Source organism: Spermophilus citellus (assembly GCF_964194105.1).
Source record: "Spermophilus citellus genome assembly, chromosome: X".
NCBI lineage: Eukaryota > Metazoa > Chordata > Mammalia > Rodentia > Sciuridae > Spermophilus > Spermophilus citellus.
Window position 1 is genome coordinate 6,082,885 of NC_138190.1, and position 1,035,606 is coordinate 7,118,490.

The following is a 1,035,606-nucleotide window of genomic DNA, read 5'->3' on the forward strand; positions in this document are numbered from 1 at the left end:
GATTTGTGAATTTGCATAATTACATATACACATTTTAAAACAACTTCTTGAATTTAAGAAGATAAGAAAGTACATCCTTAAATGAACTCTATAGATGAAAGGTATAACTATAGGTTAGAAATACAATTTTAAATGTAAATAGGTAACCTACATAGGTTATCTAATAATTTGTTCTTTTCATCCACATATATCTACCACCAAGTAAAGTTTTAATTCTTTTAAATTCTAATACATTCTACTGAAGATTTCATATGAAATAGAGATGTGAGACTTTCCCTTGTATTGCACATGGAGATCGCCTGTTAAATAAGACCTGTCTTTAAAAAATCATTTGTTCTTATTTTGTCCATCTGCTGACTGCTCCTTGAGAAGTGACAACATTATTAAAAATAGCTCAGTGCTGTTTTAGGTCTCTGCCCAGGAAAGGGGATAGAGTGAATGTTTACACACCACCTAAGCCAGCACCAACACAAACCAATCTTAAAGAGTTTCTGCCAAGAATAGTAAAGCACAAAAATCACACTTTCAGGAAGGGCAACTAATCTTCGAACAGCATTAAACATTAAGCAAAGACTTTTGCATACAGTTTATCTTCTTATCTCTGTAGGAATGCTGTGAGGTGTGTATTACTTCCTTTTCACAGTAATAAAATTGGCTCACAAAGATAAAGCGATTGGTCCAATGACTTGTGATCAGTTTGTGGCCCATCAAAAATCCCATGATCTTCCAGAATTTAATTCCAATAGTATTTCTGAAGATGGAATCAATTTTAAGAGACAGAACATTACAATGGCAGTTTTCCATGTTCAAATATAATTTTTTAAAATTTAATTTAATTTTTTTATTGGTTGTTCACAACATTACAAAGCTCTTGACATATCATATTTCATACATTAGACTGAAGTGGGTTATGAACCCCCAATTTTACCCCAAATGCAGATTGCAGAATCATGTCGGTTACACATCCACAATTTTACATATTGACATATTAGTAACTGTTGTATTCTGCTACCTTTCCTATCCCCTCAAATATAATTTTTAATAATCATGTGTCCAGAGAGTTTAAATGCAATATACAAACTGATTAAAATGCTGTTTATAAAGTCATAACTTACTGCTAAAATGGCTTCCTTTAAATGCCTCCAGAAATACCTTAAAATGAGATAGGAAGTGTATTTTTATTGAATTTGAATTTGGGTTATAAAATATTATGAAAATATAACTTTGCAAATATTGCACACATTTTTTTTTCTGTTCACAGCATACACATCTCTATTGTATCAAGTTAAGACTCATCCTGATTTCCCTACTGAAAGAAATATTAGGATTTTCTATTTACTGGGTCTTCACTAATCTTAAGTAAAACTGTGCCTTGCTAGGTAAATGATGTTCACTAATATAGTTCATTTATGATCCTGCACCTTTATGTCTTCATATTTCCCGCTGAAGCAAGTTCTGTTTATGCAGGAACTTTAGACTTTATTAACATGTTATTGCAAGACAAAGAATGCATCTTTTTCCGGGGCAGGTTAAACCTTTAAATGCCTTAAGCTGGCCTCCAAATATGTTCTTACAGTTCTAAGCAAACAATCATGTAGGTTTTACACACAAAATATCGTAGGCTATAATTATTGAATTGGAAGGTCAAAATGAAATTTGGGTCTCAAAGTAGCTTATTTTAAAGAGGAAATATAACCCTCTGCTAAATCCATTTTGGGTATCTCACAAAATGGTTTGGGGAAGGCTGGGTCACTAAAGCAGCATGAATTCCATCTAACCATAGAGGACCCCAATGAGAGAGTACTTACAGCTGAGTAATTACACTGTGCTAAAAAATTGCACTTATGGGAAACTAAATAAAATACAGGACCTACTTGAAGGGGAGAAAATATCATTGTGGTTTAAAGAAAATGTCAGGGGATAGATTTTAGAAATTCCCAATGATATATAACTAATGAGTAGTTGAGATATAATTCAAACCTCAGTCCATAAGACTCTAGAACACTCTCTTGTACTGCATCCTGAGTGTGCCGTGCTATCCAAGAAAGTACAAATATCTCAGAGGTAGGAGATGATTCAAATCTGCTTGATCTCTTGGATGTAGGACCTTGGGTAAATTACTTAATATTTCTGAGCCTCATTTCCAAAGTGGAAATAAAAATGGATGCACATCGCATATTTTCATCCATAATGAAAGTTCAATCAATCCACATACATTATCAATGCTTCTTATGGTCCAAGCATTCTTCTATGTCCTGGGAAGATAGCCATAAACAAGCTAGGCATGTCCCCTACTTCATGGAATTTACAATCTTTTAGGAAAGATTATATCTTTATTATTAGATGTGAAACTGTATCATTTCTCTAAATCTCCCACAATACAAGAATGTTTAATTGAAGTTCCACACCAATATAGTAATATTAATAGACAAATAATGTCCAAGGTATAGTTTTCACTATAGTTAGTGCAAGCCACTTTTCTTAACCAAAGGTTAATCTTATCATGGTTAGTCCTGGTAGGCGTAGGATGAATCAGGTAAAGTCAATAAAATGGGAAGGTAAAACTTGATGAATCAGTCATATGACGTCAATGTCCTTTTATCTAAGGTTGAGGAGGATCAGTTAATTCAATCAAAAAAGCATCTTAAAAATGCTCAGAACACTGCATAGTCACTGGAGCTATTTTTATCATTAATTCTATACATAAAGAAGTGATAGGGACTGGGGTATAGCTCAGTGGCAGAGCAGTTGTCTAGCATGTTCAAGGTACTGGGTTCCATCTCTAGCACCAAAAAGGAAAGAAAGAAAGAAAGAAAGAAAGAAAGAAAGAAAGAAAGAAAGAAAGAAAGAAAGAAAGATAGATAGATTAAGTGATGAAAATGCATAAGAAAGATATCTTAAATATTGTAGCTAGTTTTCAGATGACCAGTCTTTATTTAATTCACTTTTGTGCAAGAAACATTCAATTGGTATGTACTGTGGGTAATGATCTGTGCAAGATATATGTAGAAAAAGATACACCGAATATAAGAATGGTAGAATGGTCTCTAGATTTAATAAAACCTTTTTTTTTTTTACATTGAGCCACATCCCTAGCCCTATTTTATTTAGAGACAGGTATCACTGAGTTATTTAGTGCCTCACTTTTGCTGAGGATGGCTTTGAACTCCCAACCCTCCTGCTTTAGCCTCCCAAGCTCCTGTGATTACAGGTATGTGCCACCACGCCCAGCTTAATAAAACTTTTTAGAAAAATTTATAATTGCTGTATCAGGCAGGATAGGTGAGGTTATGCTCTGGTAACAAGCAACCCCAAATCTTAGTGGCTTGGAAAAATAAAGGTGTGTTTTTGGCTCAGACTACATGTCTACACAGGTCAATAGGGAAGGGTCACCTATTCACAGACACTCAGGAGGTATGTAGAAGTATGTGTCACTGTTTTCGACACATACTTCCATGGTTGCTGAGACAGGAAACAGGGACTTGGTGAATCATGCACTGGCTTTCAAAACTTCACCCTGTAAGTAACACTTAAATTCCTATTCATCTCTTCTTGACCAAAGGAAGTTGTCTGACCTTGCTTAAGTTCAAAGAAAGAGAGGAGAACCAGAATAGATGACGAACCCAGATGTGACAGACAGAGCAGATCATCTGGCTGGAGGAGAATGGTATTTTGGTTTATTTTATTTTATTTATTTCACCAATTTATTCACTAACACCTATGTGTATAGAATAAATAAAATCACTTGTGATCAGTTTAAGTATCTTACCATTCTGGGACATTTATAATGTGGAAAGGGACCTGGGTCCTACAAAGTCTAGCCTAAAATTGGCTGTCCAGAACATCCTTTCTAAATGTCACTGTTTCCCTCAAGGTTCACCCAGAGCCACTGATACTCTTTGCATTCACCATGAAGCCCCTGTTCTTAGGGAAACAGGATCTAGTCCGTCATTTCTGAACTTGAAATGCCAATCATTATGCCATAAGTGGCATTGAAGATGCCTACTTAATTGACCTTTTCTTTCAGTGGCTTGGTGACAAAATAAAAGACGAATTGATATAATTTCAGATGGTGCCAAATTGGATAGCTAGTCTCTCTGAGGATTGAATTATAATTCAAAATGAACTTGAAGATTAGGAAGAAAGTGATGTTATGAAGAGACCTTATGTTCACTAGTTATAGAGGGTATGATTAAAGGTTTAGAAAACACATGGTTGGGAAAACAACTATATTGAGCTAACACTAGCCTATACATTGAATATATACTGACAGCTTAGCGATTTTATTTGTAAATGCTTTTGGAATATGTTAAAAAATGTGGTATTAACCATGTAAGTACTGGAAGATAGGCTGTTCTGAGAATGCTGCTTCGTTGAGGATCCACATTTTAAGAAATAAGAAACCAGAGCACATTCAGAAGCAAAAGCAAAAATTTTCAAAAGACTATGTGCCCTATATCTGAGGTCAGCAAAATTTTTCTAGAAAAGGCCAGATAGTAAATACTTTCAAATTTGCCAGACAAAAGGCCTCTCTGTTGCAACTCCTCAACTCTGATACTGTGATCTAAAGCAACCATAGACAACACATAAATGAACAGGTACAGCTGTATTTCAATAAAACTTTACAAAACTGGACAGTTGACCTTGGCTCTACCTTGCAGATTCCTGCTCTCTACATTTTAAAATATCTCCCAGAATGGTAAGGAACTCAGATTGACTGCAAGTACCCAGAAGACAGGAAGGGACCCACTTTTGGTCATTCCTCCATTGTTCACATTCCTTTAATTGTGTTTTCCACTCCGGTGCTAGTGAATAAATTGGTGAAATAAATTAAATTAATCCAAACTGGTACTTCACCAGCCTCCTTATGAACAAATCATAAGAATTGGAATGTACAATTCTTGAAAATGTCATAGAAATAAAAGCTAAATTATAACTTACCTTCTCCATTTGTCAAATATTCATTAATTATATTGTCTTTCAGGGACAAGAATATTAGTGATGATTTAGATTTCAATCACTTAATAGACTTGCTATCTTAATACATATTATTGAGGATCTGCTTATTTATAAATTACCTTTTGTTCATTTGGAAAAAGAAACCAGTAGGCAATATTTTTCTATTGTACATTTCAGAATACTTTTGTCTCATTATTCCTGTTTTAGCTGAAGAATTTAAACACACACACAAAGAATATTAATGATGAAAAATATGATAAAACCTTGAAGAGAAGGATTGTGATGATGAAATTCAAGAGAAGAAAAATTTGAGAAGCAGAATAAATGCATGCAGCCTTTTAAAGTTTTTTTCCCCCCCAAGGTCTTTATAACTAGCTAAAGTTGAAGTAATTTTTTTCTTCCTTAGATGGCAGTGAAAACAGAGACAAGGAATAGTTAAATTGATTATCCAATGTCACCAGGTTCCCTGTATTTTCAGTCCTACAGCACAATGAAGGCCAATTGTATAAGGGCTGGGACACAAAAGTGCAGGTAAGGAACACATTTGTTGAAAATATTTGTTACAAAAGTGAGGGTTAGCCAGGTGTGGTGGAATATACCTGTAATCCCAGTGACTCAGGAGTCTGAGGCAGGAAGATGGTTACCTGGAGGCCAGCCTTGGCATCTTAGCAAGACCCTGTCTCAAAATAAAACTATAAAAAGGCTGGAGATGTAGCTCAGTGGTAGAGCATCCCTGGGTTCAATCCTCAGGTATCACACAAACACACACCAAAAAAGAAGAAGGAGGAGGAGGAGGAGAAGGAGGAGGGGGAGGGGGAGGGGGAGTGGGAGGGGGAGGAGAGCAAAAGGAAAGAAAATACCATAGTCCTTTTAGAAATAAAGCACTGAAAGCTGAAGCCTAGTCATGGATTAGTGTCCATATTTTCCTGAATCTTGATTCTGGTCATTTCTTCTCAACACCTTCATTCTAGTCTGAGGCAGCAGCATATCCTGCCCAGTTTCTCAACCTCAGCATTATTGGACTGGATCATTTTTGTTGTGGGGCCATCCTGTGCATTGTAAGACATGTAGCAACATCTTTGGTATCCACCCACTAGTTACCAATAGCACCCTCACCCAAAATCATGACAAATAAAAATGTCTTCAGACATTCCCAGGTGTTTCTGTGGAAGTAGGATCACTCCTGGTTGGAAACCCCTGAGCTAGATTTTGAGAAGCTACAGTAATGGTCTAATTTTACCTTTGCCTCTCTGTAGCTGTTCTTCATAGAGCTATCAAGGTCATCTTGCAAACATATATATCAGATCATGCCACTGCCTTGTCTAAAACCTCTACTGGTATCTTCCCACAATTAAGACATAATCTAATTTTCTTACCATGGATCAGTATAGATTCCAAAAAGTCTCTATAATCTGAGCTCTGCCATTCCCGCCAAACTAATGTCAGCACTGTGTCTGGTCTCACTGGCCTTCCTTCTCTTTCTCCAACATACTCATCTTGTTTAGAAATTGAGACCTTTGCAAGTTACCTTCCCACTGCCTGAAATGTGCTCCTTGGTGTATGGTAGGCAGAAGAATGACCTCCCAAAGGCGTCTACCTCCTAATCACTGGACTCTGTTGAGTAGATTATATTATGTGGTAATCGGTATTAAGATTGCCTGTGGAATTAAGGTTGCTAATCAGATGACCTTAAGATAAAAAGAATATTCTGGATTATCTGGGCAGTACCAAAGTAATCACAAGTTCATTATAATGTGGAAAAGAGAGGTGAAAGAATCTGTGTCAGAGTGATGTGACATGAGAAAAACTCCAGCAATCATTGCCAGTTTGAAGATAGAGGAAGAAACCATGAGCCAGGAAATGCAATTTCTCGAAGTTGGGAAAGACAAGCAATCAGATTCTCTCCTAGAAGAAGGAACACAGCTCAGCTGATACCTTGATTTTTTGTCCTGTGAGACTTTTGTGGGATTTGGAACTTTGAGAATGGCAAGATGATAAATTTGGATTGTTTTAAACCACTAAGTTTGTCATAATTTGTTACAACAGCCATAGAAAACTCTGCTATGTTTACTGCTAATGCCTCAACTCTCAGAGTCAGCACAAACATCTTTTCCAGCAGGAGGCCCTGACCATGACAACCATGACTGATGTCACTACCCTTTCTACCTCCAGCAGTTCCTCATCACCTTGCCCATTTCACTTCCTTCTAAGCTCTGATTTCTATCTGACATTAATATATTTCATTCATCGATATGCCTGTGTCTCTGTAGTATGCTGTTTTTAAGTCCTTTGGGTATAAGCCAAGGAGTGGGATAGCTGGGTCAAATGGTGGTTCCATTCCCATCTTTCCAAGGAATCTCCATACTGCTTTCCAGATTGGCTGCACCATTTTTCAATCCCATCAGCAATGTATGAGTGTGCCTTTTTCCCCACATCAATAGATGAATGGACAGGGAAACTTTGGTATTTATACACAATGGAACATTACTCAGCATTAAAAGAGAATAAAATCAAGGCATTTGCAGGTAAATGAATGAACTTGGAGAATATAATGCTAAGTGAAGCAAGCCAATCCCCCAAAATCAAAGGTTGAATGTTTTCTTTGATATGAGGATACAGACACATAATGGTGATTGGTGGAGGGGGAGCATGGGAGGAACAGAGGAATTTTAGATAGGGCAAAGGGGAGAGAAGGGAAAGAAAGGGGCAAGGGCGTAGGAATGAAGGTGGAATGAGTTAGACGTCATTACCCTAAGTGCATGTATAAGACACGAATGGTGTGAAAATACTTTGTGTACAACCAGTCTCTTGAAAAATTGTGCTCTATATTGTAATATGAAATGAATTTCATTCTGCCATCATGTATAACAAATCAGAATAAATAAAATAAAATAAAAAAATATATTTCATTCATTGGAAAGCAAAACTAAAAGGAAAAAATCCAAAAGCCACCTGAAAAAAGTACAAAATAATGGATCCAAGATGGCAGTCCAGAGGGAGGCAGCACTCTGTGTCGCTCTGTGACCTGGGACTCAAGTAGTGAGAATACTGCTCCTCTGGAAGCAATATTCCTACTCCCACACAGGAATCACAGCCACAATGCCCATCCAGGGCTCCAGGACTCAGTGTTAGAGTAGGTCTCCCAACTACTTGGCCATGCAGGACTACCAGGTACCCAAGCAGGACCATAGACAATATTACCCACACAGAACTTTTGGCTATCCAACCAAGCAGAAATCATAGATGCCACTTCCATGCAGATCACCCGGCAGCTTCCCACACACAGGAACTCTGGTCACCACTCCCATGTGGACCCCCATCTACCAACGTGGGGCTCCCCGGGTCACTGCCATCTTGGGACTCTGCAGCAACGCAGATAGTCCCCTACATGCAGTAGCCTACCTTCACCCAGGAACTTCACACAGGTTCTGAAGTCAGCTGACAGTCACATGATGCATGCCACAGAGCTTGAGCTGACAAATAAAGACCACCTCTCTATAGGAGAGAGGCACCCCCTGAGATGTTTGGGTGTTCAGCTTTTATACGGTAGGGGTTTGGAGTTGTAGTTGTGGTATAGGCTCAGGGGTGCTTGCATCAGAGCAAGACGGGTGGGGAATAGCATGGATTGGCTTAGGTTGATGGTGCCCTGGGACATTCTAGAGCAAAGAAAGGGGTCATGTCCTTCTGGGATTGGCTTAGGGTTATGGTGACATGTGATAGGTCACTAATGAGGGTGGGGGGAGTTTGGATAAGAGGAAGTACAGGAAAGCGAAACTTATCTTTTAAGATGGCAGTTAAGCCAAACAACAATAAGTGTTGGTGAAGATGTGGGGGAAAAGGTACACTTATACACTGCTGGTGGGACTGCAAACTGGTGCAGCCAATATGGAAAGCAGTTTGGAGATTTCTTGGAAAATTGGGAATGGAACCACCATTTTGCTCAGCTATCCCTCTTCTCAGTCTATACCTAAAGAACTTAAAAACAGCATACCACAGGGACACAGCCACATTAATGTTAATATTACACAATTCACAATAACTAAATGGTGGAACCAACCTAAATGCCCGTCAACAGATGAATAGATAAAACAAATGTGACATATATACACAATGGAATATTACTCAGTAATAAAAGAGAATAACATCATGGCATTTGCAGGTACATGGATGGAGTTAGAGAATATAATTCTAAGTGAAGTTAGCCAATCCCAAATAACCAAATGCTGAATGTTTTCTTTGATATAAGGAGGCTGATTCATAATGGGATAGGGACAGGGAGCATGGGAGGAATAAATGAACTCTAGATGAGGCAGAGGAGTTGGAGGGGAAGGGAGGGGGCATAGGGTTAGAAATGATGGTGGATCATGATGATCATTATTATCCAAAGTACAGGTATGAAGACATGAATTAGTGTGAACATACTTTGTATACAACCAGAGATATGAAAAATTGTGCTCTATATGTGTAATAAGAATTGAAATGCATTCCACTGTCATATAAACCATGGCAATTATTTAAAATGTTTGCTCAAATGTTAAATCAATACCATATAATATCCCCAACATATGTGAAATCAAGTACTTTGTTGAGGACTGGGATGTCTGAATAGTATATTAAAGTTGTGTTGTATATTCTTTTTCACATAAATTTTTTACTATTTTAACATTTTAAAATTTTTCTTAATATATATATATATATATATATATGTGTGTGTGTGTGTGTGTGTGTGTGTGTGTGTGTGTGTGTTTGTTTTATGTACTTTGCTGTCTTCCCACTTACATGTCTACCCAAAATTACTTCCCCTTTTTCTCCTGCTACTAATCTTCCTCTTTAGATTTCTTTCACACTTTCTAAGATATATAAACTCTATATCTTCACCTTCTACCTCCTCAGAATATCATCTTACTTCTTACCCCTAGTTCTTTGTCCACCATCAGAAACTATAAACCCTTTTACAAACCTACTGAGTATATTGTAGATAATATTTGAATTCAACATTTCTGTATATTGTGACCCAACTGTAAATGTCTTAAATAGCAAACATTTTGTTTTTAGGGTGTATATTGTTTATATTGGGATCTGTTAACATTGTCCTTCAGCTCAAAGGAGAGGTATTGGAACCCTACAGGGGCACTATAAGCCTATAGGGTAAAAACAGTAACACCTTGGATCCACTAGTGCTAGAAGGGAAGACACATAAGCAATTTGAAAAGACAAGGGAAGAAAGTTCTCCAAACAAATCAAGATACCACATTATTAGAATCCATAGCCAGCACACCAGAAGGAATTTCAGAGAAGGAGTTCAGGATATACATAATTAAAATGTTCAGTGAATTAAAGGAAGCTATAAGAGAGCAAATACAGGCAGCAAAAGATCATTTTGACAAGAAGCTACATAAACAAATACAGGAAGCAAAACATTACTTCAATAGGGAGATAGAGGTTCTAAAACAAACAAACAAACAAACAAACAAACAGAAATCCTTGAAATGAAAGAAACACTAAACCAAATTAAAAGTCCAATTGAAAGCATTACCGACATATTAGACTGCTTGGAAGATAGGACCTCAGACAATGAAGACAAAATATATAATCTTGAAAACAATGTAGACCACACAGTGAAAATGGTAAGAAACCATAAGCAAAACCATCAAGAAATATGGGATAGCAGAAAAAGACCATATTTAAGAGTTATTGGGATAGAGGAAGGCATAGAGTTCCAAACCAAAGGAATGAGCAATCTATTCAATGAAATAATATCAGAAAATTTCCAAACATAAAGAATGAATTGGAAAATCAAATTCAAGAGGCTTACAGGACGCCAAATGTACAAATCACCACAGATCCACACCAAGACACATTATAATGAAAATGCCTAATATACAGAATAAGGAGAGAATATTAAAAGCCACAAGAGAAAGGAATCAAACAACATATAAGAGGAAACCAATTAGATTATGTGCAGATTTTTCAACCCAGACACTGAAAACTAGAAGATACTGGAATAACGTATACCAACCAAGAATCTTATATCCAGCAAAATTAAGCTTTACATTTGGTGATGAAATAAAAACCTTCCATGATAAACGAAAAAGTTAAAAGAATTTACAACTTGAAAAATCTTGAACTACAGAACATCCTCAGCAAAATATTCCATGAAAAGGAACTGAAAAACAATAATGAAAATCAGCAAAGAGAGTTATTACACTAAAGGAAAAACTAATCAAAGGAGAAATCAAGTCAAGTTAAATAAGAAAAATGGCTGAGAATACAAATCATGTCTCAATAATAACCCTGAATGTTAATGGTCTAAATTCACCAATCAAAAAACACAGACTGGCAGATTGGATTTAAAAAAAAGACCCAACAATATGCTGTTTCCAAGAGACTCAGCTCATAGGAAAAGACATCCATGGACTGAAAGTGAAAGGTTGGGAAAAATAATACCATTCACATGGACTTTGGAGAGGGGTTTCCATCCTCATACCAAATAAAATAGACTTCAAGCCAAAGTTAATCAAAGGGATAAAGAAGGATATTTCATACTGCTTAAGGGAACCATACATCAAGAAGACATAACAATCATAAATATATATGCCCTGAACAATGGAGCAGCTATGCTCATCAAACAAATTCTTCTCAAGTTCAAAAGACAAATAGACCACAACATAATAATTCTGGGTGACTTTAACACACCTCTTTCACCACTGGATATATCATCCAAACAAAAGCTGAACAAAGAAACTATAGAAATCAATAATACAATCAATAACTTAGACTTAACTGACATATATCAAATACTTCATCCTTCAGTGAATGAATACACTTTCTTCTCAGCAGCACATGGATCCTTCTCTAAAATAGAGCATATACATTATGCCACAAAGCAACTATTAGCAAATAGAAAAAAGTATAGATACTACCCTGAATTCTATTAGATCATAATGGAATGAAATTAGGAATCAATGATAAAATAAAAAATAAAGCTACTCCAACATCTGGAGACTGAATAATATACTACTGAATGAACAATGGGTTGCAAAAGACATCAAGGAAGAGATTTAAAAATTCTTAGAGGTGAATTAGAACATAGATACAACATATCAAAATCTCTAGGACACCATGAAGGCAGTTCTAATGAACTAAGAGGAAAATTCATTGCATGGAGTTCATTCCTCAAAAGAAGAAAAAGTCAACAAATAAATGACCTATCATTACATCTCAAAAGCCTAGAAAAAGTAGAAAAATCAACACCAAGAGCAGTAGAAGACAGGAAATAATTAAAATCTGAGCTGAAATCAATGAAACTGAAACAAAAGAAACAATTTTAAAAATTGACAAAACAAAAAGTTGGTTCTTTGAAAAAATAAATAAAATTGACAAACCCTTGGCCATGCTAATGAAGAGGAGAGAGAAAACTCAAATTACTAAATATGTGATGAAAAGGTAAATATCACAACATACACTACAGAAATACAGAATATAATTAGAAATTATTTTGAAAACTTGCACTCCAATAAAATGGAAAATATAAAGACATTGACAAATTTCTAGAGTCATATGATTTGTCCAAATTGAATCAGGATGATATACACAATTAAAATAGATCATTTTCAAGTGATGAAATAGAAGATGCCATCAGAAGCCCACCAACCAAGAAAAGCCCAGGACTGGATGGATACACAACCAAGTTCCACAAGACCTTTAAAGAAGAACTAATACCAATACTCTTCAATTTATTTCAGGAAATAGAAAAAGAGGGAGCACTTCCAAACTCATTCTATGAGGCCAATATCACCCTGATTGCAAAACCAGGCAACGACAAATCAAAGAAAGAAAAGTTCAGACCAATATCTCTAATAAACATAGATGCAAATTTCTCAATAAAATTCTAGCAAATTGAATACAAAAACATATCAAAAAGATAGTATGCCATGATCAAGTTGGGTTCATCCCAGGGATGCAAGTTTGATTCAACATACAGAAACCAATAAATGTAATTCATCATATCAAGACTTTAAGAATCATATGATCATCTCAATAGATGCAGAAAAGGCATTAGAAAAAATACAGCACTCCTTCATGTTCAAACACTAGAAAAACTAGGGATAACAGGAACATATATCAGCATTGTAAAAGCTATGTATGCTAAGCCCCAGGCCAACATCATTCTAAATTGAAGGCATTCCCTCTAAGAAAAATTGAAGGCATTCCCTCTAAGAAAAATTGAAGGCATTCCCTTTAAGAACTGGAACAAGACAGGGATGTCTTCTTTCACCAATTCCACTTAACATAGTTCTTGAAACACTGGCCAGAGCAATTAGACAGAGGAAAGAAATTAAAGGGATACAGATAGGAAAAGAAGAACTCAAATTAGCACTATTTGATAATGACATGATTCTATACCTAGAAGACCCCAAAAATTCCACCATAAGACTTCTAGAAAATAGTAAATGAATTCAGAAAAGTTCAAAATCAACACCCATAAATCAAAGGCATTTCTGTATATCAGTGACAAATCCTCTGAAAGGGAAAAGAGGAAAAATACTCCATTTACAATAGCCTCAAAAAAATACTTGGGAATCAATCCCAAAAGAAGTAAAAGAACTCTACAATGAAATTTACAGAATGCTAAAGAAATAAATTAAAGAAGACCTTATAAGATGGAAAGATCTACCTTGTTCTTGGATAGGCAGAATTAATATTGTCAAAATGATCCTACTACCAGAAGCACTATACAGATTTAATGCAATTCCAATCAAAATCCCAATGACATCCCTCATAGAAATAGAAAAAACAGTCATGTAAATCATCTGGAAAAATAAGAGACCCAGAATAGCTAAAGCAATCCTTAGCAAGAAGAGTGAAGCAGGTGGTATCACTATACCAGACCTTAAACTATACTACAGAGCAATAGTAACAAAAACAGCATGGTATTGGCACCAAACTAGACTGGTATACCAATGGTAAAGAATAGAGGACACAGAGATTAACCCACATAATTACAGTTATCTTATATTAGACAAAGGCGCCCAAAACACACATTGGAGAACAGATAGCCTCTTCAACAAATGGTGCTGAGAAAACTGGAAATCCATATGCCACAAAATGAAATTAAAGCCCTATCTCTCACCATGCATCAAACTCAAGTCAAAGTGGATCAAGGATCTAGGAATTAAATCAGAGACCCTGCATCTAATAGAAGAAAAAGTATGCCAAAAGTTTCATCATAGAGAATTAGGCCCATACTTCCTTAATAAGACTTCTATAGCACAAGAATTAAAATCAAGAACTAATAAATGGGGTGAATTCAAACTAAAAGGCTTCTTCTCAGCAAAACAAACAATGAGTAAGGTGAATAGAGAGCCTAAGCTTGGGAGCAAATTTTTACCACTTGCACATCAGATAGAGCACTCATCTCTAGGGTATATAAAGAATTGAAAAGCTAAACATCAATAAAACAAATAACCCAATCAATAAATGGGCCAAGGAACTTAAAAGACACTTCTCAGAAGGTGATATACAATCAATCAACAAATATATGAAATAATGTTCAATAGCTGTAGCAATTAGAGAGATGCAAATCAAAAGTAGTGTAAGATTACATCTCACTCCAGTCAGAATGGCAACAATAAGTGTTGACGAGGATGTGGAGGAAAAGGCACACTCATACATTGCTGATGGGATTGAAAAATGGTGCAGCCAATATGGAAAAAAAGTATGGAGATTCTTTGGAAAACTGGGAATGGAACCACCTTTTGACCCAGCTATCCCACTCCTCAGTCTATACCCAAAGGACTTAAAAACAGCATACTACAGGGACACAGGCACATCAATGTTTATTGCAGCACAATTCACAATAGCTAAACTGTAGAATCAACCTAGATGCCCTTCAGAAGATGAATGGATAAAGAGAATGTTGTATATATTCACAATGAAATATTACTCAGTAATAAAAGAGAATAAAATCATGGCGTTTACAGGTAAATGGATGGAGTTGGAGAATATAATGCTAAGTTAGCCAATCCCAAAAAACCAAATGCTGAATGTTTTCTCTGATATAAGGAGGCTAATTCATAGTGGGGGTAGGGAGGGGGAGCATGGGAAGATTAGATGAACTCTAGATAGGGCAAGGGGATGGAAGGGGAAGGGACAGGGCATGGGGGTAGAAAAGAGGGTAGAATGAGAAGGACATCACTATCCTAAGTACATGTATGAAGACATAAATTGTGTGAATATACTTTGTACACAACCAGAGATATGAAAAATTGTGCTGTATATGTGTAATATGAACTATAATGCATCCTGCTGTCATATATAACAAATAGAATAAAAAATTAAAACACACACACACAAAGTGCAAAATAATGACAAACTTGAAAGAATAAAATAAGTGTGGTGTCATTTTATATGCCTCAGATCAGGAATGTTGGATAAAGAACCAGGTTTGGATTAAGTAAGGAACGTTTATGTTGGATGAAAAGAAATTTTTGATGGTAGTTGGAGAAATTGCATAATGAAACATGCTGCCAAGGAAGGGCCACAGAGGCCTAGATTGTGGCAACACTCACAGAAGAGATTAGATAAGGCAAGTCAGGAGAAGAAGTGGAGCTCAGGCTACAGCATTTACTTGATGACCTGCTTGTTCTCCCTCCAGCTTGAAAATGTATATAGCACAAAGCAATGAATCACAGGACAACATCTGCATGTAATTGCATTTCTGTTCCAATAATAAATGTTTCAACTGCTATGCTATTTACGAAAGCTGTTATCATAAAGAGCCAAGTGGGGGAAATTTGAAACACAAATGCTTATCTTAAGAAACCTTTCCTTTGCAATTCCATGTCCAAGTACCCAAACACCAATTTTGCTATAGGATTCAAGTTGTCCTGAGGAGTTTATTTAAAAATTCTATTTAAACTGATTTTTAGGTATTTGCTTCCCTGAAAAAGTTCTTCCTGTTGCCCATGGTTTTCATAATATTTTTTTGAACCCAAACAGAACCAAAGTAAAGAAACTTTTCATATTTACCTTATGGACCTATTATCTGAATTTTGGACTCATCATTAGTCTTGAAGAGAGCTAGTTTGCACCTTCTTTTCAGTGAAGACTGTTTGCTTTCCAAACAAAAGACTAGAATTACAGACCTCCTCCCCATCCCAAAAGGCAAATTCCCTAAAAAGGGATTTTTGGCCTTTAATTGCTTGTTAAATGCCAGCACAGTTTAAAATAATTAACAACCAATGTAGAAAAGAATAGGAAATAAGAGACACTCTTACTCCCTCAGGTCAGCCTTGTTCTCTTCACCTCCCCACAGTGGCAGATAAGCTTTCGGTATGTGTTGGCACAAAAGAAGCAGACTTCCTCACGTGACATTACCCAAGTCACCAGTGCCACCAGAAAAGGCCAGCAATTATTTTGGCCTTTTAGACTCAGCTTTGAGGGAATGCATGTTTCACAAAATAAAACTAGTTTGGATTCTTGAACCATTCACTTTACTTTGCTTCTTTCAATTGCCTCTGTAGCAGTGTAAAATTCACTGTTTTGGGTAAGGTGAAAAACTCATCAAGCTATGGATAAAATAAAACCATATCTCCTAAATGGCTGCCTCTTTCCATTTGGCTAGGAAGGTATTTCAAAGTGTTGTTGTTGAGAATTTTTTTTTAATATTTATTTTTTAGTTGTAGTTGGATACAATACCTTTATTTTATTTATTTATTTTATGTGGTGCTGAGGATCGAACCCAGGGCCTCACACATGCTAGGTGCTCTACTGCTGAGCCACAACCCCAGCCTGAGAGTTTCTTTTTATGAGATGGAACATGATCATGTGGGATGAAACATCCTCAAAGAGTTAAAAAAAGGACCAATTTACCAAAAATGATCCTAAAACACCTCATTTCCCAAGTTTTTAAAAACTTCGGGATGCTTAGTTATTTGTTTGCACTGTTTAAAACACCAAAGTTGTATATTAAAAGCCAAATGAAAACTTAGAATGGTCATTTAGGGAGATGAACATATATCAGAGTTTTTCAAACTTATCATTATTATTTTTTTGTGGCACCGGGAATTGAAACCAAGGGTACTCTACCACTGAGTTACATCCCCAGTCCTTTTTAATTTTTATTTTTAGATAGGGTTTTGCTAAGAGACTGAGGCAAAACTGGAATTTGCAATTCTCCTTCTTTGGCTTCCCAAGTCTGTGGGACTATAGGCATGGCCACCATGCCTCTCTCCAAAGTGTTTTTTGTTTGTTTGTTTGTTTTCTTTTTTGTTTCAGAAAGTCCAGCGGATCCCAAATAGTTTGAACAACATTATGCATACATGATTCAAAAGCCTTCTGCTTTAGTAATTCATAATTCATTCTGTATGCTTCCAGCAATGTGCTGGGGATAAAAACCCATTTATGTTTCATTTTGTTACATAAACTATAATTAAGGCCAATGTGCAAGCTAAGAAAAATAGATGACAGATCTGTATTTATACTTACTTTTTTATCAGAAAATTATAATTATATATAGTATTTGGGTTCATTTTGACAAATTATACATACAAGGAATTTGATTTCAATCCCCATTCCCCCCCCCACACACACATTTTTCTCTTCCTCTTTTCTCCCTCCTCTACTGATCTTCTTTTCACTCCATTAATCTATTTTTTTTATTTATTTTTGATACCAGGGATTGAACCCAGGGGCACTTAACCATTGAGCCACATCCCCTGCCCTATGTATTTTGAGACAGGGTCTTGCTAAGTTGCTGAGGCTGGTTTTGAACTTTATTTTTTATTTTTTATTGGTGCTTTCTATGTATACATGAAGGTGAAATTCCTTTTGGTACATTCATATGAATTCAACATGATTTTCTTAACTTCATCCCATATTTCTTCCCTTTTCCTTCTTCCCTCATTTTCCTTCTATTCTACTGATCTTCTCTATATCTTTATTATGATATGTGATCCCCTCCCTGATTGCTTTCTTTCCCTTATTTTGTTCTAGTTTCCACATCTGAGAGAAAAAATTCAACCCTTGATTTTCTGAGCCTGGCTTATTTCAGTTAGCATGATGTTCTCCATTTCCATCCAGTTACTGGCAAATGCCATTATTTTGCTCTTCTTTATGACTGAGTAAAACTCCATTGTGAATGGGATGACCCATTCATCCACTGATGGGCATCTGGATTGATTCCATAATTTGGCTATCGTGAATTGTGCTACTATAAATATTGAAATGTCTGTATTACTATAGTATACTGATTTTAGTTATTTTGAATAAATATCAAGGAGTGGAATAGCTAGGTTATATGGTGATTCCATTCCTAGTTGTTGGCCATTTTGCTTCATTTTTTTCCCATTTATTGATTGAGTTATTTGTTTCTTGGCATTGAGGTGTTTTTTTTTTGTTTTTTTAGTTCTTTATATATTTTGGACATTAATCTGCTGTTCGAGGAATAGCTGGCAAAGATCTTTTTCCCATTCCATAGACTTTCTCTTCACTCTTTTTTTCCTTTGCTGTGCAGAAGTGTGTTTTTTTTTTTTAACTTGATGACATCCCACTTATTGATTCTTGGTTTTACTTCTTGAACTTTAGGGGCCTTGTTGTGGAAGCTGATGCCAGCATCTATATGATGCAGTGTTGACCCTATGATTTCTTCTAGCAGTTGCAAGGTTTCTCATCAAATTCCCAAGTCTTTGATCCATTTTGATTTGACTGTTGTGCTAGGTGGAACCTAAGGTTCTAATTTCATTCTTCTACATAAGTGTATCCAGTTTGCCCCGCACCATTTGTTAAAAAGGTTATCTTTTTTTCCAACATATATTTTTGGCACTTTTGTCAAGTATCAGATGGCTCTAAGTATGAGTCTATCTCTGTGTCTCCTACTCTATTGCATTGGTCTTCATGTCTATTTTGATACCAATGTCATGCTGTTTTGCTACAACATCTTTGTAGTATAATTTGAGATTGGATATTGTGATGCCCTTTGCATCACTTCTCTTATTCATAATTGTTTGGGCTTGTATGGGTCTCCTATTCTTCCAAATTAATCTAAGGACTGCCTTTTCTAGTTCTGTGAGGAATATTATTGGTATTTTTATGGGGGTTGCATTGAGTGTGGATACTGTGTTTGGTAGTGTGGCCATTTTGACTATATTAATTCTGTCTATCCAAGAACATGGGAGGTCTTTCAATTTTCTCAAATTTCTCTCTTCAGTATTCTACGGTTTTCACTGTAGAGCTCTTTAATCTCCATAGTTAGATTAATTCCCAGGTATTTTATTTCTTAAGGATATTGTAAAATGGATGGTTTCCTGATTTCTTTCTCAGCTTAATTGCTGTTGGAATATAGAAAAGATATTGACTTACAAGTATTGATCTTATATCCTGCTACTTTTCTAAATTCATTTGTCAGTTCTAGAAGTCTTCTGGTGGAATTTTTGGGGGTCTTCTAGATATAGGATCATGTAATCAGCAGTGATAGTTGAACTTTTTCTTTGTCTGTTTGTATCCTTTCATTTTCTTCTCCTGCCTGATTGCTCTGGCTAGAGTCTTGAGAATTACATTGAACAGAAGTGATGAGAGTGTACATCCTTGTCTTATTCCTGATTTTAGAGGAAACACTTTCAGTTTTTCTTTATTCAGTATGATGTTGGCTTTGGAGTTGTAATATATAGCCTTTATAATGTTGAGGAAAGTTAATTCTATCCCTAGTTTATCCAGCATTTTTGACATGAATGGTTGCTGTATATTTATCAAAGGCTTTTTTTCTGCATCTACTGAGATGATGATACGGTTCTTGTTTTTCATTTTATTTAAGTGGTGAATTACATTTATTAATTTGTGTATACTGAACCAACTTGTATCTCTGGGATAAAGACCACTTGGTTATGATGTATTGTATGTTTTTTAATGTGGGTTGCTAATGTTTTATTAAGGATTTTTTGCATCTATGTTTATCATGAAGAATGGTTTGTAGTTTTCTTTCGTATATGTGTATTTGTCTGGTTTTGGTATCAGGATTATACTGGCTTCATAGAATATATTTGGAAGTGTTAACTCCCTTTCTATTTAATGGAATAATTTGAGAAAGACCAGTGTTAGTTCTTCTTTTCAGGCCTGGTAGAACTCAGCTCCATCTGATCCTGAGCTTTTCTTTGTTGGTAGGCTTTTAATTGCTGTTTAAAATTTCATTACTTTATATTGGTCTATTTAGGTTTTCTGTATCTTCCTGGTTCAATTTATGCATGTTACATGTGCTAGAAATTTGTCAGTGTCTTCTAGATTTTGCAATTTGTTAGAGTATAAATTTTCAAAATAGTTTCTAATTATCCTCAGGATTTCAGAAGTGTCTGTGGTGATATCTCCTTTTTATCTCTAATTTTGTTGATCTAGACTTCTCTTTCTTTCTTTTTATTAGTTTGACTAGGAATTTTTCAATCTTATTAACTTTGTGAGGAACCAACTCTTTGTTGTATTGATCCTGTGTATTGTTTTTCTTCTTCTCAATTTCATTAATTTTTTTTAAAGAGAGAGTGAGAGAGGAGAGAGAGAGAGAGAGAGAGAGAGAGAGAGAGAGAGAGAGAGAGAGAGAGAATTTTTAATATTTATTTTTTAGTTCTCGGTGGACACAACATCTTTGTTGGTATGTGGTGCTGGGGATCGAACCCGGGCCGCACGTATGCCAGGCGAGCGCGCTACCGCTTGAGCCACATCCCCAGCCCTCAATTTCATTAATTTTGACTCATATCTTTATTACTTCCTGTCTTCTATTGATTTTGGAGTTAGTTTCTTATTTTTTATTGCCTTGAGATAGAGTATAAGCTTATTTATTTGGGAATATCTCAATTTTTTAATGTAAGCATTCAATGCAGTAAATTTTCCTATTAGTGCTGCTTTCATACCATCCCAGAGATTTTGATATATTGTATCTTTTGTTTTCATTTGTTTCTAAGAATTTTCCAAATTCACTTTTAATGAACTCTTTATAACCCAAATTTATAATAGTGTTTGTATCATGAAATAGCATCTAGGCAGTTTATTACTTCTTTTTTCCCTCCTAGGTACCCTGATCCATGGTATAGGTGAAGATGGAGACAAATAGAGATATTATTAAAAAAATAATGTTGGGTAGTTTCTATGTGTCAGACATATGTTCATATTTTAGGACAGATAAAGCAACCTAAGTAAAGGTCGAAAGAGTTTAAAAATTTAAGCTTTAGTGAAACATAAGGCATTCCATTTCTCAGTTTTAAATGAAGAGCAATGTACATGTAGTGGTATTAAAATGCATGAATGTTTTTAGTGACTTTCATAGCATATATACCATTATGATGTGATGAGAATGATCATTATCTTTCACAGTAGTTTTCTTCAAACCTACAACCTCATCCAATCATGTGAAAACAATAGGTAAACCTAAATAGAAGAACATCAATGAAAAACCTGACCAATGCTCAAAACTGTTAAATTCTTAAAAAGGAAGGACAAGAGAAAAGAACCGTCCCAGCTCCAGGGAGCCCAAGGAGATGCAATGACTAAATGCAATGTGGTATCTTGGATGAGATCCTAGAACAGGCTAAGGACATTTTGAGAAAACTGGAGAAATCCAAATAAAGTCCAGAGTTTAGTTTATAGTAATGAGCTGACATTGGTTTCTTCATTTTAACAAATACTGCATATGTAAGATGTTGACACCAGCGTTTCTGTGTACTGTATTTGTTACTTTTTCATTAATCTAAAACTATTCAAAAATTAAAAGGTTATTGTAAAAAAATGCAACAACCAAACAATATGAAGATGATAACTGGTACAATGGTTCAATTTATAATTTTTTAAATTCATGATGGAGTGAAAGCAGTTTGCATTCAGTAGAAATTATACTTCAAATTTTGAATTTGGGTCTTTATCCAAACACATAGTATGCAATAGGATCCTCTCTTTCTTAATGCTAAGCAATGCACATAGTTGCAGCTCTCAGACATCCACATGATCATGAGGTAGTGTGGGGAGTGTGAAAAATTGATACTAGACTGTGTTGCTAACTTATCATGTTTGGCAGGGTAGGTGTGTTAAATGATATTTTTGACTTACAATGGGTTTATTAGGACATAATCCAACTGTAAGTGAAGATCTATACCACATTAGTTTAACATTGTGTCCAGAAAAACAAAATGGAGAAAGAATCCACTGAAAACAAGGATAGAGACAAACAAGGCAAGGATAGAAAAATAGAAACAGACATATTCAGAAGTAGACTGATGGCTCCAGGCAGGTGTTTGAGCTCAATGGCCTTGTTATGGGACTCCCTGCTACTCTCTTGGGCTATCAGAATCAGAAACAAATGATTCAAGAACTGAGAGACTTGACATAGGCTTGAAACATCTATTTGAGTGCAGAAAGTTTCCTACTTTTGTTTATTTTTAAATGTTAGGTATGATTTCTATGAATTCTGAAGGTTTTGCACATGAATGAATGGATAGCTTTGGTTTAGCAACTTTTTCAGGAGCCTTAGAGAGACTTATTGCCAATCTTTTGACAATGAAAGTTGTCATGTGCCATAATTTTTTTTGAGAAACCCACACTTTACAGTTTTCCAATGCCAGCAGGATACATTTAGAATTGGCCTTGATTTTATCCTAATGGGAAGATCTATTTAGAAATATATCTAGGGGCTGGGGATGTGGCTCAAGTGGTGGCGCGCTCGCCTGGCATGCGTGCGGCCCGGGTTCGATCCCCAGCACCACATACCAACAAAGATGTTGTGTCCGCCGAGAACTAAAAAATAAATATTAAAAAAAGAAATATATCTAGGTTTCCATCTACCTGAGAATAGATATAATAGGAAGCAAAAAAAAGTACTTTAAAATTCTGTGAGGTTAATATTTAAGTTTCCACAGTTGAACATATGAAATCTTTAGGGGGTCTCTTCTTAACAGAAAAGTCCCAGTATTTCACAGATGATTCCCTGATCATTTAACTCCGCAATTAATCTGTAACTCACACATTTTAATCATTTCAGTAGACCAGCATGGACTCACACTGTCTGTGATGTTTTTTAGAAAAGGGTCTTGAATCATTACTAACCATAAATCAGGGTACACTTGACAGGTTAAGTGTGAGATATTAACAACCAATCAAAGGTATTTGATTACTGGGTGTCCTAAATCAGTCCAAACATGTACTTCATGGATGCACTCAGGTCTCCAAATCTCTCTCTCTCTCTCTCTCTCTCTCTCTCTCTCTCTCTCTCTCTCTCTCCATGAGACTTGAACTCAGGGCCTTGAACAAATAAGACAAGCACTCTACCACAGAGCTATACCCCCAGTCCTCTCCAAATCTTTTATTGAAATTGCAAATGCCAAATGTCTTCTTTGATATAAGGAGAGTAACTAAGAACAGAGTAGGGACAAAGAACATGAGAAGAAGATTAACATTAAACAGGGATGAGAGGTGGGAGGGAAAGGGAGAGAGAAGGGAAATTGCATGGAAATGGAAGGAGACCCTCAGGGTTATACAAAATTACATACAAGAGGAAGTGAGGGGAAAGGGAAAAATAATACAAGGGGGAGAAATGAATTACAGTAGAGGGGGTAGAGAGAGAAGAGGGGAGGGGAGGGGAGGGGAGGGGGGATAGTAGATGATAGGAAAGGCAGCAGAATACAACAGACACGAGTATGGCAATATGTAAATCAATGGAAGTATAACTGATGTGATTCTGCAATCTGTATACGGGGTAAAAATGGGAGTTCATAACCCACTTGAATCAAAGTGTGAAATATGTAGAACTATGTAATGTTTTGAACAACCAACAATAAAAAAAAAAGAAATCGATCAGAGAACTCACATACCATATTACACAAAAGAGATCTCTATCTGGAAACTGAGGTTTTAGTAATGACTGGTGTGCTGTAATTGGGAGAGTAGGGAGATAGATTTGTGAAGACATCTCAGGGAGATGCATATTTCCTCTTGAATTAGTTTTATATAATAAATGTGAAGTTCTTGTAAGCTTGGATTTAAACTTTAATGTGGCAAATTACATAAACTCTTTAGTAAGAGCCAAAGTTCTAAAGTGCCCTCTTATATTTGTTTTCTTTTTCCACTGAAACAGCACACCAAATCTGAATCTGATTAAGCCTGCTGAATTTGTTATCAGCGTTAGGAACTATGTATTCTGTCCAAAAAATTAACTTCACTTCGAAATGCATGTTTTGATGGTTTTATTCCTAAAAAATGATGGTTAGAAGGGCAATGGATTCTGAAAAATCAGGCTTCATTTTTTCCCAATAAAGAATTGGACTTTCACATAGGCTGAAAACAGGGCTGGGATTCTGAAATGTAAAGACACAAAATACGTTTTGCATTAAGTTAAGCTGTCAGTGAAAGATGCCCTGTTTTTTCTCTGCCTAGCACCATATCTGTCACTTAGAAATATATCCAGCTTTATTTCTATGTATCTGTCATCTATCTCAAAGCTTCTCAACCTCAGCACTATTGCCATGTTAGATTAGATAATTTTTTGTTGTGCATGTGTGTTGGGGGGGATTGTCATGTGTATTATAGGACATTGAACAGTACCCCTAGATTCTACCCACTGGAGGCCGGTAGCATTCCCACACATAGTTGTGACATACAAATATGACTCTGAACACTGCCAAATGTTCCATGAAGGGCAGGATTGCCTCCAGTTAAGAATCAGGGATATCTATATATCTGTATCTATGCCAATAATTATATATTTATTCATAAAAGAAAGAAATGAATGGATTTGATGGTAAAACACCCCGGCTTCAACTTGATATGATCAACTGGGAAGGTAAGAAAGCTCATTGGGATTATATAGTAACATATTATATTATATTATATTATAGTAATAAACTAAAATAATATGTAATAAATTCAAGATAATATTTTGGAATCTCCATGTTTCTTTCTCAATGTCTTCTACTAATTACCCTTCTCCATGTACCAAGTGACAATAAACTTTTCCCAAGATACTTTTTAGAATATGAAAATCAATTGTCTTAATGAATCAAGTTAGTAGATCCAGAGTATATCATGACAATCTGAAAATCAAAGCTTGTTTGGTATATAAGGACTAGGATTTTTTGAGAGGGAATTAGGATTTTTTTAATTAAAAAAACACTTTTCTTTAAATATCAAGAGCTAGAGCTTCAGTTTTCTCAAAGCAAAGAGTTGTGTTCTATTTCCCATCTGGAAGAGAAGAGGTAGCTTTGTGGAGGTGCCTAGCCCCATTAGATGGTAGCCAGAGTGAAACAGAAATAAAGGAAAGGTCTTAGCTGGCTGGCCTCAAGTTTTTCTTGGCTACTCCTTGATGAGGAGGAAATAGGAGATGTTCCCGTGTCACCATGAGTGGAATGGATGGAGTAGCTAGAATTTGAGAGCTGGGAACCTGCTAAAATGTGTGTATGCTGTAATTCTAGACAAGAAGTCCCATACCATAGGCTAAGATGAGGGGGATTTTTTAGGCTGTGAGCCATGAAAGGATGAGGCTGAATTGCAGAGCCCATATAGAGAACAAAATAGCAGGGACAAAAGTCAAGGGCATGGCTTACCTCACCTCTATCCATATTACATCAATAAATTAACCTTCCTGCCCAACATTCCCATTGTCAGATCACCCTTCCTAGAATACTGCAGTAGTTAGTAGAAGAGAAATTCTCAGGTTAGCTGGGGTTAATCTCTAAATGGACCACGTTTTGAACAAGTGGCCTTTCTCATTGAATTAACAAAGATTCTTATGCTAAGTGGAAACAGGGGATTCAACTGAATTTAGTTTTAATGAAATATAGAAATATATTAATACACCTTAATGATGTGACTATAAAGTTTTAAACTCCCTATAAGTATAGAATTTATTAAAATAGCTAAATCCCAAAATGATGAAGAATAACATATGCAAAAGATGATTCACACTTATAGTTAGATCCTCAGCACCAGAAAAAGTACCTGGCACCAGGCAAGAATTCAACATTTTGTTGAATGAAGGCACACATTCTCAGGAGAAGGTTATTGAGTAGAATAGTAAAACTATAGGTTCTGGAGTTATTCAACCTGTGATTAAATTCTCTCTTTACCACTCATTTATGATTTTGAGTAAGACACTCAATGACCCTGAATCTTAGTTTCTTTATTTATAAAAACAGCAGACTCATGCCTACCTCTAGGATTATTTGGGGATGAAATAAAAAAAAACCTGTCTGGAAAATGTTTCCCCTAGTCTTACACACAGCAGGTATCCAAACATTATTATTTAAGATAAATCATAATCCAGGTGCAGTAGTGCATGCCTGTTATCCCAGTTACTTGGAAGCCTGAGGCAGGAGTATTGTGAGTTCAAGGCCAGCCTGGGCACCATAGTAAAATTCTATCTCAAAAAGTTATCATAGTACATTTAAAAAATATTTTTTAGATGTTGATAGACCTTTATTTTATTTATTTATATGCAGTGCTGAGAATTGAATCCAGTGCCTCACACATGCCAAGTCAGTGTGCTACCACTGAGCCACAGCAAATACATAACTTATGTTATTGTTTAGATATGAGGTGTTCCCCAAAAGCTCATGTGTGAGACAAAGCAAGAAGTTATAAAGGAGAAATGATTGGATCATGAAAGCCTTAACCCAATCAATACATTAATCCCCCCCCCCCAATGGGATTAGTGTGTCAATGAGGGCATACCTTTGGGTATATATATTTTGTCAGTGATGAGGAGAATCAATCTCTCTCTCTCTCTCTCTCCTCTCTCCCTCCCTCCCTCCCTCCCTCCCTCCCCCCTCCTTCTTGGTGCCATGTTCCCAGCTGCTTTCCTCCACCAAACCCTTCTGCCATGATGTTCTACTTCACCTTAAGCCCCAAGGAATGGAGCCAGCAATCTATGGGCTGAAACCTCTGAAACTGTGAGTGCCAAATAAACTTTTCATCTTCTAAAATTGTTCTTGTCAGGTCTTTTGGTCACAGTGATGAAAAAACTGACTAAAACAACTGGTATCATTTTATTCTAAACTTTGTCTTAAACAAGACCATAATTAGAAAAACTTGGGTTACTTTCTTTGAATCAAAATTCCTGGTTCTGTATTTTCATTATACATTAGACCCTTTGGTACCATAACTACTGCATAATGAGTAGAATATAGACATTAGACTCAGAAGTAGATAAATGACCTTGGGTTAGGCCATTAAAAGTTGTTGAGGCTCTATGATTCTATCATCTATAACAAGGAAATGATGTTAATTTTTACTTCTTATGTTTTCTTTGAAGATGAAATTTGTTCAACAAGAACAAATGCCTTATAGTAAACATTTATTAGGTTTTTGATTAATTCCCCTGGAGTCTGACTGGCTTCCATGGCCAACTGCTTTGAATGCAGTAGCAAAATGTACTTCTCTCTGTGCTTGAATCATGAACATATACATAAAAGCCTGATGACAAGAGTAAAACATGATACAAATGTAGGCAGCAGTGTGTGCTGTATCTAACCTTTGACATAATTCTTCAGCCCTCTCTTTATTATTATTATTATTATTTAGTATTTATTCTTGAAAATACTTCATATTTAATTTGCTTATTCTCCACACCTATTTTCTTATTGGTTCTTTTTAATTATACTTAACATCAGGATTTATTTTCACATACTTATAAAGGCATAGAATATAATTTGCTTTAATTTAGCCCCCAGCATTTTCCCTTTCCCTTCCTTCTTCCTACTCCCTTTTTCCTTCTCTCTTCTCTACTGATCTTTTGGCTACTTACTTTTAGTTTTTTAAAAATGTTAAGTGTCTTATGGGATATAGATAATGGTGAGATTCACTGTGGTATATTCATATATGTACATAGGAAAGTTAGGTCAGATTCATTCTGCTGTTCTTCCCTTATCCTGTCCCTTCCCCCTCCCCTTCAGTCACTTTCATCTAGTCCACTGATCTTTCTTCTATTTTGATGGAATCCCCCCTTTTTCTTTCTCTTTTTCCTTCTTCACCCTTATTTTGGACTAGCTTCTGCAAATCAGAGAAAACATTCCACCTTTGGCTTTCTGAGTCTGGCTTATTTCACTTAGCATGATAGTCTCCAGTTCCCTCCATTTACCAGCAAAGCATAATTTCATAAATTGTTGGTGGGACTGCAAATTAGTGCAACCACTCTGGAAAGCAGCATGAAGATTTCTCAAAAAACTAGGAATGGAACTACCATATGATCTAGCTATCCCACTCCTCGGTATATATCCAAAAGATCTAATGTCAGCATACTATAGGGATATAGCCGCAACGATGTTTATAGCAGCATAATTCATCATAGCCAAGCTATAGAACCAATCAATGTGTCCTTCCACAGATGAATCTATAAAGAAAATGTGGAATATATACACAATGGAGTATTACTTAGTCTATCTCCCTTTAAATAGGAGCAAGGTGCACTTGAAAATATTGCATTTCTTTTTAACCCTGACCATTCTTTAAGAACCTTAGGCCACCTAATCTTGGGAGTCAAACATGGTAAAGACCAGTATCAGCCTAAAGTCATAATAGAACTATTTGTTCAGAGCTGCCCTGACTGACCCTACCATACTGACCCTTGTCTAATTCCATAAGTATGGCACACTTACCTGTTCCATTGATCCCTGGTTTAAATAACCTCCATGGTTTTGTTTGCTCACTTCCTCATTCATTCACTCATTTCTTCACTGATGAACTACATTCAAATTATAGTTGAGCACTGATACTGAGTCTTCTGGAAGATAAGAGGATGTGCCCTTACACATCTTGGAGCCTGAAGGGATAAGAAGACACACAGATGCATTGGTACATTTACCTGCTCATACTACTTGAATATATATGCTATATAAGTGTATGCATATATATATGCATGCTATATAAGTGTATGCATATATATATATATACACACTTATATGCATATATACACATACAAGCACACACAGATGTTACATGAGATAAGAATATAGCTAAGGTGCTGTTAGAATTAGATTTAAAAAAAGATTACAAATAAGGGGATCATGTCACAAGGACATTTGAACTGATTTTTGAGGCATGGACAGAGTTTGGGCATAAGGAGAGAGTAGTTATACAGGTATTCATTTTATAAAAACTTGCTAAGCTGCACATATATGTTTAACTTCAAAACATTTTGTCAGACACTTTAATCGTCATGTTCTTAAGTTTGCATTACATTCTCTGCTCCTCTGATGATTCCAAAATGTGGTATCTGAAATATATATTTTAATTAGGCTAACAAAATTATTTTGTCAAAGCACCTCTAACAATAATTGGGGTTTACTGATGAAATGGAAACCCAGGATTGGGATTCATCCATCTAAGTCATCTAAAACCCTGAAACCATGATAATTTTCTCAAAGAAACAGAATGTATAGCTCTGTGTTCTTTGACTCAATATTTCCTCTTGTAACATATGGATAATATTATTCATCTCCCTGAGGTGTGTGGCTATTATGAGAGTTTCTAAGGCAATTTGTTCGAGTACTGTAATGAGCCCAGTATATGTGAAATCAGTTCAGAGGATCTTTCTTCCATGAGCAGCCTGAACAAGGGTTCAAAAACTAGTTCATCCATCACAGCATAAAGGGTCTTAGCAGAATCTATTCAATGGGTGAAGGGTGAACTTCTCTCCTGTAGTCCCTTGAGGGAAATTGACAAGTAGATTGGTGAATGTCTTAGAGGCCAGATATGGGTGTGGGGAGGACAGAGGTAAAGGTAGAGTGAGATATAAGAGAGAAAATCCAGGAAGCAAATAAGAAAATATTTCATTTGAAGGTGCCTTAATAGAGGCTAGGAATTGGGAGACTTAAGGGTTAAGTCTCAATGTGGGGATTTATATATTCCAGTCTGTTTCAAAAATCAATTTATAAGTAACATAAACAAAACAACATGGACAACATGGGAACAACATAATGAAACTGGACAAATTCTGCTTCTCCTCTTCTATCTTCTCCTCTTCCTCTTCCTCTTTCCCTTCCCCTTTTCCTTCCTCATTTTTGTGGTCCTGGGGATAGAATCCAGGATCTTGAACAAGCTAGGCAAGCATTATACCCCAGCCTTAATTAAGGATCTTTAAATGGAAAGATTGGCTTAAATTATCATGGTGGGCCCAATGAAATCACAAGAGTCTTTAAAAGGGAATAAAAGAGGCAGGAGGATCAGAGTCAGATAAGTGGAAGTATTGAGGTCAGGGTAAGACCATGGTTTGAAAAGTGACTATGAGCCAAAGAATGTAGTAGCTTCTAGAAGCTAGGAGTGGTAAGAAAACAGATTAACTTAGAGTCTCCTGAAAAAACCAGCACAGCTATAACCTTTATTTTAGCCTAGTGACACCCATTTTCAGACCTTGTGATTACCAGAATTATAAAATAAATCCATGTGTTTTAATCCACTAAATTTGTGCTTGTTATAGCAGCAATAGAAAACAAATAAAAATTTATTTTTATAATTGACTATGATAAAAATAATTAAATATTACTGTCAAGTTACTTCTCTTTGGTGTGAAAATAATATGGATGAGTTATGTAACTTCCAGAAAGGCTGTTTGGATATAAGAAGCCAGATTTATCAGAATCATCTGAGATGATAGTGAACAACTCAAATTCTCAAGTCCTTCTCCAGTTCTGCCAAACAGATTCTATGACTAGGACCCAGGAATCTGTATTAGCATTGGGAACAGTTATAATTGTTGCATACAAGTTATCACAAAATTAGCAGCTCAACATACACATACTTATTATTTCAGTCTCTGTAGGTCAGAAAGCTGATTTCTCTGCTTCAAGGTTTCATAATATGGCAGCCAGGTAACCTACTGGGGTTAAAATCTCATCAATGGTTTGACATGGGAAGAATTTGATTTTAAGTTCATGGTTCTTGGTAGAATTCAGTTATTTAAGAGACATTTGACTGAGGGTCTAGATTCCTTGTTGGCATTTGGTTGGAGGCTGCTCTTAGTTCTTTAACAGGTGAGCTTCTCCAATATGATAGCCAGTAAGAGAGAGTCTGCTAGCAAGATAGTGACTAGAATCTTAGTAATGTGATCATGGAAGTGATATCCTTTCACCTTTGCAATATTCTATTGGTTAGAAGCAAGTCACAGGTCCCTCCCACATTGAAGGTGGGGATTATGTAATGGTGAGAACACCAAAGAGGAGGTGATTAATAGGGGCATCCTAAAGCCTGTCTACCTATCTGGCATCCAAGATGATTCTTAGATCTAACAAGTTGGGAGACACTAACCTAGGAGAACAATAATTAGAAGGAATTAACTATTAAGTTGGGTTTTTGACAAGAAGTATGTGTGAAACAATTCAAAACTGGCTCTAGTGATGTCTCAGCCACATCCTTTCTGTAACAGCTGCTGTGGGTTAGCTCAAATACTGTGTCTGGAAGCTGATATGGCTATTATCATTACTCCTAGGACCCTTTCTGCTGCCACACCAGTTGCTCACTGTCCCCAAGCTGACCTTAGCATCTCAGAGAAGCAACCAAGGCAAAGAGGAATGAAGGAAAGAGGGAGGAAAAACTGACATGGGAAGAGTGGGTCTCCATAGAATTCATAAGTTTTGATTATTTTTAGTTTCTTGTCAAAAAGTGTAAATTTTGCCCTGTCAAAATATAAAGAGAATCCATTTCCTAATTTACACAGCTGATTTTAAATACTATCCTATTTCAAGCTTCATCACATTTTCCTCAGATATTAAAATGTTATTCTGGCAGAAATATTGGCATGTGTTTGCCAAGCCCTCCTGGGCACAAAACTAAACATTTACAAGCTCCTTACAGTTAAGTGAGGCCAGGGAGTAGAATGGGCCTGTGGAAAGTGGCCTGGCTCCCGAGGCCTCCTGCATGGCCCTTGAAATTCTCTCTTCATTCGTCTCCTGGCCTGAAGTTGAGAACACATCAAAGGCCTCTGAGGCCTTAGTTATAGCACCACCACTAGATTGAAGGAGCCTGGCGTTTCACATGTCTTCATGGACTCCTCTTCTACTCTCACTGTCCAATTCCACTGGAGTCAAATGTAAGCAAGAAATGAGTAATTGCTGTGTGTATTCACTGTTGACTTATGTTAGCTGGTATTACCTACTCTGAATGAAATATTTGTGTTGTTTTCTTCTATGTTCACACATGCTGGGTGTGGAGGGACATAGAATAAGTCATGGGGGTGATGTTTGGGGTATATTCTCTTTCTTTTCTTCCCTTCCAAACAATACATTAACACAGATTGTTCTACACATCAATTCTTTATCTATGGAACTTAAGGTCTTTTTTTCAGTGTGTCTGTAGGATAACATAGGTTCTCCTATTATGACTCATACATTGATTCTAAGGGGTCTCTTTACCTGGAATAGCTAAATTGTCACCAATGTGATTTGAAATAATGGCACTGCTACCATCTCCTCTGCAACCTGACAAGACCAGAGAGCTTTTGCACTGATTCCTATCTGGTCCAAGTATATGTTGGCTATACTCTTCCACTTAAGGAGTCAGGGAGTCCTTCCACTTAAGGGCCCAGTTTTGATTTTTTACATCAAAACACTAGTCTGGGCAATTAAAGTACTGAGCCTGTCTTATGTTAAAAGCCAAAACTTATAAAACAATCAGGAAATTCATATGGAATAATAAAAGACCCAGAATAGCAAAAACAATGCTAAGCAGGAAGTGTGAATCAGGCGGTATAGCGATACCAGACTTCAAACTATACTACAGAGCAATAGTAACAAAAACAGCATGGTACTGGTACCAAAACAGGCGAGTGGACCAATGGTACAGAATAGAAGACACAGTAACCAATCCGCAAAACTACAACTATCTTATATTTGATAAAGGGGCTAAAAGCATGCAATGGAGGAAGGATAGCATCTTCAACAAATGGTGCTGGGAAAACTGGAAATCCATTTGCATCAAAATGAAACTGAATCCCTTTCTCTCGCCATGCACAAAAGTTAACTCAAAATGGATCAAGGAGCTCGATATTAAATCAGAGACACGGCGTCTGATAGAAGAAAAAGTCGGCTATGATCTACATACTGTGGGGTCAGGCCCCAGATTCCTCAATAGGACACCCATAGCGCAAGAGTTAACAACCAGAATCAACAAATGGGACTTACTCAAACTAAAAAGTTTTCTCTCAACAAAAGAAACAATAAGAGAGATAAACAGGGAGCCTACATCCTGGGAACAAATCTTTACCCCACATACTTCAGATAGAGCCCTAATATCCAGAGTATACAAAGAACTCAAAAAATTAGATAATAAGATAACAAATAACCCAATCAACAAATGGGCCAAGGACCTGAACAGACACTTCTCAGAGGAGGACATACAATCAATCAACAAGTACATGAAAAAATGCTCAACATCGCTAGCAGTCAGAGAAATGCAAATCAAAACCACCCTAAGATACCATCTCACTCCAGTAAGATTGGCAGCCATTAAGAAGTCCAACAACAACAAGTGCTGGCGAGGATGCGGGGAAATGGGTACACTTGTTCATTGTTGGTGGGACTGCAAAATGGTGCAGCCAATTTGGAAAGCAGTATGGAGATTTCTTGGAAAGCTCGGAATGGAACCACCATTTGACCCAGCTATTCCCCTTCTCGGTCTATTCCCTAAAGACCCAAAAATAGCATGCTACAGGGACACTGCTATATCGATGTTCATAGCAGCACAATTCACGATAGCAAGATTGTGGAACCAACCTAGAAGCCCTTCAATAGATGAATGGATTAAAAAAATGTGGCATTTATACACAATGGAGTATTACTCTGCAATAAGAAATGACAAAATCATAGAATTTGGAGGGAAATGAATGGCATTAGAGCAGATTATGCTAAGTGAAGCTAGCCAATCCTTAAAAAACAAATGTCAAATGTCTTCTTTGATATAAGGGGAGTAACCAAGGACAGGGTAGAGACGAAGAGCTGGAGAAGAAGAATAACATTAAACAGGGATGATAGGCGGGAGGGAAAGTGAGAGTTAAGGGAAATTGCATGGAATTGGAAGGTGAGCCTCAGGGTTATACACAATTACATATAAGAGGAAAGGAGGAGTAGGAGAAAAATTATATAAGTGGAAGAAACGATTTATAGTAGAGGGGATGGAGAGAGAGAAGGGGAGGGGAGGGGAGGGGAGGGGTGAGGGGACAGTGGAGAATGGGATAGACAGCAGAATACATCAGTCACTAGAAAGGCAATTTGTAAATCAATGGAAATGTAACTGATGTGACACAGCAATCTGTATACGGGGTAAAAATGGGAGTTCACAACCCACTTGAATCAATCTGTGAAATATGGTATATTAAGAACTATGTAATGTTTTGAACAACCAACAATAAAATAAAAAAAAAAGAATAAAAAAACACTTTGATGTCATCAAACAGTAAAGTTCTCAATTTGCAATAATACAGTTCTTGTAGGAAGCAACTATTGGAAAATGCACTGCTTCCTACTGTCTTTTAGAGTAGTGGTGATGATAATAAACTCTGTGACAAAAATATCATTTAATGTGTGTCAGTACCTGTGATCCGTATACATCATGTTTTATTTTAAATGTCTACGTAACCTATTATTATTATATTACCACATGCTGATAAGAAAAGTGAATTTCACAGATGTTGCCATACTGCTAATAAGAAGGGGGATCTGGGATTAGGAGGCAAATCGAATTCCAAAGGCAAAACTATTAATTGAGTGTGTATAAGGAATAGATTGTAAAACATATATACATGTGTGTGTTTTAAAACATATACGTATGTATTGATAGTATCTAAACCATGTATACAGCTGCATGTGTATGTGTGTATAAAATAGACTTTAAGCCATACACATTGAAAAGTATTTAAACCATCTCTCTCTCTCTCTCTATATATATATATATATACACACATATATACACATATATATGTATGTGTATGTGTGTATACATACACATACATATATATGTGTGTATATATATATAAAATGGACTTTAAACAATATATATAAATGTGTATAGGTGTACATATATTTAATAGAATTTAAATCACATATATATGTATGTGTGTATAACTGAATATAACTTATTTTATTTTTTTATTGTTGGTTGTTCAAAACATTACATAGTTCTTGATATATCATATTACACACTTTGATTCAAGTGGGTTATGAACTCCCATTTTTACCCCGTATACAGATTGCAGAATCACATCGGTTACACATCCATTGATTTACATATTGCCATACTAGTGTCTGTTGTATTCTGCTGCCTTTCCTATCCTCTACTATCCCCCCTCCCCTCATCTCCCCTCCCCTCTTCTCTCTCTACCCCCTCCACTGTAATTCATTTCTCCCCCTTGTATTATTTTTCCCTTTCCCCTCACTTCCTCTTGTATGTAATTTTGTATAACCCTGAGGGTCTCCTTCCATTTCCATGCAATTTCCCTTCTCTCTCCCTTTCCCTCCCACCTCTCATCCCTGTTTAATGTTAATCTTCTTCTCATGTTCTTTGTCCCTACTCTGTTCTTAGTTACTCTCCTTATATCAAAGAAGACATTTGACATTTGTTTTTTAAGGATTGGCTGGCTTCACTTAGCATAATCTGCTCTAATGCCATCCATTTCCCTGCAAATTCTATGATTTTGTCATTTTTTAATGCAGAGTAATACTCCATTGTGTATAAATGCCACATTTTTTAAATCCATTCGTCTATTGAAGGGCATCTAGGTTGGTTCCACAGTCTTGCTATTGTGAATTGTGCTGATATGAACATTGATGTAGCAGTGTCCCTGTAGCATGCTATTTTTAGGTCTTTAGGGAATAGACTGAGAAGGGGAATAGCTGGGTCAAATGGTGGTTCCATTCCGAGCTTTCCAAGAAATCTCCATACTGCTTTCCAAATTGGCTGCACCAATTTGCAGTCCCACCAGCAATGTACAAGTGTACCCTTTCCCCCACATCCTCGCCAGCACTTGTTGTTGTTGGACTTCTTAATGGCTGCCAATCTTACTGGAGTGAGATGGTATCTTAGGGTGGTTTTGATTTGCATTTCTCTGACTGCTAGCGATGTTGAGCATTTTTTCATGTACTTGTTGATTGATTGTATGTCCTCCTCTGAGAAGTGTCTGTTCAGGTCCTTGGCCCATTTGTTGATTGGGTTATTTGTTGTCTTATTGTTTAATTTTTTAAGTTCTTTGTATACTCTGGATATTAGGGCTCTATCTGAAGTGTGAGGAGTAAAGATTTGTTCCCAGGATGTAGGCTCCCTATTTACCTCTCTTATTGTTTCTTTTGCTGAGAAAAAACTTTTTAGTTTGAGTAAGTCCCATTTGTTGATTCTTGTTATTAACTCTTGTGCTATGGGTGTCCTATTGAGGAATTTGGAGCCCGACCGCACAGTATGTAGATCGTAGCCAACTTTTTCTTCTATCAGACGCCGTGTCTCTGATCTGATATCAAGCTCCTTGATCCATTTTGAGTTAACTTTTGTGCATGGCGAGAGAAAGGGATTCAGTTTCATTTTGATGCATATGGATTTCCAGTTTTCCCAGCACCATTTGTTGAAGATGCTATCCTTCCTCCATTGCATGCTTTTAGTCACTTTATCAAATATAAGATAGTTGTAGTTCTGTGGATTGGTTTCTGTGTCCTCTATTCTGTACCATTGGTCCACCCACCTGTTTTGGTACCAGTACCATGCTGTTTTTGTTACTATTGCTCTGTAGTATAGTTTGAAGTCTGGTATCGCTATACCGCCTGATTCACACTTCCTGCTTAGCACTGTTTTTGCTATTCTGGGTCTTTTATTTTTCCATATGAATTTCATGATTGCTTTCTCTATTTCTACAAGAAATGCCATTGGGATTTTGATTGGCATTGCAGTAAACCTATAGAGAACTTTTGGTAATATCGCCATTTTGATGATATTAGTTCTGCCTAAACATGAACAGGGTATATTTTTCCATCTTCTAAGATCTTCTATTTCTCTCTTTAGGGTTCTGTAGTTTTCATTGTATAAGTCTTTCACCTCTTTTGTTAGGTTGATTCCCAAGAATTTTATTTTTTTTTGAGAATATTGTGAATGGAGTGGTTGTCCTCATTTCCATTTCAGAGGATCTGTCGCTGATATACAGGAATGGCTTTGATTTATGCATGTTGATTTTATATCCTGCCACTTTGCTGAATTCATTTATTAGCTCTAATAGTTTCTTTGTAGACCCTTTTGGGTCTGCTAGGTATAGAATCATGTCATCTGCAAATAGTGATAATTTAAGTTCTTCTTTTCCTATTTTTATGCCTTTAATATCTTTCGTCTGTCTAATTGCCAGTGTTTCGAGAACTATGTTGAACAGAAGTGGTGAGAGAGGGCATCCCTGTCTTGTTCCAGATCTTAGAGGGAATGCCTTCAATTTTTCTCCATTCAGAATGGTGCTAGCATGAGGCTTAGCATAGATTGCTTTTACAATGTTGAGGTATGTTCCTGTTATCCCTAGTTTTTCTAGAGTTTTGGACATAAAGGGATGCTGTACTTTGTTGAATGCTTTTTCTGCATCTATCGAGATGATCATATGGTTCTTATTTTTAAGTCTATTGATGTGGTGAATAACATTTATTGATTTCCGTATATTGAACCAGCCTTGCATCCCAGGGATGAATCCTACTTGATCATGGTGCACAATTTTTTTGATATGTCTTTTAATCCGATTCGCCAGAATTTTATTGAGGATTTTTGCATCTATGTTCATTAGAGATATTGGTCTGTAGTTTTCTTTCTTTGAAGTGTCTTTGTCTGGTTTAGGAATCAGGGTGATGTTGGCCTCGTAGAATGAATTTGGAAGTTCTCCCTCTTTTTCTATTTCCTGAAATAGCTTGAAAAGTATTGGCATTAGTTCCTCTTTAAAGGTTTTGTAAAACTCTGCTGTATACCCATCCGGTCCTGGGCTTTTCTTAGTTGGTAGTCTTTTGATGGTTTCTTCTATTTCCTCAATTGATATTGGTCTATTTAGGTTGTCTATATCCTCCTGACTCAATCTGGGCAGATCATATGACTTAAGAAATTTATCGATGCCTTCACTATCTTCTATTTAATTGGAGTATAAGAATTCAAAATAATTTCTGATTATCTTCTGTATTTCTGAAGTGTCTGTTGTGATGTTGCCTTTTTCATCCCGTATGCTAGTAATTTGAGTTCTCTCTCTTCTTCTCTTCGTTAGCATGGCTAAGGGTCTGTCGATTTTATTTATTTTTTCAAAGAACCAACTTTTGGTTTTGTCAATTTTTTCAATTGTTTCTTTTGTTTCGATTTCATTAATTTCAGCTCTGATTTTAATTATTTCTTGCCTTCTACTTCTTTTGCTGTTGTTTTGCTCTTCTTTTTCTAGGATTTTGAGATGAAGTATGAGATCATTTATTTGTTGGTTTTTTCTTTTTTTAAGGAATGAGCTCCAAGCAATGAATTTTCCTCTTAGAACTGCTTTCAATGTGTCCCATAGATTCCGATATGTTGTGTCTGTGTTTTCATTTATCTCTAAGAATTTTTTAATTTCCTCCTTGATGTCTTCTATAACCCATTGATCATTCAGTAACCTATTGTTCATTCTCCAAGTGATGCATGATTTTTCCTTCCTTCTTTTATCGTTGATTTTCAGTTTCATTCCATTATGATCAGATAAGATGCATGGTATTATCTGTACTCCTTTATATTGTCTAAGAGTTGCCCTGTGACATAATATATGATCTATTTTTGAGAAGGATCCATGTGCTGCTGAGAAAAAAGTGTAACTGCTTGATGTTGGGTGGTATATTCTATATATGTCAATTAAGTCTAGGTTGTTAATTGTGTTATTGAGTTCTATAGTTTCCTTATTCAACTTTTGTTTGGAAGATCTGTCCAGTGGTGAGAGAGGTGTGTTGAAGTCTCCCATGATTATTGTATGGTGGTCTATTAGACTCTTGAGAAGAGTTTGTTTGATGAACATAGCTGCACCATTGTTTGGGGCATATATATTTATGATTGTTATGTCTTGTTGGTGTATGGTTCCCTTGAGCAGTATGTAGTGTCCCTCTTTATCCCTTTTGATTAACTTTGGCTTGAAATCTATTTTATTTGATATGAGTATAGACACTCCTGCTTGTTTCCGAAGTCCATATGAGTGATATGATTTTTCCCAACCTTTCACCTTCAGTCTATGTATGTCTTTTCCTATCAAATGCATCTCCTGTAGGCAGCATATTGTTGGGTCTTGTTTTGTGATCCATTCTACTAGCCTGTGTCTCTTAATTGGTGAGTTTAAGCCATTAACATTTAGCGTTATTATTCAGATATGGTTTGTTCTTCCAGCCATATTTGTTTATTTATGTTACTAAACATGGTTTGTTTTCCTCTTTGATTATTTTCCCCCCTTTACTGTTCTACCTCCCACTGTTGGTTTTCATTGTTATTTTCCATTTCCTCTTCCTGTAATGTTTTGCCAAGGATGCTTTGAAGAGATGGTTTTCTAGCTGCAAATTCTTTTAACTTTTGTTTATCGTGGAAGGTTTTAATTTCATCTTCCATCCTGAAGCTTAATTTCGCTGGATACACGATTCTTGGTTGGAACCCATTTTCTTTCAGTGTTTGAAATATGTTATTCCAGGATCTTCTAGCTTTCAGAGTCTGTGTTGAAAGATCAGCTGTTATCCTGATTGGTTTACCCCTAAATGTAATCTGCTTCCTTTCTCTTGTAGCTTTTAAAATTCTCTCCTTATTCTGTATGTTGGGCATCTTCATTATAATGTGTCTAGGTGTGGATCTCTTATGATTTTCCACATTCGGCGTCCTGTAGGCTTCTAGGATTTGGAATTCTGTCTCATTCTTCAAGTCTGGGAAGTTTTTTCGTATTATTTCATTGAGTAGATTGCTCATTCCTTTGGTTTGGACCTCTATACCTTCCTGTATCCCAATGACTCTTAAGTTTGGTCTCTTTATGTTATCCCATATTTCTTGGATGTTCTGCTCATGGTTTCTTAACTGTCTTGCTGAGCTGTCTATGTTCTTTTCAAGTTGAAATACTTTGTCTTCATTGTCTGATGTTCTATCTTCTAAGTGATCTACTCTGCTGGTAGTATTCTCAATTGAGTTTTTAAGTTGGTTTATTGCTTCCTGCATTTCTAGGATTTCTGTTCGTTTGTTTTTATTACCTCTATCTCCCTGTATAGTTGATCTTTTGCTTCTTGGATTTGTTTATGTAATTCATTGTCGAAGTGATCTTTCATTGTCTGATTTTGCTGTCTCATGTCTTCCTTGAGACTCCAGATCATCTGAAGCATGTATATCCTGAACTCTTTATCTGACATTCCATCTGCTGCAGCTATTACCTCTTCTAAAGTTGAGTTGACCTGCATTGCTTGTGGTCCTTTCTTTCCTTGTCTTTTCATATTGCTTGTGTTTCTTTCTGCTTGGTGAACCTGATGTGTTTTTGAAAGTTTCCCCCTATATATTTATATTGCTCTTGTATAGTTGACAAGTCTCCCTTGCAGGGCGGGCAGGGGCTGTGCTCCTCCTCCAATTGGGGTGTTCTGTCTACCACGCTGGCGGGCCGCTGGGTCTGTTCTGCTGGTCAGTCGCAGGTCTGCCTACCTTGCAGGCGCGGGCGGCGGCTCTGCTCTGCCCCTCTGGCCTCCACAGTATTCAGCAGGACCCAGACTGAGAAGCAGTTTCCACGGGTTCTTTAGCCCTCAGCCAGAGCAGTTCCAGGAGCCAGAATTCGGCCGCTCCAGGCTCGGTGTATGTTCTGATAGGAGCAGGCTCCAAGAAGCAGTTTCCGCAGGTTCTTTAGCCCTGGGCCAGAGCAGTTCCGGGAGCCAGAGTTCGGCCGCTCCGGGCTCAGTGCATGTTCTGATAGGAGCAGGCTCTAAGAAGCAGTTTCCGCGGGTTCTTTAGCACTGAGCCTGAGTAATTTGTCTGCGAGACGCAGGCGAATGGCAGCCTGAAATTACCTGTTCTATAGCTGAATGAGCTGCGATCAGTCGAAAACAGGGATGGTGACGTGACGTCAGCTCTCTAAGATGGTGGCCGCTGGCTTCCTCTGTGGTCTGACCCGTGTGGAGAACCGAATTGGACTGCTTCCTTCCCCCGTCTCAAACCCAGAATTCAGCACTGAGTACAGTGATTGCACAGCTGGCAGGAGCCCACAGAATCTGCAGCGCTGTATCTTTGCGTTGCTATCTCGTCATTTCCCAGCGTACGCCACAGATTCTAGCCGCAGGGCGGTTTGCTGAATAAGCAGTGTGACCCTCCGTGCTGACAAATCGCTTGCGTTTGAGCCCCCGTAGCTGATCCTCGTGCGATGAAAATCCTTCCACTAGGTTTTGGAGCACCCCAATTTTGCTGGAAATTCCTAACAAGATAGCTTTTAGCTGTTCTAACTCGTCATTCTCCCGCACAGTGACGCAGTACATGGGGGTGATGCACTCCCTTCGCCGCCATCTTCCCCAAGCCACTGAATATAATTTAAACAATGTATTTATGTGCATGTGTTTGTGTGCATATGTTCATAAGGAAATGGAGTCTCTGAAGAGGGGATACTGACTTGGTAAAGGTCACAATTAGTGACATTGGTGAAAAGCCATTTGGCTGGCTTAAAATCTGACTAGCTTAAAATCTTAGATATTAACATTTTTCAGAGTAGTTTCTAAAAATTGTAGCACATGTTTGTAATGCTTTGCAAAGGGTCAGAAAAATATACTTTTTGCATAATTCAAATAGAAAAAGCCATGAGACTATAAAACTGGAGTGTGCTGTGGATTAAAAAACAACATTAAAGGTTATTTCTATAATTTATTTGAAGTTTCTGTTTAAAAAACAAACACATAATATCTCACACAATGAATCCAGAGCCTGTGGAATCCATGTATTAACATGTACAATAATTTTATAAAGTACAATTCTTAAGTTTTTTGATATAGAGGTTTTAAAAATATATATCATCTTTGACTGAAGACCTCCCCCCAACTCACCCTCCCGTCAGGCCCTGAAGCAGCCTATGCAGGCAGGCACTGAAGTGCTCAGTACAGCTCTATCAAAAATTATCCAGGTGCTGGAGTTGTGGCTCAATGGTAGAGCACTCACCTAACATGTGTGAGGCACTGGGTTCGATTCTCAGCACCACATAATTATAAATAAATAAAATAGGTCCATTTGCAACTTAAAATAAATAAATAAAAAATTATTCAAAACTTGGAAATAAGGCAAAAGGGTGTGTGGCACATCCTTTCAGTGTCACAGAAAGGTGAAGGGCACTCAAGGGATATCTAAGGAATTGTGTTTAGTTCAGCTCACAGTTTACTATTGATTCAAAGTCCCAATGTTAGTAAAATAACAAATAACTTGCTGATTTTATCCACCAGAAGTACAAATAATTTCTATCCAATAAACCCCAAAGTTTATATTTATGGGCTTATTGAACATTAACTCATTTTGGATCTAACCCAGAAATCTCTTACCATTCCTTTTTTTTTTGTTTCTCTAATTAGTTATACATGACAGTAGAATGCATATCAACACATCATATATATAAATGGAGTATAACTTCTCATTCTTTTGGTGTCATTACAAGGTGGGAATCTCCTCCCATCCCCATGGGGAGCTAAAGGGAGGGAGTCTAAGTCTGGGCCAGTGGGTTCCATGTGTGGTGTGTAGCAGGTAGGCTGGGTTGGAGAACTTTGCTGGTCAGAGACCAACCTCACAGCCCCATCAACTTAAAAAAAATATTTGAACTATCCAAACATATAACAAAATAGAATTTGATCTTATCCTCTTCCAATCTTTTTTGCTAGAATATATTAAAGATTCTACACACACACACACACACACACACACACACACACACACTCTTTACCTTAGTCTTCACACAGAGAGAGCTTTGGAATGTCATTGGCTATAACATAATTGGCAAAAATACTTAGAGCTCAGGCAGAAAATTCACTTAGTTGGCATTCAATTAATGTTTACTTTTTTGACTGAATAAATCAATGACCAAATGAATGAATTAATGATATGAGAATGCACACTATTAAATGTGGAGTACAATTAAACCTATGAAATATATACCAGAGATTTTCCTGAGTAAAACAAGATAAATCAAACAATACTATGTGCCACATATCGTGTAACTAAAAATGTCTCCCTGCATTTGCCATTTGCTCCTGGTAGACTTGGTTGCCTTGCTGGAGAACCACAAATGTAGAAGAATGCAGGAGAATGTTCCAAGAGCCCAGAGCCTGATCAACAGGGAGCTCTAATCTCTTGAGTTGGACTCAGTTGCTGCTATCAGCTTTTATTTGACAGAAACTCAGAATGTTCATATTCCTTTAGATTCTTAGTGGGTTCCAGGCCTCTTCTTCACAGGGTATCCTAAGATTAACCAATGACCTCTTACAATTTCTCTATCAGTTTAAATTCTGACCATGTGGTTAAGACTTTTTCCCCCATCAGAATAGCTAAGGTTTAAAGTTGAATCCTCATCAAACTCTTTTGTAATCTCACAGAATTACTTGAAAAGGAATGTGCTACTTGAAAAATTACTTAGATGGGAAGAGATATTAAACTTGAGGCTTTTTACTTTGTTGACATCTGACAGCTATTTTTAAAAATAACCTGATGAGCATTCATGTTTAAATGTAATTTCTTTCTAAACAGAATTTTCCAAGTTAAAATTCTCTTTTGCCTACACTTAGAGGAGGTTTTAATGTGTGATTAATATTGCTATAAGATGTTTAGCAACATTTATGTTTTATTTTCAGTGACATAGGAATCTATAATTTTTACTCAGGGAAAATAAAGCCTCCAAAACCACCTTACTACATTATAGCAATGGTTAATTAAATATGCTAGAGGTTAATATTTTATTCCAGGGATAAATTGAAGAATATTTCTTATTCTCAAGAACAAATGGAGCTAAATCCTTAAATTATTAAGAAAAAATTATTTTCTCTAATATTCTCTGAGTTAAATCACATCTGAAATTCCATAATACAAAGGCATTATGTATTAAATGGGTATGCATAGTTTAAATAAAGAAATGCCTATAGTTAATTATGTCTCTACACAAAAAGTTCTCCCTTCTTCAAGTTTCTGTGTCCATATTTCCAAATGCTATTGTCAACAAAATCCTCTCAACATTTTAGGCTTATCTTCTCTTGGTAAATCCCTAATAAATTTATTTGGAACCAAGATGTTATTTCAAGCTCCAAGATCTTCACACTCAGCATGAGAAATCTGGGTTGGCTTCTATCTGCCTCTTAACTCTTCTCTCTTATTAACAAGCCAGTAATCCAATTTTATCTTGCATTTTACTCAGTACTCTATCAGGCAGTACAGAATTCAGTTTGTTCATTTGCTTCCCAAGTGCTCAAGCTCAAAAATGTCTTATTATTGTCAAAGCAAACAATTATTTTGAAGACTTATAAGGAATTAAAAGGAAAAAAAGAAAGAAAATGAGGCCCTAATAAGTTCAACATGTAATCTCTTGTTTTTTCTTAAAGGATAACAGAATGTGATTTTATTTTCGGTACAAGGTAGAACTGTAAAAAAAATCTTCTTTGAGTAAGGAAATTTCTTAGGTGCTCCAAGGATGACTCTCAAGGGCCCAGGAATGTCCTATGATAATACTGAGAAGATATATTGATCAACAATTAATATCAAAATCTCCTTGCCACCTCAACTTGCCTGCATTATTAAGCCTCACAGCTAAAACTAGAGTGCCAGCATATATTTGTCCCTCTCTGCACAAAACTCTTAGCTTATATTGCTGTTTCAGATAATCTCCCTCAAGATACTTTATGCAGAACAAATATCTTTCTTTAAATCAAATGTTCCAGGTCTCAGCTTGAAATCGGTGATGTGCTGAGAGCATTTATGTGGGGCAAAACTCCACTATATCTGCCTACCAGCTGTCAGAAACGTAAATGCACAGTATGAATTTTATATCAGAAAGGCAGGTAATTCTGATCTCTTAGAAAATGTAATACAGAGAAAATCTGTTATAGAGCAGGAAAAAAACAGTACATTAAGAGTGTTCCTCTTTTTACCCTGCCCTAGTTGTCTCTCACTCCATCCCAAATTCCTAAAAGTCATCTTATAATTCAGAACTCCAGGACTCAGACTTCTCATGTTCTTGTTGTGGCTTCTGACCTTCCAGCTGACCTACTGATAACCCAGCAGAAGATAGATTAACTAACCATATGCTGAAAGGTTCAACCATCCCATAGGGGGTATCAAACTACTTGGAGAACTCTATGTCCTGGCAGGGGAAACACAGTCTAACCCAATTTTCTTACCACTACATGCATTTCACGGGTCTGGGAAAAATGGATCTTCTTACTTGTTTTACCAAACTCCATCAAAACGAGACTAGGTGTCGCCCAAACAACCAATCAGAGCCTGGATTTTATTGCAGCTCCAGGGGAAAGCAGAAAGATCATTGACATTTTCTTGGCTCTCGAGCTACCTCTGGGGGAACCTCACAACCCAAACATTCCTCAAGGGATACCAAATGTCACTATACTTGATGTGGAAGGGAATATTAGCTCAAGAACCCAGATATCCTTATTCTTGTTTTGGAAAATTGATTGACAAATATGAAGACAGTCATATTTGACAGAAATTACACTGCACTTGCTGTTAGTGCCTTCTTAGATTTTAATCCAAAGTATCAAGCTAATTCTCAAAGACTCTCTTCTGATCCCAGAAAATGTGTATGCAAGAATTTTCTGCATTACAATCAACAGAAAGCTACTGCTACATCTAAAGTCAGTGCCTGCTGGGGTAACTTCTCTTCCAGATCTGGAGATCTCTGCCTTCCAGCAAAGTAAGCATCCTATGCCAGACTGGCAAAGAACCATGGACTTTCTCTTCATGCCTTTTGGTCAAGGTGCAAAATTTCCCAGTCATTACAGTCAATCACAGTGGAATTACCAGTTTCAACCAGTTCTTGCAGCATCCCTGACACCCCTTCATGGTTGAAGACATCATCCTATCTTCCTTTCAGTACCACAATAGCTTTTTGTTTTGGTAAGAGTTGTTTAGGTGTGATTTACGTATCACAAAATTTCACCTGTGTATGTGTATGTATTAAGGATTTATAATAAGTTCACCAAGTTGTACAAACATCACCTTAACCCAGTTTTTGATCATTTCCATTACACTAGAATGACCTCTCATGTTTATTATACTTAATTTACATTTCCATCCCCAGCTCCAGAAAACCACAAATCTACTTTCTGTCTCTAGAGTTTTGCTTTTTTTGGAAATTTCATATAAAAAGAATCATATTATATGTGGCCTTTTGTGACTGACACCTTTAATTTAGCATAATGTTATTAAGGTTAATCTATATTGTACCATGAATTAGTACTTCATCTATTTATGGCTGAGTAACATTCCATCATATGGATAGACCACATTTTATTTATCAAGATACCCACTGATGGACATTGGGGTTGTTCTCACTTTTGGGCTATTATTAATAATATTGCTACAAACATTCAGATGTAAGTCTTTAAGTGGGCATACATTTCATTTCTAACATTAGAATTGCTGTATCCTATGGAAAATTTATGTCCCACAGTCTCTTATCCCTTCTTTTCTCACATCTCTACCCACCTACAGACCTTCTCTCTACTATGTTTAGAATAATTTGTTGAAACTCAAAATTCAGACCTTGTTTTGCCTAGTTAAAATGTTCTAGAAGCTTTCTATCATTCTTGAGTTAAAACCAAAAATTTGGAGACTTGAATGATATGTTTTCACTTCTGCAACCTCTAATCTCACTTCTCCTCACTCTACCAGGATCCTTCCCCTTCTCTATATTAACCTGACTAAATTTTAGTTTTCTGAAGACTGCTGTCTTAAGGCCTTAGCCTTAGAATGTTCCCTCTACTTTGAAATCTCCTTACTTTAGGGTAGTAGTTAAGAGGACAGCTCTGGATTTGGATGCTTGAATTCACCAATTAAATATGTGTGACTTTAGGCAAGTTATACCTCTGTATACTAAATAGCCCATCTCTAAGGGAAAATAAGGGTTCTTGCAAAGATTCAATGCATTGCAATATGGAGGCTCTTAAATAGTCCTCAATACCAGTTAGCCATAGTCAATGACTTCATGTTTTGGCTTAGATTTAACCCTTCTAGAAGCCTTCTCTGATTCATCTATGGGATTGCTCCTACAAGTGTTTCCATAATACTCTATTCTTGCTGTATCATAATGTCATTGCCAGATTACTTGTTTATCTTCCTTTGACATCTCTGTGTTTTGTGAGGTAAACTACAGCACTTTCATCCTTAGTATCTAACATAGAGCATGCTCATTAAAATGTTTGCTGAATTGGAAAGACATGCTAGATAGCATTTATGTACCATCCATTCCCACCCTTCTTTGTTCAGTTGTCTCTCCAATGAGACCTCCATAGAACTTGTCATCCAGACTATTTACCAGCTGTGGTAAGGTAGTTTTGCTGGGTTTCCTAAAAAGGAGGGCCTGTCAAGAATAGATGGGTAGGTGGAGAAAAGACTAGATGAATGGCTTTTCCCAGTCCTCCCTGCCATAGTTCTGCCAGTGGCTGCGTTCTGTTATAGATACAGCTCTTGTCAGGATATTCCATCCCCACAGCATTAGCTTTCTGATGTCAGTGAGAATATTCCCTTATCTTACTCCTTTAGTCGTAGGAGTGATATAAGCAGTTTCCCATTTTTACTAATTCCTTGGTACTTTCCTATCCCTCAACCTTGCCCAACCATCCATAAAATGTTCAATAATCTCTTCCCAAGAAAAGCAATTTGAATGTGCCATCTTCTTCCAGTTGTGACCCTGAAGGGTACAATGATTGAACATAGTTATTATTGCACAATTCAGATTTCTTCTAGGGGTCTCAGGTGGCAGAGGGGGACTCTGGTGTATTTCATCAGAGAGGCAGTGGTGAGGAAGAATACAGCTTCACTATTAAAACAGCTTGCAATGTTTACAGTTCTTATTTTTATACATATACATGTCAGTTGCTATGTGCCAGGATGTGTTATTATCAATGGTTTCCATATGAACTGCTCTTAAAGCATTTTGCTGTTGGACCATTATTTATAGTATACTTTGTAGTTAAAATTGGGTAGCAGTACTTGACTTGATTAATAGAAAATCATAGTCCATCTAGAGTGCTAAGATTCTTCAAGTATCACAATTCTTTCCAGTTTCAGCTGATGGTACTTTCCCCAAGCTATTATTGCTAGTTCTATTTGAGAAACAATACGGGATATGTGAACCCATAAGTTTCAGAAATGGGTTTCAGATAGCCAATCATAAGACTCTGAAACCAGAAAGATCTGTAAGTCCAAAGACCACCTCCTGGACATCTAGAGCTTTGTGTTCATATGTAAACATGTATTCAGCATATACTCTTTTCAGAGAGCATAGTGCTATTTGCTCTTTTCCCCAAAATTAGGAAACTTGGGCTGAACCCTCAGATACTTTATAATGTAATTATTGCTCCATGGTAAATAGCTATCTTTTTGCAAATGAACTTCAATTTATAAAGAGTCAACCACAAGGACTTGGTGTTATTATCCAATTTTCATGATTTAAAATGATTCTGTAATCATCAAAGCTCATATTTCAGTAACTCTTAACTAAACCACTTTGGTAAAGTCATTAAAATATGCCATGAGATTAATGTTAAAAGTTATATAGAAGAACTGATTAAAAAAACACATTCTAAAATGACAGCTATATTTGTTTCCTACAGCTGCTGTAACAATTTATCACTAATTTATTGACTTAAAATGAAGCATATTTATTATTTTATATATCTGAAAGAACAAAATCTGGAAGGGTCTCACTGGGCTAAAATCAAGATGTTGGTAGTGCTGTGTTCTTTCTGGAAACTCTAGGAGATAAACAGTTTCCTTGCCTCTTCCAGCTTCTAGAGGTTGCCTACATTCCTTATCTCATAGCCCCTTCCTCCATCTTCAAAGCCTGCAATGCTGATTGAGTCTTCCTCCCACTACATCACTTTGATACCATTTCCATAATTATATCTCCTTCTCTGACTCTCTTGTCTATTGACACTTATAATAACTCTTTTGATTACATTGGGCCCACTTGGAAAATCCAGGATAATCTCATCTCAAGATCCCTACTAAATCACATATGCAAGCTCCCTCCTGTCATGTAAAGTAATATACTCATGGGTTCCTGGGATTAAGATGTAGACGATTTTGGAGTCACTATTCTGCCCACCATTGCACTTACTAAATAGCTATTTTTTTCCATTGGTCTTTGCTATTATAAATAATTTTTTAAAATGATGGAAATAAAAACTAAAAATATTTGATGGGTGTTTTACATTTTTTCCTGGGGCCATAGAAAAAAGCAACCATAAACATACTCAGTTGCCTTGAAGACACATTGTGTTGTCTTGAAATTGAAACATACACAACCGCTTGCAAGGATTTAACTTTTAAAAATTAAATGATAAGTAAAATTACTGAAGCAGAGAAAGTGGTCAAAAAATAGTCCTCTATTCACACATATAATTTTTATATTTCCTGATTTAGAAAAAATAAAAATTTCAGTAGCGGTAATTATAACTGGGTTTTAGATATTATTTTGGGATTTGGAAAGCTCCAAGAAATAATTCCATAGCTTATATCCCCTCATCTTCAAAATTCATAGAGAAGAGGTACATTTTTTGATCCTATATTTTTTACTTAAGTAGCTTTGGGTTTGGCTCTCTACAAGATAGGAACTAGAAATTTTTTTTTGGTTTTTGTGGTAGAAGCTAAAATTTCTTCAACTTCACAAGCCAACTCTCTTATGTGATTATTCATTTAGGCAACTGAAAAGATAATTGAAAAGCTTGAAGACTAGAATGTATCTCTTAGCACCAAAAAGTATAATAGCCATGACTCTGTATAGATTACAGTGAAGTAAATGGCTAGCTAAGCAAACTTACATTAATCAACAAGAAAATTGATAGCTCGGGATGTGGCTCATTGGTAGAGGGCCTGGGTTCAATTCCAAGAACTGAAAAAATGGATAACTGTTCACCAAATCAGGGAACAGGAGAAACATGGAGAGATAAAGCACTTGATTTTGTGGTGCCTACATTCTAATGAGGGATGAGAGGGAAATAATACACAAATAGAAATGTGAGCCAATATACAAACAAAATACATCACGAGAATGGTAAAGGTTAATTTGCCACTGATATGCCAGACTGTGTCTATGACAGAAGGAAGGCTACTCTAAGGGAAGATGTCTCTGGGAAGGGAACTCAAGCTGTCACTTGATTATAAGTGGTTCATCCTGAAGGTCTTTTAGAGACCAAATTCCTGATCTCCAGAGTTGGGTATGTAGACCAATGAGGGCAAGCAAGAGAATCTATTGGAGCATGAGGAAGAAAGATCAGAACTTCTATCCATATTTATTTTTTATTTAGGAAATAAAGAAAGTAAACTTTGCTAATGTAGTGGAGAAAATTATTTCTTTTTCTTTCCCATTGCTAGGCTTGTGGCAGAAGCCTCTGTGACAGAACACAGATTATTAACAAGAGAAAAGCATAGAAATTTGCTTAATATAAGTTTTACATGATATAAGATCCTCTAGAAATGAAAGTTGAAGAAAAAGGTAAATTTATGTATTCATCTTTTTTAGTTGTAGATGGACATAATACCTTTATTTTATTTATGAATATTTTTATGTGGTACTGAGGATTGAACCCAGTGCCTCAAATGTGCTAGGCAAGTGTTCTACCACTGAGCAACAACCCCACCCCTAAACTTATGTATTTTTAAGCTTAGTCTTGATCAAGAATGGACAATCATAAATAAATATGTTTGGAGGACAAAAGGATATGATCTAGTGGAAATAATCTGGGGGAAACTTATCAAGACCTGTGTGTTAAGATTTTTCTCTGTGACTTTGTGTTTTCAGAAATAAGAATATTGTTTTCCTCCTGGTGCAATGAGGGCATTTCTCAAATAAGTCTTATGACCTACTTCAGGAGAAACTGGTTGGGGAAAAAGGTCAGAGAGTGACTGTTTTAGTCAGTGTTGTATCACTGTGACCAGAAGACATGATAAGAAGAATTTAGAGGGGGAAAAGTTTATTTTGGCTCATGGTTTCAGAGGTTCAGTCTATGGTTGGCCAACTCCATAGCTCTAGGCCTGAGTGATGCAGAACATCATGGTGGAGGGTTGTGGCAAAGGAAAGCTGCTCAGGCATGAGAAAAAATTCTGCTCACCAGGGACGAAATACAAACTCCAAAGGCATGCTCCCAGTGACCTATCTCCTGCAGCCACTCCTACATACCTATAGTTATTGTCTAGTTAAACTTTATCAGTGGATTAAGCCACTGATTAGGTTACAGGCTCATAACTGAATGATTTCATTGCTGAACATTTTTGCATTGCTTCACACAGGAGCTCTTAAGGAACAACTCATATCAAAGCTATAACATTCACCACCATCACTACCACCACCACCACCAACAGCAAAAAACATTTTCAAAGGCTAGAAAATGTGATATAAACCTTAACAGTGACCTTCCTAGGTTTCCCTGCTTCAGGGGAGAATGGTAAGGGGAAGGTGAGGATGACCTTCCTGGTTCCTTCTAGTTCTTCAACTTCGAAGGCCAACTTTTGTTTTCAGAATAATTAACATGGTCAGACGCATACAATCTGGAAGAATCTAGAGGGAGTGCTCATCCCTTAATGCTTTGGAAGGAACATTCTGATCCCACCTAGAAGCTGCTGGGAAACGGTGCCCATACTTGAAGCAGTGCTATAATTCTTGTGGTTCTTATACCATGATGGTCATGTGTTGAGGGCCACAGCTGAGTCAGGATGACGCATGGCATTTTTGCCAGAAGTAGTGGTTGAGAGGTGATGCCAGCGAGCCATTAAGATGATGACTTTTGAGTTCTCGCTGAGTTCCCGTTGAGTTCCGGTTGAGCTCTCGCGGGGATTCCTGAAGAATTCACATTGGTTGGTGAAGTTCTGGTGGTGGGAGTTCCGGTTGATGTGTGGTGTGTTCCTGGAGGAGCCGCGTGGGTGGTGTTCGGGAGAGTTCCCGGGGAGCGTGTGTGGAGTGTGCTGGTGGAGTTCAGAAATAAAGTTTGTTTCTGCTTGAGTGCCTCGTGATTTGTGCCCAGCCAGACTGCGGCAGTCATGGATCTTCTGCAAATGTATCTTTCAAAAATACAGAAAATAGAATTCCCTGAGTTTATATGGGTTCCAGTTACTGACAAATTTTATGTGAGTCAGTGTGTGTATATGTGCCTATATTCATGAACACATATGAACCAAAGTGAAACCAACCAAATTTCCTTGGGATGCTTGCATGCTGGCCTTAATTTAACAATAGTTAAAGCATTTCATAAAAGAGGTTATTACTTTCTTTAACCAATAGCCAATAAAATCCAGAATGTAACTAAGCATATTTAGAATTATAAGAATTAAATGTGTTTTGAAGTGTGCATTTTACTCTAAGTGGCATTGTTGAAATAAATTGCAATTTTGTTTGCCCTTAATTATAGACACTAAAGGCAGCAAGTTCTCAGATGCTCGAGCACTATAGGTGGCTTGTGGTAAATAGAAACCAGTAATCTTTAGAGATTTCTGGGTGATTAGGTTGGGAATACTTCGACATGTACAACAGAATGCATTCACAGGAGATAGGGGACAGTGAAGGTTCGAAGTTGCCTCTGGGCTTCCATGTCACAAATCCCTCATTTATCAAAGTAGTAACTGTACTATCAAAGGATTTTTCTCTATTTCTTTTTTCCTGCTCCCCTTGTGCCCTTATTAGTTAGGCATGTGTACCCAGTTCTTGGAAGGTAGACTAACCCATTTTAGAAATATGACCAGTATAGAGTTACCAAAGACTCAACCAGTTGTCAGCTTTTTCTGAGATCTGGTGCATTTTATGCCCTTTTTCATTGATTTCTCTATACCTTCCCATGCTTTTAAGACCAGTGCCACATAAAGGACATTAATAAAAGCACATTGTATAGATAAATACATATGTGCATGTTCAGATTATGGTGTCCAATCTTCTTGGAGTGATAGTTAACTTCATGGGAGTGTTCTTAGGAAGTCACTGCTCTGTGCATTAGCCGTGGTAGAGTATGTGTGTGTGCAGAGTGAAGGAATAGGCTTTCATAGAAAAACATGTTTCCAATGCTGTGAGAAAGAAAGAAGATAGGTTCAAAGTCTCTTGAATACTACTTGAAAGTCCACACTAGGCACACAAAACTATAAAAGTGGCTTGAATAATCCACGAAAACTGTACATTTGGACCTGATTATTTGTTCTTTGGAAAATCTCTTCTACTCCTTTCTTATTTTAAATAAACCTGAAGATAGATTTTGGATTGAAGGTTTGGGGAATCTCTGAGTTCTAAATCTATTTTAACAAAAATATCTTCAATTCTAAGCAATTCAGGGTCAATGAAAAGCTAGCCCCTATCTGGGTGAGACAGTTGGTTCAGAGGGGCTGGTTTGATCAGTGGCAGGAAGGGAAAGGATGGAAATGAAGCCTCAATGACACTTTGGCCTCTTCTTTCTTCTCCATAGAGACCCTCTTAATCACTTCAGTATTTCTATATTGAAGTCCTAATGGACTTAGCCTGGAAAGGACAACTTCCCAGGGGGTTTGCAAAGCCTAAGTTCTAAGCCAAAAATACAGAATCCTAAATGCCCTGACCCCATCTTGTCATCACAATAAACATGTACCACCATAGGATGATTTAATTTATTTTTCATGTGTAAGATTTTATTACATTTAAAGTAGACTGGGTACACAGTTCTTTCATGCAGCTGCAGTTTGTAATGAGGGTAACCCAAAACACATGACCACATGATAAAATAATGTAATGGAGTGGACAGAAGGTTGGAAAGCAATCCTTTGTGTAAATAAGAGCTGGCCTCACATAATGGTAGATACTTGTGGGTTTAACATCCAAGGAAACATGCACTTTTCCCAGGATGTCATTATCTGCATAACAAACATGATTCCAAATGCCCTTACACAAATACTGTCATATGAAAAGCCTGGATATCTACCTTGCTCCAGCATCATCTGTTCACAGAAAATTTAAACCTGAAAATGACTGGAGGGGTGTTTTATTCTTATGAAGGAATTTTAGTCAGCATTTGCACTGCTGTGACTATAAGACCCAACAAGAGCCAGGTGTGGTGGTGCATACCTGTAATCCCAGTGGCTTGGGAAGCTGAGGCAGGAGGATCGGGATTTCAAAGCCAGCTTCAGCAACAGTAAAGCACTAAGCAACTCAGTAAGACTCTGACTCAGTGGTTGAATGCTCCTGAGTTCAATCCCTGGTGCCCCCCACAACCTGAAAAAAGATCCAACAAGAACAATTTTAGGGGAGGAAAAGTTTATTTGAGACAGACTCCATTCCTTGTGGCTCAAGGTAAGGCTGAATATCATGGCAGAAGAATGTGGCAGAGGAAAGCAGCTCATATGGTGATCAGAAAACAGAGAGAGAGAGAGAGAGAGAGAGAGAGAGAGAGAGAGAGAGAGAGAGAGAGAGAGAGAGAGACTCCACTCACCAGATATAAAATATATACCCCATAGCTCTGCCCCCAATGAAATATTTCCTCCAGCCTCATCCTACCTGCCTTCTGTTACCAGTTAATCCTATCAGGGATTATTTCATTGATTAGGTTAAGGCTATAACCCAATCATTTTTCCTCTGAATCTTCTTGCACTGTCTTATATGTGAACTTTTTGGATCACCTCACATCCAAACCATAACAGAAGGTAAATTCAAAAAAGATTCTAGCATCTTTTCTTCCTGCCATCTTTATTAGAGCATTATAATTAATTATACATAGTATTTGGGTTCATTTTGATCAAATAACGCATGCAAGGAATTTGATTTCAACCCCTTTCCCCCTCTTTTTCTCCCTTCCTCCCTCCCCCTAGTCTCCCTCCTTTCTAAACTTCCTTTTTTCTACATAAAGATGAAATTCCTTTTGGAATCTTTATATATGACTATAAAGTGATTTTTCTGTCATTCCCTTACAAATAGTTCTTTCCCTGGATAATGCATTTCTTTCTTGTAGTTTGACAGTATGAGAAAAGGCTCTATGTCAAACTGTGGATATAGCATGAATGTTCTAAATAATTCAAAGTTCATTAGTAAGGATTATTCTCTGAGCTAAAATCTTAGCCCAAGGCACAAATTTTTAGGAGGTCCTAGAGGATGACTTCAAGGTAGAAAGATCTCATGGGCTGTTATTCCATGGGATCCCAGCTCTCTTATTATTTCTGTCTGCCTTTGCTTTTGTTTCTGGTGGTTGAGACTTCTATTCACCCATATATGGACATCTTCCTCTCTGGAACTATGGGAAGGTATACACCTAATCAGCCCCTTGCTGTTGGTTAGAGACATGTGACTAATAATGGCCAACAGACTTTGGGCAGAAGTAACTAGTGTCATCTTGGAAACTTTATTGCCATAGCGAGACCCTGAAGCACTCTTCCCACTGATGTCAAGATTGGTGGTGTTCTTCGATTAGTCTTGAGTCCAAAAGGCAGGAAGATATAGAGTACCATCTTTCTTGGATGTTTGTTATTTATGTAACATGATAACAAATAAACTTTATTTTTTATATAACTCAGATTTTTGGGTTGATTGTTAATGTAGCATAACCTGCACTATCTTTAGTATCTTATGTTTTCTCATGATTTTATCCTTCACACAAAAGGACCACACCATTGTGACAACATGTGTCACATTCATCAGCATCCTCATGCTTACTTGAGATTCAGTGAAGGGAGGTAAGTGAATCATACTTTTAATTTCTTTTTCTCTGAACCTCTCACTAACATATGAAGCTATGGAAAATCATATGTAACTATCATCCCTCTCTTTCTCTCTTTCCCCCTCACACACACTTGACAGAACATTAACTGGTGAGAATACACATAATCAGGGTTCTATTACCTTTTTATAACATGAGGAATATACCATCATTTTGGGCTACATTTTGCTAATCTATAAAGTACGAATAAGAGTGATATTTCCAAAGTTGGTTATGAGAGTGCATGTGTGTGGGTGTTAGGGGAAATGTTAGGGGAAATGTGCTATATTTTGCATAAATTGAGCTGTAATTAAAAAGGCTCTCCATTCTAAACATGCAATTGGAAGAACCAAAGACATCCAGAGAAAACTGGATTCTCTTTCCTATATTCCCACATTTGTTACATGCTAAAGTTGTTTGGTGTCCATTCCACAGTGACATAGTTGGCCCCAGTGGTAGGTACTGAAACACAAACTTGCTACAATTAATAACTAATTTAAGAATGGCAGCTAATCCAATGAGAAAGAAGATAATAGTTATATCAGTTTGAGGAAGTAATAAAAATGTGTTACTTTAAATTCTAAATACTTTATTTTTTCTTATTTTATTTATAAAATAACTAACTCATATATATATATATATATATATATATATATATATTGATGGACTTTTATTTATTTATCTATTTAATCTATTTATTTATTTATATGTGGTGCTGAGACTCAAACCCAGTGCCTCACACATGCCAGGCAAGTGCTTTACCACTGAGCCACAACCCCAGCCCCAACTGACCACTTCTGAATAAAACATTAATATATTCATGCTATGCTAAAAATAATAATTCAGCTTATAAAAATATATGCAGAGGCAAGCACTCTGCCACTGAGCTACAGTCCCAGCCCTGACATCATGACATGTATGAAGACATGAATTGGTGTCAACATACTTTATATACAACCAGATATATGAAAAATTGTGCTGTATATGTGTAATAAGAATTGTAATGCATTTTGCTATAATTTATTTTTTTAAATCAATAAAAAAAATAAGATATGCAGAGAAAACTACATTTCATTTCCACTCCAGTCATCCAAGTTGCAGGCCTCCCTAGAAGCAATCCTCATTACTATAATAAATATATGTGTGTATGTATATATTTATACACACATATTTTCTGTATAATATTTAAAGCCTACCCCTCCTCAAATTTACTAACATAAATAGGAGGAAAACATGCACATTCTTCATGATCTTGCTGTATTTTTAACTTAATAATGTTATGTTGTTCATTGTTCTTTAGTCTAAAAAGATTGCCCCTTTTTTTCTAGTGGATCAATCATATTTCACTATACTTTTAGGACCTAATTAACGGTACAGGTGGCCAAGCTGGAGTGCTATATGTAGGCTTAACTCAAAATCACGAGATTTGATCAAAACTACATCAAGATCTCATCTCACTCCAGTCAGAATGGTGATTAACAAGAATACAAGCAAGCAACAATAAATGTTGGCGAGGATGCGGGGGAAAAAGGTTCATTTATACGTTGCTAGTAAGACTGCAAACTGGTGCAACCCTTATGGAAAGCAGTATGGAGATTCCTGAGAAAATTTGAAATGGAACCAACATTTGACCCAGCTACCCCACTCCTCGGTTTATACACAGAGAATTTAGAATCAGCATACTACAGTGATGCAGCCACATCAATGTTTTTAGCAGTTCAACCCACAATAGCTAAACTATGGAGCCAAACTAGGTGCCCTTCAAGAGATGAATGGATAAAGAAAATGTGGTATATATACACAATGGAATATTACTTAGCCTTAAAGAAGAATGAAATTATGGCATTTGCAGGTAAATGAATGGAGCTGGAGAATATCATGCCAACTGAAATAGGCCAATCCTAAAGAATCAAAGGCCAAATGTTTTCTCTGATATGTGGATGCTAATTCACAATAAGGGAGGGCTAGGGAAGATTAGACAGAGGGGAGAGGGTATGGGAAACAAAGGATAGTAGAATGAATCGGACATTATTACCCTATGTGCATATATGATTACATTACCAGTGTAATTCTACATCATATACAACTAGAAGAATGAGAAGTTATACTCCATTTATGTATTATGTGTCAAAATGCATTCCACAGCTATGTATACTAATTTGATCAAATAAAAAAATCACGAGATTTGATTCTTGTAGCACTGTTATGCTACATTAACAAGCAATGATGGATATTTGTGTTTCTATTTTTGTCTGAGGCTATAGTAGATGTATCATGAAAATCTTGCTTTACATTTGCATATATGTGCAAGTTCATCTAAAGAATACTCTTAACAATATAGAGTTACTGACATAAAGGTTTCTTATTTTAAACAATGCTTATCGGCAATGAAATATACCTTCTTTTTTAACGTTTTTTTAAGAGAGAGAGAGAAAGAGTGAGAGAGAGAATTTTTAAATATTTATTATTTTTTTTAGTTTTTGGTGGACACAACATCTTCATTTTATTTTTATGTGGTGCTGAGGATCGAACCCAGTGCCCTGTGCATGCCAGGTGAGCACGTTACCGCTTGAGCCACATCCCCAGCCCCGAAATGTACCTTCTTTTACTGTGCAGTTTGTGTATACCCATGTTACCATTAAAGCAATTAAGACAGAATATTTTTATTTCACTAGGTTTTATTATTATTTAGATATGGTAATGTCAACCGGTCAGAAGATGACTGCCAGTGAAAAGATAGTTTATTGTACTCATAGTCCCAAGAGAGGGAGTGCACATCATACCACAGGGAAGCCTTGAGGGTAAAGTAGTTGATCCACAAGATCCTCTCCTTTGCAACTTCCTGGTTTCATTTAAGTATTGTGTATTATTATTATTATTATTATTATTATTATTATTATTCTAGATATTGACAAGAGTGCCCCCATTTTTATTTTGACACCTTTGGCACAGATGTCTCAAGAACACAATCAGGTTGTCTACAACAAGGTATGCCAGGCACATGCATGCAGGGTAGATGTTAAAGCGCCAAGTTTACAGAAGCCAGAATACAACTTCCATTGCTGCATAAGTTCCCTCACCACCTGTTTCAGAAAATCTTTCCCCAACTTCTGGTTCCAGGCAACCACTTAATTGCTGTCTATCATTATAGCTTTGCCTATTTTATAATTTCATATAAATGGGATTATACAGTATGTATTATATCTGGCTTCTGGTTCTCAGTATGCTTTTAAAATTTATTCATGTTGTTTTGTTATTTAATTGATGGATATACCACAGTATTTTTTATCCATTCATCTTTGATGAACATTTGAATTGTGTCTGGTATGGGGCTATATATGAATATTGCTGTTATGAATATTCTTGAAAATACCTTTCATAGACACAATGTACATTTCTCTTGGGAAAATACCCAGAAATGTTTGGGTATATTTTTAACTTTGTAAGAAACTGCCAAGTGATTTTTTCAATGTGGTTGTGCCATTTTATATTCACAGCTGTGTCTGAGAATTGCAGTTGTTCCAAATCTTTCTCAATACTTGATATAGTCAGTTGGCGTTTGTGTGTGTTGCTGGGGATTGAACCCAGGGCCTTGTGCATGCAAGGCAAGCACTCTACCAACTGAGCTATATCCCTAGCCCAATATAGTCAGTTGGGATGTGCATTTTCATAAATATATTTCTCTCCAAATGTGTATCAAACAGTGCTGGTTGTCTAAAAAAATGGCTGTTTTGACCCCCTTTCTCTCTCATCACCACTATTAAGCTAACATATTTCTAGTCTCCCTTGCATCTATGACATTTAAACTCCAGTAGTATTTAACTTAAAGTCTGCCAGGACCTATCTAGATAAATTTTTACTTAACCTAATAAAGGGATAGGTGTGCTATCACTGCTTCTTCCCTCTCCTTGCTCAGTACTGATAAAAGACCAAGAGAACCACAGCAGATAATGACAACACTAAGACACCAAACATGAAGCCACCTATCTCTAAAGCTTCTAATTATGTAAGAAAAGTAAACAGGGACTTATTTAAACCATTGTGTCCGAAGTATTGTCTTATTTGTAGGCTATTAAACCAAAAGTCCTCAATTTTTATTCATTTAAGCAATAGGAAAAGGATTCAATAGCTGATTGCCTAGTGAAAGAGAATGCCTATTTCTTTAAGGGTGCTATGTGATTTTAATTTTTAGTATTTTGTAATTTTAATATACATTTCTTCTTTTAAAATTTATGTTTTCATTAGTGCATTACAGTTTTTCACAATTGTGGGTTTCATTTTGACATATTTATAAATACATATAACATAACTTCATTTCAATCCCAAGTATTTCCTCTTTCCCTTCCCTCCTCACTACCCCCGTCCCCTTCCTATCCTCTATTGGTCTTCCTTCTACTAATTTATTTTTTTAATTGGTGAATTGATCGTCATGATTATTGTTATTTAAATGGGTTCATTTTAATATATTCATATATTTACATAGCACAATTGGTCAATTATATTCCTTAGTTCCTCCCCTTTTTCATCCCTCCTTCCCTCTCAACCCCTTTCCTCTATTATACTGTTTTCCCTTATGTTATCATGAGATCCTCTCTTAAAAAATTCCTTATTTCTTTCTAACTTCTGCATATGAGAGAAAACCTTTGACCCTTGACTGTCTGAGTCTGTAGTATTTCATTTAGCACGATGTTCTCCAGTTCCTAATTATGACTCACGATGGAATTTCATTTGCTTAAAAACTACGCATTGTCTTTTCTATTATATGCCTGTACACATTTTTTGGGTATCGATTTGTATAAATTCTTTTTATCTTAATAAATTAGTACTTCATTTGAATTTTTCTTTCAAGGTTTGTTTATGACAGAGTTTTTATTGGCTGATTAGACTTTTTGTAGTCTTAATATAATGTGCTTTCAAATGAGACATCCTATATTCAAATATTGTTTTTGGTCATTACTAGAGCTATGATTTAGAGGCTATTAACCTTGTTGCCTACACTTAGTATAGGGGGAATATTCTTCCTAGGGCTCCTTTGAGGATAAAATTAACCATACATACATGACATTACATTATTGTCTGCAAATAATGAGCATGCAAAGTTAGCTGCCACTGTTATAATTTATGATGATGCTATTTGTGTTATTATTGGGGTATAAATTGCTTCCCTTTATGTCCTTTTTAGACTCTGTGTCTTAGAAATCTGTTTCAACTATCAAATTATGTTTTAAAAAATTCTCCCATCTGTTGAAAAATTTTTTTGTTTTCTAAAAGCTGCTAAAAATTATTATGGGAACATTTTTTTTTTTGCAGTGAAAGAACACAGTCATAAATGGCAAAGAGCAAAAGAATAAAGGTTTCTCTTGGGATGGTAGACTATGGCTAGATATTGCAAATGGTTTAAGCTGATGTTTTTGTAGATAAGTGGAATAGCATGAAAAACATGAGACTAGTGGCTTTCCTGTGAACAGGGAACTTGCTTAGGTAGCAGATGTAAATGCAAAATATCTTGGGAAGTATTTTATGTTTGATTTGTAGGTTCTTATAAAATGAAATGAGAGGGCTGAGGCTGTGGCTCAGCAATAGAGTGCTCACCTAGAATGTGCGAGGCACTGGGTTTGATCCTCAGCACCACATATAAGTAAATAAAATAAAGTTATAAAAAATCACATTAATCTTTAAAAAAATAAATAAAATGAAATGAGGCATAAATTGTACTGAGTGAAACACAGGAAGGGATAAATTCTTGATAACCTCCCAAGTAGCATCAGCCTCTGGGGAACATACAGTTGAAAGATCTAAGCCAGGTGATAGAGTGTTTAGAACTATCTGAAAAATGTCATCCTGTCTACGGCCATACCACCCTGAACGCGCCCGATCTCGTCTGAAAAATGTCATCCTGATTACTTTAAATGTATATTAAGAAGACAGTCCATGCAACCAGATTGTTCTGGATTCAAGTCTCAGCTTCTTTTCCATACTATGTTAGAGGACCTTAGGGAATTGCTTGTCCTCGGTAAGGATTTCATCCTCTGTAAAAATAGAATAAATATGAGTCCCTATTTCATCAGATGATTGCGATGACGGAACAAGATCATGCAGTACACTTAGCCCAATGCCTCTTCTGGTACACACCACGCACCCAAGAAGTGTTACCTATAATTATTAGCCATACAACACCACCAGGTGGATATTATCACCCTCATTTTGTAAGTAGTTGAGTACAGTCCAGAGATTTAAATTTGTTTTCCCAGATTTACGAAGCTAGTAAGTTGTGCTGGGATTTGAAACTAGGTCTGCCTGTCTCCAGAACCCATGATCTTGCAACTATGTACAAAAGTATGTCAAATCTGCATATTATAACCTTCACAGTCCATTGGCATGCATAGTGTTAAGGTCATTTTTCTAAGGGAAACCATACCTGAAGTTGTAGATAAGACTGGCCTTTTCAGAACTCATACTTTTGATCTTTGCACAAATGTGGCTCCCCTATGGTTTCATCTATAGGTTATGAAGAAATATGTAAGTCATCTTTCTAAGAGAAATTATACCTACATGCTGAAAAATAATGGCTTTGGGGCTTGGAATGTAGCTCAGTGGTAGAGCACTTGCCTAGTATCTTCAAGGCCCTGGGTTCAATCCCCAGTACAGTTAAAAAAACTAGTTTATGGAAAGATTGTACTCAGATTTCCAATCCTTTCTAGTAATGTGGCTCCTCTATTAATTTATCTGTAGGACACATACAGGTATGTGTTAGATTCAGGTTGTTCTCCCAAGATTGAATTGTGTCTCTCTTTTGATGGTGTCTTCTAAAAAAATTGTTTTAGTTTATCAAATCTTTCTGTTAAAAAAGTCCAAAAATGTTATCAACAGTATAAATTATTATTAACACAAAGATTTAAGAACCATAAATAATCTGCTTAGTGTGTGCTTTTCTTTACACTCTATGACAATCTATGGGTGACAGTTTCATTATTTTAACCTACATAAAATTAGAATTTTATATTACTTTCCAAATAAAATCAGCCTTTTCCTCAGTCCCATCCATTTTAGATTGTGATTTTGCTTTGGCTTACATTTGAATAAAGTTGGCTTTCTTACTTCTTCTGCATCTGGAAATTCCCCATTGGCTTTGTCATGTTGTGAACCAAAATAGTAATTCAGTTGTACCGAATTTGCTTAAAGGAATAAACCACCACTTTTGCATTTTCCTTCCTTGTAATTTACTGATTTTTCAAGATGTGCCACAATATAGATATATATTTATTTATATATGTGTGTGTGTGTATGTGTGTGTGTGTGTGGATGTGGGTGTACACAACTGAAATTAAAGCAAGAGTTGAGTTCATAGTTGAGCTTACCATTTATTTCATTTTTCATATAGTAGGTCCATGGAATGAGAAGCTGAATAAAACCAACTTAAAGAGAGAACAAATAGTAAATGTACATGGGAAGTGTTGACAACACAATTGTTTTTATCTTTTCATTGTTTCTAGAAGATAAGCAACATTTTATTATGTGTTCAGTATTTAATTTTAAAGAATATATGCTATAGAATCAATAACTCCGGGTAAATCCACCAGATAACTCATATCATATGATTCTTAAATATTTGAAATAACATGACAAAAATCCAAACTATCTAAAGGGGTTATGTGCTTTTCCTACCTTTGAAAGTAAATTGGAATGTAATTTTCCAGTCAAGAATGGTCACTCAGCCATTTTGTTTGAGGATAAGGGCAGAGTAGGGTGACCAACCATCTCATTTGCTTAGGATTGGGGATATTCCCAAGATGTGGGACTTTCAGTGCCCGGGAAAGTTCTGGGCAAACCACAATGAGTTGGTTAGCCTACATCAGGAAAACTTGTCATGAGTGTTACAAATTGCCCTCATCTGGGTTTGATTTTGGAACACATGACTGTCCTTCAAGTGCCCAGAACTGAGATCATCTCTGGAAATGTTCTTAGTGTTTAAATGGAGGAAAAAGTTCTGAAATTACAGTAAAACCTAAGGTTTTAAAAGATTGAAATTAGCCTTTTTTATAGTTCAATTTTTTTAGAGTATTCATGATATTGATATAAACACAAGATATTATAAATTAAATTCAATCAGAGAAAACCAACCCTCCATAAGTGTCAAGTCTAAAGTGCACATTAATTTAGTGTTTTGCTATGAGGGGAAAAGGGACATTTATGGTATGAGTGAAACTGAAATATAATGTTTAGAAAGCAATTCAGAAAGTAGCTTCTATCATTATGAGCATTCCATTCTCTAAGACAATGACAATATCATCAGTGGTTAATATTCTGGCAGCAACTTTCAAAAAAGCTATACATGAATATGCTATTGTTGCCTACATCCAGCTATGCCCAGAATTGGGAACCATATCTACATGCATCTGGTGTGAAGCAAAGACCTCTGGAAAGAAGACATTTAAGCTCAGAGATAAAATCTTAAGTACTCTTAAAACAACTAGACAGCATTCTTATCTCTTGTTCACAATTAGTCATTTTGTAGAAAGTATTTTACTTGAGATCTTTAAAATCTAGTTTTGGTTTGATGGTACTGTTAGACAACATGCACAGTTGAGAGAGAACTTTCTCCTTTTTATTCTATAAGAAGTATCAGGGGATTACCCAGATGTCAGCCAAGGCAGGTTTACCATTTAGGTTCTCATTAAATTGGTTTGTATCTCCATTCCAGTCACAGTAGAGATAATCTAGGGATTAATGGTGTGGGGTGTGCTTGGGCCTTGGATTTCTCTTAGTTGTTTCAGAAATCAGTTCTTGCTTCTGATGAATTAGTTCAGTGTTTGGATCAGTCTCCCCTACTGGGCCTATCATCTTTGGTGGGCATGGAGTTTTGCCACTTCATCTCCCTTTAAGAGAACCTGCTACCAGCTGGGTGCATTGGGGCACATGTGTAATCTTAGTGACTGGGAGGCTGAGACAGAATTGAATATTCAGCCAAGCCTTGGAAACTTAGTGAGACCCTGACTCAAAAGAAAAAATACAAAGGGCTAGAGTCTAGTACAGTGTTAGCATGCTCTTGGATTCAATCCCCAGTATACTGCAAAAATCAAGAGGTAGGGAGAGGGAAAGAGAAATTGCTGCCAGGAACAGGAGTGTAGTTCACAGAAAGCCACATGCTCTTGTACCTAAAAAGCCTCCATGGCATTTATGCTAAGGCTTGATTGACTTGGGGCCATTCCCAGTCAATGAATGAATATGGCAGGGGACTGGAGGCAGACTCTTGTGTGATGTGGACTCCTCTAATGGGACAAATTTGTTCAAGAGGAGCCTTTAATTCTTGATGCAGTTCTGACACCTGTGAGAGCAAAGAAAGAAGGAAGGGATATTGGGGCAGAAGAGGCCTATCCTGTAGTATAGCTCCAAGAACATCCTGACCTGGCCTTTGAGTATCCCCTATGCAACGAGCCATTGTTCCATTGCTATATTTATCTACATTAATATCAATTTAATACTATAATGATTATACTAGCTTTATAATAAATATTGACGTTTGGTAATGTTATTCCACGTTTTTTTTTTTGTTCTACTTTTTGTAAGTTCTTTTGGTTATACCAGGTTCTTTGCACTTTCATATGAATTTTAGAATTAACTCATCAATTCCTAATAAGCAATTCTGCTGGGATTTTTATTAGGATTGCATTGAATGTATAGGTAACAAATTTTAGGGAAACTGACATCTTAAAAGCATTGAGTCTTCTGACCCTTGAAAAAAGATGTATCTAGCTATATTTCTTAGTGAAGTTTTAATTTTAGCTTTACATGTCTTTTAAGTATTTTGTTCAGTTTATCCCTAAGCATCTCATACTTTTATGCTATTGTGAATGATTTGTGTTCGAACTTCTATTGTCAGTATAAAGTACAATTATTTTTTTCCTCAAGGACAATTATTTTTTGTATATTCTTCTTGTACCCTGCAATTCTGCTCAACTTATTATCAGGAGCTTTTTAATAGATTCCATCAGATTATTTACATAGACTATCATGTCATCTGTGAATATGGACATTTTTTCTTTTTAATTGGGATGCCTCTAATTCTTCTCCTTAACACATTCCTCTGGCTAGAATCTCCAGTACAATGTTAAACAGAGGTGGTGAAAATGAACATTCTGAAATTGTTTCTGATTTTAGAAAGTTTTCAGTCTTTCACCATTAAGTATGGTGTTAGTTGTGGGTTTTGCAGAGATGTTCTTTATCAGGTTGAGCAATTCCCCTTCTTCTATTAGCTCAGAGGTTTTTGTCAGGAATGGATGGTGGATTCTGACAAATGCTTTTTCTGTGCATGTTAAGATAATCATATGGATTTTTCTTTTTTAGTTTGTTAATATAGTGAATTACATTGATTTATTTTCATATTTCATGCTAACCTACATTCCTTGGATTAACCTTGCATGGTCATGATGTATATTATCCTTTTTTTATATTGTTAGATTCGACTTGTTGACATTTTGTTTAGAATGTTTTAAAGAAACTCTAATCTAGCACATATTAAATATTCATGAAATATTAGTGACCTCCTTCCTCAAATGCACATCTCTCTTTCATAGTTGCTGTTTTTGTGGAGTGTGAAAAACAGAGTTATAAAAAGAGTGAGAAATGTATTCTGGTGAAGTAGTTATAAGTCTTCCTGAAAATAAAAATATAAATAATGAGGTAAATGTCCAGTACTGTATTTAAGTACCTGGGCAAATTCAATTAGCTTGTTAGGAGTTGTCATAGGGTTTTTAGATTCAATTACATTTAAACTTAAATTGAACTTCTATTTCTGAGCTACAAGAAAATAATGAGCACATGTCCCTTCCTGTCTATAACAAAGGGGTTTTGGAGCTAAACCTTTCCCTGCAAACCCCAGTTTCTTTCTTTCTTTCTTTCTTTTTCTTTTTTTGCTTCTATTGTCAGTTTCAGACTTATACAAATAGCAGATAATCCCCACCTTTCAAAACCATAGCTAAGAGATTCTTCACATTCATGTGGGACAGAGGGGTCAGGCTTCCAGTAGAGAAAACTGGGAAAATTCATCCAAATGTATTATGGCCTGTTAAAACTCACATGTGAGATCCATTCACTATTGAGCACACAATATATCCAATTCATATCCTAGGTAAACAGGCTGTTCTGCAAATTGACAATCTACAGAAATTCTAGCACCTGTGACCGTCTAACCCTTTCTTACACATAAAGCAAAACCAGGGACAACTCGATGCAAGAGCAGAATTTGTCTTCAGATTTAGTCCTTTGTGTTATTACCTTGCAACATTTCCTGGATTAGTGTCCTGAGCTGAGTAGCATAGCCAAACTGCCCTAACAGAAGGGAAAGTAGTCCCTCTGTTAACAACCACAGACTGCTGGCATGACAGCTATGCAGACCCCTGAACAGCAGCTGAGTAACAGGAAGTCTGGGGAGAAGGGAGACAGCAAAAACGTCAACAAATCTTAGTGGGTATTAGGAGAGACATCAGTTGCACCATAAGATATAATACAATTTAATCTAAAAAAAGTCTCCAGTTAGAAAACATTTATGCTTAGCATATTTGTGTTCAAGAACCTTACAGTTACATTGAATATTAATTAGGCTGAAGCATTCAGGGCGTGATAGCAATTTAATACTGATGGTCTCAAGTACCTGTAAAGCAGGCTTGTTTGGTCTTTCAATTTGTCTTCTGAATATCTTTTGAGTAATCCCATTTGGTGTTTTAGAGAGACTAGATTTTAAAATTTTGTAAAATGAATCATAGCCCTATGGTTAGCCTCATTCTTTTTTTCCTTTCTGTGCTATTTACTATAATTATATTCTGGGAAAAGATAGAATGGTAAATTAGTAGAGGTTTTACTGACTGGGACATAGTGCTAAGAAATCTCTGAGCTATTTCTCATGAATAAATATTTTATAATTTATATTGGTGCTGGCATTACATAAAAAGGAAGCATATATTTTCTAAATGTTATATGCATACCATAAAATTATATGTGTGTGTGTGTGTGTGTATACGTACACATACACATACATATATACTAGTTGTGGATGGACACAATACCTTTATTATTTTTTATTATTTTTATGTAGTGCTGAGGATCAAACCCAGTGCCTCACACATGCCAGGTGAGTGTGCTATTACTAATCCACAGCCCTAGCACTCCCAATATAAATTTAAACATAGTTTTATGCCATCTTTCATTCGACTTAAAAAAAAAGCCTACCTGGTGCACAATGCAAAGTTTCTGTTTTTAAAATAATAAGCAATTTACAAAGATAATATATTTATTTTTAAGACACCAGTATATCTAAGACAATGCAAGGACTCTTACAAAATTTCCAGAAATACTTGTAAAGAATTTGGAAAACTGTTAGTGCAACAGTTTTTGTTCATTGGACATTTGGTCCAATGGTTTCCTTAACTCTTATTTTCCATGATTTTTATCATAGACATATCCTTCTTCCACTCAAGCAGGAAGGTGGTTCTCTTTTAAATAAATACATGAACACATAAATTTATAGCAGAAACATTTTATAAGCTTATATATTTATTTGTATATATCCACATTTATTTATTGATTTATTTATTTCCTTCTGAAAATACACTTGGCTACAATCATGAAAAAAGGAGATTGCCAGAGACCACACTCTGTATTTTGAATAACACTTTGGCAGTATATTATGAGCTATGATTCTCCTGTAGGAAGGAAGCACAGAGTGTCAGAAATGCTGCATGGATATATCTAATAATACTCTTTTTTTCTCGCATTCATGAGGCAGTTTCCATTGTGACCGAAAATATCTTCAACCCAAACAGGTTGGGCCATAAAAGGCAGAAGTGGATCGTCTGAAATTTATTTTCAGTAAATGAAGTTTGGAGGGAGCATTTCAAGAGAAATAATCTGGACAACCTGCCTGGTGCCTCAGTGTAACATTTAAACAGCTATGATATTTAAAAATGTGACTGTTTTGCAGATAAGCTCACATAGCAAAAGGAAGATTCGGACATCACATGTACACACCATGCTTATATATCTGGATTATCTTTCCTCTGCATCCCTCTACATTCCATAGTTAATAAAGAGCCAACAGAAGTAATATGTCTGTTCCTTATCCCCATCTCACTGCATTATTTATTAGCATAGGAAGAATCATGATGCTACTAATCTTATGGTTCTGTACAGCCTGGCCTGTCTCTTGGGAAATACTCCCAGGGTTAGAGTCTACCAATACTAGCTTTGTCTTAATAATCTACAATTGGCCAGTCATTCACTGTAGATATCAAACAAGAGAGAGATTCCCAATCAACTAAATCAGAAAGAAAGATAATAGAAAGCTTAAAGACAGCCCCAAAGGGAAAAATGGCCCAATAAATAGCTTTAGACCCAATTCTCATCACCTCTCCATGTCTCAGTATCCTTCCTTAAATAATAATTGGAAAATTCCAGTGTCCTTCTAGTCATACAAGTGTACAAACTAAGTTTATGAATACAAATTTTGAATGACACCAGTGCCTATTCAGACTCCCAATTTGATATTACATCTTTTAAAATTGTATCCCTTGTCTTTTACTTCACTAGTCTATTTGGGTAAAGAAAAATTCAATTCAGAAACCAATTAGTAAACATAAAATAAAATGACACCGTGAATGTTGTGTCAATGGGTGGGGAAAGGGATTGTCCAATTTGTTAACACCTCATTTTATGGATTAGCCCCTTTATAAGCACCCTTCTCAATCCTCAGAAAGAACAAGAACACAATCTATTTTAATAGGGCTTATTGGATAAGTCCAAATCCTTCTCAGAAGATTTGGTGCCTTGAAGTCTAGATTTTCAGTGCACATATGAAGTGACACTTAAATGTGTTCCAATTCTAAAGTCTGCCATTTAAAGGAACCATGTTCTTATCCTGTTTTTGTTTTGTTTTATTTCAGTTTACTGAGGTTTCTTCACATCTGGCAAATGTCTGTATGGTAGGGGAGAAAGGCAAGGAGATGAAATGGGAAGAAATAACTTGGGATAGGAGGGGGAGAGTTTCTAAAATATTTTCCATGCAAGTTTCTATAGTAAGGCAATGGTCATCAGGACTTGCTACATACTAGGCACTGGGTGAGGCATACAAGGCACCATGCTAACTCGACATCAAAAAGAGACCAATGAAACACAACAGCTTGGCAGATGCTTCTGACTTAAAAAAAAAACACACACACACACATTTGCACAGGCTTGAGAGAGCCTGTTGTCCCGTGGGGAAGCTTTGGCATAGCCAGAAGCAAACATCAAAGACACTACAGACTTCAAATCTCCTCCAAGGGTGCAATCAGCAGGACAGGAAATGGGAAAGTCACCCTAAAAGGGATTTGGAAGGGAAGGAGTTTATCCAAGGATGCTCCCAGACTGACATATGAGCTTTTGCCATGTGGACATTTAACAGAGGTGATATGGTGGACAGCTTGGCACCCAGTCAGTAGCAAGTCTTGCCCTAGGCTCCCACTGAGAAACTGCGGGACTAAAGCGACACAAAAAAGGTAATTCAAGAAGGATGTTTTGTCATCTTCATGGTTGACTTAATATTTTGAAAGGATACCATGGAGGAGGGAAGCCTGCATTCTAAAACAACAGAAGCAGAAATAAATATCCAAAGATAGAATCCCAAAGGGATAGGAGAAAACCAAAGCCAACCAAGAGAATCTGAACAAGTAGGGTTTGCTTGAAATAATATCTGGCATGCTAGACTGGAACTCCTGGTCACTCAGCAGGGTCGCTTCATGCTTATAGTACCTCAGTATGACTAAGGAACCAAGAGTTGCCAATAAACACAAGGAAAGGCCTTTAATTCCATGTCACTGGGAAATAATGACAGACTATGATATCTGTATATATGTAGAGCCCAAACAAGATTGAAATTTCACATGTAGCCTGCCATTGAATTTGGATCATAAAAATGAATGCAGATAAGCCTTTTTTTTAAGAAACAAAGAGTTCTTACAAAAGCAAGAAATTAAGAGCTTCCTTGAAGAGATAGGAATGTAAAAACAAATATATGAGATGATACATATATAGATATGTATTGGTTGTGCATGTGTTGTTTATGTTGATTAAATAAAATAATATACCACATGTATTTTAAGCTGAGCAAAGCTGATATTTTATAGTAAAAGTCACAGCAAATGGGGACTTGTGTGTTTTTTGTACTTTCTTGTTTATTACAATAATATTCAAAATAAACAAGATAAACAACCTAAGAAAATGTAATTTTTATATGTGTGTGTGTATATGTGTGTATGCAAGTGTGTGTGTGTATGTATACATATATACTTACACATATTGTATATATAAACATATATATATATATATATATTTTTTCACATACTGGGATATTATTCAATGAAAAGAAATCTTGCTATATATGACATTATGGATAAACTTGGAAGGCACTATTGTGCTTAATAAAACAACCCACACCAGACCAAAAAAGACAAAATACAGTGTGGCATCACTTACATGTGGAATCTAGAAAAAATACCAAATTCATAGAGAACAAAATCATGATTTTCTGGGTGCTGGGTGTTGGGTCAAATGGGGAAGTTTGGATAAAGGGTCAACATTTTCAGTGATAAGATGAATAAATACCAAAAATCTCATGTACAGCATTGTGATTATAGTTGATAATATTCTATTGTGTACTTGAGATTTGCTAAGAGTAGATCTCAGGCATTCTCACAAAAAATAAAAAAATTATATGAGGTAATGAAATGTATTAATTAATTTGATTGTGATAATCATTTCACAATGTATATAATTTTTTTTTACATTTTAAACATATGTAGTTTTGTCAATTATCACTCAATGATGGTAGGTTAAAAAACAATGTTATTGGATTTCATCTTAATTTTTGATTTTTTTCATTGCTAGTATATAATAAGTTTTGCATATTGATTTTATATCCAACAATCTTGCTAAACTCATTATTTATAATACTTTGTTTTAAATCATATAATCTTAGCAGCATAAAAAATCATTATGACATTATTGCTACATGAAATATTTATTTATTCACTATTCTTCTCCTTTGAGGGATATCTCTCTCTCTCTCTCTCTCTCTCTCTCTATCTATCTATCTATCTATATCTGTTTGAAGTTATTCCTCATCTAATTGGGCTACTTTTTGTGTTTTGGGTTACTTTTTCACTGTGTTTTATTGTGGATTTTTTTATTGCTATGTCTTCAAGTATACTAATCTATACTTCTTTTTATGTAAATTTTTTATTTACATATAACAGCAGAATGCATTACAATTCTTATTACATATATAGAACATAATCTTTAATATCTCTGGTTGTATACATAGTATATTCACACCAATTCATGTCTTCATACATGTATTTTGGATAGTAATGATCATCACATTCCACCATCATTAATTACCCCATGCCCCCTCCCTTCCCTTCCAACCCCTCTGCCCTATCTAGAGTTCGTCTATTCCTCCCATGCTCCCTCTCCCTATCCCTCTATGAATCAGCCTCCTTATATCAAAGAAAACATTAGGCATTTGGTTTTTTGGGATTGGCTAACTTCACTCAGCATTATCTTCTCTAACTCCATCAATTTACTTGCAAATGCCATGATTTTATTCTCTTTTATTGCTGAGTAATATTCCATTGTGTATATATGCCACATTTTTTTTATCCATTCATCTATTGAAGGGCATTTAGGTTGGTTCCACAGTTTAGCTATTGTGAATTGTGATGCTATAAACATTGATGTGGCTGTGTCCCTGTAGTATGCTGTTTTTAAGTCCTTTGGGTATAGAGCAAGGAGAGGGATAGCTGGGTCAAATGATGGTTCCATTCCCAATTTTTCAATAAATCTCCATGCTGCTTTCCATATTGGCCACACCAATTTGCAGTCCCACTAGCAGTTTATGAGTGTACCTTTCCCCCCACATCCTCATCAACACTTATTATTGTTTGTCTTCATAATAGCTGCCATTCTGACTGGAGTGAGATGAAATTTTAGAGCGGTTTTAATTTGCATTTCTCTAATTGCTAAGATGAATAGTTTTTCTTGTATTTGTTGATTGATTGTACATCATCTTCTGAGAAGTGTCTCTTCAGGTCATTGGCCCATTTATTGATTTAGTTATTTGTTTTTTTGGTTTTAGCTTTTTGAGTTCTTTATATACCCTAGTTATTAGTGCTCTATCTAATGTGTGAGGGGTAGAGATTGGCTCCCAAGATGTAGGCTCTTTATTCACCTCACAGATTGTTTATTTTGCTGAGAAGAAGCTTCTTAATTTGAGTCCATCCCATGGGAAATTGTTATATGAGCTCCCAAACCTGATATTTTTTTCTCATGCATTCCTCGTGCAATAACTCATGCACAAAATTTGGTGGCTATGTACTATCATGGCCATGGCCAGGCTTGGAATTTCTGGAGTAGAAGCTGGCCTTAGATGCTAGCTTCACTACTATCAGTGTCACTTGGAAAAGTTCCTAAAACAGACTTTAGAAAACATTACTATAATATCAGCACTTAGCTTGTATAACTACTGGAGGGAATAAATGAAAGAATATATGTAAAGCACTAGATTTGACCCTAAAACACATTACAAACTCAACAAATATTCACTAGTAACATCACAAGTCTGTGATAAGCTCTGTGTCCTATATGTCTTTGTAGTATTAACAGCAGCTAACAACTAAAGAGTAGAAGCAGTATTTAATAAATGTCTTTGCTTAATTTAGAAATTAGAGCCCCATAACTTGATTTCCTAAATTCTATAATGTAAGTGGTGACAAATAAAAGTATAAATTTTATTTTCTTTTTTCTATGTGGTTATTTCCATTGGTTATTGAACAATGGCATCTTTCAGTGAATCTAATTTTTAAATTTAATTGCATCTTCTTAGAACAGAGTTAATTCTTGGTCTTTGTCATCATTATTAAATCCCATCACTTACTCTCCTGGAAGCCATTACAAAATCAGTACCTTAGCATAACATTCTTCAAGATTTCTCCAAGGAGCAGATTCTCCAGATATAAAGAGATATTCCTATTCTATAATATTTTGAGAAATGTTAAATGAAACAATGTAGACATACAGGACTTATCAGAGCCTCAAATATGTTGGGTCCTGTGGATCTCCAAGGGATACATTTAAAATGCCATGTGCTCCCCAATTCATATGTCCACACAACTCCTTTTTCATGGAATTACCCCTCTCACAGAATTAATGGCCCCAGACAGAATCAATGCTCTATGGTAGCTACATCTTTTATTTGGGGAATTAGCAAAAAACAGTACAGGGAAGTAAAAAATAATTAAAAAGACATTTCTGGAGCTAATTTTGTTAACATGATTCCTACTACAGGAAACCTCTCAGGAATCAAGATGCAATTTCTTTTTAATAAATAACCTGTTCTTGGAGATAATTTTAGACTTATAGAAAAGTTTCAAACACAGTACAGAGAGTTCCCTTTATAACCTTCAGCTAGTTTCTCCTATCCTTAACATCTTATGTAACCATGTTTTTTTTCAATCAAAACTAAGAAATTCACTTTAACATAATACTATTAACCAAAGTACAGAACTTATTGAGATTTCTAATTTTATCATCAATATCTTTTGTTTGTTCTATTCAAGATTCTACATTGCATTAACTTGTCATGTTTCCTTAGTCTCTTCTGATCTGAGTTCCTCTGTCTTTCCTTGTTTTTCAGCACTGGCACTTTGGAAGTATACCAGTTTTTTCTGGTGTAGAATGTGCCTTAGATTGTTTTTTTTTTTGTATGTTCTCTAAATTGGGGGGCAGGATATGCATTAGGAGCAAGATTACTACACAAGTGATACATCCTTCTCAGTGCATCATATCTGGGGTACATGGTGTTCATAGCCATTATGGGTGATATTAACTTTGATTTCTTGGCTAAGCTGGTGTCTAAAAAGTTTTAGACTATCAACTTACCATTTTTACCTTAGTAATTACCAAATATGTTGGAAGAAATACTACTTAAGTCAATATACTGTTTCTCCTTGTAGTGTTTCCCAAACATTTTAACACTGGTGAATTTTTCCTGTTAAAATTATCATTGTAGTTTTTGAATTATATTTTTGAACTATTCAGTTGAAAAATTCTTTCTATTTCCATTATCATTATTTCTGTTTACTTTCATTAGTATTTTTCTGGAAGGAAGAAATGATGCTTCTTTCCCATTAAGGGCAGAAACAGGCTACATAATTTGAGGTAGACCAGTAAGACAGCATGTGTAGTTGCTTGGGTCTTCAGAATACAATGTTATATTGCTGTGCCCTGATGGTATTCTATTCTAAGATAAGCAAAAACATGCCCAGGACATTCAAGTCTTAGAGTTTAAACTCCTGGTGGTGTTGATCTGAAGAATATAGACCTTTTAACAAGGGAAAAAAGAATTTCTGAGTCTCAGAGAGATAGAAAAGGCTAAGGTAGATGGCCATTGGATGCTTCATCAAAAAGAAGTCACTTCCAAAAGAGTACAAACAAAAGTTGACAGGGCCAGTGCAGAAATTCTAGAAGAAACATAGACCAAGCTCTCACAGGATTAAGATTACCTACAGAGAAGTCTGGTTGACAACAAGGAAGCCAGGCAAATGTGATAGATCCAGAAATTTAAAAGATTAGCTGGCATCATCAGAATCGTTCTCTGTGCTAGAGAATAAATAGTTTGGGCTCTGTTCACAAATTCAGTTCTGCACCTGTAACATGAATGTGGCCATAGACAATACATAAGGGAATAAGTATGGTAAGACTTGACTTGCAGTATTCAAATTTGGGCTGTGGACCATATACTGCAAAACCGGAAACAAAGTCAATAGCGTGCTCAGGGCCAGATCACTATTTAGGCACTATACAGCTTACCTCTTGATAAGTCCTGTCTTGATTTAAATACATCCCAAGGGGCAGAAAACTAAAAATGACTATAGTTACTTAAAACAAAGCACAGTGATTTTAGAAATTTTGGCTAATGAGGGACCTTTGATTTACTTTAACTATTGCTTTTTATCTGGATAGAGGGGTAAGTTTCACTTTGGAATTTAATCAAATTATGTTTATAATATACTTACCCAATTAGATAATTATACATTCATTTGGAAGATAGATTTTAGAAGTATTTTATGTTAGGGATTCTTGAGATGTTTTGACACAAATTGAATGTAAACCACTGTTATTATTAAATATCCTCTTAACTTGGAATTTTATGAGTAATTTGCATCAAATCCTTATTCTAAATTATTTCAGTAAGTTGAAGAAAAGGAAAGATTAACATTTTCTCCATCCTTTGAGTCATCTCTGGTCTGGTGTTTTGTTTAATGTTATCCTTAAACATTATACCTTTGAAATATAAGCTTTTAGATGGTGGCTAAACAGAGAAGGATGAATCAGGGAAGAATTTAAAATAATTTCACTGTAGGAGAGTTAATATATATTAAAAATTGTAATATATAGATTAAAAAACTGTGTGTGTGTTAAGAAAAGAAAAAAAAATATATGTATATATGTATATAAACTTTAAACAAACTCTTTTGGAAGTGAGGTATCAATTCTATTTCCCTTGTAACCTCTGGGCTTTTCTTGAATCTTTGAATTCCTTTTATTATAACCAAAATTCTTATGAAGATATTTCTGTATATTTATTCTCAAGTAGCATAAAATACTTTAGAGCTCTTTTATAACTTAATTTTATGATAATTTGCAATTTTAATAGCCTTGAAAGTTATATAGATGCAAACAAAATGCAAGATAAGCAAAATGCATGACCATTTACTAGTGGATAAATAAAAGGAGAAAAATAACTTTCAATATTTTCAGTTTTCATAATGTCCTATTAGTTGTCTGGAAACTTAATTTCAACCCACGCCATACTTTACAGATTTGGTTTTATGTAAAAGAATCAATTTCAGTAAAATGTCAAAAATGTTTTAACATTTTAAAATTAATTAGACTGAGTATTAGAATAGGACATACAGGATTCATGTGTCACTCTGATATTTTGTATCATTGGAGTTGAAATATCAAGAAAGTTCCTTTTCATTTAAGAATTTTGTTAATAATTTTTTATATTAACATTTTTTATTTTTTCTAATTGGTTATACATAACAGCAGAATGCATTTGTTTATACCTTGTTAAAAAAAAAAAAGGTTGTGGGCTGTGGATGTGGCTCAAGCGGTAATGCGCTTGCCTGGCATGCGCGGGGCACTGGGTTCCATCCTCAGCACCACATAAAAATAAAATAAAGATGTTGTGTCCACCAAAAACTGAAAAATAAATATTAAAAAATTCTCTCTCTCTTCTCTTCTCTCTCTCTCAAAAAAAAATATCAGTTTCACCAAAACACAGTAAACAAAGTAGAATCATTCTGATTTTTATATTCATGAATTTCTTTGGACATGAATTAAGTAGAACACACGCCAGATTTGGAGAGTGACCACAGCTCAATAAACCTATGGTTCAGCAGATGTGGTTGTAAGATATGGCTTCACTGAAAATATTTACCACTAAGCAATTTGAGGACTCCACTCTGACGTTTTGATTTAAAAACTTGAAATTTTCGATAGAAAAGAAGTGGGTTTACCATCAGTTTGGTCTTGGGGTACAGAAACTTTCAGTTATCTCAAATAAGCCATAATGTGAATCAAAAAATATTTTCCTTGCAGTATTTTTATAAATCTGTAAGGTATGAGCTGGGAAAGGCTGTCAGTACATGCAATGGCCATATTTCAGTTTCTTTTTGCTTACTTCAAGATACCCAGGGACTTTTCTCATTACATATGTTAAAAAGCCTTCATGAAGAACATTTATTTTGAAATATCAGCTTAATATCTGAGTAAATTATTTGAATAGTGTATTCTCTGATTAGTAAGATAATAGGGGTATTCTTAATTAAATGTAAGATTATTGAAATGTTCCAAGATTTTAAAGGGAATTTCATAACCACAACAATTTCCTGGGTTATAAATTTGAATACAGTCATTCATAATATACATTGAAAAAATTCCCATAAAATCATGAAATACATGGGAACTAAATACCTACACATGCATGAGAATAGGGACAAAGGAATTTGAGAAACACAGTCAGCTTTATGCTTCAAAGGTTTGGGTTAATAAAAACGGAGTCAGACCAGCAATACTACTTTGATCTAGATCAAAACTTCCCACTGTAATTTCTTGGCTGTGAGAGGAAGTGAATTTCCAGATTTCTTTTTATAAAAGAAAAACAAACAAACAAAAAAGAAGCAGCCTGAAAAATGCTGACATACTTTCTCAATGGATTCAGAACATTTGTTTAAATTTATGAAACTTGTTGAGTTACAATCTAATATTTCCATAAGAGAGGCAGGACTGATGAAACAAAGATGACCAAAAGTTGCAAAGGAAATGTCTAAGACAAAGTGGATTGTAGTATCACAACTTCAGTGGGTGCTGGTTCCCAGCATAGGGGAGAATTCCTACCTGGTGAAACATTTGGTTCATGGAAACTCTTTGAGTTGTTCTAATTTCCCTCTAACTTTCTCATAGAATATTCAGAGAATATTCTGAATAAGAATACTGGTTTTATTAGTCAGAATTCTTTGTTTGTTCAATCATGTCAATATTCATTTATTTATTTTTATTAATTTATTTATTCTAATTAGGTATATATGACAGCAAAATGAATTTTGATTCATTGAACACACTTGCAGCACAACTTTTCATTTCTCTGGTTGTACATGATGTAGCATCACATCATATGTGCAGTCATATATGTACCTAGGGTAATGATGTCCATCTCATTCCACCATCTTTTCTGTCCCCATGTCCCCTCCCATCCCTCCCGCCCCTTTGCCCAAAGTTCTTCCATTTGTCTCATGCTCCCCCCACCCATTATGGATCAGCATTCACTTATCAGAGAAAACATTTGGCCTTTGGTTTTTTGGGATTGGCTTACTTCTCTTAGCATATTTTCCAGCTCCATCCATTTACCTGCAAATGCCATTATTTTATTCTCTTTTAATGCTGAGTAATATTCCATTGTGTATATATAACACAGTTTCTTTATCCATTCATATACAGAAGGGCATCTAGGTTGGTTCCATAGTTTACTATTGTGAATTGAGCTGCTATAAACATTGATGTGGCTGAGTTACTATAGTGTGTCATTTTAAGTCCTTTGGGTATAGACCAAGGAGTAGGATAGCTGGGTCAAATGATGATTCTATTCCAAGTTTTCTGAGGAATCTCCATACTGCTTTTCAGATTGGTTGAACCAATTTGCAGGCTCAACAGCAATGTATGAGTGTGCCTTTCCCCCCACATCTTTGTCAATACTTAATGTTGTTTGTAACTGCCATTCTGAGTGGCATGAGATGAAATCTTAGAGTAGTTTTGATTTGAATTTCTGTGATTACTAGAGATGTTGAACATTTTTTCATATATTTATTGATTTAATGTATATCTTCTTCTGAGAAGTGTCTGTTCAGCTCCTTTGCCCATTTATTGATTGGGCTGTTTGTTTTTTGGTATTAAGTTTTTTGAGTTCTTTATATATCCCGGAGATCAGTACTCTATCTGACATGCATGTGGCAAAAATTTGTTCCCAAAATGCAGGCTCTCTCTTGACTTCATTGATTGTTTCTTTTGCTGAGAAGAAGCTTTTTAGTTTGAATCCATCCCATTTATTAACTCTGACAAAACAAAAAGCTGGTTCTTTGAAAAAAATAAATAAAATTGACCAACCCTTAGCCATTCTAATGAAAAGAAGGAAAGAAAAAAACCCAAATTACTAAAATTCTTGATGAAAAAGGAAATATTATTTCAAACACTATTAAAATACAGAAGACAATTAGAAACTATTTTGAAAATTTATATTCCAGTAAAATAGAAAACTTCAATGACAGTATTTATTTTTAAGTGTTCCTGTTGACTAGATGTGTCCTTAAAAATGACCAGGTAAAACCCCACAGCAATCACTCATGTAGATAAATGAAGACCCAGAAGAACAAAACTCTTATTTCCATTACCTCAGAAACAGTAAGAGAGGTAAATAGGGAGCCTACATCCTGGGAACAAATTTTTACTCCTCACACTTCAGATAGAGCCCTAATATCCAGAGTATACAAAGAACTCAAAAAATTAAACAATAAGGGGCTGGGGATGTGGCTCAAGCGGTGGCGCGCTCGTCTGGCATGCGTGCGGCCCGGGTTCGATCCTCAGCACCACATACGAGCAAAGATGTTGTGTCCGCCAAATACTAAAAAATAAATATTAAAAATTCTCTCTCTCACTTTCTCTCTTTCTCTCTCTCTGTCTCTCACTCTCTCTTTAAAAAAAAAAATTAAACAATAAGAAAACAAATAACCCAATCAATAAATGGGCCAAGGACCTGAACAGACACTTCTCAGAGGAGGACATACAAACAATCAACAAGTACATGAAAAAATTCTCACCATCTCTAGCAGTCAGAGAAATGCAAATCAAAACCACCCTAAGATACCATCTCACTCCAGTAAGATTGGAAGCCATTAGGAAGTCAAACAACAACAAGTGCTGGTGAGGATGTGGGGAAAAGGGTACACTTGTACATTGCTGGTGGGACTGCAAATTGGTGCGGCCAATTTGGAAAGCAGTATGGAGATTCCTTGGAAAGCTGGGAATGGAACCACCATTTGACCCAACTATTCCCCTTCTCAGACTATTCCCTAAAGACCTTAAAAGAGCGTACTACAGGGACACTGCTACATTGATGTTCATAGCAGCACAATTCACAATAGCTAGACTGTGGAACCAACCTAGATGCCCTTCAATAGATGAATGGATAAAAAAAATGAGGCATTTATACACAATGGAGTATTACTCAGCACTAAAAAATGACAAAATCATGGCATTTGCAGGGAAATGGATAGCACTAGAGCAGATTATGCTTAGTGAAGCTAGCCAATCCCTAAAAAACAAATGCCAAATGTCTTCTTTGATATAAGGAGAACAACTAAGAACAGAGCAGGGAGGAAAAGCATGAGAAGAAGATTACCATTAAACAGGGACGAGAGGTGGGAGGGGAAAAGGAGAGAGAAGGGAAATTGCATGGAAATGGAAGGAGACCCTCATCGTTATACAAAATTACATATAAGAGGAAGTGAGGGTAAAGGGGAAAAAACAAGGGAGAGAAATGAATTACAGTAGATGGGGTAGAGAGAGAAGATGGGAGGGGAGGGGGGAGGGGAAGGGGGATAGTAGAGGATAGGAAAGGCAGCAGAATACAACAGACACTAGTATGGCAGTATGTAAAAATGTGGATGTGTAACCGATATGATTCTGCAATCTGTATACAGGGAAAAAATGGGAGTTCATAACCCACTTGAATCAAATGTATGAAACATGATATGTCAAGAGCTATGTAATATTTTGACCAACTAATAATAAAAAAAGAAGTTATCTGTGCCCCCTCGCTAGACTCTAAGTTCTGTAAGCATCGGGACATTAAGTATGCATCCTTCAAGGTTTCATCAACACAAGTATGGTTGTTTACACGTAATGTAGAAACTCAATAAATATTTCAGCTTGATTGATTTCATCTATCAGCTCTAATGCAATGTGTTGCCTCTACTTATTATCAATTAAAATTCACTATGACTTAGGCAATATTATCATCATTTTACAAAGCCCCAAGTTCATCAAGTGGGAGAACACAAGAAATGGGATTAGAACCTTGAAAAATTATTCAGTCGACACTACTAGGTTCAAAATCTTTCCTTAACCCAGGAAATAAAGGAGAATATTAGTTTTTCTTATTTTTGCCTAAATACGTAACATAGGAATCCTTCCTTGGCCACAGAAAAAGAGGTGTTTTGAAATTTTTTGTTCTTTTTAATTTTGTAGGAAAAGAAAGTCTTCAGTTAATTATTTAGAGAAAAGACTTCCCAAACCCCTTTCCAATATTTTCCTAATCATGTTCCTTGTTGGGGCATAGGCACTGAATTTGGAACTTGAAGCCCATTTCCTGTCTAAAATGGTTTTCATTCATTGACTGTGAACACTTGTTTTTTATTGCAAAGTTGTTTACAAAGCTGAGCTGCTGGAATACATTTCTTTTTAATGAACAAAAGAGCGATGGAATATTTAGCTGGAAGGAATTCACAGAGAGTCGCATGCAACTAGCAAATAGTTCTAAAATTAAAAGTTTTAGTTCTAATGTAGGCTTCTTGGTTCAAACTGGAGCAATATGCAGGTAAAATTTTGTTAATGGAAGAATTGAGTAGTGGAGGAAAGAAAGGTTGATAATCTCTTTAAACTGAACAGAGCTTGCTCTTATCTCGAAGAATAATTTATTCAGTAAACATTAATGCATACAAAATCCTTGCTACATGGTAGGCATCAAGATACAAAGTTCACTGAATGAAACCTACACATGAGAGATAATCAATAATTTATATTTTCATAAAAGTGACATGACTGCTATTCTTAAAGGTAATTCATACAAGTGAGAGCAAATTATACTGAGAGTCCCAAAGTTTAGAATGATAAAAGCAACACATAATGTTAAGATCAACTGTATATACAAGGCACTTTGAAGGCAAGAACCTGACTGGTACTAAATCTATAGAAATATGTATCCAATGAAAGTGTTTCTTTTTTTTTAATTGGGGAAGCTTCCATCTTTTTATTTGAGATAAAATTCACAAACCATAAAATTCATCTATTAAATTGAACAACTCAATGGTTTTTAGTATACTAATAGAGTTGTGCAAACATCACCACCATCTAATTTCAGAACACTGGAATTACTCCAGTAAGAAACTCTGGACCCTGTAAGCAGTTAGACACCAACCCCTTCTTTCCTCAGGCCCTGGCAATCACTATTCTATTTTCTATTGTGTAGATTTTCCTATTTAGGACATTTCATATAAATGGAATCATACAATATATGGTCTTTTGTGATAGACTCCTTTACTCAGCTTAATGCTTTGAGATTCATCCACCATGTAGCATGAATCATTAGTTCATTTCTCTTTTAGCTGAATAATATTCCATGATGGACCCACATTTTGTTCATCCATTCATGTGTGTGTGTGTGTGTGTGTGTATTTCAGTTGTAGATGGACACAATACCTTTATTTCATTATTTATGTGGTGCTGAGGATTTAACCCAGGGCCTTGAACATGCTAGGTGAGTGCTCTACTGCTGAGCCACAACCCCAGCCCTTGTCCATTCATCTTCAGTTGATGTTCATTTGGATTGTTTGCACCCTCTGACTATTATGAATAATGGTGCTATAAACATTTTTGTTCAAGTTTTTTTTTGTGTGTGTGAACATATTCCGTTGATAAAGTTGACTTAGAAAAAAATAAAAGCAAGAGTCAGACAGTTATCAATGGGCTAGAGAGCAAATGGCCTATTGGAAATTCATAAACGAGCATTCTAATATCCCCTACTTATTCTAAAGATCAGTCATTATGTCCCTTGCTAAAAAAAAATGTTCATGGTGTGAGCTGATCAACTGATTTCAATAACTATCAATATTTGTTCACTTGTTTTATCAATTACTATGACCATTTTTGTTTGCTGCTGGAGGTCTTCAAAGGAAATCTTGCTCTGAGTTGTAGCTCAGTGGTAGAGTACTTGTTTTGTATGTAAAAGGCCCTGGGTTCAATCCCCAGCAAAAAAAGAAAAAAAAAAAGAAAGAAAGAAAATAGAAACAAATCTCATTTCATTTCACTAGTAAGTATTTCAATATGGATCCCTTGAAAGACGTTAAAAATTAAAAAAAATAATAATATGTAACAAAATTAATAATAATATTTATGTTCAAATATCTCTAATTGCCTTAGGGACTTGTGCATGCAAAGCAAGCATTCTACCAACTAAGCTATATCCCCAGCCCTCCAACTGCCTTAAAAGTGTCTTTTAAAAAATTGCTTTAAGTTTAATTTACTCAAACATGAAGTGGAAGCTAAAACATCCAAGGTTCTTACTTCCTTCAAATATTGTGATTCCACTCAATTTTCAGAAATAGTTTGAATTTAGTTCAGCTTTTACTAAAGCTATGATTTATCCATTTCAAATTATATTTTTATTACACAATAGCAATTGGGGATTATAAGGCTGATGTTAAGAGTATTGAGTTGGCATATCATTTAACCTACAGATCAAAATACTTACAACATGTCTGCTACTATTAGTGAAGCCAGTTGATTCTGTTAGCAGTGAATACACAGTTTGACACTATTGCCTAGGGTAGCAGGAGAGGACAAATGCAGTGGTGGGTGTATAGGAAGGGATTCTTTTTTGGCTATGGGACAGATAGACCGGCTTTTTCACCTCACTTTATTCTCAGCAAGGATTATTTATAGTAGGCCTTCAATGCAACTGTAGAATTGATAAAACACTGTGAAGAGGTTTGTATGTGTGTGCATGCATGCAGGGAAAACTAAATGAAAATTTGGTTTTATTTTGACTAAAAGAATTTTGCCATGCCAGTTTTCTCTTTCAGTTTACTCAGTAAATAGACGTGACTCAATTATGAATTGTTTGAATTGTTTTGTTCATCTTTTAAAAAGTTGGTTTAATTCATAGTCAGGTCATCCAAAAATAAAAAAAATAATAATAATTTTTAGATTAGAAGATCAGAAACTTGATGTTTTATGTTCTATTTTTTTTAAATAATGGTTGAGTTTAAATTTCTGGTTGGAACAAGACTTTTCTTCAATTCAAACCTTAGTCCCATATTACATGGATCTTTCCAGCTCCTGAGCAATTTTTTAACATTGGCACAAATGTATTTGCTTGCTCTATTACCACTGAGTACAGATAACAAAGCTCAAGCAAATGTAGCCTGCACAACAAGAATATAATCTCTGTTTAAAATCAAACTTCAGAGCAGGTCAACATGGCATAATCTCCTGTCCAAATGATCTGTAATTTGCCTCTACAGATAGTCATCTTGGCCCTAAAGTAGTTTAAAAAGTAGTGGCTGCCAAAATGTTAACCATTAAACAAAGGATTGCTTTTCTTTTATGTGGTAGAAACAAAGGTGCACTTCTAAATCTGTGTCTAAAAAATATATTGGTTTTGAATCCAATCTACTTTATATAACCTTTGTTTTTGGTTTTCTAGGGCGAGCCTGCTAAGAGTTCTAAGAGTTCTGTTTGGTTTTATTCCTGGAGGCAAAGTTGACATAAGAAAACTTGGAAAACCCAAGGGAGTCCTGAAAGGAGATTACATTATATTGAAATGTATTCCATCAACTGCCAAAATATTTATGAACACTGAGTCATTATGGAGGATGTCCCCTTTCTAAGGGCATTGATGGGGTTTTAATTATAGAGAAGATTCATCTCTCTTATTGAACTGTGGTGCTATTTAGCAGTCCCCATATTTGCCTTTCATGGTAGCTAAAAGAAAACACTAATATATTTTGCTCATTTTTCAATTTTACAAAATCAGCCCACTTCATTTCTTCCAGCTTCACACAATTCTCTAGTTTTACTTTCCAGGTAACTCTAGAAGACACAGCATTTTAAGCACCAGGGGATTCCAGACACTTACACACCCAGCATCTCATGGATTCAATTAGGCACCATTAGAACCTGAAAGTCCAAGTTTCTACTTAGATATCTATGTTCAAGGAAGGTTTCTCCCAGGGCATTGTGTCTTTTCATAATTACATTTGTTTTTGCCAAGTTCTCCTTTTGAGATTTAGAATGTCATTTTAACCCTTCACAAGTAAAAGGACAGTGCCAGGTTTTTCATTAGTGTAATGGATCCATGTGCCAAAGTCAGGGAGATATAATGTTACTTTTCAAATTCCTTGGAGTAAACATGTTGGCAAAGTCATAGCTTTTTTCCTACCTAATAAATTTGTGTTTTTTACTACCAGGTAAGAGAGAAAAAGAGAGTGAAATAATCTTTTATGACCAGGGTTTTTCAACTATGCTGGCTTTATGAGCATTTGGGGCTGGAAAATTATTTTTTGTAGTGAGCTGTCCTATGCTTTGTAGAGCGTTTAGCAGCATCCTGGCCTCTCACACCTACATGCCAGTACCCAAACCACCCAACAAGTCCTGTCAGCAACAAATGTTTTCAAATATTGCCAAGTGTCTCCTACAGGTCAAAGTTGCCCACTGACAAGAACCAGTTTTATAAATAGCAGAAAAGTTATTCATTTTATTATAAAAATTGTTTATTCCTTAAATAACTCCACAGTCAAGTACTGCGTAAAGGATGGTGCCAGATATGAGGCAGCATTAGGTATGATCCTGAGGCTGGGGGTGTAGCTCAGAGATAGAGCATGTATTTGGCATGGAAGAGGTGAGGCCCTGGATTCCATCATAAGCAATACACACACACACATACATACACACACACACACATATACAGAGGCTCTATAGCACAATGGATAGCACATTTGACTTCTAGGTATGATCCTTGCACAATGATTGTCCTTGCAGAGTTTATGGATTAGCCTAGGGAACTCATAGTCTAGCTTCATCCCCTTAGCAAGAGTCCTAAACTATGTCAGTATAAGCTAGGGTTTATTCTGTGAACTCATACCTTGATATGCCTCATGACCTTCTCATTTGCCCCCAAGTCTCTACACCAGAACACCTGTGTGGCCTTAATGGGTGCTCCTAGAAGGTGATCCCATTCTTTTCAGCTTTTTCAGGATATTGGGTTTATACCTTTGGTTATCTATGGCCCATAGAAATATTTCATATTTCTCCTAGGAAATCAATAAAATACAGTAGCTGATAGTGTCAACATGAATGAAAAACAAAGGAACAAATGGGAGAGCCATTTCAAATAAATAAAAAAATAAGTTTTGGGAAGAAAAAAAATCATCATAGAGGAATTAAAATCAAGGACTCTAACGTTTGAAATATAGGGATCTGGAAATGTGATTTTTCCATTAGACACAAGGAAATCTGGAGATGAGTCAGTGATGTGGTAGTATACTGAATATATGGAGGTCAGCATTTCTTATGTAACTTTCTTTGCTTGAAAGTACTATCCCTTTTTAAAAACCTTTCTTCTATTTCATGTAATTTTTTATTAGTTTATTTTAGTTACAGATAACATTAGGGTTAATTTTGACATAATTATATAAGCATGGAATATAATTTGCTCCAATTCAGTTCCCAGTACTTCCTTTCTCTCTCACCTCTTCTCTCCCATTTCCCCATCCTCTACTGATTATATATATATTATACATATCTATATCCTCTCTATCCCCCATAATCCCCTTCCTCTATTCAACTGATCTCTTTTCTATTTTCATGGGATTCACCCCTCCACTGGTCTTTTCATTTATTATGGTCTAGTTTCCACAGAGTAGTTAAAACATTTGACAATTGGCTATTGACTTTATGGGTCTGGCTTATTTCACTTAGCATGATGTTCTCAAGTTCCATCCATTTAACAGAAAGTGTCATAATCTCATTCCTTATGGCTGAGTAAAACTCCATTGTGTATATATGCCACATTTCCTTTATACATTCATCTGTTGATGGATATCTGGGCTGGTTCTATAGATTGGCTATTGTGAATTGTGCTGCTATAAACTTTGATTTGGCTGTATGCATATAGTAAGTTGATTTTAGCTCTTTTGGATATATACCAAGGAGTGGGATAGCTGGATCATATAATAGTTCCATTTCATTTTTTAAAAAGGAATCTCCATACTGCTTTTCAGAGTAGTTGTACAATTTTCAGTTCCACCAACAATGTATGAGTGTAACTTTTCCATCAACAACATTTATTATTATTTGTATTCTTGATAATTGCCATTATGACTGGTATAAAATGAAATCTCAATGTACTTTTGATTTTCATTTCTCTGATTACTAGAGACGTTGAACATTTTTCACATATTTGCCATTTATATTTCTTCTTTTGAGAAGTGTCTCTTTAGTTCTTTTGCCCATTTATTGAATTTTTTGGTGTTAACTTTTTTGAGTTCTTTATATATTCTGGATGTTAATGCCCTATATGAGAAGCAGGTGGTAAAGATCTTCTTCCATTCTGTGGGCTCTCTCTTATCTTAATTTTTTCCTTTGTTGTGCAGAAGCTTTTTAGAAGAAGCCATCCCACTTATTGACTTGGCTTTGTTTCTTGCATTTTAGGAGTCTTGTTAAGGAAGTAAGAAATGGGTGAAAAAATGATAAAAAGTATGTATATGTATGCACATACATATATATGTGTGTGTATATACATATAGTATACACATACACATACATATATGTATGTAATGTGTATGTATGTGTTTTTAGGCTATTGTGAACAGAATAGTTTTCATTGTTTTTCTCAGAAAATATATGTAATTCAATAATTCATTACATAATCAAATCAAGGACAAAAATCACATGATCATCTCAATAGATGCAGAAAAAGCCTTTAACAAAATTGAGCACCTATTCATGTTAAAAAACACTAAAGAAACTAGATAAAGAAGGAATATAACTAAATATCATAAAGGTTATATATGACAATTCCATAGTCAACATCATACTCAATGGAAAAATACTGAAAGTATTTCCTCAAAAGTGAGGAACAAGACAAGAATGTCTACTCCCAACCCTCCTATTCAATATAGTTCTTGAAACTTTAGCTAGAGCAATAAGGAGAAGGCAATAAAAGAGGGAAGTAGGAAAAGAAAAAGCCAACTATGATTGTTTTTTAATGACATGGTCCTATACTAGAAGACCCAAAAAACTCTTCCAGAAGACTTCTAGAATTGATAAGAAATTCAGTGAAGTTCCAGAATACAAGATTAACACATGGAAATTAATAGCTCTCTTATACTCCAACAATGAGTTTTCTGAGAAAAACAATGAAAACTATTCTGTTCACAATAGCCTAAAAACAGTGGAAATAAAATGAAGGAAGTGAAAGACTGCTACAGTGAAAATTATAAAGCACTGACAAAAGAAATTGAATAAGACCTTACAAGATGAAAAAACCTACCATTGTTCATTGATTAATATTGTCAAAATGGTCACAATCTACAGAGTCAATGCAATCCCCATCAAAATACATGACATTCTTCACAGAACTAGAAAAAATAGTCCTAAAATTTCATGGATCAAGAAAAGACCCAGAAAAGGTAAAGAAATCCTGAGCAATATGAGTGAGGCTGGAGGCATTATGATACTTGATCTCAAATTATCTACAGAGTTATAGTCACAGAAGAGTATGATATTGACATAAAACAGGTATAAAGACCAATGGAATAGACTAGAAGACATGGAGACAAAAACCACCTAAAATAGTCAACTAATCCTTGAAAATCCTGCCAAAAGCATAAGTTGGAGAAAAGATAGTCTGTTTAACAAATGGTACTGGGAAAACTGAATAGCTACCTATAAAATAAAGAATGAAACAAAATATCTTTCATCTTAAAAAAATCAACTCAGAGTGAACCAAAGACATAGGAATTAGAACAGAAACAGTGAAACTGCCAGGAAGAATCATAGGGAAACACTCCAACACAGTGGCATAGGCACTGACTTCCTTGCAACCACTCTGGAAAGTAGTATGAAAATTCCTCAAAAAACTAGGAATGGGCTAGGTGCAGTGGTGCCCACCTGTAATCCCAGTGGCTTAGGAGGCTGAGGCAGGAGGATTGTGAGTTCAAAGCCAGCCTCAGCAATTTAGCAAGGGTCTAAACAACTCAGTGAGATCCTATCTCTAAATTAAATATACAAAAAGGGCCAGGTATATGGCTCAGTGGTTAAGTGTCCTTGTGTTCAAGCCCTGGTACCAAAAAACAAACAGACAAACAAACAACAACAACAAAAAAAAACTAGGAATGGAACAATCACCATTTGATCCAGTTATCCCACTTCTCAGTATGTGTCAACAGGAGTTAAAATCAGCATACTATAGTGACACAGCCACATCAATGTTTATAGCAGCACAATTCAATATAGCAAAGCTATGGAACCAACCTAGATGCCCATCAACAGATAAATGGACATAGAAATAGTGTGTATGTGTGTATATATACACACACAAACACACAATGGAATATTATTCAGCCATAAAGAAGTATGCCTTTATGATATTCATTGATAAACGTATGAATCTGGAGACTATCATGGTAAGTGAAATAATCCAATCCCAAAAAACAAAGGTCAAGTGTTTTCTCTGATATGCAGGGGAGGTAAAGAATAGAAGTTCAGTGGATTAGACAAAGGGGAGTGAAGGGAAGGGAGTGGGGATAGAAATCGGAAAGACAGTGGAATGAATCTGACATAATTTTCCTATATCCATATATGTATACACCTCAGTGAAATTCACCATCATGTACATTCACAAGACTGGGATCCTAATTAGAATAATATATATTTTATGTTTGTATATCAAAATAGACTCTACTGTCATGTATAACTAAAAAAAAACTAATAAAAAAGACACCTAAAGCTCAAAAATTAAAGCAAGAATCTATAAGTAGAATAGCATTAAATTAAAAAAAAAAGCTTCTGTAAAGCAAAGGAAAAAATTCCCAGTTTCACCCCAGTCAGAATGATAATAACCAATAAATCAAAGAACAAAATTGCTGGCACTGATGTGGGGGGAAAAAGTACACTTACATATTATTGGTGGTACTTAACATTAATACAACAACTTTGGAAAGCAGTATGGAAATTCCTAAAAAGAATTAGGAATGGAACCTCCATATTACCTAATTACCTCTCTTCCTGGTATTTATCTGAAAGATCTAACATCAACATACTATAATAATACAGGCATATCGAAATTTATATCAGCAGAATCGAATAGTCAAGATTTGGAACCAATCTAGGTGCCCATCAATAGACAAATGGATTAAAAAATGTGTTATATATACCCAATAGAGTTGTACTCAGAACAAAATTATGGCATTTGCTGGTAAATGGATAGACCTGGAGAGCATAGAAAGCCAAGGGTTGAATTTTTTTTCTCATACACGGAAGCTAGAGAGAAAAGGGAATAAAATGAATATCTCATGAATAAAGGAGGGAGAACAGTAGTGTTAGAAGCAGGGAACCAAAATTAAGGGAGAAGGGGAGGCAAAGGGGAAGAACTGGGGTATAAAGTTGAATAAATTATGCTAAAAGAAAATAAAACACATCTAGGGAAAATGTCTAACTACATTCTAGGAAAGTTCTAGTGAAAAATAGAACTGTTGTTACTATCCATTCTAACATTATGACTGGGACTTGAAGATGTGTTAGGCTTGTCTCAGATAAAGCAAGTGTCTCAGCCATCATAGTAGATGACCCTTTCTTTCCTGAGTCATGACTGTGCCTAAATCTTTTCGTTTGTTTGTTTGTTTGTTTGTTTGGGACTCTTAACAGCTGAGAAAAATCCCCAGCACTTTAAAATATTTTATTTAAAGACAAGTGTAGGAGAGATTGAGAAAGGGTAAAGTGGATATAGTGAGTATAAAGAGAGATGTGGTATGTCAAGTTGTGGGGGAACAAACAGGACTAAAGAAAAGTCTTTTTTAATGGGAAGGATTTAAAAATGAAGATGAAGAGGAGAGCATAAAATAGCCATATTTTGAAATAACCCAATCAAATTGTACATTTTAAATTTTGTCTCTTTCAGAGAAGTTGATTTGTTTCCTGATTTTTTAAAATATTGTGGTTTTGAACATTGTTCCTAATTACTTGGAATGCCCCCATGGGGAGTGCCAAGGGATTTCTGTTTAACAGCCGGCTGACCTCTGAACCTTGGTACAGTCAAAGACAATTGTCCTTTCACAATTGATGTCTCTGATCTTATTCAAGCTTCTCCTGAGGCGCTCTTCATTTCAGGGTTCTCCACCTTTCATAAACAAGCCTTATCGGAAAGTACTACTCTTTGTAATCCATAGGAATTCACTTTAGAAAGTGATAGAATATGAATATTGTGCTTTAAAAATATGTATCTCTTCGTCTGCTGAAACAAAACTACTATGAAACAGAATGAGTAAGTACTTTCATTCAACATTCCCTGTTCTCCCTTAAGGAACATGTTTGAAGGGTTAAGTGATTTGGTCACCTTTAATACATTTTCATTTTCACATTATACTCTTGACAATTCAAATGCCACAAATTCTTCAATTTATTTCTAGCACTTCTTATTTATTTATTTAGTGGTACTTGGGATTGAACCCAGGGCCTCACACATGTTAGGCAAGTGTTCCACCACTGAGCTACAACCCTGGCCCAAATTCCTCCATTAAACTTTTCCCCTGGTTATCTCTATCTTTTCACAAACTATTTTTAGTTGTTAACATTATCTTGCCTATGGAGATTAAATTTATTGCTAGGACACATCAGAGAATATTTTAAAAGATGATATTAATTTAACTATTGTAGGAGTGTTCATTCATATCTCCAAATATCAAAAGGATCAGAAGTCATTTGGGTTTTTTCCTCATATATTTTGGATAATAACTCTTTATCAAAAACACAGTTTGAAATATTTTTCCCATTCTATTTTGTTGACTGTCTTCTCCACTGTGAAAAAGGTTTCTAGTTTGAAGTAGTACCACTTGCTTTTGTTTTTGGTGTTACCAGAAAATCATTACCAAGATAAATGTTGATTAGCTTTTCTCCTACATTTTTCTAGGAGTTTTACAATTCCAGGTCTGGCATTTAAATTAATTATATTTTATTAAGAAAAGGATCCAATTTCATTCTTTGCCCATGGATATTCAGTTTTCTCTCCACTATTAATTAATTAATTAATTTTGGTACCAGAGAATGAACCCAGGTGTGCTTAACCACCAAGCCACATCCCCAGCCACCTTTTATAATTTATCTAGAGATAAGGTGTCATTAAATTGCTTAGGTCCTCGATTACTTGCTGAGGCTGGCTTTGAACTCACAATCCTCCTGCCTCAGCCTCCTGAGCTGCTGGGATTACAGGCATGCACCACAGCACCCATCTCTATATACCATTTATTGAAAAGATTATCCTTTCATCATTGTGTACTCTTGGCACCTTCGTCAAATATCAGTTGACCATAGTTGACTATAGGTGCACAGGTTTATTTTTGGGCTCTTGTCTTTGTTTCAGTGGTCTATGTGAAGGTTTTTATGCCAGTACCATGTTATTTTGATTGCTAGAGTTTTATAATATTTAATATCTACAGCTTTGCTCAACATTGCTTTGGATATTCTGCAACTTTGTGGTTCCCTAGGAATCTTAGGATTTTTTTCCACATTTTTTGTGAAAAATGTCACTGAAATTTTGACAGGAATTTCATTGAATCTATAGGTCACTTTGGGCAGTATAGGCATTTTTACAATATTAAGTCTTCTGATTCATGAACAGACAATACCATTTCCTTTTTGTTTTCAATTTCTTTCATCAATGTTTTATAGTTTTCATTGTACATATCTTTCATCACTTTGGGTCAGTTTATTTCTGATTATATTATTATATTTGATGGTCTTATGAATGGGATTATTTTATTTCTTTTTTTAAAATTTGTGTGCTGGGGATTGAATCCAGGACCTTGCACATTTTAAGCATGCACTCTACCACTGAGCCACAACCCTAGCCACATTTTATTTGTTTTTAAGATAGTTTGTTGTTAGTTGTGGATAGACACAATACCTTTATTTTATTTATTTTTATGTGATGCTGAGGATTAAACCCAGTGCCTCACATATGCTAGGCAAGTGCTCTACCACTGACCCACAACTCCAGCCCCAGTATATGATCTTTTTAATGTGCTGCTCCACTTCTTTACTACAGAAATATTTATATCATACATTTCATGGGCCTCCCCAGCCTCCACTGTGGGTTTTATATGATATGCACTGTACATACAATATTCTCCTAATCTGGAAAAATGTGTGTATAAAATATGTGGTTCCAGGGATATTGAAGAGAAAATTTCTGGTTATATTATCATCCTTGTGCTCCAGAATATGTTTAGATTGTTTTTAGATTATCATTGACATAAAAACACATATATTAAAAAATTTCATGGAAAAACTTGCTGACTCTGATGAATATTTCCATTGATCACAGGGTCTATGGTTCCCAGCTTAAAAATTTAGCAATGGCAAATTTATGAGAGTAGTGTTGAAGGTTTTTGTTTGTTTTAGCTGCTTTTCTCTGTAAGGACCTCCTTTGAAATGCTAAATAATCTGATAGGCAGGTTTGGTTGGCACTTTTGCTTCAAATTCTGTTGGATATGATGAGAATCGACAGAAATATTTTTTTATAGCTAAAAATAATAGTTGGGTTCATTTGGCAAAATCATAAATGCATGGAATTTAATTTGCTCCATTTCAATCCCTGGTCCCCCACTTTTCCTCCCCTACTTCCTCCTTCTATTCTTTCTCTACTGGTCTTTATTCACTTATTTTTTAAAAATATTTTTTAGTTGTCAATATACCTTTACTTTATTTATATGTGGTACTGAGAATTGAACCCAGTGCCTTACACAAGCTAGGAAAGCACTCCATCACTGAGCCATAGCCCCAGTCCCTCACTTATTTATTTATTTTTGATTGGTGTTTTCTACATATACATAAAGGTGAAATTCACTGTAATGTAATTATCTAAGGTAATTATGCTGCTCTTCTTGATGATTACCAAGTTTCCAAGGGAACCCCTAAAGAGAGAGGGAAGTTGAACAGTTCATGGCAAATATCAATCTCATTCTAGATTGGAGTCATCTTGATCATTGAAATTCTATGTCACTGAGTTCATCATCACTAGCAATTAGAGAAATGCAAATCAAAACTGCTCTAAGATATCATCTCATTCCAGTCAGAATGGCAACTATTATGAAGACAAACAATAATAAGTATTGGTGAGGATGTGGGGGAAAGGGCACACTCATACATTGCTGTCGGGACTACAAATTGGTGCAGCCAATATGGAAAGAAGTATGGAGAGTTCTTGGAAAATTGAGAATGGAACCACCTTTTGACCCAGCTATCCCTCCCCTGGGTCTATACCCAAAGGACTTAGAAACAGCATACTACAGGGACACAGCCACATCAATGTTTATAGCAGCACATAGTTCCACAATGGCTAAACTGTGGAACCAACCTAGCTGCCCTTCAATAGATGGATGGATAAAAAAACTGTAGCTTATAAAAAAAATGGAATATTACTCAGAAATAAAAGAGAATAAAATCATGGCATTTGCAATTAAATGGATGGAGTTAGAGAAGATAATGCTAAGTGAAGTTAGCCAATCCCCCCTCCCCCGCAAAAAAACCAAAACAAATGCTGGATGTTTTCTTTGATATAAGGAAGCAGATTCATAGTGGGATAGGGAGAGGGAGCATGGGAGGAATAGACAAACTCTGGATAGGGCAGAGAGGTGGGAGGGGAAGGGAGGGGGCATGGGGTTATTAATGATAGTGAAATGTGGTGATTATTATTATCCAAAGTACAGGTATGAAGACAGGAATTGGTGTGAATATACTGTGTATACAACCAGAGATATGAAAAATTGTACTCTATATGTATAATAAGAATTGTAATACATTCTGCTGTCATATATAAATAAAAAATAAATTAAAAAAATAAAAAAAGAAATTCCATGTCACTGAAACTAAAAAAAATATTGAAACCAAGAAAATTGGTAGTTTTAGAAGAAATTCACACTAACATTATACCCAAATCTCTGGTAATTAACCAGAGGCAACACACACACACACACACACACACACACACACACACACATCCTTAAATTGTAATTCTTAGCCCAAACTTAATAATACCAATATTTATAAAAATTATTGTAGAATGGAAATGATCAATCAAGAGGTCTGTATTGATTAGAATAAAGGGAGAAAGCCTCAAGACCAGCTAGTGGCAGTTAAATAAATAAATTTCACAGACACTGTGGAAGTCAGCCAAACCTTTGGGCAGGAGAATGACAATGCAGGTAGAGAAAACAGGTAAAGCTGTGATGATTTCTGTTCTTTTAACCACAAGAATTTGGGAAACCAAGAGACCCCCCTCAGAAATTGACTAGGTATCATTGATGTTGAAGGAACAAACTACTTTATACCATTTCTACTTCTGTTTTCCCAGAAACTAAAACTCTTACCTTATACCTTATTTCCACAACATTATAGAAAAACTAGTATGTTAAAAAGGGGGACAATGATTGGGGGTGGAGCAGTAGATCATCTGATTGGCTCCATCTTGACAAAATTTTAAGCAAGAGGTTGTATTTGATATCATCAAGAGGAAGAATATTAAAAGTTACTTTTAACTGAGTGCTGCTGATGTGTTGCTTCCCTCTGGGATCTAGGTGGACTCCATGTTAAATAATAAAAGTGATATGGTTATGCATTGAAGTTGAGTGGCATGATCTGCTTTGGATTTCTGTTTATGAGGAAAAGTTCAGAAAGCAACCCAGAACTGGAAACAGACGGATGACAAACTTCCTAGAGCACCTTCCCAGATGGTCTTTGTCACTGCCTCTAGTATTGTAATGCCCATCTCCACCATTGTGCTGCAGAGAGGGCCTGGTGCAAAGAAAATCAACAGACCCTGCACAGCATTCTTGACCGGGTATTCATTTTTTTTTTTAACCTATATTTTATCTAGACTTTTTAAAACAACAACAAAAACAAGGGAATCAGAGCTTTCTAAAAACAAGTTACTAAATCCTATGCTTAGTCATGGATGTGACTTAGAAATCTTGTTCTGGAGGATTCCAACATGGCGGCGGGCGTGGATAGATCAAGTCTCTGACCTCTTCAGCTGTGTGGGCATAGGGAGTCGTAAACAATCTAAATTCGGTTTGCTCAGGATCACTAGGCAATGCTGAGCTGACGTGGATCTGGGGTGAACAGTGTGGGCTTCTTAGAACACACACTGAGCCCGGATCGACTGAATTCAAGCTCCCGTTCACCTGCTTCCCGCAGACAAACAGCTGTGACTCAGCACTAATCCATCCGGCTGAAACAACTGGTCAGCCCTTCTGATCCTACGGAGGTAAATGCCTACCGAGCCTTCATAGGTAGTGGCCACAGGTTTGAAACGGGGCTTGGGAGAGACAGTAAGGACCCACCCGTTGCATTGGTCGCCCGGCAAAGGGAAACAAACTGTCGCCATTTGCAAGAGATACCACCATGGCAGAGAACTGACGTCACCAGACTGCTGCGGAGGAGATAACTTCATTGAAACCTGCGGCTACAGGTGTGTAATTCCCTAGCCTTCCCTCTCCACACATCGGGGAAACCTTAAGGGCCCCTCCCAGCTCTCCCGTGTGCGCGATAGCCAGACCGAGGGAATCAGACGTGGCGCGGGACCCGCGGCGCGGAACTCCCGGCTACCGTTCCCACCAGTGATGACAACTGAGGTCTCTTGCACCAGCTACCAGGGGCGTGGCTACCGGAGGGCAAGTAAAATTCGCTGAGGATTCTCAGCCCCAAGCTCTACAAACTTAGGGTCTGAGGGAATGGCAAACAGGGAGAGTGTGCCCAATCGTTCATGAAAATAGGGCTCCCAGGAGCACCAGACCTGGCGTGTAGCCAGTATTGTGGTGAGCGTCACCGGTGAGAGGGGCCTGGCTAGAGGAAAAGTGGGGAAGTGACTAGACACAAGAGGAGGCACTAGGCACTCAGGATTGGAGACTCGCCCAGTCTGGGAGGAGGAACTGCTGCACAGTGATTGGTTCCTGCATACTGACAGGAGAAACTTGGCCTGGTGGGCACAGCGCCACCTACTGGAAGAGAAGTTAATCAAACTCTAAGACTGCATTTATTAGGTTTTTTTTTCTATTTTTTTTATTTGGGTTTTTTTTCTTTCATTTTCATTTTTCTTTCTTGTTGTTTTTTAATTTTTTTTAATTTTTAAAAAAAATTTTTCTTTTAATTTTAATTTTTATTTTATTATTATTATTTTTTTAAATTTTTTTTTCTTTTTTTATTTCCTATTTTTTTCTTCTTTTGTCTTTTCATTTCTTTTCAATTTTCTTATTTACCCTTCCTTGAATTTTACCTGCTTACTCTCATTCTCTTTAGTGACTTCTTCCCTTCCCTTCTAATACCTTTCCTCCCAAGCATCAAATAAATTTATAGGAGTAAACAGTAACTCAGCAGTCAAACAGAACAAGAAGTAACATGAGCAGCTTGAAAAATCAAGGAAGAAAAGGAGTACAAGCAATGCAGGGCAGCCTAAATATTCAGGAGGACCTAGAGTCATCAGAAAAATGGTCATATAAAGAACTCAAAGAACACCTTAGACGGATGGAATGGAACCTTAAAGAGGATACGAGACAGCAAATTCAAGCAGCGAAAGAACACATTGAGAATGAATTACATAAACAGATAAAAGAAGAAGTTAAGCATCTTTATCAGGAGATAGAGATTATAAAAAATAATCAAACAATAATTCTAGAAATGAAGGAAACGATAAACCAAATTAAAAACTCAATTGAGAGTATCACTAACAGAGTGGAGCAAGTAGAAGCCAGAACGTCAGATAATGAAGACAAAATATATCATCTTGAAAAGAGTCTAGCCAACTCAGAAAGGCTGGTAAAAAATCACGAGAAAAACATCCAAGAGTTATGGGATAACATAAAAAAACCAAACTTACGAGTCATCGGGATAGAAGAAGGTACAGAGATTCAAACCAAGGGAAAGAGTAACCTGCTGAATGAAATAATTACAGAAAACTTTCCAGAAATAAAAAAGGAAACGGATATACAAATTGACGATGCATACAGGACACCGAGCACACAAAATCACAGTAGACCAACGCCAAGACACATTGTTATGAAGATATCCAATATACAGAACAAAGAGAAAATATTAAAAGCTACAAGAGAAAGGAGGCAGATTACATTCAGGGGTAAACCAATAAGGTTAACAACGGATTTTTCATCACAGACGCTGAAAGCAAGAAGGTCATGGAACAATGTATTTCAAATACTGAAAGACAATGGATGCCAACCAAGAATTCTGTATCCAGCAAAATTAAGCTTCAGGTATGACAACGAAATAAAAATCTTTCATGATAAACAAAAGTTAAAAGAATTTGCAGCCAGAAAACCAGCATTGCAAAGGATTTTGAGCAAAACACTACACAAGGAAGAAATGAAAAACAATAACCAAAACCATCAGTGGGAAGTGCCTCAGGAAAGACAGAGGGCGAGGGGAAAGATAATCATGGAGAAACAAACTAAATTTTTTAAAAAAAGGATAAATAATCAAACATGGCTGGAAGTACAAACCATATATCAATAGTAACTCTAAATGTTAATGGCTTAAACTCTCCAATAAAGTGACATAGGCTGGTATCATGAATTAAAAAAACAAATCCAACAATATGCTGCCTCCAGGAGACACATCTGATTGGAAAAGACATACACAGGCTGAAGGTGAAAGGATGGGAAAAAATATACCATGCACACGGTCCTCGTAAGCAAGCAGGGGTGGCCATCCTCATATCAAATAAAATCGACTTCAAGACTAAGTTAATCAAAAGGGATAAGGAAGGACATTATATACTATTAAAAGGAACCATTCACCAACAAGACATAACAATTATCAATATTTATGCACCAAATAATGGTGCTGCGACATTCATAAAAAAATTCTCCTCAAGTTCAAGAATCAAATAGACCACAACACAATAATTATGGGTGACTTCAACACACCTCTCTCACCATTGGACAGATCCTCCAAACAAAAGTTGAATAAAGAAACTATAGAACTCAATACCACAATCAATAACCTAGACTTAACTGACGTATATAGAATATATCAACCATCATCAAATGGATATACTTTTTTCTCAGCAGCACATGGATCCTTCTCAAAAATAGACCATATATTATGCCATAGGGCAACCCTCAGTAAATATAAAGGGGTGGAGATAATACCATGCATTTTATCTGATCATAATGGAATGAAACTGGAAATCAATGATAAAAGAAGGAAGGAAAAATCCTACATCACATGGAAAATGAACAATATGTTACTGAATGATCAATGGGTTACAGAAGACATAAAGGAGGAAATCAAAACATTCTTAGAGATAAATGAAAATACAGACACAACATATCGGAATCTATGGGACACAATGAAAGCAGTTTTAAGAGGAAAATTCATCGCCTGGTGGTCATTCCTCAAAAAAAGAAAAAAACCAACAAATAAATGAGCTCACACTTCATCTCAAAGCCCTAGAAAAGGAAGAGCAAAACAACAGCAAATGTAGCAGAAGGCTAGAAATAATTAAAATCAGAGCGGAAATCAATGAAATTGAAACAAAAGAAACTATTGAAAAAATTAACAAAACTAAAAGTTGGTTCTTTGAAAAAATAAATAAGATCGACAGACCTTTAGCCATGCTAAAGAAAAGAAGAGAGAGAACTCAAATTACTAACATACGGGATGAAAAAGGCAATATCACAACAGATGCTACAGAAATACAGAAGACAATTAGAAATTATTTTGAAAACCTATATTCCAATAAAATAGAAGATAGTGAAGACATCGATAAATTTCTTAAGTCATATGATTTGCCCAGACTGAGTCAGGAGGATACACAGAATTTGAACAGACCAATATCAATAGATGAAATAGAAGAAGCAATCAAAAGACTTCCAACCAAGAAAAGCCCAGGACCGGATGGGTATACAGCGGGGTTTTACAAAACCTTTAAAGAAGAATTAATACCAATACTTTTCAAGTTCTTTCAGGAAATAGAAAAAGGGAGCTCTTCCAAATTGATTCTATGAGGCCAACATCACCCTGATTCCGCAACCAGACAAAGATACCTCAAAGAAAGAAAACTACAGACCAATATCTCTAATGAACATAGATGCAAAAATCCTCAATAAAATTCTGGCGAATCGAATACAAAAACACATCAAAAAAATTGTGCACCATGATCAAGTAGGATTCATCCCTGGGATGCAAGGTTGGTTCAATATACGGAAATCAATAAATGTTATTCACCACATCAATAGACTTAAAGATAAGAACCATATGATCATCTCGATAGATGCAGAGAAAGCATTCGACAAAGTACAGCATCCCTTTATGTTCAAAACACTAGAAAAACTAGGGATAACAGGAACTTACCTCAACATTGTAAAAGCTATCTATGCTAAGCCTCAGGCTAGCATCATTCTGAATGGAGAAAAATTGAAGGCATTCCCTCTAAAATCTGGAACAAGACAGGGATGCCCTCTACCACCACTTCTATTCAATATAGTTCTCGAAACACTGGCCAGAGCAATTAGACGAAAGAAATTAAAGGCATAAAAATAGGAAAAGAAGAACTTAAATTATCATTATTTGCAGACGACATGATTCTATACCTAGAAGACCCAAAAGGGTCTACAAAGAAACTACTAGAACTAATAAATGAATTCAGCAAAGTGGCAGGATATAAAATCAACACGCATAAATCAAAGGCATTTCTGTATATCAGCGACAAAACTTCTGAAACGGAAATGAGGAAAAACACTCCATTCACAATATCCTCCAAAAAAATAAAATACTTGGGAATCAACCTAACAAAAGAGGTGAAAGACTTATACAATGAAAACTACAGAACCCTAAAGAGAGAAATAGAAGAAGATCTTAGAAGATGGAAAAATATACCCTGTTCATGTTTTGAATATTACGCAACACTAAAAAATGACAAAATCATGGCATTTGCAGGGAAATGGATGGCACTAGAGCAGATTATGCTTAGTGAAGCTAGCCAATCCCTAAAAAACAAATACCAAATGTCTTCTTTGATATAATGAGAGCAACTATGTACAGAGCAGGGAGGAAGAGCAGGAAGAAAATATTAACATTAAACAGAGACATGAGATGGGAGGGAAAGGAGAGAAAAGGGAAATTGCATGGAAATGAAGGGAGACCCTCATTGCTATACAAAATTATATATAAGAGGTTGTGAGGGGAATGGGAAAATAAACAAGGAGAGAAATGAATTACAGTAGATGGGGTAGAGAGAGAAGATGTGAGGGAAGGGGAGGGGGGATAGTATGGGATAGGAAAGGTAGCAGAATACAACAATTACTAATAGGGCATTATGCAAATTGTGGATGTGTAACCAACGTGATTCTGTAATCTGCATTTGGGGTAAAATTGGGAGTTCATAACCCACTTCAATCTAATGTATGAAATATGATATGTCAAGAGCTTTGTAATGTTGTGAACAACCAATAAAAAAAAAGAGGAAAAAAAACCAAATTGCTAAAGTAATAAATGCTCATTGTACCAAGGCAAAAAATTCAGAGGTACATAAAGTTCCATTTCTTCTCCCTTCTCACTCTAATCTATGTCCTTGAGATAACTCTTCTGAAACACCTGATTGTGCATCATCCCATGTTTTATTGTGTTTAGATAGTTTTATACAAACATGTACACAATGTATCCCAGTTTTATAATACAGTCTATTACAAATCTTGAATAATCTCACATCGTTCTATAATTTGCTTTTCAACTTGACCTTATCGTAATGGACAACTTTCTAAGCCAGTGTGTACATTTTTATCGTTTTGTTCTGAAGGGCTACGCATTATTCATGATGTGAAAGTAAAATAATTTATATAACCATTCTTTTAGTGAATAATTAGTATTCTATAATTGTTGTTATTACAATGCTACAATTAAAATATTTCTGAACATTTTATTTTTATAAGATTGATGCCTACATGTGGGAGTGCTATATCAAACAGTGTACACATTCCTAACTTTTAAGACACATCCAATTATTCTCTAAGACAATGCCAACAGTGTCAATATACATCCTTTGCTCAATGGCTTCAGCCATCCTGGATGGTATCAATCTTTCCAATGTTGTCAAGCTAGTGGGTAAAAAGACAATCACATTTTGTTGTTTTAATTTGCGTTTCTGTGGGACCAATATAAATATCCAATTGTTATTTTGTTACAATTCTTATTAAAAGTTACATTTGACATTGAAAAAAAAAAGAAATCTTGTTCTGATTCCCCTTTCATTTAAAATTTAAGAAACATGCTTGCTGTTCTGCCTTAGTCTCCTCCATATATGGAATAAATGTTTGAGGCAGAATGGAGGTTTTGTTAAGTAAAGGGTAGGTATGCATAGCATGCTTTGAAGAGGGAAAAATGCAGAGCCAGTGCTGTGGACAGTCATGAGTCGAATTCTTAAGCTCCATGGGAATTAATCTGTGCATGATTCTGTTCTACAGTGACTACTCTTGGTTGCATGAAGTGATCACTTCCAGCAAAAGCCAAGTTCAGCTACCCAAACTGCACCTGACTGTTCTGGAAAGTGGTCTTTATTTTCTTTCCCTTCAAAAACCTACAGCCTGTTGGCCAGGTAAAATAATAGAACATATGGTCTTTATTTCGTTTTTTTTTGTGTGCTCACCGCCAAGACTAAGAGGAGGGTGAAGAGTGAAGATCTCTCGGCTGTCTCCAATGCTTTCCTTTAATCTTACTTTATTTGCTAAGAGCTAATAAAAAAAAATCTGAAGTGCTTAGCTCTCAAGTGTTGCTTTTCTTTTGGGCATTAGTATTTGATTTGTTTCTTGGCTTAAACCCCCTTACCCTTTTTACCTTCAAATGTGCCATTGTGAACAAACATACCTTTCAGTGTTGTGTGCATTCTCCTTTCTCAAGTCTATTTTTCAGCTTCTGAACATGGATGTCTTTTCCCACTCTTATTTAGATCACTGTTATTTTAAACTATAATTGTACTGTGTGTATAAAAGTAAAATAATTTAATTATAAAAGTATAATTCATGAACAATTTTGAAAAACTGGAGAAAACATTTTATAAAATTACTGCCCGATTTCAATAGCTCTTGATTTATTCTGTTTGAATGTGTGTTGCATTTTGCATACCACTGGTGAGAATGTGTTTAGAATTCTGCTCCAAATATCTTTCACCCATTATCCTATCAATATGATTCCATGTTTGCCAACTCTTCTTTGTAATTATCAGGTTGGATAGTCCACTGTGTGACATTGCCTCAATTTACTTAACCATCCTGCTATCTGTGGGGCATTAAGATGGATAATATTTGCTTTTAAGGCTATGTTAACACCAATAAGAGTCATTTACTTGTTTGTTTGTTACCAGAGATGGAACCTGGGGGTGCCTAACCACTGATCACATCCCCAGCTTTTTTGTATGTGTGTATGTGTGTGTGTGTGTGTGTGTGTGTGTGTGGTGCTGGGGAATGAACCCAGAGCCTTGTGTATGTGAAGCAAGTACTCTAACAACTGAGCTATGTCCCCAGCCCTCCCAGCCATTTTTAAATATTTTATTTAGAGACAGGGTCTTGCTGAGTTGCTTAGGGCCTTGCTAAATTTCTGGGGTTGGCTTTGAACTCACAAACTTCCTGCCCTAGCCTCCCGAGCCACTGAGATTATAGGCGTGTGCCACTGTGCCTGGCTTTCCAACAGGAGCTTTGTAAATCATCAAACCTGTGCAAAATTAATATGTAAGGGCTAATAAGAGACATATCTGGATATGAAAATGACAAATTATACCAGGCACAGTGGTGCACACCTGTAATCCCAGTGGCTTGGGAGGCTGAGACAGGAGGATCACGAGTTCAAAGCCAGCCTCAGCAAAAGTGAGGACTAGGCAACTCAGTGATACCCTGTCTCTAAATAAAATACAAAATAGGGCTGAGTATGTGGCTCAGTGGTCTATTGCCCCTGATTTCAATCTCTGGTACAAAAAAAGACAAGTTATAAAAACTTTATGGCTAATAACCCAACAAAAAGACAACTCTCCTTAATGATTTTCAAGCACAGAGTTGTAAAGTAGGGAATTAAGTATAGATATGACTAAAGTATTGGCATTCTTTAAAAAAAAGTATTACCAATAAAATAATCCATAATCATGGATGCCACATCTTTGTTGCCAAATATTTTCTGTAATTTATCCTTGTGTGACTCTTGATATACCAAACTCCTGAGTCAAACTAATTATCTTTATAACAAAACCTTTAATATTTGTATAATTTACCTTATATTCCTATCAATTTCAGAATTGATAAATTAAATATTTGTCTCCTTATCAATTATATAATGAATAGCCTTTTAAGCACAGTCCCTCATTCTAACATTTACACATTCTAATATTTTATTTGTAGCGAATTAAAGTTTAAATTTAGAATGTGAATATTAGAATGAGGGACTGTGCTTTAAAACAGCATACTACAGTGACACAGTCACATCCATGTTTAAAGCAACTTAACTCCCAAAAGCCAAGCTATGGAAACAACCTAGGTGTCCTTCAATGGATGAATGAATAAAGAAAATGTGATATATATACATATGCAATGGAATATTACTCAGCCATAAAGAAGAATGAAATTATGGCATTTGCTGGAAAATATCATGGTAAGTGAAATAAGCCAATTCCAAAAAACCAAAGGCTGAATGTTCTCTCTGATTTGTGAATGTTAACCCGAAACAAGAGAGGTTGGGGAGAGGAATAATAGAAATCCATTGGACTAGACAAAGGGAAATGAGGAGAAGGGAGGGAATGGGAATAGAAAAGACAGTAAAATTAATTGGACATAACTTTCCTAGCCTTGCATTCATATGTACGACCAGGTAACTCCACATCATGTATGACCACAAGAGTGGGAACCTAAATAGAAATGTTATACTTTATGTATGGATATCCTGCCAAAATATATTCTACTGTCATGTATAACTAAATTTTTTTAAAAAAAAATGTGAAAAAGTTTGAACTTCTCTTCTAAAAGATTTGTGTTTTACTGTAGGCACTAAAAATTGAGAATAAAAGCTTAATAAATCTGACTACCTCATTATTTTCAAGCTTAATCACCTTGTTTTCCTTTGACAATTACTGAAGTACCTCTTTTTAAATTTTATGCTTCTTAGTCTGGATATCAATAAACATATTTTACTAATACCCCCACAATGGTTGTAATTTTATGAGGTGTTCTGATTTTGTATAACTGAAAATGACCTGACTTTGCGTTTCTTTAGAATGATAGTTAACCACATTTAAAATCCTGTGTTAGCATTTACCCTCAACTGTTTGAGGTCATTAATGTGTTGTTATCTTCTGGCATCTATTTCCAATTATGAAGAAATGTGCTTAGAGTCTAATCAACAAAATTAGACTCTCTTTCTTGTCTCTGGAAACTTTTCAGATCCTTTGAATGTTACATTTCATACTCTTTTAGTTTCGCTACCAGGTGTCTAGGTGTGGATTTATTTCCATTTATCATACTAGGTAATTGGGTTACTCTTTTACATTGAGGACTTACGTCTCCTTTCAACTTAGATATTTTTCAGCAATTAGAACATTATTTCTTTCATTATCAGCTCTCCACTTCTCTGACACCACTTCAGCTGAGTCAGTGGCTCAGTCCCCCCAAGTGGGATTGGGGAACTTGGGACACCTCCTTACACCCTGGCTCGGAGGAAGTCCAGGCTCTGTACTCTACCTTTGCTGACATGGTGGGAGGTGCAGCTGCAGGGGTGTATGTGTGTGGTGTTTGCCTTGAGTGGAGCAATTAGTGTCTATAAGTTCTTTATATTATCAGTCTATCTCTTTCCTAGTCCTTTGCTGAGAGAGAACCCACTTTTCTCAGGAACTTTTGTCCATGCCTACTGGCATTTTCAGGTATCTAGTCTGAAATACATGATGCTAAAAGAAAACCTTTGGTCCTGAAAACTATAGCTGATCTACCTTCTTTTCCCCACTGTTCATAGGCTTGTGATGTTTGTTTTTTGTGTAATGTTCAGTGGTTTTAAGGGTACTTAGCTTTAGAAATAGAGAAAACTATGTGTATTCTAACTTTCTGGAAGCACAGCCTATGAGTTTTTTTTAAAGCATTCTTTTTTTTTAACCTTTCTTTATTTATTTTTATGTGGTGCTGAGGATCGAACCCAGTGCCTCACATGTGCTAGGCAAGTGCTCTACCACGGAGCCACAACCCCATCCCTAAGCCTATGTATTTTTAAAGTGCTTATCAGGTTTCTCTATAAATTAATTTTAAGTTGTAATAACTTTAATGATATATTTGTCCATATTTTGGCTATGTTCCTAGAATTAGATTTCTTCACTTGTTTTATCACATTTTTGTTGGTGCATTTTAGTTATGCATAACCATGGGATTTGTTGTTATATATTCTTCTTTACACAATATAACAACAGAATTTGACCAATAACACTCCCCAGCACTTCCCTTTCTTTCCCTCTTCACTTTGAATTTTGGTTTGCAAGCTCATTTTGAGAGGAGACTGTGTACACTCTCCCGCTCATACCTCCACACCATCCCCTTACCCCATCTCTCAAAAGAATACCTGTCTCCTTTCTAATCATTTTGTTTCCTTTTCTGAACACTAGAATTCAACTTTGTAACCAGGTTTAAAATGTTTTTCATGTTGCTTTCCTTTAAAGCGAGCTAGAATTATCACAGACCTGGGTCTCAAGCCATTTGGTGATTTGACTAATCTTTTAGTGAATCAAACATCTCTGAGTCTAGGCAATAAGTGGCAGTTGGTTTTTCAGCCTGTTTTCATTAGTAGGGAAAGAGGAGACTCCACCTCAGCCGTAGCTTTAAACAGTCAGCTTTTCCCAAGACATAGAGAATCAGAGGGTACCTTAGACTTTCTTTAATTGCAGAAGCCCAATTCTCTGCTATCAGATCCACATTTCAAGAGATCACTGTCTTCACCTCTGCCTAATGTTTTTGCCATTTTATGATATTTTTGGATCACAGATATATTTATTCTCATCATGAGTTCTTTTTTTTAAAAAAAAAATCTTTTTTGGTCTCTCATTGCTGTGTTGGTAGTAGAAACTATAGACCAAAGCATGAACTTCCTAGGTCATCTTGATGGAAAATCTCAACTTTTCTTGATCATCTTTTGGGAAAAATATAGGGAAATAGCTTACACAAGATAACAAGCTACAAAACCTGAAATTAGCTCAGATTAAGTTAATTTCAGAACCAATTTTTAGGTGACATCATCTATTTAGTAGTCATTTTGGTATATAATTATGTAGTTCTCTTATATCCCCCTTTGCTTCAACTCATCATCCATATATGTAGGTCATAACTTTGTGTTAAATTGTTTTTTCTGTATTATTGGGTAAATATGAGACAAATGTGTATTATAATTAACTTTCTTGTATACCTCTCAAATCCACTTTAAGATGTTACAAGTGCCTCTGCCCCCCAGTTTCAAGCTTCTGTAAGTTCAATATATGCATGGAACATGAGCTCTTGACTGTGGAGAAATAATTACCAGATTAAAAAAAAAAAACTATGGCAGGGTTATGGAAGCTGAGCAGTTTTAGCTGATTGGAATGGTCGACATTTCCATGGTTTTGCAGATCAAGTGATGTATTAGTTCCTTTGGCCAAACATGATCAACAAGGGAGAGATAGTAAGTGGGATGTAGTTTTGGATCCTATCTACTTGGCCTTCCTATAAAATAGGAAGATTCCAGTAACAAGGAGTGAAAGACAACAGATTGAGTGGGCATCTCACTTTGGGGTTTTCTGAGAACAGAGTCTGAGAAATGAATGGAGTTGTTTTGTGAGGTGATACTTAAAAGTAGAAAGAGAAAATGAGGACATTGAGATAAGGAAGAGAGGAAAGAAAACAGGAAATGGTAAATTATTCAGTTGCTAAATAGTGTGAAAAAGCCACAAAAGAATGAATCATTCCTAGAGCCTTGGGAGGGTAAGACAGGAGGATTATGAGTATAAAGACAGCCTCAGCAACTTAGTGAGGCCATAAACAACTTAGGGAGACCCTGTCTATAAATGAAAAAATTAAAAAGTGCTAGAGATGTGGCTCAGTGGTTAAGCACCTCTGTGTTCAACCTCTGGGGGGAGGGGAGAGAGAGAGAGGGAGGGAGCGGGGAGGGAGAGGGAGAGGGAGAGGGAAAGAAAAGAATTATTCAATTGATAAATAGTATGGACAACTGGGACTCAAGTTCAATGAGGACCATTCAGGGAACTAGTAGAAGAGATCTCAGAATTGTCATATTAAGCTGGGCACAGTGGTGCATACCTGTAATCCCAGGAGCTCAGGAGGTTAAGGCAAGAGGATCACAAGTTCAAAGCCAGCCTCAGCAATTTAGAAAGGCCTTAAGAAACTCAGAGAGATCCTGTCTCTGAATAAAATATAAGAAAGGGCTGGGAAATGTGACTCAGTTGTTAAGCACCCCTGGGTCAAATTCCCAGAAAAACAACAACAAAAAATCTTGTCACATAAAAATTAAATGGGAGTTTATCTATTTACTCTCATTGGCTGTGTGTGTGTGTGTGTGTGTGTGTGTGTGTGTGTGTGTGTGTTACTCCTGGGTCATTAACATTCCCTCATGCTTCAGGGCAATGTCTGTTCAAGGCCTATAATGTCTTCTGTTTGGGGGAAAGTCCTGAACATGTAAGCAAGGAGATGGAGGTATGGCAGGTTGTCAGGAAGCATCAACTATCCATCTCAGCTGCATGGAGACCAGATAGGCTATGGACACACAGTGAAAGACAACAAGAGTATCTGCTACCTGGGGGTGGTGGAATGTGCTTATACAAGTGACCAAACAGAAGGGAAAAGTATTTGCCTAGCTCAAGGGGATCAGAGTCAGGTGGTTCAAGTAGAGATCCTCCAAAAAACCCCAAAAAAGGCTCACATGATAAAAGACACACTTTAAATATCGTCTAGGCTTGGAGAAAGTGAAACCAGCTCAGAAGGGACCAAGTCCATTCCTCTCCTTTCCCTTTCCCACTCCCTCTCATGCTCAGACCATTGAATGATCAGGACCACATGCTGGAGGATTGGGGAAGAAGAGAAATTCAAGTTCATGCCTTCTTTTTTCATTGGAGGCTTCAAAGTTGGGAGAGAGATTAAGTATTGCCTTTAAATTGGGTTCACATTTTTTATTTAGATATTGGATCAGACACTGATATATGAACTGAGACTTTGGAACTGTCTGTAATCACAAGAACTATATATTACCTAAGAAGAAATAGAAAAACTTCACATCAGAGTAGGGACACTGAATTTTTCCAAATAAAGTTCTATCAGAAATGTAAATAGTAAAATAAAGTTGCATTGTTATTGTAGCATTAGTTGTCCTTATCTGACCTATATGTATTTTCTCTTCCTCCTTGGAGGCATTTTCCAAAAAAAAAAAAAAAAAGCAATAAAGGATATGGCAAACCAAAAATTTAGCTTGAGGTTATAAGAATGAATCCAAACTTTTAACCAGTGTTCGTAAGTCTAGGTTTGGTCCTAAGTTCTCCTAGCCCTCTTAGTCATATGACCTTTCTTCCTTAAATTCTTGACTCCAACCCAGGGAGATTCCTTCCTTTCCTGCAGACCACTAGGATGTAGTTCCAACCCCAGACCTCCCCCACTTCTCCCACTTCTCTTTTAAATTTTGTGCTGGGGATTGAACCCTGGGATACTTTACCACAGAGCTATATCCACAACCTCCTTGTTTTTACTTTTGCTTTTGAAACAGGACTGCTAAGTTGCTAAGGCTGGCCTTGAACTTGAGATGCTCCTGCCTTAGCCTCCCAAGTTGCTGAGATCACAGGTGTGTGCAACCACACCTGGCTTTCTCACCTCTTCTTCTGGTCACCTGAGTACTTACAATTCACTAGTTGGCCACAAGCACCCAAATTTATGTTACATCTCTTTTAGGTACTGGCATAACTCCCTGTGTTTCTTCCATTGTATCTCTTTTTACTATTATCTTTACTTGTTCATTTTGTTAGTGTACTATCTGCCAACACCCATTACCACAACTCTGTAAGAAATAGTTTGTCTGGTTCACTCATATATCCCCCAAATATAGGATAGTGCCTGGCATACTATGGAAACTTACTGTCAAAAGAATTGATTTGTTGTGTATTTACATAAAATATCTGAGAAATGTACACATATTAAGCTATAGATTTTAAACATGAACTTTATAAAAAGGAACAAAACTATAAGATTGAAATTCTCCTGGAAAATTTAGGATTTATGCTGCTATATAGCATGTATCCCTTAACCAGCAGCATCACCTTGGATCTTGTTAGAAATGCAACTTAGTGGCATGGCACCCCACCCTACTCTACTTCCCAAATCAGAAACTTTGGTGGAAGAGCCTAGCATCTGTGTTTCACAAGCCCTTCAGGGCATGATCAAGTTTGAGAAGCATTGTTCTAATGTTTGAAATGTCCCTCCCTGAAAAGTGCTTAAGTCATATTTGGGAGGAGATGGTGTATCTATTAAACATCCCTGAAAATTGAGAACCATATGATCTCCTTCTTGATGTCATTCAAGTTAACCATCCAAACTAAAGACTGTCCAACACAGTCCATTACAAGAGGACTCAGCTGGAAAGGATTACAACTGCATACTACTGTCAACATCTACAAACGGTCTCCAGGTGTGTGCATCTGGCATGCCTGGCTAGGAAATCACAGGATTACTTGCTTCATTTAGTTCTGCATTTTAACAGTCTGGCATTTTACATTACATGGCTGGATTTTTAATCAGATGGGTTGGTCTTTACCTATCTTGGCATGACAATTTACTTTGTGGGAGAGTTGAATTAGCAAAGGTGTTAAGCCCCAGGTTTGGCCAAGGGGAGAGGAAGTGACACTTGAAATGTATGGTTTATTCATATGGGACTTGAGATCAAAGCCTTTGGTTGGACAAAGACAGTGAAGAGTCATATAGAAATCCTCCAAAACCTTCAGTGAGTATTTGCTGATACTTTCACCCAAGGAAGTTGCATATTCTTGAGTCCTATCAAGTTCAGGTAGAAGAGAAATCTTGTATCTTGAGTCAGACTCTGTTTTGTCCATGAGGGTCACCAAAAAGACCCAAGACAGAAGGAAAATAAGTCTTTCAATGCATTCAAAACAAACAAACAAACAACCCCCCCCCATACACACAAAAAAAACAAGAGACAAGGACTGGGGTTGTAGCTCAATGTAGCACTGGGTTCGATCCTCAGCATCACATAAATAAATAAATAAACAAACAAATAAATAAATAAAGATATTGTGTCCATCTACAACTAAAAAAACGTGTTTTTTTTTTTAAAAGAAACAAGAAGAGCCAAATAAAGGGAGGAAAAAAGTGAAAAATTTTCAGTTTAGGTTAACAAAATAAATAATAAATAACAGACCAAAAAAAATCACAGACACTATATAGGGGAGAATGAAAGAGAGAAGAGTAATGATAACCACTGTCTTAGTTGCCAAATGCTATCTCTAATTATTCTCTATAATAACCTTGTCCAATAAGGAAACTACTAGCCACATAAAGGCTATTAAAATTAAAATCAATTCAAATTACATAAAATTAAAAATTTACTGCATATATTACATAAGCCAAATTTCAATTGCTCAATAACCACATGTGGCTACCATATTGAATGGTGGAGATCTGAACAGTCTCAATATTATAGAAAGTTCTGTTGGACAATACTGCTTTAGAACTTTAACATCAAACTTGTTCATTTCTCTATCCTTCCAGGGAAACTTAAATTCATAAAATATGGAAAAACAAAAGGTTAATGGCCAGGGATATAATTTTGCCTTGTTGATATATTTGAATCCCTCCTGAAATTCAGTGCAAATATGGCCTGGTTTGTTTATCTACATATCTGTCAAGAACACATTCAATACAATTTGACCTGACAAATGTTAACATGGATCGCTGCTCAGGGAACACTGCCCTAGGAACCACCTGAAGAGTGAAAATTCACAAAACATAGTCCCCATTCTCTACAGTATCTTGACAGAGCCTATAAGACCAGGACACAACTATAATGTGAAATTAAAAAAAAAGGTGCATTGGGAAAGGTATAAATTAAGGCATGCATCTCCAGTATTGTTGTATACATAATTGCCTTGTTAAAATACGATGTCCATCCCCATCCCCAACAGGCATATTTGTTAGTTCTGGAAGAAGCTTTTAGCATCAGGCATGTACCTCCTTCATGGAGGCATATGCCTGCAAGTTGGCTGTGGAACCCGAAGAGAGAAGTATTGGTGAATGAATATTGGTATGGAGGTCAAGATAGGGAGATTTATAAATTAGCTCTGACAAACATTTCTATTTCTCTCTCTCTCCATCCCTCCCTCCCTGCCTCCCTGCCTCCCCTCAACCCCCGTGTGTGTGTGTGTGTGTGTGTGTGTGTGTGTGTGTGTGTGTGTGTTTGAATTGGTCCTGGGTATTATACCCAGGGACACTTTACCACAGAACTACATGCCCAGTCCTTTTTTATATGTTTTATTTTGAGGCAGGGTCTGCTAAGTTTCTTAGGGTCTTGCTCAATTGCTGAGACTGGCCTTGAATTTGTGATCCTCCTGCCTCAGCCTCCTGAGTTGCTGGGATTACAGGCATGTGCCACCATACTTGGCCCATTAATGTGTTGTTAATCAAACCACTTTGGAAACTTGGCTAGTAACTGTTGTCAAAATGGCTGATTATGATTTATTTTTTTCAATCTTCACATGACAAAAGAACAATTTAAAATCCTTGAGTAGGAAAATAAACTCAGTTGATGAGATCTAAATGGAATTACCAGGAAAACCAAGTCATAACGTGATCTGAAGTGGGCCTCAAGCCATATTACAAGACAATATACAATTTTGGGGGACAGAGGAGATATATATTATACTTTTCAAGCTTTTATTGAATATAGATAGATTAGCAATCAGTAAAGGAAGATCACATTTTTATACATAGAATAACTATGAAATTCAGAAAAACATTCCCACAGATGCAATTTATAAAGCTGACAATAGGTGGAAAAATTATGTCCCAAGATGATGCACTTATCAGATGCCAAAACACCAAGAGTGGGAACCAGTGAGTAACTTTCTGAGCATACAGGCAATAGATATCTCCAATTTCACCCCTTGGCAAGTAGCTATTTGACTTGGACCAGTGTGATAGACACCACTCCTGTGGTTGGGCAAAATCAGAGAAATCAACATTGTTTGTAGTTGATTTTGATAACATCATTGTGTAGAAATCACTTAAATATTAAAATTTTAACTTATCCATCCTCATCCTGGATTTCTCTTTTATCCACCTATTCTAAGATATTGTAAACCTTACTTCTTTCCTTCTCTATACTCCCCTTTCTTTCGTTCCTCCTTTCTTCCGTCTTTGCTTCTTTCCTTCCTTCTCTATTTTCAGATTGGCAATAAAGGAGCTTGCTATTTCTTAATTGGGTAAAGTAGGTAAAGAATAAGAATGTCAGCTCACTTAAGGTTGTCCTAATTTCCTTTATTTGAACATATCCCTTCACCACCAACAGAATGCCTTCTCTAATGACAAACAATTTCCTGCTGTACCAGATTCCAAGACTTTAATCCTTGTGAAGGGCCATGCAAATGTTCAATTTGTAAGTTTTCTAAGGAATTTTTATTGAGTTTCATTGGATGTGCAGTCTAAAATGCAATTTCTGGCTTTTATTACACACTAAAAGTCTGTGTTTCAACTAACTCAGCAAAGAAAAATTTGGGTGCAATACATAGCAGATGGGAGGCAAGACCATTATATAAGATCATTTTCTTTGTACCAAGTTGGTGACATTGTTCCTAAACTTATGATTTGTTCCAAAGAAATTGGAGTGCTTCACTCCCCATTCAACTGAGGGAGCCCACTGAAAAGAAAGCATGTGTTAATTTCTGATGCCCTGTTATGCTCTTGGTATGTGGTGGTTGTCCAATAAATATAGATAGAAAATAATCCAACCATATCATAGGGTATATCAATATGAGATAAGGACTTGGGATTTCCCCCCTTTTGCCAACCTTTCAATTAAGTCAAATCAACATAGACATCTCAGCCAGGCAGACTGTGAGCCTGGGTTTTCTGATTTCAATTGTGTTGTTAGTGAACACATAAAGAGCAGTTTCCTGATATTGTAATATGACAGAAAAGGACATTTAAACAAATAATGATATTTGCAGCAAAAGACCCATGATCTCATGTTTTGAGTCCAATCTTATAAACACTTGAAAGTAGCTTTATAGGTGTCTTGGGCTAATTCTGAGAGAGCATATAGTTTTTGTGCAGTCATTGGAAAGAAAACACAGTATCCTGTTCCAATAAAAGTTTCAGACACGGCAGTAAATCAGGCTCGCCTTTCAGAACGCAACATTAGGCCATGAGTTTGGGCATAACATTTGGTAATATCATTGAGATATGGTAGGCAGTTGCCATAACCCACATGTATCCACAGTTCCAAGGGCAGCTTTATGTGAAATCCAGAACATGACAATAGCATTCAGCTTCTTACCTGGTATATAGGAAACCATAGAGATAGCCTACCAGTAATCCATTCATAAAATTAACATTTGCCTTGATTTGGGGGGACTAGCTTTATGAAAGTTCAAAAAATATCTTCATATCTCCACTGAAAAGTTTGCAATGATGGGGGAAATTCTTACTTTATTTTACTCAGTCTAACTTCAATAAGTGAGATTGTAAAAATGTTCATTGACCTGAATTTAATTGCACCATACCTTTCTCTTATTAATGACAATGTGATCAGCAATAGTGAGGATAGTTGACCTCCAAAAGTGACCTTTCATAATCTGGCTTACATTTTCAGCTTGTATTTAAATGAGAAAATCTTACTTCCAATATTATTTTGGCTTTGGGGCTATTTTAATGTTTCACAAATTCTGATTCCAGAATAGCTACACAAAATTTGGTCATTCGTGACAGCAGGGGTATAAGTTAGAGAAATATTAGCCTCCAAATTTCTTTGGAGAACAAATTCAGATTTAATGCCAGCAATACCCTATATTTCTTGGGAGAAATATGCTCTAGTGATCACATTCACCTATAGAGATATTCAAGAAAATAAATGTACCCATTTATGAGTCTCTCATTTATTCCATAGTCTCATTACTTTAGATTCTGATGATCTTGGATTATACTGGGCTATTTCAATGCTTAATTTTTCATGATTTCTTGAGACTTTCAACAAAACAAATATGCTCTACAGATGCAAATAACTGAATCTTACAACATAAGTATAAATATCTTTACAATTGAACATATTTCTCTATTTGCTTTACACACAGTTGTCCAGTGAATATTTTCTGAAAAGAATGAGTAGTTCTATAAATATTTCCCCATATCAGTCAGCCAAAATATGTTAAGGCCAGACTGTGACTTGGATCATTTTCAAACATACTTCCAATTGTAAAATGCAATTTAACCCACTCAGCATTTTTAGTCCTCTGGAGTCTCTCTGGTCCCCAGGTCTAAGTTCTCTCACAGGCCAGTCCAGCTCCCAGGAATAGTCAGTAAAGAGATTGTATCAGGCTCTCTTCACTTAGTGACCCCATTCTCCAAACCAAGTGAATATTTACTCTTCTCTGTCCTTCACCACCACCCCAAGTAGCTATCTCTCTCCTCTCCCATGGAGATGACTTCATGCCCCCTATAAAGATCCTTCTCCAGAACAAAAGATTTAAGTCTGTACTAGTTTTTAGAGTCGACCTTTATCTTCATTGGGAGGATTTTAGGAATTCTGGTTCAATATTTGGAACATCGTTTCATACCTTCCTAACTGCTATTTTGGCTCTAATTTTGTTCCTGGTTATTATAACTGGATTTCTTTGTTCCCAGGATGATCACTTTACCTTGTAGCCTCCTAGCTTTTCTCCTGAGCTCAACCTGTATCTTGGTAATAAGAATCAGCTCAGCATTATTAGGATTATATTATCTTCATCCCTCCTAGGTTCTCTTTAGCAATGAAGGAGGATTCCCTTATACCCCATCATCTTGGGGAAGGACCTTCCAGAAATATCCTGCTTGCCTTCTGCTGAGATTGCTAAGGTCCCCACTGACTTCTGCATTTTTTGCTGTCATGCTCTTCCCATTTGTCATACGTTCCACTGGATCTCCTAACCTCTGTTTTCTGTAGTCACAATGGTTAGTTCTCTCTGTGTTAGTTCACATCCTTTAAGCAGATGCCAAGACAGAAAGAAGTGTGTAAGGATTTCATTAGGGGACATGCTTGTATAAAAAGAACTAGGATGGAAAATGGAGAAGGCTGGAAGAGCATTCAATTGTAATACATATTGTGTTCCAGTGAAGGAGATAAAAAATGGTAGAGCTCTAGATATCATTCAGTCTTAGGAATGTATAAGAAAGCCATCAGGACAACTCAGCCAGAGTCACCCACCAAAGGGGTACCATGTGTTTCAGGGACAAGTCAGTCTTAGAATTCTTCCATCACACTTAGCCATTGTTAGGGAGCATACATTGGTGGTGTGTGCATGGTGTATAAACCCAGTAATGGATTCTAGAGTAGATGAGGTTTTCAGTCAGTTACTAGTCATGCTCCCTGTAGTAGTAGGACCAACAGGTGCAGGCACATGGCTTTTACAACTTGCCAAGCTGAACTTTCTTCCAGCATGCAAAGTTGGATCTGTACCACCAAAAGCTAGCCTTAGCCTTCAAACATGCTATTTTACCTCCATAGTATAGTTTCTCACAGCCTGCCCTATCCAACTGAAGTCAATAGACTGCCAGGTCAGGTCTTATCATGAATAGTGTTTTCCTGTGTGAATTTCCTCCTGACATTTCTCGGGAAATTTCTATGTATTTCTAAAACCCAAATTCTAGGAAAAATTAGTTGAGACATCCAGGAAATGAGAAAAGCTATTATGATTGTCCTCTAAAAATTAAGACTGGAAATCAACATAGAGACATAAGTGATTTGATAGAAGCCATTGACACAAAGTCAAAAATAAGAGCAGGAAACTTAGATCACAGAATCAAAGATCAAGGTTGGCATTTCTGGAACTAAGACAAGAGTACAAAAAAGTGGTGGCAAGCTAACCAGTCTGCTTGCTTGCAGCTGTTTCTACGTTACATATGTGTTCATTGCAAATAAGATGAGTCTTAATAAGTTTATATACCTAGTATATGTTATACAGATCATATGCCTGATATATGATTTGAATATGATTTGTTCCCACCAAAACTCATGTTGAGGCTTGGTCCCCAGTGTAAGTGTTGGGAAGAACTGGGACGTTTAACAGATTAATACTTTTCTTGAAGGAGTGACTTCTTATTCTCTGGTATTACCTTGGTTAACATGAATGTTTATTATTTAAAAGCAAGCCTAGCATTTTTCCTTGGTCTCTCTTGCACATGTGATCTATTCCCTTCTACTTTTTCACCATGAGTTGATGCAACATGAGGTTCTTACCAGAGGTCAACCAGATGCCAGTGCCATGTTCTTGAATTTCTAGAACTGTGAACTAAATAGACCTCTATTATTTATAAATAACTTCCAACCTCAGGCATTTTGTTATAGCAATACAATATTGACAGATTATTGGCATTTTCCATATGTATCTGTAAGTAGCTATGTTAATCTTATTAGGAGATCTGAATATGACATTATTCAGACAATACCCAATAACATCCACCAGTATTTCCCAGGGTTTAAATGTTTGTTATAGGCCACAATTCCTGTGACATAATACTAAACTGAAAATTCCTTATTTGTTAAGTAATTTTAACATCATAGTAATTGATAAAGAACAGAAGAATGGTGAAAGTGTTTTGAGAATAACCTAGGAAATTTCTAAGAATTTTAATTATTATTCTGAGCCCTGAAGATTGGAAATAATTTGAGATCAAGCTTGACAATTCTCCAGGATTGAGAAATGACCATAACTAAAATGATCATGGTATCTTCTCCTTTATCCAATCAGAGTTCAAACCCTTTAGCTAATCACAAGTTTGATCTCAATGATCTCTGAACCTAATGTAACTTTTCCCTCATAATAAGGAAAATAGTGTAGGCTTCAATTGTTAATCTTCCATACTTAAAAAAAAGATACCATAGTTTTAAAGTATTTGTCCTTTACAGGGCTTGGCAAAAACATGACTAAAAAGGAAAGAGATACTACAATAAAAAGAAAAAGAAAAAACGCATCACTTTAGCCATGATATTTCTGTGGAATTCTTAGAATACTTGACCTTTGATGAATATATTATCTCTCAAAATATCTATTCCTAATTCTACACTAGAGTTTTTGTCTACTCAGGCTGCCATAACAAAATAGCATAGACCAGATGGTTTAAAAATGGACACATTTCCTCACAGTTCTGGAGGATGGGAAGTCAGTTGGGTTCTAGTCAGGTCTCTCTTCCTATCTTGCTGATGGCCACCCTCAGACTGTGTCTTTACATAGGAGAGAGAGAGAGAGAGAGAGAGAGAGAGAGAGAGAGAGAGAGAGAGAGAGCGCGCACGCGCAAGAGTGCACAAACTTTTTTGTGCCTCCTCTTTTACGGCATTAGTCACATCATGAGGGCCCAAACCTCATGACTTCATCTAACCCTAATTATCTCCCAAGGGCCCCCACTCAATACCATAATGTTGGAGGTTAAGGATTCAACATGTAAATTTGGGGGAGGCACAAATATTCACTCCATAACATCCAGCATAACACTCCTGAGACCAGAGCAAGCTCATGGATAAAGAGCCCAGTTAGGGAAGGGTAACTGGACAGTTTCTACCTCTTCTCCATGGTGCCCCTTATTCCTTTGCAAGTAACAAACCCTTAGTGCCCTCATGGGGTCTCAATATGGGATTTGAGGAGCAAGAGAAGAGGGGAGGCACACTCTCATGTACTGAGAGCAGACTGCATGCAAGAAATTCCCAAACGGCATCAACTTTTACCCTTCCAACTTCCCTGCTGGGAACTTCTTCATTTCACAAAAGAGGGACAATTGGAATTCAACCAGTTTCAATAAATCACTTACCATGTTTCATATAAAGTAAAGACTAGGCCTAGTTTTAAAAATATATAATTTATATACCATAAAATCCACCCTTTTTTTTTAACAGTTCAGTGGTTTTTAGCATATTCTCAAGATTGTGCAACCATACCTACTGTCTAATTACAGATCATATAAATCATCTCAAAAAGAAACCTCATACCCATTAGCAGTTACTCCACTTCTGCCTCTTCCCTCAGCCACTGTCAACCACTAATCTACTTTATATCTCTATGGAATTGCGTATTTTGAACATTTCATGTAAATAGAGTCATGCAATATGTAGTCTTTGAGTCTGGATTATTCACTTGGTATAATATTTTCAAAGCTCATCCATGTGTACATGCATCACTACTTTATTACTAATTTTAGTTGAATAATATTCCATTATGTAAGTATACCACATCTAATTTATATATTCACCAATAGATGGATATTTGGGTTGTTTCTACCAGTTTGACTCTTATGAATAGTACTACTATGAACATTTATGTATAAATTTTTGTATCAACATCTATTCCATTTTTCTTGCATATATACCTAGGAATGGAATTACTGGGTCATATGTATAACTCTTTGAGGAACTCTATGTCTTTGAGGAGCTCGCTGTCTAACTCTCTAAGGAACTGACAATAGACCTAGTTTTGTACCAATGCTTCCTTCTCAGCCCATCAGTTATCAAAACTCCTCTTCATACTTTGTTGAACATTCTAAACATCTGGGGAACTTAAAAATATTCCAAAGCTCAGGTGTGTCTCTTCAAGGTATTCTAACATAATTGGTGTAAAGTAGGGCTCGAACACAGATTTTTATTCAAATTTATAATATTTATAATATAATATTTATATTATGAATTAATTGCATAGGGAGCCAAGGTTTAGAACCATCTCATTCTGTATATGTGTATTCTATGTCTATGGACCTTTCAGGTGAATTCCATCTCTCTACTGTAGATAAAAAGAAATAACCAGCTAAACCAGTCTCTGCATGCATTTTCCATGTCTTGGTCACATTCTATTTTAAGAGTAAAGATGAATAAATCCCTGACAGGGAATTAAATTTGCCTTTGAAGCATGGTAAGGCCAGCCTCTTGGTGCCTTGTGTACTTCCATGGAAGTAAGTCTCTTCCTCTTCCCTTTCTTTTTCTCTTCTCTTTTCTCCTCCTCCTCCTCCTTCTCCTCCTTCTGGTACTGGGTGTTGAATCTAGGGGAATTTTACCACTGAGCTACTTTCACAGTCCTTTTATTAATTTATTTTTTGAGACAGTATCTTGCTAAGGTGCTGAGGCTGACATCAAAACTGTGATCCTCCTGTCTCAGCCTCCCTAGTAGCTGGGATTATAGGTAGGCACAACCATGATTCTCATCCCCCTTTTTGACTTATCACCATGTCATTATCCTTTCAACAACCCTCTAAAGTAGTGATAGTCATGATCATAATTTTATTGATAAAACCATCATTAAAGTCAGAGAGCTTGAGCATCATGCCTAAGGTGCTCAAAAGATGAGGCTGGGATCCAAATAGAGCATCTAACTCTAGAGTCCTCAGTCTGAATCAATCTGTAATATTAACTGTATTCTAATAAACAGCTTTCTATGGTTTGGATATGATTTAGGTGAGGTTCCTATGTTACAAGCTTGGTCTTCATTGTGGGGCTATTGGAGCTGATAGAACCTTTAAGAGATAGGTCGTAATGACAGGTCTATAGGCCCTTGAGAGTGCTTCTTTAGAAGGGAATACTGGTCTCCTGGTGTTAGTTTTCACAAGAGCAAGTTGGTGTCAAAGTCTGAACTTGATCCCTGATCTTTCTCTGTTTTTTTTTCTTTTGGTGATGTGATTTGTTCCATCCACCATGAGGTCCTCACCAGAGTCAACCTGATTTTAGTGCTATGCCCTTGAACGTCCAGGTCTATGAGCAAAATAAACAACCTTTCCTTTTATAAAATTAGCCTGATTCAGGAATTTTTTTGCTATAGTAATACAAAATTAAGTAATATACAACTTCAACAATAATGGAAAATATTTCTTCATCTGAATTATTACAAAAATTTCCCCAAGCACAATACACTATATGGCCAAAACCAAGGCAAAACATTATGGCAAAAAAATGAAAAAGAAACTTGAGATTTGGCCAGAGGCACCAAGAAAATAAGTATATTTCAGATGCACTGAGTTTCAAACTTATATTTGGAACCTGACTCTGGAACACAAGATATATTTTCTCTGTGCCCATTAAAGACATACTTCATGTTTCTTTTCTGCTCTGAGAATAGGAATTCTAATAATGTATCATACATGATAATATCACCTGCCCGAGGAGTCTAGAAGGAGTTTTGAAGGTTGAAAATCTTGCTAAAAGTTTACCAGCACAGTGTAGCCTGGACTGCTATCTCCTCCTACCAACCAAACAGTATCAGTTTCAAGACCGTCTCTCAGTAGCCTCTGGTTTTATTTAATTTGCTGCACTTGGAATTTGATAAGTTTCTGGCTAGCTTTCACATTCTTTTGCATCTTTGTAATTCGCATATTATCTTTCAGCTTTCAGTTCTTCAAATCTTCTTGTTACTCCTGAAGAAAAGCTGCTTTAGTGTTTTATCAATTTAACGCCTCGAAAACAGAGTCAAACACAGGGATGCACCCTTACTCAGAAAAGCCATCATGGTTCAGAAACTCTTCAATGTCTGACATTTTGTGAGGTCCAGTTTTGTCCATGGGATCAGTAGGGTCATACAGATGACAGAGAGTGTTCCTGCTCTACAGGAGCTCACATTTTTGTGGGAAAGACAGACAACTGGCAATCAGAAAATAATGTAAGCATCCCAACAGAGGTACACTATATAGTTCTAAGCCCATGACTGAGACAATTTACACCTGTAGCACAGGCCAAGGGAGACTTTTTACTGGAGGCTAGGGATATGATAAGTAAAGAAGAGGGACAGCAACATTCCAGGCAGCAAGAGAGCATCCCTAAACCATCAGTTGTAAGAGTGAATGAGATTTGAGCATTGTGGGATATGGAGTGAAGATACACAAAAGTGGCTGACCCTTATATAGTCTTACTATGAGCCATTCGGAGTTCTTTCTGCTTAATAACACCCATTAATCTATTTACTCATTTTAGAAGTGAGGGAACTAAGGCAGAGTTCCCATAAAGGATTGCTGAGGGCCATTGCCAAGTAGGAATGACGCATCGATATTTCCTTGCCAGCATACCCCATGTTAAATGGACTTGCCTTGGAAATTTGCTGTGACCTTGCATGTGTGTTTGAGAAAGGTGACCCTGCTCAATGACCAGGGTGGATCCAGGTTTTAGGAAGTATCCGGGTTTAAGATAATTTGGTTTTAAGGCGTTCCCGGTTTAAGACAATAGGGGTTTTAGGGAAGCTGGAGGTTGAAGATTATTGCTGCTGGGATTAGGGTGTTCTTGCTGTTTGTTCCCCTTGAGTTCTCGTGAGATTCAAAGGGGATATTGGAAAAAAAGCCTCCTGGAGTAGGTGAATTGGGCGGCAGCAGAACTGGGATTTCCCGAGAACGTGTGTGGAGGCCGGTGTGAGTTCAAGAATAAAGAATTGCTGTTTGAATCTACAAGGTGTGTGGTGGCTCGTGATCTTGTGCCCAGCCAAGACATTGGCAAAGGATGAAGCTAGGGATCCAAATTCAGGTAGCTAAATTCCAGAGTTTAATTCTACCAAGGTGAGGTGAAAAGCACACATCAGATCATGAAGTACTGGCAGTTCATTCCATTCATTCATTCATTTGTTCATTAATTTATTCAACACATATTCATTAAATGCTGCTATATGCCAGGCCTGATGATAGGCTTGAGGACAAAAGGGACAAAGCCCTTGAATTCTACCCTCAATGTAATGGTGTGGACAGGGAAATAGGCAGTCTACCATTTGGTTAATATGTAAATAGAATAATAAAACATGGGTTCTGCCTTTTGGTTGCTCCAGAGTCTGACAGGAGGGAATGTTTTAAGAGCAAGAAATATTCCAGCAAATAAATTCACTCAAAATCATGGAAAGAAAACTTAGGCTCAGCCTTGAACCTAACAAATGTAAATCTCATAATGCATAATTAGGTAAAGATTGGTAAGGAATAGGGTGTTGCAAAAAGAAGACAAAGGAATGCAGTTCAAAAATAGGTGATGCCAATGTAAAAGGAATGTAAATTTATATAAAGAGTTAAACAGAGCTGGAGGGCAAGGCAAGTATGCTGGCAATATAATGGCATCTGAGGCACTGTGAATCTCACTTGGGTCTCTATCCAAACCTATCATGGATTCACTTGGGATATTTGAGGATGTTGTCAATGCATACTACCAGCTGGAGGCCAGACTTAATGAGCTCTCTGGCTGACCAAGAGACACACCGACCTAAAGAAATATAATTATGAATTGTTCTGTGAATGGACCCAATTCATATATTCTGGCTTCAAATGATAACAACTTCAGCAGACTGGGCACAAAACACATGATCTCATTAGCTCCCAACAGACTGACTTGCCCCAAAATGAACCCCCTTCACCTCCCCTGCTTCCTCCAAAACTTGACAGTGATAGGAGAGAGGAAACTACAAGTCTTAGAAAGCTTTCCTCTTAAAAAATAATGAACTTTTCAAGACTCCTTCTTGAACTTAAGCTGGGACAACACTTTGGGAAACTCTTTCCAAAGCAGATTTTTCTGCTTGACCAAAGGTATAATTTTTCCTCCAGGAAGTTAAGGCACCTCATGCTGGTGTAATCGAGTTTCCCTGGGAAGAAGCTGCTGCCCCCTGGGTGGCCACTGCTGCTGAGAAATTAAACACAGATGTTTGGCGGGTCGCCCCCCCCCCCATGCATCCACTCTTTGTGTTTTTCCTCTTAGAGAGATGGGAACGGATTTAAGATGTCCTTAATGCTGAGCCTACAGACTTATCCATAACATGTCCATGCACTCTGTTATACAAATCCTGGAAACTAACTGGTTATCCAGAGAATCCTTCAGTCACCATCATCTTGTTTATCCCTTCTCCCAGCTATTGTCCCAGGCAATGGACATAAGAGTCTTACTAGAAGAATTGTCACAGAAAAACTCACAAATGTGTCAAATGTAGATTTTTAAGGCAGCATTCTTATTATTTTGGAAAACAAATATTAAGTTTTTAGCTTTTCATATGAAGGGGAAAAGAAAGGAAGGAGTTTGCTTCCCCAATATGATGCTATTAGGCCAAGATGATGGATATTGATTTCTAGTATATTCTCCCATTATTAATAATTCTTAAGAAATTATAAGAGGGAAAAAGAGTAGTCTAAAATTTTAAAAATTCCCCTTTACAAATATCCTTCTATCTTAAGAATATTTATTCCAGTCCCCTTCCAACTACTACATTCTTGATTTTTGCTCATTTATAACAAATATTTTTAAAAACAATTATCTGTATTCCTTGAGGCCAGTTTCTCTTTCCCCATGCATTTTTGGTGACTTTAATTTCTTTATCTTATGAAAAACTCCATTTACATGAAAACCTCCCCAACACAAAAATATTAGTTCTTTTTCTAGGCTAAATCTCATTTTATTGCCAGTCTTCCACTCTAACTTTAGAACCCTGTTCTAGTAAGCTTGTGCATAAATTCAAGCTGGCTTCCTTTACTAGCTCATCACTATATTTGTCTTTAAATAGGCCAATAAAATCATAGCAAAACACTGTCTACAACTTCATTCCACAGCACAAATATTAACCTATTGTCTGCTTTTATTTGCAGGCAGCAGTATTTCCTAATATCAACAAGCCTGTCTGAATCTGGTACTATGCCAAAAAAAAAAAAAAAAATCACAACGCACAATTAAAATACTGTGTTTCCACACATTTTACTCAGGGCTGATAAATAAAGTGTGTGTGCACGTGTGCTATGTACCCTGTAAGTACACAGACGTCACTCATTCTTCTTACACTTGTATAATTGTGTTCATTTAATGTGTTGCTTCCCTATATGATAATTGTAGGCTAGAGTTGTAGATTGATTTGCAAGTGTATTCACTCTCCAATGGTAAACCCTGCCAACAACTTTTGAATAATTATGGAGTAGGGAGAAGAATAAGTCAAAGCTTTAAAACCACCTTCCAAACATACAACTATTTCTCCCATCACCCTGTCCTTCTCCAGATATTGCCACATTTCTCTACTTCCTTTGACAACAGGAGTCCTTGCAAAGTGACATCATTACTCCCTGTTTCCAGCTTCCCACCTCCCAATCTCTGGAACCTCCCCTTTTCAAGTTGTTCCAGCCACTATTCACCCACACTGTTGTAATGAAGGTTCACTATCACACCCATGTTACTAAATCCAATGTCAATTCCCAGCCCTCATCACATGTGGCTCACTAGCAACATTTTACAAAGCTCATTTCTGTTCACTGAGAAATGCTTTCTAAACTTGGCTGCCAGTATACCATAGCATTCTCTTTTCCTTCTGTCCTTCTGGCTGCTGATTCTCAGGCTCCTCTCCCTAAATGCCTTTCTTTTTTATTAGTTTAAAAAAACTATAAATAAATAGAAGGAAGGCCATAGAGTAGAGGGAATGAAATAGGGGGAGAAAGAAGGGAAGGGTAAGAAGTAGTACTGTGGACTGTATAACTATAATGTAAAACTATAATACTCTAGTCGATCATAAAAAATAATTTTTTGTTCAATGTTTAATTGTAATAATGGTATTGGGGTCTATTTTTTAAAGTCTTCACCTGAAAAATATTCACACCTAAGCATTTATAGGTAAGATAATATTATTAATAAGATTGGATGTTTTTTGAGGGGTTGCTTTTAATTGAAAAATATTGTGTGTATTATACACAATATGATGTTTTGAAATAATGTATACATTGTGGAATGGTTAAATTGAGCAAATAAATATATGTATTACTAGAAAGTTGAGATGAAATTCATACAACATAAAATGAACCATTTTAAAGTGAAGAATTAGATAGTATTTAATAAATTCACAATAATGCATAGTCACCAATTAGGTGTAGTTCCAAAACATTTTCCTCACTCTGAAAGGAAACCCCATACCTAAAGAGAAGTCACCATTCTCTATTCTCTCCACCTAGCCCTGGTTACCACTAATCTGCTTTCTGTTTCTATGGATTTAACTATTCTGGACATTTCATATAAACAGAATCATACAGTATGTGAGTTCTTGTGCTCAACTTCTTTCACTTAGTATGATTTTGAGGTCTACCCTCATTGTAGCATCTGTCATTACTTCATTCTTTTATGGCTGGATAATTATCTATTGGACAGATAGACTACAATTTCTTTCATCTATTGTTGAACATTTGGGTCATTTACATCTTTTGGCCATTTATTGTGTCTCTGACCTTTTAATATCAGCAGCCTAGGGCTCAGTCCTCCCACCTTTTCTTTCTTATTTCCTTTCCACATCATTCTAGTAGATATGTTCCAGTCACATAATATTATGTAAGATCTGTATGCTATTTATCTCTAGCTCAGACCTCTTCTCCAAGCTCTATATTCATTTATAACTGCATAAGCATGTCAAATGCAACATGTCCAAAACAGTGCCTTTTTTTTTTCTGAAACAGTGTCTTGCTGTGTTGTCAAGGCTGGTCTTGAACTCCAGCTCAAGTGATCCTCCCATCTCAGACTCCCACATACCTAAGCTCCACATGCATGCTGCCAGGTCCAGTTTCAAAGTGATATTTTTTTATATTCTCCCGTCTGCTATTTGCTGCCAGTCTTGCTCCTCCCTGTCTTCCACATTTCAGTTAACGACAACTCCATCCATCTGTATGCTTTAGCCAAAGAACTTGGAGACACTCTTGACTTGTCCCATATTCACATTTGATCCTTCAGCAAATCCTATCATCTGTTCTCATCACCTCTGTTCTAACCCTCCCGTTCAAAACAACTGTGGCTCTCTTCTGATTTATCATAATGGTCCCTGACTGGTTTCTTTGCTTCTGCCAAGATCAGGTTATAAAACACAAAAAGAAAACATAACACACACACACACCCCCAAATCAATTCTCTGGGACTCATTTTTTGGGGGGATTTTTATTTGTTTGTTTGTTTTACAAATTGTTAACCTGCATCTGATTATATAAGGCTTCTTAGACAAAAGCACTGTGCCCTTCCAGGCTAACTTTAAGTCTATCCATTATCAGTTGGTAAGAGCATTCTCAACTGAATGGAAATATGAAAGAAATGACCTTGATTTATACATTTTCAAATGTGATTGTTTTCTGAATTTATTTTCCTTGCTTCCAACTCATATGGGAAAAAAATCAACAAAAATAAATTCTTTAGGTCCACTCTAAGGGAAAGAAACAAGTTCTTCTTTGTGAAGTTTTGATATTAGTCAACATTTATCTTTTCTAATATATTAACTAGCTATTGTCTCCCATTTCCCTGTTCAGCTTCTTCTATTCCATGTATATGAAACAGTTTCAAGCTACCTAAGTATTTTAAAAGGCAGCAAATAACTCTATTCAACCTCACTCACAAATAGAGGTAGACATAGCACCACTGGAAACTTAAAATTGGGGTTCAATTAGCATCAAGCTATTTTTTCTTGTCAAGTGTATAATTTTATACCATTATTATTTTCAAGAAAGCAAAATTTATGATGTAATATCATTGCCAACTTATTTCACCATAAAGCAGTGATTTTTCAACTGGAGGCATTTTTGTCTTCTGGGAGATATTTAGCAATATCTGTACACATTTTTTTTTGATTGTCAAATATAGTTGAGGAACTATTGGCATCTACTGAGTAGAGGCCAGGGATGATGCTAACCATTCTACAGAGCACAAGACAGACTCATAACAAAGAATTACCTGGTCCCAAATGTCAAGGGTGTCATGTTTGAGAAATTGCAATAATGTTCAAACATTTATCATTCTGTGGGACCATGGGGCGTAAGTCCAATTTAAAACGATTTAAATTTTATAAATCAAACTTTTCGTTTTTAGACTTTGGGTGCCTTTTATTGAAGACACAGCTTTTACATTCTCATTTCTGTAAATATTATATAAATTAACATATGTCACCTTTAATGTTACCTACTTAGAACTAAACTGATTTCTGGAACTACTCTGAGAAAGACTCACTAACAACTAATTTTCTCAAACATTGATCTGGCATCAAACAGAGGCCCTGGAGTTGAATAGAAAAGCATGAAGCAGCTGAGTGTGGTGATACATGATTGTAATCCCAGGACTTGGGAGACTGAGGCAGGAGGATCATAAATTTGAGGCCAGCCCCAGCAATTTAGTAGGACCCTGTCTCAATAAATAAATTAATTTAATTTAAAAAATGAAAAGAGCCAAGTGCATTGCATTTAGTAGGTATGGACTATATCTGGTGATTTATGGACTCCAATTCAAAATGTGCTTATAATTAAAGTTTCTGGATAGTTTAATGTCTATATTTATCAGCCTGATATAGTATTAAAATCCGTTTTTTGTATTCATTAAGGTCCTAAAATTTTGGTAAGTAAATCTGATGTGAGATGACTTAGAATGCTTTTATTCCAAAATACTTGAATCAGTCTTTCTCTCATCTCCTATTACATGTATAGGTATAATTATAGGGCATTGAAAATTGAAATACAAAATTGGAAATCCAATTTTAGCTGTATGAAAATTGTAAATCATATATATATATATATATAGTGTTCTCTTCCTTAAGAGGTTAACTAATATGTACCATTGGTCCACCTGCCTGTTTTGGTACCAGTACCATACTGTTTTTGTTACTATTGCTCTGTAGTACAGTTTGAAATCTGGTATCGCTATACCTCCAGATTCACACTTCCTGCTTAGAATTGCTTTTGCTATTCTGGGTCTTTTGTTTTTCCATATGAATTTCATGATAGCTTTATCTATTTCTACAAGAAATGCCGTTGGGATTTTGATTGGCATTGTGTTGAACCTGTAGAGAACTTTGGGTAATATCGCTATTTTGATGATGTTGGTTCTGCCTATCCATGAACAGGGTACATTTTTCCATCTTCTAAGATCTTCTATTTCTCTCTTTAGGGTTCTGTAGTTTTCATTGTATAAATCTTTCACCTCTTTTGTTAGGTTGATTCCCAAGTATTTTTTTTTTTTTGAGGATATTGCGAATGGGGTGGTTTTCCTCATTTCCATTTCAGAAGTTTTGTTGCTGATATACAGGAATGCCTTTGATTTATGCATGTTGATTTTATATCCTGCCACTTTGCTGAATTCATTTATTTGTTCTAGTAGTTTCTCTGTAGACCCTTTTGGGTCTTCTAGGTATAGGATCATGTCGTCTGCAAATAGTGATAATTTAAGTTCTTCTTTTCCTATTTTTATGCCTTTAATTTCTTTTGTCTGTCTAATTGCTCTGGCTAGTATTTCAAGGACTAAATTAAATAGAAGTGGTGATAGAGGGCATCCCTGTCTTGTTCCAGATTTTAGCGGGAATGCCTTCAGTTTTTCTCCATTTAGAATGATGCTAGCCTGAGGCTTAGCATAGATAGCTTTTACAATGTTGAGATAACTTCCTGTTATCCCTAGTTTTTCTAGTGTTTTGAACATAAAGGGATGCTGTACTTTGTTGAATGCTTTTTCTGCATCTATCGAGATGATCATATGGTTCTTATCTTTAAGTCTATTGACGTGGTGAATAACATTTATTGATTTCCATATATTGAAACAACCTTGCATCCCAGGGATGAATCCTACTTGATCATGGTGCACAATATTTTTGATATGCTTTTGTATTTGATTCGCCAGGATTTTATTGAGAATTTTTGCATCTAGGTTCATCAGAGATATTGGTCTGTAGTTTTCTTTCTTTGAAGTGTCTTTGTCTGGTTTCGGGATCAGGGTGATGTTGGCCTCATAGAAAAAGAAGGAGCTCTTCCAAATTCATTCTATTTCTTGAAATAGCTTGAAAAGTATTGGTATTAATTCTTCTTTGAAGGTTTTGTAAAACTCCACTGTATACCCATCTGGTCCAGGGCTTTTCTTGGTTGGCAGCACAATTCACAATAGCTAGACTCTGGAATCAACCTAGATGCCCTTCAATAGATGAATGGATAAAAAAAAATGTGGCATTTATACACAATGGAGTATTACGCAGCACTAAAAAATGACAAAATCATGGAATTTGCAGGGAAATGGATGGCATTAGAGCAGATTATGCTAAGTGAAGCTAGCCAATCCTTAAAAAACAAATGCCAAATGTCTTCTTTGATATAAAGAGAGCAACTAAGAACAGAACAGGGAGGAAGAGCATGAGGAAAAGATTAACATTAAACAGAGATGAGTGGGGGGAGAGAAAGGGAGAGAGAAGGGAAACTATATGGAAATGGAAGGAGACCCTCATTGTTACACAAAATCACATATAAGAGTTTGTGAGGGGAAAGGGGGGAAAAACAAAGGAGATAACTGAATAACAGCAGATGGGGTAGAGAGGGAAGATGAGAGGGAAGGGGAGGGGGGATAGTAGGGGATAGGAAAGGTAGCAGAATACAACAATTACTAATAGGGCATTATGTAAAAATGTGGATGTGTAACCGATGTGATTCTGCAACTTGTATTTGGGGTAAAAATGGGAGTTCATAACCCACTTGAATCAAATGTATGAAAGATGATATGTCAAGAGCTTTGTAATGTTTTGAACAACCAATAAAAAAAAGAAAAGAAAAGAGGTTAACTAAAGCATTAGCTTCCCAGAACGTGAATATTTGAAGGACTCTAAAGAATATCCAGTGCAACCACTCCCTTTTTATTACAAATGAGGAAAGAGGGCCTCCCAGAGGACATGAGACTTTTCCAAGGCCGTAGGACTGGTTAGTGGCCAATCCTGGACAAAAGCTCTGCTCTTCTGTTGGAATATTCTGGGATTTTTCCAACTGACTAATCTTTCTTTGCTCGACTTGTTTGGAATCAAACTTTCCAAGACTGCTGTGTAAAGTGTTAGCTAATTTATTGTGAGTCTATAAACTTGGTATAAGTCCCTAAGCAAGTTATTTATTTCCTTCCTTTTGTCTGAAATGCAAATCCTTCCAATAAGCAAACAGCCTAGTACTCTCTAAATTGAAAAGAATTATATTGTAGACTTAATAAATATAATAGGCAATGCATAATACTTAATATACAATATTGTGCAGGTAATGATTTTAGCTACAATGCGTTTTTGAAGAGTTTTATTGCTTTTGGTACAATTCTCTTTTCTTCCCAGAGTATCAACATTTTTGTCCCCAAAACAGTAAATAAACTATAAGAAGTGATTTGTCAACATTATTAATCTAGGCAGACATACTCACCAAGCTACTTAACACAAATTGTATTTGTATTATTGCATTATGAAACAAGTTTCATGTATACCATATTTTTTTGAGCCTTAAGAATTTTGCTTTGTTCTTACATCAAGCATGAGAGATGAACAGGTTAATGGCTGTTAGCCACATGTGCCATTTCCACATTTTGAAACATGATCACATTTAACCTTAATGTTGCACCAAAAGAATATTTCCTTGTTATAATCTTATTTGCAAGTATATTTTGAATATAATGCAACCATGATCCCTAAGAGGATTAAAAGTTGGTAAGGAAAATGGATCAGCAACAAAAAAAAGATAAAACAAACTTTTATAACATTATATTTTAGGTATAAAATCTATTTATGCATGAATCTATTTAGTATCCGTTTAATCTAATTAGTGGAATATTTTATCATTACCTGACTTTGGGGAGTGAATTGAAGTTGTTAAGCAAAAAATGAAGTTGAAAGCAATGGGAACTTATGCTTAAAATCAAGTAGGTAAACAGCCTCTCTACACTTATAATTCTATGAGTTACCTCTCCCTGTTCCCTAGTAGAATTAATTATTAGAACATTTAATTCCAGATCTTCATTTTTCCTTTGCCTATCTTCTTGCTATATCTTTTCCTGTAAGCTAGATACTAAAGTATTGTTATAGACACTTCAAAAATGCCTGGAGTCAGGCATGTGACTTTATTAGGAGACTCTGGCTAGAGCTTTTTGCAATGAAAACCAAATAATTCTGTATTCAAATGGAAATGGAAATATTTCATCTTGAATTATCTTTACAAGATGATTCCAGCTTTTACATATGAAAATAGCAGTTGAGATTTTTATCTGTGAATTTCTCAGAAGCTCCATTTTCAGACTATGTGGTCTATTTTAAACACACCATACGGATTATGTACTCTAAGAACTACTCTCAACTTAAAAAAAAAAAAAAAAACCTGTGCAAACACAAACCACCCAGCTCTAAAGTCCCAGCTGGCACTTCTGTTACCCATAAGTGCTCTTTTCTGTTTATGTTTCTTACACCCACGTGTATATATGTTTGCAGTTGGAATCCTTCACCCTTGTCTCTTAAAAATTCCTTGAGCGACAAGGCAGCTGAAAATGTGACTTTGCTCCATACCTTGCAGAATTGAAAAGGCCAACACGGCAGGAGAAGGCTGATGGGAGAATATGAGACCCCAAATCTTCCTTCCCCCTTTTTCCATCCGAATTCGCTTCTCTTATGTTTCATTTCCTTGAGGCCCAACTTTCTACTTTTGCTGATGCCACACAGTTTAGTGAACCACATTACCCAAAGGTGTTTGCTTTGCTGGCTGTTAATAAAGAGTCCCATGCAAAGAAGTCTTCCATAGCTAAAATGAGAAGTCAAAAGTTCTTAAAATATTTTATGCCCGGTGCTTTCCATGTTAATGTTCATTGTGAATATATTAGTCGGGACAGTAGAGTACAGTTCTTTTTTAATGTTATGGAACTCTTATTTTCCTCCTGAGTTTCTTACAGGATGAGTATGCCACAGAACTCATTTGGAGAAATAATAACGTTGGCAGCTAAAAGATCTAATTCTATATCCCAGTGCATGAGTCTATCAAGATCTAATTCTATATCCCAGTGCATGAGTCTCAAATAGGACATTCAGACTTCCCAAATGACTGCCAGGGAAGCTATTTTTAAATAAGTGGAGCCATTAGCACGTGTCAGGGCCCACCACACAAGTGGTTGCCAATTTCAGCTCTGATAATGGGCTCCCCTGTGACATAGTCACATTGTCACACATCTTGGAATGACAGCAATGATTTCAGGGATGATGGACTACATGACAGGCAATGCAGAAAGTAGATGGGACTTTTACCTGTGTTGTTAGGTTTTATAAATCACAAATAATAATTCTTTTGTCCTTTTTTCTTCCACTATATGATGACTACCCTGAGAGTGGGGACCAGGGTGTTCTCAGTTGTTGCTCTGAGCTTTAATACAGGGTCTGGCACATTTGTGTGCTCAATGTTTACAGTGAATCAATGAATTGGTGATCATCAGATCTGGAAAGGCAGCTAAATTCTCATATTTCTGCCTTCCTTTCTGCAATTCCAATTATCATTTTCACAAATGATCATGGGAATCTATAGGTATGGGAACCGGAGAGAACATCTGCTCTGTTGCTTTCCCCAGTCTGAAAGCTGCCTAGATTAGGTGAATGATAGACTCTCTTACCTTTATAAACTACAGTAAAAATGGCTTCAAGGCATCCTTACTACCCTGTTCCAGAGCTGAAGGACAGTCATTGCTAAGAAAATCAACTTCAATCACAGCTTCCACCTAGTATAACCATCCAAAAGTCATTTGAAGGATAATGGCCATATACCTAGATGTCAAGTCTAACCATACTTTGTACTAAATATTTTGGCAAAAACACCAAACAAAAAGATTTTTCTTGATGTGTGACCAGAGGAAGGGCATTCTCTGGAATCTAGTTTCCATTACCACTTTAAGAAAATGCATACAAATTCATACATGCACACATCTGTGTATGTACTTATATGTATGTACATGTGCTATCATTTGTCTAATATAGGTTTAATGCTAAAGCTGTTCTCATGTCCTCCATCTCCTATAAACTTTTGTGCATTCGATTAGCCATTGAATTATATTCATACAGTTCTTGATATGGCATTCATACCCACTGGGTCAGCTCCAAGTTACTACCATTAGTTTGGGCTTTCTTTTTCTTTCACTTAGACTATGCAGTAGGCTCCAAACTGATAGGGATATTTCCAAATACCCCATTCATTATGGCATTTGTGTGGTACTTTATGACTACTAAGATGTCTTCTAAAATATTATTTAATTCTTGAAACAATTCTATTACATCTGGGTGCATAAATGAGTCCACGGTGAATAGTGAACAATTACCTCAGAGTCCCACACTTAGTAATTTATCAACAAATTACGTTTCTCTCCATCTCTTCCCCACCCACCCCAATGGACCTTAGATATCTTTTAAAGTAAATTTTAAATTACTACTAAAAGGGAATTTATTAAGCAAGAAAAGATAGTTTGTCTTTATCATTAATAAATTTATAAATTTCCATTAGTAAAGTTATTGACTATTAAAATAGTAACCTAAGTATCTACTGATTAAAATTAAATACATCCTACTTAAAACTAGTTAATTGTGAAAAGAAAATTTCTTGAAGGGCATGTGAGAAGCAATATTTTACCTTGAAAAGATTCTGATATTTCCTAATTATTGGGATTTATTTGTAGGTCTTGCCATGTAGACTATATGCTGGGTATATACAATGTTTTTATCTATGTTTTTCTCACTGCTTAGGATGACTTTTCCCAGGGCTCCAACTTGCCAAACCCTGCCCAATCTCTAAGTCTCAGCTCATATGCCTTTTCCCTCCCCTACATCCTACCCTGGAGGTTGTTGTTTATAACTCCCTTAGAAGATTAATCAAATTCTAGCACAAATCATGGTTATCTAGGTACATATATTCCACCCTCAGAGAATCATTCATTCATTTACTGATTCAACAAATAAACTATCAGCATTGCTACCGTGCCAAGTACTCTTCTAGGCTCTGAAAAAAGAGGGAGGAATAAGAAATAAATTCTGTGTCCAGAGTGCAATCTTGTGCAAGCAGTTGCTATCTTTGTTATGTCATATATATCAACAAATAGTGCTGCTGTGTTTGGTCCAGCAAACCTAACAGCAGACTCTAGTTTACAGAGTGCTGTCTATTCTGCTGCCTTTCTAGGGTAGCCCAAGACTGTAAATCCATCAGGAAGAAACCCTGCATTTAAGCCTTGCATTTAGCATCTGATAGCTGACTGCACTTCAAATAGAATGGTCCTTCTATTGAGAAAGAGGTATCCCTTACATGAGCCCAGCATTCCATGAACCAGTGAAAGAAAGCGATGTTTAAACATGCCACTTCCCACTGGATTCCTCTCTTAATTAATTATGTAGCGCAGAGTAGTAACATTACTGGAGAAATTTGTCACAGAGTTCTTTTCCACTAATGAACTAATTAGAACTTCTTTTTCATATTTTAATTTATATATGAGAGTGAGTTAATTTTACAAAGTGTACTGATTCATTGGGGATGAGAAGTGTCCATGGCATCCTTGAACAGTTCAAAATGATTGTTTGAGTGCTTGATGCTAACTCTAATTATCAGTTCATCATTTAAATAACCAACCCTTATGAGGCCCTCTTTCCACAGCCAGTGAAAACCTGTGCAAATAAATTAATATTGGAACAAAGAAGAAAACAACTTTCAGTAGACTCTGGAAATAACAAACTCCATCATTACTTTATGATGGAGTTCTTTCAAATAAGGATTTGAAACATCTTACAAATGAGTACATCATAAATTCCAAATAAAAACAGGAAGTTGAGGGCTGGGGTTGTGGCTCAGCAATAGAGCTCTCACCTCACATATGTGAGGCCCTAGGTTCTATCCTCAGCACCACATAAACATAAATAAATAAAAGATATTGTGTTCAATTACAACTAAAAAGTAAATATTAAAAAAAAAAACAAAAATGGGAAATTGAGGATTTGGAATAAAGTATATAGCAAATGTACACTGATACATTAAATGGAACTAAACAATGTTTAACCCCAAGCTTCCTCTTGGCCAAAGCAAAAGGACCACTGCCTTCTAACTGAGATCTTGTTAACAGAATGGATCACTTACATGTGTCTTCTCCTTGGCTAACCTCCTCAATTGAAGATTGTATGGTAGTTTCATTCATTTGTTAAACTAGATTCCCCTTTCCAATTGGAGGTCCAGGCTACTATATTAAATGTTACCAAATTTCCACTGTACTTGAAGACGATATTGTGTTCATAGCCAATAACTGCAACATCTGCCTTACCTCTTGATTCCCTATAATCCATTCATCTGACAAGAGTAAGAGTGATGTCTTGCAGACACAAACCAGAGCAGTTCTCTCACTCACCCTCCTCCTGAGACTTTCCAACACGTTTAACATCAAGTCTAGACTCCTGTACCCTGACCCACATGTCCCTACAAGCTCTGGCCACTGCTTCAGTTCCCACCTACCTTCTCCTTTTTCCATTCTGCTTTGAACACTGTGGTCACTTCTCCATTTCTGGAACACATCAAACTCATTTCCTCCTCTAGGTATTAGCTCTCGCTTTTTCCTCTGCCGGGAAAGCGCTTCTCCTGATTTTCACATGTCATACTGTCTCATTTATTCAGATCCAATGCAAATATTCAACTTTCAAAAAGGGCTACCTTGATGACAGCAGAACCAGTCTTCACATCACTTTTTAATCACATTACTGGTCTTTCCTCACCTCCCTTACCATGAGATTATGCTGGAGCCTATCTTTGTTTGCTTTTTTTCTGTGTCATCACACTAATACATAATAAACCCACAGTAAAGAGATACATAGTTTGTTGCCCTTTCCCTTCCCCCAGATTTGTATGACCCATAGTGGCAATGAGCAAATCAATAAAGAAAATATATATTATAAATTGATTCTATTATAAAATGAATAAAAGAAAAAATGTAAACAGAAACAGCTAATTCCCTTACTGAATTATTTGGTTAATATCCATATAGTTTGAATCAGCATATTCATTTAATGCAGGAGCTAATGAACTTTTGATAAAGGTTAAAGAGTAAATATTTTAGGCTCTGTGGGCCATGTGGTCTCTGTCTCAACTACTTAACTCTGTCATAGCACAAAGGTAGCAACACACAATATGTTGTAAACAAATAGATGTGTCTGTGCTTCAATAAAGCCTTATCTTTTAAAAAAGTCACTGTCAGACTTGGCCCTTAGGCCATACCTTAACAACTGCATAAATTACAGGATGTATCAGGAAATGACAGTTGCTGTTAAAAGCAAAAACAAACAGAAATTTTTGAGGTTGAAAATTTCCAGAACACCAGAGTACAGATTTATGTGTAAAAAATGAAACCATTATGAAAAATAACAAAAGAAAACTAAATAGCATCAATGTCAATGACCATATCATAGTTTAGTTCATGCTCAACAGGTTTCACAACATGACTGTGAAAAGATGACCCTCTCTAGAAGATATTGATGAGATCACATTTGGAAAAATGTAGGCAGATCCAGCCACTTAATTAAGGAGAAAATGATGAAACAGCTCCCATCCCTTACAACCGGAAAGCACTCATAGTCACTGGCCTGCATTCGAAGGCACACAGCCAGAAAGGCGGCCTAGGAAGCCAACATTTGAAGAATGGTTGAAAAGGCCACAAGATACATAACAGGGTGTGATAAGACAGAGAACACATAAAGGTGTTGATGGAAGAACACTGCACATATAATAGATGAAGAGGTATATACTCTTTATTCCATGCAAAGATTTGAAGATATAAGTAAAATGAAATTCAGAAAATATATATATTTACTCCAAATTTTCCTACCTATATCTAGAATAAAACTAGTAATACCTATTCTTTTACCTTTATTGATTTTTTAAAAAAAATAAATGACAGCAGAATGCATTACAATTCTTATTACATGTATAAGGATGGTGGAATATGATAGACATCATCATCCAAAGTACAAGTATGAAGACACGAATTGGTTTCAATAACTAGTCTTTTAAAGTCTTTTCCACTGATTCCAGAAATGTTCCCCAAAATATAAGTATTTACATTTATTTAACATTTTATAGTTTCTAAGATACATTTGGACACTCCATACCAATTTGATCATTGAGACAGAGAAGAAAAATTTTATTATATAATTTTGTAGACAAAGAGAAGTTCCAAAATTGGCTATTAAGTGGTGGAAAAAGAGCTCAAGGGAGAAAAGCAGACATGAGATCAAATCTGATTTGGTTACTTACTAGCTAAAGAAAAAACTTTCTCTGAACATCTACATCTTCACAGACTCAAAGAATGTTATACTTGGAGAATATCTGGCTGTACATGAGATTTACCTGAAGTACTTTTTAGAAAATATAGCTATGGTTGGGCTCCACCATAGATAAATTAAATAAAGATTTCTGGGAGTGTAACTCAGATATCAACATTTAAAAATTGTTCTGAAGTACCAACAAATTTGATAATCACTGATCTAGTACAGGGGTTGCAAACATTTCTTGCAAATATTTTAGACTTTGCTGGCCATATGGTGTCTGTCAAACCATTCAACTGTGCTGTTGCTTGGCAAAGCTATCTTAGACAATATGTAAGCAAGTAGGCATGGCTATGTTCCAATAAAAAGTTGTTTACAAATGCAGGCAACCTACCATATTTGGCCCAAGGGTCATGATTTGCCAGCTTCTGATCAAGTAAAACCTTTTTGCTGAAAGAGAGACCTAGAGATGCTAAATATTTTGCCAAGTCTTCATTGTTCATCAATCACAAGGTCAAGGGTCCTCTGCCTTTTAGTCTGCAATGGTCCCTCCCTGCTCCAAATTAAATTAAAATTTTTAAATTATTATTTTTATTTATATATGACAAAGATACACATTTTACCATAACTTATAAAATCAGAAAGAGGAGTAGGGACATATTGAAAAAGGGATGGTAAGAAGGGTAAAGACAATATGTGAAGAAGGTCTCACAAGAGATACAGATGACCACACTTCTGTCCAACTTCACTACGAATTAAGTATCAATAGCTTTGATTTTGAATCATCTATCAGTATCCCACAAGTTGAGATGAGATGAAGGGAGTGTGAAGATTAGATTTTTTTCTGTCAGAGATAGAAAAAATGGGGTATAGCTCTGTTCATTACATCCTCCTAAACCCGGTTGCTTGAATAAGAATTTAAATCTCATAATTCAATAGTTTTCACTGAATAATAGAAATGGTATTAGTCAAAGCATGAATTAAAGATTTAATTAATAGGATGCAATTGCTTTATACTGATATTAGTGAATTTACTGACTTTTCTAATTATTCCAAGTGGACTAACAATCTACTTATATTTCTACTCTCTTAGTCCTTTCACCTCTAACTGAACCTCATAATCTTGTATGTAATCTTATTCTGGCCAATGAGAGATGAGAGGAAGTCAGGTAAGGGGTGTTGGTAAAGTTCCTACTTCTTCTAAGTGGACAATAGAGTGACCATCTCTCTCCTCTTTGTTTGGAAAGCACTTTGTCTATAGGCAATGCCTAGAATAATCACTTTGCCTGACCAATAGCAAAGATGACTCTAGGCAAGTGGTATTGAAAAGCTGGATCCTTGTTGATTATACTATGCCAAAGAATCAACCATCCTGAGCATGCTCCAACCTATAGATGTTTCTTTATGTGACCTAATACCTCCCTTCTTACTTAAGTCCCTTTGATTGAGAATGTCTTGATTACAAAAGCTGGCTACTGAAGCCTTTTATCTGATGTCACCTCCTGGATGTACTTCTCTCCCATCTGTTTTTTTTTTTTTAAAGAGAGAGAGAGGAGGGAGGGAGGGAGGGAGGGAGGGAGAGAGAGAGAGAGAGAGAGAGAGAGAGAGAGAGAGAGAGAGAATTTTTAATATTTATTTTTTAGTTTTCGGCGGACACAACATCTTTGTTGGTATGTGGTGCTGAGGATCGAACCCGGGCCGCACGCATGCCAGGCGAGCACGCTACCGCTTGAGCCACATTCCCAGCCCTCTCCCATCTGTTTTAAAGTTTGTTTTCAAATTATTATATCAAAATACAAAAGCACGTAGAGTAGCTGCACTGCTACATTTGGTAACCTGATGCTTCACAAGAAATGCAAATAGTTCAACATTTCAAGGATTTTAGAAAAGAAATGTCCTTTATTAACAAATTTCCACAGGCAACTCTCACAGCTGGATAGCAGAATACTGAAAGATAATATCCATTAATCTTGTGGGAAAGCAATGTCCTTGGAGTTCAGACCACTTAAATGCATACATTTTAGCCAATCTTATACACAACTTAGATAATTTTGGCCTTAATCTCTCATTTCTAACTACAATCAAATATTCACCAGAGCAACCAAATAAATGAGAGAAACTTAAAGTTATGGCTTCAAAATAATATAGGTTATAAATTATATCTTTCCACTTAGCATTTGAACTCCCTGTACTCATTCATCCTATAAATGTTTATTGAGTTCATACTATGTGTTATATATAGGGAATATAGATATAAAAAGGGCAAAATCAATCTCTTATGGGGGATCATGTTTAGCAGCCCTCTTGTAGAACTTTTTGCAGTGATGAAAATATTCTATATTTGTACCATAGAATAAAGTACCCACTAGCCACCTGTGTCCAAAGTGCACATAAGATGTGGCTGTTGGCTTGTATAATTTTATCAAAATCAATTCTACTGGTATGTATAACTAAGAAAAAACAATTCAAAATAGAAAAAAGATGTGGCTGTTGAAATTTAGAGATCAAATTTTTAACTGATCTTTATTTCAATGAAATTATATTCATTTTTACTATTATTTGAATTGTATCAATTTATGGGTATAAGCATGATAATTTGATAATATGAACAATGTATAATGATCAAATCAGAATAGTTAACATTTCCATCTCCTTAATTATTTAAAAACATTTTTGGTTACCATGTTATAATTGTACATATTTGTGAAGTATAATGCAATATTTCAATACATATATACATGTACTGATTAAGTCAAGGTAATTGACATTTCCCTATCCCTATAATTACTTTATGTTTTGAGTCTTCTAACTCCTCTCTTCTAGTTATTTATATGATATATAATAGTTTATCATAAACTATAGTCACTCACTATGCTATAGAACACTTGAACTTTGAATTTAAATGTAAATAGCCACATGTACATACTGGCTACCATATTCAATAGTATAAGTCTAGATGATAAAGCAGATAAGAAAATCAATGGTGATGACATACTGTTATCCCTTGTCACAGAAAGAAATTCATGTAGTTCTACAAAGCCAGACTCCGAGGGGAATAACACTTGTGTAATTCAGCCTGGGATTAGTGAGCAAGATAAGAATTATATTAAGGAGAGTAACTCTTGAACAGAGTCCTAAAGACAGGGAGAAGTTAATCACTGAATCTACATTCTGTCTCTTTTATGTTAAAAATACTGTATTTGAGTAGTCTACTTTGTCATGAAGTTAGCATAGTCCATTTTCTTAACCTCACCATTTCCCATTCACTAGTTCACTTCACACATTTACTTCCTTGCATCAAGCCTATTTGTTGTATAGATATATCCAAATTCTCCTGAGTCATTCGCTCCACATTTAATCCATAAAGATTTATATCTAACATTTTTAGTTAAATATGCAATGCAAAAATACATGCAACTTTGAATTAGATATCTTCTTACTTGTTGTCAAGTGCATAGTATAAACTAAAATAATTTTGAGCCCACTCTACATATATTTCTCATCTATTCTAAATAGTAGTTTTCAAATTATTATTCAAAGTACATATTGAAAAATTATATTTTCAGTTATATAAGCCATAAGTGTATAGAAAATTGTTTTTTTCTTTCTGTCCCTTATAGTTCACTGAAAGTCATTTCTGACCCTGGTGCTCTTTCTGAAATCATGAGGCCTGTGGATCAGCACAGAGCATAGACCTCTGTGAACTGATTCTTGGTCTCATCATGCCTTCCATGGCCCCTAAGCACAACATTCTGCCTCTCCCCAAGGAGAGGAGAATAGCTGTGAATAGCTATTTCTGAGTACAGTGAGTTTTAGCAGACTAATACGTGAGAAGTGGGCAAGACAGATGGAAATGGCATGCTGCTGACAATAGATTCACTAGGTGCAAGCTTGGAAAGGTCAAGAGCAAGGATGAGGACAAAATTAGAGATAGCACTATTAATTTGGAAACACGTGAAATGCAGAAAGACAGAGACAAGGTTTTAAAGTAGATGAATGGACAAATAGTGTAGTCATTGGTGTAAAAATTGTGGAGAATGAGCTTACTTCTTTTAAAGGTAGAATGGGGTTCTGTTCAATTTGAAAAGCTGTGGACTGTGAGAATCTGGAGGTCAGTGACACACATTTCAAAGTCCTCACTGGCAGGAGCAAGACAGATAGGAAGGAGAGAAAAACCAGATGTAAAACCAACATAGGATGCAATCACACAGGTGAACTGATGCTCTTGGAAGTCTTGGAAGCAATTGTGAGGCCTGGATGAAGATACTCAATGAGACAATTGGGGTGGGGGGGGTGGAACTGGACTTGGGGTGGATGGGAAACTACAGGCCTGTGATTCTCACTGAACAATAGAAAATATGCTCCCAGAGTACCTTACTTCAGGGGAGGAAATATGATGCAGTGGCTAAGATGGCAACTTATACTACCATTTAACCCATTTAGGAATTTTATCTTCACTACTTCCTGACTGTATAATCTTAAGACAAATTACATCACCTTTCTACACCTCAGTTTCCTTCTCCCTAAAATAGAAATAAAAACAATTCCTTGTGCATCATTGTGAGAATGAACAGAGTTGATATGTGTAATACATGGGAGATGTAGAAGAGGGGAAATGATCATTCAGAGGTGGATATTTTAAAGAATGCACATCTTTGAGTGATAACAATGGTAATGATAAGCATCAGAGGGGAGGTAAAGATGGGGACTGTAATGATTTGGATGTGAGGTGTTCCCTAAATGCTCCTATTGGTGCAGGAATGTCCAGAAGGGACATTCATGCAGAAGAGATGAGTATATGAATAAGGGATTGGATTGTGAAAACTATAACCTAATCTGTCCATCTTACTTTGAATGGACTGACTTGGGTGGTGACTGTTGGCAAGTGGGGTGTATTCTGGAGGAAGTAGGTCACTGAGGCATGTCCTGGAAGGGTTATTTTTTCCGTAGCCTATTTCCTTCCTCCTCTTTCTACTTCCTACCCCTACCGGTTTCTTCCACTGGGACCTTTCCCCATGTTAAAATTCCTCACCTTGGACCCAGAACAATGGAGTTGGCCATCTATGGTCTGAGACCTCTGAAACTGTGAGCCCCAAGTAACTTTTCCTCTTCTAAAATAGTTCTTGTCTGATCTTTTGGTCACAGTGATGCAAAATCCAACTAAAATAGAGACTCATGAAGTGCTGGAAATAGAGGACAGATATGTGTGTTAGGGATGTTCTCAATATGAATGTTGAAGCAAAGGAGAGTGAAGATAAGAAAGAGTGGGAGGAAATTATGCGTCTTGTGGTATTTGAAATGTTATCAACATCAGCAGATATTATTGATCTAATAAGCTAACTTCTTTTGACAATGATTTATGTATCTTTACCTTATTTTCTGTTCTCAACAACCCTGCCAAGTTATAATTTTCCTCTTCTCACAAAAGAGAAATCGAGATCCAAGTGATTTGAATACAATGTCACACGTACACGTACATGTACACGTACAGCATGATAAAGGGGCCTTTAAGTCCTGGGCTTGTCTAACTATAGTTATATCAGTGAAGAAAAGGGCAAAGCAGACAATAGCTTGAAACTCCACAGTGAAGCAACTGTTGAGCTAAGATGGCAACAGCTAAGTAGCAAAGAATGCAGAAGAGATGAGTAAGCTAGGCTGAAGGATATTCAGTGTTGCTTTCTGTGTTCACAAACCTAAGGGAGAATCAAGTAGTTTGCATCCCTCCTTTCTGTTATTGCACTTAACCACTGAACTGGGAAAGCCTTTTGCTTTTGGGGGAGAACAGCATTATCATGCAGATTGGCTTAAGTGTCTGACAATGTTTTATGTAGTTTTCTTATTTCTTAGCCTAAAAAGTTATTCCCTATATAATAGTTCCATATTCCTTTTGGAATGTGTAGCATGATACCCCTCCCTCCCTCCTAGCAACCTGTCTTCCATGATATATGCCATTTCATCCCTTTAGCAATCAGAAAATGAATTTCTGGAAGCCAGTCTCTTGGCAATTGATGCATTATTTTTTTTCCATTAAAGAGAGTATCCATGCATTCAGTAAGAATTGTAGCTTTAAAGTGTTTAGTAATGATCTCTGGTTGCTTGTCAAGCAGCATTTCTGTCTGAACATGAAACTATAACATTAATATGATTTGCAACCCTTCCACTGGGTTCCTAATTTCCTCCAGCAACACAGAGTGATTTTTCTTCATGCCTAAAATCCATTACAGGTGCTTACTGCATTTGGTCTCCTTTGGAGGTACATCTTCTAAGTCTGACACAGGAAAAAGTTAAAAACGTTCTTACCAAGTAATCCTTCCAACCCCACCATCTTTTAACTCTGATTTATTCCAAAGCTGAAAGTATTCATCACTAGTTGAGCTAAAATAAATGAACTCTTATGACATATAATTAAATTACTGGCAGAAATAAAATCTAAGATTCCTGCAGAGCATTTTATATAAACATCAGAATAATAATTAAGTTGAGGTAAAATATTTTGTTGAAAGACCAAAAAAAGTCACCTGAAAAAGTTTGTTTCCCTAATCTCTGACATTGTTTAATTTTCTTCATAATAATTATGGAAAGTCATTTACTTTCATGTAAAATCCTGTCTTCTTTTAGCTCTTGTTTGTCTCCCTTTCTTTCTTCTATTATCACCAGAAACTGAGAATAAAAACATTATTAAACATTTAGATTTTTAGCTAATTGATAGCCTTTCAAGGTCAGGCTAAAAGAAATTATGCATATATTCAGTTTTCACCTCTAAGTTAAAACTCTCAGAAGGGATGTTTATTTACCTTTTGTTCATCTGAATTTCTATTTAATTGGCCCAAGAACAGACTCAATTAGGCCAAAGACTTCCTAACCAGGGCACATTAACTTTGGAGAATAGTGATCTCTGGGCCCATAGGATCAATCTCCCTCTCCCTCTCCCTCTCCTCAATCACTCTGTACATTTGCCCATTCAGGAATTTTTAAGGATGACTTCAGCTCTGTTTACCTTAGGAATTTGTCCTGTCACTTGAAATTCCAAAATGATACAGTCATTTTAAGAGCCAGCATTGCAGTATCCATACTCTATGGAAAATTCCTAAGCCAGCTTTTGAAGGGTTTACCACAATATGAACAACAGGTCAACACAATGGTAATTCACAAGAGAATAAATCTTTCCTTTAAGGTTTTGTGGTATTGTATTCATATTTACTTCTAAGTTTGAGAAATGCTCTTAACCACCCCTTCTCCTTTTCTTTTGGTCACCACTTTTTGAGTTATCTGGTAGTTTTAATAAACTCTCCTTATTATTCTCACATTCCCATCAGTTGCACCAGTATTTGTAAGGGCTCTCTTCTCTTCAGGTGCAGGGGGAAAGAAAAAAATAGATTAAGAAAATTTGGGATCAGCCCCAATTCTGCCACTTACTGGCCATGTGACCTGGAATCCCTCTCAGCCCAGTGGGCTTATCTGTAAAACAGTAGTATAAAATGCCTACTGCACTAGTAGAGGATTCAAAGATGTTATAGTTTGTAAAGAAGCTTTGTACGTGCCAAGAGGCTATGCATACATAGTTTTTACTCAGTCACATCTTTGTGAATGGAACATTTGGCAAAAGAATGTATTGGTCTTCTTCTCCCTCTGGGAAGGAAGGGAACTGTCTCAAGTGAAACTGTTTCATGACAGAAGTACAAAAGTCTTCACTTCTGGTATCCAGAACTATTTTCTTCTCACAGTTCAGAACTAGCCAAGGCCTGGTACCCAGAAGGTAACTCCACTCCTAACATTTTGGAGCCCACAGTCTATTGGTTACGTCTCCCTACAACTTCATATTCTCTAAAGCCCCTGTTCCTAACCTTGCCCTCATCTGCTGCTTATCCTCCAGGGCCCACTTCCCTTTCCAAAGAAAGGTAGATTTCTTCTTGTGATCTCCATGATTTTCAGTCAGGGTTGGAAATGACTAAAAGAGATGGAATATTTTCTCCTCTCCTCTTCAGTTTCTAGGTTCCTGTCCCACCATTGACATGCAATAATGTTTCTAGTTTTTAAGTATTTTGCCATCTGGTCATATATTTCTCTTTTGCTATTCATTGAGAACTCAAACTGTGAAAGCCCTTTAATAGGCCATGACCTACTGACCTTTCAAATCCTGAGTCATGCTACATCTCCTTCCTCATCATGACATCTACTTCCTAGGTCATTTCCTGCTTTTTCAGTGGATCACCCACTGTGGTCAGATGAACAATAACCCCTAATGCTGTCTACTTCCGAATCCCTGGAACCTGTGATGATGCTATCCTCTATCACAAAAAGGACTTGCAAATGTGATTAAGCTAAGGATTTTGAGATGGAGAGAAAATCCTGGATTATCCAAGTGGACCCAATGTGATCATAAGGGTCCCTATAAAAGGAAGGCAGGAGGGTGAAATTCAGACCAGGTGATACGAAGATGGAAGCAAAAACTGAAGTATGCAGCTGCAAACCAATGAATGTCAGCCACTTTTAGAAGCTGAGAAAGGCAACCAAAACTCTTCCCTGGAACTTCCAAAGAAACAAGCCCTCCTGATATCTTGATTTTGGCCCAATGATACTCATTTGGGCATCTGATCTCCAGAACTGTAAGATAATAAATTAGTGCTACTTTAGGCCACCAAGTATATGGTAATATATTAAGCAACCATAGGAGGCCAATACAATGTAGTTGTGGTTAAGTGGTCTCTTGATCTAGTTCTGAAAGTGTCAATGGTCAATAATTTCCATTCTTCCCTTATCTCCACCCTAGAATTCCTCTCATTTGGGACCTTCCTGGATTCCTGCCTTGAGAATCCCCAACTGACTTTGACTGACTTCTATCTCAATTATGGATTTTTTCACTGCTGCTCATAAGGTCTTAAATGATGTTACTAAGTAGGCAGACTCAAAATTAATTAGGGTCTTTTATGAATCACTGAATTTTAGAATTTTCCTTTTGCCTAAAATTTCTCACTGGTATCTTACTAGCAGTTCCTACAAATATTTCTACCCTGCTTGGGATCCCAATTCACCTGGGCCCACTTCACTCTTGGATGAATCCACTTTTTGTGAGAAGATTGAGATTAACTATTGCCTTTCAAATTTTCTATTACTTTAGCTGCCTCTCTTTCTCCTTGCCTCTATCAAAATCAGTGTTCTTTCTCTTTCTCAGACCTATGTATGTCCTCTCCATATATCCTGGCTCCCATGTTGTTCTGTGTCTTCCTGGCCCTTATTCCATCTATTAGCTTTTCTCATTGGGGCACATAGGAGGGATTGTTAACTTCACACCTAGGTGTAGGAAAGTACAATCTAAGACATTCAGGATGAAGAGAAAGAGGCATAAAAGAGAAAAGTGATTTTAATATATACATATATTTCACATTTTTTAACATTTATTGAGTGTCTACTATGTGCCAGGCAACTACATGTACATTATTCCTAATCCTTACAACCTGGGTGAGTCAATAATACCTAATATTTCTTCATCCTTTATGTTCACCTCATCTAGATATGGTAAACACAAATATAGAAGCTATAATAACTGTTGGTACACAGTAACATTCAGTTGATATTAACTGTTATCATACTTCTGTAAGAATTTAAAGGTCTTCGGCTCAATTACAGTGTTCTTCATTTAGTCTTTTTTGCTTTTTATTTTTTCTCCTTATGTTTTTTGAGGAAAAATATTGGTTATTTTAAAATGGCTAACATTATTATAGGCAAATAAGCAAAAAATCAAGTTATTGCAGAAATATATAATCCTTATGGAAAAGCTATTTTTATACAACTTTTTTTGCTTAAATTCATTGCATATGTATGTAAAGTACACAGATCAATATTTAGTCATATTAAATAAATTAATCTCAAAATTTATATTTTCAACCTGTGAATTTATATAAATGTGAAATCTATGAGCCATTTCAATATTAGTACCAGAATACATTTAAGATCCCAGTTTGTGAAAATATCTTAAAGAAATTATAAAGACTTTTACATAAGAGAAGCAATATGGAGTAGTTAAAGGAAAGTACATGTGTGATCCAAGCCAATATGGATTTAAATTTGTCACTCATTATGTAATTTTTAACAAGCTCAATCCCATTAATACTAAAACTTGTATATAAAATATGGCAATTCTCATCTTCTTGAGATATTGCAGGAGGTTAAATGAGTCATGGGCTCTCCAAAAATATGTTTACCTATCTTTATATTCAAGGACAGTGTCTAATGCTCCCCCCAAGATTGTCTAAAAGAATAGTTTGTTCAAAGTAGATGTTCAATAAATGTTTCTAAGTTAATCAATGTCTTGAAAATCATTTGGCAATGCACATTATCCACTTTCCTCCACACTGAGAAAGAATCCCTGAAAATCAGTTAAGAACTAAGAACTGAACCTAAGTTTCTTTCAAAGTAATTTACATTTTGGATCTCTAAGAGTTTCTTTAAAATTGTTTCTCTTCTATGGGGCTTAGCAATCATGTGGCTAAAGAAAACTTAAGAAAAAGAAAAACACATCATTTTGGTCACATGAATATTGCAGAATGTTTAATACTCTTGACCTTTTATGAACATGTTGTATTGATTCTATTCTAGCATGGTTTTCCTGAGAACAGAATCGTGTCATGAGAAAAGAGCCCATTGGGGAAGGGTGACTAGGAAGTTCCTACCACTTTTCCTGGGTGCTCCTTATTCCCCCTTTAAGTGCTTGAATTTAGTGTCCTTATGGGGCTTCCAGCTGGGATTTGGGGAGCAAGCTAGCATAACCCATCTATTTAAGACAGAGCACATACAGGGGATTCCCAAGCAGCATCAACTCTCATCCTTTCAACATTCCTGCTGGAAATGTCTCCTTCGTTTCACAGAAGAGAGACATCTTGAGTTTAACCAGTTTCAATAATTTGTATGTTCATGTCACCCAAACACCAAGCATTATACATAGTGTTTTATAACGATATAAAGTTTAAACCATAAAATTCACTCTTTCAAAGTATTATCCAATGGTTTTCATAGACTCACAATATTGTGCAACTACCACTACTATCTAATTTAAGAACATTTTCATCCCTCTGAGAATAAACTCCATCTTCTTTAGCGGTCACTCCTCGCTCACTTTGACCCAGCCTTAAGCAACCACTAGTCCACTTTCTACCAGTATGCATTTACCTCTTCAGTACCTCTCATATCAATGTTTTCATAGAATGCATGTTCCTTTGGGCCTGGCTTCTTCCACTTAGCATAACATTTTCAAGGTTTATACACACTGTAACATGTATCAGTACTTTGTTCCTTTTTATGGCTGAATAATATTCTAAGAAAAATATTTTAAAGCACTATATGGGCAAAGAATGTTTATGATCACAAATTTCAAATATCATATTTGTACAGAATACAAAAAGGAAAATACCAGTTTTTGATTATTTAATTGTAAAAAATCTATAAATCTTAAAAGTGGTCTTTGCTGTTGAGGCTATGGAAAACCAGCATTCGTGTACTCTTAGAGCAGCATTGATAAATTTGTTCAGTCTTTTATTTTAAAAAGCTATTACATATTTAAGGCATACAATATAATGTTTTGATATACATACACATTATGAAATGATTATTACAGTCAAGTAAATTAACATATTCATGATGTCACATAGTGTGTGTGTATGTGTGTGTGTGTGTGTGTGTGTGCGCGCGCGTGCGCATGCATGTGTGGTAAAAATACCTACAATATACTCTTCTAGCAAATTTCTTGTATACAATACAATAAAAGGAAATTTGGTAATATCTATTTAAAATACAAATTCTACTCCTGGAAATTCATTTTGTATATACCTCTGAGTATAAGTGAAATAATACATTTTTTTCAACATCATTTGTTGTAGCAAAAGAGAGGAAACCATGTTACAGTCCACCAGTAGTGGTAAATCCATATAATGTGGAGTGTAATTCTCCAAAGCTGTAGAAAAAAAAAGAATGAGGAAGTTCTACACTATGCAAGTTTAATGTCTTAGTCCTTTTGGGCTTCTGTAACAAAACAACTCAGGCAGGATATAAATAATAACAGTACTGAAGGCTGTGAAATCCAAGATCAAGGTGTTGGTAGATTTAGTGTCTGATTAGGACCTGCTTGCTGATTCATAAATGGTACCTTCTCACTGTGTACTAATATGGGAGAAGGGGTAAGAGGCTCTGGCCTCTTTTATAATGGTGTTGATACTATTCATGAGGGCTTTACTCTCATGACCTAATCACTTCTCAGATACCCCACCTCCAAATACCATCATATCAGGAATGTGGGTTCAACATGTTGAAAGCATACATTCAGTCCATAGAAATGAGGTAGGGGAAGTTGAAGAGAATCCAATGGTAAGAGGGACTCAACTCACCTTTGAGGGAGAGAAAGCAAGAGAAAAATTCAGACATCTGCTGGGAACAAAGCAGATGTCTGAATGTCTGACTGACATTCTGCAAGGAAACAGGAAACGCAGGCCTGTAGCTACAAGGAACTGAATTGGCCAATGACCTGAATAAGCTTGGAAGTGGATTTTTCCCAGAACCTCCCAAGGAGAGCCCAGCTGGCCAGCACCTTGATTTCAGCCTTGTGAGCTCATGAGCAGAGAAACCAGCCAAGCCATCTCAGACTTCTTTTCTACAGAACTGTGAAATTTTGTGTTGTTTTGTTCTATGCTTATGGTCATATATTGCAGTAGCAATAGTAAACTAATACATTTATGACTGTATTATTTTTATTTTTTAAATTATAGATAAATATTTAAAACTAGTGGAAATCTAAATAGACTATATACTAAGGAAGTTGAAAGTAAGGTTAATGTTTCATTGGCATGACTAATCAAAAGTTCATGGTAGTTTTCTTTGTTTTGTACACCTACATTTAAATAATTTTAGGGCAAAAATTGTATTTTTTGACAAAAATCCCCTGGGTAGCAAAACTGTCTGCTAAAACCTGGATGACTAACTTGTTTTCCCAATGCTTACTGTCTTCTAAATCTAGTACCTTCTTTACATATTAAAATCCTGGAATGTACACATGGATTCTTTAATGCTTATAAAGTTAGTTAAAAACTGATAAAAATTAAATCAATAGACTCTAAAAATCAGACACTTGGCTTAAAGGAGTATGTTTGCCTTGTCTAATTGAAATGTCTAAAGGTTAACCCTGCACTTTGTCTAACCTTTCACCACACAATTCTTCCCTTTGCTATTGGGCACGTTCCAGAGCTTTGCTAATGGAGTTTATTGTTCTTACATGGAAAAAAAAATAGTTAAATAAATGATGTTTTAATAAAGATTTAAGATGAAGGCTCTAAGGGCATAATTTCTTTTTATTATCATCTGTCTCTTAATAAATACTTTGTATTAAAACAAAATATTTTAATAGTTAACTATTTTTTATGAAAATAAAAACCTTCTAAAATTGACTACTTGCTATAAAAAAGGCAAAGATATATTTCTTCCCTAATTTGTTGTAAAAGTTCAATTAATTGATGTTAATTAATGTTGAGAAAAATTTAACCAATTAATATCATTGTTGGGTAAAATTTACTTGTTTCCACGTCATTACTCTCTAGCTGGACATGGTGGCATATGCCTGTAGTCCCAGCAGCTGGGGAAGCTGAGGCAGGAGGATCACAAGTTCAAAACCAGCCTCAGCAAGTTATTGAGGCCCTAAGCACTTAGCAAGACACTGTCTCAAAACATAAAAAGTGCAGGGAATGTGGTTCAGTGGTTAAGCGCCCTGGGTTCAATCCCTGGTACCAAAATGAAACAAACAAAAAAAAATCCTTTTTCTCCTCTTCTAAGACCTGTATCTATCTCTTGCTATTCACTACTGGTCAATATCTATTTAAGTCATTCTTAACTGAGGGAGACATTTCTTTTCCTAAGGCACATTTGCTAATGTGTAGAGATATTTGGGGCTGCCACAACTGGGGTGTGTTATTGGCATCTACTAAATATCATACAATGCACAGGATAGCCCTCACAACAGAGAACTGTCCAGTTGCTGTATACCAATAATACTAATGTTGAGAAACTCTGGTATAGGTGAATCTAGAAAGATGGGTCAGTAATGAATAAAAATGTTGGGTTCTCCATTTAGGAGAAGTAGTGAAAACTATGTTAGTACACTATTGGTGGGGGTTCAGGAAGAGAGAAATGGGACCAAAAGAAAAAGCAAAACCAAATGATCAGAAAAATAGTAAGACAAAGATAATGGAGTATCAGAAAATAAGGAAGAAGACATTTCTAAAGAAGACATGATGAGCAAGGTGGACTGCTGAGGGGCAGGGACATTGAGTGAGCAGTAAGGAAAGGCCATTCTTTTATGCTACCATATCATGAGTGATCTATGACATATAAATTTTAGGTAGACAGATGAACTTTAGGGAAGACTTTGGGGCTTGAAGGAGTAGGAACAGACATTAGTTTTTATTTTGCTTATTTTCTTGTCTTTTTGTTTAAGACAGGAAAAATGGGGAATATGATTATGCTAGTAAAATGATTAGCAAAGAAGTTTAAATCTTTGTATTAAAATTCTCTGAATAATTAGAATTTCATTAATAATTTAAATTTCTTTAAAATTTTAAGCAAAAAAAATGTTTAAATTGGCCTTTATCATGTACAATATTTAAAGGGAGGTATGACCTGTCTTGTGAAAAAAAGGGTAATAGTAAGAAGATACCTTTTCCCTCTTTATACCCACTTGTAAAGTCCAGTTCATGCAATATCCAAAAACCAAAGCCAGTTAAATCTCAATAGTTAGTTAATCAGGGTGAATGGAATGCAGAAAGAGGGCCAGAGTATTTGTTGCATTGGTGTCTAGCCTGCAAAACAACAGTTGGTAAATTGCTTTTTTGTACTTTTCAGCTGCTTTTTCTGAATGGGATAGACAGGTTAAGTCTGATTTTCCCATTTAAAACCAAAATGGATTTGACATCACAATTATTTCTTTGAGTAAACCATAAGAAAATTATTTGACTTCTTGCTTCCTCTCTGGTAGACTGGGAACTGTCATGCTGAGCCTGAAAAGCCATTCCTTCACACAGGACCCAGGCCCTTTCCCTTGGCCCCACACAGCCCTTGAAGGCCATACTCTGCAGCTCTTTGGAATGGATCTGAGAACTGGAAAGTCACTATGATCAGCAGTTACGAATCATCTGAACAAGAGCTTCTCCCTTTGGGGAAGCATGGCTACAGGAAACAAGAATTGATTTCAACTGGTTGGTTGGGAGTCTCTTTATCTAGTCTCTAAACAGGGAAAGGTTTTGCCCCAAACCTTGAGAAAATTTCATTTTATTATTGTCTTAGCTTAGAGTTGGAAACTCCAGCTGAGTAATATCTAGCAAATAGCATAATCCATTCGCTTTCCTTAAAGCCTCTAACATGCCAGCATGGGATTAAAATTGAAGCCCAAGTCAAGGTGCATTTCAGCCCCTGTAGATTGATTAATTTTGCCCTGTGTTAGAGTTGCATTCCCAAAGACAACCTGAAGGGGTGTGGAGAGAATGGTATATTATTTTTAACTACTGGAAAATAAAGAAAGATACCATTCTTCTGATGTGAGGTCTACAGCATCTTCCATGTGAAGATTCTTGGTGATAAAAGTAGATATAAAATAGGAGATATTCAGATAAACAATTCTACTTCCAGTTCATTAACATTTGAACTAGTTGCTTGCAACTTGCCATGCTCCCCCATTGGTTACACAAGTTCATAGCCCTGAGTCTGTTCATCTCCCCATGTACCTCTTTCATGACTTTGACTTGACACACATTTTTGTCTCTCCAAGCCCTCCCCATCTACCACCTTGTCCAACACTTCAGAAGGACACTGCAGGATCTTGGCATTTAACCTGTGAAAAGTCGCTAGGCTCAACTGTATCAATGCTCCTACTGAATGCACATACAAAGAAATGATAGTTTAATGTGAAATACCCCGTTGCCTTCATGAATGCTGCAATAACACTCATTACATCAGTATAGAGCAAGAGAAAGGGGTTTAGACTTAATCCGTTTTAATGTCAGTTATTTCCTAATATAAAAGACTGTGGGCCTTTTCACATTCTTTGGAAGGATTAGTGAAGGCCAACACGAATAACAAATTGACATTTCTGAAGTTGTGGAAGAGCCAAAAGCAATACAAAAGGAAGGAAGACAGATCGAATTTCTGAACAGAATTATTTTTCTAAGTGGAGTTTAAAAGTTAACATTAAGAACAAATGTTAAACAGCTCTATATGGTTATTTTTCTTTACCTGGAGCACATTTTGCCAAACAGTTAAACTGACAATTTAGAAAGCCACATCTTGATGTTACAGACACAAAGGAACTTCATCTATGTGACAGGCACAATAAGAGATTAAAGCAGTTACTTGAATAACAATTTTTACATTCTTCTAGTCATTTTATTGTCTGAAAATTTCCAAAACTAATGGCATACATTCTTTTTAGTGAAGAATACGTTGGTTTTCATCCAATCATTGAATACTGGTACTACAATGGATTTTGAAATAGACAACTTTGGCTTTCCATTTCATTAATGAAGAACATTAGACCGATAAAGATTCCCAAGTCATCCAATATCACAAAACTAGAGATCCATGGCAATTCAAGACTGGAGGCAGCCCTGGTTTTCTGATGACTCATCCAATAATATTTTCATGTATCATTGTCCCTCTCCTTGATTGCTTTGTATTTTACTGTTGTATAATATTCACTTGCTCTATAGCCCCATTCCAATTGGCTTTGATATATCTTGAATCAAAATTCTAAGAACAGGTTCTACTTGTCTTAAAACTCTACACAGTCACTGCAAAATGCTGTGAGTTTTGGGTTCACCCAAGTCCTTTATAGCAATTCATATCTAATGGGGTTGTAAAATGAGAAGACCCTCTAATAGACTAGTTCCATGATGGGATTCTAGATCCTAACCCATTCCAGCATCACTCTTAGTTCTAAACATGGCGATGAGTCTAAACCTAGATTTTTCAACCTTGACATTATTGACTTTTAGGGGAAGATGATTCTTTGATGTTGAGTGTCAACTTGTGCTTTACAGGGTATTTAGCAGCATCCCTGGCTTCTTCCCACTAGATTTCAGTAGCACCCCACCCCTGAGTCACAACAATCAAAAATATCCCACACTCTGCCAGATGTCTCTTGGGGGGGCAAAAATCACCCCAGATTGAGAACTATTGATCTAAATTCCTCAGCACCTACATAAACCATGACACAAAATAGGGGCAAAAGTGGAGATCAAAAGGTAGATAAAAAGGAACTCACTGGCACCTTCGACTATGAAAGTTCCTTTGCTCAAAAACCATTTAAATGTTTTGGTTTAAAAAAAAGGTAAGTCATTTTAATGAACCATATGCCTTTCCTCACTTCTACCACACTTTTGCCTTAAAGTATGTTTTTATTGCCAAAAAAGGAGAGCCTCCCTGTTTGTAATTATAATATTATCCTGTGGCAAATTTCAGAAAGAACTAATTGGGGCACTTCCAAGCTCGAATTTTCTCCCTTTATCTCTCTCACTTTGGATAGGAGGGAGGAATAAGTAAAGAATATCCCAGTTCTCTCTTACTCTGATGCTCACAGGACAAACCTCAGGTCCCCAGGATCTGCAAACCAAACCTTCAGGCATCACCATGTCTCTGCCTTGTCTTATTTGCTCAGCATTTTCATGCAAGAACACCAAACTTTGGTGAGAGATAGTCAGGACTCAATAATGTTGATAGTGATGAAGGGAAGGAAGGAGGAAGTAATAAGTCATTCTTATTCAAAAAGATTTGTAAGCTTATTCTATCCATAGCTTGTGTTACTGCTCTGAATATGTCAGTTATAGCCATGCTGTAGAAATTTAATGTTTAAGAGATATGATTCTTATATAATTTTCTCTCTGGCACTGTACAGATTGAGATATATAGTTTTTTTTTAAAGAGAGAGAGAGAGAGAGAGAGAGAGAGAGAGAGAGAGAGAGAGAGAGAATTTTATTTATTATTTTTTAGTTTTCGGCAGACACAACAGCTTTGTTTGTATGTGGTTCTGAGGATCCAACCTGGGCCACACGCATGCCAGGCAAGCACGCTACCACTTGAGCCACATCCCCAGCCCTGAGATATATCTTATATAGAATAAAATAGAACAACTGAAGTATAAAGTTGTATGAATTTGTACATGCATATACATTATGGAACTCCCATCCAGATCAAAATATAAGCCATTCTTATTACTTTACAGGCTTCCTTTGCCCCAACCTACTTAATAATACCTTCACTCCCAGAGTAAACAATGTCATGATTTCTAACAAAGAATATGAGTTTTATCTCTTTTTAGCCTATAAATTAAATTGCAGAAGATATACTTTGGAGGCCTCTTTTTTACTCAATGTTTCCAAACTTTGTGCATATAGTTTTGTGTGTTATGTGGTATTTCTTCATCTAAATAAACCACAGACTCCTGCTGATGGATATGTGTGTATATATATGGACTGTTATGAATAAAACTACAAAGAAAATGGTATTAAAATCATAATATAAATATATGTAGTCATTTTCCTTGGCTATATAACAAAGAGTGAGCTGGGCACAGTGGTGCACACCTATAATCCCAGTGATTCAAGAGACTGAGGAAGGAGGACTGCACGTTCAAGGTCAGTCTCAGCTACTTAGTGAGACTCTGGCTCAAAATAAAAAATAAAAGAGCTGGAGATGTAGCTAAGTGGTAAAGTACCCCTGAGTTCAATCCTCAATACCAAAAACAAAACAAAATAAAAAGCAAAGCAAAACTGAGAGTGAAATTCTAATTTTTTAAAAAAAGAAATATGGCTCAGTGGTGGAACACTTGTCTAGCATGTGTGAGACCCTGGGTTCAATTCTCAGCACTGCATATAAATGCATAAAATAAATGTCCATTGGCAACTAATTTTTTTTTTAAAAAGAAAATATCAATTATCAAACTGAATTTTTTAAAGTTAAAGAACAATTGAGAAGCAGTTTTTTCAGATGCTATAGTAGACAACAGGAATTCTTTTCCTTTCTTATTTTGTCAGGGGTACCAGGGATTGAACTCAGGGTACTCAACCACTGAGCCACTTCCCCAGCCATATTTTTCATTTTATTTAAAGACAGGGTCTTACTGAGTTGCTTAGTGCCTCGCTTTTTGCTGAGGTTGCTTTCCATCCTCCTGCCTCAGCCTCCTGAATTGCTGGGATTACAGGTGTGCACCACTGTGTCCCACTAACAACAGGAATTATTTTAAAGCACATTTTAGACCAGTAAAGAACTAAAGTTCAAAGGGGAATTCAAATTGAAAACCAGAACAATTGCTACAAATGTTAATAATAAGAAAGGTAATAATGAAAGTTTCAAGTACCAAGTAACTTATTTTTAAACACAGCTATTATTTCTAGGAACATGACAAATACTTGAAGGGCCAGAAATTGCAGGTACTGCTCTATCTTCTGAGAGATGAGCTTGGATATCCTTTATAGTAGCCCAAACATATTCTTTATATTGATATAAAGACTTTAAGAACACAATGATCTTTTTTTCCTTTGGTGTATCTCTATGCATAAACAAAATTTTTATTGATTTTTTAAAAATAAATGACAGAATGCATGATAATTCTTATTACACATATATAGCACAATTTTTATATCTCTGGTTATATATAAAGTATATTGACACCAATTCATGTTTTCATACATGTACTTTGGATAATGATGTCCATCACATTCCACCATCCTTGCTAATCCCCTGTCCCCTCCCTTTCCTTCCCACCCCTCTGCCCTATCTAGAATTCATTTATTCCTCCCATGTTCCCCCTCCCTACCCCACTATGAGTCAGCCTTCTTATATCAGAGAAAACATTCGGCATTTGTTTTGGGGGGATTGGCTAACTTCACTTAGCATTATCTTTTCCAACGCTATCCATTTACCTGCAAACGCCATGATTTTATTCCCTTTTATTGCTGAGTAAAATTCCATTGTGTATAAATGCCATATTTTTTTATCCATTCATCCACTGAAGGGCATCTAGGTTGGCTCCACAGTTTAGCTATTGTGAATTGTGCTGCTATAAACATTGATGTGGCTGTGTCCCTAAAGTATGCTGTTTTTAAGTCTTTTGGGCACAATGATCTTATCCCATTTATTTCACACAGAATAAAAATAGATGATCCTTTTATCAATGCATCAGGAAAATATATTAACACAGTCTAACAGTAAGTTGAATACAGAATTTCTCCTGAAATTAGGAGACTTTCAGAATGAAAGGGACACTATTAATGTTTATATTGGGACCATTTAACCTGCACATTGCCAAGAAAACTGGATCTTATGGTCACTCAAGCTCATTATGAACAAGAATGTGGAATTTAGGGCCAGATGCTTCATGCCAAATTCAAAATTAGTTTCCTTTTTGACCTTGGCCAACTTGTTTAAATCCTTGTCCTTTAATCATGATATTGGTCAGAATCTTCTCCACTGAAATTTTATAAAGGCTCCATAAATGGCAAGTCATAAATCATAAACCTCAAAGCCAATAAAGCTGTCCAGGAAGGATTTGAGAGCTGGAATGCAGACTTCCAGGGCTGAGATGTATGCTTTCAAGAGCCTGGCCATACCTGCATCTAAAGTGCCACTCAATTAATTTATGAGGTTCTCTCTCCCCTTTCATTTTCTCTTCCAGTTCTGAATATATTCAGACCTAAAATAAGTTTCAGGTAGCCACATATGTTCTATGTTATTTCACTGAAAAGGAGTGAACTGAAAATTACATCAGTGGTTGCGACACATTTGGCAATATTTTTCTTCTTCATGCTTCAGTCACTGGACTTGCAGTGTGATGAGAATCCCAAAAGCCTAGTGTGACAAACAGTTCCTGAAATTTTCATTAAATCTAATACCATGATATTGTTTCACATTGCTGACTCTTGACATTTGGTGAACCTCATCAAAGCTGATGTTCTTAGGTTTGTATGGGAAAACAACAATGTTTTATTTCTATTAAGTTTCAAAGTTTGAAAATAACACAATAATTATGAAGTAGCAATGACTCTTGAATAAGAGGGACTGACAGTTTTTATAGGGATTTAAAACCAAATTTGTCAAAACACTAAGATAGAAGTGAAAAACTAGAGTCCCTTGAAAGGGAAAAAATGTATACTGGCTACCTTTAGAGTGTCCCCAGAACCATTGTGTTGAAATAATTAGTTGCACAGGAAGGGCTGATTTAAGTGAAATAATGATGATAAGCTAATAAGTACATTGAGTTTCCTACTGCAGAAAGGTAGTCATTCCAAATTAATTAACTGGGAGTCGTAGTCCATTATAAAATTACAGATTAGGACAAGTAATTAGACATATAGTATAAAGTCAGAAAACAAATGCTTATTTTATGAAACCATTCTTATTTTAATGCTAAGTTCATCTTTTCAAGCAAAGTGTAAATGATTTTTGGATAGATATTTAACTCATGTGGTCACATTTTTGTATTAAAAACATACATCTACACTAACATATGAGTCAATAATCACACTCCTGGGTATCTATTCCAAGGAAATAAAAAATTATGTCCATATGGAAAATTCTACACTAATGTTTATGTTATCTTTTTTGTAATAGTCAAAAAAGTGGAAATAATCTTACCATCCATCTGATGAACACATAGACAAAATGTGTTAAACCATGCCACAAAATATTTCTCAACAATAAAAAGGAATATACTTTTGATGCATACAATGATTCAGATGGATCTCTGGAGAATTAATCTGAGTGAAAAAAGCTTATCTTGTCCTATATGATTCTACTTATATAAAATCTTTTAGTCCATTTGGCTGCTAGAACCAAACACCTGAAACTAGATAATTCATAAAGACCAGAAATCCATTTTCTCATAGCTCTGGATGCATAGAAGACCAAAATCAAGTCATTGGCAGTTCTGGTGTCTGGTAAGGTCTTTGTTTCCAAATGGTTCCTTGAACACTATGTCCTCACCCGCAGGAAGTAATGGAAGGGCAAAGGGGATGAATACAGGGTTCTCATATGTTGGAAGAGTAGAAGAGCATAAAACCATCCATTGAAACCCTGTTTAAGGACCCTAATCCCATTCATGAAAGCTCTCCTCTATGGCTTAATCACCTCCTACAGGCTCCACCTCTTAATATTATCACATTAGCAATGAAATTCCAACATATATATTTTGGGGGGACACATTCAGACCATGGCATAAAATGACCAAAATAGAAAAAATATAGAGGGAGAATAGGTTAGTGATTGTCAAGGGTTATAGACAATGGAGGAATAAGTGTGGCTCTAAGGGGGTAACATGAAGGAGCCTGTGGTGATGGAAGAGTTCTGTGTCTTGATTGTGGTGGTGGTTATATAAATTTGCATATGTAATAAAATGGAATAAAGTTAGACATACACATTGTACCAATGTCAATGTCCTGACTTTCATATCATACTATAGTCACATCTTATGTAAACTGGAAAATACCAGGAAACTGGGCATATCACACTACATGGGATCCTTCTGTAATATTTTTGCAACTGTCTGCAAACCTATAATTATTTCAAAATAAAAAGGTAAAAAAAAATCACATCCACATTTACATCTGAATGCACACATACAAAATGCTCCCCCTACCTTTTGAGTGTCATTACCTCCTGAAAAATCCTTCATCAGGTATACTTCCATAAATAAATCAAATGTATCTATGCTAAAGCAACACCAAATCATATTAAAATGAACCCAATTACATCAACATTTATCACAATTTATTATAATACAACCTAACAAGGAAATGACACTTTAATTCATCAGTAGTGTGGTTATATATCTGCACATAGTCCATTCCTCCCTACCAGTTATGAATCATGCATACAATGAGTCTGTGACCATAATACATGCTTTGACCCTGAATATTTAAGTAACTGCACATTTAGTTTAAAAATAAAATGGAAAAAGAATGACAACAACAAAACTATTAGTGATATCTATGCAAATAATGTCTGAGATCATCATTATTCCAAACTACTAAAAGGAATTCTCTTGGAAAGAGCGAGAGGCACCAGCGCTATGTGCCTGATCCTTGACACATTGTCCACCTCTCTAGAAACATTGGTCACCCATATTCTTTGGGCCAACCAATGAGCACTCAAATGTCCTTCCATCTGTCCCCCAACAAGTTCACTCATCAAGACTATATCTTTCTTCATTAATGTTCTTTACGGACAGCCAAGCAGACACTGGGATATTATCTTCAGAGCTTGGTGATCAAAAAGAAAGTCAGTTTTGAAACTGTCCCACATTAACAGGTGTCTAGATAAGGTAATAGATTAGAAGAGCACAGATTTTCTGTTCCAGTGGGAGCACAAGTACCATTATCTGGGCTTATGTTAAACACATATGTGTCCATGTGTGCTGTGATGTATCTTATCACAGTTAGAAAGTGCTGCCATGGCATTTGCTGATCTAAGAGAGTTGGTGTCATCTCGGAGGAGTAACACCAATGTAAAGGATGTAATGCTTCCTTTAATACAAAGAATTTTCAACTCATCTGGATGAGTCTTTCATTTTGCCTTTGGGTGACCCAACTCCCCCAAAAGGGGTAGATAGCAGTCAAGAGGCAAGGGAGACAGGAAAACTCAGAACTAAGGAGGCACAGTAACTTTATACAAAAAGTTAAAATCCAGTGATCATTGAAATAAAAATATGAACAGGGCCTCAGATGCTCCTCCCTCCATCTTTCCCATTACAGAAGGAAGAAGCAAGAAGGACAGTACTGGGGTACCAACTGTTCAAGTCCAGAAGTTCCCCTACTTCATACCAACTATGATCATCTCTCATGGCTCTCATTTTCACTCTGGCTCTATCTGGAGCCCAAGTTGCCTACTAAGACTAGCATACTCTGTACAGAGATTTCTGTATCCTTATTTGAGACAAACTAGCTATTACTTTGGCAAATGTGGCTATAATGAGTAATAAGGAAGCAATGATTGAGTTAAGTGAGAAGTGGAATCATCTAAGGTGAGATGCATTAAGAGTGGAACCCTTCAAACAGTGGTTTATAGCCAGGGCAATATCTGATAAAATAGGGCTTGTCTGGAGGTATCTTTGGTTTTGGGTTGTCTGAACTCAGTAGGGATTGGGGGAGATGTTACTAGCTTCTAATGAATAGAGGCCAGGGATACTACTAAATATTGTACAGTGCACCAAACAGCTACCACACCAAGGAATTACGCAGTCCCATTGTCAGTAGCACTATGATTGGGAAACTCTAGTCTAAAATATGCAATCATTAAAGGTCAGCTTGATGACACAGAAGTAGCCAGATTATATGTCCAAGAAGGACAGACCAGGACAGAGTTAGGCATGGAACATCTCTGGACTTTAGAAAGTCTTCAAATGCAAGGTGATAAATGAATGAGATGTCAGTAATTTGTAGTTGAAACACCAAGGGCTTTAGAGTCAGAATGCAGAGAACACCTTTGATTAGCTGCATGAGATTGGGAAATTACTTGAGCCTTCCTTGATTTAATTCCTACATCTACAAGACCAGGACCCTAACATTGGCTCCACAGTAATTTGCAAGGCAAAAGAAGATACTGAATATGAAATAATTCTCACTAATGATTAGTCGATAGCAATATTCCACTAAAATCACTTAATTCCCTTCCCTTTTCTTTGTCTGGGCAACCTCCAGAATGAACATCACAGAAGAAGAGTAAGGAAATGGATAGTCTTTGTCTTCTTCCAATAGCCTGAAATTTTCAAAGATCCTTGATCCTCCTTCCTGCCTTTTCTTTTTCTGTTTCACCTCCTTCTGAGAATTGACATTTCCCATTCATCAGTGATCACATACTAAGGCAGGGGCTTAAGGTGCAACTCTTAACCTGATGATTCCAATATATAAAGTACAGTGAGCTCCCCTAAAATCTAAGCACATAAGAGGTCAAGGAGACTTGGGGGAAATTACTCATCCCGAAAGAACAAAGAGTTAACAGGAAAAGCATGTCTTTGAAAGATAGGGGTCATTCTAAGCACATCAGAAGTCCCATCATTAGAATTGTCCCTTTACGGAATCACTACTGATTCATCCTAAATCTCTGGGCAAGGAAACACTTATCAATATCTACTGAAGCCCAAAATTATTCCTGCAAATTTTCCATAGGCTACTGAAAACACAAATATCCACAGAGTTTTGATTGTGGAGGAGGAACTTGCATTATCAGAGGCATTGCTGACAGGGGTGTCAGCTTCATTCTTGTAATCAAGTTTGTGGTATGGTGGCCTCTATCCACACACTTAAAAGAGAGCATTGGCTGAACTGCAGTGACAACACCCTGAAGTAACATCAGCCATGGAAGTAGTTCCTTTGAGGCCACTGGAAGTAATCGAGTTCCTTCCCACAGAGACCCAGAGAAGGGAAAGAGAAAGGTGGCATGTACTCCCACAGTAGTGGGAAGAAACATCATGAGAATATAGGAGATGCATCTCCTATGGATATGAGCAAATTGAACAGTGGAGATAGACAGCCAGAGAAAAACTTTTGGAGGTTGCCATCTGATATCTTTTCAAACAGGCATGGCCCAGGTTACATTATAAAGAGTAAGTAAGTATTCTCTCAGATGCCTAATAGATCTGCTTCTATGTCACAAAAAAATCCTGACATTGTGTTTCAGCAGTAACTTCAGGACATTTATGTAATCTCTGAAGCCATCCAAATACTGCATAGCTTCAAACTGAGCTCATGAACCTTTGATAGGTCAGGTCTTCCATACCCCATGATGGCACTGAACGCTGGGGGTGAGGAATTACTATTCTTTTTTGATCCCAATTTGATACTTATATTACTATTTCCTGACTTCCCTACTTCGTTAAGAAAACATATCAAATCCAAATCTTTCTGCTTTGGGTGAGAGAAAATAAATCTGAGGCCCCTCAATGGCCTTGCAGTATACTATGCAACAAACAAGGGCCCAAGATCCCTTGCTCATGTGACCCTGTCTCTCCATCATAGTTTAGAGGAATGCAAAATATTAGACCTAGGGCATTTGCTTCGAAACTCTTATGTTTCATGATTACTACCTGAAGCTCCTTATCTTATTCTTTATATCTTTGTTGATAGAATGTTCATCTTAAATCAAGATTTTAAAACCAACTGATTTAAAACATATGAGTGCTTAGCAAACAGATTTTAGAGTTTAAGAATCATTTTTAAAATTAGATTTTTAACTTGATTCAATAAACATGTATTGAAAATTAGCACTCAGATCCTCAACTCTATTTTTTTGTAGTATTTTTTGGCTCCAAGAGGCAAGCTCACTCTAACTCAAGCTACTCTGTTTGTAGTATTTTGTTATGACAATTCCAGCAAACGATTACACTTCCATTTTTAAAAATTCACATTTTAACAACACTGTGTGTTCAAACAAAATTGACTAGACTAAATGACATGCTCTCATATATTATTGGAGTGTGTGCATAAATCGGTTCAAATTTCATGGAGAGCGATTTGGAAATATCACAATTAAAATGTACATTCTTTTCAGATTTGATATTCTACTCCTATTTATCCTACAGAAATATTATCATGTTTGTGAAATAATGTCTGTTTAGTTCTCATTTCCACATAACACGACTGCAAATAACATACATACCCACCAAGACTAATAAAGTATATCCATACAATACTCTGTAGTTATTGTTTAAATGAATAACTCTATATAGAGTGATTTCACAAATATAGTGACACATTTTAAAAAACAAGGTGCAGTATGATGTATAATTATGCTACCATGTCTGAAGAAGAAAAAAGGATATGTACATGCATTTCAAAATGGCCCCTCAGACTTGGATGCGAAATAGAAAAAAAAAATCTGACTCTGGAATCAAGATTTTCAACCAGGGTCTCTGGGCAGCTATTAGAGACATTATGCCTATCCTCCCCACCCCCCATGATCTTCCAGTTGCTGTTTCCAGATGGACATTCCAATTTTTCAGTGAAGTGGGAGCTCTGCCCTAAACAGCCAAGAGAAGCTGTAATCATCAGAGGTCATCTCTTTCCATGGATGGGCTTTTGCTTTTGGCCTTCCCTGGCCTCTCCCTCCTCTTGCCACTAAATACTGCCTAGGAGAGAGATGACAGCCCACTCACAAGGAGCCTTGCATTTGCCATGCCTCCTTGGGTATCAAGGAATGTTCTACTACTAGCATTCTATTCTGAGATAGAGACTTCTATGGCCTGATTATAGCACCTAGTCCAAAGGCAAGAGTATTTCAGGGAGCACAAGAACTTCATTAATTATTTGGTCAACCAAATCTTACAAATGCTTCATGTAGTTGCATACTAACATAATGAAGACTCTGCATTATAGATAAAATGGCTCTGCATTACAGATAAAATGGTTGCACTTTTATTTCCAGAGTTGCTCAATATTATTTGAGTAATGAATCTTCCCTCTTTTTGATGAATGCCTGTGAGTATCCTGAAAACTAGTGCTTCCTATTTTGTAACCCACTTGGAAAAAAAACCTATTCTAACCCATACTCAGCCTCTATTCTTTTCTCCAGCTTGCTCTTCATAGAAGAGAGTCCAGCAAACTTCCCAAATAAGGCTTCAAGGGTTATGAACAACCACAAACAAACACAAAGCAAAATAAGACTAAGTAGGAGAGGGAGACAAACCCAGTAAGGAGGCAAAATTAAAAATTAAATTTCTAATTCTATGATTTGAAAATTGTAATTATTTTGGATGAAGAAGATAATAAATCAGAAACCAGTAGGCAAGAAGGGTGGGTGAATACACAGGAATGTCGAAGGTCAAAGCAGCCAATGGATCATAAATAAGGAGCTGGAATACAAACATCTGAGAGAAGTTCAAGGTCAATGGTTCTACTCTGGGTAACTCATTAGAAACCATTAAAAAGCCACTGGAGTCAGATGGTTATAGATTCTTCCCCAACAGATGCTAAAAAGATCACAAATTCATATTTTTCTGAATACTCAGTAGCCAATGTGATTACAGATGTTGTACATCTAATAGAGCACCATTAAGATGACAGATACCAGAGATCTGTGTATTTATTGACATAATTTTCTGGCAGACTTTTTAAAACAAAATGTTTACAACAACCAAAAAATAGATTATATTTCTGATTCATTCAAAAGTGCCACTGAGCTAGCAGCAGTCCTACCTCAAGGTCTACTCAGCCATGTGGGCAATGGCAGGAGGCCAGTTCTTGAAATCAGATGACCTGCGTTCTACACCCAGCATTACTGAATAGTTTTCTTCACCTTTCTGGGTCTGAATGTCCTCATTCAGCAAAATGAAATTTGGTTCTAGATGACTTTTCAGGTATTGAATATATTACACACTTTCTCACCTCTGATTTTTCACACATGCTATTGCTTCCACTTACACTGTGTGTCCTTCACTCAACACTAGGCTGATCTCCACATCCTTTAGGTCTTGACATAAATGTCAAATCTTCCAGAAGGCTTTCATTTCTAACTTGGCTAGATCCTCTACTAAAGATTTCCATGGACAGTGCTCCACCTACCATCATAATTCACAAGATATTATACCATAATGATTTGTTTCAGTGTTTGTTTTTCCCATTAGACTTTAAACACGAGTAGGACGGGACATCTTTCTCACTTGTTCAGGGTTCTGTCTTCACTGCAAAGCACATAGAAGGAACTCAAGATTTTTTGGATAAAGACATAAGTGATCTCAAAATTTATATGGAAACCAGTAATTCTCATTAATAAATAATTTTTCTTTTTTTTTAAAGAAAGAGGAGAGGGAGAGAGAATGTTTTTTAATATTTATTTTCAGTTCTCGGCAGACACAACATCTTTGTTGGTATGTGGTGCTGAGGATCGAACCCGGGCCGCACGCATGCCAGGCGAGCGTACTACCACTTGAGCCACATCCCCAGCCCTAATTTTTCTTGATCTAGTAGACCTCTTCACTTAGTTTGTCAAAGTTAGCCAAATTCACTTCCTTCTGCTTCAGAAAGTCGATTCTTGAACCTTGATTTCTTATCTCTACATATTTTTCTAAAATTATAGTGTTATACAGATGTAGATCGATTCCTGTAAACATGTATATGTTTTGAATTTGTGAAAATTAATTTTACTTGCACTCAGCAAATCAAGTGGAATGGAGTTATTTTACAAATAAGCCCCCTTCCAGTTTACCTGCTTAGTAAATTCTGATTGATTATACCTATTCTACTTTAAAGGTGTGAGATCTTGATATTAAGAGTGCAGGTGAGGTGAGGAAAGCTGTCTGATTAGTGAAATGTCTTAATCATTCTTTTAATGAAAAAAAAATCAAGATAAAGTGTTATGTTATTCTCATGAATGTAAATAAGACCAGAGGATTTCTTAAGCCCTGTTCCTCTACTCCTGACTTTGTGTTTGGCAATCATGTCTCCAGAGGCCAGAATGATCCTGAGATATTAGAAGGTAGTAGAAAGATAAGACCACCTGGATCTTATTGGGAATAGGACAGTATTTAAGGGAGGCAGCATATTTTCCTGCAGGAGGAACAATTCACTCCCTGGGAAGCAAGAACCTCAGCATGTGCAATGTTTAAGAGCATAGACTATAAATCTAGATTGTCTGGTTTCAAATCCTAGCTCTCCTTTTCCTACCAGGGAAATTTGTAGAAGTTAACTTCATGGTGTCTACTTCCCTCATCTGTAAAATGGGTATAGTTAGGGTAACTACATGATAAGGTTGTCACACAGGTAAAATGAATTGAGGCATTCAAGCTGGTGTTCAATATGTGTTAAATGGATCTTTATTATCATTGGCAGGGACAGGGAGGGAGTTGTTTTTGTAAAGTACAGAGTACACTAAGTTTCTCCAGTCTAGCCTGAGGCAATTGGCAAAAACAGAAATGGTGAAATTCCTTTGGGTGGGGTAGCTCAAAAGAGATGAGGTCACTTAGAGGCCAGACTGTAATCACTTGGGATTCTCCAAATTCTCTGATTTTGGTGCAGGTGGTGGCAGCAGGGAAGAAGAGAAGTCAGGATGATGGCACCAGCAGCCAAGCAGCAGACATGGGAAATGCCAAGAAGATAATTAGATTCCCTGTCAAATGTTTGCCAGACTTTCCTTTTTAGCTGCCTCCTAGAGAACAGAATAAGAAAGTGCCTCACTGTAGGAGGTATCCAGAGTCCAAAACCTGTATAATTGTCCTTTAGTTCTTTAACTCAACATGGAAAATACCTTTAGATAATTCCAAGGTACTCCAAGCCCCCATTTTACTCAACAAAGCCCCCTAGAATTGTGCAATGCAGAGGCACTGAGCTGGGAGACCATAAATTACACTTCTGCATCAATAAGTAATTTTAAACTTATTGTTCTCAACTTATAATTCTGTGCCACTTTCTGTCACAAAATAACAGAAAATTTCACCTGAAAAATTTTACATTTTTGTATTCGGAGGCTACTGGTTTATCACTAAGTTCTCAGTCGTGTGTATAGTGTGTATGTACTATATATATATATATATATATATATATATATATATATATATATATATATATACACATACACATACATATAGATAGCTCAAGAGATCATTTAGAAGAGATACACATGATCATTAACCTCATGTATAACAGTTGGTCTGTTATAATCTGGTTGTTTCTTTCACAAAGCACCTGTACCCATGGCATTGTTGGAACTTTTCATTAAAGTCCCTCTGGAGGGTCTATCTCTAATCTTTACCCAGCACTGGCTTCTTACTGCCCTGTTTTCTCACCCATCTCCACATGCTCTAACTGAAAATTGTGACTGGGCTTGATATGTAATTAGTGTTGTGCCTCTCTGCCAGGTGATTTCTCCCTCCTGTACTAATTAGTCCAGTTTTCCCTTTAAGGCAAGTGGGAACTATCAGTTAAGTCAAAAGAAAACAATAGGCCTGGTGATGTCAGTTTTTGAAACTGTTGATTGTTTTCCATATTATATCATATGGCCATGAGGATTACTTTGCACTTATGGATAAACTATTCAGCTACTCATTAGCTCAGTTCAGACACATCGAGGCTTGTCCTGGTTTAACTAACCTTTTAGGCCATGTGACATGGAAAAAACACATTCTTCTGCAAAGGTGCAAAACTCAATATCAAACTGAGACTTTTGTTTCCAGATGGTTTTGTAGTCATTTTCTCAAGCACAACAGCAAGGATTTGGAATAAAAAGTAACAAAAATAATGGCACTTGAGTATCTCTTAAGAAGCTAGACATATTTTACAAATATGATATTGTTCCATATTTAAAGCATCCTAATAGGTCAATATTGAGAGTCTCAGAAAATTCCTTGTAGTAGCACAGGCTCGACCAACACTTTCAACTTACCAAGTCCATAGATGAGTGGTTAACTTAGCACAAGGAATACCAGCTTCAGATGCTTGGATATGGGACATTTGCACTTCCTTTGGTTCCCTGCTCTGTGAGTTCTCAAAAAACTGTGGTCCACTAGCAGCATCAGTATCAGTATCATAGATAGGCAAATTTTTGTGGCTCACCCCTGAAATACTAAATCAGAAAATCTGGGGGTAAGAATCAGAAATCTGCATCTTAATGAACTCTCTAGGTGATTCTGGTGCAACTCCTTCAGATGGAGCCCCACTGCTAACCATATGGCCAAATATGGGCAAAGATGTTTCATTTAAGTGTTGAAATCCTTAAAGCTGATCTTCTTATCAGGAGTCTTAGATCACAGAAAACTGTGTTAGGATTATTGTTACTTCTATGAAAAAAAGGAAGAGGGAAAAAATGCGCCGATTTCCTGGTAAATTTCCCCAATGATTTTAACAATCTTTACCATATGCAAAGTATAATGTTTTCAAAGATTAAATACCACTCTTGGGACTTAAAGAAAAGAGGAATTGAAGACTATACTTGAGAAAAGAAATGTCTCTCTTCTCTGCTATGGAAGGAAATATAACACTTATTATTGGGTCATTCCAAAATCTAGGTTTCTAAAACAAAGAAAACCTTTTTAGACAGGGTGGTCAAGATGAATGAGACCCCCTTTCTGCAGTAGCTTTTCCAGTGTTGACACATACCCCTAACAAGAAATTTTCCTAAAAAGATTAACCTAATTACTAAAGTTCTCTTGACTGCAGTCACAAAAGAAGGCAAGGGAGTTCAGGTAAAATTGCCTTGAAATCAGAGTCCCAGACTCTTGCACATTCCTCACATTCACCGCATTCTTGAGACCATCAGGAGACCACCCGGAAAGACAGAGAAAAGAAGATTGACTGGAGGCAGCACAAACAGCAATTATCAATGCCATTTCCAAGAGGATATCCCATGAAAACACATTTCTTTATAGTCACTAAGTGGCAGTAAGGATAAGGATAAGTGAGGGTGGGTCAGCCAATAGGAAATCAGGAACAGAACAAGAGCCTTCCTGCACTTATAATCAGCAGAAGGCTTTGTGAGGGGATGGAGATGCCTGGGCACTGAGGTAATCAGTACTCAGGAGGCTGCCCCCCATGGCCTGCTCCTGTGTAAGCCCAGTTGTTTATTTGGATTAGCTCTGCCACTTTATGATAGATTCTTTGAGGAAATCAAAATAATTTAGTGTGCTAAGTGAAATTATATGACCAGGACTAGCTGGGTAATTTAATGTGGAGGCACAGCCGCTTTGTTCATTAGCATTGACCTTGGTCAAATTATTAAATCTCATATTGCTCCAGTGACTTCATGAGTCCAATGGGAACATAATCACCAATTTATCACTGGAAGACTCTTGAGAGGAGTGGGTGAAGATTTGGGTTCTGCTGTATTTTAATTCTATAACTTTGTGTGTGCTTTTATTTTTATTTTGAAGAACAAATTAGAAATTGTTCACATTGCAAATCCATCTCATTGAAATCATATGAGGAAATCACTGAGCCAATAGGCAAGTATTAAATTTTGCTTAACAATGAACATTAAAAAGAGAGCAATGAAATATTTTTACTAACAACTGAGGTGGTTTTTTGTTCCTGTTGTTCTGTGTGTGAGTGTGTGCATGTGAGTGTGAGTATAGGAAAGAGTACTTTAAGCCCAATAAGAAGCTGGATTGTCAAAAGTGACAGGGAGTCTGAGAAGTTTGAGATAAGTGAGACTGACATAAACACTATTAGTATTGAGTCTTTTAGAATAAATATTCTATAGTTATTTAGCTAACCAAGTTTTCAAACAGGAAGCAGTTGATCCAGTAGGGTAGATGCTATGTTTTTGGTCATCAAGGTAGCCTTACATTCACCTTCTGCCTACTAATGGCATATTTGGGGGCTAGTTCTGAATCAATCTCTCCCTAAGTAACACCAGTCCTTCAAGCTTAGCTAGCTGGGGCTGCTGTGCCATGGCCCAAGGGCAGGCCAATTAAAATTCATTATGTCACATCAAGGGAAGAATTCCAAACTCTGCACCCTCCACCAAGAATGCAGCATCCTTACCCTCCCACTTCAAGCCCTGGGATGTTTTCAGTAAAAATAACCTTAGCTAATCATAACTGCTGGGGAGGATAGAGATAATCTCAGTGAGGTCACAAAGAGCTAAAAAAAAGTCATAGAGATCAAAGAGTTTTATAACAAAGGTGTCAGAAAATTCAGGATATAATAACTCATCTTTTATCCTTCTGCTCTCTCTGAGCCTTAGATGGGTCTGGGATGCTGAGATGTTGAAATGATGGGGTGGGGGTGTCTGTCTCACAGGGCAAGCTGTATGCCAACTCAATTCCTAGCTCCACACTGAATTGAAACCTCATTTTAAGGTCTCAGATAAATTAGTAGTATGCAGCTAAATAACTAAAAACAGAGAAATTCATCATAGTGACAGACTTGTAAAAGGCAGTTGCAGGAAATTGCACAAAATAAGCAGAATAAATATTACTAGAGTGAATTGGATATTTTATGCAACAACCACCTGACAATCCAACAATCCAACTTTCTTTCAAATTTCACTTTTCCTTCTCTCTTTTTTTTTTTTTTTTTTTTGCGCCAGATGAATGTACTTCCAGCTGGACTTAGGAGAAGCAACGGTGTCAAACAACGACTTGCTAAGAAATACACACCTGTCATAAATGCAAGAGTCTCTCAGGGGATATATTGAATTGCGTTCCCTGCTTCCTATGAAAAGGTGCAATGAAAAAAAGAATTAACTATCAACTACCAGATGTTTCTAGCATCTCTATTAGTTTGGGAAAGATGAAACAATTGCTACATTATACAGATGTGTAACTCACATAAACATAAGTATTTAGGATGTGGGAGTAAGGCTCAACTAAATGTGTCTTGAGAATAATTGATCTTTTCTTTTTGGCAATGCTTTATAATAACAGGAAGAAATCTCTTCTTGTACTGACACTTTTTTTTTGGCAACACCAAGAATAAATGGACATATATCTAAGGGCACAAAACATATGGATATGCATTTTTTACTTTGACTTTGCTTATTGCATCAACTATAATTATCTTGAACTTCCTGATAATGTTCATAAATGCATATTTTGTGATTTGAACTTTCTGGTTATAGAAAGTTTTAATTACTGTAAATTTTATACTCCAGATAATAATGGAGTCCAGTGAGGAGAGGTAGCATAATAAATGATGTGGGGAAGGACAGATATGCCAGAACTCTGAAAATCTTAAGGGAGTCAGTCTATCTACAAAATACTTGGATCACTCTTGGCCTTACAACCAAATACACAATGCTTAGCTATATAGAGTAATCATCAATATGTGCTATTAAGAAAAGGGAATAAGAACATACAGTAGCAGAGCCTCAAACACTGCCTCGGGTTCCACATCATTGCCTCTCTCCAGTGAATGGATTTTGGACTCAGGTTCCTATCATCTTTATACCAGAAGAGAACCATGGAATAGGAAGAGAAGGAGTGACATCATTTTATGTAGTATAGTGCTCACAACCAGACTTTGGGTCAAAGGTCAAACTTGATGGACTCTCCCCCAAATATGATGGATTTAAATCAGGAGCTATTATACTAGAGAGGGAGAGAGAGTCCAGAATTGGACATACAGACTTAGAAGTTGTCTAGGAACATGCAGTAATTGAATCATATACTTGATGATATAGTTTGATCTAGCAGAGGGAAGAGATGCATTTAAGCTTCCAAGCAAAGCATGTAGAGTGTGACACAACCATAATGGAATGGCCAAAGTGACACCACCCAAACCCCACTGGCTGCCAAGGTCTTTTCTGGAGAAGGATTCTGAGAGATGGTTCTGGACTTAGGCAGAAAGAGGGTTGAAGTTTTTTAGCAACATTTGCTAGTACTTTGGAAGGAAAGGGCATCAGTATGTGCAAGAATTTTCTGACTTGAGACCCTATTAAGAGAGTGGGCTCTGACATCAACTAGATCAAGGTTAAAAAAAAAATAGTTCTACTTCATACAATCTTGTCACACTGAGAAATTTACTCAACCTCCCAAAGATTGTTTCCTTCTCTTTAACCAGAACAGGGATATCTAATATTACTCAAGAGAGCCATTGTAAACATTCAACTAAATAATGTACCATAGAGTAAGAGTTACAAGAATTGTATCTGTGAGCATCACAGTAACAGTAGTCCTAAGTAGTTATAGCAGCAGAAGTAGCTGTAGAACAGTCACAGTGGCAGCAGTAACCATCTAGTAATAATGGTAACAGCAGTAATACTAATAGTAGTTAAAGGACACAGACCTAAAACTTTCCCAGTTTGAATATAGATGGAAATTAATCCTAGGAAGAGAAAAAGACATGGAGAACAAGAGAGAGGTATTAAGATTAACCAAGTAAACTGGAATCAGAAACTATCACTGGAGTTCATGGCCCAAAGGTAATCATTCTTCAGCTGAGTTGACTTCCTCAGCCCCAGAGAGACTTGCTATTCTCTCTTAATGTGGTAACGTGCCATAACTATTGATGTGATACTCCTGAGGTGAAGTACGTGTTTTGATCTCTTCATATAAAATGAATATCAACCAAGAAAGAGACAAAGCAGTGACAGGTGATCAGGTACTACTGAAAATCTTTTTTCTTTTTTTGGTAGCAAAAACTGATATGGAGGGATAGACACCAAAATTTAAGCCAATCCCTTATTCCACTGATTCTGGTACTTATCATTTCACTTTCTGAGAGGTACCTGAAGGTGAGGCTTCTGTGACTTGGAGAACTGTGTGCATACATGGATAAATAATAAAGAAGGGAGTTGGTGAGCAGTCAGACGCTGAGGACATGGATGGTGATTATGTTTCCTATGAATATTGGAGAGGCCAATTGTAGAACCACTGGGTTGAGAGGATCAGAGATGAAGGGTGTGTTAGAAAAGTTTGGTGTTCTGGTTAAAGAGTAGTTCAATCTGTTAAAGAAATAATGGACAGCCTCCAGACCAACAGTAAAAAAAAGAATAAATTCAGAGGGAAGATTTGAAAAGAATTTTAAGGAATCCTGCTGATGGAATAATAAAGGAATAGCAGCTATAGATCATAGATTTTTATTCTTAGAATGTTTGAGATCATTTAATCCAATCTCATTTTTATAGATGAAGGAATGTACATCTTATGAATAATAGAACTGTGGAAATAACCTATTTAAATCAGGAGTTATTGTACTAGAAAGGGGGAGAGAGTCCAGAATTGGACATGCAGACTTAGAAGTTGTCTAGGTATGTGCAGTAATTGAAATCATATATGATGATATAGTTTGATCTAGCAGAGGGAAGAGATGCATTTAAGCTTCCAAGCAAAGCATGTAGAGCATGACACACCCATAATGGAATGGCCAAACTGACACCACCCAAACATAGAAAACTATATGGTTCAAACACTGTGAATAAATAGAAGAAATTGGACATCTACATTTCACATTTTTGGCATATCAACTGAACTTTAAAAACTCTTTGCTCTTGGGATGAATTTTTCTGCCTCTCAAACATTGTTAAGGAAATAAATGCAGGCTCAAAATTTACACAGTGTGATACTATTTGCCTAAAAATGTAAGTATATAAAGAAAAAAGGAATTTAAGAAAGGCTTCAAAGATCTGGAGGTGAACATTTAAAATGCTTAGATCCAAGGTGAGTCAAATACTTATGATTATATTTCAGAATGCAAAAATAATCACATTTGATAGCAAAGTTATATAAGTTTAAATATTTTTATTAAGTGATATGGCTTTTCAGTCTCAGATAATTCCAATAAAAATCATGAAATGCATATATGGGGGGATGAAAAGCAAGTTATTAACTTCATCTTAAATGAAATTTGTGTAATTGACAATTATATGTTTGTGTATGTGTTTATCATGTGTTATATAATTTAAGAGTAACTAATAAAAATACATCCAGTGTTTCTAGAGGCAAAATAGCAAAAGAAATAACTAATAATATTTATGAGAACCTACTATGTACAAAGCACATTCAAAGCATTTATTCATATAGTTCTCTCAATAATCCTGTGTAATAGTTACTATTTTAATCCCAATTTTTCAAGTTTTTATAAATGAGGACCCTTAGGCACAAAGAATTTAAGAGCTGCTGATTCTTAAAATGTTGAAATGGGATCCATGCCCAGGTAGGCATATGCCTAACCTTAAGGTCTTACCCAGTACTCTATGCATGCATCAAGAGATAGAAACCAATAAGAATAATAGGAAAATTGTTTCTAAAAACATAAATTAGAGGTCAATGATCAAGCATATTAGGACAAAAATAAATTTATATTTGTTAAACTCCTTTCAAATGTATTTAAGGAATAGATTCATATATTATTATCAGGAGACAACAGGTAGAATAAAATTATGAAATAGTATTAAAAATAAAAGCATGGACAAATTGCATCAGGCAATTAAAATAAAACAGAAAGCATGTAATGCAGATTATAATAAATATAGTAACATTACATTAATCAAAGATATGAGCCATAATAAAATAATTGTCTAGATTAGGGACATCCAGTAGAACTTTCTATGACAATGGACAGTTCCTTTGTCTATGGTAGCTACTAGACATGTGGGACTATTGAGTATATGAAATACAACTAGAGTAACAGATGAACTGAATTTTTCATGATATTTAACTATAATTAATTTAAATTTAAAAAGTCACATGTGATGAATGCCTATCATATTGTACAGCACATGCCTAGGTCTTAGTATAAATATGCATGAAATAAATGTTGCTATAATTAAAAGAAGAGTTTAAAAGAAGCATATTTTATAACATAGAAATATTAAGTAGATTCAAAACATGAATACAGATAACTTGAATAATTTAATTGGTGAAATTGCTCAATAGTTACATACAGAAATTTGCCCTCTACAACAAAAGTGTACTTACATTCAGGGATGTTTACAACTGGTCACTCCCAAAATCTTATTCTTGTATTACCCCAAAGTAAAAATCTTACTGGCTACAATACTGCAAACTAGAATCTCATAGCAAAATTTTGGTCAAATATATGCCAAAATCAAGTTAGAAATTTTAAAGCATTAATATAAATTCACATTAATTTATAATGGAAGTAAACTATCATGAAGGATAATTACATGTATGAAGATGTGAATTTGGGGTCAACATACCTTATATATAATCAGAGATATGATAAATTATGATATAATGGTGTATTAAGAATTGTAATGCAAAATAAATTTTAAAAAAATAAAATGAAATAAAAAGAGTTATTACAGCATATCAAAATATACAGGCTGGGGAAAATTATACTCAAAGGTAACTTTATAGCATTAAAGATCTGATATTAATGAAAGAAGACAATGGAAATAAATGAGCTAACTCAGTTGAGAACAGAACAACACAATAAGTCAAGAAATGAAATAAAAATAAAAAGCAAAATCAATGATTTAGAAAATAAAAGAAAGTGGTAATCATAACACCAAATACCTAAAAAATGGAATAATGAAGAAAATAATGCAGGGAAAATCCTTGTCAATTTTTAGGGAAAAAAGGATAAAAATCACAAATATGTAGAAATGAAAGGTAATATAAAAACAGTCATGGGATAATTTTTAAAATATTATTATAATTATATGCTGAGCACAGTTTGAAATCATAAATATATGTACTTCCAGCAAAGTGTAAATTATCACATTGATCTAAGAAGAAACAAAAAGACTTCAGGTTATAATCATAATTTTAAAACTTCAATGGTAATCAAAATTTATCTCCATAAATGTTCACCATGTCCGTAGAATTATACAGATGAATTCTATCAAGTTTTCAAGAGACAGGAATACTGATATTTAGAAACGTTTAAGAACATAAAAAGTGTAGAAAGTTAAAGCTAATTAAAATCTGAAAGATTAAGGCCTAACACAATTCTTAAATTTATAGGCAAAAATCAAAACTTAATAAAAGCAAGTTAAAACAATGGTTGCATATTAAAAGAATGACACACTTTGAAAACATAGCAGTTACCTAATACTTCTTATCAAGAATTTTATTTTGATTTAACATTTGAATATGCCAAAGGAAAATAATATTCATATTTCAAACAGATGAGGAGCATTTTGTTAAATCCAGTGCTCATTCCTAATTTTTAAAAATCTTAGAATCCAGAAATATGTGACTACTTCCTTAACATAAAAAATGTCTTGTTAAAGAAACAGTATGTGAGCACAAATGCACTCTAATATAAATCAAGAGCAATTCAGGGAGACCAATATCACCACATTTTCATAAGTTTTCCTAAAAGTTATAGCCAATGTATAAAGACATGAAAAAAGAATAGCTATAACTATTATCCTACAGAGACAAAATACTTTGTGATCTATTTTATTTAGAAACTGTAAAAGGTACAGCTGATGTAGGTACAAATAACAGAAAATGATAAAGTACCTTGATGAAAAACATAGCAATATGAAATATTTTTTTAATATGGCTCTACTGATAATGTTACAAATATTATAGTTATCATATGTGAAAATTTTTAGGTTTAATCTTAATAGGAAATGTAGAAAAATTATTAAAATATATTGTGAGACAAAATATAATATTTGAATATATAAAAAGGCATTCCATTTTCCTAAATGGAAAAACTGATTAATTAGTAAGATATCAATTCTTCCCAAATGATAAGATTAATGTAATTCCAATTAAAACCCTACCAGAACATTTTAGGAGTTTTTAGAAAGTGATTCTAAATTATATTAGGAAGATTAAATAGGTGTCATCTAAAAATAAAATTTTGAAAGAGGCCAAGATTTAAGAATAAGAAGTGTGAGAGGGCTGCAGTTGTGGCTCAGCGGTAGAACACTCACCTAACATGTGCGAGGCACTGGGTTCAATGCTCAGCACCACATAAAAATAAATAATATAATAAAGGTACTGTGTCCAACTACAACTAAAAAATAAATATTCAAAAAATTATTTAAAAAGAAGTGTGAGAAAGTCTGGTGTATAAAGTATTAAATTAATATATATTCAAATTTATAAGGTATACATGAGAATTTATTATAGTTTCAAATTAAATTGATTATATATTCTATCATGTTAATAACAAAAGGAAGACAAATTCATTAAATAGTACTATGACAACTAAAACACAAATTATATTTTCATGATTATATGTTTTCCAAGGTAATACATGAGTTCAATACTGAAGATTTAAGTGTAAAAATTGCCAGCTACATTAGTGCTGAGGCAGTGTGATTTAAATTCACATAAATTCTGGGCACAGTAAAAATTTTAAGTACATAGCAGACCTTGAAAAAAGGGAAAAGGAAGGGAGGAAGGAAGGAAAGAAGAGGACTTCTCAGGTACCAGGGTAAAAAGACACACAAACCAGAATAAACTGGCAAAGAAAGTCCCAAGAGATCATGGATTCTCTCATGTATCAGAGTGGGGTCTGTTCAATCTTGCCTAATCCTGTCAAACACCCTCTTCCTCCAAACCTTATATAAGATTCTAGCGCTACCAGTTCCTTATATGCTGGAAATGAAGGATCCCCAGATCTTCAAGAAAGCCTCTAACGTGAAATACAGACTGATACCAAAGAGGAATCCAAGTAAATAGAAATAAATCAGTGAGAAGAATACTTCAAATAACTATAAAATCCAAGAGATTTTTTAAAAAGACATTTTGGAAAATACAGACCATTATGTTTTAATGGAAAAAAAGGAAAAAAAGGAAGGCAGGCAGGTAGAAACTAAAATCATTACAATAGAAGTAAGGAAGTAGAAGGATTAGAAATTGAAGTTGACAATATTGCCAAGAAGTAAAACAAAAAATTAGGAAAACTGGAGACAAAGATAAAAACATTAACAGATAAGTGAGTTAATCAACATTTTGTCACTGTGAAAAATAAAATCAGCTTAGAGAGGGAAGATTTATTTTGGCTCATGGTTGCAGGGGTTCACTGGCTTCATTGCTTTCAGGTCTGTAGTGAGACAGAAACTCACGGCGGAATGATATGGTGGAAGAAAGCTGCTGATCTCATGGCAGATGAAAGAGAAAGAGGGGGGACTAGGGACAAGATATGCTTCCCAAGGGCTAACTCCCTTCAACTAGATCCTACGACTTGCAGTTTCCACCACCTTCCAATAGTCTATTGAGCTATGAATTGTTCAGTGGAGTAATCCATTGATGAGGTCAGAGCCCACATGATAAAATCACTTCCCAAAGCCTATCTCTGAATATGCTACATTGGGAACAAAGCCTCCAAAGTATGAGCCTTTGGGGGATATTCAAAATCCAAACTATAATAATAAAATAGGGAGGCCTAAAGTCTAAAATATTAGATTTCAGAAAGAGAACAGAGAATACTGTAGGGAGAAAAATATGCAAGAAAAAAATACAAAAATAAATTTCTTAGAACTTAAGAAGTTTCCATATTAAAAATTTCCTGTCAAGTGTCTAATACAGTGGAGTCCTTCAATCAGGGTGGAGACTGCTCTATCTTGTAATGTCACTGTATCATGCCATCAATTAATTAATTATATTCTCATGAAATATACTGATGTGGATACTGCTGATAAGGAATTACTAAGAGTCTTCTAAGGGGTTTGGATAAGTTTCCTCCAGAGGCCTATGTGGTAAAGGTTTGGCAACCAGCCTGTGATGCTATTGAGAAGTGGTAGAACCTGTAGGAGGTGGGGACCTAATGGAAAGAAGTTAGATCATTGGGCACATGCCTGTGAAGGAGACTCTGGCCCTTCCTTTTCCTCTCCGTTTTCTTCCTGACTGCCATGAGATGAGCAGCTTCTTCTACCCTATGCTCCTGCCATGATGTTCTGCCTCACCACAAGCCCAAAAGCAAAAAGGTAACTGACCATGGACTGAAACCTCTGAAACTGAGACAAAACAAACTTCTCTTATTTATAAGTTGATTATCTAGGGTATTTTGTCATAGTAACAGAAAGCTGGCTAACACAGTTTAGTATGAAGATACATGGGAAAAACAGCCCAGGGCATCTTTATGTAGATATAGGATCAATTTCACTATATTGCCAAGGGGAACACTTTTAAAAATGTTCTCTTATTTAAAAAGATATTCACAATCATCAAAAGATGAAAGCAACCCAAGTGTCTATGGATGGATGAGTGGATAAACTGTGGCATATGCATACAATACAATATAATTCAGTATTTAAAAGGAAGGACCATCCCAACACATGCTATAATACTGATGAATTTTTAAAATTTTACTCTAAGCAAAATAAACCAGTCACAAATGGTCAAATACTGTGTAATTTCACTCACATAACATATTACATAGTAGTCAAAATAATAGAAAAAAATAGGATGATGGTTGCCAGTATCTTTGGGGGAGGGAAATTAGGGAGTTATGTTTAATAAGCACAGAGCTTCAGTTTTGCAAGATAAAAATTTCTGGAAATGTATGAGGATGTTGGTTGCACAATAATGTGACTGTTCTTTTTTTAATTAATTTATTTTTTTAGAGTGGAAAGTTGAAGCTTTATTAAAGGACAGTAGAAATGACTTCTCCCCAGAGGAAGAAGTGGACCCAAGAGGTGGAATCCCAATGTGACTGTTCTTAAAGCTACTAAACTATATACTTAAAATGGTGAATTTTGTTAAATATATCTTACACAATTAAAATTTTAAAAATAAGATGTCAGGGAGAGCTTGGGAAATCAAACTTTTTAATTTTCACTTTTCTACAAAACAAGAATGAAAGAAAAACTTCCATTTAACATTTGCAACTGCATATATCTTGATGTATACATATATAAAACATACATGTGGGTTTAGTATTTTTTTCATTCAGTATTGAATTTGAGGTCTATACTTTATAGTGATCTAAAGTGCATAGGTCTCCATGCAGATAATCACATGACTACATATAGTAACTCAGGCTATAATTTTACTAAAAATGGCTTTAAGTTCATGGTGGTCAAAATTATACTTAACCTAGCATCATTTTCTTATGGCCTAACATAAATGATTAATGTGCAGAAATTAAAAATGAAAAAGAGAAACAAAGCTGGGTAGTCATAGGAGCTTTTTATTCTTTAAACAGAATGTTCCAGAACATTAAATTTATAATAGCATACACTTGAAATACAAAGAAAGGAAAAAGTATGTCTTCTTTAGCTTTCTCTAACAAATTACTTTTCTTATCTTTCTTCTCTCCTCCCATTATCCTCTTATCAGGTTGGAAACAAACTTTAAAAAGTTATCTTCTGTTCCATCTCAACCTTGAAAGAGAGTTAGCATTACACCAATACTTGGTGTATATGCATCTATTTATGGCCTCTAAGTAGGGAGATTTTATGAGCTTCCTGATAACTCAGGTCTACTTTAACAATCTCTCTTAAGTAATCAAAATTCTTTGCTTCTTTTCTGTTTGGCTGCTAATGGAAAAAGAAACAGTTGAAATCTATGTTTTAGGTTCAAACCATTGTTTAATGTGCTCATTTAAGAAACATTTTAAACCTGATTAAAGCTTAAAAATATAGTTTTGTATACTAAATGATTCTACTTATATAAAATTCTATAAAAGGCATAACTTTAAGTACAGAAAGAAGAACAGCAGTTGTTTGAATCTGGGGAATAGAAGAAGGGATTCACGTGGAAAAGCCATATGTGACTTCTTGATAGATAGTGGTAGTCACTGATTGTACAAAATACTACAGTTTATCATATTGTATGCTGAAAATGGGTGACTACTGTTGTGTGTAAATAATAACTTGATTTTTCAAAAGTGTTTTTATTGAAAACACTTTTGTATTCTCAGTGCTCAGTCACTTTCATTTTAATGTTGTTTCTCAATGCTGTCTATAATAGATATTTTCATTTGTAAAATTACATAACTTATAAGCTATCATAGCTTATTTTTATAATTTAAGATAAGCACATTATATATTAAATAATCTTTAAAATCACAATTTTTAAAGTTTACCTAGTAGTCAATCAAATGACAGGATTTAATGTTTAAAATTATTTAATAGCTTGTCTATTGTTAGTTACATTGTTTATCAGCAATTGTTTAGTTATATAATCATTACTGACAGGCAATTTCTGTATATAAAGGTTTCCTTCTTCAAACTTCAGGATATATTTCCAGAAGTATAATATTAAGCCAAAGAGTATAAACATTTTTAAGGCTCTTGCCAAACTAGATTCTTGCCTAAAGAGCCATACTAATTTACACTGTCTTTGACATTGCTCAATGTTCTTTTCACCTTTCCAGAATTGGATATTACCACCTTTTAATCTTAAAGACTTTCTAAACTCTCCTTATGGCCTTTCAGCCATAATTACCTCTTCCAATATTTGTTGTGTTAAGCTTTTTTTAAGTTTCCTTTTTTCTTTTTGTCCCTGTATTCATTCCTATTTTACCATCCTTGTTTCCCTCCTTCATCACCCTATTCTTCCCTGACTACCCACTACCACACACACATAGCATTGGTTCCTATTACAATTAGTGTTTTTATTATTTATCAAGTAGAGCATCTACTATAACATAAATTTGGAAAGGAAAGCTTCTCTTTGACCAAAACAGAACTTAAGACACAGGAACAACAATAGCTTTTCCCTGGAACATAGTGAGGACAAGGGCCAGAGAAACCAAGTGCATTTTGGAGACAGGAGTGTCAGGGACCAGAGACTACAGACTATCTTAGGGACAGGGAGCCTGAGAAGGTAGATAATTCAAGGAGTGGGGCATGAAGACTGTCAAACTCTCCAACTTCATCCCTATATTGGGTCTGACTGAATCCTCCATTTACTAGTTCTTTCACACATTACACATGTTAGCTTCCCTAGAACTCTGTTTTCTCATCTATGAGATATCTTGTCACTTCCTTTCTTAATTCTTGCTTTGAGAAAGGCAAAAACCTAAGGACAGAAGAGTAATGTGGTCTGGTGAAAAACAGGCACATTATAAACAAACAAACAAACAAATAAATAAATAACTTCCCTTCCCAATTTGGATTCTGGCATCTTTCATTTCATTGGCTCTCCTAGAAACCTTTAATTTGTTCATTATACACTTTCCTGTCAACTGCCAAGCTATAATAGTGCTTTACTTTCCTCACCATATAATGTAAAATAGGAAACTTGAGTTATCTCTACTTTCCTTCTTCAACACCATCACTTTCAATGCCATAAAATCCTACTGATTCTCCCCATTAAAGGACTCATAAATCCATCCCCCCAAACCCTTTCTTCACTTTGATTATCTCATTAGGGCCTATTATCTCTCAAGAGAACTATGGTGCCAATTTCCAAATTCATCTTCCCATGATGAGCAACTCTTCACTCATGCCTCTTCCACTCCCACCAAGCTTCTCATTTGAAACTGCAGACATCAAATTACCTGTCAATTTTCCAAATTAAAACCTTGCAAAGGTTACTCTTGCCCATGGAGTAAAGTCTAGATTATTTAGAACTGAATGCTATTTATCCCTAAACCCAAGATTAACTTCTCTTAGACTTAAAAAAAATATTATTTGTTCTTTTTAGTTATACATGACAGTTGAGTATATTTTTTCATATTTTATACAAACATGAACTATATTATTATTATTACTATTATACAAGCATGAAGTAAATCCTCTTCTAATTAGGACCCCAGTCTTGTGGTTGTACATGATGTAGAGATTCATTGTGGTATATTCATATATGTACATAGGAAAGTTATGTCAGATTAATTCCACTGGCTTTTCTATTCCTATCCCCCCTCACTTCCTTTCATTTCCCTTTGTCTCATTCTCGTCTACATATATTGCTCTCTGCTCAGTGATCATTTCAAAATATCCATGTTATGTAGCAAACACGATCTACTTCTTCAGCTTCTTTTCTTTTTATATTCTCTTCTCTCTGCCTTGTCCAGGTCATAAATACCTACATATTTCTAGCAGACATGCTCTGGTCTCAACTATGTTTGTTCTGGCAAAAAGAACATTGTAGAACATTAGTAGCTCGTGCAGTGTATTGAGTGCTATGAGAAAATTTACAAAATCTGCACAAGAGCTAGGAACTAGTTTGTCCGGGAGCAATACCCCAATATTCTATCTTCTTCTATATGACTCCAACATCACAGCTTTTAACACTCTTAAGCTCATATCAAAGCTCGTCTTCTGTTACCAGAAGACAAAACCCACATACCTATTACCTCCATTGCTCACTTCTGTATTAATGTCTCTAATGGGCACATCTTAACTGATGGATTCTAGGTCATGGGCAAGCATACAGTCCCAAGTGAGGCCAACAAGAAGGTTTTTGCCATCAATGGTGGGGAGGTAAGAAGTTTCCCAATTATTACAGGAGTGTTTGTTTAAAGAGGTTAGGCTATTGGAGAATCTTTTGGCCATACACTACATCCTTATTCTTTGATAACCAAATTCATGTTCTCCTTCCAAGACTTGTTCTCTGTTATTAGGCTCCCAATTATGGAGCATACTCCTACTGTGGCCCTTAGTATACTGTATTGGATTTATGCAGTTGCATTTCTCTCACTCAAAAACTTCATGATATTCTTGAGTGTGCCTGATCTTTCTTTGTCTTATTATCTCCTCTCTATTTGACATGTAGCTGATGTCTGGAATATGGCAAGGACTTAATAAAATGTCTTTTCTAGAAGCACAAGTAAAAATTAAAGAAGTTCTAATTCAAATGTTCTTTATTTGCAAATATTTTAGTAAGATAGCTTTAGCTGAATTTTCTTTTCATCCATATCCCCAATTCAAGGAAAGATTTTACGCTGGTCCAATAATAAAGCACTAAAATGCACAAAATGTTTAACCAATACTAAAAACCTTTTAAAATAATATGTGGTTTTCTAATATGCACAAGGGAAGTTGGAACTCAAGTATGAGTCTTCCCAAGACTTAGCAAAACCCAAGCAATTTGAATTCAGGATTCCATGATGGCATTAACAAAGATGTGACTTTGAAATGGAAACAGAGTAGTGGGGAAGAGTTCAGTGTAGGGACTTCAACTATAAAAGCCATTTTAAATGAGTTCTGTTTGTTTTGTTAATAACTGTGGGATTTGCCTTGATGTTACTGTGTCTTTGCTTTGCCATCATAAAGTGGTCTCCAAGGACCTGCTGACAGCTTCATGAGCTGATTGTGACAACAGCCTATGTCCAATGAAAAGGAATAGGCAAGTAGGGAGTACATATTTTTATAGTGAACATAAAAAGTACAGTGAATAAATAAGTCCCCTATCAAACTTTGAAATATATATGCTTAACTTTTAGAAAGAAAATATGGTCATCCAGAGCCAATTCAAGGTACTTAACATCCATAGTTGAAGTCACTTAGAAGAAATTAGATGTCATGAATCCATTAGTGCTGGGAGGGGGATAATTCACATGAAGACTGAATAGTGGCTCCTGTCTACCCTGGTCTCCTAAGTTGTATAATTCAATGGCTCTGAAACCTTATAGACAGTGTATATAGAGGATGAGGTTGAGGCAGCAGAGGCTCTACACAGTATATCCCAAATTTATTAGAAAACACTTGTTTGAGAAAGATATATTTCTGGTCCACCCTGACACCCAAAAATAAAGGTGAAAAACAAAAAAAAATCCATATTCAAATTTACTCTTCTCTCCACATTTTTTTAAAAAGATAAAAAAAATTAAAAAATGAAAACATGGACACTGAGCCTAGAACATCCATTCCTTCTTAAGTAATGAACCTTCTTTACTTTGAAAAAAAAATTATGACCTTCTGCAAGCTAAAGGCATTTACCATATTTATGAGTTTTTCATTAAAGGGTAAAAAAGAATACAGTTTAAATTCCTAATATAGTATGTTTATTGTTGCAGGTAGTATGCAGTGCTATTTTAAACATACTGAGAGCATTTCAGTATCATATAGATAATTCACTTTCCAATTACGATAGCCCAGGTTTAATTTCATGGTAGACTTGGTCAGCAAGGAAGGATGGAACTGCATTCATCTGTGGTCTCGGTACAATTCTTGGCTTAATCTCACCAATGTACAAGGCAAGTTATGAGAGACCATTAATTAAAGTCTAAAGATCATGTGGAATGTAGATGTTTATTCAATGAAACTACTTTTTTTTCCTGAGCCTATTGTCAAAGTGTGTGAATAAGGATTTTCTACATCAAATGTAGAAAAGTGAACATTTCAGAAATATTTGTTCTTCCAAATATTAGGCTGAAATTCAAATGTATCTCCTAATAAATTTTGACAGTGCTTATATATGCATTTACTTTAATCATTTACATATTCTTTTTTTCTCCTAAAATGATCAACCTGTTAATATTTGTGGCTTTTATAGATAGCAAAATTGTGTTTTAACAGCTATGGTTGTCCCAGCTGATACATAGCTGTGACTTCTGTTTTCATGCAGTACTTCAGTACTATATTTCTCTTTATTACCCTTTAATCAGCATCTTTCTTTGCTCTATTTATCTTCCTTTTACTCTTTCCCTCCCCTACCCTCATCTGATTTTCTTCATTGTTAATTTGAATAATATAGAATTGAGATATATTTTATTTATGAAACATATTGTGCCTTAAATAATTGGAAATGATAATACTGCTAACTTCATTGGGTTTCTGTGAGGATACAATAAGTTAAGGCAATCCTCCATATATTGGGGCTCTGCATGTGCATATTCAATCAACCTTAGCTGGAAGTTTTTTTTTTTTTTTTAATTGTATTTACAATAGTGCACATGCCTATAATCCCAGCAGTTTAGGAGGCTGAGGCAGGAGAATCATAAGTTTGAGGCCAGCCTTAGCAACTTAGTGAGGCCCTAAGCCACTTAGCAAGACCCTGTCTCAAAATAAAAACTAAAAAATGACTGGGGATGTAGATCAGTCTTTGAACCCTCTGAGTTCAATCCCTGGCACCAAAAAAACAAATGTCTGTAATGAACATGTACAGACTGTTTCACTATTCCCTAAATAATACATAATTCAATGTAAATGCTATGTAAATAGTTGTTAAGTATTATAAGGCATATAGATATGATTTAAAATATACAGGAGAGTGTATATAGGATATATGCAAATACCACATTATTTCATATGAAGGTATTAAGCATCCTTGGATTTTGGTATTGGCAAGGGCTCCTAAGTCCAATCACCTGTGGAAACCCAGGGATGACCATTTATGTAAACATGCTTAGAATGGTGATAGGTACAAAAGAAAAGTTATGGAAGTATAAGATAGTAAAAATTATCTTAATTTTTGACAGTTATTAAACATAATTTTATGATCCTTGCTCTTAACTTGGAAGCAAATGAGTAAAATTCTAGCATTTCTTTTAGAAAAAAAAAAATTTGAAAAAAACACCATCCTCTTTATTTGTTCTTCAGTTTGATTTTAGGAATCTTCAGTATCACCAATTGTTTGCAGCATTGTTCCTTCATCTATTGGAGATAACAAAACCTCTAGCCTTCATCCCAGGAAATTGCCTACATATACAAATAATATATACATATTATTTCAGAGCTCTTGTAGATATCTAGAAGCCCATATATTGACCCCTTAGTTGTCCATAAAACCTATTTAAGAAACTCTGTTCTGCAGAGAAGAAATTTTCCTATCCTGATTAGTACCAGATTATACGAATGTAAAACAAGGTATGTGCTTATGAAGATACCAAACAAGAAGGAGGGAGGGAGTGGGGGTGAAGAATGGAAGAAGAGGTCTCTTTGGAGAATTTTGATTATTGATAATTACATAAACAAAGCAGCTACCATAGGAAAATTGTAAATATAGTGGGATGTTTTTGCACATACTTGAGGTTTCAGCATTATTTTATTTTACATTACATTGGAGAGGTTCATCTTTTCAGGGGTCAGAACCACAATTTATCTAAGCCCTGCTTGGAAACTAAAAACTGTGGTCAAGGGAGAAGGGCAGAGAATCTGGGAACAGAAGAACTGGAGAATGTATTGTGGTTCTCTCCCTTCACTTCTTTGCTTTGGACAAGATGTTGCATTTCTCATGGCCCTTGCTTCCTTGACTCTCATAAGGTAATATCACCTCTAGATTTATTGGAGGAGAATCTGAAATAGTCATATTGAGGTGCCTAATCCTTATAAGTTGCCTTCTCTTTGCTTTTTAACAGTAAAATTTTGCTTAGTGAACAGATGATAGTGAAGTCTGTTCCCCAAATTATTTTAAGAGCAATTTCATGTATTGTCACACCACAAGTTCCATGTGTGATCAATCCTATCTGAGTGACAGGTTTTAGTTTAGATTTGTTTTTTAATTGCAAAATTTGATTTTAGAAACATTATTTTGACATACTGTTACTGGCCTGAGAATAATACATAGCTAAACAACAAAGGAAAACTGTTCATGTGTCTATTTTATTTTATTAGGGAGGTTACAAAAAAGAAATATAGGAAGAGACAAAAATAAAAAGGTAAAAATGGGAGTGATATACCTGCATTCATTTATGTTTTTTGTAACAAATTAAGTTGAAAATGATTTAAAATTTTTACATTAAGATAAGTCCTCATTATTTTATCCTTATTTATGGGTTTCTACTTACTTCATAGTCGAATTGGAACAAGAATAACATCACATCTGGCCTGGTTTACATTTTGTTTGTGGTAAAAACTTCATACTATTTGATTACTCAAGAATTCCACAAAAATTCCTTCTATTTGTGGTATTTCCAGGAATTAATTTGTTATAAATAAGGGAATTTTTCTTATCTTATAAATGAATTTCCATTGGGAAGAACTGCTATTTGTTTAATTCTGTCCCATTCCCATCTTGTGCCAAAAGCATATTATTTTGATGTAATCAAATATTTCCACAAGATTCATTGATCAAATATCCACTTAGAAAACCTAAATATTGAGATGGATACCTCTGAAAACTATTGTCCAGATTTTTTTTTTGAACTCCTATTTGACCACACATTGGACAGATATGTTGTTCAAAGGCAGATATCTGGGTATCAAGTGATTCACCTTTGAGGATAGAAACACATGCAGAAATGGGATAATGTAAATATGCTAGCATCTTAGAAATCCATTCCCAAAATGTGTGTATTAGTACTTCTTTTCTTCCTTTCTTCCTTGTTACATTTCTCTTTTCCTATTTTTCCCATCTGTCCTTTGACAAAATAAAAAAAAGACACTTGATATTTATTATTTATTTATTTATTTTTGCTAAACAGGTGTGTTTATTAAGACTTATAAGATTTGTATTCTCCTAGGGGACAGCTTTGTCTCTGATGCATCCTAAAAGACACACATTAGGTTTTAACTTTTTCCCATTTTTTCATTTTTCTTATTGTCATGGGGGGGAATTGTTAAATTATTTTCATTTGAAGCACTGAATTTTAATTGAAAAATGAAATTTATATAAAAACTAACTATATCCACCAAATATTCATTGAATATCTACTACATGCATCAACATTAGGTGCTAGATACAACACGAGAGTTAGGTATAATTGGTGTTGTTCACACCTCAACTGTTTAAAAGGAGACTTAGGGTCTGAAATAAGTTGTTTCAAAATGGATACTCTCTCTAATATAGGCATGTACCCAGGAGTTTGCTGGTATAGAGTATGGCATGATGAATTCTGAGACTAACATCACAAAAGAGGATGTGGAAATGAATTATAAAAAAAGGTGAGAGCAGACTTAATCCTTGGAATCTCCCCTCCCTTGAGAAAAGTTAGACAAGTTGTTTAAAACAGCTGCTTTAAGGCATTGAACTGCTAAGAAGGAAGTACAAGAAGTAGGCAATTTTAAGTTCAAAGAACGGAGAACAGACAGAATCACAGTGAGATAACCTGTTATTTGGGTGCTCTTTCTCTCTTACAGACATCTGTCAAGTCCAAAAGGGTCCAGGAAGCTGAGAAGTTGAGCACAAAATCTGACAGTTTCCTTAATCTAGAGAAACAAAATTGGAACCCAGGATCACTAAAGCGAATGGAAATCTGCTAGCTCTGCCAGGCTGTGGAAGGGACCCTGAGTCCCACAAGGGAAAGGGTCAGTATGAATTGGAAAAAATGCCATCATTCACAGGGACTGTAACACATACCAGGCTTATGTGATATGCAATAAATAATTGTTGAACAACTGATTAAATGATCATATCTGTGGGGGCTGGGGCTGTAGCTTGGTGGTGGTATAGCACTTGCCTCACAAGTGTGAGGCTCTGGGTTCAATCTTCAGCACCACATAAAAATAAATAATAAAGATATTGTGTCCATCTATAACTAAAAAAATATTTTTTGAAAATTATTGTATCTGTGAATCAAGGGGTGATAGCCTCTTTTTGTTAGATGCCCCATTAAGGTGCACACAGTGGCTGGATGGCCATGTAACAGAAACAAGTGGGAGCCAAGACCAAAATGATGTGATTTTATAGAATTAGGGTTCCAAGGTAGAGGAATTGGCACAAAAAGGAAAAGAGTGATAAGTTAATGTAGTTGAACCCATCAACTCCAGCCAACTTTGTCCCATTGGCAAATCTGAAAGATAAAATGAGAGAGAGAGGAAGAAGAGGGAAAAGGAGGGAAAAGGAGGAAGGGTTGGAGAACTCAAAAACTAGGAGGAAGCTCATTCCATCAGAAATCTATCATAGATTCCTACACTTGTACAGTAATATATGTTCTTAAATCTATTATGATATTAACTAATTACATTAATATCAGTTTTACTTTTACCATGTTGGACCTGATTATATTTTAATGTGGATTGTGGAAATCCCTGATCTCTCAATTCCAAATCCCCTTCTGGATCCCCATTATTTAAGGACTTGGACCGCCAAACTAAATTATTTCCTTACCCTGTTGAAATTGTTTTCCATGTTCTAAAACCTTAAAGTTTTATGTTGACCACTCGGGGAAAGGGGAGTTACACAAATCTGTGCATATTTTCTTTAAAAATTAGAATTGTAAGTGAACAAAGGCCAAGTTTTCATCTTCTAGCTGGATGATAAATGAGGGGAGGCCAACACAGATTTTACACAAAATACAAAATAAATGTTTGTCTTTCTCTTCTTCTTGTCATGCTTAGAAGAATAAGCCAACTGCCCCCAAAAGTGTATTTACTCAAACTGCAAACCTGGTCTTATTGAACTGTTTTCTGCAGATGCCATGTGTTTACAAATATCTTCATCCTTGCTTTCTTCTTCCTCTCTCAAGCATATGTTCTGTTTGGTGCACATTAATGCAAAATTGTTTCAGTGGTGAGAAATTCAAAGTCAGGAAATGCCTAGTTAAAGATCTTAGGAGCACTGAAAACTTGGCCTCATTACATACCCTGGGCAAATTATGAGACAATTTTATCACATGAGCAGAACTGCATTGAAGGTATAAATTTAACAAGGGAAAGAGGAATAGAAAAATTATATTCAAGCCACACCACCCACGTAATTGTGCTGTAGAACATTTGGAATTTCCTGAAAATTGTTCAGAAGTTTGGGCTTTGCACATAGATATTGTAGTAACATAGTGTTGCTTTTAATTTCCATGAGCATACAAGGGAAGAAAGCATCCTAGGGAATTCTTCAATTCAGCAGTCCATATCCCCAAGTTCTTCATTCATGTGTCTTTATGGGATTGCAATGGATCAAAACAAGATGGACATGTCTTCACAGGATTTTATTCTCTACAGTTTTTAGAGACTTTTTCCTGAGCAATGATGAACATACTGTTAAAGGGAAATATTAATACTGTATCCTTCAGAAATGTAGAAGTACAGGCATTTGTGCATTAAAAAGATGTTTTTGAGCAAGAAATAAATGGTAAATATGATTGAGAGTATGAACTGTGGAACTGTTATTATCCCTCATTTTTCCTGACCAAAGTCTTAAAGATTGAAGAATTAAGTTTGCACAAAAATGAATTTTAATATGCTTTCTCCCTCCATATATGTAAGTAATAACCATGTGTGTTTATGTAGTTTTCTATATAAGGTCATATGATTTTTTTTAAATCTGCTGAGAGTTAGAAATCAGTGGCTATTTAAACGTAATTTATTTATCCTCTGTTCCAAAGAGCTTGGGAATTTTAAACATAATTTTTTGTGAAATTCTAAGCCTGAAAAATCATATTTTTCATGAAGGTGCTTACTACTAGCATCAAAATTTCTTCAGACTTGCACAGATTCAAGTGTATGATAAAGAGTGTTACTTGCTTTGTAAATTTAATTTGGTTCCAGGAAGAGGGTGGGAATGGATCAGTTATCCATTTATCTCTTGGACTGGGTAAGAAAATTCCATGCGGAATTGAAAAACACCTGTTGGATTAAAGTTCATATTTTTTTCCTTAAATTTATTGAACATGGATGCAAATGCTTACTATTAATGACAATTCTGTTTTCCTGAATAACATTGATAATAGCATCTAGTGTTTGTTGATTCCTCACTTTGTCCCAGTCATTGTACTTTGTCCATTGCCTATTAACTCATGTAAGCCACTCAAAAATCCCATATTAGCTGGGCTCGGTGGTGCACAATTGCAATACCAGTAACTTGGGAGGCTGAGACAGAAGAATTGCAAGTTTGAGGCCATCCTCAGAAACTTAGTAAGGCCCTAAGCAATTTAGTGAGATCCTGTCTCAATTTTTTAAATTTTAAGAACAGCTGGGGATGTAGCTCAGTGGGAAAGCACCCCTGGTTTAATCCCTGGTACAAAAACAAAAACCAAAAAACTTATGTCAGAGATGTTATTATTATCCTGTTATTGAAATGGAAGTAGCTGCTTAACAAGGTTTAGGAACTTGCACAATAAGTGTATATAATGGTAAAAGGCACACACTGATGGTATACACTGTATCTGGCAGATTGCTGGTGAATAACATTCAATACAAAATATGGAAACAACCATAACACATAATTCTAGCTGAATTACAGCATCTAGAAAATGGAAAGTGTGAGGGATAAAATGAGTCTAGATTCCAGCTATTGCACACGAGAAGTTAATAAATGAAGAAAAGGAACACTGTAGTGTTCAATCTTTCACTGGTGGTGTTAATATACCACAAATATTTTAATTACTCTCAGGAACAAGAGGGTAAACAAATAATCCCCTCATTCTATAATATACTAAAAATTGAGAAATGACATCTCTTGATTATTTGGTAAGGTTACTTCCCAAAGGTCATTTTTAAATTTTTTTTGGTTCTTTTAAGTCATACATGACAGTAGGATCCATTTTTCCATAATTATACAAGCATGTTCTAATTCAGCCCCCATTACCTCTCCTTCCCCCTCCTTCCCCTCACCCTTGGTTCCCTTCCTTTATTATTCTTTCTGCCATTTACCCATATTTTTTAAATTAATTTCTTGTGCACGTACACGATGATGAGATTTACTGTGCCATTTTTTAAAGAGAAATGTTTGTGATAGTGAAAAGGAATTTTTTCCTTTAATTCTGCGGCATTTGTTTACACATGGAATAAGCTAATTGAATTTTACACTTCATAATCTTGTTGATTTATAAACTGCCAATAATAAGGAGGTATTTGAAAATGTGATTAAATAAAAATGTCATCTCTCAAGAACTAATCTTAGGTATCTTTAATTTAATCTATTGCACTTTCTTTTTTTTTTTTTTAAAGAGAGAGTGAGAGAGGAGAGAGAGAGAGAGAGAGAGAGAGAGAGAGAGAGAGAGAGAGAGAGAGAGAATTTTTCTTAATATTTATTTTTTAGTTCTCGGCGGACACAACATCTTTGTTGGTATGTGGTGCTGAGGATCGAACCCGGGCCGCAGGCATGCCAGGCGAGCGCGCTACCGCTGAGCCACATTCCCAGCCCAAATCTATTGCACTTTCAATATTTTACATTAAATTCGTTTTCATTTTTCTCCAAGTTGCACGTTCACATATTTGAAAGTCAAGTGCTTTGACAAGGTTTTTTTTTTTTTTTTTTTTTTTTTTTTTTTTAAAGAGAGAGTGAGAGAGGAGAGAGAGAGAGAGAATTTTTTAAATATTTATTTATTTTTTTTTTAGTTCTCGGCGGACACAACATCTTTGTTGGTATGTGGTGCTGAGGATCGAACCCGGGCCGCACGCATGCCAGGCGAGCGCGCTACCACTTGAGCCACATCCCCAGCCCATGACAAGGTTTTAACAAGAAATAAAAGCTACCTGCCACCCATCCCTATGTTTCCCTTTCCAGAGGCACCTTGATAGACAAATATTGTTGCTTCTGATTTTTTTTTTCCATTTGTCCATTGTCTATCCCTCTGAGCATGGAAGATGAAGGTTTATCCCTTTCTCCATCTGCCCCCATATACACTTTTATCTTCTTCCTCCCACTATATTCATCATGTAATTTTGCTTAGACTGTCAGTTGATTTTACATGATAATGACACTGTAAATCTTATTTGTAACTGTCGCATTACACACCATGACTATTATCCCATGAAACATATTGTTTTCTTAAAGTTAACAATGGTCTTGTCCTTAATTGCTTAGCTTTGTGTGTATGTAATGCTAATATATTCATCAGTTGTCCTTAAATTCTCTCTCTCAAAATATTAGGACAATTTTATATCTCTGGATAAATCCCTTTAACATCTTCTGAGCTGCTTTAATCTGAATTGTTACATCTAAATCTGCATTAGTTATCTTCCACAAACTTAGTTGCTTAAAACAGCATTTATTACCTCAGTTTCCATGAGTCTGATTAACAGGAAAAACATAGCTGAATTCTCTTTCCAGTATCTTATTGGGTTGAAATCAAAGTGCCAGTCAGAGCTGAGTTCTTATCTGAGACTCAGGTTCCTCCTCCAAGCTCATGAGGCTCTTGGTACAAAGATTCAACCCCTTGTGATTATGGAACTCAGGTTCTCAGCTTCTATAGACTACTCACCATTCCTTGCCATGTAGTCTTCACCACATAAATGGGTGTCTGAATTGTTAAGGTGAACAGGACAGAATCTGTGATGCTCCATATCTCTCAGACTTCTTCCCTTATAATCCTGTAGGCCCTTTTTTAAAAAAAAAATTGTAGAAGGACACAATATCTTTATTTTATTTATTTATTTTTTATGTAGTGCTGAGGATCAAGTCCAACGCCTCATGTCTGCTAAGCAAGCACACTGCCACTGAGCTACACAATCCCAGCCCCTCTGTAGGACCTTATTTTTAGGGCTCACTTGATAAGGTCAGACCCTAACCAAGATAATCTCCCTTTTGATTAACTTAAAGTCAACTTATTGGGGACTTAAATAACATCTGCAGAATCTCCTCACCATCTCGTAATATAACATAATCACAGGAGTGATATCTCATCATATTCACAGGTCCTGCCCAAACCTGGGGAGGTGATTACACAGGCATATATGTCAGAGGGCAGAAATATTGGAGGCCACTTTAGGATTGTGCCTATCACTATACTTAATAAGTAGAAACCACTGAAGAATATCCCCATAATGGGGATTCTCTTAGCCTTTCTCTCAAGTAGGATTCCATGTTTCCTAGACTCCACGTTTTTTTTTTTTTTCCTTTCTTGGTTCACTCCAGGATGTTGTAGATGCACATCCTCAAACAACTTCCTGAAAAGGGCTATATGAGAAGTAATTTTTGGTTTTTTAGACATTGAATATAGAATTTGTTCAAGTTTTTTCCCCAGAATTTTGAGTGTTATTTTTCCATTGCCTTATAGCTTCAACTACTGCTATTGATAAATCTGATGTCATCTAATACTTGATACTTTGCATAAAACCTGTTTTCCCCCCAAGAGTCTATAGAATGCATTGTCTCCAGTTTTCTGAATTTTTTTGATAATATGCCTTGGAATCAGTCTATTTCATCTATTGTTCTGAGCACTAAGTAATTCCTTTTAATCAGGTTATTCCTATTATTTGTGAATTCTGCAAAAAAATTTAAATTATTTTATCAATGATTTTCTTCCCTCTCTTTTCTCTATTCTCTATCCATAGAAATTCAATTATTTTGGAACATTCTAGATGGGTCTCTCATTTTTAAAAAAGCTTATCTTTCTCTTTTCTGTCTTCCATTCTTTTGGGGATATTCTCTTAATTTCTATATTCCAACAATTTGTGCTATCATCTTTTTAATTTCTAAGATTTTTGTGTCTTCTGAATGTTTGTTTTATAGTATCCACTCTGGCCTCACAGATTTATTTCTTCTCTGATGATATTAGTAGTTATTATGAAGATTTTCTTCTCAGTTATATTGACATTTCAAATTATTTTCTTTTTCTGCCAAAGACTGGCAGTCTTTTGACATCTTGTATAGAACATATATCTGTGGCAGCCAACATTCTTTAGCAATGTGAAGGAAGATGACTAGAGAGCTCAAGTACTATATATATAGTTCATCTTAGTTCCCATGTCTTCTGTTTGTTATCTCTGTTTAAGCTAAGCTTGATATTCCCTAATTAAAAATCATCTTCTTATCTTCTTTAGAGAATAAACCTTAAGTCTCCTGCCCAAATGAGGGATGGATGTTTGTTCAGATACCTAAATTTGGAATTGGGATATGAGGGACTAAATTCTTAAACAGACTTTCAACTAATTTTTCCACCTGCAAATTCCTATTCCTTTGGAGGATTCTGCAGTGCACATTAGGTTATTTTTCCCCTTTTCCAAATTCCCACTTAGGATTCAGCTTTCTCATGTATGCTAAGTCATTCAACTCCCATCCATCTTTTCACCAAAGTCCAAAATTTTATCACTGTTGTCTCCTATCTCATATTTTGTCCTTATATATTAACATATTTAAATGTTCCTTTTTACTCATTTATTGGAATTCTTGGAAGGAGAGGAGCCAAGTATTTGTGTACTCAAGCTGCCATTCTTAATGATTTATATGCAAGACAATGCCAAGCATAGACCAAATGAAAAATTTTTGGAAACTCCACCAAATGATTTGAAAGCCTGCTTGTGAAAAAGCCAAGAAACTTCTGGAAAATATTTGTGAAAAAGCCAAAAAACTTCTGGAAAAAAATAATAATGGAACTTTTTCCCTACAAGATACTAAAGTGTATTTTAAATATATAATCACTAAAATGAAATCATTTTGGTGATTACAGAGACATTAATGAAACAGAAAATAAAAGTATTTGATATAAGAAGATACATAAAAGTATTTGATATAAGAAGATAATTGAAACTATTTTAAAAATTTATACTCAAATAAAATAGAAAATCTCAAGATATCAACAAATTTCTAGAGACATATGATCTACCCAAACTGAATCAGGAGGATATATACAATTTAAGCACACCAATTTCAAGCAATGAAATAGAAGATGTCATCAAAAGCCTACCAACTAAGAAAAGCCCAGGTCCAGATGGATTTTCAGCTGAGTTCTACCAGACCTTCAGAGAAGAATTAACACTAATACTCCTCAAATTATTTCATGAAATAGAAAAGGAGGGAACTCTTCCAAACTCACTCTATGAGGCTAGTATCACCTTGATACCAAAAATGAAGACTCATCAAGGAAAGAAAATTTCAGACTAATATCCCTGATGAACATAGACACAAAGATTCTCAATAAAATTCTTGCAAGTCACTTACAAAAACATATTAAACAGATAGTGCACCACAATCGAGTAGGGTTCATCCTAGGGATGCAAGGTTGTTTCAACATACAGAAATCAATAAATGTAATACATCACATCAATAGACTTAAATATAAGAATCATATGATCATCTCAATAGATGCAGGGAAATCATTTGACAAAATACAGCATCTTTCATGTTCAAAACAATAGAAAAACTAGGGATAATAGGAACATACCTCAAAATTGTAAAAGCTATCTATGCTAAGCCCAAGGCCAACACCATTCTAAATGGAGAAAAATTGAAAGCATTCCCTCCAAAACTTGAACAAGACAGGGATTCCCTCTTTTATCACTTCTGTTCAACATAGTCCTTGAAACTCTAGCTAAAGCAAGCAGACAAATGAAAGAAATTGTAGGGAAATGAATAGGAAAAGAAGAACTCAAATTATAAGTATTTGCAGATGAAATGATTCTGTATTTAGAAGATCAAAAAAATTTACCAAAAAACTTCTAGAACAAATACATGAATTCAGCAAAGTAGTAGGATATAAAATAAATACCCATGAATCAAATGCATTTCTATACAAAAGCAATGAATCTACTGCAAGAGAAATTAGAAAAACCACTCCATTCACAATAGCCTCAAAAAGAAAATATTTGGGAATCAACAAAAGAGGTGAAAGACCTCTACAACGAAAACTAAAGATCACTAAAGAAAGAAATTGAAGAAGACCTTAGAGGAAAGACCTCCCATGCTCTTGGATAAGCAGAATTAATATGGTCAAAATAGCCATACTACCAAAAGTATTATACAGATTTAATTAAATTCCTATTAAAATCCCAATGACATTCTTCATAGAAACAGAAAAGGCTATCATGAAATTCATTTGGAAAAATAAAAGACCCAGAATAGCAAAACAATCCTTAGCAAGAAAAGTGAAGCAGGAAGCATCACAATACCAGACCTTAAACTATACTACAGAGCAACAGTAACAAAAATGGCACAGTGTTGGTATCAAAATAGACATGTAGACCAATAGTACAAAACAGAAGACACAGAATCAAACCCACATAAATATGGTTATCTCATACTTGACAAAGGCACCAAAAACACACATTAGAGTAAAGATTGCCTATTCAACAAATGGTGCTGGGAAAACTGGAAATCCATTTGTAGCAAAATGAAATTAAACTTCTATCTCCCACCCTGCATAAAAATCAACTCAAAGTGGATCAAAGATTTAGACACTAGAACAGAGGCCCTGCACCTTGTAGAAGAAAAAGTAGGCCAAAATCTTTATCATTTCGGCTTAGGATCTGACTTCTTAACAAGACTCCTAAAGCACAAAAAGTAAAATCAAGAATCAATAAGTGGGATGGATTTAAACTAAAAAGCTTCTTCTCAGTTAAGGAATCAATCAATAATGTGATGAGAGAGCCTACAGAATGGGAAAAAAATCTTTACCCACACTCACCTCAGAGCACTAATCTCCAGGTTATATAAAGAACTCAAGGGCTGCAGTTGTGGCTCAGTGGTAGAACACTTGCCTAGCATAGGCGAGGCCCTGGGTTCGATCCTCAGCACTACATAAAAATAAATAAATAATTTAAAGACATTGCGTCCAAGTACAACTAGAAAATAAATATTAAAAATTTTTTAAAAAAGAACTCAAAAAACTTATCATCAAAAACCCAAATAACTCAATCAGTAAATGGGCTAGGGAACTGAACAGACACAGAAGAAGAAATACAATCAACAAACATGAAAAAATGTTCACCATCTCCAGCAAACCAAAAGTACTCTTAAGATTTCATCTCACTCCAGTCAGAATGGCAATTATCAAGAATACAAGCAATAATAAGTATTGTCAAGGATGTAGGGAAAAGGGTACACTCACACATTGTTGGTCGGATGCAAATTGGTGAAACCACTATGGGAAGCAGTATGGAAATTTCTCAATAAACTTAGAGTGGAACCACCATTTGACCCAGTTATTCTGGTCCTCAGTTTATACCTAAAAGACTTAAAATCAGCATACTACAGTGATGCAGTCATATTAATGTTTATAGCAGCTCAATTCACAAAACTATACTATGGAACCAACCTAGGTGCCCTTCAAGAGAGGAATGAATAAGGAAAATGTGGTACATATATACAATGGAATATTACTCAGCCTTAAAGGAGAATGAAATTATGGCATTTTCAGGTAAATGGATGGAACTAGAGAATATCATGTCAAGGGAAATAAGCCAATCCAAAAAAACCAAAGGCCAAATGTTTTCTCTGATGAGTAGATGCTGATCCATAGTGGGGTGGGTGGTAGGGAAGAATGAAGGAACTTTGTATTGTGCAGAGGGGAGTGAGGGGAGAGGTGGGGCTGTGGGGATGGGAAGGATCGGAAGGATGGTAGAATGAGATACATATTATTACCCTATATACATGTATGATTATACTACTGGTGTGACACACCACCATGTACAGGCAGAGGAATGAGAAGTTATGTTCTATTTGTGTACAGTGTGTCAAAATGCATTCTACTCTCATGTACAACTAATTAGAACAAATAAAAAAGTCAATCTTAAATAAATAAAACCATTAAAAAGTATTCCACATATAATAACATATCAAATTAGTAAGAAAAGAACTAATCAGCTAATTAAGCAGTTGATATATAATATTAAAACAAATGGCTAACAATTCTCCAGTATGTGCATATTAGCTTATCAGAATAAAGTCAAAGTCTCATTTCTACTCTCTAGGGTAAGACAAGAGTTCCAAGAGGTGAAGAGGATTCCAAGGGTGATACCAACATTGATCTGGCTCTTGTGATCCTTCTAAAGGGATCTGGCTTTTCAATGCCATTCTTCTACTACACACAGGCATACACACACACGCGTGCGCGCACACACACACACATACACACACACGTACACACACTTCACAGGAGCTCATGATAGCTTTTACACAGAGCTCAGGTCACTGAGCTTAGTATCAGGCCCAGAGGGCCAACACTGTCAACCCTGTCAGAGGTGCTCTCCCTTTCTCAAGGCCCAATTGGGAGTGGGGTACCATTACTATTGCTCTCAAAAAACTTCCAGCCCTTATCCATTCAGTTTAGAAATCCTACTCCCAGGGGCTGAACTGTTCCCTCATTGCTTTGAATGTTCTCATCCCTGTTCTTGTTCTCCCTGGCTTTTGAAAGGGCCTTTTTTTTTTTTTTTTTTTTTGTACGTGTGTGTGTGTGTGTGTTTCTGGGTACTATTTTACTTTTTTTTACACAATACATTTTATTTATTTTTATGTGGTACTCAGGATCAAACCCAACAGCATCTTGCACGTGCTAGGCGAGTGCTCTACCATTAGCTACAACCCCAGTCCCGACAAGGGCCTTTTATCTGTCCTTGAAGTTAAAAATTATATACACTTCCAGAACAAGAGGCCCTGGAGTTGCCGTTATTTCACCCTTATTAACAAATCACACCAAAATTTTACACGTTAAGGGATGTAATTTGGAACTGCTTCAAAGCTAAGGAATGAATACAGAATCATCTGTAGGTTACCTAACTAACATTGCTGGTGGCCGACGCTAGCTGACAAAGCACACTTGGTTTCTTTACGTGACTGAGGCTTCCTGATAGCATGGCTCCTGGATCTCAAAAGAGTGTTCCAAAGAGAATTATCTAGGTAGAGCCATATTGCCTTAGAGGATCTGTCTTTGACAGTCATGTGTTGTTATTTCTGCCACATTCTATTTTTTGAGCCAGTCCCAAAGTTCTACTCAGGCTCAAAGAAGGAAAAGAAAGATTTCACCTCTTGATGGGAGCATGGTGTGGTTCTGGAGGAACCTGTGGGACTGGATATAGTGGTGTGGCTACTTTTAGAAAATAAAATCTACCACACTGGTTTCCTACATTGAAAAGAAAAAGAAGGGAAAAAAGTATTTCCTTTTCTGTGTGTATGAAAAACCCACAGGGAAAAAAAAAAGATATAGCTAATTTCCCAGTTAGGCTATCCTGCCATCTGGTTTCATGGATGAGAAAGGAGTGCTAATGAATCCATTGCTACATTAATTAACTCAGATTTGCTTCAAGGTCATAGATTTGGTCCCTAACTCTAGCCAGTCACCTTGAAAACAAATACTACCAACAAGGACAACCAGAAAAAAAAAAAAACCCTCTGCCACCAAAATAAGAAAAACGGCTTGATATAAATTCATTTTCACTAGCACATTATCTACTTAAATATATGCAAGTAACATCTCCTGTGGCCAAAAAAGGACAGCCCATAGACAACTATAGAGACAGGAGTAGGAAATTATTTTGTTTTCTTTTCAAATAAATAATCTTTAACTTTTCCCCACATTTTTACTGGTGCATTATTGTTGTACATACTGATGGAATTTGTTGTTACCCATTCCTACATGCACACAATACACAATGTAACAATATAATTTGGCTAATAGCAAATAATTTTTACATTACTCCTGAATTGAATTCATTTGTAGAAGACCAGATCATGTTTTTGTTTTTACTAAATACAAATCATGTTATTGTTAAAATGTGTTGATATTTGTTTTGGAAGCTACATTAGGCTAAATCTTTGTGTAAGTGCTATTGCTTCATTTTGTGTCACTATTATTTAGTTCTTTAAATCATGCTTATCAACAGTTGGTAATTGCCCACCACAATTTTTACCTTTAGGAATTGGGAAATCTTTGTATCAATTTTTGACATGTAGAGCAATTACATTTCCTTTTTATTATATTTCAAACACTTGATAATCCAAGTCAAATTCCATGTTAGTCTTAGTAAAATGACATGCCAAAAAGTGGCTTGAGAGAAGTTTCTAAAATTCATAAGTGATGCATTTGCCTCTGGAGTTGGAAGATGGAGAAATAGAAACAAATCTTGCCTAAAAGATGGTTTACAGAATATTTCATTTATTTATGTCCTTTCTTGTTCCAAAGATTTTAACTAAGTAAGCAAGCTTTGTTCAATGTATTGAGGGATTTTTCTTAATATGTAAATCATAAAATAATTTTTAATGACCTCAAATATATTGAGAAACACAAAAATAGACAAATTGGACTCTGATCAATGGAATTTCCTAGGAGGCTTTTAGAAATATAGATTCCTAGGGCTACTCTTAAGTATTTGAAAAAGTCTGGGGTGATAATCTAGAATCTACATTTTTCACAATACCCTTATATGAGCCTGATACAAAAGGACCCAATAACTTAGATGAACTTTTATTTTTAGTTTTAGTAATTTAATGCTCAGAGAATTCTATGTAAACTCTTACTCTAGGTAAACTCTTACTGATTTAGTCTTCACAACAAATAATGGTGTCTTTATATCAAACTATAAAAGAGGAAGTTGAACTACAGAGAAGCCAAGTAATTTGACCAAGGGCCCAAAGCTGAACCCAGAAAGTCTGACTCAAGATTCTATGCTCTGCCGACTTTGAAGAAACTTAATTACACACATAAAAATAAGTACTTAGGATCATGGAACTGTAGGATCAAAAAGGAATCACCTAGAAGATTTTAGCCATTTATTTAGAACTTAGCCATTTATAGTTGAGTTATCATTGTAGGCTCAATGCTACCAAGGTTCTCAGGCAGAGTGACCACAGATTACAAAGTGCTACAACCTGGAGAAGACAGTGCAACCCAATTGTGGGATGTCATAAATTCCTATAAATCCCTCTGTGGCAATTGTCCTTATGCTCCAAGTTCTCCACTGGAACTGCCTGGAGCTTTCCTGTGATTCACACTTGGCTAGTACTACCCTATACATTGGCAGCTCCAGACAACTTTGTCCCTGAGTAATGGGTGTTGTTTCCCATAGACTCACAACTACTGCTTGACGCCCTTTTCTGAAGGACTCACCATCTACCACCACAAAAACTGTTATTTCAGTGTCTGTAACTGACTCAGTAGCCAGATCTCATTTCTTTAGATACAACCACTGTCCTGAACCAAATCCACATCTTTCCTATACTTGATGTCCTCAACTTCATGCTACCCCATGCCTCAGAGCACTCAGATCAAGAAATAAGATATATTGCTCCACAGGCATGATTTATGGGGATTTTCAACACCTCAGTAACTGGAAAAATAGTTGAGATAGATAAATAGGTATGAAACTATACTTACAACTTATCTGATCTAAAATGACCTTTTCTTTCTCTGAAAATGAGAGCAAGCCAAAAATGAAGTTTTAAAAATTTTAACTTACATATAAATAAATAATTTATGATGCTTGAATTAGACATTTTCAACTTTTGCCTTAAATAGATAGGATCTGTCAGGTTCCACAATCTGGCTTTACAAGTTTAACTCCATGAGTTGACTTTACATAAAATATTTATAAACATTAGGGATGTGTTACAGAAGACAAGTTCATGATGGTCCTTTTCAGCTCATCAAGAGGTGCATTAGGAAATTGGAACTCATTCTTAGCTGTTCATGCAGTGTGAATGGATATAAGGCTAAGTTTTTCATTCCTAGACATTTGGGTCATACATAATCAATTTTATAGTATGTTTTCCTTGCTGAATTGTATTTATATACCATAGAAGGCAGCAGAAAAGATGCCAACTATTCAATCTTTTCTTATTTTTGTTGGGGGTGGTGGTGGCAGGGATTGAACTCAGGGCCAATCAGCCACTGGGCCACATCCGCAGCCCTATTTTGTCTTTTATTTGGATACAGGGTCTCACTGAATTACTTAGCACCTCACTTTTGCTGAGGCTGGCTTTGAACTCATGATCCTCTTGTCTTAGCTTCCCAAGCCTCTGGGATTACAGGCATGTGCCACTACACCCAGCAACTATTCGTTCTTACAAAGCAAAATTTGAAGAGAAAGATGATTTGTCAAAGTTCCATGATATTGTGGAAAATATTGTACATGGAATCAGAGAAATCAGGGCACAAATTCAACTCGGCAACTTCTAAGATATTCAGCTTTCAGAGATAAACATAGCCTTATTACCATGCTGGAAATAAGTCCCAATAGAAAAGCTGACAAATAAATAAGAGTTACTGAAGAAAATAAACTCTTTTTTTTCAATTTTTAAATTGTATTTGTTTGTTGTTTGTTTATTGGTATTTGTTTTTTGGTTTTTTATTTGTTTTAATTAGTTACACATGACAGTACAATGATCTTAACATATTGTTTATTGGTATTTGTTTATTTGTTTATTGGTTGAGAACCCAGAGGTGCTCAACCACTGAGCTTCATTCCCGGCCCTTTTAATATTTTGAGACATGGTCTTGCTAAGTGGCTTAGGGTCTTGCTAAGTGGCTTAGGGCCTTGCTAAGTTAATGAGGCTGACTTTGAACTTTTGATCCTCCTTCCTCAGCCTCCCAAACTTTGAGGATTACTGGCATGCACCACCACACCCAGCTAAACTGTTTTTATTTATTTTTTAATGTTCTCTGAACCTTTTAGAGAAGAATGAAACAGGTACACGCCGACCCTACCATGTACCTTTTCTGAATGTCTAAATTTTGTATTATATTGCTTTATTATGGTATTTGAGGCATCTGATAAGCTGAATTGGATGGTTTTGATATTTGAGATAGAGTTACATAAGCATAGGGAGAGTGGTTGTTCTGTGGATATTGAATAAAAGAGTTATAAAAGTCAATTCAACTCACCTCTCCTTCCCTGACGTACCCCATAAAGAGTTCAGTAAGAGAAGATTTGGTGTCATGAGTGCAAACTGCCAGTTGAACCAATTAAGTTCACTGAAGAAGTCAACCTTAATTCAGAGTTTCTAATGGGGGTCATGGAGGTGCACCAGGAATATTGAAGTACTTATATTGAAGGGGTCACAGAAGGAAGGCCTCAGAACTCTTATTCTGCAGACAGAAATACAGAGTGACAAAAAAAAAAAAGCAACCTAGTGAGAAGTTGACTTGGAAGAATCAACTTCTCTCTGTGACTTTTGAGTTTTAGATTCTCTCTTAAGCTCATAGTTTTTCACTTCATTTATGTCTATTCAAGCAATTGATTTTTGTCAACAGTTACCAGTGAAATCCTGGCCACCAAACTCAACAGCTTTTTTTCTGTCCTTCCTTTTCTCAGTTTAGCCAGGTTTTCTTCTGATGGACATGTCTTCCTTCCAGGAGTATTCAAAAACAGGGTTGTTTTTTTTTTTTTGTTTTGTTTTGTTTTTCACTTTATAAAACAGTTTAATAGTATGTATAGTTTTATTCATGGTCTTCTAGTAATTGGGCACTTGGTAGTTTGGATCAGCCTTCCCACTGAGAACCACTAGGAAAGCTAAAACCACTAAAATTCTGTCTGTAGGCTTTGGAGAGTCTGCCAGGGCAGAGCAGAATCACCAAATTCTGAGAGAAGCCAGAGCCCAGAGAGAAGATGAAGCATGTAAGGCCTCATTTCTCCCTGCAAATCTGCTGAGTCTGAAGAAGTGCCTTGGAGACCAAGGAACTGAGGTGAGCATTTGAAAGGCTTTCGAGACTAAAGGGGGAAACCTTGGGGTTCAGGTCCTAAAAAACAACAGGTAGAGACCCTACAGGAGAAACTGTACTTAAGAACAGATTGGAAGATAGGCTCACAAGGGATGAAGCCCAGCTTCAAATGTTCCCAACCCTTGAATTTTTTCTTTTTATTTTTTTAGTGCTAGGGATTGAACTCAGGGCCTCACACATGCTAGGCAAGCTCTGTACCACTAAGTTGCACCCCATCTCTTGAAATTGTTTTAAAGGTGATTAAGACTTTGTTTCTACCCACCTATCAAAAACAGGTTTTTACTAGTGCTCTTTATTCCTCTTGGTCCATTTCTTATGGTTTATTCTTTTGTTTCCCTCCTTAGGCTTCTAAATGCAGACACACATCACTGCTTGGCTTGGGGTCTCCTTTTCTTAATATTTACTAATTTTAGCTGGTTCTTTTACTCCTTTGGCTCCTACTTTTATACTGCAAAGCTTGATCAACTAATTAAGCAGGGTTAAGATTTCTAAATTCCTTATATCCATCAAATACATGACCCACTGGCCCTCAAAACTTTGCATCATGATGTCCTTCTTATATTACCTAATCTAGCTCCTCAAATTCATCCAATATGGCTCTTCTCACATATGCTTCTAGGTTCCCAACTTGGGGTTACCTGGAACATTTCTTTCTTATTCACCTTCACATTTTAACACATGCTGATTGCTACAGATTCTATCAGATCATCCAGATCTGTGCCACTCATCTGATACTTCCATACTGACGCTGTATTTCACATTAGCACTACCTCATGCCTGAAGCAAATATGTCTCCAGAGAAACACAAACCAAGTGTACTGGGAGATCAGGAGACACTATTATTTCTCTACTTATATTGAAGGGGATTTTTTGTGTATATGTTCCAGATAACACATGGCAAAAAAATACCACTGCATGATTACCAATCCATGGAAAATCACCTAAAAAGCCACTGAAGATTAAAATGGATGTGGTGCCTTAAATAGAAATTAATTAATGTGGAAAAATATTTATAAAGGGCAAGATCCTTTTAAAAAATAGACAAACCATAAGGAAAAATCCAATTTTTTCCTTCCCATAACCACAATGCCTAGTAATGATGTGTTGTCAACACAAGCAGGCACATAAGTTTTCAGATATTTTTGTTTTGTTATGTTTTGTTTTTGTGATACTGGAGATGAATCCCAGGGCCTCACATATACTAGGCAAGTGCTTTACCACTGAGCTACATCCCCAACCCCCAGGTGCTTTTTATAAATCATCCAAATCAGAATCATCCAAAGAATCTGCTAAAATATTGTTTCTTGTACTTTTCTTTTGTAGTGCCCTGGAACATGTTTTTTTAAACAATTTCTTCCTATGATTTTTATGCACAGCAAAGTTTGAGAACCACTAAAATACAAGCAAAAAAAGTCCAGAAAATTATATTAAAATAATTGCAATTTAAAATATTTAATTTTTGGTGCTAGTCTATATTTTTCAAATTTTATTGTTATATAAGAAAACTAATGCATGATTCTAAATTGAAGTTTGTAGTCTTTCTGAATTTTGCCTACATATATCAGGAAATATCTTGCAGATAAATTCTTTCAAATAATTAAGAAGATTCTGTAAAACAGAAGAAATTTGAGGCAGAACATTTCCATATATTTTCAAAACTACTATTGAACTCATGGGTGACCTAAATAATCTAATGGCTTTTTTTTATTCAAGAAGTTTTCAAAATTCCAGATGTGTAGAGGAAAGATAATAAAGTTATAATACCATTGTTCTTTTGTAAAAACTCAAGTTCTCTTGCTAATAGTTAAGGATACTGATTTATTTAAAACATAACATGTTTCTGCTTCATAACAACATCTGTATTATTTTACATTTTTATTGGCAACTTTCACTGTACCCTGGTGATTTCTAGAAATCCTTGTACTTCCCTGCTGGTCAAAGTTTCCAAAAAATAATAAACAAATGATTATTAACTATGATCTTTTTATTCTACAACCATGTACTCTATAAGCAGCACTTGAAAAAGCTGAGCTATTAACTTTGGGGGAAAATAAAGTCTATACCAGATCTCAACTGCAGAGACATTTTGTGAGGTAGACAGACCATCAAGAATAGATAGTAAAACACCCACCACAAGTGTATTATACCCAAGAGAGAATGTCGGCATCTGGACTTCTACTAGCATTATATACACTCCTAAAGGAATGTTCATTGTTCACAGAGAAGCTGCTGCCATGTCCAGTGTTGCTTATTGCTAAAGCATGTAGCCCAGTTGTTCTCAGCAAGGGTGGGGGGGTGATTTGGACCACCAGGGAACATTTCATATTATCTAGATATATTTTTGGTTGTCACATCTTGGAGACCATAGAGTAGACAGAGCCCAAGGAAGCTGATAAGCATGGTACAATCCCCTACAACAAGGAATTTTTAACTCCAAAATGTGCTCAATAGTGCCCAAATTGAGAGGCCTGGCTTAGTCCCATAGTTCTGTAAGTTAGTTCTTACTTCCAGAAAGTCCTAGTTTCTATTTGTCTGTCCCTACCTCACAACTGTCTACCCTAATGAGAAACTTCAAAATTCTTTTGCCACCTATATTAATGATGATGAATCTTTTGGACACTTTCTTTGATCCATGTCTTCATGCTGGGCTCCTGACCCAATCCTGGACACCAGATAGCTTAGTTCCTTCCATATTACCTTAAACATCTGTTAGGACCATTCCCATTGAATTTCAATGTCTTTCCAACTCTTTTACAAGGATAATGTTCTCACATTTGACAATTCTTAATTAAGTCTCCCTGGCATCCAATATTGTTCACTGAACAAAATAGATGCTTGATAAATATGTGTCAAACTAATGAAATAACTAGGTTAGCATTATCCACTGATGATTATTCACAGAATATAAAACATAAATTTTGCCCTCAAGAACTTACATTTGGGGTTAAGATACATGTAGGAAAAGATAACTAGTGATGTAAAGCTATACTTAGCAGTAGATGTATAACTGATACAATAATTACTATACAGGATTTCTGGTAGATGCAAATTCCCTTAGAATATAGGTAAAACAGAGAGAGTTTCACAAAAGTGAAAACTGAAATACACCTTAAAAGATGGGGGTGTTTTGCATAATATGGGAAAAGGAAGAAGCCCATTCCAGGCTGGCAGAAAGGGGTATGAAAGTGATAGGTCACAGTAATAGCACCCTCAGGAGGCATTAAAACCTGTCTCTTGGAAGTGGGTTAGGTCTCAAAGGACTGAATTCATTGTTACAACAGTAGTTCATTATAAAGCAAGGTATTTTTGCATGTACCCACTTCTCCTTTTGCTTCTCTGCCATGTTGTGATGCAGCATGAGATCCTCACCAGAAGCCATGAAGATGCTGGTACCATGCTCTTTTGCATTCCCCCTCTAGAACTATAATCCAAAATAAGCTTCTCCCATTTATAAATAATCCAGTCTCAGGTATTCTATTACAACAACTCAAAATGGACAAGGCAGAGAGCTTATACAAAAGCAATGATGGAAGCCTAAAAGTCATAATTACCCTAAATCAATCCTCTTCCCTGAATGCAGTTCACACCCAATGACTGTCCAATGGAAGGAAACTAGAGGCCTAACTACCTTGCCTCAGAGCAGAATAACTTTGAAGAAATACCCCAGTACTAAGGCTTCCTGACCCCTGATTGTTTTAATTCCTTACTTTGTTTAATTCTACTTCTTTCACTCCCCCCAAAATTATTCACATACAAATCTCCACATCAGAGTTTGTTTCATGTAGAACCCAATCTAACATTCTAGGAAGGAAAAGAAAAACAACCCATTCTGGTGGTGAAAAGAAAGGATATGGTTAAGCAGATTTTAAAACTATCCCTTCTGGGTAGTCAGCTATTTATACCATTGGTAAGGAGCAAATGGTCAACCTTTTGTGTGTGCTTGGAGGTGTCTCACTTTAGCACTCCATATTGGCAACCCATATACTTAGGATTTTTTCCCCACTCACCTCTAACATGACCTGTATCCACAAAGCCTTCATCCACATTGGAGATTAAATGACCAATAATTTTGTAAAGTCTCACCATTCAATGGTGATTCAAGCTAGATTAAAAACTGGTTGCCACCGAAGAATATTTGAGGAGCATTGTGCCATAGCATAGCAGAGACAATGCTATGAACTCACAAAATGCAGAATTGTAACATGAATGGAATCTGGGTCCCTGAAAGGCTGAATGCAGTTGAGCCATCCTCCACATCTTGTTAACCATGTGTGGGTTATGCCACAGAGATTTTTTAGGTCTCTTGTCAATTCCAGACAATAACGTTTACCTCAATACATTGACTCCAGCTACATTTGAATGCAGCCATAAGAACTAGATTTGTCAGATATTTCCTGAATGCTATATGAACCCCAACTCAATGAAGCCCTACACATACAGTATTCTAGAGAATCCAGGCAACTAAAAGACTTCTATGCTATTATAGGCATAGCAAGTGGAGATAATTTAATCAAAAGCATAACTACTTACAAACCAACAAACAACTGGCATCCTATTTAGCTATGGAAGATATAAATGGATCATGTAATTGTATTCACCCATACATATTATACACACCATTGCTTGTGTGTTAATGTGTTTAAATTTTGTTTCAAAAACAAAATATCCTGCCAATGTGTTCTGGGTAAACAGTCTCTTAGCAAAAATGATGAATAATGTCTGGGAAGAGAGAAAGAAAACTTGAGGAAAGTAGAATAAGATTTTCACTAAAAAGTGAAAAATAAGGCTGGTTAGATAAATATAGAAATTATACAACTGGAAATTTAAGAATTGTGTATTTTAAATGCCAAGACAAACAAAACATGCTGCATGTTAACTCACTGTTACCCTGTTTTTAGATGCTTATTTTCCATATTTGGAAGAGAAAACAACCAAGTGAAATAGGATGACTTGCTTTTCTCTGTTAAGTGATTATTTTTTTTTCCTATGTTGAAGGATTTGGCTATGCTTCAGTTCTCTGGAGAAATTATTTTTTTAAAAAAGCTTAGATTTTTATCTTTGAAACCATCTTCACAAAGAGCTCAAATTTGAAGTAGTAAGAAACTTTGGTTTCAAACCTAGAAACGCATCTGATTTTATTTTATTTTAAACTTTACCCTCAAGGAGCACATTATATATTTTAAGTTGATCTGGAAGGGGGCATCCAAAAATCTTTCAGTTCATAAGACTATTTTCAAGACTGCAACATTTTCAACCACTTATTAATGTCTGAACACTGCCAATACTCAGGGCTGGTTCAATCCACTGTGTGTATGTGTGTGTGTATGCTCACACATGCTTCAGGTCATTTTGCTGCATGAGGGGTAACTTTATGTGTCTTTTTATTAGAAATTCCAAACTGCATCAGGGCCAAAATGCATTAGATAGGCTAAGATGCAATGAATTGATATTCAAACAGCTATGCATATGTCATTCTCAACTTATATTTCTGTGGTAGATGCTTGTGCCCTATAAACACAACATTTTGATAAATTCTGCTTCTCTTGATTTCTACTAAAATGAAAAAGAATGACATTTATGATTGTATTTTCTTCATTATAGAGTGTATTTCTGATTAAAGGGGTTTTTCAGTTTAAATAGGTATCAAAAAAATACAATGCATACCATTTTACATTTCAGATGATTGGAAAAATTGTCTGTAGGTGAGCTTCTGGCTCCATACATTTAAAATCCTGTTTTTCCTCCACTAGTCACATACTTGGGTGACAAATGCCATTAGGACATGCTGATATCCAATGAAATCTCTGGTCCTATGCCTTGGATCACAATACAAGGTGGCTCAGCAGTGGCCATATTGGTGGAAACCATTCATTATTCATACACTAGAATAACTAGTGATAACATACTCAGAAGGATCTAAAATAAATAAATATATGCTACCAACGAATTTGCTAAAAAGTACATGTCCCTGATTGGAACTTTAAATCTGTAGATTTGAAAACTGAAAGTTAGTGGTTATATCCAGAACTCAGCTTTCTCTTTACTAGATTCCCCCAAAGCCCATGGTGTCTCATACATCTCCTGCCATGAAGGGAAGTGTGATAGAGGGGATTTTGAATTGGAAGAGAAAGCAGTCATAGCTTAATTTTGGTTAAGTTATCTCATTTTTGCCATTTTAACAAAAACAAACATTTGAAAACATCCCAGAGGCTCTCCCAGCATTCTGGAAGAAACCCACCCAGTGGTCGGTACTCAGATTTATACTTCATCAGCTTTAGTTCCTACTTTTAAATATGAGTTTTTTTGTTTGTTTCTTGGTTAAAAAATGTATTATGGCAAATTCCAAATGTATTCAGAAGTCAGGAGAACACATAAAACTCAACATGTACTCATCACTCAGTCTCAGCATCTATTAACTCAGGGCCCATATTACTTCCCTCATATCTCTGCCACTCTTTCCTCCCATCCCTGCTATAGAATTATTCTGAAGCAAGTTCTAAACTTACCATTTCACTTATATTCTTTTAACATACAAAATGCTTAAGTTTATATTTCTTATGTGAAGTTTGCTGCCAAATTTATCAGTGGCCCTAATAAAAATGAATGTTTTGACTTCTACAAGGAAAATTACATTTATTTCTACTATTTTGATAACAAAGACCAAGACTATTCAAAACTACTCATTTTTAACATTTACAATAGAGACAGGGTTTCAAATGAACTGACAATGACCCTTTCCTTTGTAATAGATCTGTGAATAAAATTCTGCTCCATGAATTCCCATATGTTTCATTTTTCTCATTGCTAATAATAGCCATTAATCAATCATCATACATACATACTTACAAATACACAGAGAAAGACACAAGTGATTTTTCATTATATATCACATTCTTCTATCCTAAACCAAACTAGAGTTTTCAATCACGAGGAAAAGTCTGTAAATAAGGTGTTAAGGAAAGAACCAAGAAAAATACATGCAAAGTTATCTAACATGTTAACCATCAAGGGGACCCAAGCTAAACCCCATTCCACATATGTGAAAATAGTCACATCATATTTTATACCATCATTATATGTCATATCATATTAATATATCATAAATCATGCCTAAAATTAAAAAGACTTTAAAATCCCATTACTAATATTTTAGTCAAATTTGAGAGAATTAAAATTGGTGCCTTTGGTTCAAGAAGAAATTTATAAGATTTTCCTAAATCTTACTAGTAAAATAAAGCCTGTTGAGACACACCTCCTTGGGGAGTTTTCCTTTAAAGCCATAAAGGCTCAAGCACAAGAAACATAGTATATTGGTGCATTAGAGGGTGTTGGTACATGCCTTAACTCAAGAATTGCTCTAATATTAAGAGTATGAGAAATTCCTTTATAATTGGAGAATCTACTCTAGTCAGATTCCAAGGGTTCTGGGATAAAACTAGCTTCACAGAACTCATGATCTACTGAAACTGATGAATATCTGTGGAGACATAATACAATGCTGGACTTATTACAACTGAGGAGTTATAGGGAATTTTATAGTTGCAGAGTAAAGAAGACAAAATGAGGAATGACCTGGGACATGATGTTTAAGCTGTGACTCAGTATTCTTGGTAAGATTGCATTACATTAAAAGAAAGGCTTGGTGCAGTGGAGGAGATTGGGAGGAGATAATACTGGGCCAGGAGAAATAACGTATTGAAGTTTGGCAATATTAAGAGAAGGTTGCACACTGAACCATGGCAATTGCATGGAAAAGTGGGACAGATTTCAGAGCTATTTCAGAATTAGTATTCATGGGTTTTGGTGATTAATTGATATAAGTGGGAAGAAACATGAAGAATGGGACCTGTATCTCAGAATGGAAAGTTGTAATGGTTCTGTGAAGTTGGATGAGGAGTTGAGCTATTTGGTTTCTAGATTTCTATTTAAGTTCATTCTCCAGAGAAAGATGAGAATCTCAAACTAGAGCTTGGACTTACAATTCATAAATTTTTAAGAATGTGTGCAAGTGGTGTAATTGCTGCTATAATTTAATGGGGTTGCTTTCTGTTTTAAAGTTGTGAAGCAAGCATACCTCTTCATGTTCAAAATGTTAATTCAATTACCTCTGACTTTAGTTTATGTTCCTTAAGTACAAACTCTCAAGTCAGGCAAAAAGGATCACAGTTATGTTGCACCATACTTAACCACCATTTTTATAAGCAAGGATTTTTATACCAAAAATAAACAGAAGCATACAGACCTAAACCCATAAATTATGTGGACTAGTACTTTAAAGAGCTATGTATTTGCACAAGGACCAGGAGAGCTTTCCTAAAAGGGACCAGGTCCTGGGAATGCTCCTAAAAGTGATTTATTTCTGTCAACATTCCTTTTCAGTTTAAACATACATATGCATTCACATATATTTAAATTCCTCCAGACATTTGACTTTAAAGTTTTACTTCTGATGTACTGAGTAAATACCTTCAGCAAAGAGGCAATAAAATATGTTAAGGCAGCTTTTCTCTTTGAATCTACCTGTCGTCTACAAATCTGCCCCCAAACACCTCAGATTATTTGATAACATTTCTTTTGAGATATTTCCTATAAAGTATTTATATGTATTTATATATATATAATATATATATTATATATATATATTAACTATTGGCACATCTGATTCACTTTGAACTTTTTCTTTCAGAAGAGCTCTTCTCAGCTTTCTGACAATGTGGACTTTTTATGAATGTATTTATACAATCGCTTATGACAAATATTTATTAAATACCTACTCTATATAGGTGGATATGACAGTGAATGCCAATGTATATTATTATCATGATAAGTCAATTGTCAAAAAAATCAGATATTTTAAATAATAAGTGATAGTATTAGACAACCTCAGGGCCAAAAATAGAAACAGATTTACATGACCATTTTATACCTCTCTAGTTTATTAAGGAGAGAGCTAAGAACAAAAACAGCCTTTTTACAAAGCCTAGTCCCTGATGAATCATAGTATGAATTGTCCATTTCTCAGCCCTGATAATCCATTCTCCATAGAACCCTAACTATCCATTCTCAACAAAAAGATATTGTCTCTGGCCAATGGTTCAAGTCAAATTATTTCACATCTTAAGTTATTACTGGGTGCCCAGAAAGTCTTTACATTATTTATATTTTCTGTAAAACAATCTTTAGTTCCCAGTAGGAAGGAACTTAGCATTAAATGATGTAACTGCACTTTGGGATATATATCCAATTAGTGTGTATCATATTAGTATATTATCCCTAATACAAAAAATCTCATCTGTTAGTTTAATACAAAACTTTACTTTCTCCTCACTTATAACTTACAGAAAGACATGTTGAACAAGTTAGTTATGTCAATACATGTCTGTTAAGCCCACAAGCTGAATTCCAAAAGGACTGGAAGAATTTTTTTTGAGTGCTCTGCTTACACTACTGCTGCATTAACATCACTGACCCAATTAAAAACATACATGGATAGTGCTGTATTTGTAACATTCTGTATGATTTAAATGACAAGTACCATAAAAGGGAGCCAAAATCTGTATTTTGATGTTTCAGAAGTAATACTCTATGGCAGAGTGAGTGTGATTCTCCAGCTAATCAGAGCGTAATCTCCCTATAAGCCTGGTAGGGAGCTCCTCAGCATAAGAAAGAGAATGAGCACCCACATTGCCAGAACAGAGTGAATTTCTATGTAGTTGTTCCTTAAAGCTCATGGTATTAAGGAATCTTGCTGGTGTAAAGACTGGTTCATAGTAGGACAAACTGCCTCAAGTTGGTATCCACTTGACTTGTGACTATCAGCAGGCAGCCCACCACACATCAACAACTATTCTCAAGATGACAGTGAAACAATGTATGACTCTCTTATTTGTTTCTAGGCTTTGTTTTCCAGTTCCCGTTCCATCTCTGTCTTTGATTACCTCTAAATCTTTCATCTTCACTTTCTTTCTCCTGTTTCTAGTCTCACACTTGCATTTTGAAGAAATTTAGATGATTGGTTATCTGGAACCCTGTCTTAAATATGGGTTGAACTCACTCTCAGGTGCGTATGCCTAGGGCTACCCCTCCATCATCTAAACTCTGGTCTCCAAGACTTTTCTGCTTTGCCAGTGTGTCCACCATGCTCAACCCTGCTCAATTAGAGCACAGCAACAGTCAGACCTTTATGTCTGGGATGCTTCAATCACCCAAGTTGATTGAAGACTCTAAGTTGTCTTCTTCTCCAAGTTGTCCAGACTCTAAAGCAAAGGTTTTACCTTGGCTTATTCTTCATGCCCACCATAGGCCAAGTAGACTGTTCTAAATCACCCTTACCCAGAGGCTTCTCCTCTGAGAACATTGCTGGTCACCAAATCAGCTCTGAAAGCCTTGCCCAAAAGCGATTGTCACATTTCTTTGGCCAATGTAAGTCATTCAGCCAGGATTCCTGTCAAGGGGGAATAAAGGTACAATCCCACCCAAAGGACACGAGAACCAAAGGCATTTCTGAGGGGTATTAATGACTATCACTTGTACCAGTACCTAAGTCATAATTTTCTAATCTTTTAGTTCTCCAACTGAAAAAATGACTACACTATTGACTGGCTATATCTGTTAAATACCAATACCTGGACAAAGATTTAACTTATGATAAGATCTAAAAGGGACTAGCTGAGAAGTAAACCTTTGACAGAGAAAGTTTTTTTCTGGTAGAAATACTGTCAATAGCAGTAATATATTATTATTAATAACAGTTAACCTTTCAATTATCATGACCTTGTTACACATCAGCTATAGCTATGAATGCCATATATATCAACTAATTTAACCATCCAGAAGTCCCATGATATAAAAACACATTTTATTCTCATATTTTAGACAAAAAAATGAGTCACAATGATATTTAGTAATATGCTAGTGTAAATAGCTACTGAAGTTTACTAGTTGCTCTTTTAATCTTTAAATCATTACAAAATGCAATACAGTTTGGTTCCTCTGGTAACTGTTTCTACAATGCATTATTGTGGACTTCTCAGCCTGTTAATATTTAAAGCAATGTCTCTCTAAGTTTAAGTAGAGAGCACTCTGGCACATTTCAGGAAAGAATAGGCTAGACTTTCACTTCTGGCTAGAGTATAGAAAGTGATGAGAGCATCATTCTCATTCTAACCACCAAAAAAGTGTGAAAAGCTACAAAAACCAAAGTTTTATAAAAACTGTCTGAGAGTGGTGGAGGCAAAGAAACTGAAACAAAGTTCCAGAAAGCCATGAGCACACATAAGTGAGAAGAGAGACTTACCTGTTTTAATTCTGAGCAGAATGATGGGTAGAGAAGAAATATACCATGAAAGAGAATAAGGGAACATTTCTTTTTTATTGATTTTTAAGAGATGATAGCTTAATGTATTATAATTCTTATTATACATATATACCACAATTTTTCATATCTCTATTTGTATATAAAGTATCTTGACACCCAATTTGTGTCTTCATACATGTACTTTGGATAATGTTGTCTATCACATTCTACCATCCTTGCTAATACCCTGCCCCTTTCCTTTCCCTCCCACCCCTCTTCCCTATCTAGAATTCATCTATTCCTGCCATGCTCCCCCTCAGAAATATGGAAAATTTCTAATGAAAGTTTAATGGCACATGTGGTCTGGCACAACAGATGAGATTGCTAAAGACTCAGTCTGCAGTGGCCCATCAAGTCATTCCCATGGATTGTTACCAACTGCATGGTGCATTGTACCAAAGGCTGTGATGGGCAGAAAAGTATTTCCCTTGAGGTGATTAGGGCCTTTCCCAAATACAAGGCAGTCATCCCCCAAAGTAGAACTAAGGCATTTTGGCTTATGAGGTACTGAAGGCCTGGAGCTGGTTAGGTAAGTTGAGAAAAATCAACCTGTGACACTCCCACAAGTCAACAATACAAGAAAAAGTGATACAAGAAAATGGACACAAGAATTGCTTAAAGAGACCCTTCACAAAAATGATCAAATGAAAGGCAAATAAGTAATTACATCAAATAATGCCCTATCTCATTAGTTAACAAGGAAATGCAAATTAAACCAAAATTAAAAAGGTTGACAACATCAAATGTTGATGGGCATCAAGAGCAACTAGAACTCTCATATATTTACAGTCAATGTGAAATAGCACAACTCCCTTTAAGAACTGCTGGGTAGTTTCTCATAGTTAAACATATACTTTTCCTATGAACCAGAAATTTCACTCCTAGGTAATTATCCAAGATGAATGGCAATGCATTGTTCACAAAAAGACTTGGTCACAAATAACCAAAACAGGCTTATTTCATAACAGTAAAATGCTGAAGACTACCTACATACTCAGCACCATGTGAGTGGATAAAACTTTGTATGTTTGTATAATCAAATACTAGACAGCAATTTAAAATATATGAATCACTGAAACACAACAGAACATGGACAATTCTCAAAAGCATTATATTGAGTGAAAGAAGCTAAACATAAGATCACATATGTATAAATCAATTTACACGAATTTTTAAAATAGGCAAAATAATGTGTGATGTAAATAAAAACAGTGGTTGTATTGGCCAGAGAGAGGCACAAAGCAGCTTTCTAGGATGATAGAACTTATCTTTTTGTTTTGGATGGTTAACACATGCAATGATCAAAAATTAATTAAAACAAATATTTGTGCAATTTATTGAAGCTGAATTGTATCTAAATTTTAATATCATTAATTCAGAATATTTAGCATGAGTCAATTCCAAATTCAGTCCATGATACAAGATTTAAAAGCCAAGTTCTACAGGCCACCCAAGGCTAATATAAAAAAAAAATCATGGCATTTTTTTCTTATTCATAGCATTTATTTGTTGGGTGAAGACATGACAGGGCTTGCTATAAAAATACTTAATCCCACACAGATCAATCTTCTTTCATTTGTCTCTAGCCAATGTTATCTTGTAATGATTCATCTAAACCTGCTGATGTGTCACTGCCATAATGACAGTGTCAGCCATAATTGTTTAGGGTCAGCCTTAAAGCACAAGGGATTCTCATTGTAATCACATGAAGCTGATCAACTGTATTGCTTACTTGGACTCTACCATTAACTTCTTGATGGTTTCACTATTCCAATTCAGATCCTAAGTTCAAGTCTGTGTAAATTATTTTCCTGTAAGAACCTTTGAAAATGCTCTAAACCAACTACTGGTGAGTTAGTGAGAAAAGTACATCTTCTATTCTTAAAACTGCCTAAAATAACACTTCTCACACTTTAATGTTCATACAAATTACCAAAGAATCTTACTAAAATAAAGATCCTGAGTCAGTAGGTCTGTAATGGAGCCCATGTTTCTGTTTCCAACAACATTGCTGGTCCATGAACCACATGAGTTGTAAGGATTGAGTATTTTTTCTCTGTTTTCTGTTGATAGAAATTGTTTCTCTCCATGTGTGAATTTATGATCCAGGCTTTGACTTTTGACTGTTTCAGTTTCAAAACATTGCATGCTGGGGTCTCAGCGGTGGACAGAGGATAGATTTTAAAATTCAAAGTTAGTATTCTGGAAAGGATTCTCATTTTCATATATTTAATAAAAATCCATACATATCCACTGATGTATTCCCACCATATAATGCATAGGATTACCATTAACCAGCAGTTCCTCTAAGATATGTAGCTGACCTTCCAGAATCATCTGGGAGTAGAACAGTGAACCTTCTGTTCATAGAGGTTAGCAGGAGCTACCAGGGCGACAGGATGCATGCAGATCAGGAAGTCTTTCATAGGAATGGGTCAGAATTGGCTTCCATAATCCAGTAGGGAAAAGACCATCCTTCCCAATGGTTCTAATGGGTGCAATGCTACTCTTCAGGCAGACACCAAGGAGAACAAATTTTGCCCCAAAGTGACCTTTGTGTAATAATGGCATTATGAAAAATAGTAAGATTGTAATGACCATATAATACTTGACATCCCATAGAGACATATTTTGAAAGTCTTAATTAAATAAATATTCAGGATAATAAAATATTACCTCAATGCAAAATATCTAGATCTTTTTTTTTAAATGCACTTGAATCATTGAATCTAAGTAATTCAGAATATTCATAAACTCCCCAATCATTTTACCTAAGGATTTAATATATAATTTGGAATAAAATTTTTTATGTAAAGAAATAAATGCAATGCTTTTTGTTATGATATACAAGAGCTATTGCAATTGATCAGGTTTACTGTTAATACTTATGCTTCTAGACAAGTTCAGACATATATACATTACACACACACACACACACACACACACACACACACCAACAAAAGAAGAACCCTTAAAATTGCCCATAATTTAACTAGTTTCACAAGACGGACCAGTCATGGTATGATGAATACTAGCACTACAGATTTTTGCATAGCTTTCTGAAAATGTAGAAATAAATTGTAAATTGAGGGAGTCTGTTAAGTGCTCCCACCAAAGTTCAGGAATTCACCCATACATAGCAATTTATTAGGCAACAGGAACATCAAGAAGCTCAGCTGAGACACTTTGTACTCAGGAAGACAGCTACATAAAATAAATAGTTGAATGTTTATGCTTATCTTCACTGCTTTCTTTCCATCTTAGAAAACTCCCTTTTCTTTTTTTTAAATTTTTTGATATTTTTAGTTATACTTGTCAGTAGAGTGTATTTTGACATATACATACATGGAGTATAACTTCCCATTCTTCTGGTTATACATGATGTGAAGTTATACTGGTCATGTATTCATATATGAACATAGCATAGTCTCCCTTTTCCATCCCAGAACATTTTATGACAGTGGTTCAAGGCACTACTAGATGTTGCAATACAAACATTGAGTAGAGACTACCTGTATTAGTCAGCTTTCATCACTGCAACAAAATACTTGAGACAATCATAGGGAGGCAGAGCATCATGGCAGGATCATGAAGTGATGTAAAATGGTTCATTTCATGTAGCCTGAAAGAAGAGAGAGAAGAAGAGGGAGAAGGAGAGGGAGAAGGAAAGGGAGGGAGGGAGGGAGGAGGGAGAAGGAAAAGGAGGGAGGGAGGGAGAGAGGGAGGGAGGAGGGAGGGAGAGAGAGGGGGGTGAGGGATGGGGAGGGGGAAAAAGGGTAGGGGAGTCCCCATATTCCCTTCAAAGGTACTCCTCTAGTGACCTACTTCCTCCAATAACTAGGCCCAACTACCTAGTTTCCACCACCTTGAAGTAATGCCACCAGCTAGGACCAAGTCTTCACCACATGAGCCTTTGGGAGATATTACAGATACAAACTATAACACTACCCCAAAATGTTGTTAGCAAATCATTAAATATATATTTTCAGACAACCCAAATTTTCCTAAAATGGTTCACCTGAAGAATCAGAATTTCTCACCACACTCAAAATGAGAAGGGAAAAAACATGAAGGTGATAAGACATTAAGGATAATTATAGACAAATTATTACAGAAAAGTCCTAAGTTATTTTCCAACATAATATCATCACCATCACCTTCCTTATTACCATCATCACTATCAACACCATTAATAGTACTCCAATCATTACCACTCCCATCAACTATTGCCACCATCATATGCTATTGATAGTATATTTGTTGAAAGATTATTGAAAATATTTTCAGAAGTAACTATTAAATATTTAAAATTTATATATCTCATTTGAGTCAAAAATTTATCTCCAAAATATCTGACCTATAGAAATGCACATGCAAAATTTAAAAAAAACATGGAAAAGGTTCATATTATAAAAATGCTTCCTCATCAATAAAATTCCAAGGTCATAATAGAATTTATTTTGGATATATTGACAAAGCAACTCTAAAATTTACATAGGAATATTGTTTGAAACAAGAAAAATTGCAAATATCCTAAGTAACTCCAAAGACAAATTTATTTAATAGGCGTTTATCAAGTGCCTATTATATGCCACATAGTGCTTTAGCCAAAGAGATGACTACATAAAATTTTCCTACAATAGAACATTGGTCTACATATGAGTAAAGTATACTTAACGAAAATATTTGAAAAAAATCAAGATATATTATGAAGTTTTAAAATACTGTAGTATAATATATAAAACTATTTTCTCTAAAAGTCATTTTATCTAAGCATATAAATGGATAAATACATAGAAAATAATATAGGAAGATGTTACTAAAAGAGAATGAGTGACTACTTCTGGAGAGGAAAGTAGAATGGAGTGGGTCATGGAAAATTTTGGCTTTGTGTAATATTTGGATTTTTATAGGAATCTAACTTGAAAAGCACTCTTGAAGCATTTCTTGTCACAATCTTATCTAGAATATCCTAGAGTTAAAAGATTTTTTTCAAAAACCTTTACATTGTCACTTTGGTCACATTCCTAGGACTTCAAATTCTATAAGCTCAGGGTAAGAAAAAATGTATCTATTTTTTGCTCAATAGAAGTAACTATAATATTTAAATACTATTTTTATAGCAATCTTAAGTTCACAGAAAAATTTAAAAGATGGTACAAAGATTTTCTACATACCACTATGAAATCACTCTTGTTAGAGGTGAAGGCAGGAAGAAAAATAGGTAGGTGAGAGAGAGCACCAACCAGATTGATGTTAGTTAGACTTGCATTCTAATCCCTTTTCTGGTGCCTGTAAACTTTTTGTGTCCTTGGAGTGAAGACTTTCACTCGCAGTTAACAAGATGATTAACAAAAGTGGCGTAAACAAAAAAGGTGTATTAATTAACACAACTAGATAATCAGAAGAAAGGTACCAGGCAGGGCAGCCCCAACAGTTCTCCCATAGCTTTTTTCTCATGGTTGCAGGGTGGCTGCTACAATTCCAACCAAGCACCAAATCCTCACAAGACAGCAGTCCAAAGTAAGAAGTAATGAGGATTTTTTTCTTATTTATGTCTCTATTTTATCAGGAAGGATAAGTTTTCCCAAAAGCCTCCACAAATATCCCCTTACAATGAATTGACCAGAACAAGGACATGTGGCCATTGTCAAATCGATCACTGGAAAAGAAGAATAATCATATTTCAATTAAACCCAATTATATTTCATATCTAGGAGCTGGGTTCTCCTTCCCTGAAAACAAAACTATCTGATACTTGAAGTAAATTCAAGTTCCTCTGTTAACAATAGTAAAAAAAAATGTTTTAAGGAAATCATCATTGAATAGCCAAACAATTAAATGTGCTATAAGTAATTAAAGATTCAGTTTGTGGGGTTAGAGATATAGATCAGTAGTTGTGCGCTTGCGTAGGATGCACAAGGCCCTGGGTTCTCTCCAACAATGAAAAAAAAAATTGATTCAGTTTCTCAATTGGGTCAAATGACTTATTCTCATAATTACTTGGAATAAAAAATAAGATCACAAATATTAAGCACTTGGCTTATAGTAGCTATTCAATGAATGACAGTTTTCTTCCTCAACCTCCCTCATCAATAACTATATAATTATTGCACTGAGGAGTGGTTATTACAACAGGAAGAGGAAGGGCGAATAGGCTCAAATTTAGGTTTCCCTGTGTTCATGTAGACAGATTAACCTGGGGTAGTGGTTCTCAAAACTTGAATGTGGAGGGCTTGGTAAATCACAGATCCTGATCCCATGCTTAGCAGGTTTTGAGTGGACTTGCCGAATCTGTATTGTTAACATGTTCCCAGATGTTGAAGTTCAGGATCCCTCTTTCAGAACCACTGGCCAGAGTAATGCATAAGCCATGAGCTTCAGTGATGGCATCAGTGACTTCAGGCTCAGCCAGAGCCAAATAACGCTGGAGAGCAGAGCTGTGAAACATATAAAATTTCTAAATAGTTTTGGATTATTTCCAGGTTTCAGAACTTCAGACTGGAAGACTTAATATAGGGTCAGACCTTTCAGGTAAGCCTGAATGGAGACTAGGAAGCCAGCTACGAAAACAAGCCAGCTACCCAATGTCTCACATGCCAACTTCCCAATAAAGGAAAAATAAAATAACACTCAATTTCTAAATGTTTTTGAAGGTTTACAAGTATTTCAAGTAAATCATTCTTCCTTTCTCTTATGCCTGATAAAACCATTTACACAGAGACCCTGAGAATTTAGGACTCTTTTGCTTCTTTGCCAAAGGACAATTCTCCTTGATTGGGCTCTATCACAAAATATAAGAGCTTGGTCCAGACAAACTGGCTAGACAAGCCTGCTGTCAACTGCTTTGCCAACAATGGACCAAAGAACAGGATTAGAAAAAACATCTGTAATTTGATGCAACAGATTTTTAAAAACAATATTTTAATTTGCATACCAAGCCAAATTCTCTCTCAGAGGAGGGATAGAATGCATTCCATTGTGTAAGACAATACTCATTCATTCCCACACAGTGATGTCAGTGCTCAGCAAACATAGCTCTTTGAGATTCTTTTTCTTGCCTTTAAAGTTCCTATTATAATTTTTTTTAATTTTATTTTTTTTATTGGTTGTTCACAACATTACAAAGCTCTTGACATATCATATTTCATACATTAGATTGAAGTGGGTTATGAACTCCCAATTTTACCCCAAATGCAGATTGCAGAATCACGTCGGTTACACCTCCACAATTTTACATAATGCCCTATTAGTAATTGTTGTATTCTGCTACCTTTCCTATCCCCTACTATCCCCCCTCCCTATTATAAAATTTTAACCGCTTCAGAATCAAGCAAGATGTTGCAAGTATTTCTGATATTTTTTTTTTTGCAAAACCAAAAGAGACAGGGCTGTCACCAGCTGCCTCATGCACAATTATTTAATGACTTTTCCCTTTTGGTATGAATAGGATTTCTGAAATGTATCTTCGCCTCCCAGGACTTTCTCCTCATAGGAATACTGATTTAGATAGTTTATTTTTGCCAGCTTTTAACCTTCAGAGAGCAGTCTCATTGTTTGCTAAAATGATAGAAGGCATTTAAGGATTGCAAGAGTGAACCCTGGTAGGAATTTTGAGGTTAATGGGAAACACACTGGGCATTTTGTTAGTTAGGGGAATACTCTGGCATGGGGAAGATTAAAGACAAAATATGTTCCAACACATAAATGATAAAAGTAGTATCACACAGCAGGGAGATTTTGGCAAAAGATTGTTCTTATGATTTCTTGAAAAAAATCAAGTTATAATAAAACACAATATGTTATCTATCTATCCATCCATTCATCTCTCTACCTACTTGTCCACATACACACTCCAAAATTTTAAGAAAAAAAAATTGAATTTCCATTTGAACTTTAACCTTGTGCTATTTTTTACTGTAAAAAGCTTGAAAATATAGAACAGTGAAGAAAATATATCCCCAGTCTAAATTAACAACTGTTTACAGTCAATTAAGCTTAGCTAATCTTAAAATAAAAAGAGCAACATAGCAAAATCAAAATCCCTTTGATTCTCCCCTGTCTTATTTGTCTTTTTTTACTATTTAGTTTTTTAGTACCATTCTAGTATCTTCATTTATACTCTTATTCATATGCATATATCCCAAAATAACACAGAATTCAGTGTTCTATTTTCTTTTATTCATTCTTTTTAGATATACATGACAGCAGAGTGTATTTTGACATATTACACATACATGGAGTGTAACTTATTCTAATTAGGATCCCATTCTTGTGGTTGAACATGATGTGGAGTTTCACGGGTGGTATATTCATATGTGAACATACAAAAGTTATATCCAATTCATTCTACAGTCTTTCCCAGTGTTGTATATTTTCTAATAACTCCATAAATGCTATTGAAAAAACTTATAATACTGCAACTTGAATTTTTCATTTATTGTTATACTCTTGAGTATATCTATTTGATACATATAGGTCTAGACCATTTTTAATGGTGTCATAACATTCCATTCTATGAATACACTACAATTTATCTTTCAGTTAATGGATGAAACAGGTATTTTCCATTTTTCAGAATTATAAACAGTATTGCAATGAATAGTCTTGTCCATGCTTCCTGAGACACTAGTGGAAGAGGTTTTCCTGGGCCTGCATCAAGGATGGAATGGCTGGGTCATAACATCTGCACATTTTCAGCTGTGCTAGATATTATCAAAATGCTCTCCTGAGAGGTAATAGCAATTGATATTCCAATTGGCAGCATTGACAGCTTGTTTTCCCTCATTCTTGTCAAAATTCCAACTATGTCATTTTTTAAAAGTTATTCCTCTCATCCAAAGATCCCTGATAAACAACCATGATGAGTTTTCTGTGTACATATGGAGTGATACTGCAGTGGATGTCTCAACTTTGCCCAAAAGCAGTCCATTTCTGGAAACATTGTATCTTTCTCCTATAGAAAACAGTCCTTCCACATTGTGGAGTTATTAATTACAACACCATGGAGGAACATCTCCCTAGGTACAACAATTGATTCAGAGTCTGAGATCAGAACATGGCCAGTCAGAATTTCTTTTCAGGGGTCAATATAGGCAATAGGAAAGAATCCTGTTCTTTAAAGAACTTTGAGGGGTGAGGACCAAGTTATCTTTGTCTGCTGATGCTGAGAATGAAGTCAGGGAAAGGAAAGAGGAATCAAGATTATAGAAATCCTGCTCCTAGGTTTATACTCCCAAAGAAATGAAAGCAGAGACTTCTACAGATATTTGTACTTTGACATCCATTTCAGTATTAGTCTCAACAGTCAAAAGGTGGAAATAAACCAGATGTCTACTAATAGGTAAATGAATAAACACGATGCCATACATAAAGTACTGGTACTCCATGTATGTATGTATATGTCTGTGTGTGTGTGTGCACGCGCGTGTGTGTATGAAATCAAAATACAGTCTACTGTCACATATAACTAAAAAGAACAAATAGAAAAACATGCTATGACATGGATGAACCTTAAAAACAGAATGCTAAGTGAAATGTCAGACTAAAAATGACAAATATAATATGGTTTCATTTGGATAAAATATCTAGAATAGGGAAACTCATAAAGATACAAAGTAGATCCAAAGTTACCAGAAATTGGTAGAAGGGGGAAATTGGAAATTATTGCTTAAGGGATACAGAATTTCTCCTTGGGATTATTAAAATATTTGGAAATGGTGGTGTGGTTCCACAATGTTTTCAATGAAATTAATGACACTGATTATACATTAAATGGTTAAAATGGCATTTTATGTTACACATATAAATATTATAGCACAATAAAAATTAAGATGAAAAGATCATTGAGAATTAAAAAGAAAAGATTTAGTAGGAAAATTATATATATACACACACACGCTGAAATTATCCAATATTCTAAGGCAAACAGGTCTCACATTTTAAGCATTTATATTGACCTGGAATGAGGATGCTCCTTTCTGAGAGTCACTATACCTTTCTGGAAGAGCCAGAAATTCCTCCATTTTTTAAATAAATGCAGCTAATAATTCTTATATTTATTTTATCTACACTTGAGGAAAGAAATTGACCAGGATCCAATGGTGAAAAAGAAAGGACAGGAGAAGGAAGGAAAAGAGGAAAAGAACTCTTTCTTGAGTTTCCTCTGTTTCTTTCACACAAATGTAGCAACAGACACCATAAATATTGAAAGATTAAAATAATTGAGGAATTGCAACCTAGATATATATTTTATTCTTTAATAAATTAATGAGAATAATCATACTTTGAATCCAATAGTTTCTCTTTTATCAAAAATTAACATATGGTAAACCCATCTAATTCAACTGTAATCTCTCTATAATATGCTTTAGAATGAAGCAAAAACAAAAATCTTAATTTTTTTTTGTACCAAGGATTGAACTCAGGGGCACTCTATCACTAGACATATCCGCAGCCCTAGTTTTTATTTTATTTAGAGACAGGGTCTCACTAAGTTGCTTAGCACCTCACTTTTCCTGAGGCTGGCTTTGAACTTGCAATCCTCCTGCCTAGGACTCCTGCCTAGGCTGAGTCACTGAGATTACAGGTGTTCACCACCATACCTAGTCCTTAATCCATTTTCGAAGAAACATGCTGTAGGCTTAAAACGTATTATTTATTGTAGAATTTCCTGAAAGACTTAAATATATGTGGTAGACAACAAAATTGCAAAAAGAAAATCCTAAGGTTACTAAATAGGGTTATTAAAGGTTATTAAAGTCATAGAAATGCAACAGTGTTCAGACACGCAAGAAAGGGAGAATAGATTTGTGTACAGGGGTAGTGGGAAGAAACCTAATTGGCAGACAATAGTGACTGCAATAGGCAAAATCTGCTTATCATATTAGATTGCTTTTATCAATGTTTCATAATGGTCAAATTCAAAAGGAAAATAGGTTAAATGCAATAAAATGGATTATTTATTTGACATGAAAAAGAATCCTGCAAAGAGAAGGTAGGAAAGGAATATTTCAACCTTAAAAACGTTGAAATATCATTTTCCCCCATGTTTTATTTTTTTGGCTCTAAAATGACCCCATGAGAATTGAAAAGAGGGGAGAAAAAAAGAAAGCAGGGGATCTTCCTGAAAAATAGGGTTTCCAAAATTCACTTATGTTGCTCTTCATCATCCAGTTTTGTCCTTTCCCCCTCTAACTGCTTACCTGGATGCTTTTTCTTCCTTGTATTCATAAGCAAGACATTAGGAAATATGCAGTTTCATACCAATAGTAGGGTAGGACGCCACGGGGAGGAGTTTGCATTTCAAATATTAACCCAAGGAACTATTTCTTGAAGTATGCAATATTTCCATCTTTGGGAAGACACCAATGACACATGGAGCCAGCTGTATCTAAGACTTTCCATAAGAAAGCAACATGAATCTAATACAATGTATATAGTCCATATCTCATTATAACACAATAAAAAACTGAGCTGGTGTTTCCATGTCAGAGACCATGTGGATTTTCAGTATGTTTCACATTTGTGGTGGTTAAATTGAATGAATAATTCTATAGTTAGGGGGAAAATCTATTTGGCAGAAAGGAGGAATAAGGAGAGGAGAGAAGGAATAATTGACATGGAAAGTCATTTGATATTACTAGTTAAGCTCCAGAATTGGGGTTTTGAGGAAAATTCCAAACAAAATCCCAGACATTGGTTTGGAAAGTGTTTCTCTAATCTGTGTTCTACTTTTGTGGTGTTCCAATGAATGACATCCCAAAATTATAAATGCTTTCTTCAAACAGAATTTCCTGTGAATTGGCAACAATTGTAGTTTAATTGGATTGAAGAAAATATGACTAATATTGAGAAGTATATATTTGCTCTGAAACTTTTGGAGGAAAATCTATTCTGTTTTAGTTAATAAAAAAGAACCACAGTTATAAATAATTCATCATATAAAGCTGTTCTGTGATACATTTGAGGTCTCATTTAAATACTGACATTTCCCTTGTAATATTAGAATATAATAATTAAAAGTGTTACAGGGAGGGAGATTCTCTATCCAACATACATTTTAATTCAAGGTAAAGGTCTTAATTTCCTTTGTACAGCTTCTGAACTTAATTTCCTCCTCACTTCTGCAGATTTTTTATTGCATTTGTTCAATGGCTCACTATTTTGAAGCAGAGATCTATAAAATTATTACATGCACATATCAATAACCATCATTTAGTAAACACTCTAGCTACTTTATAGGTTAGCTAATTTAATCCTCAAGACAATGTTTTCATCTCCACTTCAGAAATAAGAAAACAAGCCTCTGAGATGTGGAATAACTGGGCCCCAGCTGGATTCAGAGTCAGAAGTAACACCATAGTAGTCCTAACTGCATGCAGTTTTCCCTATGCTATGCTATCTCTAAGTGAAAGAAGGTGACAGTACAATTCAAAGGGGGACTGTGTTAAACTACCAACTAAATGTCCACTGAGAATTAATAGATCAAATCATAGCAGAGAAAAGACTTCCTCTTTTAGCTAAAAGACTTTTAAAAATATATTAGAAATTCAAAATCATTAACATTAGTCAATTATCTACATTTAAATTATTGTGCACTTCTCTTTTAGATCTTAATTAAGTGCTTATTAGTTTTCTCATGAATATAGCGTCCATTAATGAATAAATTTTTTAAAATTCAAGGTGTAGGCAAATTTTAATTTCTTAATAAAATACTTATATTGATCTTAGAGGAATATATAAGAAGAAACTGAACACACTGTCCTCATCATCCTTATTCCTACTTTCCTCTTTATTGCTGACAAGACTTGGTAGTTTATCACAGGACAAAACTGAGAAAGCAAGAAAGAAAAGGAGTCAAGTTCAACCCGAGAATAATAATCTCCCTCTAGCCACCACTGTCCAGAAATCCCACTGAAGTCTGGCAGAGGGGGGCGGAGTGGCAAATATACTTTAACTCTGCTACTTAATGTGATTACACTGCACTGCCAACACATAAATACTGAATTATCCACCTCACTCCTATTCCTGGCGATTCATAGGAGTGAAAAGTGAAGATATACTTAGACCAGACCTAGGAGAAAAGGACTTGTATGCCAACTTAAGAATCTGAAAAGGGCAGAGTTATTTGAATTGACCAGGAAAATATGAAAAAAAAATCATAAAAATAGACATTTCCTTATGTGCCTGAAACATTTACTATTACAGAATTAAAGGTGGTATCTTTTTTTATCAGACACTGACACATATTTGAAACAAGGTTCTCAAATGCTATTGGGACTATACAATTCTAAGAAGGAAATTTTGTTGTGGTTCCATTATAGATGCCCCCCCCAACTGCCCAAAAGATAATTTTAACAATGTATAGAACTTACAGTAGACAAAATAAAATGAAATAATATTCAAACACTTTTTCTATATAGGTCCAAATCTATCCCCCCATATTTTTGCATGCATGATTGAGAATATCTTAATAGATCTTAAGAATATAAAATAAGGTGATGCATATCATTGTATGAAATATAATATTAAAGTTATTAAGGTACATAACTTTTAAAATACTTGAAATCCTCCAAAATCCTACAAGTTTGTTAATGATTTGGTATACATTTTTCTACGTCTTTCTTTGATTCATTACAGCATGCACCTATATTTTAAAAACACCTTTTAAAAATAAGTCACAATTTGCTTCTACCATTTCCTGATAAATCATTAGTATTCTGATTAGTACATGATAGCACTATTTTACTTTAGTCATTACATAATGCTTCATAGTATAAAGATACAGTAATTTATTCAAAAATTTCCCATTTTATAGGCATCTTGGCTATTTCTATTTTTAATATTTATTTTTTAGTTTTCGGCGGACACAGCATCTTTGTTTGTATGTGGTGCTGAGGATCAACCCCGGGCCGCACGCATGCCAGGCGAGCGCGCTACCGCTTGAGCCACATCCCCAGCCCCATCTTGGCTATTTCTAATAATTCACTTAAACATACAATGCTGTAAACTGCATCACTATATGTTTTGTCTATTGGCATCTTTATTGCTGTAGAATCAAATCTCTAAATTACAAGTACTAAGTAAAAATATATGTTCATTTCTAAATTGAATAGATACTGCAAAAATTAATACCCTCTATATAAACACTTCTAAATGTGAATATTTATATTTAGCTTATGTAGATATAAATATTCACATTTAGAAGTATTTATAGATATGTACATATGCATGGCTTAATTTACAAACATATTTCCTTGCTTTATCAACTGAGAAGGTCTAGTAGTTTCAGGCCAAATTTTAGTTTCTAATATCATTCTCCAACAAGTGGATACAGAGTGCTTTGGACAAATGGCTGAGTCTAGGCCTGAGGCAGAAAGTATACAGAATGAGCCTGGAACATCTTGTAGTACTACAAGTAAAGAAGTGCTTTTAAAAATCCCAGTCATGGGACTATGTCAAAAGGACACAGAAACCAACTCAAAGAGTTCCACATGGCCTAAGCTAAAACAATTTGATCAACAAAAAAGCAGTTTTAGTTTATAACCCAAAGTATAAAATAAATATATCCATGAGCTCATGCTGATATGAATAAATAATTAGAAGAGTAGCAAATCTTCCATGCAGAAGAGTTTCAAATAATTCCTAGAGATCTTCTATTCTTTTGGAGATGGAGAATAATTCTTACTTCTTTAGTGGAATCTGTGCATAGCAATTTCCTTCCAAAGAATATTGCATGGAAAGGAGCAAGAAAGAGTAACTTTACAATGGAGAACTTTGACAAAAAAAAAAAAAAAACAACATACAGTCAGGTGATCAAGTTCAACATCAGAGGTGAAAAGTCATATTGGTAGTATCACTGAGTACTACTGTGTTGGATGTTATTCCAGGAAATTGACATAGAAGGTCATCTAATCTTCATCAAAACTCTATGAGTTTGATATTTTCCAATTAGTGTTCTGTTGTTCTTGCTAGAATTTATACCATTGCTTAATCTTTGTAATAATCTATGCCTTGTTATTTCGAAATATTTTTAATATAAAATCAAGAATTATAATAATAATGTTATAAAAAGATTTTCCATCTAAGAGATCAAAATTACAATTATTAAATGAAAGCAAAAAACAAATGTTGTTCATTTGAGTAGGGAATGTTAATGCAACTGCATCAGCTTTTAAAAAAACACTTGCTGGCTCTATTAACTAAAATTGCCTAGGAGTAATGAAATTTCAGTACAAATAAATGCCAATTCCCTAGATTTTGGACTCTAGTTCTATTCTCCCACTGCAAGGTTTCAGGTTTCTCTAAAGGGATGGTCAATTCAAGATCTAGTGAAGTGACAGGGAAGATACAATATGAACCTGTGACACCATATAGGGTCACACATTAAGGAAGATTTCAAAGATAAATAGGGTCATTTCAAAAGGACACTTGAATCTGTTTTAAAAGGCTAATATTAGGTGAATCCATGGGTATCAAAAAGAATAACTACAGTTGAATATTCCTGTTTTATAAATAATAATTGTAGAAAGGAAGAAAGATCAACAATTTGTCCAACATTACATAGCAAGTAAGAAGCAGAGTCAACATTAACACAAGTTTTCATGATTTAAATCAATGCTTTTACCACTCACCATGCTTTTGAAAATTTTTAGTATATTGTGGTTGTGCATAATAGTGGGTTCATTCTGACATATTCATAAATACATATAACATAATTTTTCCATTTCAATCCCTGGTATTATCCCTGGGTCCCCTTCCACTACTCTATTGGTCTTCTATTTATTTATTTATCTACTTATTTTTAATTGATACATTGTTATGTGTAAAATCAGAATTCTTTGTGATATATTTATACATGAACATTACATAATTTGGTCAACTTTATTCCCAGTTCTTCCCCTTCAACTCCCCTCCTCCCTCACCAGTGGTCCCCTACTTCCACTCTAATGTTCTCTTTTCTGTTTTGATAAGATCCCCCGTTTTTTATTCCTTTTTTTCTCTGTAACTTCTGCATAGTACTTTTTGAGTCTGGCTTATTTCACTCAGCTTGATGTTCTCCAGTTCCATTTATTTACCAGCAAATGAAATAGTTTAATTCTTTGTGGCTGAGTGGAATTCCTTGTGTATATATACCACATTTTCTTTATCCATTTGTCTATTGACAGGTACCTGGGATGATTCCTTAACTTGGCTATTTGAATCATGCTGCTATAAACATTGGTGTGCATGTATCATTATAGTATGTTGATTTAAGATCATTTGGATAAACACCAAGGAATGGGATAGCTTGGTCATATGGTGGTTCCATTCCTAATCTTTTGAGGAATCTCCATACTGCTTTCCAAAGTGGTTGTATTAATTTTCAGTCCCACCAACAATTTATAAGTGTACCTTTATCCCCACATCCTCACCAGCAATTACTGTTATTTGTATTCTTGATGATTCCTATTCTGACTGGAGTGAAATGAAATCTCAGTGTAGTTCTGATTTGTATCTCTTGATTGCTAAGGATGTTGAACATTTTTAATGTTTGTTGGACATTTATTTCTTCTTTTGAGAAGTGTTCATTTAGTTTTTTTTGCCCATTTATTGAGTGGGTTATTAGTTTTTCTAGTATTATGTTTTTGGGTTCTTTATATATCCTGGTTATAAATTCCCTGTCATAAGAGCAGCTGACAAAGATTTTCCCCCTTCTGCAGGCTCTTTCTTCATGCTCTGAAATGTTTCCTTTGCTGTGCAGAAACATTTTAATTTAATGTTATTCCATTTATTGATTCTTGGTTTTAATTCTTGAGCTTTAGGGGTCTTATTAAGGAAATCAGTGTACACATTCATGTGTTGGAGTGTTGTCCCTACAGTTATTTTTCTAGAAGCTTCACTGTTTCTAGTCTAATTCTTGGGACATGGATTCACTTTGATTTTTGTGAAAATAAACAGTGTGAAAGGTAGGAGTCTAGTTTAATTCTTCTACATATGGCTATCCATTTTTCCCAGCATCATTTGTTAAGGGGGCTGTCTTTTCTCCAAATTATTCTTTTGGCACCTTTGTCAAGGATACAATGACTATATTTATGTTGACTTGTCTCCATGTCTTCTACTCTATTCCATTGATCTTCATATCTGTTTTTTTGTTCACTCTACGCTGTTTTATGACTATCGCTCTGTAGTCTAAATAACATGGATTTTTTAATCCTGTTAAATTTAATTCAGTTAAACAATCCAAAGCATTGTTTAAAGAGATACATGCAGACAGGAGGAAAATAGAAAGAGGTAGCAGGGAAGAGGCAATATGGAAACCCAAATTTGGCTTTCATTGAAAATAAATTTCTAGTAAGTAGCCCTGTCCAACAGTACAAAATTATTACTACAGCAGCATCTGGGTAAGATGATCCATTAGAGAAACCACTAAAGTCCCTCCTTACAACTAATATTGAATGTCACAAATGTTTTGTCTTTGTGGTGGCACTTACCTTTAGTATCACAGAAGTGGTCAATTATAGAGATTCCTAAAGAATCTTGTTGAGTTTTCCTTCAGTTCACCTTGGTACTCTTGTGGCTACTTTTAGCCCTGGAATTCAGTGCCTTCCTGCCTCATAACCTAGCCAGCAGGCTGCAATAACTCTTCTTACAGCTTTGCCCCCTACAGAGCCAAGGGCCCCCTTCTCAGTTCCACAAAGCCCAGCAAAGACCAAGACACTAGAGTTTAATAAGACTTTACAGGCCATGTGAGGCTAAAATAAGAGAGTTCTAATGGAGGGGGAAATTTTAAATCTGGATAGGAAATAGTGTAGTTCCCATTGCTAACCATGTTAGAGATTGAACTCACGCCCTCCATCCTACTCTTCCTGGGAGGGCTTTCACCATTGCCTCCACCATACACAAACTTTCCTAGGACCTAGAAAAAGGAAAGAAAAGTTCAGAATTGATTACTAGCCTCAGGTTCCCCTCCTGGGAGGGTACATCTCTGGCCTATAAGGATTAAGTATTATGCAGAAGGCTTATAGCTATGAGTTCCCTCTGGCATAACCAAATGGGTTACTGTGGTCACTCCTTTCCTCCCAGAACTAAAGTGCAATCATCCTCAAAGGAGAGTCAAGCATCCATCTCTAGCAACAAAATAAACCACAGAAACTTCAACAGTAGGGTGTCTTTTTCTTGCAAGGCTCAAATATCCTAGGACTAATTTCTGCAATTAAGGCCCAGGGTTAAAATTCCAGAGATTCCTTTCAACCAGATTCAGAAGGCTCAGTGAAAGGAAAGCTGTCCCAAGCATGTGATCCAGGATGAAAAGATCAGCCTTGATATGGGAAGAGGGTGAAGTAAGGGGAGGCACCTAAACGTGATACCCTTTGCCTCTCCAGAGCAAATACCACCAGACAGGTTACACCCCACCTCCCCCTACCCATTCTGTGATTCAATTAGACCCAAGAGTTTCACTTTATCCTGTGTCTCATCTTGAAAGCTAAGAAGTTTTAATGATGTACTGTGACCTCAGGGAGGTATAGAGTATAGACAGACAAAGTAGCCTCAGCTCTCATCTGAAAATATTCTCTGAACTTTTCCCAGATGACACAGGCTACTGTCCAGTTGCTTTTTGCTTGAGAAGAAGAGTCAGTGGCACTCTCCTTCTTTCATCTATTCTGTCTACTGGTAGCTGCAGCCTTGGACCCCATCTAGGATCCAGTAGAGGAAGAAAGGCGTTATACTCTTGCTACTAGGACACCTTATGGACTGCATGAACCAGCCCTCCAATGCAAAGTTTCCAGATAACATCAGAGGAAGTAAGGAGAGCGAGTTTGAAGTAGGAAGTGCTCTGGCTCCCTAGCTTCATGTACCTTCTCTGGGCTCCATTTTGCCTGATGGTCCCAGCCTGGTCAGGTGGCTCTTCTGACTCAGCTTTCCTTATCCTGTATTCTCGAGGCTGACCACTCCCCTCCACCCTTCTGGTTGGGGATGTTAATGGTATTCATTCTTCCTAGCCTGAGGTACTCTACCCTCCCTCAAGGTTTCCCCATGCCTTTGTAACTACATCCTTTATCAAAGTCTCTCCAAATTATTCAGCAAGAATGTACCATCAACTTCCTCCTGATACCTTGACTCATATAAGTGGTTAGAAAAGTTTTAATTTAACTCACACAGTTGTCAGATGGATTTATAATCTTTGGGATAGCTGCCTTCTTGAAGCAGGAGTCCTTGTGCTTGGGAGAGGCTTCTGGGTTTCTTAGACAGCCGTTTCTCTGACATCACATGGCCTTTCATCTGACATCACTGTTTCCAGGCCCCTCTTAGCATCTGTGCCCAGCTATGCACACAAGTGCCTAATGTTTAGGTTCCTTGCCTAGTGTGATGGACACTGAAACATATTACCTGAACCCCTCTTCAAGGAAGCATGTTTTGCCTCAGTGAAGCATTATGATGGGTCATTTTGTACCAGAGGTCATCATGGGCATGCCCAAGGTTGATTCTGACCTTCATTGAAGCTCAACTTCTCCCATTGCCAATATGTTTTCTTTCTCTTCCTCTCCGAGGTATTGACTCCAAGGGCATCCCTATTAGATATGTGGAGAGGAAACTCCTTCTCATGGAGAAACCAGTTTGTGACACTGTTATAAGAACCCTGTTAAAACAACCCTGAGGGCTGGTGTTGTAGCTAAATGTTAGAGCACTTGCCTAACTTGTGTGAGGCCCTGGGTTCAATTCTCAGCACTGCACATAAATAAATAAAATATAGGTTCATCGACAACTAAACAAAATATTTTTTAAAAAAGCAACCCTAAGCAGATATTCCCATTACAAGCTCCACATCTAGCCCCGAGAAGCCATGTAACTTTAGAGGGAGGGTGGTTTCTTTTTAGGGAAGTCTCTTCCCTTCTTCAATAGGCCACCTGGGTTTCCTTAGATGATTCAGATGCCAGTCCTCAGGGATCCCCAGCTGCAAGAGACAGACCTTACATGTCTCAGTGTAGGTTTCGTAGATAGCTTCTTCACTGGGAATGAGGTTAGAGGTAGGAGTCCCCTTGACATCACTCCTGGGAGTAAGAAATGGAGAGACTCTCAGGGATATTCCTGAAAGGCAACCCCCCTCATAAACCTCTCTTTCCCTTGTCCACTTGACCCTTTTATCATCCAGATGAATAAGTTGTTGATTCAGGTTTTCTATGGTCTACTTAGAATCATTGTCCATTTGGTCTCTTGGAATATGGTGACCATTATCTTCATTCCTCAACTAAAACTCACCCTGGGAGGGCCCCATTTTAACATTTTACATTACAGAAATGCTTAAGCATGATAAGAATATGTCTCAGAACAATTTCAGAAGTCTCCTCTGAGGAGGGAAATGGACGGCTCATGGAAAGGAATGGGATGGAGACACCTTACAGTCCCATTTGTCTTTTGAAGCTTTATTCCATGTACATGTATATTATACCTACCTTATTGAATGTTACGGAATTATACTTTTTGACCAGTTTTGATATACAGTTTTCTTATTATTTTGTCTATCCTCAGCATAGTCAATTATAGGAAGCCAAAAGTGAACTCTTTAGTGTTCCTCCCACCACTAGATTATAATAATTTCAAGTGGCCTAAGTTGTTACCTTTTCCTCTGAAGTAATTTTCCTACTTATATACTTTATAGCAGAACAGAAACAGGATGGAATCTAAGGGAGAGAGTAACCTTCCCATTATCTTCCCACCCTACATTCAAATATTTTCCCCAAGACCTCAGTAAATAGCCCTCTTTCAAACCTCTACTAAAGTGCCCCTGTCTCCCTGAAGTTTTTTCTGGATTTCTTCTTGATACTTCTTACCCACTGAAGAGAGATTGACCATTTCATGTGTGGACATGTGTAGATAAATCTCTTTCTTTCATTAAATACTCAGTTTTTTGGAAAATGTCCATACCTTCTTATCCCAAATAAAAACAGTGCCAGTATCAGAACAGAGGTACTTAATAGATGACTAGCAAATGAACAAATGACTTAATTGTGAAAATGGGCATTATTTCACAGAATAAATGAACTTAGCCTATACTTTATGTTGGGAACTCCTTATTCTGGTTCAGTACAATATCCTGTCTACATGTACAATGGGTTACAACTGTAAATCATTAGTTTATGCAGCCTCAATTACTCAACAGTCTGTATATGATAGATATCTTGGATACACAGTTCTAGCACACAGCAACAAGTTATTTCTGAAAACATACTTCAACAAGGAAGGGTAGTCAGTAAAACCCTGGTGGCTACAGACGATAATTCTGTTATGCTTCACAGCCTCCAAATTTCAAGTCTCCAAGGAGAGCAAATAACACGAAAAAACTTTGTCAGGAAACTACAGGCCCCCAGGGCCAAAGTTCAGAAAACACTTATGCATGTGAGGCTGTTTTCAAGAAGTTTCAACTATAAAAATTCTTCTTAGTCAGAGTTACCATGTATTAGTCCAAGACAGTTATTATATTTTCTTATTATAAGCATGCACTGTGTTCTGCATCTGGTGCATTTGCCAAATTGTAGATTTATTCCTATTTCTATACATCTGTTAAAAGAATGTGTGTTCCAGCTCATCAGGGAGTTACTTGAAGTCACAGGTTGCTAATTCCAAATGAATAGAAACAGTGATTAATCTGAGAGATATGGGCTCACTGCTATTTGTGTAACAGATGTCCATTATGATGAGTTACACATTTGTTCCATGTTTACACTAGAATACAAAAAAAGAGGATTCAACTATTTTGTAGAAGAAAAAGAAAAGAAAGGGGGTGTGAGAAGTTAGGGAATTACAAAATATTTGAAAATGTTTATTCAGGTGCCAGGTTAGATGCGACAGAGATGTGTGGTATGTCTGGAGGGTGGCAGGTAAAGAGTTGAGGGGAAGTTGAGAGCTAGGGGAAAGAGGGAGAAGTGGGACCAAAGTTTCTGGCTCCATTTCAGGGTGTGGATATTAACTCAGTCCATCTCACTTGGCTGACAGAAGCACTAATGCCAAAACCGGCAATTTCATCAGCATCAGTTACACAGAAGATGGGATTTCAGAGGAAAGCACAAGAAAAGGGAGAATGATGTATGTGATTTTATTCAAATAATTAAAAACAAAGTTGGCAGTCTATCTTTCTGTCAAGAAGAATAAATATCAGATTGTGGAGTTGGAAGGAGAAGTGCAAGTGGCTTCCTAGTGCTCCATATTAGTTTTGGTCCAATACAAACTTTAGAGTCGACTCTTCACAAAAATATCCATTTCAAATGATCCTCCTATGTGTTTTTGCAGTTACTCTGTGAGCAGAGCAATACAGCAAGAGGACACCAGTCTAAGGTAAGTGTGGAGAAGGGCACCTGGCTGAGTCACACGAAAGCTGTTCATTTGAGAGACACAAAAACAGAGTTTGTATAACTGAGCTGCTTCTTCATAGCTCTTGAAAAGAAGGGTTTCTAGAACATTCCTTTCTCTCATTATTTGCTTCCTATCCTCACAAGCCCAGGAATGTGCAGGGCCTGGCACATAGCAAAAGATAGACAGATAGATAGATAGAAAGAATATAAATACACACAAAAATTGGAAAATGAATTAAATGTATATGAGCTGCAGTTAATGAATGACATGTGCATAGGAATGAACTACATTAATCAATAGATTCTTTCTTATGTATGTGCCAGCTTTCTGGATTATAGCAGAAGCAGCTTCATAACTAAAAGTTCAAAAATCCCCTCTGAATGTCAAAATGTGGCTGTTATGTGTTCTAAATTACTTTTACAGAGTTTTCTTTTAGAGGAGAGGGGAAGAGAAAATATTTGCATGGGTAATTGATAAAAAAATAATAATTAAACTAAATCTACTAATTGAATTTGCTTCCAAAGTACTTTAATCACCACTCCTCTGTATTCTAGTAACTACTTAATTTCCCTTCAATTACTTCTAAAACATTACATTTAAGATGCAAAATACTCCACTTTTACATCCAAACCTTTGTTTTATAATTTAAATGATACAACAGAAATGAGCAATCCTCTTTGCAATTATGGCATGCACAAGTTCAGTTAGGGAGCAAAATTATTCTTCAAAAAAGTTCTCAAGTTGATTGGACCTCTGAGAACCATGCAAGATGACAACAATGTATCCTACCTTAAACAATGCACTGAGGAAAACACTGAAAAGTGAGCCAAATGATTAAGGAGGAATCCAGCTAACTAAAAATGATATCTGCTGTGCCAAGTTGGGAGTGTTGGTAGGTGGACGCTTTGAGCCAGCTAAAAAGTTCTTTTAAGCATTCTAAATCTATTTGCCAAGAAATAATACTTTTATTTAATCTAATCCCAGCAAGAGACCCAAGTTTGATGATGTCAGAGAAAACTTCAATTTTGGGGGATTATGATATAGGGGTTAGCAAATATTTTCTATAAAGATCCAGATAGCAAATATATTAGACTTTTCATGCCACATGGGTTCTGTCATGACCACTCAACTCTGCCATTGTAGTGAAAGCAGTCATAGACGATATGTAAACAAATGGGTATAGCTTATTATAATAAAAATGTATTTATAAAAGAAGGTAGCAACTGAATTTGTCTTATAAGTCATAATTTGCTGACTCTTGGAATAATATATAGATGGCTTTCCATAAGAGACTAAAGTCTAAGAAAAGATGCAGGTCTCAAAATCAAATAGAAAATTACAGTGTTTTTAAATACCCTGTATTTTAAAATGTATTTAGCAATACCTCCACTTCATCTATGAATCTTATAGTATTAGTCTTCCAATAGAATTTTCCTTAAATAAGTTGGACATGGTAGTGCATGCCTGTAATTCCTATAGCTTGGGAGGCTGAGGTAGGAGATTGCAAGTTTGAGGCCAGCATCAGCAAATTTGGGAAGCCCTAAGCATCTTAGTGAGATCCTGTCTCCAAATAAAAAATAAAAACAGGCTGAGGTTGTGGCTCAGTGATTAAGTGTTCCTGGGTTCAATCCCTAGTATGAAATTTTTTTCCTTAAATGCATATTTTTGTGCACTTCTTTTCTTTAAAATATCTGTATAAGTTTCAACATAGTAAAAAGGGCATTCTAAGTATTCCAGGGATTAAAATTTTAATATAACAATTAGGGCTTGCATCATGTTGGAATATCAGATGACATAGGGCCAAGAAAATCATTAACAATGATCAGGGAAACAGTGAATATCTCAGCCTGGCATACCAGTCTGAGTGGTTATCAAAAAGAGCACTATAAAAAACTGCTCTAATCTTCAAGCATCTCTGAAAACTTGTCACCAACTCTTTCAATCTGTACTGGAAGAAGAGCCTGTTCTCAAGCCCTTCCAGAAAATCCATCATAAGTCTCCAGCCCAACATCTAGCTGTAGCCACACTTGAGCAAAAGATCTTCTATTCATTTTTCACTTGAAAAAAAATAGTCTGCTATTTTTTACACTTTCTTACAGCTATTTTTAAATAGAAATATTAAAAATTTATTGAGTTATCCTCCCCCCCAAAAAAATAGTCTGCATTACTCAGGATCATACAGAAAAAGGAATTATAGATACGTAGGTCCTACCTCTCTTCTTCAATATACATCTTAGAAGGGGATGAGAGTAAAGCCTACTTGACTACAGATAACTTACCACACTTCACTCCTTTGTCAACACAACATCTATACATACTCCTTTACTTCTTTTTAACTTCCAAATAAAAAATATAATACTGTTTTTCACGTATCCAAAACTCAGTTGTGTTTTTTTCCCCAAAGTGGAGCCACAAAATTGTTTTGTTACCCATACTGGTTGATGTTTATTTGCCCCTAGTTCAGTCCCAATAGTTCTTTACTATACTACAAATTAAATATTAAAATGTAGTTTTTATTTACCTTTTGTATTATATAACAGGCAAAGGGAAGGGAAAATATTAATATGAGCAGATATATCCATATGCAAACAGAGAATAAAATATGCCTATTACAATCCACATTTCTACATTAGATGACATGGCCACTGTTAGTATTTACTACTTTCTTCTTCTACTGTTCCTGAAGATCACAGACACCCAGAGCACTCAGGTGGAGTAATCATCCATCCTGAATACTATGCTGTGATTTGCTACCTTCTGGTCATCATCAAGTGACCTCTTCTGTGCTATAAACCAAGCGAGGTCTTTCCAACTGAAAGGCCCCCAGAAGAGCCCAAGGACTCACTTGCTCGAATTATCCACTTTTGGGCATCTTTCGGGTTTAAGAGAGATAAACAGCTTAGATTTTGTAATGACAAAGAGAGTCCACCCATACTGTTCTCTTATCTATGTATTTCTCGACTTGGCCCCCACACTTTTTTTTGAGAGAGAGAGAGAGAGAATTTTTAATATTTATTTTTTAGTTTTCAGCGGACACAACATCTTTATTTGTATGTAGTGCTGAGGATCGAACCCAGGACGCACACATGTCAGGCGAGCGTGCTACCGCTTGAGCCACATCCCCAGCCCTTGGCCCCCCCACAGTTTAACCTTTAAATCTGGTTCCTGGTTCCTGGCTCCCTTAACAGAAATAAAATCTAACTTGCTTTCAACTATCAACTAATCATTATCATATCCTCCCTCCCTCCCCCTCCCTCAAATCTGATAGATTTTACATTTAAATTACACTCAAAAGGCAGGCATTAACTTTCTTTGATCTAAGCTGGGAAACAGAGTTGATTACAGACTAGGGTTCATGGATTTAGATTCTGCATGAACACATTTTTCTTTGCATGGAGGAAAAGTCTCTTTCAGGATTTCAAAGTCTAAACCCCTCCTAGTTAGCCAGTTCTATGTGTGCTTGTTGTCAACAGAAAGGATGATATGTGTGATGGTTCAGTGCAATCCTTCCCCCATTCCTCAGAAGCTAATAGAGAAAAACTCCTCCCTTAATGATAGACTTTTAATGAGCAAGGGATAATGACATTTTCTTTATTTAAGGAAAGGAAAATATAGCCAAAATGTTAATATCATTTGGATAATCTTAGTCAATAAAAGCCTCCCAACACAACTAGTGAAATATCAGTTTAGAATACCAGTTTCTAAATCCTCCTCTTGCCCTACATAAAGATATGTGAACACACACACACACACACACACACACACACACACACACACACACCTTTTCTTAACCTCAATGTCTGGGGACACCTGGCAACAAGATCTTTGTAAAGGCAGAGTAAAGCACCATCATTTTTGTTTTCATAAAGACTTTCTAGAGGTCAATTTCCTAAACTCTATTAATGATAAGAAGCATCAATGACACCTATTAAAAATACAGTGCCTTAAGAGTTTCCTGGGGAAATTACAACTCAGTAGAAAGGAGGGAGTTATGATCTTTCCTGAGGAAACTTTGGAAAGAATACAGATTTCTAGGTCCTTACCTCAGATCCACTGAATCTGAATCTCTAGGCATGGGCTCAGGAAACTGATTAGTAAACGTTTTTTTTTAGAATATTGTAAAAAAAAATTAAAAATCAGTCAGCTTGAAAGTCTGCACCCAGAGAAACAGCCAAGATTTCAAAACTGATTGCCAGATTTTAAGACTAAGATCCATAAGCAAGGATTCTCAGAGCTAGAGTCAAACTCAAGGGGAGGTTATTGATCTGCATTTCTGTGTAGGCACAGAACCACCATAAAATGAAGATGGAGGAAATACATTTAAAAACAAATGGTTACCTTCCTTTTTTTAAAAAAAAAAAAGTCTTCTCTACCCTTCTCCAAGCTGGCTGTCATCCTATTTGAATATTTGAGCAGTTAACTAGGGCTTTAAATACTTCCCTTCAATTGATTAGCAAATTATTTCCTTCCCCTCAAGACATCACTTTCAATTATTTTTTAAAAAGGATATATGCCATTTTTCTCTTGACATTTTATTTTGAGATTTCAAATTTCAGAAAAATTTACAAGAATAGCAAAACAAATCCCCATATGCCTAAACCCACCATATTCTAATATTTTGTCTCATTTGCTTTGCAGGCTCTCTCTCTGTCCCCCTCTGTCTGTCCTACTTGAGAGAAAGCTGAGGCTGACCTCACAGCCCTCTTTCCCAAAAAACTTTGGCATGCATCTCTTATAAATAGGAAATTATCCTATTACCCTACTTAACCACAACATCACTATCACACAAAGAAATTTAATATTGATAAAATAACATTAAGTAATGTTATTTTAAATATTTAATGTTATTTAAATGTTAAATGTTTAAATGTTACTTAAGATAACATTATTTAATACACAGTTCATATTCATTGTCCATACTCACCCAAATCATGTCCTCTATAGCTGCTTTTTTAAATCTCTGAGGATCCAATAGTTACCTATCACATTTAGGCACCAAGGCAAGCAATCTTGGAGGCCATTTTACTAGTCTGCCTGTCACAAATGAGCTCATTTCTACCTGGTAATATTCTTTGCTATGAAATCTACTTTGTCTGATATTAATACAATCACTCTAGCTTTACGTTGATTAGTGTTTTTGTTTTCATCCATTTACTTTTAACCTATTCCATCTTTATAGCTAACGTTAATTAATCATAGACAGATGTAGTTGAACCTTACATTTATATCCAATCTGACAATCTGCTGCTTTTTCAGACTGTTCTTCGTTGTCTGATATCAGTGTCTTGAAAAACACTGCTTTATATATTTTATGCATTTTTGGTCATTTCTGGTAAGAACATAAATTCGATCCATGTTACTGCACATTAGTCTGAAGTGCAAGTCCCCATTTTTGTTCTAGTTTGTTTCAAATAATAAATAAATGAAATCTCTGGCTGTAGACTCTTCACTCTGCAACATTTTTTTAATCTACTTTGTTATCCCCTGTTATTTTAAAAGAAGCTAACAAACACATTTTAGAATATCCATCTGTTAGAATTTTTGTTAGGTGGTTCTTTCCTTAATTAGTCAGAATAGTGAGGTTTTCCTGTAATACTTTATGCAAAAATCAATGCTGATTATGAACAATACCATATAAATAGAAGGTCAACTATAAATAAATCATAGATTAGTTTCAAGGACCAAAACACTTCAGACAATTATCAAAGAATCAAGTTACTATGAAAGCTCAATATTCAGAATCCCCGAATTGACATCCTAGCTCCCACAAGATTTTTGGTGCCTATTTTGAACACAGACTGAATTCAGTATAAACAGCTTCAAACTGAAGAGGTGGGAAGTAAGGAAACGCCAATATTTGTGGTTCTTTGCTTCTCAGCTTTCTTCCCTCAAGCCTCCTTGGGTCACTGATGCCAAAGTCAATCTCCTTCCTTCATTTTTTTAGCCCAAGATCATATCCTGCTTTGAGTCTATCTTTGGCATGACTTCCCACATGCTGAGTCTCTTATCCACCACTCATTGTGGGCTGGTTTCCTTGCAAAGAATCCATCATTCCTCTAGTATAAGCATGCTTGTTAATGTAAATAAAACAAAACGAAATCCTTGACAGGACAAAATAATTGTAACTGATGCTATCATGTGACAATATTCACTTAATGAAGTTAAAAAAAAAAAACCTTAGGGGCTGGGGCTGTAGCTCAGTGGTAGAACATTTGCCTTGCATGTGTGAGATACTCGGTTTGATCCTCAGCACCATATATAAATAAATGAATAAAAAAATTTGTCATGACAAAGATAATGATTAAAAAATGACAAATACTGATCTTACTTATTGTAAGCAAGTTTGAGTACACCCACACATATGCATAAAAAATTTATGGGACATATCTGGATGGGTTTCAACTGGTATAAGCTAAGTATCTGAAGGACCTGGATTCTAATTTTGCTCTGCCCCTTCCTGTTATTTCCATGCAACGTTATTTAACATTTCTAAATTCAGTTTTCTCATTGGTAAAAGGTAGATAAGCTAGGCACAGTGGTGCACACCTGTAATCCCCAGCAGAGGCTGAGGCAAGAGGCAAGTCAACCTCTTAAAGTCAGCCTCAGTGGCTTACTGAGGCCCTAAGCAACTCAGTGAGGCCCTGTCTCTATGTAAAATATAAAAAAGGCTGGGGATATGAATTAGTGGTTAAGCACCCCTGGGTCAATCCCCAGTACCAAGAAAAGGTAGATAAATGTAATTTTGTTAACAAAATTATACCAACTTGGGAAAAAGGTGAAATGAGTATGACATGATCTTTCAAAGTCTGAACAGGATGCCAGTTGGTTTATCTAGTTATTTAAATATCTACAGAATGTACCTGTGTTTGACCTTCTATGATATGTCTGATTAGAATTCACATACTTTGGAGCAAATCTAATTCATAGATTTCTATCAAATAGAAGAGAGAATCCCACATTCTGGAATTTTATTGCTCTGAACGATATTAACCAGTTTTAACTGTGTCCTCAAAATCTTATCCCAAAATATATTTTTCTTAACAGGCCACGCCTGTAATTCCAGTGGCTTGGGAAGCTGAAACAGGAGTATCATGAGTTCAAAGCTAGCCTCAGCATCTCGAGACATTAAGCAACTCAGTGAGACCCTGTCTCTAAATAAAATACAAAATAGGGCTGGGGATGTGGCTCAGTGGCCGAGCGACCCTGGGTTCAACCCTTGGTACGCCCCCCCCCCCCAAATTTTCTTTTCTCAAAATGCTTCTGGAATTAGTTTAACCTCTAATGTTTCCCATCATTAATGAGTTGAATAAATGTTTGACATGAGTTTATTCTGATTTTGTATGATATTTGTGTTTTTAACTGTTTAAAATTATACTTCAATAGTATTTATTCCAGGGGGTATTTATGAAAATTAAATAAAATAATTAAAATAATGTAATTAATAAGACCCTGGAATGTATTAAACAGTAAATGTTCACTATTGTTATTACCTGTTATTAAATGCAGCTTGATCCACAAGAAGTAAAAAAATATAATATACTCCAAACTTTGATTATAAATATCCATGAAGTTAAGACAAAAGAAAAGATAAAGGAAATACGCATTTAATACCAAGCTCCAGCTTAATTTCCTTAAGACTTTTAACTTCTTTAGTGTCTAGCCTAAAGCATCAGCCATTGAATTGGTAGCCATCTTCGTGGATGATGCTAGGTATTCTAATTATTGGTATCTGTAATCATATCGCAAAATAAGTATTATTATTTCCCCACATTACAATAATAAATAATATAATTCTAAAAATAAGATTAAAGTGAAAATTAATATTTTCCTCTTAATCCTATTTGATATACCTATCTGCTATCTTTCATTTTCTTTTCTTGAATTTTGATAGATTTTCTATTTTTTCCAAAAAAAATGTAATAGCCATGTCTTTCATATCTTCCATGGTATGATTTCAATAACAACTGAAAGCAGTAGTGGTTTCTCTCTAAAAACTTGCCCCCTAAAAAGATACTAAACAGTAATAAAAGGAGAAGCATGACCAATTTCTCCAATTTCATTATGATTCTAGATGCTGCTTATGCTCAAATAACTTTGTCAGTTTATAAATCCTCAAAAAGAACTCAGTCAATCTTAGGTTTTTTGGGTTTGTTTGTTTTATGGAAACTGGCATAGAAGTTAAATCAACTTGGGCTCAGAGGAACCAATTGAATTGAATCAATTGAATAACTGAATAAATGTTGAACCAGCACTTCAGAAGCAATTCCTTTTCATACTGATTTCTGAAGAAGAATGAAAAAACATGTACAGAAAGAAACACAAGTACTGGAACTCAAAATTTCCACATACATGAGAACTAAATGGAACTGGGATTTATTCTGTTCTGTACACAAAACCACAGAGAGGCTGGGCCATCAAATGCTTTTTAAATACCTTCAAGCATTGAAACACAATGCAGGAACCTACTGCACTCATTTTAAAAAGCAAACAAATGAATATGGGAACTTACATCAAGATTAAACATTCAGCTGTTGTTTGGTCCCAGTGAGCTGAAGGAGAGTGAGTTTAATTTAAAATAAAGTGAAGACATAATACATGTGGCACTGAAGTGTTCTTTGTATTTGCAAGGCTTACTTATGCTTCTAGACAAGTTCAGACATATATACATTACACACACATACACACACACACACACACACACACACTTACAAAGTGGTTCGTCGGTATCCGTGGAGAGATTGGTTCCAGAACCCCATGGATGTCAAAATCTGCAGATGCTCAAATCCATTATATAAAGTGATGTCATATTTGCATATAACCTATGCATATCTTCCCATATATTTTAAATCATCTTTACATTACTTATAATACCTAATGCAATGTAAATGCTATATAAATATTGCACTGCATTGTTTAGGGAATAATGACAAAAAAAGTCTGTACATGTTTAGTACAGATGCTATATTTTTTCAACATTTTTTTTATCCACAATTGGTCAAATTTACAGATTCAGAACCCACAGAAATGAAAGACAGACTATACAAGTACATTATCTACATATGTGTGTATATATACACATACATATTTTCTAACTGAAAAAGATTATTGTTTTCATGTTGAGCCTTTGAACTAAGAGAACAGCACTGAGCAAGTAGAGAAATCAGAGTGTAGGTGGTCCTTATTACTCTTGATTCTTGACACTCGAAGTGTGGTGCCTGAATCAGAAGCATCACCTGAGAGCTTCTTAGAAATGCACAGTCCCAAGCTCCACCCTACACTTCTTGAACCAGATTTTAGATTTTAGCCAGATTTCCCTGTGATTTGTATGCCCAAATTAAGGTTTGAGAAATGCTGCCCTAGATCTGTGCTGTTCATCACCAAGGCTACCAGCTGTATGTGTCTGTTCAGTCATTTGAAAGAAGGTTACTAGCTGGGTGTAGTGGTGTCTACCTGTAATCTCAGTGACTCAGGAGGCTGAGGCAAGAGGATCACAAGTCCAAAGTCAGCATCAGTAACTTAGCAAGGTCCTAAGCAATTTAGTGAGAACCTTTTTCAAAATTTAAAAAATAAAAAAAAAAAATGAAAAGGGCTGGGAATGTGGCTCACTGGTTAAGCACCCCTGGGTTCAATCCGAAGGAAGGAAGGAAGGAAGGAAGGAAGGAAGGAAGGAAGGAAGGAAGGAAGGAAGGAAGGAAGGAAGGAAGGAAGGGAGGGAGGGAGGGAGGGGAGGAGAAGGGAGGAGAAGGGAGGAGAAGGGAGGAGAAGGGAGGAGAAGGGAGGAGAAGGGAGGAGAAGGGAGGAGAAGGGAGGAGAAGGGAGGAGAAAGGAAAGAAAAGAAAGACTGAGAGGCTTTATTTTAAAATCTTAAATTTAAGAACTAATAACTCAGTTACTAAAATGTTTTTAAGTGTGTTTGGAACTACTTAGGTACATGAATGTAAACACAAATCAAGTATTTCTGGTGAAAACAGCATTTAAATTGAGATGTTGTTGTACATATTCAACAATGTACATGTTCAGTACAGATGCAATTCTTTTCAAAACTTTTGTCTTGTAAGGGTAAAGTATACACCAGATTTCAAAGACTTGGCATAAAAAATATTTACATAAAATGTCACTAATAATGTATGATGATTATAGGTTAAATGATAAAATGTCATGCATGTTGGGTTAAATTTGAAAATTCATGAGCTTCTCTTTTTACTTTTTCAAATGACTATTAGAAAATTATAATTCATACTCCATTTAAATAGATGGGACAGTGTTGCTTTTCATCCATGGTTCTCAAAGTACAAAGTTACTGCTGCTTGGGTCCCTTCCCAGAGATTCTGAAGAAGTTGATTGAAAGAGAACTTGAGCATTAGGACTTTAAAATCTCCCTGGTGAGCTGCCAAGTTGATAATGCTATCTTAGGTTAGTGTAGATTTATTAATTCCAACTGATAATTAACAGCCTCATGAGGACTTTAGATCCTTTGGGGGCTCCCATCATTACGTAACTAAAATGTGGAATTGAAGTAGTAGCTTTCTTAATTAAACAATGTAAAAGCATCATCCCCTCTGCTGTTATCTGGGCTGGAATTTGGTTGATACTATTTTCCCTCAACTTCAGGCACAAATACATCCATCCACTTGAATATCAACATCCACAACTAAACAATATTTTCAGCAATTCATTTCCATATCTGATCTAATGGACCTCAAACTTCTGTGTTCTACAATAAACTCCTTGATAGTTTATTTAAAAGCAGATTACTGGACCCTAGCAAGTGACAGTAGCTCTATGATAGGGTGATCAACCATCCTGGTTTGCTCTGGATTGTCTCAGTGTCAGTTTTAAAAAGCACAGAAAGTCTGGCAAATTGGGACAGATGGTCACCCTATTCCAGGGAAGTGTCCTTCTAAGAAGCAGTCCAAGTGACACTTGAAGCACAGTTTGAGAACCACACCCTGAAACACAGGCCTTCAAATACTTTTTGTGATGTTCTTCCTGGATTAACCAACTTCCCTCCCCACCCCAGGCCCCAGCAAAAGAAAAAAAAAAAAAAAAAGACAACCACTGAAATTAAAGAAAATAATCTGATAAGCAAATAGCTGATTAGGGACATTGTTCTGATCTAGTTTAATATGTCGGATAGTTTTTTAATATAGTTTTAAAAACAAAGAGTTTTCCCTGGTAGCCATGATAGAAACCAATTCATTGTCATAAATTTAGCGGATCCAGAGGCCAAGGAGGAAAAGTAAATGTGTGGTATGAAATCATGCCAACCTTGAGCTTGAATCATGGTTTAAATTGGCTATTTGCTAGCTGTGTGACCTTGGTGGAAATCTGTGACCTCTCTGTGCCTCAGTATTTTCATTTGTAAAAGATGAATAATTTATGGTTAAACTGAAGATTAGCCATGAGAATGAAAAATAATGCATTGCACCAAATAAATTCCAGCTGAGGGAAATTCTACAACATACTGGACCAGTATTATTCAAAACTGCTAAGGTCATACACAACAAAGAAAGGCTTAGAAAACTGTCACAGCCAAGGAGAGCCTAAAGAGACATAATGATCAAATGTAATGTGGCCTACCAGATAGTTTTTTATCTTTTTCTGTTCCAAGATCCTAAGACCATCCAAAACAACATAGCTGGTAGTTAATATTAATATAGCACAAATGGTTATTTTAAAAAATATTTTAGCTGTAGATGAACACAATACCTTTATTTTATTATTTTTTTTATTTTTATGTGGTGCCAAGGATTGAACCTAGTGCCTCACACCTGTTAGACAAGCACTCTACCACTGAGCCACAACCCCAGCCCCCAAAATGGTTATTCCTTGTGACAAATGTAGTATACTAAATATAAATTGCTAATAATAGGGCAAAATAGGTTTGGGGTATATGAGAACTCTGTATTTGCAACTGTTCTGTAAGTCTAAAACTATTCTGAAATTAAAAGTTGAGGTTTTTTTTCCCCCACCACTGAGGATTGAACCCAAGGCCTCTTTATGTTAAGCAAATGCTCTATCACTGAACCACATCCCCATCCACAAACGATTTTTACAAAAATCAAATGCCTTGCAGAGTTGTGCCAAGCTAAAAATACATAGTTTATGGTAGTCGTTCCTACCATTGCGAGCTCTACATTAGAGATAACATGAATAAGAACATCATTTTGATTCAACATTTGCAGCAGCAACTGGGAGCTCAGAAGCCTTGGAGATTAGAGTTGAGAGGAGAGGATGAAAGGGAAGAGAGGAAGGCATGAAGACTGCCCACACCTGTTACTTGTCTCACATGACTGCTGGTTTCCTTCCTGGCATTATTCAGATTCTGTAATTAATTTTTCATTCAGTGTTTCTATTCTAAGCCTAACCTTCCCACCTCTTGCCCTAGAGTACAAGTTCTTTGGAGGTGAGGCCTTGTCTGTCCTTGACATTTCAGTGTTTACCATACTGGGCACAGCACCAGATATCACACAGAAACTTTCTTAATTTATTGGCTGAACAAGTGATACTACTGACTTTCAAAGATGGAGGGAAAATGCTCTGCTGGAAGTAGAGCTAGAATCTTTTTTTATTCATGTTTTCTCATCCTAGCAACTCTGCAGTTCCCCTCCCTCTCAAGAAATAACAGCAAACAAGCAAATAAACATTAACACCACCCCATGACCAAGTCACATCCCCAAGGGGGGAAAAAGACCTCAACATCTGCCTCCAGATTTATTGTGCCATGTGGTAGTTTGTATTTGAAAATACAGGACACAGCTTCAGTCTAACATTCTCCCAACTGAGCTATTTCAGCCAGTAGGACATAACTTAAGTAGAAATACCTTAGTAATTATTTGCATCATATCACAGCTCATGTATCCTATTTAAGTCTCACCAAAAAAACAGAAGAAAGAAAAGGAAATTAAGTAGCAACAGTATTTACACAGGTAGTTACTGGAAAACTGTATTAGTCTGCTGAGGCTACTATAACAAAAGACTGGGTGGTTTTAAAAAACAGAAATCATTTTCTCACAGTTCTGAAGGCTGGGAAGTCCAAGATCAAGGTGTAGGCAGGGTTGATTCCTGGTAAGCCTCTCTCCTCAGTTCACTGTGTTCTTCCATGACCATGACTTTTTCTTTGTGCATGCAGAGAGAGAGTGTGCGCCATGAGCTCTGATGTTCTTCCTCTTGTAAGGACACCAGCTCTATCTGATTAGGGCCTCACACTTAATGACCTCATTTAACCTTAATTACCTACTTACAGGCCCTATCTCAAAATTACAGTCACATTAAGGGTAAAGCCTTCAACATATGAATTGGGGGAGGGATGTAATTCAGCTCTTTTTAGGAAGGTGCTCTGTCAAGGGGCTGGATGAACAGAGAGGAACTAACCATTAAATCAGGGACCAGCAAACTCTGATCTTTGGGCCAAATTTGAGCATTTCTCTCATTTTGTAAATAAACTTTGATTGGAGCACAGTCACATCCACTTATTTGCATATTGTCTGTGGCTGCTTTCCTGCTACCATGGCAGAATTGAGTAACTTCCACAGACCATGGCCCACAAAGCCCAGAAGATTTACACTCTGGCCCTTCATAGAAAAAATGTGCCACTTCCTGGTTAGACCAATGTATGACTATTTTATTCACAAGATCAAACCATAAAGTCAGTATTCTTGTCACTTCAATGATGAAGCAGTAGAATCTCTGTGAGGCAAAGTGACATCCTTATTCACACAGCTGGCAGCAAAGAGGTCAGAGCAGCAGCTTGATGACTCAAAAGGATTCCCTTCTTGAGCCCCCTCATGGCAAAGCTGAGGGCTTTTCTCCTAGGCCTTAGATCCATGTGTGTAGATATGGCTGCCAGGAGGTAGGCCCTCTGGTCTGTACAATGGCTTTCCACAATTCTCTCACTCTAGAGGGTCAAGGACTATTGTCACTCAGGCCAGAATGTGCCACTGTTCCCATTCATACTTTATCATCAGTGACTGTAGCTACTTTAGGCCTTCAATTTCTTGAAATTTTGTTTTGTTTCAGTTTGTATTTTATGTCAACGCATGTGTTTTATATGACTAGGATTTACATAGAAAGTAGATTGCTCACATTAAGGGAGCCTTGCAAATAATTAGGTAGACCTTAAGGGTTTTCCAGTGATAATTTTGAGACTTTTAGTCCCAAATGTGTTTGTTGATCCTTTGCATTATTAGAAAGTATGTTCCCTTTTCTTTTCAGCATTTAATATTAAACTCATGCTGCTTTCCCCGTTGTAGAAATAAAAGTGGCATGTGATTATAACTTAGCTTCCTGTTTATAGGCATTGGTCAGTAGAAAAGAGTTCTAAGATGCTCTTTGAATTAGTAGGGGCATTATTCAAATTATTTACACAAGAATCCAGAACCTTTTCATTATGCCTATGGTAGAATCTAAGGAAGCAAAATTGCAATTAGGATTGATCTTACTATTGGCTAATGGGTCACTTAAATGATTACTTCACTTGTTGAGTTTCCTATCTATACAAATTATGTGCCTCTAGATACACACTGCTTAATCTGTCCAGCATCAGTTCCTCTGAGGAACAGCTTCTCTCCCATTTCATGTGGTCCTGTGGGCTGTCAATCACAACACTGGTCACTAATATTGGCCCATTGTTTTTTTAGTCAGCTATTTTACTGCTGTGACTAAAAGATCTGACCAGAACAATTGTAGAGGAGGAAAAGTTTATTTGAGGGCTCACAGTTTCAGAGGTCTTAGTCCACAGATGGCCAGTTCCATTCCTTGAGGCTTGAGGTGAGGATGAACATTATGACAAGAAGGTGGTGGAAGGAAGCAGCTCACATCATGGTGATCAGGAAGCAGAGAGAGAGAGACTTCACTCACCAGATATGAATATATACCCCATAGCCACGCCCACAATGAAGCACTTCCTTCAGCCAAACCCCACCTGCCTCCAGTTACCACTCAGTTAATCCCAGAAAGGATTAATTCACTGATTAGGTTAAGGCTATAACTAGTCATTTCTTCTCCAAACCTTGCATTGTCTCACACATGACCTTTTAGGAGGATACCACATCTAAACCATAATACCCAATTCCCTTGAGACATAGCAATTGATCCAGGGGAAAAAATGTGACTCAGTCAGAAAAACATTCCCCAGAATGCTAAAGAAGTTAGGAGAGAGGGCTGGGGATGTGGCTCAAGCGGCAGTGCGCTTGCCTGGCATGCGTGCGGCCCGGGTTCGATCCTCAGCACCACATACCAAAAAAAGATGTTGTGTCCGCCAAGAACTAAAAAATAAATATTAAAAATTCTCTCTCTCTCTCTCTCCTCTCTCACTCTCTCAAAAAAAAATTAAAAAAAAAAAAGTTAGGAGAGAGACCTTCACACAGTGTAGCACTGGGCTGAAAGATGGAGGCAGATTACCTGGATCCAGCCCTTCCTGAGATTTTATCTATTTCTGGATTTCCCAGATATGTGAACCAAATTTTTTTCTATTTAAACTTACTCATCTGGACTTCTCACCCATAATATCTTAGGATATCACACTTCTAGGTTATGTGAGTGTCCCTCAGAAACATGTGTCAGCAACTTCTAGAGGGCACAGAATACCAAGCATTCCATCCATGCTGCAATCTAGAATCCCCAATTTATACCTATGCCAGATGGGAGAGCTTTAGAAATGGAAATCCTCTGAGGAATGGGATGCAACATGAGTTCTTGGATATATGTGTGCCCTCTCTTAGGTCCAAAAGTAAATTCTGGACTGCCTTCGTAAACTCCACATCTCCCTGTCCTTTGGCCCTCCTTGGAGGGGCAGCAGGACAAATCCTTTCACTGATGGAACTTTATTCATGAAAATCTTGGGAGAGAAAAGAAAACCAAGTAAGATTAGTGACTGCACCACAACACTGATAATTCTTAATAGAGTGTGCTGACCCAAGTCTGGTACCAGGGCTGGACTCCAGTCCTAACATCAGTTCCAAGTACCTCCAAGGAAATCACAAAGGAAAAATGAAGTCCATAGAATGTCATCAAGTGGTTGCAAAATTACTCGTGCAGTAAAGATATATTTTTCTTCTTTATTTCCCATAGGATACCTTTCTAAACCTGTCTAATCTCCCTCTCACTTGATTATTTAGCTGTCTCTTGAAGTATTAACTATCACTCCAAATTTCCTAAGAAAAACTCTATACCCTCCCTCCTCTCCCCATATTAACTGAGGTCCACCCACCAGCCAAAACTCTGATCCAAGTGGCTGTGAGATGCCTTAATGCCATTTAAACTGTATGCTTGCATGTGTTTGCAGGTAATGATAAACAAATACCCTTCTTTGTTGTCTCATTTCTTTGCAGTTTAACTTGGCCTCCCTCTGTTGCAGACTAAAGGGAATTGAAGTAAATTCTTAAACTGCACAAGGAAGGAAAGCTCTTTGTGTTAAAGGCGGCCTGCCAAGGTGCTAATTCCATCTCTGGTAGGCTTTTCCCAGGACTGTGCTCCTCATCCAGGAATTTCCGTGAGCTTGGTGGTTCACACGTCCAAATTCCAGCTTTGGATAAATAAACCAGCTAAAGTGCTCAGTGGCCTCAGGGATTAGCAGAGCAGTTTCTGAACTTCTATCGCCCCCCAGTGGCGATTTCTTAGAGTTTCTTTTTGTTTTTAAGAGATCTATCTTACTCCCAAAACTTAGTTTATGATTCTTTTTCCCTCCAAAGTTGTTACTTTTTTAAAAAAAATTCTCACATTGAAGATTCTGAAGTCTTTGTGGAGAGGTATGTTGGTAATGTGGAGTTAAAAGCTGCTGGATAAGCTGTTGTATCTGCTTTCATGGTTCTCAAAGTAAAAGAAACTTTTCAGATTTTTCCATCTGGTCTCCATTCCAAGATTCCGTCCTCAGAAAAGGTGAAAATAACCAGTGCTAAATCACTAAATCCAGAAAACTCTCACTAGTGGCACCAAGATGACCTAGAGATCCAGGTTGCATAGATTAGAGATGAGAATTCAGCCTGTCCCACTTTTCTGAGAATCAAAATGTGCACTATGTGCGATTCCAAAAATGCAAAGCACAAACTACGTTGTGGGAGAGAACATGTATACAAATGAAATAACTAGAGTGTGCCTTTATAACACAATTAGGTCAAAGATTCATGTTAAATACAGTTATTTATTTATTTATTTATTTATTTATTTATTTAGATACCTGGAATAAAGAACTTTGCTTTGTTTTCCAGAAAAGGAAGAGGTAGAATTTAGGAACGCATGTCCAGAATAAAGAGGCTTATCTTCAACTGAAAACTGGAATGTCCCTGCCTCCTTGCCGACAATGGAGTTAGTGCTTAAGCTTATTTCTTGGCTACAGTAAATTCCTTTGGCTCATCACCTGCCATGCTCCACCCCAACATCCCTTTTAAATTAAAGGCCAGTGTTGTAGTCCTTTCAATAATACCAACCAGTTCTAAACTCCTACACACCAAGCATTGTTGCCAAAGCTTAATCTTGATTGGAAGTATGTATCCTTCAGTTTCATTTACTCATCAGATCTTGTCTCATTTCCAGCCAGAACACTCCTCTTCTATGGCTACCTAAATCCAGAAAACTCTCACTAGTGGCATCAAGATGACCTAGAGATCATTTGGAAAGCAAATTTGTTGTTGTTGTTGTTGTTATGAGGTTTCTGTGTTGCCCAGATTGGTCTCAAACTCCTTGACTCAAGTGATCCTCCTGCTTCAGCCTCTTGATTACCTGGGACTACAGGCTATACCACCATGCCCAGCTTTGGAAAGCAATCTTGAGATAATCTCTGTGTTCAAGAATTCTAGCCGGGTGTGGTGGCGCATGCCTGTAATGCCAGAGGCTCCAGAGACAGACACTGGAGGACTGTGAGTTCAAAGCCAGCCTCAGCAATGGTGAAGTGCTAGGCAACTCAGTGAGACCCTGTATCTAAATAAAAATACAAAATAGGGTTGGGGATGTGTCTCAGTGGTCGAGTTCAATCCCTGGTACCAAAAATAAACAAATAAAATTTAAAAATTAAAAAAAAGAAGTCTAAATCCCTGTTGCCTGGAGCTGAGGTAGATCTTTTCTTTTTCTTATCTAACATAATAGTTTTCACATAGTACATACTCAATAATTTGTTGACAAAAAAAGAAAAAGAGGGAAAGGTACAGAAAGAAGGATGGAAAAAAAGAGGGATAACAGAAAAAGAAAAGTGAGGATGAGAAATAAAGGAAAGCAAAAAAATGATAAAGAAGTAAAGGAGAGGTAGGAAGAATGATTTTTTTTTAAAACCAGGACCAAATATTTTCTAATAAACACCACCAATTAAATGCTCACTTTTCCTCTTTAACAAACATCCTAGGTATACTTCCAGAATTTTATTTTGTGAGTAACTTAAATAAACAAATGTAATCTATTAAAGGTAATGGCTTAAAGTGATGGGTCTCCCAGCATTTTGTGGAACTGGGGGGATGCAGACAGAGTGATTCCTCCTCTTAAAATCTAAGTTCCCCCATCTTAACAGTACCAATGATCAGGGAGATGCAAAATAAAAACCACAATGAGATATCTCCTCACACCTGTTAGAATAGGTATCATCAAAACATTGAAAGAATACAAATGTTGGTGAAAATATGGAGAAAATAAAGCCCTTGTGAATTGGTACAAACATTATGAAAAATCATATGGCAGTTTCTCAAAAAATTGAAAAATATAACTACCACTTATAAGCCCCCAATTTCGTTACTAGGTGAAATTTAATCTCCCAAAGAGATTAAATCATCATCTCAAAGATAATCTGCATTCTTATGTTCATTGCAGCATTATTTACAATAACCAAGGTATGGAGATGACCCAAGTGTTTGCTCACAGATGAGTGGATAAGGGAAATGTGGTATATGTAGCAACAGAATACCATTAAGTCTTTTGAAAAAGGAAGTCCTGCTGTTTGTGACAGCATGGATGAAAGAGGAGGACATTATGCTAAGTGAAATAAACCACACATGAAAAGACAAATGCAACATGATCTCATTTATATAAGAAATATGAGGAGGAGGTTTTCCTTTAAGTAATAGTAGAAAAATTATTACCTTGAATCAAGGAATGAGTGAAATAAAGAGATGTTGGTCAAAGAGCTCAATCTTCTAGCTATAAGATGAATAATCTTTGGAGTTCTAATGTACAGCATGGGGACTATAATAATGTATTATATACTGGAAGCTTGTTAAGAGAGTAGATCTCAAGTGCTCTTAAACCTCAGCACCACTCACAAAGGTAACAATATAAGGTGATGGGTATTAATTAATGATGTTGATAATCATTTCAGAGTGTATGTATATATCAAAACTTCATTATATACATCTTAAATACATTCACCTTTTGTTTGTCAATCATACATTAATAAATTTGGGAAAAATAATAAAATGTCATAAAATCGAGATGCATAAAATTTTGCAAAGTAAATTAGCCCAAATCAAAAACATAATAAATACATGTACCTAGGGGTAATGATGTCCATCTCATTCCACCATCTTTCCTACCCCCATACCCCCTCCCTTCCCCTCCTTCCCCTTTTCCCTATCCAAAGTTCCTCCATTCCTCCCATGCTACCCCCTACCCCCATTATGGATTAGCATCCACTTATAAGAGAAAACATTTGATCTTTGGTTTTGGGGGATTGGCTTACTTCACTTAACATGATATTCTCCAACTCCATCCAAGTACCTTCAAATGCCATAATTTTATTTTCTTTTAATACTAAGTAATATTCCATTGTGTATATATAACAAAGTTTCTTTACCAATCATCTATTGTGCGTGTACGAAGACACAAATGGTGTGACTACTTTGCGTACAACCAGAGAAATGGAAAAATGTGCTCCATTTGTGTTCTATGAACAGAAATGAACTCTGCTTCATGTATAACAAATTAGAAAAAATAATTAATTTTAAAACAAACAAAAACATAATAAAAATAAGAAATTCAGAAAATATTTCTCATACTTTAGTGAAAAAATTATTATGTAAATGGTACCTACAAATCAATAATAAAAAAGATAAATACTCTTGTGTTGATGAAAGTATAAGGAAATAGGTACTCTCATACATTCTTGAGGGAAGTGTTAATTTGTACAACCACCTGTGAAGGATCATTTGGAAGTATATGTCAAAGTTACAAACATAGTCTCCTTGACCCAGACATTTCAATTCTAGATACTATACAGATATGTTTACACAATGTAAATTATGCAAATCCAATGTTAGTTATTGAAGTATTTTTTATAATAGAAAAGTATTGGAAACAATTTAAATTCAATTCACCAGTGAGGGGACACAAAAATTATCTTAATCTCTTAAAATGGAATTACATCCATCCATTAAATAAAAACACACAGGAACACTGTATGCACTAATATGGAGAACCCACAAGATATGTTAGGTGAAGAAAAGCAAAGATTAAAACTCTATATAGGGGCTGGGGTTGTGGCTCAGCAGTAGAGCACTTGCCTTGCATGCGCGAGACCCTAGGTTTGAGCCTCAGCACCACATAAAAATAAATAAGTTAAATAAAGGTATTGTGTCCAACTACAACTAAAATAAAATAAAATAAAATTTAAAAATCTATATAAGGATGGGGTTGTGGCTCAGTGGCAGAGTACTTGCCTACCATGTATGAGACACTGGTTTCATTCCCCAGCACCACATTAGGAAAAAAAAACTAAATAAAAACTCTATATAAAGTATGCTACCATTTGAGTTTTTTAAATAAATAAGTCAGGGAGAGAATGGCTGTTCTATACTATCTAGCAGTATTCACTACACAGGAATAACCCTACTTAGTCTTCAAAAGTCAACTCATGGTGATGGCTGCATAATATTGTAACTATATTTAATACTCCCAAATTGTAGTCCACTTATAATGGTTAAAATTATACATAAAAATCCTCAATTCAGAGTCATCTCCTTCAGACTAAAAACAATCACTAAGTACATTTTCTTCATATTCCAAAGTGACTTTGTAAGCTAACCACAATAAATGAAATTATTTGAATGTATATAAGTCTTGCTAACTAGAGCATTAGTGAGGCAGCAGGAAACATACCCCATGCAACCCTTGGCCTCAGAGCCTGGCACCATATTCAGCACATGATCGGAATTCAGGAAATGTTTGCCTGCCAACTCGCCCTACAGATTTCAGACTTGTCAGTTCCTATAATTACGTGAGCCAATTCTTTATGATTCCTTTTACATGCATGTTGTGCACATGTGTGCACCCACATACACCCTAACGTTTCTGTTTCTTTAAAGAACCCTGACTGGCACCATTGGTAAGACAGAGATCCAGGGACAACAGATCCTCCCCAGATAATCCCATGAACCATGTTTCCTAATAACATGGCTGCCTGTGCTTTTGAAGTAAAATGAGGGGAGATGTAACTAGACTGGAACTGTAGGCAAACTGACATAGATCCTCCAGAGCAGAAGGGCAACTAAGATATCTTAGCATTGTGTTAACTATTTCACATTTTATAATTTGAAATGTATTACTTTGAATGTAAAGCCTCATATTGCCATTGCTGCTGTGTCAGGGAGGGGAGAGGGAAGTACAGAAACCTCCGTTGCATGTTTTAAATATTCCTACCAATAACTGTGCACTTAAAGCCTGTATATCTTTGGGTTTTATTGCATATGGAAACCACACAATGGAATAATATCACAAACATCTGTACCTACTAGGATTCAAAAATTAAAATATGAATTTCAATATCCCCCAAAGCACATTTCTTGGAAAACCGCATTTCATGTGGTGGTGGTAAAAAATGGTTTGTAGGGCTGGGGATGTGGCTCAAGCGGTAGCGCGCTCACCTGGCATGCGTGCGGCCCGGGTTCGATCCTCAGCACCACATACAAACAAAGATGTTGTGTCCACTGAGAACTAAAAAATAAAAAAAGAGACTGGTTTGTCAACTTGTCTTTTGTGGCTTTAATTCTTCAATCCCACTTTAGAGTGACTCCAAACCATGCAAGACAGACCTCCTTATTTTCTTCTATAGCCACTGAGACCTCCTCGCCTTTTTGATTTTCCTTCCATTTTTACTTCTCTTCTTTCCAATTTATTAATCTACAATGCTTACAGTAAGAAATAAAACTTCCAAGGAGAAATGAATATATTTATGTTGGCTAGTCATTTTCTTCCTAGTAGGGGAACCAAACTAGAGTCAGTGGTTCTTTGGTAAATATGCAACGAAAGCAATGAAAACCCCAAAACTTTGAAGGATAACACCATCCATTCTTGTAGTTTTTAACATCCAATCATATCTGATGACTTACACTTCCTTATCTTCAACCAGCTCTTCCCTGAGTTCCAGTTCTGTGTTCCCAACTGCTCTTTGGTTTTCCCTGCCTAAGTAACCATTGTTATCTTAACTTCAATGTATCCAATCCAGAACCCATCTTGTCCCATGCTTCTTGAAAGCAGCAGGCCTTTCTTTTACTCCATTCTTCTTAGTTCATCTTTCCTCTTTAGGCAGTAATGCCGCAGTCTGGCTGGGCACAATTCAGGAGCCACTTGTCAAAAGAAACGAACTTTATTTTTAGAATCACAGAGGCCAAACAAAACAGCTCCTCAGGAAAAACCCTCAGAGCCCAACTGCCACCACTGGCTTCCCACAAGCCTCTCACACAAACACAAGCCTCACCACCTCCCACAATCCTCCTGCTCTTGAGGCCAATTGGCTGGGTCGTGTGGGCGGAGCCAAAGAAGTCCCCCAATGAGCATCACCGCAGAGAGGAGCCAATCAACTAGATGTTGCTGGGGCCGCTCTGAGCCAATCATCAGCTGGCAGTCTGAAAGTTTGCTGGCAGCTGGAAGTTTGCTGGGGCCCCTTCGGCTGTGGCTCTCAACACAGTAAGGTGATAGTTTCAGACAACTATAGTCTACCATGTTTCTCCTCTTCAAAAGAATAACACGTTGAAAGGTCCTCACTTGCAGTTTATGCTTTTACGAATGAAAAGCAAATCCAATAGCCACTGGAAATTTCACTAACATAACCCTATGATTACCCTGTTCTCTTTAACACCAGAAAACATTAGAAAAACAGATCCATTAATTATTTCCAAAGGGAAGGAAAGATCAAATCCCCACTCCTCTAGGCAAGACTCTATTGCTGTTTCCCACCTGGGTGATTGGGGAATCCCATGGTTCTATAAGGAATCTTCTGTAGAGCAGTGCTCACTCATTATTACCAGTGAGCAACCCCAGTCACTTTTTGACCACCATGTTAAATCCAGTCACTCATAAAGGCCCACCTAAAGCAACAAATGGATCACCAACCTAATTATAATAATCCTAATAATAGTAACAACAACAACAACAACATTTGATATTGTGCAACAGTGGTCTCCCCCTCCACCTTAGTTTCACAATTACTGTCTTTAATTGGGGCAGAAAGAAGGAATAATAAATTATCCCCAAAGTAATTACTTAGTTTATACACAATGTATACACCGCTAAGCTGAGGAGTAGGAGTCCATGCTCCAGCTGTTAGGTATTAAGGGAAAGAAGTCTGTGGCCTTCGGTTTTCCAAGAATAGTGTTTCTCCACTTTGGCACTATTGACATCTAGAGCCAGATAATTCTTTTTTATTCTTTTAGAATTTTTAATTCATTCCTTTTGACATAATTATAAAAGCATGAAATATAATTTGCTCTAAATTAGTCCCCAGAACTTCCCTTTCCCTCCCTTTCTCTCTCCCCTGTTCCCTTCCCTTTGCTCTACTGATCTTTCGGCTATTTTTTTTTTTTTTTTTACATAATGTCTTGTGGACATATATAATGGTGAGAGTCACTGTGGTATATTCATATATTACAAGAGCTTTCTTATGTGTTGTAGGATGTTTAATAGCATCTTTGACCTCATCTCATTTGATGCCAGTAGCAACCCATCACAAGCATAACCACCAAAAATAGCTGGAGATATTGCTATATACATCCTGGATGGGGCAGCAAAATTGACTCCAGTTGAGAAGTACTGCCATGAAAGTAAACTCAGCCCTGACTCCTATCACACCTCATACCTAGTAGATTCCCAGAGGAAAAGGTTGGTCAGCTTTCAGTTGGCATTTATCAGACAATATTCTTCATTGTATGGAATTGGTCCCATTATTGGCCCATCAGTTTCCACTCAGAACCCTTGAGAGATATCAAGGAGAGTCCAGACTTTAAGTGGAGCTATAATTTAGAGATTTTTTTAAAAAGAGTGATGCCCTGTGTAAGCCTGAAGATATGGAACTAGGGTTCAGATCAGAAGTTGAGAGTGACCTATAATAAAAGAAGCACAGATACTATTATTCAGTTTAATATTCTTACAACCACTGTAATAACTTGAGAGTGTACATATTAGTAATAATCAGTGAGTCCTGAAGTTCTGAGCTTTTTGTGAGAGTTTGTGACTTCTTAACATAAACCTCTAAAATAAATTAATTCACTGATTGAGGATATCTTTTATTGTAACAACTACTTCAACTTTCTGAATTGGACCCATTGTAGGCCCAATAGTTCCCAAGCAAACTCCTTAATATATATCAAAGAGTATCCAGTCACAAATAAGGGAGAATTTGACTCAGTGATTCTGGGGTGGGGCTTGACGTTTTGCATGTCTAACAAGCTCCCAAAAGATACAAATCTACTCTTCAGAGACCAAGCTTTGAGCAGCAGAACCTCCCCTCAATCTCTGTCAAATTACTTAATTTTTTTTCTTGATGTTTCTCATGATTTGAAATTATTCATCTGTTGTTTTTTAAAATATTTTTAATTTTTTTGTAGTTGTTAATGGACATCATGCCTTTATTTATTTTATGTGGTGCTGAGGATTCAACCCAGTGCATCACACATGATAGGCAAGTGCTCTGCCACTGAGCTACAACCCCAGCCCTCATCTGTTTTTGTGTTGGACTGTTTGTTGGTTGAGCTATTCATTTACAATAATGCAAATCCTATAACGGCAAGGACTTTGTCCACCATTTCTGTATTCACAGCAATTAACTACAATACCTGGCACATTCTAGATGCTCTGTAAATACTCTTGAATGAGTGATATTATTCAAGATTCATATTTTTATCTTTTCTTTCACTGAGTGCTTCATTGAGTGGTATTTTTTGCAAAATGATATAGACTATAAAAATATTACCTGCACAGCCTCCCTGTTTAGGCTTGATCTTGGAAAACTGGAGATTCAGGACCAGGAAAAATGAAAGTGTTCTAAGAAATTGTGATTGAAAACTGAGAGTTGTGAGAGAGAATAGAAAATGGTTAGAGAGATTGAGGAATTTGGGGAGAGATTAATTGTAGGCAAAACAGAGAATCATTGAAAGCAAATTAAGAATTATGAGAAACATGTGGAACTGTAAGAAGGACAGAGAATTCTGGGAGAAACAGGAATTGTGGGGGAAATCTGGAAAACATGGGGGAAGAGAGATTATTATGGGAGAATTTTGAGGAATATAGGAAATTATGAAAAAGTAAGTAATTTTCAGAGAACACAATTATGAAAGAAAATTGGAAGGAAAGAGACTGGGGAATTGGGAAAGAGAATGAGCTATTGTAATAGAGAATTATGAATGAGAGAGTATAGAACTATGGGACAGAACAAAGGATTTTGAGAGAAATGAGAATTATGGGAAATGGAATTATAAGAAGGGAAAATGTTGGTGTGACAGGGAAATATGAAAAAAAAGAGAGAATTGTGGGAAAGAACACAGAATTATGGGAGAGAAAAAGAACTGCCAGAGAGGCAAATCACTGTGGGAAAACCAGGGGATTGTGGGAGACAAAGCATTTAGGGACAGAGAGAAACTATGCTAAAAACAGGAGAATGATAGGATAAAACAGAGAATTGTGGAAGAGAGAAGACATTGTGAGACAAAAAAAATTGTGAAAAAGAACAGAATTGTTAGAGAGGGACACTGTGCTAAAAACAGGAGAATCATGGGAAAGTACAGAGTATTGTGTGTGAGAGAGGGGGATTGTGGGAGACATAGAAAATTGTGGGGCACTTATGAGAAAGACCAGACTACTGAAGGAGGTGCAGAGAAATCCTGGGAAAGAGCAGAGAATTATGGGAAAACAAAGCATTATGAAAGACACAGGATTCATGAAAAAACAGAATTGTAGGAAAGACAAGGAAAGGTGTGAGAGACAGGGATTGCATGAGGCATAGAGCATTGTAGGAGAGAAAAATAGCAGCAGGAACAAGGAATTATTGGAGAACCATGAGATTGTGAGGAAATACATCATTGGGGGGGGGCTTTGTGAGAAAGAACAGAATTATGAGACAAAAAGGAGAATGATGGGAAAGACCAGAGAATTGTGGGAGAGAGCAAACCATAGGAGAGAATAAAGAATTATAGGAAAGGTTGGAGCATTGTGAAAGACAAGAATTATTGGAAAGAGCAATGTTGTGGGAAAAAGAATTACAGGAGAGACAGGCTTGTAGAAGAGCCATACTGTGGGAAAGAACAGAAAATTGTGAGAAATAGGGAAATTGTACATAAGACTCATGGTGTAAAGAACACTGTGGGGCAAACAGAGCATTGTGGGACAGAGAAGAATTATGGGAAAAGCAGAACCCTGCGGTAGACATAGAGTATTTTGGGGAAAACAGCATTGTGGGAGAGACAGGAGAATTGTGGAAAGGAACAGAATTGTGGGAAAAAACAGAGGATTGTGGGAGATACAGGAGAATCATTGGAAAGAGCAGTGCATTGTTGGAAATAGATAATTACAGGAAAAGGAGGGGAATTATGGGAGAGAGAAAATTATGGGAGAGAGTGGAGTTATGGGAGAGAGAGGGATTGTGAGAAAGAACAGGAAATTTTGAGAGAATTTTGGAAAAGAAGGAAATTGTGGTACAAAGGAGAAACATGAAAAATAATAGAGGATTGTGGGGAAAGCAGAGCATTGTGGGAGATACAGAGAATTGTGGGAAATAACAGAGCACTGCGGCGAAAGAGGGTATTGTGAGAAAGATAAGGAATCATGTTAGAGATTGGGGATTGTGGGAGATATACAGCATTGTGGGACAAAAAGGAGGATTGTGGGCAGAACAGAATTATGGGAGAGTCAAAGATTTATGGGAGAAACAGGAATTGTGGGAAAGGAAGATACTTGTGGCAAAAACCAAAGTACTATGGGAGAAATAGATTTGTGATAGAGACAGAGAATTATGGGAAAAACAAGAAATTCTGGGAGGGCCAGAATTGTGGGAAATAACAGAGAATTGTGGGAGAGAAAAAAATTCTGGGAGAGAGCAGGGATTGTGGAAAAGAATATAGCATTGTGGAAGAGATAGGAATCATGGGGACAACAGAGAATTGTGAGAGATCAAAGGAACTGTGGGAGAGAGGGAATTGTGGAAGAGAGTATTGTTGGACAAACATGGGAAAGAATTGAAATTTATATGAAAGACAAGGAAATTGCAGGGAGAATAGGTGAATCACAGAAATGAACAGAGAATTGTTCAGATAGGAGAAATGAGAGACAGAATCCTTGGAAAGAATAGAGAATTGAGAGAGAACTTGGGGATTGTGAGGGACATACATCATTGTAGAAAAGAACTGAAAATTATGCAATAGAGAAGGTACTGTGGGACAACTGGAAGATTGTTGGGGACACAGAGAATTCTGAGAAATGCATAGGATTGTTGGAAAAATAACTGTGTGAAAGAAATAACTGTGGGAGAGACACAATAACTGTGGGGGAAAAGGGAATGGTGTAGAGACAGAATTATGGGAGAGACAGGAATTTTGAGAAAAACAGGAGCATTGGGGGCAAAAAGAGAGAGCTGTGGGAGAGACAAAAAGTTGCAGGAGATTAAGAGACTTGCATAAAAGAAGAGAGAATCTAAAGAAAGAAAGAGAATTGTGTGAAATCAAGGAATTCTTAGATAATGGTGAAATCTAACAAAAAAATCAACAATTGTGAAGAAAATTGAAGAATTGTGAAAGAAAATTCTGAGACAGGAGAAATGTGGGAAAGAAAGGGTAATTGAGCAAGAGAAAGGGAATTGTGTAAACATCATAAAATACAAAAAAAACTTTTATAAAGATGAGGAACTGGAAGTTTGAGAAATTGACTTATTTTACTACAGCGACACATCAATTTAGTGTGTGACTACAAAGGAGTCATGACTTTTCTCATTTCTAATATGGTATGACAGCAGTAGTTTACATTACATTTCCAAGGACTGGCAAACTTACATGCTTGTATCTGTGTGTACATACACATGCAAACACAGTCACATAAATATATACTCGCATATATACATGTACTTAAGCACTCGTGCAGATATGTACACGCATGTGTGTTTGTTTGGACAGGAGAGAAACAGGCAGAACTATGACATGATTTGCATTCTTTTAACCACAAGAATTTGTTGTGGTACCAAGAGTATCATGGAAAACTGATTAGATATGATACATGTTAATGCCACAACTATCCTACACATTTCTCATGCCTCATTGACTAAGAACTAAGACCTCCACTTTATTCCAATATTATAAAGAAATTCACATGCAATGAGGAGAACAATATGATAATTTCCCTTTATCTTCCATTTCAGTTACTCTCAGTCAACCATGGCCCAAAAATATTAAATGGAAATTTCCAGAAATAAACAATTCATAAGTTTTAAATTGCCTGTCATTCTGAGTAGCATAATGAATCTCATGTCATCTTGCTCCTTTCAGCCCAGGATGCAAATCATCTCTTTGACCAGTGTATCAGTGCTATATACATTACCAGTCCATTAGCCAGTTTGTTATCAGATGGACTACTGTGCTATCACAGTGCTTGTTCTTAAGTAACCATTACATAAATGCCTAACATATTACATTACAATGTCTGCATCATTCACCTTACTTCATCTCATTAGGTAGGCATTGTGTCATTGCACATCATTACAAGAAGAATTACTGTATACAAGGGGATGGGTACAGTACAACAAGATATTTTGTTTGAGAGGGGGTGAGGGAGAAAGAACATTTATATAGGTTGTGTTACACACTATATTGCTATAATTTTTCTATTTTATTATTAGTTATTATCATTAATCCTTTGCTGTGCCTAATTTCCAAATTAAACTTTATCATAAATATGTATACATAGTGAAAAACATTGTTTATATAAGATTTGGTACTATTGATAATTTCAGGCACCCAATGGGTCTTCAAACATATGCCTGATAGATAAGGGAGGACTACTGTACATACAATATATATGCACACACCTTGGAAATTTAAAATGTGATAGCATAATTTAAAAAAAAACTAATACAATGGTTGGGTTTTTTTAATTTCCTAAAAATAAAACAAAATTTGAAACATAGAAAATGCAAGAAGATTGTCAGTCTAGGGGATCCACCATAATGAGTACCAGGAATTTCTTAAAGAAAGAACCAATAAAAAGGGACTAAGTTATAGAAAAGAGAGGAGGAGCAAGAGGAGAAGGAAAAGAAAGGGAAGAGAAAATATCCCCAATGTGAAGTCTATAATTTTCTGGATTGCAGGTTCTCATCTAGTACCAAACCAATAGAAACAAAGAGGCCTGTATCAACACACATCTTTTCAGAAGATGATTAATATATTGAGTGTGACCTCCCAACAGCTAAATAAAAACTAGAAGGCAAGGAGACAGGTGCTTTATAATTCTGAAGGAAATAGTTTCCAGGCTTAGAATTACATATTCAAATTACCAAGCAAATGTGGGGGTAAAATACAAACAATCTTAGATTTTCAAGATCATAAAAACTAATGTGCTCCCAAAACAATGCAAAGAAGAACACATGGTATCCAGAAACCAGAGATCCAACACAGGAAAGGAAAATGTCCAAAGGGAATCTCAGGATGATGACTAGTAGAAGTCCTATGCAAACAATCTAGAAGTGGAAAGAGTCAGGGTTTATCAAGGACAGAAGTCTCAAGGGAAAAATGAAACCTATAGTGTGGTTGGTATGTTTGAGTGCATTGAGAGGAGATTTATAATGCCAAAAGGAATTTTAGTGGTAGCCATTAAAAACTAGACAAAGGAAAAAAAAAAACAAGGCAAGTACTAAATTATAGCAAACAATTTTACAAGAAAAATAATCCTTTATTAGTCACTATATGGATCAGCCAGGAATAACATTTTCATGGTTATCATAATGTAAACACCAAGTCGCTAATTATCCACAATTGGATATGACTATTGATATGGGAGAGAGGAAGAAAATGTGCCTGTTTCTGTGTGTACCCATTTCGGGAGGAACAAGGGATGAGATTAAAAGTGTTACAATCCCATTGTCAACCATCTTCAATGAAGGATGTTGTAACCGATCATTTTAAACTGGTGTGTGTGTGTGTGTGTGTGTGTGTGTGTGTGTGTGTGTATTGTGTTATATAGCAATATTAGCATGTTGTCTGAAATATAGTTGGACAAAGGAGAATAAAGAGCAGTAAGTCTTTGCCTTCAGAATTGTGGATTAAGGATTTGCCACCACTGTCTTCTTGCCCCCATGCCACTCCTCATTCAACACCCTGCTTAGTAACTCCTCTGCAAAGCATGGCTGGCACTTAATTTTCCCTTTTATACCTACTTCCTGTCCATGACTTCACAGTAGTCACTTCTTCCTTTTGCCCCAGAAGAGTCCCAACATACACATATCAAGAATGTAAATACGGTTATTCCTTTGCATACCTGTCTCTCCCATTAGCAGGGGTTATTGCCTTCTTTTGTGCCATAGAGCATTTTGAAGTCTGATGAATTTTATGAGTGTCTCCTAATAATAGTATTTTTAAATGCATAAAACAAAATGCAAGGAATTAGCATGAATCCACTTTTATTGAAATATAGCTGTGAACTTATTAAAAATAAAACAGATTAATGATTGCTATATGCCAGGTTCCTCAGGAAATACAATATATACTGATGTGATAGTTGTGAAAAAAAAATGGTGTCTTAAAGCTAGGTGTGGTGGTGCACTCCTGTAATCCCAGTGACTAGGGAGGCTGAGACAGGAAAGTTTGAGGCCAGCCTTGACAATTTAGTGAGAACCTGTCTCAAATTTTCTTTAAAAAAAGGGCTGGGGGTGTAGCTTAGTGATAAAGACCCTGGGTGGTTTAATATCTCTCTCTCTCTCTCTCTCTCTCTCTCTCTCTCTCTCTCTCACACACACACACACACACACACACAATCTCACAAATTTTAAATGCTGTCTTGATCCAAGTTCAAGGCATTCTGAGCATCCAAGTTCTGAGCATTCTATTAAGTCTGAGCATCCAAGTTCTGAGCATTCTATTAAGTCTACACATAGAACCAACTCTCTTATTGGGCTTTCCTACCCTGGGCCACTATACAACTATCCTAATCACTCCATGGCCAGGTAACAGACTACTGGAGACAGCCCTGCCCCAGGGGCAACTGAAATTATTCAAATTAGACAATCCTAAACTTGTTGCACTGTCTCCCCCATTCCTTTCTCCTGAGAAGGCTCTTGCCCACAGATTCCCCCTCTCCCTGGTCTTGTGATAAATTCTGGTGCTTCCACATACCCCCAACCCCTGGTGACACGGCATGTACTCCCTGTCTTTGGATTTGGGAGTATAATAAACTATCTTTTCAAAGGCAATCATCTACTGTTGATCCTACCATATCAAAATAATAAAATTCATTAAACAATATCAGATTTCAAGATTTGCATGGAGTGGTCTCATGAAGAGCTGCTAGAGAGTGATGGAAGAGGGGATAGGCACAGGGAGAAGATTAATGCTCATGGAGTTGCAATAGAATCCTCAGCTGATCCTCTAAATAGCTCTGAAACGGGTATGGCCCTTCTGTGTTGCCCCACTTGAAGCTAAGTTCTCTTAGAGAGTCTACTAATAGGATGCAGCCTATCTTCAAGGAGGGAATGTAATTTTGCTGTGAGGCAGTTTTCTTCCGGTAGAGGGCAATTCCTGAAGAAAAATTCAGCTGAGAGTTGTCAGCCACCATCACTCCTAGCACCCAAGGGGATGAGCAGCCTGGGCCCTGTGGGGAGATTTGGACATACTTCACAGAACCACTGCTGGTGATATAGGAAGACATATGCTTCTTAATTAACACTTTAATAAGATCAAATCACTTTAATTTTAAAGTAATGAATGGTATTTTCAGACAGAACAATCACATATGACATAATTTACCTGTGACTTCTATTAAATCCACATATAGCTACCACTACAGGAATTTGTTGCCTATATTTCTGATGGAAGAACATGCTAAATTTCGGTTGGAGTAAAATTAAAATAGAGTTGTTCAAATCCACATACTCCATTACGAAGACTTTGGAGGCTGTTGCGAGGGGGCAAAATTGTAACGTATGCAGTCGAGGGGAGAAATAAAGAATGTCCACGCGCTTCTGCCCCTTTCAATGCTTTATGCACTCAAATTACTCAATACAGTTTCACTTATAGGTTCTTAATCAAGAAAATGACAATCCTTAATGCTAGGCACTGCAATAAACATAATCAATTCATAGCAAACAATTCTAGATTAATTAATTCACAGCAAACAATTCTAGATTCATTCTAAGCACTGCAAAACACACTTAATCATGACAGGCTAATGACAGACTTTCCCTCTGCATGCTAAGTTCAAAAGTCTTAAGCCTTAGGTTTTATGTCCAGCAGATGCAGATGCATACTCACTCAGACCTCAGTGACCAGGTCAGGAACCAAAGCAGGGATGACTGGTTGAGAAGAGGGTCATAGGGAGAAGTTGCAGCTCTCACCAAGGTCCACATGAGGCAGTAGAGTTTGAGAGCGGTGAGAATCACACAGAGGATCAGGAACAACGACAAGTGATGGGATGTTAGTCCAGATCCTCATCAGGCTCTCCAGCGTTCTTGTTTTGGCCGCTGAATCCCTGTTCATTAGCTCTATTATTTATACTAAATTTTGGGGCTTTTGACCCCCCTTTCAATCCTTATCAGCTACCACTGGGTTTCTCAGAGACATCATTTACCCTGGGGTCAGAAACATCTGGTCTGGTGGTCTGCACCTTGATCTTCTTGTCTTTCCCTCTTATTAGGTGAGGACAGCCTGCCAGGGGCTTCACTGTTTATCAGGGTGAGGGGAAGTAACTCTCCATACTGGAGAGCTCTGTGGGTGTGCCTGGTGAGACTGCAGGTTTCAAACTGGAGTTTTTAAAATGGAGTTGCTTAGGCTCAGGCCTAAGGCATCCTCACAGAGGCCGAACCCTGTCTTGTTCACTTGTCCTCTCCAGAATTATCCACAGTTCTGGATACCAAATGATAGTATTTTTTTCCCAGTACTGGGGATTGAACCAAGGTGAGCCCTGCCACTGAGCCACACCCCCAGACCTGTTTTGTTTTTTATTTTCAGACAGCATCTGGCCAAATTGCCCAGGCTGGCCTTGAACTTGTGATCTTCATGCCTCAGCTTCTGGACTCACGGGGATTACAGGCATATGTCCTTGTGACCGGCCCTACTGATGCTTCTTGAAACATTACTATGATTTGATTTGACCACTCTAAATTGTCTACATGTATAGAACTATAGTACTGTACCCCATAAACAAGTACAAACATATGTCAATTAAGATTTTTAAATTTTAAAACTTGACAGGATTAAAGAAAACGGATAAAATTTAAAACTCCTCCCAAACACTCCCTCAGCCGCTCAAATTACGTGTAGCCGAATTCTCTCTACGGGAACCTCTAGACGATAAAAGCCTCTGCCACCTCGGTGAAGTTGAAAAAGGCACCCAGCAGGGACGGCCTCGCGATTATAGGTCAAAGCTCCGAGAAGGCGGGACCCTCTCTGTGATTGACAGAAGCCCTTTCTTAGCCGGCAGTTTACGCCCGCGCACCCGGAAGTCCCGCCTTCAGAAAAGGAAGGAGCGGAGCCTGAGAGCGCCGGCCGTGACCGCGGCGACAGCGGTGACCCAGTGAGAAAAAGGCGGGGACGGTAGCAGGTCGTGGTCCTCTGGGTTTGGGTTGGAGGTTAGAGGCAGGGGCAGCAGCTGGGGGAGAAATCAGGTGCGGAAGGTCGTGCTGGCCACGGCCGGTGGGGTCTGGGGACCATGCCCTGGAGCAGGTGGGACTGTGGGGATGGTACGGGAAGAGTGGCAGCACCCTGACTCCTCTGTCCCTTTTTCCCTTTCTTCCATCCTTCCTTCCTCGAATTTCCTTATCTGTGCTCTTCGCTAAGGCCTGGGGGACTGGGGATCAATTCTGATTTCAATGTGTCTACCCTCCCCCAGGAAGACCCCCGGGCTGCACACCACCTCTGTGAGGTGGTTTGGCCTGCCCACCACGTGTATGATGTGGTTTCTCAGAGACCACTTCACCTCAATCGCTTAATCCCCACTTAGAAACGTGCCCCCGGAGGGCAGGTTTCATACTGTTTCCCAAAGGCGGCAATATATTAAAGCCTAGTATGTTCCCATGATGGGACAAAAAGCATTGACTAGATTAAGAGGAACAAGGGAATAGCTGCATTCTAGGCATCAGCATTGATATATCTCTTTGCTTTGACAGCTGGAAATTTAAAATTGTTTGGAGTCAACACTGATTCCAACCATGGGTTTGTCAGCCTCTACCCCTGCTGTTCCAGTTCAGACCTCAAATGCTTCAGATCATCAGACAGCATCACCGCCTTCAGGATGCCCAATGCATGAAGGGAAAATGAAAGGTAATTGACCCTTTGTGTAGAAAAGTAAAACAAGATATTTCTGAAAACGTTCTAAAGGAAGAGGTGATGTAGTTTGCTAGGGAGGCTTGTAGGCCTGGGAGTGAGGCACCCTGGAGCTGCTTACAAATTTTGTGATTATAGATAGGTTACTTCTCTAAGTCTATCATCTGTAACATGAGACTATAATATTATCTCAGGGTTATCATGATGATTAATTAATAGGAGAGCATAGTGATTGCTCCATAAATCATTCCCTGACTCCCCAAAGTTTTCCTGTGCTTCCATCAGTGCTTCTCAGGAGACATTTGCCCATGCTGGGAGACATTTTTATCACAACTGAGAGTACAGAGTACTCCTGGCATTGAGTGGGTGGAGATCAGGAACACTGTTAAACATCCTGTAATGCACAGGATGCCCCCCACAACAAACAATCATCCAGCCCAGATATCAAGAATACAAAGGTTGCATGGAAAACCTTGGTCCACATCTATCTGTCTTTTTTTTGTTGTTGTTTAAGTTGTTGATAAACCTTTATTTTATTTATTTATTTATATGTGGTGCTGAGAATCCAACCCAGTGCCTTACACATGCCAGGCAAGTGTGCTACCGCTGAGCCCCAGCCCCAGCCCATCTCTGTCTTAATAAATAAACTTTACTCCCATATATGCTACAGTATCCTATAAAATAAGCCATCTCCAAATGGACTTGTGGTCTATTCTTTCAGGGCAAAGTTGAAAATAAAAAGATTTCTTTGACTTTTAGTCAGTGTATGTTGGCTTTTAATTTTTCATATTAAAGTTTGGTTTGAATCAGTAAGTCATGATGAGAGAGGCAATGTGGCATGTTTACTGAATGCTAATTCTTGCAGAGGTCGTCGTTTATTTTCTGGGTGAGCCAGCCCACTTTTACAGGTCACTGCCCATTCTGTGCCAAGCACTTTTTTTTTTATTTCTTCCTGCACTGAGAGTAGTAGTGAATAAGAGGTGAAGATCCTGTATCTCATATTCATAATCCTGTGTGATGGGTTTTCTGTTTTATAGCCAAGGAGACTAAGGCTCAGAATAAATAACCAATGCACTCCAAGTCACACAGGGTATAAGTGGCAAAGCTGTTGAAAACTCTGTGACCTTGGACAAGGACAGATCCAGGGCTCTTGTAGTATTGCTTCTTCCACGAATTGAGACAGATCAGATGAAGCAGCTGTGCTTCTGCTCTGAGTGTCCATCCCCAGGGAGATCAAAGTCTTCTTTCTGGTTTCATTTCATTTGTTATTTATCCTAGAGCCAGTCTGATTTATAGTAAAGAATGTATTTGTAGATCAAAAGGGCTTCTAATTATATAATGTAAATTAACATGAGTGGGAATCAGTGCCCTGGAAAGGATTGATGCTTTGAATGGTAGAGAGGGAAGATATAACAAGTTTGCTTTCACCTCTAAATTAGGCAACTGATGGGTATTAGGAAATGAGGGCCTGGGAGGAGAGGCCCAAGGAAGGAAGTGAAAGGAAACTCATCTTTTCTCTGTGTGTCACCAGCATTTAGTGTATTCCATTCTTCCTGCTGCTGCCTGAGTCAAGGATTCTATTACATAACAGCTGTTGTCCCAGGCTGCAGTTCTCCAGGAGCCTGCCTGCTGTGAACTCTTAGACCAACTTCTCAGTCCCCACACCTGACTGAATCAGGATCCAGATACAGTCTGCCCTTCCTAGTGCTTAGTCATTAGGCTCACACCTTCCCCTTAAGAAGCACCTGGGTCCTAGATGGGTTGTGGGTTGTTTTCTTTAATGTCTCCCTTTTCTTGCTGTCTGCTGACAAGGAACAGCACCTTGGCTACCTAGTAGTTATCTGTGCCTTGTTTTAGTCTTGAAATAAAATACAATCAGAGTGGCATGGAGATTTTTCTTCAGCAGCCTTTGTGAAATCTCTGCTCATTTTCTTCTGCTCCAGTACTTGCGAGAGTACATCAGTAACAGATGATTGGACTGCAGTGGCATCCTGGCTGGGGCTGGGCTTGTCTGGAACTAATGGCTGGAAGTTAAGGAGACTCAGTGAAATGTGGCCCAGCCCCTACTTAGATTCCTTTTACAGCTCCCAGGTGCTGTTCCAAGCAGGAACTTTCTAACCTATTGCAAACACTATGGCATGAGCAATACGTACTATTATATCTGCTGAGATATTTTCATTTATTTTTTATAGGAGCATAATTTAATCATAGAATGGGGATATTTTTCAGAAGTACAGTAAATTTATAGAACCTTCTCCTCATCTACAGATTTTAGAACATTAGATAGCTTAGTTGTGGCAGCTTTAAACAAAAGAAACACTTTTTCCTATGGTTGTCAGAACTTCAGCTTCTTAAGGCCCCACTTGAGAGACCCAGATGTTATGCTTTTCTTTTGCTGTGTTGACAGTTTTTATACTTGATTATTTCAGGCTGTCCAATGAATGCAGAACCCTCCGGTCCAACCTGTGAGAGCAAAGCATACTCTGTGCCTGCCCACCAAGATCGTGCATATGAGTATGTGGAGTGTCCTGTTACAGGCGCTGCTGCTAAGAATAAGGAGAACCTGGATCCTTCAAATCTGGTAATATATACTGTTTCCTTCTTCCTGGAATATTTTATGCAGAAATGCTTTTACAGACTCCTAAGACAATCTGTAGACTGCTAGGATAGATTCTTCTGACATTTGAAAACTAAAGTTTGGTTTGCATCTACAGTGAAAAGTCTAGAATGGGATACTAAATATAGTTTCAGAGAGCCAGTGATTACAAAGACCCAGGGTAGCTTTACTAGGAATAAGCCATACCAAAAGAGTATTTTCTCATGTGAAAGAGTTATTAGATGGTAGCAAGAACTTCCTTAAAGAACATAGCTGGAGGTAGTAAGGTGTTTAGGTTGACCAGAACCTTGTAGGCATCTTACAAGATTGGGGTGCTTCTTCAGGCACTATTAGGAGCCAGCCACATGTTAATTGCTAGGATAGTACAGTGTCATCTGACTGCTAGCAAATTTAATGCCATCAAGAAATGAGGCTGAGGATATTCATAATTTCCATAAAGCTCTATTATCTGTTTTGTTCTAAGCCCTGGGAGTGAGCAGTGTGCACAAGATAGGCTATGTTGTTGCCCTTGTGGACTTTATTTTCTGTTATTATTATGTAACCTACATTATTATTATAGTCTGCTATTATATAATTGTAACAGGGGTTCACTTGATGCTTTGACTATTTCCCTTGTGACTCTGAAACTTACATGTTTTCTTTCTTTTACCAACCTTCTCCCTGATCTTCTTTTCCCTAACCTTCTCCTCCCTGATCTTCTCCTTATACATCTCTCCTCCCTAATCTCATTTGCTCTAAATTACCTTTTTAAAAAACCCCTGTTACCCATGATGGGCAGAATGACAGCCTTTGGAACAGGAGTCCCCTGTGTTTCTCCTTTGCTAGAAAAGCAATAAACCTTCTTTTTCCTTTTTCTCAAAAAGGGATGAGGTACCTGTGGCTTCTTTATGTTTTATGATAGCCATACAACATAAGGAATTGTAGTCTCATTTGGAATCACATTTTAGTGGAGAGACAGACAAACTTGGGCTTATACTTTAGAGAGCCACAGGATGGCTGTCTAAATTAAAAATGTTTAGAAATTTTAGTGAACCAGGAACATTTGAAGGAACTAGAAATAGTCCTCAAAAAGAGAGATACAATAGCAGTGTCCACATCAGGAACTGAGAAACTGTGGTCCATGAGCTGTATCTGGCCCTCCACCTGCTTTTGAAAATAAAGGTTTGTTGGCATACAGCCATACTCATTCATTTATGTATTGTCTGTCACTGCTTTTACACAGAAGAGAAAGCAGCTGAGGACTCTCCTAGGTTAGTTACAAAGATGCATAGGACACAGCTTGTGCTCTCAACTTATTCACATTATAGTAAATTCCAGATGAGAAAAAGAGGCAATTACAGCTCAGTATACTCATTTGGAGAAAAGCCCAGGGTTACTTGGGAGGGATTAGTATCCTAGACTTCAGGTTCAAGAACAGGGAAGGGGTTGTGGTCAAACCTCAGTAAGGACCCTGCCAAACTATAAGGAAATGGCTGTGTTGAAGAAGTTGGATGAGATAAGGGTTTCTTACCCTTGGTACTGTTGACACTTGGGACTTAGTGATTCCTTCCTGTGGGAGTTACCCTGTGCACTGTAGGATGTGTAGCATTATTCCTGGCTTCTACCCACTAGATGCCAGGAGAACTCTCTCCACTTAGTTGTGACTATCAAAAATATCTCTAGACATTGCAAAGAGTACCCCAGTAGACCACTGGTCCAGATCATCTCTAATAGCTTAGTGGTTCAGAACATGAGCCTTTTAGAATCTTAGATATCTATACTCTTGTCCCAAGGGATCATTATATGTATCGAGAATACTAATAACAGCTAGATTTTCTTGTGGTCATTTTTGAGGCATTCAAGCAAAGTACCATACACTTTTTCTTTTATCCTCATAATAGCCTCATGTGGTCAGTGTTTCTTGTCCTTGTTTTAGAACTGAAGATACTGGGAGTGAGAGTGAGCTGCTTGCCCCATGCCATTCAGCTAAGAAGTGGCAAAGCCAAACTGAAGCCCATCTGCCTCAGACTTATGTCCTTAAAAATGCTAGTGGTGACAGTACAGGCAATCATTGCAGAGCTTACCATACAAAGCTCTCCTTCTATTGTAATTCAAAGTAGGGACCATGTTATGGCTGAGAGTTTTATTTTTTTCCATATTTTTTTAACTGGTGCACTACTAATTACACATAATGGCAGGATTCATTGTTACATATTTATAGATGCACATAATATAATCATATACTTTGGCCAATATCATTCAATTATTCATGTGTATCTGTTAGAGAAAATCCTTCACACTTCTAATACAAAAAGAAGTTCTAACCAGTTTTCAACTTGGGGTGCTTGCCAGGGGACAGTTGACTTATGTCTGGAGACAGTTTTCATCATCACAACTGGGCAGGAGTGTTACAACTGGGTAGAAGCTGAGGATAATGCTAAATAACCTACAGTACTCAGTGTAACAGAACCCCTTAACCAAAAATCAGCCCCTAAAGTCAACAGTGCTGAAGGTGCAAGACCCTGACCTAAGTTAGCTGTTAATTAACATAATAGTACTGACTGCTGACCCCTGAATGGGAGAAGGGATTGTGCCACACCTTCGGTCTGGCATTATTGCAATGCAAATATTCATTTATATTGTGTTCAGCCCAAAGTCTGAAAGTATAAGCAGAATTGTGCATGTATGAATGTTTAAAAAGAAAGTTGCATTATATATATAGTCTGTGAGATTTTCTTCAAAAGTTCAAAAGAGTTGATAGTCATTTTTGAATAACCTATCAAAAAAGTTTTTTGTTTTTTTTAACTAGGGGCTGAAACTATGGGCACTTAAACACGGAGCCACATTCCTAGCCCCTTTCTTTTTTTAATTTTTGAGACAAGGCTTCTCTAAGTTGCTGATGCTGACTTTGAACTTGTGTTCCTCCTGGCTCAGCCTCTTGAGCTGCTGAGATTATAATAAGAATTTTAGAAATGCTTGCAGTTTATATTAGTTTTTACTTCTGTGTCCTTGGTGACATCGCTTCTAAATTTGTTCAAAAGAGAAAAAGAGCAAAATTTAACCACAGTATCTATTTACCATTTATGAGAATTTAATCATGGAGGAAATAAGCTTCAGTATTCTGAAGTTTCAGAACAATCCAAATGTCTAAAAGGCTTGAAGTTTTGATGTCAGTGGGTTAGTGGGGAATCTGTACTTTGTGTGTGATCCATTGCTTTCCAGTAGGTACTTAATTATATTCATATATTCTACTTTATGTCATATTTCTAGCATTTATTAAGCAAATCTACTTACTTTATTTAGATGCCACCACCTAATCAAACACCAGCTCCAGATCAGCCCTTTGCATTGTCTACCGTCAGAGAGGAGTCATCCATTCCACGAGCAGATTCAGAGAAAAAGTGGGTTTATCCTTCCGAACAGATGTTCTGGAATGCAATGTTAAGGAAAGGGTAAGTGAATGAGCATATTGTTTAAAATATAAATTTGGTTGTAAAATTCATCTAAGAATTGAATGTTAGTTTTTTTACCTCAAAAAATACAGCAAGTTTTTAATGAGTTAATTAGCTTATAATCAACAGAATTTTTAGACTTGTCAGAATATAAGTTCAAGGTCAATTTTGAGGTCAGGTTCTCCAGAGAAACAGAATCAACAGGATTGGGAGAGCAGGGCAAGATTTATTTTCAGGAATTGCCTAACATGATTATGGAAGCTGACAGATCCCAAGATCTACAGCTGACAAACTAGCTACCGAATAGAGCCAATGGTATAGTGCTAGTCCGAGTCTGAAGGCTTGAAACCCAGGAAGAGCTGACATTTTAGTGTGAGTCTGAAAAACAGGAAAAGACTATGTTTCAGTTCAAGCTTCTGCCTATGGGAAGATCAGCCCTTTTCTTACATTTAGGCCTGAAACTGATTGGATATGGCCCACCCATGTGGAGCACGATAGTCTCCTTTACTCATTCTGCTGATTGAAATGTTGATCTCATTCAGATATCCCGTACTGACATGCTCAGAATAATGTTTGGCCACACGGCTCCATGACCCCATCAAATCGCACATAAAATTGACCATCATAGCCAGTAATATCTTTTTTCTTTTAAAGGAAAGAAATGCTAATGTAGAGAATACTTTTAAAAAGTTGGAGCTTCATTAATCAATGTTACTAACTGAAGAAACCATCTTTAAAAGAACCATCTTTAAAAATAGATGTTTCCATAAGTCTGGCTTTTGAAACTCAGTGAAATGAGAGTAACTTCATTATTAATCTTCAATTTTAATGTTTGTGTGGTAGCTTTTGATTTATGGCATTATTCCATGATCATAAGTAAATCTTTAAAATGAGTCTTAGATTTCATTGAATTCATAGAAAATGAGCATTCTTAGTTTTTTTGTAATTTTGTAAATCACTTTATGAATATTTGGATTAACTTTTTGTCATTATCAGTAAAGTTTGTCACATTTTACCAAATGTGCTTTCATAGGTGGAAGTGGAAGGATGAGGATATTAGTCAGAAAGATATGTATAATATCATTAAAATTCACAATCAGAACAATGAACAGGCCTGGAAGGAGATTTTGAAGTGGGAAGCTCTTCATGCTGCGTAAGTATAATTGAGATCTTAAAAAGTATTTCCAGTGTCGTTTATATTTTGTATCAACTTCTACAGTTTTAGCATTAAAATAATTTGATACTTAAATAAAATACTTATAAAACCGTCCTGTGACATTTTGTGGGACAGATTACCCCTCCATATTCATGTGAAAAACAGCAACCATTTTATTAGGCTTTTGGACTTGGTGGGTCCAGAATGCAGAAAAGACAAAGATAGCTCCTCTCTACTCCCTGATGTCTGGGGCATCAACTCCCAAGTCAGGGATGGTTGCGTATCCATGGACTGGAGACCTCTGAAGGTGTCACCATTTACTTGTCCAGCAGGTGGTGCTGGCCATCTTTCAGACCAACCTGCTTATGGCTTCTAAATGTGACTGTTTTGGCTTCCTCACATCATGGTTGCCAGGATCCAGGAGCTAGGGTTCCAAAAAGCACCAAGCAAAGCTGTGTCTTCTTTTCTGACCGAGCCTCAGAAGTCCCATAGTGATACAAGCCTGCCCAAGTTCAAGGGGAGGGAACAGAGACCCCCACCTCTCAGTGAGAGGAGTTCCACAGTCCATTGAAAGCAGAACACATAAGAAGAGAGGTACTAAAATGCTCTGTGTCCTAAGCCAGATGGGAAGATGCTTTTGTTCCCTCAGCACCATCTATTGAATCCCCATTAGGAATAACTCTAAGAGATGTCTTATTATGGGGCCCCTTTTCTCAGGGAGATTTGGTAAATGTATATGCTTTGGTGATAGGACCTGTGTCTGTAGAGACCAGCGGTTCTCAACACCTTCTGGAAAGTTTGTTACAACGCTGCATGCTAGGCCCCACCTCAGCCCAAGAAACAGATCATTTCATAATCTGTGGTTTGCATTTCAGATTCCTCACAAAATGTCATTAATTTGTTTCTTAGCTAAAATTTACTTATTGATTTATTTTATGGGTTTTTTAATTCAGTTTGGTTTTTTTAATCCAGAGAAAATATATTTTTTAATTAATTTATTTATTTGTTCCAATTTGTTATACATGACAGAAGAATGCATTTCAGTTAATAGTACACAAATGGAACAGAATTTTTCATTTTTCTGGTTGTACACAAAGTAGAGTCACACCATTCATGTCTTCATACATGTACCTAGAGTAATGGTGTCCATCTCATTCTACTGTCTTTCCTACCTTCATGCCCCCTCCCCTCCACCCTATCCAAAGTTTGTTTTTAATATTTTCCCTCTGCATTTCATTAGTAACACTTCCTGGGTGTCACTGGCCAAGCGCAAGGCCTGTGATGAGTGCATGTGAGGGGGAAACAGTGCAGCAACCACATTGCCTGTCAGTAATCCATAGCCTGAAGGAGTCACACTCCCAGCTTGCTAACGAGGGAAGCCACAAGTGTCTGCAGTGACCTTGGTTGAAAGTGTGCTATAATTAAAACTGCCTGCTCTTTACTTATAGTGTGATTACATGGGGCAGAGGCAAGAGAACAGAGGGAATTTTAGTTCATCAGCTTCAGCTCCCTCTCCAGTTATTTTAGAGAGTTTTGGCAAAATTAGGTAAGCCTTTAAAAACCCATGTCAAGGTCTCCAGGAGAGTTTTCCTGGATCAAGTTTGTGACCCTCTTAGGCACAGAAACTAAGGAGTAGGTCCTGAAAGGAAAACTCAGTAACTTATGGTCCTCAAATAAGGCTTCTTATGCTTTGAATGCTTTTTTCCTTTGCACTTAGAGAGACACATCAAGATGGAAGCCTGTCTCGTCAGGGAAAGCAGCTAACAAGTTAGGGGGCCTCATGTCTTGACTGCCTTCCCCGATTCACTGGTGAAGCAGCTCTATCTATTGTACAGGTGGACCATGCCCTCCATGAGGGCAGGTCTGTGAGTACTGCTGCACCCCAGTGCCAGCAGAAGGCTGAATCCTCAACCAGGGTTTGTGGGCAGAGTAAGCGGATTCTATAGCTAGAACCTTGTCACCCCTCAGTTTACGTGTAGTTATTTATTTAAGGAGTGGTTCCAACACCGATTACTACTATTTCCTAGGGATTTATTCATCATTTTCTTTCTCCATAATGGCTGTTATCCCACAGTGTCCACAGAGGATTGGTTTCAGCACTCCCCAGTGATACCTAAACCATTGGATGCTCCAATCTCATATAAAATGGTGTAGTTTTTGCATATAACCTATGTACACTCACATGGATTCTTTAAATCATCTCTAGATGACTTACAATAGCTAATGCAGTGTGAATGATATGTAAATAGTTGTTATACTGTATCTCTGAGGGAATCATCATAAGAACAATGTCTACACATTCAATACAGATGCAGTTATTTTTTCAAATATTTTTAATCTGTTCTTGGTTGAATCTGCAGGTGTGGAGCCCATGGATACAGAGAGCCAACTATATATAGAATTTTCTTATGTTTGTCTGAAACAAGCCCAGCTACCCTATGCAAAAGAGAAGCAAGATACACAATACTTAATACTTTTTTTTTCTGAGGATATGCCTAACTCCCTGCCCCAAATGGAAGGGCCCTGGCAATGCCCTTTCCATCTGTTTCTTAGCTAAAATTCACTTATTGATTTATTTTATGGGTTTCTTATTCAATTTTTTTTGTATTCAGGGAAAATATATATTTTTAATTAATTAATTTATTTTTTCCAATTTGTTATACATGACAGCAGAATGCATTCAATTAATAGTACACAAATGGAACAGAATTTTTCATTTCTCTGGTTGTATACAAAGTAGAGTCACACCATTCACATCTTCATACATGTACCTAGGGTAATGATGTCCATCTCATTCCATTGTCTTTCCTATCCCCATTCCCCCTCAGTACAAACAAATGCCCCAGTCCGGAGAGAGGAGGGGAAAGTAAAAGGAACCTAATCCAGAAGGAAAGAGAAATATTTTCAATAAATAGGGACATTTTATTTGAATTGCTTTAGATGCTGCTATATCAATGCAATATTATGTGAAATGCATACAGGAATATGTATATTATTGAAAAACTGGAACATATCCTAAAGGAAAGAAAGTATTTTAATTGGTTTTTCTCTTTTGGCATTTTCCAGGGAGTGCCCTTGTGGTCCATCTTTGATCCGATTTGGAGGGAAAGCAAAACAATATTCACCAAGAGCAAGAATTCGTTCCTGGATGGGGTGAGTGTCAGTGCCAAAATGTTATTTTGTATACCTCAGATCAGGGTCAACTTTTTCTTGGCACCAAAGAATCTAAGAACTGTAGTGCCATCTTCTAAAACTCATTCAGTATTCAGCTATAGATTTCCTTCTCTCCTTGAGGTTTGCTCTTTGATGGGCAGATGTGTTAAGGTGTAGTGGCTAGCTTACTATTTAATTATCTGAGGATCCAATTGATTTATCTTCTGTATTCTTGGATCCATCTTTTACTCCTCCTATAATCTTTGGGTACATCTGCTTAGTGTTCCTAACTTCTCTCCTAATAAATAGTTAAATGGCCCAGGTTTCTTTCCTGTGGATCTTTTTCCTTTGTAAGAGAATGAGCAGTCATGTGACCTGGACTCATCAGTCATTCAGTGCCATGTTCCCTTAGTCTCTGAGCCTCACCCTCCCATTCAGGTGTTTGCTTTTGAGAGCAGACAAGTGCTGCTTCTCAGCCACTCTCACCGCTAAACCAGCACCAAATGCCCAGCCAGTGATTTATACCCACTATCATGCTTTCATTCCAGGTATGAGCTGCCTTTTGACAGGCACGATTGGATCATCAACCGCTGTGGCACAGAAGTTAGATATGTGATAGATTATTATGATGGTGGTGAAGTCAACAAGGACTACCAGTTCACCATCTTGGATGTCCGCCCTGCCTTGGATTCACTTTCAGCAGTATGGGACAGAATGAAAGTTGCTTGGTGGCGCTGGACATCATAACCACTGTTTTGTTTGTGATGCAAAGTATAAACTATTTTTTTTTCTGAGAGATACATTAAACTATTTTCCCCAAACTGAACTGCACTCATGATGTAATGGGAACTTCAAGTGGGTCATACACTTCATCCTCCACTTAGCAAAGGGCCCCTGCTCCATTCAGTTTTGAGCTGCATTTTGCCTTGTGGTTTATAGCAAATAGTTCTAAGTTTTCTTCCCGTTTGGTTTAAGTGGGAAGCAGTACCTCAGTTTGTCCGTTAGCTGCAATATTGCCTATGTATTTCATCTAGAAAAGTCTGAAAAACCTCTGAAAAAGTTTTTTAGAAAGTGAGGAAAGCTGCTTTTTTCTTACCATTTTCTCAGGAATATTTGAGAGGTAAAACCTGAAAGCCAGTGTACTGCTCATGAGCTTTTACCTGGTCAAATCTTTTAACTAAAATCATTTATTATAAATAAGCAATATCTTTTTAAAAAGAGACTATTATTTCTGAAGTCCCTACAATTTAGTAGAGACCCTGAACAAAATGCAAAGCCATACCCTTGCACTCCAGCAAGACTAAGGCAAGGCGTGTCTTGGCTCTCAATTCTTATTTATATGCATTTTTCAGACTGGGCCTTGTTAAAGAAGTTTCAACTCACCATGAGGTGCTGATGCATATGCTTTGCAACATATATTTCAATTTTTAAAATATTTTCCTGTTGTTCTGATATGTAACTCTGCTTCCCCAAACAGGTCTCTTCATTGTCCCTGGAATTTAAAGTTATCCCAACTTTGAGAGTCCCATTCCTTCCTCCATTGGAAGCCTTCCTTCTGGTTGGCTTAATCCGAATTTAAATGTCTGGCTCAAGTCACAGTGCCAGTGATTATATTTAGCTGAGTATTAACATTCACAAGAAGAGTATTTTTCTCAGATGTAGTTATGTTTTCATTAATTCACTGTTTCAATTTTTATGTTTTAAAGAAGCTTTAAGCTTGGTGTTGAAATTCCTTGTATCAGTAACCCCAAAACTGATTGTTCTAATTATAACAGCATGTTACAAATGACTGTTTTTTAAAGTGTTGATAATATTAAATCCTTTAATTTATCCTGAATACTGTAGTGTTAAATTAGTGGATGAAATTGGCAGTCTGTGATTTATTAATTTGGTATGGATTTCTTGGGTGTGTCAGTTTTGTGTGGAGTTTCAAAAATCCAAAAAGCTTAAGTTCTACATGTCAAGAGTATTTTGTACATTTTTAAATAAAGCTGATAGTTAACAGGTTTTGAAAATCTTTCAGAGTAACCTTATAGTTAATTTTTCTTCAGACATGCAGTCTCTACAAAAGTAATGCCATAGTCTCCCTACTTGGGTCAGATATTTTCTCATCTGTTAATCACATATTTTTTAAACTATAGAGGGAAATATTGTTGGCCTTTTTCCTGGTCCTGAGTGCTCTTGATTGAGTATAGGATTAGGCATTACATGAAACAAATCATTGTAACTAGAAACTGAAAATTAAGCCATATGCAAAAGGTTTCAGCCCTGTTACTGGGCTTTAGTCTTTTTTGAAACAGACAATCTTGAAAGTAAACTGTCAAGCAAATTTGATGGCAATGTCAACAGTTTTTTTTAATATTTATTTTTTAGTTGTAGTTGGACACAATACCTTTATTTTAATGTGGTGCTGAGGATCAAACCCGGGGTCTCACATGTGCTAGGCGAGTGCTCTACTGCTGAGCCACAACTCCGACCCAAGATCAACAGTTTAATATACCCTTTTACCACTTCAAGAAAAGACTGTATAGCCTACTGGGTACTCAGAGCTGCTGTGTGTCTAGATTATACTTGATTGTGTCTGGGAACAGGACTTATCTGCTCTGAAAGGAGTTTTCACATATAACTTGAAATTGATTTTGGATCATCTCTGGGGTTTTAAACTAAGTCTCATGAAAAAATACTATTTAGAATTAGAATATGTTACTATACATCAGGGAAAGTATTAGTAGATGGGAGTTCAAACCGGGATTGCATTTTAACATCCAATCCTATGAATTCAGTCGTTAACATTCATGAATGTGTATGTCCACACTTTGCATCTTATTGAGAGTACAATATTACAGAAGGTACATCCCCTACCTTCAGGAAATCAGTCTTTTGGAGGGCAGTCTGTAAATGAAATGATGGAATTAGTAGAATTCCAGTTGAAAGAACACATTGTAATAATGAGAGGGGGGCAAATTCACATAAGAATTTTTGAGTATATAGCTATTAATATTCCTTACTGAGTCACCAATATGGTTATTGCTCCCTAGTGAAAGCAACACAATCTATTTCCTGTTTCACCTTTGCAATGACTATGGGAATTGTTCATAGGCTTGAGGCTGCTTGCGTGGTGATTAAGAATGTGTGTCTTGGCTGGGCACGGTGGCACATACCTCCCAGTAGCTTGGGAGGCTGAGGCAGGAGGATGGAGAGTTCAAAGCCAACCTCAGCAATGGCGAGGTGCTAAGCAACTCAGAAAAAACCCTGTCTCTACATAAAATACAAAATAGGGCTGGGGATGTGGCTTAGTGGTTGAGTGCCTGAGTTCAATCTCCAGTCCCCCCCCCCCAACCCTCAATGTGGGTGTGGAAAACAGTTTGGAGGGGGCTGAGGATGTGGCTCAAGTGGTAGTGCGCTCGCCTGGCATGCGTGCGGCCCAGGTTCGATCCTCAGCACCACATACAAACAAAGATGTTGTGTCTGCTGATAACTGAAAAATAAATATTAAAAAATTCTCTCTCTCTCTCTCTCTAAAAAAAAAAGAGTTTGGAGTCTTTGCTCTGCCCTTTACTTGCTGTATGATCTTAATGTCTCTGGGCCTCAGCTTTTGCTGCTGTCAAGTGAGAATAATCAAACAGCTCTACTAGAGTTGTCTTGCATGTTGTGAGATGAGGCCATCACCATGTGACCAACAAAAAGTAAAGTGAGATTGTGCATCAGGGATAGAAAACAGTGCTGACACATACTCCACAGTCTAGCATCCTCTATTCCTCTGAGAAGATTCTATTTAGGAGGCTAAAAACAGGCTCTATTCCTAATTTTTGTCAGTTTTAAGTATTAGCAGGTATATGAATGCTTGCTGTAAGCAAGCTCATGTTATTAAAAACCACCAAAAGGGATCTTTAAAAATAAACAAGACAGTGACATTTGGTTTACTTACTATGACAATTCCACTTGACAAAAATAAAGGGTATATTTAAGCTCTTGTGTTTCCTTATCTAAAATGTAGCACTGTGAATGTAGAAACCAAGTCTATAAATAGTAAGGGAATGGTTAGAAAGTGTTTAAAGGAGAATTACTAAAAATATTGCCATGAAGCTGGAAAGGGCGGGGAAAATACTGTACAAATCCAGAATAATAATTCTCTTCTCTCCTTTGCAGTGGTTTCTTAAATTTCCTTTAAGAAAATGGAACTGGAATTATAGATAATGCATAATGGATAAGATTCATGTAAGAATAAAGTGGCACTACTGACCCACAGCACCCCAAAAGTAAATGGATCAGTGTTGAAAGATTAGTGAATAATGTGCTGTGTTTATGTGCTTTCAGCTAAAATCTAATGTAGAGTCATTTTGATTCAGCTGGATTTTTTAAAAATACAGTTTGACATTGTTCAGACAAAGATTGCATTAGAGCATTATTTGGGATCTTGCTGTCTCTCTCCCTTTTCTGGTTTATCCAGCAAGCTGCTTCTCAAACTTCTATGTAGATCAGAATGCCCTGGAAGGCTTATTAAAACACAGATGGCTAGGCCCCAGCCCAGAGTTCCTGATCCAATAGGCCCAGGGTGGCAGGGAATTTGCCTTCCTAATGAGCTCCCAAGAGATGCTGCTGCTACTGGTCCAGGGACCACAATTTGAACCTCTCTTTCCTCTGCTGAGTCCTTTCAGCTTTTACCCCACCCCCACCATCTTTCCAGTTACCACATATTCACATAGCCTTGGGTCAAAGTTCCAAGCAGGAGATGTGAATGCAAATATTCAATAGAAATACCATTTTTCTAATTTTGCTTATTCCCCATTTCTTCCCTAGAGTCTTCCTTCTCCCCTCATTTCTGAAGGCTTCATATATTTTACTATGTTTTGTTTTAATAACAACTTTTCTTTGGAAAGTTTATTGTCTCCCATGACTCTTGTGAGTGATAACAGTGGGGCAGAATGACAAAGGGGTGACAATGATGGCTCCCCCAGAGTGGCTCATAGGAAACCCCTATTGTACTATGTGCTGCTTCTATGTGAATTGTGGTCTTGAGAGAAAAAAAGAAAACTTTGTTGGTGGCTGCTCCCTGATCAGCCCAGGTGTTCTGGGTTTTCCCGAGACTTGACCTTTGCTCACCATATTAGTTTGCCAGGGCAGCTGTAGCCAAGTGCTACAGATGTAGCTTAAGCAACAGAAATTTTTCTCTCACAGTTCTAGAGGCCAAAAGTACAAGATTAAGGTGTTATCAGGGCTGTGATTTCTTTGAAGTCTCTTGGGGAGGATCTGTTCCAAGTCTCTCTCCCAGTTTCTAATAAGTTCTTTGGCTCTTGGCAACATAATACCAGTATTCATATGGTATTCACCTGTGAGCATGTCTGTCTCTGGCACCCCAATTTTCCCTTTTATTAGGACACCAGTTATGTTAGATTAGGGTCCCCCTTCAATGCCCTCATCTTAACCCCTATTTCCAAATAAGGTCACATTCACAGGTATTGGGGGTTAGAACTTCAACAGTTTTTTAGTCAGAGAGTGTTGAGGGGGGGGAAATGAACACAATTCATACTCACGTTAGCAGAATGGCTTTGAAAAAATTCATCCAGGTCCAGCTCATCCTCTGGCGTCTGAGCCCCATCACTGCTGAATTGGTCATCTCCTTTGAGTAGATCAAGGAACAGTTTTGCCCCCACCCCTAGAGGACATTTGTTTCACTCATTAACCCAAAATTGATCCTGAGTGAGGGCTTGCAGCCTGATGCACATAGAGGCCAATAATTGTTGTACCAGATATTGCAAAAAGAAAAGTTTTTGTTGAAGACCAACTGACAAGGAGGCCAGAGGCACCCTCAAATCTGTCTCCTCGATCAGTTCTTAGCAAGGGAATGAAAGCACTCTGTAAAAGGAAAAGAGATTGATTGGCTGGAACTGGGTCCTGACAGAATAGTCTACACCTGCTTTACCAGCTTGTGGATCATCCTGCCACTTTTGACAGCACCCCTTGCTTTCTAATATAGGTCAGCATCCCCCTACCATTTTCTTGTGCCTCCAGTTCTGCTCAGGAGAAACATGTGTTCCTCAAAACTCTCAAGGTCATTTTAGGTCAGGTCCTAGAGTTTGCACCTAACTTTGGTCCTGGAAACCAGCTTGCACAGTTTTAGAAGCAGGGAAGTTGTTGTTTTATGGCTCAGTTTAAACATTACATTTGGTCTTGGAACTAGGCAAGTATCTGTTCAGGCTGATATAACAAAACACCATAAACTGGGGACCTTAAACAGACAATTATTTCCCATAGTTCTGGAGGCTGGAAGTATAAGATCAAGGTGTGGCAGACTTTGTGACAAGGACCCTCTGCCTCAGATGGCACTTCTCCCCATGTCCTCACATGGTAGAAGGAGCCAACGAGCTTTCTGGGGTCTCTGACACTAACCCTACTCCTCTATCCTAATCTAATGACCTCCCCAAAGTCCCCACCTCCAAATACCATCACCTTGAGGTTATAAATTCTGAGGGGACACAAACTTTCAGACCATCAGAGCAGGGAGCCATACATTTAAATTTAACACTGGAGAAATTGTAACAAGAAATGTGAATAAAAATTGGATGGCAGAGATAGAAACACAGAAGAGGAGTATGGGAGGAGAAGAATGGAGTGGGTTTTGCTTATCAGAAACATTGTCCACCCTTTGTCCTCCATTGGGATGGAGCAAGGTGTTTTTTACTTTATTTTGGAATTATATTCAGATGGGAAGGAGCTCTGTGGAGGGGTCAGGCATCTGGTCTCCCACTCTCACCTGGCCACTGGCTTGTGAAACCACCTCAGGGCATGACTCTTTCACCTCCTTGCCCCCTGGGTTGCTGGCCTAGACTACAAAGGAATTCCTGTTCTGAAATTGCTTACTTCTTATCCAGCAAGGAATGTGACCAGGGCTGGCTGCATTGTTTGCAGGGTCCAGTCAAAAAGGCCATGGGGAAGAGGGGGTTGGGCTTGTTGAAAAACTTAAATTTTCAACAAGGCATTACCAGAACATTCAAATAAGCAACTGCAAAGGTCACTTGCCAGAAAGCCAGCCCTAACGTGTTTTCTTCACTTCCCAAAGCTCTTTCTCCTGTAGATCTCTTGCAGAATGCAGGAAGCATTTGGTGCTGTCATGGGTATTTCTCTGACTTTTTACTTTAGGACAGATGGATGGATGGGTGATTGGTCTCAACTATTAATTCATTTGTTCAACAATATATGGATTCCTATCAGGTAATGGTTGCTGGGACACTTGCTGGATTCATGGGACTTGGAAGCATCTGCTGCCATTCTCACAGTAGGATTCCAAGAGTGACAGTTTTTTCTTAGCTGAGACATAGTTAAAGGCAGATCTAGAGGGTCGTATCTGTTTTTCTAGCCTTGGGCTCCAGCACTGGGCATAGTGGGTAGTAGGCCCCTGGTAAATATTGATTGACTATTAGATCAACCAATCAGTTAATCAAATGAAGTCATTACATGGCTGTTATAGCTGTTGGAAGCAAAAGAAAATCTGAAGGCAATGCTAGATTGTAATTTATGCAAGACAATAATAAATATGTAAATGGAATATAATTTTTAATCATAATTCAACCCATTCTCCCCCATGGAACAAAATCTTTATAAATCAAACCCTCTTTGGACCTTTATTTATTTTAGCTTCCATTGTTCTTGCTTCAGTGGGAAATACTCAGGGCTCCTGAAGATCATCCCAGAGGCAGGAGCCCTCTCCTGGGGACCATCCAGCTGAGCTCAATTCTTTAAGAGAGAAGCCAGGCCAAGGGCTTCCATAAATAACCACAGAGCTTTGTTCCCTGACTTCTAATCCAAACAGCAGGGGGCACAGTCAAATGGCTTGTGCTCAAATCCTAGCTCTGCTTCTTTCCAGCTATGTGGCCCTGGGCAACTCCTTTGATGTCTCTGGAATAAGCTGTGCCCTCTGGAAAATGAGGGGTTAAATGGGTTAATGTGCAAAAACTAGGCTAGAGCGGAAGTCGTTCCTAATGTTAGTTAGTAGTGTCTGCATTTCATGGCAGAGGTTTTCAATTTCTGTTTCTTAAATGATCTCATGTGGGATACTGATTATCCTGCCGGTTGTTGAATATTGGTTATGTGGCTGGCTCTGCTGTAGGTATTTTCTCATGTAATCCTCAGAACAATCCTGGGAGTTTGGTATTAAAATATCCTGGCTATGGTGAGAAAATGGAGCTAAAGTAACTAGCAGCAGAGCGGGAATCAAGTCCTGTTCTGACACTGAAGCCCATGTCTTGAAACTTCATTTTTTTACATCACTAAGTATTTGTCAAGCACTATCCAGGGAGCACAGAATCATACGTTTGTTGCCATTTTTACTGTTAAAGTTTTGGCCTTGAGAATGAAATGATAACAGATCATAAGCCACCTACCTTCTCCATTCCATGCAGCATGGAGCTGGGGTGATGTGTTTTTGTAAGGAAGTACTTACTGTTTGATAGTTATCTCTGTTCTCCTCTTCAGACTACCTCCTTTACTCAAAACTCTTTTATTTAGAAAATATGTGGCTACTTCTGCATTTGCTGGGAGGTGGATGGTCTTGTACTTTTTCTCCACTGTATGGTAAGTTGTTTGATCATATTTATAAGCCTATATTCTGCAAACATTTATTAAATGCCAAGTAGGTATCAGATCTCTGCCCAGCCCAAAGGGTACTAATTAAATAATGGACACAGTCCCCAGTTTCAGGAACAGAGAAAAACTTCCAGAAAAAACATAAGGTGGCAATGATAATGCACAGCAATCCTTGTTAACATGGCCACATCATGTCCAAAAGATCAGAATATGCTGTAATGCATTGTGTTTGTGGAAAGGGAAGAATCAAGCTAGTTCTACAAGAAATATAGCGTTGAATAAGAAAAACAGGAAGAACATTTGAGGCCCTTGGAATGGAAATACAAAACTGTTTCTTGTACAAGGAAATGGGGAGTTTCTGTCCATGGCCAGAGTATAGGGGTGCCATATTAGGGAGAGATGAGAGGCGAAGGTGGATAAGACCAGTGTGTGGAGTGTTTTCATCACAGCATGTGGACGTTGTCCTGTAGACCAGAGGAGGAGGAGCGCCTCCACTGATTTTTAACCAACAAATACCTCTGACAAGATATGCATTTCAGAACTATAAATGATAGTTTAGAGGAGTGTGGGAAGGGTAGAAATGCCAGGCTGCTAGAATAACCCAAGAGGGAGGGGATAATGGGGATGGAAAAAGAGGAGACATGTGTCAGAGGGACAAGACGACTAGGATCCCAGGTGAGGCTTGGATGAGAAAAAGGAAGAAGCACCCTAGGCAAAGAGAGGAATGGTGGCTGGTGAGAACATGGCTCAATGTCTTAGTGGAGGCACACATTTGGTCTATTATAAGACTATTGAGGTATCATGGGATAGTCAGTGAAAATGCCAAGCAGGTCATTGGGGACCAGGTGAGATATCAATGCTAGAGATTAGGGTTGCCAGATTTAGCAAATCAATACTCAGTTCAACTTGAATGTTAGGTAAATAAAGAATCTCTTTTTAATATAAACATATCCCATGGAATATTTCAGATAATGAGTAATTTTTAAATATAAATATGTCCCATATTTTGCATGGGAACTGTTGTTTATCTGGCATTCAAATTTAACTGGGTGCCCTGTATCTTATATTTGGTGACCCCACTTGAGAGGTACCAAGTTCAAGTGCCCTGTACCCACAGCCACAAGTCCCTACCCTGCCAATTAATAACAGAACCCGTTATTAATGGGGATATGGGGCTTTTAAGACTAAACCTGGGATGTTCTCAGAGGAATTGGGATGAGTTGGACTCCCTGGGCTGAAAAGATGTTGTCTGAATGGAATTTAGAGACTCTTAGACCTTCTGTACCTTGGTGGATTGAGGGCCACACTGGGTCAGAGGTCTGTACCCTAGAGACCACTGTAATTCAATATCTCTAGGCTACCACTGTCACCTTGACTGTGCCCAAGAATTCCAACCTTTATTGGAACTGTCCTCTGGTTTGTATTTTTTCCTCTTGAAGAACATTTGCTGCTGATTTAGTCTTGTTTAAAATTCCATTCAGTTAAGATGTTCTGTTTTAATCTCTGTGTGACTCTTCTTCAGTCATTTCCTTTCTCCTCAGTTCAGTAGAATCTACCTCCTGGAGTTTGCTTATCAGCCCAATGTACACCACAGGCCTGGACTTTGTTCTGACATCTCTTTATATTTAATCCCAATGCTGTTTCTCTGCCAAGCAGATGTGTATTAAAATGTGCATAAGAAAAGAAGCAAGCTGGGCTTAGTTAGAAATTTCCTCAATTTGCATGCACTCCATTGGTATAAGAGCATTTTTTTTCTAGAAAACCCCACAACAAACATATGTTAATAGGTACTTAGAAGGATCAAGACAAATGTGTATTTAGCTGTTTCTGCCATCACCATTGTGGCCTCTTTGTCAGAGACACAGAAACAATGATTGAGTATTCATAGACATGGAACATACTGCAACTTTTTTCTTGCTTGTAGGATACCTTTTCTCACAAGGAAGGAGTGACTTGAACAGCCAACTTTGTCCAACTAGTTTTTTTTTTTTCATATGGTATTATTAGGAATAACCTGGGTTTCCTACTTAGGTCATTAGGTCTCATATATGTATTTAAAAACAGCTTATTTTTGATGTGATAAAGGCTTCTAAGAGCCAAGTTTTCACTTACTAAGCTAAAGAAAGATACACTCACAGGGCTGAAATGCACAGAGAAAGGGAAAGTGAATATTGAGATACCTATAAAAGATTTTCTGAGTTCTATTTTCTGGACTGCCTATTTTAGATAAGATTATTAACAGATGTACCTTTCACTACCTTTTCCCCCTACAGGCATTAACCTCAGGGCCATTTGACGAGAAAGTTTTTTTTAAAAATGGGACTAAAACAGCAACCGTGTGATGGGAAGGGGGCGGGGTTTCCCATATATCAGGCAGTCCTGTCCAGGAATGAGGGAACGAATTGGTCAGAACATGGTCAAGTTCGAAGCAAGAAAACATAGGAGTAGGATGCAAGTAGGTGGCACTGAAAAGCCATCTGAGATCCACATTCAACTAGCATTTGCTCTGGGTCTTGTTTACGTTTGGCTGAGTATGGGCAGCTGGGAAGAGTCAAGATGCATAGGCAAATTCTTGCAGAGTCTGAGCCAGTGGCAAAAGTACTATCCCAATGGCATAACCTGAAGATAACTCAACCAGTCCCCAAATGTGAAACATGACATGCCATTTCTAGAATTTATTACTTCAGCTCTGAAGCAAATTAGGCATCTAAAGCTTAAAGAGAAGATGCAAATTACAAGTTTTGTGTTGGATGACATCTGCCCAGAAGGTGGGAAACCTGAGTTTTAGTCATGTAGAAAACCACTTTCTTGCTGATAATTAAGGTAACCAGTCTTTACTTTCCACAGCTAATTACATATATCTAAATGCTTTGGTGTCACCCAGTTGATGTCCCCAAGCCATCTGATATTTTTAAACTATCTTTTTATCTATCTTTGGATATGTATAGAATTGGTATTCTTTATTACACTTGAACCTGTGGATCATGAAGCCTACTTATGTAATGGGTGTGAGTTGATTAATTAGGTTAAAGGCAGGGAACAAAGCTTTTGCTTAACTTTTATTCATCATGGCACAAGATAGAACTTTAAGAAACACCACTGAAAATTTTATCACCAACATGAAAATTAAGAGTAGCACGTTTTATATAAAAAAAAATTCTATAATACACTTTCCCTTCTGAAGTGAAAAAAAAAAATTCTGAAAATACTGAAGCAAATTGCCACCTGCTGGTCAAAAGTGGTTTTGCAGTTGAAAAATCGAACAACTGTAGTACTGCAGAACATTTTACATTACACACACAATTATAGAAGAAAACGTTTCCTCAGCCTTTGGCACAATTAAGTACAAAGCTGTAGTTTTGTTCCTCCCCAAATATGATTAACTTTACAAGGAATTGCATGTAATTTGGTTAATGCTGATTATGGGGCAAAGGGAAAAACCACATTCTGTAATTTGAATGTTCTATTTTGATTCTTAAACACTTAATAGTTGGATTCCAGTTTGTCGTTTTGAAACATACATAAAATTATACATTATAAATATATATTATATATGGTCTATATAAAATTGAATTTGACCTAAAATGGGACGGACAACTTCTTAATCACTCCTTGTTAGGCATGGCCTTTCTCTCATTTGATTAACTGAATCCTTTCTGGACAGGTTCTAAAAATATATTTCATAATGTATCAAATTTAACACTTTCCTTAAAACTTATTCAATATGAAAAAGCATTCAGTGACTATAATTTTTGTACCTCACCACTTTATAAAAATATGGCTTCTCATATTCTGTTTTGTTTTGTTAGTGTTTTCTTAGGCTTTGAAAGAAGGGCTGTCCTCAGTTAAAAGGTATGGCAAAAGCACAGAAACCCGCTTGTGCATGTTCTAGAACACTCTATAGAATCTCAACGCTTAATATATCTCATGGTGTAATATAAGTGAAGTGACTTAAAATTGTTCCTTCTGTTTTCTCTCTGTGAATATATCATATTGATTATCATACATAGATTCGTTACAGAATATACAATGGTCAAAACTGAAGACACATAAATACAATTATTAAGCAATACCGAAGCAAGAGTTTGATCGTATACAGAGCCAACGTGGGCAGTTTGTCGATTGGATATTGGCAACTGTTTTGGTTTTTCCTAAGGCTGGCTATGCAATAGAATCGTTAAGATCAGTGGCGAGGGTCTGAGTGCTCTGCATCTGTCAGTGGACTGAGTTTCTCTTGTGTTGCTTTTTAAAGTGTGAAAGAAGGAAAGGAAGTGTGTGTCAATTGTCCAGCACGACTTTCCTGGTGCGGGCTGGAGAGGGCATTCGGGCGGGCGGGCGGCTCGGCGGTCTGGGCTCATACCAGCGTTTCCGGGAGGGCGTCGGGGTTGTCGGCGGACAGGAGCTCCCAGATCTGCCACCGCTCTCGCTGCCAGTCGAGCCAGCTGGCTTCCCCCAAGTTTTGAGCGTCCTGCTGGCCGGCGCTAGCCTGGAGGGAGTAGGCGCTGCTGCGCTTGCTGTGCGCGGCGCGGGACTGGGGCTGAGCGGCCGGGCCTCCCTCGGGCGAGGCGGTTCCGGAGCCCGCCTCGGGCCTCTGGCGCCTCCACAAGGGCGGCTCCGCGGGCAGCGGGGCGGGTGCGGCGGGCTGGCCTGGCCCGGGGTACGGAGGCGGGGGCCTCCGGTCTTCCCTGCCGCTCTCCCGCGGTCTCTGCGGCCAGGCCCCGTCCGGCTCAGCAGCTTCGGTCGCTTCGGCCGCGTTGCTCAGGCTCAAGTAGGGCTCGGACCTGGCCGCCGGCCGCCTGGCCGCCCCGCCGCCGCCCTGGATGTGCGGAGTGCTGCAGACGCGCGGCACCGCAGCGGGCGCGGGCTGAGTCCTCCGCGGGACCTGAGGGCCTCCGTCCAGCTCCGAGGGGCTCCCCTGCCACCGAGGCCAGTTCGCCGACAGGTTCCCTTGGGACAGGGAACAGGGCCCCGGTCGGAGGGAGCTGCTTTCAAAAATGTCACCATAGGAACCTGGGAGCAGAGAGAAAGGCCAGAACTGGAATTAGCTTGTAGCATTCCTCTGGGGATTAGAGTCCTCGCACTGGCTTCCCCGTGCCAACTTGTACCACCAAAAAACAACAACAACAACAACAACAACAACAACAACAACAAAAAAAACCAAAAACAAACAACAACAACAACAAAAAGCAGCACTGCTCTCAGCTGCCGCCACCTCAAAACACCTGCTAGCAAAAGAAATGCCAAATGCTTTCTGATCATCAGCACAATTCATGTGGCCGCTCAAAACTTATGCCTAGACTCTTGACAGGTTAGCTGAGCTGCAAAACCAGATTAAACAGCCTTGTCACCAATTTATGTCTCTGAAAAGGAAATGAAATGGCATATTTGGGTGGAAAACCTATAGGTAATGTTATCCTTTCCCCCTCTCTTCAGTATTTTCCCAGTAATATTTAACAACCATGTAAGACGATAACAAGGCAAAAATGAAACAAAATTAATTTTAAAAGTAATTGCAATGAAGTTTAAGAATAACACTCCACCTGTCATTCCTGGGTCTTTGGATCCACTTTTTAATGTTGAATGCCAAGTTCCCCAGATATTGAAAGGCTCCTCTGACATATCTAAGACAAAAAGCACAAAAAGGTGTGTGACACAAAACGAAATTTTAAAGACAAAAGTTAATACATATTTTATAACATCTTTTCTGTGCAAAGTAAAGTATTCAAGATTGTGCCAGATGCAAAACAGGATACAATTCATGTCTGCTTTTCAGGAGCTTACAAAGACTTCTTATATCTTGGTTGTAGTAGACAGAATACCCCCTGCCCCGAAAAGTCTCTGCATCATAATCCTCAGAACCTCTAAAGACATTATCTTATATTCAAAAAGGACTTTGCAAATGCAATCAAATTATATGATTCTTGTGATGAGGTGATATGCCTGTATGACCCAGGAGGGCCCCATAAGACAGAAGCTGCTCTCTTGCTGGTTTTAAAGATGGAGAAAGAAGCCATGAGACAAGGGATACAGAAGCTTCTTGAAACTGAAAAATGCAAGGAAACAGACTATTCCCCAGAGCCTCCAATAAGGAAGGCAGCCCTGTGGACTCATTTTAGACTTCTGACCTCCCAAACCATAAGATAGCAAATTTGTGTACTGCTTTAATCCACTGAAATTGTGATAGTTTGTGACAACAGCAGTAGGAAAAGCTCATACAAGGGGGTGATGGCAAGATGCTTATGGGCTCTAACCATATTAATCAGAGATTGAGGACCAGCAGTAACTGTTTCTGGACTACCCTCTGGAATACTCAGCTATTGGCACCCATAGACTCATTCCTGCACCTATTCCTTCAGGAAACCCCCTGAGTCTGTGCATAAATAGCTTTGGAGTTAAGTGCTACATTAGAATTTTCTAGCCATCTCATTTCCTCCATTCTACAATCCCGTAATGGGATCATAATTATGATTTATAGAAGCAAATGTCTAGTGCCTCCAGGTGTTCAGCAGTTCACATACATTATCTCATTTCATCCCTAGGAGATAAACGGGAGATCATTTGACAGAAGAGACACCCAGTGTGAGGAGAGGTGAGAAATGCACACAAATTACATAGCATGCATTATCCAGTGATTATTATACACTAAGAGCTGCATTCAGAACTTGCCATGAATTAGCTAATAAACCCAAGAAATCTGACACCATTATCATTCTGAATTTTCATAGCAGGTAGACATGGGTCTCAGCAAAGCTCAATCACTTGTTTGGTATCTTGCAAATTGAAAGTGGCAGAGCAGAGTCTTACTTCAAATATAGTGCTCTTGTCATTGGACTCTGACACTGTTTGGTTCCAGCATGCTGCCTAGTTATGTAGTAGGTTCAATTGTTATCTTTATGAAACCAATAGTAGTAAGTGGGTGACATCTTAGGCTATCAAATATGCAACCAAAACCTACTCACCAGGATAAATAAAGTTTCCTGGATGTTGGGGGTAGGGGGGTCAACTGGAAATATAAGTGGCTCTTCCTGGCATGTGCTCACTTCCTACATATTTGAAAATCAGAGTGTGGGCTGCAAGGACCCTCCAAGACAACGCCTGCACTCACCACCCTTTCTTCCTGAGTAGGTGTTCAACAGGTACTCAGTAAATGCTCCCTAAATTACAGAAACAGTAAACAAAGGACAGTGGAAGAGGAGGTTCGAAGTGTCTTATATCATGCCATATGCACAAATAGAGTCACTTGATTTGGCCTGTATCATTTAGACTCCCCTTACCTTTTCCAAGCCTTGGTCCAGGAGAACTTTCTCTTGACTTTGACTTTGACGCTGGCAAGTGGCCCACCAACATATATTGTTCTGGCACTTTGTAAAGCTTCTCCGAGCCGCCCGGGCCCCTGTCCTCTTGCATAGCCAGCAGGGAGCGCTCGGACAGCACTGGGGAGTTGTTGTCATAAGGGGAGATGTCTCCACTGGAGGCCTTGTTGGAGTCTGTAGATGAATGCCTCCCTCCCATAGAAAAGGAAACTTCCGACTGCAGAATGTCAGGGCTTCTGGTACAATGAGACAGTTATAGGTACATGAGTGTGTTAATAATTTGTCACCACATTTAAACAATACAACCGTTACACAAATGACAGGAGGAGAACGCATGGACACAGGGGCCTTTTGAGCAATGTTCCAACATGTCTGCATTAATAAAATGAAAGCGTTTCCACATAATGGCCGGAAGATGGCAGCAAAACACAACAAATGTAACAAGAAACCGCAGCCCCCGAGAAGGAGGGGGGAGGATGAAACAGACACGGATGCCTGCACGGTGTTCGCCAATGTACGGCCAGCAGAGGGCAGTAAAACCTAACAAATGTAACAAAACTTCAGCCGAGCAGAGGAAAGAGATGAAAAGATGGATCCCTGTAATCGCCAATGTGTGGCCCACAGAGGGCAGAAAAATCCAAGTTGTAACGGGAAATGCCAGCTGCCAGGGGAAGGATGGAAAATAAACAGAAGCACATCTCTGTATTCGCCAACAAATATGCTTGAGGTGCCTCATGGATTAAATCCTGGTTTCATTTAAAAATTAAACTCTGATGATCACTTTCTATTAAGTAAGGAAAAACTGGCAGCTGCCACTTTTACCTTCTTCAATATCCTGTATTAAAAATCATTTGAATAAAACTGTAGGCAACTTTTCTTCTCAAAATACTTGAATTCATCTTTCCTGTGATGAAGATGATGATGCTACTGGTGGGAATAAGTATTTCATATAAAAAGAGTTGGCCAGAAAGATAAATATATGACCACCATTAAGAATCCACTGTATTTTAACACATATTTAAAATGATTCTGCAAAGGACTAGTGATTTTATACATTGATCTGACACACTAGTTACCAAACCATATATACAAGTATGAATGTGTTCTCACAGCAACGGAAGTGGTGAATATGTAAGTGGAACAGGAAAATGAGAACTTCAGGAACATGGAAAGACTGGTGAAGTCTTACCTGGAACATCTTTACTTTCTACCTTCCTCAAAACAGTGGCCCTGACAAAATCTTAAAGGGAAATGATCACAGGTTGATTAAAGTTCCAGAATCTGCTTCTGCACCCCCACCCTCACTTTGCTTCCCTTTTCTAGTCTTTGCTTTCCTTTAGTTGAAATTTTCAAAACAAATCTTTGTGGTTTTAAAGAAGGTAAACATACGCCTGAGCAATCCCTTCCTAACCAAATGGTTTTGTGCATGCAAAATGGAAGCGGTGCCCTCATGGGGACCAAGAAGCTAGCTTCATTTCAGGTTTCCACCAAGGGTTAGTACCCAGGGAGAAACCATCCCAGCATTCCTGATGTGCCATGCCAGCTGCCTGTCACTGAGGTGGTTAGGGTCTGAGCAGTTTTGCTAAGGACATTTTCTACCCACATGGAATAAATAAGTCCTTTCCTTGCTTCTTCTTTGAACTGATATCAGACAATCTTATGGGCAGGAGCCAGAGGACAGCCATGAGGATGATTTTCCAGACCTTCAGGCCTCCAATGAATTTGAAGAAAAAAAAAATCAAAGGAACTTAACTATTTCTGCTGGAAAGTGGGGGGAACACTTTTTAACCACCATAGCTAATTAAAGGGAAAAATCTCTTTAATTCTAGCCAAAGGAACACAAAATAAAACTAATTGGACACTTGTCTGATGTCATGGGGTATGGCTCTGAGGAAAGGTTATTATGAAAATTAGAAAAATCTAATAAGTTGAACTAACACAGAACCCAGTTCAAAATCAGAGTTCAATGTTCTGAATAGGGCTATAAATCATATTATTTGGCTACTTCCATTGACATATTCCCAGTCATTAATGGAAATGTCTTTTGTCTACTTAGTAAGAATAAGTCATGATTTTATATCAATAATAGTAGCTACATAAAGCCTTATTTTATGAGATGACTTAAAGAGAGTTAAGTCGATTCATGAGCCCAAACCAAAATAACTATCAGGGCTATAGATGTTTTGTTTTATTTTTGCCTCCTCATATTGGGAGAAAAGTTTTTAAAAGATTGTATTTTAGCTCACAGAGACCACAATAATTCTGTCTCATGTCTTTCTCATCTGTCTTACTCAATATATAGAAGATAATATGTTCCACAAAATGTTATAAATTGCAGATGGAACTAGGGGTTATGTATATAAAGAAAGATGCCTAATGAAACAAATTTCTCTTAAGTCTTGGTACTAGGGACATTTGGGTTTCTACTGAGTGAGTAGGTTATTTTTATATCATGGAAGCATGAGTCATATAATAAGTAATGTATTTCTGTTTGAAATGAATGCTAAAAGCTCAGAGGAAATGGAGCTCCATTTGAGTTGATGTATCAAAGCTTGGGGAGTGCCTTTTTGTCTCTTGCATTGCAGCTTCATTTTATCACTTTTTCTATTGTTTTCCTTCCCCCATTCTCTCAAGTTACCTACTATGACCTTGCTGAACTTTATATGCTTTTTCAAGCTGTCTCTGAAAATTGTTTTTTGGACTAATGTACACACAGGGAAATCATACCTACATTAGTTGTTGGGGGTGGGGAACAGAAAAAGCAGTATGCCTCATAAGAGCATTTAGTTTGGTGAAAGTAAAACAACAATGACAATAGCAAAAATAAAATTAACCAAAATTCCTATACCAATTTTCCTCCATTTTCATAACTCTTATTGGATCTAATTAAGTAGAGAGGAAAAGGCAGGAGGAAGAGGGCCACTGTCTGTTTCCTCTTTTCTTTGGGTTGGCTTTGCAAAATCTCATTTACCGTTTGTGAAATAAGAAAGTGTGCTCCCTATAGCAGTAGCATCTGCATCACTTGGGCACTTGTTGGAAATATAAATTTTCATGCTCTATTCTGGACAGAAGCAGCTACATCATTTGTGGAGGCCAGTACAAAATGAGCATGTGGGGTACCATGCTAAAAATTTTTTTTTAAAAAAACAAGGAATTTCAAGATGGTAATAACAGATCATGTGAGTTTCTTCTGAGTGTAGGGAAGCCAGCTCTGCCTATTAAAAGGGGATTTCTGGGGTGGGGCCAGCAGAAGCCCAAAAGATGATTCTGATGCATGAAGATGTTTGGGAACCTCTAATAATCAAACCTTTTCCCCCTCTCTCAATCTATAAGTGTGACAGTGGGCCAAGGGTCTGTTGAGAGCTGAAGCAGGAGGAAAACCACAAATGGTGGCCCAAACTATAGCACTTGTTAGACTGGGAGTGAATATGATGGTCCTCATCTTGGGGTGACTGGTACTCCAGAAGGGGGAAAGAGAGCAGGTGTGCCTATCCCAGCTGAACTCTTGGACTTCCTCTATCCTGCCATAAGCAGGATTCAGACAACAAAATGTAGTCTGGTTGCAGATCAGAACATGTTGAGGTGAGGGAAGCAGGAGAGGCCCACCTGACATAAGTCTCATCAGTCAAGCCACTAAAGTGAGAACAGGTGGGGCTCCAATTAGGGGAGAAATTGAGGGAGTTGCCTGGGGCTGATTCCTAGAGATAGAGGTGGATGAGTTGTTCAATAGTAGACATGGGCCTTGAACCTCCTCAGAATGACTTGGGTCACAGTCAGGGACAGACAGAGAGGGCCATCCTGTGAGCAATGATGCCTTCTTTTGCAGCCAGGCCCTCCCAATTTATCTCAGCCATGGAAGGGAATACAGTATGAGTGCCTGACAATCAGAATTAGAAATATACTCATGTGAAATAACCTGTTGGTCTATGGTACAAGTTTGTACCGAGTCCATCATGTTTCAGGTATTGGACTGAACTACTATTAATAGCTGTCTTTGTTCATTATCTCAGTCTGTATATTACTAAAAGAATAAGGAAGTTGACAAAAACATTTCTTTCTAGCAACAGAGGCATTAGGGATTGGGACTCTTCTAATGTTTATTTGCTAAATAGCATTCAACAATATTGCAAATCAGTAAGATGCTCTATTTTATGCTTAGAGTTAATGGCCTTTTAAAATATTTTCCTATAATTTTATTTTCTCAGCATAGGTCAGAAATTGGCAGCAAAATTGCCTAGGAACCCTGTCAAAGAATTGTCAAATAAAACAAGCAAAACAAAACAAAAACGATCCCTTTGGTTATCTCTGAAAGAATGAGACAAGAAGCAACAGTGATCCTCTCTTGCATTTACCTCTGGAAAAAATCCAGCTCTAAGAAGACAGTTTTGAATTCAGGATCCTAAGTGAAGGCATTAAAATATTCATTTACTTATTTACAGAAAATATTTACCCAGATCAGTGATTCACTAGATGAAGAGTTATCTAAAGCATGTAGTAGCCTCTCTTTCTATGTCTTGGAATTTACTAGAATGCTGGGCAGAAGAGTTGCCAGTTGACATGAGTTTTGGCTTATAAGTACCTAGTGACTTATCTTTCCAGTCTCAGGGCACAATGGATTGTGGTAGAGACTGTTGGATGGATGGGTTTCTAGTCAACCTGGGTTTTCTTCCATGCATGGAGGGTTTTCCCATTAGATCCCCAAACCCCAGGACCATCCATAGCATGCATGGCCAATCTCAGCTAACCAAACAAGCATGGGATGGGCATGGAGAGCGAATCATGTTCTCACCCTCAGCTGGTCCCTCCAGGTCAAGGGGTAAGCACGCTGGCAGGGTACTGTGAGCAGGCCTGCACTGTAGCCGGAAGCACAGAACTTGTTCTGTGGATAAATGGAAAACTCCGGTTCAATTACCGGATGTGGCCAGCCCAGACCCTTGCTGAGCTGTCTCAGTGAGAAACACTCCTGAAGATTTCAAATATGTGTTGTCTTCATCCTTGGCTCAGTTAATCAACTGATAAACTTAAGTCTGTTGGAACTCAAAGCTCGTAATCATCATAGACACTATTAATTATATTAGGAAAGGAATCCACTGACATAGCAACTCTGGAATTATGGGCATTATGGAGGATTTTCATATTAATCATGCTCAGGTCTACAGAGCCTGCCTTATGGAGAATCCTAGGGAAAAAAAATACCCTACTCCAAAGATGAGCTGATATGGCTCTAACCTTCCCACTGCGTGATGAAGCAAGCAGCCTGGACATTTGATGACATTTCTCTCCTCATTTTTAGTTCTAATAAATTCCCTCCTAATAGCATGTATGGAGCATTTTTAACAGATGAAGATAAAACTATCCTGTATCTATTCATTTTATTTACAATGTGGCCCATAAAACATCTCCAAAGTAATATTTTATACATTTAAAAAAGAACTGTGAATCACCAGTAAAGATGTTAGAAAGAAGGGAGGATGTGATCAATTCTTCTCCACACTGGATTGTCTTTCCATAGAAGGCACACTTATGCCTTTTGAAATTTTAAATTATGGAATCCCATAATACATGTGATCTTTTCCTAAAACTGGCTGAAAAGGCTTTCATAAATGAAGTATGTATGTGTTGGAGGAGGCATAATACTTCATAATTTCCAGGGAACTAGAATGAAATGACAATTGAAGCCACCAGATACTATCAGTCAATAGTATTTTTTTTTCTGTTATGCCATAGATAAAGTCAGACTTCTCTGGAAATCTGACAAATCATAGTAAAGGAACAGAGGAATACTCCATGGATTTATGGATGAAGACATGTTTAAAGACAATCCAAAATATTAAAATGAATTGTCAACATGATATTTATCTGATAAGCTAAATGTGATATCTTTAAATTATAAGAAAGTTCAACATTTCTGCAGAATGAAGAAGGAAGGCTTATCATTCAATTTTTCAGTCCTACAATATTATCTTTTAAGACAAGTATATCCATGGTTCTGATTCACAGGATACCAGTTTTACTATTTTTTTCAATTTCAATTAAACATCATGAAGGCAATTAACAGGATTAGACATAATGAAATTTAAAAATATATACCTATAGGTTTGGTTCAATTCGTATCTACCTTCTCTTCAAATGTAGTTAAATTTGTTTTCTTTGTTCTTATTCTCGGGGAAGATGTTCTACTTAGTTTTACTGAATGAATATTATATTTCTGAGGCATCTATGCAGTTTGATGGAATAAGAGCAAGTTTTCCTTACACATTTTTCTCAAGCCTGCATTTAAAAATTATGAGAAGTGTTATTGGAAATGGTTACGACGTCACAGATTATCTGAGCTCTGCTGAGCTCTCCTGAGCTCTGAATTATGTAGACTTTTCACATTAACTATGCTTAGTTCTGTGAAATATCCCTTATACAGAATTTCAAGGGTCTGCAGTGCTTCAGGCAACAAGAGAACTGTGCATTCTATCTACAAAAGTCTATGTCGGGTTAATTTTTCTCCCTAGATCATTAAAGAAGTCAAAAATACTGAAAAATTAAAATTAAGTATATTTGAACTTACAACATATGGTCAGCTTAAGTGCTTTATTTAAGCCAAAACAGAATTTCATTATGATTTTCTTTCAATTTAACATAATTAAACCTTTTTTTAAGATCATCACTTGGTCAGGAGAAACTGTCAAACACATTAATGCTCTTGGCTAAAAAAGTGAGATAGGTGAAGGCTATCATGTGATTGATGAGTTCCTTCCACTTAAGTCAAGGGACTTGTTTTACCTTCAGGCTCTAGTATGGCCAAGCAGTGCACTGGTCTTTTTAAAAAAAATGTTGATATTTTATTCATTATTGATTTGGGGGATCCCTTTGATTTGGTAAATATTGCATTACAATATAGTTAGTGTTTATGACTGTTTGGAGGTACATTCTTAAATTTGTGCCTAGGCACATGCCTCTTTTGCCCCTGCCCAGTCTCAGCCCTGCTATAATACCTTTGTTCTGTAGCAAATATCCCTATGCACACTACCTTGTACTCTTTGATTAACTTTCTATCCCCCCTCCCTTTTTAATTACATTCATAAATCAAAGGGGAGGAATTATTTTAAGTACCTTTGAAGAAAAGAGCATATAATTCTAATAAATATGCCAGACAAGCAATTAAAAAAACTGTAAGTCTTGAATCTTTAGTAATAAAACTCTCCTCTAATCTCCTTTTGACATCCCATTTTGAATGAAGCCAAAAATTTAAGTATACAAACATAAGAAAAAATGATGAATTCTCCTTTCACTCCCAATTCTGATGTTGCATAAAAAAGGGAAAAACCAAAATCAAAACAAAAACATTAAGTTCCCAAATATCACTAAATGTTTGCTCTTTCAAAACAAAAATAATAATAAATATTTTCTCGTTCTTGCTTTTACACTCTTTTGAAAATGTGTTTTTCCCCCTCCAAATTAAATTTTGTACAGTTTCCACTTGGCCTCACAGGAATCTAAAGCTTTATTAAGTATGTGAATGGAAAGGGGGCAAAGTACAGAAACTTCAGGGGAAAAAATCAAAGGGTCTGAAGTGAATGAGGGATTTTCTTTTAGACACAATGCCACAGCTTAAAGTGGATGAGTTCTCCCTTGGGCCATATTACCTGGTAGGTTGTTATGTAATGCACACCAAGGTAGAATCTAGTGATGCCCATCCCTGCTAAGTACTTGTAAATGAACCAAAGGTTGAAGCTCAAAGCAACGTGAGCATATTGTTAATATTTATTTAGCATTTATTATAAACCAGATACTATTTTAAGGGCATTAGAGATAATATTTTGGTGCTACTTTTTAATCTACAGTTTACAGATGAGAAAACTGAGACGGACATCAATTAATTTACTCAAGATCATACAGCTAATAGAAGTGGAGCTGGAATTTGAACTTGGGCAATCTGGCTCTAAACCTGGAGCTTTGTAACCAGTGTGTTAAACTACACAAACAAACATGTGTTATTGATGGATAAATGACATGCCAATGGAGCCAGCACCATCTGTCAGTTTGGGTACTGTAATTAACTATCACTGTAATCAATGATTATGGTAGTCTATTGTCACTGTAACTCTTCTTCACCATTATCTCCTAACTTAAGTGCCACCCACCAGCCTACTATTTAAAAGCTTCTGCCTAGGTTCTCTATCAGGTCTCCAGACAATCAAATGGTTCACTGTTCTGGGCAGGCCCTGGGTTTAGCTCCCCAAACATCTAAGTCTGATTATATCCTCCTTCATCTTCCAACTCAACTTCAAATCCTTCCTCTTTTCAGAAGCTATCCATGAAATCTTCAAGTCACACCTCTTTCTCTTCTCCAAACTTCAAGTTGATTTATGATATAGAACATCATTTCCCTTTTTGACTTTTTGAAGGTCAAAAATCACCCACCTCAAAATCCTCTTGTGATTGTAAATGCATAGTATCCAACTTGGTGGATCTGAGCCTGATGTTCTAAGCCTTTGCTACTCAATTAGATCCATGTGAGAAGCTTTAAGAAATCCCCATTTCAGATTGTAACCCAGAAAAAATGAATCAGCATCTCTGGGGACAGGGTTGTCACAGACATTTTTTAAGCTTCCCAGGTGATTCAAAAGGGCAGGTAAACCTGAGCCACTAATGTAACACCTATTACCTTTCACTCTGTGACATACTGCATAACATGCTTCCTATTATTTTTGTACTTGTAGGCCCTCCTCAACAAATGTCAAAGGTCTTAAAGGCAAGAAAATGCCTTGGTATTTTAAGCTTTCCCTATTCACAATGTGGATCATGGACCAGCAACATCAGTATCACTTGGGAGCTTGTTAGAAATATAGATTCAGGGGCTGAGGCTGTGGCTCAGTGGCAGAACACTTGCCTAGCATGTGTAAGGCACTGGGTTCAATCCTTAGCACCACATACAAAAATAAATAAAGGCATGCTGCCCATCTACAACTACAAAAAATTAAAAAAAGAAATATAGATTCAAAGACCTCTTCCCCAGTTTACTGATTCAGAAAGAACATGTTACCAAGATCTGCTGCTGCTCCATATGCAAAGTTTGGGAAGCATGGGTCTAAGGTACTAGGAGATCACTTATAGTTTGATGGGTAGGACTTTCAGGCTTCAAAAGGCAATAACAATAAATGCTCTTTCATTAAGCTATGCATTTTTACTTCATGACATCACAGTTGGCCATCTGGGCCATTCTTTGGCCTGTTCCTAGAGGAAAACAAACAAACAAAGAAAACCCAATCTCTTCTCTCTCCTGCTAAATAAGTCTTGCCAACTGTTTTCTGTTCTCTGATAACACTTGTCCTTGACATCCACAGAGCTCCCAGGGGCTCATCTCTATATTCCTGAAGCCATGACACTCACCTGAGATCATGGTCTGTGGTCAGTTCACGCAGATCTTTTGATTCTATTTCTTACTCTTAAGAGGGATAGGGAACAAAAGAGACTGGAGAATTACAAAGCTTGGCATGCATGTGTATATGTGTGCTTCTTCCTTTTCCTAAGAGTACACAAAGACAGTTTCACTTTTTACCTTGGCATTTGTGTGCAAAAAGTGTATTTGAAAAGCACAGAAAAATGATTCCCATCAGTGGCTCTTGAAAGTAAAAACTGTATCTAATAATGCCACACAAAAGCAGAAAATCAGTCAGTCAAAACTCTGTGGTTTCTCAGGCGTATACTTTCTAGCTTTTCCACAGGATACCAACAAAATTTCAAATAAATGTAGCTTAATGAGGGATTCACAAAAGAAATACTGCCATGTCTGTTTTCTTGCACAGGGAAGAAAAGTAAGTGAATTCACTAAAATTTTGGTGGTACGTGTGTTGTTGGGAAGAAAAGTCATTTGTTACTTTAGATCAGAGTTTAACATTTTGATGATAGTTAGAAATCTAGGAAAAATATAAGTGTGACCTCAATTCTCTAAAATGAAAAGCAAGACCATAAAATGCTAGCCCATTTAGCCTATTTATAGTTTGAATATATTTTTATTTGTTCATGGCTCTTGAGGATTGAATCTATATAGAATGTCTTAATGGAACAGAATTTGGCCTGATAATGACTGGAACAGACGTGGATTTTTTAAAAGAGCATTTGAAAGTGTGATCCAATTATAAGACCTTCCTAGCTCTGCTGAAAATGGAATGAAGCTGAATTCAGCAGGACTATTCATGTAATGATCTGGGAAAGAAGAGGATTGAAAAATGCAGATTTCTTTTTCACTAAATGTATTTAAAAATAATATAATTTTATTAATATCTGAAATCATCCAAAAAGAAAACTAATCAAATTCAATATCACTATACAGTGTAATTTAGCCTGTGTCATTGTTTCTAAGACTCAACCAAATAAGATATAGCATTGTTTTATATATCATTAAGAAAGAAAAAAATGCATATGATTAAAAAAGAAAAAATGCTATAAATTAAGATATTCCATTGATAATAAGATTGATCTCATCTTTGAAGATGATAAACCATGCATAAAATGTGTCTTAGAATTATTAAAACTGAGCAGATAAAAAGCATAAAATAAATGATACTTTCATAAGAGAACAGTAACAACTTTTCATGTCATAAATTTAAAGTTGGGTGTCATGGTGATAATATTGCTCCTGCTTAGTGATGCCATATTAACCCTTTAACTGGTTTTCCAACTGCTCAGCACCTCCACACACTGTGCCTCTGTAGACATCATTGGAATTAGCCATAAAATCTTACTAATGCAAAAATCCAGTGTTCCTTTAGGGAAGAATAGTAGCAAACCATATCCTACAGCATAGTTTCATATTCCTCACTGCAAACTTAGGTGAATGTGAAGACCAGGGTACATTTGCATCAAAAGTATACAAGCTAGGTGCTGGAGATGTAGCTCAGTGGTATAGCACTTGGTTAGCATGCATGAGGTTCTGCGTTCAATCCCCAGTACTACATAAAAAAAGAAAAAATATTTAAGAAGAATACAAGTTATAAAGGATAGGAAAACCAAGAAAGAGCACACCTCTAATTTCAAATGAATTGCTTTCACGGATAAAACTGTTCAAGACATCTCTAGGCATGGCCTTTTGGGCTCCTGAGCACAGTTATCAAGATTCTAAAAGAAGAATCACTGATGTGCATCATAGTCCTCTGAGTCTTTGCCAGTGATTTAGTGTTCTTTTTTCCCAGTAAACACAGTCGAAAGGATCTCAAGGGGCTACAGAAAGCTGAAAATGAAATAGAAAAGTCTTGTAAAGTGGTTTCTAATTCAATAAGTGGATTGGTAAGACTGAAGCATTTTCTGGTTAGGTGGAGTGATCAGAGTTGCCAGAAAGCTGCCAAAATTCCACTTTGGTCACCCTGCATGGAGTTATGTAAATGTTTCTAATTCTTTAGAAATGGAAATAGAAATCCCCAACGTGGCTTTAGAAAATGGAAAACTGGCATACTCACGATGATTGGGAAGCCTTCCTTCTGAGTAAATAGTCCACGACATCAGGATCCGTCTCTAACAGGCTGATCAGTACTTCATTCTGGAGATCTGGGGGAACCTGAAGAAGCCAAGTGTTGAGGCATAAATAAAATCATTCCAGAATGGGGCAAAACATAGTCATTGGCAACTTTATGATATCATAAAACAGTGCCTTAAAAGTCTAAGAAAGCAAAGTGATTTACTAGTTAAAATTAAAGTCACACCAACCCATACAGCAAGTTTAATTCTAAGAACCAACGAAATGGTATTCAAATAATCATATTTGATAAAAAATGTCACACTCATATACCTGGAGATACAACCTAGTCATTTGGTCACCTCTGTTGCTCAGATTAGATTTTCTTGGCTTTGAGTAAGCAAAACATCATGGTTAAGAAGAATGGTGTTCATAATTTATTGTGTAAATGGGGACACTCTAGAGTTCATATTTTAAATGATGCCAAAGCTACAGGCATAAATTTAGACTGTCTTGGGCAATTCTGGAACATATGATTCTTTTATTAAGAGGGCAGGCCCTTGAGCCAGATTGCTTGAATTCTAGCTTTATCACTTATTAGCTGAGGGACCTTCCGTAACGTACATTAATAAGGATTTTTCTGACTCTTGGTTTTCTCATCTATAAAATGGAAATAACAATAGTACTCACCACAAACTGGAGCTGTAGTGATTAAATTACTAATTTTGTATCAATAATTTAGAACAGTGTCTGGTCAATGATAATCACCCAAAAAAAGGAAAAAAAATACTAGCACTATGACTGCACTGTCACTTAGTGCCTGCCTTCTCTCCTTTCTTGCACCCTGTTTCCTCAAGATTTAGCCATTTCTAGCTTCATAATTTCATAGAAATCCACTAGAATTTTATGGATTGGCATCACTTGTTTCTCTAAGTCTAATCCACAGTGCAACCAAAGATGGCCTTAAGGCACCCATGTGGAAATGTTCTATAAGAGAAGACTAAATCCAGTTCTGACCAATGGTCTTCTACTCTATATATGCTGTTAGCCCAACCAGAGAAAGTGTAAGTTATTGAAAAAAAAAAACAATTTTTAAGTCTGATTCTCTCACATGCAGGCTCAGAGAGAAGAATTTTTAAAACCACAGGGACAAGTCTTCTGAGAATAAGTGGTTGGTAAAAGAATTTTCCTTCTGCCTCTTGCAGAACTCAATTGTTCTTGAGCTCTAAGAAGCTGGAAACAATTTTATTAATAAAAACAGGGATGAGAAAGCAAGAACATGCTTTCCTTTTCTCATAAATCTGTCCCTCCTACTTCATCCCAAATCTTCATTAATGGCACTGCCAAACCCTAGTCACATAAGCTCAAACTTTCAGAGTTGTATTCCATCTGCTATGACCCAAGTTCAAGTCTTCATTACCCCTTTGTAGTGGTCATATGTTGGCCATTACAAGTCTCCATTTCCCTCTTATTATAACAGTTATACCCTAAGTTCACTCAGGAAAACCAACCACTTCCTACCCCACCCCTTCCTCAAGAGTGAAGTATGTACTGTAATCAAAGTTGACCAATAATTTCATTCCCAGACCACCATGGTTGGTGAGAAATGGCCACGTGATTCCATTAGAGGCAATGTAAAGCTATGAGAATTTCCCTGAGGGTTGTAGGAGACAGGAATTGTAGACATACAGAACCTTAGGATTATGTTGACAATTGAGCAAATAATAAGAAGTGGAGGGGGGTGGAAATAAGGAAAAGGAAGAGAAGGAGGGGAGGAAGAAGAAGAAGAGGAGAAGGAGGAGGACAGAAAAGAGGATTTCTTGATGGCATTTGAGTCTTGTGTCAAGCTATGCCTAAAAACACATCTGCTTTTAATTACAGCTACATGAGCCCTGAAGTTCTTTAAGCTATTGTGTTTATAGAGTAAAATAAATGTACATATTTGATGGGACCTTTAATATAACAGCTTGCTAAATTTTGCACTATTTCCTTGAAATGTGCATCAATGCTCCTCTCCACACAGTTGTTAGAATGGTCTGATCAAGATATTCACTTGCTCAAAATGCTTTTCAACACCACAGTTAAAGTCCTCCATATGTTTGCTATCCTTAATATGTGTGTTCCATCTTCTGTCCTAGCAATCATCCCCATATATTCTCTTCTTCAGCACCGCTGCATTTCTCACTCCAGCCCCCTTGTTCCACCTCTGCTCCTTTCAATCAGTGCAAAGATATTTGGTGAATACTTATTGAGTGCCAGGTACTGGATGCTGGGATATAAACCAAACAGAGAAGAATCCTGGTCCTCATGAAGCTGGAGATTAAACACTGAAAGATGGGAATTAAGCAAATACACAAGGAAAGCATAGCCTGGATCGTGTGCAGAAAAACAAAACAAATAAGTGTGATAGAAAATTCTGGGTGAGGTGCAATGTTAAATAGGATGGTTAGTTTGCAGAGAAGCTGACATGTTAGCAGAGAACTAAAGTTGATTAAGGACTTTGAGATAATCATTCCAGGCAGAAGGAGGAATGGAATCACCATATGACCCAGCTATACCACTTCTTGGTATACATCCAAGAGGAGTAAAATAAGTGTATCATAATGATTAATGCACACCAATGTTTACAGCAGCATAATTCACAACAGCCAAGTTATATAACTAGCCTAAGTGCCTGTGAACAGATGAGTGGATGAAGAAAATGTGGTACATATACACAAAGGAGTTTTACTCAACCCTAAAGAAGAATGAAATTAATGCATTATGGACGGTATTAGACAATGTCATGTTAATTGAAATATGCCAGACTGAGAACATCAAGAGTTGAACATTTTGTCTGATATGAGAGAGAGAGAGAGAGAGAGAGAGAGAGAGAGAGAGAGAGAGAATAGAATCTCACAAAAATAGAAGGGGGACCAAGTGAGTAGAGGAAGAAGAGAGAAGGAAGGAGATGAGGAAGTAGTGGTGAGTAAAATCTACCAAATTATGCTAGGTTCATGTATGAATAAATACAATGAACCATGCTTATATATATAATTATTATACAATAATTAAAATATTAATAGTAATCAAAAGGAGATAAGTAGAGTAGAGACAGAGGATTGGGGTGAGGGAGAAAGGCAGTTACTGGAAAATGAGATTGATCAAATTATATAATATGCATGTGTGAATATGGCATAATGAATCCCATATTAGGATTAGTTACAATGCAACAATAAAAATAATTAAAAATGAACATCAAGGCAAAAAATATTGTAAGCCAAAATGTATATCCTGAATTCTTTGTTAAAAGAAATGTGTATGAGCTAATTAGGGAAAGTGCTTACATTTCCATCCAATTAGTTTAACTTAAAATTTTCCCTGCTTAGATGTATAATAAATAAATTTTGCTCCAAGCACAATTCCATTCTCACTGAAAAATAAACAAGAGTGCATGCCCTTTGGAGTATTGCAGGAATTACAATATTAATTAATTGAGAATAGAATGTGCATCTAAATTATCAACTTGCATTATTAGAATATATTACAGAAAGTGTTATTATTTTAAAAATAACTTTCCATATTTTTTGTTAGACTATTCTGCATTTCAGAGCTTACTCATTCAACTAGGCTTGACCCGGTTTATTTTACGTAGGACATGTGACTCTTACTTGATACAAATGCACATAAAAAAATTCATTATACTATCTTGGCTTGGAGAAACTATTGACAAATAAGTAAAGAGATACAGCTTAAAATGTGGATGCATGATTATAGCATTGATAATATTTTCCTATATATTATGCAAAACTTACTACAGTGCATATAATTCATTAATTTACTTTTATCCCATTTTGTTACAGAATGATTCAAGGAATCTTAAATAATTCATATGATAAAATAACATTTTTTCACATTTTTTTTAAAGAGAGAGGTAGAGAGAGAGAGAGAGAGAGAGAGAATTTTAATATTTATTTATTTTTAGTTATCGGCGGGCACAACATCTTTGTTTGTATGTGGTGCTGAGGATCGAACCCGGGCCGCACGCATGCCAGGCGAGCGCGCTACCGCTTGAGCCACATCCCCAGCCCACACATTTTTAAAATAAAGGAATGATTCAGAAAACTGTAGCCAGTAGAAAAATTAGATAGGGAATTTGAAATGATGCTTGGAACTGATTTTTTAATGTTCATATAACAGCATTTAGTTCTGTTTTCCCATGACTCTTCTAGTCTTTCTCTACAATTACAAATTTAATTTTAGATCACTTAATAAAAATTGAAAACCACAGGTTCAGTTCACTTGGATAAGCATTCACTTCTATTAATTTAAGTAATTCATAGAGAAACAAAAGTCATAAATTAACTGATAAGTAACAGCAGCTTAAATAAGTAAGAAAGAAATAACCAAGCAGACCATTCACTTCTTCATACCATTTTAGGAGTTAGGATGTTGTCAAAAAATATATGATTGAGTTTATAGCCCTTTAAGTCCAGTTTTGGCTGATTAAAATTAATTTCAATGTGGACACAGCAATTACCCTCTTCACAATTCTGTTCCTGCGTCTGAAAATCTTCTGACCCATTTTCCTTAATGAAAGTGTTATGAAAATCAAAAAGTCTAATCAATTTGAAAATACCTTATTGATTATAAATGGACTAATAAAACGTTTTATTAGAAATAGAAATAAGTTCAACATTGAAAAGAAAAAAATAGAAACAATTAATATGGAGTTGGACAATATTGGTTCTGTGATTTCTTTTTCTCAGATAATAGTGGTCCATTTCTGTCTCTGTCTCCACTGGCCACAGAGAAGAACCATTCTCTTCTCTTTTGCTTAACAGTTCTGTTGGGTAACAAATTATGTGATTTTTCTCTTGATATTTGTCTGCTCCTAACCTCCTTCTAAATTTCTAGAATTACAGCCTATGACTGCTCAGTCCCTTAACTTTAATGGTTTTGAGAAATACTGTCAGTCCCCCCTCTTCCAGTTCCTTCTCTTCTGCCAGACCTTGAGTCTTCCTGCTGGTCCACATCATCAAAAGGTTAAGTTTCCTGAAGACAAGGATATTCTGATTTGTCGACCTGGAATTGATACAAGCTCCTAATGTAGTTCTTTTTTAGCTAACCTTCCTTGCAGCTAGAGCAAGATCATGTGTGCCAATCCTGGCCAATCCCAAGAGGGGCCTTGTAGGAGCATCCAGAAACGTCTCTTTTCTCTGTATATTGAAAAGAGATGTTTGAAATAAAATATCATTCTTCATCACTTGATTCAATGATGGTTGTGAGAAAAGCTGGTAACTGCAGCCACTTTACAGCTAAAGATGGTGGAACAGAGGGAGGGAAGTGCCATTGAACTGCTAAAGCTGTGTCCTCCTGGGCTACTTGCTATGCAAGATGATAAATCCTCATGTCTGGAGACACCTGCAATTGATTATTCTCCTCCTTGCCAGTCAAATGCTTTCTCAATAATGCCTCTTTTTCCTTCTCCAACTTTGCCTTCCTAGCCTTCTTTCCAGAAGCTCATACTGGCACATCCATTACCCTCATGCACTTGCTCATTTATTCACTTGACTTTGTGCTTTTCTGGAACCCAAGTTAGGATGATGTATTCTACCAAAGGGATACCGAGGGAATAATGTTGGAATGGCAAAAAATAATACTAATAAATCACCCACGATTATAGTCTGCATAGTGTACCCTATTTATGTTACCCTTGTCTAGCTGCTTCTCTGTCCTTATGAATAGTAATAATGTCATGTTGTAGCACATTCTCTTTTCTATTCACTTCTAGAGTGGGAAAGTGAATTTCCTTTTCTGGCTGGGGATCATCAGAATTTTTCTAAGTTCTTAGTCTACTGTTCCCATCAACAGAAAAACTTCCAAAATGAAAAGTTTAGCTCAATAACCAAACAAAAATGTTCTCTTATTTTTCTAGGCATCTTGTATATAGCAAAATGGGAACTTAGGAGTAAAGAAGTGAAAAACATGTTTTAACTCAAGCAATTCTGCATGCTAAAATGAAGGGGAAAAAAAACAGCCCAAAGTAATTCTTCACTTACAATTCATTGTTTCACATAAAAATCTCTATTGGGTTTTAGTCAACTATTTAGTAATTTTAGATATTTCCTAAGTGTACCATTTATGGTTGTGTTTATCTGGACACTCAACTCCTTAGATTTTAATACGTTCCTTCAAAGCATAGTGCTATTCCAAAAATCAAAAGAACTTTGTACTCTCCTGCTTCAGAGAAAAAAATGTAAACACTGCACATATGAAGGAATAAAACTGCCACAATTAAAATCTACCCCATCAAATTAAAAATGAAACCTTGAATGATTGCCTAGGGTATAACTGAGGTAGTTTATTCCATAAACCACTGAGAGGGGAAAGTGGTATGAGTTTTCTCCATATACCATCACCATAACAAACCATTAAGTGCTTCTCAAAGAGCAGTTCCCAGGACTCAGCCCTACTGTACTTGCCACTGGGTGTTCCACACCAATCCACCACTTTGCACTTGACCAAGAAGGATGCTTTGGCATTTAAAACTCTAACACTCCCCGGCAAAAGTAAATATCACTGGAGATCACGATGACATTTTTTAAGTTAACAAACACACTAAAAGAAATCACTTTGGCTGTTTATGGAGCAAAAGCTCAAACAAGGGCAGGCTCTACCTTGAACCTTTTGTGTGGCTCTGTTGTGACAGTTGATTTAATAATTTAAAAGGATCTGGGTGAATTTAGAGGGTCAAGATGCATTAAATTCAACAAATATTTCTCTAGTGCTGATATATGCCAAGCAAAGCTTTTTGGCAACTGGGGCACCTTAGTGAGAAAATACAGAAGATGAGTCCAGGGCTCGTGGAAGATGACTTAAGAAAGGAAGATGAAGAAAAAATCATCAGTCTTTGCTCTATGGCAACAGGGTAAAAGAAATAGAAAAGGCTCAGGGGCAATGTTTTTGTTCCCTCCCACTTGTGTGGGATGCCCACAGTATAGGTATTCTGTCTTTGCAGACAAGGACACAGTGAGCAGGCTCCAGCAGGATCATAGACTAGCTGTTAAAACCATAAGCTGGCCTGAACATCAAATTAGATGGGTGCTGTTAAAGGTCCCCTTTACTTCCCATTTTCAGATTGACTTAAAATACATTTTCTCTTTTTTTCTACAAATGGACTCTACATCTGAGATGCCACATGAAATGCCTCTTCTTGTTGTAGGGAGGCATCATGATGCAGAAATAATTCACTTAGTTGCTGCATCACTTGGGCAAGAGAAACTTGGCTTTCTCTTCATGAAATGATGGTCAAATTTAGATAAGGCAATGATGCACATAACGATTGGGCCAACCTCTGGCACACAAACAGGAATTGTTTTTCCTATATGAAAAAGGAAATGAAAATCATATATAATTATTTGAATATATTGTTAGGGGTAGTTTCTTGTTTGATGAACTGGCTGACTGCTTGACTCCTTTTGACTTGGCGTGCAAAAGAAGTTGTAAGAAAATGCACTTTGCATGTGAGAATGAAGAGAACACAAAGCAAAGCTTGGCTTCTGAGCTTGGAATCCTCATCATAGCTTCTGACCCTTGCTCCCAGTAGTGCTCATATGAAATTTCCCACATGCCCTGAGCTGGTCCTCATCTCGGGCTGACAACTAGTGGGGTGGGAATGCAGTAGTTTTCCCACGTCTCCACTGCACTCCGGACTTTTCATCAGCTTACAAGGCAAGTGCCTTCTCTTCCTTGCCCCGCTCCAAAAAAGCCCTAGTAGGAATCCTGTCATATCAAGCCTGAGAATGTGCTGACAGTTTTCTCCACTCTACTCTGAAGTTCTTATTAATTCCAAGAGCATAATTCATTGAGATTCCCCAAATCAGTACTGAAGCAACAATTTTCAGAACAATTAGTGTGTCAATGATTTATTCAGTGAATGCTTTCTATTTAGGATAGTACCAATGACCATTTCTAGAAATAAATAATTCTTATTTTTTTATATTTAGTGTTTCCAGTAAGTATCATTTTATGTTTCTAAATAGTTGTTGACAGCAGAAATGGAGGGTCATGATTTAAGGAGACAGGAATCTTAGGAGTATTGGCACGGAACCAAAACCAAATAAGAACAATAACAAAAATACGTTATTTTCTAGCAACAGAAAGTTACAATATTTATTTAAGAAACAATTACTGAGCACCATCTTCTGTCAAGTAGTTTCTAGGTGCTGTGGATGTCAGTGAACAACACACTCACAAAAAACAATTTCTGCCTTCATAAGATTTGCATTCTATTAGGTATTAATAAGTATAATAAATAAGTAAAATGTGAGGTTAAATGTGGAAAAAAGAAAAAGAAGAGCAGGGTAAGGGACTAGGAGCAGATCACAGTATCACACATAGTGGTCAGGATGGGCTTTGTTTCCAAGGTGACACCTGATCCTGCTTGCACAGAGCAGGCTCCTTATCACTTTAGGGCAATAATAGCAGAAATCCTTTTATTTTTTGAGTGCCTAGTATATGTTAATCCTATCCTAGGTGCCTTTCAGTATCATTTCTAATTTTCAAAACTATCCTATAAAGTAGGGTACTTCATCTCATTTTTTTACAACAGGAAAATGAAGGCTTAGGGAAGTTAATTATGGGGCCCAAGATCACACAGCAAATAAATGTCCGAGCAGCGATCTTTATTTTGGTAACTCATTCAAAAGCTCATGGTTTTTCTACCCTACCAGTGTTGCTCAAGATGTGGTTTCTCAAGGTATAGGGTAGGAAGCTACTAGAACTCTCTGGAGGTGTACATTAACAAGTGCAGATTCGAGGTCCCTATGCAGGTGCTACTCAATTCCATTTTCTGTAGAATGACCCAGGAACATGAATATTTAACAAGTTTCCATGAAAACTCTGCCACATGCTCAAGTTTGAGAACCACTATTAAAACGTGCTGCCTTTGCCTTTCGATAGAGTGATCATGATGTTTGTATCATGACCTATTTCTAGCTGTAAGATTTCCAAACCAGGGTTGAAAAGCAAATTATCATGTGCAAAAGACTGTCCGAGACTGAAGTATGTGTTAGCCTCTGGATCTAAGTGCTTATTCTGTACTGTGGGTCAAAGCCAGGTTTGTTTCTGCTTTTGCCCATTAACCCAGATCCTAGCCACATGAGAGAGGCAGTCCCAGCACTAAGAAATTAAGGACACACAATATTCTTGGGGGTCCCTGCTAGGTCTCTGGGGGATTCTATATCCCTTCCATCAATTCTGAGGAATCACTGTCTTCAGGACACATTCTGCCTTAAAGAACAACCTCAGAGCCACTTCTCCTAACAAGTCTTCCCTTTCTAGTATTAATGGAAGTGACACCTTCCTTTCCCAGCTCATAAAATAAACCCTTTCAAGAAGTGAAGCTTCACAATTGCTATCTACCTTTACCTTTCAGGCCCCACCCACCAGCTTCATCCTTCCTTGTTTGAAAATTTAACAATTCTAAAAGCTTCTTTAAAAAGAAAACCAAAACAAAATGAAATAGCTATATATATGGCTGCATTTTTGTCCACCCACACAGACCAGCTCTGTGAACCAACTGCTAGCCTTGGTAATAACCAACTAAATTCTGAAATGCCAAATATGCCAAGAAAATCCAAAATGTGATGCAATTTTCTTTAAGAAAGACGGGAAGTTGGTGCTGGGATATTCAATCATGAAAATTTTAGAAGGAGAAGGGATCTTGGATATCACTCATTCAACATAGTCCTTTGATAACCAAAGAAATCAAAGAAAATGAAATCATGCTTGGCACAGTGGTGCATGCATATAGCTTGTAATCCCAGCAGCTCAGGAGACTTAATCAGGGGTATCACAAGGTCAAAGTCAGCCTCAGCAACCTAGTGAGGCTTTCAACAACTTGGTAAGATCCTGTCTCAAATAAAAAAATAAAAAGGGCTGGGGATGTATCTGAGTGGTTAAATGCCTCTGGGTTCAATACCAATTCCTGGCACTTAAAAAAAAATCATGTAGCTAATGAGGAGCAGGGACGTGACTATAGTAAAGTTTTCTGGCAACAGTTTATTCTTATAGATCCAACTTGGAATCTTTGCTCCCTATTTCCTCTCACTCTGCTGTTCTTTTTCTCAATACACAATTCCTATAATCAAGAATGATTATATTGTCGATTAACTCACTCTAAGAAAGGTATCCTTAATTTCTCCATGCTCAAAGATTCTCACATGTATAAAGAACAAGGATTGGTAACAGGGAAATTAATTCAACCAATATTTATTTTTTTTTCTACCATGTCCTGGGCACAGGCATGATGTAAAAAAGAAAGTAGATGGAAATGAACAAAAATTTACATTTTAGTGAGGAAACACATTAAAAAAAAGAAATCTGTAAAACTCTCCATTGGTATTGGTGAGTGCTAAGGAGAAAAAGCAGAGAATAGGAACAGGAGGTGAGGACGTTTGTGGGGGGATGGTGTCAGGGGTGGAAGAGTTGCACTTTTTTTGTGGTGCTGGGGATAGAACCCAGGACCTTATGCTTGTGAGGCAAGCATTCTACCAACTGAGTTATATCCCCAGCACAAGGAGTTATATTTTTGACCAAGTGGTCAAGAAAGTCCTCTTTAAGAAATAAAGATCATATCTTGCGAACACACATGAGTACTACCTAAGAGAATCTCAACACCTATCCCTGCATAGAATGATAAACAAAGATCAGATTTGGGGGGCTGAGGCTGTAGCTCAGTGGCAGAGCACTTGCTAGCATGTTTGAGGCACTGGGTTAAATCCTTAGCACCACATAAAATGAAACAAATAAAATACAGTCATGCTGTCCATCTACAACTATAAAAAAATTTTTAAAAAGATTAGATTTGGGAAGGTTGAAAAAAGTGGAATACTGATTTTTTTCCCCCTGCTGCTGTTAGTATTACAAGTGGCCGGAAATGGGGAGAAATAGGATGGCACAATTAAGAGGCAGCAGCTACACTTTCAAGGATGCCAGGAAGAGTTTTGTTAGTATCTGAGGTGAAAAGAAATGTGTGATGGTTTATAGTTTAATATAAAGGAAAACTATGCTTAGACAGAATTTAGAGAATAGAATTAAGATTGATGAGAGGTATTATTTTGCTAAAAATAATTCAGAGAACATGAAGTAATGCCAAGACTACTTGGCAAGATGATATGTGACTTAAAACTTGACAAAAATGTTGAAAAGTTCAGACATTTGATTCATCCAAATATGTAATTAATTATGAGGATTGGGGCTGAAGTGTGAAATTTATATAGAGTTGATGACTAATTCAACAGTTTTGAGATCTTACCATGTGCTACACAGGGACAATATTTGAGAGATGCTGAGGAATGGGACACCATTCTACATCAGGGAACTTTTTTCACTGTGGGTAAGTCCGTTTGCTCTTCCTCCTGGGCATCTAGCCTGAATACATTTCCAAGTCTTTCTTCTAGTTAGGAGTGGCTTGTGAATAAGTTCTGGCCAATGCGATCTTAGTGCATATTTGTTGGATGCTTCTTCTAAATTTGCCCATAAACCTTAAAGGATTGCAGTGTCTCAAAATGCAAAGTGATGTGGTTCCTCAGTCATCACCTGCAAGGCTATCTGCCAAATATCTGATTCAACAACAAGATATCATGTCAACAAGATATTTACATCTGTGGTATTAGAGTACTGAGATTTGAGGCAGCTTGTGTTGCCCAAGTAATAAAATTATTAATAAACACTCACATAGTCATTTACAGTTTTAATAATGCTTTCATATATTAAATGATTCTGACATCTACTCTGGGAACTAGATCAGATTTTCATTTTTCCCATTCTATAGGAGCTGAATTTGATACCTACTGAGCATTGAATTACTTGGTCATAATCATATAGGTAAGACACAGAGGGCAAGTATTCTAAACCACTAGCTCTCAAATTTATTTAAAAAATTAACATAAGACAAGCATGGAGATCGATCTATGTAAGACATTTGATAGCATAGACAAACTTAAGAATATTTAAATGAGCCAATTATTATTCTTGATTGAAAGAGTCACAGAAGACTCTACTGGAATAGCTAGGCTTTATGGTGTTCGCAAATTGACAAGAGAAATGAGAGAAGAAACATGGAGACAGTTCCTGTAAATTTTGACATATAATATGAGTGGAGAACAGAAATAGAAGAGAATTGGCATTTGTTCTAATGTTTCAAGGGAAGCTGGAGCAAGCAATGCAGTTTTATGAAGGAAAACAGGAACTGGTAATTCAATACAAATCAAAAAAATATTTATTGAGTGCTTGCCAGATGGAGGGCCTTCCAAAACTGTACAGAGGATACAGAGAGGAGATAACAAGGGCACAGCCCTTGTTTTAAATGCATTTATAATCTACTAGGGGAAATGGTCACAAATGACCGTAACACAATGTTGAATAAGATAAACATCAATAAGAACAGCAATGGGGTTCAAGAGACAGAAAAAAGGCATGGGAAGGACACAGGAAGGAAAGGTGAAGCTTCATACAGGACACAAAATGTCAAAACTGACCCTGGAGAAGGTACTGTCACTGAGGATGACACACATTCATGAACACAGGAACTCACAAGGACCACAGACAGAATTCCAAAGAGAAGGGTTTTATCAATATTTTGAACAAGGATCACTGCTTTATGAATAATTAAATGACTCCAAAATATGATTCTTGTTTACGGGACAACAAAATGAAATTTATAATTAGGGTATGTTTGTTTAAACATGGAATCAAAAACTTACAGTAATATCATGTTATAAAAATTTCTATTCCTACCAAAACTGTCTAACTTCCAATGAATTCACTCAACAATCAGCATTATAAACCACAAGGTAGTGAATTTGTGTTTCATTATGTCACCAGAGGCAATCAAAAGGCAGTTCACTAAGATGTTCTGCCAAATAAGGGCCGCCTACCATGAACAAGGCTTCATAATTTTCAATCATCTTCTGCACCACAGCAATGATGGCCGTGCTCTCTTCAGCTCTGGCTGAGCTCTGGACTGAGAATTCCTTGTCCGATGACTTCTGTTTGTGCAACAGGTTGGGCCCGAATATGGTGGCCAAGTTTAGAGATGTCATTTTGTTCCCAGTGACCTATTGGAGAAGGGAATACAAGAACTGTAGTTTTGTTTGCTTTTCAAAATACTGGATGATTCAATCAAAGAAAGTTCTTTCCTTTTCCATTTTTTTCCCTGCAAGAACAATATCATCTGTCAGAATCCATGAAAGGGACTATCATTTTCCTTTTGTCTCATATATTGGATTGAAGCTCAGAGTTCAGTTGTCATCTCAAAAACATATTGAATAAAAATTTTCAATTTCAAGGTGTTTATTATGAAACTGGTACTATATAAAATTTCTATCCTGTCTATACTTTAAAAATATTGATATTCACCCATCCATCTCTTCATCCATCCCTTTTCCCATCAGTCCATAATGTTTTTATTGATCCATCCAAATCAGCACCTATCACAGGCTAGGAATTTTTCATGGATACTATTTAAATTTTTTTCCAACAACAATCATAGCACAGCCCTAATTTTAAAAGGCTCACATTCTAGGAAGGAAATAAGCCTATCGTTTTCAGGTAGTGAACATGAAGTATAAAGCTGTCAACTCCAGAATCCATGGGAACACTACCATAGAGGTAGCAGTATTTGGACAACATCTAGATGGAAGAATGGAGTTTGCTGGGCTGAAAAGCAGAGAATCTGGGGCAGGGGGCAATTTCACAATAAACACCATATGTAATGACAAAAGCATGGAAAATACATTAAGGAGTGTCAGGAAGCTCAGTGCAGCAGGGGGTGTTGCAGGAAAGGCTGCATCTTTCAACTAACAATCTATGGCCCAGGGAATGGCACATACAATGGAATGAGAATACCTGAGACACACCACCACAATCTAGGTTACAGTGGTTAGCTTTTCAACTAAGGTGGAAGAAGTAGGGGTGAAGAGAGGCATCCAAAATTATTGAGGTAGAGAAAATGAGAGGGATAATGCTGAGGGTGATGATTCCATGTTTGAAGAAACAAACCAAAAAATGGAAATAGAGTAGTCAAGGAACATGGAGGTCTGAGGTTGATTTTGTTAGACTCCAACAACCTTAAGGAGCACCTGATGAAGCAGGCCAAGACTGGGTCAGAATAAGAGAAACCTGTGCCTGAAAAGAAATCCTAGGGGAATTTCAAGTGTGTGCTCCCCTGTGGTAGATGTTCACCAAGGTATTATGCTCCCCTCTAGATTGAACTCTGCTGGTTCTGATGGCCTAGTTCAGAGCCATTTGGATGGTGTGGCAAGAAGTAGAAACAGTGAATGGAGACACTTTCTTCAAAAGGTCTCATGGAGAAGGAGGGGGAAAGATGGGAGGAGCTAAAGGGGAATAAATGGTAAAGGAAAGGAACTACTCTTTAGCTGGAAGTATAAAAATGACTCATGTTTGATACATCAAGAAATAGAAAGCAAAATAAGCATATAGAAATTACATGCCCATAATATTTCATCACTTCCAAGAACCAACTGTTCAGTTGCTTTTCTCTGTGCAATTATATATATATATATATAAAAAAACTGGGGTCACACTCAATGTATTATTTTGTGCCTTGCTTATTTTCTCTTAAAAATAAATTTCATTGATCTGTCAATTTCCAAAAAGTCCTCTTTTAGTCCTTTATTGGTTCCTAGTATCCTATTACATGAATAGATCCTGATTTGTTTTAACCACAGCCAACTAATGGATATTTATGCTGTTTTCAATGTTCTGTTATTATTAAAAATGGTACAAAAACAGTGTACTCACAAAGATGCTTTGTGAGATTGGCTGAGTATTGTCTTAGGAGTAATTCCTATAAGTTGAATTATAATAAGAGATAAGAGAAATTTTAAAGGCTTGGAATTTCCTTTTTAAAATTTTTAGTTGTAGATGGACACAATACCTTAGTTTATTTATATTTTTATGTGATGCTGGGGATCGAACCCAGTGCCTCACACATGCTAGGCAATTGCTCTACCACTGAGCTACAACGCCATCCGTAGAACTTCTTTTTACTCATTTGGTTCTTTTTTTTTCACACAGGAGAGAGAATCTGGGTAAGTTTCTCTAGGCTGTGATTTCTCCACCTCAGCATTAGTGACATTTGGGGTCAGAAATCTTTGCTGCAGGGGCTGCGCTGTATGGCAGAATGTTGACTGGCCTTAGTCAACTAAATGCTAGTAGTATCCCTCCACATCCAGTTGTTTCCTAACATGGCCATATGTCCTCTGAGGGACAAAATTTCCCTAGTTGAGAACTACTGGTCAGTGTGAATTTTTATTTCTCTTGTCAATTCTAGCTGAAAATCTAGGACTATTGAGGGTAAGGATGTTTTCTCTGGGAAGATATACACAGCCTTTGAGATGTACATGGGTGTCAGCATAGAATTCAGGAGTCTTAACGAACAGCTGAGATGAAGGTCCCTGAGTTTTGCCCTCTTCCTGTCGAGCACAGAGCTGCTGGCCACCTGTCCTGCAACTCTAGTGTGGCACACGGCTTGCTTTATTTTTAGAAGGTGAGGCCATTTTCAGGTAAATGATTTGGTGCCAAGGGAAATTATTCTGTGCAATAAACACTAGGAATTTAAAAGAAAGCATCCTTTCTGCAGAACCTTCCATTTCTCTCTCTCTCTCTCTCTCTCTCTCTCTCTCTCTCTCTCTCTCTCTCGTCTTCTCTCTCTCGGAAGGAAAACAAATCATTCATTTATTAATTTTTTTTCTTTTATCTTGTTGATGTAAAGTTTGACAAGTTTTCATTTCTCTTCCTGGAAATTCATGGTTAAGGATAAAATCAAATCCGTGTCATTTTCAAATTCTTCCATTTAGAACTCAGAGGCAAATTTAGTGCTTCCCCTCCCCACTTTAAAGTAATATTAGGGTTTTCTCCATTTTCAACATTAACAAATGGAAGATTTTGTTTTCTTTTAAAAGAATGTTTAGTACAAGGACAATCCAGAGTTCTGTTTCCGCTCTATCCTTCTCTGGTTGCTATTCTGGGAATGCAATACAATCCGTCTGTAAAATTGCACATAGATTCCAGCTGCGGACCAGGCTGCTGTGGTTTGTTACCACTTTTTGGTTTTGCTTTGTTTTTCCGTTTTATTGTTATTTAAACTGGAAAGGGGATTTGCTCCCAGACATCTTCCACCCTTGCTCCCCATGTTTCAGCATATATTTTAATGTACATATATGCTGTGTCTAGGTAGTACATGCACTGGAGGCCAGGACATTATTGCATTATTTAATCAGCCAGCCAATACAAGGAAAACTTTTATCTTCACTAAATAAGCAACCTGGATCATTTTCTAAGCCTCATATAAATAGCTCACATTTATCAAAAGTTTAGTGTGTACAGACTCTGGGATAGGGGCTTTGCTCAGACTATTTCAACTCTTTCTTAGTATAAGCTCCCAAAGCAGCTGCTGTTGTCTTTATTTTATAGATGGGGTGGCCCCAGAGCTAGAGCTAGGAGTCAGTGCAGTAAGAAGGGATGCTATTGGCCACACTCCAGGTGGCCTCATACTCTGTCACATGAGTGCACCTCCTCAAGTTGGCTGTAGGCTTGGCAGACCCTGCTGTGGCATGGGGAGATGGGAAAAATGAGCTTTAAAGCTGGGCTGGAGGAGGCAGAGGCAAGGCAGGCACTGATCCTGCCAAAGTTCCAAAGCCAATTTACCACTTCCTAGAGGCATTTACCTCCTAAAAGATCAGTCATTTCAGCTCTACATTGGTTCTTTTTTGCCTTGTATATAAACCCTTTGAGAACTCTATGCCAACTATGGACTCTCTCACCACACGAGCCCATATTCACACCACATTTTCCATGCAATGCCAGGGGGTTCTTGGATTCTCTGAAAAACCAATGCTCTGGAGGTTTCAATTTTGTTTCTATTCTATTGTTTCTAGAAGAAATGAAATATTTCTTAGATTTGGGAATTTCTCTTTTTCCTAAGTGGCAAAGCAAATAGCAAACTAAACAAAATGGAATAGAACAAGAGAGCAAAACACCACAATTCAATAAAATATCACTATTTTTGCTTCAAGAAAAGCACTGATTGATTAGTAAACAATTTTCCTCATGCCTTTCTTTTAGATATCTTTCAAGTCCCACCAACTAATGGTGTATTGGATTTCAAGCACCTACTAGAAAGGAAATGTTATGTTCACTTTATAGATGAGGAAGCTCAGACCTTCCCCAGCTCCTTCCTCTTCCTCTGTTTCATCATAACAAGGTCATGCAGCAAGGTGTTGACAGAGCACGTGTGAGCTTTAGGGCTACTTGACAATCTGGTTTAGTTCTCTTCCTTTTTGTAATCCATAAAACAGTGACAACAACAACTGGATAATATAAAGTAACAAATAGGTAAGAGAAGTTGGAAATGCTTTGTTTCTTGGCCTTATTTAATAATTAGATTTGCAGCCTTTCTCTAGTCTGTCCATTCTGTGTTCTCTTCCTGCTCATGCCAAATCAACTAAAATCTTTTAAACATAAAAAACTTTTTCTTTTTTCTCTATCCCCACCCTTAACTTGCACTCAAGCTAACTCCTAACCCTATGCCATGATTATGTGGTCCATCTACTCAATCCCTTTCCACCCTTTGATATGTTGCTTACATTCTGTCTCCTACATGGAGCCATTCCTAACTCTTCTGGTCCATGTTCATTCCTTCTCTGAATTTTGACAGTGACTTTGCATTGCATTCCCTAACTCTACCTTGTGTCCTCACCTCTCCTGCACCTCCTAGATGCCACAGCATATCAGAACAGTCATTGGAAAAATTCCTAAATGGCAATAACTGGTTTAGAGGAACTCAGGGAAAGTACTCAGGACACACAAGACTCAAATACCAAGATCACCCTTAAATGGAAACATTTTTAAAGGAATTGCTGTTTTCTGTATTGCTATTGATAAAAAGCTTCCTAACTCATCCTCTTCCTGTCTCAAATAAATCTACAGCATGAATTATATCACCTGTTACCAAAGCCTTCCAAATATTCAGGTCTTAGTAGAAAGAATCACCTAACCCAACAGAGGAATGAAATACTCTATGAACATGGCCCAATTTCCTCTTGTTTTCTCAGTACTGACTCTTCTCTGTAGTGTTTACTTGGCTGAACTGGCTGTTTGCTTTTATGTGACTTCAAACCTCTTCAGGGAAGCAATAATGTTCTTATGTTTCAATAATGTTCTTATTTTAATCATTGGCCATTAGTCCTTCATTTTGATGCAAGGTTAATCCAAGAGTGTCTGGAAACCTTCATGATCCCTTGCTTCTTTGTACAAATTTATTGTTACCAGGATATTTTTATATTACTTAAAGCAAATTAGGCCTAATACACTGTTTAGTGCCTTCAAAGAATTTATTTTTTGGAGATAGAATCTTGCTACGTCTTGTACTTCTGGGTTCAAGCAATTTTCCTGCCTCATCCTCCCAAGTAGTTGGGACTATAGGTGTGCACACTGTGTCTGGCTCCTAGTTGGAATTTACATTCCCTGAGTTTAGATGATAAGATCCAGGTATAGGAAGGCAAATAGATTTGTCTAAGTACACATAATCAGTGGATTATAGAACCACCAGAGCTTTACAATCAGGGGTAATTCTGACTCCTCTCAACCCAAGTAGAGACTTGGCATGTTTTGACATATTTTTGGCTGTTACAGCTTGTGTTTGGGGCATATTACTACTGCTATCTAGTATGTAGAGGTCGGGATGCTGCTAAACAAACTACAGCATACAGGGCAGCATCCACAAGAAAAAAATACTTGGTGCCAAATTTCAATCATGCAGAAGCTACAAAAACCTGAGATGTACCCTCAGTAGAATTTCAGTTTATTTCTTCTAAATCCTAGTTTACATTTCTTTTATCAGTAAGTTAGAATGGCTTGGGTTTGAAGCACAGCTGGACATTTACTAGTCATAAAATCAATCTGACCACTAGCCATTATGACAACATTGTGTGAATTAGAAAAAAGGAGGGCCTTCCTCATGATATTTTACTATCATCTGCTAGGATATTGTCCTAATAACTCTTCAAGTCTACAGTGGCCATTAGGTACATGACACCTCCTCAGAGTGATGAAATGTATAAATGTGCCACTTGCATGACCCTTAGTGAAGGTTCCCTGTGGGGTGCTGGGTAACTTACCTAACCCTTTTGGCCCTAAGTTTCCACCCTGAAACATGTAGACAATGATATCTCTTTTGCCTGTTAGAATTTCTTTGTGTGTTTGTGTATGTGTGTACACATAAATATTTTATATAAATATATTTACTAAGCCAGCACATGGGAGGAGAGACATAAATTGTAGCTGGTATTACAACATGGTAAGTTTCTTATACCTATCAAAGAATGTTTTATTTGATCATAGGCAATGGAGTCTTGTTCAGCTTTGGAATGGAAAAATATCTGAAAATAATTCTAAAAAGGCAATATTGTATAAAGTTTGACTGGACTTTTCACTTTCCTCAATGCATTATTAATCACCTGAGACCCAACCTTCTTCTTCTCACATAGCACATAGGGAATGTCACAGAGGCAACGGGTGTACCTTCTGACATGAGGCTCTGTCTTTACCTAGTTATCAGGCAGATGACTCTACATTTTCTGTTAAATCTTCAGTCGATAAAGGCTGACACCCAGACAGGTAATATAACTATGTAACAATTATGAGAATTATAGTACTTCCATTAAAGAGCTGTGTATGCTGAAATGAGGTGTCAGGGTCATATTATGAAACCTGAAGCTAGCAGGGGTTTCACTAATTATAACTCCCATAGAGATAAATGGCTAACTCAGGAAAGTTCCATTCTCACACTCACATGGAGGAGGGGGAGGAGAAATGCAGAATTGCTTTTCTAGATTAGAGTGAAAAAAATGCACATGACCATCTACATTGGGAACTAAATTTGACAAGACCAGAACTGAATCCACGATATAGCTGAGCTCTGTTTAACAGTTATTTAAATAAAAGTTCCTATGGTTAAGTAAATTTGGGGTGGCTGTAGCTTCTTCTTGTTGATTAACAGTGCATGTTAGTTAGTATATTTAAGGGTTTGAGCCCTCCTGGGAAATCGGATGGCAAGGAGATGTTTGACTGCATGGGATCAGAGGAGAAAGGGCTTTTTTTGTGAAAGTGAAGATTAAACAGAGTAACTGCTAGTAGGCCATTTAAAATAGAAGCCAACACTTCCTTTGTCCAAGGACGAAACCAAAAAAAAGATCTTGAAAAACATTTTGAAGCATGAGAGTGACCAAACAAAAAATAAAGCCCCAAACCTCAGATCAGGTAATCACTGTGGCCTGAGTCATATCTAGGTTCAACCAGAACATGCCTAAATGGTCTGTGGGATTATGCTTAACCTTCCTTTATCAGTTGACACTATGTGACATTGAGATGCAACAGCAAAGATTAGACCTTCCACTGCCCTCTACATCTGGTTTGGAAGAAGACTGACTCTCTATTGCATTCAGCAAATCCCTATTAACGGGAGGAGTTTTAAGGAGAAAAAAGACTCCTCTCAGTGAAGTTCTGGACTTCTTGCTCCTAGTACAGATGAGACCCCCAGAGACAAACTAACAAAGTAAGAATGGGATGTCTTATTTGGGCTCTAAGTTAAAGAATCAGATCAAACCAGTTACAAGGTTGGTAGCCTCCTCTCACCCCCACTACTCTACTTTCACATGATTGCAATCACCTCTATAGCACGTTGTTTGTCTTCTCTTCACAAACAAAAATTCAGGGTCTTGAGTAAAGCATCATCATGGAAAATGACAGTATCATTTGGAAGCATCCTTGAAGCATACAAGGAGGCTAATGTGTGTTTAGGGACTGCCCTCCAAAGAAGATTTTGTATTGATTTCTTTCTTTATAGACAGGTCAGAGATGGAAGGTGTAATTTTCTTCAACTGATGGCCATATTAATGGATTGCCCTTTTAAAAATCAGGAGAAAGGAAGAGTCACATCATCCATGGAGGTGAAGGGGTCCATACCTCTTGCCCATCTTTGCTGACATTGTCATCAGCATGCCTGGCCACGATGGAAAGGAACTGTAGGAGGCGATGGAGGGTGTCGCAGTTGCAGGGAGGTAGAAGGTAGATGAGGAGCTGTAAGGTGCCCAGCTGTTCCTCTGGCTCCAACACTATGAAAGGCAGAGAGAATTGCTCTAAGTGAGAACGAGGGGAGCTCACATGGTTCAGACACAGAGAAGGAAGGGAGGAGGAATGACCTCTTTTCAACTGACTTTACCAAAAATGTTACCAAGGAAAGCCAGTTTATGCCTTCACCTTTCTCCCATTACTTTAGCAATTTAGTCATAAGGTTCTATGACAGAACAATTAGACCTGGGGAAATAGAACATCTAGAGACTTCATGAGAAAGACGGTTCTATTCCCCTTACTTTCATCTCCTTCCTTTCTCTGGCATTACTCATCCTGATTTAATGGATTTCAGTCTATTGTTGGTAAATATTTACTAACAATGGCCTTGAATTGATAGATGTTCTGAAATTTGAACTTATAATGGATTTGAGGTCGTTTCCTGTTGACAAATACACAAGGGACAGATTTTTTTTTTTTTGGTAATACCTGAGACATGTAACAAAGACATGGTTTTGTTGTTCTCTTGTGATCCCTTTTGAATCAAAGCACTGGAGGAAGACATGCATGCAGGATGATACAGCTCTGCCCTATCTCTCCTCTCCCTAGATCTCCATGGAGTCTTTATCTGCAGCCCCAGAAGCAGGTACATTAAAAGTCCTGAAATTGAGCTATGCCATCTTACTTCTCCTGAAATGTTTTATGCTCACTTTCCTCCTTCTACTTTCTTTGACTCCTTCTTCCTTGTACTAGAATTATCAGCTCATTTTTTAGGCACAGACTCACTGTGATCTTTCACTGGTACTCCAAGCATCAATTTATAGCACTTTTTCCTGTCCCGGGGGTCATTTGAAAGCATACCCAATTCTTCTTGACTATTTCCATTTGTTTTATTGCAAATTATTCTTAATAATTCTACCTAGAGTAAACCTCAGAAAATTCCCCAAATACCACATTCATTAGAGACTGATGAATAAGGACAAAAACAGTTGTTGGCAAACACATTTCATGAGTGAGCTGGACATCCCAGTATTCCAGGGATACTTTCCCACAAATATGGCTGTACTACGTACAGAGAGTGTTGATGAAAGCTGTGTACAGCTCTCTAGTAAGAAGGGGATCTGGCATGTCCCTCAGGAACTCCTTCAACAAGGCTGCCACATCATGAACACTGTGCTCTTCTTCCAGAGAGACGTCAATCCCACGGTCAAATTCCTCACGTAACTGGAAAAACAATGGTTCAAGTGGCAGTCACATAACATACCTCAATGTTCAGAGTCCACCAAAAGAAATGTTTTGATGTGTACCATCTGGTACTAAGTCTGCACAGACCCCAAGAAGTAAAAGTAAACAACATAATGCTTTGATCCTCAGAGTCTATACAACCTGGCTATGAATATATATGTATTTATATCCATGACTACATGTAAATATACATACACATACACACATACACATTCCTATGACTAAGTATACATATACAAGTTTAAATGTCTTCTTAAATAAAACTATCTGTGCATTTCCTGTTAATGATGGAAGCAAGGGGTTCAAAAATCACAACCAGAGTATTGGGAGGAAGGGCTAAGGGACAGAAGAGAACTTGGGTTAATTGTAATTATGGGAGGGAGAAATCAACCTATTGCACACTAGTTATGCATGTTACTAATTCTGATATGTTGGAATTTTTATATTTTATTAAGATACTCAACAAAAAAACTAGAAGACTATTCTGCAAATAATGAAACTAAAAACCCTGATAAGATATTTGTAACTAAGGCTTAAAAGATGACAAAATTTAAACAAAGGCTATCTTAGATTTGTCAATTACCAGAAGGATTCCCTGCCTTAATTTTTATACTAGGTCTATTAATACTTACAACAGCAGGAAAACACAACAGTAAGAAGAGCATAACAACTTCACATCATACTTTCATCTTTGACCAGCTCAATTTCTTTTATGCATTATTCTTCATTGTAGAAATAATTATGCAAGTCTATGAATTTACCCTATGCAATTAAGTATGCATATGAGAGCTCATTTGTTCAATCATTCATTCATACATTCATTCAACAAACATTTACTGCATTTTTCCTGTGTGCTAGACTCTATTACAGGCCTTCCAAGTACACTGGTAAATAGAGACATATTCCTACCCTTCTCCATCTCTCAGACTAGTTGAGACAAAGTGATAAAGAGATAAACTCACAAATGATTAGCTATTCTTGTGTGTGTGTGTGTGTATGTGTGTGTGTGTGTATGTGTATGTGTGTGTTTTGCTGGGGATTGAACTCAAGGCCTTATGCATGTGAGGTAGGCACTCTACCAACAGACCTATATCCCCAGTCCTAGCTATTCTTTTAAAAAATAGTGTTCTGAGAAAAAAATGTCCAGAGTGCTAAGGAGTGGTATAATAAAGTAGAATGGTGAGTGAGTTAGAACATATTGCATACTTGGAATCTAGTTCTAAGGAACCACCAATTCGATTTTATTGAGTAATCCTTAAATAAACCTCCATGCAAAGATTCTCCTTTAACTGGATCAAGATATGACTGATGAAAAATTTCTGGCACTCTCTATTTGTCTACCTGATGTGACTACCCACCACTATCCTGAATTGGTCAGTGATTCCAGGCAACTCACTATCAGTGAGTGTCAGGAAGGTAGAATGGAGAGGGCTTCCATCAGCACTACTCCAACAGTGCTCATGGAGACACGTGTTTCTTTTCTGAGCACACACATGCAGAAAGAATGGACTGTTCAAAGAGCTTGGCCAATAAAGTAAGAGTGACTAATTAAATTGTGTGATTTTTGAATTGACATTCTAAATTTCTCTAAGCCTCAAAAGAAGAGAGTGAGGGGGGTGACTTTCACAGCTGGTGGGTGGATTTATTGAGATGATATTTGTGAAAATATTCTGCAGTTCTGCACAGGTGAGAGGTCTAGAAAATGTTGCAATGCTATCTTCTTTCTTGCAAGTCCAGAGAGAAATGAATTACAGTAGATGGGGTAGAGAGAGAAGATGGGAGGGGAGAGGAGGGGGGATAGTAGGGGATAGGAAAGGTAGCAGAATACAACAGTTACTAATAGGGCATTATGTAAAAATGTGGATGTGTAACCGACGTGATTCTGCAATCTGCATTTGGGGTAAAATTGGGGGTTCATAACCCACTTCAATCTAATGTATGAAATATGATATGTCAAGAGCTTTGTAATGTTGTGAACAACCAATAAAAAAAGAAATATAAATGTTGCTTAACAATCTTTTGTGTGATCATTAAGAATAAAAACCCACAAACCAATCAAAGAGTTTCTACTTCTGAAAGTGCTTTTTATCTTGATAAAAAGTGAGGGGCATTTATTTCAATTACTTTTGATAATATAAACAAATATCATTTCATCAGTTCCATCCAACTGAAATTTGTTTATATTTGGCCTTTTTTGAGTTGGTGTGTTCCTTATTTCCTTCTGTTGGAACCAACAGAAGGGAAAATACCATTTAAATTTTGTTTCACTAACAAATGAACTATTTTTTCAAAGGATTCAAAGGATGGTTTGCCTTTTATGAAGCCATCATTAACACAGAGACCTGTCTGATCATAGGAACCTATTCTTGACAGTCGAATATCAAACTTCTGTTGCAAGAATGTTGTATAGTACTGAGGGAAACCAAGGACTATGGTTTCATGATAAAAGAATTGGAAATCAATTGTTCTGTGGAAGCTTAAGAATTATTTTGGGGGCTGCGGTTGTGGCTTGGTGGTAGAGCACTTGCCTAGCATGTGTGAAGAACTGGGTTCAATTCTCAGCACCAGAGAAGATAAATAAATAAATAAAGGAAAAATCAAAAGAAAAAACAAAAACAAAAGAAAAAAAGAATTTTGAAAGAATAAATGCATAAACATAGTATCTTATATGATGAGAATGTTAATGACATTTTTATGTCACATTTTAGTAAAAACAGGCACAATCATTTTTTACTTAGTATCACTTACTGATTAGGTACTCTCTGAATATCCTGCTTTTACACTTTCAGTAAGATGTTTATCAAATGGTTTTCTTTGACTGAACATGGCAAGGACATTTCTACACATTTTCTTTCAATTGCTTGATCCTGACTCTATAACAACTTTTCTGAGCTTCTGAGTTGTTGCATTTTATCTCCTAGAACTAAATTATACTATAATCAATTAGAGGGTACATAAAATATGTTCAGAAGGTAATTTGCATAAACTTGAACTAGCACATGGTAATTCAATTAAAAGTCAAATGAAATGGACAATACACTCTTGACCTTTCACTTACTTGTCTCACTCTCTTTTTTGAGCTTCCTACTCGGAATATCCCCACTGTCTGGAGACCTGTAAATAAGCAAACACAATCAATAATCTTTGTTTTATGTCTGGAGATTCTGGAGGAAATCAAAATAGAAAAATAACAGAATGCCATTACAGTACCATGCCATGCAGAGCAACAGTGGCTTTACAGTGTATACTAACACTTCCTTATCCCGTACTACTTATATTCTCTGGATGCCAAAGGGTTAGCACTTTCACCATCAGATTCATTCTGTATAAAGGTTTCTGATGAAAAATTTCCATATGATATTATATATTTCTGCAACTTCTCCATATGAGAGAAAAATTGTAACATTTTTCCATTATTCAGAAAATTACCTAAATGTGAATTTTATATGGATTTTAGTTTTTATCATCAACTTTAACATAGATGTCTCTTATTTGTCTGATCACTAAAATGTATCTCTTAAGGAAAATCTACAAAATGCAGAAAAATGTAAATAGTACTTTAAAGATACCTAATACAGAAATAATTACTTAAAATTTTGGTTTATTTTTATCTAGTCTTTTATATCTATATCTATATAAACATAAATTTATATCTATGTATATATAATCATATCTGTATATAAATATGTAAATACATAAAACATATATTTACATATATATACACACACAGACACACACAGATATATATAGAGAGAGAATGCCACCACCTTCCCTCAATATTATGCCACAAATCTTCATGTCATTAAACACTCCTCCTTTGTAAATGTCATGTGAAATGGATGCAAACTACTTTGTTGTATGAATGGATCATGATTTGCTCCAAATTTCCCCCAAATGGTGTATAAGTCTCCCCAAAATACCCAGACTTGCTTTGTTATGATAAATGGCCCTACTCAGAACAAATCTGTTCGCATGTCTTTGATCACATTTCTGATTGTCTTAGGATCATGTCCTAGATGTGGAATTATAAGGTCAATGCATTAAAAAAAATTACCCTACCTACAACATAAGTAGTATTCTAAAAATTAGCTCTAAAAAATCTCTATTTTTTTTAAAAAAAATGTAATATCATTACCACATAGTAGAAATTTCAACAATAGTTCTTTAATAGTATTAAATTTCCAGTTAACATCCATATAAGGTTCACAAAGCATGACATGGTCAATGTGTCTTTAGTCTCTTAATTCACATGTTCCCCCCTCCTTCTGGCTCCCCCTGCTACATAATAAGGGGTTTGACAAACAGCATTGATTTCCCACTTTATATCTTCCAATCATCTGTATTTGGACACTATGTGGTTTCTCTATCCCCTTTAACTCCTATAAAGAGATAGTTAAGGTGTAATTTTGGGGTAAGAATACTTTACAAGAGGCATTGTGTTCTTCCTTCAGGGGGCATAGAATGTCCAAAAGGCTCTCCATGTTCCTTTGTGAGTCATTAATCATTGTCACTGATAGGCATCATCTATACTTATTGTTTCATTGGTAGCACATTCTCTCTTCATTTGGGGATAATCAGTTATGAGAATGATGTCAGACTGAAACTGCTAATGGCCATTCGAAGCCATGTGAAGACAGATGATCTGAGAGTAAAGCCATAAAACAGACCACTCATGGCATTATTCAAATCCTGGATTCAGCTGAACCTAGATCTGACTCCCAAGTTATTAATAGGGACTGTTAGTTTTTTTAGGAGGAGAGCATTTTGTTTAATATAGTTTTACTGGGCTTCCTTTCTCCTGCCAATAAAATAAATTAACTTGGAAAGAATTAAAATCATCATAATATTATTTCTTTTCACACAGAAACAAAATGTACCTCAATCTGTAAGTCATGTTTTATATATCTTGGTAGAGTTTTGCAGTTTTCTTCATGGAAGTTTTTTTTACATATCATTACAGAAATTCTGAGTATATGTTTTTATATTAATATGAATAATTTTATTATTGTAGAACATAATTGATTATTGCTTTTAAATTGAAATAAATATTTTATATATTAATTTTATGAACTTGCCATATTAAGTGTTAACAGTTTTTTAGTTGGCTTTCCAGATGTTTTTAAAATTAGAAAAGATAATATCCATAAATATCCCATTTATCAGTTTTGTATCTTAGGGTATTATCCTAGATTTCCATAATAATTTAAGAGAACTGCACTGAAAAGCTGGTTATTGCTGATTTGCAAAAGTACAATTTGATGCTTTGCTTGAGGATGAGATGTTGCTTTGCATCTATTTATCAAAGGACTTCCATCTCCTTGTCACTGCCATCAATTATTACACCTGATAACATTTTATTTTTTTTTTTTTTGGTACTGGGGATTGAACTCAGGGACATTCAACCACTGAGCCAAATCCCCAGCACTATCCTATTTTGTGTTTTATTTTGAGACAGTTGCTTAGCACCTCGCCATTGCTGAGGCTGACTTTGAACTTGAGATCCTCCTGTCTCAGCCTACTGAGCTGCTGGGATTACAGGCATGTGCCATCACACCCGGCTGTGCACCTGATAATTGAAGCCAACTCCCAATGTAATTTATTGCTTCTTTGTCTCTGGGAGTTTGAGAACAGAATAATTAAGGTATTTAGAATAAAATAAAGAATTACATTTTTCATGTCAAAATGAGCATACCAAGTATCCCCTTCAAAATTCATGCAATGATTTAATTAAATAATACATGTAGAATACTTAATACTCATTTACTTCATTCAGGGTCTATTTCTCCATATATAATAGTATGCAGAAATACACCCTGAATGAAGTAAATGAGTTGTCATATGTGCAAACTAAAAAAAGTTAATGTAATAGGAAGTTTTAGTAATTTTAATTTCGGCTACACTTAATTTCTTATTCTCAGATGATTTCTGAATAGTTGAAATTTCTACAGACGTCAGATATCACATAGAAATTTTCTATAGAGGTAGGACTATTCATTTTTTTTAAAGAGAGAGAGAGAGAGAGAGAGAGAGAGAGAGAGAGAGAGAGAGAGAGAGAGGTTTTTAATATTTATTTTTTTCGTTTCCGGTGGACACAACATCTTTGTTTGTATGTAGTGCTGAGAATCAAACCCGGGCCTCACGCATGCAAGGTGAGCGCGCTACCGCCTGAGCCACATCCCCAGCCCGACTATTCATTTTTCTGAATTTCTCCCATCTGTTTTGAAACATTCATTTAAATTACATTATCTCTGCAATTACTGTACTATTTCACATTTTAAAACTGGTTTAAAAAATAATTCATTAGCCAGGCATGGTGGCACATTTCTGTAATCCCAGTGCCTCAGGAAGCTGAAGTAGGAGGATCTCAAGTTCAAGGCCAGCCTCAGCAATTTAGCGAGACCCTGTCTCAAAATAAAACAGGCTGAGATGTGGCTCAGTGATTAACTGCCCCTGAGTTCAATCCCTGGTACTAAAATAAATTAATAATAATAATAATTTAGCAATTAGAGATTGACTGCCATAATTCCTATGTACCTCAATGAAGTATAATCTGAGGTTTTTTTAATTTAACTTTTTGAGGTAGAACTAAGATAATCTTTAGACAGTCAATGCCTTTTTCTGACATAGCCTTACAGTGATTTTCCTCAAAGAGAAGATACAGTCTAGGCATTCAGTAACTATGACTTAAGATAGTCACTGATTAAAAACAGGGAGACAATGAAAAGGAATAGATCTGATAAAGAAATGTTACTGTCCCAGAAATTGATGTGATCATCTTTCTCCCCTTTTCATTAGAAACTAAAATGGAAACTAGACCCAAAAGCACCTGAATCTCAAGCTTAGGGGTGTCAAGAAACCAGGGAAGGCACAATAAGTACTAGGTCCCATCTGAAAATCAGCCTAAATCCCAGAAATATAATTTGACTCTGCTATATTTTTGTCTTTTTTATGGAAATGTGTACTTCTGGGAAATTGAGGATGTATAAGGAATTTTGACCTAAGTATAGAAAGCATTCAAATGAAATATAAGTGAGGAAGTGTTGGGTACATGAATATAGATGGGGCCAATATAATGGTCAAAGACCAATTTTGGAGAGGGTGAAAAATCCTCAACAAATGTTTATAGGACTAATATGATTCATGTCCTCTGCTACCCAGTTCAAAAACAGGCAAATAAAATATTATGTAAGAAAGTATTCTGAAGTTTGCTTTCTTCCCCCATTGGTTTAAAATGACCAGTGTTAATCTATTTGAATTTGAATGTGTCTCTTAATTTTCTAGAGCAATTTGGTTGAAATATCATAGAAACTGGAATATAATCAGAGCCTTGGAAGGCCAAAAGATTCTTGCCTTTAGGCAGTAAGCTATATGTTAACTCTTCTAACTATTCCTTGTTAACTATTCCATTTTTATTACCAACAAATAGATGAGAATGTCAACAGTAACCATGTCTGCATGATAGCCTTAGAATTTTTTTTTAGTTTTCATTTTATATTGTAATAAGCATATTATTTTTAGAGTAAAGAAATAATGAAGAAACTTTTTCCATGTTCATAAATACATGTTCACACTATAGCAAACAAATTTACATTATGAAAATGGCAGTTTGATGAGCCAAAAATCCAGATTGCAGCAAAAATTTTAAAGAACTCACCATCATTTCAATGCCAACATATTAACTGTAATTTAGTTGCAAAGGATTACTGTGGAGAAATTTTAAGTGGACATTATCTATAAAATGGCAAACAGCCATATGTAAACCCATAGTCAAAATAGTATATTTTCTAGTAACCTAAGCAATGATTTTTAAAATATGTTTTAAAAAATAAGCTGAACTAGTATTTTTAGAGGAAACTTTATGAGTAGCTTCAATATATATATAAAAAAACTGACTCTGCTCTGTTTGAAGGTGGGCTTGCAGACAGAAGGTGGGCCCAGCCCAATAGAAGTGGCCCTTTCCTAAATTTCTTGCCCAGAGTCACTTCTGAGAGCTCTTGAGGGCTGAGCTATCCAAATACCATCAAATTACCCCCAACAAAGCTTGCTGAGTCCACAATCCCTTAAACAAACATTCACATCTGTTCACTTTCTTCACAAAAGTAAGTCTGGTGAAGAGCCCAGTCAAGGAAACTCCCAATCAAGGGAACACAGAGTCAAAATTAGATGCTTAAAGGAATGGTGCTGACAGACAAGTCTACTTACCATGTTTTTCCAGATGCTGACAACAGCTGTCCACCAGCCTTGGAACCTGTCTGTAAATAGGATTCAGACTGAGTTTCTTATCTCTGGCTTTCTCTTTTTTATTTTGAGCCTCAGCAGGCAAGGAGAGTTGTAATGCTTCTAGTAGTCGAGATTGGTTGTCATCCAGATCGGTGATAGAGTCCACTGACATGGCACCCTATAGATAACATACAGACTTGAACAAGAGGACAGAGAAGAAAAATAGCTGCCTCCAGATTCTATGCAATCAATATTTTTGCCCATTATTATTTATTACTCCTAAATTAATACCACTTGATTTAATCAATTTTGCTATATGTATCTCAAAAGGAAAACAGTATTTTTTGAATAAGTTAGAAAATCTCCACAACATAGGGTAAGATATTGACAGTTAAAGTTTCAACAATAGACAAAATTTTCCAAATGGAAGACAAGAGATGGGAAACATATAATTAAAATATTTTTACCCAACCATTTCATTTTCTGAAACAAGAAAAAAAATCACATACTCAATGAATGAGGTAAAGTCAAAGAAGTCTTGTGAATAAAAATTCCCTTAAATGTGGCCCTGGGAAGCAGGTTTTTTAAAATAGGAAGATTCTATAAAATAGTCTTATTTTAGTTTCCTCCAGAAGCACATAATGTACTTTATTAGGAGGTTTCCCAGGAAAGACCTACAGAGGGAATGAGAAAGGGAAGGGAAGGCAGCCCAGCAAGGGAGAATCATCAAGCCTGTTAACATTATGGGCAACTGTAGGTCCATCTCCCTGGAGAACCCCAGGAGATTGTGTAGATAGTGCCCTAAGGAATGAAGGAATCAGTATGTTTATACACTAAGTCTCAGGAATCATTAAGGACAGCCTCTTGTTGGGGCAGAGAAGAGAACTTATCTCCTTAGTACTTAAAACTTGATATCTGCTTGTTTTGGGAGCCCCTGGTCATCAGAGCAAACCCTCGGCAAAGAGTTGAGGTGCTGGCAGATGGAAAGTGGGTTGGCATGCTTGGAATGATAACCATGTGTACTGCAGCCACCCATCTGTGATGAAGCATACAGGAAGAAGTTGGCTTCTGGTGTCCTAGTAGAGGCTGGACAAAGGAGAGGGCATTCGGAAAGCCCACTGTCTAGGCTCTAGATTTTCAGAAAGCTAAAATTTACAGTTTTACTATTAACTGTCATTTGAGTTTATACCCAGTGACAGGCTTAGATGAACAAATTCATTGTGTAAATTCAACTATTCCATAATTTTGTCATTTCTTCATTTTTAAACATAGTTGGTACTACAGTCAACACAGGGCACAGGTCTTGCTTTATCTTGGAGAAATCCTCCATGTTGGTAGCTGATTGATAATTATGGATTTTAAGTTTAGGTCATGTCTGCAATTTTTATTAGGGCAGTCTTCAATGGATGAAGGTCACAAAGATTTAGGGCCTCCAGGCAGAGGAAATGGAGAGATCTCTCAGTGACCAAGGAAGTCTTAGAGATGCTTGTCTGACTCAGCCAATTGTCAGATAAGTATCTGCCTGCTTGAACAACTCAGCTTTTCAGGTTTGAAATTTAAAATGCCAAAATAGCACAGTGTCTAGAACATAGTACTCATTTGATGACTGGTACCATATTATTATAGTATTGATTTGAAAGAGGCCACATGTAGGATCCTATGGTTCTATTTAAGGGAAAAATCCTCGATTGAAAGAAAAAACTATCTTTGTTTATGAAGACCCATAATCAACTCTTTTGGTCAGGCACATTCTCAGATAGGTAGTGAAGAAATTAACAAAAACACTGGGTCCTGTCCTCAAGCTTCACATATAGTGCAAGACAACAGACTATAAAGACAGACCAGGATCAGTGGCAATAGTGTAGAATATTTAGGTTGTCATGGAGTACAGTGGTAACAAAGGGGTGACACCCAACAGCTTTGAGAGGAGTTGGAGAGAGATTTAAGGATGTGCCAGCTGCTCTATGTGCAGTACAAATGCTCTCTGAAGGAATAGACCCAAGCTACATATTCAGTCTTCATGTGAAGAAAGACTCGGAGAATAATCTTATACATCTTCCGTGTTCCTAACATTAGTGTTGCAAAAAATTCTGGCCAACTCACCCTCCTCCTGGCCCGAGGAGCTGGTTCTGGAGTGTTTGGGGATGTTGACTCATTTGGTGTTTCTGAGGTTGAGCTGAGAGATGAGTTACTGCTTGAGAGTTCTTTGTTTTGTCTTTTATTTCCAAATGGGAGGAGGGAAGCCACAAAATCAGATGCATCCTTCTGCTCATCCCTCTGAGAATCCTGCTTGAGTTTGTAGGCCCGGTCATTGGCAATGACTTGGGATAAGGGCATTCCAAAAGCTTGTGGGATGAATTCTGGAACCAAAACCCGGACATTCACATTCAGAGACTTCATAGACCAGTGAAGACACTCATTTACATGTCAGACCAAAGGGCAAACATGTTCAAATGATAGTTTTCTGAAGAACCAATTAATCAATCAATAGACAGAGATGACTTTGTGTTTATCAGAATGGCCAAAGTTATAATTTCAATCAAGAAAACTAATTGGTATAAATATGCATTTTGGAAATCAAGTTATCCAGTTTTTTTTCCTGTGTGCCTTGAGTCTGTTTTAAAGGAAATAACTTTAAAGAGAAGTGTGACATTTTTAATAGAGATCAATAGTACTTTATGCTCATGAATACACAGTTTCCAAACTCAGTCTTTGATTTGTATGTTTCAGAAGTCTCCGAAGGCTAGAAGACATGTGGTGACTGCTCTTATCCATTCATTAAGAAGTATTTATTGAATACCTATTATGTGCCATGTTAAGCCACACATTGGGGATGGGAATAAAGCTTATAAAACACCCCGTCCTTGCTGGTTTAGGGGTTCAGAGTTTAGAGTGGGGTTGGGGAGTGCAGAGTCAGATATTTGAATAATTATAATAAAGTGACTATCATGTGTTATAATATATACATGGAGCAAAGTCTGAAATTCAGTTAAGTAGGTACACTTTTAGGTTCCCAAAATAAAAAGCAGCATGCTAAATGAAAACCTGAGAGGCAGAGGAGGAACTTAGGAACAAATTTGCTCATTTTACATTGTGTTCCTCGTTCCTGTATCCCACCTCCAGCCAGCTGGGTTGTGCCTGTCACCCTCATGATCTTTACTCAAGCCATTCTGCTGGCCATATGTAGAGATGGACTCCACCACAATGTATCTGATGGGGAGGCCCAGGATATAATTTTTTAAATCCTCTAATAAGGAAGGGGCACAATGCAGAAATGTATGATACTATTTGGAGATGTACATATAGTTATTTGCATTCTGCATCTATGTAGTAAATCCATTTGTATACATATATATATTGGATATATATTTTTTAAAAATGCATTAATAATTCAATCAAGGGCATTATTCCTGTTAGGCTCAAAATTAGTCTCCTAGCAGCAGCAACTTGGAGTCTAGTTTCTCCCTTGTTTTTATAAGCCCTATGAATGAAACCAGAATGATCAAGGGAAAATAATTCTAAGGTTCTTTGTTCAAGGGAAAATAATTCCAAGGTAGTTCACTAACATTAAATCAGGTGGAAATAGGCTTTAAAAGGCTTTACTCTTTGATTCATGGCAAAATTTTAAACTAGGCTAATGGCCAAGTAGGCATTAAAACAAGAAATGATACTTTAAAGGCTTGTATCTCTGGTTCTATCAAAACATGTAGTTTGTTTTGAAGTAAAAACTCTAACTTCATTTGGGGATTTTTAGAGGTGCTTGTCATTTAGTATCAACATACTAGGTGACATGAGATAATAAAAAAGTTAGGCATCTGTCCACTGAGTGATCAATTTGGACAGTGTAGCAAGATCTAATATTCTCTACTGACAAAAGGTCAGTTCTACTACTAGCAAAATTAGAAAGCAAAAGGGACAATATCAGACACCAGCTGCATACCCTGAGGATTTATTATACAAATTAGTGCTATCTTGTCTGTGGAAATAAGCAAATATTCTTACTTCAAAAAGAACATTGAAATGTATGAGGTGCCACATGTCTGCTCATGTTAGGCAGACACATAGTAGGGAAAGGGACTACTGAATCTTCTGCTAGCCATTTTTTCCATATAAGGAAACCTAACTAGACTCATTTAAATATTTTTAATATCTATGGAAGAAGGAAAAACTGTAGTTTCCTTTGGAATCTGTCATTTTTTAGTATCTGAAAGTCTGTCATTCTACTAATTGGAATAATTTAATACCAATTAAACAGATTAAATACATGAAGTAATTCTCCCTCACTTATTCTTCCTCTTTTATTCAAGAGATGTAACCACCCACAACAGATTTTTATTTCTCTCTTGAAGGCTTTATTTTCTGGTTGAGTTTATTTCTTCAGTGGTAGAGTGTGGATGTTGTCTCCTTAGTTTCTTATTGCTTTCCCTGAGGACTCTCACAAGCTTCACAAAGGAGAACTCTCTCTGCTCTAATATGTAGTGCAGTGTCTATGCAGTCTCTCTAAAATTTTAGGAAGGATTCCTGAATATTATTTATTCTTAAAAATATGACTATTGCCAAAGAGAGGACTCATTACCAGTCTACTGAGCAAAAGCCTTGTTTATATGTAAATAAAGCATTGGGTACACATGCCTATGTATGGTTTCAAAGCTCTTCTGTTGGATGGGGAGGAACTTTGGGACTCTTCATGTTGACAAAAGCTAAAAAATTGATAATTGGATTTTAAGACTACAAGGAAATTACCCAAGATTATCTGTTCTGGGTCAAGGCAATGGATATCATGTTCTAGTCCATGGCAAGTGTTCAATGAGGAGGCTGTTCCCCGGCTGTTTTCATCAAGTAATAGCACTCCATAATGACATTCAACATATTTTCTTTGAGAATTTCTACATGGTGATAACTGATACTTGATTTTTATATTGCTATTTAATATGAAGCAAAAATAAGGATTGTATCAACTATTCTTTATATAGTGTTACTTCACAGCTCATATATAATGACATACTTGGACAGTGAGTAACACTAAAACAGCATTATAGGATTTCAGAATAATAGGATTTCAGCATAAAGAAAGGTGCCAGAACTGGAGTACTGTCAGATTTTTTGTTGATTAATAATACATGGCATAATGTGTCAATGTCCTGAGGGGAGGGGATGTATCCCCACAGTAAAACCTAATCCTATGTGCTCTGATTAAGAGGCACAGTAACTGGAACAAAGTAGCTATTTTTAAACTATCCCCCCAGACTGATTTCTTTTTTGACATAAGAAAGAAATTTTCTTAAGTTCTGAAAGTTTTATAAATGCTTTCAGTTGCCAAGTAATTAAACTAAGAGAAATTAAGTGTGTGGGACTAATCTATATGAAATGTTTTCTGAATCAGTGTTAATCTTGAATTAATTTCCATCACAGAGATCAGAAGGTAAATACGAGCATTGCTTGAGTGGCAGGAGGGACATGGGAGTGTCACATGATCTGCTATGTATTTTATCAAGGCAATTAAATAACATGCAGAACGTGATTTGTTCTGATAGAATCAATTAATGTAGTAGCATATTAAACACTTGTGAATCACTCTTTATTGGGACAGCAATTTGACTCTGAAAAGCTGCTCCTCTTTATTTTTAGATGGCCTAACCCAAGAGGTCATTTAGATTTTCCTGTTTTCCTTCTTTTACTCTTGGACCCAAATGATCATTTTTCACATTCACAGCTGTTATGAACCCAAATGCTAATATTCAGTGGGAAGGAAATAAAGTGTACTGATCACCACAGTGCCAGACTAGCACATTGGTGCCCTCACACTCTGGTTCCCAGGCTATCCTCATAATGGCTTCCAATGTTGACATGAACAGATCTTTATGTATAGGAAATGCTATTTAATTACTCTTCACTTAAGTCTAAGATACATTGGGTTTAAACATCAAAACTACTTTATGCACCAATAAAAATGTGAATGAATGAAAAAAATACTTTATAAAAAATCAACACTTTGGTCATGGAGCCTGATACCTTCCCTTTAGTTGGATGAGTGATATGTCTTTGAAACCATCAGGAGCTGCCATTTTTTTCCCTCAGTGAACTCTGCAAGGCAGTATAGAACATGGCTAAGCTTTCACTGAGCCTACATAAATATGATTTGGTCTGGAAAATGTATAATAGACCAGTGTGTATCGGTCAATTACTTCCTTGGCCTTTCCTTCCTGGATCTTCATGTTTTTACTTCCTGCTATTTTGTATATAGTAATAAGGCAGCACATGTACACACACACACACACACACACACACACACACAATGCAAACATCTATCTTCTCCTGCTAAAATGTTCATTATGCTTAGACTAGCCTGAATATGTACTTTCAAAGAATCACCTAAAATCTATGTTGTATTTAAGTCCCAGTATGTATATCTCTATCCTAGATCAAATGAACATTAAGAGTTAATACATTACTAATCCAGAAGTAATCCCTTATCCACAGTCTCACTTTCCATGGTTTTGGTTACCTGTAGTTAACTGTGGTCAAAAAATACTAAATGGAAAATTCCAGAAATAAGCAATTTATAAGTTTGAAATAGCTTTTAATAGTACATTGTAATAATCAATCTATATATTATTAGGTATTGTTGTTAATTTCTTACTGTGCCTAATTTCTAAATTAAACTTTATTGTACATATGTATGCATGGGAGAAAACATACTATATGTAGGGTTTGGTCTTAAAACCTGGCAGGAGAATAAGCCTAAGTACAGCTCTACATGGTCATCTAAAAGGAAAAATGATGTGTGTGTGTGTGTGTGTGTGTGTGTGTGTGTGTGTTTAGTGTTACTTAAGATGTACACTTTTGTCAGTTCTATCAAAAGTAAGTAAAGCTGGAGCCTATAAAGGAGGGTTCTTGTGTAGGAGTGCTTAATAATAATGATCACAAAGGACTCTGGAGTCACAAGTTTGTCCTGAATTAATTTGAGCCTGATCTCATAGACCTACAAGTCTTCCTGATCTCCTACACTGATAAACTTGATCTGTTTTTCATTGATATGATTATGAATTACTGTCTTCACAGTTTTCAGAGACTGGCTGAAATACTAATTGCTTTGGTGTAATTGTTTACAAAAAAAGTAATGCTTTGCTGTCTTGTTTATTGTTGTCTTAGGATGATACCTGCCCTATGTATGCCATGTCCAGTCACCTGCCATCTGCCACTGTGGATCTCTGGACTGCTCTGATTCTAAATGCCTTTAACTGTTCATGCCTCACCTGATAGAGAAAATGACTTTGGTTTACTTCCTCTAACTTTACCTTCTTTCAGCAGGAAGCAGCTTGGAGATGTTGTCGCCTATTTTCCCATATAAATGGAACGTAGGAATTGGCAGTGGGAAAATGTTAACAGTGGTCTACTTTATGCTTTGAATATAACTCTTGCTGCTCTGCCACAGCAGCTTATTTTTAAAATGGATGTGTTTCTTTCTCTTCCTCTCTTACTGCTCCTCCCTAAACTCTCCCCGCCCTCCAATCTCAGGGGAAACAGGATTACCTTTCTTCCCAATTTTAGGCAGATTTATCTGTCCATGAGTACACACCCACCATAGGAATGAAGTAATCCAGACTTTAGGGATGGTGCCAGATCTCAGAAATATCTATCTTCCAAATTAACAAGCGAATTACAACCCCAACAGAGAACACATGGAATGTAGCCTTTGAATCACCTCTTTAAAAAGAGCTCCATTCCTGCTGATGGGGAGAATCACAGCCTCTGGGACAGCAGTTCCCTGTGTTTCTCGTTTGCTAGCAAAGCAATAAAACTTCTTTTCCTTTTTACACCAAAAAACCACCCATGCTCTAGGTACCCTTGCAGACTGAGGGACTCAGACTCCCTGCATGGGGATCTGGGCATTAGTTTTTTGCTATTTTTTCTTTGCTTGTTTGCAATACTGGAGATTGAACCCTGGCCTTCATGCATTCTAGGCCAAATGCTATCTTCTAAGCTAGACCTTGATCATTAGGATTTTTAAAAGTTCCACCTTTATGTATGTCTATAAAGCACTAATTTAAAAAAACTATAAATAAATAGAAGGAAGACCAGTGAGTAGAGAAAAGGGAACAAGGAGAGGGAAGAGGGAAGGGAAAGGGGAAGTACTGGGGACTAAATTGGAGCAAATAATATTCCACATTTGCATGATTATGCCAAAATAAACACCACTATTCTGTATAACTACAATGCACTATTATGAAAGACTTTTTAAACATTCCACGAATCATCATACTGTGTAGTCAGGGGTAAGGAAGGATTGCTGAAACTTTCACATTTTTTTCTCCCATCTGAGATAAACACTTGAAATCTCTGAAGATATTTTAGTTGGGGGCAATGCTACTGGTATCTAGATAGTAGAGACCAAGGATACTACTAAATATCCTATGGTGCACAGGACAACCCCTGCCACACAGGTTTTTCCCATCTAAAGCATCAAATCCTACCAAGGGTGAAAAACCCTGCTCTAAGGGAAGCAAAACAATGATTTTTCCATTCTTTACAATTATTTATCTCTAAACATGATGAACCAAATGTTATGATCCTTAAGGCACAGTTCAAGGTAGATTCTGGTATCTATAGTGTGGAATAGGTCTTGTCCAATATTGATCATAAATGCATTTTTAAAATATCTGTTATTTAGTTGTTGATGGACCTATATTTTATTCATTTATTTATATGCGGTACTGAGAATTGAACCCAGTGCCTCACACATGGGAGGCAAGTGCTCTACCACCAAGCCACAACCCCAGCCCATGCATTTATTTTTAAAGCCCTTGGATTCATTGCTTTCCATGCAGAAATCCAAATACTATATAAAAGAATTCCAAGGTAAGAATTGTGTCTGTTCTCATTCATCATGCAATTACTGATTCCCATGAAATGACCATACATTAATAGGACCACAACATTCAGAAATCATCTAATATAAGACTCTAAGAGAGAGCCACAAAAAATTGACTATGTTAATGAGGCCCAGGTTTCCATTAGGCAGGCTCAAAGAATATTAATTAAAAATGACCATAAAAACCCTGAAAGAGGGACTCAAGTGTCAGTTCCCTAAATAGACATAGAAGGGACACAAAACAGTATGATGAGAGTCAACAATTCCCAAAACATAGGGGACAAGAAATGATCATGCTATGATCTAACATAAAAATGCTGCGAATGGCACATCTTCAGTAACCCAGGAGGCTGAAACTGTTTCTCTCCAGTAGTCGTGGTAGGATAATCCAAACTCTTTCTCATTCAGCTAGCCCTGCCTAACTGTCTGGATTCGCCAGACAGCTGGTTAGTGTTAGTGATGCTGTCCATAGCTACTTGATCCAGGTCCTCTTATGCATAGCTGATTGGCCAGAATAATTGGAACCACAAACTTGGCAGAAGTCACACTCTGCTCAAATGAGCTGAATTCATCAATTCAGTACAGGGAAATTCAAACAGAGAAGAGTAGACCAAATGTCCCTTAATGATATTCCATCATAGAAATCCAGTTTACATAATAAAATTAAACCACATACATCTATGCAATTCAAATCCCCACCAAATTCAACCATTATGCTCAATGGAAGATACATTTGTTTTATTTATTTCATCTTTTACCTCTGTCTTTGTTTTTCTCCTTTCCTAGTGAATCCAGTTTCTTTCTCAAAGATTTCTTTCGTTTTTGGCCATCTGTAAATATTAAAAGAACAGGAAGTTATGAAATGAAGTATACAAGTGATTTTATATTATCAATAATTACATTTGAGCAAAAGTATGACCTCTTTCTTACTTCACTCATAATTTGACATTTAGGAACATCTCTAAGAATGCATGAATATCCCTGATTTGGATACTACGTATAACCATAGTCTTGATGTACACTCTTAAAATTTCTTTCAGTCATGGAAAGTATAGAAAACTTCCCTCCTTCCAATGTAATTTAGCTTTGACATGTAGATATGTTTGCTTTTATTATTACATAAGTCTCTTCAATTCTCCAGGGTTATACAAATCAATGTCCATCATGAAGCAAACATCCTTTTTTTTTTTTTAAAGAGAGAGAGAGAGAGAGAGAGAGAGAGAGAATTTTTTTAATATTTATTTTTTAGTTTTCGGCAGACACAACATCTTTGTTTGTATGTGGTGCTGAGGATCGAACCTGGACCGCACGCATGCCAGGCTAGCGCGCTACCGCCTGAGCCACATCCCCAGCCCCAAGCAAACATCCTTAAGAGAATTAATAATACGTACAGCTTTGACATCTGTGATCTAGTACAGTATCACTGGATAAGGAAATGGATTTGCGGATCCACAAAAACATAGGTTTAACTATCACTATGCCGTTTACTATGGGTGTGACTTTGGAAAAGTCTCACCATTCTTATCTATAAGATGAGAATGTCATGGGGTTATTGTGAGAATTACATGAAACAATGCACATGTAGTGCTTAATGTGGAGCCTGATACAGCTTCACAAATTCATATCTCCTTCCTTTGTGGGGGTTGAACAGTAGCCCATGACATGGTTGCATCATAATTTAATTAATAATTTCCCCATTGATGGATGTTGGGGTTTCTATTTTTTCACTATAATAAGTAAGGAATATGTCATTTTATTATCTGGTACTTAAATGTACTTAATATGTGGGACTGGGGATATAGCTCAGTTGGTAGAGTGCTTGCCTCACATGCACAAGGCTCTGGGTTCAATCCCCAGCACCACAAAAAAAAGTTCTTAATTTGTTTGTTTAAATTGCTAACTAATAAATATAGCCCTCGCATCAGTGGGCAGCTGCAGTCGAATTCCTGGGGTGTCATCATAAAATATTGGCTCCGATCATTGCCAGAATGTGTTTTGGAATCATGCAGCTGTCAGTTTAACTTGTGGGAGGTGTGAATTGGGAGTCTACATTGTGATTGCATGACAGTCATGAAGCTGATGCCACCCGGAAATTCATGTTTAAAAGAGGGATTAAGAATTGATTTACAGGGCACACTAAAAATGTAATAAGGAAAGATGGTCAGCCCAATAAAATTTAAAAACAATACTCTGGTATCAAGGAAAGACAGAGTAAGCATTCTGAAACAGTAATGAGCATTCTTGGGATCCTCATAGGGTTGCAGATGTTCCTGACTCCTCTGAATTTTTGGAGGCAAAAGAACATCACAATATAGTCAACAGGCACATTCAATTATGCCTCCCTTTCAATATTTCAAAAATGATTCTCCTTCCACAAAATGAAAATAGTTCATAAGTGTTCTTAACCTTTTCAATTATGAAATTTGCATAGGGGAAAATTATGTAAATCAGTTGTAATGTGGCAAAGAGTCATCAATCTCTTTCATCATTTATGCTTTCCTATCCTCAACATCTAAAAGTTGATCTAATTACTAAGGCCTATTGTGACTTCTTATATAGAGACAATAAAACATAAAAACTGCACAAGATTTTAACCTGTTCTCCAAATAGGATTGATAGTTCTCTTATTTTGTAATGTTTTCTTCATTGCTAATTCATATCAGCAAATGTACTTGACATTAAAAAATTTAGTTTTTAAATCCTCTAGTTCCTTCATTGAAAGAGTCTTTGAGACAGACTAATTAAGTCATACATTAAAGACTAAGAAATTTAGGGTTGGGGTTGTGGCTCAGTGGTAGAGTGCTTGCCTAGCATGCCCTGGGTTTGATCCTCAGCACCACATAAAGATAAATAAATAAAGATATTGTATTCATCTAAACTAAAACATATTTTTTAAAAAAAAAGACTAAGAAATTTATTTTTATAGCTAGTGGACGGATCCTAACTTTCAAACAAAATGTCAAATAGTCAGAATACATTTAGGATGGGGGTATTTTCATTTAAGATAGAATGGCTTTAAAAATTTTTAAAAATTATGGAATGGATCATAAATAGATGTACCTAAATACCAATGTACAGTTTAAGTTTAAATAATATTTATAAGTTCAACTTTGGCATATTCAGCATATAAGTAGAGATCTAGACTGTTGCTTATACTCAAAGAACCACATTTTGCATCCCTCCTCCTCACCCCATGTGATTATTGGTCTGATTTTTGAAATAATCAATTGATTTTTTTTAGTCTTACTATCTAGGCATGCATAGGTACAGAATACAGTTTTGTTTTTTTTCCTTTGGGGATAATGTGGATGGAATCACACTGTGGTTATTCTTTCTTATTTTATTTATTTCACTCACCACTTTGGGAGATTCATACTATAACTCCCTCAGGCAACTAAAAGTCATTCATTATGATTGTTACATAGCATTTTCTTATATGAATTTACAGTTAAATTCTTCCATTAGGGCTGGGGATGTGGCTCAAGCGGTAGCGCGCTCGCCTGGCATGCGTGCGGCCCGGGTTCGATCCTCAGCACCACATACCAACAAAGATATTGTGTCCACCGAGAACTAAAAAATAAATATTAAAAATTCTCTCTCTCTCCTCTCTCACTCTCTCTTTAAAAAAAAAAATTCTTCCATTAAACCACTGATGGAAATTTGTGTTATTTCTAGCTTCGGGGTATTAGGAGCAGTGATTTTAAAAATTCTATTCATGTCTTCTGTGCACATACTGATCTTTCTGAGAGGGTGTAGTTCAGAACCTGAAGCATCAGTATCACTTGGGAACTTTTTAGGGATGCAAATTCTCTATGGTTTCATCCAGACTCAGTGAATCTGGAGTAGCCTCCAGCAATGTGTGTTTGAACATACTCTCCAGGGGATTCTGGTACACACTAAAGTCTGAGAGTCATTGCTCTAGGGTATATACATAGAAGCTATATTGCTAGGTCAGTGTGTATGCAGTATTAGGCTTTATTAGGTAGTATCAAACTTTTCAAGGTTGTTTGGTTCCTTTCTATTCCCACCAGAATTAGAATATAGTTACAAAAGAATAATATATACTTAAACTCCAAACTCCAAACAGTATCTTGAAACCTCCTTATAGCCAAAGTGTGATTTTTGTGAATAACTACCTACAATAAAAAGTGGACCTGTTTATTATCTTTTTTACTTAATTTGACATGAATATTTTTAATGGGCAATTATATGAAATAATACATGATGTACAATATTGTGAAGTGATACAATGTTTTAGTATGTCATTTTCTCTTTTCAAATCTTCAAGAAAGTGACCAGAGCTGCACAATGAAACCACGTGTTCCTCTTCTCCTTGGTGTTCAATCATTACTTTGCTTGGAGTCTTCAGTGTTTGAAGAATTTCTCATCTTTGCTTTCAGAGAGAACAAAAAATCGGATCAAAAGGTTTCCAGATTACATGCTTGTACCATACAGAACAGTTTATGTTCAATCAGTTCCTTGGATGGCAATAAGTGTGATAAATGACATTCTGTATTTGTCTTAGTTTTCTTTCTGCTGTTATAACAGAATACCATAGACTGGATAATTTATAAACAATGTAAGCCTATTTGGCTCATTGTTCTGGAGACTGGGAAGTTCAAGACTGAGAGGCCACATCTTGTGAGTGCCTCCTTGTTGTGTCATAATATGGTGGAAGGCATAATACAGGCATGTAAGAGAAAAATAAAGAGATGGAACTTGTAGGCTCAAGCCATTGTTATTAATCCATTCATGATGGCAGAGTTCTCATGACATAAGTGCCTCCCAGTAAGCCCTACCTTCCACTGAGGATTGTTTCTAACACCCGCTTTTTGAGGGACACATTCAAATCACAGGGTTTTTTAAAAGAAATTCAACCTTCCAAACATCAATGCCATAAAAATATTTTAAAAATAGCTTTATTTAATTTATTTATTATTATGTGGTGCTGAGTATTGAACCCAGTGCCTCACACAAGCAAGACAAGCGCTCTATCACTGAGTCCCAGCCCCAGCCCCCATAGGAATATTTTTAATGATGCAAATAGTAATTATCACATGCTTGCTTACTGCTTACAGTGGACACATTATCTTAGAGACAACAGTGATCTGGAGGACTGTGTCCTGACCAGAAACCATTTTGGAACAAGCACTTAGGGATTGGCTCCCATGTTCTCTCCTTTAACCAGGCATCATAGAAGTCTGTATTAATAAACCCAGAGGAGACCACGACCTACATGGGAGACCACACAAACAAATGACTCAAGAGCAGATGGTAAAGTAGCAAGTCTTTTATATCCTAGTGATCCCAAAGCAAAGGACCCATTTTGTTGGAGGTAGTTAATATGGGCATCATATTGGTGGAGACCAACATTAAGCAGGGTCTTTAAAGAGCTGAGAATAAGAAAACATGAAATTGCTCCTGTAAGACACACTATTCATGGACTCATTTGCAGATGGGTAGTGCTCCATTTTAAGGCCTGTTTTTCTAGCAAGACTAGAGGCTCTCTGAGGAGAGAACCATGCTTCTTCCAAGGGGATAGCACAGGATGATGCATGCCCTGAGAACTTGTTGACATAGTGTAAAGTCAGAAAATCAGAGATTTGTGGTTGGGTCTGAGGAAATTCAGAAGCAATGAAGTATATACTCAATAATGTTAAGGTGATCAGATTTGGAAAATGAAGGATATAAAACAGTATTTTCCATATTGAATTAATGCTAGAGATAAAATAAGAAAGGCAAAAGTACTGACAGCACTGGGTCCCACATTCCTCTATCCCTATAGGCCAGCATAGGCACCTGACCTTGAATCACCACACCCATTTAAATTATCTGGAAGGCCTTGACATATGCAACCCAGTTAAGCCTAAACAAAAGTTTCCCACTCTTTCAAATCTTATAAAAAAATCCTGCTGAAAAAAGTTTGAAAGAATGTTTTTTGGCACCACCTCCCCTGTTTCCCAGCCACAGCTGCCTCTCTATTTACTTGGACCAGAAAAATAGACTCTCAGAGAAAGCAAACCAAAGGAATTCATAGGCAAAATGAGTGGAGCACACTTAAAAAAGTGAGGAAAAATTATATGCACAGGGACAATTGAGTGGCAGAATGGGAAGTAGCTCTTTAGAAACTGAATATAATATATGCCAAATTTTCTTAGCCTGGGTTTGATGATACTTGAATCCAGATATGTCTTTATTATGGGGAATTGTACCATACATCATAGATATTTTGCAGTATCTATGGCATCTATCTACTAGAATCCATAGCACCTACTCACTCCCTATTGCAACAAGAAATAACATATCTGGGCATTACAAAATGTCCCCGGGTACCAAAACCACTGAGTATCAGAATCACTGGTCTATGCGTATAGCTCTATCTAGAGAGCAGCTATGAACCATGTGAATGTGAATAAAGCATTCATATTTTCCTCCTTGTTATCAAGTTCAATCAATACCAAATGTTTTTGTTTTAAACAGAACTATATCAAAATGCTTACAAGTTATTGAGATTTTAGATATCAGGATGAATTTTGAGCACAGAAGCAATTTCCTTCAATTTATGAAAAACAGAAGGCTACCTATAGTTATCTTTCTACTAATTCCTAAGACTATAGGTAGGGAAAGAAGGCGAGTTTCTTTATAAAAAGAGCCTTTTCTTTCTTTCAATAAAGTACTATGTCTTCTTTTGGGTGAAAAGATTTGGTGGAAAAGCATTTGTGGTGAATGGTGGTATGAATGGATACTATTAAACATTTGAGGAAGGCTCTAGAGGACTAAAATTGTGCATGAAAAGACTTACTAGCCCAAACATCCATAGGTCAGAACAAGGATTCATCAGAATATTTTAGGGAGACCATTTTGCCATCAAATGGAACTGTTCAGCAATGGAATGAGCTACATCCATAAAAGCACCATTTGCTATGGCTTCCATCTTGGTTGTACTCTGCCTTATATCCTTCACTCTGAGAGAAGTCAGGTCACTGTCAATCCTATGCAAAGGACTAAGCAGTAAGGAACTGAAGCCTCCAGCCAACAGCCATATGAGTAAGCCTGGACACAGATTCTCCAGAGCCAGACAGACTACCTTTCAGGTAACTGAAGCACCAACTAAGCTGGTGAACCAGAACAGCCACTCAGCTAAGCTATTTGCAGAAGCTATGTGAGATGAGAAATATTCATCATTTGAAAGAAAAAAAAAGAAAGGAAATGATGCTAATCTAAGTGTAATGTAGTATCCTAGATGAGATCTTGGAACAAAAAAAGACATTAATGGGGAAACTGGCAAGGTATGAATAACTCTATTGTTTTATTGATGGTTATACATCAAAGTTGGTTTCTTTGCTATGATAGTAGTCCGAGGCTATATAAGTGTTAACACTGGGAAAAGTGGGTGAAGTACAAAAGTAAGCTTTGGACTATTTTTGTGACTTTTTTGTAAGTTTAAAATTATTCCAAAATATGGGCTGGGGATGTGGCTCAAGCGGTAGTGTGTTCACCTGGCATGGGTAGGGCACTGGGTTCGATCCTCAGCACCACATAAAAATAAAATAAAGATATTGTGTCCACCAAAAACTAAAAAATAAATATTAAAAAATTCTCTCTCTCTCTCAAAATTATTCCAAAATAGAAAAAAGGGAAAATGTAGTCTTGAAATGCATATTAAAGAAAAAAAGTGCTAAAGTTGTCAAAGAATCCTGAGCAATAAGAGCCAATGCAGGAGGCACCACAATACCCAATTTCAAATTATACTACAGAACTATAGTAACAAAACAGCAATGGTACTGGCATAAAACAGATGTGTAGACCAATGGAATAGAGTAGAAGACAGAGACAAATCCACAAGCATAGTCTTCTGATCCTTGAAAAAGGCATGAAATATTTTATTGGGCAAAAGATAGCCTTTTAAACAAACGGTGCTGGGAAAACTGGATATCCATATGTAGAAGAATGAAAATAGAACCCTATTCCACACCCTGCACAAAAATCAACTCAAAATGGATCAAAGTCCTAGAAATAAGACCAGAAGGTCTACAACTGCTAGAAAAGACAGCACATAGGCACAGGCAATAACTTCCTCAACAAGACGCTTATAGAACTCAGGAAAAAATAACAAGAATCAATAAATGGGACGAAATCAAACTAAAAATCTTCACTACAGCAAAATTAATAATTAATAGCATGATGAAAGGACCTACAGAATGGAAGAAAATCTTTGCCAGCTGCTTGTACAACAGAGGATTAATATCCAGAATATACAAAGAACTCAAAAACACACAAAAAAATCAGTAAATGGGCAAAGAACTAAACAGACAGTTCTCAAAAAAAGTACAGATAGGCATCAAATGTGTGAAGTTATGTTCAACAACTTTTAGCCATAAGGGAAATGCAAATCAAAACTACTCTGAGGGGCTGAGTAGAGGTGAGTGCTGTGGTACAGCACTCACCAAGCATGTATGAGGCACTGGATTCAATCCTCAGCACCACATAAATAATGATAATAAAGGTATTGTGTCCATCTACAACTAAAAATATTCTTTAAAAAACTACACTGAGATTTCATCTTATTCTAGTTAGAATGGTAATCATCAAGAATACAAATAATAATAAATGCTAGAGAGAACATAGGAAAAAAGGAACACTCTTACAACTGTTGGTGGAATGTAAATTAGTGCAACCACTATGGAAATTAGTATGAAGTTCCTCAAAAGACTAGAAATGGAACTACCCTATTATCCAGTCATACCACTTCTTGATATTTTTTAGAAAGAATTTAAGGCAGCATAGTATAGAGAAAGATGCTTATTGGAGCACAATTCACAATTGCCAAGCTAAGGAATAAGCCTACATGGTCAACAGAAAAATGGATTAAAAATTTTTGTGTATATATATATATATATATATATATATATATATATATATATAGAGAGAGAGAGAGAGAGAGAGAGAGAGAGAGAGACACAAAGGAGCTTCACTCAGCCATAAAGAAGTATGAAATTTTATTTCCTGTAAATGGGTGGAATTAGAGAACATCATGCTAAGTGAAATAGCCAGACTCAAAAACTCAAAGGTCAAATTGTCTATCTCAAATATGGAAGCTAGAAAGAGAAAAAAAAAGAAATAAAAATGAATCTTATGATAGTAGAAGGTTCACCAATAGAGTAGAGGAAGGAGATTGAGAGGGAGGGAGGAGAGAGAGCATGGGGAAGTTCTGGGGAATGAAATACACCAAATTATATTATGTCTGTGTATGAATCATATATATTATATATATATATGTGTGTGTGTGTATTTTAAATAATAATGATAATGATGACAGAGGGGAGATTGATAGGGTAAAGCAAGTGGATTTGGGGAGGGAGCAGGGGAAGGGAAGGGAAGGTACTGGGGAATGAGATTGATCAAATTATGTACATGTACAAGTATGGTATAACAAATCCCACTATTACATACAACTATAATGCACCAATAAAATAAGGACTAAAAAAGAAAATGTGGTATATATACAGAATGGGGTTTATTCTGTTTAAAGAATAACTATGTCATTTGCAGGAAAACAAATAGAAGTGGAGAGCATCATGGTAGGCAAAATAAGCCAGACTCAGAAAGTCAAAGGTCATGTTTTCTGTCATGTGTAGAAGCTAAAGAGAGAGAAAAAGATAGGTTTCATGAAAATAGAAGGAAGACCTCTAGGCAGAAAGGGGGCCGGGGGAGGGAAAAGAGGAGGACAAGGGGAAGTACTGGGAAATTAAATTGTTCAAATAATGTTATGTGCATGTACAAATATGCCACAATGAAATCCACTATTCTGTATAATTATTATGTACCAATTAAAAAAAACCTTAAAAACAACCTCTTTCTCTCAAGCACCAGATGTATTCAAGCATAGTTTGGAAACTCATTAGCTAAGCATGCAGGAAAATGGAGGCCTGCAGTTTTCTTTTTTTCTTTTTTTTTTTTTTTTAAGAGAGAGTGAGAGAGGAGAGAGAGAGAGAGAGAGAGAGAGAGAGAGAGAGAGAATTTTTAATATTTATTTTTTAGTTCTCGGCGGACACAACATCTTTGTTGGTATGTGGTGCTGAGGATCGAACCCGGGCCGCACGCATGCCAGGCGAGCGCGCTACCACTTGAGCCACATCCCCAGCCCCAAGCCTGCAGTTTTCACTGAAGTGTTTTACAGAATTGTGAGCTCAACTTTATGGCAAGAAGAGTTGTGACTCATAAGCCAGTTTCTGACCTGGCTGATAGTGAAATAATCTATTCACAACTCCCTGACCTAAAGGGAAACACATGTCTATGCTGACATAAAACATTTATTATGGTTTCCACTTTGGTGGAACATGTTTCCTGGAAAGGGAGTGAAAAGTTAAAGGCCTCAACCAGATTTGTCTTTATGGTCCTGGTGATGGTTTCTAGGTGGCTGATTAGATTGTCTTAAGATTCCTCCTGAATCCTAGGTTCACTAAATTCCTTTTCTGCTTAAGTTGTTTGGATGGAGTATTTTTCATTTATATTCAAGAACACTAATTATTTAAAAATTATGTTTATTTAAATTCCCATACCCAATCCTGATAAACAAAATATGGTTATTAAAATAAAATGTAACATAGTTTACATATATATGTGTATATGCATGAGAAGTAGGTGAATATGTCTATACGGATATGAATTAGATAAACTATACAATCTGTGGACATCCTGTAAAAATGTTTATTAATGCGACATTTAACCTTGACTAAAACTAAAATTCATTATTTCTTCTCATTTACCCCCTCTTTTGAGGGCTTTGAAGCTGCAGATCTCTCAAAACTGAAGCAAGATAAAGACTAAACGAGATATTTTATTTCTAGTTTGGAAAGGAGGCTTGGTAAAGAAGTGGTAATATTATTAATGGCCCATGGCACTAGAGAGCAATTAATTGTGACTGCACTGCACATCTGGTGCTTTCCAGGGATTATTCTTATCCATGTATGTTAAACTAGTCTGTAAGTCCACACTGAAAAACAGATAGTGACTGAAAGGAGCAGGAGAGCCAATATCCCAATCAAAATCATGTCCCAGAAAAATATGGGCTGGACATAGGAATCATTAATCATTAATGCAATCACTACCCCTAGTACCTCTATTTTGAGTTGCTTGGTCCATATTCAAAGTCCATCCCAAAAAGTAGAAGAGAGAGTAGCTTTGACAGAAAGGGGCAGGTAGCCATCCTGGAAACAGAAAGCCATGTGACCACTACACTAAGAATTGACCTGGGATGAACACCAGAGATTTGGGAGGAGAGCCAAAGCAGGGATCTCTTCTCCATTGTAAAACAAGAATTCTTTAGGAATGTTGTATTATAGTACCTTAGCTTGGAAATATTATTAACATTGTAACCATTATCTGTGTAAATGTCATCTTCGTTCTAGAAAGTGGGCTCATCATGCATACCTGCATCCATCCATCCATCCATCCACCCAACGCTGCTTAAGGACACACTTTAGGTGAGACTAAGCTATATGCTATGAACCCAGATGAATGCACACTACCTCCGCATTTGAGAAACTCAAGAGTTCACTGTTAGAGATAGATATGTAGAAATTTAACTTAAAAAAAATTAAATGCTTCAGTGAAGATATTTACTAGGTGCAAAGACAAATAAGAAAAGGCTACCCTCAACTAAGCTTACAAAGGCTAATGTTTAGATCAGTTTTAAAGGATGAAAATACCCTTCCCAGGGACCTTTGATTTTTTTTTAATTGGATGATGAACCCCGGGCACTTAACCACTGAGCCACATTCCTACCCGATTTTTGTATTTTATTTAGAGCCAGGGTTTCAATGAGTTGCTTAGGGCCTTGATAATTTGCTGAGGCTGATTTTGAACTCGAGATCCTCCTGCCTCAGCCTCCCAAACCACAGGGGTTACAGGCATGTGCCATTGTGCCCAACAGGACCTTTGAATTTTGGTGGTGGTTTCCTCCAAAACTCACATGGCGACTACTTAGTTTAGGAAATTTTTTCTTCCTGATAATTCTAACCCTCAACATTTTATTCCTAGTAATTCAACCCTTTATCAACTATGCATTCCATTGGTGAAAACAAATAAGAAAATTGCAAATTCTGGACTGAATTGATAGTTCCTTAAGTGAGAACCAGGATTCAAGAGAGTGGCAAATAATAATTCTGGAAGAAATACTAAAATATGAAAAAAGTGGAAAATAATCAATGTATTCAAGCTTTAATTGGCCCCACCATTTAGTTAACTTTGGATTTCAATGTTTGTGTGTGTGTGTGCACACACACACACATATGGATGTCATCTTCAAGAAATCTTTCTAACTATAGATTGTTAGTTATTTAAACAAATCCATAAGCCATCAAAGTTTCTATATCTACTTTATCCTTAGCATCATAACTGACATGGAGTAAAGCAAGTAGGAACAAGGCGACTGGATCATTTGTCTTAGTATAAATCCTACTGAATTAAACATTCTTTCTTTATCCTGCTAGCACCTTGAGGGCTCAAATTTCCAAAAATCTGTTTCTAAAGTGTCTAAAATTCCCCAGGGAAGGAAATGTTTTATGGTATTTTTAAGCAACAGAGATGCCTCTCTTAGAGCTAAGGCTCCCCAAAGTACTTGTAAAATGTACTAATCCTCACAGTTTACATGTTGAAGTGGTGGTGAAATTAACAAAGCTGTGGTTAGAAAATGAGAACATTCTGTGTGTCTCTTACTGCTGTAATGAGAGTCAACTCTTCGAGGTCACCATGCTTCCAGCTCAATTAAACATTAAAATACTTTTTCTGTCTTCTTTAAACAATTTTGGCAGGGTGATGAGTTCTAACATTTTTCTATATCATATTCAGGAGAGAAAGGGAACCCTTTTGGACTCATGAATCTCAAAGCAAGGGTTCCTATTACAGAAAATCATTAAGGTATTTGATTTGTTGAGTGTGTCTCCTCATTATGTCAAAACGTGAGAAGCTGATCTCACGGTTTGGATGCCATGGGTTTAAAAGCTCAACCATGGTTTTTCCTTAACTAGGCATTCTTTGTAATCACTGCTTACTGCAACAACTGGTCATGATCAAATTATGCCCTAGAAGGATCTTTTTACTTGTTGTCATTTTTTCCACATTTAAGTTCTATGAGTTAAAAAAGGAGATAGCCTATCCTTTCAGACTCCTGAATTTGCATCTCTCATCACACAGTCCTTAAATGGAAAAGAAAACTTTTTAACTTAGTCTAGGTAGGCACTGTGTTTTCAGAGATAGAAGTTTCCAAATATCAGAACAGGAAAAAATGGCTTTCGGCAAGTCATTTCTTTAGGCTAAATTTCTTCCCTAGAGTATAAAGGAAAGAAAGTAGGTAAGAGAACAAAAAGATAAAAATCACTTATCTCAAAAAATGCTTGGGGGGCTGGGGATGTGGCTCAGCGGTAGAGTGCTCATCTAGCACATTCGAGGCCCTCGGTTTGATCCTCAGCACCACATAAGAATAAATAAAATAATATAATATAAAATAAATAAAATAAAGGCACTATGTTCAACTACAACTAAAAAATACATATTTAAAAAATACTTGGATTTTTAACTCAAGAAAATTAAGCCCTGAATTATGGAGTTCCATCATTACTTGTTTTAAATCTGAAGATCATAGTCCAAGTTAAAAAGGTAGTTACAGTTTGTGCACACAAAAACTGAGATAAACACTAATATTTGAGCCACAGGGTTAGAAGTTCATGCATAAATTGTTTTATAACAAAATATGATTAATAGCCAAGAACTAAATGAATGTTAGTTATTGTTAGTTTTAACAATGAAAATTTGTGAGGTAGTGCTACTCATTGATATTGGGGGAGTTCAATTTGTGGGACTTAAGTTGAAGGAGTACTTTTACTTTTTATTTCATACTGTTTGGATTGGTTTCAGTGAGCACAATTCTTTTATTTATAATAATGAATTAAAATAATTATTCAAAAGTGAAAAAAGGTAGAGTCAGACAATGGCATCTACTTTGGGAATGTGGGCGGATTTTTTATTTATATTTTTGTGGTGGTACTAGGGATTGAACCTAGGGGTGTTTAACCACTGAGCCACATTCCCAGCCCTTTGTATTTTGAGACAGGATTTTTTTTTTTACATTTTTTAGGGCCTCTCCAAGTAACTGAGGCTGGCTTTGAACTCATGATCCTCCTGCCTCAACCTCCCAAGTCACTGGGATTATAGGTGTACCCCACCACATCCTAACCTACTTTGTTTTGATGGTTATTGTTTTATTATGAACAAGTAAGAGGGTAATAAAATAACCTTGAACCAGAGACTTTAAAACTTGGTGACTCCTAGAAATTTCTGCCATTTGCTCCCATGAAAATAGTTCCCTCAGATTCAATAACCGGGAGATGATGCAATTGGATGAAAATGTTAGGCTCCTCATTCTTGACATATACATTCCTTGTTTTTTATTAAACTGAGCCATTTGAAATACTTCTAAATGATGTGAATACAATATATAAATGAATATGTGACATTTAAAATTTAACATATCTCATTTAGTTTCTAAAATATTTATTGAGCAGCAGGTATATGCAAGGCCCTCTGATGCCCACTGAAGCAGATAAAATAAGAATGGTTCTCCATCATTTCTTGCATACAATGGCAGAAGTTGACATTATGTATACCCACTGTTTCTAATGCAAATCCATCTCTATCTATACCCTGTTCTTCCTTGCTCTATCCTGTTAGGTGCTCACCTTCCATGCAGTCATGTATCCTAGGAGGAGTCCTCATCCTACCCTTGGGAAAGGACTCTTAGTTCAAGCCAATTCTGGTGATTTATCTTCCATTGTCACTGTTAATTTGAGCATTGCCAGGCATTACAATTTTGGGGAATAAAAAGGGAGGGAAGTCTACTGGGAGACAGTAGTACAAATGCTTTTCTATTCTTTTTTTTTCTTTTTTTGCTTTTCTATTCTTAAAAGATACTTTCTACAGAGTCAAGGTTCTTCTCTGCCTCTTGATGCTGCTGTAGGAACAATGATACCAGGGTTCACTGTAGTCATTCTGTACCAATAAGTGAAGTCAGCTAAAGAACAAGGTGACCCACTAAAAATAGCAGAAAGAAAATATGGAAAGCCACTGGATTAATGAGTCCTATAACTAGCCACTTTTAGTCCAGTTTCCATAATTTGCAGTAAAGACATTTTAAATAGCAGATGATCCAAAACTCTGCTGTGGGGTGTGTTCTTCTGCTTTTAGGTCCACCCCAGACACATCAGGTATCCAAAGGAAAGGCATCCATAGAAAATTTGAATTTGTGTGTGTTGGGTGGGATATAAGACAGGGAGTGCTATGGTTTAGATATGAGGTATCTCCTAAAAGTTTTTGTGTTAATGCAGGAATAATCAGAGGTGAACTTATTCAATTGTGAGAGCTGTAAACTAATCAGTACATCCTGGTTTGAATGGACTGACTTGATGGTAACTATATGCAGGTAATGTGTGGCTGGAGGAGGTGGGTCACTGGGGGCATGCCCTAGGAGGGTTATTCTTCCCTGTGGCCCCTTCCCCTCTTTCTCCCTCTCTTTGCCCCTTGGCACAGCCATGAGTTGAGCAGTGTTCGTCCACTGGGCTGTTCAGTACTAACGTGCTGCCTCATGTCAGGCCCAGAGAAACTAGAGTCAGTTATCTGTGCACTGAGATCTCTGAAATCATGAGCCTCAAATAAACTTTTCTTCCTCTAATTTGTTCTCAGTAGGTATACTGTTCACAGGGATGCAAAACTGACTGAGACAGGGAAGGGAAGAGAAGAGAGATCAAACTGGAAACAATTGCAAATCTGCAGAGTAAAGTCTTTTCAAATAAATATTGCTAACTTCTCAGTCATCAAACAAGATAGTAATAGTGGCTAATAATCAACACATAATGGAGGTTGGTTTATCATTAAAATAACTCACTGCACACCTGTATAACTATAGAGTTCATGATGGCATCAGTTGTTTAAACAACTCATAAAAACATAACTTTTCTTTCTTGATCAGCCACCAAAAGAACTTACTATTCTACTTTGAAAAATATTTGATTACATATAACTTAAGCACTGAAACATCTGAGAGCCATGGAGTTCTGATCATTAAAAAAGCACCCAATTATTACAAAATAAAGATAATGAAAAAAGTGAAACTGCATGGATAATAGCTATGAATCACTGTGTCAAATTAATAACACTTTCTTAAATCAGGGATTGGCAAGCCTATTCCACTAAGGTCCAGACAGTGAATATTTTCAGCTTTGTGAACCATATAATCTCTGCTGAAACTACTGAATTCTATAACTGTAGCACTAAACAAGTCACAGGCATTACAGAAACAAATAGACATGACTGGATGTTAATAAAACTTTGTAAAAACAAACAGTGGGCTGGGCTGCATTGTAGCTCAGTGGTAAAGTGCTTGCTTGACATATGTGAGACACTGGGTTCAATTGTCAGCACCACATATAAATAAATAAAAATAAAGTTCCACTGACAACTAAAAGAAGTATATTAAAAAGAAAAAAAAAAAAAACAATGGGCTGGATTTGGCCCATGAGCTATAGTTTGCCCACTTCTCTATCTTTAGTGAAGACTCCTTAAACTATTTTCTTAAACTGTTCTTCCAGAGCTTTCCATTTGTAAACAGTTTGTGAATTTCCACTAATCAAAATTTTAATTAATCTTGAGGATTTGATTTTACTTTTTATTTATTTATCTTTTATTTGTTCTTTTTAGATACGCATGACAGTAGAGTGTATTTTGACATATTGCACATACATGGAGTATAACTTATTCCAATCCTAATTGGAATCCCATTTGAGGGGTTGATTTTACATGATCTAGAAAACCTGCCCACTCAGGATTTAATTTCAATTAATCGTATTTGCTTTCATTTTACCCCAGGTCAGGGAAGCAAAAATGGAAGGTCTTGCTTAAATTTCAAGGATGGAGTATTTCTTGTAATTATCAAGTTTGCTTTGTCATGATCCCAACAGAGAACAGTGCAGTCTTGAAATCTTTGAAAGGTGCCAAAATATTTCAGAGACTGCAGTAATAGAAGTTTTGGTCAAGATACCAAGGTCTTGTGCAATATTGTTTGCTGCTCCATCAAAGATATATGAATAAGTATAAATGTAACCAGTATAGGGACAAGACTGCAGGTAGAAAACTATATCTGAGAACATAAAGGAGTCCATTAGTGAATACCAAGGCATAAAACACATGGCTTATAGAATCATGCACCTGCTTGGCATCAGCACTGAATCACACAGCATCACACATTTGATAACTGTATATAGGAATTATCCTGACCTGTTAAGGAGAGAATCCAGGAAGAAAACTACAAAGGCACCTTCAGAAAAATCTCCATGATTATTGACTTTTATTGTCATGATTTGATGAGGCAGCTTCTATCTACAAGGGTTGCCAGAGGTAACTGGAACACATCATATCAACTGCTCTTTTCATATAATTGATGTATTTGTATTTTATTCATCAACTGACTTGGAATTCCTTGAAGATATGGGCTACTTTGACATGGTGATGTATCCTCCATTGCACGTATAACTGAAAACTCCACATACCTATCTCCTCTGGGCTGTATATCTAGCTTGGTATTTCTAAAGAGAGCAGTGGAGCAATGTAGGAAGTTCTCTGTGGGTCACTCTTATGGTTTTATTTTTCATAATAAAATTTCTAATTTTAGTCACAGAATAAGGAAATATGAATTTCACAATGATGAAAGTACAGATTAGAAACATAAAAAGTGAGGTGCAGTTTATGAAGCTAATGACATAACCCATTAATAAGGAAAATTTGTCCACTATATTTTCCTATTTGATAAAGGTGAATTTTTATGTAAATTTTTAATTTATATATGACAGCAAAATGCATTAAAATTCTTATTACATACGTAGAGCATAATTTTTCATATCTCTAGTTGTATACATTGTATATTCACACCAATTTGTGTTATCATCATATTCTACCATCCTTAATATCGTTTGGCTTTTGATAGAGTGGCATTAGATGCTTGGGGTATGTTCTAGCCTTATATTCATTTCCATGGTCCTACAGAACCAGAACATCCGATCTATCTTACCAAGGCCCTGAGATCCATAACAAAGAAGAACTAAAAGTTTTCCATACTGACATTTCTGTAGTTTTCTTCTTAATTGTCTTTTCCCCATTCCATTTGCCTTCTAAAACTGGGTTATCAAACTAAGGGTCAGGTCATAACCTATTAATTAACCAAGAAAATTTAGTGGGTCATAACTAGTGCATTTTAGAAAATGAAATAGAATGGAGCAAAAGAGGATAGGACAGAATATTGTAGAGAATATCAACATGAATCTCTGATAAAGATCAGCATGGTTTGGTTCATATTTTTCTGTCCCAAGACATAAAATATATTTCTCACTGTAGATTATGTACAAAAAGCTTTAAACCTGCTGTTCTAAGATACATAAACTTGAGTCTGTACTGCTTCCTCAGAACAGGCTGCCAGAAAATGATTTCTTCTTTTATATAAAATAGTATTACAAATAGTTTTGATAGTGAGATCAGTATACAAAAAGAACTTTGGGAGGCTTTAAAAAATTCCAGCAATGGAATAGGCTTCTGTGGTTGAAGATGACTCTGGTGGCTTAGGATGTGATGAATAGAATGAAAAGATACTCTGAACTAAGGAAAGCAAGTAGGAGTTTATGGTTATAATTAAGATGAGATATAATGGAGTGACAGAGAGTTGAGGGCAGATATATGACAATGTGATATGGTGATAATGATGATGAATATGATAAAGAAGAACTTCTGTGATTAGTGTATGACAGTAGATGTTTTAAGCTCATTTGGTTATTATTTCATTTAAGTTTCATATTTACCTATGCTATTATCAATCAAAGTTGGAAACAGCATGGGATGCAGCAGGAGGAAAGTGTTAAGGCTGTTTTAAAATAATTACTAGAGGCACTAGGAGAAATGAGAGAAAGATGATCGATGCTTCTCAGAGAGACAGAAAAGAGAAAAAAGGCTCATAACCTAATAAGCATATGGATGCATTCATTGACTTCTCAAAGATTTGCTGAGGACCAGTGGTCTATTGAGCAATATGCCAGACAATTCAAGTGCAAAAACAAATACTGGCCCTACAGTCCTCTTTGGGAGAATCAAGAAAAGGTGATTGGGAATACAAAGAAAGTACAAGTAGCTCCCATAGCAGAGACCTTTGTTGAAGGACTCTAAGCCTAGTGCTTTAATTAATCCTTTACCATCCTGTTTGGTGGTATTTGCTTCTTTTGGGCACACCTTTGTGGATTCTAGCCCAGGTTTTAACTTCTGTACACAAAATCTTCAATGAATAGATCTAATACATGGCCTTTTCAACTGGACATCATTAGCAAGAGTATCACAGCAATAGGGCAGTTATAGTTTCTATCTAGTGCTAGCTCAATTCCATTTCCTACCAGGTCATTCTTATTTTCTAAATCAACATTTAAATCACAAACTAAAGACAACTGCAGTGTTGGTCTACCAAGAATATAATATTTTTATTTCATTGAGTTGTTTACTTGGCTTTTACATTGCCTAAGGAATAATGGTGAGGGGACACTTTATAAGGAAGTCATATAATTGAGCAATTTTGAGGTATCAGGGTACTCTTATGAGACTATTATCCACAATTTCTGAATCCATTAGCTATTCCTCATTCCATTATATTTTTTTTTCAAAATACATAAACAAAATTTTCTCAATTGTGATATAAAAAATTAACTGAAGCCAGAGATGAAAAAATATTACTAAATAAAATGAATACGCCTGATCTCTTTGGAACCATTCTGTTTTAAACACTTGTTTATGACATAGGCCATAATCAGTTACTTCCTTTCATTTTACCTAAGACTAGACATCAGCATTTTTTTTCCTATACAGGGCCAAAAAGCAAACTTTTTTTTTTATATGTTCTGTTAGTTATACAGGACAGTAGAATCCATTTTGACATAATTATAAGATCATGGACTATATCTTGTTTTAATTCAGTCCCCAGTACCTCTCTTTCTCCTTCCCTCCTCCACTCTCTGTTCCCTTCCTCTATTAACCTTTCTGCCATTTACTTAAAATTATGTTTAAAATTAATTTCTTGTGGATACACATGATGGTGAGATTCACTGTAGTATATTCATATATATATATACATAGGAAAAATTATGTCAGATTCAAACCTTTGAAACACTGTCACAACTTACTCTACTGTGATATGTGTGAAAGTAGGCATAGATGATATATAAATGAATGAGCATGACTGTGTTCCAGTAATACTTTATTTATAAAACATGGGTAAGCTGGGCTTGTTCACTAACCCCTGCTTTGAGCCATTTGTGTTAAAATGTTATCAAAGTAATATTCATTGAGCCCAACATATAACCTAATATATAAAATGATTCCTATATTTGTTTCCTGCTTCTATTACTAAGGATTGTACTGTTACAGATTAGACGCTCTGATCCAAGAACCTCTGCCATGAGCATGTATTTGAACAATCAGAAAGAGTCCCTGGTTGCCTCCATGGGGCAATTTCAGGCTCAAAAGGGGTACCAAATTAAACTTATCAGTCATCTTATTGGGTTTATATAAGTCTTATTAGTTATCGAGTCTCTGCATGATCTTTCTGAGTGAATTTAGAGGAGGGAAGAGTCAAAAGAGGCAAGAAGTCTGGGTCCCAAGCAAGTTTAAGAAGCCGTCCATTCTCACCCACACCCATGGCCAACCTGTACTGGATGGTGCTTGAATAAAAAAGATACTTTTATAGTGTTAATACATTGAGTGGTTAGTCTACCCCAATCAATACAAGTGTATATCTGTGAGACATGCTCTGAGAAGTGGAATTGTTGGGCCATTGAAAACTTAGACAACATTGTCAAATTGCCTTGTAAGTTGTTTCAACAATTTATTTTTATTTATACATATTTTTTGGTACCAGGGATTGAACTCAGGAGTACTTAATCACTGAGCCACATCCCTATCCCTTTTAATATATGTTTTATTTTGAGAGTGGGTATTGCTAAGTTAATTAGGGCTTCACCAAATTGCTGAGTCTGGCTTTGAACTTGTGGTCCTCCTTCCTCAGCCTCCTGAGCTGCTGGGATTACAGGCATGCACCACCATCCCGGCTGTTTCAACAATTTATACTTCTACTGATAGTATATGAGAATGTCTATTTTCCATTAAAATATATTATCCAATTTTTGTAAGTATCTGTCTTTTTATTTGGTAGTATTGGGGATTGAACCCAGGACCTCATATGCCAGGTAAGCACTCTACCACTGAACTACACTCCCATCTCATATTATCCAATTTTTGGATCCATTATAATCTAAAGAAAAAAAAAACTCCTTGGTGTTCAGCTTGTATTTATTTTCCCTCCCTCCCTCCCTTTCTTTCTTTTTTCTTTCTGCAGAGGGGGAGGTCTGGGTATTGAACCCAGGGCCTCACAAAGACTAGGCAAGCACTGGGCCACTGAGCTACATTCCCAGCCATAGGTTTTATTTCTTCAATGTATGTGAGAGTGAGCAACTTTCCAAATATCTGTACACTATTTGCATTTTACTTTCTGTGAGCTGCTTATAATTTGTCCACATTTTGGTTAGATTTTTTTCCTTTTAATTTTAAATTGTATTAGAGCCCATATAGTAAAGAAGTCAGCATTTAGTCTGACAAATGTGCTATAAAACTTTATTTACATATTTGTTATGGAGATGATTGTATTTTTCTTTTATGTAGAGAAATTCATATTTCTATGTTTTCTGGGTACTACCTTCCTAATACACACACACATACACACACACACACACGTGTGTGTATGTGTGTGTATGTGTATGTGTGTGTATGTATATCCAGTTATATTTTCCTTTTCAATTTTTAATCTTCAAATATTTCCTTAACATGAATTTATTCTAATGTGAGGAGTAAGGTCACAATCCACCTTTCCCTCCTCAATAGTTATCTCTTTATCTCAAATATAATAATCTACATTTTTCTCCTGATAAGAAATACCATGTTTATTTATCATGTAATAAATTCTAATGTTCATTTGGTTCATTTTGGAACTTTATTGAATCCCATTGATTTACCTATCTATTGTGAAGCAGTATAATACTCTTAATTTCTTTAGTTTTATGACATATTTTAGTAAATTGACAGGAATAATGTCTCTTGTTCTTTTTTAAAATCAGATTTCCCTTGATTTGACTACCTCCATATAATTATTCACTACGATGATGTTCAAATAAATTAGTGAAATTCTAAAAAAAATTCTGTTGGAGCAATTTTTGGAATCACATTCAGTTTATAGATAATTGATGACATAACTTTATCTTTATATCAATATTTATATATTGATTCTTATTTAAGAGAAATACATCTTTTATATTTATTTCTAACTGCCCTAAAACACCATATAATCCAATTTAGACCATTTGGTCTGGGATTATAATCATTCCCTTGGATATCATAATAGTTTCCTATCAGTGCTATAACAAATGACCACAGACTTAGTGACAAATTAAGTATCTTACAGTTCTGGAAGTAGAAGTCTAAAGTGAGTTTTAATGGGCTAAAACTAAGGTGTCAGCAGGACTCTTTTCCTTTGTGGAGGCTCTAGATCTTCCTACATTTAGAAGCTACCCTCATTCCTTAGCTTTTGGCCCCTTCCTTTATCTTCAAAGCCAACATATTGCATCTCTCTGGCCATAATCATAATACATAATCACATCATTGTCTGAACACAGTTAGTATAGTCTCTCCATTTTAACTACCCACATGACTATTTTGGGTCTTCTCAGAAAATCCAGGATATTTTCCTACATCAAGGGCCTTAATTTATCACATTTGCAAAGTTTCTTTTGGCATGTGAGGTAACTTCACAGGTTCCAGGAATTACAATGTCAATATCTTTGAGGGGTCATTATTTTGCCAATCACAGATACTCTCTCAATTATCTGGCCCTCTTTACCTTTGTTAAATTCAATTAGAAAATCCTAACCAGAGGAGATTTGGATTAACTAAGACTAAGGAATTTAAAGTACAGGATGGCATGTTTTCTTTTAATTGTGCTTAGCTGCCAGGGTATTTATTTTGCATTTTAGATGTCCAGCTATAAGACAGATGGACCTTTTGTCTGCCCCACAATTCTGCAACATTGCTGTTCAATAGACCCTATCTCTTCCACTCCTCTTCTCTTTTCTCAAACCTCCAGGACATCTTCCCCATTCTCAACCCTAATGCATGAAGCTATTTCCTATTTGGCTGGCAGTGGAGAAACAATATGGAATTGAATTCTACATACTCTCCTACCATCTTTTTATTTCTGTTATAATATTTATTTATTTAGATTCTCGGGATTTAACCCAGGGATGCTTTACCACTGGGCTCCTTCCATAGTCCTTTTTTTTAAAAAAAATATTGGTTATTTTTAGTTATATATAACAGTAGAATCCATTTTGATATAATGATAAAAGCATGGAATATAATCTGTTCCAATTCAGTCCCCAGTACCTCTCCTTCCCCTCTGCTCCCCCACCCCCATTCCTTTCCTTCTACTCTACTGATTTACCATTTACCATAGTTTTTTAAAAAATAATTTCTTGTACATGTACATTATAGTGAGATTTCTGTGTACATATATGAATATACCACAGTGAATCTCATTATCTTTTTATTCACCTCCATCTGTGCCCATCTAACCAATGTCTACCTATTGTAGCACCACACAATGTCAAACTCTCCACTTGTGCTCTGGATGCCCCCCCCCCCCCCCGCAGTCCAATTTAGTAAATCACCAGGTGATTTACTTCCCAACCCCCTCCTAATCTTCAATTCTCCCCTCTCTCAGCCAAATACTGAGAGTTGATGGCTATGTTATTATATCATTCATCTGAGCCCTGGAAGCACAACATCTCACAAAAGAAGAGGGTTCTCCAAGTAGCTAGCCATATCTAAGTCTGTACCATTATCCTAAAGTGACAGTGAATAGAAATGTGAGCTTCAGTACGTTTCTATTTTCATTATATCCACTATCTTACCACGTGTGGTGTCATTTCTTTAGGTTCTAGGGGCTGGCTGCTGTGTTTATTTTTTTGGGAAAATTATTCACATAGTGATTGAAACTATTTATAACTTCCATTTGGGGGTTTGCCTGGGGGTCAAAAGTGGCCACACTCAAGCCCATAGTTGATGTCATCATAGCACTTGGCTATGGCCACATATTCAGAAGATCTTAGTAAATATTTCATGTCTAAAAACATCTGCCCCAAACAATAGCTTCAAAAACCCTTGGGTGGTGTCTAGGTTTTTCTACCAATCACACAATCCCTTCTTTCCTTCACAACTGAGAAAATGTATTTGTAAATCATTAAATCTTACTTTGATAGAAAATGTCAAAATATCCTTCCCAAGGCCTGGAATATCTTTGAGCATCTCAATAGTGTAAATCTTTCCCTGGAGGTGTCGGGAATCACATAGTCTCAGAAATAAGCAATGGAGACACAGCCTCCAGCAGAGAAGTTTTTATAAAATTATCTGTTTAGTAAAGTTTATTTATTTAGTGGATTCTTTTAAAAGCAATGAAAAAGAGAAACATAAAATTAACTGGATTTAAAAGCATAGCTACAAAAATATCTATTTCCTGATAGCTTATCTGATTTGCATTCAATACAGGTTTCAAAAACATTTCAAAGTCAACATTTCTATTTATTTATTTATTTTCATACTGGGGATTGAACCCAGGGGCACTTTACCACTAAGCTGCATCCCTAGTCTTAATTTTTTATTTTGAGATAGGATTTCACTAAGTTGCTTAGAGCTTTGCTAAATTGCTGAGGCTGGTCTCAAATTTTCAGTCCTCTTGCTGCAGCCTCCTGAGACTCTGGGATTATAGGCATGTGCCATCATACTTGACACATTTCTATTTTTTTAAGGAATGAAAAGAATGTCTGTATCAGGTGATACATGCCTTTAGTCCTAGCAACGTGGGAGGCTGAGGCAGGAGGATAACAAGTTTCAAGCCAGCCTCAGCAACTTAGCAAGAGCTTGTCTCAAACTAAACAATAAAAGGGCTGGGGATGTAGCTCAATGGTAAACTGCCCCTGGGTTCAGTCCTCAGCATATAAAAAAATAAAAACAAAAACAAAAGTCTATATTTATGGACAGGACTGTAGGGGAGAGGGTTTATAGCACCTTGTGAACTAAGTGGGAGTGGAGGGCAGATCTCACCTCTATCCTACAAGCAAATCAAGTCAAGGTAAGGCAGGAGGGTCTATCCTTGAGAAAAGAAGAGACATGGGTTGGCTGTCTCTAGTACATGGTTTTCACAACTGCACAAGTGATTTTCTTCTTATCTCTACTGAGGGCCTTTATGTAAGATTAGTGTGGAAAGATATAAAAGGGTAGGAATTTCCTTTCTGGAGGATCTGGCTGTGGTTGTGGGAGCAACAGAATGTGATAAAAGCAGCAAAGCACCTCGCAGTAACATGTGCATCTTGCCAGCCCCCCTAGGCTTCCTCCACTTGTCTTTTCTCCTCTAATTTGTTGTTAGATATTTTGGCCAGAGAAACAAAAATCTGACTAACATACTTATCAAGCTTGTGTGTGTGTGTGTGTGTGTGTGTGTGTGTGTGTGTGTGTGTGTATGAGAGAGAGAGAGAGAGAGAGAGAGAGAGAGAGAGAGAGAGAGAAAACAAGTTCCCAAAACCTGATCCTTAGACTCCTAAGCCAGCACTCTTTTCTTTAGGCACAACAGCCAAGAACACAGCACTGATAGCACTGTGGGTGATGGAATATGAGCATATGTGCATATGAAACATAGAGTTGCTCAACCTTGGTGCTTGGGTACTTGGGATCTGATAATTCTTAATGAGAGAGCCTGTCCTGTGTATTGTAGGGAATTTAGTAGCACCCCTGGACTCTACCCACTAGATGCCAGCAGTGCCTTTCCCCCAAGCTGTGACAACCAAATGTGTAGGCAGACATTAGCAGATGTTCTCTGAGGATGGGGGAAAAATCTTTCCTGGTTGTCAATCACATATCTATGAATGTCTGTATGTATACACATATATACACATAGACACATATATGTATGTGTCTATGTGTGTGGAATATATATATATATTCCACACACATACATACACACATATACATATATATATATATATATATATATATATGCATTTAATATAGATTATTTGATGAATAAATATCCATGTAGTTTCTAGCTTTTAGAAGCGTGTTATCCCCTTTCTGCTGTCATGTATCATGCACATTAGTCAATATAAGTTTTTATAGGCAGATTTACACTATTGGTATAAAATAAATGTTGTTCCTTCTGCCTCAAATCAGTTTTCTGCTCCATATTCATACCAATTATAAAGTGCTTTTATAGTAGATAGTAAACATTCAGAGACAGACTTTTTTGGCTTAAAAGAATTCAAGTGCCTGTTCCTCATCTTTATGGGAATTAGGACCAATGTCAAAACAACAGTCAAACAGGTGTACCAGGCTTTAATGTCATCATAGTACAGCCCAACCTAGGCATACCAGGTGCTAGGCTGGCTATACAGGAGTGCATTTCCATGAAATCTCTGATTCTGAGTTTGTGTAAGATCAAACAATAAGTTTAACCAAGTGTCAAGGCATTCTTTTCATCTATTTATTTTGAAATCAAGTTGAGGCAGGCACCACTTTTCTTCCAACCCTTTAAGCTGAGCTTCCTGGAAGTGCTTTCTCACTGGTTGTTGTGAAACTATGTAGATGGGTGAGATATACATGGCTTTGCTTTGTAATGCCCAAAGTTGACCTTCCCTTTCAACTATGTGTTAGCTGACATGCAAATTGTCCTACTTGGACATGTCTTTCAAAATGGACATGAATGCTAGCCAGTGATCAAGAAGCTGCAATTTCCTTCCTGTGTTAGTGTGAGGTGTGAGAAGAGTTTGCAGCTTGTAGCTTTGGCAGAGCAGATGTTTGACTCGTAGCATTCCCCAGCAAAAAGGCAGACAGGGCCTTACCTTTGGGAATGGTGATCTGACAGCTCAGGTCACAGTCCTGCTGCAACTGATAAAAAGCCACTTCCTGCAGTCGAGCCCGTTCCAGCTCCGAAAGACTCTGGATGGGGACTGACCTCAGCCGAACGCTGCGGCCTGACATGCTGTTCCAGGTGAAATCACCCTGCAGGCCAAGGGAAAAACATCAAGAGTCACACCATTCACCTACTTCTCCCAAATCTCATCCTCTCTCCTTGTCAGTAATCAAAACAAGAAAACTCCACCTTTGTGTTCCACAATTGGTTCTCCATTTCCCAAACAGATCCTCTGTGAGTTTATCATGGCTTTTCTCAGTGAGTTGCAAAAATCAAAATCTAAATTAGCTGCTGGGTCACATGATCTCATCTGATGACACAGACATATGCCAAAGAAACTATGTGGAAAGATGGTGAGAGGGTCTTACTTCCTCTCTTTTAGAGGAATAAATAGGCACTTTTTAGTTTTCACATTTCAGTAACAGGAAAAACTATGCTGCTAACTGCTGTCATGCACACTAGGAAGAGGGAGGTCAATGTATTTTGAGATTCTATCATGTGCAAACAATTGTATAGGAGCTTTTTAGTTAATACATCCAATGAGATGATGAGGTGGTCGACATTTTTTACCCTATCTTATATAATATTCAATAATATTATATTATATACTAATATAATATAGTATATGATAATTCAGTTTTGTCTTGGTATCTATGCTGGATTGGTTTCAGTATCCCATGGGGATACCAAGGTATGAGGATTCTTAAGTCCTTTATTTAAAATGAGAGTATTTGCATATAACCTAACCTACCTACTTTATCCTATACACCATCTTTTGATTAATTTTAATGTCTAATACAATATAAACACTACAAATAGTTGTTATCCTATATAACATAGAGAATAATGACAAGGAAAAAAGTCTATATATGTTCAGATCACTTTTTTTGTTTTAGAAAAATTTTGATCCATAGTTGGTTGAATTTGAGGATGTGGGACCCAAGGATACGGAGGGCTGACTGTTCTTTTAGCATATAATACATCATATACTTATGTTTCTATACTATATATTAACAATATATTTTATTATTATAATTATATATGCTATATATTATTACAAAATTAATATAGATGATGAAACTGCGTCTGGAGCAATTAAATAATTTTCACCAAATTATGAGGACTCAAGGTTAAGAATATATGGCATTAAACTCTATAGAAAATTTGTAACCACTGAGTTTCTAGTTACAGCACTTTCATGAGCTATTTCAATCACAAGAAGTACAGAGATATAACAAATAACTATGCATGTTCAAAAAACATTTGATATTGAAATATTTCATCAAAGAGTCACAGTAAATATTCCCACAGTTACAAGAGTGCATTTGTATGCATGCATCCTTGCCTCTGTTGTCCACTGAGAGTTTTGGGCTTCATCTCAGTGACAACAGTGAGAAATTGATGGCCAATGAAAGAATAGTTCACAATCTTCTGAAACTTGTGTGCCTTACTGAAGAGGACTTCCTGAAAATCACAGATGCCAGCCAGTGCAACAGATTTGGAAAGATAGCTATTTCTCAACAATCAAGAAAATTTCTAGGGAGACACGGAGTTGCTGGCTCATAAAGCCACTGTCAAGGACCCATTGCAATGAGCAGAGCACTGACATAATACTCTAAGACTTAACCATCTTGAAGAAGTCACTCATCTAAAAGAAGGGAGACTGAAAGACTGACCTAGCAACCCTTAAGATACTTTTGTTCCATACTGGTGGCAACTTTCTCCCTCAAATGTTCATTCCAAAGAGTGAATGCCACTATGCTAATTCTTCATTATTTTTCCTCTTTAGCTTGGATTTCATTCTTCATTTAATAAATGGAGACATTATAATTTAATGGAGGCAGAAAATGAACAAAGTAAGTAAAAGTTGTAGTGCATTAAATACGCTAGGAATTGCTAGGGAGGAAAAAATCAAATCAAGGAAAAGGAAGTAGCGGAAAAGGATTTATGGTTTTAGATAGAAAGACTGGACAATATTTGAACATGGGATAAAGAAGTGAGGGCTCTTGGTTTGTTAGTCTTGATAGGATGAATATTAAGAGGTGCCTAGGAGGAGCTCAGGGAAGATGCTTTGTGAAAGGGTGCAGGGAGATGAGTGAATAAGTAAATCTAGGTAAAGTGGGTAGGCTGTGGTCGCACTTAGTGAACTGAAGGGGAGTGTTCTATGGCCAGTGTGTTTTGGATTTTTTCTTTTTTTGGTATAACTAGACTAAGTACAAGCTTAAACAGTCAGGAGTTGGGGCCTGGGATCTTTGGTATGACTCTCAGTTCTACCCTCTAAGCTTAGTATACCACAAGGCACATTATCAGAGAACTGCTTTTTTTTACCCAAAAAAATATGAAGTTCCAGATGCATTTGTGACTTTTACAAATGAAGTTTAAGTACCTAGAGGAGCTGATTTATATTTGAAATGTCAAAATACAATTACATACCTGTTCTTTAAAAACATTTAAACATGTGACCTACAATGGGCTTAATCATTTATAGCAGATATTGGCATTCTTTTTCTGTCAAGGGCCAGATAGTAAACATTTCACACTTTGTGGGGCATGGGTCTCTGTTAACACTATTTAATGTTGCCTTTAAGGCACAAAAACAGCCATAGATAATTTATAAATGAATTTGTGTGGCATAGTTCAATAAAACTTTATTCATAAAAACAGAAGTTAGGCTGGATTTGGCTGGTGAGCTGTATTTTTCCAATTTCTGAAATATAACTTATGACTGAAATAAATCAATTCCTAGAAGAAACATTTTGTTCTTATTTACTATCCCCTCTTGTTGAATTAATTCAATCAATATTTAATGAACATCTATTACATTCTAAGCACTATAGTAGGCTTGGAATTATTAAAATGACAACATAGTCCTTGTCTTGAACCTTAAGGTAGGAAGAATACAAGCAGTCTATAAAAATACACAAATGGTAATATTAGAATTAAGTACCAAATGCAATGGGTGCCTAAGAGACAAGACTTTTCCATATGTCTGGCAGTCAAGAAAAGCTTTGTAGAGAATTTAGTATTTCATGGAGACTTGAAAGTCAAGTAAGGGGAATAAATATTTGTCCAGTAGAAATTGTACATTGGTGAAAACCATGAGTGCAAAAGCAAACAAGTTTGAGGGAACAGACTTATTCAAGAATCACAAGCCTGGAAGAATGAATAGAGCAAGGGGTGAAACCAAGCAGAAGTCAGGGCCAGATGCTGTAGAACCTTCTCGTAAGCAACACAAATCAGATTTTGTTCTCCTTCATAGGTGCTTTCTAGTCACCTAGCAACACTGAGAGTGACATGGTCATATTTGAAAATGAGAAAAGATGACTGGAAACAAAATTCTTCAGGTATTGAAGGGGAGAACAAATTTAAGGTGCATTGATAAGAAAAGACATTGGGTTACGTATGATGATTATTCAAATATGAACTGATATTTTGGTGAGTCCTAAATTGCCAGTTTACAAAGGTAGAAAATAAATGCTATAAGATGATCTGGGGAAGAGCTAAGCCATGACACCCAGGTCCACCCATCAGACCTCATAAGAGACATGAACACAAAGGTCAATGTTGCCACAAAGTGACAAACACTCAGGAAGAGTACCAAAGCCCACCAGCAAAGCCTAGAATGTTTCTGGCTCTTTCTCAGTTCTCAAATGTGCAGTCTAGACCAGCGTTTTCCTTTGATGACTGTTTATCTCATAAATGGTTGACTCATTAAGGCTTTCTGCATCCAGTCTTCTGAGTGCTCATCATAGGACATTATATTAAGAATGGGATCCTAATTAAAATAAGTCATACTCCATGTATGTATAATATGTCAAAATATACTCTACTGTCATGCATACCTAAAAAAGAACAAATAAAAAATGCAAAAAAAGAATTAAAAATGGATAATTTCAAATTTGGTTCAATTTTTTAAAAAATGTAGATGAAATTGACATTGGTCCAATACTTCTGAACAGACTAAGGACTCTGAAAGTTACAAAAAAAAAATCCTTTTGGGGCTGGGGTTGTGGCTCAGTGGTAGAGCACTTGCCTCGCATGTATGAGGCACTGGATTTGATCCTCAGCACCACATAAAAATAAATAAACAAAATAAAGGTATCATGTCAAACTATAACTAAAAAATATTTTAAAAATCTTTTTATTCTGGGCTATTACATAACAGCATTAATAAAGGTTAGAATGTTTGATAAAAATGATATAGCACAATGGTTCTTTGGATGGTAACATTGTCCCCAAGGAGCCATTTGTCAATGTCTGGAGATATTTTTTTTTAATCACAACTGGAAGGGAAGGTGTGTTCATGCTACTGGCACCTAGAGCATAGAAACCAGGGATTCTGAAAATCATCCTACAATGCACAGGATAAACCCCACAATAAAGAATCATTTGGCCCAAAATATCAATAATTGAAACATTGATTTAGAATAAATTGGTCTGCTGTTAGGCTCAAATTACAGATAATCACCTTAAAATGATGGAGTCATAAAATATTAACAATCATTAATACAGTTTGTTCATGCTCAAAAGCATAAACTATATATTCATATTCATTATTCTGTATACTATATACATAAAAAGCATCACACAACTTATTTTTAACTAACTTTAAGAAGCACAAACTCCACAAACCAATTTACAAGAAGCAAACAAAAAGTCACAATACAATAGAATCTTGTTTAGCTGGAGAACAACTCACTCACAGTATTAAATGAGGAGATTTCCTTCCCACCAGAAGTCTAGGTCTCCACCTTTAGACAAAAGAAGCAAACTAGAAACCTAAATTACAACAACCTAATATCTATATTTTATTCAGAAAGGTCATTCTTTTGAACTAATCTGCATCTTCACAAATAGACTTGACTTTCTCATGAAATAAAATTGATTGAAATAATTTTGGTTTTGGTCTACACCACATTGTTTTCATATGTCCTTGAAGCTAGTCTCTAGTTGCAGCATCTCTTTATTCTCATCCAATTATCAACATGGACCAAGGGAGCCAGCAAGGGGTGATGCTGCTCAAAATGCAGTCTGCAGACCAGCCATGCCAGAATCACCTTGGACAGATGATGGTTGTTAAACATATTGGTTCTTGGGCTCTAAGGCAAATTTATGGAATTAGAGTCACAAGGAATTGGGACTTAGCACCTCCAACATGAACCAGATCCCCAGATGATTATTAATTTTTGCACATTGATTGAGCCCTGCTACTCTGGTGGTGAAGAAAATGTGGGTTCAATTAGACATGAGCTCTTTGGCAAGATTCAGAATATCTGAATGTCAATAGATGAGCAAAGAGCAAGACTCAATTTTCAGGATTAAATTCTCAGGTGTGTAGGAATTATACAAGAAATGCAAATGAATTTATTGTAAAGGGCTTATTAGCTGGTGACAAGCTGTGAATAAGTGATAATTTATGTTATAAGTTAATATTAATCATTGTCACTTTAAATTTGCATCTCCATTTTAAACCTGGCAGTTTTCGTGACACCAAAAATTCTTGAAAATGTGTGCTGAAGTCGTTGAGTAAATGGTTTCACTATGTGTAAGACAGTTTTTTTAGATACCAGCTGGACTTTGGTTCCATAAGTGTGAGAAGCTGAAGAAAAGACAGGAGGATAGGTTAGGCTTGGAAAATGACATGCCATTTAGATCAACCATGCCAGGTACTAAATTCCTTTCAATTGTTTCCTATGTGGCCAACTGTCATTATTAATAATTAGCAATGCGGAGGCTTGCAGATAATTACAAATTTAAATACCAAGCCTACAACCAACATTTCTGCAAAGCGCTGCCTCATTCTTTTTTTTTTTGAGAGAGAATTTTTTTAATATTTATTTATTTTTTTAAGTTTTCGGCAGACACAACATCTTTGTTTGTATGTGGTGCTGAGGATTGAACCCCGGCCACACGCATGCCAAGCGAGCGCACTACCACTTGAGCCGCATCCCCAGCCCTGCCTCATTCTTTATAACTCCAAAATAAACCCTTATCAATGACATGGGACTCCCTTCTTCAAGAACTTCCAGGGAAAGCTGAGGGTATTTGTGTGGCTGTCATACCTCTGATTGGACTCATAAAAGATACTATGAACTCAACAAATAACATCTGCTAATTCTTCTTTTGATTTTTTGGCCACTCCTTGAAAAGAGTCTCATTTTTAGGGAGACTTAGCACTTCTAATACATTGTACACAGTTTTAATGTTTTATTCATCAATATTGATTTGTTTTTCTATAAGTAAGAATTTTAAGCATGAATTTTAGAAAATTCTGGACAGCTGGTAGTGGTAGCAGCCCATGTTTACCTTTGGCCTTGGCATATTAGGTATTTATTACTAAATGAATGTCCAAATATGTCAGAGTAGCATGATGAAAACCTCCATCTCTCTCATTCAGGTACTTTTCTAGGTCCTCAAGATTCATTAGTGAAAAATAAAAAACAAATAGCCTCTCCTTCATGGAGCTTCCAGGATAGTGGAGGAAAATCACACAGGAAGTCACAAGGCAAATACAAGATAGAGAAGAAGGTACTGTAGGGGAGTAGAGAGAGGGTGCTGGGAGGGCTGCCAGGGAAACCTTACTGAGAACACAATATTTGAGCTAATGCTTAAGGAGGTAAGGGAATGAGCCAGGGAGATTTCAGCAGCCATGCCTCACAGACAGAGACTGGTTAGCATAGGGTACCATGGAGTAGTGAGTAAAAGCAAGGGCTGCTTGGGTTTGGATCTCAGTTCTGCCACTTTCTAGCCATGTGACTTTCTAGCAAGCTACTTACAGTCTTCATGCCTCACTTTTTCTCATATATGAAATGGAAATGATAAGGATTTTGCAGAAACAAGCAGACTGGCCAGGAATCAGCAAAACATTGCCTATGGGCCAAATCTTGCCCACTGATTGCTTTTATAAATCAAGTTTTATTGCAGCACAGCCATACCATTCATTCAAGTATTGTCTATTTCAGTTTTCATAATACAGTGGCAGAGTAGAGTAGCTGCAATAGATATTGCCTGGTTCCTATGGCTAAAAATATCAGAACAAAAGTCCAATTTCATTTCTGTGTCTCTGCAGTTGAATTGTGGACTTTTCAATCATGGGTTTAATTTTTAGTTTTAATCTTTACTCAAATCTTGGATGGAAGAAGGTAAAAGAGCCTGTGTATATCCAAGGTTTGTGGAAAATGGAAATACTTTTCTGAATTAGAAACATGTCAATGACACTTGACAGTTTTGCTTGTCTTTCTATAATTAAATTTAGTTTGCTGAAATTAGAACAGCAGACCTCCAGAGATGGATTAGAAATTGACGTTATTCTGCTTACATTTATAGATGGCCCACTTTCTGCTAGTTACCTTTCTAAGCTATTGTCCCATTTAATCCTTACAATAATTCTAAGGATTGTGTCACCATCATCATCCCCAAATTTCAAATAAAGAAACTGAGTCACAGAGCCAAGATCACACATTGGCAGAACTGAGATCTGAAGCCAGGCTTCAGGCTCTAGAACTTAGACTCACAACCACTACAATATATGTATTTTATCACTTCTCATGATAAAACAATCCAAATCCCTAACTTTATAAGTGAGCAAAGCAACTGCTTTAAATGAAGCAACTCCTATAGTAGCAGGGTAGGAGCTGAACACAAGGGTCAAGTTCCACCTCTTTTCACCACCAAGACTTTCCATTAAAAGACTCTTTAGGCTAAGTTAAGCCAGACGATGTTTAAAACTCCAGAAGCTTAAGGTTTTCCCCTTTGCAAAAGAAAGCATATTAGATTTATTATTAGCCTTATCTAATATTGGAGTTGTTCTCCAAAGCCTATATCTATCACAGCCACAGCAACTAAAATGTTGCACCAAGGTCAAGATGTTGAAAGAGGAAGATAAGCCACTTTACCCTGTCAGAACGAAAACAGTCTGTGCCTGAATCTTTCACAGAAATCAGCCCAATTATGCTGCTCTGTTTAATCACCATGCACTCCTTCCTGCTCTAGTCTGCTCATTTCAAGCTGCTTCAGCATCATCAATCAATCTGAACACAAGATGCTCATAAATCTCTATTGGCACAGATAGTTTTTAGCTGTCATGCATCTCAGACGCTGATCGATCCAGTTTTCCTTCAAAATCATTAGATGTGACAGAATCACAAAATTTTATTACAATCATCTTCAGAAAAGAAAGAATAAGTATATTTATATTGCTTACCCATGGATTATATTTGCTGGATCTTTGCGGTCCTCTATAATCTAACTGAACTAAGCCTGGAGTAGGAACTTGAGTCTATTTAAAAAAAATTCTGTTTGGTGAAAAATGCATCCCGAAATGGAAGATTGCATTGAGTGTCAGAGAAATGGCCCAGCTGGCACAGCTGTGACTCCCACGATACCTTTTGTAGCCAGAGACATCCGTTACCATGAATCTTGGGACCAAAATCATGCAATCTTCATCAGACCATTGAGAAATTCCTGTCCCTTCATAATGGAGGCAGGCTGTGTCACTGAGTGTGTACTGGAGAGAGAGAGGGGGTGGGGGAGGGAGGGGGGAGAGGGGAGAGGGGAGAGTATGTGTATGTTGGGGAGGAAGAGGGAGAGTAGGAACAAAAAGAATGAAGAGAAATTGAAACTGGATTTCCTGCTTCTTATTTTAATAAGGGTATTTTGAAGAAATATACTGGAGTTACGAAAGGATTTCTCAAAAAAAAAATCTCCTTTTCCTCAGGGATCTACAAACAGTAATTGGATCATAACTGTGCAAACTGTCCTTATTAGGAGTCAACCAAAGAATGTTGGAAGCCTCTGGTAAAAGCCCAAGAGCATGATAAAGCACATAGGATATTTTCTTCATTTAGGAAAAATTCTCAAATCTTAAATTATATTTTCAAACTGTTTCTTCCACAAACACTAAAAAAAAGTTGTGTGCTCTTTTACACAGAAGCATAACATATGCTCTGCATTTTATGCTTTTTGTGGAACAATAGTCCTTGAGAAGTTGTTCATTTCCTGAACAGAGGGTGTGGAGGTCAGAGTGAATGTACCCATGTGACCATGCTTAAGAGAGTGCAGGTGGGATTGGAGGTTCAGGGGTGGGATCCATAAAGAACAGAAGGAAAAGGGAAGATTAGAAACATATCCTGATCACTCTAAGTACCTTGATCTTTGTGTACTCCATATGGCACCAAACCAAATATAATTCCAAAACACATCTTTGTTTCCCAGTTGATATGAAGTTAGAGTTCTCATGGGTCTCAAGTGAATTCCAAGAAAAGAATCACTAAGATTATAATTGACAAACTGAAAAATGATTTCATGGAAGATATTCCTGATTAAAATTAAGGGACTCAGTATGGTTTTACTAGGAGTCTGTGAGGTTAATCATGTAAGCTACATAGAGATAGCCTCTGTTGCTGCTGATATTTATTTGGAAAACAATAAAAGGTGTCAGATGGTTTTCTTTATTCACTATAATGATTACACTTAAAGAGAAATCTAGAGTAAAAGCTATCTGTCCGTTACTGCATATACCTCCACCTCTATCACCCTCAAACTCAGATGTTGGAATATTCATAAGTCTAGCAGATAGTTAATATGGCTTATGTAAAGCAGGATACTCATCAACTGAAGTTAGACCCTCATTTAAAGTTATTTAATATACTAATTCACATGAAACTGATAAATATGGAATTGATTTTTTGTTAGGCAAATGATCTTTTAGTTTATGAAGAGAATACATGTAATTATGATACATTACTGTTAAGCATTGCTCTAAGCATTTTATGGGTACCAACTCATTTGACTATCAAAAAACTGTGACAAAAGAAGTAAGTTGTATTATTATCCCCAGAGTATATATGAAAAAACATAAGCTCAGAGAAGTTAGGTAACTTGTCCAAAGATTTATAGCTCTTAAGTAAAGCCGATGTGAACTCAACCAGTACTGAGCTTGCAAATGAACTGGAAGACAAAGTCATATTCCACAGGTAGTAGGGGTATTTTGAAGAAATATACTGGAGTTATATGTTATATGTTATATGTGCTCAATGAGGAAGAGACAACAATTAAATAAGAAAATTGCTTAAGTCTTCAGTGGTCTATTAATTATTGGATAGAGACATACCTTGTCAGATCAATGAATGTTTCTGAAGAAGGCAACTATTTCTTTAAGTGAACAATCTTAATCTCAAGAGACAATGTCTTATGAAATTCCTAGTCTGTTTTAAAAGTGGAACCTAGTCAGATTTTGAGAGGAAATGTGGAAATATTGAAGAAGTTGTATATTCAGAATTCCTTTGAAAAGTGCATTTAAGCCAGAAAAACAAAGGGTGAAGATAAGGAGTCCTCTTTAAAATTTAAAGGTCAATACTCTAAGTAGAACCAATAAGAGAACAAAGAATTATCCAAAAAGCCTCAGAAATAACTATCAGGAAGCAATTACAAGTTTCAATCTGTGGAAGAGTTTTCTAACCAGAAAAAGTTCTGAGTACACAACTGTCATTTTTTTTATATTTATTTTTTAGGTTTAAGTGGACACAATATCTTCACCTTACATTTATGTGGTGCTGAGGATCGAACCCAGTGCCTCATGCATGCTAGGCAAGTGCTCTACCACTGAGCCACAACCCCAGCCCCCACACTGTCATTTTTTTCAACCATTTAACTCTTCATGGTCAAGTATATCAAGGAACAATTTCTATACCACTAAACAGTCACTCTACCTTATTCTAGGTTCTTATTCTGCATTATTTCTGTTTATGCTATTGGTGATATTTTACACATTCCAGGAAAAAATATTTTAGAACCACTCTGTTGAACATCTTGAGTAAATACATTTCTGATTATAGCACTCTTTGACTTAAGACCCTTTGATGCCTCCCCTCCTTAGCTTCAAAACAAATTCCAAATTCCTTAGCATGGAATCCACTGCCATGTGTGTTGACTTAAAAAAGAATACATAGCCACTACATAATAGTGAATAGTAATAATAATAATCATAGTGGAAGTTTTCTGAGCATTAATTAGGTGCTAAGCAATGTGTCTGTCATTCATTCACTCCCTTCACCCATTCCATGTTATGGAGGAAGTGATGGAAGCCCAGAAACAGAAAGCATACAGAGGAAAAGATGGAGTGAGCACTGTTAAGGCCAGCCTAACTACCTAGCTAAACTCAGACCAGATTGCAGAACTGATGGTGTTTGTTTTAAGCCACTAAGGCTTGGAGTGCTTTTTGCATAACCCTAGGTAACCAAATCAAACCTTCTTGTATTGAAGACAGTAGAGCTACAGGAAGAAGCAGCCTGGGTCCTTGGATCTTTACTTCGAGCATAGCTGTCCCACCAATTGTGAATACTCTGACAATATTAATGAAAAATAAACTTGTTCTGTGAGATTTGGAGATGTATCTAATAAAGTTGCTAACCTTGCCTTCCTTCCTATGTATGCACACATAACAAATATAAACAGACTGAATTTGGAGCTCAAATTCTGGTCCCTTGAACTTCTCCCCATAGAACTACAGGTGGCTCATACCTTCTCATTCCACATTTTCACATGCAAAGAGAGGAGCTGATCAAATGAAGGTAAAATAAGAATTATTATTTATATATCACTTTACAAGGCATGTAGAAAGTCATTAATGTAAAAGGAGACAAATATTTTTATTTTGTTGACATCCTTCAAGTTTTAAAATGTATATAGTTAATGTTTAGAAATAGGTAATGCTTTTATCTTTCAGAACTAGGACTGAATCTCATAAAATGGTACAGTGAAATTTCATTTAGGTCAAGTCATTACTGATAAACCTTCCTTTAGTCTGATTAACCTCTTTTAATAGGTAGCATAGAGTTGCTACTTAAGGTCTTAATCATTTCAAGACTGCATAAAAAGTACAAATTGTGAAGAAAAATTGAGTTCATTTGCTACTTTAAAGAGCTCAGAGAAAATATGGTGCCTTTTAGTTTAATTATCAGACTCTGCCTTTTGATTTTTCAGAACTTTCAGAGGTTAACTGAGAAGCCCAATAATAAGAGGATCTGCCTTCTCTCATTTTTGCCATTTGCTTCCTTATCCTTAGCTATCTGAGCTCTCCCCATTTGAAGCACTCTGATATTGGCATAATTTCTAGCATCCTCTTGCCATTCTTGTAACTTATGTGCAGGGATAGTAACTTTCAGGTTCTTCAGAAAAAAAAAAACTAACATTAAAGCAAAGTGTTAGGTAACTGGAAAGCTGTTTAAGTACACAAAAGTGGACTGTCAGTCATAATAAAGACCAATAACATTTAGTGTCTCCATGAACACTTGCTACACTCTAGGAGGAATGTACTGGGGCAAGAAAACTGAGACAAATGGGGTTTAAATAAAATCTGAAATTCAAACTCAGAAGTCTGTTCCCAAATGCAATGAGTTTAACCCCTGAACTACAACAGAGCATGCCAGTGACCTTTTCTTCATTCAGCCCCTTGGAAGATACATGAGCAAAGGAAGTATGACATAGAGTATCCAAAAGAAATCAAAAGGCCTCTCTGTGACTGGGAGATATCTGGTAAATCTATGGAGGGCAGCTCAGTGCTTAAAGTTCTTATGGAATCAAGACACAGAAGTACACACAAAAGAAACATGAAGCAGGAGGAAACAGAGAATGGAAAACCAGCTTATGGGGCAATGGTTTCCCAAGAGTAAGGTTGAAGGGCTAATGTTTTAAGGAGAAAGGGGTGGGCATTTCACAAAATCTCTTGAATATCAGATCCTTTACAAGTAAGTTTTTGAACAGGGTGCAATGCCACAAAAACAGTGTTTTAGGAAAGATGAATGAGGAAGAGTGGTGTAGAACAGATATATATGGAATAATGGGAGGACACAAACATGTAGGTCTACATCATGAGTGGTAAAGGAAAGAAGCTCCAGGAGAGGCATCAACTGACCACAGGTAACTCTAGGAAATAATCAAATAAGCAGATCTAGGGATGCTTTCTTTAGGAGAGCCCCCTAATTTTTCCAACAAATCTATATCCCCAGAAAATTAGGCCCAATATTATACTTGGAAAAATACCCTTAGATGTAGAGAGAGAGAACTTCACATTTCATTTTATGTTTTTAGGAGGGTAGAACTAGAAAATGTTATTTCCTCTTGGCTTTCATAGAGGAACCTGGATATGACATCACTAGTCTAATAAGCTGCAGAGAATAGCATTTCTTTTGCAGATGCTTTTCCGACCCCCATGGTGAGGAATGTCATTATTAGGTTGGATGCTGCAGGTTTCTCCTAACAAGCATGCTTAATGAGAGGGCACTCCTTATGGGTAAGATGTCATGTGAACTTTCCCCAAGTCAGGTCATTTATTTTGATATGGGTAGATTCATTACTCACTAAATAAGGAATGGATTTCAGAACAAGATTATCTAAAAGATACAGAGTGGCCAAAGTAATGTTACTCTAAATTAGAGAACCCAATCCTAAATCAGATACTTATAAATCAGCAGGAAATAAAACAAGTCTTAAGGATAGATGAATATCATATTTAGGAGGTAGAAAACTCTATATTGAAAACTATTGGGCTGGGGATGTGGCTCAAGCGGTAGCGCGCTCGCCTGGCATGCGTGCAGCCCGGGTTCGATCCTCAGCACCACATACCAACAAAGATCTTGTGTTCGCCGAGAACTAAATAATAAATATTAAAAATTCTCTCTCTCTCTCCTCTCTCACTCTCTCTTTAAAAAAAATTCTCTCTCTCTCTCTCTCTCTCTCTCTCTCTCTCTCTCTCTCTCTCTCCTCTCTCACTCTCTCTTTAAAAAAAAAAAAAAGAAAACTATTAGGCAAAACAAAATAGGCAAAACTAAAAATTCCAAAGTGAATTCTTTTCCACTTTTTCAATGATACATTTGAAGACCCTTTGTTTCATCGATTGCACTTAACACTTGGCAAAAAGTCTCTCAATGAATTTCTTTTCTAAAAGAAAGAAAACAAGTCCCTAAAAATTACATGACACCTAATAAACTTATTATATTAATAAATTAATTTTGACTGTCACTAAATATATGGACTTCAATAACCTGTAATCTCTGCTTAAAATTTGAGCTATGCACAATGAGCCTCTTAGTTTCAGTTTAAGATAATTTATCTCATTAAACTCTTTTAGTAAGCAATTCAAAATTAGTATGAATTGTTATAACACTTCACTGGAAGTAGGGAAAGGCAATTTATGCATTTTCATTCAAAAGACTGGTAGTTAACTTATCTAAACCTTTACTTGTAAAGCAAATGAGCAAGCAAGCTGCTTTAAATGAAGATGTATGCAGCTATATCTCTAGACTGCAGAAAAAGACTAGTTTAATAATATTCTTGGAAGAACTTTCAAAAGCAAAATTAGCTCAGCTACAAATGGCTACATTTTAGAACCAAGTGTATAAGAATCAATGGTTCCCTAACCTCATTGTACCTTAGAATTACTTGGTGTGGTTATCACAAATATTTATGCCTATGTCCCCTCGCCCCATCCTCTAGAACAGTGAGATACAGTAGACCTTTCTATATTTAATGGAAATTTTTATTACCTGCTACTGCCCTATATGGTGGTTAATGAGATTTGGGATGTGGCTATTTAGCCACGGGTAATTTGTGGCTACCATATTAGACAGATTGAGATCAAATCACGTAATTCCTGGGGTAGGAATTCAGGTGTTAATAGGTATACAAAGCTCTCCAGGGGATTCTAGTGGGCACTACAGGTTGAGAACCATTGTAATGGCCTGGGATTAATGACACTATCAGGGATGGCCAATTTCTTGAACTTTATCCAATACACATAATGTTTTTTTCCAGATTTCACTAAGCAATTGCTCTGCACCTTGGCTTCTCTTCCCTCATGCCTCCACTCCTTGCTTCTTGCACACCTCCACACTCTCATATGATAGATGAGTCATGAATCTCTTCATTGACTGATCCTTACAGGTTTCTCCCACACCAAGAGCCCTCATCTGAAGCTCAGATTCTCCTTCCTCTCCTTTCTATTCCATAGACAACAGAAATAAAACCCAATAATGCTACCGATTCAGAAATTAAGTCAAGCTCATACGCCCATAATTTAAAATTGTTTTTCACTTGTACAAGCTTGATCTACATGCCAATTTTCACGAGTTCTGCTGTATATAGGATGGGGAATATTTCTAATGATAAGACAGTTAAGCAGGTGCCATCTCCTTTGCTCTTTTAGTGGCTGTTTCATGCAAATGAGATGCATGGTGGTTGCAAGGAGGGCTTTGTGGTTCAGTTGCCTGGCTTCCAATTACAAGTCAGTCTTTAACTAGCCATGTAAATGTATAACCATTCTAAGCCCTTGGTTACCTGCTCTGTAAAGTGGAGGTTTCTCCTCACATTATGTCCAATGAGAGGGCACTCGTTATGGGTGAGCTGTCATGTGAACTCTCTGCAGGCAGGCCATTTATGGTGTTGTGGGGAGCACAGAGCACTTCATGAACATACATGATAAATGAAATGTGTCACATAATCTCCTAGACCCAGACTTGATTACCCCACAACACATACACACTCCATTTTTTAATCAGAAAGGCAAATAGTGTAAATTTTTTTGGGGGAAATCAAAGAATCTATAAATGCATGTTACAAACATACAATTAATTAATATGAAAACCACTGAAAATGGTTATAAGGAAAAAACATAGGCTAATCTGATTTGTAAAACATATTGAGCTTGTATACTTTAATGAACCCTCATTTTATTGGCTTCCACACCACCAGTTAATATTACTAAGATAAGGAAGTACGTGCTATAAATATAGCTAATTTTAATTTTATTTATAAAATAGTATGAATCAAGATGAACACAAAGAGCATAATGTGAATATTCAGGTACATAATCACTTTGTTGAGCTTTTGGTAATTCCAACTATTGTCAATTAACATGTTCCCCTGTTGTTTTCACTCATGGATATGTTGATTTGTGCATGTTCATATTTTCTACACTAAGCTTTGCTGCCCTTTTCCTTGTTAAATATTCATCTTCATGTAGAATTGTTTTTAATGTAAGAAACTATAAAACTGCAACCCATTAGCACTATGAGAACTTGAAGTCAACACAACTATTAATGGTGGATGGTAAGGATTGCTCATCAGTGACTCACAGCAAGGATAAAATAAGCTGAGATCCATGCCCACTCTCAGGGGATTGAGATATGTGGGGGATAACTAACATCTCATGTATATATGCACTCACTATTATTCTAAGCCCTTACTGTGTACTCTCTGATTTAATCATTAAAACAATCTTATAAGGTGAGGTCTATTAATATTCTCATTTTATAGGTGGAAAACTCAAGGCACAGGGAGGTCAAGTAACTTGTCCCAGCACACTTATTTCAAGAGGCTTGGCCAGGATTCACATGCAAGGATATTTTTTTAATATTTATTTTTTAGTTTTAGGTGGACACAATATCTTTATTTTACATTTATGTGGTGCTGAGGATCAAGCCCAGTGCCCCATGCATGCTAGGCGAGCACTCTACCACTGAGCCACAACACCAGCCCAAATGCAAGATCTTACCCACTATGTGCTATCTTTCTAATTTTTTCTTCCCTACTCAAGAAATTTCTTCAGAATGACTGTGAGTATGAGATAGCTCTAGACTCACTTCAAAGCCCCTCTAATTTCATTATCCTACAAAATAAAATTCTAAAGTTTGTGTAATTTATCCATTATCAGTAATTAATTGCTTCTAACACATGGTTTGAGGCATGCTTTGAACTTGAGGTGGCAAATGTTACCTAGAGCCAGGGTTGGCAAGCTACAACCTTGGTAATATCCAGCCAAATGCCTATTTTTATGTCAAGTTTTACTGGAACCTAATCAGATCCACTTATTTTTGTATTGTCTGTGGCTGATTCTCCCATATAAAAACAGAGTTGAATATGTAACAGAAGCTGTATGAATTGCAAAGCCTAAAATATTTCCTCTATGACCCTTTGCAGAAAAAGTTTGCCAGTCCCAGATCTGGTCCCCTGAAAAAAAGCCCTCACCAGACACGTGATCACACAGATGATAGTGTTCATGGTCCATAGAGTATTTCACTATTTCAAATAGCAAATGATTCATGTCTTTTTTTGAACATTATTTATTTTTTTCTGTGGTGCTGAGGATTGAAACTAGCACCTCACACATATTAGGCAAGCCTTTAACACTGAGCCAAAACCCCGGCCCCAGGAATCATGTCTTTTAAAACTATCCTTACTACATCTATGTACATATGAGCAGAGGCATACACAGAGATTGAGCAAAGGTTTATTTTCTTCTTATTACATACTGAGATAAAGCTTAGAAAAAAGTGAGATTGATAGCATGGATTTCAGTATCGGATATGAGCTATTTATTGGGAATTAGCATTCCAATTAGTCTTGAAAAAAGAATATTCATACTAGCATGGCACCTGTCAAATTCACAATGGTCCACCTGAAAAACATCTAATTAAGAACTATAGATTTATGTCGATATTAAATTGATCTAATTATCTCTATTATCTATTGTACCAGATGTATTATAAGATATAAATTTGCATTTCTTAACTATTATATATGTATTATATGATACAATACATGTAACATATTTATATCTTACATAAGCAAAGTTTATAATAGGTGTCTGATAACACCCAGTAGGTATTTAAAGGGCTACATATGCAGGTGTATCTTGCTCTAAATAAACCAATTATATGAAAATACATCCTGAATAAAGTTAGGGGCAATGATTTTGCAGTTTAAATATATCAATATGGCTTTCTTACAATGATCCAGGAAAATTTGAAGTCATATTACTGCTTTTCCTCATGCCTGGGAAGTCATCAGTTTCTATGGATTCCACCTCCTTAAAAACTATCCCTTCCTTCATCATGCATTCTCTGAGGCAACATCCACCAGCACCTTGGCTCTTCTGTAGGTTCTTTCTTCCTATAAAACAAGACTTGTCTTGTCCCTCCCCTTCACCAAACCATCAATGATTCTCCTAGAATTTCAGATGAAATGCTCAACACTGAGATGAGGACATAAGGCCACACAAGGTCTAGTCACTGGTTAGCTTTTGGGACTCACCAAGACTTACTTACCTTGCACTGTTTAATTCCAGACATATGAAAGAGCCCTAAGGACTGTCCTCTAGGGGGTTCTGTCAGCTCAAACATTTTCCCCATATCTTGGATCACCCAACTGCTATTCACCTTGCAATGCTTGTCAAGCATCAATGCCTCTAAGAAATCCACTTGTACCCAATACAGGAACATTACAAATGATCCAATGCATAAAACATGAAATTAACAAAAAAGTATACCATTTGTAACATAATCAAGTTTCCTATTAGCTCTAAGGAATGCATTAAAACATGAACAAAGGAATTACTTTATGCTTTTTACAGAAGTCAAACCTGCTTTTAAGGACTCAAATGATTAGACATCTAAGAGGTGTAGACAATCACTTGTGATGCCTCATTGAGGGAGAAAAGAGGAGCTTGGGGAATGTTTAAATGTCAGTTATTTTTCTGGAAAACTCTAACATCACAGATACTTCCCTCCTATGTAACTAAGATACCCATTCCCCATCTCTCATATTTCAGCTCTTTTCCTGATTCATTTTTTAATTTTCCTGATTCTTATTTCACACTGGAAAGTTATTTGATTCTCCCAATTGTTGCCTTGTCTCCTTAGTTAGAATGTATATTCCCAAAGGACAGAAAGAGAATTTAGAAGAGAATGGCACTTGCATTTTATGTTTTTGCATATTTATTGGCTGAAAGACAGTTTGGAGGAGAGTAGTACTTCTGTGTCTACACAGAAAACTATTTGTCCCTATTACGTGGAAAGAAGACCAATGAGGAATATTTATATTGAGGATATTTGTTTTAAAGTAGCTAAAATTACTTCCCATAAAAATGAAAAAAAAACCCCTCACTTTTCAGCTTTTACTATTAAGTGTCAAACACGTAAAAGGGGAAATTGAAAAGAGAAAAACCAATTTGCAGAATGACACCAAATGCCAGGTATGACATAAAAACAAATCATCTGCACTTACTGGCACAGATCTGATATTTTAGTTGCTGTTTTTTTTCCAGGTATGTTTTCTTCTCAATATACTGCTTTTATTTATTTTTTTGCAATACTACTTTTAAAAAGATAAATTCAAAAGTGTTTCACATACCTGGCTAGATATGTTTGCTTTGTTATAAGGAAAATAATGCTTCCTCTGAGCAATGAAATACATTGAAACTTAAATTTCTAAAAACAATTATAGTAACATAATAAAGGAGCACAGAGAGCTATAATTAATGGATGCAATTTTGACATAAAGTTTACCATTTCAAAGTGTACAATTCAGCATTTTGTTAAGTATATTCATAGATGTGTGCAATCATCAGCATTAATTCTAGAACATTTTCATCACCCTAAAATAAGAAAGTTCATATCCATTTCCCCATTCCCCTCTCACCCCAGGCCCCAACAAACATTAACTTACTTTCGATCTCTGTATATTTACCTAATATTGGCTTTTAATATAAGTGGAATCATACAACATATGGCCTTTTTATGTTTGGTTTTCTTTTAGCATATTTTGGGGGTTCACTCATGTTAGAGCATTTATCAGTATTTCATTCCATTTTAATGGTGGAAAAAACATTCACTGTGTGGATAGATCACATTTTGTTTGTCCATTAATCAGTTGATGAACATTGTTTTTTTCCCCACTTTTTCGCCCATATAAATAAAACTGATGTAGATAATCATGCACAGGTCTTTGTGTGAATATATGTTTTCAATTCTCTTGGGTATGTATACCTAGGAGTAAAATTGCTGGATCATATGGTAATTCTGTATATAGCCAAAATACAAAATAAAATATGACTCAAAACACTAAAATTTGAAAATATATTTTAGAGCAAAACTGGTTTTCTACCTCATTTTTTGAGATGCAGGCTTCATGAACAACCATGAGCAAACCCCATACAGTGTTTGCACTTCATATATATCAGCCATTAGTGCTTATGCCAAGACGTGAAGAGGAACATAATCCTGTAGTTTCTTTTGACAAGCTAATAATCACAAGTGGCTTAAAATTTTTGTTTCTAGTGTTCTTTTTTTTTTTGGGGGGGATACTGGGGATTGAACTCAGGGGCACTTAACAACTGAGTCACATCCCCAACCCTTTTTCTATTTTATTAGAGACAGGGTCTCACTGAGTTGCTTAATGCCTCTCTTTTGCGGAGGCTGGCTTTGAACTCATAATCCTCCTGCCTCAGCCTCCCAAGCTATTGGGATTACAGGCATGTGCCACCACACCCAGCTCTAGAGTCCTCTGAACTTAACATTTGATATTGACCTCTCAGCTAGACTATAAGCTCAATCATATGGCAGACACCATCTTACACTTACTCCATCTCCTCAGTGCTAAAAGAGGATTTAACTTATAGTAGGTACTTGGCAAACATTCTTTGAGTGACACACTGTGTTCAAATGTATAGGCACTATATCAACACATAGGCTGTGGAAGCTTGACTACTTTTCATGAAACCAAGGGATTGCTGCTATAGCTTTCCAAGTCTTATTTGCCTCACCTTAAAAATGGGTATAGTAATATCCCATTTATATACTTGTTGCAAAGATCAAATGAAATAATGTAAATAAGGTACATGGATATACATAAATATGAATATAGATATTGTTCCCAACTTAGAATGTTTCAACTTAATTTTTTTCAAATTTGTGATGGTGTGAAAGTGAACCTATGCAACCAATCTTTTTTTTTTCACTTTCACTATAGTATTCAATAAATTACATGAGATGTTCAACACTTTTTTATGAAATAGATTTTGTGTTAGATGATTTAAAGGTTACATATGTTTTCTGAGCATATTTAAAGTAGGGTAAGCTAAGATATGATGTTGGATATGTTAGGTGTATTAAATGTTTTGATTTATGGTACTTTCAACTTATGGTAGGTTTATCAGGAAGTAGCCCCATGGAGGAATAGCCATACATATGAAATCATAACATGGTAGAAGTTTACCTTGTGACCTTTTTCTAGCAAAATTGCACAAGAGAGAGGACAGGTATGTAGTACTGAAACTTTTTACAAAATACTTCATTAAGATCTATTATTAACTTCTTTACTAACATAAATTTCAGAGCAGTGGTTCTCAATGTAGAATACATTTTTTAAGTACTTGTGAAACTTTTAAAAAATATTTATGTCTGGATCTCATTCTACCTAGTTTCTGAATTAATTGTTCTGAGCAATTCTTACTGTTTTTTTAAAAAATAACATGGGATCTTTAAAAAATATTAATGATCAATTTATGTTCACATTTTAATGCTAAAGACTAATTCTTTATATCCAGCATGGCAATTTTACATGTTAAAATAAAGCACAGTTCAGAGTCTAGCTAGCTACTTTCAGGGAGATATTTTTGCCTATATCAGGACAGAAGCTAAAAATAAAATTCTGCACAGAATGGTCCAAAAGTCTTGATTTAATTACTCTGTTCTTGATTTTTATTGCTCTTTGGGTGAGGAAAAATAGAACTTAATACCACTTGCAAGACTATCATTCCATACAGAGAGAGTTGATAGGGTGAGAAGCAAATAAACAAGAAAAATAATCACCTGAGCTTATTTCTGACTCTGTGGAACACTTGCCCATACCTTCCAATGTTGAGAAATGGAGGAAGCCTCTGAGACAGATAATGTAGAATAATGACCCTCTAAAGATATCCACATTCTAATTCCTGGAACCTGGGAATATGTTGCCTTATAGGATAAAAAGGACTTTGCTGATGACATGAAATTCAAAACCTTGAGATGGGGAAAGTGTAATAGATTTCCCAATGGGTTCAATGTAACCACATGGGCCCTTAAAATAGAACAACCTTTACTAGCAGAATTCAGAGGGAGATGTGACTACAGAGGAATGGTCAAAGAGATACAACATCACTGTCCTTGAAGATGAAGAAGCCAAGGAATATGGGTGACTGCTTGCACTTCCAGAATTCTCTACTGTAGTTCCCAGAACAGTCTTAACATATGATTTTAGCCAAGATCTGTGTCAGATTTCTAACCTATATAACTGTAGGATAATGAATGTATACTGTTTTAAGGCAAGAAAGTTGTAATCTGTCATGATAGTGATAAAAATCTAATATGGAAATCAGGAAATTTATATGCCTGTGAGAAACTCATAAATTATTTATGAGTTGGTTTCCCACAATCTTCCATAATCAAATACATTAGAGAAAGTTGTGCATGCTAGCTCCTTCTTAAATAAACAATAACTAAGGCATAACAGAGAAATCCTGCAGAGGGAAAAATTATAACTTAGAGTATCTCCTAAGTAAATTTGTTAGAATCTCATCTCTTTTGCATTTTTATTTTCCAAATGTCTTTCACATTTCTCAAAGCATAGTTGGAAAATGATGGATGAATTCCACCTGCTCAGTTGAGAATCTCAAGGCCTAAAGAGAAGTGAATTGCCAAGATGGCACCTCAATAGCACAACTTTGGCCTCATGTCCCATTTGGAACCCATTCCAGGATGCCACTCTGTTCCATTATGAAGAGTAATGCTTGGTTTCCTATTGCCTGTGTTTATGAAAGTTAGGAGAAGAGGCTATCAGGCAAGAATCAATCCAACAAAGCTTCTAACAGATTACACTGTCTACTCAATTATATCTAAAACAATATAGTTGCCTTAGTACTTAATACATTTTATTATTTAAAATAAATATGTTCAATCAACTATTGAAAGTTTACTAATCTCATATTAATGAGAGTAATGCAATAAAATATTGCTTAATGCTGTTGATGAAATTCATTTTCCACAAATTCTTGTTTGCATAAATGCTCACCTGAGAAGGAACAGGAAGATATAACCAAATGCTGTTGTCTGACTTTATAGTACTTAAATAATGCTTTTCCCATATTTCCCACTGCCTATTCCAAGAGCTGTAAGACCATTGTCCTTTAATGATTTTCAACACACCGTTTCCCACATTGTTTTCCTGAATACAAAAGTGAACACTTTCTTCTGCTCCCTCAGTCTTATAATAATAACAATCATAATAAAGATAATGAACAATAAAGGTAATGCCTTTGAATACTGATTTTGGGACAAATACCATGCTACATGCTTCACATTAAGCATATTACTTAATCTATACAACTGGTTGAGCTAAATATTACTATTAACATCTGGATTTTACAGATGAATTAATGGAGGCACTGAGAATTTAGGTACTTTGCCTAGATCACATAAGTTGTGGAACAGAAACCTAAACACTGATTTAGATCCAGAGTCCTCTGTAAGCATTACCCTAGTTATCCTCAACTAGGGAGGAATCTGTCTTCCAGGGGATATTTGGCAATACCTGGGGACATTTTTGGTTGTCACAACTAAGAGAAGTGCTACTGGCATCAAGCTGGTAGAGGCTAGGGATGCAATACACATGACATCCCCACCACAAAGAATGACAGAATCCTAAACGTCAATAGTTCCAAGATCAGGACACATTATCATAGCTAAATGCCTCTAAATGATAGGGAGTTGTGAATGTGACATTTTTTTGATAAGACATGGTTTTATTTTCTAGGTCAGAAATTGCAAGTACAACCTGGAAAAAAATTATCTCAACCTGGAATCAAGGGTACTTAAAGCCATAGGGTCAAGTTGGTGTATATTCTTATAGCATCAGTTTATTCAAAAGTTTAAGATGACAGTTTGTTTCCATGTTCTAACATCTTGAGGCATTAGGTCATTTGTTTTTTTGTCTTTCAGTAGACAAATGAGAGAGGCACTAGCTCACTAGACCATGTCTGAAAAGGGCCAGAAAGAAGATATTGGTTTTCTTTAGCTTTGCCTTGTATTCTAGAAGACACACAGCAGTGTCTGTGTGTCACAGATAATGGAAATAGCAACGAGATGCAGCCAGAATAGTTTGTGTGGGGTGCAGACCTAGCTTAAAAGTCAAGATTTTAGCTTCAGGGAGCAGTTCTGCTATGCCTATTCAAAATGTAATTAATCATACTATTTGACCTACTGATTTTATTTCTAAGAATCTATTTTATAGGGATGTTTATGAAATGTGCAAGATACATTCAAAGATATTTACTTTAACACCATCTCTGATAGCAAAAAAGTCAACTGTAAAAACAACAGAAATGTAAGCACATATTCACCAAAAGATGTGTGACAAAATGTTCATAGCAGCATTATTCACAACAGCCGCAAACTATAAACTAACCAAATGTCCATCAAAGTAGAAAGGATAAATTGTGGTTTATCCACATAATGAAAAATTTCAGGCAATGAGAATGAAAAAACAAACTCCAACCCCCTATAACAATACAAATGAATCCCACAGATATCACATTGAGCAAAATAAGTCTGATACTAAAAGGAACATACTGTATAATACCACTAATGCAAAGTACAAAAATAGGCAAAACCAACACATGGAATAAAAAGAAAGAATAAGGGTTATCTTTTGAGAGGAGTGACTAGTAGAGCCCTTCAGAGTGTTGGCCAGTTGGTCTTCACCTGGCAGGTATGCTCACTTAATGATTGCAGAAATCATTAAGTTGTATTCTTATGAAATGTGTACTTTTCTACATGCATATTATACTTTACCTATATGTATGATACATAATATTAATGTATAACATGTAAATAATTATATTTTATTATATATTTAAAGAAACATCAACTACCTAAGTGTCCATCAATGGACAAAAGCCTAAATAAATTATGAGATATCTATTCAATGGAATTATGTACAGCCACAAAGAAAAATGAAGTAGAACTATTTGTATAAACTTGGAAAGATGTATACTATGTATAAACAATGAAGTTACAAAACAGGGTAAATAATATGTCTATTGCAATTTCCCAGAAAGTCCTGGGATTACATTCTCAAATGGTTAATAGTGGCTGTCACTTGAGGATGAGATTCTTAGGGACTTTGACACTCTAATGCATTTCTATGTTGTTAGGACTTATTTACAAACACATATTATGTTTTTACTGCAAAAAAGGACACAGAGAACATTAAGATGAACAAAAAGTGCCTTAAATTTGAGATGGCTATATTATTTTCTTATTTGTGAAGATTTGAGTTTTTGATGGAAAAAAGAAATGATAATGGAATAAACACAGCGCCTTCCCTTCAGGGTTGCTAACTGAACCCAGTGATAGAGGTCAGGATGGTTTGTTGCTGGCAATCTTAACAATTGATTTAAATTAGCACTTGTTTGCAGGCTGCTCCACATTTAAATCTACTTGTGGTGTTGCCACCGCAAATGGGATTCTTGGCCACACAAAGAATGTATCTACAAAATGGCAAAACAACTGGATTTGTTTGATTAAATGAACAAAACCATATACTCAGAGGAAGGAAAAAATCAAAACAGCTACACCCAAAGTAACCCACTGAGATGGGTGGTTCACAAAATACACCAATTTATTGGATCAACATGTTAGCAGCCTCATGTGGACTCTGTGAGAAATCCAGTTTGAAATGAAATACTTACGAAAAAATCAAGAGGCCATAAAAAACACATCTTTGGGGCTGGGGATGTGGCTCAAGTGGTAGCGCGCTCGCCTGGCATGCGTGCGGCCCGGGTTCGATCCTCAGCACCACATACCAACAAAAGATGTTGTGTTCGCCGAGAACTAAAAAATAAATATTAAAAAGAATTCTCTCTCTCTCTCTCTCTCTCTCTCTCTCTCTCTCTCTCTCTCTCTCTCTCTCCTCTCTCACTCTCTCTTTAAAAAAAAAAAAACAAAAAACAAAAAACACATCTTTGTCCATCATTAGCAAAGATTTTCTGTGTATTCATTGTGGATCTGCCATTATGCTAAAACTATGAGTAATAATACTTTTATAATTATAAATGAATTGTGTTGAGCATTCTTAATTCTACCCAAGGCACTGAAAAAAAATCACCTAGAAAAAAACCCAAACATTGATTTGAGAAAAATTGATAAATCTACAACTTTTCATATAAAGGTCTAATTAATAGGCCAAAGTAATAATTAATTCGTAATGTGGAATAAGCCGTGTCCCAACACTGGGTGTACATTATATTGAACTGAAACAGAATTTCTGGAGACAGCACTTGATCATTAATATTTTTAAAGATCCCATGTTATTTTTAAAAAACAGTAAGAATTGCTCAGAACAATTAATTCAGAAACTAGGTAGAATGAGATCCAGACATAAATATTTTTTAAAAGTTTCACAAGTACTTAAAAAATGTATTCTACATTGAGAACCACTGCTCTGAAATTTATGTTAGTAAAGAAGTTAATAATAGACCTTAATGAAGCATTTTGTAAAAAGTTTCAGTACTACATACCTGTCCTTTCTCTTGTGAGGTTTTGCTAGAAAAAGATCACAAGGTAAACTTCTACCATGTTATGATTTCATATGTATGGCTATTCCTCCATGGGGCTACTTCCTGATAAACCTACCATAAGTTGAAAGTACCATAAATCAAAACATTTAATACACCTCACATATCCAACATCATATCTTAGCTTACCCTACTTTAAATATGCTCAGAAAACATATGTAACCTTTAAATCATCTAACACAAAATCTATTTCATAAAATAGTGTTGAACATCTCATGTAATTTATTGAATACTATAGTGAAAGTGAAAAAAAAGATTGGTTGCATAGGTTCACTTTCACACCATCACAAAGTTGAAAAAAATTAAGTTGAAACATTCTAAGTTGGGAACAATATCTATATTCATATTTATGTATATTCACGTGCCTTATTTACATTATTTCATTTTATCCTTGCAACAAGTATATAAATGGGATATTACTATATCCATTTTTAAGGTGAGGCAAATAAGACTTGGAAAGCTATAGCAGCAATCCCTTGGTTTCATGAAAAGTAGTCAAGCTTCCACAGCCTATGTGTTGATATAGTGCCTATACATTTGAACGCAGTGTGTCACTCAAAGAGTGTTTGCCAAGTACCTACTATAAGTTAAATCCTTTTTTAGCACTGAGGAGATGGAGTAAGTGTAAGATGGTGTCTGCCATATGATTGAGCTTATAGTCTAGCTGAGAGGTCAATATCAAATGTTAAGTTCAGAGGACTCTACAGGAAAATTTCTGAATTGGTAGGAGATTTTTCCTGACTGGATTCCCTTCAAGATTTTTCTCTATATACAAAGTTTTGATGGGAAAAGTGAGAAAAATATACCGCACAGGAGGCAGAATAATGTCCCCCACAAATATGTCCACATCCTAATCCCCAGAACATGTGAATGTGTTATGCTACATGACAACGGTTAAATTTGTAGATGGAATTAAAGTTACTGATCAGATGTCTTTAAAAAGTAAAGAGGCTGTCCTGAATTATGTATATGGGCCTAATATATTCACCTTAAAAGATGAACAAGGAGAAAGAAGAGTCACTGTCAGAGTGATATGATATGAGACTCAATTGGCCATTGCTGGCCTTGAAGAAGGAAGAAGGGGACTATGAACCCAGGAATATGAATAGACTCTAGAAATGGGAAAAGGCAAGAAAGTGGGTTCTCCTAGAGCCTCTAGATATCACAGTTAAATTTAGCCATGAGACCCACTTCAGACTTATTACTTCCAAAATTATAAGATAATAAATGTGTGGTAAATGAAAAGTTGTGCTCCATTTGTGTACAATGAATCAAAATGCATTCTGCTGTCATGTATAACTAATTAGAATAAAAAACATAAAAATAAAATAAAAAATAAAAGCAGTAAAAGATATTTACATCTATGATTCTGAAACTGTAATTTATCTTCATTAGAGGGGGGTGTTAAAGTACACTAAATTTATTTTAGTACTTCAGTACACTCATAGTGAAAGGTTTGTACTTATTACTAAAAATGTGAAAAGTACATAAAAAATAAATGTGTGGTATTTTAAGCCACTAAATTTGAGTTAATTTGTTATAGCTGCTGCATGAACCCAATACACTTTGTCCTCTCAATTTTTCCTTTGAGATGTAATCTCTCTATGTTGCTCAGGCTGGCCTTAACCTCTTGGGCTCAAGTCACCCTCATGTCTCAATCTACTGAGTAGCTGGGATGACAGATGTGTGCCATCATGACTGGTTGTCTTCCCTACTTTGGAAGACAGAAAAAGAAGGTGAAAAAAAGAGGAATTTTGTCCTAGTAGTTTTTACCCAAACTATTACATCTCTAGTACAAAATCCTGGACTCTTCCTCAGATCTACTGAATAAGAATCTGCCTTTTATCAAGCTACCCAGGACAGTCACATGCTTTCTAACAAGTTCCCAAGTATGTTGGTCCTAGTGGTTTTCAGACTTAAACATTTATGAGGATCATAGGGCAGCTTGTTAAATCACAGATTGCTGGGTCCCTCCACTGGAGCTTTGGAGTCAGTAGGTGCCAACCAGGACTAATAATATATGATTCTAACAGGTTCCCAGGTAATGCTGATGCTGCTGGCCCAGGTACCACATTTTAAGAACCATTGATTTAGACATCACTAATGAACATGTTAAGAGGAAAAGAAGTGATATATATCATAAAACAAAAATCCATGACTGTACCATTTTCATAACTGATATTTAAAAGGTGGGTGATCTATTTATAATCTGTAATTCATATACTTGCTGTGTGAAAAGAGCACCACAGAGTCCCAAGGTTTTGGGTAACACCTAATGGAAAAAACTACCACACCTACGGAACACCACATAATCAAATGCATAGATGTATCACCCTAAAACCTTAAAGGACTTTTTCATGTGTATTCTTTTCTCCACACAATCTTCAATATGGCACAAAAGGCATCTATGGGTATTGACATTGCCTGCATCTTGGTAGAGAAATTGAGGCACTTGGAATTTAGTTGAGTAAGATTTCTGAATTTCAGTACTACTGACATTGAGTTTGAGTCATTATTTTGGGGCCTGTCCTGTGCATTATTGTATGTCTAATGAAATCTCTGACCTCTACTCACTAGATGCTAATAGCACTCCCACTCCCTCAACTGTGACAATTAAAAATTCCTCCAAAGATTATAAAATGTCCTCTGAAGGGAACAACCATCCCCAGTTGAGGCCTATTGACTCACTGGGTCATCTGGTTCTCATGCATAGTTTTAAGGAGTGCAGCTCAGTGGTAGAGTATTTGCCTAGCAGGCACAAGGTACGGGTTCCATTCCCGGCACAACAAAAAGTAAAAAGGGAGGAGGGTTGGGGAGAAAGAAAGAAAGAAAAGACAACCATTACTTTGTAATATAGCAATTTGGAATGAAGTTATTCATTTCCACAGTACACCTTAAACCAGAATGGAAAATTGACCACATGATAACTTAGGCTGATCTCTATGGAGCTGGGACTCCTGGAAGGTGCTAAGTAAGGAATAGTTCTTTCCATATAGACCACCACACATGGTTTTTCTTTTTTTATAAAGTTTTGCTCTTACCCAATTTTTACAGATGATTTGTGAGACTCAACCTCCTTCATATGCTCTTTGACATTCTAAATGGCAGGGTGAGAAAATAGGCAAAAGGGTAAATCTCAACAATATGCACATTTAAAATCTTGAAAGCTTCATTGGAACATGTCTTTTTAAAAAAATTTTATACTTGTAGATGGACAGCATATTTTTATTTTATTTGTTTATTTTTAGGTGGTGATGAGGATTGAACCCAGTGTCTCACAGATGCTAGGCAAGCATTCTACCACTGAGCTACAGCCCCATTCCCAGAACATGCCTTTTTAAATAAATTTAAGTCAGCCCAAGTTTAAGGAACTCAGTAATATCATTGATGTAAGTAAGAGCTAAAAAGCAACATTCAGGAATTGCTATTGTCCATGAGAAATGAGAAGAAAATTTACATTTGTATTTACAGAAAAGCCACTGTGTAGCAACTTACTTATAAACACAATCCAGGTTTCAGTCAAGATCTCAGTCTGATAGCACTGCTATTCACAGGATATGGAGTCCTAGAGGTCAACATCACACAGACTAAGGCAGTTTGAAAAAACATTTGCTTATAATCAAGGGTAAAAAACATGTCAATTATTACCTCAATAATTTTATGATTCCCACTCTGAGTAGGACAGATTCTAAGAACTGGAAAGGGTCATAGACGTGTTTTTCTTCAACTCGTTTGTTTATAAATGGAGTTTCCAGGGAGAATGAGAAGTTCCTTCACTCACACTTTTCTGAACAGAAAAGAGGTCATGCTTATGCATTGATTTCCTGAAATTTCCATGTTTCTAAGGTCCACGTGCTTCTTCTCTTTCCTCCATTCCTGAAACTAAGTTAGATTGGCAGGATATGATCAAATGTGATTGCCCACTTTGTTTTCATTAGCCATGGTATAAATCAAATCTCATGCTTCCTTTTGCTTCTCCAGGAGTGTTTATAGACTGCAGAATAATTTTAAAACTGATTTAAATAAAACTTTTTGAGAACCAGAACAGCCAAAATTCAAATGCAGGCACTTTTTGATTTATTGACACCATAGTTCTAGTCCTTTATAATGAATCAAAGACTATTGGCATATGCCACATAACTTTATTTTTTTTTAGTAAGCTGAAAAGTAGGTGCTGTTCCCCACCAGATATTTTTGAGCAATGACTTCATAACTTTCTTAGTTCATATATGAATATACCTCAGTGAATCTTCACATCAGGTACAACCACAAGAATGTGATCTTAATTAGAATTAGATGTATTCCACATATGTATGATAAGTCCAAATACACTCTACTGTCATGTATATCTTAAAAGAAGAAATAAAATTTAAAAAACCCCAGAGCCTAAAAAATCACTATTGTACTTCTTTCCCTATTCACCTTTTTACTATTTTCTAAAAGGAATGACAAAATTTGGGGACTCAGAGTCCAAAGTTTGGAGCTTCAGGGACCTAAAACAGTGGCCTCTCTGCAACAGCACACTAGATCTAGGCACCATATCATACATCCCTATGCACAGCTAAGTTTTCAAGTAACTATAGATATGTGCTTCTTAACTGGGATGATTTTTACCCCCACTTTCCCCCAGAAGATATGTGCCATGTCTGGAGACCCTTTTGGTTTGCCACAATTTGGAGGCTGGCTGTTGCTACTGGCATCTAGAGGGTAGAAGCCAGGGATGTTGCTCAGCATCCCACAACAAGGAATTATCTAGCTCAAAATGCCAAGAGTGCTAGAGGTTCTCAGAGATTCATTTTCTAAACACTCATATGACTATTTATATGAAATATTCAGAACAAGAAAATCCATAGAGACAGAAAATATTGATACTTGTCTAGGGTTAGGAAGTGGTGAAATGGGTAGTGACTGTGAATGGGTATGAGATTCAGGTGATGGAAACTGTCTGGAATTAGTTTATGCTGATGGATGCAAACTTTGTAAAGATGCTAAAATTATACCAAAAACACTCAGTTGCACATTCTAAATAGGGAAACTTTATGGCATGCAAATTATACATCAATAAAACTATTAAATTTTTTTCATAGATTTTTCATTAGTTTTTATATTTTACTAAACAAGAACTTATATTATGGAACATTTTTGGTATTGCTAGGTTTGCCAAGAGAATAATCTCTAGCAACACTTTTTAATTGCAACACTATATTTAATAGGAGAGACATTAAAATCATGCTGTTTCCTTTTTAAATACATCAATGTTCAGTTGTTCCCATAATGTTATCATTTGCTCCTGATTGCTGAGGTATGCTTCACTCAACTGTGAACAAGTAGGACAAAAGTGCCCAGGTTAGAGCAGAGCTGGAGCCCAGAGTTCTTGCCTTCACTCTAGCCCTTGATGTCATGTGAAGATGGCCAAATCATCTGACAACTTTGTTTCACCTTCCCCATTCTTAAGACAAGTCTCAGATTCCTGACAAACTCTCCTGTAAAAACCCAAGAAAATAAACATGGTGACAGTAAATGCTCAGTGCCTCACCACTACTGATGGGACACAACTCAAGCCCCACCTCCCAACATTTAGGGACTCTCTCTATCCCCCTTAGCCATCTGCACCACCATTTTTCTATGTAAAGTCCCCAATACTGCTCAGCTTCTATCCCTTTTGCCATTGTTATTTCTTATGACAGCCTTATGATGGAACAGACTATATATATCCAAATCTTTCACACTCTCAAAGCCCAAACATTACTCTACTTTTACCCAAAGCCTCTGGTTCATGATGAATGATGACAATTTTTAGGCAAGAAATTCTACATTCAATTGCTAAGAGCACAGAAGAAACACAAAATATTACCCCTTTGATTTCATCTTCTCCCTAGTAGCACTGGATTCCAGTCAATTCACCACACACCAAATCACCTCCAGATGGGTGCCTTTGTGATAGCCCTAGCAAACTCCTGTCTTCTTTCAAAGGTTTGTTTAAAAATGACCTCCCCATTGTAACATGAAGCTCATCACTTCTAATCCCCCTTAGCTGCCTCTATTTTTTTACATTTCCATAGTCCCTTTTACCTTCTGATATATTCATTTGTCATATCTATTTATTGTTCACAGTTTCTTTCTGTGAGATTGTGAGAGGGATTTTTGTATGTTTTAGTCACTGATGTAGTCAAAGAACCTAGCATATGTCTGGCATGTGGAAGGTGATTAGTAAATATTTAAGCATGTAAAATGCTTAGTGTCTAGCACTTAATTAAAGTTAACTTCATAATTGTCATAGTTGTCATCATCATGAAATTTATCATAGTGAGGGAACTCTCATACTATTATTCTGCACCACCGTTCTGTGTATCTATGTTTTACATAATTGTATAAAGACTATAAGCTTCTTGGGGGCTGAGAACATGCCATATATGCATTTTGGTATGTGTCTTTTTAAAAATTGAGATAAAATTTACATATCAAATTCACCATTTTTACAGTGTATGATTGAGTGGCTTTTAGTATATTTACAATGTTGTGCAACCATCACTTTTTTCTAATTCCAGAATATTTCATCACCCCAAATAGAAATCCTATGCTCATTAGCAGCCATTCCTTATTTCCCCCTTCTCCAATCCCTGGGAACAAAGAATGTACTTTCTGTCTCCATATATTTGTTACTACAGGCATCTCCTACAAGTAGAATGCCTGTAATGCCTGTAAAATATATATATATATATATATATATATATATATATATATATATATACACACACACACACACACACACACACACACACACACACACACATAAGACATAAATGACTCTACATATATTTCTTAACTTAGAGCAATATTTTCAAGGTTTTCCCACACATCAATAATCCATTCCTTTTTATGGCTGAGTAATATCCATATAAATATTGTGGTATCTATGTGTGTCCTAGACTTGGATATTATAAATACTCACTAGACTAGAACTAAGTTATCTTCTCGTCTTATGCCTGGTTTATTTCATTTCTCAGTGTATTAGTTTAAGATTTAGACAATACATTTATCATGATGTGATTTTTTTAAAATAGAAGTTTGGAAATATTCTTAACTTCTATCACTGAATTTTATATAGTTCAAGGAAGTGTTGAAGAAGCTACCAGCTGGAAATCTATTTGGTGCTCTGTCCATGATAGAGAGGCCATTAGCAGAAATAATAGCCAGAATGGGCAGCAGGAATGACAACACAGAAAGAACTGTTGACATTGCTGGCACTGAGGTCCTACTATGGATTTCTTTTTCCCTGTAGTATTGAAGATCATAGGAAAATAGTATTCTGACATTTTACATTTGTGTAGGCAGCTCCATGAAAGATAAATGTATGTTACTAAAGCAGATAATAAGATTTTTCTGTCCAAGAACAAAAGAAGAAAAGAAAACCTTATATATCAAATCATGATTGTAATAATTTCCAACCTTTTGACTGATGAGTTATTTCCTTTTATTTCTTAAATTTTCTTATTCTTCTCCTCCAGAAATTAATAAATCATCACTTTTAATATTGGATCATATTTAAGAATCAAAATTCATACTGAATAACGTCAGTAGCAGTCTACTATTGATACTTTCCCAGTTTTCAGGCATTATGGTAACTATATAAAGGAGTCAAGTAGCTAAGTCATCATGGGTCAATGTCCCAACCACACTTCTGCCCCAGGCTGTCCTCTGCCAAAGACCAAGTTCTTTCCACCATATCATGTTGTTTTTATTTAGAAAGTACTGATCTGTTTATGTGTCTGTTGAACCCCAGTAGGAAAGTGCAATTTACTCTGGTTTATTTTGTTAAATAAACAGGAAAAATGCTTGTTTTTACATTACTGTGCTGCCTCTATTAACATGGATGTAACATTTTCACTCCCGACAGTTGCCAGTTAATTATAACTCAAACAACACACTATCCATGTGCATATAATTTCCCTTATTGAAAGTTGCTACACCAGATAGTTAGCAAATGCCTACAGACCTTTCAAATTACAAGCTGTATGAATTCTTCCTGTGAATGTTTATATTATTAAGATATTACCTACTTGCAATCCAAAAGAGCTTTCTTACTTTAAAAAAAAATATTGTGCTTTTTGTCTTGGATTTTATATTTGACTTTCATTTTCCCTAAAATTTAGACATGTATTGTCTAAATCCTAAGAAAGTATATTAAGTAAACCCGAGGTCTATGGAATATCTAGCATTACCCCTCCTCACTCTTGCTGAACATTAATGAGAGAATATTATAACCCAAATTTCTTGCACTTTCCCTGAATTTATTGTATTCAAAGATTGTTTAAAAAATAAAATAAAATCTGAGTTACCCAGAGACTTTCAGGAATGAGTGTCTTAGATAACTATGGTTAATATTTTGGTGAATATCTGCTAAAATTGAAAGAAGAGGGAGGGTGGGAGAAAGGATTTTATAGAAGGGAGACCATTCTTTTTCATCTCAGCTATTCAATGACCCATATATATCACTACATGATTTCTTTGTCTATGAAGACTTCACATCAACTAAGAACATTTTCTATATGTCATGGATAACTTTTGTGCATTTTAACCAATTAATTGTCCAGAGATTACTTTGTATGAGAGATTTTTTCCAGGTACAAAAGAGCTCCCAAGGAGGTATAAGACACAATTCATAACTTCCAAGGGTTGCAATATGGCCAAAGTCTGAAATTTTATCAGAATCAATTAGTGGCAAAGTACCTAAGTTCTGAAGATGGCACAATTCCCACACCATCTCAATTAAAAAAGAATCCAAGAGAATAACATTTTTTAAATATCTGCAGAAACATTTAAAAGCCAATTTTGACTCCAGTTACATAAGAATACCTATTCTTGAAATTATTCCAGAATATTGGTCAATATTGGACAATCCTGGGCCTGCCCTAATAGAAGACTCAAGAGGTGAGTTTCTACAGATGACAAGAAAGACTTGTAGATCTCATAATAGTGGACTTCTCCAAAGATATACTTCAAATGCTGGTAAGATCCAAGAAGTAAAATTCAATGCCATTAAAGTGAAATTCTTGCACTTTTCTCACAGGTGAGCCACGTGAGCAGGCCCTGCTCACCTACAACATTCCTTTATTTGTACTGAACACATGCTTCTAACAAGCTTGGGCATGTAGTTTTTCAGCACACTGTAAATTAGAAATGGTAAATTAGAAGGGGAGAAGTTGCAAGCATAAGCATCCTGGGTATAGCAAAATGTGATGTGCTGCATCCAAGAAAAAGAATAACAATTACAAAAAAAAATGGCAAAAGAACTCAATTATAATTCACAAGGGTGTTTATACACTTATCATTTTGGAGAAGAGCTTTTAGGAACAGTAAGAAATTCACATATCATTTGTTCTCTATTGTAATACCAACAGTCTGAGATTCATAGGTGTTCAACACACACACACACACACACACACACACACACACACACACACCCCAAAAGAATGCACAAGTAAATAAAGACACATTCTGGGACCATTTGATTGTATTTGCCTCAGAGACATTTCCATAGAAGAAAATATTTTATGCTTAAGTTTCATTTTTAACAAAGAAAAGAAATATTTAGCTTCAAAAAGCAAGAGAAATAAAAACACAAGTCCTCTGAAAATGTTATAGCCTTCATGTAACAAAATAAGTAGTTGATCTAGTGAATCTGTTGTCTTTTATAAAGTCAGCTTATACGTAAATGGAATACTTGCTTACAGAAAAATATCAATTAAAACTTTGTATTTTCTTCAAAACTTCAGTAATTTTTATATTTTATTATTTTCTTTTCTCTATATTTTTATTGGCATATTATAATTATACATAATGGGTGGGATTAATTATATTTTATTATCATGTATGAATTGTATATATTTGGGATAAAGTGTAATGTTTTAACACATGAATACAACATACACTAATCAAGTCCAGGTAATTAGCATTTCCATCTCCTTATCACTTCTTCATGCTTGGAGGCTTTGTGCTCCTCTCATCCAGATTTTCATAAAATAGATTTATGTTAACTACAGCCATCCCCCTGTTCTGTGAAACATAAGAACTTAATTTTCTATTTAATTGTGCTTTGGTATTTGGTATCCCATCTTCCCTTATTCCTCCTCTCCCTACCTTTCCTAGATTCTAATCACTATATTACATTCAGACCAACTGTTTCAGTTTCCACATTGGAGAGAGAACAGGCAGCATTTTCTGTGTTTGTCTGGCTTATTTACCTTAATATCATATCCTCTATTTCCATACATTTTGCTGCAAATGACAGGAGTTTATTCTTTGTGACTGAATAATATTCCATTGTGTACAAGTACCACATTTTCTTTATCTACTCACCCATCAATGGGTACCAAGTCTGATTTTATAAAGCTCTTATAAATAGTGCCTCAGTAAATATTGTCATGGGTAGGTATCTCTTTGGTATGCTGATTTCATTTCTTTTGGAAATATACCCAGACATAGGATTTCTGGGTCATATTGTAGATTTCTTTTTAGTTTTTCAGCTGAACATTGGGAAGTTACATTCTCATTTCCTCCAACAATGGGACATCCTATCCAGCCTTTGTTATTGTCGTTTGCCAACATGAGAAAGTGGAACTGGGAGACCCTCATTGTTATACAAAATTACATATAAGAGGAAGTGAGGGGAAAGGGAAAAAAACAAGAGAAAGAAATGAATTACAGTAGATGGGGTAGAGAGAGAAGAGGGGAGGGGAGGGGAGGGGAGGGGGGATAGTAGAGGATAGGAAAGGCAGCAGAATACAACAGGCACTAGTATGGCAATATGTAAAACAGTGGATGTGTAACCGATGTGATTCTGCAATCTGTATACGGGGTAAAAATGGGAGTTCATAACCCACTTGAATCAAATGTGTGAAATATGATATGTCAAGAACTATGTAATGTTTTGAACAACCAACAATAAAAATTAAAAAAAAGAAAGTGGAACTGGTGTGGGCAAAGGTAGGATGCCATACAGAGAGAGATCAAGTTTCTTTTTGGAGTAGGGGAGAAAGGAAAATATTCCCTGTGATATATTTTTGTAAGCATTGAAATACATTTTAAGTGTGCTGTCTGGCATATACTATGTCTCTTTCTTTGTACTTTCTGTTAGTATAAGTTTTGCTACAGTAAGAACCTTGAGGTCATGATTGCTTGGATAGCAAATAGGTTTCATGATGGGCCCAGAAGAAGGGACTTTGTTCCCTGTTTTGGTACACTTTAGAGTGGTGATAAAGGAGTAGCCACAGGGAACAATGAAAATATCTTAAAGGACAGCAGTAGAGCACTGATGATCATGAAATTATGATCCCTCAGAGACATACAGGGGAGAGTTTTGGGTTTTTACCAGAATGGGGGTTTGAATCAATGTATCCTGATCTGAAAAGGCTGGACAACCCTTGTGGCCATTGTGATTACACTAGGGAAACTCAAGCATCGACCTTTTTTTTTTTTTTAAAGAATAATGTTGTTTGCTAGAATGGCAAAATAGACAATGGTATAATACTTCTTAAAACTAAATTTGAATATATCAGCATGTGCTGTCAACTAATTTGCTGACTTCAAAACAACCTGATGAAACTTTTCCCCTCCTAAACCTATTATTGCCTGTAATGAAAGACTCTACATGCACTAATCACAACATACAGCCTTAATGTTGATCACAGCTTCTAAAAATTCATGATATGGAGATTTTTAGTTATACTCAACACTTTTTTCATTCAGAAGCCTGATTGGTTGTTCTAGATGCCATGAATGATATATATTGGACTTGTAGTTGGAAGAAATCTAAAGGATCAAGCATCCCTGAGTTTCAGACAGAAACTTACCAGAATACATTCAAAGGTATGTGGATTTTATTCATAATTTGATATATTTTATTGTGCCTTTTTCTGAATTTTATGTTTCAATGCAAATATATTCTACATTTCTAATACTTTATGCCATCAATAGTTACTTCTTCAGTTGGACCATAATTAAATTAGGCCCTGATTTATTTAGATGAATCATTTTGCTTTATAATGCAGTAAAGTGTTTGTATGTATTTATTAAATTTTAAATTCCAGAATCCCAAAGTTCTTTTTGAGTACATATTTTTCAACAAAATGTTTATTTTAATTGCTTATCAATTAAAATAAAAATAATGTTCTCTCAGGCTGTGATCCACTTCTTCAAAAACCATTTTATTTAATTTTTATAAAGTGGAATCATCAACAGAATGTTTTTTTCATATTAACTCAAATATTAAAAACAGATTTAGGAGGTAGAAAACTTCAGCATACTTTTCATAGTCAGCATTATTACATGTGATATTCTTTCCACATAAACATCAAGATTTTTCTTCTGACAATTTTCCAAGCCTGTCAATAATTTGTGTGACAAAACAATGTGAATATTTGAGGATAGCCTGACAGTGCAGTGTCACACAAAAAGATGTTATTGACTGAAGATGGAATCTTTTAGGCAAAAATCATTCAAAATTCAGTAAAGAATCTCAGAATAATAGTGCTGTCTTCTCTTTTTTGTTCAATCACATCTTTAACTCCATCTCTGAAATTCAAAGGTGTTGAACTTCACTGAAGTTGAACTTGCCTGAAGTTCTATATATGGGAACATTTGGAACATCTCACTCCCTTCTTAATCTATTTTGGAAAATTACTTAATAGCTTCTCAAGTAATTAGTCTTTGTTTTTAACAGTAGCAATGCCCAGGTAAACTGTACAAAAATATTTCTGTGGCTTCTTGTTCTAAAAGTATAAAACATTGTGCACTTTGACAACTGACCAATCTTTTAGAATATTTATAACATATAACTTGTTAAGCTCTCAGCCTCATTTTAAAGTATATTTTTATAACTATTGTGACTGCAGAAAATAATATGGACTGATAACTTGAAATTGCATATGAATGAAGTCACCTCACAAAAATTGCCCCATCCTTCTTATTGTCAACATATTAATGTAGATTATGTATGTTTTATGGAACATTAATTATGTTCACATTTGAGAAGAGTTAAGAAAAGATGTTGTTAACATTTCAGAACCATCAAGAAATGGGGACTTGGATTTTGTTTGCCTGCCTCCTGGGAGCAGCCTTCGCTATGCCTGTGAGTAAAATACCCCTTGAATAAGCTTAGAAATAAAAATTTTTCCCATAGTTGGTAAATTTCAGGGTTTAAAACAGTATAAGAACATACATACTTAAATGTCTCTGTGTTGAATAAAACCTTAAGGAGTTGTTTTCTTTTTAAGTATATTACCAAACACCTCCACCAAAGGTTCTGATTCAGTACAGCTGGGGTGGGGCCCAGGATGCTGCATTTTAAGAATTACTCCCAAGAGGTTCTGTTGAAACAACTTGTAAATATCACTGTCCATCTCTATGTGGAGAAATCTTGTGAAGGGACCCTTGAAAGGTTTCCAGAGAAAATATTTCATCATCCTTAGGAAAATAATACAAAACTCTCTAAAACCAATTTCTCACAAGTTTTCCAATCTCTTCTTGCCCTCCAAATACCACTGCTGTTACCCCGGAATGGGTAAAATTTCTGTGTTAGGAATTCCTGTCTTTGAACCATTTCCCTGTTCTCAGAAGCCTCACCCTTTTGGGCACATCTGCTAAGTAGGTGGTTTGGCTTTGTTGTCCTACCTATGCCCAAAACATATTGGTATGTTTTACATTCTAATGAACCAAAGACTAGGAAATCTGATCCACTCTGTAGACACAGGTACTTAAGGGCAGAGAGCTTAGGTCACATAAAGGCAATGCCTTTTGGTGGCATAAAGAGCAGTTGATACAACCAGAAGCCAGTAAGCTTGCATACCTGCCTCCTCTCTTCCTTTCTTACCCATTAGACCAAGATTCTGTGCTCTGCCTTCCTGAAATCCTGCATTGTGGCAATTCCTAGCCCCTTGAGGGACCCCTGCCTTACAAATTCAGCCCCCTTTCCACTCCATGATTCAACACCTGCATTCCTAGAGGGCTTATATCAAGACAGTATAGGAAATGCAGTTACCTGACTAAATTAACTATACTCACAATGAGAGTGAATAACTCCTCTTATAAAATACAAGCATTTAAAAAATAGAATAGTCAACTCTTAATTAGCCCCATGTCTGAGAGAGTTTCTTCATCATGCTCTCTCCTCTCTTCTGTACACCAGGGCCATCCACAATGCCATGAGGCAGGCATAAGTGACTTGACTCCCACTTCAGAAAGAACAGACAGTCCTGGTTTAGATAATTATTCAGGTTGCTCATTAATTTGCACATTCAAATTTCTGCCATAAATCCATTGATAGAATAATAAAAAGGATTGGCCTAAACATCATAAATCAAGGCTTTCATTATCCAGGGGAGGGATTCAGGATATTTCTATTTTATTGCAGCTATCTTGTTCTCACATTCATTAAAAATTCCCACTTAGTTGTTCCTTTTGTTAGGGTGTATGTGTTATTTATTTATTTTGCCTGCTGAGTATGAGGAATCCTTCTGATACTTAAGCACTTAATAACCTGATATATAAGCAACCTTTTGTGAGACCATTCTTTTCACCTTGGTATTTTTAAATTGTGTTACAAAACATACCTCTCCCCAACAAGGAGTGTTTCCTCAAAAAGTAAATTGGTGGGTGGGATAGGATAGGATTCCTTGACAACATGGGGTGGTGGATGGGCTTGTCTGATCACTGGAGAATAAATGTATGCTGGCTTCTATTTCCAGGTCTCCCACTATAAGACTATAGCCCTGGAGAAAGTCATTTAGTTGTTTTGGACCTCTTTAAAACAAGAAGACTCCTCCTACACAGTATACATGTTTGAAGTAAAAGTAGATCTCAAATATATTCTGCACTATATAGATTTTTTTAAAAGTATCTTCAGTCTCCCTTAATGTGAACAATATTGACTTAATCTGTTCCTTTCTCCTCTTTTCCTCTCTCTCTCCCTCTCTCCTCCCCCCTCTCTCTTTTCTCTCTCTCTCTCTCTTTCTCTCTTCCTCTCTTTCTCTCTTTCTATTCTCCTTTCCCCTTCCTATAAAAGCTACCACCTCATCCTGGGCACCCTGGTTATATCAACTTCAGCTATGAGGTAATTTTTCTATTTACTAATTTTGACCACTGTTTGAGTTACAAATGTGCTGAGCTCAATAAAGACTAGTGTGTTGATTCTTCAAAATGTTTCTCAAATGGTCCCACTTTTTCAGTTCCCTCTACTAGCTTCCCAGTTTAAGCCCTGGAAGATGGCCTTAAGCCTGCATTGTCTCAGCACCCTCCCATTTGGCCACTCAGACTCAGTATCTCCTCTTAAATATGGCAATAATTTTATCCACCATGAACTACCACTTAGGGAGGCTCCATAATAGGAAAGAAAGTGAACTCTGCTTAAACATCCTTGTTTTATCCCATCTCATAAAATGTGGGGATTGGGTAAGATGTTATTTAAGATCCCTTCTAGCTCAAAAAATTCATGATTCTAAGAGGTTCACACACCATGTGTGTGTCTCGTAGGCTTTACTGAAAGATAAGTGACTTAGTGATATCTACATGAGAGATTCTGCAGAGTAATGGAAGCATAAGAGTTCTAGAAATTGGGTTAGGTTTATTCCCAAGCCCATACTAGGTCCATAATCTTTGGTAAATCATTTTCTCTCTGAAAATGTTTTACTCATCTGCAGATTAGAAATAATGATAACCACACTTCAAAATACTGTTTGGAGGAGAGATTAGTTAGTGGATATGAAAAGCGCTATATCACATGTAACTTGACAAAGATTAATAACTAATTAGAACAAAATAAAAATAGTAATTTTAAATTTTACCAATTAAATTCCATATTATTAAATGAAGGAGCCCTAAATCTGAGTTTAGCCAAGTATATACTTTACAGAAAGGGATGAAACTCTTACTTGTCTCATAGGTTGAGGTTACAATCTATGAGTCTGTTTACACATACAAGCTGAAGAAAAATGTTAATAAGAATTTGAGGCAAGGTTTTCTGATAAACCTTAAGTGATTGACATATTTGACCAGTAAACATGTGTCTCAAGAATTACAGTGTTTCCACCTCCTTTAATTCCACTGTGTCATCAAATAAAAATAATTAAATTAATGCTATATCACATTATGATGTCATAATTTTTTTGCTTGTTATTCTCTTGCTGTAGAATTAAACACAATTACTACTTTTGCAAATGCAGTCAAGCTAATGAACATCTTTAAGGATTCATGATCTTGTCCACAAAAATGAGTGTGATGATACTTGCCTCAAAACATGTGAGAAAACATGAAAAATGTGTGAGATGCATGTAACACAGTGCCTGACACATAGAAAGCACCAGACAAATGTTTACCTTCTTCTTTCTTTTGTAGAAATCACATTCTAAGGCTATCAATACTGACAGGACTGCATTAGTGAGTCTATATTTCATACTGCATTAGTGAGTTTACATGTTGGATGAAGCTAAATTAAATCAAATGTATTCTAATATCTCTTTCTTTTAAGGTGATTACCCCTTTCAAGTGGTACCAGAACATGATAAGGCAGCCGGTATGTAGATATTTTGTTCTTTATTCCCTTAAAATATTTAGGTATGCATTTAAATTCCATTATTAAGCAAAATATCATGTCTACTCCACATACAGACACTAATGAGAATTTTAGTTTGTAAAAGGTCATATCTGTGTACATAGTTGAAAATTCTTGCAAAGGAAAAATGACTAAAATATTCATATGGTCATAATGACAAAAAAAATCATTGCTACTTCTCCAGTTGGAAGTCAACTGAGCCAATGGTAAACCTGACTCTCTGTTTCTCACCAGTATCCTTCCTATGGTTACGAACCCATGGGTGGATGGCTGCACCACCAAATCATCCCTGTGCTGTCTCAACAGCATACCCCGAGTCACACCCTTCAGCCTCATCACCACATCCCAGTGGTGCCAGCTCAACAGCCCGTGGCCCCCCAGCAGCCAATGATGCCAGTTCCTGGCCACCACTCCATGACTCCAAACCAACACCACCAGCCAAACCTCCCTCCACCTGCCCAGCAGCCCTTCCAGCAGCCCTTCCAGCCCCAGTCCATTCAGCCACAGTCTCACCAGCCCATGCAGCCCATGCAGCCCATGCAGCCCATGCAGCCCATGCAGCCCGTCCAGCCCCAACCACCTCTGCACTCCCTGCATCCCCTGCCACCACAGCCACATCTGCCTCCGATGTTCCCCATGCAGCTGCCCCCCCTTCTTCCTGATTTGCCTCTGGAAGCTTGGCCAGCAACAGACAAGACCAAGCGGGAAGAAGTGGTGAGTATACACTGAAGCCGCTAAGAGACAAATCCTGGGGAAAAATGGCACAACAGAATTGTGCAGTTTTAAATTCTCAAACAACTCTGGATGTAAAGCTGTAGTAATAAGCATGTTTTGTAACTTTATATTATAAATCAGTTTATATATATGACTAGGTAACTAAGATCATATCTTTTATGGTGGGTTTAAATTCTGAAATTATTTAATTCTTACCAGAATATATAGTACTGAAACCCTTTACTTTTGAGAGTAACAATAAAAAATATCAGTTTTTATATTTCAAAGGTTTGACTACCTAGAATAGGCTAAATTATAAAAAAAAGGAATAATTTTGGGGAGTCAGAAGGTACCAATATTTGAACAAGGTACAAAAGGTCAATAGGAGCTCTCTTTAAAGACCTAAAGGAAGGTTACCTGTCTAAAGTAGACATCTAACGTGAGTGAGGCTAAAATACACAATTATATTCTTTTATTAGAGCTGAAACTCTACAGATTAAGCTTTTAGAAAGAAGTTGTCACAGTTTAGCACTAAATGTTCTTCCATTGAAGCTCTTTCAAACAAATGGGGATAGTCATTATAACAATCCTTATCATATCTATAAACCCTATGAGATTATGTGATTCTGTCATGTATATGTATCCAAATATGACTCTAATTTATAAATGCAATTGATGGTTTGCTACTGAGAAGCAAAAGGAGTGAGGTGGAAATGACCTGGATGGGGAGCCAGGGCACCTGGGCTCCATTTCTGGTTTTGCCCTCAAAGAGGAGGTGGTATTGTACAAATTATTTCAAGTTTATGGGTGTTTTCCCTTCTTTAAAATGGGAGGAAGAAATGAAAGCAGATAATTTAAAAATATCTTTTCAAATATAAATGCCATAGTTTCCTAATAAACAATTATAATATGTCATACATGGCTTCACAGGTGTGAGCATATTTATGGAGAAGAATAGGAAAATTTTTTGAAAATTAACCAGGATTGAATAATCTGGTGCCTACCATTAATTAAAATATATTCTTGGTTTGCATAGAAAATACATTTATCAGGGCTGAGGTTGTGGCTCAGTGGTAGAACGCTTGTCTAGCACATGTGTGGGGTGCTGGGTTTGATCCCTAGAACCACATAAAAATAAAATAAAGGTATTGTGTCCAACTACAACTAAAACAAAATATTTTAAAAATAAGAAATACATTTATCTCTTTATTAATAATTAACATCATTGACTTTATTATGAGCTCATGCCTTGCTAAAGCTATTTACAGAAAGGTGATTTTGGCAGGGAGTTCAAAATCTTTAAAACTCAGTTTCTTCCTGTTTAGAATTAGTATAAATATGATAGATTTTTAGAGTTATTTTATGGAAATGAACTAAAGTGATGTGCTCAAAGCCTGGCAGGCAGGAAGTACTTGATGAATTGTAGCAATTGTTATTTATAGGCTTTAAGTGTTGTGAAGTTAGGGACCTAATATCTAATGACAATTAGATAAGAAAGAAACTTAGGAAATTATAGTTAACTCAATGGTTGTACATTTTTGGAACAAAACTTAAAACATTCATGCTATTGCAAATAATACTCACTAGAAATGTTAGTAAATTATTTAATTATTCCTTTTGGTATTTTTTCCCAGGATTAAAAAGATCAGAAAATCACAGAACTGAATTAGATTCTTCAGTTGCTTTTAGAAATGACACAAGAACTCAATGATTTGTGCCTACAATCACTTAGCAAATTCTGTAACTAAAAATAAGTATCATTAGTGGACAATAAAATGTTTTAAAAATCATTCATGTTTTTGTGTTGAATTGAATTTTCATGTCACCTGAGAGAAAATTCTATAAATAAATATTCTTGAACAAGGTAGGAACTGTTCGCTTATCCCAATGAATTGACCATTTGGCAGGCAAATAAAGACTACCTCTTTTTAGCAAAACTCTACTATCTCAATTTTTTTTTAAAACATGGAAGTTTATATGTCAGCAATAAGAGCTGATCAAGTGAAAAAATTATGAACACATACAGTAACTGAACCTGATCCAATGAGGGGAAGTTTAGAAAAAAAAATATTTAATTAGAAAAGATAAACTAAAAAAAAGGGTCTATATTATAAAACAAATTGAGACTTGGAACACTGGCTTCATACTTCACACCACATTAGCATAATCAAAATCTGGTCTTTTGATCTTATTTTATAGGAACATATTTTTAATGAAACTAGTGGCATGTACAATAGTACAATAAATTTAAAATTATTAAAGTAATTAGTCTGCATAAGAAAAATTTAATAATGGAGCTTTAAGAATCTCAGTGACTTTATATACAGATCATTTCTTTCACTTCATAATCTTTAAGATGATAGATTCTACTGCAGATTCTTCAAAACATTAACAGATGTATAAAATGGACTCAAAACAAGTTTTCTTTCCCACTCTTATTTATATTTGACTCTTTTTTCCTCCTACACCCACACAAAATTGTAAACAGTATTCACAGGGTTTATATTACACAGCACCCGCAGCAACTTTATTCCAGTACCTTTATGATTAAGGCTCATTAATCATTTTCTGGAATGAATAAATATAACTTTACTGGGAGGGTGTTGATATTAAAAGGAAAAAGTTGATATTAAATAAATTAGATTCAGTGAAAATGTAAGAAAAATTTTAATTAATTGTCATGGGCCAACTTTAATCAATTGAGTAAATATTAATCAAGTATGCTCTAGGACAAGAGACTCTACCTTGTACTGGTGAAAACAGGAAGTCCCCGTGATTACAGAATTGAGAATCTACCAAAGAGAGAGCTCACCAACAATGAGAAGAGAAGGCCAAATGGTATTAATTCTATAACAAATGTACATTTAAAATTTTCAAGCAAATATGACAGCCATCACTAGCTAGGTGTCTATCAGTGTTCCTCACCACTTCTTCCTTGTTGGATGAGCTGAAATGAATCCCACCATTTGACCTTCCTCCACCTCTGGAATGATGACCCAATCTATTGTTCCAGGGATCAAATGTCCATTCCTCCATACCAACTATGGCATCAATTATCATACATAGTTGTATTCCCCTTGCCAGTGAATGGTTTAGGGATGGGTTATGGTATGCCCTGACCACTAAATGAGGAAAAAAAGCAAATTTCCTGAGAGACGAGAAACTTCTGAGGAAAACATTTCCCTCTGGTTAAAAAAAAACAAACATATAGATATGTGCTAGAAGAAAGTGTTGTACCATCTTTGGATCTATTTGCTTAAGGATGTGATGTCCAGAGTTGTGTCTGCCATCTTGAGACTAGGAGGGGATAGTGGAAAGATGAAATGTCCCTGTGTTTTTAATGATATCATTGTGTTCTTGAATTAACCAACCTGGGGATCATCTACAGTTATATGTCTTGCTTTTCCAGTGAAGAGCAAGAACTTTGGAATTAAACAGAATTTCTACTTTTGGAAACTTGGTCAAATTAATTAACTGTGTAACTCTTCATGACCTCATCCATAAAAGCAAGGGTGATGTTACTTGCTTCAGAACATGTAAGAAAACAAGAAAAATGGGTGTAATAGATGGATCACAGTGCCTGACACACAGGAACACCAAACAAATACTTACCTTCTTTCTTTTGTAGAACTCAGGCTATCAATATAACAGGACTACATTAGTAGGTCTATATTTCATACAGCATTAGTGAGTTTACATGTTAGATGAAACTAAATTAAGTCAAATGCATTCTAATGACTTTTTCACTTAAGGTTCTTACCAATTTTGAAGTGGTACCAGAGTATAATAAGGCAGCTGGTGGGTAGACATTCTGTTCTTTATCCCTTAAAACATTAGGCATGCATTTAAATTCCATTAATAAATGAAATATCATTTCTACTCCACATGCACAAGGTTAATGCCATACTACTGAAATTCTGTTGGAGGTTGGATTCAAAGAGCAGGGAAGTCACAGGCAAAATACAATGTCTATGTGGTAAACCTTTAAAAGTTGAGGATCTGCAGTAACTTTTCATATGAAATGGGTTCTCTTTTGACTTCCATAAATGCCTGAACTTTTGCTGACCTAAAACTCATGAATTCTACTTTTGGGCTTTCCACTGGATATAATGTATATTTTCTTCCTGTGCTTAATGATATTGGGTCTCAATAATACTGAGGAGCTCAACTTCAATAAATAATAAATCTAATTAACCAAAAATTCTCACAGATCACTTATTAGAAAAGGCAAAGGAATAAGCTAATAAGCTAATTTCTGGGCTGTAGTTCCATAAACACCTATCTTGAAAACATGCAATGAAGATTGGAGATTCAAACAAATTATCTGGAAGTAATTTACAATTATCAAACACCATAATAGTTGCCACATTTTCCAAATCAGAATTTAGATATGTAGGATGAAAATGCAATGGAATATTTCAAACCAGAGATGAATATTAACTGGTAGATACACTCTATACTTGAACTGCCCAATGTGGATATTTCAATTTAAGTTATTTATATTTAATTTTAAAATTAATTTTTCAGTTGACACATTTTAATTGCTAAACAGCCACATCAGGTTGGTGGTTACCATTTTGGACAGCACAGATACAGATCATTTTCATCGCCACCAAGAGTTTTAATAGACACTATTGCTATATACACTACTTTATTAGGTGGAAGAAAATTTTCTATTAATTCGGAGATTTTAAACAAAAGATGAATAAAAACAGATTCACTGGTTAAAAGTGAAAGTCTTAACTATCCTCAACAAGTTACTTCCTAAGCAAGTCAATAATCATAATCTTGCACAGGAATTTCCTAAGAATGAGGAGTGTTATTCTCTTCCTCAGGTCAAACCACATACACTAAAATGGTTTCTCTTCCAGTTCTCTTTTAGAATAGACACATCAAGAATTCAAATAAATTAACCTTTCTCAATGTATAAGAATGCTTTTAGCATCAATGTAATGGTGTTTTATTTTCTAACCTCTACCAGCCATATCCACATTGGAGGTAGAAGGCTAGGTCTGCCCTTGACCTAGGGTTTCACTGGGAAGAGGTCAAAGTTTAAGTTGATTAAAAGATAAAAATAAGGAAAATAACCTGCCCATCCATGAGAGTGATTCACTGACTGTATATATATATGAAAGTTATAAAGTTATAAGTTAATAATTGCTACAAAGGCACATTATACTTCCTCCAATAAAAATTATATCAAGAAAAAAGGGTAAAGTTTCTCATTTCATTTGTAACCACTGTCAAGTTTATGTTTTAATTTCTCAACTCTCTACAAAGTGAAAATAAAGACTTTCTCCCAAATCTGAAATTTTCCCCTTGGTAGTAGACAATAGCAAAAAATGTCAAGATGGAATAGAATTCCAAGACTTAAAAATATGAAATAGTAGACAACTGTATTAAAAAACAATCTAAGAGATTCTACTAAGTATAGCTTAATATAGAAATCACAAGGGGGAGGGGAAAAAAAAAGGGAGAGAATTGAACAACAGCAGGGGAGGTAGAGAGGGAAGATGGGAGGGGAGGGGAGGGGAGGGGGGATAGTAAGGGATAGGAAAGGTAGCAGAATACAACAGTCACTAATATGGCATTATGTAAAAATGCGAATATGTAACAGATGTTATTCTACAATCTGTATTTGGGGTGAAAATGGGAGTTCAAAGCACAATTTGAGTCTAATGTATGAAAGATGATATATCATGAACTATGTAATGCGATAAATAATCAATAAAAAAAATTAAAAAAAAACTATTTCAAATAATTTCCTACATTTCTAGAACAGAGTGGCATCTAGTAGTGTTCCATATTGCCTTAAGAAAATATTCATCAGTCTATGGTTGTTGTGTTAGTTGAAGTTTTTACTTTTTATTGATTGTGTGTGTGTGTGTGTGTGTGTGTGTGTGTGTGTGTGTGTGTGAGAGAGAGAGACTTGGCTTCTAATTCCTTTTGACCCCATTTGATCTGGAGCCTTATCAGTGGGGGTACTTGACTGACATTTAGTTATTCAAAAATACTTGCAATACTTTGAAATGACAATGATAACTTTATGTGAAACACCTGACTCTTCTAGAAGATTAAATAAAAATGAAGAATGAGGTTGGGCTGGGAGTGGTGAGGGGTGACAAAGTTGAGGAGAGAAGAGTAGTCATTTGGGTCCCAAAATATTTTCTGAAATAAATCACACCTGATTCTTTTATTAAAAAATTTAAATAATAAATCCTCCTTTCAAATATCATTGTCCTTATAACCAATAAAAATGCTCCAGGACCCAGGATTTATTTTCTTCATATTAATGAAAGCTTTTACTAACCATATTAAATTACCCCAATTCTTTTTTTTATTGGTTGTTCAAAACATTACAAAGCTCATGATATATCATCTTTCATACATTTGACTCAAGTGGGTTATGAACTCCCATTTTTACCCCAAATACAAATTGCAGAATCACATCGGTTACACACTCACATTTTTACATAATGGCATATTAGTGACTTTTGTATTCTGCTACCTTTCCTATCCCCTACTATCCCCCTCCCCTCCCCTCCCATCTTCCCTCTCTACCTCATCTGCTGTTGGGGGGGGAGGGGAACAAGGGAGAGAATTGAACAATACCCCAATTCTTCAAACCATCCAAATTTTGTTTTCTTCTCCCAAACATTTTCCATACTTTATATTTGGTCATGAAATGCGGGGGCTCTGGCATCAGTTAAGAATCCATACAATTGCAAATATGGTTTCCAGTATCATAGGTGAGGTCAAGGGATGTACAGGATATACAATCATGCAGTATAGTTCACAATTATAATCAAAGCCTAAATCCTATAGAAACTTGGGAAATTTTCTTAGCCTTTCTATACCTTTGTTTCCTCATCTATAAAATGTACTTCTATTCCTTATTGAGTCTTTTTATGTTAATAATTCTCAAACTCGATATTGTTGGCTACAGTTCTCTTATTCATAAAGCATGCCTTCTTCTGATTGTGGAGATCCCCAAAGGGAACACTACATAGTTGGAAGCAGAGGCAATAGAGAATTTTGGATGTAACATTAAAGTTTTATGTCAAAGGATCTGAAGTTGCACATATCTGACATTTGCCAAGGTCTCATTTCTGACATATAATCACCTGGACACCTTACTTACTGCTTGTGATGGTACATAATCCCCACTTTCTCCTATCTGACATCCCCAAATGCTGTTCTTCACCACCCTTAAGACAAGCCTTCACCCTTGATTCCCCCCCTTGGAGAGTAACAGAGGAGTAAATCTACAAGATATGTGTGTCTTGGGTTGTACAAGGCTTAGTGGAGTCCAGACCATGAGAAAACCTCTCTGAATCTCTTTCTCTCACCTTTGTTCTAGACGTGTAGACTCCCCCTTCCCCATACAGTTACTCCCACACACAACCTTAACTCTGGTATTGGTCATAGTTCAGCTAATTCTTCTGTAAAGATTTCTTTACTATACTGTTTTCCTCTAAAGGAGTGGTCTTCAATCAAGGACAGTTGAACCTCCTGGAGGGGGACATTTAGTAATGTCTGGAATAAGAATGTGAGAGAGGGTAGAGAATGCCCTTAGTATCTCCTAGGTGGAAGCCAGGCATGCTGCTAATCATCCTACAATTCACAGAACAGATTCACAAGAAATGAGCTGGGCTTCAATGTCAACATTGCTGAGGTTGAGAAACCCTACCCTGGAAAACCATGCCAACTTTGAGTCATGCCATGTGTCCAGAATTTAATGCACAGAAGAATGAGATTCTGAACAAATCTAGAAGTCTGGTGCATTTTTCTACACCACTCAGGAAAAAAAAAATCTAAGAGCTTCAAACTTAAAATCGGTACACCTCAGATAAGATCACATAAAGCAGGCTTTCACTTTATGCAAACTCAGCATCCAAAATACACTTTGGGGAGTTGCCAGGATGTTAAAGAGAATTTGTAAGATCAAGAGAAGGCCATCCTAGTATTAATCCAAGTATTTCTAAGTAAAAAGAAACACCCAACCTTCAAAAAGTAGAATAGTTCGTTCTTTCTTCAGAAGTTACTTAAAAATGAATGTGCTTTTTGTGTGTGGTGTGTGGTGGTGCTGGGGACTGAACTGAGGGGTGCTTTATCATTGAGCTGCATCCTGAGCCCTTTTTATTATATTTTGAGATAGGACCTTGCTAAAAGGCATCAAGCTTGTGATCCTCCTGCCTTATCTTCACATGTTGCTGGGATTATAGTTATTTGCCACCATCCATGGCTGAATGTTATTTGTTTCTTATATAAAAGTGATCATATCAGAGTAATAAAGAAGAAATAAATAACCAGACTAGTAGCTATTAGCATATGCATTGAATTAAAAATCATTTGGTTTTTCTGCAAAGTTCTCTATTCTGATATTTGCTTGAATTTGACAGAATAATGAGAGATGAGTAGTTTCAACCACAGAGGGTGTAGGAATTTAAGATGAATAATTTCTCACAATTTTCAAAACCATCACTCTCCAAAAGTACTATTTTATGAATAAAGCGTTTTTAAAACCAAACTATTACAAAAAACACCTATAGTCATGGGAAATATAAAGCAGTGTGTTTTAATTGAGGAGACACTTTTGGGCATGGACCTTGGGAAACATGGACCTGGAATATAAGATCCCATGGAACCTAGGACACTGAATATCCCATTTGTCCAAACACTGCACCAGGCTCAAGACACTCCTAAAAATGAACTTAACCTTTATCCTGCTTGCATCAATGTACCCACACATCAGAATAGCATCAGTGAGCATCCTCTTCTGGGAACTTTCTCACTAGTCCTTGTGGTCTGTAGTGCTTGAGTTGAACAGTTTCCCAGGATATGTTGGGCATACATCTATTCCATGCAGTTGTTTCTGTTATGATCTTCAAGCTGGCTAACAAGCAACTTGAGGCAGATTTTTAAAAAATGTCTAAATATTTGTTGGTGTTCTTCATATCTATTCAATGAACCAACATGTAGCTTAAAAATCCAAGATAGTATAATAATAAAAAGTAGTAATAACAACACTGAACATTTACTGGGCCCTTATATTCCAGGCACTCACTATTCTAAGTACATGATGTATATCAGCTCATTTACTTCTCACAACATTACAGAAGAAGCATTGTCTCTATATTTAGCTTACATATATAGAATTGTCTAAACTGTAAATTTTAATAAGAAATGAAGTATTTTTTAACACACACATACACACACTCTGTCCTGTTTTCAGTGAGTACTATTTGAAAAGTAAACTAATTTGTCATCTGCTTCTAGGATTTTAATTAACACAACCTATATCTATTTTTAACAGAAAATGTGAATTTTCAAAATCAAAATCATGAAGCCAGTCTCCTGTTATTTCATCTTTTTCCTGCCCGTTTGACCTCCTAAGGATACATCAAGGAATTAATTATAAATCAAACTCAAGAAAAACACCTAGTCCAATAACTGCTGTGTAGTTACATGTGGAAAGTTGCCTCTTGTGTAAATTTTGGCAAACATCACCACACTAGGGCAGTGTTGTCATGGCAACCAGGGAAGAACCATCTATCCCAGCTGTGGGGGTGTGATTGAGCATGAATGGTCTGCACATCACTGGCTCCAAAAATGAACAGAGAACAAATTCTGGTGCTCATAGGAACTGTAAGTTACTGTTTTTATCTGATTGATTAGTTCAGAGAAAGCTACAGTATGAAATGACAACACCTTAATTGAAAACTATGGTCCTGCCTGTCCCCAATCTTTTAATCCTGATAGCCTTTAGAAGATACACTCAAAATACATAAAAAGGTCTTTCAAGTGATATTCTGAAATTCACTAAAATGACCAGAACACAAAGGCTGCTAATCTATTCCTAGCCTGACATCGAATCAGGACTACTTGGTTTGCATACTCTTTCTACCTGGCATTTAATGGCCAGATTAAAATATGTAAAAAAGGCCCAAATATCTCAATAGCTTCCTGCATTGCAGCCTCCATGAATGTTAGCTATCAAGGCATAGTCCAAACTGGCTCCTTCCACGCAGTCCTGACTACAAAAGGAAATGTTTGCAAATTTGCACAGCTGCATATAATAATAAATTCAGGATCTGCAGGTTTACAAAATCCCATTTTCTACCTGTGATGAAGAACTTGGCCTTAACCTGGTTTCCACAAATGATTTTTCTTAATCCTAAAATAGGTACAATGGAGCAATTTTAAAGTCTATTTCATTTTACAGACAGCTGTCAATTTTAAAGTACTTATTAAATATTGCTAAAGTGCACAGTTCCCAACAGCAGGATTTATAGAGACTATTGGAAAACAAAGAGATTTACTGTCTTTTTTTTTTTTTTGCCCCCATCCAGGTAGGAAGAAAATGTCCCCAACAAAAAGCAATAGGTACTGATTTATTTAATGGTTGTTAATATTGTGAGTAATCAGAATCACAATATAAAGACTTTCCTTATAAAATTGAATCACTCAACAAATCGCAAATTATCATAATCTAAGAACAGGAAATTTTATTCAAGAACAACTTGCCATATAACACACCAAATAGTTTGCATTTATTTAAATTATACATGTGCTGGCATGTGCACAGGATAGAAAGGGGAATAGATAAACAAGTGAATTAAAGTGGAATGGTCACATAGTTTGGGATAATAGATATCCAACCTGCATAAAACCTGTTGGTGTCAAAAAAAAAATTCATCAAATAAACTAATGTTTGTTAAATTTGGAAGGATTTTAAGTTTCTTTAAATCTTATAGTGAGATGACACCAGCAAGTATCTGAGCTTTGTGAATGTTCTGGTAATATTCTACACTAATCATAAGAAAAGTGAAATTTGAAAATTTTTCTATAAAATCATAAAAAAACTACAATTATAAAAAAGAAGAAAGTTTTAAGTTTACACTAAAGGCTGCCTTTATCAGATGCAAGCAGCAAAACTAGTTTTCTAAATCAAACCACCTGTCTTTGCTGCATGGATTAACCACAAGAAAAGAGATAGACTGTATTTTGTGGTTCCATATCAGTATATGCTGAAAGATCAAGCTCTCACAAAATCAATAGCACCTATGGAAATGCATTCTCTTGTCACCAGTTGTCAGTAATTATATAGTTTTCAATGATTGGAACCCAATAAAAGACTTGGTAGCAATGTAGTTTACTCTCACTTCTGTCAGGACTAGTCAGGTGATCCTGCCAAAGTCTGATCCAATCTGATGTTTGGTTTCCTTACCTGTAGCACAAAATTGCTGGACTGGAAGTTCACTAAAGGGTATGCAACAGTGACATTACAAGCCAGTATGCATTTTAAAATCAAATTTCATCAAGTTCTTAATTCTGATAAAATAGCCAAAATGAAAGGTGCAAAAGAACGGGTGGGTCCTTACTAAGATTTGCTTTAAGAGCTCAATAAAAATATGAGTGTCTTGGCAATGATGCACTGCATTCCAGCCAGCTTGGCTCAAAGGCTCCAAACCTTCTCCTTAAGCAATAGGGAGAGATATCTTAACTGTTATCTGAACCCTGTGAACTTTGAAGTTGAAAGAGACTCAAGTGCTGTAGCTTACTGAGTGGAAAACATTCTTCCAATGCTATTGCATGTCTCCATCTTTGCTGCTATGTCCCCTTCCCCTGATGCTGTCCTGGGATCATTACCTTATGCAGTCTTTCACATCTCTCTGCCCTGGTTCTGTCTAGCTTCTAGCAAGAGGAAAACTACAGAGACAGAAATATATACACCATATCTTCTTACCTCTCCAGGGTCCTTACATCTTAGCAGCAGCAGCAGCTCCAGGCAGAACTGACCCCCCATTCTCTCCACACAGGGTCCCTATCCCGTGTGCAAACAGGGGAATCAAAAGGCAGGGACACTGTTCAGAGCTGGAAGGCAGCTGGGCAGGCTCCCCGGCTGGAATGCACAGCAAAAGGCCCTGGGAGGGAGAAGGCCTTGGGTCACTGTGATCCTCTGAGTCAGACACCCTGGGGAGCTCTCAGCTCTGAAAGTCCTTCCTGGGCACACAAGACCTAGAACACTCACTAGGGGGAATATCTGAAGGTTAAAAAGTTGAAGTAAATGGTTACATAGACATATGCCAGTTTACAGTAATAGTAGAAATGAGATATGAATGATGGAGGAAAAACTCATTTAAATGAAAATATAACTTACATATCTGATAAGGGAATTATATACAGTATATATAAAATCTCTTACAATTTAATAATAATAAGACAACTCAGTGAGAAACTGGACAAGGTATCTGAATAGCTATTTCTCTGAAGAAGATATCCAAGTGGCTAATAAGCACATAAAAAGATGTTTGACATTATTAGCCACCAGGGAAATGCAAATCAAAATCACAGTGAGATACACATCACACACAGAGAGATGGCTTTTAAAAAGTGCTGGTGAGGATGTGTAACCATCATACATTGCTGGTGAGATGCTTTGGAAAATGGTTTGGCAGTTTCTTAAAATGTTAAGCAGAGAGTTACTGTACAACTCAGTAATTCAACTCTTAGGTGTACCCAAGAGAATGCAAAGCAAATGTCTGAACAAAAGTTTGCACGTGAACTTTCATAGCAGCATTATTTATAATATCTCCCAAATGGAAACAACCCCAGTGTTCACCTATTAATTAAGAGTCATCAAAGGTGGAGTATCCATACAATGGAATATTATTTAGTCATAAGAAGGAAAAAACTCTGATAATGCTACAATATGGATAAACCTTGAAAATATGATGCTAGGTGAAAGAAGTCAGACACAAAAGATTATATATTGTGTGATTCCATTTATAGGAAATGTCTACAAATTTAGACAAATCTAGAGAGACAGATTACTGGTTTCTAGGAATCTAAGGGGGAATGGAGAATACTGATGACGAAGGGGTGCAGCTTTCTTTTAGAAGTGATAAACTTGTTCTACAATTGACTGTGGTAATGCTCTATAACTGTGAATATATCATTAAATTGTACACTTCATATAGTTGAACTGTATGGTATGTGAATTTTATCTTGATAAAACTGCTAGTTTTAAAAAGGAAATGCTGTTTTTGTGGTCTTGAAATGACACTTTCCCAAAGATGCTGGGATTTTCCGAGATTACCATTACTATTATAAATTCACCTATGTGGTATGTCAGGGTTATGGTAAGAGCCAGCTTTCAAGGATGGAGCTAAACCATTGGTCCCTGGTATCTTTTTTTTTTTTTTTTTTGTAGCAATGGATTGAACTCAGGGGCACTCAACCACTGAGCGCACATCCCTAGCCCCCTTTTTGTATTTTATTTAGAGACAGGGTCTCATTGAATTGAGTAGCAGTTCACTTTTTGTTGAGGCTGGATTTGAACTCACGATCCTCCTGTCTCAGCCTCCCAAGTGGCTTTGATTACAGGCATGCACCACTGCACAGACTTCCTGGTATCTTCCCACCTCCCCACTGTGGCTTCTCAGCCATTGATGACAAGGAATCTGCTCCAGGTGTATGATGCAGTCCTGCTCTTCCTCCTTGACCCCTCCATCCCCCAGTGCTGGCTTCCTTCTCATCATGTCAAGGCTTCATTCATGAGAATCCTTTCAAACTTAACAATTGCTCTTGTATATCTCATGGAGTCATTATCTTCAATGCCGCTTACCATGCTTGCAGTGGGCCCTCATAGATCACTGACTTTTTCTTAGCTGAAATTCAGTTGTTGTCCTCTGCTTTGGGTGGGGGGAATGGATCTACTTTTTAAAAGCACATTTTTAAAAAATTAAGGTACTGCTTATAGGGACATTATGTATTTTTATTATTATAAACAAAAATGAAATTAGCAGAAGATGAAAATGAAGGATGCAGTCCAATGAAGAGAATACTACAGTGATCATCGGATTAAAGGAAAACATGATATTCTTACATAGGTTTATCATTCACTAAGAGACCGACACATTTTAATTATTAATTTTCATTATTATTATTGCTTGTTTATCTCCATGTCCTTCATCTCTCCAAATGACTCTTGGAGAGGTATAAAAAAGGTATAAATGTCCAAGATCATTATTTTCTTAACAATAACCAGTCCATCCTGCCTTATGCTTCAGGTCTTGTTTAATCAGTACATTCTGCTAATAGGACTAAAGTCTCAAAAGAAAGATTAGCTAAGTGACCTCAATTAGTTACAATGCATAGCTTCTGGAATTTATCATATTATGGACCAACATGTAACTTTTACCTATTCTGGATTTAACATTTTCCAAATTATAAAGCCCTTGATTAAAAGTTGATGTCACTGCCATCTGAAAGATGTCAATGGAAGTGAAGGAGTAGGCTTCCCGTGGAAGACTAAGCTGAAAACCAATGTCCCTGACAGAGCTGCCTGTAACTCATTCTGTACTGAAATGTCCACACAAACTTCTCAAACATGCTTGAGTGTTGTGGGTTATAGATGTCGAATAATAAAACTCTGAGGCACATGCTATGTTACTTTTTAAGGGAAAAAAGTGGGGGGTAAATCAAAGGGATTAACAATTTTATTCACTGGCTTACATTCAGTGACTCAAAATTTGGCCACCACTCAGGTTTGCAAATTTCTATGGAAAGTGAACTGTGTTTGGCAAGCTCTATGAAATATGAGGCTGATAGAAAAAAAAAATTTCATGCTTTCTCAAGACCTTATGCCACTAACTGTGTGGGACTGGAAAAACTGTTTAAATGTCAATTTAAACATGGTAAATAAATACTTTGCTATACCCATATGAATTAATATAATTATGTTGATTTCAAAGCATAACTTGAACAAAAGTTTCCTTGAGTTTTGATTAGGAGATGTTTCACAGACAACAAAAACCTCAGATTAAGAAAGTTAAGTATGAACCTCATTAAACAAGTTGAGTTCAGTAGGGTACTGTTTCAAAGTCAGAAATATTAATGGAATACTTTATTTTACACTATGGAGAATTGACTAGAAATTTAATTGACACTAAGATTCTCGGGAAGCAGATCTTAAACTCAAAAAAGGATTAGACCAAAAGAGATAAAAATATTATTGTAACAGCCCAAGTCGTTATATAAAAGAACACAGTGGTGAATTCCATTGCAAAGTTCATGACTCTCAAATATTATCTCCAAACCAGTCATCTCTGAGTTTTATGGAGTCAGCTAGCCAACTGCCTTATTGACCCTTCCACCTGGTATCTCAAGGTCATATCAAACTTCATTTATCCATTACTGAACTCTTCACTGTCTCTTCTGGCAAATGTCTTTGCACTCCAGCCTCCCACATCTTACAAAGTATTTATAAAGCATTTATCACAGTGCCTGGCATGCAGCACCCACTCTGTAAATGTTGTTGTTGTTGATGTGACAAGGATTAACATGACTGATGGTGAAAATGATGCTGATTTTTTATCCACACAGTTGCTTGAGTCAAGAACCATAGTATTTCCTTATTCTTTTCTTGACCTCATGTCCCACATTTCATCTATTGCCAAGTTCTGTCAACTCTACCTCCAAAACAAATCAGGAATCTGACCCCCTCCTCACCATCTCCACTTTCATCACCCTACTTCTAGCCTTCATCATATTTGTCCTGAACAAATTTAGTAGCCCTCTATATGACCTAACCATCCACTCTTGCCCTTGTCCAATTTATTTCTTCATGGGGGGAATGAGAATAATGTTCTTAAAGATAAATCTTTATTTTAAGACATATACAGTGTGTATCATGTATTTATTAAGTCTGCAAGAACACCTTATGTATTATTACTTCCATTTTACAGATGATGAAGTGAGCAAAGAGAGGTTGGAGCAAACCCAAGATTACTCTGTGTCTAAGACACAAAGCCAGAACTCACATTTGAGCAGTCTGACTCCAGAGCCATATGGTCAACTGCTACACAAAGGATAATGCCATATTCAGGCTTTGAAAACTAACAACAACAACAAAAAAAAACAAGTAAGGGAAGACCATCAATAGGCTTCCATTGCACTTAGAATAAAATTCATCCATGTAGGACTTCCCTAGGCTAAAGAGTCTAATCAATTTCCTCAGTCTCTCCCTCCCCCAAGCTCTTCTTTCCTCCTGTTCTCCAAATACCTAACGACAAGGCATGCTAGGTCTTGTTTTGGGGTTTCTGTCTACTGTTTCCTGTGCCTGAGCTGCTCTCCCCAGATATTTTCTCAGGGCTAGCTCCTCCATCTTTGGGTCTGTGTTTACATCTCATTGGCTCAGAAAGGGGTTCCTGACCTCCTCAATATGGACTTAATGTTCTATGGCTTCTTTTTAAAATACTTTTTTTTAGTTATAGATGAACACAATACCTTTATTTAGTTTTATGTGGTGCTGAGGATCAAACCCAGTGCCTCCCATGTGCTAGGCAAGTGCCCTACTATTTAGCTACAACCCCAGCCCCTCTCTGGCTTCTAGATCTCCACACCCTGTTAGTTTTCTTCCTAGCACTTATCTCAACTTGTAATTGGTTTTATATGTTTGTACATTTGTCTATTGATTGTCTTTTCCACTGGGCCACAGACTTCACAATGATAAAGACTGTTTATCACTGTAATGTTTTTTTAGAATCTAGCATTGAGCTTTGCATGTAGTAGGTACTGACAAATTTGAGAAATAATTGAAGACAAGAATGCTTTGGTGATAAAAAAAAAATATCCACTTAGAACTTAGGTCCTCCAAAGGTGGGTGCACGATCAAATATAGAGTCAGCCAGGGGTGCTTTTTGTCAAAATTGGAGCCCTGGAACTCTTAGATCTTTTAATCAGTTACTTCTGAGATCCGTCACCTTGTCTTCTCAGGAATTTTTACAATTTTGATTTTTAACATGTTTGGCTGTGAATCATTGTGCATGTTCAGGAATATTTGTTAAGAGAACAAAACGTGCATTAGAAATTGATTTCACATGTAATGATATTGACAATGAAATTGGCACAAAATGTGCTTTTAGATACATAGGTAAGCATTTATATAATTACCTGGGGATTCAATAATTTCCTTTTCAGTTTACAGACATTTGTATGGATCCTGGGCCCTGTACTCAAATGATAACATGCAGGGAATGAAATGGATGAAGTTAGGTCCATTCCCAAATTGACCAAATAGGACTTTAGGAGCCCAGGAACCAGCATTTCAAGAAGCTTTCTAGGAAACTCTTATGCAAAATAAAACTTTAAAACCATTTTTTTCTTTATCTAGATTTATGTTATATATATATATATATATATATATATATATATATATATATATATATATGTGTGTGTGTGTGTGTATGTGTATATACATATATATTATATATACTTTTATATAATATATATATATATATATATTACAATGGATAGCTAGTATCTACTCTTTATATTTGTAGCTGAATTCTGAGAAATCCAAGATAATGTTATGTTTCACATACAAGGAAAACATAATATTAATTTATGTTAAGGTCACTATTTGTTCATAAATGCAGATATTTTGTAAAAGAAATTCTCCTTGATAAATATCTTTTGTTGATCTGCATGCAAACATGGGGAGAAATGGATAGGAATTTCTCACCTTAGAGGGGCAGGATGAGCCATTTGGCCAGAAGGAAAGAAAATCCAAGTCATTGTCTTAGCCTATAACTTGGCCATCCCTTAGGCTATAAGTAGATCATATTAAGAAAATTAAAACTGAAGCTAGGAGAAGGCTTCCCAGCCTTTCAAGAGACAAAGTTTGCTGTTTTTTCTCTTTTGGGGGAAAGTTACCCAAGTTCCAGACTATGAAAGAAGAATTAAGTTAAAAACAAAACAAGGAAACAACCATGTTTCTGATGTCAAGTAAATAAATGTGTTATTAAGACATGCCCTGTGCAAGTACCAAAGGGAATCTTAAATAAGAATCTCACCAGGAATCACTTTGTCCCATCTTACCCATGTGTTTCCCTTTTACTCCTTGATACCTTTGGGGACTTTCACTCTGAGCCAGAGCCACTAAAACCTGTTTGTGATGTTTATCTCCCTTGCCTGTTGTGATGTTTCTCTTCTCACTTCCCTTTCTATGCTCAGAAGCTTTCCATAGCTCTACAGTACTTTGCAAGTCAATTGTGACTTTTATGCAGAAGACTGCAGGCTTTCCATGACCTGACATCTACTCACCCTTCTCTTACTTTTTCTCCCAGTAAACTCTGCTTTCAAGTCAAACAGAATTGCTCACTCCCATATTTTGTGGAACCACTGTCTAGGCTTTCTTAGTTTTCCAACTGTGGAGTTCCCTTTAACCACTTATTTCATGTAGAAGAACTTCCTATTATTAGTGCTTGCTTGTACTCACTATGCATTAGACTCCATTCCCTTTTGCACCCTTAAGAACATCACTCCGGCTATTCTCTTATGTCTCATCCATTTTCTCATTTCTCCTGGGCAGTCTCATCAGCATTAAAACATACTGTGATATCTCTCAACATAAAAAAGTAAAGCTCTTCATCATACTTCTTATTCATAGCCACCACCTTATTCCTCTCCTTTTCATGCAAAAATCCTTTAAAGGAGTGTATATATTCCACTTTCAGTCTTTCTTTCATTAACCTTCCTCTCATTAAGGTTACTCATTATAACCACTGCATTGCTCACTAATCTGACTGATTCTTAGTCTTCACCTACTTGATCCACCAGCAGGGGAAGTACATAATATCTATAAATCAGAACTCTTTGAAGATTGGAGCAGGGGGTGGCAGGAGGGAGGGAGAAGGAGAAGTACTGGGGACTGAATTAGAACAAAATATACCATGCTTTATAATTAGGTCAAAATGGATTCTACTGTCACGTATCAATAACCAATAAGAAAGAAAATGGGTGCTATTGATAGTTATGCATTATTTACAATCTTACCTGGCAAACTGCAATTTACTTACTGCACCCCTCCCCATCAGAATCATCATATCTATTATCACAACCAATTGCTTTCTCCCCTGTAAAACACTGTCTTGATTTGGCTTTGTGAACACCACAGTTTCTACTCCACTGGCCACTAATTCTCAGTATAGACTGTTCCTTTCTAGTCTCCGAATGTAATATAGTGTTGATATTCCTCATGGCTCTGTCCTTGGATTTCCTTTATATTTCATCCTTAATCATTGTTTGACCTCATTCCTTTAAATGACATCCATACATTGATAGCCCCCTAATCTATAGCTCCAACCAGTACATTTTTTTTTTCCTGAATCCTCTGGGTTCTTTAACTTCCTCCCAACCCTCTCCTCTCTAGTGTTCCTTATTTATATCAAAATCAAGTCAAACCTAGTGGCTCAAAACCTTGGCTCCATATCACCAATGCCTCCATATCATACCATAACCAATCTGACAATAATTTCCATTGGCTCGAAGACATACCCAGATCTGACCTTTTCTCACTATTTCCACTGGTACTATCCTGGCCCAAGGGAATATCATATCTCATTCTTAATTAGTAATAAAATTGCTGAATGACTCAGTGTAGAGAAAGCTTCTGTAAATCTCTCCTCTAAAAGTCATCATTTCTCCTGGTTGAAGATGATTTTCTATGAGAACAATAATCTGTCAATGAGCTACTTCCAGCCATATTCTTTCCTAGAAAGGTAGTAATGCTATATATATATATATATATATATATATATATATATACACACACACACACACACACACACACACACACACAAACACGCATGCATGCACACAGAAGAACTCTTCCAAGTCCTACAGTAAGGAATTAAATTGCTAAGTATGCATTTGTTCTTTTGCAGTTCACAGCATTCTTAATGATGCCTGAATGCTTCTCTTTTACTCATAACTAAGTAGTACTATTACATTATTACATCACAGGCACTTATTGTTCTTGTTGACAATGTATAGAATGGCCATTCCTCATACATTTTTGGACTGAGTAAGCTGATCTTGGTAATAGTACCTTCTCTGCCAACAACTGATTCCAAAACCTAGGACTAATGCCATCAGATCTCCGTTGACTCATTTGTGGTTAATAGCACATGAGGAAGTGGCGATTGGGAGTTTCTGGAAAATGTTTCCTTGAACATAAACAAGAGACATGGAAAGGGACTCTATTCTTCCTCTATGGCAGTGTTTCTGAATTCCAGTACTATGGACTTTTTGGGTTTGATTGTTCTCTGTTATAGGGAGCTGTCCAGTGCATTGTAGGATGTTTTGCAGTATCCCTGGCCTCTACCTTGTAGATGCCAATTGTGACACCCAAAAATGTCTCTAGACATTTGCCAGATATTCCTTGGTAGTAGTGAGGAGAATCACCCTCAGTTAAGAAGAATTCTTGGTACAGATATTTACATATTTATTACCAAACTGCCACAGGTTTCCTTGCTGCCAAACAAGAAAGAATACTGAGAAAAACATAATGTGAAAAGAACTGCAGGGGAAAAATTCCAAAGTCACTGGTACATAATCTAGCATACCTGTGGATTTTCAGTGATATGAGTCTCTAAAATCTCTATTCCAGATGATTTAAGTAGGTTTACTATTATTAACAGCCAAGAACATCAAAATGATCTGGGGTATACCCTCACAGCTCAGAGCACACTGCTTTATTCCAGGGTTTCCTACAGCCTAGAGAAATGACCCATGCCCCACCTTAGGGCAAGATTCCAAGGGGTACAGTTTTATATGAAGGATGGCAAACAAAATGGCTTGTTTTCTCATTTGATAATTATTGCTCAAACACACTTCGGGAATTCTACAATTCCATTGTAGAATTTTAGAGCAGGAAGGAATTTTAGGGAAGGAGAACTAAGCTAAAACCAATGTTTATGTTTATTTTCAAAAAAAGCCTTCAAAAGAGGATCAAGGCTTATGCCTCCAAATATTAGGGAAAGTGCTATTATTCACTACAAAACACTTTCTGAGCATGACAAGTCACTATAATCTTGTGTGAAAAGCAAAGGGAAACATTTTATTATAGCTACATACTCTTAAATATTCCCTTCTCTGTAAATGGAAATTCTATGTGGGTTTAATGTCTAAATTAATTACCTGTTTATAGAAGACTTTCTCATTTCCAAGGGCAGAGTTGTCATTGAATTTTGTCATCCAACAATGTTGTTTTTATTTATTAATTTTTTTGGTGTGGTACTGGGGATTGAACTCAAGGGGCACTACGCCACTGAGCCACATCCCAGCCCTATCTTTTAAATATTTTTAAATTTAGAGACAGCATTTCACTGAGTTGTTAGTGCCTCACTTTTGCTGAGACTGGCTTTGAACTCACGAGCCTCTTGCCTCAGCCTCCTGAGCCCCTGGGATTACAGGCATGTGCTAATGTGCCTGGCCACAATATACCTTTTTTTTTTTTACTTGTTGACAGACATTTATTTTATTCATTTATTTATATGTGGTGTTGAGAATTGAACCCAGAGCCTCACACATGCTAGGCAAGCACTCTACCACTGAGCCATAACCCCAGCCCTACAATATAGTTTTTAATATTGAAAACTGATGAAAAAATAGAGCTGGAATCATATATATCACAGTATAGTGAGGAGGGGAAGATATAAACTAATTTACTTTATTGTCAAAAATATACATTATTTTGTGTTATCTTTGATTATTATAAGAGCAATGCAGGGTTAGAGCTAAAACATCCAGAAATACAGAATAAGTAAAATTATTAACATTAAAATCACCCACAGTTCCATAATCAATTATTGTATCTTAGTGAATATTCTCATAAATATTTTCTTGCACATTGACATTTTCTTCCAGAATAATATTATATTGTTTTGCAATATAACATAATATACCATATTTAAAACATCACTTTTATTAGATATTTAGTAGTTTATAATTCATCCCCATTGTAAAAAGTGCTGAATTTGAATCATTGGCTGAATAGGAATTAAACATGCCTAGATACAAAAATTTAAGGGGAAAATACAAACATAAAGAAATTCCCCAAAAAAAAGTGGATCAAAGAGTAGGATATTATTGACTTCAGAATCTTCTTTGCATTCAACTATAGATCCAATCACCAAAGTAACAAGACCAACCAATGGATAGAACCAGGACAGAGAGCAGTCCTGATCAGGGCAAAGGGGGAGGGTGGCACAGTCAACTCTTATAGCGAAGGAAATTATCCATTTGGCAGACTTGATAGGGAAACGCTTCAGATGAACCTCATGGAGAAAAGTTCAACAAATGTACCCAAATAGATTTTCTGTTTATAAGTCATAGAGACATTACCTAGAGAAAAAAACAGGCCTTACCCAATATTACAGTGAGTAAAAAGAAATAATCTGCTCCTCTACAAAAATCCTATGTGTAGCATTTTCAAATATCCATATTTCTTTCTATATATCTATTTGTATTCATGTCTGTATTTATATTTCTACTCATACCCATAACCGTACTTCCATATCCATTCATCTACAAATGGTTCTCAAAGATGAGTGTGCATCAGAATTACTTGAAGGTTTTGTTAAAACATAAATTACTGGGTCCCATTCCCTGAATTCTGATTCAGTCAGTCTCCAAAAGAACCTGAGTGTTTACATTTTGAATAAATCCAACACGATGAAGATATTGCTAGTTCAGGAATTACACTTTGACAACTGTTGCTTACACGTATACCTGTATATTTCTCTTGTCATCTCTAATTATCAATCTCTGTTTTAATGAACATATAGTTATCCACACAGATTTTAATTTTTATTCATTTTCATCAACTGCTAACACCATATACTATTGTGTCAAATACTACACAAAACAGATATTATAATGCCTTCAAAATTTTCTCCTTTAAATTCAATAATAAAAATGACAAGATACAAAACTCTTGCCATGCATATTTTTCCTCCAAGAGAATAGCTAAATTATGATACATCTTTTGCTTTTACTTGGTTTTCACCTCCATTTGCTTTTAAGTTGATGTATTTACATCTGAATGGTTCAGATTTATTTTCCAAACAGTGAGATGAAACAGGGACAACTCAAAGGCAGCTTCATTTTGAAATTGGCCAGGCTTTTGTAAACAAGCTCTTGACACAGCAATTTATAATTCTCTAAACAGCTGGGGGAAAAATATCACACAGAAAAGCAGATGTTATTCTCTCTTCTTTTTGGGGGGTTTGCAATCATTGTCTACAGCATTGCATCCACCACATCATGTCAAGTAAATATTGACTTCACTGGATTTCAACCGTGTCACCCACATTGGAGATGAGGGTCAGAGAACAAAGCTTCTCAGAGACAGCTCAGTGGCCTGCCTCCTCATGTTAGTTTGTCAGTGCTTGATTTAAGGCTTTTGTTAGTTCATATTTGCAGTGTGCAATAGGAACACAGTTCCACAGATGCCATTCTTAACTTAAATAAATCCTAGGCCTGTATCTCCTCAGGGTAAAGTTAAAGAATATGGGCTATGCTGTCTCAGACCTCAATGGGTACCAATTAGTGGGAGACAAGATATGTGCACAAGGAGATATAATTTGTAATTTTAATGGATAAACAGCTGCAAAAAAGGGGTCACTTTGGGCTGGTTTAGTTAGGAAAACTTCATATTCCATTTATTCAAATTTTGAGGAACAAAGGCTATTTCTCCAGAAAGCAAAATGTAGACATTGAAAAAGGAGGTAAATTTTAACACATGAGGTCAAAGCAAAGACTGTCTAGAGTTAGGAGTTGTGTGACAAGAAAGGGAATAATACACATGTATGATGAATTTCACTATTGAAATGATTACAAATTATATCCACCTGCAACCAATCATGAATGGCTTTTAAAGTATCAGAACAGAAGACAGGGAAATAGGGAAAACATTGTACGCTAATGGAGAAAAAGAAAATATATGTTTTGGCAAATTCAAACAAAACATCATTCCATTTTTACTACACATACAAATACACACAGAGACTTTATGGAATAATTCCAAATTATATTCATATGTCCCCTTGTTCCCATCAAACATTCAAATACCCCTAAGTACAAACATTTTAGCAAGTAGTTCCTGAATGGATGATACAGTCAGCAAAAATTGAAATAAAGCTATCACTTAAAAAAGTCATAAAAGAGAGAACTCATAAGCTGCTGTAATGAAGAACTGCATTTTAACATCCATGGTCAGACATGCATATAAGTGGTATTAGATGCACACAATATTTATTATTTTTCACAAATTGTGTCATAGAGGAATTTGGTAGAAGCAATGCAATAGGAGAAATGGTGACTGTTTCTGTTTTTAGATCCAACAATGTGGCCTTTAGTTCCAAGCTGTTTAAAAATTTTTTCAGTTGGGAACAAATTTAATTGCAAAAGGAATTTTGATGCAAACAGTCTAAAATACAGGAAAAGTGAACATTTTTCAAAATTAGTATATTTCCTAAAATATAGAATATTTTAGATACAAAGAATAGTGTGATTAATCATAGTCATAAGTAATATCTAAATAAAATGAATGATTGAATAAAAGGATATATCTAAATCTGTTGGTCCTTAGTTCCTAGAATTTCAACAGATAACACCCCCCTACACACACATGCATGCATGCTCACATGTATGTGCATGAACACACACTCGTACATGCACACATTTTCAAATTAAATGCAATCCTATTAAAAACAAGCTTGTGAGGCTGGGGCTGTAGCTCAGTTGGTAGAGTGCTCGCCTAGCATGCACAAGGCCCTGGGTTCAATCCCAGCACCACCAAAAAATAAAACAAACAAAAACGAGAGTGTGCTCAAATAAGTTGTAATGGCCCATCACATTAAAAAACGTACAGTTCATCTACAGCCATTATAGCAGTTGATACATTGTTCATAAAGAAAAGGTTATAAAAGCATGAATAAAGTACAAAGCAATTATGCCAAACAAGTTTGTATCAAAAATGCAAACATTTGCCACAGGAATGGAGTACAACTTTTTACTCTCAACATTAATAAAAACTGACCATAAATATCCAAGTCACTGGTATCCTAGTGAGAAATCTTTGTGAAGGAACTGTAGTTAAAGTGATAGCTCTGGAAAATAAGATAAGGGGCCAATTAAGAAATTAGATTTTCTTTTGGCTGTGATGAGACATACATGAGTAGGACCATTGACACACCACTGAAACATCAATGCCAACTTGACAGTTGTGAAAAGTCCCAGGTCTGAGGAACGTCTGAAGAAAATTGCTAGAGTATAAGGAAAATTTTTTTCAGTGAATCATTTCTGTAGCACAGGATTTGGAGTGACTTCATAATTTCCCCATGTACATATATAAAAAACAGCACAGTGAATCTTACCATAAGAATGGGATTCTAACTAGAATAAGATATATTTCCATGCTTTTAAAATTATTTCAAAATGGATTCTGCGGTCATGTATAACTAACAAGAATCAACAAAAATCATAGTGAAAATACTACTAAAATGCTTCTCATGATCTTATGAAAATTTCCAAGGATTCTTCATGTAGTATTTGTGACTTAGAGTTTAAAACAACATGCTATCACTGATTTACATTATTTTGCTTATATTTTGGATGAAGGAAAACAATTTACTTCTACTTTTTAAATATAATCTTCAAATACTTTTGCTGAACATAGTATATCATGAGATTCTGAAGAGTTTGGTATCAGTTTTCAGAAATACCTTATATAGCCAAACACGGTGGCACACGTGTGTAATCCCAGCAACTCAGGAGGCAGAGGCAGGAAAATTGTGGACTCAAAGCCAGCCTGAGCAACTTACTAGGCCCTAAGCAACTCAGTGAGACTCTGTCTCTAAATAAAATATTAAAAAGGGCATAGGATGTGGCTCAGTGGTCAAGCACCCCTGGATTTAATTCCAGGAAGGAAGGAAGGAAGGGAGGGAGGGAGGGAGGGAGGAAGGGGGAGAGAGAGAGAGAGAGAGAGAGAGAGAGAGAGAGAGAGAGAGAGAGAGAGAGAGAAAGAGAAAGAGAGAAAGGAAGGAAGGAAAGAAGAAAGGTCTTAGATAAATATTCATAGCTTGTATAAATTATTGAGGAAACAGCTGGGAAAATTTCCTCTTGGGAAGAACTAGCAATAACATTGAGTATTACAGAAATACTAAACAAAAATAACTATTTAAAGTGACATTTTGGCCCTTAATGTTTATTGTAGTAGAACTTTCTAGTAAAATGAGCAAAGAGAAAGTATAAGCAACACAAAGGTGACTGACTGCACTTCCAGTTTTTAAATCTGTGATGTTACTGTTCCACATAAGGAAAATAAGCAAATTTTCTCTGCTGTCTATTTAAAAATGTGACTACATTGTTTAATGATAATAAGGCTGGAGATCAAAATGATTATGAATAACTATTAAAATTATAATGAATTCACTGACAATACAGAAGAATTTATTCAAATTTAGCATGAAATGTTGGAAAAATTTAAAAATGATTATTGAGTATGTCAAGTGGGAGCAACATGCCTACTTCAATAATGAAGAACAAAATATGAAAGCTATTATTATTTTTCATTACTTTAAAATTTTTTAAATGAAGATGATTCATTATCACTAAATGTAATCATATTATCATATCACCGAAAGACATTTCATATAATTAAATGTGCAAATCAGAAATAAAGCATTTTGTTTGTCTGTAGATATAAATTATTGGTTAAGAAAATATTGTTACTGCTATTCACATTCCTATACAGACAAAATCTGAAACCTAAGTTTTGGCTTTTAGAATTATTTGACATTTTTTATTCAAATTATAATGATCTGAAATATACCTCATTTGAAAGAGAAAAACATACTAGACCAAAGTTCTTTTTTTCTTTAGTAGTTATGCTTTTCTTGCTAGATTAGTGGTTCTCAACTGGGGGTAATTTTATTCCCCATGGGACATTTATGGATACCTAGAGACATTTTTGGTTGCCAGAGCTTGGTGTCTAGGGTACTATTGGCATCTAGTGCATGAAGGCCAAGGGACACTGCTAAAATTCCTTCAATGCAGAGGACCAAAAAGAATAATGTGACCCAAATGTCAGCAGGGCTGAGGTTGAGCAATCCTCCTTAGATAAAGGGTGTTTCCCAGGTTAACTTGTACAACAAGGCAACAAGCACCCAATTCAAAGTGGTGCAATGACAATCCTTATTTGGAACACGTGTAATATTTTACCAAAAGGATTTTTCTTCTTCCATGACACGAAAAATGTAAAGTTTTCCTTCTTGTTATTGTTGGCATCTCATGGAGTAGCAAACACATGGAAGGCTGAAGGGGAGTTGTGCTTTGATATTGAGTGAAACTAATGTCTTCACTGTAAAGCAGGAATCATTTGACATAATAAGAAAACCCATCAAAAAAATCAAACAGCTAAAGCTTGAGCAGTGAGTTTGAATAACTCTCTTTCCCCCCACCCCAGTCCCCAGTTCTCAAATACATGATATTCTCTATAGCTTAGGAGTCACTATTAAACTAAAAATTTTAACAACCTTAAGTAAACACCTTCATTTTCCATAAAATTAAGCAATGGCACAGTAATATAATTGCTTACAGCTGCCAATGCCTCATCGTGAACTAGAGACTTGTTAAACTTTGACTGAAATTTCTCTTCAATGACTTATAGTGTCATTTCTAAATAAAAATTTTAAACTATTTCATTAAATATGGCCATGGTAGTCCACTTAAATAATCTGATATACTTGATACAAATAATCTACTGATTAAATGAAGAGTAAATATTAGGTAAAATAAAAAATCCTGCATTCCTAAATAGAAATTACTTTGCAATTTAACATTAGGTACTTCACAGTATAAGTTACTCATGTTTTACCTCACCCCAAAGAAAGAAAAATAGAAAACTTCATTCTAAGAAGTACAAAACTGTTTCCTGTGTATTTAATATCCCTGAGTATCTATGATATTGTTTACATTACAGGTTATCAACATTTCAGGAGAGGATGTCAAGCTTCTGAATGGGGTACTAGAGAGAAACTGAGGTATGAAAAGTACATCCGATGTTCATTCCTGCTAAGAAATAAAATATAGCTCATATGCTCCATTGCAAAAACTTGAAAGAAAAAAAAATAAACTCCTCAAATAGTCCAGGACAAAACATATCAATCATTCACCTTTAGTATGAATCACTTTCATCAGATTCTTAGGTCCCAAGACCAAACTGCATTCAGTCCTTTAATGACTGGAAGAAATTTGATGTTGCTGGGTGTTTTCCAAACTACCAAATAATTTTGGAATACTGAATACCTCTGGGAAGGGCACACCAAGTGAATATTGTCACCCAAAGGGGTGCTGTTAATGGTATTGTGTAAAGGCATTTGGATCCCAAAACATATGCATGAAATACCACTTAACTTAAACATAGATACTGTGGGTTCATTTGGTAGTTATTTACCTGGCTGTCTACTAAGTATCACGAATGGAGGTGCTGGGGTAAAAAGGTCTGAGTCTGATTTCACAATGGTTTCTAGGAATTTTGTGTTGAATACAACCTGCTTATAGACTTTGCCCCAAATCTTTGATTAATTTATTCCATTAAAAGGAACTTTACAGGGTTTGACAGGTTAAAGGCATCAACAAAACCCTTGCTAATTTAGTGAGTACTTGGCTTGCTTCTCTTTACATACATTAATGTGGCACCCTTTCAAACAACATTCAATGATAGTTTATACTGAATCCCTTACATTACAAGAAAATTACTTTCACTTTGTAAATGCTGTTATTTTGGTTTAGCTTAATGTTCATTGTTCTCATTTTTTAAAAATTTATACCCAAAAGGATTTTCTTTATTAATTTTATCTAATAAATATTATTTAATAAATGATACAATAAAATTTATTAACTAATAAAATCAATAAAATTTTAATTAATTAATTTTATTGATTTTATTTGTTTATTTATTTTTAATTTTTTTTCTTAGAAAAGGAAAATTTTTTTATTTTTTATTTTTTTATTTTTTTTTATTGTTGGTTGTTCAAAACATTACATAGTTCTTGATATATCATATTTCACACTTTGATTCAAGTGGGTTATGAACTCCCATTTTTACCCCGTATACAGATTGCAGAATCACATCAGTTACGCTTCCATTGATTTACATATTGACATACTCATGTCTGTTGTATTCTGCTGCCTTTCCTATCCTCTACTATCCCCCCTCCCCTCCCCTCCCCTCCCCTCTTCTCTCTCTACCCCCTCTACTGTAATTCATTCCTCCCCCTTGTATTATTTTTCCCTTTCCCCTCACTTCCTCTTGTATGTAATTTTGTATAACCCTGAGGGTCTCCTTCCATTTCCATGCAATTTCCCTTCTGTCTCCCTTTCCCTCCCACCTCTCATCCTTGTTTAATGTTGGTCTTCTTCTCGTGCTCTTCTTCCCTAGGCTGTTATTAGTTACTCTCCTTATATCAAAGAAGACATTTGGCATTTGTTTTTTAGGGCTTGGCTAGCTTCACTTAGCATAATCTGCTCTAATGCCATCCATCTCCCTCCAAATTCTATGATTTTGTCATTTTTTAGTGCAGAGTAATACTCCATTGTGTATAAATGCCACATTTTTTTTATCCATTCGTCTTTGAAGGGCATCTAGGTTGGTTCCACAGTCTTGCTATTGTGAATTGTGCTGCTATGAACATCGATGTAGCAGTGTCCCTGTAGCATGCTCTTTTTAGGTCTTTAGGGAATAAACCGAGAAGGGGAATAGCTGGGTCAAATGGTGGTTCCATTCCCAGCTTTCCAAGAAATCTCCATACTGCTTTCCAAATTGGCTGCACCCATTTGCAGTCCCACCAACAATGTACAAGTGTACCCTTTTCCCCACATCCTCACCAGCACTTGTTGTTGTTGGACTTCATAATGGCTGCCAATCTTACTGGAGTGAGATGGTATCTTAGGGTGGTTTTAATTTGCATTTCTCTGACTGCTAGAGATGGTGAACATTTTTCCATGTACTTGTTGATTGATTGTATGTCCTCCTCTGAGAAGTGTCTGTTCAGGTCCTTGGCCCATTTGTTGATTGGGTTATTTGTTATCTTATTGTCTAATTTTTTGAGTTCTTTATATACTCTGGATATTAGGGCTCTATCTGAAGTGTGAGGAGTAAAGATTTGTTCCCATGATGTAGGCTCCCTATTTATCTCTCTTATTGTTTCTTTTGCTGAGAAAAAAAACTTTTTAGTTTGAGTAAGTCCCATTTGTTGATTCTAGATGTTAACTCTTGTGCTATGGGTGTCCTGCGACCCACCAGCAGGTCAGGCCCAGCAACCTGCGGAGTGACAGAGCTGACCCACGCGCCTGCAGGGTAGGCGGACCTGCAACCCATTGTTCTCATTTTATTGAAGGAAAATAAAAAGGTGTCTAAGTCATTTCAGAACTTTGTATATTCATCCCCAAACACTTCAGCATCATTATCCTTTGGGGTAGATATATCTACAATACAGGAGCATGTCCTAGTGACTTAGTGGATCAGAATAGGGCTGGATATGGTAGAGAGCACTTGCAGAATTATGCAGAAGTTGTGATGCGAAAGCCAGCCTCAGATTCTAATCCAAATGCAATACTATCTAATAAATTGGGAGCAATATTTGTACTTGGCTCACTTGTAAAGTGGGAATAAATTCCTCTATCTAGAAGGGTTTTAAGAGGCTTGATTAAGATTCAATGTGAATGTATAACAAGTTCTTAGAAACCAAAACCTATTAATTAAATGAATATAATGCATGTCCACCACCAGTATTTTCTGCCAAGTCTCAGGGTGCTGTGTCATATTAATCAAAATCCAAAGGATACTCACCAACTCTGCCAAGGGTTAATGACATGCAAGTCACTATCTTTGTAGCACTTCTAGACTCTCTTCAGAGTTGTTGAGTATTTCTGGGGTAATATTTATTTCTATAGCTTGGTTTATGATTTCCTTAGATATTTTTTTAGTTGTAGATGGACATTATACCTTTATTTTATTTGTTTATTTTTATGTGGTGCTGGGGAAAGAACCCAGTGCCTCGTGCATGCTAGGCAAGTGTTCTACCACTGAGCCACAACCCCAGCCTGGTTTATGATATTTTATTCCTTCACCACTAAAAACTTTGCATAAAACTTCTTAAGTCTATAATTATTTTAGTGTTCCAAAGTTGCTAAAAGGCACCTGAGACCTTGGTGTACAAAAATTCTAATTTCAATTTATTTTTCAACACATCCAATCTGAAGAATATTAACTCACCTAGCTAGATTGTTCTCCAGACCAAATAACTGAATGTTACAATTAAAATTTCCTAGGATTATGAAACAGAAAATTCTGTGAAAGACAATCAATTTGCTAATCACAGAAGTATTCTGGCGACTCATTATAAGAGGAAAGTGTTAGAAACAAACTTTTCCTCTAAATGGCAGCTTTGTCATCTTGGAAATTCTAGTAATCCCATTATACCTACACAAGAAAAGATCCTAAACTTTAATATGTGACGAACTTCAGGGAGGCTAAGAAGCCTGGGAAATGTTGACACCAGGGTTATGAGATCATTACAGGAAATTCCTGGAGCTGGTGATAGAAGAATGATTCATTGGTTCTCTGTAAAATGGTAAAGATTTTATGGATTGACAGTGAAATAGTCATTTTTTCCATATTTTCACGTCTTGTTGGTGTATTCCATAATTTAACATTCTTAGAAACAGCAGTTTGTTTATCCCAGAACAACACATAAGGGACAAATTAGAAAATTTTCAGCCAATTCCCTCTCACTTACCTAAAATTAAGAAATAAATGACAGTTGTTTTAATGAATGCATTAATTTAGTAATTAAATAATCCACCTGCTAACCCTTATCTCTGTTAACTCACCTCCTTCTAACAAGTTGTTAAAGAATTGTATCTTCCCAAGCATGCCTGTAATCTCAGAGACTTGGAAGGCTGAGGCAAGAGGATCACAAGTTCGAAGCCAGCCTTAGCAATTTAGAGAGACCTTGAGCAACTGAGTGAGACCCTGTCTGTAAACAAAATACAAAACTAGGGCTGGGGATGTGGTTCAATAGTTGAGTGCCCCTGAGTTCAATCCCAGGTACTGAAAAATAATTTTTAAAAATGCATCTTTGTCAGATTCATTTCATTGTTTGTTGAAGTATTCACAAGCAGATTCTGGTCATCACTTCATAATAACAACAACCTCAACTACAACCACCACCAAAAAAGCTAACAATTACTAGGCACTTATTAAGAAACAGCTATTGTTATAAGCACACACAAGGGTGTTTCACCATGCTGGTTAAACTTGGGGTGGAGGGGAGAAATAGCAGTCCAATAGTATAAAGCTTGAGTTAGAAAGGAGTATTTGAGTTTTTTGTACAGTGTGGTAAATAAAGCTAATAATCAAGTACTATACATTTCTAATTCATTAAGAGAGCAAATTTCAAATGTTCTCATCAAAACAAGTTTAAACATTTGGTTTGATGTTAATTAGCTTGATTTTATCATTCCATGTTGTATTCAAAATCCTAACATAATTTTGTACACTGTAAGTATATACACTATAATTTTTCAATATATAATAAAAATTCCTATAGGATCCCTATATTTCTCAAGGGTTAGTGAGATGCATGTGGGTCTTAGAAATCTTTCCATCTTGGCATCTCTGAAGAGGATGGTCTCACATTAAAAACCAGATAAGACACATCCACATAGGATTTTTAAAGTTTTTTATGAATTAAATTTATATAATATAAAACCAGCCATTTAAAGTGTAAAATTCAGTGGCAATTAGTTCATTCACAATATTATGCAACTACCACTTTTATCTAGTTCCAAAAAAAATTTATCACCTCAAAAAGGAACCTAGTTCCCATTAAATGGTGTTTCCCCAGTGTCTCTATATCCAATTCCTGGCAGCCACTAACCCACTCCTTCTCTATAAAGTTGCCTAATCTGTCTCTAATAAGTGGAAATACATGTGACTTCCATGTGTGGCTTCTTTCACTTGTCATTATGTCTTCAGGGACCATCCATGTTGTATCATGTAACAGTACTTAATTCCTTTTTTAATGGCCACATCATCATACATTGTACAGATATACCACATTTTGTTTAATCATTCTTCTGCAGATGGACATTTGAGATGATTTCCCTTCCTGACTTGTGATTAGACCTGCTATGATTATTCACATAGAAGTTTTTTTTTGAATACCTATTTCAGGGTTGTTTTTTTTTAAACCACATAACTAGGAGGAGAATCAGTTTCATTGAATGAATATATATAGTGGAGTGGGGTTGCTGGGTAATATGGCATTTTGTGCTTCACTTGTGTGTGTGTGTGTTGCTGGGGATGGGATCAAGGGCCTCACACACGCTAGGCAAGTGCTCTACCACTAAGCTACATCCCAGGCCTACTTTTTGAGGAAGCCCTCATAGGCTATTTTACATGGACTCATATGATAGACTGGTTTCCCTACCTGAAGCCTCTGCTTCTCTAATCCCTGCTGTTTATACTGCTGAGAGGGTGATCTTTCTCAAACAGAAGTCTCTTGATAATAGTGTTCAGCTTTAAAACCTGCAATATGTAGAGGACCACTGGCAACTCCTTGGAGCTCTATACAGTTCTCATGGGCTAGGCCCAACCTCCCTCTCAGAATATGTCCCATTTCCCTTAGACTTTTCCTTCCTCTCCTCTTTTCCTCCCCTCTGCTCCACTGCCCTAGTCTCCAATCTTAGAACATAAACTGTCTTTCAGGAATGTGACCTGAATAAATAGACCAGTTACCTGCAATTTCCTCCCGTGTCTTGACATTCTGCCTCTCCTGGAGATCCACTCAAAAGCCATCTCTTCGAGACCAGCTTTCCTGAAACCTGTTCTTTCCCTAGCTGAAGACATACACTCCTCTGCCTGCTCTGCCCTAGACATTTTATGTGGACCTTTGTCAAGATATCTGCCCTCCAAAGGCCTCATTATGTCTTCAGGGACCTAATTACTTGTGTATAAGTCTCACCTGCCTCACCCATTAACTTCCTTGATGGCCAAAGTTACGTTGTGTTTGTATCACCTGTCAGATGCTTTGAACACAGTCACAATTCAAAGAACATTTTCTGAAAGTACTGAATTAAAGTGTGAACCCATCAATAGTGTCAGCATATTGGCCAGAAGCACTCCCTTTGCCTTCTGGTTATCTTCATCAATCAGGTATGCTTTTGGGGTTTGGCTGATTAAATATTAATTGCTTCATCAGAAAGACTAGTGTCTGGAAGTGAATTCTGAAAGGACTTTGTATAAGTAGTTTAGCTTTTCTGTGTCTCAGTTTCCTCATCTGCAAACTACAAAGTAGGTAGGTTTGCTTTGATGATAAAAAAATGTATAGCCAGTGTAGTGGCACATGCCTATAATCCCAGTGGCTTGAGAGGCTAAGGTAGGAGAATTGCAAGTTCATAGCCAGCCTCAGCAACTCAGTGTAACCCTAAGCAACTTAGCTAGATCGTTTATCTAAATAAAAAATACAAAAAGGTTGGGGATGTAGCTCCATGGTTAAACACCCCTACGTTCCATTCCTGATATAGCCCATGAGGACTGTATAGAGCCCCAGGAGTTGCCAGTGTTCCTCTACATATTGAAGGTTTTAAATCAGGACACTACTATCAAGAGACTTCTGTTTTACATGGGATCAAGGGCCTCACACATGTCATTTTATATGAATGTATATATGAATAGTGCCTGTCACATGTTCAAATTTTAGAGGAATTTGTTAAATAATAAAAGAAATGAGCCAAATGCTCATGAGTAAATCTGTATCAAGATAGGCAGAAGAAACACATGGCTCTATGAGCTACAAAGTCAACACATTTAATCAGACTCACTAAAGGCTCCATGTGAATTCAAATGCTATATGTCTGTTATCAGTTTACTATGTGTTGTTATTCTGCTGTATTAGCTTTGGCAATCTGAGGCCAGGCTAAAGGGGCTCTTTCGGTCTAATCCTGGCATCTCACTTCACCCTATTGCCATGAATAAATAACTGATAACTATTTGTTGATTGGACTTCCTTGGGCCACTGGAACTGATTACAGAAAAATCATACCCATAACTGTTTATGCTTATTTTCAAATCAACTGTGAAGCTATGTGTAAACAACTAACAAAATTGAGCATATTGCTCAATCAATGAGAACAAAGTACCTAAGTACAAGAATATTTTCATATGATATGTTTAGCTTCCTCCCTTGAATATACTCATTTTGGCTCTTTTATTGGATTTTAAAGGTTTAGAGTGTTGTTCAAGAACAAGACCCCTTGCTCACATTCACAGATCCTTTTTATGTTGTTCTTATTTTCATAAACAAGGCCCTCTTAGATCTATCTCCTAGAATATGCCTTCTCTGAATAAACTCAAAATGTCCAATTCCTTTTTGTAACTTCCACTCAGAGCCTCCCCACAACATTTAGTTTGCTCCTTCTATTTAGTGCTGATGTGTTGTTCACCTTCATTTGGAACTTTTTTTTATCTGATGCAAACACAAGGTAAGAACAGGAAATGCTCTAAAGGGTATATGCATTCCCTCATTCACAGTGCAGGGGCACTGGGTTTGTGGTTAGGAGATGCACTGATAGCAGAAAGCCTACCCACTCATATTGTATGTAGCTGGGCTTCCTGGTGATACTAGAGGCCTCCTTCATCCCTATGTCTGGTAGGGTGAATATATCAAAGCACCTCTCTTCCAACATTAATTATTATGGCTTGACTCAAGTACATTGGTATTGATAAAGTGCATTTTTAAAACTAACCTTTTATTTTGAAATAATTATAGATTCATATTTAGCTGAAAAAATAATATAGAGACATCTTCTGTATGCTTCACCAGGCCTCCCCTAATAGAGCATCTCAAATAACTGTAATGTAAAGTCACAACCAGGAAAATGACATTGATAAAATCCAATTATCTTACTCATAATTCACCAGTTACATGTACTCATGTGTGTTTGAATGTGTGCACTGATGCATAGTTCTATGCAATTTTATCACATGTGTAGATTTGTGTGACTATCATAATAGTCAAGACACAGAACACTTCCACTGCCACAAGGATCTCCCATGCAACTGCTTTATTGCTACTGTCATATACCTCTCAACTCCCTGTGTTATTTGCTTTGGCAATCATGAATCTGTTTTCCACTTTTGTAACTGTTTTCATTTGAAGAATGATATATAAATGGAATCATTAAGTACATGGCCTTTAAAAAAATTTTGTAGTTGTATATGGACAGAATGCATTTATTTATTTTTTTATGTGGTGCTAAGGATTGAACCCAGTGCCCCACACATGCTAGGCAAGTGCTCTGCCACTGAGCTACAGCCTCAACCCACACATGGCCTTTTTTAATAGACTTAATTCAGTCAACATAATGCCCTTGGGAGCCAGCCAATTTCTCAAGCATATCAATAGTTCATTTCTTTTTATTGCTCAATAGTATTCTATGGTATAGTTATACCATAGCTTATTTAACCAAAAATACAATCTTGACTCGATGCAAATTATTAACTGCATGGGTGCAATAGTAAATAATATGACTTGACAAGGAATTACACAAATAACTATGTTTTTATTACAAGACATCCATTAGATGAAAAATGAAATCAATTTTCTGTATATGTTAGATTAATTTGCATGGGTGTTTCAGCCAGCTAAATATTTCAACCTGGACTATGTTAGCCCTGAATTATCGAAATAATTGTGTAAAATTTTTAAATTTAATTTAGCACACAGAGACTTCCTGTGTGTGAACAAAATGCTGGTGATTATAATTATTAGAACTCAGTCTTCTGGCCCTTTTCTCCTTTGGAATTTACAGGGAGCTGATCAGAGTTTAAACACACTGTATTTTTGGCAAAGGACCCTCATGCTTTGTCTGCATTTTACAGCTTCCTTTGCACCTGGGAGCAGCTATTTTAGGACTGTCTAGACAATCACCCCAGCTTTAAAGGTCTTTTCCTTTCTACTCACATAGTCATTGAGCATGGAAGGTAATGAATAGATGATGCTGGCATACTCTCATCCAAGATACTATTCTAATAAAAACAGGAACAAGAATGATTTTGTTCTGGCACACAAAATTGGTTTACTATGAAGCCCTAGACTTCTACCAACTGGTCAAGCTTCAAAGCAAGAGGAAGCTCTTCTACTATCCACGCCTCTGTAAATGTACTAGCAGAATCATACTTCTTGTTTGAACTGAATGCAATGATTACTAGTTGACCATTTCAGACACAAAAAATGACAATGCCAAATGATTCAACCCAAGAGATTTGCCAAGCTATGGTGGGTGGTCTGGTTCCACTTTCCTGCTCCAGTTTCCAAGCAACATTCATCTGGGCTCTAGTGATAACCCAGAATGCAGAGTTTCTATAGGCCACTCTTGCCACTACAGGGAACTAGTGCGATCAAGCATGATCCTGGGGTGTTTCTTATATACTTGCCCTAGGTAATTCCTGTGAGTCAGGAAGATCCTAAGGAGACATGCACAGAGGAATTCTACTTTGCCCCTCACACTTTCTTTCAAGAAGTGAGAAACATTTTGAATGAGAACAAAGTACCTAAGTATAAGATATTTTCATATGATATGTTTAGCTTCCTCCCTTGAATCTACTCATTTTGGGCTCTTTTATTGGATTTTAATGGTTTAGTGAGAGTGTTGTTCAAGAACTAGACCCTGGTCCTGAAGGTGCTTTCGGAATGCTCCTAGGAATCTTCCTGGTACCCTTTGATGGTCAAAGGAAAATAAATGCACCAGGATGAATATACATATTGTGTATATATGTGTTTGTACACACACACACACACACACATATATATATATAATGCATAGTATAGTATATAATTACATTAAACATACATTATATGTACATTTTACATTTTATGTTGTTATATAGTATAGTTTATAATTTATTTTACCTATGGATTAGTATTTTGTATTTATTTTTCAGTAAAATAAGATATGTCTACTTACTAGTTTTCTGCTAACATACTATTTCTACCATCACATTCGAGAACTTTTGCTACCCCTCTGTTTATCACATTTCTTCCACTGCTGATATATGTACATGAATTAGCTTGAGATCTAATATCCAAAGCATTTCTCCTAAATATCAACTGCAGCTTCAGAAACAAGAGCAGCCCAAGAAGGTTGAAGGAGATTCATACTAATGCCACTCACAATGGAGAACTTTGCCTGCACTAGGCACTGGCCTAAATGCTGTGGTAGCAGTAGGGCTACACAGTCACTGAATACTCAGCATCTAAGCAGATTACAATTCTGTCAAGGAATAAAACTACAAAATCAAGTGGAGAGGGGCTGGAGTTGTAGCTCAGTGGTAGAGCGCTTGCCTAGATGCATGAAGCTCTGGGTGCAATCCTCAACACCACATAAAAATAAATAAGTAAATAAAATGAAGGTGTTGTGTCCATCCACATATAAAAATGATTAAAAAATCAAATGAGAAACAAATAAAATGTGAATTCAAGTTCTAGGAGACTGGCTTAGGAGTAGTACAATTGGAATAAATTGCTTTGACCTTTCCTATTTCTTCCCCTTGAAAACCAGGTAATAGTAGTTCTGATCTTACTTTTGCTTGCACTTAGCATTTAATAAGATAATTACTGAGAATTTTATATCAGGTCGAGTGTGATTGGTAAACTTAAAACACTATACATGCAGGCCATTGCATTTAGTGTGTATGCATATACTACCCCATTTCATGAGCAATCTTAATCTTTTAATGTTTATTACTTTCCTACTTTTTGATGGGCAAATTAGGCAAAAAGAGGCTAATCTCATCACTACCATGGACTCCTTGAAAACAAGTGGAGAACAAGAATTAAGTCCCAAACTGAAGGCAAATTTCTCCAGAGTCATCAACAATTCCTCACTTCCCAATTTCTTACTTTCTGATTTTTCACTTCCAGTCACTCTTTAAGACAACCCAATCTGTTTTCTGCTTCCACTATTCAGATAAGACTGGTTTGGTGGGCTGGGGTTGTGGCTCAGTGGCAGAGCACTTGCCTACCATGTGTGAGGCGCTGGGTTCAATTCTTTAGCACTGCATATAAATAAATGAATAAAATAAAGGTTCATCAACATCTAAAAAAATTTTTTAAATGCCTGGTTTGGTTAAAATCACCAATGACACCATGTTGTAAAGTTTAAGAAAAACTGTTTTGTTTTCATTCTACCTGACTTCTCAGTAGCACTAAACCCAACTGACTGTTCACCTTGCCATATTGACTCAGTTCCATTTCTCCACCTTGCCCTATGTTCCACTTCACTCTTTTGCTGGTGTCCCCCCTCCTTTGGAGTTCTAAATGAAGGTGCTCCTCACAGTCCCATTCTGGACCAATATCTCTTAGTCATTCCTTCTCAAGATATGCCTGGTTGGGGTTTGTGAACCTTCTGAATAACACAAGACGGAAACAAAGCTTGGCAAGGGAAGGAACCATTGTGTATTAATTGCTAAATTCCTAGTACCCAGAAGAGTCTTAGGCACACTCTGTGTATTCAAGAAATATTCATTGAAATGAATAAATTTTCTGACACAACTGTGAAAATGCATGCTCCTGAGATGCACTCCTAGACTTTTAAATGGGAATCACAGCTCATCTGAGAACCCTGGCCTTCTGCCACAAAGCCTTTCATCCATGTTCTTTCCCAACCTAATAACCTCTCCCCTTTCCTCAGTTTTTGGTGTTCAAGGAAGCCTACCCAGACTAAGTCCAATCCCCCTATTGAGCCTTCTCATAGAACCCACTCCTTTGTGCACCTTATGCCATTCTAATGTTACACATACCTGACTGTTTAATGAATTCCTGTCTCTTCTGTCAGCCTGCAACTGGTCAGTAGGCATGTACTCACCATCTCTATCATGGACTCAAGAGTGGACCCTCAATAAATATCAGTGAATAAATTGTTAATATTAATTACCTAGGTTAATATTAGTGTTAACATATAAACATATTAATAACAAACATATTTACATTTTGTAAATGTTATAGTAAATAATTAAAAGTCAAAGCTGTCTAAAAATGCATATATAGCGTATACATGTGTATAGACTGTGTGTGTGTGTGTGTGTGTGTGTGTGTGTGTATCTTCCCATCTAGGAGCTTCATATCTCCACGTGAATGTCTATTGAGTTTTTCTATTTCAATCTTTCCCAAAACCCTCTTCTTAATGCCTCCCCATCCAATATTGTTCCTTTCTTGACATTTTATTCACATCACTAAATATTATTATCCACCCAGTTGGCAGACAAAATCCTTGGAGCCACATTTGATTCCTCGTTTTCCTTCACTAGTTCTCTGTTCTATATCAGATCAAATACTTAGTCTTGTTGCTTCTAGTTCTAAAATCAATTTCAAATCCATCTCTTCATCTCCACAGCTGCTGCCTGCATCTAATCCTCTGTAAATAGCTGAATGATTACCAAGGCCAAACAATTCCCCTTGATCCATTCTTGCTTTCTTGCAATTGATTTTTCCACATTGCCATGCATTGGAAATGTATAGTGCCACCAAAGGTTCATGTGCAAAAATACTTGGTTTCTAGAATTGCAGTATTGGGAGGTGATATAGACCTTTGAGATGTGGGACCTAGGAGGTACTTAAGACATTGGAGACATGCCCTCAAAGGGGATTTTAAGATCCCAAACTCTCTCCCTGCTCATTTCCAGATGTAAGCAGTTTGCTCTGCCACACACTCCCACCATGCAAATGGAGCCACCCAATATTGGGCTCAAACCCCCAGAAATATGAGCCAAATTAAGTATCTCTCAACTTTATAAGTAGTCTATGTCAGTATTTCAGTATAGTGATGCAAAGCTTACTAACATACACAAAACTAAAACATCAATCAATTCATCCAAATTAAAGATCTATCCCACTTCAATGGCTTCCTGCTGCAACTAATGAAGTAATCTACCTTAGCTATGCTCTGCCTATCTGTCTCCACACCTTAGGCCATTGTTCCCCTCCCAGTAGACTTCTTTTTACCTTTATTTTATTTGTTTTTATCTTTTTTTTATGTGGTGGCGGGAATTGAACTCAGTGCCTCACACATGCTAGGCAAGTGCTCTACCACTGAACCACAACCCCGGCCCCAACTTAGTAGACTTCTATATCCACTTTGCATATGCTGTTCCTGCTGCCAGGAATGACTATCCCATGTGCCCCCACCACTGTGTTCACTTTATGTATCTAGATCTTTATCACCTTTCAGTCCTCAGATTGATTAACACCTCAGAGCAGCCATCTCTAACATCATATAAATTGAGTTCTCCTTCTGATATTGGTTATCACAGGAATAATCAAGCATCATTTACTCTGATGAGAAATTCCTGATTTACAATTGTTTATTATCTTGTTTCTAGATGAAAAGTCCCATGTCACTCTTGTTCATCATTTCATCCTCAGCACCTAAACAGAGCCCAGCACATAGTAGATTCTCAATAAATGGCTCTTCATGAATGAGTAGAATGGGGAAAAACAAGTTAGTATACTTCCAGCAGGTTGATGGTTGCCAGAAACCTAAGGACAAAGGAAGGAATTGACTATTAAGGGTAAGCCTAAGGAATTGGGGAATTTTGATCGTACTCTTCTGTATGCTGATTGCAGTGGTGGTGATTACGTGCATTTATGCATGTGTCAAAAGTCATAGCAATGTACCCCCTTCAAAAGCTGAATTTTATTCATCTAAATTTAAAAAATCAATAAAATTATTCTGATCCTGAGCCCATGTTAATCCAAAACAAATCTATGAATCTAAGGTTCAGAGGTTTGGAGTACTTGCTTTTTTGTGGGGGGTCAGTTAACTTCCTGTGTTCATGGTCAGCTACTGACTCAAATCATACTTCCCCATTTCTCATTTATCAGTTTAAAGAAAGGAAACAGGAAACAAAATAAAGATGTGAAAGATAAACAATATAAGAAAAGACACAGTGGTAAAGCAATATTTAAAATCATCATGTGATAAAATGTCAGCATTTCTTTGTGACATTTGGCTTTGTTTATATTGGATCACCCAGTGCTGCAGTGGCTGTGGGTTGATTTCATAATGGTGCCTCCCACATAGACACCCACAGCTGACCTCTGCTTTATGCAGTTGATAATGACTAAACTTCACATATTATGCTGGCAAAACCTCCCTCTTCCCTGGAGGGCTGTTACACACAGGGAATTATAGTTTCACAGTTGAACAGTGTTTCTCAGAGTGTATCTTGATCAACTTGCATTAGAACAAAGTTATATGAGCTGATAAATTGCTATATTTTGCCAAAGTATTATTCATCATTGTATATTTGCTCAATATATGCCACTGAGAAACCCCATCCTATCAGGGGAAAAGAAGGTTGTAGAGATATTAATAGATTCTTTAGATACAAGTTGTATTCTCTAAAGTAAGCACATGACATACAAATTTCATCTTATGACCTTTCCCCCACCCACCCCCACTATAGACTTTCATCCATTAGAACATGTTGATGGATATACAATTTCAAAATGAAATATTTGGATATCTGACTCTGGTTTAGGGAAAGGGAAATGGTGAGCTAATTTCCTCTTTTATCAAGCTGAATCACTGAGTTCACTCTGTTGCCATGCATGCATAAGCAATGCCATAGCAACCTCCTGGGTTTGCTCTTAAACACACAACAGCAGAATGATGCTATTAGGTACATTTTTATCCTTAGATTTTTATTTGTTCTCTTAGCAGTTAAAATTTTATATCATATTTTACTGTAGAGGACTCTTTTTGTTCTCTTTTGGGAGTCTTGTTGCTGACTACTATATATGTCAATATCAGCACAATAGAAAATCTTGGAAAGTTCTTAGAAAACTGCCTAATAGTCTTCCTTTTACTTCACAATCTCTAGCTCACAACTGAAATTATGCACAACTGTACAGCATAGTGTGGATTCTCTTTGCAAGGATCATAACTTTAAATGGGACTGAAGTATCTGATTTTAATTCATGAAATATAAACATATATGGGCTTCTCATTTATCTATTCTCTTAGTCCCTTCTCTGATGCTATAACAAAATACCTGAGACAGGGTGATTCATGAAAAATAGAAGTTTATTTGTCTAATGATTCTTGAGACTGGGAAGTTCAAGAGCATGACATTGGCATCTGCTTAGCGTTGGGTGAGGGCTTTCTTTCAGCAATAGAATATGGTAGAGGGCATCACATGCTGAAATATATAAAGTTTGTTAGTTTAGATTTATCTTTCTGTTTTTACAAACTCACTAATGCCATCATGGGAGTTTAATCTCCAAATACCCTTAATACATGAATATGGGGATTCATGTGGGGAGCATAAGAATGTGGCCAGCATATCATTGTTTCTACAAGTTCTTGTTGTAGATCATAATGGGCAGATACTCTTGAATTATGCTACTTTGGGGATTATCAAGTTTTTCACTTATAAAATATCTTTAATTTAGGAAAAGTCCATCTAAACTAATTCTTAACATCTTTTTTTATCTTTGTGATTTTCCCCATCAATGTGGAGTACTGTTTTTCCTGTTGGATGGCCAAAAATGAAGGAAGTTACTATATAGAAGTGGCTTTGACAAAATGCCACCTCACTCACTGCTGTCTAATATCTTTGGTGAACAGACTACACAAATAACTGTCTTGTTTGTTAAATGCCTGAAATGCATTTCAGATTCAATATTTAACTCTTATTCAGCTACCTCTGCCAATAATTCACTTAGTTAAGGAATTAATATTTGTTATTTTAAAGAGAGGCAAAACATTTCACTGAAGTTTTAGATATTCCATCCATCCTTCCACAATCATATGTTAATGTATTCAAAGCTAAGGGAGATTTGATCAATTGGTTTTTTACTTAAGTATTTATAATTTGAAGGCTATATATCAGGGACCTTAGAAAATATCAACTTTCCTATTGAATTGAAAATGTGTTGGTGAATTGGCATGCTTTCATTTCTGATCATACAGGGAATTGCAAATTCTTAATACTGGAATTGTTCTTTTTAAGTTTTTTATTCGCTCTTTTAGTTATACATGACAGTAGAATGTATTTTGACATATTCTAAATACATAGAGTATAACTTCCCATTCTTGTGGTACATGATGTGGAGTTACACTGGTAGTGTATTCATATATGAATATAAGAAAGTTATGTTCAATTCATTCTACTGTCTTGCCTATTCCCATCCCCACTCCCAAGTTTACTATAGCTAGCTTTTGTTGTTCTTCGAAGTGGGAGCAAAAGATTCAATTCCATAGGACTGTCCTGATTTTAAATATACAACTAGGAAACCATTTGTACTTCTTGATGAATCATATTTTAAGTTATTTGTGTACTATGAAGAAATGATTTTTGCATTTTTATGAATAATTTATAATTTTCATGCATGGTCCCTGGGGTCAATATTCATTGGAAAAGCTAATATAGAAACATGATTAACATTAGTGCTTCTCATCCCAAGCTGACTGGTGGAACATTCAGGATGGGGCCAGGAGTCAAGTGTTTTTAATAGTCTCTCTAAGGGCTTCTGACGCAGCTGAAGTTTGAGAACCACTACTTCATGGAGTACAGTTTTTATTTGGAATTATGCATATATTTAAGTTGAAAAAGAGCTTTTCTTCCTCTTGATGCTGTGTTTTTGTTGATGAAGCTATTTGTTTGTTTGTTTTATGTTACTTTTGGTATTCTGACAAAAGTAATAGAAAACATTTTATATAAGGAAGTCTGCCTATCATGATTACTAAATCACACAATATTTATGAAACAAGATTACATGGTTCCTTTTAAATCAAAAAAATTGTTGGAATATTTTAATTTTGAAGAAAAACCTACATCAAATTTGTTTCAATACCAGCCATAATAAAAGATGAGTAATTTGAATTGAGAGTCACAGGAACTGTAGTCCAACGTTTACAGATCCAATTCGGGGTTCTCAACATCATCATTATTGATCTTTGGGACCAGATAATTCTATGTTGATAAAGGTGCTACAGGATGTTTAGCAGCGTCCCTGAATTCCACCAATTATATACCAGTTGCTCCCCTACTCCAGTTGTACAATCAAAATGTCCCATTGTTAAATGTCTTCTGGGGGACAAATATCCCCAAGTTGAGAAACACATGGTTAAATGATTTGGACCAGAACCCTTAGGGGTACTCAACCTTAATAGCACAATATAATTAATTAAAAATACTGATGCCCATGGTTGCATCCTAGACTCATATAAAATTTCTGTGGGTGGGTCGATATTGGACTTTTTCAAAGCTCACTATGTAATGGTAAAGTGCAGCAAAGATCACAAAAATTGTATTGACATTGTACTACCTTAATTTTCTTACCTGGAGAGGGATATAACCACCTGTTCTAATCACCACAGAGAATCAGATGAGAGAACATTTGTGAAAGCAGTTTCATAGAAAAGTAATAAATATGTTGAAGGCAACAGAGAAAAATAATGCATTTTAAAAGTTGCCATGAAAATGAAAAGTTGTATTCAGCTTTTTATTGTGAATTAGTATAATTTATATTCACTACACTAAGATACATACCCCATTACCAATAGGGAGGAAATATGGGGCATTTTCAAAGTCTCTCTTGGGTATAAACTCATAGTACTATTTAGCCCTTGATGGACAGAGAACATACAAATCGAATCAGTCATATTATGTACCAAAGATATTCTAAATATATAAAGTAACAACAATTTCTATTTTTTGGCTCTCAACAACTCATTTCAATAAGTGGGAAAGAATTAGGACTTCTTTGAATTCTTTCTGGTAGTAATAAATTACCAGAAGAGGGGAAGTCATGTATCAAAGTCTGATGAAGGCTACAATGATGTCTGTAATGTACTATTTCTTTTTAAAAATATAAAAATATCTGAAGTAAACAATAGCATATTTTAACATATATTAAATCTGGGTGACAAATATATATTTTTGTAATTTTTAAATATTATTCCTTGTTTGAAATATTGATTTGAAACTAAGAGAGAATGTTAAAATCAGCTTAAACAAAGCACAAGAGAATACTCCAAAGGAAAGAAGAAAGCATGACCAGGTCGGTGAGAGGTGAATATGGAGATCCCATCAAAATGAAGAGACTAGCTGGGTGCAATGGAGTTTTATCTCATAGTGGCTTTTTCAGTTTACATTGTGGGTTTATGCAGGGAGGGGACATTAGGTCTTTGACATTCAAGAGCAGTTCAAACTTACCCCCCATTAAAGGAAATTTTTATAGTTTAATTTTTAAGGTTATATTAGCTTTAAAATGAAGCAACTTGTCATAAAATATTTGCTTCTACCCTTTTTAATTATTACTACAAAAGTGGTAATTCTTTCATTCCTCTCTAACAGAAACTAATACAGTGGACTGAAACTGACCAAACTATTCTATTTACATATATGAATACACTGCCATGAATTTCACCTTTATATATATATAATTTTAAAAATATATAATATAAATATATAATATATTTACATATAATTTCATATATATAAGTACACACATATAGCACTAATATTAAAAAAGCTAAAAATAAATGGAATATCACTAGAGTATATTTAGGGGAACAAGAAGAGGGAGGAGGTGAAGTACTGGGGACTGTATTGGAGCAAATTATATTCTATACTTGTATAATTATGTCAAAATGAACCCCAATATTATATACAATTATAATGAACTAATAAAAATTATCTGGGAACTTTGAAAAATAAGAAGCCAATATGGTGGCAAATGAGACATTTGATACAAAAAGTGACGTGAGAGGACAGCCTTTCAGGTACATCTTTTAAAAGAACCAATTTGCCTGAAGCACTATCCTTGCATGGGGACAGCGTACAGATAAGTAAGCTAAACAATTATTTTCCAAGAGTAGGAGTTGGCAAAATACTGGGTATGGGCCAATTCTAGATCACTGACTGTTTCTGTAAAAACAGTAATAGTTTAACACAGCTCAGTTCATTCGTTCACTTACTATCTATAGCTGCTCTCGGCTATAGCATCAGAGTTGAGCCGTTGTGACAAAACCTGAATAACTTCTAAAGCCTAAAATATTTACCATTTGACCCATTACAAAAATCTTCCCTAAATCCTGTACTTGTATATTAACATATGAAAGTTTCCAAGAGAAAACTAACAATAATGACTTTTTGCACTCTGGACACATTTATACTATATTTTTATTTAAATACAAAATTACAAAGATCCAATATTAATTATCACCTTTTATCTTTATAAAAACTGATGTGACCTACAAAGGAAACCTAATAGGGGATGCATTAATGATTAATAATTCAGTATATTAATTAAAAATCACTGTTTCAGAGTTTCTTAACTTGACCTTGTTCCTAGAATAAAATCATTTTATTTTTATGACTATTTGCACTTGAATAACTATCATATAGGTAAAAATGATCATGGAAATTTATTTATCAAGAATTTCTCCCTTTTAAAGTAAAAATAGAAGTTGTAGTTGTATGTATGAGAGAAATATAAAAGTAATAATTTCTAACAGTCCTTTCAAAATAAGTAACTTCATACAGAGTAAAGATGATATTTCTGTTTTGAAATTAATATTTGCCTATTTTTAGTTTATTTCATATGCCTATATTTTCCAATATTTTGCAAATTAAAATAAAGGAGATACAGCTACACAAAATTTTATTGTTCCCAGAAGCTTCATAAACTGAAAATGAGACCTTACTGATATCCTTTACTTTGTTTCTCCTCAAAATTACTCTAAAATAGGGAAACAGTAAGAAATAAAATAGAGAGTGCAGAGCTATGGTTGCCAAGACAACCATAATCATATTTCCTTTGAACTATAGTGGAGTAGCCATCACAGTTCAATTCAAGTTCACATTTCCTCAGGAAGTTTATATATGTTCAAAGTTCTTACTATACATAGCAGCATCATTTCAATCAAGCAGGTGATGTTAGGGATATAGAACAGGAATTGAAATGACCATGGCAATTACATTATAGTAGTGAGATGAGAACAACACTTGCTCACATGTCGAATGGTGAAGATGACATTTCCTTCCACTCTATTCTGTTCAACAAGCATTTGTGGTACTATGCTGGCTATTACCATTAATGGGAACATGAACCCCACCCATAGAAAGGTAACAAACACATAGTAAGTTAACTGCAATCCCTTGGTAGACCCTGTGAGTTTAGAAAACTATATAACAAACTCTACAGAATACCTGGTATGCACACTCTACAAATTACCATTTTGTGGGTAAAATGGCAAACATTTATGAACATTAGTTAGTTTTCATTAGTGAAGAGAAGAACACTTTTCCTATGCAATTTTGAAGAAACTATTATTCATTTATATCTCATTTTATACTGTCTTTAGGCCAGAAGGAATTTTTATTTTCTCCAGGAGATGGTCAAGATCTTGGAGGCTGGGCAGGAGAGGTTGCCTCACTGGACTCTAAATGATCTTTGTTCATACTTTTCAACTCAGCCACTCCTGAATTCTGAAAGTCCACAAAGATGGTTGAAATGTTTGAAAGTTCACATGTATTTTCCCATAGAAACAATGACACATAGTGGTTTTGTTTCCCAGGCCAGCTCATGTGGCCTCATTTAACCCCTAACACACTTGAAGCACAGAGCAGGAAACATAAATATAAATGGAAGCCCTATTCTAATCCTTCTGAGACCCTAAAAAAGAGAGGAAACTCCCCATCGTATGACAGGGGAAGATAGGGGAACAAGCATTGGGCTGGAATCAGAGGTCTCTTGTCTCTGTATTTGTTCCTTCTCTATGCCTTCAAGCCAGGGACCATGTCCTGGGAGGTCGCTGCTGAGGCACCTGGATCCAGCTCAGTAGCCTGGTCCACTGCAGGAACTCAAGACATCATTTACCAAATCAACAAATAATCAGCATACAATTCTGGGGTTGTCCTTTCAACATTTTTGAGACTTAGTCTCTTCCTCTGTGAATTAGATATTTGAGCAAAAAGAATAGAAAAAGTTCTTTGCTTGTTTTGTTCTCTAATCATATTGCCCTGAGATCTGTGGATAACTCCTGTTATTACTTTCTTTGTTTAATTTTGCTTTGTGTAATAGGGATAACAATAGGTTCCAAAGGACTGGATGGGAAGGTATCACAAAAATAGAGACCGAGTTAGGATAAATTTTCTACCTCTGATGGGGGACTGGAAAAGCAGATTTTTGGAAAGGAATTTACTAAAAATATAGACACCAGCATTTTTCACCGAGATGGCGATGTGATAAGAAGCACTCCCAAATTTAACCCTTACAATGTTGTCCTTTTCGAGTAACCCTCACACTGTCTTCCTGGTGTTTCATTTTCCTGGCAACTTTTAAAATCCTTTTTTTTTTTTTCATCTCTAGTACATTTATCACCATCTCACTTGCTTTATTTTTTACGTCTACATTTTGGCCATCTCCTAACTGTCTAGAAAGTACCACCAGGGCAAGGATTTGTGTCTGCTTTGTTCATAGCTATATCTCTAAAACCTGGAACAGAATCTATACGTGGTAGGCCATCAATGTACATTTATAAAATAAATAAATTAATGAGTAATTGAGATAAAAAGGACTACTCTTCTTCAGATCCAAATAAAACTGTTAGACATTTCAAAGGATGAAATGATTTTCCAAAGAAGAAAAGGAAGTATTAACTAAAGACAAATTTTGGAGAGTTATTAAACCCAATAGGAAGAGGATGATCATTTTTGTCAGAAACACTAAGGGAAGGAGACTCAATAACCTTGATGACTACCTATCAAATTCAGTAACCTGAGTAGTTGCTTCAATGGAAATGCTCTTGACATATTAGAAATCAACAAACATAAAGAAGGAATGCTGTATGCATCTTAGGCTCTACTCAAGCCTCAAGATGCCTGGTACAATGGGAAACATCTGAGCCAGGTGCCTCCTGGCCTTCAGAATTAGTTTTTATGCATTCACATTCTTGCACTACCCCATAATGCCTACTGATTTTGAGCTGTTAAGAAAGCATTCCAATGTTCAGTTTTTTCTTTCATTTATAAAACTGGAATTTAGTTTCCTGCTTTGCAAGATGACACAGGTGAAATAAAATGATGTAAAGAAACTGAGGAAATGGAAGACCTTCAATAACTGATGGTCAGTCTTACTATTGACCTTCAAGCTCTTTCCTCACCAGCAGTAGCCTTGTCATATTAACTTAAACCCTCTGGCTCTAACTATCCTTCCTTCAAAATGAACAAATTGTATGGGAAGGATCCCAAATGGACCACTGAAATTCCTGTACACTCAGTTTTATTCACTATATTATGTCATTATGAAGGTGGGTAAAATAATGAGATCTTTTAACAAGAACCCAGAATTAGCTATACATGCTTGTTAAGTATAGTGAATTGTCTGTGTTACACTGTGTTATAGTTCTACTGTTGATACTGAACTATAATTTTTCCTTAAAAACTATTCTAGGAGAAGAGTAAATTTTCCATGTCTTTGCAATTCAAATCCAAGAGAGTTTTTCAGTGTTTCAGGGGATGGTTGTACTGAAGAGGTCCAATATTTTAAAGACGAATGTATTTGAGTGCCAAAATATTCCTTTTGTGTATATAACTATGTCCCAAAATAGAATCTTAGAAAAGAGAAGTGTGGTTTAGAAATATCAAGATACCTACAAATCCAGCAGGGTTTCATATGTATTTCAGTTGATTTACACTTTAAATTTGTTATTCATTTATAAATTTCCACATTTCTACTGACCAAAACAGGATGAATTTAACAACTTGTAAATTATGAAAAAGGAGGAAACTTAAGTTATTAAACAAATTATTTTCCCTTTGTATCATATGCAACCCATAAGATATTTAATGCACTATTTGCCTTACGGAGAAATTTACTTGAGCTTAGTAGAAAATAATTTACTGGCTGCCAACTAACATAATCTACAAATCATTTTCAAAAATTATCATTCAAAGAACTCCCAGAGGAGAAAAATCTCTTAATTTTAATACTTTCTACAAAAAAATGGTCTAAAATATTTCCAAATAATTAGCAAAAAAATCTTCACAGATGCATTTTTATGTTCTAAAAGCATATCTTGGTGTGAACAACACACCTGTCCTTTGGCTCATATTCATAGCATGTGGACACACACATTCACACACACAGTGCACCACCTACTTCTCTCATTTCCTCCTCCTTTAACCAGATAATGGAACATTTTACCACGACCATTCATACCCTTTTTATCTGCATAAAAATAATGACTTTAAACATTAAAGAAGCATAAGAGTATAATCAGACAGAGATTAAAATGAGTAAATTTGTAAAGTAAAAGTAAACCTTAAATTCTAATGCATTTTTGCCAGATAAACTATAGTTAAATAAACATTCATATCAAATAATTAAACACAGGTGACCTAGAAACACCCAACTTACAAATATCCTGTACATGGGAAGAGCTGACCCAAGTCAACCAGATAGGGAACAGGGCAGGATCTCCCCAGAGTTGAAGGCAAGAAAGATTCCCCTAGGATTCATCTAGGTCTCTTCCTACTGGATACTGGTGTTGGTCGTGACTATAGTGGAACGGGGAAATGGGAAGTCATGGTCCTCATGCCACTGCAACACTCTCTGCCCATTTCTCACCAAGGAATCCATTTCCCATAAAGGTTGTAAAGAGTGCCCTGGTTCCCAGGCAAGCCCATCAGAAGTCCACTGGGCCCACAGTGCAGCTTGAACTGTGCTATTAATACTAGACTGACTTCCCAGTTGGAAGCCAACTCTAGTTCTGACAGTTCTCGTCAGCTCTGTTATGGTTAAATGGATTTGTGGGCGGTCCTGGGAGCCTGCCAGTTAGAACATCCTTTCTGTGGGAAAATTCCTACTGAGGCCCAAACAACTCACTGTCAAACATGTTGTAGGTCACAAGTTGGAGAGAGCCTCACGCATTGACAAATCAATCCTTGCCTTTTCCTCTGGAAATGTTTGGGTGATCATTACAGTAAATTCTACCTTCTCCCTGGCAAATAATTGGTACATTTTCCTGACATAATTGATACATAAGCTGATTGGACCTTCCCTAACACATGTGCATGCATGCACACACACACACACACACACACACACACACTACCATATGATGCTCCATGCAAATATGTATTCATCTATATAAAAATGTCTGTCTTTTCTTGGTAAAGATTGATCATGGCCTAGGCTTCACCTATGTGCTTTAACTGTAGTACATTCTACTCATTCATGCACATCCATGACTGGCCCTCAACCTTAAAAGACAACTATAGGACAACCAGCTAAAGCATGGAGATGCTCAGTCGTGGGACAGTAAGTGAAAGAACTGTAAGCAAGATTAACCTGACATTGCAGTAACATAATGTTCAAATCAAGAGACTTATTATATAATAGTACTCTTGAATACATGGAACTTATGTGTACAAAGGATATTGTTCTCACCAGTAGCAAAAAGGTACTTTGGTACAAGTTGCTTAACTACACATTCAAATAGTTTACACAAACACACAGACACACAGACACACACACACAGAGACACACACAGAGAGAGAGAGAGAGAGAGAGAGAGAGAGAACAATGAAGCATAGGAGATACTGAGAGATTACATTAGCAGATTGTAATCTGTTAGGAGACGAAGTATATTTCTTGTCTAGGAGCCTTAAAAATACCACTGCTAACCAGTCCAAATAAAGCAATGGCTATGCTGAAGCAGGTACATCTAGTATGACTTCAATTTGTTTGGTAAAAAGAGGTAAAGAACTTCCATATTTACTTAAAAAATAGCTCAAGAAGCACTGGATATCAGAGTACAGAATGAATGATTCTTCAGCTTTGATGTTATGTCTTTTTTACTTAATCATCCCCAAGGATAAAATATTCCAACACCCATGGGGAATGTGAAATGAAGTAAGAGCATATTTAGATTGATTTCTTAAAATAAGTACCTGAGAACAAGCTTTCAATTAGGCATATTATATATATATACATATATATGCATACACACACATTCATCATAAACTCTGGTCATATCAACCCCATCTTAATTAAAACAAAGGGACCAACTGAATTAATGATGTCAGAAAAAATAACTTCTAGGCAAATATTTTTTTCCATTCAGGAATACATAATTACTCAGATTAAAAGTCAGAAGAAACTTCATTAGATAAGAAGAGAAAATTATTTATAATTAACAAATTAATCTAGAAAATGGCACTTAAATTAAGATTAAAGGTAAAAGTAGGTCCAAATCTCCATCATGTCAGATTAGGCCCCAACTTCCTTAATAAAACTCCTATAGTGCAAGAATTAAAATCAAGAATCAATAAATGGGATGGTTTCAAACTCAAAAGCTTCTTCTCAGCAAAATAAACAATCAGTGAAGTAAACAGAGAGTCTACAGAATGGGAACAAATTTTTCCCAGCTGCACATCAGATAGAGCACCAATCTCTAGGATATAAAAGAAATCAAAAATCTTAACACCAAAAAAAGCAAATAACCCAATCAATAAATGGGCCAAGAAACTGAACAGACACTTCTCAGAAGGTGATATACAATCAATCAACAAATATATTAAAAAATGTTCAACATCTCTAGCAATTATAAAAATGCAAGTCTTAATCTCACTCAAATTAGAATGGCAGCTATTAAGAATACAAACAATAAGTGTTGTCAAGGATGTGGGGAAAAGGGCACACTCTTACATTACTGGTGGGACTGCAAAGTGGTGCAACCAATCTGGAAAGCAGTATGGAGAGTCCTTGGAAAACTGGGAATGGAACCAACATTTGACCCAGCTATCCCACTCCTTGTTTTATACCCAAAGGACTTAAAAACAGCATACTACAGGGATACAGCCACATCCATGTTTATAGCAGCATAATTCACAATACCTAAATTGTGGATACAATCTAGGTACCCTTCAGTAGATAAATGGATAAAGAAAAGGTGATACATATACATAATGGAATATTACTCAGCATTAAAAGAGAATAAAATCATGGCATTTGCAGGTAAATGGATGGAGTTGGAGAATATAATGCGAAGTAAAGTAAGCCAGTCCCCAAAAAACAAATGCTGAATGTCTTCTCTGATATAAGGATGCTGATTCATAATGGGGATGGGCGGGCAACATGGGAGGAACAGATGAACTTTAGATAGGGCAAATGGGGAAGAATGGAAAGGGAGGGGGGATGAGGTAGGAAAGATGGTGGAAGGAGATGGACATCATTACCTGAAGTACATGTATGAAAACATGAATGGTGTTGACTCTACTTTGTGTTCAACCAGAGACATGAAAAATTGTGCCTTACATGTATAAAATGAATTGAATTGCATTCTGCTGTCATATATAACTAATTATAATAAATAAAATAAAATAATTAAAAAGATTACAGGTAACCAGTCTTGCTCATAAGTTTTGTCAATATAACCTTTAAAATGTTATTTAAACTGTAATGCAAGTTTTGTTGAAATGTTGTCAATACCAAACTTTCTATCAAAATTTTAATGCATTCAAAATTCCTAATCAACATGCTTATTATTAAAAACTACAATTCTATTTTGTTTTTGCTTCATACTTAAAAATATATTCCCTCCATTGTCTTCTAAGATGTTCTTTCAGAGATCTTATAGACTTCAGATTTGTTTCCTTTCTCTGGCTTCTTTCAGGATTAATAAAATTGTTTTGTCCAATCCACCACCCACAAACATTTTATCATTCAATCACATGGATAAAAATTGCCTTTATAAATTTTTACATGAAAATATGTTTAAATTATAACAAAGGTACTGTTTCTTTCCATACCTCACTTTGAATATTTTTAAGAAGAAAAATAAAAGCATATAAATAAAATAGAAGTAGAGAATTTTCCAGCAAGTTCATTTCTCTACTGGTTTGCTTTTTAGAGATGACTACTGAGTTCTACAAATAGCTAATGAGTACAACCCTATCTTCAAATGGAGCCACAATACGTTAAGGGAAGTAAAACTTGCAGGGTCAGCATCAGGATGGTGTTGACAAGAAAACCTATATGCCTGTTGCCTTGTGGGTTGTTTTTCAGATTGACACATGCTGGGCAAATACATGCCATTTCAACAGTTAGCTCAGACAAATATTAGCAAGGCATTTTTTTTTTCTCACGTTACTTCTCATAGTCAAATTATAACTTCGAGTATTCTGCTATGCTCATTTTTGCCCATATAAATATACATTTAGCTTTGAACAGAAGATTCCCACTAATGCAGAAATAACTGCAGGACATTTGTATCTTTTAATTATTTTATGGTGCATTATAATTATACATAATAGTGGGATTCATTAAGCCATATTTGTACATGGACAAAACATAATTTGATCAAAATCTCATTACATAGGACCCACATTTTCCCTCCCCTCCTGATCATTTGTATCTTAGAGGGAATTAGTGAAGCAATAATTGTGTACAGTTGGGGTATCATCTCACAGATATGTGTAAATTTCCTTAATAATATCAATAATAATAATAATATTAATAATTTCCTTAATAATATGACTAAGCTTAGCTTATAAAGATATATCCACTGAAATTCTTTTTAGACACTGACTTGGAATTTCTTTTCCACTCACAATTAGCCATGTGATCCTGGAAAAGTTAATATCATTAGCAGTCTCAGTCAGTTTCCTACCCAACAGTTATTTCCCCTTCTATTTTCCTTCCAGAGTTCTAATGTTTGGTTATTCAGTCTTAGGGTAGATGACCTATTCTGGCTCCAAAGATAGATCTTCAGTGTTTTGGGTCAGTTATAGTTATACCATTCCCTTTGTCAGAGATGTTTTACTAATGGGAATGCATATCAGATGAGGTTGGTTGCAGAACATTTAGAAAAATACAGAAATAAGAGTAAAGTGGTTTTAAATGAGATGCAAGTGAAATCCCCTGTTGGGGAGAAGGAGGCTTCTATGAGCTTACTTTCCCACCATTTTGCTGTTTTAATTCCAACACTGCCACTCAAGCTCCAGACACTATTATCTATCTTCAGTCAACAGGAAGCCCTAATTTGTGAGGTTTTAGTCATGTAGCCACAAGTAGCTGTAAGGGAGTCAGAAAAAAGGTAGACAAGGAGAGTAATGGAATAAGGGGAAGCCACCAGCAGTCACTGCCACAGCCTGTGACACAATTACAGCCAATGAAATATGAAGAAGCTTCTGGAATTCTTTTGCTAAAAAGGAGAAACAGGAAGGGATAGTGTGTACTTCTTCCTCTTGTCACTGTCACACCTTAATTTGGTGTCTGCAAGTGATTAAACACTCTTACTACCAGCTTAAGAGTGAAGCCAACAACACACATAGCAGGACAGAGCCTACAGCAAAAACAACCTGCCACCCCAACATTCTGTATGTGGATATTCTGCCACTGAACTTCATGCTGTATTTGATAGCAATTTCATTGCTGTTTAATTCCTTTGGGAGGGGAGTATTTTGTAATGTTTTCTAGTTCAGATGACCTGCCCAATAGGTTTTCCAAATTAAAAAAAAAAGTTATTTATCCCTCTTGGTCTTTGTTTTCACAAGCTAAAAATTCTACAGGCTTGAAGGAGCAAACAATTATTGCTTTAATCACTATTATAAAAATATATCTTGATTACTACCATAGGAATATTAAGTAATGTATATGACTAGAGTGATGTGTTAATGTCATCCAGCCCAAAATAGGAAAATACAATGAATTAAAAATCATTTACATATCATGTTTACATCATTAAAAGATAATTATTCATTTGCCTTTTGTCCTTTCACTATAAAATAATTACAGAAAATCATTTGCATTTATTCATTAAAGGTATTCAAACATTTTTTTACAAAAAAAAAAAAAAAAACAACAACAACATAATGGCTTTCAACTGCTGACCATACTACTTACTGGCACTGTGATCCAGGCAAACAATTTAGTTTGGGATAATCACATTTTTTATACATTAAAAAGGAGGCAGGAATACCTGCTGGTTTGGTACAGTTCAAGAGGCTGCCATAACAAAATAGCATAGACTTGGGTACCTAAACAGACATTTATTTCTCATAGTCCTGGAGGACAGAAGTCTGGAATAAGGGAGCCAGCATAGTTTGGTTCTGGTGAGGGCTCTTCTCAGGCTTTGCAGATGGCTGCCTTTTCTCGGTATCCTTACATGGCAGAGAAAGAGTAAATTCTGACTGCTTCTTTTAACAATATTAATCCCATAATAGCCCCACCACTAGGACTTCATCTAAACTGTCTCCCAAAGGCCATATCTCCAAATAACCATCACAACTGGGGTAGAACTTTGACATGAAAAATTTTATGGGGAACACAAATATTCAATCCTTAATACCATTTTTAGGAGTATGTGAAGGTCAAAAATATGTAAATGAAATAATGGCAGATACATAATAGGTACTCAATAACTGGAATTTATTACATTGTGAGTAGCTACTGAGGTTACAAAAATAAAGTGAGTAGATCTGGTTTAAATTTCCCTTCTTCCATTCATTCAGACATATAAATATATTCTTCCTAGTTACAGAAGGAACTGAAGTCAGCTAGTAGGCTAATATAAAGATTAAATCAATGTTTTAAGTTATAAAATAAAAGGTCTATGGGTAGTCAAAGAGAAAGCAGAAATAAAGAGACAGCAAATAACACAAATGAGCAGAAACCACGAGAGACAGGAAAGGAAATAAAAGGTATTTGAGAATAGACTAGAGAGAAGTGGGCAAACTAGTGGGGATTGATTTAGTAAGTTAGAGAAGTAGAGTCTACAGTCTGGTAAATGTCTAGCATTGCCAAAGAGTTATATTTTGCAAGTGACAAGTTCTTTTTGAGTCTTTCAGTCAGTGGCATTCCAGTTTTTGCAAGGGATAAGATGTTTTTCTCCTCTTACATTCTTTCACTTGTAACTTTACAATGAATCTCTCTGCTTGAAATAACTAAGTTATGTCTCTTTTGTTTGCCACAGGAGAGAACCTAAAACAAAGTGGAGGTGAAACCACAGAATTGATGACAGGGAGAAAGGAATGTATCTACATTGAGTAGAGAGGACACGTAAGATGGAAATATGTTTAAGGAACAGATGAGGAATAAGGCGCCTGCAAAGGAGATCAACACATATTACTCAGAAATGTAAAAGAAGAAATAAAAAGAGAGGAGTTATAGGAAAAGGAAGAAAAGAGATCGTCAGAAAGAAATAGAGTTGCATTCAAAGGCTGCAGAGGTTAAATACCATAAGGACTCATCCTTCTGAATTTGGCAATGGGGGGGGGGTCTCCTGTAATCTTGGAAAAGGGAGACTCAGTAGAGTAATAGGGTAGAAGCCAGTCAGTACAATGTTGAGGAGAGGATAGAGATGAGCATGTGAACTATTATTAAGAGAAATTTAGCTGTAAAAAAATATTTGGCTTTCAGGAGAATTTTGCCCAAGGAAGGGTTTTAACATGAGGATATAACTGAGTGTGTAAGAATACAGTTGAAGCTAGGAGAGAGTGAGGTGAAACTATTTGTAGTGACCCTAAAGAAGCAGGATTGCATGCTATTTTGACAGAAAAAGACAATTTTGCATCCCAGATGGGAGAAAATGTGTTATGTATTGCTCATTTTTTATTCATTTCTGATAAATGTTTCATCACAGGGACAAATTTACCCAGTACTTTCATATGGAGCAAGCAATCACAAAGGAATATTTAAAGTTTTAACCTCACAAATATGCATCAACAATGTGGTCATCTATAACTTGCCAAATGTTGTTATTTGCTCATATCACTAGAGCACTAATGGGGCAGAGCTTCTGGAAGTGACAGATCTGTACTTGTAGCTGGTTAATGAATCACCCAGGAAGATTGAAAGACCAGGATGTTACCTCCAGACCATGGAGCTTCCAGGCATCTGCCCTATCAGGCGGGCACATCTGCTTCTCTAGGTGAAGGAAACAAAGCCAGAATAGAAGGGTTGGTTGGCAAAGCCACAAGGTCGAACCTTGCCCTCTCCTTCCTGGTTTCCTGCACTGACCTGGAACTATCTATGTGAACTGCCTTGGAGCAATTCTGCACTCTGCAAAAAGAACCAAAACAGGAACTACTACAATACATTCCTCTTTCAGAAACCCTGAAATGCCATCTGATTCATTGACTCATCCCACAGATTTTTAACATATCTCCTACTAAGCATTAAAACCTGATTGGGGCATTGGAGAAAGTGCAGTGGTCATTAAAGAATTCCCTATATAGTATAGATTGCCATAGGTCTTGCATGAGGACTAATTATTAATAAGGATTCTTATTGTTTATCTAAACGGATACATCTGTAAATCTTGCTAAGCATATTGCATTACTGTTTACAAAGGGTGAGGTTGCTGTTTATTTTTCAGCATGGAAGATGCACACGTTGTACTTTTCATTTATGAGGTACAGCTCATGGTCTACAAAGCCCTAGGATAAATACTTCATTCTAAAAACCACAACGGATGATGAACTCCAAAGCTTACACATGTTCTAATTTTCATCATGCTCATTTGGCCTAGGGTTCCACATCTGTTGGAAGATCCAAGTGCCATATTAGGAGGGGCAAATTTATTTTGTTATCATCTAAAATAGCATCTTATTCACCCTCAATACTAACTTCCCAACTTGCCTTAGTCACTATATTTGAATTCATCTTCTTTGGATTTTTGAAAATTTGTTTTAAAATTTGCAAATTTAAAAATATTAGATTATATCACTTCTGAATATACAAGATACAAATAGAAATGAGATGTTTACAATTTATGACTTCCATGTTGTAACTTTTACTCTATCATAACTGTTTCTTAACACAGGTTGAACATTCCTAATTGGAAAATAAAAAATCCGAAATGCTTTAAAATTTGAAACTTTTTGACTGTGACATATTTAGTGCCTTTTGGATTTCATATTCGCTGAATAGGGATGCTCACTTGGTAATTTGTTTGCAAATATTCCAAGATCAGAAACACACTGAAAGTTGATGCACTTTTTGTCAAGGTATGATATACTTAACCTGTATTGTTATTGTAAAGTTTAAAAGGTATCATCTAGTCCCATTAAGATCTATTGCATCTTGTCTACCTCAATATTCTTGTAGCTTATAAAATACCAGACAAAAGGGAAAGGACTGACTAAATATTTGTGCAATAAAATAACTTAATAGAGAAGTAATTGTAACCTTTTATGTTCTTCATTTTCAATTTCCCATCTCTCTGTTTTCAGTTTTTACAGACTGAAGCAATCTGATATTTTGGTAGATTCACACCCCCCCCCAAAAAAAAAGATTTAGGCACTATAATGGAGATTACCATGTCATAGATTGATTAATGCCATTCTAGTTTATGACTGATGTCCCAGAGTAATTATTACTGGTGACTACTTCCCTTTCAAAAGTGTCTCTATTTGAATGCCTCTGTAACCACTATTCACTCAGGCTACTCTAAGCGCCTCTATAATGTTCTATATGTGGATTTCAGGAGCAGAGGAAAACTTTCTTGCTAGAGGAAGTTTCAGTTTGTTTTGTTTCCTAGTGCCCTTCTGGATGAAAAAGTGTTTTCATGGGCCTTTAGACTTCTGGGTTGGGGATGTCTAAAAAAAGTGTGGGACTGTGCTTTTTCAAATTTTAATGTGCTTATGCATCACCTGGACTTGTTGTGAAAAACCCATTTTCTATTCAGTGGGTCTGGAATGAGGATACTGATTCTACAGGTCTGAGGATGAAACATTCAGTAGAAAGAGTCAACAAGAGCATACATACTCTTTGGAAGTCACTGCATTGAGGTCAAATCTTGCTTTCATCACACACTGTTTGTGTTACATTTAACAAGGTATTGGTCTCTCTAATGCTCAGTTTTCTTACATACGAGATAGAAAGAATGAAATCTATCTCAGATAAACAGTGCAAGGAATAAATGAGATAATAAATATAAAATAGTACTATTCTCACCCACTGAAAATGTTCAACAATGATGGTAGTTGAAATTGTCATCATCACAGTCATCAAAGTGCACTTTGAATTCTTCCCGGGTCCACCCTACTCAGTACTTCCCTGCTATTGCCCCCATTTCCTTCAAAGCTTAACATCAAAGGGTACTTATTTAGATAACATCAGAGAATAATGAGTAGAGCCATATTTTTAGGAGTACCTTAAAATGGCATTTAAGTATGTGAAATCATCAAGTTTTTGGTACATGTAGAAATTTTGGAGAGATCCACAAGAAAGGCAAGAACAAGCCTTTTGGTTAAAAGTTGCTGATGAACATTAGCTCATAAATGTTTAATTATAATTTAATTAACCTCTAGGGCAAGGCTATCTCTCTTAACTTTGCATGTGTCAGAAGTGGCAATTAGAAGCAACTCAACTGTATATATTATTCTAAAACCCAGCATTACCAGCAGAAGAAACAGGATGAAAATTTTAAAAATAGGGAGAACAAACTCTTCAAACTATTTTTTTTTGTAAATTTTCTGTCCTGTTATTCCTAACTGAGTATCAGGTAGCATAATTCCAAATGTTTCAGTTTCACTTTCTTTCTGTTAGCATTTAGAAGTCACATTACCTACACCTTTGTATTGACTTATAAAAAGTAACAGGATTGAGATAGAATTTTGTAAACAATTACTGCCTAGTTAAATCTCTGGGGTCAAAATCATTGTTGTAATTTTTAAAACTGTTATCCTCTTCCTCATCTTTAAGGTCCTTTCCACGTATAAACGTATCTCTTTCCTCTGATGTCAGTCCTAATGTAGAACTTGTGTTCTCTCTCTGGGTACAGTCAACAATATTAAGGGAATAGTGAGACCAGAAACTTGCATAATTTTCTTACTAGAAAATTAATCACTATTTTGTAATTATAAAATTGTATATTGGGTTTGAAGTGACAATATGCTATATGTTTATCTCATAATTTAAAGCTCACTGGAGAATATAATTTTCCATTTACAGATTCTTTGACTAATATATTAAACATCGGCTTGGACCATAGCACCTGTGATATGAAAAATATAAAAAAATGACTATCCCAAATGATAGTTCACATAACTACCAGGACATGTTTCTTAAGGTCCATCACAATCTACAGACTAATAATGATTCCACCCTGAATTAACTGTACTTAGCATCTAGATGGCAGGTCATTTGTAAAGTATGTCTATACTAGAACATTTGTTTGAAACAAACATCAGCTCAACTGTCACAATGACTGAGAGAGAGGGACTGTCTATTGAGAAAACAGGTGGGATTATTTTTATTTTTTCTACCAGGTTTGAACTTGACACTGACAGACCTCATTTAGTGGATAAATTTCAAAAATTTTTAGAAGATCTCCAGTAAGACAGGGAAAGAAATTTCAAGCCCATTTCCATTATATGATGGGAGTACTGTCTGCTTTATAGAGATTAGGCAGGCAGGACATGGACAGTATTAAAATTAACTTTCAAGTGTTTTTCTCACCAAATTAATTCTAAAAGCACAAGACTATTTATCCTCTAAGCCAGGGGTCAAGCAACTACAACCCAGACCAAAATCCAGACCAAATCCAGCTCACCTCCCTTTACTGTGAATAAAATTGCACTGGAACCAGTCACTCACATTCATTTATGTATTATAAATGTCTGTTTTTATGCTCAAATGACAGAGTTTTGACAGAGACCATATGGTCAATAAAGCCTAAAATATTTACTATCTGGTCCCAAGTAACTAAAATATTATTATTTTACCAAAAATTCCCACTAAAACAAAACAACCTCTCTAATTAAGCTTGTCTTGATACTTGACTTATTTTGAATTCATAGATATCTTTAACAATTTAAAATTGTAATCTATAATAAGAGCAAGAAATAGCTAGCATGAAAAGGCTTTTATTAAAATTTTCTATACATATATTGCTTTGGTATATGGTTAGTCATTAACAAATTAATGAAACAGTATTTTAAGAAAGATGCCTAGTTTTCTATATTGGAATTTAAGTGGGAAAAGATAGATAATAAGAAAATATAGATATTCAATACATCTAATTTCTACAAGCATATCACAAAATAGTAGTACTTGAGCTTAAGTTCATATCCTAAGTTTATGAACATGTGACAAAATAATTAGGAATAGATTAGTTGCCAAAAGATTTCACTCTACCATTGGGAATGACTGTGTAAAAGTATGTCATCATCTTAATTTAGATTTCATGTACCTCATTAAATTTAAACAGTGCAGATGTATAGTTATTTGAGGACCTGAAACAAATAAGGGAAAATTATATTTAAATTGAGAAGAGGGTTATCCTTTTGTCCTGCTTTAGTTTATTTTAAGATGTAATTATTTACATGTAATAAAACAAAAGTGGAAACAAAACCATCTGTTATGAATAGTTCTGTAATTTACATCCAAGCAACTTTCCAATATAGAACCTCCTCTTTTCAAAGGCCTTCAAATATCTGCTATAGTTTATTATTTAATTATCTACACATGTCATTATAATCAGATAGAAAATCCAACAAAATTATATTTTCTTTATAAGTGAAGTACATACTGAATATTTATGTGCATCAGTTGTTCCCACATACCAATACATAAATTAGACATTATTTCCCACTATAAATACTTTTTGATTAATGAGTCAGTGACTAACTGCTTACCAAGTGAATACTGATAAAGAATTACTGTATTTTCTAAATATCTTCACTTTAGAATATTGATCTCAGATGCCTCACTCTATGTACATCTTAAGTAATAGTTAAGAAACTATTAATAACTTATTGAGACAATGGTTTACATTTCTAATGATGCTGAAGATTAAGAAAAGCCTTTGGAATTTCAAATGCCATGACAATTATTATTACTTTATTCCTTCCTTCTTTATTGTGCACAAAAAATTACTCAAGGAATGTTAAACATATGTAATCTTCAAAGAAATGTTATTCATAAAAATTCCTAAACATGAAACAAAATGTTCTAATAATTCTGAATTTTTAGTATGAACATTTTCTAATGTTTTTCAGTTCTCTTTATATATATTTAAATTGGATGCTAAATTTCTGCCCTTCGATATTAAGCTTTAAATGAGTTGTGATTGCCAATCCTCAAATCCAGGATACATAGATATCAGTAGGTAAGATAACAGCACACTGAATTACTGCTTGGGAAGTAAAATGTAAAATAGGAGCTCTTGTTTTCTCTACTCAGGAAAAACAAAACAAAACAGAATCATCACCAAACCACTCAAGTTCATAATAAAGTTAAAGAGAGATGAAGAAAGAAAAGAAAATTATAGCAATATATATCCAGATGTTTTAAGCACATGGGCTAAAATTGACCTACAACCCTCCTAACATTTGAAAGGAAAATAATTGACTCTGTGGACTTGGAAAAGAGAAGTCCTTCATTTCAAGCATATAAATAACATAAAAGAATTATGTCTTTACTTCTTTTTCAATTTTTTTTGGGGGGGTTTGTTTTGTTTGTTTGTTTTTGGTACCAGGATTGAGCTCAGGGGCATATAACCACTGAGCCATATCCCCAGCCCTTTTTTATGTTTTTATTTTGAGACAGGGTCTCACTGAGTTGCTTAGTGCCTCACTAAGTTGCTGAGGCTGGCTTTGAATTTGTGTCTCTTGCCTCAGCTTCCTGAGCCACTGGGATTACAGTCATGAGCCAGTGCACCCAGCCTGTGTTTTCACTTTGAAAGAGTATTAAAATATGAAACAATGTGACATTCTGAAGGGCACACTTTTTTTTTCATTCTAAATTCTTTTTTTTATTTTTTTATTTTTTTTATTGATTGTTCAAAACATTACAGAGCTCATGATATATCATCTTTCATACATTTGACTCAATTGGGTTTTGAACTCCCATTTTTACCCCAAATACAGATTGCAGAATCACATCTGTTACACACTCACATTTTTACATAATGGCATATTAGTGACTGTTGTATTCTGCTACCATTCCTATCCCCTACTATCCCCCCTCCCCTCCCCTCCCCTCCCATCTTCCCTCTCTAACTCCTCTGCTGTTGTTCAATTCTCTCCCCCCCTTTTTTCCCTCCCCCTTGCCCCTCACAACCTCTTATAATTTTGTGTATCATTGAAGGTCTCCTACCGTTTCCATATGCTTTCCCTTCTCTCTCCCTTTCTCTCTCCCCATTCGTCTTTGTTTACTGTTAGTCTTTTCCTCATGCTCTTCCTTCCTGTTCTGTTCTTAGTTGCTCTCTTTATATCAAAGAAGACATTTGGCATTTGTTTTTTAGGGCTTGGCTAGCTTCACTTAGCATAATCTGCTCTAATGCCATCCATTTCCCTGCAAATTCTATGATTTTGTCATTTCTTAGTGCTGCATAATACTCCATTATGTATAGATGCCACATTTTTTTTTATCCATTCATCTATTGAAGGGCATCTAGGTTGGTTCCACAGTCTAGCTATTGTGAATTGTGCCGCTATAATCATTGATGTGGCCGTATCCCTACAGTGCACTCTTTTAAGGTCCTCAGGGAATAGTCCGAGAAGGGCGATAGCTGGGTCAAATGGTAGATCCATTCCCAGCTTTCCCAGGAATCTCCATACTGCTTTCCAAATTGGCCTCACCATTTTGCAGCCCCACCAGCAGTGTACAAGTGTACCCTTTTCCCCACATCCTCACCAACTTTTGAGATGAATGTTAACTAAAACACAGATGAAGCTTAACCAGTGTTTCTCACTTGGGCTTCACTGAACTATACAAGGATTCAACAAGTGAGCTGAATGTGAATTGTGATTTGTTTCCTTTGAAGTAGGATTCTGAGTGCTGAAAATTAAAATATGGCATTTAAAACAAAATTTCTCTTTCCTCTATTTTCAAAATTTAGCCAAATAGGATTAATTTAATTGGTGTTCTACATGTTTCTTGTTATTGAGGCCAATAACAATTATATACCTTTGTGGTATATAACATAAAATAAGAGAATCAAGACCATTATCCCATGGAAATTATCTAAAGATAAACACAAGCCTGAAGAGACATTTCTATAGTTACATTAGCTGAAGCAAAGGACTGGGGTTTCAAGATGGGCCCTTCCTCCTTGACAGAAGCACTGCCATCTACAGACTCTCTCCATGGTAGTTAGGTATGGAGTGGCCCCAAGACAGAGGGGATTCACAATTCAAAATAATATCCAAAAGGGCTCCAGATTAGTTGACCAGGTATAAGGGAGCCACAGTTTGGACTTATTTATTTATTTTTAGTAGCACAATGGATGGAACTCAGTGTTTTTCACACAACAGCACATGCTAGGAAAATGCTTTACCATTGAGTCCCAGCCCCCACTCTAACCCTATAATTTGGATATTAAGGAGGCCTTAAATAGCCAATCCTTCACAAGTAGGCTTTAGACTGGCTGTTCAATCTTTGTGGCTCTCAAATAACAGGGGAGGATGGCTACAAAGGAAAACCTTTAGGGAAGATTAATGAGGGCAAGAATAGATGTTAAATATTTCCAGCATCAAAAACATTTCTGTTGGATAATGCTATATAGCTACATGGTATAAAAATTTAAGTGATAACTTTTTATAATATCCTTTTCAAAATTAATCTGCAACCATTTCATCTCTTAATTCTCCAGAAGTGGGCAATCCAATATCCCTTTTGCAGCTACTATTTCAATGGATAGTCCAACACTTGCATACTCAAATTGGAAAACCAAATAAATCTGAAAAAACATGTCTTCCTTGGAATGTGCTAATTTCTAGTTACTCATGGCTATGTATAAGAACTCAAACTAAAACCTGTTCTTCACATTAACAGACAAAAAGTGCTTTGTCTGATTATCTAAAATTGACTTCCCACACAGGAACTTAAGTGATAGCAAGCTGTTAACAATGGGTGACTCATCCTTTAAATATCAGCTGCCCCCTTAAGTCCCAGCTTTGATTAAATGTCACTTTCTGAAAAGACTTTCCCAACCATCATTCTATCCCCTTATTTATTATCCTCTGACATATTACATATTTATTGGTTTGCCTAACTCTGCTATTTTTAAGTGTACTCTCTTTAAAGAAAGTATTTAACTCTTTTATTCACTGAAGTATCAATAATGCCTAAAACAGTATCTCTGTTTTGTTGATTTTATATATTCTCAGTAGAAACTTGTAGAATGAATTTATGAATAGGGAAATTCAAAAAATACATGCAAAAATCCTGCACATGCTATATTTCTTTGGAGATAAGGAAAGACAGTAGAATGAACTGGACATAATTTTCCTATGTTCATATATGAATTCACCACCAGTGAAACTTCACTTCATATGCAATTGCAAGAATGGGATCCTAATTAGAATAAGTTATACTCCGTGTATGCATAATATGCCAAAATACACTCTAGTGTCATGAATATCTAAAAAGAATTTAAAAAAATTAAAATACATAATTTAGATCTTATTCTGTAGCCTAGAAATACAAGAACCTGATTTATATACAGGTAATGCCATCTCACTAACAATAAACTTATTCTTTGCAATATCCATACATGAAAATTTAGCAACAATGTCCATAAATGAAAATTGTGACAAAACACTTACTTTATCAGAACCAAAAAATAAACATAAACTGAAGCAGCAATGATATGGAAGGTTTATATTTTAAAGGCTTGTTTGTTGTTATCATTGTTGTGTCAGGGAATTTGTAACAAAAATAATTTCATTAGATAATTTAGATTACTGAAAATTTTTTCTTACCCTTGAAATTAGATATACCTATGTATTTATACTGCATGATCAATGACCTTGTACCTTTTGTCTTTTAAGGCTTCTCTAAGAGTTTTAGCAGGAGCTCCAACAAGCTCAACCTTGGCTATAGAACACAGGGCATTTTCAGGCAGACCCATATAAGGGGGTCTGTTATTCTCAGCACCAATGGCTGTTCTTTGCTATGTCTGCTTCCCCAAATCCCCTGTTTGCCAAAATGTTAACTGTACTGTCAGGGCTGAAGGAGCCACAAAAGTTAAACAATGTGTGTGCAAGAAGATAAGAATTCTGGATGAGAGCAAGGGTTAGAAGAGGAAGCTGAAGAAGAACAGAAAAAGAGATTGGGTCAATGCTGGTTAAAAATAGAGCTCAAGTGGGCTCAAAAGAAAGTGATAAGCAAATTAAATTAGAGAGAAAAGAGCAGGAAGATAAAAGAAGTTCAAAAAAGCCCTAAATTGCCAGAGGACTAAGACATACAAAGAAAAGGCTAAGGAGGAAAAATTGTAATAATGACAAAAAAGAGAAATGTTTAGCAAAGGAAAAAAAAAGAAGGTAAAAAAAGACAATAAACAGTGAGCATAGCATGAAAAGAGAAAATCAACACAGGACATAAATAACACAAGAGAGAAAATAAAGGCATGGTCATGCACATACACTGACAAACACAGTGAAGTGCCATGGTTGCTGATGTAACTAAATGTAAGGACATTGAGGAGAAAGTAGCCTGGATTATCCAGGTGAGACCAATCTAATCACTTGAGGTTTTAAAAGTGAGAACCTTTGCCAGTGGGCGTCTGTCAAAGAAAGAAGAAAGGCAGAAAGGCTCAGAGAGATGAAGCCCAATTCTGAGAATACAAAAAGCCTCTTATTGGTAAATATGCTTTTGCTCAGAGAATTATCTCTATTAATTGATAGAACTCAGCCTCCTTGGGATTTCTTCAGTTTTTGTCACTGGATAAGAATTCACCTCAACTCCACATAAATCCCTTGGAAAACAACCTCTTATTGTGTTTTCAAGATTGGTTCTATATTAAAGAGACTCTTTTCCTAAGAAAAAGCCACTCTTAACCTTACCTCTATCTTTGTACCATTTGTATCTTTTCCCTCTCTTCCAGACATACTCACAAAATGAACAAAACATTGTTTTCTAGAGTTATATTTGCATGCAAACTGTTTTATTCTCTAATGATCAATCATGTTCTCATGTCAATAAAATGTTTAAAAATAATTTAGTATATGCAATTTTATCACTCAACTAGCTTAATAGAAATGGAATTTATAGTCAAAGCAGTCTGCTTTGTGATAAAGTGTCATTTTTTTCCACTGATTCACATTTAGAAAAATATGGCCAAAATGTTAATTTCTTTTTGTTAAAACCAGAAATTCTATTATGACATTGAGGCACATTAAATCTTCAATAAAATAAAAAGACAGTGCCTCCCCTTTTATAGGTTAAATTTATGACATGGAAAAAAAATAAATTAAGACTATAGATGATAAAAATATTTTAAAGAATGAAATAATTAGGGCTGGGGCTGAAACTCAGTGACAGATTGCTTGCCTAGCATGTGTGAGGCACTGGGTTCAATCCTTAGCACCACATAAAAATGAAACCAATAAAGTAAAGGCATGCTGTAAACTTACAACTACAAAAATAATTTAAAAAATATCTTTAAAAAGAATGATATAGTGGTAGTGAAAGTCTAATATTGTTGCTAAAGTTTATTAACATTATTATTACCAAACTGAATAGAATGAATCAGGATTGAAAACAGGAGTTTCCAAATCAAGATGGCACACTGGACCCAGGCATCTGCCTTCCTTCTTTCATAAGAACAACTTCAATGACAGAAATACATTTCAAAAAGAGTACTACCAGAGGACTGGGAATTCCAAGATAAAATATGGAATATGTTTGAAAATGAAACCACAGTACAGAAGCCCATGACCTAAACCATGAGAGATGCACAGTTTTTTTCACAAAGGAGACTTGGAGAAGGTTTCAATGATGCAGCCAACCAATACCAAGAACAGAAATTGACCATGAGGAAAGATTTGCATTCAGAAAAGCAGGGCCAGTTGGATCATCTCCCTCTCCTTTGTATACAAAGTATTTGGCAGTAGCAGCTTTGCTCCTGAGATAAAGCCCCTTATCTGTTAGAGTGAGCTGTGTAGTCTTAAATTGAAAGATATAGGAATGTAATAACTATGAACCAAAAGGTGAAGAAAGCAGAAAAGAAACAGAGAAAACACAGCAGACATTGGGCTAGCTCTTTTAAAGGATATACTGTTTAGGGACTCAGACTTGTCCCACGTGGAAGATGAGGGCATCAGGATATTTACACACAATTCTACATAGTTCTTGGTTTAGGGTTGCTCCTGCAGGGTTCAGGAGGCAAAGTAGGCTCTAGCAATAAAAGAAAGCCATCAGGCAAAGGAATACAGTTGCTGGGGCTGTTGTTCAGGTGGGCACTGAAGTTAAGGTGGAAGGAATACTGGTGGGGCCCCAACAGAACCTGACACAAGCTTCAGCAAAAGGCTTGTGAGGTCAATTCAGCAGAGACTCTTGGCACAGTTGGATTTGTACTTCAAAAATCATTATTTTTTTAATCACTAATGAGCTACTGACTTGGCAAATCACCTAACTCTTATCTGCAGTTTCCTCATCTAGAAAATAAAGCTAAGTAAATTCAACTCCAAGTCCTATAGGAATAGTAAATTACATGATGCATTTGAGGATTGCAACCTAGTGACTGGCACTTAATTAAAATCACTTATGTCACAGCTCTTATTGTCATCGCATTCCCCTTTCTGCCTCCATGTTTCCATCTTCACATGTTACACTCATTCACCCTCCTTTTAATTAAACTCACCTGGAAACCCCAAATCCATGTTATCTCCCATTCCTTGTCTTGCTTAAGCTTTAACCCCATTGCTAAGATCATGTTGAGGAAAAATATTACAAATACCAGAAATCCTTAAGAGAATTCAAAGTATGTTGAAGCATGTCTTTTGTTTTGAAGGTTCCAGAAAGTGAGGATGAAAAATGAATCAAAAGCTTCTTTTTTTTCACTTTCTAGATGGTGTGATTTCTGTAAATACTTAAATCCCCCTTCTATAAATTGGTGCTAAAATGCCTGCCTTCCCCATCTATCAAAATAGGAATAGTTACTGTGAATGTTATATAAGCAGAGACTAAAAACTCTATAGTCCTGGTCCAAGGACTGGACCAAATCTTGCTATTAATCACTGGATCTATATTATTCATTGGCCTATAAGTTTTCTAACTTATACTTTTGATCAGTTAACAGAATAAAATATTTACAGTCAATATTCTGCCACTGAAATAATGAAACCATAACTCAGATGCATTCATTTGATTTCTTCACATTAAGAAATTATTGATGTTGATTCTTAAAGTTAGCTATCTTAAGTTATAATATTCAGAAACACTATAGCTTTACCATAGATCAGTAATTATTGCTAAGGAATTAGCATTACTTTTTCCTGCCTTTAAAATTACACAAATGCAAAAAAAAAAAAATTACACAAATGCATGGCTGAATTACTTGAGGATTCTAGTAATTCTAGTGATTTACTTGAGGATTGAAGGGAAACCATGCCCTTTAAAAAAAGTCACTGATTCTTTTTAGGAAAACAAAAAAAAAAGTCTTTTTATCTTTTGAATAAATTCATGTTTATGGATTATCTTTCTTAGAATATGTCCCATGTGAATACAAATGACCTGAAAACCACGGTCCTTATCACAGTGCTCATGATAAATTTCCTTGTATGTGGTATGCAGCCTTTGAACATATGAGAAGCTAAAAAACTCAGAGTTCTATTTCATTGCCATGATACCCCCACCAATCCTATTCAAAGTGTTGTTTTCACACTGGAACGATGACCTCAGACAGACAAGAGCTCTTAAAAATATTCCTCATTTGTCTTTATTCTGTCACTTGGGTTCCTTAGCATTGTCTCTTGGGTGCTGTCACACTTTGCTTAGGAAAAGATAAAGTATTCCAGAAACTGGAGTCAACTGGAACCCTTCAAAGATGACAAGGAAGAATATGCAAACAAATTAGGTTTTGAGAGCACATGAACTCAAATCAGAAATAAAAATATGTGTCCTCAAATTTAATAAAATCCTTTAACAATAAATGGCAATATTTATATTTTCAAACCCTTAAAATTATGACAGAAATGCCTCCCTTTATTAATTTGTCTGTTGTTTAGTGGTTTGAACTATCTGCAACGTAATCTTCAATCCGGAAATAACCCTAAAGCTTTCTCATGAACTTTCTTCTCAAGATAGGGAAGTTCTGAGACCCCCTCTGGCCACTGTTGATGGGCTTCATATTGTGTTTATAACTAAGGTTGCTTAATGAGCTTGGTTATCTGGTTTCCTGTGGCAGCCATAAATTCTGTCTTCAGTTAGAGACAAGCAGTAGAAATTTGTGAGATGGACTATGATGAATGAGGGAGTAAAAGAAAGTAAGTCTGGGACTAGGCAACTGTTTCTACATACCTCTGGGCTTTCTCTCCAGACCTCCCTATCACAACACAGTTTGCACAGTGGAGACTCAGATGGATTGAGAAAAGAAACCAACTTCTCTGAGACTTCTGAGTTTTGAAGCTAGGGAAGCACATCCTGGCTCCTGCATCCTTGCACTCACCCAGAGCAAATTCTACCCCATAATCTGTAGGGCTCAGAGACCAGGCTCATCCCCAGGAGGTATTCCTGCCAAAGGCCAAAAAAATGTAGTTTAGTCTTGGCTGTACCCAGTCCTGGAGTGAATATGCAAGTCATATCTCCTAAATTAGTAATTTTAGATTTTATGCTAATAATTTGCAGGAAGATGAAAGTCAGGCTTAACGGATAGAACTTCAATTGTCAAAACAACATGTGCATTCATTTCCTGGGTTTCTATAGAACTGACTAATCATTGGATGGTGATTCTATATTAAATTCACCAATGATGCTCCTAGCTCCAATTTTTCAACCTACAACATAGGTAAGCCTTTTACTTTTTTCTACCTACCAGAGGCATAGCACCATGCCAAGAGATGATAGGAGTGAGCTGGTGAATGAATTGCTTAAACTCTTATTGAATTTCTACATATATGTTAGTTTATGGACTCACTGACCTATATATTTCTGCTAACTTAACAGAATAAAATACATAAGAGTAAATATTCTTCCATCAAAATTATGAAACCATAACTAAGATGCATGAGTTTAATTTCCTCATACTAAGAAACTATTGATACTGTTCCTAAACTTAATTTTGTTTTTTTAAAATGTGGTTTCTGAGTATCCTAATGAATCTAGGTCCCAGTAGAAGTAGCTCAGGCAATTTGTCTACCACCCTGGATAGTTTTAATGCAGCCAACTTTATGTGGAATAATCTAGAAGAATACTTTTTTTCCCTAACAATAATATAGATGGTGAAGGAAATCAGGTAAATTGTAAAATCTCTTTCTGTTTTACAAAAAATTTAGCCTTCTAAAGTCAAAGGAATCCATCAATACATAATGACTCTAAGGGGATTTTTTTCCCAAAGTATGTGTGTGTGTGTGTGTGTGTGTGTGTGTGTGTGTGTGTGTGTGTATATATATATATATATATATATATATATATATATATATTTTCAAGCAGTGTTTTTTAAGACATTTGTTGGGGAATGGTGTGGCATTACCTTACAAACTACCTGAACTCAGACATTCTGTCTGGCATTTTTATCTTTACAATACATTCTTGCCTGTAATGTGTGCCCCATAAATCTCACATAAAATACCAAGTGACAAGCAGTTTCTGAAGAAAGACTCAGATAAAAATAATTACTCCATGGGCTCCTCAGAATACATTTTTAATCAGAAAACTTCAAAATTACAATAACCTATTTGGGATCTGCCAATAAAGCAGAAACTCAATGCAATTTGCAATTTAACTTTCTGTGACTCTATCCTTTCCAAAAGGGGTTTTATATTAAATTCAAACATTCAACTTTAAGTCTAATTTTGGACAATTAAACTGCAAACCAAACCTGTAAAACATAGTCACATTTTTTGAGCCTGGACTAAATCTCTAAGACTTCCCTACTTAGGTAGCAAAAACAAGAGAAAAAGAGCCTTCCTTGATTTTCAGCTGGGCGTGGTTCCTGGATTTGTAATTGCACTGATTTCCCCATGAGTCACACTTGTTCCTAGTATACGCCAGACTTTCCCCTTTTGGATGCCCAAAGAGAAACTTGTATTCGACAAGGGAACACTGGAAAGTGATGAGGAAACCATATGATAGTGTCCAGCTCAATCAAACACAGAACTGCCTGGTGGTTTAGAGCAGAGATTCTCCCACTTGTGTATGCAAGAAGAAGGACCTAGGGGGCTTTGAAGTCAATATCCTCCAGACTCTTTTTACCATAGAAGGGTAAGTTTCTGTCTGCTAAGTTAGAGAAAGTAGAATATATGTGTTACATTTAGAATTCTAGTCTATACTCAGTTTAAAGGTAACAACAATAAAATAAACCTAACATTTATTTCTATGGTCATAAGACTTAAAAACTAGTTCCATGACTAATATGCTGAAGATATTGTTATGACCCTCAAATAATCTTGATTTAAAACATAGATGTTTCAGGTTGTCTCTAAAGCAATATATTATGCCATTTTCTCAAATATCTTCCATCCCAACGACCATAGAAGATAAGAATCAGTTGTTTTCCAGAGGACAAAAGCATCCAAAGAGGTTGAGAAATTTCACAAGAAACTGGCTAAAAGGTTAAGGCAGCGTTTATCCCATATCTTTTATCAATACCCTCCCATAAGAAGCATCATTGTTAGTTTTTCATGTTGCCACCAGGGGGAGTACAGAACTTTCTCACACAGTCCCTAGCATTTGTCAGATGTGAGATCCAGTGCCTGGATGACCACAGTTGAACAAACCTTTTAGTTACTTCCTAACAGGATAAAAATATCAGCTGGCGTGCACTCAGGAGCAAAGGCTGTATGAGCCACTCTGTATACAAAGTTCTTTTTAGCTTTTCTATTTCAAACACTGCAGTAACAACTATTTTTGATCCTGGAAGACAAGAGATGACAAAGTTAACTGTGTCCTTTGTGTTCTTTCTTTCTTTACATTTAAGGTGAAACATTAGGAATAAGACAAGTAAAAACTAACATTATATAAGATGAAAGTCTGAAATTTAGACACAAGAAAAGTACAGGGACCAATAGATTTATTATGAGGAGTAGGATAGGAAAAGGTGATTTGACAGTATAGAGAGAAATTCCCATTTGGCTCCCTTTAGCTTCCTTAAATCAACTATTAAACAATAACAATGATAATGAAATTGGTGGTGGAGATAGTGGCAGTGATGATAATTTGTAGTTGGTCTGGAAAGTGATAGTGGTAATAATGATGAAATTTTAGCTTAATCAAAACCTACTACCATACGAAGATCCTGGACTAAGCAATTTATATTAATAGCTAATTAAAAAATTACTTTAACTCCAGGAGGAAAATTTGAAGTCTTTTTTTGTCTACGTATTGAAATTTTAAAGTTAGAGGAAACTTAGGCATCCTGATCATTCTCAACAATATTTTTCAAAGCCTCCAAAGAGGCTTTGAAGGAGGATAGCTGTAAAGGAGGATATTGTTAATGAAATATTAAATGAATGATTGTTATATAGAAAATGCTTTTGTGTTCAGATAAAATTTCATAGAGCTGGCTGAAGATGTAGTTCAGTGGGAGCATATTCCCAACATGTTTGAGGGCCTGGGTTCAATCGTGAGTATTGAAAAAATATTCATAGTTGTATTTGTGAAAACTGGCTCTTCATCTGATGATCTATTGGCCCATTTCTCTTAATGCCCAGATAAAATAAGGCAAGACTGCATATACTATATGAATTATGTCATATACTCAGAAATAGTTCTTATTACAATTTCACTCTTTATATAATTTTTTATATAGCCACAAATTATTTACAGTGAGCACATATCTGGTTTTAGGTAAAGCCCCAAATAATACATATTTGTCATAACAGAACAAAAGATGTAGCCTTCCAGGGTATACCCAGAATAAATATCACCTGCATTTATGAGTCTGAAACATAATATGTGTGTTTACTTAATTGTTTTTTAAATCACTAAACAGTCATTGAGATGTCACTCAAACAAGTCAAAGTATAAATGAGACCACCAACAACAAAATGAAAATGTTCCTATAATGAAAGTCAAAACAAATGAGACCAAATCAGCTTATATTGACACCAAGTTTCACTTGGATTTATCTGTTAGATGTGAACTTAAATACAGAGGCGGGTGTGCCATCTCTAGTCACATTATTAAAAACAATATTTTTTTTTTTGGTATCTGGATAAATAAACTACACATTTTTATTAGATATCCCATTTCCTTTTAGCTAAAGCCACTCTGAGACCTGAGCCAAAGCCTCTTCTATGTAAATGACATCAATCAGATTGGCATTTGCCAGAACATTCCAAAATCAAAAAGGCATACATTTTTAAGAGCCTAAGTTGGCTATCTTTAAGTCAGCAAATAAAGCAGTCCTGAAGAACCAGCACTGGGTGTTCCACAAAGAAATATTATGCTTCATGGTTCCTTGTAGAGAATAATCTAGAAACTTTCAAAAGGATTTTATTTTTTATTTAAATTGACTTGATGAAACTCAGGATCCCAAATGAAGGGAATTCTTTGGATAATAAGGGTTTGTCTAATGACTTCTAAAAGTGAATTCCATAATTAAGATTTATATCTAAAATCAAATCTAAAAGATTGCAAAAAAGTTCTGCCTGCTTAGATATGTCATTTTCTCTCCTCCATCACCTTCCCTACAAAAAACCCCAGGATGAGTATAAAACTACCTAAAAATAACATTTACAAGGGTTTTATTTTTGATTCTTGGTTGTGGTCCTTGCCATTAGTGGCTATGCTGTTTGGATCCCCATTTCTGATGCATACTCAGAATCTTAGGTGCAAATTATCAGTCAATGTGATGAATAAGAGGGTGGTTCTGATCATGTATCCCTATCTTTCTAAAAATTGCAACAAAACAGCTACTTTCTCTCATTTCAAAGAAAAATCATTCCATTTTTTGAAGAAAATACAGTTGGCTATGTATTATGAAGAAATAGGCTAAGGAGTGATGATACTTCAGAAAATATGAAGACTGGAGAATGAAGAATTTCAAACTATAAAAGGAAATATAGTTTTGGGCCTGGAAAAGAAAATATGGCATTTCTTCTTGCATCTAAGCATAAATTAGAAGATAAATAAAGTTTAATCATACAGTTTTCCTGATTCATATTGAAATTTGCAGAGTAAATAATTGAAAGAGTGATTGAATTGTAATGCTTAAAAAAGTGCAAAGAACATTTTAATACCCATTTGTAGGGAAAAAAGGTAAATAAAAAATATCGATGGAATGGACAATAAAAAGATAAAAACATAAGAGAATTAGGATTTCAATTTCCAACAAAATTATGGGTCCAAGATCTACCCACTTTTAGTACTCATGTAAAATAATCTTACCACAGCCAAGATTTTAGTCTCTAAATAAAAATTTCCCCACTAAAAGAACCCAGAATCCTTAAAGAGTAGTGGGTTCCATGTCTTGTTGCAGAAAATATCAGGTGTGAAACACTTTGTTGTCTCCAAGAAGCCCAAGTGCTTTCAAGTATGGTGCTAACTGGACAATTGGGCCAGCTTAAAGAAATGCTCACTGATGGAGTTATAATTTAAGTATCAAAAAGAAAACAATAGGGCTGAGGCTGTAACTCAGTGGTAGAGTTCTTGCCTGGCATGTATGAGGCCCTGGGTTTGATCCCTAGCACCACATTAAAAATAAATTAAAAGTTGTTTAAATGTGTTAAAAAAAGAAAACAAATAATTCTGTGAAGAGCCTTGAGAACACAATGATATTCAAAACCCACATAAGACATGATAGTCTCAAGAAAGCTATGCAAATTATCTCAAAATATTACATACTGACAAACCCAAGAACATGCTTTTCAAATTCAATTTCTGCTGAAATTGATCAAGGTGGACAGTATAACGTTGCACAAAGTGTTTCGAACTGGGTAGCAGTTGCGTAACAATGGTTCTCAACCCTGGATGCACATTAAAATCTCTTGGGAAGATTCTATAAATACTAATGCCTGGGACATATCCCTAAACCAGTAAAATCAGAATATATATTGGAATATTATTCAGTCACAAAAATAATGAAATTCTTTCATTTGAGGCAACATGAAGGGAACTAGAGATCTTTTATGTTTAGTGAAATAAACCAGCAACAGAAAACAAGTACTGCATAATCTCACTCAAATGTTGAATCTAAAAAATGTCAATCTCATAGATGTTGAGAGTATAATAATGGTAAACCAGAGGCTGAGGAGAGCAGGGAGGAAGGAAGGATGGGGACATATTGATCAATGGGCACTAAGTTACAATTAGATAGCATTAGAAGTTCTGGTGTGTAGTTGCACAGTAGAGTGACTATACATAACAATAATGTACTTTACATTTCAAAAAGCTAGAAGAAAGGATTTTGAAAGTTTTTACCATGAAGATATGATAAATGTTTGAGGAGATATATATGCTTAACTTGATTTAAATATTAAGCAACATATATATTTATCAAATCATTATGCTGTACTTCACTAATATGCACAATTTTATGTTTTTATATATTGGTTAAAAGTAATTTTTTAAAATAAAAATAAAATAAAATCAGAATTTCTGGAGATGGAATTTGGGCCCTAACATATTTGAGTTTCCCAGACCATTCTAGTGAGGGTTGAGAACCACTGGTCTAGAATATAGGGTGACCAGCCATCCTAGGGACTTTCCTGGTTTTAGCACTGAAAGTCCCTTGTCCCAGCAAATCCTTCAGTCCTGGACAAACTGGTAACTCTCTCTGATCAGGTGACAAAAAGTTGTCACAGAAATGTTGAGTGAAAATTACACAAGAAAATGCTATTCAAGGATTGGCTTTAAGTGACTATAATTCTCCAAACTGTAAGAAAAGGTCAAGAATTAGATAGGTCAAGGCTTAGAAAGGTCAAGGACTACTATAGAAATGACTATATCCCAATAGAGGCCCAATAAAGTTGAAGAAGTAGGTTGGAAAAACCTAGTTCATGGTACCTTGGTCCAAAATATCTTACTAGAAACCCCAAATTTATAACTTCAAAGACACATTCTTAACCAATAACTCTGTACTCACAGCTTCTATTTTCTTTACGTGAGTCAGTAACTTTGCAATTCTGAGAAGTATATTGATACTAATTCTAACACTACAGCTAATGCTAATTCGGGTACTGGCAGTAATGATAATGGTAGCTCTAATATATCCAGTGTTAAGAATACTCATGCTGCTACTAATACCAACACTAATACAGATGCCAGTACTAATACTAATAAAATAAATGGAGCTAATGGAAAAATTAATCAAATTTGGTACTAACACTATTGAGCTGGGTATAATAACTTCTGGAGTCAACCTATTAGAATATTCAAGTTTTGTTTTTTTCCTTAAGGATTTTGAGTTGTTTGGGAGAATCTGACATATTAAACTTATGATTTTAATTAAAAGACTTGAGAGTGGCTGGAGTTGTAGCTCAGAGGGAAAGCGCTTGTGTAGCATGTGTGAGACAGTAGGTTCGATTCTCAACACCACATACAAATAAATAAAATAAAGGTCCATCAACAACTAAAAAATATTTTAAAAAGACTTGAGATTTCATGATTTAAGTTTGTAATACTGATTAAATATTTGAGAAGATCTTATGCATTAAATCTGGAAGTTCAGATTTTATAAGGAACATTTAGACACTCAAGTGTTAAATTTGAAAGTCTGGCTGATATTTAAAGGCTCAAGAGAAGGGTGGTGGTTTCATTTGTTTTTCTAAGTTAATGCAAAATTGACAAGATTTAAAAGCAAATGAGATGTGTGAACTGAGGTGTTAGGCTTAAGAACAGGTGTTTTTAAAAATATATGTTGAAATACTGAACAATCCACAAAATAAGAATCAATGTTAATATTATTATACAAGTGAACAGAAGAAAGTTCAGGCTTTTAAAAATGCAGGTGGTGGGTTATTTCTAGAAATGGTGTGGATTTGTGATCTCAGATGGCACAGACAAGAAGAAATAAAAGAGGATTTCTGGAAAATCAGAATATGGAAAAGAACAGAGCAGATACAGTGATCCTTATGTCTGAATGAATAGGCCAAAAGGGGCCCATGCATGCATTGTGCTATGGGAAGCTCCACTCCTAAATCTCTGGGATGAATCCAAGAGGTATTTTTGCAATGATTCAGATCTCAACCAGAGTTGAGAGAATCTGACACAGTTTTAGCAATGAGGCAGTTTATGATTTATTTTGGAAGAACTACCTGAAGAAACAAGATGAAAGTTGCTGGTGATATTTAACATAAATACTCTCAAGGAAGCCAAGGATAAAGCTATGGAGATTTTATTTGGAGGTACAAAGAATGTAAGAGCACTGAGCTTAGGGAGAGGCAGGCTAGGCAGTTAGAGGGCAGGAGAGCCTATCTTGTGGCAAGGGGAGAGGTGAATCCAGACATGACGAGATGCCTGACGCCTGGGATGGTTTGCCTCGCCCAGGGCCACTGGCCATAATAGGAACCTGAGAGCCCTACAGACATGAGTTGTCATATTTAAATACTCAGGTGGGGCAAACAGGGCCCAAAGACTATACATTTATAATAACACACAAACTAAATTTACTGGTCAGAAGTTAAAAATAACAATGGGTGGGGATCAACAAAGCAAACAAATCAGAGTCAAGTAAGTAAAACATACTCTCCCAGCATCTTGAAATACACTTAAGAATTCACAAAATGTGAGCATGTCATGTAAGGATGGAAAAACGAATAAGTGGGAGCACAAATAAGAGAAAGAAAATTAATCTACAAATAGCAGTAAGGAAAAAAATTGAGGCATGTGGTGATGGGAATTGAGGATCGTGATCTCCTGGCAGAAGAAATAAAGTCAGCATTCTATAGAGATATATGCATACCGATGTTCATAGCAGCAAAATTCACAATAGCCAAATATGACAATCCTCTATGTTTTATCTGATATGTGGAAGCTAGAGAGAAAAGAAGGATCTCATGCAAATAGAAGGGAAACCAGTAGACTAAAGGAAGGGGACCATGGGGAGGGAGGAGGGCAGGTACAACGGAATTAAATTGACCAAATTATGTTACATGCATGTACAAATAAGCCACAATGAAACCCACTATTCTGCATAATTATTATGCATCAATAAAAGGGATACCCATTTAAAAACAAAGTTTTTTTTTTTTTCCCTCTAGGTGGAATGAGGTTAGCAGTTAAAACTGAGGCAGCAGTCAAAAGAAGGTCATGGATTAAGTGAACTAGATTCAGGCAGCATTTTCTTTTCGAGTACAGGTTTGAACAAAGGAAAAACTTGGAAAAGTTATTTGGTAAAAAATAATGATAATAATAAGAAAGGTTAGGCAAAATTGAGCAGTGTGTTGCAGACAGGAAGAAAGCAGGCCACTGGTAAACTTGGAGAGGTGATCAGTAAAGGATAAAGGCAGCAAAGCCACATAAATCTCCATAAGCAGGTGTCCTGGTTGAACTCTGGAATCCCCTGGGGAGATCTACAAATAGCTACGTCCCACCCTGGGTAACTGAACTGGGTCCTCTGGGGCTTGGTGCTTGAGCATGAGGTTACCCACACTCCCAGATGACTCCGATATGCTGCCAGGGTTGTGACCCACTGATTTGAAGATCCAGAATGAAAAAATGAAGTCCCATGCCACCAAATTATCAGACCAAACAGCCATTTGCACCTAAGCACTCCAATAATTGCAGCCAACGTCATTTCCAAATTTGAACTCAGCAGATAAATGGCACGATTTTTCACTCAATTTAAGAAGCTTTAGAGAAGAAAGTTTTAACTAAACTCAGAGAAGGAAATGAGAAAAGATGTTTAGGTGGCTAGTAAAACAATTATTTTTAAATATTCAGAGCCATATTTAAATAGAAATCTAATGCACCAATGATCTCTATACTGATAACACCCATAAAATAAAAACGAGTAACAATGAGAACTAATAGTGTCTTATTTAGAACATAAAATATCCACAGATTCTTTTTCATTTCCATCTCTGCTCTATATCAGTGGTTCCAACTGGGGGCAATTCTGTACCCTCAGGGGACATTTGGAAATGTCTCAGACATTTTTTCATAGTCACAACTGGGGACTTGTTACTGGCGCCTAGTGGATAGAGTCTGGGGACAGTGCTAAAATATCTTACAACACACAGGACATCCCTCAAAACAAAGAATTATCCAGCTTGAAATGTCAATGGTGCCAAGGCTGAGAAATCCTGCTCTAGACAATATGGTTAATGTTTTTGCAAATAATAACTAAATACTCCATGCCTTTCAACTGAAACACAAATAAAATAAGTTTCAACATGTAGAATTTATATGCCAAATTAAAGAAAAATGAAAAAGCCTCTCACAGAAAATAAAACCACTAATAAAATTATGTTGTGGCTTTACCACAATGACAAATCAAGGTCTAGAGAATTAGAACCTTGGCCTACCATTATGTTTAAGGGAAAACTACTGCATTTCAAATGTAATTCAATTATGGGAATTGAACTTACACTCAGACAAATTGAGAATCTTGTTTAAATGAAGACTTCTAAAGAGCATGCTTTATCATCCATATTTAATAAATGATGCTTAAAGTCAAATATTTAAATTGAATATTACAAACTCCCCAAATCACATATTTGTAGAAAAAAGTAAATCCCTTATAACTATACAAGTATATTCATTTTTCCAAGCTCCTTAACTTAACTCATTTTTGGAAATAGATACAGAGGTGGGATATCAATATTTTTCAGAATTTCAATGCAAATCAACAGTGAGAAATAATATAAGCCCCAAACATGAGAAAGTAGGTGTGGCTAGAATAGAGGAAGAGTTTTATGTGGCTTAGAAAAACAACAAAAACTAATCTTTTGTCTCCTGTCCTTGGTCTGTGACAGATGTTAAATGTTAAGTAGAAGACTATTTTAGAGAAATATTGAAAATTTATTATTATTTGTTTTAATCCAGAAAGCATGGAAATATGACTGGGAGCTATGAAACAGACAATTTAAGCAACTGATGAAGACTATTTCCACGTGCTTAATACTTACAAAGGATTGAGGGTCTGTGATGAGGAACAACCAAGCCAATTATCAAGAAACTTGGCTGAACATTCTGATCAATTGGGGACTGGGGGCACTTTAAAAATTAATACCCAGGCTTCTTCCCAGACCAAATAAATCAGAATTTCTAGGAGTGGGCCTGACATTTGGAGCATGCCTCAAAATTGAATATGCATGTGATTTGTTATGGGACCATTCTAAAATATAGATTCTGATTTGAGTAGGTTTGAAATCTGCCTGAAATTCTGCCTTTTTTATATCGATAGTGCTTGTCTAACGGTAACACTTGGAATAATGAGGTATCAAAAAACCTCCTGGATGATTGTAATGTGCAGTCATCATTGAAAATATCAATGACTGAGCACTTAGGTTTGGGTTAGAAGCTATGTGGGCATAGAAATGAAATAAATTTAAGGAAGCATTACTCAAATAAGAAATGACTCCATCCTAAATCAGTCATGCAGTCCACATATCTTTGGCTTAACTTTCACAAGAAAAAGAAAAGGTCAGATTTTTCTGAAGATAAGGAGTTCAATGTGGAACAATATGACATAGTTACTCCTCTGGAAGGGTAGCCCATTTGTTGCTGACATATTACTGCAGGCAACATTCCTCTTCTGGAAGACTTCTGTCAGCTGAGTTCTACATGGCTCGCTCCTTTTGGTCATTTAGGCCTCCTTCCAAGTTAACACTCCCTACATCACCCTAGCACTCTCATTTTTTTAATCCTGAGTTTTTCATTAGGTATTTCCACTAGTTAACTAACTAATAACAGTGATTAGTGAGCTTGAAGAAACCAACAACTTCAAGCCATAACATTCAATTATGGGTCTGCATAGGGTCATTGGAGGAAGAGAAATAGGAAGAGAGTGAATAATAACAAATGGGGGAGTAATTGCATTTATTGATTAATCTTATATTAATCATCTCATTTGCTACCTAGAAAAACCTTGGGAAGTACAGTGGAGATTATCCCCATTCTCAAGACCAGAAAACTGAGTTTTTTGAAATGCCACAAAGGATATAAGTAATAGAAGTGTGAATGGAAGGCAGACCTCTGGATTCAAAGTCTATAGTCTCTCAACTTATCCTAGTTGCTTTCTTTATTTTTTCAACATATACTTAAAAAACAAGGATCAAATCTTAAGAATAGGCATTCAATTGAACTTGTTAGTCAAAGATTTAAAAAGCATGTGCATTAATAAATGAAACTAAAAGTACTTACTTGTAAGTGAAGGACTGAAATCAATCTTACACATTCAAAATTAAAAGAGAAGAGAAACATTATAGTGTATCTTTTTCTTTCTTAGGCTGCCCCTTAGAAAAAATCAAAATATGATAAATGAGAAGAAACATTTTAAAAACTACTTATTCAGGATTCACAGTAATCTGAGCAAGCATCCATCTGTGGTTAATATGGAAACAACCTACTGATCTAGATGCCAGACTTCTAAAAAAAATCTCAATTTTCTAAAATTAGCAAAAAAGATATCTGAACAGCAATCAGGATTAGTGACATAATTTGGAGGGCCCTAAGCAAAATGAACATATGCAAGACCTCTGGCTCAAAAAGGATTAAGGATTTCAAGAAGGTGATGGCAGAGTGTTAGCCATGCTGTCCTCCTGAGCATGGGGTTTGGTATAACTGCACAGGTCAAGTGCCAATAAAGTTGACCATGGCAACCAAACTGATTGCCACAAAAGGTCTGGAACAAGGAAATGTGATTTTATTCAAGAATTTTATTCTCCAAAATCTCCTCTCTCCTTTGATTTTCTTAGTGAATTTGTCTCTGGACAATCAGAATTAACAAAAGAGAAATGAGTGAAGACTTTCAGAAGTAAGATGCTTCCTTTGGAAGGGAAAACTGAAGAAAGGAATACTAAAAAACAGACTCAGGTCTATGAATCATTATAACAAGGCCAGCAATGGATAACATTTTCCAGTGCACCCACTGATTGCAAAGAGAGCAGCCTATAATATATTTTGGAAAATATTTATCAAAAATGTATGGACTCAATGAGGTGGTAGCATACTGATACAATGTTTTAACAACTGATTTTCTGAGGGAAAGCACTGATTCCGGGGATTTGTCAATTTCTGTGGTGTAAATACTCCTGTTGTGGCCTATTTTGAAGTGTCAAGAGAAGAAATGGACCTCAGAGTTGGGAAGAGATTTACATAATTGGTTCTCCAGCCAGTGCAAGCCAGCTCCAGCATGCTGCTGAAGTGGGGAAAACATTAGATGCTGCAGGCAGTGAAAATACAAGGCAGGCCTGAGGCCCAGGAGGAGAAATAAAATTCAGTTCCATTCCCTTATAAAACATTTTGTTCCAAGGGTTCAGAAATAGAGAAGGTAACTGTTGCTATGTGCTAAAATAGGGAATTAATTCCAGTGGCAAAATCATCTTGGATAATCACAAATTGACTATATAACTTTTTACCTTATCATTTGCCTTCCAAAAATAATTATCTCTGAATGATTTCACACTTAAAGACTGTATGTTTAAAGATCAACAAATCATAAAAACAACTGAAAACTATGCCAGTGATATCGGTTTTTTTAAAAGGTAATATTTGTTTTTAAAAAGGAGGGCATGGCCAAGTAAAAATATTTCCTCTTTTCTGTTCTAATAGTTTAACCTATGAATCACCCTGCAGGAGTACTATTATACCAGACATATGGAGTTCTTACTCTTTATAGCAAAATCATAAGATTTCATTATTGATTTATATTGTTTCCAATAGAAAGAAGGGCAAATAGTATCTTCAAATATAAACATTGCAAATTCTAGAAAGACTAACCCAAATGACAGCTCCCATTTCAGGAAAATTTTAAAACTCTCAAAAAATCAGTAGTCAATCAAACTCTAGCTATGCACATGATGCCATACAATATACTTCCTGGATGCTCTCTAAGATGGCAGCCATCTTGCTAAACCAGTATGCCCAAATTTTCAAAACTCTTCTACAATTATTCTTCTCTTAACTAGAGGCAAGAAAAAGAAATCCAGAATGATTTCCTCCTCTTACTGTAGCAACTCCCTCCTCTAAAATGGGCAGAGGTTAAAGTTACTTTTTTCTACTACCTGAAAACTATACTCAATCCTCTTTTGTTTTCTTCAAAATTATTTACTGAATGCTTATACATCCTGGACTATTATGAGACTCATAGTTTTGTTATTCTTGTCAGGTACCAGTTAAAATTCTGACATAGTGCTTGGAAGACAAGGCAATATACTGAGCACATAGTAGCCTGCTTAAAAATAAATTCTGGAATGATTGCCAAGATGGGAGACATTCACATATATAATCAGAGCCCTATACAATTGTGATTATGTTCATTACATCTGTTTAATGTAAATTCAGTCTTAAAAAAATATATATCAGCTAGGTGTAGTGGTGCATGCCTGTCACCCCAGCAACTTGGAGGCTGGACAGAGGACTGCAGGTTTGAGGTCATCCTCAACAACTTAATGAAAATCTATGCAACTTATTGAGACCCTGTATCAAAACAAAATAAATAAATACAACAAAAATGGCTGACGATGTAGCTAAGTGGTAAAATCCCCCTGGGTTCAATCCCCAATACCAAAATAAATAAGTATCTCAGTGCCTATTAGAAGATTATTAGTTGTTTTAAAAAAATTTTGTTCTTGGTTGTAGTTGGACACAATACCTTTATTTTATGTATTCATTTTTATGTGATGCTGAGGATCAAACCCAGAGCCTCTAATGTGCTAGGCAAGTGCTCTAACACTGAGCCATAACCCCAGCCCCAGAAGATTATTAGTTTTAAACTTTATAGTTTACTGATATGAGAATATGAGATGTCCTGTTTAATCTGAAATCCTCTTGATAACACTCATTATTTTGGCCTATTAATACACACACACACACACACACACACACACATACACACACACACACATACACACACACACACACACACACACACACACATACGCATGCACACACTCCCTAAATGGGGCTTCATCTTTAGGAATCCAAGTAGATAAGAATAGGCTTATCATACTTGGAGGTAGAAGATATCATTACAAGCCATTGCCATGAGATTTCCCTGCCTATAAAAACTATAACAGGAAACCCTATTTATTGAAAGTTGTCCCTTGAGTAGAAAAGCCTGTGCCAGGCTCCAAAGCTGTGGATATGTCAGAGGTCTTTGGATTTCTGTTCCATGAGCCATCCTTGGTGTCTGGAGACAGATGGACATTGTTTATTTTGCTACATCCTCCTCACCAAGAAGAAAGAATTGGGAGTTCCAAGAACACTAGTACTATTGAAGTTCTGGAAAATCTGAGCAGGTAGTAGTAGAAAAGGTATTCCTGTGTTATTGTCCAAGCTATGGAAATATATGGAAAAGGTAGCAATGATTAAGCATTTTTATGTGTATATAATATAGGCATATAAACACATACATGTATAACACACAGCACTAATATATAGAATATGAAAATGTAACATAAATAAATAATGTACAATGTATAATATATGTTACAAATAATCCATTATATAGGCCATAGAACACATAGGTTACAAGGTATACTAATATTTTGTCAACCCCACTTAATTTTATCACTCTCCTAGGCTATATAAAAAATCCTGCAGCCAAGCTTCCTGTGAAACCTGAAATAATGTCAGGCCTACAGAACCCCCACACTGGTCTCAACAGTCATGACTTTCTTTGAGAGAGACTAGAGCAGTCCCTCTGGTGCCAAATGGTATGAGCTTACACTAACAATTTGGTTGACCTGCAGCAAGATACTGAAATATGCAGGTTCCTAATCTGTAAAATGGATTTAATAATTGTACACGTCCCCTAGGATTATGAAGAATATTAAGTCAGTATTTTTAAAAATCCTAAACCCAGTGAGTGTCTAGTAAATAGTAAGTTCTGTGTGTTTGTTAGAAAATCAAATCTGTATGAGTGTCTTATTGTTCACAGAGTTGTTAAGAATTTCACTCATCTATATCTAATATGAATACACAACTCATTCTCAGTTTCTTCATTTTTCTTTAACATAAACAAATCTCTTTTCAGAATTCAAGCAAATCACAGAAGAATTTTCAAGTCAATTGTTAAAACTGACATGATTTACAAACTGGAATAAAAGTGCCATTCTCTTCCTTTGAATGTATCAGCTGATTAATGATTTTTTTTCCTTACCACAAGAAATTCCTATATGTACCTGCTTTGGAATAGATATAATTGTTATTTTTATATCAGGTAACTAAGAACTCAGATTAAAACAATTCGAAACTATTGTTAAATTACTTAAAAAGGCTATTTAAGTATTTTAACAAAAATATGCTTTCATATGGTATAATAAGGTCTTTATTTCTATAGTTTATATTTTGTTTCCTTTTATACTTGACATTGTTTGGATATTCTAGATGTCTTAATTTCTCAGTAACACTGAGAGTTGCATAAAGACAAACATAAATGTAGAATAACTGCAAGGGAAAGTAACATATGCATAATTTACTTTTGAGTCCAGTGAAATTAAAATTTTAGAAGAATTTCTCTCCTTAGTCTAGAATCTCCAGCAGCTTTTATACTTACAAGTGAACAGATTAGCATTCTTGATGATTCACTGTTTCAAAATAACTCGCATTGTACATCCAAAGTTACTGCTCAAAATATTGCTGGCATTTATTTCCTTAAGTATATTTGCTAAGTGGTACTGAAACACAAAAGCCCAAGAGAAAAATCAGAGCTTCTACTTTTGGACTAAAAAGAGGACACACACAGAGATCTGTTCTTTCTCTAAAATAGAATTTATTAAATAGTAGGCTTTAGTGGTGTTTGTGAGTATGACATTGTATGTGGGGGGAGAGGCAATCAATATGAATTCTGGGAAGCCAAGGCTGTACCTTGAAAAAGCCATCATTACTGCGACTGCCAGTCTGAAATGGGCTGAGGTGATTATACATAAGAAGCTTTTGTGTATTTTTAGCCTTAAAACTTAGTAGTTCCTGCCACAGTGTAGGCAATTAAGAAACACCAGATAAAACAAAGTCTGAACCATTGTCCTAAGTAATTTAGAAATTAATATTAGAGGTGTGATTAATATATGTCACATAATTAATCCTAAAGACAATAGTGACATCAATAGACTTGCAAAGAACCAAATGTTAAAGAGGATATGAAAAAAAAATGTAACCCTTAAATGCCACTTATGGGAAGGTAAAATGGTGTGGCCACTTCAAGGAAAAGTTTGGCAGATCCTTAAATGGTTCATAGTTACTCTATAATCCAGCAATTCTACTTCTTTATATATGTTATGGTTTAGATGTGAGGTGTCCCCCAAAAGCTCATGTGCAAGACAATGCAAGAAGGTTCAGAGGTCAAATGATTAGATTAGGAGAGCTTTAACCTAATCAGTGGACTAATTCACTGATGGATTAACTGGGTGATAACTGTAGGCAGGTAGGGTGTGGCTGGGAGAAGTAGGTCATAGGGGACATACTTTTGAGGTATATATTTTGTCCCTGGTAAGCAGAGCTCTCTCTTTGCTTCCTGTTGGTTATGTCCTGAACTGCTTTACTTTGCCATGCCCTTCCACCAAGATATTCAGCCTCAATTTGGACACAGATCTCTGGAGTCTGCTGTCCATGGACTGAACCTCTAAACTTTTCCTCCTCTACATTCTTGTCAGGTCTTTTGGTCACAGTGACAAAAAAATTAATTAAAATAGGATATTTCATTTCAAGAGAAATGCAAGCATATGTCCAAACAAAAACTTGCACATGGATGTTACTAGCAGCGTTATTCACAATAGCCCCAAGGTGGGAACAAGCCAAATGTCTATCAACTAATGAGTGGTTAAACAAAATGTGCCATATCCAAACACTAGAAATTTATTTGATCATAAAAATGGATGAAGCCTTGATACAGGCTACAACATGGATGAACCTTGAAATAATTTTGCTATGTAAATGAAGCTAGACATAAAAAGTCACATATTGCATAATTCTATTTATGTAAATTATCTAGAAAAGGCAAATATATGGAGACAGAAAATAATTAGTGGTTGCCAGGAGTGGTAAAGGGAAATGTGGGGTGGGGTGGCTGTTAATGAACACAACATTTCTTTCTGGGATAATGAAAATGTTCAAGAACATGAAGTGATGGTTGTAACAACTCTGTAAATACAATAAAACCCACTGGACTGTACACTTTAAAATTATAAATTTAGTGTTTGTGAATTTTATCTCAAATGCACATGTACACACACAAACACACACACACACACACACACACACACACACACACATTCCAAAGAGGCATCACTTCAAGAGTTCAGTGGAAAGATAAGCATTAATAACATTTAAAAGACATTTAGGGACTTCCAGAAGAAAGAATTCCAGAGAATTGAGCTAGTCTTTAAGAATCTTCAGATTTAGATGAGAGGAGGGAAGGTATTTCAGATGAGAGAAAGAAGATGACAACGTGAGGCAGGTCATTGTTCCAATCTTGAAAAAGTATTGCCAATGAACTTGTGCCCTCCTCTGCTCAAAAAGAATGGCTGTCTGCCTCTGTATTAGGTGGAATTCACAGCTAAATAATAGGCAGTCAAAATGCAAGCCATTTCAGCCTTCACTTTCACCACTATGGCTTATCATTTTCTCTTTAAAACACTAACTTTAAGATTTGCGCCCTACCAGGTTACAACGAAAGAAATCTCAGATATCCTGTCATTTTTTTTTCCTGAAATACTTCAATATGTTAGACTCTTGTTTAACATCAACCCAATTTGACCTTTAGCTGTATAATGATGCTCATCCTATGTCTGTGCAGTACTATACTCAGGGGTCTGAATTTCAAGAAGGGGGCTGTCCATGCACCTGGGGGAACAGCTGTGGCAGTTTCTAATCATGTGAATTGAGCTGGAAATCCTTAACACTGTTTGCCTTGATAGGGTTTCAATAGTTTACTATCAGACATTATATGTCATGTATCCTCTTGGAACCAGCTCCATTCAGGTGACTGTTTCAGGGTGTTGCCCAGTAGAATGCTATTTTTAAAAAAATAACATTCTCAGCACATTCATCAACATTTCAAAAATACCCTGCTTGGCTCTGATGGTGGGATCTGAGAACAAGATAGTCAGGATGGGCACAAAGTTTGGGAGGGACACTTGCTGAAATGTGGCTCTGTGGAGCAAAAAAAAAAAAGGGAAGACATAGGATTTATGGGGCTTGGAAGACATTCAAAAGGACCAATCCAGATTCCCACCTAATAAGCAAATCTCCTCTGACAACGCTCAAAGTAAATATCACCTGGATTTAACACCCCCAGCTTTATGTCCAGCCAATTTATGACTGAGCAATTTTTATCTTCATAGTCCTCAAAACAGCCTGGCCAAAACCACAAATGAAGGAAGATATCATAAACCCTAGAAAAACACATAATGTTAAGAGCATGTTTATCAACCTCAACACTATAAATAGTTGTGGCTGGATAGTTCTCTGTTTTAGGGGCTGTCCTATCTATACACTGTAGGATGTGGACCAACATCCCTGGCCTCCACCCACTAGATGCCAGTAGCACCCTCTCCCAGGTGTGACAAAAATGTTTCCAGACATTGTCCAATGTCCCTGGTGGGTAGAGATGGGGAGGGTAAAAATGCCTCCAGTTGAGGACCACAGGGATAGAAGCATGATATCTTAGGAGCTACAAAAATAAAGCTATTACTTAATGGCATTCATATATATAGAATGTTAGGACAGTCATAATTTGACAATAATATGCTCTTCATTACCTAACAGTAAGTTCTTTGGCATTATCTAAACTATAAAAACATATGATTGTATATATTTTGTATTTTAAAATAATGACACTTAGTTCAAAAGACTAGTACATCATATACAAATTTTCAATATACATATACTGAAATGTTTATAATATATGCACACATATAATGAAATGACATGTGATAACAAGTTAAAATTTAAAACTGAGTATTAGTACTTAGTCAGGCTTTACTTTGTTCCAAGCAATATCCAAGCACCTTACATATACTGTCATATTTAAATCTGACTCCAGCCCTGTGAGAGAGGTTTGCTGACTCAATTATAAGATGATAATACTAAAGCTCACAAAGAACTTGCCTGAAGTTGTACAGTTAGTAAGTAAGTACTGGAGTCAGGATTTGAAACCATGCCCAATTCCAAATATAAACCCTTAGTATAATATTACCTTGAAATTTAGGATCTGATTGCCACGCTCTTGGTCACAAAAATATGCTGTGCAGAAATGAACTTAAGTTTATCTCATTTTAAATAATTATGAATATGATCAAATGGAATAGTTCAAATATGCATAGAGTTTTTCCATTCATTTTGGTTCTATCTTCTTTGAACATTCTCAAAACACAAAAGACTGTCAGTGAGTCACACTTTGAGCCCATACCTAATTTAAGCAAAACTTTATATAGCAGATTAATTTACAACATGCAAGATTGCTCTCTGTTTCACATGTGGGAATGAACTGTTACAACGTGGGCTTTATCATACAGGAGTCACCTCTCTTCTAGGATGGCTTTGCCCATACTGTGCTTATATAGAGAGGTCTACAAATTACTGATTCTTGCTGTGCATATCAGCTCCAAAATGCTGCCCTGGCAACACCAAGCCATGCTTGCAGTGCAACAAACTCCACAAGTAGAAGCAAAAACAGCCTTCCACCTAAATGCACAAGAGTAACGTTTGAAATATCTATTCAACTTTTGCCTACCACTTTCCTTTCTTCCCAGAGCCCTGTTACATAAAGGTTTAGGTGTTCTGGGGAATAATTGGGCGTCAATTGTGGCAGAGTGTGGGAGGATGCCTAGGTTACCTCCATTATTACAGACTATTTAGGAGGTGGGCAATTCCTATTTATATCACCCCAGATGAAGATACACCCCAGCAATTTGGGAGGGGAGATCACCAAAACAAGTGGATAATTTCACTTGAACACCTTGTACAAAGTACAAATCTGATTACTGTCTTCATCTTCTTAGAAAGGGGCAGGTATCATCGCAAACAATAGTTTGCGTTGGCTGCTCAGTATGGGAAAGCCAAGGGGTTGAAATTTAAAGTCGAGTAGAATACCAGCAGATAATAGCAGCTGAATTGTACCTTGCAATGTGAAAATAGGGTTGCATACTTGCCTACCAATGGAGATGTGACATTCCATTTGTGGGAGGCAAGGAAACAGGTCCTAGGTGCCCAGGGTTGGGGTGTAGCTATGGGGGAGAGTTAGAGAATCTCACTAATTGATATGAAAACCTCCCCAGTAAAGGCCTGAATCCAATATGACAAAATTTGGCTCTTAATTCACTTCTCTAAAGCCATGGGGTCAAATCAGATAGCAACTAGACCCATGTGGCTACTGAGTACTGGAAGTCTGAACAGTTAAAATTGAGATGTATTGGAAGTACAAAGCATACATTATATTTCAAAGACCTGATATGAAAAAAGGTACATAATCTATACTTCATTAGTAACTTTTCTACTCTTTGCAAACCAAATAATATGTCGGATACATTAGGTAAAATAAAATATATTTCTATTTCTTTCACACTCTTTTAAACATGACTATTCAAAAATTTAAAATCACATATGTGGTTTGGATTACATTTTCATTGGACAACACTATTCTGAAGGCTCAAAGCTACTTCAAGGCATGATTTATGTTGAGCTCTAAGGCACTTCCATATGAAAGTGTTGCTTGACTGATCTTGGCTCCCTAACTCAAAATGGTAACTTCAAACATACTTGAAAACTGAAATTTCATTCACTGCTTTTTTGGCAAAATCTGTTAGATAAACAAATCTTCTACTCTGTTGAAACATAAAAAAGAATGGTTGACAATGTAACTAAATTTTCTTCCTTTGAAGACATACTTAAACCATGTTAAAGCAGAGATGAGACAGCTTCTAACATTGGAACCTGCTCATAATTAGGTGCTAATATTGCATATTCTGTAATGTTCCAAGAAGACACATGGATGGAGAAAGGCCAGGACTATAAAAGGCAAGAGAGGAAAATGTTGCCTATAAGGATGCAAATATGTTACAGATACCCAAGTTCTACCATTCTATGCTTTCTTAGTACCATTTGCTTTTTGATATCCCCTCTCAGTTTTCACCACTGCCACATGACTGATTCACACTTGGGTCAGAGGCAAAAGTTATATTTCTTATCACTTTTCTGAGCCTCTACACTCTGCATCTCCAACTTCTAATCTTTTACCCCACCACTGCAAAGCATCCCAACCTTTGGCTCAAGTCATCCTCTAGGAGTAGACAGCTTTCAGGTTAGAATCAAGGTCAAATTTGCATCAAAAATCTAAAAATTTAACTCCATATAAGCCAATCAAGCAACAGATTTGAAAAATGAGTGTTTAAGAATTGTTAATAATCAAGTTTTCCAATCTCTTCAAGTCAGTCCTCAGACTTCTTAATGCAACATCTAAATTAAAACATAAAAAATAAGCCCTTTGCTTTTCATTTATTTCATTCATCCAAAAACTACTCCATGTACTCAGAACTCAAAAAAGTAACAATGTCTGCCGACAGGAACCAATTTTTCTTTTCAGTTCATAAGCTTTGTGCCCTCCAAAGCCTCATCTTAAGAAGTTTTGTGTTTGTGGGTGGTTACAGATTTTTTTTTCTAATCTAGAGCTCAAAGAAAATGTGGTGAAAGGATACTGCTGTGGGTAACCTCAGGAAGGAAAAATGTCTCCAAAAATATTCAAAAGAAAAGAGCTGGTCATAGCTCTTAAGGCACAGAACAGTAAATCCTCAGGGACCCTGGATGATCTGGGAATGAGTCATTCTAGATAAGCACACATCCTGGATAGCCCAGGGTTAGCACTGTAACTATCTGATTGCAAGATATTTCATTTCTCTAATGGAGCCACATACTTGGCTTTTTAAATTGTTGAACAAGTTTGTCTTTCAGGCATAATTGTAGGTGAAAATACAGATCAAATAAAGAACTGAATGGGTTTGTCACAGTATCACCACATGAAATGAATATATCTCCAGCCAACTACACTGAATATCTATTATTTCAATATGGCACCCAATCTCCTGGTGGGCCAAGTATGAGGGACTGCTGGCTACTTCTCCACCAAGGCTTAGAGCAGTTCCTGACTTTACCTCTTTATTGCTTTCTCTCTTTTCCACTATCAATAGGGTAAGCAAATTGCTATCCCTCTGTTGAGTCTCACCTCTACCACCAAGTGACAATGGGGGTTCATGTCACAGTCACAGCCACCCAAATGCTGCTCCACTGCAATCTCTACCACTCTTCTCTTCTTTGCTTTCTGCACTTTCCAGTTCTGAAAATAAACTTCTCATGTAACTATCACCAAAGGGTAAGAATATCTCTTTCCTTTATAGGACAAATCCATGAAAGACGATACCACTGGATAAAAGCATATCTTGACCACAACTCTACTTATAAGGAATTTTTTTTTCTTTTTTTAAAATCGCTAGTCATTCCTGCATGTTGCTATTCTAAAACCTAAGGGCTAAATGTATGATTATTATATCATCAGAGGAAAAAGCAATTTAAAATTCAAATACCAAAGCCCTGACACAGAAATTAGAAATTGTTGGTCCCTCATCTAAACACTGAATTGTTGTATCATTAAGTTCTAGCTAATTGATTTCTGTTTCATTTTGATCAGTGATTATATTGAAGTCATAGTAAAAGAGTAAAGGGGATCATTTTCCTTGGGAATATAAAAAATGGCTTAACATGAGAGAGACTGAATATGTTTTTTGGAATCAGCTGACATGCATTTGAAACTCAACTCTAAAACTTAATATCTGTGTGCCCTTTGGAAAGTTATTTAGCCTTTGCAAACCTCAGTTTTCTCATCTATAAAATCGAATAGATAAATCCCACTAGAGAGTTGTTATAAGGATTGAAAGCTTGCATGTAAGGCAACAAGTAAAATGTTTGTCATAGTGACTGTGGGCAGCAGTTGTGAGGAGTTCTTTTACCTACTCCTGATCCTCTAGCAAAAGAAGATGAAAGTGGGCCTCGTCTGGGAAAAGCAATCTTCAAATAATTGACAACATGCAAGAATAGATTTTCAAAAATACCAACCTTTTTTTTTTTCCTTTTTAGAAGTTCATAGTACTATTTGGTCTGCAGCATTCTGACTGAGCTTACTGTAAACAAATGCATACACACACCACAACCACCAGCACCAAAACACCACCACAACCACCAAGACTACTATCCAGTTAAAGAGATTGTGGCACATTTGCCTACAAGTGTCCATATAAAATGCATCCTGGTTTCCTGTGGTCAGCAGTCATGGTTGCTCCCAGCATGCTGGCCCTGATTAATGTGTGGGGTATGTGGGTTTGGGGCATTAAAATATATCCCAGTCTCCAGCAAAAGGCCAGACTATACTCACCTAAACAGTAATTGTTCATTCTGTTTTGGTTTCCCATGGCATAAAATAAACTGGCTGTCACATATACATTGTAAATAAACTGAGAAGTTTCTTAAGTACATATATAGCAAACCAACTATAAATAGATAACTGGGGAGCTTTTATTTCATGAGCAAATGTGCCTAGAAAGACTATTACCTTACAGTGTGAACAGACCCTTCAAGTTTGGCATTGGATGACTTTGTTTCTTTTTAAAAACCACTTTATTGAGATATATTTCACATACTATACAATGCATGCATTTAAGATCTCCAATTTAATGGCTGTGAGTATAGTCACCAAATTGTGCAACCGTCATCACAACCAATTTTAGAATGTCGTTATCACCTCAAAAGGAAACCCTATACTTATTAATAGTTACTTCTTATTTTTCTTCACACCACTCCCAGCCCCAGATCTGGCAAACCACCAATCTACTTTCTGTCTCAATGGATTTGCCTCTTCTAAACATTCCATATAAATGGAATCACACAATATCTGACCTTTTGCATTGGGCTCCTTTCACTTAGAATAATATTTTCAAGGCTTATTCATGTTGTAACATATGTCAGTACCTCATTCTTTCTATTGATGAATAATATTCCCTTATAGGTGTATGCCTAATTTTCTTTATCCCCTCATTAGATGATGGACACTTAGGTTGTTTCCACTTTTTCACTTTTGTGAATAATGCATACATATTCATGCACACATTTCTTTTCTCTTGGGTATACATATAGGAGTATAACTGCAGGGTCATATGGTAACTCTTTTTAAACTTTTTGAGGAACTGACAAACTGTTTTCCAAGCTAGCTATACCATTTTACATTTCCACCAGCAATGTATGAGGGTTCTAATTTCTCCACACCCTTGCCAATATTTATTATTATTTTTTATTATTGCCATGCTAGTGGATCAAAACTGATATTTTCTCATGGTTTTTATTTACTTTTCCCAGTGGATAATAATTTTGGATATGTTTTTATGTCCTCATCAGCCAATTGTACATAAGTTTTATGAGCTCATTGGCCATTTGGAGGTCAATGGGGAGGAAGTATGTGATAAAATTCAACAGATTAATGAAGGAATCAGATACAGGAATGATATCCTATAGATTAATATTTCATTCTTTCTGCTAGCACGTTGAATGTCCTAAGGAATTTTTGAGTAGCTTTAATCTTGAGACTGGAATTTGTGAGCTAACTATAAATCACTTAACCAAAACATGATGAAATGCTATTCAACAAAACACTGAAGGAAGAAGTAAGATTAATAACTAAAGAAAACAAATTACTTCAACACTATAACTTAAACTACAAAAATAGAACTATATCTGTCCATTGGTCAAAGGTGTTATCACTGGCTCCTGGGTCAAAGATTAAGACTTTAGCCTGATAGTCTATCAACACAGTATGATGTGTTTATGTGGTAGGGAAATGGGGCAGGGGGATGTGAAATTGAAGGGTCATAACAAAAATGGCAACCAGGATCTCAATGTATACTGTGTAACAAACACTGTAATGAATGGTATGATAAATATTTTATAAATCTCAGTTACAATATCTGTTAGCCTGGCCACAATTCTAAAAGGCTTTTTAAAATTATTGTTCCTCCTGGCAGTGGTTTGCTTGTTTGTAACAGAGAAGGGCAACAGAGTCTTTGCCATGCCCATAGTCTCTTCTTACTATGGTTAGCAGCAGTTGTGGACTCCTTAAGCATAAAATTCTATCCAGTTACAACAGAATCACTCTTAGTCATAGCTGATAAGCCCAAGAGTGCTTGGTGAGTGATTCAACAGTCACCTAAACAATATGAACCTGTGAGAGGAAGCATGATGAGAGTTTTGCCAGCAGGGGTGCTGCTACCCAAATTGAAACAATAGGATCCTTTCTGTTGCTAGTTAGCTGAGATATATAGAAAATGCTATACAATTGGTGCTGGAGCAGAAGGAGACTGGAACAAAAAGGAGCAGATTTAAAGGTAGTGTGATTCCACAGTAGCCATCCATGAGTTCTTTACACCATAGTTGACAAGGTATTTAATACTGGAGACACAATGTGTACCTTAGCAATAAGGGACCTCCTATCCTTAGTGTCTACAATGTCATGTCTTTTTAACATAAGAAATTGATTGTCATGAACACACATATTGTCTAACCTTCACATCACCTAAATATTTTAGTAGCTTTCCCTTGCTCCTAGATTACTTTCCAATCTGCTTACTCTATGGATTAGAAGATCCTTTCAGCCTTCTTACCCAGTACATGCCCCCATCTCTCTAAAGTACTCTTAGGCCATCCTTTCCTTCCCTCACTCTGCTACTTTTGTCATTCAGTTGCTTCAACCTGATATGCTCTTGGTTGCTCAGGATCTTTGCACAAACTATCTCTTCTTTCTAGAGTGCATTTATGTTTTCTTCACCTACCCAATGCCCCTTCAGCCTGCAGGTCTGGGCCATGACATTACTTCTCCAAATTTAACAGATATAACAAAGGCCACAGCAAGATCAATCTGGTTCTGTGGCCTGCAGGGAAGAGAGTAGGGTGTGTCAGAAGTACACCCCATGATTCAGTGACTATCTATGTCAAGTGTTCACTCAAGAACACAAGCAGGGGCTTGAGGCCACATACCCTCTGACCTCTCAGAATGTTGTTGCCAAGTTCCAGAGGAGAACTATTGAGCTGGAGGCCCTTGTCACTTTTCCCCAGGGGACAGTGAAGGTAGGGCATCCACACTCAAGGGACATGTGTTCCAAGGCACAGAGAGGAGCAACAAGAAGGAGAGCATGTAGTTGGAATATGTACAGATTGCAGTGACCTATTTTTAAAGGATCCTGTTTTAAATACATGGGTGGTTTTACAAATTTAAAAAGAGCACTGCAAAGAATAATATTGTAAAGGAAATGATCTCCTTTTAATGTGTCTTTTGTTAACAACTAAAAACTACAAGCAAAATGAGATAACACTTCATACCAACTAGGATGGCTATGATCAAAATGACAAATAATAAACAAGTGTTGCTGGGGATGTAGAGAAACTGGAACTTTCATACACTGTTGTGGAAATGTAAAATATATCACTTTGGAAAACAATCTGGCACCTCATCAAATGGGTAAATATAGAGTTACAATAATGACCCACTCCTAGGAATATATCATGAAAACAAAAACATACATCTTAAAAAATGTATATGAACAACTATAGTAACATTATTTGTGGTAGAATAAATGGAAGTAATCTAAATGTCTATCACCTAATGAGTGCATAAATGAAATGTGGCATATTCTAAAATGGAAGAATATTTGGCCATATAAAGGAATGAAACCCTGATTATAACATAGATGAAACTTGAAAACATGCTAAGGAATGTTTTCAAGTTTAATAAAAGAGATATTAGCAAAGGAACACATATTGTACAAGTCAATTTATATGAAATTTCCAGATTAGGCAAATTTAGAGATAAAGAATATATTAGTGGTTTTCAGTGGCTACGAGTGGTGGTAGTGAAGGACATGAATGAAAAGTGAATGCTAATGGCACAGGAATTCTATTAGGGAGGATAAAAATGTTCTAAAATTAGCTGATAGAAATGGTGTTACTTTACTGTAACATTCAACATTAAACCTCTTTTAATTGTATACTTTAAATGAGTGAATTGTGTCACTTGTGAATTATATCTCAATGGAGTTATCAAACAAATGATGGGATACCTTAGGTTGACATAGGGCAGTATCCCTACATAACCTTGTGTGTCCATGGTAGACCACTGAGCACACATGTGCCTCAAGTTAATGAACATATTTCCAATTGTCACAATACAATCTTACTAATTGCTATGAAACTAAAAACCCACATGAATGAAACCACAGACCTAAATCACCTTGACCATGGCCAATGGAATGATAAATGAAAGTTAAAAAATAAAAATGAAGATTCAAAAAAAGTCAAAGTTGGAATAAGGTGTTAGCACCATGCTAGAAAATAGGTTATCTTTAAATGAAAGGAATGACTTCAACAGCCCCAAGCAAACATCAACATCATGCAGTCAAGGCCAAAATGTTCCACATGAAAAGAGGAAGATAAGGTCACAACCCTGTTGCTGTGACTCCATTGCTTCATTGTGTGGAATGTAGTTATTGGCCTGTGTCACCAGCAGGCATTATACACACACACACACACACACACACACACACACACATATATATATTTTTTTTTTTCACATATATACTATCACATAAATATATAAATACACATACTTATAAAAAGTTAACTTTAGTATAAGTTATACATCATAAAATTTACCCATTTTGTAAGTATACAATTCTACATCTTTTAGTGAATTAACCAAATTGTGCAATCATGACTATAATTTAGTTTCACAACATTCTCATTGAATTATGAAGACAATCCTGATGATTGCTTAGATGTCTTTTTTTCTTTTAGCATTGGTTTTAGGTGGTCAAACTTTTTAGAACTCTGGTGTCTAGTTCACTGTGATGTTTCTGTGTTAACCAGAAGTGGATGATTGGTCAAACCATTGTGAATCCCAAATAATTGGTAAAAAAATTGCATTTTCCCTTATTTATTACATTTATAATTTTCTAAGAGGATAGACTTATAAAGGAAAAGGATTTACTGCTACTTAATCTTTGTTTCATTGTATAAAATTGATTTTAATCCTTCATTTGCAAATAAGTACTGAGATTCTCATATTAATGCATACTCTAAAAGAACTTTATTGACATATAATTTTAATATCATAAACTGTACCTGTAAATTGACTTGAGTTGTGCAACCATCAACATAATCTGCTTTTAGAACATTTCCATTACCACAGTAACATCCCTGATACCCATTAATAGTCACTGCTCTTTCCCAGCCCCAGCCCCAGGCAACCACTAATCTACTTTTGTTTTTATGAGTTTGTCGAAGGCATTATCTTTTCTCACAGATACAAAATATTATATATATATATATATTTCAGCAAACTCCCAATTCTACACTAGGATGTTAGCTTCTGTGATATTTGACATCTTAAGTAACAAATAAAAGGTTTCAAAGAAGCCTCTGAGAAACAGTTTCACAGATATGTTCACTGTAGTGTATGACTTCAAAACTTTTGATAACCAAACAATAGACAGCATTTTACCATCACACAATATTTTTCTCATAAATCAAAAATGTCAATTCTACCCCCATTATCCCCCCTCCCAAATAATTCCAAACACCTAATAGCACAAATTTCTCATTTTATTTGCCGACAAAACTCCTAGATAGACTTAGTCTCCCTCAAATTTGGACCACAGAGTCAATCAAGCAAAGGAAACTTCTCAAAATGACATCCTGTTTGCAACTTTTTAAGGGTTATAGAAAATGTTTTAGATATTAAACTATCTTTAAGGTTAATCTGAAGTTAATGTCAGACTAGTTAAAAAGCCACCAGTTTTCCTAGAAACCTGATAATATTGTGGGTATTTCCAAGATAACAATAGAGTTATGATTTTAAGAAAAAAATATTAATTGAGAAGTTTTAATTGATGTTGGGATATTATGTAGCTCTTACAAAATAACCATTTGTCCCTTAGCAACAGATGGAGAAAATTCTTGTCATAGTAAATCAGAAGTTGCCTCTACCAATTTTAAAGATATATATATATATATATATATATATATATATATATATATATATATATATATACACACACACATACATACATACATACACACACACACATACATACATACCATAGTTCTCAAGAGAGTATCATTCCACATTGCCTTTCTCTACTAAATAATCAACCATTGGTCAGCATGATGAATACATGAATTGAGTCATTTCCACATTGGTCTCCAGCACAGCACAACTTTTGAATTAGATATATGATGTTTTAGTTTTGGTTTATACCACCCAGTTACTGTCATAAAACACAGGCTATCCCATGGACTTCTGAAAGCAGCCTTCATGAGCCATGGTTACTGGCTGCCAAGGCTAGCATGTTGTGGTGCTCACAAGGGTACTGACCTGGTTTCTATTTTCAACTGGAATTTCCTCCTCTGGGGTCATTTGATCCCCACCCGCAGGGGCATTTTCCTGGTTCCCTGTTCCATGCCCCACCTAGCCCCTTGCTTGGAAATCAAAGAAAATTACAAGCTCATCCTCCAGCACATTTCAATGAGAAGATTCGAGATCATTATACTTTAAATTTGGTGGGAGCCAAGACTGTGAGCCTCTGTGAGACCCTTATGGAAGATACCAAGGTGATATTTACTCAGGAAGCTACTGAGATCTAAGACAGACCTGCAGGAAACGATAGCAGGAGGCCATGTTGTAGAGTTAAAGCTGTTAAGACATCTCCATGCAAAGGGTCACAAGAATGTGGAAGAGTCAGCCAAAAGAAATATCAAAAAATGTATGACCAGGTCACATCCCTTGGCAAAACATGGGCTGCATTGGAATGGCCAGGAGCTCTCTTACCCCCACCCCAGCTTTTGTGGCAAAGCTCTAAGAAAAAGCTATACAAAGTTGAAAAAACAGAGCAGTTGTATTTTTAGGGTGAGTCCCTGGAGGCTCTTTACATTTTTTCTTCTGAGGGAGCACTGGATGCAGTAACCTAAAAACCTCAAATATATATACAATAAGAACTAGAATTTTAAACCAATGAATAAATGGCACTTTTCAGAGTTTGATTCTCTTCTTTGAATTGGTAAAAATAGCAATGCTCAAAAATTATTCTGCCTAGAAAATTAACTAAATAAGCTAGGAAACAAATTACTATCTTAAAACTTAAATCCAAAGAGTTTTCTGGCTACTTAGAGAATGGACAAGGTAGATTGGTTTAGGAAACTATAACCTATATAGGAGTGCATCTTACTGTTTATTTAAAAGGAGTTCTTATTTTGCCCTTGTACTTATTTAATAATAAATATATCTATAGGGTTTATGGAAATTTGAGGCATAGCTTTAGACTGTAAATAGGAAAACTTTTTTAGTAAAGGGTCAGATAGTAAATATCTTGGGCTTTGCTGGTTATATAGTCAGTTGCAACTGCTTAACTCTGCTGTTGTAATAGGAAAGCAGCCATGAACAATACACGAAGGAACTGGTATGGCTGTATTCCAATAAAACTTTATTTATGGACACACAAAAAATTGTATTTCATATCATTTTTCACATGGCATGAAATATCCTTTTGATTTCTTTACAGCCATCTAAAAATATAAAATTTATTCTTAGCTCATGGGGTACACTTAAAGCAGGCAGGGAACTTGATTTGGCCCTTAGGCCACAGTTTACTACCCCTGATTTCACAAATAAGCTACTGCAATGTTACAGATATTCTACTAGGTATGATCACATACAAAGTAAACTGTATATGGTGGGGATGAGGGGGACATGATTTGGTGTTTGTCCAATTAAGTTGACACAATGGAGGAAAACAAGGCAAAGTCTTTCAAACCTCAAAGGGAGGCAATTTTGTGTGTATGTAATTTTTAATTTAGATTATCCATTTACATGTCAAAATTGATAAAGTTAGTCATCTAAGTTGGGTCTAAAGAGTTAGTATATTTTTCTTCTAATTGCAAATCACTCCATCAGTAATATCTTTTAGATTTTAAAGCAGGAGCTCAATTTACAAATTTTTAAGGGACACTATAAATGGAAGCAAATAAAAGAAAATGTCTAGGAGATGTTGGCCAAAGGATACAGAATTTAAGTTAGACAGCAGAATAAGCTTAAGAATTCTATTGGACAACATGGGGAGTATTGCCAATAACAATGTGTTATATATTTGAAAACTCCAAAGAGAGTAGGCTTTTGGTATTCTTTTTTTTTAAGAAAGAGTGAGAGAGGAGAGAGAGAGAGAGAGAGAGAGAGAGAGAGAGAGAGAGAGAGAGAGAGAGAGAGAGAGAATTTTTTAATATTTATTTATTTAGTTCTCGGCAGACACAACATCTTTGTTGGTATGTGGTGCTGAGGATCGAACCCGGGCAGCACGCATCCCAGGCAAGCGCGCTACTGCTTGAGCCACATCCCCAGCCCAAGCTTTTGGTATTCTTAACATAAAAAAGGTAAGAGGTGATGGACACATTAATTAGTTTGGATTTTGCCATTTCACAATGCATACATATTTCAAAACATCATGTTGCATACAATAAATATACATAATATGTCAATTAAAAATAAATTTTAAAAAGTTTCTAGGGATGTGATTCTGAATGTTTTCCTTTTGATAGTTTTAGGCACCAGAACTGCTAAACACAAGACAATAGGAAAGACTAGCAATTCTGCTCAAGCAGTAATACCATTCAGTCTCTTTCTACAATATTCCCTAGTGTCTATTCATATGTAATTACTATCAATTTATGGGAAGTGATATCAGTGGGAGGACCCCCCCCAAATCTTACTTTTTTTGCTCAGTGAGGTCATGATGAAATATATATTGGTATCCATTACAAAAACAACTTACTCACCAAATTGGAAAAGCAATGGGGTTAGATAGATTGGCACCTTGTTAAAAAAAAATCAGTGTTCTCAAGATAATTAAATTAAATGCTGTAAAAAAGTGAGTGAATTCCCTTGTGTGCCAGATTCCTGCCTATGTTTAAGGAGTCCTTGGTTGATTCCACTTGCCATCTTGTACCTTGGTTATCACTGCACTTCCGCAGGTAGATGCTGTCCTAATAGCCTGGGCTTCAGAATAAATATACATGGAGCAGAGCTGACAGAAGAGCTACACCCTCTGAGGCTGACTGCTGGACATAAGGTCAAACTGCTGAGCTCTGATTCAATAAGCCAACCAACTTGACCCACAAATCCATGAGGATATGCGATGGTTCTTTTAAGCCACTGAATGTTAGTTTGTTATACAGCTTTAGTGTGGTAATACTTAACAGGCACAAACACAATTCTACATTTTAGAAAACACAGCTAAAAAGCACCCATTTGTGTACCTATATGCACAGGGCAGAGATCTTATGGAAATCTCCAGGGTTCTCCTAATCCAGGTTCTTCTTAAGTTCCTTACAAGAGTTTATGGTCCCTACATGGTGGTATTATCCACCTACCTAGTTGAAAGCAATAGGTTCTAAAATATATTCTCTCTTTCTAATAAAATTGAAGGCCCAATCATATAGTGAAACCATGTAATAACTGAACTATCCAGTAAGAGGATGCCTATGTTTGCAGAATCAGAGAGCATCAGCACTTTTGACACCTTTATTTAAATGGTGGGAACCAAATATATGCAGGAAGTCTTTATAACTGTGTCCCAATGATAAGGTTTCACTCTGCAGCCATCCTGAATAAAAACAACTATTAAGGTTTTTTTGAACCAGTTCATCTTGATAAGGGTCAAAGTTTTCCCCAAGAGAGGTCTATGAACTGCCACTCCCTTTTAAATGAATGAATAAGACCATGAATATAACCATGAATATCAGGGTTTGCATAACTGTTGTGCTGCCCAGAACTGCAAATCCATGTGGGACCTGTGTTTATCCTTGTTCATACATACTTTTGGAAAACCATGATGAGGGCAGAGTGCCAACTCTCATGTACCTTTTCCAGGCTGCTGCAAGTTCAACCATGAAGTGTCATTACTGAAATGGATGTTCCATTAGAACAATCATGCAAAGAGGGAACGTGGAGCATTCAGGCAGGGCTAAACATTGACACATTTCAATCAAAAGCGCTTTACTTGTGAAAACACAGTAGTCAGAGTCATAAAATCATCAAAATGCTCAGCTGAAAATAACAAAAAAGAGTGTTCTTTATTTGTGGTTGCATATATATTGCTGACAATAAGAAAATTGAAAGCTTCTCTTATCTCGTTCTCAATTCACTTTACTTTCTCCTGTTGTTTCTGGACATTTTTGGCATAAATGATCAATGGAGACAGGAGTGTTTCCACTGTGTGGGAAGGACAGTGAGAGTAATTTAAAAGATGTTATCTTAAGGGGAATAGGCCAGAGATCACCCAGATCAGGGATAGGGGGAGGAGGTAGGGTGGGTATGACTATTATTATTATTAAAAAGTGAAAAGGTTTTAAAAACAAGACCTCAAAGTTATCATCTCAAGCCAATGACATTGAATAGTCAGCTGTTGCACAGTGGTTCAAGCATTCAGTCTCAGTAGTGAAATGAACATAGAAGGATTTGAGTCTTAGTCTCCCTATTTACTAGCTGTGTGGCCTTGAGACAGATAAAGTTGGTGTCTCAATCTCCTCATATTCAAACAGGGATGATTGGAGAACCTCCCTCAGAAGATTAAGTGAGATATATAGAATGTGCAGGACTTATGGAAACTATTAAATAGATATTGGATGTTGTTGTTGTTGTTAGTATTATTACTGTAAGTTAAACTAGGTATTTCTAAGAACTCTAAATCACTGACTAAATTCACTAACATTCAAGCACAATCTAAGCATCAGACACATGCTACAAATGGCCAAGGAAACAGAGTCAAGATATGCCTCATGGTTCTGACCTCTTCCCCCTTGGATTTTACAGTTTTGTTATAAATATGCCTTCTAAAAAGCAATTGTTAGCAAGATAGATATTATGAAAATGGCAGCACAGGGAATTAACAAGAAGGAGAAGTGCTTTCTGCAGTTAAGATTAAAATGCGAGTTTTATCTTTGCCAAATTAACTAGGTTACAGGATGATTCAGCTGCAATTGTTTCTTAAGCAGCAGTGATAAACAGCAATCACTTTTCAGTCAAGCATAAATTACTTTGTTTGTGTTGATGTGTAACTTTAAGGGTTAAAATCTTCTACCCATCAACCAGAAGAAGCTCAACTGATCCCTCCATTTTTATTGTTTGGAAAACAAATGACATTAGACTATTATTATGGACTTAGAGGGGGAAATTATCTATTGCAATTCCCACTTACATTAATAAATTTAGACCAGAGCACTTCTGAATTAAGTATGGAGTTTACGTTAGTAAGATATATGTAAAATATATCACTATCTATGAAGTGAAGATTGAGTTCTTTAATAGGCTTTTAATATCGATATCCTTAAAGGCTTGTACATGACATAGGTGGAGTTGGCATAATGCATGACTCATTTAAACATGGTAATTAAAATAATCCATGGGAGAGATAAGACATCTTAAGAAATTTCTGTAATACTTTCAGAATTTAGGAATTTTAATCACATAACAAACCCCAAACAAGACTACACATGCTCAGGATGATATTTTCTGTTTGCCAACACCCTCCTTCAGCCCACAATAAAAAAGAAATGAAGCATCCTGCCTTCCTTGCACTGGTCCCTGCTTTTCCATGCCACACTGGTCTTACTTGATTGGCTGGGTTTGGTGCCAGAAGGAGACAGGTGAATAGGAGGCCAAAAGGTCACGGTATGGATTATGCACTCCATCCCTGCTTCTCTAGACTCCCCTGCTGCAGTCCTCTGTGGAGACATTGCTGGCATCCTTTCCAGCTAATTCTGGAAATTGCTGGGCTCTGGTACCACTGCTCCCTCCCTGGTAACAGCATCCTCAAATTGCTAATCATTGGGTACCTCACACTCCTTGCTGATTCCTTAAATCTGTCAATATATCACTAATAGTTCACTCCAAGTTAAGACTTCTTGAGTATTTTGTTTGTTTCCTGTTAGGATCTTGATTGATCGACACTAAGCCCTTCTCTGTGAATTAATAGCTAAGATAGGAAGATGCCTTATATTTAGAGATAAAAGCAAAGACTAGTTTACATTTTGTTCAGACCATCAAAATTACATCATAACACTAATAGTCCTGTTGAAAGACATGTGTGTACTCACTAAAATACTACTACATGTTACCATTTTCAAATTCTTCTAGGAAACTCAACATTCCTTTGATGATTATGATTACTCTGTGGATCTAATTAAAGTGACACCATCACACTCAGGACCTAAGGCAATATACATGGCTTTGTGTCTGTGTGGAGCAGCACCTACCTGGCACAGGGTCACTCAGGAAATACAGAGCCAAGGTATTCCCCAAGATGGCAAGATGATCTTGGCTTCTTCATTGTAATGGGAGATTTAGACAAGTTTTTAGCAGATATTTCAATCAGCAGCAGAAAGGGGTCATTCAAAAATATTTTTAAAGTTTATTCATCTAAAATTCTATTGCTGTTCTCATAACAACTTCCTCCCAAAGCATAACTCCAAATTCTTCTGGAAACTTCACTGTAGAAATCTAATTCAGCTGACACTCTAAATACCCAAATATTACTACATTTTTAAAATATAAAAGTTCTAAGAAGATGTCAGTCAAGAAAGTGAAGAAAATCCTGATGAATTTTCATTTCAAAGGGTCATGGAATCTTTCAAGGAAACTAAAATTCCAAGAGTCCTTGGTAACAATAACCATATTTGAATGAATGAAGTAGCTTTATACTTATGGCTAACTTTTGGGTACTGGGACACATCCCATATAAACATTCAGGTAGTTACCACAAAGAGAAAGGAACACCAACCACTGACTGGTGACAGTAATTTTTCATTTGATTTATCTTTACATTTTTTTTTTTTTTTTTAGTATTTAGAACGTACTAAGAAAAAAACTCAGGAAAATTATCTTTGACAATATGGTTATAATCAGAAAATCTGAGAAGGTATTCAATTAGAAGATATTAAATATATTGTATCTGTGGGAAACATTTGTAATTGCAGTCCAAAATTTGGCAAATACCCAAGATTTTAAAATTTATTTACCCCCCCCACCCATCATTTTGGAGCTTTCAATCTAAAGCAGGCTGTGTCTATTCAACAATGTGACCAGAAGTTCAAAAGGGCCCCTACAACCCTCAATGACAGAACATCAACCAATCACCTGCTGCTCTAGGTTCTTAGGAGATATTTAACCTTGATAGGTTTGAGAGAAAAGAATTGGAAGCCACTGTTTCCCTATTTCTCCCTTTTGTATTTCTTTCAGCACTTCTTGCATTGTTCCCAGAGCAAACCTATTCATATCATGTCCTCCACCAGCGGGACAAAAATCAGGCACCTTGCTCCTCACTTTGGGGCAGTTGCAGATTCAATATTCACCCATGAAAGCTTTCTGAGATTTCCTCAAGTACTCATTTGAAGATTATAACTTCTAATTGTAGCCCCAGGCCTAAGAGATTTGATAAACTAAATTAGAATACAACTTAGCTAAAGTATGACAAGAGAGAAAGAAGACAGGAAACATTAAAAAAAAAAAAACGGGGTATTGAACCTGAGTGTACTTTACTACTAAACTACATTTCCAGTCATTTTAATTTATTAATTTATGGTGTTTTTTTTGAGACAAGATATCACAAGTAGCTGAGGATCTTAATAAGTTGTTAAGGCTGGCCTCAAGCTTGTGATCTTCCTTCCTTAGTATCCTATGATGCTAGGATTGCAGGCATGTGTCACTATGCCTGGCAGAAACTTTTTTTAACCCAACATTAGGAAAACCATTAGCATCAAGGGGTGAAGGAAAAAGGGCTCAAGGTGCCAAGGCATCTAGAAGGACCAAAATGCCCTTCCCAGAGTAATCCCCCAACAGTGGAAAACATGCTGTTTATAATTGTGACTCACATCTAGCAAATCTAACTCACATTTTGTCAATTCCATCTCTTAGAAAGCAAGGAAACATAATGTGCCATGCAAAATGATTTTCAAAAACATTAAATTTTTTGATGTCTATGGAAGTACAATTAAGTCAGAGTTTCTTGATTTTGGGACTATTGACACTTCCAGGGCTGAACAGTTCCTTGCTGTACTGTGTGGTGCATTATGTGAAGTTTGGCAGAACCTCATATCTCTACCCACTAGATGCCAGCAGCACCCCCACAAGTCTTGACTATCAAAAATGTCTTAAGACATTGCCCTAAGTCCCCTGTTTGAGAACCACTGGCTTAGGTTACCTTGAAAGGGAAAATTAAGGAACATATTGGCAGACCACTCAATGGAGATGAAGCATTCCTGTACTTCCTATATCCTTAAGGGTTCAACTGAAATAACCACTAGGGTAGAAAACAAAGAAAATCTGTACTAGATTATCCAATTCACCTGGGGTAAAGTACTATCTTACAGTCTCTGGACCTGTACTACTAACAAATCAACTTTTGTAGGATATGAATTTGCACTTGCTTGAAGAGTAAGTGGTTCACCATGAAAATCAATCAGTGGTTTCTAAATATAGCTGATATAATAATCACTTTCAAAGCTTTTTCAAATTATTGATTCAATGTCTGGTCCTTGGAGATTCATATTTAGTGGCAATTGGGTGAAAACCAGAAGCCAAAATTTAGCATCTCTTCTCTCCCTGTATCCCCAGTCATCAAATGATGAAGAGTTAAATTTGGAAACTCCTGGTGTAACCTGTGTTAAAAATGTTTAGACAGCCAGATTCATCTACTCATACATACTTATTGGGAGCTACCTTCTGTGGGAGTCTGCTCCAGACAGTGGGGATACAATGGGGAAAGGCAGATGTCTCTGCCCTGAATAAACTTCACATCAGTTAAGAGATGGATGTATAACAATGGATGTACAACATGAAACCAAGTAGTGATGCAAACAATGAAGGCAGTGGCTCACATAATATGATCAATGGCAACTGAGTGGGCTTGGAAGCACTTCAGAAATAGAAGTCAGGAGAGGTGACAGTTTTCTACAATTTGAAAGATGCAAAAAGGCATGCCACACAAAGAACCTTCTGGGCAGAAGGGACAGCAAGTACAAAGGTTTTGGACAGGAATGAAATGGTGAATTTTGTGAAACAGAAAGGACACTGATGTGGCCAGGTAACAGCAAGGTGGAGGAGGGTGGTAGGAGGCAGAGGATCATGTAGGAGGAGGTGGAAGGCCAGGGTCATGGATGAAAATATTCTAAGTGTAATGGAAATAAACCAGAGAGTTTTAAGCACTGCATTTCACTATTTCTTTTTGGTTTTAAAAGATTACACTGGTCACAGGGGTAGCCAACCATTTACTGAGATGAGAGAATCTGGGAATTAGACAGGAGAGGGGGGGAGTGAGAAATGAAGAACTCAGTGAAGACTTCATTTGACTGCACAATCACATCACAACCAAGTTGAGAGTCAAATGTATTCAATCCAGGGTTATCACAATGTAGGGAAGAGGAAAAGTAAATAATAGAAGTTCATGTATTTCTTTTCAGATGATTGGCAGGTATCTCTACTATGCAGCATCCAACAGAAATGTGATTATTTTTCAAATAATAGTATATAATGAGTAGCTTAAAGGATGGGAGATGTGATTCTCTAAGATGATGGGGCTTCCAGACCAATGAGGAGTTGTCTGAGAAAGGCTCTGACTGTAGCGGGAAAATAGTGATGCTGGGAGGAGAGGAGGTTAGAAAAAGCATCCACAATTAGTAAAGATATTAGTTGAAGGGATTCAGTAATCTCCCATTTATTTGTACATTGCAAGATTTTTGCTTTTATGGGAACCCAAATGATAAACAAACAGAGTGATATAAAAACACTTTATAAAGGTGAATTCCAGGCCATGCCATAGGTCAGTACAAGTTCTGCAGAATTTCTAGATGTTTCCACTGGCATCAGTGATGGATAATAACTGATTCATATCAGAACAGCCCTACAGCAGTGCCCAGTTCTTGACATATTCAGAACTGCCCAACATTACTGAACAATTAAGTGAAACCAATGACTTCAAACTCTTTGAAAATTGAATGTTCATTAGGAGCTACCGTGGAAACTTCTGTACTGTGACCATAGTCATTCTAGGTGAAAAGAGGCTTTCTATCAAGGTAAGTGGCTAACACTTCTGGTGGGCTCCTTAAGGAAGGGTTAAGTGGAGCAGGGTATAGTCAGCATCTGATTACAAGGTTGTGGTCACAAGCACAGATGGTGGGGTGACCACACTAAACAGGAAGTGAGATCAGCAACAAAGAAGCACAGAAGTCGGCCAGTACAAGGGAAGAGAATGAGCAGCTTGGGGTGTCCAAAACTAGGCCTCACCTACTGGATTTATGCATTCAACACATATTCATCAAGCACCTACTCAGTTCCCAGCACCTTACTAGGTGGCAGAGTGACAGCAAGGACAAGAACCATCAATAAATAATATCTCCACTGAGTCTTCTACCTGTCTGTGAGACAGAAGTCAATGACTTTCTTTTTCTTTTTCTTTTACTTTTCTTTTCTTTCTTTCTTTCTTTTTTTTTTTTTTTTTGAGAAACAGGAAAAAAGTTTATTGCTTTGCTAGCAAAGGAGAAACACAGGTAACTCCTGTCCCAAAGGCTGTGATCTCAGAAGTCGATGATTTTAAACCCTTAGATAGTAACTGTACAGGGCATGTGATCTCCCTTTCCCCACCCAAGCTGAGGGTAAACACAGGTTGAGACCCTAGGAGAGAAAAGACATCAGGAAGTCACTGGACCAAACTTTTTATCCAGGGCTCAGTGGCCCATGCCTGTAATTCCAGTGACTTGGGAGGCTGAAGCAGGAGGATCACAAGTTCAAGGTCAGACTCAGCAATTCAGGGAGGACTTAAGCAACTTGGTAAAACCCTATCTCAAAAACAAACAAACAAACAAACAAATAAATAAATAAAAGAGCTGGGGATATAGCTCAGGGGGCAAAGTGCCCTGAGGTAGCACAAAAGTAAGTTACATTGAACTTAACGGATATTTAAATTTTGTATTTTTTTAAAATCTGTACAATCATATTAAATACCCATTTGATTATGTGATTTGACAATATTGATGGACACATTAACTCTCTGAAGGCCCCATATCTGGTTGTTACTTTGTTACTGTGACAGAGGGGATGGGGAGAGAAATAATTAGGTTTAACTGTCTCAATCATCTCAATGACTCTGAAGAGCACTGTAGGATCAGAGTGCCTGGACAAAGCTCTCAGGTCTGTTAACAACTATACCTGTGCTACCATGAACACTACTGCTCTGATACTAGATTGATAATAGAAAGTCTGCCTAACCCACCAGTTCGATTTGAGGCTGAAATGGTCTCAGACTGTCTTTAAATACTGTGTAATTTGTATAAGACCATAACTGTAAGAACAATATAATGCCCTGCAGCTTCACTACAAGCACTGCCAGAGCATCATTGGTTTATTCAGGTCATCCTCAACTTTCATACTCTATCCCTTCTAAACCCCATCCACACTAAGTCTGGCTAGTTTTCTGTCCTAAGCATTTCTGGAATATGCCAACTGCTTTCAACCTCCTGCTCTGCCACCGTCTAGTATTGGTCATCATCTCGTACCTCTCTTGGGTCCAAAGACCAGAATTCATTCTGGCTCCTCCTCATCCAGACTTCAATGTTGGGACCAGAGCAAGCTTTCCAAAATACAAATCTGATCAAGTCACCAAGAGGCGTCAAGACAACACCCAGCTGGAAGGCTGGAGTAACCATAAAGAGAACATGGGAAAACCGTGGGAGGAAAGGTTTGGAGAAGATCATTAGCTGCTAACACACATTTTTGTTGTGATGATAAAACAAGATGACAGTTGTACTATACTTTGAAAAAGTGGGACAATTGAGACTGATTATATAAATTTAAAATGCTCTTATCTACTCCAGTGTGTGAATTTCACTCTCTGTACTGCTGAACGTTCATTTTAAAAGATGAGTGAGGTGTTTTTAGCAACTCTTAACATTTCCACTATGTAACTGTCTCTTTGGAAAATTGGTCAAAATCCTGACACAAAATAGATACTCAGCATAAGTTTGTTGAATGAATAAAATGTGAGCCATGGATTTCTCATATGCAGTCTCACTTTGGATGCAAGAAATGCACTGAAGGAAGAACATTAAATACTTGCCCCTGTGTTAAAATTCAAAAGAGACAAGAAGTACTGGAGATGCAGGAAGGGTAATTAGTAATTTTTGAGGGTAATTATTTTGCAGGAGAACAGACCAAGAAAATCCCAAGACCACAGAACAATATACAGCGGGGCAAAACCATGTTGAGCAAAGTAAGTGGAATATTTGTGCTGAAAGACAAACTAAGCTCTGGAATTATCAAAATCCAAATGAGGGAAGTAGAAAAGAGTACAGCATTCAAACAGATTTAAAGATCTTAAAGTTTATGCCAATATAAAAAGCAACAGTTCATACTTATAATAAACATTCTTTCCACCTGTACCTGATTCAGGGTTGCTGAATGTGGCTGCTTTATCATTCTAAAGACTGGGGTCCTAATTAGAATAAATATAGTTCATGCTTGTATAAATATATCAAAATAGATTCTACTGTCATATGTAATTAAAAAGAACAAATAATTTTTAAAAAGAAAAATACATAAGAAATTTTGGAGAGCCTGGATGACTTCTTCCACCTGAAGTCCCAATAAATTCCCTCTCACAGCTTCCTTTCTACAGTCTTAAATCAAAACACATGTACTAGATGATGTGCATTAAAACAAAGGGCTATTTAACAGCAAATCTTCAGAGCTTAAAAGGGGATATTAGCATCAACTTGATTTGAGGTTTCTGGCTTGAAGAGAATGAGGCAGCTGAATTTAAAAAATTAAAATTTTGGTGATATGTTGGGTGAATTTGCAAAATTCAGGCAACTTCATAACATGAATAAACACATGGACTTTTTAAATTAAAGAACCAGTTCTCACCTTTCCTCTTCTACCTACACTCTCATGAATAGAATAAAAAGACCTCAGATCACAAATTAAAGGGCACCAGTACACAGATTAATATCTGGAAACACAGTGGGATGCAGATGTCAAACCCACAGAAGGAGCACAGACTCTAGCTCTTTCAGTGCAAAGCAACCTTTGCTAAAAACTGATTACCCTTGAGACCACTTTAAAGGGTAAATCTCTGAGTCGCCAGTGTCTCTAAAGAAAAGAATAAGCATCAGTAACTCACAAGTGTCTCATTTGGCATTTCAAAGCAAGAAACTATGGCCAAACAGGGGAAAGAGCTGTCACAGGTTCCTGGAACGTTAGCTTACGGAGGGCTTTTAACAATTTTCTAATTCAGGCCCTGATTTTTCCAGAGAAGGAAAGTGATGTGGAAGAGATGCAAAATTTGTCCCATAGTTGATTCAGGACCAGCAGGCAGCACCTGGAACAAGCTGGGGAAGCTCAGATATCTCTGAGCCTACCATTCCTGTCCATGTCAACTACTTTCTTGGGAAAAAAAAAAAATATGTGGGGAGTGGATTTTGAAGGATGCAAATTCCAGACAGATAACTGTCTTCTTTGCCTTATTATAAATATTGATGATTCTTGTCAACTTTCTGTCTTGTCTGTTTCTCTCCAGTTTTTAAAGTTGGCAGTCAGAATGTGAATCTCAGCAGTGAAAATCTTGTCAAGGAAAACTCAGAAAATTAGCAGATGGCAGAACAACTGCAATGTTTCATCTCAGCATGACACTTTTTTTTTAACAAATAGAAAGTAAATGTCCAAAGACTGGAGTAAGCTAAACCTGCTATCTGTCTCCTTCCTTTTGGGGGCATTTAGAATCCTCAGAAGTAGTACTCATTCCTTAAACCTCTTTCTTTTCTTCCTTCTTGCCACCCCACCCCCCAACTTCTCTAAAAAATAAACTCAACCTAGAATCTGGATTTGGTTAATCATTAACTCTAAAATTTTGACTCCTTCTTCAAAGAAGGCAAACCCCACGAGCTTTTTGTCTGTTACTCTGCCATACCAGAAGCGCTTGGCACATAGTAGGTCCCCAATAAATATTCGTGGAATGTTTAAATCAACAACCAGAAGACAAGTCACCATGAGGTAAAAAGGAGGATCCCACAGAATGCCCCCTGGCATCTTCTTGTATTAAGGCCACGTTCTGTTCCTCCACAACTCAGAAGGAAATGTGTACCCTCCTTCCAAACAGCAAACTGGGTTTACCCAAAGGCACCCCACAGTATTTCTACGGGACTCCACTAGCCGCACACTCAGACCTTTAGGTATCCTTCTCTCCTGTCTATCTCTATTCCTGTCCCTTCAATGTATCTGATTGGAAGGATGGCCCAACCCCAGAAGCCCCATTTCTTAGCCCTAGACAGCAAGGCAGCGACAAGGTCCAGATCTCCTGTTCCTGACACAAAGACCACGGCACAGTGAAAAGAACGCTGATTCTGGGGTACCCTACTAAGATATTTCAAGGAGCTCAGCTGAGTTTCCGAGCAGGTGGCACTCCAGGGTGAGCCCCCTGGTACACCCGCTCCCCAACCCAGGACCTCCGGAGAGCCACTATCACTTCATCTCTGCGCTGTCCCTTCCTAGGTCGGCCAAGTGGCGCCCCCTGTCGCCTCTGTGTGCGCCGGGACACTCACCGCGTAGTGCAGCTGCGGCTTCTCGCGGTACGCTGGGTCCCCCATGTCCCCACCGAGAGGAACGGCGAGCCCTCCGGAGCAACCTGGGGTTGTGGTGTCTCTCCGAAGTCCTCTTACTTCACTGTCATCTCGGGGCAGCCCCTGGGCGCCAGCCCTGCTCTGTGCGCTACGAGCGCGGTTCAAAGCGCCCCTGGCACTGCGTCCCGCAGAGGAGCTGGTGGGGACCGGAGGAGGCGGTGGTGAAAGGGGAGGGGGAGGAGGAGGAGGGAGCGGCCGAGCCTGATGAGATGGGCGGGCGTTTAATTCCTTCCGCTCCTGGCGGGTCGCTGCTGCTGTGGCCGCCGCCAGCTGTTCGGGGCTGCAGCGAGCTCGCCCACGACAGGTGTCAGACCGGCCAACGCTCCCGCCTCCTGCCACCCCGCTCCTCCCCGGATCCCACGACCTGGAGCTGCTGGGGTTGGAGCTTCAACACCAGCGAGGGGGCGAACTTGGGTTTCCAATAGACTTTCGCTAACTTTCAGTGAGGTGTGGGCCTGACACTGGAAGGCGATTCGGAACCTTCTATCAGGGAGAGATGAGTTTTGTTTTTTGGAAAGCCCTTTTCTGCAAGAGCCTCAGATGTGAGGACCTTTGGAGAGGGTAGTATTGAGGAGGACTAAGTAATACTTAGTTGGAGGCCTGGTTGGATACTAGCCCCAGCAAAGCCATTTAGGGATAACCGAGTTTGCAGAACCCAGGCAGTCTGGGGAACCCCGCCGGAGGGGGAAGTCCTGGAGAATTTACTGGAACGTGAGGAATGGCTTTGCAGCCAGGCTGGATCTGGGTATTTACTGCGGGGGGTGGGGGTGAGGATGGGGGGGTAGTGCTCCAGGCGCTGCTTTTGTGTCTTAGTTCCTTGGTGCACGTCGGAAAACGGCATTGTAAGGGTTTGGGAACAGAAGAAATGTACAGTCGCATTGCAAATGCTGCCAAATAAACCAAATCATTTTAAGTACACACTGAAGGTTCACAATAACACTAAAATCTGGCCTCTGCTCTGAAATCCCATCATGGAAACAAGTCTTTTAAAACACCTTGCAAAGAAATGGCCAAGTTTTCCCTGAGTCCTGGCACTCTGGAATTTATATACAGCCTCTCAGAAGCCGAATCCAGACAAAGGCAGGGTCTGGGGCTAGAGTGGACACTCCAGACCCATGAAATCAATCAATCCAAGCCTAGGAGGGGTGGTTAATGAAATGGATGATGGGTTTGAGTGTGGCTTGTGCCAATTCTTCAGGTGTCTGCTGTACTGGACTCTGAGAGTGAATTTCCAACTGCTGTGCATAAGGAGGGGTAAATAAGATGTGTCTAGTACCATTCAGTTGAACCCTTACAATTTAGTTGAACTAGACCATCCCCCAGCTGTAGTTATTTTAGAACAATTGGCAGAATAATTATAATTAACAATGTAAACTTAAAGACAGGGGTGCAGACATCCTGAGAAATCTATCACTAGATAAGCGTATGACAATTAATCTACCTGGAAAACTGTATGGTTATACCTACTAATGATTATACCCAGAATGTTCATAAAGTCTTTAGATATAACTGTTTATGATGGAAACAATGTAAATGTGAATCAACTGGTGCATATAAACCAACTTAGTCTTTGCACACAATAGAATACTACTCAGCAATAAAAAAATGTCACCAATGCATACATAGCATGAATTAATCTAACAAACATGTTGAGAGAAATAAATCACAGGAGTATATACTGGAACATCACACTTATTTATTCTGCAACTAAAATAAAATGCTGAACAGAAATAGGCAAATGTGATTCATAGTAGAAATCAGAACAGTGGTTACCAAGGTGGAATAGCCTGGGAAGGGGGTGCAGGGGAACACTCTGGGGGTGCTGAAAATGGTTTATGTCTTGATCATTAAGACCGGAGCACACTCACGCACACATTCATTGAGCAGTACACTCCAGATTGGTGCAATTTACACCCTTCACTATGTGTACTTTACACTGCAGTAAAAATAAAATTTAAAATCAATCCCCTGCTCAAAATAAAACCTTCCAGCCAGAGAGAAAGTCAATTGAACTATTTACCCAAGTTTCTCCTTCCTACTGTCAGCTCTGCCCAATGTCTCCTTTCCCTCTGCTATGGATTAGAACAGAGTAAGCCCATTCTCTTTGGAAGCCTTACCTGCTCAGCAACATATCCAGGCAGAGATGGCAATATGATACACTGAAGAGTTCTCTTTCACTCTCTCCTGAACACAACCTTTAGAGCAAAGCCATCAAAGACCCTTAGAAGATGGCAGAGAACCAGTGTGAGCTTGGCCATCTGGCACCTTTCATAGATTTGTACCTGGGGATCCTAAGGAAGGTATGTGCATGCAAATGAGATTCAATGACCTTGACATGCCCAATTTAGGGATTTTTGTTTCACCATGGTATATTTGGAAAGACTCCAGCTTTAGGAGTCTTCCTTTTGTCATAACATCATGAAGCTTTTTAACCTCCCAAAGCAAACTTCCTACACAGACTGTTTATAAACATGAAGTGAGTTCCTGGGTTTCTAAAAACTTTATTGGATTTTTAAAATCATTACTCCTGAGTAAGTCACCTCTTAAAACTGGGTCATCTTAGATTTTGCTTATATTCTGCCTTTGAAAAAAATGTATTGTCACTGAATGACATTGTTTAAAGCAAAAAAAAAAAATCTGCATATTTACGTTTTAGGAATGACTTCTGCCTTCTAGCACATTTCTTGCAAAAAATGTCATCATTAAATTGGCTTAAAATTTTCAAGTACAATAAGATTGTGTGTTGTTGTTGGTTTTTTTTCCCTGTGTTTGAAGATTTTTGTGGGATAGTAAATAAATTATTTAAGCATTTAAGAAAATAAATTATCAGCTGGGTATGGTGGTCCATGCCTATAATCCCAGCAACTCAAGGCTCAGGTGGGAGGATCACAAGTTCAAGGCCAACCTCAGCACCTTAGCCAGGCCCTAAGCAATTTAATGTGACCCTGTCTCAAAAATAAAAATAAAAAGGGCTAGGGATGTGGCTCAGTGGTAAAGTGCCCCTGGGATAAATCCCTTGTACAAAAAAGAAAGAAAGAAAGAAAGAAAGAAAGAAAGAAAGAAAGAAAGAAAGAAAGAAAGAGGCAGGGAGGGAGGGAGGGAGGGAGGGAGGGAGGGAAAAAGAAAATAAAGAAAGAAAGAGAAGAAGAAAGAAAATAAATTATCAGTCCATGGAATAAGGAAGGCTCTTAAGTCTCTTAAATTCACCTCCTAGTGAATCTTTCAGCCCTTTATTCCTTAGTCCATTTGTCCAAGGCTCACAGCTACAGAAGGGACATAAAAGATTGTACAGAACTCTTGGAGGTCTTTTCAATCTTAAATAATTAAAATTCTGTACATTAGTTCTATTTCAATATATTTCAAGGTATATTTTAAACCCCACTGTAATTAAAAATTTTTATTTGCGTATCTCTACTTCCAAGTATCCTTCCCATGTTATTTACTATTTAAATTGGTCACTTATTCAATAAATATTTTAAGTGTAATAAACATTTTAATATTGAACTATAAAGTAACATGGCATCAGGTTTCAAAATTCTAGATTGATCATTTATGGTGCTAGGGTTAGATAAAAGGGAATAGGAAGCACTTAAAACCTTCAGAGGGGATGAAAATTCATTCAATTCATTGCCTAAGTGGCTTAATATTCTCTTTTGGGTTAGATTTTTTTGAAAAAAAATTTCTTTGATGTTTATAATTTTGCCCAGAGTACACTAAGATAATCTCTATGAGTTACTCTAGCAGCATCACCTGTAAAAGAAAGGAGTCACACTAACAGTGGAATTTCTGCATCTTCATGGCTCCAAATGTTATAGGATTTTCAGTACTGGATGTTGCCCTTTCCCCCATAGCATTTAAATTAAAACCTTTGTATGCATTTAGTCCATCCAACTATAGGTTGAGGTCAAATTTCCACATTTGGTGCAAACTGAAGGGAGATTACTTCTCTCAGGAGAATTTTAATTAAATTTGTGAATGCAAACTCAACCTCAGAGTCTAGGAGGAGCTGAGCATGCAGACACACATATGCACACAAAAACACTTAAGATGAGAGGGCAAGGCCCTTCTTGGAGGATCATCCTAATCACTGTTAATAGAGTGCTATGAGGCCCTTTTGGTAGGGAACCCTGCACCAAACTTTAGTGTCTATATTCTTCCATCCTACTAGCTTGATAGTCCAGCTCTCAAAATTTTTAAGGAAAAAAATGATAATACATATTGTGCTGCTTAATGAATTCTTACAAAATATTTACTCATCTAACCTTTACCCAGGTAAATATATAGACTACCCCAGCATCCCAGACTCCTGTGTACCTCCATTGCATTATAATAACTTCCTCCCTCCCTTCCAGTAGCAGACACTGTCCTATCATTGATAGACTTAACTTCTTTGCTTCCTCTTTACGGCAGGATTTTCCAACCTTCGCACTGGTAAGATTTGGGGACTGATAATTCTTTGTTTTGGAGGCCATACTGCACATATCACATGTTTAGCAGCATCCTTGGTCCATACCAACTAACTTCCAATATTATTCCCTTTCCCCCAATTATGACAATCAAAACTGTCCCCAGACATTGTCAGATTTCTCCTGGCACAGGGGTTGCAAAATCACCCCTTGTCAAGAACCACTGCTTTTAAAGAAATTATGCATCCATAAATATTAGAGCTTTTTATAAATATATATAAATAGATCCACAAGTATGTTTTTATTATATCTAGCTACTTTTGCTCAATACTATTTTTTAAAGTTCATCCATGTTGCTCTATGCACTGTTGTTTGTTCATTCCCATTGCTGTCTGGTATTCTGTTATATGTGGTTAACACTATTTATCTTTTTACTGCTGATGGACATTTATGTTCTTTCCAATTTTGGACTAGTGAAAACCACACTACTTGAACATCATTATATGTATTTCCTTATGCACATGCACATGCCTTTTTATAGGGTACAAATCTGAAATATAAATAGAGTTGATGGGTAATAGGCGTGCATATCTTCAACATTGCTGGGTAATGCCCAACAGTTTTCCAAATGGATTGTATTAATTAAAATCTTTATTTACACTACCATATAAATAGACCAAACATAGTTTATATAAAGGCTGAACACAGTTTAGAGTTGACTCTTTTAGGTTTCTTCATGGGACTATAAAGATGAAATTTAAGAAACCAAACTCCAGGATCAGGAAGGAGAGCTGGGAAGTAGCTCAAGGCCCTTCTTGTCCAAAATCACATCTTCTGTAAGGGAAGAAGGACATGCCAGCCCTGCTGGAGCCCTGGCATCAGCAATGCCATTGCCAATTTCAACCACCCACATGGGCAAGAAGAAAGAACATAATGGTTATGTTTTGGAGGGAGGACATTTTATTAGGCAGAAGGTCAACATACTAGGGGACAACCTCACTATACAAACTGTAAACATATGTACCACATCAGAAGTTACCATTCTGCTCTATGGCCATGATTTCTTCCCTTACTTTTAACCCACTAAGAGAAATCTGAGGAAGGACAAAGGGCCCCATTCCTTTCTCCAAGTAAGTTAAAGAGAAAGATGAAATTATAAAGATGAAATTTAAGAAACAGAGAACAGACAGCCAGAGAACAGACCTGGGACCAATATTAGTGAATGAAGAATTCCCTGGTGATACCAAGAACACTGGACTGCCTGGATTCATAGTCACATAGAACAGAGAGAGAAAAAGGAGAAGAATATGCTCTGGCATAGCTTTGTGCTACTGCCTAAAGCTTTAATCCCTAGCACAAAGAATATCACAGAGTTCTGCATACAGTAGGACTGAGAATAGGGGATGTGAAGATTCAAGAGTGCAGGGGAAGAAGGCAGTGGGGGTGGGTGGGTGTGAGGGTAAACAGACAATTACAATAGGTTCCATTTGGTTTCATTGGTTTGTCCTGTTATTGCCATTTTGATACTCACCAAATAATTGCTACTTGGTGCCAGGAGGCCAGGAAGATTGCCCTTAAAAAGTACCCATGGAGAGATGTTTCTAAAATAAATGTTCTATTCAAGGTCATTGGGAAAAAAGGAGAGGCCACAATCCCTCCAGCTATGATTTTCCACAAATAACAACTTGAAAATCAAGGAATAACTTTTCATTTATATCCATAATTTATCATTAATCTATTCCTTTCACCACTTTTGATCCCAACTTCCTTTCCTCTGCAATGTTTCAAGTGTATAAAGACTGTGGAATATCCACGACATCAGCAATGCTCTAGGTGCTAGAATAATTCTTTGAAATGATAAGGCTTCTATTATTTATTGAACACTTATGTCAAGGGTCCTGTGCAAACAGCAACTCTACATACTCAGAAAAATAGTGCAAAGAAAGCATGATTATCTTCATTTTATTCAAGAGGGCAATTAACTTGCTTTGCACAGCTAGTAAATGGTAGAGTTGAGAAGTAAATGGAAGTTGGGCCCACATCTCTTTGCAAATTAGTTGAGCATGTTTCAAAATAGAAGCTCGGACCCAATAAGTCGGACCCATACATTAAATTGGCAGCTCCCCTCCCCATATCTCCTAAGCCAGTGGGTCTCCACTCAGGATGATTTTTACTCCAAGGGGACCCTCTGGCAATATCTGGAACTCCTTTGGGGAAGTGCCATTTACATCTACTGGAAAGAGACAAAGAATGCTGCTTAATATCCTACAATGAACAAGACAATCCCCACAACAATGATCTGGCTCAAATTCTAGGAGTGGTAAGGGTGAGAAACCTTTCATAGACATAAGAAATTCATCCTTTCCCATAATTCAGGAGACTTAGGCAGGGAGATTAAAAGTTCAAAGTCAACCTCAGCAATTTAGCCAGACCCTCAGGAACTTAGCAAGACCTTGTTCCAAAATTAATAATAATAATAATAATAATAATAATAATAATAATAATAATTATTATTATTATTATTAAAAGGACTGGGGATGTAACTTAGTACCTCTGACTCCTATTCTCAGTATTAAAAAAGAAAAAAAAAACATCATTTTTTTCATAATTTCTACTTAGCAGTAGTACATCTTATACCAACAATACAGTTTCTTTCAGTAACGTGTGTCTTTAATCACCCTCCAAAAGACAAGGAAAAGATGAGTAGAGCTGAGCCTGGGACTTCTATTCACTTGATATGGCATGTTGTGGGAACACTAAAGGACTGGTTGACCATTTGTGGAGTCACAACTGACAGCTATGGAGTCCTCTGGAGAACTTGACTATTTGCCCAAAGAAACGACTATTAAAATCTCATCCCTCCCACCAACTTTAGAGGCCCAACAGTAGTACAAAAGGTGACACCTGACATTAGTCTGGTGACGAAAGGTTTCAAAGCAATTTTACATGCAGTGGTGCCCCCACACAATCTATTTTGTGATTATGATAAAAGGCAGAACATATAAGGCAAATGTTAAGTATTTATTTTCAAGAGTGTAATAAAGCAAAGAGAATAAAACAGAATGTCCTCCTCCTGCCAAGACACTAAACCTATCTGTATCCCATTAATCCAACAAATAGAGAGAAATGAGCCAGGGAGTTTCAGATCCCAAAGGAATGCTTAATACAGAAAGGCTGAGCACCAACAGTTTAGCAAAAATGTTATTACCTTGCTGTTCAATGAGAATCAACTACAGGGAAATGTTCCAAGACTGATTTCTTGATTCTTTGTCTTTGGGACCATGAATTATGAAGGTGTTTCTAAATTAGGGGCAAATTTGCTCACAGAGTACATTTGTTAATATTTGGAGGCATTTTGGGTTGTTGTAACTTGAAGGCAAGGAGAACTGGTACTGGTATCCAGTGGATAAAGGCCAGGGATACTGCTTGTCATCCAACAATGCACAGCACAACCCAGAGCAGATGATGATCTAGCCCCAAATGTCAAGAGTGCCAGGGTTGAGAAACTGTATGGATAAAATTGTTCTGGTGAAAATAAATCTAATAAATCAGAATCTAACATCAGAATAGGTATTTTTCATTATTTCAACTTTGTTTGCCATCTTTCTTCACATTAACACACAGCACAAATGGAAAGATACTACCTACAAAGATCGTAAGATTTTTCCTCCCTTTCATTAGAAGATAGGACAAAAGGAAAAGGGCCCAGAAATAAATGGCTAATCAGTATATGTAAAAGTATGCTCTTCAGGACCATGAGAATAAGTATCGCTTGGTGGTAAGATTTTAAAAATTGATTGTGAGGACCTTCCCAAAATACACTGAATCAGAATCCCTTGGAATACTACCTCAGGACTGATATATTAAGCAAGGTCCCTTGATGGTTATTATGTATGACACAGTTTGAGAACCATAGATGTGGTGTTAGTAAGATGCAGAAACAAATGCTTAGAAAGGCTGGTTTTTAGTCAAGTGACTTGTCCAGTGTCGTGCTGCTAACGTGAGATAATACCAGGAGCCATCCTAAACTCTAGATTTCATATTAAAATAAGGTTGAAAATATTTCTAAGTGTATGACTAACAACCAAGAATCAGATCCACCCGCAGCTATTGAAGAAATGAAAATAACATTTGGCCCAGTTAAGCACAACCCAGAGCCTGCTAAGTAACTCGCTACATTTTCCAGTGGTTTTGTCAAGTTTTATCCCTATCATCTTTGTGATTAAAGGTAAAAAGAATGTTACACATGACTTCTTTCAAAGCTCTTAGGATTACTGATTTCCATTTAATTTTATCTTTCAAAACCATAGTATTCTTTTTTGTCACATTAACATGTCAAAAATAACAAATATACAAATAAATTACACAAATTATTAGTCCTTTTGGTTTCCCAAAGGCAAAACCCCTTCAAAGTCTATTGAAAGGGCTTCTTGCCCAGAAAATAATTTGTTTTCTTCCAGCTTGGCCAAATAAAGTTATCAGTTGTTGATGGGAAAGTCTGAGATTTAGAACAAAAGAAAGTTGTATATCAAAACAGATAATGTGACAATTTCAAAGTTCTCAGTTTGCATTTCTGTAAGTCCAAATTTTTGTAGTGGAATGATTGAAAGAGCAGAAGATATTCCATCTGTAAAAATTTAAGGAGGAGATGAAGACAGTGATGAATGATTTGAAGGGATGTCATGTGTAAGAAAGGAAAGTCTTTGTCCATTTTTCTCCAGAACACTGGACAAAAACCAAGGGGAAAAATTATTAAGATTCAGATTTTGGCTGAACTTGAGAAAGAAAGTTCTATATCTGACCTAACAATTCTACTCCTAAGTATATAGATAAATGAAAACATGTACCCACAAAACTTGTACATGAATGAATGCTCACAGTAAAATTATTCATAATTGCCAAAGGTGGAAACAACTCAACAATAAAACTTCCATCAAATGATGAATGGATAAACAAAATATGTTCAAAATATGTTCTATCAACACAATGCATAGTTACTTGGCCATAAAAAGCTTTGAAGTACTGTAATGTGATACAACATGAATGAGCTTTGAGAAATTGATATTACTTGACAGAAAGCAGGCAGTAAAATCCACATACTATATGGTTCCATTTATATAAAATGTCCAGAATAAGTAAATCCACAGAGACCAAGAGTGGATTTGTGGTTCACTGGGGGCTGGAGGGTTCAGCAGATAGCTGAAGGGTATAGTGTTTCTTTATGAACTAATAAAAATGTTCTAAAATTGATTGTGGTGATGGGTGTGCAATGTTGAATATGCCAAAAATTAATAAATTTTTCACTTTAAATGAGTGAATTGTGTGGCATGTGAATTCTGTCAAAGGAAGAAAGGGGGAGGGGAGAAAGGGAATGGAAGGAAGGAAGGACTGTAAAATAATTTGAGGTGGTGCGAAAGAAGAAAGAAGGAAGGCTACTTTTTCAGGGGTAGCAATAACTTTTTCCCTGGCAATATGGGCAATATGTAAACTGAGCCTGGATGACCTTGAGCTGGAGAGGACACACTATGTGGGCAGTTTTTCTAGGACCTCCAACTCTTTGATGAAATAGTTAGTATTTCAATGTTTTATCTCTTTCCTGTTTTCCCTAACTACAACATGAGTGGCATAAGATTAAAGACTGGTTTCAATTAATTCACTTAATCTGTTCTTTCATTCAACTTTTTGATGCTTCCTGAAAGCCAACTCATGTTCATGTTCGCTTGTTTCCTCCCCCCCCCCTCTCTCTCTCTCTCTCTCTCTCTCTCTCAATAATATAGTTGATTATTGCCTTTGGTATAGTTCCCAGAAATAGATACTAAGATAAGGATTGATGTGCAAATGGTTTACTAAGAATGAGTTCCCAAGAGAAATTGGTATGAGGTGAGCATAACAGGATTGGGAGGGGAGGAAGCTAAATGAGGACAGTATTTCTTGCATAGTCATACAGTCTGAGTCAGATCCCAAGGGGAGATCTCTGGAATATAAATTACACCCCGCAGTTTGTCCCACCTTAAGCAAAGGAGCTCTCAGCTTTACTGTTTTCACTCCTAGCAGTCATGGGCCATGGGATGCCCCAGCGTCGATGTATTTTTAAAGGGAAACTTCTTCAGAAGCCTGCAGGAAATCCTCTATATATAAGTTCAAAGATGTTGGTCATTAGAAGCAAACCATACAAAAGCTGGAGAGTAAAGCAGGAATGCAGAACTGGTAAGAGATCTGAGATATTCTGGGAAGAACACCAACAGTAGCCTGGGCACTTTGGATTGGAAACTTGTTAATACTATAGACTATTTATGATTCTGTTCCTACACCCAGAGGGCCTGAATGGGGTAGCAGCTTGCAGCCCCCTGATGTATTTCTATCAGGGTAAGCATGGATCAATATTCCCAACTTTAACAATTTGCCCTATTGCCCTCTTTGCTGATAAATGCTTTATCTGCTATCTTTGCTTACATTAATCTTGTTTCATTTCACAAACTTGAAATCTTCTGATGTGGATGATCTGCCCACTAGCACTAGAGGATTTTTCATCAGCTTCTGCAAACTCACTTGCCGTTTCAATGCTTAATTTAAGGCTGAGCAGATTTCAAAGCTGCAAACCCATCACAGAGTCTAGGCCTGGGTTCTCTTAATTGCTAGATTTATTTCCTTCTCCTGAATTAACACAAATAGGCCTAAGATATCAATTCCCAGCCACACACTTAAAGTTTCTCTGCTTCATCAATCATTTCATGATTTTATTTGTTAACTCATTATTTTAGTGGAAGCGAAATCTGTGTGTGTGTGCGTGTGCAAATGTGCACATGTATGTATAGACATATATGTATAAATATAAAGATGCAGAAGTCTCTAATGTATGGTAGTTTGGCTTATTTTCTGACTTCATGATGGTGGAAATGTGATACACATTCAGTAGACTCTGTTCTTTAATCTTCAAATTTGGATCTTCTCCCAAGCTAGTAATATGTGGTATAATAATACTCTTGATGCTGGGTACTGGCAGTGAGGCACAGCTCCTGGTCAGCTCATAAGGGAAAACAAATGATATAGTACTATGTCATGTGCTAATAAGCAAGGATGCTCTTCAGGTATATTGGTTATGTGTTGGATACATGATATTTTCAAGTTAGGACTTTTGTTTTTGTTTTTGGTAAAAGGGACTGAACCCAAGGACACTGAGTTGCATCCCTAGCCCTTTTTATGTTTTGAGATAGGGTCACACTCAGTTGCTTAGGGGATGGCTAAATTGCTGAGGCTGACCTCAAACTTGGGATCCTCCTGTTTCAGCCTCCCAAGATGCTGGGATTACAAGCATGCACCACCGTGCCTGGCTATGATGGATTTATAGGGAATTAACCCCATCATAAGTCAAAGAGGATCTGTGAATTTGTATATATGATTATATAATCAAACAATTGCTTAAAACAGTGCCAAGTACTTATAAGTTCTTTATCACTGTTTGCTATTACCACATAGCTGTGGGACTTGTCTTAGGTTGCACGATGGCATCTTTGTCCTCTAAACGGTTCTTCTTGTCAAAGCATTTGCAACAAGTTTTTTACCTATTGCTATTCTAAAAAAGTTGTTTTTATCTTGCCTACTCTTCTGCTACTCCTTACCAACACCTTTTTTTCCTCATGTTCCATAGGATTATAGCATAAAATGAGGTTATTGGCAAAACTCCTCAATACATAGCAGAAATATAGCAAATATTTAATATATTGAAAAAATGAGGACTTAAAAAATTAAAGGGGATAGAAAAAAAAGAGCTCCCAGAACTTCTTGATGAATATTTTGGCAGCAAAGAGAAAGCCAGAGGGCTTTGCTCCAGAGTCTGGTTTTATTTGTATCTATGAAAGTGCACGAGTTGAAATTCCATAAATACAGGAACTTCTGTACCATGTTCTATTGCTAATATTTTCTTTTCCTCTGACGTCTGTCCTCAGCTTTTTAGTTCATGGTGAGCACTTAGTAAATGCATGACGATTGATGTTAGAAAGTGTTACAGGAGCATAGAGCATTCTAGAAAAACCTAGGAAATTTCCAAGGGGTGGGGGAATCATCATTTAATTTACAGAAACTTAAAAGAGAATGCATGTTGTTTTTCCACCAGGAGTCTTCAAATAAACAAACGTGTAGAGAGATGTCCATCTCAGGTATAGCACAGGGGGTGGGTAAAATTGGTCTCTACATTTTTAAATGCTTGGAAAAAATCAAAAGTATTTTGTGACATGTGAAAATTATATGAAATTCAAATTTTAGCCTCCATAAATAAGGTCTGCTTGGAACACAGTCACACCCATTTGTTCAAGTATTTGTCTATGGCTGCTTTCTTGCTACACCAGCAGTGGTGAGTGGCTGTCACAAAGATTGAATGGCCCACAGTACCTAAAATATCTGACCTTTTACAGAAAATGTTCACTGGCCCTCAAATTAGAGAACTGAAATCATACTTTGTTTTATTTTTAAATTTTCTTCTGCTTTTGGCTTTCATCTTTTTCCCTTCTGGAGTTTTACAAGTCCAAAGAAGTATAATTTATCTTCCATATATTCCTTTCTATTAACTTCTCAATTATTTTGTTTCATTTATAGCCTTGAAGCAGACAGATGCCTTGCCAAAAGAAACCAGCTTGTTATTTCTAGAAGATTCAGGTAAGTATAATCAGGATTTATTTTTGTCTATAGAAGATACCTGAAGCCCCATTTCTTTCAGAACAATATAAAACTTAACAAAAACAAATGTTCCCTTGTTGCATTTATATTTACTATTATCAAACCACAGGACAGAGTGTCTCCCTCTCATGGATATTTTTAAGTGTCACTAAAGTAAAGCTTTCCTCATGCCCTCCCTCACCTTGCAAGTTTTATCCTCTTTTGAACACACACTTGTCACTTGGTATTCCTCACTGCAATGTTGAACTGGGCTTGCACCCATCTGCACTGGATTCAGTTACACAACACACCATGTGCTCTGAGACCAGAAAAGCAGAAGATTCCAAAACATCCATGTCTATATTTGGCCCTTGGAGTCCTAAGATTCTGTCTTGTCTTTAAAACCCTAGGCCACTCAGAGGAAGTGAAATGGGATTGTTATTTATTTTATGGCATAAATTTTAATAGTCTATAACTTCTAAGTCAGGTCATACTGTATAGATAAATATGTGTGCATATTAAAATTTGAGACTAGCTGGGTGCAGTGACACATGCTTGTAATCTCAGTGGCTCATGAGGCTGAGGCAGGAGGATTGTGAATTCAAAACCAGCCTCAGCAACTCAGTGAGATCCTAAGCAACTCAGCGAGACCCTGTCTCTAAATAAAATATAAAAAGGTCTGAGGATGTGACTCAGTGATTAAGTGCCCCTGGGTTCAATCCCTAGTACCAAAACAATATTTTATTTAAAAAAATTCAGACTAGTCAAGATTCTGGGAGGTAGTCAGTAATACAACACATTCTCTTCAAGTAGGTCAGTGTACATGGCATCCTCTCCATGCTCTGAACATTCTAAAATGCAGCCATCCACCTTTTGGGCTTCTTGCTCTGGGAGATGCTCTTCTCAATTCACACACTGAACATGATTCCTTTGCTTTCAAGGGCAAATCGCCCTCTGTTTATCATATCTTCTTACTGCATCACATTGATCACCTTTCTCTCCCCTCTTCCATTTCTGTTTGGCTGGCAAATCTCTCACTACAATTTTGGGATTTCCTGGAGAGACATTTCCTGACCCAGCTCACTGCCCTCCAATAGGAGACTCTGCTAGCTTGCTGTTCTTACCTCTGTCAGGATGCTTGTCTTGCCTGCTTTTCCCCAAACATGGTTTTCCTCAAGAACAGGGCTGTCATATTCATCTTTTTTGCCCAGGAGCATGGTCCTGTGTCTACTATACAGCAGCCACTTGATGAACATTTGTTTAATGCTGCTATTAAAATATGATCTTGGGCGATGAGAAAAAAATAGTATAAGTGATTATAGCACCAGCAAGTCTAAAAAGAATCAGGACAGAAATCAACTGTGATGGCAATGACTGTTCCTTGGAATAACCTAGTGATAGTTCCAACAGACTTGTTCCTTGGGCCAAGACTTGACTACCAGGCACAGGTGTTAAATGTTGTAGGTAGGACACTGCAAAGTAGTATTTTGGAAGCTATACCTGTTCTAATCAAAAATTTAGCCCTTATGAAAGAATAAATCACTTATACAGAGAAAGACAGTCCACAGGAAATCAGAGAGATGCTGTTCAATCTCAGAGCCATGATTTTCAGTTACAGAGTAAATATATTACAGGGTTTTCTACAAAGGAATTCAGTATGACCAAGAGGTAGATGTGGCTCACAGAGAAGGATGATTCTCAACTGTACATTAGTCTACAAAGAATTTGTGAGGCAGGGCTCCCAAATTTGGTTTCTCACTATAACAAGTATAATCCATGTAAACCCTATTCAAAAGGCTTTTCATAACTGTGAGTTTGATGCTTTGAAAACTGTGAGCCTACCTTTGGGTAATCACCCCTATTCAACTTTGTCATCAAACATTGAGACCTAACTCCTTGGGTTTCCACACTGTGAGGCCATCAAGGGGCAGGATAATTCACCTCTCCTAAGACAAGTCTCTCCGTCCGAATGCTTTGCCCAACAAAGAAAGAAACCCACTTAGCTTTCTACTACATTCAATTTGTCAACAAGACTCTCATTCCAAAAGCCCAGAACCCCAACCACACTCTCTTTTGGGGACTTCTAGGAGGGAAAGAGAAGGAATGGAGAAGTTATTTTCCTAACAAGGAACACCGTTTGAGGCAGCAGTAACTCAAGCGCTGTCACCCAAGCAGCTGGGTGGTGTCACTTCATCTTTCACTTAATTTCCACAAAAATGCAATTCATGCAGGTTTTTTTTTTGTTTGTGTGTATGTGTGTTTTCTCCTAAACTGATATTTTTATTTCTTAAAAATATGGTCCTTTGAGGTGCTATACCAGACTTGAGAGGCTGCAACAAGCTCATCTAAATTTTCTGAGCATCTTATAAACAGCCCAGTTCCTTCTCATCACTTGCCAATTGGTTTTGTGTTTTTTTTTTTATTTTAGAGAATGGTAATTTTAGAAATTTTATGAATGTTAACCCATATATATTAAATATATATATATATGTACACACACACATACACACATATACACATATAAGTTTGTAATTAGGTATGTATACACTTATATAGTGTCAGTAAGATACATAAAATCATGTTATATTTTTAAATTAAAAATGTTTGTGTGATTATCAGATGTAAACCATAGTATATGTTATGTATGTCTATACCAAACTTTTTTATTGAATATTTAGATTTGTTTATAGTTATTTAAATTTGGGTTAAAGCAGTGCTTTCTTAAAGAAGGACAATAAATCACTCTAATGCTTGGATAATTCCATCCCTCTTGTTCATTTTTAGCATTTAATATTTTTCTTTCTTTTATAACTCCTCACTTGCATCCATGGGAGGAGACAAATTTAACTCAATGTTTTAGCCAAAAAATTGAGTGACTCTTTAATAGACCTAGCTATTTCTTCTGACCTTCTCTTTAAATAACGGTCTCAATTCTTCCCTTGGGAGGAATAACACTTGAATCCTTTTGTAAAATCTAAAATTGATTTTTTCAAGGAGCACACACATCCTATCTAGCCTCCTACATAAGACTGGGCAGTCAGCCAAAATTCAAGAGCACAATTGAGGCAGACAACACTTTGCATACAAACAGCTCCCTCAGTCTCCAGCACCTCTTTTCAACTTCACTAAGTTAAGACTAAACAGAAGTGGAAAGAGCAAACCTTTCCAAATTTCCTTCTTAGGGTCCACGAATTCCACATTCAGCTATCCTTGAAGTCTGTGCTTTCTCCTTTAGCAGGTCAGTTCAGTGGGTTAATCCACAGCGGTGGAGATAAAAACTTTTGCTTGCCATGGGCTACTTGGAGCTGAGACCACCTAGTCAGCCACATTATTGGGCTGGCTATAGTCTAATGCAAAAGCTGGAAACTGAAAATTTATTCCATTTGTGACTCAAACTAGAATCCAAACATAGTTTCAAACAAAGGGGCCAGGGCTGTTGTGTAGCCTAGTGTGGTTATTTTATGAGGTACATGTCACAGGCAACATTTTTAGTAGAAAACCAGCTGATGCAATGCAGCTAGATTTCAATAATTAAAAAGATGTACAATTTTTTCCTTTTCTTTTTCCTTTGTTTCTTTTTCCATATTTTCCAGTGCATTATAGTTATACATAATGGTGGTTTTTGGTGTTACATATGCATATATTCATACAATATAACAATATAATTTAGCCAATATCATTCCCTAGTATTTAATCTCTGTAGTGAAATGTGATACAGAAGCAGGAACGTATTGGACTCCTCAGTGCACACCTCCATGCATTTTGCCAACTTGCTCACTCCTACATAATGAACATCTAGATCATGAAAAGTCCTTTCCCAATTTCACCCCACTCCCCTAAAAGTAACTGCAGTCCTGACTTCAAGGTAGTGGTATAATATTGTATTTGAATTAATATTTTCATGGTCATTAATGAGTCAAAGCACCTGTTCGTATACTTGTCTCTGAATATCTCTTTTGTAAACTATCTGTTTAAGTTTTTGCTCATTTTCCCACTGAGTTATCTATTTAGAATAGGAGTTGACAATATTTTTATGTAAAGGGCCAGACCAACTGTATTTTAGCCTTTGCAAAATATAGACCATATAGGCTCTGTTACAACTACCCTACTCTACATGATAGCACAAAAGCAACCATGGACTATAAGTGAATGAATGGGTGTAGGTGTGCCCCAGTTAAACTTGATTTACCAAAATAGTCTATGCATTGAATATGGTCTACAGTCCATGATCTTTACATCATTGGTTTAGAAGATCTATATGGTTGTGACTTTTAGACATTAGCAGCAGTTGAGCCATATACCAGAGCTTGCTGTCTACCCTAAATCCATTTTCCTGTTATTTACTGTAAGATAATATTGGAACAGGTAACCATAATACCTGGTTAAAACATTACAGATGTTGAAGACCTAATGTTGAGTGCAAGGGAAGTTGTCTCAGCAAGGATGCCCTTTGGAGTTCCCTTTCTCCTTAGTTTTTTTTTTTTTTTCTGAGATGTCAGCATAATGGCATAGATATAGCAATCATGTTGTAAGCATGAGACAACTAAGATTGTGAAAGTTATCACTAAGAATGGCAGAATAGAGAAAAACAGATGCACTTATGGCATTGTGGGAATGCTACAACCAGTCCAATCTTTTCACTTTTTGTATGTGCAAAAAAATGAGTTTCAATATGTTTTAGGACATTCCTATTTCAGTTCTGTATCTAGTAGCCAAGTGCAATACATAATAGATAAAAAGAAAATCCCCATCACATTTCATTATATATTTACCTCTTAACATCACAACAAAATTTTAGTTTTTACCTTTATTGTCTAACTATATCATTTGTCATGATTGGGTACTTAGCACATACTCATTTATCTTTTTGTATTCTCTCTCTTTGTATTTCTGTCCTGTTTCCTCTTCTTGATCTTATGCTTTTTGATGGAGAAGAACCCCATGTGATATATTTTTGTCTTTGTGTTCAGAGTACCTAAAAGTACGTAAATTATGTATAGTTGGTGCACCTCATAATAGATCTTTGTGATGCTAATGTTGATGTTAAAGGTGGTCAAGAACATTGTTCTTTCCACAAAAGCACAGTATATTTTTGGCCAGAAAGACAGTTAAAGAATGGCAATGCTGGGGTCCATTGTCCAAGGACCAGATTGCATAGACTTGTAGTTCTATGACAATAATACACTACGTTTTGGCAACTGAGAAAATTACACTAATGCTCTTGAGCATATCCAGCATCAATTTATTCCTCCACCATACTAATTTGAGGTTGATTTCTTTGAGTAGGTTTAAGCTGGAGGCTCAAGTGATCATAGAATGCTCTCTTACAAGGCAGAGTAGAGGGGCTCATGATTGCTGTCCTTTGTAGTTGTACAGAACTGAGCTCATATCCTCCTAAAACACTGCTTCTTGAGACAGTGTTCTACATAATTTGAAAGTATGAAATATACTTTTCAAAGCATAATCCAATTCAACAATTTTAAAACAACTACTCCTTTCATATTCCCCATGGTCTGCCTGCCTTAGTTTACCAAGTGCTATTATTTTTAGCTAATGACAATTTTTGGAATCAACTGTTTCATTGGAAGGCAACTGGACAGAAAACCACAGGAAGATACAGTACATTTGCCAACTCTTATTTCACAGCCAAGATGGAAGAGTAACATGAAGCCAGGAAATACCTGAAAAAACTTCTGAAATTAAATTAAAGATAAAGGCACAAACTTTACTCAAGTTTTAGAGACAATATCCATCACAACTTTTATACCACAGGAACCCAGGGAGAAAACATCCACAATGTGAAGGGAAAGAGATTGGGGCCAGGAGTCATTAGGGATGCAGTCTCCTGGTCTCACATTTTTTTCTGTCAGGTGACTTCAATTCTGACCTTTCAGGGCTTTGTCTAAGTTAAAGAACAGGGAAGGACTCTAGGATGCTGACAAAAGAAGAAAAGAGAAGGGAAGACATCTCAAATAGAGTCCGGAACTTTGTATCAACTTAAAAATCAAATCTGGGCTTGTTTCTACCTTATAGATAGCCAAATGTTTCGACTAGGTTGGTCCCACACGATTATCTTACCTTCAGTTCAGGCTGAACATCTTGTATTTACATTTCCAGGTGGGAGGCTGATTTCTGATTATAGGTTCACGTGCACATTTCTACCTGGAGATGTTTTGAATGCATATTTTAGCAGAGGTGCACACCGGAGAAATAATACAATGTAAATGTCCACTCCAGGCTTTAATGAGCAGTCTTTTCAGCATTTGACAAGATTTAATGAGAGGGAAGAAATAAACTTTTCCTAATCTTATGATCAAAAGAATGATCATTTTTTAAAAACACCCTGGTCTCTCCAACTCTTGTCTTGCAGTCTAGTCTATTCTAAAATTTCTCTTCTGTCTGAAGCACTGCACAGCACTTTTCCAAGCAGCATGCCTGAGCCCAATAATACTGTGATTGTAAAAGCAAATACATAAGCCATTACAAAATCAGCAGTAACTCCTTCTTACTTAGAACTTTAGAATCATTTTTTTATTGGGATAAGAACGTTCTTTTCAAAGCACTGTTCTTTTCTTCATTGTCTGAGCTCACTTTGCCTACTTGGGACAAAAACTAAAGCTGTTAGGATTGGATACTTAGTACTTGAGTACCAAATGTAGTCCATATAGGCAGGGGATGGTTAAGTTTCCAGACAAGAAGGCATCAAAACCCTCTGCAAAGTAAAAGAGTTTTAGAGATTGTAGGAGCCCTTAAAATTCTCCCCCATCCTCCAAAACCAGAAAGGGGCTAGATAAATTTTATCCTTACAGAGATGTTCTTCAGGGTGGTACTACTTAATAATTACATCTGGATGACAGATCAAAACCAGACTATCCTAGGCAAACCTAACAGTGTGAATACCCTGCACATATGGCTGCTTCCCTCCAGGACCTGATACAAATCTGAGATTAAATGTGCAGAAAGAAACCCAGAGTGGAGGTGTGTGGATACAGCCAATGATTTTCAGAACACCAGTTAAATGATATCACACATGGGGCTGTGCACTCTCTAATTAGAGTGGTGGTTTCAACCAGGGCAATTCTGACTCCCAGGGGATCCTGAGCAATGTCTGAAGACATTTTGGTTGTCAGGACCCAGAGTGGGGGGAAGGGAAACTATTGATATCTAGTGGGTAGAGCCTAGGGATTTTATTAAACATACTATACTGCACTGGGCAGCCCTCAGTGAATTTTAAAAGAAAATTTACTAGCAGTGCTACTCACTACCTATTTTCCTATATGGACCAACATGGATATAAGAAACTTTACATTTTTTTTGTTGTTGTTCTTAACAAAAACTCATCCAGCCCCAAATATCAACAATTCTCAGTTTGAGAAACCCTGAATTAGAGCCAGCAGAAGCTAGAGCAAAAGCTAGGCTGCATCATGGCCATTCCAAAACACACATGCATGGGATTTATGACCTGTGAGTGTGCAGAAGGACAATCTAATTCCAAGTTGAGCATAGTTAACTTCCCACCACATCACAATCAGGGCTCCCCAGTTTCCACATGCACAGGGTAGAGAAGTTAGTGTTGCAATCTAAGTACTTTATATGTCCAAGTCACATTTCTAGATAAACTGTAAATCTCAATTGATTCTGTTCTGAGGTTCATCATCTTTAATGATTTATTTTGGCTACTGCTCTATAATATGGAATAGAAGGAGCCCTTCAGGTATTATTCCCCAAGGTCACCCCAACAGAACACTCTGGTGAAAATTTTTCCACTTCCACAGTTAGAGAAGCAGATATGACTTCTTGTGTCTTTTATAATGGGACCTGAATAAGGCCCATCCCTTCTGGCATGTTCAAGAATTGTGCTTTAGAATTAAAAAAAAAAAATAAAATTTACTAGCAATGCTACTCAGTACCTATTTTCCTATATGGACCAACATGGACATAAGAAACTTACTTTTTTTGCTCTTAAATTGCTTTTCACTTCTTCTTTTGATGCCTTTCTCAGATAAATTCTCTATGTGACTCACATTGAAAAGAAATGAGAAATTTTCTTGCAGCCAGAGTTGTTGGCAGAAAGCTGACATTCCGTTCCATTCCTGTCCTACCAACGTACACACATTTAACTCCAAAGAATGACTGATGGAAAAAAAACCCTCTGGGCCCTGATTGAAACATCAAACTACCTAACGGAGTGGCAGCCTTAATAGTAAATATTTAATAGGCCTTAGTCATAAATATATAAATACTTTATAGTGACATTGAAATCACATAACTCTGATTGACATTTTAAGGAATATCTATTTTATTTGTAGATAAATACCCTCCCACTTTTGTCTTTCTTCTAAGTCATAAAACAATATTGAGTCCTGACATCTTGTTTAGAGCATTTTTTGGTCAGGCCATATTTTATCATAAAAAAGATGCTCATTAATGAGAAGTCTCTAAAACCTGGGACCATATTTTAAATCCAATGCTAGTTTTCCTAGAATACATGGAATTTCCATAAAGAAACCATTTAGAATACAGTCATCAGTCCAATCAACACTGAATTACACTGTTTCAGTTGTGCCTATAGATTATGTGGGTAGAAGAAATGACACTGAATACCAGACAGAAGGTACTTAAGTCTTTGGTGGAGTAAGTTGACAAACCTTATGTCTGTCTACATCACTATCATGACCTCATAGTTTACATAAATCCATCTGTAATTAGAACCTTCCATATGTCATCATCATTTACAAGTTACTTCATTTCTATAGAGCTATAAAAAACTATGACAGAAATCTTTTTTAAGCCCAAACTGAAAAGTCAAATCAATTAAAATATGGACTTGGTGATTTTCCCACAAAATTACACAACCTACTACAGTTTTTTATTATCTTTGATTAGGGGTCAAGAAACTAGAGCCACTTGGATCAAATCCAGCCCATTGCCTATTTTTGTAAATAAAGTTTTATTGGAACAAAGCCACAATTTACTTGTGTAGTATCTGTCTTCTTTCAACATACAGAAGTAGAGCTGAGTAGCTGTGACAACCTGTCTGGTCTGCAAAGCTGAAAATATTTACTCTCTGGCTTTTTACAGGAAAAGGTTACTGACCCTTGCCTTAGATCCCGGGGCTGCTTCCAAGTGGACAATTTTACACAGGGATATTTGTATATATAATTAATAATCTTAAAGAAAGAATGTTTCTGCAGACTTAGCAACAAAATATGCAAACAATCAAAAAGCAAGAACACATGGTGCTAGCAAGAAAGGTGTTTCTAAAGGACACTTACTCTGAAAAGCATTAGCTTAAAGCAATGGAATTTGCATAAATAATTTTCAATTGATATAGTATTTCTTGGTATGTATATTTCTTGATGCAAGGGTAAGGGCTTTTAAAATTTGTTCTGTAAATGTTTTTAAGTAATATATATATATATATATATATATATATATATATATATATATATATATATATAAAATTCTATAAAATATAGCTGTATTTAAACACTTGCAATCACCATAAGATAGCCCTTATGTTAAGGAAATAAATAATAACTAAGATAGACTTCCAGAAGAGAGTAAAAAACCAAACATGAGTTTCTCTGTACTTGGGCCTTCCATCTCAGAATAGCTCTCATTTCCAAGCCAATCTCACCAATTTCTCTTAATGCATCTATCCTTATTGCAGCATTTTTGAATCTTAAATTCAAATGCTGTCATTTTTGAGACAGCCTCCAATCCTTCCTCCTTCCTTGATTTTTTCCCCCAATAATCTGGTTCCTCTTATCTTCTAGGCCTTCCTATCTAGCCTGGATTCCAAGGCCAGCTGCAGAAACCCTTCTTGCCCTTCCCTTGTCTCCAGGCTGCGAATTAGCAAAGTCCATTCCCAATCAACATCACACTACACCCTTCCCTCAAGTGGGAAAGGAAGTATGCTGGGAAAAAAATGCACAAATGTCCAGACTCGACAAAAATCCATGGTTATTATCTTAGACGGACCCATTGCTCCATTGTGTTCTTCCCTCCTCCAGTATCTTCATCTCTTCCTGCATCATAACAGTTTCAGTCCATGCTGCCAGATCTTGTCACCTTGGGTCTGTGGCAGGATAGTATATCATGGCCAGAGCACATACAGAGGAGGCCGGTTTGCTTTATGGTCACTGGGACGTAAAGATAGAAAGAGGAAGGGCAGGGTCTTCCTAAATCCACTCCCAAACTTGCACCACTTGAAGTTACATCTTATCCCAGAAAAAAAAAAAAACAGCATAATTTCTGGGATGTTTTTCTCATGTTCATGCCTGTCTAATGTGATTGGCCTGGGGACCAGCCTCTGCATCAGAAATCTTAAAAAGCTGATATACTCAGGGATGGGAACCACTGACCTACATCTTAATTCCTCCCAAATAAAAATCCTCATCCGAAGACTTTTTCCTGAGTTTCTATCAAAAAGCTCCCTTGACATCCCTGCATGGGTATTCCATGTGAAATGCCAAGCATTATCTATACCCATTTCTCGTTACAAAGTGCCTATTTTACTGTAGTGCTTCAACTTTATCCAGTGTTCTGAGCCAGGGATCAATTATTTCTCCACAGTTTTATACACAGCCCTTTAGTTTGGGGCAGGAGCCTAGGAGAAAGTTATTTTGACTTAATTTTCTATGCTTATCTGGGGTGGTTGGGAACTAGATGTTTGTGAATGGTATGAGAAGCCAGATCCTCCGCCAGTCTTCCTTTGTCATTGTCAGCCAAGATGTGAACAATGCCACCCAACTCAATAAGGCACCATGTCAGAAGTATCTCTCAAATCCATCACTTCCTTTTTTCTTTCGTCACCAATTAATCTCTTTATTGGCCTCTCTGGCTCTCTATTCCACCTTCCAAAGCCCCAATTCACTTATCCTCCTTGCAATTGACAGAACTGTTTCCCTAAAAGTAGCCACATTCCATCAGCAACAATATACTGACACCCCAGCAACCACTGGACATTGTTTGTGAGTCCCTGGGAGACCCCATGCTGGTCAAGGTTTCCACGCCTATATCCCTGCTCTTCCCCCACCCCCACCCCCCCCCGCTCTGGGACACATTTACACTAGTTTTTATGGGTGAGCTCTGAAGTCACACCTCTGTTGGCTAAGCTTCCCCAGACACCTAGAGGCCAATGTACCCCTCCCTTCTTGGGCTATCCAGCCCCTGGATGTGACTTATCTTGGATGAGTATTCTTCATTTATTTTCCACATGTGCCTTCCTCCTGTGACTGATGCTTCTGAAGTCAGGGCCCAGATTTTTTGGTTTTCTGATTTATGATTTTCAGATCTTCAGCCTTTAGCACAGGGTAGGCACACTGCAGAAAATGTTGTAAGGCAGGCTCAGTGAATGGACATATGACTGTCCAAGGAGTCAGGAGTCCAGGATTTTTTGGATCTGACTGTTGTGGTGCCTGAGGCAGATCTGTGAGCAAACACATGGAGACCAACTTGTCAAAAAAGAATGGGCTTGGAAAAAAATGATGGTCTGTCAAGTTCCATGGTACCACTGGGAATACTCACAGACACATAGGTATGTTATCATTTCCTTGTGACAAGTAAGGTATTCACTCTGACAGCAATGACTGATGAGTGAGCACATCCCAGAACTATGTATGCTCTCAGTTGTCATCAGAATGACACCTCAGGTAACAACACCAGGACATTTGTTCTTTTTCCTTCCTTTATGGAGGAACTTTCTAGAATGACATGTAGTCATTCTAGAAAAGAAATAGACTGGTATGTAGTTGATATTTTCATGGAACTTGAAAAATTATTTATGCTTGAAGTCCTCTTTCTAGAACAAAGAACAAGCTTGTGGGGATGTTTAGTCATCTTCTGTGTTTGATCCCAGGTTAATAAGAAGGGTGATAAGTAAAGTTCTATTAAAAAAAAAGGTTTGCTGTTCTTGCAGTCCTATCAACATATGGTATTCAAACTAAGTACAACAAGCATGTCATTTCATTATGCTCTGATACCTATAAGAAATTTTAAACAAGTACTATAAAGTGAGGCAAAGGGAATTTTTTTCTGAAATTGAGTACCTGAGCCTGTCAGACTTCTGAGTCATGCTGTCTTCAGAATGAGCCTTTAACTGGAAGGATCTCAGGAACCATTTGTAACACATATTGTTCCAATTTGGAGCATCTCTGACATCCCCTGAGAAGTCACAGAAAACTTTCCCTGAAGAAATACATTGTATAGCATCAGTTTCATATGCTGACCCTAATGTTACTTCCTGATTACTAGCATTTCAGATGAGAACCAGCACATTCAGGGTGATATGGCCATAGACATCATCAGTCATTTCAAATCATGAAAGTCATGGTCCAAACAGGGTTTCTCAGACTCTCACTATGGACATTTGGGGTTGTATAACTCTATGTTGTGGGGCACATTATGTTTATTGTAGGATGTTTAGTGGTATCCCAGGCTTCTACCCACTAAAATGTCTTTAACACTCTACCACAGTTGTGACAACCCAAAATATCTCCAGGCATTACCAAATGTCCCATTGGGGGACAAAATCCTCCCTACCCCTTCACCCACCATTGAGAAATACTAGTCCAAAGAATGGCATCTTGATTGATGTACAATTCTCAAGACAGCTGTTAATATGAACACCAGGTGAGAGACTCAAACATTCCCATTGATACATCTGGCTGTGTACCAGAACTCACCCTGAGAAGATCAGCACCTCCCCCAAACCTATATTCCACACAAATCAAAACTGGTCCTAAAGCCAATGTCAAATGGAGCCTTAAGGAAGAGTTAATTCAATGCCAGACCCTTCTGAGAGGCTGTCAAATGCAGGGGCAAAATTTAGGATAATTGCCTTGTTGCTTTCTTTCTCTCTCCCCCCTCCTTTGTCATAATTGCCCAAAGAGAAAATGTTATCACTATGGCCTCTCCTGGAACCACAAAGCAGAACCACTTGTTGCCATAGCAACAGAGCCAGAGTTCATTTCTCACACCCCTGTGAGTTCACAGTGCAGGCACCTGGTGCCACCTGACTTGATTTTATAATTGCTTGAACAAAGGAATTAGTGCACTCAGGCATTGCAGTTCAAAAAAGAAAACTTCAATCACAAGTGATTCAAATATATGGTCCCTCAAGCTAAAAGGGGACTTTATATTTGAAGAACATTGCAGGGAATATAATCAATCTTGGGGTTTCTTTGTAGATTGCTTAGTTCACTTTGGAATAAGGCAGAATCTAGCAATGCACATGAAAGCTATGAAGAGGAAAAATTCAGTAGACTGACAACCTCCTTGAAATGGCTTCTCTGTTTCTTTTTATCCTCATATCTTCAGTATCTCCAGCATCCTGCATCAGTGTTACCTTCCTCATCCCTCTTCTAAGACAATGTCCCTTCTCCATAACCCCCTGGCACATTGTTGAAAATCTGTCCCACTGTAGTGACTTTCCTTTTCATGTCTAAATTTGCTGCCATACTGGAGAATGTGGTCTATTGTTGTGTTGAGAGAGGACCAGTTCCAGTTGAACTGAGAAGACTTTATTATGTATGAAACTTAGGGAAAGATGAAAATTCAAGAATATCAGAAACCCATACACTAATTTAGAAAAACATACTTATGAATCAACTCTTGAACTCAGACTTTCTGGCAGGAGATTTAGGATTAGTATGGACACAACCTCAAATCCTAAATAGTCCATTGATAAATCAGAGTGCCTATGCCATTCATTCAGTCATTCATTCTAGAAATATCTACTGTCTGCTATGTGATAGGCACAGAGCAAGTGAGAGTAATGTCATGTATATTATGTATGTTTTGCAGTCTATGTAACAGATTCATCCATATAACCTAATCAGAGGAGTATCCCAAAATGCACTGAGTGGGTTGCATGTCCCTAAATCATACAAAAGTAAGAGATCCACCTCTTTCTGACTGATATAATGATTGTTCTTTTATAACTACTTTCATTCAGAATGACTTCTGTGAAGAACCAACTATATGCTTCTTCATAGCCAAGATATTAAAATTTCCAACTTCTAAAATTTCAGTATTGTGCTCACACAAAAAACATGGTTATCAGAATTTGATTCTAGAGAGACTTTTATCATAGAAGTAGGAGTTTCCACACAAGAATTTCCTCCTGTGACTGGTTCCCTCAGCTTTGTCCAAGGGGACAAAACTCATTTAGTTATTATGACAAATACCAAGGGAAAGCCAAACAAAGCTAAATGAATTTAAGAATTCTTCTTAGGCCTACAAAGTTGTCAAAGCAAAGATTTCCAAAGTTTTCCTTACCAGTATTCTCTTGAAGGTTACTTTTGAGGCAGTTTTACATGCATTTACAAAAGTCTGCATTTAAAACAAAGTAATGCTGCTGTAGGTTTTGAAAACAGAAATAGTCAGTTACATTTGGGTCACTCAGAAGCATACACACACACACACACACACTTTTTTTTTTTACATGGACACTCCACTTTCCAAAAGGCTAAGGATCTTCTGGTTTATCCACCTTCAGTATATACGTGCCCTGGCCTTTAAGAGGGACTTAGTCTTGTAAAACTGGTTCTTGAGGTTTTTGAGCATTTGAAATAGGCTTAGATCTGGTTACAGAGATTGAGGTCGGTGGATTGAACAACAACAACAACAACAAAAAAAAAAAAAGACGACATGGTAAGCAGTATTTCAGGGTACTGAATATTTGGTTCTCACCAAGAAGCTCATGCAAAAGACTTGAGTTATTTCAAAATGATTTCAGGTTGTATGAACAGTATTTTTTTACTCTTCCAAAACTAAGCCACTCATGAACTACATGATATGTTGCTAGCCCTTTGAAATTATACTATTGCTCAATGATCCACTTATTTTGTATTTCCAAAAAAAGAGCAAGAAAATTATTGTGTAGAACATACAGGTCAACTCTTATTTCTGGTAATGGTTACATTTTTAAAGATACATTAAATATGTCTCCTTTGGTTTTGCACTTCAGGTGTTATTACACCTTCTTTGTTTGTCTCATGCTGTCCCAGAAACCAAAAAGAACTATTTCTTGAAGGTTCATTTTGGAAATTACTGGGCTCACATGGAACCTTCCATAATGAAGCTCCTTTTTGATAAAACCAGACTTGTGATATATAAGTTCTAAAATATTTTCCTTGATGCATTCAGAGTGGAGAAAAAAAAGAAAGGATGCCTAATTTTCAATCCCTGAAATAAAACATGGCATCTTTTTAAAAAAGAAAATACCTAAATAAAATGGATTTATTTTTTTTCTTAAGGAGACTTTCCAACAATCCGACATTTGAATTCTTTGGAGTATCTCCTATAGTAAGTTTCCATATGGGATTGCACTGGCAAGAATTGAGGAGTGTGGTTTTCAAGTCTCAGAGTTGATTAGACTTATATTGTTTCATTTACTGATCCAACAGCCAGTTCAGCCTAACAGTCAATCCAGCCCTGCCTCATGTGACTCACAGCTGGAAATCCTACTTGCAAATCCTCAATTTCCACTTCCATATGAAACAGATGGTTCAACAGAGGAATCCGCATTGGGCACTTCAGATGCATTTGGCATCAGAGAGTCCCCATTACACAGGCAACATGCTATATAAAATATTTATTATTTAGTACACACACACACAACCCAATTTGACCTTTTGATTAGAATCACTGCAGACTATGGACCAATATTGCCCTACCTTGGAATAAGAACAAAACACATTTTTATGCACTACTTGGGGAGATGCCAGATCTTTATTATAAACATGGTAACCAACTCTTAGTCTCTCATGAGATTTCCTGGACTCTATTTCCTTTTAATCCAATGGGCAGATTCCAATATATCTACTGGACATTGGAGAGGAAACATATTCTCCAAGGTGGTGGAAGAAATTCCTATATTTACCGAATGGAAATTCCTCCATTTGCTTTCCAGGCCTCTTGAAAATAACCACAGGAAGAAATGGGATACAGTTTTACTGAATCCAAATTCTAAAGTACTTTAGCAGATTCTGCAGAATGAAGACAGAAGAAATTGTGACATTCCATTTGAAATAATTGTTAGGATTATGTAAACATGGCTACATTCTTTGGTGGCATCTTTGTCATTCTACAAAGCATTTGAGAGGCAGAAAAATTATTGATACTAGTTCCTACCACTTAAGAGGTGATCATCAGCAACTGTAGTAGCCAGCTCTTTGTTATATAAATTCAGATCATGGTTGTATAAATTCAGCCAAGGACTTCATTACCTCAGAACACTGGGACAAAGCTAAAATGTTAAGGTTTATAAACATAGCAATGATATTGAACCTTGAAGACTGGAAAAAAATGAAAAGGAGTTTGTATGTCCCTATGGTAGATAAATCAAGACTTGGCCAATTCATGATATTTTGATGTTCACATGGCAACTGAAATTATTTTCTTCTTTTCCATCTATTCCCATGCCTTGGCTTCTCTCTGTATTTTTCATCTCCTTTTCAAGGTGAGTGATTTTAGGAGGCACAGTGTTGTGTTAAAATAAGAAGACAGAAGATTATATTCTTCAACTTCAATCACTTGGTATCTATGGCAGGTTACGTAAGACTTTGGATTTATTTTCTCACCTCTAAAATGGGGATAATAATATTTGCTATGTGAGAATCAGATGGAATAATATATGTAGGACTGTTTGAGACTGCTAACCTGTAGTTATAGTCTCTATACAACACCAATACCTACAGAGGTAACTCAAGAGAATCCACAGATAAATTATTAGAATTAACAAAGAGAGTTAAGCAACGTGACTAGAATAATTTCAATAAACAAAAAACCCTGAATTTCTTCAAATTTTCAGCCAGGAATTGTCAACTGTAACATTACAAACTGTGCCACTTATAATTATAAAACAATACATAATGTACTCAAGAAAAAGTTATCATATGGTGGAATGTGATGTACATCATTATCCAAAGTACATGTATGAAGACATGAATTGGTGTGGAACATACTTTATATACAAACAGAGATATGAAAAATTATGCTCTATATGGATAATAAGAATTGCAATGCATTCTGCTGTCATGTATTTAAAAAATAAAATCAATTAAAAAAGAAAAAAAGAAAAAGCTATCAAAATATGCAAGACTGTTAAGTAGGAGAGTCACAACATTCTTAATTATTGAAAGTCATGAAAGAAGTATGAAGTAAATGGGGAGAAATACCATGCTTATGCATATGAAAACATTATATCATTAAAATTATCAATTTTTCTTATTTTTTTATAGATTTGATCCAATTCAAATTCCTAACTGATCCCTTTTAATGGAAGTTGACAAGAAAGATTTAAGTAAGGCCAAGATTTTCAACAAATATATGAAGAAATATTCAATATCCCTAGCAATCAGGGAAATGAAAATCAAAACTAAGTTGAGATTTCATCTCACATCAGTTAGAATGGCAATTATCAAGAATACAGCCAGGTGTAGTGGTACATGCCTATAATCAGTGACTTGGGAGGCTGAGGCAGGAAGATCCTGAGTTCAAAGCCAGCATCAGCAAAATGAGGCACAAAGCAACTCAGTGAGACCCTGTCTCAAAATTAAAATTTTTCAAAGGGGGCTAGTTGTGTGGCTCAGTGGCTAAGTGTCTCTGGGTTCAACCATGGGGGGAGGGGGGAGAGAGAGAGAGAGAGAGAGAGAGAGAGAGAGAGAGAGAGAGAGAGAGAGACAGAGAGAGAATATGAATGAGAGAGAGAATGAATATAAACAATTCTAGCAAGGATATGGGGGAAAAGGTACATTTATACATTGTTGGTGGGATTATAAATTAATATAACCATTTTGGAAAGCAGTATGGAAATTCCTCAGAAAACGTAGGAATAGAACCACCATATGACCCAGTGGAAACTCCTTGATTTTTATCCAAAAGAGCTAAAAGCAGCATTCCATAGTAATAGGCAGGTTGATGTTTATAGCAGCACAATTCACAATAGCCAAATTATACACCCAGCCCAGGTATCCTTCAACAGATGAATGGATAAAGAATATATGCTGTATATATACAATGGAGTTTTACTTTAACTAAAATGAAAAATAAAATTGTGGCATTTCTGGTGAATGAATGATACTGGAGGACATCATGCTAAGTGAAATAAGCCAGACTCAGAAACTCAATGGTCAAAAGTTTTCTCTCATATATGGAAGCTAGAGCAAAATAAGGTGAAAAAAGGCAGGATCCCATGAAAAAATAGAGAACAGTGGAATAGAGGAAGGGAACAGAGTGGGAGGAAGGAAGGATGGGAAAAGGGAAGAACTGAGAAATGAAAGTGACCAAGTTATAGTCGTACATAAATGAATACACCACAGTGAATTCTACATTTGTGTATATCTATAAAGCACCAATTAAAAAACAACAAATAAACAGGTGGAAGATAGTAAAATAGAGGAAAGAGAATGGGGGAGGGGAGGGGAAGGAAAGAGAAAGTGCTTGGGACTAAAATGGGACCAAATTAAATTCCATGCATGTGTGATTATGTCAAAATGAATCCCAGTATTATATATAACTATAATCCACTAATAAAAACACTTTTAAAGGAATAAGGGAATAAAATAGACAAATAAAAAAGATGAAATTAATTTAAAACATTCTAAGTAAAAAAGTGGCACATTACCAGAAAAAGAATGACCAAGATTTTCTGTAAGAGAAAAAGAAAAATAGAACCGCCCCACCCAATGTGGTAAGCGTGACAGAATAGACAAAGAAAACTTTGAAAGATAACAGAATTTATCTACTGGATTTGGAGAATTTTAATATATGATAGGCCTGGTACTTTGGAATAAAGATTTCAATTACCCAATTGGTTTGATCAGTGTGGTAGTTGGGCAAGCTCACTGATACCTCATAAAATCTAGCAGAAGAGGACTCCTTTTGCATATCACAGAACAAGTGAGCACTTCTCAGATATCAAACATCAAACCTCCATTACAAAGACAATTGTGACAACTTTGTAATATGTTCAACATCATTAATTCAGAAAAAGAATGTTCACTAATTCATAAATGTATTGTATCTAAAAATAGAAGAGGTATTTTGCCTTGAAAAATGAAATATATGATAAATATTCAATAATTTTTTACATATTCATAGGATCCCCCAATATTTTTTCTGGCAGTTATCCTTAAAGCAGTGCCAGTGATAATTAGAGGAATACAGTTGTTTGCTCTGAGACATAATCAAACGTGTGGGATGAAATAGAGATTTTATACTACCAAGTTAATATAATTGTTAATAGACTAACACAATATGTGGTAGTCACAGTTAGAACCCTTTCCATAGGTGCTGATTAACCTTGGAGGTTCTTCTAAACTGTGAAAGATTAGAGATCTTACCCTACTTGCAAGCTAACAGGCCTTTCTACCACCGTTTCATTGATGCTGGCAAAAGACAGGAGATACCTGAATCAAACAAAGGACAGTGTATTACTCAAAGCATTTGTAGTAGCCAAAGTATCGTCATTTGCTCTAGTTCCTCAAAGATCCAGTTTCCACAGGGTGACCTAAAGATCAGGCACCCGGCTCACATAATGAATTGCATTATAGTAGAATAATACTGAGGTTAGGGAGCCTAAATCTTTTATAACAGATGGCAACCCTATCTAACCTTCCTCCCCAAGGGAGACAAAGGTTATACTTTTTATTATTATACTGGAAAGCAAACATACCTGCCTTTACTCTTTCTCAAGGCAGTATCTGGCCATGGGAACATTCTGGATCACAGGGTAGGTTAGAAATGTAGGGAAGGCGAGGACCCAGATGAGCATGTACATAACACCTGCCTCATCATTCTTCCTGGCATATTTCTGATTTAAGTTGTACAGAGTTTCAGCAGAATGGAATCTGGTTTCCCACAACAGCAACTAACTAACACCTTTACTGGTTTTCCTCCTTCTCCCATCTTACCTCCTTATTCCCTCATTCTGATCCTGGGATCAACCCTCAAATAAAATGCCTATTCCCAGTTTCTGGTCCCAGTGTTTAGGTTTTGGGAAATCCATACCAAGATACACAGCCCAAAGAAATAAACTCATGACAAATTTTCATGACAAACATCTTTACTTTGTGATGTGTAGACTTGGCCTCAAAAATGGAAAGAAGCCATACTTGGTAGTAAACATCTTGGTAGAAAAAAATAATCTTTCCCCTAATAGGATGGCTCCTGATTCAGAGTTACCATGATTCAAATCTTCATTCAGGTCGGCTTCTAGTTGGATTAAAGTGAGATGATCCTAATTTTGATGGAGTTCAACCTCCTTCAATAGATTTGATAGGTCTACCAAGGACTAGCAAGGTGGCAGGCCAGGGAATGAGGTAATCCTTTAGAAATATGCCTCAGCCTCTTGCCACTCCAATACTTTGAAATGCAGCAGGGAAAGAACAAGAAATTCTTTTGGCATAAGCCAGTGAATCTAAGACCCACTGTGTGTAAACATACAAATTGCTTGTGGGTTACTAGAGCTGGCAACAATGCCTGACTCAGGATATCTGCCCTAGGGCTCCTCTTTATGGTATTCTTCAGCCAAAGGAGTACATTTTGGAGTAGTACCAACTAAACTGTATATCTTTCAAAAAATCGACTACATCTTTCTAAGATTTGCTTTTTCCATTTACTAAATAGTGGTGATAATATCTACATCTCATGGTTTTGCATGGATTATATATGATAATGTATGTCAAATTAATACCACAGGTGTCTATTTCTTTCATTTTGCAAGCATTTATTGAGTGTTGTGCATGTGCTTGGCAGTATTCTCAGAGCCTAGGACACAACAGTAAACAAATCAGACAAATATTCCTGTCCTCATGGAGCTTAGATTCAAACAAGAAGAACTATAAAATAAAAAGTAAGTCTAATACACAAATTTATACTGTTTGGGACATTAGATGGTGATAAATACTAGGGAAAATAAGAAGTAGAGCAGACTAGGGAAGTATTAAGAAGGAGTGGCATGGGGTGGGACAGGATAGCATATATTACCCACTAAGGTGACCAGAGTAGGCCTTAATAAGGCTGAGATTAGAGAAAGTACAGACTTACCTGGGAGATACTGCATTTTCAGTTCCCAACCATTGCAATAAAGTGAGTCACATGACTTTTTTATTTTTGGTTTCCCAATATATATGAAAGTTATGTTGACACTATACTGCAGTCTATTCAGTGTTAATAACATTAGGTCTAAAATCTATGTGCCTCTCTAATTAAAAATATTTTATTGATAAACCATGCTAATGACCATTTGAGTGTTCTGAAAAAAATGAAATCTATAGACTTGTTTAACGCTGCCACAAATCTTTAATCTGTCAAAAACAAAATATTTGTGAAGCACAACAAAATGAGGTATGCCTGCACTTGAAGAAGAGGCGAGTTGGAGCATTCACATTTGGAGAAAGAATGTTCTAGGAAGATGCATTAATATACATTAAATGTCATCCATTAGCCACCTTCATAGTGGTCTTTCAATTGGATTGAACAATATTAACAATAAGAAAAAGCATGGTAAACATTTATATAGTGACCATTGTATGCCAAGTACTACTTAGTTTTCTCACATATTCACTAAATTCATTCTCATAGGAACTCTTTGACATATGCACTATACTCTTTTGGGGACGACAAAAATGAAGCAGAAAGAAATTAGTAAATTTGTTGAATTTCACACTGTAAGTGAGTGGGGGAGGGAGGATTTAAACAAAACATTCTGACTCAAGTATTGAGTGTCCAACTAGTATCCATAATGCTTTTCTTTAATCAAAGGAGAGTTGAAGGGGCACAGAAAAGGTTTCCTGGGGTAAGGGAAGAATGTAGAGAGATGTCTGGACCACAAAAGAGCCATAGGGATTTGTGGAGGGATCTTGCTATTGTTTTGTGGTGATTATTTCAAAACAATCATAACAAATTATCTACTTGCACACTTAAAATAGATGCAATCTATTATACATAAATCATTCCTCAATAAAGTGGATTTTTAAAAGGGGTTCTGCAGCCGGGCATGGTGGTGCACACACCTGTAATCCCAATGGCTTGGGAGGCTGAGGCAAGAGGATTGTAAGTTCAAAGTCAGCCTCAGCAAAAAGCGAGGCACTAAGCAATTCAGTGAGACACTGTCTCTAAATAAAATACAAAAAGGGCTGGGGATGTGACTCAGTGGTTAAGTTCCCCTGGGTTCAATCCCCAGTACCAAAAAAAGGGGGGTTCTGAAAAAATTAGTTTTGCATATTTTGAAATCACCAATTCTATTCATCCTAGTCACCCTACAGAATATCTGCTTTATTTAGCCATGTTCCTAACTCATGGGCTAAGTGTGATTTATGTCTTTTGTCCTAACTCTGTTATTTCTCCTTGAAGTATAACTTATGTAGACTATTTATCTATCCACAAAATTCAGGCTGGGTACTGCATTTAACGAGTTAGTAGCCAATAAATTTGACAAAAAAGTGTGTAACAGTTTCTCTTTGTTCACTGCTTGTAGTAGGCAGAAGTCTAAGATGCCCTACAAGATCCCTACTTACCATAGTGTAAACACCCAGTATAACTCTTTTCCATGAATGTAGGCAGGATTTTGGATAAGATGGGACAGTCTCTCCCTTGACAACCTTATATTATATGGCCAAGGTGATGGGGTATTTTCTCCCATGAAGACACTGCATTATATAAGACTCCATAGTAGCCAACTGGAAAGAGATTCTCCATATTGTGAGAGCACCTGTGGAATGATCACATGGCAAATGAACTCTGATTTTCTCTAGGAGGAATAGAGTAAAGCCCCTGGCTAACAGCCAGCAGTTCTACAATGGCATAACATTGGATTCTGCCAATAGTATAAACCTGCAAGGAGATCCTGAGCTCATGCCCTGGCTGATACTTTATTTGCTGCCTTGTATGACCCTGAGTAGAGGATCCAGTTTGGTGTGCCTGAACTCCTGACCCACAGAACCTGTGAGATAATCTATGCACACTATTTTTTAAATGTTTATTTTTAGTTGTAGTTAGACACAATACCTTTATTTTACTTATTTATTTTTATGTGGTGCTGAGCATCGAACCCAGGGTCCCGCACATGTGAGGCGAGCACTCCACCACTGAGCTACAACCCCAGCCCAATGCACACTATTTTAAACAACTACTTATGGTATTTTCTTATGCATCCATAGAAATTGAACACATTGCTTCTTAAAAACATTTACTCACTCATTTGATGTTTATTGAGATCCTGCTGTGTATACTACTCAAGGGAGCTTCCTTGGATGGAAAGTTCCACCACATTTGCCTTGGTTTGACCTAATTATTTTTAAGTGCTCCCCTCTTTGTTCCTTGTACAATGTACTATGGGGGCTAGAACACAGTTCTAGAGGCTAGACTGTCTGTGTTCAAATCCCAGTTCTATAGCTTACTAGCTGTGTGACTGCAGGTAACTTATTATTTCTATGTGCCTCTATTTCCTCATTTACAAAATGAAGATAAGAGTATATTCTACTCCATTTAACTGAGTATGTTAGGACAAGTTAAGTTACACTACTGTAAGAATTTAGCCATGTAATCTCTGTGGCTTAATGTATCAAAAACATTTTTTTTTTCAGTGATGCTAGAAGTTCATGTAGATTTTGGAGGAATCTGCTTCTCAGTTACTCACAGACTCCAACTGATGAAGGGTCCTCAAGCTGAGATGCCACCAATTTAACATATGGCTTAGACAGAGCTGGGGGTTCATTTACTACATCAGCCAGGAAGGAATACATGCTACTTCCATTCACACACCATGCTGAAATCCAGTCACATAATCCAAACTAAGAAGTTTTTCACTTGAATACCCAAATGCTAGCACATTTGCCGGGCACACTGTACAAGCTCAAAGATGCTTTGCTTACTGAATAACTATGAATTAGGTGGTGGACTGAACAAATTTACCTTGCTGAATTTTCTTCCCCAGACCTCTCCAAAGTACAGATTTTTTCATAACCATCACAACCAGGCTTTGGAAACACATTTCAAGGATGATGAAACAAACACATTACCTTGTGTACAGGACAGCTCAGCAGAACATTATCAAAAAAACCACATTCCTATCTCCTAGACAAAGAATGAAGCTGAAAGATGTGACTGGAGTTTAGATTTCTGCAGGCAGCACGGCTTCCCTGCTGCAGGCTCTCTTGGCCAAGAACCAGGGGCCCCTGTCAAGGAGAAACAGATCAGGTCTGACCAGAACTGGCCAGAAAGGACACCCTGCAGATAGCCTGCAATCCAGGGCTAGGAGGGAGGCTGAAGGTGGGACAATAGCATCTCTGGAAGCCAAAATATTTTCTTTTCCCCCATTGCCAACTTGCAGGGAAGGAAATTAAAGCGAACCTGCTTTCTTAATTTAGGGTGAGGATATTTTCCATATTTTCATAGAGATCTTTTATTTATGAGACACAGAAGGAACCAGGGGCATACAGAAAGAAACAGTGTCTACTGGCCTTTAACACACGGTAGGCTACAAATTTCCTTCTTCTGCTTAGAAAGGGGTTTAAAAAAAGAAAGACCAACTTGTAAAATCACACACATCTAATTCTCTCTGGTGTGTGAGGTTAAGAGATGTGACCTGAGCTGAGTCACATCTGGGCAAAAGGGAACTGCCCCATCTCTACTCCACCCACAGCAATGCCCTCTCCTTAAAAAAATCCAACTATGTTTGTTCCAGATTAACATCAAGCCTCAGGATGATGTGGGAAAATGACCTTTGCTTTATTTGTATGGTGTAGTAATGGCGTCCTTGTGATTTTCCTTCCTAACCATCCCAAATTTATTTCAGCTGTGGTGAAGGATCAACACAACAGGAACATAGCAGTGCTTTTGTAGTTTAATAACTCCATCAAGAAAGAAAATATCACAATCTATCACAATCATGCTGTGTTTGAGGATCCATCCTAAATTGATTAATTGGAATGTTATACTGAGATTTAGGATGTCATTCTGAGATCCAAAATCTCAGAAAACAGCCATTTTTCCCTTAAAACAACTACAAAGCCTATAGTGTGAAAGGTATTCAAATTTACAGTGTTTCGTGACAAGCATTCTAGGATATATTTACTTCTAACTTTTTAACCAAAATACCTATGATGAGACAACACAGTACCAGAAAATGTTGGATCTCTGCTGATGCTTTGCTTGACCCTCCCAGGCATTTCCACTAACTGCATGGCCAATTGAAATGGCTTTTAAAGTATAGTGGTAGAGCCCAGGACAGTATGTGAGAATAAATTTGTCTATCTTTTCTCTCCAATCTGTCCCATGGTTAAGAAATGGATAGTCTCTCCTAAAGGGGAAAGAGGAGGGATTGGATAAGGGAAGGACAGTGGAATCAATCTGACCTAACTTTCCTATTTACCCATGTGAATATATTATAGTAAGTCTCACCTTTAAGTATATTCATAATGCATTAACTAAAAAACTATAATAAGGGTTGGGGTTGTGGCTCAGTAGTAGAGCACTTGCCTAGCACATGCTAGGCCCCGGATTCAATCCTCAGCACCACATAAAAATAAATAAAATAAAGGTACTGTGTCCAACTACAACTAAAATAAATAAATAAATATATTTTTAAAAAACTATAAGAGCAGAAAGATCAAAACAGTAGAGGGAAGGCAACGGGGGAGGAAAGGAAGCACTGGTGACTGAATTAGCATGAAAATCCATGCTTTTATAATTTTATCAAAATGAATCCTAATGTTATGTAAAATCAGGACAGCCCTCTTTTTACTGTATGATGGTAATCTTTAGCTATCTCCAATCTGTAGCATTAGTCGATTTCTATCTTGCTGCATCAAGTTCAGGACTGCAGCATCTGCAGGACACCTGAGCAAAGTGGAAGTTGGTGTTAGGGAAGTGGGAGGCCTTTCTGTCACAGATGTTACAAAACATGCAAATGTAGCTGCCCTGAATTTCATTACAGGTGCCAGGGAAAAGAAGGGGGTGGGTGTGTGCAGAGGGAAGAATAGAAAAATGGAGAGATTCCATAAGAAAGTATAATCATAATTTAAATATTGATTCCATACTACATTTCACTCAATGAGTGTGTTTCTCCAGGAGTATTCATGGGAGTATTCCCATTCCTCCCAAGTTAGCACAAGTATATTCAGTTGGTATCTTATCTCTGTTTCTCACAGAGAGAACATCTTGCCAAGCTGAACTGGATTTACTATTAAAAGTCATGCACTTTTTAAAGATAACATGGCCAACTACTCTGTACACATCCAAAGATCCTGATCAGCTCCATAGCTAGAAAACACTAGCAGTGTTGAGAAGGAGAGGTGGAAAATTCCATTTTGGTTGGGCAGAACAGTATGTTGTCAGTAGATTTGACATCTGACTTTGAGTTGGGACCCAAATGGATGAAAGTGATAACCAAAAGTTGCTCAGAGAAAGGATATGACCAGCATCCATGTGAGCAGAGTGCTCATTCGGAGTGCTTAGACATAAGATGATATTATTAATTTATGTAGATGGACTGTTGTTTGTTCGCTCTCCCCTTATTCCTTGGTTAGAGAATCTCACCATCATTTGGAAACAGCAATGTATCCAGACAAAATATTTTAATTTTCTAACCTCTCTTTTCCCTGGGAATTGCAAAGTCACCATATTCTGGCCAATGAAACATAGACAGCACTGTGGGTGAATTTCTGAGAAGGTTCCTAGCCTGACCCTTTAAAGAACTTTCTCAGATATCTACTAATACTGCCACTTCCTCCTATATCTGTAATGTGGTCATGATTAATGCCACAATAGCAGCCATATAAGACCAGGAAGTACCCTTTATGAGAAAGACATGTGCTAGGAAGAAGGAAGAAGGAGACTAAGGAATCTGAGTCCTAACTAAATATGGAGGTACCATTCCAACTCCTTTAAGCAAGAAAACAACCTGCAATCTTTTAAACTTATGATTATTTTGTATTTTGGGACATATACAGATAAGCCTTATTCTCATTTACATACTGTTTAAATGTAAATTTAATTCCACCTTAAGATATAAGATGTATTCCCTCTTTATTGCTCTCAATAGATCACAGTAGAACTTCCTCCCAAAGAGGAACACTTACCAATCTATTGTTTCACCCCCAGATAAGCAGGGATTGCTTAATTCTCTGTATTTTTCATAATGCATCCAATACAGATGTATACTGCTAAGCTTTTCCTGTTCAGCATTTTAAGCTCATGTGATTAATTTCAGCTGTAGTCTGAAGCATAAGGACATGAAAACTGAAACTAAATCACAGATAAATGTGAAGTGCACATAACAATATATCAAAAGGCAAAAAATAAAAATAAAAAAATAAAAACCAGGTGCCCTAAAGCTCACACAAATATTCATGAACTATAATTAGAGAAGGAAAGGCACAGGATGTTCCTACCTATTTATAAAATTAACAAACCTTGAGCAAATCCTTTTTCTTTCTCTTATCTCCAGTAATTGCCCAATAAATTCAACCGCAAAGCCAAAGAATTTGCCAATCTCTCTTTTCACAACTTTATTCCTCATTGTGTTCACTGCTCATTTTCTTTAACATTTCATCAGACATTCCTTAGACCTCCCTTTAGATTGACTCTTTTTTTAACTATAGCAAGCCTCATATTCAGAGAAACACCAACATTTATGAGCAATTTGACTTCTACTTTTTCCCATCAATTGGCTTAAATGGAACACTGATAGTCATCTCATTCAGATATGTGAGTTGGCAAATGCTTTACAAAGTAGCGTAGCAAATGATCTGGCTTCCCATCAATACCCAATCTATTTATAGCAGTTAGAATTGGCTTTCAATTCCAGAACAATCCTCCAACTGCACCACTTTTCTGTCATGTTCTTTTCGGTTTCTCAATCCTGTTTGCCAGTTCACTATACATACTCTGCATTATTCACTTTTCACCAGGTTTCTAACCTCATAACTATCAATGCCATTGCAAAGTCAGACTTATTGGTCCCACTCCTTTCCTACAGAACTTCATTCTCTTTTTCATCTGTTTAAATATAAGTATGATAATATCCAATTATTGAGCTAGTTGTTACTGTGTGAATGTGGGCTTTGCATGCAACTCTAATTTTGACCTGTCAATACTTGGATGAAGTAAGAACCATAGGAAATAAGGAAACTGACTCAGAAAAGTTATATGACTTGCTAAAGTTCCCAAGACACTTCCAGTTTTTGCTCCAACCTTCTATCTCAAGTTGTGCTCTCCAACAGAACCATGATATAAGCCACATATGTAATTTAAAATGATTTAGTAGTCAGATTAAAAATGTAAAAATTAGTTGAAATTTATTTTAACTATATATTTTATCTAACCCAAATATTCCAAGTGATCTCATTTCAACATGTAGTCAATATTTAAAAAATATTATTAATAAGATATTTCACATTGTTATAGCTCATCTCAAATTTGGACAATACACTTTCACTAAAAATACTTAATCTGGATTTATATTCCATAAAATGTATGGTTGAAACAGTACATTCACATAGCCAAATTGTTCCCAATATACTTAAACATTTTCTAAAAATTGAACATAGCACCAGTTCTTGTAAGTTTAAATTGCACTTCATTACAATTACATAAAATTAAAATCAGTTTATCTGTTCCACTAGCCACATGTAAAGAACTCGGAAGCCACATGGAGTCAATGGTTGACATGTTGAACAGCATACATCTAGATCTAGGAATATGCCCTTCCAGACAAACTCAACTACATTTTCCTACTTGTACCTATGCAATGAGTAAGTCTCTTCCTTTCCCCTCATGATAACTGATCACTTCCTATCTTCTGAGGCCCAGCTGAAATGCCTCTTTTCACACTGAGACTTTCTTGATCCACTCAAAAGGAAGGAAGCTGTTCCTCTGAATTACAGACCATTTTCTCTGGGCCTCTTGAATGGCAATGATCACATTTCTCTTTGTATAATAGACATTCTGTATTACCATCTTTGAAAACCCATAAAAGGGCTAACTCAAAATTGTGAAAGAAATAAATATGTTTGTATGAACTATCCCAAATTATTGGTGACAGAAATATTAAAATGAGACAAATCTAAACCATTGAAATGAACTACTTACTCTCCACAACCAAAACCAGAAGAATAAAATAATTTTAGTAAAAAATAATTAAAACTACAATCTCTTTTATATCCCTATATAAATTGAGAAAGAATATAGAGGAAAGAAATTTTAATGTACCTAATTTTTGTAAGTTTTATAAAAGACATATTTGTCTCACAAAACAAAGGGCATATTTTAGTGTAAGTAGCTATAAATGCTTCCTGCAGTAAGGTATAATAAATACCCAGACAAACCTTCCATGGAAAACAACTAGAAATGTTGGATAACATATCTTAAAACTATTAAAGATATGCATGAGTGGGCAAGAAAGTAAGAAACACTTAGGTCTGAAAATAATCAGAAAGGACATTTTAGCCCTATAGCCACTTTAAAGTCACTTGTTGAACCTTGTAAACCTAAATGCTAGTTTTCCTGTCTTAACAGCACTAAGAGGACAAAATGCAAATTCCAAATTTGTCCATGGTGGAAAATTGAATGGGATATTCCTTTCATAATACTGAGACTTCAAAAAGTATATGCTTTTGGTGAGGGTGAACACCCCTCCCTTCAACCAAAGGCAGAAAAATTTGCTACCTCAAACCTTGCCAGTGGAAACAACTTAACATTCATCCACAGAAGAATGTGTATATTGTGAGATATACAGTGAAAAAAAATGCCTCAGATCAAAAAGAAGCCGTAGATTGCATATAAATTCAACATTGTGGTTTAAATTCATAACCCACTTGAATCTAATGTATGAAATATGATATGTCAAGAGCTTTGTAATGTTGTGAACAACCAATAAAAAAAATACAACTTTCTTAAAAAAAATAAATAAATTCACAATATAATGATAAAAAATAATTAAATACAAAAACACACTGTAGGTTTCATTTATGTAACATACAAAAATAATAATACATGGTGATGGAGGTGAGAATATAAGAGTTGGGAGGGGGTTAGAAAATATGACTATACACAAGAGAGGCTACAGTGTTACAGGGATCTATTTCTTGATGAGAATGGTAGTCACTTGACTATTGTTACTTGGTGAAAATTCATTAAGCTGTAAACTTAGAATATTTATACTTTTTGTATATATATTTCATTATCATGAATCAGTCATGTGAAGGATACTTTTGAAGAAACTGTGCTGAATGCTGCTCATCCTCAGCTCCTGCATTTCACAGTAATCTTTCCTAAATTCTTCTGTCTTCACTCTTTCATTTGCTTCTCTTCTACCTGTTCCTTCAAATTTGGCACATTCACTTGTTCTGGCTTTGATCTTATTCCTTTGTAAATAATAAATTTTATTTGATCCCTTCTCAAGTATTTCATAAAAGCAATATTTTTAAAAGAACATTTATATGAGATGGACAAGGATGGTAAAAACATTAATCAAGTGGTATACGTTTAGTAGCTGAAATACCTAAAATATCTGAAATGACTTTTAGAAAACCTCTTCTAGTACAGTTTGACCTCTGGTATCGCTATACCTCCAGATTCACACTTCCTGCTTAGAATTGCTTTTGCTATTCTGGGTCTTTTGTTTTTCCATATGAATTTCATGATTGCTTTGTCTATTTCTACAAGAAATGCCGTTGGGATTTTGATTGGCATCGCATTAAACCTGTAGAGAACTTTGGGTAATATCGCCATTTTGATGATGTTAGTTCTGCCTATCCATGAACAGGGTACATTTTTCCATCTTCTGAGATCTTCTTCTATCTCTCTCTTTAGGGTTCTGTAGTTTTCATTGTATAAATCTTTCACCTCTTTTGTTAGGTTGATTCCCAAGTATCTTCTTTTCTTTGAGGATATTGTGAATGGAGTGGTTTTCCTTATTTCCATTTCAGAGGTTTTGTTGCTGATATACAGGAATGCCTTCGATTTATGCGTGTTGATTTTATAACCTGCCACTTTGCTGAATTCATTTATTAACTCTAGCAGCTTCTTTGTAGACTCTTTTGGGTCTGTTAAGTATATTATCATGTCATCCGCAAATAGCGATAGTTTAATTTCTTCTTTTTCCTATTTTTATGCCTTTAATTTCTTTTGTCTGTCTAATTGCTCTGGCTAGTACTTCGAGAACTAAATTGAATAGAAGTGGTGATAGAGGGCATCCCTGTCTTGTTCCAGATTTTAGAGGAAATGCCTTCAGCAATAGTAACAAAAACAGCATGGTACTGGTACCAAAACAGGCAGGTGGACCAATGGTACAGAATAGAAGACACAGAGACTAATCCACAAAGTTACAACTATCTTATATTTGATAAAGGGGCTAAAAGCATGCAATGGAGGAAGGATAGCATCTTCAACAAATGGTGCTGGGAAAATTGGAAATCCATATGCAACAAAATGAAATTGAATCCCTTTCTCTCGCCATCCACAAAAATTAACTCAAAATGGATCAGGGAGCTAGATATCAAATCAGAGACGCTGCGTCTGATAGAGGAAAAAGTTGGCTACGATCTACATATTGTGGGGTCGGGCTCCAAATTCCTTAATAGGACACCCATAGTTCAAGAGTTAATAACAAGAATAAACAAATGGGACTTACTTAAACTGAAAAGTTTTTTCTCAGCAAGAGAAACAATAAAAGAGGTAAATAGAGAGCCTACATCCTGAGAACAAATTTTTACCCCCCACACCTCAGATAGAGCCCTAATATCCAGAATGTACAAAGAACTTAAAAAATTAAACAATAAGATAACAAATAACCCAATCAACAAATGGGCCAAGGACCTGAACAGACACTTCTCAGAGGAGGACATACAATCAATCAACAAGTACATGAAAAAATGCTCACCATCTCTAGCAATCAGAGAAATGCAAATCAAAACCACCCTAAGATACCATCTCACTCCAGTAAGATTGGCAGCCATTATGAAATCAAACAACAATAAGTGCTGGTGAGGATGTGGGGAAAAGGGTACACTTGTACACTGCTGGTGGGGCTGCAAAATGGTGAGGCCAATTTGGAAAGCAGTATGGAGATTCCTGGGAAAGCTGGGAATGGATCCACCATTTGACCCAGCTATCACACTTCTTGGACTATTCCCTGAGGACCTTAAAAAAGCGCTCTATAGGGATACGGCTGCATCAATGATTATAGCGGCACAATTCACAATAGCTAGACTGTGGAACCAATCTAGATGCCCCTCAATAGATGAATGGATAAAAAAATGTGGCATCTATACACAATGGAGTATTATGCAGCACTAAGAAATGACAAAATCATAGAATTTGCAGGGAAATGGATGGCATTAGAGCAGATTATGCTAAGCGAAGCTAGCCAAGCCCTAAAAAACAAATGCCAAATGTCTGCTTTGATATAAAGAGAACAACTAAGAACAGAACAGGAAGGAAGAGCATGAGGAAAAGACTACAGTAAACAAAGACGAATGGGGGGAGAGAAACGGAGAGAGAAGGGGAAGCACATGGAAATAGTAGGAGACCTTCAATGATACATAAAATTATAAGAGGTCATGAGGGGCAAGGGGGAGGGAAAAAAAGGGAGAGAATTGAACAACAGCAGGGGAGGTAGAGAGGGAAGATGGGAGGGGAGGGGAGGGGAGGGGGGATAGTAGGGGATAGGAAAGGTAGCAGAATACAACAGTCACTAATATGGTATTATGTAAAAATGTGAATATGTAACAGATGTGATTCTGCAATCTGTATTTGGGGTGAAAATGGGAGTTCAAAACACAATTTTAGTCAAATGTATGAAAGATGATATATCATGGGCTATGTAATGCTTTAAATAATCAATAAAAAAAGAAAAAAAAAGAAAAAAAGAAAACCTCTTCTAATAATTTATTTTCTTTTTAGTTTAAGACAATTTCCTCCCAACAAAATCCCAAACATAGAATTAATGCAGATGTAATATCTAATGAAAAAAGAGGAAGTAATAAAAATTTAGTTATATCATGATGCTATGGAATAAATGTTTGTGTTTCTTTAAAATTCTTATATTGAAGGCCTAATACTCAAAATAATGGTATTTGGAGGTATGGCCTTTGAAGAGGGGATTAAGTCATGAGGGCTCCAGAATCATGAATGGGATTAGTGTCTTCAAGAGAACATACATGACAGAGATGGGAATGATCCACCACAAGAGTAAAGGCAGCCATCTGAAAGTTAGTACACATCAAACCTGCTGACATCTTGATCTTGGGTTTCCCACCCTCCAGAACCAGAAATAAATATTTATTGTTTAAGTAACCCAAGCTATGGTATTTGTTACAAAAGACTGAAATGGCTAAGACTCGAGGATATTTACATCTTATGGAATGTAATGTCTTTGAAGAGACTATATCCAGCATTGTATGAAGATAATTTGTCCACAAATTAGACCTTTTTTATTGGACAAAAGATAAAAAATATGTTATAAAGAATAAATTACTCAATGTAGTTTTTAATACAATTCTATTTTTATTCTAAGAAATTACTAATTACTAATCCTTTTTTTGGTACTGAAAATTAAACTCAGAGGCACTGAACCACTGAGCCACATCCTCAGCCCTTTTTTGCATCTTATTTATTTATTTGGCTATTTATTTACTTATTTTTTGGTACCATGGACTGAACTCAAGGGCAGCTTATTTTGTATTTTATTTAGAGACAGGGTCTCACTGAGTTTCTTAGTGCCTCACTGTTGCTAAAGCTGCTTTGAACTTGAGATCCTCCTGACTCAGTCTCCTGAGCAGCTGGGATTACAGGTGTGTGCCACTGCACCTGGCACTACATTCTTTTAAAATTCTACTGTTATAACTGACTTATTCTGTACAAGTCTAAACCAATTTGATGAAAAAAAAAAACCCAAGTACCATAACACATTCAAATGAGTGTGCACATTCATAGAATGCTGAGTCTCTGTGTTAGTTAGATTTTCCTCACTGTGACCAAAATACAAGAACAACTTAGAGGATGAAAAAGTTTATTTTGAGCTCAGAGTTTCAGAAGTCTCAATCCATGTTCAGCTGGCTCCCTTGCTCTGAGCCCAAAGTGAGGCAGAACATCATGGCATAAGAGCATGGTAGAGGAAAGCTGCTCACCTCATCTTGGCTAGGAAGAAGAGAGAGAGAGGAGGAGCTAGGGGATATGATATAATCCACAAGGGCATGTCCCCAGTCACCTAACTTCCTCCCATCACAGCCCCATCTGCCAACAGTTATCACCCAATTACTCCATTCAAATTATTTATCTATCAAGCAGATTATTTCATTGATTAGGTTATAATTTTCATAACCCAATTATTTCACCTCATTTCTGCATTGACACAGAAACATTTGGAGCACCTCCTATCCAAACCATCACAGTCTCCTAAGGAGTCTCTAACCTCAAATATCTTGTGGATTTGTAGCAACTCTAATCTACTAAGAAATAGGCTGCAACTCTAAGTGAAAATTACCTCTTCATACCCTAGGAATTAAGGTCCAAGCATGGGAGGATGTAAAGTATTGGGTCTCCACAGAAGTTGAACACATGCCTATATAGAGGGAAAGGAATGAGGGTAAAAGAGCAAGTCATCCCAGTGTTTCTCTCATTGGTAAAATTCCCATTTGCTCTCGGTAAGAGTCAGTTCCCATAAGCCAGTAGTGCTCTACCTGTGAGGCAGGAGAGATAAGTGGGTACATCTCTTCTATTTTATGGGATTATTTTCCATAGTAGAATAAGTGTCTGTGTTATACAAACAGAATGAAGCAACTCCAGATGCAGGATAACTTCTTTTACCATGATAAATACGATGTGAATGAAGTAGGGAAGTGGGCATAACTGCAGTTGTATAGCATGTTATGTACACATTATAGATTGTATATGTGTAGCTATCTGGCTAACATAGTCAAGCAAACACTACAAGTAAACATCATGCTCTGAAATTTCAAAATGCAATGCTGTTTAAAGTTGAAAAATAAATGATGAAGTTAACAATTCCCAAGTGTCTTTTCCCCAGATACTTCCACAATTCTAGTTTATCAAGAGTTTTCATAGCTCATTTCCTCACAGGTCCTTTCATGATTTTATCAGAAATGACTGTTGATGGATTCCCTTGTGAAAGTGCTCCATTTGGACAAGTTAAATGAGTAAACCTGGTTAAAAAATATATTCACCAAGAGCCTCTGGGCCTAAGGTACAATTTCCAAGAGCCCAAACATTCTTGGCTACTTGTAAGTATTATTGGAAGGCAGTCAAAACAAACACTCTGTTTGCCTGATCTTCAGCAAAGAAAATATCAGCCTGTGTGAGCTAATGTGGATGTTAATTTAGAATTAGCTTTGCTGCCATTTCAGGGTAGCTAATACCATTGTCCTCAATTCAAAGCCATTTGAACTGAGATTTAGAAGGCAAACTACAAAACTTGTGACTTGGAGTATTCAAGAAAAAAATCATATATGAGCAAATTTGGCCCAGTCATGCAGTAGACTTTCTCTTAACTTACTGAGGTATTTGGATTGTGGAAGAAATTGAAAGATTGGTAGAAACAGCAAGGGCTGGCTTTACTGGGCAGCAACTGGGAAATTGCATAAGACTTTCCATTCAACAGGACCCATGATGAGTACAATTCTCTGCTGCTGCCATCTTGAAATTCTCAACAATCTTGAGCAATGGGTACTACATTTTCATTTTTTCCCTGGGCCTCACGTATTGTAGCAATCCTGGAAACAGCAATACAGATTTACTTCTTTCTTCTTAGATATATTTCCATCTTGTTATTTACATATACAGAGTACTTTATTCATATTAAATAAAAAATTTGAACTTTAGAAGCTGTATCTTGGAAAGGTGTGGTCTACTAGAAGCATAACAAATAGGAAGAAGAAATGGAATACAAACAAAATAGAAACCAAGTATAGAGTATATGCAGGAATGTTCTGTATAACCTTTGAAACATTTATATAAATCTAAAATTATTCAAATATAAAAGACCAGCTCATCATCAATTTAAAAAATAAAATAGGCATTTTAAAAAGACAATGGTAAAATAACTAAAAACAAACCATGCACACATAAAATTAAAGATAAAAAAGAAATAGGGAAAACAGTAGAATGGATTAAACAAAACTTTCCTATGTTCATATATGAATACACAATCAGTGTAACTCCATATCCTGTACAATCACAAGAATGGGATCCTAATTAGAATAAGTTATACTCCATGTATGTATATATATCAATAGTAACACTACTGTCATGTATAATTAAAAAGAACCAATAAAAAAGATAAAAAATAAATTATAATATTATAAAAAGAACTAAATTAAACAAAAATTAAAAATATAAATTGGTCTGAGGATGCAGCTCAGTGGTAGAGTGCATGCCTAATAGGCACAAGACCCTGGAATCAATTTTCAGTACCACACACACACACACACACACACACACACACACACTAAAATAGGAATTGCAAACTTCAAATCATAATGTTATTATTTTTAACTACTAAAAAACTTAATCAAAATATTTTGATAAGGCAAAAACATGCTTAAAAATCAATAGTTTACTTTCAGATAAATTTATTAAGAAATGTGCCTTAACTCTGTGTGTCTGCATGCATGTGTGCATGAATAAATTATGACATTTTGCTAAAAAATACCACAGAAACCCTGAATACATGATAAACCATATTCTATTTTTGCACAGAAAGATTTAATTTCCTAAAGATATCAGTCTTTCCCAAATCAATATGTCTTTTACATTCTTTTTATAATCTGAGAAAAAATTAATGTAAAGAAAAGGTCTTTGTCATTCTCAAGGGGGTGGTGCAGGAAAACATCCTAGGGGAAAGGCAAGGTCACAGTCTGCCCCTGAGAACCAGGGACACAGGGCCCGTTTTAGACTGAGGCTGAACCAGGTCAACAGTGTCTTAATAAACTTAAAAACATGTTTAGTGAGTGCCTCTTATGTGAGCACACTCAAAAGGTGTTATGGTTTACAGCAGGGAGAATGTTCCCTGTCCTAATCCCTGAGAAGTGTTCATGTGGGCAGGAGAGAGAATTTAGCTATGGCTGTAGCGTGAGGCAAAGTAGGTGAACAAAGCTGAGGTGGCAATCTCAAGCCATGGTGGCTGAGGAAAGAACTTTTTACTTTCTAAACAGAAAAGGAAACAAGACATGGAGTTAAAAATCGGAGGTAAGGAATCTGAGGTAGTAATAACAAGAGATAGTAACATAAAAAGGGCTTGCTATTTATCAAGTGTTCAATGTCTTAAATCTACTTTTCTCATTCAGTCAACATAAAACTCTAATAAGTTAGGTACTTTTATGATCTTTATTTCACAGATGAAGTAACTGTAACTTGGAACAGGTAAGTCACAATTCCAGACTTAAAAATAAAAAACAAAAACTAGTAATGTAATAATGGGTAGATCCAGGGCTTGAAGCCATTAATTAATTCATTCATCCATCAGTTAATTTTGGTCTAGGCATTATTCTTATGGCCATAAATAGAGTAGTGAACAAGATATAAGTCATATCTCTTTCACTGCTTTCTTGGGAGATATAGTCAAGAGAAGTTTAAGTTTAGATATAGAGAATTTTAAAAGCAACAAATAAATAAAAATCCTTAACTTTTGCACTATTGACATTTGGGGAAGGGCAATTCATTATCATGGTGACTATTGTGAGTAGTGTCAGATGTTTAGCAGCATTTCTGACCTCTACCTACCACCTTGATGCCAGTAGCATTCCTTACCCAAGTTGTAAAAACAAGAATATTCCCAGGAATGTCCAAATATGTTAGGGGAAGCAAAAATCACTACATGTTAAGAACACTTGAAACAAGTGAAAATAATTTGCAGGTAGCGATGAGTAATACGAAGAAAATAATATTGGTTGACGGATAAGGACAGATGGAAAGGCACCACTTTAGACTGCAGGGTCACTCAAGATTATACCAAGGAGTACACATTGATAAGTGGGTGCAGAGTTCCAGGCAGTAGAAACAACAAGTGAAAAGGTCCTGAGGTACAAAGAAGTTTTGTGTGTTAAAGGAATATAGAGAAAGCAGAGTGATTGAGGTTTGATGGAATAGGAAGCCATATTGTAGAGTTCATATCATAACAATTTGTGTTTTATGACTTAAAAGATAATTTGGTTGCTCTCTGGAGAATGATTGGGGATAACAGGAGTAAAAGGAGAGATATGATGGGAGCTGGAATAGGTATTTAGTGGAGTAATTGGAGAGATGTTGGACAGATATGTCATGTGGTGACATAGAGCTGAGAGGCCTTACTGATAAAACTGGGTGTGGACAAGTTCCCCTTTCCCATTTTGATGTCTACCAAGTTGGGTCTCACTTTCCATATTCTGCTGGAAGATCATCCCTGCCTCCAAGTGGTCCAGACTTGTCACATTTCTGTTTGAACTCAATCTCTAATTCTTGGTCCCCCTCTGTACCTTCATTTCTTGTAAGTCATCCCAACCTCTACCCTAGTCAGCTCCATGGCCAGCATCCTCATCTGTTAGTGTCCCCACCATTCCCTCACATCTGCTTTCCCTCCAAACACTGCCAGCATTCTAACTCTCTTGGGAAATAAAGCTGAACATTCTGTTTCTATGAATATAGAAATCCACTATCTCCATTGTGAATTCCAGAGAAAAGCCTAAGGGGGTTCTCAGAGTCATTTTATGAACAAAAGATATGGTACATGTAGAGGTCAGAAATGCAAGAAAGAGGACTGACTTTCAGTCTAACGGTTCTATGTAGTAGCCCAAGGATGGACATTTAAACAGTGATTTTCCCAGCACAAATTCTTATAGGGAGTTGAATTTTCTGCCATAAAACAAGAAATGTTCAAGTTCTAACTCCTAGTATCTGTGACCTTATTTGTAAATAAGTATTTGCAGATACAATTCAATAAATTAAGATAGACACATTGTATTAGGGTGGATCTTAAATCCAATAACTTGTATCCTTGCCAAAAAAAAAAAATGGTGAGGACACTTACAGGCACAAGATCACACAGGAAAGTAGCCCTTGTGACAATGAAGGTAGAGGTTGAAGGAACATAGTTGCAAGCCAAGGAATATGAAGGACAGTAAGGAGCCACTGGAAGCTAGGAAGAGGCAAGAACAATCCTCCACTAGAGCCCTCAGAGGGAACACAACAACCCTGCCCATACCTTAAGTTTAGACTTCTGGCCTTTGAACTTAAGGGCAAAGTTTTCTGTTGATTTATATCACCCACTTTGTAGTCATTTGTTTTTGTAGCCCTAGGAAATAAATACAATGCTCATTTGGACAGTTTGGAGTAACATAACATCGTATCTACATGTGGATTTTTTGCTGAAAAGCTATTGGCAAAGAGTCCTTGAACAATCAGGGTCAATATGATGAAGAGCACCAGCAGCTCAGCCTTTGGGGTTGCAGTTGTACCATACATGTGTCCTGATGAAACTATCTTCTCAACATTACCTATACCTGAACACTAGACCTAGGTTGCTGGTGCCCAGAATCATGGAGATCAATATGCATGCCCTGGGCCCTGAAACCCAAGGTCTATCACTGAGGAGGCCTCAGTAAAGGCTGACAGAGCTTCACATGTTCTGATGATCCTTCTACAAGCTGTAAGCTCAACACGCATGCACCACTCCAAAAATACTTGGCATGGTCTTCTACCCTCACACCACGCCAGACTCAGTCTTGCCTACTGTCATTTCTTCGGGTCCCACACCTCATTATCTACAGGTGAGAACTATTTGCTATTTACATCTATCTCCCTCTCCGCCCAATGGAAATTTAAATGGGTACATAAATACCCTCAAATCATAAAGGGCCTAAGGCATCATAGCTCCAATGATGGAATGCTAGGCATGAACAGAAATGTTCTGGATGGTGGCACATTTCTGTCATTCTTTCAACTCATAAGCAAGAAACTACATGCCCTTTTTCTTAGTCATACAAGGGAATGAAGATGTGCAATCAAATAGACAAATTTAGAGTATAAAGCAACAAATACATGGAAATTAAAAAGTTACAGCATGCTTCAATTTTTATTTCAATCATTTTCAAAGGTATAAAAGTTCACATTATAACATTCACATCCAGTTATCATTTAGTTCATGGCTTTAGTTCCCACATACTGTACTTTTCTAAATTCAAAAGTTTATATTGTTCATTTACTGGAATGCATGTTCATTGTAAGAAACTTAGGGGGAACAAAGGTAAGATACAGATCTAGGGATAAGAGTGTGGTATATATACATAATAGAGTGTTATTCAGCCATAAAGAAGAATGACTTTATGACATTTACCCATAAAAGAATGGATCTGGGAACTATCATGCTAAGTGAAATAAGTCAATCGTCCAAAACCAAAGGACAAATGTTTTCTGTGATATGTAGAAGCTAACCCACAATAATGGAGGAGGATACAATTTCAGTGGAGTAGATAAAGGGGGATGAAGGGAAGGGAAATGGGATGGGAAAAGGAAAGACAGTGGAATGAATCTGACACAACTTTCGTATGTAAATATATGAATACACCACAGTGAATCTCACCACCGTTTACTTCCTAAATTAGGATCCTAATTAGAATAAGATACATTCATGCTTATATAATTTCATTAAAATGGACTCTACTGTCATGTAACTAAAAATAACCAATAAAAAGAAACAAAATAGACTGTAGACATTTTTGTTCATGCACAGAGATAAAAAGGCAATCAACACAAAAGTTCAGTTCTGTAATTTCCTTTCATTTAAGAATATATATGTATACTATTTATTCTAGTGAATATTCCATAGTATTACATTCAATGGTTAAATAGTATCCCGTAGTAGTTCTGTATGGCAATTTAACCAATCTACTGTCATAGATGGTTTCCATTCTTCCTTTATCTTTATTATAAAAAGCTGTAGTAGAATCCTTGAAGCTAAATTTGGCACTGACCCAGGATAATTTCCACTGGATAATTTTCTTATTTTCTGTGAGGGTCTAAGGAATTAATGTTGTTAAGGCTTTTAATTACTACTACTTTTGACTCCTACTGGTGAATTTCCTTCTACCCATGTCAAAAGACTACCTCCACCAGCATATCTGTTTCTTTTCCAACCCAAACGTCAGGATTGTAAATCGTATGTTTTTAATCTTTGCTAAATTTACTCATAAAGTAACAACCAGCATTTGAATGTAATGTTAATGAAAGAAACTAATATATATATAATTGTAAATGTTAAAACTTAAAACTTCTAGAAGAAAGCAGAGGAGAATATGATTTTGGAGTAAACAAACAAGCACAACTCAAAAATAAGATAACAAATTCATTGTTTTAATTGGCTAAAGATTTAAAAACTTTATAAAAGAAGATATATAAATGGGTAATAAGCACATGATAAAATATTTATCAGCACTACTCATCAGGGAAATGCAAATTAAAACACAATGAGATACTATAAACCTACTAGAATTAAAAACATACTTAATATTGTATAATTAACCAATAATGACAAGAATGTGGAACAAGTAGAATGCTCACAACCTGCAGATGGGAGCATGCAATATGATAACCCTTTAGAGAACTATTTGACATTTGACATTTTATTATAAAGTTAAATATATACCTATTTTATGACTTGGCCATTTTGCCTGTAAGTATTTACCCAAGAGAAAGAAATCATAAATCCCCTAAGTAGTTGTACACACAAATGTTTACAGCAACTATATTCATAATAACTACTGTTGTTGAAATAACTTTTCATCAACAGAACACTAGGTAAACATATTGTGATATATCTACACAATGGAATATGACTCCACAATAAAAAACTACTGATATACACAAGAAAATGCACAAATCTCAAATAAATGAGCAAAATAAAACCTCGACAAAATATTTCATGTGTGATATTATTCCAACTATAAGAAATTCTAGAAAGATTCTAGAACAAGCAACACTAATCTGTAGAATCAGAAAGCAGATCAATCATTGCCTAGTACCAGGCATTGACTGGAAGGACCTTGAAGAAACTCTTCATGCTGAAGGAAATATTTGATATCTTGATCATTGTGGTTTTACATAGGTATATATATCTATCAAACTTCATCAACCTACAAAGTTTTAAAAATGGAAGGTTTCATTGTATGATAATCATACTTTAATAAAGTTGATTTTTTAAAAAAACAACAATATGAAATACAATTTTATACTCAGCAGTATGACTAAAATTACAGTGGCTGGAAAGACTAAGGGTTGGCAAGGATATGAACAACTGGAGCTCTTGAGCATTAATAGAAAACTCTTTTGGCAGTTGAAATTAAACAAAAAGCTTCTCTATGACCCTGCAATTTCACTCCTAGCTTTATACCCAAGAGAAATGAATACATGTGCTCACAAAAAGACTTGCACAAGAATTTTCATAGAAACTTTATTCACAACATTCAAAGACTGGAAATTACCCAAATGTCCATCAACTGGAGAATAAACTATAGTATGTTCATATAATAGAAAACTACTGGCAATAAAGCAACAAACTAATGATGCCCACAACAACACAGACAAGTATAAGAAGCATTGGTTTAGATGAAAGACACATAAGAATACATACAGTATGATTCCATTTGTCTGGATTTCAAAAATAGATATCAGTAATCTATATGGATAGAAATCAGAATGGTGGTTGCCTTTGGGCTGGAGAACTAACTGGAAGAGAGAAGGAGAGAACTTTCTGACGAGATGTAAATATTTGACATCTTCATCTGGGCAATGGAAGTGTGGATTTCTCTGAACTCATTAGGCCATATGCTTTAACATGGGTGTATTTTATTGTATATAAATTACCTCTTGCAAAATGTGAAATAACATAAAAATAAGATTTGAAGCAGAAAGACTTGGGGTGGAGAGTTCTTCAGATATTATGTTCATTTGCACTTATTTTCTCCTAATTATCAGGAACATTCTTCACCACCAACAAAATTCCTTTGAGAGCGAAGTGACACAGAGCTCCAGTCCTCTTGGGGCACAAAGGAACAAAAACAGGAGCCTGTTGAGATGTGGAAGCTCTTTGAACTCACAAAACATGAGATTCTAAATTGAGAACCCAAATATTTTCTGTTGGCTAGCAGAAATGCTCATGCATTCAACAGCTTCAGGCAGGCATGGGTTATTGAAATGGCAATCTGGCCATCACAGTTGTTTTAAATGTATTTGAATCTACTCAGTCCTCACTTTAAACAAATGTGGCTTTCTCAGAGTTACTCATAACAACTCAAGTAACTCTGCTGTCACAGTTAATCTGACTTGCAGGGTACTAAGCTTGAAGCATGTGTGTGTCAGAAAGTTTCTCATAGACCTTTGGACAAACAGTACTTGCCACACAAGAAGCAATGCATCACCCATGGTGTTTTATTGTTGCAGTCATAAAATGTGGAGTGGTGCGACTGCACAGTCAGTGAGAGACCTCCCAAACAAGGACAACACCCCAGTCTAGCTTCTTAAAACACAACTTCGAAACATTTAATATTGGAGACACAGAGTGGCATACTCATTTCTGGAAGGAAGCATTCCTCTGATCAATAGGTCATGGTCTAAATTCAGTTGCATCTGAAAAAGTGAAAATCTGAGTAAAGGCTAGTACAATATGGCAGATGTAGTTAAGAAATTCTCAAATTTAGGAAAATTCTTTTCAGGGCAGGCACCATGTGCATATGACCTGTGCAGAGGGCTCCTGCTCAGATCTGCATTTGGTCTAATGCTCAGCTCTCACAATCTTGAAATTCTAATGATTCTTTTCAAAAGGAGGTTCATGTTCTTATTTTGCACTAGCTCCTGCCAATTATGAAGTAAATTTTGACTATGCTGTAAAAGTTTTTCTGACCCATACCTTGAGACTATATATTGGTCCTATTGCTTTTAATAAAGGGCTATGATCTGTATACCTTATTTGGATCTTAAATTCACTGGATAGTGCTAAGGTGGGAAAATCCATGTACCAGACTCCATTTGTGTTGCCAAATACAGCCAGGCATGGACCATCCAATTTGATTCTACACAAAGTCTTACCTTGAAATGACACAGGCCCAAGTGAGAATAGAATAATGCAAAGATGAAAGGAAAGCTGCAGAAAGACTGAGTCATAATAATGAATGAAGGGGAAGAGAACATACATATGCAAAATTTGAGCCCTTGTGCCTGCTTGGATTTCTGCAGCATATCCCTAACTGGTTTCCCTGTCCTTTCATATCTCTTTACCAATCCATCCCCCACTTTTGCTGCCACACTAGGATTCCTAAAATGCAGATGTGAGCATGTCACCCTCCTAAATTGAAACCCTTGCTAAATCCCTCATCAGCTCCTTATATGCCAATAGCCATGCAGGTAAACTCCTGCACACACTCTTTTGAGCTTCTCATCTGTATCACTTCAGTTATACCAAACACCTGGCAATTGCAAGAACCTGCCGTCCATGTTCCTAAGGTTCCTTTTGCCCTTACCAAAGTGAAACAGACTTTCCCTCCAACAGTCTCATGGGGCCCTTTCAATTATTCTTCAGGAAGAATTTGGTCATCCCTTCTCTGAAGAGCCCCTCCTGAATCTCAGAACTGACATCTTTGATATAAGATCTCTCTACCCGAATGATAGCAATTTATCAGTCCTACTTATATATCAGTGCTATTTATATTGAAATATTTTAATAGATAGTATTTCTATAGATCTGTAGTATATGTCTAGTGCTTCCTCCATATCTAAACATCCAGGCTAGCTGTAGAATTTATCCATAGGAATCTCAGAGGTAGTAATATAGTTAGAAATGGGGCCCAAGAGACATAGCCAAAATCAACATTGACAAGTTAACATTTATTGAATAATTGTCATGTTTCAGGCAATGAACTAAATGTTCCACATGTATTAACTTACTACTTATTTGATGTTCATAAGAATCCTGTAAGGAAAGTACTACTAAGGCCCTGTTTGATAGAGGAAAACACCGAGGTCCAGAGAGTTAAAGCAACAAGCTAGGAAATTAGAGTGCCAGGTTTGGAGAGCCCTATGCATAATCATTTAACAGTACAGCCCCTTGAGAAGCAGAGAAAGCCTACTTACTTTTTATTTGAAGGACTATTTGAGGTTGTTTGGGGAGAGATATGGTATATTCCACCACCCTTGCTACCCCTGAAACCATCACTGTATTTGTATTTTTCTATCCTTAACATTTCAGCACAGTACCTAGTACAAGGTAAGAGTGCAATACATGAGTGTGGGATTAACCAATAAACTTTTGGAATTGGAAGAATATTTTTCATGTTGTCCATTAGGACCATAGGCAGGCATTACTTTAATGGGGTACTGAATAGGGAATGGGAGCAGAATAAAGTAAAGGCAGATAGAATACACAATGCCAATAAAAGGAAACATAAAGATTTCTACAATTTTCGATTGTGCCCAAACTCAAGTTGGCTCTAAATAGGGGTTAAAAGCCATAAGTGTAGTAAGAGTTTGTGAAAACAAATAAATTTCAATGAGTACAAAAGATCCTGGTTTCCTTTACAATAATAGCCCTACTGGTTTCCCAGACTGCTAATGTCTTCTGCTGTACTATTCTGTACAATATACAGATTATACAAGAAAGTAAAAAATAATTCAATGAAAAACATTCAGATAGACTACCTTTGCAGGACCACTTTCAATGAAGTGACAGGACATGGATAATCCAACACCCTGCCCAACTTAAGAATACCCATCTTCATTTTCACTCCCAGTTTCCCAAATAGGTCCTGGAGCTACCTGGAAGTCCATGAGGTCTGAACCAACAACCCCCCAATAAAGCTAGAATACCTATCTCTGGGTTGAAAAAGAAAAATTAATGATCTTATTCAGATACTTTTATTTGAAAAGACATAGCCAAGACCATACAAAAGGCAGTTTGAAAAAAAATTGCATGCCACTATGTGTTCTTAAACTCCAAATATTATTCTTTATAGACCTAAGGAAGAACACTATCAGAAAAGTGAGAAAGATCCTTCAAAGAGCTTCTCCTTTCTGAAGTCTGTTCTGCCCCTCTATCTGAGGCAGAAGTGAAACCCTCCCCCGAATAGCATGCACATCAAAGCATTGTATTATTACTTGCCTCCTTGTCATCACACCATTGGACAGGATTTCACAGAAGGAGCAGGATAGGATTTGAATGAACTAGAAGAATGCTTTATCAATAACATCATCTTCATCTTGACCCAAAGTAATCTTTATATTGGCATAAGGATATACATATGTATTAATGGAATAGAATTGAAAGTTCAGAAATAAGTTCTCACATTTATGGTCAATTGATTTTCTATGAGGTGGCCAATACAATTCAGTGGAGAAATAATACTCTTATCATCCAATGATGGTGAGACAAGTGAATATTCACACACAAAAGACTAAAGTTGTATCCTTTCCTACCCCCACAGAAAATTTAAATCCAAATGGATCATAGACTAAATGTAAAAGCTAAAACTATAAATATATTAGAAGAAAATACATAATCATAATCTTATATTAAGAAAAGCCTTCTAGATATGACACCAAAAGCACAAGTGAAGGGCTGGGGTTGTGGCTCAGTGGTAAGAGTACATGTCTTACACATGTGACACACTGGGTTTGATCCGTGGCACCACACAAAAATAAATAAAATAAAAGTATTGTGTCTATTACAACTAGAAAAAAAATTTAAAGCACAAGTGACAAAAGAAAAATAGATATTGATGGTGCATACATGTATCAAAACATCACAGGATATCTCATTGAGATGTAAAATTTAAAAAAAATGTAAAGGTTTGTGTTATTAGTGCATTTTAAAATAATTTAATTTTAAAATAAAAAGGAAAGTAGATGAATTGGACTTGAACAAAATTGAAACTTTTTCAAAAGACACCATCATGAAAGTGGAAAGATGAGTAAAATATTGGGGTAAAAATATTTGTAAGTTATTTATCTGTTAAAGAAATTGTATCCAAAGAGATCCCATAAGCACAGGCAACAAAAAGCAAAACTAGACAAAAAGGATTATATCAAACTAAGAAGCTTCTGCAAAACAAAGGAAATAATCAACAAAATGAAGAGATAACCTGCAAAATAGGAGAAAATATTTGCAAAGTATTCATCCAACAAAGAAACAATATACAGAATATACAAGAAAGTAAAAAATAATTCAACAGCAGAAAAACTGAATAATACAATTGAGAAATGGGCAAATGATCCAAATACACATTTCTCAAAAGAAGATATACAAATGGCCAATAGTTATATGAAAAATGTTCAATAACACTAATTATTGAGGAAATGCAAATCAAAGCCACAATGAGATATTTTCTCATACCAGTTAGAATGACTATAATAAAAAAGATAAAAATAACAAATGCTAACAAGGATGTGAAGAAAAGGAAACTCTTATACTCTCTTGGTAGGAATGTAAATTAGCAACCCCACTATGGAAAACAGTGTAGTGAATCCTCAAGAAAACTAAAAATAATCTACCATATGATCCAGGCTATTCAACTATTGTGTATATACACAAAGAAAATTAAATTAGTATATCAATAAAATACCAATACTCCCATATTTATTGCAGCACTATTGACAATAGCCAAGATATAGAATTAACCAATGTGTCCACTTGATAGGTGAATAGATGAAGACATTATGGTATGTGTGTGTGTGTGTGTGTGTGTGTGTACACAATGGAATATTATTCCAGCATAACGAGATTAAAATCCTGCCATTTGTGGCAAAATGGATGGAATTTGGGAATGTTGAATTAAGTGAAATAAGCCAGGCACAAGGATACAAATATCATATGTTCTTGCTCATTTATGAAAGCTAAAATATTGATTTCATAGAAGTAGAGGGTAGAATAGTGATCATTGCTGGTCAGTAAAGGTAGGATGGAGGAGAATAGAGAGAGGTTGGAGAATGGGCACCAAAATACAGATGTGCAGGAGGAATATGTTCTAGTGTTCTACAGTAGAGTGGGTATATGTCACAACAATTTATTATGTATTTTATAAAGAACTGGGAGAAAGGAGTTCAGAGTTTCTGAACTCAAAGAAATGATAAATCTTTAAAGAGACGAAAATGATAATTACTCTAATTTTTATCATTATACTTTGTTGACATGTACAAAAATTATCATACTGAACCCCAAAATATGTACAATTATTATATGCTAACGAAATTTTTTCTTGACAGAAAGAACCTGTATCCAGAAAACAACTATAATTTTTGTAATGCTTTAATGAAAAGACAACTGAATTTATAAATGTGAAAAGAATCTAATAGACATTTTTCCAGAGAAGATATACAAATGGTATATTGTATAAATATACAAATGTATATTTATGTGTTTATTGTATATACAAAAGATATACAATAAGGATCACAAAATGATTCTTAATATAATTAGCCATCAAGAAAATTAAAATCAATACCAAAATGAGGTATCACACCACTTCCAATACAAGAGCATAATAAAAAGTCAGATAATATTAAGTGTCGGCAGGAAGGTGGGAAAATTGGAGCCCTCATACACTATAGTGGGAATAAAAAAACTGGTACAGTCAGTATGAAAAACAGTTTGGTAGTACCTCAAAATGTTGAATATAGCTATCATATGACTCAGCAACCTAAGAGAAATAAAAACATCCACACAAAAATTTGTACATGAATGTTCATAGAAACATTATTCATAATAGTACAAAAATTAACACAACAAAAATGACCAACAACTGATCAATGGGTAAGTAAAATGAAATGTACACAATGGAAAGCTATTTGGCAACAGAAAGAATAAAGTACTGATATATGGTACAACATGGATGAAACTTAAAAAAATATTATGCTAAATGAAAAAAAAAAAATATATATATATATATATATATATATATATATATATATATATATATATATATATTATTCTATTTGTATGATTTATCCAGAATAGGCAAGTCTGTAGAGCTAACAAGTAGGTTTGTTGGTTGCCTGGGACTGGAGGTGGGAGGGGGGACATGGACAGTGATGGAAAATGGTTGCAGAGTTTCGATGTGATAATAATGTTCTAATTGATTATAGTGATAGTTGTACAACTCTATACTAAAAAACATTTAACTGTATAATTTAGATGAGTGAATTTTATGGTAGGTTAATTTTATCTCAATAAAGTTGATTAATATAAGCATAAAGCTTAAGTAATCATTAAAGTTTAAGCATATTTGCTACATTCCCTTCACACCCCATGAATCTTTTTTCAGTTGAATGAATCAAAATACCCAGAAAGAACTAAGCAATATACACATTATGACCCAAGCCAAATTTCCCCTGGGCCACTAAACAAATAGACATGTGAGTTATCTGAATCTCTTGGAAAGATTTGAGTTCCCATGATGCTGCTTCCTGTATCTTTTCTGTAGTTTTCTCAGCCAACAGAAAAATCACACTGTCCTTTTAACACAGGGTTAGCAAATCCAAGGAAGATATTAGGCAATTTTTTCTTTTTTTTTTTTTTTTTTTTTTTTGGAGTTTCCTTCATTGAAACAACTCAAAAGTTAGCTGCTCTTTTAGGCCTTGAAAAAATTAACAATCAAAATCTTTTAGAAAAATCAGCCTAAAGAAGTTATAAAATATTAAAGGTTAACTGTATCTTGTCTTTAAAAATACAACTACTAGGACTCCCCTGGAGTGTTATTATTTACAGAAAAATTTTCCCCTGCCTCTAATATTTTCATGGTTGTGCTGATTGTAGGCTCTCAGAACAGAAGCTACTGTGGAATGCTGTAGAATTCCTTCCCCAAGATCCTCTGCAGCTGTATTACTCAATTATTCCATTCCCATGAGTTTTTCTTTAGGGACAGTAATAATTTTTTCTCACACACACATGCATGCTCCCACACGAATTGCTTCAGGCCTTAATCCAAGATCATATGATGAGTTTGGGGAAGGAAGTACACAAAGTTGAAGAAAGGAAAGGACAGGGAACTATGGGGAGTAGGAGCAATGTTTACAGTGCTGTCATGGAAACAGACCAAGTTGTGAGGCTGTGGTTAGTGGAGTAGAAGTTAATCAGGCAGTAGATCAGGTATTTCGTGGTTGAAGGATAAACTGAGCACACCAGAGCACACCAGAGTTTAGTAATGGTGGACATTTCCATAATGAAGTCCCTAGAGGAAGAATGCATTCCAAGTACTATTGCCAAATAAACCACATGACACCCTGTTAAATTTGAATTTCAGATAAAGCATTTTTTTTTTGTAGTATACCTCCCAAGTATTGCTCAAAATAAACTAAAAAAAACTCATTGTTTTCTTGGGTTCAAATTTAACTGGACATCCTACATTTTTATTTGCTAAATCTAGCAAGCCTAATTACAAGGGAAGAAAGCCTCAACTGGGTGATGTCATGTAAATGTGAAAAGAAAGAAGAAATTCTGAATGTAGTCAAGGTACTCTTCTCTCCCCTAGCACAGAGGAGACAAGGAACAAATACCAAACTAACACATTAAAGAATAAAGAATAGGGCTGGGGATGTGGCTCAAGCGGTAGCGCGCTCACCTGGCATGCGTGCTGCCCGGGTTCGATCCTCAGCACCACATACCAACAAAGATGTTGTGTCCGCCGAGAACTAAAAAATAAATATTAAAAATTCTCTCTCTCTCTCTCTCTCTCTCTCTCTCTCTCTCTCTCTCTCTCTCTCCTTTCTCACTCTCTCTTTAAAAAAAAAGAATAAAGAATAAAAGGGTTGCTGCACTAAATCTGACAAACTTCCATGAAGTTCCTAGAGGTCCAATGGGTGAAGGACATTCCCTATACTTCAGCAGGTGAAAACCTGGAATCCAGAGTTTTAGGAGGCCAGGTTGTAAGCCAGTGGTTCTCAATCAAGGGTGATTTTGAAAAGGTCTGTGGGACATCTGTCACAACTTTGAGGGATGGTTATTGGCATCAAGTGAGTAGAGATCAGAGATGCTATAAACATTCTACACTATACAGGACAACTATCCACAATAATGCAGTCCTAAATGTCACTAGTGCCTTGAGTGGAGAAAGTCCACACTCAGCTAGAGTCACAGAAGTCTAAATGGGTTAGAGGAGTGGCACTAGAAGTTGCTTACAGCTGGGGAACTCCAGCAGCAGCTATATTGGAAGATGAGAATCCAACAGATATCAAATAGCACCTGTACAGCCTATATTCCTGTTTATGTAAAAGACCACTTCGGGAAGCACCCTAATGAGTTGGGGAAATATGAAAATGATCAATTTGTTGTCCCAAAATATGAACCTCTTAGTATTTATCTTTCCGCTGGAGCTACCCCCTTCATGCCCATATTATCCTGGTTCACTTGATGACCACCAAGCAATGCCCACCTCCACCCTGACTCTGGGATGCAGACTTGACTTCAATATGTACCCTCATGAGCTCTGTGGTAGATTCCCTTTGGGCTCTGCTCACATCTTCTTCAGTCTCTTCCTCAGTGTTATGCTTGCTGGTTCTGGAGGGCTTTTACTCCAAATGACCAGTCTTGGGTCTCCTGATTGAAGCCTCACACTCAGGCTTCCAAAACCATTTTGCCTGCACACATGGTAAGTCAGAAGTTCCTGAAAATTTACATTCCCTCTCCAGAGGAATGAAGGGACAAATCTGATGAGGACATCAGTGCTGAGAATAGAATTACTACATTGTCCCCATTGCTCCTCTCTGGGTTGAGCTTAAGTTACTCTCTGGGGGTGGAGGGGACTTTAAGACCCTGAGCCCTTGTAGATTTTCCCTCCCTTCTTCATCCCACTTCCCCTGCCATTGCTTCCTGTGAGAGTATTCCCTGACCAATCAATCCCCTTCATATTAATTCTAGGGTCAGAGACTGCAATGGGGTAGGGGAGGGGAGCACAACTGAAGGCAGAACTCATTCCACTGTACTCAGTAGGCCTTAGGAATTGACATGTAACCTAAATGGGCTGTGGCAGCCATTGACCATTACCTTACCAACAACCATTTGCACATATGCCCTTCTATGCCCTGTCTGCAGAACCTGAAATATGTCCAAGTGGCAGGCAGAAAACCTTTTATCTCAGGAAAAATATCCTTTCCCTTGGTCTCATAGGCTGAGTGATGATGGCTCCAAGCTACTCATAGTAACCCCACTGTTCCTTGCTAGTAATTGGACTTGGAGTATACATGTGACCCTCTTCTGGCCAATGGAGTATAAAGAGATACCCACTGAGGTTTTATGCAGTATAGGTCTTATACTTATAAAATTATGAGTGCTATGGAAAGAAGGATGCCTTTTTATTCTTCCTCTTTTTGACACTGAGGTAAAGGGATGCTTGGAAAATCAAGTTACATCTGCAACCATGAACATAAACTCAAGAGGCTCACAATGCACTGTCCAGATCCTATCACTGAGTTTCACCAAATCAGCCCAAGATCACCCTACCTCTGAACTTCTAGCTCTGTGAGATAATGCATTTTTTTTTTACTTATGCCATTGCTAATTATGGATCTCTTTTGCTTACTGATAAAAATATCCTGAGAAGACAACCAATCATAACCTCTTAGGAAATTGGTTAAAGTGATTGGATGCTGTAATAGGAAGGGTTCCACTTCTTTGGGGATCATGAGTTGTAAGAATGGATGGTTAGTGATTAACCTCCATAACTCTTTGGTGGGAGGCAAATAAACATACCAGAAAAAGAAACTGATCTGAGAGACTGTTCCTATTATAACACTAATTCTTTTTTTTAAGTAGAGAGAGAGAGAGAATATTTCTTTCAATATTTATTTTTTAGTTTTCGGTGGACACAACATCTTTGTTTGTATGTGGTGCTGAGAATCGAACCCGGGCCGCACGCATGCCAGGCGAGCACGCTACCGCTTGAGCCACATCCCCAGCCCCCAATACAACACTAATTCTTGCAGTGATACTAGCATTAACGTTCTTATCTGTAAAGTAGGAATAATCATTCTTACCATGCAGGACTCCTATGAGAATATGATTTGAAATAACATTTTTAAAGTGCCTGGTTCCACTTCCCTTGAATTAAAAATCTTGGAGAATGCGATATTATAGTATTATCTGTAAATAAACTTAATGCCTTAATATTTTATAATGTTTGAGTTGCATCCTAGAAGGCAGTGTGCCTGAGCTTAAAAACAGCATCCATTAAAAGACTTTGGCATCAGATCTAACTTTGCACTTCTATGAACGGTGGCTATGCTCATTGATGACAAAATGGAGAGGTAAAGTGAGGAAAGGGGCAGGAAAGGAAAGGGAGAGAGAGAAGAATGGTAGAGAAGAATGGAGGAGGAGAATAAAAGAAACAGGAAGACAGGTAGAAGGAAGCAAAGGGGAAAAAGCAATAAAACAGTTGTATACTTGATTGGAATTCCAAAAAGCTCCATGGGTCTTTCGTTTATCAAGTACCTGTTGAACCTCCCTTTATTTAAAAAAAGTAGTTAAAATTTACTACTTCCTGTCATAGAAGTCTGTTTAGAATTTAATTTGTGATATTACATTTAATACTCAAATATAAAAAAGAAAATTAATAAATAAGGGCTAGTATTTCTATTTTACAGAATAGGCAAAACGGAAGCCCAGAAAATTTAGGTAAATTGCACAAAGTCACACAACTAAGTGGGCAAATGGATTTAGTCCATGTATGCCTAAATTCATAGCCCTGCTCTTAATCATTATTTTGCTAAGTTCCACTAAAGGTGAGTTAATCAGAATAAAATGATACATAACAAAACATCACCCAGTGTGTCACAAGCTAACCTGTGTAATCACCCAATTCGGTACATTTGAGATTCTTAACATAAGTAAAAGAAAACAAAATGTAACACCTCATTCTCCTGTCTGGAAGTTCACCGCCTGTGGTGGAGACAGAATATAAACATATAACTCTAATGCATTATCCCTGTTCTAATAAACTCACTGGAGAACCACTGCAAGTTTCACAGGGAAAATATTCTTTATGCCTGGTCCTCCAGGATGCGTGAGGATTTATCAGAGAAAGAGTCTTAAAGAGAAAAGGAAGGGAAGAAATTAATTCCAAAGGTACCCAAAGCACAAGGTGTTTTGAGAGAGGTGAGCAGATGAATGCCTTAAAAGTAAAATTGTAGGAAATGCCATTTAACTTCAAAAAATACTTTAATCTTACATGTTAGTCTCCTTTCTCAGCCCCCAAGGCAGTTCTTAGTCATGGAATAAACATTTTTTTTAAGTTCCCATCCACTTTTGTCTCTCTTCCACACACATAAGATAAACTTTGAAGCTTTGTGGTATTTGGTAGCAATTTCATGTGATTTGGGGGAACCAGCTCTAATAAGTGCTAAATGAAAATATAATTTTATATACATCGAGGTATATTCACACACATATTGCTCATTTTTCTTGTGTTGATGGGGAGCGGGAGGGTCAGTAAGCACAGCTGCTACATCTCTCCAATTTGCAGGTTCAAGATGAAAGGATTTTCCCATAAGAATTTAGCTATCTGGTGAAAGGATGAGAACACTGATCCACTGCCTCGTAGGGCCCAACAGGTACAGGATCAAGAAGGGAAAAAAGACAACGAAAAATATAAATAAAATTTCATGTGGAGATAACCACATGAACCCCTTCCTTGCTTTCCTGAGCAATTCAATCTGAGGGCTGTGAAATGAATGAATCCCTATTGAAAGAGACTAAAGAGACATGGCAACTAAATGCAACTGGGTGTCTAATTGCCTCTTTTCTCTAACTTATTCATACCAATTACACAACTGGTCCCCAATTCTTCATTTTATAAGTAAGGAAGGAACTTTATTGAACAGATATCTTATTTGATAACATAAGCAGCAGCTGCTGATTTTAATCTCAGTATATAGAAATCACTGTTAGGCACATGGTTAAGTCTGCACAGGGGTTGGAAGCAGAAGAAAGCTGGGAGGCATGAAATGGAGCCCAATACAAACTCACGAGCCACCTCCTAATAAGGAAAAAATAATGTTTTGGCCATCCTCTTGCAAAGAAAAAAAAAGTCTGGGTTATAGTGACCTGAAAATAAACTTGCCCAGATGTCATGCTAGGTCAGGTAGAAAACCCAAAACAGCCATTAGGTTACCATGGGTGAATTCTACATCTGAAGTCAAATAAGTTCAAGAATCAAGAGAAATAAATTTTAAGGGGTTAAGATTTATTTTTGGAAGTGTAGACTCTTTATGTTTCTAAGTGTTCACTCATTAACTCACTTATTCATTCACTGGATGATCTTTAAATGCCATATTACAACGCAGGCACTGTTTTGGTAAAATTCCAGTGAGTGAGCCAGATCAAGAGGGGAAAAAAGAAAACGAAAAATATAAATAAAATTTCATGTGGAGATAACCACATGAACACCTTCCTTGCTTTCCTGAGCAATTCAATCTGAGGGCTGTGAAATGAATGAATCCCTATTGAAAGAGACTAAAGAAACATGACAGCTAAATGCAACTCAAAGTCCTTAACTGCATCTTTCTGCTATAAAGGAGATTAATGAGGCAGCTGGTAAATCTTGCTGGGACAGAGCAACTAAATGGTAGTCAGTACTAGTGTTAGTTTCCTGATTTTGAAGGTTATATTGTAGTCATTGTAGGAAGTGTTAGGAGTGATGTGGCTTTGATGTTGGCAACATACTCACAAATGGTTTAGAGAAAAAGTTCTTTGTATCACTGCAAGCTTTTTGCAAGTTTAAATATAGTTAAAGTAATTTTTTAAAATCACCATTAAAATGGCATCAAATGAGGCAAAACATTACATTTAGGTTTTTATTAGTGCTATATAGTTATACATAATATTGGGGTTCATTTTGATCATACATGCATGGAATATAATTTGCTCCCCTTCAGTCCCTTTCCCTCCTTTCCTCCCTTCGACCTCTCCTCTCCCTCTACTTGTCTCCCTTCTATGGAAAACATTATTCTTGAATAGTAATACAGTTTTTCACACATATTTATCAATGTCTATACTTTATATACTTCTTTTTTCCAGTTAAATTCAATGCTAAGTATTTTGCCACATACAAAGCATATGGTACAGTTCCTGTGTGCAATGAATGATCTTATAGTCTATGGAGGGTGTAGGGCTTATGTAGGTTAAAAGATAACTACTTAATCCAGTCAATTTATGAGGAGTGCTAAATGGGTCATACACACAACACATGAAAAACTGGGTAGAGTCTTTGACTTCGTGTTTTCTATAAGCCTGCCCAGGAAAGATACTCAGTAGAAAAAAATTAAAGTATTAAGAACCAGACAGGGAAGATTCACAAGTGCTTAAACAACAGCTACACACCAGGGCTTCAAAGGATAGAAGCTTTAAATAACTGTGAGGGATCAATTCAATTGTAAGATAGCAAGATAGTTAACAAGATAATCAATGGCAGAAGGAAAGGACGGTAAAGAACAGAGCCTGTCTCAATTTTAAATGAAAAGGAAACAAGCTTGGTTTTCTTTAGAGCACAAATCAGCAAATGTAAAAAGCCAGATGATAAGTGTTTTTAGCTTTATTGGTCAGATAATCTCTGTAGCAACTTTTCAGCTCTGCTGTTTTAGTGCAAGGGCAGCCACCGACCATATATAAACAGATAGATATGCCTGTTCTCCAATGAAGCTTTATTAACATGAATCAAATTTGGCCCATGGGTTATAGTTTGTTATCTCTGGTTTAGAGAAGCCCAAGATAATTCTATGATTTTGACCTCAGATAATTTTTTTAAAGAAATGATCGCACTGGGGTAGAAAAGCCAGAAGGAGAAGATGTGTAACATACCAGCACACATTTCATCTTATCTGTGCTATATTTGAACACTGTCAGAAGGGGGCCTACATACAATGGATCAGTGATTTGACCCTAGAAAAATGGATACAAGCGAGAGGGATGAATTTTGCAGAGGTTTTTTTTTTCTTTTTTCTTTATTAATTTGTTCTTTATAGATATATGTGACAGTACAGTGTATTTTGACATGCATGCATGGAGTATAAATTCTTATTCTTGTGGTTGTACATGATGTAGAGTTACACTGGTTGTGTGTTCATATGTGAACATTGGAAAGTTATGTCCAATTCATTCCACTTTCTTTCTTATTCCCATCTCACTTCCCTTCCATCCATTCATTTTGTCTAATTCAATGAACTCGATGCAGGGTAAAATACTCATGAAGTGTGTGAAATCTTAGAGAATGGGTAGACCAGACAGGTGAGGTAATTTGAAAATGGTTGCCAGACAGGCATCAGAGGGGCACCATATGGGAGGAATAGAAAGAAGGCAGTGAGTTAAACCACGAAAGCAGTGGCAGAACCTGTGTGAACAGAACTTGTGATATGCTTTGAACCATTTGAGCATAGCAAATTTGATGAGATAGTCACATAATTCTATTCCATTATGTAAGACTCCATCTTAGTAGACTGGAGCAAGAGCTCCCCCCTTGCTGTCTTTGGAGGAGTAAGCTGCCATGCTGAGAGGCCTTGGAAAAGATCATAAACAAGAAAGGTGGTGGACTCTAAAAGCTGAAAGCAACTCTCAGTCAACTACCAGCAAGAAAATGGGGACCTCAGGACTACAGCCATAGGAAACAATTCTTCCAACAGCCACATGAATTGGAACCAACTCCAGCTCCCAGAATGAAAGGCAGCCACCAAGGTGTCAGCCTAGGAAGACCTTAACAGAGGAGTCAGTGATGCAATGCCTAGACTCCTGACTCTTGAGCATTGCAGTATAATAAATGTGTGTTGTTTTCAGCCTCTAAGTCCAGGAAAATTTGTTATACAGCAACATAAAACTAACAGAGATAATTAGGAAAAAGGTGTCCCGGACGGTGTTGGCATTTCAGCTGCAGTTGGTTTCCAGGTCTACCTCTCTGAGCCAGTTTATGGCTATTTACAGTCATTGGAAAGGCAGAGCCAAGAAATGGCTCAGTCACAACCAGAATTTCTAATTCTTTTGTCGCTTTTCACACAGTGGGAATGAAGTTGAAGGAAACCATACAGACTTATACTACTTAAACATGAATTTAATTTTACTGTGGACAATAAGATCCACTCATAGTATGCCAGCATCAAAACATCAAATAAAAATGCTATTTTTAAAATACATTTTATCTTGAAATTATAATGCCAAAGATGAACCGTGAAGGACAGGAATGAAGTAGTCGAGAGGTTAGAAATGAAAGGGGCATCACATTATTCTTTACTCGTCCTTGCAGCTTCTGAGGAATGTCAACAGTGTAAAAGCAAGCGAGTAACAGACTGCAGAGGAATTTAGACTTGTCTCCAGTTCTTGGAAAATAGAATACAATTTGCAGTGTATCATTTTAACTATGCTAGTTACTTAACAGTACAATAATAAACAGAACAAATCAACAATTTCTTAATAGACAGTTTTGGAGAGTTGCAAACCAAACATTCTATATCTGAATGCAAATTTCTATACTAGAAAAGAATTGCCCAAACAAGGAAAACTAGCCTGTTGACAATTCAAAAGCACTAATATATACTAATATATAGTCTATTATGTGCTGTACATTTAGTCAGCACCTAAAAGGACTTAAGGGCTTAAAATGCAACTTGATGGGAAAAACCATACACTTGCCTAATCAAGAACACATAATCCATGCATTCAAATTAATATGTCTGGTTTTGAAAAGACATTTTTATATCTAATATTATGGATGCTGATCACAGTTTTTGTATAATGTGGGTTTATTTGTGTTAAGTGAGAAAGACAGTGACCATTAGACAATTAGATAGCAAACCACCAAAATTTGTTGCTACACTTCAATTTCCAGATCTCTTTACAGACATGTGTGTGTAAATATATTTAACAAACTGTTCTGAGTGGTTATTTCTGGGAATTCAACATGTAATGAAGGGTAGAAATTTTTGAGTGCATTCAGGGAGTAATGGACATGAATCTCCTAGACCAGAGACAATCCCAGTCATGGGAACTAGGGTTTGTCAACTGGTTGTTCCTGACTTGAACTGTAAGTGTATTAAGAGTGACATGGGATAATGAGAGATTAATCCATGGTGGTGACAGTGTCACTGAGAGTCCAGTAGGAGTGCATCCATAGGTGCAGCTTCCTTACCTGATCATACCTTGGACAAATTGTCATGGGGTTGGTTGATCTGTATAATCCATATGTAATAGCAAAAAGAATTGCACAATGGAGAAATGATATAAAGATGTATACAAATCTGACAAGATCTGGGCTTTACATTCAAAAAGAAAAATATGTCACAGAAAGTCAAACTGACCAAAAAGGATTAGGGGAGGCAATGCAGAATGAATTCTTTCAAAAATCATATTAGATGCATATATAAATATACCACAGGGAATGTCACCTTTATGTATAAGTAAAAGGAACCAATCAAATATAAATAAATAGATGAACAAAAGGAAGTCTACTAGAGTAGACAAAGGATAACAGGGGAGGGGAGGAAGGACAGGAGGGGAAAAGTGGGGGCGGGAATCATGCACTGAAATCAAATTCTATGCATATATGAGTTTGGTGGGATGAACCCAACTACTATGCATAACTAAAAAGCTCCAATTTTAAAAAAGATAAAAAATATTTCCTATACAAGATGGATGTCATTTATTAAATCTGGGCTTCTCAACCTTAGTGTATACATGTTTGGAATTGGATCATTTCTGTTGCAGAACAGTTAGCATCTGCACATTACAGAATATTTATCACTATACTTGTGATCCAGCAACTAGAAACCAGTGACATAATCCTCCCTCACCTCCTCCATTGTGACAACTAAAATATTTCCAGACATTGCCAGATGTCATCTGGGGGACAACCCCTCCCTCTCACCCAGGTTGAGGATCACTGCATTAAATAACTAATAAAAAATTGTGCCTCCCTCTAATGTGTTTTCTTTTAAATCCACAAAATTAGTCAGACTGCTTGAGATGTAACAGAGCTTTGTCTCAGTTGGTTAATATGCCTGGACAGGTTTTCCAAACGTGGAGATAATAGAAGCAGGATTCAAAAGACTGTGGCAAATGGGCCTAATAAATAAGATTCTATTTAAAAAGGATAAATATTGGAATGATCCAATATTTATGACAGGCCAGAGGGAGGCAGCATACTGTATCAGTCAGTGACCTGAGAATACTGCTTCTGTTCCAGCGATCTTCCTGCTCCCACACAGGAATCACAGCCACCATACCCATCTAAGGCTCCAGGCCTCAGCATCAGAGTGGGTCTCCCAACTACTCACCCATGCAGGACTACCTGGTACCCAATGGGAACCATCAACACCCGCACAGAACTTTTGGCAACCCACCTGAATAAAATCACCAACACTGCTCCCACACAGGACACCCACAATCAGGAACTCTGCATGTAGGAAGAGGCAGCTTCCCACTTGCAGGAACTCTGACCACCACTCCTGTGTGGACACCCATCTACCAACGTGGGACTAACCTGGTCGCTGCCACCTTGGGACTCTGCAGCAGCAGAGATAGTCCCCTATGCACTGAGAACTTCACAGGCTCTGAAGTCAGTGATAGCCACACATTGCACATCACAGAGCTCCTCTCTGAAGTCATCAGCCAATGCTATCACCCGGCTCCCCCCACCATACCTGAGACCCCACCACTGAAAGCAGGTGCCTCCCTCTTGGGCCACCTTCATCACCATCTTCAGTGGGGGGAAACCCCCAGTTTGGAACTCCAGATGGCCAGGCGCCCAGTTTCTTACTCCCCTCTCCCCCCAGCAGCTGCTACCCCAGCACAGTGACACACTGGTTACCTTAACCATCCTGAGGGTGGAGATAACAGCTAATAACAGATGACCCCACCTATTGAATGAGAAGGGAAGCTGGAAAGATACTGATCTCAAACCAAAACAATCATTGTGTCTTCCTTCAAGATTTGTTTTTTCTTCTCCTTCTCCATTCTCCCACCCTCACATCTGCAACATATGTAAAACCAAGTACTTTGCGTGAATTGGGATTTTGAGGACTGGGATGTCTGAATAGTATATTACAGTTGTGTTGTATATTCTTCTTATTTTTTATTTTATTTTTTCTTTTTTCCCATGAATTTCTACCATTTTAACATTTTTTATTTTTCTTAATATATATGTGTGTTTATTTTATGTACTCTACTCTCTTCCCACTTACTTGCCTACCCAAAATTACTTTCTCTCCCATCTCCTGCTACTAATATTCCTCTTTAGATTTCTCTTTCACACTTCCTATCATATAACAACTCTATATCCTCACCTCCTACCTCGTCAGCATAGCATCCTACTCCTCACCCCTGGTTCTTTGTCCACCATCAGAAAATATAAACCCTACTGAGTATATTGTAGATAATAATTGAATTTACCATTTCTGTACATTGTGACCAAAATGTAAAGGTCTTATTAGCAAACATTTGCTTTTAGGGTGTATATTGTTTATATTGGGATCTGATAACATTGTCCTTCACCACAAAGGAAAGGTATTGGATACCTAAGGGGCTCTATAAGCCTAAAGGGTAAAAATAGTAAGGCCTAGGATCCACCATACTAGAAGGGAAGACACACAAGCAACATGAAAAGACAATGAAAGAAAGTAACCCAAACAAATCAAAATACCACATTATTAGAATCCATGGCCAGCACACCAGAATAAATTACAGAGAAGGAGTTCAGGGTGTACATAATTAAAATGTTCTGCAAATTAAAGGATGATATAAGAGAGCAAATACAGGCAGAAAAAATCATTTTGACAAAGAGCTACATAAACAAATACAGGAAGCAAAAGATTACTTCAATAGTGAGATAGAGGTTCTAAAAAAAAACAAACAGAAATCCTTGAAATGAAAGAAACAATAAGCCAAATTAAAAGTTCAATTGAAAGTATCACTTACAGGTTAGACCACTTGGAAGATAGGGCCTCAGACAATGAAGACAAAATATATAATCTTGAAAACAATGTAGACCACACAGTGAAAATGGTAAGAAACCATGATCAGAACATTCAAGAAATGTGGGATAGCATAAAAAGACCAAATTTTAGAGTTATTGTGATAGTGGAGGGAATAGAGTTCCAAACCAAAGGAATGAGCAATCTGTTCAATGAAATAACATCAGAAAAATTTCCAAACATGAAGAATGAATTGGAAAACCAAATTCAAGAGGCTTACAGGACACCAAATGTACAAAATCCCAATAGATACACACCAAGGCACAATAATGCCTAACATACAGATTAAGGAGAGAATATTAAAATCCAAGAGAGAAAGGAATCAGATTACATATAGGGGGAAATGAATTAGATCAAAAGCCGGTTTTTCAACCCAGACCCTAAAAGCTAGAAGATCCTGGAACAACATATATCAAGCTCAAAAGAAAATGGATGCCAACCAAGAATCTTATACCCAGCAAAATTGAGCTTTATATTTGATGTTGAAATAAAAACCTTCCATGATAAACAAAAGTTAAAAGAATTTAAAACTTGAAAGTCTGCACTACAGAACATCCTCGGCAAAATATTCCATGAAGAGGAATTGAAAAACAACAATGAAAATCAGCAAAGGGAAGTTTTATACTAAAGGAAACACTAATCAAAGAAAAAAACCAAGTCAGGTTAAATACCAAAAATAAACAAAAATGACTGGGAATACAAATCATGTCTCCCTAATAACCCTGAATGTTAATGGCCTAAACTCACCAATCAAAAGATATAGACTGGCAGATTGGATTTTAGAAAAAGACCCAATAATATGCTCCCTACAAGAGGCTCATCTCATGGGAAAAGACATCCACAGACTGATGATGAAAGGTTGGAAAAAATCATACCACTCACATGGACAAGCAGGGGTTTCCATCCTCATATCAAATAAAGTAGACTTAAAGCCAAAGTTAATAAAAAGGGATAAAGAAGGTTATTTCCTACTGCTTAGGGAACCATTCATCAACAAGACATAACAATATAAATTTATATGCCCCAAACAATGGAGCATCTGCATTCATCAAACAAACTCTTCTCAGGTTCAAGAGTCAAATAGACCACAACACAATATTTCTGGGTGACTTTAACACACCTCTTTCATCACTGGATAGATCATCCAAGCAAAAGCTAAAGAAAGAAACTATAGAATTCAATAATAAAATCAATAACTTAGACTTAACTGACATATATAATATTATTCATCCTTCAATGAATGAATACACTTTTTTTCTTAGCACATGGATCCTTCTCTAAAATAGACCATATATTATGCCACAAAGCAATGCTTAGCTAATATAAAATAGTAGAGATACTACCCTGCATTCTATCAGATCATAGTGGAATGAAATTAGAAATCAATGATAAAATAAAGAATAAATGATACTCCAACACCTGGAGACTAAATAATATGCTATTGAATGAACAATGGGCTGCAAAAGTCTTCAAGGAGGAGATTAGAAAACTCTTAGAGGTAAATGAGAACACGAAAAGAACATATTGAAATCTCTGGGATACAATGAAGGCAGTACTAAAAGGAAAGTTCATTGCATGGAGTTCATTCCTTAAGAGAAAAAAACAGTCAACAAATAAATGACTTAACAAACATCTCAAAGCCCTAGAAAAAAGAAGAACAAATCAACATCAAAAGCAGCAGAAGACAGGAAATAATTAAAATCGGAGCTGAAATCAATGAAATTGAAACAAAAGAAACAATTGAAAAAATGGACAAAACAAAAGTTGGTTCTTTGAAAAAATAAATAAAATTTTCAAACACTTAGCCATGCTAACAAAGAGGAGAGAGAAATCTCAAATTACTAACATACGTGATGAAAAATGAAACATCACAAGAGACACTACAGAAATACAGAAGATAGTTAGAAGTTATTTTGAAAACTTGCACTCCAATAAAATAGAAAATATCAAAGGCATTGACAAATTTATAGAGTCATATGATTTGCCCAAATTGACCAATATCTTTAATGAAATAGATACAAAAATTCTCAATAAAATTCTGGGAAATTGAATACAAAAACATGTCAAAAAGATAGTGCACCACGATCAGGTAGGGTTCATCCCAGGGATGAAAGGTTGGGTCAACATACAGAAATCAATAAATGTAATTCATCACATCAATAGACTTAAAGATAAGAATCATATGATCATTTCAATAGATGCAGAAAAAGCATTCAACAAAATACAGCATCCCTTCATGTTCAAAACACCAGAAAAACTAGGAATAACAGGAACATATCTCAACATTGTAAAAGATATCTATGCTAAGCCCCAGACAAACATCATTCCAAGTGGAGAAAAGTTGAAAGCATTCCTTCTAAAAACTGGAACAAGACAGGAATCTCCTCTTTGACCACTTCTATTTAACATAGTTCTTCAAACACTGGCCAGAGCAATTATACAGACAAAAGAAATTAAAGGGATATGGATAGGAAAAAAAGAACTCAATTAGCACTATTTGATGATGATATGATTCTATACCTAGAAGACCCAAGACATTCCATCAGAAAACTTCTAGAACAAGTAAATGAATCCAGCAAAGTAGCAGAATATAAAATCAACACCCATAAATCAAAGGCATTTCTGTATATCAGTGATAAATCCTCTGAAAGGGAAATGACGAAAACTACCCCATTTACAATAGCCTTAAAAATAAAATAAAATACTTGGGAATCAACCTAACAAAAGAGGTGAAAGACCTCTACAACGAAAACTATAGAATTATAAAGAAAGAAATTAAAGAAGACCTTAGAAGATGAAAAGATCTACTTTGCTCTTGGATAGGCAGAATTAATATTGTAAAAATAACTATACTACCAAAAGCATTATACAGATTTAATGCAAATCCAATCAAAATCCCAATTACATTCCTTATAGAAATAAAAAAAAGCAATCATGAAATTCATCTGGAAAAATAAGAGACCCAAAATAGCTAAAGCAATCCTTAGCAAGAAGAATGAAGCAGGTGGCATCACTATACCAGACCTCAAACTCTACTACAGAGCAATAGTAACAAAAATATCATGGTATAGGCACCAAAATAGACTAGTAGACCAATGGTACAGAATAGAGGACACAGAGACTAAACCACATAATTCAGTTACCTTATATTAGACAAAGGCACCAAAAACATACATTGGAGAAAAGATAGCCTCTTCAACAAATGGTGCTGGGAAAACTGGAAATCCATATGCAACAAAATGAAATTAAATCCCTATCTCTCACCATGCACAAAACTCAACTCAAAGTGGATCAAGGACCTAGGAATTAAACCAGAGACCCTGCATCTAATAGAAGAAAAAATATGCCCAAATCTTCATCATATTGGATTAGGCCCCTACTTCCTTAATAAGACTTCTATAGTGCAAGAATTAAAATCAAGAATTAATAAATGGGGTGGATTTAAACTAAAAAGTTTCTTCTCAGCAAAAGAAACAAACAGTGAAGTGAATAGACAGCCTATAGCTTGGGAGAAAATTTTTACCACTTACATATCAGATAGAGCACTAATCTCTAGGGTGTATAAAGAACTCAAAAACCTAAACACCAAAAAATCCAACCAATAAATGGGCCAAGGAACTAAACAGACAAAAAAATAACCCAATCAATAAATGGGACAAGGAACTGAACAGACACTTCTCAGAAGGTGATATACAACCAATCAACAAATATATGAAAAAAATGTCCAACATATCTAGCAATTAGAGAAATGCAAATCAAAACTAGTGTAATATTTCATCTCACTCGAGTCAGAATGGAAGCTATTATGAAGACAAAGAACAATAAGTGCTGGCGAGGATGTGGGGGAAAAGGTACACTCATACATTGCTGTGGGAATGCAAAATGGTGCAGCCAATATGGAAAGCAGTATGGAAATTCCTTGGAAAACTGGGAATGGAACCACCTTTTGACCAAGCTATCCCACTCCTAGGTCTATACCCAAAGGACTTAAAAACAGCATACTAGGGCTGGGGTTGTGGCTCAGTTGTAGAGTGCTCGCCTAGTATACATGAGGCACTGGGTTTGATCCTCAGCACCACATAAAAATAAAAATTAAAGATATTTTATCAACCTAAAACTAACTAAATAACTAAATTTAAAAAACCCAGCAGACTACAGGGACACAGCCACATCAACGTTTATTGCAGCACAATTCACAATAGCTAAACTGTGGAACCAACCTAAATGCCCTTCAATAGATGAATGGATAAAGAAACAGTGGTATATACACAAAATGGAATGTTACTCAGCAATAAAAGAGAATAAAATGATGGTATTTGCAGACAAATGGATGAGATTGGAGAATATAATGCTAAATGAATTTATCTAATCCCCCCCAAAAAATCAAATGTTTTTTCTGATATAAGGAGGCTGATTCATAGTGGGGTTGGGAAGGGGAGCATGGGAAGATTAGACAAACTCTAGATAGGGCAGAGGGGATGGAGGGAAAAGGAGGGGGCATGAGGGTAGGAAAGACAGTGGAATGAGATGGACATCATTACCCTAAGTACATGTATGAAGACACAAATGGTGTGAATATACTTTGTATACAACCAGAGATATAAAAATTGTGCTCTATATGTGTAATATGAATTGTAATGCATTCTGCTGTCGTATATAACAAATTAGAATTAAAAAAATTTTAAAAAGATAATTATGCATTTATTCACTTGATCCCAAATCACCAATAGCAAATTATAAGATGACAGAGTAGTAATTTTACTCCTATAATTATGGAAAGAAGTTCTGTAAGAGCAAACTACAAAGTAACTGCCAAAAGGAGCAGGTCCTTTTGGGTCATTTCATACAGACTCCTGGAAGTCAGATAAATTTGCTGGTAAATGGTTCACCTGTGGAGATGGTCACCAGGCTTCCAAGGACTCAGATGTCTGAAAGTCTCATAGCCCAATATGCTAAAGGACACAGGTTCCTGCTCTGATTACAGAGGGATTTTGTGAAATCAACCCACCACTCTTCTTGTATGTTCTCACCTGGGACTGCTGCTGAAAAGGTAGGAGGTGAGGATCAAAGGCTCATACTACAGCCCATTTTTATTTTCATGATCATCTTTGCATTTCTAAAGAAATGACTTAGATGATTGAAAGTTAATGATCCATTAAAAAGCCAGTCATTCTTGTTTGATGAAGTGAAAACAAAATAGACAAAAGTTTACAGATAAGATTTCTGAGAAAGGATTTTATAACCAGTCCAATAATTTTAAATCATTTAGACAATAATGGAATATAAATAACCATAACAATAACGAAGAACCTCAGACAGCTTCAGGGCCTACGTTTGCATTTTGTTTGTACAATAATATTTGAGTCACATAAAGACTCTGACATCATAGCACACTATATGAATTAACATCTGAAGCAAGCAGAATAGAAATGAAAGGTAGTAGAGTCAGCCATCATTGGACACAGGGTAGTATAAATAGGTGCCACTGAAAAAGCCTCTCCTTTAGTAATTGATACTAATGGTAGATGCTTTGAGCCACCTCAACATTGAGTTCCTGACCTTTGCTTCCCCCTTTCCTTGCTGGCAGGGACTCACCTTCCACTGAAGGTAAAAATGCCAGATACTCACCCTTACTTTTCTAGAGTTGGAATACTATTTATATTGTCACATGACCCAATTCTGAAAAATGAGATCCAAGGGGAAATCATCAAGAAGATTTTTAGGAAAGATTTTCTTTCAAAATAGTCAGCTTTTCATCACTATGACAAAACTCCCAGGAAAAATTTACCTAAAGGGTGAAAAGTTAATTTGGCTCATTGTTTCAGGAGTTTCAGCCCATGGTCACTTTGATCTGTTGCTTTGGCCGGAAATGAAGCCAAATATCATAGTGAGGAGCAAAGACGTTCACATCATAGTGGACAAGAAGGAGCAGGGGAAGAAAGAGGTGGGGCCTGGGGACAAAAATATATCCTTCAATGGCGAACCACCAGGGCCTAGTTTCTCCAACTCGATATCACCTCGTGAAGCTTCTACCACATCCTAATAGTTTATCAACTATAAATCTATTAATGGATTTACCCATTAATGAGTTTGGAGCCCTCATGATCCAACCATCTCACAAAGGTCCAACTTCTGAACACTGCTGTATTGGGGACAAAACCTTCAATTCATGAGCCTGTAGAGGACAATCCAAATACAAACCATAAATTGAAAATGCCCTGTTTTCTTTCCGTAAGCATGTCCAGTCTGTACACAGCATCTGATAGGACCATAGGCATCTATGAATACAAAGGCAGACATCCCTCATCCAGGGTAGAGATGAACTACATCTAGATACTTGGTATGGTTGTGCCCCTGAACTAACTCTGGAATCATGCTCTGGATTTGTACCTGTTCTGTGCTGACTCAAAGCTAGCCCCAAGGATCCCCACTTCCTGGTATTTATGACCTTGACTAATCCTCTCCCTTTAAGTGTGAGATGGTCTACTTCATATGTTTCTAACAAACAGAATATGGCTAGGGTGATGGCATGTCACTTCAGGATTATGGTTTCATCTTGCTAGCTGATTTTGCTATTACCCTGTCAGCTTGCATGCCTTGATAAAGCTGCCATGTTAGAGAGGCCCATGTGGCAAGGAACTCAGCATGGCCTATGGCCAACTGCTCATGAGAAACTGATGACCTCTATCAATCATCTTTTGAATATCCTAATTCTACCAATAACCAAAGTGAGGTCACGAGCAGATCCTTTCTTCTCTGGCTGAGCCTTCAGATAAGGCCCTCACTCAGGTTGCTACCTTGATTACAGATTCATGTAGATCCTAAAGTAAAGGAATCAACTGGGTTTGAATTCCTGAGTCAAAGAAACTGTAAGATAACAAATATATATTTTTGAATTTTTTCTTTTTAGTTGTATATGGACACAGTCCTTTTATTTTATTTGTCCTTATTTTTTTTAATGTGGTGCTGGGGAATCAAACCCCATGCTTCACGCATGCCAGGCAAGGGCTCTGAGCCATAACCCCAGCCCACAAATATGTATTTTTTTTTAAAACCAAAATCTTAGTGATGATTTGTTACAAATTAATAGATAACATTGTGCATAATAACACAATGCCCACATAAGATAGAAAATGAACTTTCAGTTTAAGCAACTTTCAGTCATGTATTTTGTTACATGTAGCCTAAAGCAGTCTGACTGATATATAGGAGTATTTCTTATGTAGATAATATATTTTGTGCTTGTAATATTTCACAAGCATAACCATGAGCTACTGCATATTGCAATATTTATTGTCTTATTTATCTGCTATTATAGGATTCCAAAAAGGCTCTACTGTGCTAACTTCATATTCAAATGATCAAGAAAGATCCACACAATTATCATGTGCTCCTCATTAGCATTGACATTTGAGGGTGATTCATTTTGATTAAATGCATTCTAATTATCTTGAACTAGCAAAAAAGAATTATTGTGCTTATTAGTAACATTTTTATAGCATTCTTACACAAACAGACATTTTTCTACATTTGATTTCTTATTAAAATTAGAGCACGGAGTTGGACCCAAGTCATAATGTTTCTATCATAAATCAATCATTGTACTTTAATAAAGGCCAATCAGCTGTCAAATTAATATTGCTCATATGAAGTATTGAATATTATATGAAAAGGTGTTGTTTGTTTTGATTAATGTATTTAGTAGCAGGTGGCTCCAGCACAGAAGAATGTAACAGAAAATAATTATCTATCTAATAATTTCTTCTAACCTTTACTTGGGAGCATTACAGGGCTGCTTAGTGGGCAGAAGTTTTTCACACTTCAGCCCTAAAATTTATGAGTACTCTCGCGACTTTCTTTTGGGAATATTGGAAGACTTGCTTGTTTTCTCTGCCATGGGTTCAAAGATCTCCAGAACTTCTTTATTCCTTTGTCTTCAGCTGTTCTAGAGGAGGACTTAACTTTCTGAGGTTCTCCATGGACCACCAACGTGAATTTAAAATATACCAAGGAGCCTATACTTCAATTCAGATCATCATAAATATAACACTAATCTAGCCAATCCAACCACGTTTAATATGTGTATGTATATATATTTAGTTGTAGGTGGACACAAAACCCTCATTTTATTTTTATGTGGTACTGAGGATTGAATCCCACGCCTCACACATGCTAGGCAAGCGCTCTACCGCTGAGCTACAACCCCAGCCCCCAACCATGTTTTTATGATATTGATAGGAATTTAGCTGGATTACATGTAGATAAGAATTTTGACATAAGTTTATTCTTAGTTTAATATTTAACCGGATTTCAGTAAGCTAAATCAACATTTGGAGTCTGTTTTAGATTCAGTGTTCTTGCCCCCTCCCCACCAAATTCATATGTTAAACCTCAACTCTCAATGTGATGGTATTTGGAGGCAAGGACTTTGGAAGGTAATGAGATAAGAAGAGAAAAAGAGAGCAGAGTACAGTCTCCTTACCCCCACTTCTAAATGAGAACATAGCAAGAAGATGGTCATCACTAAGCCAGAGAGGCCTCACCAGGAACCTAATATGTCAGCATCTTGATATTGGACTTCCTAGCCTTCACAAAGTTGAGAAATAAATTTCTATTATTTAAGATACCCAGGCAATAGTATTTTGTTACAGTTGCCTAAGCTGATTAAATATTTTTTTCCCTCTTAATTGGTCACAGTTTAAATAACAAATCTCTAGCATAATGGTTCTCCACATTCTGGATCTCTTCACATTCACACATTAAACAATGATACTCACATGGATGACATTCTTCCAGGAGGGTATAATCCCCAATGTCATGATATTGTATTTTTAAATAACTTACACATATCCTCTCATGTAATTTAAGTATCTTTAGATTATTTATAATATCTAAACTTTGTAAATAGTTGTTATATTCTATTGTTCAGGAATGACAAGGAAAAGCCTATACATATTCACTCTAGATGCAATGGTTTTTCAAATATTTTTGATCCATTATTGGTTGAATCTGCAGATGTGTAACCAGCAGATATAGAGGGCTGACTGTATATGTATATGTGGTGCTGATGATTCAAGAACCTGGCATAACTTTAAATTTATCATACACCACTATATTTTTCAACATAGAGGTAGTAGCAGTTTACATGCTTACATGAAATAGATGAGAAATTCTTTTATATGTAAAATATTATTATTATATTGTTTGCATACTTTTGTTTACTTCAAAAAGTTACCTTACATTTTATTGTATAATTAAAGATTAAGTAGTATCTTATAATTATTCATGAACTCACTTCTACCTCATTCCCCTCTCAACATCTATTTGTTCAATCCATCACTCCTTAGGGCCCACTGTGTGTTTAGTCCAACAGGGGTTTCAGATTAGAAAATTCTTAAGACCTAATTCAGATTCTGCCTATAACCTTCCTGCTACAAATAGAGCACTAATTTCACCACTTTGAACTTACATTTCAACATAATCAAAGTGGGGTAGTACTCACCTCCCTAAGTAAACAGTAAAATGTAAACCAAAGTTTGATTATATTGAAGCATTTGTAGGGGAGGAATTCTTAAAAGGACAAAACAGTTTCACTGTACTCTGTTGTTGAAATAAAGCACTTATACACTCAAAGGAGGTGATCCTAATTAACCCTGTCCATATTTTGGAACCATTTGGTAAAAGAGCAATCTTTGAAAAAACAAACTAAACTACATTTGGTCAGGGTCTCTGGCAACTTTCCATAAAGATTTTAAGAAGCAGGGCACCCATCAATTATATGTAGCAAAGCACTTAATTTGCCTGCCCCAGTCACTAAAATAACAACACTAAGTGAGATGTTTCTGTTGTTGAAATATTTTTTGGCTATGTCTACAGAATGCCAAAACAAGTGAAAAATAAAAGATTCAGGCAAACCAGGTAGTTGGCACTTTGAGAATTGGTTGTTTTATTGACTTAATCTTTTCTTCCCCCAATGCATTTTCTGTGTAGACATAACCTTAGTGTTTATAGTTAAACTTCAGGTCATTCATCTCTACTTAGTCATGCATTTGATCTGAAGACATTTGCGAAGTTTATATTTATGAAAATGTTTTCTCAACTTCAGCAAGCAGGGTCTTGTTTCCTTATAAATACATCACAGGGCTTTTATTCTATTAATTCTTTTATCTTCAAAATAGTAGTCCTGTGCCTGACCGCTCTTTTATGCTTATAAACAAAATGGTGTTTCCTCATTCTCCTTTTCTATGTCCCTCCAGGGGCCTCCAAGAGTCCCAAATTCTCTGAATTTTTTCCCAGTAATTTGTCTCCAGTGAGCAAAGTTTCCTCCAACTTTTAGGTGTTTATAAAATGGCATTTTCTTATATCTCCTTGCTTCCCTGGGCTCCAGGTTTCCTAACCTCTAGTTCTGTTAATGTTAATTAACATTAGTTAATTAACAGTCAGTGTTAATGTTCTGATTGTTCATCCATCTTGTTCTTGATGCCTAAAGGGATTCTGATCCCAGCCTCTCCAGGCACTGTTGGATGAAAACAGGAAAAGGTAGGAAGAGCAATATGGTGCTGCCCCTGGACAAGGGCCACCTTTACCTTCTGAGGTATCCAGATTTGCCAACTGTGACTTCAGGTTGAAACTATCTTAAGGTACAAAGACTTACAGAAATATATTAATGTGGTTTTATGAGTGTGCACACCACCTTTCTTCTCATAGACAGATTGAGAAATCTAGGTTGTTGTGGGTTCTTTTGTATATTGGATTAATTTTCTTACTGGAAGACTATCACTATTTTCCTCTGTTAGCATTGTATAATATATCAAGAATGAAAATTACCTAATCAGAGGTTAAAATATCTCTGATTTTACAAAATGAAAGGACAATAAGAGTCAGCTAACCCATCTTTTCTTCTTTGCATTCAGTTAATAAATATTTATGAATCCTTACCTTTGGAAGGCACTTTCCTAAACACTCCATCATCTGCTGGCCTCCTCTGTGGAGGATCTCTTTCCTTAATAATGTACTAACTATACTATACTCCATTGAGAATAAAATACTCCTTTCCCAAGTACATTTTGAAAACATTTCATTAAGTCCTACAACTTAAGATTCACAAGTATAGTGAGGCACTTTTTCCAATGTGTAGTTACCAGTATGAATGGTACCAAACATACAATAGTTTGCCTTAACATTTTTTTTTTTGCTTTACTGTCATCCAAAAGTTCTATGGCATTCAGTAGAAATAATATTTCAAATTTACATCAATGTTTATAGCAGCACAATTTACAAAACTCAAGCTATGGAACCAGCCTAAGTGTCTGTCAAAAGGTGAATGGATAAAGAAAATGTGGTATATATACACAATGGAATTTTATTAAACCATAAAGAGGAAAAAAACAATGGAATTTTCTGGTAAATGAATGAAACTGTAGAACATCATGAGAAGCAAAATAAGCCAGACTAAAAAAGTCAATGGTTGAATGTTTTCTCTAATATGTAGAAGCTAGAGCAAACTAAGGGGAAAGTGTATAGTGGGGAGGGAGGTATTTCATGAAAATAGAAAAGAGATCAGTAGAGTAGAAGAAGGTGATTGGGGGGGGGGGTAGGGAGTAGAAATGTGAAAAGAGAAGAATGGTGGAATAAAACTTACAAAACTATCCTCTGTGTGTGTATGTGTGTATGAACATTACCAGTGAATTTCACCTGTATGTATATCTATAATGCATTAATTAAAAATACTATAAAGAAATAAAAGAAAGACCAGCAGAACATAAGAAAGGGAACAGGGGACAGGAGGAGGGGAGGAAAAGTAGAAGTATTGGGGACTAAATTGGAGCAAATTATATTCTGTGTTTATATGATTATGTCTAAATGAACCCCAATATTATGTATAGCTATAATGAACTAGTAAAACTTAATTTAAAATTTTGATCATTTCCCAGGACAATGTTAGATAGTCAGATCCTCTCTCAAGATGCTGGACAGCAACAGTGAGCCATAGCTCCCAGTCATCCCTGTGATCATGAGTGGAATGACTGACACTTTCCAGTGTGTTGTGTTGCTAAGCCAAGTTTATTTAATGCAGGTTTTATTTAAGATATATCTCTAGCTTGGGCTATAGCTCAGTGGCAGAGCATTTGCCTAGCATGTAGGAAGCCTTGGGTTCAGTCCCTAGTACAGAAAAAAATAAGTTCAATTTTTGGTAGGTTTATCATGGCATGAACACATTATAAATTGAGTAGCAACCATTTAGAAAAATTATATAATTGATCGATTTGTGTGGGGAGCTTTACTGAGCCTCAAGTTGGGCTTGACCTGTAACCCATATGTCAACTATTTTCTGTAAGCCTAAATTCTAATGTATATGAGACTTCAATAAGAATATATATAAATAACATAACATAATACATGAAATGTTTGCCAGAACACCCACCAAAATAGCTGACATGAAACAGCAGCCTCAGTCTCCTGGCTTAGGAAGCCACTATGTGTTTATATATATATTTCCTCATTTGGCTAAAGACCTACTTATTCTCACTTAATGTGGGTGCAGTCTTAGTCAATATTTTCAATATTTTGCATTGAATCTTCTTTAATAGGTACTTGATGAGCAAGTTTATACATACAAATTTGAAATTGCCATATGACCCAGTTATCACACTATTTGATATTTATCCAAAAAAGCTAAAATCAGCATACTATAGTGATACAGGTACCTCAATGTTCATAGAAGCATGATTTGCAATAGCCAAGTTATAGAATCAGCCTGGGTACCCATCAACAGATGAGTGGATAAAAAAAATGTAGTATATATACACAATGGAGTTTTATTCCGCCATAAAGAAAAATAAAATTATGATGTGTTGTACTAAATGAATGGGACTGAAAAGCATTGTGCTGAGTAAAATAAGCCAGACTAAGAAAGTTAAAAGCCAAAGTTCTAATATTTTCTCTAGAAGCTAGAGCAAAATAAAGAAAAAAAAGAGTCAGGAGATCCTATAAAAATGGAAGGAAGGTCAGTGGAGTAGAAGAAGGGGATTGAGAGGGAGAAGGGATGGAAAAAAGGAAGAACTGAGGAATGAAATTGATTAAAATATGGTATGCATATATTTAAATACACCACAGTGAACTTCAGCATTATGTATATCTATAAAGCACCAATTTTAAAAATAACAACAAATACATAGAAGGAAGACCAGTAGAATAGAGGAAGAGGAACAAGGGGAGGTAAGAGGGAAAAGAAAGTGGACATACAAGGGATTGAAATGAGCAAATTATATTCCATGCATGTATGATTACGTCAAAATGAACCCCACTATTATGTATAACAATAATGCACTAATAAAACATTTTAAAAATAAAAAAGAGTTAACATATATGGGAAGGAGTAACAGAGCCCAAATCAGGCAAGTGACAAGCTATTAAATAAGATGACTTTCCACAAATGTAGTGTATTATACTTTCACCTAGGAGTTCCTGTTGATTCTCAGAGACAACCCAGACATGCTGCATGACTTTATTTTATAACAGGTAAGTCAAATGTGCAAATGGAACAGTCATGAGGTATTATACTACTAGTGAGTGTTAGAACACAGAAAGTAGGAGTTACAGTAATTCTAGGAAACCCAAATCCAATGCCTGTCCTCTCTGAAGTAACCCCCTAGTTCTCAGTCAGAAGTGTCTGCTCCCTTTCTAATTCTTCTCTATCACTCTTATTTTAGTATTGCCTTTGTGTGAGTTTTTTCTCCCTATTCTAGAACTTGATGTCTAAATCATCTTTGTTTTCTCCCCTGTTTTTAACCAAGCACAGAGCCTCACTGGACTAAAAAATGTTTGTTTAATTGAGCCTGATCTACTAATGTACTTCTGAATCTTCCCTTCTTATTCAACAGAGAAAGTTGTGCAGTAAAAGTCTCATCCCAAAGGGGAGAAGACTTCCTGAGAACTATTTGGAAGTATGTGACTCGGTGCCCTTCTAAAAAAGAACACAAGTGTTTATGTTCAGGCAAAAGGAGTTGACAAGCGCTCTTGGCAAGGTAAAGCATTTGCCTACACTTTCCACAATGTGACTTTAAGTGGCAATGTGGCATGAATATAGCAGCGCCACTTTGAAAGAAACTAGAAAGCATGTTTGAGTAAGAAGGTTTATATATCTCACTGTTTCGGTCTTTAAAACAGGGGGTATCTATTCTGGTAATAGGGACATTTAACTCTTGGGCCCCTGCTCTTCTCATAGTTTGGATATACGCATTTGTGTCTTTTCCAAAAATGAAATTATTTTCAGTCAACATTTCACCTAGATGAATTCTCAATACTTAGGTTACCCCATGACAAGGACTTATCTGGCTCTCAGTGGCAGCAATGTTGAGGTTGAGCAATCCTGATCTAGGTCTCTCATACACGCACATTCACACGGACCCATAATCAGAATGTAGGATGGATATCTGCATCATCTAAGCCACCTGGGGCATAATGGCTTATACCCCTAAGGCTGCAGCCAGCAAAGTCACCTAGAAGGACCACAAATTGGCAGTATCCCCTGAGGTTATGTGGCCCCTTAGCCAACACTGGCCACTATTTCAGACAGGAAATTTGGGATGACAAGTCTTAACTAATAATTCCCTAAAAGGACCTTAGGTCAAATTCTTTTACTCTATGGGAACAGAGTTTCCTAATATTCAGAGCTTTGATTATACAGAGTCATGAAGGTATCATTAGATAAATATCAAATATTTAAAAATTATTCCCTCTGTTGTTCAATGCTCATGACTGAAACCACCTTGGGAGAATACTTCAAGCTTCTGGATATCAAGACCTCTTAACATTTTCTTTCATCTTTCACATTCCTTCTTTCTTGAAATATTTGGGATAATATTATCTTTGCCTCTGATTTAAAGAAATACTTTTTATTTTAATCCATAGCCAATAAGATCCAACAGCATTGTCCAATATGTTCTTAGGACTACAAATAATCTTTCTTTTCTAGTCCTGGAACAAATTATGGCAGAGATCTAGATCCAACTGTCTATAGCCAAATGCAGAAGCAGGACCCTAGGAGGAGAGGTGACTTTCTGGCTCAAGGACATGCAGTGGCAAAGCCAAAGCCGAGTGTATTGTCTCCTCCTCATCTATTCTCCTCTCTGCCCTGACCACTGATGCTCCCACAGTTCCAATCTTCATGGGAGTAATAACCAGGTTTTCATGAAATCCCTCTGGTCCTGTATACAATCACTACCTAAACTCTAACAGTATCCCCCTACTTTTTTGCTAATTTTGTTTAAATGGATGAGAACATTTGATACCTCTTCATGATTACTTTTATCCTATTTATCAAACATTGAATTCATGCACAATGTGCATCAGACACAGTTTTGGATATTTTAAAAGTATTAATTAATTTAGTCTGATTAGCAACCTTATAGCCAGATGTAATTATTTCCCCCTTTTTACATACTAGTCACAGAGAGATCAGGCACCTGGCCAAATTTGCACAGTGAGGGGGATGGAAGGCAAGGATCTAATGGGCCTTGGGCCATCGGGTTCTAAGGTCTTCCCTTTCAACTTCCATTGAGTGTTTTGCTACTAAACATCTCACAAAGAGTCTTGCATAGTTATGGCAATAAACATTATCTAGATCAAAAAGGAAAGTACACTTTATTCTAGGATTATTCTGAGGATAATATACTCAACATTATGTTCTTGGGGGTATTTGTTAGTAAATACTTTCTTGTATTTAATTATAAGAATAATGATAAAGTTAGGGAATGCCATCTCTGTCTGGGTCCATTTGCCCCCAAGCTCCTTGGAGCTGCTTTTACAGATGAATTTGTCAGGCCCTTTTTGCAGAGTAGAACTTTAGTCAGAAGCCTCAGAGAGACCATCTACTGGAGACTGTACAGCAGTTCTATTGTTAATGAAGCAGTACTCACTCATTCAACACATAGTTTTTGGACCCCACCTATGTTTTTTACATAGAATATATCAAAACTCAAGACTCTTGTGTATCTTGGTTTCTTAAGGCAGGGAGAGTGTTGTCAAATGAAGAAATCATTCAAATAAATAGCAAAGCACAGGAGATAAAACTAGAGTGTTTGGCATTACAGGTATAGGTAGATAGGGTTGCCAGATTTAGTAATAAAATATAAGGACAGAATGCTAAATTTGAATTTTATATAAAATAAATTTGACATAAGTATGTTCTTTGCAATCTTTGGGATATATTATGCTTACACTGGCAGAATTATCTGAAACTCAAATTTAATTTGGCATCCTGAACTTCTCCTGGTGATCCTGAGGAGGAGGGCAATGGCTATGGTCTCAGACATAGGCTTCTCTAATCCTTGATCCCAAAATCAACTCTCTGCTCTGTGCCACTAGAAATTTAGGATCACCACCCTGATTCTGTTTCTTGGTTTCCTTCTGATCCACATGCCAGACAGCCTGACTAGGGTCCTCCTACCCCACCATTCTCACTTCTCCTAAAGGTTAGTTTCATGTGCTCTTGGGCTACCCAGGGACTAGAGTCCTGCAATGTGTTCACTTCTCATACAGATGAAATTCCAATATGTGCCACATGCCTAAGACAACTTATAATACACACACACACACACACACACACACACACACACAGTAGGCTTGTACTCTATGGTAAATTTGTCACAATTTGGCATTTTATCTTTCAGATATCTTTATTTACCATTCTTCCATGGATTACCAGTACAGTGATAACCTTGACATTGGAGTCATTGAGGGAATCTTCAAGTATACATATTTGAGGGTTATTGGTTAAATTATGGTAGTGATTCTACTTATGGTGTTGATCATAACTCCATGAGAAGATTTTCTGATCAAAACACCTCATCCCTACAATGCCAGTTAACACAGTTCATTATACTCCGAAAATTCCTCCAAATTCTTCTTTCACCACTCATCAGCTATTAAAGAGCATCTCAAAGACTCATCATCTTAACCAGTTAAAGAAAATAGAATTTGAAATTTTGGGAACTAGGAACAGGAAAGGGTGAGAATTCAAATGTAATATCATTAGTGCAATATATAGCTTACAACGAGATGATAGGGAAAAAACTTTGAATTACTTCTCAAATTCTATATAGAAATCTGGTTTTATGTGTTTTTTTTTGTGTGTGTGGAACCTCAGAACCACATCACTTCCAAGTGGCTTGTGTTTTTTTTTTTTTTGATAAACACTAAAGCCCTGCAAGGATAAGTGACTCTTCTAACCGAACAGGTAGACCATGTACATTCTCTCTTTCTGATGTTTTCCTTCAGAAAGATGACTGTTCATTGACTTATTACTTTTAAAATTCTGGATGTATGCTAAAAATGCCATTGTTCTAAGAAATGTTCTATTCAGTAATTTGAAGCCATAAGTCTAAAATTCAGAAAGTTATCAGAAAAAAATCTAGAAAGCAAGAAAGCTTAGGAAAACAATAGACACTCTGTCCTGTATTAAAAGTTGCATCAACAAATAGTAGTGGAAGGAATGTGGTTAAAAGCAAGAAAAGCTATGGTAAACAGTCTTCACTCAGTGACATGGGTATAGCCATTGTCAGGAAAATGTTCAGTGGTTTGTTAGATCTCACTTCCAGGAATGAGTCCTCTCATATCCCATGTTCAGAACAAGAGGGCCTCTTGGGTAACAAGGAACATTCAGATACCAAACAACGAATATTCACAGATAGAAGTTAAAAATTCTCTCAATGAAAATACTCAGTTGACCTTTAGTGTATCAGATTAAGCCCTGGAATGTCTAGTCTATGACATGTAATGTGTACTTTCCTGTACAAGAGATATCAAATGAGAACAAAATTATAAATAACATTTTCCTGAAATGACTAATAGTAATAATCATGGGAATCTCTTCCCTTCAGCAAGAATCTAAGATGGATTATTTATTCCCTCTGTTCTGTCTTGAAGAAAGTTAGAGGAAAATAAGACAGAGATTATTACATATTTCAATAAAGAAAAGGGAAGGTGAGTGTGGCAGACGACCTTAATGGCCCAAATTCTTGCCAGTTCCCTGAAATAACACCCTATATAGTTTCTCTCACTAAAGAGGATATTGCTCTGCCTATTGATTGGATTTAGCCCTGTGACTTTCTCTGGCCAGTGCAATGGTAGCCAACATGATGTAACTAATATACTTGGGTGGCTAGGTTTGCTCCCTTTTCCTTGTACCATCACTGTGAAGAGTCTCCCCTAGAAAGTTGCTACCATTCATCCTCAGTCCCAGAATAAACACAGCAGAACACCTGTCTTCCACCTGGATCCAGCCCCTGTACCAAAGTCATACATCCGAAATTTACATCACGTACTCCCAACTAATCTGAAGACAATAGTGATTGTGATGATCATTTTAAACGGGAAAGCTAAAATTATGATCTGTAGGTCAAATTCAACTTCCATGAGCAAGCTATTTATAAATTATATATTTTTAAAGAGTATAAAATTCATTAGAATGACATTTTTATGATACATAAGAGGTATACAAAATTCAAATCACACAATTCGTAAGTAAAGTTTTATTAGAATACAACAACTCTGAATTGTTTAAGTATTGCCTATTGTTGTTTTAGCCTTACAACTGCAGGACTGAGTAGTTAAGACAGAGACTTCATGGCCCACAAGGCAGAAAATATTTACTATCTGACTTTTTCCACTGAATTTTTAAGTAGCTCACTGTGCAGTAACATGAAAGTGATTTTACTCCTACAATAAATAAGTAGTAAAAATCAGTAATGTATTACAGAAAATGAGCATATTTAAAATAATACAAAACTAGGAAAATCAGAGGATCTGCTGGTTTCTTAATGGATTATATAAACCTTCTATTGTATTATATGCTAGGGATTCTTGAGTAAATTGATTGTATTCCCTGTGCTTCAATGGATGGCTTTGCATCCAAAATCTAAGTATCAGAACAGAGGAAGAAAACATGTATACAATGTTTGCAACTCCAGAAGAAATTGAAACTTGTCTCCTTGCCTCATTTTAGATTCATATTGGGTGATAGTGCATTCAGAGAAGAAATCAAAATGGTTGGATATGAGTTCCTTTCCTAACCCCTGGGAGGACAGGAACCATGTTTTATATATCCTCTACATTCCCCTCAAGTATCTTGTACAATTCCAGGAAAACAGAAGGTATTCATTAAACAGTGCTGTTTGGAAATATACCTGTGAAGGCAACATACTTTTATGCAAAGCATGTGGGATTAAGAATCTAAAGGTCTATATTTTATGCCTGACCCTCTAACAAAGTCATGGGATCCACTGGACAATTGATATTTTGGTCCATTTCAGAATACTCTACCTGGCTCACACCACTTGTAGGTAACAAGTTTTTGGAGAGATGGTAATCCATTCATAACTCTGGCAGCCAGGTGGGCCCTGGGGAAGCCAGAGCTCCCAAGGCTAGTCCCCTTAAGCACAAGCAGCCTCATCTTTTTACCCTACTGTGCTACAAAATTGCAATTATGTTCTCTATGTGCCATTACATGAAAATTGTTAGGATACACTTGGAGAAAGTTAAGCCAGGATTTAACCTAAAAGGAAGTTAGTTTAGCCTGATAGTTATTTTTTTTAAGTGCAGGGAATACAGTAGACTTTCAAAATTAATTCTTCAGTGATCAAGTAAAATAAAGATGGCCTAGAAATTATTCTAGGAATATCATTAATTACGAATGCCCAGAAGTGTGCAAATCAAGCTTAATGTTCTCTCTTTTCCATGTTATATAGTGACCTCTTTCCAGACTTGGTAGATTGATTTTATTTATGGTACCAATTAACAGTTTCTGTGTACCCACACTCTTTGAAATATAACTTTACAATTAGTTTTATCAAGAGTTGGGTCTATTTTCCCCCTCCCCTTGAATATGAGCTGGCCCTTTGCATTGTTTTAGCTAATGATGGCAAAAGTGATGGTATTTCAATTTTGTGCCTAGATCTGAAGAGGTCATGAGTGATTCCATTCTCTCTCATGGATCCTTGCCTGCAGCATGAGAAAAGCCTATGGAGGTCTAATTGAGCCATTACTATCCTAGACTGGCCATCTTCCAAACATGAAAGGAATCCAAGATCAGCAGTCAACTTCAGCACTCACAGCTGAGAGTATAGACATAAGAGAGACTAGCAGAGACAACAGTACCCATTCTGGTGTCCTATAACCAATAATAAATGTTTAATATTGGCAGCCACTGAGATTTTGGTTGGTTTAATATGCATCAATGGCTAACCAACACAGATAATATAAGCATCAAATTTCTTCATACTCTAATGAACAGGAGAATTATAATTTTAATCATTTATAATATTCAAATATTGAATGATCCATATATTTAGCAAAATATTATTAATCACCCATTCTGAGTCAGGCTCTAAAATAGGCTCCTAGGATACATCAGTGAAATTCACTCAACCGATGATTGCGTACCAACTACATATGCAATCCTGCATTTTTATCTAATGGTTTAGATTCCAGATCTATTAGAATAATTTATCATTATAAAATTCATCATGTTCTATACATTAACTCATCATTTTCCCACTCCAGAAACCACCAGCCCAAAACAAACCAACCACCACCACCATTACCAAAAATAAAAAATACAACAAAATCCATGAAATTTTATTCTTACCAATTTTATTCCTACATATACATATGTTCTCATATGGATTAGGGACCATGAATCATGCTCAAGTGAGTTGAGACTTCAAAGAAGAATGAGACTGAAGATCACCTTCAAGGACATTATAGTTTAGTAGGACAGCACAGCCTACCAGATTTGCCATTGATGACTTACTTTGGACTCTCACTGTCTGACCATCTAAACCCCTGTCACTAAGCCTTTTGTCTTTATGCCATAACTTCCTCAGGTGCTAACAACTTTCCACAGGATCTTTGTAATAGTTCCTAGCTGAGCTCTTAATCTAGTTTCTCCTCCTTTGGTGGAGACTTGATAAGTGTATCAGATCCAGCTTGCCCTTTTGCAGGCACTTAAATAAACCACAATACCCTGCTACATCTGGATGGAACTATGTGACCAAGCCTTTTGAAAGGAATATGAATGAAAAGGATGGGTCACTCCCAATCCAAGATAGGCGAGAGCAAGTGCACCTTTCTACAAATACACTCTCGTTTCCTTCCATGTCTACTTTAGTGTTGACATATTAAAGATATTGGCTTTATATGATGAAAAGTACATGAATTCCTGAGTGACTATTTAAAGAACTTTCAGGTTTTCTACCTGACCTAAAATACCTGCTTTGGTCTGTTTGTAAAGAAGATAGATTTTGGTTAAGTCACTGAGATTTGGTGTTGTTTACTACAATGATTAGCCAAAACCAAAATTTTTTAAGCTTAGCACTTCTTGTCTTTGACTAAGGAAGTCATTATTGTGGAGGGACTATCCTGTGCACCATAGAATAATTGACAGCATTGCGGGCCTCTATTACTTGAAACTCACCCCCAGTTGTGAAAACCAACAGTATCTTCAGATATTGTCAAATGTCCACCAGAAATTTAAATTGCCTCCATTTGAGACCCTCTAGCCTATGATGCCTAATGTGACTACTCCATTTCTGATGTATGTGGTATGCAAAGACTTATTTCATCTAGTATATGGAATAAATTTCCATTCTTTATCACTGGAGATCTAAAGTCCTATATGTAATTTTCCATATCTTCTTAATATGACCCACTCTTATTTTACAAAGTTCTTGACAATAACTCTCCAACTTATCCCTACAGTCTCCTTAATATTTCCTTCTTTGTTAATGTATTACACACACACACACACACACACACACACACACACACACACATTCTAACCGTACTCATTTCCACCTCTGCATTCTTGCTCCTCAGCTATCCACCTCCATTAAGTTTTCAATTCCATTCTGACTGGATTCTCCTTTTTGTAAATTCCCATAGCCACATAGATATCTAACATGGAGTGAACAAAGGGTTTCATTTCAAATAAAAACTGTAAATAACAGACAGTGAGACAGTGGCTGCTTGGAGCACAACATTGAAAAAGCAAGACTGAATACAGGCTCAGAAGCAACATGTTGTCATCAATTAGTAATTTTGGCTATGGACCTCAAACAGAACAGTAGCATTCATGCCATCCTGGATAGAATCTCTCACTTTGCTCTCTGTTGACTTCTCCCAGGCATATAAAAACTTCATTGAAAGCAGGGCCCACCATTCTCTCAGAAAACAAAATATTAGGTTATAGATTACTGAAGGTAGAGAGAACTTTTTGAATTCAGCCCTAAACCTTTTCCTAGTGCACTAGTCAAGGAAAAAAAGTTTTCTCCTACTTCAGTCATTCCTTAGGCTCTGTGTCAATCACATATTTATGTTATAGAGCATTACTCTGGTTTCTTCAATTACAAGACTGAGTAGCAGTTAAACATTTTATATTATTGGGGCATAAAAATATATCTTCCCAGTTTTTAATGGACAAACTTCTCAATAATCTTGGCCAAATTTCTGAACTTAGTTAAAGGCTATAGGCCATGAAAATTTATACCTTTAAAAATAATTTTTGAACATATGCCTCTGAAATATTTCTCTTTTAAAACATATTTTGTATTAAAAGAACCAAATGTGTCATTGTTGTGGGCACAAAATCATCTTGTTTGTTAGAAAGTGATTCATACAATTAGTAATGGAAGAAATCTGTCCTCTTCAGGAGCAGTAAACAATTTGCACAAAACATTTTCTAAAATTTAGTTGAGCTTTATCCAAAAGCCTTATGTGATTTGCAAATTTTATTTTTATTTCTATAAACAAGAAATTAACACTAAATTGAACTGGAGTTAAAAGACCCCATTAGCCTCTGCATTGTTAGACCATTCCCAAACATGAAATACTAATTGGAAAACAATTTTCCTGTTATAGTTGATTGTCAATGAGCAAATCTAGACCATCAGAGTTCCTGTGGATTTCATGTGGCTATTTTTAACCTTGTTTCTGGGGAAATCTGAACTCTCTGGTCACTCACATTTTCACTTGCAAGAACAGCTACTGAGCACTCTTAGATCTGATACTCACTGGTTGAGAAGCTAGCCTAGTACGTATTTTGTTCTTCCAGTAAGTTATATTTTACACGTTTCCTCTAATTCAAATGTATTCTTCATCTTATTTCTTTATTTTATTATGGTCATATATATGTAATATAAAATTTACCATTTTACCATTCTAAGTGTACAATTCAGTGGCATTAAGTACATTCACATTATTGTGCAAGCATCACCACCATCCATCTCCAGAATGTTTTCATCTTCCCCAAATGAAACTATTCCCTTTAAACAACTTCCCATTCCACCCTTCCTCCAGAGACGGGATTCATTTTTAATTTTATTTTAGATTCATCCTTTTTTTTACTTAAAAAGACTTTTCAAGTGTCTGACCCAGAGGATGCATGCAATATTTTAGCTATCATACTCATTTTAGCATTCATACGTTTCTTAGAGAATAGTATTCTATTATGTTAGATTTAATACATATTGTGATAAGTTTACTTATTCCACATAATAATACTTAACATAGGTCTCCTTTCCTCCTTTTTTTTTCAAATGAGTAAACTGAGATACTGAGAGCTTACATATCTTGTTTAAGGTCACATTGCTAGAAAAAGATACAGATGTGACTTAAACAGGTTTTCTGACTCCAAAGCCCACATTACCCTTGACTTTCCCCTCTACACTACAGCCTCTCTCTTTGTCATCTTCTTCATTCTTCCTCAGAACTGCAAACATACACATTCCCCTGCTGTTTTCTCTACCAGGGGCCCTATCAGTTTTCACAGCTTTGGCTGTCTATCCTTAAGAGATAATCTTCAATGCCTATCTGCAGACCTCTCTCCAAAACTCCAAATGCATGCTTCATAACAATAAAACAATAAAATCATGAAGTTTCTGAGTCCTATAACAAAAGGATTATAGGCTTCAATTTAACCATGAATCTCCAGGTAGGCTGGGGCTAGTTGCTCTGGGTTGGGCTCTGTTCCACATGTCATTTACTCTCTACCCAAGACAAGCTCACGTGTGTCCTCAGTAGAGGCTGAAGAAACCAGGAAGATACATGCAAGACCTCTTAGTGCTTGGGCTTGGACCTGGCACTCTGTCACTTTTGCCTTATCTACTAACCAAATTATACCAAAGAACTCAAAGTCAAGGAGAAAGGGATCATATACTCTGCCCTTTTAGTGTATTGAACTTCAGAGTTTCTAAAAGTATGGGTGGGAAATTATTAGGATCAATAACACAATTGAACTCACTAGGTTCTACTTTTAGTCTTCTCCTCATATGCTTTTATGTCATAAATTATCAGGAATCCTATCCACTTCTATAGGTTCTACTGGCATGTCTATAAAGATAATGTCCAAATACATATCTTTAGCCCTCTTCTCTCTCCCAGAGTCCCAAACCATGAGTTTGGCTTGACACCATTATGATATTCCTCTCCAAAATACCCTGACCTAACATTTTTAAATGAAACTGTCATGATCTCACTGACTTGCCCAAAATCCAAACCAATTTTTCCTACTGTCTTTTCCATTTTCATTAATGGTGAGATAATCTTACCAGTTAACTCCACACATACTATGTCTCTTATATCTTCCTGTTTTTCCCCACCCCTACTATTATCACTTTGACCTCTCTCCAAGTCTCTACGTCCTTATGGTAAAAAGTTTAAGTAAAATTTGCCTGTTTCTCCACCATGGCAAAAGTAGAACCATCAAGTGCAGGGGGAGGACATGAAAAGTCACATTTGAGTTCAATAGAAGGAGTAACAATTCAAGGAGAATGGCAATGAGGGTATAATGGGGAAGATTCAGGTTTTTAGCATTAGATAGCCTGGGTACATAATGGGCTGGGACTCTTATTAGTTGTATACTTTCTAGAAATTATTTAACCTCTTTGCGCTTACTTCCCTTATATATAAAGTAAAGATAATAGGATTACCTCATTAGGCTAGCAGAATTTAATGAGTTAACACTTGCAAAACACAAATTCAGAAACATACAAGGATTTAACAACTGGGGTATTATTTTAATAAAAGAAGTGATGCCATTATTCATTAGGCAAAGATTAGTAAAAAATATTCTTTCTTCCTCTGAGTAATGGATTAGTCCACATTTCCCAGCCTGCCTTCCAGTTAGGTATATTCATTGACTAATTTGTAGCCAACAAAATATGAGGACAAGGTATGTGTTATTGCCAGATTTGGTTCATATAAACCTCCCATACATGCTCCTCCATACCTTTCCCCTAATGCAGCTGGCTGGAATGGAGGGACTCTGGTGTGGCCTTGGAGACAGTATGTTAAAATAGAGAAAAACACTATCAGCTGATATTCTTTCATGCAGCAGAGCTGTGTTTATCCTCCCATACACATCCCCACACCTATAATCCTACCCTAGTCTAGCTTGAATTTTCCCTAGTCTAGCTGCCACTTTTGGATTATTGCACTATCCTACTATGGGCAAGACACAAAGATAAGGCATGGGTGGCAGAGAAAGTCTTTGAGTCAAGATTGTCATCTAGACAATTATGAAGACAAAAAAAAACTGTATATGAATTTGAGTCATTAGATGCTTTGGTCTATTTGTTTCCTTATTCTAACCTCAGCACTAATGACATTTGAAACTGGATAATTATCAATTTTGGGGGAGGTGCTTCATGTACTGAAGGATGTTTGGGAATATCCATACCTACTAGATATCATTAGTACATGCCCCACCTCCAGCTGTGTTAATCAAAAATATATCCAGACATTGTTAAGTTCTCCAGGAAACAATATCATCCTGGTTGAGAACAACCACTGGTCTATCCCATCCTAACCACATACCCACCTTCACAAGAGGTATTTACAATGCTGCATACATAACCTCTTTCTATTTCCAGGGGTGACTGAACAGAAACTCTTGAGATATTGAAGTTTGTCCATGATCTCAGATCCCTTTCAACTCCATAGTTGACCCTGGGACTTTTATTGTTGGAAGGGATCATAGATACTTATTGGTAGATGTGTTATGTTAGATCATTTGGCCCATAAAAAACCTGGGACCAAGAGATATTATAGGTCATGCAGAAATCAGGGTTCCCAACTCTCAGTTTAATTCTGCTCTTAATTCTGCCTGGCAAGAGAATGAATGGATACATTATTCTGCTTAATTATTGCATAACTTCTCCCCAAATAAAATCATCCTACTTATCTTTCATAGTTTAGTTCAAGGAAAATGCCACAAAAAGATGCTAGGATGGAAGTTCTGAATGACACCACTTATTCACTATGTACTGTATACAAAAATTCTGTCAATTCTTTATTACAATGATGAAGATTTACAGAGGAAAAAAATGCTCAAGAATAATTAATTGGCATCAGGCTCTATTTACCCATGTTGTTGGTAACTACCTGGGCACCTCTGTCGAGATTGATATTACCCAGGCTTCCAAACCCATGGGCTCTCCAAAAGCTGAGCTAATTCTCAAGGCAGCGAGTATTAGAAAAATAACTGGGAGCTCATTTTTTTTCTAGTATTGGCAACCTGTGAGCTCCCCAAAAGCTGAGCTAATTCTGAAGGCACCGAGTATCAGAAAAAGAACTAAAAGCTCATAGTTTCTATTATTCACATATATATCAGGGTTCAAAACTATTTTTAAAAAAGCCTTCTTAGTCCATATCTTAACATTAGGTTCACCCAGAAGCTAATGGTGATGTGAAAATATGTGTGCAAGGAGATAACTGAGATCCCAAGAAGCACTAAGAAGGGATGGAAGCAAGACAAAGATGGGTAGGTGGCCAATTCAGTGTGCATCAATTAGCTAGTGACTACTGTGGATGACAAAGGCTCAACCTGTTGGGGAGAGGGCTGCATTCGGAGTCATTTCCCCAAGGGTCAAGGAGCTGGTTGTGTTCACTGTAGTTCCCTGGATGTACCTCTCTGCCACTTTCAGATTGCTCCACTATCCTACTATGGGCTGGACACAAGGAGAAGGCAGGGGTGGCAGAGAAAGTCTTTGAGTCAAGAGTGTCACTTTTTGGCAGCATAAAGCCTTTGGATGGATGAGGGCAGGGTCCAGAATTAAATCACTGACCTTCTGTTCCCCTGCCCTTGCATTTATCCCCAGCTTCAGTAGCCTCTTTTCCTTAAAACTCTTTTATGTTTTCAGAGAAAAAAAAAGCTCATTTATCTTGGCTTTGGCTCTGAGATTTAATTGCTCTAATGCAGATTCCCAACCAGCATGATATGGATGTTTGGGTCAATGCTTCTTGGGATTTTCTCCCAATTCCACTCCTTACATATACATTCTCATGTCACCATCTGCTTCTAGGAGAACCCAATGTTAAGATATAGATTAAGAAGTTTTTTTTTTATATTTTCAAACTCTACCATAGATACCATTACTAGAAAAAAATTAGCTCTCAAGTTCTTTTCTGATAGTCAGTACCTTGAGAAATAGGGCAGCCTTTTGAGAGCTAGCAGGATGGTGAGCAGGGTGGGAGAGAGAGAAACTTGAATTATAGAAAGGAATGCTCACATCTATTTCTATACCAGGAATCATCTGTGGAATCAATAATTTATCTCAAGACATATATTTTATTGTTTTGTATGTACTATTTTTCACTTCTGTGAAAGATCATATTAATTTATTTTAAAGCACAACCTAATTTGCTACATTTTGTCATTATGTATTTTTTAGACAACAAAAGTAAAACTACCACAATTAGGAAACTTAACCATATTAAAATTGTGGAAGGTGTTTCTCCACAACCAAATGTTTAGGAAACATTGATATAATTGTTAGATAACACTAAAGAAGAATCAGCTCTAATGCTGATATGAGAGTGGTGTGTGTGTGTGTGTGTGTGTGTGTGTGTGTGTGTGTGTGTTTTAGTCCATCTGCCTCCAAAGTATTCTTGAATGCCACAAAGACTACACTGAACTATTTATTAATCTATTTATTGAATCAGTTGTTCTACTGATAGGTAAAGTCTATTGTGTCTCTCTGAGGCATAGTTATGCAAAATATTTGTTAACCTTTCAGCACAGAGGGAAATAAAACCCTTTCTATCTACAGCCCATCTTCCGGTAACTTTTCAGGCACACACTAGATCTCACATTCCACTGCCTGTGTTCTGCAAGAAGGGTTACCTAGCAGAGCCTAAAGGGTTTCTTAACACAGAAAATAGTAGAAGAAAGTGCCTGTTCTTTTAATCTATAGAATGTTATCAATGCAGATTCTTTGGATGCTTTGAAAAGACCACAATGAACAATGAGGTTGTGAATTTCAGGACTTCTAGAAAACACACTTCTGTAGTCTACCTAGAACTAAAACAGAAAAAGTGCCTAGATCCTAAACTCTAATGGCTTTGTGTCCATACTTGACTAATGGTCGAGTATGCCAGTTATGCTTATGCAAAAGCTCTGATTAAGCTTTTTGAATCTCTAGCAGATCTCCAAGGCACGTATGCATGCATAAACACATAAACAAGCAACTAAGCAAACAATCTCAAATGCTTTTCCACACCCAGGTCTCAACTGTTTAAGTTATCAAAACATTACTAAAACCAATCCACGAATGAAGGAACTGAATATTCAAATCAACAAACTACCAGTGGAGCTGTTGGCATTCTAGTCTTTCTATAGGAAAATATTATCCCTGAAAGATGTCTAACACAGACCAAGAAACACCTGAGCATCTGATGTCACAAAACAACCTCCCCACCCCATTTACTGAAACTTTTCTCAGTCCCTTGCACTAAAGGAAACTTGTTGAGCCTTTAACACAGTATTTGGTAGACAATAAGCTCTTGATCCATGTCAACTCTCCAAACTATGGACAAGCACTGCCAACTGAAGTTGTAAGCTAGTGAACTCCAATTCTCAGTGTTCCCTGTAGTTGAGACTCTGCGGGACACAAATCATGCTCTACAGCAGTTTCTCAAATGGCCTGTATTTAAAGATCTGATTGGATTATTTGTTTTTCAATACACTAGCAGATTAATATAATAAATCAAATTACTAAGAATTTTAGGGAGAAAGGCATATAAAGAGAACCAGCCCAATTTTAAAACTTAGATTCAATATATACAACATTATGCTGTCAAATTTCTGTAAAGGTTTCTAAATGCTTGCTCTTTCCTGATTTGCTTATCTCCTTGCAGACCTACAAAAACTGTCCCAGGAATGTATGAGTGTACCTTTTCCCCCACATCCTCACCAACACTTATTGTTGTTTGTATGCACAATAGTTGCCATTCTGACTGGAGTGAGATGAAATCTTAGAGTAGTTTTGATTTGCATTTCTCTAATTGCTAGAGATGATGAACATTTTTTCATATGTTTGTTGATAGATTGTATATCATCTTCTGAGAAGTGTCTGTTCAGGTCCTTGGCCCATTTATTGACAGGGTTATTTGTTTTCTTGGTGCTTAGCTTTTTGAGTCCTTTATATAACCTAGAGATTAGTTCTCTATCTGATGTGTGAGGGGTAAAAATTTGCTTCCAAGATGTAGGCTCTCTATTCACCTCACAGATTGTTTTTTGCTGAGAAGAAACTTTTTAGTTTGAATTTATCCCATTTATTGATTCTTGGTTTTAATTCTTATGCTATAGGAGTCTTATTAAGGAAGTTGAGGCCTAATCCCACATGATGAAAATTAGGGCCAACTTTTTCTTCTATTAGATGCAGGGTCTCTGGTTTAATTCCTAGGTCCTTGATCCACTTTGAGTTGAGTTTTGTATATGGTGAGAGATAGGGGTTTAATTTCATTTTGTTGCATATGGATTTCCAGTTTTCCCAGCACCATTTTTTGAAGAGGCTATCTTTTCTCCAATGCATGTTTTTGGCACCTTTGGCCAATATAAGATAATTGTAATTTTGTGGGTTAGTTGGATGGCATTGGAGATGATAATGCTAAGTGAAGTTAGCCAATCCTCCCCCCCAAAAAAAAACAAGTGCTGAATGCTTTCTCTGATATAAGGAGGCTGATTCATAGTGGGGTAGGGAGGGGGAGCATGGGAGGAATAGATGAACTCTAGATAGGGCAGAGAGATGGGAGGGGAAAGGAGGGGGAAGGGGTTTAGCAAGGATGGTGGAATGTGATGGATATCATTATCCAAAGTACATGTATGAAGACATGATTGGTGTGAACATACTTTATATACAACCAGAGATATGAAAAATTGTGCTGTATACGTATACTAAGAATTTTAATGCATTCCACTGTCATTTATTTTTTAAAAATCAATTTAAAAATTTAAAAAAAACTTTCCCAGGGCCAGCACTGCTCCTCAGACTACACTTTGATATCATGGAATTAATAATCATTAATTATGCTTTTTATTATTGAAAATACAGACTCCCAAATTAGAAGAATATTATTGCTTTAATCAATGTGTTGACATCTGGTTCTTTTGATAAGAGAACTCTGATAATCCAAACTAATACATGGGTTTTAAAAGTTTATCAAACAATATTTTCCTCTGTAGATTGCTTCTAATTAAATGATATTTAGGCTAACATTAAAATTTCTATTTTTCTCAGCATGCAGAGTGTCAACAGGTAGTAGAAGTATATTCTCAGAATATAAACCTTATTCTTGTTAAAACTGTTTTTGAATAATACAATATACATATAATACTTGACATTCCTCAAAGAAGGATACAATCTACAGAAAAGCTAGAAAGGTATGGATTGACCTGTATATGGCACTTTCAAGTTTACAAGACCTTGTCATTACTCCATGCTGTTACCCTCAAGGAAAATACTGCAGAACTTATATGACCCAGGTCACAAATTACCTCTGAAGTGTCTTCCCAACAATCCCTCACTTATTTGTTCACCATTCACCTTTATCCATCCAATAAAGGCATATTGGCTGCCCTTTCATGTGCCTGGTACTGTTCTAGGTGTTGGAGACAGAGCATTGAACAGATCTAAACCATGGCCCCTACCTTCTTGAAGCTTGTGTTCTTATAGGGGAAAAGGAGAGAGAATCAAATTAACAAATATATTCATAACACAATGTCTTATAAGCACAGAAAGGTAAAACATGCATTCAACTTGCTTCCCTCATCTGAATCACTGAACAGAGAAAGCTGTTTGAGAAACTATCTTCTCAGTTTGCCCAAGCTATCATCACTCTCCATACATAAAAAAGAAGTTAATTCACTAATACAATGTGTGCCTTAGGGAATGTGGTCTTCATTGCCAGACTGAGAGAGTTCTCTTATCAAAAGAGGGAGAGGGCAAAAGAGACAGTAGTTGGGATGTTGTTTTATTTTATTTATTTATTTTTTTAGAGAGAGAGGAGAGAGAGAGAGAGAGAGAGAGAGAGAGAGAGAGAGAGAGAGAGAGAGAGAGAGAGAGAGAATTTTTAATATTTATTTTTTAGTTCTCTGCGGACACAACATCTTTGTTGGTATGTGGTGCTGAGGATCGAACCCGGGCCGCACGCATGCCAGGCGAGCGCGCTACCGCTTGAGCCACATCCCCAGCCCGGGATGTTGTTTTAAATAATGTACTCTGGCCAGTCATGGTGGCACATGCCTGTAATCCCAGCACCTCTGGAGGCTGAGACAGGAGGACCACAAGTTCAAAGCCAGCCTCAGCAAAAGTGAGGTGCTAAGCAACTCAGTGAGATCCTGTCTCTAAGTAAAATACAAAATAGGGCTGGGGATGTGGCTTAGTGGTTGAGTGCCCCTGAGTTCAATCCCCAGTACACACACACACACACACACACACACACACAAATAATAATAATATAATAATAATAATAATAATAATAATAATAATAATAATAATAATAATAATGTATTCTGGGTGACTTCTTTAAGAGTTCTACAAATAAGCAGAGACCTACAAACAACCTCCGGGACAGAGTCATGTAGATACTATGGGTACAACATTCCAGGCATGAAATAGCAGAAATAAGTCCCCAAAGAAGCAGTGTAAAACTTGTTGAGTCTGAAGAACAGCTCAGGGAGTCCTAAGTGATTGGAAGGGAATGGGTAAAGGGAGAGTGATGGGAGATGGGGACAACAGGTCAGCAGTGTCAGTAGGGAGGTGCCTTATTGCCTACTACGCTGCTTGCATTTCAGTTAGAGCAAAACCACCCTATTTTTTCAATTTTCCAGAGATTATGTGAAGGGAGAGTCTAAGTAATATTTCTCCTTTGTATTTCAGCATCTAATATTGCAATATAGTGAGACTTAAATGTGTTGACAGAATAAATGAATGGGTGAACAAAGGTATAAATGAATGAATGAGTGAATGAATGAATAAATTCAGGGATTTTCCAAATATTATTAACTATATTCCATTCTTTGAGGAGACAGGTCAGGTATAATCACATCAACTTGCAACAAATTGCCTACACACTGAATTGCTCACATCTAAGGCCAGGATGTTCTAAATTCTGATTTATTTCTCTGACTCCTGGTTTAGTGTGTCTTGTATATATCAAGCTTCCAATTATGGTTAATAGAACTGACAGCAGAGGTAACCTTTTAAAAAATCACGTTTCACAGTTACTTCCTGAAAATGTTAAATGGTTACAAGAAAATTGATTTGTTATTTTTAATATAGGGACTTGCTGCTCTCTGCTGGCAATATGAAAAATGACATGAAGTAAAATATTCTTTTGTCTATCAGGATGACATTTCTCCATCTAGCTTCCACATGCCTGATTCCTTTCTTTCCTGGATATACTTTTCCTGGATATACTTTTGCAATATTAGATGCTGAAAGGTACTGATGCTTCATTGACTTAGGGTTCAAAGTTTCTTTTATATTAAACCATGGAAGTAGGGGTTAGAGAAAGATTTGGAGAACACACAGTAGTGTAGCCACATTCTTTAATAGAGTTTACAATGTTTGTTTATTCTTAGAGATTTTTTAAAATTTTTAGTTGTAGATGGACACAAAACCTCTATTTTATTTATGTAGTTATTTTATATGGTGCTGAAGATCGAACCCAGTACCTCACACATGCAAGACAAGCATTCTACCACTGAGCTACAGCCCCCACCCTCACAATGTTTATTTGAAAATGCAATTTCAAGCTGGGTGAAGTAGCACACTCCTGTAATCCCAGCAACATGGGAGGCTGAGGCAGGAGGATCACAAGTACAAAGCCAGTGTAGGCAAGGCCTTGCTTAGCAAGGCCCTAAGCAACTTATGGAGACTGTGTTTCAAAATAAACAAATATAAAAGGGTTAGTGATGTGGCACGGTGGTTAAGTGCCCCTGGGTTCAATCCTCAATACAAAAAAATATACAATTCCATTTATTCGTTAATTTATGCTTGATGCATCGGTGCTGTTTCTTAGTCATGTTCCTTTTGTATTTGTAACACAAACACATTCCTGAACATATTCAATTTTGACACTTTTTCTTTGAATTCAGTACCTATAAGTGGATTATGAAGAAAATGGCATCAACTAATAACGAATGAATGACTGAAATTGTATTTTTTAAAGTACCAAGGTGAACTGTATTAGAGATTGTGGCTACACCACTCTGTGTTCACCAAAACTGATTCTCTCTCCTTCCTGATGTGGACATATGACTGAGTTATGGCCAATGGGGTGGAGTGTCACTTCCAGGCTGAACCAGAAAAACTTCCTAGATCCTTTCTCCAGTCTGTGGTTGAATGAAGAGAATGCCAAAGCCCCAGGGAAGGGGTAGGCAAACCATGGCCTGCCATCTGGTTTTGTACTGCCTGTGCACTAAAACTGGATTTTACATTCGTATGGTTGAAGAAAATCAAAAAGGAAAACTATCTCATGAAAATTATATCATTCAAATTTCAGTGTCCAAAAATAAAGTTTTATTGGAACACAGCCATACTCGTTCATTTACATATTGTCTACAGCTGTTTTCACACTACAATGGCAAAGTTGAGTAGTTGCAACAGAGACCAGACAGTCTACAAAGACTAAAATATTTCTACTCTGGCCCTTCACAAAAAAAAAAAAAAAAAAAAAAAAAAAAAAAAAAAAAAAGGTTTGCTGATCTTTGCCCTAAGAGCTGGCTGAGCTCTCAACTGGGAGGAGCCTGCATCCCTGAGTCACACTATAAGGAAGGCTGCCCAGCAAATATCCTCACTGGGCTCTTACATAGAGAGAAATAAACTTTTATTTTGTTATTCCTCAGTTTTCATGGTTCATCTGTTTCAGGACATAAGAGTATTCAGCTAATATAAAGATTTCTTCCGAAGCTGAGTGTGTTGGCATATGCCTATAATCCCAGCAGCTCAGGAGGCTGAGACAGGAGAATCGTGAGTTCAAAGCCAGCCTCAGCAACAGTGAGGTGCTGAGCAACTCAGTGAGATCCTGTCTCTAAGTAAAATACAAAATAGGACTGGGGATGTTGCTCAGTGGTTGAGTGCCTCTGAGTTCAATCCCCAGTACCAAAACCCCCGCCCCCCAAAAAAAGATTCCTTCTTTTGCTATTGGGAAGCAGGGTCAGGCAGGTAAACTTAGTAAAGGAGGCCCAAGAATAAATATTTTTAAAGAGTCAATATTTTGAGATTTGTATTTATGTTTAAGTTGTGCAAATTCTCAGTAACATTTTAAAATATATTGTGTAACACAGCCCCTCATTCCCACCAGGTGGCGCATAAAATGTCATTTAATTAACTGGAACTATGGAAGTCTGCTGTAGATTCACAATCAGGGCTGGAGATAACAGAAAAGGGTCTAGATCAGAACTTCTTCCTCCAAAGAATCGTTTTTAGTTTTAAAGTTAAAAAATAGCATAAATCATCAATCTATCCTTCAAATTAAAGTCTTCTCAAGTCAATAAGCACAATTCTGGGCTGATATTTATATTTAAATAACTATTTAAATCATATAAATGCTGTTTTACCCAATGTTTATGAGTCTGACTCTACACAAGCAAACTACTGCCCTAAAAAGCTGTGGTTACAGAGAAAAACACCATCAATTCTGCCCTTCACCTACTTTTCTATTAATGATAGTCCTTAATATGTAACATCTTGTAGTTATTTTGTGATTCTTTACTGCACTAGCTCAAGCAAGTGAACCAGTTAATTTGATCCATGACATGGAGATAGCCCTCCACTTTACTAGTGCTCTCATAGGAATTAAAGAAATAATATAAGGTGCTTGCTTAATGTACTTCCTGGTGACCCTCAGATAAGCAATAAAGAATGTTATTATGGGTTCCATTGTCTCCACTCCAGAGAAAATCTACATATTCCTCCAGCTGAGCTGATGCTGTAGCTCCATGTTGGGCTCCCAATGCCTAACAGCCATGGTGAAGGGCATGTTTCTCAGCCTTGACACTACTGACATGAAGCTGGGTAACCCTTTGTTAACGGTCTGTCTTGTGCTTTGCAGAATGTTCAGCAGCACCTCTGGCCTCTACCTACTAGAGGGCTTCTAGGAACACTTCCTTTCCTCTAGTAATAAAAACCAAAAATGTCTCCAGATATTGCTAATGCCTCCCCCATAAGATAAAATCACCACCAGTTGAGAAACACCCATACAGGTATGGAACATCCCTGTGCAAAGAAAATATAATGTGACATGCAAATAAAAGCCTCTGTGTAATATAAAACCTTTCAGTGGCCCTGCTAAAACAAATGAGAAGAAACAGGTGGGATTAATTTTAAGCTATTTAACTGAATATGACCAAGATAGTATCATTTCAATATTTATTGTATAAAAAGTTACCAGTGATACAGTTTTCATTTTCTCCTATATGTTTTTGAAATCTAGTATGCACATTTAAACCTTACAGCACAGCTCAGTTTGGACTTACCACTTTACAGGTATCTATAGTGCATGTTATTAGTAGCTACTATTGGACAACGCAGGTACAGTATCCTGTAGTGTATATGTTTATATACTGATATCAGTTTATTTTCTTCCCCTATTTTCCCTTCATCCCCCTAATTATTAGTTTTATATTTTAACTACATACTGGAGATGATTCTATAAGTATTATATAGCTCATTTGTATAGAAGGATGGCTTATAGAAATAATTATTAATAATGACCACCTCTTTCCAGTTCCTCCACTATCTAGCCACTGCTACTATCTTCACTGGCTTAAAACACAAATTAATTTTGCCACCTTCCTTTCCACAGAACTCTGATGTGTCCCCCATCCCCCTTGCTCATAGATATTTTTATCACTTCATCACATACCTCTCCTTGTTGACCAACACATGCTTTCTAGAATCATTCTCATTTACAGGAGGACAGAAATATTGTCTACTTGGGGAAATTGCTTAAATCTTCTATGGATTAGGTCTGCAAACTATAATATGATGGTGTGCCAACAATGTGGACTCAACTGATGAGCACTTGGTCTTGACATGATGTTATTTGGTTTACTTATGTTCAAAATGATAAGTATTCTGGCTAAAAGCAGTAGGCCATAGTAGTCCACCTTGAGCCCTTTCTCCTCAATGGTCCACAGCTTTGATATTCTTATAAAAGGAAGCTTTGAGGGCATCTCCCCTTCTTCAAGCCACCATATTGTTTCTCCATGTTGCACAGCCACCATCTTCTCTTATCTCCATGCCATCTGTGTTGGGACACACATTGATTCTGGAGCTGTGTTCCACACTCTCATCAACAACAGTCTAGCTTATGTCTCACAGTAAGAATGGGTCAAAGATGGCCCTGATTAAGGTCCTACAGAGAATGAATCTGTGATGTGTTCAAGCCAAACAGCAGCAAAACTTCAATTTCTCACTGTTGCTCTGCAGAATGCTTTGAGCTGGAAATGAAAACTATATTGCTATAGCTCTTAAAAACTAGCTTCATATTTGTGTTCACATTCATTCTTTCCTGACCATCTAGTTGATGAAATTTGTTCATTGTATACTCGTTATGCACAGATTTTTCCAAAGTCCTTTTGAAGTCCTGCTTCAGCTGGTTTTCCTTTGCCTATGAAACCTCAATAATCCCACAAGGGTACAGCAAGCCTGGTGGGCCAGAGAGTGGTGAGAGAGCAGAGCCAAATATCCAGTATATAGGGTGGAAGAGTGAGTACTCACTGTGCCAGCACATCTCATGATGCCCTACTTCACACACATACAGCTCTCTCTACCTAAAGGCTTTCTCATCTAGAAAACACAAGGCAGGCCAGAAGTGGCTGGGAGGTTATGACTTTGGATGTAGCCCTGAACCATTGGTATATGAGAGTTGGAGGGTCAATATCTCAGAGCCTGTTTCACTTGGGTGGAATAACTCTGAGGCCTGTTCTATACTGATTTCTAGGGTTCATTAATATGATTGTAGTCCATAACCTAAGATGGAAATTTGCTGTACAGTATACTTGTTATTGCATTCCTTCCTTTGCTGTCTCACACTTTTACTCCTCAACTTTTATTCCCTAAGCAAATGCCTTAAACTTGTATCCCAGACTCATATCTACTTCTGAGATAGAACCATCCAAATCATGCTGACTTTGTTTAAGAGATAAATATTTTGTTTCTTTTTGTGAACAATGACCATCAAGAGAGATGAAAAACTTAATGAAAGCTAAAAATTAAAAACTTGTGCTGGGAAAAAAATGCACCAAAAACTCTATTTCTGGGCAGACATATGACTGGGAGAAACAAAAGAGCCTGAACAATTATTTTTATATTTCTTTTTGGTATTTGAATTTTTTTTAAAATGCCTGAACACTCAATAGCATGCTAGGATATTGCATAAGGTGAAATTATCAATTAGAACTTTTACAGTGGAAGAGTCTCCAAATTTCTATACCTAAATACTTTAGTAAAATCCAATGACTTATTTTTGGTTTTGTGTTTTTTTTTTTTTTTTTAGAGTTGATAGATGTGCTATCACCATTACAAATACTTCAGGCATAGAGTCTCTTTTCATGCATGATGGGGACTTGGAGCTGTCCCCAATACTTGTTCTTTTTTCTGCCACAGAAACAGAACATCCTATTTCATCTGGCATAAACCCACTTAGTATAAAAATTGTGTTACCCAGCCTGTTTACAGTTAGAAATGACTATGTGACAAAATTCTGGACAATGAGATATAAGCAGAAATGTCCAGTTGCAACATTAGAGAATCTGCCTTAAGAGATAGTGGTGCTTAACTGGGCCATATACCACCCAAGATCATTTGGCAATGACTTGAGACATTTTGGTTAGTCACAATTGGAGATGGCTAGTGGAATCAAGTGGGACAACACTAGAGATGTTGCTAAACATCCTATGGTGCACAGGACAGGCCCATGAAAAAGAAAGATCCTGACTCAAATGTCAATAGCACCAAGATTGCAAAACAAATTAGACATTGGATTTGAAACAAGAACTCAGAAACAATTGCTCCTGGTTCTCTCAAGCTTTGGCACAGAATCCAAGTGCCTTTCACTTTCCTTTTATCTACAAAGCAATAAAGATGATGTTGGCTCATGCTATTAACCATGGTATTTGAAACATCCTGAGTCCTGAACTTTTGTTTAATCTGATTAATTTTCTGTGTAATGACAAAAGCAGTGGTTCTCATAACTTTCTTGTTTGAGAATCTTTTTTTATTCTTCTAAATTATTGATAGCTCCAAGAGCTTGTGTTTATGTGGGTTTATCTGTTGCTATTACTTGAATCAGGAATTAAAACAGAGAGTTTTAAAATGCAAGAACACATTCCATTAGGTATCAGCATAATATCATCACACACCATGTAGTCTTTGGAAATTGCTACTGTATGCTCCAGAGAGAATGAGAGGGCCAAAACACCAATAGCATCTTCATGTTATTATGTGAATAATTTTGACTTCAAGGAACTTCTAAGAATAAGAATCTTTCACATGTTCCCCCAATTGTTCCAGGAAAGGTAATTTCACTCTTTAATATGTAAACTGAACTGGCTCATTAATCTTGGAGATCATTTGTGAAAAACTATCAGTCATTCAAATTGTCTTTTTATCTAAGATGTTTGGAACTATCAGAATATCATGGTCTCATGCATCATGTGTCCAAGCCCAGGAGAATCTGATACTAAAAGGGATTTTGATATTTTAAATTATATTTCTCTTTGCTTTTCCTAGTCCAATAAAATTTATCTCTAGGAGAAGAGCAACACAAGCTATATTGCCCCAAATCAATTATCCACAGAGGAAACACAGAATGACACTTTTTATGAATATTTCAGAAATAACTCAATATTTTTGCTTTCACCTCTATTTGATGAAAAAGACACAGGAAAAAGAATTAAGTCATAAAATATGGTCAATAATAACAAAATACTGAATGTCTGATAGACAGAATTATGTGTAGTCTCAGAATTAAGACATTAATCAATAAATGGAAATCAACTGACTTTTAAAAAAATGATTCTAATTTTAAAAATATTAAAGTGCTTAATTTTAAAACATTTTCTCCATTTCTTAATATTCTGTAACTTGATTTTTAGCATAGATAATATAATTGTTGAAGATCATAATTTCTCAACCTTAGCACTATTGACATTCAAGACCATATAATTCTTTCTTATGGGGGCTGTGCTGTGCATTATAGGATATCTAATGGCATCTCTGGGTTCTACCTACTAGATGCCAGTAGCATCTCTCCAGTTGTGACAATAAAAAATGTCTCCAGAGGTTATAAAATCATTCTTGATTGAGAACCACAGATAGAGGGCCATCAATTTACCACTCAGCTATCTGAGAAATTGATCACTGATCAATTAACTTATTCTCATATGAAAATTTAAAAGATTAACATATGACTCTATACTTTCTTGGCAGGATCCCCATTAAAGGTTGTTTCATCATTAGGAATTCAACTTAAAACCTGTTCTGATGATTCCATGAAAGGTAATTTCTCTGTATACGGAGCTTCCTGCCCTGCTGAACAGATGACCAACCCCATAACCATCCTCAAGGGCATAAACTTAGACACTCTGGGGTAAACAAAATTTTCCATCCTCTCAGGAAATGTTTCACAGAGACTCAGATCATACCTCCCACTTCTGACTAGTCTAAATGATCTAATATCAGGAAATACATTCAACAAATTTTATCAGACTGCCTAATCCACTGCCTCACACTCTTTTCAGAGGAACTGGAGATAGAAAAAGGAACTGCAACTTTTGCTTCAGTTAGAAAACATGGACTTCTTAACCACAGTGGCATTGTCTTCAGAAGTCCTCCACACTCCATCCCCAGGCACTGAGCCCTTAGCCTAGTCTATGAACAACTCTTAACACTACATAGACCAAAAATCAATAAACTTAATAGAGATCATTAGCCATGGTAGATCAATTAGCTCTAAGCTTATTGGGTATCCAAGGTTAAAACCAAAAACCAAAAAGTATGATACTTTAAAGAATTAAATTTTAAAAGTTAACAGGAGAGGGCTGGGGGTGTGGCTCAAGCAGTAGTGCTCTCGCCTGGCATGTGTGCGGCCTGGGTTCGATCCTCAGCACCACATACAAACAAAGATGTTGTGTTCGCAGAAAACTAAAAAATAAATATTAAAAAATTCTCTCTCTCTCTCTCTCTCTCTCTCTCTCTCTCTCTCTCTCTAAAAAAAAGTTAATAGGAGAATCAATACTATAGCTTTAGAGAGCAGCTAGTAGGAAGAGGAGGAGGCCCCATGTGACAAATTTCCTCCTATTCTTGCACCCAGTGCTAGAATCCTCTTTTCAATAATCATGGCAAATGATCACCTTTAGGAAGTTTCACATGCTTAAATTACCCATCTGACAATGGGTTTTCTTGGTCAAATAACTAATCATTTTAATGTTCCCCAGCTTAGAAGAGTCTTGGATCCCTCTTTGGGGCCTCCAAAGGAAACCAGTTCCTACCAACTGCCCATGGCTTTCATCCTTGGAGATGGCTCCTTGGCGCCATGATGGCTTGAGATATTTCATAGGAAATGCTATAGAATAATGTCTTATTAAAGAAGGGCACAATGCTACTTCAAATAAAGAAAGGACCAAATGACTATGGGTGTTGGGAGTGATTCATAAGCAAGACTATTTAAGCAAACTGATTTATCAGGGCTACAGTTTAAGAACAGCATGCAAGTCATCTGATACACTCATATAATTCAGGCCAACAGTGAGCGGAACAGCTGTTGTGGACCAACCATGGCAGAAGAGTTGTGTTCTGTGGCATAGTGTAGCACAGCTGTGAACAGCTTGAAAACAGTGTCCAGCTGTGCTCTTCTTCTGAGTGTCTGAATGGAGCTCCATGGGCATGCAACTGTTCCTTAAAGTAGGTTTTGTTATTTTTCAGGTATGATGAGGCCAAAAGATCAGAAAACAATTGCCTTTAGAAAGATGGTTACAATTCCCAGCAGGAGGGGGCATGCCATACCATATAGGGCCACAGGAGGGAGCAAGGGAAAACTCTGAGCAAGAGTCTTCATTGTGGATTCCCTAGGAAGGAATGGGTAAGGCAGGGCAAACAGGCTTACTGATTGGCTGGTTTGAATAATTTCCATGGTCTCTGGGGTGTAGCTGACTCTACTGCCTGGTACCTGTCCCCTGGCATGATCAGGGCAGAGGAATAGTGGCCTGGAGTTTGAGGGCCCTGTGAGAGCCCAATAAAATAGCTGATTAGCATATGGTTCCTGGTCTGTGTGTAATAGGAAATAAAAAAGGCATAATAAATCTAGCAGCTAATATAGCACCACTCCATCGCAGGATTAACCATTTAGAGGTCTGCCCAACAAAACAGCAGGTTTCTTATTTGTCCTTGTCACCCAGGACTTAGCACATTGAACAGTTGTTCAATAAATCTGACTCCTGGAGGCACCACTTACTAACTCCAAGCTCAGGAAAATGATTTAACTTCTCTATGCCTCAGTTTCCTTATCAGTGGAAGAGGGATAATAATAACAGTAATACCAGCCACTTGGGATTAATATGAGGATTAAGTTAGTTAATATTTGTAAAACCCATTGTAAACACCATAAAAGTGGTTGGTATTCAAAATATCAGTAGAACTGAAGACAAGTCAGCACCACACCCTGGAATGGGAATAAAGAGCTTTTGTGAATAATTTGTATCTTCTAAGTCTATGTAAGTGTTGTTCTTACTTATATCTAGATGGCATATTTGTTTCTTACAGCTATAAATAATGGTTGGGCAAATCATTAATTTTTTCTCCCCCAAAGAGAGAAGACAACACTGCTCAAATAAATCCTATTTCTCTGCTCATTCACATGGAGCAAATGACTTCAGAGAACTCCTCATGCCAATGTAAATCCACAGGAGAATGTGGACATGGGGAGGAGTAGTGGGAGAAATATTCTGTAGTTTATGAATAGATCATTACTATGCTCTTGCTTCCAATCACCTAGTTCAAGCAACTGACCCAACTTCAAGTCTGAGTTTGGGACTTCACTTTCAGAACTGCATGATGGAAGGACATGAGAGTTAACTCCATTTCCTGAAAATGGAGGTGCTAGCTCCCTTCCCCTCTCACCTTCACACCAAATACACAAAAATTGTTACATCTTGGACATGAACTTGGTGCTGGTGTGGAAACTCTCTCTGAGGCTAAGAGTCTGTGAGTTGAGATGAGAAGTGAGAAAACCCTCCAAGTTTGATAAGTTGCCCAGGAGGGCAAAGTGAAGGATCACCTATCACACATTAATCTTCTTAGCAACCAACTTATTGACCAAAAATCAACAAACAGACACATTAGGATATGGAGTGGGAAGGTTTTCGAGTTAGGAAAGCAAATGTTGTATTTGGGAGCAATTAAAAGAATAGCTTTCATTATTTGGGATTTCAAATTCGAGATGGAGCAATTACTTGAGAAATGGAGCTGGTGGAGTTTACACAGGGTTGAGTTTTTGCAGATATTAATGGAACTTTTGGAAAGAGAGAAATACAGACAGGAGACCCTTGGGGGCTCCTAAAAGCTTTGGCTCTATAAAGTTTCTCAGTTCAAATATCCTTGGTGGCTTAATTCACTTCAAGATTCCTTCTCTTTAGAGTCTTAGAAATATGTAATGATTGCTTTGCTTTAACAAAAAGGGGGTTATAGTTATTCTCTGAATATCAACATTTCTTTCAATGTCAGACAGCATATATGATGGGGGCCCATAAGACTGCATCACCTAGTGACTGCATAGCCATCTTAGTTTAAGAACACTCTATGATGTTTGGAAAACAATAATCGCCTAATGATGCATTTCTCAGAGTGCAGTGCCTGCATTGAGTGACATATTTTGTATGATTTTAGAACAGTGATTTTCAACTGAAGGGGCTTTGAACCACAGGTAACACTTGGTAGTATCTTGGGACACATTTAATTGTCAAAGTTCTGTGTGGGAGGACAATAATGGTGAAGGTTAGGGACACTGGTAAGTATACTGCAGTGCACAGGAGAGCCCCCACAAAAAAGAAAGGTCGAATCATGAACATTAATAATGCAAAGGAGAAAAACCCTGGATTAGATAATAAAAAATGGTTTTCTTTAATTTTATCCACAAAACCCTAACAACTCCAAGTGGTAAGTATTTCTTACCCATTTTGCTGCTTATATGAGGGTGGGAACCTACCAATGACAACAAGTGACAGTGCTGCTAGACAAAGCTAAGTCTAGATCTGAGGCTGCCTGACTTCAAAACTTGTAGTCCTAAATGCTGTGCTATATGTATGGCCCAGAAGCCCTTTATATGATTGTATTTGTGTGTGTGTGTGTGTGTGTGTGTGTGTGTGTGTGTGTGTAAAAGAGAGAGAGAGAGAACCAGGTGCAGTGGTATACACCTGTAATCCTAGCAGCTTGGGAGGCTGAGCCAGGAGGATCACAAGTTCAAAGCCAGCCTCAGCAATGTAGCAAGGCCCTAAGCAACTTAGTGAGACCCTGTCTCCAATCTCCAATAAAATACAAAATAGGGCTGGAGATGTGGCTCAGTGGTCAAGTTCCCCTCAGTTCAATCCCTAGTTAAAAAAAAAAAAAGAGGGAGGGAGAAACTATGAAATTCTAATATGGATTTTTGCTGGTTTGCTTAATTATTAAAATGACTTTTTAAAGTCAAAAAGAAGAAACACAATTGGTCAAGAAATATATGAAAAAAATGTTCAACATCTCTAGCAATTAGAGAAATGCAAATTAAAACTACATTGAGATTCCATCTCATTCCAGTCAGAATTGCAATTATCAAGAATACAAGTAACAATAAATGTTGGCAAGGATGTAGGGGAAAAAAGTATACTCATACATTGCTGATAGAACTGCAAATTGGTGCAACCACTCTAGAAAGCAGTATGGAGATTCCTTAGAAAACTTGAAATGGAACCACCATTTGACCCACTCGTCCCATTCTTGGGTTTATACCCAAAGGACTTAAAATCAGACTACTACAGTGAGTCAGCCACATCAATGTTTATAGCAGCTCAATTTACAATAGCCAAACTAAGGAACCAACCTAGGCACCCTTCAACAGATAAACAAATAAAGAAAAATGTGGTAAAATGTAATATTACTCAGCCATTAAAAAAATGAAATTATGGCATTTGTAGGTAAGTGGATTGAGCTATGGGAATATCATGCTAAGTCTCCATGCTAAGTGAAATAAGCCAACCCTAAAAAAACCAAAGGTGAAATGTTCTGACATGTGGAATCCAAAATAAGGAGGGGATAAAAAAGGATAGAAGAAAAATCAGTACATTAGACAAAGGAGAATGAAGGGAAGGGAGGACGAGTGGAATAGGGAAAGTCAGTGGAGTAAATCTGACTTAACTTTCCTATGTACATATATGAATACACCACAGCGAATCTCAATATCATTTACATCCACAAGACACTAATTTTTTTTAAAAAAAAAAGTATAACTAAATAGGAGAAAGTTCAGCAGAGAGAAGGGAATGGGGGAGGGGAGCATAGGAATGAAAATGGAAGGAATTAGAATGAATTATATTCAATACTTTTATCATAATTTCAAAATAAATCCTATTGTCATGTATAACTAACAAGAGCCAATAAAAAATTTTAAACATTTAAAAAATGTCAAGATTTCCCAGGGAACACAGCATTGTAGTTAAGGACATATATTTATTAGAGATTGATCAGCCTCAAAAAGTAAAAATATAAAGAAGATGACTTAATTATAATGCTATATCAAATATAATTCAACCTTGGAACTTTTTCAAAGGTTGAGGTTGAAGGTACCATCAATGTTAAGGCTCCCTGCAGTGTTTTTATTGTTTCTAGGCTGGCTCCAATGCTTTTAGGCATTTGAGATGCTTTGAGATTATAAACATGCAGAGTGCCACATAGAACATAGGAAAGTGCAGGGTCCATGTAATGGATAATGATCAGTAAGAGACGAAGAGCAATAACGAATGAAGTGATAAATCAGTGTATGATTTATGAGATCTACATCAAAAGCAGAGACCTATTGGCCTAATGTTTATTTAGGCCAATTTTTTCGGCACATGTTTAAAAGTTTAAAAATCACACACAGGGCAAGTTCCAATGGCCAGACCTTAGTGAAAAGCCACAGATGATTCATACATGGGGTAAGGTGGCAAATGTTTAAACCATGCCAAAATTCTGAGTGGTCTTAATAATATGACTGAGGCTCCAACACATACCAAAGACTGTGTTACAACTGCCATTTTGAAATTGGCTTTGAAATCACTTTATTTTTTAAAAAAATATTTATTTTTTAGTTTTAGGTGGACATAATATCTTTATTTTACATTTATGTGGTGCTGACAATTGAACCCAGTGCCTCACCCATGCTAGGCGAGCGCGTTACCACTTTAGTCATATCCCCAGACCCCAAAATCACTTTATTTTTGAAATTGAAAATAATCTGACACCTCAAATGAGTTACTTTTTAGGTCATCATTATGTTTGTTGATGCCATGATTGAAATGGGATTCATTTTATCATCCATCTTGTTTATTTGTTTCAGGCAGGGTCAATACCAGTATCGTCAGTTCTCTGGTAGAATTTAATTTCATGCTGACATCTTGGTCACTTGAATAGTGTGATTTCTGTCTTGTGAATAAAGTGATTCTTCATTAGCCTTTCACAACCCAGTCTGTTCTTATTCAGAGGTAAGAAGATCAAACATTTCAGCAAACAGAGGATATGATAAATATTTTATGCTAGACTTGCATAATGTAAGTTTTTCAACTGGGCCAAAGCTATTTGGCAGAAATTAAATCATTATTCCCAGCAAACAAACACAAACTTTGAAGAAATTATCTCATCACTCCGAAATTCTCTTCAAAAATTACGTAGCTAGCTCATGATTATTTTGAATGTTCAGCAGGAGATTCAGAACAGTGTGAACTAGACAACCTCTCAGGTGTAACTCATCATCTCAGACAATAGGAAATACTGTGATCTGGGGCAAGAACCATTCCTTCTCTGATTTCTTCATTATAAAATGAAAAGGGTTTGGGTGCCCTACATGATAGAAGTGATTCTTGGCAATTACAAGAGGCCCATGATTCTATTATATGATTCTCCAGAATAACAACAACAACAAAAAAACTATTTGGAAAACGAATGTTTAATTCCTCTCAACAACATTGACTTCTAGGAGATATTGTGCTTCTTTGATGTAAAACTCTATTAATTTCAATAACCTCCTACCTAAAATACAAAAATATAGGTAGAAATTAGTTTATTTCTTTCAAAGTTTCACACAGTAGTAACTAATTTTCCAAGATAGTTATCAGCCTTCTAAAGAAATTTAGGTTTCAAAGTGGCCAGTTGACTGACTTTCAAATTACAAAACAGTGTGCAAGGCAACACTTACAAGCTTAAATGTGGTGGTCAGGCAGATATTATAACTCTATCCTGTACTTCTAGATGAAATTTAGAGAAAATTATATTTTAAGCCTTAGTGTCAACATCTCTAACATCTGTAAATAAAGGAATCTTTAGTTCAGAAAATTACTTCCAACACTGCATGAACCATTACATTTAAGGGTGCATACTTCCTCAAGGCTAACACCCCAAAATGTAGTCATGAAACATGAATCATTTTTATTATTCACAGAGTAAGTCCCCTACTATCAGCAACATGTTTTCTATGAGCTAAAAAAGTGAGCTGGAACAAAATCATTATGAATCACGTTTTTGTAAAAGGATGCAAAATTTCCCAATTTAGGAAGATAAATGTACGATGTTACCCATCTGGATATGCAAGAATGAAGCTGCTGTGATTGGCCCTGTGGGAAACCTTCTATGGTTTTTTTTTTTCCTTTTTGAAGTACTGCCTTTAAAATAATAAAGAAATATATGAAAAACGAGCCTTCCACTGGAAGAACAAAAAAAAATGAACTATGATTTAATGGTGGTTTTATTGTTTGCTGGGCAACTCCTGATTTATATATTGTGTTTTTCTTTATAATGCCAGGATATTATCCTATTTATATTTATATCCCTAATGTCTGGCATTTATTGGATTTGCAATGAAAGATTGCTAACAGTGCACATAAATGTCTGTCACCCTTCAATATGCCCAATGTGATCATTTTACTGGGAATAATTTAATTATGGTATCAAGAATTTTTAAAATCTACATTTTAAAATACTATAAAATATTATAGAATTAAGATTAGAAAAGTATTAAGCCCAAATTCATGTCTCTTTTTCCCCAGATTCTATCAGGGCATTGCCTGGCATTCAAAAAATTATAAAGCAAGAGATAAAGATGCACATTTGGAAACCACTTTTAGCTAATTCCATTAGAGTTAAGTAATTTCCTTCTCAATGGCAATTTTTTTCTTTGAAGGACCATGTGTTGCTGTTTACATTTTGCATCCCCTTTTTTCATCTCAATAGACTATCTCAGGTGACATCCTGCTTGTTTGTTAAATACTTCCTGGCAGATCCCAAACTCCTCTAACAAAAGTGAGGAAACTTGAACTTCAATCATGTCATATTTTCTAATGTTTCTCTCCACTTCAAAGACCGAGAAAAATTTGAGTTGGAGATGACCATTTGATAAAGTGTTATGCATATTGAATCAACTTCGAGTTCTAGTTTTCATGTACAAGGCTGAACTCAACAGTAAACACCCAAGACATTTTTGGAAAAGCAAGGGTTACAAGAAAATATGAGACACATCAGCCTCACGTTCTTTGGAGACATTTGGGCAGCAGAATCTTTGGCCTGTCTAGAAAAAAACTAAAAATAGCTTATGGATCCACATGATGGCATTTAGGTAGTTCCTTTCCAATAGAAAATGTCACAACACTTCCATGGCAGTGTGAAAACGGATGTTTGAATCCCCAAGTGCAGAATGTGCCTGGACTCTCAATTGGCTTTCCTTTGTGGCAAGTTCCTCTTCCATGGCAGCAGAAAGAGAGCAGAGGAATTGAGAAAGAGTTTTTAAAAGAAAACTCTTTCAGACAACCACTTTTCAAACTCCAATGTGCCTAACAATTATCCAGGCATGCTGAATATTCTGCAAGTCCAGTTGGTATCTGAGGTCCTTCATTTCTAACAGTCTCCTAAATCATGTGGATACTGTTATTCCATGGTCTATGTTCAGAATAAGATAATGGAGTATTTCTAAATGGGATCTGTTCTCCAGTCATTTCTCTTTCATTAACCAATTGGCCCACTGAACAGTCCAAACTTACATTAGTAAAAACCTAGACCCAAAAAAGTCCAAGTAAATAGGTGTGAGAATAGACTTGTATTTTTGATAATCTTCCTATTTCTATGCTCCTCTTTTTATTTAGAAGAAAGCTAACCAACATAATTCCCTTATTCCTTACTGTCCAGAATGAAATCACAGGATCATTTTAATCTGCAGTGGAGGCTGACAAAGATAGTATCTAGTACTTTTGGATATTCCCTTGTTATTAGGAAGAAGGGGAAAGGGAATAGCTACTGGTCAGACAGCCAGAAATGGGAGCCACCTATCCACTGCTCTACCCCAATGAGTGTACAGTAAGGCTTCACATCAGTCAAAAGAAATAAACAAAAAACCACGGCCCCTGAGCTACACCTTAAAGGTGTACCTGTCTAATTTCATAAACTGTTACTCGACTGAAGGTGGAGAAACACTGATCCAAGAAATCTACCTAATGATGCCTACCAATACATTTCTCAGATTTGGTCTGGAAAAAAAATGGTAAGTGGGGATCTGGGAACCAGAGCTAACCATGGGATTAGAGCAATTGGTGGACTGCTTTCCAGTGGCACTTATGAATCCCAGATTGACTTAGTACTGGTTCTCACCAAAGTCACCTGGGGAATTATTTTTTAAAAAAGCCTGGGTGCCACCCCCAAAATTTTTAGTTTGTTAGGATTCAGTTTGGGCAGAATTTTTAAAGCTCTGATGTAAATCTAATATGCAGCCAAAGTTTGAGAGCCACTGCTCTGGAACTGTGTTTCTTGGTCTATAATATGCATCCAAATCACCTGGAAACCTCATTAAAATGTAGATTGTGATTCAGTAGGCCCAGAGTTAGTCCAAATTCTTGTGTTTCTTAGAACACGATGGTTCTAAGAAGCTATTTGTCCATAGACCCAACTTCGTCTGGCAAGGCCCAGAAGAAATACCCAGAAGAAGTGTGGTTCACAGACCAATGTGGTCTGAAAACTACATACTTCTACTACCTGGACAACAGAGAACTTGAGAACTCTCATTTAGAAACTTTTGCAGGAATCTGACATTGCTGAGATACCCAAGTGCTGAATTTTGTATTTCACAAAAGTAAAAGAGATTGGAACAAAACATCTGGTCCTTCAGCAAAGATAATCTATGAAGCACCAGCCTAAAGAATAATCCTTTCATGGACATGCAAACATGGACAGAAGTCATATTATTTGGCACTGAACATCCAGTCCCAAGATACAAAGTACATTTAGGTATGTTGGTGGAAAGACTTAAAGAATGGGTAAAATGTAAAACATTTGGTTGTAGCTAGGGATAGGTTTCAAAAAGATATGGGTGTAAGCTTTCAGGGCTTCAGTATGCAGAGAAAGGGGATAGAAAGATGAGAGAGGTTGAAATTTAATTTGGTTTTAAACATTTGCTAAGAGCTTCTACACTAAACTTTGGAGACACAAAGATGAGCAAAATGTGGTTCTAGACATCTGAAATTTTTTATCACTTTGTTATGCAAAGTATGGACCAGAAGCATCCCTGGTTGTTAGTTAATGCAGAATCTTAACTGATCTAACCTGCTGGATCAGAATCTGCATTTAAGCTGGAGGATCACTGCACACTTTTTATTGGAGACATGTTGCTCTAAATAGGATCTCGACCCTGAATGAACATTGGAATCACTTAGGAAGATTTTACAAATCCTAATGCATAGACCACACTCCAGACCAATAAAATCAGTACTTCTATAGTAGGGCTCAGACATCAGCAGGCTGCAAATGTTTTCAGGCAATTCAATATGCAGCCAGGTCTGAGAAACATTAGTTTGGCTCTAGCAGGTATATGAGGGTGAAATATTAGTCTGAAGAATGTACTCATTGAATAGGAAATGGAAGAAGGGGCCTTGATAGATGCTGAGCAATAAATTGGGTCTTACAATTATACATTAGAAAGAGGATTTGAATAACTGCACATTAATCCAATCAAATGAGGTAGAGTCACTTAGGAGACCATCACAATACTTATCAAAAGAGGACAATGTCTTATTTGTCACCTTGCCCACTTTCTGGAGAAAATAGTAGAAAGCCATGGAACAGATTCCTTTTCACAGTTCTCATAAGGAAATAATCCTGCTCATACCTGGATCAAAGATTTCTACATCCAGAATTTAGAAAATATATTTGTATTAAGCCACTCTGTTTGTGCTACTTTGTTACAGCAGCCTTGGTAAACTAATACAATGATTTATAAGAGAAGACAGTACAGATGAACCCAAAACCTGGAAAAGATATAAAGAATTCAATAGTAAGAAAACAAGTAAATCAGTTAAAACATGGGCAACACTTGTTGTTTGTCTTCATAATAGCTGCCATTCTGACTGGAGTGAGAAGATACCTTAGAGTGCTTTTGAATTGCATTTCTCTAATTGCTAGAGATTATGAACATTTTTTTCATATATTTGTTGATTGATTATATATCCTCTTCTGAGAAGTATCTGTTCAGGTCCTTGGCCCATTTATTCATTGGGTTATTTGTTTGTTTGTTTGTTTGTTTGTTTGTTTTTGGTGCTTAGCTTTTTGAGTTCTTTATATACCCTAGAGATTAGTGCTTTATCTGATGTGTGAGGGGTAAAAATTTGCTCCCAGGATGTAGGCTCTCTATTCACCTCACAGATTGTTTCTTTTGCTGAGAAGAAACTTTTTAGTTTGAATCCATCCCATTTATTGATTCTTGGTTTTAATTCTTATGCTATAGGAGTCTTATTAAGGAAGTTGAGGTCTAATCCCACATGATGAAGATTAGGGCCTACTTTTTCTTCTATTATACACAGAGTCTCTGGTTTAATTCCGAGATCCTTGATCCAATTTGAGTTGAGTTGAGTGCATGGTGAGAGATAGGGATTTAATTTCATTTTGTTACATATGGATTTCCAGTTTTCCCAGCACCATTTGTTGAAGAGGCTATCTTTTCTCCAATGCATGTTTTTGGCACCTTTGTCTAATATAATTGTAATTTTATGGGTTAGTCTCTGTGCCCTCTATTCTGTACCACTGGTCTTCCACTCTGTTTTGGTGGCAATACCGTGCCATTTTTGTTACTATTGATCTGTATTATAGTTTAAGGTCTGGTATAGTGATACTTACCTGCTTCACCCTTCCTGCTATGAATTGCTTTAGCTATTTGGGGTCTCTTATTTTTCCAGATGAATTTTATGATTGCTTTTTTCATTTCTATGAGGAATGCCATTGAGATATTGATCAGAATAAGTGTTGGTGAGGATGTAAGAAAAAAGGTACACTCATACATTGCTGGTGGGACTGCAAATTGGTGCAGCCAATATGGAAAGCAATATAGAGATTCCTTGGAAATCTGGGAATGGAACCACCACTTGACCCAGCTATCCCTCTCCTTGTCTATATCCAAAAGACTTAAAATCAGCATACTATAGGGACACAGCCACATCAGTGTTCATAGCAGCACAGTTCACAATAGCTAAACTGTGGAACCAACCTTGATGTCCTTCAGTAGATGAATGGATAAAAAAAGTGGCATATATACACAATGGAATTTTACTCAGCATTAAAAGAGAATAGACATTATGATTGCTGTATGTATATTGGTGACTGTATGACCAATGTGATTCTGCAATCTGTACAATCATAAAAATGAGAAATTATACCCCAATTGATTCTAATGTATGAATTGCCAAGATCATTGTAATGTCATGTGTAGCTAATTAAAAAAAAAGAGAATAAAATTATGGTATTTGCAGGTAAATGGATGGCATTGGAGAAGATAGTGCTAAGTGAAGTTCACCAATCCCCCTGCCCCCGGTCAAAAAAAAAGTGCTGAATGTTTTCTCTGATATAAGGAGGATGATTCATAGTGGGGTAGGGAGGGGGAGCATGGGAGGAATAGACAAACTCTAAATAGGGCAGAGGGGTGGGAGGGAAAGGGAGGGGGCAGGGGTTTGCAAGGATGGTGGAACATGATAGACATCATTATCCAAAGTACAGGTATGAAGACACAAATTGGTGTGAATATACTTTATATACAGCCAGAGATATGAAAAATTGTACTGTAGATGTGTAATAAGAATTGTAATGCATTCCACTGTCATTTAATTTTTAAAAAGTCAATAAAAAACATGGGCAAAGGATTTGATAGACATTTCTCAATGGAATACATGAATGACCAACAGATATATGACAAAAATGTGTAACATCAGTAATCATCTGGGAAATGCAAATTAAAAACAATGAGATATCACTTCACATCTGTTAGAATGGTTATTATTAAAAAGACAAAAGATAACAGTGAAGATGTAGATAAAAGGAAATATTTGCACTTGGTTGGTAGGAATGTAAATTAGGGCATCTATTATGGAAAACAGTGTGGAGTTTCCTCAAAACATTAAAAATAGATTTACCATATTATCCAGCAATCCTACTACTGGGTATATATCCAAAGGAAAGGAAATTACTATATCAAAAAGATAGCTGAGGGCTGGGGTTGTGGCTCAGAAGTAGAGCACTTTCCAAGCATGTGTGAGGTACTGGGTTTGATTCTCAGCACCAAATATGAATAAATGAATAAAATAAATGTCCAGCAACAACCAAAAAATATTTTTAAAAGATCTCTGATATGCAGATGCTAATTCACAATAAGGGGAGGACTAGGGAAAAATAGAGATAACTTAGATTAAGTAGAGGGGAGTTAAGGGAGGGCAGAGGAGAGGATATGAGGATAGGACAGATAGTAGAATGAACAGACATTATTACTTTATGTACACATATAACAGCATGACTGATGTGATTCTACAATATGTAAAATCAGAAAAGTGAGAAATTATACCCCATCTATGATATATCAAAGTGCATAAATGCATTATACTGTCATTTATAAATAATTAAAACAAAAATTTTTAAACAATGACACCTGCACTCTCATATTCATTAAAATATTATTCATAATAGCCAGGACATGGAATCAACCTATGTGTTCATCACTGGTAAAAGAGAGAAAATGTGGAATATACATACACAATGGAATACGAATCAGCATTTTAAAAGAGGAGATCCTGTTATTAGCAAAAATATGGATGAACCTAGAGTTCATTATGTTAAGTGACATAAACCAGGGCAGGGACAGAAAGAAAATTACCACATGACCTTATTACATGTAAAATCTAAAACAAGTGAATACATAAAAGCAGAAAGCAGAATGGTGCCAAGGGTGAAGGGGAGTGATTTGGAGATGTCAGTCAAGGGGTATAAAATGTCAAATAGAAGGAATAAGTTTAAGCAGTCTATTGTATACAATATGGTGACCATAGTTAATAAGAAAGAATAACTAAGTATACAAGGTAATACATATGTTAAGTAGCTTTATTGAGCCATTCTAAGATGGATATATATTTGAAAGTATGAAAAAACATGGGGAAATTTATTTGTGATAAAATTAAGACAATGCTACAAGTAAAATTGATAATTTTTAGTTGAGAATATGTTTTATAAAGGAGGATGTGAAAATGTGTTTTTAAAGCTTTATTTGTAATAAATCAGCTTTAATGGTAGGAAGTCTATTCTTGAATAAATAATCAAATAACAAAATATTTGCTTAAAACTTTTTTAAAGAACTATGACAGAATGAGATACCAAAAATATGGAAAACAAACCTTTCTCACTAAAAATGGAGAGCATTTTTATCCCTGAGGCAATTTACCATTAAATTTACCAAAGCAGATAATGGCTTCCAAAATTCCAAAGGGAAGGGAATAGAGGGAGTTAGTTGGGGGTTGGGAAGTAGAGGGAAAGAGCCAAGTAGATGAATAAGGAAAGGAAGAAGAACAGAGAAGATCAACATGTGTTGCACAACTAGTTCCTAAAAAATGTGTCAGCAAGTCCCAGGCCAGCTGCAATTGGCTTAGAACTGGCCAAGCTCCTTCGGGTAAGGCATGTAGTGATACCAAGTCCAATGTGAATGGCAAGATGGATTTAACTATTTCAGAAAGGCATGTTAAGGGCATCAAGTTCATAAAATGTACTATATTTAAAAGCTACTAAAATGCTAAAAAATGACAAGAATATAAATGTTATTAGTTTAAATGTAATGAATTAGAAGTTGCTTAAAAGAATCGTGCTTTTCAATCTTTTGAAGTTTGGAGTTTGTTTTTTGTTTTGCTTTATTTTTTATAGAATACCTGTATTTCATCAAAAGTAGAAAAATACTCTCTGGCTTTTACAGTCTTCTTGATAGTTGGTCTTTGGTGTACTGGTATGAAGAATAAAAAAATTAAGCTTGAGTCTGCCATATTTATTTCAAAATAAAGTTACAAATGCTTTCATATCATCTCTCCCTCCATGTATGTTTACCATGTAAAAAATGGTATGATGACATCTCAAGATTGCAGAAAGAAAAACATGGAGATTAAAAATTGTAGTGAAGCAGATCAAGGAGGAAAGGCCATCCCCATAAGTTGGACGTTTTGAACAATCTACCAACAAATAAGCATTTACTGAGAATCACTTTGTCCTGGGATTCATTTGGGACAACAAAAAACTTATGATGTGAACTCTGTCCTCAGGAGCTCACACAATCCTCAGAGAGATAAAAGGACAAATCTAGAAATACAATTTAGTCAAGGAATTATCTCTTATAATGACATACAATCCATTAATTATTTTTAAATTAATTATATAATATCTATAGAAGTGTACCTATGTGCTATTCCAGGTTCTAGAGAAATACCGACAAAGAAAACAAACGCATTATATGTAACTTAGATTCAATGGAGGTACAATAAGCTGGAATGGACTATGAATAGATGCATAAATAAGGCATAATTAATGTAAAAATTATAACAAAATACAGATAGATACAGGGACATGGGAGGAAGGGAACGGTGATGCATTTTATGCATGGAAATCAGAAGCCTCTCTGAGAAGGGAACTTTTTTGGGTACTGGGGACTGAACTCATGGTCACTCAGCCACTGAGCCATATCCCCAGACCTATTTTGTATTTTGTTTAGAGACAGGGTCTCACTGAGTTGCTTAGGGCCTTGCCATTGCTGAGGCTGGCTTTGAACATTCGATCCTCCTGCCTCAGCCTCCGGAGTGAGAAGGAGACTTTTGGGTGGGATTTTAAGAAAGTGAAGAAGTGAGGCACATTAATACTTGAGGGAAAAGGTTTCTAAGTAGAGAGAAGAGCATTGTGCAGAGATCTGAGGTGGGAATGTTTTATGGGTATTTAAGAAAAGCGAGGACTGGGGTTGTGGCTCAGTGGCAGAGTGCATGCCTGGGATGTGTGAGGCACTGGGTTCGATCCTCAGCACCACACAAAAAATAAATAAAATAAAGGTTAAAAAAAGAAAAGAAAAGCGAGCCAGTGTGTCTATGGAGTGAGAGGAGATATGGCCAGAATGGTGTCAAAGGAGGGCCGGAGGCATAAGCCAAGACAAGAAAAGTAGGTGCTGTGCTGAAGAAATGGAAATCCATTGAAGAGTATTAACAAGAGGGGTGGTATTCTCTGTGTCAGGGTTTTATAGGGAAACTGACTGCTCATTTGAACAAACGTTTTGAAATTCCAACCTCTGTGCCAAATACTAGGCATACAAGAATAAGTAAAGATACAGCCCTATTTTATTATTAAGACCACCAGTGTCAGTGCCACCATCAACATTATCATCATCACCACCACCATTATGATCATCATGATCATTCTCAAATTGTTATTACTTACTACCCAACCAGTGTTTACTATACTCTCTTGAGTAGTGAGTGGGCCAAGACCCAACACCTTTTTCTTTCCAGGACAGCTGGGTGCATGGGGTCAGAGTTAAGAGTACATCTGGTTTCTGTGCAGCAACCAGGGCTTGCAAAGTGATATGAATTAGGAGTAAGGCCCACAAGACCAGGATTCATGCCATTGCACATTAGTCAATTTGTGTCAAACTACAGCAAGGCTGCTATCTGACTAACCAACACCCAAATAGGAGACCTCCTACAACAGACTCATTCTTTGTGGATAAGAGAGTTTCTTAAAAAGACGAATACTGCACTCTCAGAGTTTCTTATTTTGGGTCTCCCATGAAGGTGAGGCTCTTTGAGGACTAAAGAAAAGGATTTCCTTTGGGCAGGAGATCATTTACTATTAAGATAACTCACTGTAGATAATTATGTTATTATATGACTCCACATTTGCCCCTATGGTCAGAAATTTAATTTCTGTACCTAAGTTTCTTCTGTAGAAATAGAAATAACTCTGCTTTCAGAGTCTTTGGTGGTTTTAGAGTATCCTATTTATTGTTTCTTATACTACACTGAAATTTTCTATTTATGTGACTATCTCCCTACTAGGCTGAAATTCACAAGGACAGAGACCGTGTCTTATTCATGTCTGTACTCAAATATCTTATGCAGGGCCTAACACCTAGAGGTGCTCACTGAATCTTAATTGAAATAATGTGTTTTTCTGCTTCTTTCCCAACAATAACAATCATATTTTCTACCCTCAGATAGCTGTTAATAAAGAGTACAAAAATATTGTAATATAAAGGACATAAAGTTACTGAAAGTGGAGCTTTTCAAAATAGAAAAGTTAAGGAAGAAAAAGAAGAGGAAGAAGAAATATTGGTGTTTGATAGTTGCTCCTTCTGAGAAGGTAATACCTATCATTCAGTTGACAGTTTCCTCCACAAATCCTATGACCCATATAAAATTCCTTTGTGGAAATAGATCAAAGTTTTGAAAATACACTGCCAGAAACATTATGTCAGCTATGGATAGAATGTAGCATGAATGTTGGATTACTCATGATGAGAAAGATAGTAGTCCTGATATGGCAACAGAAATAAAATGCTAAGAGCTGATAAGGGTCACAAAGGATAGCATCAATAATCCCTTGATTTCAACTTTCTTCTTTTATCTTACTACAAATCATATATATATATATATATATATATATATATATATATATATATATATATATATATATATATATTATATTTTATATATATATATATATATATATTATATTTTATATATAAACCTATTTACAGATATAAGTATATATGTGTGTAAATACACACACACACACACACACACACACACACATATATATATATATATATATATATATTTATATGTATGTATATGACAAAAAATTCCATAAAAATAATAGATACATTATGAGAGGCAATGTAAGAACAACATAATTTCAGAAATAATTACCTTTTTTTCTTTTTTATCCTTTTTAGTTATACAAGACAGTAGAATATATTTTGACATCTTTATACAAACATAGAATATATCTTATTTTAATTAGGATCTCAGTCTTGTTGTTCTATATGATGTTGAGATTCACTGTGGTGTATTTATATATATGTACATAGGAAAGTTACATCAGATTCATTCCACTGTATTTCCTATTCCTGTCCCCTTCCCTTCCCTTCATTCTCTTTGTCTAGTCCACTGAAATTCTTTTTTTTTTTTTAATTTTTTATTGATTATTTAAAGCATTACATAGCTCATGATATATCATCTTTCATACATTAGACTCAAATTGTGTTTTGAACTCCCATTTTCACCCCAAATATAGATTGCAGAATCACATCTGTTACATATTCACATTTTTACATAATGCCATATTAGTGTCTGTTGTATTCTGCTACCTTTCCTAACCCCTACTATCACCCCTCCCCTCCCCTCCCCTCCCATCTTCCCTCTCTATCTCCCCTGCTGTTGTTCAATTCTCTCCCTTTTTTTCCCTCCCCCTTGCCCCTCATAGCCTCTTGTAATTTTATGTATCCTTGAAGGTCTCCTACCATTTCCATATGCTTTCCCTTCTCTCTCCGTTTCTCTCCCCCCATTCGTCTTTGTTATCTGTAGTCTTTTCCACATGCTCTTCCTTCCTGTTCTGTTCTTAGTTGTTCTCTTTATATCAAAGCAGACATTTGGCATTTGTTTTTTAGGGCTTGGCTAGCTTCACTTAGCATAATCTGCTCTAATGCCATCCATTTCCCTGCAAATTCTATGATTTTGTCATTTCTTAGTGCTGCATAATATTCCATTGTGTATAGATGCCACATTTTCTTTATCCATTCATCTATTGAAGGGCATCTAGGTTGGTTCCACAGTCTAGCTATTGTGAATTGTGCCGCTATAATCATTGATGCAGCCGTATCCCTATAGTGCGCTCTTTTAAGGTCCTCAGGGAATAGTCCGAGAAGTGCAATAGCTGGGTCAAATGGTGGTTCCATTCCCAGCTTTCCCAGGAATCTCCATACTGCTTTCCAAATTGGCCTCACCATTTTGCAGCCCCACCAGCAGTGTACAAGTGTACCTTTTTCCCCACATCCCCGCCAACACTTGTTGTTGTTTGACTTCTAAATGGCTGCCAATCTTACTGGAGTGAGATGGTATCTTAGGGTGGTTTTGATTTGCATTTCTCTGATTGCTAGAGATGGTGAGCATTTTTTCATGAACTTGTTGATTGATTGTATGTCCTCCTCTGAGAAGTGTCTGTTGAGGTCCTTGGCCCATTTGTTAATTGGGTTATTTGTTATCTTATTATTTAATTTTTTGAGTTCTTTGTACATTCTGGATATTAGGGCTCTATCAGAGGTGTGGGGGGTAAAGATTTGTTCCCAGGATGTAGGCTCTCTATTTACCTCTTTTATTGTTTCTCTTGCTGAGAAAAAACTTTTTAGTTTAAGTAAGTCCCATTTGTTTATTCTGGTTGTTAACTCTTGGGCTATGGGTGTCCTATTAAGGAATTTGGAGCCCGACCCCACAATTTGTAGATCGTAGCCAACTTTTTCTTCTATCAGACGCAGTGTCTCTGATTTGATATCTAGCTCCCTGATCCATTTTGAGTTAATTTTTGTGGATGGCGAGAGAAAGGGATTCAATTTCATTTTGTTGCATATGGATTTCCAATTTTCCCAGCACCATTTGTTGAAGATGCTATCCTTCCTCCATTGCATGCTTTTAGCCCCTTTATCAAATATAAGATAGTTGTAACTTTGTGGATTAGTCTCTGTGTCTTCTATTCTGTACCATTGGTCCACCCGCCTGTTTTGGTACCAGTACCATGCTGTTTTTGTTACTATTGCTTTGTAGTACAGTTTGACCTCTGGTATCGCTATACCTCCAGATTCACACTTCCTGCTTAGAATTGCTTTTGCTATTCTGGGTCTTTTGTTTTTCCATATGAATTTCATGATTGCTTTGTCTATTTCTACAAGAAATGCCGTTGGTATTTTGATTGGCATCGCATTAAACCTATAGAGAACTTTGGGTAATATCGCCATTTTGATGATGTTAGTTCTGCCTATCCATGAACAGGGTACATTTTTCCATCTTCTGAGATCTTCTTCTATCTCTCTCTTTAGGGTTCTGTAGTTTTCATTGTATAAATCTTTCACCTCTTTTGTTAGGTTGATACCCAAGTATCTTATTTTCTTTGAGGATATTGTGAATGGAGTGGTTTTCCTTATTTCCATTTCAGAAGTTTTGTTGCTGATATATAGGAATGCCTTTGATTTATGCGTGTTGATTTTATAACCTGCCACTTTGCTGAATTCATTTATTAACTCTAGCAGCTTCTTTGTAGACTCTTTTGGGTCTGTTAAGTATATTATCATGTCATCCGCAAATAGCGATAGTTTAATTTCTTCTTTTCCTATTTTTATGCCTTTAATTTCTTTTGTCTGTCTAATTGCTCTGGCTAGTACTTCGAGAACTAAATTGAATAGAAGTGGTGATAGAGGGCATCCCTGTCTTGTTCCAGATTTTAGAGGGAATGCCTTCAATTTTTCTCCATTCAGAATGATGCTAGCCTGAGGCTTAGCATAGATAGCTTTTACAATGTTGAGGTAAGTTCCTGTTATCCCTAGTTTTTCTAGTGTTTTGAACATAAAGGGATGCTGTACTTTGTCAAATGCTTTTTCTGCATCCATCGAGATGATCATGTGGTTCTTGTCTTTAAGTCTATTGATGTGGTGGATAGCATTTATTGATTTCCGTATATTGAACCATCCTTGCATCCCAGGAATGAATCCTACTTGATCATGGTGCACAAGTTTTCTGATATGTTTTTGTATTCGATTCGCCAGAATTTTATTGAGAATTTTTGCATCCAAGTTCATTAGAGATATTGGTCTGTAGTTTTCTTTCTTTGAAGTATCTTTGTCTGGTTTTGGGATCAAAGTGATGTTGGCCTCATAGAATGAATTTGGAAGAGCTCCTTCTTTTTCTATTTCTTGAAATAGCTTGAAAAGTATTGGTATTAATTCTTCTTTGAAGGTTTTGTAGAACTCCGCTGTATACCCATCTGGTCCAGGGCTTTTCTTAGTTGGTAGTCTTTTGATGGCTTCTTCTATTTCTTCTTTTGTTATTGGTCTGTTTAAATTGTGTGTGTCTTCCTGTCTCAATCTGGGCAATTCATATGCCTTAAGAAATTTATCGATATCTTCGTTATCTTCTATTTTATTAGAATATAGGGTTTCAAAATACTTTCTAATTATCTTCTGTATTTCTGTAGTGTCTGTTGTGATATTGCCTTTTTCATCCCGTATGTTAGTAATTTGAGTTCTCTCTCTTCTTCTTTTCGTTAGCGTGGCTAAGGGCTTGTCTATCTTATTTATTTTTTCAAAGAACCAACTTTTAGTTTTATCTATTTTTTCAATGGTTTCTTTTGTTTCAATTTCATTGATTTCTGCTCTAATTTTAATTATTTCTTGTCTTCTATTACATTTACTGTTGTTTTGCTCTTCCTTTTCTAGATTTTTGAGGTGTTGTGTGAGTTCATTTATTTGTTGGTTTTTTCTTTTTTTGAGGTAAGAACTCCAAGAAATGAATTTCCCTCTTAAAACTGCTTTCATTGTGTCCCATAAATTCCGGTATGTTGTGTCTGTGTTATCATTTGACTCTAAGAATTTTTTCATCTCCTCCTTTATGTCTTCTATAACCCATTGATCATTCAATAACATATTGTTCATTTTCCATGTGATGTAGGATTTTTCCTTTCTTCTCTTATCATTGATTTCCAATTTCATTCCATTATGGTCAGATATGGTGCATGGTATTATCTCCACGCCTTTATATTTACTAAGAGTTGTCTTATGGCATAATATATGGTCTATCTTTGAGTAGGATCCATGTGCTGCTGAGAAGAACGTGTATCCACTTGATGATGGTTGATATATTCTATATATGTTGGTTAAGTCTAGATTATTGATTGTGCTGTTGAGTTTTATAGTTTCTTTATTCAGTTTTTGTCTAGAGGATCTGTCTAATGGCGAGAGCGGTGTGTTGAAGTCACCCATAATTATTGTGTTGTGGTCTATTTGACTCTTGAACTTGAGGAGAGTTTGTTTTATGAACGTTGCAGCTCCATTGTTGGGTGCATACAAATTGATGATTGTTATGTCTTGTTGGTGGATGGTTCCTTTTAACAGTATATAGTGACCTTCTTTGTCCTTCTTGATTAACTTAGGTTTGAAGTTGATTTTATTCGATATGAGTATGGCCACTCCTGCTTGCTTCCGAGGGCCATGTGAGTGGTATGATTTTTCCCAACCTTTTACCTTCAGCCTGTGTATGTCTTTTCCTATCATATGAGTCTCTTGAAGGCAGCATATTGTTGGATTTGTTTTTTTGATCCAGTTTACTAGCCTATGTCTCTTGATTGGTGAGTTTAGGCCATTAACATTTAAGGTTACAATTGAGATATGATTTGTATTTCCAGTCATGCTTCTTTATTTATTTATTTTAGTTTGGTTAGTTTTGCTTTTTGGTTATTTTCCTCCCCCTTTACTGAGATACTTCCTGCTGTTAGTTTTGGGCACTATTTTTCACATCCTCTTCTTGTAGTGTTTTGTTCAAAATGCTTTGCAGAGCTGGTTTTCTTGCTGCAAATTCTTTTAGCTTTTGTTTATCGTGAAAGATTTTAATTTCATTGTCAAATTTGAAGCTCAATTTTGCTGGATATAGTATTCTTGGTTGGAATCCATTATTTTTCAGCGTTTGAAATACGTTATTCCAGGATCTTCTCGCTTTCAAAGTTTGTGATGAGAAATCTGTCGTTAACCTAATTGGTTTACCCCTGAAAGTAATCTGCCTCTTTTCTCTCGTAGCTTTTAATATTCTCTCCTTGTTCTGTACGTTGGCTATCTTCATAATTATATGTCTTGGGGTTGGTCTATTATGGTTTTGAATGTTTGGGGTCCTGTAGGCTTCCAGGATTTGGCAATCCATTCCATCTTTCATCTCTGGGAAGTTTTCTAGAATTATTTCATTTAATATGCTGTCCATTCCTTTGGTTTGAATCTCTGTGCCTTCTTCTATCCCTATGACTCTCAGATTTGGTTTTTTTATGACATCCCATATCTCTTGAATAGATTGCTCGTGGGAATTAAGCATCTTTTCTGTGTTGACTATATTCTTTTCAAGTTGATAAACTTTGTCTTCATTATCTGATGTTCTGACTTCTACTTGATCAAGTCTATTTGTAATATTCTCGTTTGAGTTTTTAATTTGGTTTATAGTTTCCTGGAATTCTAGGATTATTGTTTGATTTTTTTTTAATATCTCTATCTCCTGGTAGAGCTCGTTCTTTGCCATTTGAATTTGTTTGTTTAATTCATTTTCAAAATATATTTTTATTTCTTGGACTTGCTGTCTCATGTCTTCTCTAATATTCCTTTCCATTCGAGTTAGGTATGCCTTGAGTTCTTTCCCTATACCTGTTTCTGAAGTTTCTATGTCCTCCTGTAGAATTGAGTAGTCTTGCATTGTTTGTAATCCTTTTTTCCCTTGTTTTCTCATGTTGTCCACGTTACTTTCCAGCTCTTTTTGATTGTCGTGTTTCTGCTCTCCTCTATAGATTTGTTTTGTTTCTGTATTACTCTGATGTCTCTCCTTTGTGTTGTTGAAGTATGACTGCTAACGTGGATTCCGCTGGGAAGGAATTCCGACGTTCGAGCTCCAGTGACGACACTACTCTGCTATGACGGGCCCCAGTCTCCTTGCTGGGGTGCCCTAATGGGGGGGTGTGACTGGACTGTCTCTGTGTGGTTTCAGCTCCCGGTCGTGGCAGGCGGGTAGACTCCAGCCGCCCAGTATCACAGGCCGCGGGCAGGTGATCCGTCACCAACGGGAGGGCGTTCTCCTACCGCCAAGTTACGCGGGCAGTGGGTGAACTGTCGCCGGTGGGCCTGCAGTTTACAGCTGCCCAGTCGCGAGGGCCTTGCCTCTAGGCTCCTGGTTTCTCCTGCTAGCCTTGGTTTCTCCTGCTAGACCAGATTTCCCCTCAGTGATGATTCTCGGCAGTTCAAACTGTACTCTGTGCCTGTTTTGTTGTTGCAATCTGTCGGACAGTGGTGGTGGATACTTCAGCTGTCCAAGATGGTGGCCGCTGGTTACCTTAGTGGAGTGTCCCTTGCGGGGGGTGGGGCTGTACCGCTTCCGTCCCCGCCAACAATCCCGAACTCAGCCCGGGGGTCAGTGCGGGCTTGGGCTTAGCTGGTGGGATACCACCGTGTCGCAGCCACTTAATTCCCTGCTGACTCGTTAACCCCTTCTCTGGGGCGCCACGCCTTCTGTAGCCTCGGGGCAGGCCGCGCGAATCAGACAGCCTGGATCTCCGGGGTCACACCGTTGGCTTTTGGGATCCCCAGCACTCTATGGTTTTGATTTTTTCTGCTTGCCCCTCCCCAGCGCTGGCTAGACAGGTTTTGTTTTGGCCGCTGATGGGAGGGGGGGGGTTGAGGGTCAGGTGCCTCTAGCTCTCCTTTAGTCTTTATGCAGGCTCACTCTGATAGTCCCTCCCCCTGAAAGTCTAGGAGAGATTTTAAGCGAAATCCCCCTATGTATGGGGGCTGAGCTGGGTGACACACACCTGTTTGTTGTTGCAATCTGTCGGCGAGTGGCGGTGTTTACTTCCGCTGTCCAAGATGGTGGCCGCTGGTTTCCACTGAAATTCTATGCTTACCCTCCCCCCATTTGTGTGTTACCATCCACATATCAGAAATAATTATCTCAAAATAGATGAGATGCTGCCTATTTCCGAAGATGAGACTTATGATTCATCTCAATGTTAATTATCCTGAAAACCTTAAAAGTACAAGGAACTTCATCTAAAAGTCAGCCCATGGCAAGTACCATCAAGTAATCCTTAATTAGAAATATATATATACATATATAGTTACCACAATATAAAATGGGAATTTAGGATCAAATCATAAGAAAGGTTTTAACCTAAAACCTGCTAATCAAATTCTGGTTTCATTTGAGCAGATCTTAATTCCCAAATTATACATAGGTTAGTATGACCTCTAATATATGGATGAAAAGTAACACAAACCAGGATTGGCATAATTTATTCTAGACAGAAATTGCCGGGAGACCTACCACAATACATACTCAAATCACCAAGTTAAAGAAACCTGGAATGGGACCTTCCTCAGGAATTATTGGGATGGAACTACCACTCACAAACCAATGTGGTCCATGTTATTTGCTGCCAAAATTAAAATCCAAACAATTTGCCTAGGAAATGATGAAACCTGAGCATCATGACACTTTAGAGGGAGCCCCAGCATGACCTTGAGGCACTATTTATTATTAGTGTTTGCTTACTTTCCCCCAAAGCCTGTGGTTTATCCATAACATCTGTGCTTCATCGTTGACTGGAAAGCTTATGAGAGCCCTCGTGCTGAGTGAGGCAATGGAAACAGAAAATGATGTCGGCGGATTGTCAACAGGCATTCGGACATTGCCAAATGTCATGTTCTTTTCCAAGGAACATTCAGGATGCAAATAAAAATCAAATAACACTTCTTCTTGGCAAAAGAATGGGCTTAATTTGCTTTTGTTTTCCTCTTCTTGGTTTTAACTTGAACTGGGCTGCAGAGGGTCATGAAGACTTTATCAACTCTAGTTACTCTTCGAAGATAAAGGGCTTTAACCAAAGTTTGAAAGGAAATGTTGCTGAGTACCATGGAGATGCTTCCCTCCCCCATGGAGACTTATAGAGTGAAGTTATATAAAGTCCTTCCACCTCCAGATCAACTGTCATTCTGTGTCTGGAAACTTGTCTGCTTGGTTCACAGCTATTTTTCAGCTGAAGTGATTTATCCTTTTCCTCCCTTGCTTTGAAGACATCAGAGATAGTGACAGCTCCTCCAGAACATCAGAGTCTTTCATGTTCCAGCAATCTTCAGCTCATGGCCCCATGGTGACCAGTGGTGCTATGGAAGAAGGAAGACAATGCTACTTTCACCTCTTATATCAACCATGCTCTTGGTTTTTCATGACAAAATTCACTTCTTTCTCTGTCACCTCTTCCTCCATTATGACATGCTGTTTAAAGAGGTTTAAGAACTCAACACCATGGTATATCCTAATTGCACACTCTGACTGCCTGGACAGACATCTTCCTTCTTTGTCGAACTTCCTTAAAACATTACCTTGCTATACTGGCAATCCTTCACTGTCCTCCAGGATGATGTAGAGGGCCCTATTCCCATAGCAGTCCCTTACATCTCTGCCACTCACCATAATCACTGATCTATTTGTCTCTATCAACCATTGGCCCCCATTGTTTTTAGGACAGGAAATCAATCCTATTTGTCTTTATATTCCCAGACTTGGATATGGCAGGTGTTCAATTGCTGTCTGCTCAAAAAATAAAATGTGTCAAAAAGTCAAATCAGTCAAACAATAGTAACTGTTCTTTAAAAGCTAAGAACAGGTTGACGTCAAGGTCTCCATTCTGAATAATAATAATAGATCCTACACACAACTTCAAAATGAGGACATCAAATTCTCAAAGTTGGGGAAAACAATGCAATATAAAGAGAGGTTGGGAAACTTTTTTATAAATGATCAGCTGGTAAATTTTCCATCTTTGGGATTTCTATGATCTCTGTCTATTCAAATATTCAAGTTGACTATTGAAATATGAAGGCAGTCACAGATAATACATAAACAATTATCATGACTGTCTTCCAATTGAACTCTTTTATTTCCAAAAATAAGCAGCAAGATGGATTTGGCCTTCAGGCCTTATTTTGATGACCCCAATCTAGAACTTCAAGTAATTCAAAATTATCAGATTTAATGTCTAATTAAAAGGGAGGTCATGTCATGTGAAATCTAGAACTGCTGACAAGAGTCAGAAGTAAAAATGTGGGACATTCATAAGTGGACACCAAGGGGATGATGCTCTTTTTCCAGATGATATACTCATTATTCAAAAACAGATGGCTTTAATAACTATCAACTTCTTTTTTTATTTTTTATTTTTTTTTTGGTTTTTTTTTTATTGGTTGTTCACAACATTACAAAGCTCTTGACATATCATATTTCATACATTAGATTGAAGTGGGTTATGAACCCCCAATTTTACCCCAAATGCAGATTGCAGAATCACGTCGGTTACACATCCACAATTTTACATAATGCCCTATTAGTAATTGTTGTATTCTGCTCAACTTCTTTACTGGACCCATTTTTGTGAGCAAATCTGAGTTTAATCATGAGACTTATGGTCCACAGGGTAGGCAGCAAAACTTCGAAGAGTAATAGTGCCAGGAAGAACATTACCATAAAGTGCAAATTATAATTCTTCTTCTGCTATATAATTTTCTTGTTCCTGTATGCTACACATAAGAAGAAATCAAATGCCACCTTAATTTTAAAAAAAGTAAATGCTCTTAAAGTCATATATTTTTCTATTTCACTCTTTTCGGATACCAATATGTTTTTTTTTTAAATCTTTATTGTTTAGCATTCTCCTATTTCTAATGACAAATTCTAAACAAAAAAAATCTATCAATCACTCAATAAATCTTTATTAAGCATTTTATTCAGGCAAAATCACAGTATTAGAGGATATCATAGTGCTTCTCAAAATTGTGTGATCATACAGAGCACAGGCCACATCTGGATTGCTGCCTGTTTTGTTAATAAAATTTGATTGGCACACAGCCACACCCATTCATTCACATATTGTCTCTGGCTACCTTCCTGGTGTCATAGCACAGTGAAGTAGTTTTAACAAAGATCACATAGCCTTCAACATCTCCAATATTTTTTTATTTGGCTCTTACATAAAATGTATATCAATTCTTGATTCAAAGCTAAGGAATCTAAGCAATATAAATAGCCATCAGTATGGGACAGGTTAAATAAATTATTTATCTTCATTACTCTATAATTAATTTGCACATAATGGAACACTATAAACCCTTAAAAAGAAGGAAGTGTATATGTACCCAAAGATATGAATCTCCAATGTGTGTTAAGAAATTATGTACAGATAAAATGTTATAGATATAGGCATAGATATAGATATTGTCATTAATGTTTATAAATACATATAACATCCCAGGAAGAAGAGAAATATATGCAGGACATTGGTATCACTTGTTCTTTTAGTAAATAAAATGGAAATTTGAGAACTGAGATGGGGGAGTGGATTTTAAAAGCAACATAATTTTTTGGACCATTTGGATTTTTTTTACTAAGTACATATGATCTACTCAATATTAACAAGTATAAAATAGTGGAAAATATTTTTAAAAATTGGTACATTAAATAAAATCAAGTTTGCTTATTACTCCAAAGGAAATAAAGTAATATTTTGCCAACTTAAATTTTCTGCCAGCTCTGAACAAGAATGGACTAGAAATTTCAACTTTCCCAATCCACCTCCATTTTTCATGTCAAAGAAGAAAGCTATATGAGGTGACTCATTGGTTGCCCCTATGAACATTAAAGATGCAACATCCAAATATCCAGCTGTGATCATATGGTAACAAACTCCAGTGAAGGTCAGTGGTAACACCCTAGGAAGAAAAGTATTGTGGCTGTAGCCCCGAAGCTGCAGGGACAAATGACACAGTGTGTCCTTAGAGGTATTGGAAGCAGTACTAACTCTATCCATGAGCAACATAAAAAGTGCTGCCCCACCCTGGAGAACAGAAAAGGAAGCAGGAGCTCTCAGGGAGGGCAAGAAAGCAAGGGCAACAGGAAGATTACATCATCTCCAGACTGGCCCTGACCTGAAAGACAACAATAATAAAATGAATACCACAGGAGCAACTAATTAAAAGATGTGTAATTCTTTTTAAGAACATTCCAGAAGTTATGTAAGATGAAAATTGCCTTTCAAAACAGTAGATCTACCATAGTACTTTGAGAAACTGCCTGAGATCTGCATCAGTAGTTTGTGAAATACCAGTTCAGCACTTTGTAATGGACATGATATGATCACTCATTCATATGCTCTTAAAATGCCCATGTATAGATTTTTAAAGCCTATTATAATATAATTGATATACTGAGACAACACAAAACTTAGATCTAGTGATCCTACATAATAGAGTTATTACTGGGAGTCATTTTTTTTTTCAAAATGAAAATGACCTTATCATTGCTTGAATGTTAGGAAGGTATATATAACCCAGAAAACTATTTAAAAAGATTAAGTTTTAAAAACCATATAAAGCTCCAAATTCATGGATTATTTTACTTTCTTATTTACACAAATGAAATGAAATAATCTCTTTATGGTATATAACCAAAAATCTCAAGGTAGATTAGCATGCACTACCCTAGGTTGATTCCAAAGTGAAATTTCTTCTTTTCTTTTGTCACTCTAATACCAAAAGCGACCTTCCCTCTGGCTCCCACCTTTGAAAGGCAATGTCACTCAAGGTTCACTGCCTATTTTGAGAATAAGCAAATCTAATTATCCAAGACTTTTGCAAACTCACGCTACCCAGAAAAAGTTAATGACTTTATGTTAATTCAATTCACTTTCTATTTTTGGAACTTTATTATTTTGAACACATGCCAGCTCTTGCATTTCTAATTAATTACCTCATTGTGAAATTGCTATGCTATGTGTTATGGACTAACTTTTGCTTTGGAGAGAAAATCAACAAATAAAAGTTATTTTTTAAAAAACATATAAAGGCCACTGAATATCTGGGATAAGTACAAAATTATACTCACACATTAATACTATTTTTAAAGAGGCATTGAGGTGAAAGGAGAGAAGGAAGAGAAGAAAATTTATTTTTATTTAAAAACTCAAGAAAGGAAAAGATATTAATAGAACTGTGATGATATTAACTATCAATATAATTACTGAGTCAAATGTTGGAATATCTACTTATGAAAATATCATGAGAACTTAAACGTAATTTAATATTAATTTTTAAAGTTTTGTCATACAAATAGCATGGATAATAGAGAGCCCTTATGGAAATGTGTTATGCCAAAAACTGGGAGTTATTATTCTTTCTAGCTTATTTTCAATTGTATGAAATCCCATATGATGTCTATAATAAGAAGCACATTAATCTAATAGAAATTAAACATTTCTCTCTATTACATGCACACACATATATACAAGTACACATCCCATGACTAATCAGAAAGATACTCCCATGAGCCAGAATATAAGCCAGAATCATGCACAAAGACTTGCTGCAGTCCGGCTGCAGCAAAATAACTGGGGGGGGGGGGGGGGATGACGAACAACTTGTGTACATTGATATAGCAGGAATGGGAGCCGTTTATTGTAGGACAGGAGGGGTATATATATATATTACACACAGCTTATTTTAACATAAACACATAAACTAGATACAGCAATCAACCAATAAGGAATCTCCACACTTAATGGCTTGCTGGCGTTACTTCACAAACCACTCCCTCTGGCAAAATGCCAGGTGCCATCTTGACTTGTTTACAGACCCTAACAAAGACTGGAACCATACTTTGCATATATTCATCATTCATAATAATTATGAACTTGACAACAACTACCAGCTCTTAGATTCACTTCAGTGACCTAAGTCTAGAAGGAATGTGTATAAACTCACATTTAGGTTTATATTTAAAATCAAGATGAAGTTAAATTCCAGAACAAACACTGGAATTCTTAGTTCCTTCTACATTGTTTAAAAAAATAAAGAAAGAAAAAACTTGGATAAGTAATTGTTGATTAACTGCAAATTATTACTTATTGGCCTTATTTTCTATAACAAATCTCCTAGTAATCTTAGTGTTGACTTATCTTTTATTAGTCCAGAGGTCTGAGCATAATGGGGTTGAAGATAATAAAAAGCTAGATGCAGTCTGCAAATCTACTCTCACATGAAACATTTTGCTGGAATATCATTAACATAAAAGTTCACATAAGTTCTAAAAAGGGTCTTTATTCTAAGAAAAATAAATAAAGCCAGAACAGATGATAAACTAGTGTTTAAAATAATGGAGAGAGATTTATAATATAGGCAGATGAAATAATTCACCTTCCAAGAATGAAATTATGGCATTTGCCAGTAAATGGATTGAACTAGAGACTATCATGCTGACTAAAATAAGCCAATTCCAAAAAACCAAAGGCCAAATGTTCTCTCTGATATGCAAATGCTAACACACAATAATGGGGGTAGGCGTGGGGGTGGGCATGTCCAATAGAGGTTCATTGTATTAGACAAAGAGAAATGAAGAGAAGGGAGGGGGATAGGAATAGGAAAACAGTAGAATGAATGGGACACAACTTTCCTATGTTCACATATGAATACATGACCAGTGTAACTCCACATAGTGCATAACCATAAGAATGGGAATTATACTCCATGTATGTATGTCAAAATACATGCTGCTGTCATGAATAACTTAAAAAAAATAAAAAATTAAAGAATTTCACCTTCCAATTAATTAACTATATTTACTTTGGAAAATAATCTCAATATTTAATATTTTCATTATTAGGATAATATGCCTTGCTGATCCTTATCAAAAACACAATTTAAATACCATATGTAGTCTCTATGTTTTTTTCAAATAGAATTTTAAAAAATCTACAGAAAAATATTGATTATCATTTCCAATGCAAATTTCCCAGAAGAGCTAGATTGTATTAGTTAACAAGGTATTAAGAAAATTTGAAGTTAATATCTTTTTTTGGATTAAATCTAGGGTCACTTTCTATTTCAGTATAGTGTCTTTTATTTGACTTATCTAAGAGACCAATTATTTTATAGACTTTTGGCTTTATAATGTATTCCTGAGATGGAAAATATTATGATTTAATATACACTATTAATCTAAATAGGGCAAAATTTCTTCACAAAACTTAATAATAAATAAAGACTATTTTACATCATGATGAAAAGGAAACAGACTGCTAGCATTCTGTGAGGAATAAATCAGATGTTATGACTTACAACACACAGTAACATTTTCATAAAACATTAGGTCAATTTCATGGATGCTTCAGTCTTCCAGTTTTGTACCTGTGCCAAATGTAAGAGCTTCTGGAAGGATGTGGTAAATCAGATGACAAGTAGAATATACCACTAAAACAACCACAGCAGTATTTCTAGTATTCCTGGCCAGGTCTCGTGCCCTTTGGGACTGGATTGATGGAGCAGGTGTCTAAGAAGGACCTCTTGTCCAATCCCTGTTGCCTAGTGAAAACTATTTCCAAGGTTTCTCTCAAGAAGAAAAGACTTATCCAAAGACTGTGAGCTTGGCATACAGGAGAAGAGCAGATATTCAACCAACTGATTAAAGTAGTTAACAATTTTTACAGAAAGCAAGAAAATCTCAGAATACAACTATACCACATGTAGTAAGGATGTGGATATAGACTTGCCTGATTTTCTTGGTAGCTATGTGTAAAGCATGGTTCCCAGACTGTATTTTGCATCAATATTTATCACAACTATTAATAGAAATAATTCTATCTATGTCTATTAATAGAAAGCATTCTAGGTTGAATCTTAATTTTGAGGGTTATCATGACCCCAGTTGCTATTTCTCCCTGATTTCTATCTGAAGTTTTTCAGATCAGAATAAATTTTTTTAAAATTTTTTAATTTTTTTTTTTTTTTAGTTTTCAGCGGACACAACATCTTTGTTTGTATGTGGTGCTGAGGATCGAACCCAGGCTGCATGCATGCCAGGCGAGCGTGCTACCTCTTGAGCCACATCCCCAGCCCCAGAAATATTTTTAACACCTTTAGTTTTGGAGAAATGAATAGAATCCTCTTCTTTGAACACCCCAGGCTCAAAATGAGTTTCAGAAAATTTCCAGAGATAGAATATGGCCTGAAGTACCAGTCCGATACTCACCACCATGTTCTTTCTTTTATGCTTTTCCCTGTATCCTAGGTCTTGTCATCACAGCTCAGGGTTAGGTCATACAAAGAAGACACGGTACGGGAATAGAGAATCCAAAGCCCAGTATGGTGGTGGCAGACAGATGTGCTCTGGCAGATGGCCAATGGAGGTAGTACTAGGTACTGTCAGGTACAACACATGGCTGATGTATCAAGTATTGCTTTCTGATATCCTTGAATGATAGTTGTGGTCCTTTTCCAATCTTAAGTAAGTCTGTAACTTGCATACAAGATCTCTTTCTTCTTGAAACATCTACAGTTTGTCTGCCTTCCCAACTGAATTCTGATCAGTACAAAATGATTTAGACATAAGTCTTATTCACTGTTAGTGGAAGAACCAAATGAAGTCAACTAGGTTTCCACAGGAGAGGCTCAGGTACCAATAACAGGCAAAAGAAAAAGGCTCAAGAAATTATGTTGAGTTCAACATCAGAGATTGTTGGTAAGAACTCTGACTCAGAGATGTATATAAAAGGTAAGACTTCAGTTCCTGGAAGTATCTACTAGCTTTGGACCTAACCTCAAAATCCAATGTTGATATTTGAAATAGTGATGCACTTCCTCTTCAACCCAGGCACAAACATAACGCAAGCAAGGTGAAGACTGTTTGGATACTAACACCTTGATACGTATAGGTTACTGGCTGGTGATACAGGAAAGAGGGATTATCACCTTAATGGTGCTAATAATTCACTGAGGATTGCCAGAAAGAGTGAAGGAAAGTTCCTGGAAGGTGAGAAAAGCAGTAAGAAAAAGATGTTTTAGTCCCTGAGTCACTTGAGTTCATTTTATTGAAGAGTACTAGCACCTAGAAATGTTTACTTTTCTACCTTACATAAGAATATGCTGAATTAACAAATATATATAAAGAAGAGATCTAGGTCTGTTGTGAGGTTTGTACCCATTCATTCACAAGGAATCCATGACTTGCAGCTTCCCTAATTGTACCCACCCTGCTTCCTTGGAGATTTAATTCTTCCTCTTTGTTGTCTTTGTGCATTTATTCATCACCTTAATGACTTTTTAAAAACTTTATATTAATTCATGACAAGATAAATTTTCTGAACAGAAACTTGGTTAAACTCTTGGGAACTTGGTTTTCTCTTTTATTAAACTGTTATTATAATCCTAATATTCAGGGGGTTTATAAGGATTAAGTGAAATATATGTATAAGAGCTTTGCAATCATACCCATACAAAAACATCTACGAAAGACCTCCATAAGCATTATGCAAAGCCATGCACTAGACAGAGTTAGTTAAGGTTTTTAGAGCAGAAAAGAATTGCAAAGCATAACAAAAGCCAAAATTAAAAACCAAACAAAACTGTTTTGTTTCTTTAAAAATAATATCACCAGCCAAAAGTGTTTGACTCTCAAAGTCATGGCTTAGAGCACGCTCGATTTCTAAAATGTGGAAACATTTGTGGAACTTGTGGGAAAACACAATTTCCAAAAGCTTTACTCAGAACAAACCCAAGAGAAATAACAATGTTCAAATCATCACAAACACACACATCAGTACACACCCATCCCAATACAGTCTGGCCCACCCAGAGCGTAGGCTTTAGAACACTTGGTGACAACACTGATCAACAGCATTTCATGAACAAATCTTTGTGAATTAGCTCAAGATTTCTCTAAACATATTGAATTGTCATGTTTGCAATACAGAGTCTTGGTTTGGGTTCTCCTATAAGTGGACCCTGAGACAAGAATTTCAGTGTAAGCAGTTTATTTGGAAGGTGAGACAGAGAAGGGAAAAAAAGCAACAGAGGCATGTCATCCAACAAGTTACTTTTGTGGGCAACCTGAGGCCCATCCCACTGGGCAAAATTGAGAGACAGTAATAGCATGCCTTAGAATTGTCCTGATTGCAGGAGTAGACAACTATACACCAGCTCCCCAGCCATCACTGATTGAGAGCTGCTTTCATGGCTATTCATTTCTCCACCACTTCTCATTGTTGGGGGGCAAAAGCCTTCAGGTAAGAAGTTTAAGGTGTTCCTGATAAGATTTCAGGGAACATGGATAGGCATTTGATAGTGTCTATTAAACAGGGGTTCACAAAATTAAATCCCAAAAAGGGCCCTCCAAAAAATCTATCAATTTCACACAACATAGTTGTTCAATCTATGGCAAACAATGTGTGTTGTTAAGATACTCAGACACATGTCACGTAGTTGAAAGTGATGGTGGTCCAAAGCACATGGGGGATATTTACTCTAGAAGTTAATTCATCACCAAATGAGTACAGTTGGCCCTCCATATCCACACATCCTGCATCTATATATTCTACAAATCAAACACATAAAATTTTTTTCTAAATTGCATCTGTACTTAACAAGTAGACTAGTTTCCATGTCATTTATTTACTATACAATATAGAACAATATCTACTTACACAGCATTAACATTGTATTAGGCACTTTAAGTAATTTAGAGATGATTTAAAGTACATGGGATGATGTTCATAGGTTATATACAAAACAATGCCAGTTTATATAAGGAACTTGAGCATATAAACAATTTGGTATCCTGTAAACAGTCTACTGCAGAAATGGAAGGAAGACAGTAAATTGGAAGTTCTTGGTAAATCAAAAGAAATCATAACTTTTTGTACCTTTATCTCAATGAAGATTTAAAGATTGTCTTCAATCCTGAGTTGGTTCAGTAATAGTAAAATAAATAAGTAAAAATCAAGCAATATAACTGCAGTAATGGAAAATTACAATTCCACTTATTGAACCAAATATTTATTGAGTCCATGGAGTACAGAATATACTCATAAAAACTCTGGAGAGATTGTTTTAAATGAAATTGCAATGTACATAAAGAATAACAAACAATGACTTATTAAAAATGAAAGCTGTGTTCACACTCTAAATTGTTTCCTTTGTTGTGCAGAAGCTTAAACTCAGCACACTGTAACAAAACCGTCACTACAATGCTTACAGCAGCACAATTCACAATAGCCAAATTATGGAATCAACCCCAAATGCCCTGCAATAGATGAATGAATCAAGAACATGTGGAATATATACACAATGGAGTTTTTTTATGATTATTTTTTGTCACTTTTTCTTTTTTTTATTGGTTGTTCACAACATTACAAAGCTCTTGACATACCATATTTGATACATTAGATTGAAGTGGGTTATGAACTCCCAATTTTACCCCAAATGCAGATTGCAGAATCACGTCGGTTACACATCCACAATTTTACATAATGCCCTATTAGTAATTGTTGTATTCAGCTACCTTTCCTATCCCCTACTATACCCCCTCCCCTTCCCACACAACTTCTCTCTCTACCCCATCTACTGTAATTCATTTCTCTCCTTGTTTATTTTCCCATTCCCCTCACAACCTCTGGATATTAGGGCTCTATCTGAAGTGTGAGGAGTAAAAATTTGTTCCCAGGATGTAGGCTCCCTATTTACCTCTCTTATTGTTTCTCTTGCTGAGAAAAAAAAAAAACTTTTTAGTTTAAGTAAATAGATAAAGCAATCATGAAATTCATATGGAAAAATAAAAGACCCAGAATAGCAAAAGCAATTCTAAGCAGGAAGTGTGAATCAGGCGGTATAGCGATACCAGATTTCAAACTATATTACAGAGCAATAGTGACAAAAACAGCATGGTACTGGTACCAAAACAGGCGGGTGAACCAATGGTATAGAATAGAGGACACAGAGACTAATCCACAAAGTTACAACTATCTTATATTTGATAAAGGGGCTAAAAGCATGCAATGGAGGAAGGATAGCATCTTCAACAAATGGTGTTGGGAAAACTGGAAATCCATATGCAACAAAATAAAACTGAATCCCTTTCTCTCGCCATGCACAAAAGTTAACTCAAAATGGATCAAGGAGCTTGATATCAAATCAGAGACTCTGCGTCTGATAGAAGAAAAAGTTGGCTCCGATCTACATATTGTGGGGTCGGGCTCCAAATTCCTTAATAGGACACCCATAGCACAAGAGTTAATAACAAGAATCAACAATGGAGTTTTAATCAATCATAGAGAAGAATGAAATTATGGCATTTGCTGGTATATGGTTGGAAATTGAGAAAAAAACATGCTAAATGAAATAAGTAAGACTCAGAAAATCAAGGGTCTAATGTTGTCTCTCATATGTGGAAGCCAGAGCAAAATCAAAGAAAGAAAGTTGGGGAGGGGATCAAATATCATAAAGATATAAGGAACATCAATGAAGTAGAAGTAGGAGAATGACAGGGAGAGAGGAAGGGAAAGAAATATGGAAAGAATTCAAGATCATGTTATATACATGCATAAATACACCAAAGGCAACTTCACCTTTAAATATTTGTAGAAAATACCAATCAAAAATATATAAATAAAAGAGTGAAAGGAAGATCAGTAGAGTAGTGGAAGGAGAAAAGTAAAAAGAATCAGCTTACTACAGTGATGCAGCCACACCAATGTTTATAGCAGCTCAATTCACAATAGCAAAGCTATGGAACCAACCTAGGAGGCCTTCAACAGATGAATGGATAAAGAAAATGTGGCATATATACACAATGGAATATTATTCAACCATGAAGAATAATGAAATTATGGCATTGGCAGGTAAATGGATGGAGTTGGAGAATATCATGCTAAGCGAAAAAGCCAAATGTTTTCTCTGATATGCAGATGATAATTCACAATGGGTAGTGTAGGGAAGAACAGAGTTACTTTAGATTAGGTAGAAGGGAGTGAAGGGAAGGGAGAGGATATGGGGAAGGGAGGATATTACTCTATGTGCATATGTAACTATACAATGGGTAGGATTCTACATCATGTATAGCCAGAAGAATGAGAAATTATACTCCATTATACAATGTATCAAAATGCATTCTACTGTCATGTATAACTAATTAAAACAAATTTAAAACTTTTTAATTTTTTTAAAGAAAAGAGAGGAAATGAGAATTAATATCAAATTCCTTGTATGTATGATTTTATCAGAAGAAATCCAAATATTGTGTATAATTATAATGCTCTAATACAAATATATAACAAAAATTAAGCTATGGTAAAACCTATTTCTAGGTGCAAGGGGAAAGAAGTGGCCCAGTGGTAAGAAAGCTTGGAGCTAGATGGATTCATTGAAATAACTTTGTATAGGTGAGCATTGAGCTGAATTAGAAAGTAGAACAAGGAAGGATTAGTGGAACAGAGGAATGAGGGGGCTCTAGATTAGTGGTTCTCAAGTGCAGACAAAATCATGAATTTCACAGGACATTTGGCAATATCTATAAACATTTTTGGTTGTCCCAACTTGGAACAGGGGTTCTAACATCTAGTAGGTAGAACACAGAGATGCTACAAAACATTCTATTATACACAGGATAGCACCCACACACCCACCACAAAGACTGGTGGTTTCTGGTCCCAACTTTCAATATTGCCATAGCTGAGAAACTCTGCTTTACAGAAAGGAAATATATTGGTGCTAGAAGATTAGCATGGAAAGCAAACAAGGCACATTAATTTGAAAAGGATGCTGTGGGTGCCTATTTGAGGCTTTGCAGGGAAATAGCAGCACTAAAAGGATTTCAGGTTTTTTAAATTAGAAATTCCTCCCCTCTAGCTTATGTCTAATAACACATAAGATCCATGTAAAGTGATACAAAGCAAAGTGTGATTCGAACACCAATTGTAATATCATTGGGCCCTTAAGCATTTTATTGCTAACCTCTACATAAGTTGATCTAGGTGCATGTCTGCATCATGGTGGCATCTCCCAACTACACTCTCCATCCTCATTGAAGTGTTGGGAGCCCCATGCTTTCTTTGGCATACTTCTTATAAACAGTTATGGAATGGAAGTTCTTCCTGGTACCTCTGTCCTTCATACTTCATCCCGATTTCTGCTTAAACCACCTAGTGCTCTCATGATTCCTTCCACAGAGTACTCAACAGGCATTTCAGTTGGCTGCCACAAAGTCTTCTTTTCATGGCATTTCTTTTTCTCACATTTAAAAAGTTGGCTTAGCAGAAGCCTAGGAATGTGGTGAAATGTAGAAAGAAAAGCTCTAAATAAAATTCAGAGGAAAAAAAACTCTAAAAATAAATTTCTGGCTTCCAACAAGCTCAAATTTGGAACATAAGTAAAACAAAACATGTGTTAGAAAACCTTAAAATAATGGGTCTTGGATCAAAAAGGAAAAGGGTAAGTGGAAAGGAGGGCTCTGAAAGTGACACTGAGTCTCATGAACAACAACATTATATTTATATTCATTTAAGTTACTAACAAAATCAGAATCAAGTGGACAAACTCTAAATTTCAGTAAGGGCAGAGAAAACATACCCTCCTCTTTTATTTCTGAATCTCCAGAATTTAAAAAAATTACTTTTACTAATCCACAGCTGAGATTGCAGAAGCAAGTGCAAGTCAAAAATTATATTGGAGGCAAATAATTTTCTCTGTTAATTTTATGGATGAAATCAATGTATTTTTATGTTGTTGACATAAAACTATCTGGTTTTATACTTAATAGAGATGAACCATCTGGGCTGATGGTGGATGATGATAATGTGATACTGATGTTGATAATGATGGGGCTGGTGGTAGTAAGCAAATATTAAGTGCTTACAGTGTCCCAGAAACTACACTAAAATTTATATAAATGTTATCATGTAATTCTCTCAATTCCGCCATAAACACTATTATTGTCCCCCACTTTTAGTGCAGAAAAATTGAGGTTTGAGAAATCAGAGTAAGTAAGCACTAGCTCTGAGAATTTATCCAGATTTGTCTGTACAGCCAAGAGTCATAACAGCTCTTTGGTGATGGCATTTTAGAAACAGCCAGTATCACTTTGCATAATTTAAAAATACTAAATCTACAATTTTAAGTGTAACAATCATTTAAATTATATACCTTGCAATGGTTTGAGTGCTTTTATCTCATCCAAAGTTCATGTTGAAACTTAAAACCCATTGTGATTGTATTAAGAGGTGGCTCCTTTTTGGGAGGTGATTAACACTTGAGGACAGAAGCCTCATGGTATAATGTCTTATAAGAGTGCTGGAGGGAACTGGTTTAGGCCTCTTTTTGCTCTTTTCATCCCTTCTGCCAGCATTTCCAACTTCCAGATACATAGCAACATGGTACCATATTGAAGCTAACAGCAATTTTTATCAACCACTGATCCTGTTGGCTCCTTGATCTTGAACTTCCCAGACTCTAAAAGTGTGAAAAATAAATTCCTGTAGTTCATAAATTACTAGTCTGTGGCATTCTGCTGTAGCAACACAAAAGGAGTAAGACATGCCTCTAGGTAAATTGATGTTGACCTTTCCTTCTAGGACATTCTGTTGGTGTCAGTATATCCTGTAGAGTCACTAGGAGGATTAAAATAAGAATGGCCTTAATATATTTAGAATGCTCTGACAAAGAAAAGGTAATCAATCAATGTCCCTAATGACCCTTGGAATCAAAGTTGTGGACAATTCAACTGTAACACAGACAAACATGAAATTGACAAAAACTGCAAACCAAAAACAAATTTGATTTACAGTTTAAATACAAATTATGATAAAGTTGATATTAAATCAAAATAAACATGCATTCTACAAAGATTATGAAATAAGTTTCAAGAGTTGATTTTAGGTTAGAGTTTTGAAAATTCCCCATAACAGCAATGTTAAGATCTGCTGATTAGGTGTCAATTTCATTAACCTCCTAACCCATTAGGTTCCAACTGTATGAACTACCAGGAAAATCCAACTTAATGGATATCAAGTTTTCTTTGAGGAAAAAATTCTTCCCATTTATATCACACTTTTTCCTTTAAAAATAAATCTTAATCATAAAGAATGACTTCATGACATTTGCCAGTAAATGAATGGATCTGGAGACTATTATGCTAAGCCGATCCCAAAAACCCAAAGGTTGCATGTTTTCTCTGATATGTGGAAGCTAATCCCAAATAAAGGATGGACAAGAATATAAGCTAATTTGGTTAGACAAAGGGGAATTAAGAGAAGGGAGGGAGAATGGGAATAGAAAAGAAAGTGGAATGAATATGGCATAACTTTGGTATGTACATATATGAATATACCACAATGAACAGAGTAGTCAAAATACTGGGCAAAGGTGGGAGTGGTGTGTGACACCTCCAGGTCAGGTTCATGGATCTGAATTTTTCTTGCCATTTTCCACGGAGCATAGAGATTGAACATAGAGGTGCCATGAGACGAAAGAAGCCAAAATCCTTGAATTCTGCATGAAAGGTTGCCCTCCAAATGCCTGATTCAATTCCTATGCAAATAAAAACTAAATGTGTATTATGTTAAGTTGCAAAATTTTCAGGTTATTTGTTCCAGCAATTGCCTTTTTGTTGCAGCAACTAGCCTACCCTAGTAGAGATATTTGAACATTAAACTGAAGTGCTATTGTCACTCATGCCTAATAATATATTGAGAACTGGCTTAGCCATCAAATAACCAGCAGAGAGGTACTCCATGTCAGAGGTGATACAGGCAGGTGACTTACATTATGCAGCAGTGTAATACTTGGTCAAAATGTGATAACTATAAGGTAGCCTATACACCTTTGGACCTAGCACCTATAGAATTAAAGTAGTAGCTTGTGTTGGTTACTCTTGTCTATATTTAGCAAAGGATTGCAAGAAAGGAGAGAGGGAGTTGGGAAAGAATTGGATCATTTTGCAAAAAGAAATGAAAAGAACACAGATTTCAGAATTTGAGACTAAAAGCTTGGCAGAGTTTACTCTTCTAGATGACCAATGATATAAAATAGAGAAAGGCTTCATTTCATACAGTAGTATGAAATGGCCTCCCCTAGCTGATTGATTTTAGATGTTCCCATAACTGTCAGTTATTTAACAGTTGCAATTTAAGACAGATAAATTTTTGTCCTAGAGCATATGACTATAGGAAGTAACAGACTCAGGATTTGAACTCATATCTCGTGAGACTGACCTCAACTTTCTCTTAATATATTTCACAGCCAAAACGCTGCACTAAATTATCATTTTTTAAATGTGCTGATGGTTGAGTAGCTAAACAATAGAAGATTTCCTTGGGAACAAAATAAACTTTCCATGCTTTTTATGGGAATCTAAAAGGTGAAATCAGTGCTTCAGTTCCCTAAAAGGGGATCCCTGCATTGTGTTCTTTTAGAACTTCTTGTTCTCTTTTCCTACTGACAAAACAGTATTGGCCTCTATTAGGGTGATACTGTCATTTTATTAAGAATTACATTTGAGAGTCTGCTTTTTTGTTGGTAGTGACAATGCCATATATTTATAATAAATACTACTGTGTATTACATCTTTGTAAATCAGGTATTTCTATATTTGATGTTCTTATTGAGGCTCACAGTGGATGTATAGCAAATTTTTATGGTTATGAGATTATTGGGAGACAAAAACACTCAATAGCACAAGACACATACTAGATTTTTTATGGCATTTCTTGTTTTCACTGTTAGATTATAAGTCCCATGAAAGCAAGAACTGAGTTCATTTTATTTTTGTGACTAGCCACAGAGCAACATCAATCATACAGAAGTACACAATAAATAATTGCTTATTGAATCTTTGAAAAACAATGATATTTTAATTGAGATAGAAACAAGCATATGATGTCAGATTGGGAAATGTCTTAATTTGTGTTCTCCCAGAAGCTTATGCTGAAGCAAAGATTCACATACAAATAGAATATTTAAGAGGAGTATTAGTTTCCTGTTACTGTGTAACAAATTACCATAAATTTGGTGCTTTAAAACAATACAAATTTATTCTCTTATAATCAAGGAGGTCAGAAATCCAGAATGGGTCTCTCTGTGCTAAAATAAAGATGCTGGTAGGGCTACTTTCCTTCTAGAGGATCTAGGGGAAAATCTATTTTTTAGTTTTGTCCAAATTCTAGAAGATACCTGTATTTCTTGGCTTATGGTCTTTCCCACAAACTCACCTTTCAGTGTCAATTAAAGGCAGCTCCTAGGGTCCTTAATTTTCTGCCACTTCTAATACTTGCCCTGTAGTGGCCAGAAATAAAACACTAGAAAGAGAGCTTCAAGTTTTCTCGGCAGGCTCTTGACATCATGAGAATGGCCAGAAGAGGTGTAGAGGGCACCAAGAGCCTCTGCTGGAAGAAGTAGCTTCTGTAATCATTTTGTCCAAATGCATCCTTTTTCCTTATTGGTTCTTTTTAGTTATATATAACATTAGAATTCATTTTGACAAAATTGTAAAATAATGGAATATAATTTGTTTCAATTAAGTTCCCAACACTTCCCCTTTCCTTCCTCCCTTCCTCCCAACACCTGTTCCCTTCCCTCTACTCTACTGATCTTTCTGCTATTTACTTATAGTTTTTTTTATTTCCTAAGGATGTGTATGATGGCAAGATTCACTGTGGAATATTCATGTAGGTACATAGGAAAGTTATGTCAGATTCATTCTACTGTTCTTCCCTTATCTCACCCTTCCTCCCTCCCTCCACCTCAATCCTCTTACTCTACTCCTCTGATCTTTCTTCTATTTTACTCCCACAAATGCCAATTTTTTGGATTAGCTTCCACATATTAGAGAAAACATTTGACTTTTGACTTTTGGGAAATGGCTTATTACTCAGTCATAAAGAAGAACCGTATCTCTTTTTAGAAGAGCAAACAAAGGTCCAGATGGTACTGGACTTGACCAACGTCACACAAGCAAAGAAGAACACTGAGGATGGCCTTCATTCAGTTAGTGTCTCAGGCTATTGTATGTCAGACACTGTGCCATGGGTTTGACATGTGCTTCCAGCTCTTAAAACTCAATGCGGCCAAACTGGAACTCCTCGTCTTTCTGCCTGTATCTACATTTCCTTCTTGATCATTCCCAGCCAATGAGTGTCTGATGGACCATATCACAGTTATTGCCTCAAGAGACCACTTATATCCATGCCTGGCACACTCTCTAGCATGGATGAATGTACTTGCTAATTTTGAAGGAGAAAAGAAAGGAAAGAAGGAAGAAGAGAAGGAGGAGGGAAAAGGAAAAAAAAATAAAAACATTTGTATGCTTTTAAAGAGGTAGTTAAAAAAAAAAAGACAAGGGTCCATCGAGAGCCATCATGAACTATGTGTGAATTATGTGTGGACCAAATCGGCATGGAAGCCCAGTGAATAGGAAAATCTGGTATTTGGGAACTTCCAGTGGCAATCCCACTGGTTAAGACTGCCAAGATACATGTGAATTTCTTTTTTTTTTTTTAAGAGAGAAAGAGAGAGAGAGAGAGAGAGAGAGAGAGAGAGAGAGAGAGAGAGAATTTTTAATTCTTTTTTTTTAATATTTATTTTTTAGTTCTCCACAGACACAACATCTTCGTTGGTATGTGGTGCTGAGGATCCAACCCGGGCCACACGCATGCCAGGCCAGCGCGCTACCGCTTGAGCCACATCCCCATCCCTAAATGTGAATTTCTACTCAGCTTTGCCAAAAAGGTCCCACACAGCACTGGAGATAGGGGAACCTTCTGCAGCCATATAGCCACACAGCCTCTCTGAGATGGTTATAGCCTGCCAAGATGCCAATCAACCTATTGACTACAAGTCAAAGCAAGACTCCGCCCCCTGAAACCTTAACCCTGCCTTTGATGTACCCCCTTAAATAAACTGGTGGAGCCATTTTTTATACCTTTTTATTTTCTTATTTATATGTGGTGCTTAGGATTGAACCCTGGGCCTCACACATGCTAAGAGAGTGCTCTACCATTGAGCCAAACCCCAGCCTGCTGGAGCCATTTTTAAATTTTTCTGTTCCAGCTCCTACTGGGACTGGAAGAATCTATCAGGTGCTCCATTTAAAATATAATTCTTACTTTGTCTTATTTCTTTATTAATTATTTCAGACTGTATTTTCTCAGGTGGCTTATCCCTTCTTGGGCAGGACAAATTACCCCAGCAAGGCGCTGGTAGCCTCACAATAAGGGTCTAAATTTTAAAAATAAAGTAGCTAAAGAGGTCCAGAGTTAAAAAAAAAAAAAAGATGTAACACATCACTACTGAGCTCATGAGAAATGGAGTTCCAGGATCCTAGAAGCCAGGCATGGGCAATCTATCCCCTAAGGTTAGTAGAGATCAAAGCTGACAGTATCTATCTAAATCGTAGGATATTATTCACAAATCGAAGTTTATCACTTCTACTCTTACTGTGCACCTGGAGCATATCTTTTGCTTTCAAGATTGAAGAAGCAAGCCTCTTCTATTAAAGGGACTTTTCTTTAGAGAAACATTTGGACAATCATGGGCCCACTTGGAAAAATAAAACAATTTCAAGGACAGATTAAGAAACATCTCTACTTGCTTTCTGAGCTAAGAAGTATCAAAAAGGTAACAAACTAGCCTCATAGTTTTACCTGTATAGTAACACTATAGTATTATTTTAATATAGTGTTATAAATTAGAACTTCTTATTTAAGCTAATTTTTAGAAGTTATAGCCCCATTGCCTCAAAGTAAACACTTTGTAACTTGATCAATTCATGTATGATAAATATTAACTATTAAATGATCCAAAAAAAAGGTCTTGATTAACTATCAATAAATTTATTTCCCATAGTCCCTCTCACCTTCAGTTGTGGCAAATTCCCCAAGGCCCACTTATCTGTAGGCAGAGAGCTCTTCAGCCTGCTTAATTTCCCCAAATCTATAATACAGAAAATTCCCAGCATTTCCAGCTGCCTAAAAGGTATCTCTAAATGAATTATTGTGATTCTTCACAGCTTGTGGGCTTGCTATATTTTCTGAGGGAAATCTCAAATTCCAAAGGAGATGACTTCATCTGGGCAAATATTTTACTGTAAAAGGTACGGGACTCAGCACTTGTGAAACTGTCATTCAAAACTGTGTCAGGAGGCAAACTCTCTCCAGAGGAGGGGCAGAGAAAAAGAAGTTGAGAGGTTCATTATAAGCTGTAACCATGTATGTGCATCCCAGAGAAATCACTTCTGGGCTCATATTTTCCATTTTAATGCCTCAACAACAGAATAAAAAAAATGCCTCCAAACTATACCACCAGCCACTGTAACTAGCATTAACTACTGCTATGGTTCACTAAATACCAGAAAAAAAAACTCCTTGAAAATGAAATAATGTCTCCCACAGGATAGGTGATATATTTTTAAGAACTATGGGTACCAGAAAAAGGAGGAGGAGGGAGGAAGACGAAAAAGAGGAGGAGGAGAAAGACAATGCCACCACCATTGCTCCTCATTAAACAATTTATTTGAACAAACCCCTAGTATTCAAAATTATTTTTTTATTTCCAGACTCATTTTCAAACTTGTCCATCCTATGGTTCTTTCATACTCTGGAGGGAACTGAGTCCCTGGAAATAATACCACTGTATTTTATTGGAATGTTGCCAGGACTACACCCAAATACATTTATGAGACATATATTGGTCACTATTTCTACAAATCCAGCCGACCCACACAGTGTCTCTCCCCTTTCTTCGTGCCCCACTTCAACATAGTTGCCTCCTGAAGATGCACAAAGAAGATGACTTTGACAGAAGGGCTGCTCTTCTAATAAAAGAAAACTGTATCTCAACCTGTCTTCAAAAAAGGCAAAAATTAACAAATAAGAACTATAAAGTCCAAACTGACAGCTTCATCTGTAGCCAAAACTATTAAAAATTCAAAAGTGAATTCAGTTGCTCACTTGGCAAATAGTGTTTCTTGGTGCTTGGAATTGTAATACAATTATTTGAAAGGAATGTTAAATTATGCTAAATATATCTTCAGTTTCAGTCACTAAATATGTTAGCTATCTTAGAAAATGGTATGAAATATTATATAGATTGTACATTTCCCTAATAGTTCCATTTTGGGAAATGAGGAGAAGAAAGAAGGAATAAAATGTAGGTTTTGTTTTTCTCTCTTCAAATTACTTCTCTGATTCATACATAAAAATCTATTATAAAGTATTTAACACAGTGTCTTTACTACTCAAAGTACATTTCATGGACCACCATCTTGAACTACTGCAAAATGAAGACCCTTCTGCCCCATAAGGGACCTAGCAAAGCAGAATCTGCATTTTAGCCAGTTCTCTAGGAGATGTGCATACACAGTCAAATGTAAAAAGCACTGATCTACCAGAGAGTAAACATTCACAAAAATGCATCAGTGTTACAGCTCAATCATTGAAAAGACAACCCAATTTTAAAATGGACAACAGATCTGAAAAGATATTTTCCCAAAGTAAATATACAAATGGCTGATAAGCACATGAAAAGACAACCAACACCATTATTCATCAGGGAAATGCAAATCATAACCACAGTGAGATATAACCTCATACCTAATAGGATAATTAAAATTTTTAAAAAAGACAATAAGGTTGGCTAGGTTGTGGAGATATTGGTACCTATACTACTGGTTGGAATGCACAGTGGTACAGTGGCTTTGGAAAAACAGTATGATAGCTCCTCAAATGGAATATGTCCCAACAATAGCACTCCTAGATGCATACCCAAGAAAATAAAAACATGCATACACACAAAGATATGTATACAAATGTTCACTGAAATATAATTACATATAGCCAAATGGTAGAAATAACCCAAATGTTGATCAATACCTATTCATCCGAATGGGTAAACAAAATGTGATATATACATATAGTGGAGTATTAGTCAGCTATAAAAATGAAGTACTAACATTATGAGATGAATGAACCTTGAAAGCATTAGGATACATGAAAGAAGCTAGCCACAAAGGCCTAATTTATTTATTTATTTATTTATTTTTTTATTGGTTGTTCACAACATTACAAAGCTCTTGACATTACATATTTCATACATTAGATTGAAGTGGGTTATGAACCCCCAATTTTACCCCAAGTGCAGATTGCAGAATCATGTCGGTTACACATCCACATTTTTACATACTGCCATATTAGTGACTGTTGTATTCTGCTACCTTTCCTATCCTCTACTATCCCCCCTCCCCTTCCCACACAACTTCTCTCTCTACCCCATCTACTGTAATTCATTTCTCTCCTTGTTTATTTTCCCATTCCCCTCACAACCTCTTATATGTAATTTTGTATAGCAATGAGGGTCTCCCTTCATTTCCATGCAATTTCCCTTTTCTCTCCCTTTCCCTCCCATCTCATGTCTCTGTTTAATGTTAATCTTTTCTTCCTGCGAAGTCTTCCTCCCTGCTCTGTTCATAGTTGCTCTCATTATATCAAAGAAGACATTTGGTATTTGTTTTTTAGGGATTGGCTAGCTTCACTAAGCATAATCTGCTCTAGTGACAAAGGCCTAATTTTATATGACACTCTCTCTCTCTCTCTCTCTCTCTCTCTCTCTCTATATATATATATATATATATATATATATATATATACATGTATATATATATATATATATATATATATACATGTATATATATATATATATATATATATATATATCCATATCCCCAGAATTGGCATGTCCATAAAGATGAAAAGTAGATTAGTTGTTACTCAGGACCAGGTAGGTGAATGGGGAAGTAATATTTAATATTTATAATATTTATAAAGTTATAATATTTCTCTTTGAGTTGAATAAATGTTCAAAAATTGACTGGAGTGATGGCTGCACATATCTGTGGTTATACGAAAAAGTGTTAAATAGTTTTAAAAAAGTATTTGTGAGACTGCAAACTGGTGTAACCACTTTGGAAAGCAGTATGGAGATTTTTCAAAAAACTGGGAGTGGAACCACCATTTGACCCAGCTATCCCACTGCTGAGTTTATACCCAAAGGACTTAAAATCAGCATACTACAACGATTCAGCCAGATCAACATTTATAGCAGCTCAATTCACAACAGCTAAGCTATGGAACCAACTGAGGTGCCCTTCAACAGATGAATGAATAAAGAAAATATGGATATATGCACAATGAAATATTAATCAGCCATAAATATGAATAACTTCATGACATTTGCCAGTAAATGGATGGATCTGGAGACTATCACGCTAAGTGAAATAAGCCAGTCCTCAAAAACCAGAGGTTGAATGTTCTCTCTGAAATATGGAAGCTAACCCACATGGGGGTGGGGGGTAAAAGTTCAGTGGAATAGACAAAGGGGAATGAAGGGAAGGGAGGGAAATGGGAAAAGGAAAGACAGTGGAATGAATCTGACATAACTTTCCTATGAACATATATGAATGTACCACAGTGAATTCCACCATCGTGTACATCAACAAGACACTAATTTCTAAAAAATTACTGGGTAAATGGCAGAAAGATCAATTGAGGGAAGGGAGCATGAGTGGGAAAATGAAAGGGAAAGGAGAGGTACTGGAGTCTGAACTAGAACAAGATATATTCCATGCTGGTATAATTATATCAAAATGGATTCCACTGTCATGTATAAGTAAAAAGAACCAATAAAAAAATAAAACACACATACACACACACAGAATGAACTGCCTCCAAAACTTTCATTATGACATCTTGCCTAGCTAGAGATAGGAAGACTTACAGACTAGAAGGAAGAAAACTTCCAGATAACAAATGCTTTGTGCTAAATGACACATTGCTGATTGAGCACTTCCTGTGTACTGGAAGGATACTATGTTAATCCTGCAAGGGGATTTTCCCTCACATTTATCCTTACAACCCTGTGAGGCAATTATTATTCTTATCACCATTTTACAGATAAGGAAACTGACACATTGGAAACATAAACAAGGTCAACTTGTTTGATGACCAATAATTGTGAAGCTAAAATTTGACACCAGAAAGTATGAGAGTAGAGTCCACACACAGTGTCGCTCTCTCTGGTGTCACCCAAATGAAATACTTTTGCTGTTTTTGTGAACGAGGCTAGTCTATACATAGATACAGAAGAGCCTTATTGAGAGCAAAGAGAGGTGTGAATTACCACTGTATTGATTTTAGATTAGGGTTGGCCATTGTTTAAGGGTTTTCTCTTTGTGTCATTATACACATATTTTCTTATTCTAGTAATCAACTTTACTCTCATCCCTCAGGATTTTCCAAGATGAAAGATATTCTGGAAAAATCAACAAGATTTTTAAAATTGGAAATCCCTTAGATTTAAAAAACTGCCTGTTTTTAGAAATGCCAAAATGAGGAAAGGACAAGCCAAATTGCACATGGGATGTTTCCATGACCTCTATATGAGAAAAAGAAACATTATTTCATGTATGATCATAAGACCCTGGTATCTATAACAAATATTCCAGCAAATTGTCAACTTTGACTGGATTATGTAAAATTATAGTTAATAATCAATAATATTATATTGTATACTTGAAAGTTGCTCAGAGTAGATCTTAAATGTTCTCACCACAAAAATTAATGTAGTTATGAGGCAATGAATGTGTTAAATAGCTTGATTATGGTAATCATTTCACAATGTATACATACATCAAAATATCTCATTGTATACAATAAACATATGCAATTTTTATTTGTCAACTAAACTTCATAAAAGAATTTCATAATTTGGATTTGATCACAACAAAAGATGACTTCTTTACTGTATAAGCCATATATTTATGAAAAGAGTTTTAAGAAGAATAAATTACATTCAAATCAAAAACAAAACAGAAATCATAACTAGCACATAACATACTCAAAATGCATTGGGTACTATTTCAAGTGCTCTACATTTATTTATTTATTTAATATTCACAGTAACTCATGAGCTATTTGAAATCCTCCCATGTTTAAAATGATGAAATGGAGGAATTAAAGTTTTCATGGTTAGTTAATGGCAGAGCTGGAAAGTGAAACCAGACAGTTTACACTGTCAACCACTACATTTTGCTAACTGGTCTCTGAAATGATTGATGGAAGAAAAGGCTATAGTCTGTGCAACTAGAGATTACTGGGAAAAGATTAATGCAGTACGTTGAAATCAAGTTCATTTCACAGTTGTGATAATTTGTACAAGCACAGAAAAGTGTTTTGACAAGTAGTGATGTGTGTTGCCACTTAGGAAATTTTGAACAGGTTGTTCAAACACACAAAACAAGCCATAGAGCTATTCAATATTAAACACCAGATGAATCACCAGGGAAAATATGCTTAGAAACTAAGAAGTCATCCCTCTGCAATCATCAAATCCTGTCGCTCATGTCTGCATGGAATGGAATTGTTTAGAAAAAAATATGAACAGTATGACCAATGAGTCTATTTGTATGATTTTCTGTAATTTCAAATGATTTCAAGGTTCATTAGCTATTCTGGTACACTCTGCCAATAAGTATTTTTTACATGGAGCATGATTATAAAACTAAGTAAACAAAGAGCTTCATAATAATAAATCATGATCAAATAGGTTTTATCCCAGGAATTCAAGGAAGTTCAACATTAGGAAAGCTATTAACAGAATTTTTTATGTATTTATATTAAACAAGGAGGGAAAATGATAGTCTTAAAAGATGCTAAGATATGTTTTACAAAATTTCAAAGGCTTTTCAAAATGAAGCAAAATCATAACTATTAATAAGTCAAGATAGAAGGAGGTTGCTTCATCTTTATCAAGTTAAAAGTTATCCCATTAAACTCGGAACAAAGCAGAAATGTTCACATTTGATAGCACAACAGAAATCTTCACCAATATACAAAGTGAGAAGATAGAAAAGAGCCTTAAATATGAAAATGATTATGCCAAACTGTTAGTAGATAAATGACTTCCTGTTGACAAATTCCAAGCATACAAGACCAACATAAGCTAAGAGATTTCTTATACGCCATTAATAACCACATTAAAAGCATATTTTAAAAAAACTGTACTTCATCCAGATATCAGACTTTTGAGAGTAGAATCTCATTATATCTTCCTGGCCAGCATCTATAGTATTACCCTATACAATTCCTTGAGCAGGAGGGTCTGCCAATAGGCTGTTGTTTGAGTATTGTGAATTCACATACTGTTTCAAAGAATATGAACAACTTTATATATTGAGAAAGAGCCTACCTGTATATCTATTCAAACCATTATGCAATCAAAATGGTCTTAATGTGCCAATCCTCATGTGTGTGTGTGTGTGTGTGTGTGTGTGTGTAGCTCTAAAATATGATTGTAATGATATAAATGTAAAACATAAAACTCGGCATAAATTTTAAAGCAATGTGTGTGGTAATCCATATGAATAAAGCATTCAATGTAAAAGGAAAAATGGATTTTAGATTAAAATTTGGGAGATAATCATAGGCATAGAGGGAACCTGAAAGGACAACCTGTGTTAAGATTAGTTACAGATTCCAAGATCCAGTGATAAACAGTAATGAAATTTGCATAGAAAGATAGAAATGCAGTTATAAGGGCAAGTGATTTGCACGGTTGTGAGCCATCAGTTTCCAATAATTTAAAACAGGGAAAGAATCTGGGATGTTTTCTCTCTTCAATAAAAAGATTGAGCTATGATTCTTCCATAGGATTTGTTCCTGAGAAGAAGTTAGCTAAGAATAATGATAGGGATTGGGGTTGTAAATCAGTGGTAGAGCACTTGCCTAGCACGTGTGAGGAATGTGGTTCAATCCTCAGCACCATATAAAAATAATAAATAAAAATAAAGGTATTGTGTCCTTCTACATCTAAAAAACATTTTAAAAAAGAATAATGATGGCAGGTCACATATGCTGTTGAGGGGTTAGAAAACTGAACTTCTTGGCATCAATGGATTTCCTGGAAGGAATTAATTTCTTGATATGCTGCAAGATGAAGAGCACTGTAAAAATTCATGAACCACAGTATTTTTCACCCCCACCAAAATGGAGAACATGGAAAAGAGTTAACCTTATTTAATAGAATGGATCCTTAGATTATGATGGCTTTGGTGGTATATTTTCAACATATTAATAATTTTCCCTAACTTTTGGAGTTAATATGTGATCACTGTAGAATGAATTAACATTTTCTATTGTTAAAAACAGAAGTGTGGTTTTTGCAGATGTGTTTTGCTATTTATGGAATTGCCCTTGAGATGTTTAGACTTTGAAGTAGACACACTTCCAAACTGATGTCCCTGGCTCTTGGTTTCCATCTGTCATTGGACAGTCTTAAGGAGATCTAAGAGGGGTTTCACTTTGGGAGTAATTCAGCATTTTGAAAAATATGGGTTTACCTCACTATTATAGGGGAAAAGTTATAAGCTCTTTGGGCCAACACTTCCTGGTCTACAAATGTAGGTGATCATCATTTCTCATGGTTACAGTTTGAAATAGTTTGCCAGTACCTCAAAAGCTTAGGTACATAGATTTACCATATTATCTAGCAATTTCACTTCTAGGTATGGAACCAAGAGAAGGGAATATATATTTACACACCAAAATTTGAACATGAATGTTACAGCAGCATTATTCATAACAGCCAATAAGGTAGAAGCAACCCAACTATCAATCAGCTGATGACTGGATGAATAAAATGTGCTCTATCCATACATCAGAAGATTATTAAGTAACACAAGGTACTGATGCATACATGCTACAACATGGATGAATGTTGAAATATTGTAAAATGAAAAAAATCAAGTCACAAAAGACCATGTTTGTATTACTTAATTTATGAAATGTACAGAGCAGGCAAATGCATAAAGAAAGGAGACTGGTAGTTCTGTGAGGCTGGGGAGGATAGGAAGAATGAGGAGTGGCTGCTGGAGGTCACAGAGTTTCTTTATGGGGTGATGAAAATACCACTAGGTTAGATACTGATGTTAGTTGCACAAACATGTAAATATGCTAAAACTACCTGAATTGTACATTTTAAAAGGTTGAATTTTATGATATGTGAATTATATCTCAAAAAAGCTATTACCGGGCTGGGGATGTGGCTCAAGCGGTAGCGCGCTCGCCTGGCATGCGTGCGGCCCGGGTTCGATCCTCAGCACCACATACCAACAAAGATGTTGTGTCTGCAGAGAACTAAAAAATAAATATTAAAAAATTCTCTCTCTCTCTCTCTCTCTCTCTCTCTCTCTCCCTCTCTCTCTCTCTAAAAAAAAAAAAAAAAAAAAGCTATTACCAATATATAGGTATGTTTGTTCTAGGCTTTGAAATCACTGATACAATTAAAACATATCAATCCATTACTTTTCTTCTTTTATATTAAAAAGTCATTATTAAAAATTATTCTAACTAAAAAGAACAAATAAAAAATCAAAAATAATTCTGTATTCTATGGTTCATCTGTAATTCTACTGTCAGTGTCTACATACAAGATAATGAGGTATATTTTTCTACTGCACTGGAATTTGAATTAGTCTATTCTACTACACCATTAAATAATGAAGAATTTTTTAAAAATCTAATATTTGGCCATTTCTTCAGCTCCCTGTATGTATATGCCAGGCAGAAGACTGCAAAGTAAGAGATACACTGTGCTCTTCTAGAAGTTTGTGAATAGATTAAACTATTAAAAGCCTGAGAAAATAAACTCATTTGGAAAGTGTGCCTTAAGAAGCATTTCTGCAATCTCTTCTTGTTTTCTATAAAAACACAGAATTTTTCTGAGTGAAGGAAAGAAGGTATTTGGTTTCTATCTGCTGAAATGCTGAGTTTGAACAAAATTATCTAATGGGAAACCTGATAGGCTGGTTTGGAGAGAAAGGCTGATACAGGAGAGTGACAAAATCCAGACCAGCCCACTCATGTGGTGATGTCTCCTTAAGAGAATTGCAGAAGAAAATTGACCTCATTGCAAAAACTTGCCTACACTTCCCAAGTTCCCCTGAATTCAACTGTGTGAACTCTTAACTTATCACTAGATTATGAGAAGCCTGAAATGCAGCAAAGAGACACATTTACACATGCTCCCACTGGAATCTAAAAGGTAATTAGGTAGCTGCTGTTGGGGAGAAAAAAATTCAAGACTAATGAGTCATGTCTTTAAATACTTCCTAATGTTAAAAATGTTAAAAGAAACAGAGGAGTTAAAAGAGAAATAAGAATGAAAAAGGAAGGAGAGGGAATGACACAGAGAATGAATAAGAGAAGATATAAATTATACTAGCTTTCTGTGTTCTGAGGTTTCTACAGCCCTGAGTGGGAACCAGATATTTTAAAAATATAATGTAATGATAATATGGAGGTTTTAAAAATCCATTCAGATTTGGCAAAGATCTAGATTATAACTCTACAATGACAGTCTCCCAGAGGTCAATTACTATATTATAATTCTCCATACTGCCCCCATTTCATATGAGCTACATTATTTCTGGCCAATTATTATTTCCAAAATGCAATCCTATCATTCCTGTAAACACATTTGTAGTTGTCAAACCATATCCAGAAATTTGGTTTAGAAAGTAAAACCACATATTTCTAATCCCAAATAAAATGCCTGGTATAACAAGTACTTTTTAAAATATTGTGGAATTATTAAAAATTAATAAATACATGAATGCAAAAAAAGAATCATTTTGTTTAAAAGACTGATAAAATATTTGAAAATAAATGTTAAGGAAACATTACATAATATATAGTATGCATGATTTAATATCTTTAAAAGTAGTTTTAGGACACGGGATGATTTTGTCTTATAAATAAGTAAAATAATACAAAATCATATGTAATATCTGAAGTACATTAAAATTCATAGAAGTGCATGAAAAGATGCTCAACCTCATTAGTCATCAGGGGACTAGAAACTATGTACAATAAGATACCACTTCACACATGGGTGACGAAAAGACAGATATCAACAAGTATTGACAAGGATGTGAGAAACTGGAAAACTCACATAATGATGGAATGTAAAACAGTTGTTATGATTTGAATATGTTTTGTCCCCACCAAAACTCATGCTGAAGTTTAGTCCTCCAGGAGGCACTGTTGGAAGGTGGGAGTGAGGCCTAAAAGGAGGTATTTGGGTCCTGGGAGCAAAGTCCCCATCAATAAATGAATGTCTTTCTTGTGTGAGTGAGTTCCAATGCTGGATTAGTTACTGCTGAGAACAAGTTGCTATAAAGCAAAGCTGTTCTTTGTGTTTTCTCTGTTCTACATGCACCTGCATAGCCCTCCATTTTTCACGGTGAGTCAAAGTAGCATAGAGCTCTCACCACATATAACTGTCTGATCTTGAAAATTCCAGTCTTCAGGATTGTGAGCCTAATAAAACCTCTTTAGAAAGTACCCAGTGTCAGAATTTTGTTATAGCAACAGAAAATGAACTAATACAATGGTACAGTTCCTTTGCAAAAGTAGTTGGGCAATTCATCTAAAAACCATAGTTACCCAATTATCCAGCAATTTAATTCCTTGATATATAGCCAAGAGCAATGAAAACATATAAACATGGACTTACAGATGAATTTTCATTGCATCATCATTCCCTATAGCCAAAAGGTAGAAACAACCCAAATGATCATGAAGAGATGAATGGGTAAACAAAAGGTGATATATTCATACAATGAAATATTATCCAGTTATAAAAAGAATGAAAAACTTATATATACTACAACATGGACAAAGCTTGAAAACATGCTAAATTAGGAAAGACATAAGAGATCACATATTTTATGATATAATTTATATTAAATGTCCATAATGGGCAAATCCACAGAGGCAGAAAATAGATTAGTGGTTGTATTTGGTTTAGGTAAAAAAAAAAAGAAGATTCATGTCATTTAAATGGGCATGATATACATTGTTGGGGTAAAGATGATTAGCAAATTTACTAAAAAATCATTGAAATATGTACTTGAAATGTTGAATGATATGACAGGTAATGCATGCCTTAATTAAATTGTTAAAAATCCATAAAGATCAACAGAGGATGTCTTAGGATAGAATAGTCATGTATGATTTCTCACCTGATTTTTAAATACTTTACAATGATTTGAAAATTTTATTTGTGAGCAAATTCCTATGTTAAGATCCTCCAGGAGCTGGGGTTGTAGCTCAGCGGTAGAGCGCTCGCCTTGTACTTGTAAGACCCTAGGTTCCATCCTCAGCACCACATAAAAATAAATAAATAAAGTTACTGTGTCCAACTACAGCTACAAAAAAATAAATGTCTTTAAAAAAAAGATCCTCCAAAAGTAGAATTGAGATGAAAAATTTGTGAGTGATTAATAAGAAGTATTCCTAGGGGAAATATCATAAACAGTGAAAAAGTGAGACAAAGAATGCAAGACAAAGAATGCCAAGTAAAGAGGTGGTATCAAGCAAAGAGCTCTAGAATATTAGCTGTAGCTCAAGTCTGCAGAGGCAGAAGTTGGGAGTAGAGAGTTGGTGAGACAGTTTGGGTGTCATGTCAAAGTCATCTGTTCAGAAAGCTAGAGTATTTATAACACACAAACAACAACACATATTGGCTGACCCTCCTAACCACCTACCCTTGACTAGGAAAGTAAATTTCTAGGAAGTTTTCATTCTTTGTGTGCCAGAAAAGTGGGGGGAACCCAAAGCCTAAGGTTGGTTCTGTGAAAAAGAGAGACAAGTACTTGTTATGGGAGTGAAAGCAGTTAGGAGCTGGTGCACACAATAAATGATCCAACAATGCAAAACAACATGAATGAAGCTTTGGCAGCATCTTCAATAAGCATGGTTTAATTATATGAAAAGTAAAAGGAAAATACTTTAAGAAAAAAAAATCTTACAACTATCTGTGGTATACAATATATATAAAAATATATAAGTGATAAAATCCACCTGTACATAATAATAAAGGTTTGACAATATTTCTGAGACAGTTTATAATATTTGTGGAAAAGCCAAGAGATGTGGTTGTGGCCCAGAAAGCAAGGAGTCATTACTTCAATGGAAACTCTTGGTGATGAAGGATGCACTATGGGAGAGCATGGTTTGAAGAGCCCCTAGTGAATTTCTGGCCAGGAAAAGATGGTTCTCACAGCTGACCAGCATTGTTTTAGCATATATGTACCTTCAATTCTTGACAGACCCCAGGAGTGAAGCCAATAATTACAAAACTTGGGCACACAAAATAATTTACTGTCTGGGATCAAAGGAGCAATACTGAATGTGTCTCATTGGCTAGTTTCTAGAAAGTTTATTTCTTTAGGATTTGGAATGAATGATGAGTCAGTTGATAATATCTGGTAACTTTGAAGATAACTTGAAATAATCTGGATACACAAAAGGCCTAAAGAAAATGTCAGAATAAAATTTCCCACATCAGTGGCCTGTTTATTTGTCCTCTGATCCTCTAGTTTATTGTTCCTGAAGAACCTTCTGTTCTCATGATTCTTCCAGAAGGAATAACAATATGACCTGTGGACTCGACTCTTATAGTGGCTTGTAGAATTACTTAAAGCTATCAGGGGGAAAAGCAATGAGAAGAAGCAAATCAATTAAGGCTATATATCTTATATTGTGATTATATGATTTCCTGGAAAGGACAGAATCAAAGAGTAAAAGATTACTAGTTGCCAGGGCTTATCAGAGAGAAGAATAAATATGTGGAGCACAGAGGATATTTAGGGAAGTAAAATTATTCTGTGTGATACTACAATGGTGGATACATGTCATTATACATTTGTCCAAAATCATGGAATTCATAACACTAAGAGGTTAGCCTTAAAGTAAACTACAGACACCAGGTGACAAATGTATGCCAATGTAGGTTCACCAGCTGTAATAATGTTACCATTCTATTATGGAATGCTGTTAATGGGAGAAGCTGTCGAGAGGAAAAAATGGCATGGGAACTTTCTATACCTTTCTTTCAGTCTTGCTGTGAAATTAAAATTGCTCAAAATAAAGGGAATAAGGGAAAAAACAGCAGGAAAATATGGTCTCTCAGTAGCCATTCATTCATTTTTGCCCTATTTACTTGGAGCCTCAGGCAGGGTCAACTAGGTATCTGAGGGAACCTACTACAAAATGAAAAGACCAAGCCCTTTGGTCAGAAATAAAAGAATTCCAAGATGATGATAACAGTGTATTAATCAATTGTGAGGCTAGTAAATACCAGGCCTTGTGCCATTGCCAAGGTCTCATGCTGATGAAGCTACCCTGGCTTTGATATAAGGTTGTAATTCCCATACTTAAACCCTTTTGGAGTCTTCTATAAAACAGTGAGGAATTTGCAAGTCCTTACCGAGTCTGACATGCCCATCATGATGCTTACTATGTATGGTTTGGTTTTGGTTTTTTTTCCAAACGTTCATGTATAGGGAACTTGGTCTCCAGTGTGGCCATGTAGGAGATGATGAAACCTTTAAGAGGTGGGGCTAGTGGGAGGTGATTAGGTCACTGGGGATCCAGACCACGGAAGGGCCTAAGGTAGTTCTCATGTGACCTCTTGGTAGTTCTCATAGGAGATTTACTTTAAAATCACTGAGGCCACCCTTCTTTCTGGCTTCCTATATCAAGATGTGATCAATTGCTCCTCACTGTTCTATCATCACTATTCACCATACAGTGATGTAGCTGACAGGATCCTCACCAGAAGTGAGTCAATATAGGCACCAATCCCTTGGACCACCAAAACTGTTCACTAAACAAACCTCTTTTCTTTATGAAGTTAGCTGCCGATGGTATGTCATTATAGAAATAAAAAGTTGTCTGATACAACCATCCAGCCACTTGTCCTTCTTCTGCTTAATTTATCCATTTCATCTTTCTCTGTATGCTCTAGTTACCTAGAGCTTCCTTTAGTTTCTAGAATTTTCCATACTATCTTTGCCTTTCAGGCCATTGCATGTACAAAGGCTCCATGGTTTACGACGAGGTTGTGTCATAATAAATTCTTCATGAATTGAAAATATACCAATTCAAACTTGCATTTAATACACCTAACCTACTAAACAGCATAGCTTAGCAACACAGCACACTGCATAGTGTTGGTTGTTTCTCCTCTAGATTGTGTGGCTGACTAGGAATTGTAGTTTGCTCACTCTCACCGACCATCATCATAAGAGAAGATCACAAGTACTGAAAAGATCCAAATTCAAAATTCAAAGTCTGATTTCTACCAAATGTGTATCATTTTCACACCATGATAAAGTGAAAAATCATAAGTCAAGAACCACTAGTATCCCCTTTACCTAGAATGTAATTTCCCCAATTTTTCAACACTCTGCTATTGAGCCTATAGATGTCAGATGAGAAATAATAGCTAAGTAAATCAATGCTTATATATTAAATACTGTTTTAAGTATTTCAACACTGCTTTACAACACTAATGTAGAAGGGGAAATACTTTTTTATACAATAATCTAAATTTGTAAATATAAATCTGTATTTTTCAAAGTAGCTTTACATAAATTAAGAACACCTATAGTTTTCCATATGGCTTGTCATACTGCTAATGGATTAAGAAGCACACATTTTTGAACACTTTTTGCTTATTTAACAAAAAAAACACAATGATGTTGTCTTATTAATAGAATTTCCTTTAGATTCCTCCATTCTCTTAAAAATGAAAGATCAAAAAGGAAAAGGGGATACTGGGGTTGTAGCTCAGTGATAGAGCACTTGCCTAGCATGTGTGAAGCACTAGGTTCGATTCTCAGCACTGCATATAAATACATAAAAAATAAATAAAGGTCCATTTACAACCAAAAATCATTTTTAAAAGGGGGGAGCTTATACTACTTCTCCAAAAACATCACTTTTTTGAGACTATAATTTTAGTCAAACTTAGTAAAATTTATTCAAAATTAGCATCCATGGCCCTTAGAGAATAAAGTCTGTCCCTATCCTGCCGGGAGGCTTGGAATTGAAGGATGTTCAATTTGGGCCTCTTTAAAATTTTCTGGTCTCCCAACCCACACTTATCTATGATAACGCAAGCAATATAGTTCCTGTGATATTCAACAAGATGCCACAGTACTTTCTTTGATCATGCCATTTTCCTAGGTTGTGAGTGCCTCAATTTTTCTTGTTTGATCACCTGACCCAAGTATTTAATTAACCATTTTTTTTGTTAAAACAAATGTGTGACACTTTCCATAAAACAACTCATGCTATTATTTTGGTTAAAAGTTAGGGTGATCAACTAGTTCTGGTTTCCCCAAACTTTCTCATTTTCTTTCTGAAAATTGTATGTCTCAGAACTTGTCCCCCAACCTTGGACCCAGGCAAACCAGGAAGGTTGGTCATCTTTTACACTTTGATGTAAATTATGAGCTTATCTGTATCTTTCACAGGCTTAATATGGGACTTTAAGTATGACACTCAGAAATATTTGTGACTAATTCAATTGCACACATTTTTGTTATTGCATTTTTAAGCAGACATTTCCAAAACAGTGATTTTCTGTACAATTCATCATAAAGTCCAAGTACTGTTATAATTAGACAAAATGGTCTGTTGGTTCCTGGCAACCTAGACATGAAAAGAAAATGAAAAGTTCAAAGCCAAAATGTTAATAGCTTTTTAAAAATATGGTAGAGCTAGAAAAATCCTTGTTAACTAAGTTTACGTCTAACTGCAACAACTGATAAGTGGAATTGAAGTTTATGGCCAATTAATAGCTGATTAACATCTGTTCTAACACCTTTTATCTTTGGGGTGATGGTAAGATATTGAATCTGTCCTTTTGTCCTTGTCAAATACATTACATTAAAAATTACTTTGAATCCCCATGGGGAAGCAAATATCATTTTGTAAGCTATAAGGAATTATGGAGTTTATCACTGTTAATATAAAAAGCAGAGCCAAAATCAACATTTTTAATCACAAACTGACAGTAGGTCATGGCTTGAACTTGGCTCTTGAGAAACACAAGCAGTCAAGACCATGCAACAATGTTTCAGGCAGAGGGAAGTGCATGAGTAAAGACATAAATGAGAATCATGAAACATACTGAAAAAGCTAATAGAGTCTATTTTGTCTCTGATAGAGTTTGAGGATATATAGTTGCAGTTGGGGTTGATGGCAAGAGGTGGATTCAGATCCTGGAAGGTCCTACAAACAAGGTGTTAGAGTTTGATATTGATCCATTGAACAATGCAGAGCCATCAAACAATTCATCAGGGAAGGAGATGTTTGATTTTCATTTTTGAAAAGTCACTCTAATAACAAAAGGACAGAGTACATGGTTGATAAGTCAAATTGGAGGCAGTGTCCAGTCCTAAGGCTGTCTATATGTTGTGGTACAATCCAATATGGTACACTGGAGGTAGGAAACTGGGTGGATGTAAGGTGAATATGTGAGAGAGAAAGGTTGAAACTGACATTCAACCATCTGGCTTCAGTGATCAGTGGACCTATTGCCCTTCCTTCACAAGAACATAAACTTTAGAAGAGGCATTATGTGGGGTAGGGTGAGACAATGAATTCTGCTCTATCACAAACTGACTCCTAAATTAACAAAATACCCACAAAGACCACTGGTTTACAGTGCCAAGTTTACAATCCAAATAGTTTCCATTTGAGAAACAGGGCCAATTTCCTTTATTTTTTTTCAAGCTAAATATCTATTATATATTTGTATCACATTTTCTTGATCTAGAAATAGAAATATACATTTATATTTCTTAGATATTATAATAATGCTGCAATGAATATGGCAGGAGGGGTATCCATTTGAGATCCTGATTTCAATTCCTTTGGTTAAATACTCAGACGTGAGATTGTTGGGTCAGGTGTGAAATGTCCATACTGTTTTGAAAATTATACCAAATGAAATGAGGCAGACATAAAAAGACAAACACTATGATCTGGTGGAAGGGAATGAAGAGTTATTGGTCAAGAGGTACAAACTTTCAGTTATGATAGATGGATGAATTCTGGAGATATAATGTATAGCATGGTGACTAGAAATAAATTTACTAAAAGGGTAGATCCTAACTGTTCTAAACACACACACACACACACACACACACACACACACACACATAATTATGCAAGGCATGCATATGATAATTAGCTTGACTTGTGATTATTTCACAATGTATAGCTAAACATCAAGTTGTATATATAATGAAAAGAAAAGTAAACACAGCAGAACAACCAAATGCATAGTTTCCAGTTGCACAAAATAAAGAGTGAAGAGAGTAAATGGAAGAAAGATGTCAATTCTTAAGAAATGTAGGCTTTTAGTGATACAATGTCCTATGTTATGGGGTATTTTCCCCCTCTGGAAACTTTCTCACAGATGGGTGCCTTTGTGATGATAGTCAATATACAATGTACCACTCTCAAAAGCCATTTGAGCTGGGCATAATGGCACATGCCTATAATCTTGGCAGCTCCGGAGGCTGAGGCAGGAGGATCGTGACTTCAAAGCCAATCTCAGCAAAAATGAGGCACTGAGCAACTCAATCAGAGCCTCTCTATCTCTAAATGGAATACAAAATAAGGCTGGGGTTGGCTCAGTGGTCAAGCACCCCTGAGTTCAATCCCTAGTACCCAACCCCCAAAAAGCCATTTGATCAGAACATAAGCCCAGTGTGCATGGATTCCTGGGACTCCAAGGTAAACAAAAGGAAATGGCATCCACAAGGACAGTTGTAATTCTGACTATATTTGAATCCCAGAGTATAACTAGATGATAACACACCAGTTCAACCAGATTGTGCAGACCAGATACACTCAATGTTTAACATGGGGGGCAGGGAACAGTCTTGCATTCTATTTCAGATTACAAACCTGGAAGTAAATAGGGAAAAACTCAGTGCTACTGCAAAGTAACATGTTTTATGAAATTTAAACTTGTAGAGCAGATATTGTTGATGCCCCACCCTTGACCTTCACCTCTGCCTGTTGAAGCTTGCCTACTGGAAACACCTGTAAATCTCTGCCTGAGGGCTTTTTTTCTGGGTGAAGGAGCAAGACGTCCTTATGCAGGGCTAGCTGGAAATACCAGGAAGTTAATGCCCCTGGAAGCAGCCCTTACCAATGACAAAGAAAATGTTGGGGGATAAATAGGTTAACTTCCTCAGCCCCCAGGTTGGATAACTCTGTGGGGTACTCTACACTGTTTCAATCTCACAGAATTGAGACCAGTTATGGGCAGTGGACAAGGTTATGAGTACATGTAGTTTAGTTTGTTATTGTTCCCAAGAAACACCAGTTGAGGAATATGAGATGGAGAAGGAAAGGAAGCCAGTAGCACAGATTACCATTGTGGGAAACTGGGGTTTTGGCCTGCCAGGGCCCTGTGAGAAAATATGTAGAACACACCTCAGAGATCTCACAACAAAGTTAAGCTTCTTTATGTGCCATTGCTCACTGGACATGGGATGAGGGGTGATCCTGGAAGATGTGGACTATTTGACTACTAGTAGTGCAGTATCCACAGAAGCATGTCCAGAGAGGAGTACTGCTGGTATATGGAAGTTAGCAGTTGTGGTGAACAAGAATGAAGAGTCCCTACCAGCATTTGCTATATACAGGCACAAACCCAGAAGGAGGATTCCAGCAATAAGTTCCCACTTTAAGTTCTGAAAGACTAATAGAACCTAATAGGGTTTGCAGGAGAGCTGTGGGGGAGGGCCAAGAGCAGTAGGTGAGAGAAGAGTTGGTCTGAAGGGAGCCCCATTAGGTGTGAGGCTGTCAAACCTATCCAAAAGAGCACTGGCACAAATGTGAGGCCAGGGAGAGAAAGGAAATCTGGAAAGAGGACATAGCAGATGACATGAGGGTAAAGATTCAAGAAAAGAGGGTGATTCTAAGATGTCTTCCTCAAGACAGCAGATGATTACACAGTTCACTGTGCCTGGGACACAGAAGGACAGGCATTTATGTTCTGGAGGGAGCATCACAATTGGATTTATTAAACATGTAGAGTTTGAGGCCTCTGGGGTATCCAAGTAGAGATATGGTATGAATATTACTGGAGGGAACTCAAAAGTCATCTGTTCTGAAGACAGAGATTAGATATCATCATATCTATGAAGCAAAACTAATTCAACAGAGTTTTTCATAAAGTCCACTATGTGCCAAGCCCTGTGTTAAATCCAAGAGCTAACACTGTAGTGGTGACTACAAAGAACAAAGTTCCTTCCCTGTTAGAGGTTATAGTACACTACATCTATAGTTGGAAGAAATCATGATAGCTGATAAGATGCCTATGGGCAGTACCAGTATTGAAAGCAGAAGAACTCTTGAGTAATTCCAGCATCTGAGGGAAAAAGGAAAACAGAAGGAAAAAGGTATTTCAAAGAAACCTAGAACAAATGGTTAGAGAAATACAAAAAGTAAAAAAAGACAAAGACTGAAAAGAACCCATAATCATTGTATGATTTTACTGGTCATAGAGATGCTGTGTGTTTTAAGGTAAGCAGGGGTTCCCCCCTGCAGAAATGCAAATGTAGTGAGCTCAAGAATAAAGATAAGCCAGGCCCAGTGGCACATGCATGTAATCCCAGTAGCTGAGGAGGCTGAGGTAAGATCACAACTTCAAAGTCAGCCTCAGCAATGGCAAGGCCCTAAGCAACTCAGTGAGACCCTGTCTCTAAATAAAATACAAAATAGAGCTGGGGATGTGGCTCGGTGGTCAAGTGCCCCTGAGTTCAATCTGGTACCCAACCTCCATAAAAAAAGAATAAAGATGAAAAAAAGAACTAGGGATATTTGTAGTTATATCCATAGTCAAAATTGTTCTCTACCACTAAATATTAAAACATAACTGATAATTTAAAAATAAGTTTTATCTTGCAACTTTCCTAAATATTTCTAACTTATCCTTTAGATCATAACATATTATAGTAAGAAAAGTAACACCTTCCATAAGCAAAGTACTTTAAAGTTTATCAAATAAAATTCGTATCCAGGTATCTTCCAGGATTCTTGATTACAACCAAGATAAATTTGACTATAGCTTTAAAAGGAAAGGAATATACTGGAATACATTGGAAGAATAGCAGCATTTTATGTGAGTCAGGCTTAGGAAATACATATGAGCAAGAAGGGGCAAGGTAACAAAAATGTCTCTTATGGATACTGACACTCACACAGTGCCTGCATAGTGCCACTACCATGGGATCTAGTGGTCACTCCCCCTTGCTACTGCAAGACAGGGTCTCTTTGCTTCTTCATCATACACTTAAGGTTCTAGACTCATCTGATTGGCTGAGTCTAGATAGCATGCCCTGGTTCTGCCCAACTGGGGGAAGCATAGGGAATATTTTCCCTCTAAGCCTCCCACAGAGGGAAGTGGGATCTGATTTCCATCACTAGTCATAGAATGGGTATTATCCAAATTGAAAAGAGAGGTTTTAAAGGGATAGGTACATAAGAAATGGCCAAGAACATGATATTGGTACTGAAATATGGAGTCAAGTTCCTGCCCTGGAAAGCAACACTAAGATAGTCAAAACTGTGAACTTTCGTTTTTAAAAATATGTTTATTGGTTGCTGATGAACTTTTATTTTATTTATTTGTATGCGGTGCTGAGAATCAAACCTAGTGCCTCACACATGCCAGGCAACCACTGGACCACTGAGCCACAATCCCAGCCCAAAAACTGTGAACTTTCTAAATCAGTTTTCAGGCAATTTAATTTGCTAACAGTATAATTTCTAACCTTAGAAATAGCAAATGCTGGGGCTGGGACTGTGGCTAGAGTACTTGTCTAGCACATGCAAGGTGCTGGGTTCGATCCTCAGAACCACATAAAAATAAATAAAGATTGTGTCCAACTACAACTAAAAATTAAAAAAAAAGAAATCGCAAATGGTATTCAGATGAATAGAATCTATAAATGGAAATTTCCACTCTTATGTTTAAGTTGTCTTGAATTGACAAAACTTTTAATATCAAAGTCATTTTGTTTTTTACATAAAACAAGGTACATAATAATGCTCTTGAATGTGTTTACCTTCCATCAATTACTACTTTGACTTATAAATACATAGATGAATATGTGTGCAGTGTTTATAGACTCTGTGTGTGTGTGTGTGTGTGTGTGTGTATGGGGATGCTTTAAATATATCAGATTTGAGACATCAAATGCTATGTGGTTTCTTGACTCAGATATTAGATATTGTTTGTGATTCAGTAATGGAACATTTCACCTTATTCCTACAGTAAGAAAGGGGAGATTACATTTCTGAGTATAGTTTACCAAGAAAAATAACACAATTTATACTTAGAGAAGAAAACAAGATTGTGGGTATAGAGCACTTAGTTTTATAAATAAAAACAAAATTGTTTTAAAAGTGCACTTTTCTGGTCCATATGCACAAGTATATGATTTAACAAGATGAAAGAATAAATAAAAATAGAAATGAAAAATAGTCACTTTTTATGAGAGAAGCCATTAAAATGCTAAACAAAATTGTTGAGTTACAGGTATGCATCTCTCAGTGATGAGCATCATTCAATGAAATTGAATGGTTCTGTGTCAGGGTTCTGTCAGCTGGGGCAGTGCTAGGCTTCAGGCTGGGTCCTGATTTGTTTCATGAAGCCAAGGAGGAAAGGGTACTAGTTAACTGAGGTATGCTCTAATCCAGGTAATTTTAAGAGACCAAAGGCCAACCCTAACCATGTAAGCATATCTAAGATCTCTACTTGCATCACGACTGCTAACATTCCATTGACCAAAGCAAGTCTTATGACCAAACCCAGCACATTAATGGATAAAATACACACACACACACACACACACACACACACACACACACACACACACTGGGGGATTCTGATTAGGAAGAAAAGGAAGAGGAAAGAAGAGAGCAGGAGAAAAGGAAGAAATTATGTTGACAGTTACCACACTGTGATGAATAAGCTTAGAGGATTTAGATAATTGAAAATTTGCAGGACAATTTTCTGTGTGTTGCACAATGTAACCTTACTTTAAAGAAGATTGCAAGAAAGATTAAACTTGCTTTTCAACTTTTGAAGGTTGTTGGACTTGTGTTTCTTTAAATGCAACACTCTCTCGGTCTGGACAAGAAGTAGCTTAGCTTTACCTAAGTTATACAAATGAAGTGAGAGTACTAATAAAGATAGAGATGCTATAAACTTCTTTGTGATTATTACCTGGGGTTGTCTTGCATTATTAATCTCCTTGCTATGTCATTTACTTATGAAAACCCTTAGAAAGTTGAAGATTCCACTTATTCAGAGTGTGTGCATAGTTTAAAAGCAAAGTTTGTCCATGCAGATCCAAGGTTCTGAGCAGTCCTTGTAGAGCACAAGATCAATGGATTAAACCTTTGAGTTTAATTAAACCTTTGAGTTTAGCCTTTGAATGAATTCTGATGTGGTCACATCATTAGTTAAAGTAAAAATGAAATCACTGGTCAGGATTTCCCTTAGACATAAGCCTGGGAACATGAAGAGGAAACTGCGGAGGGAGTATTTTTTTTTTTAAGAGTGAAAGACACCATTTCTGAAATTACATTTAGATCTCATGAGGCTCAGTTTTACTTCTTTTAAGTCTAAAAACTCCATTTGGAATGTCATTGTTAAATGTAAGAGCCACTTGCACTTTCAAATGAAACCTATCTATCAAGAGTGATTTAAAATCTTAAATAAGTTAGGAAGACCACTTAGCAAAATATAAATGTTGCTCAAATTGTGATGATTACAAATACCACATTGTAAAACCATCACATTCAATCCTTAAAGTTCTGCAGTCTGTTTCTTATTTCCTTTGTTCTTCTGATTTCCCATAACAACATGCTCAAATACTTCTCCCTCAGCCGGTATTAATTTGATTAAGTGGGATTTTGTGCTTACAGTTGATAATTCTTGAATCATAACTGTCATTCCTATAAATTTTTGTGTTAAAAATGCTGTAAGAATCTTCATTATAATCTTTGAATACTGCCTAGCTGTCACTCACAGACAGTAAGTATATATAATAATCTGTATATACATGTTACTGGTAGACTACTCTTTTGCTCGTTTGTATTTTGACAACCAAAAACTCTAACCTCTTCCTGCACTTAATACTGCCTTATAAAGAACTTTATTTCTCTTGTCAAAGCTTCTGCCGTATCAGTAGTGGATAGGGAATATGCACAATTGATTCAGTTCATTTGTAGGTAGAGTCTTGTGTCTGGAATTACCTTAAAAAGCCAGATCTGGAAATGAGTGTGTATAAAAAGGACAGATTGTGGCTCAGTGGTAGAGCACTCACCTAGCATGGGTGAGGCACTGGGTTTGATCCTCGGCACCACATAAAAATATATAAAAATAAATAAAGGCATTGTATCCACCTACAACTAAAAAAATAATAATAAAAAGGACAGATTACTAGTGGCAATTAAAGCACACCAATTGATTACATACTTGTTTAATTTAAAAAAAAAAGCTGAGAAAATAATTCCACCATTATTTAGCATTCAGAGACAAGTGAGGTAACATTTTAGTTGCTCAGAGGAAAGCTTCATGAAGCTAACAGAATTACAAGCAAAGTAACTGAGAATTTGAGGATATGTTAAGGGTTTAAAATCTTTATTTTCCTTCATAAATATTTTAATATAGCTGTTGTATTTTCTATTGCTATAACAAAATACCTGAGGCTGAGTACTGTATACAGAAAAGAGGTTTGGCCTGTGGATATACCACTGAGGTAAAGCACTTGCCTAGCATGTTTGAGGTCCTGTGTTCTGTTCTCAGTGCGAGAGAGAGAGAGAGAGAGAGAGAGAGAGAGAGAGAGAGAGAGAGAAGCAGTTTATTTAGCTCACAGTTTTGGGAGTTTAAGAGCAGGGCACTAAAATCTGCTCAGTTCTGATGAGGAACTCCTAGCTACATCACAACATGACAGATTGATGGCATTATCACAGGGGTGCATGTAAAAGGGAGAAATCACATGGCAAGACAGGAAGCCACAGAGTCAGGAGAGGCTATCCTTGTGCTTTCATGGGAACTAGCTACTATACCATAAGAACAAAAACTAGGTTAATCCTTTCCAAGGGCAGTGCATTGATGATCCTTGTTACTTTTCACTAAGTCCCACCTCTTAAAAGGTTCTACCACCTCCCAATGTTGCCATCCTGAGGACCAAGCTCTTGAAGTATGAAACTTCAGGGGACAATATTGGCTATAAAGGGATGTGATCAAGTTCTTAGTGCTGATTACTTGATTATTATTAATTTAGGGCATGTATAAAAGCATAGCATATCACAGTGATGGTGCAATCAACTTCAAATTTATTCTAAATTGTAGTCAAAGAGTAGGCCAAAACGTCTGTAAACTGGCTTCTTTCAACAAAGTTTTGAGTGAACCCATGCAAAAATTTAACAGCACAGCTGAATATATAAACTACAGTGAAAAATTAAAGGACATAGTCACATTTTGGTTCTTAGGGTATTTGCTTCAAAAACACTGAAGAATTAAGTCAATAATGTATATGCAATTGTATCTTGTGGATACAAGAGATAATTACTTAAGAATGCTTTGCCCTCCTTACTGGAAAAAATAGATATGCCTGGTTTTCCTTAATCTCCCATTTACTATCACTTCATAAACTCATTTCAATTTTATAAAGGAATGTCTCTAGCTATAATTCTAGAGTAAGTACCTGAAGAGTAATCTGGCCAAAGTGGCAGGACTTTGTAATCATAACTGAAATGATACTCTTCCTTCAAATATAAGTGAATTTATGTAATAGAATAATATTATCAATGAAAAGATAATGGTTCTGGCAATTTTAATGTTCAAATGTAAAGAAGTATTATTTTTCTTTCCTGTAAAATTGGAATATGGAATGTATTAAATCTGATTATGTGGTCATAGTACACTGCACATTGCTAGGCTAAAAATAAACTCTGGCTACCAAAACCACCACTGCTATTATCCACAATATTATCATCATCGTAACCACCAGAATCCCTAAGGAGTAACCTGGGGTTCTAGGAGATGGGATCTAGTCTTTGGGAAGGGACACATTTGGCTGTGATACAACAGAATTTCTTCTGTGTGCCCTTTGTCTTCCTGGGGCATAGCCGCACATCTACACAGCAGTATGAATGGGAGATTACATCATAATTATTAATGTAACCCCTGGCCAGTCATAGGAGACATGGCTAGAACAGAGAATATCCTGTGATATAACAGCTGGGTTGTGAACCTGGCTCAATTATTAATGGCCAGTGGGCCTAGGGCAAGTTCCCCAACTTCTCCTGAGCCTTAATGTTTATATTTTCCAGATCTTTATCTTGACTTCCACCCAAACAAGAGCCAAGGAAAAGACAATCAGGGAATAGATGCCTGGTATGGATAGATGGGGCTGATTCCTGTCAAGGTCTCACTAATAATACCTAATACTCACTAATAGCACCTCAGAATCTTTCAATATAAATGGAAAGTTATGACATTCTTCTACTCATCTTTCATTTACTGAGGATTTCCCTCGTAGGTGTCAATCGCTTAACAGTAGTAACAAAGATAGCTCCAGTTGGAAGCCAGAGGAAAACCTGAGGCAAATGTTAATAAGGAGAGCAAAGAGGAAGTGACAGAGTGCTGGTGACAGTGCCTGTGGCAAAGATGGTGACAAGCCATTGCCAATCATCATACCAAAAACTGTAGCTGCAGGTGATATTGGGTGGCCAGGGGGACACAGGAAAGACATCAATAATATCTGCTGTACACTAGTCACCTTTCCAAGAGATTGTGAGGATCTGAGACAAGAAATGTGAAGGGCCTTATCCATAATAGGGACATAACAAGCAGGAGCAATGGTGGCAACAATGCTCCAGAAAAAGATGGGTACTACTTAATTTAAAAAACCTGTCATAAACCCATTCTGACCAGCTCAGTGCTCCTCCATGCCATCAAGTGCATGCAAGTGAGCTACTCTGCTGCCTGAACTGTTAATATATTGCAACTGTTAATATATTTTAGAAGACGTTTTTGTTGAGTTTAGAAAGCAAACTGTGGGAGCTGAGAAAGCTACAAAGCAACTCCTAGTTCCTTCAAATTTGACTTACCCAGTGGAAATGTCCAGCTCCACTTTTTTTTAACTCCCTTGGGCACCAAAAGCCAGGGAAACAAAACACTTAAAACACTCTGTCCATGCTGCAATGCAATCATCATAAATGTTGCATTAAAAAAAATAAGTCAAATATTATGAGCAACTACATCAGTACTGAAATAGTTGTACTTAAATTCAAAGTGCTGAACATGAATAAAATATGAACAGGGCTGAGTTCCTCTTGTAAAGTATTTACAGTTTATAGAGTTATTTTAGCAACACTCTTTCTTTGAGGCTCAAGCAACCTAGATAACCCTTTACCCATTTTAAAAAGAATGAAACTATTTTGGCAAGTTCAGGTAGCTAAGTTCACAAGGTAAAAGTATGGAGAACAGAATTCAAATCAAAGCCTTCTATATCTAGTATACTGGTTCTCAACCAGGGGCAATTTTGTCCCCCTGTGGACATTTGGCAATTTTTGGTTGTCACAAAAAGATGGAAGGGAGCAGTTGCTTCTGAAATCAGTAGTTAGAGGCCAGGGATGTTGCTAACATCCTGCAATGCAAAAAACAAAAACAAACAAACAACAACAACAACAAAAAACCCTCATTAACCACAAATTACCTGGTTTAGAATATCATCAGTACTGAAATTAAGAAATCCTGGTCTGCTCCAATGCATTAACCATCATATCATATACCTTTTGGTTGACAACCTGTTATGGGAGCTATAAACCCTTTGTTTATAGAGCTGTGATTTCCAATATAAGAGCCATGAATCACATGAAGTCAAATGAGCACATGAAATGTATCTAGTCTATATTGATTAAACATTTTATTTTGTGAGCATGTATGATTTGTGGTTTGTTTTTGTTTGTTGTTTGTTTGTTTTGATCAAACCCAGCATCTCATGAATGCTAAGCAAGTGCTCTGCCACTGATCCACAGCCCCAGCCCCTTGTGGTCCCTTTTGAAATATGCTAGAGACATAAAATATATCATGGGTTTGAAGACATAGTACAAAATAATGCATATAAATGATGTCAATTAATATTTTATATTGACTACATGTTGACATAATATTTTAATCTACTGAATTAAATAAAATACATAATTGAAAATAATTTCACCTGCTTCTTTTTATTTTTAATGTGGCTTCTAGAAAATTTAAAATTACAGATTTGGTTCACATTTGTGGGTTGGATAATGTTTCTATGTCTATCGGTGCTATAGAGATTGCTGCTACATTTAAAACACTTTATGTCATATCCATCATACTCAATAGCATGAGAATGCTTTTAAAAAATTTCCTCCCAATTTCATATGCATTTGTGATAAGCAAAATAATGCTTGCCACAAAGATAATCACACCCTAATCCCCAGAACCTATGGTCAGAGGGACTCTATGGATGTGACTGTTATGGACGTTGGCATGAGGATATACTCCTGCATCATTTAGGCAGGCTCAATATAATCACAAGTGTCCTTATAAGGAAAACGGGAGGCAGGAGAGCCAAAGAAGATTTGATGACAGAAGCAGTGTTAAAACTAGAAGATGGCACATTATTGTCTTTGAAAGTAGAGGAGGGAACCATGAGCCAAGAAATGCAGTCAGTTTTTATAAGCAAAATAAGCAATGGAACAAATTTTCCCCAGACACTCCAGAGGAAACAGTACTGCCAACACCTTAGTTTTAGCCTAAAGAAACCTGGTTCACAATCTGACCTCTAGAACTGTAAGGCCACAAATTTGTGCTGTTCTTAGCCACTAAGTTTGTGGTAATTTGTTACAGCAGCAAGAGAAAATTAATACACATACACAAATAGATTATGGTGCACCATCAGCTTTCCTTCAAAACTGAAGATTCTACTAAGATACATGACTCTTTTTTTTAACGAGTAGAAATCTCTATGATTCTAAAGACATTCACTGACAGCTGATATATTCTCAATGTCTACCCATCCTCAATTTATGATATAACACTTTCTCTAAAAATAGTTTACACAATCTGTCATTGTAAATTATACTGAGCTCACACATTATTAATTAATTTTTACAACATACATGGTCCACAGACAGAAATCATTAAAGAGAAATGGAAGAGGAAGGTAAGACAAAAATCAACTGTCCTTATGATAGACTTTATTTATGCACAATACAATGTCCCATAGATAAATAAATGGATGGTCATTATCAAATTCATGCTATTGAGATACTAACATAAAATCAAATTGCTGTATATTAACACTAATTACACAAAGAAGAAGATATTTTATCTAGCTACCAAATTAGAAGTAGTATAGCTACTGTAATTCCCTATATTTCTCTATAATATGTAAACACATGATTATTGGGTAAGCGAAGGTTTTTTAAATGTAGACAATCCCTATTCATAATACTTTGTGTTTGAGGGCACAGCTGGAGAGTTAATCCTTTGGGAAATATCAGTTTTCAAAAAAGGTGGGTTTCAGTAAAAACTACAAAAGAAAATAGGATGGATTAATAATACACTAATCGCCTTAGTAACTGAAGCTGATTTATGAGAAATATAAACTTTAATCTATTTCCAACTTTAAAAGCAGAGAATATAAGTCAACCAGAAAAGTATATGGCTAGCTACCAAAATTAAAATTGATTCTCTTTTGGGCAGAAGTAGCAAGAGTGTTGGACTGGGAAAGGTATGGAATTTAGTCCCTGTTCTGCATACACAATATTTGTGTATCTTTAAGCGAGTCCTTTGAACTCTCCAATATTGGTTTTCTCCTATAGAATATTAAAATGCTGGACCAGCTAGTAGACTCTAAGACTCTTACAGCCCCTAAACAATCTGTGCTTAAGCATTAATGCAGGCTCATCTTATTAATTTATTTTTGTTAACATATAAAGGCACAACTGTGAGGACATTTAAATCTTGGGTTGAGTCCATGGCAATGCATGCTGTGGGACTCAATGGAAAAGGACAGTGTGATTTGTCTTATAGTTTATTCAGTGTTTGGGCTTTGATGTCTTCACTTGGCTTGTAGCAAAAATGTTGACATGGATTACTGCCCTCTAATAAAAACTAATTTTTATTATGTTTGGCAAGGAATCCATGTGCAATGAAGAGTAGGTCCCAAACAACAGATCAACATCGGCAGCTTTGCCTCCTCCTTTCTTCCTAGCAGTCCCCTCTCCCTTTCCTATCCCTGTCCAACATCATTAATCAAACCAAGGCTTAACTATAAATAGGCACTGGAATTGACTTAACTAACTTTAACATGGTGGGAAAGAGCTGGGGTATGTTCCAACTTGGCTACATTTCACTTCATTCCTGATGATTTTCCAGCAAAGTCTAAGCCTCCTGCTGCCCTCCTCTCTTCACAATATTCATCATTCTCCTGCATTGTGACTATAGGTGGCACCTTCATTTGCTCTGACTTTGTCAGAAAATCTGTTGTCTTAATTTGCCAGATGCAAAGTCTGTGCTCAGTCCCAAAAAGATGATACAAGGAGTCATACAGAGATGTCTGTAGAAATCAATCAAAAATATCTGGAGGTTTTAATTAGATTGATTCAAATACAGAATTTGCTTAAAAATAAAGGAGCTTTACGGTAGAGTTTGTGATCGAGAGAAGAAATCATCATCATCATAGAAAGAAGGTAGTAAGAAGACATTTGAAGAAGATTAATGATCTACATACTGTGGGGTCGGGCTCCAAATTCCTCAATAGGACACCCATAGCGCAAGAGTTAACAACTAGAATCAACAAATGGGACTTACTCAAACTAAAAAGTTTTTTCTCAGCAAAAGAAACAATAAGAGAGGTAAACAGGGAGCCTACATCCTGGGAACAAATCTTTACTCCACACACTTCAGATAGAGCCCTAATATCCAGAGTATACAAAGAACTCAAAAAATTAGACAATAAGATAACAAATAACCCAATCAACAAATGGGCCAAGAACCTGAACAGACACTTCTCAGAGGAGGATATACAATCAATCAACAAGTACATGAAAAAATGCTCACCATCTCTAGCAGTCAGAGAAATGCAAATCAAAACCACCCTAAGATACCATCTCACTCCAGTAAGATTGGCAGCCATTATGAAGTCCAACAACAACAAGTGCTGGAGAGGATGTGGGGAAAAGGGTACACTTGTTCATTGTTGGTGGGACTGCAAATTGGTGCAGCCAATTTGGAAAGCAGTATGGAGATTTCTTGGAAAGCTGGGAATGGAACCACCATTTGACCCAGCTATTCCCCTTCTCAGTCTATTCCCTAAAGACCTAATAAGAGCATGCTACAGGGACACTGCTACATCGATGTTCATAGCAGCACAATTCACGATAGCAAGATTGTGGAACCAACCTAGATGCCCTTCAATAGATGAATGGATAAAAAAAAATGTGGCATTTATACACAATGGAGTATTACTCTGCATTAAAAAATGACAAAATCATAGAATTTGGAGGGAAATGGATGGCATTAGAGCAGATTATGCTAAGTGAAGCTAGCCAATCCCTAAAAAACAAATACCAAATGACTGCTTTGATATAAGGGGAGTAACCAAGGACAGGGTAGGGACGAAGAGCTTGAGAAGATGACTAACATTAAACAGGGATGAGAGGTGGGAGGGAAAGGGAGTGAGAAGGGAAATCGCATGGAAATGGAAGGTGATCCTCAGGGTTCTACAAAATTACATATAAGAGGAAATGAGGGGTAAGAGAAGAATAATACAAGTGGAAGAAATGATTTACAGTAGAGGGGGTAGAGAGAGAAAAGGGGAGGGGAGGGGAGGGGAGGGGGGATAGTAGAGAATAGGATAGACAGCAGAATACATCAGACACTAGAATGGCAATATGTAAATCAATGGAAGTGTAACTGATGTGATTCTGCAATCTGTATACGGGGTAAAAATGGGAGTTCATAACCCACTTGAATCAAACTGTGAAATATGATATATTAAGAACTATGTAATGTTTTGAACGACCAACAATAAATTTTAAAAAAAGAACAATGAAAAGAACTAAAAAAAATTTTTTTGTAAAACTTTCCTCTAAGACTCCTGATTTTGAAAGAATTTTAAGTCCATGCTGGATAATGCCTCCTGTGCTCCACACATGTTGTTGTTTAAGTAAAATATAATCAAAGAATATCACAAAGGGAACACTAGGGATATAAGTTAATATATACATCCCCAAGGACTAGTAGTAGTGAGTGTTGTTGAAGTGACTGCTTTCTGGGACCTAAGGCAAGCAGTGGTACTGAAAATTTTACTTCAGTGAGTCATTAAATCTTCTTTATTTAATATGAAGGAGTGGACCCAGGCTCTAGGCTTAAATTTGGGCTGGATTATAGACCCTCTTCTTTTTAAAGGTAGCTAAAATCAGACAATGCCAATGATTACAGGGTTTGCAGATTATACTACTGATTAACAAGGGGCACAGAATGACTTTATTTCTCAAGGAACATTTGGCAATACCTAAAGGCATTTTGGATTGTCATAACTGTAGGGAAAGTAGGCTCACTTGTATCTAGTGAGTAGATGCCAGGAATACTGCTAAACATCTTACAATGCACAAGACAGCCCCTAAAAACAAATAATCATGTGGTCCAAAATGTGGACAGTGTCCTGAGTGAGAAATCTTGGGTTATATGAAGCTGAAAACCTACAGAGGTAGGAAGCTTCAACATGGCCTCTATTTAGAAAGGAAAAAAATATAAACCAGGTGGCTACTGGCTTGGTGACTGGCTCTGCATTATTTCTCAAATGACTCTGGAGCAAGAGCTTCAAACATTATACAAGATGTGGACTTTCCTGGGCCCCAGATGGAAGTAACTGAAAAATGCCAGATGCAAAGAGATAGAGAGAGAGATAGAGATAGAGATAGAGATAGAGATAGAGATAGAGATGAGAGAGAGAGAGAGAGAGAGAGAGAGAGAGAGATGAAAGTACAAGAAGAAGATAGAAAGAGAGGGAAACAAAACAAAAATATTCACCTGCAAATCAAAATAATGAAACGTGAAGAAATCTAACATTGTCAGACTCATAAATTCAAGGGCTGAATGTTTTATCTCATATGCAGAAGGTAGACAAAAATAAAGGAAAAGAAGAATGGGAGAGTCCATGAAAAGAGAAAGGAGATCAGTGAAACAGAGGAAGAAAATAGAGGGGGAATAAGAGGGATAAGAAAATGGAGGAACAGTGAAATAAACCTGATCAAACTTTCCTATGAACATATAATAATATACCACAGTGAATTTCACTTACATGTATATCCATAATGCATTAATTTAAAATTACCCTAAATAAATAGGATGACATTCAGTATAGTAGAGGAAGGAAAGAAGGGAAACAGTGAAAAGGAGGAGGTGAGGAAAGACAAAGTACTGGGACTGAAGTGGAGCAAATTAAATTTCATGTATGATTATGTCAAAAGGAACCTCAATGTTATGGTTAACTATAATGTACTAACAAAAACACTAATAAAAGAGAGCAAATGACATCAATGTTCAGAAATTAATAGGTGAAACTAATTTTAAAATAGTTTGATAAATACTTTAAAATAAGTATGATTAAAGTGTTCAGCAAAATAAATTAAGAAATCACATCTACAAAAATAGAACAAATTAAGACATAAAATCAGGCAGAAATGAAATAAGAGGAGATGAATATAAAATGAAATAAAGAAAAATTGAAAAAAATATTCCTTAAAATTAAAAATTCAAATTATATAATAATTTTTAGATTTAAAGCACCTAAAAAGTGATTTAGTAAGTTAGATTTGGGTGCAAATGAATGTACCCAAATGCCAGCAAAGAGAGAAAAATAAAAAAATTGTAAAAGAAATTTTAAGAATCAGTGCATATTGTTTAAGACTCTGTACCTTCAAAGACTTGTTTGCGATTTAGAGCTTCTTATTCTAGAATTTTTAAAATGAAGAAAACTATTTGAATATAAATATCCAAAAGTTTTCCAGAACCAGAGAAAGGTGAGAATATTCACTTCATTGTCCTATAATGAGTCAGCCACATCAATACAAATACACCCCACAAATAGACAAATTAACAAATTTTAGTGAAATTTCAAAATCTCAGTCTTAAAATATATCCCATCTATCCCATATATTCTAATGGTTAATTTTACCATCAACTCACTACCTTTTGTCTTTATTTGTACCTTTATAGGTAAACATTCATTAATAATACAATATAAAATTGTATCAAATGTCACTATAGAGTTGAGAAAAAAATGAAAAAAGATAAGGCATTTTATTTGCAATAAATCACTTGACTATCCGATTACTTACTAAGCTACAACTTTAAAAAGGGCTAGCTTGTGTAATATTTAAGATTTTAGATGAAAACAAAATGTACTTGGTGGATCTAACTATCATCTAAAATGTTTGACATGAGGAAAAACATTTATGATTGTGCTGTCATAGTTAAGCTTTTGAAATACAAATCATAAAATGATTTCACAGACTCTTATTTGAAAGGTACAGATTATATTACTGTTTCATTGTGAAAAGCAACTCTCCCTCAACATCATCTATGATTCAGTAAAGATACAAGAGAATCTGTAAAAAAGGAATTGAGTTACTATCTACTGTTGAGGATTTAAAGGAATTCTTATTGAAAGAATTACTATTCTCATTTTATAAAAATTTCCTTTAAAAATAGTTATATTCCTGGGCTGGGGTTATGGCTCAGTGACAGAGTGCTTGCCTAGCATGTGTGAGGCACTGGGGTTGATCCTTAGCACTGCATATAAATAAATAAAATAAAGGTTCACTGACAACTAAATTTTTAAAAAAAAATAATTATATTCTTTGTATATTTTACATCTGTACAAATGGAAGCAAGACTATATTTCTTTCTTTGATACTCTAAAGCAAGTTGGATCATCAGCACATACAACGATTGTAACCATATACAATGTTAGGTACAATTGTGAACTGAAAAAATGATAACCATTTCCCCCCAAAGTTTCCCTATAACTGCCTCCAAAAATTTGCTATATGAAAGCAAGGAGGCAGTAAACAAATCAACTCCTCTTCCCTAGTTTGGAGCCTTTTCCATATTAGAATAGTTTGGCAAAGTTGGAATTATTTTCTCCCTGTTTAAATATTTCACATGACTATAAATATTTCCTGGTTTGCTATTAGCAGATAATAATTTTGTGGACTGATCATTCCATCACTTCCAACCATAGCTATTTTTGGTCATCTGCCTACAATAAGTGTTTAGTTATCTTTGTCACATAATAATACTGATGCTTTAGATGTGTGTTTGTGTGCACACACACACATGTGTGCACACATGAGTTGAAGAGCACATATTGCAGGTCTGATATTATTATACAACTATACAAAATTACCTAATTCATCCTAAGGGAGTGCTAGGAAAGGAGAGGTCTTGAAGTCTTGACTACTTTCCTCCATCTCCAACTCCTTCTGTTGTTACCTTTGGTGGCTACCACAACAGAAAACCTCATAACATCACATTTGCATAATTTCCTCAGGTTCAGAAAACTCTATATCTATCCAATACTGCTATTCATAAACATGGTACCTCACCTAGGATATCTGCCATAATTTGGAAGTACTGAACTAGAGATGTTCTTTGACTATCAACTTATATTCTTGAATGTAACATATGTCTTGAATCTTTCTCAACCTGCTTTTTGTTGCCATTTTTGCTCTTTGATTCATTCAATATTTATTATTCTTATTCATACCAAGCACTGCACTTGGAACAGGGAGTAAAATGATGAATAACATTATTGCTGGCCTACTAAAGTCATTATGAACATGAATATTGTGTGAATATATTTTTTCATTAGGACATTAAATACTGAATAAAATTTTATAACAAGTCATTCATAACTCTTTAAGACAGAATTCCATCATTAAAGCATACACACACTTCCACAAATCAGAAGGCAAAGTCATTCCTCTGTACCCAGGAATCAGCTGCTCTGCAAGGTACCTAGTGGCAACAGGAGGGCTGGGCTGAGGCTGGTCTTTGCACAACCCAGAAGAGTTCCCTGCCAAACCTGACCTCATGTTTCAACAACAAGCACACAGCTAATAATAGCTTCAGTTCTTAACTTACAAAATATAATTCTTAAAGGCAATTTTTGAGAATCAGCCAGACATCTGAAAGAAAAAATTTACAAAGCATAACCAGTAACTACTACCAAAATAAAACTTCTCCCAACAGCCGCATGGCACTTCCAAGTCACCAGCAAAGTCGCCTGAAAAGAATTCAAGGTTCACCCAACTAGTGTATGTGTCTGTTTATCCTAAAGGTCAAGTCTATTAATTAACCCTGGCAAGCTTCTCTTCTCTCCAAATAACAAATGATAGGTAAAAATCTTTTGGTATATGGTCAAGAAAAATGTACTGCAAACCAAATATTTTATTTGTGTGCATATTTACATATTTTATTTGTGGATTGCTACATATAAACATACATAAATGATTGTATGGCTAATAAAATTCATCCTCTGCATGGATCTGGCATGTGCAAAATGAATGTAACCTCTATGAAGTAGGGCCCATGTCTCTTCTTTTCACAATTATATGTCTACTTCTTACACAATTAGCATAATGGCTGTCATGCATTAAGTACTCAATAAACATCTGACATCTGAATTGGTAATAAACAAGAATACAAAAGGATGGATGGTAAATGAATGGAAAGGCAGATGAATGCATTAGTATTGTTCTCTATCTGGATGGGTAGAGGAGGCATTAGGGGTAGAGAATAATCAAAGACTTAGGAAAAATTTTCAGACTCACTTTAATGACACACTTTCTTTGGCAATAAGACAAAATACTCTCAGCAAAGCTTGAAGTTTGATAAATGAAAGTGTGAATCCTGAACTGCCCTTTGATAAGCTATGCAGTGTTAATGCAAATAACATCACCTTTTTTATTTGGACCAACTCCTCATCACTAAAATTGAAATATAAAATTTATTTGTAGACTTATTCAAAGGATAGAATAAAATAATAAGGAGCCACTGAACTGCCCAGCACTGTTTTAAAATGTGAAAATGAGTATATTTGTCTTAAATATAATATACTCTTCTAATGATCTAATGGTAAGAGTAAAAATGTAATATTTAATATTTTACCTGAAAATGAAGAGCGGTTATACCAAGTTAATCTAATAGTGAAGTTTGGAAATGCTTAAAACGGGCAGACATTTGTTGTGGAACATAGATTAGATAACACCTGCCTTTCCTTGAAAAGATACTAAGAACATAAAAGTCAAAGAAAAGGATTTTCTTCTGATTTCCACCTAATCAATTATTGAAGTCTGTTTCATAATGATGACAATTAGAAGGGCATACTTCATTTCCTAATAATAATAACAACATACTGTCCTGCTGTTAGAAAGCCTTTGGGATTACTATTTCTGTGACTTTATTAAAGCCTGCCTTTGGGAGCAAAGATTGAAATGCCCTAACCATAGCTTAACTATTACCAATTGCAAGGCTTCAATTTGAATTGAACATTAATCCTCTAGATCAGAGACCTGGAAATGTTTGTTCTCCTCTTTATTTTCTCCTAGAAAATTGCATTTTTAATTGATCTAATTCCAACTCCCATGGATTCTCATAAATGATCACAGAGTAAAGAACTTAATATAATTTGTACTTCTGTCTAGGACATTAAGTCACAGCAGGAACTGAGCTGTTACACTGTCAAATTAAAAAAAAAAAACTTTCAATTTCCAAAAATACATGTATTGAACTGGATGTATGGCCACACCTAGTTTGAATCATTATATAGCAGGTACTGCTGATACACACTTAGTGTACTGCTGGGACCCTAACATACCTTTCACCAGCCTTATGCCCATCCCTTGTTTTTTTTATGTTTTGCTACTAGTAGTTAACATCTGTCCCCTAGGTTGCTGAAGCCAGCTCATTCAAGCCAGAAGTGACTAGGACACATAGGCATTGATTGATGTGGGAGTACAAAAACCCGGAGCCTTTGCTTCATAGTAAAACAAACTGAGCAATGGTAGGAACAGGACATGCCTAGAGCATAACTCAATATCGTACCCTTGTGTGATTTCTTCCCCTTTCTGCCCTACTTCTTTCTGAAACTCTTCCCCCCCCCCAAAAAAAAAGCATTACCACCTGAGCCCTCTACTTAAGATACATTGTCTCTATATTGCTGGTATCTTGCTATGGTTATCTAGAAAAACATGCCCAGTTTTGGAACAGGTGCCTTTGTCTGTAATACTGCCAGTACAACTTCCTTGTCCAAATGCCACAATCCCTTTTGCAGAAACAGTTATAAGTTCACCTATGAGTACTATTTTTTAAACCTACTCTCTTGTTCTCTTTCTCTCCATCCTCCCCAATCCCTTCTCCACACCCTTTTCCAAAGTACCTGGCCATCAGGAGGTTTCCTGTGACCCTCCAAGGTGGATCCTTCTTGGCACCACCCAACAAATATATGCTTTTCTCAATTCACACACGTTCCACCAATTAACCATGCTGCATGGTGCCATAACCTGTTGGAATTCACGTATATTCTATTTACAGAGCACCTGTTTTGCATGAGTGTTCCTTCATAGGAAATGTGAAATAGATAAGAAGATTCTGTCTCTATCATCATCAAATCAAACATTGGTTGGGCATGATCATTTCTCAGTACAATCTGAAACTGGAAGTACTAAATCATATGAGATAGCTGGTATTAGATAAAAGCTACCATCTTTCAGAATTATTGCCATGACAAGAAAAGCACAACTTGTTATCGAGAGTTCACTGGTAACCATAGGATATAAAACCCAAATATTGGTCAGGCTAAATTTAACAATAACTTCAGTCAACCAAACGTGTTCTAGTAAATTTTAAGCAATGTATAATTTGATAACATATTGGTACAATTTCCCTTTGTACAAAGTGAAACTAAAAGAGCCTATAACATTAAGTTTAATTACTTTATAACTTTTTTTAGTTATAGATGGACACAATATTTTTATTTATTTTTCTGTGGTACTGAGAATAAAACCCAGTGCCTCACACATGCTAGGGAAGCACTCTACCTCACACCCACAATCACAGCCCTAAGTTTAATTAACTTGTAATATTTTTTATTTCAGGTGGAGTTTTATTCATAATTTATAAGCTGTAAATTTATGCAGAAAAAAAATTACCCAAAAGTTAAAGATAATCTATCAACAAATGTGCAATTTGAAATTGCAAGATAGTGGTTTATTTATTTATTTATTTATTTATTTATTTATTTATTTATTTATTATTTTTTGATGTGGGGAATATCAAAGATTTAATCCATGGGCACTTTAACACTGAGCCACATCCCCAGCCCTTGTTATTTTTTATTTTGAGACAGGGTCTCACTAATTTGCTTAGGGCTGCTCTAAGTTGCTGAGCCTGGCCTTGAATTTATGATTTTCCTGTCTCAGCCTCTCCAGTCACTGGGATTACAGAAATTCACCACTGTGCTCTGGGAGAGGTTTCTGGTTGTTGTTGTTGTTGTTGTTGTTGTTATTGTTTAATTGTTGTTGTTTTAGAGGAACCTTAAAAGAAAAGACTCTTATTGCACAGTTCTCAATACTCAGCATATCATACATTTTCTCATGGTCTGACTACAGGCAGCAGACCATAAATGTAGAGTTGAAATGGCTAAGTTGATGTGTAGGATAATTCCATTAAAATCTGGCAAGAGGCAATGATGATACTATCTGAGATAAAATCCTGACATTTTTCTAAGACTCTGCTGGGTCTACATAAATTAACTGTAACAACTCATGAAACTTAAAAAAAATTCTAAATTTTGCTTTTACTTTCATTCTATCTGTATTATTACTCTAATCATGAATGGGAGCAATAAAAAAATATTAGCTTAATTATTTGAATTCCTATTCAAGGCTATTGAATTAATGAAAAACAAAGATAAAACTGGCTCTTAATAATAGTTTGAACTCAGGTGTTTCTATATGAAAAGCTCAAAGTCACTTCACTGAGTTTAAAATGATTTCTGTTCCTCAACTTCTTCCCAAGCGTACTTAAATGTTTTAGTAATTGATTTTTTTTTCCTTTCCTCTGAAGGGTTAGCCACAATAAAAGCAAAGTTTGATAATGTCTTTGTTGACATTTTAAAATCTTTTAAATTACCAGTGACTAAGCAGCTCAAATGAAAATGATTGTTTTAGAATTCTCTGAAGTTACTTTTTAAGCAGCTTCAGGTAGTAAATAGTGATGAATTTCTCCTAACAATGTTCTTCTGATAAGGAATGTTTATAAATACTAATAGTTTTTTTTCCTTTTCAAAACAATATGGTCAGATCTAAAATAATGATGATGTTTTTGGTAGTGCTGGGGACTGAACTCAGGGCCTCACATGTGCCAGGCAAGTGCTTTAACCACTGAGCCATATCCCCAGCCCAAGAATGACAATTTCTTTTTTTATTTTTTTAATTGTAGAAGGACACAATATCTTTATTTTTCTTTCTTTCTTTTTTCTTTAATATGGTGCTGAAGATTGAACCCAGGGCTTATGCATGCAAGGCAAGCTCTCTACCACTGAGCCACAACCAAGCCCAAGAATGACAATTTCTAATGGCATCACGAGAAGTCTGAGTCTACTAGGAAGCAAACCAGAAGCTTAGGCAGACAGAGATAACTAATAACCTAAGTATAGTATTCAGTGGTAGGGGAACTACTTGTTAGCAAAGTGCAACCAGTATCACTAGAAGGAACAAAAGTGGGATAGAAGAGGTTGTTCTTAGGGATTTGGTATCTAGGAAGATATATTCCAGTGTAAAATAAACTTTGAATAAGATTTATGGCTGGACTGAAGGAAATGGTAAAGAAAGAGCAAGAATGATGCTGAAAAATGTAGACAGAAGCAATGTAAGTTTAGTGGCCTGAGGTAAATTTGCCTGACCTATATCTTTGAAAATTGTCTTCAAGTCAGCACACATTAAAAATTGAAATCTGAAATAGTGTTCAGGCTTTGTGTGCAAATAACTAAACTTCAGGAATTTGGATGAGCTGTCCACATGACACAGAACTAATTTGACTAACTATTTAGACATTTTAGGGATTATTGTCATCTAAAACTCATCTTATACCCTACATTAAAATCTATATTTGTTTTTACTTGCAACAGTAATTCTTCCTGGCATCTGCCCTGAGAACAAGGAGTTAGCAAGCATACACAGGAAAGAGGGCCAAATTACTAACCCCATATTAAATTCAAGTTTTAATCCCAAACCCAAAAGAATAAAATAGCAATTTCTAGCTGATAAAAGAAACCACATGTATCCCCAGACTACCTATTAATTATAAAATCATAAATTCCAAAATTTATTAGCCATTGAGAAAAGAGAGGTCAAAGTGCTAAATTTTTAGATTAAAATGAATAAGATCTAATGGATAATAAACACCACATTCAGATAAATGGTAGGCTGCAGAGGATGCCACACTTGTAAATGGGAAAGTTTATAATTTAACTAATATGAAAATTAGAGCTCTCAGGAAGCTTGAATTGACAGTCTCATCTAGAGGGATTTGTGACTGCCAAAAATAAAAAATGAAAACCCAGAGTCTAAGGAATGTGAATGGGTAAAAATTGACAAGTCAGCAGGAGTAGAAGGGAACAGAAGTCTGAAAAAAAGGGGACATTGGGGCAGATTATAAAAAGAGCACAAATAAGTATTCAAATATTCTTCCTGGATGAGACAACTATACTGTGGCTTAGTAACAGACTTTCATAGGACTTTATTTTTGTCATATAATTGATGATGTGTTTGTGTGTGTATGAGAGGGAGGAGGAGGAGGAGGAGGAGGAGGAGGAGGAGGAGGAGGAGGAAGACTAGAGAGAGATCATAATCAACCTGATTCTAGTTCTGAACCCCCATCTACTCCCAAGCCCCATGTCCCAAGTTACACTGAATTTTTAGAAGTAAATGAGAATCATATTTAACATTTTAAAGCCTCCTTTTAAAGTTTAAACCAACTTTTATTAAACATTAAAGTGATTTTTAGTAAGTAAGAAGGTCATTCCACAGCTATGATTTCATGCCAGAAAACAGAACATATTTGGGTGACTGATGATGTTAATGGAAGAATGAATCACCTCTCCACTATTTATTCAACACGTTTGCTTGCAATAATAACTTTTGATCATCTTTAATTCTTTAGTTTTAAAATAAAATAAAACCTAAAAGAGTTGTAAAAGCAATGCCAGGGATGGGGGGGATGAACATTGCCCTCCCTAATTACCCTCACTGCTCTCTCATCAGGCTGTTGATTCCACATTTATTGCTCAAGAACACACAAACTTGGCATTTGCATTATTTTCAGGATCCATATTTTGTTCCACATTTGAAAAACAAAATCCCTAAATACTAATTTTTTTCAATAAGTTGAAGAAGTAAAGTTCTCTGACACTAGAATTGGTATTCATCTTTACTTTGGTTTACTTCTGGAAGTTATGGTGATTTTAAAATTGAATACATAAAGGCAAGCCTAATGAAGAATAGTGCTGCCTTCACCTTAAAGGCCCTTCCACTCTAAAGGGCGAAATGGGGCAAACAAGGATATATCAAGAAAATATGCTCAAACCTATACCATATGCTGTCTGCTTTCACTGCTTTATCCTATAACTGGGACTCTGATGCTAACTACTCACAGACAACAACTGAGATGTCTTCCTTGGAGCTGTTGTTTAGGCTCCTTCTGTCTCAAAGGCATTGTTCGTATTTCTTCTCCAAGCTCAGCACACTGCAGAGTCTCCACATCATACATTGACATTCTACCCACTCCAGAGGCAGCTCAAGGTCCTCCCTTCCATGAGATATTCTTGGATCACTCCCAACCATCCCGATGCCCCCCATACAGTTTTCCCCCAGCTTAAGACTGGCATGTTATTCTATAATCTTTCTGTGTAGTACCCTAATTAGAATGGTATGAAGGCTAAGGCAGTTTCCTAAAACAAAACTGTGGATCAATTGAGGGGCAATTAATGGTAAACAAATACCTGCTGGTAGATGGACTGACTAATGAATTTTTCTCCTGACTGGCAAGTGGGACAAAGTGTATGGAGAATTGTCCCTGGGACAAGTGGTCCTAATTATTTAGTCTCACAAGGATAACAGCATAAGAACCACATTCTGCTTTGAGGGAAACATAGGACAAATGGTGCCTCTTGCTTTGACCTTTATCACATCCTTCAATTTGTTAGTCCTCCGCTACCTCACCCACTCCAATTAAACAATGACATTGAGGAATTGCCAAGATGATACTCAACAGGGAGGGGGATAATTAAATCTATTCCCTCTCATAGAAGAGGAGCCATCTGTGGGTCCAAAAATATTGCTTAAAAGGAAGAAAATGTCTTCCAAAGACATTTATCTTGTACTGCACCAAAAGGAAGAATATCTCCCAAAGACTTTTGTCTTGTACTTCACCAAAAGGAGTCTGGGACTTCATATACCAACAACTGTAGCAAGTAGCTCAAAGTCTCAACAATTAAGAAGGAAGAGGACCTTTCCATTGCAATGTGCTGAACTGCCACTTTCAGCCTGAAGAAGGTCATACCATATGTATCACCTTAAGTGAACAGGTGATGTAATAAATTTGGTCATGTAGACATTGAAAAACTTCAGAAAAAAATAAAATTTTAAAATCATGTGTTTAATTATGTGAACAAATGTATATACATATTTCCATGATCTATCTTTGGAACATTTCAAAAAGAATTATATTGTACATGTTTTAATAGACTGAGTAGAGGGGAAAAAGGCAATATTTTCCTTGTTTAAATGCTCTCATGCTGAAGAATCTTCACCCCCATGGAAGGAAGCATAGATTCTGCTTAAGCAAATTCTAAGCATGCCCACCTTGTTTCTGGTCAGCTGCATGTAATTATCTAGCATTTCATTCTGGCAAAAGGTTGGCAACATCAATTACTTTCTCATCTTTTTTCTCATCATGTGCTTTCTCCCTATGGAAAAACAGCATTTTAAAAAATAACAAACATTCAGATTTTTTTCTACATTGCTTGACAGACCAATGATAGTTTATAACTTTATACTTTCTTTTTTATTTTCAGGCCCAGGCATGGGTTTATTTCATCTTTTCCAGTTCACCTCTATATGCATGTTAATACCCAGTATATGAAATATGCCATATATTTAATATTAAATATAAGCTTTAGTTTTTTATATATGTAGTACATCTTGGAAACAAGAAGCAGAATTTATACAATCACTTCAAAATACTCATGTACAGATGTTGGGCACCTATTCCAACTTTAGAACTGTTGCTTAAAAGCACCTATGGGACTGCTTTGGAGGACCACTTCTAAGATGTTTACTCATAACATGCCTCATCTTTACACTTTGTTTAGGCCAAAAAATATATTACTAGCAAAATTAAGCAATAAATTAAGCCTAAGCAATAAATTTAAACACTCAAGGTTTAAAACACACTGGTTTAAACTCTGTGTGCTCAATTTCCACTCCTAGCAATATGCTGTAGCTCCCCTTATCCACTACTTTACCTTCCAAAGTTTAAAATTATTATCTGCATCAATTTCAGTCTAAAACCATTAAGTGGAAAATTATGGAAATAAATAATTCATAAGTTTTAAATGGTGTTGTGTTCTTAGTAATGTAAAGAAGTCTTTCACCATCCTGTTCTATCTCACCAAGCATATCCATGCTATATGAACTACTCAACCATTAGTGACTTAGTAGTCATTTAGGTTATCAGAACAACTATTGGGTATCACAGTGCTTTTGTTCAAGAACACTTATTTTACTTAATAATGGCTCCAAAGAGAAAAGTAGTGATACTGGAAATTCAGAGATGCCAAAGAAAAAACATAAAATGTTTCCTTTAAATTGAAAAGTAGTAAAGTACTTACCTTCATATAAAGGAATGAAAAAAGTTTATGTATAAATTACTAAAATCTACAGTACAAAAAGATATTTTAAGAGACAAATAGAACATATTCCTATAATTTTTACTGTACGTATTATTATAATCTATTTGCTTATTAGTTATTGTTGTTAATAATTTACTGTGCCTAATGAATAAATCAAACATGATCTTAGGTATGTATGTTTAGGAAAAAACATAGGTTCAATACTAACCAAGGTTTCAGGCATTCACTTGGAGACTTGGAATATATTCTCCAACGTAGGGATAGGAGAAATACTATACACAAGAGAATTGAAAACACGTTCACACAAAGACTTGTACAAGAGTGTTCATAGCAGCATTATTCACAAGAGCCCCAAAGTGGAAACCACCCATCTGACCATCAAATAATGAATAGACAAACAAGTTGTGATTCATTCATAACATTAAATATTAATCAGCCACAAAAGAAAGGAAGTACTGATACATTCTACAATGTAGATGAACCTTAAAAATTTTAATCCAACTGAAAGAAGTCAAACACAAAAGCCTACATATCATATGGTTCTATTTATATGAAAGGATGAAAAGAGGCAGATCTGTAAAAACAAAGAGAATTTGTGGTTGCCAGGAGCTAGGGTCAAGGAGGAAGAATGAAGTATGACTAGGTAATGGATATGGGCTTCCTTTTGGGGGGTGAAAAAAATGTTCTAAATTTAAATCAGTGAATTGTATGCTGTGTGAATTAAATCATTAAAATGTTTTAATGGTTTTATTATTGCATCATAGTTATATATAACAGTGTGGTTCATTTTGACACAATCATACATACATGGAATATAATTTGCTCTACTTCAGTCCCCAGCGATTCCTCGTTCCCTCCCCTCCTCCATCTTTCTGTTCTCCTTCCCCTTCACTAATGGTCTTCCTTCTACTCATTTATAGTTTTTAAACTTAGTACTTTATAAATATACATAAAGGTTAAATTCACAGTAGTATTTTCATATATGTACATAGCTTTTTAATAATTAAAGGGAATAATAGTTATGGCTGTAAACTATTTGATATGTGAACACTCCTGTGGCATGCCCCTTCTTTTGTTGTCTTGCTGTTATTGTTGGGGTTTTTGCCTTTTTTCCCACTCTTCCATAGTTTTACTTTTGTGAAGAGCACATATGAGGTTTTTCAGTAAGGACTGAAGAAGAAAAGCAGTTCTCTATAATCATGGCCCCATCCATAGGTCTACCACCCAGTTGTCCACTTGATGACAAATACAAAAGTCCCCACTACAGTGTTCTGTTCTCCTTCATGATTATAGTCTTTCAAATGTAAGAGGATAACACTAGGATGTCTCCTCTTCCACATTCTTATTGTCAGCAGACAGTTATTGTGAAAAATAAGACTAAATAACATGAAGATATTGGAAATCAGAAGGCTTCCATCCCAAAATATTATATTTAACATTTTGTGTAAAAGAATTCTGGACAGGTTAAGCCCTTAAAGGGCTACTATGTACAGTTCTTATTATTTGGGAAGAAATGTTATCACCTTCCTCATAAATAGAAGTAATCAGTACCTCTTCTAAGCTTGCAACACTATGGCTATTTTACAACTATTGTTTAACTTACACAAATAATACCTGTTTGTTGCAAAAACTAAAAGTACCAAAAGGCAAAAGAGGTAAAAAAAAAAAGAAGAGGTTAAAAAAGGCAAAACTAATTTAAATTAGTCCAGAGATAATATGATATAATAATTTTGTCTTTCCTTCTAGATTCTCTTTTATACACACCCACTTCAAAACCAAACATGTATATTAAAGGAGATTGATTTGGGGATTAGTCCCAAGATATGTGGCAGAAATTTTCATTAATGGGTGGAGTCTATGCTCCAAACCCTTAACTTTGGGCTGACCTTGTGGCTTGACCCATAAAAGACAGCAAAAGTGATGGTGTGGCATTTCCATCCTACATCTAAAGAGGCTTAGAGTATATTATCCCCCTCCTACTAGCCTGCATCTACCATGACTATAAGCCTGAGCTAGCCTGCTGAAGAATGAGAGACCACATGAAACCAAGATATGAATTATACCCTGCCAACATGCTAGCTGACCACATGTGCTTAAGCAAACCCAGTAGAGATAGACCATGTTCTGCTAACATCAACCAATCTACTCTTTCAATCTATAGAGCCCTGTACAAAAACAAAAATCTCACTGTTGCATGAAACTAAGTTTTATGGTTGTCTGTCTGAAACTCAGCTTTATTGTGGTCATAGATAACTGAGGCAGCATATAATTTGATGTTATAGACTAGGTTCTTAGGAATCAACTCCAACTAATGAGAAAAGGAGTTGAGAGGACATTGAACAGCTAACAGCATCATGAAAAGGCTCAAAACCAAGCCTGCCTCCAAGAATAAGTTCCAAAACCACATCATGGAGCTGAGCTAGTGATTAAACTGAATTCAGTCCTCTTCAAGCTCCAGCTGCTATAATTTTTGTTTCCTCCAAAGCCTCAACTTTTCTGCAACCACAGTCACTAGATGGATGCCATTCTCATTGGAAACTCAAACTTGCTGCCACTTCTGCCTCAAAACCTAGAGGCTTCTATCTCAGCCTTTGGTAGAAAATGGATGGCTTCATTGTATTCTTACTTATGAAGAATTTTCTCTAATAAAAATTAAACCTAGTTGATTAAAATGTGGGGTAAAACACTTAAACAGACACTTCATCAAAGAAGATATAAGAACAACAAATAAGCACATAAAAAGATGTTCAACATCATTACCTATTAGAGGAAAAAAACCAAAGCCATGGTGAGACACAACTACACATTTCATAATGGATAATATATAAACCATTGACTGGAACACCAAGTGCTGACAAGTATGAAAAGCAATTCAGAACTCTCACATATTGTCAATGAGACTGCAAAAGAATATAGTCACTCTGGAAGATGGTTTGACAGCTTCTCATAAATTTAAATATACACTAACTATATGATGACACAATCCCACTCCTGGGACTTACCCTGGAGAAATGCAAACTTAGGTTCATATAGAAGCCCATAAACAAATGTTTATGGTATTTTAATATCCCCAACTGTAAACAACTCAAATATACTTTTGACAGTGAATGGATAAACATCAGTTATCATGTAATTTAATACTAAGCAATAAAAAGGAACAAATTGTTGATGATGTGACAACTAGGATGGATCTTAAGAACTTTATGTTAGGCAAAAGAATCTGTCTCAAAAGATTACATATGGTGCCATTCAACTTATATGACTCTCTTGAAAAGACAAAACTACAATAATGTTGAACATATCAGTATTTGCTAGTGGGGTAGTAAATGTAAATGCACAAGTTGAGAGAGTCTTCTTGGGATGGTGGATTTGTTCAGTATCCTGATTGTGGTGATACCTACACCAATCTGGCAAACATTTATAGGATTAAAGTCTAAAGCTTTTAACTAATCCTGATAGCAATATAAGCTACTCAATACTCTAAACATCTCATACACAGCAATTTCATGGGGGAGAAAGAGAAGAATTAATTAATTCATCTCTAAAGAAGAGAAACTATGATCCAAAATTATAAGTGACTTCCAAGATTCTTGGAAATTCTCAATTACTCAATTTCATAGATGACATCAAAATTTACCTAGAAAGTCATTATTTTAAGTCATGCTCTCGGGAATTAGACAAACCACATTTTTCTCTGAAATTCTTTTCAAATAAAGTACTTGGGTATTTTCTTTTATTGGTTTTAGAGCCAAGAAGATGAGCAAGAGATTTGAATGTCATCTCTGAAGAGTGCAAAGAAACATGGAGTTAGAAAAGAAGAACAGGAGAGGAGAGGGAGCAAAAGGAAGGATGGGTGAGATGAGGTGTCTGTGTGACAGATCAGATTGTGTCTGGATGGTAACAGGAACTTCATAGCAGGAAATTAAATGATGATATTTGTATTTAAGGAAGAGGAGAGAATGGATTACAATGAGTAGAACTCATTAGCCAGAAACTAGCTAAAAGACCCAGCATGAAGAATGAGGGTCTTTGCAGAGAAGGAAAGTGAGAAAGGCTAAATATGGAGATTGCACTGAAAGAAAGACAAGCCTTAGGAGTCCTTTGAATACAGAACATAAAAAAAGAGGAATAACTAAATACACTCAGGGTTACAAGGTTGTGTTGTAGAAGAAAATAGGAAAATTTAGAGAAAGAGCTACTTGTGTTTTGTCTACTCATTGATTTGTTTTCCTTTCTTGGGGGAAAGGGTCATTGATTATTTTGAACATTTGAATTTGAAGTAATGACAAAATCTATAAATAGGGACATTCTGCAGACAAATGGAAATATGCAACTAGGATTCAACTAGGCAAGTAAATAACAATTTGCAAAAGGATAGAAATGATAATTGATAGAAATTAAGATGATATAGGTCAAATGAACAAAATTGTTGAGAAAATCCATTTCTTCCATTTGATTAAAATTACTTTTGACAAACATGAATATGTGATTTAATCTACAAATTACTAACATGAAAGCACATTATGACTATCTGTCCTAGAACTACTCAGTATTAAAAGAAACCTTATGTTACCTTTACCTTCTAAAAAATATGTATTACTGAATATCATATAAAATGACAACAATTTTTGTTAAGCAAGAGAAATATTTATGTTAAAATCAAGTTATGGGTAAAAGATAAGTATATTCTAGGAATACAGTGAAAACTAGACCAATTTTGTTTGTCTCTGTGAAGTACCTCCCCAATCTTTACTTTGTTCTCTAGAGATATTCACGTAATTGCTAGGATACTGGCCAATCATATTTTTTCCAATGGTATTTATTATAAAACAATCTTGGCAAGTGAAAGAAAACAGCACACACTGCTAACATCTTGGTAGAATCATGTGTTTATTCTGGCACTGTTAACAAGAGAGAAGTAAGCATCCAGCGAGCACAGAGGGATGCTGCTGATGTAAATGAATATTTACTCAAAGCCCAGATCTTCCTCCCCACTCTGATAGAAGAAAGACAAAGAGCATTTCAATCTTGGATTTCTCTTAGCTTCACACACCAAGGAATGCAGCACCCAAAACCGTGCTTTTGATGGCCCAGGATAGCAATAAAGTCAGTCAAAGCCATGAATGGCCTGTGAGGGAATTTTTCATGTAATGGTGAAGAAAAGCAGACAAATCCAAATTACAGAGAAAGACAATGTGACTGAAGGACCAATAAGTTAGCTGGCTGTGAGTGAGATCACTGATTTTGTTTGTTTGTTTTATAGTGCTAAGAATTGAACACAAGGACTCATGAAAGCTAGGTAAGCATTCTATCACTGAGCTAAATCCCCAGCCTGAAGTCACTATAAAGTGGCTTTCTTCAGTCCCTTAGCCATAGTCTACACTTTCAATGTTGTAGCTTCCCAAGAAAACATGTTACCATGCTACCAGCCAGACAGGTCAAGATGATGCAACCATTGAATGAAAAGAATCACCATTAATAGAAACATCAAATTTTACTAATGTTGATAAACAGTGACATCAAATGATGTTTTGTGTTTTCTTCCCATCATCTCATTATAAATCATGAAAAAAATCAGAAAAACCAAAATTGAGGGACATTCTACAAAAATGTTTGGACCATACTTTTCAAAAATTGCAAGATGATGAAAAACAAAAAGTGATTTAAGGAGACTAAGAAGCCATTCTAATTAGATGTAATGTGGGATCCCAGAGTAGAAAAAGGACATTAGTGGAAAAAACTGATAAAAATTTAAGTAAGTTCTGAATTTCAGTTAGAGGTATTATCGAGGTTACCTTGGTAATAAACCTGTTATCAAAGATGATTTCTCAGTTTCTGTGCATGTATCATGGTTACACAAGAAATGAACATTAGGTGTATCAAGGTGAAAGATATGCAGGGACCCTTTATGCTATCTTTGCTACTTTTTTTCCTGGAACTTGAAGATTGAACCCAGCGGTGCTTTACCACTGAGCCACATCCCCAGCCCATTTTTTTTTTCAGCAGGATCTTGCTAAGTTGCTTAGGGTTTAAGTTGTTGAGGGTGGCCTCAAACTTAAGATCCTCCTGCCTCAGCCTCCTGACTCACTAGGATTACACTATCTTTGGTACTCTTCTGTAAATCTAAAATTATTTCAAAATAAAGAGTTAAAAGGGGGTTTTATAATTATCAGTTGTCCTGCTCTTTAAATGTTAATGGCTAATAAGGTAACAGATTAATTCATATGCAAAATAATTCCAGATTTTGTGACTCAGCTTCCAATTATATTAGACAACTTTTCATTTCTGGACCGTGCTCTGACTACTGATACTTACATGACTTTGCTCATTCTATTCTTCCATTTTTATTTTTCCCATTCTTGCTCCCCATACAATCTACTCCTTTTTAATGCTGACTTTTTTTTCTTTTTTTTTAAAGAGAGAGAGAGAGAATTTTTTAATATTTTATTTTTTAGTTCTCAGCGGACACAACATCTTTGTTGGTATGTGGTGCTGAGGATCGAACCCGGGCCGCACGCATGCCAGGCGAGCGCACTACTGCTTGAGCCACATCCCCAGCCCCATTAATGCTGACTTTTAATGTCACCTCCCCTGGCTTCCCCAGGCAGAATTAAATATTTTCTCTAATCAATTTTTAGACACCCTTCTAAAGACCTCTGTTTTAGCCTACATAATAAGATACTGAATGTAGCCTATATAGGGCGATGGCTAAAAACCATGCTGTCTGGATTGAAATCCTGACCCAGTTCCTTACTAGATGTGCACCTTTGAGCAAATTACTTAATTCTTTGTGTCCAAGTTTCCTCCTCTAGAAAATGGAACTAATAACTTAAGGAGTTGATATGAGGATTCAATGAATTCATGCAAATAAAGTAATTCTAAAAGGGTCTCACTACTATGAGTGGTCAAAGATTATTAGCTATTATAGTTATCAAATGTCTCTCCAGACTCTGAGAATCTTTAAAACATAGACCATCTGTGTTTACTTTTCTGGGTGGAATTCTCAAAAGTGGATTCAAATCCCACCTTTGCCATGTATTGACTTTGGACTTTCTTGAATTATTGTGAGGATTTAACATCCTTTAAAGTATTTAGCTCTACATTAGCTCAAGGAAAGTATTCAATAAATTACTTATAATTATTATTGGACTAATCTCAGAATTTGACACTTATATGCTGAACTGCATGATGAATGAATGAGTGAATTAACCAGTCAGAATGATGGATACTACTTCAGTAGCTGATATAAATAATCATTATTAACTAATGATAGCAAAAATTAAAATTTCTTCATTTGTCAGTCCCTGCCCTGGAGATTTAGAACGGTAATTTTAACTGAAGATGTCTGTTTATATTTTCTATGTGTTGTGAACATGCATCAATTTGGATCTCCAAAGAGCAGAGAGAAATGTTCTAAGAACAGGCATTCTTGCACAATGATACTCTTATGACATGTGGGGGTTATCTGAATTGCAATTATTTCCAACTGAAGAATATGTGCAAATTTCCTAAGGGCAACAGATTAACCACTATAACAGCTCTCATCTAATGAGCAATTACTTTGGGGACAAAATGTATTGTCTTTATTACTTTTTGCCATAAATATGCATATAATAAAAGGAGCTTACTTTGCCATTTATTGATGGACATACATATTTGACAGGAATCAAACAGCATTCTTCTGATACAATTAGAAATATAGTACAAAAATTTTAAACTTAAATGAAGAGGAAAAACTAGACTATACCATAATTCCTCAACTACTACATATCTTCTCTGCAATTTAAAAAACCAAAATTGCATCTCACAATTGTTATTTACATTTACCAACTTATTATTGCCTTTTTACACTGGAAGCATTAAAATCTATGTGCATTGTCCTATGACAGAATTTTAGAATGAATTAAATAATAATCAATAGATTCTTCTGCATGACCCTTCATAGTTCACTGGTCCAAAATACACTCTCCAGTTGATTTCACAACATACTAGAAAGTGAGTACTATTTCATTCCCCTTCAGGTTGAAGAAAATGAGATTCATACCTCCTAAGTAGCAATACTGGGATTTGATCCAAGGCTTAGATATCTCCAAGTTCTGTGATCATATTGTGCATTAGTTATGCTTTTTGTTAGTGAGAAATGTGGATGACTAATTCTAAATGCTGCACCCCATGAACCTATGCTAAAATTTTTGGGTTCAGTTGCCACTGTGCTGGGCAGCTCTGTGCAAGCTCAGGCAGATTTTGTGCTGCAAGCGATCCACCTCTAGTACACATTCAGTCATGTGCCAGAAGTGTGAGGTAGTCAAAACCCTGGAAGTGATCTCAACCAATGGAGGATGGAAACTATTGAAGACAATCTCCAGCTTCTCATTCTTTAGCTCATGGCAGACTAAGATGACAACAAACTCTTATTTCTCCTATCAAGGTATAAAATCTATTTGTCTTTCCTTTGAATCAGCTGGACCTGTGACTCTATTTGACCAAATACCACAAGACAATCATGAAGTGAAGAAGCATAATTAGCAATTTGGAAGGAGAGGGGCTACATGAGAAGCATCAAGGCACCAGACATGTAAGTGAAGATATCACAAACTTTGCAGACCTCCAAGACACCAACTGAAAACAGATAAATGATCCCATCTGATGCCACACAAAGCATCTATGCACCTGAGCCTTGATCTGATTTATGACCCACAGATTCATGCCACTAAGTTTGGGGTGACTTGTTATGCAGTAATAGATGAAACACAAGTAGATCATCCTGCAAGGAAATCTATATATATTCCAGAAGTCCTGGCAGAACTTCAGCATTCCCTTTATCCATATCTGCGACTTCATGATCCAACACCATGATGACATTTCCTTCTTCCCCATTCATTCTCTCTTCTTCATTCCTGCTTCCTGGATCACCTCCCAAAAGAACAGCATTCACCCAAGACCTATTTTTTAGGTTATTCAAACTAAGACACAGCTGTTGCCCCCCCTCACTTTATACACAAAGTTTTAAAAACTTACTTTTATAAGAATGATTTATCCACATTGCTTTAATTGTACATGGTAATGACCAATCTTTCATTTTCTTTTTCTAAAGCAAGATGTTCTTAAGAAATTAAAAGTTACATGTATATACATGTAGGCAGAGAAAGAAATTTCACTACAGATTATGGCCTAAAACTGCAAGCCTTTTCATATAAAATGGAAAAATTAACCTTTGAGAATCACAAAAATTTTGCATATAAAAGTTTAATAAATTAATTGGAAGGCATCTTTTATGTGTACTAAGTTACTTTTATTTGTGACCATTCAAATTTCTTATTCAATGAACTTTTTGAAAATTATTTTTTAGAACAATTTTTGTTTCACTCAATGAGCATTTACATAAGTTTCATCTATCATATTTTTATTTTTTTTATTCTTCTATGTTAGTATGATTTTCCTACTTTCTTTACTTTTTCTTTTATCCCAGAGAGTTTAAAATGAATTACAGTAGATGGGGTAGAGAGAGAAGATGGGAGGGGAGGGGAGGGGGGATAGTAGAGGATAGGAAAGGTAGCAGAATACAACAGTTACTAATATGGCATTATGTAAAAATGTGGATGTGTAACCGATGTGATTCTGCAAACTGTATTTGGGGTAAAAATGGGAGTTCATAACCCACTTGATTCTAATGTATGAAATATGATATGTCAAGAGCTTTGTAATGTTTTGAACAACCAATTAAAAAAATAAATATAAAAATATCATATTTTTACATAACAGAAACCTAATGAGGAGAGTCAAATACATAGCAGGATTTTAACCTTTTCCTATAAAAATGATATTTCTAGATGAGAAAAGACTAACTAATCACAATCTATTCACTCTCCTATAGCCAGCTTCCCTAAGAATGAACCAAAACTCAGAATAATATTCAAAGGGAAATGAATTATTTCACTTTTTTAACTTATAACTCTGAATGACCAATTTCAGCTAACTGAAACTTGAACAAGAACCTAATTACCTGATCACTTCCATAACTCATCTTTTACCATATAACTTCAGTATGTGAGAAAAAGTAATATATTTGCAATGTAAAGAAAACTTTAAAGAATAAAAGATTGCCATTGCAGCAGCACAACAATACATTTACTGAGTTCATGCCTCAGAGTCTCTGGAGCTACTCTGGAACCCATATCAAAATTCTTGACCTTCAAGTCTAAGGGCCAACTCCATATTATCTCTTATGTTCATTTTATCAGCATTTTGGCAAACACATTTTTACAAAGCCATTTATTGACAATATATTAACATTAGAAGTCAGACTCAACATACCTCTTCAGGGGTTTGATGGAAGACTCAGGGCAACTCTGACATAATATGAAAGTGTACTCGTTTTTGAGCTTTCATATAAATCATGAAAAAAGAAGCCTGATTCACTAGGTTGGCAACAAGAACCTAGAGACAGTGAGTTCTAATCCTAGATTTCTAGAAGTAGTTCGCAAAATGTCATTGGGTCAATAATAACTTTAGTTTAAACTTCAAACTTTTCTTCAACTCTGGTTTCATATATTCACAATTCTTATCTGCCAAAAAGAAAACATGATGTAACTTCTGTATTAATGTTCAAAAGGACAATTTGCCAGTCTGTACTTCCTTAATAACAATAATAATAGAGTACTGGTGACTATCTGTATAACAGGAGAAGAGGAGTTTGTTTGTAGCATGATGAGAATCATAGTAAGACTGGTCTGTAACACAATGCTAGGAAGACTTTCTATGTCCATTATAATACAAAGAGAGAGTTAATAAAGTATTTATTTAAGGTAGGGGTTATTGGACATAGACTGGAAATATCACAGGATTTAAGGGTCACATAGATGTTTGGAATAGATAGAAGATTTTTGAGAACTTTTCCTTCCTAATATTTTGTTCATATGATATTAATGTCAGTATAGACATACTAATGGAAGTCACAGTCATAATTGGGATAAACAAGTGTAAATAGTATTGTGATTTAGTGACATTGCCTTGATATCCTGAAATGTTAATGAGATGAGCCGTGAAAGTAGTCAGCTTGGTCTCATGTGATAATGACAGTATGAGGAAATGAGAACACACCAGTCTTGAAATGCAAAGTGTATTACCATTTACCAGTTAGAGATACAGAACTGAACTGGTAATTTCAACATTCTAAATATTTTACAAGCAAAAAGTGTCTGATGTAATGACAGTTACTGTGTACTGGAATGAAGGCTACTCCTTGGCCTGTTGGCATGTCTTGGGTTACACCAAATCCACAATGCAAGTCTGGCAAATTCCTATGTTCCAAGTCACTAAGCCAAAATGCCTGGGGTGACAGCCTGTTGCTGCTCCAGTGCTTATCATGAAAAGTATACCTTACTTAACAACTTGCAAAATAAATTTCCAATTGCCTTCTGCTGTTGTCCAAAGCAACTATGCCAACTCATTCATTCGCTGATCATCTAAGCCCTCTTCAACTGCCATGGTGGAGAGGTGAAAGTTCCCTGCACAAGCAGTGGGTACATGATAAATATCTGTTACTAAATTAATTCTTTAGTTTATGTATGTCTTTCTTGCTTCCTAGTTGTGTGACTGGGTACATCTTCAATTTGATTTAACCTTGCCTTTTTTTTTTTTTTTGCATCTTTTACTAATTCCTACTTGCTGGGCACTTTCTAAGTAATCATGTCATTGGCTCTTTATAAAAACTTTTTGAGGTAGGCACTTTCATTATCCTCATTTGGCATATGGGGAATCTGAGGCACAAAGAAGTTTAGTAACTTAAAGTCACAGGGCAGGATGGGATTTTAACCCAATCAGTCAGGTTCACAGCTTAGCTTAACCCATTTACTTCATAACCCCTCCAGTTAAGTCTGGTTACCTATTGAACTGAGTCTGTGTCCTCATCAATAACACAGAGTTGTCCTAATGATGATATCTGGTGAGACTTCTCCAAATAGTACAAATACTAGTTGCTGGGGCTGGGGTTGTGGCTCAACAGTAATGCACTTGCCTAGCATGTATGAGGCACTGGTTTCGATCTTGAGCACCACATAAAAATAAATAAATAAAACAAAGGTATTGTGTTCATCTACAACTAAAAACCAGTTTAAAAATACTAGTTGTTATTTTGCTTATCATTATCACTATAAACCTTCAATTATTATTTACTAAAATAAGTAAGCCAGGGATTAATTGAAAGTTCCAATTCATGCAGAATTTTACTTTTATCAAAAGCCAAATAATCTGGTAGCCAAGTCCAGGATTTATCTGGTTCAAATTGTTAACTATAGCAGAGGTCTTGTTATAATAAACCTTAAAGTGGCATGGCTATTGTCACATATGGCTTATCTTTTCCCTTCTCTATCCACATTTGGGTCTCAATGTACCAGCTGGCTCAAGTAGAAGGTGAAGTTATCAGCAAAGCAAGCTGAGAATTGATCCACAACTTATTTACACTTCATCCCCTGTAGTTGGTATTGATTCCCCTATTTCCATGAGTGGTTCAGGTCTACAAAAATGAAAACATTATTTCTTGATCTATGAGGTCACACAACTCAATTCACTTTCAATTTCTCTAAAAACCTGTTCAACTTCTTAGGCTCAACACTCTCCTCTTGGGTCCATCGGCATATCACCTGATGGTTTTTCAAATTGTTCTAATGACTCCTGAAAATCTTTTGACTATTTAATAGCTCTGGTGAGAAATGGCCAGGTAATTTTTCAAGATTGTAAATAGTTTTTAAAATCTCTGCCTCTTCTGAAAATAATAATTTTAATAGCTTCTCTATGCTTGTTTTCAAAGTGTAATAATCAGGACATAGAATTTCCATAGTAACCAATCTCAGAAAATCTCAGGGCTGACTGCCAACTCCTCTGTTGAATCTTCTAGAGCTGTTATTATCTCCCCTGTTACATCTTCAAGGAAGTCATGTAAGATATATTGGGCCTGTACCACCTAAATAACTGCTCTTCTACATTTATGCTTAAATTTTACTGAAAACATGATAGAAAAATAATATTTGGTATATTTGCTGGAAATAATAAAAATGGCCTTTTTATAGTTCAGATAAAATTCACTGACCATAAAATTCACCCTTTCAAAGTGTACAATTCAGGTGTTAACGTATTCATAAGGTACCACCATCACTTATATCCAGTTTCAGAATATTTCCTTTACCTTAAAAAGAAGTCTTGTACCTACTAGCAGTCTCTTCCCTACTGCTCTTGACTTCCAGCCTCTGACAACCACTAATCTACTTTGTCACTACACATTTGCCTAGGGTGGACATTTCATATATATGTAATCATACAACATATAATCCTTTCTGGCTGGCTTCTTTCATTTATCATACTGTTTTCAAGATTCATGCATGCTGAAGAATGTAACAGTACTTTGTTTCCTTTTTTACCAAATAATCTTCCATTGTACAGGTAGACCATATTTTATCTATTCATCAGCTATACAAGCTTTGGTCTTGACTATGTTTTCATTTCACTTGGGTATATACCCAGCAGCAAAATTGCTGAGTCATAGGGTAATTCTGTATAACATTTTGAAGAATTGCCAAACAGCTTTTCCAAGATGCTGCACCAATTTGCATTCCCACCAGCAGTGTATGAGAATTCTAATTTCTGCATATTCTTGTCAACACTGTCTTTTTTATTATCCTATTTACTATCCTAGTGGTATCTCATTGTGGTTTTGATTTTCACTTCCCTAATAGCTAATGAAAACATCATTCTTTACCATCTAACACAATAACTAATCTCATATTTTCACACTGCATTCCGAGTCTTTTAGCCATGTTGTGGCATAATTGGATCATAGTTTTGCTCTCAAAGAAGACACAACAAACTTTAGAATAAGATGTCATTCCCCAAAGGTATGTACCTGGGATGCAGGCAAACTGTTGTCAGCACACAGAATCCCTCAGTCATTGACTAGGTTCTGATATAAAATACACTTTCCCTTATTTGAGCACCAGATTGGAAGAATTGGAATCACACCATGAAACGGAATAAGATTGTGTTTCTACAAATTCTGAATGTGCTGTGACATGTCCCAGAGTTTATATATTTGGATATAATAACCAGTTGAGCCACAAAGTATTGGTGGACCCCTATAATATAAAATGGTACCAAGTCATAAAAAAACAATATGAGAAAGCAGGCATGGTGGTACATGCCTGTAATCCCAGCAACTCTGGAGGCTGAAGCAGGAAGATTGCAAGTTTGAGGCCAGCCTCAGCAATGTAGTGAGGTCATAAGCAACTTAGAGAGACCCAGTCTCAAAATAAAAAATAAAAAAGAGTGAGATGTGGCTCAGTGATTAAGTGCCCCTGAGTTCATTCCCAGTACTGAAAACACACACACACACACACACACACACACACACACACACACACAGTAATGTGAGAAGGAGAGAAAGTAATCTTATAATCTTTCCAGGAAAACTTTAAGTTAATTGACAAAATCCCTATTATGCAGTTCAAAGCCCAGCCAATCTGTACTTCACCATATTCCCACTCCCATATACAATTCCAGTTCTCTTAAGTTTTCTAAGTTCTTCAAGCATACTATGTTTCCTCTTAAAGGTGATTCCTTCTTCCCAGAGGGCTGTCCTTTTTGTTTGGAAAAAGCCTCCTCACTCACCAGTTTCAGTTAAGACATCACAGACTTCCTTAGTTCTTATGTCCATTTCCCACCACTGCTGGGACAAATTATCACACAGTGGTGTAAAAAACACACATATGTTCTCTTATGGATCCTTACTTGCCCAGGATCAAGATGTCTGTAGAGTTGTATGCCTTCTTTGGGTTTTAAAACAGAATCTGTTTTCCCTGCCTTTTCCAGCCTCTGGAGGCTGACACATTCCTTGGCTCTAGGCTCCTTCCTCCATCTTCAAAGCAAGCAGTGGAATATCTTCAAACTCTCTCCCTCTCTCATCTCCGTATTGTGTCTCTCTCTCTCTCTCTCTCTCTCTCTCTCTCTCTCTCTCTCTCTGAACCTCCTGCTTTGCTCTTATAAGGATCCTTATGAATGTACTGGCCCCGCCCAGATAATCTACAATAATCCCCCCATCTGTGGCATATTCACCATATAAGGTGCCATATTCACCTGTTTGGGGGATTAGAATATAGATAACATTGGGGGAAGCATTATTCCATGTTATTCCTACCACAATGCCTGAACACTTAACAAGTGTAGAGATTTATTGATTTGAAGTTATTGCTTTCATAAGCTGTAACACCTTACAGGGCTGCTCCTGTTTGCTCTCCATGCATCGCTAGGGTTGAGTGCTTAGCTGGCATTTGATAAATATTTAATGATGACCTAGCTGAGTGGCCAGTTTGGTTTTGCTAGACCAGAGTTCTGGGAGAAAGGAAGGGAACAGGATCTGATTATATTTTAAAAGACATTGAAATGACTAGCTAAGCAGTTTGGATTTCATTCCATATACAGTGAGGCTTATCAAAGGTTTCTGATTAGTGAATTAACATGATCATAATTGTGTCTTTGGAATACAGGCCAAAAAGAGACTAGGATGCAGGGTGATTACGCAGGGGGGGGCACAGGAAATGAGGTCTCAAAGGAGACAGTGGAAGTATGAATGAAAAGCTAGAGGGATATAAGGACTTAGATTCATTTCACCCAAATCCCTCTACCCTTACTTTCCCCATGAGTTTGGCAATTTATTTTGAGAATCAAGAAGGATTTCTGGGTGGTTATGAACTCATAATTTGAGTTTGAGGTGATTAATGTTTTCAGCTTCTCTATTTAACTATAAAACAAGGAGGTCCAACCTTCAAATTCAAAAATTGTGGTGAAAGATCAACTCCAAAGTGTCTTAGAAGTTGTATTCACATTATTCTCCATTTAAGTTAAAAATATTTGAAAATAATTCTATCAGAAAGAGATACTGAGAAACAGAAAATATGAAACCTAATTTTTTTCCTAGGTCAAAAATCACAAAAGTATTATGTTGATTTCTGGACATACTTCCTTATAAGTCACCCTTTGTCAATTTCCTGTTTGAAACTGTTTTACTCTAATTAATTCCTCTTTGGTTATACAAGTGAGCCTCTATTGGTTTTTCTTTTCTTTTTAATCACAATATTCCTCTCATAACATTTTAAATTTTAATTCCAGTTTCCATCATTATATGTTTATTATACAATTCTCTCCTAAAGATATATTCAGACACCCATATTTTTTCATATCCTCAATACCTTTTGAAAGGTATATTTTCCCAATCCAATGCCTTGATTGACATGTACCAGGTAAGAAGAAAGAAATTACAAATAATGGAGCCATAAATATGAGAAAAGATGGCACTAGAAAGCAAAAGTTTCTTGAATCCAGGGTGTCTCAACCTTGGCACTATTGATATTTGGAAGATACTTGTTTTTTAATGGGGGCTTTCCCATAGGATGTTTAGTAGCATTTCTGGCCCCTACATACTGGATTCTAAAAGTAACCCTCTGCCCAGTACCAACAGACATTACCATATGTGTCCTGGGGTACAAACTCTATCCAGGTTTACCACTGGTCTAAAACCTTGGAGCATAAGTCAGATTTTTAAGAATACAAAGATGAGTAAGAGTTCAGCTTTCAAGTGCTTCAACAATACAAGAAAATTATTTGCAAAAATGGAGAACATGGAAATAAGAGTCGTCTGTTCATATGGGAATTCCCACTTGTTAATGGGATTCTTGGCATGATCTCCCCATGCCTCCCACCTCTGAGTATCCATCTGCTTCATGTTTCTAAACTATGGTCCCCCAGACACCAGACTGATCCTGTTAAAACACATATCTGATCACTTTACACTCTCAGACTTAAAAATCACCAAGTACCCCCATTCTCCACTATAGTTTCTCAGCTCTGGCACTGATTGGCCAGGTGATTATTCTTCATGGAACTGTCCTGAACATTGCATGGTGTTTCAAAGCATCCTTGACATTCCAGTTAGATGGAAGCAGCTACTCCCCTGTGGTATACAGAATAATGTCCCACCAAAAGGGTTCATACCAAATCCCTGGAACCTGTGAGTTCATCATGGCAATGGGGAATTAAAGTTGTATATGCAATTAAAGATTGCTAATTGGCTGGCCTTAAAATAGTGAGATTGACCTGGATTATTCAGGTAAGACCAATGTAATCACAAGAGTCCTGAAGAGAGTAAGAGAGAGAATCAAAGAGACACAGCATGGCTGAGTTTGAAGATGAAGGAAGGGGGCCACTAGAAAAGAAAGGCAACAGACCCTAGAAGCTTCAAAAGGAACCCAGTTCAGTCAACAACTTGAACTTAAGTTAGTGAGAGCTATTGGGATTTCTTATCACCAGAATTATAAAGTAATCATTTTTTCTTGCTTTAAGCCACTAAACTTTTAGTTATGTTTACAGCAGGGATAGGAAACTAATACATTACCACCAGTCATGACATCCCAAAATGGCATAATATATTGTCAAATGTACACAGGACAAAGTCACCTCCAGATTGAGAGTCATTTGTTTTATACAATATAGAGGACAACCACTTAAAAATTGCACAGCAAGTTTTTTGTTGTTGTTGTTTTGTTTTGTTTTGTTTTTGTGAAAACCACTACCCTATCTGGTGAACATGGTCACCAACAGATAGCAAGCTAAGCCTGATACCCCAGGTATGTTAAACTTCTCACTTCAGAGATACCCTGCATCTATATCTTTTCACTTCTCTGCAGATGTGATTCCAAGGGGCCCCTTAAAGGATATGGAATGTACTTTGGCCCTTATTTCATTTTTACTCTTGCCCATAATTACCCTACCACACACAAAATGCCTGATTTCTGGTTTAATCATGTTACTACCTGGAAAACACTTTGGTTGCTACATATTTAAATTGCAAGTGTCCTTACCTCCCTCTCCTCACACATAGCTGCACTTAAGCTCTTATAAATTTTTGGTGGACACTCTGCCCTTACCAACATCTCTGTGCCTTTTTGCATGTCCAATCTTTTCTATCTCATCAAGAAATTACTTTTCTTCTTTTCATTGTAAATGGCAGTCTTCATTGAAAATCAAGTTCAAATGTTCCTTACATAGTGAAGACATCTAAGACCTCTCAGAGGACAGTGAGTCATCATTTGCCTCCTCTGGTGTGCCATGGTGCTCATCCACCATGCCTACTGATCAATTCACATGTCACCTCATTAGACTTGGAGCTCTTTAAGTGCTGACCCATATTGCAGCCTCTCTGTATTCCTAGTATGTAGAGAAATACTTCTGATCAAGAAATACCTGAATGAAGAAAAGTAAAAAAAAGTTGGGGATATATAGAAATCATTTTAATTATTGGTTATAGAAGCTTGCAAACTCCCAATCAGTTATTGGCATAATCCTAGCTCTGGTTCACAATAATTAGGAGGATCCTGGGATTGAAATGAGAGGCTTTATCATCTCATCTGTGATCAGAGTCAGGAACAGAGCCTGGCTGCTAAGACAACAAGATGGGAAACATGTACCAATTGAGTCATCACATACCATATATCCCATTGTCTTCTCTTTTTTTACTTGATAAGATATTCTACCCAAAAGTGCATAAATCAAATTTTATTAAAGTAGTCCTTAAACACATAGTAAGGAAATATTAGTAGAGTTATACCTGACTTTGTCAAACACCTCCTAGGTTTAGGCTATAAAATGGTCATTTATGAGCCTTAAGTGAGCACAAGTAATAGAGTTACTGGCATTTATGAGAGTCTTGGGAATGGGAGCTATTATGTGAACAATTTGGTTTAAAAACAGAGAATCTGCTAAAAGAACTAAATGGAAATGGATGTGATCCATCACTAGATAAACCTGAAAGAGAAATCTCAAGTTTTCCTATGGATTCAGGAAGAAAAACAGAAAATTTGAACAAACTATTAGAAGAACATGGAATCCACAAGCATGATTCCAGAGGGGTCCTCCTGGTTTGGGAGGCAGAGGATGGCCCTGGGAAACTTTAGACCAGCTGACAGCCCTTCTATGGGCATTCACTAGATGGCCAGCATAGGGTACTGTATTCAACCTCACTAGCACAGCTGTTCTCAACTTGGGTGATTTTCATCCCCAGAGGATATTCAGCAGTATCTAGATACATTTTTCATTGTCATACTGGTAAAGAAGAGTGCTACTGGCATCTAGTGGGTAGAGGTCAGGGATGCTGCTCAACATCCTATAATATCCAAGACATCCCCCATGACAAAGAATCACTCAGATGTCAATAGTGCCAAGGCTGAGAAACCCTGAGCCAGAAAACCAAGAAAATTGTAAGAGTCATATCTGTATGAACCAGATCTCCCCTCTAGGGCCTCTAAGCAACATTGCAAGGGACTTATTTGCTGCAGATTTGACATCATTAGTAAAGATTCTCTTTTAGGACAAAAGACACAGCTTGTTTGCAAGTGAGAAGGACAAACAGTGCCCAATAGGATGAATTTCTTGGTTTTTGAGAAGATTCCAGGGCGCTAAACCTTTGAAAGGTAATCCAGGCCTTTAAATTCCAGACCCAGAGGTTATGTTAGGATATCTTGGCCTCTACTAAAGAGAACTAGTGTTGGACCTTCATGTCAGAATTCTGTCCAATCACTCCATATCTGCCTGAAACATAAAGGGATTTCTGCTTAACTGCCTCCACACACACACATACACACAAACACACACACATACACATATAAACCTTTTATTAGAAAATTTTGTTCTTTTGCTAGATGGCTATGTACTTAGTTTTAACCACTGCAAAAAGGTAAAAATATGGTAGATGAGCTCCATGCAGATGGTCCAACACTATATGGAACAGTCAGGAGTCATCCAGTATTGTTGTTCAGATACACATCCATCAATTATGAGATTTTAATAGATAAAAAGATAATTTATTGCAACAAGTGGCATCATCTATGATCAAATGGTTTTTGGTCATAATAGCAATGAACAGTATCTGTATCTATATATTATATTCCAAATATGCACATTTGCAAAGAAAAATCAGGAACATTCTTAATGATGTAATTGATTTTAAACAGAAATGTCAGTGACTAGCTTATATTGGTTTGTTTTTGCATTTCTCTCTTGCTCTAAACTCCTGACAAAATGTGCTTCTGAAACAGAGCAGAAATCCAGCTTCTCTTAGAAACCAAGAGTTCAACATTTCAGTTTTTGGTCCTCTAATACTGGCTTGGAGATAACATCTATTCTGTCTCAATTTTTCTTTCAACTATCTCTTTTCCTCAACAAAATGGGCAGCACAGTTAGCAAAGCTTGTTAGTTTTTTGCAATCCATAACCCTCTCAGCAACAGCAGCAGTTACACTGACACAGTAACTAACATTAATAACATGTGATGCTAATATTTCTGATACATAATGCTCATTTTTCTAAGTGGTCTATTAAAGCTGAAATCTAAGTTATCTCATGTTAACAGAACTGCGTATGAACTTGGATGCAATTTTACTTGGTTGTGTCTCCTTTATTTAGCCTAAATCTCCAACAATTACATTGTATTTAATTTCATTTCTGTAATGCTAACTGTGCTTTAAAATATTTAATTACAACTGACAGGATCTTCCTTCCCTTATGGAACCAGATCTGGGGCAAACCTATAGAGTTTGTGGACTGAAAGGAATCAGAGTTGTTCATTTTTAAACCAACTACCATTTATTCTCTAAAAGCATGCTCTTTCCAAGTACCCATCAACCACAGTTTCCCAATAGCTAGCTCTATTCTCCACTCAACCAGAGAATGAACATTTTAAGAGTATCAAATAACTCCAAGTTCCCTATTTATTATTGATTCCTGATTCATGTCTATTCCACTAACTACTAATTGTCCTTAGTGGAATTTGGGCATATTTCTGTGATATTTCATACCCCTAAGCAGAGAAACTATTCAGTATCATATATTTCTGAAATTACACCTTTAGGGAAAAGAAATCAAAACTAGAGAATCCTAGTAGTTACTCCACACTGCCACCCAAACACATAATCAGTAACATCTTTCAGAATAATGTTCCTAAATTCTACAGAACAGCCGATGGCAGACATTAATCAAAATATATTTCATCCAATCATTACAAACAGCAGTAGATCTTTCGAGTTCCAAAAAATATCAGCATGGAGTGAAGGGATAATACAATCCTTTGCCTGTAGCACAAACTGGAAATCAGAAGACCATCTCTTCCTCCAGCTCCCTTGACTGCTCCAAAGAAGAGCCAAGGAATCCTACAGGACACATGTGTGGTGAGTGACCACTAAGGATGTCCCATTTCCAGGCACCATTTAATCAGCCTAAGTAGAAACAGTTACACCATGCAAACCCCTCAGCTGCTGCCTGGCTCTGGAAATGGGATGGAATTAAAGGCAGTGGCCTAGAACTGCCTGTGGTATCCAGCTTTGGGCCATGAGGACGCATGGCGTTGGTCCCTACCTCAGACTTCCACACGACGTAGGGGTGGCCACGACTGTTGGGTGGGGACTGGAACTTCCTCTGCTGAAGCCACCTCCTGGGAGAAGTGAAGATGCCATTGGGGCCTCCCCCAGAGGAGCAGAGGATGCTGGCAGAGCTGCGGCCACTGACCGGCCCAGCCAGGACAGAAGGCAAGTCCCAGGCCGCACTCTTCTTGAGACCACCGCGACCCAAGGGGACCTCGTAGTCAAAGTGGAAGCTGCCCGAAGGGGACTTCTCCTGCGGGGTGCTGGGCATGGAGAAGGACGAGCAAAGAGGTCTGGGTTGCGGGAGCCTGGTGGTCCGGGATGGCTGACTCCTGGCAGAAGATGCCGAGCGGGGGCAAAGACCCTCCGCTAGGGGTTGCGGGGAGTAAAGGCGGCCTGCTATGGACCCCCGCGCACCGCCCTCTGTGACTGTTTCGCCCCCAGAGCCTCCGATCAGGGCTGGGTCCAGGCTGCGGGTCTGTCGCAGCTTCCTCTTGGAGAAGCCCTTGGCTGAGGCTGCACCGCCCGAGGCGGGTGAAGAGCAAGAAAAAACGCTGTGGAGCAGGCTCTGGGCGGACATCTCCAGGGGCTGTGCCCGAGGGCCACCTTCTCTCTCCCTCCTGGAATGTTGGAGGTTTTAGGCTAGGAAAGGAAGGCAGCTGGGGAAAAGCTGCCAGGACGGACTGGTTGAGGGCGGTGGAGGGCAGTGCCGGGTTCACGCACCACCAGCGCACTCCAAGTGCTCCTGCCCGGACAGAAGCTGGAGATCCATCACCAGCCTTCTAGGAAAAAAGGGTCCAGGTCCCTCCTGAAACCTTTAGAATCCTCCCGTGGAGCCCCAGTAGCAAAGATGGTAAGGAAGAAGAGAGGAAGGTCCAGCGTTTGCTTGGTTCCCAGCTCCAGCCCGCCAGCGCCACTCCCCCTTCGAAACCAGGCGGGAGACTCGGCGCTCCGGCTCGCTAGCTCTGGACAACCTCTAAGTCTCCAGCAAGCTCCTCCTCGTGGCCAGAGGACTGTCCTGAGGGCTCGGGAGGAGGCCTGGGTGTGCGCCTGGGCGCGTCTGCTGCGCTCACCAAGAGGTGTGATCTTCCTCCCGCCCCAGAGCTGAGCACCCCAGCTGCGCCTTCAGGGAACCCTCACGGTGCACTGAAGCTGGCGGCTGTGCTTTTGGGCTCCTCTTGGTTGCTGCGCCTGCTCTTCCTACTGGGAATGCTCAAGAGTGTCTCCAAGCCCAAGGTTCCTGCGGGATCTCGGGCTTGCTGCAAAGTGGGACACCCAGCGCGCTGCGCCCAGGGCCTTCCAAGGGCTCAGTGACTATGACCGTAGAGAATTCCCCGCTGCCCTCAGCGCTATTCGGAAAGGGGGGAGCTCCAGAGACAGCCTCAGAAGCCAGTGCCCATGTTCCACTGTAGAGCGACACTTGATATTCACAGCCAGCCGTGGGCCCAGGGCAGGCGTGGAGATGTCCCCGCACGCTCGTGCTGGAGGCGGCGGAACGCGTACGGCCAGAGGAACGCAGGGTCTGGAGCCGGGGTGGAGCCAGGAGCAGGAGAAAGCAAGACGTGAGGATTTCCAGACGCCAAACCTGGGAGCAGCGCACTGAGCAAGCAGCTAGCACTAATACGTGGTCTCCCGGGGAGAAAGTCGTGAGGACGGAAATGCAGACCTTCTCCCACCCCCCACCCCGTCTCCCTTCCCCCACAGACTGAAGGGAGCGCCAGCTCCACTCACGTTTCTGGAAAGGAAGAGAAGTGTCAGATTGCACCCCACCCACTGGTGTCGGATGGGCAGCCCAGAAGGTTGCTCTGAAGTTGGAGTTAAATCTCCTGCCCTTTCTCTCCTGCCTCCATTCCTGCTGTTTTTGTTTTATAAAAGGATAAAGATGTAGTTCAAATGCTGTGACTGCCGATTATTGGACTGGAGGGGACTTACTAAGGGAAGTGTAGCCGAAGAAGTCCACCCCATGTAAGGGTCGTGAACACGTGCTGAAAATGTACTCTAGGAGGAGTGGTGAGTGAAGCCCGACAGGACAGAAGCTAGGTCCTGCGCCGTCGTCCCAGATTTCAAGGAGATTGGAGCTGACAAAGTCATCAATCACCAGGTTCCACACCGGTATGACAGCGCAACGCACAGCAACCACAGTCCTGGGTAGCAGGAAAACGCCGCCAAAACAATATTCCTGGCTTGGAAATGTTTGGGTATAGTTTCTTCTGCTGTCCGACCTCTACAATCTGCAAAGCAAAGCCCCAAACCTTGACCGCCCCGTGTAGGGCTTTTTGATGCAACACTTTTTTTGTTTTGGAAGACATTTTATAACCATCTCAACAAAGAGTAGACAGGACTTTGGAAATGCCTGCATGGTGTGTGTGTGTGTGTGTGTGTGTGTGTGTGTGTGTGTGTGTGTGATCTTTCACCACTTTGGGGTGAAGAGAATTTTATTTAAATAGAAAGGTGACTTTACCATTTCTTTTATTAAGAAAAGAATCTTACAATTAAGTTATAAATTCAGGTGCTTGACAAAAACATTCGTCTGGTGTATATACTAGAATTGTCTGATTTTTAAAGACTTCCATTATTCTCTATGACACTTTCGAGGGCAGATAATTTACTCACTTTAAAAAGCATGTTTGGTGTTCCTAAGTGTTGGACTACCTGGGAGGAGGCATATCATGAAATCTTATTATAGCAGGAGAAATTATTGCCTCCAGAAGTGTGTGTGGCACCTGAGTATGGCTGTAGAGAACAGCTGTAGGCTACACTTGTTTTTTGTGAATGCAGGGGAAAGTCAGCACTGGGGATTTCCTTCCTTGAGTGCTAATGTGCTGTAGATTTCTTGAAGACAACAGACAATGAGATTCTAATTTCCCATCACCCTCTCCCACAGCTGTCCATTTCTTCTCATCCTAAACCTTCTAAGTAATTTCAGTGACTGTCAATCAAGTGTGCTACTAACAGGCAGAGAATTTAAAACCTTACAGCCCTGCCTGACTACACAAACCAAATTACCTTTGGGGGATTGGAGATGTTTGGCTTTCCTCCTTCCTAAAACAAATCACATTAGAAGTAAAAGTGGGTGGGTCTTTTTTAAAAAAAATTATAGTAGTGTGCACTACTGGGATATCATAGTCTGGTTATGCCTCCTTGAATTTTGGAATTGTAAGTTGATGGTTAACAGTCATATTTCACACAGGACCACTTATAATTCAAGGTAATTGTGCAAATGTAATTTATAATTAATATAAATTCTATTTTTGTAAGCCCCTAGGATGAATATGGGATTGAAAATGCAACCCTGCCATGATTATGGAAGGCTAATATGAAAGCCCTGAAGGCACAAAGGCATTTATTTTTGGTCATGGATGAGCAGAGAAACTCTTTTATTGGGACTCCCAAGGCTGGGAACAGACATATGGCAGTTAATTCATCATCTTGTTTCCAATGGATCTTGACACCCCCCATTAGCCTGGAACTTGCTTCATGGTCAGGAACAACAGATAAACTGTTTTAAATACATTCATGTGTGTTGTAACAATGGACATGGTTTAAGAAGTACATTGATAGGCAATTTTATTGTTGTGTGAGCATCATAAAGTGTATTTAAATAAGCCTAGATGGTACAGATCAGTCATTCAACATGGATTTAATGCAACTAATAGATACAATAAACATGAGATGTATGAGGTTGAGGCCAGTGTAACACAGAATACTATTTTACATTGAATTGCTTTTTATAAAAAGAAATATACTCTAAAATAATAATAAAAGTAAATATATAAACCCCTAACATAGTCACTTAAAATTATCAAGTATTATGTACTGTATATAATTGTGGTTTTATTTATACTAAAAACAGGACAGGTTTGCTCATACCTACATCACCACAAACATCTAATAGATTGTACTATGACATCACAACAGCTAGGACATCAGTAGGCAACAGGAGTTTTTCAGCTTCATTAATATCATATGGGAATATGTATGGTATATTCCATCCATCCTTGATTGAAACGTCCTTGGGCAGCAAGTGGCTATAATCATTATATTAAGCTGAAGCTTCTTTAAAAATAATCATCCAGTGTAAGTATGTGTGCTTTTTAAAACCCAGGTAGAAAAGTGATGGCTCTTCTGGAAAGATTTTGTAAGAAATTTATTTGGATTTTCATTTTTTAATTTTTGTATTTTAAGAACTATTTTGCTTTTCAACCGGGTTGCTATTAGATTTATATTGCAGTCATCATGGCTTACAGCATATTAATTCATTTTCAGGCAGGGTGTTCTATTTTATTTTGTTATATAATCCTTTTGCTTATATAGACTCAACTCACATTACCCTTTCTGATTGACTGCCAGGTTATGCCAAATTCATTTAAGGAAGACCTATGTGTTTTACTTACCAATTTCAAAAGCTGGTGATTGTGTTACATTGATACTCAGAATCATAATTCATCAGCTAGCTTCGGAAGCAACATAACTGGGAGTCTAGAAATAAATGGTTTTAAAAATATGTGTGTGTGTGTGTTTAAAACAAAACAGATCTCTAAGACTTTGCTTCATTATTAGAGCATTTGCTGTTGAGAGTAGTGCCATGCTTGTTTATGGTTTTTTGTTCTCAGAGCCTCAATTAAAGCCTTGGGATAGAGTTTACTAAAGAGCAGAACACTCTGTTTGCTATCCATTCCCATCATAATTATCAGAGTAATTCAGGGTTTAAAAAAACTGATGCTATCTATTCCATCTGGTCAAGGACCAAGAATATTTCAGTGAAAGTTCTAGAATCCTTGGTCTGACATCCTCTTATCTGGGATCCTAGAAAACTCATCAGTATTTTTTTATATTTTCTTGAGAGTCTATTCTACAAATACAAACATCTTACCATCAAAGGATATATTCTGATGCTTAACCTAAATTTTCCTTTCCTTAACTTTATCCCTTGAAACTTTTTATATCTGCAGCCAAAATTCCTCTTTACCCTTGGTGTTTAGACCCCCAAGTTATTTGTAGATTTTTATCATGCCCCTTGGGTCTGACTCTGTGGTTTGGCTACACTATAAAGTTCATATTTTGCTTTAAAGCCATCATTGTTCATGTTCTTCTCTGGATTCTCTCCAGTTACTTGTTTCTTTCCAGTCTCAAGGTTCAATATTCCAGGTTAAGGCATCCTATTTTGCCCTTGTTTGTTATATAATCTCATTTCTTAAACGGTCCTAAATCATATTGAACTTTCTGATTGAGTGCCATATAATATTTCAGATTTATATCTGATTGGCTCCCAACTTGTAGTCAGCATCACTGATTTTCGTTTCATCCTGCCCATGTCTCTCAAACTGACTGTAGTTCCTCTGATATCATTTCCATGTTTTTAGTGGATAAGTAGTTCACAGCATCTCACTCACCCATAGAAGTCAAGTGTTCTGTCTCCAAGATCCTAAAACGTGAAAAAGGGACCTCATTCTAAACACAAAATATGTGTGGAGGACTTTTACAAGACTTAAGAATACTAATTACAGTACATAGACAAACTGCTCCAAGCCTAAACTACTTGATTGTAAGCTAGGAATTTTTGCAGCTAAACTGAAAATGTATCTTCAGTTTCCTATTTCAGAATCTCCTTGAATTAATACAACTGCAGAGGCATCTAAACCACAATTGATGAATATCTGTGGAGGTTAACCTAGAGTCTTTGAACACAAGGATTTTTTTTAACCTTTAATTATATTTATATACCAACAGGCAAGTATTTTGCCTTAATGTTTTGTATCATTTTCACATTGCCCAGGATTGGAACCATGAACTCTCTAGGAACCCAGTTGTACTTTTCATATCCATCTATCAAAACCTGTGACCAAAAACAAAAAAGCACAAAAAGAGGAGTTGAAGGTATAGTTCATGGGTAGAACATATACTCAGTATGTATAAAGTACTGGCAGGAAAGTAGAAAGTTCTATCTGTGAAAGTTTCTTCTCACAGTATATTTAGAAATCCAAATAACTACCCTTATTCATCTTTCTCATTTTTTCACCACTTGTGTGCTAAATTTCACTATCCCTCACCAATTGTGACCTTAAAAACTCAAATGCAATGAAGAGGGAAAAAAATTCCTTTCTCTGTCAGCATCTGCATTAAACAGAAAACAAAAAGCCATTTGCAACACTAGCCATCCTCTCATTTTCTATGTATTAGCAACGTGTTCTATGTTTCCTAGTGTTTCATTTATCTTCTCTTAGATTTCAGAAAGCAGGAGTTTGGAATAAGCAGAGTTTTCACTTAGATGTTTATTTCTTGAGCTGGTGTGAGTACAGTTTCCAAATGTCAACCATTCTGCTTTCATGGCACCCAAGTTAGCAGGGCAGGTGAAAGGTAAGGGTGTCTAAGAATCTTAAATCATGTTGCAATATGGATGTGGTTAGCAGGGTCCCATGAGTCATTCCTAAAACAAACCCCTGTTGCTGTTTAGCTGTGGCATTTGAAAGAAGCTTCCAACATCAAATCCTAAATGCATGTGGATCATCACTTTTGTTTTTGGCTTTGAAACTTGATCTCAAGAGACTTTTAGGAATATAAATTGGCTGACAACCAAATTCAATTTTGGCTGATAAACATTCTTAATACAGTGTGTTGGTGGCATTCTTTCTTTGCTGGTTTTACTCACTTCTTTGTGGGTGAAGGTACACCTAAGTCTCAAAATAAGTTAATTTTATTAGAACTCAATATATGGTTCAGCTGTACTAGCAACTAAGAAGATTTTTAGAACTAGCTTAAGTAGGTACAACACTGTACTCCATAAATACTTACATATGACAATAAAAATTAAAAAATTAAAATTATTCCAGGGGGGTGATCTTTCCATATTATGTTTTTGAACTACTTTTGAGGATGAAGAATTGTGTAATGTAATAATTTTAATAGATATTTTGTTAATTGTTCATAATCTAAACATTCTTCAAAACCTCTATCTTTTAACAAGTAACTAATTGATATGTTTTATTTTCTGCTGAAATTTTAATTTTCCCTTCTCAAATGTTGAATGGAAATGAGAGGATCATTTTGCCCATCATGTTTTCTGGTGGCAAGGGAAAGCGGAGTATAGAAGGGACAAGGGGAAATAAAAACCTGGTACTCTGCCTACTTGGAGGGGTATTTTCTTATCAACTTTATTGAGGATGAATTTACATACACAGCACTATATAAATGAGTTGACAGCCACAGGTACCCATGAACCATCATCACAATCAAGATACAGAACACTCTCATCACCTCCTCCGTATGCTTTCATTAATGTTTGGTGAATATCAACAACTTGATTTTTGTACCATGTAATGGTTGAATTGTGTCTTTAGTCAATATAGAAAGGAAGAAAGGAAGACAAAATAGAGAGTGGAGATTTTTTACTCCTTGCCTTAGGCTGAAAGTGTGTCCCTTCAAAAGGTATGTCCAAGTCCTAATTAACCCTTGGTACCTGTGAGTGTGATCTTATTTCAGAATAGGCTAGGATGGGCCCTCAATCCAAAGACTTGTGTCTTTTTCAGAGAAAGGTGCAGGCAAATTGGTAGAGAGAAAGGGGATGGGAATTGGGGGAGAGAGTGCCAGCCATGTGAAGGTAGAAATAAGCTATGAGCCAAGAAACATTAAGGATTGCCAGGAACCACCAGAAGCTAGGAAAGAGGCTGAACAGATTACCCCTCAGAGCCTCAGGAAGGAACCACCTCTGCTGACACCTTGATTTCGGACTTCTAGCCTCCAGAACTGTGAGAAAATAAACTTTTAAGCCACCCAGTTTGAAGTAATTTGTTACGGCAGCCCTAGGAAAATTATACTTTTCTAAAGCACAACACACCACGGCTTGGTTTTCCCACTCTCAAACAATTTAATGAAACCCAGAGCCAGGGAATTCATTGAGCAAAAAGCAATTCCAAAGAATTTTCAAATAAAGCAGAAATATGGTTAAGGAATAAATGCTTCTGAGCCTTTCTTCATTTGCAAAGATAGTGAAAGAATAATCAATTGGACCTCATGCTAAGTACCATGTCATTGTCATGTCAATGGCCAAACTGAAGTCTGGTCCCCAGCAGGGCTCTAATCTCTTTTAGGATGGAGTTTACCTTTCCCATAAGAAACTTTTTCCCATCTGAGCATTTGTTTCAAGAAAGGTGTTAGGGCTTGGCTTTGTAATTAGTCACCACATGCAGAAGTGTATTGTAGGTTCAAGCCAGAAAGAGTCTCAAACCCAGAGGGCCAATCTGCTTTAGTCTGCCCTTTTTGGTGTTCAATTCACTTGGCCTTAAAGGGGTGTGCATACACCTGAGACACAGATGCACTCAACTGTCAGAACAGACTGGAGAAGAATGCCTTTAAAAGGACAGATGGGAACTGCTCAAACCCCACAACCGGCATGGAGAACCAAGGCCTGCTAAGGATTTCTCTGGAAAAAAATTCCAGAGATCCAGTTGAAAAAGCAGATCTGCTTAAGTTCATAGCTGCATGCCCTTTGCTTGCCTCCTGTATGATTTATTGGGAATTCCTTGGGTATTTTTCACAGTTCACTGCTTCGTGGCATGACACAGATTAGAGACATACCAAAGAACTCCCACCCCCCCTTTAAAGATATAGGAATGAAAATAAGACACAAGATTGGAAAAAGCAGGTTGTGGATCAGGGAGCTAACTAAATTCATGGGGTTTTCCTCCTTTTAAGTTGAAATGGCTTCACAAAGCAGTGTGATGGAGTTGGCAAGTACAAACTGCTGGAAGTTAAGAGAGGTCTGTGGAGCAGCGTGATTATGTGTGTTCAATCTCTAAGGTGCCACAAACCATGAGCTTCGTGAAGTAAGAGCCATTACTGATTGCTTTCCTGGGGAATCCTAATGCTGGAAAAACTCAGATCTCTTAAGAAGACAGTCTCCATCAATAACTATATTTTGACCTCTCTGCTCTATCTCCTCATGGGGAGCTTAACTCTCTGGTCCCTGCTGGATCCCACCTTCTGTGTCTCAGAAACCTTGAAATTATTCTTGGCATCAGTGGGAAGGATCTCTGTTGATTTGACTTGTTGCAGCAGGATTAAAAGCAGTAACAACACAGGTGTCTGCTTATCAAAATTGTTGATGGTTCATTAAATGCATGACCTTTAGTTGGACATCTCCAAATGACTCCTCTGTGTGGGGGATCAGGGGGAGAGGGAATTGGAGAGACAGTGAGCCAGAGACAAATCAACCAACTGACTCTGAGTAAAGTTATTTAATATTCAGAGGTTTAGTTCTTCCTCTGATGCATAGAGCTAATAGCTCTAAAATATAAAGCATTTAATATGTTTGCTGTCATAAAACAAATACAAAATAACTACTATTTTTATTTAAATTTTTAGTACTAGGGATTGAACCCATGGGGTGCTTAACCACTGAGCCATAACCCTGGCCTCTTTTTATATTTTATTTAGAGACAGGGTCTCACTGAGTTGCTTAGCACCTCACTTTTGTTGAGGCTGGCTTAAAACTTGAAATCCTCCTGTCTCAGCCTCCCAAGCCACTGGGATTACAGGTGTGTGCTACCACATCCAGCACTACCTATTACTAATAAAATTTATGAACATGAATTATAGAAATAAAAAATATATTATGGCTTATACAGGCTTTTAGTTGTTGATGGACCTTCATTTTATTTATTTTTATGTGGTGCTGAGGATAAACCCAGTGCCTCATATCTGCTAGGCAAGAACTCTGCCACTGAGCTACAACCCCAGCCCTTCATCATAATATTAAATACCTAACAACAGTGACAGTGATAATAATTTCCAGCCCTTATATGCATCGGGTACTGTGCCTACTACTTTACAACTCCATAAAGTAGTTCCTATTATCTTTGTTTCCTGAAGAAGGAAACTGAGTCACTGAGTTAAATTGCTGAAGTGAGCTAGTAAAAGGTGGAGCCAGGATTTGCACAAATGATGGAGCCAAAAGCTAATCCCCACATATTATACTAACTAGAGTTTTAAAATGCATTTTCCAGGGAAAGTGTGTGACAAATAGAAAAGCCACGCTAATCTCCCCATTCACATGATCTGGACCACATTACCAGGATTGGAGGTGTCAAGGTGAGGGGGTCATGGACTGAGGAAGGAGGACTTGGCATTTCCCAAGTACCTACCCTGGGCTAAGAACTCTACATATATTATTTCTACACATTACTCTGAAGTAAATATTCTGATTCTCATCTTATAAATCAATGGTTCATGCCCATATCTGTCCAATGTGAAAACCCATCTGCTTCCAACTACATTTTGTGAATGTCAAGTCTGGCTAGCAAAGATAAAATATCAGGGTATTCATAAAACACATAAAATTCCTGCTAAGGAATATCACACCCCTAACTTGTTCTTACCTTTCTACTTTCAAAGAGCATGTGGGAATTAGCTGTAGCTCTGTTTCTTGTACATATTTTCACTTATTAAAAGAGTTTTAACTTTATTTCCTCTAAGGTAACTCTTTACTTTTTTTCCCTCTGGCATTTCTGTCTAGTGCTTTGAAGATGCTCTTTGAGGATTTTTCATGTACTGCATGCTCTTCTTACGTTGTGAAGCACCAAATTGGAGAGAGTGCTATCATAAATGATACAGTTTGATTTCTGTGCATCAAATAAGTTGTGTAAAGGGCTTTTATTCACCCTTTATGACTTACCTAATTGCCTCTGGGGGATGGTAAATAAATCTATGAGGCATTGGTTCCAGGATACCTGAAGTACCAAAACCTGTAGATGCTCATGTCCCTTATATAAAGTGGCATGCTTTTTGCATCTTCCTGAATCCTTCAAATCATCTCTAGTTTACTTATAACATTTATTACAAGATAAATACTATGTAAATAATTTTATACTATATTAAGATAAAATGACAAGAAAACAGTTTATAACATGTTCAGTGTAGATGCAGTTTCTTTTCAAATATTTTTAAACTGCAGTTAGTCAGATTCACTGGTATGGAACCCTTTGATAAAAAGAGATGACTGTATATCAAATTCTTGCTATCTATAAAGAGAAAGGAGATCAATCCTGATGAATTGAGCTGCAAGTAATGAGAAGTTGTTGTAACCAAATCCCCTTTTATTATTCAGAACAATTTCTTTTGCCCAGATGAATTCCCATCAATGGAAAGTCGGTGTACTTGGGCCAGATGAGAACTGGAGCACTCCCAAGTTGAATGCTGGAGCAAACGATCTCCAAATACAGATTGATCAGATAAAGCAGGATCTATTTGGCCCAAGCATATGACATAATCTCTGAATCATTAAGATAATGGAAAAAATATGTTTAAACTGCTTGATAACTTGATTTTAGGAAATACCTAATCATCTTCAATTTAATTACCTAAACCTTTTATTCCAAAGTCCTGAATTTTTTAAAAAAACACAAAATTATTTATTGATAGCAAGTACTTATATCTCAGCAACTGACAGCAATCTTTTATGCATTTAGTATGTTCTCATGTCTATTGTTTTCTCTTTGACCTTGTTGTTAGCACCTCCACCTCAGTGTCTGGTCCATTAAGAAATAGTGAAAGCTGTGGCACAGGAATGGCAAAAAAAAACAAAAAAAAACAAAAAAAAAAAAAAACCAATGAGTGAAGCTGGGTGAGTTAATGTCACATATATGATTTTAGATTAATATTATTGACATCTTTCTGGAACTAAAATTCTTACCAACTGACACTAGCTAATGTTATTTGGACTGTATCTGTGACATTAATTCACTCAGCTCCATTCATTGTTTTATAACATCTTCAATGAAATATAATTCACATACTATAAAATTGACCATTTTCACTCAATTTAGCTCAAGAGTGGTGAGTTATAAAAATGTCCACTTAAAGATTTATTGGGAGACAAGGTGAATGTGCACAGTTAAAACAAGTTTTGGAATCCATCTCTTGATTTACTATATCTCTTGAGACCACCAGTTCAGAACTAAGTGTATTTTCCAAAATATATATTGGCTATACCTAAAAGAGAGTTTTAATGTGCATTTTTTAAAAGAGAAGAGAGAGAGAGGAGAGAGAGACAGAGAATTTTTTAAATATTTATTTTTCAGTTTTCGGTGGACACAACATCTTTATTTTATGTGGTGCTGAGGATCGAACCCAGTGCCCGGCGCACGCCAGGCAAGCGCTCTACGGCTTAAGCAGAAAACTTGTTACATTGATGAGGAGATTGCTTTTGAGTTAACATCTTGCTATAAAGAAGAACTTCCAGAGGAGAGTCATGGGATTCTCAGATGATTGACCAGATCCAGACTTCTAAGGAGAAGTCAGAAGGATTTATTATTACCGATTTGCAGCAAGATAAAGCATTTGTTTTCACAGATTGCTTCAGTGTCCTGGGTTGACATTTTCTGTTGTTTTAAAAGGCAAATTAAAAACACTGGAAATGAGAGGGCCAGATAAAACACAACTCCAAAACACCCTGGAGGGATGGAATAATTGATAATGGTGACCTCGGGCCCCTTCTGCAGCCATGGACAGACCAGAGCCCAAAGACTATTTGGATGGTTCCTCTCTATTTTAAAAGATTTAATCCATCATGATCTGGTATCTTCCTCTTCCCGATCAAGTTATTAGTCTAATGCAGAACATCATCAACTTTTTAAAGCAAGGCACTGAATACAATGGGACCTTCATTCAATAAGAATAAAAGTCAAAGGAGAGTAAACTTATTTAAAGAAAGACATTTTCTCCTTCTCTTTTTTTCCTTTAATATATAGCCCCTTTTATGTGGCAACTACAGAACACCTTAGAAATACTGATTTTCATATGTGATCTTTCTGGGGAAAGAAAATTTGACACAGATCTCTTGTCTAAATGGATCCAAATAAGACCACTTCATCAGGTATGTTTGAACCTGAAAATTCTAATCAAAGCATCTCTTGAAGTATTTTTCTCCAAAATGGGTGATCACAGACAGTGTGCCTCTAGTCAGATAGTCATCAGATATTTACCAAGCAACCACTATGTGCCAGAAATTCTCCAAAGTGCTGGAATACAGCAGTAAACAAAAAGGAAGCATCCCTCCCTTCAGAAAATGTAGGCAACTGTGAAAGGGTTATAAATAAACACAAAGGGTTATGATAAACACATAGATAAGGTGATTGGTACACAATTTCAAGAACTGATAAGTTCTATGAAGAATAGGAAGCAGAGGGGATGGTGGGCAGTTTTAGCTACAGTGGTAGAAAAAGATCCAAGGAGGTAGTACTCAATTTGATTTCTGTTTGGCTGTAGGGAATTCAGATTTGGACAAGGCTCCTGAAGACCCATGAAAGTAACCCTGAGTATCATATGCAATCAAGGAAAACCTAAAGTGAAGACTAAATAACCTTGAAGCTTTCCTAAAATCTGGTTTCCCTGTCCTGAAAAAATGTTAATTCTGCCTTCTATTAGGAGACTAGAGAGAAGTTTTTTTGTTTTTTGTTTTTTGTTTTTTTTTTAAGAGTCCCCTGCCTTGGGTTAATCCAGTGGATTTTTCCATTAGGTGGCCAGGTGTTCCAATTCAATCCACATTTCTACAATTCCCTGAAAACACAGTACTTTTGTGATTTAAAAAAAAAAGAAAAGAAAAGAAAAAAAACTTTTTAAAAACACTTCACTTACACTCAAAATATAGTTTCCAGAACTAAATTTAGTTTTGGCATGCATGCCATTGGCTGACTTCCTGCATTGCGTTTGCCTTTAAGGGCATGTTCACGTTTTAGTTCTCATGCATTCAGATGCTGCTGCCAGTTGAGTTCACAGCCTTGCAGGGGTGGTGTTTAAATGACCTCCCATGTTTTCATTAATTCTTAAAAAACCTTATACAAACATTTCTGTTCATATTAGGTTTTGCAAACCTTTGCCCTTGTGCTTTTTTTTTTCTTTCACAAAAACCTAAATTTGGTGCGAAGACTAATTTGACCTCGTGATATATCATCTTTTAAATAAATATGAGACTTGACAAGGCCCAGAATCTGTTGCTGAAATGAAAATCAGGATCCTCTGCAGTTTTCAGAGGCCAGGTCAATGGAGCTACACTTATCCCCATAACTCAAGGGGGAAATAAAATGGTATAATTTGGGGAAGAAAAGTAAACAAATATTCAAGAGGAATACCTATTTTGGGGGGAATTAATGACAGAGGTCTCTATGTGTGTTACCTGAATTCATCTGTCTGAGTCTTTTGTGTTAATTTTCTGGAGTCTTTTTTACCTTAGGCTATGAAGATTAGTCATGATTCTGTGGTCATAAACATCTGAGAGAACTCAAATGATCAACAGTAAAGGGACTAATTAAACATGACCCCAAGATTCAAGGAACTACTCCTAACCCCAACTAACCACATTCCCTTGGTCAAATATCTAAACAATTGAAGCCCATCCAGAGTCTTTAGTCTGATGCTAAGAATGGGAATAAAAGTTCACTAAAGTGTGTCAGCCATCTTTGTTCACTTGCTTGTCCATAGTGAGTGAGTGCTATGTAAATACAAAGTGCCTTAGTACTGGAATCAGTTCTCTCTCATTTTAAAAAATAAATGTGTGTCTTAAGGAGCAAGGCCTAAATATATAACTTTCATTACTTGTTAAGCTTTGAAGGATGATTTTTTTGAACAAAAGTTTTAAGCCTTTTACTTCATTATTTCCACAGAAACTACAAAGGAAATTGCTTGGCAGAGCTAAGCAGTTAGACAAGTAATTCAGAGAGAAAAATGTCAGGTTCATTTGTTTGTTTGTTTTGTTTTTGGTTTTGGTACTGGATTGAACCCAGGGGTGCTTTACAACTGAGCCACATCCCTATTACTTTTTAGTTTTTGAGACAGGTTCTTCCTAAATTGTTGAGGCTGGCCTCGAACTTGTGATTCTCCTGAGTCACTGGAATTACAGGCATGCACCACCACACCCAACAAAATAGCAGCTTTTGAAAAACTTTCCCAAGTATTACAGTACCATAGAGATGACAGAAGAAAGTTTTATAAAGGTGGGGCTGAAACAAGAAAAATCAACTAATTAAGATAATGAATCCTAGAACACATAGTTTATGCACATTGGTGGATTCATCCTAGGGTTAGCTTCTTCAGACCAATAACCTACGAAAATCAGAAACATAAATTTATAGTTCCCAGAAATGTAAGTTTAAAATACAGACTGAGAGCTGAGGAGCTAGGGGGAAGAATCCCATCAACCAACTGTTTCCTCTCTACCCAACTGGGCTTTAAGGAATAGAGAAAAGGGAAGGAAGGGATTAAAAAAAAAAGCTAACAGATTGCAAAGGAGTTGTACCCTCTTAGGAGAGAGGTAGAGGGATGCAATAAGACATGAAAAATGCAAAATTTCTCTCAGATCCCTGTTACAAGCACCTTTAGCTACAATACATATGCCTATAATCCCAGAGACTCAGGAGGCTAAAGCAGGAAGATCACAAGTTGGAGGCCAGCCTCAGTAATTTAGAAAGACCCCATCTCAAAACAAACAAACAAACAAACAAACAAACAAAAAAACTTCAGATAATTTGCATTGGTTTCCTTCTGCAAGGGTCACCATCCCAGCAAATAAGAACAGTAAAGGTGTATTTGAGGGGCATATAGAATAAAGGGGGAGAGAATAGATGCTGGAATTAGAATGGGGTTTGAATTCAGTCTTTGCTTCTCACCAACTCTGTGCCTGTTTCCTCCACAGTAAAATGAGACAATAGCAGTCACTGCTCCTGGTTGTAATAATAATTTGATGAGTTAATACTTGGAAATTGCTTAGTACTGTGCCTGATACACAACAAACACTGTCTGAGCATTTGTTAACTTAAAAAGGGCAATTACACCCAGCACTCTTTATTCCATGTTTAGTAGGTTTAGCAGTTAACAGAAAACAAAAAGCATTTTTGAAGACTCACAAATCATATTTCAATTTCTCTCTTTCCAACTCTTTTACTGTAAAAATAGAAACTGGTTATAATATGCCATTTAGTTTTATAATTTCTGGAAAAATCTTTAATAGAAATTTGCATCCCAAATTATTTTTTTCTGAAATGAATCTGGCCTTCAGAAAATTGAATAATTCCATGATGGCCACACAATACTTTCCCCCTGTATAGCACATATACAATAGTGGACTTTAGGAATGTTGGAGTTTTTCTTCACTGTGTACTGCTCTTTCATACTGGAACTTTCAAATAATCCATTTGTGATTTTACGGAAACTTTTCTCATGCATGGTACTGTTTTTGAAGTTGTATACATTCACGCTGTGGAAAACATAAGTAACACTTGCCATAGCAAAAATCAGAAAAAATTTCAGAAGCCAAAATATTTACACATCGGTCCACAAAAGATGTGCACCAATGATCTTAGGATCTACAGGAAAATGAGCTTTGCCTTCAACACTAACATAAAAGATGTCATAAAACTTTCCCTTTGTTACTGGGTCACCACAAGAATGTGAGTTGGGTCAACTGACTGTGTCCTCCACACTATCTTTAGCTTCGAGTCTGGTGGTCTTTTTTGGAGCCAGACTTCCTTTGTTAACTCAAAACTGTTTCTGCAGAATGTAAAATAGCTGTTTTATTGTTTTTCATATTACTAAAAAGTTAGTTTCAAGTTAATACTATTTGAGCTAATTCTGTTTTTTACACTCCTTTGATCAATGTTCTTGCAACTTTAATTTGAAAATTCTGTTCAATAATCTGTAAATGATTTATACTTGGTGAATTTTATTTCCTCAAATATTGCAATGCCATTTTTTTCCCAAAGAAACTACTTTGAGTGAAATAATACTAAAGTTTGGCAAAGGGTCAGAACAAATTATTGTATCACTTCTTAATTGATACAATTAATTCTTACAGATTTAATTCTAGGCTGCTAAGTTATGTAAGGAAAAAAATTTATCTTCCAAATAATAATCCTAAGGTTTCACAATTGTTTTTCTAACCATAAATGCATGTACACACACACACACACACACACACACACACACACATACACTTGTATTGGCATATATACATATGACTATTATAAATATGCCTAACTTTCTACTGTATAAAATATTTTCACAGTGGGTTTTAAGATGAAGTACTGTGTTTTATCACATAATTGTCACCATATTAGCATATATTCATGAGTACGCCAAGCATTCTAAACTGTGCCAAAAATAGTTTAATAATAAATGGTCTTTGTGTAATACCAGCACAATTAAATTAAGACAAAAAGCTTTACATAATGGTCACATCTTTTTGCAAAAAAATAAAATGTTGGTACAAAATCTGTTATGATTATGTGGTGAAATATAGCAACATCTCTTTAGTGAACATGTCAGAAAACTTGATCACAGACACTTTAAAATTTTACCCTTGATATCAGGTGGTCACATTCATAGACCATAAGATACTGAAGCATGTTTTGATGCTTTAGCATATTACTTTGAATAAAACACAACGTCTGCTTAGAAAGCTGGTGTAAACATTGCCAAGGAAAGCAAGCTAAGGCATCTCGACTAGCCAAATGACTTCCCTCCTAAGGAAGGCACATTTTCCTCCTGGGAGTTAGCATATATTCATGGTTAAAGGTTAACTGCCTTCTCCAGGCAGTTAAATATCTATCTTGTCCCCATGGCCTAGAGCCTGGTTCAGGAAACCTAAGAAGCAAGTCATACAGACCTTTGACACCAAGTGCCCTGGGAATGTCCTTCCAAGGTCATGACCAACAGCCTTTCTTGGCTCTTAGGAGTTCACTCTCATGTAGATCATCCCTAACCTATTCCTTACAGAGTCCACCATTGCCTTTAACTTTGTCTTTGTACAATTCATTCAAGTATTCCAAATTAGGTGTTCAGGGTTCAGTTCAATCAATTTGGACCTTAAATGTTCATTAGAAATGTAGGGCTTTCTAATACCAATCAGTGCATATAGCAATAATCATATTCTAGGGAACATAATTACTAATGAGAATTATGGATGTTAAATAAAACCACATTTTCTTTCATTTGCTACCCGCAGGCTTACACCAGTATTTTCAATGGTCTTTGTCTGTGTTTGTGAACACCTATTACTCCTCACCTGAATTCCTGACCTCCATTCATCCTCAGTTATCTTCCCAAGCTTGTTATACCTATGTCCTCAACCACTTTGCCCCATCAAGATATTTGGATGCAAATAACATCTTCTTCATTGTCAAGGTGCAACTGAAAGAAGTGACATGCTATGTAACAAAATCTACTAAAAATTGAAAAAGATGAAGAGAAATTGTCAGTGAATCCCAGAAGTTGCTTAAAATTGGGCATGGATCCTCATAGATATCCTCAGCTTCTACAGAAGAATCTATTTGTTCCCTTTCCTTAGGCCTCAGCCTCTGAATGTATTTCCTTTATTCTCCTCCCTGAATTCTAAACCCTCAACTCCTTTTCTCCCAGGGCAAAAATCAGGTAGCTCCAAATAACTCAAATTCCTGAGTGACTAGTCCCAGGGACATGGCCTTTGCAGATCCCCAACAACCTATTAAGTGCTTTCCTAAACCAAAGAGAAGTTATTTTCCTGAATTTTTCTCCTGATAACAGTGCAGTATGAATGCAGTACAGACATAAGTGCATTTTTAAACACATCATTTTTTCTTAGGTCATGGCTGTGATAAATCAAATAAAATTCAAACCTAGACAAATAATCAGTCCAGAAGCCTTCTTCTCAACTTTCAGAGCTATTGGTGGTTTAGAAATAGTTCTCTCTGGATACTTCTTCAAACCATCCCCTCCTCTATACCCCCACTGCCGTCACCATGAACCAGGTCCTCATTTTTGACCCTATCACAGCTTCCTAACTTGTATTCATAAAACCATGCTCTTTCTCCTATACTTACCATTCATCTGGCCACCAAAATTATGTTTCAAAAAGTCAAACTATCATGGCATGCATCACACTGACTGTCATCAGTTCTTGGAAATATGCGTGACTTTCAACAGTCATAATCTAGCCCCAACTTAGCATTCCATTCCCACTGGCTCCTAATGGAATTGCCTGATAGATGTTAAAACACATTGGTTTTGATGTCTTCATTATTGTAGTTTCCACATTATTTTGATAATGTGGATACTATCCCCTACTAGATCGCAAAGTTAAAAAAAAGGAATATCGGCTTTAATTCATCTGAGACTCAGCACTAAGTTCTAAGTAGATGCTTGATAAATATTCATTTAACTTAATTATATAGGATTAGAGTTAATGAAGGAAAAAACACATTTAAGATAGCATTAAACATTTAAAATTCATTGCAGCTTAATTTTTTTCAAAATAAAAGGGAAGGACTGAGGTTATGGCTCAGCAGCAGAGCACTTGCCTAGCATGTGTGAGGTGCTGGGTTCAATTCTCAGTACCACATAAAAAATAAAGTAAAGGTATTGTGTCCACCTACAACTAAAAATTTTTAAAAAATGAGATAACACTGATTTATTTCATTCAAAACTAAGGACAAAACTATTCATGGGATAATATTAGGAAATTGGCTTAGTTTAGGAAGGAAAATAATTTGGATAACTATCTCAAAACTAGGCATAAATGACCTCAAAATGAATCAAAAACAAAAATGAAAGTCATCAATCACTAAGGTAAAAAATTAGTAGAATGTATAAGATGAAAAGCAAAGCAGTGATCAGAAGCAATGAACTAAAAGCATATAAAAGTACATCTTAAAAACACAAGAAAATAGTAAGAATGAGATCTTGATATTATAATAGCATTATATAAGTTAAAAAATACATTAAAAACACAAAGCAACAATGAATATTTTTCCAGGATATATTCTAATCCAAAGACATCATTTTCGAGGGTATACCTCAGGTGGGCTACATGATAAAGAAGAAAATTAACAAAATAAAATGAGAAATGGTTATCTTTAAATGTATGTTTTTTATATATATTTTATTGTTACATATTTTATTCCTGTATATTGTCCAGGCTGGTGATAATAGTGCACTATGAATGAGGGTTTTTCAAGGACACATTCACACTGAACAACATGGTAAACTTAGGGTAGCATAGTGTAAGAAAAAAAAGGCGGGGGGAATAACACATTTTAAATAAGACATTTAAATGGGTATTTAGGTGATGGTGTATTATGCGCTGAGGAATATAAGTAACTTGGTTATAGATCCAAGGTTCAAATAATGAAACTGAAAACCTACATTAATGCAAGAGTATAATCCAAGTTTAGTGTCATAAAGCATTCAGGTTCTTAGAACAGTAGGGCATCTGTCTTCAGGGTATGGTGTCTCACTCTGGCATCTGAAGATCAGCTGGTGGCCTCCTTGTGAAGGCAGTGATGTAGAACAGACTAAGGGGTGGACAGAAGATGCTAATTCCTGTTTTGCCTGGGACTAGCTGTGTGATCCCAACAGGCCACACCACTCCCCTGGGCCTGGCTTTCTTATCAGAGTGTCACAGATAACAATTCTGACACATCATCAGAGAGGGCTGTGAGGGTGAGGGGAGCAAGCAGAAGAGTCTGCACCTTACAAATCACTATTTGCCTTCTAAATAACAAATACAGCTTACTGAGAAACAGTAGTACCCATTGTTAGAATCCTGCAGCCATTGAATGAAAATTAGGGCTGCAGTTAAAGAAGAGAACTGGCCCACCCATTAAACCCACCTAACTTCTGTCAGCTTTTGTTTTTAGATCTGTTGAAGCTCATTTAACCATAAGTACATGTTTGGGTGAAACGTTAGATTCTGGGGATGTACCATAAAACCTGGACCCCTGAGTTAATGGACATCTCTTAACTCTCATTCCATCTCTGAATAATGGTGATGGATAAAAGTCACATGATAACAGCCTGAAACTCACATTTCAAGGGCCTGAGGATAAGGTGATCCCCAGGCAGGAGACTGCCCTCAAAATTTCTTTCTATCTTTTATTGATGAGAAACTGCTAACTGTTTTTGAACCAAATGGAAGGTTTACCTCTCTCCATCATGTGCCAACATAAACAAGGAAACCCACAATCTTTTCTATGAAACAGTGCATCTGGATTTATTGCATATTACTGCAATTTTAACACAATTTATGGTAAGTAGATCCTCAATTTAGACTGAAAGCAAATATTTATAAAATGTGGGAAATCAATTTTAAAAAGAAGTCCAAAATTACTTGTATCCAGAGAAAAGAACTATAATTTTTAATAGACATTAATAGTTCGACTGGGTACATTAAAATCATGAATTCATCCAAGGCATTCAAATACACTGAAGTCTTTTCGTGAGCTATTACTGGTAATGTCCCAATTTGTTAGTTTTCTTCCTGGGAGCTTGGCACTATTTGTAAACCACATTTTTTGCTTGTTTTTAAGTCATAAATTGACAAATTATACTTGCATATATTTATGGGCTACAAAGTGATATTATGAGTCATGAATACAATGAAGAATAATTAAATCAAGATTATTAACATATCCAATATCTCAAATACTTATTTTTTTGGTGAGGACATTTACCCCTTATACTCCCAGTGATTTTCGAGGTATACAAAGCAAGTCCTATCTTATTTAACTGTATAACATGTTAATGAAAAAACCCATGATCAACTGTTAGAATTATTCATGAGACTTAACCATTATAAGAATACAGCCTAGAACTTGCTTTATAATTCCCATTTACCAACACAGAAACAACCATGATGATAAGTTATATTTTTATATTTTTCTTGATGTAAAAATTCCTAACTAAAAATGAAAAACTGGTGTGGTGCTCTCTATATTGGCAGATGGAGCCAGCAAAGTGCCAGCTAATCTGTGTTTGTGTGTTGTGACACAGTTCAACATTATTCATGTGAACACTAGGCAAGCAAGGAGGAGGAGCTAATTAGAGAAGAAAAGTAACTTTATCTTTGACCTATTGAATGGCTTTTTGAAACCTGAGTCATAAGTTTGGGGTTGTCCCCATGGGAAAGGGCCAGTAAGTGATAAACACAATAAAGGATGGAATCCAACTGGAAAAGCACTGCTCTGTGAGCTACTGGCTGCACAAAGAGGAACACAGGATACAAATGTTTATCCTACCAACGTGCATACAGTACTTGTACAAAGCAGTTTCTAGACTGAATGTACAATTATGTGGTGTTCTGTTCATTCTTTCTGCGCATGGGCCTCATGATGCCATAAACTTAAAGTGATTAATAAACCAGTTACTTTCCACTCATTTTCCACAGTCACACTATGACAGTAGAAAACATTTTTGTCCTAAAAGGTACTGGGAAAGGAACAGTGGTGACATAAATTCAACTAGATAAATCTGAAGGCTCTAGTATCATTGACGTCATTCCTTACTGACTGTCGGTATGAAGCAAACTAAACCATTCCTAGCCTATTCAATATAAACTTATTGACAAGATGATACCCTAATCTGGGAAGACAAGCAAACAAAAAGCTCATAAAAACAAAGAGATTAATCAGCTTGTTGGACCATGGTGAACATGATTTTTATGATTATTAGAGGTGTGTGCACTTTCTTTAAATATCAGTCTGATACTAAACCTTAAATAATAAAGACAATTATGTATACCCCCCCTGGTTTATTGTTCATTATTTTATGGATCATCAAGAAATATACTCTGGTGCTGGGTTCAGTGCACACGCCTATAATCCCAATACTCAGGAGGCTGAAGCAGGAGGATTGCAAGCTCAAAGCCAGCCTCAGCAATTTAGTGAGACTCTAGCAAGACTCTGTCTCTAAATAAAAAATAAGAAGGGATAGGGATATGGCTCAGTGGTTAAGTGCCCCTGGGTTCAATCCCTGGTACCAAATGTAAATAAATATATACTTGAATATAGAAACCATATTTTATTTAACATATAGGAGATTATAATCAAGATATTAAACATCAATAAAATAGCTACCATTTATTATGATCTAGAAAGTCAATGGATTTACTCATCTGTCTCCTTGATCCAGCAAACATCAAATGAGCAATTATCATGAGCAAGATAATCTGATTTTCATTTAAAAACCTGCCAGCTGAGAGTGGTTACCAACACAACCACCTACAGAGGAGGGACTCTTCTTAGGATTACACTGTTATTGCAGAAAATATGTGAAAGCCCTCTATACAAAAGGCCTCCAGTGTCAGTTAAGACCCAAATAACACTTGTCTCTGTATTTTAAATTTTCACCTTATTTTTGTTCAAAATATGTTTTTCATCTCCACTCATCTATCTTATCAGACTTGATGAAAGGGTCTTTACTCTGAGACCAAAATTTAAATACATGCTCCAAGAACCCAGCACTACTGTACTAAGCACTAAGAAGAGTGGTTCCCAAATGCTCTGAGTAAAGGCATGGCCACTAGTAAATTAAACGTTCCTGTCAGTCTGTCAGAGGGAATACCTGTTCTTATTTTACAGGAGTAAATTCCAGTGAGATTGCATAAAGATGATCAGTTGCAGTGCTTTAGAAGATAGGTATTTTACTCCTTAGTCTCTTCTGGGGTCCTCGTTTCCTATTTTCTCTAAGAAAATCCAGAGACTGTCTTGCATAAGAGACACCCATCCTTTAAATCTAGTGATACTTGGTTGTGTGTGTTGGGGTGTTATTTACTGAGAATTGAACCCAGAAATATCTTATCACTGAGCCAAATCCCCAGCCCTTTTTATTTTTTAGTTAGAGACAGGGTTTAAGTTGCTGAGGCTGGCCTTGAACTCGCATCCTCCTGCTTCAGCCTCCTGAGTAGCTGGGATTACAGGAATGTGCCATCTTGCAGGGACCTTGTATCTTTTAAATCTGCGGCACCTGTAGCTATCTGCTTTTATATTTCTAAGAGTTTTGGTGTTTTATTTGTGTTCTGTCTTCTACATTTTCCAGTTGCCATGACTGTCCTTTAAACAACTCGGCTTTTATTTTAATCTACCTTATCATATCTTTTCACTTATGTTACCTTTATTATTCTCATCCATCTACATTTCTCTAACTTGTTCTATGTTCCTTTCCTGACTTCTTAATATGGAAGTTTAATTTCTTTGTAGCCCTCTTTTCTAATATAAGCATTTGTGTCAATAAACTTCCTTCAAATAACATTTTGGCTATACTCCAAAAATGTGATGGTTAGTGTTTTTAATGTTGTTAAATTATACTTAGTTTCTAATTTCCAATATTACCTCTTGAACTATATATTTTTATTTCTTATAATTTCTGAAAGTGTGGGGTGTTTGTTTTCTACTGCTTGTTTGTTCTTGATTTCCTTTTTTAAAAAGAATTTATTTTTTAGTTATGCATGGACACAATACCTTTATTTTACTTATTTTTTATTTGGTGCTGAGGATTGAACACAGTGACTCACACATGCTAGGCAAGTACACTACCACTGAGCCACAACCCCAGTCCTTCTTCTTGATTTCTAATGTAGTTGTGATCAGAACAGATGAGACATTTGATATATTTTTTTAATTTGTCAAGACTATTTTAGGTCCTGGTATGTAGTCAGATTTTGTAAAGTTCCACATATGTTTGAAAAGTAATTACAATTAGTAATAATCATTATGCTTTGAAATACCTTTTACCTTAAGGTCTATTTTGTCTAATGTACTATTGACATACCAACTTTGTTTCATTAATATTTGTCTGATAAGTCAGGTGCAGTCACACATGCCTGTAATCCCACTGGTTTGGGAGTCTGAGGCAGGAGGATCACAAATTTAAAGCCAGCCTCAGCAACTTAAGACCCTGTCTCAAAATAAAAAAATGAAAAGGACTGAGGATATGGCTCAGTGCTTAAGTGTCCCTGGGTTCAATCCCTGGTACAAAATATAATTGTCTGATATGACTTTCCCAATCATTTAAATTTCCATATTTCTATGCTCTTGTTTTTTTAAATGTTTCATGGGAACAATACAACTTACAGAAGCTTTTTAAAAATTTCAGCCTGTAGTCATTTCTTTTTCACTAGTTTAGTCATGAAACTAATTTAGTTCATCTTTTTTTCTATCTTATTTTACATTTTGCCTTTATCCCAGTTTTTTGTTTTCTTTCCTTTCTTCCTGCTGTTCTTTGGATTGTTTAAGGTTCCCCTCTATTTTATTTTCCACTCTCTGTAGGTCTGATACCTGGTCTTTCTAGATTGCTGTGCAGCACCCTGGAGTATTGGCCACTAATTCTGCTTCCTTGAGTTTCCCCCAGTAATTTGTCCCAGCAGGCATGAGGTCTATCTGCTTAGACAGTTGCTCATATCTGCATAACAGCAATTCTAGGTAGTAGGATAAATATATGACATAATTAATCTTAAGATGGATAAGCAGTTCTAATCTAATCTCTCTTTTGAGGATGTTGCAGCTGCCATGAATGCTATCAGCTGGGATATTCCCACTGGGGAATGAGCACATTCCCTGTTGAAAACAATAGTAAACAAGAGCAAGGTCTATGACTAAACTAAGCTAAGCTGATTGTAGAAGGTTGTATAACAGATGTTCAGATATGGGCATTGTGAATTAGAGGGGTGGGAATGGCTTTAAGAGATAGGTAGAAACCAAGCCCACTGAGCTGCACTTGAATTACACATTTATCCACTGAATAAAGTGCCATTCTATTACCTATCATTTCTAATTATACTATGCTGCTCAGATTTTGATATGCATATGAATCACCTGGGAATCTCATTAAAGGGCAGATTATGGCTCACTAGGTAGGGGTGGGAGCCTAGAGTCTGCATTTTTATTTATTTATTATTTTTTTATTGGTTGTTCACAACATTACAAAGCTCTTAACATATCATATTTCATACATTAGATTGAAGTGGGTTATGAACCCCCAATTTTACCCCAAATGCAGATTGCAGAATCACGTCGGTTACACATCCACAATTTTACATAATGCCCTATTAGTAATTGTTGTATTCTGCTACCTTTCCTATCCCCTTACTATCCCCCTCCCCTCCCCTCCCATCTTCTCTCTCTACCCCATATACTGTAATTCAATTCTCTCCTTGTTTATTTTCCCATTCCCCTCACAACCTCTTATATGTAATTTTGTATAGCAATGAGAGTCTCCCTTCATTTCCATGCAATTTCCCTTTTCTCTCCCTTTCCCTCCCATCTCATGTCTCTGTTTAATGTTACTCTTTTCTTCCTACTCTTCCTCCCTGCTCTGTTCATAGTTGCTCTCATTATATCAAAGAAGACATTTGGTATTAGTTTTTTAGGGATTGGCTAGCTTCACTAAGCATAATCTGCTCTAGTGCCATCCATTTCCCTGCAAATTCTATGATTTTGTCATTTTTTATTGCTGCATAGTACTCCGTTGTGTATAGATGCCACATTTTTTTTTATCCATTCATCTATTGAAGGGCATCTGGGTTGGTTCCACAGTCTAGCTATTGTGAATTGTGCTGCTATGAACATCGATGTGGCAGTATCCCTGTAGCATGCTCTTTTAAGGTCTTCAGGGAATAGTCCAAGAAGGGCAATAGCTGGGTCAAATGGTGGTTCCATTCCCAGTTTTCCCAGGAATCTCCAAACTGCTTTCCAAATTGGCCGCACCAATTTGCAGTCCCACCAGCAATGTACAAGTGTACCCTTTTCTCCACATCCTCACCAGCACTTGTTGTTGTTTGACTTCATAGTGGCTACCAATCTTACTGGAGTGAGATGGTATCTTAGGGTGGTTTTGATTTGCATTTCTCTGACTGCTAGAGATGGTGAGCATTTTTTCATGTACTTGTTGATTGACTGCATATCCTCCTCTGAGAAGTGTCTGTTCAGGTCCTTGGCCCATTTGTTGATTGGGTTATTTGTTATCTTATTGTCTAATTTTTTGAGTTCTTTGTATACTCTGGATATTAGGGCTCTATCTGAAGTGTGAGGAGTAAAAATTTGTTCCCAGGATGTAGGCTCCCTATTTACCTCTCTTATTGTTTCTCTTGCTGAGAAAAAACTTTTAAGTTTAATTAAGTCCCATTTGTTGATTCTTGTTATTAACTCTTGTGCTATGGGTGTCCTATTAAGGAATTTGGAGCCCGACCCCACAATATGTAGATCGGAGCCAACTTTTTCTTCTATCAGACGCAGATTCTCTGATTTGATATCAAGCTCCTTGATCCATTTTGAGTTAACTTTTGTGGATGGCGAGAGAAAGGGATTCAGTTTCATTTTGTTGCATATGGATTTCCAGTTTTCCCTACACCATTTGTTGAAGATGCTATCCTTCCTCCATTGCATGCTTTTAGCCCCTTTATCAAATATAAGATAGTTGTAACTTTGTGGATTAGTCTCTGTGTCCTCTATTCTATACCATTGGTCCACCCGCCTGTTCTGGTACCAGTACCATGCTGTTTTTGTCACTATTGCTCTGTAATATTGTTTGAAATCTGGTATCGCTATACCGCCTGATTCACACTTCCTGCTTAGAATTGCTTTTGCTATTCTGGGTCTTTTATTTTTCCATATGAATTTCATGATTGCTTTATCTATTTCTACAAGAAATGCCGTTGGGATTTTGATTGGCATTGCATTAAACCTATAGAGAACTTTGGGTAATATCACCATTTTGATGATGTTAGTTCTGCCTATCCATGAACAGGGTATATTTTTCCATCTTCTAAGATCTTCTTCTACTTCTCTCTTTAGGGTTCTGTAGTTTTCATTGTATAAATCTTTCACCTCTTTTGTTAGGTTGATTCCCAAGTATTTTATTTTTTTTTTTGAGGATATTGTGAATGGAGTGTTTTTCCTCATTTCCGTTTCAGAAGTCTGCATTTTTATCAGGTGATGGTTCCGCTGGTCTGAAGATGACATTCTGAATAGCAAGGTAATGCATTATAAGTTCTATGAGGCAGGGACTGTGTTTCATTCACTTTTTCATTCGAAAATGTTAGCACATTGCCTGGCACATAGTAGGCCCAATAAATGATAAATATATGGAGGATTAAAAACAAGAAATTGCCTTCCAGATGAAAGAAAGTTTATTATTTATACCAGAAGGACAAAGTGTTAGTCTGACAGTTGTAAAAAACTGAGTCAATTAGGAGTAAATTATGAAACACCATGAAAACTAAGTCTAGAATTTTATATTTGAAGTCTTTTTTTTTGGTAAAAATACTATATGACCACCTTTATTATTAAATTGTTTAATGCTATCTGTGATCAAATACGAGAAAGTCATGTATAAAAACTGTCCTGTCTTCGATGAATTCTTTTTTTTAATTGATTATTTAAAGCATTACATAGCTCATGATATATCATCTTTCATACATTTGACTCAAATTGTGTTTTGAACTCCCATTTTCACCCCAAATACAGATTGCAGAATCACATCTGTTACATATTCACATTTTTACATAATGCCATATTAGTGACTGTTGTATTCTGCTACCTTTCCTATCCCCTACTATCCCCCCTCCCCTCCCCTCCCATCTTCCCTCTCTACCTCCCCTGCTGTTGTTCAATTCTCTCCCTTTTTTTCCCTCCCCCTTGCCCCTCATAACCTCTTATAATTCTATGTATCATTGAAGGTCTCCTACTATTTCCATGTGCTTTCCCTTCTCTCTCCCTTTCTCTCCCCCCATTCATCTTTGTTTACTGTAGTCTTTTCCTCGTGCTCTTCCTTCCTGTTCTGTTCTTAGTTGCTATCTTTATATCAAAGCAGACATTTGGCATTTGTTTTTTAGGGCTTGGCTAGCTTCGCTTAGCATCATCTGCTCTAATGCCATCCATTTCCCTGCAAATTCTATGATTTTGTCATTTCTTAGTGCTGCATAATACTCCATTGTGTATAGATGCCACATTTTTTTTATCCATTCATCTATTGAGGGGCATCTAGGTTGGTTCCACAGTCTAGCTATTGTGAATTGTGCCGCTATAATCATTGATGCAGCCGTATCCCTATAGAGCGCTCTTTTAAGGTCCTCAGGGAATAGTCCGAGAAGTGCAATAGCTGGGTCAAATGGTGGATCCATTCCCAGCTTTCCCAGGAGTCTCCATACTGCTTTCCAAATTGGCCTCACCATTTTGCAGCCCCACCAGCAGTGTACAAGTGTACCCTTTTCCCCACATCCCCGCCAACACTTATTGTTGTTTGACTTCATAATGGCTGCCAATCTTACTGGAGTGAGATGGTATCTTAGGGTGGTTTTGATTTGCATTTCTCTGATTGCTAGAGATGGTGAGCATTTTTTCATGTACTTGTTGATTGATTGTATGTCCTCCTCTGAGAAGTGTATTTGAAGTCTTAAAATGTGGGATTAGTTAAGGCTTTGGACAAAGAACAGGGGTGATGAGAGTGGATTTTAAAGATGAATTATTCATCAAAGCATAAACCCTAGAGTGCTCTGCCAATAACGCAATAATTGCATATTAAATGCTAATCTTATTATTCAATTACAGAATTTCCATAAGATAGGTGGTAATAAACACACTTTCTTATATATATCTGTGTCTTTATATATCCAAGGCTGGTTCTGTAGCCCTTGCTCTTTTACTTTGGAAGTCTTTCTTCTACATTATATAAAACACATTAAAACAAACACATATTTCACAGGAAGCATAATTCAGTATTGTAAAAAAATTCAGGATTTTGTAATTATGTTTTATAATATCTGGCTACAAGTAACTTTTGATTCATGAATTGGATATACTTTCTCGACATTGATATGCACACCTAGTCTCACAAGGTGAGAAAATATAACTTACAGATGGTTTTTAAATGTAATGAATGTTTATACTAAATTTATTAATTATTGAAGTTGACATTATGTTAGGCTTTGTAGACATTTAGTTAAACATTCACTTCTGTTTTACAGATCTCATATGTTTGAACTCATAAGTTTGATTGCAAGTTTCAAATATTTTTATGTCCTTGAAAAGCTGCCAAAGCCTTGATCAGATGCTCACAGGACTTAATTAATTAATTGGCCACATTCCATCTCCTGCCTCCTCTAATTTTGCATCAAGAATATGACCAATCATTCTTATAACCTTAGCAAGGAAAGTCCCTATTATTCAGAAGAAGAAATAAATCTTATGCAATGTTGCTATAACAGTGCAGGTGCCATTTGGGGTCCAAAACATCAAGCATGAAATTGCTTCTTGTTTATACAGTGTAGGAACTCCCACTTTATTTGATGCCCAAGTTCTGTCTGCTATAGACTTCATAATGTCTGACATTAACTGACATGAATTTCTTGATGTTTTTTTGTTTCAGATGGAAACAAACTTGTCTCAAATTCAAGGGGTCAAGCGATCCCTGTATCTCAACCTCCTAAGTAGCTAGGACTATAGGCATAGATCACACCTGGCTCAACGTGAATTTTTAAAAAGATGTTAAACTCTGAAGCAAAATAAACTATTACTGTGTCTAATCTGGTCTATGGAATTCATCAATTTCTAATTATTCGTACCATGGAAAGTTTGCTATGGGTTGAGACGTCTAAATGATGAAACAGTGGAGAATTGTCAAATCACCCGTATTTACCATTAAGTGTTATTTTAGTCTTCGTCTTAGATGTCTTGGGGCTTTACAATGTTTTAAAATAAAAGAATCACCCTGTTAGAATCCCATGGTCTTTTATATTATGCCTTATCTGTAAGCATCTATTGAATATTCTAATATCATAAAAACAAGCAACAACAGAAAGCAGAATGGGTGTTCTCTGAAAGGTAGAGAGGAGAAAAGGATATTTTTTGTACCAGGGATTAGACCCAGGGGCACTTAACTTAACTCCCTATTTATTTATTTATTTATTTAGGTACCAGGGATTGAACTCAGGGGTTCTTAACCATTGAGCCATATCCCAGCCCTTTTTTAATATTTTCTTTTGAGACAGGGTCTAAATTTCTGGCTTTGAACTCATGATCCTCCTGCCTCAGCCTCCCATGCTGCTGGGATCACAGGCATGTGCCAGCATGCCCAGCAGAAAGAAGAATTTTGAGGGCCCACAACATGCCTATTACCTTGCCATCATCCTCTCACTTAACTCTCATAACAAATCTGTGTGGTTTTCCAGCAAAGTTAAATAGTCTGGGATTACACAGTTGATAATGGTGGCAAAAGCAGATTTTAAGTCCAAAGTAGTAGCCAAAGCCAAAGCTATGTCTTTGAAGATCCCCTCTGCCTATGTATCTGTTGTTGCTGTTGTTATTTACACCCTCCTGGGACACAGAATTAATTATTTTAATTTTAAATTTTACTTTACAGCTTCTGACTACTTAAATATCCCATATATATTCATTCATTAATTCATTAAACAGCATTTGTGGAAATGTGTCTTAGTCTATGGTCTGTTGCTACAACAATATACCTGATACCTGGGCAACTTTTGAGGTACCGGTTTATTTGTCCAATGGTTCTGGAGGTTGGGAAGTTCAGAGAACATGATGCTGGCACCTGCTTAGTATCTGGTGAGGGCTTTCTTGCTACATCATAATATAGTAGAGGGTACCACATGGGAGACAGAGCAAAAATGCCAGAGAGAACTTAACTTTTATAACTAAGTCACTCCAGCAACAACCCATAAATCCATTGATCTATTAATGGAGTAACCCATTCATGACCCAGTGGGCTTACCCTCATGATCCAATCAACTCCCCAAAACCACACCTTTCAACACTATTGTATTAGGAACCAAGATTCCAACATATGAAATTTGGAGAACACATTGAAACTATAGGAAAATGTAAATACTCAATAATGGAAATCTGATCTTATTAATCTCTATTTTGACTCTATGATGTATGAATTATTTCTTTGACCCATTTCTACAAAGTATATTCACCTTTTTCATAAAGCAAAATTTATATTTTCCTATTAATAATTCTTTTTGTGCAATGATTTTATTAGAAATTTACTAATTTATCTGCCATTAAACATATTATGTAACATGTATGATTCCTTAAAATAGGAGATAGAGTTATTTTTACTAAAATAATTCCTCCTTAGAAGCCCCATTTGCAAAAGTCTATTTTAGGCATGCCTTTTGAACTTAATTTTGATCTGTTTACTGTGTATCACTGGTCTTCTATTTATAGCCAGGGGATTAACATTCCCATGTTCCCTTTGACCTATTATGCTTGACATCTAATTCCTTCACTGAGACCCAATTTAAATGTAAATTCAAGTATTTAAGAGCCCAAATTACTCAAGTGAAATAATGTGGTCCGTGGTCAGTAAGAATGTAAACATTTTCTCAAGGAATTGAAAACTGACTGTGTTAACTCACACTTTGTACAGTAATTAAGATCATACTAGTCCTGTGTGATTAAAAAAAGCTGTGAAAAGCAACCAATCCATTTGGGGTGGCTAGGTAAATCTTCAAAGGGTTACTAAGTATCTTGAGTGTATATGAAAAGGGTAGGTAGCAGAGGAAAGCTAGATAGAAGTCATTTAACAAACGTAGAAATAACCCAAAATGAGTACACCCTGATAGTTGCCTACTCAATATTTACTCTCTGCTTCTTCCCAGAAGACTTATCTTCCCAGTCTTGGAGTGAGGGTTGGACAAGTGACACCAAGTTGATAAGGGTAACTTAAGCCAAAGCCTTCATTGGATTCTGAAAAAGCTTTTCCTCTTCTGATAAAAGAATAACTGGCAAGGCCCATGTTCCTTCTCATTACCTTGAATGTGGACATGAGGCCTGAAACTACAGCATCCGTTTTGAGGCCAGTCACAAACGGGGGGTGGTGGGGGTGGGGGTGGGGGGGAGTAAGAGTATCACAGACTTCTAGGCTTGCAAACATGAAGCCAAAAATAATCAATGCCAGCAGCCATTCAGCACCTCTTTATGTGTGAGGAAAAAAATCCAGGTAAGACACAGTCAGCTGGTGTCCTGTTATGTGCAGTTGAACACATTCCTGAACTTTGTACATATTTGCCAAAGTGTGGTCCTTGAATCAGCAGCCTCAGTGTCACCTGAGACCTTTTTGGAAATGAATAATCTCAGGCCCACCTCAGAGTCTGTTTTAATGACATTCCCAAGTGATTTGTATGCATATTAAAATTTGGAAATCATGGTTGTCCATGATTTTCCCACTGGAGGCAGTGAGAAAAATTGATTCTCTCTACATATATATAAGAATAACAGAAATTTTTCCAAAGTGGAATCACAAGAAAAGGTGGGCCAGGGAACTTTTCTTCAAATGTTTATATATCACCTTATATGTGTCAGGCAATTATATATATATATATATAAAAACTATAGCTCATATTCACTATTTTGTTTAAACTTCAGATATGCTAAGTCTTTACTTTGTCAACCGTCCACATGGTACAGGGTGAGGAAATGAATCTTTAAGTGAAGTGATTCCCAAAGCCATCTAGGCAGAGCTGTTTTTTGAACCAAGGTCTTGCCAACAGGGAAGCCCACTTCTTTCCACTATACTACATTAGCATTCTGGCTCCAGCTTGGAAAGGAGGGGGAGAGCAAATGGAACTTGTGAAGGGAGAGAAGATGTACTTTAATGGTGAGAGATCAATGAAATAAACTATCAAAGTCTGCATCACTTGAAAGAATTTAGGAGAGTAGGGAGAATAAAGATTCCTGGGAGAAAAGGGAATGGGAAATATGGCAAAGCAAGGAGTTTATGCTTTGAATGCCAAATTAAAGGTACATACTTAATTCAGTCAGACAGAAACTAGAGCTGTTAAGGACAAAGAAGCAACAGTGTTATGAAATCAACTTGCTTCAGATATCAGCCAGAATTCTCAACTCATGCAGTTGTTTTCTGGCACAAAGTCCAGGAGATCATTTCTTATCTGAAACATTCATTTTTGTTCACATTCATAGAGTTCTGCTGACCATGATGTTGGTTTAACATTGCACATCTTGTCAGGGGGCCTCATTTGGACAAATCTGAACTGCCCAAAATGGTTTTGATTCACATAACATATAAAAACACAGACTCAAACGGGCAAGTGTTAGGTCATATTTATTTTTCCTTTATTTAAGAGGAATTGGGTCCAGTACAAGTGATGATGAGAAAACATCTGGCCTGGATATAGTGAGTAGTCAACAACTCTGTATGGATCAAACAGAGGTCCAACACATTGCTCTTCCCTACCTTTTTTCCAAAAGGTCTGGTTCCTTCAGCATCAATTATTACTTTCTTCAGAATTTTTACTTGTTTTTATTAGTGCACTACTTTTACATAACTATGTGTTTCATCTTAACAATCATAAATGCACATAAAAATTTACCCCAGTTCTATTGCCAGAACTTCCCCTTCCCTCCCCTCCTATCTTCCCCTGATCCTCCTCCTCTACTCCATTGGTCTTTGATTAATTTATTTTTTATCTGACACATCCTGTTTATACCTAAAAGTGGAATTCATGTGATATATGATATATTCAAACATGCAAATAGCATAATTTGGTCAATTTCATTCCTCAGTTATTCACCTTTGCCTTCCCTTCTTCCATCCCCTGGTCTTTCCTCTACTCTACTGGTCTCCATTATATTTTCACGAGATTCATCCACCCAATTTTTCCCCACCTTTTCCTCTCTAGCATCCACATATGAGAGGAAAATACCCAACCATTGATTTTCTGAGTCTGGCTTATCTCACCTAGTATGGTGTTCTCCATTCCTATCCATTTACTGGCAAATGCCATAATTTTATTTTTCATTATGGCTGAGTAATATTCCATTGTGTGTGTGTGTGTGTGTGTGTGTGTGTGTGTGTGTATATATATATATATATATATCACATTTTCTTGATCCATTATTTACTGAGTTTCACCTAAGCTGTTCTATAATGTGACTATTGCAAAGTGCACTGCTCTAAAACATTGGTGTGCAGCAACATTGTTATTAACAACAACAACAAAAAAATGAAACTTCCTGTTTACCAACAGTAGGCAAGGACTAACTTGCCTGGAACTGATTTTATAGTTGAATTAAAAAAATCTCTTCTAGTTACTCATTATACACACACACACACAACATATATATTTATATAAAGTTATTGTGAAATACAGACCACCATAAATATGTATGATTATGCATTAATCAATTTTTTTCTTAATGTTTAAGGGGATGGAAATGTTAATGACCCTGATTTTATCATCACACACTGTATACACATATCATATTGTGCTGTACTCCATAAATTTGTGCAATTAGAATAATTTTTAAATCTCTATTGTTAGAGATCCTAATTAATTCCAAAAACAAATTTAAGGAACTGTCACCAGAAAAGCTCCACTCAGTAAATATTTAATAAAACTAAGAGGAAGAAAGAAGCCAGGAGACTGCTTTTTCTCATTAATATATGGGTGTTTACTAAGCAAAGATAAATTAACTTCCTGAGACATTGTTGTGGTTGTGTTAGTTCCTTGCTTTTAAAGAAATAAAAAGTATGATTAAAAGTGTATCCCCAGCCGTTAGTCACCTCTTTCTCATCATCTTGTTTTTATTATTCTCATCATCATTGTCATTACCTAAAATGATCTTGTTAGTTTGTGTCTTAGTCATTGCTCTATTATCAGTTCCTGGGACTGTGCCTGGCTCTGCATAAATACTTGGTGAATGAATTAATCATCCAGTATACAGAAGGTAAACTCCAAATTCTTCCTTATCCTCACATCCAGGACCTTCCATGGGCTAATACCAACTTCACTTTCCCAGACTTTCTAGTTCCTTCTTTTAACTTTGGACTCCAGTCCTACTTGCCCCAGCATTGACTTCCAAACAGGGAGCCTTCCTCACTACCAACTGTTTCTTACTGAGTGTTCACATGCCTACCAACTTCTTCTCAGCCCACCCAAGTGCTGTCCGTGGACTGTTGATATTTTTTCCCTTTTTGTGAAGCCACCCACACTGTTACTGTCCATACATGCCTTGCTCTTCTCCCTACCTCCATGATATATGGTTACCCCATGTATATCAAGTATCAAGTATATTCAGCCTGCATTCTCCTTCTCGTCTCATATATTTCATATTAACTTGTTATTTTCATTTTTGTATGTTTCTGCTTTGTTATACTACATGTATATACTAAGCAACCATATTTTCTCTTTCCCTCTCAAATATCAAGTTGCATAAATATTTTCATATGTGACATATTTAAAGATATTAATTGACTAATAGATTGAGTTAGCTATTAACACTTAGAAGTTACAATGATAAGAGACTGAGAAGGAAGTTCCCTATGACCTAGAGAATAAGAGAGCATAATATGTGTGAGGCCCTGAGTTCAATCTCTAGTAACACAAAACAAAACAACCAAAAAAAAAAAAAAACACCACCTTTTAAGAGAGCAATAAAAGAGGAATTGTCTTACAATTAATATTTCCTGTACACCAGGGGAAAAGTATAAGTTTCATTTGAAAGGGCATACTGAAAAATAAACACTTCTCAAAATGCAGCTTCTGGTGCCATGGATGAAATGTTAGCATAATTAATCCCATTTTAAAACTATGCTTGATTTTAAATTAGACTAGTTTAGAGACTACCCTGTATATTTCAAAATTCACACATGCCATGTTTGGCTGTCAAGACTTCATGACTTGTGTAATATGTGGGAACAACTCACAGACACTCAATGGGAGAATGACAGATTCACCTATGATCATGTCCCCCACATTGAAAAATGTATTTTAGTATAGATAGTAATCTCACCAGTTTTAGCTTGGTTGAATATATAATACTCACTCTACAAATATTTGAGCTGATTGTTCTTCCTGCCACATCATCCAATTTAATAATTGCTCCACATCTTTTGATATTTCCTTCACAGCAGTATGTAATTTCTAAATGTGCAAATGATATAAAGACAGTACATTTTATAAGATGGATAGAAAAGAAATCTCATATTCTAACTAATAACCTCTTGGCTCATTTTCAGAGGTTGACATTTTTATTGTAACTTTACTGCAACATATGAATGCATACAAAACTCTTCGTTGTGTTTTTTACATCTTGGATATTTAAATCAAGGATGAATCTAGGATTCCTTTGAATAAGACTTTAAAATTATACTACTAGAAAAGGCTTTTGTTTTCCAATTAAGTATGAAAGTAAAAACTTAGCCCCTTTTACTTGGTTTGAACTTCAATCTGATCTTCTTATTTCTATTTTGCGGCAATCTATGGGATTGTGTGCCTTTTGCTTTCAAAATCTTGTTATAAATGCAGAATAGCTATGAATAAAACCTCAAAAACTAAATTTGCTGTCAAAAAAGGCTTTTAGTTTTTTAAAATATTAAATGTAAAATTATGGAATAAATCCCATTAAATCATTTGAACTTTTTATAAATTTTAATAAGAAATAGAACATCATTTAAAAAAATCTTCAAAATGACTGCCCTATACACTTTGATATTTTCTGTTACTTCTACATATTTTGATTCAGAATGAGTCAAAATAAAGGCTATTTTCTAGTAGTGATTTTGGAACCTATAATTTTCTTTTCTCAAGTAATTCTGTAAGCCAAAATATTTCAAACCAGATATATACTGAGTTGTGTATGTGTTTTCCATCCCTGATATTTTAAAATCTATTTAACTATGTCATATTTTAAAAATCAGATGAAGCAGGAGACTAAATAAGCCATGTTGTTTCCTTGGTAGAAAACTGTTCTTCTGACTAGGATGTCCTCTAGGTCCACTGTCAGACAATGTTCAGGTTATAATGTTGAATGGAAACTGAGGGTCTTAACAATGCATATAGAATGCTGCCTTTTGTGAAGAAAAAGTGAAAATATGAATAAATAATAATACAACTAAAACTTCTCAAGTCATAACAATTTTTTCCTTTAAAACTAGGTAAATAGATGAACTATTCATAAATAATAAAATAAAAAATTAAAATGAAACAAGTTTCTCATTTGTTTAATAGAATATATGGATTAAAACATTACCTAAGGCTGAGGCAGGAGGATCATGAGTTTGAAGCCAGACTCAACAACTTAAAGACCCTGTCTCAAAATTTAAAAATAAAATAAAATAAAAAGGTCTAGGAATCAGCTTGGGAGGCTGAGGCAGGAGGATTGCAAATTTAAAGCCAGCATCAGCAACTTAGCGAGGCCTTAAGCAACTCAGTGAGACCCTGTCTCTAAATATTATTTTTAAACGGCTGGGGATGTGTTTCAGTGGTTAAGTGCCTTTGGGTTCAATCCCTGATACCAAAAAAAAAAAAAAAAAAAAAAAAAAAAAAAAAAGGTGGGGCATGGTGGAGATGTTGCTCAGTGGTTAAGCACCCCTGGGTTCAATTAAATAAGACATTACCTAAAACTACTATTCAGTTTTCCTAAAAATACACAATTCAGAGGTTTTTAGTAGAATTTTTCATCACCCCCAAAAAAGACCCTGTGCTCATTAGTGGTCAGTCCCCATTCCCCTTTACTCTAGTCCATTATTTTTTTTGCAATTATAAAATACTGAAGCACAACTTGAATTCAAGCAAAATTCAAAACCGTTTTTATTTTCCAGCATTTGTGACAAATATCCCAATATGATTTCTAGCAGGTTTATGTCTACTATTTATCACAGTGTCTTTTCATGATGATGGCAATGATGTTGATTCTTTAGAGGTCCATCAGAACCCTGCAGAAATACAATGCTGACATTTCCACAGCATCATCAGACTTATTCCCACTATGTCTTCACCTTTAGGTTCTTCTCACCTTGTGTTCTACTGCAGGAGAACTCGACAACTTGCATGTTAATTATAATAAACACCTTAAAATCTAGTCATCTGGGGTTTTTTTTACATTTTAATTAGAATGTCAAAGTGAATTTCAGAGAGAGAGAGAATAGGAAAAGGGGAAAAGAAAAGAATGCCTCCTATTCCTGATATGTCCATTTTTTCATGTGTCTTGAATTGTCCTTATCTTCTATAGAAATTCAAATGTTATTATAAAAACAAGTTTTAAAAATTTAAAGAATTTTAAAATAGAGATGTGAGTATGCAAAGGAAAGAGGTTAGCCTGAATGACAAAATAATTCAACAAATATTTCTTCAGTGCCTACTATGTGTAAGGTATGATATAAAAGTAATTGGAAAAAGGGCATTGGGGAAAGACAGAAGGTAAAATTGCCCACACTCACTCTTTCTATATTTCTCATTTTGTCAAGGATTACTCAATCAATTTTTACTCCTCACATCTTCCAGTTTCTGGGTGCTAAGATTTCTATTATTACAGTGCTACATTGCTTGCTAATTCCATTTCTTTGCCTCCACAGCCACTGATTTCATCAATGGCTTTACCTTCTTCAACCTCTATAAAGGGATGTCACCTTCCTGGGGTTTCACATAGCCCCAATCCCCCTTATCCTCCAATCCTTCCTCTTTGTTGCAACAGAAGCACAGACCTCTTTGTGTCCGTTCCCTGATTAAAAACATCTAGTGGCTTCCTCTTGGCTACAGAATAAATTTTGTTCCTAGAATGGCATAAGAGGCCTCCAGCCATAACCAGAGCTGAATTTCTATCGTGAACAATCACATACGCATTCCCATTTTCGGCACTAACCACCGATTTCTCCACAGAACATTCCCTCAGACAAGTTATACATTTCTCACATCCAACCACCTGACCTCTTGTTTATGCTGAATTTCAACAGCTTCACTCCATCCCATCCACCTAGAATATCTTCTCTCATTGCTCAAGTTTCAACTCAAATGATACCCTGTCTCTGATGCCTTCCTTGGATGAAATGCACTACCATTGCACTTTGCATATGTGATGATTATTCCTTCATCTGTTTATTGTGGTTTATGTCATATTATATAGTTATTGAGTGCTATGATTTGAATGTGGCCTCTTCAAAATTCAGATATTGTCAATATGACAGTAAAACAATATGCTATCTAAAAAAAAACTCCTTTCAAATACAAATAAACAGGTAATCTGGAATTAAATAGATTGATAAAAAAAAAAGATGGGGCCTTTAAGAAATGATTAGGCCTCCTCCCTAGGAATTTAAACCATTATAAAAGAGGCCATGTGCAGGGTCTTGGCCAGCTTGTCCTTCCACCTCCTCCCATATGAGGACACAGAGAAAAGGCTGGCATATACCAGATGTGGTATCTTAATTTGGAGCTTCTTAGATCCCAGACCTGTGAGGAAGCAAACATCTGGTGTTTTTAAGTTACTTCGTCTTAGATACTTCATTGTAGCAGCACAAAATAGGCTAAAGTATTGAGTTATAGCCTAATCTTTTCCATCCATGGCATGAGGTCCTTGAAAGCAGAAACCTTTTCTTTTTTTTATTGGTTGTTCAAAACATTACATAGTTCTTGACATATCATATTTCATACATTAGATTCAAGTGGGTTATGATCTCCAATTTTTACCCCAAATACAGATTGCAGAATCACATTGGTTACACATCCACTTTTTTACATACTGTTGTATTCTGCTGCCCTTCCTATCCTCTACTATCCCCTCTCCCCTCCCCTCCCATCTTCTCTCTCTACCCCATCTACTGTAATTCATTTCTCTCCTTGTTTATTTTCCCATTCCCCTCACAACCTCTTATATGTAATTTTGTATAGCAATGAGGGTCTCCCTTCATTTCCATGCAATATCCCTTTTCTCTCCCTTTCCCTCCCGCCTCATGTCTCTGTTTAATGTTAATCTTTTCCTCCTGCTCTTCCTCCCTGCTCTGTTCTTAGTTGCTCTCATTATATCAAATAAGACATTTGGCATTTGTTTGTTAGGGATTGGTTAGCTTCACTTAGCATAATCTGCTCTAATGCCATCCATTTCCCTGCAAATGCCATGATTTTGTCATTTTTTAGTGCTGAGTAATACTCCATTGTGTATAAATGCCACATTTTTTAATCCATTCATCTATTGAAGGGCATCTAGATTGGTTCCACAGTCTAGCTATTGTGCATTATGCTGCTATGAACATCGATGTGGCAGTATCCCTGTAGTACGCTCTTTTAAGGTCTTCAGGGAATAGTCCGAGAAGGGCAATAGCTGGGTCAAATGGTGGTTCCATTCCCAGCTTTCCCAGGAATCTCCATACCGCTTTCCAAATTGGCCACACCAATTTGCAGTCCCACCAGCAATGTACAAGAGTACCCTTTTCCCCACATCCTCCCCAGCACTTGTTGTTGTTTGATTTCATAATGGCTGCCAATCTTACTGGAGTGAGATGGTATCTTAGGGTGGTTTTGATTTGCATTTCTCTGACTGCTAGAGATGGTGAGCATTTTTTCATGTACTTGTTGATTTATTGTATGTCCTCCTCTGAGAAGTGTCTGTTCAGGTCTTTGGCCCATTTGTTGATTGGGTTATTTGTTTTCTTATTGTTTAATTTTTTGAGTTCTTTGTATACTCTGGATATTAGGGCTCTATCTGAAGTGTGAGGAGTAAAAATTTGTTCCCAGGATGTAGGCTCCCTATTTACCTCTCTTATTGTTTTTCTTGCTGAGAAAAAAACTTTTTAGTTTAAGTAAGTCCCATTTGTTGATTCTTGTTATTAACTCTTGTGCTATGGGCGTCCTATTAAGGAATTTGGAGCTTGACCCAACAATATGTAGATTGTAGCCAACTTTTTCTTCTATCAGGCGCAGAGTCTCTGATTTGATATCAAGCTCTTTGATCCATTTTGAGTTAACTTTTGTGGATGGCGAGAGAAAGGGATTCAGTTTCATTTTGTTGCATATGGATTTCCAGTTTTCTCAGCACCATTTGTTGAAGATACTATCCTTCCTCCATTGCATGCTTTTAGCCCCTTTATCAAATATAAGAAAGTTATAATTTTGTGGATTGGTCTCTGTGTCCTCTATTCTGTACCATTGGTCCACCCGCCTGTTTTGGTACCAGTACCATGCTGTTTTTGTTACTATTGCTCTGTAATATAGTTTGAAATCTGGTATCGCTATACCTCCAGATTCACACTTCCTGCTTAGAATTGCTTTTGCTATTCTGGGTCTTTTGTTTTTCCATATGAATTTCATAATTGCTTTATCTATTTCTACAAGAAATGCCGTTGGGATTTTGATTGGCATTGCATTAAACCTATAGAGAACTTTGGGTAATATCGCCATTTTGATGATGTTAGTTCTGCCTATCCATGAACAGGGTATATTTTTCCATCTTCTAATATCTTCTTCTATTTCTCTCTTTAGGGTTTTGTAGTTTTCATTGTATAAATCTTTCACCTCTTTTGTTAGGTTGATTCCCAAGTATTTTTTTTTTTTGGAGGATATTGTGAATGGGGTGGTTGTCCTCATTTCCATTTCAGAGGATTTGTCGCTGATATACAGGAATGCCTTTGATTTATGTGTGTTGATTTTATATCCTGCCACTTTGCTGAATTCATTTATTAACTCTAGTAGCAGAAACCTTTTCTATGAAAAGTTGTGTTCAGAAAATGTTTAGACAGTATAGGCGTGTTTGCAGGACTTTGAGGTTTAACAGAGGCTCTGGAGCAATCAACAGCTAGCCAAATGCATTTTCTGGAACAATCTCTGGTTCCTACACCATTTCTTCTTCTCAAATCCTTCCTTTTCATGCCCTCTTCTCTTAGTTCAGTTAACGCCATTGAAGGTTTTTATCTTCACCTACCTTCATTTCTACTCAACTGAGAACTAGTCAGAGAATACTCTCCAAATCACCCTCCTAACACTCTAGCAAACAAAGCTAACAGAGGGTTCTGAGTGACCACCACCATTTAGAAGAGTCAGTGTTGGAAATTACTTCGAGGGCATCTAGATAATTGCTTCATTGTATATATTTATGAGGAAACAAAAACACAGCATGGAGCTCTACTTAGAGACTCCACAAATATTTATACTACTATGCCATAAGGCTCCTTCTAGAAAGATTCAAAACTCTCCTATGCTTTCTTAAGCCCTTCCTTTCAAAGTCCTGGTGTTCAGAACCAGAGTTGGGCTAGCCACTGAGGATAGTTTTTATTTTTTGTGTCTGTTTACTCTAGATAATAGTAAGGGGTGGTTGTGCACCCAGTGACGGAGACACAATAATTATGGCCACCTGCCTTTTATGACCTGAAGTTCTTGATATGTCTGAAAAGGAACTGGAACAACTCACCAAAAGCCAAAAATGACCAGGAAAGACTATCCAAAGACTTTCAGTGGTGAAAGCAAATGCAAGTGCAAACATACTATTTTTTAAAGTCAGACTGAACATGTCATGCATAAAACAGAGGACCATAAATCATAATACCTGTGAGCTCTGTCTGTTGTCTCATTAATATTCTAGTAGTTTGTTGTTTAATGAACAAAGGTCAAATAGGAGTTAAAGCTATATTTTTCATGTTTCTTCATATTTTGGACCACAGTAATTAATTATACTGTGGAGGAAACTTTTCTAAAAGGCTTTACACTTTTTAATCTGTGTCCATGAGGGAAAATGAAATCACATCAAATATTCTAACAGAAAGAATACAAAAAAATGTTTGGATAGGTGTGGGTGCACCGAAGAAACATAAAAAGCCCACTGAGTTAAGACAAAAGAAATATCTTCAAGCAGCAACTACTGGTTTAGGGCTAAGGGAATAAAAGGTATGCTTTTAGGGTGATGAGAGGAAGGACCACAAGGAACTGAGACCCAGGCCTCAAGGACTCTGGTGGGCTGGTTCTGGAAATATGAAAAAAAATGGTATTTTAACCAGTTGTCACTGTCAAGTGAAGAGCTATTGTTGGGATGACATTGTTAGGAACAAGAAGAGAACAGTACAACTGCCTCCACCTGTCTCCTGCCTCCTCTAGCTGTGAAGTCTCCATTTAGCCACCCTTTTGGCTAAACCTAATGTCAACTGGCAAAAGTAAAATTTATGAACTCTCAGTCTCTATTATCCAAGAGACGAGTTTAGAACACTGAGCTTACTCAGTGATAACAGTTTACTAATGAGGACACATCTTATCGTAGTAATTATTTTAATTGGTTCTTTTTAGTTATACATGACAGTAGAATCCATTTTTATATAATTATGGAATATAATATAATTATATAATATAATTATGGAATATATCTTGTTCTAATTAGGATCCCAGTCTTGTGGCTGCACACAATAGTGAGGTTCACTGTGGTGTATTCATACATGGTGTATTCATGTACATAAGAAAGTTATGTCAGATTCGTTCCACTGTCTTTCCTTTTCCTGTACTCCTTCCCTTCCCTTCAATTCCCCTTTGTCTAATCCACTAAATTTCTATTCTTCTCCACTCCCCTTATTGTGGGTATTCTTTTAAATTTTTTTTAGTTGTAAATGGACACAGTGCCTTTATTTTATTTATTTATTTTTATGTGGTGCTGATGTTTGAACCCAGTGCCTCATATGTGCTAGGCAAGCACTCTACCACTGAGCCACAACCCCAGCCTTATTGTGGGTATTCTTTTTTTTTTATTGTGGGTATTCTTAAGTCTATGTTTTAGTGTAAGGAAAACCTCCACATAGGAATAATGCATACAGATTTAAATTACAAATTTAATCAGCTTTCACAATTACAAGTTGCAAAGTTTGTGTGAGAAATTCCTAGAGTCATGATTTTAGGGCTCTATCAAATAATCTGCAATAATAAAGGCCTTAACATTCTAAATCAGATTTGAGAATGGAATCAATGTAAATGAGATGCATACCTACTGAAAACTCAGAGTTAACGTTTCTAATCTCCACCCATAAGATGCCAACAGCACCTTTACCTCCAGATATCACCAAATGTCACCTGAAGGACAAAATCAACAACTGCTCTAATCTACCTACATGAGGATAAAAGGTGATTAAATGTCTTTAATAATAGTAAAGAAAAACAAGATATGGTCCTCTTATATTCACCATTCCTAATTCGAATGGCCTCTCTGCAAACTCAATGTAAAGTCTTTAACTGGTTTTGGCTTCATTTAGGAAAAGATGATTTATCATCTTTGGGGAGACCATTCCTATATTTTTTCAGGAGTCTTTTAATCTATATTTGCAACTGAACCAAGAAAAATCATGAATCTGAGTGTGTCTTCCTGCATTCTCAGTTACAAAAATAAAACTGCTGAGTTTTCTTTAACTTTTCCATATTATTTATCTGAGGATTTTGTGGTCAGAAGCCAGAATTCTAAGATGTCTGAGTTGTAAAATCTCTCAAACTTGAATTTTAAAATATGGTAGATAAAAAATATTCTCTCAATGATCAATTTTTAGAGTCATTATTCTGGCTTGTTTTTTTTTTTTTTTTTTTTTTTTTTTTTTTTTTTTTTTTGTGGTACTGGGGATTAAACCCAGGGCCTTGTATTTGCAAGGCAAGCACTCCACCATCTAAGCTATATCCCCAGCCCTTAGAGTCATTAATAAAGGAAGCATTAAATAAAAGTACTGAATATTTAAGAATTTGTTTTTATTTTTTTTTGCTATTTAACTGAAGAATGTTTGACATAGTTATATCTAATATTTGAAATGTTTATTTCTCTTTTTCATATGCTGTCAAGAGAAAACCCGAACAGAAATGAACACAGCACAGAAAACATTAAGGCTTCCAAAGTACATTTGGTTAGGTGAACTAAGTACTGTTGTTTTAGATTTACTGAAATATGGAGAGAGAGCCATTGATGCTTCCAGAGTTATTCCACATGATTCATGAATGCAGTCAATATGAACAGTCATAAAAGGTTCTATCAAAACTACATCTCTGTTTACTGATGGTGGTAAAATATTATCTGTCCAAAGATATTTGGTCTCTTTCTCTCTGGTTCCTTTTCTTTCCTCCCTACCTATGTAATTCATAACGCAAGCTCTATGTGGACAATTTATATGAATCACAGACAAACTATAACACCTGCAACAGAATTAAATGTGTTGATAAAATACTGTCTTCAGATTGCTGAGGATGACTCTCTAACAGATTGGCTTGAGGACTGTCTGTTAGCAAGTAGTCTGGGCGATTATACATTACATTTGAGACCACTAAGATCAAGCTAGCATAGAGTACTTACTCCAGGGAAGCTCCCCGCTCCCCCAAAGCTAAGCTCTGAGACAGTCTGTTTCCTCACCAAGGATATTCTGACTTTGGTATTGCTTTGTTGATCTTTAAATTCTTACTGCTCACAAAGTGTTGTTTTAAAATTATACATAATGTATTCTCCACAATAAATGTTGGTTTACCATAGAACTATCATTGGCATTCGCCATCTGGTGGTCATATTGGGGAATGGCATATTTTCCTGAGCAGAAAAGATGGGTGACTATAAAACTAGGGGAATTTTAGGATACATTTTCTTGGTATCTTATGGGGTTGACAATAATATCCTCTCTTTTTTCTTGTGTTCCTCTGAGTTTTTATATCATCAGAGAATTTTAATGCACCTGTGTGGTGTACTTTTATTTTCAAATAGGAATGATTTTAATTAAATGACCTAGCCCTGCAAACTTTTTCTTCAAAGAGCCAGATAGCAAATATTTTAGGCTTTATGGGCCATATTGTCTAATCTGCAATTACTCAATTCTTATGGTGTAGGGTAAGAGTGATATGCACACAAATGAACACAATGTGTCCAATAAATCATTGTTTATAGATAATAAATTGGAATTTCATGGCATTTTCATGTCACAAAACATTATTCACATTTATTTCAAGCATTTCAATATTCCAATGCAAAAGACCTTTTTATCTTACAGGTCTTGTAAAAGCAGGCAACAGGTGGGAGGTGGCCCTCAGTCTACAGTTTGTAGACCCCTGTTCTAGCCTATGTGATACATACTATGCATTTGCACCAGGTATCTTATAGGCATCTCCATATAATAATAAATGTGTAGCTGTGAGACAAGTGCACCATCCGGTCAAGGAATTTTGAGACCTATAGAGCCCTGACAAAGAGGGCCATGAAAGCAAAGAATAGGCCGAAAAAATAACCCTATAGAAGATAGTTGTTCTGAAGATGAGTTCACAGAATTTACAAACCATCTGAGGGAATTAAATGCCATGAGAAATTAGAAAGAACTAGAGGTAAGAGAGAATCTGATTTGATCATTAAAATAAAAAAGTCAATAAATTAGTTAAAGAATTATACAGAGAACTTTGAATTGAGAGACAGACACCAAACCATAGTATGGAAGGGCAAAAATATAGGAAGTGCTAAAGAAAATAAACAAGACATAAAATGATAAGGTCCAACAAAATATGAACACTAATAAGAGTTGGAGGTATATAGAGAGAGTGAAGGTATAATGGAGGAGATATGTCCAGAAAATATTATTTTAAGCATGTATAAACTGAATTTTAGTACAGTGGAGTGCTTGAAAACATGAAGTCTGGAATCAGATTTGGGTTTGTTCATGGTTCCATCCCTTGCAAGCTGAGATCTTGAAACAATGATTGAAGTTTTGGTTTCTCATTTGTCAATCTATCTTCCAAAAGGAGACTGTGGCAACTAATGCAGGGGAGACAGCACAGGGTCTGTGTCTTGTTGGTTATAACTATTACTGTAGCTGGAAGGAAGAGGAATGCATAGGAGAGAAAATTCAGAGTGTAGAATTGATTTGGAACCAAGGTGATACCTCAGATCCCCTTCAATGACTGAAGTGTTCTTCTCTCTTCTGATGTTCTTGCATAAAAAATTGTCTTAATTCCTGTCTTTATCTCTCTTGTGGATCTGAATTGTTTTCTTTTTGATTTATCTGAAATCTCATGCCAAGTCCCCGTCCTGACCACTTTCTCCAGTAAGAAATGTCATTGTATCATGATTGAGTATGCCATTGGAGTTGTTAAGCTTTATTTGGATCCTCTAATGTCACTTAGATATCTGGCTTTTCCTATATGCATAGAGTTATTTTTATTTATCACCTCGTCTTAAAGTCAGAACTTGCTGATATCTTTAAGAAATTAGAAGCCTATGTCACTTTGCCATTCCTGGGAGATGAACTTAAAAATAAAGTGCAATAAAAATAAATTTCTTTGAACACCAAGTGGTTCCTCACTGTTAAGTGACCTTTTTAATACTTTGATTTTTATACAGCTTAGGATAAGGGCACTAGATCTTTTCCTTGTGAATTTCATCAAGAAATGTGTTTGATGATTGGGGAGAAATTGACTTCCACAACTGTCCTTGGATTAGCATTTCTATTTTGATTTGTCTTTCATATCTGCTCATGCTCCTCTTATAATGTCTTCTATACATCAAAAGTATTTCTTTGTAAAAAATTTTCAACTAAAGTTTTGTAGAGTGGTAATTAGAAAAGAAAAACAAGTTCATGCTGTAATACTTGAATATTAACTGATAATAGGGACATGAGTTTGGGTCAAATTGAAAACATTAAAATCCTTTGTTCATTATGGAAAATTAAACAATTAATGGCTTGATAAGCTTGGGCCACAGTTATCTTTGGCCTTACTTCTTATCTACTTCACCTCACACAGGCTAGAGAACTGGGAAGCATATTATCTTTATCATATGCTTTGCAAATCAATCAGCAGAGGTCCAAAGAAACTGCCCAGCACCTTCCACTTCTTCTCCTCACTTTGACTGCTTTTCCTCTACTAGCTCCCTCATCAAGATAGCATACTGCAATGTTGCATTCAATAAGGGTATAATTTGGGTTGATAGAGTACTGATTTAGTCTTATGTCTCCCAGTTGACGGCTGTGAACTTTGGGAACCCACTGAAATGCCCAAATTATATAGTGTATTAGATTTCTATGGATACTGTAACAAGTTACCACAAACTCAGTGGCTTAACACAACAAAAAATTAGCTAACAGTTGGCAAGGTCAGAAATCAAAAATAAACCAGCAGGGTCATGTTCCTTCTGGAAGATCTAGGGGAGAATTTGATGCCTTGCACTCTCCCATATTCTAGAGGATGCCAGAGTTTCTCATTTGATGCCCCTGCCTTACACTGACCTGATTCCCCCCTCACATTTATTTCTTTGCCTCTGACCCTTCTACCTCCATATTATAAAGGCTTCATTACAATGGGTCTACTTAGATAATATAAAATATTCTCATTTTTATATCCTTAAATTAGTCATCCCTGAAAAGTCCCTTTTACTCTGCAAGGTAGCATATTCAATTTGTGGGGATTAGGATGTGAATGTTTTAGGGGATCATTATTATGCCTAGAACAGAAAGATTAATTATATTTTCACTAATTGCATGTCTATTATTAATGTCCCCATCAAAACATTTTATTGTCATTTAACTTCTACAAGTGTGTCTTCTCCTCACCATTATTAATTAATTTTCTTGAGGGTAAAGATGATTTCCCAGGAGACATTTGTGCCCTCCAAAGTCAGAAGTTCACACACAATAGATGCTTGGTAAATTGGGCCCAATACCACTTTGTCTAAGGTTACGGGACATTAGACGATGATACAGAATTAAATTACAGATGATATTTTCCTCCTATAGAACATACATGCCAACTTAAAATTTGTAAGGGACAGTGCCAACATCATATTTTTAAATGGGTATTATGTGTAAAGAACAACATGTAAAACAAATATTCAATCTTCCTTATTAAGCTGCTTCAAATTGGTAATTCTCCTTTTTAAAAATTTTTTTTTAGTTGTAGTTGGACACAATACCTTTATTTTATCTATTTTTGTGTGGTGCTGAGGATCAAACCCAGCACCTTGCACATACTAGACAAGTGCTGAACTGCTAAGCCACAATCCCAGCCCCTAATTCTCCTTTCTTTATTTGTGTGTTTCTCTATATTCTTCCACATTTCATTGGACCAGCTGATGGTACATTATGATGCTTTATGATAATGATGAGGTATGGCCACAATATGACAATCAACATATGCAGACTGAGAAGTTTTAAGTTGTGAAGTTTTCAATTATTAGTGCTACTCAACATTCCTTTAAGTGTTCTGAAGTAAATGAGGACAAAATGGAGTGTTCATGTGATTGAAAATGGCTCCAAACCTTGTGTATATGCAAAATAGATTTCTGAACAGTCCACCATTATTTTAAGGTCCAGTTAGTAACCATCTTTATGCTTGAGTCACCCCAATTTCTCTCTTCTATCATTCTATAGAACATGGAATATCTGCAAAACAAATGAGCACCTATTTATATTTTTGGTGGCATAGTGTAAGTGGCTGATATCAATCATACTAAGAATTTATTTCCTTTGGGAAGCATATTGACTACACATATATAAGTGTGCATATATGTATTTGTGTATACATATATATGTATATATAAAATGCCCTCCCCTTTGTGTATACAAATGTTTCTTCTGATCCCTGTCACTGAGAGTTCAGTTGAAGGTAAGTGGTTGCTCCCTCCCACTTGCAAACTGAAGTATGAATTGTTCAATGATGAGCTTGTATCCCCAGGTAAGAAATAAAGGAAAGTGTACCTGACCCTAATCATATCAAGTATAGTCCTTTAAATTCATTAGTGTAATGCAAAGTGTAAAATAAAATTCAAATAAAGAAACAATGTTCAAATTTAGCCATTTAGGTAGGACAGAGTGAGTTTATGTGTATTCATGTGCACATGTACATCTCACAAACCAAATAAAAAATGATTTACACTGAACTAAAATGCCTCTGTACAGCAAAGAAAACAATTAAGAGAGTGAAAAGACAACTTACAGAATGGGAGAGAATATTTATAAAACATATATCTGATAAAGGGCTAACATCCAAAATACATAAGGAACTCAATTCAATAGCAAGAAAACAAATAACATGATTAAAAGTTGGACAAAGGATATGAATAGACATTTCTCAAAAGAATTACAAATGACCAATTGGTATATGAAAAAATTTTCAACATCACTAATCATCAGCGAAATTAATACCACAAGATATCATCTCATACCTTTGAAGATAGCTGTTAACAAAAAGGTCAAAAATAAGTGTTAGCAAAGATGTTAAGAAAAAGGAGTATTTGTGCACTGTTGGTATACATGTAAATTGGTACAGCCATTATGGAAAACAGTTTTGGACTTCATAAATAAACTAAAAATAGAAATGTATGATCCAGCAATCCCACAACTGAGTATATATAAAGGAAATTAAACCAATATGTCAGAGACATTTGCACTGCCACATTCACAATAGCCAAGATATGGAATCCTCCAGAGGATCCATGAACTGATGAATGGAGAAAGAAGCACACACATACATATGCACACCATGGAATACGATTCAGCCTTTAAAAATAAGGAAATCTTGTCATATATAATGACACGAATGAACTTGGAAGACACTATGTTAAGAGAAATAAGCCAATTACAGAAAGACAAATGCCACATGATCTCACTTACCTGACAAATTTCCAAAAGTTGAACTCATCCAAGTAGAGAGTAAAATGTTAAATGATACAGGGCACTGCCTTCTTATAAACACTCCAACTTTTCAGGGAAATATAAACTAAGGAAGCTCTTTCTGCTACCTATCATCAGTGAATTTTCTTTGCTCCTAATTTTCTTCATTTCCCAAGCTATGTTCTACTCTGGTTCATCTTCCTCATTAAATAAACAATAGAGTTAATTTAGGAAGTTGCTTGAGGGAAGCCTTGCACAGAATATGCATGTCACAATAGGAGACAAACTTCTGAAGAAAGAGGCAATAACCAGGAAATGACAGGAGTTAGGGTTAACAGCAGGGCCCAGGTTCCTTTGTAGAACCCCTGAATCCACCTAATGCCCTCTTCCTTGGGTCCTAGAAACCAGTCATTAAAAGTTGGACTGTCTTGACTTTGAATGAACCTTCTAGGAAAATCTAGTTAGAAGAATTATTTTCTTCTCTGAATTATATGTCAGAAAGCAAAAGAAAATAAGCAATTTCATGCATCTAAAAAAGTCATGAAATTCTTTATTCCAACTGCCTTCCTCATTCTCCTGTTGGACTTGCTTTTTTCTTTAAAAGAAAATGACATCTGTAAGACTAGCTGGCATATGCAGAGTCAAACATCTGTTTACCACATTGGAACCTGATGATTTTTACAGACCTATTCTGTAGCAAACCCCAGATGGATCCATTTGAAATGAACTGAGCAGAAGGTTCACAAAGAAGCAGGGTGAGAGAGCACCAAAGCTCTAGCAGAGTTTAAATGTGTTTTGTTCTGTATTCTCTGTTATTACTTCTCCTTAAATTTCTATGCTGTTCTCCTCTCCTCCTTAACTCCAGTTTTTAGCTTTAGAGAATCATATTATAGTTTAGTGACAATGAATACTTTAATGCATGAATCATAGTGGTTTTTCATATGGTTTGTGTAGAGAATTCTAACCTTGTGAATATTTCTCTTATGTGCACACAACTGGATATGATGGTTTAGACCAGGGCTTCTCAGCCTTGGCATTGGTGACATTTGGGGCTGGTTAAGTCTCTTTTGTAAGATACTGTCCTGTTCACTGTAGGATGTTTACCAGTACCTTTGGTCTCCACCTCTAGATGACAGGGGTACATACCCTCCTCCCAAGATGTGACAACCAAAAATGTCTCCAGGCATTGCCAAATGTTCTTGGGGTGGAGAAGTGAACCACCCCCAGTTGATAACCATTGGTTTAGAAGGCTATATAATTTCATATTTGCTCAGGATTATGAATGAATAATTAATTAAACATCTAAAATTTCTTCTAAATCCTTATAATTCAGCTGGATATTTTTATTCTTAATTTGGAACTGGCTTCATGTTATTTCAAGTATCCTTAACAACTTTCTAGTCAAATGAACATGTAGTTCTTATAATCCTAAGATACATCTCTGTAAAGGTCATAGCACTGTCAAACTTGATGCTTATGAATGAGTGAGCCACAGTTCCAATTACCATTTCTTCTGTTGCCCACACTTGTGTACCAACCTATGTCACAGTTACAATTGCAACATCCACACTTCCTCTCCTACTCTTTGAAAGTAACCCCATCTTCTATCTATTTTCCATTCTGATTCATTCTCAAGTTTTTGTTTTGTTCTCTTGCCAATTTCTCTTTTTTCCCAGGGTTTCATCAAGAATCCTGCTGTCTTGGGTTTAAGCAGCCCATTATATGGAACAGTATCAAAGGGTTTCTGAGAATTGAGATTATCCATGTTGCATGCATTACCATTTTCAAAAGTGTCTGTAAGCTGCTCCAAAGTATACAAGAGAGTCAGTGAAGTTAGATAGATAACATCTTTCTACATAAAACCCCCTTGCTCTTTTTCCTCTTGAGGCCAACACCCACATCTGAAAAGGAGGATACTTGTTGAGTATGTTCTGAATTCATTCCAAATATTTGCATGTTTGGCATCATGTAACTAACCATCTGGAAGGCTGATAAAATTGTTCTTCTGGATACTGTGGTAGTACACAGCCAGAATTTCTGTGTCTTTTTGGAATACTGTTGATTATGGCTGGTTCACAGTGATCATTTACTGAGCCCTATACCAAATGGCAATGCAAACAAAATTTTCATGAGCATCACATGAGATATGTGTTCTCCTTTTACAGATAAATGAATCTCAAAGACTGGAATCACGAAATAAGTGGTTGACTCAAATCAAATCCAAACTTCAGTGTTCTGACTCCTACTCCAGTGTTCCTCAGCTCAGAGGAACAACATAGAGTACTGTGCCCAGGATATGAGTTTTAATTCTCATTAAGTAATTCCATCCTCATCACTCAAAGTGTGACCTTTGAGCAACTTCCATACCAACTATATTGTTAGAATTGCAGAATCTCTGACTCCCATTCTGATTTCTAGAATCACAATCTGCATTTCAACAAAACCCTAATGCTTCCTATGATAAATAAAGAGGTACTGCTATTAGATTATGAATATGGAGATAATTGTTGAATTGGTCACTATATTGTGTCCCTTTGCAATGTCAGGTTCCCTAGCAGCTTAGCCTCTTCCTGTTGTACCTACCTAACCTCCATTGTGCATTGTAGCACTCTTACATCTTCCTCTGGTATTTTTATAGTATTCTTCCTCATATTCTAGATCAGAAAAGACAAATATTTTTCAATTAACATGCCAACACTAATGAATCCACAGTGGTTTTCTAGGGCCTTCTGTTGAGAAGGATTATGAGGCTCTGTCTGGCCTAGGCTAGTAAGTCTGTTGTTTGCCATGGGACGGGAAGTGGAAGAGGAAAGCATGCATGACTTGGGTTTGCTGTGCTCTGTTTTGTTTAGAAGAGGGTGTTGCTATGCTGCCCAGCATAGTCTCAAACTCCAGACTCAAGTGATCCTCTTACCTCAGCCTCCCAAGTGCTGGGATTACAGGTGTGGACCACTACACCCAGCTGGGGTTACCATTCTTGTTCCAGATATTTCTTTCCTACTTCTCACTATCAATGCTGATGTATTTACTACCTCATTGTCTCAACATCATCCTAAGTAAGTACACAGAAAGTCTGATGAGCCAATTCTGGCTAATGGTTGATAAGTAATAATGATTTATAAATTCTTGAGGAACTGTACATTTTGATTAGACCATTTAATTCTTTGATTAATAAAAGCAAATGCATGGCAGAATTTGACTCATTGGGTTGTCTGTCATTTCTCAGTTCTATTTAATAAATTTAGGATTCTCAGGTTGATGGGCACTTCGGGTTTCTGTATCTTCTAATAAATTGGCACTGTTGACAAGTAAGGGCACCTTGTGAAAGAATATAATAGACCAGTTCATGTCCATCAACACCATCAAAGAAAAAGAAGTAAGTTCTGATTTAGGGGACCAGAATGCAGAGCACTATGACACAAATGTTCCAGTTACAGAGACTGGCCTCAGCAAGAATGGTTCAGCAATTGAGATAGTCATGAAGAGCAATGGCAAATCACATGAGACTAAATGACTAATTACAGATCACACATATAAAATAGTTTGTTTTCCCTATTGATAGATCCTCTGAGTTTCTTCACTAAAAACTACTTGTGATAATTGTTAATTTTTTACCAGGGTCAGAATAAGGACAATGGAATGTGATTCTTATAAAGTGGGTTATTATGAAACAAAAGGATTCCTTTATAGACCAGATTCTATTCTAGGAAGTGAGCAGATAAGCAGAATGTCAATAGCAAAAGATGGGCTGGGGATGTGGCTCAGTGGTTAAGTGCCCCTGGATTCAATCCCTAGTACCAAAACAAAAATAGTAAAAGTCACATGGGGGCCACAATGACTATAATAAACCAAGTAGTGTTTTCACATTTGGTATGGTCTGACTTTGTCTCCCAACATTTGTATGTTGGAAAATTAATACCTGCTCAACAATGTTGAGAGATGGGACAGTTAGGTCATAGGAGCACTGCCCTCATGAATGAATTAAAGCCATTATTTTGGAAGTGAATTAGTTAAGAAATGTGGGAGTTTGAATTGTTCTTCTCCTCCTCTCATGCTCTCACCATGTGATGCTCTTTGCCATGCTATGATAAAGCAAGAAGGCCCTGACTAAACATTGCACCTCGAACTTAGGCTGCCCAACCTCTAGAACTACATATCAAATAAATTTCTATATTTCATAATTTACCTAATCTGTAATATTCTGTTACAGCAGCAGAATGTAGGCTGGAATAACATCTCTCTCCATCATGGATGTATGAGAATTGATCCAGACATGATGGGATTGTGCCATCTGTCCATTTGTTTATCCAGTCAGTCAGCCAATAAATAGGTAGCATGCACACCTACAAAGAACCAGAACTGCACTAGAACCAGAAGAACAAAGATACATAAAAGAGATTCTTCCTTTTAGATATTCATGATCTTCTCTATTTCTGCTTCTGATTCTTTTTCTTTCATCATCTGGGTGTCATATGTTTTTCTTTCATTGTTAATCCTTATCCAGACTGATCATGAAGGTCAATATAAAGCATTTGCTTCCTTTTATCTGCTTTGATTCATGAATGATAGTTCTGTTTCCATGCCTTTATTTCATCAACATTAAGCTACTAAAGTCCAGAAACTTTCTTCATAAAATTATTTTTAATACATGAGGGCTACACAAATGCATTCTCATTTGTTTCTCTCCCCTACTCCCCAAGTTAAATTCAGTCACAATTCTTTATTGCCTTATGTATTTCTTTACCTTTGGGCATGTCTCACTGCCCTTTGTTCTTTACCCAATATTTTCCTGTTTTTCTCTTTACCTGATAATATTTTTCCATATTTGAGAAACACAACAGTGCTAGAACTTTTCCAGTGTTTGCAGAAAGGTACTATGTGTCAAACATGCTAAGAGTCTAAAAGATGAAGAATGTAAGAACACCACATGGGACCTGAGAAACAAGGTTCTATGGCAGACTCATTCCTTCCATCTCTTTTGATAATGTTCTAGTCACTAACAATGTATGGAGTTTTAAGGTAATAGAAGAGGGTATCTGTGTGATTAGACTGTGTACAGTTTTTAATTTTTAAAAACTTTATATAAATATATCCCATTGAGATGGGCTTGAATATTGTATTGTCTGAACGCATGATTCCAGTGGTTATACTGAATTGGGTAAATTTGTTAAATTCCTGGGGCTAAATCGTTGCTACCTTCTCTGTTATAACATCAATAATACTAATACGTGATGTAACAAACTACCAAGAACTTAGTGACTTTAGCAGGAGAAATTCATTCTCATTTTTCTGGGGTTGAGGTTGTGTCCCAGTGGTAGAATGCTTGCCTGGTGTGTATGAGGCACTGGGTTTAATTCTCAGCCCACATATAAATAAATAAGTAAATAAAAGTCCATCCGCAACTAAAAAAAAAATTAATTAAAAAAGTCTGAAACAAGTGTTAAGGATCTAAAAATCAAGGTATTGGCAAGGCTGGTTCCTACTATAGGCTCCAGGAAAGAATATGTTTCTTTGCATTTTCCAATTTCTGGAGAACCCTTATTCCATCTTCAAAGTGCCTCACTCCAACCTCTGCTTCTGCACTTAGTACATGAGTAAGAGACTCAGTTGTGTGCCAGTAGGGTCAGCAACAGTAGCAGCTTCCTGACTTTGTAATCACAACAAATATGTCATGAGTTTAAACCATTAACTCATTGGCAACCATCTCAATTCCTCTCTTGATCTGCTTCCAATAAGTTTCCAAGAATCTAACTTCCTGTACTAAAATACTCTTTCTACTTAAAATATCTAGAATACCAGGAATAGCTACATATATTTTTCCTTGCCAGTTTAGGTATACATCTTTATATATAACCAAATTCCTACTCTCCCTCTTCCTTTCTACTATTATTTTATACCATGGTGTGAAAATAGTAGTTATTTTTACCATCTAGTCCTTGCATTACAGGATAAGAATTTTCAATTGTGACTAATTTAAAGAGTAAATATAATAATCCAGATATGGATTCTATAACTGATAGAATTGGTTACATCATATGGAGAAGATGAACATATATTTCACTTGTGTAAGGTATCATTCCATTACATACTTGTGACCATGATATTGTTGCAATTTAAGGTCAGGTGGAAGATTGTGTATTTATGATGAGTAGCCAAAGGGGTGGACAGTGTTGATCAATCAGCCTTGGTATCTATTTCTACCTCTCTGTCTGCTCTATTTAGGTTCTGCCAAGAGTAGTTATTACAAAAAAAGTGAATCCAAGCCCAAAAGTATCCAAGTGCCATGTGAGAAAAGAGCCATCTCTGTGATGTTATGCAGGCAGAGTACAAAGTCAGAGAGATGTATGTGAGTGTGTGTGGCTGTGGGCTTTAATTTTCCAGGGTTTACTCAGCAGCCTCATAAATAGCAGTGGCAACTATGGCTATGGACGGCACAACTTCTGGATCTCTGATTGATGACTAAGAAGGGGTAACATTGAAATCACCAATCCAATGGCAACCCAATGATTTCCACTCCTTCACCCCTTTGAATTACTTCATCTCACCTAACTCTCTTTAATAAACTTCCTGCATTGAACTATAATACAAGAAGCTTGGTTAATTATGATACATCTAGATGTACCATTATCCACATGCATACAAAAGATGCAGTTTACAAATATGTATATGGTCCAAGTTACATGATATATTGTTAAACAATAAAAGATGATTCATACACATAGTATTATACAGTGTTCTGTGCATGTGTATGACCATGTGGGTATAGAATATCTCTGCAGTGATACATAAGAAACCCATAACAGAGATTTCCCTAAAAAGAGTAACCAAGTAACTGAGAGATAAATGCAAAGGAGACTTTTCACGTTACACCTTTTGTACTTTTAATTTTTTTAATCTACTGAGTATATTTTGCCAACAAAAAATGTTTAAAGGAAATTAAAAAGAACTTGTATAGAATGAGAAAAACAAGCATAAGGACCGTCAACATATAAATGAAGAGGAGTGTGCAAAAAAAATATCCTTAGAGTTTGGAAGAATGGGAAAGAACCGGGAAACAGAAGTCAAAGTAGAGTCTCTCAGAAGGCAAGAGTCCTCAACTAGGTAAATGCCATGAGAGGGCCACAAAGAGCAAGATTGGAAATTAAGTTATTACCCAGTTTATTACCAAGGTCATCAGTGGTTTGGAAGAAAAGAGCTTAATGGAACAAACACTGAACCCCTCTGAAGAAAAAAAAAGGGGTTATTGGATTGAAAGAGGGAACACTATATACCTTTGTTAAAAGGTTGTACTGCTTGTTTAAATGCTCAGAGTCAGTTCATATTGACTTTAGAGATTTAACTTAACTGGAGGATTATCATAATAAGCTGTTTTAACAAACCAGCCTCTATATTACTGGTGAAATGAAATTAAATCACTAATTGAAATTTAGAACATACCTGCTCAAGTAACTTCCTAGGCAAGAGTTGAGTTACCCTTCAGGATCCAGCCTTGTACCTCCAAATTATAAACATAGTAAGAAAGGTGTACGAGGGGTAGGGTGGTGGCTCAGTGCTTGCCTTGCATGTGTGAGGCACTGGGTTCAATCCTCAGCACCACATATACATAAATAAAGGTATTGTGTCCATGTACAACTAAAAACAAAATTAAAAGAAAAAAGAAAGGAGTACAATTATAGCATACTTTAAAAGATTGATGAGAGATAGTGATCTGAAGAGCAACATGCATGGCTACCTTTAGCTAACACATGGAAAATGAGAGTCAAATGCTCTCAAGAATTATCATTAGGAGGACAAAGATGCCTTGGGTTTTGTATTTAATTTCTATCATGAAACCAATGAGAAAGCCCACCATATTCATTTTTCTTCTATAATAATTTATTAAATAACTCCGAGTAATATATCACTCACATTTTTGTGCCCTAGAACTTATAAACCATGCTGATGTACATACAAATTGGTGTAAATAACATATAATTTAAATCAGGATAAAAGTTGAAGATATGAATATATGTATTTCATTCCATAAGCTTTATCCTCACTTATGAAAGAAATGAAAGAAATTAAAATTTAGAATGTAAATTTTTCCTTTTTCATATTCCTTTTTGGATGCCCTTTTGTTCCAAGTCTATAAGAGCCCCTTTGGCAAAATAACCAGTACTCATTTAAACATTGCCCAAAAAATGTTTTTGAGTTAATAAAAGTGAATTAATATTTGGGTCTTGTTGAAGTGACACTGTTTACCCAGTGAGTAAGGAATGCCTGACTTGTCTCAAATACTATTTTACAACATAAGTTGATTATAATCCCCAAAATTGTTTTTTAAACATCTTTAGATGAAAATTTTTAAAGATTTCCGAAACAGGCAAGTTTCCACAAATCTATCTGTCTTTATAGGAAATCTACTAGCTTTCTGTTTATAAAATTAATCCAGTATTATTTGTATTTTTTTTCCTTTGGGATATAAACAAAGGAAAATGGCAGGCAAGATTCAATCTAGGACACTATAAAGTTACATATTTAATATATCAATCTCAGTGAGAAGAGCCTAATTATGTTAAGTGCATTTATAAGAAAAGGAACTTGGATCAATCACAGTTCAGTATAAGGATTTAGGACACATGGTCAGCTGATGTGACATCCTTGAGCACATTTTTTCTCTTGTCAGCTGTGGTTAAAAAGGCCATGTGGGGCATTAAGCAACTCCTGAAGCTCTGTCAGACATCTAAAGTTCAGCCAAAGCAGGCTTTGTTCACATATTCCATACTTTGCCCATTTAGCTCCATGACCAATGTCTCCTCTCCTTTGTTCATCATGGTATCTCCCCAAGAAACACTTCCATCACCAGTGAACATGAAGTTGTGCTCCTATGGGTACTCCATACACCCTTTCTCAGTATATTTATTTTCTTCATTGTTTGTAAATTCATCTGTCTACCCAACTACTTTTGGCTCCATGAGGCTGGGGGCAGGACTTTTGTGCTGACATCTCCTGAGTTTAGTGTCTTCTAAAGACTTTTTGGATGATGCAATGATCAGAGAAGTCACACTGCATAATTCTCCTTCTTATCCTTGGTGTCTCTCAGTCCCTGTTTTTCTCTTCCTGTTGTACACACATCTTTTAAAACATAGCCTTTAAACTACAAATTTATTGCCATGTAAACTTTCTCCTTGGTGTCAAAGTACTTCTGGGCAGAAAAGGAACAGGTCTCTTTAGGACTCTCAAATTCTATTGTGTCTGCTATAAACATAAGGGTTAATTTTAGTATTTTAGTCAGTTTTTTGGTCACTGTGACCAAAAGACCCGATGAGAACAATTTTAGAGGGGAAGTTCCAGAGGTGTCAGTCCATAGATGGCCAACTCCATTGTTCTGAGCCTGAGGTAAGGCAGAACCTCAGGGAAGAAGGAAATGGAGGAGGAAAGCAGCTTAGGACATGACAGTCAGGAAGAAGAAAGAATTCTGCTCACCAGGGAGAAAAAGGAGGAGGGAAGAGAAGAGAGAAAGAAAGACAGAGAGGGTCAAGAAAGAAAGAGCCTGACATAAAATAGGCATACATAAGCACTAGGTATTACCGAAAACAAGACAGATGTGGGGGTGCACATCTGTAATCCCAGCAACTCAGGAGGCTGAGGCAGGAGGATCACAACCTAAAGCCAGCATCACCAATTTAGCAAGGCCCTAAGCATTTCAGTGAGAACTTAAAAAGGGCTGGGGAGGGGGGAGGTGGCTCAGTGGTTAAGTACCCCCAGGTTCAAGCCTGGGTACCAAACTGTGTGTGCATGTGTGTGTGTGTGTGTGTGTGTGTGTGTGTGTGTAATCTGCATAATGTACATGGCAAACTCACTATGTATGTACGTATGTATACACACACACACACACACACACACACCACAAAGGCATATCCCAGTGACCCACTTTCTCCAACAATACCCCACCTGCTTATAATTACCGCTCAGTTAATTCATATTAGTGGATTAATCCACTGATTAGGTTAAGACTCTCTTAACCAATCTTTTCACCTCTGAAAATTCTTGCACTGTGTCACACATGACCTTTTGGACGATACCTTACATCTAAACCAAAACAGCATTAAAAAGGACAAATTCTACATGCATCTCATTTGATAACCTTTTTCCATGAATTTGCCTGCCCAGATATTGATGCAAAAAAAGATAGTGCTAATTTGTACTTTTGGGGTTTACATTTGATAACCTTTAGAGGAATCTAAGGAACAGAATAAAGTAATGGAGGATGAGGATGATTGTGGCAACAAACAATTACATCGTTCTAAGTACTTTAAACTACATCATCATTTAATCTTCCCAACAACCCTGAGTTTGACATGAATATTTTACTCAATTGACAGATAAAGAAATTGAGATGTATGTTTGTACATGTACATTGCAGAGCATGGAAGCAAATGACTTCAGTTGGAATACAGGCTCCACCACTGCCTACCTTGGCTTGCTCAGTTGTAGTTATATAAACATGATTTATAATGACTTGTTATAGGCATGTGTGCATTTGTATGAAGTTTTTATGTGTGGAATATATTATTTTTTAAAAATCTTGAATGAAAAAAAAGGAGGAAAGAGAGGGAGGGGTAAGAAGGGAGAAAGGAAAGAACAAGGGAGAAAAGGAAGGAGGGAAGAGAAGAGAGAAAGACAGAGAGGGTCAAGAAAGAAAGAGCCTGACATAAAATAGGAATACGTAAGCACTAGGTATTACCGAAAACCATTTTTCTTTGCTTTTCAATATATTTTTTGAAAACAGGATCACAAGAATGAGCAGGAATATTTATCCATTGAAGTGCCATCTGCCATATGAACATACAAATAGTTCTTTTTCTGGGGAGGGGATACTTTTGCAGAAAGTAGCCCAAAGTTTGACCACTTATTCCTGTAAAACTTTCTTAATATGAAATATTATATAATGGTTAATTTGAATTGTCAACTTGATTGGATTAAGAGATGCCAAAGATTAAGAGGCTTTTGGATGTGCCAATAAGGGTGTTTCTAGGAATGACTGGCATGTGGGATAGTGAACTGAAATGGAGACCCTTCCTAAGCATGGGCACCATCGTCCAACAAGGTTGGAATAAAAGTCAGAGAACAAGGAACCAGTAGCAATGTAAGCTAAATTCTTCTTGAACTGGTTCTTGATTGCTGCTATGATCACCTGTGGACATCAGACTCTAACTTCTTCACTGGTCCAAAGCAAACTCTGCCAGTTATTCTCTAGGGAGTTTCCAGAAGCTTTTGGTCTTGCACTGGGGCAATACCACTAATCCCTCTTGTTTTGAGGCTTCAGCATCTTGGACTGTGCAGCTACTGGTTCCTCCAGGCTTCAGCCTGCAGATGGCCATTTTGGACTATCCAGCTTCTGGTCATGTAAGTCAATCAAATAAATCCCCTTTTTATAATGTGTGTGTGTGTGTGTGTGTGTGTGTGTTCTGTTGATTCTATTCCCCTAGAGAACCCTAGTACATATTACAAATAGAGAAAATGAGAATAATATACCTGTATATTCACTATATAGCTTTATCAAATCTTTATATCATGTCATATTTGTTTCAAATATTTTTAAATAAAAAATAATTATGCAGATAGAACACTACTTCCCCCCTGCCACTTTATCCTGTTTCTCTCCTTTCTTGGAAGCAACTGCCATTCTGAATTTTTTTTTATTTTTCCCATGAATTTTTATGCAAGCATCAAATACAGGTTGAATATCCCTTATCTAAAATGCTTGGGACCAGAAGTGTTTCAGATTTCATATTTTGGGGGAGGGAGATTTGGGAATATTTGTAGGTACATAATGAGATATCTTGGGAATGTGACTCAAGCTTAAACATGAAGTTTATATATGTCTTATATATACCTTATACACATAGCCTCAAGGTAATTTTATGCAATATTTTGATTTTCCACTTGTAGCATCATGTTGACACTAAAAAAGATTTCACTTTAAGAGCATTTTGCATTTCAGATTTTTTGGGTTAGGGAGGCTCACCTTGTATACACTATGGTTTTGTGTGCTTTTAAAATTATGTTTTATTGGGACTGGTGCTGTAGCTCAGTGGTAGAGCACTTGCCTAGCATGTGTGAGGTACTGGGTTCAATCCTCAGCACCACACAAAAATAAATAAATAAAATAAATGTCTATTAACAACTAAAAGAAATTTTTTTTTAAATTATGTTTTGGTTTGGAGATATAGCTCAGTTGGTAGAGTGCTTGCCTTGCATGCACAAGGCCCTGGGTTCAATCCCCAGCACCACAAAAATTATGTTTTATTAAATATTATGGTTTCGATACAATGACTTTATGATATTTATTTGCTGTATTATATCCCATTTTATGAACATATGGCACATTTTATCCATTCTCCATTTACCATGTTTAGATAATTTTCACAAATTTCTGTAGTAACAAGCAAAACCCAAAGAACATTCTAATATTTGTCTCCTATTAAAGAAGTTTTCTAGATATATACCTAAATACAGAATTGCTGAATACAAGAACAAGTGCATCTTCAACTACCATATTTAGCCAATTTGGTTTCCAAAGCAGTTTCCCACATTTGCACTCCCACTAAGCTACAGATATGAATTTGTACCTCTTGGTATATTTTTAAACTTTTTTAGGTGTATATGGACAAAATACCTTTATTTATTTATTTATTTCTATGTGGTGCTGTGGATCAAACCCAGCGCCTCACACATGCACTCTACCACTGAGCTATAACTGCAGCCCCCCCCTTGGTATCTTAACCAGCACGTTGTATTATCTAGCCTTTCCATTTCTGTCAATTTGAGAACGAGGAGATTTTTATATACAAGCTTATACATATTTTCAAATGATTCCTTCACTATAGTTTCTCCCATGTAATTTTTCTACTTTTTGCCTTGCTTATTTTTCTTTTTGGTCATTAATGTTTTCCTTATTGATTTTGAGCATTCTCTAAAATTTTCCTTCTGTAGCACCTTTTTCCCCCCACTCTAATGAACAAAATCTTTAAGTAAAAATTTAAATCAACATATAATATACAGACATAAAAGTACACAGCTCACAATACAAGCACAATTCAGCAATTTTTCACAAAAGTTACCAGTGGCCACATTATGAAACAGAACATTACTAGCTCCCAGAATATCTTCTCTCCCAAAGGTAAACTCTATTATAATCCCTAACACTATGCATCATTTTTAATTTTTTTAGCTTTACATACATGGAATAATCCACTATGTATTATTTAGTAAGTGGCTTATTTTTTCAATTATATTTTTTAAAACATTGTAGTTGTACATAGATGGCATAACTTTATTTATTTTTATGTGGTGCTAAGGATTGAACCTAGTGCCTCACACATGCTAGGCAAGTGCTCTGCCACTGAGCTATAGCCACATCCCTTTCATTTATATTCTTGAGAGATTCGTCTGTACTATTATATTATATTTCATTGTATGAATATATTAAAATTTATCCAGCCTGCAGTTGATAGGGATTTGGATGGCTGACAATTTGGGGACTATTCCAAAGAAGATACTATGAATATTTTGGACATATTGTTTGGTAGATTATGTGTGCATTTCTTCAGAGCATATATAGCTAGGAATATAACACCTGGGTCACAGTGCTGACATAATACTTTAAGTGTAAAACTTTCACATCTGACCTCATGTCCTAGTCAACCATGGATCCAAAATATTCAGAAAATAATTTCATTTGTACTGAACACTTACAGACTTTTTCTTGTCATTATTCCTTAATATAACAACCATTTGCATAGCATTTAAATTGTATTACACATATTTGGAGAGGTATTAAAGCATACAAGAAGTTGTTTATATGCTATTACAAATACTACACCAAAAAATGGGAATAGGAAAGAGAGTAAAATGAATAGGACATAACTTTCCTATGTTCGTATATGAATACATGGCCAATGAAACTCCACATCATGTACAACTACAAGAGTGGGATCCTAATTAGAATAAGTTATACTCCATGAATGTAGACTATATCAAGGTATACTCTAATATCATATATATCTAAAAAGAATAAAATGATTTTTCTAGGGATTACTGCAGGAGTAGAGAGAAGGTGGTTGTCAAAAATGACTCCAAACTTTCCAAGCTACTTAGGAAGTAGAAATGATTGAATGTTGGGGGTGAGGAAGAAAAGTGACTGGGTGGTAACCAGATATCAGGCCTACACAATAGGGTGAATGATGATACAGCCACTGAGATTGGCTGAGACACAGTAAGAGGTTTAGGAAAAAATAAAATGAGTCCCATTGGACTTGTTGCGTTTAGATACTCCAGGCATTCCATGTGTACAAGGCATTCAAACAGTTTAGAGACAGTAGTCTGACACTTTTTAAAAATCTGGAGCTCAGACAGAGGCATGAGGAATCACCATTTTGTGTCCCTGTCCAATAAGTGGTCTTTTACAATCCTTTCTAGCCTGCTACTATGGCACACGGAATATTTATCAAACGGTATGCACATGCCAGGCTCAGGTGTATAAATTTCAGGAAACTATCTGCAAACTCTGGATGGGATTAGAATACTCACCATAACACACACACACCCTCCCACACACATATATGTAACATAATAATGTATATATAATACATATATACAAATTATTAAAATTTTATTAGATGACAATAAAATAAAATGTTTGGTACAAATGATGAGAAAAAAACTTATTTCAAACCTTGTTTAAAATATGTCAAAAATAATTTGGCTATCGCTACATACAAAAAAATGTGGTTACATCAGCAAGTACTCAGTAGGTTAATTATAATAATTATTATTTTTATTTGCAAATAGGTTGATCATATTAATTATTTGTACACTTGGCTGTAAGCGACATCTGAAACATTGGCTGCTTCCTTTCCACCTGGTCAAAGTAGCAAGGACAGGGAATGATTCTGATTAGTCCTAACTCCACCATGGTGTTTGGGATTTTGCCCAACCACCTTGGTAAGGAGGTGAGACTTTACCTTAACCAGTTTCTGATCCCTGAGCCCAAACTGTGGCTAGAAGGAAAGATCTGCTATCATAATAGAGAAGATGGCAAATCTTACCAAATAGACCAAATATAATCACTACCACACAATCTACACAGCAATAATAACCAGAATCCAATACTTTAGGTGGCATGAAAAAAAAAAAAAGATCTGAAAATACTTTAGAATCACTGTGCCCAGGTGCAGTCACACATGCCTGTAATCCCAGTGGTTCAGGACGCTGAAGCAGGAGGACTTGAGTTGGAGGCCAGCCTCAGCACTTCAGTGAGGCCCTAAGTAACTTAGCAAGACACTGTTTCAAAAAAAGGCCAGGGTATAGTTCAGTGGAAGAGTGTCAATCCCCAGTACAAAAAGAAAGAAAGAAAAAGTCACTTTGCAAATGGCAATTGTCATTGAGGAGTACTATGTATGTAGACAGAACAAGATTGTCATTAAACAACCCTGGAAATTTGAAGGTTTTGAAAATATATTTGTAATAAATTATTAATCTCTGAAAATAATTTTTAGTTATTTACATTTAGTGTAGGTTTTACTACATACAATCCAAATCTACTGAAGTGTAACCTATGTAAAATTTTAACATGAAGATTGAGCTAATATTTTCATGACCCATTAATCACTGACTTCTGACTTACATGGTAATTTGTTCATGAGTTTGTTTCAAAAACAATGTCAAAATGACACCTTATAAACATCAATTATAGATTTGAATAAAAAGCAGATATATTTCTTATGTACAAAGAGGCATATATTGATACATAAATACATATATATCGATATATACATATATTGATACATAAATGCATAGATATTAATATATACATAGATAGGTAAACATACATATTTATACATACAAACATATGTTTATAGATCTATGTATGTATCAATATATCCATTATCCCTGGGAGAAATGAAAGCCAATAATAAATATTCCAATGTAACTTTGCTTTACTACTCCTTCAAAAACTTTTTATAAAGTAAATTACATGGAACAAAAAGTCATTTTCAAATATGATAAAACAAAAAACACTATTTTCAAGATTCTCTGACTGGAATATAATATTTTAAATAATTGAGAAACTCACAATTTTCAGAATATGGCTAATAGCACAATTTAGAGTTTATGGGTATTTTGTTCATCAGCTAAGGTTCACCCCTAATTCGTATTATACAATGCATGTTAGTTTCATTATTTATGATGCAAAGTCATTTTAGGCTGGATTATGCAGTGTAGCGGTTCTGTTCACCTCACCAAGTCATTTTTATGAAACTAGTCAAGGACACAACTACTCCATTCAGGAACGTCATCTGAATCTCAAAGCAAATTTTCAATTCAGAAATTTTCAATTTAAATACATTCAATGTTCCTTTAAAACTTGTACACCAGAATAAAATAGACATTATTATTGCTGTATGTATATAGGTGACTGTATGACCAATGTGATTCTGCAACCTGTACAATCAGAAAAATGAGAAATTATATCCCATTTGATTCAAATGTATGAATTGTCAAGATCATTGTACTGTCATGTGTAACTAATAAAAAAAATTTAAAAAGATACATAGTATAAATGCATAAATAAATAAAAGAAATATTTTATTCTGAAGGCATCTATAAAATACAACAATTAAGTTAAAAAAAAAAAAACTTGTACACCAAATGGCTTTAATGCTTCAGAGGTGTTGGTATTTGGAAACTCTTTATTAGTCAAATTGTTTAAAAAGCCTAACTTGATATTTTGGATTTTTAGCAAATTATTTTCTCTAAATTTCCTTAAAATTCTAACTGTAAGGATATTTTTGTAATATGGCTTTTGAAGCTAATAGACTCCCAATATCATGAAGACAAATGATTGTATGACTGCAAGCTTGGTGTCCTTGTTTATGCAAATAATGTGCCTGGTGTAGTGCTAATTTGATATGTCACAGGTGCAGAGAGCACAGATTACACAGCAGTACAAATACACTGCTATTTGAAACCTTTAGCGTTTATAAGCCTCTTTCAAAGCAGTAAAACTTGTTGGGATGTTAACAAGTAAACTGAGAAAGCAGGGCATGAGAATTATAATGAACTCTGAAAACATTTTGCTGCTGATGTATATTCATGGGCCACCTTGGATAAATCCCTTAACATCTCTGAGCCTTACTTTTCTTGTTTTTAACTGGAGATAAGAAGATCTACTTGTGGAGAACAGTTTATAGGGCTAAATAAAATGAACAAAGGAAAACCTGGCATGTAGCCACTTGATAAATAGCTGCTATTGTTACTTGGTTCTATTACTGGAAGTAAGTTGCAGATTTGAACATTTAATCTTGAATAAGAAGGCTGAACACCAAAAGTCTTTTTTTTTTATTCATCAGCAGGGACAAATCTATATCCAAAATGGCTTTATTCAAACTTGCCAATAATATAAATTATCATCCTCACCATCTTCAAAAGCACCAACTGATCCTACTTAAGTATACTATTGCAAGAAAATATTAAATGACCACATCCCACAGCCCTGAATTCATCAGGACCCAATTATATCCTGAGTGTTAACTTTAAGGCTCTTGATCATACAATAGAAAAGCCTGACAAGTACCTGCTGTGGTCTACCCCTCAAACAGAACTCTAGGCTGAAACTATAAGTTTCAGTTATTTGTTATACGGATACCAGAACCTCATCCTAATATATCAATCTGGGGATCTAAATGGCAGTTTAACAAAGTTCCTTAATTGGCTCAAGTTGTGTTTGTAGTGTGCTGTTGTTGTTACCATACTGTTAGCAGTTTTTCCATGTCAAAACCTATCTTTCTACAATATAATTTAAAATCACTTCATAATATAGGTGTACTATTATAATTTGTTTCTGACTTGTTATTGGATTTTAGTCCAAGACAGACATGTCATATGTTAAAGCTCTTGCTGTTTATAAAGTGATTTGAGTCTTGAGTCACACACAGCTGCTGTGTGGTTTTGTAGAGATGAGTGATTAAGTACATCATCAACAGCCTAAACTCACACCCCAACTTGGGACAAGATGTTTACAGGTCCCAGTTTCCATATCTGTTAAATGAGGATGATCCTAATATCACCTCATAAAAGTTATGAGGATAATCCAATCTGCATAAAATGCTTAGCACAGTGATTATTATATAGTAAACACTTGACAAACCTTGAACACTGAGGCAAAAAAAAATCCCCAGATATCCAGGAACTGGCTATACATTCACAGCTAGACCTGGCTGTTTTCCTGCTGACCATAAACAATGTCACAGAATATCAGATAAAACCACTTAGTGACAGTGATGGGTCAAAACAAAAACAAGACCACTCTATAATCATGTCCAAACACAAAACAAAGCACAACTACATTCCAAATCACACACTTGGAAACAGTCTGTTTTTCAAGCTAAATAGGAGTAGCAGCTGCTTTTTTTTTTTAATCAACTACAGTTTCAGCTTCAATCTCATCTTTTCTCCTCCTAGGAAAGATAAATACCGAAGCATAAATCACATTCTCTCCTGGACAGACTCCTACCCAGAGCAAAGTCCTGCCTTCTTAACCCTTCCCCAAATCACGTAACACGAGTCCAAATCCTCCAATGAGCCTATTCTTAAACCTTCCTGAGATGCACCTTCTTTCTGGCTAAAATGAGCAGTAAACCCAACTTGTTTATTTTCAACAAGTGTGTTCCTGATCATCTTGGGCCTTTCTTCATCGTAGAACTACAATTTAGGGAGCTTGGGTCTCTTTGCAACTATGTCCTTACATCATTTGAAGAACATTGGTCTAGACTTGGGAGACTTGAGACAGGAGAATCTCAAGTTTGAGGAGAGACTCAGCAATTTAGTGAGGCCCTAGGCAACTTATCAAGACCCTGTCTCAAAATAAATAAATAAATAAATAAATAAAGAAAGAAAGAAAGAAAGAAAGAAAGAAAGAAAGAAAGAAAGGAAGGAAGGTAGGTAGGTAGGTATGTAGCTCAGTGGTACAGCCTCTCTGGTTTCAATCCCAAAACAAAACAAAACAAAACCACCACGGATGTGAGCCAAGGAGCAATGGAAGTCATTCCCACTTTTGATTTAAGAAACACCAAGTATCAAAAGCATTGCAACTTCTGTAAAAGGATCAGTACAACTTAGTATCCGAATATTCATTAACCACAAACACATTCTTAAAATGGTTGTCTGCATAATGCCTCAGACAAAAATGTATGCAATCATAAAGTTATCTGGTTGAAAGGTAATAGACTGCTCTTATTTCATAAATGTGCTGGCCCAGAAATCAAAGTTTGGGTCAAAAATAAAATCGACATTCAGATTAAAACTATATAATAAATGGTGATTGGGTTTGCACTTCATTTCTGAAGCTTATTTACTCCTGAATATTTGTGAAATTCTATTTCAAATACTCCATTATGTCTACACATCCACAGAAATTCTTGCTGTTGAAGGTCCAGCTCATGAATATCACCAAAGTTAGCAGTATAGTTCACACTAGATGCCAATAACTTAGCTCTTGAAAACTGCAGAAGAGGTATAATCGAGATGTTTTGGGGATGCACAGGCATTTTAGGCTACATAGCAAGAAGCCTGGAGTTAGGCAGCAGGTTTGTTTAGTTAACTCAGTCAAGGGACTCAAGGATGCATTAATGACTAGGTCAGCAAGCCCTACCTTTGGTCTTTCATCCTCAAAGCCTCAGTGATGAGGGCCAGCTCCATGGTGCCAAGATGGCTGCAGCACTTACATTCCCCTACACACACTGATGCCCAGCAAGTAAGAGAAGACATTATGCCACATCTATTTCTTTTGGGAGTTGAAGGGACAAAATCTTTTCCATAAACACCCTCCCCCACCTGTTTTCACCATGAAAACTTCTCATTGGCCAGAAGTGTGTCACATGGTCACACCTAAACCAATCTCTGCAAGAGAAAAGGGATTGCTGTGATTGGTTTAGACCTCTGTGTCTCTGCATACTTATGGACTTCACCTTAGAGCTTTGGAAACAAAATTTCAAAGCCTGGTCAGTGTTGTTAAAAGTTCCCCAACTGTTACAATGTATCCCCTGGGGAGTCCTACTGTATTTACCTAATCAAGTTTTACCCTGGCCGGCACCCTGATGGGCCATCTCTTCAGATGCAGGAAAGACAAACATCTGAACTATACTGGAGCTCTGCTGCTGGGCGTGGCAGCACATGCCAGCTACCTAGTAGGCTGAGGCAGGAGGATCATCTGAATTTAGGAGTTCCAGGACAGCTCCGGGCAACACAGACACCCTGTCAAAAATAAAATAAAAAAAAATAACAAAGATAAAAACTGATGGACAGGGATGGGTCAGGGATACAAATGATTACATTGCCAGCTGGATGCACACTGCTATAGCTAAGAGAAAGGATCACCCTAGGTCAGTCACCCACTAGGTGACATATAATGAGAAGTGAAAATACTTGCTTTAAGAGATTTAATGGCTATCTTAATTCCCTGATCCCTGATGAAAACTGAAAAGTGAGGAAAACACCTTATAAATTTCAGTTCATGAGTAACTTCCTCTCTGAAGGAGAGAAAGTTTTTCTAACATTGTGCCTCTTCCTAGGAAGAAGTAATGGCATGTGTCTCTTCTAATTCACAACAGCTTTATCCCAGTACCCATAAAGCTGCAATTTGCTTGTGTGCTGCTCTGCCATCCTCCAATATACCATCATGGAGGTCAGGGATAATATATGTATTCTAATTTGTGTGTCTAGGACACTCAATAAATATTTATTGCATGAATGAATGGAGGACCAGAAAAAAAAAAACAGATGAGAAACACACCTAATGTCAATAGTAAATATTCACCCAGCACTTACATGCCAGTCACTATACGAAACCATGTACACCAATAGTTAAACAACCCTACCAGGTAAGAGCCATTATATTAATTTAAAACATAACAAAAGAGCATCACAGATTAATCGCTTGTACAAGGTGACAAGCTAGGACACTATTCTCTGTGAGAATAGATTAGGGAGTCACCACATACTTTACCTTTAGGCCCCGGAAGGCAAAGACTGCTCCACCAGTGCTAAAGATAGGACCTCTCTAGTGGAGCCTAACCCTGAGGAGGACTGCAGGGGGTGCTGCCCTTGGCTAAAGTTTAGCTTTTAGATCCCTGGAGGCTTTTCATTTCTTGGACTTTGGAGGAGGGTGGGGCAGAGAAAGAGGCCATGCTCAATGACATAAGTGTGGAAATGGAAAACACCCCAAAGGCTTGAGCCTAGAGTAGAACTCTTTAAGGACAAGAAAAAATCGCAACATTAATACTCCAGTCAAGATTTATACGTGACATGCAATTACCTATGTGTCAAATCTCCTCCTGCCATTTGGGAGGAACACGACCATCTACTTTCCTCATCTAATAAAGTACAATCTAGAGAGGAATCTTGGTTCCAGTTCTGGCTTCTGTGCTATATGACCTTAGTACAGGTCATTATTTGGCCATCTTCCCCCCACCGGTCATTCCTCTCAGAGGAGGGAATAAAGATCCCAGCCTTTATTCTGGCTAGTGGAACCATCACTCACTCAGCTCCTTATACCAGGAAGCCACTGAGTTTTATGGATTCTATTTCATAAATCTGCAATCTGTTCATTAACTAAATATTTATTTGTGCTAGGAGTATACAGTGATGAACTGGATGAGATACATCCCACCCCCAGCTTCAAGGAGCTTACCATCTTAATGAGGGGTTCTTGCAAATGAACAACCCATTCTACAGCAGAGCAGTAAATGCAAGAAAAGGGTAAGTACAGTGCTGGGAGGGCACACTGGAGGGGTATGATTCCTTCTGGGAAGCCTGAGGGATTTTCTCTTGGCAATGCCCAAGCTAAAATATAAAGAATATGTGCCCAGAACCTGGTGAAGGAATAGTGGGGAAAGGGAGGCAAGCACAATTTTCTTAAGATATGAACAGAGTAGTATGGGAAAGAAAAGTGGCAGTTCACAAGGACTGCAGAGATTAGCCTACATGCTGGTCTCCAGCCCCGTCTTAATCCAACTACACTGCCCAGTGTCTTTCCAGTACTGAAAATGAAACAGTCCAGCATCATCCTTCCTTTCTCTGGAGGTCTTTCCTTCATCTTGTATTTACTTAGCACTTCATCTGTGCAGGTACCCGCGTTAACAGCGGTCTCAATAGTGCTTCCAGTCTGAAGGGAGTTTTTCATCTACTGAAGGAAGACCTTGAGGGAGCAATTCCGGAATGCTGGAAGCTGACACATAAGATGTTAACGACCCTTTAAGGACCCATCTGCCTCGCCATCCACTGCTCGCTCCGTCACTTGGGGGCTCCGTGCCTGCCACCTGCTTGTCCTCTCGGAAGGATGACCAAGTGTTCTATTCACTGCCCGGAATGTCCTCCTCCCCTCGCCCAAGGCCACAGCCTGTCTCCAGCCAACTCCAGCACAGCGTCCTTCTCGCGTGGCCACACTCATCAGCGCGCAGCTCTGCCAAGGGGGCTGACGCGCGCGCGCGCGGCTGGGCAGCTCCTGGGGGCAGACGCCATCCAGCCTCCCCGCAGCCTGGTGCCCACCCCAGACCGGCTCTCTCCCTAAGCGCCCCCCACGCCCCGGCAGGACAGCTCGCGTCCGGGGTGACGACCCCGCGTGCACGTGGGCGCAGCCTGGAGGCCGCAGGGACCCTTTCTCATGGGGTCGAGAGGGGCCGTTCTGCCGGAAGATCTCGGCCAGGGGGTCGCGCTCGCCGCCTGCACCCCTCGGGGAGCCCCAGCGGGGACAGGCGGGGGCGCGCCCGGGGGGAAACGCGCGTGCCCGGCGTCTCCCAGGTCCCCGCAGTGGCGCGGGGTGGCCGGAGGAGGGGCCGAGGGCGGGGCGGCCGCAGCCTCCGCCATTCCCGGCCCCCCCCGGCCGCGGAGCGCCGCCTCCCCGCCCGCCCTTCCCCACCGCGCGCGCTCCGCCCGCCCCGGAGCCTCGCCCTCCGCCACGATGAGCAAATGAGCGCAAGCGAGGGCATGAAATTTAAATTCCACTCTGGGGAGAAAGTGCTGTGCTTCGAGCCTGACCCCACCAAGGCGCGAGTGCTGTACGATGCCAAGGTGCCGCCGCGGAGGGCCAGGGAGGAGGAGCGGGTCGGGGACCCTGGCGATGGGAGGCAGGGGCAGGGGCGGGGGCGGTCAGCGGCGCGGAGCCTGGGGAGCGGCGGGTCTCCCCGGCCTGCGCGGAGAGGCGTGGGCAGCAGGGGGCGCTCGTGGGGTGCCGCGCGCTGTAGTCCGGGCGGGGGGCCCAAGATGCTTCCGCTTCCGCTTCCGCTTCCTGCAGCGCTGTACCCGGCTCGCACGGTCTCGAGGCCTGGGTGGCAGTTTGAGCCTACGGTGCCCACTTGGGCCGCATGTATAGATGTGCTGTCGCCTAGTCTCTGCTCTTGCGATAAGTTTCTTCTCATCCTTTGCGATCCAGCACCGCCTGGGCTCCTTGGGGCCACCCTAGCCGCCTGACCCAGGTCTTATTCCTTAGGTCCACAGCGCTGGCTGCCAACTCTTAACCTCGTTGCCCTGGGACCTCTAGTCGGGTTTAGGGTCTATCCCTCCCATAGGCCGTGACCCCATTCTGAGGGCATGATTGATCCCAGTGTCTTGGACCCTCAGGCCCCTACAGCATTGACATTCTCAATCCCTGAGGGATTTGCGTGGGTGTCAACATGTACGGGCAGAATTGCGTCTTGAACCCATCTCCCTAAATCTTTGGGGTCCTGGCCACATCTTAGTTTCTCTGGTCTGGGCGGTGGGCTGGAGTAGGCACTGAAGTCCTGTATCCCTAACGAAAGTGTATTTTGGCGCTTTGGGGGCTAGGGCTGTCCCAGATCCTTTGAGCCACCAAAACGAAACCTTTGGTGCAGAGACAGTGGAGGCCCGGGTGCAGCCTGAGGTGCAGCCTGGGGTGCGACTTTTAGCAAGGCTTAGGCGGTGCCCTCAGTGAGGACATTTCAAGGTCTCTATCTGTTTTGGGTTTCTAAGTCCCTTTACTAAGCCTCCTCCCACCCCGCCCAAGAGTCTCAAGGGGGGACACGCCCCCTTGATGCCCCAGGTGTTCCTTCCTGGGATGTAACTGGGAGGGGTGTCTAAGTCTGACAGCCCATCAGGGAATTGGATGCAGCAGAGCCGGGGAGACTACAACTCCCAGAGGTCTCAGGGCTGCAATTCTCTTCTGTGGTCTGGACTCTCATTAGTGACAAATCAGCCGGCCAATGGCTTCAGAAACTTCACCCTGTCTCAAACTCGGAGACCAATCACAGAGTACTTGGACGGATGTTTCCTATTTTGAGGCATCCACTCAGGGAAAAAAAAAAATGGTATTGAAAGGAAAAATGTTTCAACCCAGCTCTCGGTCTAAAAAAGGAGAGAATGCTTTCTTTTCTCTTAAAAAGGGACTATGATCTAGTTTTCCTGATCTAACTAATAATTCTCTGTGTGTTTTGCCGTTCGTGGGCAATATTTCCTGGTTTCAGATTGTCGATGTTATTGTTGGGAAAGACGAAAAAGGCAGAAAGATCCCAGAATATCTGATTCATTTTAATGGTTGGAACAGAAGGTGAGTGCTTGTTAAACCAGACTGAATATCGATTGTTTATATAGCATAAGAACATCACAAACTTCTTTAAGTTTTAGAAACACTTGTAGAAAAGTTTCATTTCCTGTTTCTGCTTTGTTCTCAAAGCTTGCCTGTTCTGAGGAATGATTACTTTTAAGTTCAATACATTTTAATTCTCTCTGAGTGATTCTGGAAACCCCAGTTATTTCTGGATTTGAATGTTACTTTTTTTCAGTTAATTTGCATTCTTTTGTGATTTTCAAGTTTCTATATAGTTTTCTAAAATGTCAATAATTCTGGGGCACTTCTGTTCCTTTATGGGTTTTTTTTAGTGTTTCTTTTATATCAAAATAAAATACTGAATTTTCTAACCTCTTTTTTTTTTTCTGTTGTTCAATTAGCTGGGATAGATGGGCAGCCGAAGATCATGTGCTTCGTGATACAGATGAAAATCGTAGATTACAGCGTAAATTGGCAAGAAAAGCTGTAGCTCGCCTGTAAGAATACAAAAATCGTGACATAAATGTTTTTCAATGCATATTTCCTTAAGTTTTGAATTTTATGGTTTAAAAGTAATAAAAATGTTTATTAAGTAATTTTACATATTTTAATTATAAGTGTTTCTGAAGTGATCACCATTTATATTCTAAAGTTCAGTTTTTGAGATATTTAAGAATAATCAATGTTAAAATTTATTTCAATTATGTTCACTTTTTTTTTTTTTCAGGAGAAGCACAGGAAGAAAGAAGAAGCGCTGTAGGTTGCCCGGTGTTGACTCTGTCTTAAAAAGTCTCCCTGTTGAAGAAAAAGATGAAAATGGTGAAAATTGTGAGTGACTTGACTCCATTTTTTTTTTTTTTTGGTAAAAAGAACTTTTACCTAGTCTTTTTTATACTTCAGGACTAACTGAGGGGAAGATTCACTGAAATTATACACAGGAAAATTTTGGAAACTCATTATTTTTAGGTGGTATCCAACTTAGAATTTTTTGATTTTATGCTGGTATGAAAGCACACCCATGTAAATATTCTGCTTTTCAATTTCAGAACCATGTTTTAAAAATTACATGATATACTTAATGCATTTATTAAAATAAGCTTTGTGTTAAATGAGTTTGCCCAATTTAAGCTAAGGTAACTATTCAAAGCGCATTTAAAGTAGTCTGCTGTGATATTTGGTAGTTTTGGTGTATTCAATGCATTTGTAATTTGATGGACATAACCCCATCATAAGTTGAGGAGCGTCTCTATGATATGTACCTCTTTTTTGTTGACAATGAAAGTGGCATCAACATGATAAGTCAGCAAATCACTGAGACTTATCAGAGTCATACTCTTGACCACTGCCTTTTTGACCAGTGAACCCCACACAGCTCCTTTCCCATGGTTCATTCTCTTCTCAGTACCTCCAGCATTTATGAATCCAACAAAGAACCATTGAATCCTAGCTGACAAAGCACTTTCAGGTCATTAGCTTGTGTGATTTTTGCATCTGTTGAAGTTGATGTTATATTTATCAAAATAAATTTCTCTTCAGAAAGACACAGTATTTGTGTTCAGTATTTAAAATATATGCAGGACTGCAAATCATCATTCTTGGTAGGATGCATACTATACCTATAGATTTGTAAGCATAACAGTAGGAAAAATATATAATAAAAGTTTGTCTGATTTTTTTTTTCACTTAGCCATAAGCAGTTCCTCTGATGACAGTGGTGAAGAAAAGGATGAAGAAATAAGTGAAGGAAGTGATAGTGAAGAAAAGACTGAAGTGGTAAAAAAGTTCTTGTCATAAAAACTTTGGCTTTAGTATATATTTTAGTGGTAAAATTTCATAGTAAAATTCTGTACTTATGAATGATTTTTTAAAGATATTTTAAACCAAAATAATAAAATTTGCTTGACATTTTAAGAAAAGTGATCCTTATTTACAGTCACTATGTGAGCCTCTCAGTGACTCTTTATACCTATGGAGTGTTTCTATAAATTATCTCTTTTTCCCCAATAAAATTGTGAGCTGCATTTTGTAATGATGAATTTTTTAATGGAGCACAACAAAGTTTGGGCTCTTCTGCCTGCTTGCAAAGTTACCATAACCCCAGTGGTAAACTTAAAGGAAGAAGAAACAAAATAAGCATTTGCAACATAGTTAACATCCTAGAACAAGTTAACTTTAGCATACTTAGAACTGGGACAAAATGTGAATGTTGAGGATACACTGGTACTTTTTTATAGCAGTCTCTCATCTACTATCCTATTTTTGGTAGTACTCTGCTCCTATTTTAATTAATTAAAAGTGGAATTGTGATGTTTCAGAAAGAAGAACTAGAGCTGCAAACAAAAAAAGAAATGGAAGAAAGGACAATAACTATAGACATCCCCGAAGTTCTGAAGAAGCAGCTTGAAGATGATTGTTACTATATTAATAGGAGGAAACGGGTAAGTGGGGAGGATATGTAAAACACAGAGTTATTAGTGTGCTTTCATTTAATTGTATTTTGCAATCACAGTCTCCAACAATTGAGAAGCTTGGAGGATTGAACTTTTACATTTTTGGTTTTATATGAGTTAGGTTTTAAAGGTTGTGTACTCTTAGAGGCTCCCAGAATTGTTCTAATTTGACACTAAGATTGAGAATCACTGCTTACATCTACTCCAAAAAGCAACAGTGTAATCAACATGAGGACATGATAAAAAAAGATCACAGAACTTCAGTATATATTTATTTTAAAAGTTTTATCTAAGCAGAATTGACTTCACTTGATTGATTGATTCATTCATTGATTGTGGTGCTGGGAATTGAACCCATAGCCTTCTGCATGTGAGGGAAGCACTCTACCAGCCAAGCTATAGCTCCAGCCCAACTTTCCTTTATTTTTGAGTTAAAAAGTGAAAGAGGTACAACCACCCTTTCTTGGAATATATTGTTTATTATTATCGTATACATACATCAGATGTTTTTAATTTTGTTAACAGTTAGTGAAACTTCCATGCCAGACCAACATCATAACTATTTTGGAATCCTATGTGAAGCATTTTGCTATTAATGCAGCCTTTTCTGCCAATGAGAGGCCTCGTCACCATCATGCTATGGTACACGCCAATATGAATGTGCATTATGTCCCAGCAGAAAAAAAGTGAGTACTGGCATGTTTGGCATCTCATGATTTTCATTGTGTGTTAGAAAAGCTGTTCCCATTTAGACCAGGGAATTCCTTTCTCTGTTCAGTAATTTTGAATGTATTTAATATATAATTTAATGACTTAATACTAACTCTTTGAATAACCATAGCCAAATATTGTTACTTTTGTGAATTCTTTTAGAACTCTCTTTGCACATCTGGCCTAGATGCATTGAGAGTGCACCACCTTGTCACTAAGACTGGTATTTTAAGTGGTATCATGCAGGCAATAACTCAACTTTTTTTCCTTGAGAAACACCAGAATGGGCAATGTGAGTTTGATCAAAGCTTGTTTCTAAACAGGTCTTTATTCTAGTCAAAGTAGCCATCCTCATATCCCACCCTGCCCACCCAACATGACTGGAGCAGAGTCGGAGAGGTAGAGTGTCAGAGTTGAAGCAGGGGTTAGGAGTCTGGTGGGTTCTGTCCAGTTGACAACTCTTAGTAGCACAGGATTCTGGATCTCCACAAGTAACATTGGACTTATTTGTGTTAAATAGGTATGTTGAAGTTGCTGACGTACTTTCTGCACTTTATGGTATGAATCTATGTCCCTATTTTAGCATTAATTATTAACATCCATAGATTCATTTCCTTCTTTATAGGTATAGGTGTAATATATAATGTTTAAGTTTAAACCTCTTCTATATTAAGAGTGTACAACTTTGTTGTGAAAATTTAGAGAGTATCTGTTTCATTATCACATCTCTTATCTTTTCTTTTTCTCCTCTCAGTGTGGACCTTTGTAAGGAGATGGTGGATGGATTAAGAATAACCTTTGATTATACTCTCCCACTGGTTTTGCTCTACCCATATGAACAAGCTCAGTATAAAAAGGTGACTTCGTCTAAATTTTTTCTTCCAATTAAGGAAAGTGCCACAAACACTAATAGGTAAGTTAGATAACTTGCACTTTAACCCTCAGATGTCAGCATTAACATATTAAAATCCTTTTTGGAAGAGTCCAGTCTGATGCTGTGAGGGCCAGTGTATTTGGAGGAAGGGAACAATTGAAAAGTTCCCATACTGGTAATTTCTTTTTTCCTAGGTAAGCTAAAGTTGTTCTTTACTTTCTCATGGCTCCAGAAGATTTTTCCCCAAGTGAAGATTCCAGTGTAGAGAATTTAGGTGGGATTATGAGCAGCTGGCCCACCTTTCAGAAGACAGTGGGGGCTAGAGTGAAGAGAGCACAGGCCAAGAAGGGTGGAAAGGGTAGGCTTGACCTGAACTCCCTCACTTGCTGTATGTCACTTGGGAATGTTCCTTCTGAGCTTGTCGTGTTTGTCTCTGTAAATGGAATGGACATCTGTCTCTCTGGTGGTATTAAATAAGCAAATTTCAGCCCTTAGTAAAAGTTAGTTTCCTTTGTGGTCTGCTATGTAACCATTTTTTTCCCTCAATAAACAAGCATGCTTCATTCTCTGTTCTTTGGAGGGGGTACTCCCCAATTTAAAGTCTTCTCTTAATCTGTGTAATGCTAGGCTACTCTCTCTCACTCCTTCCTTCTTGAGAGGGTGACCTGCTCTCAAGACTTTCATTTATCTATCTCTCTTAACCCCTTACCTCCTGCTTTAATCTACTAGTACCCAACTAATCACTTTCTGCAAGGGCATTAATAATTTCCCACTTGCCACAGGCTGGATTTTGCATCAACCACTTTTTCCCACCCTTTCTTTGTCCCTTGGTCTCCATGGTTCCTGCCTTTCCCAATTGTCTCTGCCTCTCTACCATCCCTTTTGGTGGCTTTTCTCTTCTCTCCTTTCCCCCCATGTCAGTTTCACCATACCTGAGAGGTCTTTGAGACTCACTGGGCACCTGTATTGATGTTCCCATGTTTACTCCACACCTGGAGATTTCTAGTGTCCAGGGTGTACTCTCTCTAATGCTCATGACTTTTTCAAATCCTGCTGTTAGTTACATTTTGATGAGGTGATACCATATTTTTCTTGCCTAGACCAGGGTTTCTCAGTCTCAGCCCCACTGATGTTTTGAACAGAATCTTTGAGGTGGGGGCTGTCCTGTGCAGTGTAAGATCTTTAGCAGCATCCCTGGTCTCCCCTCACTAGACAGCAGTAGCTCACCTTCTCTCAGCTGTGTTAACCAAAGCCGTCTCCATATATTGCCAGTTGTCCCTTATTAGGGCAAAATTGTTCCCATAATAGAGCCACCAGTCTCAGAAAATATAAAAGGAGCATCACAATCTTTATAATGTCAGCATGCCTTGAAAAGTTATGGAGAGGATTCAAATGACTTCATCTGTTGAATAACTCTTTGAGAAAGTGTGTATTTTGTTGTACTTGGAGGCATAGATATAGAGCCCTACTGGTTTTGGGAGTGGACTTCCTGTTCTGGCTTTAGGAGGTCCTTTAAGAAACTGTGGGGTTCTACAGAGTGACGGCATGTGACATGGTAGCTGTGTGTGACATTCTCTCTTTATTGCCTAGGAGCCAGGAAGAGCTGTCTCCAAGCCCACCTTTGTTGAATCCATCTACACCACAGTCCACAGAGAGTCAGCCTACCACTGGTGAACCAGCCACCCCCAAGAGGCGCAAAGCTGAGCCAGAAGCACTGCAGTCTCTGAGGCGGTCCACACGCCATAGCACCAACTGTGACAGGCTATCTGAGAGTAGCGCTTCACCTCAGCCCAAGCGAAGGCAGCAGGACACATCCTCCAGCATGCCCAAATTATTCCTGCACCTGGAAAAGAGTAAGTTCCATCCTGGGAGCTCCAGGCTGGGGAGAGCTGCCACTTCCTTTGTGCTCAGTCTGGGCCAGGCCACACACTTAAGTTCCTGTGTGTATGGACAGTTTATGTGTTTCCCAGACTATGGTCTGAATTCTATTAGGCCACCTACTTTCCAGAAGGGGAAACCAAGCCATAAAAAGACAAAGTACATGTGGCATAGGTGGCATAGTGCAACTTTGTGTCCTAAGCTTTCCTTTTTCACTGCACTCTCTACCACTTCTTGGGAACAAATTGCATTGTTGGAATTCCATGTTTTGTATAATCCTAATGATAATATTCAAAATGAGCATTTCTAGTGGATTGTTTTGATTTTTTTCTTATCTTAAAAACCTACCTTTAAAAAATCCTTTTTGAGAGCTAGAGTTGTGGCTCAGTGATAGAGCACTTGCCTAGCATGTGTGAGGCACTGGGTTCAATTCTCAGCACCACATGTAAATAAATAAAATAGAGGTCCATTGACAACTAAAAAGATATTAAAAAAATCTTTTTGAGGGCTGGGGTTGTGGCTCAGAGCTAAAGTGCTTGCCTAGTATGCGTGAGGCACTGGGTTCCATCCTCAGCACCACATAAAAATAAAACAAAGGTATTGTGTCCACTCACAACTAAAAAATAAATGTTTAAAAAATCCTTTTGAATAATGTTAAGAAAAATCAGATGCTATGCTTTGTCAGGTTTATTGAGATATAATCCACATACCATACAATTTACCCATTTTAAGGGGTTTTTAGTATATTCAGACTTATTAAATCATCACCAAAATCAGTTCCAAACATTTTTACTACCACATAAAAGATATCCCATATGCATTAGCAGTCACTTCTCATGTGGCCCTCCCCATATCCTTGGCAACTATTAATCTATCTCTATAGATTTTCCTATAGAAAATGACTTCATTTTATATAAATAGAATCATATACTATGTAAGTAGGTGATTATTAAGTATTAATTGAAGATTGGGGAGGTTTAGCTGGGAAAAGTAACAGACAAACCCGTTTAAAAAAAAAATACTAAAACATGAAGGGCTAGCTTTTCCTTTTTCTTGGCATTATTTATTTTTTTATTTGGGGTGGGTACTGGAGATTGAACTCAGGGACACTCAACCACTGAGCCACATTCCCAACCCTATTTTTGTATTTTATTTAGAGACAGGGTTTCACTGAGTTCTTAGTGCCTCGCTGATTGCTGAGGCTGGCTTTGAACTTGCAATCCTCCTGCCTCAACCTCCCGAGCCGCTGGGGGCATTATTTATTTATTGAGGCAAAATTCACATGTAAGATTAACCATTTTAAAGAAAATGGCTCAGTGATACCATATTTTTTAACAAGTTTATGGAGATAAACCCTGTATACCCCACAATTTACCCATTTGAAGTGTACAGTTCAGTGGTTTTTAGTTTCATAGAGTTGTGCACCCATCTGAATCTGAAACATTTTTAGCACCCTCAAAAGAAACCCTGTACCCATTAGCATTCACTCCCCATTCCCTCCTTTTGCAAGCTCCTTGCAACCCTAGTCTACTTTCTCTCTATGGATTTGCTTGTCCTGTAACTTTCATGGACATGGAATCATATGATATGTGGCCCTTTGTGATGGGTTCCTTTCTCTTAGCATGTTTTCAAGATTTTTCCACACTCTAGCATGTATTATTTCTTTATTCCTTTTTTTAACCAAATAATTTTCTACTGCTATCTTTTACAAGAGAAAAGCCTTATTGTTCTAGAGAACTGACTAGATTTTTGTTCTGCTGTTTATAAGTCTTAATGATATTCTTTAATTCAATTCCTGTGTAACTTATAAGCAAATATCTTTTTCTTTTGAAGAGACACCAGTTCATAGCAGATCATCTTCCCCCATTCCTCTAACTCCTAGTAAGGAAGGGAGTGCTGTGTTTGCTGGCTTTGAAGGGAGAAGAACTAATGAGATAAATGAGGTAAAGAGTTAGTATTTGATGTTTATCTCCAGTGATTCTTTCACCATTTGTGGTTGTTTGAATCCTAGGGTCCTGAAGCATTTTGCTGCTATTACTGTAAATATTAACAAAAGTGTTTGCAGAATTATTCTTAACAGTGTGCTTTTGGTTTCAAAATAGAGAATATTATTAGGATTCCAACCCTAAAAGATATCATCTTTTATCTTAGATAAGTACAATTATTGAAACACTAATATTTTCATTCTGTAGAATAGGCATCAGCATACTTTTTGTGGTACAGGCCAGAAAGTAAATCTTTTAGGCTTTGTGGACCACATGGTGTCTGTTAAAACTAGCCAGGTCCAAAAATAGCCACAGGCAACATGTAAATAGAATGGGTGCTCTGTGTTCCAGTAAAACTTTATTTATGAACACTGAAAATGGAATAGCATATGATTTTCATATGCTACAAAGTATTGTCCTTTTGTATCTTTTCAATCATTTAAAAATATGGAGTCCATTTTTAGCTTATGGGCAATATAGAAGCTGGCAGAATGTTTGGCCAGATGTAAGCAGCACATTGTCATTTGCTGACCCCTACTTTAGACATCTGAATTTCCTACATTATCAACAGTAATACTAATATTCATCCACTTGAAAGCATGTTGTATACCAACATTGTGACAGATAATTGAACCTATTACCTTAAATTCCTGAAAACAGCCCTTGCTACCACATATCATTTGATATATGAAAAATTTTCTTTTTGAAACCTTTTTTTAGTGTCACTTAGGAGATGTAGCTAGTAAGCATTTCAAGGGTTCAGAAGAAGTCTTAGTTCTTGGGATATCCCTTGACTCTCCCTTAGGTTGGGATTTCCTTATTTCTTTGGGGTAAATAGGTTTGCTCAGAGGAACATGGCTTTAGTAGTCAAAGTGCATCTGATGCTGGAAACTGGGGTCAGTAAACTGCCTCTGTAAAGAGTTAGACTGTAAATATTTTCAGGGTTGAGAACAGTATGTTCTTCTTTGACACTATGAACTCTGCTGTTACAGTGTGAAAGCAAGAGATGATAAATAAATAAATGAGTGTGGCTTGTGCCCCCCAAATTCATTCATTCATAGATGCTGGGAGTATACATTTGATTTTTTTTTTTTTTTTTTTTTTTTTTTGGTACATAAGCCTTGGACTAGATTTAACATGGGCTATAGCTGGCTGACCCTGATGTACTCTTATCTCTTATTTATGTTATGGTAATTGTTGAGGATAGATTAATGAATTACTATTATAAGCATTCTCCAACACATATTTTTTCAGACAAGGAGGCACTGCAGGTTTTATTATTTAAAGGAAAACAGCATTTCTTTTAAAGGGCATCTAATATTTAGACAAGGATCATCATTCCCACTGTGGTCAGCTGTGCAATTCTGCCATCTAGTGGTCACAGGTACAGCTGCAGGCCATAGAAAAGAAGGATGATTTCTGGTAAATGAACTAAAGAGACCTTAGTGAATTCCCACCTCCTTAAGTGCCTCCACCATGGTATTTTAACTAGATTCCTTATCCTAATGTCCTATCGCTCACTTTTCTCCAAAGCTTACATGTTGCAAAAGCCAAAGTGGTAACTCAGTAGAATAGGCTCGGGATGTCTGGTTTGCTGATGTATTTCCAGGGAAATTCATCAGAGTGTTTTGAAATACACCTCTTACTTTAACAAAAGCCGTAAGTTCTGAAATTCACAGTAAAGGCAAGGAAACCATTTACCAGGTTGGAAGCCTATTTCTGGTTGATTCGAGGGGTTTGGAGATTCAAATTAGATTCCATAGTGAACTCAACTGCAAGAAATTAAGGAATTTTTAAACAATGGAAATATTGCTCAACACATGTTTTTAGTTTGTTTTTAAATGCTTCATTCTTTAACATTGTAAGACTTCCAATAAAGGAAAAAAGAACCAAGTGACCAAAACAGTTACAGTTAGTAATAACTATTGAGAATTAAGAATGTTTCTTTAAATTTAAGTCATTATGTCCTGCAATTTTGTTTATTTTTGTAAAGCTCTGTTTGTTTTGATGTAGTTGTATTTTTCCCTCTACATACAATTAACCATCATAAGATATATGTGATTAGAAGTGTCTCCATGAGGAATAGTGAAAGCCTTCAACTCATGCTTTTTCCAGGTCCTCTCCTGGAAGCTTGTGCCTGACAATTACCCGCCAGGTGACCAGCCACCACCACCCTCTTATATTTATGGGGCACAACATTTGTTGCGATTATTTGGTAAGATCTTGGTTTCTGCTCTCTTATTCCATTTTTCATTTAGCGTTGTTTTTAACACTTATTAATTCATGTCATTTTGTGGTTTGGGCTGCAAATATCTGACTAATGTGGATACTTACTTTCCATTTGGGGTTCTAAAAAATCATCCAAAGGTGACCTCTTCAAAGGAAAAGTATTAAATAAAGCTTAAATTTCACAAAAGTTGTACTTTTGTATTGGTACCTCTGTTCTAACTTTGTTCAATAAGAGGTTTTGTTTGATAATGTACATGTTAATTTCAGTTCCTAAAAGGAAAAAGAGAAATCCAGATGACCCCTGAGTGTTTCCTACACATTTATAAATTATTCTAATTGTAAATATTTGGCCCTTTTTTTAATGCAGTAAAACTTCCAGAAATCCTTGGAAAGATGTCCTTTTCTGAGAAGAATCTGAAGGCTTTACTGAAGCACTTTGATCTCTTTCTGAGGTATTTTTTATTACTCTCTCAGAACTTACCTCTACTGCTGTATATGGGACTTATCTAAGCTTCTCTTCAGCACTTGTGGAAGGCAGCAGTGTGATGGTTTAAATAGTAGCAGTGTTACTTAAGTGATGTGAGTTCTAACCAAAATGGTAATACACAAAGTGATTGAGATTGACAATGATTGACATTTTTTATTCAGGACTCTTATTTGTTATATTAGCATCTATGGGTTTGATTTTGGCATTTAATTTAAAGTTAAGATAAATAATCCCTAGTCTGTGCCAGTATTCCTGAATTCTATCATTTTCTTATCTAATACGACTGTTTGACCTGAGGATCTGCCTCCTATCTTCATCCCCCAGACTGTGACCCAGCTTCATTGTCCCCCTCTCCCATTCAGATGTCCTTACCTTGGTCTTTGGGGCTAGCCTTCACCCTGTCTCACCTTGCTCAACCTTGCTACCTGACTTTATTTCTTTCTTCTCTTTAAGGATACCTCCTTCTAGGCAGGCCCCACACTAATTTAGGATTTGCCAGAGTAAAGAGTGCCCCACCTACAGAAATCAGTCTCATGGTTTAAAAAGATACTTATCTTTAGGAATTAGGAATAAAGTATCCTGAGAGGAATTAGAATTTAAAACATTTTATTGGAAAGAAGTTTCTAAAATACCTTCTTCCCTCCCAACATCCCCCTCAAACAAATCCATAAATCTATATAACATAAAACACTGAAATCAAATGTCAAGAAAATATGAAGAGACTGCTACAGCTTATTGTATGGAAGCCTTCTAGTTTGAAGTATTCACCATACAAAATAAAACGTAGGACTTTAGCTGGGCACAGTGGCACATGCCTATAATCCCAGTAATTTGGAAGCCTGAGGCAGGAGGATTACAAGTTTGAGGCCAGCCTCAGCAACTTAGAGAGGTCCTAAGCAAATTAGTGAGACAGTGTCTCATAATAAATAATAAAAGAGCTGGGAATGTGGTTAATCGCCCCTGGGTTCAATCCCCAGTACCAAAAATAAATAAATAAATAAATAAATAAATAAATAAATAAATAAATAAATAAATAAATAAAGGAGTTTAGAAAATAACTTGGGAGGATTTACAAATAAATATAGATGAAGGTTTTAAAAATGTATCTGATGATATCAGTTAAAATCAGTGGACTTCAGTAATGACTGCAAAAAGTGTGCAATCATAGAAGAAAAAAGACCTGGCTGTCAAATGAATTTTGACTCAGTTTTTACTAAAAAAAGGTGTTGCATATTTTTAGAGATTTAAACATGTAGGCGCTTACTAGTGAGTATTTTGCATACTTAAGAGTACTTTAACCCTTTATGGAAAATCAGTTGAAGTTTGAGTCAACATATTATCTATATGTCGCAGATTCTTGAATGACTGGCCACATTTTAACATCCATCTTCAGATAGTTTTAGGTCAGTCTTTTATGGGTTTTGATATTGCAATTGGAACTGTGATACCTTTTGGCGTGGCAACTTAGGACACAAAATACAAAATTAGTTATTCAGATCAGTTTTCAAATAACTTCATTCATATACACAATGTGAATTTCTTAAGTGACATTGATTTCATAATTTGTTCTTTTTTTATAGTTTGAAAAATAGGAAAATATTCTCCAAGGCTTCATAAAGTGTTTGTAGAATCAGACTGCCACCTAGTGGGGTTTAGATTTTAATTTAGGTACTTTTACACTCAGTGATGGTAAAAGGCTTCAGAAAAATAGTAATTCACATAGAAGCCAGATAAATGTGATGAAAGCAATCATTATGTAGAAATGAAGATGGTAACAGTTTTTCTTCCTAATATCAAAAAAGTTGAAATATTACAGTGCATTGAAACTTAATATTGTGTTTACTGATTCTCATTGAGATAATTTTTTTTTCCTTTTTCCAGGTTTTTAGCAGAATACCATGATGACTTCTTCCCAGAATCTGCTTATGTTGCTGCCTGTGAGGCACACTACAGCACCAAGAACCCCAGGGCAATTTATTAAAGTTTTAATGGTTCTATAAGAACAGTTGCTCTGTCTGGCTTTGTATTCTGCGTTCCAGGTTAAGAACTGATGAGGTACTCAGCTTTCTTTACAGAGAGCACAAACACTGGGCCCACCCTGGAGGGCTCTGTGAGAGGCAGGCTCTGTTATTTGAGTTGCCCACATACTGTAGTTCTTTGAGTTGTTTGTTATAAATTACTTTCTAGGTGCCTGACCATGCTGTGATGTCACATTTGCTGCTGCACAGGCCATCTGTGATGGCAGGAGAAGAACAGTTGTGTTCATAAAGAAATGTTCATGAAAGCGTACATAGACGAAGTTGTTTTGGTAGATGTTGCAGTTTGTTGTTAGTAAGAACCACATTGTTTAGTTATTTGTTAGCATTAAACAAAATATTTTTGCAAACTATTTTCATTCTTGAGAGGAGGCTAAGCAACTCTGTTCAACGAATTGTAGTTTGTACTTAGAAAGTGCAAAATAGTCTCAAAAGTACTTTAGAGGGAATTGATATTGACGGCAAAAGAAAACTTGCAGCTATACATTTGCTTGTAACAGTTCCCTCTCTGTGAAACATTATTTTTGGTTATCTAAATATATCTAAATAATGTGAAAACATTATTTTTGGTTATCTAAATAAAGCATTGCCTGTCTTGTTGGAGACTTTACAGCTATACTTTGTTGTGTAATGTTATGGTTCCATTTCTATAAAGTGTTATTTTTGGTGATCTAAATAAAGTGTTGCCTGTTTTGTTTGAAAGAATCAAGAGAGTTTTTGCTCTGGTCTTTTCCTTTTTATTGCATGGCAACAGTGAGCAAACTTCTTTAACTTGTAACTTTTTGATTTTGTTTTGTTTTACTTTTGTGCCTTTTCCCCCTTTCCTTCTTTGATTTTCCCTCACTTGGCAGCATGACTAGATGGTGGTTTCTAGAAGTTACAGTGGTTCTGTGCTGTCTTGTTGCTGGACTGTGGATCCATATGGGCTGGCACTAGTTTATCCTACTCCAAAATTTCCAGCAGATGGGCTCTGTAGTCATCCTTCTAATTTTCATTTTAGTCTCTCCCATACTCCCTTACCCCATATGTATAAAAAGTTCTAAATTGGTAGAATGGCATTCCATGCAGGCATTGACTGTCAAAACTCTCTTTTCATGTAGCTCAGCTTAATTGACCTTTACTTACAAAGATCATTGGTCATACACAACAGGGGCCACAAGAGTAATTTTGAATCTATAAATAGTTCCATCAAAGTGATTTGTTCTCTTTGACAAGTGAGAATCAGTACCTCTAAATCTGCAGAGTAGACATCCTCTTATATGCATTTAATTGTTAAGTAAAATCATAGTTTTTGATGACTAATCTGGAGTAGTATTCAGGTTCATGACAGATTTCATCTCCATTTGGTTTATGTAATGCCTTCTTAAATCTGGTTCCTACACTGTGATCTGAAGTGCTTTTAAAAGTTTAATCAGTAATATTCAGGGCCTGGAAAAGAAAAAAAATATTTTCCCTTATAAGAATATAGTCTTTTAAATGTCCTCAATGAAATGAGTACAAATTGTTATCTCAGAATACTTATATATATGTATACTCATACATATATACTTGCAGTTTTCAATTTAGTAATTTTCTAATAACAAAAAAATTATTTTCTTCCCCCTAAGTCATTTCTTAATTATAATGCCTCATATAGGTTGAATAGATGCAGTGTAGATAGATTTAAATAATTTTTCTTCAAAATATTCATCATTCTATTGTATGTTACTAATAGTTCAAATCATTCCTTAGATAAAAAAGTATTTAAATGTCTAGATTATCCTTATAAAATTACAAATTACCTTTTCTTTGTTGATTTGTAAGTTATTGCTTTACTGGCAAACCTTGCAATAATTATCACATTGCATCAACATTTTCCTCTAAGTAATCATTTAAAAGTATATTGGACTAAAATGATACTTTGATAACTTATATATCAGACTAGATCTTTGTTAACAGCATGGGAATTTAAACAAACACCTCAGCACAAATAGTTATATAAATTTCTAAATTTATATTAGTGTAGACCAAAGAAGTCAAAAACATTTGTCAGTATTCAAAAGGTGCCACCTGTCATAGTATTATCAACTCTAAGCATTTGAGGAAGTTAATTAATTACCTTGTTTTCCATTATTTTTTAAAGTAATTCAGTAGTATTTGCTGTCAAGATTCAGCTTTTCAAAGGTAAATTAACCTGGACATTTATTGACAACAACTTTATAGCCAAATACTAGTTACTGGAAATATGAGGAAGAATAAAATGTGGTCCTTATTAGGGGACTAGAGTTAAGAATATTTTTATAGGCATAGACTATAGTCTGTAGTAAATCAAGTTCTATATTAAGGAAGTGTGTTACTTTAACCAGTTCTTAATATACGAAAGTATAAAAATACAAATGTATACTGAGAACAAAGGACAGTGATTAAACATATAATTCCCATTTTTCCAAAGAAGAATGTATAATTCTACTATTTTGATTGCTTGTCATTTCAGCTAGGTTTGGTCACTGACATATTTCATCAGTGATGGAATCTAGCCAACATGGTGTTAAGTGACTTGATATCCTTCTGGAAAAGGGGTTTTAACAGATTAAATTAAGAGCAGTAATGTGGGGAAATCATGATTGCATTTCAAAGAGAGATGAGACTCCTCAATAAAGCAGTTAAAATTTTTTTAAACAATGTAATTGGAGAGAAACCTTTCTGTTCTGGCTGCTGCTTGTCTTATGCTTGAGCCAAATTCTTCCAAATGTTTGTTCATTTAGGACAAATCCTTAGTGCATATTTAAGCTAATTGAATTGTGTTGTTTTTTATATAGTTCTAGTAAAAACAATAGAAAATGCTCTTATCTTCTTCCTTCTTCCCCAGAATCCATCTCTTAAACTCAAGGGGAATTTATCAAACACCATTTCTTGGATTCAGCTTTTCCTCCAATTGATCTAATAGTGGGACATCTGATCAAAGAACAGAATGCAAGCTCCCCAGTGAATCATCTGCAAGGCCTGGCATGTTCTGCCTAAATAGCCCCACTGTTTCTGAACAATGACAAGTGCATCATCTTGGAGGCCACACCAGATCATCTGATGTAGACTGGACATGTTGTGAACATACAACACTCATGGAAAAAAAAAAAAAAAAAAAAATATATATATATATATATATATATATATATATATATATATATATATATATATATATAATCTTTCATCATATGGCAGGGTGTACAATCACTATAAATGGACAAATAAGTGAAATAAGCATTCATGTGTGGTCAAACAGTGGTGTTGTTGAAAATAATAGGGACCTTTCCTATAGGACAGTGATGCTTATATGTTATTGCACTCTTGCTAGAATATGGGTTTAAACCCAGCAGATCTGGAGTGTGGCTCAGAAGTCTGCACTTTTAAGGAGCTCACAGGGCTGCTGATGCTGCTTATTCTCAGCCTACACCTTGAGTAAGATGGTTATCAGATGTTGGAAGTTAGGATGTATGAAATCAGGGACAGGAAATGAGATTCAAATGTAGATGGCCTTTTATGCACACTTTTTCACATTCTTCCTTTTGTCCTCAGAACAGCTGCATAAGGAAAGTATTATCACTTACATAAATCTAGGAATAAGAATTCACATTGTTAGAAACCAAGGGAAGTTTCAAACTAAGGTCTCTTCTGATTCTAACTCTATTTTCTCCCAATTTATCCAGTTGAGGCAAGGCAATAGGCAAGTTTTATAAATCAGAAGGTAGAGGGAAGGAATGGGGAAAGGAATCATTTTCTGCAGTCTTTTCACTTTCTCCACTGTCCTCATCCTTCCCACATGCCCCCCAGGATTCTTACTGTTTTAAACCACCATCTGTTTGGCCATTTGCTGGATTCTAGTCTTAAAGGAATAAGCAGTTCTTAGTTGAAGGATTTGTTGTTTTCATAGCTAGATCAAAGTTGGGTAAATTTTTCATGATTCTGAAATCTCAGGGCTGATTCCAAAGAAGAAATTTAATAAGTTCATTCAAGATTCAATTATACTTTTTTTTTTAAAGAGAGAGTGAGAGAGGAGAGAGAGAGAGAGAGAGAGAGAGAGAGAGAATTTTTAATATTTATTTTTTAGTTCTCGGCGGACACAACATCTTTGTTTGTATGTGGTGCTGAGGATCGAACCCGGGCCGCACGCATGCCAGGCGAGCGCGCTACCGCTTGAGCCACATCCCCAGCCCTCAATTATACTTTTATTAATCACATTTTCAAGAGTTTTATGAATGTTTGGTGTCCTAGAAAATTTAACAAAATATCTCAATTTTGGCATCTAAATCCTTTGTTGCGTGAGGTATAATAAGAGCTGTAAAATGGAATAACTGCTAAATGGACAGGGTTATCATAGCTGCATTCAAAGAGTACTAGAAAATTGATTTCTCTCTAGCCCAGCAAAAGTAATTCAAGTGACGATCAGGAAATAATTTTCACATATTGGTCTGCTCATACTTAACTGATTTCTATGGACTTAACATGATTTATATAAATGGACACAATAATAGGATCTTGCATTTTTATTATCAAATAATTTTGTCCTTTTTATTAGTCTTACTAAAGTTATCATCTATTCTGAATGCATATTGTTATGGTTTAGATATGGAATGTCCACAAAAGGCTCATGTATTTATAGGTGGGACTTTTAGGAAATAATTAGATCATGAGGGCTCTGATCTCATCAGTGGATTGATTAATCCATTGATAGCTGAAAGAATTACTAGGAGGTGGGACCTCATTGAAAGAAGTAGGTCACAGAGGGTGTGGACTTGGATTGCATTCCTCCCTGCCCCTTTCCCTGCTGCCCCTCCCCCTCTCCTTCCTGGATGCCAAGTACAAAGCAGGTTTCCTCCACCACACCTTTCTACCTTCATGTTCTGCCTCATCACAGGCTCATTGCAATGGAGGTGTCCAACAATGGACTGAACCTCTGAAATCATGAGCCAAAATAAATATTTTCTCCTTTTAGTTGTTTGTATCAGGTATTTGGTCAGAATAATGAAACATGAACTAACACACCAATAAATTTTCTAGTAATTAATAGACCCTATTCCTAAAGTCAAAATTAACACTTAAAAAAGTGATTGTAGTTCTATGTGGTTATAGTTGCATGTATCACTTATTGATGACATTTGAACAAAACCTAAAGGTAGAAAGGGAGAGGAACATGCAAATACTGGGGGAAGCACACTTAGCCAGAGGGAACAGCCTAGACTAAGACACTGAGGTAAAAGTGTACTTGGAATTTCATGGAGGATTGTTTGGCTGGAGCTTATTTAGGAGGTCAAGAAGTAACAGGTCAAGGGACAAGTGACAGATCATAAAGGGCTGTACATTATCCTGGGATATCAACTTGGAAACTTTGCTAATTAGGTTTGTATTTTCTTAATCTCACTTAACTACAGTGTGGAGGTTGTATTAGTTGAAAGATTGTGGACTCAACAAAAGTACAGACATGGGAATGGGTAAAGGGAGAATATTTTGACTCATATGAGATTGAAGTTGTATCTCAGTAGGGAGGACTGATTGGGAACAATGGTCACCAGAAATAAATGATAAATGCTGATATTGGTTGAGGTCACCTGGGGAAAGAGTATGGATTGAGAAGAAAATAGGAACATCAGGGCTGGAATGGTGATCAGTGGTAGAGCCCTTGATTAGAATGTACAAGGCCCTGGGTCCCATCTCCAGCCCTGAAAAAAAGGAAAATGTAAAGAAATAATATATATATATATATATTTGAAAAGGACATCAGGTTTCTTATCAATAAACACAAATGTTAAAGTCAGGGATAAAACATATATTTAAAATGCTTATTACAAATAATTTTTGACTTGCTGGGGGTGTAATTCAGAGTCAGCATGTATTTATCATGTGTAATGTTCTGGGTTCAATCTCCAGTACAAAATAACAGCAAAAAATTTGGACTTAGATTTTATTTCCAGAAAAACTGTGGGTGAAACTAAGAGTCCTTCCTAGTACTTTAGACTCTGCCATCATCCCAAAAAAACAACTTCAAATCCTGCCAGTCATAACAGCCTAACCAATATTGGGCAACTATCAGAGTGCATAATTCAATACTGCAGAGTTCAGGATGACAAGAATAGCACATCTAGGCTTCTGTGGCCCTCCACACTAGTCTCCAGAGCTGAGCTTCTATATCATTTCTGGGCTTGCTGCTGCATGATTCTCTGTGATGAATTCTCTACTCTGTTTCCAGCTAGTAGGAGACAGACCTGTCTATAGCAAAAATCATAAAAATGGGCCAGGGATATAGTTCAGCATTGGAGTTCTTGCCTCACATGTATGAGAACCTGTTTTGATCCTCAGCACTGGAAAAAAAATAAAAGCAAGAAAAAGTCAAAGAAGTCTAGTTACTCATATGAGAATATAACTATATAAATCGTAGTAAATTCCACCTTTATGTTTATCTATGAGGCTATGAAAACAAATTTAAGAAAATATGAAAGGTTATCTTCCACAAGATGGCCATATGCAGATATTCCCTGTCTTACAATGGTTTGACTGATTTTTCAACTTTGCCATGTTGAGAAAGCCATACACATTCAGTAGAAAATATACTTCATGGTTTGAATTTTGATGTTTACCCAGCCTGGCTGTATGCAGTGCAATTCTCTCAATGCTTGGCAGTGGCAATGAGCTGCAGCTCCTAGTCAGCCTCACAATTGCAAGGGGAACCAATCAATGCTCTGCAGTGTACTATGCCACTAGGTTGTTCTATAGGTCAGATATATTCCATGCATTTTCCACTTAGGATATTTTGGGACATAGCCCCACCATAAGTTGAGGAGCTTCTATGTTATAATGTTATACTCATTTGAAATATGATACAGACAACAAGACAAGAGAATTAAACCCAGGAACTGACATGTGTATCTATACAAAAATGTGAGGACAAGCCAGGCTTAGTGGCACACACCTATAATCCCAGTGGCTTGGGAAGCTGAGATGGGGGAATCATGAGTTCAAAGCCAGCTTCAGCAATGGTGAGGTGCTAAGCAACTCAGTGAGACCCTGTCTCTAAAAAAAAATACAAAATAGGGCTTGGGATGTGGCTCAGTGGTAGAGGGCTCCTGAATTCAATCCCAGGCACCAAAAAAAAAAAAATGTTTGGACAGACATCTATCAAATCATAACAGTAGCTACATCTGGTATGAGTGCAAATGTAGATAGAGGCTCAGAAACTTTAGCTTTATCAATAACTATTTAATTTTTATTTTGTGTTTGTACTTTATATCACTTATTTAATGTGGTTTTTATTTATTAGCTTTAAATATTAGAACTTTACATCAGAAAAGTATGGGTATCAGTAGAGCAAAGGTGGGTAGGGACCAGGCCTGCTCCTTTTATGACAACTTTCTAGTGAGAACTACCAAGGGATTGAACCAGAGCTACCTTAAACCCTTTCAAGAGTAGTACCTCCAGCAAGAACTAAGGACCTTTGCACAAGCCCACCTCTTACAGATCCCATCAGTTTCCTGTACCACCACCTGGGGGACCAAACCTCTAGAATGTAGGCTCTCGGGACACACTTAAATCATAGAATTGTCCACATCCATCTCAAAACCTTTTTTATTGACTGAGTAGGGTTCCAAGGTTGTTGGCTTAGACAATACTTTCTCTCTGTTCCTGTCCTCCCCTTAATATGTCCATGTATCAAAATGTATGAGATAGTTTCTAGCCAATGTATAGGAAAATAAATTTAGGAGAAGTGAGTACCAGGAGATAAAGGATAAATAGAATGGTCTGAAATCTTTTGCCTGTCTACCTCCAGGGACAACTGGAGTCCTCAGCAATAGAGGTCTGTTAAACCAAGGCACATCTTTCCTGAGGGATTTGCTGGGCCTCTGGACAAAGCAGAAGGCCAAAAGCTAAGGGAACTTTACAAGAACATCTGGAGATTCAAGCAGAGCTCTTTGCGGAGCCAGATGACAGAGGTAACATAAGCTTAATACTTCTGTGGCTTCATGAGGTCTAAAGCTTGGGACCATCTGGAGGAAGTCCAAAATACATTAATATACTCTTATTATGGCCCTATCACCACAGTAAGAGAGGCCAGTCTCCCTCAGGGAGCTTCAAAATCATCCTTCTAGTATTTTCCTACTTTTCTCCTCCTCCTCCCCACTTCTACCTCCTCTTTTTCCTTCTCTTTCTCCTCCTCCTCCTCCTGCAAGGAGCTCCTTATTCTGTCAGAGAGGAAGACCTTGACTGACTGCAGAGTGACTATGGCTAACCAAATGATCTAGAATGAGTCACAGAAAACACTGAGAGGCCTGTGTTATGGAGTTTTGTTCCCAGTAGGGTAGGTGTGCAGAGGGATAAGAATCTTGTTTACTCATGCTCAAATTATAACACATTTACATTTTAGAGTTAATATTGATTTTCTTCTGTTGCTATAACAGATTACCATAAATCTAGTGACTTAATCTAACACAACTTGTTATCTTGCAGCTCTGGACTTCAGAATTTCAACAGTTCTTACCAGCTAAGATCAAGATGACAGAAAGCTGTGTTCCCTCTGAAGGCTCTCGGGGAGAATCTATGTCCTTGTCTTTTCCAGGTTCTGGAGGCTGTGTGCATTCCTTTGCTTTTGGCTCTTTTCTTCATGTTGAAAGCCAGCAATTTTGGGCTGAGTCCCTCTTCGTGCTGCTTCCTCTCTTTCTCTGACTAAATCTAAGAAAGGGTCTCTGTTTCATATCTACAAAGTTCTATCTGCTATGTGAGTTAATGTCACCATATTGGGGTCCAAGGAAGTCTCCTGAAGCAGAGAAGACCTGTACTTGTACCTTCCAGGTTATTGACCATGTCTCAGAAAAAAATTTAAGGGTGTGTCATATGTAAGTACCAGAGCAAGAGATTTATTATAAAGGTAAAAGAACACACTGGTGAATGGGAGAGTGGGAGAGAGAGAGAGAGAGAGAGAGAGAGAGAGAGAGAGATCTCATGTTTGAGATTTTAGCTTTTATAAAGGGACAGTAGCTAGGGGGCTGGTAGAGTAGTCAGGGCAGGGTTATGCAATTTCATGCCAGTATCCCTGGCACTTGCAGATGGCTTTTGCATATTGTAACCCTGTTGCTTCCTCATTAGCATCTCAAATCTCCACCTACAGGGTGTGCATAATGAGGCTGGGGTCATTTCTTGGTCACCAAAGCCTTTAATGAATATACTCCCTAAAGGAGTGGTTCCTTCCAATGCCTTGTGGTTATCTTGCAGTTTGATTACTTTTTCATCAGTGAATTGGCAAACTGTGGGCATGAACGTGGCACAAGGATACAGGCTAAGTTGTTCAGTATTCTCAGGGTTTGTTGGCATTTTTTCTTCTCTTTTGAGACTAAGTGTTTTCGCTATATTCTCAATTTATTTTTTTTAGAGAGAGAGAGAGAGAGAGAGAGAGAGAATTTTTAAATATTTATTTTTTAGTTTTTCGGCAGACACAACATCTTTGTTGGTATGTGGTGCTGAGGATCGAACCCAGGCCGCATGCATGTCAGGCGAGCGCGCTACCGCTTGAGCCACATCCCCAGCCCGTATTCTCAAATTTTTATCTCAGTAGTATATTCACAGGTTCTGGGTTTTAGAATGTGGACATCTTTGGGGGGGGCAATTAGTCTCTCTACCATAGAATCCCAGCCTGGTGAGGCGAGCAGACATTTGTGTTACTCAGATGACCCAACAATCAGTGATATTGACCTTGGAATAGATTTATAATTACAGTGGAACTGGTGAAGTTAAAGTTCAGAGTCCCTTGTTCACTTGAGTATACCTTTTCGAAAATCTCAGTTTCATAGTTGTAATTTAGTGTTCTATTTCTTAAAAGGGCATCCCTGATAATAGAGACTTCAGGCCCTACAGTACTTGACTGGGATATGGGATAAAAGGAAAGGAAAGCTCCCAAGGGGACCTGAGGAACAGTGTGGGGTAGGGTGGGGCCTTTGCTTCCTTTTGTTAAAAGAGATCTGCAAAGGAAGGGCCTGGAGTAGGAACTAGGGAGGAAGTTGAACTATCAAGGGGATGGTAGAAATTTCTAAAGAGAAAAGGAAAGACAAACAATGAAGAACCCGCTGGCAAAAAAGAGAAAGCTTGAAAGAGAACTTGGGGGCATATGTGCTGTACCATATGCTGCATAAGCTTCCCCTTTATCTCTGCCCAAATATCAACCATTTCCTAAGCACTTGAGGAGATGGGGGTCATGCTTTTGAGCTCTTGTAGAGATGGGTTGCCAGGCTGAGTCCTGCCCTCCAGTTGGTGGGGAAAAAGCAAGAATATGCCAAGAGTTGGTAACACTGGGTTCATATGTTCTTTCACTCATCAGAAGGAATCTGGGAAAAGCCAGAAACTAAAGAGTACATATTATATGATTCCAATTGAAGGAAATGGCCCAACCAGGCAAATCCATAGACAGAAAGTAGATTAGTGGTTGTCAGAGGATGGGGGAAGGTGGAAATTGAGACTAACTACTAATAGGTATGTGGTTTCTTTTGGAAATAAAGGGGATTTCTGGAATGACATAGTAGTGATTGTTGTACTACTCTGAACTTCTATAAACTATCAAATTGTATGGTTTTAAAGGGTATATTTTTTGAATCATAGATAAATATACATATTGACTTTTGTCTCTCCATTTTCAGTATATCTTTTTATTTTTATTGTTTTTATTAGTGCATTATAATTATACATAATAGTGAGTTTCATTGGTCCATAGTCATGCGTATACATAATTTACCACACTTCATTCCCCAGCATTTCCCCCTTTCCTTCCTCCCTCCCTCCCCCTGATCTCTTTCTTCTAACTCTATTGGTCATCCTTCCATTTATTTATTTTTTAATTGGTGCACTGTAACTACATGTAAAAGTGAAATCCATTGTGACATGTCCGTGCATGCACATAAAATTATTTGGTTGATTTCATTCTTAAAGGGTAAATTTTATGGTATGTCATTTTATATCTTAAGTTTAAAAGATGGGATCTAGATATTTGGTAATGCATAAAATTTAAAAAACACACACCATGAAAATCCATTTTTTTTGAAAGGGTAAGGGCTATTCAATCCAACAATCCAGTGTGGCTTCTTTCATGCATCATTGCCTAAGGAAGACAAAGGGTCTTCAAGTTCACACTTCATCTGAAGGCCAGAAACCTCGGTGCTATCTGTGCCTTTATACAATTTTCTTTGTAAGCAAATATGAGATTGACAAATCTTCAAATTTATTTGGCTTTAAAATTCCTCTGCATAGCAGACAGGGCACAAGGAATAAGTATATAGTGATAATATGATATAAGCACAAAAGCTTAATAAAGAAAGAGGTTAGTGACAGAAAAAATAAAATAAATTGTTAAGAATAATGCAAACCAGAGCTATTTAATTTTACAACTCTTCATATTTTAGAATTTCTTTGTGACATCAATCTTCATCCTTCCATAAGGTCATGAAAATCTTAGGTAGTAAAGTGCTCAACTGTATTTTTCTATTGATTTGTACTTTTTCCACTTAGATTTATAACTTTCACTGGGATGATTTAATAAGTCATTGTGGAGATGTGCTTTGGCACAAGGTAAATTACACCAGCCAGGAGGCTATATTTACTGCTCAATCTTCACTATTGTAAAGGTGACTTTTGAAACAATTTCAGGTCACTATCTTCTATTAGTTGTCTATTAGTATCCAGGAAATAATTTTGTATAAGATGATTTGTGAGCTGTATGGCAACATATCTCTTAGTGTCACAGGATGAAGGCTGTTTAAATGTGCTTGGACAATATATAAAATAGCCTAAAATTCGAAAACACTCTATTGAAGGGAAAGCCTAGTAAGATTTTCTTTTGATATATGATATTCCACCTTATCTTTTATGTTATTTAGCACATAAAGCTTAACTAACCAATCAAAGCATTGGAAATATTTGTCAATTTAGTGGTCCATAAGAAGCCATGGTGTTTTAGTCAGCTTTTTCACTGCTGTGATTAAAAGATCTAACCAGAACAACTGTAGATGAGGGTTCATGCTTTCAGAGGCCTCAATACATAGATATCTGGCTCCATTCCTCAGGGCTCAAGGTGAGGGAGAACATAATGGTGGAAGAGTAAAGCAGAGGGAAGTGGCTCACATGAGGACCAGAAAAGAGAGAGAGAGAGAGAGAGACACCACTGGCCATATACAAAATACATACTCCAAAGGCACTCCCCCAGTGCCCACCTCCTCCAGCCATACCCTACTCACCTCTAGTCACCACTCAGTTAATCCCATCAGGGAATTAATTCACTGATTGGGTTAAGGCTTTTATAACCCAATCATTTATCCTCTGACCCTTCTTGCATTGTCTCACATGTGAGCTTTTAGAGGACACCTCACATCTAAACCATAATACATGGTGTAGAAGATTTCATCTCCTGCATTTTTCAATGTTTCTAAATCTTTTACATCACCCCCATTGCCACTCTTACCCAAGTCCCCAACCTTTGAAAGGTGAATTTGAAGTTCCTCTAATAAAGAAGTAATGTCTATTTTCCTTAAATTTTGTCTGACTTTGTGACTTGCATTAGCTAAGAATATGTGGCAGAAGTTCTCACTTCCACTTTCTCCTTTGGAACCTTGCTGAGAGGTGAACAAATCTGGGTTAACCTGCTGGGTGATATGAGCCACATGATCTGATTATTCCCATCACCCCAACCAACAACCAATTGACCCCATGTGAAAGAAACCATTTACAGCCAACTTCCAATCCACCTACCAGACTATAATAGGTACATATCTGATCAGCCAAGATCAGCCAAGGCTAGACATTTTACCACTCAGGTGACCATATACTGTTGATCAATCATAAGTGCTTGTTATTTTAAGCCTCTGCATTTGGGGGTGGTTTGTTATGCAGCAGTAGCTAACATCACATTGTGCCTTTTTTTATTCTTATGCTTTACATTCTGTCTATGGAACAGCTCAAACTCTATTGCCTTGGCTGAAATTGATGAAAATTTGATATGTTCAAAAGGCATCAGATACTCAAGGGAACATATGCCTGCCATTGCTGCTACTCAGGTAATAAGGAAGAAAATGGATACAGACAGAACACCATCTCTGGAATTTTGTAGCTAGCATGAAGTTTGAATGGGTGAAATTTGCATACAACTATTATTTTGTAATATTTATTTTCAGCCACTGTTATAAAAAGAAAAAATATATGTATTTTGCATTTGGCTAAAGTTTCCTTTTACCATTATCTGAGTCTCAGTTCCATGTTTTTCTCCCAGAGACAATAATAGCCTGAGTCTGCTATGTTTTGTACTCTTCTTGTGCACCTGGAACTTCTCTTTTACTCATCATATAATATGCATGTATTATACAAACATACATCTGTATGTACATATACATGTGCATAATCTATACATAAATACATAAACATGACTTTACATACATACATTTAGCATGATCCTTGTGATGGCTGTATGAAGTCTATTGCAGGGATATAATAACCTATATTAATTCCTTCACATGATTGGTCATTTGGATGGCTTCCCAGTCCCCCTTTTCCTAATAGGGATGAAATGAACAAATGGCACTTGTACATAGTTCTTTGCATTTGAGTACCAGTCTTTCTCTAGGCCATAAACCCACATTTCTGGATGGTCAGACAAATGTTGTTTTACATTTTTTAGTTACTCATTAGAGTTCTTGGGTATTAAGTCTCAGGGTGGTTGTCTTGTGGGACCATTTCAAAACACAGGAAGCTAAGATAAATGAAAAATTTGATGAAAACTTGAAATTTCTTTAAAACATTCTCCAAGTTTCTTCATGTCCCTCATATCCCTCAGTATTTTATGAGCTATTGGGTTTGGTTATTTGGTGGTACCCCAGAAATTAGAAAAAAACCCAAGAACAATAGTAAGTTTACAATGATAAAAAGCAGGGCGGGCAATAATGGTTTTCTACTTGGCTCACTTATTGGTTTCCAGGTATAAATTTTTCATCTCATATATTTGTTCATTTCAGCCCTATTAGTAAAAGGGGTACTGAGAAGTCATCCAAATGACCAATCATGTGAAGGAATTAATATAGGTTATTATATCCCTGCAATAGACTTCATATTGCAATCACAAGGATCATGCTAAATGTAAGTATATGTAAAGCCATGTTTATGTATTTATGTATACATTATGCACATACAGATGTATGTTTGTATAATAGATTGGTTTTTATTAATGATTTATGAGAACTCAATATTGTGCCGAACAGAGCAAACACAACACATTAGACCATTTCCAAGAGGTCTCAGATTTATTATTCAATAATGAAAATCAGTCTTTTCATTTTTCTCAATGGAGAAGTCAAGTTTTAAAAAAGTATTTTACCATGCCAACATATGGTATGGCAAACATGGTCATGATAAGATCAAATGATTTTCCTGCTGTAAACAGGAGAAAATTACTTTTGTTCCTTAAGCTATAGGTAATTAAGTGCTCTTAGATTTTATACATCTCCTGTCAAAAGTGAATTGGCACACAAGAAGCCTGCCCTCATAATAAATAAACGTTCCCAGAGAAATTGTGTGCAACTGCTGGGTGTCGTGGTGTACACTTGTAGTCCCAGAAACTTGGGAGGCTGAGGTAGGAGGATCTGAAGTTTGGGGCCCTAAACAACTTAGTGAGACCCTAAACAACTTAGTCAGAGCCAGTCTCAAAAAACAAAAAGGACTGGGGATGTTGGTCAGTGGTTAAGTGCCCCTGGGTTCAATCTCTGGAACCAAAAAAAAAAAAAAAAAATGTGTGAATATTTTGCTCTTTGGGTTTAGCCTAGAACAGCTGAACATAATAGGATGATGCCAATATCATCCAATTGCTTTCAATTTGCAGCCATGCCTGAGACCTGCCTGACTTGCTTTTGTTTGTTTATGTCAGGTTGCATATAGATGCTCTATAATATAGATGCTCTTTTAAATTCTCATGACCTGAAGTAAGAATTGCCAGGTTGTAACCAGGCATGATGGTGCACAGCTGTAATCCTAGTGACTCCAGAGGCTGAGGCAGGAGGATTGCAAGTTTGAGGTCAGCCTCAAAAACTTATGAAACCCTAAGCAATTTACCAAGACCCAGTATCAAAAATAGAAATACAAAGGGCTGGGGATGTGTCTCAGTGGTTAAGTGACTCTGGGTTCCACTCCCAGTACCAAAAAAAAAAAAAGTCAGTTTGCAGAAGTAATACTCTATCATGAATTTTGTACAGAAAAAAAAAAACCGAGGAGAAATAAAACTACTGGAAAATGACATCATTGTCTTCAAAACTCCCAAGTTTACTTCCAGGTTTACCAACTCCTGCTTACTTCCAGAAATCTCTCTTAAAGGAATATCTGATGATGGTTTCTTAGCTCTATTCTTTAATATTTTTTGAATCAAGGCACTAACATTTTAAATAGCTGGAATATTTTGTACACTTGGGGGAAATTTTATAAAGAGGTTTCAGATGTTGCCAGTCTTTGAGTGATTACAGGCAGCTCCCAGTCTATAGCTTAAGTGCTCTGTTTTTTTTCTGAGAACAGACTGCAAACCAGGGTTTTTCTTTGCCTGCATACTTCCCATTATATTCTACAAGTAGGGGGCATTAGAGAGGCAAGGCAGAACGGTGGGAGGGGTTTCATCCTGATTGGCTTGTTTTCCTGTACCGGATCCAATGGCGCTCAGGCCCATAGAGACTGATTGCTCTTTATGCCTTTCAGCAAATCCAGAAGTGTTTATCTGGGTGGGTGATACCATCCATCGGCTGGGAGGCATCATTTCCTCAGAGGAAGTTTAACCTGAAATCTTCCTCTCAACAGGTTCTGGCAACAGGTGGATAACCTTCTTCCACAGGTATCAACATGTATAAATATGATTAAAGTCCTGAATATATATTTTTTTCAATTGTTTTCCACACTAATCTTTGTGAGTTAGCCTTCTCTGGTACAGTTAATTAACTTAAACTTTGTCTTTTGTCCATTTTTACATTTAACCCTAATGTCCTGCACTTCCCAAATGCTATCTCCAAACAGATTGCTACTAGAACCACCTGGGAGATTTTACCTCTGGAAAGTCTCTGTTTAAATTTTCTAAAATGAATTGCATAACTCTTCATGTTTTTATTTTTGAACTTCTAAATTGTCGGCATTCAGGACTTAAAGGTTTGAAACAAATTGGCTTTGAAATAATCAGGGCCCAGTTCTTTTCTGAAGTTTTACGATTTACCTAGTTTTTTCAGTGATGCTTATGGGGTGTGTGTGTGTGTGTGTGTGTGTGTATGATTAGGGCACTAAAACACTAATCTACATCTCCAGCCATTCTTGTTTTTTTTTTTTTTTTTTTTTTTTTTTTTGAGACAGAGTCTAGCTAAGTTGCTGAGGCTGATTGTGAACTTGCGATCCTTCTGCCTCAGCTTCTCAAATTGCTGGGATTACAGGCATGTGCCACCATGCCCAGTCTTATGATTACTTTTTGTTGAATTATTATTATTATTTTACTCTGAATTAGCCAAGGGCCTCCAATGTGCTATGCAAGCACTGTACTGATGAACTACATCTCCCCTGCCTCTCCTCCTCCTCAAATGGCCCCCTCCATGGCCCCCCACCCACTTTTTTAAGCAGTACTGAACTCAGGGGACACTCTTACCAATAAGCTATGTCCCAGCCCTTGTTGTTTTTTGTGTTTATTTATTTATTTTTTTAATTTGAGACAGAGTCTCAGTAATTTTCCCAGGCTGACCTCGAACTTGTGATCCTCATGCCTTGGCCTCACCAGTACCTGGAATTAAGAGGTGAGGGCCACTGTACTGGATCCTAGCCCTATTTTTTAATGGGACCTAAAGAGGAATGTTAAATCTGAGTTTGGGTAACTTCCCTGGGCAGCTATATCAAAGAGAAGCCATGGTTTATGAATTTGTGATCTCTCTGAGCTTTGGCTAGAGTTCCCTATTCTAATTAACTTCACCAAGACCTGGAGACTTGGTTCTCATACCCAGAAGCTTTTAGAATGACAAGTTTTCAGTCTGTATTTTTCTTTTATCAAGGAGTAAACCTGAGATATTTTCTGAGAATAGATTTCTTGTTAGTAGGTTAAGATGTACTTTTTATTTTCCCTTTGTTTGCCTTCTAGGATTTAAGAAACTTTGATTTTTTAGTACAAAATATGAAAAGTTGAAGACAGTGGTCCAGGAGAAAAAGAAAATAGCTGTGGTTCTGTATTGCATTGGTAACAATTATCACCATGATGGAGAGGCCAGATTTTAGAAGAAAGAGAGAGAAGGGACCTGGCCTCTGTCATTTAACCTGCAAACTATAACCAGTGGGCCTAATCTGACCCAATGCCTGCTTTTTTTTCAACAAAGATTTATTGGAATATGGCCATACCCATTTATTTATATACTGTCCATGTTTGCTTTCATATTAAAATGGCAGAGATTGAGTGGCTGTTACAGAGACTGCATAGCCTGCAAAGCTGAAAATATTTATTATCTGGTCCTTTGCAGATAAAATTTGGCAAACCTGACCTACATTTTCAAATATATTACAGTTGTTCCTGCCTTGTGATTTCTTCCATTTTCAATTTTTTCAGTAGCTGCTGTTATCTACTTTAACTCTCATAATTTAATTTAATTATTTAATTACATTTAGAAATTATAGAATATTTAATGGGCACTTTCCTATTTTGTTGATTATATTTGGCAAAAGTGTTCTTTTGTTATATTTCTTTCAGGGATTTTGTCTTGGATTTATAAAGAGGGGCTATACTTTTCTTTTTATGCTTTAATTATTTCCTTTATCCTACTAGTCTTGACAATTATTTTTGAACCAATTTACCTCCCTTTCTTTTAAATCACATGAAACTAATATTTTCAGTTATAATCAAAAACTTAAAAACTAAAAGGCAGAAGAAAATTTAAAAAATCATCCATTAGGGGCTGGGGTTGTAGCTCAGTGTGGTACAACCTCACACACGTGAGGCCCTGAGTTCTAGCCTCAGCACCACTTAAAAATAAACAAATAAAAATAAAGATATTAAAAGCAGTCATCCATTATTCCATTGCCATAGCTAGTCATTGTAATAATTTTGAAGTTTTTCTTCTAGTTTCTTTTCTAAGTCAGGCTTTTAGTTTTGTAACTTTTGTTTAAAAAATATATTACATAAAATTTATTATCTTAACCATTTAAAGCATATAATCCAGAGGTGTGAAGTATGTTCACATTGTGGTGCAGCAGATTTCTAGAATGTTTTCACAGTGTGGAACTGGAATTTTGTACCCATTGAACAACTCCCATTCCCTTTTCTCCCCCAAGCCAGTGCTTGCAACTACCATTCTGCTTTTTGTCTCTGAATTTGACTATGCTAGGAACACCACATAAGTGGAATCATACAATATTTGTCCTTTTTGTGCCTGGATTATTTTACCTATTGTAATATCCCCAAGGTTCATCCATGTTGTGACATGTGTCAGAATTTCTTTCATTTTTAAGGCCAAATAATATTCCATTGTATGCTTTACCACATTTTGTTCATTGGTTCATCTGTTGATAGACATTTAGGCTGCTTCCAAGTCTTGGCTATTGGGAGCAATGCTGCAGTGAATATGAGTGTGCAAATATGTGAGAATCTGCCTTATTTTGGGGGGTGGATACATACTCAGAAGTGGGATTACTGGATGATATGGTAATTCTCTTTTTTAATTTTTGAGGAATCTTCATACTATTTTCCATAGAAGTTGTGCCATTTTAGTCTCCTTTTTTAGGCAGGTATATTTCAGTGGTCAGTTGAAGTTGCTTGTTTTCTTTAAAGACAACTTAAATAAACTTACCTGAGTCCCCTTTTCAGTACCCTAAAGTAAATCTAATTGGCTCCAGGTGTCTCTGACTCCAAGGGGACTTTTAGTCAATTTGCATCAATTTCCTTCTCATTATTTTCATCTGTTTAGCTATTTTCTATCCCCCCACACCCGGGAGTATTTATCAACTTTGATCTTTGTATTACTAGTCAATTACGAGTCACCTGTCATCAGCCAACTCAAATTCAAAAATGTGTTTTTGATTTTCACAAAGTCTGTTTTTCATCTGACCCATTTGCTGTTTAATCAAACAAGTAGATTGAGGGAAAATGTATTCTTAAAGATGAGATTCTGAAAGCCCTGACTGCTGAGATGTGAATTTTAAAAATGTTTTCCCAGAATTTAGGTTATATTTTGTATCTTTTTGTTGTTGCCAAATGATTTGGCTCTTTTGAGACGATTTTCTGTGTCTCACATGTAGTTTATGAGAGGAATTTTCATCCAATCTGCTCACACTGCCATCTGAACAGAATGATGTTTCTTAAGATAAAAGAAGATGATGGAGTTGTCCTGTCTTAGGACTATTTTTAAGTAAGTATCCTAAAGAAAGTTTTTGAAATATTAAATGGAACATCAAACCCTTAAATTGAATTCATTTGTTGCTGCATAAATGACAAACCTTGTGTTTTAAAGCCACAATGATTTATTCTCACCACTCTGTCAGTTGCATAGACTGTTCCATATAGTGTTGGCTGTGGTCACTCCTGTGACCACATCTAACTGGGACCTCATTTTGGGACTATGGCCTCCAAGATGGTTTTGTTCAATGACTGACACCATACCTGGTGTATCAGGGACTGGTGATGCTTTCCTCTCCAGTGAGGAAGACAAACTCTTCACTCTCCAAGAGCAAAAACAGAAGCATCCATGACTCTTTTGCCATATTTTGCTGTCACAGTTAAGTCACAGGGCCATCACAGATTTAAGGAGAGGGAAAATAAATTGATGGTGAGAATAGACTACTAAGTAGCCATATTTGCAGAGAATCTACCCAAGTTTCATATCTCTAATAGTACCCACATAAACTATCTGAAACTAACTGGAGAAATACAAAACATAGTGAACTTGTACTTATTTTTGTGTTGCCATCATTCAATACGAATAAATCAAGTATCATGCATTGAATCTGTTTACTACTTGAAGGCCATGCATGAAGGAACAACCATTTTTTTTACTTGATTACCTTCTAGATTCTATAAAATCACATAATGTCTTGGGAGAATGGATATTTAATTATGTGAAATTCTATTTGGGAATTAAAAGGAAAACAATGGGATAGTTTTTATTTGCAAAATGTATTTACAAGCTTTATGTTCCCACGACTCCAAATATTTGCTTTCTTAGGTATGCATAATACATCAAAAGGAAAGTCATGATTTCAAACCCTCTTGACCGCTTTTTAGTAGTTACTGATTTTTTGACCTCTGCATTTTTCTGTAAACTCTTAACATCTCATATTTCATCCATGATACTTCAGCATTTTATGAGATCATATTTTATTTCTTACAAACGAGACACCAGAATAGAAATACTGTTTTATATTGCTTCCCTCTGGGCTTGGTTTTTCTCAGGTGTTGAATGACAAATACTAATGGTCCTTAAGACCTAAGGTGAAAATACTAACTTTTGTGGTTGTGTCATCATATTTTCCATCCTGGGCTGGGCTGTCACCACCCTTCCACACAGGGAGGAATCTCAGGCATAGGTCCAGGCCTCTGTCTCTTGATATTATACAGCAGAGCTATGGAGAGAGAAGAGTGGCTCAAAGTGTGCACAGGAGGGATTGAAAGAACATTCCATGTCCCTAGAGTGTCATTTTTACAAAGTGCCTATATTGTACATATGAAGGAATTTGATTACCTTCTCTTGTGTATCCTGCTCCACATATCTTGTGTTTTATTAAAATAGCCTTTGGATTTGGTATGCACATGGGCAATGCAATGAACTGCTTTAGATGGACAATTTCTGCATCATTAGAATTGCAGTAATTGCCTGATATCCTGCTCCTACTGCCACAGAAAGTCCTCTCAACTTCTGTACTTGCCATAAGTTTCTCCAAGAACTAGCTTAAAAATAAAATAAAAACAAATAAAATCCATTTCTAATAACTGTTTGAAAGTGGACTTTTCCTTCCTCTTGGGTACTTTCGATCTGATGCTTCCTGAGTATAACCTTTCATGGGTTTTCTATCCAACCCTGAAGACTCCATTTAAAGGCTGGCTTCCCCCTCCAACTTGATGGGACCAGGCTTCTAGTACCCACCATGGAGACTGGGAGGGGCCATTTTTCTTTTTTGCTTCCTTGAGGAGAATCAGTCCAGAGCAATGCAGACTTGTTTCTTTGGTCAGCCAGCTAACTTATACTTTGTTTATACATGAGAAGTTACCCTGCATTGGGTTAGTTTCTCTAAGATTCTTATCCTATTTCCTCTTCCACCATCTCTTAAAACATCTTCACAGATGGCAAAATTGAGATATCATTAGCTATGCTTGGGAGATTGATGACTGATGTTGGTAATTCAGGCTTTAGAGGGCAGCCAAGGATCAACTGTGAAACTAAACATCCCTTTTCCTATATTTTCTAAAAGGTATGGAGTAGTTTGAAAGTACCAGTAATGACTTTATTGGAGACTTAAAATGACAGTTATTTTATTTCGATTTGCTAGATTACTGTGTAAATTGCCAGCTCAGAAGGATGGGGTCTTGGCAGGTGGAGAATGAACAGCTTACAACATGCCATTCACTTTTCAACCTACTTGCCTTCGTAGAATCATCTATATGCTTTCTTAGGAAAATTCATACTATATATTTTTGAAAAATTGTTCTTTCTGTAGACTATTCATACTTTTAAACTGATCATTTTATCTTGAATAGCTCATTGTAAATGATCATCTTAAGGATACTCTTTTCCAGTGGAAAGTGTCCTGTTTCCCAGATTTTCTATATCTAAGTGAACCAAATTTAATGTCTTTTCCTTTGATGTACTGCAAAATTGACTTGCTTACAGGATATGTAAATCAAACGATGTATTTGAACTACATTTTCAGTGCTGATGACTATGCTGTGTATTTCGATCAAGCCAAGCAAAAAGCATCTGAGCATATTTTAGTCGCTTTATAATATGAATTATTTAAGACAGCATTACATAGATAATACCTAGTAATTAGTGGCAGTTGCATTCTTTTTGCTGGTGGCTTGGTATAATTGTGGTTTGGCTTCCAGTCAGCTTGCTACATGTTTTCAGGTCCTGTTGCTCCTAATGGACTTTATGATGGCCAGGTTGACAAATAATCCATACCTAGACCCCTCTGACTACAGGAGCATTGCTCAAAGTTGGCTCTTCTATAGCTAATTTGTCAAGATGGTGTCTGTTCTAAGTTGCAGTAAATTAGGTGATTTAACTTGGGTATTGCATTGGGGCTGTAGCAAGCATTTTGCATTGGTGATCCTCTCCACATGGACTCCAAACCAATAATGTAAAATATATATATAATTTTTTTTTCAAGAATCTATGGAACAAAGTTCACTCAGTAGAATATTGGGCCCCCAGCTTAACCATTTATATTCAGATTTCAGGGTAAACATATATTTTAAATTACCTTGGATATATAACTGTTTCAGAATGAAATTGGTAAGTTATACAGTTATTTTAGATTGAACATTTTGAGGATCTTCCCCACACTGAGCTGGGCTCAGTGGTGCACAGCTGTAGACCCAGGCACTTGGGAGACTGAGGCAGGAGGATCAATTGAGCACAGGAGTTCAGGATCAGTTTGGGCAATGGCAAGACTCTGTATCCAAAGTACAAGACAAAAAAGAGAAAAAGAAATGCAGATACTTTCCAACTCATGATGGGGTTACATTATGAAAAAGTCATCATAAGTGGAGACTATCATTAGTAGGAAAAACACTCAGTACACCTAATCTACCAACATCCTATCTTAGCCACAGCACACTGTAGAGCAGCAGTGGTTTCCCCTCATGCTCCTGTGGCTAACTCAGAGGTGTGGCTCACTGTTGCTGTTCAGCATCATGAGAGAAGTCCTTAATACATAGTAAGGAAAATATCCAAATTAAAAATTCAAGGACAGTTTCTATTGAATGTATATTGCTTTTGCACCATGGTAGGTGGAGAAATCATAAGAGGCACCATCCTAATTTCAGGACTGTCTGTATTTATTGGACATTTAGAACACTTCAATTTGATAGTCTCTCAATTTACACTTAATTTATTATTTTTTCAAAGTGTGGTTTTATTACATAAGGCTGACACTTGAAATGCCAGACCTCACTCCATTTTCTTAAATCATGTTGATATCATAGTTGCTATAACATAGTATTTTATTTTGTCCAAATTTTTAAAAATGCTTCTATTTGTAAAGGTGCTTTTACATGAGATGACATTTGGGATTTTTGTCAAAATAATATGAGAGCAGGAGGAAAAGTGGATAAAAATGTGGATAACACAATATAAACAAAATTGACTGTGAACCAATTAGGGCATAGCTTCAGCTCCTCTGTCACAGGCTACTCTGAGCAGAGCCAGTATCCATGCCACAAGGACCACATGGAGAGGAACTGAGGCCTCCTGCTCATAGCATAATGAATGAGATTGGAAGTCATGCCTTCAGATGCCTGGAGCCCTACCTGGTATCTTAAATGTATTTTCTGAAAGGGCCTGAACCAGAACTCCTAGCCATTCCTGAATTCTTGAACCACAGACTACGTTGTTTTAAGCTAAAACAACATAAAATAACTGTGTTGTTTTAAGCTGGAGTAAGTTTGTTACTTAGCAAAGATGATGAACTGAGTGATATTCTAATCCTTTCACTGGATTTTCATATATTAGCCGGAATACTTCCATGACAAGGAATTTCCCTTCAATAATTAGTTGGTTATAATATAGTAAAATTCATATGGGAAATAGTACTTATTCTTTCAATACAGAATTATTATCATGCTATATATGCTTTGTATGCATGTATACATGAACATACATATTTATATGGGTATAGGATGGATGGATAGATATATTTAAAGAATTTATTTTTTTCTTATATTTTTGTAGGCTTTTCTGAACAGTGAATATTCCTGATTATTGTAATATTCCACCAAGTTTATTTAGTTATCTTTCTGTGTTAGAAATTTGACTTATTTCCAATGTTTCTGCCTATTCATTGGAAATATTTTTGCATAAGGCTTTTTAAAAACCCTTTATTTCCTTAAATCAGATTTCTATGAATTACTGATTCCAAAGTTTGGGGCATTTTTAAGGCCTGATTCATTTTGCTAAATTACTTTTTAAAACCAATACTATTGGCATCAGCAATGTCTGTGTGGCCATTTTAGCATTATCCCTTCTCAGGGTTCCATGTTATTTATCTATTCAGTATGCATTCAAAAACATTTGTAAGGTGTCAACTATATAGCCGGTCCTGTTTAAAAAACTAAACCAGAAAACTCAACTTTCTTTGTCTCATCTAATAGTACCTCCCAAATCTTGTTTGACATTATTTACATCTACTTGTCAAGTAGCTCTTGGTATCACTTCATTTTTTACTGTCTGAATCGGACAGGCATTTATTTGTACCTATTCAACTACCACGAGCCTTGCAGTCTATTTCTCTGAACTTTCTCTCTACCCCTGCCCTATATCACATCTTTTATTTCCTATAGGCCAAGAAGCCAGATAACCATCCTTGTTAGGACCATGATTTAAATGAGGTGACTTTGATTCATCTACTGCCACTACCTATTCTTGTAAATTGAAGTGTAAATCCCTTTTTAGGCCATATTTTATTTAGCCTGATTTATTATTTATCACAAGAAGAGACTTCTCTGAACGTCCTGCAGGGAAAGGAGACTTGTAAAGATAGAACAAGACATTTTCTAAGAAATAATCTTTTGTAACAGAGGCTGTCATTCTCTAAACTAAAGAGATGTGGACTAGTTTCTCATCTAACAAATTTTGAGATGATAAATTGAGGGCAGGTATTAGATTTCCTTTAAAATTGGTGTTTCATAGATTACGTCTCTAAAAAAAGCAGTGGATAATTCTGGACCAAATCACCAAGTAGATTTGTTTCTTTTGAGGTGCTACTATTTGGGTGGTTTCAAGTTCATTTTAAATAATAACTATCTCCTTTCCCCATTTGAAGGTCAAGGTAGACAATTTGGAAATTCAGAAAAGTAAAAAGAAGAAAATAGTTATTGCCTACTGCCCCGTTATTCCAACATGATCACCACCAACTTAAAGCTTCCATCTCACATGCAGGTGGTTCCTTTGGCTGTCTATAGTTCATCCATCACAATTTGAGATCATCTATATGTTACATAGTATGGAAAAAGAGTAGGCCATATGGGAAAGGATAGATTTATGAAACTAGGGCCAGCAAGATATAAGAAGTATGGGTACTCCATCATTCCAGAATTCTAGAAAAGAAATGCTGAATTCAAGGCTTTTTGCTGTACATACATCAGAGGTCTAGGTTCCAGTGGGGTCACCCTCCTCTTCAGGAGTTTTCAATTTGTAGGAAAGCATGAGAGCAACTGAGTCCAGGGGGAGAAAATCAGAAGTTTGGTACTGGGTAGTCTAGATTTGGGTGCTGCTGTTTGTAAGACTTGCCCCAAAGTGACAGTGACCCAGGACCTAAGGACTCCATACCCCATGAAAACAAATGGCCCCTTTTGTCTCAGGAAGGGAACCAATGTGTACAGGTCAGGCCCCTTTCACTTGGAGGAGAATGGGAGAAAGCATCCTTCACATATAAACTGTGATTCCAGCTGGATTATTATAGTACATGTGTACCAGCTGGAGGTGGGCTCCTGGGGACATTATTGTCCCTCAATTTCCTTTCAATTGGTTATGTATACATGTATAGTATACATAATGTTATATTCTTCTAATTTTATGTATATTGAATATTTAATATATATTTGTCTATCTATACATTCATTCATACATATACACACAAAACAGATACACAAGAATTCCACAGAGTTATTGAAGTGAATGCTAGTTCACTTTCAGGCACAGTGTTCTTCATATTACCTACATACCTTTAAAGCATCCCATCAGCTCTGCACTATTCTTAGTATGTTCTTAAAGCAGCAACTAATCATGTTAACTTATTTTATTTTGAATTGAAAAATTACATTGGTACATATTTGTAGAGTATAATTTGATGTTAAGATATATGTATTCATTGTGTAGTGATTAAATCATGCTACATATATATGCTTCACATACTTGTTTGTGGTAAGAACTTTTAGCCCATTTTGTCCCATTGTTACAGATGTGGAACAGGCATAATAACTTTAATACAATATGTAACATATAATATAATCACATAATGATCATAAGAAAATATAATTATATAACATAATACTTAGATTAATATAATATATATAAGCTCTAGATTATTATTTTTATTCTATTTTTCTGCACCTGTGTGTGTTTCATTGAAATATTCACAGAATTGAAAACTTGAGACTTAATGAGGTAAAATCTCTTTTAGGGCATGGTGTGGTGGCACACACCTATAATTTCAGCTACTGGGGAAGCTGAGGCAAGAGAATTGCAAGTTTGAGGTCAACCTTAGTAAGTTAGAAGACCTTGTCTCAAAGTAAAACATTTGAAAAAAAAAAAAGGCTCGGGCATAGCTCAGTGTCAGAGAACTCCTGGGCGCAATCTCCAGTATATATAAATAAATAAATACATAAATAATAAATTTATAATAATACAAATTATGTACTATTTCATAAGTTGTAGTGTGCATATCACTACAACTTACTCTCCCTAACCAAATTTTTGTATCCTTTGAACAACACCTCCCCTTTCCCTGTCTACCCCCAACCATCCATCTCTGGTACTCACTCTTCTTCTCTGCTTCTATGAGTTTGATTTGTTTAAATTCCACATATAAGTGATATCATGCAGTATTTGTCTTTCTGTGCCTTGCTCATTTCATTTAGCATAATGTCCTCCAGGATCATCCAGGTTGGCACAAATTTTCCTCTTTATTTCATTATGGAAAACAGTATAAACGTTCAAAAAAGAAAACAAAAATAGAATTTCTGTATAATTCAGAAATCCAAATTCTGGATATATTTTCAGAGGAAATTAAATCAGTATTTTGAAGGGATGTCTACATTCCTGTGTCAATTGCAGCATTATTCATAATAGGATATGGAAGCACCATATGGGTGAGTATGTATGGGTGTGTGTATATGTATGTGTGTGTGGGTTTGTATTTCTCCTATCATTTATTGACTTATAAGAGATAGTATTCTGAATATTCTTTTTCTCTTTTATTGATTCTGGATAGGGTTAAATATTATACTCTTCTTTCTGTGTTATCTTCTAAGCAAATAGTACATAATTTGACATTGAAAAATATTAATCCTCCAGAAGAAATTTGGAATATAGTAGATGTCCAATAAGTACTGATTAGACAACATCTCCTATGAGTTTGTTTGCTCTGAGGTATATATTTTTAATGCATTCTGTGTACCTTGTATTCTGTCATCTGTAATTTATATCCCTTTGGAAAGTTAGATCTTGGGTTTAAATATATTATTAGCATCACTTGCAAACATCTGTTTGGTAAACATCCCATTAATTCTGTTTTCATGGCATGTTTATGGTCAAATTGGAAGACTTTAAAAGAGGTAAGGAAAAGGGGAATAAGGATGTTATGGCTTTCTAAAACTCTGGCTGTTGTTAATTGAAAATGAAGGAACTTTTATTCCCCTTGTCATTTTGATGTATCTCTGAATTTTTGTAAACGGATTTTCTTTTAAGCTTCAGAGATTACAAGCTATGCAATATTCCACCTCAGCTGTTGTAATTGATTAGCTACATCTTCCATTTTAACAGTGCAGTGACTAGGGTGAAAAATAATAGATTATAGTTCCAGCCCTCTAAATTGAACTTCACTCTGTTATATCTCAGCTTGGGACAAAAGAATTTCCTTAAGTGTCTAAGTTTCTCTTCAACATCAGTGTTTTCAAGTGTGATGCATACTTAATTTTGTGGAAACTTCTTTTATGAATTTTAGTCTATAAAGATGTGCTTCTTGAGTTTGGCCATAAACCAAAGTTGATTCCTACACTCAAAAGAGCAGAAGATCAAAACAAGACCTTTTTATTTTTAGATAATAAGTTAGCTCAAAGTCAATGAATGTATCTGAAAAAAAAAAAAAACCATTTCTCTCAGATAATAGAAAAGCTTGCCGTTTTCTTGATCCATTCATTCATTTATGAAAATGTATTATTTTCCCATATGTCTGAATATGTGTATGTGCAATTACATAATTTCAAAAAAAATCTATTCAATATTTATAATAAAAAACACTAACTTTAGGGAAAAAGAAGATTTCAATGTATCGAAATTCCAGTATGACCTATGTGGCCCAAAGTTCTATGTGAAGTTGGAACTTTTTCAACTACATTTACAAAATATGAAAACCTGATTTTTAAAACTGAAATTAAAAAAACCCTACTACTCTTTGAGTCTTTTAAACTATTCTCAAATATTTGGCTTTCTCGTCAACATAATACCACTTATTAAATATTATTTCTCAACTTCCATTGGGAGCAAGAACATTGGTAGTAATGAAAGATCCTAGAAAGGAGGACAGGCCTTGCATCTACGGGTAAAGACTCAGTATCTTAAATGAGATTTGGAATCTGTAGGTTGGATCTGGGGATGCGTTCAAACATTAGGGTCCACTTCTTAGAAGTAGATGAAGCAGAAACTCAAGACTTCCCAGAGATAAGAGTCTGGTAAATATTAAGATTGGAGATTTAGGACAAGGCAGAATAGATGAACTATTGTAAGAATGGCTCCTTGAATAATCAAAATTCTCCTCTAGCATCAGTTCATGGATATATGCCATGGCTTTAAAGAGAAGAGACTAAAAATATGGTAATGAGAACCCTTACCCAATGTGTGCTGTAATCCCAATGAACTGGGTTATTTTAAAATTTATTTTGACATTGAAAAATACCAAGGATTGAACTCAGGGGCACTTGATCACTGAGCCATATCCCCAGCCCTATTGTGTATTTTATTTAGAGACAGGGTCTCACTGAGTTGCCTACCCTCGCTTTTGCTGAGGAACTCTTTGAACTCAAGATCCTCCTGCCTCAGCCTCCCAAGCCACTGGGTTTACAAACGTGAACCACCATGCCCAGGTTTTTTTTTTTAATTATTGAAATTATTATTTTTTTCACTATGTTTGTATTAGTCTGTATTAATTTTTTTGCAGTTACTAGAAGACCTGACCAGAACAATTATAGAGGAAGAAAAGTTTATTTGGGGGCTTCCGATTTCAGAGGTCTCGATCCATACACACTGGCTCTACTTCTTGGGGCTTGAAGTGAGGAGGAACATCATGTGGGAGAGTGTGGTGGAGGGAAGCAGCTCACTTGACAATCAGAAATCAGAGAAACTCCACTCACCAGATATAAATATATACCACAAAGGCACACCCCAATGACCCACCTACTCCAGCCACACTCCACCTGCCTCCAGTTACCACTCAGTTAATCCCTATCAGGAGATTAATTCACTGATTGGGTTAAGGCTCTCACAACCCAATCATTTCTCCTCTAAACCTTCTTGCATTGCCTCACACATGAGCTTTTAGGGGATACCTCACATCCAAACCATAAGAATTTTGTCCAGGCTGGCCTCAAAGTCCTGGGCTCTAGTGATCCTTTTGCTTCAGCCTCCCATGTAGCTGACACCACAGGTAAATTGCACAATTTCCAGCTATAATTTCTTAAGGTATTGCTTTATTTGGAAACTTTGAAATAAAGTTAACTCATGTTCTAAATTTTGACTGTCTTATAAAGACTCCATAAACTTTCTTCTGCATGAGAAAATCATGGAAGTGAGAATGTATGTTACTTATGAAGAAGTAACTTCTATTAAGGCAAAGTTAACAGGCAGTAGAATGCAATGATCATAAGTATATAGTTCAGTGAGTTCTGACCATGGTACACATCCATGTACCCATTGCCTCAATCAAGACATAGAACATTTTTACCTTTTTAGAAAGTTCCCTCATGTTCTTTTCCAGTCAAATTTTATCCTCCATTCTTGCACCATAAACCTCAGGCTACCATGTACTTGATTTCTTCATTATTGAACTTTTGTTCTAAATATTCACATAAATATAGAACCATACAGTATTTACACTTCCACATCTGGCTTTGTTCACGCAACATGCTGATTTTAAGTTTCATTTATGTTGTTGCATCTATAAGTAATTTGTTTCCATTTATTGTTAAGTAATAAAATATTGTATAAATATACCACAGTTTGATCATCTATTCACTTATTGATGGAAATTTGGGTGTTTCCAGATTTTGGTCACAAACAGAGCTCCTATGAACATTTACATAAAAGGCTTTGTGTGGAAATATGTCTTAATTTTCACTAGGTAAATGCCTAAGAGTGGAATACTTAGAAGTAAGATGGAAACTTTGTAAAAAAAAAAAAAAGTGTCAAACTCTTTTCCAAATATTGTGCCATTTTACACCCCGTCAGTGATGTATTAGAATTCATATTATGCCAGGCACAGTGGTGCATGCCAATAATCCCAATGACTTGGGATGCTAAAATAGGAGGATCTCAAGTTCAAGGCCAGCTTCAGCAACCTAGCAGGACCCTAAGCAACTTAGTGGGACCCTATTTCAATAAGAAGGACTGGGGATGTAGCTCAGTGGTAAAATGCCTCTGGGTTCTATCCACAGTACAAAACAACAACAACAACAAACGCTAATTATGCCACAGCCTAATAATGTGTGTTAATGTCTTTTCATTTTAACTATTTCATTGGGTTTATAGTAGTATCATATTGTAGTTTTAATTTGCATGTCCTGATGACTAATGATACTGCGTATCTTCCATGTTCTTATCAATCATCTGTAATCTTTTCTTGTGAAGTATATTTTCAAGTCCCATTTTAAAATTTGAATCATTTGTCTTCTTATTATTGATTTGTTGTAGAGCTCTTTGTCATCTAGTTTCATGTACTTTCTCATGGATTATATACTTTAAATACTATCATATTTTGTGTCTTGCCTTTTCATTTTCTTAATGGTATCTTTTGGTTAGCAGAGGTTTTTAATTTTGATGAAGTTCAACTTATCACTTTTTATTTTATCATTAATGCTGCTTGGGTCTTATTTAAAGAAACCTTTACCTACTTAAAAGGTCAACATTTTCCCCAGATTTCTTCAATACATTTTATAGTTTTGCATGTATGTTTAGGTCCATGATCCTGTGAAGACATTCTTATTTATTACTTGTTTAAAATTTTGTCAAGGACAGGAAAAAACAATTTATATATTAAAATGGCTCTTTGTGAAAATAATGGCATGCAAAACATATGTCCTAAAAATAAGTTATTCATAGCAGCCAATTAAATTGCAATCATGTATTAGTAAGCAAGTGATTTAGAAAATCGGCTGCCTTTCATTCTGTTGGGAGAGCCTGCTAATTAGTGTACAACTTGCTTTGTAATAATATGGGAAAGATTATCTAGCTGAATTCAGTTTTTCTAACAAAAGAATGTGCAGGTTTTCGCATGCATTTCTTTTACACAGATGCATTTCACAATTTGAAATAATTTCTTATCAATGGCACATTGTCTCTGGAAATAGTTATGGCTTTGGAAACTCTTTAGCTTCTATGCAGAACAACTCGGCATCCCTTTTCTTTTATAAGTGTACATGGTGAACCATGTAAGAGGTGCAGAGGCTAGCCTTCATCAGCAGGAAGGCCACCCATAACAGATGACAGACACTACTGTCTATATCCAAGTAGAAACTCCAGACACACTCAGTTTGCAGATGGCAATTGCTCTTTCCTCCCATCATCAAAGGCTTATGAAGCACCTCTGATATACCACAAGTAGTTTACATAGAGGAGCCCAACAATACTTCTTGATCATCAAATGTAATTTTCTCAGTATTTTTACGTACATTAATTATGTGAATAAGTGACTTTATCAGGATTCTTGAAAGAATCAGAGCAAGTTGGATGTGCTATGTGTGTTTATGTATGTGTATGTTAGATTTATTTTAAGGAATTGGGTCACATGATTGTGGGGACTGACATGTTTGAAGTCTGTAAGGCAGACTTAAAACTGCAATTGCAGAAAGAATTTCTGTGTCCAAGTATTGAGTCAAAATTCCTTTTTCACTGGGAAACCTCAGTTTTTGCTTTTAAGGCCATCAACTGACTGACTGAGGCCAATTCAAATTATGGAAAATAGACAGCTGATGGGGAATGTTAATCACATCACAAAGACAAGTTCTGGTAGACATTAATCAAATTTATAAAATACTTTCATAGCAATTTCTAGACTAGTGTTTGACCAAATGACCAACCGTAGCCTAGATAAGTTGACACACAAAATTTAATCATCATCATAATATATATAGGGGATCCTGGACTATTAGGCCATTTGGAAGCAATATCTTTTATAATAAAGTATTGTGGGTTTTTTTTTTTTGTGGTGCTGGGAATTGAACCCAGGACTTTGTGCATATGAGGCAAGCACTCTACAAAGTGAGCTAAAAGCAATCTAAAGTTTTACTAATCTCATGAGAGTGGAAGTTTTTCAAAAGCAGTCCAAATTTTCACTAATGTAGTGAGAGAGGACTGCATGCATTCAAAGCTTTGTATAATGAAAATAGCTCTGGTTACTTGAAGGTAAATAATGTTAGCCATAGCCATAGGCAAAATGTATTTCTCTAAAAATAAATACAACCCTATAGCACAGCTGGAGGCCACAAGGACTCCTTCCTGGACTCCTTTCTCTACACTTACTCTCTAGGGAACTTTATCCAATCTAATGGTTTCATCTACTGTCTCTATGCTGATTAGTTTTTATAGAGGTGATAAAAGGGGAATGAAGTGCTTTTCTTAGTTCTAGACTGCAATATGTTTGTTAACCTAAATTAAAAAAAAAAAAACAAAATAAGTCTAAACAAAAATGAATTTATTTGGGAATGAGTAGGAGATTATAATCCAGGATATGTGTGTTGTGATAGATCAAAAGCATGTGTGTTAATTAGCTTTCATCTCTGTTTTAGTCAGCTTTCTTTGCTGCTGTGACTAAAAGGCCCCAACCCGAACAACTGTAAAGGAGGAAAGGTTTATTTGAGGGCTCACCATTTCAGAGGTCTTAGTCCATAGAAGGCTGACTTCATTCCTCAGGGCTCCAGGTGAGGCTGAACATCATGGCGGAAGAGGGTAGAAGAGGGAAGCAGCTCACATCACAGTTATCAGGAAGGAGGGGGGAGAGAGAGAGAAGAGAGAGGAGAGAGGAGAGAGAGAGACTGAGACTATTCACTAGATACATATATACCCAAAATTATGCCCCAATTACCACCTCCTCCAGCCACACCCTGCCACTTCAATTACCACTCAGTTAATCCCTAACAGGGAATTAAATCACTGATTAGGTTAAGACTCTCACAGCCCAATCATTTCTTTTCTGAACCTTCTTGCATTGTCTCACACATGAGCTTTTGGGGGACACCTCACATCCAAACCATAACAATCACTGTGAAAAATACTTAAGATAACTTAAAAGGTGGAAAATTTTATTTTGGCTCATGGTTTCAGTTCCTAGTTACTTGGTTCTATTCTCCTAAGGGCCTGTTGTGATGCAGGATATCACGGTGGGGAGTATTTGGCAGCTGGAAAGCAAAGAAAATGAGAGGAAGTGCCAGAGAGGAGGGGGCCAGGGACAAAATATACCCATGAAGATTATGCCACCAGTGATGTACTTCCTCTAGGTAGGCCCCACATCCAAAAGTTTCCAGAACCTTACAATATCCCATTAAGCTACGAATTAATCAGTGGATTAACCCATTTTTTAAATTAGCACCTTCATGTTTCAACCACTCTCCTAAAGCCCCAACTCTGAACACTACTGCACTGGGGAGCTTTTGGGGGAGATTCTAGATCCAAATCATAAAGGCCTATCTGGGTGGGGGGTGGAGGCAAAGAGAAACAAAGGTAGAAAGGAGAAGTACATGCAGGTTGTTTTGAAACAAATGTTCATTGGTTATAGGGGCTTATTGTAGATGATGTTATGTGTTCTGGCCATGGCCAGGAGTGGATCTTTAAAGAAGCAACCCTGACTGCAAGATTGCAATCTAGTAAGGCTATTTGCAAGGTTGCAATTAGGACTGATGTTACTAGAAAGACCTCTTCATAAAAGTGGCTTTAACTGCATGGTTGTAATTGGGCAGAGACTCTTGTAGTGGTTCTTGTTCTCAGGAAAATATGTGTGAGGAATCCTCCCTTCAAAGTCTCCCAACTCAAAAAGTTGTCTCCCAACTCAGTTTTATTAGGGTTTGGCATAAGTGATTCCATTTTTATTCTCACAATTTTTACAATACCTAGTGGTAGATAATACAGGCCTTGTCTTTTCTTCTGGAAATAAAGCTGAAGGGTTGAAATGTCTGATGAAGAACCAGACATCTGCATTTTGTCTTGATGATCAAGTTCATTTCTTCTACCCAACCTGCCTAAGAACTATTCAGATACCATCTTGTATGTGGAACCACCAATCCTTCTTATAAAATATATTTCTCTAAAAATAAATACAACCCTATAGCATAGCTGGAGACCATGAGGGCCCCTTCCTGGACGCCTTTCTCTATACTTAATCTCTAGGAGACTTTATCCAATCTAATGATTTAATCTACTGTCTCTATGCTGATGACTTGCAAACTTGTGATCACAGCCCAGACATTTTTTTCAGCCCTGCAGGCTAAAATTTGTAACATAATATTGCCATTTGGTCTGAAGGGCATCTCAACCTTAACATGTCTAAAAAGAATATTATCAGAACTTCTCTTTAAAGCTCCTTCTGCTTAAATGTCCTCAGGTTGGTAAACAGTATCACCAAACCACCTAGTTGCTCATGCAAATATCGAGGCATTATCCCTGAATCCCTTCCCCCACTCCTCAAGATATAATCCATCACCAGGTTCTGTCTGTGTTTCCTCTAAAACATATCCTGATCTGCCCACAGCTTTTCTCCACTAACATTATCTTGGTCTGTTACCTGAACCAATGAAATATTTTTCCAGATCTTCCTCCTCCTTCTGTTTTTAACTCCCATCTTAGTCTGTTCTATTTTTCTATAAGAGAACTCCAGGGACTGGGTAATTTATAATCAACAGAAATGTATCGGCTTATGGTTCTGGGAGCTGGGAAGTGTAAGACTGAGGGGTCAACACCTGGCAAGAGCATTCTTGCTCCATCATCCCTTGGTGGAAGGGAAAAAAGAGAGAGAGAAAGAGAAAGATTTTGAATTCAAACTCCAAAGCTCTTTTATAATCCATATTAATCCATTTATGAAGGTGGAACCCTTACAATTTAAATACCTTCCATTAGGCCCCACTTCCCAACACTGTTGCATTTGGGATTAAATTTCCAACATGCATTTTGAGGGACACATTCAAATGATACCAGCCCTACAATCTATTTTTCTGTTGTTATTTTAACATCTGTAGGACTACTTTCCTAGATAGTAAGATTTTGAGTACTATAGGGTCCACTCAAGTCTCTGGAGTTACAGAAGATAGTATGTTTATGAGCCAAATAAATTCAAAATCAAATAATTCAAGATGGAGATGTTGTTTTATGTTTCTATTGGCAGACACAAGAATCAATTACATAGAATTGAACTGTGAGACCACCCCATTTGTAGAGCATTAATATTTTGAATATAAAGAGGGTTCAACCTCTTATACTCAATATTCTTATACACAACCCTATCCCTTCAGGGTTGTGTATAAGAATATTGTAGATGCTGAGGCATGGGCCTCTTTTTCAGGAAACTAGAAGGCAAGCTTTACCATTATTTGGGGAAGTAACCCAGTGTTTTTTTTTTTTTTTTGGGGGGGTGCTGCAACTGCTTGAATGAAAATGTGAAGGTACTCAATGTTTAAGGAAGCAATTATATTATTTTAATGGACAATCATCTATTAATCCAAAGGAAAAAGAGAATTTAGAAAAACTTAAGACAAAGATATAGCATTAATATTTATATGTTAGAGAATAACTATACTTATTTTTTATTTTAGGCCTTGTGTGCTATATTTAAAATAATTTTGCCTATTAATTTATCCAACCAGTTTTGTGATCCCAGTTCAAAATATGTATTTGACTTGTTTATTTAAATATCTGATTTTAGCTTCAGACTTTGTGAACTTTACCAGAAATATTAGAAAATTCAGAAAAATTAAGTTTATCAACATATTTACAAATTTAATTTATTCAATTTATATATAGTACTTCAGAACTTGGAAAGTTTTATTACATAATTGAAACCTGTAAAAGAAGTAGTAGACCATCTTAAACTTTAAATGTTATTAAACATAATATAGTCTAATCAACTACATTGACATTGGAAAAAATCCCTCAAGATTAGTTGTAAAAAAATTGGTAGATTTATATATACCATAATATGATTAGTGTGTTGAATTTCAAAGCTTGAGAAGAACTAGTTTTTGAGCTGGGAATGTTAACAATGTTATTTTTTTTAATATCAAAGGTAATTTTTAAATAATTTTATGTTAAAAATGATATGACAATTGAAAAAACTACTCATTAATATGGAGTTTATAACCTTTCTCGTTTTGAGAACTCAGGAACTATCTAAGGATTATGATTAGGGTCTTGATACAGGGGTATGAACAAGAAGATTCACTAAAATGGTCCCATAACAGAGTCTTTTGGAAGTACAAATACCTATAGTGATTGGGGAAGCAGATTTGTTATTTTTAAGTGCATTTTAGTTACACATAATAGTGGGATTCATTTTGACGTATTCATAAGTGCATATAAATTATTTTTCTGTGTTAATCCCCTGTATTATCATCTCTCCTCTCTTCTACCCTTTCCCTGATTCTTTTTCTCTACCTTACTGGTGAGAAAGCAGATTTTTTAAAAATTTTATTATTGCTTCTAATACAAAATAATTAGCAATACTGAAATTGACTCTTGACTGAGTCTTGCTCTACTATCAAAAAGTTTTTTAAATGATGAGAAAATAATAATGTTTAATCTAACCAGTAACTTATGAAGTAAGTATCATTATTCTCCCTGTTGTCCAGTTGAGGAAGGGGAGATACAGGATGATATCTCACTAAAAGTACGCAACAAGAAAAGAGCAGAATTGAGATTGATCCCTCAGGAGAATGAAAATATTTACCACTGTAAAGTATGAAACAAAAACACAGAGGTAACTGTTTAGTTACTACTATGATTTAATTATAGTTTATCTCCTCTCAAACACATGTTGGGGTTTAATCCTCATTGTTGAAGTACTAAGTGAGTGGAAATTTATTCAGCTATATTCTTTAGAGATGGGGCCTTTGGAGATGATTAGGATTAACATAATCAGAGTGGAGACCCCATATGGAATATTGGTGACTTTATAAGAAGAGTGAGGGAGACCAGGACACACATTTGTGCTCTCTGCCTCTTGTCTTATGCTGCTCTGTACTGTATTGGGACTCTGCCAGCAAAATTCCATCACCAGATGTGTCCTCTTTACCTCAGACCTCCAGAACCATGAGCCAAAATGAACCTGTTTTCTTTATAGTTTACCCAGTCTGTTGTATTACACTATTAGCAACAGAAAATACACTGATACAATTACTGAACACTTGGAAACCACACATGGGTTTGTTGTGTCTTTGAAGTCTACTCCTTTAGTTCTCAGCCTAACCTTTCTGTTCTCCTTCTCCTAATTCTCTTTCATCCTATCATCCTCCACCTGCATGAAAAAGTTAAGTTTGTAATCTGAATCTCCCCACCTATTGCCTAGTAAACTTTTCCATTTTCAGCTGTATCATTTTGTTTCAACTGCCATTTTCATTTGTTGTCTCTTATTTCTAGTTGTAGCTTTGGCCTCAATATTAAAATCATTCCAGCTTTCAGGAAGCAGGTGGATAGCATTTATGGAGTAAAGTCTTCTTAAAAACCAAAAGATAATCCTTTATTTCCTTCTAGAGTCTTATTCCTAGATCTAGGACAGTTGTCAAAGAGGGAAGGGCTTGTATTGCTTGTCAACAGCTTCTTACAGGAAAATGGAGATTGCCTTAGTTCTACCAGCAAACGCATTCTTGTCTTTGCCTATTCTTTTGCCTTATGTGATGGTTTAAAATCTGCAAATTCTTTGGCACTTTATCCAAAAAGTAGAACTTAATTCCTCTTCCGTTGAATATGGACCTGACTTAAGGACTTGCTTCTAATAAATAAGATAAGGTGGAAGTGATAATGCATGACTTCTGAGACTCACTCTGAAGTAACCCAACTGCCGTGTCAGAAGGGCAGCCCTATGAAAATGTCCAGGTGGCAAGAAACTGAGGCCTTCTGTAAGTAGACAGCATCACCTTGTCTGCCATGTATCTATCTTGGAAACAGATCTTTCATCCCCAGTCAAGCCTTTACATGATTGTGACCCAGAAAATACCATGACTGAAATCTCACAAGACCCTGGATTAGAACCATTCAGCTAAATTGATTCCATGTTCCTTACCTACAAACCTTTAGGATAATGTTTATTATTTTAAGCTACTAAATTTACAGGTAATATTTATTAATAGATACCTAATATACCTTCCTTGGTTGATTCCCAATCCGGGAATCTCTTTAGTCTCACTCCTAAATAACTCTTCAGAGTGATTCACTCAGAGGTCCTTAAAACATATTTGGGATTTTGATTGTGTTTTAAATTCTTATATTTAGGAAAATGTTTGTTCCACAAATTCTCTTATGCCTTAGATTGATTCTAATATCTAAGTTTTATTTTTTCTGACATCACAGCTTTAAACAGTGAACCATACAGTTGAGAGTCTTTTTCATTCTTCAGAAAGGAATTCCTATCATTTTTTAGTAGTTTTATGTATTATGCCTATTCTATATTCTCCTGCTGAATGAACATTAAGAGCTTACAGACATGACTTCATTCTGATAAATCCCCTGGGACATGAAGGAGACATCTCCTACTTTGTGGTCTGTGGTTAAGAACATGCATAGATATATGATATACTATATGCTAAAATTTAGATCAGCAGTTCTCAACTCTGTCTATGCAGTACAATCATCTGGGGAGCTTCATAAAACAGAACAAAACACAAAAACTAGAATCTCTGATGTAATGGAGGCAGAATCTCTATTTTAAAAGGCCTTTATTAAACAACCTAATATCTGGGGACAGATTAGGGACCACTGCTTTGGATATCACCCAGTGAAAAATTCAGTACCATCTCTAAAGAAAGCACAGTGTTGGTTCTGCAACAATTTAGTTATGTTATCTAGTAAAGTTACTTAATATCTCTGGATACTCATTTTCTAGATGAGACCAGTGATTCAAAACCTTGGCAATGGGACAAGGGGCCTTTAAAAATGCTGATTCTTAAATCTACCCCCAGGAATTAGCATGAAACAGGTTTGGGGTATTCCTGGGAATCAGGATTTTTAAAAGCATTCACTTGGTAACTCTGAATGTGCAACTGAGATTGAGAACTAATAAACAGGTAATTGCCAAGATCCTTTCTAGCTTTGTTCTTGTTTTGAATACTTGTGATTTAGGTTTATTCAATCCATGATATTAACACATTTTACAGTCATAAGGTGAAATAATTCTCAAAATATGCAGTTGACTTTTGACATAGATATAGGATTATTCATGATTTATTTGCAGTAATTTAGTGAAAAAAGGGTTGGAACAGGGGAAGGTTAATCTTGGAACACTTTTGAGGTTTTGGTAAAGTTGGAAAGTCAGAGAAGACTACAGAGCAATTGAGGAGTAGATCTTTTCACAACCAGTTTCATGAAATCCCGCTCAGTAAATTTTCTGAAACTTAACATTGACTATAGCTTTTCCATGGCTGCCCTCAAACAACCTTATTGTCTTGAGAGTGGATCATGACAACAAATAAAATAAACATTACTATTTTTTATTCTTTAAATAGTGTGATTAAAGGAGTATTTGTTGTGTTTTCATTTCTAGAAGCAATAGGGGAAATAATTCTGTGGTTTCACAAAATGTCTAGTGCAAGTTCCTTTGAAATTAGTGGCTTCATTAAGAGGTACTTGCACTAGATTATCTTTAAGATGGTCTTAATGATCCTCACGTCCTGGTATTGTACCTTCATGTCATCCCTTCCTCTAGGCTAGCTCTAGTGTTTTTCTTTTAACTGACATAATGCATCAAAGGTGATTGGATGTCACTTATAGGATTAGGTTATACAAGATTATTGATTACAACATATTCCCTCACTTTTCTTTGTCTTACCTGCTATCTCAATGAAGCAAGCTGGTGAGGCCAATATGACAAAAACTGAGAATGGTCTTGGTCAGCTGCCAGAAAGGACCTCAGTTCAGGAACTCTTCAGGAGTGAATCTTGCTAGTAGCCACCAGAGTAATCTTGGAAATGGATTATTCCCTGTTAGATTTTCAGTGAGACTCATTCTTGTTTGCAGCCCTGTGAGAGAACCTGAAACAGAAGGCTTCATTAAGCCATGCCCAACATCACTGGCTAACAGAAACTGTGGGATTGTACATGCATGGTATTGTAAGCTGCTGAATTTTAGGGTAACTTGTTGGGCAGTGCTATGGTTTATCCCTGAAGAGGACATGTGTTAAAGGTTTGGTCCTCAGTTTGGTGGTGTAGAGATGGTATGAAACCATTAAAAGGTAAGGCCTAGTGAGAGGTTTTTAGCTCATTGGGGGCATTGCCCTAGGAAGAGATTGAAGTTTTATTGGGAACCCTCAGATCTCACAAAAGAGACATGGTACAAGAGCAATCCTGATTCCTGAATTATACTCTGGCTTGTTTCAATCATGAGGTCATAACTAGAGCTGAGTCAGTGCTAATGCCTTGTCCTTGGATCTCCAGAACTATGAATTAAATAAGCCTCTTTAAAAAAATAAATGAGTGAGACTCATATTACTTACTCTGTTATATAATATTATATATATATATATGTGTGTGTGTGTGTGTGTGTGTGTGTGTGTATGTGTATGTATATATATAGAGTAAGTAATATAGGCAGCAATATATAACTACTACAGTGCTACTACAGTGCTGATGGTGAATGTGCTGGAGGAAGTACCAGGTGATGCTACCTTCTGGTGTGAATGTTTATTTTGATAAGTACCTAACTAAGGAATGAGTCCACTAGTAAGGAAAAAAGGGGGAAAAAGAAAATTAAGTACAGAATTGCTGAATGTTAGCATGTACTTAATACTTGACCCAAACACTGGATGTAAATGGAAGGCCAATACAGTTTTCCCAGTTCATACAGGAGGTAACAAATGGCAGCTAAGTCACTTGTTTGTACCCTAACTTATGTTTTCTTAGATATGATTTTCCACTACTCCATACTGCATTTACAGTTAATCATTGTAATATAAATGGGTTATTGTCATTTACGATTACTGTTATGCAAATATAAAAATTGACTTCACAACATACAACAAATTTTGCTGAAGTATTTGTCATTCTTTCCATCATCATGCTTATTATTTTCATAGGGAGACCAATAAATGATGCAGAATGATTTTTGGCTTCTAGTTCAATTGGAAATAGATTCTGTTTCCTTTGCCATTGCCAGTTGATTGGTAGTGGTTTCTGGAACTCAGTATTAAGGAGTCTGAGTCCAAGTCTAGGCTTAGTTGGAAAAAATTGTGATCAAGTAGACATTAATTAGGAATACAGCATAGTTGCCCAAGATTTCTGTGGTTTTCACTAATGAATGTCAGTCCTTACACATGCAGGCATCTACATACATGGAATAATCAACTTACCTGTTTGAAACTTTCCTAGTTTTAGCACTAAAATTCCCACATCTGGGCAACCCCTGCAATCCCAGGCAAACCGGAAATGTTAGTAAATCTATACAAAGGTATCTTTTTGGGAGCCAGGTAGACTAAGAATTGGGAGTTTTTAATCACCTTGCTACTTAAATGTGGTCAATCAACCAGCAGTACCTTTGGGAGCTTATCTGAAATTCAGTCTTACACCCATATTCTTGTAACAAGATTTCTGAGTCATGGACATTAAAGCCTGAGAAACAGTCCTGGGGGCACTAAGCCCTAGCTGAAGGACCACTGTGAATGGATTAATGGCTCTCAATTCTTTCTTAACTAGAATAACCAAGACTAACCATATCATATATGTGCAACAGTCTCAAAGGAACACTCCACACTCTGCAAAACTGTGCAGGCAATGGCATACTTCTCTCTGACTTGAGAGTCATGTTAAAATGAGAGGATGAAGAGTGAGGCCACTCAGCTATCTTGAAGCTAATATTTTTAAAATAAAGTGGCCCAAACTTTGGCATTTTAACTGCTTTTAGTGACATAACAGTATATAGCCATAGAGGAAATCTGTATGCAGGGAAGCAGGAAGGTGTCCCTTGCTTCAATATGACCTGCGCTACCTTGAGTATTCCTCTGTATATTACTTGACTCTCCTCTGGAATATTAGTTCTCAAAAATGTAAAGAAGGTTCCATGTTGTATAATTATATAAAAATAGATTCTACTATCATGTGCAATTAAAAAGAACCAATAAAATGTAAATAAAAATAAATAAAGCAGTGAAAAATATCAGGAGAAAAAGAAGGTGAATGCCTAACATTTGCCCACTTTCCTGCTTCCCTGCATGCAGGTGGTGACCTGCTTGGAGGAGACTGCACTCCCTCAACTCCCTGCCTCAGCTGGCTTTGACTCCTCTCTGTTGTCAGTGTCCTCTAGCAAATATTCCCAAGCAAAATACACCACCTCTGTCTAGGGTTGTTAATGGGAAGCTCCAGATATGCATTTAAATTGTCAGGATAATTAATGGTGATGGTGTGCCATTACTTGGGAGTTACTTGGCAAGAATTGGGTCACTACTGCAACCTAGGGGTCCTGGACTGAGGAGAATCTAAAAATGTGAAAGAAAAGCAAGGATGGTAGCAGTGCAAAACACCTTCATGTGTTAACCCAAAATTTATTAGGCTAAAATTTAGCAAAATTTTCTCATATTTTGTTATCAGCCATCAATTTTTTGTCTGAAAAAGATTATGGGAATAATATGTTATTATGAAAAATTTAAAAAATAGAAATTATTTACTCCCCTATCCCACTACCCTAATGTATATTTATGTTTATATTTATCCATCTATGAAAACCATATATGTAAGAAAGAATAGTTGCCACTCAAAGATGTCCATGTCCTGATGCCTGGAACCTGGGGATATGTTAGGTTACATGAAAAATTGAGAACTAAGAATGTAGATGGAATGAAGGTAGTTTATCAACTGACCTCAAATTGGGAAATTATCCTAGATTATCTGAATGGTCCTCAGGTAAGCATATAGGTCCTTAAAAGTGAAAGGGGGATGCAGAAGATGACTCAAAAGGAAATGTCTATAGAAAGATGTCAGAGAAATGTGATGTTAGGGCTGTACTGGCCTTTGCTGGCTTTGAAGATGGAGGAAATTGTCACAAGCCAGTGAATGTGGGTGCCCTCTAGAGGCTGAAAAGGCAAGGAAATGAATTATCCCTTAGGTCCTCCAGAAAAAAAATGCAGCCCTGCTGACACCTTCAAGCTCAGTGAGACCTGTTTTGAACTTCTAACCTCCTTATCTTACATTTAATAAATTTGCATTGCTTTAAGTAACTTAATTTATGGTAAGTTGTTACAGCAGCAACAGAAAACTAATACACCTTAATTTTCATAGTTGCATTATGCCTGAACATTATTTTTGTGTTAGTGTAGTTTTTATTATTATGTGGATGACCACCTTTTATTCAATGGAGTTGAAGTACTGGCGTTTTCCTAATAAACTTTCAACTGAACATTGAATGTGTGAGTATCTTTATGAACTTTCCTGTTTTATAAGTTTAATTCTTTACTAAAAATAGTTGACAGAAATTAAATTTTAAATTTAAATTTCTTCCTTTTTTCTATATTTAACTTAAAAAAAATCTTAGGTCCTTTTGGAATTTAACTTGATCAGGTAAGAATGTACTTTTTTCCTAATTTGTTTCTCAACAACATATGCTAAGCATTTTTTCTTTTTTGTTGTATTATAATGCTTTCTTTATTAAATATTCAATTTGATACAAAATAAGCTTATTTTCTGAGCTACTAATCATCACCAAATAATTGATTTCTGTTTTTAATATTTCACTCTTTGAATTTTTGTTGCTTCATAATAAATATAAATTCCTGTAAGGATGAGTATTCTCCCTCATTATACACTTAAAAATTTTCTTAATTGATTTTTTCATATGAATCTTAAATTATTATACCCAGATCCTAGAAGAATCCCACTTAGAGTATCTAGTGTCCACTGCCTTGACAAATAACTTGAAAATCCTTAGTCTGGCAGTCTAAGTCCATAATCAAGTTACCTTATTATTACTGTCTTTGATTTTTGAAAACTTCAGTTAGGGCATTTCTATGAGAAATAGAAAGTTAGGTGGTCCATTCTCAGAATATAGTATTTAGTCTTAATTGGATCCAATTGTACCCATTTTAATTAGAACCCTTCCCTGTGGCCATCCCAATTTAAAAATTAGCTAATCAAGTAGATTGTAACCCTGAGCTCCTCCTAGGGCATAAGTCAAAGCTGAGTTATGGAATAAAAGCTGGTAGGGTGCCTGCCCAGGTGTGCTTGCTAGCCAGGTTCTGTATTGACAGTGTTCTGGCAGAAGTAAAACTTGCCTTGCTGACCCTCTTCCAAGCATGTGTTTTATTTCTTGTGGTACTTCAGTATTCCTAACAATTTTTTTTTTTTGCTATCTTCACTTTAGATTGTTTACTGTTTTGTGAGTTTTGCTTATTCTTTTCCCAGCCCAGACTGTATATATCATAGTGATTCATTTTACAGGTTTTTTTTTTTTCTCAGCAGCTTGGTATAGGAAAAGCTGATTGTTAGAATAAGCCTTAGGTTTGAACTTGAGCTCTGTTTCTCCTAGCTATATGGCATTAAATGAGTCACTCACCCACCTTGAGGGTCAGTAGTTTTTTATCCTTAAAATAAAGTCAACAGTGTCTTTCTTGTAGGGTTGTCAACTGCATCACGGTTAAAAAATATATTAAAAAGTCAATGTTATTATTCATCTCATTGCTTTATTATTTACTGTCATTAAGCCATATACTCTTAAAATTTTCTTATTTTTATGTATTCTGTCATTGAGCTTAGAATATAATAGGCACTTAATAAACATTTAATGTTGAAATTTTATCCTTCCTTTCCCTACCTTATTCAATGCCCACTCATTCTCCAAGACTCTGGCTGCAGCTGCATCTTGTTTTTGGTTCAGCCATGGCTCAACCATCTCATTCTGAATACATTTAACCTTGGTGGGTGAGCAAAGTTAAATGAGTAAAATGGGGAACAAAGGATACAAGAGGGCTTCATAGATATGATCCATTACATTTCTTTTAACTCTAACTTTTATATAATTTTAGGATTTTATTAGAGGGACAATTACTGAGCTCTTGTTAATATGCTCAAATGTTCCACATATCTAGGGCTTCTTATCAGCACATTTGAAGCTCAACTCTTGCGAATTAGGGTTCCTAGAGGAACAGAACCGATAGGAAGGGTGTGTGTGTGTGTGTGTGTGTGTGTGTGTGTGAGAGAGAGAGAGAGAGAGAGAGAGAGAGAGAGAGAGAGAGAGAATATGAATTATAAAAAGGGGATTTTATTAGATTGGCTTATACAACCGGAAGCTGGATAGACGCATAATGGCTGTCTACAGGCTGGAAAGTTGGAGGAACCAGGAACTGCTCAGTCCAAAAATCTAGTGCCTTAGAATGAGAGGGATCAATGATGTCTCCCCAATCCCTGAATGAAGATGTGGAAACTTCCTGAATAGTCACTGATCAGTAATCCCCTTTAGAAGAGTGAAGGAGTTGGAATCTGATGTCCTCAAGTGATTGCAGCAGTAATCAAGAACACCTGAAGAAGAATTGAGCTTGCATCTGCTGCTGCTTCCTCCTTCTTCCAAATTTTATTCCATCCAGGTTTCCAATCTATGGGACTGTGCTACCCACACACAGGGCAGCAGATTAACCATCACATCTTTCAATGTTATAATCATTTTTCAGATAAGAAAATGAAGACAGAGAGGTTAGTTGGCAGAACCCAGACTTTTATCCTAATTTCCTTGCCTCTCATGCTGGAGTAACACTGCCAGTGCCCTCCGCATGACTTTTCTGTTTTTACTTTCCTCTATATTCCTACAGCCTCCTCCCACAAACACTTGCACATTTCAGGCTGCAGAAGTGTACTTGGCCCATGTGATAGGCAGGCCAGAATGACCAGGCGTCAGTGTCTCTGGGAGCACCCTTGACAATCATAGGTGGGTATTGGTGACTATATACCCTGGCTTTCTCCCCTGCTAATGGGACCATAGAGCTGGGAACTGTGGTGATGGATGGATTAGGTCAAAATCTTTATTGATCTGTAACAAATTAGGGACATAATTTCAGATTAGACCTTTAGATACTGTTCCAACAATTGTACAGATTAATTTTGTATATTTTGACTCTAATAATTTAAAAAAGGATTATAATTTGTCCCTTTTTAATGGCACATAAACATATAATGGTATCATGATATGTTTTAGTACATGTATATATACATTGTATAATGTTCAATGTATAATTGTATAAGCTACCAATCTCCTCAAACATTTTTCATTTCTTTGTGGTGAAAGCATTCAAACTCCTTTCTTCTAGGTCTTTAAAATATACCGTATGTTATTGTTATATTTATTACCTTATTGTGCAATAACACACCAGAACTTCCTCTAATTAAAATTGACCAATGTCTAACCAATGTCTGATGAGGACCACAACCAAGTTAAAATGGCACCTGGCAGTATGCTAGGAGGAGTGGTTTCTGAGTAATGCCAGCGAGCCATTAAGATGATAGAGATTCCTTAATGACTGACTGCTGTGTCTAGATTATGTCAATTAAGTTAAGCTGTGTGTAATCATTAAGATGATGAAGATTCCTTATTGGTTGACTGCTGTATCTAGTTTATGTTAATTAAGAACAAGCTATGTATTCAGTTATGTATATATACCCCTACTGTCCTACACTAAAGCGGCTCCCGCTCCTGCTGTATCAACCTTCACAAGTTCCTCCGTCACCCCCCCCACCCCAGTTATTTTGCCCAGCCAGACTGAGGCAAATGTTTATTTCTCCTTTTCCATACTCTCTACCCTCTGATAATCATCATTCTCTTTCAATTTCTATGAGATCAACGTTTTTAGATTCCACATATGAACGAGATCATGTGATATTTATCTTTTTGTGTCTGACTTTTTCACTTAACATAATGGCCTCCAGTTCTATCTATGCTGTTGCAGATGGCAGGATTTTATCCTTTTTTAAAAACAATACTTTTATTTCACTTATTTATTCTTATGTGGTGGGTGCTAAGGATTGAACCCAGGGTCTCGCAAGTGCGAGGCAAGTGCTCTACCGCTGAGCCACAACCCCAGCCCCAGATTTTATCCTTTTTATGGCTAAGCAATACTTCATTGTGTGTGTATTTATGCCACATTTTCTTTATCTACATATCAGTTGATAGAAACTTAAGATGCTTCCATTCATTAGCTATTGTGAATAGTGCTGCAATGAATATGGCAATGCAAATGTCTCTTTGACATCTGATTTTATTTCCTTTGGGTATATACTCAGAAGTGAGATTGCTAGACCATGTGAGTTGTATTTTAAATTTTTTTGAGAAATGTCTATACTGTTTTATATAACAGCTACACTAATTTACATTCCCACCAGTATTGTGTATTGACATGTCCATTTTTAAATGTAATTTTTCTAATGATTTACTTTTGTTGTGTTTACAAAAATCTTGTTTTGAAGTGGATTGGACATTTAAAAATTTGGTTCTTTACTGAAGGAGTTTGAGAAACACTAGTCTACATCAGTGTGTTAATAATACACAGCCTTTGCACTGGCTGCCTGGTTTTGTAAATGTTCAATTGGAACACAGCCATACCTATTCATTATGTATTATCTATAGCTTTTTTCCTCACAGAGTAGCAGGAGGGAGTCATATTACAGAGACTACATGGTCCACAAAGCCTGAAATATTTACTGTGTGGTCCTATATAGAAAATGTTTGCCAACTTTTGTTTTATTCTACCTTCCATAACTCCCTAGCTGGATTGAACTCCATTTGCCATCAGTGATAACTTTGTTGATAACACAAATTTGATTGCCTTCCTTCCTTTTCCTCTTCTTCTCTTGCTTTGTCACTCCCTGCCAGGGTTTCCTAGCTATTTTTAAAAAATAAATGACCTGCACTCACCTTCTGGACTCAAAGTCAACTTCTAGGAGACCCCAGCTAATACATGTAGTGAGTCCTCATGTGTTGGAGTCTTTCCCTTACCACTCACCAGACATGTCAGCTTTAGTGCATCAATTATGCCATCAGACCTACCCCACTTCTGTTTCTTTTGCAGCATCATGTGACAATTCAACTTTGTGGGCATGAATTTTTCTGATTCATTTACTTTCTTTTATTAAACACAACATTGGATCTAGGGATGGTGGAGGAGAGAACAAAGACAGGGAGAAATAATGAAAATCCCATCTTGTCCTATATTTGGTGTTCCCTTTTTTTAAAACAGTTTGCAAAACTTGTAGCTGACCCTGAGGTGTCAAAGTACACGAGTCAGGGCCAGTTGTTTTTCACTGGTCCCTGACCTTTATGTCTCATAGTATATGGCCAAGGCACTGCTCACCCCAATCTTATTGCTGCTGCCTCCATTTGTTTCTGTGTATGCCTCCTAATTACTGAGGTCACTTCAGACTTTAATTCTGTCTTCTAAAGTGTAACACAGCCATAATTAGGCCATATGTTAATTAGCAGGATGACGCCTTGTGCCTTGTCACTGAGTGAGGGGATGTGGATCATTGCAGAAAGTGCCATAGAAAGGTGAGTTCAGTGGGAAGGGGAAGTCTAAGGAGACCGAGAGTGACTCTACTCAGCAAAAGCTGCCTTAGGGAGCAGGAGAAATGATAGTATGCAAGCAGGGGAAAAGATGGGGCCACACAAAGAAAAAGAGCTAGAGTTGACCTCTTTTTAATTCCAGGAATGAGCTGTAAGTCTGAAGGCAAGTCTGAGTCTCCACCAGGGATGGCAGAATCTCTTGAAGGATTGGAGTTGGTGGCCAGGGCTAAAGTCAAGGTTCCGACGGAGGCCACAGGCAAGGTGAGTATCAGGGATGTCCCCATTTCTTTTCTTAGAAGTTTGTGGGGGAGGCTAGTCAAAAATCAGGCCAATTTGTTTCTTCCTGGATAATGTAAGTATTCTCCAGGAAATCAAAAGAGTGGGGTCTAATAGTTTGGGGCTATGTTTCTATGTGCCATTTACTAATTTAATGATGAGTCTTCCCATTTCCTGTTATTTTCTGACATTCTTATGATAAGAAAGTTGAGCAAAAGATTCACTAGGTCATGATTATTTCCTATTTCAGATATTGTCACTTCTATTACTTGGGAGACAGTTTTCCAGGAAACTAATTACTGAGGGAATTCATGATTGGGTGGAATGACATGTGAATTACAAAGATAGTAACTTCCTTCCAATTTGTTGTCTACCCATGATAAAATGGAAAAAAAATAATTCTGTCATAACCCAACCAATGCATGAAATGGACTAAGATGGTCATTTTAAGTTATGTATACTCTTGGATTTTTGAAAAATGCATAGGACAAAGAAACTCTTAAAGCATACCAAAGGGGGGATTTTGGGAAGGAATTTTGTGCTAATAAGTATTATTAGTATTACTGCTAATATTTGTTGAGTTTCTACTTTAGAGTAGGAATTATTCATATCCCAATTATTTGCAAATCTCAAAAATCATACTGCTCACAGGCCATAAAAAAAGAGATGGCAGCCCAGGTTTGGTTTGGCACACAGTATATAGTTTGCCAGTGCCTGCACTATACAAAACTGCCTTTCTAACAAGAACTTATGAAAATAATGGAGTGAAGGCAACTGAGCTACATATTTTACAAAAGGGGGCCAAGTGAGCTGTGGGAAAGCTTATGGGCCTGAACCTATATGGGATTAAACTTTCATTCTGGCTCTGCCATCACATTAAATGTGTAAAACAAGGCTCATCTCAAGAATTGCTGGGCCCAGCCCTCCTTGTCTTCCAAATGAAGTTTTAAACAGTTCCACTATTATTTAATCATAAGTATAGTATGTCTGCATGAAATAATTTCTGTAAATTATCTATCAGTGATATGGGGAAGACTGGAGAAGAACAGGTCTGTGGATAATGTCAAGAGTTGTGTTGTGAACAAGTTAAGTTCAAGGCACTAATGTATATGTCAGTGGTGTTGGTTTGATATAGAAATCTGGAGTTAGGAGAAAAGGGTGAACTTGAGATTTAAATTTGGGAGTCATTAGCTTGTACACTACATCTGAATGTATCATGGCTTCGAATAAGATTTTAAAAAAAGAAACTTTGGTAACAAGGTTGAGCCTAGGGCCCCTTAACCACTGAACTATATCCCATCCCTTAAAAAAAACAAAAACAAAAACAAAACAAAACATTGAGACAGGACCATGCTAAGTTGCTGAGCCTGGACTGGAACTTTCAATACTTCTGTCTCAGCCTATCTAGTCTCTGGGATTTCAGTTGTGCACCACCACACCCACCATTGAATAAGATTTTTTCAGGGAAGGATTTAAAAATATTAGCATTATTCAATATATTGACATTAGGGAAGGGATCATTCTTCACTGTGGGACCATCCTGTACACTATATGGTATTTAGCAGCATCTCTGGTATCACCCACTAGAAACCAGTAGTACTTTCTTCCCCAATCTGTGACAACTAAAAATGCATCCAGACATGCCAAATGTCTTCTGGGGTGAAAATTCCTCTTGGTTGAGAATAACCATTTTAGGGACATGGCTGAGAATGGTTTTCCATGATTCCAGATTTGGAAGACAGAAAGAGAAGGAAGAAATGGGAGAAGAGACTCAGGAGTGATCAATGAAGTAGGAGAAAAGATAATATACAGACATTTAACCAATGGTTTAGGTTAAACTTGGTTTAATATTTGCTGAAAGACAGGTGGAGGCCAGACAAAAGTTAATGCCTCAGAGCTCAGGGCTCAGTCCCACTGAGCTCCACCATGTTTCTTTTATGGCATCCTCAGAGGCAGTTGATGGAACAGGGGTACAAGAAACACTAAGATCAGATATTTTCTGACTGCATGGAGCCTGCAGGTAGTGCAGTAGGTAGAATGTTTTCTAGTAGGGAGTAGTGAATAAAATAAAGAGGAGGCTAAAATTACCACTTAGAAACCAAAGATAGAGACCTTTACTGTTTCTTATTTCTGATTTTATTTTTAGAAATAATCCTCAGAGGATAAAACTGTTATGGTCTGGGTGCAGAATAAAAACAAGGACAGAAATAGAGTTGCTATGGTTTTGAGGAAAAGCAAAAGGGACTTAAGAACTGTGGCGTTATCACCCTGAGCTGTAGGATGGTCTCTTGTTTATTTTTTAAATCTCTTTTATCATTTCATGCCTAATTGTATTTTTAAAAAGTAGTGAACAGATTTTGTGAAGTTTCTCTTTCTATATTTGAATATTATTTGGGTGGGGTGGGGCACACCTGTAATCCCAGCAACTTGGGAAGATGATGCAGGAGAGTTGTAAGTCTGAGGCAAACCTCAGCAACTTAGCAAGACCCTGACTCAAAATAAAAATAAAAAAATAAAAAGGGCTGGGGATGTGACTCAAGTGTTAAAGCATCCCTGGCTTCAATCCCTAGTTCAAAAATTAAAAAATGAAAGAAAAAAGAGAATTTAAATAGCTATGATTTGGTAAAGGATTGATACAAAGGTTAAAAAATTCAGCACTTTCATATTGAAATTAATACCATTAAATGAGAGTGTCTCTTAGCTACATGATAGCAAAGGACCAAAAGAAGGGGAAATGTCTGCTGTTCCCATTTTATTTAAATGTTCTTTCTCTAAAATGAAGGTAAGAAATTATTACATGCAGATACCTAGCAGAGTCTAGTGCATTGTTGGACATCCATAAATGTTTTAAAAAAGAATAATGTTTATCCTGATTGTAGTGCTGGTTACACAGTCTAAATGTGTAATAAAGAATTCATAGAACTCTGTACTGCAACCCTCCCCTAAAACACTTGCAGAAAGAGAGTGAAATGCAGGTGAAATTATTAGTTACTAGTATCATAGCAATGTCAACTTCCTAGTTTTGATAATGTAGCATGGTTATGTAAAGCATTCACTTGGTCAAACTTGGTAAAGGGTACACAAAATAAAACATTATGTTTGCAGCTTATTGTGAGAAAGTATTTCAAATAAAAATGATTGTGACTGTTGTTCACCTTAAGATCATTTGGTTTTATGGTCAACTTTAGTTTGTAGATTCATCTTTGTTTTAATACTTGCATCATAAGTAAGCCAAATTATCAGGTTTTATTTGTAATGACAAGATGGAATCTGGTCAATATATGTTTAAGGCTAATATAGTAAGGTTATGGTCCAGATCATGAACCTTAACTGCTCTTAGTAAATATGTAGACATGAAGTCTAATGATAGTTGAAAATCTGAAATTAACAGGACTGCTATTTAGTCTTTAGTTTGGTCATATTTTATTTTTAGATACTCCAGGACTTATCTAAGTAGACCAAAGATTAAATTTTCCACACATCTTTTAAATTCCCTGCAAAGTAAAAAGTGGAGGTGGCTTGTCTACTTTTTAAGGTGAGAATTTTTACTTCAGCAGACTTTGGGGAGGGCAGGCCTCATCTATCTTGCTGATGTGCCTAAGATGTGATCTATTTATATTACAAACCATATGCAGAGCCTGGCAAGCGTCTCTGCAAATGAGCTCATTGCTCTGCCATAAAGTAGGAGGCTGGGAGGGGATGCAAAGACATTAGGGACCTTTCACAGCCATTATGCCTCTTGGTGCTGATTAAACAGGAAGGATAAACAAAATCTATGATTTCTGACAAGAAGGATAAATAATAAATACCTGTCAAGGAGAGCTAGATGTTCTTCTCAGTCTTCTTTGCAGGTCATAAAAGTCAAGTTCTTAAAGATTTGAGTACTTTTTAATGGATTTCCTTTTTTATGTATTGTGCAAATTACAAGTACGGATTATTTCAGATTTGTCTTACTGACGAGCCTCCTTCAAAGTGTGATGGGTTTTATCTAGAGCTTCATTCAAATCAACTAGTATTTATAGAGCATTTATCCTGTATTAAGTAATTAGATTTATCTTAGGAAATAGAGAAGAGCAGTTGCTGACCTCAAAAGGCTCCCAGACAAAGAGGAAAGAGACAGAAAAAAGAAGAAGAAGAAGAAATGTATTACAAAACAGCAAGCACAGGGAGAAAGGCACAACCAATGCCCAGAGTGTAAAGGTGTGGAGGAATGTCATTAGCTATTTAGGACAGTGGCTTAGAATGGGCTTGCAGAAGAATGTATTCTTGGTGTATATTGGTTTGCTACAATAATTCATAATTCTTGGATCATTATTTAGATGGAAATTACACACATACAGTTTTCCAGTCATTGGATGAGTCATTGGATACTCATGGCCACATGATTTTAGTGCAAATGTGCTCTGTTCAAATGAGTGTTTTGTTTTAGTCTGAATCTAGGGAAATGGGCAAGAGAACTGAGCCATTCCTCAGCACAGAGTAGCCTGAGATATTGGACTTAAAGAACCTGGACTTGATCATCAGTGACATAAATTCTGAGTTCCAGTGAATATACTGCCTAGATTCCATCATTACCTGTGTCACACAGTGAAACTACTTTAATAAAGTTTGTTGTAGAACATATTTAATGAAGATTTTATCTGCTCCTACTTCCACCCACAACTGGAGAAGAGCAATTTGATGACTGAATAATGACTTGGCACTTATTATGCCTTTAAAGGAAGCAGAAAGCTGTGGCTACGATAGAGCTTCCCCCCTTCTCTATATTCCTCCCATGAACAAGGCAGTTGCAATTTTAAAACTTTAATGAACACACCCAAACAGCTACAGATACATTGACAGTATAACAGTTAGAATTTGTATCTACCTGCTAGTAGTAAAAAAAATAAAAATAAAAAAGTGGCTTAAGAGACTCCAAAATTCAAGAGTCAGGTGTTTTCTCTTACATATAGAAACTAGAAAGTAAAAAAGGAATTAAAAAAAGGACCTCACAAAAATAGAAGAGAGACTGATAGAGGAAGGGGATCGAGAGAAAGAGATGGAGGAGGGGAGGGTTTGAGGAAGTACTGGGAATGAAAACTATGCTATGTCCATGAATGAATGTACCACAATGAATCTGTGTGTGTGTGTGTATGTATACACACACACGCACACACACACACACATATATATATATATATATATATTGCACTAATAATAATAAAAATGATAATAGAAGGGAGAATCATTAGAGCAGAGCAAGTAGAGAGGAAAGGAAAAGGGAAGGGAAAAGGGAAGGTACTGGAGAATGAGATTGATCAAATTTTGTTACATGCATGTATGACTATGGTGTAACAAACCCCACTGTTATGTATAATTATAAAGCATCAATAAAAAAGTGGCTTAATTTATGGCTTTATTAAGCCCAGAGTGGGTATCCCAGGGTTATTATGGAGATTACATGATATAAATGGGAACCGCTGTTCCATTTTGCTTTTTGTCACATTTGGGGTCTGACCCTAGCCTTCCTGTTCTCAATATGGTGCTGAGGTTCATCACATTTTCATTTCAGGCATAAAGAAAGGGGAAAAAATAAAATAGTATATCTCCATCTAACTCTCTTGAAATTGCTTTCCTGGAAGTCTACTTGTGTGACTTTAACTAACATCTCACTGGCCAAGAGTATATCAAGTACTCCTAGTTACAAGTGAGGAAGTCAGAAAAATTTGTTTGGAGCTTATAACATTATGTAAATCAATGGAAGTGTAACTGATGTGATACAGCAATCTGTATACGGGGTAAAAATGGGAGTTCATAACCCACTTGAATCAAACTGTGAAATATGATATATTAAGAACTATGTAATGTTTTGAATGACCAACAATAAAAAAAAAGAATAAAAAAAAGAAAAAAGAAAAAAAAAGAAAAAAAAAACATTATCCCTTGAAATAATCTCAGAGTTCAAGTTGTACAAAAAGAGAAAATAGATATTTGGCAGACAACTAGTAGCTTATACAACATCAAAGCCTGATGTCATTAGATCTTGATCCAACTTTAACAACTATCCACTTCCCAACTTTTTGATGGATAATAGAAAGAAACCCTCTCTTTGTTAAAGGCACTGTTATTCAGGTGGCTGGTTTTTCTTTTCCTAGCTATACAGATTCCTAACTGAAACAAAATATAAACACTGTTTATAGGTGTCTAACTTTTAGGACTGACTTTTTTTTTACCAGGAATCACAAAATCAATATATTCAGAACTAGATAGGAGGTGATGATTGTGGATGGGAGTTTTGGCAAACTTGTATGTGCCCCTTAAAAGTGGGTAGGTGTTGTGGTTATTAAGTAGAGAGGGGTGTTTTCATACAGGATTGCCAGCCTAATGTTACAGATATAAAATTTCAAAAGAACCAGAAAATTGGGTCTTTATGCTTATAGCAAGGTCATAAAATTGTTTTCATACTACATTGTAGATATGGAGAAAATATTCTTATTTATCTGTTTGTTTACAGTAATTATCTTTTCCTAATGTCCTTTGCTGGCTGTAGGAACAGCAACATAACAACAATGACACCTGAAAATCCATTTTGTTTAGTGTTCTTCCATTCTGAGAATTTAGAAAATGTTGCTAATTTTAAAAAAATAATATCTAATTCATATACTCTAAAATTAACTCCTTTTGAAGTTCATGATTCAGTAGTTTCCAGAATGTTTGCAGCACCTCAAAAAGATACCTCATATCCATTAGCAATCACTGCCCATTTTCCTCTTCCCCAAACCCCTGGAAATCACTAATCTGCTGTCTCTGTAGACTTGCCTGTTCAAGATGTTTTATATGAGAGGAATCATTTCACTTTAAAAAGTGATTTCAAGGTTTGTTTGTGTAATATGTATCAACACTTCATCTGAATAATATTTTATTGTATGGCTAGACTACATTTTGTTTGTGCATTAATCCGCAAATGGAAATTGGGTTGTTTTCATTTTTTCGCTATCAGTAACAATACTGCTGTGAACATCTGTGTATAAGTCTGTGTATAAGTCTTTGTATGAACTTCTCTGAAGTATATTATCTAGGAGTGGAATTTCCAGGTCATATTAGAACTCTATTTTTTTTGTTCTTTTAGATATACATAATAGCAGAATATATTTTGATTTTTGTACATGGAGTACTCCATATACATTCTAATTCTAATTAGGATCCCATTCTTGTGGTTGTATGTGATGTGGAGTTTGACTGGTGGCATATTCATATATGAGCACAGGGAAGTTATGTCTGATTTCTGTGTTTAATTATTTTGAGGAACTGTCAAACTGCCTTCTAAAGTGCACCAGTTTATAGGCCTATTAACAGTGTTAGGATTCCAACTTCTCTAGATCGTTGCCAACTCTTGTTATTGGGAGTCATTTTGATTATTTCCATTCTTGTGGATGTGAAGTAGTATCTCATTGTGGTTTTGATTTTCATTTCTTTAATGTCTAATAATGTTGAACATCTCTTTATATGTGTATTGGCCATTTGTAAATACAGTTTAGAGAAATGTCTATTGAAATCATTTGGCCCTTTAAAACTTGGGTTGTCTTTTTATTGTTGAATTGTATGCTTATTTTTGTATAGTTTTCAGGTCACAAACAGTTGAAAATTGGTAATTAATATGGCTCAAAAGAATCACTACAACTTTAGACACACATGTATATGTTCATATATATATATATATATATATATATATATATATATATATATATATATAGTGAGTGTGTGTGTGTATATTTTTTTCTGAATTTCTCTTTAAAAGAAGAGGGAGAGTATGGCATGAGGCAGTTTAATCTGAGAGTCCAATTTTTTTCAGTATTCTCACTAATTTTTCCATTGTGTTTCTTCCTTAGCAGGCACAGACTAAAGAGAAGAAATCAAGAGACCCTACTTTCCACTCTGCTTTCTTTCTTCTTAATACCTTTCATGAAAAGACAGGAGGATGTATTAGTCAAGGCACTCTAGAAAGAGAATCAATAGCAGATATAGATAAATATATAGATTAGTCGTTATATAAAGATATTTATTTTAAGGAATTGACTCATGCCATTGTGGAGGCTGACAAGTCCTAAGGTATGTAGGGTTGTCAGTAAGCTGGAGAACCAGGAGAGCTGATGGTGTAGATCTAATCTGAAAACTGTCAAACTTGAGAAGGCTTGAGATCCAAGAAGAGCTGATGCTTTAATTCAATTCTGAATCCAGGAAAAAGCCAATGTACTAGTTTGGAGTCAGTCCTGTTAGTTCTCTCTTACCTCAGAGAAAGTCAGCCTTTTTGTCTAGTCAGATATTCAACTGATTGGTTGAGGCCCACCCAGAATAGGGAGAACAATCTGCTTTTCTCAGGCTACAGATTTAAATGTTAATCTTATCTGAAAACACAGAGACATTCAGAATAATGCTTGATTAAGCATTTGGGCATCCTGTGGCACATTTAAGTTAATATATAAAATTAATCATTACAAAAGGCTTTCCCTTAGCTTCTCTTGTAACTAGGACGATCATAAAATATATCATCCAATCTGGAAGACATTTCAGAGTGAAAGGAGAAGCTAGATGAGATGTACGGACAGATATAAACTGGAACTATAGAGGACAAATAAGCTCTATGGGGACCTTATTTATCTTCAACTTTTATAATATATGTGTAGCTGGAAAAGATGAAAAGATTGATTACCTCTTATCAAGCTACTCTAGAAATATATAAGGCTGAGTCCTTGAAGGTTGGCCCTTGGCAATCTCAAGAATAAGAAAGTAATCTAGAAAATCCTCTCTCATGAAAATAGATAGTTTTAGAAGATTGGTACTCTGCTTCTTAAGCCTATTTTTGCAAATCAAAAGATGAATATTCCCTTGGACTTTGTCTTCATTTCCTCTTTAATGAATTCTGGTTTGTTTCCAGACTGCTAGATGACTGAGCATTCAAGGTTGAAGGTCATATCATAGAGAAGGCAAAGGAGTAAAGCACAATAGAAATATTAAGAAAATAGAACCTCTGTTATAGCTCAGTTTAAAATATACAGCGAAAATAATTTAAAAATTTCTGTTTAAGTCAAACAAAACATATCTATGTCAACCCTCACTTAAAAGTCAATAATTGTTACCCTTACTGGACAAATCATAAGCAAGTTTTGCTACAGAGTCAAGTTGATGGGAATTGGGAAAGAGGATGAGGGAAAGGAGAGAATATTACTGCTTCCCATTATAAAATGGAGAGCAAGAGTCATTGCGAAAGTTGGATAGAACACAAAATATAAAAATAGAAGTGTACTTTGAATGGGGAAGAATGCTGTTGTTAGTGGTATTGACTAATGAAGGTCTTGAACTGGAGATATAATTAGAATATATGCTAAATGTAAGTGGATCCTGATTATAAGTCAAACCATCATTTTGCTAAATAAGAAAGTTTAAAATAATTTTTCTTCATTCAACTTGAATATACAATCTTTAGAGAAAGAGTTTAAATGGCCCAATATCTACCTATAATATTTAACTTAAATTTTAATTATATTTACATGTTTAAAACCCCATGGTATATAAGCTATACTGTTATACAAAGTTGCTCAATTTCACTGTAATATTTTATGATACAATTTCTTTCAAATGTAGAATATGCACATTTACCTTCATTTCTTCTTCATCTAGAGTCACTTGAGAGCATAGTGCCATATTTACTTCCTCTAAGTTTTTTGATTGCAGCACTTTTTGAATCTGAATATGAGTGTCATTTATAAATGTTATCCTAACTCACATCTACCCAATAATTCATAGTGAGCTCCACAACATAATTATTTAATGTATTTTAACAGAAATTTTTAAATGGGCTTGTATACAATGGCACTAGAACTTCAGTTTAAAGTAATTTCTCCAGAAATAATGACTTGATCTGTGTTAAATTTATTTAACTTCCCCCCATCATGTCAGGTGACCTCTATAAGCATCCAAATCTAGCTTTGACTGAGGTCACTTCAGGTTAATATGTCTTTCCCAGATAGTAATATATTGTTCAAAATTAAGTAATTGACAGTCTATGTATATTATAAATGTCTTAATAACAGCTTTATTTTGGGTGGGATAATTTTGAGGAAAAACCTTGCATTGTACTTGGATACATATACACTTTTGGGAAGAGGGGCTATTACAAATTTATGAGTAAGGGAAATGGGTTAAATCTTTTCCTATGTTAGCAGAAAACGTCTGATTTTGATAACTCAAGAAATTGTGACAGACCTTGTAGAGATATTGAGACAACTACTAGATCAAAAACTGGGAATCATTTTTTATTGGCTTGTGAGGAGCAAGACTGATAAGACTGATAATGATTCAAGAAACTTGTTCATTATAAAGCCACCTATACTCTAATATGATGAAAAATTTTAGAAGTTATTCTAGAATATTATACTAGCTCAAATGAGATGAGAAACCATGGCATTAGTAATGAGGATGAAAGGAAGAGGCAGATTTTAGACCTGCCTGGGGATAGAGTTGATGGGATCTTATGCCTAGATTATGAAGGCTCATTTAGAGGGAAGAATGCTGGATGATTTCTGGCCTCCAAGCTTTTGAGACTGTATAACTATGGTGCCAAGTTGGAATGCATAAACAGGGGAGTGAATAACAAATTAGCTCCACTGTGAGCCCACATACTCATTGTCTCTGTATACTGCTCAGGTAGAGATGAGTTAGTAGAGAGGCTCATAGAAGAGATACAGAGCTGGAATTCATTAACACATGAGTGTACATGTAGCCATGGGAGAAAATAGATGACCTAGCAAAGGTGTTTCACATAAGATAATAAGACTGGGATTGAGCTTTGGCAAGATAATCACTATTAGAAGAAAGGGAAGAGAGTCCATTGGGAGAAAAATAGGTCAAAAAATAAAGAAGTCAAAGACAAGGAAGGGAAAATGGATAAGGAAAAGGATATTATGAGTGTTAGATATTAAAGGAAATTTAAGCATAATAAAGACTGAGAAGTATCCACTTAATTTGGCAGACTGTTTTTTCCTACACAAGCCTGTGAACTCCTAAGAACTATCTTCTTGTTTGCAAACAATTTAGAAGAACCTCTTAGAGATGTTTAGTTGAAATAAAGTCAATATCCATCAAAAGGATGATAGCCTTGGCACAAAGAATGTGCTTTTTGCCTATCACAGTGACAACTTCACCAGCACTTAAACTGAGACCCTGCCTTTGTCCTCCAGGACATCAAAGTCACTCTGATCCTAGCTTGATGTCCTCTGTGTTTATGTCAGGTTGTTGCTGATCCCCGTCTCATCATCTTCCAGTGTCCACCTCTTCAATAAGAGCTTCTTATTTATTGGTGTGATTCTCTGTTGAGCAAGTATAATGTTTGCTTCCAGACATCACTGTCTTTCTGATTGCCGTATACCTGATAGGCTGAAACTATGTAGAGACAGATATCTCAATGTGAGGATACATTTCAGGAAAAGTGATTCAGGAAGTATTGAAAGAGTTAATCAAAGAGACAACAAATTTTCATTCTCTGAAGATCTTCCAACACAGACTGGATAACCTCTCAGCAGTCATTCTGCAAAAAAGTATTCATCCAGTGGTCGACCTTTAAAATCTTTCTGCCCTAGGAGTCAGTGGTCTCTCAATACTCAACAGAGCATAGAAATCAGGAAACATCAGTATTAGAAGGCACTTCAAGAGGTCATCTGCTTCACGTCCTGCCAGAGAAATATGTCCTATTACTTTATTGAAAAGGATCATCCCCAGCTTCTTTATTATTAATAAACTTTACTTTTTAGAGCCATTTTAGTTTCACAGCAAAATTGAGTGAAAAGATCAGAATTCTCATATATCCTTTTCCCTTGCACACAGACACAACTTCCTCCTCTATCAACATCCCACACTAGAGTGGCCCATTTGTTACAATTAGTGAACCTACGTTGACACATCATTATTACTCAGAGTCCATAATTTATATTAGGGTTTCCTCTTTCTGTTGTACACTTCATGGGTTTTGACAAATGTATAATGACATGTATCCACCATTGTAGTACCCTACAGAATAGTTTCACTGCCACAAAAATCCTATGTGCTCTGCCTATTCACCCTCCTTTCTGCCTACCCCCTGGCAAACACTAGTACTTTTACTGTATCCATAGTTTTCCCTTTCCTAGAATGTCTTAGAGTAGGAATCATATGGTATGTAGCCTTTGTAAAATAGCTTCTTTCACAGAGTAATATGCATTTAAATTCCCTCCATGCCTTCCCATGCCTTGATAGCTCATTTCTTTTTATTGCTGACTACTATTTAATTGTCTGGATGAACCACAGTTTCTTTATCCATTCACCTACCAAAAAGCATCTTGGTTGCTTCCAAGTTTGGGCAATTATGAATAAAGTTGCTATAAACATCTGTGTTCAGGTTTTTCTGTACATAAGCTTTCAGTTCATTTGAGTAAATACCAAGGGGCATGATTGCTAGATCATACAGTGGGAGAATATTTAGGTTTGTAAGAAACTGCTGAACTGTCCAAAGTTGCTGTACTATTTTGTGTTTCTATTAGCTATCAATGAGAGTTACAGTTGTTGAACATTCTTGCCAGCCTTTTTCCTGTATAGTGGTCATTCTGGTTTCTGTTTTGAATGTCCAAGTAATGCTAATTCACCATGTCAGAACCTCAAACACTTAATAGTTGGGGAAAGGAGGAACTTATAAGGGAGTTAGCTAAGATAAAGAATGTTTGGGGCTGGAGATATAACTCAGTTGGTACAGTGCTTGCCTCACATGCACAAGGCCAAGGGTTCAATCCCCAGCAAAACACACACACACACAGTTTGAAGCTCTTCTGTTTAGATACAGAGAAAATTCTGTCTGAGCTTTCGGCAGTGCACTTTCCTGTAGAGAGCTCATGAGATAACCATTTTATCCTCTACATTTTCTAGCCTCCCTTTGCAACTGAACTCTGGCCAATGGGAATATGAGCAGAAGGGAAGCCTCACTGCAGCTCCAAGACATGTAAGAGTCTATGTGTATTTTTCCTTTTCCAAGTTCTTATATTCAGAGACTTTGGAGTACTCTCTGATCCAGATGAAGTACTTACAAGTAGCTGGAGCCTCCATGAGCTTAGACCCAAGAATGACTGTATAGAGAGAGCTCACAGCTCCCTTTGCATTGTGACATGCATCCTAAGTGAGAAATAAGGTTATGTTAAGCCACTGAGATTTCAGGATTAATTTGTTACTTCCACATAATTCAGTTTGCTGGACCCTTAAGTTCCCTCTTGACTCTCAGTCCCTTTCTCTCCATGTAGTTGGAACTCCCTTCTGCATCTGCGCTAAACTTTCCCTTCTGGACTCTTTAGTTATATTTGGCAATCTAACCCATCTAACATAGGCTTTTAAAATCTGTCCATGTCAATAAGTTTTGTAGCCTCCCAAGGTTTCCCAAGATTCCAAATTCCTTACTGGCTGCTAATCTTGTTTATGGACTCTTTGGGAATCTTTGTGTTCATTCCTCTGTCCAGTCCTTCCATTGGCTCTCTAGTGATTTTTCAAGCTCATAATACTGGGGTTCTAGACTTTAACTCTGTTCACGACAATTTCCCCCACTTGATAACTACTACATAAGGCAGCTCGTTGTATTTTTAGAAGGGTCTAATTGATATCAAGTTTTTCCTTAAGTGAACTTAATGTGCCTGATGAAAATGGTCTTGTATTTATTTGGTCAACCTTCATTCTCTGGAATTGTGAAAATATATTCTCCTCCTTCCATGTGGTAGACTTTCAAATAACTGAAAATTTAAAGCTATCATTTTTTTTTCTTCTCTTGCCTAGGGTGTCTGTTTTTATCCATATGGATATAGATGAATTTTTACAAAAGTGAAACCTTGATGATAAGAAATTCGAATGATGAAAGGATCCATATTTCACTATGTAAATACAATTATAACTAATATTATACATTTAATATAAGAGGAAGGAACATATTTTAAAAAAAAACATGAGACATGAGTCGGCTGTATGATCATAACTATAATCCATCTGCTTTTTATACATCTTTTAGTTTTCTTGGTAAGATTTCACTTTGGGTTGAAACTTGGCAAAGCCTTAGTCTGACGGCAATTTTTAAAATACAAAATGTGAGAAAAGGAGAAAAGGATCTGTCATATTTTTTCAATTACAAAAGCACAGGGCAAGGAATAACTCCTTTATCTTCTTTTCCTTTTTATGAACTTGGTAAGCCAAAAAAGGGAGGGTTGGAAGAATAAAACCTTAGCACCTTTCAGCTTTTTAAAAAACTTGCTGTAGGTATCTAAATGAGAGAACTAACCAGTAAACTCTCAGAAGTCAAAGAGGGCACTGCAATTTAAAGGTCTACCTAGAAGAGATCATTCTGCCCTGATATTTTCCCAATGTCTCTTGTCTTTTAAAGCTAGAAGGACTACATTTCTTTCAAATTTCACAGGGGTTCTGTGAGCCTGTTACTGCCATCTGGTTCCATTTAGCTCAAATTCCTTTTCCTATTTAACCTTATCACTTTTGGGCTTTCCCTCCTACTTCTTATCTTTTCTCTTTATCAAAGAAGCCAGATAGCACCAAGGCATCAGAACTAAAGGAATATATATAAAATATACACATACATACACACACACTAAAGGAATATATAATATATATATAGTGTCTGCATAGGAAGTGGAGTATGAGATAGGGCATTGGGAGGAGTGACATTGAGAAAAATAATACACACACACACACACACACATATACACATACATACACATATACACATATACCCACATACATATTTTATTTTTTTTCCCTTCTCTTGCCTAGGGTGTCTTGGTCAATGCACTTTCCTGAAGTAGAGAGCTCACAAAATACACGTGTGTGTGTGTGTGTGTGTGTGTGTGTGTGTGTGTATCTAAATGAGAGAACTAACTAACTATATATATATTTTCCCTTCCTTCTTTTGCCTAGGGTGTCTTGGTCAATGCACTTTCCTGAAGTAGAGAGCTCACTAAATATACGTGTATGTGTGTGTGTATATATATATATATATATATATATATATATATATATATATATATAAATAAATGAGAGAACTAACTAAATATATATATATTTTATATAGTGTGTGTGTATTTTATTTTCCCAGAAGAAGCCAATTTGGATCACTCAGGTGATTAATTTTTCTTCTTTATGCCTTCCTTATGTTACCTGTCTTCTTTACTTGCTCTCCCTTTATCTCATTCCCTCTTTTCGTTTCAACCATTTTGTCCTTTCTCAGTTTACCCCAGTTCTTGTTACTCTTCTACCCTCTTCCTGGCATATCACTTGCTATGCTATGTGGGAAGAAGTTAACAGAGCAGGCCTGATGCTTCTATCTTCAAAAGGCTCTCTTTTAAGGTGGTGCCAACTGACACCTGGGATTTTTTGCTTTTGAATCATTCTGTAAATTGTAGGTTGTCTTGTCCACCTAGGGCACTGTTATGTTTTAGTTATTAGGTATCTCCCAAAAGCCCATGTATGAGACAATACAGGAAGGTTTAGAGGAGAAATGATTGGGTTGTAAGAGCCTTAACCCAATCAGTGAATCAATCCCCTCATGGGATTAACTGAGTAGTAACTGAAGGCAGGTGGGGTGTGGCTGGAGGAGGTTGGTCATCAGGGGCATGCTTTTGAGCTATATATTTGTATCTGGCAAGTGGAGTCTCCGTCTGCTTCCTGGTCACCTTGTGAGCTGCTTCCCTCTGCCATACTCTTCTGCCGTGATGTTCTTTCTCACCTTGAGTCCCAAGGAATGGAGCTAGCTGTATATGAATTGAGATCTCTGAAACTGTGAGCCCCCAAATAAACTTTTCCTTCTCTAAAATTGTTCCTGACAGGTCTTTTAGTCATAGCAGCAAAAAATCTGACTGAAACAGACACTACACCCCTGCTTCTTTCTGGTAATCTAGAATTTTGGTAGTGGTGGGAAGTCATTGTGCCTATATGATAAATCCCTAATAGACACTCTGAACTCTGAGGCTTAAGCATGCTTCTATTAAAGAAACCATGAACATATGTTGCCATATCTCATTGCTAGTTGAAGGGACATATTCCTTTTTGCATGTGAAGGAGAGAATTTAGGCAACTGCTACATGGATTCCTCTAGATTCTTCCTGATATGTCTTTTCCCCTGATGATTGTTGTCATAAACAATAACTATGAGTACAACTGCTTACAAGTCTTTCAAGTCTTTCTAGAAAGTTACTGAATGTGTGCAATTAAAGATTGCAAAGATGAGAGTTGGGAGAAGCAAGATTTTAGTGGTTCAGTTCAGTTTAATGAACATTTATTTTTTTATTTTAAAAAAATTAAATTTTTTAGTTGTAGCTGGACACAATACCTTTATTTTGTTTATTCATTTTTATTTGGTGCTAAGGATCGAACCCAGTACCTCACACGTGTGAGACAAGTGCTCTGCCGCTAAGCCACAACCCCAGCCCCTAATGAACATTTATTAAACAACTAACACATAGCAGGCAAGGCGCTGGACATTAGAAAAAAATGATAAACTTAGAATAAGATATAGAGTTGTTTAAGGATAAAACAGACAGATAAACCTAATTGTTAGATTCTGGTGAAAGCTTAAGATAAATATATGTCTACACTGCTATGGGATTTGAATCTAAATCTTTTTGATGCCAAAGATTTTGCCTTTTATTCTTAATATTCATCTACATATCCCTTTCTTTCAAAGGAAATGAGCATGAGAGAATTAAAAAGCTCTGTTTTATTAGGTTTTGAAATGTGAAAGTGTATGTTCATAGTTCAAGAGTATAAAGGGAAAAGTCCAAATCCCCATTCTTTTTTCAACAGTTTCCCTCTTTCCATTTTCCAGCATGAATCACTTTCCCATTTCCCCATTGTCAACTCACTTTCTAATACTGGGAAATAAATAAAAATATATGAGCCAAATGTTATCTAAATTTAATCCTTAAAATAAGAGATAACATTCCTTACAGCCTTTCTGGACAGAGGTTAAGCATCCTAACTCTATGGCCATATTGGACTGAATTTGTATTTCTGACTATAAATTATATTTTAGATTTTATTTCAATATATTTCTTTTTATTTTTTAAATAATGCCAGCCAATTATTTGAGTTAGGAGTCATAAATGTTTTCATTGATGTTAGATTTTGAGGAAATTATTTTAGAGTGTCCTTAGATTCACTTTTCCTAAAAGATGCTATTTTATATTCTGTTACTCTTGATGTGAAGAAAAAATCTTACTTTCCCAAGGATGTGGTAAAAACAAAACAAACTCCAGCACAACGAAAATAGATTCATGTTTAACTACTATAAAAATAGATGATAGTAGGTAGAAATGATAAATTATACTCAGAAGTAACTGGGGGGGGGGTTCATGATTTATATTAGTACTAGAAGAAATCTTGGTACTCAGTATGTCTCCTCATTTTGCATGTAGGACTAACATTGCTAATGATGAAAAAGCAGAAGTGAATATTAATTTACAATGAGAGTATAATTTGTGGTTTTAGGTTTGTTCTAATATTAGAGGTTATTTTTATTTGTCCCTGGATATGAATATTCTTGTGTATGTTTAGGGAATTTGTAACAACATGAGCTGAGTAATTAACGAGTAGAAAAGCCACTATGTGGGGCTGGGGATATAGCTCAGTTGGTAGAGTGCTTGCTTCTCATGCATGAGGCCCTGGGTTCAATCCCCAGCAACACACACACACACACACACACACGCACACATACACACACACACAGCCACTATGTTAGCTGTGAGTGGGGGAGAATGGCTCAGTCTTACCAACCTTATTCCTCTGAATTTAAATCAAACAAGTTCAGTCCAAATTAAATCATTAAGAATCTAGAACAGATTCTTGACCTATATTCTCAGGTGCTTTTTATCCCATGGAGAACTGGACCCCCAATATGAAAAATTAGAGGGCAAATCAGAGTTCAAATATGACACACAGACAAAAGGTGCTCTAAGGATATTTGTAAATGTTTTTGTGCTGAACAAGGCAGTTTTCTTATTTGTAAAATAAAGATATTCAATAAAGTGAGCCAATGGTTTTCTTTATTTCTTTATAGTAAGTTTATAAAGCCATGCAACTGTCACCAAAATCTTATGTTGTGATTCTCCTATCAACACCTAAAGTTTGCTTGAACCCATTTGTAGTCAATTCTCACCCCCGTGTTCCCCAACTCCATCCCCATCAGGACAAGCAACAAATGATATGCTCTCTATACATACAGATTTGCCATTTTTGAAATTTCATATACATGAAATTATACCACATGTTATTCTTTGCATCAGGCTATTTTTTTAGTGCAATGTTTTTATGTTTATCAAGATTGTAGCATATATCAATCATTTATTTTTATTGCTGAATACTATTTCATTGTATCATATTCTGTTTTTGGTATCCCCATTTGAAGGACATTTAGGTTATTTTCACATTTTTAATGATAAAACTATAGTTTATCAGTGGGAAACAGCATAGCTGAGTAATTAATGAGTAGAAATGGGGCTGGAAATATAGCTTAGTTGGTAGAGTGCCTACCTTGCATGCACAAGGCCCTGGGGTTCAATTCCCAGCACCACACACATGCAAAAAGCCTCTATGTTAGCTGTGAGTGGGGAGAGGTGTGTTAATCTTCTTAGCCCATTTATTGATTGGGTTATTTGCTTTTTTGCTGTTAAGTTTTTTGAATTCTTTGTATATCCTGGAGATTAGTGTTCTATCTGACGTGTGTGTGGCAAAAATTTGCTCCCCAAATATAGGCTCTCTCTTCACCTCATTGATTGTCTGTTTTGCTGAGAAGAAGCTTTTTAGTTTGAACCCATCTCACTTATTAATTCTTGATTTTACTTAATATCAAAAAGCTTAATATCATCAGCAATAAAAGAGAATACAATCATGTCATTTGCAGGTAAATGGATGGAATTAGAGAAGATAATGCTAAGTGAAATCATCCAATCCCCAAAATCCAAATGCCAAATATTTTCTCTGATATAAGGAGGCTGATTCATAGTGGGGTATGAAGAGGGAGCATGGGAGGAATAGACGAACTCTAGATAGGGCAGAGGGGTGGGAGGGGGCATAGGGTTAGGAATGATGGTGTAATGTGATGGATATCATTATCCAAAGTACAGGTATGAAGATACAAATTGGTGTGAATATACTTTGGATGCAACCAGAGATATGAAAAATTGTGTTCTATATGTGTAATAAGAATTGTAATGCATTCTGATGTCATATATAAATAAAAATAATTTTAAAAAGCTTGATATCAAAAGCTAAAACTTCATTTATATACATTCACTGAGTCAAGCACATGTGTCTATATATAAACATAAATTTTTAAATCAGAAGCCAAAAATATTAAAATTGATGCATAATAGGACAAAAACATCCCTAATATATATTACATTTTATACTAAATGCATTTTTGTGGGGGTATTGGGGATTGAACTCAGGGGAACTCAACCACTGAGTCACATCCCCAGCCCTATTTTTTATTTTATTTAGAGACAGGGTCTCACTGAGTTGCTTAGCACCTTGCCTTTGCTGAGACTGGCTTTGAACTCATGATTCTCCTGCCTCAGCCTCTGGAGCTACTGGGATTACAGGCATGTGCCACTGTTCCTGGTCATACATTTTTATTGCATTACAGAAAAACCAGTAGTCATTATTCCTCATATATGAAAATAACATGGTGAATTTCACCACCATATGTATCCACAAGTTCAGGACTCTAACTAGAATAAGATATATTCTATACTTGTATAATTATATCAAAATGAATTCCATTGTCATGTATAACCAAAAAGAACTAATAAAAAACAAATAGAAGTAACCTAATTAAAAACAGTGATGAGAGAACTAGTTAATTTTTTTGAAAATTTTCTTTTTACTTCACAACTCTCACAAGAACAAATTCCAGGACAAACTATTGAAATATTAGGAAAATATTTTCACATTTTGGCTGTTATGAATAATGCTTCTGTGGATATTCACATAAATGTGTGTGTGTAGACATGTGTTTGCTATTCTCTTGAGCTAATTCCTAAGAGTTGAGTTTCTGGCTTGTGTGAGAAACTAATGTTCAGTTTTTAAAGAAACTGTCTACCTGTTGTACAAGGTGGCTGTACCATTTTACACCCCCACCTACAGTATATAAAGTTGCAGTTTCTCCAAATTCTCACCAACATGTGATATTGTTTTTTTAAATTTAATTTTTTATTATTGTTCCAAACATTACAAAGCTCTTGACATCATATTTCATACATTTGATTCAAGTGGATTATGAACTCCCATTTTTACCCATATACAGATTGCAGAATCACATTGGTTACACATCCACTTTTTTACATACTGTTGTATTCTGCTGCCCTTCCTATCCTCTACTATCCCCCCTCCCCTCCCCTCTCCTCCCCTCCCCTCCCATCTTCTCTCTCTACCCCATCTACTGTAATTCATTTCCCTCTCTTGTTTTTTTCCCCTTTCCCCTCACTTGCTCTTATATGTAATTTTGTATAACAATAAGGGTCTCCTTCTATTTCCATGCAATTTCCCTTCTCTCTCCCTTTCCCTCCCTCCCTCTCATCCCTGTTTAATGGTGATCTTCTTCTCATGCTCTTCCTCCCTGTTCTGTTCTTAATTGCCCTCCTTATATCAAATAAGACATTTGGCATTTGTTTTTTAGAGATTGGCTGGCTTCACTTAGCATAATCTGCTCTAATGCCATCTATTTCCCTGCAAATGCCATGATTTTGTCATTTTTTTTTAAAGAGAGAGTGAGAGAGGAGAGAGAGAGAGAGAGAGAGAGAGAATTTTTAATATTTTATTTTTTAGTTCTCGGCGGACACAACATCTTTGTTGGTATGTGGTGCTGAGGATCGAACCCGGGCCGCACGCATGCCAGGCGAGCACGCTACCGCTTGAGCCACATCCCCAGCCCAATTTTGTCATTTTTTAGTGCTGAGTAATACTCCATTGTGTATAAATGCCACATTTTTTATCCATTCATCTATTGAAGGGCATCTAGGTTGGTTCCACAGTCTAGCTATTGTGAATTGTGCTGCTATGAACATCGATGTAGCTGTATCCCTATAATACGCTCTTTTAAGGTCTTTGGGGAATAGAATGAGAAGAGGGATATCTGGGTCAAATGGTGGTTCCATTCCCAGCTTTCCGAGGTATCTCCATACTGCTTTCCAAATCGGCTGCACCAATTTGCAGTCCCACCAGCAATGTACAAGTGTACCCTTTTCCCCACATCCTCACCAGCACTTGTTATTGTTTGACTTCATAATGGCTGCCAATCTTACTGGAGTGAGATGGTATCTTAGGGTGGTTTTCATTTGCATTTCTCTGACTGCTAGCGATGGTGAGCATTTTTTCGTGTACTTGTTGATTGATTGTATGTCCTCCTCTGAGAAGTGTCTGTTCAGGTCCTTGGCCCATTTGTTGATTGGGTTATTTGTTTTCTTATTGTTTAATTTTTTGAGTTCTTTGTATACTCTGGATATTAGGGCTCTATTTGAAATGTAAGGAGTAAAAATTTGTTCCCAGCATGTAGACTCCCTATTTACCTCTCTTATTGTTTCTCTTGCTGAGAAAAAAAAACTTTTTAGTTTGAGTAAGTCCCATTTGTTGATTCCTATTTTTAACTCTTGTGCTATGGGTGTCCTATTAAGGAATTTGAAGCCCGACCCCACAATAAGTAGATTAGAGCCAACTTTTTCTTCTATCAGACGCAGAGTTTCTGTTTTGATATCAAGCTCCCTGATCCATTTTGAGTTAACTTTTGTGCATGGAGAGATAAAGGGATTCAGATTAATTTTGATGCATATGGATTTCCAGTTTTCCCAGCACCATTTGTTGAAGATGCTATCCTTTCTCCATTGCATGCATTTAGCACCTTTGTCAAATATAAGATAGTTGTAATTTTGTGGATTGGTCTCTGTGTCCTCTATTCTGTACCATTGGTCCACCTACCTGTTTTGGTACCAGTACCATGCTGTTTTTGTTACTATTGCTCTGTAGTATAGTTTAAAGTCTGGTATCGCTATACTGCCTGTTTCACTCTTCCTGCTTAGAATTGCTTTTGCTATACTGGGTCTTTTATTTTTCTAGATGAATTTCATGATTGCTTTATCTATTTCTACAAGAAATGCCTTTGGGATTTTGATTGGCATTGCATTAAGCCTATAGAGAACTTTTGGTGATATCACCATTTTGATGATGTTAGTTCTGCCTATCCATGAACAGGGTATATTTTTCCATCTTCTAAGATCTTCTTATATTTCCCTCTTTAGGGTTCTGTAGTTTTCATTGTGTAAATCTTTCACCTCTTTTGTTAGGTTGATTCCCAAGTATTTTATTTTTTTTGAGAATATTGTGAATGAGGTGGTTGTCCTCATTTCCATTTCAGAAGATTTGTCGCTGATATACAGGAATGCCTTTGATTTATGTGTGTTGATTTTATATCCTGCCACTTTGCTGAATTCATTTACTAGATCTAGAAGTTTCTTGGTAGAACTTTTTGGGTCTTCTAGCTATAGGATCATGTCAGCCACATATAGTGGTAATTTAAGTTCTTATTTTCCTATCTTTATGCCTTTAATTTCTTTTGTCTGTCTAATTGCTCTGGCCAGTATTTCAAGAACTATATTGAATAGAAGTAGTGAGAGAGGACATTCCTGTCTTGTTCCAGATTTTAGAGGGAATGCCTTCAATTTTTCTCCATTTAGAATGACGCTAGCCTGAGGCTTCGCATAGATAGCTTTTACATTGTTGAGGTAACTTCCTGTTATCCCTAGTTTTTCTAGTGTTTTGAACATAAAGGGATGCTGTACTTTGTCAAATGCTTTTTCTGCATCTATTGAGATTATCATATGGTTCTTATCTTTAAGTCTATTGATGTGATGAATAACATTTATTGATTTCCGTATATTGAACCAGCCTTGCATCCCAGGGATGAATCCTACTTGATCATGGTGCACAATTTTTTTGATATGTTTTTGTATCCGATTCATCAGAATTTTATTGAGGATTTTTGCATCTAGGTTCATTAGAGATATTGGTCTGTAGTTTTCTTTCTTTGAAGTGTCTTTGTCTGGTTTCAGAATCAGGGTGATGTTGGACTCATAGAATGAATTTGGAAGAGCTCCCTCTTTTTCTATTTCCTGAAATAACTTGAAAAGTATTGGTATTAATTCTTCTTTAAAGGTTTTGTAAAACTCCGCTGTATACCCATCCGGTCCAGGGCTTTTCTTGGTTGGTAGTCTTTTGTTTGTGTCTTCTATTTCCTCAATTGATATTGGTCTGTTTAAATTGTGTGTATCCTCCTGACTCAATCTCGGCAAATCATATGACTTAAGAAATTTTCGATGTCTTCACTATCTTCTATTTTATTGGAATATAGGGTTTCAAATAATTTCTAATTATCTTCTGTATTTCTGTGGTGTCTGTTGTGATATTGCCTTTTTCATCCCGTATGTTAGTAATTTGAGTTCTCTCTCTTCTTCTCTTCATTAGCATGGCTAAGGGTCTGTTGATCTTGTTTATTTTTTCGAAGAACCAACTTTTAGTTTTATCATTTTTTTCAATAGTTCCTTTTGCTTCAATTTCGTTGATTTCCACTCTGATTTTAATTATTTCTTGCCTTCTGCTACATTTGCTGTTGTTTTGCTCTTCCTTTTCTAGGGTTTTGAGATGAAGTGTGAGCTCATTTATTTGTTGTTTTTTTTTTCTTTTTTTGAGGAATGAACTCCAGGCGATGAATTTTCCTCTTAAAACTGCTTTCATTGTGTCCCATAGATTCCGATATGTTGTGTCTGTATTTTCATTTATCTCTAAGAATGTTTTGATTTCCTCCTTTATGTCTTCTGTAACCCATTGATCATTCAGTAACATATTGTTCATTTTCCAAGAGATGTAGGATTTTTCCTTCTTTTATCATTGATTTCCAGTTTCATTCCATTATGATCAGATAAGATGCATGGTATTATCTCCACACCTTTGTATTTACTAAGGGTTGCCCTATGGCATAATATATGGTCTATTTTTGAGAAGGATCCATGTGCTGCTGAGAAAAAAGTATATCCACTTGATGATGGTTGATATATTCTATATATGTCCATTAAGTCTAGGTTATTTATTATGTTATTGAGTTCTATAGTTTCTTTATTCAACTTTTGTTTGGAGGATCTGTCCAATGGTGAGAAAGGTGTGTTGAAGTCACCCATCATTATTGTGTTGTGGTCTATTTGATTCTTGAACTTGAGGAGAGTTTGTTTTATGAAGTTGCAGCACAATTATTTGGTGCATAAATATTGATAATTTAGACAAAAAAAATAATAAAAAATAAATAAAATAAAAATTAAAAAAAATTTAAAAAATGCAGTCTTAGAGTTCAGTTAACTTCTCTTCCAGTAGGTGGAGCTGTGCCCAGCAGGCCAAGCTTCTCCTCTCAATACGCAGGAACCAATCCCTGTGAGGCGGCTCCTCCTCCCCCACTGGGCGGCTCTCCATTCCTGAGCGCCCAGGGCCTTTCCTGGTCTCCAGTCACTTCCCTGCTTTTCCTCTGGTCACCGGTGATGTTCACCACAAAACTGGCTACACGCCGGGTCTGCTGCTCCCAGGAGCCCTATTTTCTTGAACGACTGGGTACACTCTCTGTTTGCCATTCCCCAGACCCTAAGGTTGTTGAGCGTGGGGCTGGGAACCGTCAACTTATTCTGCTTGCCCTACAGTAGCCACACGCCCGGGAGCTGGTGGAGCTGGCATAAGAGACCTTGGTTGTCAGCGCTGATGGGAGCGGTAGCCTGGGGTCAGGCACCGCTTCTGACTCAGTCAGTCTGACAATCGCGCTCACGGGAGAGCTGGGGGGGGGGCCTTGAGATTTCCCTGCTGTGTGGAGAGGAGGGGCCCGGGGGTCACACACCTGCAGTCGCCGGTTTCAATGAAGCTATCCCCTCCGCTGAATTCTGGTGACGCCAGTTCTCTGCCATGGTGGTGTCCAGTGCGAAGGGCAGCCGTTCATTCCCTTTGCCGGGTATCTGATGTGAAGGGTGGGTCTGGTCTGGCTCTCCCAGGTCCCGTCTCAATTCTGGGCCCGCTGCCTATGAAGGCTCGGTTGGTATCACCTCAAAAGGTTCATGGAGGAACCGTTTCTCTATTCTGCGGGAGTGTCTATAGTGCTGAGTCACAGCAGTTGGACGGAGAGACGCAGACAATCAGCCAGAAACTGCATATGGGGAGCCTGAATTCAACTTCTCCAAGCTTGGTGTGGGTTCTGAGGGGCGCAAACTGCTCGCCCCAGGTCCACTTCAGCCCAACATTGCCAAGTGATCCTGAGAAAACAGCGTTCAGTTGGTTTAAGACTCCCTTTGCCCACGCAGTTGAAGAGGTCAAAGAATTGATCTCTCAGCGCCTGCTGCCATGTTGGATCTCTCTGATATTGTTTTTTTTTTTTTTTTGTAGTGAATTTTAATGTGTGCAATGGTATCTACTTGTTTTGTTTGTTTTTCCGTAATTAGAAAGGTTGTTATAATTATTTCATTTACTTACTAGTTAAAGTTCATGAAGAGTGTTTTTTTTTTGTTTTCTTATAGAAGTGTTATAGTTTAGCTATTACATTTAAGAATGGGATACAATATGAGCTAATTCTTATGTATGGTACAAATTAAGCCTCTAAATTCTTTTTTTTTTTTTTTATTTTTTGGAAACGAATTCCTAATTGTCTCAGCACAATTTGTTGAAAAGCTATTTTTTTCTCATTGAATTGTCATGGTATCTTTGTTGAAAGTAAATTGACCATAAATGAAAAGGTTTATTTCTGGTCTCTCAATTCTCTTCCATTGATCTCTATGCCTATCATTATGCCACTCTCAAATTGTCTAGATTACTGTAGCTTTACAATAAATTTTGAAATTGGATGGTATGCTTCAACACTTTCTTCTTTTTTCAAAAATATGTTTACGTCTTGTGGTCTTTTGCATTTCCACATAAATTTTACAATCATTTTGTCAAATTCTAAAAAATATTCTGCTGAGAGTTTTATAGGGATTGTATTGAATAATAGATGGGTTTCAGGAAAATGTCATTTTAACAATACTGTGTCTTTCAGTTCATGAATAAGGAATGCTACCCCTTTGTTTATACTTTTCTCTAATTTTCTGAGCAGTATTTCAAAGTTTCAATGTACAAATATAACACTTCTTTTGTTAAGCTTATTCCTAAAATATTTATTCTTTTAGATGCTCTCACAGATGGATGTTTTCTTAACTTCATTTTCATATTATTTATTGCAAATATATAGTGAAACAATTGATCTTTCTATATTGACCATGTAGTTTATAAAGTTGCTAAATTTGCTTACTAGCTCTAATAGATTTTTGCACAGTACTTGGAATTTTTTTACATGTGGAATTGTGTAATCTTAAGATAAATGTATGTCTAATCTGCATATGTGCTTTCTTTCTCTCTCACGCTCTTTTAGTTTTACTACCTTGTCTAAAATCTCTGGTACACTCTTAAAGCACACACACCCTTGCCATTCTTATTTATGTTCAGTCTTTTATTACTAAGTATAGCTTTAACTGTAGGATTTTTTTGTGTGTGCCCTTTCTTAGGTGATGAAGTTCCTTTCTATTCTTATTTTACTTAGAATTTTTATCATGAGTGGTAGATTTGATTAAATGCTTCTTCTGCTTCCATTGAAATGATCACAGGGCTTTTGTCCTTTATAATTATAGTGAATTAAATTCTTTTATTTCCAGTATGTTAAATATATCTTGCATTTCTAGGATGTATTCCATTTGGTCCGCTTGCATGATCCATTTTACATGTTGCTGAATTTGATTTGGTTATATTTTTTGTGAAGGATTTTGCACCTATGTTCACCAAGGATATTGGTTTGTATTTTTCTTTTTTTGTGGTACCTTTTTTTTTGGCTTTGATATTGGCTTCATAGAGTAAATTGGGAAGTTTTGGCTACTTCTTTCTATTTTGAAAGAGTATGTGAAGATTAATGCAGTTTATTTCTTTAATGTAGAAATTTTGTGCCAGTATATCTTCTTTTTTTTACTATTATTGTCACATATTGTAACTCTATATGCTATAAATCCTAAAAAATAGTGTTGTAATGTTTCTTATGTCTTTTAAAGAAGTTTAGAGGAGAAATAAGAAGAAATAAATACTTATAGAGACTTTTATGCTTACCCATATATTTAATATTTCACATGTTCTTCATTTCTCTGTGTGGATTTTACCTATGATCTGAGTTACTTCCTTTCAGCCAAATGATTTTATTTAATATTTCTTATTAAATAGGCATGATAGCCATGAATTCTATCATTGTTTATCCGAGAATTTTTAAAATTTCACCTTCGTTTTTGGAGGACAATTACTCTGAATGTAGAATTTTTGGTTCATATTGTTTTATCTCTTTTCAACAACATTAATGCTCTGATGGTTAATTTCAAGTGTCAATTTGACTGAGCCATGAGGTGCCCAGATATTTAGTCAGACATTACTTTGGTTATGTTTCTGGGTGAAATTAACATTTGAATTAGCAGATTGTGCTTCTCAGTATGGGTGGGTCTCATTCAATCAATTGAAGACCTGAATAGAACAAAAAGGCTGAATAAATGAGAATTCCTTTTGCCTGACTGCTTGAGATGGAACATTAGTAACTTGAACTGAGACATCAGTATTCTGTATCTTGAGTCTACTAGTTTTTATATTTGAGCTTACACCATCAACTCTCCTGGTTCTCAGGCTTTGGGACTTAGACTAGAATCTCACATTGGTGCCAGTTTGCTTACTGCAGATCTTGAAATTATCCTATTGGTTATGTTTCTCTGTAGAACCCTAAAACTTTCTAATTAGGAATTAGCTGTTAATCATGTAATTTATGTATTGCGATTAGTTTTCCTTTTGCCACTTTTTTTGTCTAGTAATGAATTTACTTTTTTTCTGACTTGGGACTTGTGGAGCTATTGCATCTATAAATTAATATTTTAAATCAAGATTTTAGCCATTATTTTTATTTGTCCTTTTCTCTCCTTCCTGAAATCTTATATTTGATACTTTCCCAAAGATCTCTGAGTGGTTGGTTTATTTTTTATCCAAAATCTTTTCCTCTGTTTTTTTTTTCTCTATATCTTTCTGGTTTTTTTCTCTCTCTCATTAATTTATTTATATATATATATATATATATATATATATATATATATATAAACAAACTAAAATTCAAATTTGCTGATTCTTCTGTCACCTTAAATATGCTGTTGAGTCCATTGAGTGAAATTTCTGTTTAATTTCTTGAACTCTTCCAACTTGAGAATTTCTGTATGGATATAAGAACTATTACTTTGTTAAGGTCCTTCTTTCATTGAGTTATTAATATCATTCCCAAAATAATCTTCAAGAGGAAAAATACAGTTGAATATCACATATTTTCAAATTTCAAAACTTATTGCCAAGCTACAGTATTCAATATAGTGTGGTATTGACATAAACACAGACAAATAGACTAATGGAGTAGAATAGGGGATCCAGAATAAATTCTCACAAAGATATCCAAATGATTTTGACAAAGGTGCCAAGACCATTCAGTGGAGGAAAGGATGATTTTTTTTCAACAAATGACACTGGGAAAAAGGGATATCCACATGCTGGACAATGAATTTGGACTTTTATCTTATACCTTATATACAAATTAATTCAAAGTAGATCAAACACTTTAGCACAAGAGCTAAAACATTCTTAGATGAAAACATAGGAGAAAAGCTCAATAGCTTTGGATTTGGACATGATTTCTTGAATATATCACCCAAAGCACAGTAAAAATATATAAATGGAAAAATTGAATCACATCAAAATTTAAAATTTCTATGCATCAAAGAACATAATCAGCAGAAAGAAAAAAGCAACCTGTGGAATAGAAAAATTATAAAGTATATATCTGATAAGTAGTTGATATTCAGAATATAGAAAGATTTCTTACAACTTAACAACAAATGGTTTAATAAAATGGTAAAAGTATTTGGATAGATTCTCTTCCAAAGGTGATATACAAATGGCCAACAAGTAGAAAACATGTTTAGCACCATTAATCCTTAGAGAAATGAAATACTACCTCACCCATTAAGATGATCATTATAAAAAATAGAAAATAAATATTGGAACCATTGTTCACTGTTGGTGGAAACATAAAATATTGCAGTTACTGTATAAAGGTATGGCAGCTCTTCAAAAAAAACAAAAATAAAATTATCATGTGGTTTTTTAATTCTTCTGATTATATATCCAAAAGAATTGAAAGTAGGATTGTGAAGAACTATTTGTAGACCTGTATTCATAGCAGCATTATTTACAAAAGCCAAAAGGTAGAAGTAACCCAAGTGTCTATGAACACATGAAAGGGTAAATAATATGTGGTATGTAATTATATACAATGGAATCAATTCAGTCTTAAAAAGGAAGGAAATTCTAACACATGCTACTATATAAATGGACCTTCAGTACATTATGCTAAGTAAATTAAGCCCGGCAGTCACAAAAAGATAGATACCATATAATTATACTTGAGATATAGAACAATCACACTCATAGAGGCAGAAAGTAGAATGGCAGTTGTCAGGTGCTGAAAGGGGGGAACCAAGAACAGGGTATAATTCTTTTTTAATAGATGTAAAATTTCAGTTTTGCAAGATAAAGAGTTCTGAGATTGACTGCATGATAATACGAATGTACTTAACTCTACCTAACAGTCCTTTTTAAATGATTAAAATGTTAAATTTTGTGTTAAGTCTATTTTACCACAATGTAATTTTGATTCCACTCAGGTTGATGCTAACTATCTCCCTCAGAGAAACTAGACTATGTGTATTTTTACATGTTTTTTTAGGACAAAGAACTAAGAAATGAATTTTTAACTTTCGATATATGAATTTTGTTGACAAAGGATCTGGGTAAGTACTTGACTTTAGCTTGGGTATGATGGCAATATACCTTTTGAGGAATGATTAAACTCCTACCCTGGTGTGTGAATTTTATGCAGTTTACCTACAGTAATTTAGGAATAAATATATACCAAAAATGAACCTCTAGAAGATAGAGTGGGGTTCTATTTAAATTTCTATTTTTTTATCATAAGGAAATTAATTCATTCTTTTCCCATATAACTAATAAAAGAGTGTTTACTTTGGTCCACTGGCAAAACTTACTTCTTCACTGACCTTTAGCTAAAGATTGGAGTCCAGCCCATTAAAGTGGAACATGGATGGTAGGTGGGGTGGGGGTTGGGATATTCCTGTGTAGCCTTTTTATGCTTAATATATCATCCAGGCCATCCAGTCAAGTGTTCTATTTGGGAATTGTGTTCATCAAGGGAAGCAGCAGGCTCTATCAGTAACATGGACTATCCTTTAATTTCTCAGAGTCTATGGTGAGAAAATATATTCTGAATAATTTCAGTCTTTTCAAATTCACTGGGACTTGTTTTGTGGCATTGTCTATAGTCTATCCTGTAGAAATGATCCATGTGTACATTAAAGGAAATCTTAATATGAAGTCTGAAAACTCTTAGAGAATGGAGAAGTTGATTCTAACTAAAAAGTATCTTGTGAAATACATTTGGAATCAGTTTATGGTGTTCTTGTGTAAATGAGATTTCTTCCTATTTTCCTGACTAGGGTAAATTTAACAGAAAGATGCATTTATGATGCAAATTAAGAAAGCAGATATTATACTTGCAGAAATCCTTAAAAATGGAGCTGCCAAAAATTTATTTTTTTCTATCCTGAGCTCTAATAAACAGTTGCAGGTGTGAAGATATTATTTGTTTTCTTGCTATGTTATTCAACATTTGTGTAGATAGTAAAGAATTGTTGAGACCATTTCTATGCATGAACTGAACTATTTGACATTTATTTAATTAAAAACTATTCATTTACTTCACATGGGAAGAACTATACTTGCAGACAAGGTCAGAATTACCCAGAATTTCAGTTTTTATTTATTTTTTATGTTTTATTTTATTTTTATTTTTTATATGAGCTTTATTATTATTATTATTGTTGCCTTACAATTCTTAATATACCTTTATACCACAATTTATCATATCTCTGTATACAAGATATGTTTACACCAAATTCACATCTTCATACATTTATTTTATACAATGATGAGGGTCTCCTTCCACCATCCATGCATTTCCCATTCTCCCTCCCATTACTTCCCACCTCTCTTCTCTATCTAGAGGCAATCTTCTTCCCATGCTCTTCCTTCATACCCCATTTTGAGTCACTCCCCCTTATATCAGAGAAGACATTTGACATTTGTTTTTTTGGGGATTGGCTAACTTCACTTAGCATAATCTGCTCTAATGCCATACATTTTCCTGCAAATGCCATGATCTTATTATTTTTTAGTGCTGAGTAATATTCCATTGTGTATAAATGCCACAGCTTTTTTTATCCATTCATCCATTGATGGTCATCTAGGTTGGCTCCACAGTCTAGCTATTGTGAATTGTGCTGCTATAAACATTGATGTGGCTGTGTCCCTGTTGTATACTGTTTTTAGGTCCTTTGGGTATAGTCTGAGAAGAGGAATAGCTGGGTCAAATGGTGTTTCCATTATTCTCTGAAATATAAAGTTGTCATTATAGCTAAAAGCAAACAGTACAAAGCAGTTAAGCCCAGCATTATGCAGTGTTCTGAAGCTTCATTATATAGTATTGAAAATGAATTTCAGATTTTCAAATGATGAAATTCTATAAACATATTTAGCTTTGTTCTTTCAAAATTGGAGTTAATCATAGAAACTTAAGGCAGACAATTCCTAAGATAATTAAAAAATAAAATAAAAACCATATTAGAGCCAGGTGTGGTGGTGCACACCTGTAATCCCAGTGGCTCGGGAGGCTGAAACAGGAGGATCACAAGTTGAAAGCCAGCCTCAGAAAAAGTGAGGCACTGAGCAACTCAGTGAGACCCTGTCTCTAAATAAAATACAAAATAGGGCTGGGGATGTGACTCAGTGATTGAGTGCCTCTGAGTTTCAATCCCTGATACAAAAAAAAAAAAAAAAAAAAAAACAAGCAAACAACAACAAAAGACATAAACCATATTAAAACAATAGAATTCTTCCATTTTGCAAGAATTAAGGAAAGCCATTTGGCTAATTGTGTTTCCCCCTTTCATGTTTTAGAAGCTAGATTGTTTTGATAGTTTGATTGTTTTACAACTATTTTAGAAATATCATTGAAGCTTTAGGTCAGGGAGGAATTACTGCACTGGTTTTCTTCTAATATTTTAAGAGTTTCACTTTTTGGGTTATCATTTTAGTTTCCCATAGAGCTGACTTGGTAATCTAACACCAAGATTGTACTTACAACTCTTGCTCCTACCATCCATTCAATAGCAACTGCTATTGCCACTTCAGATAAAAAGCTTAATTCTTGTATCCTGACATTTCACTCAGTCTATGTCCTTCTGCCCTTTTCCTATTGTTGAATATGCTTATTTGACCCTTTATACTTGATGATTTGGATTGTCACTTTTACTAACTTGGCTTAAATTTGCCTTGCTTGTTTTAAACTTCCAAGTATTATTTTGACTTAAGTGAGTCAAATTATCATTTATATGCAATAAGGGTATTCCTTGGGGCAATATAAAATGAAAAATACATTTGACACAGCAATTCACATCTAGGATAATAGGCATATATTTAGAAAAGATTGGTTTCTAAAGGTAATAGTCTCTCTTTCAGAGTAGGTTGTTGTGGTTCTTGGCTCCCTATCTTATTCTAAGTAAACTTATGGCATATTGTTACTATGTCTTAGAGTAATCACCTTTTTGATTGATGTTCAAGGAAAGGAAATGCTTGGTTAAGGGTTTTCTATGGGATCTTAGCCTGCAGTTCAGTTTCTTCCAGGGTGTATCTGGAGTCTGGTCAAAGTTACTCCGTGATATAAAGTGGTGATTGCAATTTTGATCCATCCCTTGTCAAACAGAATTTTTTTTTGGGGGGGGGGACGTACAGGGGATTGAACCCAGGGACACTTAACCACTGAGCCACATATTCAGCCCTGTTTTATTTTTTATTTAAAAACAGTCTCATTGAGTTGCTTAGGGCCTTGATACGTTGCTGAGGCTGAGCTTGAACTCATGATCCTCCTGCCTCTTAGCCTCTGGAGCTGCTGGGATTACAGGTGTGTATCACCATGCCCAATTGAAGTAGAATTTTTTTATTTATTCTTTTTAGTTATACATGACAGTAGAATGTATTTTGACACATCATTAGTACATGGAGCATAACTTTCCATTCTTGAGATTGTACATGATGTGGAGTTACACTAGTTGTGTATCCTTTAATGAATGTAGGAAAGTTATATTCAATTCATACTACTGTCTTTCCCATTTCCATCTCCCTTCCCTTCCCCCCATTCCCCCCTGTCAAATCTGGTGGATCTCCACTCCTCCTTCCCTCCTGCTTATTATTAGTGAGCATCTGCATATCAGAGAGAACATTTGGCCTTTGGTTTTGGGGGATTGGCTCATTTTACTTAGCATGATAGTGTCTAATTCCATCCATTTACTGGCAGATACCATAATTTCATTCTTCTCTATGGCTGAGTGATATTCCATCGTGTATATGTACCATATTTCTTTTATCCATTCATCTATTGAAGGGCACCTAGGTTGGTTCAATCGCTTAGCCTATTATGAGTTGTGTTGCTATGAACATTGATGTGACTGTCACTGTAGTATGCTGCTTTTAAGTCCTTTGGGTATATGCAGAGGAATGGGATAACTGAGTCAAATGGTAGTTCCATTTCAAGTTTTTGGAGGAATCCCCATACTTAAAGCAGAAATTTGGTGCTACAGAATATCTTTTGATTTTCATAAAGTCCCCTTTGGAACTTGGTTTCTCCAGGAAAGGGAATTGCCAACTTAGAGCCAGTTGGCACCTGACTATTAATATTATTTTTTCTCTCTCTGGGTGTCAGCTTCCTGAGGACTCTGCAGCCAATCACACTTTAATGATATTTAAAAGAGATGAATTGCTTTGTAGAAAACTATGACTGCCTTGGAAACAATTTATGAAGTTCTTGAAACCAGACTACAAATGAACTCATAAAAAAGAAAAAAAGTTTAGTATGTCAGTTTGGATTTTTCCTAAACCAAGTTAAGAATGACAGTTCCTAGGGTGGTGGGACAATGAAAGACAGTGGAATTAATATGACATACCTTTCCTATGTACATGTATGACTGTACCCTAGAGAATCTCACCATCATGTATATCTATAAGAAATTCATTAAGAAATAACTATGGGTAAGTGGCAGAATGATCAATAGAAGGGAGAGATCAGGCAGTAGGGGTAGGGAAGGGAAGGAAAGGTACTAGGGACTGATTTAGAACAAGATATATTCCATGTTTTTATAATTGCTAAAATGTTTACTACTGTCATGTGTAAGTAAAAATAATCAATAAAAAAAAGAATAGATGGTTCCTTCACTGCTGAAAGTGAGGTGGAATGAATTTTAAGGGTTTTATAAAAATCTCAAATTCTTTGTTATCCTGGGAGATGAACCTTGATTAGTCTTCATTTACCATTTTTTAATTGAAAAGTCTACAATCTGTACCCGTGGTAAAAATGGGAGTTCATAACCCACTTGAATCAAATGTATGAAATATGATATGTCAAGAGCATTGTAATGTTTTGAGCAACCAATAAAAAAAAGAAAAGTCTCTATTTACACAAGAGCAGAATCTTGTAGGAAATTTTCTTTTTAGTCTAGATTATTCAATTTAGTTGAAATTCATTTACAAAGCATTTATTTTTAAGCAAAAAAATAGCCACTCTGCTGGGTAAAATTCCATTTTGTATATATGCCACATTTTTTTTCTATCCATTCATCCACTGAAGGACATCTAGGTTGGCTCCACAGTTTAGCTATTGTGAATTGTGCTGCAATAAACATTGATGTAGCTGGGTCCCTGTAGTATGCTGTTTTTAAGTCCTTTGGGTATAGTCTGAGAAGAGGAATAGCTGGGTCAAATGGTGGTTCCATTCCCAGATTTCCAAGGAATCTCCATACTGCTTTCCAAATTGGCTGCACCAATTTGAAGTCCCACTAGTAATGTATGAGTGTACCTTTTTCCCCACATCCTCGCCAACACTTGTTGTTGTTTGTCTTCATAATAGCTGCCATTCTGTCTGAAGTGAGATGAAATCTTAGAGTAGTTTTGATTTGCATTTCTCTGATTGCTAGAGATGATGAGCGTTTTTTCATATATTTGTTGATTGATTGTATATCCTCTTCTGAGAAGAGTCTGTTCAGGTCCTTGGCCTATTTGTTGACTTAAAAATAACAAAATCATGGCATTTGCAGGTAAATGGATGGTGTTGGAGAAGATAATGTTAAGTGAAGTTAGCCAATCCCCCCCCCAAAAAAAAATGCCAGATGTTTTCTCTGATATAAGGGGGGTGACTCATAGTGGGGTAGGGAGGGAGAGCTTGGGAGGATAAGATTAATTCTAGATAGGGAAGAGGGGTGGGAGGGAAAGGGAGGGGGCAGGGGATTAGCAAGGATGATGGAATGTGATGGACATCATTATACAAAGTACATGTATGAAGACTTGAAATGGGTGTCAACATACCTTATATAGAGAGATATGAAAAATTGTGGTATATATGTGTATTAAGAACTGTAATACAAAAAGTAAAATGCAAAAAATAGCTACTCTCTGTTATGGGACTCTTGTGTAATTAATAGTATTTAATAATTTTTTTTCTTTTTATTCATTATGTATATATTTGCTAACAAAACTGAATAAGAGCCAGATGCTCTAATATAAAGTTGACACGGAGATTTGAGAAAAAGAAGATAGCCAAAGAGGTATTTATTATTAGGCTCTTATGTTTAAATCCCTCTAAAAATAGTCACTTATTGGGTCAATTTGCTGTGTCAGGTAATTATATTGTGTGGATTTCTCTGACTGCAGCAGTGATGATGTCTCTTCTCAAGTCTGGTTTTTATTTTTGGTTTTTGACTTGAATGTTAGGATCAATAGACTTTGGGTTTGATAGTTCTTGTTTCTTTCATAAGAAACTCAGTACAAACACAAAAATGAGAAAGTAAAAAATAAAGAAGTTCATTTAGCTTTATTTTTAGTCCTGGGTATATAACATTCACCAGGCCAAAGTTTGTCTTTCCTTAATTTATCCTTTTGCTTATTTAATTTATTATTTGTACAATATTATAGGAATACAAATTTGAAATGGGTACAATGCCTCCTGGGGTCTGCTATGGAGGTAGAATTTATAATGACTAAAGCAAGTATAGAGTGTTAATATTCCAAGTGTTCATGTTCATGTGACTGAAATTCCATGGAGGTTGCAAGGTGGGAGAAGCTTTTTACGAGGGTAGAGGTTGAGTGAATGGTGAGAGCAAGTTAGGAGAACCATCTTAGTATGGGATTGGCTTGTTAAATGGATCTTAAAGAGTAGGCAGGATCTTGAAAAGAGAATTTAGGATGGGAAGAGTATTATAAGGAGAATTTAATATGAGGAAAAGCATTATGGTGAGCAGTGCAGCTAATATAAGGACTAACAATGTAATTAGACTAATGTCTTGCAGTAAAAGAGGAAGTGCTAGAACATAGCTTATACATAGATTAGGTGGAAATTAGGGAAAATTAGGAATGACAGGTTTAAGACTTATTGTACAAGTATAAACTCTGGAATTTCTGTGAGGAGTGGTATGTATCCTCAGTAGTGTACCTCACTGATTTGCTACAGTAGGGAGTAATTGTCCAAGGGCTTCAGCTACTGCCCTCTGGAATCCATTAGAGATCATGTCTTCCATGCCCATTCCCACAAATGACTTAGCATGATTGTGATACTAAAGTGCATCATCATTCCAGGTGTCACAGACTCCTTTCTTGATTGATCTTGGCTCAAGGACTTCCTGACAACTTTGCAGAACCTCTCTTAGACATCACGGGAATCTAGGATTCTGCCACCCAAGTGAAAGTGGGTCATTCAACAGTCTAAGCTTTGCCTGGTTCTGTTTATTTTTCCTTTCACACAGGTATTTCTAGTAAATGAAAATCCTTGTACATTTAATCTCATCTTGGTGTTGGCATCTTAGTGGGCTGAGACTCACTAAAATGTTTAAAGGTAACAACCTTGTTGGCTAGGGAACTTGTCTGGAGGGTATTTTTTTTTTTTCGCGGCAAGCATGCTGCTTTTATTTAGTTCATATGGATATTTGAGGAGATATGTTGGGGATAGGGTGGGGGTGGTGATGACACTTATAGTCATGTAGCACCTCTTAGGCTACCCTAAGTGTTGGTACTGTGAAGCCATTTAAATTTTTTGACCTATTGCAGGAAAGATGACATAGATGATTTTTATTGTTCAGTTACAAACTATCACCACAATTAGATTTATTATATATAACTTAAGAAAACAGTATTTTAACACTGGTTAATTCAACATAAACTAAAAATAATAAACACTAATGATTTCTGCCTCCAGTTTAGTGCTTTTGACTTTAAAAGTACTAATATCTTAAATACTCATGTCAGTTTAGAAATTCTTTTCTCCATTAGTTTTTTTGTCTCAGTATTTTTTGAATATATTTTGTCAGGAATTATGGAATGGCCATATAGTTTCTTAATTTACATTATTGCCTTATGTGAAAGAACTAATTATGAAAGAATTGTGCCTAATTTGTGAAAGAACTGCTATGAGAGCCAGAAATTATTTTTACTCCTTACTATTAATAAAAATGTATGTTGAAGCAAGCACTTTATTCAACTTTTATTTAAATTCATGTCATGCTTTCTCTGGTGTCAATATAATTCTGTTTATATTGTTTATATATAATTCTTGTCATTGGTTGCCTTGGATATCATACTAATGTCACGACTTTAGATTGTGGCTTTCCTGCAGGTGCTAATGGGAGGAGACAATAGGCTGCCAGGCAGAAGAGGGGAATACTGTATTCCCACAAATGCTGTCACCTTGGCAAATGGCACTTATTGCATGGGTCTGTGAAAATAACATCTACGGGAATAACTGCAATAAATAAATAAAGACTGCTCGGAAAGTTAACAAGAATGAAGTAATGAGGGAGCAAACAGAGAAGAACTTTGTTTTGGACTGAGGGCACTTTAAGGGCATTGCATTGGCAACATTAAAGGAGTAGTTATAAACTCAGAAGAGGCAAGGTCAGAGGATGCTACCTAGGGGATGCCAAAGTCCACTAGAATAAGTGAAGACTTTGTGTGCATTAAGCAGGAGGGAAGGAAGAAAGGGCCAGCGCTTTGATTTACATGCACAACCGGAGAATAGAAGTTTGGGGTGTCCTCCGGGGAAATGTGTGTTTCCTCCTGAGTAGTAACAGGAAGAATTATTTAGCAAATGCAAAAGTTTTCATGTCTCTTGTCTTTATATACAAACTATCCTGTCATTCTTTTGTTGCTCTGGGAATATTCTATAAAACTGATATAAAGACTTCCACACATCTGCTTTTCCACTAAAAACAAAGATGGATTTCATAATCAAAAGAACTTTAATGGGTACTTTCCACCTTTTAACTCTATGATTTTGTTGGAATTCTTAACTTTTGTTTATTATAAAATGTGTTTTTCTTAAATATTTTTAGTTGTAGTTGGACATAATACCTTTATTTTATTCGTTTATCTTTATGTGGTGCTGAGGATCAAACCCAGCACCTCACACATGCTAGGTGAGCGCTCTGCCACTTAGTCACAACCCCAGCCCCATGAAATGTGCTTTCTTCTATAGTAAAATGAGATTTTCTCTAGTAAATGTTTGTTTTTATGCAGCAAAATGTGAAAAATGTCCTAAAACTGATTGTTTCCAGTAGTCCCATAAAATAAATCATTATTTAAATTGAGGATAGTGGGGGTAGATAAATCAAAAGAGATTCCATTTGTGTTGATTCAAGGGGAAGGATTCTTGTAATGAATAACTTATGCTGTTACTTTTGAAATGCATTATACATTTTGTACAAATAAGATCATTGAAACTAGGTATCATTTATATTATAGGTGGATGGAAAAGAGACCAAGAGAAAAAAATCATTGATTTAATGACCTGGCTTTATGTACAGAGTGAAAAATCAAATACAAGATTCCAAACACTGACCTCCCATTTCATCATCATTTTTGAAAGTACAGGTGAGTATTTATATTCATATCGAGAGTTGGCTAGTGGCTATGAAACAGACAGTGACCAAAATAGCAGTGCTAATCTGGCTAAAAGATTGTTTTAGTTGTCTAGCAAATATAATAAGGATGGCATTATTTTAATATTCATAAACATGAAAGTATGTGAACTTGTGTTCTTTAAAAGCATGTTTATGTGAGTTGTATGTAACATATAGAAATGTGCTACACATAACTAAATCTCAACAGCAAAAACAACTATATGACAGTAGCAACAGCAGCTCCTGGATAATCACTCTTTGCCAAGTATTGTGCTAAAGTATATCCCATAGATTTCTAATTATTCTTTATAACAGGATTAATTAGAGGTTAATATTTTCACCATTTTATAAATATGGAAACTGAAGCATAGAGGCAAAGATATTTGCTGAGATTCATAAATCTAATGTGACAAGTCCAGGTTTGTTTATCTCTTTCCACAGTAGTACTCTTAGCCAGGGAAGATTATGTAACTTATAATTGGGTGATGATTAGAATAAGCCATATCCCCTTGCGCATTTAATTTTTCTGAAAGTATATCCAAGTTTATGGAGCAAATCGAGTCAAAATGAACCAATTCATATAAGATTTGAATGTTATATGGCCTGGTCTCATAATGTCTTGTGTCAATTAATCACTTCCTTAGGAATGAAGACTTCACAAATTTGTTGTTTCAGTCAACTTTTTGCTGCTGTGACCTAAAGACCCCATAAGAATAATTTTAGAGTAAGAAATGTTTATTTGGGTATCATGGTTTCAAGAGTTTTCAGTCCATAGATGGCCAAATCTGTTGCTCTCGGTCCTGGGTGAGTCAGAACTTCATGGTGGAAGAATATGGAAAAGCAAAAAAGCTCAGCACATGACAATAAGACAGAGAGACAGAGATAGATAGACAGAAACAGAGAGAGACAGAGACACTGAGACCCCCCCCCAACCACATCCTGCCTGCCTACAGTTACTGTTCAGTTAATCCATATTAGTAGATTAATTCACTTATTAGATTAAGGTCCTTATAACCCAATAATTTCACCTCTAATTTTTTTGCATTTTTTCCACACATGAGCTTTTGGTAGGCATGTCAAACCTAAACCACATCATTTCACCACTGGCTCCAAAAAGCTCATACTCATCTCAGAATGCAAAATATATTTAGTCATTTTCAAGAATCACCTTAGTCTACCAGTTCCAACATTGCCTGAAAGTTCAAGTCCAAAGTATTCCTCTGAGATTCAAGGCAACTCTTGGATGTTTTCCCCCATAAAAATAAAAAGAAAACAAGTTACATATATCCAATATATAAGAGCACAGAGTAAACATTTCTATTCCACAAGGGAAAAATAAGGGTAGAAAGTAGGGATGGGACCAAAGCAAGATCAAAATCCAGCTGCACAAACAAGTAAGTCCTATAGTTCCACATCCTGAATCTGGGGTACATGGGATTGTGATGTTATCTCCGAAGGGCTTGTGTAGTTCTGTCCCTATGGCCTTGCTGGTTGCAGCCCAGATGTCTTCTATCTTGTCTAGTTTCTGCTTCATTGCTGCAGCTTTCCTCAGCAGATGTTCAGTGGTCCTGACACCTCTTCATCTTGGGCATCTCTATTACAGTGTCAATTTCCTTCTCAAATCTTCATGCATCACCCTCTCAGGGGTAGTCAGCAGGGACTCAGACCCTGCTACACATTGTCTGGCCTTGCAGACCCTCCTGTAAAATCTTGGCAGAAGCCTCCATGAACTCCAGTAACCTGTATTCCTATAGAACCAGCACCACATTGTTGGTTTCATGGTCTGCTACCATCTCAATCAGTAGCCAAGCCTTTAGGGACCATGGTTGCAGCAGCCTCTGAGTACCAGGGTGGCTGGGCACAGTAAAACAATTTCCCAGGCCCCCCTTGTGCAAGGAGATTTCCTCCATGGTCTCTCTCCAAAGAAATTTTTACTTTTATACTTTTTGTCAACCTGAGATGTGTGTGGTCTAGCCAATTTTTGAGATGCCATCAGGCCATCTTTCCAATTGTCTCTGGATAAAATATTTAGTGTCTCTTTATTAGTTGTAATGTCTTTAACAACCACAACTTCCTTAGCCCCAGATTCATTCACACTTTTCTGGTCACACTCAAAGTTTTTCAGATCTTTCTGCTCTGCTTTCTGCTCCTGATTATCACAGTAAACTTGTCTAAAAGCCACCAGCAATATCTATTCCATCACCTGAGTGCTGTACTTCCTTGAGATGTCTTCTGTCAGATGAATTAGTTCATCATTTAAATTCAGACTTACTGAAAGTCTCAGGACATGGGCAAAAGGTAGACAACTTATTTGCTAGAACATAATATAAATGTCCTCTAGTCCAATTTCCAATACAGTCTTTCTTCCCTCTCAAGAGCCCAATCTTTACTGTCCACAGTCCCATCTGCATTCTAGTCTTCTGAGCTCCCACCAGAATTACCCATTAAACTCCACTTAACAACACTCTAAAAGCTTTTTTTCAGCTTGCTTAGATAAACTTCCTAAAATTCCTCGCACAAACTCCAAAAATCTTCAAAGGCTTCTGAATCACATGGATAGTTTAGTCATAGCAAATGGCCCCAGTTTCAGTACCAATTTCTGTTTTAATCAACTTTTCTCACCACTGTGAACAAAGGACCTGACAACAATTTTAGAGGAGAAAAGTCCATAGATTGCGGACTTCATTGCTTTGACCCCAAGATGAGACAGAACAACATGGAGGAAAGGTGTAGAGGAGGAAAGCAGCTCAGGACATGACAATCAGGAAGGAGGGTGGGGAGAGCATATGTGCATGCGTTAGCTCTCCATTCAAAGACACACCCCCAGTGACCTACCTCCTCCACCCACACCCTGCCTGCCTACAATTATAGCCCAACTAATCCATATCAGTGGATTAATGCACTGATTAGGTTAAGGCTCTCATAACCCAATCATTTTACCTCTAAACTTTTTTCATTGTCTCACACATGAGCTGTTGTGGGACACCTTATACCTAAACCTTAATAGTTGTGTTCTCAGAAAACAAAATTTAAACATATCAAGTTTTAAGCAGATCTAATTGTTTTGTTAGCCATTCATGAACTAGACAGCATCCAGCTTACAAGACAGAAAAGAACTCTGATGAGTTCAGCAGAGTAGGTGGGTTTTGTAAGTAGAAAAAGCTGATGTAACGAAAAGTGAATTAGTCACTTCAAAGTTTTTTGTTTTATATGGAATCTTGCTGGCTTAATGGAATTTGGCTATCATCACTGACTTCTTGGAAGGTCAGATCTTAAGAATCAACTGCTTAGATTTCAGTTCGGTGATGTGGAAACTTAAAAAGAGTGACTCAATTTTAGGTTGGTCTTTTGGGGCCTAGTGCAAGAGCTCAGTCCAAATTGGTGGCCTCCCATAAATTTTATTTAACAGTTTCCAGGCTAATAGTTCAGGTACTAAAGGACTGAGAATATTGAGTTAGGCAGTAGTAGGAGAAATAAGGAGAAGTGGAATTCTCCATTCTAGAAATCCACAAAAGGATGCTGAAGATCCAGGATAGACAAATTCTGTGAACTATAGTGGTGATACTCAGACATATTTGTTCATATACCACCTCAGTGTTATGGTTTAGATATGAGGTATCTTCCAAAAACTAATGTGTTGGTCAATGCAATAATTATTTGGAGGTGAAATGATTGGATTTTTAGAGTTGTAACCTAATCATTATATTAATTCCATTGATGTGTATTACCTGGGTGGTAACTGTAGGCAAGTGGGGAGTGGTAGATGAGGTAGGTCATTGGGGTTTATATTTTGTCCCTTAGTAGTGGAGCTCTGTATCTCTGCTTCTTGATTGTCATTTCCTAAACTGCTTTTCCCCTCCATGCCCCTCCACTCTAGTGTTCTGCTTCACTTTGGGCCCAGAGTTAAGAAATTGGTCATCTGTGGACAGAGACTCCTGAAATTGTGACTGCCAAAATAAACTTTTCCTCCTCTAAAATTGTTCTTGCTTGTTCTTTCTGTCTCAGCAATGAAAAAACTAAAATACTCAGTAAAGAAAGAATATGGTGTAAATATTGGTATATGTATATCTGTACATGTATATTTATCTTTATAAATTTCACACATATAGTACTGAATTAATATGTTAAGAGACCTTTAAAGATGTTTTTAACATGCATAATGATTAGTAAAAATTTTCCTAATTTTTTCAGTCCATTAGTAAACTGATGGACTGAATGTTGTCTCATAGTTTTTAATATTACTGAAAATATTGTAGTCATTTGTTTTCAGTCTAAATGTTTAGTATTTAAAATACTTTTCAAATCATGGTGACTTCATGCTACCATTAGCCAGTTTCTAAAGGAGGAAATATATTTTTGTGGTGTGATTGAGGTTAACAAAATGGATAGTAATCCATTTTAACTGCTTAATTTTGAATTTGTTATGTATGGCTGATTTCTCCTTAGATCCAATTGTATGAGTATTTTTCAAACTGCATATCACAACAACCTATTGATGAATTATAATGCTAATAGTAACTGCTATTTTTAAGTAAAAATAAGACAAAATATTACAGTACATTTCTAGTACATATTGCTTTGAAAAGATATTATTGTGCTATGTTTCTCTGTCTGTATACATTCACATGTCTGTATATACCTATCTAAATACTAAACCATGGTGTGAAGTGTGGCAAACCCTTTTAAAAGTGTAAAATTTGAATATTATTTCCTTTTACCCAGGACCTGTTGCTATTGAAGGGCTTATACAATGAAAAGGAGAAATGTAAATTCTACTATTTTCTTTGTACTTGCATTACTAGGCATTACTTTGGACCCTTGCTTTCTTTGCACAGAGCTTTATAAACCATTCGTGTGTTTGTTGTGTGAGGGTTCCCTTGGTTATAACTAAAGAATACAATCTGGAAATTCACTTACCAAGGCACATATCAATTCTAATATACAAATGTATTCCAAGTGCCCTGACATACCCCTTGATAACTCCTCTCCCTCAGGAAATTTCTGGTAACACACCAGGTTCATGACCTTTAGCCATCCTGATTGAGAGAAGGCCCCAGTGGTAATCTTTCTATGACCTAATTAGCAAAGCTTTCTTCTTTCTTACTTTTTTAGACAAAAAAAAACCACATTTGAATAGAAGTACCAATATTTTCATTCAGCACTCCAATGGGTCATGCCTTTCAGAGCATGTCCCTGCTTTGTAGACACTGACTCACTGGCATATTGACCAGGGGTTACAGCTACCCCCTGCCTTCTGTTGTGACCTCATCTCACTCCACACTTGTTCTTATCCACCACTTGTTCTTATACCAAACAAGTTTCTGTCTCAAGACATTTTCACTGGTGATTCTTATTACTAAAATCCATGTGAGACTTTTTCCTTGCCATCTTGCAGGCCTTTTACCAAAAGTCACTTCCTTGGAGTGGCCTTCCTGAACAGTTTTTTTTTTTCATACCCCCTTTTCTTTCTTGATAGGCCTCCTCTATTCCATTACTCTCTTGTTTGTTTTATACAGAGATTATCACTATTTAATATCCCCTACATTCTACTTTAAAATTCTCTACTTGTCTCTACTGTTCATCTCTATATCTCCAGAGTGCTATCAATGCACAATTGTATGTATTTGGAAAGATTCAATGAATGACTCAACACTGCCCTGCCCTTCTGCTTCACTTGGGTCAGCCCCTTAGGATCTAGTCTCATTTGTTTCTAAAAGAATTTTTCCCCATGACATGATTTGGCAGAGACACTGTATTAGGAAAGATGGGGTGATAGTAAGTGAGCAAAAGGCTGTGAGAATACTCTGGAAGTAGCATGCATAAAGCAGGGACTAGAGCTATCCTTAGGCTCATGTATACTAATGAAATTTCTAGGTCACCTAAGATTTTGGAAGCATAACCCTACAAATGCAGATATGTTGTGCTATTAGTACTACAAGAGATCATAATTTTCTGTCTCACAGATACTCTTCATAAGCAGAAGTTTGATTTCCAACTAGAGATGTTTTCTTATGACATAATTAGGAGAGATAGCCAAGTTCTAAGCCCATAGACAAAATACTACAATCTGAATTTGGAGTCAGCCATATTAGCTATGGCAGAATTATCCACCATCCTACTTCATATCTTAGATAAATGAAGAAATATATAGATAAATATAACAAGTAACAGAGGCTATGTCCAACCTGGCTTTGGGTTTAGTAAACTATGGCCCATAAGCCAATTCCAGACCACCACCTCTACCACGCGGCCTGCGCAGTGGTTTCATTAATGAGGTTCTGGCATTCAGTTAGTTAGAAGAGATCAAAATAAAACACACAGACAGTACCTTATTTTAATGCTAGGTCCAAGACGGCTCGCCTCCGTTTCCCTGCCTCCAGCCGCCCAGCAGGGCAGCGAGGATTACTCTGGGCTAGCAGGGGAGAGAGAGAGAGAGCGAACACGCCGGGGATCAGCCTTTTATTTGGGGGGACAAGAGATTCAGGGGAGAATTCCATCCAATGAAGGTTGAGGGGGGGCTGTACTCCAAGGTCAGGGTCAGTGATTGGGTCTCCAGGGTCAGTGGTTACGCACACCCCCACACGGATGGGCTCTCTCATCAGGAAAGGGTCGGGATAACTCCGACACAGCCAGAGTGCCTCAGGCCCTTAACGGGAGTCACCCAATCACGTGTCAGAATGGCTCCCCACAACCACCACTTTTTATAAATAAAGTTTTGATGAAACATTACCATGATCATTGACTTAGATTTTATATCATATACTACAATAATAGGGCTGAATAGGTACAACAGACTGAATAAGCATAAAACCTAAAATATTTATATCTGGCCCCTTATAGGAGAAATTTGCTGAACCCCAGGCTGGAGAAAGTCGCTTTACTTCTCTAGGTATTGATTTTGACCTTTGTAAAAATGAGTTGAATAAAGTTATTAATGTTCAAGATCCTCTTCAGAGATTACATTTGAATTCCCTAGAATTTAAGGCACTACATCCATAAAGGAATTTAAGCTGATGTTGACTGAAGGATACACTCTCTTCTCAGAACACATGTGATTTTTAGAAGTTACATTATCATTAAATGGATGCAAATTTTACCACATATACTGTGAAGACATGGAGTATTCCATGTTGAGTTCATTTCTGTGGGTTGGTGTTTAAGTGCTTGGAGCAATCGACTCTTTGTGCTGCCTAGTGTCTTCTGCCTGCTTTTCCCAGGGGCCTTACTAATAGTAGAGGAACTCTGAGAACTCCAATAAATGGGCTTGCTTACAATCTATAATGCTTTAAATATGGGTCCAGCATATTGAGTTAAGAAGTAAAAAAAAAAATAATGTTAATATAACATTAAAATGCCAATTGAATTTCTTTGACTTGCTGTGAGGCCATTTATGGGCCAGATATAAAAAAAAAATATTAGTCATTATCATAGGAGAAAAACTGGTTTGTGAAGAAAAATTTGTCTTCATTAAATTAGAATCAATTGCATTATCTTGTTTGGTTTTTTTGTCTTGGTTTAAATAATAAATGCTTAAGCAAATAAAACCTCATGGATATCTTTACAAGATCATTAGATCTGTAATTTTTTCTCAAGAGATAAAATTTGCATTGGATATTTTTTCCTGTACCTATTATTTTCTTCTCTATTACTATGACTGTACCCTATATCATGGTTCACATAATGTGATTATCACTATCAAATCATGCAGTCAAGGGTTGCTAAGAAGCAGCATAAAAATCAGTAACATACATTGAATTGTTATATGAAGATAAAAGTGAGTTGCAATTTAGGCACTCTGTTTTTCATTCATTAAACAATTGTTGAGTGTCTATTATTTGGCAGTTTTTCACCAGAAGCTGGAAAAGCTTAGTTTTATGTTATACAGATCTATAGAAATTTGTAAGCTTCATGCCATGATCCCACTTGATTATCACTGCAAAGGTCAGGAGAGTATTAGATGTAGGATTCTGTTCATTTCTTCAGTTTGTGTGGGAATTTCCTGGACGAATACCAGAATGGTTGAGTGAAGAAGTCCCAGCTTGGTAATGCCCAGAGATGCTCTGTCTTCCCCCAGGTGAGGTTCTATATGTTGGTGTTGGCATAAATAGAGAAAGCTAGGCATCTTGTTGATCTGAGGGAGGAACAGAGCAAAAGGGCAATGACATGGTGTTGGGGCAGGACAACCTCTGCATCCTGCTGTGTCTTTCAGACCTCAGTAGGAGGCTGGATTTTCAGTTCACAGTGGGAGGGACTCCTTTCAGTTTATATTATAAATACCCGCTTAGTTAACTCTGCTGCTTGGCAGTATCCCACTTGAAACCAAATTCAAAGAGCTGCTTTTTCCTTGAGATATGAAGTGGTAAAACCAGGGGTATATGAAACGTGAAAATCCTTTGCAAATCATCCTTCACTGTTCCATGGTGATCTGATAGTACTAGAAATAACATCTTGGACTTATAATAGGTAACCCTTTGCCATTAGACAAGAAGCTCTGTGAGCCCTAACATCTTCTTGTGTGAAATGAGGGAATTGGACTACATTGTCATTTAAGTCTTACTCAGTTCTTACTTACTTTAGTTCAGGGACTCATATTTGACTCCCAAGTAATTCAGTTTATACAGGGCTTATACTTCAGAGATATCACAGTAACAGATGCTGTCATGGCAGTGCCTGCTCACATCCTCTTGGCACTCACCATCTCTGCTGGCTTTTGCTGCAAGCACCTATGACTCTCTGCCAGAGGCATTTATCTGGCTTCCAAGACACACTTGGCCGGAAATTCATGGGAGTTCAAATCCCCAGGAGCAGTCCTCAATTAATGCCAAATGTGAACTGAAGAAAGATACCCCAGCATCTTTGTCCAATGGGGGAGACTCTTCTGAAATTGTTTTTCACCTATTCTCAGCAGTAACTAGGTTAATGCATACTGTGTTGGCTTTCTTTCTTTTCCTCTCTTTTCTTATCTCCCAAATAAACCAGTTGCACTGAGATCTCTATTTCAGTGTCTACATCTGGGAAAACCCAACTGAAGACAAGTACCAAGCAAGTTGCTGTGATTCATCTAGTAACATGTATATTAATTCGCAGTGGGCAATTCCCTGAGGAATGTATTTTATTTGCCCTCATGAGGGTTCCCAGATTTTGTAAATAAAAATACAGGACCCCAGTTAAATCTGAATTTCAGATAACACATTATTGTATAGGATACTTCCCATCCCAAATATTGTATAAGATTATGAGATAGACTAAAAAAATATTCATTGTTTATTTGAAATTCAAGCAAAATAAGGGGAGTTTTTTATTTTATTTGTCTTCTATGGTCCCAACTCTCATTGAGGGCATTGAGCATTACACCTACACTGAATTCCAGAGCTGGGTGTGGGCTGGTGGATGAGGAAGTATCAATTTGAAGGACCAGGCAGGGAGATGAATACAACAAAACTGTTGCCAGCAGCATCAAACATTGTTACTAACTTGCATTATTCATTTCTCTAGCCCTACTGGCTAGCATAGTGCCCCACTCATTTTTGGTTCTCAGTAAACATTGAATGAATGATGACAGGAAAGGAAGATTGATGGAAATTTGAAATTCTTCCACCGAGTTTTATGGAAAATGGTGTCCACTGAAAAATGCCCAGGGCCATTTTAAGCAATGACTTGCATCTGATTATATATGCATAGAAAATAAGAATTAGTCTGTGAGTTTAAATAATGAGTTTTTTTTTCTAATTCTTTCCTCATTTTTCATTGCAGGAACAATTCAACTTAAATCTTTTGTGGCTAGATAGATTTTTGAATTCCATTTGTATGTTCAAGCTAACTTATTTAATAGCTCACTTATCTGAACCTTGAACAATATTACTGAAGCATTTAGATCGAGATAAAGTTTGGGAGAAAATTTTCATTCAATTTCAGAAGACTAATCAATTTACATTTTAAATGACATTTCCTTTTCTTTCTTCTATAAGGACATAAAAGGAAAGATAAAATCTCATTCTATGTTCATTAATTCTAAGTGTAGTTTCAAAGTTGAAAAAAGGTTGTTTTTTTTCCTCAGCAACCTATGTGATATCTTCCTTGCTCTTTTACAGAGAAAGCTAAGGGGCATTGAAAAATAAATGACAGAATGTAGATAACACAAAGTAGTGCCAACTTTTTCTTAGGTTTTGTCAGTGCCAGTTTTTATTGTGACTAGAGAAAAACATCTTTACAAAACAGCAAACAGGCAATTCTCCAAAGGGTAGTTTCAACTTAAAACCATCTATTCTGTGGATGATGTGTTTTTTTAAGTGAACATATTTACCCGTGCTAACACCCTATCAGCCACCTGAGAAAGGCAGTAACTGATAACAGGATCAGTTCTTCAGACCAAATGTAAAATATATTTTTAAAAGATTAAAATTACTAAAGAGGTAAATAAAGCTATAAAAGTGGAGGATAATGTAAAACAAGTATTGGAAGAGGATGTGGAGAAATTGGAACCCTCGTGCATGGCTGGTAGAATTATAGTATAGTTGTTATGGAAAACAGTTGGACAGTTCTTCAAATATTAACCATAGAAATTCCATTTGAGATGGCAGTTCTACTCTAGGTATATGACTAAAAAGCCCCAACTCCTCAAAATCACAAAATGTTTTCTCTATATCCCACATTGTTGAAGACTGTACTTCTAAAAATTTCATAAAATTTGGTTTATAAGCTCTTTGGACTACTTTAGAATGCTTACCTCCTAAGATCAGGAACAAGGCAAGGATTTCCACTCTCACCACTGCTATTTAACTTTATATTCAAGGTTTTAATCAGTACCTTAAGGCAAGGAAAAATGGAAAAAAATGAAAAAGGTTAAAGTTAAGTAGATTTCATTTGCAGATTACAATATCTATTTAGAAAATCCAAAACCCTACTAGAATGGGTTTAGGAAAAGTACAGTACAATATCTCTATAATGACGAACAATCAGAAACTGAAATTAAAAGGATAACATATAATACCATCAAGAAACATGAAATGTTTAGGGATGAATTTACCAAATGACGTGTCACATCTGTACATAGAACACTATAAAATATTGCTGAGGGAAATTAAAGAAGACCTAAATGAACAGGGAGATCGTATCTATGAAGACTCAATATCAATTCCTTCAATTTAAGATTCAACACAATTCTAGTTCATTTCCCACAGGATCTTTTGTAGACATTAATAAGCTACATGAAAAATTAATATGGAAATACAAAGAAACTATAATAATTCAAAAAATGTTGAAAAAGAAGAACAGAGTGGAAGACTTTCATTACTTGATTTCTAAGCCACAGTTACTAAGATATTGTGTTATTGATGGAAAAGATATATATATATATATATGGCTTATGGAATAAAGTAGAATCCAGAAATGTACCCACAATTATATGGCTAGTTCATTTGAAACAAAGATACCAAGGCACTTCAATGTGGAATGGATAATATCTTCAACCAATGATGCTGGAACAACTGGATAGCCAAATTTGAGAAAATGAATCTTCATACATATCATATGCTATATATAAAAATTAAATATAAGTTTAAATGTCAGAGTCACAACTACAAGATACCTTGAGGAAAAAGTAGGGGGAAATCTTAATGACCTTGGCTTTGGCAAATAATTAAAAATAAGACGCAAAATTGGAAGTTATTAAAGAAGAAAGCAGATAAATTGGACTTGGTCTAGATTTTAAGAGATGATCTTCAAAAGATAAATGAAAATGAAAAGACAAGTAGAAAAACATGTTCACAAAACAGGTATTCAAAATAAGACTTATATGTGGATTACATAAGGAACTTATACAACTCAATGTCATGAGCACAACTTGATAAAAAAGATGCTTCATGAAAGAAAGTTTATTGAAAGAAAATACATAAAAAGTAACTGGAAAAGCAAGATAAACAGCAAGAAGAATCATCAAAGGAATTTAGCTATCCTGCGGACAAGGATGAGGTACATGTAAAGTATGCTCCCGAGCCTGGTGTTTGTAAGTTGAAGACTGCCTATAAAATTACACTGAAACTGAGGGGCTGGGGATATAGTTCAGTTGGTAGAGCACTTGTCTTGCATGCACAAGGCCCTGGGTTCAATCCCCAGCACCACCAAAAAAAAATTACACTAAAACCAAAGTGACATGGGAAACTACATGGGAAACTAACCGAAGGATCACCAGAGACCTTTCTCTTTGTTTCTCTCTCTCTCTCTTATTTATTTATTTTTTTTGGAGGGTGGGATGACTAGGGATTGAACCCAGGAGTGATTTACCACTGAGCTACATCCCCAGTCCCATCTATTTATTTATTTATTTTTCAGACATTGCTGAGGCTGGCCACAAATTTGCAATCCTCCTGCCTCAGCCTCCCAAGTTGCTGGGATAACAGGTGTATACCACCATGCTCAGCCACCAGAGATTTTCCTAAAATTCCCAGATAATAAAACAATTCTCTTTTGAACTAAAGATGGAATGCTATCCAGTTCCATAACCCTTGAGTCCCTAGCCAATGAGTCTGATAGACGTTGTTCATGTTTAAACTTTGAAAATATACTTTCATTTCCCCTACCTGTTAAATAAGAAAGTACCATATCCTCTCATTGAAGTTTAGGCATGAATAACCATATGTGATTCCTTTTACAAAGTAAGGGGGAAGTGATCATTGAAAACAATCCTTCTGAGGAATGGAGTGTGAATTTTTTAAGAATGAAAGTGGCTATATATGGGATTTAAAATCTCAGTTAATATGCCTGCCTGGAAAGCCTCGTTAACATTTTTTCCTCCTTGAATGAGAGGCAAAAAATGACAAAAATATATTTTAAGCTGATATATTTCTTCACTTTTACATAATTAAAATTTATTGAGCTATTACACTATGTGCCCCATGATAAGCACAGCATGACAGTGGTTTCTTTATGGGGGGTTGTTTTGTTTTTGCATTGAAGAACTTAATCCAGTAGGAAAAAAATTACTTATTTTGATTTTTATTATTTAATGTCTGCTGTGGTTTGGCCCATTGTTCTAGGTTATATCCATGAACAAAGTAGACAAAACTTGTTACCCTCATGGGCTTGGATATCAGAGATAGTGAGTACAAGTATCTGTGATATATAATATAGAATGCAATAGCAATTTTTACACAGAAACAGAGTGTTCAGAATTAATGAAGAGAGGAGAGTCATTCCCTTGGTGAAAGTAGAAGGTATTACAGAAGGTAGGATATGCATTGGATGTTTAAGGAAGAATTGGTTTTGATCTAGAAGAAGGAAAATGATTTTCTAGTGGGAGAAAGAGAAAAAAATGTTTGAAGATTGAAAATAATGGGAGCTAATTGCATTACTTAAACTAAGGGGCCCTGAAATTATGAGAAGGGGAAGAAGAAAGGAAGGGGCAGAAAAAAATAAAAGGCTAAAGAGAGAAGATAGGGGCCTTGAATGTCAGACTGAGGACTGAGGATATTATCCAAAGAGCCAAAGAGCTTTGAATAATTCTCAACCTTCCTAGAGGACTATAACATTATTTTCTCAACTATAAGAAAGTATTTTTACTTATTTCTCTATTAGCTAGTACAAAAGGAATAATTATGTTTATAAGATATTTTAAAGACCTGCAATTAAATTACACCTTTAATTGTTTAAAAAGTTCTAATTTTATATAAACAAAAATTAAAACATGATATGAATTTTTTCAAATTGGCTGCTTATGAATATTTCCTTTTTTTTAGTAGTGATGATTAAACCCAAGGGTGTTTTACCACTGAGCTATAAATCCAGCCCTTTTTGCATTTTATTTAGAGGCAGTGTCTCACTGCATTGCTTAGGTCTTTGCTAAGTTGCTGAAGCTGGCTTTGAACTTGCGATCCTCTTGCCTCAGTCCTCCCAGAGCCACTGGGATTACAGTTGTGCACCACTACACGTGGCTCATGGATATTTCCTTTATCATCTCCCTATATAATCATACACATACACCTTTCCATGTAGAGTCATGTGATCTAATTCTTTTGTATTTGATCTAATTCTTTTGTTGCCAGGCCATTTGATAGGTATAACCAGTTATGATGTAAAAAAAAAAAAAATTAGTAACACAGTTGGTAGGTTTCAACTTTATTAAGAAATGAGTGTTTCTAAGTTAAAAAAAGGAAAGGAAATTCCACAACTTACAACCAAGAAATAGAGCTGGAAAATACCCTAGAAATAAGAGTCTTGGTTTCTTGAACTTTCTGCTTCCTAGACCTCGCTCTCATCATCAGGGCTACTCTGAGCACCCTGGGTATTTCCCAAGCAGTAAGATTCTTTTTTCTAGAATCCAGTTCCTAGAAGGGAGCAAGGTTCACCCATAGGAGAACATTGTTCTGCTGTGCTAACATTTAGCCTCTTATTATCTCTAAGAAAATAAGATATACCACCTCTTTTCTGCCCACTCAATTCCCTTTCCCATAAGAATTTCAAATCACAAATCTCAGACCTTTAGTGACTGACCTCACTAATCTCCAAAATAAGCCCTGGAGTGGATATAAAGCCATGTTGACACAGTTTACCACTGTAGGAATTTGCCTTCCTTTTGACCAGCCCCATTCCCAAGACAACTTCCATTCTGCATTATTTCGCCCTCTGGCATGCCATTTTTCTTAATGAGATACCATCACCTGTGGACTTGCTGATTGCACATTTGCTTGTGAAATCATCTACCTATTTTTCTCAGTGTTGGAGTTAAATAAACTGCTTTAAGTATATTTAATTGAAAAGAGCCCTCCCCCCCCCACACACACACTGTCTTTTTTTTTTTTTTTTTTGCAGGAAACTAATGCTATTAAGGAAACATCCCAATTGGGGTTGGTTAAGGTTACAAAACTCTGCAGGAAATATATATTCTCATTATATCTGTCTTGATTTGCTTTGCTCTCAAAGATCAGCTAGGAATAGTTTGCCAGAACAGACCCTTTTTGCAATGAAATGACAGAAACCAAGGTAAAATAAAGAATGTATAATGAAAGAGAAATGAATGTATTACCAATGTTTTGGAAACTAGAAGGTTTGGTTGTGAGAGGTTTGGCAAATGTCACTGGAGATTTGATATTCCTCTATTTTAAATGTTCCTCCATTTTGACAAATCTAACTATCTGCACTTAAGGATATGAGTCCTGTGTTTCACCCAAAGCCTTGACTGTTTATTTACTCTTTGCCTTTGGAATGAGGCCATCTCAGATGTAACATTCCCATGGAACAGCACAGTAATATTCACCCTCTTTGAGTGATCATACTAAAAACTTTGTCTAGAGCAGTGTTTTCAATTGAGGGTGATTCTGCTTCTCGGGGGCTATTTGCCAGAGTCTGAAGACATCTTTTTGGTGATTACGAAGGAGAAGGTAGTATTGATATCTACTGAGGTGAGCCAAGGATGCCACTAAACAGCCTATAATGCACAGGATAGCCCCCTACAATAAAGAAGTATCTAGCCCCAAAATTCAATAATGTTGAGGCTAAGATATTCTGATCTAGAGAAAAAGAGGCATTCCATATCACCCATTAGAGTATGCCTCAAATATCTCCTGCCATGGAAAGCCAATGCTTTCTAAAGGCTTTCTGGATCAGCATTTTCCCACTGAGTTTAAATTTCTGGGTAGAATCTAGCATTAAAATTGGCAGCTTTCAAATAGCTTTAAGGTAGATGTGTTAAATCTCAAATTTGGATGAAACCCAAGAAAGCCAGGGGAGATGTTCAGCAGCACTTTGAAATCTAGGAGGGATGTGAGAACTGTGTGCAGGTGGCTTCATTCCAACTTGGAGCGCCAAATATCCCATAGTGAATTCTCTCATGGGAAGGAGCAAATTACTCATTTTCATCAGAGGTAAATGCTGAAACTGCAGTATGGTCTCTTCAAACCTTCAGAAGTTGTCACTTTATTCCCAGTGTAATATCACTTCAATTTTAACTGCACGGGTTGTCCTGATTTGTAAGGGTCAGTGGAAGAACTCTGAGTAAAGCCCTTGTTTCTGGACTTGTCCTTTTCTGTATTTCATGATGAATCTGATTTTTTTACCCTTTAATTAGTAACCTGTGCACCTTTGCTAATAGTCAGAAAAAAGTCCCTGTTAATAATTTACAAAAGACAGATCTATTCCTCTTTTGCATCCTCAAATGTCTCAAAGCATGTGATGGCTTAAGTATATCTGGTTTCCAAGTAGCTGAGTGATGAAATATGATTGGCTTCTCGGTATCGATTCCTCCTCTCCTTCCTCTCACACTCTTCTTGGATAGCATTTGTTTGTTAGAATACAACCATTCTTCTTATAAAAGAATAAAGAAAAGGATTCTTTCTTTTCATCCTCAGGAAAAAGGTGAACTGTTTGGGCTTCCTACTATGGAGGAGGATCTTGAAGGAGAAAATTGGCAGACCTTCTCCAGTCCCTGGGGCTTCAGCAAGGCAGCAGAGGATGAAGGGCAACATATTTGCCAGTGAGTAATGGTCTTCAAGTAAAAATATCAGGGATCTTTTTGTTGTTTTCTGAGATTAGCTCGTGCTCTTCAGTAGGGTAAATTTATATGCTCAAGGGTTGAAAGCTGTGTCGTAGAATTATACAAGAATGATGCCTTTGATAAAAAGGTGATGGGGTCCTTCTGAGTTTTGTTCAGACAATTCTAATGCTTAAAAAGAATTTTAGAAGCAAGGCAGGAATATCCTGTAAAACAAACATTACTTTGGTTGTTTATTTCCTTAAGAATAGATGTCCAGAGACACTTTTGAGAAAAGAAAAACTCATTTTAGCTGCTTATTCATATATGTGGGATAATAATGGGTTATAATTCAGAGTAAACTTTTGACTTCACTTTTTTTTAAAAAAAATGTAGTTGTAGATGGACAGCATGCCTTTATTTTATTTATTTTTTATTCGGTGCTAAGGATGGAACCCAGTGCCTCACACATGCTAGGCAAGTGCTCTGCCACTGAGCTCCAGTCCCAGCCCTTGACTGCACTTTTTACAAGGGAAATTGGATTGTGCTATTTATTTTCTTTTAAAATTGTATCTTCTCCATGACAAATGTTATCTATCAGGATGAAAAGTTTTGATTTTTAAACAAAAAGTACTATGTTGGCTTTGCAAATTTGTTTGTATTTAATTGCTTCTTTATGTTCAATGGTCTTGATAAATAAGTCTTTCTCCTTTGCAAAGAAACACAATTTTACAGAAAGTTCAGATTACTGCTGAGTGACTTAGATTTTTATAAATGTAATTTTTTTCTTGGGGTTGTCTAACTTTCAAATGCGAGAATTTCATAAGTAATGCATACACTTTGGAAGACAGGTTGGAAAGTTTCCAGTCATTCTGCTATTTAATGTTTTCCCATTAATCACTGGCACTGTATTATAAGCCACTTATGAATTTGTTTAAGTGATATTCTTTCCATAGATTCTATGAGTATTGAGTATTTAAACGTTGCAATAAGAACATTATGTGCAAGTCCAAGTATAGAGAAACTGCCACAGGCTAAGAGAAGCTCTCCAAATTCATAAAAATCATTGCCCTTGACTTTTACTTCCTGGGACTTTGAGCCAAATAGGTTTGAGTTGCCATATTTTTCCATGACAATAATTGCTTGGTGGTACTATTTGTATAGAACAGTTTTGAGATGGGAACAAGTAAAATCTCTTTCTGCTGTGCATCTCACGGTAAGGAAAAATTAGAAATAGATGTTGTTATTCTATGGCACTAAAACACATGAGTCTGACATTTTGAAACTAGCTACTGTGATTCCAACGAGCTACTGTGTGCTCGTGACATGATTTCATTGGATAAATTTTATTTTTAGTATACAAATTTTCCTCCTGATTTCTACTTCAAGGTGAAATGACTGTATATTTGGGATATGGAAAGTGACTACTTATAACATGGGATCCTGGCATTGTGCCTCTTATCTTGCCTAGCCAGTAGCATTAAAATAAATAGATTAAGCTTCAAGCTCACTGAAGCATATTGTTTATGGGTTTAGAAGAGTGTAGGTAACAAAAAAGATTAGAAATATTTGAAATCAAAATACTAAGGCCAAACCACTGAATTGCAATCCGGTACTTTTGGTGTCATAGTTTTAATTCCATGTACCTAGTAAAAGATATTGTTTTATTAGAATCAGTATTAGATATGTCTCTAAAGACTGAAGTTCTTTGTTTTCCCTGCATGCAGTTAATCATTTGATAGTCATTAGATGATTCAGATTAGTATACATTTTTGTCTTTTACACATAAAATACTATTTAATTTTTATGAAAAAACATAAAAAGCAACTATTATTGTAACTTAAGCTCAGGCTTCTAGGTAAGGATGCTCTGAAGTGTGGTACTAAGTAAATATGGTTCAAGATTCAATGGAGGGTTTTAATTCTCAGAAAGCCAGAAGTGATAATAGTCCAGTTTGCTTGGTTCAGTCCCACCTGTGCTGCTGACTTCACAAGAATAAGATCTAAATCTTTAGTCTGTCCTTCAATCAATAGTTCAGGTTTTCTACACTGAGGGTTCTCGTAGTCCTCCATCTGTGTGCCTTATGGATGATCTGAAGGAGTTATCAAAAGACTGATGTGGAGAAATGGTTTTCTTTTTTTTTTTTTTTTTAAAGAGAGAGTGAGAGAGGAGAGAGAGAGAGAGAGAGAGAGAGAGAGAGAGAGAGAGAGAGAGAGAATTTTTAATATTTATTTTTTAGTTCTCGGCGGACACAACATCTTTGTTGGTATGTGGTGCTGAGGATCGAACCCGGGCCGCACGCATACCAGGCGAGCGCGCTACCGCTTGAGCCACATCCCCAGCCCGAGAAATGGTTTTCTTTCTTGAAGATTTATAACTCTTCAAAATTAAAGCAGTTGAAGTTTTTGTTGGTTAGATATTGATGAGAATCTCTACCTCAGGAGGTTGTGGGGAACAAGTCAATCACTAAGAGCAACTCCTAGCACAGTTTCTGGCTCATATAATGATCTAGTTTCTGGTAGTGTTTCTTATTGTTAATACTAAGAGTGGTGAGAGTAGAGCCTTCCACAATCTTGTTTGCAATCTTTCAAGTTCAGTTTGAGTGAAAGCTGTATGATGGCTATAATAATATTCTAATAGAAAGAATAATTCATACAGGATTTGAGAAGAGGAGGCCATACAGGAGAGCAAGAGTGAGTATAATATGTCAAACTTTTTCAATTTTCATTTTTTAAACACAAAGCTTAGTGAAGGTATAATGAAAATAAGACCCCTTATTAGTAGATATTAAAAACAAAAGTAAAAAATGAAATGAGTTAATTTCAGTTCAATAAATATTTATTGAGAACCTACTACTGTGCAAAGTGCTGCAATATGAAGATAAAGGCAAGGCTATAATGAGATGCCACACTACACCTCCTAGAAAGGCGAAAATAAAGATGCTAGCAATGCCAAATACTGGCAGGAATGTGGAAAAACTGGAACTGTCACACATTGACAGAACAATTTACCAGCAAAATAGGACAGCTAGTTTGGAGACAGTTTGGGAGTTTCTCATAGTGCTAAACATATTTGCCTTAAGACTCATATGATCCCACTAGAGGATATTTTCTCTAGAAAAATGAAAACTTAATTTCACTCAAAACCCTTTCATGCATGTTTTTACAACTCTATCAAAACTTTCTCAGACTGTAAACACCCAAATATCCTAATACCCTTTAGTGAATGGACAAACTGTGTTAAATCCTCATAATGGAATACAACTAAGCAATAAAAAAGAAACTATTGATGTATACAATACATTAGATGAATGTCAAAGGCATTTTGCTGAATGAAATAAGCTGGTTGCAACAGATAACACACAGAATAGTCCATTTATATAACATTTTCAAAAAAGATAAAGCTATAGTGACATAGAACAGATAAGTGGGTGTCAAGGGTTAGGGGTGGCATGAGAGTGTGACAGCACCTTCTTATCCTGATTGGAATTCTGCATCCAGATTATAGTCATGGTTATATGACCCTATACATTTGATAAAATTTATAGAACTATTCACGAGAAAAGTGAATTTTACTGCATAATAATCTAAAACATGAAAAATAACAATGTAAGATTCTTGCCCGTAAGAATTTCATAGATTGAGTGAGGGTCAAACACAAATATAATACCAGTGGAGTGAATGTAATGAAGACTTCCTTAGAGCAGAACTTCTAACCATGTGACATGCCATGCTGGTATGCCGTGAATGGGTGATAAATGTACCCAGATATTGCTGCATAAGGATTATGGGGACCAGAGACTCAGGTCATACCTGCCCTCAATCATTTTCTATGTTTTCTAAAATATAAATAAGTGTGGAAAAAGTGCTAGCTTAAGTGAGATCAAAGATAAGGAACACTGCATGATTGATTGGGATACTGCACTGGGAATTAAATGATAAGGAGTGATAGGAAGGCTAAAAGAGGGTTTCCCCTGGGGCCAGGGAGAACATTTCAGCAAATCATCCCTTCCTGGGAAAGGCTGAGAGGTAATGAAAGGTGGGTTGGGACCTCTAGGGCATTCAGGAGTACAAAGTGGGAGTTGAGGCTGGAGAGATGGGACTATATACAGGCTTATAGATGACTTTGTATAACAAATGGGCATTTTGATAGTAGATTCTGAGTATTAGAGGTAATGAGGATGAGACAGCAGAGAGTAGGCTGGAAGGATAACATAATGTGAGGAGGTATATGGTTTGTCTTAACTATCAAGTGCCTGTTAACAGAAAACTTCATTTTTTTCATCAATTATTTCATTCACTACTTCTTTGCTGAGCACTCACTAAAGGCCAGGCACTATTCTAGGACCTAAGGATCCAAGTGACAAAACAATGGCCCAGCTCTTATGGAGCTGATATTTTAAGGTCTACATGAGCAAAACTTTGGAAAATTTATTATATTGTAAAGTATCTCTGAAACATCTAGGTTAATGATATCTAGTAGATGGTAACTGTGCTGAAAATACAAATTGGGGGGCCACTAGCACAGAGACAGAAATGGGAGCCTTAAAAGTTGGTTAAGTAATATAATTTTTTTTTACCACAATTCTCAAATGATTTTCCATCAGGACTTGTCCTTATGTGAGAATTGGTGAGATATTGTCTAGTTCATGCCACAATCTCAAGGGTGCTCATCTACCAATACTCTTTTTGTTCTGACATTCTGGTAACAAGCTCCCTATCTTCCTAGAATAGACTGTCTTAAAATCAACACATACTCTGACATGAAGATTATTATACTAAGCTTTAGGGGGAGTGGGATAAGAATTGTAGACCTGGTCCTTGTTCTGGAAACACTTAGTGTCTATAAGGAAAATATCACCCCTGTATACTTTATGAATGTTCATGGCACTTGAGTACAGCCATAAGCAAACAAGCAGCAATTCTAGGCTGTGAAGAAGACTTAATTCTCCAATAAGTACACACAGGCAGAGTTGTAAAGCAGTCATCAAGTACACTTCCAAAAGGAGCATGTTCTGAAGTCAGTAACTGATGATGTGAATTCACAGTGGTTTGGAATGGCATAAGCCCAATTTTTGGGTTTGACTTTGAATAATGTAGATGAGCATTTGGTGTTTCATTTTAGTGAACAAAATTGGCCAGCTGTGTTGTTAGAGCTATTGTGACTCAAGTACCTTTTGATGTACCATGTTGAGGAAGCTCAAAAAAACAAACCATTAAAATTCCAGCTGTTCTGATAACTAGGAAATAAAAGAAAATGGATTTTTTTTTCATCCTGAGTCCTCATTTTCCCTGTGATGGAATTGGGATAAATTGAGAGGTTCAGAGGTGAGGCAGGAAAGGGGTACAGTTTAGGAAACTTGTGGCAGGTAAAACATCCATGAGGGAGAGTCATTTGCTTACCCTTGGCTTATCCTTAGCTCATAAAGGACTTTTGGTCATTCTTAGCTAAGTGACTGCTTATTTTGGGGAACACTATGGACTTCTTAAGTGACTGGTCTACATGTCAGGTTAATTAGTTTCACCTTTAAAATTACCATGGGTTCTACTTGTTTATATTCAGTAAAGAGTTACAACCATAGAGATGAAAAATTGTGATGCATTTTTGTACAATGAAGCAAAATGCATTCTGCTGTCATATATACCTAATTAGAATAAATAAATAAATTAATTTTAAAAAGAAGTATACTTACTTAACTACATATTTAACTTATTTCCTTTTTCCTTTTGATAATTGAGGGTATAGACACCTCTGCTATTTTGAAGGTGTCTTGATTGCACTCAGTTTCATTAATCAGCATCATGTTGAATACTAGAGGGAAAGAGGAGGAAGAAATTATGTGTCATTCTCAGTTCCATGCTACATAGGAAGTCTTCAAATAAATTCCTAACAGTTCTTCACCATAAAATATTCATTTGCTTATATTCATATGATAAATTTCCTTTGAGTTGTTGGTTTTAAGAGATAGTTGAGATGCCTTTTGAGACTTAGTTCTAATAGACTTTAAAAATCTTTATTGTCTCTTTATTATAAAATTATACTTGTGAATTTTTTTTAAATACTGAAATGAATAAAATAGCAAGTGAATTCTGTATAAGGGAATAGAAGTATAGAATAAGGACCAAGGATGTCTGTTGTGTGTGTATGACCTGGTAATGAATTTGGTGATGAAACAACAATTTCACATTTTGGTGGGGCCCTTTTGACAAGGGACCTCTTTCTAAATGGTTGAGTACTAGTGTTCCTTGAACCCAGGGGCTCATCAAAATGGCTAAATCAAAACCGCTGTCTCATTCTACTTCTGTGCATATTTCCCAAACAATTGAAAGCAGGATCTTGAAGATGTATATATACACCTATGTTTATAGCAGTATAATTTGCAATAATAGCCATAAGGTGGGAAACATCCTAAGTGTCCATTAGTGCATGAATGGATAAGCCAAATATAGATATTTTCCAAGGTCCCTGGTAGACTCCTTAAACCTCAGGTAGTACCAAACCATATATATATATATAGTTTTTCCTATACATACATAAATATGATAAATTTTAATTTATGATTAGGCTCAGTAAGAGATTAATGACATTTGCTAATGATAAAGCAGACCAATTACAACAATGTATTATAATAAAAGTTATTTAAAACTTATCAATTATTTATTTCTAGAATTTTCTTCTGAATATTCTTAGACCATAGTTGACTGTAGGTAGCTGAAACTATGGAAAGTGTAATGATGTATAGGGGGCTACTACTGAATATGCACACAATGTAATACTATCAAGGCCTTTAAAAGAAGGAAATTCTGATGTGTCTTGCAGTGTGGATGAACCTTGAGGACATTTTGCATGTTGAAATAAGCTTGGCACAAAAAAAAAAAAAAAAAAAAACAAATACCAAATACCATATGATTGCACAGATATGAGGTACCTGGACAGAAAGTACAATGCTGGTTGCCAGGGTCTGAGGGAAATAGGAATAAGGCATTGTTTAGTAAGTGTAGCATTGCAGTTTTACCAGATGAAAGTGTTCTGGAGATTGATTGCACAGCAATGTGAATAAACTTGACATTATTTAACTGTACAGAAAAAAAAATGGCTAAGATGCACATTTTATGTTAGGTGCATTTAAACACAATTAAATCTGATGTTTTAATAAAGCCCCGTGTCTACATGCCCTGCTTGGGTGTGTGTATCACCTACACAGATAAAACTTTTTTTCTAGTGCTGTGAGGATCTGAGGTGTTATTTTTGTTACACTCTTTGTTTTCCAATGTCTTCAAAGCAGGGGGCTTCAACAGTAGATTAAGGGGATCAAAGAATTCCTTGAAATCTTTTGGAAATTCTTATCTGTTTGAGCATTTTTCTGAGGGAAAGGGCCCATCACTTCCTTCAAAGTAGCACATGCCCTCCCACCCTTCCCCACAAAACCTTAGACCACTTCTATTCAATAGACCTTATTAATTTAACTGTGTATCAATATCATTAACTGTGGATGAAGGCTATTACTTAAAATTTAAGCTGAATGTACACTCAAAGAAAGCAAAATCTTATTAATGTTCATTAATATTATTAATCATTCCATCTATATTTTCAGTAGTTGAAATGATTTCATGGCCAAAAAAATATTAAACTAAAGTTCTCCGTGAGATGCTCAAATTAGAGAGAGCACTTTATTCTGCCACACCCCTGAGGAAACTAACTATTGGTTAGTTTCTCAATTTTTCCCACACACATCTGGAAGGTGTAACTGATACTACCGGTTATCAGTGAGGAGGTGAGGAGTCCGGCTTCCCCACATGTTGAAGTTTGAACATTAGAGAAGCACTCTGAGGCAAGCAGATAAAGCAGGGTTTATTTAAAAAGGGGCAACATAGACTTCTCCCTGCAAGGAGAGCTGTATCATGGTATCCCAAGAAGGACGTGTTCTGCCCTTTTTATATGTCCTAGGCTTCCTATGTTCTCCTGCCTTTCCCCCTTATCTTTCTCCTTCCTGTGTACATGACTAGGCCCAGAAATGCTTGGTGGGGTGGTCAAAAGGTGGAAAACAGGTGGGCTGAAGGGGGAAGGGCAGGATGGAGCAACCCAGGACACATTAATTAACAACCTTACAGCTCCCTGTAGGGAGGGACAATTCCTGGGATGGGTTACCTTGGCAACAGGTTGGAGCAGGGGCAGGTTCTTGATAAGATCCCTCAGGGGACAGTCTCCAACTTCCCAGACTCACTTAAAATTGGCTTCCTTGACCCGACCTGACTCGATTTACTTATCTACATTGACTACCAGTCTAATTCTAGCTTCATAACCAGTGGTAACTGATGCTTTCAACTCCATTTGTGCTCCATTCATAGCTTTCTTCCAATATGCACTCCAGTTTTCTAAAAACATTTAAGGCATTGACTGAGGAATTTTCTGCTGTCTCAATAAAGTGGGCTTCCAGAAGGAAATAGTTAGAAAATATGTTGGAATTACAGAGAGAAGATCGATTTAAACAAACCATTTTTTCCCTACTGGTTACAAAGCATGGAAAAACTCAGTGCTTTGCAAAGCAGAGGTGGCAGAAGGTCTTTCCCCAGGCAATTTGATAGCATGGAAGGATCCTTCTCCAACTGTGACTGTGCTTTGTCCTTTCTGACCCCACTCCCAGGTGAAGATTGTTATCCTGTATTAGAGATAATTGCTGACACAATTGAACACAATCCTCCCAGAGGGTGGAAGATAATAGGTTGTAAATTCTGTGTCTTTAGTATGTTTGCCTGGGAAGACCATCTTCCCCTCTCAATGCAGAACTCAAATCCCCAAAGCAAGGAATAGACCCACACATATACACAAAGCTGGCTCTAGTAATTATGTTTTGATTTTTGTTTGGTTATTTTTCTTACAGTATTTCTCTATTTTATTATATCATTTGTTTTTAATCTGATAATTTTATCTCAGTCCCAACCCTGCTTTCTGATTCAGGACTTTTGTGCTGTTTCCTTCCCTTGGAATGTTCTCTCACTCCTTTCAGTGCTTGAATGTCTCCTTGTGTATGTAGATCTTTCCTGACCACATTCCTTAGATGTCATTCCTGCTCACTGCACCTTTCCTGAGGCCCCTGTTGTTTTCTTCCATTACTTAGAATCATATAGCATTCTTATGCCCATATTGGTTTGTTTATTGTCTGATTTTCCCCAGATTGTGGGTGAGACAACTGAAGATGGTCACCACATACACCAAATACTTTACATTTTTTTTCCAATTCTATTTTTTGTGTGTTTTTTACCTTCGAGGTCCTGTGTTGTCATCTTTTGATTTTAACACACACCTCCACAATTTTTACCAGTATTACATCTCTGAAATTCTATTTCTATTTCTGTAGCATGTATTCTACAATATTTTTCTATCCCCAGTTACTAATTTAGTGAATTCATGAGTACCTTAGAGTAAATAATAATTTTAAAGGTCCATTTAAAATTGTCACTGTATAAAGTACTTTAAGACTTTCTAGAGTGTATTTGTTAATAGGGCTGGTTCATTTTTGTATAGAAAATGTCAACACCATTACTCAGTTACATACTTCTTTTTACCCCTCTACTTATCCAAGTTTAAATTGCTCTTCTTTCATTGAACTTGTAAGGGTCCAGCGAAGCGTCGGAGAAAGAGACCACAAGAGACCAGCTTCATGCAATAAGCAGGGGGGAGTTTTATTGAACCAGCATGCTGGGGCTCCGTGCACACTCAAGAAAGGAGAGCAGCCCAGAGCCCAGAGCAGACATCAAGCAGAGCTTAAGTACACTTTTTGGAGAGGGTGGGGGGGCTTTGCATACATCAGAACAAATCATCATGAGGCGCGGGAAAATTGAACAACAACTCTGAGACATGATTAGTACATTCATTGGCGGGAGCAGGCTGGGCAGGGTTGATTAGTCACTCCTAAGTGGGGTACACATTCAAACCAATTGGATGCCTACGTGCCAAGCTACTCAGAACCCTTAGCTATTAAACAACCAGGGAATCAATGGAAATATTTACTGGGCAGTTCGGGTATTGTCCTAACAGCTACAGAGATTAAAGGTTCCGGGGGTAGCAGAGGAATTTTAATAATACCTGGTCTTTTACTTTTTAGCCCAGGCCTTGCAATTTAGAAACTTTACAATGCCTGGTCTTTTACACTTTAACTCAGGCTTTTGCAGCTTAGAATCAGCTTAGAAATTTTACCTTTACAAACTGTTCTCTGATAACTACAAAATACCCGAGTTCCTTCTAGGTGCTTTATTGTTGATATTAAAATATTTTGATGCAAATATGTTTAGTGTACTATTATAAATTATATTTGTTCTCTATTTGTTTTCATTACAACATACTAGCATTCTTAAATATATTGCATGTTTCTTGTATTTACATTCCTATCTCATATTCCTGAATAAATATTTATCTATTTGAATTGAGTAATAAGTGAGTTATACATGAAGAACTCTATAGATGTAAAGGTCAACTACCAGCATATATTCTGCCCTCCAGTTGATAGATATGTCTCTTTATGAGCCTTTCAAGTGTCCTGGCTTTTAATATTTCTATTTGTGTGTGTGTGTATGTGTGTATGTGAGTAGAACATGTGCAACAGTTATCAATTTTTGGGTAACAAAACACTTCCAAACATAATAGCTTAATAATAATGATTTATTATTTTCCACAAATCTGGATTAGGGTACATAGAGTAGTTCATCTGCTACATGAGATTGTGGCTGGGGTCCCATGTGTAGCTGCATAAAGTTAGGAGATCAAAATGGGACTGGAATGTCCAAGATGGCTATGTTCATACATCTGATACTTTAGCTGCAATGCCTGGAAGCTGGCAAGCTGCTTTGTCTTTTCTCAATTGGCTGTCTAGGCTGAACTTCTTTACTTAGCAACTGAATCTCAAGAAGGCAAAAAGGAAAGATTTCAGACTTCCTAAGGCCCAGACCTGGAATTCACACATCTTTCTATCTGCCACAATCCCATTGTCCAAATAAGTCAAAGGACAGCCCAAATTCAAGGGGAAGGGTTGCACCTCTCAATGGGAGGAACTGCGGAGTCACATTGCAGAAGAGAATTGGTGGCAGGGCATTGTTGGTGGCCATTTCTTTTGTGCTGATAATTTATCATAACACGGTAGCATGAAAAGATTGTGCAGTTACCTCAATAAACTTTTAAAATTTTGCTTCTGAGAAAACAAGCCTAGAGAAGCAAGATGACCTTCCCAATGTACTACAGCTCTTATTTTAGACCCTTGTTACACAAAGTGGAGTCCCTGGACCAACAGTATGAATACCACTGGGAGCTCATTTGAAATGCAGAATCTTGGGCCCCATTTAAGACTTACTGAATCAGAATCTGCCTTTATCCAGCATCCCCAGGAGCTCTAAATGACTGTAAACACCATTGCTGTTTTTCACTTCTAAACTAAAACAGAAGACCTACCACCTACCAAAGAAGGGTGTTTTGCAGTTGGAGACTTGAGTCAGTATGTACAAGGCTTTGGTTTCCTTAATGCCTACTATTATTTTTCTAAAGCCCTGTTTTCTGTTCTTTATAAATATTATTGAATTCAGTCCTCACAACAACCATGAACAGTAATGATTATAATTTCCATTTTCCAAAACAGGCAACAGATACTCAAAGACAGGTCATTAAGTAACTTTCTCAGGTCACACATACTTGTAAACACAGAACCAGAATTCAAACCAGAATTTTCTGACTCTAAACTCCACACTCATAATTACTGTATCATACCCACTGGCAACTGCCATATGGCACTGGTGAAGGAGTCTAAATGTTTAGAGGAAGAAACTGTTAGAGGGGAGCTGGGGCATGTGGCTGGCTTGGTGAGCTGTCACTTCTCTCCTGACATCTCCCACTCCCAACTTGCCTAAAGTGAAGAGGCTGGCTTGGATGGGTGACAGATGGCACAGCCCTGCTCTGCCATATGTGTGCTGCTCCCTGTTCCCGAGAGCACAGCTGCCTGAGATGGGCCTTGCCAGTTGGGCAGTTGCCTCTTGGGGTGTCTCCAAAGGCTGTTGCTCAGAGAGTGCAGTCCAACATTTGCTCTGCTTCCTCTTTTACACACATCTTCCTTCTGCTTCTTGGGTCTCCACCTGGGGCAGAGAGCCCTGTTTGGGCTCTGAGAGGGAGCCAGTGCCAGACCTTGAGCTGCACATAACAGGTGGCCTTTGGACAAAGATCATCTAAAACTGTAGGAGCCAAAGGAAGGGGCGGGGAACAGTTCCTCCTGGATTCCCTCTTCTGGGAGGATTTGGCAACTGTCAGAGCTTCCTTCCAACAGCTGTGCGTGGGATGGAAAGGCAATTTCCTCCTTGCTGTTCCCTTTCCAGGAATGAGAGAAGAAGAAATGAGGAATGAGGAACAAATGCAAGGCAAGGGCACTCCTATTCCTAGACCCAGAAGCAGTGTGAAAGGGCCAAGAAAGAAAGCTTGAGAATCCCTCCACATTGGAAGGATAGAGAGCAATGTTTATGTTTGTTTTGGTTGAGTCAGCACATTATGCCACCACAGTAGAGACTTAACAATTGACATCTTACACTGCATTTGTAGAATTATGCTAACGCAGGTATTCTAACTCAGTTACCATCTGTGCATTAAAATCAGTGTGCTATCACTTTCCTTGGGTAACTTATTGAGCTTGTTAAGTCCCAGGGTTCTCATCTGGAAAATGAGAGTAATATCTCCATATAGAATTGCTGTAAGGAATACATAACAAAATATATGGAAAGGGATTATATAGCACAATGACTGATATTTAATACATATTTGATGAATATTATTTAGTAGCATTCAAAGTTGTTTTTTTTTAATTATTTTATTGTTGGTTGTTCAAAACATTACATAGTTCTTATTATACCATATTTCACAGATTGATTCAAGTGGGTTATGAACTCCCATTTTTACCCCGTATACAGATTGCTGTGTCACATCAGTTACATTTCCATTGATTTACAAATTGCCTTTCTAGTGACTGATGTATTCTGCTGTCTATCCCATTCTCCACTGTCCCCTCACCCCTCCCCTCCCCTCCCCTACTCTCTCTCCATCCCCTCTACTATAAATCGTTTCTTCCACTTATATAATTTTTCTCCTACTCCTCCTTTCCTCTTATATGTAATTGTGTATAACCCTGAGGCTCACCTTCCAGTTCCATGCAATTTCCCTTAACTCTCACTTTCCCTCCCGCCTATCATCCCTGTTTAATGTTATTCTTCTTCTCCAGCTCTTCGTCTCTACCCTGTCCTTGGTTACTCCCCTTATATCAAAGAAGACATTTGACATTTGTTTTTTAAGGATTGGCTAGCTTCACTTAGCATAATCTGCTCTAATGCCATCCATTTCCCTCCAAATTCTATGATTTTGTCATTTCTTATTGCAGAGTAATACTCCATTGTGTATAAATGCCACATTTTTTAATCCATTCATCTATTGAAGGGCTTCTAGGTTGGTTCCACAATCTTGCTATCGTGAATTGTGCTGCTATGAACATCGGTATAGCAGTGTCCCTGTAGCATGCTCTTGTTAGGTCTTTAGGGAATAGACCGAGGAGGGGAATAGCTGGGTCAAATGGTGGTTCCATTCCCAACTTTCCAAGAAATCTCCATACTGCTTTCCAAATTGGCTGCACCATTTTGCAGTCCCACCAACAATGAACAAGTGTACCCATTTCCCCGCATCCTCGCCAGCACTTGTTGTTGTTGGATTTCTTAATGGCTGCCAATCTTACTGGAGTGAGATGGTATCTTAGGGTGGTTTTGATTTGCATTTCTCTGACTGCTAGAGATGGTGAGCATTTTTTCATGTACTTGTTGATTGATTGTATGTCCTCCTCTGAGAAGTGTCTGTTCAGGTCCTTGGCCCATTTGTTGATTGGGTTATTTGTTATCTTATTATCTAATTTTTTGAGTTCTTTGTATACTCTGGATATTAGGGCTCTATCTGAAGTGTGTGGGGTAAAGATTTGTTCCCAGGATGTAGGCTCCCTGTTTATCTCTCTTATTGTTTCTTTTGTTGAGAGAAAACTTCTTAGTTTGAGTAAGTCCCATTTGTTGATTCTGGTTGTTAACTCTTGTGCTATGGGTGTCCTATTGAGGAATTTGGGGCCTGACCCCACAGTATGTAGATCATAGCCGACTTTTTCTTCTATCAGACGCCGTGTCTCTGATTTAATATCGAGCTCCTTGATCCATTTTGAGTTAACTTTTGTGCATGGCGAGAGAAAGGGATTCAGTTTCATTTTGATGCAAATGGATTTCCAGTTTTCCCAGCACCATTTGTTGAAGATGCTATCCTTCCTCCATTGCATGCTTTTAGCCCCTTTATCAAATATAAGATAGTTGTAGTTTTGCGGATTGGTTACTGTGTCTTCTATTCTGTACCATTGGTCCACTCGCCTGTTTTGGTACCAGTACCATGCTGTTTTTGTTACTATTGCTCTGTAGTATAGTTTGAAGTCTGGTATCGCTATACCGCCTGATTCACACTTCCTGCTTAGCATTGTTTTTGCTATTCTGGGTCTTTTATTATTCCATATGAATTTCCTGATTGTTTTATCTATTTCTACAAGAAATGCTGTTGGGATTTTGATTGGGATAGCATTGAACTTATAGAGAACTTTTGGTAATATCGCCATTTTGATGATGTTAGTTCTGCCTATCCATGAGCAGGGTATATTTTTCCATCTTCTGAGGTCTTCTTCTATGTCTCTTTTTAGGGTTCTGTAGTTTTCATTGTATAGGTCTTTCACCTCTTTTGTTAGATTGATTCCCAGGTATTTTATTTTTTGGGGGGATATTGTGAATGGAGTAGTTGTCCTCATTTCTGTTTCAGAGGATTTGTCGCTGATATACAGGAATGCATTTGATTTATGCGTGTTGATTTTATATCCCGCCACTTTGCTGAATTCATTTATTAACTCTAATAGTTTCTTTGTAGACCCTTTTGGGTCTGTTAGGTATAGAATCATATCGTCTGCAAATAGTGATAATTTAAGTTCTTCTTTTCCTATTTTTATGCCTTTAATTTCTTTCGTCTGTCTAATTGCTCTGGCCAGTGTTTCGAGGACTATGTTGAACAGAAGTGGTGAGAGAGGGCATCCCTGTCTTGTACCAGATCTTAGAGGGAATGCCTTCAATTTTTCTCCATTCAGGATGATGCTGGCCTGTGGCTTATCATAGATTGCTTTAACAATGTTGAGGTATGATCCTGTTATCCCTAATTTTTCTAGAGTTTTGAACATAAAGGGATGCTGTACTTTGTCGAATGCCTTTTCTGCATCTATCGAGATGATCATATGGTTCTTATTTTTAAGTCTATTGATGTGCTGAATAACATTTATTGATTTCCGTATATTGAACCAGCCTTGCATCCCAGGGATGAATCCTACTTGATCATGGTGTATAATTTTTTTGATATGTTTTTGAATCCGATTCGCCAGAATTTTATTGAGGATTTTTGCATCTAGGTTCATTAGAGATATTGGTCTGTAGTTTTCTTTCTTTGAAGTGTCTTTGTCTGGTTTAGGAATCAGGGTGATGTTGGCCTCGTAGAATGTATTTGGAAGTTCTCCCTCTTTTTCTATTTCCTGAAATAACTTGAAAAGTATTGGTGTTAGTTCCTCTTTAAAGGTTTTGTAAAATTCTGCTGTATACCCATCCGGTCCTGGGCTTTTCTTAGTTGGTAGTCTTTTGATGGTTTCTTCTATTTCCTCTATTGTTATTGGTCTGTTTAGGTTGTCTATATCTTCCTGACTCAATCTGGGCAGATCATATGACTTAAGAAATTTATCGATGCCTTCACTATCTTCTATTTTATTGGAGTATAAGGATTCAAAGTAATTTCTGATTATCTTCTGTATTTCTGAAGTGTCTGTTGTGATATTGCCTTTTTCATCCCGTATGCTAGTAATTTGGGTTCTCTCTCTTCTTCTCTTCATTAGCGTGGCTAAGGGTCTGTCAATTTTATTTATTTTTTCAAAGAACCAACTTTTGGTTTTGTCAATTTTTTCAATTGTTTCTTTTGTTTCAATTTCATTAATTTCAGCTCTGATTTTAATTATTTCTTGCCTTCTACTTCTTTTGCTGTTATTTTGCTCTTCTTTTTCTAGGATTTTGAGATGAAGTATGAGATCATTTATTTGTTGGTTTTTTCTTTTTTTAAGGAATGAACTCCAAGCAATGAATTTTCCTCTTAAAACTGCTTTCAATGTGTCCCATAGATTCCGATATGTTGTGTCAGTGTTTTCATTTATCTCTAAGAATTTTTTAATTTCCTCCTTGATGTCTTCTATGACCCATTGGTCATTCAGTAACCTATTGTTCATTCTCCACGTGGTGCATGATTTTTCCTTCCTTCTTTTATCGTTGATTTTCAGTTTCATTCCATTATGATCAGATAGGATGCATGGTATTATTTCTACTCCTTTATATTGTCTAAGAGTTGCCCTGTGACATAATATATGATCTATTTTTGTGAAGGATCCATGTGCTGCTGAGAAAAATGTGTAACTACTTGATGTTGGGTGGTATATTCTATATATGTCAATTAAGTCTAGGTTGTTAATTGTGTTGTTGAGTTCTATAGTTTCCTTATTTAACTTTTGTTTGGAAGATCTGTCCAGTGGTGAGAGAGGTGTGTTGAAGTCTCCCATGATTATTGTATGGTGGTCTATTAGACTCTTGTACTTGAGAAGAGTTTGCTTGATGAACGTAGCTGCACCATTGTTTGGGGCATATATATTTATGATTGTTATGTCTTGTTGGTGTATGGTTCCCTTGAGCAGTATGCAGTGTCCCTCTTTATCCTTTTTGATTAACTTTGGCTTGAAATCTATTTTGTTTGATATGAGTATGGACACTCCTGCTTGTTTCCGCAGTTCATATGAGTGGAATGATTTTTCCCAGCCTTTCACCTTCAGTCTATGTATATCTTTTCCTATCAAATGCGTCTCCTGTAGGCAACATATTGTTGGATCTTGTTTTGTGATCCATTCGACTAGCCTGTGTCTCTTAATTGGTGAGTTTAAGCCATTAACATTTAGGGTTATTATTGAGATTAGGTTTGTTCCTCCAGTCATATTTGTTTATTTATGTTACTAAACCTGATTAGTTTTCCTCTTTGGTTACTTTCCCCCCTTTACTGTCCTATCTCCCACTGATGGTTTTCAATGTTATTTTCAGTTTCCTCTTCCTGTAATGTTTTGCCAAGGATTTTTTGAAGAGATGGTTTTCTAGCTGCGAATTCTTTTAACTTTTGTTTATCGTGAAAGGTTTTAATTTCATCTTCCATCCTGAAGCTTAATTTCGCCGGATACACGATTCTTGGTTGGAGCCCATTTTCTTTCAGTGTTTGATATATGTTATTCCAGGATCTTCTAGCTTTCAGAGTCTGTGTTGAGAGATCAGCTGTTATCCTGATTGGTTTGCCCCTAAATGTAATCTGCTTTCTTTCTCTTGTAGCTTTTAAAATTCTCTCCTTATTCTGTATGTTGGGCATCTTCATTATAATGTGTCTAGGTGTGGATCTCTTATGATTTTGCACTTTTGGCGTCCTGTAGGCTTCTAGGATATGGGATTCTGTTTCATTCTTCAAGTCTGGGAAGTTTTCTCGTATTATTTCATTGAATAGATTGTTCATTCCTCTGGTTTGGAGCTCTGTGCCCTCCTGTATCCCAATGACTCTTAAGTTTGGCCTTTTAATGTTATCCCATATCTCTTGGATTTTCTGCTCATGGTTTCTTAGCAGTCTTGCTGAACTGTCTATGTTCTTCTCAAGTTGAAATACTTTGTCTTCATTGTCTGATGTTCTATCTTCTAAGTGATCTATTCTGCTGGTAGTATTGTCAATTGAGGTTTTAAGTTGGTTTATTGCTTCCTGCATTTCTAGGATTTCTATTTGTTTGTTCTTTATTACTTCTAGCTCCCTGTGAAATTGATCTTTTACTTCCTGGATTTGTTTCTGTAGTTCCTTGTCAATGTGATCTTTCATTGTCTGATTTTGCTGTCTCATGTCTTCCTTGAGAGTCCAGATCATCTGAAGCATGTATATCCTGAACTCTTTATCTGACATTCCATCTGTTGCAGCTATTACCTCTTCTAGGGTTGAGTTGACCTGCATTGCTTGTGGTCCTTTCTTTCCTTGTCTTTTCATGTTGCTTGCGTTTCTTTCTGCTTCGTGAAACTGTTGTGTTTTTGAAATTTTTCCCCCTGTTTATTTTTGTTGCTCTTGTATATTTGGGATATCTCTCTTGTAGGGCGGGTAGTGGCTGTGATCCTCCTCTAATCAGGGTGATCTATATACTACGCTGGTTGGTCGTAGGTCTGCCCGCCCTGCGGGCACGGGTGGCTGCTCTACTCTGCCCCCACTCCAATTGCGGTGACGTTCCTACCACGTCCTCGGATCGTTGGTCCTGATCCGGACGTGGGCAGCAGCTCTTCTCCACCCCTACTCCAATTGATGTGACGTGTCTACCACGCTGGTCGGCCTCCAAGCCTGTTCCGCCGGTGGGTCTCAGATCTGCCCACCCTGCGGGCCTGGGCTGCAGTTCTGCTCAACCCCCACTCCCAGTGGGGGTACCTAACTGCCTCTCCAACGGGTCTCTGGGCTCCTTCCGGATGCTGGCGGCGGCTCTGTTCAACCCCCACTCCAACCAGTGTGACGTGACTGCCTCGATGCTACTCGTCCACTACACTGGCCGGCTGCCGAGCCTGTCCTGCCAGTGGGACGCAGGACTGCCTACCTTGCAGGGTCAGACGGCAGCTCTTCACGGCCTCTACTCCAAGTGGGTTGACTTGGCTACCCTGCCGTCGGGTCGCTGGTCCTGTTCCAGGCGTGGGCGGCTACTCTCCTCGGCCCCAGCTGCAGTTGGGGTGTCGTGATACCACACCGGCGGGACCCTTAGCCTGCTCTGGGCACAGGAGGCAGCTCCACTCTGCCCTCCAGGCCCCCGCAGTACCCAGCAGGACCCGGACCAAGAAGCAGTCCCTGTAGGATCCCCAACCCTGAGCCAGAGCCGCTTCGGGAGCCAGGAGCCGGTCTCTCCGATCCCCGCCACTTTCTGCTAGGAGCAGGCTCCTCAGGGCAACCGCCGCGGGTTCCCCAAACCCAGGCCAGAGCCGCCCCGGGAGCCCAAGCCTGGCCGCACCAGACTCTCCCTGCTAGGTGCCCAAGCCTGGCCGCACCAAACTCTCCCTGCTCGGTGTACGCTCCCCTTGGAGCAGAGTCTAAGACGCACTTCCCGCGGGCTCTCCAGCTCCGGGTCAAAACTGTTCCAGGAGACGGAGACCCGCTGCCCCTCGTCGCAAGTTTCACTTGTGGCTGGCCTCAGCTCGCGGTCCCCGCAGGCTCCGCGGCCCTGGGCTCAAGCAGCCACGAGGGCCAGAACCCAGCCTCTCCGATCCCTGCCACACTCTGCTGGGAGCAGGGTCCACAGAGGTACCCCAGCCTCAGGCCCAGGCGGCCCCCGCCCGGGCCTGGCAGCTCCAACCTCTCCCAGCTCAGTGTACGCTCAGACAGGGGCAGGGTCAAAGACACAGTCGGCGCGGGTTCCGTAGCCCCGGGCCAAGAAGGATCTCCCGCCCTGGGCCAAAGCAACCCGGGGAACTAGAATCTGGCCGCTCAAAGCCCGGCGCCCGCCTTGCCAGGGGTGAGGCCTGAAGAGTATTCTCCTCAGAGTTTCCAATCCCGAGCCTGAGCGATCTGTCTGCGCGACGCAGGCAAATACCAGCCTGGAATCACCTGTTCCGTAGTTGAATGAGCTGAGATCGTAGAAAACAGAGATGATTGCGTCAGCTCTCCATGATGGCGGCTGCAGTTCTCCTGCGTGTTCCGACCGGTGTCGGGAAACGAACTGGACCGATTCTCTCCTGTATTTCAAAGCTGGAATTCAGCACTCAGCGCGGCTAGTGTGCCACTGGCAGGAGCCTGCAGAATCCGCTTCGCTGTAATCCCTCTCTGGTAACTCGCGGCTAATTAACTCGGGCGCGTCCCAGACTCCATCCACGGGGCGGTCCGCCGACCAAGTACTGCTTCGCTCCCTTCGGAGAAATCGCCCGCTACCAAGCCCCTGCAGCCGAATCCCGCGCGCTGGAATTTTGACCTCTAGATTCTGAAGCACTTCAATTTCACTGGGGATTCCCACCAAGGTAGCCTTCAGCCATTTCACCTCGTGTTTCTCCCACACAGTGGCGCAGCGTACTGGTGTGCTGTACTCCCTTGGCCGCCATCTTCCGCATTCAAAGTTTTGTGAAGTGGAAACTTTGTCTTGCCCACTATTGTATTCCTAGTTCCAAAAACAGTTCCTGCCATACCAGTACTCAGTAATTATTTGATGGATAAATGAATAAATGATTTAATGAATGAATGAACAAATTCTATATTTTAACAGTTATTTTTATGCTTCATAAGATGACTTAGGAGTATAGAGTCGAGCACTTAGGGGTGTATGTGTGTGTGAGAAAGACTGTATGTATATATAGGATGTGCATATATGGACATATATGGGGGTAGACAGATGTTTTTAGGTTCTGCTCAGTTGGTGAGAAATGATACTGCATCTTTTTCCTGAACTGACCAATCTACCTACTCTCCTTCCTTCCTTTTCTAAATTCTTACTTTGGCTTTTATGTCAAAATCCTGCCACAGAACATAATTAATTTGATCCCCTTCATGCTCAGAGTAGAAAAAAGGAACCTGAATAGAGACCCAAGGTCATTTTTCTTTTCACATGCACCTTGTGCATGTGAGGCAAGCACTCTGCCAACTGAGCTATAACCCCAGCCCAAGTTCCAAGGTCTTTGATGAGCAAGATGGGACACTCTTTCTGCTCCAAATATGGTGAGTCAATAATGTACTCACTTTTGTTTTAATTCAAACTAAGTACTAGAACAATCATTTCACAGTCCTCCTTGGATGGGTGAGCAGTTGTGGAAAGAGGAATTCCTCCTGATCTTGGCCTGTTGAATTTTTTCAGTTTTAAAGAAAAAGGTCTAACCCTGCATTTCCTAGGTATTCCCAACTGCTTTTGTTAAAGAGTTGGATGGAATTGAGTAAAGACCTTAGAGTAGATCTCTAAGGTATCCTGTTTTTCCTGAAGAGATGGTTTTATAACAAGAATTGTGAATATAATCTATCCTTATAGAAATGAGGCTTGGGTTGGGTCTCAAAGGTTTGTTTCAGAATCAAAGAGAACTTTCTTAATGTAACATAACTGGATCTCATTTGTTTTTCGAAATCCCTAACCTAGTGTATTCTAGGTTTGTTCATTTATTATTTTGTTAACCTTTTTAAACTTTAGAATAATTTTAGATTTACAGAGAATTTGTAAAGATAGTACAGGGTATCCATGTAGCTTCTCATTCAATTAATTTCCACCATTCTTAACATCTTATATCTTTATAGTACATTGGTCCATTACTATTAACTAAGCTCCAGACTTTATTTACACTTCATCAGTTTCTCTATTGCTTCTTTTTTCTGTTACAGGAATCCATTTGGGATACCATCTTGTATTTAGTTGGCATATAACCTCATTCTTCTCTGATATATGTCAATTTCTCTGTCTTGTTTTCCATGACATTGATGATCTTGACAAATAGTGGCCAAGAGTATATTTACTTTTTTAAAAGTTTCAAGTACATTCTGATTGTAAAGTACATTTTGTATAGTTAAGAACACCATCCTATAGAAATGTTTAAACCTGCAGTTTGGTTATATATTTGTATTATTTCATGAATTCTTAGGAGTTTTGTTAAGAGGTCTTACTGCCTGTTAAGTATCTATGATATTTTGGTGACCAATAACTTGGTTTTGGTTAAGGAAGAAAATACCTTTGTCTATAATATAAGGCAGTGTAAATTTGAGCTTAAGACTTAACCATATTAAAATGCATTATATGAATAAAATACTTTAAGAATCTTTGGCTAAATTAATGTTTATGGTTTGGATAAGGACAGTAATCACACTTACTAAGTGCTAACTATAAGTGAGATACTTTAAGTGTGGAAACTCTGATGGATTTTGGGGTGTCAGCTTTACCTAGGTTCAAGTACAGTTCAAGCATTCCATTCTATGGAGTTCTGTTTCTGGTTAGGGTGGGCTACAAGGAATATTCCATAGAGTGTGAGAGGAGGAAGGAAAAGCAGTGACCATTTTGCAGAACATATTTCATCCACATTATTCAACCAAATACTAATCTAGATGCTGCTTTGAAGAGATTTTGTAAAGGTTATTAAGATCTATAATCAATCAGCTTTAAGTTCATCAAAAGGGAGAGATTATCCTGGGTGGACCTTACCTAATCAGCCAGAGGCCTTAAGAAAAAAGAAGGCTTAGGCATTTGAGTTATGACATGCCTCTAGACAACAAGCTAACATTTGTGCCTGTGCAGAGGCAGCCTGCTTGTGATCTTACTTTCCTGATTGCATGAATTCTGGACAACAATTGTGTCTCCTATTTTTTAAAATATTTTTCAGTTGTAGATGGACACAATACCTTTATTTTATTTATTTATTTTATGTGGTGCTGAGGATCAAGCCCAGTGTCTCACCCATGCTAGGTAAGCGCTCTACCACTGAGCCACAACCATATCCCTAAACTAATCCTTTATAATAAATCCATATATAATCTGGTTCTGCTGTTCTGTTGGAAGCCTGACTGATGGAAAGTCTTATCACATGAGACTGCTGTTTCCATTTATATGTAGAGAAACTGAAGCATGGGGAGATTAAATAACTTTCCCAAGATCACATGATCAATAAATGACAGCTGGAATTCAAACCCGTAGAGTTTAGTCCCAAAGCCAGGCTCTTTACTGATATATGATAGTGATTTTTAAAAAAGGCATCGTCATGTAAAAATAAAAGAATCCAGTAGCAACAAGAATGATTTATCCATAGTAGTGTCTCAACACTGGGTACACATTAAAATGTCATGGGGAGCTGTAGAAATCTCAGTGCACAAGGTGAACCCCAGCTCAATTATACCAGAATCTTTGGCCTGGGACTTGAATAGCAGTGTTTTTATTAAAGTTTTCCACAAGATTCCAATGTGTAGCCAAATCCAAAAATTTACCACTTTATACCAGAGCAGCATGGCTCAAACTTTGATGTGTGTAAAATTCACCTGGGGTTCATGTTAAAATATAGGTTCTAAGTTAGTAGGTCTGGTTGGGGCAGATATTCTGCATCTATAAGAGGCTTCCCCTAAGTAGTGCTGATGCTGCTGGTTCAGGGACCACACATAGGAAGCATGGCTCTAGAATGTGTGTCATAGGATATTTGAGAGGAGAGGAGAGATTGCAAAATAAAAAAATGTATCCTTGGCTGAAAATAATAGGATATGATGTGATCTTTATGTAGCACATAAGGGAAGACTAATGTGGAGTCACATTCCTGATGTGGAGTCCAGGTTGGGGGTGGAGCTGAGGGTTTAGGAAGCATCATCAGTGAAAAGTCTTAGAGCCTCTTCCCAAAAATATAAACTCAAAGGACTAGGAAGGTCCCCAAATGATTATAATCTTACTCTTGCTTGTACAACAGATGAGAATAGAGCGCAATTCCTTAATAACTGTACTTACTGCCATTTGGGCCCAGATGATGTTCTGTGGGGCTTGTCTATGCATTGTAGAATGTTGAACAGTATCCCTGGACCCTACTAGTGGGATGCCACAACTTCACCCTCACTTGAAACAACAAAAATATTCCAGGGGTGTAGCTCAGTGGTAGAGTGCTTGCCTAACATGTGCGAGGAACTGAGTTTGGAACTCTAAGCACTGCAAGATACATACATATATTCAGATATAACCAAATATAATATCCTGTGGGGCACAGTTTCTTCCAGTTGAGAATCATTGGAATAGAATGAAAGCTAATATAGGGCTTTTGCCCTGTTCCAAGATCAAATGTTTAGAACATTCATGAAAACTATTAGTAAGAAATATAGAATGAAAGGCAAATGCAGTAATGACTCTGGAGAACAGGGAACATTCAGTCTAGGCAGAGAATGAAATGAGGAGCGTGGGCCTTGGTTACATTCAATGTAATAAGTATTACCTTATTAAAATCAGGAAGGATTTTTCAGAACTCCAAAATAGGAAGTTAAAGGAAACTGAAACAAGACTACCCTTCTGCTAATGGTAATATCACAAAGACAAGAGGATAACAAGATACACACTTATAATGTGCAGGTTCATTTTACATTGTGTTAATACTGGGGATGTCTCAGCCTTTTAGTCTTCCATTAGCTGCCTACCCAGGGCCTGTGTGCCTTATTGTTCTAGAAACCTCTCAACCATGTAATAGGTAGAGCTCTACCTCACATAGGTTGTTTTCTTTCTGCATCTGGGTCAATGTTTATGTTTCTGACAAAGTTGTGTAAGCATCCTGAGATTCTGTAGTCTTTTTAAATTCACTATTTATATTTCCACTTGAATCCTTTTTCCAGTATTTTTATCCCCTCTAATCAAGCTGCTTTTTCTGCCTTAGATGAATATATGAGAATTCAAGGATTCTTTCCTGTAAAGGAACTGTCCCATCTTGATGCTCCTCTCTGCAATAGCTCAATTTGGGGCCTCCAGCTGTTGTGTTCTGAGTGATTTCTCCTGTGTAAATTGCCAGGCACCCTTCTTGAGCTCTTTAGGCTATCGTAGTTTCAGGTAATCCAATTAGCTATCCTAAATCTCAGAGGCATAATCAAGTATTTTAAAGAAGGGAATTCAAACTTGATCCCATTAGTTTCTTCTTGCTGCAGTGTTTCTTCCTCCTCTTTTTACTCCTAATGCCAAACTACAGTGTTTATGAAGAGACCAGGTTGCTATAGTCTGAACGATTGTGTCCATCTAAAATGTATACGTTGAAACCTAATCACCAACTGGATGGTATTAGGAGGTGGGGTCATTGGAAGCCCTTCCATCCTGAGGACAGAGTGCTCATGAATTGGATTAGTGTCCTTTTTAAAGGAATTCCTGAGAGTTGCCCTGCCCTATCAATCATGTGAGAGCACAGTTGCAAGGTAAAGTTTGTGAACCAGAAAGCAGCCCACACCTGAACCTTTGACTTCCCAAGACTCTAGAACTGTAGAAAATATATTTCTTTTTTTGTTTGTTTTGTTTTGTAAGGCATCCACTTTATTCTATCTTGTTATAACACATTGAGTGGATTAAGAAACCAAATTTATACTAGGGGTCCTTGCTTATTTCATGTTAAGTGATCAACAACAGTGAAATGTGCTTGGGGCCAAGCTCTGACAGGACATTTAGCAGGTGACATGTGAATTGGACTGTGAGCCATTCCCCCAATGGCTCACAATCCAATACCGATACCAATACTGATACATCTTGAGCCTAGGGGTACCACTGAATCCCCTGGACATCTTGTTCAAATTTAAATGCTGATTCAGCAGGTTTGGGACAGGGCCTGAGATTCTGCATTTCTAGCAAGCTCCCAGAGGATGCCAATGCTACTGGTCCCAGGACAGACAACATTTTGAGTGGTGAGGATTCACTTAGAGGTCTGGAAGGTGATAAATTCAGTACCTGGATTATTCTGAGTATACATTACTTAACATTCACCTCATCCTGCTGTCTTGGAAAACCTTGATAATTACTGTTCCAGCATTCCATTTTAAAATCTGCTATGAAACACGGATGAATTGCAAAAGCATTATGCTGAGCAAAAGAAGCCAGGCACAAAAGAGTATATATAGTATGATTCTATTTATGGAGATTCTAGAAGAGGTAAAACTAAACTATAGTGATAGAAATCAGATCAGTTGTGGACTGGAATTAGTGATAGTTATGAAGTTATCTAAATCTGTTAAGGGTGATAATAGTCCTTATCTCTTAGATATAATACTGACATATTTACAAATACATTATATGAATCCAGGAACTGTCTTCAAAGGTCTTTCAGCCAGGTGTAGTGGTTTATGCCTTTAATTCCAGTGGCTTGGGATGCTAAAGAAGGAGTATCACAAGTTTGGGCTAGCCTTAGCAATTTAGTGAGACCCTTGGAAACTTAGTGAGGCCCTGTCTCAAAATTAAAAAAAAAAAGGGGGGGATGAGGATGTAGCTTAATGGTAAAGCACCTCTGGGTTATATTCCCAGTACCAAATCAACAAAAATTCCCCAAAACAAAGAACAACAAATAATCTTCCAGGGGAAATGGGTAGAGATATAGCTAAAACAAAAGTGACCACAGCCAGTCACAGTGGTGCATATCTGTAATCCCAGTGGCTCAGGAGCCTGAGGCAAGAGGATTGTAAGTTGAAAGCCAACCTTAGCAATTTAGTGAGACCCTGTCTCCAAAAAATAAATAAATAAATAAATAAATAAATAAAAAGGTATGGGGTTGTGTCTCAGTGGTTAAATGCCTTTGGGTTCAATCCCTGATGCAAACAAAACAACAAAACAAAAACAAACAAAAAAACACAATCACATGTTGATAATTGTTGAAGCTGAGTCTTGAGTATGTGGCTCACAATGGGCTATTTTCTATAACTCATCGTGCTATTCTGCTACACACACACACACACACACACACACACACACACACTTCCAGAACACAAATATAAAACGAAAAAGTGAATTCAAAACAAAAAATGAATTTCAGCTGAATGTTTCTTCTCCTGGTGAAAGCTTTTCATGAATGTAGGATAGATTATCACAAAAGATTATTTTCCTTAAATTATTCAGTATATATTCATTGTGAATAGTGGGTTTACATCAAGGAATAAAGACCCCTCCCCAACCCCTACAGTCATGGCACTTGCATTCCATTGCACAAAACAGGTAGTAACTGATTACATAATAAATAAGTAAATACACTGCGTAATATGTTAAACATAAGTGTCATAGGAAAACTAGAGCAGGGAAGGGGATTGGACATGGTGGAAGGTGGGTAGGACAGGTGAGACTCATTGAGGAGACGAGTGCTTAGGCAGGTCTTCCTACATTCGTGTAATTTGATTTGACTATTATGTGAAAGAACTTTTATAACTGACTACTGGAGACATTTGCATCAAGTCCTAAAGGACATGAGTGATTTAACCCATGTGAACAATCAAGGACATAGCACTGAGAAAGCCTCAAGTGGGAGCAATCTAAACTTCAAACACAAAGGAAGAAATACTTATGATTGAGTGTTGTGTGTGTGTATAGTGATGGAAACAGGAAGAAAGAAGGTTAATATGCTGATGGATCTAGAACAGTCATTGTGATGCTTATGACTCTTACTCTGGATAGAGGGTTTCAAGTAGTGTGGTGCAACCTGACTGCTGTATTGAGAACAGACTCTAGAAGGTGAGGGTGAAGGGAAGGGGAACACATGGACAGGTTACTGCACTAACTATGTCCCCAGTGTCCTCTCTTATATGCTGCATGTAGATCACTTCATATCCTATTACTGACAACTGAGGACACCCTTCTCTTTCCCAGGCTCTCCCCTCCTGTCAGATTGCCGCAGTCTTGGCTGGGCACAGAATCACGAGCCACCACACAGCTTTGTAGATTCAAACAGCAATTCTTTATTCCCGAACTCACACCGGCCTCCACACACGCTCTGGGGCAATCCCAGTTCTGCTGCCGCCCAATTCACCTACTCCACGAGGCTTACTTCCCAAAATACTCTCTGAATCTCACGAGAACTCAATGGGAGCTCAGGCAGCAGGAACGCCCTAATTCCAGCAGCAATAATCCTCAACATCGAACTTCCCTAAAACCCAAGGTCTTAAACTGGGAACGCCCTTAACCCAAGGAGCGGGATACTTCCTCAAACTGCAGGACACACCCTAATCCTGGATCCACCCTGGTCGTTGAGCAGGGTCACCTTTCTCAAACACACATGCAAGGTCAACAGCGAAATTAACATGGGGTACGCTGGCAAGAAAATTTCGATGCGTCATTCCTACTTGGTAATGGCCCTCAGCATCAGATATCCTTCATTTTGAAACATACTGTACAGCCCTGCCACTTAAGTGCAGTCCCTGGGCCATAAGCATCAGTATCACCTGGGAGAAGCTTTTGAGCTCTCCATCAATAATCCAGGTGAGACAATAAGAAACAACAGGCAGGCAGGGTGATGGATATGCTAGTTAGCTTGATTTAATCACCCCTCATCATATGCATATATCAAAATATCACATTGTATCTCACAAATGTACACAATTACGATTTGTTGATTAAAGTGCTATTAATAAAAAAGAAAAATAGTCATCCAGGTGACAGACTATGGGAGAGTCAGAGCAGATGGAAGTTGTGGAGGTAAGGAGAAGAAGCTAGACTCTGGAAAAATTTAGAATGTAGAACTGTCAGGATTTCTTGGCCTATTAGATGTGGGATGTGAGAATAAAAGAGGGTTAAGGATGTCTGAAAGTTTGAAGCCTGAGTAAGTGGAAAGATGGAATTGTCTTTGACATGGGAAGACTGCTTCGAGTGTCCAAGTAAGGGTTTAAGGACTATTATACAAACCCTCCAGTCTGCATTGAACATAACATCCAACTTCCTTAGAGTTGGACATTATGTTTGTGTAATAGCTTCTTAAAAACTACAAAATGGCATTTCCTTCAAAGTGAATTTGAAAAGGTGTTGAAGAATACAGGAATTCAGAACTATAAATTTGCAGGGCATTTTGTGTGATGCTAGCAGGTAATGGCAATATGTTCTACATTCTTCTCTGTGGCATCCTGATTTTTCATGCCTAAAATGCATCTGGGTGATTGAGAATATATTTGCTTCCTCTCAGGATGTGGCTGGTGACTGTAGCAAGAGGAATGTTGCAGAATAATTTGTTATTACAGAAGAAAATGACTGAAGAGTTTATTGTAAACTAAAACCCAGCATCAATCCTAATCTTATTTTTACTTGCTGGAACTCACAGGGATGTCGACTTTCTTTGTAGCTGATACTTTGCACTACCAGCTTAGCTACCCCTTTTATTTATTTGGTCTTGCTTTTTCTTATCACCCTATTGGCATCTTTCTCTTTCTTTTCAAGAGTGCTAAGGATTAGGATTTAATGATAGATAATGTAATATGATAATGATTATTTAGCCATTGTCACTGAGTTATCCAATTATACCTTCATTATAATAAGGAGGCTTGAATATCAGTCACATTCATTTAATTTGACTATTATGTGAAAGAATTTTTATGACTGGCCACTGGGTCAGTTTGTGCCAACAACAGAACACAATTCCAACTGGACAGCATTTCTTTTTTTTTTTTTTGCCAGTTTTGTTATTCACCATCAGTATAGCATTATACTTCCCTCAGTAATTTTCTGCTATTAACAGAACCCTACAATGATACAAAAGTATTGGCTATTAATGAATTCTCCAAATGTGTGGTCTTTGAAATAATACTATGTTAGTGATTCAGAGGTCCATGCTTCTGAACAATTTTCTGTAGATCAGTTTCTTTCAGTTCTGTCAGGAGCTGGCTTCTTTGTTCCTTTTTTGCTTTTTCATCCAATTGTAAGCAATTCTATATAAGAGATATAATAATTTGACAGATATTAAATTTTATTAAGCTCAGGTGGCTTTGACAATACTATAGACTGAGTGCCCTAGATAACAGATATTTATTTTTCACCATTTTGGAGGCTGAAAGTCTAAGATCAAGATGGCAACATACTTGGTTCATGGGGCTCTCTTCCTAAATTAGAGATGGCCAACTTTAATGGGGGGAGAGTTAGTCTACCCTCCTGACCTCATCTAAATCTAATCACCACATAAAGGTCACATTAGGGGTTAGAACATTAACATATGGATTTTTTGTGGGGGGGAGGATTCAGTTTATCACATTGTCTCTCAAAGATTCATTATAATTTTTACTTTGGGAATCTGCTCTGTGGTTACTTACACTTGCCGTGAAAAATTATCTCTTAGAATGGAAATAGCAGGGGCCTCTTATCTCCCTTTCATTCAATATGAGTTAGAATACCCAGAAGAGAAATGAATAGCAGAGCAAAGAGGAAGGGTGAGTCCAGGAAACTGATTGAGACTTATTGCAGTTATCCAGGGAAGTGATGATGGAGGCTGGAATTTGCAGGATATAGTAGATTCTGGATATGTTTTCAGTGGAAGGCTAACAGGATTTACCGATAGATAAATATTTGATGTGGGTCATGGATATTTAAAAAGTTTTGCCCTGAACAACTGGAATATTGTAGTCCATAGACAATGTGTTCTTGTTGTCTTATAGTAGGGAAACTGAAGGAAAGCAGGGTATGGCAGAATGAAATGTCATTGAGCAGGAGATGGCTGCCATTCTCCATTTCATTTATAGTCTTTAAGTATGATTACTATTCTAATCTACCATATATTTCTAGTATATTAAAAATGCTGGAAAAGAGAAAAGATATGTGCTTATGTGTCAGTATTGAGCACAGACTTCAACCCCCAAATGAAATATATTGCTCTGATTTTCTAAATTATAATATCTTCAATTTTAATATTTATGCTAATATACTTTTATCGAAGAGCAAATTGAATCAAACTTTGGTTTAAGAGCAAATTAAAGCAGTCCACATTTACATACAATCTAAATTCCTTGAGCCAGATCATCAAAATATTCAGGGCAGCTATTGAATAATAAGGCTGATTAATAAACCACAGAAACCCATTCTTGGTTCTTTGTAACTCAACTTTCTCTTCTCCAATTCAAATCTGAATCACAATTCTATCTCATTCGAGTTCCATTTTTAAAATCCCATGCTTTCTTGTTTAAAGTCAACACATCTTTAAATTACAAATTTAAAGGATATCAAAGTAAATTAGGAACCCAATACTGGAATCTTAGTTATAAATTTGGATTCTGTGTTCTTCAATCAGAATTCCCTAGAAATTTCTCCTTGTAGTCAGTTAGCTAGGAAGGACTCCTTTTGGTGGTGGTGTTAATGGTGGTTATTTTAAATCTTGTGATATTTGAGGTTTAACATGTCCTGCTGTTTTGTGTCTGATTTTGAGACTATTATGTGAAATATCAGGATATTGTAGAAGCATTGTAAATTTATTTTGAAATGCTCACATTTATCCCCTCTGTCTTGCTTTCAAATAGGCTGGTGCAAATGGTCATCATCTGGTTTAAAGCACTTCCATTTTACTTTTTATGATGTCTATTTCAAGAACAAAACAGATAGAGCCCTCCATCATGAAAGGTAGATCTCATAAAGTGCTGCCTTACTCACTGAGTGAAGAGAGACTTTGCCCCTAAGCTAAGAAGACTAAGAAGGGTATACATAATTTTTATCAAGTCCTTTTGATCCTTGATCCTTTTGGCTGAAGGGCAAGGGAAACTGTTAAAATGTTGTCTGCAAGGAAGGCATGAGCTTGAATTTGTTTATCATTCCATTTTGTCCACTAACCTCAAGTCTAGTGGTTTTACATAATTAACTGAAACAAATATCAAGTTTCCTGTTTTGCTCCTTGCTTTCACCCTTTTCAGGAAGCAAGCTGCAATTGACTCTGCATCAGCCTTGTCCTCAAAGACCCATAGGCGGCAAATGCTCATCATCTACCTTTTTAGGAATATCAACAATTACCATCCTAGGACAGAGTCTTTATTGATCCTTTGCTGTTCTCACTTTAATGTCAGGACTCTGAAGTCTTGACTTTGCACCTAGAGCCCTTGAACTTTTATAAGATGCTTATTTTAAATGATAAAATGGTATTATTGACATAAAAAATAAATCTATTTTGGCAATAATGGAAAGAGCTTTTTAAAAAGACTGTGGGGTTTTTATCCTATTAATTTTTTTTTGTGGCAGACATAGTTAGTTGTATCTACTATAGTATTACCCCTTCTTCCTTGTCATTAGGGACTAAATTTTATTTAAGTAGTAATGTATATAACCCCAGAGGATGAGTCTAAACCAGTGTTCTAAACTGGTAATTTAAATCAGTGCATAAAAATTCCATTTCCCTTGAGCAAACTCCCCCTTTTCTAACCCCTCTTGCAAACTAGTGGGCCATATGACTTTTGACCAATGAATCAGAATAAGACTGATAGGAGATGTCGAGGAAATATTTTACTACTTGACAAGAAAGAGAGTTTGGAAGAACATTCCTAGACACTACATATTCCGTCTTCTTTATGCTTGGGATGTGGTTGTAAGATTAATGTCTGGATCTGTATCGGCCATCTTATAACTATGAAGTTATAAACATAAGGCAAAATGCTGAGGATGACAAAGTAAAAATATTTAAGTGAGTTTAGGACTTTGGTGACATTGTCAATCTAAGGCATTGAATTAGGAATCCCCTTCTTTTTGTTATTTTGAGATAATAAAATATATTTTTTGTTTAGATCATTATTAATATTTCTGATTCAGCTTTTGTCATCATTTTCTTCAAGCAAATCATCCACTTAACTTTACTTTGTATAAATAAGGGTAGCTCACCAGAAGGAACCATATGTGGGGTTTAGTCTCAGAGCACTTATATTTGAATGCCTACCTTCATCAGATACTGTGCTACATATTGGGGATATTAAGATTGATAATATGTGCTCCTAACACCAGAGGGTCTTATAAAGAAGTGGGAGATTTTGGATTAAAATAGATAATTATAATATAATGACACAAGTATAGTAATAAAAAAGTATAGCAATAAAATAACGGAAAGTTATGGGAACAAAAACTGGGGTCATAGACTCTATTTTATGAGACACAGAAAGCTTATAAACAGAAGTTTTACTAAAGTATAATTTTTAAGGAATGTATAATTGAGGTATAATGATTGGAAAGAAATTGTGCTAGAGCAACTCATACTAATAATGATTCTGCTTTCTGCTGATGGTCCTGTGGTTGAACATAGAAGCACTTCCACATTTTAGTCATTTTTTGGTCTTCTTTAAATTTTTTTGCTGAACTCTCTTGGGTTTTTATTGCATGCATAAGCAGCTTCCCAATTATCCAGGGATTTCTAAAGAGATTGGACCCACTCGGGCCTTCCCTGTGCCTGTACCTAGCCTCCTAATTAGTCAGGGGTATGTGTAGGACTTCCTAGACTTTCTCTGATGTTCATGTTAAATATCTGGCTTTTCAACTGGTGTATACCTCACTCCTAGAAGAGTGAAGACCTATGGATATTCCTCTTTTGTTTCCTAATAGATTTTTTTTTAAACTGGCAGCACTACTGGCCGAAGGTTTTTCACCCTCAACTCCAAATCAAAATAGCCTTATCTAGCAGTGAATCCCCCCAACATATAGAATATAAAGTGGCAGAACTTTGCTCATTAGTCTGGGTGAGTAGATGGGGTTGTATGGGAGGCACCATTTTACTCAACATTCACCAGTTTTTCATTAATAAGTAAATCTCAATTTCTCATCTGTCATTGGTTTACTGTGAGAGTCTTGAAATGGTTGTTGTTGGCAATTTTGTCCAGTTTAAAAATTGTGGTTTTTGAAGAGAGCATTCCTGTTTTACTGCTATAAGAATTTTTTTTCTTTTATATTGATTTGTTGTTTTATTTTTTCTAATTATACAAGATAGTAGAATGCACTTTGAGAGGCCAGGGTTGTGGTTCAGTGGTAGAGTGCTTGCCTAGCAAGAGTGAGGCACTGGGTTCCATCCCTGGCACTACATAAAAACAGACAAATAAAATAAAGGTATTGTGTCCATCTACAACTAAAAAATATATTTATAAAAAAGAATGCACTTTGACACATCAGACGTAAATGGAGTATAATCTCTCATTCTTCTGGTTGTACATGATATAGAATCCCAATGGTTTTATAGTCATATATGTACAGAGGGTAATAATGTCTGATTCATTGTACTATCCTTCCTACAACCATGCCCCTCTTCTCCTTTTACTTCCCACTGTCTAATCCAGAATACCTCTATTCTTCCCCCCTTGTTGTGAATTAGCATCCACATATATTGATTTGGTTTTTTAGATGTTAAATCTCACATTACTAGAATCATATATCATGATGACACATTATACTTTTATATCTATTGCTATATTTTATTTGCTAACATATTATTAAGGATTTTCCTGTATGTATTCATAAGTGATACTGGTTTCTACTATTCTTTTCATATTTTGTCTAATTATCAGAGTAATGTGTAAAATAAGTTGGACCTGTACACACACACACGCACATTTAAAATTCATCTTATTTTTTCTTTGCGAAGATTATCTGTATAGTGACAATCTATTCTGCTTAAGTGTCAGAATAGCATATTTTTGAGTCATTATTGGTAGTCTAGCCCAGAGGTCAGCAAATGTTTTCTGCAAGGGGAGAGATGATCAGTAAGTTAGGCTCAAAAGGGCAATATGTGAACAAATAAGCATGAATGTGCTCCAATAAAACTTTATTTACAAAAACAGGGGATAGACCTGATTTGATCCATGAGCCATAGTTTGCCAACCTGTCATATAGACAGGAACTTCATTTTTGCCCTCCCCCAGTTCAAAGACTGAGGTTATTCATCTTTGTACATATGTTTGGTAACTGAGAGAAGCAAGAGGATATTCTTCTCAGGGCAGGTCACAGATAGAAATATCTGTGATGAATGAAATTGGTTAGATGGATGAAAGACTTTAGAATGGTTGTCAAAGATAGTTTTGAACTCCCTACAGTGAAAACAATATAGAGGTCAAGGTTAACAGAATCATTTAAAAAATTTAGGAAACCATGGGTATAATTAGAGAAACATAATTTTGGTGGACTGGTGGGTATTGGCAACAGAGAGGTTTCTCTGAGACAAAGCAAGCAAAGAGGGCTAAGGATGTGGTCAGTGTTAGAGTGCTTGCTTAGCAGGCAGAAGGCCTCAAGTTCAATCCCCAGCACCAAAAAAGAAAAAAAAAAACAATCTCAAAAACAAATCAAGTGAATACTAGAGACTGGGTTAGCAAGAGCAAGCAAAGAGAAAAAGGAAGGAATCTGAGATGGACTGCAGCTGGCAGACATTTTTGTGGCCCCATAGGACACATCCTTTTGTGTGCTGAGAGAGATCATGGTACAATGATAGCAGGAGAGCGTGGGCTTTAGTCCAGTTTCTTTGTAAGAAAATGCTCTTGAGCCAGAAGATATTTAAGCAACTAAGAGAAATAGCTGAAGTGAGCCAAAGTGATGTCATAGCCAGATTTGGATAGAGAATGGAAGATGGGCAGGCGTGGTCCATCCATCATGCCTTAGGAGCCTTTAATGGTATAGCAAGTAAGTGTTTTCCTGGTTCTATTTGTGGGTTTAACTGACTGACTAGTTATCAGGATAAGAATAGCAGGAACATAGAAAAGCCAGCTTTCACAGTCTACTTCAACTGCAAGCACTGACTTCTCTTCTTCTTCAGAAGCCACCAGAGAAGAGAAAGAACATGCCTCTTGGTCCTTCTAATTGCAGTTGTCAGCTAGAGTGGAAGTTAGCTTTTGTAAGATGCTTCCAGGCTCTTTGCTTGTTTTTTTTTTCCCCTCTTAGTTTGAAGTTTTAGTGTAACCAGGTTGATTTCACATCTTTATATGTAGCTCAGCCTTGGAACATTACCCTGGGAAACGGAAACTTTTGCTTCACACAGGACACATTTTATTCTCCTCTTAGAGATCAAAATAGATCATTTACCAAAGATATATTTTCCTCTCTGTCTTCTGTCAAAATGATTGACACAGTGAATAGACAGTTTTAGCTTACTACTGCTTTCATAAGTTAGATAGCAAATGGATTGTTGCGGTAATAACACATAAAAAACATAAAGGCTCAAATTCCTCCAAGAACAAAAATACCACTTGACATATAAGTCAAGTCTGAAAAGCCAGGAACTTATCTCAACTTGTGGAGGAAAACAAATCCTATGTGTACATGCTGAAAAAAGATTTGTAACATTGCCTATGGTTTTCTTTGTTGTTAAACAGATAACTTTTAAAAACTGCGTCAATACTTGCAATTTTGAAAAAATATGTAGAAACACTCTGTTGTCTAATCACAACTGTAGGACATGAAAAAAATTGCTTAGTTTCTGATATTCATAAGAGAATAAACGAGATTACAAAAAACAGGCTTCTTCTAAACAATAGAAAAATGGAGAAGGGAAATATGTATCACCAGCTCTGCACCAGGGCATGATTTGGTATTGTAGTTTGATTTCATCATTTAATTTTGAGGCCATTGCCATTATCCCCATTTAGAGAGGTTAGTAAATTGGCTAAAGGTTGTTAAGAAACTGACTTTTAAAGGGAGTACACAGCTTCTAAATGGCTTGGTTGAGATTTTTACCCATATTTGCTTCTAAAGTCAGCTTTCTTTGGAGCTTTCTACTTTGTCTAGCCTGTATTTCATAGGTCTTAGTGAGTCTGCACATTTTAGAGATAACTGGGTTATATGTATCTTCCTGGTACCCTACCCCCAAAATTCTAATTCAGTTGTTTGGTGAGTAGACTCAAAAATTCCTATTTCCCAGGCATGCCCTGTGATTGTGATGCTGGAGCTGCCTGAGGACAACACCTGAAGGAGGACTGGTATGGACCAAGGGATCTCTATGCTGTCTACACCTTGAATCACCTAGGAGGGTTCCAGTTACCATTATTTGACACCTTAACCCAGATTCTGTGGGCTGGGGCCCAGACACTAGTATTTAGTAAAGTCCTGCCCCATCAGAATCACAGTCATTTTGATGGACAGTGGAGGTTAGGAATCAATGGTCTGGCTGATTTAGTCTTAGTCTGATCACTGACTCACTAGGAGTCCTTGTTCCTCTGTGGAAATATCAGCTATTGGACTGTACCTTTATATCTCTTCTGGATACCTAAGCCTCACAGGAAAACTAGTTGACATTGGAATCATTGTTTAGTTTCCTTTCTAGAATTAAAAAATATCACTTTATCTTTGGAAAATAATGAAAAATACAATATCCCTAGATAAAATTTTATTTTAGCACTTACTGTAGAATAAGGATTGATAATTTCCCTGAAGCTGAGCTAAGGGTAAGGCTCCATGTTAGAGCACTTGCCTAGCATGCAGGAGACCTTGAGATTCATTTCCAGCACTGTACACAAATAAATAAGCAAAAAGTTTCCTGAAGCTATGCAGTAGAATGGGGAAAGAAGCTCAGAGTGAGTATGTGGAAGGGGCTGAACACCAAATCAACTTTCCTGTCTTAATAACACACCCAAAAAACTCCAGAGAAAACAGAAATGGAGGAAAGAGAATGATATTATTTTTAGCTTTGGCAACTGTAATCATTTTAACAATATCAGACTGTGAGAGTTTCCAATGTGTCCTAGAATTCAATTCAGCTAGAATTCTGTGACTTGAAGAACATACATGGTCTAAAGATACAACTCTCAATATTCTACAAATAGCTCTTGGATGAAATAATTCCAACTTTATAGAAGGTTCATAGATGCAGAAAGTACTTTTCCCTTCCCATTTAAAGGGTGAATATATCTAGAATGGAGAACTCATGTTGCATTTGATTAGTGTTTGCACAGTGTCCTTCAATTATAATATCATTTGAATACTAATTGTTAAGAATATGACTTCATTGGAGAAATACTAGGGTGCTCTGAGTTCCAACCAGAGGTTGAAAACTCAAATGCCTACAGGGGCCAGGCAGGTAATCTGCAGAGGGGCATGGAGAAGAGGTAAAATCAGAAAGGACAAAGTAAATATGGAAAGTTTGAGCATGTGAGTCCCATCAGAAGGCATTCACGTATTTTTTTTTTTTAAATATTGTGCAACCCAAGAGAACACAGTGATGGCCTCTAAGGCCAGTTGTTATCTTGTTGCAATTTTATATTGTTTAGTTTTAAAGCCATAATCCCTTGAATTATTTGATTTTTTTGTAGCTTTTAACATGCTATTTGTTGCCAGGCTCTCTTTTTCCCCTAAGAAAACAAAACTGGAAACAAACAAACAGCTCTGTGAATTCTTTAAACTGTACCAGCTGTGACTAAACATATGGGGAAAATTATTTCTATAGATATTACTATTCTCTGTGTATTTCCCTGAGTGGGAACATTTTTTTCAGGTATACATTAAATAACGTGGTGTAGACACAACATATGCTGCTTTTGTCACTTCAACATTTCATATTGAATTCTATCAGTGTTCAGAAATCTAAATTGATTTAACTTCTTGATACAGATATCTCCCAAAGTTTCTAAGAATAAATCTTCATAGGATATATATATTTTAGGGATAAAAACTAAAAGGAACTTTCTAGAAACATGAAATGAAGAACTTTCAGGATGTGCTTGACTTTAATGGAGTTGACTTTTGTTTCCTATTGTTTGGCACAAAGTGCTGACCTTATGAATGTTATTAGATGTTGACCTTGTAAATATAAATAAAGATTGTCAATAAGTACAATTGTATTTCTGAACACAGAGGTCAGATTCTCCTCTAAGCTGCATGAGGAACATTGTGAGCTTTTAGCATCAAAAAGCATAAAACAATCTTTTTAGAAACATTTTCAATTAGAGTGGTTAACCAAATTTTCTAATAATAGGGATTGTTCAGCACATGATACAAAATAAGAACTCAGCAAAATAATCTTGCCCCTCAGTTGAAGTGGTGAAAAGGCTGCACTATATTTTTATGGCAGAAAAGGGCATAAGCCTAACTGTTTCACATAAGCCTAACTGTTTCAATGTAACAAACATCTAAACTGCATCATGGTTACATCTGTGAACAAGAGAATCCCCTCCCCCCATAGAGGGGCATACGGCACAGAACTATGCTGAGAAATATGGTAGTCACTAGTCACATGTAACTAATTAAAGTTAAATTAGGATTTGGAATCTAGTTCCTTAATCATAGTGACCTCATTACAAGTGCTCAGTAGCTACATGTTGGTAGTAGGAAACACAGACATGAAACTTGTTCATCATTACAGAAAGTTCCACTAGAAAGCACTGGTATAGAGATTATTAACACACTTTGGGTCAGAGAGGGTTTGAGAGTCAGTTGTACCACTGGCTAGTTACGTGAGCTCAGAAGTTTCTTAACAATGTGGTGCCTCAGTGTCACCCATGTATAAAATGGGGATAATACTTATAAGATGGCTGCTGTGAGGATTAAATGAGCTTATTCATATAAAATACCACTAAAAGTATCTAAACAATAGGAAGTACACAATAAGTAGTGTGGAATCATTCCTCAGTTGAAGGTCAACCAATTTTTTTTCAACCCCTAAAAGAGGCAGCAAATTAACTTTCATCCAGTGAAAGCAAGCTTCATGGAAATGGTGACATTTAAGTTTGACACAGTGATGAATTTTAACAAGTGAAGAAGGAGTGTGGATGGGGAGGAAGGACATTCCAAGCACATGGAAGAGCCTGTCCAAATGCATAGAGGCATGGAATTATGTGGCATATTTTGGTAATGTCAAATTGCCCAATTTGTCTATGGCAAGGGCAATGGCAGAAGGTGAGGCTAGAAAGAAGGTGAGGAAAAGTTACGTTATACCTTCCATGTCAAATCAAGGAGGCCAGATTTTATTTAAAAGTTGAAGTCAGTGAAGGTTTCTAACATGACTGTTTCTAAGTTTTGGAAAGATGACTATGGTGATATTATGGAATATGGATTAAAATATGGGTCCAGCAATCAGAAAGCAGAAAGTAGAATGGTGAAATCCTGAAATAAGTTTGAGGTCTTAAACTAAGGCTGAGAGTGTGGAGGCAACAGAGAGAGCTGTGTTGATTATGTCTTAGGGATAAGTTACATGTGGGAAGAAGGGATTTGAAGACAATTTCTTGGGCTTCTGACTTGGGTAGAGATTTGAGGAGAAGGCCTGACATCTCATTTCCACAAAGGCTTCTTTAGCCTCTCCAGATAATACTGAAAGTTCCTTGCTTTATATCATACATTCTAGCTCCAGCCACCAGTGCTTCTTTACCCTAATCTGGTTCTCCAGAGACAACCAGGCAGTATTGCCACTATGAAGAGATAACTAGTTTTAAACTGTTGTGTGCCTTCTTGTGGATCCTCTGACACGCTTTTTCTTGCCAGCAGAGCTCTCTTTCCACTAAAATGACAGATACCTCTATTCTTAGCCTCTATTGCAAGTGATTCCATATTGGCTAATGTTAACTGAAGAAGTATTAGGGCTGGAGCTGGGCAAATACTTTATTTATGACAGAAGGAGAGAAGTGCATAGGAAGTTTCTTAGCTCTTCCTGCTTTCAGACATTGTTCTGTGAAATTAGAGCTATGGCTGCCATATCGTCACAAATGAGGCAGAGATGAAGAGTTCAGAGAGGCTTACCCTGAGACCCGATATTCTTGAGGCTCTGGGCTACCCTTTCTCCCCAGATCTTCCTCCTTTGCTATTTAAACCCTCTTTATGTGATGTTTTGTAACTTCAGTTGAAATCATGTCAATGAAAAAAGGATGGTGCATGTCCAGATCTTAAACTGCAGTCAGCACATACTTGTGTTTTAGAAAGTGTTTATTTAAGTTCAGTTGTAAAAATGAGATTATTAATCAGGACTTATGTGTGTTAGAGAGGTAATAAGCTGTTTTGACTGATTTAATATATCCCCGAGATATAGAAAGGGAAACAACTGGAATTAATATGTATTTGGATCATATTAATTCAGTGGGGAGCAACTGAAGTTTTAGATTTATATATCCTGATTACATAGACATTACATACATTGTGGGATGGTAAAGCCATCTGTGGAAAATGGGAAGGTAATATTTAAAAGGGTGACCACAGATCCTATGATTTTGTGGTAGTAGGTAGGGCAGACAGTATTGAGAAAGAATGAACATAATGATAATCATGAGAGGAATGAGGCTGAAACAGATGGAAGGCAAATGGAGAAGAGATTCCAGAATAAGATGGCAATGCCAGATACCTGGGAGGGTTTCTCCCCTGTCTGTGTAGTGATGATGAATGTCTGTCCTGTGAATTCTCTTGCAATGACCTTTCCATTTTTTCTCTCTCTCCCATTTCCTTTCTAACAAAGTGAATTTGGTAGAATACAACTTTTCTGCTACTTACTTTGGAATTGCCATTATCCATCACTTCTAGGCCATCTTCAAGGTTTCTCAATGCCAGTACTGTTGACATTTTAGATTATCCTGTGCATGGTAGGGTACTTAGCAGAATCCTTGGCATCTATCCACTTGATGCCAGTAGTATATTCCCATCCTCCATTAGGAGAACCCAAAATATCTCCAGGCATTACCTAATAGCCTATAGGAGGCAAACTTGCCTCAGTTGTGAACCACTGTTCTGGACAAAAACTTTGATTACATGCCGAAGTCTAAAGAGCAAATAACAGAGATGGCACAAATATGTTATAAATCATTGTTGAGCCCATTACAATACAATAAACAGTCTCACAGATTGGATGATGGGTAGGATAGGGCCTGTGGGGAGTGGGAGGCTGTACACAAGGATCATGAATGCTGTGGAGGAAGGACTAGTCTGGTTCAAATTTTTCAGGGGACTTCTAGGTAGTCAGTGAGGGATACCAAGAAATTACACTTAGTTTTTGTCATTGGGGAAATTCAATGACAATTCTGGCCTACTTTAGGGATGAGTGTTTGGGAAAAAGAATACCCAAGTCAGGAGTCACACAATGAAAACTAGTTTCTGGTTCAGATTGAAGACTATTAATTGAAGCTCCCTCCCTATATCAGTTCTCTAGGTTTTTAAGCCTGAATAGAGTAGAGCATTTTTAAAAACTCCCTTCTCCTCATTGGTCCTCTTCAGAGATTGTCAGTTTACATATGGCAAAGAGCTCAGTATCTGTGACAGCACTGCATGCTATCTGCTGGGTAAGTATTATGCTTTTCTGGAATTAGTAATAAATTACTGAAGGACAATATGGCAACGAAGAATAAGGACATTGATATTATTAGTGAGTAAATCTCGTTTTAGCTCTGTAATTCCTGAATTAAAAGCAACACAGCTGGCGTCCTTTTATGAAGCATTAGGCAAACACATTGAACTCTCCTCCTTCACACCATATAAATTCCTGAAATAATTGTCAAGATCCCTTTCCTCCATCTTGTTTCCAGTAAAAATAGAGATTTTTAAAAATTCTGGGCAATGGAGATTCTGTATTGCTAGGATCAGAGGAAAAATAAGAGATGACAACAATAGCAAAATGCCCATTATCTTTTCAGGTTTTGCAAGAGATATGAACTTTATTAATCACAAGTGATTAATTCTTACATTTTTATTTAAATGTCAGTGTTGTTAAGACAAGTGAATTCCAGTTAGCTGCACAGTGGCCCTTTTAAATAAATGCAGTGAACCTTTCTTCTTGCCTCCAGGTTGGCCCCCACAGCCCCTGTCCTTTGTCTCCCATCTCGAATCTCTCTAGCTCACAAACTATTAATCACAATATCTTCTGTGTGGTAATTTGTCCTATAAGATGGGCCCTCATTAGAAATAATGATTTTTTGGGAACAAAGGGGAAAGTCTCTTTTTGATAAGACTGAGACATGCTAAGCTTTAAGTTCATTTCAGTCTGAATTTCTTCAGCTCCTAAGAGGAACTTAGGAAGAAAGCAAAATAATATTTAATGAAAACCTATTATGTGATAGGATTTTCTTTCATTTCCTTCTCATAGCCACCATAGAAAGTAGTTATCAGTATTTTTTGTTGGACAAATAAACAAATTAAAATTCAAAAAGTTAATGAAATTTTCCCAAGTCCACAGTGCTGGTAAATCTTAAAGTAGAGTCCAAGAATAAATCACGATGGCTATGGTACCCATATATATCCACTGGGGTTAGCTCTTCATTCTATGAGGTCTAGAACCTAGTAATGCCCTGGACAAATGGAGAAAAAGGATGTTTTACCTTTAGTCCCTGTTTTTGTCAGCTTTTTTGTTGCTGTGAAAACAACTGACAAGGAAAAGTTTATTTGGGGGCTCACAGTTTCAGAGCTCTCTCTGCTTCCTTGTTCTATGTCCTGAGCCACTTTTCTCTAGCATGCTTTTTCACCATGACGTTCAGCCTCATCTCAGGCCCAGAGCGATGGAGCCAGCTGTCACTTTTGCAAAAGTGTAAAGTCAAAGATCATAAGTGGAACCATTGTAAGTCAGGGACCAACTATATATCATTGTCTTAATTTCTTCGAAAATAATTAATCAAATGGGCAGAACTTAAATGCAAGGGAGGCTTAAATTTATAGTTTTCCAGGATACCCAGGGAAAGGAAACATGACTGAGCATCTACCTACCTTCCCCTTGAGCACATATCCTCGATGTTGAATTTCTGAGAGGGCTCCTCTTCTCCAGCTGTTAAGCCCCAAGGATGTTAGCAGACTGTAGCATAGGACTTTTAAATACCTGGAAGTTTTGTGAGCCCCCAAAAGAATGAAATTCCAGTGACCTGACAGTTGAGGGTCATTTATGTACACTTGTTCACAAAGCCAGGATTTATCCAACTAGTTCAGTGAGTATCAAACATATAGCTCTGCACTGGATGCTCCCACGTGAGGTCCTATGCAATGTGCTATGGGAAGTGGGAAGTGACTAATTTTGCTTCTGAGCTATTGAGAAGGTTTTTTGAAGAGGTGACATCTGAGCTGGTCCCAAAGACTTTGGGAAGTCTGGGGAATAGAAAATAGAAATGAAATTCTCATCAGAAGGGCACCATCATGTGAGCCTTGTCATACAGCCACATGGAAGAGCACAATGTGTTGTGGAAAATATGAGTGGCAAAGGGTGCCTAGGTGATAGCAGGCATTGGGTCAGATTTTGGAGAAGGACATGGAATAGGTTAAATGATATCTCCAGCCAAGAGAGGTGTCCACCTGGTATCTGTGGATATAACCTCATTGGAAAGGTGGACTTTTCAGATGCTAATAAGTTAATTAGGATCTTGAAATAAAATCACTTTTCATTTTCTGGGTGGGCCCTAAATCAGTGAAAAGTGTCCCTATAATAATAAGAAAACACATCCAAAAGAAAAGAAGTTCATGTGAATATGGAGACAGAACTTAGAGTGATACAGTCACACACCAAGAGATGCCACTAGTTACCAGAAGCTGGAAGAAGCAAGGAAGGATTCCTTCCTGGATCCTGCAGGGGTTGGGTAGTTGCCCAGCCCTTTGAATACCTCAGTTTCAGACTCCATTCTCTAAAACTATGAGAGAATGAATTTGTGTTGTTTTAAGCTATGAAGTTTGTGGTAATTTGTTATGACAACTAGAGGAAACAAATTCTTGAAGATCTGGAGTGTCTGCTTCTATAAGTCTTGCTGAGGGGTTTGGACAGCTTCTTGGGAGCAGGGGAATGCAGGGGAAACAACATTGCAAATCTTTAAGATGAAATTATATGGTCTGTTTTGTGCAACAGAAAGGCAACTCTAGTAGCTTTGAAAAATATTGGGTACTTATTATCATTCTGATTGTGCCTGGAGAATGAGATGATGATGAGTCTTGAGGTGCAGTGGGATTAAGCCTGTGGATGGGGGGGGGCATCTGCCTTGCTGATGAGGTTCCATAGCTACTTTCAAATCAGTGAGTAGCCCCAGAATCATCTGGGGGAATACTGAATGGGCCACCTTTATCCAGCTCCCAAAATAACCAGTTCATTACTAGAGAGGAAAAAGGATCATTTTTAGTGATTTCCCTTTGAAAAAGACATAAATATTATAATCTTCTGTCTGTACATTACCTCAGAAATATAGTATTTCAAGTGCAGTGTGTATATGTGTGGCGGGGGGGGGGTGGATTGGTATACCTTCAAATTCCATTGTGGCTTATTTAGTTATTCATTACTGTATAGAAAAACACCCCAAAACTTAGTGGCTTAAAAAACATTCTTTATTCTTTGGCAAAGTTCTGTGAATCGACTGGACTCGGTTGGGCAGCTCTTCTTCTGCCTTTCTTTGGGGTCTTCCATAGTTGTATTCAGATATGGTTGAGACTAGAGTCATCTGCAGGCTCAATGGTGATGCTGACATGCCTGGGGCTCTCTCCTTCTCCCTGAGGTCTTAGTACTTCTTTCCACATAGCACTTCTTACATAGGTGTTTAGAGGCCTTAACTGTGAGCATTCCAAGAGAAAAGAAATGGAAGCTTCTAGTACTTTTAAAAGCTGGGTCAGAAATTGGGACAGCTTTACTTCTGCTTCATTCTGTTGCTTATAGCAGTTACAAAAGCAGCAGTAAAGCAAATTCAGGAAAGGAGAAATAACCTCCCTTTCTTGATGAGAAAAAAAGATAAAGAATTGGCAGCATCTTTAGCTCATCTCAAGACTATTTTTGAAAAGTTACCCTTTTACTGTTTTCCTAAAGCAGACAAATGGACTAGAGGAGGTACAGTGTAGGTATTCAATATTTAATGAGTGGATTGAATACATGAACGCATTCATACAGAGTTGGCCATAGTTTGGAATTGCTAAGGCACCATTTAAAGGAACTTGTTAATAGCAAGGACAAGGTACCAAAATTCCCCAGGGATACTGTTTAATAGTTAGGTTAGGAAAAAATAGAGAAAACCTCCATGCCTTATTAAGAGCTTAATGTCAGCATAGAGTGGTGTTATTAATTAAATCATGTTATTAATCACAGAGTGGATACATTTAAGATAATGATAAGTCCAAATTAGGCTGGTCTCTCCCTTCCATTTAGATGGGAAACTTGTTACAAAGAAATATCCATGATATTTAATTTCTTTTGTTTTCCTTCCTTTCTTTTTTTTATATACTGGGGAATGAAAGAAGGGGTTCTCTGCCAGTGAGTTATAGTCCCAGCACATATCATATATATATTTACACACATATACATACATACACACACAGATATATATATATATATAGTTTTTATTTTAAGACAGGATTTTGTTAAATTGCTTAGGTCCTCATTGAGTTGCTGATGCTGGTCTTGAACTTGTGATCCACATGCTTCAACCTCCTGAGTTGGTGGGATTACAGATGTGCACCACCCACACCAAGCTAGCTTTTTTTTAAAATGAAATGTAACCTGGCAGAAAAAGCATCAATTAGTGAAGATAAGTTAGTCACTTAAAATTTTCATTAAATTAAAGCTTTTAAATCCTTAAGTGCATTTTGTTTTTAATGTATAATTCTTTGCTCATAAATCATACTTTCTTTGCTTCACTTTTTCTAATATTTACTTTTCTCTCATTAGTATGATAGGGGTCCTGGAATCTACAAATTTTCTAATTTAAGACACTACTAGAGCTATAATATAAAAAGTTAAATACTACTAATTATTTTAATGATTCAGGCAGCATATATAAATATGCCAAAATGCTGAGGGAAAATGCCAGTAATTTTTTAGGAAAATATTCAAATTAAGAAATTGGTCAGCTGTCCAAGTGGCCATGTCATAAGCAAGAATTTCTAGCTGTATACACTGTTCAATGAAATTATCCAACATTTACTTGTTTGAGTAGGTGTTTCAAACTGTGTAGTAGTTATTAAGCACTCAAAGCAAGTATTGTTCTCCTGTTTTAATAAAAAAGTAGTGCACAAGAGGACCAAAGAATCAAGCAAGAAGCATTCAAAAATGCCCTGAAGTCAGTGAATATGTTCCTGGGTGCCTTTACTAGCCCACTTTTCCCCATGTACTTCATCGTCCTGTGTCTGGAATGCTCATCTTCAGCAGGATTTGCCCTTGCTTCCTTCCATTAAGAGACCTGCTCCAGTTCCATTGCACTCTTCAGAGTAGCCCTTCCTGACCACCTTCACTAAAATAGCGTCACCATTATTCTTCATGCTTCTTCATGGCCTGAACATAAAGTTGTTTGTTTTTCGTTTATAGTTTGTCACTTTCCACTAAGAGCAGGAGCATTGCTTTCTCACTGCTAGCCCTGAAGCTTTGGGCACATAGCAGTTGCTCAACAAATACCTGTGAATTATTCCTGAGACCAAGCCCCAAAACATCAGCTTTATAATGTAACTCACAGAAGCAAAAGTCTCAGACACTTTAAATTAGATACATATTTCACAAAAAAAACCATGTCAACACTCTGATTTATGTCCCAACCCTAGATTGTATACAGAAAGACATCTACACCAGATACAGAAAAGGCTGCCAGTTCCAGATTGGCCTCATTATTCTTTTTTATGATCCAGATTGGATCATCAAAAAAGAATTATTTCTTCCTCTTTTAAAGATTGCCCATCATCAGTGTTTACTGTTTCATACTAAGGCATGCCTTTGTAAGACTCTTCATGAAGACAGGCTTCCTACCTTTCATGGCACTTCCACTGGCTGCCCTTTGTTTTGTGTTCTAAGCTATGAGCTACTTCAGTAAACCCAAACAGTTGGTTTGAAATATTCTTCATTTGGATCATTGCAAGTTTTCCAGATATGTGAGGCACATGAAATCTAGAAAAAGTCAGCAGAGAATCCACCATTTATTTGATGCAGAATGATTTTCAACTCTTACCAAAACCAGTACACAGAAATCCCAAAGGATCATAAATGAAATTGGTTTACAGTATCTCAGTACCCACCCCTAATTTGGGAGGAATAATTGTATGCATTTGTAGACTTGAAACCAAGTTTCCAAAATATTTGGTGGTGTTACTGAGGTTAGCTTTGTATTTCTTTAGGGACAATCGATATCTCACTAAAGTAAATGTAGCATCAAATTGCATTATTTCAGTGGCAGGCCTTCTAATTATGATTCAGTTGATAAATCCGGTACTAAGTATGCAATAACCTTGCCCCTTCATTTATGTTTGCCTCTGTACTAATTTTCTTTTTAAATTAAACTCTTCAGAAGAGAGCTTAAGGTGTAGAATTTTTATGTCAGTTAAATAGTCTTGGCTTATTCATGGTGTATACCCAGCTCTCCTGGCCTATACTCTCCTTTCCAGTCATTCTTAAAGGGTTGATGGGCTTCTCAAGTTGGTTCAATAGTGCTTGATGAACAGTCTACTGACTGATAATTTGTTTCAAAGGATTCCAAGCAAGAGGTATGGTTTTAGTCTAGTGTACAGGGTAGACAGATGGTAGGACCACTGTGTACTCACTGGGTTGTTGTGTTGGTTACCATGACTGTATATTGTCAGGATTCTGTATGTTTATCCACCTCACTTTGAAAGCAAGAAGTGGGTTCAAGTTCTCAGGTAAGAGGCTCTCCAAATGATAGTCAGTCCACATAGAAAAAGGATAAACAAATGTCAAATGTCTGCTTTGATATAAAGAGAGCAACTAAGAACAGAACAGGAAGGAAGCACATGAGGAAAAGACTACAGTAAACAAAGACGAATGGGGGGAGAGAAAGGGAGAGAGAAGGGAAAGCATATGGAAATGGTAGGAGACCTTCAATGATACATAAAATTATAAGAGGTCATGAGGGGCAAGGGGGAGGGAAAAAAAAGGGAGAGAATTGAACAACAGCAGGGGAGGTAGAGAGGGAAGATGGGAGGGGAGGGGAGGGGAGGGGGGATAGTAGGGGATAGGAAAGGTAGCAGAATACAACAGTCACTAATATGGCATTATGTAAAAATGTGAATATGTAACAGATGTGATTCTGCAATCTGTATTTGGGGTGAAAATGGGAGTTCAAAACCCAATTTGAGTCAAATGTATGAAAGATGATATATCATGAGCTATGTAATGTTTTAAATAATCAATAAAAAAAGGATGTTGGGGCTGAAAGGGACACTTAACTCCCAATCTCCCCAAGTACAACACCAATATGAAGGTTACTGAAAACTGACAGCCTCTCTTTGGCTGCTTAGGACAGTGGTTTCTAAGCTATCACTACTCCCAGGAAAGTCTCCATGATGAGGATAGTGTACTATGCTCATGAAGACTGACCTTCATTATAAATGTAAACAGAAGTTGGGGGAACATATTCTGTTCCTATATGGATAAGTAATAGAGAACTTGCTCAATATAAGCGGGTGGTGACCTTTAATATTTTGAGCCCATTATTAGATAAGGTAGTCGTTGTCTTTTTTAAAATGAAAGCTTATTTGAAAATACTTATGTCTCTGTGTTACTTCAAGATTATAAACTCTGTGAAATGATGAACAATGTTTCTCTTTCCTACTGCTCTATCACCAAGACTAGGAACAGAGTCTGATACATGACAGAGTGACAGAGGGTCAATAAATATATATAAATTGAATGATGAAGGAGTGAATGATATCCTTGAAGATAATAACATTTAATACCCCAGAGCATTTTTATTATTATTGAATTTAATTTTTTTTTGTAGAAGAGAAACCTGCACCATATTATTTGACCAAAGAATGGGCGATATAAATGATATGCAATTGCTCTTTTCTTGTGTGTGTGTGTGTGTGTGTGTATGTGTGTGTATATATATATATACACACACACATACATATACACACAGGTATATATGTATATGTATATATTTATGTCTATATCTCTCCCTCTATATATAGACATATATAGATCTCTTTATATATATGTATATATAGTCTTTTTTAAAATGATAGCTTATTTGAAAATACTTATGTATCTGTGTTACTTCAAGATTATAAACTCTTTGAAATTATGAACAATGTTTCTCTTTCCTATTGCTCTATTGCCAAGACTGGGAACAGAGTCTGATATATGGCAGAGGGTCAATAAATATATATAAATTGAATCATGAAGGAGTGAATGATATCCTTGAAGATAATAGCATATATGTATGTATGTGTGTGTGTGTGTGTGTGTGTGTGTGTGTGTGTGTATAAAGAGAGGGGGGAGAGATATCCAGTATCATTCATATGTATATACTAGTTTGTCAACAAATTTTGGATATTTGTGACACTAGATTTCTATCAATATAGTAAAATATTGATGATTATTTTTGTTGTACTGTTGAGAGGTGATTATTATGATGAATGCCATAGTTTTGCTTATAGGTCATTCTAGTATTTGCTTGTAACTGCATTCTCTACCGCCCCTAGCACTTTGGAATATATGGAAGCATTCTGCCCTTCCTCTCCTGCAGTTAGCCATATGCCACTTAATACCTGCAGGTACTTCTTACATCACTCTCTCATGGAGAGAAAAATCAGCTCCATACACAATGACTTATTCCAAAATAAGGAGCATGGGCAAAGTTTAACTTGCTTAAAAAATACTTCAGTCTCAATTATTTAAAAGCTTAAAGAGACCAGTACCTTTGTTGGAATAAATCCAGTGTTCAATGTTCGAAGAAATCCAGTCAGCTTCAAGCAAGCTTATAGGGTTACCCCATAGTTTAAAAGACTTAGGAAAGGGACACTAGAGTCACAGACATAATTTTTTGCAGTACTGAAATTTTGGAGGGACACGTTTCTTGCTCTGTAAATTAAGAAGGATTTTCTGCTATGCTTAAAATAAGAGGATTTCTTCCTCCTTCTAACGGCAACACCGGCTTCTAAGCCAATATTTGTCAGTCTAGTGGGAGTCTTGTCAATCAACAATCATCAGTTGTGACCAAAAGTTTTCAGGAAGGATATATATAGTGGAGACCTGAAAAAAACACACTAACAAGATGTTTATGAATGTTAACACTTTGAAAATGGACAAAGTCTAAACATACAAATTGCAAGTTATATTCTGGTTTTAATGCATGTAAAATAGGAAGGTAAACACCTATACTAATTCCTCCCAGTATTAATTGTCTTAAAGAGAATATTTTAGCAGAAATTTATGCTAGATATTACATTTTAATAGTAAATTGCTTCAAACTCTTACCTTGTGGAAATTTTCTGTAATATTGTTTTGATTATTTTTCTAATTGCAGGGTAAATGTTAAATTTATCATTACTTAAATGTAACTACTTAAAAACTAAGGCACAGAGGAAGCATGAGAAGACTTCTGAGTATAATAGAACTAAGAGAAATAGTAATTTCCCATCTCATGAAATCTAATAGGACTAAGAAAGTAGAAGATATCAATTAAGGGCCCAATTTTTTTGACTTAGAAATGGTGTTAAGGAGTAGGTCATCTTCCATGATATTGGTCTCTTAGTTTTAAAATATGTAAAGAAAGCACATGAAATCAATTTCAGTGTGGGCTTTTATAAAACCACTAAGTTATATAATTCAGGGGCCATCAGTACTAGCCAGTTCCAGTATATTTTAATCACTCCCAAAGGAAACCCTATACCCATTAATTAGTCACTTTCCATTCCCCTCTCTTCCCATCACTTGGAAACCAAGTATCAGTCTTAGGTAACCAGTAGAATTTGCTTAATGTTCATTTGTATTTGCCTGTTCTGGATATTTCATATGCATGGGATCAATTTTGAAAAGGAGGAAAATCCAAGGTGGCTGTATCCATCATTTGGTAAATAGGGTTAAAAAAGTGTATGTATTTTATAATATGGGGCCCTTCCTTCTACCAGTTAGCTACACCAAAAGTGAACAAGTTGCAAAATCCTAATTACAGAGCAGAAATGAATATTGTGATACCTGAGTATTATAGGTGAAAGTCTAGAATTTCAGGTGAACTATTATGTTCCAGAACAAGAAGTTTTGATGGAATTCCATAGGGTATTCTCCAGTTCTATAAGCACTTAAAAATTATCCATGCTAAACTGAGAATTCCTCAGCTTTCTTGTCTCTTCTACCCTTCTTTCCCTTTTTTTTTTCTCTTTCAAACAAACTTCATTGAGCATGAGGTATGGTGAACACCATGGAAACAATAACATACAGAGCATATCTTTGCCCTCATATTTTACACTTGTGTGGAACAGACAATAAAGCAAGTAAACAGATACATAACTACATGGTGCTTTTAGTGTTATGAAGGAAAATAACACTATATTATGATTGAGAATAATTGAATTGGGAAGCTTCTTTATACCAGGTGTTCAGAAATGGCCTCTCTGAGCATATAATATGTAAGCTAAGATCTGAAGGATGCAAAGGATCCAGCCATGTGAAAAGTGCTATGTTAAGAGTTTCAGGTAAACCAGGTGTGGGAGAAAATACCTGTAATCCAGCAACTCAGGAGGCTGAGGCAGGAGGATTGCAAGTTCAAGGCCAGCTTCAGCAACTTAGGGAGACCCTGTCTAAAAATAAATGAAATATAAAGGTCTGGTATATATCTCAGTGGTAAAGTATCCCTGGGTTTAGTCCCTCAGTACAATGGGGGAAAATAAGTTTCAGATTAGAGGAATGCCATGCATAGTGGTACTGTGGCTAGAACAGGTATATCACATTGTACTAAGAAAAGTCCAGAAACTTAGTGTGAGAAATCTGGGAAGGCAGTCAAGGGCCAATCATGCAGAACTTTGTAGTTTGTGGAATTAAAAAATCATTATAAAAGCTAAGGACAGTCATTGGATAGTACGAGGTAGGAGATTGGCTTGATCCAATGTATTTTTAATAAGTTCACTTGTTGCTGTGGGGAGATAGGATTAAGGGGGCAAGAGGAGACACAGAGAGACCAGTTAGGAAAGTAATGAAAAAGTCCATAGGAGAGATAATGGTGGTTTGGACAAGATGGAGTTATATCTATTCATACAGTTGGAATTTATTGAATCCTTATGTCTGGGTTTAAGGCAAAAGGGAATGGGCATGGGTGTTCATATAACTGAGATATTTTGTCTACAGAGCCTCCCTCTATGGGGCTTGGAAACAAATAGGATACAAAGCAGGAATGGAGTCAGAAATTTGATGCTATTTAATAGGCAGTTATTGAATCCCTCTTGTGATAAGCAGAAGATGGCACCATTTTCCTACTTTTCTTCAGAATTTTGAAGACATTATTCTCATGTATGTTTTCTAGGTCTCAGCATTACTGTTGAGAAGACCAAACTGTTCTTATTCTTAATCCCTTGCTTTGTGACCTGATTTTTCCTCTTTGGTAGCCAGAGGACCTTTTCTTTGTTCTGCTTTTTTATGATGTTGAGCTTTGGTTTAGTTCTGGTCATCCATTTTTCTCAGCACTCATTGGGCCCATTCAGTCTCAACATTCATGCTCTTTAACACTTGAACTTTTAAAAATGATTACATCACTGTTTTATCATCTGCCATTTTCTTTATACTCTTTATGAATGTCTTATTACATTCAGATATTAGACTGATTATTTGTCCCTTTTCCTACTTTTGGAATATTTATTAAATGCAAATTATTTTTTTATTTTTATAAACTTTTAAACAATCTCTGGATGTTCCTTTTGCATACTATCTGAAAAAAACTGGAAATTTGGTTGCTTCTTAACATACTTTTAGCTAACCCCCCTTTTATGAGAGTTTTATATTAATACATAGTAGTGGGGTTCATACTGACAAAGTCATACATGCATGGAAATTGATTTCAGTTCATAACCCCACTTTTCCACCCCACGTTTCCCTCCCATTCTCCCTTCCTCCTCCCATTCTCCTTCCTCTACTCTACAAGACTTCCTTTTGCTTATCTGTTTATTTAAAGTTGATTGGTTCTTTTTATTTATTCATAAAGCCAAAGTTCCCAGTGGTATATTTACATATGCATAACATGATTTTTTAACAATTCATTCTGCATTGCCTTCTCTTACCCATCCCTCCAATCTGCCTCTTGATTTCCTATATGCCCCTCTTCCTTTTCTTTATTGTACTATACCTTCTGCATGTGAGAGAAAGCATTCAGCCTTTCAATTTCTGCATTAATTTAGCATGATATCTCCATTTCTATCCATTTACTGGCAAATTCATGCATATATATCTCACAAACTGTGAATCCATCTATTGATACCTGGGTTGATTCCATAATTTAACTATTGTGAATTGTACTGCTATAAACTCCAAGGAGGCTGTATCACTGTAGAATACTGGTTTTAGTTGTTTTGGGGAAATACCAAAGAGTAAAATAGCTGGATCATATGGTGGTTCCATCCCTAGTGTTTTTGAGGAAACGCCATACTGCTTTCCCTAGTGGTTGTACTAGTTTGTAATCCTATCAACAATGTACAAGTGTACCTTAATCCCCACAACTTCAGCAGCATTTATTATTGCTTATATTATTTAAAAAAAAATTTTTGAGGGGGGCGGCTGGGGTTGTGGCTCAACAGTAGAGCGCTCGGCTAGCATGTGCGAGGCCCTGGGTTTGATCCTCAGCACCACATAAAAATAAATAAAATAAAGATAAAAAAAAACTTTCAGTAAAAAATTTTTAGTTATTGATAGACCTTTTTGGTGATATATATATATATATATATATATATATATATATATATATATATATATGAAAATTGAACCCAGTGCCTCAGACATGCCAGGCAAGTGAGCTACTGCTGAGCCCCCGCCCCAGCCCCTGCTTTTATTCTTGACCATTGCCATTCTGACTTGAATAACATGAAATAATTTGAAGTTTTTATCTGTATTTTACTGATTGCTGGAGATTCTGAATATTTTTTCATTTATATGTTGGCCATTTGTTTCTTCTTTTGAGAAGTTTCTGTTTAGTTCTGTTGCCCATTTATTGGTTGGGTTATTTGTTTGTTTGGTGTTAAGTTTTTGGAGTTCTCTGTATATTCTGGATATTAACCCCCTAATGGAGGAGTAGCTGACCAAGTTTTTCTCCCATTTTGTAGACTCTCTCCTTACAATCTTTTATACATTTTTTTGTAGTTGTAGGTGGACAGCATGACTTTTTAAATTTTAATGTGGTGCTAAGGATTGAACCCAGTGCCTCACATGTGCTAGGCAAGTGCTCTGCCACTAATCTACAGACCCAGCCAATCTCTTCACACTCTTATTCATTTTCTTTCTGTGCAAAAGCTTTTTAGTTTGATGGCATCACACTTATGCTTTTGGGGTCTTGTTAAGGAGGCCAGTGCCAGCAACTATGTGATGGAGTGTTGACTCTGTGTTTTCTTCTAGCAATTGAAAGATTTCTGGTCTAATTCCCAAATCTTTGATCCATTTTGATTTTGAGTTTTGTGCAGGGTGAAAGAGAGGGGTCTAATTTCATTTTTCTACATACAGTGATTCAGTTTTCCCAGCATTATTTCTTTAAAAGGCTATTTTTTTCTCCAAAATATATTTCTGGCACCTGGGTCAAGTATCAGATGGCTCTAGGTATGTGTATTTGTCTCTGTGTCTTCTTTTCTCTTCCATTGGTCTTCATGTCTATTTTGACATCAATACCATGCTGTTTTTGTTATAACAACTCCATAGTATAATTTCAGATTAGGTATTGTGATGCCTCTCGCTTTACTTTTCTTTCTTGGTATTATTTTGGCTATTCTGGGACTCTTATTCTTCCAAACAAATTCAAGAATTGGTTTTTCCCCTAATTCTGTGAAGAATGTCATTGGTATTTTGATGGGGATTGCATTGAATCTTTATATGGCTTTTGGTAGTATGACCATTGTGGCAATATTGATTCTGTTTATAAAAGAACATGGGATGTTCTTTTCATCTTCTAAGGTATTCAACTTCTTTCTTCTGTGTTTTATAATTTTCAATGTAGAGCTCTCTATCTCATTGGTTAGATTAATTCCCAAGCATTATTTTTTTAGGTTATTGTGAACGGGATGAGTTTCCTGATTTCTTCCTCAGCTGTTGGTATATAGAAAAACTAGTAATTTTAAGATGTTGATCTTGTATCCTGCTACTTTGTGAAACTCATTTATAAGCTCTAGAAGTCTTCTGGTAGAGTTTCTTGGGTCTTCTAGATATAGGATCATGTTATTGGCCAACAGAGATAGTCTGACTTATTTTCCTATTTGTTTCCCTTTTATTTCCTTTTCTTGTCTGATCTCACTGGCTAATGTTTTGAGGAATATATTGAACAGGAGTAGTGAGAATGGATAGGCTTGTCTTTTTCCTGGTTTCAGAGGAAATGTGTTTTTAGTTTTTCTCCATTCAGTGTGATGATGGTTTGGGGTTTTTCATAAATGGCCTTTACAATGTTGAGACAAGTTCCTCTGATCCTTAGCTTCTCCAAATTTGTTAACATGAACAGGTGGTGGATTTTATCAAAGGCCTTTGGTATATCTAATGAGAGGATTGCATGATTCTTTTCCTTAATTCTGTTTAAGTGGTGAATTATATTTATTGATTTGAAAATGTTGAAACAACCTTGCATCCTGGAAATTAAACCCACTTGATCATGATGCATTATCTTTTTGATTTGTTTTTGAATGTGTTTTGCTTATATTTTACTAAGGATTTTGGCATCTATGTTCATCCAGGATATTGATCCGTAATTTTCTTTCCTTGAAGCATCTTTGTCTGGTTTTGTATTTGTGTTTCCTCTCTTTCAATTTCATGGAATAATTTGAGAAAGACTGTTGTTAGTTCTTTTGTAAAGGTCTGGTATAACTCATCTGAGAATTCATCTGGTCCTGGACTTTTCTTTTTTTGAAGGCTTTTAAATGCTATTTCAATCTCATTACTTGATATTGTCATGTTTAGGTTTTCTATATCTTCCTGGTTCAATTTGAGTAGTCATATGTGTCTAGAAATTTGTCCAGGTCTTCCAAATTTTCCAGTTTATTGGAGTATACATTTTCAAAACTAAGTTCTGTCAATCCTCTAGATTTTAGATGGGTCTTTGGTAATATCTCATTTTTCATCTCTGATCTTGTTGATTTAGTTTTTCCCACTCATTCTTTTGGTTATTTGTTCTGAGGGTTTGCCATTATTATTTATCTTTTCAAAAAACTCTTTGCTGCATTGATCCAGTGTATTGTTTTCTTAATCTCAATTTCATTGATTTAATCTCTGATCTTAATTATTTCCTGTTTCCTGCTGGTTTTGGAGTTAATTTGTCTTTCTTTTCATAAAACCTTGAGGTGCGGCATAAGCTTATTTTGGGGGATCTCTTCAATTTTTTAATGTAGGCATACAGTGCTATAAAGTTTTCCCTCTTAGAAATGCTTTCATATTGTCCAAGAGATTTTGACATGTTTTATCTCTATTACCATTCATTTCTAAGAATTTATTGATTTCTATTTTCATTTCTTCTTTCATCCTTTCTTCACTTAAGGGAATATTTTCCAATCTCCATGTGTTTATGTTGTTTCTATTATTTTTCTTGCTGTTGATTTCTTGTTTTATCCCATTGTGGTCTGGTAGGGTACATGGGATTATACTGTTTTTTAATTTGCTATGATTTGTTTTATGAACTAGAATGATTTATTTTGAAATAAGTTCCATGTGTTGCTGAGAAGAAGGAAATTCAGCTGTTTTGTGGTGAACTACTCTGTAGATGTCTGTTAGGTCTATTTGACTTATAGTGTTATTTAGGACGGAAATATCTTTATTGATTTTATGTTTTAATCATCTGTCTATTGGTGATTAGAGGGTGTTGAAATTGCCCAGTATTATTGTTTTGGAGTTTATTTGGGATTTATTGTCATGGAGTATTTTTTAAACGTAATTGTGTATGTTGATATTTGAAGCATAGATGTTTACTATCATTATATCTTCTTGTTGGATTGTTCCCTTTACTAGAATGTAGTGGTCTTCTTTTTCTCTTCTGATTAATTTTTTGCTTTAATTCTGCTTTGTCACATATGAGAATAACTACTCCTGCTTTGTTTCAGGGTCCATATGCATGGAATATTATTCCATCCATTTATCTTCAGCCCTTGAATGTCTTTGCCTATGAGATGAGTCTTTTTTAAACAGTATATTGTTGGATATTGTTTTTTGATACAATTTGCTAATTTATGTATTTTAATTGGGGAGTGAGACCATTATACACAATGTTAGTATGGATATGTGTTTGTGGTTCCCTGCTATTTTTGCTTTTTGCTATTTTTTATCCTGTCCTGATTCTCATTTAGTGGGCTATTCTTCTATTGAACTTCCTCTAATTTGGAACTCTGGAAATTGTTTTTTAGTTCCTCTGTGTGCAATTTAGATTTGAATATTCTTTGTAGTGCTGGCTTGGTGCATATTAGTTCTTTTAGTTATTCTTAACATGGGAAGTTTTTATTTCTCCCATGAACTTGAAACTCTGTTTTGTTGGCTGGCAGTTGTTTTCTTTTAGGACTTGGAATATCTCATTTTAGGCTCTCCTTGATTTCAGGGTCTGAATTAAGAAATCAGGAGTGAGCCTTAATGTTTTGGCTCTAAATGTGACCTGATGTTTCTCTCTTGTGGCTTTTAATATTCTTTCCTTTTTTTCTATGTTAGCCATTTTTATTAGGATATGCCTTGGAGAGCTTCTCATATGGCTAGGTATATTTGGGGTCATATAAGCCTCCTGTATGTGGGCTTCTATCTCATTTCCAATATGGGAAAAATTTTTCTGTAACTTTTTGTAACTCTGTAACTCTGTAAATGTAACTCTGAAAGTGATCTGTATGCCTTTACTTTGTATTTCCATATTTTCTTCTATCTCAGTGTTTTAGTCAGTTTTTTGCTGCTCTGACTAAAAGCTGACTAAAAGACCAAGCCAGCATAATTATAGAGGAGGAAAATTTTATTTGGGGACTCACAGTTTCAGAAGTCTTAGTCCATAGAAGGCAAGCTCCATTCCTCCCTCAGGGCTTGAGGTGAGGCTAAAGATCATGGCAGAAGAGTGTGGCAGAGAGAAGCAGCTCATGTGATGATCAGAAAGCACATGAGAGAGGTCTCCACTTGCCAGATACAAATATATACCTCAAGCCATGCTCCAGTTAGCTACTTCTTTCTGTCACACCTCACCTGCCTCCAGTTGTTCCAGTTAATCTCATCAGGGATTAATTCACTGAATAGGTTAAGGCTGTAGCCCAATCATTTCTCCTTTGAACCTTCTTGCATTGTCTCACACATGAGCTATTGGGGGACACCTCGCATCCAAACCATAACTCCCAGTGATTTTAAGGTTTGGTCATTTAATGTTGCCTCAGAGTTCTTGTGTATTTTGGTCGTGTTCTCTATTTTTTCCCTGTTTTGCTTTCTGTGTACTCCACATCATATAGCCCATCTTCAAAGCCTAAAGTTGTGTTTTCAAGACCCGAGGTTCTATTTTCAGGTGAATTTTTAATTTGGTTAATTGTGTCTTTCATTTGTAGGAGTTATGCTTGTTTTTTTTCACTGTTTATATTTCTTTATTACAGTGGTCTTTCATCTCCTGTAATTGCTCTGTTCTTTCCTTACATCTTCCTTTGGTTCATTGTACATTTTAATAATTGGTTTTTCATAATATACCCTTGAGATTTCATCCACATCATTAACAGTGGGATCCTTTGTTGCAGGATTGTGGATTTTGTGGGGAGATTTATTTGTCTGTTTCCTCGTGTTTTCAGAGGCCTTAGCCTTGCACCTCAATCAAGGTGAATTCCCTTATCTCTTTTTTACATGTGCATAATTATCTTATTCTGGGACTTCTCTCTGTTTTTGATATATGAATAGATTCCAAGAGGTAAGGCCTGAGTTCCCTCTCTGATTGTTTCTCTTTGGGTTCTTGTTGTTTGGATGTTTTGTCTCCTCACTTCTTTGAGTTGGAGTAATGTCAGGGCTCAGGTGTAGTAGATTTTATGTGAAACAAGATTCACTATTGCTTGGTTGATATGTGAGTATTTTACAGGTTCAGAGACTCTACTCTGTGATATTGAGGAGTCCCAATTTCTTTTTGGCCTCTCTTAGATGGAGAGGTATTCAGAATTGGCACTAATGTCAGCAAGAGATATATAGCTTTATGATAAATGTCTGTTGTATACTTTGACATCTATAATGCCATTTGCCATCTGCATAGGAATGGGAGGTTATCTTTTAACAATCACACCAACAATAATAAACTGTGAACTGGATCATGACTTTGACATCAGGTGTCTATTGTGTTGTCTAATATATTAATGATCACCCCAAATTGAATGGAGTGGGAATTACATAGTCTAAACATTAGTTTTTGTTTTGGTTTTTGTCTTTTCTTTTATTTGTATTAAAATGTAGTTGAAGATTGGGTGTCATTAATTTATGTGTGGAGCAAGGTGTGCTGGGGATTGAGTTTATTTTAATTGCAGAGTTTCCAAACTGTGAACATTTATTGTAACTCTTGATTCTCAGCACCTCAGAGAATAGGGCAAAATAAACAACAATGGCAACCATTGCAAACAATACACAGAATTAAAGTAAATACCTGATTACTACTATGAAATATTTAACATTAATTAGTACCAAAAAACAGGAATGGTGAAATCAGCAATTGTCAACATTAAAAAACAATAATTGTGAATTAGATCTGGCTTTAAAGCAAACAGTGGGCATCAACTATATCCTCCATAGTGGAAATGATTATATCAGCATTAATGGTGGGTGCTGGAGTTATATAAGCCAATTAGTTTTAAAAGATGGTAAAAATACAATTAATTATAGGAAAAGATAATGTTTTAGGAAGTTATAAAAGACTTTAAAATATCCAAAAGTGAACAGAGAGAATGCAGAAGAGTTGTAGCAGGTGATGTTTATAAGGAAGGAGAGGAAAAATAGGAGAAGCAAAGTAATGGTAGAGAGAAAGAGAGAACAATACAATTTGGCCATTAGTAGGAGAGAAAATTAGAGAAAGAAACAGATAAAAACAATACATAAAAAAAAACAAAATATACAACAAAAACCCTGAACCCTCTAAATACAAGGCAAGGAAAAATAACTAAATTAAAATATTCTAAAATTAGAAAAAGGAAACAAGTATATGTATACATGTCTCTGAACCAATCATCACAGCAAGAATACACACACACACACACAAACACACACAAAAACACACAAGAAAAGAAAAAAATATATAATGAAGAAAGAAGGAAAGGTCTCTACTGGGGGGTTCAACATAGTTGACCAGAATGGGTGGTTACTGTCCTTGCCCAACGGTCTTTCTTTCCATTTCTTCTTGAGTTATGTACTGATAGAGCAAAGGGTGGAGTTGTTAACCCCTTCCTGTTCTTGTGTTGCTCTCTGAGCTGCCATTTGGAGCAGCCTAAGATTGTAGCTGTTTGCTAGAAGATTCAGCTTCCCTTCTCACCATTATCAGGTGAGATTGGTTAGGAAGTACTATCAGTTGGAGTTTTGTCCATTCAGGCCAGTTTGGTGCACTTCCAGGGTAAATCTTATTCATAGTTATGTGCAAGGAGTTCCAGGAGGTGGGGATTAGGTGGAATCAGGTTTCAGGGAGTTTATTGGTTATTGTCTGCTTTGGAGACATTAGAATGACCCTCCCTTAGGGTTTGACAGTAGCTGATGTCTGATGTGGACCTAGATCTCAGGAGCCTCCCAAGTATTCCAATTATGGGGCTGGGGAGCCAATCTTCCACACATTGCTGCCTGAAAGCACAACCTTCTTAGGTTTAGTCCCCAAATGTATTCACCCCATCTGCTCAGACTCCAAGCCCACTTCAATTGGTCATGTGAGCTGCCACACTCAAAGGAAAAGTGAGGTGGGATCATCTATGCCCTTTCAACTAGAATCCTTCTTGTGCCCATTTTATGTATGTTCCACCAGACACACCCTAGGCCATCCAGTAGGCACATGCTGGGATACTGTGGCAGTGTTTGCTATGATTCCCAGCTTCCAGAGTCACCATGGCCCCAAGATGGCTCTGCCTCAGCTCTCCATGGCCAGTTAAGAAATGTAGTATGCTTTTCAAGCACCAATGCACAGTGCAGCCTCTGGATCTGCCAAGTTCAGGTGGGTTTTTTCTGTACCAAATCTGTCTTTTTCTGTGTTCTCCATTCCTCTGTGGTAAATCAGCTATGGCAGCCACTTTGGGCGCTGGTGCAGCAGCCAGGTTGGCTCCAATGTATCCTTTCTTCTTTGTTTATTGTACCTGACTTTCTGAGTCTGTAAGCCATGTTAAGCTATATTAAATGTCCAACATTGAATTTTAGTAAAATCCCTCTTTTACCTACATTTTCTGAAAAGCCATTCCTGCTGCTTTGATCCCCAGCAACTCAGCCACTTGGAATGCAACTTTCCTTTGCAACTCTGCGATCTTCTAGTCACAATCACCCCCTTTTTTGTTATCACTCCACCTTCTCACCAACTTCCTGAGATGTTTGATGCTGCCTGTTCCTAGGGCTTTTGAATAATCCATGGAAGCAATCAGTAAATTTCTTCTCTAAATGGCCAGATAGTAGATATTTTAGGCTTTGAGGGTCATACCACTGTGATGTTGTATTGGAAAAGCACCCACAGACATAAATGAGTGAGCATGGCCACATGTCAGTAAAAGTTTATTTACTGACCACCGGTCTGTGACATTAATTTGGGCTGCATTGTGACATTTCCCACTGCCTATATAGGATGTAGCTTCCTTTTGTTTGTTAGCTTATCAACCTCTAATCTATCTGTTTCCCAGCTTCCAAAATTTTATTGCTATCTTTTATATCCTCCCAAGTTCTTGTCATTTCGAGATTATATCTTTTAATGTACTTAACAGTCATTATATTGGAGTTTCAGGAGTGACAGTGAATATCTTGTTTCTTCTGTCATATTTCCCCAGATAACGTTTCCCTGAATAGCACAGATAAAAAGTAATGTGATGTGAGAAAAGTTGGTGTTTTCATTGCTTGTTTCTATAATTTGACCCAGACACCATAAGCCATTTTTATGAATTTAATTATTTCCCCCTCTTTACAGGACCCACTAATTTGGAGGGTTTTTTTTTTAATTTTTATTGGTTGTTCACAACATTACAAAGCTCTTGACATATCATACTTCATACATTAGACTGAAGTGGGTTATGAACTCCCAATTTTACCCCAAATGCAGATTGCAGAATCACGTCAGTTACACATCCACAATTTTACATAATGCCCTATTAGTAATTGTTGTATTCTGCTACCTTACCTATCCCCTACTATCCCCCCTCCCCTCCCCTCCCTTCTTCTCTCTCTACCCCATCTACTGTAATTCATTTCTCTCCTTGTTTATTTTCCCATTCCCCTCACAACCTCTTATATGTAATTTTGTATAGCAATGAGGGTCTCCCTTCATTTCCATGCAATTTTCCTCATCTCTCCCTTTCCCTCCCATCTCATGTCACTGATTAATGTTACTCTTTTCTTCCCCCTCTTCCTCCCTGCTCTGTTCATATTTGCTCTCATTATATCAAGGAAGACATTTGGTATTTGTTTTTTAGGGATTGGCTAGCTTCACTAAGCATAATCTGCTCTAGTGCCATCCATTTCCCTGCAAATTCCATGATTTTGTCATTTTTTATTGCTGCATAGTACTCCATTGTGTATAGATGCCACATTTTTTTTAATCCATTCATCTATTGAGGGGCATCTGGGTTGGTTCCACAGTCTAGCAATTGTGAATTGTGCTTCTATGAACATCGATGTGGCAGTATCCCTGTAGCATGCTCTTTTAAGGTCTTCAGGGAATAGTCCGAGAAGGGCAATAGCAGGGTCAAATGGTGGTTCCATTCCCAGCTTTCCCAGGAATCTCCAAACTGCTTTCCAAATTGGCCGCACCAATTTGCAGTCCCACCAGCAATGTACAAGTGTACCCTTTTCTCCACATCCTCACCAGCACTTGTTGTTGTTTGACTTCATAGTGGCTGCCGATCTTACTGGGGTGAGATGGTATCTTAGGGTGGTTTTGATTTGCATTTCTCTGACTGCTAGAGATGGTGAGCATTTTTTCATGTACTTGTTGATTGATTGTATATCCTCCTCTGAGAAGTGTCTGTTCAGGTCTTTGGCCCATTTGTTGATTGGGTTATTTGTTATCTTATTGTCTAATTTTTTGAGTTCTTTGTATACTCTGGATATTAGGGCTCTATCTGAAGTGTGAGGAGTAAAAATTTGTTCCCAGGATGTGGGCTCCCTATTAACCTCTCTTATTGTTTCTCTTGCTGAGAAAAAACTTTTAAGTTTAATTAAGTCCCATTTGTTGATTCTTGTTGTTAACTTTTGTGCTATGGGTGTCCTATTAAGGAATTTGGAGCCCGACCCCACAATCTGTAGATCGGAGCTAACTTTTTCTTCTATCAGACGCAGAGTCTCTGGTTTGATATCAAGCTCCTTGATCCATTTTGAGTTAACTTTTGTGCATGGCGAGAGAAAGGGATTCAGTTTCATTTTGTTGCATATGGATTTCCAGTTTTCCCAACACCATTTGTTGAAGATGCTATCCTTCCTCCATTGCATGCTTTTAGCCCCTTTATCAAATATAAGATAGTTGTAACTTTGTGGATTAGTCTCTATGTCCTCTATTCTAAACCATTGGTCCACCCGCCTGTTTTGGTACCAGTACCATGCTGTTTTTGTCACTATTGCTCTGTAATATTGTTTGAAATCTGGTATCGCTATACCACCTGATTCACACTTCCTGTTTAGAATTGCTTTTGCTATTCTGGGTCTTTTATTTTTCCATATGAATTTCATGATTGCTTTATCAATTTCTACAAGATATGCTGTTGGGATTTTGATTGGCATTGCATTAAACCTATAGAGAACTTTTGGTAATATCGCCATTTTGATGATGTTAGTTCTGCCTATCCATGAACAGGGTATATTTTTCCATCTTCTAAGATCTTCATCAACTTCTCTCTTTAGGGTTCTGTAGTTTTCATTATATAAATCTTTCACCTCTTTTGTTAGGTTAATTCCCAAGTATTTTATTTTTTTGAGGATATTGTGAATGGAGTGTTTTTCCTCATTTCCGTTTCAGAAGTTTTGTCGCTGATATACAGAAATGCCTTTGATTTATGCGTGTTGATTTTATATCCTGCCACTTTGCTGAATTCATTTATTAGTTCTAGTAGTTTCTTTGTAGACCCTTTTGGGTCTTCTAGGTATAGAATCATGTCATCTGCAAATAGTGATATTTTAAGTTCTTCTTTTCCAATTTTTATGCCTTTAATTTCTTTCGTCTGTCTAATTGCTCTGGCCAGTGTTTCGAGAACTATATTGAATAGAAGTGGAGATAGAGGGCATCCCTGTCTTGTTCCGGATTTTAGAGGGAATGCCTTCAACTTTTGTCCATTCAGAATGATGCTAGCCTGAGGCTTAGCATAGATAGCTTTTACAATGTCAAATGTAAGTTCCTGATATCCCTAATTTTTCTAATGTTTTGAACATAAAGGGATGTTGTACTTTGTCAAATGCTTTCTCTGCATCAATCGAGATGATCATATGGTTCTTATCTTTAAGCCTATTGATGTGGTGAATCACATTTATTGATTTCCGTATGTTGAACCATCCTTGCATCCCAGGGATGAATCCTACTTGATCATGGTGCACAATTTTTTTGATGTGTTTTTGTATTCGATTCGCCAGAATTTTATTGAGGATTTTTGCATCTAGGTTCATTAGAGATATTGGTCTGTAGTTTTCTTTCTTTGACGTGTCTTTGTCTGGTTTCGGAATCAGGGTGATGTTGGCCTCATAGAATGAATTTGGAAGAGCTCCCTCTTTTTCTATTTCCTGAAATAACTTGAAAAGTATTGGTATTAATTCTTCTTTAAAGGTTTTGTAAAACTCCGCTGTATACCCATCCGGTCCTGGGCTTTTCTTGGTTGGTAGTCTTTTGATGGCTTCTTCAATTTCATCCATTGATATTGGTCTGTTCAAATTGTGTGTATCCTCCTGACTCAGTCTGGGTAGATCATATGACTTAAGAAATTTATCGATGTCTTCACTATCTTCTATTTTGTTGGAATATAGGTTTTCAAAATAATTTCTAATTGTCTTCTGTATTTCTGTAGCATCTGTTGTAATATTGCCTTTTTCATCCCGTATGTTAGTAGTTTGAGTTCTCTCTCTTCTTCTCTTCGTTAGCATGGCTAAAGGTCTGTCGATCTTATTTATTTTTTCGAAGAACCAACTTTTAGTTTTGTTAATTTTTTCAATAGTTTCTTTTGTTTCAATTTCATTGATTTCCGCTCTGATTTTAATTATTTCTAGCCTTCTGCTACATTTGCTGTTGTTTTGCTCTTCCTTTTCTAGGGCTTTGAGATGAAGTGTGAGCTCATTTATTTGTTGGTTTTTTTCTTTTTTTGAGGAATGACCACCAGGCGATGAATTTTCCTCTTAAAACTGCTTTCATTGTGTCCCATAGATTCCGATATGTTGTGTCTGTATTTTCATTTATCTCTAAGAATGTTTTGATTTCCTCCTTTATGTCTTCTGTAACCCATTGATCATTCAGTAACATATTGTTCATTTTCCATGTGATGTAGGATTTTTCCTTCCTTCTTTTATCATTGATTTCCAGTTTCATTCCATTATGATCAGATAAAATGCATGGTATTATCTCCACCCCTTTATATTTACTGAGGGTTGCCCTATGGCATAATATATGGTCTATTTTTGAGAAGGATCCATGTGCTGCTGAGAAAAAAGTATATCCATTTGATGATGGTTGATATATTCTATATATGTCAGTTAAGCATAGGTTATTGATTGTGATATTGAGTTCTATAGTTTCTTTATTCAATTTTTGTTTGGAGGATCTGTCCAATGGTGAGAGAGATGTGTTGAAGTCACCCATAATTATTGTGTTGTGGTCTATTTGATTCTTGAACTTGAGGAGAATTTGTTTTATGAATGTCGCAGCACCATTGTTTGGTGCATAGATATTGATAATTGTTATGTCTTGTTGGTGAATGGTTCCTTTTAACAGTATATAATGACCTTCCTTATCCCTTTTGATTAACTTAGTCTTGAAGTCGATTTTATTCGATATGAGGATGGCCACCCCTGCTTGCTTACGAGGACCGTGTGCGTGGTATATTTTTTCCCATCCTTTCACCTTCAGCCTGTGTATGTCTTTTCCAATCAGATGTGTCTCCTGGAGGCAGCATATTGTTGGGTTTGTTTTTTTAATCCATGATACCAGCCTATGTCGCTTTATTGGAGAGTTTAAGCCATTAACATTCAGAGTTACTATTGATATATGGTTTGAACTTCCATCCATGTTTGATTGTTTATCCTTTTTTTAAAAAAAATTTAGTTTGTTTCTCCGTGATTATCTTTCCCGTCACCCTCTGTCTTTACCGAGGCACTTCCCACTGATGGTTTTGTTTATTGTTTTTCATTTCTTCCTCGTGTAGTGTTTTGCTCAAAATGCTTTGCAATGCTGGTTTTCTGGCTGCAAATTCTTTTAACTTTTGTTTATCATGAAAGATCTTTATTTTTTTTGTCATACCTGAAGCTTAATTTTGCTGGATACAGAATTCTTGGTTGGCATCCATTGTCTTTCAGAGTTTGAAATACATTGTTCCATGACCTTCTTGCTTTCAGCGTCTGTGATGAAAAATCTGTTGTTAACCGTATTGGTTTACCCCTAAATGTAATCTGTCTCCTTTCTCTTGTAGCTTTTAATATTTTCTCTTTGTTCTGTATATTGGATATCTTCATAACAATGTGTCTTGGCGTTGGTCTACTGTGATTTTGTGTGCTCGGTGTCCTGTATGCATCTTCAATTTGTATATCTATTTCCTTTTTTATTTCTGGAAAGTTTTCTGTAATTATTTCATTCATCAGGTTTCTCATTCCCTTGGTTTGAATCTCTGTACCTTCTTCTATCCCGATGACTCGTAAGTTTGGTTTCTTCATGTTATCCCATAACTCTTGGATGTTTTTCTCTTGATTTTTTACCAGCCTTTCTGAGTTGGCTAGACTCTTTTCAAGATGGTATATTTTGTCTTCATTATCTGACGTTCTGGCTTCTACTTGCTCCACTCTGTTAGTGATACTCTCAATTGAGTTTTTAATTTGGTTTATCATTTCCTTCATTTCTAGAATTATTGTTTGATTATTTTTTATAATCTCTATCTCCTGATAAAGATGCTTAACTTCTTCTTTTAGCTGTTTATGTAATTCCTTCTCAATGTGTTCTTTCGCTGCTTGAATTTGCTGTCTTGTATCCTCTTTAAGGTTCCATTCCATCTGTCTAAGGTGTTCCTTGAGGTCTTTATATGACCATTTTTCTGATGACTCTAGGTCCTCCTGAATATTTAGGCTATCCTGCATTGTTTGTACTCCTTTTCTTCCTTGTTTCTTGAAGCTGCTCATGTTGCTTCTTGTTCTGTTTGACTGCTGAGTTACTGTTTACTCCTATAAATTTATTTGATGCTTGGGAGGAAAGGTATTAGAAGGGAAGGGAAGAAGTCACTAAAGAGAATGAGAGTAGGCAGATAGAATTCAAGGAAGGGGGGATAAGAAAAATGAAAAGACAAAAGAAAGAAATAGGAACTAAAAAAAGAAAAAAAAATTTTAAAAAATAATAATAATTAAAAAAAATTAAAATTAAAATTAGAAGAGAAAGAAGAAGAAGAATAAAAAAAACAAGATAGAAAAATGAGGATGAAAGAAAAACCCAAATCAAAAAAAAAAAAAAAACTAATAAATGCCGTCTTAGAGTTTGATTAACTTCTCTTCCATTAGGTGGTGCTGTGCCCACCAGGTCAAGTCTCTCCTGTCCGTACGCGGGAACCAATCACTGTGCAGCAGCTCCTCCCAGACTGGGCGAGTCTCCAATCCTGAGTGTCTAGGGCCTCCTCTTGTGTCCAATCACTTCCACTTTTCCTCTAGCCAGGCCCCTCTCACCACAATACTGGCTACAGGCCGGGTCTGCTGCTCCCGGGAGCCCTGTTTTCATGAACGACTGGGCTCACTCCTCCAGTTTGCCATTCCCTCAGACCCTAAGTTTGTAGAGCTTGGGGCTGAGAATCCTCAGCGAATTTTACTTGCCCTCCGGTAGCCACTCCCCCGTAGCTGGTGCAAGAGACCTCAGCAGTCAGCCCTGGCGGGAGCGGCAGTTCCACGCTGCGGTTTCCGCCCCACCTCTGACTCCCTCGGGCTGACTGTAGCACTCACGGGAGAGCTGGGAGGGGCCCTTAAGGTTTCCCCGATGCGTGGAGAGGGAAAGCTAGGGGGTTACACACCTGTAGCAGCAGGCTTCAATGAAGTTATCTTCTTCGCTGCAGTCCTGCGACGCCAGCCCTCCGCCACAGTGGTGTCCCCCGCAAACGGCGACAGTTTGCCTCCCCCTGCCGGGTGACCAACGCAACGGGCGGGTCCCCACTGTCTCTCCCAAGCCCCGCCTGGAACCTGCGGCCACTACCCATGAAGGCTGACCAGCCGCCTCAGCTGGATGGATTAATGCAGAGTCACAGCTGTCTGTCTCAGCTTTTCAGACGTTGCGGCGCGGGGCATGGAGCACAGAGAGGCTTACTCACTTCCCGCCGCCATTTTCCTCTTTTCGCTATCTCGGGATGATGGCGGGGCTCTCCCTCCACTCCCTCCGGTGTGTCTCAGCCTCGGGCTCCCGTGCCTCTCTCTGCCGGCCTCCACTGCCAGCGCTGCCCCGGTCGCTCTCTCCGCTCCCGGCGTTCCCGGCTTCTGGCTGCACCGCAGCCGTGTCTCTCCAGCTCGCGGCTCCGGCGGCGCCCGGGGCCGGGGAGGCGACAGCCCCTCTCCGGCAAGTACTGCAGTCCCCCGGCCCTGAGTCCCGGCGGCCACAAACTGACACTTTTAATAAACCAACCAATTCCCGGCAGGACCCCCTTCACGGAATTTTGCTAGAAGTTCCTCAGTAGGTAGACTGCCGCTGTTCCAAAGGGTCTTTTTGATCCCGTTACTGTGGAGACATTAGAATCGCTGCTTCCTCGTCGGCGGCCATGTTGGATCCCCTCTGGTGGTTTTAATCTTTATTTTATTTTCTTGTGACACAAAAATATCACTGTCCCTTCAGCATTTATTTAGAAATCTTATTTCTACCAAGTGGTAGGATCTTAGAATGAAATGTGTGATTTCATGTAGAATTAATAGAATATAGATTTTAGGTAATACAGTCAGGATATGAGGCTAACTTTCAATGGGCATGTAAGAAAAACAGCCCTCCCAGGGAAGAGGGTTCTGCATTAGCCAAACATGGTCTGGTAACCTGGAGGCTGCTGTTTCTCTAACCTACCAGGTGGTAGAACTTGGGTCACCAAGAACAGTTGCTAGTTCCTGAATCCTGGAACCTTGGGCACTGGTTGTAATAGACTGGCTCCCAAAATTAAGCTAGGATTAGCAGCATGTATGTTACCAAATTATGACTATGCTCCAAAATTTCCTCTTTTTCTTTCCCAAACAAACACTACTGTTGTCAGCGTGTTCTTGCTGAGGAGAGAGCTGGGAAGTAAATCTACTGTTTTTTTTTTTTTTTTAACTAGAGAATCCTGGACAAATGTTTAAGGAAATTCCATTGGAGCAGTAGCTTTCTGACATGACTGGGGAACTTGAAAAACTCCGGATATCCAGGCCCCACCTCAGATTATTGACATTGGACTCTGAGAAGGCAGGGTCCGGGCATTAACATTTTCAAGCTACCTGGAGATTTGAGCACAGCCAGGTTGAAACTTCATTTTAAAAGCAGAAACTTACTTAGAAATCTTTCTGTGGAGTGTGACCTACCTGCCTCCCCCAAGAGATTTTCTTACCAGCTCACTTTCTTCTGCAACAATAAATTGACATCAGGATATGACACTGAATGAGAGTATTATGACTTGGAAGAGAAAGTGAAAAAACTGTAGAGTATAATTATGGTTTTAGAACATGAGATTTGTAAAATGAAAGATATGACAATTATGTCATTTAATGAATAAATAATAGCTCAGAATCAGGCATTATTTAAATTTTCTGTATACTATCTCACTTAATACAACAAACCCTGAGGGAAGTATTATTTTTAGATTTTTTTTTTACCAAAAAGGAAATCGAGGCACAGGGAAGTTAATTTACTTATCCAAGATTAGAAATACGAGATGAATGAATTGGAGACCATCCCCAGGGTTCAAGGCAATGGATATACTACCTCTACATTTAATTTTGAAAATGGATGATGACTTCATAGAAAATAATCAAATTATGATAAAATACAAGGCTGAGTAAAAATATATATCTCTTGCAAAGCACTTGTTTTAGTCAGCTTTTTCACTACTGTGACTGAAGTCTCTGACCAGAACAATTGTAGAGGAGGAAAAGTTTATTTGGGACTCACAGTTTCAGAGGTCTCAGTCCATGGACAGCCAGCTCTACTCCTTGAGGCTCAAGATGAGGTAGGTCATAATGGCAGAAGAGTGTGGTAGAGGGAAGCAGCTTATATGGTGGTCAGAAAGGAGAGAGGGAGAGAGGGAGGGAGGGAGGGGGGAGAGAGAGAGAGAGAGAGAGAGAGAGAGAGAGAGAGAGATTGACTCCACTCACCAGATTCAAATATATACCCCATAGCCAAGTCCCTAATGAACCACTTCCTCCAGCCGCACTCTACATGCCTGCAGTTACTACTCAGTTAATCCCATTAAGGATTAATTAACTGATTGGATTAAGACTCTTACAACCCAATCATTTCTCCTCCAAACCTTTTTGCATTCTCTCAAACGTGAGCTTTTGGGGGACACATCTCACATCCAAACCATGACAGTACTTGCCCACAATCCTTTATCCCAATTCTAAAAAGCCAAAGAACTTGAAAAATAGTATTTTATAAGTTTGATTCCTAACTTGTTTGCCTACAAACCTGAACTGAAACAACATGAGGCCATGCATAATTCCTTTTTGCCCCCCCCCACAGAGTAAATATTCAAAAAAATTAGCAGTATTTGTTGTGTTTTGCCACTCCTTGCTGTGGATTATGGAAATTATAGCCTTATGTCAAATATTTCCAGCTCTCCATCCTCAAGGCACGTGGTATAGTTGTACTTTTCTTCCCTTGGAAGCTAGGTGTGATCCTGTGAGTTGATTTGGCTAATGAAATGTAGTAGATGTGATATCTATCATTTTCAGGCAGTTTTAGGAAGCATTTAGAATTAGCTCTAACTCTCTTTTCCTCTGGAGCTCTAAAAAGCAGTGCCCCTGATGCCGCTTGCTCAGTGTGGTGGTTCATTTTATGTGTCAACTTGACTGGCAAAAAGGATGCCTCAAGAGCTGGTAAAATATTATTTCTGTGTGCATCTGTGTGTTTCCAGAGAGATTACTTTGGAATATGGTGATCAAATAAAGAATATCACCTCAGATCTATAAGAAATAAATTTCTGTTAATTTTGTGTTATCTAGTTGTGTTAACAATTCCAATTGACTAAGACATACAGATTCTGAAGTACTTCATAAGTACCCTTATAGGGCAGGGAATCTCAGAGATCTTGAGGAAAGGAAAGGGAAAGGCCTGAAACATCAACGCCTGTTCTAACCTCAATAGCTTGTCTTTACCATCATCATGCATTAGCTTCCACTTAGGACTTTGTTTGAAGAAAGGGTCCTGTGGATAAGAACAATATTGAAAAACATTAGAATAATGTATTTTAGAGGGATCTGCAGCATGAAGATCTGCAACACTTTTGATCAATTTTATTTTAAAATGAAATGAATTAGTAAGTTATTCATAGTCCCCACTATTCTGGCCAATTAAAGTTTTAATGTAACATCTTGGTATTACATTTAAAAAATATATTCAGTGCTCTAGTGATCAAGAGCATATGAATCCTTACAACATTTTCTCTGCCCCCTCAAAAACCAAATGATAGATTTGGAAATTTGTAGGTTAATCACTTGAGAGTTTTGCTAAGCTAGAATTTAATGAGATGTTCCTTAAAGCTCCTAGAATCTCCTCCTTGGCTCATGAATTAGTGGCCTTGACGGGCATGCTATTAGTGTATTCTGACTTAAGGAAAAATTATAGATTTTGAGAAGAATCTGTTGCATGGATTCCATTTCATGATCCCATTTATGTGACAAATGCAATGCCACTGAGTTACATTAGCTCAGTTTGAGTTTTAGATTGTGTGGGGTCTGATGTATATATACATAATGGCTATCCCCTCATGAACTGACTGGCCCATGTGGTCTCACAAGAAGATATTTTTCCACTCATTTTTATTCCTTATTTAGGCTTTAAGGATTCCTTTTCTGGGACCCTTGTTGAGAAAACAAAATAAATAAATAAATAAACTTGAAAATTTCAAAGCCCTTGTCTGTCCAGAAGTGGAAGAGGAAGTGGGGGCTGCTTAAGACAGCAAATACAAGTTAGAGAATTTAAGAGTTACCAACCTTCCAAAAATCAATCTGGTTATTTCAAGATTTTATTACCATGGGTAAACATTGAAAAATTGTTTATGTGTGTGTTGGTGATTAGAGAGAGAAAAGGAATAATATTTTTTCCTCTTTCTCTTTTCTCCTACTTGGAATATCTCTGATTTCCAGGATTCTTCAACTGGGACCACTGTTAGTGGAAGTCTACTTGAGATAGAACATAACTCAGCAAGAGCTGTGGTTGGCCTATGGTAATGATCTCCATCTCCATATGTAGCATGATCTCATGGCCAGAAAGAGTACAACTTGGGCTCAGGACTTTGAAGCAAGCACATCATCCCAGGCAGGGAGCATGGCCAGGATCTTTCACATCTCTTACATAAGTTCTTTGGGTTGAAATTATCAATATTGCCATTTTAGTAGTTGAAGAAACTGATATTTTTAGTCTAAATAACAACCTAATTGTAAACATCAAATATCAGAGGTCAAATCATCAAATGCAATTTTTCTTTCACCCACAGTAAATTCATTTCTTTGTCTAGAATCCAAATGAAAATATTACCTTTTCAGTTATACTAATTCTGTTGGTGATGTGTCCTGTGCCTTATAACATCAGAATAATGAGTCCTCAGAGTGTATATCCCTTAAAATGAAGCTGTCATTTCATAGGGTTGATGGATTTGAGTGTACTCTTTTTGGCTACCATCTCTATGGAAGTTTTGTTCACTCTTCCACTTTAGGTTTAACTGGTGATAGAAGTGGGTTTTAAGAGGCTTTCATCTGGAACTTGCTGGAGAAGGGACATGAAGTGGCCTTTAAGACAGAGGTATTGCTACCAGGAGGGCCATTTCCAAATGAGTAGTGACTAGTTGCTTGAAGTGGCGATCACACTAACTTAGGGACCTAAGTGGGTGAGTGGGCTGTTGCTTGACCCAATTTGGGGATTCTCTGCTTGCCTATGAGTTTCCTGATAACTAAAACAATGTTAAATTCAATTTTTAGATTTGCATAAGGTACACAGTTTTTTTTTAGTTTATATAATTACGTTTTATTTTTTTAAATAAAAATTGTGCACATTTAAGATACAATATGGGACCTTGATACATACATACATAAAGAAGTGATTACTACAGTCAAATTAATATATACATTACCTTATTTAGTTATTTTATTATTGACAAGAGCACCTGAAATACTTTCTTAGCAAATTCCCAGTATATAGTACAATATGAACTATAAATTTATGCTGTACCTTAGATATCTAGACTTATACATCCTACATAACAACAAAATTGACCAACATCTCCCCAATCCCCCTTTTAACTATTAAAGGCAATTTTGTTTACTTTTACAAATTTAGATATAATTAGCATAATCATCATCTGTCAAATTCATCCTTTAAATAAGCACCCAACTTAGAGGTTTTTAGTATGGTGACATTGTCCCTCAGCATGAATGATGCATGAGTCAGCCCAATTTTTATGAATATCATAGCCAAAGGTCAGTGTCATGGTGGACTAGGGTCTGTGAGAGCCTTCTGCTCTTAATGGCACTTTTAAAGGGATTTTAAGGGAAAACAAGATACAGGTTCCTTCCCAGTCAGCTAAGATTGACACTTTTATTTATTTATTGAAGCTGCAAAATCAACATGTCTTGGGACAACAGGATAGGAGAGTTAAATCACAGCTGGATTTGTGCAAGGGAAGTCACGTTTATCAGGGTAACCTCCTCCTTAATTTTATCTCAGATGCTGCAGTTTGCATCCCAGGGGAGCAAAACCAATTCTGCCTTCCCCAGAGCCCAATTGGAATCTTTGAAATGCAATGGGCTCTAGCAGTTGCCAGCCAATGCTTCTTATCTTCTTTAATCTCAGGAAGTAGATGCTTGAGATGAAAAGTGGTTAACTCTATTTTTGCTCTAATTTTTGCTGTTGTTGTTAAGTTTGTTCATTTGATTGGTTTGGTTTGAAGGTGTTTTACATTTCTTCCTGTCTTAGAGACTCTAGGAAGTGCTGCCCACCCATATCCTATAGCAACTTCCCCTGTGAGCTCTCTCCACCAACACCTTCCTTGGACATTGGCTGCCCTTCCCAGGGTGCTTTGGGACTGTAGCTGCATAATGAATAGACCAATGCCACTCACCATAAGGATCATCAGCGACATGGGAGTCACCCTGCAGCTTGTTAGAAATGCAATATGTCAGACTCCACCAATTATTAATACTGAGGGGTTACCCAGAAAGCTGTGTTTAACAAGCCCAACAAGAGATTCTGCTTCACATTCAAGTTTGAAATGTACTGAGAAGACCCCGATCAGGTGAGGCTTGAAGTGCTATACATAACAAGATGTCTCCTTTAATGCCCAACAAGTGAAGAGATAAGAAGACCAACTCAATCCTTTGCAGTATTTTTTTTTTTTTTGGCAGGGTCTGAAATATTCTCACATTGTATCATTTTCATATAGGATAATGATGAATGAGACTTAACCTCTCTTACCTCCATCTGTGATTTAATCATTTGATAATTATCCTTGTTCCTTCAAGAAGCTCTTTATTGTTAATTTCATTGCACAAAGATTAAATTAAGAAAAATGAAGTGATGAGAAAGTGAAAAGAAGGGAAACATTTTTAACCCTGATATTTCCTGTGCCTGTTGATCTACAGCTAAAACTCTAATTTGAAAACAAGTCTCCTTAAACATGTCCCATTTCAGAGGTAAAATATCTGACAATGGGGTGTAGGAGTTTAAGAATCCTAACCACGGAGCTAGTTGAAATTTTTGCCCGGATTTCCACTGTCAGATCAAAATCAAACCCAGATTGAAATAAGGAGACTTATTCTAACTATTCATGAAAAGGGGGAAGGGAATATTGCAATGGGAAAGAGAACTTTGCAATAGGGAGAATGATCAGGACATAAGATCTGTAAGTATCTCAAAGGTCAGTCAGAAAGGAATTTTCTTTTATAAGGAGAGGTGAAAAAGACTAGAAATAACTAGATTTGGGGGCAGAATAAGCAGGAAATGTCTCTCCTTGGGGCCAGGCTTTTCTCATGAGGGGCCATTCAAGGAAGTTGTTTGTTGGGTATTTTGTTCAGCTGGGTCATT

General features: G+C 36.5%; 4 protein-coding genes across 11 annotated transcripts; 3 read left to right on the forward strand and 1 right to left on the reverse strand.

The window, feature by feature from the left end:
• The first annotated feature begins 274,776 nt into the window (after positions 1-274,776).
• HCCS (holocytochrome c synthase) lies at positions 274,777-287,977 on the forward strand. 5 transcript variants are annotated; one of them, XM_081277198.1, is made up of 7 exons: positions 274,777-274,909; positions 275,447-275,600; positions 278,033-278,184; positions 281,503-281,651; positions 282,685-282,804; positions 285,874-285,960; positions 286,509-287,977. In XM_081277198.1, the coding sequence occupies exons 2-7, from the start codon at positions 275,489-275,491 to the stop codon at positions 286,705-286,707; spliced, it is 819 nt and encodes a 272-aa protein (XP_081133324.1). In that variant the 5' UTR covers positions 274,777-274,909; positions 275,447-275,488; the 3' UTR covers positions 286,708-287,977. The 5 variants fall into 5 exon arrangements, with proteins under 5 accessions (XP_081133324.1, XP_081133325.1, XP_081133326.1 ...); XM_081277199.1 differs by having other exon boundaries at positions 274,778-274,881; XM_081277200.1 differs by having other exon boundaries at positions 274,778-274,854.
• A 9,618-nt stretch (positions 287,978-297,595) lies between these two features.
• Positions 297,596-768,747, reverse strand: ARHGAP6 (Rho GTPase activating protein 6). Of its 3 annotated transcripts, none has more exons than XM_081276553.1 (13): positions 766,401-768,719; positions 379,852-380,011; positions 353,536-353,607; positions 346,009-346,265; positions 343,888-344,083; positions 338,744-338,799; positions 335,514-335,664; positions 334,336-334,484; positions 326,226-326,405; positions 313,307-313,404; positions 301,818-302,092; positions 300,084-300,164; positions 297,596-299,553 (listed from the first exon to the last, which is right to left on the reverse strand). In XM_081276553.1, exons 1-13 carry the CDS (start codon positions 766,983-766,985, stop codon positions 298,898-298,900), a joined length of 2,916 nt encoding a protein of 971 aa, XP_081132679.1. In that variant the 5' UTR covers positions 766,986-768,719; the 3' UTR covers positions 297,596-298,897. The 3 variants fall into 3 exon arrangements, with proteins under 3 accessions (XP_081132679.1, XP_081132680.1, XP_081132681.1); XM_081276554.1 differs by lacking the exon at positions 766,401-768,719 and adding an exon at positions 540,337-540,695; XM_081276555.1 differs by lacking the exons at positions 297,596-299,553; positions 300,084-300,164 and adding an exon at positions 306,646-306,735 and having other exon boundaries at positions 301,966-302,092; positions 766,401-768,747.
• AMELX (amelogenin X-linked) lies at positions 419,441-423,700 on the forward strand (the record flags this gene model as incomplete). Its single annotated transcript, XM_081276872.1, has 5 exons — positions 419,441-419,494; positions 421,427-421,474; positions 422,755-422,796; positions 422,888-422,932; positions 423,206-423,700. The coding sequence occupies 5 exons, from the start codon at positions 419,441-419,443 to the stop codon at positions 423,698-423,700; spliced, it is 684 nt and encodes a 227-aa protein (XP_081132998.1).
• A 70,656-nt stretch (positions 768,748-839,403) lies between the features above and the next one.
• MSL3 (MSL complex subunit 3) lies at positions 839,404-855,493 on the forward strand. 2 transcript variants are annotated; one of them, XM_081277201.1, is made up of 13 exons: positions 839,404-840,646; positions 842,056-842,138; positions 842,540-842,635; positions 842,866-842,966; positions 843,826-843,911; positions 844,454-844,576; positions 845,114-845,274; positions 846,054-846,212; positions 847,764-848,026; positions 849,885-849,994; positions 852,152-852,251; positions 852,633-852,717; positions 854,634-855,493. In XM_081277201.1, exons 1-13 carry the CDS (start codon positions 839,945-839,947, stop codon positions 854,731-854,733), a joined length of 2,169 nt encoding a protein of 722 aa, XP_081133327.1. In that variant the 5' UTR covers positions 839,404-839,944; the 3' UTR covers positions 854,734-855,493. The 2 variants fall into 2 exon arrangements, with proteins under 2 accessions (XP_081133327.1, XP_081133328.1); XM_081277202.1 differs by lacking the exon at positions 839,404-840,646 and adding an exon at positions 841,173-841,899.
• Positions 855,494-1,035,606: the final 180,113 nt, after the last annotated feature.

Bases quoted from the DNA above. Each gene is read 5' to 3' on its own strand.
- HCCS (XM_081277198.1), top strand. From the start codon at position 275,489: ATGGGTTTGTCAGCCTCTACCCCTGCTGTTCCAGTTCAGACCTCAAAT. The intron at 275,601-278,032 runs GTAATTGACCCT...TGATTATTTCAG, and splicing joins GCATGAAGGGAAAATGAAAG to GCTGTCCAATGAATGCAGAA. The intron at 278,185-281,502 runs GTAATATATACT...TACTTTATTTAG, and splicing joins ACCTGGATCCTTCAAATCTG to ATGCCACCACCTAATCAAAC.
- ARHGAP6 (XM_081276553.1), bottom strand. From the start codon at position 766,985: ATGTCCGCCCAGAGCCTGCTCCACAGCGTTTTTTCTTGCTCTTCACCC. The intron at 380,012-766,400 runs GTAGGGACCAAC...CTTGGCCTGCAG, and splicing joins ACGTCGTGTGGAAGTCTGAG to GGTGATTTCACCTGGAACAG. The intron at 335,665-338,743 runs GTAAGTGAAAGG...TTGTTTTTCCAG, and splicing joins CAAAAAAGAGAGTGAGACAA to TTACGTGAGGAATTTGACCG.
- MSL3 (XM_081277201.1), top strand. From the start codon at position 839,945: ATGTCCTCCTCCCCTCGCCCAAGGCCACAGCCTGTCTCCAGCCAACTC. The intron at 842,139-842,539 runs GTGAGTGCTTGT...TTGTTCAATTAG, and splicing joins TTTAATGGTTGGAACAGAAG to CTGGGATAGATGGGCAGCCG. The intron at 852,252-852,632 runs GTAAGATCTTGG...TTTTTAATGCAG, and splicing joins ACATTTGTTGCGATTATTTG to TAAAACTTCCAGAAATCCTT.